Below are 1,153,433 nucleotides of genomic sequence, written 5' to 3'. Positions count from 1 at the left end.
TGCATCACTATAAATCCATACTATCTTTGTGGGGACCTGGGCAGCACCATAATCATACACTATCTCTGCTGGGACTTGAAAGTAATTATTGTCATACATTATCTTTGTGGGGACCTAGACCACTATAATCACACACTATCTCTGTGGCTACTTGAACATATCTATCATCAAACGCTATCTTTGTGGGGACTTGGGCATCACTATATTAACACTGTCTTTATAGGGACATAGATATCAGTATAGTCACACACTATGTCAGCAGAGACTTGAACAAATTGTCACACACTATCTTTGTGGGGACCTGGGCATCACTGTAATCAAACACTATCTTTGTGTGGACTTGGACATCACTATAATTCCACACTATCCCTTTGAAGACTTGAACATGACTGTCATCTCACATTATCAATATAGGGAAAATGGCTATAATCCCACACTATCTCTGTGGAGAATATGCAACAATATAATCACACACTATCTTTGCAGGGACCTAGGCATCAGTAAAAACACACACTATCTTTGCAGCAACTTGAACATAACTATTGTCACACATTATCTTTGTGGGGACCTTGGCATCACAATAATCATATCCAATATCTGTGGGGTTTGAACATGTCTATCATCACTCACTAGCTCTGCAGGAACTTCAGCGTGGCTATAATCACACACCACATCTACATGGACTTGAACATGATTATTATTATCATCACGCACTGTCTAAATGGGGACTTGATTATAATAGCTTTAATAAAAAACTATCTATGTGGGTTCCTGAGCATCACACATTATGTCTTTGGGTACTTGAACATGACTACCATCACACAATATAAAAAGCACTCTCTTTTTGCCATGGTTACCCCATTTTCTGCCTGATGTCAGTGTGCTTCACTGTGTTCACTAGGATCCTGCTAACCAGGACCCCAATGATTATGCTCTCTCTCCTCCACATTTGGTTGTTGCATACTGGTAACCCAGTAGTTCACCCACAGTTGGCATACTGGTGGCCCCTTCTAAGTCCCTAGTATATAGTATTTCGGTACCCAGGGCATTGGGGTTCCAGGGGATCCCTATGCAAGCAGCATATGTTTTGGTACCTATAGGGAGCCCATGCAAAGGCTTCTGCAGGACTGCCATTGCAGCCTGCGTGAAAAGGTGCATGCACCCTTTCACTGCCATTTACACTGCACCAGGTCACTTATAAGTCATCCCTATAGCAGACTCTCCAGCCCTGAGGGCAGGGTGCAAGGTACCCGTGTGTGAGGGCACCCCTGCACTAGCAGTGGTGCCCCCACGACCTCCAGGACCATTTTCCCAGACTTCGTTGTGTGGGGACGCCATTTTATGCGTGTACTGGACATAGGTCACTACCTATATTCAGCTACATAATGGTAACTCTGGACATAGGCAAGTATGGTATCAAACATGTTGGAATCATACCCCATGGCCTTTGCAAACATTGGTTGTATGATTCCATGCACTGTGGGGGCTCCTTAGATGAAACCCCCAGTAGTGCCATTACAGCCTTCTGAGGTTTTCCAGGTAGCCCCAGCTGCTGCCACCTCATGGACAGGTTTCTGCCCTCCTGTTGCTTGAAAAGGACAAGCCCAGGAAGGCAGAACAAAGGATTTCCTCTGCTCTGGTGGGAAACTGGACAAAGGAAAGGGGAGTGACCACTCCCCTGTCCATCATCACCCAAGGAGTGGTGCTCAGAGATCCTCCAGAGGGTCTCTGGGTTTTGCCATCTTGGATTCAAGGTTGGTAGGGAACTCTGGGAGCATCTGAGTGGGAAGTACCAGTGGGTGACGTCAGAGCCCTCCCCTGATAGGTGCTTACCTGGTTAGATAACCAATCCCCCTTTCAGGGCTATTTAGGGTCTCTCCTTTAGGTGGTTCTTTAGATTCGGATTGCAAGACTCCAGCAGGAATCCTCTGCATCTTCCACTTCAACTTCTCACTGAAGAAACAGCATCTGGACCCTCCAGGAACTCTACAAACTGCAACAAAGAAACAAGACACCTTCTGCAACATTCTATCTTTAGCTCCTGCCAGCAACTGCAACTGTTTCCCAGTTGTGCATCCTCTGAGGACAGCCCGTCTTCAGCCTGCACCAGAAGAGTGAAGGAATCTCCCTTGGGGTGAAGGTGTCACTCCCCTGCTTCAGCAGGCACCTATTGCAACAACAACTGGCTGCGTGGATCCCCTCTCCTGCTGAGCTGCCTAGATCCTGCGTCACGGGTGGTGGACTGAAGTGGTCCCGACGGTCTTCACGTCCTATTGTCCAACTTTGGTGGTGGTAAGAGCTCAAGACAGTAACCCTGTGCACTGCGTGTTTTGTAGTTGCCAAGGCTTGTTGGCATCCTTAGACAAAGTTATTTGTGCATCTTGCAACTCCAGTCCCCAGCACTCCATCCTGCGACGCACATCTTCCTGATTGGTTCTTCAGCGGCGTGGGGGCCTTTGTTGTAGTGCTGCGTGGGCCTCTTTTTGCACCTTCCTTGTCCCAGTGCTGTGGGACTCCTGTGTGTGCTGCCTGGTCTTCTGTGGGCTCTCTGAGTTGCTGAGAGCTCCCTCGGAATCCCCCTCCCTGATAGAGTCCACCTGCTCCTCCCTTGTCCCGGGAAGCATCATTTTCCGCTGACCGCGAGCTTTGCGTGTGCTAAGGCCTTTTGCCAGACTCCAGCAATGCAAACCAGACTGCAATCCACCATCTGGCGTGGGATTTCATCTGCACCAACCAGGAACCTGAATCCATCTTCTTGGGTGCAGTACTGACTGTTCTTCTTTACTAGTGGTTCTTCTTTTGCACCTTCATCTGGGTTAGCAGGGGCTCCTGTTCTCCCTGGACTCTTCTGTGCTGCTTTGACTTGGTCCCCTTCTTCCACAGGTACTCAGGATCAGGAATACACTGTTGTCTTGCAGTATCTTCTGGTTCTTGCATAATCCTTCTTTTCATTTCTGTGTGTGTTCTGGGAAAGTTAATGTGTTTTACTCCTGCTTTCCTGGACACTGGGGTGGGCTCTAGTACTTACCTTTGGGGTTTTCTAGTACTCCCTGCGCCCCTCTACACTCTACACTGCCTTACGGCTGTAAGGCCTGCCAGAGGGGTGATGTTCACATTCCACTTTCTTAGTATATGGTTTATGTTCCCTCTAGGCCCATTTTTAACTATTGTGATTTTCACTAAATGCACTGTTTTCTAACTGTTTTATGCTTATTTCTTATACTAGTGTATATCATTTGTGTAGTACTTACCTCCTAACGGAGTATAGTCTCCATGGTATTTTTGGCATTTGTGTCACCAAAATAAAGTACCTTTATTTTTGTAACACTCACTGTTTTCTTTCATGTGTGTGAGTACTGTGTGACTACAGTGGTATTGCATGAGCTTTGCATGTCTCTCAGCTAAGCCTTGGCTGTTCATCCACAGCTACCTCTAGAGAGTCTGGCTGCTTTACGCTGCCTACATTTCACTAATAAGGGATAACTGTTCCTGGTATAAGGTGTAAGTACCTTAGGTATCCACCTCAAACCAGGACAGCCTCCTTCACCTGGGCATCACTATAATCACACACTATCTCTGTGGGGACTTGAACATATCTATCATTACACACTATCTTTGGGGGGACCTGGACTTCAAGATAATCACACACTATCTTTGTGGGGTCCTAGGCATCAGTATAATCACAAACTATCTCTGCCAGTTCTTGAACATTAGTATAATCACATGCTATCTCTAAGGGAATTATCATTACATGGTCATTTGGAGCAGAGAAACAGCCTAGTGGGAAGTTGATAAAGAATTAACCCAGGAAATGTAAACTTGCTTCTCTAACCTAACCCCATTGTACGTTTAGTGGTCAGTCAATTATTTTATCCACATGTACATTCCTTATCTCATAACATTTGTGAGAACGTAGCAATAGGCTACATGTCTATCAGCTACATCAGGTGGAATTGCAAGGCTACATTTTTCTAGTTGGGAGTCCATTTTGCATGAGCTCCTTGGAAAAAAGCATACATGAATAAACTATCATGTAATCTAGCTAGAGCAGTGAAAAATAAACATTTAACCATTTTTTGTGAATGTATTCAATCACAAATTACAGTTTAGGAGTAAGTCCTCACAAGTGTAGTAACACATGTTCAGGTCCCCATAAGGATGGTTCTGTGCGTGCCATTAAAGAAAGCTATATTTGCAAATTTTAAGCAGGATCCTGTATTCTGATTTTTTTCTTAATGTTTGTTTGTTATTTGCATATTTTAAGAACATTGACCCTCTATGTAGTGTGCAAAGGGTACGCTGTGCAGGGGGTCCAGGCAACCACACGTTGGATTACAGGGGTAAAAACTAGATCACCTAATGCTCTAATTTTTAAGGTAGTTTGGTCGAGCAGTTAGGCCAATCTTGGAGAAGTGCAAAACATTTTTTGTACTTACAACATCAATCTTGCAACTCACACACTCAAAGGAATAACTCAAGACCAATTTATAAAAATACAAGTTTTTATATAAATTTTAAGACCAAGATCATCAGAATTAGGCAAGTGCTTTTTGAGATATTCATTTTTCGAAGTTTAATAAAAAATTGTATTTTTATGCATTAATACGGACCATAGGAATCAAGAGAGGATCACCTTTAGAAATAGATCTAAAATCGTACAGTTGATTTACCAAGTTCTTCTTTTGCAGGTTGGTCGTGGTCGTCGGTGGGCACACTGTGCCAGCTGGAGAAATTCGGGCAGCTCCCGGTTCCAGCGGGAGCAGCAGGAGAACGTCGCTGGTGCTCGGCCACTGTGGAAGACCACATGGAAAAGTACTGCACAGGTAAGTTTAAAGATGGATCTTTAGGGTCCCCTTGGAGTGTCAGGGTTGCAAGGGGTGGGGGACCCTTAGGGAATAGCAGGTTCTTCAGTGCAGAGCACAGGGTGGATGGGTACAGAATGAATCAGTGAGCCAGGATCTGTGTGCAAGGATTCCCTCAGGAGCAGGAGCAGGAGGTAACGGGGGCACTCTGGTGGGAGGTCGAGGTTGCTTCTGGAGTCCCTCAACTGGGGCTTCCTCCTAGTCCTTTTTCAAACCCAGTCAGGCTATTTTTCCTGATGTCTGATGTGGGCTGACCAATACCCCGGGTATTGGCACGGTTTAGCCACTGGAGGTTGTAGTGCTACCCAACTTGGCACACTGGCAGGGTTTGTCCTCACGGTTGTTGGGATGCAGTTTGGTTTATCTGTGGCATCCGGTTTGGGAATAAGTGGCTGGTCAGTGAAGTGACGCTCATTGGCTTGATGGTTTCTTTGGGTTTTAGAGTGGTAAATCCACTCTGGAGGAGGTTTTCTGGCAATCTGAGAAGCCTGGAGGTCCTCTGGGGTTTTTTGTAGGGTTGTCCAGTTGTTCAGCAGCTCCTTAGTGGCGATTGTTGGGTCCTGGGTGCAGTAGGCAGGGTTTGGCACCTTTTCCTGGGTGCAGCAGGTGCACGGTTATCGTGCTTCGGATCTTCTTGGTGCTGGTCTTCTTTTGTCTGTCTAATCTGATTTCCTGGTCTAGGGATGCCCACTAAATACTATATTTAGTGGAAGTTTGAGGGGGAACCTGGTAGTGACCAATGGGTCATCTACCTTAGGGTGGCTACACCCACTAAATGACCACTTCCTGTGGGGAGGGGTCATTTCCCTATACCTGATTGGCTATTTTCCTTCCATTCAAGATGGAGGAAAATGAAATGGAGTGTCCACCTCGCAGGCAACACCTTAGAGGTGGTGCAGGCCAGGTGGGGTCACTCCTCCTACCCTTGGTGTATTTTCCAACTGTTGCTCCCGCCATGGTGGTGGCCATCTGCTGCTATCAGCAGGCCTGGAGGTCAAGTTTGAAAGGCATTAAGCCCTTTGAAGCTCGCCACCAGGGCAGTGCACATTCCTGAAGGAGGGAGTGTTAGCACGTCCACCCAGGAAGGGCTTTGTCTTCAACTCAGAGAGAAGAATCCCGCACCCGAGGTTGTAGATTGGCTGTCTGGGAGTGGCAGGCTGGTTAGAACCAGTCAGCAACCATGCCAGGGTAGTTAGCTTTTGCAGGGGGCACATCTAAGGGGATCCCTGGATACAATTAGTAATAAATCCAATGCTGGCACCAGTTTAGATTTATCATTCGGAGTTGTTTGATACCAAACAACCCAGGGTTCAGTGTCCATCATGTAGCTGTGACCAGTGTCCAGCACATGTATTAAGATGGCTCCTCTGTTTACTCACTATTCCCAAGGTTTGGCAAGGACACAGTGGGGCATAGTGCTCAGACATCTATGCTCTTACATACAGTATGGTGCACCCTGCCTTAGGGCTGAAAGGCCTTCCACAGGGGTGACATACCCATACTGTATGCAGTTTGTAGACGACAGGGCACACAGGCAGTGTGACATGTTGAGTTTGCAATTTAGGTCTGCATTAGAGCACTCAGCCTGCAATGGCAGTACTGGATGCACTTGAATGCATGGCCCTAGAGGGTAGCACAATCAGTGCTGCTGCCCTCAGAGGCCTAACCTTAGTACCTCCTTCCCTGGGCACCTGAGTGCCATTTACTAGGGACTTATGGTGGCAGGTAAAGGTGAGTCCAATTGTGCCAATGCGTCACAGCAGTTTTAGGGAAAGAGATCTGGCCCAGGGAACCTGGTTAGCAGTGCCCAGGGCACTACTATTTCTAGGCTACATCATACATCAGGCAAAAAGTGGGAGCTAACCATGTTGAAAAGAGGCCTCTTCTCACAGTGTGTGTGTGTGTATAAATATATATATATATATATATATATATATATATATATTCACTGAAAACAAACATTACAGGGACGTTAAAGTTAGGTTGATATCTTACCTGTACAAAACCATTGAAATTCAGCAGTTATACTTATAGTTATACTTGTGTTAAGAAACTATAACTCGTTGCCTAAAGTTACTTTACCGCAGGAGTTATAGTTTCTTCAGATAAGTATAACAATAAGTATAATTACTGTAACTATAACTGCTGAATTTCTATGGTTTTCTATGGCTAAAACGTCAACCTAACTAAAACGTCCCTGTAACCTTTGTTCTTTTCAGTGAATTTCTATGTTTTTTTAACACGCATGTTAATATAACCACCACCGCACACCTAGCTGCACCCAAACCCATGCTGCATGGAGTTGGATGCAGTGGGTGTATTTTTTTGGGATCCGCAGATCCTTTGCAGGTTTACACTGGGGACAGCACTAGGCCTCAAGGTGGTAATTTTGTGAAGATTTGTCAAACGGCATCAAATTTATTGGCGAGACAAAAAATGGTCCCTCTATGGAAAAAGTTGGTCCTAACTATAACTACCTACTGGCGATATATATATAACCTTCACCACACGTACTTCTGAAAGAACGAGCCACACAGGATGGACACTGCTGTAGATTTCTTTAATGCGGAGAATACAAACAATAACACATTTCGACCACTTCCTGGTCAGTGCGCGTGGTAAAGGTTACATTTGCAATAAAGGACGGTGGCAAGCTGCATCCGATATTCCAATATATATATATATATATATTTATATATATATATATATATATAAAGGAGAGCATGTGTGGAAATGTCTTATGCTATAGAACCCTTTATTATGATGATGCTTGGTTCTAGAGATGGGAGACCAGTTGTGCTTGGCATCTGAGCTGGAGATCACTAATGAGTTATATACCTATTGCATGGATTACGACAATTACATTTCCAATATTAAATGCTAGTTTATGAAGACTCAGGGGTTAGCGAGTGTTGAGTGTATGTAGACAAAGAGACACTTGTGGTCGTCTGATGAGTCTTTTCACTGCGTTTATGTAACAGAACCTACATTATTTATCTGTGTGAGGCGGTTTACAGTAAAGACTTACTTTAAACCAATAGATGTGTGACCGTCTTCCTCCGGGCTTAAGCTTTCACGCACTGCCTCATTGTGCAGATCGAACCGAAAGATTGTAACCACGGGAAATAAACGAATGCTTTTAATAGCCAGTGATGGGCTAACCCTGCACTTCAGATAAAAATGGTTGCTAGGCTGATTTACTCATATTTTTATAAATATGTTGCAACCACACACTTTCTTAATCAGATGTGCGGAAGGATGAGGAAAAACAGGGTTAAATAGTGATAAAGGTAGAACACAGGATTGAAAGATAATTAAAAGTGAGATAAAGAGGTGGGGTGCAGGCAGACGCAATAATGAGGTCTGCACTTGACTCCGAACTAGATAGGTCTAAATATATGTACACCAGTCAGCAAGATCTTGATATAAACGATAGCTGTGGTTTGCCAGGCCCGACTTAAAGATGATATCACAAACACGCACATGTAGCACGCTGCATTTTCCTAAGCCCTTCCGAAAGGTGATATAAGAAGGGAATTTCCATCATAACAGAAGCTCATTGTTTCAAAACGCTAGGGTGTCTATCGACCTCAGAGGGATGAATGGCTGATCGGCTCATAGGGGCGTTGAAACTGTCACTCCTAGCTCTCGCACATTTCATCATATGCTTTAGGCCCCAGACAACCAATCTCTACCATACACATTATACACTTTATAACTTATTTCCTACATTAGTAGGGCTGTGTAGCATTTGCATATACTGTCAAGCTGCAAAACCCCAGCCCAATAGCATACATATTAATTTCCATGCTTAAGAAAGAGGCAGTCCTTCTTCACACACTCAGACACAATCACACAATCATTTCCCCTCCATCTTGGCTACCATTTCATATTGTTTAAATCTAGCTCTGAACAGCCTCAGATGTTTACTGAACTGACGTGCACATTCTGTTGCGCACTAGCTGTAATAGAAACCTTCGCATCTTAAGAATTCCCTGATCCAAGATAACAAAGGAAGCGCATTTAAATATTTTGGGGGCACCTAGTGACACTCTCATATTTTAAAACAGCAGCATCGCTTTGGAATAGAGAGTAACATCGAAATAGACCAAGCAGAACTCAACACCTTGCGTGGAGCACCTTAGATCAGGCTTTCTTACAACAACCACCCAACTGTGCCGGGGTAAATACATTCCTAGAATCTATTAGCACCACCCCGGCAATACTTCACTCACTGTAATAAAACATTGTTATAAAAACTAAACAAGCATTTGCAATGCAATAGGGTCTCACATATGGGGAAGCCGTACATGTCAAAATTACAGCTCCCTATATAGGACACCTCCTGGAATGCATAGCGTGTTGCAAAATGAATATGACATACACCAGAATGAATGTACTATGTGTCAAAATAAATATGATACCTGGCAGAGTAAATCTGACTTGAACTAAAACAAATATGAAACCAGGCAAAGTGAATATGCTACTTAGTGATTATTATGAATAACTCACACTCAGAATTGAATAAGAGATATACTGAAATATATATCAAGCATACTGAAATATATTTGGCCCTCACTGTAAACAATAAAGCAATCACTGAAACACATACAATATTTGTCAAAAAGAATAAGACATTTCTTGAAATGACTGACATATGCCAAGAGGAGTATGACACACATTGGAATGAATATGACAGCTTGAAATGAATATAAGGTACTGAAATTAAAATGCATTATTCTGAAAGGAATATAATGTGCAATGAACATTACATTTATAAAAAATTAATATGGTTTGCTCTGAAAGTAATGTGATACACATTGACATGATTATAATACGTGTTGCAATTGGTATGAGTCGTGTTAAAATCAATATCATGCGTTAATATGAATGAGACATCTATTGAAAGGAATATGACACATGCTAAGATGAATATGACATGAAATGAATATGAGCCCTTTTGAAAATAATTCAACATGCCTTAAACTGAATATGACCAATGCTGACATTAAAATGAAACTTGTGAAAATGAATGTTATGCTTTGAAATCAATATGATACACAGCGACATGAATATTGCATATATTGAAATGAATTTGACCTATGTTGAAATGGATACGACCCATATTAAAATTATAATGTCAGGTGTTAAGATGAATATGACATCCACTGACACAAATATGCCATTCATTTAAAGCAGCATGACACACGTTAAGATTTATATGAACCATTTTCAAATGAATATGATATCTGATGAAGTTGATATGACCCATATCAAAATTAATATGACATTCATTAAAATTAATATGACGCTTTTTGAAATGGATATGAAACTATGAGATAAATACAGCATGCTTTGAAATTAATAAAGCACATATCGAAATAAACACAAGCCATGTGTAAATTAAAAGCTCACTTTTTAATATGGCTTGCCTTGAATCAATGTTGATTTGCTTTAAAATTAACAATACATATTGAAATCAATATTACATATTATGAAAAGATATGGTATGAACAGAAATTAATTAACTAAAATAAATATATGTTTTCGACTATGTGCTACATTTAGTTTTTGCTAGCTTTTGGACCCTGAGCACTTTACCACTGCTGACCAGTGCTAAAGTGCAAGTGCTCTCTGTCTAAATTGACCTGATGATTGGTTTATCCATGATTGGCATAGTTGTTTTACCCGTAAGTCACTAGTATAGTGCAACATGTATGCCCAGGACCTGTAAATCAAATGCTACTATTGGGCCTGCAGCACTGATTGTGCCACCCACATGAGTAGCCCTGTCAACATGTTTCAGACCTGCTACTGCAGTGTCTGTGTGTGCAGTTTTAAACTCCCATTTCAACCTGACAAGTGCACCCACTTGCCAGGCCCAAACCTTCCCTTTTACTACATGTAAGGTACCCCTAAGGTAGGCCCAAGGCAGCCCCATGGGCAGGGTGCAGTGTATTTAAAAGGTAGGACATATACTGGGGTATTTTACATGTCCTGATAATGAAATACTGCTGTAGGAAAGTACCATCTTCCTTGGCATGTTACCCCCATTTTTACCTGTATGTCAGTATGTTTTTGCCTGTCTCACTGGGATCCTGCTGGTCAGGACCCCAGTGCTCATAGTTTATGGCCTAATGTGTGTGTCTGTGTAGTGCTTGACTGTGTCACTGAGGCTCTGCTAACCACAACCTCAGTGCTTATGCTCTCTCTGCTTTCAAATTTGTCACTGCAGGCTAGTGACTTCATTTACCACTTTCAATTGGCACACTGGACCCCCTAATAAGTCCCTAGTATATGGTACCTAGCTACCCAGGGCATTGGGGTTCCAGGAGATCCATATGGGCTGAAGCATTTATTTTGCCACCCATAGGGAGCTCAGACAAACTCTTGCACAGGCCTGCCATTGCAGCCTGTGTGAAATAGTGCACACACTATTTCACAGCCATTTTCACTGCACTTAAGTAACTTATACGTCACCAATATGTCTAACCCTCACTTGCTGAAGGTTAGGTGCAAAGTTACTAAATGTGAGGGAACCCTTCCACTAGCAAAGGTGCCCCCACATAGTTCAGGGCCATTTCCCAGGACTTTGTGAGTGTGGGGACACTATTACACAGGTGCACTACATATAGGTCAATACCTATATGTAGCTTCACAACAGTAACTCCGAATATGGCCATGTAACATGTCTAAGATCATGGAATTGTCCCCCCCCATTCCAAATCTGGTATTGGGGAGCCAATTCCATGCATCCTGGGGGTTCCAGCATGGACCCCCAGTACTGCCAAACCAGCTCTCTGAGGTTTGCACTGCAGATACAGCTGCTGCCACCTCACAGACAGGGTTCTGCCCTCCTGGGATCTGAGCAGCTCAGTCCCAGGAAGACAGAACAAAGCATTTCCTCTGAGAGCATGGTGTTACACCCTCTCCCTTTTGAAATAGGTGTTACAGGCTGGGTAGGGGTAGCCTCCCCCAGACTCTGGAAATGCTTTGAAGGGCACAGATGGTGCCCTCCTTGCATAAACCAGTCTACACCGATTCAGGGACCCTTGTCACCTGCTCAGACACGAAACTGGACAAAGGAAAGGGGAGTGACCACTACCCTGTCCATCACCACCCCAGGGGTGGTGCTCAGAGCTCCTCCAGTGTGTCCCAGACTTCAGCCATCTTGCTTTGCAAGGTGTGGGGGCACTCTGGACGGCTCTGAGTATCTAGTGCCAGCAGGTGAGGTCAGAGACCCCTCCTGATAGGTCCTTACCTAATGAGTTAGCCAATCCCCCTCTCAGGGCTAATCATGGTCTCTCCTGTGGGTTCTCTTCAGATTCTGCCCACAAGTTTTTTTCAGCAATCCTATGCAACTCCTGTTTCATCCTCTGACCTCGGATCAACCGCAGACCACTCCAGGAACCACTGTAACTGTACAAAGTATCCAGAAAGGCTACTGCGACTCTACAACTTCAGCTTCAGCCAGCAACTGCAACAGTTTCCATGGTGTGCACACTCTGGGGACTCCCTGTCTTCACCCTGCACCAGAAGGACCGAAGAAATCTCCTGTGGAGTGACAGAGTCACTTCCTTGCTCCAGGAGGCACCTTCTAAGACAACAACAGGTTCTCTGGGACTCCTCTCCCGATGACGAGTGTGCTCCTTGGAGCACAGGTGGCAGACCCCTTCGACAAAGACTGTCCTAAGGTCCAGCTGTCCAAATTTGGAGGAGGAAAGAGCGTCCCTTCCCCGTTTGCGACAGTACCCCTGAGCACCACGTCAGCTTCACCTCCTGAGACCACTGTGCACTATTTGCAAGAATCCTTCATGCACAGCCTGGCCCAGGTCCCCAGCACTCTATCCTGTGGCGCTCAACTCGCTGAGTTGTTCCCCGGTGGTGTGGGACCTTCTTTTGTAGTGCTGCAGAAACTGGAATTTGCACCTTCTTTGTCCCCGTGTCCTGGAACCTCTGTGGGTGCTGTCTGGTCATCTGTGGGTTCCCTCCAGTGTTAGGAGCCCCCTCTGCCTCCTCAGTCTGAGTTGAGGCCCCCAGGTGCCTCCTGGATCCAGGCAGCGCCATTTTGACACAATCTGCGACATTGCTTGAACCAAGGCTTGTTGGACTAATCAAGCGCTATAACTCGCCTGCATCCAACATCTCAACGTGGGACATCCTTTGCATCATGCAGGAACCCACAGCCATCTTCTTTGGTGCTCTTCTGCAGACTTCTTTCAACCGGAGAATCCTCTTTTGCACCATCTTCTAAGTTGGCAGGGGCTCCTGTGCTTCCTGGAATCTTCTGTGACTTCTGGACTTGGTCTCCTCTCTTTACAGGTCTTCAGGTCCAGGAATCCACCATTTGTTGCTTGCAGTCTTGCTTGGTTCTTGCAATAACTCTATTCACGACTTTTAGTGTGTCCTAAAGAAACTTGCAGTACTTTACTCCTACTTTCCTGGGCTCTGGGGTGGGGTATTTTACAAACCTTTGTGGTTTTCTTACACACCCAGTGCCCCTCTACACACTACACTTGCCTAGGGGGGAATTTGTGATTCGCATTCCGCTTTCTTAGTATATGATTTGTGTTGCCCCAAGGCCTATTTCTTCATATTGCATTCTGTGGTATTTTCTATTGTTTGCACTATCCTATGATATTTACTTACCTGATTTTGTTGTCTAGTGTACATATTGTGTATAATACTTACCTCCAGAAGGAGTATTGCCTCTAAGATAATTTTGGTCTTGTGTCATTAAAATAAAGAAACTTTATGTTTCGTAACACTGAGTATTGTCTTTTATTGTGTATCAGTACTCTGTAACTATAAGTGGTATTGCAGGAGCTTTGCATGTCTCCTAGTTCAGCCTAAGCTGCTCTGCTACAGCTACCTCTGTACAATTTCTTTTGTATCCCTTTGGTTATATTTGGATGACTTGTTTAATACTTTGCCTAACTTTGTTTCTCATGTAGCCCTCGGACCTGGGTGGTGCATGCTCAGTCTACTGCACTTTGCTGTCCTAGTTTATTCATAGCAACCACAAGTCAGGCAGGGCGCGTTTGAACACTGCACACTAAAATTGTTTCAATTGGTATAATTAGTGCATTGTTGATGTTTATATTGTGTATTTTGAGTGCACTACAACCTTTGTTAAAATATAAGTTAAACCTCTTGCCAGGCCTAAACCTTCCTTTTTAATGCATATACGTCATCCCTAAGGTAGGCCCTGGACAGGCCATGGAGAGGGTGCCGTGTATTTAAAAAGTAGGACATGTACTTTTAAGTTTTAGGATAACATTCGGATCACCTTAATTTATTTTGTAAGTGTAATTTCCTATCGGGAAGAGATGGGACCCCAAGTTTCATGTCTCTGGAATTACCATTTAAAATCACACTTTATGGTGAAGTCCGATTTGAAGTCTAATTCTGAAAATGCCACTTTTAGAAGGTTGGCATTTCCTTACTTTAGTCATTTGGTGCCTACTGCCTGTCTCCAATACACGTCTGGGGTGACATTGGGGCTTGTGCATTCCCTCTAGACAGCCACACATAAAGGGAGCTTAGTTGTGATTGATGGGCCAGTCACAGCCTGATGGGCCATCCTGGGCATGATGGAAGGGAGGGGCTGACTGTGCAGTATCCTGCCCAACACAAAGGGCTACATAGCCCCCTGTAGTGAGTCTAGAGCGAGGGCAGGAAGGGAGGGACTCTGTGTACTTCAAAGACCTTTATTTGCAGTCTCTCCCATTTGAAAGGCAGAACTGGGTATAAGTACTGGACCTCTGACACCACCAACTCAGTACACTTCTGGACCTGTGGATACTCTACCAGGAAGAAGGACTGTTGTGCTGCAACAAGGACTGCCACTCTGATGAACTCCTGCTTTGCTGAGCTGAACTGCTGCCTGCTGCCCTCTTGCTTAGGATTGTAAAGGACTGGACTAGCATCTCTACATCCCATAAACCAATATGACTCCAAGGGTTTGCAGACTTGCCTCTTGTTTTATGAAAGTCCCAAGGACACAAAAGACTTCCAGCTCACACGCCACAGCTCTTGGGACCGTCTTCAACCAGCTCCTGACCCTAAGAGGCACCTCTCCAGTCCTTTGCCCCTGAAAGAGGTTTTTGGATTCTTAAATCAAGCTTTTGGGCTCTTCATGACCGGGGACACGTTTGCCCTAAAACTGCACAGCTCACCAAAAGAATCAGTACAAGTCACCGCAAGTTCAACTCTTCACACAGTATCGTTGTTTGCAATCGGAAGGCTCCAGCATACCCGTCTATGACGTCCGGCTGAGTCTTCGCACCCGCGGACCACAGCTTTTCAAACTTTTTGTCCCATATTTTGTGGCTATTTGGTCATAAGCCTGTTGCATACATAATGAGGTCCTTCGCACTTGAAAGATAGAAACTCAGACTTCGGACTCTCCCACCAGCCCCAACCCTTCCAGAAATGAGTTCTGAGTCTTGTTTAGTATTATAAAAGCACAGCAGTCAGTACTGGCACCTTTGCTTACCTCACAGAGACACACAAGCCTCAGACAACAGCAAAGACACACACACATACATGTACACACACACACACACACTCTCACACTCTCAGTCTCACACTCTCTTTCACTCTCCCACTCTCTATCACTCTCTCACCCTCATAATTCGGTTCAACAAGTGTACATATGCATGCATACATTACATTTGTATTGTGCATCATTTTGTTCCTATTTGGCAAGGTTCACCCAGCTTGTCCCCATGTAATACATTGGTGTACTGCTAGCAAAACAAGCAGGGCAGGTTCAGACACAAAACTGCAAGATTCCTGCCATCATACTTGATGTGCCAAGGCACTGGAGGGCTGTTATAAAGACCCACGCAGTGGACCCTGTAAGGACCCAGATAGTATTGCATCATAATTTCTAAAACAAAGGCTGAATATTTTGTCGAAAAAATCAGGAATAGTATCAACCCAAGCAAATAAATTTTCAATCTACTGAATAGCCTTTTCAAACCATCGCTTTCAGCCGACCCCCTTGTCATCTCTAACATACATTGCGAGCAGTTAGCAGACTATTTTGTGTCAAGATAGAGGACATTTTTCACATTTTACCCCAGACATCACTTACCCAAGATTATGAGACTCAATATCGTTTGATGTTACTAGTTCTACAACAGCACTCAACTCATTTTCCTTTTGATTCTTGTTCTGCCTTCGCAGTGCAAAAAATAGTAGTAGCATTCTTGCTAACTTCATTTTGTGCAACTTAAGTAGTCAATATCAGTAGTCAATATTGGTGCAATACGAATAGCTGTCTTTTTGCGTGATTGCGTAGGATTAGTAACTATAACCACAATTAAACTAATCATGTAAACGCACACCCAGGAATGGACTAGGTCATAAAAAATGAAAAAAAAAGTGCCCGGTGCACAGTGTGCTTCACACATTTTGCGTAGCTGGAAAATGTCCCAGTGGCTTGAGGGGCACCTTGAATGGCTCCGTATTTCTTAGGGAACAGCATTTTATTTTGTGGGATTTCCAGGCCATACTTACAGTAGAAAGAACTAAGTTACTCCTTCTAGAGCACAAAGTGCTAATGGCGAAAATACCACGACTGGATGAAGGTGACACTCAAGACACGGGCCAAGGTGTCAGCAATGCCTCAGTATCCAGTTGGACTTGCCACCATTTAATGATTAGGGCAACACGGTGAACAAAGGAAAGGGCAAAGTATCTGCTTACATTATAAAAATGATAAATGCATCCACATAACCATGTGTTTGTGATAACCAGAACCCAGCATACGACACATCGAAGTTGGTTTATCTGACATCAACATACACTAAAAGTAAAATCAAATATTCCTGTCATTTCCCCCACCACAGCTATATAATATTGTACTTCATTCCACTGTAATCTGAATCTCCTAATAAAAGTGGGCCAAGATCCTTATGTTCCTTTGTTGCAGCTGAAATGATCAGCTGCCTCCAGTGCCCGGGACACAGTAATCCTTCATATTCCAAGCCTGTCAGTCTCCCTCACTCCACTCATTCCCCTTTTATTAGTCTGTATTCTCATCACAGATAAAAATGCTGGGGGGAAGATTAACTCCGGATCAAGTTTTTGATTTCCGATGGGCTCAGAAGGTTCTGGAGAGTAGCTCTTCCCACGTTCAGCAGTGGCTAGACAAACATCGTGGCCTTGTGTCAAGGATCAGAAAAATGCACGTTGCACCATTTCTGCATTTCGCGTACTAAAGAATATAGCAAAGAGAGTTTTCAGGTAACTTTACTCTGGATCATGTGGCATTACGTCTGCACCAAAACAACAAATGACGCAGACTGTTTGCTGTTTGTTATTGTGATTGCATTTTTATAAATAACACATTTAGCTTTGCACTCCACATTTCAAAAGTGAAACATGGGACTAAGCTTGAGGCAGAGAAAATTTGCAGGATTTTTTATTACATATGTAAGAAAATGTGTAAATATGGTGCCACATGCACCAAGCATAGAAACAGTAATTTGTAATTTGCGAATTTTTAAATAATCATAAATTGATAATCGCTGTTTCTTACGTACATACATGTCCCTTTTCGAAGCAGCGCTTTGGTAGGATTCTGAGTCGCAAAACACCGAATCACTTTTATGGTATGGGTAGGATTCACAGTTAGTAAATATTGTATACTGGTAGTGAATGATAACATCCTCAACAGGAAATTCAGGGCCTCATTTACAATAAAATGATGCAGTGTGCCGCTGCAAGCCAGCTTGCTGGACTGTGTCATTTTGAAAGTGCTGGGATGCGTCGTATTTACAGAAATACAATGCATTCCTACACTTTCCTCTGTTTTGACGCACAAACTGCTTCCTAGTGGCAATGCAGGCACCCTGTTACCGTGGATGGCATAGGAATATGACACGTTCCTAGCCTTGTAAATCTGGGAATGCGTGAGATTCCATCAGGCTCCATGGGTGTTGCGTGGGAACACTCACAGCAACACCCATGGAATTCCCCTTTCACGCTGAGTTATGCATGAAAGAGGGCCATATTTACAAGGCCATGAAAACCCGCATAGGGTAGCTCTGCGTGGACTTGTAAATATAGGCAGGCACATAGCGCCACCAGAGTGTAAAAAAATGACGCTCCAGTGGTGCAGTGTGCCACTGGGGTCTTATAAATGAGGCCCACAATCTCTCATCCACTTTAGAGGACTTGAGAGCAAAAAGGAAAGGAGTCTATGAGAAATCTTTCTCACTGTTACTGAATCCTATGCCATTAATTCCCAGGGGTGGCTCCTCCGCCATGGCGGAGGAGTGTCGCCCTCCCTGGCCAAGTGCCAGGACATGAAAAATAAAACAACAGTCGACTATCTTTTTATTTTTCATCTTTTATTTTTCATCCCTCTTCAGGGAGGGGTGGGAGGGGAGATGAGGCAAGAGTGCACCTAAGTGCGCATGTGTGTTTGACCGGCTGTCTCAGGCCGGCCAAACACACATGCGCACTTAGGTTTCTCTAACCTGGCTGTGTTGAACAGCCAGGCTGGAGAAACTGCAGAGACCCCAGGGCTGTGTCTGAGCAGCAGTCCGGACGCTCTGACCAATCCTGGCACTGCTTTCATGCTAGGTTTAGCATGAAAGCAGCACCAGGATTGCTGGGGAGCCTGAGCTGGTGCCCCATTGAATGCTGGAACACCACAAGAAGAGGACTGACAAGAAAGGTGGCAGGAATCAACAGGAAGTGTGAGAAAGGTAAGTTTTATTTTGTTAAATTTTTTTTTTCATTATTTCTCCCACCCCACCCCTTGACATTTGCGGCGGCCGCGGCTGTCTGTTCCTCTCTGAACCAAATGCAGAAAGAGAAAACTTAAGTTAATTGAAAAAAAAACTTGAAATACTTACTGAGAACTGTGTGGCACACAATGAAGAGCTGTTTGGGAAATTGTCACTGATTTTGCTTGAGTCACACAAGAAATATAACTGGCTCAGCACTGAAGAAAATCATTAAATTGGGGTGACACACCGTACCCGCGAAGAAATACATACAATGGTGGCATGAACTCAGGTCCAGGACGAAGCAGCGAGTAGCCAGTCATTTGACTGAGCATAAGGGACAGGAAGAGGACCAGCGATGCAACCATCATTTACCCACCATGTGGAGGTAATTTAACCCACATTTGAGCCTGAAGCATTGACTGGAGTCACAAATATAGACACCCCAAAACCACCCTCAACAAGAGGTGTGTAAGCACTACAAAAGATTAATAGTGTTAATCCACACTGGGCTGTGTTTGTATTTTGTTAAAGTTTAAGTCAGTAAATGCAAACAAAAGGGACAGCTACTTCAGTTTCACTTTTGTATTTAATCTAAAATTGAATTCTGGGAATTGGAGTCAAAGAAATATTAGGGTTCTACATTAAGTTAAACATACATAGCCTTACTGTTGTACAATTAGAGGTTCCTGCAGTGTTGGTGTTATTGATGGCTTTACACAACAAATCAATAATTAACAAAAAAGTTAAATGTACATCTTTATTATAACAAACTAATCAGCGGTGTTGGTTTTTAACAGATGTACCATACCGGTTCAGTAAGTGATAACACCAATGATCACCCACCCACTACCTCAAGTGCACAACCTAGAAAAAAGGTAGCGACTATACTATTTGGCCAGTGACCTATAAATAGCCACTTCCTAGAAAAACACCTGCACCAAGAGTTGTTCCTCGCTCATGCACAGCTGCACAACAACATGCAACACCGCCAAGACCAGCTCAACCAACAATTAGGCCTAGACAGTTGAGGAGAAAACTAATTTCTTGCCATAGGGCATAAGTACGGCCACATGCCACTAAAATATATTCCTGCTGATGTAGGGGTCCCAACAAAATAACATTCCTGTACATTGGAGTAATCAATCTTAAATATCCAGTCCTGCAATATAAAATAAAGAAATCCTAAATCAGACAGAGATAGTTACCATAGCAAAAGCTATTAAAGGTGACAAACCTTTGATGATGACAAAGGCAGAAGGCAGTCTTTGCTCTGTGATTCATGAAGACTCTATTTTTCAAGGGCGGAAACAACACGCATTCCTCTCCCTCCTGGATACTTTCGGCAGATCTGTCAGGTTCCATATGTCAGTGTGATGCTGCCAGGTGTACAGTCAACTTACAATTGGAGATAGGGCACTATGGTGATGATATTGCCTGCGGTCTGGTTCAAGCAGCCACAGCCTTTGCCGAAATGCGAATTAAATAGAGAGGGGAACAAAGGCCTGCAATAGACAGCAAAGAGGTTTCCAGGCACAGCAGCATTTCCAAACAAAAACAAATGAATGGATGCCACAGTAGGAGTCAAGTTACTAGTGAAGTGTATATCTATATATTCAGTGAAAAAACAAGGTCAAGGATAAGTTATAGTTATGAAAACTTTATTTCTTCTTTCTATACAATCCCAACTTAAACTACACATACATTAGAAATTCTAAAGTTAGAGTTATAACGTAAATTTATAATTTATGCACCACTTTCAAATTATTATGCCATAGTAATAACTTACATTTATAATTTACGCACCACCTCCAAATTACTATGTCACACTTCTCCAGGCACAGTCTGGTCGCCTCATAACACTACATTGACCTTAAAAGACTTAATTCAATATTGTGCTGCAGTATACTGTCGCAGGTTCGCAGTATAGCGTAGTACATGTGGATGAGAAGTCAATATTTAGTTGGCTAATGGCTATGTTTACTAAAGGCAAAAAGGCAGCCATGTAGTATTCAGACGAGCTGCTTACACAACCAGCAACACGGCCTCCTGTCCCAGCCCATCAGGTGCCACCATATAAGGCTATTTCTGCTCGATTCCGGCCCGTCGCCTTCTCTCAGAGCACACCCATTGGCTTGGACCGAGTACGTCGAAAACGACAAATGAGAGCTTCCAACAGGAAGTGTAGCTGATCTGAATACACGTTCTTTGCTTTCTGTTCAAATGCTTCCACTGTCAAAATCACTTGCAATATTCTTGTACAGCAGGTATTAAAGTGTATGAGTACTTCGGGGAAAATTCATGTTGATGTTCGGAGGCCATCATTCGCTTATTTACTTAATTATTTAGAAGTTTCACAAAGTTTTGCACATCATACTTTGGGCAGTTTTAGTGTGCGGATTCAGTGAGACTTACAGTTTCCTGTCAATGGATGAGATATATAAACATAGAGGGAGATGCTGGAATCAGAAAGGATGTAAATAAAGGGCAGAAAATGGAATCTTAGGTCAGGACCACAGTGTGCTTGCCTTCACCGTCAGACTCCAAAGTGCCTTCATACCTCCAAATATTCCTCACAAATGATGTGGTTTAACCCCTCACTTGCTTTAAGACTGGGATGTGGAGCCATTGTGTTGAAGAGAGACATGCAGGGGGAGGAGACTTGAAATAATTTGTGACGTTTGATGCTTCAAACATGGCATCAAAAACTGGTCCAAAAAGTCTGTATTTCTTCAATAATGCAGTAGGATGATTGCATCTCTCTAACCCATCAAAGGCAACTGACTCATTCTTGAGTGAAAATAACAACTTTAGTGCAAGGTTAGATCTTGAAAATCACATATAGCTTGTGTTGGACATTTACCCAATTCAGTGGTACTCATGCTATACAACAGGGTGGAAGTGCTGACTCAAGTTGTTTGGGGCATGATTCTGTGAACTGTTGGTCTCTAAGCGAACATTGCACTGACTTACCTGTCTTACCTTGCCAATGGAATTGTACCCTGTCTCTAAACCCTTTAGGCCATGGATACTCAAAGTACGGCCCGCGGGCTGCTTGTGGCCCCTGACCTTTACATGTAGTCCCCTGGGCAACAACAGGAGCACTGGGCAGCTGTTTACTCGACTCAGTACTAACAATAAAAAATATTAAATAGACAGTAATTTATGTCAAGCATAATTGGTGTTAAAGAAAGAAAGTAACAAAGGAGTCCCGTGCTTAACTTTGGAAACACTTTCATTTTCAAGGCATCTTGCAGCAAAAGTGTCAAAATATGACAGTCTCTCCAAAATTCAAAAAATGTATAACCTTTTTAACTTAGTACAGTTTATTAAATCAGTGCTTTGGGAAGTATTCATTTAAAAGTGAGTTTTCAAACATGAATTTAGAAACATTAAATCTTCTACCTACCCTGGCAACACCACCAATAGTAAAGAACAATAAAGAACACAGCACACAATGTAAACAGCAGTAATATATAAGTAGTAGCATCCAAGGTATGCAGAATTAATTGGAGAAAAAGGCACGTTAGTATCCCACGTTCTTAATAGAAAGTCTTTTTATTTGAAAACGCAGGGAACCTCCATCAAACACAGCCAACACGTGTTTCGTTACACAGGTGACTTTTTCAAGGCTGCAAAAAGACATATATACACATTAGTGTTTCATTTTGTTCCGAACTGATCACCGTAGAAGCAAAACCAACAAACAAATTATTAAATAGAATCTAAAACCACGATAAAGAACCTGAGAAACGCAAACTCTATATAGAAAACAGATAGAAAAAGACTGTGGACATGGCAAACAAGAAAAATTAGGATGGTGAACAAACACCATGCGGAAACACCTAAGTGAAAGAATGACATTACAAAAATCTCAAATTATCGCCAACATGAAATGTGCTCGTTCCTTAGTACAAAACACCCATAGTGATTGTTACTGTAACTAATGAACAATGTGCGTAAATTGGTCAGTATAATAATAAGTGAGTCGACTGAACAGAAACAATCCGTGCCTGAAAGGAGGGAGGGAGTAGTGGCTTGTAACCGTACCTAAAAAGTGGGTATAGTTGTAACAAAAAAAAATATATTCAAGTTACGATGTTGGTTTCACATCTGGAACTGGAAAAGAAAGTAAAATGATTGTCAGTAAAATGACAAAATGGGAACCGACCAAACGGGTAACGGGAAATAGTGTATGTAAAAAAGTTACTAATTGGTAAGCTACCTGTATTTGGGCTGGTAATTTAAACGTGCCCCGATAAGAGTTGTCAACACGGTTAGAAAGTAATTCGATTGAAGGGCCTTGATAAGTCCAAGACGCAGTCCTAGAAATAAATATATAAATGAAGGTCAAAAAAGGGGGGCTGACGCCCATTTAGATAAGGCGAGGTCAGAATGGCCAGAGCCTAAGCGAAGTTCCAAAAACAGGGACGAGAGGAGGTGAGCTTGTTCAAAGGTCCAATAAACCTGTCAGAAAAATAAGGAAGGGAGACTCAGCAAAGGCGGCGGAGTGCCGTGTGGCGTAAGGTTTTCGTGGAAATTGTATCAACAGCATCGCGGAAAGGCGCGCTGTTAACCAAAAGGTAACGTGAAAATAAAGCAAAGACTACTCAATGGGTAGTCAATAACATAGAAAGCAGACAAATAGACGAGGTGCCGGTGCCATGGCACCGATTACAAAGTCTCGAATTCAAACTAAAAAGCTGCGGCCATATTGTTGGAGAAAAAGGAACCATGAGAAAGAATCTAAATGGGCTACACAAGTACGTCGAGTACAATCTAATGAGAGACACCATGTGCATAGTTAAGAGGCAGAGAGAAAAAGAGATACATTGAAGATAATATAAAGACATGACCCTCAAAAATAGAGGGGGGAATTTGAAGTTTTAGAACACAAAAGACAGTGTTCAGTTTGGCACAAAATTTGCAAACATATTGCACGTAAATAGACAACTGTACATATGTATTACATATAGAAAAATGGCAACAGTGCGTACAACTAACGGTATCAATAGACTACCAGACAAACTAAGGAACATATGAGCATATACGGTTATGAGATGGAACACATATAGGGCCAGATGTAGGAAACTAGCAAATTGCGACTTTCAGTTTGCGAGTCCATGCGACTCGCAAATTGCAAGTCGCAATTTTCTATGCAGAAAGGTGTCTCAGACACCTTCTGCGAGTCGCTATGGGGTCGCAAAGACCCACCTCATTAATATTAATGAGGTGGGTCGCAATTTGCGCCCCCATAGCGACTCTTGGCACTCACGGGGATGGAGGCCTGCTGGGAACAGCAGACCTCCATGTCCGTGACTGCTTTTAAATAAAGCAGGTTTTTTTTGTTCCAAGTGTAGCCCGTTTTCCTTAAAGGAAAACGAGCTGCACTTAGAAAAAAAAAACGAAACCTTTAGTTTCGGATTTTTTCAGGGCAGGTAGTGGTCCCTTGGACCCCTGCCTGCTCTGAAAAAATAATTTTGGGTCCAGTCACAAAGGGGAAGGGGTCCCATGGGGACACCTTCCCGTTTGCGAGTGGGTTACCATCCACTTCAAGTCAATGGTAACTGCGACTCCATGTGCGACCGCGTACGCGGTCGCAAATGAAATTGCATACCACTGCGACTCGCAAATAGGAAGGGAACACCTCTTCCTATTTGCGACTCGGAAATGCATTTTGTGAGTCGGTTCCGACTCGCAAAATGCATTTCTGCATAGCAAACATGCATTTGCGAGTCGCAAACGGCGATTTTCGCCGTTTGCGAGTCGCAAACAGTTTGCTACATCTGGCCCATAACCTCAAAAATACAGAATATAAGGCTACAGATAGACACACATCTGCGGCCAGTGTCCCATGGAAATAAAACCCACAGGTATACACAGGGCAGGCACAAAGCAAGAAAGCATGTGTCAGTTAAAGATCTGAAATGATACAACACAAAGCCAAATTACAGACAACATCAGAAGATCAATAGGTGTAAACCAAAACAGTATATACGGTACTACAGTAATGCAGAGGACACCATAACACTGGTGTAAACATAGGGTGGATACCATGAAGATGATCATCAACAAACTCCATATTAACGAGATAGACATTAGGTAAGAAATACATGCCGTTCCCTGTCAGTGTTGAGACCCTTTTCTACAGCCCGTAGTTCAAGTATCCATTTCGCCTCACACTTACGTAGATCCTTAGTTCTATCCCCCAATCTGGGTGAGGTGGATACATGGGTAATGCCATGAAATCTGATGTTAAGAATGTCCTTCTCTCCATGCTGTGAGTTGAAATGTATTGCAAGAGGATATGTGGCGATGTGATTTCTAATCGCTCTAATATGTTCTTGTATACGTTCTATGAGAGGACGAATAGTGCTACCCACGTAAATAAGTCCACAGACACAGATAATACAATAGACCGTGTATCTAGTGTTGCAATTGATGAAATGTCTGATATAATGGGTAGCCTCCGTATTGAAAGAGAAAGTCAAGGTTTTGTTAAGGGCCGTTTGGCATGACACACAGCACCCACATTTGTAAAAAACAACAGGTTTACTGGAAAGCCAAGTTGGTGGATGTGTCTGTGCGAGGGGTGCAAGAAAACTGGGGCAAAGGGTATTTCTCAAAGTCCGACCCCTGCTATGTGTAATAGATGGTGTCTTGTCAATTGCACAGTCTAATCCAGGGTCTAGAAGTAGTAAGTGCCAGTGTTTTTTAAGTATGCAAAACACTGACTTACTTGCAGGACTGAATCTAGTGGTAAAAGGGATGGCCTTACTTCTATTGGTACAAGCTTTTTTGTAGCCTCTACTAAGTAAGAAGCGACGTTGTTTGGAAGATATGCATTTACTAGCCGTGGAAATTAGGTCTTCAGAGTAACCCATATCACGGAAGCGTTGTGCCAGATATTCCAACTCCTGTGTAAAAATCTCAGTGTCACTACAGTTACGACAAATTCTCACCATTTCCCCATATGGGATAGCTTTGATTTGAGCCATTGGGTGTGCACTGTGTGCATGAAGGATAGAATTACAGGCAGTCGGTTTTCTATACAGTCTAGACGAGATCTTGTTGTCGGTAATGTAGAGTAAAAGATCAAGAAACTCCATTTGGACACAGTCAACTTTGTGTATAAAGGCTAGATTGAACTCATTCGATTTAAGGTGGTCTATAAGTGTGCTTAGGCCCCCTCTGCTGCCCGTCCAAATGGTAAGTATATCATCGATATATCTCCCCCAGAACAGAATGTGTTGAGTGATGTGAGTGGGACAGTTTGACCAAAGATGTTGTCTTTCAAACTGTCCCATGTAGAGATTGGCATAAGAAGGAGAACATTTAGCTCCATAGCCACCCCCTGGCGTTGTTGGTACCATTGCCCATCATGTAAGAACACATTATTCTCGAGAACTAGTTGTGTAAGGTCAAGTAGCATTTGGGTGTGTTCATAGAGAGTGGCATCTCGATCCGCAAGTGTTAAAGAGAGCATATCAAGACCCCTTTCCAGGGGGATGGATGTGTAGAGTGAACTGACGTCAAAGCTAACAAAGGTTACATTCATCCATCTAATCAATATCTTCCAATTGGCACAATAGGTCCTCCATGTCTTGTATGAACGAAGGTAAGTTGCGTACCAACGGTTGAAGAAATGAGTCAATGTATTCAGATATTTGTTCCGTAAGTGAAACGATACCAGAAATGATCGGTCTACCAGGAGGGAAGGTCGCAGATTTGTGAACTTTAGGTAAAATATATATGCAAGGTCCCGTGGTGTGCTGTTGTACATATATCTATATTCATGGTCAGAGAGAAGGCACAATTTCTTCCAATAGGCCAGTCTGTTACTAAATGTGCTGATAATCCTAGGCATAGGGTCATCAGGCAGATGTATGTAGTCTTGGGTATCGCTAAGTTGTCTATTGATTTCGGACTTGTAGTCTGATCTGTTCATAGTCACCACGTTACCCCCCTTGTCCGCTTCCCTGAAAACAATGTCGGTACATGAAGAAAGTTTCTTCAGTGCCAAAAACTCCATTCGATTTAAGTTGTTTCTCAATCTAGGGGCATGGGTCCTAAATTTGTCCTCAAGTACAAAAAGATCAGCACTCACTGCCTTGTACAAGACATCTATGCTGTTGTCAGGTGGTAAAGTAGGTATAAAGGTAGATTTGGGTTTTAGGCCACTGTCAAGATCCAAATTGGGTTGGATATCAAGGTGGAACAGTAGTTCCTCCAAACTAAGATTTGGTTGGGTAGTAGAATTTAAGGACAGGACAGTGTGAATGTCTTGTATCTCCTTTATTGTTTTGTTGCAAGTGCGAGAAGGTAATTTCGGAATTGTGCTGTATGTAGGTTTATTGAGGAAAAACATTTTGAGTTTCAAGTGGCGTCTGATCTTAAAGAGGTCTATGTGTATATCCGTAAAATCAGGTTTAGAAACAGGACAAAAACCCAAACCTTTCTTTAACTCGTTTATTTCATCATTAGACAATATGAGGGTATTAACTTGTTTATTTCATCATTAGACAATATGAGGGTAGACAAGTTAATCACCTGCACAGAGTCTTTATTCAGAGCAGCCAATAGTAAACTAAAGAGGCAAATCAGTTGTTATGTGCACTTTTTTGGGTGGCCTGAGTTCCTATTATACACGAACAACATTAGAGTTTACACTGGAGCAGGTTTTGTACAGCGCACACCATGACATGTACTTCCAGGTCCTCTTAAATGTGATAAGGAAGAAAAAAGTTAGAAAGTGAAATAAGACAATTGCCTAGGATCACAGGTTGGGAAAGCGGGGAAGCCAGGTTTAATCCAAGGTTTTCTGGTTTCAAGTTGTTCAATTCAGCCACTAGATGTATATCCTACACTTTGCCTACACCTACCTTACCGCCAGTTCCCCCAGCCCCTTAGGCACATCACAGACTAAAATGTTTGGCCCCGTGTAAAATGTTTGCGAGTACCCATGCTTTAGATTATGACATAGTTCACCTCTGCCAGTTTCCAGAATAGGATTGGGATTCTGATGTCTATTGATGCAGCTCATATTTATGTTTACAAATTATTTAAAACAGGTTTGTGCAGCTACAAAAATCAAAAGCAACTGTAGAATTAAAAAACCAAAAGAACAAAAATTTAAAATATTTACATGTAGTTGTTTTAGAGCACAGATCTAAAGTAACAATTATTATGTGCACAACAAAAGCTAAAGCAAAGAGATTGCTCTGAGGTGGCCTACAACTAAAATCAGCACCGAAGGCTTGCTGAGCTAGGTGTTTCATCTCTTGATGCACTATAATGTAACTCCATGGTCTAAAAAGCATTATAATTAGCATATCTATAACAAGGATTTGCAATGCAATAGGTGTCGCATTTTCTTGAGTTAGAGCTATTGACATTGTACATTTATGACTGGACTTTTCTTCCCACATACATTGGTCAACCGTGTCTAATAATTTTGTATTTTCCTGCCATGTTTTGGTGGTGACTGGCAGCTACCGACATCAGAAATCACAAACCCTTGAGGAGAGATGATGGAAAATAAGGTTGGAAAAGTATTTTCTTTTTATTTTAACAGAATGTAGTCTTGCAAGCATTCTTGCCTCCCATTTCAACAAAGCTCTAATGAAGTTAACAATAGCATTGCAGACTGGGAAGATTTATGGCCCGATAAAGGAGATAAGCAATGCTCTGTGTGTAATATCGTGAGTGCTGGCAGGGAGGGGCCCTGGAGGAGAGACTCCAGATGTGAGGCTAAGCAGGTTTCACATCATTGCTTCTAGGTTTAGCTACATTATACCAGAAAGAGTATATTGTGTTTTTTGTGAGCAGTGAGCTAAATGACCAGGTGTTTCTTTTGTAAAGTAGGCTTATTTTAGGAGCCAGAGATGAGGACAGCACTGGAATAAAGGCAAAACTTATGTCAGAGACATGGGAGGAGGTGGGAGGAATGGAATGCTGCAATAAAACGCAGGCAGCTACCAACCCAAAACACCCACAGTGAAAAGGGAACACCAAAGAAATGCCAAAGCAGTCTGTCACAGCCACAGAAAAAGAAACCCAAGTGGAATAATACAGTAGTTGGTCACTGCTCTGAAGCAGAAAAAGGAGGGAGAAAAAGGGAGAATTGACTATTAGCGAGCAACAATTTTTACAGGACACTGCGACAAATGAAATCGCTTTAAGCCATAAAAGGTATACTAAAAGTATACTTGAGGTTGAACGCTTAAGTTCGACCTAAACATATATACAAATTGGTCCCTATGTGGGACAAAAATTGTGAAATGAAAGGTATATGTGAAGAAAATTATTACTGTTAACATGCTCATGTCTGCTGGATGGGAGCTAGAGCTGAAATAGCCACTGTGAAATCATATTACTGGCTTGGTTAGCCATCTGAATAATCTCCCCTCCCTGCACCGGTAGATGCAATTCATGAAGTCCATTGATCACCACTCATCTCTCTGCTTAATGCATGGTATAAATTCAATAGTAGTAGTGTTGTGCAAAGATAAATTATAACTCTGGGTGTTTAGCTATCTGCATAACCTCCCCTACCTGCACCAGTGGAGACAATTCATAAAGTCCATGTATCATTACTACTGGATGCATAGTATAAATTCAGTGGTAGTAGCAGCACCTCTCTCCTTATCCCCCCTTCCCTCCTCAGCACCTTGAGTCCCTCACGAGTCAGTAGTACGCTTTACAAATTCCTGTTTGATTGATTGATTGATCACAGTTTTGCTGCATTCCGCAGTCTGCATTTCTCTGCATTCTGGACTAGGGTATTAGATATTGGTAAGCATTATGATTTATTGTTGTTCACTACCTATTACCACTTTATTTAAGTATTAATCAGTAGAGAGTTTTATTTATAATGTTCTATAAATTTTTATAGAAGTCTGGGGAGAACTGCAAATTTTTTGTAAGTAGTGCAGTAATTTTTAGGTATTACCGTGCTACTTTTTAAACGTTATTGTGCATATTTACCTATGGTAAAAGTAGAAAATACACTTCAGTACCCTATATTTGTAAAATATAGTGTATTACAGTGTATTGCTGATTATTTAGCATAACATATTTTTGTAAATTTTTTTTTTTTTTTTTTTTTTTGGTACCCTTCCAAGGTAGGACCTTGGTACTTCATATTTTCTTAAATATATAGAAACCTATCAATATGTTTTCATACCTACTACCACTTTACTGAAGGGGTAATAGGTATGGGATACATTCCAAACCATTTACCTAGATCTAAAGGCATAATGTAGAATACTGCCACATTGTAGCAAAAAACAACATGGCTGCCTTTAAGATTTGAAAAGATAGTCATTAGCCAATCACCTAATGACTTGTCATTGCTATGGACTGCGGTACTTCTGCAAAATACCGCAACAACAGATATCAGTAAGTTCAAATGCCTTGTAGCTTAAAAAACACTCACACTACTTAACTGCAGTACCCAAAAGGCTCACTTCTACGACCAATACAAAGTCTTTTTAAAATGCATTGGAGTCAAAACCTGTTTTAGTAACCCCTTTTGTCTTTGCCACCCCCTTCACCAAGCATCAATAAACTTTGCATCATCTACCAATGTAGAAGGAAGAACAGGCCCGCAAAGTTTTTTGGAGATTTGTCAAATGGGCGCAAAGAAATTAAGGGCGAAATTCAGAGGAATTCCTATCTGTGGTAACCCTGATTTAAATACAGAGTGGCTATTCTATTGTAAAATATATAAATTATATATATATATATATATATATATATATATATATATATATATATATATATATATATATATATATATATATATATATATATTTATATATATACATATATATATGTATATATATATATGCATATATATATATATATTTGTTCTAAAGCACTGTTTTTTTTGCTGCAAAGTAACCCTAAAAGTAGTGAAATTGTGCTTTGCGCTACGTCAATAGGGTGTCTCAAGGGTGATGCGTGGGCATTCTCATTCTGCCACCTGTGGTTTTTGATGAAAAGCCTGATCTACTAACAATGGTAGACAAGGTCTTGCACCACAAATAGTGCCTCCTAAAGGCAGACGCTAACAAGGAGAATTTTGTTGTTCTCCGTCATTTTCACTCATTGCATATGTGCTGCACTATGCAGCATAGTTACAATGTGGGAAAAGGTTTAAAGCTAGTTTAACCATAGTATTTTGTACTGGAAGGGTATATTTCCAGTACAAAATTAATGGAAGACATTATGCACACACCTTTGCAATGTGGTGCATAGGTGGTGTGTGTGCCAGTAGGCAGTCTGAAAGAGAACCAGAGCTGGAGGAAGAGAGTAGCAGAGCATATCTTAGTAGATATGGTACTGCCGTCCTCCCTCATAGAGTAACCCTGCCACTCTGTGTTACAGTATTAACTAGTAAATCTGCCACACCTCAGTGTCTCTGCTTCTTTCTTTCTCTCCTGTCACGTTTCAGTTTCCCCTGATCAACTGCTAACCAACATTAATATTCTTTGCATAGTTGTCAATGGGTTTAGGGAATTGTGGACACTTCCTGTTGGATTTGGATAGCAAAGTTAGGGTGACCATCACAGTGAAGACCAAGGATCCCAAAGTAACCCCATAGTGGGAGTTAAAATGTGTACCCTTGTGGGTGGAGGTTACAGATGAACTTGAGACGTACAAGTTCCTTTGCAGAGCTAAAGAACCAAGAAACCCTCATTGCTAAAGAAAATCAGACTGTAGTTCACAGTTCCTGCAAAGAGGAACCACGTGTACCAAAGAACAACCACTTCTTCCCTGAGACTTGCATTCAGCACTAAATATTCACTAACCACAAGGATGATGGGTTTTGTGTCTGGTTCTGAGGAAGAATACAAGCTAGAAGATTGATCAACCCACAAGCAGTGCAATTCCACTACAGACTCCTCTACGGGTGCTGGCCCTGCCTCGCTTACCTTATGCTCGTGTCATAGGCATTTAACATATACACCAGAGAGCAGGGCAAAGGAGTGTCCCTGCTCCTCCCGCTCTGTGGGCTGTGCAGGGCATAACATGCCAACAATACAAGGTGAGGTCTGCATAAAAAAAGAACTAATTGAAACAAAGTATTTTGCCAACATAGGAAAGACACAAAAGGAAGAGGGACAAGACTGCTACCAACAGGGAGGGTATCTGAAGGCCCTCTGATCTATGCCCTAGGCAACCCCACCCCCTACGGTTCACCTCCAGGGACAGGTCAGGAACTATTGCACATAAATATCCCAGTAACAGCATGGACCTTGAGGCCTATTCAGGGTGTCTGAAACAGTTTTTACAAAATTAAATTATGTTAAAATTGATAAGCTATAATTAATAAAGTATATACAAATAAAGAGCCAACATTGAAAAGGTTAAAATGTTTTCTACATTTGATTGTGAATTAAACAAAATATTTAAATATTTGTGAATTTGTTTCATGTATACTTATTTCTATATTTTTGTGTATTGTTGTGAGGTCCAAATCATAGATATTGTTTAGGCCCAGGGTCCCCGTCTTCCAATAATGACTCAGTGGGGGCTCCGGATTCCAGTAATGATTTAGTGGAAGTCCTCAGAAGTCAAAAGGTTAGGAACCACAGGCATAGACTGTATACTTCATAATCACTACAATAATATTACAAAGATAGCATTACTAATCAGCATAATTTGTTACACTGGGATTTTATGTACTGTATTATGTTGTGTGTGTTTTTGAGCAAAATATTGCTAAAAGAACAAGCATTGGCTGAATATTTAATTATTGACTTATGTGGGTTAACTTTTTATGGACTGAGCCTTTAATGCCAAACCACCTCCGTGAGTAAGCCTTTACTGCTCAACTATGCTACCCTGTGGGTCAGATGCCAAAGTGGTTACTTGGTGCTTAATTTTCTGTACAATTGTATGTTCAGCCCCAGGACAGCAGTAATGGCTCTGATGGTTACTTATCCAAGTAACCTCTGCTAGGGGATTCCTAGAACATATCCCGCAGAGATACTGCATCAGAATGGGCAAAACTTCAGCATTCATGGAGTGATGGACTATCCTTGGCAAAAGCTGGCATCCAGAACAGTGAGTACAACAGCAGGGTAACAGGATCGAATTTCAGAAATTCTAAGAGTAGACAAACTTCCACGTTCTGCCAAGCGGAGGTAGCAACTCCTGGAGATTCACAAATTGGCATTGTCTAATGTGAATCAAGTCAGTGCAATGGCAGCTGAAAATCTTCTAGATGACATAAAAAACAATAGAATGTTAGGCTCCTTGATGAAAGAGCGGAAATCAGTGAATTGAGAGAAAGTTTTACACCCAAGTTTGAAATCCGGGTGTGTCACTGGTTATAAAGGTGCAGGGCATGATCCCTTTCCTAAGGCCAGATGGAATGACATCTCAAGTCCTTCCTGTCACAAACAATCATCACCTCAGTCTTATTTAAGTTGAGTCTCAACTACTTACTGCTATTCCTGTCCCAAACTGCTAACATCTATACCAGAAAGATCAAAACAAACAGTCCAGATGGGGAGCTGTGGCTTAAAAGTAGAAATGGCAACTGCAGGATTAGGTAGAGGGAGCTAAAGATGCAACATAGGTAGTAAAAAGACTTAGTGGTCCTGAGGAACATTCCATGACTCTGCCAGTAGTCGCCTTTAGGCAAAAAGGGGCAAAGAAAAATATCATACCTTTAAAACTGCTTTTGCTTTCTTATCACTAGTAGATTGCGTATCATGACTTGGATGACTCATTCTCTAGAGGAGTCACAGTACGGATATCTAAGGTTGTTCCCTTTTAATAATTGTTGCTAGAGTAAGACCCAGAGTGTTGCTGCTAGTTCTGGGCAGACTGAGTCAAGAGATACATTTGTATGCCCGCCAATGTACTTGATTTAGTATTCAGCACTAGACTAATGGAACTCATCACATCCTAGATTGGATATCCCAGTGGTATAGGCAGTGGATTTTCACTGTATACTGTCTAGAGAACAAGATAGACCCCCCCCCCATAAAATTGACATTGTGCCCAGATTTACAAAGAAAATAACAGACATTGGAACCTGGAATTGGGGTGAGAACACCGCCCGAGGCTGATCTAGACCAAATCTTTTCTGATGACTTACCACAGTTTACTGTACACATGGCAAATCATAAGAACGAAGCTGCTGAGATGGAGACACAGAAACCGAGATATGAGACCTTGCAGGATCTGTTGTTCTGTGAAGATATTCATGAAGTTTTGACAAATTACTTTGAAAATAATCAGGGGTCTGTATCAAGCAGAACATCAGAACAGGAGGCAGTGAAGGCAATAGTGAGAGGGGTTTGTGTTATTGATTGTGAAAAGTGGTAATTAACACTCAATTCAACCACTAAGCCTACATCCTCACAGTTGATCCATACTTGTGTGGCACAACTTACATTGTCACTTTTCTGACATAACAAAGAGATACACCAGATGGGCAACTTTCAGTGGACAAAGTTAAGTATCCATTAGAACCCATGAAAACAGGGTATACCCCTTGGGTTAAATGGATTCTCAAGGATGCTTTTTCATATGTATTGAAAAACACTGATGGAGAAAGTGTTGATAGCATGCAATGAATCTGTTGGAAGGGCTGGCTCCCTGAATCTAGCAGGGAAGCCCTGGTTCTGATGGTCTCCAAACCAGGGAAAGACCCAGATTACTTTAGTTCATATAGGCTTGTGACCATGAACTGTGGATATAAAAATCCTAGTGGGGCACTGGTGAGAAGGCAATTAAAAGTAATAACAGACCAGATTCAACCCAATCAGTTATGTGTTATCTTAAAATGCAACACAATACACAATCACCCACACATTAAAAATGACCTAGATAGGACAGAAAGGAGAATATGCAGTAGCCTCTCCAAAAATAAATAAGGCCTTCAAAACAGTTGGGCCGGATTATATGTTGCTGGTTCGCAAGAAGTTCAACATTGGCTACAATATTATAAGTTGGATACAATTACTCTGTGCGGAGCCACTGGCACATGTTAAGACAGGAAAAGTGATATAAAACAAGATGGCTGTTGGAGAGAGGCACTTATCAGGGCAGCCCCTGTGATCACTCATATGGGCTGGTACCAGTGCTAGATTTAAGTTATCAGATGGGTGGTCTTAGACAGACATCGAAGGCTACTAGCCAGCCTTCACAACTGTGGTCTCCTGGAAAGGAAGGAGTACTATTAAACTGCTGCCATGCGGATAAGGCACTTAAATATGGGTTCCATGCCCTGACAGATAATAACAGAAGGGTGTCACACCTGACTTCACACATGTGGGTCAGGATAACTGGGACTCCAATGAAAAAACACCCCTGTGGCTGCATGAGTTCTGCAAAATGTATAAAGACGCCAGGGCAGGTGGGTGGCTGGCCAGGGCTTATAACGCAACAGGAGAGACATTTGAAATGCACATATCAAGCACATTTCAAAAGGGGGGTACTTTTCGGCTATTCGTTAGGATATCAACAGCATCATGTGACATTCAGGAGGGATTTTCAGGGAGACCTAACCACCTGAATCTAATTCACTTGTAGAACCTGGTGGTGTTCTGTGCGTCCTGAGATATGAGGGCCTCCACGATCCCCCCCACATAGAGTAAAGACGGATGCACATGAGCACTAGTGTAGCCAACTGCCATGCCAGAACTTGGTGGGCTCCTTTATTCATTTTTCACCTCAATGTCATCACCCGTCCCACTGGTGCAGGATCGCAAGGTAGGGGTATTTTCTCCCCCTTTCGCTCAAAGGCGAGATGTATTAACCTCTTGCGGCATAACATTCCTCCTTTGCCCAACCAAAACAAAATATAACTAAACAAACACTACTAAACAATATACATTTCACACTTTTGTGTCTATGAAAAAAGAAAGAATCTTTTGGCACTTAGGCGGTCATTCTGACCCTGGCGGTTGAAAACCGCCAGGGCAGAGTGCCGCGGAAGCACCGCCAACAGACTGGCGGTGCTTCATGGGCAATTCTGACCACGGCGGTAAAGCCGCGGTCAGAAAAGGGCAACCAGCGGTTTCCCGCCGGTTTACCCCCGCCCCAAAGAATCCTCCATGGCGGCGCTGCTCGCAGCACCGCCATGGGGATTCCGACCCCCTTCCCGCCATCCTGGTCCTGGCGGTAAAAACCGCCAGGAACAGGATGGCGGGAACGGGTGTCATGGGACCCCCGGGGGCCCCTGCACTGCCCATGCCACAGACATGGGCAGTGCAGGGGCCCCCTAATAGGGCCCCATAATGATTTTCAGTGTCTGCCTAGCAGACACTGAAAATCGCGACGGGTGCCACTGCACCCGTCGCACCCCTTCAACTCCGCCGGCTCCATTCGGAGCCGGCTTCATTGTTGAAGGGGCTTTCCCGCTGGGCCGAAGGGCGGCCTTCTGGCGGTCGCCCGCCGGCCCAGCGGGAAAGTCAGAATGACCGCCACGGTCATTTGACCACGGTACGGTCTTCTGGCGGTTCCTGCCAGGCGGGCGGCTTCCGCTGCCCGCCGGGGTCGGAATGACCCCCTTAGTAATTTCACCCCTGCAGAATAAGACACATTCAGTTAGTTAGGACATAATCCCTGAGCCTAGTGGAAGCTTGAGCCCGTGGTCACAGGTGGTACCTCTTGGTGCCCTGCCTCTGCATCAGAGATTTGCCAACAGCTCCTTCATGACCATCAGCAGCCAGGTCTTCCAGTCTATCACTCTGGCTAGGCCTTGACCTTTCAGTGGACAGGCTGTGCTCCTGGGTCTGTTCAGACATGGGGTCTGCCCCTGCCCTGGTTCTCACCGACAGGTGATGTGTGTCCAGATCAGCACTCTCGGTGGGAGGGTTTAGTTGGCTCATTCTGTGATTGATCCAATCCAGACTCAGGTAGCCGGTATTGTTTAAAGAACAACACATTACTGGTGACTAACTCAACTCCTCGCTGAGCAGTGACCATGGTTCCCCTCATGCCACTCACTTCCCAGGGTTCCACTTCAAACGGGGCTTGAACTTTCCACCAGGGTGTCGGTTCTTGACTAGTACAAGGCCACCCACTTAGATGTCATGCCGGTGGGCGTGTCTTTTCCTCAACACACTGTTGTTTTGGACTCTACGTCACAGAAATGCCTCTGCAACTTGGTCGTGTGTTTCGGAGGGCACGTCAATATGAGGTAGGGTATCACCCGCCATATGGTTCATGCATGGCAGGGTGGGTGGCACTTTGGTAGTTGCATGGGAGTGAGCCGGTATTCATGCAGAAAAGCATATAGGGCACATTCCATGTTTCGGTTGTTGTCCATGGCAATCCTTAAGACTTTGTTTTAGGTCCGCATGAAGCGTACAGCCTCTCCATTCACTTGACGCCAGTGAGGGGTGATCTTACGGTGGTGTGCACCTCTGGACGTTAAATAGTCAGTGAACTTGGCTTGAAAATGGTGGGCCATTGTCCGTTCTCAGTTTGTGTAGTGGTCTATGAGTGGCCATGACTGTCTCCAGCCTGCATATTGTTTGGGTGGACATTATGGAGTCCACAATATCAACTTCTGGATACTTTAAGAAGTCATCAATTATCACGAGCATGTGATGACCATCTGGCAAGCTCCCAAAGTCAGCACATGCTTGGCTAACTCCCAAAGTCAGCACATGCTTGGTACCACGGGATAGATGGAATCGATTCAATGATGATGGGCACTGGGGGTTCTGCAGGACCAATGGCCTGACAGAGGGACAGTGCCTCACCGCCCACTCCACATGCTCGTCTAGCTCTGGGAACCACACTTTGCATTGGAGCCTTCACTATCCCTTGATGTGCCGATTGTGCTACCTCCACCACTTTTTGCTGTAGTGAAACAGGAATCACTAAGCATGGGCCACGCAACAGGCATCCTTCAGGAGGGACTGAGAGTTCTTGCCTGACATATTATATTGTGACAATAGTGGTAGTCACACCTCTTCAATCCGTGTATGGACACCACATCCTGATGGGTGGCATGTTGGGAGTATCAGGATACATTAACTGCCGGATTTTGCGCTCCCGGGCGGTACACCACTGTGAACCGATACTCTTGAAGCTGAAGGATCCGCTTTTCGATTCTTGGGGGTGGTTTGGAGGAGGATCCGTTGAAAAGCAAAATTAGGAGTTTAGGATGCATGTGCACCATGACGGATTGGCCATACAGATAGAAATGAAAATGGCGGCATCCCCAGTGGATGGCATTCGCTTCTTTCTCTATGTGCAAGTACCGCTTTTCGGTGTCAGTCAGAGCCCTACTCTAATAGGCTACTGGAGCCCATTCCCCTGTTGCTCCTTTCTGGGACAAGACAGCTCCAAGGCCAGTGGGGCTGACGTCCACCAAGAGTTTTGACTTCTTCACGGAGTAAACCAGCATGGTGCACGCCGACAGGGCATCTTTGGTTGCCTTGAATGCTTCTCTTGTGCCGGCCCACATTCCCAACTGGTGTTGGCTTTGGTTAACTCTCAGAGAGGCACTGTTAGTGAACTGAGATTCTGAATGAACCTGCATCAGTATGTGACCATGGCCAAAAAGCTTTGGACTCCCGATAGAGTGGTGGATCCGGATCCGGCATGACCCCATTCGCCGAGAAGCGATATCCAAAGGCAACCACCTCTTCCTGCAGGAAGGCAAACTTCTTGCTGTAGAGGGTGAGTCCCTTGTCATAGAGCCTCCGAAAGACAGCTCTCAATCTTTCAAGGTGTTCCTTTATCATGAGGGCGTGCACCAAAATGTCATCACTGACTGTAATGGGTTCTGGGTCTACAAGTGATGGGTATTGAAATAACTTTATAGGCACCGAGCTTGGTTGATATTTCCTTTATTTGTATTCTTATTCCAGACTCTTTCTTATCTCTTTCTTGGGAAATCTGTTTGTCTTCCTTTTTGGTTCATAAGTGTGATGTGATGTATTTGCTTTCCTTCAGGGCGTTTCCGGTGGATGACTGAACCCCGTCCGTCTGATGGTGGAGTAGGGTCTGGAACTTGTCCCAGTAGAGGTGGACCGGTTTCCTCAAAACAAAATAGAAAGAACGGGACAAAAGGTAAGTGTAGATGTTGGCTTTAGGGTTTGTATATGGTTAGTGCGGTTGTGGGAGGGTAGGGGTGCAGGGTTGTGCGTGGGAACTAGACTTATAGTGGTTTCACCTTCCTGTGTATAGTCTCTCTCTCTCTCTCTCTCTCTCTCTCTCTTTTAGTAACTTTCTATAGGTGGGTGGTTATTTTCACCTCCCTGTCCGTGGGTTAAATGTTATCACCTTCCTTAAAACACCTCTTCCCCAATCCTCCCTCCACTCCCTCTAAGCTTTTCCCACCCTTCAGCCATTCGGGTAGAAGTTTAAGTGTGAGGTACGATCGTACCTGAGTATGCCACGCCCCTCCTGGGACGTGGCGGCTTCCTTAGTTTTTCCTCGGCGTCTCTCTGGGGATCTTCGGCTCCGCCCGCAGCTGTTCCCCTGTCTCCAGTCTCTGTCGGTCCTTGTTGGCGGTTTTCCTCTCTCCCGTTTCCCCGCCTCGCTGTTCTCCTGGGATTCTGGGCGTCTCCTTGTCTCCGGTCTCTGTCCACAAGTCTCCTTCCGGCTTGTCGGACCTCCAACAACGTTGTCCTACGTCTCTCTCTATTTCAGTCTCTGCGACTCGGAACTCCTCCTCCGACGTCACTTCCGGTTTAATGATTCGCTCTCCTGTACCCCTGGGGTATGAGCTTATCGGCTCGGGGTTATGATTCGTAACCGTGGCAATAGACGCCCGGTTACATGTCCCCTCCCTTGAATGGGGCTGTTCGAGTCCCAGAGCGGCCCGATAACGGGATAAGTAGTCGGCTTGTCCCATAAGCTCCCCAGGAAGGTGGCAGAAAAAAGGTTGAAGTTCCATAAACCATCTCAGAATAAGGTCGTTGGTATCTTTGTGTCTTGATAGCCACGTAAGAGGAGCGTGGTCAGTGTATAGTAAGAAAGGTCGCCCCAGGAGGTAATACTGTAGGCTTTCGATTGCCCACTTGATGGCCAGACACTCCCTTTCTATTATAGGGTATCTCTGTTCCCTTGCGAGAAGTTTGCGGCTTATGAACACCACAGGGTGGCTTGTGTTCTCTTCATCTTTCTGAAATAGAACCGCACCCAATCCTACATCTGAGGCATCAGTTTGTAAGTGGAAGGGCCGGCTGAAATCTGGACAACACAATATTGGCTGAGTAGTGAGACACTTTTGTAGCGTTCTATAACTACGGGTCTGGGAAGGGTTTAGGTTTGCTATTTTTGTAGACTGTCCTTTCTTTAGGAGATCAGTTAAGGGTGCAGCCAGAGTCGAATAATGGGGTATGAATCTCCTATAGTAACTGTCAACACCAGAGCAATATGCGCTGTATTGGCGACAAAAATGCAAAAACCCAGCACTCTCAAAACAAAATAATTTATGCATTGTGCTGATATGTTGTGGTTTAACCTTTTGCATTGCTGAGTTCAATCCTGAAAACTTATTTTTAATATGCTTACAAATACTGTTCCTTTGCAATGTATTGCTGCAGGTTTTCAGTGTGTCTTAGGGTGTGGCCCCTTTCCAGGGCCTTCCAGAGACTTTCCCTGCAACATGCCTGGGCGTGGTTCTGGGCTGGGCCAAGACTCTATAAAAGAGAGCCAGCCCAACTCCCAGTGCTCACTATTCAGAGGTCCTGGTGCAGAGCAGCAGCTTCTTCCTGAGCTCCTGTCCCAGCGGCCTATTTGGATCTTCCAGTCTTCTGCCCTAATCCTTCATTGGTGATCATTGTTCCAGGCGGTAAGACGGTGGTTGGACTGTCCCGACACCGTTATTTAGAATTTTCATATTCTTGGTTTAAATTCTTAAATGAGTAACAGATTACTTGCGCGCTACCATTTCTTGACATTTATATGGTAGTTTACAAATAGGTAAGACGCGCGATTTATTTCATAAAGCTTTGACTTTGTTATTCATTGTGCGCTACCATTTCTTGACATTTACATGGTGGCTTAAGAATCGGCAAGACGCGCGATTCGTTTTATGGTGTTTAAACATTGTTGTCCATTGCGCGCTACTATTTCTTGACATTTACATGATGCTTTATAAATTGTCAAGACGCACAACTCGTTTCATGAGCATTTAACTTTGTTGTTCATTGCGCTCTACCATTTCTTGACATTTTACATGGTGGCTTAAGAACTCAGCAAAAGAAGCGCGATTCGTTTCATTGTACTTTGATCTTGTTATTTATTGTGAGCTGTTATTCCTTGACATTTACATCATGTTTTATGAATCGGCAAGACGCGCAATTCGATTAATGATGATTTGACTTTGATATTAATTGCGTGCTACCATTTCTTGGTATTTTACATGGTAACACTCGAATTGGCAAGACGCACGATTCTCTCCTCGAGTTTAATTCATGTTGTTTATTGTATGCTACTATTCTAAGATATTTATTATGTAATATTCGAGTTGACAAGTTATGTGATTTGTTTCCTGAATCCATATTGTGTTATTCATGGTGCACAATCCTTTTATGGTGTTCAATATATATATATATATATATATATATATATATATATATATATATATATATATATATATATATATATATGTATATATCTGCAATATGCGCAATTTGTGTTGAAACATTTTAAGAGTACACAGAAGGCCAGAGTTTCTAGATGCAATATTGTATGGTCCTAGTATACATTCTCAAAACAGGATTTATATGACTGGTTTAAAATTTAATCAGAATGTTTTTTCTGATTCTCATGTAAAGGAAAGTACTTGAATAAGAAAGTTTTCATTTAATTCATCCTGATTCCCCTACAGGTATCCGGCCATCTTGAAACTTAGTCATTTTAAACTTAACTCTTAGATTGTTCATGTTTTCAGAGTGACTATGCTTAGAATCATAGTCTAGTATTGATTTCAGGGGATATAATTTTCATATTGTGTGTTCCAAACTTTTTCTTACTACAGGTCTCCTTCCCAGCTGTTCCCTTCTTAATCCCCTCTTGGACTCTCTCAGTCTCTGTGATTTATCTATCAGAGTCTTGGAGCTGTTCAGTGGTGGACGTGTTGGGAACATGCACAGACCCCGAGGATCTGGTGACTCTGACAGAATAGTGAGCCCACTAATTATTATCCTCCTGGCTTGTGTATGTTCTCAGCATGGCCACGCTAGACAAGTTAGTCAAGGCTATCACCCAGCTCCAAGCAGAGGTGCTATCATCCAAAGAATTAACAACTAGCTTAGCAGAGAGAGTGAGTCAGTTGCAAGATAAGGTAGATCAGAAGGAACAAAGTCCCACAGGTGTGTCTTGGCCAGGTACTTCTTCTCAGGCTTCTGGAAGTAATCCGATTTCCCTAAATGTTCCTTCTGCAATTCCTTTAGCTCCCCCAGAACGTTTCTCAGGTGACCCTTTGAAAGCGCAATCTTTCCTGGTTCAAGTGGAACTACACTTCACCTGCAGACCAAATACTTTTCCCGATGCCCAGTCCAAAGTAGCTTTCTTGTCATCATATCTGTCTGGGGATGCAGCTACTTGGGCAATTCCTCTTGTGCGTAAAAATAGACCCTTGTTGTATAACTGGAGAAATTTTGTTCGTGAATTTGAAAGAGTTTTTGATCGTAGAACTGTAACACAGTCAGCAGATCGTGAATTATTAGATTTACGCCAAGGAAATCAAGACCTAATGTTGTATTTAGCCAACTTTAACCGGCTGGTTGCCGAGACATCCTGGCCTGAAGAAAAAAAAGCGGTCTTGTTTTACAAGGGACTCAAAGAGGAATTAAAAGATATCTTAGTGCAAATCGATCCACAACCTACAGACTGTCAAGAATTAATAAATCTTGTCTTGAGACTTGATCATCGTTTAGCAGAACGTAAAGGAACGCGCAAAAAGATTGAAAAATATTCATGGCGCGTTCATGATAACAGAGACTCAAGAACTCCGAAAGAAAGAACGCCGGAACCGATGGAAATTGGAACCATCAGAAGACCTTTGACCAAAGATGAAAAGGACCTCCGCAGAAAAAATGGACAATGTCTTTATTGTGGGTGAAAAGGTCATTTTGCCAAAGATTGTCCAATCAAACCAAAGAACAAGCAAGGTCCAGTTCAGAAGGTCGCAGCCAATGCACCAGTCGAGTTGGAAAACTAAAACACCCAAGATGCAGAGAAGGGTTGCTCTTGGGTGTCACCGTGGACCCTTCACAATCTAGACATCTTAAACTGGAAATAAGAGTTCAGGTCAAGAAAAAGATCTATTTAAAAAAAGCTCTAGTCGATTCTGAGGCTACTGGGAATTTTGTTGATGTCCAATTGGTTTGTGCATGGAGGATCCCATGTATTGAAAAGAAGACCCCAGAAATCATCCAGGCAGTCGATGGAAAACTCTTGACTGGAGGTCCGGTAACTCTTCAGACTATCCCCTGGTCGATGATTTGTGAAGATAAGATTCAAAGAAAGAAACATAAAGAGAAAATCATCTTTGACGTGATCCATGCTCCCCAATATGGGATTATCCTTGGCTTGCCATGGTTAACTCATCACAATCCGGAGATCAATTGGGCAGAACAAAAAATCTTGTTCTCATCTGCGCTATGTAACGAACAATGTCTCCAAAAGATTCAAGTCCCAAAAGTTTGCAACTCTTACATAGCTACTGCCGCAGAGAAAGAAATTCAGCTGCCCAAACAGTATTCATCTTACTAAGATGTATTTGATGAGAAAGGAGCAGAGACTCTATCTCCTCATAGATCTTATGACTGTCAAATTGATCTAGCCCCAGGTGCGATACTTCCCAACTGTCGTGTATATGCCCTGTCACAACATGAAAATCAACATTTACAAAAATACTTAGATCAATTTTTGGAGAATAGCTTCATTCGCCCCTCTAAGTCTCCTGCAGCTTCGCCTTTGTTTTTTGTTCCAAAAGCTAATGGAGAACTTCGAACTTGCATCGACTATAGAGGTTTGAACAAAGTCACCATCAAGAATAAATATCCTTTGCCCCTAATTCCGATCTTATTGGAACAAGTAAAGAAAGCAAAAATCTACGCAAAGCTTGACCTTCGAGGTGCTTATCATTTGGTCAGAATGAGAGAGGGTGACAAATGGAAACAAGACAAGATATGGCCTTTTTGAATACAACGTCATGCCTCTTGGTCTGTGTAATGCTCCAGCAGCATTTCAATTTTTCTTGAATGACGTTCTTAGAGAGTACCTCGACATATTTGCCATAGTCTACATCGATGACATTTTGATCTACTCAGACAATGAAAACGAACATGTCCAACATGTCAAGAAAATTCTTGCAGCCCTTCGAAAACACCATTTATATTGCAAACTAACCAAGTGTGAGTTTCATGTTACCACAGTTGAGTTTTTAGGGGTTATTCTTACCCCTCAAGGTATGGTGATGGCAGAAAAGAAAGTAAAAGCCGTATCTGATTGGCCCACCCCAAAGACTGTTCGTGATGTACAATTTTTCCTGGGGTTTGCAAATTTTTACCGGAGGTTCATAAATCATTTCTCCCAGACAGTGGCTCCAATCACTAAGCTACTAAGAAAGAAAGAAAAGTTTGTATGGTCCCCAGAAGCTGATCAAGCCTTCTCGACTTTGAAGGAAGCTTTCTCCACTGCCCCAGTCTTGACTCATCCTGATGCAAATCAACCTTTCATAGTGGAAGCTGATGCTTCAGATGTAGCAATACGAGCCGTCTCATCACAACGAAATAAAGACACTGGTCAACTTCATACTGTAGCTTATATGTCTCGAAGGTGAACGAAGCCGATCAGAACTATGTCATTGCTGAAAAAGAGCTTCTGGCGATTCGTGGCGCCTTTAAAGAATGGAGACATCATTTGTTGGGTGCCAAATACACTGTTACAGTATATACTGATCATCGTAATCTTCAATTCATGAGTTCTGCCAGACTTTTGACCCCTCAGCAATTACTCTGGATGCTTTTTTTTGCCAAATTTGATTTTGTGGTAACCTCCAGGCCTGGTAAAGATAATCGCAAGGCTGATGCCTTGTCCCGTCAAGAGTCTACCACGTTGCCTGCATTTCAAGCCTCCAGAGCTATCATTGCTCCTAACAAGGTTCTATGTATCATAAAAACTGAAGATATCTTTGAAGAAATTCGCAACTCTTTCACTGTTGAAAAATGGCATACATGGGCCCAAGCAGATCCCAAAAGATCAATCAAGCCAGGTTTACCCTTTCTGTCAGGTGTTAGCCGGCGCCTACATTGCCGATCGGGATCTTGTAGTCCTGATGGACTAATATCCCATGACGCCATCGCGGAAGAGGCCGCATAAATCCACGCCCATCCAGGAAGTATTGTGCGTTATTCATTTCATGCAACCAAGTCGAAGGCTCAACGAGGGCTATGTGGACGGCGTTTCCAAGGGGGAAATGTTAGCGTCTGAGAGGAAGAACTGATTTCTTCTGGGTTCCCACGGAGAATTGGACATTCTGATAGCAGAGGGTTCCATGTTCTACCTGACACCAGAAAGAGGTGGTAAGCGGCGAAACGAATTAGTACCGGAGTCTTTCGCCTTTCTTTTTTGTACATTTCGGCCAAATTGTTTGGAATCTTCCGTAGTACGGCGTTCCATTATTCTAACTACCATTTAAACACGGACGACGGTCTTTGGAGCCAGAACATAGATACAATTGGCGGCGTCTCAGGATTAATGTTATTTTTGCAGGAATTAAACAGTCGGGACAAGTTGTTCTTTTTTAGGATATAGTGGAGTGGGACCTGGTTACTTCTACAAGTTACGTGACAATAACATGAGGCTTAGTATTTTAACTGAGTTATAGACAGTAGTACGAGATAGGGTTTTTGCCATCCTTATTTTTTCTCTTTGTTTTTGTTTCATCGTTATTACATGACTATCTTGCATATGAGTGGGTGTTGTGAAACCCTTAAGTGATTATTGGTATCCGTTGTTGGCTTGTGGCCTCCATCTATGATTCAGATGGAGCATAGACAGGCATGGGACTAGTTCTGCCCTCATGAGTTATGGGCAGGCACGGTCATTGGTGTGTTAGTGAGACATTACGAGAATAGACAGGCAATGTGATATTTAACACTGTGTATTTTTCTTTACAGCTATCCCGTCCCTGCTGTTCCTTCCCCTACCTTCCCTCACCTGATTACTCCAATGCACTGTGGTTTTTGTCGGTGACTTGGTGGGATCAGGAGGTGGACCTTTATTTTGCATCACACCGAGTCTGAGGAGCATCTACAACGTGACAGAATAACGCACCCACGAATAAAACTCCTCTCGCTCGGTTTAATGCAAAAATGGCGTCTATGGATGATGTATTACAGGCGTTAGTAGTAGTGCAACAAGAGTTGGCTAATTCTAGGGCTGAAGCAGCGGCTTTAAGGGAAAAGGTAGACAAGCTTACTAGGAATCCTTTTGATGCCTCAGCATCTACACCGCAGGTAACCGTTAATGTCTCCCCTCCTATCCCTTTGGCCAGCCCGGAACGGTTTTCAGGGGACCCCAGGAGGGTTCAGGCCTTTCTGACCCAGTTGTCTCTTCAATTCTCTTGTAGACCCGCGTCTTTTCCCTCTAACCTTTCCAGGGTAACGTTCGCTATTTCTTATCTCTCGGGAGACGCCGCTAATTGGGCCGTGCCCTTAGTCAGAAACGATGACCCTTTGTTATCGGATTGGAATGCCTTTCGGTCGGCCTTCGAGAGGGTGTTTGATCATAGAACAACCACCTTTAGTGCTGATAGGGAATTACTGGAGCTGAGACAGGGGAGGTCTGATTTGGTCACTTATCTTACGACCTTCAATAGACTGGTGGCGGAATCAGGGTGGCCAGAGGAGAAGAGAATGTCTCTCTATTATCAAGGCTTACGAGACGACATGAAGGATATAATCGCTCAAATAGATCCGCAGCCTTCCACTTGTACAGACCTTGTGAATCTTACCCTGAGACTGAATCACAGATTAGCAGAAAGAAGAGTAGAGCATAGAGCGGGTGATAGGCGACCATGCATTCCGGAAAGGGAGGGGCGCCCAGTTTCTACTCCCAATGATACATGCGGAGAACCTATGGACGTGGGAGCCGTGAGGGCACCCTTGTCGAAGGCCGAGAAGGAGAGTAGGAGGGTCCAGGGGTTGTGCATGTATTGCGGCAGGAAAGGTCATTATGTGAGAGAGTGTCCCCAAAAACCAAAAAAAAGTCTCTCCTACTTCCCCACTCAAAAGGCAGCGGTTACGTCAGGGAAGACATCTGAGAAAAAGGATTTGCCCTTTACAGAACCCCAACCGGTGTTACGGGTAACTTCTTTAAACCTTTTTCCACAGGAAGAAAAGGCATCCCACCTTTTGTTATCAGTAGAGCTGATGTCCCAAGATCGAAAATATCCAGTATGGGCGATGATAGACTCCGGAGCCACGGGAAATTTCATAGATGCCGGGGTGGTTAGGAGACTGGGACTTCCTAGTATTCCAAGAAAGGACCCCGAAATAGTGTTGGCAGTTGATGGAACACCGCTGAAATCTGGACCCCTTACAGAACATACGGAGGACGTTGGGTTGATCTTCAATGGGGTATCTCCGGCACATAAGGAAAGGATCAGGCTAGATATAATAGAGGCTCCTCAGTATGAAATAATTTTGGGAATGCCCTGGTTAAGAAAACACAATCCTGCTATCGATTGGCAAACCAAGACGGTTAGTTTTCAGTCCTCGAGGTGTGAGAATGGCTGCTTCTTGTACGACAATCCCCCCACGTTAGCACTGGCTCAAGGGCTACAGTTGGCCACAGTGGTGGAGAAAACAGTGATATTGCCCTCTGTTTATGCCGAGTTCAAGGATGTATTTGACGAAGGTCAGGCTGAGACCTTACCACCCCATCGTATATATGATTGCAAGATAGATCTGATTCCTGGAGCTCTCCTTCCTTCTTGTAGGGTATATGCTCTATCAGACCCAGAAACCAACCATTTGAGAAAATACTTGGATCGCTTCCTGGAAATCGGGTTCATTAGACCATCTTGTTCTCCGGCAGCCTCTCCCCTCTTTTTCATAGCTAAAGCTAATAAAGAGTTGAGAACCTGCATCGATTATCGAATGCTGAACAAGAACACGGTAAGGAATAGATATCCTCTTCCCCTTATTCCTGTGTTATTGGAACAGGTGAAAGAGGCAATAATCTATACAAGGTTGGACCTGAAGGGAGCTTACCATTTGGTCAGAATTCACGAAGGGGATGAGTGGAAAACGGCGTTCAAAACCCGTTATGGCCTGTTTGAGTACCTGGTAATGCCGTTCGGGTTGTGTAACGCCCCGGCGGCTTTCCAGTATTTTCTGAACGATGTTCTTAAGGAATACATAGACCATTTCGTGATCGTTTATATAGATGACATTCTGGTGTATTCTACATCCCTGGAGCGCCACTTTGAACACGTTTCCTTAGTACTCCAAGCATTGCGACAGCATAGTCTTTTTTGCAAACTGAGCAAATGCGAGTTCCATGTCCAGAAGGTAGAGTTCCTGGGGGTGGATTTAAGCCCTGAAGGGTTTTGCATGTCGACCCGAAAGATACAGGCTGTTCAGGAGTGGCCAGTACCCACTAGTGTGAGAGACGTGCAATGCTTCCTTGGGTTTTCCAATTATTACAGAAGATTTATCTGTCATTTTTCCCACATTGTGTCACCTATAACAAGGTTGCTAAGAAAGGGTGTGTCTTTTGTTTGGTCAGAGGAGACAGAGGAGGCCTTTTGCTTTTTAAAACAGGCCTTCTGCTCCGCACCTATACTTCAACATCCACAGCCAGACGTACCTTTTATCGTCGAAGCAGATGCCTCTGATATAGCGATTGGGGCTGTGTTATCCCAAAGAAACAAAACCACCGGACAGCTTCATCCTGTCGCGTTTTTATCTAGGAAATTATCTGCCGCAGAACTTAACTATACGGTGGCAGAAAAGGAACTGCTAGCCATCAAAAAGGCATTTCAGGAATGGCGACACTACCTGTGGGGAGCCCAACACCCGGTCACGGTATACACTGATCACCGAAACTTGCAGTATATGAAGGAGGCAAGACAGCTTACCCAGCGGCAAATGAGGTGGATGCTCTTTTTTTCTGAATATGATTTTGTGGTAACCTTCCGTCCTGGGGTTGACAATCGCAAGGCAGATTCACTGTCTCGACAAGAGGATGTGAGAACCATCGCTTCAAGACCTGATGAATTAATCATCCCACCTGAAAGAGTGCTTTGTGCCCTTCATATCTCCCATTTCCTAGAAAAAGTTTCTAAGCATAAGTCTGTTGCTCAGTGGAAGAAATGGGCCGAAGTAAGTCAGGACCGTACCCTTAAGCATGGAATACCGTTGCAAGGTAATCGTTTGTATTTGCCAACACATGAACTCCGAGTGCAAGCCTTCAATTGGTGTCATGATGCGGTAACGGCTGGTCATCCTTGGTACACCAAAACTGCGCAAATAGTTCAACGACATTTCAGGTGGGAAGGTTGGGCTAAAGACGTTGCGGCATGGGTGGCCCGGTGTGAGATATGTGCTCGAGCCAAGGGAGAAAATGCGAAGAGTCAGGGCAAACTGATGCCTTTGCCCACTCCGGATAAACCATGGCAAACCATCAGCGTGGATTTTGTGGTGGGATTACCAATGGATCAGGGGTACAACGCTATCATGGTGGTAATCGACAGTCTCACCAAGATGGGTCACTTTCTCCCTTGTAGAAACCTACCTACAGCAAGTCAAACCGCCCACCTACTTTTGTCTCAAGTAGTGCGGTTACATGGTCTACCAAGAACCATTATTTCGGACAGAGGCCCCCAGTTCGTCGCTAGGTTTTGGCGCATGTGGTGCAAGGTTCTGCGCATTGAATCCGCCCTATCCACCAGTTTCCACCCACAAACCGATGGCCAGACGGAGCGCCTCAACCAAACCCTGAAGAAATATCTGAGGTGCTATGCAAAGGACGCCCAGGAATCTTGGGTATCGTTGTTATGGCTTGCCGAACTATCGTACAACAATGCTTGGCATAGCTCGATAAGGGAGTCTCCTTTTCGTGCTAACACGGGGTTCCACGCGGAAATGTTGCCCATAATCATACCTCGGGATGTCACGGATCAACCTACGGTTCATGCTATGATTAAGAATCTCCAATCCATGCAAAAGAAGATACGACTCAATCTGGAGAAAGCCAAGGAACAATATAAGAAATGGGGTGATGAACATCGGCGTGAGGGGCCGGCGTATCAGCCAGGTGATCGAGTGTGGCTTTCCACCAAGTATATATGCTTCAAGATGCGTAGCATCTTTCATCCTCGTTACATTGGTCCCTATGTGGTGTTACGCAAGATAAACCCTGTGGCTTATCGTCTCAACTTACCTGCTTCCTTAAGGATCCATCCGGTGTTTCATTGCAGCCTTTTGAAACCGGCTCTTTCAGCGACCCGGCAGGCGGTGCCTCCGGTGGTTAGAGATGGGCAGCTGGAGTATGAGGTGCGCAGAGTGTTGGATTCCAGACGACGGGGGGGTAAGTTATGGTACTTGGTTTCGTGGAAGGGGTATAATGCCGAGGAGGATTCATGGGAGCCGGAAGGCAATGTCCATGCCCCTAGGGCAGTGCACCTGTTTCATGCCCGTCATCCCACTAAACCTGGTCCTAGGAGGCGCCTTGGAGGAGGGCGTACTGTCAGGTGTTAGCCGGCGCCTACATTGCCGATCGGGATCTTGTAGTCCTGATGGACTACATATCCCATGACGCCATCGCGGAAGAGGCCGCATAAATCCACGCCCATCCAGGAAGTATTGTGCGTTATTCATTTCATGCAACCAAGTCGAAGGCTCAACGAGGGCTATGTGGACGGCGTTTCCAAGGGGGAAATGTTAGCGTCTGAGAGGAAGAACTGATTTCTTCTGGGTTCCCACGGAGAATTGGACATTCTGATAGCAGAGGGTTCCATGTTCTACCTGACACCAGAAAGAGGTGGTAAGCGGCGAAACGAATTAGTACCGGAGTCTTTCGCCTTTCTTTTTTGTACATTTCGGCCAAATTGTTTGGAATCTTCCGTAGTACGGCGTTCCATTATTCTAACTACCATTTAAACACGGACGACGGTCTTTGGAGCCAGAACATAGATACAATTGGCGGCGTCTCAGGATTAATGTTATTTTTGCAGGAATTAAACAGTCGGGACAAGTTGTTCTTTTTTAGGATATAGTGGAGTGGGACCTGGTTACTTCTACAAGTTACGTGACAATAACATGAGGCTTAGTATTTTAACTGAGTTATAGACAGTAGTACGAGATAGGGTTTTTGCCATCCTTATTTTTTCTCTTTGTTTTTGTTTCATCGTTATTACATGACTATCTTGCATATGAGTGGGTGTTGTGAAACCCTTAAGTGATTATTGGTATCCGTTGTTGGCTTGTGGCCTCCATCTATGATTCAGATGGAGCATAGACAGGCATGGGACTAGTTCTGCCCTCATGAGTTATGGGCAGGCACGGTCATTGGTGTGTTAGTGAGACATTACGAGAATAGACAGGTAATGTGATATTTAACACTGTGTATTTTTCTTTACAGCTATCCCGTCCCTGCTGTTCCTTCCCCTACCTTCCCTCACCTGATTACTCCAATGCACTGTGGTTTTTGTCGGTGACTTGGTGGGGTCAGGAGGTGGACCTTTATTTTGCATCACACCGAGTCTGAGGAGCATCTACAACGTGACACTTTCATGACGCTCGTTTGTTCGTACCCACTACCAAACTTCGTAAGATAGTGTTTCATTGGTTGCATGTTATACCTACGGCAGGTCACCAAGATACTCCTAAAACTCTTGAACTGATCCAACGCTATTTTTGGTGGCCTACCCTAACAAAAGATGTCAAAGCAATGGTAAACAACTGTGAAGTTTGTGCTCGCATTAAAACAAGTCATTCAAAACCAAAAGGGTTGTTACATCCACTTCCAACCCCAAGTCGTCCATGGGAGCACATTTCTTTAGACTTTATTACCGGTCTGCCAGTGGTTCAACAGCATTCAGTAATTCTGGTGGTAGTAGATAGTCTCACGAAATATGGACATTTCATTGCCTGTAAAAAATTGCCCACTTCTAGTGAATTGGCAACTATTTTACTGAACAGAGTGGTTCGTTATTATGGACTGCCAAAGGTTATCCTCTCAGATCGGAGGTCACAATTTTCTTCCAATTTTTGGAAGACATGGTGTAAAACACTCCAAGTGACATCTACGCTATCTACTAGTCACCATCCTCAAACAGATGGTCAAACGGAGAGACTAAATCAGACTTTGAAACAATACCTACGTGCCTATGCTGAAAAGGCACTTCATTCTTGGACATCTATGCTCTGGTTAGCTGAGTTAGCTTACAATAACTCATTCCACACTTCTATTGGCGTTACACCCTTTTTTGGCTATCATCCTGACACCTTGCCCATCACAATTCCTCAAGAAAGTTCTCTTACTCCAGCTGTGTCAGAAACCATTCAGCATTTACATCAAACCCAGAAACTGATTCAACAGCATTTAGAAAAAGCCAAACAAAAATATAAAAGGCATTATGACAAGAAACATTGTGAGGGACCGCAATATCAACCAGGTGACAAAGTGTGGCTTTCCACAAAACATATAGACTTCAAGAAGAAGCACATGCTTAACCCTAAATTCATAGGTCCTTATACTGTCCTTCAGCAAATCAATCCGGTGACCTATAAACTACAATTGCCCAGATCCTTACGGATTCATCCAGTGTTCCTCACTTCCCTCTTGAAAAAGGCAGTCCAAAAGGTCCACCCTCATCCAGCTCCTGTTCCAGTACGAGGGGAAGAAGAATACGAAGTCAAGAAAGTGTTGGATTCTACACTGAGAGGGCGTAATCTATGGTACTTAATCTCATGGAAAGGTTATGGTCCTGAAAGTAACTCATGGGTTTTCGCATCTGATGTTCATGCTTCAGTACTTGTGAGACACTTTCATCGTCTTAATCCAAGCAAACCAGGCCCTAGAGCGCGTCTGGGAGAGGGGAGTACTGTCAACACCAAAGCAATACGCGCTCTATTGGCAACAAAAATGCAAAAACCCAGCACTGTCAAGACAAAGTAATTTATGCATTGTGCTGATATGTTGTGGTTTAACCTTTTGCATTGCAGAGTTCAATCCTGAAAACTTATTTTTAATATGCTTACAAATACTGTTCCTTTGCAATGTATTGCAGCAGGTTTTCAGAGTGTGTTAGGGTGTGGCCCCTTTCCAGGGCCTTCCAGAGACTTTCCCTGCAACATGCCTGGGCGTGGTTCTGGGGTGGGCCAAGACGCTATAAAAGAGAGCCAGCCCAACTCCCAGTGCTCACTATTCAGAGGTCCCGGTGCAGAGCAGCAGCTTCTTCCTGAGCTCCTGTCCCGGCGGCCTATTTGGATCTTCCAGTCTTCTGCCCTAATCCTTCATTGGTGATCATTGTTCCAGGCGGTAAGACGGTGGTTGGACTGTCCCGACACCGTTATTTAGAATTTTCATATTCTTGGTTTAAATTCTTAAATGAGTAACAGATTACTTGCGCGCTACCATTTCTTGACATTTACATGGTAGTTTACAAATAGGCAAGACGCGCAATTTATTTCATAAAGGTTTGACTTTGTTATTTATTGTGCGCTACCATTTCTTGACATTTACATGGTGGCTTAAGAATCGGCAAGACGCGCGATTCGTTTTATGGTGTTTAAACATTGTTGTCCATTGCGCGCTACTATTTCTTGACATTTACATGATGTTTTACGAATTAGCAAGACGCACAACTCGTTACATGAGCATTTAACTTTGTTGTTCCTTGCGCGCTACCATTTCTTGACATTTTACATGGTGGCTTAAGAATCGGCAAAAGAAGCGCGATTCGTTTCATTGTACTTTGATCTTGTTATTTATTGTGAGCTGTTATTCCTTGACATTTACATCGTGTTTTACGAATCGGCAAGACACGCGATTCGATTAATGATGATTTGACTTTGATATTCATTGCGTGCTACCATTTCTTGGTAATTTACATGGTAACACTCGAATTGGCAAGACGCACGATTCTCTCCTCGAGTTTAATTCATGTTGTTTATTGTATGCGACTATTCTAAGATATTTATTATGTAATATTCGAGTTGACAAGTTATGTAATTTGTTTCCTGAATCCATATTGAGTTATTCATGGTGCACAATCCTTTTATGGTGTTCACTATATATATATATATATATATATCTGCAATATGCGCAATTTGTGTTGAAACATTTTAAGAGTACACAGAAGGCCAGAGTTTCTAGATGCAATATTGTATGGTCCTAGTATACATTCTCAAAACAGGATTGATATGACTGGTCTAAAATGTAGTCAGAATGTTTTTTCTGATTCTCATGTAAAGGAAAGTACTTGAATAATAAAGTTTTAATTGAATTCATCTTGATTCCCCTACAGGTATCCGGCCATCTTAAAACAAAGTCATTTTAAACTTAACTCTTAGATTGTTCATGTTTTCAGAGTGACTAGGCATCATAGTCTAGTATTGATTTCAGGAGATATAATTTTCATATTGTGTGTTCTAACCTTTTTCTTACTACAGGTCTCCTTCCCAGCTGTTCCCTTCCTAATCCCCTCTTGGACTCTCTCAGTCTCTGTGATTTATCTATCAGAGTCTTGGAGCTGTTCAGTGGTGGACGTGTTGGGAACGTGCACAGACCCCGAGGATCTGGTGAGTCTGACAGTAACCAACTAGACCTAGAAAAGAACGTACTTCCTTTTTGGTAGTAGGGGCTTTCATGCGAGTAATGGCTTCTACTTTATTCATCTGTGGTTTAATGATACCACCTCCGATGTGATATCCTAAATAAGAGATCTCATTGAAGGCTAAGCGACTCTTAGAGGGATTAGCTGTAAATCCTGCTTGGTGTAAGACAAAAAAAATGTTATGTAAGTGGCGCAAGTGGTCATCCCGGGTCTCACTATATATAACAATATCGTCCAGATAGGCAGCTGCATATCTGGTGTGGGGTCGTAATATAGAATCTATAAGACGCTGGAATGTGGCTAGAGCACCATGGTACCCAAAAGGGAGGACGTGAAAATGGTAAAGCCCTGAGGAGGTAGAGAAGGCTGTTTTTTCCTTATCTTTTGCTGCTAATGGGATTTGCCAGTATCCCTTTGTCAAATCAAGGGTGGACATATACTTGGCTTTCCCTAGTCTCTCTAGAAGTTCATCTACCCTGGGAAGGGGATATGTGTCAAATTGAGACACTGCATTGACTTGTCGGAAATCAATACAGAAACGTATTGATCCATCAGGTTTGGGAACTAATACCACCGGGGAGCACCATGGACTTTTTGAGGGTTCTATAATTCCCATGTCTAACATTTTCTCTATCTCCTCCTCTACCAGGTCTTTCCGGGCCTCGGGAATACGATAGGGCCGTAATCGTACTATTTTTCCCGGTTGGGTTGTAATATGGTGCTGTACTAAGGTGGTTTTACCCGGCTGCGTAGAAAATACATGACTATGACAGGCGAGCAGTTGGGTTAACTGGTTTTGCTGATTTGGTTTGAGGTATGTATTTCTCTGAGGTTCTTCTGGGTTGGAATCTCTATCAGTAGGACACCATCCAATATCGAACTCTTTGACAGTAGTAACCAAATATCCGGTTGCCTGAGGGCCTACTGGTTCTTCCCATTTTTTTAGCAGATTTATGTGAAATATCAGGGTTCTTTTTGGTTAACCACGATTTGGATCGTATAGGTAACCGGGGTCACTGCTCCTATAACCTCATACGGCCCTTGCCATTTGGCCAACAGTTTGTTATCAGAGCTGGGTAAGAGTACTAGAACCTTATCCCCCCTGTTTAAGGTCCTCATTTGTGTACTTCTATCATAATACTGTTTTTGTTTATTCTGAGCTTTTTCTAAATTTTCTCCAACGTCTTCCCATACTGATTGAAGTCGGGTTTTTAGGTCGCTAGTATACTCCAAAAGGGATTTCTCTCCTCCTTCCTCCTCTTCCCACAATTCTGCCGCCATGTCTAATAAGGTTTGGGGTTGCCGTCCGAACACTAGTTCAAAAGGACTGTGTCCCGTGGATGCTTGTTCATGGGTCCGGATGGCATACAGTACTAGTGGCAACCTCCTATCCCAGTCTTTTCCTGACTCAGAAACCGATTTAAAAAAAAGGGTTTTTAAGGTGCGGTTGTATCTCTCTACCAAACTGTCGGTTTGGGGATGATAAACCGCTGTCCTTATTTGTTTAATTCCAAGAAGTTTACATATTTGAGCCATTAGATTTGACATGAACTGTGTTCCTTGGTCTGTTAGGATCTCTCTAGGAAAGCCTATTCGGGTAAAGAAGCCTATCATAGCGTTAGCTACACTTTTGGTATTAATACTGGTGAGAGGAATGGCTTCGGGGTAACGAGTGGCATAGTCCACTAATACGAGTACATATTTATAACCCTTTGAGGAGGGTATGAGAGGTCCTATGATGTCCATCCCTATCCGGGAAAAGGGTACTTCGATAATAGGTAGGAGTTGTAGGGGGGCTCTCTTCTTCGGCCCAGGATCAATAAACTGACACTTAGGACATTGTTGACAAAATTTCCTGATCTGGGAGAATATGCCAGGCCAATAAAACCGTCTTAACAGATATTCTTTAGTTTTTTCTCTCCCATAGTGGCCCCCTCCCGGTTGACTATGGGCCAGATGCAATACCTGTAGTCTATAAGGCTCGGGAACAAGCAGTAGTTTCTTTTCCTGATTATCAGATTTAGTGAATCTATAAAGCAGATTTTTGATTATGGAAAAAGAAGAGCCCTGTGATCGGTTCCCGTGTTGAAGGAACACTCGAGCGCGTTGGTCAGGTGTGCCAGTGTTTTATTAAAACAAGAGGATGGTCGGTGAGGTATGGTGCAGGTAAGTTTAAAGGGTTTTTCCTCCTTTGGGTGGGTGGTGGTTTCTTGTTGTGGTCGCTCTCACTCTTCTCTCTCTTTTATTTCCTCGGTATACAGGTGTCCTGGGAGGTACATGTAAAAGAACAGAGGACATAAGGTAAGTGGAAGGATCACTTTGGAGTTTTCTCTTTCCTTTTTTCCCTTTCTAGTATCTGCCTGTTTAACTTTGTGGTTGACAATGGCTATGATCTCACTGTCTCTCTTTGTTTGTCTGAATAAACCGTTCTTCTGGCCTTTCCCGTGCGTTACTGTTCTTCCCTTTCTTCCATGGTGCCCTCTATATTTTCGTAGGTGCAGTGCCTTTCAAGGTGCCTTAATCTATATATATATAAAAAAAAAGTGCTTCGGTGTGTTCGATGCAGAAGGGTGTCTGTGCTCTGTTTTCCTCCCCCCCCTTCCCCTTTTATTCCCTCGTTCCTTCCCCTCTCCCGTTTTCTTCTTCTCTCCCCCCCTTTCATACGTCTCTCTCACTCTCGCTCTCTTTCTCTCTTTTCTTCCCCACTCAGGTATGTGATCCCACGCACCTGGGTTCGCCACACTTCTCCAGAAGCATGGCGGGCATTAGCGTTTCGTCCTCCCGGCTGCCTGCTCCCGCGGGACCTGTCAGACGTCTCCGGTTGATTTCTCCAAGTTGTATTCAGTGGTTGCTGGGTCTCGAAGCGCCGCCCTTCTTCTTCTTTGGTGACCTCTGGTAGCCCGATTCTTTCCTCCTCTTGTGCTCGTCCGTCCGCTTCCTCCACACTATTCATCCCCATCAGTGCTGTCGGAGGCAATTTTAACTTGGCGGCGGCCCGCCGATCCTGAGAGTCCCACCAATCACGGGACGGGAGGCGGGTCAGGCAACGGTCCTCAGGGGCAGAGACAGTACAGGACCTGGAAGTGTGCGGGTGATCTCCAATCAACCCGTCACAGGCCCTTATCTTCAGGGGTTCGAGGTCGGGTGCTTCTCCAGGCATTGAGGAGGCTGGCATCCTCCCTCTGACAGGGGCGGAATGGGGGAAGACTATTGAGGGTGTGAACTCGTGTAATTACCCTGCTAGAGTTCTTGTCCTTCTGTCCTTAGAGTCTCTTGGTTTCTCGTTTCTCATTCCTACTCGGTTTATAACGGATAGCCTGAGGCTGTATTTGTTTGCTGGAAAAAGGGGCGTCTTTCCACCAGGAATTATTATCTTCCAGGTTCCTCGTACTATCCAAAAGAGTAGCAAAGTCCTTATAAACAGTTCCGATTATGGCTTCCTCTACCAACCGTTCCACTACTCCCATTCTGATTTGTGTTTCTTTCCCCTCCCAAGAAAGTGTGACCCAAGCCATGGGGTATTCTCGGGTTTCTACGTGGATACAACAAATAGAAACGGTAGCTCCGGGAGTAATGGTATAGCTGGCTATCAAGTCAGCTCTGATTACGGATTGGCTACATCCTGAATCAATAAGTGCCATGGTTGGTTGCCCATTGAGTAGCAGATTCCTTTTTATATTGTTTATCTTTGACACCGGTGTAATAGACCCGTCCTCGGGTAATACCTATCTTCATAGGTTCTGGTTTGTCGGTTTTAAGGGGACATACCCGGGCTATGTGCCCCCACTCCCCACAACTATAACATTGGGGTTGTTGTGAAAACGGTCTCTCCATCACAATAGATTTTACAGCGTCCTCGAGTGGTCTTCTTCCCAAGGGGGGAACCGGCCCTACGTTCTGACGAGATGTCGTAGGGGTCGCACGATGGAGAGGTGTTTTAAACTCAAGGGAGAGGTGAAAAGCGCACGCCAACTCAATGGTGGTATTCGTAACTGGACTAGGATGTTGTTTGATCCAGTTACGAGTGGTGACCGGTAGAGCTTCTAGATATTGTTCCAGCAATATGACTTCTATAATGTCTTCCTGGTTGGTCCCTATGGGTCCGAGCCATTTGAGACCCAGGTCTTTTACCCTGAAGTACAAGGCTCTTGGATTCTCGGAAGGTCCCCACTTGGCTTTCCTAAACCGTAGTCTATAATGCTCTGTGTCAAACCCTACCCACTCCAAAATGCTCTTTTTAATATCTTGGTATGGCGTGGTACCTCCCGGGTTCACAGCTTGATAAGCTGCCTGGAGGGTCCCGGTTAATAAAGGGGCGATGTACTGTCCGCATCGATCTTAGGGCCAGGTGGCTGAGGTGGCGACTCATTCAAAGTTTGTAAAAAAGGTGTCCGGGTCTTTGCCTTCCTGGTACCGTGGTAACACTGAGCTTGGTACATTAGGATGTACCCGGGTGGCCGCTATGGTGTCTGTCAAAGACTTAAGAGCGTTCTCATGTACCAACTGATTGTTGGCCATGATAGTGGCCTGACTTTTTAGGGCATTTTGAAGGGCTTCCCTTTCAACCTTGGCTTCTTTCTGTTGTTCTTCCCACACGATCTGAAGGTGCCTCTGTCCTTCTGCCAATTGTTGCATCATATCAGTTATGGTGGGAGTGCCTTCCATTATGCGACTGTCCGTTGTCGGGTGCCTATTTTAAAATCCCACCACTGCCACCATTGTAATGGGTTCTGGGTCTACATGTTATGGGTACTGAAATAACTCTATAAGCACCGAGCTTGGTTGATATTTCCTTTATTTGTATTCTTATTCCAGACTCTTTCTTATCTCTTTCTTGGGAAATCTGTTCGTCTTCCTTTTTAGTTCATAAGTGTGATGTGATGTATTTGCTGTCCTTCAGGGTGTTTCCGGTGGATGACTGAACTCCGTCCGTCTGATGGTAGAGTAGGGTCTGGAACTCGTCCCAGTAGAGGTGGACCGGTTTCCCCAAAACAAAATAGAAAGAACGGGACAAAAGGTAAGTGTAGATGTTGGCTTTAGGGTTTGTATATGGTTAGTGCGGTTGTGGGAGGCTAGGGGTGCAGGGTTGTGCGTGGGAACTAGACTTATAGTGGTTTCACCTTCCTGTGTATAGTCTCTCTCTCTCTTTTAGTAATTTTCTATAGGTGGGTGGTTATTTTCACCACCCTATCCGTGGGTTAAATGTTATCGCCTTCGTTAAAACACCTCTTCCCCAATCCTCCCTCCACTCCCTCTAGGCTTTTCCCACCCTTCAGCCATTCGGGTAGAAGTTTAAGTGTGAGGTACGATCGTACCTGAGTATGCCACGCCCCTCCTGGGACGTGGCGGCTTCCTTTGTTTTTCCTCATCGTCTCTCTGGGGAACTTCGACTCCTCCCGCAGCTGTTCCCCTGTCTCCAGTCTCCGTCTGTCCTTGTTGGCGTTTTTCCTCTCTCCCGTTTCCCCGCCTCGCTGTTCTCCTGGGATTCTGGGCGTCTCCTTCTCTCCGGTCTCTGTCCACAAGTCTCCTTCCGGCTTGTCGGACCTCCAACAATGTTGTCCTACGTCTCTCTCTATTTCAGTCTCTGCGACTCAGAACTCCTCCTCCGACGTCACTTCCGGTTTAATGATTCTCTCTCCTGTACCCCTGGGGTATGAGCTTATCGGCTTGGGGTTATGATTCGTAACCGTGGCAATAGATGCCCGGTTACACTGACATTTATGACTCCCTCTAGCCTGAGAACCATCGAGACCCACTCACCTCTGCCACAATGTTATCTATCATGGGTGTCAGGTGACGTTCCTGCTGGATGACCGTATTGGGCAGTCGCATGTCCACACATATTCGGACCTTCCCTGGCTGTTTAAGCTTGCATGTGACAACAAGTGGGGAGACCACTGGTGTCAGGCCATCCACACGTTCAATGATGTCAGCCTGTTTTAGCTTGCGTAGCTCCTCTTCCACTTTCGTATGCAAATGGAATGCCACCCGGCGATGTTTCAGGGCTACTGGCTCAATGGACTCATCAACGTGGAGGTGTTCTTCAAGCATCCGATGTCTTCAAACAGCTGCAAGAATTCTGAATGTCTTCAAACAGCTGCAAGAATTCTGAAACCAGATCCTTCATGCTCTCCAGGTGTACACAAAATGCGAATGCCACCAGGTTCAACATTTCTACAGTTCTGCAGCTGAGTAGCATGCCTGACCCTGTCTTAGTGACATACACTTTGACTCGTGCCGACTGGATTCTATTGGACATTTCAGCTGTAAACACCCTAGCCAGGGGAAGTAGTGTTGATGATCCGAATGCATAGACTTGAGTTAGACTTGAGATGTGGTTGGACTTAACGTGGGGAGAAAAGGCAGGGCTTTCAGCACCGAGGATGTTTTTGGTTGCTTCGATATCAATGAGTGCAGAGACAGGATGGCCTTCAAAAGAGACGGTGTTCTTCAGAATACGCCATCTGGGATGTCCTCCAGGCTGCATGGTGTGGATCACATGCACGGCCCCTTCAACGTCCTCGTCATCATCCATGTCTCCTTCATCCTCAGAGATCCTGGCTGTCTGTGCAGTTTGATTGACTTTGTCTTTTGCTTCTTTTGGGATGTCTAGAGCGGCACACTTTCACAAAGTGGTTAATTTTGTGGCAGCTGGTGCACCGCTTCCCTTCAGCAGGGCATGATATTTGATGGGAATAGGACACTCCGCACATGTAGCTGGATCTGGCACTGGTGACTGGACAGGGTCTAGTTTTCTTCTTCCCTATCCCTGTTGTTGTGGTTAATGCATTCCGTCATTATTTATCGCTGCAGAGCTGATTCCTTGTGCACCACGCGCACTCTTGACAGTTCCTTAGACTGTCCCAAGGTCAGTATGTCTGCCATTGGCATACCTGGAACTTGCTCTCTCGCAGTTTTACTGAGTGACACCCCTGTATGGACTGAGCACGTATTTCTTTGACCTCATTAGGTAGGGTGTTGGTGCACGCCAGTTCATTGAGCCTTGCATAGAAGCTATCCACCAATACATTGGGGAGTTCCGTGACTTGCCAAAGGAGGAACCTCTCATAGTCAGGGTTCGAAAACAGCTCAAAGTGCACGGGGAAGGCATGTTTTAGAGTCTGATAGGTAAAAGGTGGACCTTCATCAGTCACAAATTGCCCAGCTTGTAAATCATGGCCCCTCTGAGGTGTAAACACGTAGGCCGTTTTTTGGTCATTATGCACCCCCACTGCAGCAAAGTAGGTCTCTAGCCTCTCCAGTTCGAAGGAGTGCTGTTGGAAGAGTAGCAAACGCAACTCATGCAGTTTGCATCAGTACAATATTTGTGTGGAAATAATGAAAACACACTTTGCCAGTCCCGTTTTCAATTGGAAAATGCAAGGGAAAGTCCCAGTGGAAAAGTGATGTTTTTCTCCGGTTGTTCCTTACCATTGTTGCTCTGTAATTCCCCCTGCATTATTTGAAAGAGGTCGATGCAGGAGTGAGCCTCTGTTGTGATGTTTAACAATTGTGGCTTTTTATAGAGTGCGTATCGGTCTCCAAAATACAAGGGCTTTCTTGAATGTGGGGCTTTCTTTAGGGCCCTGCGGTCAGACAATTTAAAGAGGCACTGCCCTTAAGGGGTGGAAGTTAAGCCAGAAAATTGAGGAAAGACAGTTGCTGGAGCTGGAAAGAGGTGGCTTGGCTCTTAGAACTCATGCACGAGCTGAGCCTTGAAAGTGTTGTGCATGTAAATCATGCAGCAAATATCATGTAATATGATGCTGTGTCTTTAAAAGCTTTAACATGCGAAAGCGTTTCACATTGAAATGTCCGTTTTTATGACTACATTGATAAGTACGGTACCGAGAAATATTACTGCCTCCTCTCTTTAACAGTCCTCTTAGGGTAAACATGACAACGGACTTGCCTCTTAGTTCTCTATCTGTGGCCTAAATTATTTTTCTGCATAGAGTAACGTTATACGTAATTAAACAAAACATTGATTTTTTTACAGCAACTATCCTGAAGTCAGGTATTTGAAGGTGCCCTTTCTCATGTATGATAATGAACAAAAAGAAGACTCAAAAAGCAGAAATACTTATTTGCCTGGGATTACACAGTTTGGTCAAGCCAGGAAGCCCAGATTGATCCCCGTTTCCTGATTTCACCCGGGCAATCCAGCCACAATATGGATGTCTCTTTTACCATAACAATGAATGCCTTGCTTTTAACTGTTGCCACATGTGATTAGCAACCATATGACGGCCAGAAATTACATTTTTCTCGCTGTATTATATAGCGCAAAGCAAACCGTTCCCAAGATCACTCGAAATCTATGCATTTACCTCACTGAGTTATTTTCCTGATGTCAGAAAAGTGCTTACTTCACTGAGTCATTTTCCTGATGTCAGAAAAGAAGGTGGACTGACAGAATGGAACACACTGTCAGGACAGCCTAATGAGTGTGACAGTATGACAGGACAGACAATGAGAGGGGATTTCAACAGACAAAGACAGGTATGTATAGTTTGAGTATATGGTTCTTGGAAGAGGGTGAGATCAGAGAGTATTGTATTGAAGGACTGGTGGGCCGACGTGGCCGTTTAATAGAAGTGGACAGGGAATGAGTGACACTGGGTAGATGTGGGAGAACTGTTAATAGAATGCAGCTGGGATGGGTCACAGAATAAGTAAATTGTAGATAAAAGAAGGAATAAATTGACATTGCTTTGGTGGGAGAAGATGTCATTCAAGAGGAGAAAATTGTTAATTAATGGCTTAAGCACAAGGGGCAGTCGGGATGGCCACAGGTTGGAGCAGGTAATAGGTGCAAACAGTGTGGTATAGCTAATGGTTGACTCGTGTGAAAGGAGACATGACAGACAGGAAATGCAGTGCATAGGTGACAGGAAAGGTCATGGTAGGCATGGTTGAGAATGGGGATAGGTGGCAGGAGTGGATGTTGGGCAGATGAATGTGGACTTGGATGACATAGGAACAGTTGCAAGAAGGGATGGTTTATAGGAGGGGACAAATGCATTTAAAATGGAAGTGGACTTAGTGCCAAGACAGGATCACAGAATGGTGAAGGGGGTGGAGGAGGGTATTGTCCTGAATGAAGGGAAACAATGTTGGGTTCCAGGAAAGGGACAGACTGAGGTAAAGCTGGACTGAGGGATGTGGAATGTGCAGTATTGGTGGCAGCAAAGAGAAGTAAATGATGATGGGATGGCTAAAAGGGAGTAGTAAACGGGCAGAAAGATGGTTGACGGAGGGATGAACTGGTTGTGTGATAGGAAGGCGTTTATAATCAGCAAAGTCATGACATCTTTTGGAGGGTTCTTATGTTCATTTGTAGAAGACGTGCAGTTTCTGTCTGTGATAAAAATGTTGTCCACCTCCCATACTTTTCAGTATAAAGTTGAAGTAAGTAGCATTGCAAAACAGGAGGAGCCTTCCATAGCAACACTGAAATATGTGCCACTGTATTCTGTGCCCTGCCCCACTCTAATCTATTGGGCACCACTGCACTGCACCACTTCACACGACACCTTTGTACTCTACTCTGCACCACTCTACTCTATGCCAATGCACTCTAATTCAATAAGCAACTTTGCATGCTTCACCACTGCACTGTACACCACTCCAGTCTCTAGGCTTCACCACTCAACTGTACATCAGTGCACTCTATGCCACCACTCTATGCCACTCCACTCTATCCCAACCACTCTACCCAATGTCCCCTTTCTCCACTTTACTCAAAACCAATGCACTCTGCGCCAGCTACTCTGAACCACTGCACTCTTCACCACTATACACTAGCATCTACTCTGCAACACTTTACTCCACTGCACTCTACATCATTTTGCTAAACATCACTCTATTCTACTCTGCAGCACTGTACTGTAGGCTACTGTTCTGTACACCACTCTACTCTGCAATACTCTACTGTACGTCAATGCACTCTTCACCACTGCACTCTAAGACACAACTCTGCATGACTGCACTCTCCACCACTGAACTCTACACCACTGCATGCTTCTATTCTACTCTTCATTACTGAACTGTACAACATTGCTCTCTATAGCTCTCTACTCTGCAACACTCCACACCAAATACACTCTACACCACTGCACTCTGAAACTCTACTCTTCAAGACTACACTTTCCTCTGCTGCACTCTGTGCTACTCTGCACCACTGCACTCTACACCACTCCTCTCTATGACACTATACTCCATGCCACGCTAGTCTACTCTTCACCACTGCACTCTATGCAACTCCATCACTGCACTCTACGCCACTCATTTCTACACTTCTGCACTCTATCCTGCACCACTACACTTTACCCTGCACCACTTCACTCTACTGAAAACAATCTACTCCATGCTACTGCACTCAACCCCACCCTGCACCACTGTACTCCATTGCAGTCTACAGGGTGCCACTCGACTCTGCACCACTCTACGCCAATAAAACTCTACACCACTTTACTTCAAACCAATGCACTCTATCGCACTGCACTCTAAGCCAGTTTACTCTGCTCAGCTGTATTTTATGCCACTTCACTCTAAGCCAATCTACTCCATTTTGTCACTCTACTCCATTAAGCTCTACTACACTCTGTCCCAATCTGACACTACAACACTCTAAGCAATTCCCTCTATGCCACTGTACTCCACTCTGTACTATGACACACCACTCCACTACTTCACTCTGCGTGACTCTAGCACTCCACTTTACAACATCCCATTCCATGACTCTCTGCCACTCCACAACAATCTTTTCCGATCTACACCACTCTACTCTACACCACTCCAGAACACTCTGGCACTCCACTTTAGGTGGCTATACTCCACTATGCAACACTCCACCCTGACACTCTACTCCATTCTTACACTCCAGTATATGCCACTCTGTGGCACTACTCCACTCTACTACACACTAAGCAACTCCCTCTATGCCACTCATGCCACTTTATTCTACACTATGACATACTACTTCACTCCACTATTTGACTCTACACCACTTCAGTCCTTGCCACTCTATGCCACTCCACTCTCTGACAATCTACTCCATTCTACACCACTCCACAACACACTTTGCCACTCCACGGCACTCTACTCCACTTTGCACTACTCAGCTCTACGACACTCTACTCCACTCTGCCCTTCCACTCTATGACACACTACTCACTCCACAACACTATGCCTTTTCAAACTACGACACTCCGCTCTACTCTGCACCACCCAAGCCACAACTCTCTAAGGCACTCCATAACACCCCACTGTACTTTACAACACTCCACATCACTCTTATTTACACCACTGACTTTTAGCCATGCTGAACAGCTGCCATGCTGGTGTACAAATTGGTTAAAACACATTGGCAAAGCCAATAGCTCTCGTAGAGGCGAGGCCTATTGGCTTTGCCAATGCTTGTGTTCTTTAGCACTCCATATAAAACATGTTTTTCCTTGCTCTCTTCCTCGCTTACTGCTCTCCACCTGATGTACCACCGTTCATCGGGTGCTGCATGTTGCCCCTCTTCCACTACCCACAACTTGTTCATTGCTTGCTTCCCACCTGTTTGTTTTCGCTTTTTATTTGTTCCCCTGCCTCAAGCTCCTCTGTTGCTACCCTTCCCACTACCCATTGACCCTATGCATTGACTACTCCCTCCACCCTCTTTCATTGCTCTCTTCCTGGAACACTCCTTAAAAATGTTTTCTTTTTTTTTTTTTTTAATGGCTTGGCAGCTCTCATTTTCTGGCTTGCCCTCTCTGTTTTCAACACCTTTTTTGTGCACGTTTTTAAATCTGTACTTTATTGTTTTTATTTATGTGCATTCCAAGTTGAGTCCCCATCTTGCAACTGTAAATGAAACAATAATTAAAACGGTGGCTGTTTCATGCAGTATGGGTGTGCATGCATTATGAGGCAAGCACATGTGCGTCATCCTTCTTGGTCACCACAGCATCATGTGTCCACATTGCATTGGCACCCTCTTTTTCAGATTTTTTTTTATTTTTGCCAGTACTGCGGACCATCAGCAAAAAAAATAATGGCAAGCTATTTGGTTGAAAATGTGAGGCCTATTGGCTTTTCCAATGCGTGTTTTTGTAGTAGTAATCTGCTCAGCCAACAAATTAATAAAACTGTGGATTTCTTAACTTCCTGAATATGTCAAACAAGGTTTACCCATTACTACTCAAGATCATCCTAAAATAATACATAACCATACTGAAATTGCCATGAAGTAATGCAGCCAGAACCAATTGTAGGGTAACACATCCTCATCGTGAAATCAACACCGACTAATACAGTCCCATTCTAAAGATATCATGGGATCATCCTTGAGTAATAGAGTCCTGATCTGCGGTCATCTCAAGATCATTCTGTAATATTACAGCCCATCATGAAGTACTCACAGGATCATCCTGGAGTAACACAATCTAAACCTGAAATCAAATCATCATGGGATCATCTCACAGCAGTAAATGATCATCACATGTTTTCCACTGAAGTAATCAGGAACCCATCCTGGAGTGATCTAACTTAATACAGAAATCATCATGGGATCATCCTCTAGAAGTAAAAGATCATCACATGTTTTCCAGTGAAGTAATCAGGAAGCCATCCTGAAGTAGTTTCTTTGATGACTCTATAGTCATCTCATTTAAATATTTCACCCTATACACATATTTCAGGATGGCTTGGGATAACTTCCCCAGATAATTGCAGGAATAGCACACCTGAAGTCATCAGATGACTCCAGAATCACTCCAGGATGATCTTCCTTTTTGACTTGGGTCTCCGTCCATTCCTTCCATTGCGCTGCTTCTGCAGAGAGTGGGCCATATGTGACAAACGGTTCTATGGCCGGGTTGGACTCCATCGACTATCTTCGTGGGTGAGACAGGTGAGAAAGATCAGCAGCTTGTCCTGCAAACCAGTGCACAAAGTCTCTGACTGAAGGCTAGTCTGTGCGATCGCTGAATGCTTGCTCTCGGCTGAGTGGTGCTGGAGCTGTGGGTGGGCTCTGCTGGTTGTTAACTGTCCTCCCAGTGTTATTTGATTTTTTTGTTTGTTATTTCTTTGCTTTCTTTATTTTTTGTGTGTTGACATGGGCGGGGTCTGGGCCACAGTGCTTCCCCAAGCAGTGATGTTTTAGGCAGCAGTTAGAGGTCTAGTGCAGCAGAGCCAGGCTTCCAGGAGGCAAGGTGGTCAAGGCGCCCCGTGTGTGTGTCCCGCCCCTTCCTTCTTGCAATACTTGGGGCCATGTGGTGAAGGGGAAGAGATGTGCTCGCCTGGTTGTGAGCAGAGCTACAACCCTGGAAGAGCCTTATGGGCCATGCTCGACCCAATGCTGATAGAGGAGTGAGAGGCACAGTTCATCGGCATGCTGGTCTGTGACCAGCCAACCAGCAAGGCTCTACTCACACTCCGGGCATTCGGCCTGAACACCATTTACCACCGGAGACGTACTTGTGACAGGCAGATTGAGATTTACTCTGTCTCCTCTCGTGCCCGCTGACACAGGTCACCTTGATGGGGGTGGGTGTTGCTGGTCCTCGTCACAAGTTTGTTGTGTGCGTCCCGAGATATGAGGGCCCCCATGATCCCCCCTCTCATAGAGTAAAGACGCATGCACAAGAGCACTGGTGTAGTCAACTGCTGCTCTGGATTTTGGCGGGCTCCTTTGTTCATTTTTCACCCCATGTCATCGCCAGTACCACTGGTGCAGGATTGTGAGGTAGGGGTACTTTCTCCCCTGTAGAGAGCCTATACTTTGTTGCCCTCTGGGGGCAAAAGGACGGGTGCGAGCCCGATGTGATAAATAAATAAGGGGATGCTGACCCGGCAGTTCCCCTGTGCACCTTGCAAGTGAGTGGTCATTATTGGGGACGGGCGAGGGAGCATTCGTACATTGGCGATGAGGCCAGGATTCGAGAGAAGTGACTCGTGCTCACACGCGTGAGCCTGTTGACAAACGCCCCGCTCCCCAAAAGTGTGTGCACCATGCGTCCCAGGGCACGGTGCGCGGGAAGCTGAAGCAGCTGATCCAAAGGCCGCAGGTCCTCGCTGCTGTTGAGCGGGGAAAGCACGCTCACTGGCCTGGACGAGGCATGACAGTGCAGCAGCGCTGGCACGGCACTGGTGTTGTCTCTCCTGCAGGGCGGCCCGGGATGCGGTTCCGCTTCGAAAGCCGGTCAGCAGCAAGGACCCAGGAGGGCATCTACGGCAGTGCCTGCCGGGATCAGAGCGAGGCAAATCAGGCCTGCTCTTTAAATAGCAGCAGACACGTGGCCACACAAGGTAAACGCACACACACACATGACCTGAATATGGAGACTGGGACAAAATAAAATAAGGAGAGACACGCCAAAAGAGAACAAAAAAGAGGATTACGAAGTGACTGCACACAGTTTCACTGGCAAAAAGGAAAGAAAAGTCAAGGGCACAGTCTGCAATGCGCAGGACAGAATGGGCATCTGAATAATGTGGCTCTGAAGAAAAAAAAACATGCATGTCCAGATAAAGCACGAAAGGAAGACACTCTAAATGCAACACATCACATCAAGGTGAGCTTGAGTGACTGAAAAAAAAGAAAGAATGATGAGTGCACCACAGCAGAGCCCTGGGCATCCCCCTGTACCTGCCCCTCCAAGTGTCCACTCCTCGGTGGCCGCACTACCTCCAATCAGCCAGCTAATTGACCCTGCCACAGCAGCACCACAATGGCGTCTCTGGCTAGGCCACTTAGAAAATTACTTCTGCACCACCAGGGAAACAGACGGGGCGGTACGCAGATCATTGATGTTACACATGGGAGGCGACGAACTTCATGAACTCTTCGAGTCACTCCTCAACACAGGAGACACAGCGGATTACGGCACTGCGGTGGCGGCGCTAAACAGGTACTTTGACCCCCAATTAAACCCTGATTATGAGCATTTTAAACTGCATCAGGCCCAGCAGACAGACGTAGAGTCCGTAGACATGTTCTATGCCAGACTAAGGAAACTCGCCAGCATGTTCGTGGGCCTGAACCAACATGAGGAAAGCCGGGTGCAAATTATCCAAGGGTGCCGGTCCAAAATGTAAAGGAAACTGATCCTGTGGCAACCTGGCATCTCCCGGGATGAAATACTGACCCTGGCACGCTCCCATGAACTCTCGGCCATCCGCGCTGATGCCATGGCCACTGTGAGGGGGCAATCCATATCAGCAACAACAGCTCCACGCCCGCCGCCAGTGAAAGAGGAACAAGTTGACAATATCCAAACCCACCAAGCTCCTGTGCGTTGTCAGAGCACCTCGAGCCAAGGAGAGGGGACATGTGGCAGCTGTGGCTATGAGCACAAGACACTGGGAGGATGCCCGACAAGAGGGAAGTCATGCAATAAGTGTGGAAAGAGTAACCATTTTGACAAGGTGTGCCGGATGGGGAGAGGAAAACAGTGGGAGCCCAAAGGGAAGGTGTCGTAGTTTGGACTCTTGCTCTGAGCAAGACTGCTGGCCTCAGGATGACAGTACTTTCGTTCGTAGGTGACTAAGGGGGTCATTCTGACCCCGGCGGGCGGCGGGAGCCGCCCGCCTGGAGGGAACCGCCAGAATACCGCTGCGCAGTCAAAAGACCGCTGCGGGTATTCTGGGTTTCCCACTGGGCTGGCGGGCAACTGCCAAAAGGCCGCCCGCCAGCCCAGTGGGAAACACCCCTCCATGAGGATGCCGGCTCCGAATGGAGCCGGCGGAGTGGAGGATGTGCGATGGGTGCAGTAGCACCCGTCGCGAATTTCAGTGTCTGCTGAGCAGACACTGAAATTCAAAGTGGGGCCCTCTTACGGGGGCCCCTGCAGTGCCCATGCCATTGGCATGGGCACTGCAGGGGCCCCCAGGGGCCCCACGACACCCCTCACCGCCATCCTGTTCCTGGTGGGCGGAACCGCCAGGAACAGGATGGCGGTGAGGGGGTCGGAATCCCCATGGCGGCGCAGCAAGCTGCGCCGCCATGGCGGATTCCCATGGGTTGCGGAAAGTCGGCGGTACACCGCCGACTTTCCGTTTCTGGCCGCGGCGGTACGCCTGGCGGAGCACCGCCAGCCTGTTGGCGGTGCTACCGCCGACCCCGGCCGCCGGGGTCGGAATGAACCCCTAAGTCTCTTCCTACAACTATTTGTAACTGTTGTCCAAACCTTACCGGCTTCCTAGCAGTACCTCACCGAAAAAACAATAGTAAAAGGTGATTTGTAGCAGTCGCTTACGCATGGACTCAAAATACAATATCTCAGGGTTGTCGTGGTTAAACGGAAATTACCCTTTTCTCACAGATTTATAATGTCTCATACAAACAAAGGCAATAACACAGATGCAGTAAAGTTATAATAGTTTTTATTCAACATAACTGCAATTTGTGATAAGTTGCATGAACTGCAATGATTAGGATAATGAATATACCAAGCAACAGTATAGTAAAGAGGAGAGTCATTGTTATAAAGACCCCCACCATTATGCAATATAAGATAAAATATATGTATATGTAAAAGATGGAATAAGCCCTAATGCCCTAAGGAGAGTAGGTCTAACCTTCTACCTAAAAAGGAAGAGCTGGGTTCGTTAAACCTAATCTGCCAAAACCGTGTCCATGAGAGGAGCCCCCAACCCTCGTTACCTTGGAATGAGGTCTCTATCTCAGACTCCGCAGGGACACGAAGACTGGATCAGTGTCAAGATGACTGCAGCATCGGTATCAGCGATGGTGGCGATGCCCTCTGGTCGGAATCCCTCTGATTATCTGTCTAAAAGTGTGTTGTATTTATACAGATCTACAAGGTCCCCTGTCATAAGTGTTATTCATAACAATAGATAACAGGCATGCTTGGGACGGCAATTAATATCAACAATCCCCCGAAAGTATAGAGAGGGAAAATCCCTAAGTGTGAATGCCTACTGTATGTTTGTCTTTCGTGCTTGATCTTGACGCCTTGGCGCAGTGACACTGATAATAGAACCCATAACAAGTGGCCTAACTATAAACAAGGCCGCCATTTTAAAGGAAATAAATAATTAAATGGACTAAGCCAGAGCAAGCTAAGTAGGTTAAAAGTCACTGGGTGACGGGGGCACGAGTTTACAAGCCTACGGCTAAGCTAACTCCTGTTAACCCGTTAAAACAAACTAGGATTCACTACACCCTCCCCATTGCCGTAACAGGTATGATGAAGGTAAAGAAAACCCAATCGCTAAAAGCTGCTACTGAACTAAAAAGCCAAAAAATTTAACGAAAAATAAATAAATGCTATGTTATAAAATTCGTTTCTTAAAAAACATTTCAGAGACTTTAATATCAACCATGACAAGTACAGCAAACTTTTAGTATAATTGCTTCTTTTATTAGAATCGGGAACTGGCAAGCTAATTCATCAAATTATGTGCTATATGCAGGATCTTGAAGAATGTCATCGAAGTCACCATTCAAGGATCTCAAAAATGAGTCAACATCGTCTGAAGTGAAATTGAGAGCTGGGCGGACAAACGGATCCACAGAGCAGAAGTGAGCCATATTCATCGGTGCATCGACACTCGCTGCAGCGTCCTCATCCAGTTAGTTTGTATAACAGAAGGCTCATAGGTGGCCTCGCGGAGCAACCTCAGTCTCAAGGGGCATGACCGTGTATGAACCCTCATCGGGGACATCAGCAGTTCGTGGTCCACAGGAGATGTCGGTGCAACAGCAAGACAGACCACAGGCAGATGTTCAAAGAGACACCATATGCAGCGGAACACCGGTTGTACACACCATAGTAGAGGCCGGAATGACAATGACCAGTCAAACTCTAGTTCCACCACCAAAGGTGTACCGAAGATCCGAACCATGCGTTCACGGCACAGCGGGGTTGACGGGAGCGGCTCCATTGCTCTGTGTCGCTGGAAAGAAACAACCACCGCGAATCAGAAAATATAGCAGTAGTAGTCCGCCAATTAAAGCCAAAATATTGGAAAGCCACCAAACACACTGGAAAAGAGTGAATGGATGGCTGATGGGATGACTCCGAAGACAGTCTGGAAGATGGACACGAAACCAGACCCGACAGCCTTAAAGAAATGAACAATCCCAGTGGTGCTTGAAGCATTGAATATTCTCGATACCAACTCTCCAAAGTGTAAGGGGAAATCGGTATTTAAAAGGGATTGTATCTCGGCTGATGATCTCACAACCTGGAGAGCATATGTCTCCTTTGCGGATGTCAAGGCGACCTGTTTTTGAAACAATAGCGCCTTCAGTCTTCTCAACTTGTCATAGTTCACATTAATAGTATCGTGTGGGGGGAAACAAAACATGGCCACAACACGTAACGACCTTCGTGACTGAGATTGCGTAGGCAATTCCAGGTCGCAAGCCGCAACAGCTGTCATCGCTCAGAAGAACATAACTCCAATTAGAAAGAACATGAAACACTGAACGAATCAAGGGGACGGGAGTACCCTTCAGAAAGCAGGCCAAGTTTGCGACCCCCGCATTGCAAAGACCGTGAAGAGACACCTGTTTGCATATCATGGAATGACGAACATTAGTCTCACATTCACTTCCGCTAAGAAAGACCTCTTGTTCGCCGTTCAGACATCGATACTCAAAGGGCAACTCCCACTCTTCCTTAATAAAGCTATCTCCTAGCCGTTCATATCGTCCCACTGCAAGATGTTTCAGGCAGCTCGAGAAACGAAACGTTGAAAACGGTAAATTAATAATGCTGTGTAAGAGCCAGATAGTTGAAGGACTCTCTGCTACCGTGAAGGGCAACTTATCTAATTTTTCTACTTGAAGCAAGGTGAAACGAGCCTCTCTTTTAGCCATTGTCACTTGTTCCCCGGAAAAATTAAAAGCAGCGAACAGTTCACTCCCATTAAGGTATTTCCATGGAATGTGGCCACTTTGCAGCGTCTGCAATGCCCAACTCAGCTGCATGATGGAACGCAGCTGTGTTTACCCATGATATAACCGAGACAAATCAGCCTGAGTGATATCAATAGCAGATGACACTATATTCGACAGGGAATAAATCCTGTTGGAAAGAGTGTTCATGCCATTGTCGACAACAGCTAATGTATTTTCCAAATTCTCTTTATCAAGTTGCCGTAAACGTGCAGCAGCCTCAATTTGAGAAAGTTTCCAAATTTCATTATACATGGCATATAAAAACCGTTTCGAGCGTTGCTTTCTAGGACCTAATAGGAAATCTTGTAGGTCTATACTGTCAGAAAGAGTATTCAGGTGTTGTTTCACCGCTGTTAAGGTGTTCGTTTGTACCCATTGTTGGCACAGCTTGCCCACACTGTAAGTTGTAATTATACCAGCATGCTGACCTGACAAAAAGCGAGGGTCTGGTCTATGAATGGAAAAAACCCCTGAAGAGTTCAAAAAACGCCTTTGACACTCATCAGTATCGGTGGACCATACCAACCATCCCCCGGGACTGGAAAGTGAAGAATTATAGTCACCACCCTTAACCAATGCATCTAGCCTATCCTCAGAAACATTTAGAAAGTGTTGCCAATCTTTAAATTTTGTCGGTGTAGGGATACTGGGCGTGTTTAGATCCTTTATTTTAGCTAATCCCAGACATGATGTCTGCTCAACAGTGTCATTTAAAAAAATCATTTGCACAGGAATTAAGCAAGCTCGAAACAAAGCTTCCCTACCCTGTATCTGCCAATCTTGCGTCCCCCATACACTCTTCAAATCGATAGTGTTTTTCCAATATTCATAACCCTCAATTGAAAGTTGGGAAACAAAGGGATCTGAATAAATCAGTTTGGTATCTGTTAGCAACAGTTTTCTAATGTGTGTCTCAGGTAATTTAAAATAATATGATTCAGCTTTCGTTGTATCATGCCCAGAAAAGTATGTGAATTTGTCACTGTAATACTGTGGACTCCCCACCCGTGGTGTTGAACAATGTTCCCATTGTGTGTAGTTAAAAAGAGGCCTATATCTAGTTGCACGGTGCAGGTAGTGATGTCCCCAATTAATATAGCAGAGCATTTCACCATAATTCATTGTAAAATCATATACATCATCACTTCCAAAAGCGGAGTAGTCCTTCATTTCAGTTAGCATGGAATCCACTGTTTGGACATCCCAATCATCAGAGACAACATTAGGTGTAATAACATCAGACATAGAAATTTTGAACACGTATGGTATTTGAATTATCTCTGTAGGCCCGTATATATCGAACGGAACTTTGTCCCAAACAATCCCATCAGAAATTGGAATAGCTGTAATATTGACAGGGGACAAATCACGTCGGACCTTATGTGATGAATGATGCAGTGTTAAAATTACATCAACAGGCTCCACTGAGGAGCGATCAGCAATATAGTGACCATTAATTAGTAAAAAGAAAACAGTCACAAAACCAATATATAAAAACAATGCAATAAATGTCAAACAGAACCAGAGATAGTTCCATGGATATATCAAATAGTTCTTTTTAAGCCATTGATAGAACTTGCTACCTCTGGAAAGTTTGTCAGTCTCAGTTGAGGATGAATCTGAAGAAAAATCATCAATGTCTACAAAATAGCCAGAGGAAGTCTCCGCAAACACAGGACTCATCGAATTCCCATCCACTGTTCTAAGAGTTTCATGATAGATGACGTTACCAGTCGTGGAAGTGTTCGTGTAAAATACAGCCAAATCCTGTAGCGGTGTGTTCTCCGAAGTTGTTACAGGAACCAACAAAAGTTCATTTTCTGCCCTCCCCATGGTCGAGGAAGTGTCTGGAACAGCAGCTGACATAGTTGTATAGTCAGTAGTAGCGATGGTCATCCTACTATGTAGAGGGATGTCCTGTTGGGTAGTGAGAGGGGATCGGGAACTACCCAAGGGACCTCCTGGTCTACTGTGAAGAATCGGCCACATGGTGTAATTTGATGTCATCAATGGAGATGAATCTGTTTGATTTGGAACCAGACAATGGCGGAAGGATGACAGTCCTGGTGCCTTGTATCCCCAAGACCGGTACAGGTGCTCTGTATGCAGGACCAAACTCTTTTCTCACAGCGATCTTCTCACGAACCAGATCCCCAACGTTAGGAATCCAGCCAGTCGAAGTTTTCACCAAATCCCTTATTCCCAAGGTGGCAGCGCTTGCAGATGATTTATCATCATGGAATTGTTGAAGCTCCTGTAAAACAGCGAGACGTTCTTTTATGTCAAATGGTGTTTCTGCTGCCACCATACCAGGGGCATCAAGATCGGGAACATACATAGTTGTCCCAAAGAGAACCTCATATAGAGACTTGCCTCTCAAGGACCGTCTTGGCAGATTATTCAGTGCTCTCTGGACCCCATATAGGTGATGTAACCAACTACGGCCTGAACCTAATACTCGAGCTGTTAAGGACTGCTTTAGATCACGATTCCGCCTCTCCACGACCGAATTTCCCTCGGGATGGTATGGTGAGGAGTAATGGAGTTCAACACCCATCGTCCTCATGGTGTCCCTGAAAGCCTTAGAGGCAAATGCAGGGCCCTGGTCCGAATGGAATGCTGCAACCGCATATGTACCGATAAAGATCAGCAAATCTTTTATAACAGTCCGGGCGTCAGCCGACCGCTGTGGCCATACCCACAGGAATCTAGAACAGGAATCTACAGCCACTAAAATGTATTTGTATGCAACATCAGGTTGCAAAGGACCACAATGGTCCAGGTACACACAATGGAGTGGTTTGTCTGACACTAAGAGAGATGTCTGCGGAGGGCGTCTGATATTCGAGCCCTTAATCTGCTGACAAATGTCACAGCAAAGGACATACTGTTTAGTCCGTCTGCATAGACCAGGCCACCAGTACCATTGTTGTAGAATGGTGATAGTGGCCTGTATACCAGCATGTGCAGAAGCGACACCCTCATGTGCAGCTGTAATCAATTCCAATCTCTGATCTTCATTTGGGATCACTCGATCACCAACATCTGGAATTGTTGCAAAAGCAACATTCTGTGCACTGATATGATATGTATAGTTCGTAGGGTATCCTTTCGGAAGGGGCTTGCCTGCAGCCGAGGCTTTAACGGCAAGCAGTATTTCATTATCCAACCTCGTGCGAGAACGAGTCACTGCAGCCACAGAAGCCGTAGCTACTGAAGCTTTGGCTGCTTCGTCAGCCAATGTATTACCGGCAACATGTATTCCTACACGTTGGTGCCCCAATGTATGAACTACATGGACACATGGCAGCTTATCCTTAAGATCAGCCACCCTTCCCCACAATATTTTGTGTTTAATGGTGTTCCCTTTAGAATCTCTAAACCCGTTCAGTATCCAATGATTGAGGTATTCATTGTATGACTGGACGCAGTAATACGAATCACAGATGATCAAAGTCTGCGTTCCTGGCTCTGAATGTTCGAGCGCTAGAAGAAGAGCCTTAAGCTCGGCCAACTGGGCTGTGCAGTCCCCTAAGGTCTGAGTGTACATGATATGAGGATGAAAAACTCCGTCTTCCATTACCCCGCACACGGCTGCGCAAGCTGCCGAGTATTGATGTTTAGTACCCACAGCCGGTTCTGCCGATCCGTCAGTGTAAATGATGGTATCATAACTGTCTATTGGCAATATGTGTAAGGGAGCGGGGTACTCCTGTTCATACTGGAGAAATTCTTGTGTCTGAAGTCTGGGGTCAAACACATAATCAACATCAGTGGCGGTCAGAGACGTTGCACATTGAATCCAGCGTGGATGCAATGCCTTAGCGTTAGGAACGCTCGCTTTAGTGACAGCCTCTAAGGCCGGAACCGGGGAGACAACAACAATGCGTTTTCCCTGGGCAAGCGGTCTCTCCTTTATGACGGCAATCTGTACCGCCGTCAGAATTTTTTCAGTAGGAGCAAAACGTTTTTCTGCATTGGAGTACAAATGTGATTTGTATGCTATTGGCACCGTGTCACCCTCATTAAAAGTGACATAGGTAAATCCTAGGGCACCAGCTATTATTCTGATGACCAAATTTGTTTTATTGTCCCGTGTGTACAATTGTCTAGCTTCTAGCATGTCTCGTTGTATGTCCCTTAGGATGTGTGTGTGTTCAATTGTCCATCGCCTGCCAGAATAATAGGGCTGAATTAAGTCATATAGTGGTTTTACGCGTTCGGCATAATCTGGAATATATGTTCTGCCACAATTAAAGAAACCCAGTTATGACTGCAATTTCTTAAGCGTGTTCGGAGGCTGTAGCTGAGCACACTTCTCTAGGAAGTGCGGGGCCAGGCTCTTCCCCTCGTTTGATAGTTCATATCCTAGGAACAATACACTAAGAAATGCTATCTTGCTTTTCTTAAAATTAAATTTATATCCGAAGGTGGCAAATCCCAAAATTATCCGATCGACCCTGGCAAGATGAATGTCAAGGGTGTCATCAGTGAGATAGATATCATCCACATATGATAATGCCTCGGAATCAAGCTCCTGTAAGATTGATGTGACACGGGCCGAAAACAGTCCTGGACTGTTTTTATAGCCTTGGGGTAAACGACAAAAGCGTTTCTGAGAACCATAGGAAAATGCACTTAGGTCTCTACTTTCATGTGCTAAATTCTGGCAGAAAAAACCATTAGATATATCCAATGTAGTTTTGTATTTTTTACGCACTATATTATTAATTAGCGCTGTGCTGTGTGAATTTTGTATAGCATAAGTGCGTGCATGACTATTCAAGTGCCTATAATCAACCACTATTCTATATGAATGATCATGTTTCGCAACGGGAAATAGCGGATTATTCATTGCCGATGTACAGGGCTCAATTACTCCCTGTTATTCAAGTTGTGACAGTATCTCTGTCACTGGAGCTTTTGCTTCATGTTTAACAGGGTATTGTGGCTGCGGGTGTGGTGTAGATCGAACGGGAATAACATGGCATGGAGAGTCCTTGTCCCATCCTACATGATTGCGGTATAATGCAGGTGCCTGCGCTAAAGCCCATTCAGCAGCTAATGCTCGTTTGTCTGTCTCCGGAACAAGATCGGAGTGAAAGAAGGCAAAATGACATCTTCCCCATGTGGGAGCATGCGGACATGTTCAGGTGGCCAGTCTCTCTCGGCCAACAGGATATCACTAGTAAGTTCATCCCAGAATATTACACTAATAATGCGTTCCACGTCTCCCTCTTTCTGAATTGTTAAATCAAAAACCCGATCGGTGGAAGTACGCGGCCATCCGCCGTTTCAACTGCGATGTAATCGCTAGTTGCTGTCGCATCCAGATGATCTTTCAGATTCTGGCGACATATCGTGACCTCTGCCGCGCTGTCCAACAGAGTCACTGCCCACTTCTTGTTCCTCAACAGTGTTCTCAATATTACTGGCATTTCTAATGGTCAGTGCAGCCACTTTTTTCTTTTTAAATTGTGGCTTTTGTTGAGGAGTCTTTTCTTCTTTTTTAACAATAGACTGTGGCGAGTCTTTCTTTTCTTTCACGTATTCCGGACGTCGATCTTGACGGCCCCCTCTCTCGCTACGTCTATCCGGTGCGTCCTGAAAGGAACGAGAAGGACGTGAATCAGTATATCTGTCTGGAGTTCTAATGTTATCCCTATTTCTGAGATTATATCTCCTTTCGGAGTACTCCGGATGAGGAGAATCAGCTCTTTTGTTTCTCCTATCCTTGAAATCTTTTTGTTTGTCCCAGCGCTTCTTAGAGCCCTCCTGTGCCTGCTTCGTACCTTCCTTATGGGTGGTACTTGGTATGTCCAATTTTTTAGGTTTGGCTCCCAGCCCATCCCATCCTATACTAGTATAGGTATCAGAGATTATTTTTGGTAGCTGTCTCTCTTGTTCCTGGTGTGGAGTTTCCCGGAGACGCTGGCGTATCGCCAGTGCTACTGCTTCCCCTTTAATATTACTCAATATTATCGAGGAGACGGCGTCAAATTTACGCATCAATTTCATCCCCAGATCTAGGGCTGGTGCAGCCCCATGCTCATTTTGTATTTGTTTCAATACTTCCGGCAAATTGGCCAGTGTAGGGGTACCATGCGTGGTAGTATAAACGGCAGCGAAGACTGTACCCCAAGTGGCACATTCATCAACCGATGGAACCATCCCGAATGGCAAGCACATAGTGAGCAATCTATGTTTCTCCTGTGGCCCCGTATGGGGGAACACAGCTTCCAGCTGATTTGTTTTCTGAGCAATCCAGAACAGTATTTTTTCTCGATCCGATGGCACTTTACCCATAATGGTATGCACCGTTTGTGGATTAATCCCAGTAGCCAATTGATATCCACCAGCTACTGGCGGTGCTGGACACGCTGGTGTAGTGTTCAATGTTTGCATTACGAACTGGACTAATCGTCTATATAATGCCACTAATTCATTATATAATATCCTTAAATCTACAAGCGGCATAGTCTGAATGCCTGGATGAGGTGTATATGTGGCAAACATGGGCCACGTAGGCCCTTCATTACTTAAAGGACCTAGCCTCACCCGCCGCAGTATATGTGGTAGGGCGCCTTCAAACCAGTTTTGATGCTCCTGATATGTGAGCGATATTTCATGATACTGGTATGCTTCATACCTTACGGGTACGTCCGCAATGTCATAAGTGTGAAACGTGTGCGTCCGTTGGTCAGCCTCAGGAAAGGCAACCCAACAATAAAATGTTTCCGTTTGGTATGCTTCTGTTGCTTCTATAATCAAAGTAACTTCCCCGCCCTCTTCTGTAAGGCCATGCGCTAATAAATGTTGTGTAAGTGCATGTCTAGCATTTGCAGGAATGTCTATGGTATTAGCCATAGTTGTTTAGAGAAACGGAACACCAAAATAGGGGAAGTTTTTCCTTTTGTGAGTTCGAGCTCGAACAACCTACAGCCTAAGCAGGTGTTACCTATTTGGCTGAGGAGGATTCTCCCAAAGACCACGGACGTCTCCGTATAATGGTACTGAGGGTACCTGTTGTCTGTGAGACAGTGATAGTCAGGGTATCCGTAAATTAGTGCCTAAACACCATCGTTGGTGGCGCCATGTCGTAGTTTGGACTCTTGCTCTGAGCAAGACTGCTGGCCTCAGGATGACAGTACTTTAGTTCGTAGGTGACTAAGGGGGTCATTCTAACCCTGGCGGTCTTGAATGACGGGGGCACCGCCAACAGGCTGGCGATGCCCCGCTGGGCATTCTGACCGAGGCGGTTTGACTGCGGTCAGAAGTGGAAAACCGGCAGTCTCCCGCCGGTTTTCCGCTGCCCCTTTGAATCCTCCATGGGGATTCTGACAGCCCATACCGCCATCCTGTTCCTGGCGGTTCGCCCACCAGAAACAGGATGGCGGTATGGGTTGTCGTGGGGCCCCTGGGGGCCCCTGCAGTGCCCATGCCAATGGCATGGGCACTGCAGGGGCCCCCGTAAGAGGGCCCCACAAAGAATTTCACTGTCTGCATTGCAGACAGTGAAATTCGCGATGGGTGCCACTGCACCCGTCGCACCTTCCCACTCCGCCGGCTCCATTCGGAGCCGGCGTCCTCGTGGGAAGGTAGTTTTGCACTGGGCTGGCGGGCGGCCTTTTGGCGGTCGCCCGCCAGCCCAGTGAAAAACCCAGAATACCCTCAGCGGTCTTCCGACCGCGGAGCGGTATTTTGGAGGGGGAAGTCTGGCGGGCGGCCTCCGCCGCCCGCCAGACTTAGAATCACCCCCTAAGTCTCTTCCTACAACTATTTGTAACTGTTGTCCAAACCTTACCGGCTTCCTAGCAGTACCTCACCGAAAACACAATAGTGAAAGGTGATTTGTAGCAGTTGCTTACGCATGGACTCAAAATAAAATATCTCAGGGTTGTCGTGGTTAAACGGAAATTACCCTTTTCTCACAGATTTATAATGTCTCATACAAACAAAGGCAATAACACAGATGCAGTAAAGTTATAATAGTTTTTATTCAACATAACTGCAATTTGTGATAAGTTGCATGAACTGCAATGATTAGGATAATGAATATACCAAGCAACAGTATAGTAAAGAGGAGAGTCATTGTTATAAAGACCCCCACCATTATGCAATATAAGATCAAATATATGTATATGTAAAAGATGGAATAAGCCCTAATACCCTAAGGAGAGTAGGTCTAACCTTCTACCTAAAAAGGAAGAGCTGGGTTCGTTAAACCTAATCTGCCAAAACCGTGTCCATGAGAGGAGCCCCCAACCCTCGTTACCTTGGAATGAGGTCTCTATCCCAGACTCCGCAGGGACACGAAGACTGGATCAGTGTCAAGATGACTGCAGCATCGGTATCAGCGATGGTGGCGATGCCCTCTGGTCGGAATCCCTCTGATTATCTGTCTAAAAGTGTGTTGTATTTATACAGATCTACAAGGTCCCCTGTCATAAGTGTTATTCATAACAATAGATAACAGGCATGCTTGGGACGGCAATTAATATCAACAATCCCTCGAAAGTATAGAGAGGGAAAATCCCTAAGTGTGAATGCCTACTGTATGTTTGTCTTTCGTGCTTGATCTTGACGCCTTGGCGCAGTGACACTGATAATAGAACCCATAACAAGTGGCCTAACTATAAACAAGGCCGCCATTTTAAAGGAAATAAATAATTAAATGGACTAAGCCAGAGCAAGCTAAGTAGGTTAAAAGTCACTGGGTGACGGGGGCACGAGTTTACAAGCCTACGGCTAAGCTAACTCCTGTTAACCCGTTAAAACAAACTAGGATTCACTACAAAGGCGGCAACGATAAAGAACATAAGCTCTAGAGACAATACACCTCGTGGGCACGCGGACACAAAAATGCCGCCACATGAGGAGGATGAGGAAGAGGACCTTGTTGTCATCTCATTCACAGGATGGAGACAGCACAAGAGGCGACCACCCCCCCATGAGCACAGTGACGATAAACAACACTCCAGCAACAGTGTTTATTGACACAGGGGCTTCAGTTAATGTAATGGACAATGCAATGTATCAACGACTCTCTCCCAAACCAAGCTTAACCCCCAGAAACACAAAGATCTACACGTATGGAGGACGTGACCCACTTACCCTTCACGGGATCATAGAAGTATCCATAACTAACGAACAACACACCACCAATGCTAGGTTCTACGTGGTCAAAGGAGACCGAGGCACTCTGCTAGGGTGCCACACTGCGGAAGACCTGGAACTAGTTTTCTTTGCATGCCCGGTGTATGAATCACACACCGAATCTCTCCTTAGCAAATTCCCGCAGCTGTTTGCAGGATTGGGGAAGCTCAGGGGCAAGAGTGTTAAGCTGCACATCGACCCAGACATGCCACCAGTGGTGCTGAGACACCGGAGGGTACCCTTTCAATGAGGCCAGTGGTCGAGAAAGAACTACAGTTGCTGGAAGACCAAAGGGTGATCGAAAAGGTCAATGGGCCCACCCCCTGGGTCTCACCCTTATTGATCTCGCCAAAGCCCAAACAGTCAGGAGCCATCCACCTCTGCGTGGACATGCATCTACCCAATTGCGTTATCAGGATAGAGCGTCACATTACACCCACAATGGACAACATGATTGCAGACCTGAACAGAGCCCAGTGGTTCTCGAAGTTATACCTGAACTCTGGGTATCATCAGCTGGAGCTAGACCCTGACAGTAGGAATATCACCACATTCTCGACCCATTTGGGGTTAAGGAGATACAAGAGGCTGAGCTTTGGGGTGTCGTCTGCGGCAGAGGCATTTCAAAATGCTACCAGAGAAACACTCTCAGGCTTGACAGGAGTAATTAACCTGAGTGATGACATCCTGATCTACTCCGAAACACATGAAGAGCACCACCATCGCCCGCCTGAGGGCTACGCTGCAAGGACTCACTGAAGTGGGTCTCATGCTTCACCAAAGAAACTGTGCATTTTACCAAATGTCCATTGACTTCTGCGGGTACATCTTCTCGAGGAAGGGGCTTTGAGTAGACCCGCGAAAAGTAGACGCCATTCGCCAGGCTCCAATCCCTCTGAGTGCAACAGAAGTCAGGAGTTTCCTGGGGATACTGACGTACTGTGGTCGGTTCATCTCCCAGCTAGCCACAATGGCCAAACCACTTCGGCAGCTCACAAAGACGAGTTACAAGTGGGAATGGAGTCCAGAGGCAGACAATGCATTCCACAAGTGAAGGAGTCACTGCTTGACAAGGTGACCATGGCATACTTCCACCCAAGGAAGCGGACGGAAGTGGTGGTGGATGCCAGCCCCATGGGACTGTGGGCCGTCCCACTGCAAGAACAGCATCTCCAAGAATGAGCCCCAGTGGCATATGCCAGTAGGGCGCTGTCGGCTGTGGAGACCCGCTACGCCCAGGTAGAAAGAGAGGCGTTGCCAATTTGGTGAGCGTGCAAACATTTCCACCTGTACCTCTATGGCCATGAATTCCAAGCAGTTACAGATCACAAGCCTCTGGTATCACTATTCTCTAGAACCATGCGTCTGGCTCCTCCAAGGATTGAACAATGGGCTGTCCTGCTCCAACCTTACCAATTTAAAGTAATCTACAGGCCAGGAGTAAAAAACCCGGCGGACTATCTGTCCAGGCACCCCTCAACAAATCCACTCGATGCTTCCAAGAAGGGGAGGAAGAGAACACAGAGAACTTCATAAACATGGTCATCCAGTTGGCCAGCCCTGTGGCCTTAACGGTGACGGAAATTGCTGAAGCTGCTCATAGGGGCCCATTCCTTAATTGCGTCAAAGAAGCGCTCAAGAGGAGACAATGGAAACACTTCCTAGATGGGGTGAGAACGTATGACCCAGATGAGAGGGCTACCATGCAAGGGATGTGGAAGGTTGAGTTGTCAGAAGGGTGTGACAGTCTCGTCCTACAAGGGCAGATAATAGTTATGCCGCGCTGCCTGTGGAATCGAGTGGAGGAACGCCCATCAGGGTCACCAGGGAGCCATCAAGAAAAAAGCGCAGCTCAGAGCCAAGGTGTGGTTCCCAGGCATGGACACAAAGGTGGACACTCTTGTGGGAAGCTGCCATTCATGCATCATCACCTCCATTGAACATCCAGTCTGCCCAGCAGTCACCGAACCTCCCAGTTGGAAGCCATGGTCAAAACTAACATTGGATTTTGGAAGCTTTCCCGATGGAAGGTTGATGGCAGTGATAATCGACTCGTACACAAAGTTTCCTGTGGTGGAAGTGGTGGCTTCCACTTCCTTCGAGAACGTGAGACCGGTACTGGACAAAAACCTTTGCGGTATTTGGGCTCCCAGATGAAGTCCAAACAGACAATGGTCCTCCTTTTCAGGGGCAGGACTTCACAAGCTACCTTGAAAGGTTTGCAATCCATCACCGCAAGATCATGCTGTACTGGCTGCAGGCCAATGGTGAAGAAGAAAGATTTATGAGGACCCTTAACCGAGCTTTAAGGATTGGTGTGGAATGACGCAAGGATGTAGAACGCTGTCTGCACCAGTTCCTAAGAGCATATCGACAAACGCCCCACAGCACGACTGGCTACGCCCCGGCTGCATTGATGTTGAAGGTGGCTCTCCAGGATTGCATCCTGGCTGGCTCTCAATGGGTGTCTCCTGAGTTTGATGTCGAAGCCACCCAACAGCACCGGATGCGGACAAATCAAAAGTCAAATGATAGAAAGAGAACCAGTCATTGTGATTTTCAGGTGGGTGACCGTGTGGTCGTAAAAAACAGGCATCCTGGAGGAAAGTTCCAAACACCATTCGAACCGGAGATGTGGGTGATGGTAATGGTCCGAGGGTCCATGGTAACTGCCAGTTGGGGAGAGAGGCGAGTGATGAGAAATGCATCACATTTCAAGCGAGCTGGTGTGTCGGATGTGACTGAAGAAGAGGAAGAGGATGGTGCCCTCGGAGAAGGAGAAAATGGAACAGAAGAGAGGATAGACACTTGAGAGGTGTCGCCCCCTGTAAGGGTAGGTTGATCAGGTGAAGCTGATGAGGAGGCGTTGGTCGGTCGGAGTGAGCGGTATCACCTCCCGCCCAATCCTGCACCCAGCCAGAGACTGCAAGATTTCGCCTGTTAAGACTGCAGCTCGGATCGGGAGAACTCTGTACCCTGAGAATGGGTGGGGAAACCCAGAGTTTGATGGCACTTTGTCAGAGCAGACATTTGTGTGAATCGGTCACTTCAGAGGAGGCCCCTTTTTATCTGTGCATATGTTTTACTGTTACTTTTTCCTTTTGCCTCCTACTTTTGTTTTCTTTTCTTCTTTCAATTAAAGCCTTAGAGGGATGCTTTGTTGCCCTCTGAGGGCAACAGGGCGGGCGCAAGCCCGATGTGATAGATAAATGAGGGGCTGCTGACCCAGCAGTTCCCCTGTGCACCTTGCAAGTAAGTGGTCATTATTAGTGACAGGCGAGTGATCATTCGTACACTCCCCCTTTTGCGCAAAGGAGCAATGATTAACGTCTCGCGACATAACAGACGGGCACCGCCGTCTGCAATATCCAGAACACTATGTGGGGATCACCAGAGGTGGTACGTAAGGTCAAACATTAATGAGCTGTGAAATACAATTCACTGAAGTCGAATGGAACCGAGCTTTGGAGTACACTAAAAAAAGCGCCATGCAGGTTTCCTCTCTTTAAATGCCTGCGTAGAGCATATTATACACTGCTTCAGTTGTTCTTAGGCAAAAAGTCCGAAATACCAATGTGAAGGTGCTGCCAAATGTACAGAGGATGTGTACGGTGGTGAGGACGTTCTGGGACAGAGAGGCTGGTGCATTGCACACCTCTTCATAGTAGGCAATGTGATTAAATCTATACATCAAATATTGTGTGCTGAGACCACATTGCTGTACGAAAATCAAGAGTATGCAGTATCGAATGGTGAAACTTGGATAGCTCCTGGGAAAGGACAAACTGGAATACACTAGAAGCAAAAAGGGGGTAGCCACCATTGGTGCAGCAGGTGCAGTGGCACCGGGCCCAGAGCCCTGAAGGCCCAGTTGAACCATGAACATGCTGTATTTTAAGACCGCAAGAGCAGTCAAAGAGGTAATTTTCCTTGCTCCTACCATGTCCCACAGACACTGGGAAGCATGATTGAGGCACGGCGTTCATCTTTTGGCTTATAGATATTCAAGGGTGGCTATTAGACGGAGAGATGAGCATGGTTAATGATAGAACCGACCCTAACCTAATGCCGGATGCAAATTGACACTATGGACTCAGATTGATGTCACTTGTACCCGTCAAATATTGGTGACCGGACATATAGGCCCTCATTACAACCCTGGCGGTCAGTGATAAAGCGGCAGTAATACCGCCAACAGGCTGGCGGTAAAAAAATTGGAATCATGACCACAGCGGAAACCGCCAACACAAACAGCCACATTAACACACCAACCGTCACGGCGGTAGCAACAAACACTGAGGCGGTACCCACCAACAGCCAGGCAGAAGACAATGTACCGCCCACTGCATTACAACACGCCTATCAGCCAGCTTTTCCGTGGCGGTACCAACGCCATCAAAAGCACAGTGGAAACAGTACTCTGAAGGGAAACGACTCACCTCTCGACACTCAAGGAAGAACCACGACGCCATGGAGCCTGAACTGCAGGTGTTCCTCATGCTGGTGTGCCTTCTCATACGCCAGGAACACGAACGCTGGCGAAGACGAACACGGTGAGTACTGCACCTAGCACACGAGGTGGGGGGGAGAAAAGGGATAGTGACACACACACGCAACATGCAACACCCCCACCCTCAAAACCATACACACAAACACATGCAATTACATTACATACACACCCTGTAACCCTCAGGAATAACGCAAGGACAAAAGGAATGGAGTAAAATGAGTGTAATCTTAGAGATTTTTAGAAATACGTTCTTAAAGCAATAAACATTATGTACAATATATACAATATATACAAAAGGAGGGACAATGCCCAATCCAAAATGTCCGTGGCCCACTGGTCCAAACCACATAGGCCAAGGCCACACTAGACTCCTGCCTCAATACGGAGAGAACACTGCAGGGGCATCAGGTCGAAAACACACAGGCACCTCAGGGGGAGGATGAAGGGGGCTGCACCTCAGCCGGAAGATGGTACAACGCCACTGGCCTGGAGAGGGGCTCCATGCCCACTGCTTGGTCCTGGGGAGTGCAAAGCCACAGTCTCTCAAATGGGTGGTTTGCCCACTGCTTGGTCCTGGCTGGGGCAAGGTCACAGTCTCTCACCTGTGTGTCACACCAACAGGTGTTGCAGGGGCCAGGACGCAGTGCAGCCCATGTAGTCACCACTACACACTGCACGCTGGCGGTGACGGTTGCTCAGTGGATGCCAATTGTGCTGCAGGTGGCGGTGCTGGCAGTGGTGGTGGTAGCCTCAGGCCTTCACCTGCAGTCTTGGATGGCTGCCCACTCGGGCTGCTCCTGCTGGCAGTGGTGCTGCTGGTGGCGGGGCATGTGGCGATGCTGGCCACGCTGCAGGTGTGGGGCTGACCACGGTGCAGGTGGCGGTGCTGGCAGTGGTGGTGGGAGCGTCCAGGCCTTCACCTGCAGCCTCATATGGCTGCCCACTGGGGCTGCTGCTGCTGGCAGTGGTGCTGCTGGCGACGGGGCATGTGGCGGTGCTGGCCACGGTGCAGGTGGCGGTGCTGGCAGTGGTGGTGGTAGCCTCCAGGCCTTCACCTGCAGCGGACGGCTGAAGTGTCATGGCTGGTGTTGTGTGCCCCTTCCTGCCCTTGGCAGATGGTGGTGCCTCCTTGCTTCTGCCAGCTGGTGTCTTTTTCTTGCCCTTGCTGGCTGGTTGTTCCTCCTTCCTGTTGCTGACTGGTGTCCGCTTCTTGCCCTTGCTAAGTGGCGGACACTTCTTGGTCTTGGCAGGTGGTGCTGGCACACTGGCTGGGGTGACGGTTGCCTCCTTGGACCCTCTCACACCTGCAGTAGCTGTAGAAAACTACAGTGGCGGTGGACTGGGTGGCTGAGGTGCTGGGCTGGGTTCTGGCCACCCTGGCCCGAGGTCAAGGACGGGGGGCAGGGGTAGGGAATAGGTCAATGTTGGAGAGGAAAAGCTTCTTAGGGACACTGGGGCGGGAAGAGGGTGAAGGTTTGGGAGTGGAGGAAGAGGGAGTGGTTGTAGGAGGTGTCAGTCTGCTGTGTTTGGGTGCAGGTGCATGGGCTGGATGCTGTTGTGATGTGGATGGCTGTTGGGTGTCTGTGTGCTTGCGTTTGTGTACTTTGGGAGGATGGGTCACAGACACAGTGGGAGAGGACACAGGGGACATGTGCATGGAGGTGAGTTTGGTGACTGCCAGTGAGGGGCGTGTAGTGATAGGCGTGATAGTGATGGAGGTAGTGAAGGAGGATGTAGTGCATGCAGGTGTGAGTGGAGACGCTACTGGGAGGGAAGTGGAGGACGAGAAGGGGGACACAGTGGAGGCAGTGGATGTTGGTGTGTCTGCATATGGATGGTGCTTGTGTGAGTGCCTATGAGATGAAGTATGGTGCTTGTGTTTGCCTGAGTCACTTCTGTGTGTTGATTTGGGTGATTGCTGGTCTGAAGGTGTGCTTCGGAAAGGCTGGGGTTGAAGGGATTGGGACTGGGTAGAGGAAGTTGGAGGGGGGAGGTTGGAGACAGGGACAATGACTGCCATCAGTGCGTTGGCCAGAGCCTTTTAATGCTCTCTGTTGGGCCGTCACGGCAGAGTGAATGCCCTCCAGGTATGCATTTGTTTGTTGCAAATGCCCTGCTAGACCCTGGATGGCATTCAGTATGGTTGACTGCCCAACAGAGAGGGATCTCAGGAGGTCAATAGCCTCCTCGCTGAGGGCAGCAGGGCTGAATGGGGCAGGGCCTGAGCTGCCTGGGGCGAAGGAAATGCCCACCCTCCTGGGTGAGCGGGCACGGGAAACATGCTGAGGGGCTGCTGGGAGGGCGGTGCTGGTACGGGGTGGCGGCTGTACATGTAGTTGGGGTGGCCACAGAGGTGTCCGCCACCACCAGGCAGCTTCAATCGGAGAAGGAGTCGCTGTACTATCCCCTCCTGTCTCTGTCGTGGTGCTCCCCTCACCCTCCGTCCCACTGGTGCCCTCACCGTCGGTGGATTCGGCCTCCAGGCCCATGTGGGATGCAGCTCCCTCCATCGCCGGTGCCTCTGCTCCTCCGCCAGATGATGCTAATGCACACAAGGGCAGAGTGACAAAACAAAAAGGGGAGGGGGAGAGACAGAGGATACCCTTGGTCAATGCCAGCAACAACACTACCGTTGGCGTAAACAACTCACAGGGAACAGCCCTATGCACTTGGCCATGCACTACCAGTTACACTGCTAGTCATCAGCCTATGGGTACAATGCCTAACGCCATTAGCTGCACACCTGAAGCCCACATGACCCTGCCCAGTAGTAGATGCCAACTAACAATATTGGGGTTGGAGTGCATCTGAGTTTGCCCATCATTGAGCATATCCTGCTAAGTTCGCCCTGGCCTAGGGGCACCTACAGCCCACATCCCCCACCCAGGTAATACCTTAATGCGTGCAAAGTCATGATTCTGGATCTGTACTCATCCCTTGTGGCTGCTGTGATACCGTCAAGCACCCATCCAACTCTGGATAGGCCACTGACAGGATGCGGAACATCAGGGGGGTTAGGGTACGACGGGCACCCCTTCCTCGTTGGGAGGCCAGCCCCAGCTAGGCCTCCGCCGTCTTCCTTGCCAGCGGCGCAGGTCCTCCCACGGTTTGCGGCAGTGGGTGCTCCACCTGTCAGATACCCCCAGGGTCCACACCTCCTTGGCGATGGCACGCCAAATACCCTTTTTCTGATGGGCGCTGACCTGCAGAAAAAAAAAACAGGAGAAAAGATATTAGTCATATCGTCTACACTGTTATAGTCATGGCCCACCATATCCCTCCCATCCACGTACGCACATACATTGCCCACCATATATGCAGCACTCTGCCCAGGGCCCCTCAGACCCCCCTACACGGGGCTTACACACACAGTAATCCATACATTCATGGCCCACGCATCATGCTCACACTGTACTCACCTGTTTGTCTGCAGGACCATAGAGTAAAGTGAACTGGGGTAGGACCCCATCCACCAGTCTCTCCAACTCCTCCAAAGTGAAGGCAGGGGCCCTTTCCCCAGACACTCAGCCATTGTCGCTTCCAGACACAGGTCACAGCAGCACTTGCAAGGTAGGTCCTCTCCTGTTGAAGGTCAGGTAGCAAGTGAGCGCACAGATAGAAAATGGCGGTAACGTCCCTGGCGGTGCGTACCGTCACTACCGGCATACATCACCATTGGCTCCTGGAACCCATAGGGCCCAATGATAACCAATGCGATGTTGTGCTGCGGTTGTGGACCGCAATGGCGCACAACGCCAGCGGAAATACATCATATCCACTTTTCTCTCCTCACAGGTCAGGCAGCTGCCATTTTAGGGGGGCACAGTCCATGGCACCTAACTGCGTCACAGCAGACATTGGCACATCAACTGACTTACGAGTTCACATACTGTTTCTGTAAAGGAAAAATTGCATATTAATTTTCACATATGTGTGAATATGACCTTCTGCTCACCGTTTTTCACCCTAGAGTTCAACCGCTGAGGATCAATAGGAGATGGAGACATCCCCCCCGTGTACAGACCCCTGCTGGACCTGGCGACAATGGAGGACAGGCACATTATCCTCACCTTCAGACTTCATAGGGCCACAATCCAAGAACTGTGTGCCGAATTGGAGCCAGACCTGATTTCAGCTATCCGCCACCCCACAGGTATCCCCCCTCTAGTGTAGGTCCTGTCAGTGCTCCATTTCCTGGCAAGTGGTTCTTTCCAAGCGACAGTGCCCATGGCATCAGGGATGTCACAGCCTATGTTCTCAAACGTGCTGACCACAGTGTTGTCTGCCCTGCTGAAACACATGCGCAGCTACATCGTATTCCCCCAGGTGGAGGATTTGGCCACAGTGAAGGCTGACTTCTATGCACTGGGACATATCCCCAACATCATTGGTGCCATTGATGGTACACATATTGCATTTGTCCCCCACTCGGAGAAATGAACAAGTGTTCAGAAGTAGGAAAAGCTTTCACTCTCTGAATGTGCAGATGGTGTGTTTGGCGGACCAGTACATCTCCCATGTCAATGCCAAGTATCCTGGCTCTGTGCATGATGCCTTTATCTTGAGGAATAGCAGCATCCCATATGTGACGTCTCAACTCCAGAGGCACCGGGTGTGGCTAATAGGTGAGCCCATGGTCCCCACCCAGTTGATGTAGGTATATGAGTGTGAGTTTGGCCCTAAGGGTGAGTGTGTGGCTAACATGTATCCCTCGAATATATGCAGGTGACTCTGGTTACCCCAACCTCTCACGGCTACTCTCCCAGTGAGGAATGCCAGGACAAGGGCAGAGGAATGTTACAATGAGGCACATGGGCGAACAAGGAGGATCATTGAGAGAACCTTTGCCCTCCTGAAGGCCAGATTCCGGTACCTCCATCAGACAGGTGGATCCCTGTACTACTCACCCAAGAAGGTGTGCCAGATCTTCGTTGCATGTTGCATGTTGCACAACCTGGCCTTGAGACGCCAGGTGCCTTACTGCAGGAGGGTGAGCCTGGGGATGGTCATGTGGCAGCGGTGGAGCCCGTGGACAGTGACAAACAGGAGGCAGAGGAAGAAGATGTGGACAACAGAACTACACTAATTCAACAGTACTTCCAGTGACACACAGGTAAGACACTGTAACTTCACCTTCCATTGCAGTTTTGTGGGGTGGTTCTCCTTCTGCAGGGGGCGGGTGCTGGTGGCCTGTTATTCCTCTGGCGGGGGAGGTGGAGGGCTGTTCTTCTTTTGGCTCGTGTCAGGGGCCCGTTGGTATGCCACTGCCTCCCTCATAGTGTTGGCCATGTCTGCCAGCAACCCTGCAATGGTGACCAGGGTGGTGTGGATGTGCCTCAGGTCCTCCCTGATCCCTAGGTACTGTCCCTCCTGCAGCTGCTGAGTCTGCTGCAGCTTGGCCAGTATCTGGCCCATGGTCTCCTGGGAATGGTGGTATGCTCCCAGGATGTTAGTGAGTGCCTCGTGGAGAGTTGGTTCCCTGGGCCTGTCCTCCCCCTCTCCCACAGCAGTCCTCCCAGCCTCCCTGTTGTCCTGTGCCTCTGTCCCCTAAACCGTGTGCCCACTGCCACTGAGCCCAGGTCCCTGATCGTCCTGTGTTTGTGGGGTGTCCTGGGGTCCCTGTAGTGATGGACACACTGCTGACTGACGTGTCCTAGGGACAGAAGGGTGGGCCCGCTGGGTGGGTGCTGTGCTGGTGTTTCCTGAAGGGGGAGCCTCTGTGGTGGGTTAGGACTGTGCCTGGGTCACCGACTGTCTAGAGGTCCCTGATGGGCCAGGTTGGTCATTGTAATCCATGCGTGCAGAGCTGCTGTCATCACTGTGGGCATCTTCAGGGAGGGGACTGGATGTGGCTGGCACCGCCTCTCCTGTGACGTTGAGTGGGGGTTCTGTGGGGAAGTAGATGCAGTGTTATTGTACCTGCGTGTGCCATCTTGAGCATGGATATTTTTCCGTCTATGGTTGTTATTAGCAAGGCAGCTTTGGCTTGTGTAAGTTGTGCTTGGTTTGGCTAAGTGATTGTCACTAGTGTGCATGCTGTGGTGATGGGTGTCCATGCAGGTCTGTGATGGGGGTCCATGCATTGGTGTTGCAGGGCTTGGTATTGGGATGGGTGGGTTGTGATGGTGGGGTATATGTGAGATGGCGGGGTGATCGGGGTGGGGGTAGGGGTTGTTGTTTGTGATGGCATGCAGGTAGGGTGGGGGTTAAAGTAGTAAAGATTTGACTTACCAGAGTCCAGTCCTCCTGCTACTCCTGCCAGGCCCTCAGGATGCATGATCGCCAAGACTTGCTCCTCCCATGTTGTTAGTTGGGGGGAGGAGGTGGGGATCCACCGCCAGTCCTCTGGATTGCTATCTGGTGCCTTGCTACCACGAAACGTACCTTCCCCCGTAGGTCATTCCACCTCTTCCTGATGTCATCCCTTGTTCTTGGGTGCTGTCCCATGGCGTTGACCCTGTCCACGACTCTCGTCCATAGCTCCATCTTCCTTGCAATAGATGTCTGTTGCACCTGTGATCCAAGTAGCTGTGGCTCTACCTTGATGATTTCCTCCACCATGACCCTTAGCTCGTCCTCTGGGAACCTGGGGTGTCTTTGTGGTGCCATGGGTGTAGTGTGAGTGGTATGTGTGAGGGTGTGTGGGGTGATGTGTTTGGGTGTGTGCTGTGAGGTGCGTGATTGGTGTATGGGTGATGGTGTTTTGTGGCTCAGATTCAGTGGGTGCTCCTGGCTTGTCTCTCTCTCTCATTTGGCAAAATCTTTGGGTCATAAAAGGTGGTGGGTAGTGTGTGTGTGTGTGTTTTATAGTGTGGGTGTGTGGGTGTGGTGTGTGTATGTGTGTCAGGTGTGTGTAGTTTGTATTTTGAGCGCAGCGGTCTGTACCGCCAATGGTTTACCGCGGGTGAATGATCGCCGCAGTGATTCGTGGGTCATGATGTTGTGGGTGTATTTCTGTTGGCTTAGCAGTGTGGGTTTTGGTACCGCCATTTTGTCTGTATAGTGGCAGATTTCTATGTGTGGGTCATAATACAGGTAGCGGTATACCGCCGCGGTCACGGTATGTTGGCGGCAGTCAGCATGACGGTAAGCTGCACTTACCACCAATGTTGTAATGAGGGCCATAGGGCCTTGTTCTTAATACACCCCAGCCCAAGAAATGTGTAAAGCTGCTGTGTGATGTAACGCTGGTTGTCAAGCCAAGTCTGCCTTTCTGTCTGTGATTTGTGTCACACAATAAACACATTTGAAAAAAATAAAAAAAATAACACTTTCACGTTGTAGTGATAAATATGTGACTGTTTATTAGTACAATTCTTCCAAATAATGTGTTATTGGGCCACGATTTTTTCACCACCATGGCATAAATAAATATTATTATGATTTTCATTTGTTTTTATCCTATCACAGGGTGCATCGTGCAAGGATGGAGAGTTAATAGCCTCCAGGACCCGATACTTATATTGGGACTTTAAACGATCGGAGTCTTAACTAGGTTCTGCAGCTGCGATCCAGCTTGTGTTCTGAAAATAACATAACCCGCAGCCTAAAATTTGGTTTTCATAAGCGCTGATTTATAGACGGAACAGATGCTTTGCTTTTCCTGTTTTCAAAAGTTGCTATTTCCCTTTGTTCTTTTCTGCATTTCTGTTTCTTGCATGCACACTCGGTGTCCAACTTGAGACAGCTGGCACCACTCCCAGCCCTAAAAATACTGCGGAGCTTTCGCTCATGAGCCTTTTCCTTCAATTAGGAGAAATTCTCATGTTTCAAAATGAATAATGGTATATGTACTCTCCCCCACCAGTAAAACAAGGAGCTATGTTCCAGATCCGTCCACCACTAAGGATTCTACTTGATCTGTTTTAACAGACTAAAATCCTAGGGTTGCCACCTTTCGTAGAAAAAACATACCAGTCGTTTATGTTTTGCTACTCCAAGAACTGGTAGATGGAAAAGTCTTTGGGGGAGATTTACAAACATTTTGGCTGAGTTAGTGTCACAAAAGTGATGCTAGCCAGCATAAAATGTTTTTTCCTAATTTACTGTGCAGAGCCACTGGGGCGTTACATGGGTGGTACATGGGCGGCCCCATGCAACCACCCATGATGATGCAAAACCTTATCTACAAACAATAATAGACAGGGTTTTATGCCAATAGTTACCGCCATTTGAAAGTAGGCATTAAAAGGAGAAATGTTTTTGTTTCTCCTTTCTCTTCCAACTTTGCATGTCTGCTTCACCTTGTAGTACAGATGCAATGTAGGAAAAGTTTCAAAGTGTGTCTGAGCGAAGTATTTTGTACTGGAAGTCTGCCCTTCCAGTACAACACCATTTCTAGACTCAGGCACGCACCCTTGGACTATGGCACAAAGGTATGTGTGTGTGTGGAGCTCCGCAGCTAAAATCAGCTCCAGCGTTTGGGAGAGGGGAGGAGAGTGCCATGAATTTGTAGATACGGTGTTTTCCTGCTCCCTCCCCGTCATGTAACACAGCATTTTTGGCTGCTACGCTGTGTTCCTGCCTCTTCTGTAAATCTGTGCCTTTGTGTAAAATTGTCAGGATTATTTTGTAAAATGTCCATTATCCAACCGTTTGAGCTAATTATCATTCTGAAATATTTTAGGCAGTGGTCAAATGCTCTTTACTGAGTTATTCATGTGTGTCAGAAGAGAAAAGTACCAGATTTCACTGCTCTTCCCAATATGTTTACGGCCTGGACTTAGAGACTAGCAAAAAAACAAAAAAAGGTCTGGTGGTAACCCCTCCTCATTTCTCTCCCGAGAAACGGGTCTTGGCTTCTGAGTGTCGGCGTTAGATCGCTTCATTTCCCCTTCTTACCGCTGAATGAATGAAGGGATTAGGCCTTGACAACGGGTTTTGATAGCATGAAAACCATGATCCTTTAATTGGCTCAGCAGTTAAGTTATGTAAGCCATCAAGCAGCGTCGGGCGTCAGACGCTGACAAGAGTCCACCCCACATCCGCAGCCGCCCGGAAAGAATAAAAGGATGTTAAGGCATGCTTGGACGCCTGGCACTGAACTGGTGTGTCTGAGTGTGCATTCATGCACCAATGACTGGGTCCTTTGTTAGCCGTCATGACTGGGGAGATCGCACAGCCTGCAGACAGGACATTGGCAACAAAGGTGGGCATATCTGCTGTGTGTTGTTGTTCCCGACATCAGAGGTGAAGGCCTCTGCTCCACATAGTGCACATGGGGAGCAGAAAGATGCCCAGCGAAGAGCTTCACACAATCCTTGTAGAGCTTCTCTCGCTACCCGCGTACCTTTCAGGGAGTTTGCAGCACCAGTTCTGCAGATAGTACTACTGAATATGAAAACTAGCAATATCATGGCATTCTAATACTGAAAACTGAATATCAAGGGGCAAACTATCGAAAGGTAAGTGCATATAGGGAAGTACAGATTTACTATTCCTAACTCCACATCTATGTACCTTGAAGGTATATGTACCACGCAGGTACATATAAATGATTTTGGTATAAAACATCTAGACTTACTTACCTGTTGATATTTTATTTTTGATACTCTGTCCTCGTTATTCTGTCTCAGGGGCACACCATTCTACAGCACCACATTGGAAAGTAAGGATAGGCCGTCTAAGTAACTTCTTCAAAACATCAAGGGAAAAGGATAGTGGAGACAAGAGGTTGCTACTCCTCCACTATGTAGGGGAAGAGATCTACAAACTGTTTGAAAACCTGACAGGGACCGGTGGCGGGTGATAGGAACAGCGATGAGAAGAAAATTGCACTGCTTGTAGTGCACTTCAAACACAAATGAACCCAAACTCAAAGACACTTAAATTGCAACAGGTGAAGTAGACTGAGGAAGCGTAACCTGATAATTTCCATAAACATCTGAAAGAGCTAGCAAGCACATGTGCAGACAAAGCGCAAGACAAAAAACTTTTGAGACACTGGATTCTGCAGGCCCCTAGAATAAGTATTATTGGCAATTTTATGTAGTGCAGACTACCCGAAGGCATCAAAATGCTTTACAACAGTAGCAGGAGGTTGTATGACGGACCCTTGACTGCCTTAACCACAAATGCCCACAGGTCCTGGCCTATAAGCACCCAATCTTGCACTGTGCACAGCAGGGGTTGCCCGCAAGCCCTGGCCTGCAGCCAATTCCTGCAGCAAACCATCCAACCCTACTCTGCACACTGCCTTTTGGCCTTGCGTGGCGGGAGTTGGCCACAGCCTATCTCTCTGAATAATTGTAAGAGGGTGTATCTGGGGTTGAGGTGGCTGTAAGAGTCTCTATCTGGGTGCGAGGGTGCATGCATCAGTGCCTTAGCGGGGGCGTCAGTGTCTACCCAGGTCTGTCAGTGGGTGTATAACAGTGCCAGTGTGTCTGATTGGGTAAGTGAGTGTGTGAGTGGGTCTGTGAGTGGGTGCATGAGTGTGTGAGTGGGTCTGTCAGTTTGTGTGCGAGGGTCTGAGTGGGGCTGTGAGTGGATGCACGAGGGTCTGTGTGAGTGTCTGAGTGGGTCTGTGAGTCGCTGCGTAAGGGTCTGAGTGGGTGTGTGAGTGGAGAAAGAGATTGAAAGAGACAGAGAGAAAGAGAATGAAAGGGATAGAGATAGAGAGTTTTTCAGGCTTTGATGGATGATATATTTAAAATGAGATATTTCTGCCCAAGTGGAAAATAAAAATGTACTTTTCAATTAAAGAGAGTTAGATCACCTTTCAGTATGAGCCTTAAACATTTGAATTAAAAAAATAAAGGAGGGAAACGACCAGGAACACACCTGGATTTGAAACCCCAATGCTCAGTGTGAAGGTCTGCGACCTTCACACTTGAGCTATTTATTTATTATTTTTTCATATTTGTTTTTTAGCCCTTTATGGGCTATATGGGACTATATGGGACTATGGCGGGGGGCTCAAGGCCTCCCCCCGTGGTCCCTGACTTTTTATTTAATTTATTTTATACTATGCCCTTAATGGGCTATCTGGAACTGCGGGGATGCCTCAAGGCCTCCCCCGTGGTCCATTTGCTCCAGCAAGCTAGAAGCTGCTTCAAGTAGAAGCTCTGTTCTTGCTGGAGCAAAACTTTCATCTCTGTTCCCTGCACGCATATCTGCATGCAGGGAACAGAGGTGAAAACTCTGCTTTTTGACAATGGGACCTGTTTAACTATCGGTTTTATATATATATATATATATATATATATATATATATATATATATATAAAAAAATATTTAGATATTTATATATACCCATACCCACCCTAAACCCTAAAAATACCCTTCTCACCCAAAAAAACACCCACAGTAAACTCTAAAAAAAAAACCTTTCCACCCAAAAAACCATACTCACCCTAAACCCTAAAAATGTCCTTACCACCCAAAAACCTATATCCATCCTAAACCCTAAGAATTCCCTCTCCACGCAAAACCCATGCCCACCATAAACCCTTAGAATAACCTTGAGACCCAAAAACCCATAGTCATATTAGACACTAAAAATGCCCTTACTACCCAAAAAGCTATACCCACTTTAAAAATAACTGTGCCACCCAAAAACCTATACCCACCCTAAACCATGAAATTTCCCTCTCCACTCAAAAACCTATACCCACCCTAAACCCTAAAAGTACCCTTGCCTTAACATATATAAATATATAATACTCTTACCTGTGAAATACTTACATTGTCACTGTAAATTTGTTCATGGTAAAGGCCTTGTAGAGACCTTTGTTGTTCAGGTGTCACTGTAAAGGGATGTCGTTGTTCCAGAATTTCTGTAAATGCTGTTTCCTGTAGGAGGATAGAAGGGTTACAGCGAGATACAGTAATTAAACTCAGACATTTACATTGTTCGATACGTGCAGGTGTTACCTCATGAGACAATTTTACAGCAGTTGGTCAAAGGTCGTACACGGCTAAAGCATTGATTTAGATGGTGGGGTCACAGAATGTATGATGGAACAACGCATGCTGGAACCACACATGTCTTTATAACGCAGTCGGAACAAATACTGCGTTGATTCCACTCATGCCCTTACAATTACTATTTGTTGCAAAAGTATGCCTAGCTAAAGCATGTGTGGGAACGGCATGTGTGGTTCTATCTTGGCACCCCCCCACCCTCCCTAAGGCCTAAAAGTATCCCACCCCTAATACTTAAACTACACCTGCCCTAAAAACAAAACTACCCCGATCACCCCACCTGCCCCTAAAAACAAAACTACCCTGACCCCCCCCACCCCCACCCCTAAAAGTGGAACTACCCTGACACCCCCACCCACCCGGAACCCTAAAACCTTCCCCGACACCCCCCTATAAACAACTGATCCCCCACCAGCACTAAAAAGAAAACTACCCCGACCCCCTACTCCACCCCTAAAAACAAAACTACCCTGACCCCCCCACCAGCCCCTCAAAAAAACGACCCAAACCCCACCCCTAAAAACTGACCTACCCTAACACCCCGACTCACCCTGAGCCCTAAAACCTTCCCCGACCCCTCCCAACTGCCCTAAAAACAACCAACTCCCCACCCGCCCTATAAACAAAACTACCACAGCCCCCACCCCTAAAAACAAAACTACCTGACCCTCCCACCCACCCTAAAAACAAAATCACCCCAACCTCTACCCCGCCCTATAAAAAAAAGACCAATCCCCACCCCTAGAAACTACCCTTAAACCCTGCACCAGCCCCACGTACCTGACCACGTCCTATCCGATCCACCCTGAAAAAAAAAAACACTCCCCCACCTCTGCCCCTAAAAAAACAAATAGCCAAACCCCCCACCCCCCACTCAAGCCCTTTATCCTCCCACCACTGCTAAAAACTACCCTGCACCCTTGTGCGACCCCCCTCCCTAAGCTCTACCCTTAACTTAAAAAAAATCCCAAACAACCCCACCCCACCCTTATAAAAAAATAGCCCAACACCCCATCCCAAACTCTTTATCCCCCCACTCCTAAAAACTACTCCAAACCCTGCCCCAACCCCACTTACCTGACAGCGTCCTCTCCTGAGTCACTCTGCCTTTTTCTCCGCCTTAACCACGCATATGGGTAGGTCAGCACATGCGTGGTTAAGGCAGTCGCCGTTCCGGCAAGCGTGGTTTCGCTTGCGTGGGAAACGTCTGCTTTGTTCCCAACACATTGTTCAGGACTTTTCCCGGGGTCACATAACGAAGGTAGTTCAGATCCTGGTGGAGAGAATACTTAAGTATGCTCAAGGGTGATTAACCAAGGTGTCTGTTAAATAGGAGGAGCTTGAGGTCCTTTTTAAAGGTAACTAAGCAGGTGGTTAGGTGGAGGGAGGGGGGCAGATTCTTATGGAACCCTCTGCCTCCCTCTATTTTAACATTAAACCACACACATAAATTGTCACATAAAAAGGCCTCGAAAATAGACTTAATCCAGTCTCACAAAGTAATCAAAGAAAAAACATTCACCATGGTGAGTGAAACCATAAACTGCATTGGGAAGAACACATGCCCACACTAGGCAGATGGTTAATGCAACCAAAAGGCAAATATGGAACTGGTTTTGAGTTGCACATCAGCAGTTAATGTTCACTAGAAGCACTGCTCAGCATGGCATATTTTGTTTGTGGTGCATGCCAAGCAAAAGATAACAACCCCGCCACAGTAGCATCTGAACAGTCATCATAGAAGCAGGTGCATGAGAAAGCATACTGCAGAAATGCTGCAAATGAGGAAGACAACAATGATGATAGGCAATTTTCTTAATGTCATTTGTAGATTGCACCATAACATTGAATCTCTCACAGCCCAAGTAACAGTGCCTGGGGTAGAAGAGTTAGCTCTCTTTGGCATGGTTCATCAGTAAATGCACTAAACAGTCAGTTATTATGGTTAAAGCTGCATCCTTGCCTCATGAAAACCACCACAAGAATATAAGACCACTGGGACTAGAAAAGTATCCACTGGCTGGAACATACGCGGTAACAGTAAGGCACAACCATGAACGGATGACTGCTAAAATCTTCATCACAAGATGTGTCACTGACACAATTGCCAGCAGTCAGACCTCAGAAACCTAAGACTAATCCAATTTGCACTGAGAGGTTGAAGAACTGTTATAGGAATTAGTCATTTATTCACAGAGCTTGGAAAGTTAAAAACGTTAAATTGCAGCTTGACTGCACAGTGTGAACAATAGTGCTTCCTCACACAATAGTTTCACATCAAAATACAAATCAAAGATGAATTGCAGAAACTGGAGGATAACAATGACATTAAAAGACCAATTCCCTGGGTCTCATTCGTGGTGATCACCACCAAAGCCAAACAGTCAGGGACAGTGAGCCTTAGTGTTGATATAAGGCTGCCAAAAAAGAAAGTCAAATAAAAGAGAAATGCACTTCACTGCTCCCAGTGATGAAATTCTGGCTGACCTCAAATGGCCAAGGTGTTTTTAAAAAACTGGGCTTGAATACAGGATACTATCAATATGAACCCGATGAACAAAGTCAATGCATCGCTACCTTCTGGACCCTTCAGGACAAGCAGAGGTGCAAGCAATATATATATTTTTTAATTTCCTCTACAGCTGACATTTTCATAATGCTATTTGAGAAGACTTAACTGGTCTTCAGGGAGTGATGACTGCCAGTATGATATGTCACAGTTACACCTAACAGTTCATCTCTCACCCTTGCATGTGCTGGGTGCACCTCTGTCTGGGGTCTGAGCCACAACCCAAATAGGGCTGCATCCAACTGGTGCTCATTTGTCTTTGGGAGTCTTTGAGAGGGTGAGAGGCTTGGGGTGTGAACTTCTGATCAAGATCCTGGGTAATATTTGATCACAATATTCTAGATAACAGGTTCACTGTATATGGCTTACAGACAGGGCTATTGTGGTTTTCAGGAATTGGTGATTTCTGTGGCAAGTGGTGTTCCGGTATTTAACCCATAAAACATTGTCACTTCTCATCAATTGCTCTGTTTATTGCCCATAGTTCATATGTAGTGATCTCTTAATGCAGTTACGGTGAGGTCTAGTCTAATTAATTGAAAGTATTATATGGGCTGGAACTTGCAAGCTTTGGGATACTTTTGCAGGACTATTCAAACCGTATCTGTCTGGGATTTATCTTCTTTGACTGTAAAGGTCAAATCGATGCTGAGATGACTCGTGAATCCAACCTAGTATTTTGCAAGGCATTTTCTGCCTCAGTAGTCTAAACGAAAGAGGTTCTTTCCTACCAGTTTAGGTATGGAGTTGGCAAAAAACACAACACTATGGAGGTCATTATGACCCCAGCGGTGAGTGTAATGTGGTGGCAGTACCGACAACAGGCTGGCAGTACATACCGCCACATCATGAGAATGGCGGGTTGGCTGCAGCCAACTCGTCACTTCTCCACTCAGACCACCATGGCGGTAGCAGCTGCCGAGCCGGAGATGTCAATCTCCAGCCAGGCTGCCGCTATAGTACTGCCGGCTGCATTTTGAGCCAGCCTACCACCATGGTTTTCGTGGCGTTAGCAATGCCACGAAAACCATGGCGGTAGGCCCTACCGTTGACAGGGAATTACTTCCCTGTCACTGGTAGGTGGCTCACCCACCCCCCTAGCACTCCCCAGACACCCCTCACCCTCCCTCCATCCACATTCCGCCCTTTCCGATCCTCTCACCCCCTATACACGCACACATCAGCAGACACGCACCACGCATACACCCACTCACTCTGGCATACACGCATTGATACACGCATACATCCAGTCATGCTCGCGCGCACATTTGTACACACATTCACACTGACATGCAGACACGCACTCACATTACCATTCTTACACCCATTCACACACATACATACACCCGCGCACACAGCCCCACACACACAGATGCATTCACGCACACACTCACACATTCATGCACACAACCCCACACACACAACACTCCTACCAACCCCCCTGTCGGAAGCCCAACTTACCTTCTTCCAGGTGGTCTTCCGGCAGGGAATGGGAAAGGGCGCTGCCAGCAGCACCAGCCAGAAGAACACCACAAGGCCGTATCACAGGTCATGAAACGGCTGGCGGCGGTCTACTGGCGTAGCAGTGCTGGTGGTAGCAGTGCTACCTTATCACCATCCACCAGTATGATCACTGCCAGATTTCCGCCCTTCTTGTGGCAGAAGTCCGGCAGTGCTCATAATGTGGCGGACGGATGGTAGCCGCGGTGATGGTCTTTTGGTGGCCTTCACCATGGCGGTAGGCAGTTTGTACCGCCAATGATATAATTAGGGCCTATATGTTTTGCAGTTTTCTGAAATGGTGATTGGGGAATTGCCTCAATATTTCTTTGACCGATTCATATACATAATGAGTAAGAAAACATTCAAATTGTAGTTTGATACACACATTTCTAGTTGTGGTGTTCCATTACTTGGATAGCAGATGCGACTGGTGTTCTTGTTCACATCCAGCAGAATAGGGTGTTTACCTAACACTATCGAGAATTGTATTGAGAGCCAATCCCTGTTCCCCCAGGTGCTTTAGATGCTTTTTTAGACCAGGCGTGTTCCCCCAGGTGCTTTAGATGCTTTCTTTGAAGGGTGACGCACCTGCGGCTGTGCACTACTAAAGAGAGGCTCTGGGGGGGGACCTGTGACTAAAAGTTAAATAAAGGAGGCCCTCAATAGTCTTTCATAGGGGATATCACCAGGTTCTGATTCTCTGCAGGCAGAATGCTATAAGACTTGTTTGTCCCTTCTGACACTAAAACTCATGGAAATGTATGCTGGACATTAAACTGTGGCTCCCTACCTGACACTACCAGAAAGTCTCTTATGGTTTCTGTACCTAAACCATCTAGTGATGCATTTAATGTGGCATTAATAGGCCTCTACCTATGATGAACATGGATTATACAATCCTAAGTAAGGCACTGGCCAACCGCCTGCAGCCCTATCTACATTATTTAATCCACCAAGATCAAAATGTTTTAATTCCCAAGTGTAATACCTCCAACAACATTACACCTTAAGGTCATCCTACCTGGACGAGGTGTTGTTATCTATTGATACACGTAAGGCATTTGACACTTTATACTGAGGGTATCTGAGAGAAATTATGTTCAAGATGAACTTTAGCAATAAATGGGATAATTGTGTTAAATTAATATACATGAATGCTCAGGCAGGGATTCGTACAGGGCAATGTATATCGGAGATGTTTGTAATTCATTGCAGCACCAGGTAGGGTGCCAATGCTATTCCCCCTGGTAGTGGAACCATTCACCAGTATTCCAGACCAAGGGGAGAGTGTGAAGGAGAACACATCTCAGTATATGCTGATGATATGCTTCTATAACAAAAAGAGGAAAGCAAATGAGTACATTGGAGTGAAGAATGCTTCAATGACCTGGAGAGAGTTTCTGGGTTATGCCTCTATTGGCAGAAAGCATGTGCCTTCCCCGTTACCCAGACATACAGAGACCACCAGTTGTGGTGCAGAGCTTGGGAATTAGATAGGAATGTAGGATCCTCATATACTTGGGTGCTAAAGTGTACCACACAGATGCTGAGATCGCAGAGGGTAATTTGGAAGGACCCTGCAAGCCCTAGCAGGTAATGTAGCATTCTGGCACTCCCTTAAATTGCTCATTACGGCTCGAGTGGCCCTGTCAAAGATGATAATTCTAGAGTCTTATACTATTTTGCTAACTTACCAATCTTGGTTCCTCAGAGCTGAGTTAGGTCCCGGAATGTTTTTACTCCGGGAACTGATATGGGATGGGAGATGCCACAATATTTCACAGCCAACTCTACAGAGGCCAAGCGACATGGGGACGAAAGGGGGGTCAAAACACCTGATTGCAAACTGTATTATTTGGTGGCACAGCTGCAGTGGCCTGCTAGATAGCTTGTGGGGTTGTATCTGTCTTGATTGGGGAATATGGCGAACCACACAGGAGGGAAGCCTTGTTGGGACTCTTGATGGGAGTGCAGTTGAGCCTATCTTGAAAGCCAAAGCTCCTAGCTATAGCCCTACACTGGAAATGGCCAAACAGAAAGACACATACGTCAGTGTATGGAGCAACAATGCCCTGGGTGGTGTAACCCATGTCAAGGATAGGATATTTTACAGACATACATATGAGAGACTGAACAGAAGCAGATATTGAAGCTCTTGGAGATCTTTACTTAGAGGGCATACTTAGGAGTCTAGGTGATTTGGCAGGTAAGAATGGATTACCTGACACACAATAATTAATCTACAGAGGGACAGTTCAGGCATTGCGACATTTATTAGGAGAACTGGGACTAGAACTTCAGATGAATGGCTTACTGAAGATTATACTTACCTTTGGTAGTGGGTGGCAGCTAAATTCCTGGCCCTACAAGACATTAGCGTTGGCTCCTCCGCTAAGGCATAGGAGCGTTGGCCCACTATGCAAAAAAGGATAAATAAAAGGATAACAACACATTATTATCATTTTATTTTTCAGTGCGAGCCAGGTCAGGGCGGGGCTGGTCTGGGCTGGAGGAGGAATGGAGTGAACTATAAGACCAGCCATCTTGGGCCAGCCAAACAGACATGAGCACTTACCATTTCTCCACTGGGCTGCATTGCAACAGCCAGGTGGAGAGCATGCCCAGGGTCTCTCCCTGTCTGAGCGCCAAAGCAGGTCGCTCAGAACAGTCACAATACTGCTATCATGCTGGTGACAGCAGTGTTGTGATTGGCTTAGGGGAGTCTGCGAGCCTGTATGCTTCTGTCCTGCCAGGAAGATAAGAAGACGGAGGAGAGGCGGCATCTGTTCACAGGTAAGTGAACTTTCATTTTATTAATTTATTTTTTAATCGAGCCTCCTTGTTCCCCTGCACTACCATTATTTTTACAAAGCGGCCACCACTGCAAGACATTAGTCTTGATGGTATCTGATGACCTGCAGCCTCTATGTGCCAAGTGGGACAACATATTAGGGAGGCAAATCCTTGGCAGAGAGTGGGAACAGACTCTTGTACACATATATGGATTCCAGGAATACACGTCCACACAGTTCAATTATTTGCACGCAATGTATCTTACACACCTCAGACGGAATGTTGTGATGCAACTTGACAATGTGAGATGTGCTCTCCATTACCATGCAATAAAGCTATGCAGCTACATGATCGCCACCCAGAAAATCTAGGATATGCTGTCAGCTCACTTCTTACACCCTGGCAGGATGTGAAAGAATGTACAGGTGGGAAATATAGTGCCCAATTAAACGCAGCAATTAAAAAGTGGTTAAATCAATAATGTTAAAGTAGCAAAATCCATCGAGTGTAAAGCAGATAAAATGCAGATAAAAAAACAGTTGTAGGCTTCAAAATGACACAAGCCCAATTATACATAGAAGGTTGTTGTATCAATGAACTCTGTAGATGCCTCATCTATGAATAAACTTTGGCAATGACAGTAGGTCTCGCCAATGCAAAAGCTATGTGCTGCTGTTTAGCATGACTAAAAGTTAGAGGCATAGAGCAGAGTGTCATAGAGTGGAATGGCTAAGAGTGGAGTAGAGTGTTGTAGAGTGGAGTGGCATAGAGTGCTGTTTACTGGAGTTGCGTGGAGAGTGTAGAGTGCCATACAGTGGAGATGTGTGTAGAGTAAAGTAGACTGGTGTAGAGTGCATTGGTATAAAATGTTGCAAAGTAATGTGGTACAGAGTAGAGAGCATTGGTATACAGTGCAGTGTTGCAGAGTGGCGTGGAGTGACAGAGTGGAGTTGTGCAGAGTAGAGGGGAGTGGAAAGGAGCGCAGTGGTGTAGAGTACATTTACATAGAGTAGAGTGATGTAGAGTATAGATGCATAGACTGAAATAGCACAGAGTGCAGTGGCATGGAGTGGTGTAAAGTGCAGTGGTGCAGAGTAAGTGCAGTAGCCTGGAGTGGTGCAGAATATAGCGGAGTGACCATGTGTGTTATGGTAGCACACTGCCATTATAGGCAAAACATTTTCAATTGAAATGACCATTACATTTGCACACACATACAGTTTTACGAATAAAACTATACAGCATACAAATGATAATGCGCGGAAATAGCATCACCTACTGTACTGATTTGTTTTGATCATATTAAAGTATTTATTTCCAACATACTTCAAAATTAACAAAATATGTGCTTCATTTGCGCTTACATAATTCTGGTAAATTCTGAAATATTTACACAGTTCATTTAAATGTTGTTGTGTGTTAGGAAATAAACCTTTCCTACTCCCAGTATACAGCAAGATTGTCACATAAATCCTTTTACTTTAAGTCAGAGAAAGAAAAGTTAACACGAAGCTCCCTCAGAAGACAGAGCCTGACATTTGACCTCTGTCTTTGAATACACAGCAAATGTGACCAGATGCGAACAAGATTTACAGGCCTGTTTACAGAAAGGAGCACTGGCAAAAGAATACAAGGAGGAGTAGTTTGAAAAGACTTTGGCCCAGATTTAAGAGGGCCTAGCACCACCTAGCATCATTTTTTTTACGCTAATGTGGCATTAGAAGGGCAAAAACGCTGCACCATAGTTACAAAGTGGCACAATGCATGCATTGCGCCACTTTGTAACGCCTTACGCTACATTATGCCTGTGCCAGGCATAATATATGCAAGGGGGTCGTTCCCCCATTGGGGTGGGGGCGTAAAGAAATCTAAGAGATTTCTTTGCGTTATTTTTTTCCAGTATTTTTAACATCTGCCCAAAGCATGCATTAAAAGGGGGCATGCCATTGTTTTCAACGGGCCCCTTTGTACTGATCAGGGTTAGCGCCAGCATTTTGGCACTAACCCTGAACAGTGCATCAATAGCATCAGAAATTCTGACTCTATTGCCCCCTACCCTACGCCATGGTGCTCCGTATTTGATATATGGCGCACCCATGGTGGCGGTAGGGGGGACGCAATGGGACGCAAGAAAAGTAGAGCTACATGTAAGGTAGTGCCACTTTTCTGAAATCTGGCCCTTTATTCCTTCGAAGAGACAAACTCTCACTAAACAGCCTAAAACAAATAAAGCCAGTAAATAGAAAGCCAGGAAATATGAGTTACAAACCACAAAGCCAGTGGTAAGCAACAGGCGGAATGCATTCCTAGGGAAGCTTTCTGAATGTTCCCAAGATGTCTTCCGCAAACCAGACAGCTGCCTTGTCTGGTAGGCTTCAGTCTTAAAATGAATACAGTTGAACCCTTGCAAAGTCTGTAGGGCATGACCTGCTTCTCCTCCAGTCCACATTTTGTTTGAAGGCAATTATTCACTCATCATTCTCACAAAGTGTGCCTAAATTATATGCTTCATGAACTCAGGTTCTGTGCAGTTAGAGGCATTACTGGTTTTATCAAAAGGACCAGAAAGAGGAGCAAGGGACCTGTTTTTAAGGTACTTGGTTTACAGCTCTGTAGCCCATAAAGGTTCACAATTTTCTTATTTTTTCTCTCTCATGAAGAAAAGAGAAGGCAAAGCTCAAGATTTTGAATGGGGTATTAAACTATTAGCCCAGTCCTTCAGTAAATATCTCTGCGATACATAGATGTGGCTGCAGAAAATAGGGGTCAGTGAGTGGTCAGCAGGGCAATAAGGCAGTCAAAATATCTCTGAGGCAGTAAAACACTTGCCTCTTGCTTATCAAACACATCTTGAAAATCCACGTACTGATTCAGCAATGTTACAAAACAACTGACACAATAATTGTGTACACCTTGAAAATATTCTGCGCTTGACTTGAGTGGTCCTGTTCGTGATCTTCTGGCAAGTGTGTCCTTCAATAGGTTGGCCATGGAGATCCTTTGCTGTCTGTGGTGTCCATGGAACAGGCTCTTCCATCATCGAGGTCTGAGGCCACCACTCCAGTGGAAACTGTTCAGCTGTGAGTCTAGGAGCACCATCATTACTCTCCTACCCTGTGCAAAGGTGAATTTTTGAACAAGCACCATTATTATACCGATCAGTAAGACAAGTAGTTCCCATCATGTACAATCTGGACCAACTCCAAAAATGTAACCAGTTAAACAGGGAAGTTACACAATTTAAATGGTTGTACTTAAGCCAAGTAGAAATAACATTCCCTCAAAATGTTGTACTAAAGTGCAGGTCTTGCTCAGAAATCATCACGTCACAACAGATGGATGTAATTTTCTGTTGGAGGTGGCACATTCTGGTTGGAAGAGGGGAGGCCCTAGCCAGGCAGAACCTACCACTCTCATCAGGGGTGGGTGATTACACTCATTGCATAACCTGCGGTCACCCTTGGGTAGCTTGGCGCAGAGCAGTCAGGCTTATCACAGAGGCAATGTGCAAAGCATTGGCACAGCATGTCCACACAATAAGTACACTGAACATCGCAGACAAGACTTTACATGAGGTGTATGTAAATAAAATTTGTATCCAGCACACACATGAATTCACACCACATGAACATCATGTAAATCTGGCCATAAATCACATTCAGAAAGATCACTAGTAGTACGAGGCGCAACAGTGTTTATACAACATCAGAAGTATGTACACGTGGGAAAAAAATACTTTCCCTACCTGCACCAGCATGCAGTACTTCTTCACTGGCAGCAGGAGGCCCTCCCCAGCGATCACCACAATTCAATATAAAATAGTTGTAGAATGCATCCGGGTTCCAAACGATAGCAGCAATGTATACATACAGAGAACTATAGCACTTTCGAAATAGCTCCATAGCCTAGGCTGCACCAGTAAATGTCAATGACAACCGCTGTTGTAAACAATGTACACAGCAACGCTGCCGTGCAGTGAAATCAAGTCCAGACACCTGCTCCCATACTACCACTCTGCACCGCTACACGGTGGCATGGGTATCAGTCACACTAGCATACACGCACTCACACACACAAGCTTCCATCACCCTAATCTGGTGCTCTGACAGCCAGCATGTAAGGTGTAGATGAGTTCACAGACCCCTCTTGGACCCAAACCTTCCTCCACCATCTGACAATTCCCACCCCTCAGAATTACAAATGAAGCAACCTTTCCCAGGATAATAGGCCGCTTGCAGCTGGTGTATACACTTAGTCAGGATGCCGAGGCAAAGGTACAGTGGAAGAAAGAGAGAGAATGGCTGATCAGGTAACAGTCATTAAATGGAGGTTTGGTCCCAACTCAGGAAGTTCACTCAGAGGTTTCCACACTGGCCTTCCAGCGTGGGCCCCAGTCTGCAAAGCATAGGGGAAGGGTTGCTTTGAGGCACGCTGTTCACAGTGGCGCCCAGCCAAGCCATACACTCCACTTCACAGATAGTTACCAATCCGGCACCTCCCAGGACAGGAGGCACCACATCTGAGGTTAAATGACTTGGATTGACCCAGGTGTCCTCATTGCACATGAAGAGTTTACCAAATTCTATGTCCTCCTGGTATAGGCACAAGATCTGAGTCGCACCAGACACTTCCGAATGTACAAGCAAAGTGTTCAAAGCAGTGCCACCTTAGGATAAAGCCCAATGCCTGGAATGCAATGACTTAAGTCGCACCAGACAATTCTGCTCATCAATGCCCTGCCTTCCTAGAATGAGACACAATGTCTGGTGCATGGTGGCTTGAGTCGCAACCGACACTCCTGCTTGCACACAAAAAGTTACCAATGTAATGCCTCCCTGGAATGAGGCACATCATCTGATGCAATGACTTGAGTCGCACCAGAAAATCCAGCTTGCACGTGAAAAGTTATGACTGCAGCCCCTCCCGGAAATGAAACGCTATGCACCAGGCACTTCTGAACACAAATCCGTTCCCATTCCGTACCTGCCTGGCAGGAGGCACAATGTCTGTTGCGCAATGACATGAGCCGCACCAGACCAATCAGGACACATATACACAGGAGCCAGTTCAGCTGCACTGCGTGAGGTAGAATGCAGTTACACTCCCACCTCTGAGGGTCGCAACCAGTGACACTGACAGCACACGCAATGACCGTGCAGACAGGTGTTGCGTGAAAGGAATGTGGCACACTCGACAACAGCAGACCAGGCGGGGTCCCTCAACCAGTAATCCACTCATTACCAACCAAACTTTTATGCGTGACATGGCCACACAATGAAGGGCCACATTCTGTGAACATGAGCAGTACTTTGCGGGCTCTTCACCATGCACAATTCTTAGTTATACACTCACACGGCTGCTACCCAGTGTAATCCAGCAGACAACGTAGATGTGTGGAAGGGCACTACTCTCCAGACGACATGGTAGATGTAGGTCTCTTGAAGGTGGTCTTTGATGTCCTTGAGACCTCCTCACAGAACAGGGGTAAGCCAACAAGCCCTTGAAGAACACACTTCAGAGTGTCCCACTGCAGCAAGCAGTGTGCCCAGGCCAGCCACGATGCAGGAAAGGTGCACAATCCCTTCCCAGGACAGTAAATACTCCTGTGCACAACAGATTCCTCTGGCAGTGTGCCCTACGCAGTTCAGGGGCTCCTTCCTGCGTTCCTGCATGTGTATCTCTAAATTGCTGGTGTGGTATTCATAGTTATACTCAAGTGTGCCTTTTTAGTTGGGGGTGGTTCAAAAGGCTCCCCTTTGAACCAACGATGATGCCCCTAAATTTCAGACCTGTCTGTCATAGGGCCATAGAATGCAGATCTTTATCTTTGTTGTCTGTTGTTCCAGTTGCTTAAGTATTATAGCTGTTGCTGGAGAATGCACAGATGTGGTTCCCCCAGCAACCAGTGGAATGAAGCTTGAAATAAAAAGGCACACAAAAGGAATTTTAGTACATGAAATGCCCATTTTCTAGATGTTGTTTTTGGTATTACTGACAAAACTACGTTTACCATTGGAAAGAGTTTGTCTTTAGGAATTTAATGATAGTAAACCTTATGAGACTGCTGCCTTGCAATCCACTAATGCAGCTAGTATTAATTATATACTTTCCCCCATATTAACCTATGGGCAGGGCAGCTCTCAATGGTAGTGAAAACACACATAGGCTTTCTTCACTCCTTGGGAACATGTGCCCTGGCGCACACACAAGCCTGCAGGACCCGGCTGGACACAAGCTATGAGAACACGGTGCAAGTGCGTCCATACAGGCCTGCTGTAACAGGCTCAATATATATATAAAAACACGAATGTGCAAGTGTGCACATTCTGGCAAGCCATGCTAGGCTCAGTGTATCCATGGTAACCCCACTGTATAGATAAGCCATGCCAGGCTCACTATATTAATGAAAACACCAATGTGCAAGTGTGCACATATCGGTAAACCATGGCAGGCTCAGAATATACATGGAAAACACCAGTGTGCACCACTTGCTAACTTATGTAGGGAGGGTGCGCATGCACTTTCACACTGTACAGACAGTGGGAAAGTGCCCAGGGCCCTAAGGCCACTTTGAGAGGATCAGCAAAACCTCAAGGAAGAGCCAATCTCTTCCATAGGGAAACCCATGTGGGGGTTCTCCCCTACCACGGTATGGGACACCCTTGTGTACTTGCCCTGCCTTCTGCCTACCACCTGCTTGGCCCTTCGGGGGGTGCTCTAGGTATAGAAGAACGCCTGCTCAGGGCTTGCCCCATGGGGAAGGTGCCACACTGAGCTTAGGCACACCTACGCCTTCACAGGCCTTCACTACCAGGTCTATTACATGTTGGCACAGCTACTCAGTGCAATGTCCCACTAGTGGTCAGGGGGACACCCCCTGGGTATGTGGTGTACCTATTTACAGGGCACTCCTGTTTGAAGCCCCTCAACCAATCACGTAAGCACCTCTTCCTGGGATGAGTAGAAAGGGAGCATGCACTTTCCCCCTGTAGTACAATGGGACAGTGCCAGAGTCCTAAGGCCACGCACACAGAGTCAGTAAAAACTGGGAGTAAAAAAGCAAAATGTTTCAGGGAAATCCCCTAAGAAGGGCCATGCTTCTTGCTCTTTGTATGACATGTAACAAATGTTAATTTGTATTGGTCAGGTCTTAAAGAAAAAGATTGGAAAAGGTAATGCATTAGGTATATAAATACAAGCCTGAATAGTTTAAAAACTACTCACTGCAAAGCTGGTGTCTGTGTGCCTCCCATTGGTAATGGAGGTGTAGGCAGTGCAGTTGCTGTAGTAGGGTGAAGTTAGGATGATTTGCACTTTCGCTATGTTACGTCCAGCTAAGCACAGTCAGCAAACTCCAACAATAGTAATGGCAAATATGCAGAAAAGCATAAAAAAAACTGTCAAAATAGAAGGAAAAGATGGAGCATATCACAAAAGCCTTCATTTAAAGAGGGGTCCCTAGTGGTGTAATACAATACTTACTCCACTCAGCTGATGCTTTAAACAAAATTAAAGCAGGGTGCTGTAAATGTATACAGAGTAGCTGTAGTTATAAGTACACATCAGATGGAATCACTTTTGCAACAACTGAAAAATTTAAAGTTAAATTGCAAAATGAAAGTGACACATTACTATTGCTCCTAAGTAAATGTGTGTTCATATATGTCATATGTTAATATGGTCAAGTCTGGATGTTGCATCACTGCGGGACCAATAATGATGGCTCGGGATGTTACCTGTGAACAGTAGCATGGTGCATCTTTCATCATTACCTCAACACTGTGCTACCAATGCGATGCACTATCCAAACTTGCTGCTCATGCAAAGTGTGAAAGCAGAATTTCTTGACATATAAACAAATGCTGATCACCGGGGTCACTGGCCCAGCCTTGGTACCTGGATAATGATAAAGTGCATAAAGAAGGTCCATGTGAAACTCCACAGTATGACTATTTGAAACATAATCAGAGGATGGATAACATGCACTCTGTAATGTCTTTCGTACCTCTGTTGAGGCACAGTGGCTGCAGCCTGAAGGGGTGTGGAGACAGGGAGAGAGGCCACCAATAGCCTAACCAACAGTTCAAACATGTGGAAATGTCTTATAGTGTGTACTAGTGTCCACCATAAAGGAGAAAAGGGGTAGATTCAGAGTATGCTTCAATTACCAATCATCATTCCACAGATGACACAAGTAAAACAAGGACCTTTCAATGAAGAAATGAAGTCCAGCCATCTGATTAGGCCCCTGTAAAGAGTATCTTACATCTAAGAACACTGAACCCTCACCCACAATGGGTGCCATGCTTCATCATTGGACCTACTCCTCACCTGTGTTAAATTTACAGGTGGTCTCAACCTCTAAAGTGAGGGAGTACTTCCAATGAAGTAAAGTAGACAGTGTGAACACTATCACTAGACTAATCCTGTAATAGTAAGGGTGTGAAGGAGCGTGACAAGAAAAATGTATTTACCTGGTGGTGGGTTTAAGGACTTTCTTGTGTGAACTGTGAGGACTTCTTGCTTCAAAAGTGATAGAGAAGCAATCTTCAGATTTTCTCAGAAATTAGGACAAAAACCTGTTAAATAACTGATACACTTATATAAAATAAAATGTATTTCAGCGGGCTCTTATAGGGCAGGTGTCTAGGGCTATGCAAATGGTTGAAAAGATAAAAATCTGATCTCAAGAGATTACTGCATGTTCCCCAGGGTGCTGCAAACATGATTTGCCATGAAGTACTTGAGCTTTATTACTTAGCGGATTCCCTTAGACTTTCTCCTCTATTGTACTGGGTCAAGGTTTGGTTAAATCCCGAGAATTCTCTGGTGGATACTTGCATTTCTGACTGCCTAAGTCTAACAAGAGCAGTGGACATTCCTTGGCTATCCTATCTGAAGAAGACCTTCGAAATGACAGGTTTAAAAGGCCTGTCTGACAATCCATCCACCATCACTTTAAATTCAAAAGCTGTAGTAAAAGATACATTTTTAACCTCTCATACTAATGTTAGACTAAGGAAAGCTCAAAGTATGCCTGCACTGGTAAAATATGTCCCCTTATCGACAACAGAGGGAATGGAATTTTATCTATCCTGGGTGACGAATCCACTTTATCGTCTGTATCAACGGTACTCAAAGTACGGCCCGCGGGCCGCCAGCGGCCCCACGGACCTAGCTTGGCGGCCCGCGAGACGCACACCAAACGCCATATCATAATGGCAGCAGTATGTAAACATAGAAGAGGGCCGCGGGAGCATGCGCAACAGTGGCTTCCTTGCGCATGCTCCCGCGGCCCTCCTCTATGTTTACGTACGGCGGCCATTGTTTATGGCATTACCCTGACGATCCTGGAAGCCAAAGCCCCATAAAAGTCAGCGCTTGCAGCTAACTTTTACGGGGCTTTGTCGTCTGCTTCCTGTCACCGGCTCCACGTCTGCTGCCCGCCTGCCTGCCTGCTGTTCCACATTTGTGGCATCTTTACAGTGCTTTGAGTCAGGTAAGGCTCTTTGGTTATTTATTTATTTGTTTTTAATGTAGTGTGTGTTACTGGGGTAGGCGTGAGAGCAGATTGCGCTGTGTGTGTGCGCTGTGTGTGTTACTGGGGTAGGGGTGGGAGCAGATGGCGCTGTGTGCAGATGGCACTGTGTGTGTTACTGGGGTAGGGGTGGGAGCAGATGGCGCTGTGTGCAGATGGCGCTGTGTGTGTTACTGGGGTAGGGGTGAGAGCAGATGGCGCTGTGTGCAGATGGCGCTGTGTGTGTTACTGGGGTAGGGGTGAGAGCAGATGTCGCTGAGTGCAGATGGCGCTGTGTGTGTTACTGGGGTAGGGGTGGGAGCAGATGGCGCAGTGTGCAGATGGCGCTGTGTGTGTTACTGGGGTAGGGGTGGGAGCAGATGGCGCAGTGTGCAGATGGCGCTGTGTGTGTTACTGGGGTAGGGGTGGGAGCAGATGGCGCAGTGTGCAGATGGCGCTGTGTGTGTTACTGGGGTAGGGGTGGGAGCAGATGGCGCTGTGTGCAGATGGCGCAGTGTGTGTTACTGGGGTAGGGGTGAGAGCAGATGGCGCTGTGTGCAGATGGCGCAGTGTGTGTTACTGGGGTAGGGGTGAGAGCAGATGGCGCTGTGTGTGTTACTGGGGTAGGGGTGGGAGCAGATGGCGCAGTGTGCAGATGGCGCAGTGTGTGTTACTGGGGTAGGGGTGGGAGCAGATGGCGCAGTGTGCAGATGGCGCTGTGTATGTTACTGGGGTAGGGGTGGGAGCAGATGGCGCAGTGTGCAGATGGTGCTGTATGTGTTACTGGGGTAGGGGTGGGAGCAGATGGCGCAGTGTGCAGATGGCGCTGTGTGTGTTACTGGGGTAGGGGTGGGAGCAGATGGCGCAGTGTGCAGATGGCGCAGTGTGTGTTACTGGGGTAGGGGTGAGAGCAGATGACGCTGTGTGCAGATGGCGCAGTATGTGTTACTGGGGTAGGGGTGAGAGCAGATGGCGCTGTGTGTGTTAGTGGGGTAGGGGTGGGAGCAGATGGCGCAGTGTGCAGATGGCGCTGTGTGTGTTACTGGGGTAGGGGTGGGAGCAGATGGCGCAGTGTGCAGATGGCGCTGTGTGTGTTACTGGGGTAACTTTGAAAAAGGGGGTGGGGTGGTTGTTCCCCCTCTAAGCCCCGCCCCCTCTAAGCCCCGCCCCCCACTGTCACTTCAGTGCGGCCCTCGGCCGCAAACCATACTGCAATTTTGGCCCCCGAGAAAAAGTTTGTGAGTACCCATGGTCTGTATCTTTCTCTTCTTAGATTTTCTATGATCCATGTGGCTGTGGTCATCCCCACCCAATTTTGTTGGTTCTGTGATTTACTTCTTAGTAGATTTTACCAAGACTCGGTCCAAAACATGTCACATGACTTCTTGCTCTTCTGCCCCACATATGAAGTACCAAGGCGTGTGTTTTTATTACCTATATTGCGGGGAGCAAATATCAGAGCTTATTTGGATGGTTTATGTTACCTTCAGAGGTTATGGTATGAAGATGTTTGTTGGCAATTTTGAATTATTTAAGATACTCGGAGCCCTGAGAAATCAATATGAATATGTGACCCGGGTTAGTTTTACAAAGGGGTGCAATCTACTACGTACGCTGATATTTTAATGATTTGCCTTTGTAGCAAATGCTCCTGCTTTGCATTTTTTTTCATTATTTATTATATGTATGCTGTTTTGCTGATGACATTGAAATTGATTTTATTGTATTTTTATGGCTTTTTGCAAATCGGAATAAAGGTTTTTATGCTGATGATGAACTACGAGGAGAAATTATTTTGTCTCCCTCTGTAACAGGTCAGCATGTTTCAGTCCACGTGAATTGCCCCTTAAAGGGTTCAAACGCTTTCATTAGGATCAAATAATCTCTCTATAGCCAGCCTGCTCGGACTATGGATCGTGTCTCTATATGGTCAATGTTAAATTGGGATTCTTCCTAGAGATATCATACATGTTGGACGCCTTAATACTGACTGTAATGGACCAGATTAATTTGAAAGGCTGCTGATTTGATACGGTGAACTACTGACGTTTGGCACCTAGAAGGGGGCATACTAAAGTTAAGTCAGTTTATTGTGTTTCCATGTTTTGGCTACATCAAACTATTGAGCAATTGTTTGATGATTATTTATTTCCCCTTATAATTGCCATGAGACACAGAAGCGATTAGGAGACAACTATTGTCTGATGATTGTCCCACAAAAATATTAGAAGTGGACGGAATCCTTGAATCTCTTTAGACTATCCTTTCTTATATTGTCGCTATTGTATTTTTATTTTGTTCTGATGTATAATGTGACTTAAACATTGTATATGTGGAGTCCTGCAATGCTGTATATGTTTTGGTACTATGCGTTGTGATTCATGATCTCATATGATTGTGGCTTATTTATTTCTAATGAAAAACATGAATACATGTATATAATAATGTAATAAATGCTAATATTTTAAGTATCCTTTTAATATCTATTGGGCATATTTAATTGTTTTCCACGTATGCAACTTAGAAAGATTGATAAAATGTGATTCCATTCGAACAATATTTGCGTTGTGTTGGTCTGACGAAGCACAGCTGCTAATGGTTGTGGTGCAGGTGATTCCCTCCCCCACCACAACCCCGCCCGTACCATTGCTGTGATGTGTTTGTATTGCGCAATACGCAATGTTTACAGAATTTCTCTCCTCGTATATAAACCCAATATGTATTCATTTTTTTGTATTGACGTAGTTCGCCAATGTGTTTGTCCTGGTGTAGCTATTTTGGTGAAGTGATGCATGCACTCTGGTTCTTTCTAGTTGCAGTTACATTTGGCACGTCTCCTGTGTCAGTGTTATGATATGCTATGTTACGTAATTTAATACCTAAATAGCGCTGTACACCATAGCTTGTTGTCTTTATAAAATCAAGCATAACCACATACCAGAGAAACAATAAAAAGAAATAGACGTGTAGGAGGTTGGCTCTGTATATACTATCTCAAAGTGAGAGATAGAGTGCACAAAGTCCAAGGGTTCCCCTTAGAGGTTGATAGTGGCAAAATTAGATAATACTAATGCTCTATTTTGTGGTAGTGTGATCGAGCAGGAGGCTTATCAGAGGGTAGTGGTAAGCATTTGTTGTACACGCACAGGTAATAAATGAGACAACTCCTGGTCAATAGGTTTTTATAGAGAAAAATATTATTTTCTTTATTTATTTTATAACCACAAGATTGAGAATTTAACTAAGTACATAAATTGTAAGTACTTCATACAGGTAAGTATGGAACTTTGAATTAAAATAGAAAAGTACACAGTTTTGGCAAAAATGGCAATAAGCTATTTTAAAAGCGGACACAGTGAAAAAATCAACAGTTCGTGGGGGAGGTAAGTATTGGTTAGTTTCTCAGGTAAGTAAAGCACTTATGAAATTCAGTCTCCTGGGAATAGGCAGCCCACTGTTGGGGGTTCAAGTCAACCCCAAACACCAAGCACCAGCAACACAGGGCCGGTCAGGTGCAGAGGTCAAAGTAGGGCCCAAATAGCATAGGCGCCTATGGAGAACAGGGGTGCTCCGGTTCCAGTCTGCTAGTAGGTAATTACCTGCGTCCTCAGGGAGCAGACCATGGGGGTTTTGAAGAGCACTGGGGGGGTCCCAAACAGGCACACAAAAGACCTCCTCAGCGGCCCTGGGGTGGCCGGTTGCAATGTGCAAAGTAGGTGTCAGGTTGTAGATAGGAATCAAAGGAGAAACCCGGGGGGTCACTCTGGCGTTGCAGGCAGGGCGCAGAGGGGCTTTTTGGGCCTGCCATCAACTCGGATAGGATGAGGGCCGCCTGCTGGTCACTCCTGCACTGGTAGTTGGTTCCTCTCGGTCCTGGGAGCTGCGGGTGCAGTGCTTCTTCCAGGAGTCGGGTTCTTTTGTTACCGGGCAGTTGCGGTCAGGGGAAGCCTATGGATCCTCTCTGCAGGCGTCGCTATGGGGGTGCAGGGAGGTCAACTTAGGGTGTCCACATCGTTGGAGTCGCCTGGGGGTCCTCTCTGTGGTGTTGGTTCTTCTGGACACGAGGTGGGGGTGTCGGGTGCAGAGTGTGAAGACTCACGCTTCCGGAGTGAGGCTGGAGTCTCTTTAAAGATGGTTTCTTTGTTGCAGTTTTGGACACAGCCGCTGTCCTCTGGAGTTTCTTGGTCCTTTAGGTGCAGGTCAGGCCTCTGAGTCCTCAGAGGTCGCTGGTCCTGCTGGATGCATGGCTGTGCAGGTTCTCTGAGTCAGGAGACAGGCCGGTAGGGCTGGGGCCAAGTCAGTTGTCGTTTCCGTCGTCTCTGCAGGGCTTTCAGGTCAGTAGTCCTTCTTTTTTCAGGTTGCAGGAATCTGGTTTCCTGGGTTTAGGGTCACCCCTAAATACTCAATTTAGGGGTGTGTTAGGGCTGGAGAGCAATAGCCAATGGCTACCGTCCCTAAGGGTGGCTACACCCTCCTTGTGCCTCCTCCCTGTGGGGAGGGGGCACACCCCTAATCCTATTGGGGGGAATCCTCCAAAACAAGATGGAGGATTTCCTAAGGCAGGGGTCACCTCAGCTCAGGACACCTTAGGGGCTGTCCTGAGTGGAGGATGACCTCTCCTTGTTTTTCTCATTATCTCTTCCGGACTTGCCGCCAAAAGTGGGGGCTGTGTCCAGGGGGCGGGCATCTCCACTAGTTGGAGTGCTCTGGGGGCACTGTAACACGAAGCCTGAGCCTTTGAGGCTCACTGCTAGGTGTTACAGTTCCTGCAGGTGGGAGGTGTGAAGCACCTCCACCCAGTGCAGGCTTTGTTTCTGGCCCCAGAGAGCACAAAGGCTCTCACCCCAGGGGGTCAGAAACTCGTCTCTCATCAGCAGGCTGGCACAGACCACTCAGTCCTGCACTGAAGGATTGGGTAAAATACAGGGGGCATCTCTAAGATGCCCTCCGTGTGCATTTTTTAATAAATGCAACACTGGAATCAGTGTGGGTTTATTATTCTGAGAAGTGTGATACCAAACTTCCCAGTGTTCAGTGTAGCCATTATGGAACTGTGGAGTTTGTTTTGACAAACTCCCTGACCGTATACTTAATATGGCCACACTGTACTTACAATGTTTAAGAATAGACTTAGACAATGTAGGGGCATATTGCTCATGCAGCTATGCCCTCACCTGTGGTATAGTGCACCATGCCTTAGGGCTTTAATGCTTGCTAATACAAGTTAATACAGGCAGTATTTTGTGTGCATGGCATCTGGAGGGGGATGCCATGTCGACTTTGCCTTTTTCTCCCCACCAACACACACAATCTGCAATGGCAGTGTGCATGGGTTAGGTGAGGGGTCCCTGAAGTGGCACAACACATGCTGTTGCCCTTTGGGACCTTCCCTGGTCACAGGGCCCTTGGTACCACTGATACCTTTTATAAGGGACTTATCTGAGTGCCAGAGGTGTGCCAAATGTGGAAACAATGGTACATTTTTAGTGAAAGAACACTGGTGCTGGGGCTTGGTTAGCATGATCCCAGCACACTCTCAAGTCAAGTCAGCATCAATACCAGGCAAAACGTGGGGGGTAACTGCAACAGGGAGCCATTTTCCTACAAACCTCACCCCCCCTCCCCTTCCAGCCCACAGGCCAGGAGACTCTGCCAAAGGTGGGAGAGTCTTCCTAATCTGTCAGGCGAGGAAGAGTAGGGAAAACAGGCTGGTGTGTAGCAGTGCCTACACTGCCTTACATCCTCCTGTTCAGGTCATTCCCTCTGGGGAACTGGCCTACTTCCAAAGTGATAGGACCTAGTCTGGATTGCTTCTTGTCTATGTTTTAGTGTCTTCATGTCAAAGCCCAGCTCACCTGAGTCCTTGTTCAGTTCTGATGGAGGTTGAAGACAATCCGACCCCACCCTGAAACTGCTTGTTCCAGCACACTAGTTTTTAAAACAGTGCACTAAGAACAGAAGCTCAAGGGAAGGGGGGAAGTGGATAAAATAAAATAAAGAGACAACACCGTTCTGGCGTTTCCACTGTTGAAGTGCTGCACAAATCTGCAGCCCTCTCTGACTTCGGTAGAAACTGGTGCCTAATGAAACATAAACAAAGAACAGATAAGTACATCCTATTCCTAACTGGGTTCCTGACTATCCCTTTATTTATTAGAAATTTTCTTCTAAAAGTACCTCTTAGATCCTGGTCTCTAGTTTCCAGGTTTGGAATGTGTTACTGCTCTGGGATGTGCTTTCTATTACTCTAAAGCTTCTAAAACATTAAACAAATACCGTTATCAGAATTATCAATATCAAACATTCATCTTAATATAACTAAAGCCTAAATTGCCAATAGCAGACTCACTTTTCCCATATTCCAGAATCTTTTATAAAACAAATACTGTACTTTTACGTCAAAATACAGCATGTAATTTGTGCAAGTCCTTGATTTACTGTTTGCCTTGCTGTTAATGGTTTCCACGGTTAGATTCTTAAAAGTTCCATAAAAAATGTTTGCTTCACAAAGTTCCGCAAAGTATTGTTGTAACAAAGAGTTTGAATCACAATGTTCGTGGAAGGTATCTTGTTTCAAATTGTCTATACATGAATCCAGAAATTGTTGTCAAAGTTCTTTCAGGTAATAAAAGTTTTGCACTTACTGGTTGCTGGCAAGAGATACTGATCAGTCTAACCTTGTCTTCTTTCTCTTTTGCAGGTTGCTTGTAGGAGAGAGGCTGAGGCAAGGAGGAACCGTAAACCGGAAGAAGGAAGAGCCAGCAGCTGCGCCCATTGAAGCCAATGAAAGTCTGTAGAGAGCAGGAGTGCCAGCGCCGAGGGATCTGTCCTCAGGTAAGCGGGAGGTAGACGAGCACTGGGCGAGGCTCGAGGGCTGCCTTTTATAGACAGGGCTGGGTGTGGTCCTCACATGCTGCACATGTTCTTGAAAGGTGTGCAGAGCTGGGTGTGGTTTGAAGAGCTGGGTGTGGTCCTCACATGCTGCACATGTTCTTGAAAGGTGTGCAGAGTTTCAGTTATTATGCAAATGAGTTAAATTAACACATGGCCTAGAGAGGAGTGTTTTAAAGAAGCCTTGGTAAAAGCAAGGCCCAATGTGTAAACAAAACAGCACATTAAACAACATACACAGAAGCCTGGGGGGGGGGGGGAAGGTGAGATAACAAGGAAGGCTTTCAATAGTAATTTTAAAAGGGAGCTATTACAGAACCCACTAGTGCAGTGAGAGGGGACATGCTCTTTGCTGTGCACAAACCCTAACAGTTGCCCCCCTCAAAGGCCCTCCTACAGGACGGGGTTTTCCTGGATTTTTTAAATAAAACCGTCTAATCAGCTGTGGGGCATGTACATATGATGCTGGTTCCCATGAATTCTCAGATTCATCATATCCTTTCCATTCTACTAAATAAAACAGACGTCCCCTAATTCTTTTTGAGTCTTTTATGCTTTTCACTTCATATTCTAGATTTCCCTTAATTGGTATGGGTGGAGGTGGTGGTTCAGGTCGGGTTTTTGGATTGTACGGCTTAAGCAAGGACACATGGAATGTAGTATGTACTGGATATTCTTTTGGTAAATCTAATTTTACTGTTACCGGGTTTACTATGGCAGTTATACTAAAGGGTCCAATGAAACGTGGTTGCAGCTTTCGGGATCCCTCTATGTTTAGGTTCTTTGTGGAGAGCCATACCTTGTCACCGATTTTATACATTGGGGCCTCAGATCTGTGTTTGTCTGCTTGTCTTTTCATGCTTTCCTTGTACTTTAATAAATGTTTCCTGGCTTTGTCTTGTATGTCACCTAACCTTGTTAGTCTATCCGTTACTGTAGGTAACAGAGAATCTTCTAACAAAATGGGTATAGCTCTTGGATGATACCCCTGCAAGAAATAGAATGGTGAGCAAAGTAGAGCTGAATGCTCAGTATTATTATAAACAAACTCCGCTACAGGGAGAGCTTCCAACCATTCACTAGAATAATCAGCCAATAAACAACGTAGCGTTTGAAGTAAGGTTTGGTTCAGTCGTTCAGTCTGTCCATCTGTCTCTGGGTGGAAAGCAGTGGATAATGCCACATCTATTTTCAGTTTTTTACATAATTTTTTCCAAAATTTAGAGTTGAACTGGCTCCCTCGGTCTGACACCACTTTGCTTGGCAAACCATGTAAACGCACAATTTCCCTTATAAAAATATCGGCAAATTCTGCAGCCGTGGGTAATTTCCGTAATGGTACAAAATGTGCCATTTTAGATAAAAAATCCACTATAACCAACACTGTTGTGAAAGATTTTACAGGTGGTAAACCTACAATAAAGTCCACGCTCACAGTGTGCCAAGGTTGCTTGGGTGTTGGCATTGGTATTAACAAACCGTCAGGGGCCTTATGAGAAGATTTATGTCTTGCACAAATTGGACAGGTAGTGACAAATTGCTTAATGTCCTTTCTTATAGTGTCCCACCAAAAGTGTTTTTGCACATTTTCCAGGGTTTTTACCCAACCAGGATGACCTGCCAACGGTGAGGCGTGATGCCAAATTATCCCCTGTGTTTGTAATTCAGAGGTGGGCACTAACAGCATGTTGTCGTGATACAATAAACCTCGTTGTATTGTGTTATGGGAATCTTTTAACCAATCCTGAGGTGCTATTTGCATGTGTGCATTATATAGATCTGTGATGAAATCCTTCTGTTGTACTGGTGCCAAAAACTTTTGGGGAGGAATAATGGGTTCTCCTATTTTATCTTGTTTCATGTCTGAAGGATGTCCGTATCTAGATAACACATCAGATTGAATTTGTTGTGCACCTGGTCTATAGGTTATTACAAAGTCAAATGTGCTAAAAAAACTTAACCAGCGCATCTGACGTGGTGTTAGTGCTTTAAGTGATCCAAAAAACTGTAGGTTCCTATGGTCAGAAAAGATTGTAACTGGGTACTTGGCTCCCATTAAATGGTGCCTCCATTCTGAAAAGGCTACTTTGATAGCTAGTAGTTCCCTTTCAGCCACAGTGTAATTTTGTTCAGCTGGTAATAACTTTTTGGAATAGAAGGCTATAGGATGTAACTGGCCATCTACTGCATCTCGTTGAGAGAGAACTCCTCCTAAAGCTACTTGTGAAGATCCGCTTCAACAAAAAAAGGCAAGTCAGGATCAGGATATTTCAGAATTGGGGCTGAAGTGAACTTTTGTTTTAGGAGTTGAAAGGCGTGTGCCGCCTCATCAGTCCAAAGAAATCGTTGCCCTTTCCGCAACAAGGTAGTTATTGGGGCCACAATGTCTGCGAAATGTGCAATAAACCTCCTATAAAAATTGGCGAAACCCAGAAATTTCTGAATATCTTTTACAGAGGATGGTTCTGGCCAATCAGCAATAGCACTGATTTTCTTTACATCCATAGTTATTCCTTGAGGTGACAGGCAGTATCCTAAAAAGTCCACCTTGCTGACATTAAAAGTACACTTTTCTAACTTAGCAAAAAGATGATTTTCTTTTAACTTTGATAATACTGCACAAACATGTTGGGTATGTTCTTCTGAGTTCTTAGAGTAAATGAGGATGTCGTCTATGTATACTATGACACAAACGTCCAGGAATTCGTGTAGGACCTCATTTATAAAGAACTGAAAGGCCGCAGGGGCATTACATAACCCAAAGGGCATTACTGTGTACTCAAATAAACCAAACTTTGTCTTGAAAGCTGTCTTCCACTCATCCCCTCTTTTACTCGGACCAGGTGGTAAGCTCCCCGCAGATCTAGTTTAGTGTATACAGTAGAATGTCTTAACTGATCCAACAACACAGGTATTAGAGGAAGAGGATATTTATTCTTTCTTGTAGCCTTATTTAGTCCTCTATAATCGATACACGCGCGCAGGGATTTATCCGGCTTCGGGATAAAAAAGAGTGGAGATGACACCGGAGATGTGGAATGACGGATGAACCCAGACTGTAGTAGGTCATCTAGGTAGGTTCTTAAGTATTTGGTTTCTTCGTCAGTCAAAGCATATACTCTGTTATTAGGTAAAGGGGCCCCTGGGATAAGATCTATACGACAGTCATAAGACCTATGTGGGGGTAGCACACTAGCCTTTACTGGATCAAAGACGTCTTTAAAGTCAGAATATTCAGGAGGGAGACTTGGTTCATCTTGTATAACACTAGCACAGTGTAATACTGTGCTCTGTTCTGTACCTGCTTCTTGATAGCAATTGGTTCTACAGAAAGAGGAATCCAAAGTAACATTTCTATTCACCCAATAAATTTTTGGGTTATGAGTTGTTAACCAGGGTACCCCGAGAATCAAACCAAAATTAGGAGTATCTATCAGATCAAAGCTAATCACCTCTGTATGCCCGTTCTGACAGACCATAACAAGTGGACTTGTTTGTTTTGTGATTAATCCAGAGGTCAATTCTGACCCATCCACTGCACATACTGCTTCTGGACAAGGCTTTAGGCACATAGGAAGTCCTAAGTTTTCAGCTAACTTATTATCCACAAAATTTCCTGTCGCGCCTGAGTCCAGTATGACAGGGAGAGAATGCCTCACTTGGGTAGTAACAATTAAAACGACCTGAATTATGAAATGTCTAGGTATGTGCGGTACCATGAAGGCTGCAGCATTAGAGGTTTGATTAAGATGTTTTCTCGAACAAGTAACCTCTCCCCTTGTCGAGCTTAATCGTTTCCCGATTCAGTTGAGGAGGTGGAGGAAACAGCACCCTTTCGTGGATTTTTAGGCTTTACTGGACATTCTCTGGCAAAGTGACCTGCCCTTCCACAATATAAACATAATTGAAGTTTTCTCCTTCTTTCTTTTTCCTCTGATGTGAGTGAACCTCTGAGTGTCCCTATTTGCATAGGCTCAGGTTCAGGGAGTTTATTATCTGGGTCTTTCTTCTCGTGTCTAATACAAGTTAACCGTGATTCCAGTTTGTATTTATCTCCCTTTCTTTCTCCTAGTCTATGTTCTAATTTCACAACTAAATCTACAAAGTCCGAATAGTCTTCTGGCAAATCAACGATATGAGCCAGCGCGTCTTTTAACTCGTCTCTCAAACCTTTATAGAAAAGGTAGACACGCTTTTCTTCTGGCCAGTTTGTCTCGGTGAGTAAACGATTAAAACTAGTGAGATAGGTCAATAAATCCTTGTTACCTTGTTTAAGATTTAAAAGCTCATTATTACTTGCCTGCATGAAAGTGTGTTTTGCACAAAGGCTGGTCATGGTACGTTTAAATTGATTCCAATTATGGAGGATGGGATCATCTCTCTCCACGAAAGGAATTGACCAATTGGCTGCTGTGCCACCCAAATAAGACAAGACGAATGCCACTTTCGTAGCATCAGTAGGGAACTGTTGTGGCTTACAAACGAAGTGTAATTGACATTGATTGATAAAAACATGGAATTTGGTACTATCTCCATGAAAACGTTCAGGTGCTGCTAAGTGCACAGCATTAGGAACATTAACAGTGACCTCAACTGGGGGAGGCAAAGTTGTATGTTTTGATGGCGCCCCTGTCTCTGAGGAGGTTTTAAACAAAGGCGTAAAAGCTGTGTTCCACTGAGATACCCTAAATTTATACCTGCTTAAATCCTGTTTTAAAGAGGTATTCTCCATCTTTAATCTCTCTATTTCCTCTTGCATATGTTGCAAGATGCCAGACACTGATTCATTATGAGCCAAGTCCTCATTTAGGGCCTGCGCCATTTCCGTGACGTCAATGCCCTCTATTTCTTCCCCGATATTCATCGTCCACCAGAACTGATTTTTTTTTTTTTATTTAAGGCTTGTGCTTCTGTCAAAGCCCAGCTCACCTGAGTCCTTGTTCAGTTCTGATGGAGGTTGAAGACAATCCGACCCCACCCTGAAACTGCTTGTTCCAGCACACTAGTTTTTAAAACAGTGCACTAAGAACAGAAGCTCAAGGGAAGGGGGGAAGTGGATAAAATAAAGAGACAATACCGTTCTGGCGTTTCCACTGTTGAAGTGCTGCACAAATCTGCGGCCCTCTCTGACTTCGGTAGAAACTGGTGCCTAATGAAACATAAACAAAGAACAGATAAGTACATCCTATTCCTAACTGGGTTCCTGACTATCCCTTTATTTATTAGAAATTTTCTTCTAAAAGTACCTCTTGGATCCTGGTCTCTAGTTTCCAGGTTTGGAATGTGTTACTGCTCTGGGATGTGCTTTCTATTACTCTAAAGCTTCTAAAACATTAAACAAATACCGTTATCAGAATTATCAATATCAAACATTCATCTTAATATAACTAAAGCCTAAATTGCCAATAGCAGACTCACTTTTCCCATATTCCAGAATCTTTTATAAAACAAATACTGTACTTTTACGTCAAAATACAGCATGTAATTTGTGCAAGTCCTTGATTTACTGTTTGCCTTGCTGTTAATGGTTTCCACGGTTAGATTCTTAAAAGTTCCATAAAAAAATGTTTGCTTCACAAAGTTCCGCAAAGTATTGTTGTAACAAAGAGTTTGAATCACAATGTTCCTGGAAGGTATCTTGTTTCAAATTGTCTATACATGAATCCAGAAATTGTTGTCAAAGTTCTTTCAGGTAATAAAAGTTTTGCACTTACTGGTTGCTGGCAAGAGATACTGATCAGTCTAACCTTGTCTTCTTTCTCTTTTGCAGGTTGCTTGTAGGAGAGAGGCTGAGGCAAGGAGGAACCGGAAACCGGAAGAAGGAAGAGCCAGCAGCTGCGCCCATTGAAGCCAATGAAAGTCTGTAGAGAGCAGGAGTGCCAGCGCCGAGGGATCTGTCCTCAGGTAAGCGGGAGGTAGACGAGCACAAGCACTGGGCGAGGCTCGAGGGCTGCCTTTTATAGACAGGGCTGGGTGTGGTCCTCACATGCTGCACATGTTCTTGAAAGGTGTGCAGAGCTGGGTGTGGTTTGAAGAGCTGGGTGTGGTCCTCACATGCTGCACATGTTCTTGAAAGGTGTGCAGAGTTTCAGTTATTATGCAAATGAGTTAAATTAACACATGGCCTAGAGAGGAGTGTTTTAAAGAAGCCTTGGTAAAAGCAAGGCCCAATGTGTAAACAAAACAGCACATTAAACAACATATACAGAAGCCTGGGGGGGGGGGGAGGTGAGATAACAAGGAAGGCTTTCAATAGTAATTTTAAAAGGGAGCTATTACAGAACCCACTAGTGCAGTGAGAGGGGACATGCTCTTTGCTGTGCACAAACCCTAACACTTCACCCATTCTCTCTATTTTGGGGTTAGAGGTACCCACCTCTGCTAATCTTATCTTAGCCAGGGTCACCCCTAGCTTACCCAAAGAGGTTACCCATAGCTGGAGTAACCCTACCATGACCAACTTGGTTAGGGGGCTTAACTTGCTATTAGGCATGGGGTCAGACCACCATGTCAAGGACAGTGCAGCCATAAAGGCTAACACCCAGCAGAGGCCACTGACATTTGTCAGTGCCCAGAACCACAACTTTAGCTCTTCACCAACAAGGGAAGGGGCTAACTTACAGGCTTCTTTGGATTCAGGGTGCCTGTCTGCTGTGGTAGAGTGGAGGGTTACCACATATTGTAGTCAACACCCTTCTTCCACTCTTTTTTTCTGTTAGCTGAGGAGCCACCCACTCATGCATAACAGTTGCCTGACTAGCCAGGACGTCTTGTGGGTCAGGTTGGACTTTACTAGTGCCACTTTTGGAGTTCTACCCTACTGGAGAAGTATCTTCTTGGCTTGCTGGAAACTTGGCTAAAGGATGTCCACCCTTCCTGCACTGTTTTCTTTTCCTTTTCTTCTAGGGCCTCCTTGCAGTTACTGCAGGGGCAGCGCCTCCAGAAACCTTGGGAGAGGACTGGCACTGGACCAGTTCCTCTCTTGGGCTCTGACTAACCTCTGGGTAGTCATTTCCAAGGAGACAATCAAGGAGATGTCTGTACTGACTACCAACCTTCTCCAGCTAAACGTCCCACCCACTTCTAGGGGCACTAAAGCCACAGACCTATTAGTTACCTTGTCTGGGCTAACCCTTACTCTGCCAGTCTCACATAGTATGTAATGGTTTGAGAGCACCAGCCTGTCATGCACAATAGTGTGGCTGGCACAAGTGTCTCTCAGGGCAGTTGCTGGGGTTCCATTCACCAGTAGGTGGTGGAAGTGTCTAATTCCCTCTGGAATCTCCAACTCACATGTTGGGCCCTTCCTTCAGTTGAAGGGTATGAGGACCTCCTCATCTGAGAAGTCATCCCCAATGGCTACACTGGCCACCACTGGGATTTTGCTAGGAGGTTTGTTTTTGGGACAAGAAGTGTCCTTGGTGTGGTGCCCTATCTGTCTACAGTTGTGGCACCATGCCTTAGTGGCATCCCACTTCTTATCCTGGAACGCACCTTTGTTTTGGATAGTGTCTTGGGGCCCACCCACCTGGACAGGTTTTTGGGGGCCTACTGAGGACTCTTTTTCTTTATTTCTAGTGTCACCCACTTTCTCCTGGGGAGGCTTTGTAACCCCTTTCTTTTGGTCACCCCCAGTGGAGGTTTGGGTTACCCTAGTCTTGACCCAGTGGTCTGCCTTCTTTCTCAATTCTTGGGGAGAAATTGGACCTAGGTCTACCAGATATTGATGCAAATTTTAATTGAAGCAGTTACTTAAAATGTGTTCTTTCATAAACAAATGATAAAGCCCATCATAGTCATGCACTTCATTTCCAGTTACCCAACCATCCAGCGTTTTGACGGAGAACTCAACAAAATCAACCCAGGTCTGGCTCGAGGATTTGTGAGCCCCCTGAACCTAATCCTGTACTCCTCAATTGAGAATCCAAAGCCCTCAATCGGGGTAGCCTTCATGAGGTCATAGGATTCTGCACCCTTACCAGAGAGTGTGAGGAGTCTATCCCTACACTTCCCAGTAAACATTTCCCAAAGGAGAGCTCCCCAGTGAGATCTGATTACTTTTCTGGTTGCACAAGCCCTCTCAAAAGCTGTGAACCATTTGGTGATGTCATTCCCTTTTTCATATTTAGTTACAATCCCTTTGGGGATTTTTAGGATGCCAATATTCTCTCTGACCCTATTTAAGTTGCTGTCACCATTTATGGGAGTTAAACCCATTTCTTTTCTTTCCCTTTCTATAGCTAGGAGCTGCTTCTCCAAAGCCAATCTGTTTGCCATCCTGGCTAACAGGATGTCCTCTTCATTGAGGCTGTCCTCAATGCTCACAGAGGCACTGGACTTCCTTGTGGAAGAACCAGGCTCTCTGACTATGATTTCTGGGGACAGGGTTCTAGGAGCCCTGTCCTCCCTATTTAGGACAGGAGGGGGTAGTTCATCCTCCTGTTCACTAATTTCCCCATCTGAAGGAGTATCCTCCATATCAGAGGTGTGGTCCCTTGTGAACTCTGCCAAGTAGGGTTGGACCCAGTTTTTATCTTTTTTGTCTTACAGAGAGACCTTAACTCTGACATCTCTAGATGCAGATAAGGGGTGAGGTTGAGTTCCATCACTGTCTCATCTGTTTGACTCATTATGACTCTAAAAGTTGGGATTATTTTTTAAGAATCTAAAAACTACTTCTAGAACTAAAATCCCAACTCTTACAGACTTTTACATTTAAAAAAAATGCTAACAGGGACGTACACAGGGCCCTAGCAGGACTTAAAAATGTTTTGAAAAATAGTCAAATTGCACAAATGGCAGTTTTGGGAATTTTAGTTGTGTGATCAGGTATTGGCTGAGTAGTCCAGCAAATGCAAAGTCTTTGATCCCACCGCTGCCATCAATGTGGGAGGTTGGCTCTGTATATTCTATCTCAAAGTGAGAGATAGTGTGCACAGAGTCCAAGGGTTCCCCTTAGAGGTTGATAGTGGCAAAATTAGATAATACTAATGCTCTATTTTGTGGTAGTGTGGTCGAGCAGAAGTTGTGTTAACAGAGGTTAGTGTTAACTTTGCCTTTTTCTCCCTACCAACACACACAATCTGCAATGGCTGTGTGCATGGGTTAGGTGAGGGGTGAGGGGTCCCTCAGGGTGGCACAAAACATGCTGCCACCCTTAGGGACCTTCCCTAGTCACATGGCCCTTAATACCACTGGTACCTTTTACAAGTGTCTTATCTGTGTGCAAGAGGTGTGTCAATTGTGGAAACAAAAGTACATTTTTAGTGAAAGAACACTGGTGCTGGGGACTGGTTAGCAGGATCCCAGTACACTCTCAAGTCAAGTCAGCATCAATACTAGGCAAAATGTGGGGGGTAACTGCAACAGGAAGCCATTTTCCTACAGAAGGGTTATGAGAAGCTACTTAACACTTAATAATTGAAAAGCAGAGTCTTCCTTTGTCTGGCCAAAGCCTGAATGGAGGAAAGTGGCTGGAGCGCAAGGGGGAGATTGATTCAGGCTTTTCCTTCAGCTACTGAGTAGGCCCCATCACCAAATGAAAAAGACCTTGTCTTAGGGATTTGAAGTATCCATTGTCTTCCTAATCTTAAGGTGTTGCTGGGTGCATAAGACAATCATTTAGTTGCCATGACTCTGTAACCAGGTCATTACATTGCCGGTTACAACACTGACCCCCGGCCCGCATAGGGAGTGCCCCGGGGGTACAACACAGAGCGGCGACCACCAGGAAGTAACTCTCAACCCGGATATCCGGGTTGGATCATTGTTGCAGGACACAAAAGGAAGGAAGACGGAGGAAGAGGGGAAGAGCGAGTCAAGAAAGCAGGAAGAGACGCAGAGTGAAATCGGAAGTGAGCGGAGCCACAGAGACTAGGAGGTGGGACGCGACGATAGGAACGACGAGAACAACAAACCAGAGCGAGGTGAGGAACGGAACAAGGGGCTGGGAGGAGAGAGCACCCTTCAACGGAGACCACTAGACGAACTGACCAGCCACGTCCTTGGAGGGGCGTGGCCTTCCCAGGTACGATCGGGTCTCCGATTCAGTTATTTGCCTTTTTGGAGCAGGAACGGGAGTGAGGGGAGTATAGCAGGGGAGGGACTCGAGGTAGGGGTCCATGGAAACAAGTAATAAAAATAGAGTGCATGTAACTCTAATCACACCCAGTTAGGGACTGTGCTATACAACAGTCCTACAAAACACCCCGACGGTTACTTAATTCTTGGTTGCACACAGAGCACTGGTGGGTTCTTGGTTGTTTTTGCCAAATCCCGACCCGGTCACCACCCGTCACTTACATTGCTACACATCAACCCCTTCCTGTCACACTCCTTACTACTAATCTAACCCCAACGTAATCCCCAGAACACTCACACTTACCTCTTTCTTTATTACCGGGGTCCAACACCGATGTCGGCAACGGAGCCATCCTGACCATCCGGACCACCACGTCCAGCGCGCAGATATCCCAGAAGTAGAACCTAGAAGAGAAAAGGAGAAATAGAGTTACTTCCCGGACTACCACCAAAGAAAAGACCCTACACACTACAATAAAGGAATTGGAAGAATCATTTAAACCACATCCTGAGGGATAAATAAAAAACACTTGAAAAGGACATAGGGGGTCATTCTGACCTTGGCGGTCCATGACAGCCATGGCGGAGTGCGGCGGAAGCACCGCCAACAGGCTGGCGGTGCTTCCTGGGCGATTCTGACCGCGGCGGTAAAGCCGCGGTCAGAAAAGGGGAGCCGGCAGTTTCCCGCCGGTTTCCCACTGGCCCAGGGAATCCGCCATGGCGGCGCTGCTTGCAGCACCGCCATGGGGATTCCGAGCGCCTTCCCGCCAGCCTGTTTCTGGCGGTGTCCATCCCCAGAACCAGGATGGCGGGAACGGGTGCCGTGGGGCCCCTGTCGGCCCCTGCACTGCCCATGCCACTGGCATGGGCAGTGCAGGGGCCCCCTAACAGGGCCCCACAAAGATTTTCACTGTCTGCTGTGCAGACAGTGAAAATCGCGACGGGTGCCACTGCACCCGTCACACCCCTTCAACTCCGCCGGCTCCATTCCGAGCCGGCTTCATTGTTGAAGGGGCTGTCCCGCTGGGCCGGCCGGCGGTCTTCTGGCAGTCGCCCGCCGGCCCAGCGGGAAAACCGGAATGGCCGCCGCGGTCTTTTGACCGCGGAGCGGTCTTTCGGCGGGAACCGCTTGGCGGGCGCCGACCGCCGCGGTCAGAATGACCGCCATAGTGTTTCATGTATCATTAATGTCTTAATACTATCAGGGTCATCGAGGAACCCACTACAGACTCTTAGAAGACAATAGGTAAGGAGCAGTGAAGTATAACTTGCGTTTTAAATGGAATGCATTGACTAATCAGGAGCCAGTAAAAACTTTAAAGATGTGATTAATGTGATCCCTTCTCCTGCTCCCAGTTAGGAGCCACGGTTCAAAGTGTGCACCAGTTGGAGTCAAGATATATCAAGTAGGCATAACCAAGGCGAGATTGAATCAGAGCATCCACAGCAGGTATACGCTGATCTTTAATAATACATAATAAACGTTTTTAGCACATGTATTTACCTGAAGCGTTTGCAAGTAACTTTTCATATCGGCGCTTCAAGGGACTGGTTGGAATCAAAATAAATCCCTAGGTTCAGTGGAGAATTAGATGGAACTTAAGGAGAAATCATAGTTTCTAACTGGACAGACATATTCTATTTGTCTAAGTTTATTCTGGTGAAAAGGAGCTCTGTGTTCACTGGATTACGTTTAAGAGGTGACATCCAGCAGTGCACCACTGCCAAGACGTTCGTGGAAGAGATTCAAGGAGCCATTACTGACCTGACTGAAAACTTGGTGGGATAAGTCGGCCGGGTCTGATCATTGTACATATAGTATTGGGCACTAGGGACTGCAGTCGTGTGCAGCATGTAGGTGTTGATTAACATCGAGGAAAACACTGAGCTCCCTGCGTACTGCAGCTGATCGTTACCTCAATCCTAACGTGGGCTAGTGTGACAATTTGATCCTAGTTATCCAAGAAAAACTCACTCAATTTAGGTGCGATGCCTCTAATTTCGAATTCCTGACGTCATGTAAAAAGTGTGGCATAATCAATTGTGCACTGCACCAGTGTATAACTTTTGTTTAATTTTTATATTTTTCCTTTTTTTGTGCCTCGTGTCTACGAGTATGCTGAATGTGTGATAACTGTTGGTGTGTGTGGCCTGTTTTTCTGTTTGTCTTTTTTCTATTTCTTTTTTACCCTTTGTGTTGTTAATGTTATTCCCTGGCTCACTTGGTTTCTATGTGATTCACTTGCAGTTCCTGGAGTGGCTAGATGTGGCATGTTATTTACTTCAGGGCTGGGCTGTAATACATTTGTGCCTGATGATAGTACCACCTGACTTCATATCGGTGCAGCGTTTGTGAATTGTGAATCCTTAACACCTCTGTTGGAGAGTTTGCATACCCCCCGCCCCTCCTTGATTTTCCATTTGCACTTCCCATTTTAGACGATAAACTCTTCTTTACCAACACCACATTTACTAAACAGTGGTAAATGTGCTTATTAATTATAAATACAATAGTTAGAAGTATTTCCTTTCTTACTCATAAATGACTTTCTGAATGGGCCATGGGTGTTTAGTATATCAAATTAATGGTTGGTGTGAACAGCAGGTGATACCATTGCTATGTTAACGTTTTTTAAATAGGTGGTGCCACGGCAAAGGAGTCCCCTTGCTGAGACAATAAGGGAACCTCCTTACTCTTTCTCTTCACTGGTTACTTCCCCCAGATTTTTAAGATTTCAGAATGGACGATCTTCTGCCACAGCTAGTATATGAAATCATATTGAGGATAAAAAAATGAAAATTCAAACACAATAAAGGGACCTGCAGAGCTAATCAGAGCTCCCAACACACCATTAACTACAACATGCACATATGTCTCATAATTCCTCATACATCACACCACCATGTGCTGCATTCCACCACACGATGCTCATCACGCATGATATGGAAACACTTGCTACAAAGGCAAAAAGACAACACACTTTCAACCACACACAACCAAACGATGCAGGGTGCTACTCGTGGATAAATGCTTCAGCATCCCACATAGGGGCAGTAAACTCTAAATAAATAGCATAATGCAGTACTATACAATCGATGGTGGTAGTGTGACGCCAGTAACAAAGGTAGTATTTACAGCATTAGTTTTTCTGTGAGGGCAGGGGAGCGTCACCCCCTCTCCCCACTGTGTGCCACAGGTGAAAACCCTAAAACGGCAACGCAATGATTTCATTGCCATTTTATCTTTTTCCCTCCATGTGTGCTGCAGTGCCCCCCGACCACAAGGCAAAAGACATGGGGTTGTACTCTGCTGCTGATTGGCAGCAGAGGACTGGAGCACTGCCTTGAGTGGACACTCCAAACTGCGCATGTCACTTTGGCCGGCTGTTTTGCTCCGGTGAAAGTGACATGCGCACTTTGAAGCTTTCCACTCAGCTGTCTTAAGACACCTGGGTGGAGACCAAACACAGGCCTCCACAACCTGAAGGAGCGTCCAACCAGGCCGCTCCATCCAACCCAGGAGCTTCTCTCATGCCAGTTAACAGCATGATAATAGTGTCTGTATTGATCAGGGGAGCTCCAGAGCAGACTGCAGTTTACAGAAAACATAGGAGGACATGCTGCTGTCGGTAAGTACCTTTTATTTTAATTTAACAAGGGCTTTTGGAGGGGGGGGGTTGTTTTATTATGGGCTTTTGGAGGGGAGGTATTTTATCTTGGGCTTTTGAGGAAGGGGGTATTTTATTAAGGGCTTTTGGATGATGTGGGTGAATTATTTTCTTTTTAGGGAAGAGGTGGGGCACTCCGCTCACCCCACCACTTTTTAATGTTACCAGCCGCCCCTGAGTATTTATGTATTTGTGACTTACAAGAAGAGCCCTGGAGAAGATACCGGCAACAGAACTCTTGGGAACACTAATGATCAATGGCTGATATCCACAGCAAGTGATGACATTGCAATGTTAAGGTTTTTAAATTCTCTGGTACTACAGCTATGGAGTGCTTGCTTGACCCAGTCGGATGACCCATCAACTACGGCTTGGGACTTTTGTAAGACTGTTATTTTATTTATAATAACGGTCGAGTTGAAAGCCCTCTGACATTAGACTATTTGCGTTAGGAGAGCCATATTTCCTCCCCCCTAGAGTAATTGGTGGCTAATAACATTGAAATATCTAGAGGAACTGCTACTTGCCTCATTAAAATAATGTTTTCTTGTCGATGTGTTGTTTCTATCTGCTGCTGCCGGAAGTGCCTCAGACACACAACACAGCTCCAACTTGCTGTCAGAAAAAATGCTGTAGGGGCAAACCTATCATAAAAACACCGCTTATTTTTCAATATGTTCCTGATTTTAGATTTCAATTAGGCGGCACTCCTGCCACCAACCCAGAGCGCAGGGCTTGTTGCAGAAAACATGGAACAGGCGCGCCTCCACCTTTTTATGTTCCAAAGATGATGAAAAAAGTGAATGTATATTACTGACCGTAATAAATAAATATGTGAAAACAACATATGTGATTGGTGATGAAGTGAGAAAAGATCATGGAACGGATAGACGCGACTCGTGTTTTTCCAAAAACAACAAATATTAGGAAGTGTGTGCCTGCTAGCTGACCCTATAGACAGGACGCGTAAAATGTGCGTCATTCCAGGTGATCCAAACACTTGGCGCCCCATTGCCCTGCCTTTTATCTCGAAGGGAATGTCCTGGCTGTAGCTGGCTTGGCGTGTCCAAGCCTGTCCCCATTTGGACTGTGAGATGAATGAGTGGCCTCGGACCAGTTCCCAGCAGGTGTTTGATATTGTGACGTCCACATAATGGGAAAAAGAATTTTGGAAGCACAACAAACGATCTTAGGCTCATGAGGATGTGACTGTCTGTCATCCTGTTCAAACTGATGATAGAAGATACCAGAGACTGAGTGGTTTGAATCAAAATCAGATTTTGATAAAAGCAGCCAAGTAAGGTGGGGTCCGAGTTAGGGTTGCAACCTTTCCAAGAGAAAAATGCCGGCCGTTATGTTATTGTTTTGGGAGTCTACAAAGGCCAGGGCTGCCTATTAAACAATACAAAATTGTAGGTAATGATTTCCAGCATGACTTTTCTGCCGTTGAGTATTTTAATTGTAAGCCAGGGATCGTTAAGGCAGCTCTAGAACACATTTAAATGTCCTTACTATTTATATTCGCAGTTTGAAGTATGCACAGATAAGGTCTAAAATTCCCGCCTTCAGGTGATTTTACCGGCCCGGTGGTAAACCAGCCAGGTGGCATCCCTAGTTATAGTAGTATGGTGGTTAGGGTTGCCACCTTTCCAAGAGAAAAATACCAGCCATTTGTTTTTGTTTTAGGACTCTGCAAGGGCTTGGATGTGATAGGACCGTACACAAAACCTTATGTATTTGTTTGTAACATGACTTTCCTGCATTTGTTTACTTTAATTGTTAGTCATGAATCATTTATACAGCACTCAAACATATCTAAAAGTGCTTTCTATTTATCTTTGAAGTACGTACAAAGGTTAAAAATACCGGCTTTAAGTGATTTTGCGTGTTTTGTACCGGCCAGGACAGCAGAGTACCGGTGGTGCTGGTAGAACACGAGTCAGGTGGCAAGCCTAATGGTGGGTAGATCTAATGCTGCTAGAATCATTTTAGGTGCAATGGTGGTTAACATCAATAAGTCATCAATACAGCAATCACAACCATCAAGTACTGTGAGTATGTTGTGTTGCACTAATTAGAGCTCCGCTGGGCACATCCATCTAGAGAGGAGTATTTGATACCTTAGAGATGAAGCTGCAGCTGGTCTGGAAGGTGTCTTACTGCTTATGCCCACTAAAGATGACAAATCAAAGAGAAGGGAGCCCCCGAGTGTTTTAGGGGCCGCGAGAGGCATAGATGATGCTTCTGGGATAGTCAACAGAGATGTCTACCGAATCTTGAGAGAAGTAGAGAGCAAAGTGGTTAACCAAATTATGCAAAACTGGTTACATACATTAGCATTTTATCATTTATTCGCAGGTGGGCAAATCCAAATATTCAGTACTTTATAATAGTAAAGTAGTGGTCTTGGAAGTTAAGTTAGAGCTGGAGTACATCTGGTTATGTTTGTTGGGAATTAAGAATACAGAAAATACGTAAACTAAGAACTAAGTAAAACATCAAAAACGAATGCTTTGGGAAGCTGCAACGCATGGTCTGAAGCTTTTCTGCAGTAGATAGCGGGGCCTGGGTTTTGAGCATCACTGTCTCTGAAAACATTGTAACCTCAGGGAGTCTTGTACCTATGTACAAGCCTTCCCTACAACATTTGTAATTGAGTGCTAACTAACCTTTATTCGCAGCAAGATGATATCATCATAAATACCCTTGAAATGCTCAACTTAGCTAAGTGCTCATAGTTGAACACTTTCTAAAACGAATTCTCAACTAAGCCACAAATTCTACATTTTGGCTTAGTCGATATGTAAATGGCATTACTATGTTTTTTCAAGTGTTTTGTCCATTGATTGAACAATTTGAAAAGATTTGACAGACCAGATAATCAGGCTTAGTTTTCTGACCAACATGAAAGTCAATTAGGTGTAAACAGGGGAACTTTGGCAACGCCAGATTTGACATCTGGTGCCACTGGCACCGCCCTTGCTACCAAGTCTCAATTGTCATGATGGCAAATCAATTGCAGAAACAGAGCAGAAGGTAAACAGGGCTTTTACAGCCAAGTATACTTTCTGCTGTTTGCCCACTTAGCAACAAAACGCCCAAGAGACAACTTTAAGACCTCTTCCTCATATTGGCAAAAGCTTGTAGAAGTAAGAAATGCAGCAAGGGGTTCTGGTGGACAGCAACCCAAGTGTCCTACCCTCTCCATCAAAACATATGCCAGAACCTTCAAAAGCAATTGGCCTTCAGAAACAGGTGTAAGAAGCAAAAGACACTAATCAAGCACCCGAAAGCAAGGTGTGTAGTCAAGAATGGCCTCCCACCATGTGGATAGATGCCATTCTAGCCGCAATACGTGAAACTTGAGATGCCTTAGAGTCAAAGATGGACACTGAGGCCACTGACCTTACCTTGCCTTACTAAGAGCCAGTAAACAGAAAATATCAGACAAGGTGGTGGACAATGAATCAGCGTTGGCATCACTTTCACCCTCTTTAAGAGAGACGTAAAACATTAAGTAAGCCTCTCCAATTGGGCAGGCAGACCACACTTCGCTCCATCAGCCAGGAGAAGCAGGAAAAGCGAAAAAAAAACAAAAAACGGGAACAACTCAATTGCACAAGCCACAAGGAAGAACAGACAAAGGCTGAGAGGGAGGTGACAACCGAGCAGGTTTCAAGTGGCGTAGCAGGACAAGTGGCAGGAGAAGAGATGCATAGGACACAGAGGTCACACCCCAGGAGTCAGTCATAAACAGATAGATAGTGAAAAGTCAGACGGGGACAGTAAACAACTACCACAAGTCACGCCAATAACAGTGAACAATTGAGTTAACCTTAAAAGATTACGCTATATGCTGTGCTAGTGTTTGCTGATTGATAGGGAAATGGGGCTGTACAGCTAGAAGGTACAAAGGGAGCCTTTGTAGGTTTAATCACACATGCTCCCTCTACACATTATGTCTAAGCAGCGCCAAGAGTGTACCACTTGATCTAATTGTGAGAAGAAGTTGGGGGATGGGCACATTAAGTTCCCTGACATGCAAGGAAAGGAAGTGTCTTAATTATGGTTATGACAGAGAGAGAAATTTCACCCACCAAGCCACCCAGTACGATCACTTGAGATACACAAGGTAGTCTTCAAAAGGGAGGCCCATCCTTCGGGGGGAGGGGTAGGCGGAGTAACGAGTTAAAGTAAAGATTTCAAACATACCAACAATAATAAAGTAAGCATATAAAGATCAACATCACGCTCTTTAAAAGGTAACATTTTATAACTGTGAATGTTTGGGAAAATTGGCAAAAGTGTACAAAATCCGTACTTACTGATGTAGAAGAATGTGTTGTTGTAGCATATACATACAAATAACAGACCTAATCAAGCCTGAAGGAGCTTGGCTACACAAAAAGTGTAGAGGCCAGATACAGTGCATGACCTACTCGGCAGACGCCAGGCCTGCACTAATTTGAATTAAGGTAAGGGTGCCCTTTGTTGATATCTCCTCAGAGCATGGACCCAGAAGGCAGGTGTGTCATAGTTAAGGGCATGTTAGACAGCAAGCCTGTGACAATGGCTAGCCTATACGCACCACAACATCACAATTTGAATACCTATATAAACTAGCAGCACACGTGTCCAAACAAACATATGTCCATCCATATGGGCAGAAAACAGCGAGACTCACTAAGACAAAATGTCTCACATCCATGCTTCGCCTTTAATACCTTAATAAAAACTTTTCAAATAACATGCTTTATTTCCAGTCTCAGAGTTGTCAAGGCTAAATATATCTGTCGTCTTGAAACCTTTCCAGGAAAATGTAGCAAAGTCCCTGCAATGTAATAACTTCAGGCACTTTTTAAAACTCCCCAAATATACCTCTCAAGTGCAAATTCGAATGGAATTTGGCTTGACAGACAAACAACTGGCCCTGAAAGCGAGCTTCCTCAAGTATTGTTTTAAATTAAAGACAGACAAGGATCTACATTAAAAGATGAACTTAGATGGTTGCTCACAACAAAACCCATGGCGATTTTATTTTATCTGCGACATCGTTTACCGTATTCTAAAGGTCAATAAATAATAATACGAATAATTTATACTCTCAAAACGACAAAGGAATATTCCACAGAAGAAGCCACACCTGGCTGGTCATCAATAGCTATAAGCAACACCGCCCACAAAAATATTTGGCAGACTCTTATCCGGTTCACTGCGACCTAAAATCCTACCATGGATATTCTTTAACGCTGGACTCGAACATCGAGATCTAAGGAATGCAGACTTTGTAAATATAAAACAGAGTCATTGGCTCCCATCGCCTGCACATGTCCAGCCTTAACTTCTGAACGCAGGAAATAACTAGGCTCATTTTTCTATCTGCACCACATTCGTGCTTGTCACTCTCTGACCTTCAGTTTTAAAGGAGCATATCCTTAGCTTATAACCAGATTTATCAAATATATTACTGGTGCTGAAATTCTTTTAACTATCCCAAAATTATATTTTAGACTCACTTGGATGTGGTTACATACTCCTAATGAGACTGCACATTACGCTTTAAATTAAGCACTTTACGGCCAACAGGGGCATCTCATTTTCGAACTGTTCAACCTTGACTTTCAAACACTGGCCACATTCCCCTTATTCAATGGAAGGGCTTCAATTTAGAAATACCGCTGTCATTTTAAATGTATGCTTTTATGGTTTTACTTAGCTGAAATCAGTGCTTTAATTGGAAATATAGCAGTGACGGTAGCCCCTATTTAAAGTACCTGTTTTCTGCTGAGAAGTGTCGGCACACTCCCATAAATATATCACAGCAGTGCTGACAAGGGCCAGTAGTCTCCCTTTCAAAATAAAGAAGTGCAGGTACTCTGTACTGGACGGTACCTGCCCATTTAAAGCACTGACTGAAATAAAACTTGGTTTGGGACAATAGTGGGGAGAAACAATGAACGCATAAAGCATGGAGAAGTCCCTAGAACCTGACGGATACCCGGCTTTCTCTGCATCCATTTGACATGGAATATATGTTTTACTCACACATGCACAATCTACACTTCAGGCTTGACATGGTCCTAGAATCTGAACAAATACACATGTGATATCCCAGACGTCGACCCTCAATGGTCACTTATTACTGTATTTCGTCTGGGGCGACCCAAGTACCTCATTATAGAATAAATCAAAAATATGTTTTTTTAAAAGTATTGTCACTCTACAAGATGTTCGGGAAACTCTAATCCTTGTTTGTTCTACCTTTGCCATCATGGAATCCATGCTGGTCACGGGGGGAACTTCGCACTCTCAGGATTTCCTTTGTTGAGGGCTCTCCACGTCGTTCTCCTGGAGATGGTGGCTAATGGGAGAAACACTGGTCTGCAGGCCCGGGCCTTCTCGCTCGGTCTTGAGTGTTTGTGAACGGTACCTCCGTAGATGAGATCTCCCGGCTGTCTGTCTGTGCTGGAAGTTTTGTTTTTGCAACCCCTTTGTCTTGGTCTCTGCCACATTCCTCCTGCTGAGAGACGGATTTAGAAGTGGAAAAATATTTTTGACTGTGACAAAGTTTGTCTTATGTTCTTAGGGGAGGCGCTTTACCGAAATGCACTGTGAGACGCCGCCTTCTTTGTGTACGTGAGTAGCCTAGACCACTTAATCATTCCGGTAGTGAATGTCACAATTCAGCGCTCGAACAATCTACAGTCACTCTTCTGCTGGCCACCGCACCGATACCCAGCCCACCATTCTGCAATGTTGATTCTGTCATGGGAACACTATGCAATTTTCTTTGCCGCACTCCGGCCAAAGACCTGCCTAGCCTCAAGGGTCCAGTAAGTCCATTGGCACTCTGAAATGCCACGTGCCCCATATGATTTCAGTCACTCCAGGGACGGCTTTAGGGCAGTGCGACCGGTGCGGCCGCACTGGGACTGACCTGGAGAGAGGGGGGAGGGGTGCCCACGTGCTGTGTTTAGCAATAACTTACAATTTAAAAGCACCTGCTGCAGAGTTTCTTGTGCTCCAGCTTTCAAGCAGCAGTAATAATGTCAAGATAACTCTTGTGATGAATGTTCCTGCTAGGGAGACAGAGTGGTGTTTTGTCTAGTGGCGCTTTTGACTCGCCATAAAGTAGTACCGAGGGTGTATATGTCTGCTGCAAACAGCCGATCTATATTTTATATGAATAGCTCATTGGATTGGTAAAACCAGATTTTACAAGTGATTTAAAACAACTAAAATGCATGTGAGTGAGGGGCTATGGAGAGATGAAGGACACTTTTGCTGGGTGCCAGTGAGGATTATTCGAGGAGGAGCTCATGGGAGGGGGCGCTATAAAAGATTATCGCACCGGGCACCACCAGCGCTAAAGCCAGCCCTGAGTTACTCTATACCTGAGGCAGCCATCTTGCCTAACCATGTGAAGTTGGTTCCTCACTTAAATGGGGCCGAGGCCTATGTCGCCATGTTCGATGGATGCAAACCTCAAATCTGAGAAGGGGCTCTCTCTTACCATCGATGACTTTCTGAAAACAGGAGCAACTCTATTCAAAATATACCAGAGAGGTGCAGGAGTGCCAAGAGCAGCTGCCTCACTTCGGAATCGGCACAAGGGCAGCCCACAGAACACAGCCTGAGAAATGAGGCAGCTTGGGAGCTCCATCCAGATCCACAACGTAAGCGGCTCTCCTATGCAGTTGCTTAATGCATTGCCATTTTATGGTCATAATGATATAAATAATCTATACCTGTTTGTACTGTCTTTGGTACAGTGGTGCCCTGACAATCAGCACCTTATGTCATCAAGAGTTAGAAACAAGAGTTAGAATCCTCTTGCTTTTCCACATCACACCTTGCACCTGCGTGGGCTCAGAGGTGTGGAATTTATTAAAATATCTACTTGTCCAGGGGACAGGTTGCTTCTCAAATCTACTTGTCCTGTAAAAAGATCTACTTGTCCCTTTGGTGCCATGTAGTGTGGCGACAAATTATGGCAGCAATTAATAGCCTCTCTGATTATGCCAGGGCTACTACCATAGTAGGGCTTGAATACTTGGAGTTTCAATCCCTACTGTAGCAATTTCCTTATTTTGCCACCTTTCTGCAGATCTGCATACTGGGGCTGGAGGAAGCAGTAAGCAATAGTTCCAGGGCTGGAATGCCTTTGAGTCTGCAAACCTACTAACCTGCATGTTTTAAAGATTTTTACCAGCTTCTCTCTAATATTTTCCCATAATAAGAAAGGTTGGACATTTACTCCTGACAATGGCAGAATTAGAACTTCTTCCAGGGTTGGGAAGAAAGTGGCTGGAGGGAAAATGAACTTGCAAATGCTCAATAGATTTTCACATGAGCAAATCTACACATCGTATTTACCCACGCTAAAATACAGTTCACAAATATTTTATAGGGGTACGACATATACCATGGGTGCACTTTTGTGACTTTCTTTAAGAATTTGGGGCCACAAGTAGGTAGGTTCAGATTTGTGACCGGCAAATTGCGAGTCGCAAATCCGAATGTAGGATGGTGTCCTTGACACCATCTGTGATTCGCAAGGGCTTCGCAAATGCCCACATCATGAATAATCATGAGGTGGGTCACAATTTGCGACCCCCTCAAGAATGGTGGCCTCACAGGGATGGTGGCCTGCTGGAGACAGCAGACCACCATGTCTGTGACTGCTTTTCAATAAAGCAGTTTTTTTTAATGCAGCCTGTTTTCCTTAAAGGAAAACGAGATGCATAACAAAAACGAAAAATGAAACGTTTTCGTTTCATTTTTTCAGAGCAGGCAGTGGTCCACAGGAAAAAATGTTCTGAAAAAATGTTTACAGTGACATTCACAATGGGAAAGGGGTCCCATGGGGATCCCTTCCCTTTTGCGAAAGTGTTAGCACCCATTTGAAATGGGTGCAAACTGCGATTGGTTTGCGCCCGCGTTCGCAAAACAATCCTACATTGCACTGCGAGTTTCAATTAGGAAGGGAACACCCCTTACTAATTGCGAGTCGCAAACCCGTTTTGTGATTCGGTAACCAGGTTACTGAATCGCAAAACTGGGTTTGTGCATCGCAATGTGCTTTTTGCACGTCGCAAACAGCGAAAGTCGCTGTTTGCAACATGCAAAAAGCTACCTACATGTGGGTCTTGATCCCTAATTAGGTCTGTTGTTAACAAAGACATTTTGTTTTTATTAAACTTCTATTTCTCTTTCTTTTGGCTGGCTTTACTGTGAGTGAACGCATTCTGCTCTTCCACAAGGAGCATATTGCCACACAAAGTAGTTTTGTTCAGTGTCAGGAACTACAGTGGCAATCAGTGACGTAACGAAACTGGAGGGTGCCCCTTTGCAAAGAACATGGAGGAGCCCCCTCTCCAGACTCACTCAGGGCAGGTGCTGTGCTGACGGGGCCCCATGGAGGGCGGCTGCGGGGCCTTTGTTATGCCGCTGGTGGCAACGTGGGCTTTAAGAGTTCAAAAACTTTTGGGGGGGGTTTTGCCAATGTTTGTTACAATGTTGAGGGCCTGGTAGCTCCCACAACAATAAAGTGTTACAAAAGCCATGTCGAAACAAGACACGCATTGATGAAACTAAAAGACTTATAAAAATATGTCAGATCAGTTGGCTTTGTCAGTGTTTGTTTATTTTCATGCTTCCCATAATCGTGTTGAAAATGGTTACACTGATTTTCCATTAGAAATATTTTTGGGAAATACTAGCATGCATCAACACATTTTACTAAATGACACTTCATTTGCATATAATCAGAGAGCATTCTGGGAGCATTATATTTAGCCTCTTAGCCTAAACTTTTCAAACATGTGTGTACATGTTTTTTTGTTTTGTACTGGAACAACGTCAGTAGTGAAGTGTGACCTTAAAACATTTATTTACAGCACGCACCCTAATAATGAAGGCTTTCAAATAATGAACCATAAATACAAGTTCGAACAGCATTATCTTTTGGAAACACATTACCTCAACTGCAGAGAGTTCAACTCTCTATAAACAAGCAGCCAAAGGGTTTGTGCTGCAGGGTGAGCTTCTTCAAGAACAATTTAATAACAATAAATTGGAAACCAAGATCAACGTTACCTTTCAACTCAGAAGCACTGAAAATAAATTAATTTGTGTATAAACATAATCAGCCTTGTTCTCTCATTTTACATTTCTTTAACTTATTTAGTACATAATCTAACAACCTGTTGTCCGGCTTCAAGGAAAGGTACTTATTGTCTATCCACCTACAAGCATGTAATACCAACTGTGTATCAGGCATTGCACATTTAGGGCCTTATTATGATTTTGGCGGTCCTAGGACTTCCATGTTGGTGGTGGCAGTCCGACGGTCAACCGTCTGGCGGATGTGACAGCTGTATTATAAGTTTGGCGGTCGTACCAAAAGAAGGCTGCCAGAGGTCCACCAGCACCGCTAGGCAGCATAGACCGCCACAGACATAAGGAAACACAAACAGGCTAGTGGAGCCTGTGTTTCCACTGTACTCCTTACAAGGTTTCACACCACAAATGTGACCATGGCAGTCCAACCACCACATATCAGAAGGCGGAAATGGACAGTATATAAAAGGAGACACTCAGCTGCAGGCAGACTTACACGTCCCAATGCTACCATGGAGCCATTCACAAATGTCATGCTGCTGCTGTTGATCATGGGAAGACAATGAAGTCAACCTTGCCGTGGACACCAACAACCGTAAGTACACACACCTACCTGTTTCACCAACCTTAAAAACAGCTTGTAGCACTGGTGAACACATCATAGGGGGGCACGCGACAGGCAGCAGGTAAACATTGCGAACAACACACGCTCACAAACATACATCAACACGGACAAAGTCACTATATGCACAGTTTGGGAAACACACTCACACAGCATTGCAACACTACACAAATAAACATGGTCACACAGCTCAGGCACAAGGAGGGTGAAAGTTGCACAACATTGTCACACATATCAACAACACACCTACAGCATGTATACAAATACAACTCACACATTCATAATTCACACTGGCCAGGGTCTGTCCTCACATACAACACAAATATGCAACAATGTGGCATGGAACACATCACCAGTAAACAACCCTGCAATGGACACACCCATCACAGCACGATGGAAGTACAATGGCATGCACAAAACAGAGAGACACAAATAGACCAAGAACAACATGACAACTATACCTACGCAATTGGGATGAGGCCATCTTGGACACACAGGGAAGGAGACTGCACTGGAACATATAACACTTTGAACAGGCCCCCGAACAACATGCTCACAGGAAATGGCCCTACATGGGTCTTAGGGACAAATAATAATAAATCCAATAGTCATGCACAACCGCACAATGGGGAGGGCAAGTCAAAAAAGCACATACAACTCCTACTGCATGGGGCATACCTCTACCGGAACTAGCTGCAAGGGACACACACAGAAATGGTCTCATGCACAGGTAAATGCAAACACAGCTAACACAATTTACCACAATCCATGTCTGCACAAGCGAAATTCAAGATGACACACATCACATAACAGGGGAACAAGTCTAACACCATACCTGTGCACATTGGACAACACAAAAAAATACTTACCATAAAAACAGTACACAATGCCATGACAACACCATTGCATTTACACACACACAACAAATATCCTTCTCTTGGGGGACAGCAGCACTGCACACAAACTCACATACTACTAAAAACAGCACATGGAGCAGGAAGCAGGCCCAAACACACACAACTGGAGGCACACAACCAAAGTCACTCAGGAATAACATCAAGCTAGAAAAGGAATTGCAGGATAAGTGTAAACCCAAAAAACCCAACTGTTTGGGTTTATTAAATATGAAAACTTGGAATGTTCAAAGGCCATTGGCAAGTCCATAAAACAGTCTAATAATTGCACAGTGTTGTGCCTAAACTTGACTCCCAGCTGCTATGTAACCTCCACAGGAAGGGGCATCAAGGGGCAGGCAGGATCCTCAGGGATTATCTAGGGGTGGGTGCGGGAGGGGTGTTCTTGGAAGGGGTGGGCTTCTTCTTGAGAGGGGTGGGCTTCTTCTTCGGGGGTGTATGGGTACCTGTTGGAGGGGCAGGAGAGGCCTTGGAGGTGGAAGGGATAGCCTGGAGCTGGGTAGGGTCCTTCTGGGTCTGGGATGGGGGGAACAGGGCAAAGGTTAAGGTCAAACAAAAAAAGGTTTTTGGACACACGGGGACAGTCATCAGAAGGGGGTTGGGATTTGGAGGTTGAGGGAGTGGTTGTCTGATGTGTAAGTGTGGATGTCATGGGTGCATGCTTGTGGGAGGTATTGGGTGGTGGGTGTCTGTTGAGTTGGTGAGTGAGGATGTTTATGTATCTTGGCCTTGGGTGGATGGAGGTGCTGGGGGATGCTGTGGTGGGTGGATGTCTGTGGGGGTGGTGACTGCAGATATGGTGTATGTGGTTGATGTATGTGTGTCTGTAGTTGTGGTGTCTGCAGGTGTGATGCTTGTCTCGGGGTCTGCTGGGGTGGTGTCTATAGATATGCTTGATGCTGTGTGTGCGATGCTGGGGGTGGTGGGGTGTAGGGGAAGTTTTGAGTGTTGCTGTGTCTGTGTGTGGATATTGTTTGTGTGCATGCTGGTGTGTCTTGAGGTGCTTGTATTTGTGTGCACTCTGTTTGTTTGTTGAGGTGGATGTCTGCGGATCTGTTTGTGTGCTTTGGGTAGGTATGGGAAGGGAGATTTGGACTGGGAAGAGGGAGTTGGGGGGAGGACTGAATGTGGGGTGTTCCTGGCTGCCATCAGTGTGGAGGCCAAAGCCTGAAACGATCTCTGTAGGCCAGCCATTGTACCATGAATGCCTTCCAGGAATGCATTAGTCTGTTGGAGCTGACTTGCCAATCCCTGGATGGCATTCACGATGGCTGTCTGGCCCACAGAGATACTTTTCAGGAGGTCAATAGCCTCCTCACTGAGGGTAACAGGGGATAGGGCAAAGGTGTCTGTGGCAAAGGGGATGCCCACCCTCTTGGGTGAGCGGGCATGGCCAACTGGGTGGGGAGCAACAGGGAGGGCAGTGATAGAATGTGGGTGGCAGACAAGGATGGTAACGGGGGATTCCCCGATGGGTCCACCACCATTAGAGAGTGCCACTGGAGGAGGAACCAGAAGATGACAAGGATGTCCCTCTGGCACTCCCCTTGCTATCCAGGCCAGTGGGTCCCTCTGTGTCGGTGGTCTCTTGACCCGAAGTCCAGTAGCCATATGCTTCCCCACTTGGCTCAGCCTTGCCTCATTCGCTTGCCTTTGCTGATGCTGCAAAAGGAAAGAGAAATAGGGTCATAACATACCCAATATAACACTTCAATCACAACTCTGATTGACATGCAATACCAACATGTCAAGTAGGCCTCAGCAAAAACTTACACCTAAGTGGCACATACATGTGTCAAAACATATGCATGCATGCCATCTGGATTTACTAAAGTTGCCCACAGGAAAATCATGATCTCAGACAATTGCAATTGCACGTAAGACTTGCAACGACAATTAGCATACAACAACTAGAATACCTCTGCATTCTCAAAGCTGTGCCACCTGCAGCAGACCTACGTTAACTTTTGGCAAATATTGGTATTCCATTGTAAAGTCCATTCCCACATTTCACACACAAGGTCTTGCACACATCTATTTGGCACATACATAATGTACCAATAATTAGAAATGATGCCATAAAATCCTGCTATGTTGATTACTAAAGTTTAAAAAACAATTTCTGGAATATGTGACATGGAAATACCCATGTCACACTGTAGAAATGTCACCAATGTACACTTAAGTGACACCCATCCCAATAGAGTCAAGGAGGTAGTATCCATGTTACTCAGATAGGCCTCATATGTGCCATTGAAAGGAACACTTTTGACGTCAGGTTCAATATGTGTGGGAGAGATGTTTCTAGGGTATGCAAAACAATGATTCAGTAAGCCCCAGGTTAGTCACCACTAATGTCTGACACCCATTACAATGACATTATCTGAGTGTTTCTGTAATAACCATCTGTCCTTTGCATGTTGGAGACACACAGATCTTCCAATGACTTGTAGTCATGGGACATAATTCATGTCCACAGACATTCCCCACTAAAAAAGGGAAATTAGATTGCTACATCTGCAAACAATTAGCCAGTGGGCAGTCTGCCAGCTGTGGACTCCCAGGGTCTGCACCTTCTTGCTGATGGCTCTCCATATCCCTTTCTTTTGATGGGCATTGACCTGCATAGATGCAAAAAGACAAAAGAAGAAATTATGTCCACAAGTCCCATCCAAAATGGCTGAGTCACATATATGTCAGTACACAAAGCTAAGAACATTCTTCTTTTGCCCAAACTGCCCAAGTGTGGCACATACTAGCCATTGAGTATAGGGACATGACTGCAAACACTTCCCAACCTGCTGACCAAACCACCACCCTGCTCAGGCCCTCAACTGACAAGGTAGGTCAACTGACATCTAGTTGGACATGCTCTAGCAATCTGACTGAGATCTGAGGAACTATGGGACACATCACACCTCTGTGGCTTCTGAAAGGTAGACTCCTTGGGCATGAATGCATTAAAACACTCCACACTCTGTGGGAGTGATTCTCTGCATACAGTTCCTACAGGCTATTGCCAGAGTACAAAGTTAAACATTACACTTGGGTAACAATGAGGGGACATGCATAGTGGGTACTGAAAGTGTCTACCCTGTCCATGTGTGAACATGTGGACTTACAAATGCATACTCAAGCCACATCAGGGGGTAGGGTTCTGTGTCACAAACTTGTGCCACAGAACATGCTTTTGAATATATGTGTCCACCCCACAGAGATGGCATCCAACAAACAAAGCCATGTGTTGTCCATTTACTGACATGTGACAAAACTACTGAATCAGATATCATGGCTTCACAGGAATAAACACACCGTCTGCACTGTGGGACTATCATTTATGAAATACGCTTGCACAGGACTAATTTGACCTGTGTGAAGGTGACAATAGGGCTTTGTGAATAAGGAACCTGTCAGGGGACAGCTACACACATTGACAATGATGTCAAGTGCAGATTGGTTACAGATCATTAACTCTCCCCTAAAAATATTTTCATACCCATCAGGGGAAGACCCTCAATAAGCTGCTAATTAGCATAAAGCCTAAACTTTGCCACATGACAGGATCAACTCGGATACCGGGAGTGTGCACAGTGCCACAGTTGCATAGCAAAAGTGGCTCAACACCAGCCTAGACTTGAACCTATTCTGGGAGATACATTTGAGAGTCCCAGGTCTCTGCAGGCTGAGCAGACAGAACCTACATGAAACTCCATTCCCATCACTTCCATGCATGAGAGTATATCAGGTAGCCAACAGCAAATTGGCATGTGTTGTGTATGTGGCAACCTGAAGGGCAGAGTGAGTCAGAATATGCTTTCCAAACAACAGTTTAGCAAGGCCAAATGTGCTTTGAAATCTCAGTCGCAACATACACATAGCTCACCTTACATACACCTCACACATATAACATGCATACACAGCTAATGCTCACATGCAGATAAATGCTGTCTCACATTGACAACATCCAGTGGGTAAGAGATGTCTGGGAATGGCTGTGATGTCACCTCACCTAGTTTTGTGATCCAACATTAGGTAGATTAGGGTACACGCAAAACACACACAACAATGTGTTAGGACTCAACATCTGGTACTGAACACAGATACATGCACATTGACTCTCCCATTGATGCCACACCCACTGTTCCTCCATGGCTTTGGCTTCACATTCTGGCACATATGGGCACAATCTAGTCTGCAAGGAGGAAATATATGGTCAATTACAGAAAAATAAATGTGGACATGAGGCATTACCTGCTCTTCTGGTGCACCATAAAGCTGTCCATACAAGCATTGGAACTCTGTGACCAGCCTCTTCAGCTCCTCTAGGGAGAAGACAGGGACCCTATCACCTGCTGAACATGGCATGATTGCTCCCAGAGGGGGTACACAGCAGCTCAGGTAATGGAGATCTTGCTGGCAGCAGTGTCAGGAGTCAAGCGAGGGGTTTAGCAGAACATGGCGGTCACGTCTGGCACATACATGGCCGTCACCACGGGCAGACACAGCCATTGGCTTGCAACCGCCACTGGAAACAATGTCAGCCTATGGCTGTGTCTGCCGCTGTTGCAACTGCCTACTGCCATGACGACTTCTGCAGGCGGTTGTGGGTGGTTCCTAATGTCCAGTGGAGTAGGTCAGGCGGCGGCCATTTTAGAGGCCTGAAATATGCCTCTGAAAAATGTCAGAACTCTAAAAATTTTGCTTTTTACAGTGATAAGTACCTGTCCTGTCATGTAGGTCCTACTACTCAGACACCATTTATGTACATTGTTAGGCACATATGGCAATTTACTCTGGAGCACAATCCCCTCCTGGCAAAGGTCATTTTAAATCTTGGGACATGAAGTCACAGTCCGAGTGGCATGTTTCATGCACAAATTGTTGATGAGCAGATAGATGATGTGTACACCTGTGTTGCAAAGCAAGGGAGTAACATGTTTCTTCTGTGTGATTAACAGTTGTGATGTGCACGGTGTATCATGTCCTCAACTTACGACATGCCTTGTCACAGTTTGTCATTTACATGCATCATGTATTTTGCAAGGGACACATTGAATGATGGCCACAATCATTTATCATCATACATAGGTACCCAGGGAGGGGGAGGATCAGACAACCTCCTCTCTATCGTCCACTGCCAGACCTTCAGACCATGGAAGAACACCACATCAATGAAAAGTCAAAATGAGGGGTCCCTGGATCGATAAGAGCCAGGGAATCAAATCTATCTTTATGAAGAATGCCACTCCCCTATATATTTTACAAACAAAAACTGATAGACAAATAACAAAGGCTAAAAAACTATAAGTTTTATTCCCAATCACATGTAAATTAATCATAAAAAACCTAAAGAAATATTACTAAGACAAAGACACAAGGACAATTAATTACTGATAAACATCACAAAAAGACTCCAGACCAACATACACGAGACAACAAATCAGACAATTCTAATTAACAACATGTATATATAAATATCAATACATAAAAACATATGCATACACATTTCAATAGTTTGTCAAATATCCACATAAACTATATTTAACCAAGGTATATTCACACCTATACAATTTAACGATCTTAAGTCTTTTACTTTTGTAGGTTTTTTTGCTTTCTGTTATATAATATAATTGTGGTTATTCTTTCCACAGTTCATCCAAAATGTACCATCACTCTGTTTGTGGGAGTCTTTATATAATCACTTTGTATATCCACAAAGATAAGAATTTAATCAATCCATAACCGGTACACTCTAGGCATTCCTTGCCCAAGTTCCAGCGTATTTCCGATGTAACTTACTCGGCCAGCCTTAATATTGGTTTTCGCATGTGTTCCAAGCTTCACTTCCCCAGATGCTAATGCAGCTGGGATGAAAAATCGCTAATCCATCCTTAGTATTAATTGCAAAAATCTCTAAGCCAGCCTTGGTAATAATTGCCAACGCGCGTTTCGGTGGATCCCGTAGTATATTAATACTTTAAACCACCTTCCTCAGGGCCTCATATGGAAATGCACCAAAGAGTTGGACATATCTCTTTTCCTTTAGCTACACACCATACCTCGAGGCGTAAACCTTATCCACATTTGAAATCCTCAATGACTTCCTCAATAGAGCTAATCGGCGTCGCAGTCAATGCTCGAACCTTCAGAGAAAAGAAACCACTTTAATAGCAACAGATGTCACCAATCAACATCCCCCAGATCTACCATCTGAATCGGCAAACAATCATGGATCTATGTAGTCAATTAGAGCCAGATCTGATGCCAGCCATTCATTATCCAACTAGCATACCACTCATTGCACAAGTCATGGCAGTGTTGCACTTCCTGGCCACAGAGTCCTTCCAAAACACATTGGCCCTAACTGCTGAGATGTCCCAGCCTATGTTCTGTGCCAGTTATCCGAGTTCAAACCAGGATGCCTTCATTATGCAGAACAGCGCGATCCCTCAGCTGATGTCACAACTGTACCCAGAGAGCACCTGGCTGGTTGGTAAGTCACATATTTCCTGTTTGTTTGTGTGCAATGTCCGCAGCAAAAATTGCGATGAGAGGGACTCATAGTTGCACATATGTCCCGTTTCATAACAGGGGCATCTGCATACCCAAACTGTCCATGGTTGTTGACGCTGGTGAGGAACCCATCTACACCAGGGGGAGTCCGCTTCAACGATGCCCATGGAAGAACACAGCATGTTGTGGAATGGGCTTTTGGGCTCCTGAAGGCCAGATTTAGGTGTCTAGACAAGACAGGTGGAGACCTCCGCTACTCACCCGAAAAGGTTTGTAAGATCATTGCGGCCTGCTGCATGCTTCACAACATTGCCCTTCAGAAGGATATCCCATACATTCCAGATAAGGGTGAGCTAACAGTGCCACCGGGTGAGAATCCTGAAATGCCAAGTGAGGATGACAGTGATGAAGAGGAAGGTGAAGACCTGCGGGCAGATCTCATCAATCCCTACTTTACTTGAGTGTAAGTATGTAATTACTGTGACTATATAAGGAACTTTAGTTGTCAGGATTTGTTGAGTAGGGCTTTTTTTTTCCAAACGAAAGGGGATCTCATGCTTTTCAGTATACAGCCAAGGTTTGCTTGTCAAGACAGACTTGAACATTTCACTACCTTGATTATCTGTTTTGTTTGTGTCAGTCTCATTGTAATGTAAGTGGGTCTACTGATGTTTGATATGAGGTTTTGGTCATAGGTATTAGATTTCCAGCCTAAACTCCTTGTATTGTTTTTGACCACGTATCTTCACTGTGCCATCCTCATTTGGGCATTTCAGAGTTGTGACATTGGCAAGTATCTGTTGCTGTTCTGACAAGTGATGCGGACATGGATCGATCCAGGTAATAATGTTGGTCACAAATTCATGATGTATGAGTACTGTGTCAATGCAGCTTGGACAGTGGGTGGGTGGAATTCTGAAGTGCACAATACACTGGTTTGATGTGGTATGTTGATCCAATTGTCTCATGTGTGCGATCATATGGATTTGAAATATGTTCTCATCAAGTGCAATCCATGCATTCTCCCTTCACATTGTGTTGTCAATGATCCTGTATGACATTTTTGTAGCTGTGAATATGTTTTATCATTGCAGGCCACAGTGCCTTGCCACAAAACTGACATAGGATTGTATCATATCACCAGATGTCTGGTCATTGTAATGGGATGGACCTATGATCAGGAACTGTTATACTGCACTCTGTCTGTGCCATGGCATATGTTATGTTGGCAGACCTGGTTTTGGTATGTGATAAGGCTCAAACTGGTGAACTTCCACCAGTCTTTTAGCCTATTCTACAGAATGAGGTCTGACAAATCCCTTTCTTCTGTGGGCTGTGGGATGGTTCCTTGGGATATCTAGCCTGACTCAATATGGTTCAGCCATTCTTAGACATTTTACCAGCCTATGTATTGTACAGTGCGATAACATGTTGGATGTGACCAGACACTTGTATCATTGTGTTACAAGTAATCCTCAGCATGACTCGACCTGAGACATTTCCCTCCTTTCATTACCATCCTGTGTCTTCCTCATGTGCATCACATGGGCTTACATTTCAACATTTCAAAATGTGGAAAAGAAGGTAGTAGGCAATGTTTTAATGATAGCTGATGAGCGAGTTTATTGACATAGATGCAGGAAATAATTGAGAGATGCAACAGAAAAGTAAAGTAGATGTAATCATATTAGTAGATACCACAACAGTTGAAGTCCAAAGTCCAGTGTCCTACTACCATAGGAAATGGAAGATGGTCAAAGAACATTCAACAGAATAAATATGTGGCACACAAAGGAGTTCCTACAGGAAGAGGTCACTTGCTGGCAGTGGTTGGTGTCTTGCCATATGCACTTCCTGGATGCTTGGGTGGATGTCCCCGCTTGCAGGGGGGTTCTGCTGCTATAAAGGCAGGGGTGTCTAAGGCAGGTCCTTCCCATGACAGGTCCTCCCTTATAGTGGCTGCCACAGATGTTAACGGGACTGGTGTTGCTTGGCCAAAGGAAGGGGTATGGTGTTGTTCAAGGTCCCCGAGGGTACTGCTGATCTCCCTGAACACTTGATAGGGAGGCCAGGATGGTATTGGCAGCCTCTCACTTTTCCAGAGACTCACAATGAAAGTCCCTCTGCAGCTGCTTGATCTCCCTGAGTTCAGCAAGTACCTGGCCCAATACGCCTTGGGATTCTTGATAGGCTCCCAAGACTTGGCTGATGGTGTCCCGGCCAAGACCATCCCCAGTAGCCTCATACCACCAGCCCACAACATACCTCCCATGCACCCTGCCTCCAAATGCGTCATAGACTCACTTCTTGCCAGCAGTGCAGGCAAAACAGTGGCTGGGCAGAATGTGGTTTATATCATTTTATGACCTAGTTGACTGGTATGCATGCAGACCCAGAACTTTGTTGTATATATGATTGTTGTCACTGCATAGTCAGTGCATTATGAATTTGTCTGCAACCAACACCATTCAGGTAATGCATTTTGGGGCCTTTGATTTTTTTCTTCTTTTTTTCCACACAGGTTGAGATGTCCTTCCTCTCGACAATATTTCCATCTTGGCTTAGCTGCTCAAGATGGAACCAGGTAGGTAACCACATCACAGAGTGTACCATGATCTGTATCTTGGGTCCTCCCAAGTGGGTAAACTTTATTTGTGAGTTCCCAGACAGATGCACAATGTCATATGGACAATGGCCTGGTTATTGTAGTTACAGGGGGTGGCCCTTCTGGGATCTACATTCATGTTACTCCAAGTACTACACACAGTATACAAAGGTCATCCTCTCAGGTAGGTACACATCCATTGCAAGTTGATGAACAAGGACATTTGGACATACACACTCTGGGCTTGTGTTTGAATTTAGAAAGACGGAGGCTCCTGGCCTTAGCAGTCATGTCAGTCCCTGTAATTCATGCACTCAGTCCCTGTAATTCATGCACTTGTTCTATGTCACCCCAGGTGTGTACACTGCATGTGTGATTTCCAAAATAAGGGTATATTTGCAAGTGTACACTGGACTGGTGTATGGAATGACAGTAAGGGAGCCTCCTGTGAGCTGCAGCCATGTAACTGCCTGTATTACTCACATTGTACTGATGGTTTCCTCCTAGGCGAGTATGCTTCAATGATGATTTGGTACACAGGTGTATTTTGGGGAGAACACAGTTTTGTTCCTTGTAGTTAGAGGGGCATTGCCTGCTGTGAGTTGCAGTCCTGTCACTCTCACTGCTTCACAATACCTGACAGATGCCAACTCCCCCAGTGAGTACACATCATTTGAGTTTTGAAATACTGTTGTCTTCAGGGAAGGGGACACTGTTCTGTTGTTTGTAGTGACAGTACCATCACCTCTTGGCCTTAGCAGTCCTGTCAGTGCCTGTACTACACACACACTATACAGATGTCATCCTTCCAGGTGAGTAGACTTCAATGGTGAGTTGAGGGACAAGGGTCATTGGAGCAGAGGACACTGTATTGGCTGAGTGGAGTGATAGTGCCAATGCCTCCTGGGCTTATAAGTTTTGTCAGTACCTGTACTACACACACTCACACACACACACACACACCATACAGATGTCATCCTTCCAGGTGAGCACACTTTTATGTGGAGTTCAGGGACAAGGGTCATTGGAGCGGAGGACACTGTGCTGGCTGAGTGGAGTGACAGTACCAGTGCCTCTTGGCCTTAGCAGTCCTTTTAGTGCCTGTACTACACACATACTATACAGATGTTATCCTTCCAGGTGGGAACACTCCGATGGGGAGTTGACAAACAAGGTAATTTGAGTGCTGTCAATCTCTGTACTACACACAATATACAGAGATGTTGTGCCCCTAGGTCTGTCTACGGGACATGTGGGATGCCAGATCAGGGTCTGTGGATAGGCAGACACTGGGCTGGTGAGTGGGGTGAGAGTAATGGTGGTAAAAGGTGATCAGTGAGCAAAATATAACATTTTGGTGATATTTTTGTGTTGTGACTTACCAAACTCCACTCCGCCAGGATGTGAGTTGTAAGGGAGAAGGCGGGACCATCATCAGTCTTCTGGACCTGTAGCTGGTGCCTGAATGCCATGGAACGGACCCTCCCCCTGAGGTTGTTCCACCTCTTCCTGATGTTGTCCCTTGTCCGCTGGGTGGGAACTACAAAATTCACTCTGGCGACTATCCTTTGCCACATTTCCATTTTCCTGGTGATAGTAGTGTGCTGGACTTGGGCTCCAAATAAATGTGGCTCTACTCATATTTATCCACCATGACTCTTAGCTCATCTTCAGTGAAACGGGGATTTTACTAGGGTGATATGGGGGGAATGAAAAATAAGTTGGTGGAAATGAACAGGTGACGGTGAGCTAATGGGATTAGGATGTGCAAATGGATGTGATTGGAAATATAAGTCTGTTGAGGGTGTGGGATATGTGTTTAGGGAAAGTTGAGAAGGTGCCTAATCTATGGTTTGGTAATTTTTGGATGTGCACTGGCTTGGGTGTTTAGCGTTGTAGATGAAAAGGATTGTGGTTAGTGAAAGGGTGTGTTTTATGGTGTTCTTTACAGGTGTGTCATGTGTGGTAATGTGTGTCAGCTGTGTTATTTTAAAATTCTTCAAATGTGTTGTGTATTACTTTGTTGAACGCGAACCACCGGGGTGCAGACCGCCATGGATGTCCGCCACTGCAACTTTTGACTTTTAATACGTTCAGTGGTTGGTGGATGGGCTGTCGGTACTTGTGGTTGGACTGCCTATTCCCCCCATCTACAGTATTGGCCATGTGGGTTTTTTGGCTTGCTTTATCAGTCCTGCCCGTGTAACTTATAATAGGGCAGTCTGCATGACCGCCAACATGACGGTCTACAGTGGCTTGTCTGCAAATATTGAAATGTTACATTTGTACTTTAAGTGACACCTTTAATGCATTCATTCATTCATAGTCAACAGACATAGCTCTGTTTGTTGCACCTATTTGTACAGATTCAGAGGACTGTATCTGTGGCAGTCAAAATCCCATGCATTGTATTTCTAGATATTTAATACTGAAACCGGAAGGCCAAACTGTAAGAATGGGACAATTGCTATGGTGAAAAGGCATTCACTTATATGAGGCTGATTCACCCCATTCCACCCCCATTCACAGCATATGAAAATCTCAAGTAATCTATGTTCCAACACAGTTGACTAGTTTTTAGTTTGGCGTTAGCAAAGGCCTTTTCATTAGGTTTAATAAAACTTACAGGGGCTTTCAGCCATTTCACTTCATACATTGGTCTGTTATTGTGCCAGTTATTTCCTTTCTTCTACCCACTGAAGCATACCGCATGGAGCAGTGAGTCAGCTTACTTCAGCCATTCATGCAGTCACAGCACTCTTTTCTTGCACAAGGTGCACACATCACGTACAAAGTAATTTCCTTCAGTACACGTGATTTCTATGGCAATAAGTGCTTTTTTAGCACAAGCATAACAAATATTCTGCCTTTAGCCTCTTTTACATTTTATTGGCGACGGCCCAGCTACTGTCCAACAATAGTTTTGTACAAAAAATGACAAAACACATTTTGGCAAATCCAAAAGGCTTGCAACCTAGACCAGATCTATTGGCTTTGCAAATGTTTGTTTGTACTGGTTACGAAGCTGCACGATCCCGGAGTGCGAGGTAAAAAAATTGTAAGAGTCTTAGAAGGGCGAATTGAACAATAAAATAAAATCAAAAAACACATCATTGAAAGTTCTAAATATGTATTTCATTCCCAATGTTGCTTTCCTATTGTGTAAATATGTTGGTAATTTACACTGAGTGATGCTCTTTACTTTGTTGTTATTTTGACCTCTGTGCTACGTGTATATTTAGATCGACCTCTCACTAAAATATTTTAATCTCAGGCCATGTATTATTTGCTTACGATTCCTGATTATGTTCTATTATGGCATTTTTTTTTACTTCCAATTGAAGCAACACCCTTGGAATGTTTTGAAAATTCTTTGCTGTTGCAGTACTTTGGCCCTCACCTCTCTGCCGGGAAAGTGTTACAGTGCATGAAAGTGGAAATTGCCTGATGTTCTGGCTGTTCCCAGTTACAGACTAATCTTTCATTTGCTCCCCACTCAAGTACACTCGCCTCTCCCCTCAAGACACAATGTGACTGTGGCGTTCTTTGTCCCTTTGGTGGAATTTATGGAGTCCTTTTACAGGTTTGCCCTGTTCTGATTGTGTGCACTTGACATGACCTAGTAGTATATTTCAGTCAGGGCCTCACTCAAACCGACGGAAATCGAACTTCATGTTACACGTCGCATGTAACCTAAGGTAGGTGATGGCAATGCTAGCACAAGTCCTGTGGCGGTGTGCAGGTGGCAGCAGAACTTGACAACGGCGGGGATAGTGCCACTTGGGTCTTGCGCAGGCCCATTATCAAACCCCCTACTCAAACAAGCAGGTGTTCACTCTGAGTCACCCATTCAGGCATTTTTGTGTTTCTGTTGCAGTTGCCTCAGAGCTTTGGTCCATTATGGAACTAAGCATTTTATTGGAATTCTCTTCGTGATTTTGGTAGTCATTACAACCCTGGCGGACGGTGTTAAAGCTGCGGAAATACTGCAAACAGGCCGGCGGACAAAAAAAGGGAATTATGACCCTGGCGGTAACCGCCAACAAAGACAGCCACTTTAACACTTCGCCCGCCATGGCGGTACAGACAAACAGCGCGGCGGTCACCGCCAACAGACAGGCGGAAGACAATGTACCACCCACAGTATCACAACACACCAATCCGCCACCTTTTCCGGGGCGGATTCTCCGTGGATAAAAACACGGCGGAAACAGCTTTTGCTATGGGAAAACGCTCACCTGAACACACTCCACAAGGGACGACGACTCCATGGAGCCGGAACTCCAAATCCTACCTGCCCTTGTCTTTCTGCTCCTCTACGAACAACAGCGACGTAGGCGCAGAACATACCGGTGAGTACTGCATCTACGACACAGGGAGGGGGGAGTCAAAAGTTAGGGGGGCACCCACCAAACACCCCCACCCCCACCCTCGCATATCACAACATACACACCAATGCAGTCAAAAATATCACATTAACAACCCACAATTCCCCCGGAAGAATGCAAAGACAAAGCAAATTTCGGTCAAACATTGTAATGTGCCAATATACATGTCATACAAAAATATACTGATTTATATCTCGAAATCTGTCATAATTATATATACAATAGAAGAAGTAGTGCAGATATGTACACAACAATGTCCGTGCACCAACAGTCCAAAAATGCATGGGCGAGGCCCACAATAGATACCTGACCAAAATCCGAGAGAACACTGCCGGGGCATCAGATTGAAACACTACAGGCACCTCAGGGGGAAGGGAAGGGGGGGCACCTCAGCCGGATGACTGCAAAGCCAGATCCACGACGGGGCTCCATGCCCATTGATGTATCCTGGGGAGTGCAAAGCCACAGTCTCTCAAGTCTTTACAGTGGGTGGTTTGCCCACTGTACCATCCTGGGGAGTGCAAAGCCACAGTCTCACAAGTCTTTACAGTGGGTGGTTTGCCCACTGTGCCATCCTGGGGAGTGCAAAGCCACAGTCTCACAAGTCTTTACAGTGGGTGGTTTGCCCACTGTGCCATCCTGGGGAGTGCAAAGCCACAGTCTCACAAGTCTTTACAGTGGGTGGTTTGCCCACTGTGCCAACCTGGGGAGTGCAAAGCCACAGTCTCACAAGTCTTTACAGTGGGTGGTTTGCCCACTGTGCCATCCTGGGGAGTGCAAAGCCACAGTCTCACAAGTCTTTACAGTGGGTGGTTTGCCCACTGTGCCATCCTGGGGAGTGCAAAGCCACATTATCGCAAGTAGATGCAGTTCTCAACTGGTACTGGGTGGGACTGGTGCCCAGACTGGATGAGTCTCCCCGTGAAAGTTCCTGTCCTGTCACTGTCCCAGCTGCACATGGGATAAGGATGCCTGATGTGGCGGCCTATTCATACCCACACGGTGTTTGCCCTGTTCAGCGGTCTTCACCATGGGAGTCTTTGCCCTGTTCAGCGGTCTTCACCATGGCGGTCTTTGCCCTGTTCAGTGGTCTTCACCATGGCAGTCTTGGCCTTGTTCAGCGGTGCTTTGCCATGGGGGTCTATGGACTGTTCAGCGGTGCTCTGACATGGCGGTCTTTGCCCTGTTCAGCGGTCTTCACCATGGCGGTCTTTGCCCTGTTCAGTGGTCTTCACCATGGCAGTCTTGGCCTTGTTCAGCGGTGCTTTGCCATGGCGGTCTATGGACTGTTCAGCGGTGCTCTGACATGGCGGTCTTTGCCCTGTTCAGCGGTCTTCACCATGGCGGTCTTTGCCCTGTTCAGTGGTCTTCACCATGGCAGTCTTTGCCCTGTTCAGTGGTCTTCACCATGGCAGTCTTGGCCTTGTTCAGCGGTGCTTTGCCATGGAGGTCTATGGACTGTTCAGCGGTGCTCTGACATGGCGGTCTTTGCCCTGTTCAGCGGTCTTCACCATGGCGGTCTTTTCCCTGTTCAGTGGTCTTCACCATGGCAGTCTTGGCCTTGTTCAGCGGTGCTTTGCATGGAGGGCTATGGACTGTTCAGCGGTGCTCTGACATGGCGGTCTTTGCCCTGTTCAGCGGTCTTCACCATGGCGGTCTGCCCTGTTCAGTGGTCTTCACCATGGCAGTTCTGGCCTTGTTCAGCGGTGCTTTGCCATGGAGGTCTATGGACTGTTCAGCGGTGCTCTGACATGGCGGTCTTTGCCCTGTTCAGCGGTCTTCACCATGGCGGTCTTTGCCCTGTTCAGTGGTCTTCACCATGGCAGTCTTTGCCCTGTTCAGTGGTCTTCACCATGGCAGTCTTGGCCTTGTTCAGCGGTGCTTTGCCATGGCGGTCTATGGACTGTTCAGCGGTGCTCTGACATGGCGGTCTTTGCCCTGTTCAGCGGTCTTCACCATGGCGGTCTTTGCCCTGTTCAGCGGTCTTCACCATGGCGGTCTTTGCCCTGTTCAGTGGTCTTCACCATGGCAGTCTTTGCCCTGTTCAGTGGTCTTCACCATGGCGGGCATGGCCTTGTTCAGCGGTGCTTTGCCATGGCGGTCTTGGCCTTGTTCAGCGGTGCTCTGACATGGCGTTTCAGATACTGACATTGGTGTGTGGCATGACGAACTCCACACTGGACATTGGTGTGTGGCATGACGAACTCCACACTGGACATTGGTGTGTGGCATGACGAACTCCACACTGGACATTGGTGTGTGGCTTGACGTTCCATCACTGCCCAGCGGGGCTGTGGGATCCTGGTCCCTCCTGGGCACTGACTCCGGCGGTGGTCTCTGGACCAGTAACGATACTTGGGCCCTCCTGGGCACTGACTCTGGCGGTGGTCTGCTGACCAGTAACGATACTTGGGCCCTCCTGGGCTGTGACTCTGGCGGTGGTCTCTGGACCAGTAACGATACTTGGGCCCTCCTGGGCACTGACTCCGGCGGTGGTCTCCTGACCAGTAACGATACTTGGGCCCTCCTGGGCTGTGACTCCGGCGGTGGTCTCCTGACCAGTAACAATACTTGGGCCCTCTTGGGCTGTGACTCTGGCGGTGGTCTCTGGACCAGTAACGATACTTGTGCCCTCCTGGGCTGTGACTCTGGCGGTGGTCTCTGGACCAGTAACGATAGTGCTGGTGGTTGTGTCTGGACTGCCGGAAATGATGGCGCACTTCTCCGCCGTGACACTCACAACAGGCTGGGGAGACTTCCTCAGGACCTTCCCCACCTTCTTTGGAGTTACAGCTGACTCACCAATCGCCTTCGATCCCATTTCACTTGTTGTCCCACCAGGAGTCTTGACACGGTCCCGTTGTCCACTATCCAATTACAGAGCCTTTACAGGGGGTGGGCTGACAGTGCCTTGGCTCCGGGTCCTACTGCCTGCCCTGGTGGACGGTACACTCCAAAAACCTGGAACACGCACCACTGGTACTGGAGGCTTTTTGGCTGAGGCGCTACGACGGGACTGTTGAATTGGAGGGGGGGGCAAAAAGGTAAATTTGACAGAGGGACAGTTTCTGACGGACACTGGGATGGGTAGCTGGAGGGGGTCTGGGAGTGGAGGAAGAGGAGGTGGTTGTAGGAGGTGTCACTTTAGGTGTTTTGGGTGCAGGTACTGGAGGCTGTCGTGAGGTGGATGGATGTTGGGTGAGTGATTGCCGGTGTTTGTGTACTTTGGGAGGGGGCGTCACAGACACACTGGGAGAGGACACAGGGGACGTGTAAATGGAAGTGGAGGTGGTGAGTGCAGGTGAGCGGCTTGTGGTGCTGGGTGTCCTGGTACGAGTCCTAGTGCCTGTAGATGTGGTGCATGCAGGTGTGTGTGTGTAGACGACACAGGGAGGGAGGAGGGAGAAGAGGAGGAGGGGGACACAGTGGAGGCAGTGGATGTTGCTGTGTCTGTATGGGTGTGATGCTTGTGTGAGTGCCTGTGGTGTGTGTGGTGCCTATGTTTGCTTGAGCTACTTTTGGGTGTTGACTTGTGTGCATGCTGGTCTGTAGGTGTGCTTGGGATGGGCTAGAGTACAGGGGATTGGGTCTGGGTGGAGGAGGTTGGAGGGGGGAGGCTGGACACAGGGACAATGGCTGCCATCAGTGCTGAGGCCAGAGATTGCATGGTTCGCTGAAGGGCAGCCTGACTAGAATGAATGCCCTCCAGGAATGCATTACCGTGTTGCAACTCTCGTTCTACACTCTGGATGGCATTCACAATGGTAGACTGCCCAACAGTGAGTGACCTGAGGAGGTCAATGGCCTCCTCACTGAGGGCAGCAGGGGTGACTGGGGCAGGGCCTGAGGTGCCTGGGGCAAAGGTGATGCCCACCTTCCTGGGTGAGCGGGCACGGGGCGAACGCTGAGGGGCTGCTGGGAGGGCGGTGCTGGTAGGGGGGGTGGCGGCTGTACCTGTAGAAGTGGGGCGCACAGATGGTGCCGCCACCACAAGGGAGCTCCCATCGGCGGACGAGTCAGTGTCGCTGGTTGGTGATCCTGTGGCCGACGTGAAGCTCCCCTCACCCTCCGTCCCACTGGTGTATTCAGAGTCAGTGGTATGGAGCTCCATGGCCATGTGGGATGCAGCTCCCTCGTGCTCAGGTGCCACTGTACCTCCGCCTGATGATGCTGATGTACAAAAGGACAGGGAGAGCAGGAAAAGGGGGGGGAGACAGAAGAAAGAGTTTTAGTGCATGGCATACCGCTACCGTTGGCGGACAAGACAGACGCAGCAGCCCCATGCATTACGCCGTTCTCCTGCCCTCTGCACAAGCAAATTCTGGGAAATCTGCGCACATGGATGGCAAAGGGGCAACTATACCTCAACTTGCCACTGTTCTGAGCTGGAGTAGAGTGCCACATGGCCTACATTACGGAGGGGCCTTGCCTACCTAACTCGCCCTGGCCTAGGGACACCCACAGCCCACCTCCCCCACCCAGACCCCTCTACTGCGCGCAAAGTCCACAGAATGAGGTTGTACTCACCCCCTTGTGTCTGCTGTGATGTCCTTAAGCACCCATCCAACTCCGGGTAGGCCACCGCCAGGATCCGGAACATCAGGGGGGTCATGGTGCGACGGGCACCCCTCCCACGTTGGGAGGCCATCCCCAGCTGAGCCTCCGCCGTCTTCTTGCTGCAGCGGCGAATGTCCTCCCATCTCTTCCGGCAGTGGGTGCCCCGTCTCTGGTGGGCCCCCAGGGTCCGGACTTCCTTGGTGATGGCACGCCAAATGTCCTTCTTCTGGTGGGCGCTGACCTACATGACATGCACAAGGAAAGAGGAACAGTCATTACCAACTGCACCGTCAATGTGAGTGTCCCCCTCCCAACTCTGCCCATGTGGCCCATTCATCCCCATGCATTTCTGTTCTTAGAACTCTGCCCCCTTCCCTCTCCCACCCAGCCCTGCCCACCCAGGCCTAGCCCATCCAACGTGCTCCCAGTGTACTGACCTGTTGGTCTGGAGGACCGTAGAGTAGCATGTACTGGGGGAGGACCCCATCCACAAGTTTCTCCAACTCCTGTGCAGTGAAGGCAGGGGCCCTTTCCCCAGATGCAGCAGCCATCGTCGCTTCCAGACTGAGGTCACAGCAGCACTAGCAGTGTAGGTCCTCTCCTGTCGAAGGTCAGGTATCCAGTGATTGAACAGATAGAAAATGGCGGTGACGTCCGTGGCGGTGACGTCCGCGACGGGGCGCAGCATCACCGCCGGCACACCTGTTCATTGGCTCCTGGGACCCATAGGGTCCAATGTTAACCAATGCAGCATTACGCCGCAGTCTACGACCGCCTACCGCGACGGTGTCCAACGCCAGCGCAGTTACCCCACAATCCCATTGTCCCAGTTTAGAGGTCAGGCAGCCGCCATTTCAGGGGCCCACATGGCTTCATTTACTACTGCGTCACACATACCGAGGCCTACACTCAAAACATATCCGGGAAGGGTTAATTGTCTGTTGTAGTCTTGTGTGTGACTGTGGGTACATACCTGGAGGAATGGTGACTGTTTCTTCGCTGTTGTCCTTCTTAGGCACCGTCAGTTGGGACATATGGGAAGATGGCGGAATCCTCCAGTGTACCGACCGCTGGTGGACCTGTTGACAATGGAAGAGAGACATTTGATCGTGACCTACCGGTTTGACCGTGCCACAATCCAGGAACTATGTACCCAGTTGGAGCCACACCTGATGTCACCAATCCGCCATCCGACTGGAATCCCCCCTGAGGTTCAGGTGCTGTCAGTGCTCCATTTCCTTGCAAGTGGGTCATTTCAGACAACAGTGGCCATGGCATCAGGGATGTCCCAGCCTATGTTTTCCAACGTTTTGTCCAGCGTGTTGTTTGCCCTGCTGAAAAACGTAAGGAGATACATCATTTTCCCTCAGGTGGAGGATTTGCCTACAGTTAAAGGTGACTTCTATGCCCTTGGACATATCCCCAACGTCATAGGTGCCAGTGATGGGACCCATGTAGCTCTGGTCCCCCCCGCAGGAGTGAACAGGTGTACAGGAACAGGAAGAGTTATCATTCCATGAATGTCCAGATGGTCTGTTTGGCAGACCAGTACATCTCGCAGGTAAATGCTATGTTCCCTGGCACAGTGCATGACGCCTACATCCTGCGGAATAGCAGCATTCCTGACATGATGGGTCAACTCCAGAGGCACCGTGTATGGCTATTGGGGGACTCTGGTTACCCCAACCTTTCCTGGCTATTGACCCCAGTGAGGAATCCCAGGACCAGGGCAGAGGAACGGTACAATGAGGCCCATGGGCGGACTAGGAGGGTGATCGAATGCACCTACAGCCTCCTGAAGGCCAGGTTCAGGTGCCTCCATATGACAGGTGGGCAACATCATCATCGCCTGCTCCATGCTCCATAACTTGGCATTGCGACGCCAGGTGCCTTTTCTGCAGGAGGATGATCCAGATGACGGTGTTGTAGCAGCTGTGGAGCCTGTGGACAATGATGAGGATGAAGCTGAGGAAGAAGAAAACGAAAACCGGGAGTCAGTCATACAGCAATATTTCCAGTGAGACACAGGTGAGTACATTTTCATGTTTAACATAACATTAACTTTCACACGTCTACCTCTATCCTGTACCTACATTTCACTCACTATTTGTTAACTGAGTTGTCCCCTTCCATTTCAGTTTCACAAATGTGGTAACCTACGTGTCAACAGCTTGCACCCTTGAAGGGCTTGTGATGTGTGACATTGGTATGTTGGCCTTCCAATGGGTAACCCTTTTGGACACTGTAATTGACAATACAAATTGCAAAATCATAGACTAACTCCAGTTTTATTGGTGTTTCAAGGGTGTTTATTTAAGTGCTAAAAAATGAAGGGGGGTTGTGAAATGGTGATGGGTTATGGTGGAAGAATGTCCATGGCAGAGTCCAGTCTATTAGTCTCACAGGTACATTGCACATCTGGGCATTGGAAGTAGAGCTGGGGCAGTTCCAGTCTGGACAGGGTAACAAAGTGGGGCAGTGGGAGGACAATCAGGGTGGTCTCATTTCCTGGCGGGGGTCTTGTCATCTTGCTCTGTCCTGTTCCTGGATCTCAGGGACCGCTTTCGTGGTGGTTGTCCGTCTGCGGGGGGTGGGGTGCTGGTGTGTTGGTCCTGTGGCGGGGCGTCCTGTCTACTAGCACCGGCAGAGGTGGTGGGCAGTTCATCGTCGTGGCTAGTGTCAGGGGCCCCTTGGAGTGCCACGGTGTCCCTCAAGGTCTTTTGAATGTCCGTCAGCACCCCTACAATGGTGCCCAGGGCGGAGCCTATGGTCCTGAGCTCCTCCCTGAACCCCAAATACTGCTCCTCCTGCAGACACAGGGTCTCCTGCAACTTGTCCAGGACCGTTGCCATCGTCTCCTGGGAGTGGTGGTATGCTCCCATGATGGAGGAGAGGGCCTCATTGAGAGTAGGTTCCCTTGGCCTGTCCTCCCTCTGTCGCACAGCAGCCCTCCCAGTTCCCCAATGTTCCTGTGCCTCCGTCCCCTGGACCGTGTGCCCACTACCACTGCCCCCAGGTCCCTGTTGTTGGGGTGGTGGGTTAGCCTGGGTGCCCTGTAGTGGTGGACACACCGCTGATTGACCTGTCCTGGGTAGGGAGGTATGGGCCCGCTGGGTGGGTGCTGTGCTGGTGTTCCCAGAGGGTGGAAGGTCGGTGTTGGGCTGTGGCTGGGCAAGGGGAACCGACTGTCCTGAGGCCCACGATGGTCCGGGCTGGTCATCAAGATCCAGTAGGGCAGGGCTGCTGTCGTCACTGTGGGCCTCTTCTGGGGGTGGAGTGGCGCTGTCTGGACCCTCTGGTGTGGTGACGTTCCTTCGGGTTCCTGCGGGGGTATGAGTACATGATTATTGCATGTGTGTGTTTCATGGTGTGCAATGTTTGGGTGTGCGTGTACACCAGTGCAGGCATTCCTGTGTGGGGGCTTGTGTGCTGGTGGTTGGGGGGTGTTCTGGGTCTGTGCAGAGGGCATGCTTTAGTGATGGGTATCCATGCTTAGTTATGTCATGCAGGTCTTGGGGTTGGGATGGGTGGTTGGTGTCATGGGTAGATTAGTGAGGATTTGGGGTGATAGGGGAGGGTGTGAGGGTGTGGGTGTGTGATAGCATGCAGGTAGGGTGGGGGATATGATAGTTAAGATTTGACTTACCAGTGTCTGTTCCTCCAACGACTCCTGCGAGGCCCTCAGGATGCAAGATGGACAAGACTTGCTCCTCCCATGTTGTTAGTTGTGGGGGAGGAGGTGGGGGTCCGCCGCCAGTCCGCTGTACCGCGATGTGGTGCCTGGATACCGTGGAACGCACCTTCCCCCGTAGGTCGTTCCACCTCTTCCTGATGTCCTCCCTATTTCTTGGATGCTGTCCCACAGCGTTGACCCTGTCAACAATTCTTTGCCATAGCTCCATCTTCCTGGCTATGGATGTGTGCTGTACCTGTGAGCCAAATAGCTGTGGCTCTACCCGTAGGATTTCCTCCACCATGACCCTGAGCTCCTCCTCAGAGAAGCGGGGGTGTCTTTTGCATGACATGGGGTGGTGTGTGTGATGTGTGGGGTGGTGTATGTGTTGATGAGTGTGGTGAGTGTAGTGGTATGTGGTGTTTTGTGCGTGGGTGTTGTGTGGGTGATGGTGTAGTGTGCCTCTGTGTGATGGGGTTCTCTATTCTGTGCTGTCTCTCTATGGCCTTCTCTCTAATTTTGGGTCATAGGGGTTTGTGGGTGATGTGGGTGTGTGTTTTATATTGTGTTAGATGTGTTGGAGTGTTGTTTGTATGTGTATCAGGTGTGTGTATTTGGATTTGTCTAATGTGGCGGTGTTTTGTATATGTGTGTGTATTTTGAGCGCGGCGGTGTGTACCGCCAATGGAATACCGAGGTTGAAAGACCGCTGCGTGGATTTGTGGGTTGTAATGGCATGGGCGTGTTTCTGTTGGCGTGGAGGTGGAGGATTTGTTTCCGCATGTTTATCGCTGACCTTTGGTGTGGCGGGATTGTGTGGGTGTCTGACTTTCGGCGGATTCCGTGATGTGTGTCATAATAGCTGTGGCGGGCTCCCGCCGCCGCCGCGGTGTATTGGTGGTCTTCTGCACAGCGGTAAGCGCCTTTTACCGCCAATGTTGTAATGAACCCCTATATCTGGGACACCCTAAGTGACAGGTGTCAATGCAGCATTCACAAAGGAGACATGTCTGGGCCTCCAGACCTTGATTGCAGCTTTTAAATGCAAGGCATGATCTATATCATTGTGTTTGTGTCACCTTGCCAAGTCTCTGCTGCTTGTAGCTTTTGCTTTTCTGAGCAGCATCCTTTTCGTTCAAGGACACCTCCAGTGCCCTTCTTGAGCAGTACATGAAATCTCTCACTCGAAGTAGAATGCACTGGTTCTCCTGGCAATTTCAGCAAGTCTTCCATAGGTTACTGATCCAAAACCTGGCTAGGAGAGTTGGCCCTGAGTACACCAAATCTCGAGCTCAAAGAAACCTTCCTGATCTCCACTGTTGTGGGACCGCAGGCTTTTGCTCAAGACATCTTGGCACACAGACTGGAACTCTCTTTTTCATTTTTAAAACCAAGTTGCAGACAGTCCTTGTGCATTCCAGTAGTTGAGTTCTGTGACCGGTTCTGTTCAGTTCTGCACCTTCTGGAATTCTTTGCAGACTGGTCCTTCCATGGTGTTTGTGTTAAGTGTCTCTAGGAAGGCAGAGGAGAGGTGGGAGTCTTCTCTCTGGAGCAACCCAAAACAAGGGAATAAAGGTAAGCAAGGCTTCCCCATGGCTTTGCCAGTTAACTACCTGTCAGCCTGGGAGGGTAGCCTCTCCTGGGGCGTAAGGGGCAGAGGCAACTCCTTGTCTTCAAAAGGTCCCTCTGATTGTTTCTTAAATTCAGCAAGTCTGACCTACTAAAAGACATCCTTGGAAAGTTATGTGAGGAAGCCAAGCAATATACATTTGCTGACTGGACTCTCCCTTCAAGCCTTCTTCTGAGCTACTGCTGTGGATTTTTCATAGTGCCTGAGTTGGACATCCTTATTTTAGCATTAGGCCCGTAGCCTGTGCCTTTTACACGTAGACACGTTTTTATTCATTTCATATTATTTAAGCAAAGCCAGCTTTTAGATAATCATTTAAAAAATTTAATCAGCTGCTTCTTTCTGAGTAGACGTGATTCGCGCTGCACATTTTATGAGCCCTATGCACCCCTTTCACTCTGTGCCCTGTTCAAGGCCATCATGTTCAGTAGATGATATTGTAACTCATATTACCGCTCCAGGATCTCAGGAGTCAATCCCCAGTTCCTACACATATTATCACGACAGGTCTGTTCTTAGAACACTGCAGGTTTTATTATATAAACACCACTCAGGCCTAAGGGGCCAGAAGGCATTCCAGTCATGAGCGTATTGCGACATACACCGTTCCATTGACAGCTTCTCCTTAGACAACTTAGAGGATTGGCATCCAGACAACAGGTAGATCTTTGCCAGGCTTTACAGGTATGGGGTGATGGTCCTTCTCTTACACAGGGATAGGCAGAAGGGTTACCATTGTTATGTGCTCAGATATTAGACATAGGGTGAAGGTAGGAATCTTTCATTTTTTTGGATCATATGAAAATGGTGGGGTTGTTTCTCTTCTTACACTGATTGTAACAATGATCACTGTATTATGTTTCATCTGCCTAATTATCGCAGCCTATGCTTTTTATGACAGGATGCAATTGTTCCAATAAATGCATTGAAAACCATTTTGCATCTCCTATTCCTCCTTGCCACGTGCGAGTCTCTGAGTCACTGAGCGAAAGGGGTATGATCTATTCACCACCACTTCCCTGAAGAGTCAGAGTGTCAGGTTTAGGTTGCCACAAATCACCTTTCCTTTCCAGGGTTGGGTGAGGCACTGAGGGCTAGCCTGGAATCAGGCCAACAGCATCCAGATGCTGTGGAACTGACTCAGCCACCCATATGTGGTGGTGCTGCCACCCTAAAAACACAGTCTTATTATCATAATAGGAACCACACAACATGATGCTACCAACGTTGGTCAGGCACAAATTGTAATGGATTTCCTGAGTAACTCTTTCTCGCATGCCAAAGGTACCCTAATTACCTTTATACAGAGACTCCCGTGGTATTAGAGAAACAACCTCCTCGGCTGAACAGGTAGTACCTGTCTTAAGTCTGTAGGTTGTTCAAGCTTGAACCTTAAAAGGATTTCCCATTTGGTGTTTCTATTTCTGAATTTACAGTTTTAAATATGGAACATCCACAACTGATGGTAATCCCAGTAAATATGAGTCAACCTATCACACAACATTTACCTGCCAATGGGCTTGGTAGTGGAGTGTAAATGATACATTTGTGGTAGAGGCACATGATATGTATAGAACAGAAATTATCTATTCATGGATCACTTTTCCTGCAGCAGATATAAATTCAAATACTTTTCATACATATACTGTAGCAAACCCACCTGCACAATACAGAGGTAATGCATATTTAGAAATACCACTCACATATGAACAACACCATAATTGGATTGAAGGCACCCTTCCACATGTTGTTAATAACGTTAGACTAGGACCCTTAAGCAATGATGGACCTACATGGCCAGAATTGGCTACATATACACCTTTTCCCAACATACAAAATGTACAGGCAGCGGACCTGCATCCACTATACAATAATTTAGTTAGGATATACAGATGCGTAGTACAATTTATGATGCAGACTCTAAATACCACCCCAGTGAGGACTCCTCCACAATTGGCTAAACCCGGCAAATGTTCATTCAATAATGGGTAAGATTCACACCAAACGGCTTTCTATAGCACAAAATACAAATCAGCTAGAAGCAGTGTTTCCTCATAGGGGACCCCAGGATAAATATAGAATTCTCACAATGTGCTTACCATTTGGAATTGTTGCCTCCATAGACAACTGTGCGACTTGGGGCACAGTATTTGCTGCAATTTATACTACCATGCATGGCACACCAACACTTGTGAATCTTCTGTACCTGTTAAAACAAATACAAAATGAACATGGGCAGCCCCGTCCTGGATTTGGGGATGTAGTTAACGGACAACTTTGCCACAGTCTCCTCAACTATTTATGTAATATTAAAGGGGGAAGCAGCATTGGCTTTACACCAGCAGCTCTTTTCCTAAAATAGACTAGGAATGCAAACTGCCAAAGATTATTGCTGAGACTCATACTAGTATAAGTCAGATAGCCTGGGGTCCAGACCACTTAACCCACAGTTTCAAGGTAATTCCAGTAAAGATAATACCAATCAAGTGTAAGAGGGTTCTAACAAATGCTGGGATAAACAGAAAAATAGTAAAACAATGAGGAAAATCTCTGTATTTGGAGACCTCTGAGAAACAATACAATTTCAGAAACCGTGAAAATGTAAAACCTCATGGCAGATATCAGTATGCTGACATATGCTTTTCTTGTACCTTACATGACTCATCCAACAAATGAAGCATGAGAGATGGGTGGTCAGAGCACTGAAATGAGTACATGAAACCAAAAAGTGACTCACAACGTACCTCGACATCATGATAAAAAAGGAAGAAAAACGTCCAAAACAGAAACCTCAATTTAAAAGGAAGAAGTTTGCAGCACTCCTGCTAAGTATGACACACATATTGAAAACATTACTGAAGAACAAGAAGTGGGCAGTGACTCTGCTAGACAGCGAGGCAGGGGTCTTAATAGTTTGCTAGAATCTTCAAGGTGACAGGTGACAGCAACTAACAATTAACATAAAGTTGAAACAGCAGACAGGCCCGTCTCGCCTCCCACCAGGGTTTACAAATTGAAAATTCCAATTCACTATTAAAGTTAAGCTAAGCTATGACATTCTTCTGGCAGAAAAAGATTGACCACCAGAGTTTGTCCGAACGCTCCTACAAGGGGAAGATGTCATTTTGCCTTCTTTCTCAGTCTTTGTTCCAGATTCAGTAAAATAAGCCTCAGCCACAGATTGGGCTCTTGTACAGGCTCCAGGGCTGTACCGCAGCCATGTGGGTTGGGATAGGGACTCTCCCTACCATGTCATCCCATTATGGTTCAATCCACAAATACAACCTCAATATCCAATAAAACATGAGGCCAAAACCCCAGTGAGGGAAATTTCATTGCAAGACCGGAGGCTAACATTATGCATTAATATTTTATTGCTGTCCCAGCATTCAGCCCTTTAAAGAATATAGTTACATCATAAAACATTCAAATGTTCAGTAAAGAATATCCAGTGCAGTCAGTGTTCTTCCTCTTTTATTCACTGTTCCTCAACATTTAAGTACCTTTTTAACCTTTATCTATAAACCTTGTTGTTATTTGCTTTGTTTATTATTGTTATAATTATTTATAGATGTATTTATATATTTCTTTATGCCCCTCCAATTTATGGTTGTGGTAGGTGAGACACAATGGTATTTAGCTCATGCTCACACTCCATACCATTTTGATCATATCTGATCAAATATGTTGTTTAAGAAAAAAAAGAAAGAGGAAAGGGAGACGCCTTGGCACCATCATGTCTTTCACAGCATTGCTAGGTGACCTCCTTTGTTTGTTCCAGGCAGCAGAGGTTCTTTGTTGCTTTTGCCTTTCTGAAGATGCGTTGCCATATGCGTTACCTAGAATCTGCTTCATTTGTTGCAGTTTGAAAGGACAGGTGGCAGTTTCCATTGTTGCCTTTTGACTTTTCGCTGAGAAAAAGCAAATTTTATCCTGGTGCTCCCTCTGCTGACAATAAGGGCCTCATTAAGACTTTGGCGGTCTTTTCACAAGACCACCGCTGTGGAGGCTGCCAAAAGACCACTATGGTGGCGGTAATCCGACCGCCGTATTAAGAGCCACACACCGAAGACCGCCAAAAACAGCTACAAATCTGACACCGCCGGGACACTGGAGGGTGGGAAACAGGAAGTGCCACCACCAGCACTGCCAGCCCGACAACCTTCCTCCCACCAGATAATGACCCAAAAATCACCACAGCGGTTCTACTATGGCAGAAAAGCTTTGGCGGTCCGAACCGCCACGCTCATAAAGTCACCTCAAACAGAACACAACACCACATTGGACAGGTCGAATACCCAACATCTGACATACATGCACACACACCAGACACACCTGCTCACTGCACTATATAACAAACACCCACACAACCCACAATGCTTTGTGACAAAAACCACATACAGAGGTTGCGAGTATCCACAAACTCATTACTTAGCAGATATACACCACAGGCATGTATACACTTTACACTCAGCACACACCACACTACTGTACGATCAAAACCATACACACATCACTACTGCACACAAACAACCAGGACACATACACAAACACCCCCACCCCAACAAGCACTCTATGCTGCACCCTTACACACACAACACCCACCCCCACCCACAACACAACCACAATGTCCCGTCAAAAACACCTACGCTTCACAGACAATGAGTTGAGGGTCATGGTCGATGAAATCATCAGGGTAGAGCCACAACTGTTTGGAGCACAGGTACAGCAAACATCCATTGCCAGGAAAATGGAGATATGGCAGAGAATAGTTGACAGGGTCAACTCAGTGGGCAACCATCCACGCAAAAGTGAAGATATCAGGAAGAGGTGGAGAGACCTACGGGGAAAGGTGCGTTCCATGACATCGAGACACCAATGGCAGTACTGAAGACTGGCGGTGGGTCCCGACCACCTTCCCTAGAGTTCACATCGTGGGAGGAGAAGGTCTTGGACATCCTGCTGCTAGAGGGCCTGACGGGAATACCTGGAGGACTGGACTCTGGTAAGTAACTAACACTCCCCTGGCGCAAAATCGTCTAGCCGAGCATGGCTACTCACCACCCAGTCACTCCCCAATTCACCCAATCTCCCACCCAATCCCCTAATGCCCCTCTCCTGCATGCCACGCCACCGCCCAGCCCCAATGCCCACATAGTCCGGACCAAGTGCACAGATAGCACTGCCAATCACAATCACTTCAACTCCCACAATGCACCTGCCCATCTCCATCAAAACCTGCAATGTGCACATCACATCTCTTGCACATATGACAATTGCACCAGTTACACCAACTGGATGCTTCGACTGAGGACCACTACATGGCAATGACAGCAATGCTATGGCACAACACAATGCCAGACACAGCACTGTCACCAAACCTAGGGGCCACCTTTGCAGATCAACAACCCTGAAATGGATTGAATATGGGCTTGTAAGTAAGCAGGTATACTCCATGCACAACATGCACAGACAGGAAAAGCAATCTGCATACACATATATAACCCCGCTCCCACTTGGACACCATGCTGCAATGTACAGCCATACCCACTCACAACTAGCAAGTCTGAATTGCTACATGCTAACAGGTCACGCCTGTCATGTGAACCATCACACAGGAACAGGACCCACCCACCGACCTAAAGTTACCAAGCCTGACTGACAACAACCCCTATGGAGCATGGTACTTATGTCACAATCCACTATCCACAAACGGTGTTACCAGTGCTACACCTGTCATTGCCATTGCAGGGGAATCAAGTCAAGCCACTGTATGCATCAGACAAAGAGACAACCATTCAAACCTCCACCATTTAACCCTCTCACACTCCATCCACAGGTAACCATGCCAGTGCCACCATAGAGGGGATACCAGAGACTGCCAGCCCTCCTCAGGATGAAGGCCCCAGTGAGGACAACGCCGCTGGATGTCTGGACACTGACAACCTAACTGGCCCATCTGGAAACCCCGGTCAGTCTACCACTCCCTGCCTCACCCTGCCCACATCAAACCCCCCACCCTGTGCCACTAACATCACATTCAACCCTTCGACCCCAAACCTGTATCTCAAGGACTGTTCAATCAACACAGTACATGGACCAGAGTCAAGCCCTCACAGCCTAAACAATGAAGGTCCTGGTAAAACTGGGAGTGGGCACACAGTGCCAGGGGCACCAGCACATGGGGGCAGGGGACATGGGAGGGAACCTGTGGGATAGAGGACGGGGCACCCAGGGCAGTAACCTGACCTGGAAGCCATCTTCCAAGTCCTGGGAGCATATCAACAATCCCAGGACAGGATGGGCTAGATCATTACCATGTTGGGGAAAAACCAAAGGCTGCAGAAGGAATACCACCAGGAGGTCATGCAGCAGTGGCAGGCACACAATGCCACCATGGCCTCCATTGCAGGGGTGCTCAGTGACATTAACACCACCCTGCATGCAACCTCCACCTGCCAGCAGGTCTCTTCCACTAGCCTCATCACATCTGAGCCCTCAACATCTGCGGTAGCTAGTGGAATGGAGGCCCTGCCAGGGGAACCACAGCTCTCAAGGAACTCCTCCCCTTGCAAATGTGGATGTCCATCCAGACATCTGGCTGGAGCAGAAGCCAAGACAAAACCCACAGCCAGGAAATGCCCCTCTCCTGAGTTTTCTCCCTGTAGTGCCACTGAGACACTCTATTGACTGTTTAATGACATTTTTCCATTTTCCTATGGCCATTGGACACTGGACCTGTGCTACCTTCAGCTGTGCCACCTACTCTGATGAATTCAACCACCGTGACCCCACTCATCCCCTGTTGAACAAATAGTGCACAATAAACACTAGAGATCACAGCAAACGCATATGTGTCTTAAGTTGTACTATTACAAAAGTTTGTTCAGCAATATGTCATGTGGGTATGGCCCCCTAAAGCAATAGGGAGTGTAATGGACAGCAGAGGGAGGCATCCTCTGCAGGAGACACAGAACAACAGACATGTTCAAGGGCAGATGTAAAGGAGTAACTAGTGCAGCCACACACAAGAGCATATCAACTGATCCAACCTCCAAAAAGACCATGGCACAGACTTCCATCAGGGGAGTAGGGATGGTAGCACACATAGCACATATGCAGTTCATAGTTGTCGTGCCCAGTGTGGATTGCCAACTAAGCAGGGCACACCAGATGTCACTCCTACATCACCTGTCATAGGAAACACATCACAATACACTGTAGCTGGCATCTGTCATGGGCTAATCTCTATTCTGTAATCAGTTACCAAAGCCAATGAACACAAATGCATCAAGCAATATGTAGGAGAGGCAAATATACACATTACACAGTTACTTGCTGGAATGACATGACAACAGGAGAATGCTGGACACATAGCACAATACAGGCCTGTCCATAGGAGATGTAATGCTTCCAACCTGCATAGAGTACACATGTTAGAGATAATCGCGTCTCACAGTGCTAAAAAGGGGCGGGGAGGGTGCAGCGCGAGGGGATGGAGTGGGGTACATTCCATTATTTAAAAAAAAATTAAAACGTACCTGGTCCGCCGACCCTACACTGTGCCGCTCTCCTTTCCAGCGTCACTGCAGGCACAGGCTCACAGCCCACCCTGCGGCCAATCCTGATGCTATTGGCTGGGAACATCCAGCCAGAGAGCTCCCAGGCAGACTGGGAGCCTGTGCAGGCTCTCTCCAGCCAGCAACTGTGTTGCTGGGCTAGAGAGAGCCTACTGCGCATGTGTGTTTAGCAGGCCCAAGACGGCAGGCCAAACACATGTGCTCTGAGGGAGAATGCGCTCCCCCTCACTGCTAGTTAACCCATGGCCCGCCCCTTTCAGAAAGAAAGGATAATAAACATAGTTTATTATCCTTTAGTTCTGAAAGGTTTGCAGCATCTGTTGCTGGCTGGGGCACGACGCTCCTCCGTGCTAACGGAGGAGCCACCCCTTGTTAGAGATAAGACATTTTCACTCTGCACCTTACATGCAATCAGTAACTTCACAGAACACACACATAGGGATAGGAACACATTACAACACCACTGATGATTCAAATCAGAAGGACCATTGACACTAATCAATGTTGAAATATAACACTTGCAAGTACACACACACAACATATCTGTATGTTACTGGAAGTACTGATTGATGAGCTCTGTTTTAGAGTCAGCTGCTCCTTTCTCATTTACCTCCACATCACTTCCCATGTCTGCATCACCAGCCACTGGTCCAGCTGCCTCCTCCTCATCAGCTAGTAATGGTATCTGACGTCTCAGGGCTAGATTGTGGAGCATGCAGCAGGGAACTATGATCTGGCATGCCTTTTGGGAAATGTGTAGAGGAGGGCACCTCCAGAGGCGTCCAGGCACCTGAATCTGGCCATCAGTAGGCCAAATGTCCTTTCAATTACACGCCTTGTACTACCGTGGGCCTCATTGAAATGGAGTTCCCCTTCCGTGGCAGGGTACCTCACTGGTGGCATCAGCCAGGGAAGATTAGGATAGCTAGAGTCACCTGTGTGCAATACAGATACATACACAGGGAAGAATGTGATGACAGGTGCCACAACACAAACACTCATCCAAATGCATACATACCAATGAGCCAAGCCTTCTCTTTCCATAGACGTGCCATCATGTGGGGGACATTGCTTTTCCTCAGAATGTAGGAGTCATGCACAGATCCTGGAAACTTGGCTGTCACTTGGAAGATGTACTGGTCTGCCACATACACCACCTGAACAGTGATGGAGTGGTAGTTATTCCTGATTCTATACACCTGTTCAGTGGCACTGGGAGCGACCAAAGACATATGGGTACCATCTATAGCCCCTATTACATGAAAGACGTGTCCCATCTCATAGAAGTCTGCATTTACATAGGCCAAATCTGCACCTTGGGGGAACCTGGTGTAGCTGTCCAGGTGTTTCACAAAAGCACACATTACATCCTTCAACGCAAGACTGAACATGGGCTGTAACATCCCTGCTGCCAAGCCCACTGTATTCTGAAAGAAGCCTGTGGCAGGAAAGTGTAGCACTGACAGGACGTGGACTGTGGGAGGGATGGCAGAGGGATTATGTATGGCAGGCAATAGATCTGGCTTCAACTGGGTTCAAAGACCCATGATGGTCTGACAATCCAGACAATAAATCAGGATGATATGCCTGCCCTCCAGGGTTGCAAGGTCGACTAGCGGACGGTACACTGGTGCATGTCTCAATCACCTTCAGACAGGGCATCTAGGATAGAGAGGAGAGAATTTACAAAGTGATAAGCACTCCACCCATGTCAGCTGAACATGTCCTCATCGCACACACCTTACACTGTAGACATGCCTCGCAGTGCTGATACACAATATATTGGGCATACTGAAGCGGCATGGGAACCATCCATGCTGCACATTGCTGCCTTTGATCTATAGTTTGTGACACATATCACATGTGTATTGTTCCCTATCTGGTACACTGAGCTGTACTGCACTGAGCATGTATGTAGTCATGCTATATGCCTATATGCTCACACCACCTAAATGAGGCTCCGAGTATCTGGACATGCACGTCATCTGACAACCGGCCATATCACATCACTGTGTCATGCATGTGATATTTATCAGCCTAAGCATCGTGGCACAACATAGGCCTGCTCTGCATTCTGGTCAAATAACCGTGTATGGCGCACTTATAGAGGTGCAGCAAGGCACGATATGTGCATGAAATGGAAGCCGCCTGTTCTGCTGCACAGGACAGTTGAAAGTGATCTAAGTCCACCAGCGTATGTCATCATGGTGGTAGGCAGTCGCAACTGCTGTGCAAGTTCTCATTGGATAACATTGCTGCCTATGGGGGACTGGGGCCAATGGCGATCACCGTGGCGGTGACGGTCCTTACGCGGCGGCCATGACTGCCATTTTCTGCAGCCTTGCTCACTTGACACCTGGCACTCTTGCAAGCAAGACCTCCACAACGTGTGCTGTTGTATCCTGTCTCAGGGAGCCATCATGCCACATCCTGCAGGTGATAGGGCCACAGCCTTTACCCAAGAAGAGCTGGAGAAACTAATGGAAAGGGTCCAACCCCTGTATGAACAGCTGTATGGGACACCAGAGGAGCAGGTGAGCCCAATGCCATAGCCATGTGTGACAGGGGTGTGTGGCATAAGTGTGGCGGTCTGGGAGTACATGCAGGCAGGATGCATGGAGTGAAGGCTTGCAAACCGTGACAATGGGGATGTGTCCGCATTTGGTGAGTCTGCATTTTATAGTCACTGCTGTTGTGATGGTGCCATTCTACATGACTTTCTCCTTCTGTCTGTCTCAACCATGCTGTGCCACCCATGCCGTTTTGCCGTGTCTAAAGGGAGGTATATGTTGACCCTTTTCCCCCCATCTGTCTCTCTCCCCCTCCCTCCTCTCTCTCTCTCTCTATTTGTATGCATCAGCATTGTCTAGCAAAGCAGAAGGGGTACAGACGAGTGAGAAGAAGCAGCCGACGGGACCCAGGAAGCTGGCACCAGCGAGAGCGAGAGACCCAGTGGGACGGAGGGCGAGGGGAGTGCCATGGGGGAGACGGGATCTACCACCTCTTCTTCGGAATCCTCCTCCGGTGGACACTCCCTGGTGGTGGCGGACCCATCTGGGACCACCTCAGCACCATCTTTGTCCACCACCCCCCTTACTACCACCGCCCTCCCGGTTGCTCCCCACCCAATAGCCTGTGCCCGCTCACCCAGGAGGGTGGGCGTTTCCTTCACCGCAGGCACCACTGCCTCTGCCCCAGTCAGCCCTGTAATGAGGCTATTGATCTCCTGAGGTCCATCTCTGTGGGTCAGTCTACCATTGTGAATGCCATCCAGACACTGGCAGCTCAAGACCAACAAAGCTATGCATTCCTGAAGGTTATTCACGGCTCCAAGGCTGGCCTACAGATATCCTTTCAGGCTCTGGCCACCACTCTGACAGCAGCCAGTGTCTCTTTGTCTTCCGTCCCCCCTCCAAGTACCTCTACTCAATCCCAAACCCCTCTCCCCATAGCCATCCAAAGCACACGTACACACAAGCATGCATCCACCTCAACAAACAAGGGTAGCTCAGACAAACACAAGCAGCACAAGACCAACCACTGGCATGCACACAAGCAACACCCACCTGCAGACACCAACATCCACTCCCTGCACTGACTCCCCTGCCACCTCCTCCTTCACAGACACTACACCAGACACACCTGCAGAACCACACCATCATTCATGGATCCAGCCACCAGTCCTATCTTACCCACAGTCAGCACAATATCAGACCTGCAGATATCCACCCCAGTCTCCACATCTTCACCCACCACAACCACTGACACCCCCACATGTAGATGTACCATACCTGCAGACACCACCCCAACAGACAGTCACCCATCCACCATGGCATCTCCCTGCACCTTCTCCCCCCCTCCTCCCAAGACACCTAAACACCCACACTCACCCACCCAACAGACTCCCAGCACCTACATGCACCCAAGACACTCACCATAACATATCTCACAACCACTCCCTTTCACTCCACTCCCAAACCCTTTTGCCATAACCGCCCGTATGTCTAAAAAACATTTCCTCATGGAGCTTTCCCTGTTTCCTACCCCTCTCCCACCTTGTGAAGCCCCCAAGAGCTCTGTGTCCCTCCCCAAGTCCAACGCTTCCACCTCCAAGTCCTCCCCTGCCCCCCTGGTAATGCCCAAGCCCCTCCCCCTTCCAAGAAGTCTGCCCCCTCCCATGCACAAATCCAAGGCCCCCCATCCCAAGCCCAGACCCAAGCCCAAGGACCCCCCTCTCAAACCCAAATCCCCCTCCCCCCTCATCCCTGAGGTGCCTGCCTGCAGTCAGGAGTCAAGCAGGGGCACAGTGAAGTGTAATTCGTGCGTTTGGCACTTGGAACTTTGGACTGGCCAATGGCTACATTATTATACATAGTTTAATAGTAATTTAACTATTTGTCATTGTGAATACATCTGGACCAGCCTGTGTGCGTAGTGTGACATATGCTTCGTTGTGTGGCGGTGTGATTGTGTTGATTGGTTGTGTGGTGTTATAACGTGTTGTTGTTAGCATGTGTTGTCATGTGGAAGTGTGCAGTGAGATTGTTTGGCCTAGCTTTTGTGTAGTTGTGGTTGTGGGCTCGTTCTGTCACTCTGTGGTGTTGTGAATGATTATGTTGGGCTGTGCGAGTTCTGTGTGTGTGCAGGTTGGTATGTGTATGGCACATGTGTGTTGGCCGTGATGTGTGTAGTACAGGTGTGCCTGTATGTAGTATGTGTGTGTGTGTGTGTGTGTATGTATGTAGGTGTGTGTGTTTGCTCATATGGGTGTGTGGTTACATGTGTGTGTGGCTGTCGCAAGCCATCCCGGCTGTGTATGTTGTGTGTGCGTGGGTACTGATGCCTTTACCTTCAGTGTCCGGTAGGTGTGTCTACTTACGGTTGTTGTCTTGGTTGGTGCGCTGGTTACGGAGTCGTTGTGCAAGCAGGAGCAGTGGGAAGACTTCCAGTTCTGGTTTCATGGTGGCTCCGGGCAGGTATGTGTTCCTCAAGGTGAGTGTTTCCTTCTACAGCATTGGTTTCCACCAGGGTTTTTGTGGTGGTGCGACCATGGTGGAAACCATGGCGGTGTGCAGACTTGTAATGTGTCGAGCGGAAACATGGTCCCCGCCGGTCTGAAGGTGCCAACCGCTGTCCGCACGGCCTGACCGCACTGGTGGCACTGACGGCATTGGTGGTAGTTTGGCTGTGTTCTGTTGGGAACACCACCATGGTCATAATTTGGTGGTCTTCACCCTAAACTCGAAAATACCCCCTAAGTGGCATTTTCCTTATATTTATGTTATTTTATCTGCTCTAACTGCAAAATAATGAGTTTTAAAGGCTAATTTTGAATGCTAATTTTCTAAAAATATGTCAGTATATAAGGATGGAAGGGCCTAACTCACAATCCCAAGTGGTGGCTGACTTTATGGGAGCGACCATAAAATGCTCATTTTGAATGTTAATTTTCTACCATTAACCCTGGGCCATACTTTGTTTTCAGCCCAGGCCCCAGTTTGTTTTTATTTAAAAAATATATTATTAGTATATAAGGATGGAAGGGCCTAACCCACAACCCCAAGTGGTGGCTGACTTTATGGGAGAGTCCATAAAAATATTTTTGGAAGAGGAATGAGGTTCTCTGCAAGAGAGGCGGTGGACGTCACACTAGCAAAGAGGAAGAGGGACCCTCTTTCACAGGAGAATAATTTTTCCCTCTCAGATGGGGACTCCCCTTCTACCTCTGAACTCCGTGGTGGGGAAATGTTTCCCCTAAGAGGAAACACACTTAGAAGGCGATAAGCCTAGCCTATGACACCAGGTAGCCTTTGTGCTACAGTAGAAAGTGGTATTCCTAGCAGCACAAAATGAAAGGGCCACCTTGTCGGGCGCAAAGAAAAATTACCCAATATAGCATGTTGGAAAAAAGTGACCTTCATGGAGTTACGGGGCAGATTAAACTCCACTGTAGACAACACTGACTTTGGTGACATGGATTGGGCCAAAAATGTTTTTGATCCACAAGAGCGTTGTGATATTTTAGGAAGCCTGTATGATGGCCTTGAACAGGCCTCCACCTCCAATTAAGTAAAAGACCGATTTGGGGAGGAAATGTTTAGCCCCACTATGATTAAGCATCCACATAGTGCAGAGTGGTAGCCAATGAACTACATTGCTAAATATTTAAAGCTTTGGTTCAGGAAATCTATGGATAACAAAACCCAGAATTTACTTTGGTCTGAATGTCCTAGATCCTCTATGGAGGATAAAAGTTGCAATATCCCTAAACTGGACCCAGAACTAATAACATTTTTTTGTTAAGTTTGTTAAAGACCCTAGAGAGGGTATTGAAAAAATGCCTAAAACAGTGCCCTGCCAAGACAAGGTCCTTGATATCCTATGTCTGCTTACCCACATCCTGATATGGCTGAGGAGGCCAGGGACAAAAATAGTAGAGTTAATGCAGATCTCTTATGAGGTTGGACACAACATGCTATTTGCATGCTAGGCAATAGCAATGCTAGCCTCATAACTGAGAGGAGGGAAGCAGCTCTCATTAGGATGAACCTTAAGTTGGCTGACCTGTCCACTAGAGAGGATATGTGAGATTCAAAAGGAATCCTCTTTGGGGAGAGTTTTGTGAAGTCCTTGGGTAAATATGTTTCAACCTTTACAGCCTTCAGAAAGGCACAAACTAAGGGTCTTCAGCTCCAAGGGAGTTTTTGGATGGGCTGAAAGGAGGGGACTGGCTGTCAGCTCTGGTGCCTTCAAGTCCCAACTTTTCTTGCAAAAAACAAGGAACTATGGTGTCGATGGTAGGGGCTACCACCCCAATCCAAACTTCTACCCCCTGGGAGGGAGAAGCTCAGGTGGCAGTGGGGAAGATCTAGATCTTCAGGTTCTGGATCACACAGTGAGTATTCTTTCTTCCCAGCTAAAAGTAGGAGGAAGGTTAAAATATTTTACCCACAATTGGGCAAAAATTACAAAAGACATTTGGGTTTTAGAAACCACCACTGGTTCAGTATAGAATTTTGGGAAATAACAGTTCAGGTGAAACAACCTAAAGAGTTGACTTTAAATGCAGAAAAATGTCACTGATAGATACAGGCGTAACGCAGATGTTGCAAAAAGGGGCATTGATTTGTGTTCCAGATCAAGAAAGATCAGAAGGATTTGTGAGTACAATTTTCCTGGTAAAGAAAAAAGACAAGTGTTGGCGACCTGTGATAAATTCAAGGGCGCTGAAAAATTTCCTGATCTACAGACACTTCAAGGTGGAAGGCTTCCATCTTTTAAGAGATATATTGCAGACAAAAGGTTGGTTAGTGAAGTTATATCTGAAAAACGCGTACTTCATGAACGCTTACTTCACGATACACATGGATGAAGCCAGTGAAAAATATTTACGTTTCAGCAGGAGGGGTGTCCTCTACCATTTCCTTCAACTGTCTTTCGGGCTTTCCTTCACCCCGTGGTGGGGTTCACCAAGGTGCTATGTCCAGTGGTAGCCTTCCTCAGATAGAAGGGAATTCAATTAATCATCTACTTGGTTGACATTTTACTAATGTCTCAGGATGGGTTAGAGCATTTAGATCATCTGGGTTAGACAATCAAGCTTCTAGAAAGTCTAGGTTTTACAGTGAATACAGAGAACTTTGTCCTGGTTCCTACTCAGAATCTAGAATTTTGGGATCTGAGGTGGATATGCTACTTTCTAAATTAATTCTCCCTCAGAAGAAGATAAGAAAGATAAAGAAGGAAGTGAAATCAGTTTTATCGAAGAAAGACATTTTCCTAAGGGATCTTGCCCGAGTTTTGGGTCTTCTATCATCCTCCATTTAGGCAATTTCTCATGGCCCTTTAAATTACAGGGGCCTCAGATATTGAAAGCTTGGGGAAAAAGAAAAGGCCTGTAATACGGGGATTCCCTTCCCCTATCTATGGATGCTCGAGAAGAACTAGACTTGTGGTTGAGGAATCTCGAGGCTTGGAATTGGAAGGAAATGTTTGGCAATGTGGCCGACCAAGTTTTAGAATCAAATGACAGCATTTTAGGCTAGGGAGCTCACCTGAACAATTTAAAAACAGGTGGAAAATGGTCCAAAGAAGAACAGTCCCTCCATATAAATTGTTTATAAATGTTAGCAGGTTTGAATGCTTTAATGAGCTTCAAGAAATATTTGACAAATTTGGTCACTTTGAATCAATTAGAGAACTTCACAGCTATATCGTATATAAACCGTTTGGGCGGTTCAATGTAAAGGGCATATGCAGATTTGGCGAGGAGAATTTGGTATTTTGTGGGGAACACAAGATTGTGCTAAGAGCGGAATTTATTCCAGGACTTCAAAATGTGAGAGCAGATTGGAATTCCCGGTATCTCAAGGAATTCCATCAATTGGAAGTTGAATCCAGAGGTTTTCAAATTGATTCACGCATTATGGGGTCCGATTCAAGTAGACTTCTTTGTAAGCAGGTTGACACATCAGGTTCCCAACTTTTTCAGCTGGAGGCTGGATCCACAGGCAATGGCAGTGGACACTTTTCTGCAAGATTGGGGAAGGAAGGGAGGTTATGCCATTCCCCCTTTCACCATGATTCAGAGAGTTTTGAGGAAGGTAAAGTTAGAAGGTCACAGCATTATTCTGGTAACCCCCTTTTGGAAGTCACAAATTTGGTTATGGAACTCGCAGTCACCATACCTCCTTTGGTCCTGGTATCATGGGGTCCTCTGCAGGATTCAAACATAGAGGAACATCCTTTAACTTTAGAGCGGAAAATGGACCTTCTTGTCTGGAAGATTTCAGGGGTACAAGCAGATATTCAGGCCTTTCAGGAGAAGCTAAAGGACTAGTGGATAAATCTTGGGCCCTGGGAACAAGAAAATGATACAGAGGTATTTGGAAAAAATGGTACAGTTGGTGTGTGGAAAGAGGTTTTAATCCTGTGAAGGTTCCTCTGCATGAAGTAGCCAACTATCTAGCGGAATTGTTTAACTCAGCCCTCACATATAGGGCAAATAATTGTTACAGATCCGCTATTTCTACAAGTCATGCATTGGTAAATAATTTTGCTCTTGGAACTGACCATTTAACAAGACGAGTTACGAATGGTGTGAGACTTAGGAGACCTCCCAAGCCTCGTTATGAGTTTTCTGGGATGTCAGCTTAATTTTCAAACTTTTTACTTCTTGTCTCGTGTTAGTCCTGACAGCCTTAGGGTGGTCACCCCTAATGTTTTGCCTGCCTCCTTCCACTTTTTGGACACTGTTTTTGTGGTTTTAGGACTCTTTGCACTCTACCATTGCTAACCAGTGCTAAAGTGCTGATACTCTCTCCCTTTAAGCATGATGACATTGGATCATACCCAATTAGATTATTAAATTTACTTGTAAGTCCCTAGTAAAGTGAACTGTATGTGCCCAGGGCCTGTAGAATAAATGCTACTAATGGGCCTGTAGCACTGATTGTGCCACCCACTTAATTAGCCACTTAATCATGTCTCAGGCCTGCCATTGCAAAGCTTTTGTGTGCAGTTTCACTGCCAATTCAACTTGGCATTTAAAAGTACTTGCCAAGCCTAAAACTCCCCATTTTCTACATGTAAGTCACCCCTAAGGTAGGCCCTAGGTAACCCATAGGGCAGGATACTGTGTAGACAAAAGGGAGGACATGTACCGGTGTAGATAACATGTCCTGGTAGTGTAAAACTCCTACATTTGTTTTGCACTGCTGTGAGGCCTGCTCCTTTCATAGGCTAACATTAGGGCTATCCTCATATACTGTTTGAGTGGTAGCTTCTGATCTGAAAGGAGTAACAAGGTCATATTTAGTGTGGCCAGAATGGTAATACAAAATCCTGCTGACTGGTGAAGTTGGATTTAATATTACTATTTTACAAATGCCGCTTTTAGAATGTGAGCATTTCTCTGCACTTAAATCCTTCTGTGCCTTACAATCCACTTCTGGCTCGGTTTAGTTGACAGCTCCCTTGTGCATTTACTCAGACAAACCCCAAACACAGGATGCTCAGTCACACTTGCATAGATCTGCATATTGAATGGGTCTTCCTGGGCTGGGAGGGTGGAGGGCCTTACACTTACATGTCAAAGGACAGCGGCCTGCCCTCACACAAATGACTGTTACACCCCCCCTACTGGGTCCCTGACAGACAGGATTGAACTGAAAGGGGACCTTGTGCACTTCTAAGCCACTCTTTGAAGTCTCCCCCACTTCAAAGGCACATTTGGGTATTCAAGCAGGGTCTCTGACAACTGAACAACTCAGACAATTCCTGGAGAAGAACCTGAACCAGAACCTGCAACCTGCCAAGAAGCACTGCCTGGCTGCCCAAAGGACTCACCTGACTACTTTCTGAGAAGGACTGCTGCCTTGCTGCTGCCCTGTGGCCTTGCTGCTCCCTGGCTGTGCTGAAGAAGTGCTCTCCAAGGGCTTGGATAGAGCTTGCCTCCTGTTCCCTGAAGTATCAGGACCAAAAAGAAGAACTCCCTGTGCAGCAAAAATCGATGCACAGCCTGGCAGAAACGACGCACAGCCTGCACTGCGGTGAGAAAATCACTGCATGCCAAACCGGACCGATGCAGCCTGACTTCGCAAGGAGAAGATCGACGCAGTGGCAGTATAACGACCGGAAATTGGACGCACGGCCCACTGGATCAACACAAAGCCGAGCCGGAATGACGCAGCCTGACTTCCTGAGAGGAATCGACGTAGAGTCTGCCGTGCGGTAGAAATTTCCACTCAACACCCATCGCATCAATGCAGTCCCTGTGATTTCGTCCTCCCAGTGCCGGATTTCAATGCATCGTCCCTGGGCCGTCCGAAAACCCTGCAACCCGAAGAAGATTCAGGACCAAGCACCGGAAATTGATGCAAAGCCTTCCCTGTGTGAAAAATAAATGACGCATCGCTGTGTGCGGCCCGAGAAATCGACGCACACTTCCCTGTTTTCCACGCATCTCATCCTCTGTGGTTCCTTGCGGAGATTTTGTATGCAAACCTGGTACTTCGTGCTGGCAAGGGACATTTGTTGCTTTTAAGACACTAGAGACATTTTAAATGATTTTTACAGTGATATTTCAAAATATACTTATTGCATCTTAGTCGTTTTCACCTGCATCTTATCAGATAAATATTATATATTTTTCTAAACAATGTGTGGTATTTTTGTTGTGTTCTACTGTGTTATTGCATGATTTATTGCACAAATACTTCACACATTGCCTTCTAAGTTAAACCTGACTGCTCAGTGCCAAGCTAGCAGGGTGTGGGCACAGGATAATTTGGATTGTGTGTGACTTACCCTGACTAGAGTGAGGGTCCTTGCTTGGGCAGGGGGTAACCTGACTGCCAACCAAAGACCCCATTTCTAACATTGGCGTTCAGCGGTGAGGATAGGACTTGCATTTGTGCAGTGACATACAATAGCTAAGTGTTCACTACCTACCCACAGTTGAAGGTCAACTTAATTTTTAATCTTTTTCTGCAATTTCATTTTCTACCTGACACTTTTTAACTAAAATCCTCACTCAACATGTCTCTGGCTGGGTCTCAAGCAGAAGATGAAGATTTTGACCTCGCCATGCTGGAGACATATACTGTCAAACAGCTGAAAGGGTTCTGCAGGGATATGGGAGTACCCACCCAAGGTGCCTCCAGAAAGGAGGAATTCCAAATGGCGCTGAGGGCCTGGGCAGAAGCCCATTCAGAGAAGGATGCTAAGGAGGAGGAGCAAGAGGAGGGCCCCTCTGAGGATTTTTTGCCATTAGTGGAGGATTTTACCACTGTGATTGTGCCCCCTGCCAAAACAGGGAGCAGTGTCTCTGACCATGGCCTGACCGCAGATGAAAGGAGGGAGGAGAGAGAATTCCAATTACAAGTGGCACGGTTAAAAATTGAAGCTCAACAGGAGGAGAGAAGGGCAGAGAGAGAAGCCAAAGCAGCTGAGAGAGCATTGGCCGAAAACAAACATTTGTTGGCTCATGAACTGAGCCTCAAGGAAATGGATATCAAGGCAAGACAGTCTGAGTCCAGCAGTGATGTGGAAGAGAAAGGTATGTATACCCAAAAGTGTAGTGCCAAGTTATGTGGTGGGAGATGACATTGATAAGTGGTTGGCTGCTTATGAAATTGAAACCAGTAGTGGGGAGGGACATACTTCTTACACTAGATCCACAAGATCAAAATGTCTATGCACCCATGAAAGCCGCTTTACTTACCAAGTTTGGGCTGACTCCTTAGAAATACCGTCAGAGGTTCAGGGACAGCACCAAACTCTCCACACATACTTGGGTACACTGTTTTGATTTCTCCAATAAGGCACTGAATGGATGGGTGCGGGGCAGCAAAGTAAATGATTACAAAGGATTATATGCCCTGATTCTGAGAGAGCATATGCTCAGTATTTGTTTTACAGAGTTGGCCAGCACTTAGTAGACAGTGAGCTGACTGATCCTAAGAAGCTTTCTGAGGAGGCGGACCTCTGGGTTAGCACCAGAGTGTCCAGAAAGGTACGTGGGGGGACACCCACAAAGAAAGAGGGGGGAACAACTTAAACATAAGGAGGTCTCCAAAGGACCCCAAAACAATTCCCAAGGGGATGGGGGTACCCAATCCCAACCTGCGTTTGAGAAAAAGCCAGGATACATAGATAAAAAGCAATGGACACTCTAAAGACGAATCCCAGTGTCCCACTGGAGGGCAGACACCCGGGTTGGCTAGTGGAGCGCTTGGGGGGCAGACATTCTCAGTTAGTTTTGGGGAGCAGCTAAAGGTGTCACTAGTCTCCCTGAGAGATAAGGACATGGTGCCAAAAGCCCACATTCCTGCCAATACTTCCAAGTATAGGCAGTGGGTCACCATTGATGGTCAAAGGGTGGAGGCTCTGCGTGACACAGGAGCCAGTATAACTACTGTCAAGAGTCAGCTGGTGTCAGCAGAGCAGATAATCACTAATAGATTCCACCATAGTCCCTGACAATCGCGAGAGTCACCTACCGGTGGCTATGGTTCCCTTGAGTGGAGGGGCGGTCTCTGGTACTCTAACGGTAGCTGTTAGTCCTGCCATGCCTGTAGATTGTCTGTTAGGCAATGATCTTGAGTATACTGCCTGGAAAGAGGTACAGCTCAGATCCCACCTAGAGATGTTAGGTTTGCCGGAGTGGGTCTGCATGACCAAAAGGTCCATGGCTACCCGGTAAGGGAGTCAAGGGCGTCTGGAGTTTGGACCAATGGCCCAGACAGCTGTATAGAGGAAGGGCAAGAGGCGCGGGAAACCCGCCTCAGATATTCCCACAGTGGTGGAAGGGGCCCTAGAGGAGGAGTCCCCTGATCCAACTGGATAGGATATTGCCGACCTGGGTAACCTGCCTTAACTTGCTGGCTGGCAAGTAGGGGGTAGGCCAACCAGTGAGGAATTCTGCAAAGCGCAGAAAGAGGGCCACACTCTTGAGGGTCTGAGGCAACAGGCCTCAGCTCAAGCAGCAGGTGAAGCCTCTGGCGATCACATATATATTGGGAGAATGATCTGCTCTACAGTGAGCCTAAGGCTCCGGCCATTGGGCAGCACATGTGTTGGTGGTCCCCCAGTGTTACCGGGCCTTCCTACTGGGCCTGGCTGAAGACATCCCCCTGGCAGGACATTTGGGCCAAGACAAGACCTTTGCCAGGCTTGTCACCCACTTCCATTGGCCTCGAATGTAGGTAGCCTCAGATAATTTCTGCAGGGCCTGCCCCACCTGCCAGGCTAGTGGGAAAACAGGGAAAGGCTTAAGGGCTCCCTGATCCCACTCCCTGTCATTGGCACCCCCTTTGAAAGGGTGGGCATCAACGTCCCTGGTCCCCTGAACCCCAAAACCACCTTAGGCAACAGGTTTATCCTGGTTTGGGTGGACCATGCCACCCGCTACACAAAGGCAGTTATGCAGACAGTGACAGTGACTGCTCCGATGGTGACAAGAGCTCTGATGGGAATATTTACCCGTGTGGGGTTCCCAAAGGAGGTTGTGTCTGACAGAGGCAAAAGCTTCATGTCACCGTACATGAAGTCCATGTGGGATGAGTATGGGGTAATCTACCAGTTTTTCACCCCTTACCATCCTCAATCCAATGGGCTTGTTGAGAGATTCAACAAGCCCCTAAAAGGCACGATAAATAGCCTACCTGAGGCCATGAGGCGTAAGAGGGACGTCCTCTTGCCATGCCTTCTCTTTGTTCATAGGGAGGTGCCCCAAAAAGGGGTGGGGTTCAGCCCCTTTCAACTTCTCTATGGTCACCCTGTCAGGGGACCACTAAGCATAGTGAAAGAGGGATGGGAGAAAGCTCCCAAGAAACCTCCCCAGGATGTAGTCAGTTACATGCTGGCCCTCTGCAACCAGACACAGCGCTTCTGGAAGCAGGCCAAGAGCAACTTCGAGGCCAGTCAAGAGCTGATGAAGGAGTGGTATGACCGGAAGGCCACTCTGGGTGATGGAGCCAGTAGAGACTAGAGCTCTCCAGGACCGCTGGACTGGTCCATTTGAGATCAAGGAGCAGAAGGGGGAGGCCACTTACCTAGTGGACCCCAAGACCCCTAGACACCCTCTAAGGGTTCTCCACCATAACTGACTAAAGCTTCACTTTGAGAGGTCTGAGGTCAGTATGCTCCTTGTGACAGATGAGGGCATGGAAGTGGGTTAATAGTCACTAGGTGACGGGGGCACAAAGGACTAAGCTAAACTCCTGTATACCAATAAAAACTAAATTGGATTCACCACAATCCCAACCTCCTCACCCTTTGAGGAGAACTAAAGTTTTTTTTTAAGTTGGACAAGAAATATGTGATTTAAGATTCGAAGTTTTAAGTACAATTTTAATTGATTTTTTACAGTTTGTTCTCATTTGATGTTGCTTTTTTTCTAATTTTGTTGTGCTTCATAGATTAATTTCAAATCATATTCTCAGAAAACTGATTATAATGATTGGCAGAGAAAAAGTTTTTTTTTTGGTTTTGTCGCAGTTTAAAGAGGAAGAGGACTGACTGCGCTGGATATTTATTCTTTACTGAACATTATAATGTTTAATGATGTAACTATATTCGTTAAAGGGCTGCATGTTGGGACAGCAATAAAAAGATTATTGCAGAATGTTAGCCTCCATTGTCTTTAATGAAATCAAGATTCTCTCTGTTTGTTAATTGGAGAACTGTCATTCTCTCACAACTTGAGTACTAGGGAGTAATTGAACCTTGTATATCTCCTACAAATAACCCTGCGTTTCCCGTTGCTATGCCGCACCATTCATATAGAATAGGTTTAGATTGCAGACTTTTAACCAGTCATACACACACATCTGCTATTAAAAATTCACATAGCACAGCACGTATGAACAATATAGTGCACACAAAAATACAAAACAACCTTGGCTATTTCCAACTTTTTCTCTGCCAAAATCTAACATCTGAAAGCTGGGATCTAAGCTGTGTTAGGCTCTCAGTGCCATTTTTGTCCACTTCCGCAAGGGTGTAGAAAAATCCATGATTGTTCTCAGCCCATGTGACATCAATATTCTATGATATTCATCCTGAGCCGTTATCCTGTGTAGATGACATTTATCTGACGGATGATGACTTCAACACACACTTAGCTAGGGTAGATTGCATTGTTTTAGGATTTGCCAAACACGGCTATAAATCTAATTTTAAGAAAACTAAAATTGCCTTTCTCAGTTACCTTCTCCTTGGATATGAACTTTCAAATGAGTGGAAAAGTCTGGCACTGCAGTTCCTAAAAAAGTGTGCTCAACTACAACCACTAACTAACTTCAATTAACTGCAATCTGCTAGTTTCCTTTAATTTTGGCAGAACTTACATTGCAGACTATGCACAACCCATCAAACTACAGTATGACTTAATTTTTCTGATTTCCCAAGCAAACACTGGACACCACAACACACACAAATTCTCAGATCACTACAAACTCACATGTTTGAAGCAAAACATCTACACACGTGTAAACAAAATACATTTGGTAATCCAGATCATTCCGGGTGCCATCGGATTAATTTATGTCACATTCAATGAGGGTGACCAGTACCCATAGCATGCAAATCACACTTATACAGTTGTAGGTACCAAACATCAGTACTCTGCGGCTTGTGCAGCCATTTGTGGAGTTATGAGGGATGGTAAATTAGATGCTCAACAGACCTACACACAGTCCCTAGGAGACTGCACAGCACAACTAGCAAAACTTAAGCCTTTTTTTTGGCACTAGAACATATGGGTCCTGAAAGTCCAACACTTATTGTGTGCAATTTGTATTATTGTGTCCAGTCCTTTAACAAACACTTACATTACTGGCACCTTAATGGGTTTAGAGATTCAAAAGGAAACACCATAAAACACACATTCTTGTGGGGGAAGGTGTCAGGTCTTAAAAACAAACTGTCACAGGCTCATCTTATACATATATTGGGCTACCAACGTGTTGGAATACACAGTGTAGGAAACTCATTGGCTGATGAAGAAGCCAAAAATGCAGTTGCTATAGCTTCTTTTGCTGCAATAACTCATTCTCATGTGAGGGTGGATGACGCAATCCTTACTGCATGAATGCCTCTGCTCATGGCAAGCCCTTACCAAAAGCATACCTTACCAAATATTCCTACCATTTAAGTGCCCACAACACTGCCTTTGTCACACGACTAGGGGTGGGTGATCGTTTGATACCCAACCAAGATTGTAGGCTAAATCTGATTACAGCAGCTCATGACGGTGTTGCTGCTTCCCATACTGGTGTGGCGGCTACAATCTCGTTACTACAAAAATGCTATTGGTGGCCTGGTCTATGTAAACAGACCAAGCAGTATGTCCTTAGTTATAACATTTGCCAACAAATTAAAGATTCCGCCATCAAACGCCCATCGCAGACGCCCCTCTTAATTTCTAACAAGCCTTTGCATTGTGTGTCATTGGATCCTTGCGGTCCCTTAAATTCAGATGGTGCATACAAATACATTCTACTTGCTGTAGATTCTTGCTCTAGATTCCTATTGGTGTGGCAAGAATGATCAGCTGACACTCAAGCTGTTATTAAATATCTTTATCTTTATCGGGGACACATGCAGTTACAGCATACCATTCGGACCAGGGCTCTGATTTTCATCCAGGGCATATGGAGATGCCATGGTCGCCATGGGAAAGATGGGTGTTGAGGTGCATTATTGTTCACCCTACCATCCTGAGGGAAATTTTGGTAGTGGAGAGAAAAAAATGGAACTTAAGGCAATCCTTAATAGCTAGAGTACCAGGTTCTTAGTTGGCTTCATCACTTCGATGGCGTCCAGAGAGCATTACACAATCTGCCTAGAAGGTCTCTGGAAGGTTATACACCCTATGAGGTCCTGTGCGGCATCTCCATCTATGTCCCAGATCCTGATGGTCCTGGACGGTGGTGGCAGAAACACCTTTTTACAGAAATTAACATGTCACTGTCCTGCAGGAATTACAGCAGTTCCGCGACGAGCATTCATCAGAACATGCTGCCACCTTTAGAATGAGGGATTCACCAACATCCATCAACAGACTGAATTCCAAAAGTTGGGGATCAAGTTTGAGAAAATATACCTGTGAAGAAGGAGTGTATCCCATCCTACCTGGCACCAGTGCCGGTTCTTGGCATACACAGTATTAGAATTGTCATCCTACTACCTCTACCTGGTTCCAAAGACAACCGCTTCATCCCAATTGACAATTTCAAATTGTATCATGTGGCCGATCCTATACTGTAGACCATGAGGATTCATGAGTAGTTTCCTTCCCATCTCACTACCATACAGGATATACCTCTTCAAGCATTAAAAAACAATGGAATTGTTTCCTCGAGGTTGGAGAGGGCAGAGAATGAACTTCTGTTAATTCCTGTCACCGCTGCATCAGCAAGAAATGTCCAAAATATTATTTTGCAACTTTCCAATGCAAATCAAACGGATGGAATTGTTTATGATGAACCACCTTTGGGTACATCTCCCAGTTCTCTTTCATCAGCACCAGTTCCAGTTTTTGCACTGACTGCTTCTGGTTACTTTGCCAACATTGATGAATTTTCTTCAGATTTTTCAGCACCTGCTATTGCACCAGTGCATGATATACGTAAGCTTTTTAACTAGCTTAAACAAAAGTATGTGATTCATCCATGGTACTATCTGTGGATCACATCAACACTGCTTGCCTTTCTCCTATGGATTGGAATTATTATTGTCTTCTTTCTGCTGATACATGGTTACTATCTTCCTGAACGCTCTTCTGTGGAACTGGTAGATGAGGTTTTAAAACCATACACAAAATGCGAAGAGACTCGTCCCTTGAGAACATTTCTGCTATTCCAGTGCTGATATAGGATTGTTTCGGTTAGAGCACCTTTTGATATATTTGATCCTACTGAAATGATTCACATTCCATATGTATTCAAAAATTAAATGAAGAAATTATTACACCTGGGTTTGTTTCTCATGACTGGGATGTAAAACAGTTGATTCTAAGCTTTCTGAGCTTGAATATTATACTGTGTTTGAAAGTGAATATGTATATATAAATACTGCAAATTATGGGAAATGTTCTGTTACCATCATCATGGACACCATTATTTACATTTAGCTAGTGCTCAAAGAATAGTTTGTAATTACATACAATGAAAACGTTGTCCAGCTGCACCAGTGGGTAGCTCCAAAACATATGTAGAGAAGTTCACTTATTTTTCTAGGCATGATACTAAAAATGCTGTGCCCTATAATTTCAAATTACCAAATTTGAAAGCAAAAAAATACTGCTAACCGACACTAAATAATTCACTCGGATTCTTTTGTCTCCCCATTGGCCATAGAACGCTGTAATAGTGGAAAAAGTAAATTGACTTAAAAAGGGTTTGGGGAACAAAAGATTGGCTAATGTAGTGCCCGGAGGCTTTATTTAGAACCTGTTTAATTCTGTTGCAACATTTTCTAAGTGACACTGTTTAGCAAACAACTTGCTTTGGGTTAGCAAAAATAAAAGAAACAAATGTGCCCAGTATTCCTTCCATAGCTAAATTCGAAAAATGGAAAAATATTGTGAAGGTTACAGAAGAACATCTCCATGTTTGGGTTCAGAATGATGCCTTTAATTCAGCACTTTCAAGTAGGTGATTATTGTGGCTAGTAAATACAAATGGTTGTCATGCATGTTTTATTAACTCTACATGAAAGTTTATAGTGAGCAGACTGGACCGGACCCTTGTTAAGTCATCACACAGCATTCAGGTATCGTCACCACATACAGCGTGGGTAAATTATGTCGACAGTGGTAACAGTCCTCTACACTAACAGCTATAAAAGAACACCTTTCTCTTCTTTCTGAACACATTGACTTACAAGATTTCTTGTTAGGTCACAGAAAACTATGCTCTAAAAGATTTCTATATGCAATATATAATGACATTTGGAAGCTTTCACAAATGGAAGCTGCTGCACTTTTAAGGCAAATCGTTTAGGAAAATTTAGAGAAAGTTTAGCCGTTGTCGATATTGGTATGAACATATTGTCAACTCACATTTACCCACTGAGCAACATTGTGTCCTCTGCTATTGACATTATTCAAAACAATATGCAATTTTTACACCATGGACAAAGTCAGCATAGGTCCATTATGCAGTTAGGTTGAACTTTGCAAGTTCTGAAAAGTGTTTGTGTGTCCTAGAAGCACGTTAACTCTAAGGAGTTATTTGCCACATTTAACCTTACACGTAAACAACATGTAATGAGAAATTAAGAAACGTTGTATTTTACTGAAGCCAAAACACCTTCAATCAGTGTGGTTAATACATGGAGTGATCTTGCTGCCAATATCGACATTTCAATTCACTTCTTGTTTGAAACACTTTCCTGTTGGCAGGTTTGAGCAGTTAGGAGATAACTACATCCATGAGGTGTGGGAGTTGACCTTTGAATTGAAATGCTTGAATGAGGACAAGGAGGTTTTTCTCAGCGGAAGCGATTGTGGAACTTCTGTAATACTTTCTATGATTTACAAATAGGTAGCATTGCACGCTGTATGTAATGCGTTTGTGGCAAACTTGACTTGCTACTTGAATGGTATTCCGGTCCCTTTGATGCACCTAGTGTTTCAGTTACTTTCGAAAAGGAATTACTTGATGCTGAGTGATTAGGGCAGGTGTTGCATATGTGATTTCTGTTTCTCTGACCTGTTCTGGAAATGTGCTTTTCCATCCCATGCATGAGAAAAAAGTAGCAAATTTGTAGCTTCAGATTGCTACTTATAATGTCAATTTTGACAAGTTGAGCAGAGTAAGAGCACTTTTGTTTAAAAAACAAGTAGCACTCACATCAGCCCGTGAAACATATGACCTGCAAGTGGCAAGGTCGTCCACAGAGATACAGGGCCAGATGTAGGAAACAAAAAATTTGCGACTCGCAATTTGCGAGTTGATGCGACTCGCAAAATGCGAGTCGCAAATCGAAATGCAGGTAAAATAACAGTGCCGAAATAGCGACTCGCACCCAGAGTCGCAACGCAGTGAGCGAGTCCGCCGATTGCGAGGTCGCTTTTTGCGACCATGCAAAAAACGAACTCGCAATTTGCGAGTGGGTGTTGCAAATTGCGATTTGCATGTAAATTGCTTATAGGTGCTGCAGAACACTCCAGAAACCACTCCAGAACACTCTGGAAACACTTCCTGGCACATGATGATGACATCACAGCCAGGAAGTTTACAAATACACCTGGGAGGAGGGAGGACCACACCCTTTTTAACTGCTGAACTGCACACAGGAGAAACAGCAGCTGCAATGGAAGGAACTCCAAGGAAGAGAAAACTGAAGTTCTCAGGGAGGGAGCTGGAGGTGCTGACAGATGAATGCTGTCAGCACTATGACGAATTATTTGGGAAGGCAGCCCTCAATGTGCCTGAAGCCACCAAAAGACAGCTGTGGCAGGACATCCAGGAAAAAATCAACTCCCTGGGGGTGATCCACAGGAGTATTGATGAAATAAAAAAAAGGTGGTATGACCTCTGCTCCCGGACCAAGGAGAGGGTGGCTGAAAGGCTCCGGGAGATGAGAGGCACAGGAGGGGGACCATCGTCAGTACCACCACCCACACCCCTGGAAGAAAGGGTGGAGGAAACCCTGGAGCAGGAAGCAGTATCAGGATTTGGGGACCTGGACACCTCAGAGCCCACCACATCAACTGGTGAGTACCATGTGACATGCCTGTACCCTTATCAATGCCATACCCCCACCCACCATGTAGACAGGAGCATGCTCAACCAAGATAGCTCCATTTCAGGGTAGCAAACACCAGAATGATGCATTATGGGAAATGTAGTCAAGTAGGCAGTACATAGGCAAATGTTTATTAGGAAGTGTGCAACAGATAGGAGACACTGACAGTATGTTCCCCATGTCCCACAGGTCTCCCACAAGACACCACCACAACTCACAGCAGCCAGCCCCATGAGGACAGCTCAGGAGCCGCCAGCACTCCCACCTGCACGGCCAACATCATCCCTGCAATATCCACACCTGCTGCACCTGTGTCCCAGGAGGCTGCGCCAGCAACAGGCAGGAGTGAGACAGTGGAACACACAGGGCAGCCACCGCTGCGCAGGCGACGCAGGTCCAGAAGATCAGGGCTGCAGGCTGCGTCCGGCCACCAACCTCCCAGCCACAGTGAGGCACAGCTGCTGCGTGGTCAGCGCCTACAAAATAACATTTTAGGGAGGATTAGTGGTGTGCTGCACCGCTTTGTCCGCAATATCGAGGCCAGCATGCAGCAACTTAACTCCAGAATCGACATGATAGCCACAAACACTGGGGACCTTGCCCTGGCCATGAGGGATCTTGCGGCAGGACTACTGGCCCAGGCCGAGGGTGGGCGGCGCAGGGACCGTCAGCTCCTGCACAGACTGGATAGGATGGCCACATCCATCGGCAGGCTGGCTATGAACACCACAGGCCTGTCGAGGAGGACAGTTGGCCTCCAGGTCGAAATGGGCCATTTTGCAGGGGATGTGGCTAGGGGCCTGGGACGTCTCACACACGTCATAGACTTGATGGAGGCACGGCATCTGTCCAGGGGCACAGGGTAAACACCCCAGGACAGCGAGGAGGGCTCTACAGTGAGCAGTGTCTCTGCCACTGACACTAGGGTGCTCCAGAGTACCAGGCAGAGCACAGCAGAAGCACCAGGGACCAGCCAGGCTGGCAGGAGCCGCAGAAGGACATAGACATTACCCTGGCCCTGTTGATGTGGCACATGACATCAATGTGCCCCATGCATGGTTTGCATTTACATGCCCATGAACAGTCATTACTTGTATATAGTTCTATTTCTGCACTAATTAAATAGTTTTTCTGTTCCACTTAACAAATGGTGTTTTTGGTCAATAGGTGAGTATGGTTGGAGTTGACACGTACCTTCCAAAGTATTGTGTTGCGATGTGTTCCTGTCTCAGTCTGCCTTGATTAGCCATACTCCGATCCCCATGATGGCGATGTGGTTGCTCTTGCTCTTCATCATCAGGATCTGGGTCTGCAGGGGTGAGAGGTAGCCCACGTCGGGTGGCTATGTTGTGGAGGATGGCGCATGCGACCACAATTTTGAATGCTGTAATGGGGGTATACTGGAGGGCACCTCCACTGCGGTGGAGGCATCGGAATCTTGCTTTCAGGAGTCCAAAGGTGCGCTCTATCAGGTTCCTGATCCTCTTATGTGCATTGTTGTATCGCCTCTCACATTCATTGCTGGGTGTTAAAAACAGAGTCATAATCCATGGCCTTAGAGCATATGCACTGTCACCTGTTGGGCCCAAAAAGTACACTGTTAGAAAGTCCTGGTTGGTGTGCACAGTGACCTGTGTGTATGTCTGCAAGGTGTATGTAGCTCTACCTGGGAGGTATCCGTCTCCAAACTCCCCACGTTCCAGGCGTTGGTGTATCCCACTATGCCTAAAAATGTAGGAGTCATGGGTACTGCCTGGAAACTTAGCTACAATGTCAGTGATGACATAATGGGCGTCACAAACAACCTGAATATTGAGTGAGTGGGTACACTTTCTGTTGCGGAAAAGATGTTCCAGGTTTCCAGGGGGGCATATTTGAATATGTGTCCCATCTACACATCCTATGACATGGGGAAAGTTGGCAATGCGGTAAAAGTCCAGCTTGGTGCTGTTTATTTCTGCCTCATTCCTTGGTAGGTATATGAAGTGAGACATGTGTGTGAGTAAGGCATCTAGGAAGGCCCTGAGGAACCTTGACACTGCACTTTGGGATACCCCACCTGCCACAGCAATGACCCCCTGATAGCTCCCTGAGGCCAAGAGGTGAAGTGAGCATAGCACTTGCACATGCGTAGGGATGGCGCAGCCACGCAGAGTCTGGTGTTCTAGCTGTGGTTTAAGTAAATCAATTAATTCTAGTATGGCAGCGCTGCTAAGGCGATATTTGTCGTAGATCTCATCCTCAGTTTGCTGAAAAAGGGTCTGCCTTGTTCTATAAATCTTCTCCTGTCTGTGGCCCCTCCTCCTCCTCTGCTGGGCTGCGTGGACTCTCCTCCTCACTGCTATCAGGTATATCTCTGCCATCTTGAGTAACCCAGATGGCTTCTGGGTCTCCTTTTATACTTTGGTACTGGTTACCACCTGCTCTGAGTTAGTAGTAAATTGCAAGTGCAAACTGGGCTTTTTGCGACTAGTCGCAATTTGCGAGTTGCTATTGCATATGGTTTGCGACTCGCAAATTGCGACTTGCTATTTGCGGGTCGCAAAATGGGGTCACAAATTTTGCTAATCGCAAACGGCTCACATCGCTTTTTGCAAGTCGGAAATGGGGTTTTTGCATCCCATTTCCGATTTTGCACAGTCGCAAATAGCGATTCGGGCCATTTGCGACTCGCAAAACTTTGCTACATCTGGCCCACAGTCCCTTTTAAATACAAATTTTCCAAAGCACTTTGGTGAATTGGTCAGTCTCATTTTAATGCATCTAACACCACAGGGATTGCATAGTTTTTTAAGGCTGTAGGTTCTGGATGTGTCTGCACCTTGGAGCTATACTTTCAGACATTCAATAACTTTTCTTCAAGTTTTTTCAGTGGTTTCCCAATTGTTTTGGCATTAATTAGTGGTATCCTGCTAATGCTATTTTTCAATTCATACTGGCTGCCCCATCGAAACCAAGAGGAGTGATGGAGCTCCCAGCAGTCCAACTGTGTTGTGAACACATGATGCAGTATTTTGGAGGAACTTGACAAGAAGTGGTCATAGTAATTTCAACCAGTTCTGTGCTGTGTGCAGTCCGTCTTTCGCTGTTTATGGTGCCCTTTTGAATATGCACTGGAAGTGAGTCTGGCTTTGTACTTTGTATGGACATTAATCTGATGATGTTCTCAATGAGGATTCATTGCCGGAGCTGTCATGTGAGATTGCAGTTGCTGTGATGCCTTGTATGAGCTGCTCTTTGTGGATCTAGTGGCTCCAGGTGCTTCAATATCTGGCACAGCACAGAATGCTGCCTCCGCAGTGATGACTATGACTGGGACAACAGATCACATGTGCTCCTTCCACCTTTTGAACGAGGTTCTGTTGGTTTTATCGTCTGCCAAAGTGGGGTCTCTCCAGGATTTTATCTCCATTGATGTGTTTGATGACCTCATGCGGGATTCGGATGGTCACTTTTTACAAATTTACTTGATTTACTTTGGCCTTATGCTTTGGCCTAGTCTGCATGTCAACATGGACATTTTGTCCCTCATTACAACCCTGGCGGTCGGTGTTAAAGCGGCGGTAACACCACCAACAGGCTGGCGGTAAAAAAAATGGAATCATGACCATGGCAGAAACCGCCAACACATACAGCCACTTTAACATTCCGATCACCACAGCGATAGCAACAAACACTGCGGCGGTAACCGCCAACAGCCTGGCAGAAGACAATGTACCGCCCACTCCATTACAACCCACCCATCCACCAGCTTTTCCGGTATGGTACCAACGCCATCAAAAGCACGGTAGAAACAGTACTCTGAAGGGAATCGACTCACCTCTCGACACTCAAGGAAGGACCAGGACGCCATGGAGCCCGAGCTACAGGTTTTCCCCATGCTAGTGTATCTTCTCATACACCAGGAGCATGAATGCCAGCGACGATGACCACGGTGAGTACTGCACCTAGCACACAAGGGAGAGGGGGAGGAAAAAGAGAGTGAGACACACACACGCAACATGCAACACCCCACCCACACCCTCACCCCCAACACCATACACACAAACACATGCAACAAAATTACACGTACACCCCGTAACCCTCAGGAAAAACACAAGGACAAATGGAATGGATTCAAATGTGTGCAACATTAGCAATACTTTGAAATACATTCATAAAGCAAAAACAGTATGTACAATATATACAATATATACAAAAGGCGGGACAATGCCCACTCAAAAATTGTCTGTGCCCACTGGGCCAAAACACATAGGCCAAGCCCACACTTGACTACTGCCTCAATACGGAGAGAACACTGCAGGGGCATCAGGTGAAAAACACACAGGCACCTCAGGGGGACAGGGAACAGAGGGGCACCTCAATCGAAAGATGTTACAATGCCACTGCTCCTGCAGGGGGCTCCATGCCCACTGCTTGGTCCTGGGGAGTGCAAGGCCACAGTCTCTCAAGTGGGTGGTTTGCCCACTGCTTGGTCCTGGGGAGTGCAAAGCCACAGTCTCTCAAGTCGGTGGTTTGCCCACTGCTTGGTCCTGGGGAGAGCAAAACCACAGTCTCTCTAGTGGATGACTTCTTCCACTGGTTCTGGAGGGGGCCTTGTGCCCAGTGTGCTTCATCCTGGCAAGGAGGGGCTGAGTGGATGCCTTCTTCCACTGGTTCTGGAGGGGGCCTTGTGCCCACTGTGCTTCATCCTGGCAAGGAGGGGCTGAGTGGATGCCTTCTTCCACTGGTTCTGGAGGGAACCTTGTGCCCAGTGTGCATCATCATGGCAAGGAGGGGCTGAGTGGATGTCTTCTTCCACTAGTTCTGGAGGGGTATTGTGCCCAGTGTGCTTCATCCTGGCAAAGAGGGGCTGAGTGGATGCCTTCTTCCACTAGTTCTGGAGGGGGCCTTGTGCCCAGTGTGCTTCATCCTGGCAAGGAGGGGCTGAGTGGATGCCTTCTTCCACTGGTTCTGGAGGGGGCATTGCACCCTGTGATGCAGATGTTTTGGAGTGCAAGGTCACAGTCTCTCACCTGGGTGTCACAACTACAGCTTTTGCAGGGGCCAGGGCGCACTGCAGCCCATGTGGTCATCACTACACACTGCTCTCTGGCGGTGACAACTGCTCAGTGAATCACAGTTGTGCTGCAGGTGGCAGTGCTGGCAGTGGTGGTGGTAGCCTCCAGGCCTTCACCTGCAGCCTCAGATGGCTGCACACTGGGGCTGCTGCTGCTGCTGGCAGTGGTGCTGCTTGCGGCGGTGCAGGTGGAGGTGCAGGCCATGGTGAAGGTGGCGGTGCTGGCAACGGTGCAGGTGGCTATTCTGACAGTTATGGTGGTAGCCTCCAGGCCTTCACCTGCAGCCTCGGATGGCTGCCCACTGGGGCTACTGCTGCTGGCAGTGGTGCTGCTTGCGGCGGTGCAGGTGGTGGTGCTGGCCACGGTGCAGGTGGCGATAGTGGCAGTTGTGGGGGTAGCCTCCAGGCCTTCACCTGCAGCCTTGGATGGCTGTCCACTGGGGCTGCTGCTGCTGGCAGTGTTACTGCTTGCAGCAGTGCAGGTGGTGGTGCTGGCCGCGGTGCAGGTGGCGGTGCTGGCCACGGTACAGGTAGCGGTACTGGCCGCAGTGCAGGTGGAAATACTGGTGGTTGTGGTGACAGCCTCCAGGCCTTCACCTGCAGCCTCGGACGGCTGAAGTGCCATGGCTGGTGTTCTGTGCCCCTTCCTGTCCTTAGCAGATGGTGGTGCCTCCTTGCTTCTGTCAGCTGGAGTCTTTGACTTGGCCTTGCTGGCTGGTTGTGCCTCCTTCCCCTTGCTGGATGCTGTCCCCTTCCTGCCCTTTCCAGATGGCTGAATCTTCTTGGCCTTGGCAGGTATTGGTGGCACATTGGCTGGTCTGACGGGTGCCTCCTTGGAGCCTCTCACAGCTGCAAAAACCAGAGGGGATGTGGACTGGGTGGCTGAGGTGCTGGGCTGGGTTCCGGCCACCCTGGCCCGAGGTGAAGGGCGGGGGGTGGGGTAGGGAAGAAGTCAGTGTTGGAGAGGAAAAGCTTCTTAGGGACACTGAGGTGGGAAGAGGGTGAAGGTTTGGGAGTGGAGGAAGAGGGAGTGGTTGTAGGAGGTGTCAGTCTGCTGTGTTTGGGTGCAGGTGCATGAGCTGGATGCTGTTGTGAGGTGGATGACTGTTGGGTGGGTGTGTGCTAGCGTTTGTGTACTTTGGGAGGAGGGGGTCACAGACACAGTGGGAGAGGACACATGGGACGTGTGCATGGATGTGGGGGTGGTGACTGCCAGTGAGGGGGGATGTAGTGATAGGCGTGCTGGTGATAGAGGTAGTGGATGAGGATGTAGTGCATGCAGGTGAATGGAGATGCTTCTGGGAAGGAGGTGGAGGATGAGGAGGAGGGGGACACAGTGGAGGCAGTGGATGTTGGTGTCTCTGCATGGGGATGTTGCTTGTGTGAGTGGCTGTGAGATGAAGTGTGGTGCTTGTGTTGGCCTGAGCCACTTCTGTGTGTTGATTTGGGTGCATGCTGGTCTGAAGGTTTGTTTGGAATAGGTTGGGGTTTTGGGGGTTGGGACTGGGTAGAGGAAGGTGGAGGGGGGGCTAGAGACAGGGACAATGGCTGCCATCAGTGGGAGGCCAGAGCCTGGAATGCTCTCTGTTGGGATGCCACGCCAGAGTGAATGCCCTCCAGGTATGCATTTGGTGGTTGCAAATGCTTTTTGACACCCTGGATGGCATTCATTATTTTTGACTGCCCAACAGTGAGGGATCGCAGGAGGTCAATAGCCTCCTCACGGAGGGCAGCAGGGCTGACTGGGACAGGGCCTGAGGTGCCTGTGGCGAAGGAGATGCCCACCCTTCTGGTTAAGCAGGCACGGGAAACACGCTGAGGGGCTGTTGGGAGGGGGGTGGTGCTGGTACGGGGGTGGTGGCGGGACCTGTTGTTGGGGTGGGCACAGAGGTGTCCTCCACCGTCAGGGAGCCTCCATTCGGAGGAGGAGTCGCTGTCGGTAGTGTCCCCTCCTATTGTGGTGCTCCCCTCGCCCTCCGTCCCACTGGTGCCCTCACAGTCGGTGGATTCGGCCTCCAGGCCCACATGGGATGCAGCTCCCTCCATCACCGGTGCCTCTGCTCCTCTGCCAGATGATGCTAATGCACACAAGGACAGGATGACAAAACAAAAAGGGAGGGGAGAGACAGAGAATACACTTGGTCAATGCCAGCAACAACACTACCGTTGGCGATCAGCCCTATGCATTAGGTCATGCACTACCAGTTACAATGCTAGTCCCAGCCCATGGGGTACATTGCCTAACGCCATTAGCTGCACACCTGAAACCAACAGGACCCTATCAGGTAGTAGATGCCCACTAACACTATTGGGATTGGAGTGCATCAGAGCCTGCCCAACAAGGGACCTACCCTGCCAGTTCGCCCTGGCCTAGGTGCACCCACAGCCCACTTCACCCACCCAGGAAAAACATTAACGCGCGCAAAGTCATGATTCTGAATCTGTACTCACCCCCTTGTGGCTTCTGTGGTGCATTCAAGCGCCCATCCAACTCCGGATAGGCCACTGCCAGGATGCGGAACATCAGGGGGGTCAGGGTACGAAGGGCACCCCTTCCTCGTTGGGAGGCCAGCCCCAGCTGGGCCTCCGCCATCTTCCTTGCCCAGCAGCGCAGGTCCTCCCACCGTTTGTGACAGTGGGTGCTCCGCCTGTCAAAGTCCCCCAGGGTCCGCACCTAATGGCGATGGCCTGACAAATACCCTTTTTCTGATGGGTGCTGACCTGCAGGAAAATATGCATAGAAACAAGCGATTAGTCATACCGTCCGGACAGTTACACTCATTACCCACAATATCCCTCCCATCCCCTTACACACAGACATTGACCACCAGACAAGCAGCACCTTGCCCAGGACCCCTCAGCCCCCCCTACATGAGGCTTACACACACAGCAATCCATACAATCATGGCCCCCTCATCATGCTTACAGTGTACTCACCTGTTTGTCTGGAGGACCATAGAGTAAATTGTACTGGAGCAGGACCCCATCCACCAGTCTCTCCAACTCCTTCGAAGTGAAGGCGGGGCCCTTTCCCCAGACACTCGAGCCATTGTCGCTTCCAGACACAGGTCACAGCAGCACTTGCAGTGTAGGTCCTCTCCTGTTGAAGGTCAGGTAGCAACTGAGTGAACAGATAGAAAATGACGGTAACGTCCGTGGCTGTGCGTACTGTCACAACCGGCGTACATTGCCATTGGCTCCTGGAACCCATAGGGCCCACTGATAACCAATGTGAAGTTGCGCGGCAGTCATCGACTGCCGACTGCAACGGCGCACAACGCCAGGGGAATTATCTCATTTCCACTTGTCTCTCCTCCTCACAGGTCAGGCAGCCACCATTTCAGGGGGGTACAGGCCATGGCACCTAACTGCGTCACCGCAGACATTGGCACATCAACTGACTCTCAAATTCACATACTGTTTCTGTAAAGGAAGAAATGCGTTTTTATTTTCACATATGTGTGAATATGACCCTCTGCTCACCGTTTTTCACCCTAGAGTTCAACCACTGAGGATGAATAGGAGATGGAGACATCCCCCTGTGTACAGAGTCCCTGGTGGACCTGGCGACAATGGAGGACAGGCACATTATCCTGACCTACAGACTTGATAGGGCCACACTCGAAGAACTGTTTGCCCAATTGGAGCTAGACCTGATTTCAGCAATCCGCCAACCCACAGGTATCACCCCTCTAGTGCAGGACCTGTCAGTGCTCCATTTCCTGGCAAGTGGTTCCTTCCAAGCAACAGTGACCATGCCATCAGGGATGTCTCAGCCAATGTTCTCCAACGTGCTGACCAGAGTGTTGTCTGCCCTGCTGAAACACATGCGCAGCTACATCGTATTCCCCCGGGTGGAGGATTTGGCCACAGTGAAGGCTGACTTTTATGCCCTGGGACATATCCCCAACATCATTGGTGCCATTGCTGGTACACAATATAGCATTTGTCCCCCCCCCTGGAGAAATGAACAAGTGTTCAGGAATAGAAAAAGCTTTAACTCTCTGAATGTGCAGATGGTGTGTTTGGCGGACCAGTACATCTCCCATGTGAATGCCAAATATCCTGCCTCTGTGCATGATGCCTATACCACACCGTTACGCCAACAGAAATACACCCACAGCATCATGACCCACGAATCACCGCAGCAGTCATTCAACCGCGGTAAACAATTGGAGGTACAGACCGCCGCGCTCAAAATACACATATACTAACAAAACTGCACCACATTGGACAATTCAAAATAAACACACCTGACACACATACACCCACCACACACCACACCCACACACCCAATCCAATATAAAACACACACCCACAATACCCACAACCACTTACAATTAAAAAAATAATTGGCAACTGAGAGAGAGACAAGCCAGGAGCACCCACTGAATCTGAGCCACAGAACACCATCACCCATACACCATCCACGCACCTCACAGCACACACCCCAACACATCACCCCACACACCCTCAGACACACCACTCACACTACACCCATGGCACCACAAAGACACCCCAGGTTCTCTGAGGGGGAGCTAAGGGCCATGGTGGAGGAAATAATCCGGGTAAAGCCACAGCTATTCGAATCACAGGTGCAGCAGACATCCATTGCTAGGAAGATGGAGCTATGGCGGAGGATCGTGGACAAGGTCAAAGCCGTGGGACAGCACCCCAGAACAAGGGATGACATCATGAAGAGGTGGAACGACCTACGGGGGAAGGTGCGTTCAGTGGTTGCAAGACATCAGATAGCTGTACAGAGGACTGGCGGTGGACCCCCACCTCCTCTCCCACAACTAACAACATGGGAGGAGCAAGTCTTGGCAATACTACATCCTGAGGGCAGGAGTAGCAGGAGGACTGGTAAGTCAAATCTTTACTATTTTCACCCCCCCCCCTTGCATGCCATCACATACCCCCACCCTCCCCCTCACTCCCATCACGCCACCACCTCCCACACACCCCACCATCACAACCCATCCATCCCAATACCAAGCCCTGCATGCAACACCAATGCATGGACCCCCATCACAGAACTGCATGGACACCCATCACCACAGCATGCACACTAGTAACAATCACTTAGCCAAACCATGCAGAACTCACACAAGCCAAAGCTGCCTTGCTAATAACAACCATAGAGGGATACATACCCATGCACAAATGGCACACACAGATACAATAACACTGCATTTACATCCCCACAGGTCCCACACCCAACGTCACCAGAGAGGAGGTGCCAGCAACATCCAGTCCAACCACAGAAGAGGCCCACAGTGGCGACAGCAGCTCTGCACTCCTGGATCATGATGACCAACCTGGCCCATCAGGGACCTCAGGACCGTTGGCTACCTTGCCACAGTCCCAACCCACCACAGAGCCTCCCCCCCCAGGAAACACCAGCACAGCACCCACCCAGTGGGCCCATACCTCTGTCCCCAGGACACGTCAATCAGCAGTGTGTCCACCACTAAAGGGACCCCAGGCAACCCCACAAACCGAAGACAATCAGAGACCTGGGGTCAGTGACAGTGGGCACACAGTTCAGGGGACAGAGGCACAGGACAACAGGGAAGCTGGGAGGACTGCTGTGCGACAGGGGGAGGACAGGCCCATGAAACCCACTCTCCACAAGGCACTTGCAGGGATCCTGGGAGCATACCACCATTCCCAGGAAACCATGGGCCAGATACTGTACAAGTTGCAGGAGACCCTGCGGCTGCAGGAGGGACAGTGCCTGGGGATCAGGGAGGACCTGAAAGACATCCACACCACCCTGATCACCATTGCAGGGGTGCTGGCAGACATGGCCAACATCATGAGGGAGGCAGTGGCACACCAACGGGCCCCTGACACTAGCCACATCGAAGAACAGCCCTCTACCTCTGATGGCGCTAGTGGACAGGAGGCCCCGACACAGGACCAACAGGCCACCAGCACCCCACTCCCTGCAGAAGGATAACCACCCCGCAAATGGTCCCTGCGATCCAGGGAGAAGCCAGAGAAAATTGCCAAGACCCGCCAGGAAATTTGACTCTCCTGATTGTCACCCTTCTGTCCCACTCTGTCACCCTGTCAACCTTGAACTGCCATTACTCCCCTTCCTATGGCCCCTTGGACAATGCACCTGTGATACAAATAGACTGTACTCTACCCTGGACCTTCCTCCATCAGCAACCCATCCCATTGCAATACCCCCTCCACTTATAAGCACATAAATAAACACCCTTGGAACAAATACAAGTATGGAGTCTGTCAATTGATTGAAATATGTATTTGGTTAACAAGCTGTAAACATTGCATTTCTAATCTACTGTAACATATCTACTGTAATATTAACACAGGTATAACCTGTAGTGGGCAGCAGTAAACACACCAGGACCCAGAGTAGGGCACAAATATCTGTGAATAGACATGTCAAAGGGTACAGTAAGTGGTCATAGTTGTGGGAACAACAGCTTGCCAGTGACAATTTATAACACAAAACTGCAATGGAAGATGAAGTTACAGTGTCTTACCTGTGTGTCACTGGAAGTTCTGTTGAATGATAGATGTCCTGTTGTCCACATCCTCATCCTTTGCCCCCTCTTTGTCACTGTCCACAGGCTTCACTGCTGCCACACGCCCATCTCCAGCCTTATCCTCCTGCAGAAAAGGCACCTGGCGTCTCAAGGTAAGGTTCTGCAACATGCAAGATGATATGGCACACCTTCTTGGGTGAGTAGCACAGAGAACCACTTGTTAGATGGAGACACCGAAACCTGGCCTTCAGGAGGCCAAAGGTCCGCTCTATAATTTGTCTTGTTCGCCCATGTGCCTCATTGTAACGTTCCTATGCCCTTATCCTGACATTCCTCACTGGGGTCAGTAGCCATGACAGGTTTGGGTAACCAGAGTCACCTGTAAATATCGAGGGATACCTGTTAGCCAGACACTCACCCTTAGGGCCAACCCCACACCATATACCAACAAACACTGGGTGGGACCATGGGCTCACCTATTAGCCACACCTGGTCCCTCTGGAGTTGAGCCATCACATATGGGATGATGCTATTCCTCAGGATATAGGCATCATGCACAGATCCAGGAAACTTTGCATTCACATGGGAGAATAACTGGTCTGCCAGGCACACTATCTGCACATTCATAGAGTGAAAGCTCTTTCGATTTCTGAACACCTGTCCATTTCTCCGTGGGCGGGGGACAAAGGCAATATGTGTACCATCAATTGCCTCAATAATGTTGGGGATTTGTCCCATTGCATAGAAATCAGCTTTCACTATGGCCAAATCCTCCACCTGGGGGAAAACAATGTAGCTACGCAGTGCGATTTAACGCAGGACACGCAGGAGATTTCTCGGCGACTTTCTGTTTGCTTACCGCAACTTTAGATTTCTATTCGCAATAGTGACAATTGATGCCAGAAGCTTTCTCATTATGCTTTGAACCGGCCTTGAAAAAGCCCCCGCCTACCCGCTTAAGGGGCGAAACACGTGTTGGCTGTTCCTCCATCGAATATTGCTACTTGATTTCTTTCCAACCTGGCTGTTCCTCCAATGAACATTGCTACCTGATTTTATTTTTTCTCAACCTTGGTATTGGTTGATTGGACTATTATGTTGCTGACTTTTGGATCTTATTTCAGCCTTAAGACTGTCATAAATCAACAGGATTACAACTCTATGGAACTGATTTCTTTTCCTTGATGTAAATAAATAACTACGGAGGCATTGTGCTTATTATTATCTTAATTTCAGCCTTAAGACTGTCATAAATTAACAGGATTACAATTCTATGGAACTGATTTCTTTTCCTTGATGTAAATAAATAACTACAGAGGCATTGTGCTTATTATTAATAATTTTTGAAGTGGGAACTCACTGTTATTTAACCTAGCATTTCAATTATTGGGAGGCTTAGGGTCCAGGCCTTCCGGTTTGAAGTTCTCACAACCTTCCCATTAATTTGGCATTCTAAGGAAGTCAACTGGCTGGACTCTCCTTCCTTCTCTGTAGTCACTTGGAAGGAGTCACTCGCCAAGAAATGGAGCACAGATAGGACTTGCACAAGAGGGGGGATCCCAGTGGGCTGACGGATAGCTGAAATCAGGTCTGGCTCCAATTGGGCACACAGCTCTTGAATTGTGGCCCTATCAAGTCTGTAGGTGAGAATAATGTGCCTGTCCTCCATTGTTGCCAAGTTCACCAGGGGCCTGTACAGAGGGGATGTCTCCATCTCCTATTCATCCTCAGCGGCTGTACTCTAGGGGGAAAAAACGAGGAGCACCTGGTCAGTTCTAAACATTTCCTCAATTTACAATGCATTGCATGTTGTGACAGAAACAGTATCTTTATATTTATTCCCAAAATGTGCTTATGTCGGCTGTGACGCAGTTAGGTGCCATGGCCTGCCCCCCCTGAAATGGCGGACGCCTGTCCTGTGTGGAGGGACAGGTGGAAATGAGGTAATGCCGCTGACGTTGTGCGCCGTTGCAGGAGGCGGTCGGGTGCCACCGTGCAACTGCTCATTGGTTAACATTGGGCCCTATGGGTTACAGTGGCCAATGGTGATGTACGCTGGCGGTGACGGTACGCACCGCCGCGGAGGTGACCGCCATTTTCTATCTGTTCACTCACTTGCTACCTGATCTTCAACAGGAGAGGACCTACACTGCAAGTGCTGCTATGACCTGTGTCTGGAACCGACCATGGCTCGTGTCACTGAGGAAAGGGCCCCTGCCTTCACCACTGCTGGGTTGGAGAAACTGGTGGATGGGGTCCTACCCCAGTACCAATTGCTTTATGGGCCTCCAGACCAACAGGTGAGTACACTGTAGGCACGATGCATGAGGCATTAATGCATGGTGTGATGTGTGTGAAGGCCTTGTGTAAGGGGGGTGGGAGAGGGATCCAGGGTAGCGTGCAGCATGTATGGTGGTCAATGTATGTGCGTAAGGGGATAGAGGGATATGGTGGGCCATGGGTGTATGACTGATCCCTTTTCCCATTTTCATTTTCCTGCAGGTCAGCGCCCATAAAAAAAAAGGGTATATGGCGTGCCATCACCAAGGACGTGTGGACCCTGGGGGTCTACGGCAGACAGATCACCCACTGTCGCAAACGGTAGGAGGACCTGAGATGCTGGGCAAAGCCCAGCGGGGGATGGCCTCCCAACGAGGAAGGGGTGCCCATAGAATTCTGACCCCCTGATGTTCCGCATACTGGCGGTGGCCTATCCGGAGGTGGATGGGCGCTTGAGGACATCACAGCAGCCACAAGGGGGTGAGTACAGTTTCAAAATCTGTAATTTGCACATGGTGGGGTGGTCTCTGGGTCAGGGGTGTGGGCCTGTGGGTGCCCCTATGCAAGGCCGGACATTGCAGGGTAGGTGCCATGTTGGGCAGAGGCTCATGCACTCCACCCCCAAACATGCTAGTGGGCATTTACTACTGGGCAGGGATCTGTGGGTCTCAGGTATGCTGCTATTGTCGTTAGGTATTACTGTCCATTGCCTGGTGACTAGCATTGTGAGTGGTAATGCATCACCTAGGTCGTAGGGCTGTCCCCTGTGTGTTGTGTACGCCAACGGTGGTGTTGTTGCTGGCATTGACCAAGTGTATCCTCTGTCGCTCCCCCCTCTTTTTGTTTTGTCACCCTGTCCTTCTGTGCATGAGGAGCAGAGGCACCGGCGATGGAGGGAGCTGCATCCCACATGGCCGAATCCACCGACCGTGAGGGCACCAGTGGGACGAAGGGCAAGGGGAGCACCACAGCAGAGACAGGAGGGGACAGTTCTGACCCGTGATACCTCCTCCAATGGAAGCTCCCTGCTGGTGGCAGACAGCTCTTTTTGCCAGCCCAAGTACAGGTCAGCCACCACACGCTGTATCAGCACCGCCCTCCCAGCAGCCCCTCAGCGAGTTTCCCGTGCCCGCTCACCTAGGAGGGTGGGCATCTCTTTCGCCCCAGGCACCTCAGGCCCTGCCCCAGTTAGCCCTGCTGCCCTGAATAAGGAGGCTATTGACCTCCTGCTATCCATCTCTGTTGGGCAGTCAACCATAGTGAATGCCATCCAGGGCCTGACAGGGCATTTGCAACATACAAATGCATTCCTGGAGGGCATTCATTCTGGGGTGGCGGCCCAACAGAGATAATTCCAGGCTCTGGCCTCCTCCCTGATGGCAGCCATTGTCCCTGTCTCTAGCCTCCCCCCTCCAACTTCCTCTGCCCAGTCCAATTCCCCTGAACCTCAACCTATCCCAAGCACACAATCAGACCAGCATGCATGCAAGACAACACACAGGAGTGGCTCAGGCAAACACAAGCACCACACATCATCCCACAGGCACTCACACAAACACCATCCAGATGCAGACACACCAACACCTACTGCCTCCACTGTGTCCCCCTCCTCCTCATCGTCCACCTCTCTCTAATGCACTACATCCTCATCCACTACCTCCATTACCATCACGCCTATCACTACACACCCCTCACTGGCAGTTACCACCCCCACATCCATGCACACGTCCCTTGTGTCCTCTCCCACTGTGTCTGTGCCCCCTCCTCCCAAAGTACACAAACGCAAGCACTCAGACACCCAACAGCCATCCACCTCACAACAGCATCCAGCCCATATACCTGCACCCAAACACAGCAGACAGACACCTCCTACAACCACTTCCTCTTCCTCCACTCCCAAACCTTCACCCTCTTCCTGCCCCGGTGTCCCTAAGAAGCATTTCCTCTCCACCATTGACCTCTACCCTACCCCCTCATCCTTCACTTCGGGACACAGTGGTCAGAACCCAGGCCAGCACCTTAGCCACCCAGTCCACGGCCACTGTAGTTTTGGCAGCTACTGAAGGGGTGAGCGGCTCCAAGGAGACACCTATCAGCACTGGCAGTGTGCCTGCACCAGCTGCCAAGGGCAAGGCCAAGTAACAACCACCAGCTGCCATGGGCAAGAATGCACCACCAGCTGCCAACGGCAAGAAAGGACCACCAGCTGCCAAGGGCAAGGATGCACCACCAGCTGCCAAGGGCAAGGGCAAAGGGCCTGCCCCTGCAGGCAGGAGGGACAGGAGGCCTGGTGCTGTTACAGGATCTGAGACCCCACCATTAACCATGCTGCTTCAGCCGTCCACGGCTGTGGGGGAAGTGCTGGAGCATCCCCCCACCACTGCCAGCACCGAAACCAGCAACAACACTGCCACCACTGTACAGCCCTCCTCGCCGGTGGATGGACTGTAGTCCTGCCTCCATGGAGTGTCATGCATCCTGCCCATGGCAAATCTTGTGGATCTGACACTGAGGTGAGTCTGTGACCTTGCATTCCCCATGTGCTACATCACAGGGAACAAAGCCCCCTCCACAACCGGTGAAAGAAGGCATCCACTCACCCCCTCCTTGCTGGGATGAGGCACACTGGGCACAAAGCCCCCTCCAGAACCAGTGGAAGAAGGCATACACTCACCACATTCTTGCCAGGATGAAGCACAATGGGCACAAAGCCCCCTCCAGAACCAGTGGAAAAAGGCATACACTCACCCCCTCCATGCCAGGATGAAGCACAGTGGGCACAAAGCCCCTTCCAGAACCAGTGGAAGAAGGCATACACTCACCACCTCCTTGCCAGGATGAATCACACTGGGCACAAAGCCCCCTCCAGAACCAGTGGAGAAGCCATCCACTAGAGAGACTGTGGCCTTGCACTCCACAGGACCAGCAGTGGGGAAACCACCCACTTGAGAGACTGTGACCTTGCACTCCCCAGGACCAAGCAGTGGGCAAACCACCCACTTGAGAATGTGTGGCTTTGCACTACCCAGGACCAAGCAGTGAGCAAACCACCCACTTGAGAGACAATGGCCTTGCATTCCCCAGGACCAAGCAGTGGGCCAACCACCCACTTGAGAGACTGTGGCCTTGCACTCGCCCAGGAACCAGCAGTGGGCAAACCACCTACTTGAGAGACTGTGACTTTGCACTACCCAGGACCAAGCAGTGGGCATGTAGTCTCCTCCAGGAGCAGTGGCATTGTACTATCTTCTGGCTGAAGTGCCCCCCTTCCCTTTCTCCCTGAGGTGCCTGTGTATGTTCGACCTGATGCCCCAGCAGTGTTCTCAATTTTCTCAGTATCAAAAAAGATAAAATTCAAATTAATGCAATACATGGCTCAAATGATAAACTGGCATTATCTCACGAAGAAATAGCTTATGAATTTTTGGAAGACTATTCAAATTTATAGCTACAGATCTGCTTAACATTGATGATTTTTTGCAATTCTCTGGTTTACCTAAAATTACCCAATCAGTCAAGGAAAATTGGAAGTACCAATTTCACAAGAAGAAATTAATCTAACTATTAAATCTCTTAAACTGGGTAATTCACCAGGACCAGATGGTGTACCTGCTGAATTTTATATACAATTTTCTCCTTACTTACTACCTCATTTAGTTAAGCTATTTACTCACTTGAGTATTTCGGGAGCAACTTCAGGATCTTTTACTGAAGCCTTGATTATAGTTCTTCCAAAACTAACAAAGATCCCACTATTGTTTCAAATTACTACCTTATATCATTCATTAAGAAAGACTGTAAACGGTATGCAAAAGGTCTTGCAACCAATTTGGATTATGTGCTCAAAACTATAGTCCACATTGATCAAACTAATATCATGAAACATATACATTCTGTAAACATCACTAGATTATTATTCCATGTAATTGAAGCTGCATCGTCTTTATCCCTACCTTCTGGTGTCCTAGCATTAGATGCTGAAAACATGTTTTACAAAGTACATTGGCAGTATATATGTCATACCTTATCTACATTTAGGGCCAGATGTAGGAAAATCCTGAATTGCGACTCGCAAAGTGCGAGTCAGAGCGACTCGCAATTTGCGAGTCGCAATTCAGGATGCAGGATGGTGTCCCTGTCACCATCTGTGACTTACAAGGGGGTCGCAAAGGCCCACCTCACTAATATTAATGAGGTGGGTCGCAATTTGCGACCCCCTGGCAACTTGCAGCACTCACAGAGATTGTGGCCTGCTGGAGACAGCAGACCACCATGTCTGTGACTGCTTTTAAATAGAGCAGGTTTTTTTTTGTAATGCACCCCGTTTTCCTTAAAGGAAAACGAGATGTATTACAAAATGAAAAAATTAAACATTTCTGTTTCATTTTTTCAGAGCAGGCAGTGGTCCATGGGACCACTGCCTGCTCTGAAAAAAATTTTTCCAGGTCATTGACAAAGGGGAAGGGGTCCCATGGGGACCCCTTCCTTTTGCGAATGGGTTACCACCAGTGTGACACTGGTGGCAACTGCGATTGCTTTGCGACTGCGTTTGCGGTCACAAAGCAATGCAGCATCGCGCTGCGACTCGCAATTAGGAAGGGGAACACCCCTTCCTAATTGCGACTCGCAGTCCCATTTTGCGAGTCGGTAACCAGGTTACCGACTCACAAAACGGGGATTGGGCATCGCAATGTGCTTTTTGCATGTCGCAAACAGCGAATTTCGCTGTTTGTGCCATGCAAAAAGTTTGCTACATCTGGCCCTTAATTTGGTCAATTCCCTTATTCGCATGATTTCATCAATCTATTCTGGACCGTCCACCAGACTTTTCATTTATGGTCAATTATTTTTCTTTTTAGAGCCACTCATCAAGGATGTCGCTTATCACCTTTACTTTTTCATCTTGCTATTAAACCTTTATTCATTGCCATCAGCAATTGTAAAGAAATAAAAGATATTACTTGTAATGATGTTAGTATAACAACCTCAGCATATGCTGATGATGTCTTGCTCTACAGTATATTAGTAATCTTGATTCTTCCATTATCCCTTCATTAAATCTAATTCAAACATATTCCCAAATTTCAGGTTACACCATAAAACTCTAAAAAGACAAACTTTTTTCCTTTAAATGTAGATTGTACCCCTGATATGCTCCCTAAGGGTGAAATAATATGGCAAAAGTAAAACTGAAATATCTTGGAATCTTATTTTTCCATACCATTAAACAGTCAATTATGTTGAACTGTGAATATATCCTTAATCATATTAAAGAGAAATTTCATAAATGGTCTACTTCACACTTATCCTGGTGAAGCAAAATTGACTCTATTAAAATGGCTACGGCTCCAAAAATATTTGATTTCCTTTCGATGATACCCGCTCAACTCCCTCTTAAGTTTTATAAAAATGTAGATAAATGTATATCTAAATGTATTTGGAATAACAAACCACCCCGTATAAGCTATAACAAAATTTTAAATTGCAAAATGTAATGGTGGTTTTGGTTTACCAGACTTCTTTTATTATCATAAAGAATTTATTTTACAACAAAGAACTTTTTGGTGTACTAATACAGACATTATTAATGTACCTACTTGGCTTTTCATTGAGCAAAGATTGAATTTACTGTTCCTGTTACCTGCATTTCTATGTCATACTCTCATCAAAACTAAAATCTACAATATTAGTATCACAAGATTTAGGGCCTCATTACGAGTTTGGTGGTCTCAGCACCGCCATGTTAGCAGTGGCGGTCGTACCGCCAACAGGCTGGCTGAGAAGACCGCCAAATTATGACTATGACAGCATTCCACACAGAATACAGCAAAAGCACTAACGGCACCGCCACCGCAGTCAGACAACAACGGACGACGGAAGGCACCTGCAGGACGCAGGAGCCCATGTTTCCGACAGACAGACGATGAGGCAGCACACTGCCAAGGTTTCCCCTGCGGTCGCACCACCACGGAAACCCAGGTGGAATGAACTGCATGAAAGGAGACACTCACCTTCAGGAAGCCATACACATCCAAAGCCGCCATGGAACCAGAAATAGACGTCATCCCACTGCTCCTGCTCACACAGACTTCGGAATCTTTGCCGCCGACAGCATCCATAAGTACACACACTTACCTGCAACTGTTGTATATTGTCAATGCTTGTACTCTCACACAATATACCATCGAGAAGGGGATGCGAGGGTGACAACCACACGCTACTGCACACGGACATGCACACACACATACAGCCACACACACACCCGCACATACACAGCACACACATTATGACCAACACACACATGTTAAAAATACACACTCACGCACGGAAACGAAGCACAGGCCCAGTCACACACAATACCATACAACACCACAACATGTTAGAACAACACAACAACCACATCATGGTCAATAAGTTGGCAAGCACTCACAATAGACACTAGTCAGGGACACATCACACATACAACACAACCTACAACCAACAGGGAACGAACAACACAATCATACAACTTACCAATCGACATACACATCACACACAGCAAGAAAGAGATATGTACCAGGGCACATCATGAGAGTCCAAAGAGTCCAATCCTTGATGTGCTAGATCAATCAACGCACAACAAGGGTATGTGGTAAGTCATGAGGATTTTATTTATCCACTGTCATATGATTCCAATCAAAGCAACAGCCAGTCCAATGAGAATACAGCCAACACGTGTTTCGTCAATATGACTTCCTCAAGGCTTAAAACAAATATGTAGAAAAATAAATATATAATCACCCAGTAATACAATATCGAAGGGATCAAAAACTTATGCTACTCCAATGAGACACCCCGATCCAGTGCTAAAGACTTTGTACCCAATAGGAAAAAAGTGAAGGAGCAGCACACAAAAGGGTCCCACACAAAATATATCATATGAGTAAAATTGACTAAGTGATGCAAAAAGAAAAAATATATATTGTCAGCATGCATCAAGGTACAGTTTCACCCATGTGACTATAACACCACGTCGCGAGTGACCCCAAACACATAGGCCCTCATTCTGACCCTGGCGGTCAAAGACCGCCAGGGCGGAGGACCGCGGGAGCACCGCCGACAGGCCGGCGGTGCTCCAATGGGGATTCCGACCGCGGCGGTAAAGCCGCGGTCGGACCGGCACCACTGGCGGGCTCCCGCCAGTGTACCGCCGCCCCATTGAATCCTCCACGGCGGCGCAGCTTGCTGCACCGCCGCGGGGATTCCGACCCCCCCTACCGCCATCCAGATCCCGGCGGTCCGACCGCCGGGATCCGGATGGCGGTAGGGGGGGTCGCGGGGCCCCTGGGGGCCCCTGCAGTGCCCATGCCACTGGCATGGGCATTGCAGGGGCCCCCGTAAGAGGGCCCCTACATGTATTTCACTGTCTGCTGCGCAGACAGTGAAATACGCGACGGGTGCAACTGCACCCGTCGCACAGCTTCCACTCCGCCGGCTCGATTCCGAGCCGGCTTCATCGTGGAAGCCTCTTTCCCGCTGGGCTGGCGGGCGGTCTGAAGGCGACCGCCCGCCAGCCCAGCGGGAAAGTCAGAATTACCGCCGCGGTCTTTCGACCGCGGAACGGTAACCTGACGGCGGGACTTTGGCGGGCGGCCTCCGCCGCCCGCCAAGGTCAGAATGAGGGCCATAGTGACTAATGTAAATTAAAAATAAATTATGAATAATGTTAGCCATGCCTAGATGTCTTGTGCCATTTAGTACAAATCCAAACCCAATCCAGGTGTCTATGTTAACTGTGAAAAGAAATGGACTTGTGCAGACAAGGATAAGTAGCAAAGTACCCAAAGTATAAAAACTGAGCTAATTAAACAAATTAAAAGGTAAGTGCCAACATCATGTCACAACTAGATACCAGCTACACCTCTAAATTACAACAATGTCACACACCAGCTAAGCCACCTATCACCCACCTCCTATACCATCATATCAGTAGAGCTATCACAATAACCATTCCATGACAACCTGACTTGCCAACATGATTCTGAGTATCTATCCACAGCAACATAGTCAAACAACAACCAAGCAATGGAAAATAGTATTGCAATTCATTTCAGCACATCACCTACACAAAATCCACACATACCTACATTATTAGCTCATGTAATGTACCAGGAAAAAAACCTTATCATATGCCAAATACAAGACAATATATTACATACTAATGTCACAGAGTCCACAAACTTCACAATTGACATATGCAAAAATGCAACAACTATATTTGCCTTTTCATAAATTGGAGTATGATAGAGTTAAAACACCTCACCAACACATGGCCCAATAGCCATATAGGAAAGGATGATACATACTTTGTTGAGCTACTCATCTTAGTCATTCTTCACCTGTAAACAAAGTCATGTACACTTATATGTGCCTACGTAGCCCACAGGATTTATCCACAGGCAACTAAAGGTACCATACCAACATCTTAAACACAATGGACACCTGTCATGTGCATGAAGGCAACTTACAGTTCAACTAATCATGATGAGTGGCAACATCAATAGCCCATTATCTAAGTGGCAACATCACTATTCACACTTCAGACATGAGCAATCTTACATCCGTATATGAATATTACAATGCTATAACACACTTTTGAGCTTAACATGATAGAGACATACACCTTGAGGCAAGCCAAATGACTGACTACACATACCATTCCACCAACATGTGAAGGTGAACTATCACACCTGCATCACAATTAAGTCAGCACAAACAATAGGATCCCATACACAAAGCCTTCAAAACATATCCACAATAGCAAAAGTAAGTATGTTTAAGTTGCATCACAATGTTGATATATGGCAGAACTTAACAATGTACACATGATAGTGGCAAAAACCAGTGTAGATTTAACCTATTAAGATGTTGTGGCCTATTTAGCATGCCCACAACACATTGGAATAGGAAATTACTGTGTAGCCACTTACCATCCAAAGAAAATGTACATGGTACTAATATTCTGAGTTCTCATATCAATGATATGGGTTGCACTAGGAGTCTAGTTACACCACTATGGTTTCCAACATGCAGGATGTCCATTCTGATGAAACATCACAAGTGCCAATGTATAGTCCTCACTTACCAATGAGGACACCTCGTAACAGGTCTGAGTAAGTGTAGCAAGTGTGGCATGTGAAATATCAGCTTGAGATCACAGCCTCACAACAAGTTGACAGTCATTTCAAACCTCAGGAATACTAGGACACATAGAGATGGATCAAGGGGCATTCGAATGGACAGAGGGCAAAGACCAGGACAACTTACCATCAGGCTATTGGAAATGTGGATATGTAGGTGGCAAGGATCACCCAGCAGGGTATTAAGAACAGTATAGTGATACACATATGACACAGTCACATGTGCATCATCATATGCTACTGTACAGAAGGGATGATATAGGTGAGTAATATGTCCCTATACACAATACTATGTGCACACCTATGTACCAATGTTGAGGACTGTACGTTTAGGTGTTCCTGGGAGACATTTTACCTTTTGCACTTACCACATTGTCACAGCTTAGTGTCTTTCACATCATACACTGATATGGCAGAGGGATGTAAATGAGTGTAGTAAGTACTTACCAGCTTGTAGCTGCTGTGCCGCCCTCAAACGCTCAACCAACCCAGGGATGGCCACTTCCAATATGCGGTCCATTAGGGAGTCCAGGGTCTGACAGGCACCACTGCCTCCTTGGGAGGACAGCCCCAGCTGGGCCTCTGTGGTCTTCCAGGCCCAGCGTCTCTGGTCCTCCCACAACTTCCTACAGTGGGTGTTTCGCCAGCTGTAGACCCCAGGGTCTGCACTTTCTTGGCAATGGCACTCCAGATCCACTTTTGATGAAGGGTGTGGACCCGCTTGGATGACACAGACAAGCGGAGATAGTCATGTTCACATGCTCCATCCCAAAACAAGTAGGGTGAAAAATCACACTTCAAAATATTTTTCAGTCTGTTGTTCTGTATATGCACAATCAAAGTCACATTTTAGTTGTGCACTGCCAATGTGATGTATGTGTTCGACTCTGGCCTATACCTAATCTTTGTCAATCACAGATTTACAGATTGGCTGTTTGGCTCATCCTCATTTGGCAATCTCAGACAGTGTCACAGGCATATGGGATTTGCAGACTGACATTAGAAGTGGACATGGATTACACCAGGTAATGTTTAGCAGGAGATTTGTGGTGTTTGTGTTCTATGCCCAGACTTTCAGGACAGTGCGATGGAAGTGTCCTTTTCTGTAAAAAAAAAAGACCTGTTTTGTATTGCAGGTGGTTCAAATGGTGACATGTGTGTGTCCATTTGTGTCTAACACATGTCAAAATGTGGTATCCAGACCCTCAACCATTATTATGGTTTGGGTTGTATGTGTACTAACGTGTGCATAGCTGTCAGTGTGTTTCTTCAATGCAGACCAATGTGCATGTGTCCGAAGACTGACATAGGTGAGTGGCAAGCCTAAAGATACCTGACCATGGTAATTAGAAGGTTCCATGACTAGGGAGACTAGTACTGACCTATGTCTGTTTCATGGGGTATGGTCATTTGGAAGGTAAGTGATAAGGCTTTAGCTGATGATACATGGAACCAATCTGTCTGTCTCCTGGGATGGTGAAAGAATAGCATGTCCCTAACTTCTATATTCTTTGGGTTGGTAGTGAACGATACCTAAACTGAAACACTGAAGTCCACAGCAGTACTTCACTATGTGCTGATTGCCATTCTCCAAATAAATATGTGGAGATGTACAATACAGGTGATGTGTGTCATGTCTATGTTACAATCCCAATGCAATATGTATCCTGGTTATACAGTACATGTGTGATGACCATGACAAAGGTTTAACATTGGAGAGGAACATTTTGCTACAATAGTTGTTATACATGACAGTTGTGTATGACTGATACATCACACTTGCACAGGATCTGTGGTTAAGTGGTATTTATTGGGGAGTGCAAAACAAAATAAATGAGTGTTTTGAAACAGAAATTACACAAAGTTAACAGTGAAGGGGTCAGTCATGGTGGATGAAATCATCAGAGTAGCTGCTACACCATTTGGTAACACAAGTCAACAGGGTGTATTAGTGACGCACAAGGGGAACCAATCAGGAGAGGTTCACTTCCTGGCTGTGGGTTTGGTCTTGGCATTGTCTCCTCCTGGATGTCTGGGTGGATGCCCACGTTTGTGCGCGTGGGGGAGGGTTCTTCTGGTACAGAGGGTGGGGTGACTGAGGCATTCCCTTCCCCTGGCAGGGTCTCAAATTCACTAGCAGCCAGATGTAGAAGGGCCTGATGTCTCATTGCTAGTGGAAGAAGCATGGTGTTGGGTGCCAAACCTACTCACTGTAGTGTTCATGTTCCTAAGCACCACAGCAATGGAAGCCAGGATGGCATTTTGGGCCTGCCACTGCTGCATGGATTCCTGGTGGTTGTCCCTCTGCAGCTGTTGGATCTCCCCCATCGTGGTCAGTACCTGGCCCATCGTGCCTTGGGAATTTTAGTAGGCTCCCAAGACTTGGGAGATGGTCTCCTGGTCAGTTGTGCCCCATGGAGCACCCATCCTCTGGCCCACAGCATCCCTCCTACTTAACCTACCCCCACATACCTGTGCCCCTGGTACAGTGTGCCCACTCCCACTGGTGGCAGAAGCATCATTGTCAGTGGTGACATTAGGAGACTCAGGTACCTGTACTGAGGGCACACATAGGAAAAGATTGTCCTTGGGACACAGGTTTGGGGGCAAATGGTTGCCTGTGATGTCGTTGCAACAGGGCTGGGGGGAGTTATTGTAGGTAGGGTGAGGCTGACAGTTGTTGACTGACCAGGTGTCCCAGATGGGCCAGCTTTGTCCTCAGTATCAAAACATCCTGGGATGTTTTTCTCACTGGGGCCTTCATCCAGAAGGATAGTATCAGTCTTTGGTGTACTCTCCATGTTGGGAATGGCAAGGTTACCCGTAGGAGAAGTGGAACACACAGTTGCTGTAAGTGATGCAACAAGTGATGTATAAATTAGACAACTAAACATGGTATGTGAGATGCACACACTGGCCTTACATGACCCCCTTAAATGACAATGACAACGATGCTACCAAACCTGGGTTAGTGCAATGTGGGACACAGAGATTTGCAATTGCATCCAGCATGCTCCAAGCTCTTAGGGTATTTTGGTGTTTAGATGGCTGCTGATACCCTCATATCTTGTCTGAGTAAAGGCATGACAATGTACGTTTCTCTCCTAGTAAGGTGAATGGCATCATTGAGTCAACTAAAAGCTGAACAATGCGCAATGGTGGCAGAGCTGGCACACAATTTGACCTGGGCCTCTGTCTGGATGTACTGCAAGTGCATCCATTGTGCCATTTAGTTGTCCCCCCAAGGTGAGTGTATGACATTATAAGGGAGCTTTTCTCAGAGACCAGTTTCCTATGGGACAGAGATGCAGCTGTGATGTGCTTGTAATGGTACTGGTAGTGGGCCATTGAATAGCTGTCATTGCCATGAACTGTTAAATGGTGGACCATTCAGGGTGGGTTACTTTGATTGTTAGTTTCACATGCAAGGCATTTAAAATTTAGTGCACTGTTCTGGTTTTGTTAATGGTGGAATAGTGCCTTCTGGGTTTTGTAGTGCTGTCAGTTCCATGTACTTCACATGCCCTTCCCAAACACTGTTGTGAGTTTACTTGACATGTAACATGGCAGAGAGGAGTATTTGGAGATTTGGACAGAGGGATAGTGGGTAGTTTGGTCTTTGGGGTGGGGAATGGTGAACAGTGCACTTGCAAGACAAAACTGTTTTATAAAATGACTTTTGTTGTTACTTACCCGACTCCATCCCCCCTCCCCCAGGTATTTCTGTCAGGTTCTCAGGATGCAGGATGTCCAAGACCTTTTCCTCCCATGATGTGAACTGTGGGGGAGGAGGTGGGGGCCCACCATCAGTCTTGAGGACCACCAGCTGGTGTCTGGATGTCATGGAACGCACCTTTCCCTTGAGGTTGTTCCACCTCTTCCTGATGTCCTCCCTTGTGCCTGGGTGAATTAAATAATATTACTTTTCTCTCGTCTTTTTGGACTAGTGAACTAGATTTATCTATTTCTCAGGACATACAGAGATAAATATGGTTAAATAGTATTTCTGGATTGTTATTAGTGTCTCTATACCAAACTAATTCCATTTTATTATTTAATTGTTTATGGACTCTGTTAAAACTATTTAAAGCTAAACTACTGAACTCTCCTAATTGTTGGCACTGTAATATGTGTTCATATGCTCTATGAATGTAATGTTGTTTCTTGGAAAGAAGTTTGGGATGTTATTTCAAAAATCTTTCATTTTTCAGATGAACTTTCATATAGTATGTTGATCTGTAAATCAATTTTACTTTCAACAAAACTGTAAGATACAAATAACAAACTTTTTTTTTATTTTTTTATTATCTGCTGCTTTAAAATTAGTTACTGCCAATTGGATTTCATGGATAATTTTTACTAGAAAAGGAGCTGATTTCACTATGTTGGATGTTATTCACAACATATCTACTTATCAGTCATTTTGGAAACCGATTGATAATTATAACGCAATATATTTATAAATAAGTATTCTTAATATACTATATATTACATAATAAGTAAAGTCTTTATCATTATAGTAGTAGCTCTAGTATGATAACTCGTAAAGAAGATATTTATTGATCCCCCTTTTTTATTTTCAATTTTAGTTAGTTGTTATTATAGTACAATTGTCATTGTTTAGGTACAATTACTATATTTATGTTATATTGTAAAATTCAATGTACCTCTTTCAGAGGTCTCTTTTGTTTGGTCTATAGTCATATCATAAAATTCAATAAAATCTTTTGAGCTTAGAAATACATATAACATGTGTTTTAACCTCATTCATTTTTATGGAATCATTGAGTGGAATATTTTAACCATCCTTCCTTTATGTGAATGTAATTGCATTTAAACAATACCAGTCTATGTAATTTATGCACTAATGTTGAAGTTTAATGTTAAAATGTATGTCTACATCATACCTAGCCGTGTGCATTAGTAAAGTCTGCATATATATTAAATATATCATGTAATTGTGATTGATAAAATGTTTCATTCATATTAATGTAACATTAAATGTGGGCATAGTGCAACATGAAACTAAATGCATAATTGCTTAACGTTAGCTTGACTAGGCCTGAAATGTCTTTAACTTTTCCATTTTCTGCTAACGTGTCATTTCATTGCAGGTATTTTTTCATTAAATGTTAGTTTGGAAATAGATGTGCTATTGTTTTACTAATAGAGAGTCTGAAAAAGCAGCCTTGGAGAAGGTACATGGAGAGGTCAAGAATGAGAACACTGTCCCATATTCATACATGTTGCAAAGATGTACAGAGGACCAAGGACAGAAGCATTCTCAGGACTGATGTGGGAACTGTAAGCAATGTTTCAAGTTGCACTGTGGTCCAAGAGAATAATGAAATTTGCAGTGGCATGATCCAGAAGGCGTTACCTGACCAAGTTGTGCAGTTGTAACTAGGACTCACACCAAATTATTGAAGCAAGGCAGATTCCCTTAGACTTTGAGAGGAACAGACCTCTGACTTTCCCCTTTGCCCTATGCTTTGCTGAACGTGGCTTAGGCTTACACTTAACTTCCTAAGAAGACTCATGACTAAGCTTCTGGAATGCTGACACCTTCCCCTTGCCTTTTATTCCAAGTTCTATTTTCAATTTTCCAAATTCTTTTTGTCCTGTTTTGCCTCTCACCGTTTGCCTGTATGTCCTTAAGTTAGATTCTCATTTTTCATAGTTTAGGCTCTGAAGAAATATTCTGAATTTCCCATAGTCCAATTTAGCTAAATTATTTAATTTGCACTAAGGTGTAAAGGATTTGTGACGAGTCTATTTTTTGAGCATCAAATTCCATGGCTGATATTTTGCATTGCTGTAACTGAGGCCCTGATTACAAGTTTGGCGGATGGGAACTAGAACCACCAGACTCGTAATTAGGCCCTGAGTGTCTAGTTTGTCTCTTGTTAACTCAACTAAATTTCATTAGAAGATTTGGCTATCCTGTGGTGATTTTGTATCTCTACAGTATATTCATGAGATTTGTGTGCCTTAGCCTAAGTGTTAATTTGAAAGAAAATAAATTACCTTTATATCTGAGTTGGTTTTTCCTTGTGTGGCCAGATTGGTTACACTGTAAATTAAGAGGCTTATTTATAAGCCCTGTGGCGTAGGGCAGCACAGGAAGTGGCCTTGCTGCGCTGCCCTGCGCCACAGGGAAAGGGCAAAAATGTGCTGTATTTACAAGATCTTGTAGATGCAGCACATTTCTGTCCTCTCCTCCTGCGCTGGCGCACAAAGGCCGTCTAGCGCCAACGCAGACACCCTTGCACCATGGCGCAAGGATGTCTGGGTCACAGACAGGATTGTTTCTGTGCAGGAAGGGAAACCTGGAATTGCTTTCCTCTTTCTATGTGTGCTGCAGAATACAGCACACATAGAAAGAGGAAACAACGAGGAGAAATAAAGATATTTGTCCTTGTTGTGTTTCCCAGGAGGAGGCGTACGATTTGGTGCATTCCCAGGTTTACAATGCTTTGTAAATCCAGGAATGTGCCAAAACCCCTGGGTGTCGCATGGCCATGGGAAAACCCATCACAACGCTCATGGAATGCCTCCTGACGCATTGTAAGGCAACGCAGCGATTTGCACTGTGTTGCCTTACACCATGTCTACAAGGCCATGTGAAGCCACACAAAATGGCTTTGTGTGGCCTTGTAGATATGGGCCTGCACAATGCTCTGCCGGTGCAAATCATTAAAAGTGACACACCGGCAGCGTAGTGGGATTGTAAATATGCTCTCTATGTTGATTGACTTTTACCTGACTCCCTAGTTATACCTGTAGCACAGACTGAAGAGAACATGCCTCGAATTAGAGAATGCAAAATGTTCCAGCACTGACATTGAATTATTCCAGATGATGAGGGTGGAAATGATAGGCATGCACTTCCCAAGCCAATCTCAGTATCCACGCTAGTCATTGGCAAGCATCACCAGTCGGGTGCTGCAGTACATCCACATGTCAGTCAATGTAGAACAAAAATGGTAACATGTTGGTTAATGCTACTGATTGCATAAGTGACAATTCAGCCGCCTTGGCACAGGGCACAGGATTATTGCAGCTAACACTAGCAAAGCTCTATCAACAAGCAAACTGTCTGTCGAATCAGGAATTGCTTCAATCATGTGTGTGTCACCTTTTCTGGTTCATGGCATTGACAGATACGCATTCTGTCAGTCAACAATTACACGTCAGTTGGTTCCCAGCGATTATAGTGCCATATGGATGCTTACTAAGTATGACAAACTCATACTGGTTCTTCTTGTGCACTCGTGGCATGAATTTGGTGAATATTACACATCACAACTCCCTTCCCAATAGACTGATTTTGTGCACATTGATTGGGTACCTGAATAGATTGTCAGGATCCTTGTATGGGTGTCAGATCTAATTCTGCATGTCTGTGTTGCAGATGATACTGTGTATGGCCTCTCATCCCAGCTCCTCAAACCCTTCAGATGTCCAACAACTGTCCCCCAATGGAAGCATAACAGAGCCAAACCGAGGAATAATATAATGCAGATTTTGCATCCCTCATGTTGCACTTCCCATGCCTTGAATTTAATGTGGAATGCCCCTGTACTCCCCTGAACTAGAGTGCATGATAATCTTAGCACATGTTGCACAAGATTTCTTTTTGAAGAGGCTTACAGACAGACCTACACCCAGCACTATGTCCCCACCATATTGCCCAAGCTGGACCATTAGCAAGAGGTTAGCATTTGCATGTACTTGACAAGCGTATGGCATCATGCTTCGCTCGAGCTGCAATTTTGGAGGCTGCATCACATTAGTAGAAGAGTATTGAGACAATTATGAAACGTGGTTCATGTCAGTGTTCACATCTAATATCCCGAGACCATTGTTAGGCACAATATGATTCAACACCCAAACATGGTCATTTAGCCACACAAAATACATGAACACATTTGACGTAGATAGGAAAGAGTATTTGTAATGTATCACCTACAAATTGCAATTACGTTTTATTTTGTCCTCAAGAGCTGCAAATTTCACTCCTCTTGTCTATATTTACACCTACATTGCTTACAAATGCACTTTAGGTGAAAGTGTGCTACAAACATTGATTGAATGAAGTAATGTGTTTTACTACTAACAACACTTCATTAATCAAATCGTGCTGCTCCTCTATTTTGCCTATTTTTCAGACTCAATGCTGCATATGTTGATGGAAGTAGATATCCGCCAATCACGCTTAGCCAGACATAACATAGTGAAAATGAAAAATCGTCCATTTCTGACCCATCAACCTCCTTTTGCTATGTCCACTTGTTGACTCCCTGTAAATGGCTTAGGACAGGAAAGAGAGAGCCTCAAACTTCGAGCAGGAGAAAGAGGACCTTATTAGGCAGGGGATCCTTTGTAACAATGCTCAGCTGTATAATGGACCCAAACACTCAGGTGCCCAAAAGCGCTAGCATGGTGATTAAATGAGAGACCACCAGTAAATCGCCGGTGGTAGGCATCACTACAAGGACAGCCAGAGAATGATGTGCTGCGAGGTCCCCCGGCACTGGACGTGGACCAAGCTATAGGATATCTTGGAGAGGTCTGCCAAGAACCACATCAAAAACATTCCCAGCTTGCCTCGCTGTAGTACAGAGTTGTGATGAAGTCCTGGACACAACCTCTATAACCAGCTGGTAAACCAACTGCAGCAGGATGGCACCGAGTATGTTTATGAAAATGGAAACTTGTATTTGTATACATGTTATGCATAGTCATGCCATTTCTTGTAACATATGTTAGATACTTGCAAACATGTTCATAAATGTGTGGAAGCCCTACTCAATCTGCACAATGTAGATTTTCCTAGTACATTATGACGGAAAGTCTTAATTTTATTAAAGATACGGAGGCGAGTATTATGCTTCTCTTACTTGCTTTAATTTCAATAGCAGCAGTCAAGAAACTACAACTCCCAACAGGCTTGGAACGACAAAGCCAATGGGAGCAAAAAACGAAATAACAGATGAACCAATCACAATCCTGACAGGTAACATACGTCACACTTGACTGCGACCAGCCCTCTTTCTTGATGCGAGAAGGCTAGTATTTACGAGAGAACAGAGGAAAAATGGCAAAAATTATAGCAATTGCTAAAGTCAGAGAACAAAAGTCTTGGATCAATGCGATGCAAAACCGTAAAGAAGCCGGAATCCGGAGAGAAGAGGAAGGAATGCTTCGGAAAGAAACTGGACCTCCAGTCGATGTGACGGCATGCAGCAAATTCTTCCGTTGATCAAGTAGAGGCTTGAGCTGGAGTGGAAGGAGCTGCAAGGGAGGGAAGAAAACAAGACAAATCAGAAATATCTCCTTGTTGAGGCGGGATAATACTCGCCTCCGTATCTTTAATAAAATTAAGACTTTCCGTCATAATGTACTAGGAAAATCTACATTTTATGGCAAGAACGGAGGCTCATATTATGCTATTTTAAAGCATATTAATCACTATTGAGGTAGCTGTGTGCACTGGTTTACAATAAAAGGTCCTAAATACATTATCATTGGACCAATCAGCCGATCTCAGAATGTCCTCCAACCTGGATCCAACCCAAAAGGCCTTGGAAGCCATAGCACCCCTGACTGAGTGAGCCCCAAAGATGGAGGTATCTATACCCGCCAGGGACATAACCCAACGAACCCATCTGGCCAGAGTTGCCACGGCCACTGGATTATGTGGTTTTTGGAAAGAGATTAGAAGTTGGGAAACTGAGGACTTTCTAAGATCGGCTGTCCGTTCCTCATAACATTTGAGACATTGCCCTACACAGAGCTTAGGTTGATCTGGGAAATATGGATAAAAGACTGTACGTAAATTGGTTTTGGTGCGTTTGTTAATGGAAAATAGTACCCCGTGGGGGCAAACTGCCGAGAAGTAACATCGAGTGCTCTAACGTCAGATAAACGCTTAATAGAGACTAAGCAAAGCAACATAGTTAATTTCGCTGAAAGCATTTTTAACAACAAATCAGCATTGTCCTGCCAAGAAAGGAACAAATTTAAAACCAAATTGACATCCCATAACTTGGAATATTTAGGTAATGGAGGAACAGAAAATCTTACTCCCTTCAACAGACGACAGAGTAGGGGGTGTTCTCCCACCGGTTTGTCGTTGACGTGTTCGTGATGCATGGAAATAGCAGACCTATATAGATTAATTGTTCTATAGGACTTACCTGCGCTAGCTTGAGCCGCCAGGAAATTAATTACATAATTTATATCTGCTGAAAAGGGATTTAGGTCCCTTCCCAAACACCAGCTAGAGTAAAGAGACCAGGCGGAAGAATATGCTTTCCTGGTACCGGGGGCCCATGCCTTGTTGATGAGGTCAGAAGCTTCTTCCGAAATTGGAATGGTAGATGAGGAATGCCTGATACCTTCCAAACTGATAGAGTGAGCGTATTGTTGAGCACCAAGGGATGGGGATTCCCCAAGGGATCTAGCAGAAGGGAAGGAAAAGAGGGAAGTAGAGAGGGACAATCTATTGCCAATTCCAGAAGAGGGGGGAACCAAATCTGGGATTGCCAAAAGGGGGCCACAAGAACCAGCGTCGCTTTTTGGCGCCTGACTTGGGCCAGGACTCTGGAAATCATAATGAAAGGAGGAAAGGCGAAATTGGTCGACTGGGACCAATCCTGAAGAAACGCATCTGAAGCCAACGCTGAAGGATCCGGGCGCCAACTGAAGAAAAGAGGAAGTTGGGCATTTAGGCGGGAGGCAAACAGGTCTATCTGGAAGGGACCCCACTTGTGGAGGATAGATTGAAAAGTTGAGGGGTGAAGCTTCCAATCGCTGTAATCCCTGAGGAAGCGGGAATGCCAGTCCGCTGTCTGATTGAGGGAGCCGGGAAGATATTCCGCCGTGAGCGAAATCTGGTTGCTCAAACAATATTCCCACAGGCTTTTTGCCAAGTCCGCCAACGGCTTCGATCTGGTTCCTCCCAGATGGTTTATGTATCGGACAGCCGAAACATTGTCCATACGGAGGAGGATGGTACACTGAACCCTGCCTTTTGCCAGACTCTTTATTGCAAAGGAACCTGCAAGCATCTCTAAATAATTGATGTGCAATCTGGACTCCCGTAACGACCATGTACCGCCAGTCGAGATTGGTCCACAGCGGGCGCCCCAGCCCGTCAGGCTTGCATCGGATTCTAACACAAGATCTGGGGCTAATGGAAAGATAGTTCTGCCATTCCAGGCATCTAAATGGTCTATCCACCATTGGAGTTCGAGGCGGGATTCCTGATCCATAAAGACCATGTCTGAATAAGCTAGGCCTTTTCTGAGATGACGGATTTTCAGTCTTTGAAGGGCCCGATAATGTAAAGGGCCGGGAAATATGGCTTGAATTGAAGAGGATAAGAGGCCTACTATCCTGGCTAGAGATCTTAGAGAAATCTGGGATTTCCGAAGAGTTCTCCGAATCTCTGACTTGATGGCGTTTACTTTTTGAAGAGGAAGATGGAGGGTAGAGGAAGAGGAATCTATTTCGAAACCCCAAAATTGAAGTCTTTGGGAAGGAGTCTTACTTGACTTCTCTACATTCACTAGAAAACCTAGTTGGGATAATAGAGAACAAGTTATCTCCAGATGGGAAAGAAGCGTCTCGCGATTCTGATGTAGAATAAGAATATCGTCGAGATAAATTAGCAGTCTGATGCCCAAAGATCTGAGATGAGTCGTCACTGGTTTCATCAGCTTTGTGAAGCACCAGGGTGCTGACGAGAGACCGAACGGCAGGGAAGAAAACTGGTACGTCAAACCGAGCCACTGAAACTGAAGGTATTTGCGGTGATCTATATGAATGGGAACCGAGAGGTATGCATCTTGCAGATCTAACCGAACCATGAAGTCGGACGGGAGGAGAATATCCCTTAAGTGAAGAATTGTCTCCATTTTGAAATGTCGGTAGACCACAAACTGGTTGAAATACTTGAGATTTATGACTGGTCTGAATTTTTTGTTTTTCTTTTGGACTAGGAATAACGAACTGAGGAACCCTGAGGGATCTGGAGTTGAGATTTGGACGGCGTTTTTGGAAAGGAGCAACTTTACTTCTTCTGAAATCAGAAGAGACATTTCCGCCGAAAAAACTGGCAGTGGAGGGAAATAAACTTGGAGAGGTTGCGCATAGAATTCTATTTGGTAGCCCTGAATAGTATTCAAAACCCAAGGATCGGAAGTTAAAGAGTGCCACTTTTGAAGGAAAAAACTGAGTTTGCCTCCAACTGGAGGAGGGCCAGAGGAAAGGCTTACCTTGGTTTTTGGTGGATCTGAATCCGCGTTGTCCACGGCCTCTGTAACCTCGGCCTCTCTGAGGGTAAAACTGGGGCTTGTATGATTGGTATCCGTAATTGGAGTACGCAACTGAGGAGCCTCTGAATCCTTGCGGATGAGAGAAACGGCCGGTAGAGCGGCTCCTGCCTGTACCGGCACTGGTGAAAACCCGTTGATTGAACACTTTTTTTATATTTTGCTGGGCTTTATCAATAGAGGAAAAAGTTGCCGCGAACTTTCCTAAATCTTTGATAAAAGATTTTCCGAAGAGACAACCATCAGCCTTGGCTCCAGGGTCCATGGACGCCAAATTAGAGAGTTTGGGATCTAACTTCTTTCATGCGTAATGGCTGCATTCGCGTTACCCAACAAACAGAAAGCTCTCTGCGTCCAGAGGGAGAGTTCTGAAGGGTCTATATCTGCATTGTCTGATTTAGCTGATTCTGCAATTCGACCAGGCCTTATCTACCCCTTTACGGGGATCCTTGCCAAATTTTGAAAAGAACGTCAAAAGTGATTCATCAATCACTGTAGTGGTAGTGATATTTGAGGAGAGAGAAGGTCTGGGGCATTCAGATCTTAACTTGGCTCTCGTCTGCTTATCCAGGGGAAGCCGTAACCTGGACGCAATGAATTGTCCCACGTGACGCGCAGGGGACCACTCAGTAGAGTTAGGGTGGTGGAGGTAAGAGGGATCGAACATGGGGTTACCGTCAGAGTCAAGAATGAGTTTTGCAGAAAAAGGAGTAGAAGACTCAAGTTTAGGCTTTTTAGGGGGGAAAGCCTGTGAGAGCGAGCCCCATGCGTCAGAATCCTCATCATCCTCATCAACATCCCCGATGTCCTCATCGGTATCAGAAATATGAGTGATAACCACTTGTTTTGGCGCTGTAACCGTATTCTTTGCTTTAAATTTACGCTTTCCAGAAGCGTTAACAATATTCCCCTCCTTTAAAGGAGGCCTGGGAGGCATATCATCCTCAGTCAGGGGTCACCAACCAAAGCGCCATCTTTTTGTTTTACCACATCCTTATTTTTTCTTTGTCTGCTATCCCCAGCAGACTGGGCCAAAAAGGATTGGAAAACCATATTCTGCATTGAACTTTCCAAGTTCTTCGACATTTTAATCATGGAGGCTGAAACAGCCTTAGACACAGCCTCGTTAATAAAAGCTCCAACATCATTACTAGTGGAAAAATCTGAAAAAGGAGAATGCCCTTCCATATCTATGGAGAAAACCGGGATAGTAAGGGTTAAAGCTGAGCCCAGCCGGAGGAGAGAGAAAAGACACGCCCAAGAGGCGTGGCCAAGCAGGAACCCAAAAGGAAAAACCAGCCGGAAATATCCCCGTTGAAACGCGAGGTCCGGCACAGAGAAGAACAAGCCAGGACCTGCAAACGAAGAGGAGTTTCACCCTGGAGCGGTAAGCACCAAGAACCGAAACGCGCTGTGGAGCGGACGCTCTTCGAATGAAGGGCGCGTCCGATGGAACGTTGGAGGCAGAAGCACTGCCTCCGACGCGCTCGAGCGCGTCGTGCCGAACCGGTTCTTAGACCGGAATAACGCCTCACGCGCCGCGCGCAATAAGCAAAACCTTAAAATACAGTTACTAAAGCGCGCATAACACCAAAGCCATCAATACATATAAAATATGAGGTATAAACGAGCATTAAGTATAAACATATAGAAGAGAAAAAATAACGTGACTTATCTTGACTGCGAGCAGCAAGAAAGAGGGCTGGTCGCAGTCAAGTGTGACGTATGTTACCTGTCAGGATTGTGATTGGTTCATCTGTTATTTCGTTTTTTGCTCCCATTGGCTTTGTGGTTCCAAGCCTGTTGGGAGTTGTAGTTTCTTGACTGCTGCTATTGAAATTAAAGCAAGTAAGAGAAGCATAATATGAGCCTCCGTTCTTGCCATAAAATTTGTGATTTGGGTGATAATACAGAAAGGGAGCACTACTATGTGCTACACCATCTTCTTTAATGACCGCTGTGACCTATGTAAAAATGGTGCATGTTAAACATACAACTTTGCAAGGGCAAGCTGATAATGATGGTGCATTTAAAGCAAATTTCAAGGAGAGCAACATCCATTGTCTAGTTTACTTTTGAGGCACATGATGAGGTAAACAAATAAGAAGATTGACCTTCCTCTCAATCTCTCTGTTTCTTTGCAGCAAGAAGCCAAGAAGGAAAACAGACAAACTTGGCTGCAGGGCATCGATGGCCACCACCACTAGGAATGAGGAGAGGAGGAAAGAGAAACTTCCCCCTCATTGAATTTCGGGCCAACCCAGAGACAAACATGCTACATTTCTAAATATCTCTTGGTGGGGACACAGATGAGGGGCGGTTGGGAATATGGACACCACCACATGTCACTGGGACCTCAAGAAATGATGCCTTCCTGACCTGACAGAAGCTGTGGTGTCAAAAGAAATGACTCCTCCAACATCGGAGACTGAGGCTACCTTTCCAGTTTTTATCCCTACCACAGACAATCGTCATCATCAGGCAAGGGTCCACTTTCTCCTGACAAATCTAAGTCTTCTTGTAAGACTCCAAGATCCTCCCGCCATGGGTACCTGGGGAGCCAGTCAAGGAGGGAATAAAAGGATGTCTGAGCTACAGACTACCATCCTGCAGATCCTTGAATAGGGATTTGCAATGATTGAGCAGAGGTTCAAAGATCTGCACGTTGTCCGTGCTGTCCACTAACAGGAGGTAACCTGTTTGCTTTTCTCTTGGACTGCGCCATGTCCTCTCCCAGGGCCACCTATTCCTCCCCACCTGCCGTCTGTGTAAGTCACTCACATTCAGCCACCTTGCTGATGTGTGAGCAATTATTCTTTCCTGCCCCACAAACAGATGATAGAGTGTAAATGTCAGCTCTGCCCCTCATACCCCAAAAGTCATCAGACTGTGACAAGTCTCAGTTTATAAACATACATCAGAAAAAACATAACATAGAAAGCTGCACTGATATGCATTTTACATGTGAAATTTGCTTGTGTTTCACAGTTCGACACAGGTGCCTTTTTGAATAAATCACATGCTAAAAGGTTAAAGTTGATGACAAGATGTAATTTAGACTCCAAACTGAAACAAAACAAATTAGAATTTCTTGTGTTTAATGAAAGATTAATGACTTTGAAATTATGTGCAAATGATAAAAATGCACTTCTCTGTTGTACCTAATGTCATGCAAAGACAAGCTTTTTCAAGTTATATGAAATGTTTTACTTATACTGATGAGATATTATTAATGATGAATTTATATGTTTGCATATTCTATGGGTTTTATTAACAAGTATTAAATTAATTGCATTTTGTATTTTCTTGTGTTAGCTTAACTGAGGCCTACAGAGCTTGCATTTTGCAGTAGTGTAAAAGTGTTGAATTATTTTTTCATAATGTGAATTCTTCTTTCAGATTTTGTTCCCATCAGAAGCAAAGTCCTATTTGTAAAAAGTCTATTGTTTAACTGTAGAAGAACTGTACTCATTTGGCCTTAAGAGTTTAGTAATGCTGGAACATAGACTGAAATTGTATACAAATGTTTCAACCTGTTTAGAGTCCCACGGAATGGAAAAGTTCCCATGACAGACTTGGGAAAATGCCGAACTGTTGCAAACTGAAGTTTGACAATCGATTCTAATTGGATGATGACCCTTCAACATAAAATTGACTGATACCTTAGACTTGAAAATCTGAATGATTCATGTGGATTAATATAGTGTTAGTTATTCAAACGTTGCTCAGAACAGAGCAGAAGCCGCCCTTTTCCTGTCTTGGTCAGAGACAGATACTTTCCTGATGCTTGCAGGTGCCTCGCTGTCCAGATGCTTTGCTGATGGAGATTCCCTGAATGCTGTATCCCTTGGAGAGGTAGCTTCCTCTCTGCCTTTTGCCAAATACCCCTTGAAATGCCCTTTTCAGCTAATAAACACCACTATGCTGATGCTCATTTGATTTTTAGTGTCCTGTAGCCCGAGTTATTCTTTTTTCCAAATCTATTTTTGTCCTTTTTGTATTTTTGTATTTTGCCCACAAGTGTCTCTCCCCAAACATGTATTTCCCTAAATTGGTTAGCCGGAGGATTGACCTATGCCCAGCCAAACATTATTGACTTAACTGAATTTGAATTGACTAAATGATTGTGTAATCTGAGAACGGTGTTATTACCATGTCACAGATATTTTACTGGCTTTCTGTATAATTCTACTTGAATGCTTGGTTTTATTTATGTTGGTACAGCTGAATTTATTTCCTCACCTTGGGCAACCATTGGTGATTATGTATCTTTACAGCTTGGTTTTGCGCATTGTCTAAATGACTTTGAGCTTGTGTTTGCAATAAAGTTTTGAACTATTTGCCTGATTAGAGTTTTCCTTCCGCTGCTACATTGTCATGGTGTCTAAATTATTGGGGTGGTGTTGAAGTAATAGTTAATGGTTCACCACACATCTTTCTGAGTACAAAAGTCAATCAACCTTGTTGTGCATTTGATTCCTGCAAAGGATGGAAAAATGCATCCACAGTTCTGGTAGCAGAGTCATGGTTTTGTCCCATGAGAGGGGAAACAATTATTTTCTTTAGGGTTAGGAATTTAGGATTGACATCATGTCACTGCCCAATCCAAAGACTGCCCACCCTGTAATTTGTCCCATGGTCCGTTCCAGAGATTGATGAAGTTCCAATGCTGAGTGACATGTTGCCTGAGTATAAATAGGGATTTGCGCTTTTGCTGCTTTCTGCTTGAAGGTTGCAGTGAAGTGTGATGTTGTGAAGTGTTTTGAGGAGTCATTGTACTCGAAGTGATTGTGGCACTTTGTGCTCCAAAATGTCTGCTGTTGTTGTTGTTGATGGGTCCATTGAAAAATTCACAAGCGTAGAAGACACAATGGTGTCAAATAACTGAGAAAGAGGGCTCATTAGCTTTTCCTTGTTATGAAACATTTAATTTGAGAATTTTAAACAATTTGAGGAGAGTAATGTGTGAATTAAAGCCTCCTCCAGGACTCACACAATTTGAAGTCCCTACTGTTTGGGAACTTGTTGCAAGACAGAAAAAAAACACCAAAATTTGAGAATAGAATGCAGAAAGCAGTTAAGACATTAGTGGAAGCTAGATAGGATGAAGAACAAAAAATGTGGAAAGCAGCCATACTAGATGGAGTGAGAATGTTTTCAGCTATCACAGAGGAAGGAGATGGGAGTCCAAAACCTAAGATTCATAAGAAACAGACAGAAAAGGCACAACAGACAGCAGAAAATGAGGGTTAAAAGACAGCTACGTATGAGAGTGATTCAGAAGCTTCTGGTGAATCGTCCCCCACAGTTTTATTCAGTTGAGGTAGAAGCGAGAAGAGAAGCAGTACCGCATGTAGCCCTGAATGCAGCAACTGCTCCAGTTGCACAGACCCCGATTAAGACAGTTCCAGGTACACCTGCAAAATCAGTGATACAAGTGCCCGTGGTTTATCCACCAGTTGCCAATGTTAATAGAGTATGTGAATCAGATTGTGCAGACATCTGTGACTGTGCCTGTGCAGAAATTTAATCAGAATCAGCCCAATACTTTGTATACTCCAGTGCAGAAAATGTCCAATGTTACACTCAATCAAACAGGACAGACTTTCAGCATTGTTTTAATAGGTCAAAGTACTGGAATGACAATTCCACAGTCAGACAAATTTGATGGGTCCCGATGCACTAACAGTTCCCGTGACTATAGGTTCAGTTGTGCCCTTGTATGCTTCAAGTAACCCGGAGGTAATGCCTAGTCAATGAATGTTTCAGCAATTGCTGAAACACCAGCAGCATCTGCTGCGATATCACCAATTGGTATGCCAAGATCAGTATATTCAAACAATTCGGAGATGAAGCAAATACCTTTTTTGTCCCAACTTTGACCCCTACACAAATTGCAGTACCTAACCAGATGTTAAATCAGGCAGGACCAGTTCTTGATGTGAAGAAGGGAACCCCGCTTCCTTACATGCTTACACCAGATCAGATTATGAGTGCACATTTCAATACCCCACAAAATGTGCCACAAACTGATTGGTTAAGCAATCTAAGTCCGCAATTGGTAACGTTAGATCAGAAGAGACACCAGAGAGGGACAGAACAGTGAGTGTTCCCAGATTAAAATTGTGGGAACGCTAAAGATGGAGCAACTTGAAACATACACAGAAGATGAATTGCGATTAATGTGCAAAGATCCTACCCAACTTGCAGGACTGATTTATGAGAAGTTAGCAGAATTGACAGAGAAATATGAAGTAGATTTAGAAAAATCTAAAGCCTTAAAGAGACGCTACAGGTTAGAGTTCAGTAACAAAGATATTCATAATATGATATCACCCGGAATGAGAATGCACAATAAGGAATTAATCACATATGTACAAACTTGGGTAGCATTTTATAAATGGGAAGGCAGATGGGCAAAGAAAAGAGAGCAGAAGAAAGCTAAGCAAAATTTGTCTCCATCAGGAGCAAATCAAGCTGAGGACAATGTGAAATTGATGCCAATGAGGGAAATACTAGGTGAAGGCTATGTACATGTGCCCTGGAGTAGAAGTAATATATTGTCATTCACAAATGATGACCCAAGATTGAAAGATAAGCCAGTGGAGGGGTACAAGCAGACGGAGAGATTGGTGAAACTTTCAAAATGCCTATGGAAAGATTTGAATACATTGCTTGAAATTGTGATTCCAGTTGACTTGTGGACTAAGTGCAAAAGAAAGATTGATTGGCGACAGCGTGAACCTCCAAGAGATTCAGTAATAGGTGTGCCGTCTGAAGAGGTGATGAAAATGTGTTATAAAGTAATTGAATTCCTGAAGAACAAAATTACCCAAAACTCATTGATTGGCAGAAAATTGACAGGACAGCATATGAAACAAAGGAGTCGATTTATGTATATTAAGAGAGATTCCTGCAAGCTTTTAAACAGCATGGTGGGACCAAAAATATTGAGCCAAAAGATATGGGTCATTTTGTATTTCAATTTGTGCAAGGATTGAAGCCAGATATTAGTGCAATGATTAAGCAACATTTAATTTGTTGGCAGAAAAAACTAATTGATGGGATCCTGCAGTATGCAAGGTATTGTAGTGATGAAATTGAACTGAAGCAAAAAAAGTTGAGAGAAGTTGATGGTGATACAGTTGAAGGCTGTGAGTAAAGGAAGTCAGAATCCATCGATGATAGTGAATACAAGTGGAATGCAAGGTGTGCAACAGCAGTTTAACAATGTGGTTCAGTCTAGAGGTAGAAGACGTGATATTCACGTAGATAATTGTGGAAATGTGGTCAATGTTCAGTCATTGAAGAAAATTACTCCCTTTCATGCTTGCGGAAATTATGGTCATTGGCGGAGGGAATGTCCCGATAATAATGTGAATAATTTGGTACAGAATGCTGGAATTGCTCAGACTAAAGGTAACAATCTGGTACCAAACTCAAACAATCCAAATACCCCAAATTCCGAATGTTCAAGTGTCCCCAGGACAACAAATTCAGGTATCACAAGCCCCGATGACACAGCAGCAGGTAATTGTTCCTCAGCAAAACACGAATTGGATGGCAATGCACATCAGCGTTAATTGGCAAATGCAAATGTGAATCAGATAGATTCACAATTTCTCTTATTTGATTTGAGTGATGAGGAATTCTTAGAAACATTTCACAGTGATAGTTTCGAGGAGGAGGATTGTATGTTAGCCACATCTGTAGAGGTACATCAACATGGTCCCTTTATAAATGCAAACGTTGTGGGACACGACGTGTCATTCTTGGTCAACACTGGAGCGACACATTCCACTTTCAGAACAGCAGAAGTGCCAGACTTGCTGTTATTAGGAAGAAGAATTCAGGTTATAGAAGTAGCAAATAAGCAATTGACAAATCCTGTGATGGAACATGGTCCAGTAAAAATACGTTCATTTAAAGACAAGAACCAATTTGTGGTTTGCAATTCAAGTCCTGTAAATCTGTTAGGACGTGACCTGTTGTGTAAGGTAAACTGTTCCATTAGCTGTACACGTAAACAAATAGAAATGCAAACAAATGAGGAAGAAGATGTCCCTTGTAAAACTGTATAACAGCACCCACTTGTCTCACCGTATCCAGTGTTGACATGTGATGATTTGCCAGAAGAATTGCGTGAGGTTTGGGATTTTTCAGGAAAGGATATAGGTCTCATAAAAGGAGTTGAGCCATTCAAAATAACAGTGAAGGGGATGGGCGTGGCCGAGGAGTCAAGATGGCGATCGCACTTTCATAGTGCTCCGGACCCCTCCGTCATCCGCCTCCATCAGACACCACATCCGATCCCATCACAGCCATGGAGTGACTCCAGACACCTTACTGCCTCCCGGGACAAGGGGAAAACAAACAACTATCATTCCCAACTTGCGACGATGAAGGCCCTTGCCGGGACATGGGAGCCACCCGCATCCAACATGGCGGACCACAGGTAAGGACGCACGGAGATCCCGTGCTTCGTGGCATGGAGGAGGCCTGCAAACAATCGCTGGCTGGCCGCGGTACCCTGGACAGCCTGGGGCAGCGTGCAACCCCGAGGAAGGGGAGCGGAGCACCGTGTGGTGGGGGCCCAGCTTCGACTGGCGTAGCGCGCGGCCCTGAACTATGTTGAGAGGAGCATCGCACTGAGGAAGGCCGACAGACATGGCGGGGCCGGCGGCCGACCGGGGCCCGCGGTGCCCTTTCTTTCTCCACCCCCCCTCCCGGTGAAGAAGATTCCACAGCTTCGTGGCGTGGCGGCCTGCAGCCATTCCCTGGCCAGCCGCGGCGCCCTGATCGGCCCAAGGCAGCGTGAGGACTCAATAGTGATGCCAGACCCGAAACGAGCCGGGGACATCTTCACGGCAACCCTGATGAACCAGGAGACCCCGGGTTCTAGCGGCGATCCCGCTGAGCTCTGGGGGGGCGCCGCAGGGAGGGGGCATAAAGAACCGGGACATCTGTTCAGCATTGAGCTGTGACCCATACTGACGTGAGCCAAGGGAGGCTCCTCCGGTGGCCCCCCTCCCCTTCCCCCACCACCGGGCCTTCTTTTTGGGGGAGAGGCTTGGGGGTGGACCCCGGGTCGAAGCCAAAAGTCAATTGGCGCAACATAAGGTGAGGAGGGATAGAGACTAACGCACAATGAGAACACCCCCAACATTTGAAGAGCACAACACCTCATTAATGGAACTCTATAGGGCCCCAATCAAGAACGACCTATAGATTGAGATAACCACCCAAACACTGAACCAGGATCCACAGCGTTGTGGGATAGAAGACAGCTCTCCGATGTGCCCCCCCCCCCCACCTGCACCTTTCCTGGAGAAGACATCCAAGCCGGGGCCCTACCCCTGGACGGAGAGGTGGCGACTGGGTCTCCTTCTACCTGGGACCATAGAGTGTCCTACTCGTGCAAACTGGGGTCTGGAAGCTGCTGCTGCCCCCTGGGCCTCCCGTAGGTCTGCTGGGCACGGATGGGCGCCGAGAAACTGGCCACCAAACTAAAGCACTCCTGACCTCGTAATTGCAAACACTGACCCCCCAAGCTGCAATACGCCATCAACACCTGACGGTCTTATGGGACCAGAATCCCTTTGACACCACCATGGGCAAAGATAAACCAACGCGGCAGACAACAGCACAGACGCGTATGGACCAATTTACCACGGGAGCCACCGGGTCCCGGGCTGACGACTGCGCTCCAGGCCAAAAGGGCAAACCACGAACAACATCTGAAGACCTAGCGACGATACTCCAGGCGATCCAGACATCCCAGGCGGCCGTTGAATCTAAAATAGGGGAGGTCAGGGTAGACGTGGCCCTGGTCCGACAAGATCTCCGGAATGCCACAGCCAGACTCACAGAGGCTGAATCCAAGATCTCCATGGTGGAAGACGAGGTGACCGCTCTCAAAACCCAAGTTGCTGCTCTGACGGCTCGCACCTCCGATCTGCACCGGAGAGCTAAAGATGCTGAGAACAGATCTAGATGCAATAACCTCCGTGTGGTGGGCCTTCCTGAGGGCGCGACGGAATCCTTGCTGGCCCAATACCTCGATACGTCGAACGCGCTCAAGACGGCGCAGAACACCAGGGCGTCCCTCCACCATGGGGCTGGGGCCCGGGGCCCACCGGATAGACTCGCAAAGCCCGGGTTCTGACCGAGAGGCTGGACATGCTGAAAGAGACCCGGACACACCGAGAGAGGGGGGGCCCATTCGGGACCTCCGGAAGACACAGACCTATCTCGCAGTCCAGTGCTGTGACTTCACCGGCGCGACATCTTCCAGGCAGACAGACATTGCAAGGCAGGGAAGACCAAAACTAACTTACGAATGCTCACTATGTGTTACTTAGGTCAGATCTGGAAATATAGAGGGGTCCACCACCTCCGCCACCACCACCACCCTATCAGTTGAAGTTTCATCCCACTAGTTGCAGAGTGGGGTGGTGTATAAGGGCGCAGATGCTTCTGGGGGGAAGTATGGGGAGGGAAGGGAGTTGGGGGGACTGGGCGTTCTGGCCTAGTTCCAAAGGCCGAAGTTACGATGTTTAAAGTAAGATATAATTTTTGTTTTATGTCAAGCACTCAGAGTAAGAAAAATAGAGATTCCACCGACATTAGAGAACCATATGCCCCCCGGGCCAGACACATAAGAGAAGACCCTCTGCAACCCAAGGGCTGACTAAGGAGGGCCCTAAGAGCCACGATACAACCTCTCCACACACACATCCCCATGAATCAGACACAAGTAATCTCCTGGAATGTTATCGGTCTCTTGGACAAAATTAAACGCACAGCTATGTTTACATATATACACCGATATAAACCCGAAATACTCTTGTTGCAAGAGACTCATCTCTTGGGAGACAACTGCCCCTTCCTGACACGTAGAGGCTTTGATAGGGTATATCACGCTGGATTCACACGTGGCTCGAGAGGGGTGGATATACTATTACATCGGTCGTTCCCCATGACACGCATCCAGGTGCGAAGAGACCAGCAGGGGCGCTACATAGCTATCACGGGTAAGATTGAAGGGAACATGATTAATGTGGTCAGTGTTTACGCCCCCCGCCACTAGCCCAAAAAACCCTCAAGGATCTCTCCCATCTGCTTCTCGATCTACCACCGGGTCACACAATGATAGGCGGTGATTTTAATGCTACCCCAAACCCGGCTATGGATGTAGCCGGTCCACTCTCCACACACAGACATACAGCGGCGGCAGGGCTCACGGGGTGGCTCTCTGCGACAGGGCTCTACGATGCGTGGCGGGTGTGGCACCCAAGACGGCGTCAGTTTACCCACACCTCAGCAGCCCATGGCTCTCAATCCAGGATAGACCTGGTACTGCTCCCAAGCTCAGACTGTACAGCCCTCTCCCACATCAAAATCTTGACACGGGGAATCTCTGACCATGCTCCACTTAGATTTATAATAGGTCCAACGCAGTCTCGGACCCGCCCAGTGTGGCTTGGTATCTCCAAGACATAAACTACACCAATCAGCTGCATAGGGCAATACAGGATTACTTTGACCTAAACGTAGGGTCGGTTACTTCCACGGGCACCCTATCGGCGGCGAGTACGGCAGTGCTAAGAGGCTCGGCAAAGAGCCTGATACGCAACCAAGAACACACACAGGCCCAACATATCGAACGGTTAGATCTTCGGGCCAGAGACCTCGAAAGGGAGGAAGAAATCCACCCAAGTGAAAGGGTAACACGGCAACTATTCCTAACCCGAGAAGAGATTAGGGACCAATCCCTGGAGGCGGCAAAGCACATGTGGAGGGCGAACTCAGCGAAAATCTATGGATGGGGAGACAAAACTGGGAAAATGTTATACTGGCGGGTGACACATCACCAGGCCTCCAGGATCGTCCCTGAAATCCAAGACAGGGAGGGCAATCTTGTAACGGAGCATGCAGAAATAGCAAACGCCTTCGCCACATATTATCGAACATTGTATCAGACATCGGACAAGGTGGACCTAGATCTGGCCCGCCATCTATTAGACGACACCCCCCTCCCTCGATTACCAGTGGCAGAGGTGCGAGTCCTAGAAGACCCCATCAGTGCAGAAGAAATACAAACAGCTATCTCAACACTAGGCACTGGGAAAACCCCAGCTCCAAACAGATTCCCCTCAGAATATTACAAAGCCTTCAAGGAAGAGTTAACACCACATTTATTAAATCTCTTTACAGAAATAGAAAACAATGGCACCTTCCCACAAGAATTGGATACCGCCACCATTGTGGTAATACCCAAGACCCAACCCCCTCATTGTACTGTACCGACTACAGGCCAATCTCACTGATAAATACCGAAGATCTTTGCCGCCATCCTCGCTGCCCGTCTTAAGAGGGTTCTGCCCCACCTAATACACCCAGACCAATGTGGATTCATGGCCTCTCGCAGCACCAGACATTGTCTCCATCGGTTGCATGTGGCCCTGGACGAGCATCATCGATTGCCCCGAGACCTCTCCCTTTTACTTATCGACTTTGAAAAAGCATTTGACTCAGTAGATTGGGGATTTCTCCTGCTGGTGCTCCGCCGTGCGGGCCTGGGCCCGAGGTTCTGCCATCTGGTACCAGCCCTGTATGTTTGCCCCACTGCCCGGGTGCAAGTTAACGGGACTCAGTCCTCAATGTTAGAGATTCACTGAGGCACGCAGCAGGGATGTCCCTTGTCTCCCCTTTTATTTACCCCAGCCATTGAACCCCTAGTCCAGATGATCAGGTCCGACTCGATATACCGAGGGTGGAACTGGGGCCATACATAGGAGGATAGAATAGCGCTCTATACTGACGACATCCTACTATACATGGAGGAACCCAGCACAACGGGTCCACGCAGCCTTGAAATATTGCAGTGTTATGAGCATGCCATGGGACTAAAAATTAACCCCGCCAAGTCAATACTGATCCCACTGGCAAGCTCTAGAGACTGCTTTGACTTGCAAGATAGGATTCCTCTGTGCAGACTCAGCTTCAAATACCTGGGTATATGGGTGTCCCTACTGCCCAAGATGTCATGGGCCAAAAACCTATCACCGTTGTTGACACATATCAAGACGGACCTGCAGAGAAGGCACACCCTACCGCTAAATGTAATGGGCCGTGTAGCCCTATACAAAATGATGATCCTGCCAAGGCTTCTATATATCTTCCAGAACTTTCCACAACCTATTCCCCGCTCCTGGTTCAGGGCATTGGACAGCGGTACAGGGCTATTCCTCTGGAAAGGAGCCAGACACCGAGTAGCGGCTCACCACTGTAAAATAGGGACATATGATGGAGGTTTGGGCGCCTCAGACCCCTACCTATATTAACTGGCTACTCAATTAATAGTAATTCACGATTTAATGGGGGATGGGGAGACCCAGCCTACCGGGTGGAACTGGAACTCCTGGGATTCCCACACTTACTAAATGTAATGTATGGGACACCCCTCCTGCAGGGGACTGGAGAAGTAATAAAAGCGGTCTTCCTAGCATTGCGTGCTGCCTTGAGAATGACCCGTTGGAATGCTGTTATCACTCGACAGACCTCCCTGTGGTGAGGGAAATGGCTAAGTGCTACAGCAGCACTAAAGGGTTTCACAGATTGGAACCTGGTGAATATCTCTCTGGTAGGAGATGTATGGTCCGGAGAATCCATGAAATCATTCCAAGTCTTGCAAAGGGAGTTCCAACTCACCCCAACACAAATATTTAAATACCTTCAACTTAGACACGCCCTAAAGATTCCCCTTGAAACAACGGGCCCCCTCCCGGAATTCAACCCAATAGAGGCCAAATTAATTATGGGAAACCTGGGGGGGGAAGGCATTTCCTAAATCTATAAAACACTGATAAATAACACGCCCGGTGACCTGGGTGCCACTCGAAATAACTGGGAATCCTGGGTTGGCGCCCTGGATGAGACGGAATGGAGGGAAGCCATGATGGCACCCAGGTCACTGGCAATATCGGCCAAACTCCACACAGTGCAATTCTATTATTTACATAGTGCTTACCTAACACCAAACAGGCTGCACCGAGCGGGCTTACGCCCCTCCTCCCAATGCCCACGATGCCCGGATGGACCAGCGGACTTCTTCCACATGGTCTGGTCCTGCTGAGTGATTCGACCCTTCTGGGATGGGGTGCTCTGGGAATTGGGTGGAGTCCTGGGGAAGACGATACAGAGCTCTGCAAAAATGGTCTTGCTGGGAGTAATGGATGAAATGGGTGGACCACGGGCGCACCGGGCTTTAGTAGCCACGGCCCTGTTGATTGCCAAAAGAAACATAGCCGCGGCCTGGCGCTCTCCCAAGGCCCATTACTTTAAAAATGGAGAAGGAGAGTTGACTGGTGCGCGAGTCAAGAAAAAGTGGTATATGAATCTAGAGGTTGCCCCCGAAAATTTGAAAAGATATGGGGGAAATGGATGGATATGATGTAGTAGGTGGTAATGGGGACGGGCCTCACACTGTAGCAATGTAGTACGGAAACGTATACTAGGGTCCACCCCTTGGCTCGAAATTTCGTCCCAACATCGTTGTTACCTGGGGAACACAACTACAACCATAAATGCAATTGTGATCAGTATTGTTACTATAGACCCTAACTCTCGTTGTAATGTCACAATGTTTCATGATCGCTCTACTCAGACTGCTCGATGTGCTTATATACTTTACTATTTTGTTCACTGTTTCCTTTTCTCAGAAAACAATACAAATTTGTTAATCAAAATACCGGTGGAGCCAAATGCTGTGTATCCGAGAACACCATCTTATAACATGACACCTGAGATAGTTGCAGGAATAACACCCTTGATTGAGAGTCTGATTGAGCAATACTTTAGGATTTTAGAAGCCCAATGGAAAATACTGCATAGTTCTGGATTTAAGAAAACTGAACGAGATTGTTGTTTCATGTTGTCCTGTGGTACCAAATCCAGCAGTTATTTCATTTCATATCCCTTGTGAAGCAGAGTGGTTTACAGTTATTGATATGTGCCAAGTGTTCTTTTCCATTACCTTGCATGAGGAAAGCTAATTCCTCTTTGCCTTTAAATTCGGCAGTCATATTTTAACATGGTATCATATGCCTCAGGGCTATACGGAATCGCCCTCAATCTTTAATCATATTCTGAAGAAGAACTTGGAGTCCCTCAAAATGTCCCACCATTCAGTCTTGGTACAGTATATTGATGACTTGTTGGTTGTGTCACATACCTGAGAAGCATGCAGAAGAGTTACCATAGCTCTTTTGAATCATTTAGGAGGGAACAGACATAACGTTTACCCAGCAAAACTGCAGTACTATAAAAAGGAAGTCCGATACTTAGGTCACCGCATAGGGAAAGGTGCAAGAAAGGTGTCCCAAGAGAGAATTTCAGCAGTCATGCATACGAGTCCCCTAGTTACTCACAAGGAAGTCAAAATGTTCCTAGAAACAGTTGGCTACTGCCCCCAATGGATTCTGAATATTTCACTGTTGTCCAAACCCTTACAGAGATTGACACACAAGGATGTGTCTGATCTGGTACTATTTGATGATGAGTGCATAAAAGCCTTCACTGAGTTGAGAGGATGCTTGTGCCAAGCCCCAGCTCTGGGAATCCTAGATCACAACAAATGTTTTTCTTTGTTTTGCTGTGAGAAGGATGGATGTGCTTTCTCAGTTTTGACACAGTTACAAGGAAATACAAACAAGCCTGTGGCATATTTTTCAGCCACACTTAAACTTGTTGTGGGCCACCCACTGAACATTTTTATTCCCCACCTAACAAGTGCCAGTTTAACCCACTATGAGCAAATAATACTTCGTTCTTCTAACACTAACATTAAGAGGTGTAATATTTTCAATGTGTCTACTCTTTTGCCATATCCTGTTGAAAATGCAGGTAACCACCAGGCTGAGGTTGAGTGTGACAGTCTTGATGTGACTGAACTGTGCACCAAACCAAGACCTGATATTCAAGATGTTTCCTTGGACAAAAATGATGGTGTCCTTTGCATTGATAGCTCCTTTTTAAGAGATTCTGATGGTGCCCTGAGAGCTGGTTATGCAGTTTGCAGAGTCTCAGGTGTGTTAAAGGCTTCTTGGCTTCAAGGAGTCTTTTCTGCCCAAGTAGCTGAATTGATTGCTCTCACTAGAGCATGCTGTGTTTGTGAACAGCTCAAAGTGACCATATTTACTGATAGTCAATATGAGCTTGGTGCCGTTCATGATTTTGGACAATTGTGGTCCCAAAGAGGCTTCATGATCTCCTCTGGATCAACTATCTGAAACAGTGAAAAACTTTAACAATTGCTGAAAGCATTACAGTTACCTGTGAAAACTGCAGTTGTAAAATGTGCAGCTCATCAGAAATCAAATGACTACATATACTTGGGAAATACCCACGCAGACGAAGTTGCAAGATATTGTGCCTTAATATGCACTTCCTTTAATGAAGAACTGAGCTATGGAAGTGAAGATGAGACAAGTCATAATTTCTTCATGACAGTGATTGATACTTTGGAAGAAGTCAAAAGATTGCAATGAAGTGACAGAAGAAGAGAATCACTGTTGGATTAGAGCAGAATGTGTCCAGAGAAATTACGATAATGTCTGGGTTTCGAGTGATGGTAAAGCAGTGCTGACAAAGAGCTTATTGTACCTGATGGCAAGAAACTACCATCAAAAAGCACACATTGGTAAAGGCGCAATGATTAGAACATTAAAACATAGCACAATTCTAGATTACAATTGGTTGCCGAAGTAGTGTTACAGATGTGTAACGTGTCAGCAGATGAATGTAAGAAAACGCACTGTTGTTACACTGAGTCATATAGGCAGAGATTGCATTGCAGTTACAGACCAGAAGCCTCAGGTCTGGTAGAATAGATAAATTGATATTGACAAGCGAAAGTATGTGCATCTACAACACTGAAATGGCCAGATGTATTGCCTCCTGTCCTGATGAGTATGCACATTACACCTGAGAGAAAGATAGGCTTGTGGACACATGAGATCATTATGGGGCGAGCTATGAGGTTGCCAGCAGTGCAAATGTTCTTATGAACATTACAGATAACTTGCTTCTGGATTATTGCAAAGGACTAGCTGATGGTTCATTCTTTGTCTCACCTGGTTGGAGAAGCAACTGCGCAACTGCAACAAGAACTTTGTCACGACCTGACTCCTGCCACATGGGTGGTAGTAAAGAAGCATGTAAGAAAGACATGCTTAGAGCTGCATTGGAAGAGCCCATACCAGATTGTTGTAGTAACAACGTCAGCTGCAAAGTGTGCTGGTCTTCCGAACTGGATTAATGTGAGCCACACATGCAAAATTCCAAGTCCTCTTGATGAATGAGCACCTGCTCCCGAAGGGTTGGTTACAGTGAGAGAAAGGGTACAGGTTAGCCACTCTGTGGGGACTGGACAAGTGGCTAACATAGAGCATGAACGGTCTGGTGAAAATCTGAGCGTGACAACAGCAGTTGAGGTTACAGAAGAATCAAGACAGAGTCAGGCAACTCCTGCTAACGCAGATAACATTGAAAACCCACTTGTGCAAGAGAAAAGAGTTGTTATCAGAGATCAGTGGTCTGAGAAAAGCCCAAAGCTCATGATTATGGTGCCTCCTACTATTGCTGAAGTAATTGAAGAATCAGACCCAAGTGACAGTGAAAGTGAAGGTCATGTGACAAGGAGGTCAAACGGAAAAAGACTGCAAAGTCTCAGATATTCTGCTCCCGAATGGACTCATTTTACAACTGATTATTGGGAGAAGGAGTTAATTGCCTTTTGTGTTAAAAATTCAAATGCAGCTGGAACTTGAAATTGCTTTGGAACTGAGCTTTGAAAACACATTGTCGCTTGATGAACAGAGACATTATTTACTGGAAGGGCTAATCAGTGATTACCAGATGTTTTATCATTGGAGACATTTGAACTTTTAGTTGAAAAGACTGCTTTGGTCATACAAAAAAACTGAAAGAGACAGTAAAATATTTGAAGTTGTCTTTGATTTTTTTAATTTTTGATTTTTATTTTGAAATATATTGTGGCCTGAATCTAGACAAACCATGAATTCTGATCGAAGTAAAAAGAGTAAATGTAAGTATGTGTGCATAGGTTTATTAGTAACGTGTGATTGTGATCATTTTGATGATTATCGGATTGAGTTTGTCTGTTAAGGATGAAAGTGAGAAAATTTGAGTCACATTTGCCCTGAATTTAGAAGGTTCACTCACAAATCAAGGTCCATTATATGAGGATGATATACTTTTACACACAGATAGTGGTAAGGGAGCTTTGACATCAAATGTATATTACAAATTATTATATGAGCACATTGAAACCATAGAGGTACAGAACTGCTATGTCTGCATGGAAATTTCTTCATCATCTCAGGAAGGAATCACTTATCACAGCTTGCCACTAACATATGGAATTTCTTGTAGTTTGTTACTAATACTCCTACATGATCAGGAGAATTGCCAATACTTCCATTCAAACTATGATCTAGTGTTTTCGTTCATGCCTCTCATGAAGCACCTGAGTAGTACTGCTCAAGGGAAAAACATTGACATTTGTGGGAGGATTCTTTGAACCTACCCTGACATTTGGAACAGCAAATGCACACAAGAATAATTTCTCTGGCACACTTAGTTCAGTAGAAACTGAGTTCTTTAGACACGTTGATGACAGAATGAGGGCAATGAAAGCCAAAATAGAAAAAAAGAGTAGGTTTGCAAAATTGGGAAAAGATTCAACACATCCAGTGTCTGCGAATCAAGGATTCTTAGCTTTACATTGGCAACATGTAGAAAACATTTGTGTACATAGACCAAAGTTAAAGGCAGATACACATTTTGTAGGACCCAGTGAATGTAGATTTTTTTTTTGTATGAACTAGTGAATGTAGACATGTTTTTGTTTTTAAAAGCACATGGTCCTTTAAGTTAAATGCACAGGATCCAGGTGTGTATTTTATCAGTGGGAAAAAAAGCTTATTACAAGTTGCTGAAAGGCGGTGGTATGAAACTTGTTTCCTGGGAGTAGTTTTTTCAAACGTTTGTCATGTAGATGGAATTCATGAACAAGTTTGGGATGAGAAATCAAACTCCAGAGTTAAAAGAGGAACAAGTGCCTCTGAGATAGCGGGAGATATATTTGGTGTCATAATTCCATCAGTGAGAGTTATCATGAATGATCTCAAGATTAGCAAATTGTCAGCAATAGTAGGCAAGCTATATACTGACACTGCAGGAGCTATGTTATCAATGGACACGGAGATGTTTGCTGTGAGATTAATGGTTTTGCAAAATTGTCTTGCATTTGACACCTTACTTGCAAAGGAGGGCAGAGTCTGTAAAACATTACATGTGCAACATTGTTGTACATACATTCCGGACAATAGTAAAGAGATACAAAAGTACATTGAAACATGACTGGTGTGAAAATAGACCTGAAAAGTTTGACAGCCATCAATGAATGGGAATCTTTTGGAAATGGTTTTTCAGCCATAACAAAATGGTTTGGAGACATGAGAAAGGGGATAGTAGGAACTATCTTGAGGCCCCTGTTGATTGTGGCTTTGTGTATCATAGGAACGATTGTAGTTTACAAACTGTACAAGATACTAAAAGAGGAAAGAGCAAAGTATAGGCAGATAAAAGTGGAGATAGAAATGGACAAATGTAGAAGCATTTACTATTGTAATCTCAATAAAATGGAAAATTACAGCAGAATGTATCCAAATAAGACATTGAAAATTTGAATTGCCTCATTGAAATGAGAATTTGGCCTTTTTGTGATGGCCTATTGGGCCATCAAAGGCGATTCTGATAGAGCATAAATTTTAGCTCTGTCCCTCGTGTCACAAAACTCATCAGATTGTGACAAGTCTCAGTTTATAAACATAAATGAGAGGAAACCTAATGTAGAAAGCTGCACTGACATTTTAAATGTGCAATTTGCTTGTATTTCACAGTTCAACATAGTGGTCTTTTTTATAAAAGTCACATGCTAGAACGTTAAGGTTGATGACACAATGTAATTTAAACTTTAAACTAACAGCTCATGTCAAAACAAATTAGAATTTCTTGTGTTTAAGAAAAGATTAATTACTTTAAAAGTATGCGCAAATCAGAAAAATGCACTTCTCTGTTATACCTACTGTAATGCAATAAGAAAGCTTTTTCAGTTTATTTGAAATGTTTTACTTATACTGATGAGATATTAATAATTATGAATTTATAAGTTTGCATACTATATGTGTTTATTAACAAGTATTACATCTATTGCATTTTATATTTTCTTGTGTTAGCATAAGTGAGGCCTACAGAGCTTGCATTTTGCAGTCATGTAAAAGCATTGAATTATTTTTTCATAACGTGAAGTCTTCTTTCAGATTTCGTTCCCATTGCAAGCAAAGTCCCATTTATATAAAAAGTCTATTGTTTAACAGTAGAAGAATTGTACCCTTTTGGCCTTGAGAATCTTGTAATGCAGGAACATGGACTGAGAGCATATACGAACATTTCAACCTGTTTAGAGCCACACAGAAAGGAGATGTTCCCATGACAGACTTGGGAAAATGTTGAACTGTTGCAACATGAAGTCTGGCGATCGATTCAAATTGGAATGATGCCTCTTCAACATAAAATGGACGGCCTCCTTGGACTAATATGAATGTTTCATGTGGATTAATATACCGATATCTATTCAAACTTTGCTCAGAACAGGGCAGAGCATAAGCAGCCCTTGTCCTGTCTTGGTCAGAGACAGACACTTTCCTGATGCTTGCAGATGCCTTGCTGACCAGATGCTTTTATGATGAAGATTCCATGAATGATGTATCCCTTCGAGAGGTATCTTCCGCTCTGCCGTTTGCCAATTAACTTTGAAATGCCCTTTTAGCTAAGAAACACCAGTATGCTGATGCTTATTTTATTTTTAGTTAGTGTCCTGTAGCCAGATGTATTCCTTTTTCCAAATATATTTTTGCCCTTTTTGTATTTTGTCTGCATGTGTCTCTCCCCATACATGTATTTCCCAAATTTGGTTAGCTGTAGGGTTGACTTATGTCCACTCAAAGATTATTGACTTAACTGAATTTGAATTGACTAAATGATTGTGCAATCTGAGCACCATGTTATTACCATGTCATATATATATATTATTGACCTTCTGTATCATTCTTCTTGAATGCTTAGTTTTATTGATGTTAGTATGCCTGAATTTATTTTATCGCCTTGGGCAAGCCCTGGTGATTATGTATCTCCATAACTTGGTTTTGCGCTTGTGTTTGTAATAAAGCATTCAACTATATTCCTCATTGAAATTTTCCTTCCGTGGCCACATTAGCCATGGTGTTTAAATTATTGGTGTAGCGTTGAGATCATTGTTGATGGTTCACCACACATCTTTCTGGGTCAAAAGGTCGTCAACATTGTTGTGCATTTGATTCCTGCGAAAGATGAAAAATGTGTCCACACAGACATGCCTGCACTGCAGGAGCTTGTACATGTCGCAATATCATCAATGAGCAGATGGCCCGAAGTTATTCTCTTAATGAGGAAACAACTAGGTCTGGGTTGGGGGAATGTTTTTTTTTCATTTGCTTAAGATTTCATCGACTTTTGATTTACTTGTACCTTCGGTGTTTCATTACATTTTTGGATGATTGCTTTTGTTTTGCAACATTTATTTGGAATTTTCCACTCCATTATTTTCAACACGTTTGACAGTATTTTTCTGTCCCTTCCAAATTACAACTCGCTCCGTGAACATAGGCAATATTTTGCTTAATTTGTAGACACATTTTGACATCTCTATCTGCAGGCCACCTTCACCCTACATCCTAGATTCCTTATCATGTATGTTTTTTAAATGCTTTCCTTCCTTAATGCAACAATCCTAACTGGTGCGTCTCCTATGCGAGTATGCTTGTTGATGTTGCTATGAATGTGAAGTCAGAAATGTAATAGCCATGTGCCAATATTTTTTCAGACACATTTTACGTCAAGGGGTATCCTTCAAATCTTTAGGAAAGTATGCACAAGAGATGACAGTCAGTGTAAAGTTAAATGCAGTGACATTTATTGTGCAAGGGAGTCCAAGATAGATCTCAGAACACATCTAAATGCTTTAGATAGTTTGGCATTCAAGGAGAGCTGTGATGTATGAGGATGGTGACATTGAGTGATCTGTGATGTGTTCATGGACACGGAGGTGATTATTTACGTTCTCCGGAGGGGAGGTCATTCCCTAATGCCCAAGGGGCTGGTAGTGTCTCTCAGTCGCCATTGTCGGTTCCTGCAGGTGGTTTACCAAAGTCCAGAGCTTGTATTATATTATGTTATGTTAATGGTTAATTATAAAGTGCATCTATACTGTAGTTTCAAGGTGCTACATAACAAAGAAACAAAATGATATACCTGCATCCTATTGATTAAACAGAAGAGTTTCCAAAAGCTTTCTGAAGTGGATAATGGAGGGTTCATGACGCAGCCATAGCAACGAGTGATTTTACCCTACTTTGAACAGGCCTCTAGTGTAATTGTTTTAAAATCCACAAGAAGTGGTGACGTACTGAGACATTGGGGGCAAATCAAGCAGGAGCATTTTCATTCGACTGAATACGGGTCAAAATTTCAGCCTGGCATATAGATAAATGCCATTGCCATAGTGCAAACGAGATTGGACTAGGGCCCTAATGATAAGAACATGAAAGTGTTATCAATAAATATTAGACTGTGATGCAGAGGTTTTACTTTGAGAATGCAGGTACTAGTTACTTCAGCCACCTTTGTTTCAAAAAGCAGATTAGAGTCAGTCATGATTCCCAAATTGAGTGCCTCCTGGGAAGGAGTTGCTCTCCTTGATATCTGATAAAGATAGCATCTCGGGTTCCAGCTAGGAGAATGATAGCTCAGTTGTGGATGAATTTTAGTTTAAAAAAACAAATTACCTACATCCACCAACGAACCCCTAAAAAGACAAAGCTAGAGTGGATGTGTATGAACTCTTCTTGGAACACCCGAAGTCCAGTTGGGTTTCATCTACTGATATATATATATATATACACATTTTCTGAACCCCATTTGCTTGAACAGGTGTGTGAAAGGGCACGTGTAAATATTAAACAATAATGCGGAGAAAGGGCCATGTAGTACACCACACTCGAGAGAACTTTGATCAGATTTAAAAGGTGGCAGCATAACCAATTGTTGACTGTCAGTCAAATTGGAGGTCAGCCACTTGAGGACTGTGTCTGAGATGCCCACACACCTAAATCTTGTTAAAAAGAAGGAATTGTTAATGGTGTTGAAGGCCCATAGAAACAGACCCAGTGCCCCTACCTCACCCTCGTCCACCTGTCGACAAAGATCATCAAGAACCAAAACGGTCACTAGTTCTGTGCTTCTGCCTGCCTGAAAAAAAGTCAAGGATGTAATTTACGACTACATCACTATGAAGTCTGCTGAGGGATATTCTTTCTAAAAGACCAATAAGGCATCAAAGAAATGTATCGAAATGTATTCAAGGCTGTAGCACTAGAGACTGTTTTTGTTTTTCTTTAAAAGACATTTGACCACTGTGCCTTCTATATGACTGGAAAAATGCTGAATTTAAATAACTATTAAAAATCAACACACAGTCTTTGATAAGTGGCATAGTGTGGAATCATAACAAAACGACCCGGGTGGGTGGAGAAAAGAGGACAAACTGAACAGTAAAATTATGTTGTTTCCAAAAGAGCTACTCCAGAAACTAGTTCAAAGGAATCAAACGTTAAGACAACTATAACACAAGATCTCTCGAAGATGGATAGCAAACTTTTTGAAAATAATCGTCTCCCTTATATGTAGGTTTTAATCATGGAAAAACGCTGCCAAGTTGCTGCAGTTCTTTGATTCCTTGATATTATCAGCTGCACGTCACTCAAGAGTCCTGCAGTTCAAAATAACTTCTCCCTGCCTAGAATGCAGGCCATGCCCAAAACAAGCCCTCCACATCCATGGGGAATTCACTCCGCTACCTTGCATACCACGCAGAGTGTTGGCTTCTAGGAGGCTCCAACATTGAGACTGCTGAATAGGAGAGACCCACTATTCACCTCGGGGATGTTGTTCATGGAATGATGGAAAGAACACTGGAGATGCACCTGGATGGGACGATGTAGCAAGAGACTGAAGTGACATACCTGCAAGTTAATGGTGGGGGATGTTAAGAACTGCGTAGTGGACAAGTATCAGTCATCCAGACCCACAGACCTTGAGGACATGTCACTCTCCAGCCACCTTGCATAAATAAGCATTGGCAACGCTAATAGATCTCACCTTTGGTTTTGCCAATAGTTTTTAGCAATGCTGTACAGCACTGCAGATGTTGTGCAGCATGGACAAAGAAAAAAAAAGAAAAAGGTGTGATGGTGCAACTACGTATTTTTGAACATACGTCTTCTCATCTCCTTTACTTCGCAACCCCTAAACGTACAACGCAATGCACCAACTCATCTGTAAGAACTGTGCTTTCTTTAACTTTCGCCTTGCCCATTCATTTTGCTTACTGTGTACGTCCTTCAATTTCATTTGCACAGAATCACAATTGTATCTGGAATGTATGACCATTGCTCTGTACATTCTGCAGAGAGTGTAAGGATTTGATGACCATGTTCTCTGAACACGCTTCTGACCCACTAGCATGTACTGTGAGAAATTTGCAGTGCTTTCAGCCTCAACTTCAGAGGTCTCAATCGAGGCCTGGAAAACCTGGAGTGTGTGCTTCAAAGTATGCACTAAGCAAAAGTAATAAGCTACACTAAGAAAAAATCAAAAACACATCAACCTGGAAATAGCAAACACTCTAAAACATGTGCAATATAAACAGGAATCCAACCACTGAAATGGATTACCTTAATATTTTTTACATTCATTGTTCAGAAATCCAGCAGTGTTTTTGCCAGTATAATTAAGGATATGAACATAGAGTCCGACAGGAGCCAGTTTCAATGTCTATATTTATTACTTCCAGGTCTGAGACCCGGAGGGACCCAACCCACTTAAAGTACTGAATAACCTTCCCTCTCTGGCACAACATAGCAGGGAGAGCAACTTCGGAACATTAAGCAGCTGCAGCCACACAGAAATGCCATTCATCTCCTCTCCCAAGGGAGCTAATTGCATTGCTTGGGGATGAAAAGGAGTTAAGGAAGCAGAGTACGTCTGAAGGCAGGGATTGACCACTATGCTATGCTCCTTTGGCAGGCCTCTAACATTAGCTATTGCCTACAAAGATAGCCTTCTGATTGCCTGGCCAACTCCCAACCTTATTGTAGAGTGCTAACATTGTGTTGGTTATGCTTATTTGTCAAACACACAAATAGGAGGATGCTTGCAACAAGTCTAACCACTGGCAATATCTAGGGGCAACATTCCAACCAATTGTTCTCTTGCCCACCACGCCACCTCAGATTAGATCGAGCCATATGCAAATCAGTCTTGCCCTTGATCCAAAAGGAAAAGTCTAACCAAACCTGCCAAGTTATGTCCTCTCTAAACCAAACACAAGCAACCCAAAACTGATTTCACCCTAATTGGGGCTTTTCAGTTGGGTGTAGCTTGGGTTCAGTGGCATAGTGAGCACAAAACCTAAACCTGGGCCCTGTCTGTTGCCCTTGCCACAGGGAGGGCCTTGTCTAGAATGGACAAGGGGCAAAAAAAGATGGCCTGGAATGCGTCTCAGAAGGACTGCCCATGGCTGAGATAAATTCTAGAATTCCTTCGTTCATCTTGTTGTTTTTGCACATTAGAAAAATCCACATAAATACATACATTCTGTCAGAAGTTTGAACTTGAAATAAGTGAAAATGACGGCAGAGTGGCCTTTGCCTCTTTTTTGAGCCCGTGCTTTCTGAAACGAATACAGATATTTGCTAGCTGTGATTTCAGCTACTGCAGTTTGAAACTCTGAGCTCCCTATTTTGCTCTGTTCTGAAAAAATCTAGCAGATTAGCAAGATAATGACAATAGTTCTCTTAGTCACACCACTATTCAACCGCTACCATCAAGCCTTAGGAGTTGATTGCATTTATTACTCTGGCTTTTATAACAAATACCAGCAGCATTGATTGTTCTAATGTCAGAGATTTGCAACATATTTGTACATTTGTGTTTATAGGTGCTAATCAGTCATCATTAGTTCTTAATCATTGTGTTTTTATAAGTGGCGGCCAGTAATTTTAGGAAGGAGGGGGCGGGCGGGAACCACACTCACACTCATTCATTCACAGACGCACGCACATCCATTAAGTAAGCAACAAGCCAGGGCACACCAACAAATTCCAAGTAGTTGATCCAAGTGGTCAGTCAATGAGGGTCAGAGTCCAAGAAGTAAGTAACATTCAGACATTTATTGAAGTATGGAACAGTGTGGTCGATATTCAGGTCAAAGACCACATGTAAAGCACACGATCCAACAAGAACAGCCGACACGTGTTTCGTCTTCTAGACTTTGTCAAGGCTTAAAAATGTAGGTATAGCGAATAATAGTTCCATGAGAAGCATAAAGTCATCCCAACTTCAAGTGGATATACGTAATCTGGTGGTGTTGTGGAAATGGCAGGCCATGATAAGCCAGCAAAATGAAATATCTCCGTGCCCCGTGGCGTCGGACAGTCGAGTGAACACGCATGCACATCCATTCACAACAATCATCAACATTAAAACATACATGCACGCACCAAACAGTCATTTAAAAAACACACACACACTTACCTTCAGCTTGGAGGTCCCAGGAGGGCTGGGACTGCTGCCTTAGGTCAACTACTGAGGGAAGGAAGCAATCCCAACTTCGTCACAGAGTGGGATGGGGTCAGTGAGACTTCTGACCCCATCCCACTCTGTGATGAGGTGTCAATGATTGGCACTCGACCTGGGCGCTTCAGGGCTTAAACCTGAAGCGCCCAGGTCGGAGTCAATGGGTGACGCTTCCCCTCATCACCGAGGGGTAGGGCCTTGAGGCACCTTTGCTGAGCCAAGGAGGTCACGCCCATAGGAGCTGTGACCTCTTCAGCCCAGCGAAGTTCAGCTGAGGCACCCAGTAGTCTGCGCAAATCGCGCATGTCTCGCTCCTGGCTGCCTGAGCCGAACATGAAAGTGTCTGTCAGGCTGACCTTTGATCAGCCTGACAGCCACTCTTCATGAGGGGAAAAAGGTGGGGGGAGGGGTGGCCCCTCCACACTAAAGGATGGGCTGCGGCTGGTTTTTATATTGGAGTGTAGTGCGAAGGACTCACAAGATGGTGGCACATCTAACAAGATGGGGGAAAACGTATGCTCTGGGATTCAGAGTGGCTGACTTTCATGTGGCAACTCTATGGTCACATTTGATCACCTATTAGTAAGTTGATGGGGTACTTTTGGCTGAGTGGCAGGGTTCGTGGAAAACAGGTACGTTACCCTGCTTGTCTCCACCTTTATCCAGTGGCCACATCGGTGGACACTCCTAATAGGAATTGTATGTAAAATGTAAATGCTCTGAACTAGAGAAAAGAGCCAGGTGACCTGGATATAAAGATTGCACCATTTCAAAAAACAATCATATGATTGAGGCTGCCGTCACCCCTAAAATGCCAGCTTTTGGAATCAATGGATACATTAAAAATATATGATTTTTCACTGGATTCGGCCCAATCCTAGGTGCACTTCCTCTATTTCTCAGACAATGTTATTACTACAGGGAGTTATGATGGTCGTTATCCCTGAGTGAATTCAAAAGGAAAGACTGTGCAGGGGTGTAGCTTCAAGGGGAGAGGGTGTTTGGGGAGTTACACCCTCCTAATATATTTTTCTGGAAAATAGTTGAGTACAGGTGCTTTCAGTCGGGTATGGCGAGATGTCTGTCGGATTTCACAAGTAATTTTACATAAACACAGACAAAAACACACACACTTGCTCTTTCTCTACTCTAAAGAGCCTATAAAACGTTGGTTATTTTACAAAATAATATGCTTTCTCTCATTTAGTACCCCTACCAATCCACATTCGTCTCCCTTTCCACTGCCCCTTTCATGTGCCCAGCTTGTCGTCTAATGTATTTTGGCATTATATGCAAATGTGATTGTTGGAAAATCTGAAGCTCACACCCCCTCAATCTTACTGACCAAACTACGGCCCTATTTGCAAAGGTCGCTGTGTGGTAGTGTCCTGGAGAATATGGTGACACAGCCAGAGACCAAAGAACTCTACCTGTAAATGACTAGTGCATAATTTAAGAGGCGTACTTTGATAAAATAATCAATTTAAGAGGCGTACTTTGATAAAATAATCAGAAGCCTACCATTCAGAATCCTATGGATATTCACTACATCCAGCCAGCAATGAAAGGGGAAGAGCAGGCTTTTGTTATATTAGATTGGCGGTATTGGTGACCTCTGGCTTGTGAGGTGGTTGTCATGGTACCAGGGAAAGTCAGGAGCAGCATCCTCACAGTTTCTGGAGTTTCCCCGGTGGTCCAGACACCGAGGTCCCAGGAAAGCACGCTGCTAAGTGAGAACACAGAGAGTAGCTGGAAGAGGAGAGTCCCCAAACTATTTCTGTCTCCTGGGAGTTGTAAAATAGAATTGATAAACCTGTGGCTAATGCAGTATAGAACAATTCTGATTTTAATGTTTCTTATGAAGACACTGAAAAAGAGGCAGAGATGGAAGAGCAAAAACGAATGCTAGAAGAAAAATGTGGGATTTATGCCTGTGCATATTGGAGTGCAAGATATTATAGAGAAACAAATTAAAAACTTTTGGTAGACATTCCTTTCCTCAAATATAAAAAAAATAATATTGTTTGGAAGGAGGAGGACATGACCTGTAAGAGACCTGTAGGAGACTGATTGAGACTTTAGGGGATAATGGTATCTACATATTTTGAAGTACCATGTGGTTGGTTCCATTTCCTGGTATCCTTCATTCTGGATCCCTGGTTCCCTGCTTCACTGAACTTCAACGTTCACCTAAAAGCAACAGTAGCTGTTTGAGAATCTCTAGTATGATGATTAAACACAATCTACTGAAAGGAGTTGCCCCACGCCCATAAACAGCACTAGTCTTCACAACAGATGTTAGTTCAGTGAGGTGGGAGGGACATAGAAGGATTAGCCTGCTCAAGATTAATGGGTCCTTCCAACGACCTATAGTATTCTAATTGAAAAAAGTTGTCAGATATGTTGAAAACAATGGTGGTGTTTTACACCAACAAACCCCTGCTTATATGCACAGGCAACCAGGTAGCCAGAGCATATATAAATCTTTAAGGAGGAACAAAGTCATACTCTCAGAAAAAGGCAGAACAGGACAATTTCAGGTGGACAGAAGCTCATCTACTGTCTATGTTGCCAGTTTATCTTCTGGGGAAGGGCCTGCTGATCTCAGTCACCATTTTCTATCTTTGAATCCATCTTTACCTTCATAAGAAAAATGTTCTTCCGTTTTGCAGATGGTGAAAACTCCGCTAATGAATCTTTTTAATTTGTTAGAAGACACGCTTCTCCTTCTGCTCTTTTTACCAGATCCATCACCTCAGGCTTGGCGGTCTCTGTCTTTTCTCTTATCTGGCCTCAAACTGTCCTGTTTTGTTTCCCTTCAATTCCGCTGGAGACTCATGTTTTTCAGTGTGTGGTGGGGGTGGGGGGGAAGAGAAGAAATAATTTTGATAGCACCAATTTGGCCCAGGAGAATATAGTTGATGATTCTTCTCATCCTAGCAGTGGGACCTTACTGGAAGCTGCCAATAAGTCCCTCTATTGTTTGCTGTTTGCTTCTGCCTCTCAGAACCATCCATTGCTTTTTTTTAAGGGATATAGAGTTTGAGTGGAGCAGTTTGCATTATCTCTTTGCTGTAACCATTATACCTAGTTACTGATAAATTTCTATTGATTAGTTGGAATTGTCAGCTGCTTTGTTTCACACTTCAGTGTGACGTTATTGAGTTGATTGCTTAGTCTTAAAAAATAATTCGATTTATAAAAAAAGTGTTCTGACAGGGTTCAATGCCAGGGTCCTTGAATGAAAAATGCAGGAGAGAGAGAGAATATGGTGATTAATTAACCTACATTTAAAGGCCTAACAGAGGAAAATAACATGAGTTCTAAAATGTGCACTTTTGAATCATGGTGAACCATGTGGCCACCATTCGTATTAAACACTATGGTGGTCATTATGACATTGGCGGTGAGTGATAAAGTGGTGGTAATACCGCCAACAGGCTGGTGGTAATTACCGCCAAATTATGACCATGGCGGTGATACCTCCCATAGACAGCCAATGTACCACACCAACCGCCAGGGCATTAACACCACTTACCAGGGAGGTAGCCATCAACAGCCAGGCAGAAGCCAAGGTACCGCCCACCATATTATGACATAGCAAACCACCAGGATTTCCGGGGCGGTAGCAACGCCATCAAAAGCCTGGCAGGAACATAACACAGAAAACGAAAGACTCACCAACAAGTACACAGAGGACTCCGCTGCAGCCATTGAACCAAAACTTCAAGTCTTCCCAATGTTCTTCTACACCATGGCCCTCCTGGAACACCAACGCCGACAAAGACGACAATAGTGAGTATAGCCACCTAGCACACAAAGGAGGGAGGGAGGAAAAGGAGAGTGACACACACACACTCGCAACACACACCATTCACACACACACCATACACACAACCAGCAGCAGATTAAACCAATGTCACAGGACACATGTTAAAATAAAACAAGGACCACAATGAGAATCAACTAACACTGAAATTTGATGCCAACAGCCACCATTTTGTCCATTTGAATACAAATGCAGGCAATAATGTCCAGAATAGGCCAATGGCCAGTCCAAAGTACAAAAGAGCCACATGGCCACAGGGCACAGTCCAAGTCCTAACTTGACTCCTGACACAATCCAGAATCCACTGTTCAGGGGCATCATGTTGGAAATGGACAAGGAGAAGGAGGGAGGGGTGAGGGGGCACCTCAGCTGAAGTGAGGAACTTGCCCACTGGTTCTGGAAGGGGCTTAATGCCCAATTGTCTTTGGTGGGGCGTGCAAGGCCACAGTCTCTGAAGTGGGGAACTTACCCACTGGTTCTGAAGGGTGGCGTACATGCCCTCTGCTGGAGGTGGGGGCTCCTTGCCCTCTGCTGGAGGTGAGGGTTGCTGTGCCTCTGCTGGAGGTGATGGCTGCTGTGTCTGTGATGGATGTGGGGGCTCCTTGCCCTCTGCTGGAGGTGAGGGCTGCTGTGCCTCTGCTGGAGGTGAGGGCTGCTGTGCCTCTGCTGGAGGTGAGGGCTGCTGTGCCTCTGCTGGAGGTAAGGGCTGATGTGCCTGTGCTGGAGGTGAGGGCTCCTTGACCTCTGCTGGTGGAGTGGGCCTATTGCCTTTCATTGGTGGTGGAGTGGGAACCTTCCCTTTCATTGGTGGTGAAGTGGGTACCTTCCCTTTCTTTGTTGGTGGAGTGGGAACCTTCCCTTTCATATGTGGTGGAGTGGGTACCTTCCCTTTCTTTGGTGGTGGAGGGGGATCTTTGGCAATCTTTGGTAGTGGAGGGGGATCCATGTGTCCCCTCTTGTGACAGGTCCCCTTGGCCTTTGACATGTCACTTGTGTCCTTGCCTCCAGGACTAGGAGTTTCCTCGACTGTCCCTGTCTCCTCTCCCTTCCTTTTTACCACCCCAGTCCTTCCTTTCTGAGCCGGAGGTGTGCTCTCAGTAGGAGTGGCAGCCGTCACACTCTGGGGCCCCTTTGTTCCAGCAGCTGATGATCTGTTGGGAGCAGTGTCAGACTATTTGCCTGAGTTGCTGTACTGGGGCGTTGGGACCCTGTTCTGACGGCCAGAACCGGGGGGAAAGAGGTCAAGATGGCAAGGAAAAGCTTCTTAGGGACGTTGGGGCGGGATGTGGGAGGAGGGATGGAAGTGGAGGTTGAGGGAGTGGGTGTCGGAGGTGTACATCTGCTGGACTTGGGTGCAGGTGCATGGACAGGGTGCATGTGTGAGGTGGATGACTGTTGGGTGTCTGTGTGTGTGTTTGTGTCTCTTAGGAGGGGGGCAGATAGGGTGGGAGAGGACAAAGGGGACATGTGGATGGATGTTGTGGAGGTGTCTGCAAGTGAGGTGTGTGTGGTGCTGCAAGTGAGGTGTGTGTGGTGCTTGATGTGGTGATGGTGGTGGTGGCTGTTGATGCAGTGCATGCAGGTTTGAGTCCAGATGTGACTGTGAGAGAGGAGAAGGAGGGGGAGACTGTGAAGGCAGGGGATGTGGTTGTGTGTGCAACTGTTTGTTGTTTGTGTGAGTGCTTGTGGCCTGGAGTGTGCGGCCCGTGTTCGACTGTGCTACTCTTGTTTGATGTTTTGTGCACATGCCCGTCTATATCTGTGCCTGGGATGGATTGGGGTTGAGGAGACTGGGACTGGGAAGTGGTAGTTGGAGGGGGGACAGTAGGAACAGGGACACTGGCTGCCATCAGAGAGGAGGCCAGAGCCTGAAACGATCTCTGTAGGGCCGCCAACCCACTGTGGATGCCCTTCAGGTATGCACTGCATTGCTGCATCTAGGATGCCAGCCCCCGGATGGCATTTACATTGGTTTACTGTCCTACAGAGATGGATCTCAGGAGGTCAATAGTCTCCTCACTGAGGGCAGTAGGGCTCACTGGGGCAGGGCCTGAGGTGCCTGGGGCGAAGGAGATGCCCACCCTCCTGGGTGAATGGGCACGGGCAACTTGGCAGGGGCTACTTGGAGGGCGGTGCTGGTATGGGGGGAGGAGGCTGTACCTGTAGCTGGGTGGTTCCAGAGGTGTCCACCACCACCAGGGAGCTTCCATCGGAGGAGGAATCAGAGTCACTGTTGTCACCCCCTGTCTCTGCTGTGGTGCTCCCCTAGCCTTCTGCCCCACTGGTCCCCTCGGCGTCAGTGGGTTCTGCCTCCTTGGTCCTGTGGGATGCAGCTCCCTCAGTCTGCTCCTCCGCTAGATGATGCTAATGCACACATGGACAGGATGACAGAAGAAAATAGGGAGGGGGAGACAGAAAGGGAGCACTGGGTCAATTACAGCAACAACACCACAGTTGGCATACACATTACCATCACACACAGGGTTCAGGAATGAGCACTATGCATTGCACTAGCATTCCATTGGCTAGATGCCACAGCAAGATGCGAGCCAACCACCACCAACTGCACCCCTCCTGGGACCCACTAAGCCCTATCTGACATGGAATGCAACCTACCTAGGTTACTAGATTTTGCTATACACCCATTTACCTTGAGCTGGATCATGCAGCAGTGGCTGACCTGGCATTAAGGGGAACTCACTAACTGAAACCCACCACCAGGATCCCATGCCACCCACAAAAATGGTTGTCATGCTCACTGTACTCATCCCCTGGTGGCTGTTGTGCTGCCATCAAGTGCCCATCCAGCTCTGGGTAGGCCACCGCCAGTATGCGGGCCATCAGGGGGGCAGGTTCCGACAGGCACCCTGCCCTCGTTGGGAGGCCATCCCAGCTGGGCCTCCGTGGTCTTCCAGGCCCAGCATCTCAGGTCCTCCCACCTTTTCCTACAGTGGGTGCTCTGCCTGCTATAGACCCCCAGGGTCCGCACACCTTTGGCAATGGCACGCTACAATTCCTTCTTCTGATGGGCACTGACCTGCAGAGGTAATACAGACAGGCGTACACCCATTAACCATACAATCCAGCTTGTCACACCATTTCCATTTCCATTGGCACACACATCACCCGGAGCACTGCATGTACACTACCACCAGACATACCCCCCACCCAAATGACACACTACTACCACACACATCTCCATGCAACGATGTCACATGCATTATGCCCATGGTGTAGTCACCAGTTGGTCTGAAGGCCCATACAGCTGTCCATACAGGGTAGGACCCCCATCCACCAGGCGCCCTAACTCCTCCGAAGTGAAGGCAGGGGCCCTTTCCCCTGTCACACAGACTACGACAGGATCCAGATACAGGTCACAGCAGCACACACAGTGGAGGTGTTGTCCTGTGGAAAGTCAGGAATCAAGTGAGGTTTTAGACAGAAAATGGCGGTCATGTCCACGGCGGTGTACACTGTCACCGCCGCTGGTGATCCCGTTGGACACTTTACTCAATAGTGCCCCATTTTAGGCAATGAGGAATAGCATGGCGGTGCAAGACCGCCTTCCACCGTGACACCCAACGCCGGCAGAGATGCATCACTTCCACCGGTCCATACTTACAGGACAGGTGGTCGCCATTTTATGGTGGTAGACAACATTCATAAATTGGAAACTGCGTCATTGCTGTAAATTGCACATACATTGCCATTCACATTGTCCGATTACATACATGCTCTTTGTACAATGAGGTGGCGGTTCCATTGTTCAGTTTGTGACAATCTACTCACTCTTGTGTCCCTTAGATACCTACCACTGTGGAGGAATTGGAGGAGGAGGCAAGACCCCATGTACTGACCCCTTGTGGACTTGGCTACACTGGAAGAAAGGCACATAATACTGACCCATAGACTTGACAGGGCCACAATCACAGAGCTGTGTGCTCAATTGGAGCCTGATCTGATATCAGCTATCTGTCATCCCACTGGGATCCCCCCTCTTGTGCAGGTTCTATCAGTGCTTCATTTTCTGGAAACTGGTTCTCTCCAAGTGACAGTGGGCTTGGCAGCAGGAATGTCACAGCCAGTGTTCTCAATCGTGCTGGCAAAGGTTTTGTCTGCCTTGGTCAAACACATGTGCAGCTACATCGCTTTCCCCCAAGTTGAAGATTTAGTCACTGTGAGCTCTGGATTCTATGCAATGGGACATATACCAAATATTATTGGGGTGAGTGACGAACACATATTGCATTTGTCCCTCCCCCCCGGCACAATGAACAGGTGTTCAGGAATCAGAAGAGTTTCAACTCACTCAATGTGCAAATGATGTGCCTGGCGGACCAGTACATCTCCCACGTCACTGCCAAGTATCCTGGGTCGGTGCATGACGCCTTCGGCCTGAGGAATAGCAGCATTCCAAATTTGATGACACAACTACAGAGGCACAGGGTGTGGCTAATAGGTGAGCCAGAGTCCCCACCCAATGTATGTCAGTGTATGCCTTCAGAAGTCATCCCCCATACCACTGTGTAAGGCTAATGTTTTTCCCTCAATTCTTGCAGATGACTCTGGATACCAAAACATATCATGGCTCCTGACCCCTGCGAGGAATGCCAAGACAGGGGCTGAGAATCGGGATAATGATGCACGTGGGCGATTTAGGCGGATCATAGAACGTACCTTCGGCCTCCCGAAGGCGAGAATCAGATACTTCCATCCGACAGGTGGATGCCTCTGCTACTCCCCTGAGAAACATTGCCAGATAGTTGTAGCACGCTGCATGTTGCACAACCTGGCCCTCAGATGACATGTGCCTTATCTGTAGGAGGAGGAGATTGGAAATGCCCCTGTGGCAGCAGTGGACCCTGAGGACAGCAAGGATGAGGAGGCAGAGGATGAGAATGTGGACAACAGAACATCAGTTATTCTGCAGTACTTCAAATGACACACAGGTGAGACAGTGGAACTGTCCATTCCTCTGATTATTTATCTTTTCACTGTGGCTGTAGCAGGATGGCAGTCACTTCCTTTGCATCTCAACTGACTGTCACCTATGCCTTCTCATTTTGCAGATGTTGATGTTTTAACAACTGTGTACTGATGTGATGACTACAGACAGCTACAGGTCATTATTTGCATGCTATCACAGAATTCAGGTCAATTGCACAAGGTGTAACTGTTACCACAATTGCACATTTTCTTCACATAAAGCACTATCAGTCAAGTTGTGTTCAAGGGTGTTATTGTAGAGATATTTATAGACCGAATAATGCAATGGAATGGGGTGATGGTAGAGGTAAGTCCAGGGTATTGGTCCAGTCTGTTTGTAGAACAGGTCCAGTGGGAGACAAGCAGGACATTAAGGAGGGTCTCATTTCCTGGCAGTGGTCTTGGCAAGTGTCTCTGGCATCTGTCTGGGTCGCAGGGAACATTTGCGGGGTGGTTTGTCTTCTGCACAGGGAGTAGTAATGGTGACCTGTGGGTCCTGTGGCAGGGCCTCCTGTCCACTAGCTGCAGCAAATGTGGTGGGCTGTTCAGTTGACTGGCTAGTGGAAGGGGCCAGCTGGTTTGCTGTATCTTCCCTCATTATGTTGGTCATACCAGCCAGCACCCCTGCTATGGAGACCATGGTGGTGTTGAGGGCCTGCACATCTTTCCTGATCTTCGGATGATGTACCTCCTGCAGCCGCTGGTTCTCCTGCACGATGTCAAGAATCTGGCCCATTTTGTCCTGGGATAGTTGGTAAGCCCCCAAGACATTAGTGAGTGCCTCCAGGACAGTCGGTTCCCTGAGCCTGTCCTCCCCTTGGCGCACAGCTGTCCTCCCAGTGTCCCTTTGCTTGTGTCCCCTGAACGGTGTGCCCACTGACCCCAGGACCCTGATTGTCTTGGCTGTGAGGTTTGGACTGGGGTCCCTGAATGACGTGTCCTGGGGACAGAGATGTGGGAACGTTGGGTGGGTGCTGTGGTGTTGGATACTGAGGAGGGAGGCTCTGTGGTGGACTGGGTGTGGGCTGGGGTGGCCAACTGACCAGTGGTCCCTGATTGGCCAGGAACTCCATCCATATCCAGATGTCCAGAGTTACTGTCATCACTGGGGGCATCTTCTGTTGGGGGACTGGATAGCCGTGGCTCATCCTCGCCGTTAGGATTGGATGGGGCACCTGCAGGGATGTAAGTGATGTATTATGCTTCATGGTTGCCCTGCCACCTTTGTTTGTGTATAGTGATGTATTGTGGGATTGTTAGTTCTCCATGCTGTGCATGTATAGGTGGTGGGTGTACATGCAGGGCTGGGAGGGTTGTACATGCAGTGGGTATGGCATGCAGGGCTTGGCATTGGGGTAGTCAGAGGTGTAGGTGCACTGTGTGAGATGGAGTAGAGTGATGGGAGTCAGAGTGAGGGGGTGAGATGGCATGCAGGTATGGGGGGTGATAGGTTGTAAATATTGACTCACCAGTGTCCAGTCCTCCGGCTACTCCAGTGAGTCCCTCAGGATGCAGTATTGCCAAGACTTGCTCCTCCCATGCTGTCAGCTATGGAGGAGGAGGCGGGGATCCACCGCCAGATCTCTGGATGGCGAGCTGGTGCCTTGCTGCCATGGAACGCACCTTCCCCCATAGGTCATTCCACCGCTTCCTGATATCGTCCCTTGTTCTTGGATGCTGTCCCACAGCGTTCAGCCGGTCCACAATTCTCAGCCATAGCTCCATCTTCTTTGCTATGGATATTTGCTGTACCTGTGCTCCAAACAGTTGTGGCTCTACCCTGACTATTTCCTCCACCATGACCCGCAACTCCTCATCTGTTAAACAGAGGGGGGGGGGGCTTTGTGAGAACATGGGTGTTGTCTGGTGTGTGTTTTGCAGTGAGTGTTGAATAATGTGGTGCGGTGTGGGGTGCGTGACGGATGGATGAGTGTTTGTGGTGTGTGTAATTGTGTCTGTGATTTACGTGTCTGTCTCTTGGCTATTTTTGGTGGTCATAAAGGGTTGTGGGTAATGTGGGTGTGTGTTTTATAGTGCTGTTGGTGGATGGGTGTGGTGTGTGTATTAGTGTCAGGTGTGTGTTTTTGGTATCAGCCAATGTTGTGTTGTTTTGTATTTGGGTGGCCATTCTGACCACGCTGGTGATTCTTGGGTCATATTGTGGAGGGCGTTGTTTTGCTGGTGTGAGTGTTTGTACCAACACTTTAACACTTACCTTAGGTCTGTCCGATTTGTGTTTGTGACAGTATTCTGTCTCAGTTGAGAGAGAGAGAGAGAGAGAGCGCGAGAGAGAGAGAGAGAGTGTGTGTGTGTGTGTGTGTGTGTGTGTGTGTGTGTCATAATATGGCGAACGGATGTTCGCCTCTGCAACGGTATTTTGGCAGCCATTACCGCAGAGGTAAGTGGGATTTACCACCAATGTCACATTGAGGGCCTCTGTTTTAACATGAGGGTTTTGCATTTATATTAAACAAAGTACTAATGTGAATTAATGTTGAGTGCTTTTATTAAAATGTAGAATATCAGAATTGAAAATATCAAACGAATGTGAATTAAACATACTTATATTGATTAAATGATTTTATTAACGTGAGTTACATGTGTGTAGAAAAATAAATGCATGTTTAAATTAGTATTAATATGTTACAAATAATATTTGCAATTAAAATAACTTGCTTTGCATATTTGACATAAATTGTAAGGTGCACAATGGGTTTATTAATGTATTGAATGTATTAAGGCTTTCTTAGTTGGAATAGGCCTGAAGGATTTATTGTGCAGCAGTAATGAAAAATATTATATTATATATTTATTCTGTCCCCTCTGACCTGAATTCTTCTCCAAGGCTCTTAAAGTGAATGTTAAATGTCCTATTTATTGAAGACAAGAAACCTGTTGTAGAATTAACAATGTTGCATTATTGGTTCTAGATGTCCAACAAGACAGGAAATTTGTAGTTCTCATGTGAAATGTATTAGCTTAGTTTATTATGTGTCATGAGAAAGGATCTCAAGTAAAAAATAATTAGGGAATGTAATATTTTGTCGGAAATGTGTGAAATCATACAGATGACAATTCACTTTTGCAGAGAAGATTTTAACTAGCTGCAAATTTGATGATGCCATCTGCAGCCACTGGATGCTGAATCTTAAGTCTGAACCTCACCAACCTGAAGGACCAATGACTGGATTGTGCATATTTATATTTACTGAGGAACTTTGAAACTGAGGTCAGTCTTGAGGGAGTCATGAGTTAGTTATTGTTGAAGTCGGTCTTAGTTAGTCCTCTCTCCTGCTTCGAAGCTGTCCAGAACCCTGTTTGAGTCTGTTGTTACACTCTGTTTCTTAAAGTCCCCAGATGAGTTTTCTCATCCTAGTATTATTTGTCCCATTTTGTTATGCGCAGTACTAATATGACCAACTAACCCTGAACTGCAGATCTGTCCTATGTGCAGCTGGTGTTCTGCACTGTCCTGATGCTGCTGTCAACTGACGCCAGAAGAAGGTGACCATCCTCCTTGATGAATCATCGCTGTATGCTGTCCCATGAGGAGAAGTATATCTAAATGCGGTTTCTTGTTTCCTTTACAGTTAGGTACTTACACCAGTGTAATATTTATAGTGAGTTGCTCTAGTTAGATGTTTTTCCAAATTATTTTTGCCTTTCTTTTAATTTTGCTTTTGCCCGCATGTGTTAGCCCATTCCCACACATGGCAGTCTAAATTCGCGTTAGTGATAGGAATGGCCCAGCCGTGAAACCTGAAAATTGATTGCGAATTGTTTTTTGATGATTTTATTGATGTCACCATCATCTGCTTTGAAATCTAACAATAATGTGCGTATTGTATTGTTACTAATCTATATTATTATTTTGGAGTGTTTAACAGTATTGATGTTTAGTAGGTTAAATCTTTTCAGATGTTTTGGATAGCCTATGGTTTTCATGTCTGCTTACAACTAATTTTGTGCACCATAAATGTGACATTGATTTTGGGATTGTAACAAAGCTTTGAAATTGTTTTTGGTTTGGAGTTTGTTTTAGTGTTACATTGTTCACGGTGTTTAGAATTGTTTATCACAATGTCATTCATTTGTGATTGAATGATTCTGACTATTAAACTCTTCACCAAGTCCAAAGATTCAGTCAACCTCAATACATGAGACTAGTGATGGTGTCTTACCTGCACATTGGTGGTTGTTGAACCCGGAGCGGGAAGAAATTCTTCCTGGCCCCAGCGCGCCAACACAGGCAAACATTCTGCTCCCCCAGGGCAGATGTGAGCCGTGATATCTAGCACACTAAGTCAACACACTACTGTCTTGAGCTGGCATTGAGACAGGCTTATTTAGGAGTAGTCTAAAAGAGAAAATGACACCTGTTGGTTAGTGTTGTATTAGATCAAAGGCTACTTGCTAGAGATGAGAGCAGAGTTAATGGGTGGATGAAGGGGAATGGTAAGGGGCCAGGTAGTGGAGATCAGAAAGAAAGTTAATTTGTGGAGAAATACATAAAGGTTGTGTTTTTGCAAGGTTTTACAAGTCAGATAAGAGCTGTGATAAGGCTGAACTAACTGAGTATTAGCAAATCTATGCCATACTGTTGTCCTAGCCAAAACATTAGAATCGGGGTAAGTCTTCTTTGAACACATTGGGCCTGATTACGACCTTGACGGATAGGATACTCAGTCACAAAGGTGACAGATATCCCATATGCCATTTTAGTAGTTCCATAGGATATAATTTACTTGAAATACGGCAGACGGGATATCAGTCACCTTTGTGACAGAGTATCCCATCCCCTAAGGTCGTAATCAGGCCAATTGTCTCTTTTTTTACCATGAAATATCATTTACTATGAATAATGAAAGTGGGCATTGTCTGGGAGGAAATTCTAGAAGGGCAGGTGGATGGCTACTCATGTAAACTTGAAAGATCAATTGTTTTGAGAATGTAAGGAAAGTAATAGGCTTGCATTGAAGGGGGAATATAAAAGGGTAGCAGGAAGAAGGCTGATTCACACTTGAGATATCAATGCAACAGCTAACCACGCACTTCTTTTCTCACTCTTGTATGTGCATGGTGCCAGTCTGGAAGGTACTTGTCTGACATTTGGAGCCTTATGGCGGATAAGAGTGGCTTCGGGTGCAAGTCCCCATACTGAATTTTGTCTTCCTTTGGCCTACCAGGAATACCTTATTCTGTGTATTTTCAAAATTGTATAGGATTGTATAGGTTCGGCTCAATTTGCTAAACGTTGCCTCTTTCCCCTGTCACCCGCATAATAAAAACCACAAAACATAACACGGACCTCAAAAGTAAAATATACCCGCTAGCTAATTACAATTATAGCCTAAATGACGATCATTTCAACATCCATTACACTTCTAGGCACTGCGCAGCAAGAAAAGCTAAGAGCAGGTCTATTGTCACTCACATAAGCAACACTCTGCCAAGCGCACCAATGAACACCTCCAAGGTGCAGCGTGTCCGTAATTTTAGCCTTTCACCTAAAGGGCAACGGAGGCAGGGCGAAATTACTGGCACAGGAGTTTCCCCAGCTGGGCTGGAAGGCAGGGGGTCTCCTGTGCTCTGAGGGAGGGAGGGGCAGACAAATAAGAAAAGGCCTTCTTGCCAGGGGGTCTCCTTCCCTAAAGACATGCAAATGTGAGCAACTGGGAAATCTGCAAATACAAAGGGGCTTGAAAACCTGCATCGACTTTACTAAAAGGAGTCACTTGAAGTTTTCTGGTGGCAAAGATATTTCTTTCAGAGAGGTATTGTAATGGTATTCCAAGGTGAGCTGTGGAGTGTGTGGTTTTAATGTAGTGTTATAATTTTTTTTAGCACTAGGTATAAACTGTATATTATTCAAATCTGTATTTGAGAAGCACTTTTTTTATTATTTAACCGAAATGTATTTGCGCTTTTTGTAGCAGCCTTTATTATGATGTAATTGTATTTTTTACAGTTCTTTCAGGTACTTCGGTACCTCATAGTACTAACAAACATTGGCAAAGCAATAGGTCTCATCTACGAAAGAGTTATTGGCTTTGCTAATGTGTTTTAGCCATAGCCATGTTATGCACCAGAGTAGCTGCTGTTCAGCATGGCTTAAATCTAGTGGCATAGTGGTGTGGAGTGGAGTACCATAGGAGCAGTGGCGTAGAGCCCAGTGGTGCAAAGTACAGTGCAGTGCAGTGGGGTACAGTGCAGTTGTTTAGAGTGCGTTAGCGTAGAGTGCAGTGGTTTAGAGTGCAGTGGCATGGGACAGAGTAGAGTGGCATAGAGTGCAGTGGAGTAGAGTGGCATGCAATAGAGTGGCAGAGAGAGCAGTAGTGTAGAGTGGTGCAGTGGCATAGATTGCAGAGTAGACTCACGTTGCAGGGAGTTCAGTGGTGTAGTGTAGAGTGGTGCAGAGTAGGGCAAAGTGCTGTGGAGTGATGCAGAGTAGAGTGGCATAGAGTGCAGTGGCATAGAATGCAGTAGTACATAGTACATTGGTGTATAGTACGGTGGTGGAGAGTGCAAAACTGCAGAGTAGAGTATCAGTGCAGTGATGTTGTGTGGAGTAGAGTGGCACAGAGCAGTGGCATAGAGTACAGTGGTACAGAGTATAGGGCAGTGGCGTACAGTGCAGTTGTTTAGAGTGCATTGGCGCAGAGTGGAGTGGCATAGAGTGCCATGGGGGAGAGTTACATAGAGTGCCGTGGAGTAGAGTGGCATACAATAGAGTAGCAGGGAGTGCAGTAACGCAGAGTGGCGCAGTGTCAGAGTGCAGAGTAGACTCATGTGGAATAGAGTGTAGTGGTGTAGAGTGGTGCAGAGTGGAGTATTGTAGAGTGGTGTAGAGTAGAGTATAATGCCTAGAGTGCAGTGGCATAGAGTAGAGTGGTGTAGAGTGCAGAGTTGCAGAGTAGAGTGTCAGTGCAGTGGTGTAGACTGGTACAGAGAACAGTGGCATAGAGTACAGTGGTGCAGAGTAAAGGGCAGTGCAGTTGTTTAGAGTGCACTGGTGTAGAGTGCAGTTGCATAGAGTGGCATTGGGCAGAGTAGAGTGGCATAGAATGCAGTGGAATAGAGTATATTGGTGCAAAATGCAGTAGTACAGAGCAGAGTGGTGTAGAGTATAGTGGCGGCCAGAGCAGTGTTGCAGAGTGTCAGCTTGCAGTGGTGTAGAGTGCATTGAACTAGAGTGCAGTGGTCAGAGTTGTATAGAGTACAGTGGCGTATAATAGATTGTTTCAGAGTAGAGTGCAGTTGCATAGAGTGGAGAGGTGCAGGGTAGAGTGCAGTGGCATAGAATGCAGTGGCACAGAGTGCACTGGCATAAAGTAGATTATTTACCAGTAGAGTGAGGTGGCTTAGAGTGGAGAAGTGCAGGTTAGAGTGGAGTTGCATAAAGTGGCATAGAGTGTGATGGCATAGAGTAAAGTAGTGTAGAGTGCCGTGGCATAGAGTGCAGAGGTGCAGAGTAGATTAGAATGATGTACAGTGTTTTGATGTAGAGTGCAGGGGCATAGAGTTGAGTGTTACAGAGTAAAGTGCATTAGCATAGAGAGTATTAGCTTAGAGTGCAGTGGCGTACAGTGCAGCGTTGCAGAGTGGCAGAGAGTGGAGTTGTGCGGATTAGATTGGTGTTGCCTAGACTGTAGTGGTATGGTGTGCAGACGAGCAGAGCGCAGTGGTGTAGAGAGGCGTAAAGTGCAGTGGCTTAGAGTAGAGTAGTACAGAGTAGAGTAGAGAGGCATAGTGTGAAGTAGCATAGAGAGCAGTGGCGTAATGTGGAGTGGTTCCGAATGGAGAAGAGTGCAGTGGCATGGAGTGGCGTAAAGTGGAGTGACATAGAGTAGGGTGCAGTGGTGTGGAGTGGTGCAGAGCAGAGTGGAGTGGAGCATGCATGGTGTGGTAACACACTGCCATTACAGACAACACATTTTTGATTGAAATGACCATTACATTTGCACAGATATACAGTTTTCAAATCAAACTATATTGTGCACAGACGATGATGTGTGGAAATTGCATCACCTAATGCAATGATTTGTTTTAATCATGTAAAGGTATTTGTTTCCAGCACAGTTCAGAATTAACAAAAATGTGCTTGATTTGTACTTCTAATTCTGATATATTCTGAAGTCTATTTAAATGTTGTCATGTGATAGAAAAAACTCTCTCCTAACCCCAGTATCCAGCAAGATTGGCGCATAAATCCTCTCACTTTGAAGTCAGAGAAAGGAAAGGAAACACTAAGTTCCCACCGAAGACAGAGCCTGACATTTGACTTTGTTCTTTGAATGCACAGCAAATATGATAAGATAAGAACAAGATTTACAGGCCTGATTACAGAAAGGGAGCACTCGGCAGGATACTGTAAATAAGGTTTTGGCAAGGGAAGGGACGAATTCAAGCTGCGTAGCCTAAAACAAATAAAGCCAGCAAATTGAAAGTAACAAATTGTGAGTTACAAACCACAAGGCCAATGGCAAGCAACGGGCAGAATGCATTCACAAGGAAGCACTATGAATTTACTTAAAGTGACAGCTGTGGGATACTTTGTGGGGAAAGTCCAGTATTTTAGTCCATATCTTGCAAAGGTTTGGCTACATCAATCACCCAGGTAGTATGACAAGAAGATCTGGAGTGGTTTCCATGTTGCAGGATAGGTCTGTACACCCATTCCATCAGTTTGCCACCATTTCCTATGGTACAGAGCTTCTGGCACACCTCTTGTAGGGTTAGTGCTAGGTAGCAGACATGAAATAGGGCATTTAATGATTATTTAAGGTGGTTGTAAGTAAGGAGTTGACCGAGGTGAAGATGGTAGTCTGCCACAAGGGTTTGGAAATTTAGTAGCTCACTTTTCAGAAACAAAGTCCCCAATTTTAAGACACCTGCAACATGCCACTGATGGAGTTGCTCTGAGCACAGCCATCCTGTGCGAGTGGGAAGGCTTAGCAAAGGTAGTGCAGGAGCATAGGGTTTCTTCTTGTCAGTGAGTTTACAGGTTCTGGCAAGGCAAGAGAAAGCCATGCATGATAACGCCGGATGGTGATCCATAGAATGGTCAGTAGGAAACGATGAGCAGTGCATTAAGCCTTCCTTAAAAGTCTTTACTGGTAAACTCCATCTCATGCAGGGAGGTGGACAGAAAGCCAGTGATCCACCCATTGGACATCTGCAGCTGAATAAAAGCATTCTAAGTCCAGAAGATCTAATCCACCCGCAGTCACAGTTAGCTTTAGAGTGGAAAGAGCTCCCGATGGCGCCGCAGCGACCAAATCAGATGTGTGGCCTGTCTGAAGAAGGAATGAAGGACAAGCAGGGGAAGGTTTGCAAAATAATACTATCATCGGGGTAGCACACCATCTTCGCTAGTGCCACATGGCCTCTACAGAAAGCAGAAGAGAAGACCAAAAAGCAAACTGGGCTTGGAGGGACCATTCGCTCTGCCAAGATTTTCATCCTGGAAATCAGTGTAAGAATGGTAGATATTAATCACTAGGTATCAAAAGGTAACTGGTTCCCAGTTCAATCTGAGATCTAATTGTGTATGAAGGCGAAAACAGTGCCATATGTTAAAGAAACACTAATTACATTTTAAAATTTGTAAAGTTTGTTTGTGCAATTTACATCCCAAATATTTTGAAGATTCTATGTGTACTTGACACTTAGGGATAACCCAGATCTCTAGTTTGGCTTTTGCTCAATTTCAAAACCATATAAAGACATGGACTAAGCGGGCAATTGCCTTGCACAACCTTGCAAGGGGCCTGGCCCCTGCTCACCCTTCACAAGCACTAACAGCGAACCATTGAACCAGAAGAGTTTGCCAAGGTGGATGGGTGTTGATTGTTCAACCACTTGACAGTGCCCATTCTGTTTCGCTCCTGTGCGCAGACAACTCCCCAGGTACCCAATACCTTCAAATAGTCTTGGTGGACCCATCTTGTCTGATTTTAGGAATTGTCCCACTTTGTTCTTCTCTTCTTTATTTATCCAGTTGTTAGCAACAACCCTTTGAATTACTTGCCGTGGATCTCCCATTTGATCTCGATTTCATCCTACTCTTTTATTATCTTTGATTGGTAGTCCGGGCTGCCATTTCTGAGATAAATGTAGAGTCCCAAACATACACTCTAGTGCAGTGAAACTACAGACAAGTTATGGGTACATCACACCCTGTCATTAGGTGTGAAACTGTCACCCACACCATCTGCCCTGCCTCTGTAAAAAAAAAAATAGGTTGAAAGTCCATGGGAGGTTGGGGTAAGCCAGATGTTTTTGTTCAATTTGTTTAAACTAGCATAAGGTTAATTACCTTAATGTTTCCCAAACTGTTTGCCAGGGGTTTTGAAATGTTCAGAAACATAATCAAACTTTTGCTGTTACTTTCTCTTCAGGAAAGATCGGGTAGATTTGGGTAGGGGTGATGGCCTTGCCGTGAAGGGCATTAATTTACTACTGAACAAGGACGTAATGTGACACCTGAATGTAGTACACCAGGAGGCAATCACAAAAGGTCCACAGTGAATAAATAGTGCTATGTTAAAAAAGAGTAAATAAATGTACTGACAACATAGTGAGGCATGGCCTCTCTTGCATGTGTCTGTAAAACTGATGTTTGTTCTTGAATTTTTGTCCTGAATTTTGACCCTTTGTCCTGAATTTTTGTCCTGAATTTTGACCCTTTGTCCTGAATTTTTTACAGTCCTGTCCAGAATTTGCCTCAGTGCCAGGTGGTCACCCTACTCTCGGCGGCACAAGCTACCCTAGGCCTCGACTGTCTGTTGACAGTCACACACGGCTGGTTGTGGGTTGCATTTCCTCACAGTGAGAGCTGGGTGCTTTGTTCCCATCACGAATAGGCTCGTTTTTTGTACATTGGTCCGACATATATAGCAAAAGAAACCTCCAACGAGCTGTTCTGAGGCGCTGCCAATCTCGCTGGCACGGATAGCCTTACCACAGGAAGGTCACAGATGGTCGCAATGGAAAAAACTTCGCTCATACCCTGTGGGTTCACACCGCGCGCTACAACCACATAAGGTCAGAAGCATTGTACTACTCAAAGCAGTGAGGGTTATTTTACATTGCTTCCAGGCCACGGACCACATTACGGAAACTTGTTTCTGAGTCCCCTTCCAAGTACCCCATTGCTGTCCCCTCCCACCGCCGAAAAACAGGTTAAATCCATTTGCAGTATTTTTGCTAAATGTATTTTCGGATGTTGAGCAATCGCTGTTTTTCAGCCATACAAATTATGGAGTAAGGGATTTCATACCATTATCTTGTGTTTACAAAATAAGAATAGCTAAACACATTTTCACCACTTCAACTGTGAAGGATGAGTCTCGGTTTTAGGAAAAATCAGTTGGTTTCCTTTTCATTACACAAGCAGCAAACAGAGGCAAAAATCAGAGTGTTCTTCTTAAAAACTGTTAATATCTCTTTTACACACTTCATTAATAAGTAATAGAAGCTTTCAATAACAATTTCACTGCCTGTTTTCTCCATTTGGATGGTCAAAAAGTTGTTCTGTAACATTATTTGAGGCAAATTCTGTCTGTCACATTCATAATTAAAAAAAACGACAACATGATACCAATTTGTTTTGCCTTAATTATTGTTTAAGTTATCGTTTTGCACCGATATCAAATTTCTATATTATAAACTCACGCCCCAATTTCCAGCTAAAATGAACTGCATATTGTCCCTATTAAAAAAGAAAGTAGTAAACATACAGTCGGATTTTTATCCCACATCGGAGTGAAGTTTTACCATTCCTGGAATCATTGATTTCCTTTCAGAGTCTGCACGGAAAGCTCCTCCTAGTGCAGGCTTCCATGTGGAATCCATGGATAATCATGTAATTTCCAGTCAGGATTCAATTGCCTCTGTAAGGAATTCTCCATGGCACAGAATTCCATAATGAGGAATGAAATCTCCTGGACTGATTTACATTTTTAATTTTTTTCTCCATCAGAATTTTTTTTTGCCCTGCGGATAACCCCCTGCTTTATACTCCCACCAAATCTAGAGGTGATCAATTTCCCTTCCTAGCCTGGATCGGGATTTACACCAGCACGTAGCTGGAATATAGCTCCAACCCATTCCAGTATGAAAGAACCCAGGCTGGGAAAGTGAAGCTGGACTAGATGGGGGACCATGGCAAACGCCTCCCGAGGACGGGGACCAGCTTAGCAGGAGGACGGAAAATTCAGGAAAATGCTCGGCAGTGATTGGCAGACATGGTTTGAAAGCCGCCAATCACAGTACAGCGGGTAGGCCGGATCCAGATCAAAAGGAGGGGAAGTTGCCTCCATCACACATTGTTGGACCCAGGACAGGAGCAGCAACATCTTCATCGGACCATGTGCATGGATCCTATCTTCAGCGAACCCTATGTTGCGGCATCACAAAGAAGTCACCAGGAAGAGGACAGCGACGTGGGTCGCACAGGAGTGCTACATTTCAAATGTGCCCAGGAGAGCGAGCAGAGCATCCACCACCTGTAGGAGTCTGGCCTGGTTTGTAGTGGGTACCTAAGGTACTTACACCTTATACCAGGTCTAGTTATCCCTTATTACTGAGATGTAGAGAATGTCTAGAAACCGTGCTCTCTAGGGGTAGCTGTAGCTGAACCGCAAAGACTTATCTAGAAGACATGCAAAGCTCATGCAATACCACTGTAGCCACACAGTACTCACACACATGTAAAATTACTCAGTGTTACAAAAAATAAAGGTACTTTATTTGGGTGACACAATTGCTAAAAATACGATAGAGACTATACTCCCTTAGGAGGTAAGTAATACACAAATTCTATACAATAGTATGCAGAAATAGTTGTAAAAACAGTTAGAAAACAGTGAAAATAATGAAAATCCCAATAGTTCGAAATCAAACCATATACTAAGAAAGTGAAATACGAAAGTCAGTTTCCCACCTAGGCAAGTGTAGTGTGTAGAGAGGCGCTGGGAATATTAGGAAACACCAAAGGTAAGTAATAGAACCCACCCCAGAGCCCAGGAAAGCAGGAGTAAATCACAGTAACTTTCCTAGAACACACAAGAACACGAGAAAGAAGATTTTGGAAGAGCCACAAGGGACTTCAAGGCACCAACAATGGATTCCTGGACCTGAAGACCTGTGGAAGAAGGGGACCAAGTCCAAGAAGCACTGAAGAATCCAGGGAGAACAGGAGCCCCTGCTAACCTTGATGAAGATGCAAAAGAATAACCACTAGTGAAGAACAACAGTCAGTACTGCACCCAAGGAGACAGATGCAGGTTCCTGGTTGGTGCAGATGATGTCCCAAGCCGGATGGATGATTGCAGTGTGGTTTGCATCGCTGGATTCCACACACAAGCCTTGTCGCACGCAAAGCTCGCGGTTAGCAGTAGATGGCGCTGCCCGGGACCAGGAGGGAGCTGGTGACTTTAACCAGGAGGGGGCATCAGAGGGGTCTCTCAGCAACTCAGAGAGCCCTCAGAAGACCAGGCAGTGCACACAGGACTCCCACAGCACGGGGACAAAGGAGGTGCAAAAGGAGGCCAATGCAGCACCACACAAAGGGATCCCACGGTGCCAGAGAACCACACAAGAGGCTGTGTGTCGCAGAAAGGAGTGCTGGGGGCCGGAGCTGCATGGTGCATGAAAAAGTTCATGGAAAGATGCCAACAAGCCTGGCAACTGCAAAACACGCGGTGCACGGGCGTATTGTCTTGCGCAGGGAGGCAAGCTCTTACCCCCACCAAAGCTGGACAGTTGGACGTCAGGACCGTCGGGAGCGCTTATAGTTCACCACCCGTGATGCAGGATACATGCAGCTCATCAGGAGAGGGGTCCCACACAAACATTCGCCATTGCAGAGAGGTGCATGCTGAAGCAGGGGAGTGACTCCTTCACTCCAAGGGAGATTCCTTCGTTCTTCTGGTGCAGGCTGAAGACAGGCAATCCTCTGAGGATGCACGACCAGGAAACAGTTGCAGGAGCTGAAGATACAATGTTGCAGAAGTTGTCTTTGTTTCTTTGTTGCAGTTTGTTGAGTTCCTGGAGGGTCCAGGTGCAGTTTCTTCAGTAAGAAGGTGAGGTAAAGGATGCAGAGGATTCCTGCTGGAGTCCTGCAATCCAAATCTGAAGAACCACCCAAAGGAGAAACCCTAAATAACCCTGAAAGGGGGACTGGTCACCTAAACAGGTAAGGACCTATCAGGGGAGGGCTCTGACGTCACCTGCTGGCACTTGCAGTTCAGATGCTCCCAGAGTTCCCTACCACCTTGGAATCCAAGATGGCAAAACACAGGGACCCTCTGATGGAGCTCTGAGCACCACCCCTAAGTGGTCACTCCCATTTCCTTTGTCCAGTTTGGCTCCAGAGCAGGGACTCAGGGTCACTGAATCAGTGTAGACTGGATTATGCAAGGAGGGCACCATCTGTGCCATTCAAAGCATTTCCAGAGGCTTTGGGAGGCTACCCCTCCCAAGCCTGTAAAACCCATTTCCAAAAGGAGAGGGTAAAACACCCCTCTCCCAAAGGAAATCCTTTGTTCTGCCTTCCAGGGCTTGAGCTGCTCAAGCAACAATAGGGCAGAAACCTGTCTGTGAGGTGGCAGCACCTGGGGCTGCCTGGAAAACCTCAGAAGGCTGTAATGGCAATACTAGGGATCCCCTAAGGAGCCCCCCAGAGTGCATGGAATCATACAACCAATGCATGCAAAAGCATTGGGGTATGATCCCAACATGTTTGATACCAAACATGGCCATATTTGGAGTTACCATTGTAAAGCTGGACATATGTGGTGACCTATGTCCAGTGCACGCGTAAAATGGCATCCCCGCACTTACGAAGTCTGGGAAAATGGTACTGCAAGTTGTGGAGGCACCTCTGCGGGTGGAGGGGTGGCTTCACACACAGGTACTCTGCACCATGCCCTCAGGGTTGGACGGCTGCTTTAGGGGTAATTTATAAGTGACCTAGTGCAGTGTAAATGGCAGTGAAAGGGTGCATGCACCTTTTCTCCCAGGCTGCAATGGCAGTCCTATAGAAGCCTTTGCATGGGCTCCTTATGCGTGGCAAAATATGTGCTGCAGCCCACAGGGATCCCCTGGAGCCCCAATGCCCTGGGTACCTAAGTACCATATACTACAAACTTATAATGGGGGCACCAGTATGCCAATTGTGGGTGAAATACTGGATTGCCAGTATGTATGTAATAACCATAAATTAAGGGAGAGAGCATAACTACTCGGGTCCTGATTAGCAGGATCCCAGTAGACACAGTCAAACACACTGACAAACAATGCTAGAAAGAGGCCACTTTCTTACACCACCCAAGCGGCACGAGTGAACCTGCCGGAGGGCAATCATGGGAAGCCCAGAAGCGGGCAGTCATTCACAACAGTTGGAGTGGTGAACCAGCACGGACTGGCCATGGAATATCATGGCATCTCAATAGCCTGCAATTCAGGCCGAGGTGTCAGCAATCACACAGCTTGTAATTGTGGGGACAGAATAATTTAAGGAAGGTTTTGCAGCAGGTAGGGAACGTCACAGCAAGCATGCAGCTTGTAATTGAGGGACTGAATAATTAAAGGAAGGTCGTGCAGTAGGCAGCAAACTGCGGCCTTTCTCTGTCTGGAAGCAAGCCTGAGATGAACAGGGCAGACAGGAAGAACTACAGGCAAAAGGGCTGAGCGCACATTCTCAAAACCGTTGGGGAATTACCCATTAGCCCCCCCCCTTCCGGGCAACAGGGACTTTAAGCAGTGGCTCCTAAGAACCCCCTGAACCTACACTCAGAGAGAACAAGACACTGCACTGCAGCCCCTGCTAAAACAAAGCAAAGAACAAGAGACATGGCGGATCTTGGCGAATACGCAGGGAGGGTGCAAGACAGGAAACAATCTGTAAGTTTCAGAGACAATGAAGGGGAACCAACACCCAAAGATAAAGCAAAGGCTCGATAAAGACCTTCAAGAGATGCTGATGCGGGCGAGACGATTGGTGGCCAGACAAGGCAAAGAATGGATGAATGAGCAGGTAATCGATCCCATGGAACAGGAACCACATCAGGGGCAAAGGATAACAGGGCTGAAACAGCCCACCAGGACTCCCTTGCAGGAGAGCAACATCACCCCTGATGGTCCTAGGCACAAGAAGTCTGTAGCCAGAACGCTGGTCTAAGCGAGGGACATGTTGCCACAAGGAACGGGGAGCGGGCACCACAGGATGGCACAGGGTGGACCAACCAGGAGAGGGCAAGCTGCAGTCAAGCCCTCCACATCACCGGCCACTTGGAGTAGCAGCAAAGAGGCTTACAACACCAGCGATGAAGAGGAGATTGCATCTGGGGGACCCACGTCACCTGTACAGCAGCGGAAGTAGATCGGGACATCACGCAACAGACAACCAGGAATGGTGAGCTATGTGCACAGCAAAATGGGTGCATGAAGCAAGGTGCGGGGTAGCCAACGGGTCAATAGAAAACTTGGGAAAAAAGTGGGGGCGGTTAACGCAACACAGCATGAGTCCCAGGCACACATTAATGAGCAAAACCCCACGGTATCTAGCCAGGGGGGTCCCTGGCTGGTCGGATGGGCCTCTAGGCTGGATCAGGCGCAGCCTACAACTCCTTTGGCAAACACTTCCTGGTGGATCTGGCCAGGGGCTAGGAGCAATCTTTCTATGGGGTGTTCCCCCCTTTTCGGGCCTGGCATGCCCTCATGGCTCAGCCAGGTAGGGGGATGTATGGGAGGCGGTACCAAAGTAACACCCCCTGCAAGGAGATTTGGGGAATACTTCTTAAACAGACAAAAGGAAGGCCAACAACACTGACTCCCTACAGAAGATGTAAAAGGGTTCAACAACCATGTGTTAGCCACCAGGGAAGCGGTGACCACTCAGGAGCTTAGCTTTTGCCCACCTGGGGGAAAGGGAAATATGACTTCTGAGGAGGGAAATCCGGGCCCCCATCAGGTAGTAAGCCACATAGGAGTAGACCAGCAACCTGCTGGAGATACAACGAAGATGAGTGTAAGTGGGAACATGCCTGTAGGTGCAGGCATTGCTGTAGTAATTTTGGGGGATCTCATCCAGCAATGGATTGTAAAAAAAACTGAAGGGGCAGGAGACCACAAAGATACCAAGAAGTACCACCCTCCTCAGGGTCAACGGAAGTGAGTAGGGTCAGCAAAGTGCATCCCCTCTCCCAACCCCCATCAGGACAAAGAGGCTGCTTAGGGCACTTTCTAATTATCCCCAAAAAAGAGACAGACAGCTGTTAGAGGAAGGTTTTACCGCAAGCTTTACCATACCATACCAGAGCCCAGTCAAACGCCGCCTATGCCAGAATTTAAAATCAGTGAGGGACAACCCAAAGGTAGCCAGACTTAAGGTGGACAAGGGGGTGTCCCTCAGTAGGTTGGCGGGCCCTTTTACAGACCCACCCATGGACAACTTCGTAGTCTCCCCCCGAGCATAGTCCCTTAGAAAGAACAAAGAAAATTCAGACTTATACACCATGTATCATACCCACCGGGAGAGTCCACGAACGACGGGACTGGAAGGAAATAGCTGCTCCGCCTACTACACAACAGTGGTTGACACAATCAACCTGATAAAGGCAGCAAGGATGGGGTCCTCCTGGAAAAGGCTGACATAGAATCCTCTTTCTGCCTCCTACCGGTACACCCTGACAGTTACCAACTCATTGGCTTCAGTCTGGAGAAAAGGTTATACTATGACACATGTCTAACAATGGGCTGTGCTATATCTTGAGCATTTTTTAGGCTTTCAGTGGGTTCCTAGAATGGGTGCTCAGGATGTAGAACACAAGAGAGGGGTACACACATTACCTAGCTGACTTCTTATTTGTAGGTAAAGGGGGGGGGCACTTCTGAGTGCAGGACATTGCTTCAGTCTTTCATTGAACTGGCACGAGAACTGGGAGTGCCACTTGCCAGCGGGGAAATGGAAGGACTGGCCTCAAAATATGTATTCTTGGGTATTGAGCTGGGCACAGTGGACAGAGGCTGCCAGCTCCCACAGGCAATGGTGGTGGAGCTCAAGTAAAGTGTGAGGGCACTCACCATAAAGAAAAAGGCCACCCTGGGCAAACTACAGCAGCTGCTATGTATACGCAAACTGGGTAGTCATGCAACTGATGGGGTGCATTAATTGGTGTTGGTATTGACATGTTCTTACTTAGTATAGTAGGGGAGCTAGAGCTGTTTTTTCCTAGGGAGGCATAGGAGGAGCTTCCGTCCATGGTTGTGAAACCACAAGCATGGCAGGATAGATGCTCAGTCAGCCCTTAGAAGCACAGAAGCCTAAGAGGAAGAGTCACTCTGACAGTGCCCTTGGGATGCCTCATGGCAGGGGCATGAGGGGTGCAAGCAATTGCTGGTCAAGGGGGCAAAGGTGGGCGAACATGGCATTTGCTGCCCAGGCAAGGGCAAGAGGTGACCTCAGTCACTCGGAAGCAAGGAAAGCCTAGGTGCCGGCATACGCTAAAACCACACTGGGTCAGCACACAGGAGGCTGTGCAAAGTGGCGGACTACAAACACATCAAGAAAAAGGACTCAAGAATTTAGACACAAAGGGAATGTTTCATGGTGCATATGTATGACCACTTGTGCAATGTTTTACGAACCATGTGACAATGATGTTGTAATAAAACTGCGGCCGTTCGTAACTTCCAGTAATGTCTCCAGTGTATATTTTTCAAGGTAGAAAGGAATTTAGTAGGCGGCCGAGAGTTGGTCGGCTTCTTGCTCGTCTGGGTGGGGTTAGAACGCAGGCCGGGAAGCGGAAGCCAGACCAGGGCCCGCAACACATGCCTCCTGCGGGCAGTCACCAGCTTAGCCGGAGGACAGAAAACCCAGGAAAATGCTCGGCAGTGATTGGCTGGCATTATTTGAAAGACTTAATCACAGTACAGTGGGCAGGCCAGGTCCAGGTCAAAAGGAGGGTAAGTTGCCTCCTTCACCCATCATTGGACCTGGGACACCAACCCCACCCACCCACATTTCAGAGCGGGTGTCGCAGACGAACCCGGGGTGGAGGAGGGTTGAAGTGGGATAGAAATGCTCAATTAGCCCATAGAAGCACCATAGCATAAGAAGAGTCGCTCTGACAGTGCTAATGAGATGCCTAATGGCAAGGGCAGGAGGGGTACAAGCAATGACTGGAGAAGGGGGCAGCGGAGGGTGGACTGGGCACTTGGCAAGGCCAGGAGATGCTCACAGGGACATGGTAGCAAGAGAAGCCTAGACACCAGCATATGTATGACCACTTGGGTCACCACACAAGAGGCTGTGCAAATTGGCTGACGACAAGCAGATCAAGAAAAAGGACTCAATAATTTAGATGCAAAGGGAATGTTTCAACATGGTGCATATCTATGACCACTTGTGTGATGTTTTATGAACCATGTGTCTATGATGTTGTCATAAAACTTCAGCTTTTTGTAACTTCCAGTAACGTCTCCAGTGTGTGTTTTCAAGGGAGAAGGGAAGGTAGTAGGCAGCCGGGAGTAAGTTGGTTTTTCACACATCTGTGAGGGGTTAGGGATTTGCCAGTATTTGTTTGTGGGCTCGCACAAACGTCCAAACCTCACCACTGCTTGTAATGTCCTGAATACCACACCTTGAGTAGGATTCACGGTTGAAAAGGTCTCAACACACGAAATTGGACTTGTGCCTGCCAGGAATCCATTTTTGAAATCCTGGCAGGCAAATGTGAGGTAAATTTGGTAATAAACCTATGTACATGGACATGCTATATTTATTTTTAAGGACTGTATCAAAAACTTGCTGTCCCTTAACTAAGTACATATTCCTCTGATGCTAAAACTTATCCTCACTTGAGGCCAGGGGTGTCTGGGTCGATCCAACTGTTTTCACAATTTTAGTACTAAGGTGTGGGTCACGAAGGAGATGACATTGAGCCTATAGAAGGAGACACCCAAGAACTACACTTGAGGTTACTACATGCAGAGGGGACACCTCAGGTTCAGGTACCGGGAGAGGGTGTCTTTTTCCTTTTCGATGGGGGCAACTAATAGCCTGGGGCAAGGATACCTTCCTAGGTGCGTTGCATGTTATGAAAATACACATAAGATAACATGGCAAAAAGGCATTGCATGAACATGCAAGCCCTAGCAATACAATTTCAGCTTCAAAGGTGATGAGGTGCAAGCCTTGAGAGAGGCAGTGAAGATGTTACAGAGCAGGAAATTAGAATGGCATAATTCTGTCTATCTGGATGGCACAGTACCAAAAAGGGATACAGACAGCAGTTGAAGTAGATTAAAAAAAAAGTATGGAATGTGTGATGCTGCATGCAACAGGGGTTGGGGGTCAGTCAGCATGGGGGAGGGATTAAAGGTTTGGCTAAAATGCAAAATATTCTGTATTTTTTTTTATCTTTCACTATCAGGTAGCTGTATATAAAATAACATACAGCTTTAATGATAAATAAAAAAATGTGTTATTCAGTGGGAAATGCACTACAGTATATTATAAAACCTCTATCAGCTAATACACTGTAGATGTTTGTGTGTGAATTACATCTTGGTTGCTGCAGTGGAGAATAGTAACGTGTATTTTTAGTGCTATGAGATCACAGCTAGTGACAGAAAGCACTGTGAATATGTAAGTCATTATTTTAAACTTGCATTATAGACAGTATAAGATAGACAGCTACATAATCTGCAAAAAGGTTTAAGATAAAATGGTGCTTCCAAAATAAAGATTTTAGTAATACCCAGACTGTATGTAGTAAAAAAAAATTCACATAACTGTCCCATCAACAGCTATCAGGGGTAGTATGCGCTATATAAATGCAATTACTATTACAAGCACTCACTACACAGCTCGGTTGTAAACTCTTTGCACTACCCCTCAAAAAGCATAAATCTTTGTTATCACAAAGCTTGAGTGATTTCATCAATTAAAGCTAGAATGGTCCCCAAAAATCCTTTACATTTGCAGATTGCAATTTGGAGATTAACTCGTTGCACACATTTGCTGTTCTTTCAGGCAAATAGGTACACTGGCAAGAAGGTTTGTCTTGCTGTCCGCCCAGCTTCTGTTTCACAGCAAGTGAGATCCACTGAATGACACTTCAGCTGAAGCATCTAAAATATCAGGATCAACTGTCCTTGGATGGATGTCTTTTAATAAAAAGTAGGGGAACGGTTTTTCATAAATAAAAAAGGATGGGCACGTTATGCCCTTCCGTTTCCACCCACTTAGATCTCTGGGTACAATGAGCCAAGAAACAGCTGGCGTATACCCTCTGCTAGGACCTGATCTAGAGTTAAGCAAACAGGAGACTCCATCAAATGTGGTGGACATCCCATCCACCATATGGCAAGCGCCATAGGCTATAATGCACCTGTAATTCGGCGGCTGCAACGCCTCACACATTTGTGACAAAGTATCCTCTCTGCCAAACTCCAAATAAGGCCCTTAGTCTTCAGATCCGTCATGTACCTTATCCGTACCTTTTGTCCCTTTTGGTTTATTTTTGGCTTAGTTTACTTTCGTTGCTTTAGTTGTTTATTTGTCCATTCCTGTTTACTTAGTTGCCCCGCCCCCTGCCCGCACTTTCTCGCTCCCGCGGGTTCCTGCTCTCTGCTGCCCGCTCTCCTGCCTCCCAACCTGACCTGCTTCCCGCCGGGACTACTTATGCACACTGCTGCACAGCCCTAGTGAGTAGCTCCTGACCCTTAAGTCTTGTGTGCAGCTCCCCTGCCACCTCAGCCGCCAAGTGCATCCTGGGACTGTGACTGTCCTTTGCCCTCAAGGCCGCTGGTTCAGTCTTGCTGTTGGGTAGCCGCTTCTGGGTAACTTGGGCTGATTTTAATTTAATTTGGGTGGGGCTCTTTTGTTTTATTTTGGGGTTTTGGCCTTAGTTTGATTTAGTTGCTTTTTTGTCCATTACCATTGACTTTGTTTCCCCGTACACTGCTTTCCCTCTCCATCAGGGTTCTGCTCCTTACCCTCCCACTTCCCTGCCTGCCCCACCCTCCTCCCAGGACTACTTATGCACACTTGTGCACGGATGGTCGAAGGTGTCCCAACGGCAAGCCCATCTGTGCCATAAATGTGCCCAGCACCTGGAACCCCTGGCCTTCCCAACTTCTGCTGCTACACCACCACAGAGCTCGTGGATCACGACCCCGGCCACCAGAACAACAGTTGCCACCCGTCCTCCCCGCAATCAACCAAGGGACCTTTCACCTGCTGCCACTTCCGCTTCTCATGCAACACAGAACCACCAGCCCATGCTGTACCCCTTACAGCTTCCGCCCAGAGGACCTCATACAACCCAGCACCACTCCAATGCATCCTGCTCAAGGCCCGATCCCTGTGCAAACACATCACAGATGCCTGGGACACCATCGCCACCCTCTCCCCTGACGTCGCCTTCATCACAGAAACATCACTCAACCTCTCCTCGAACCCAGACATTGTCGCCACAACTCCCGACAGCTACAAGATGATACACCGAGACAGCACCGACTAACTCGGCAGGGGCATCGCCATCATCTTCAAGGAAACCATCCGATGCACCATCAACGACAACGACCCCACAACCCTCATGGAACACCTAAACTTCTAACTACAGACAGATGCCAAGACCATGATACATAGACCACCGGGTCCCCGGGCAGCTCTCTGCAACGCCATCTCTAACCTCATTGCCCCCTTAGCCATCGACTCCTACCACCATGTCCTACTGGCTGACTTCCTCCATAGTGAGCTAACCATGAAATGACAAGTCAACTCAGTCACCGCCTCCTGCTTCCACATCCTTTGCATGCTCCGCAGAATCTTCAAATGGATTCCAGTCAACACCAGAAAGACCGTCATGCAGGCCCTCTCACCAGCCACCTTGAAAACAGCGATACTCTCAATGCTGGCATCTCCATCCAGCTCCTCAAAAGACTCCATACAGAATACCGAAACTTACCGTAAGCCTTCCAAAATGTACCCACATCACACTCCATCTTAGAAACCTCCACTGGCTCCCCATCCAGAAAAGATGTCAATTCATAATCCTCACGCAAGCCTACAAAGCGCTACACAATCAAGGACCAACCTTCATCAACCATAGACTGAACTTCCACCTACCCTCAAGACTCCTGCACACCTCCTCACACCCCATGCATCCATTGCAGCTGCAGTGGGGGCCACTCCTTCCCCTACATCGCCGCTAGGACCTGGAAAGACCTTCCCCCACCTCAAAATAGCACCCTCCCTGGCAGCCTTCAAAAAGAAAGTCAAGACCTGGCTTTTCGACCGAGACAGCACCCAGATACCACTAGGGATGACAGTGCTGCACTTTACAAACACTGATTGATTGAACTCCATGGTTGATTTTTCCCCTACTGCTTTTACAGTGGCGCAGCCAGTGCGTCATCAGCCCTAATGTAAAGAAGGAAATAGGTCCCCTGGATACTTTTTGAAATTACAGCTATGATCGTGGTCCAGTGGCCCCTCAGGCCAATGGGCCCCAGAGCCAATGCACCCTGCTTCACCAATGGAAGCTACTTCCCTGTGCTCTTGTAAGTTGTGTTCTGTCCCCCACACAAAGGGCTGGATAGCCCCATAGTGAGTCTGAAACCAAGGCAGGAAGGACAGAGACTCTGTGCACTTTAAAGGACTGCTGTGATGCTAAAAGGACTGCCACTCTGCTGGACTTCTACTCTACTGGACTCCTGCTCTGCTGTAATGCTGCCCTCCTTGCCTGGGAGAGAGAAGAACTGAACCTGCATCTCTCCAGCCCACAACCAAAGGCTTGCTGGCTTGCCTCCTGTTTTCTGAAGTCTCAGGACATAAAATACTTTCAACTCACCTGCCACAGCACCTGGACTCTGCCAACTGAGTCATGCCCTGCCAAGTGGTGCCAATCTAGTCCTGGGCCCTTGGAAGTTGGTATCAAATCCTGCGCTAGGCAAGATCAATGCATTGACCCCCTTGCGCTGCTCGTAACCGGCGCATCTCCATCGACACATCAATGCTGCAGTGAGAATTGAGGCCACTTCATTGGTGGTGGGCCAACACATCTCCTCCATTTTCGACGCATCTCAGACTTTGCGTGGCTCAGAACCGAAGTATTGCCTACATCCTAAGGATCAACCATGATGCATCACCTTCCTTGCTCCTCACATATCCCTCAACGCAAACAAGGTACTGTTGCAGCAGGCCATGGCTGGTTCCTGTATATCACCCACACTCCATTGTGGTCGGCCTGAACTTTCAGATATGACTGGGTCTAGCGCAACCAGACCGCCGCATTTAGGGCCATATGTACGAAAGCTTATTCCCATAGACACAGAATGGGTAAAATCTTTTCGTACATCTGGCCCTTAGCGCTTTACACTTTACACTTTTAAGAACTACATTTCAGTTTTTCTTTTAAAATTCCTATATTGAGTTCTACTTATTGGATTTTTGTTGTCTTGGTCGCGTTTTGTTCCTCAAATGATATTTTTTTGTGTGATGTTTTCACTGTTTGAAGTGATTCACAAATACTTTACACATTGCCTCTTGGGTTAAGCCTTACTGCTCTGTGCCAAGAAAATAGAGGGGGTGAGCAAAGGTTAATCTAGGGTGTGTTTGTGATTTACTCTGACTAGGATTGTGGTTACTGCATGGACAGGGCGCATACCTCTTCCAGCCACAAACCCAATTTCTAACAGCCTGTCCCCAGTAACAGCAAAAGGGCTTCCCTTCCATTTTTGTGTGTTGGCATCATCTAGCAACCTGAAACCTTGGCCAAGCAAGTCTGTTGTTGGTAAAGCTAATACACACATCTTGAAGATCTTGAGGTTTGAGAAACTGCAGAGAGTGTTCTGGGACTGTAAGTGTGATGAACATGTCTTGCCATGTGTTTGTCCTTTACCATTTCACACTCTCTGATGTCCTGTTCCTGACTGAGAAGAATAGATAAGATTTTCTTCATATTAGTCCTTTCGGTGGCCCCCCATTGACTGCAGCCTGTGCCCTTGATTCTGAAACCAATTGCATCATCCATCAAGACCTTATGAATTCAGAGTTATTAATAATAATAACCGAATATATAAAGCTCATATCTGCAAAACAACGGGCCCTCTGGCGCTAGAATCAGATTTTCCAGTAACCAGGGCTCAAATGCTGAAATGCCAGGTCTTTAGGTCACTGTAGTCCCTTCATGATGTGACACAAGGAGGGTGGAAGCTCATTACAGGCCTTAGTTGAAAGTTAGGTAAAAGATCAACTGCCCTTGGTTTTGCGGCAGAACCTCAGCACCTTCAGGAGGGATAGGTCTCCTGATCTAAGAAGTCTCAAGGGATGACAGGGGAAAAGTCTATGACAGATGTTCTTAGGAGCCATCCTGTGGAATGCTCGAAATAAGGTTTTAAAAATAATGTACTTCTTGATGGGGAGTCAGTGCAATTCTTTAAGATGTATTACCACAGTTTGGGGTCAGGGGATGCTTAAAATTATTGTGCGTTTTGGGCAATTTGCAAATGTTCCACCAAATAACTGGATACACCTAGAGTTAGTGCAATGGCATAATCCAATCTAGATGTGATGCAGGCATGGAAAACCCTTTTACGCATATCAGAAGGAACAAACGCTAAAACCTTCTTTAAGGTTCATTATTGTGAAAAGCATGTGCCCACTACTGCCAGTAAATATGGACGAAAGGAGAGAGTGTCATCAAATATCACCCTTAAATTTCTGGTGGATGTCAAGGGGGGCTAGGTGAAGGGCCAGGTTCACTTGAAATTGCAGCTTGAAATTATAGTTGCCCTTAGCACTACATCCCAGTTCCTCATAGTTTCCTCTGCTGATCTGTTGGGTCCAGTTAGTGGCCACTACCTAAAATCTTGACTGTAACTAGCCAGTTTGAAAATACAGGTCCCTCCATCTGTGGAACCCTAAAAGACACTCTGAGTGCTAGCCCAGCGCCAGCACCCTGAGCATGAAACATTTACCCTGCAACCAGCTAGGCCTATAACCTATCTGCCCTGAACTGTCACTGCTCCTTGGACGTGGATTACTGGAACATCAGCAGCTCCTTTGAATTGGATGTCTATGAATTTTAGGGCTAAGATCAAACTGATCGATTTTCAGCAAAGGTCCTGGTCAGTTGAAATGGCAAGTGACTCCGATCTTTGGGCAAATTGAAACACGTTTAAGGATGGGTCTTTGCTCATTTCGAGTGGTTGGATCTTTGGCTGTACCTCTATTCATTTAGAGCAGTTGGGGTTTGGGTTGCGAACGTTTTTGGAACATTTAAGTAGATTCTCAGCCACCAGAGATAACACCCAGAGATTAGCACTCTCCCCAGCAGGGCACTTAGAAACAAGGGTAGACAGCAGATATAGTATAGCAAGCTCGATACACTGTGGTATCCTTTCTAGAACCCCTGCCACATTAACTGAAAACAGCGTCAGCATAGCCGGAAGTGAACTTCAGAATGACTGCCAATGGCTCCCAAACCCTTCCCTGTTTCATACATTGGCCACAGGGACCTGGAATATTTGAAGTAAAGTTTCTTACCGCTTAAGCACTATCGTTGTGTTTGAGGTTCTAGCTTGATCAGAGAATATGTTAGAAACATCTGTTTTTTGCGCTCATCATTACTTTGATTGCCCTAGTTTGCTTCTATTACCAAGAAGGACATTTTTTTAAAACCGTGCTCTGATTGCTTACGGAGTTGATTGAGCAGACTCACTGTTGTCACATTTTATTTGAGTTACAAACCCTCTACCACCTCTTGGAGCAAGACTGGACTACTTGCCCAGGATATAGAGTCAAGTGCACAAACTGAATACTGGGTTTTCTAGTTGTAATGCAATAACATCAAATTCAGCTTATTTTATGCCAAGGTGTAAATTAACTTGCATGCTTCATGTTGATGTTATTTCAAAAACTGGAGATGATATTTACCCAAATGACTGCTCTTTGGTTTAAATTATTTATTTAAATTGATCTCTAAGGACATTACCTAGATGAACGATTTAATCTCCACTTCTTCAAGATGTTCTATAAATGCACAACCTACTTTTTTTTTTTTTTTATTATATATGTTTATTGAGAAGTACATGTCAATATACAGACTGTGTTAAATAGAGAAACAATACATCAAACTATGGCCATATGTGAAAAATATTATGAAATATTAACTTCTCAGATTTCTAAACACAAAAAACAAAAACAAAAACATTATACATATATCAGTAAATGCAATATATGAGATTATTTATAAGGCATCCAACTGTGCATTAACTCTTAGAAGTAGACCTATAACAGAAAAACTGGAAAGAAAGAATTATGCAATATGTATTAAACCATATATTATAGGTTGTTAGAAGACAGTCGAGATATTACTATCATGCAAATCCACATATATAACATTTGAAATGGAGATATTCCTGCCAATTCAACAGTGTTGAATTGGTGAACAGTAAGTCCTACTTAAAATAACAGTGTTAATGGGCGAGATGTCAATCGTCTTAATAACAGCATGACTCAAAACAATAATAAAAAAGTCTTAATAAAGATAAGAGACAGAGAATGAGAAAAAGTTTACATGTGAATATTAATAGAATATGTATTAGCTAGAAAGGGTTTCCAAATTTGGATGAAAATCCCAACATTATCTTGCAATCTGTAAATCAGCTTTTCATATGATGCCATGTTATACATTTCAATAAGCCATTCATCATGTGTAGGACGTTGTGGTGTTCTCCAATGTCGTAATATACAAATTTTTGCTACAGTGAGTGCAATAGCAATCAATCGTCTTGTATGGTTTGTTAGATTTGGGAGATCTGTAACATCATGTAATATAACTAATTTTTCTGTTAAAGGAATGGGCACATGTATCGCTCTGTGTATAGAGGAAATTATAGAAGACCAGTATTCCGTCAAAACTGGACATTGAAATAAAATGTGTAGGATATCACAGTCCTCATGAGGACACCTCCAACAGGTAGAATGGTGTAGTAAACCTGCTGCCTTTAGTTTTTGTGGTGCCCTGTACCAATTATGAAGAATTTTGAAAAGAGTAAATTTCATTCTTGCCTCTCTGATTCCTTTATCCATGTTCATAACAACATCCATCCAGTCCTCATTGGAATACGCTACATTAAGTAATCCTTGCCATTTGACGTGGAGTTGTGCTAGTAATGGTGATGAATGTAGTTTATGCACAATGAGATTATAAAATCCAGAGACCGCTCTTTTCAATTTCCCCCAAGTTTTTAAGTATTGTACGACTGGGGAATCCTCAGGTATCCACGGAAATGGTCCTAGTCTACTAAGTAGAGCTTGTTTCAATTGTAAGTATTTCCCCTTTTGAGAGCTGGGAAGTTGAAATTCTATCTGAAGCATCGTAAAGGTTTTAAGCTTGCCTTCTAAAGTGAATAAATCATCCAGCATTAGAATACCTGCTCTCTCCCATGTATCCCAGGAAATTGTCTGTTTCCCTATTCTAATATCAGCGTTATGCCATATGGGAGCCTTATTATGTAGCCTTGGATTACTCTTAAGGAGTTTGTGGGAGTGTATCCAAATCTTAAGCATAGACTGAATAATAGGGTTAGAACTTTGTAAAGCAGGTGATTTATGAGTATAAAACATTTGCAAACCTGAAGATACCTGTAAAGATTGCTTTTCAATGAGAACCCATAGTGGGGGGTCATCCTGTATTGGCCAAAGATAAACCAATTGAGATAAATGGAGGGCTGTATAGTAATGTTCAATGCATGGTAAACTAAGGCCACCAGATCGCCTGTGAGCAAACAGTTTTGAGATTTTGAGTCTAGGTCTCAGAGATCCCCAAATAAAGGTTTTAATACCTTTGTCAATGTCTCGCAGTATTGATATTTTAACTGTCAAAGGTAGCATACCTAAAACATATGTGAAACGAGGCACTATAATCATTTTCACTGCCTGGACTCTAGCCCAAAAGGACAGGTTAAGATGGGACCATTTTTCATATTCTGACTTCGTTTTAGCAATGAGTGGATCTAAGTTATCTTGAATCATACGTTCTAAACCAGTGTTGATATAAATACCTAGATACTTCAGGCGATCCGCTTTCCATTGAAAATTGTAGCCTAAGATAGCTGCTTTTGTTGTGCCCCGGGACAATGGGAGAGCTTCACTCTTATTCCAATTGACTTTGTATCCAGAAATGTTTGAGAAGTGAGAAATAGTAGACATGAGTGCCGAGAGTGAAGTAGGTAGATCTGCAAGTGTGAGTAATATGTCATCCGCGTATAGAAGTAGTTTTGAGATGCCTGCTGGTGTAGGAATGCCTGCTATTTGTGAACACTGTCTTATTGCTGCAGCCAGTGGTTCAAGTGCAAGAAGAAATAAGAAGGGCGATAAAGGGCAACCCTGGCGGGTACCTCTTTGCACTAAAAAGGTTTTTGAAAGGAAACCCCCACAATTCACTTGTGCAGATGGTGTCTTCTATAACCATTTAACCTTAGAGATAAAATCATCACATAATCCCAACCTATGCAATGTACGGAACATATAGCTCCATTCAATGCGGTCAAAGGCCTTCTCTGCATCTAAGGATAATGCTACTCTGTCTTCTCCAGCATCCCTGGAAAACCAAAGTATGTGAGCCAAAGTGCGGAGATGGCTACGAGAGTTTCTGCCTGGCATGAATCCAACTTGAGAATTATGTATGAGTTTAGAGATAACTTGTTTGAATCTTTTGGCAAGAATGGTGGCTAATAGCTTTGAATCTGTATTCAGAAGAGATATCGGACGATAGTTACTGCAGTATAATGGATCTTTCTCAGGTTTGGGAAGGACAGTTATGATAGCTTTATTTGAGAGTGAGGAGAGACTACCAGTTTCCTCTGCTTCTTTATAAACCTCATAAAGGACATCTATTGCTTCTGGTTTTACCCAACGGTAAAATTCCCCAGGAAAACCATCTTCTCCCGGTGCTTTATTGTATGGGAGACTGGAGATTGCTTGCGCAATTTCATCCTTTGTTATTTCGCCAGTCAGTATGAGCCGGTCCTGTTCATTGAGACAGGGGAGTGTTATTTTATCAAAGAATTCCTGTTCTTTGAGGAGGTCATCATCAACTTCTGAACTATATAACTTGGTATAATAATCTGCAAACGTATTAGCTATTGCTTGAGTCTCAGTTATTAGTTTACCCTCAGGGTTATATATAGCTGGAATAGCTGTCATAGCTTCTCGCTGTTTTAATTGTGCCGCTAGTAAACGGCCTGCTTTTTCTCCTTGTTCATAATTGCGAGCCTTAAGTCTATATAGCATATATTCTGCTTTGGAAGTATATAGTGTATTAAGTTCCATCTTAGCTTTTTCCAATCTGCATCTGGAAGCTTCAGTTGGATTATGTGTCAGTGTTTTGATATCATTTTCCAAAATGGCCTGTTGTTCTATTCTGCGTTTATTTGTTATGGCAGAATCCCTCATAATTTGTCCCCTAATAGTGGCTTTTGCGGCTGCCCATAAGATTTGTGGAGAAGAAACTGATCCTTTGTTATCTTTCATATAAGTAGTCAAATGTGATTGTAATTGTGACTTTTCTGCCGGTAGTTTGTAGCGCGATATGTTTAATCGCCATGGTTTCCTACAAGGGCGTTTCAGACCCCAATCAAGCTGGAGACTGATAGGAGCGTGATCTGACAGTGCAATTTCTAAAATATCACAATCTAGTACTTGTGGTGTAATAGAATGTGAAATAAGGAAGTAATCTATTCTAGAATGGGAATCATGTACTGTCGAGTGATATGTAAACCCCTTATCTGATGGATGTAGTAAACGCCAGATATCGATCAAACCATGATCTTCTCTGATGTCTCCGAGTATGGCTCTATCTCTACCATGAGTTGTGTCCAGGGGACCTGTTCTGTCTAAGATCACATCTGGCGCAAGATTCCAATCGCCTCCCAAAACTATTCTGGAAATTCCCATTTCTGTTAGAATTCTATTTAGATGAAGGAAAAAGGGGGCTTTAGTCCCAACAGGGGCATAAATGGAACCCACTCCTAATATATTGTTACCAACTTTAAGCTTCGCTAAAACAAATCTACCATCCTCATCTGACCATGACTGAAGTATTTGGCATTGCAGTGTTTTCCGTATTAGAATGGCTACACCACTTTTTCTAGTAGTAGTGTGGGATGTAGCATCTCCTGATATGTGAGAAGGGGATTTGCAGCTGTAAAGAATCTGGCCTACCCAATCTCGTTTTAATTTTTCTGATTCTATATCTGATAGATGAGTCTCCTGAATGAGAGCAATGTCAGTATGTTTGGAGGCTAAATAGGAAAGAATTTTCTTCCTTTTAATGTAATTAGTAAAGCCATTGACATTGAGAGAGACAATTTGCATAGGACTTGTCATGATGATGACTAAAAATGTTAGAGTATATTTGTACTGTGTGAAACAGAGTCAAAATGCTAAAAAAGGAAAAAGGAAGTAGATAAATTATATGGTAATGTGATAATGAGAACTTACTGGAGGAAAAAAAAAAAAAAACCTATCTGGAGTATAGTAAACCTGAAACCAATATGTGGAACTATAATCATAAAATATTGTTAACACTAAACTCTAAATGGTGTAAGTACACCGTTCTAAATGCTAGAATGTAAAAGAACACTGCAGATCAAATAATATGTATCTTTCGTCAGTGGGTCTAAGCCTCAATTCGAAACCCAGACTCTGGAGGGGAGGAAAGGAAAACCACTCATGGTAAATAAGTTATAAGAAAAACCACTCCATGGAGTTATAAAATCTATCCAAGAGAAAATCTGCAAATACAAACACAGTAGGAAATGTACATGATTATTGAACAGCAATATATGAGGATAGGAAATAAATCATATCCATCAGAATTAATAACTGTAGTAAAACACTAATAACATTATATCAATACATAGCATGTATAAATATACTCATCTAGCTGGAAGAAGTGATAGTGGAAGGTTGAGCATCAGTTACTTTATTAAAAGACGTGGGTGACTTTAGAGGTGATCTCGATTTGTCTCTGGGATTTTCCTGTGTGAGTGACTTTACGCAGTGGACTGCTTTATCTCTGTCAAACTGTTTCTTAAAGGTACGGACATGTAATCTACCGGTGCGATGACTTTGTGGATCTTTCTGTAATTGAAGCGGACTATTCATAGATGTTTTGACCAATGGCGTTGAGTCCATATGTTGGTCATCCAAACTGTCCAGGAAGCGTACCAGATCCTCAGGCTCTGTGTAATACCTTGAGTTCCCATCCATTGTGATCCACATTGTGGCAGGTTCTAAAAGACCATATTTGATATCCCATTTGCGAAGTCTTGGCCTAAGTTGCAGGAACGCTTTTCGTTTGGCATTGGTTTCAGTGGAGAAGTCTGCAGCAATAAATACTTTATGGCCTTCCAAGTCATACGGACCATGTTTACGAGCAGCTGTTAATATTTGGCGGACCTGTTCATGACGTAAGAGGCATGCTATAATCGGTCCAGGTCTAGATTCAAGAGTTGAAGTTGAAGTTCTTGATCGAATTCTGTGAGCTCTCTGCAACTCAAGGGGATGCTCAAAAGATATGTTCAGTAGCCGCGGTATTAACCTTACTAGCAAGTTCTTCACATCATTATTGACTTCCATTTTTTTGGGAATTCCATAAAAACGAATGTTATTTCTTCGGGCCCTGTCTTCCAAATCTATAACTTTTTGTTTTAGGTGCCAGACATCCGGACCCCAATACTCTGCATTATCTAATTTCTCTTCCAAAAAAGTGGTTCTTTGATCTAAAATTTCCACTTTGGTATGAAAAGAGTTTAGATCCATCCGTAATGTCTTCATTTCTGTTGCGAGATCTGAAATTTTTACATCCATAGATCCCAATCTTTGTCCCACGGCAGAGATCTCTTTTAAAATAAGGTCCATAGAAGCAATGTCTTGTGGGACAGTAGTAGACGTGCCTGGAGGTACAGTGTTCCCTACTATTTGTGTAAGCAAAGGCTTTCTATTAGATTTTCCACTGGCCATACTGTTATATTTTAATGTTAGAAAAGACAATAAATAAGTACAGCTTAGTAATCAAATATGATATCTAATTGACTCACAAAGTGGGTAGATATTAACACTGTAAATGGTGACAGACATCTGGGATTTTAAAATTATGGCTATATGTTTTCAAGCAGGTGTCGCTGAGAAACAGTGCATCAGAAATGTTGTGAAGTTTTCGCCTGCCTACCCAAATTCACTTTACCCCCTCTGCTGATAGGAATTCCGGCGTTTATGTAATTTCGTAGTAGAGTCTGAATTGTCAAATTTAGAAACATTTCTCAGAAGTGAACGCTTATATGCTTCTCATACAGCTGCCTTTCGACATCCAAGGAAAGGAATTTCACATATCTCTTCAGAAACTGTCTGTGTTTCCTGATAGAATGAGTAATTTTCACAAACTCTCTCAGCTGTAGGAATGGTGTACAACACTCACTTGCCAAACTGTATTTACCCCACACACCTGTAGACAAGAAATTCCTGCGCTTACATAATCACGTAATGGATCCTGAACAGTTAAGTGACAGAAATACCTCAGAGTTGAGAGTAGCGGCTTCTCTTACAGCAGCCTTCTGACTTATCTTATCAGCAGCTGGCTGTGTTTCCTGACAGAATTAGTTTTTGCCACAGACTTCTATCATTTTAAAAACAATGACTGAATGCTTTCAGACAGGTGTCCCTGAGAATCAGTGCATCAGAAATAGCTCACATGTTTTGCCTGCCTATCCAGATTCGCTTTACACCCTCTGCTGACAGGGATTCCAGCATGTACTTAATTGCGTAGCAGACTCTAAACTGTCAAATGAAGAGAAATACCTCAGAAGTGAAAGTCCATATGTTTCCCCTACAGCAGCCTTTCAACTTTTAAGAAAGGGAATTCCACTTATCTGTTAAGACACTGCCTGTATTTCCTGACAGAATGAGTAACTTTCACAGACTCTCTCAGCTGCAGAAATGGTGTACAACACTCACTTTCCAAACTGCATTTGCTCCACACACTTGTCTGACAAGAAAATCCTGTGCTCACACATTCAGGTAATGGAGTCTGAACAGTAAAGTGAAGAGAAAATACCTCAGAGTTGAGAGTTGTCAGAGGCTTCCCTGTGCTGTGTGGAGAGTTCAACCAAAGGTCAACAGTAATTTAATTCCCCTGGTGCAGCCTCCCAGTTTAAACAGGAAGAAAGCCCCTTATCTCTTCAGCAGCTGACTGTGTGTCCTGACAGAAAGTGTTGTTCTTTGCTCAGCTGAGGTCCTTTTAACTGGCATTTCTTACTTTGAAAATAACTTCAGAGTTATGTCGCTGTTATCACATGTATATTTCCTTTCATTCTGACTCCAAGGAGGCTTTTTGACAGCTGTTTGGGAAATCCCTCTCCCCTCTAGCCTCGGAGCCGGCAGCCAGACTCCACCCCCACAACCTACGTTTTAAGTCAAATGTTTCTGGCCCATGGACAAACAACTTTGGGGATGGGTCAAAGCTGTTCCATTGTGAGATAAAAACAGGAATCTCTGCATTATGCAATGTGCTGTTTTCTCTAAACACCAAATCGCCTGTTACTTGGGATTCCCATCCCTCTACTTCTTTCTGAGTTGGCCATCTCACTGCATCCTTTGTCTCTGGTCTGACAGCAGGCCAGCTGCACTGCTTTGTAAACAGTGCAACCAATTTGACATTTGGATTATTCTGATATTTCAATTGCTGTTAGTACTATTATGCGTGGACAAGGAAAATTTACACCCATCTCAAGCTCCCACTATATATTTCCGCATTCCTACATTTGTATTAATTTTTCATGTACTGTCAAATTAATTTTAATATGTGAGGCGCTCCGTAATCTTTGCAAATATATGTTTGAGCGATTCGTGTAGAAAATATTAAGTGGAAGAGCGACTGTTATATTTAACACTATAACAGTTTAAAAGTGTGTTATTCAGCATCTCCGTGCAGCTATTCTACTTTTTAAGACAGATGCTGTATTTCATGTCCTTTTCTTAGCTCTATACCAATCCTTTCGTTAAGAATGGTTCTAATAGCAGTGCGCTGCCGATCTTGGGTGTCGCATACACGTTTCTGAGCAAGAGGTTTACCGGCACAGCTATCTGTGCAAGTGGTCAACATGCAGACTTTTAGCAAAGAAAAATGTGTGATATGTAATAAAGACTAAAACAAATACCCTGTGTCAGGATAAGGATGAGTAGTCATTTGGTTTTCCAGGAATAGGAAAATTAGGGTTGCCACCTTTCTCAAAGAAAGATACCAGCCATTTACTCATGAATTAAATTTTGAAAGGGCCAGGCGCTGGCACCTGAACAAGATATTTTTGAAAAGTACCCTGTATTATATTTTTAGCGTGGCAAGTCTGCATCCGTTTGCTCTTATCCTTCATAAAATACGACTAAAGTGATTTTTTGTATTTGCTGTGTATAATGGATTTGGATGGTTTTTCCCATTTTTGTTACAGGTCTTGACAATTACTGGCTACGCAGGTAAAAATACTGGCCAGGAGCAAACCCTAAATGAAATGCTTTAAAATCACCTGCTCAGTTGTCACATACTATTGTAGTAAATTAATATACAAGTGGAGTTCCTATTTTATCAACGGAGTGATTATTTTGCAAGGGAAAGTATTGCAGTCACCCTCTATTGGTGTGTGTGTGTGGCATGTGAACCGTGGAATAACTGTCAACAGATTTAAAGTTGAAGTTTCATGGAAAACATGTTTTCCACACAGCAGTACAGTCACCATCTTCATAATTGTTCACCTTTTCATGTCTCACTAACAACAGCTTTAGATGTCTGTAGAAGATCTATTCTTTCACTGGATTACATATAAAATAGAGTAGGTTTGGAGTCAGCCTCTTATTAAGGATTAGATGGTTTTATTATCTATCTCACTTCCCTGCTCCTGATTCAATGCCTTTCCTTCACTGCCCTTGGTTTTGTCTCACACAGGAGCATTTAAGTCTCACAGCGTTTTGACTCCCACTGCTGACAGTAGTTCTTACAGTGCAGCCCATGGAACGGACTATTTTGGCTCCCGCCCTCTCTGCTGCCTTTCCCCAACTCTTTTCGCTCCATGCTTTTCATTGGTACCACCAGCATACCAACCACACAGCATCCAATTGCTCCCCAGCATCCCTCACTAATATTTGGCCAGCTGCTGCTCTGTTGGCCATTTTAAAATGTTTTTTCAACCATTCCAAAATAGTCACTTGAATGTGTTCACATGCCGTTGTGTTTTTTTTTTTTTTTTTTTTTTTTTAAACAAAACCCATTTGAAGATGCCTGCTGCAGATGTGCTCGGTTTAAAGGTTGACATCTTTGAACAGGATTTAAAAAAATAAAACAAAACACACTCAAAGATGGCCACTGCAGATGCGCACGCACCCATGGTCTCCCTCTTAAAATGGAATATTAAATGCTTTACTTACCACGTTATTTGAGTGCGTACAGCAAATCTTAGTGCATATACCCTACATTGATGTTCATACGAAAAACATTATGATGGATGACATGATCAACAAGCGTTGGCAAAGCCAGTAAGTGTGGGGTATTTTAAGTGAACTCGTTCTTTGTTATTACTTCTCTAAGTTCTGTCATCTTAGGATGCACAGTTAGGGAACACATATAGACAAAGATTGATTCCATAACTACAAGCCCAGAGCCAGGCCTTTAGGTACCATAATTCTCAGAAGGGCATATATTTGCAAAACAAGTCAACAAATTGTATGTGTCAGATAATGAAATTCTTTATATCTGACTCATTGAAGCCCTCCTTGAAAGAGAGATGTCTACAATGTGGAGTATCTTAAATGTGGGTGGGAGTGTGCCATTTGTTAGGTAGGTGGTGCAACTGGGCATACACAACTGAGGTGATATTATATAGAGGAGATACTAAAAATTGGAGAACAGTGTAAAGCCCCACAAAGGAGAAGGAAGATCTATAGCCCGATTAAGCCCAGAAGAGGTAGTGGAAGAAAATTTGGATGAATGCCACATACTATTACACATGACCCAATCCAAAACTGCCCATATGAACCAGATGCTCATATTTATCTAGCATTGCTAAATACACCATCCTGACATTGTGTTGTTTTTTGATATGTGCATCATATGCATATGCAGCATTCACTCAGACTAGAGAGTGACAGAGAGCTAGCCACAGAGAAATGAAGGTCCTTTTCATTAAAACGTTTTGCTATGGCTAAGCATGTCTTTCACCAGTGAACTTGCAGTTAAACATGCCTAAATAAACAGTAAAACAAAACTACTGACGGAAAACACTTTATCAACCTGGGAAAAGTAAAGTAAAGAGGTAAAAGATTGTGAGGCAAAGAGCAAGAGGGAGAAATGGATAAAGAGGTATATGTGGTCGAATGGGTGGATGTGTGGATGGATGGAGTGATGTTGAACTGACAAAAGAGTATACAGAATATCAGACATGAAGAGACAGACTGACGGGCAGAAGAGATAGTGTAAGGGAGAAGGATGGATAGACATGTTCACTGCGCTCAGTGAGAATAAGAAAGAACAAAGTCAAGTGAAAAGATCGAAGAAAGCAGATGCATAGACAAAAAAGATTAACAGAAAGGCAGGGAAAGTATGATTTTTATTGTTGTTACTCCTCCGTTCCCTGTTAATAGAGTCCCCTTTGTTCAGTACTCATTTCGTCATGCAGGTTCTGTCACTTCAATATCACGTAAGAGGGAGGGTTGGCACAGGGAGTGGACTTTATATAATTTTCAGATTGTTTTCCTTGAGCTTCCTGAAGAAGGGAAATTCAACAAGAAAGTAAAATGGCATATTTATCCAGTTAAAAGAGTTAAACATAAGGATTGAAAAATATTATTTTCTATGGAGGTAGCAATGCTTTTTTCTTATGAATATGATGCAAGATTGAGGCATATCAAACAAGTTACCTACCTTTGGTAGCGCCTTATCTGGTAAAGACTATATCAAGCTGCAGATTCCTTACCTTAGAATTATCCCAGGCACTAGCAGATGTCATTGTTCAGCTGAGTGGATTGTCAGCGCCATCCGAGCCGGAAGTGACATCCGCGGCACCTATATAGGTGCCATCCAGGAGGGCTGACATCAATTTCTCACAACTTTTCACACCAGAAGCAGGGAGCCATAAAGAACATGGACAACTTGTGTGGATAGCTAGGGCCCTGAAAGGAATACAACCCTGTCGCTAGAAATCTGTTCGCAGAGTGGGAAGGATGGGTGGGCCGGTAAGGAATTTGCAGCTGGATCGCTACCAGATAAGGCGTTACTGAAGGTAAGCAATTTGTTCATCTGATAGAGACGTTTTGCTACAGATTCCCTACCTTAAAATAGATATCCAAGCAATACCACCCCTGCAGGTGGGTCTGCAGACCAACTTCAAGCGAGGAATCATGCAGTAGCGAACTTGCGAAGTGCCTGTCAAGACAGACCTGACTGTCTAGGCAGTAATGTTCGGTAAATGTGTGCAAGCATGCCCACGTTGCTGCCTGGCTGATATCCAGAACTGGAATTCCGCGTGCTAAAACAGTGGTTACGGCTTAAGCTCTGGTGGAATGAGTGCATAAGCCCTCAGAAGGTCCTTTTCTGCACAGCACATCATTTTCAGCTCCGACATACCCCACAAAGAGTTGATTGTCCGCCCGGAATTCCCACGAGCAGTCAAGGTGGAACAATGCTCATATGGGGTCTAGATGCTTCTCATCCTTGGAAGGGTGAGGAGGAGAATAAAAAGTAGGCAAGGTGATGGACTGACCTACATGAAAAGGCATGACCACCTTTGTAAGAAAGGAGGCCTATGTGTGAAGCACCACTCTGTCAGGATAGATGGATAAAAAGGGCTCCATAGATGATAAGGCCTGTAACTCACTAATTTGTTGGGCAGATGTTATAGTCACAAAGAAAGTCTTTTGAATGGTGAGTAATGAATGGGATCTATTGCAAAGGGGCTCAAAGGGAGCGTACATTAGGAATGTAAGCACTAGATTCAAGTCCCACTGAGCCATGATAAAAGGTGAAGGGGAAAAAGATGAACTAAACCCTTCAAGAATCTACATACAATAGGTTTGAAAAGAGAGGGATGATCAAGTAATCTGAGGAGTGCAGAGATATCAGGAAGATAACTTTTAAGGGTGCCCAGAGTTGAACCCTGGAAGGCAAGAGAAAGAATAAACAGCAGAACCTAAGAAGGAGGGGCAGAAAGAGGATCAGCATTCCTGTCAGAACACCAAGCCACAAATTTCTACCAATTGCAGGCACATACCGTCTTGGTTAAGTAACATTACAGACTTCAGGGAAGAAGGTAAAAGGCTGTCAACTGCTGCCACAATCTCCACGCAAGAAGACAGAGATGGGACAGGTTCAGGTGGAGGACCTCCTGCTGCTGCAACAGAAGATCCTCCCAAAGGGGCAGCCTGATCAGACAATAGATTGCCATGCTCAGTAGCTTGGGATACCAGACTCTCAATGCCCAATCTGGTGTCACAAGGATGACTTAGGCCCGGTCGTTCTTAATCTTCTTGAGAACATTGGGAAGGAGTGGTATGGGCAGAAAGACGTATAGGAGTTCTGAGCTCCACTTTAGACAAAAAGCTTTGCAGAACGAGAGCTTACTTGGAAATTCCAGCATGCAAAACTGCTAAAATTGCATGTTTTGGGCAGAGGCAAACAGATCTAACCAAGGCTTTCCCCACTGCTGAAAGAGACCTTGTGCCACCACACCATTTGTGATCTGCTAAACATCTGTGGCTGAGCACATCCATCCTGGTGTTCAGAAAGCCACCACGTGTAGAAACCACCAAGAAAATGCCCTGATGTTCCAACCATGTCCAAAGACGCAGGGCTTCTTGGCATAGGTGTAGGAAAGTACCTTCTTTGTGGGATGGTTACCCCCACTTTTTGCCTGATGTCAGTATGTTTTGACTGTGTCCATTGGGATTCTGGTAACCAGGACCCCAGTGACTGCTCTCTCCCTCTAAATTTGGTTGCTGGGACTTCACACAGCCCACATTCGATATACTGGTGCCCCCATATACGTCCCCAGTATATTTTACTCAGGGACCCAGGGCATTGGGGAACCTGGGGTTCCCCATGGGCTGCAGCATGTATTATCCCACCCATGGGAGCCATCTAAAATATGTTTGCAGACCTGCCATTGCAGCCTCAGTGGAAAGGTGCATGCACCCTTTCACTTGAGGTCACTGCACCAGGTCACTATAAGTCACCCCTATGGTAGGCCCTCCTAGCCCAGAGGGAAGGGTGTAGGTACCTGTGTGTGACTGCACCACTGCATGGGCAGAGGTGCTCCCACACACTCCAGCTCCAATTTCCTGGACTTTGTGAGTGCAGGGAAGCCATTTTACCCATGTACTGGACATAGGTCACTACCTATTTCCAGCTTCATAATGGTAACTCGGAACCTGGGCATGTTTAGTACCAAACATGTCAGAATCATAGCCCAATATTGTTGCCAGTATTGGTTGTAGGATTCCATGCACTCTGGGGGCTCCTTAGAGGACGCCCAGCATTGCTCCTACCAGCTTTCTGGTGTTTTCTGAGCAGCCCACGCTGCTGCTACCCCTCAGACAGCAAGTCTTCAGTCTGCATGAAGAAGCAAGAAGGAATCTCCCTTGGAGTGAAGGAGTCAATCTTCTACATCTGCAGGCACCAACTGGAATGATGACTGGCTGCATGGATCTCCTCTCTTACTGAGCTGCGTTGATCCTGCATCACAGGTGGTGGTCTGGAGTGCTCCCCGTGGTCCTCTCTGCCAGCTGTCCAACTTTGGAGATGGTTATTCCTTGCCAATCCATGCAGGATAGTGCCCTCATGCACTGCGTCTCTTGCAGCTACTAAGACTTGTTGGCATCTCCTCCAAGGGATCTTCAGGCTCTGTGTAGCCCAGCCCCCAGCACTCTTCCCTGTGATGCACAGCCTTTTGCGTGCTTCTCCAGTGATGTGAGATTCCTTTCCAAGTGTGCTGCGAGGGCCTCCCCGCGACTCCTGTGCTTGCTGCCTGTGGGGCCTCTGTTGGGGCTGCCTCCTCTTTTTCTGGCTCTCCTGGTTGCTGAGGGTCACCCCAGACTCCCTTCCGTGGGTTAAGTCCCCCTGGACCTTGCGGGTCACCAGTAGCTCCACTTTTCTTCATTCACATTTGCCTTTGCCAAGGCTTGTTTGTGGTTTCCCCACAGCACCGACCAACTGCAATTCTTTATCCAGCTTGGGATGTTGACTGCATCACTCAGGAACTCTTCAGCTGCTCCAGGGCTGCATTGCTTACCGTCTTCGTCTCACCGTCATCCGGATCCTGCATCCACAGAAGGGTAGGTAGTGGCTCCTGCCACCACCGGACACTCCAATGTGAACTGGACTTGGTCCCCTTCTTTTGCAGGTCTTCCTCGTCCAGGATCCACAATTGGTTTCTTGTAGTATTGTCTGGATCTTGCAATATCCTTCTCTGAGGTCCTTTTGGTGTGTTTGGGAAGAACCAGGTACTTATCTCTCTTCTCCTGGTCGGTGGGGGGCACTCTGGTACTTACCATGTGGGTTTCCTAGTTCCTCCAGGTCCCCCTCTACTGATTCCACTTCCTTGGGTGGGGTCCCGACCTTCGCATTCCACTTTATTGGTATATAGTTTGGTCTCCCCCAGGCCTTCAGTACTTACTATTGCTTTCACTATTTTCTATTGCATTCTATGGCAATTCCTGACTGCTACTGTACATATAAAAGTGTGTTTTACTTACCTCCAGTTGGGGTATTGCCTATATGGTAATTTAGTATTTGTGTCACTAAAATAAAGTACCTTTATTTTTGTAACACTGTGTGGTTCTTTCATGTGTGTAAGTGCTGTTTGACTACAGTGGTATTGCATATGCTTTGCATGTCTCCAAGATAAGTGTAAGGAAATGCCTTCTTGGCATGGTTACCCCCTGACCTTTTGCCTTTTGCTGATGCCAGTTATGATTGAAAATGTGCTGGGACCCTGCTAACCAGGCCCCAGCACCAGTGTTCTTTCCCTAAACTGTACCTTTGCTTCCACATTTGGCATAGTCCTGGCACCCAGATAAGTCCCTTGTATATAGCACCCCTGGTACCAAGGGCCCTGATGCCAGGGAAGGTCTCCAAGGGCTGCAGCATGTATTATGTCATCCTGGGGACCCCTCACTCAGCACATGCCCACTGCCTCACAGCTTGTGTGTGTTGGTGGGGAGGAAATGACAAAGTCGACATGGCACTCCCCTCAGAGTGCCATGCCAACCTCACACTGCCTATGACATAGGTAAGTCAGCCCTCTAACAGGCCTTACAGCCCTAAGGCAGGGTGCACTATACCACAGGTGAGGGCATATGTGCATGAGCACTATGCCCCTACAGTGTCCAAGCAAAACCCTAGACATTGTAAGTGCAGGGTAGCCATAAAGAGTATATGGTCTGGGAGTTAGTCAAATACGAACTCCATAGTGGCTACACTGAAATCTGGGAAGTTTGGTATCAAACTTCTCAGTACAATAAATGCACACTGATGCCAATGCATGATTTATTGTAAAATGCACCCAGAGGGCATCTTAGAGATGCCTCCTGGACACCAGTCTGACTCCTAGTGCTAGGCTGACCAGTTTCTGCCAGCCTGCCACAACCAAATGAGTTGAGAGACATGGAGAGAGTGCCTTTGTCGCTCTGTGGCAAGGAACAAAGCCTGTACTGGGTAGAGGTGCTTCTCACCTCCCCCCGCAGGAACTGTAACATCTGGCGGTGAGCCTCAAAGGCTCCTGCCTTTTGTTACAGCACCCTAGGGCATCCCAGCTAGTGGAGATGCCTGCCCCTCCGGCCACTGCCCCCACTTTTGGTGGAAAGGCTGGAGGAGATAATGAGAAAAACAAGGAGGAGTCACCCACCAGTCAGGACTGCCCCTAAGGTGTCCTGAGCTGAGGTGACCCCTGCCTTTAGAAATCCTCCATCTTAAGTTTAGAGGATTCCCCCAATAGGATTAGGGATGTGCCCCCTCCCCTAGGGGAGGAGGCACAAAGAGGTTGTAGCCACCCTCCAGGACAGTAGCCATTGGCTACTGCCCTCCTAACCTAAACACACCCCTAAATTCAGTATTTAGGGGCACCCAGAACCCAGGAAATCAGAGTCCTGCAACCTGAAACAAGAAGGACTGCTGACCTGAAAGCCCTGCAGAGACGACGGAGATGACAACGGCTTTGGCCCCAGCCCTACCGGCCTGTCTCCTGAATCGAAGAAAACTGCACGGCGACGCATCCAACAGGGACCAGTGACCTCTGAAGTCTCAGAGGGCTGCCCTGAAACCCGAAGGACCAAGAAGCTCCCGAGAACAGCGGCACTGTTCACCCGCAGCAACATCTTTGCAACAAAGAAGCAACTTTTAAAGAACTCACTCTTCCCGCTGGAAGCGTGAGACTTCACCCTCTGCACTCGACACCCCTGGTTCGAGCTCCAGAGAACCAACACTACAGGGAGGACTTCCAGGTGACTGCAACCCCATGAGTAACCCGAGATGACCCACCTGAACCCCACACAGCGATGCATGCAGAGAGAATCCAGAGGCTCCCCTGACCGCAACTGCTTGTAACAAGGAATCCGACGCCTGGACCAAGCACTGCACCAGCAGCCCCCAGGACCAGAAGGAACCGAACTTCAGTGCAGGAGTGACTACTAGGCGACCCTCTGCCTAGCCCAGTTGGTGGCTGGCCCGAGAAGCCCCCCTGTGCCCTGCCTGCACCGCTAGAGTGACCCCCGGGTCCCTCCATTGATTCCTATCACAAACCCGATGCCTGCTTTGCATACTGCACCCAGCAATCCCTGTGCCGCTGAGGGTGTGTTCTGTGTGCCTACTTGTGTCCCCCCCAGTGCTCTACAAAACGCCCCTGGTCTGCCCTCCGAGGACACGGGTACTTACCTGCTGGCAGACCGGAACCGGAGCACCCCTGTTCTTCATAGGCGCCTATGTGTTTTAGGCCCCTCTTTGACCTCTGCACCTGACCGGCCCTTTGCTGCTGGTGTAGTAACTTAGGGGTTGCCTTGAACCCTCAACGGTGGGCTGCCTATGCCCAGGAACTTGAACGTGTAAGTGCCTTACTTACCTGAAAAACTAACCATTACTTACCTCCCCCAGGAACTGTTAATTTTTGCAGTGTCCACTTTTAAAATAGCTTATTGCCATTTTAACTAAAACTGTGTATGTTACTGCTCTAATTCAAAGTTCCTAACTTACCTGTGTGGAGTACCTTGCATTTTATGTATTTACTTCAAATCTTGAACTTGTGGTTCTAAAATAAATTAAGAAAATATATTTTTCAATTTAAAAAACTATTGGCCTGGAGTAAGTCTTTGAGTGTGTGTTCCTCATTTTTTGCCTGTGTGTGTACAACAAATGCTTAACACTACTCTCTGATAAGCCTACTGCTCAACCACTCTATCATAAAATAGAGCATTAGAATAATCTAGTTTTGCCACTATCTTACCTCTAAGGGGAACCCTTGGACTCTGTGCACACTATTGCTTACTTTGAGATAGTATATACAGAGCCAACTTCCTACAATAAGTCTTGGCTGCTCATCCACAGCTACCTCTAGAGAGCCTGGCTTCCTAGACACTGACTACACCTCACTAATAGGGGACACATGGACCTGGTATAAGGTGATACTACCTTCGGTACTCACCACACACCAGGCCAGCTTCCTACATTGGTGGTGCAGCAGTGGGATAAGAACTTGAAATTGTCTTACCACTCTGACACTAGGTACTTTCCACAGGAAATACCATTTTCTAACTAGTAGGTACACACTGCACTTAGTGTCAAGGATCAAGTCTCCTACATTTGGGAAAGCTAGGGGTCTAGCATAGCCCTTGCTCCAAACGTCTTTGGGAGCCTAATAGGGAGAGTAGTTAAGGTCACCTAGACCACTCTAGCTAGACATGTCTTCAGTAGAGCACACCTCTCAGGCCCTGGACTCCCAATATGGGGGTCTAATTTTCCAAGAGTTGCGGGAGATGTGTGCTGATAGAAAACTGAAGACAGGGAGAAATCCCAATAAGTGTCTGCTTCTAGACCTGCTCCTCCATTATGACTTGGACCATGCTGGTAGCCAGGAGGAGGAGGAGGAAGAATTAGAATCTGACCCCCCCAGTGCTAGAGAGAGTAGATATAGACAATGTGGTGGGTCAGGAAGTACCCAGGGAGGATCAGAGAGAACCCCGAAGCACTCAGTCCTTTTATGAGCACTACTAGTAGTGTAAAGGGGGTCATACAAGTAGGTCCACCTTCGTCCCTAAAGGGCTGGTTGAGAGGGTTTCCAAAAATAGGAATAGATCCTCCTCTGCTCACTCTCATTTCTCCTCAGTCTCTCCTCAACTTCAGGTAAAGATTCCCTAGATAGGGAGTTCAAGCAACTGAGACTGGAGGAGGCAAATCTGAGGCTGCAGCAGCAACAGCTGGTCCTAGACAGGGAGGCCTTGGCAGTGGAGCGAGAGAGTCAGGGTATGTGGTTAGCACCACGTGGTGGCAGCAGTTTTAGTTTAAGGGACACCAGGGTCAGGGACAACTCTTTTGCAGTCGCAGCTCACAGGGCTACAGTGGGTGGGGGGAGATTAATAAAATTAAATAAAATATATATTTTTTTAAATGGACGGCTGATCCTCATTGTCTCAGCAGTAGATAGGCACAGGCTCCCAGCCTGCCCTGTGGCCAATCCTGATGCTGCTCAAAGCAGCATTAGTATTGGCTGGGAGCACCCAGTCAGGGTGCTCACAGGCAGACTGGGAGCCTGTGCCTGCTCTCTCTAGAACGGCAACACAGTGCCGGGCTGGAGAGAGCACAGTGTGCATGTGTTTGGCTGGCCAAACATACATGTGCACTGAGGGGAGTGCACAGCACACTTCCCTCAGTGCTTATCATCCCCAATGCCACACCCCTTTACCAATGAAATGATAAGAAAGCGAGGTTTATTATTCTTTCATTGTTAAAGGATTTGCAGTGCTTGCTGCTTGCAGGGGGCGACGCTCCTCGGCCACCTTAGAGGAGCCGCCACTGCTCTTTTGATTATACTAACTTTAACAAGGTAGCCCCCCCTTACAAGGTGGGTGATGACATTTACAAGTAGTTCACTGCTTTAGAGAGGGCCTGTAAACTACAGAGGGTCCCCTAAAGGCGGTGGGCAGAAATGTAGTGGCTTTCCTTCTCTGACAAGGGTAGGGGCAGGCTCCTTACTGTCAGAGAAGAGGATGCAGACAACTACACAGTTCCCAAAACAGCACTTTTAGATGGGTTTGGTCTCATTACTGAACAATACAGAATCAAGTTCAGAGAGACCCGGAAAGAGTCCTCCCAAGATTGGGTAGATTTTGTGCACTGATTTGTAAAGGATCTGGAAGGCTGGTTGCATGGGAGCAAAGTCAGTGATTAGCAGGGCTTATACAACCTAATTCTAAGAGAGCACATTCTGAGTAACTGTATGTCTGATTTGTTGCATCAATACCTGGCGGACTCTGATCTGACCTCTCCCCAAGAATTGGGAAAGAAGGCAGAGAAGTGAGTCCGCATGAGGGTGAGTAGGAAGACTCACTCAGGGGGTGACCACAAAAAGAAGGAAGCAGGTAAGCATCAGGATAAGAGCGGTGACAAAGAAAAATCCAAAGAGTCTTCATCAGACCTACAACACTCTCTTGGGGGTGGGGGAAAATCCTCTTCCTCCAACTTAAAAAAGCCTTGGTGCTATATTTGTAAAAACAAAAGTCATAGGTCAGGAGACAGTTCCTGTCCTAAGACAGGCACCAAGACTTCCACCACTACCAATTCCACCCCTACTCCTGATGCCCCTAGCAATAGCAGTAGTAGTGGGACTACTAACAGTGGTAAATCCAAGAGCATAGGTGGGCTCACTTTAGGGAATGTAGTGGGGTCTGGGCTGGTCAGAGAGACCACTGAGGCAGTTTTAGTCTCTGATGAGGGCACTGACCTTGCCACACTTGCTACCTGTACCCTTAACATGGGTAAGTACAAGCAGCATCCCCTGATAAATGGTGTTGAGTCTGAGGCCTACAGGGACACAGGTGACAGTGTCACTATGGTGACTGAAAATCTGGTCTCCCCTGAGCAACACCTTCCTGGTCACTCAAACAAGTGACCCATGCTCATAGTAACACTTTGTGCCACCCCATGGCAGTTATTGATTTGAGCTGGATGGCTAGGGGGGGGGGAGGGGAGGAGGTTACTGGTCCTAATAAAGTTGTGGTTTCCTCAACCTACCTGTATAGTGTCTACTAGGGAATAACTTAGAGACTTCAGCTTGGGCTGAAGTGGAGCTGGAAGCCCTTGCAACAATGCTGGGCATCCCAGGGCATATTTTTTCCCCTCACAAGAGGGCAGGCAAAGAAACAGAAAGAACAAGGAACTTTGGAGCCTGAAACAATGGCCCAAGAGCTCCCTAAACTCAAGAGCAAGAAGGGTAAGAAAAAAAACCCTGCTCAAACCTCCAGTGAAGATTCACCTCCTGAGGGAGAGGAGTCCACTCCATGGGTGGAACCAACACCAGAGGACCTCTAAGATGACACAGCTGAGCTCTGGGGTGCAGGGGACCCGCCAGGGAGGAATTCAGGAGGGAACAACAAAATTGTCCTACACTGGGGAGCTTGAGGCAGCAAGCTGCAGCTCAAGAGGCAGAGGATATCAGTGGCACCCATATGATGTACTGAGAAGGGAGTGTCCTACATTCAGAATCAAGGGAACCCAAACCTAGTGCCACCAGGAGGTTGCTGGTTCCTCTGAAGTATGGAGAGTTTCTGCTGACCTTGGCACATAATATTCCCCTGGCAGGTCACTTGGGGCATAGCAAAACTTGGAATAGGCTTGTCCCTCACTTTCACTGGCCCCACATGCCTGAAGATACTAAGGAGTTTTGTCACTCTTGTGTCACCTGTCAAGCCAGTGGCAAGACAGGTGGTGCCCCAAAGGCCCACTTAATTCAATTTCCAGTGGTTGGGGTACCCTTCGAGAGGGTTGGGGTGGATATTGTTACCCCCTGGACCCTCCAACAGCCTCTGGGAACAGGTTTATACTAATAGTAGTGGACCATGCCACCAGATACCCAGAGGTCATTCCTTTTAGGACCACTACAGCTCCTGCAGCGGCCAAAGCCCTTCTTGATATCTTTTAAAGAGTGGGTTTTCTTAAAGAGGTGGTATCAGACAGAGGTGCAAACTTCATGTCTGCTTAGCTGAAAGCCATGTGGAAGGAATGTGGTGCAACTTATAAGTTCACCACTCCTTACCACCACCAAAGAAATGGCTTAGTAGAGAGGTTTAACAAAACTCTCAAGGGTATGATAACGGGAGTCTCTGAAAAACTCAGGAGGAGATGGGATTTCCTATTACCATGCCTCTTCTTTGCCTATAGGGAGGTCCCTCAGAAGGGTGTGGGCTACAGCCCATTTGAACTTCTATTTGGGAACTCTCTTGTTCTCCTGTTAGAGAAGACTGGGAGCAACCTCTCAAGCCTCCCAGGAAAGACATAGTGGACTATGTACTTATACTAAGCCATCCTTGATTTGAGGCCATGAAGAGGGGCACTAAAAACCTTCAGGCCAGCCGGGAGTTGCAGAAACAATGGCATGAGCAGCAGAAGGCTGTGCTGACTGTATACCAGCCAAGACTGAAAGTGTGGGTCCTGGAGCCTGTGGCTCCCACAGCACTCCAGGACTAGTGGAGTGGTCCCCACACCATTTTGGAGAAAAAGGGTGAGGTCACCTACCTGGTAGACATTGGCACTCCCAGAAGCCCCCTTAGGGTGCTTCATGTGAACCGCCTTAAGCCCTACTGTAAAAGGGCTGATCTGACCCTGCTCATGGCAACTGATGAGGGACAGGAAGGAGAGAGTGACCGTCTCCCTGACCTCTTCTCCCACGCTGCAACTGATGGCTCCGTTGATGAGGTAGTACTTGCGGACTGCCTCTCTGAGTCCCAGAAGGAGGACTGCAGAACTCTCCTAGGACAGTTTTCAGAACTGTTCTCCCTGACACCTGGTCAAACCACCTGGTATGAACACACCATTGAAACAGGGGAAAGCTTGCCTATTGAATATAAAACTTACAGGCAACCTGACCACATCAGAAACTACATCAAGTCTGAAGTTCAGAAGATGCTAGACGTAGTCTGTTGGAAAATGGGTTATTGGTAAGGGCAGGTAGGTACCTACACCTAGCAACAAGCCACCAACCTCCACTTAGGTACAGTTAGGTCTCAATAAATTAATCCCAGCTCAACCCTTGGTAGCTTGGCAACGAGCGTCAAGGCTTAACTTAGGAGACAGTGTGTAAAGCATTCAAATATCACAAAACAGTAATTAAATAAAACACAGGAAACAGTTTAAAAGTCCAAAACCAATTTATAAAAATAGTTTATATTTTTATCTTTAAAATGACACAAAAACGAATAAAATCGGATAAAGGGAACCGGAGATATGAATTTTTAAAGAATTATTATTTTTCTAGCGCTTAGAAATAAAAAGCGCCAATCGGGTCATCTGGTTGCACCGGGACCGGGGCAAAGTCAAAGTTTCAGGCCGACCGCGATGGAGCCCTGCTCGGCTACAAGTCACGGGAGGCCTCGGTTAAAAAGTTACCTTCTGACTTAGTCTTTATTTTGAAGATTTTCTTCAGCGGGACGAACCTGCCAGTCGAATCCGACCTCCTGGAGCCCTTGTCCGGATACGCGATACTGGATTCCTCGGTGGAGATTTTTACCTTCGGACTTAGTCGTTTTTTCGAGGTGAAAATCCTTCGACCGGGGTAAACCTGGATCTTGATCCGACGTCCGTGGAGCCCTCCTCGGATACGATGGCTGGGAGGTCCCGGTCAACTTTTTACCTTCGGACTTAGTCTCTTTTTCAGAGATTTTTCTTTACTGGGACGAACCACCAAGTCAGGCCGGGTCGCGGTTGAGGCAAGCCGGCTAGAATTTCCGCGGCGGGTCGGTCCCTCTCTGGAGCTTTTTTTCAAAAATTCTCAAATCTTCTCCAAACTTCTGGGGCTTCACCCAGATGTTCTTTTAAGGTTCTTTTGGGGTCCACAGCTCACCCCAAGGGTCCCGAAGTTCTGAGATGGTCCTTGGGGGGGTGCGGACTTTAACTCCCAGAATGCACCTGGCGCAAACTCCTTTTTGGCCACTGGACAGTGGTCAGCTGGTCACTTTTCAGGAGTTGGTGCAGGGGGACTCTGGATAGCAATTTTTCACCTGTAGCAAACAGGGAGTCCCTCCTTGAACCAGTTGAAGCCAGGCAAAGTCCTTCTTGTGGTGAAACCCAAGTGTGCAGCTGGTGCAGTCATGAGTGCAGGTTCCAGGTGCAGGCCAGGGGTCCAGCAGGGCAGTCCTTCTTCTCCTTTAGTTCTTTTCTTCTTGAAATCTGGCGGGGATCTGAGGTGTGGGGGCAGGTCAGCCAGTTTTATCCTTGCTCCTGGGTGAAAAGCAGGGGGTCCTGGTTCTCCAATCAGGTACAGGGTCGTCCCCCTGTGATGACTACTTCCTGTGAAGTGTGGCAAAAATCCATCCCAAAAGGCAACATTCTCTAAAAATCCAACATGGCTGAATCTGATTTTTGGAGGTTACATCTGGCTGAGCCCACCCACTGGTGTGGCTAAAAATCATAAACACACCCCTCTCCTGCCCTCTCCTAATCTAATCAAGGGGGCACCTAGCTGTCTGGGGTTGCAGGATGTGGGGATGTTGCTGGTTGCTCCAAATGTCCTTCTCTCCCTTTGAAGACCAGTTTGGCAGCCCTCCCCCTTCCTGCCTCAGCATCTGCTGAGGGGAGATTCTCTCCCCCAAGCACATTCCTTTGTGTGAAGCCAGGCCACTTCACACCTCATCAAGGGAGCTTGACTAAGCTGCTGCAGGCTGGCCAATCAGAGCACAGCAGCAAAAACAATGCAGGGCTGAAATTGGCAACTTTTTAGGTAAAGTCTAAAACTCTTTACCTGAACAAGTTATATTAAATCCAACAACTGGAAGTTGTGGGATTTATTACAACAATTAATTTGATACCAAATTCTTGGTATGCAACATTTAAGGAGACTTTTAAATTTAAAATAAAGTCTCCCCATTCTAGCCTATGAAGGCCATTTACTTCAATGAGGGAAAAACGAATTTGGCTGTTTTTACCTCACCAGGGTTTATAAATCTATTTTTATAAAGTCCCTGCTTATAGTTACATGGCACCCAGCCCTAGGGGCACATAGGGCACACCTTAGGGGTGACTTATATGTAAAAATAAGGTAGTTTAAGACTTTGGAAGTACTTTTAATTCCAAAGTCGAATTTGCATATAACTTTAATTTAAAAGCAGCCAGCAAGGCAGGCCTGCCTTTAAAATGACACTGGGCACCTCAGCAGTGCACCACCTATGCTGTGGTCCCTAAACCTACATGCCCTACCATATACTAGGGACTTATAGGTAGGTTAACTTAGCCAATTATAATTAGCCTAATTTGCATATCCATTTTACACAGAGCACTGGCCCTGGGACTGGTAAGCAGTACCCAGGGCACAGCCAAGAGTCAGTAACCACCAGTACCTGTCCAAAAAGTGTGGGGGTGATCAGGGCAAAAAAAGGAGGACTTTCCTACTTCATAGAGCCATCAGATAGCCCTTGGACTAACCCTGTGGTACTTGTCCCAATACCCCACTCCCAGAATGGAAAAAGGCAGATAAGGTGTTGTGTAGACTACAGAGGTCTCAACACTGTTACCAAAACAGATGCTCATCTTATCCCTAGGGCAGATGAGTTTATACATGCACTGGCATCTGCCAAGTATCTAAGCACATTTGACCTGACTGCTGGATATTGGCAGATCAAGTTATTAAAGGATGTTAAACCCAAAACAGCATTTTCTACCATTGGAGGGCACTATCACTTCACAGTGATGCTCTTTGGGCTGAAAATGCACCTGCCACATTCCAAAGGCTGGTGAATACAGTTCTCCAAGGATTGGATGACTTTAGTGCAGCTTATCTTGATGATATAGTTGTCTTTAGCTGCACCTGGAAGGATCACCTGGTCCACCTGTGGAATGTTTTGGACTCGCATTTTCTTTCTCCAACTTCTACATTCTACCAGGGATACTATCCGTGCATTTTTGATTGGACTATTAATCTGTGTGCTGTGGTCACATTGTGTATATTGGAATTGTGTACATTGGTACTCAACTTTATGTCTACTGGGTAGTAAGGCACCTGACCACTGGCACCAATATTGAACTGTGCTTACATCAGCAACTTACACTGTGTTTACTCCCTGGATGTGCGGCACCTGTCACCCTTACTACCCCTTTATAATGGATTTAAGTTGGGTTTTGGAACTTGACATGCCTATGTCATAGCAACATCACAAGATAAAATGATGGCCAGAGTGTTGAAACTTTTCAAACACACCCCCAGTCACAGATCTGGTTCTAATCCATTGTTATTTTGCTTGCCGCGTCACTCCAGTTTGACTTAGCTATATGCAATTCAGTCTACAGGAGTAGTCCAGCCCCAACTGCCAAGCCAGGTTCTCCCTGGACAGGATTCAAGCATCCTGGGGCAGGTTTCAGGGTATCACCCTTCATCAGCCAGGCTAGCTTGAATCCAGTGGTGCAGCAAGCAAGGGACCCATGTCTGGCCATACCCTAGCCACTTAGGGCGCACAAGGCAACAACACAAAATAAAATGATGATGAGTGTTGAAACTTTTCAAACCCTCACCCCCAGTCACAGATCTGGGTTTAATCCATCATTATTTTGCTTGCCACGTCACCTTATTGCCTACATCGTAACCAACTCCCACAGAGCGGGTGCCTCCTGCAGCCATTGTCCTAATCAACTTTGAAAAGACATTCGACACAACACACTGAGCCTTCATGATGACACTGCTACGTAGGATGAACTTTGGCCCACACTTCTTGCCTAGTCGCTGCCTTTTATGCTGCAGCTAGGAAGGAGATCAGGATTATTACTGTGCTCTCAGATCCCTTCAACATGAAGAGAGGAACATGGAAAGGATGATTCCTCTCCAATTTACTATTCTCCCTGGTAGGGTAGTTCAGGACTAGATCAGAACTGATGCATAGATTAGGGGATTCTGCTGGCCTGACTGTTCACACAATAGAATATCCCTATATGCAGATGACCTACTACTGTACACACAAAATCCAGAAGATTAACTGCCAGGACTAATCAACATGTCTTTCTTTTAACATTTTGGAACCCATAAAACGCAGCCATAAAAACAACCACAAGAGGACACTGTTCTACAGCTAACAATCAAAGAGCTCCAGCTGGGAGTGCTTTAAAAAAAATTGGTAAGCTCTGCTGTGGTCAAGGACTTAATGACCCAGGTTTTTTTTTAATGCTGCTTGAGGTCTGCTGCACTCCCTGCTGACCACCACAACATTAAAAGAAAATGCTTGGTTGTGCTCCTACCCCTTTTCCAGGCACCACCAGGCTACAACAAAAAAGTAATTTGCAGGCTATTATGGGGCACTCCTGCTTGGAGCAGTGAATAATAAATGAGCAGCTCAAGGCACTCTTTTATTATTCTTTTGTTTAATCAATCCGGTGTGCTCTGATGCCCACCCGGAGCACCTAGCAGCATTATGTTTGTTGGGGACCTAAGAAGGAGCCTCACGGCCCCCATAGCCCTGCTAGTTTCCTGCAAGCGGGGTGGCAGACGGAGGCCCAAGGCCTCGCAGCTCCTCCGTCTCCCCTGTCTGCATCCATCCCATGTGTCAAGGGAGCAGGCATTGCTCCCACCTGACAGGAGCAGGTTTCCTAATGCCCCTGCCGAGCGGGAGCAACGCAGTGTTTCCCTGCTCGAGAATGCGGGCAGGGAGAAAGTTTGTGGCCCCGCCAGATGGAAGAACATGAAAACAGCCTCGCCCGTGCACTCAGGCAGTGCAAAGATGGTGTTCTGGAGAATGGGGTTCCTAGGGCTATCCTCTGAATCAGGAAGGGGAGCCATGTACCACTTCCCAATTGTTAAAATACAGGCCCCGGGGGATAGCGTCTCCAGAATCTCTTTGAGGCTTGGGGAGGAGGCCTGTGTGCTCCCTTCCATTTTTAAAATATCATCCCAAAGGGATAGGGCCTCATTGAGGGTGGGTCATGCACACTGCCTCCCCTTTTATGAAACATAAACCCCAAGCAATGGAGTCCCTGTGACCTAAGGAAGGCTGGGCCATGGTCGACCCTGGGAGGGTTGAATAAAAAATAAAAGGTGGGACACCATTGCTTTTTTTTTTTTTTAAATTGTCACCAAGATCGATGGATGTCACTGATTTTAATAAAAAAATAAAAAGCTGTTCTTGGATTGGACCCCTCACCAAGCTTAGGGGGCAACGGTGTCCCTACCCCGCTCCCTATCCTTTTTTGCACTTTGTTGTATGACAGGAGACTGAGTACCAGAGTTCTTATATGGCTGTCAAAATATGTTTGCTGATGTAGTGGCAGCCAATCAGATCTCACCTTGAGATCTGTCTGCTCTGTGGTTCCTCCAAGGCATGAAATATCTATTTATTTGAAATATCAGTTTTTTGAAAACTACTGAACAGAATCATACCAAATCACAACAAGCAACGGGTCTCGCATTTGCTCGAGTTAAAGCTATTAACGTTGTAAACTACTAACCAGACCTTTCTTGCCACACAATTTGAAAGAAAAAAAAAAAGTGTGTGATTGTGCTATGTAAAACGCAGAGTGATCGTGCTGAAATTAAAAACTAAAAAAATGATTGCGGTCGCGCTATGTGGAAAATACAAAGATAAAGTAGTCTGGAAACCATGCTGAAAACATGGAGCCTGGTATGTTTTCAGTAGCTGGCCGGTGCGCTTGAGTAAGGCGAACCACCGGAAAAGGCATGACGTATGCATGCCCTTCACTAACGAAATCAAGCAGATTTTAAAAGGCAAGACCACGAACCAATGAAAGTGACAGGCGTGACATGGGCGTGGTTTAAAGCTTAAAGAGAGGTTACAACAAGGACGGAGCGCTTGTGCGCTCTACCCTAAAAAGGGAAGCCTTCTGGACCAAGATCTTGCTTTCTGCTAAATTTAGTGTCATTCAATTCAGCCATTCTGAGGCATCCTTCTGGGCCCTGGCCCACCTCTGGTTTATTTTTTATTTTTTATAATGATATATAACGTGAGGTCATAAGCAGTGCAAGGCAGGGAGGCAAGTTAGATCTAGCTCAGTGAACTATTTTAAGACAGTTTATTATTAGTACACCGCCTAACTATAATGTCACTTTAACCTTTGGTGTGCATATATCCCACACATAAATATTACACAGTGGAAGTCACCTCTGGGCAGTTCTCCAGTTACTTCATTAGGTAAAGTCTATAGGAAATGTTTGCCATAGGAAATGTTTTTTTAGTTTTGCTAATAACTTTGATACCGTTTGTTGAACAATGACAATACCGACCAGAATTGGGTATTTTTGCCTAGGTTGTTAATGGAATGTTTGGGTTTATCCATCAAGTGGGGTCGTAAAATGCAAAATTCCCATGCATTTTCCATAGACATTTTTAGGCAGAGCTACCACAAACTGCTGAATGGAATTACACCAAATTTGGCAGGAATCTAGATCACTGTCCAGGAAGCCTAGTTTTTGTGTTTTGGTGTAAACGTGTTCAGTAGTTTTTGAGATATTAAAGTTAAAAAATAATTGCATATCTGGGGGGTTGTCTCTGAGGGACTCTCACAAGAGTCCCTCAAACCCAATTTAAAGCAAATAGAGTCTTCTGATTGGCCAAGGGGGATTTTTCACCCTGGGCTATCTTGTTTCTGTGAACAAGGCTCTGATCAGCTTCCTGCAAGTTGAGGAAAAAATTTTGCTGGCACCCAGACAGGCTTAATTAATTAATAATTAAAAAAGGGGTGGGGAGGGTCACATGCTCTTTTCCCTCTGGCAGTATTCGCCCCGGGGATGCCGGGCGCAATACTTTACAGTTTCCAGGGAAGCCAACCTCTTGGACACTGTGGCTCTCTGCCCAGGAGAGTGCGGGCATACCTGCCCACATTCTTTTGAGCAAGAAATTCTAGTTTGCTCCTGCCCTGTGTGAGCAGGAGCAAAATGCTGCTTTCAACTGGACAGGAGCAAACAGAAGTGCCAGCTCCCGTCAGCAGCTGTTATGGTGCTGGTGTGGGAACCTTCTAGGGCCACAGAGACCCTGGAGCTCCCCTCGTAGCACCCAACATACTGGTGTGTGAGTGCACCAGGTGGACACCCACAAGAGGCAAAAGGGAATGGGTGCTCCAGGGCCGTTATGTCTCAGGAATAGGGCTGCACACCCATCTCCCTTTTATTTAAGGATAGGGCCCCCAAGGTTCTTGGTGGTTCAGGGAGTGCTGGCTGTGTGCCCCTTCCCCTTATTTAAAAGAAAAGGGTCCACAGTGCCACTAGTGACACAGGAGGGGGGCTGCGTGCCCCCTTCCTGTTAAAACAAATATATGGGGACCGCAAAGGCTTGAGAAGGCGGGGAGCACACCCAACTTCCATTATGAAAATAAAATATGGGCATCCTTGGTGATCTCCAGGACACCCACAAAAACTTGTACAAAAAAAAAGAATAATAAATGAGCGGCAGGAGCAGCTCATTCATTATTCACTGCTCCTTTGAAGGAGCATCCCATATATCCATTTAAGACTATTTTTTGTATTATTTTGAGCAGAACAGGGAAGGGCACCATCAAGCCTTTTTTAATGTTGGTGGGGGCAGCAGGGAGTCCAGCAGCTTTAAAAAAACAAAAACAACAGGACATTAAGGGCCTCATTGCGAGTTTGGCAGTCAGATCCCCAGGCTGCCATATTGGCGGCCACCAAAAGACTACCATGTTAGCGGTCATACAGCCCACAGTATTACGAGTTACACAGGCAGGCCTGCCAAAAGCTGGCCAAAAATCTGACCCTGCCAGGACTTTGGAGGGCAGGAAATAGGCAGGCTGACCACCGGCATCACCAGCCCATCAACCAACCACTGACAATATTGCAACTCAAAAATCGCGATGGCGGTCTTCCAGTGGCAGTGTGAACCGCGTCGGTCACCACAGTAATACACTACACCACAATGGCTGCATTTGAAAACAACATAGCTGACACACATCCACACACCTACAAACCACACTATAAAACACACACCTTCACACACCACAATAATTTGCTTCTACACACAGGACACAAGCCAGAGCACTGCCCAAAGACTTCATCAACCACAAATTAGGCACCCCTCTAACTTGCACTAAGCACATATCCCACACCCTCAACAAATACCCACCACACAACTTTGCGCTGCTACACTCCATTTACTCCCCGTCACTTCATCATTACACAACACTATTTTTCAAGTTAATTTCCACCACCATGTCACCATAGAAACATCCCCATTTCACAGATGACGAGTTAAGAGTCATGGTGGATGAAATCATCAGAGTAGAGCCACAACTATTTGGAGCCCAAGTCCAGCAAACTACTATCACTAGGAAAATGGAAATGTGGCAAAGGATAGTCAACAGAGTGAACTCTATAGGCAGCTACCCGCTAGGAAAATGGAAATGTGGCAAAGGATAGTCAACAGAGTGAACTCTATAGGCAGCTACCCGCACACAAGGGACAACATCAGGAAAAGGTGGAATGACCTCAGGGGGAAGGTCCGTTCTATGGCGTCCAGGCACCAGCTTTCAGTCCTGAAGACTGGCGGTGGTCCACCATCTCCTCCCCTACACAACTAACATCATGGGAGGAGAAGGTCTTGCCCATCGTACATCCAGAGGGCTTAACAGGAATACCTGGGGGAGTGGAGTCAGGGAAGTCACAACAATAAAATGGCACCAAAATGTATTAGCATGCATGTTAACTGATCACCTTTTGCCACCTACTATGCCACCCCACTCAACAGTCCAGTGTTCACCAGTCCAAAGATCCTTGACTGGCCTCCAACATATAAAGCAGACTCACCTGCTGGAACAACATCTTTGTATAGGGGGTGTAGTACAGGGATTGATAGCACTACAAGTCCCAGCAGGAACTGTACCACATCATTAAAACCAGAACAGTGTAGCATAATCAAAATGACCTTGGTTGTCAAATCTCCATTGGAGTGTATCCACCTGTGAGGATGACATCAGTATAGTGTGTGTGTAGTATGGGCAGCAACAGGACTGCTAAAGTCAGGAGGCACTGGGGCTCCCACTACAGTGTGCTCTGCTACTATGACCATTCTCCATCTAGTTAGCCATACAACTGTACTCACCTGAGGGGATCACAACTGTATAGTATGTGGGTAGGACAGGCAATGTCAGGACTGCTAAGGCCAGGAGGCACAGGGACTCTCACTAGACTCTGCCACAAATGTGTGCTCTGCTACTATGACCGTCCTCCATCTAGCCAGCCATACAAACGTACCCACCTGCCAGGAGAATAACTCCACAGTGTATAGAATACAGGGTTTGAAAAGGTTAGTATTCATAGGAGGATCCCTTGCTCACACTCCAAGCAACCATACAATGTACAACTGTAAAAATACCTTTGCATGAAAACACACTCATGACATGTACACACCTGGAAGAGTCTGAGTGAAAAACTGCATGTAGTACAGGGAGTCCCATGACTGCTGAGGCCAGGAGGCTCTGTCTACCAAATCCAATTACCCAAATCACTCTGCATATGGTCAGTTATCCGTATTGGCATACTTGTCATGTAAGTCCACACACCTCAGAGGACAGACAATGTGAACTGTGAGTTGGGTCAAGAGCAATGTCAGAAAAAATTCAAGGCGGCCCAGGACATGCAACCCCAAACACCAGACCACTGTCCAGATGATATTGTGCCACAGTCCCTGAACCCACATTAAACCTGGTACACCTGGGAGGGACGAGGATACAGGTCATGGTTCACCCTGTGATGTGGCAACACACCCAGATCCATCTAGAGCTGACATGCCAAGATGACAATAGTGTAGAGAGGAAGGACAGCTCAAAATGTATGGTAGGAACTTAACAACACAAATCAAAGTCCCCAAAATGTGTCTGCTCTATGGCATTGGCAGCACTCACTTCCACAATGCACTAACCAAAGGATAACAACCATCACACATTATCCAAGGTCCTGACAATCCTGCATGCCAAACAAATAGCTTTTAAGATGATTCAAACAACATCCTGCCCAGCCAATGTCCTGCCTGTACTGCTGGCAACACACAACTCTATTACTACCCCTCCAACAGCTACGGATTCCAGACAGTCTGAGGGTAGGTCACTGAACAGGAACTGGTATGTGGCTACAATGTCAGCTCATTACAAATGACAATATGTGTACCTGTCACATGAGGGAAATCAGCTATTATAATGTGAACATGGCCCTAGGGCAGTGTCACTGTGAACTATTGGAGGTAGATGTCACAATACAACCACTAACATAATCTCTCCACATCAACAGGTTGTGCTGCCACTGCAACTGAGAATGCTATCACAGACACCCCTGAGGAGACTGTCACTACCCCCAAGGATAGAGCCTCCTGTGAAACGAACATTCCTGGACCACTGGATGAGAAGGACTGTTGTGGCCTATCCAGCCAACCTGGTGAGATGACACTGGTCAGCCTCAGCCTGACCACATTGACTCCTCCCAGACCCGTGGCCTCAACATCACAGGCAGCCAGTTGCCCCCAGATCTGCAACCCTACAACAGTCTCCTACATCTTGTGCCCCCCAGTCCAGGTTCCTGAGTCTCAACCTGCCAACCCTGACAATGATGGACCTGGAACAAGTGGAAGGGGGCAGGCTGCACCAAGGGTGCAGGCACGTAGGTGAAGGGTGTATGGGAGGGATGGTGTGGCCCAGCGGCGTGAGGCTGCTGTTACCATCAGCCATGTCTTGGCTGCCTACCAACTTTCCCAAGGCGTGATGGGCCAGGTACTGATTGAACTCGGGAAAATCAAGGAGCTACAGAGGCATTTCCATTGTGAGATGCGGTAACAGTGGGAGGCCTACAATTACATGGCCTCCCTAACAGGGTTGCTGAGGAAAATTAACAGTACCATGAGCAGGGATAGGCAACTGCATCACACCCCTTCCTTTGGTGCATCCACACCAGGCCCTTCATCGGTGCCAGCCAATGGAAGGGAGGCCCTGCCAAGGGAAGCACCCGCCTCAGACACCCCTGCCTCTGTAGTTACTGATCCCCCCAACAAGCGGAGGCATCCAGCCAAGCATCCAGGAGGTGCGGGTGGCAAGACACCAACCACTGCCAGCAACTGACCACTTCTTGATGCCACTCCTTTGGGTGCCACGGACTCACTCTGTTGACTGTTTCTAAATCACTTTCCAAAATCCATGCTAGTAGGACACTGAACTCTGGACCCCAAATGTTTTGGCCTCTACTCTATTGACTGAACCACCATGACTGATCTTTTCACTTGAAGTATAGTTTTTATCCAGTATTGTTATTCATTTGTGTTTGAATGTAAATAAACACAACCATCACTAACAAAACTGCCTACTGCTACACTCTTTATCTGTCTGGAATGTTGAATGCTAATCACATGTAATGTACATTCTTTAGACATTACGAGACAATCGATGGAGGGTGATGCCTCAGGTAGTGTCATGCTGAGGATGACTAACAACACAATGTCACAGGTGTCTGGTCACATCAAATCTTTTATTGTACTGTATTGCACATAAGCTGTGAAGAATGTCTGCAAAGTCATAGCTAAGAGCGCCCCAGCCATATGGAGTCAGACCAGATATCCAATTACCAACGTGCACCAGACAACACCAGAAAGGGACTGTAAGACCTTGTCCAGTAGATTAGGCAAAGAGAATTTGGGATTTTGTCTCCAGTTTGACCCTTATTAAATACCAAAACCAGGCCTGCCAACTTAGCATACACACAGACCAAGGGCAGTACAACAGAGCCTAAGCACAGGCTCTTCCCATCACAATGAGCAAGCACCTGGTGGAATGTCACATACCCATGTCAGTGTTGTGGCGCAGGCACACTGGCATGCAATGAGGAAAAACATTGACAGCCACTAACAGGTCATACAGGATGAATGTCATTTCAATGTGAATGTAGAAGGAATGGACTCCACAGGATGACGTGTTACAAGGCCACATGATCACACACATGCAACCATTGAACCAACACACCACGGCAAACAGGTGTATTGTATAGCTCAGATTCCTGCCCATATGAATCATACACCCCAAATCTGTGCCCAACAGTACCTGCATCAATCCATTTCCACTTTACGTCAGACCAGCAACAGCCACCTTCCACTGACACAACTGTGAAATGCCCACATGAGGATGGCGAAGACACCTGGAAGGAATAAGTGACATACCGAGAGTTTAGGCAGGTAAAGGTATACATAAGACACAAGCCTCATTTCAAGCTACAGTTGTTTCACTGACAGTGCAATGTGACTGCCCCAAAGGATATCCTCAATAGAGTCACATCTTCAAGCCAAAAATAGCCAGCAAACCAGGACTGTATGATGCACAGCATGAGATGCCTTGTCTCATGGTGATAGGGATACCCTTCTCAACAAATAGTGACCTCTACAGTACTCCATGCAGTCACACTAATCACAGAACATCACATACTTACACTCAAGTGAAATACTGACAAATTAGATCTGACCACGTCTCCACCTTCGTCCTCATCACCGTCATCCCCACTTGGCATTTCAGGAGGCTCACCTGCTGGCACTGCTAGCTCCCCCTCATCAGGGATGTATGGGATGTTTCTCCTCAGGGCAAGGTTGTGGCGCATGCAGCAGGCCACAATGATCCTAAACACTTTTGCAGGTGAGTAGAGGAGGGCTCCATCAGTCTTCAGGAGCCCAAAAGCCTGCTTCATGACGTGCTGTGCTCTTCCATGTGCCTTGTTGAAGCAAACTTCCCTTGGCGTAGTTGGGTTCCTCAACAGTGTCAACAACCACGGACGGTTTGGGTATGTAAGGGAATGCAACATGTGTGCTATCATGAGTCCTAAGCATTGTCTCACTAGCAGCAGACATAGCATACAAACACACATGACGTACGTTACTTACAAATCAGCCAGGCCCTCTCTGTGTAAAGTTGTGTCATCAGCTGTGGAACTGCACTGTTATGCATGATGAAGGCATCATTGACTGACTGCGAGTACCGGGCACAGGCTTGGGAAATGTTGATGCTCGCCAGACAAACTACTTGGACATTGATGGAATTGTAGTTTGTCCTGTTATAGTAGACTTGTTCAATGTCATGCGGTGGAGCAAAGGCTACAGGGGTACCATCAATGGCTCCCACAACATGTGTGAAGTGTGCCAAACCATAGAACTCTGCCTTCACATTGAGGAAAGCAGATGTAGCTGTCCAGGTGTTTCAACATTGCTGAGAGAACATCCGTCAAGACCAGACTGAACATTTGATGGAACATCCCAGTAGTTAGGGCCACTGTAGTTTTTTTGCAACACGGACATCACTTGTGCAATGGGTGGTATTCTCTTCAGATGACGGATGTCTGGCATCAGATCTGGCTCCAACTGAGGACAAAAATCCACGATTGTCTGCCTATCCAGGCAGTAAATCTGGATGACGTGTCTGTCCTCCATGGCCTCCAAGTCTGCTAGTGAACGGTACACAGGAGGTAGTCTGATCCTTCTCCCCCCTGGGTAACTATGTGGGGAAAAAAGTTGTGGCCATCTTTCATATTGTACCTTGCATATTACATTACACATGTCATATACGAACATGAGTCACTAAAAACATGATACACAACACTCATCAAGACTAACATTGTCTCATTTTTTTAACACATTACCCCTTACTTTTGAAAACATGTGTACACATACTCTATTGGGACAGCAACAAAATGGGCACCAAACTTGCAAATCTGTGGTTCAATGCCCAAAATCCTGAAATGCCTGTGGGGGAGATGGTGGTGGCTCTTCCCCCAATTATGTTGTCATATGTGCTGGACCATGTACCAATATGTACACTGAAACAATTGACCAAAAAGACAGGACAATTCCAGCACTGAAGATTTGCCAGGACACCACTATTCAAACTTGTGATGCATCCAAAGTTGCTTTATATTAAATTGAATGCCTGAAAAATGGCAGGTGCCTGACCTACTCCACTGGACATTAGGATCCACCTGTGACCGCCGGCAGAAGTCATCATGGCAGTAGGCGGATGCTACTGCGGCGGACCTTGCCATTGGATAACATTGCTGCCTGTGACAGTCTTGGCCCAATGGCACTGTCCATCATTGGTGACGATTGCTTACGTGGCGGACGTGACCACCGTCTTCAGCTGAATCCATCACTTGACTCCTGACACTGCTGCTAACAAGACGTCCACTGCTTGAGCTGCTGTGTACCACCTCTGGGAGCAATGAAGCCTCGTCCAACAGGTGATAGTGCCCCTGCCTTCTCACCAGAAGAACTTGAGAAGTGGTGGATGAGGTCCTACCCCTGTATAAACAGGTCTATGGTGCACCAGAGGAGCGGGTTAAGTGCCCCATGTGCACAATGTTCTCTATAACTCTACTCATCTTACCTTTAGTCAGCCTAGGCTTAGGCCCACTTTGTCAGATTGTGTACTTAAAGCCCTGTAGGGGCTGACAGTGTGCAATAATTGAGTCCATGGGCATGTATATATGTCAAGTGACAGGTCTGGAGTCCTGAGACAATGTGGTGAGTGTGTATTGGATGTTCCCTGACCCATATTGTGTTGGATGAACATGACTATGTGAGGTGTCATGACATCCATTCCCAGGCAACTCTGGCCATAAAATGTGTATCATGTGTGGTCATGTGATTGAATGACAGCAGGAGGTGCAGATGCATGTTGTATGTGTAAGCTGATCACTATTTGAGCTCTTTCTGTGTTTGCACAGTGATCTCTGACCACATCTGGCCTTGTTGTACTGTTATTCTGCAGCCAGGTAATGTCTCACAATGCCCCTCAGCTCTGCACAGACAATCAATGGCAAGTGGCTCTAATCTACAAGATGTACTGTGATGCATGTGATTTGTTAGATATGGGATTTTGTGTAGGTCTGTCTGCTCAGCCTGCAGAGACTAAGGCCTATCGTTACTCACAGCAAAAGTCAAAATCTGGTCTGGTATTTGTTCCCTTTTGCAATACAAGTGTGACACTGTGCCTACACCCTGTACCCCTGCACAGCATGTGATGTTGCTAAATCATGCCTCACTGACAATACGCAGCTTACTGAGCCTCTGTCCACTGATTAATATGGGAATTGCATTGGGGGCAGGCTGGTGATGTGTGAACAATGAGCTCTTTTTTCACTCTGACAATGGGTGTCACATAGCCTTGACTGGTCCCTTGATCCCACAGTCCTGTTGTCTCTTTCATCCAGCTCTGATGTGTCCTGTGTATGTGCCTCGCACTTTGGACATTGCACAACTGCAAACAGTGTGCTGTGAACTGTTTTGCACTGATATTGGACTCTGTACTTTGAGCATAAAGCTGGACATGCACAATGCATGGCCAGGTTTTTGTGAACACACATGTTGAAGTGTGTTTTGCTATGTTGATGACACACAGACCCCCCACCCCCTGAAGTAGCAGGTGCCTGCATCCATATCTGCAAATGTCTACACATGGACAGGCATCACTTTGTGTGTATTCTACGTGTCACTCCCTTCATTGTGGTCCTAGCACAATGGGTCAGTATTTAGGCTGGCTGTGACCTGTTGGGACTGTATGCAGTGGCTGAAATTCATAGTTAGTGAATGTTTGCGCACGTTCTATGCTGGGTGGTATACATGTCACTTGCCACTTTGTGTGATGTGTTCCTGGTCAATGTAATGTGGCTAGATCATGTCCCACAAAAGTCACAGTTGGCCTACCTGGTCAGTGTAGGGCCTGAGCTGTGGTATGTGTGGGGCACCCTCTTGTGGAGTGTTTGTAGTCAGATCCCCATGTCCAATGACTGCTATGTGCCACAGGTGAACAGGATGGTCAAGACAAGATTTAATTGGCTTGGTGCACTTACATGCATGTGACTCAGCCATTTTGTAAGGGACTTGTAGATATTATATGATGTCTTGTCCTTTGCATCCATGCAGGTCAATGCCCATCAGAAGAAGAGGATTTGGAGAGCCATCGTCAAGAAGGTGCGGACCCTGGGGGTCCACAGCTGGTGGAGCGCCCACTGTCAGAAGAGGTGGGAGGACCTGAGATGCTGGGCCTGGAAGACCACAGATGCCGAGCTGGGACTGTCCCTTCAACGAGGAAGGGGTGCCCATCGGACCATGACCCCCGACCACCCAATGGCCTGCATTTTGGCAGTGGCCAACTCGGAGTTGGATGAGCGTTTGAGGGCAGCACAGCAGTAACATGCTACTTTCCCTTGGTAAGTGGAGAATGTGCATTGTCATGGATGATGTGTCATCAGTGTAGCCAGCATTCCAGTTGCCTACATGTCTGCATGTGCTCCATTCCCACCAGGAAACATGACTATGCAGTAGATGTAGGCATGTGCTAGCTATGCAGATGTGATAATGACTGGAGTCTCTGACATATAAGTCCATTGTGTCCTTTTGCCGTAAAGGTACATCTGCAATGGTTGTCCATTTACTGTGATGGCCCAGACAGGACTGTGTCATCATCATATGTTGTCAGACAGATACATTCATGCCTCATAGTACGTAATTTGTCATGAGTATCTGCAATGGCCATGATGGACATGATAGGTAATGCTAGGGTGTGGATCCTCTTCATCACCTTTTGTACCCTTGATGTTGAATGTTGGTTGTAGGTGCACAGGATTGAAGGGTTTTTATGTCCATGTAATTACCTCACTTCAGTTTCTTTTGGCAGCATCAGCACCGGCAGGCGGAGGAGACGGGGCCTCTCAGAGTGGGGAGGCATCTGGCCACAGGATCTCTAGTAATGACACCACCGACACAGAGAGACCCAGTGGCCAGAGGGCAAGGGGAGTGCCATGGGGGAGACCAAACATTCATCATCGGATTCCTCCTCCAGAGGTCACTCCCTAGTGGTAGAAGACCCATTGGGGGCCACCCCAGTGCCATCTTTGTCTGCCACCCCCGTTCTATCACCACCCTCCGTTACGACCCACCCAGTTGGCTCATCCAAGAGGGTGGGTGTCTCCTTTGACGCAGGCACATCTGCCCCAGCCCTGATTACCCCTACTGTCCTCAGTGAGGAGGCTACTGACCTCCTGAGGTCGGTCTCTGTGGGTCAGTAGATATCATAGATAGCATCACCCCAACATTTGAAATTACATCATTGATGGCAACATGCTGCATAGCAGAGGTGCACTGAGATGTAAAACAGAAATTAAGGGTGAGCGCCAGGGGATCCCTCACAAAACAATGGCAACAAAGTGCTGCAAGGGCAGAGTAGCCATTTGTCAAGCCACTGTGGTGGGTTAGTGTTCCTGTTCAGCCACACTCAGGAGAAAAGGACTCTGAGCTTGCAGCCAAGCTCCCTTATAAAGGTAGTGATAGCCAGGAAAGGGAATATTCTGATTGACTGGCTAGCTCCCACCATTTCCATGAGAGTGCCAGTGCTTAATACAGTGTTTTTCAACACCCGGTTCAATGCCTTGTCTCTGGCCCTAGAAGTGGTGTCAGTGTGTTTATGAACGTGGCCATGTGATTCCATAGTCTATAGATGCAGTGCTCATAAGCCATTCTACTCATATCAGTGAATCATTTTCTATATGTTTAAGCGGGATGTAGAGTCAGAGGAGAGAGTCTCATTCTGCATACCTTAGCTGTGGTGAAGGAAGTTGACGTCAATGATCTGTGATGTGGTGCGTAGCATTTCAAAAATGTCACGCAACAGGATTCCTCTGTGAGAAAGCTTCATTGGATAGTCGGTCGAACTGATCATTGTGTCTCAATGTTTCCAGTAGAGGACTAGACTATGGTAAGACTGTAATCTGAGTAGCAGGTAACATAAGGTTGTGTGCATCTCCAGCACAGAGAGGCTCTAGTTAATTTGGCATTGTGTAACTGTATTGGTGTTTAGTACCAGTTCAGAAGTATCTTATAATAATTGAATTTCAATCAGACTTGCTCAATTGTTGCTTGTTTTGGGTGATGCCGTGATTTGGGACCATTTCTCTATGTTTAAATTTATGAGCAAGGAACCCTTGCCATATGAAATGTAGGTTTTCTTTAACTGTTTTGGGGAAAGGGTTAATCTTTTAAAACCTTATACAGTTCAAGCATCACGCCCATGTGCTGGTACCATTTCCTTAGATATTCTAGCATCTAGGAGTCAAGTAATCTCTACAGCGTTTCCCCTAGCCTGGTTTTACGACAGTCGGCATTTGAAGTTTAGTAGGGTTATATTCACTTTCTAATAAATTAAACAGCTTCACTTCTCCATTTATTATCAGCTGACCCAGGGTGCTGAGATCTGCATCAGCCCCGGGTATCCAGTAAATAGTATGACTCTCCCTCACGGATGTGTAAAGCCAGGTAGGAGCATGTTTAAGACCAGCAAGATCCAGCACCAGGTAGAAGCAGGTTTATCTAGATTAGGACCCACTTTCAAGCACTTATGTGCCTATTTCCATACCAGTATTGTGCAAATTAGTAGTGGGTTACTGGTCATCAGAGATGATGCTTTTGATGCATATTGCAAAGAAACTCCAGTTGGGCTACCAATTTAAGACTTCTACAAAGGTGCCAATACTGTGATTTCTCTAGTCTGGGGGAACAAATAGACTCTCTGTGAGCGATGTAGTGCTGGTAATAGGATTCTTCATATGGTAGGTGTAACCCACTTGCATATTTATCTGCTAAAAGTTTAGAAGTCTTCCATAATGGTATCAAGCGTCATCAGATAAAGGATTTGCTATCAGTGTCAATGTCAAAGATTTTTAATTAGTATAGTCTTGCTTTGTGCTGCAATTGTAACAACACCTTGTAACATTGTAACAATGTCGGAATGCGCACTGTCTATTCCTAGAGTGCTGGTAGGCCCCCTCTCTGCTACGAGATAATGGAGGCGAGTGCTATTGCGTAGCACTGCTCCCACCGGTCTGACTGGCGGGAACGCTCTGTTTCAAGGTTTACATCGGTCAGCCCAGTGGAAACCTTGAAATAGGGCTGGGGGGGGGACCACCACCGCCATGGTGTCCTCCCCATAAGTTTGCCGGTTCCATGGTAGGGCCGCCAAACTCCTAATGAGACTCTTAGACTGTCCTCCTCATTGCATAGTCTTTTACTTGTATGGCACCGAAGCGTAGTGGCAGGAAAACCTTAGGTTTACTCTTTTTAGCAGATGCTTTAACAACCAGGCCGTCTGGGGTGGTATATGAAACATCGGATTCATGGATGCAGGATCTGCTTCCTGTACCTTGTTGTGACACGGAGATTTGCATCATACTGCAGTTTAAGTAACCATCTACGCCTTTTTAAATAGCAAAAGTGGTTCTGTGGACTGTGATTTGATTTACAGACCTAATGAGTGTAGGTAATGTCCCTTTTGGTGTGGAGAGAGGAAGGCCCAACGTTTATGATACCCTGTTTGCTACTGCACCAAATGAAGGTGACTCTTCTGGGAGGTGTCTAAAACACTGGCATTTTGCAGGTCTAAAACTAGTCCTGTCTCACTAGTCACATGACAGCAAGTTGTCCACCTCATTGTTGTTGTTTTCAATAAGATGGGCTGTCGCTCTGGGAATGCTAACAAATACAAGTTCAACCAACACATTTGTTTTTTAAACAGCCCACATATGTTTGTGTCTAGAGGGTTCGCTAACCATTCCTTTGTTAGAAAAGTAACTTGTTCTCCAACTGTGGTCGTTTTGAGAATCGGACCAGTCATATGAGTAGGCGGAATCAGAAACAGCTCAACTTGCATTAAACATGAAGCTACTGGTCTCAGAAGGAACACCGTAATACTGCAGATGCTGAGGCTGCCAGGGGCTGATTATTTTAAAGCCATTGATGCAGCGCTAAAACAAAAGCTCATGGCCCGAAGCATTAGCATTCTGCTCTGGTAGAAATGAGATTACTGAAAACTTCATGATCCAGTCTTGCTGTCTAGAGATATTTCAGGACAGAGAATCTGTGAAACAAAGTATCCATTAGAATAATCGTTTCAGCAAGGCTAACCTACATACTGGCGTGTACACCCTAAGAATAATGTCAGACAGTTGCAAAGATACAGAGGCAATGAAACTAAATGAGACACAAGGGTGTTTTGCACTTCATACTGCACCTTGCAAAGCAAATTTACTTGGTAAGATGGGCGGTCTTCTATCTCCTAGTGCAGGATAAAGAAGCAGAAGTATTCTTCTCAAGTTTTTATAAGACCCAGTTTGGTCCTTTAGCAATTAACATGGCAGTCTATAGCACTCAGCATTACTCTAAATTTGATGTTAATGAACAAGTTACTTACCTTAGGTAACTCCTGTTCTGGTAGAGACTCAGGGGGTTATTACAACTTTGGAGGAGGTGCTAATCCGTCCCAAAAGTGACGGTAAAGTGACGGATATATCACCAGCCGTATTACGAGTCCATTATATCCTATGGAACTCGTAATACGGCTGGTGGTATATCCGTCACTTTACCGTCACTTTTGGGACGGATCAACACCTCCTCCAAAGTTGTAATAACCCCCTAACTGCAGATTCCTCACCTTAGAATATTCCTGATGCATCAGACTAAATCTGGAAAATCTTGAGCAGTACCTCTGTGTGCCTGTAGGCGGTGACGATCAGCTCTACCTCTGCATCGGAAGTGACATCCTGGTGCCAAAAAGTGGCACCCTGTCACACTGACATCAGTTTCTTTTGTGACTATTTTTGTGCTAAAACTGTGAAGCCACGTAAAAAACAATGTTTTGACCTGTATACAGTATCCTATTGGATCTTTGGGGTGAAGAGCCCAGTTCGCAAATCAGTGGACGGGAGGATGGGAGAGTCAGTGACTTGTCAGCGGTTAGATAGAGTCTCTACCACAAAAGGAGTTACTGAAGGTAAGTTGTCCTGAGGCTTCTAACTGCATATTCCTCACCTTAGAATAGATACCCAAGCAATATCTCCTAAGAGGTGGGTCTGTGAACTAGTTCAAATCAGAAAATCCTGACAAACCAAACATGCAAAATGCCTGTCTCAACAGACCTGACTTTCCAGGTAATAGTGCTTTGTGAAAGTGTGCAGGGATACGGATGTAGCAGCTTGCAGATGTATAGGACAGGTACCACACGTGCCAAGGCAGCAGCAGCACCATTGGTCTTGGAGGCCTCCTCAGGAGGCTGCTTCTTAGCTGAAGCATAGCAGATCTTAACACAGAGTGCAATCATCGAGAAATTATCTGCTTCCGCACAGCCTTCTTCTTTTTCACTTCAGTAAACCTAATGAAGAGCTGTTTGTTCACCTGTGGTCTTTTGTGCCATCACTGCAGAGAGAGCTCTCTTCCATTCCAGGCGATGGAAGTCTCCCCTCCTTTTGGAAGGATGAGGTGGAGCAAAAACCGTATTCACTTGTGTATTAATGACATACAGAGAGTGCCACTCATTTGTAAGATATTTGTGAATGCTCTGCTTCCATATCATTCTACTAGGGGAATTATGGGTGAGAAGGGTTATTAGTGAAACACGATCACCTTCTGTACACTCTCTTGATTTCCAGGGTCTTGTTTACCTTACTTTGGCTTAGTGTGTTGTATTTTTTTGTGTAGATGCTGTGCTGCGGCACTTTGTGCGCATTGGAGCAACAGGTAGCCAGTGGCTACTCTGTGTGCATTTGCTTATCTATATGTACACGATGTGTAATTCACAGCAATGCACCAGATGTGCCCTTTATGAGTCTGTTGTAAGCTCTGGTTGCTCCAAGTGTCCCCTGGTCTGCAGCTCATGTACAAAGATGGGTGCTGCAGATACAAAAAAGATTTGTATTGCCTCAGCACTCATGTTGATTCCCTGAAGAACGAGGTCTGGAGACTGCCTCCTTCATAAAAAAAGAACACCGGGGTCATGAGGCAGAGGGTTCGGGGGCTGTGCATGTCGATACAAATCCAATGGTTGTCACTAAACCATTGTAGAGATCGTCTATAATGCTGAAGCAGCAATCTACGTTTTGGGGGATTTCCCATAGTTAATGGACCTGTCTCGCACACAGTACGGAAAGGACCTTAAATGAATTCTCTTCAGAGGTACTTCGGAGCTTTTTCATTTCAAAGCTCCACACAGCAGGGAAGTAACTGCCAGAGTGTGCAACCAGCAAGGACACGTATCAGCTGAAAAAAATGAAGAAATGCCAACAAATATAGACAAAAAACAACCCACTCCATATGCTGCCATGTCATTGGGACTATGCTGTCGAGCTGTTCTGTGCCTTCCATGCTGCTCCTGGCACGCACGCATGAAGTATTATTGTTTTACTTCCAGTGGTGACAGGAACTACTGCTATTAAAGAATGCGGTGCCACAGAAGAGGGTAGTTGGGAGAGATCGACAGTAGCAGGTGAAGCAAGTGATAACAATGCAACTCTACTGCAGTTTTTGGAAATAGCATGCTGTTGATAAACTACAATGGAACTACTTGTCAGGCGGACTACTAAAACAAGTCATGGGGCAGCTCCTACTTTAAGGGGAGGAGCGTTGCTCCCCTGCCAGCAGCAGCTGCAAAACCTTTTCAAGAAAACGATAATAAACTGTGTTCATCACCGTTTTCTTGAAAAGGTGTGGGGCCACAGGGGCGACGAGCACTTGAGGGGAGTGCACTGTGCACTCCCCTCAGAGCGCATGTTTGTTTAGCCAGCCGTCTCGGGCTAGCCAAACACGCATGCTACAGCAGGCTCTCTCCAACAACACAGTTGCCGGGCTGGAGGGAGCCTGCACAGGCTCCCAGTCTGCCTGGGAGTGCCCTTGCTGGGCGCTTCCAGCCAATCCTGACACTAACCTCCCCACCCACCGCCCCTCGTGCACCGCGAGCTGCTCCTGCAATAGTCCAATCAACTGCTGTACTCAAGGTAACCAACACGTGGGTTAGGCCAAAGCCCATCTTTTTGTAATCACAAATGGGCATGTGGCAGCTGTGTTGTCAAGCCAGATTTAACAAATATATCGTCATAAAAAGGACACATCTGGATTCTGTTTTATTATTTTGGAGCACGCTTTTGCCGCTACAGTTATTCTTTCCGATACTAAGTTTCATCAGGCTGGTTGATATTACTTGATCTCACTAAGTTCATGAATCATATTTTTATCTTTCTTATGCCTGCTATTGTTCTTGCTATTTTAATTCAGTACGCTGGAGCTCTATTGCAGTTTACGGCACAAAGCTCTTAGATAGAGTATCAGGGCCTGATTGCATTTGAACGAAGACTCTTGTAATGCATATGATTTCATTTAACCTGGCGGTATGCTGAAATTGTTTTAATAAGTCTTGAGTTGTCTTCTTGCCTTCTCTTTGCATTTGGTTGTATCGCACTACACATGTTGCACCAGTTTGCATAATCCATGCTTCTGACAATTTATCAAATTCATAAAAAAGGAAGAGACTTGTGTTGCAATTGAATTGTTGTTTTCTTTGCATTCGCCAATGCCTGGTGTTATTTTCAACTCTTGGGTGAGGAGAGTCCATAACATTCTAGCACTTCAGGATAAATGTATCCTTCTGTTAACTCATTCAAAACAGATGCAAAATTCACAACAGTACAATTTTCCTAATGTTTTCAAAATTAATAAAACAAGTGGAACAAATCATTCAATGCAGACATACCAAACAACTTACTGCCGACACTAAATAAATTCAGCCAGTTACAGCTGACACTAGAGTTGGAAGGCGTTTATTAATTCAAAGTACGATATATACATAATATATATATATTGTCCTCGAGTCATTTAAAATAATTATACAGAAATAAATTATCTACAAAATTAACAATAAAAATCAACAGAGAAACCATTGCAGGTATGTTTTAATGTACAAGTGACGTGATGAGTGCTGCAAATAGCCCAACCATATGCAGTGTTTTGTATAGACCGACTGGAAGCCATTTCCCCCTTCGTCCTTTATCGCTACACACAAAGTGTACACTCAGATGTCAGATTTTCTATTTTCCACTATGATTCTGAAGAGGAGTAGAAGGCATACAAATTGCATAAACACTGAAACATCACTCGAAAAATTGTATGTCAGAACAGCATTCTGGATATTTTGAGCCGGACGCCTCGATTACAGTGCTCAGCAACTTTGAGGGTTGACAGCTGGCTGGCTGTCTGGAGTGTTCGCATTTCGGTGCAACTACTTTTTTGCGGAGTGTTCACATCTAGGTGCAACGACTACTGAACGGCAAAAATAGTCTTAAGGAGCTCCTCAACCGCAAACCATCCTAATGAAAAGAGAAACTGAACAGTTAGGGAGACAGAATCTCAGCTACACAGCACGCCTTGCAACAGCTGACATCCTATAGATCACCATAATCCTTGCTTGCAGCATAACTTGTATAGTCTCTCGATTATGCTTCCAGTTTGCATGGAGTGAGGGAGACAAAAACAACGTGCATTTAAAAAAAAACAGGTGATCTAAGTTCTCAGAGGGTGCAATGGGTTCTTTCCTTCCACTGGGTAAACTCTGGTATTACCGTATACAATGCGCTAACTATGCCAAACTGAAATTCAGTAGTGTCTTATAGGTGAGAAGTAACAAACATTTTTCTTCAGGCACACAAGGGGTTGCATATATCTGTAAACAGTGTACACAAACATATAGGCTAACAAATATGTTGGACGATACAGTCCACATTAGCAATAAAATAAATAAAACAATCAGTTCTGAGAAAAATACATTTCACTTAGCATTTGTAGGCAGGCTGAAGATTCTTCATTTTTAAAGATCAGAAAAGATTTAGATAAAGTGATGAATATAAACAGTATTGATTCAGCTTATTTTTTTAAGCAAATATTTGCATCAAAGTGGATTTGTTTTTCTATTCTAAATATAACTGGTAAATTAATGAGAAATTATGAACTCTGGTCCAAACAATTAGATTTTTTTGAGTTGGTAAGGTAACAAAATGCAGGAGGACAAACGTCACTAAGGGTAGGGGGTGCAAGAACTACAAAATCATGGAGCCCAGCTGCAGGCCACAAGCAGCTGGTGGGTAAGGGTCACCTGAAGCAGGCCACATGAAGCAGGCAGCAGCACAGAGGTGAGGGTGGGCAGCTAGAGACGGCTGCAGACCACAAGCAGCTGCTGCGTAAGGGTCAGCTGCAGGCCACATGAAGCAGGCAGCAGCAGGTCACAGAGTTGAGGGAAGGCAGCTAGAGGCAGCTGCAAGCCCAAAGTAGCTGCTGGGTAAGGGTCAGCTGCAGACCACATGAAGCAGGCAGCAGCAGGTCAGAGTTGATGGAAGGCAGCTAGGGGCTGCTGCAGGCCACAAGCAGCTGGTGTTCAAGGGTCATCTGCAGGCTACATGAAACAGGCATCTGCAGGTCACAGAGTTGAGGGAAGGCGGCTGCAGGCCACAAGCAGCTGGTTAATGAGGGTCAGATAGCTGCAGGCCACAGGAAGCAGGTAGCAGCTCATCATACGGTTCACGGAAGGCAGTTAGAAGCTGCTGGGAGCATCTTTAAGCCTCAAGGAGTAGGTGGTAGAAAGTGGGCGGGTGCAGTTGGCTGCAAGGCAGACACTATTGGCCACTAATTGAAAAGAATCATACTCATTTATTAACATAAGACAGGTAATCTTTAAAGTAATATATTTATTTAATGAACAAATCAATGCAGTCGAAAGTCCCCTGAGAAGCATGCTATAAAAATGATCTTTTGATTAGGATGCATGCTTGGTAAACAATGTTGAAGGTTGTTTTTTTTTTTTTAATGGTTAAAATCTGTATGAAGATGTTTTTTCCTCAAAGGAGCAACAGGCTGAACTGCGGCAATAGAAAATATGTCACAACGGCAGGCAAAAATGCTTTAAGGGACTGTCTCTGAGGACATTGCCCCTTTACTAAAAAGTAAAATCCCTGGAATGAAAATCTGACTCCTAAGATCGGAGGCTGGAAGCGCAAGTGTATGAAAAAGCCAGAGACCTTATTCATTTTCTGGATATTCCCCAACATAAAAGACATGTTCATAAGCAAACAAATAAAGGAAGGATAAACAGCGGAGTAATACAATGTGCCCTTTTGAAATAGTCCCAAGTTCTCGGTTACATCTTTAAGGAAAGAATCATGCGCACATGGATGCCGTTTGCAGAATACGGAGCTCCACCACAAACATTTCAAGCACTTTTCTCTAGAGCTGGAGGGCTGACTAAATTGGGATGGATCCATAAATATAGTATTTTTGGCCATGAACTATCTTTAACCTCCCACAAACCTCCAATAAAAGGATTTGTGAAGCTCCACACTGGCTGGATGGGTGTCTATCACTGCCACAAGAGCGAGAAAAACAGAGGCCACGAATGACCTAATTGACACTGACTGAACAAATGTAGACAAATGAATAATAAAATAATGCGCACATTTATTCCAGTGAATCTTCTCACTTCTTAGATACAACGCCGACAGAGGGGCAGGCAATCCTTTTAACTGGTAGTTTCTTCAGTAAACAAATAATACTTCGCTCCGTGATCATCCCACTCTGGAGTATCTCTTGCAGCTGTGCTGTGTAAAATAAAATACAATGTTTTCTGAGCACACGTCGATTACAAAGCAGAACAGTGCGATATGTTCTTAGTTTGGCACTCAAGCCACGTGGGCGTTTGCATTGTCGAATATATATAAAAAATAAAGTTGTCGAGGTCACATTTCGTAAGAATCCACACATTCATTTCAATAAAACTGACAAAGGAATACGGCTCGGTTAAGATTCAAAAATTCATATTTCTTCATGGATTGGTGAATGTCCTTAGTATCTTCAGAAGTTAGTGAGGAAATTATTATTGCACCAAAGATTTGCAGCAGGACACGATTTGGGAAGAAGAGAGACTTCGAATTCCTAAAGCGTGACACTTATTTAACAAGAGTCAGCCTTAACTCCACATAGTAGCCAGCAGTGATTCGGAGATGATAACGATACCACGAATCGGAGAATGCCTAAAGTGTAATGAGGAAAGTGCTTCAAAATAAAGTGGTAACGTATTTAAATAAGAAGAAGGTATCTCACCACGAAGCAGTGAGAAAGTGAGCACTAGAATGGTGAGCGCTCAGGGTCCAATGTTTTTCTTTAATCACTTTCACCGGAAGCGTGGAATATAGGTGATAGATGATATGTTGCAGGTCCCCATGCTCTGCCCAGAAGTGCACTATATACAGTAAAGCAGACCTATACACACAACTGCCTGGCCAGCACATATGCAACTGGAGTTGGAACATTTAATATATCAGTCCAAATAATTTACAGCGTCCAAGAACTAAAACAGGAACAATCACTAGGACAGCAAGTAAGATGGCATCAAGAGCCCAAAGTCTTGCAATAAAAAATAAATTAACGAAGAATAAAGAAATATATAACCAAACATCCTTTTACAGAACATTTTAGTGTTAAAACTGTGAGGCAAGTAACTGTTTTTCAGATTCACTAAAGGAAGACAAATATATCTAGTGAGTGCACACAGAATCAAAGCATTACACAATTCCCACCCAACAGTCTGTTTACACCCAAGGGCACAAACATTCATTATTTACACTTCACACCAGTTGTACTGTTGGGATTTCTTTTCAAAGCAAGCACGTTCAAGGCCAGTTTGCCAAATCGACTCAGGGTCCAAATTTGTCATAGATGCGAAATGGGCCAAAGCTTCCGAAATACATTCAGAAATGATTTTTCCATTAGTAAACCACAGTGGGCAGAGATACATTACATTGAAGGCTCTGGGACCTTCACTATACAGCTGTAGCATACAAGAGTGCTTGAAACAGACGGGGTGGAAGCTCACACTAACTGTATACTTGGTTGCCTGCAACTAAGCCAACTGCTTTAGCGTGGCTCTTAAAGCCTGGAGTTTTAAAATCTTCTGCAATGTTTGTGAGGGGAGGCTACTAACAGGCAATCCACCTAAAAGTGCTTTAGTGCTGAAAATCCTCAAGCATGAAGAAATCCCTAATTTCCATCGTGTGCATTTTACGAAAACCCCCCTAATGTGCTCAGAAATTTATATTATTCCCTTTTTTCATAACATCAGAGGTACCCGACTGAATATCACATATGTACAAGACATTGGCACATCTTAACAGGTAATTATATTTATTTTTATGGTAGGCATAGGTGAGGTGATTCATTGTAGGTTAAGCTCCCATTACGAGTAGCTGGTAAGTTCAGATGGGTCATTGGAAACGTGTTTTGGTTTTTCACTCTGAAATTTCGAACCTTTGTGTTAAACTCTGGAGGATGACATGCAGGAATTTGTGTTGAAACACATATTTCCACATCATCAGAATTACCGGGACCTCCGGTAACAGTAATTCCAAAGAAGGGAAATAACAGAGACTTTAACAGGTCTCCCTTATGAGGCCTAAGTATCCAATTTAACTTGTGTCCATTTCAGCGAACCCAAGGCCTTACGTTTGCAGCTAGTCGTATATTTAAGGTAATGAAATAATACGGACTCAGACTGCAAGGACGCAGCATTAATTGATGTCTTTTTTCCTGATGATAATTTATATGCAGCAGCAAAAAAAGCATAAGGGGACACAACGAACTACTCAACAAACTGCACATTAGGTACGCTTGAAAAACTAAATGACGCAAATGACGTCACTCTTCAAAACTGTGGCATCCACTAAGCACCTAATACTGGTATTGCAAACCAGCGAGAGACTAGAGCTAATACATTCTATGCACTACAAAGGTATCGGTTTATCAATGCACACATGCCATGTAGTGACGTACTTGTCAAACCAAAGCAGAGGGGAGCATAAGCAGACCAGCACAGGCAAGGCATGACACCAGTTCACAGAACCGATGATCGGGATTCTAGTGGTGTTTACGAACAACTTTCTTGCAAATCTGGCAAAGTCTTGTTTTAAAAACAGGAAGGGTAAACCGAAACTGTGCGTGGCTGCACAGTAGCCATACATGTCATAGCATCCCAAGTGCAAATGAAGGGAGTGAACGCCTTTACGTGCAAAGATATGTTTAAATACCTATGATCTCCTTTAGCCACAAAATGTGAACGTGGGGCATAGCTGAAATGTCATAGCTGTGCGTCGATGGCTGACAGAGCGTGCAGTGTCTTCCTTAGTGCACTTGGCCATTGATCAGAGCACAGCGCTGGTCTCAAAGGATGGTTTCTCAGAAATGCCTGGCTATTGCTCAGAGGGAAAGGAAGAGCTGCTTAATGTCCCAGTACTGTCCTAGATGGCTCAGTATTGATCAAAGTGTGGAGAACCGCCATCTCCCTCTCAGATGTTGGCCAGAAAGCAGTACCTATTGACTAGAGCACAGAACCGAAGCATCCCCATTCAGTGTCACATAGTAGGGAGTAAATTCGTCCATTCAAAAGCACAGCACAGTTTTGCTAGGGAAGTATGCAGTAGAACAACCCTGTTTCCATCTGCAGGACGTGAAGATGTATGTCACTTATTCTATGCATTTATAAAGGTGCCAATCGCCTCGTAAAGGCACCGGAAGTACATCAGGCAGACCATCACAACCACAGAAGTAGTCAGCCAATCGACATTCTCACCAGATGTTGCTGAGGTACAAATGCTTTACAATAGAAATGCAATTGATATTGTTACTGGCACAGTTGTTTAAATATGCAAAAGAGCCCACGTGCCACATGGTGCTGCGCAAATGTTGTGGTCCATTTCAAACGGATGGAATATTCCAATACATTGCGATGAAGCTTGTGCAACCTGCAATACGACAATGAAGCCTGGGTGGCGGCAGCAGCACTGCCCCTGAACAGGGTACACGTTCAAAGTCAGGATACGGTCTTACTCTACCAAGAAATAAAAAAATAAATATATCTGGTCTTTTTGGCTGGCGCATCTGGACAGAGAAGCGGCTGCTCCAAGTGCAGGGTGCGCTTTCTTCTCGGGGTAAGAGGCACTTTTCTACAGCCTGCTACATCCTCCGCTCCCGCTCATGCAGCAGTTTGATGAGTCGTTCGATTTCCGCTCCTAATGTCTGCAGGTTTTCCTAAACAGAAAATTAATGGGAAAAACGAGAATTTAGTGAAATCACCAAAGGTTCCTTGAATGCACAGAGGTTTTGCACAAATAAACGTTTGAACTATTTTAGCATTCTATTTTTCACCTCTATCATTTTACACATCGCATGCTAATGATCATAAGAATGGATTCAGATTTAAGGAGGATCTGTTTCGTAACATTTAGGCACTGTGGCCTTCATTAGGAATTTGGCAGTCTTTTTACAAAACCACCAAAGCCGCAGGCGCCAGAAGACCGCCAGTACTGACCACCATATTACAAGTACTGCAGGATTTCTGCCACATTTTGGACAGAAATCTTCCAGTAGTTGTGCTGGTGGTCAGAGACACATGGACGGTTCCACCACTGGCTCCCCAAAAAGGACTCTGCCAGCCGTATTAAGACCTGTAATACAGCCTGGTGGTGTCCTGATGGCGGGGCACCCTCCGCGGTCGAAGCACCTGTTCTCTGCCGGATGACCTCCTCGCCGGACAAGGTAAGTCGGGCATCCGACAGGGGAGTGGGGTGTTGTGTTTGCGCGGGTGTTGTCTGCGTGTGGTCTGCATGTGTGTCTGTGTCGTTGAATGCATGTCTGAATGTTGAAGTGAGTGTGTGTATGAATGTTGAAGTGAATGGGTGTATGGATGGTTGTGAGTGAATGCGTGTATGTCAGTGTTGGTGAATGAGTATGTGGGGTGCGTGAATGAGTATGTGGGGTGTGTGAATGAGTGTTTGCGGGGTGTGTGAATGAGTGTATGTGGGGTGTGTGAATGAGTGTATGTGGGGTGCGTGAATAAGTATGCGGGGTGTGTGAATGAGTATGTGGGGTGCGTGTGGGTGTCTGTGTGTGTGCGTGTACGCAGGGCATATGAATTAGAAGGAGGTGGGGCGCTGTTCTGGTAGGGGGAGGGCACGATGTTCTGGTGGTGGGTGGAGGGGTATTGGGCTTGCAGGTGGGGGTGTGGGGAGTCGTCTGCCAGTGACAGGAAATAAATTACTTGTCACCGGTAGCCTTTCTGCCAGGGTTTTCGTGGCAGTGCTACCACCGCAGAAACTCTGGTGGAAAGACGAGTCCTAATACTGCCGGCAGTCTTCATTGGACCGCCGGGTCAGAGGTGCTAATCTCCGGCCCGGCGGGTCCAACCGCCCTGGCGGTACAGGCGGAGATGTGGCAGGTTGGCAAAGACCACCACCGTGGCCCTGGTCATATTGATGGCCTATGTGTGGATGTCATTACATGCAGAAGCACTGAATCCCTGTATGCAGTAGGCACCAAATGGGAGGCCCAACATTTGATGCCAAACTCAGTTTTCCCGATTAAAACAGAAAGACTGAGCCATGGGATGGGCCTTTGGAAACGTCCGATCGTGCCACTAAGCGGCTGTTACAGACTCTAATAACATGACTGTGAGAACAGCATTCTCATACTAGCCAGTTTATGAGCTAACTATTTGTCCAGATTCACACAATCTTCCATATTTCTCGCCCACAGATATCGGCTGAGCAAACATTTTCAAAAACAAGCCAGGCAATAACAATCTTTGCTTCACTTTTGTGCTCTATTGTTATGGGCGGTTCTTCGAGGACGTCCATGAATAAATGTAAATTGTCTCTTTCTTGGAAGGTGGCCTTTCTAGCTGCAATTACTTCAGTAAGAGGAGTTTGGTAAATGCACACTTTGATACCTGATGAGATAATGATGACAGCTAAGTAACCTGTTTTGCAGCTTGATTCCATTATAGACTTACATCATGTGCCTAATTCTGCCATTATAATTCAGTGGTTGGCCTCGCAATATTACCTAATTCTCATGGTCTGGCGTGGCAGCACAGCTGTCGCCAGGCAATCATGTGAGCATCGCTAGAGAGGGGTTTTGGCTATGCCCACGCGTTGGGGAGCCAGGAGTACACATTTTGAATGGGTAAAAGTTGCGTGCTTCCGCAAAAAAAATGTGCTTCCCCTCCTCGCAGCTGTGATTATTTTGTTTATTTATACAGCATCGTGCGACTGAACATGTTATTATAATGCTATTAGAGTGTCTTAAGATAACTAGAACATTTATGGTGCTTGTCTTTCTGGAAGCAGCGCAGATGGGAGGAGGGCAATCAGTATCATAAATGGATTTTCAGATCTGGCTTTATAGTGCGCCTCACCTTTAAACCTATAGTATTCTGTTTTACTTGTAATGCTTCACATTACTATGCAATATTCCTTTAAAGCCACACCTATTGGCATTGCCAATGCTTGCTTTACATTTAAATGCAAGTGCTCAGCGTTGATATCATTTGAATGTCTCATTAGGGTCCCTCACAGGTGAACCCCATTTTTAGGCAGTATTTTGCATGGATGCATATAAAAGGTTGATCTTACAAATGGTTTAAGAATAACGTGGAATATTATCCTTGTCTGATACTGCTCCATAAGGTTAGGAAGGTAGATGTCATACCTCTCATAGCAGCTTAGTAGATGAGGTTGTCACTATGGCGGGAATCACATTTTTTAAAACTAAGTATGGTAGTTTGCTTGTCATTTATAAAATCTATTTGTATATTCAGGACACACTTGATAAACTTTTTTTCGAGCACATTACATACTCAGTTGTTAGGTCGAAGCCTACCAGTCAGTGAAGCGGTCTGGTTTGTTAAAGAATTCTTGGAGACATTCACAAAACTTCCCTGGGAATGCATTCCGCTCGTTGCTTACCATTGACTTTGTTGTTTGTAACTCACATTTTCTGTCTTTCTATTTGCTGGCTTTATTTGTTTTATGCTGTCCAGGATGAGTTTGTCCCTACCAGGCAGCAATGTCTTTTTATATCAACTTCCCTTGTATTCTTCAATGAGTGCTCCTTTCTGTAAACAGGCCTGTAAATCTTGTTCTCATCTTGTTACATCTGCTGTGCATTCAAAGACAGAAGTCAGATATCAGGGCTCTGTCTTCCAGGGAGCTTAGTCTTTACTTTTCATTCCTGGACATCAAAGTGAGAGAGTTTATGTGCCAAGCCTGCTGAATACTGGAGGTAGGAAATGTTTTTTTCTAGCACACAATACTTAAAGACTTACCCAATGACCAGGTGTTGGAACAGGGCCTCTCTCTTGAGAGTGCTCTTGAAAGCAAGTACATGTCTGCATCTTTGAGCAAGACCAGCCCTTAAGTGCTTTACGATGGTGCTCAGCAATGTACAGCTAGGCCTGAGAGTCATGGATAGTATTTTGTTTCATTCTGGTGCAGTTGCTGCACAGCTTTGAGCTGTGGGAATAGCCTAGACATCAGACTGTCTGAGAAGCCTATATACCACAGAAAATACCAGGTGTGGGTCCGTCACCAACATCTGCTTATGGCAGTCTTTGCAGGATCGGACGCCTGTAGTTCCAGGTAGAAACTGTCTCTTGCACATTGTGAAAGTTAAAATATTGACAAAAATAAGTTCTGTCAAGTGTAAGAAAATGAGGGAGCAAGCTCTGGATCTGGACTGGAAGGCGAAGAGAGTAAACTAATGTCAGCACACAAGGTGGCAGCTATATGTGGCTCCGAAGTCATTTCAAGGCAGAACGCATCTACTGGTGTGCAAGGAAATCGCTGAGAAGAATCTCTGGATCCAGTCTGGTGCCTGGGGGCATTCATAAGATGAGACATCTGTAGTAAGAGGAGTCCATCAGAAAATAATGCACGAAAGGCTACTCATGGGAACCTTGAGTGACATTTCAGGCAAATACTAGACATCAGAAAGTCCAATAAAAGTAGCAAATTGAAATAAGTGAGTTATTCTCATGCAGCCTGTACTGCAAAGTTACAAACTTCAGAAGTCACTATGATCCCTTAAACTCACGTCCTTCAATACTTTCTTGAAAGCACCACTCATGCTTCCAGGAAATAAAAACAACTGAAATGTAGAATCCAAACAGTAGCCAACTTTGATTTCGGGTCTAAGTTATAGTGAGCTACTCGAGGTACACCTATGGCACCAAGATGCTATTCTGGTTCCAACCACGGTATGGGAGAACTAAAAACATTCTGCGTCCAACCATGGTATCGGAGAACTAAAAAACATTACGAGCCCAACCACGATAAGGCAGAAATAAAAACCACTTGTAAATATATACTAGTATCAAATAACTTTTTAAAATTTTTTTTTAACAGAGACAGATTAGTTCTTCACACTTCATTTTTTACACAAGGTCATTTTAAACAATTATTTTGTATGAGGGTGAAAGAGGTTATATTACATCTGGAGGTCATGGTAAACTAATGACTGACAGAAGTATGGAAAATGTACTTATTTGTAAAACTTGTATTGCAGTTTGTAACCATTCTAGATTCACATACAAGAAACCTTTGAGTACTGACAATTGTCAGAGTTTGCATGACTCAATATGGTGTCTATCAGAAGGACTCAACATATCTACCATTTTCAGATTCATTGCAGCATGTTGAATATGAAGCATAGCAAATGTTACAGATATATAATTTTATTGCATCTTTTCATCAGGGACTCGGGAAGGAGTGTGAATCTATTATAGTTGCAAGCTGCAGAACTACAGTTACAGGCAAATAAAGCCTTCCACTTGCAATGTGAACCTTTTCTAGACTCCCATGCTGTGCATTAATTGTAAAATATTATCCTACTACTGTGGTGGACCTGAAGAGCAAGTAGTGGTAAATAGATTTCTCAGTATCATGCATCTATCTGTTAAAGGTTGTGGGCACAAAACTGAAAAATCAAACCAAATGCCTGGTTCTGGCTCAGCTCAAGGACCTTCTGGAACCTAGAATCTAAAGCGAGCTGAGGTTCATGTGGTTTGCAGCCAGTCTTTCACGCTGTAACATCATGCTTCAAGTACTAAAGACAAGTGATTATCCTTTAATGCAAAACAGGAGAGAGAACGAGATACCCATCTAGTGGCAGAACTGCACAAATAACCCAAAAAACCTCGGATCTATCTCAGCTCCCTCGCTTGACCAAATTGCGTGATCATGGGCAAAAATATTTGTTTTCACAAGGCTCCTATTTCTTCATTAATCCATAAGAGAGTACTTTCAAATATGTGAGGCTCTTGTGTTTGATTTAAAAGACAATAATGCTGCTTCACGGAGAATAAAATGCTGCATATTGGGTATACATGACAACAAACTGGTCTCATAGTTCACTAGTGGCACTTTTTTAATACTGTTTTTGAATTCTGAAGACACTATCATATTTTACATGGAGTATGTTTCAGGATTTACAAGACAAACATTTTCATGGCTCAGCTCGTGCACCACCTGTCACAGCCGAGACAGATCCTTGGCTTTGCTCTCCCTGTTTATTTGTAGGCTTGACAGCTTCTACTTACTGCTGAAACTTGTCCTGGTTAAATATTCAAGAAACAATATTTTTAACAGTGAATCATATGGCAGCTCTGCATACATCGGACTATGAACCATTCTGAAAAAAAAATCAAGCAAGTCTGCTTCTCCTTGCTGACTGTGTCCTAGGTCTCCAGCAGAGGGTCTTGCCAGTTAGAAGATGACTCCACAATGAAAATAACTTCCCCAGTAATTAGGTAGCATGGGTGACAAAGATTTGCCCCGCCCCCCCCGCCCCCCCCTCCCCTCCCCTCCTATGGGTTTAATCTCATCTGTAATACACGAGAGCGCATCCAGCATCCAAAAATGCACTGGACTTTTGTGGTGGATAGTGCCAATTAGAAAATATTTGGTAATTTATTTAGCCTGATTAATGTGGAAAGAAAATACAAACTATCATACAGATCTTGGGTGGGAATGTAACTGTACCTTTTCACAATTAATTGAAACAACCATTCACAGGTTAAAATATAAATTACAGTAAACTCTGACCAACTGGATCTCACATTGGCCAATGGCTGACACCTGGCGAGCCAGAAGCCCAAACATAGGGGAATTCTCATTCTACTCACCACCCAACAACCTCCATGTGCAAATGAATTGCAAAATATGCACCAAAGCACTACTATCACTCGCAGTACATGCCTAAAATATGGACAGGATAGTTTCTGACTACAACCAATTAATAATAAGCCAGTAGTGGGCTAGTAACTCCTCACCAATACCATTGTAGAGGCTTAAATATGTGGTGTATGAGAAGGACACTTATGTGACACCTATAATATATATATATATATATATATATATATATATATATTTGTTGGGAATGGAAAAAACCTCTGCATGTTGAAGGTGTGTACTCCTGCCATGAGTGCCCAGCTGTACAGCTGTCTGGATTGCTAAAGCTGATTTTTTCTTTTTTTTGTGTTATAGGCGAACACAAATTATCCATGTGTCATGACATATGCCTGTCTCACTGACTGTGGTCTTGATAACAAAAAAAGGGAGAGGTTATGAACAAGGAATTTTAAGTAAGAATTTGGAAAGGATGTGTGTAACTCATAATGATGTCTTATTTTCAAAGAATGCTAAAAAAAGAGGAGACACAAGAAAAGAATCATTTGAGAATGATAATGAACTATAGTAAAAAAAAGTGGCAGAATAAAAAACATTGTACGTAAACATTGGAATGTGATCTCTAGGGGCCAGGATTTAGGTCCAAAAGTGGGTTCTACAACCCTAATAACATATCGTAAGGCACCATCTATTAAGGACTTTGTGGTGAGGAGTCATTTTTCACAGAAATCTGAACTAAATTGGTTAGTTGAACAACAAAAAGGATTTACAAGATGCAATAATTGCAAAGCTTGTAAAATTGGTACATGTATAAAAACGATCTTAATGTATACTGAAATTCAAATTAAGCATAGGATTACCTGCAATACAAAATATACAGTATATGTAATTGAATGTCATTGAGGTTTAAAGTATGTTGGGAGTACCATTTGTATGCTTAAGAAAATAATTTTGGAACATGTTAGGGCGATTGTACATAATGATTTTACCTATGCAGTTGCAAAAAAATTAAAAACATATGAAACGAATAGATGGAAAACTTTGAGATATTACGGAATAGATCACATTCCAGAACATGAATGAGGTGGAGACTGGACAAGGAAATTGAGACAACTAGAGTCCAAATATATTATTCAGTTAAAAACTAAAACACCTTGGGGATTGAATAAGGATGAGGAGCTTTTTGTGCATTAATAAATATTTTGAGATTCTAAAATTAAATGGAAATATAGCCTAGAGGAAAATTGTTACACAATTATAAATTCATGATCTTTTCATTTTGATTCATTGATATTAAGGGTACTATACCAATACTGAGGAAATATCATTGAATCACGGAAATTATCTATAAAATTATATGGTTAATCGAATATTGTGAAATAGCCAAGTTAGGCTATTAAAGAAAAGTTATCATAAATAAATAATTGAGGATGAGTATAATTGATCTTGAATTGATATTGGTAATAATGAATAGCAAGCTGTCCATTCTTGAGAATTATTGTATATTTAAAAAACATTTTATTCACAAATATTTTATTTATTCACAGTTAATTGTTTTGTTAATACTTGGTTTTGGAAGGGATAAAGGAATAATTAAATATATATAGATATATATATTTTATTAAATAAAAAACTGGGTTATAGCATAATAGAATGCACTACAAATCCCAGAATATCTTTTATTGGTGATTGTAATTTGTGACTATAAAAGGCAATAGAGGGAAAGGACTCACGAACTTTGACAAAGACCGTGTTTGGTCGAAACGCGTTGGTTTGTTGCACTTAATAAATAATATTGAAGTATAAGCCTTCACGGAGTGCGGTGCAGTCTCTTTTGGTTGTGTGTATATATATATATATATATATATATATATATATATATATATATATGGGTAGCTATAGTTAGGTCATAGTTTCCATAGGAAAATCGTTTTTTGTTTTGGCAATAACTTTGGAACCGTATGATTGATATGGAAAATGTCACTTACCCAGTGTACATCTGTTCGTGGCATTAGTCGCTGCAGATTCACATGCTGTGCACAGTCCGCCATCTGGTGTTGGGCTCGGAGTGTTACAAGTTGTTTTTCTTCGAAGAAGTCTTTTCAAGTCACGAGACCGAGGGACTCCTCCCATTTCGACTCCATTGCGCATGGGCGTCGACTCCATCTTAGATTGTTTTGCCCGCAGAGGGTGAGGTAGGAGTTGTGTATGCTAGTAATAGTGCCCATGCAATGGAGTGAATGCGTATGTACATAATAAAGTTTTAAGTAATATATTTACAAATGTTTAAGATCTACTTCTAAACGGCTACAGGCTCCCGGGGAGGCAGGTGGGCGCATGTGAATCTGCAGCGACTAATGCCACGAACAGATGTACACTGGGTAAGTGACATTTTCCGTTCGATGGCATGTGTAGCTGCAGATACACATGCTGTGCATAGACTAGTAAGCAGTTATCTCCCCAAAAGCGGTGGTTCAGCCTGTAGGAGTTGAAGTAGTTTGAAATAATGTTCTTAATACAGCTTGACCTACTGTTGCTTGTTGTGCAGTTAGCACATCTACACAGTAGTGCTTGGTAAATGTATGAGGCGTAGACCATGTTGCTGCCTTACATATTTCGTTCATTGGAATATTTCCTAGAAAGGCCATGGTAGCGCCTTTCTTTCTGGTTGAGTGTGCCTTTGGTGTAATAGGCAGTTCTCTTTTAGCTTTAAGATAGCAGGTTTGAATGCACTTAACTATCCATCTAGCAATGCCTTGTTTTGAAACTGGATTTCCTGTATGAGGTTTTTGAAAGGCGATAAATAGTTGTTTTGTCTTTCGAATTAGTTTTGTTCTGTCAATGTAGTACATTAGTGCTCTTTTGATGTCTAATGTATGTAGTGCTCTTTCGGCTACCGAATCTGGCTGTGGGAAGAACACTGGTAATTCTACCGTTTGATTAAGTGGAACGGTGAGATTACTTTTGGTAAAAATTTAGGATTGGTCCGTAGAACAACTTTATTTTTGTGTATTTGAATAAATGGTTCTTGAATGGTAAATGCTTGAATTTCACTCACTCTTCTTAGAGATGTGATGGCAATTAAAAATGCAACTTTCCACGTTAAGTATTGCATTTCACAAGAGTGCATGGGCTCAAAAGGTGGACCCATGAGTCGTGTTAGGACAATGTTGAGGTTCCATGAAGGAACTGGTGGTGTCCTTGGTGGTATAATTCTCTTTAGGCCTTCCATAAACGCCTTTATGACTGGTATCCTAAACAATGAAATTGAGTGTGTAATTTGTAGGTAAGCAGAAATTGCCGTAAGATGTATTTTAATGGAAGAGAAAGCTAGGTTAGATTTTTGCAAATGTAGTAAGTATCCTACTATTTCTTTTGCAGATGCGTGTAAAGGTTGAATTTGATTATTATGGCAGTAATAAACAAATCTTTTCCACTTATTTGCATAGCAGTGTCTAGTGGTAGGTTTTCTAGCTTGTTTTATGACCTCCATACATTCCTGTGTGAGGTCTAAGTGCCCAAATTCTAGGATTTCAGGAGCCAAATTGCTAGATTCAACGATGCTGGATTTGGATGTCTGATCTGTTGTTTGTGTTGTGTTAACAGATCTGGTCTGTTGGGTAGTTTGACATGAGGTACTACTGAAAGGTCTAGTAGTGTTGTGTACCAAGGTTGCCTTGCCCATGTTGGTGCTATTGGTATGAGTTTGAGTTTGTTTTGACTCAATCTGTTTACTAGATATGGAAGGAGAGGGAGAGGGGGAGGGGGAAAAGCGTACTGGTCCCTGACCAGTTCATCCATAGAGCATTGCCTTGGGATTGATCTTGTGGGTACCTGGATGCGAAGTTTTGGCATTTTGAGTTTTCCTTTGTTGCAAATAGATCTATTTGAGGTGTTCCATAAATTTGAAAGTAATTGTTTAGTATTTGGGGGTGAATTTCCCATTCGTGGGTTTGTTGGTGATCTCGAGAGAGATTGTCTGCCAATTGGTTCAGAATCCCTGGAATAAATTGTGCTATTAGGCGAATGTGGTTGTGAATCGCCCAATGCCATATTTTTTGTGTTAGGAGGCACAACTGTGTTGAGTGTGTCCCTCCTTGTTTGTTTAGATAATACATTGTTGTCATGTTGTCGGTTTTGACAAGAATGTATTTTTGGGTTATTATGGGTTGGAATGCTTTCAGCGCTAGAAATACTGCTAACAGTTCTAAGTGATTTATGTGAAACTGTCTCTGATGTATGTCCCATTGTCCTTGGATGCTGTGTTGATTGAGGTGTGCTCCCCACCCTGTCATGGAAGCATCCGTCGTTATGACGTATTGTGACACTGGGTCTTGGAAAGGCCGCCCTCGGTTTAAATTTGTACTGTTCCACCATAGAAGCGAGATGTATGTTTGGCGGTCTATCAACACCAGATCTAGAAGTTGACCCTGTGCTTGTGACCATTGTGATGCTAGGCACTGTTGTAAGGGCCGCATGTGCAATCTTGCGTTTGGGACAATGGCTATGCATGAAGACATCGCCTAGGAGTTTCATTACCATTTTGACTTGTATCTTTTGTGTTGGATACATGGCCTGTATTACCTTGTGAAATGTTTGAACCCTTTGTGGACTTGGAGTGGCAATCCCTTTTGCTGTGTTGATTGTCGCTCCTAAGTATTGCTGTGTTTGACACGGCAAAAGGTGTGACTTCGCATAGTTGATGGAGAAACCTAGCCTGTGAAGAGTCTGTATGACATATTTTGTGTGCTGTGAACACTGTCTTAGCATGTTGGTTTTGATTAACCAGTCGTCTAAGTACGGGAACACATGTATTTGCTGCCTTCTGATATCTGCAGCTACTACTGCCAGGCATTTTGTAAAAACTCTTGGCGCAGTTGTTATTCCGAATGGCAACACTTTGAATTGGTAATGTATTCCTTGGAATACGAACCTTAGGTATTTCCTGTGTGAAGGATGTATTGGTATATGGAAATACGCATCTTTTAGGTCTAATGTTGTCATGTAATCTTGCTGTTTGAGCAGTGGGATTACGTCTTGTAACGTGACCATGTGAAAGTGGTCTGATTTGATGTAGATATTTAGTGTTCTGAGATCTAGTATTGGTCTCAGAGTTTTGTCCTTTTTGGGTATTAGAAAGTACAGTGAGTAAACTCCTGTGTTTTTTTGTAGATTTGGTACTAATTCTATTGCGTCCTTTTGTAGCAATGCTTGAACTTCTAGTCCTAGAAGATCTATATGTTGTTTTGACATATTGTGTGTTTTCGGTGGGGCGTTTGGAGGGAATTGGAGAAATTCTATGCAATAACCATGCTGGATAATTGTTAAGACCCAAGTGTCTGTTGTTATTTCCTCCCAAAGTTTGTAAAATTGGCTAAGTCTTCCCCCCACAGGTGTTATGTGATGGGGTTGTGTGACTTGTGAGTCACTGTTTATTTTGAGGAGTTTTGGGGCCTTGGAATTTTCCTCGATTTCTTGGGAATTGGCCCCCTCTATATTGCCCCCGAAAACCTCCCCTCTGATATTGACCCTGGTAAGTAGGCCTTGTTTGTGAAGTTGTGGTTTCTGTGGGTTGACCTCGAAACCCTCCCCTAAAAGGTGTTTTTCGAAATGTGCCTCTGCTCTGCGGGGAGTAGAGTGCGCCCATGGCTTTGGCTGTATCGGTGTCTTTTTTGAGTTTCTCAATGGCAGTGTCTACCTCCGGCCCAAACAATTGCTGTTTATTAAATGGCATATTGAGCACAGCTTGTTGGATTTCCGGCTTGAACCCTGAAGTGCGCAGCCATGTGTGCCTTCGTATCGTGATTGCAGTGTTTATTGTCCTTGCAGCTGTATCTGCTGCATCCATGGAAGACCGTATCTGATTATTTGAGATACTTTGTCCCTCTTCTACCACCTGTTGCGCTCTTTTTTGGAACTCCTTGGGTAAGTGTTCGATGAAATGTTGCATTTCATCCCAATGAGCTCTGTCGTATCTTGCCAAAAGTGCTTGTGAATTGGCAATACGCCATTGATTTGCTGCTTGTGCTGCAACCCTTTTTCCCGCAGCATCAAATTTGCGGCTCTCTTTGTCTGGAGGTGGTGCGTCTCCTGAGGTATGAGAGTTGGCTCTCTTACGAGCTGCCCCGACAACTACTGAGTCTGGTGTTAGCTGTGTTGTAATATAGATTGGATCTGTTGGCGGTGACTTGTACTTTTTCTCCACCCTTGGAGTTATGGCTCTGCCTTTAACTGGATCCTGAAATATTTGTTTTGAATGTCTTAGCATTCCTGGGAGCATGGGAAGGCTTTGGTACTGGCTATGGGTGGAGAATAGGGTGTTAAACAGAAAGTCATCCTCAATTGGTTCAGAATGTAAGGTGACGTTGTGAAATTCGGTTGCCCTTGCGACCACCTGTGTGTAGGATGTACTGTCCTCAGGTGGTGACGGTTTTGTGGGATAGGAGTCTGGGCTGTTGTCAGACACTGGAGCATCATAAAGGTCCCATGCATCGGGATCATCCTGACTCATTGTAGTATGAGCTGGTGAGTGCATCAGTGGAGGAGTTGTTGCTGGTGATGCATGTATTGATGGTGGTGGAGACGGTGGTGGGGTTGTTTTCCTTGCCACCTTTGCCTGTGGTTGCTTGTCCTTTTGTTGAAAGGCAAGTTTCCTTTTTATTTTGATTGGGGGAAGAGTGGTTATCTTCCCTGTGTCCTCATGAATATGAAGCCTTCTTTGCGTGTAGTCAGGCTCTACAGCTTGAAGCTCCTCTCCAAATCTATGTAATTGGGAGGTTAATCCTTGTTCCTCTGTATAGGAACTAGTTTTCGGCTCCGAGGCTTGGTGTTTCGGAACCGAAACCTTTTCGGAAGTCTTTTTAGGCTCCGAAGAAACCTTCTTTGTTTTCGGTGTTGTGTCTCGGTGCCGAAATTCTTCGGTGCCGCTGTCTCTGTGCCGAAGTTTCTCGGAGCCGCTGTCTCGGCTCCGAGGTTGCTGTGTGGCGGTATCTCGACCGGAGTCGGATGAATTCGACACCAGCATGCCCTTTTTCAGTGCCTTGGATCGGTCACCTAGTTTTCGGGTTAAGCCATGGCCTGTTGGCGGTGGCGTCCCCTGGGCTTTTGTGGACTTCTCGTGAGTCTTGATTTTCGACATCTTACTCACGGTTTGGGGTGTTTCTTCGGCGTCGAGTTCTTCAGAATCCGACTCGTGGATGGAGAAAGCTTCTTCTTCCTCCTCGAAACGTTCTTGACCTGTCGGCGTGGACGCCATTTGTAGTCTCCTGGCTCTTCGGTCTCTCAGCGTCTTCCTCGACCGAAACGCTCGACAGGCTTCACAAGTATCCTCCTTGTGCTCGGGGGACAAGCACAAGTTACAGACCAGATACTGATCCGTATACGGATACTTGTTATGGCATTTTGGGCAGAAGCGGAATGGGGTCCGTTCCATCAGCCTTGAAGTCGCACGTGGCCGGGCCGACCAGGCCCCGACGGGGGATCGAAAAAACCCCGAAGGGCCACCGGAGCTCTTCAAAATTCAGTGTTGATTTGTTCTAACTAACCCGATACCGAACGCAAACAATACCGACGATTTTTTCTGAGATTCTAACTAACTTTCCGACCCGAAACACGGAGCGAAAAGGAACACGTCCGAACCCGATGGCGGAAAAAAAACAATCTAAGATGGAGTCGACGCCCATGCGCAATGGAGTCGAAATGGGAGGAGTCCCTCGGTCTCGTGACTCGAAAAGACTTCTTTGAAGAAAAACAACTTGTAACACTCCGAGCCCAACACCAGATGGCGGACTGTGCACAGCATGTGTATCTGCAGCTACACATGCCATCGAACATATATATATATACTTTATTTTTTATTTTTTAAAACTTTTTTAAACAGCAAAAAGAGGGACTACTACTTCCTCATCTGTAGACCAGGATGCAGTTAAAAGAGGGCTCAGCATGAAGCAGTCAGTGGGGGCCCAACAAACCACAGCACAATATGGGGACATGGTGGACAGACCTTTAGCTTGTCTTGGGAATGAAACTTGGGCTCTACAATTGCAGCTATACAAGTTGCACCCATCTTCACAGTATACACACAAAACAACATTCATATAACCATTGTCAAAAGTTACAGGAGTGAGTATGTTATTATTTCAGAACACCCCTAAGACACTAATGAACATTTCTTGGAGAATACAAGCTACATCTTGTTACACAGGAAAGCACTGGATGGCCCAATTACAGAACAGTAGGTGAGACGGAACTGCAGGAGCTTGCATTAGTAAAAATACTGGGCTCTGATGAGCTCCCCATAAAATAGTATAATGCATACAGTAACATCTTGGTGCCCTGGCTGACTTGTTTGTATGCAGCCGCTTTGATTGTTGGAGACTTTCTGCTCTACAATAGAGGGAGGATCTTATAGTGTCATACCAAACCAGGAAAAAGACTCCTTAGAGTGCCCATGATATAGGCTATTTGCTATACTAAACAAAGACTATAAAATTCTCAGTAAGATTCAAGCCAATAAACTCCTACTAGGTTTACTGGGTCTGATCCATGCGGATCAGAAAGGCTTCATCCCAGGAAGTATCACTTTCCTGAATATCAAATGGTTGTATACGGTTTTAGAGGCTTTTCCCTCCCCCATGTGGCACTTCTCAGCAAGTCTTTTACTAGATCTAGGGAAGGCCTTCAACTCCTTAATTTCATACAATTTCCAACAGGAATCAAGTTTGAAAGTTTCATAAAGGAAATGCTGAATAATATGAAAAGACATTAGCAGATCTGCCACCCTCCCCCCCAAAAAAACTCACGGTCGGCCGTGCCCGCCACAAATCTCGAGAGGTGGGCAGGTCAATAAATAAAAACATGAATAAAAGTAATAATAACAACAAAAAACAACACCTATCCCGACTCCGCCAGCCGCCTTGCGCTCCTCTTCTGATGGTGTCCCAGCATTCCCTGGGACACCAGCACAGGCTCCCCCCCCCCCCCCCACGCAATCCTGGTGCTGCTCTCATGCTATCGTTAACATGAGAGCAGCACCAGGATTGGTCTGAGTGGCTTGATCTGCCGCTCAGACACTGTGTTGGAGTCTGTGCAGTTTCCCCAACCTAGCTCTGTGACACTGCTGGGTTAGAGAAACCTAAGTGCGCATGTCAGTTTGGCCAGCCTAAGACGGCCGGCCAAACTAACGTGCACTTAGTGCAATGACTCCACTCCTCTTCCTCCCCCCTCCCCTGGAACAGCCCCGCCCCTCTCTGCATCCGCTGGCTGAGCCAGCAGCTGAAAAATAAAAAGATATTAAAATATCTTTATATTTGGCCAGCCTAAGACAGCCGGCCAAACTAACGAGCACTTAGTGCAATGACTCCACTCCTCTTCCTCCCCCCTCCTCTGGACCAGCCCGCCCCTCCACGCATCCGCTGGCTGAGCCAGCAGCTGAAAAATAAAAAGATATTAAAATATCTTTATATTCTTCAGCTGCTGGCTCAGCCAGTGGGGTGACGCTTCTTCGACATTGCGAAGGAGCCACCTCTGTCCACTGTGTGAGAGAAGAAAACAGAGAGTTTGGGCCTGGGAGGGTGCAGGGCTTAGATCCCATTACATCTCTAGCTATGAAAGTGCTTCTAAGGTGTGGCCAGTAAGGTAGGGGGCGGGACTTTGTGCAGATAACTTCCAATGAGCCCCTTTAAATCCACTAAAAAAGAAAAACTGAAGCTTCAAAGGCTATCACAGATGTTCCGGGGAGGTCACAAAACCCTGAGGGACATTAGCTATAATCAACCTCCACGTAATATTAGTTGGAAACACTCTTTGCTGGGCTTTTCAATTCACGTCACGTGTGATATTGGCTCCTTACCGGGTGACTGTGTGAAAGGAGCCAATATTGTGAGACACATGGTGGCGCCATGTAAGCCGACAGGTTTGCATGAGACTAGATACTGTGAAAATCAACCTCTTCTTTGTCTGCACGGTGAAATTAAATACGTTGTGAAATAAAGTCTCAACCCAAGTGTGTTAAAGTGTGATGATTGGTTGGATGCAATTCTAGAACTCTGTAGCTCTAAGGTAATTGCTAAGTAGACAAGCTTTTGAATGAACACGTCTTTATACCAACTACAGTTGGCAAAATAATATAAGCCCAGAAAAGACTAAAATGTAATTGCAGGTATAAAGAACATAAAGAACAAAATTTTACCCCTCACTGGTAACTACAATTACTTTGTGAAGCTAATTGTTTTACTATTTTAAGACTGTATTCAGAATGACTAAAATTCGTCCTCATCTCATTCCAGGCCTCCCGCACCACAATATCCTCCATAAAATCCCTTCCCTCATTTGGCCACTCCAACCCTCTTTTATTACCAGTGCATAGTCTGTGTTGCTGGAAATGGACATATTGAGGTTACTGCTCCAGACAAATCTGGATCTTGGCACGGAGAAGAGAGGTAAACTGGGCTAAATCTGTTTGTTGCCAATCAATTCTTCTGCAACAAAACAGAAGATCAAAATGGGAGAAGGCATAAATAAATGGTAACCGTTTAACCTATCGTTATCTAAGGATAGGGATTTACCACTCTGACGTAGCTTATTAGGCGGCAATCTGAAAAAAATATCTGCTTTCATATCAGTTTTTGGAAGAAAAAGAAATGCCCTCTCTAAAACGATCATCTGTCCTCATCTACGTTATCAATTTACACATTTACTTTACAATATGTTGTTTCATTTGATTTGGGCCATCAAAAGATGCTGACTTTCTCTGGACAAGTTTAAACTCAGGGTAGAAAAGAAGTGGTTTGGGTGTCCCACACTTCAAACACTGCTTCTTAACCACGAACATTCCAGTGATTTCCTGCTGGCTAACAAGACATTTATTGATACAAACAGGCTTCCTACTGACCTCTCTTCAGAAGACCAAACTACTGGTTCTTCTCCTTCTGTGAGCCCTGCATCCTGGTAAGACTTGATGCCTACCAAGAGTGCCTATCAGCTACTACAAAAGGAGCCAGAGGCTGACAAAAGGACATCCAATATGCTTCAGTGATACTCTTACACCACATGCTTAGGCATAGGAGTGGTCTGTCTGCAGAGGACATAGAATTGGTAGGAAGTTGGGATCTATGCCATAGGCAGCGTACTTCAGGATTGTTCCTTGGCAACATTTGACTTCTTAGAAGAAAATTACAGTCTGCACAGGGATCAGTTCCAAGCGCACAAAAAGAGAATATTCCTACTTAATTTTGAGTGTAACCAGGTACTCCAAACAGTAAAAACATGCCCTAATCAAAGCAGTATATGTCATGGGTTAAGGAAGACCACTGATATCAAGGCTTAGTAAAGGCAATCCAATCTCACTCCTGTATTCGGCTCAACAACCTGTAAAGTGAATGGTAGACTGATGTAGGTACATAATTTCAAGAAGGAGTCGCATAGTTCCGCAATGCAAGACTCAAATAAATACAATTCAAAATCTTCCATACTACCTATCTCACACACAACTCAACAGCATGTTCCCCTAGTACTGTTTGGCCTAGATCCCACACAGCACCTGCCGAAATTAAACATGTGCTATGTGGGGGCTGAATAGCCATGTCTGCAAGAAGCTTCTGTGGCCCATTCCTAATCCTGTTGTAATTCTGCCACCCGCCCACAACTGCCACCCCCCGAATTGCTGCCCCAACCCTCTATACATTGGGGGAGAGTAAATATTGCAATTAACGGATAGGGACTAGAATATAGCAGCAGCTGTAGCCCGTGGCCTACAGAGACAGGGAGAAAATGGCGATGGCTGCGTGCCTTTTGATTTCCAGTGCTCCCCACTGTGCCCCCCGCCCCTTGGCTTCCTTGCTCCTGGGCAAACCTATAGGCTTGACACACACTGCCTCAGAGGACTTGGGTCCGAGACATGCAGCAGCAGGGGACCGGCATGAGAAGACAACCAACAAGTTACTGATGTGGCATTAGAAGTGGGATCAACTTCAAGGGCGGCCAGAAAGAGAAGGACCACAGAAAGTAGCCATCAAAGCTTTGGTTGCAATCGGAGGAGGGGGCGGAACACCCTGCAAGCCGTAGGCCCGTTCCGCCACTTACAACAGCCTCAGTTCGCGAGCCAAGGACTTTTTGTGTCTGGGACCTCTAATGCCCAGAAGCTACTACTGCTCAGGTGAGAGGGACCTACAGCAGAGGCCCCTGGGAGTAAGCAGAAGTGCTGAAGTCTCCCAGCAGCGGCTGGCCTGGTTGGAAAAGGGGAATGCGCATCCAGCAGACATGCATCACATGTTCTGCAGTCCAAGAGCTCATCCCACCGCCTAAACACCATCCGAACACCTGACCTTGCCTGGCGGAGGGGGAGACCAAGTTAGGCCCATCACATAGCCGACAATATACTTCAGAGAACTGTGACGGCAAGCCAGGGACTGCTGTGGATCGGACCCGGCACACAACCTCCACCACCCAGACGCTATTACCACACAGGTGAGAGGGATCGATAGCGGATGCCCAGTGGGGGGGGGGGGGGGGGGGGGGAGGCAGGGGTGGCTGGGTGTGGGAGAAACATAAGCACCGTAGAATCTCGGGTGTTGCTGGCCTGTTGGAAAGGAGAGGCCCCCCATTAACCTGCCATAAATCACATATCCAATGGCCTGAAAACCTGCCTCACTGCCTTAATGCCACCTGCATGCCTGACCTCGCTTGGCATAAAGTTAAGGGGGAGACCATGCTGGCCCCACACCTGCTCCACCCCGGGGGATTCATCCTCCCCATTGCATCTACATCCTGTCACTGATGTCCGCCCAATACTGGGGGCCCCCAGAACCCAGGGGAACCTAGCTGAGAAATGGCCCAACACTGGACTGCCCAGAGAGGTGACATCCTTCTTGATCTAAGGCCGGGTCCACAGATTTCCTGATATCATCTTGATGGACTCCCTCTTCTAGTGTTGCCTCGAAAGAACCCAACACAATATCGCAGAAATGGACACACAAATTATGGCCAAAGACAGACTCCAAGCACCCCAGATAGGGCAAGATGGACCTTTTGCTACGGTGGTGAGCCACCAGGGAGAAACACAAGCCGCCACGGTGCCATTACTGGACAATGCAACATTATTGTCAGCAATTCACTCCTCCTGCAAAGTGCTATAGGGGAAGATAGGAGAGGTGCGATCTGAGGTATCCCTCCAAAGACATGATCTTCAGAATGTGACAGAGAGAGTGACAATGGTAGAGACTAGGATTTCAGAAGTGGAAGACACCATGCAGGAACTGCACAAGGAAGTCACAGAACTCCATGCTTTAGATAAAGACTTGTTGGGGAGGGTGGACGATGCAGAAAATTGGGCACGGAAAAATAACTTACATTTTTGTAGGATTTCCAGAAGGAGTGGACGGGACTAACTTGACCGGCTTTCTGGATAAATGGCTGAGGGCTTCGCTCCCACAGAAACAGTTTTCCCCCTCTTTATCACAAAGCAAGCCCATCGAGCTTTAAAAGCCAAACCTCCACCCCACCAATACCCACCCCCAGACCAGTGATAGACCGCTTTCTCAACTTTCTGGATCAAGACATGATCTTGCGAGAAGTGTGACATCTGGGCAAGATCAGCTTTGAAAACACCAAGGTCATGGTGTTCCCGCACTACTCACGAGAAGTCCTGAGGCTACATTCTACATTAAAATCAGTTCAGGCAAAACTGAGGGACCTCCAACTACAATATATGTTACTGCACCCAGCAAAACTCTTTTTGAAGTAAAAGCCCATTTCTTCCATTTGACAGATGAGGCATGGACCTGGATAGAAGAACGGCTGCCCCTACGACCTCCTTCGTGGGGAACACCTGGACAAAGTACTCTGCTTGTGGGAGGGGCCCGGCCCAAGGTTCATCAGACTGGCACAAAACAAAGGAAATCGTCACAACAGTTAAGGCATAAGGGAACTCCACTGACTGATCGCCAGCAGTCACGCAGAGAGGGCATTTCCTCAGATACCAAAGAGGAACCACCCCTATCCATAAGAAAGTCTAAAGAGGATATGTTACTAGGGGAGACATCCCTGAGCCACCTGACAGATGATTCTCCCCCCGCCTCAGACCATGATCATTCACTGATACAAGTGATTGCCGGCTTGGAAAGAGATAATTTGGACACTGCTTCCCATGGGGAGGAGTGGAAACAATCTCAAGGCGGGACTGGCACCTGATATAGGGTGCTGAATCACCATGGGAGCAGAACGCAACTGGTCACACCTAACTCCCCCCCTCCCCCTTTAGTTAGTTAACTTTTTTTCTTTTTTATTGGTTTTACACATTGTTAATAGTTTTATCTTTTTAGGGGGATTTGTGAGTTTAAAATAATGGACGTTCTACAGACCTCCACACAGTCTCTTCAGGCACAAACTGGATTGCTCGCATTGGCTCGGTATTGGGGTAGATTTTGGGGGGTGGGTGGGCCAAATGTTATAGCGGGGAGTTACGTTATGTTTGCTTGCATTGCCTGGCAATTGATGTGTTTCTTATTTTACAGTCACACACTATACAGAAGTGGAAGGGAGCAAACAGACCCAGGGGTACACTACGATACCTCCTGAAGGTATGACACTGGACAGTCAGAGGGAGGGCTCCCCCCTACCGATACTGACATGGAACATCCCAGCTGTCTGGGAAACAAGATAAAAAAGGGGTCTAGTGACAATACATTAGGGATTTCAACCAGACGTGCTCCTCCTCCAGGAGACACCTACTGGGAACTCATTACCGTTTTTTGGGGCAAGGGGCATATCATGTATTGGAGCATGCAGTGTTCACCGGTAAGGAAAAACCCCCCTTCCATGTGATAAGAACATGGCTCGACCCTGGCAGAAGACACGTTGGCGTGCAAGGTGGTGGCTGTGGGCACACCAGGATGACTGTGGTGAGCGTATATGCCCCACCCCAACTCCAGACACCCACCCTGGCCAAAATCACTCATATCCTCCTTGAACCCACCTCCTCCCTCTATATCATAGGTGGAGATCTTAATGACGCCATGACTGTGGACTCAGATCGCTCTATCGCACAGTCCACCCTGCCCACTCTCTCTCCACTTCAACATCGCTTGCATAATTTATGGATAGTATGGGCTTGATTGATATATGGCAAAATGTACACCCGATAGTAGGTAAATACTCCTACTTCTCAGGGGCACACTAAGTTTACTCACACCTTGACTACATTTTGGTGCCCCTGGGGGAGGTGGGAGATATCACACAGTTTGAATATCTGGCTAGGGCCTATCCTATGGTTCACTGTTAGTTAAACTGGAAAGGATCAGAGAGAGACGAGACACAGATTGGAGAATGAATGCTGGGACTTAAAGGATAAGGATGTAGCATGTGGGCTCCATGCAGATAGAGGTCGACTTTACTGAAAATCAAGGGTCAGTGATATTCAGGGTGACACTGTAGGAAGCCTATAAGACTGTCTTACGAGACAGGGCGCAAAATCTGATAGCACAGGAAAAGACAAGGGAAACAGACAAACTCGAAGAAACAGAAACAGATACTACAACTTGAAGCGTCCCAAGGTGTGACAACTGACCCTCTTCTCCGATGACAGATCGCTTCCTTACAACTGGAATATAAATACTTAAAAAAAAGGGCCACAAAACACGTGTTGACAACGCTACACTGGCAACATGAGTCTGGTGACATGGCCGGTATGTTGTTGGCCTGGCTTAGCAGAAGAGAACAGGAAGCCAGATGAGTACAGATGGACAAATAGTGACAGAATTTTCTCAATATTACAAGCAATTTGATGTCCCCTACATGGCCCAGCAAAATTTGCATATTATTTTGGTGCCAATACCCTGCTCCGGACTGGACACAACGGCACAAGAATCCCTTAAACAGGATCCAGCACTGACAGAGGTACAGGCTGCAATAACCAACTTGAGAACGGGGGAGACACCAGAGTCAAACAGCCTCCCCACTGAGTTTTTCGAAAAATATGCTAACCACTGGGGCCCCACCTGTTGGGACTTTTTTTTAGGACGTGTGAGAGCTTGCGGAACTCCACCCTCATCTCCGGAAAGCAGTAAGAATAACAAAAGCAGAAGAGGAGGAACCGCAAGACAGAAGTGATTCCTATCACCTGATCTTCTTGTTAAACGTAGAAACAAAAATACTTGACATGGTTTATCCATCGTGATCAATCAGGATTTATATAATTGGCTTGCCATGGTTAAGACTCAAGACTTGCCACATATATCTTCCTGTCCCTGGATCCTGAAAAAGTGCTTGACGCGGTCCATTGGCCCTTCCGGGACCAGACGCTGTGTAGGTTTGGGTTTGGTCCCCAGTTTAGAAAATGGATTGCGCTCCCATACTGCAACCCTTTGCGGTTTTCAGGGTTAATGGGCAGACCTCTGCTGAGTTCCCAATAGGTAGGGGTACCAGACAAGGATGTCCTCTGTCATCCCTCCTCTTCGCCCTCAGGCTGGAGCCATTGCTTGTGCAGTGAGACAAAACCCGTCATACATGGATTCTGGATCTCCGAAACAAATTGGGAGGAGGAAAAGATATCGCTTTATGGGGACTATATACTCCCATACATCGCAGACCCTGAGAATACCACCCTGCAGGAATATGGGGCCCACTCAGGATACAGAATTAACTGGGACAAGTCAATATTATACTCCTCACAAGAATTGCGCTACCCTCCGAAAACCCCACAAGGGCTCAAGGTAGTCAAGGAGGGGTTCAAAGACCTAGGGAAATTCATAACATTGCAGAATGATCTATGCGCTAGGCACAATGTGGGCAGAGTTCTAACAAGCTTCCAATCTGACATGGTGAGGTGGAGGGGGTCCCGATCACCTTGATGGGGCGAGCAGTCCTCTCTAATATGATTATCCTTCCAAAATTGTTATATGCACTTCAGAACAAATACAACACGGTCCCTCAAATGGTATTTAATAAAATCAACACAGAACTGAGGACGCTGTCATGGGAAGGAGGCCACCCATGGATAGTGATTCAAACGCTACAACGCAATCCCTACAATGGAGGCGTGGCCCTCTCAGATGTTGAAGGCTACTACTGGGCAAAACACCTGGTAAATATTAATGATTGCATCTTTGACCCACAAGATCACCCAACCTTTCATCGTGAGCGGGTGCTACTGGGGCAAACTCCTACTTACACTAACTACATGGCAGCCCGGGTTCCTTTTGACTGCACCATGCCATGCAAGTGGCACTTCTGGTCTGGACCAAGGCAACAAAGACTCTTGGAAATGCAAGGAAAAATTACTAGATTGACCCCTCTATGTGAAGGTGCAAAGTTGGAAGAAATAGCAAAATTGCGGGGCTTTGAAAGGAGGGACACAACAGTCATCTCTACTGCAGGCAACATCCTTGACAGTGGAGATATTATGCCCCTTTCAGTGGCGCAGCGAGAATATGGCTTGCACCAGTCCCAATTCCTAAAATATGCACAGCTACATCATGCGTGGGCTGACAGATACTGAAATCCCAGAATGTGCCTCACTAAAGGGGAGGATATTGATGGAAGAAGTGGGAAAGGGTGCCATTTCATGCATATACCAACCACTGAATAATAATATGCCAGGCACTCTGGGTAGGCTCATAAAGAGGTGGAGGCAGGACGTGTGGCAGCTTGATGACGTGGATTGAGAGGCGGCACTGATGCATCCTCAAGAAGTAGCCACTGATGCATCCTCAAGAAGTAGCCAACAAGTCACATCTACACTTGACTCAATTCAAAATTCTCCACCGGGCATATTATGACCGTCACAGACTACACCATATGGGGAAGGCACTCACACAACTATGTCTGGGTTGTTCAAAAGTGGCCTATCCCTTTATATACATACTCTGGCAATGCCCCAACATACAGGCCTATTGAAAGGTCATAGTCCAGGAACTTACAGCCATACTAGGGGTAGCACTCCCACTCAAGTCCAGATTTGCATCAATGGGAATCCAAAACTATGTGGACATCCCTCAATCAAAACTTATATTTGGTGCACTATGCTTGGTGGTGGCAAAGAAAGACATTGGCAAATACTGGCTCTGGTGGCCTGGAGAGTGAGACTTTACACTGGTCTGAGCCAGAGAGTTTGGCTTTGCACATGGAGCAATAGAGAGTCCCTAAAATATTTCCTACAGCAAGTCTATGGGATAAATTGGTTCAAGGATTAAAAGGTCAGGTTTCGGATTACACTAGGCCCCTCTGAACACATACATATATGCTACAATGGATGCTGACGTCTGCAGACTGAAACACCTCCCTCCGGTTATACTGATTATTAATCTGGGTCCCCAGCTTATTAGCCTAGGCAAAGCCCTTCAAGACCAATTCAAAAACTAAGTCCCTGAAACAAGCTTATTACGTTCGCTTTAACAAAGAATAGGCCTATTCCGCAATGGTGCATACTTTAATAGGCTTTGGCAAAGCCATTAGGTCTTTCCTGAACAAGACATACTGGCTTTGCCAATGTTTTTAGCCATGTTGCAAATGGCTAAAAGTAAAGATAAAAAGCTTTATAACACAGCCAGTGTTGGCTATGTTATAGCTTTTTGTTTTTAAACATGCAGCTGTGCTGCACTGAAGCCAGCGCTGCTGTATAATCTATACTAAAACATCCCTGTAGATCTATAGTCTGGGGGCCACAAGCACACTCCTGACCTTTGCATTCAGCCCCTTGTTCAAAACAAGCAAGCATTAAGGGTTGAGGGGTGTAGACTTTAATAAAAATGTCTACTTGTCCATGGGACAGATTACTTCATAAACCTAAATGTCCTGTAAATACAATCTACGTGTCCCTTTGGTGCCCTGTACTGCAGGGACAAATTATAGCAGCAATCTCTTTACGTAAGAGCTTTGTTATTAGCCTCTCTGAATATGCCAGGGTCAATACTATAGAAGGGTTTGAAAACTAGCAATTTCAAGCCCTACAACACCAATTACCTTATTTTGCCACCTTTCCGCAAATCTACATACTGGGGCTGGAGGAGGCAGGGAGTAAATGTTCCAGTGATGGAATGCCTTTGAGTCTGTACAAACCTACTAAAATGTCTGCTTTAAGGATTTTCACCAGCTCTTCTATAATATTTTCCCATACTGACAAAGGTTAAAAATGTGCTCTTGACAAGTGCAGAAGTAGAAATTCTTCAAAGGTTGGGGGAAAAAGTGGTTGGAGGCAGTGCTTTAAATGGGCCGGTACTGTCCGGTACTGAGTACCGGCACTTTTTTATTTTGAGAGGGAGAGTACCGGCACATCTCAAAAAAAACGTAATACTTTTAATTGGAGAGTACCGGCACTTCCCAGAAACAAGCAGGTACTCTGGTACAGAGTACCTGCACTTTAATTTTTCCATTTCAAGCACTGGTTGGAGGAAAAGTGAACTTGCAAATGCTAAATAGATTTTTGCATGAGCAAATCTACCCATGCATATTTCCTTGTGCTAAAATACAGTTCAAAGATATGTTCTAGGAGTATGATTTCCAGGTCTATATCTATAAACTCTTGTGAATTCATGAAAGCCACTAATGCAAAGACATATACCATGGGTGCCCTTTGTGACTTTATTTAAGAATTTGGCCCCCAATTAGGTCTGGTGTTAACTAAGACATTTTGTTCTTATTAAAATGCTATTTCTCTCTTTATTCAACTATCTGCTGGATTTACTGTGAGTGATAGCATTCTGCTCTTCCACATGGAGCATGTTGGCACACAAAGTAGCTTTATTTAGTGCCACCAAGAACTACAGTGGCAATGTGTGCTTTATAAGACCATTTTTTTGTGTTTTTTGTCAAAGTTTGTTACAACCGTGAGGGCGTGGCAGTTCCCACAACAATAAAGTGTTACAAAAGCCATGTCAAAACAAGACATGCACTGACAAAACCAGAAGACTGACCATCAATTTCAGGTCTGTTGGCTTTGTCAGTGCTTGTTTATTTTCATATTTCCCATAATCTTGACGAAGATGGTTATACTGATCTTCCATTATGGATAAATTTGGAATTACTAAAATGCATTAACACAGATAACAAAATGATGCTTCAGAGAATAGGTACCTAAAATTTCAGTGATTTAGCACAACTGTATTTTTCCTCCTTGTATTTTTTTGTGAGCATTTTGTTTTGAAAGCAAAGAATCATCAATCTTGCTTACAAGCCTCTGCAAACCATATAACCAGAGAGCATTCTGGAAGCATTTCACATAGCCTCAAATGGTTCATCTTTTCAGACATGTGTACACACATTTTCTTTTACTGGAACCACTGTCAGTAGTGCCGTGTGACCTTACAAGGTTTATTTAGATTGCTCACTCTAAAAATAAATGCTTTGCATTAGTGAAGCATGAATACAAGTTTAAACAGTGTTAACATATGGACCAAATATTACCTCAAATGCAGACAGTTCTATTCCCTGTAAACTGGCTGCTGTAGGGGCTGGGGCCTAGTTGTCCCAAGGGAAAAAAAAAAACCAAGACCCCGTGTTGTCCCTGACCCCAAACAATATGTCCTGGGTGTCAGGAGGTGGGAATTCCACATCCCCTGGACCTGCTGCACCATTCAAATCATGGGCCTAGGGCCTGCATGGTAACTGCACTTCTGACTGATTGTTTAGTAGCAAAAGATAGCTATCATTGGTGTACAGTGGGTTACATAGAGTTTTTGGCCCCACGCCACTGCACCTGTAGCATCACCCAAATCATGACTCTAGTGCCTGCAAGTTAACTGCACTTGTGACTGAACGTTTACTAGCAAAATATACCAATAATCAGTGTTCAGTGGGTTAACTAGAACTTTTGGCCACTGTACCACTGAACCTTCTGCACCATTCAAAACATGGCCCTAGTAACTGCAAGATAACTGCACTTGTGATTGCTTGTTTGGTTTTTAAAAATATAGCAATAATCTGTGTTCAGTGGGATCCGTAGAGCTTTTGACCCCTGTGCCACTGTACCTGCTCCACCATCCAAATCACGGCCCTAGTGCCTCAAAAGTAACTGCACTCATGACTGCTTGTTCAGTAGTTAAATTTAGCAATAATTAGTGTTCAGTGGGTTCCCTAGACCTTTTGGCCCCTGTGCCGGTGCACTATTCAAATCATGGCCCTAGTACCTGCAAGTTAACTGCACTTGTGACCGCTTTTTAAACTGTAAAATATAGGCACAATTGCAGACAGAATACATAATGATTGTGTAGCTAAACATAAAAATTAAGGCTTTCATAAAAACTGCATTTAACTTATCCAGCTCTCCAAAACGAGTAGCCAGAGATATCATAAATAAAGCATATGCTTTAAACATGAAAGGGAAAGTCAAGCATTGTGAAATTGTGTTACAATGTGGCTGGCTCTTTCCTGTGAAAAGATCTTATTCTGTGCTTGACAGTGAATGGGCAAAAGACTGTGTAAATTGCCTAATAATATTCAAACACGATTTTAGAAACAATCATGCTTCCCACTCACTCTGACAATGCCAATCGATGCACGACTAAAAGGCAAATATTTGGTGCAGCTGAAGAATGAGATACCTTTTGAGGTGGCTATATCTAAAATAAAATAAAAAACAAGTTACAAGCAGGCTCCATGGAGAAAGTACCCTGCATTCATTTTTCCTCTAAGTACCCTCACGTTGAAGACAGCTGAAACCAAATTTAACACCCGCCTCCCTCCCTCCCTCCCTCAAAGACACAGCTTGACATTTGGCTTCTGTCTTTGAATGTCCAGCAGTTGTGATGAGATAGCAAAATTTACAGGCCTGTTTATTATAGAAAAGGAGTTTGTGGATGTATACTGTAAACATGGATTAGCATGGGAAGGTAGAAACTAGAGCTGGGGAGACTCATGCAAACAAAGCCAGCAAACAGAAACACAGAAAATGTGAGTTACAAACCACAAAGCTGATTGTATGCAATGAGAAGAATGCATTCCAGGAGAACTTTCTGAAGTTTCCCAAGATTTCTATCACAAACCAGACAGCTGAGCTATATGGTAGGCTGCGACCTAAAAAGGGACGGACATGACTTAAAATAGCTGCAAAATGTTAGGAATTGTTGTGTACGCACAGCAACTGCAAATGGCCCCAGCCTGCCTCAGTTTAACAGTTATTGTTTCTCTACTTGTACCCTAGTTTACCCCTCTTCCTTTTGTTTCAACAATAATTTTAATGCGGTGTCATCACTTCTCTGCAATTACAGAAAGTATAAGCTATTTCTTATATATTGTTGACATACAATTGCACATTTCATTTGAATACAAAAGAAACAGGAACAAAAAAGAGAACTATAAAAAAAAATGCACAAGAAAACCCATGAATTAGAGCAGCACTTGGGTAAATACTGTTGTCACTGCACTATGCAACTGTTGCACTAATCCAAAGATACAAGAAAACCCATGAATTACAGCAGCACTTGGGCAAATAGTGTTGTCATTGCACTGTGTAGCTGATGCACTAATACTCTTGCAAGAAATCAAATCAATTGCGTTTAAACACAAACAAAGCATATTAAAAAAAAACTGTGCTGGTCTATTGAGAACACAATACTGAAAAGTGAAACGTGCATTCAAAAAGATCTTAATATACTGTTCAGTTAGGGTACAATTTACTTCTGCAATGGTCTAAAACCCTGGGCCCGCATTACATTAACAGAGGAAGATCAATGTGCCCACATATTTACAGAAGTTGTCTTGCTTTTGCTCTAATGTCGACACTTGTGCAAAGTACAGGCCAACGAAATATGATGCGAGCGATTCCTAACATGCAGACAAATGTGTCATACTGAGGACTTAACTAAATTCTTAGACTCGTGGTAAATCGTTCATTTACTTGGAAATACCCTCAAAACGAGTCGATAATTCATTTCAGAAGTCGGGCCATCATACTTAAAGCGCTTGAATTTTCTTCACCCTCCAGCGTGAAGGTGAGCTAAACAGCTTCAATGTAAAGTGTTTAAAAGGTAAACTATGCATAAGTTCAAAAAGTCAATGCATTAACACAGTTTACAACATACTGAAGATGTACGCCAACGGGGGGCGAGGGTGTGATATGGTGGGTAAAACGCGTCTACACTCTGAAAAAGCTGTATATCTCGAAAACCTGATAATACGGAGTCTAGTCAGTTCATAAAAGCTTATGGTGATAACAGGTTCACGTGAATTAATGCTTAAACTAAGTGAACAGCTAATACATGTAGCGGGTCGAAGAATTTTTGAGACACTTGGCAGCGTTCTGTTACAAAGTTTCTCTCATACAGTCGGCTTCTCACTCACGGCATGATACTACTTCAGTTTGCCACAATCAGATGTTTCCCTTCACACTCTGTGCCTGCACCCCAACCCTAACCCTGCCCTTTCTATCAAGGCCCTTCGCCTCCTCTCCGCCGACTGCACAAGGTCACGTTACCCGGCCCTTCCAATGGAACCCTTCATCTCTTCCTTCAGCCAGCCGCACCCCGTGTTCAGGTTACCTTGCTCGTGCTTCTCCCTCTCTGGGATTGCTACTTCTCTATTCGGGTAAACATAAACAAGGCTGCACTAAGCCTAAACACACTATACCCTTTGTTACCAAACAATATCCTAATGCTCACTGCAGCTTTTTCCCTGCTCAACACCCTCTGACCATTCCATTCCTTGACCAATGATTCCCGTTGTCTAGACAGAGGGGCCAACACACATGTTGCGCGTTCCTCATTTCTGCCTTTTCGACACGAACGCGTCTTCCCTCCTATTCTCTGGCAGACGGGGAAACTCCTCTGTGTCTATCTCCCAACCACCCCTCTCTACCCCCACACAATCGACATGGTTGGGAGAAAGCAAAGCAGCAGTGAAACAGGCCAGTCCAGGACAGCGCTCTACAACAAAACAAAAAGTGAGGGCACATGCTCCCTGCCTCAGCTAAAGGCAAGTCTCATACGCTAACCCTGAATGGCACTTCAAGTATGGTGTAGCTGATGTGAGTGCAATTGTTTCTCGCTGGTCAACAACATCACACAGAGTGTGTTTGATAAGTAACTTTTATTTATTTTTTAAATGTCTTTATATTGTGCACACCTAGCCTATGGCACAAACAAGGGCCATATATTTCCAACAAGACACGAATAACCACATTCCCCCGCTACAAGCTCAGGGGGGAGAAAGAAGCATAACCCCTAAAAGCCGGAAAAGTCCTATAAGAGGTAGACACTGTAGAAGCTACGAGAGGGAAGGACCAGCCTCCCCCATCCTCTGAGACATCTTGAGGAAACAGGCTAGTAAAGAAGAGTGTGGTGGCAGAGCGTGGAAAGTAGAGCTCGCAAATTTCCAAGGTCCATGCATGAGTAACTCATCCAGGCCAGATTTTTGCTTTGCATTCTATAACTTGTGGTCTTGTGTGTCTCATTTTAAAATCAGAACTACAATGTTGGATCAGCTGGTGTCTGACCCAAGGATTACAAGGGAGCCAGTACTTTGGTAAGACATTTTTATGGCAAAGCTCCAACAATCTTCAAACGTTGATCTATGTGTGAAGGAGCTGACCTCTGGACCCTCTTTTTCCTACCTCTGGCTAGTGTTACTAACCCCAACCCTTTGTTCTCCCTCTTTCCTGTTCCTGCCCCTTTCAGAAAGTAGTGGTCAACATCCGAAGGGTCATTCCGACATCCCAAGGTCCTACTGCCTTGTGTGTATTTTGGATCAACATGACATCTGCACCCCGCCCCCCCCCCCCCAAACAACTTGGAGAAATCTGTCTCAGTTTTGCCATTGTGGGCCTGCGTTACTCTAAATGTGTTCTATGAGTCTTATCAGCCTCTTTCTCGACCTTGTTGAGCACCTAACTGGTTCCTGCAGACCTTCAGGATTCAGGGCACTGATATGCTTTGCATTTCCCTGAGGCTCGTCTTCATCTGATGATGTGAAGTTACTCTGATCTGCCAGAGTATGACAAATGTGTTTGGTTGAGGGTGAATACTTCAGCAGTGTAGTTATTCACGGTTGTCAGCATATCCACTCTTCTCCTGCAGTAAACATAATTCCTTTCTGGGTGATCACTCTAAGTGGCCAGGTCACATATTTGGTGTCTGACTTTCTTCTCTGTTCTTGTTTGACTGGCACCTAGTCTCTTTCTTTAATGGTCGACTCATTGGGTCTTAGTTGTTGATTCGTATGCTCCTTTTATCTAGCTGCTTCCCACTACCTTGACAACATAGTTCATTCTCATTTCTATCTTCTTAGTGTTTATCTTTTTTTTTGCCGTACCTTGACAACATAGTTCATTCTCATTTCTATCTTCTTAGTGTTTATCTTTTTTTTTTGCCGTTCGGCCTTCCCAACTTAGAATTCTGGTGCATACCTTATGTCCTAACAGGAGCACTGATTGGCATTTTCCTGGAATGCTGCGAGGTGGGTTTCAGTATGCCTTCAGGACTGTACTGAGTGCTTGCTGTAGAGATGTTTTGTTTTTGTTAGCAAGTGTTGATCTGAACATTCCTAGCCACGGCATCCAGTGGTTTCTGAGCCATCCAGATGGAACCTCTCATATCTGCATGTCTAAGAAATGACTAGGGTGTTGTCTTATGATCAGAGGCCCAAGTATAATTTAAGGATGCTTCACTGTCAGTGGCAAATTTGACGTGACGACTTCCCATTTTAAGGATGGTGATGGGCCATCTTTCTTTCTGGTCTTGTTACACAGATACCACAAACACATACTTTTCACTTCCTTTTGAGCATAAACATGCTTCTTTCTGTAAGAGTTGTGCTGCAATACTGATCAAGATTCTCTTGACACAGAGACTGCGCATACATTAAAAGAGCTGCTGCTTCATTCCAGAATGGCTCTGGCATGGTGATGATGTGTCTGGTCTCCAATTCCTCTGGAGGCTTCTTCCCTGTCAGCCTTGCAAACCTATTCATAATGATTGTCTATTGAGCATCCGAGGCACATTTTTCCCATGGGTGGGCATTTGTCTCATGTCGCTATGTTTGTCTGAATCTGTAATATTTCCTCTTTTCTATGTGATGTCTTCTTTTGTTCATTTGTATTTCATGTATTAGTGACTGATGTTTTCAAGATCGTGAACTCCCCTATTTTTCTCCGTGAGTCTTTTTCATTGCTTGTTCTTAAAGGCAGAATTCCTGTACTTTTTTCTCTGCTTCGCCTGCCTCAGTGTTCGCCTGCGTCTCAGCCTGAACGCTGATGCAGGTCTTCTCTAGAATCTCTTCTAGTATATAGATTTTTCTCAATAGCTTGAGCTACAGATTCAGATTAGCATTCTTCTATAATGTGTAAACCAATGGCATAACCATCTAAGTATTTGCTGAACTTCACTAGCCTTCACAGGCGAGCGTTGTAATCATCTATTGGTTCTCCTCGCTCCTGTGATGAGCGGTAAAAGACGTATCTTTTGTAGTCCACATTTTCCTTCAGAGGAATTTGGCATTTAGCGTTTCGTGCACACTGTTACAGTTTGCTGCTTTTGTGGCAAGAAGATCCTTGATTACGTTGCAAACAATCTTGCCTGTTTAATTTTTCAATTTGAGTAGAATCAGTTTTTCATCCTTTTCTCCTGTCTCTTACAGAAAGTAGTCCATGTCATCAAGAGATTCCTTTCATTTGGTCCACACGCTTCTAACGGGTATTAGTACGAACAGTTCTGGGGTTCAAACATAGGCTGCTGAACCTTTCATTTTTTTGTCATCAGTAGGCATGGTCTTTGCCTTGTGTTTGCAGCTCTGTTTTGTTTCACATTATTTTCGTGGACCTTTTTGATGTGGGTCTTTCTGTTGCACTTTACACTTATTCTTTTCAGGTCTTGAGCTATCAACTACCTTATTCAATCTGCAGATTTCGTTATTAATTTTATTGTTTTTATTTCCTCATGTGCTTATTTATTTGTAGGTAAGACGCGGTCCTTTCCTTTCTCCTAGATGGCTGCTTTGTCTCTTGTCTGGCTGCCTGACTTCAAGATGGCATATTCTTGAGAGATCTCAGTCTGTTACTGAGATATCACGCTTCTTGGCAGTAACGGCGTTACAGCTTGTCCGAGCACACATGGCACTTACACCTGGTAAGCGCTTCATTGTAACTTGTGGAGCATGAGGATTGCTGTGTAGTGCTTCGAGGCAAGAGAGAAGAGACAAGCGTGGTCCCTACATGCTCTGCATTGTTGCACCCACTCTTCCCTGGGTGAGCGTGGTGCCTTTTGTGCTGCACTTTGGAAACCCACTTTAGGAGGCTCTGCCAGCGGACTGCTGGGCAGGCGTGCGGGCAGCACTGTGAGGATCCCCCACAGCGCGGCCCCCACTTTCCCAAGCTGCACAATCCTGATGCCGGGGGTGCCGTAACCCATACTCCAGCACGAGAGGTCTGGGCATGAGCTGTGCAGCCAGGAGGGAGGCTCTCTCTGGTGACTGCAGGGCTACAAAGCCAACGACGATCTTTTGGGAGCATGGCCACGCTGCACCGCACATTCGTGGGTGGCAGATAGATATAACGCCAACTCCTTGCTCCGCGGGGAGGATCACCTCCTTGATTTCACTGGCTGGCTGGGACAGGATCCTCGACAGAGGACCCGGTTTCACCAGTGCTGACGTTTGGGCTACCGTAATTACAGACACAGGAGCGTGTGAGCTCCTGCGCCTGACTTCATGGGCTTTCACTCACAGGATTGCTCTTGAGGGTAGCGCAGATGCACCATGATTCTAGGTAGGAAGCGCTCGACGCTCGTTGTTGCTCTGTGGAGATAACAAATGTATATCAGGATCTGCCTTAAATACATGGGGAGGGTGTGTGTTTATGACATACGGAGGGTGTGAGGATGTGTCATGGTATTTGCATTCATAATAAAAATGATGTGACAATTGCTCGCATAGCAGAGTATTACAGATTTATGACATTTTTGTTCTAATGTTTTATGCAATACAGTTTATTTTTATGTAACTGATTGTGGAGCATCCTTTGTGGTGTATTTATTGTGTTACATGTGTTGTGCAAACGCTTTCACATTGCCTCGGGGATAAGCCTGACTGCTCGTGCCAAGCTACCAAGAGGGTGAGCTGGGGGTCATCTTGGGCATGTAGCTCCCTTACCCTGACTAGAGTGGTGGCCCTTGCAAACCAGAAATCCTATTTCTAATAGCCTGACCCAAGGATCACAGGGGGGACAGCTTTTGTAGTGCACTCTTCCTTTTTAGAAAACCTCCAAGACATTTCATGCATTGATCTCTGACCCCCAACCCTCTTGCTCCTCTCCTCTGCCTAATTGAGAATGCTGGGAGAAGTGGAAGTGGTCCTTTGCCTTCCACTGATTTTGCTCACTGTGGGGTACATGGCATGAACTTCAATCCCTATTCAGTAGACCCAGGTACAGAACAAAGAACTGAGCCTCAGCCAGGTTTCAATAGGAGTAGTCTGGCACTAGGACCACTTGTCATTATAGTAAGGGCTATGGAGGCTCTCCTTGTAATGTACAGGATTCAGGCTGGATATGTGCAGGTCAAAGCCAGAGCTAAATGTTATTTTCGCTGATAGCATCATACTAAGTAGCATTTTGAAAATTGAAAATTCCTAACTCTTTTTGGTCGCAGAATGTTGGGTAGTACAAATTACAGCACAGGTACAATTAGATTATCCGGTCTGGTATTGTCCAACATATACTTTTTGGACGCTCTATTAATTTCCCTACATCTGCCAAATGTTTTTCATGTCAGAAACCTTTGCTCTGTGTTAATAAACATGGCGGCATGCCTTAAATAAATAATATATCCATGGTTAAATTCTATGAAACCAAATTTATTGGAGAATGCCAGAATTTTTCGTATCGCTTTTGGCGGGCAGTGCGTCCTTTTCCAATTATTATGAAAATTTTCCCAGATGATAATGATGTGTTGCTTACAGAGAAATAAAACACCGAAAAAGAATGCCATGAAAAATAAACTTTACAAAGCTACAGAGGCACTCATTCCAAAGTATCTACGGAAAAGAAACACTTGACCATTCCATACTTTGAGAATAATAAATAAAACTAGCAGCAAGGGTGGTCTGGTAAAATTAACATTTTAAAAACAACACAATGTAAACTGCAGTTTTCTTCGCAGAACTGTAAACAATAATAGCCCGTTTTTCAGAAAAAGACTATGATGAAAATGCTTCAAGCCATTGGCAAGTATTAGCAGATGAACCGTGCGATAAAATTAATCTACACAGATACACTTTTAAGGACACTAATAACAAGCAGAAAAAAATGTTTTGATACCCTGCTACAATTTTAACGATGTCACAAGCTTTCTCGAAAATGGTTCCTCAAAATAGCCATGTCCACTCACAACACATTGAAACATTTGAAAGGCAGAGAGGAAATGCATTTGGGAATCTGCTAACTCAGGATTTTCCTTAAAAGATCAGACCCGAAATTTCCGAAACCTTCTGGTCCCACTGTAAATTGACAAAATGAAGGTTCAGTGATATAGGTTCATTGACCTCATCTATCAAGAGGTCCTGGGGAACATAACTGTATCTGTTCAACATTTGTTTTTGCTTCAGACAGCGGACGGAGGGCCTCTATGTGGCCAGAATCTTCAATACCTAAACGATGTAAGTGCTTTCTTAACTTCTCATATGAGGCTTTCTGATCTCACAACACTTGTATACACCAGAAGTTGGATACACTACATAACCCAAGATGTGCAGTCCTCCAAAGGCCTGAGCGGAACTCGCAGAGTTTCACTACACAGAATTCCACAAGCTTCCGCAAAGTTGCATGAGTGGGGGAATCAGGCACATCACACTGTAGGTGCCAATTCTCAGCGCCTGAAGCTTCTTCTACTCTATAAAATGAGTGCAAACGTCACCACATGGCATGCCAGAGGGTGCTGCTTTTCTCTGCTGCTCGAGTCGATTTTTTACGCGTGCTACTGCTTTCTCAACACAAACAGGTGCAACCTGCTGAGACCATACGGGTTGACAAATCTTGGCATGAAGTGCTCTAGTGCCTGAAAATCACACTAGGGGATGCATATTCTTGCTTGCGCTTGCCAACTAAATGTTGACGAGCCACGTGAGAATAAATTCCGCCACATGGCAGTTGATGGAGTTCTGCTGCAACTCCACGCTCCAAGCGAAGTGCGGAGTGGGCAAAACTCGCAAACCACCGGCAGAGCAGAATTTTTTGCCCACACCTAGTCCTGTATCACGTATTCAACATCCAAGAGGCACTCTCAGAATTAAATACAATAATTTCCTTGGAGAGCAACAGAACTCAAGCATGAAAAGCAAGCATCTAGGGACATTTTTTTCATAAAAATACAAGCTCTTGCCTAGTTGGGATCAAATCACACTTCGTCAAAGTTACTACCACATGCGGGTCAAATTTTAATCACTGTAAGTGGATTGGCTTCAGACAGTTATCACTATGCCTCTTGAATAGATCCCACTGTAAATCTTAAAATGTTGACTGGTCTTGTGTTATGTCCTGAAAATACATTACGTTTGCTATTGAAGATATTGATTTTCAGAAACACCTATAGTAGTTCTATAATTTGAAAGATAATGAAAATGTCACTTACCCAGTGTACATCTGTTCGTGGCATCAGTCGCTGTAGATTCGCATGTTTTGCATAGCTCGCCATCTGGTGTTGGGTCGGAGTGTTACAAGTTGTTTTTCTTCGAAGAAGTCTTTCGAGTCACGGGACCGAGTGACTCCTCCTTTTGTCTCCATTGCGCATGGGCGTCGACTCCATCTTCGATTGTTTTTCCCCGCAGAGGGTGAGGTAGGAGTTGTATTGTAGTAATAGTGCCCATGCAATGGAGTGACTAAGTATGTACCTATTTAAGGTTAAAATAATATATATACAAATAGTTGAAGGTACCTTCCGAACTGCTACAGGCTCCCGGGGAGGCGGGTGGGCACATGCGAATCTACAGCGACTGATGCCACGAACAGATGTACACTGGGTAAGTGACATTTTCAGTTCGATGGCATCTGTCGCTGTAGATACGCATGTTTTGCATAGACTAGTAAGCAGTTATCTCCCCAAAGCGGTGGCTCAGCCTGTAAGAGTGGGAGTAGTCTGAAACAATGTTCTTAATACGGCTTGACCTACTGTGGCTTGTTGTGCGGATAACACGTCTACACAGTAGTGCTTGGTGAATGTGTGAGGCGTAGACCATGTGGCTGCCTTACATATTTCTTGCATTGGGATGTTTCCTAGAAAGGCCATGGTAGCACCTTTCTTTCTGGTTGAGTGTGCCCTTGGTGTAATGGGCAGTTGTCGTTTAGCTTTAAGGTAGCAGATTTGGATGCATTTAACTATCCATCTGGCTATACCTTGTTTTGATATTGGGTTTCCTGCATGAGGTTTTTGGAATGCAATAAATAGCTGTTTAGTTTTCCTGATGCTCTTTGTTCTGTCAATGTAATACATTAATGCTCTTTTGACATCTAAAGTAAATAGTGCCCTCTCAGCTATGGAATCTGGCTGTGGGAAGAACACTGGAAGTTCCACTGTTTGATTGAGATGGAACGGTGAAATAACTTTTGGTAGAAATTTAGGATTAGTCCTTAGGACGACCTTATTTTTGTGTAGTTGTATAAAAGGTTCTTGTATTGTAAACGCCTGAATCTCGCTTACTCTTCTTAGAGAGGTAATGGCGATGAGAAATGCAACCTTCCATGTTAGGAACTGTATTTCGCAGGAGTGCATGGGTTCAAAAGGTGGACCCATAAGTCTAGTTAAGACAACATTTAGGTTCCATGAAGGAACAGGTGGTGTTCTTGGTGGAATAATTCTTTTAAGGCCCTCCATGAATGCTTTAATGACTGGTATCCTATATAGGGAAGTTGAATAGGTAGGCTGCAGGTATGCAGATATTGCTGCAAGGTGTATTTTAATGGAAGAGAAAGCTAGGTTAGATTTTTGTAAGTGAAGCAAGTAACCCACTACATGTTTTGGGGTTGCGTGTAATGGTTGGATTTGATTAATATGGCAGTAGCAAACAAACCTCTTCCATTTACTGGCATAGCAGTGCCTGGTGGATGGCCTTCTGGCTTGCTTTATGACTTCCATACATTCTTGGGTAAGTTGTAAGTGTCCGAATTCTAGGATTTCAGGAGCCAGATTGCTAGATTCAGCGATGCTGGATCTGGGTGTCTGATCGTTTGGTTGTGTTGTGTTAACAGATCCAGCCTGTTGGGCAGTTTGATGTGGGGTACTACTGATAGGTCTAGCAGCGTTGTGTACCAGGGTTGCCTTGCCCAAGTTGGTGCTATTAATATGAGTTTGAGTTTGTTTTGACTGAGTTTGTTTACCAGATAAGGAAGGAGAGGGTGAGGAGGAAAAGCGTAGGCAAATATCCCTGACCAGTTGATCCATAGGGCATTGCCGTGGGACTGCCTGTGTGGGTATCTGGATGCGAAGTTTTGGCATTTTGCGTTCTCTTTTGTCGCAAACAAGTCTATTTGAGGTGTTCCCCAGAGCGTGAAGTAAGTGTTCAGAATTTGGGGGTGAATTTCCCATTCGTGGACCTGTTGGTGATCTCGAGAGAGATTGTCTGCGAGTTGATTCTGAATTCCTGGGATAAATTGTGCTATTAGGCGAATTTGGTTGTGAATTGCCCAACGCCATATCTTTTGTGCCAGCAGGCTCAATTGCGTTGAGTGCGTCCCCCCTTGTTTGTTTAGATAATACATTGTTGTCATGTTGTCTGTTTTGACGAGAATGTATTTGTGAACTATTATTGGTTGAAAAGCCTTTAGAGCTTGAAAAACTGCTAGCAGTTCTAGGTGATTTATATGCAGTTTTGTTTGATGTACGTTCCATTGTCCTTGTATGCTGTGCTGATCGAGGTGTGCTCCCCACCCTGTCATGGAAGCATCTGTTGTTATTACGTATTGTGGCACTGGGTCTTGGAAAGGCCACCCTTTGTTTAAATTTATATTGTTCCACCATAGAAGCGAGAGGTAAGTTTGGCGGTCTATTAACACCAGATCTGTAAGGTGACCCTGTGCTTGTGACCACTGTGATGCTAGGCACTGTTGTAAGGGCCTCATGTGCAGTCTTGCGTTTGGGACAATGGCTATGCATGAAGACATCATGCCTAGGAGTTGTAATATCATCTTTGCTTGTATTTTCTGTGTTGGATACATGCGTTGTATGATGTTGTTGAAATTTTGAATTCTTTGTGGGCTTGGAGTGGCTACTCCTATTGTTGTGTTTATTATGGCTCCTAGGTATTGTTGTACCTTGCGCGGCAAAATGTTGGATTTTGCGAAGTTGACTGTGAACCCTAGTTTGTAGAGGGTTTGTATGATTTGATTTGTGTGGTGTGAGCACGTTATTAACGAATGGGTCTTGATTAGCCAGTCGTCTAGATACGGGAATACATGTATTTGCTGCCTTCTGATGTGTGCAGCGACTACTGCTAGACATTTGGTAAAGACTCTTGGTGCGGTTGTTAAACCGAAAGGCAGTACCTTGAATTGGTAGTGTATTCCTTTGAATACAAACCTTAGGTATTTCCTGTGCGATGGATGTATTGGTATATGGAAATACGCGTCTTTGAGGTCTAATGTTGTCATGTAGTCGTGTAGTTTCAGCAATGGTAACACTTCTTGTAGTGTGACCATGTGAAAGTGGTCTGATTTGATGTATGTGTTTAGTATTCTTAGGTCTAGGATTGGTCTTAGCGTTTTGTCCTTCTTTGGTATTAAGAAGTACAGTGAATAAACTCCTGTGTTTATTTGTGTGTTTGGTACTAACTCAATTGCGTTCTTTTGCAATAGTGCTTGAACTTCTATCTCCAGGAGCTCGGAATGATGTTTTGATAAATTTTGTGCTCTTGGTGGTATGTTTGGAGGGAATTGTAGAAATTCTATGCAATAACCATTTTGGATAATTGCTAGAACCCAAGTGTCTGTAGTGATTTCCTCCCATGCTTTGTAATAATGACCTATTCTTCCCCCCACTGGTGTTGTGTGGAGGGGGTGAGTGACATGTGAGTCACTGCTTAGTTGTAGGGGTTTTGGGGCTTTGAAATTTTCCCCTATTCCTAGGGAATTGCCCTCCTCTATATTGGCCCCGAAAGCCTCCCCTGTACTGTCCCTGGTAACTGGATGGTGTTGCCTGTGAGGTGCTGGCTTGTGTGGCCTGACCCCGAAACCCCCCTCTAAAGGGTGTTTTGCGGAAGGTGCTGTAATTTCCTCTGCTCTGCGGGGAGTAGAGTGCGCCCATGGCTTTAGCAGTGTCCGTGTCCTTTTTAAGTTTCTCAATCGCCGTGTCCACTTCTGGACCGAACAGTTCTTTTTCGTTGAATGGCATATTGAGAACTGCCTGCTGAATCTCTGGTTTAAACCCAGACGTTCGTAGCCATGCATGCCTTCTGATGGTCACATATGTATTTATTGTTCTTGCAGCTGTGTCTGCTGCGTCCATGGAGGAGCGTATCTGGTTGTTTGAAATGTTCGGTCCTTCTTCAACCACTTGCTTTGCCCTCTTTTGTAGGTCTTTGGGTAGATGTTCAATGAGATGTTGCATCTCATCCCAATGGGCTCTGTCATAGCGCGCAAGAAGTGCCTGTGAGTTAGCGATGCGCCACTGGTTTGCAGCTTGTGCTGCCACTCTCTTTCCAGCTGAATCGAACTTGCGGCTTTCCTTATCTGGGGGTGGTGCGTCCCCAGATGTGTGGGAGTTGGCCCTTTTCCTAGCTGCTCCTACAACGACAGAATCTGGTGGCAGCTGCGAAGTTATGAAAATAGGGTCTGTAGGAGGCGCTTTATACTTTTTTTCCACCCTTGGTGTGATTGCCCTACTTTTGACCGGCTCCTTAAAGATGTCTTTTGCGTGCCGAAGCATACCAGGGAGCATAGGCAGGCTTTGGTAGGAGCTGTGGGTGGCAGAGAGGGTGTTGAATAGAAAGTCATCCTCGACTTGTTCTGAGTGGAGGCTTACATTGTGGAATTGTGCTGCTCTAGCCACCACCTGAGAATATGCAGTACTGTCCTCTGGTGGTGATGGCTTTGTAGGGTATGCCTCCGGACTGTTATCTGACACAGGGGCGTCGTATAAGTCCCATGCGTCCTGATCCTGGTCACCTTGGCTCATGGTGGTGTGAGCCGGGGAATGTGATGGAGTTTGTGCTGGCGAGACGTGAATTATAGGTGGAGGAGAGGGTGGCGGAGTAACCCTTTTCACCATTTTTGTTTGTGGTGTTTGGTCAGTTTGAAATTCCAGTCTTCTCTTTCTCCTAATAGGGGGAAGGGTGCTTATCTTTCCTGTCCCCTGCTGTATAAAAATACGTTTCTGCGTATGGTCTACATCGGTGGATTGCAGGTCTTCCTCAAACCTATGCTTTCGCATTTGGGAGGTCATTGATTGCTCTTCGGTATAAGAGCCTGAAACTGGGTCGGTTGCAGGTTGTTTCGGCACCGAAACCCTGTCTGCATCTTTTTTCGGCTCCGAGGTGGCTTTTTTCTTTTTCGGAGTCGAAACATCTCGGCGTCGATCTTCATCGGTGCCGCTGTCTCGGCGTCGAGCCGTGTCTACACCGCTATCTCGGTGTCGATGTATGTCTCCAGCACTTTCTCGGTCCCCAGAAGGCTGCGTGCCGGTGTCTCGACCGGAGTCGGACGGTCTCGGCACTGATTGGGCCTTCTTCGGTGCCGACGGTCGGTCACCGAATTTATGGGTGGAGCCATGGCCTGGTGGCAGTGGCGTCCCCTGGGCCTTGACAATCTTCTTATGCGTGGTTTTCGACGTCTTACTCACGGTTCGTGGATCGTCGAATTCCTCGGAGTCCGATTCGTGTATCGAAAAGGTTTCTTCCTCTTCCTGTACCTCGAACTCTCGGTGCGCTGTCGGCGTGGACGCCATTTGAAGTCTTCTTGCTCGATGGTCTCGGAGTGTTTTTCGGGACCAGAACGCACGACAGGCCTCGCAGGTGTCTTCACTGTGCTCAGGTGATAGGCACAGGTTACAGACCAAGTGTTGGTCTGAATAGGGGTATTTTTTGTGGCATTTGGGACAGAAACGGAACGGGGTCCGTTCCATCGGCGTTCTTCTACACGCGGTCGGGCCGAGCAGGCCCCGACGGGGATCGAAAACTACCCCGAAGGGCTCCGGAGCTCTTCGATCTTCGATGCGGTGTTGATTCTGACTACACCGATCCCGAACGCAACAATACTGACGAAAATCTTCCGAAATTTAGCTGTTTTTCCGTTCCGAAACTCGGAGCGTCAGGAACACGTCCGAACCCGATGGCGGAAAAAAAACAATCGAAGATGGAGTCGACGCCCATGCGCAATGGAGACAAAAGGAGGAGTCACTCGGTCCCGTGACTCGAAAGACTTCTTCGAAGAAAAACAACTTGTAACACTCCGACCCAACACCAGATGGCGAGCTATGCAAAACATGCGTATCTACAGTGACAGATGCCATCGAACATGTATTTATAAAAAAACTCACTCAAAAAAGTACACGTCTGTCTACAGTGTCAAGCTTATTTTACTATAATCTTTCCTTGAGTGTTCCAAGGGCCACACCTATCTCTTATGGAAAACCAATTCTCGATTTTTTAGGTCTTGGCTAGACAGTACATGCTGTCTTTGAGACATTTTGTTTACACACTGTGGGTCTTACAGCTGCCCATAGCTTAACATTGGTTTGCTTCAGCATCGCTCATTTCATTCATTCCCGTTTGTCAAGGCGTACTTGCATCATGTCCTCATGCTGTGTTTGGCCTTCCCCTGGAGCATGGACCAAGTCCTTACACTGCTATCATTTTAGGGCTACTTTTATGTGCTCAAGCTCTCCATGTGGGTGCTTGTATTTTCAGGGTGTATCACCTATCCCAGTCATGTTGCTTTTTTCACTCCCACCCTACTGTACCGGTTTGTTTCTTCTCTACCCTCATCTGTGCCCATCCCTGTTTCATTTCCCTGCACCCACCTGCCCTCTTTTGTTTGTGTTTAGCATTTTTCCTTATCTGTCTGCTACCTCATTTTATGCAACTGAGTTACATAGAAGTAATATTCATATCCCATGCCACTCACCATACATCGCAACACCCTTTCTGCATACATTTGACATAGCTCCTTCTCATCCACAACAGTCCTGACCTCTAAAAGAGCCATTTCCTGTTTACATCAAATTAGCACCATTATACTTGCAGAAGATTTGCTCATGCTACCTTTATTACTACTACCTTCCTGTTAGTAATCAAATGTTCAATACGAATAGCTTCTGTGCACTGCCACTTTTTGCCAATTCCCCTTCCCATTTGGTAACTTCCTCACATTCACCACCACTGTTCCACTTACTCCCAAGTTCTCTAAATTTCCTTTCCTTCCACTGTCTGGGCTCCAGCTCCATCTGTTGCCATCTTGTTTGCCTCCTCGCGTGTTGAGTTTCTTGCCCTACCCCATGTTGTGCTGCTTGTTACCTCCCTCCTGCTGGACTAAAAAAAAAAAAAAAAGACTAAAACGTGGCCTGCACTGGCCACGCCATAGCGCTTTTTTCCATGACTTTCAACTGTGCTGAACAGCAGCAATGTTGATATACAACACAGCTAAAAGACATTGGCGTACAAGTTACTTACCTTCGGCAACAACATATCTGCTAAAGACATATTCTAGTTGCAGATTCCTTACCTTAGAATTTTCTCCCAGGCGTCAGAGTGGACCTGGAGATTTTTTCTTCGAGCAATACCCTTGTGTGTCGGTAGGTGGCGACGGTTGACTCCACGGGTGTCATAGTCGCTGTGATGACATCAGAAGTAGTACACAGATGCTGCCTCAGCGCAGTGACGTCAGTTTCTTTTCACAACTTTCCACGCCAAACCGCAGAGCCGCTAAGAACACAGATTGGTGCACCAGAGCAGAGCCCCTGAAAGGGGAATCGCTGTCTCTAGAAATCAGTTTGTAAGCGGGGAGGATGGGTGGGCCGGTAAGGAATCTGCTACTAGAATATGTCTCTACTAGATATGCTGCTACCAAAGGTAAGTAGCTTGTACATCTGAAAGAGACTTCTAGTTGCAGATTCCGGTCTCTTAGAATAGATACCCAAGCAATGCCGTCCTCAGAGGTGGGCTGAGAACAAAGATCATACTAGAAAGTCCTGCAAAACCGAAGGACCAAAGTAGCCGTCCTGACGGACCTGACTGTCCAGGCAGTAATGTTTAGCAAACGTGCGCAAGGATGCCCACATAGCTGTCTGGCAGATATCCAGGACAGGAACTCCGCATGCTAACGCAGTGGAAGCAGCAGTTGCTCTGGTGGAATAAGTACCCAAGCCATCAGGGGGTTGCTTCTTGGCCAAAGCGTAGCACATCTTGATGCAAAAAAGTACCCATTGAGAGGAGGTAAGTTTTTGCACCACCTTACCTTTCTTCGCACTCACATATCCAAAGAGTTTATCTTCCACCCGGAAATCTTTAGTACGATTTAGACAGAATGCCAACGCTCTTTTTGGGTCCAGACGGTGGAGTTTCTCCTCCTCATGAGAAGGATGTGGGGGTGCGTAAAAAGTAGGCAAGGTGATGGGCTGGCCTACACAAAAGCCATAATGACCTTGGGAAGGAAGGAAGCCTTAGCGCGCAACACCACTTTGTCAGGGTGCACAAACAAGTATGGGGGCTTTGAAGAAAGAGCCTGAAGGCCACTCACTCTGCGTGCAGAAGTAATGGCAACAAGAAAAACAGTCTTGAAAGTAAGGAGCCGTAATGGACAACTGTGCATCGGCTTAAATGGAGAACACATTAAGAAAGCAAGGACAAGACTGAAGACCCACTGAGGCATGATAAATGGAGTGGAAATAAATAAATGGGTGAGACCTTTGAGGAATCAATTGACAATAGGAAACTTAAAGAGTGAAGGCTGATCAGGTAACCTAAGAAAGGCCGCAATAGCCAATAAATGCCCTTTAAGTGTGCCCAAAGCAGAACCTTGCTGGGCTAAAGAAAGAATGAACAAAAGAACTTCAGAAGAAGCAGAGGGGGGGGTCAACAGATTTGCTGGTACACCATGCCACAAATTTATGCCAATGACAGGCATATATCGTTTTGGTGGAGGAAGGCCTGGCTGCCAAGATAACGTCACAGACTTCGGGTGGAAGGTCAAAACCTGTCAACTGCCTACGCTCAATCTCCATGCATGAAGGCCGAGATTAGACAGGTTTGGGTGGAGAACCGTTCCCTGCTGCTATGACAGAAAATCCTCCCGAAGAGGCAGTCTGAGTGGAGGATCCGTGGTCATACTCAACAGCTTGGGATAACAAACTTTCCTTGCCCAGTCCGGAGCCACCAAAATAACTTAGGCCCGGTCATTCCTGATCTTCTTGAGAACTCTGGACAGAAGTGGTATAGGCAGAGAAGCGTAAAGGAGGCTGGAGTTCAACTCAAGAAGAAAAGCATCTCAGAGAAGGTGCCGCCTTGTAAACTCCAATGCGCAAAACAGCTGACATTGCACGTTCTCTATGGAGGCGAACAGATCTACCCAAGGCTCTCCCCACTGCTGAAAGAGACCTTGCGCCACCTCCGGATGGAGACGCCATTCGTGATCGGCTATGCATCGACGTCTGAGTTCATCTGCTTTGTCATTCAGAGAGCCCACCAGGTGTTGAACCACCAGGGTAATGTCCTGATGTTCCTGCCATATCCAGAGGCACAGTGCCTCCTGACAAAGGGTCCATGACCCTACTCCAATCTGTTTGTTGCAGTACCACATGGCGGTAGTGTGGTCCGTGAACACTTGCACTACTTTCCCTTTGAGAGAGGGAAGAAACGCTTTCAACAAAAGCCTGATCGCTTGGAGCTCCAGAAGACTGATATGGAGCCCAGACTCCACCAGAGACCAGAGGCCTCTGATCTCCCCCTCTCCCATGTGGCCGCACCATCCCAGAAGTGACGCATCTGTCACTATGGATAGATCTGGCTGCGGAAGGGAGAGGGATCTGCAGTGGACCCAATGTAGATCTGAAAGCCACCACTGCTGGTCTTTCGCAGTCCCCTCTAAGATCTGGACCATGTCGGAGAGATTTCCCTGATGCTGCACCCATTGGAACTTCAAGTCCCACTGCAGAGCCCACATATGTTATCTGGAATGTGTCACTAGCAGGATGCAGGAGGCCATGAGGCCCAGCAGCCTCAGAGTCAGTCTCACCGAAACCCAACACAGAGGCTGAAAGATTGGAATCATAGCCTGAATATCAAGGACTCGCTTTTCCCGAGGATAGGCCCGAAACTGCACTGTGTTCAGAACAGCTCAGATGAAAGGGAGCGTCTGAGAGGGAGTCGGGTATGACTTCGGCACGTTTATAGTGAACCCCGGCGTATGCAGGAGGTTCACTGTAGTCTGAAGGTGGGAGATGACTTTCTGGGGCGAGTCTGCCTTCAACAGGCAGTCATCGCGGGGGGGGGGGAGGGCAAAACTCCAAACCTGCGCAGATGAGTGGCAACCACCACCATCACTTTCATGAACACCTGAGGGGCGCTGGTAAGGCCGAAGCGATTGAAAGTGCTTGTGACCTACCACAAATTGTAGGTAAAGTCTGTGGGCAGGCAGGATGGGAATGTGGAAATAAGCGTTCTGCAAGTCCAATGTTACTATCCAGTCTCCTGGGTCCAAGGCAGACAGGACCTGAGCCAGTGTGAGCATTCTGAATTTCTCCTTCTTGTGGAAGAGATTGAGGTCCCGAAGGTCTAGGATAGGACGTAAGCTCTTGCTTTTTTGGGCACCAGAAAGTAGCGGGAATAACAACCGCAACCGACCTCTCGCGCAGGGACCTTCTCTATGGCTCCTTTGGCCAAGAGAGCCACAACTTCTTGGCGGAGAAGTGCCAAATGATCCTCCTGAATATGGCTGACTGATGGAGGCAGGCTGGTGGGGCACATTGAAGAGGAGGGAGTAGCCCATTCGAACGATCTGCAAAACCCACCGGTCCGTAGTGATGGATTCCCAGTGGGGCAGGTGATGGCGAATCCAGCCGCCAACTGGAACGGGGCGAGGGGATAGACTAGGAGGGTTTGGAGGCTGCAGCAGGGGCAGGGGTACAGTGGGCAGACTTCTGGTTCCCTGTCCCATCACCATGAATTCTGCATCCCCAGTCACGAAGCGGCCTAACAGCATGGGTGGCATGGTGGCTGGGATAGGGATGTGACAGGGAGCCCCTTCCGTGGGCACGAAAGGCAGACTCTTGAGGCAAGGGGCAGTGGAAAGGCAGAGGGACCAAGCCATAGCCCGGGAGTCCTTGATGCTCTCCAAAGCAGAGTCCGCCTTGTCTCCAAAGAGATGGGAGACATCAAAGGGCATGCCCATACGAGACTGTTGGACATCCCCTGAAAACCAGATGTATGCAGCCAGGCGTGGCACCTCAAGGTCACCGTCGTCGCAACCGATCTACCTAGAGAGTCGGTCGTGTCCAGCCCACATCTGATCGTGAACTTCGTCACATCTCTCCCATCGGTGACAGCTTGGGAGGCAATAGTACGGGCCTCCTCCGGTATCCGCTGCAGAACCTGCGCAACCGTATCCCACAGAGAGTGGGTATAGCGGCCCAAAAGGCATGGGGTGTCCACGGACCGCAGTGCGAGACTGAAGGAAGAAAACATATTTTTCACAAATTGTTCCAGCCTTTTGATACCTTATCCTGGGGTGTGGAAGGGAATGCGCCTGAGGATGAGAATACCTGGATGACAAGACTCTCAGGTGTGGGGTATTGGGACAGGAATTTAGGGTTGTTCGGGGCGGGCAGATGGTGTGTGCGATAGTCCTGTTCATGGGTGCCCCTGTGTTGGCTCTGGACCAAGTACCCAACAGGACATGGGTGAGGGCTTCATTGAATGGCAGAAGAGGCTCAGATGTGGGAGCCCCAGGCTGAAGCACCTCCGTCAGGAGATTTGACCTGACCTGAACAGTGGGCAGCTCAAGGCCAAGGACCTCAACCGCCCTACTGACCACCATAGAATAAGTCGCTCCCCCTGCTATAGCCATGGTAGGAGAAGACTGCATGCCAGAGTCTGGAGAAGTGTCCAGGCCACTGGCCTCGCCCAACTCCTGTGCCTAGTCCAAATTAGGGTCATCCTAGTATTCATAAGGGTCTAGGGAGCCCTCCAATCCTTCCCCAAATTTGTACCCATAAGAAAAAGGGTCAGAATCTGACCTGGGGTGATTAGGCCCCATCGAAGACAGGGGCAGCGTCAGCCGACGTCGCTCTGAGTAACTGGGGATGAGGATCGGATCGATGTTGATGGTGGGCACCATCGACGTCGGGAGCGACGAGAATCAAACCCGTGCCTGGGAAGGTCCTAATGGTAACACCGGCACCTTCGCGGATCTGGAGGGGACCTCAGTGGTCGAATCAGCCAGCGCAGAACCCGGGGCCCCCCCGACCAAACCCCTTGGGCCCGAAGGCACTGTATCTGGGTCGGTCTGCCCAAAAGTGAGGATCATGGACCCACAATATTCTCTGAACTGGGCAGGGGTTGCTATGGCTCCTGGAAACTCGGGGAGGGGCTGAGCAGACCCAGAAGCAGGCTTTGAAGATGGAGGACTCAAGCGTCGATGCTCCTCCCACATAGCATCAGCCGAGTGATAGGGTGAAGTGGAAGGGTGACGGGATCTCTTCGACTTCTTTATCTTCTTACCTTGTCCCGAAGACTTTGTGGAAGAAGAATGGTGGTGGTTCCGTGAGCAGTCTTGAAACCTTCCCCTCGAGCGAGACCGGGACCTACACAAAGTCGAGCGCTGGGCTGCCATAAGCTTGAGGGACCGCTCCCTCAAGGCCTTTGGGTGCATGGCCTGGCACTCGCAGCATGACTTTGGGTCGTGGTCATGCTCCAAGCACCACAAACAGACCCGTTACGAATCAGTCACCGACATCATGTGGTAACAGTCCTAGCATGGTTTGGAACTAGTCTTCTGGGACATGCTCAACGCACCGAAAAACTCACCAAAAACCTCAACAAAAGAGTCAAAGTCGGTCAAAAACAGACCAGGATAGCCCTCTCCGGTTCAGCGGGTGCCACGGAAAGAAAAGAACTGACGTCACTGCGCTGAGGCGGCACACCTATGTTCTACTCTCGACGTCATCACAGCGACTACGACACCAACGTCACCCACAGAGTCAACCGACGCGCAAGGGGACTGCTCGAAGAAAAAATCTCCGGATCCATTCTGACGCCTGGTGGAAAATTCTAAGGTAAGCAATCTTATCAGATAAAGCCAATAGCTCTTGCACGGCTGAGCCCTATGGCTTTGCCAATGCTTATTTTATAGGAGTAAATGCAGGACGTACACGTCCCTTTGTTTAACACAGACTGGAACAGAGGGTTATTGTGTCTTGTATTAGCCTACTCCATGGGGTCAGGGCCTCGAAAAGTCACTAGAGTACATATAACTCAGTTGATATGCAGGTGTGCACTAGGTCACTGTTCTGGTGGTGAAGTTTAAAAGTGTTTCTACACACAAACTAATCTTATTACACAAGCTACTTTACACAATTGCGGTGTATAGACAACAAGAGAGACAGACTTTTTTAAAACAGGAATGTCAATGAAAGATGTATAATAATGATGGAAGTAGGGGCGGAGCCAAGATGGCGACAGAGACTGTCGCTTTGCAAGTGTGCTCTGGAATGGCCCACCATAAAATCCTGAAAAGATCAGTTGCAACCAGTGTTTGATGACAAAATTCATGCTCCGCAATTCACCACGTGTGCTGGCCTGCCAGTGGACAGGTATCTGGCCAGTTCTGCGACATGGAGCTGCCATCATCTGACATGAGAAGCTAGGCATGCGCTGAATTACAGTGAGATGGGATGGGTGGTAGTGACGAGTGCTAGACACGTGACTGACTAGCTGGAGACAGAGCTCCAACATCAGACATTGCTGTGCGACCCCAACCCTGCCCTGGCAACCACAGACTGATGGAACGGCGGCCTGTGTTGGGCCTAGTAAGAGAAGGCCGGCAGGCACTAGTGGACCTTTCTAGAATGGGCAAAAAAACACTGCCAGAAGGGGGCACACCGAGAAGCCCCAATAAGTGTGGCAGGAGGAGCGTCCAACAACAGGCCACCCCCCCGGAGTCCGGCAGAGAGCTGACCTCCACACACGCTCCTGAGGGGGCACTGCGCCTCCAAACCCTGCTACCTACAGCCTTCCAGGGGATGGCAGGACTCTCGAACAGAAGGATCAGCTGGTGACTAAAGCAGCTTGGGCCAAAAAAAAGGAAAACCACTGGGAGGATCTGGGGAGGAAGCTAGCAAAAAGCCCCAAGCGAGGTGAAGGAAGACCCAACGTCATGGGCGAGGAAGGTCTAGCACCCCTTCCTGGGAGGAAGGCATGATAGGACTGGAAGAGGGGCGCTCCAAACCACAGCAGGGGGAGGGGACCCATCACAAAGAGAGACCACAGCGTCCACTGGACAAATTCAGGCCCTGAAAGTACCAGATCTGACCCATAGGAACACAACACACCAGGCGTGCCCATGCAGCCCTGAGACAGAGGAGTGGGAGCTGAGGAGCACTTCTCCCCTACCAATGTTGATACCACTGCTGTATCCCATGCCCTGCCTGGGGAGAGTGAAGTGAATTAGGGTGAGATGAGTGGGGACTGTTTTTATCCCTCCCCCCACCTTTCCATGCCCTCGGTAGACAACAGAGGTTCAAAAAGTGACAAGAATCCACTACCCAAGGTGCCTAGTGGAATGGTGATGAGGCGGTAGTGATCGGGGAGAGATGGCTATAGACAAAAATCCCAAACCCCCTCACCAGGGAAAGATAGACCGCTACACAAAAGTGGTGACAACCTTCCCCCACAGCCCCCCCAGGCAGAGCAGGACACCAACTGAATTTCCCAACAACTGCGCCCTTCTTCTGGCAGTACAGTCTTCCAGAGAGGCCCTGGACTGCAGTTTGGGGGGGGGGGGGGGGGGGGGGAGTGCGATCAGACGTCTTTTCTTTGCAGCAGGACCTTCGCAATGTAGCAAAGAGAGTCACAATGGCCAAAAACTGAATCTCAGAGCTGAAAGATACGGCCTGAGACCTCTGTATAGAAATGACGGAGACCAGAACATCCACTAAAGATGCACTCTGGAGAGTAGAAGATAAGGAGAACCATGCTAGATGAAACAACTTAAGATTTGTGGGGTTCTGAGGGGGTGGGGTTTGAGGGTCCCATCATGCTTCAGTTTCTAGACTCCTGGCTGCATCACGTCATTTCCCCTGAAAAGCTATCCTCATGTTTCATAATTGAATGCGCTCACAAACATGGGGAGCAGGACACCACCGGGTGCCCCCTTCCTACCCCGAGACCAGTAATCGCACGATTTCTGATTTTTCAAGACCGAGACACGATCCTTACAGAAGCGCGCAAGAAAGGAGATGTCTGCCACGAGAACTCAAAAATCCTAATCTTTCCTGACTACACCCAAGATGTAAAGAAACAGAGGCGCACGTACTACCCTGTTAAGGCGAAACTGTGGAATCCCCAACTTCAGTACATGCTCCTCTTCCCTGCAAAACTGAAGGTCCTATTTTAGAGGGAAGACGTTTTTCTTTCACACCCTGGAGGACGCATGGACATGGCTAGAGCGCACCCGCACTTAGTGGAAAGAGGGAAGCAGGGTATGAATGTGCGCAACACAGGATGAGAGGGGGCCCGGCCGAAGAACAGTCTGAAGCCCAGGAGGAAGAGTCAATGCTTGCAGAGGCAGCGCTGCGACACCACGTCGCAAGGTCTGTGGGGAGCCGGATCTTGCCAGACTCAGAGGGAGAACGCATTATAGTCACCAAAAACAAATGAAGCAGAAACAACACATGGATATACAGAAGAAGACCCAGACTGTCTCCAACACCCCCCATCAGTTGATCAAAATGATAGCTCACCTACAAAGTGATCTAGGGATATCCCCATCGTATGCCTTGGCCACAGAAACCATCACAGAAGACACCACCGTGGGACTAGGGCAGTGATCCGGGGCCAGAGATCATTGACAAGGGAGTGCCCCCTAGTGAGCACCCCCTACTCAGCGGTGAAAGACCAACTGAGTCAGTGCGGGGCTCATCTGGACAGTCATATTGACAGGGGCACCTGCTGACTGGAGAGACATACAGGTTTGAGATATAAGGGTAAGGGTTGGGGTTGGGGTGGTGGGCTACAGGCCTCTCGGACTGCTGGCGAGAAGATTTAGATATATGGGGGTACACACTCACAGGGCCACTTTGGAGGTCGGGAGTCAGATGCCGGTTTTGGGGAATTTTGTTCAGACAGTTACTACAGTTTTGAGGGTTAAGTTAACAGAACACAGGCCATCTAGAGGTTCCTCAGTGATCCTCGGGAATCACGCACCCCCTGATTCCCTGGGGGAGAAGGCACTGCAGTGTCTGAAGTGAAATAATCTCACACAAGACACTGGGGGTAGAGAGGAGTGACGAAGACATGAATTCTCATCTCACCAAGGAGGAAAGCCAAATTCAAACAAGAGAGGAGAAAAAGGATTAAACACGGGGACAAAAACAGGGACAGCAGCACAAGACACCAGGCTCACATGTATAGGACAGATGGGAAAAAACACACCAGGTAACAAGCGAAAGTAGTTCCATAATGACGTAGAAGGCTAATAGATTAGGAAACAAAGTAAAACGTGGCCTAGTGGACACATATATTAAGAGACACAAACCAGATGTAGTCATGCTTACAGGAGACCCATATCAGGGGCACACACTGCAAGGTCCTGGGTAGAGGGGCATACATGACATTAGCGCACGCAGGATACACCACGGGTTCAAGGGGTGTGGCCATTCTGATTAGGGAAACCGCTCCATTCATGACGGAGAAGACCTCGGTGGACCCTAACGGAACATGCGTGGCAGTGAGGGGACAGTGGGGACGGAGGGATGTAACCTTTATCAGTGTAATGCCCTTCTGCGGCTACAACGTCTGGCATTGGATAAACTGGCCAAAATATTGCACGAACAGACTCCTCTATTCATGTAGTGGGAGGGATGGGGGGCAGCAGGGGGGACTTCAATGACTTAGTCAACTCAGACACGGATCGATCAGGCCCACAAATAACATCTGAGAGCGCAACTATACTGGCAGGATTAATTAAATAATTGGGGCTGGTCGACCTCTGGAGACGTAATCACCAAGAAGACAGTACTCCTATTACGTAGGTACACATATAGTATTCTCTATACTGGACTATATATTCACCCCAGCAGGAGTAGTCCAAACAACAGATAAAGAAACATACTTAACCAGTGATCTAATAGATCACTCAACCGTTTGGATCAGGTTCGGGACCCAGCCGGTTGGCGGTTAAATGCATGGGAGCTGAAAGATGAGGTAGTTGCCCATGAGTTCAGGGTTGACACAGAGTTGTACTTTAATGAAAACAAGGACTAAGACTTGGTGGTCACACTGTGGGAGGCCTACAAAACAGTACTACAAGATCGAGCACAAAACATTATAGCCCATAAATGGAAAAAAGAAGAGTGAGTAATGGAAACCCTAGAAAGATGACTGGTCGCACTAGAAAGGAAGCTAGAGACGGTAGCAGACTCAGACACCCTTCGGAGGATAGATATCCTCCGAAGGGAATATCGGTCCTTAGTCAAAAAGGAAACAAAGACACAGCTCTAAGTAATGCAACACTGTCTCTATGAGACTGGAGGACAAGGTGGGGCGGCTACTGGCATGCCTAGGGAAGAGGGAGATGGAGGCACGATGGGTGCATAAAATACAGGATGAAAGGGGATACATTGTGAAATAGACCAGACAATAACATCCAAGTTCGCGAGATACTAGCATGAGTTCTACAAGGCACATCCATTAGCAGGTGCAGTACAAATAAATGACTACCTGGAGACCACAATGGTTCCACTCCTGGATAGAGAAGACAGAGAAACCTTGAAGAAGAAATAACCCTTCCCGAAATAGTAACTGCAATAGGTAAAATACCTGGCCCAAACGGGATTCCACCAGAATTCTTCAGGAAAAACCCGGGTATCCTAAGCCCACATCTACTCAAACTGTTCCTAGCAGTAAGAGATGAGGGCACCCTCCTGACAGACCTCCGCAGAGCCACAATAGTAGTAAAGCCGGGAAATCCCTTACTGACTGTGGCTCCTACCGCCTGATCTCCCTCCTCAATATGGAGACGAAGATCCTGGCAACAATACTCGCCACACGTGTGATACCAATTATAGACTCCCTCATCCACAAAGATCAAGCAGGCTTTATGCCAAAGAGATCAACCAGGTTCAACTTATGCAGGCTCCATAACTGACAAGTGTGAAGACCCACATTAGGTGCTATCATAGGATGCTGAAAAAGCATTTGATGCTGTGCCATGGCCGTTCATGACACAGACTTGTTTGACCCTAAATTCCTGACCTAGGTACAGCTACTTTTTAACAACCTGGTGGCCACGACTAGGGTAAATGGGGCAACATCGGCAGAATTCACCATGGAGAGAGGGACGAGACAGGATTGCCCCTTTTCCCAACTGTTGCTCGCCCTCACACTGGAACCCTAGCATTCATTGTCTGGGAACACCCGGATATAGCGGGATTCCGCATAAGGGGCAAAGACAGAGAAGATGAAAGGATTTCATTATAAGCAGACTACATTTTTTTTTATGTCACGTGCTCCCCCAGTGAGACCCTACCAAGCCTATTTTGCGTGTTTGAACAAGATGGGGCACATACAGGCTACAAAATAAACTGGGACAAGTCCGGTTTGTACCCAGTGGTGGGGATCCAGGAGCAGCTGCCTATCCCAGGGAACTTACACGTAGCTAGGGAGGGGTTAAAATACTTAGGAATATTCGTAACGGCAGACAAAGACTAGAGCCTTGACCAAAATATCCTATGTTCCCACACTGTGCCTTGAACTCCAGTGCCCCTCATTTGTCGCATAGCCTCATAATAACTCTTCTCGACACCATCAGTCTGATTTCATACTGATTTGTTTAGCCTATTTCGGTAGTGGTGTAATACCAGTCGCATCAGCACGTTTATGTTGATTTTTTTTAAACGGTAAAGAGATATCACACTTCTCTGCCTTTCTCCATAATGAAAATCCATGTAAAAGGTATTGTGTGAATAATCTGGGGAGTAGGACGACATTCGTCAAAGATAAGGAAAAGTGACCAGCAAAAAACAATCATGCACATATAAATGCTGACTGTTTGTGGATCATGTGCCACTATCACTGAGGGGGACAATCCTTACGCACAGCTCTTTAAAGCTGAATTGTTTTGTATATTTTCCCTCAACAGTGTGGCATGCTATCAGTGACCAAATCTAGGAGCAGGCACTTGTTCTAAGTGCCCAGGGTCACTTTTCCTTCAGACTTTGTTATCTCAATTACAATTGCTACAACGAGTGTGCTAGTCTACTTACCTGGTCTCCTTTAAAAACCTTTGAACTTTACTAGAATACATTGTTCCAAAAAAAAAGTTGTTTACCTTCAGTAACACTCTGGCTGAAGGATATTCCATCAAACCACAGATTCCTCACATTTACAATATCCCAAAGTGCCAAAGCAGATCTGAAGCAGTGTTGGCTCCATGGTGACTGTGTCCTGGCCCAAAAGCGACAAAGCAAAGTCCCATATAAGTGCCACCCCTATGCTCTGATGTCAGTTTCTTGCATCTTTCTCTTTCTGCACTTGCAGATGTGGGGCACAGAACAAACTGTCTGAGACAATGTGCTCATTCCTAAAGTGAGACCTTTTAACATGGTAAAAGGCGACTACACTGAACTCTGAGGAGAATGTGCAGTGAGGAATCTGTAGTGAAGTAGACTATCCCTCAGAAAGAATATTACCCAAGCTAAGAAACCTGTTCCTCTGCCAGAGACATCTAAGTGCAGATTCCTCAACTTTAGAATACATGCCACAGCAGCATGTCGAAAAGGAGCTAGGGTTGGCGAGTAGATTCAGACCAAAAGGTCCTGCAGAACCAAGCAGACAAAGTGACCGTTCTGAAAAACCGGACTGTTTAACAGTGTTTTGTGAACATATGCACCGATGCCCATGTTGCAGGGAGGGAGATTTCCAAAACAGTTGCCTCCTCTGCAGAGTCATTGCAGCAACCTTGGCCCTGGTGGAATAAGCCGGCAGGATTTCAACAGGCTGCCTCATGAACAGTGAGGACAGAGGGCTATTCACCACAACAAACTCCTCTTCTGCACTGCCTTCCACTTTTTTGCCCTCAAAGCACACGCAAAGAGCTGATCACCCCTGCTATGATGATTTGTGAGGTTGATGTAAATGCTCACAGCCTTCTTGGACAAAGACACAACCCATGATCCCCTCGACAATGCCTTCTCAGTAGGTTCGCTCAGGTGTTCAGAGCCCACCAGGTGGTTGTCAATAAAAAATACTACCTGCTGGACCCACTACCTTCATAGGGGTAACATCTCCTGCCACAGAGTCCAGGACCCAATAACACCTTGCTTAATGAAGTACCACATAGCGTTTGTGTTGTCCGTGTGGACCTGCTGTTATGACTATTATGGGCCTGATTCTAACTTTGGAGGACGGTGTTAAACCGTCCCAAAAGTGGCGGATATACCACCTACCGTATTACGAGTTCCATAGGATATAATGGACTCGTAATACGGTAGGTGGTATATCCGCCACTTTTGGGACGGTTTAACACCGTCCTCCAAAGTTAGAATCAGGCCCTATATGTTTTCTACTCTGGGTATTACCCTGCTTGAGCTGCAGGTGCCAGTCAGTTAATCAAAAATGAATGAGTCTAATCAATATGATGTGTTCCAAGTTTATACCATTATGTTCTGCAATATGCAAACCAAGCTTTTGTGAATATATTTTGCAGTATTTAATCTACATGCTGACTTCTTTATTTTACATTAGTTATTGATTTCTAAGAGTTTCAAGAAGGTTGACAACTATGTGTCTTGTTCATTTTTTTATTCAAAAGAATACAGTCTATCAGAAAGCAAATATATCAAAGGGCATCAGATCACTTCCTATTAATTGTTTATGCTAAGCGTTTTTAACAATGAAATAAGGTTATATAGAGAATCATAGCTCAGGTTCCAATTGAAGGCTACCAGGATGGGATGCATTTAGCTTTCACTCGCAGCTGACCTCGTGAGACGAGAACAGATCTTGAGACTGCATTGATCATAAGTTCTATTATGTACATGCCTAACAGGTATGTGGGTATCTGCCATCTCTGAAACTCAAAATAGTTTTTTTCTGCTGTGCTAGTGCTTACAATAGCATAATGAGGGTAGAGTGCTATAGGTTTATCATTGCAGTCATGTTAGTGAGATTCCATCTTCTGATGAACATTGCTATGTTGTATGCAATGTTCTCATTATGGTTGCAATTCACATTGTTGGATTCTGATTTTAAATAAATATTTTAAATTCATCCCTTGTGTTCTAGTATTCTTGCACATGTAGTTATTTAAAAGGGGTTAGGATTCCACTATTCTTGTAATGTCTCATGCAAACAATCATTACCTGAAACAAATCTCACTCAAATATTGCTCAGTGGGTTATGAAATGGTTGTACTACAACTCGTTTTCTGATTCAGGTTGGCACATTGATTTGGTGCCAGAGGGTCTAGAAAACGGACTTCTGTGTTTATAGAAGAATCTAGAGAATGTATCACTGCAAACGCCTCCTTTTGATGAACGCAGGATGGTTATTAGGGACAAAAAATTGCTCCAAGATCTAGAAGACTGATATGGAGCTAGCTATCCCCATCATGAGGCCTCTGATATCCACCTCTTCCAAATGGCCTCCCAACCCAACAGTGATGCATTTGTCATCACCGTGAACTCTGGGAGTGTAAAGGAAATGGCCTGCCGCAGGTCAGGTTGGTTGTTGTCGCCACAACAGAAGATCCTGAGCTTTCTCCTATGAGATATGGATGGAGTCAGAGAGATATCCATGATACTGTGCCCACTAATATCTTAGGGTCCACTGCAGGGCCTTCATATGCATCTGGCATTTGGGAAGAGAAGGATGCACAATCCCAGGAGGCCAAGAAGCCTCTGAGCCATCCTCATAGAGACACATACTGATCCAAAAACATTATAATCATATCCTGAGTGTGCCAATCTTACTGAAGCAGAGAAAGGCCCTGGAATACCGCTGTGTCAGGATTATCACAATGAATGGAAATCTTCGGCACAGGTGGGGGTCTGGCTCATTAATGGGGAGCCAAGTGATATAAGGAGTGCATCAGACATCGGAAGGGTGCTCTATATCTGACTGCTGCAAGTCCATCTTTAGCAACCAGCCATTAAGGTACAGGAATATGTAAAGTCCCAATCCACAAAAATGGGCAGCAACCACCACCATTGCTTCTGTGAACACTCGGAGGGTTGAGATAAGGCTGAAGGAGAGCATCGTAAATTGAAAATGTTTCTGGCCCACCTTGAACTAATAGCAATACAGATCGTGCTGTGTGGCGTGACTGTTCTTAAATCATTATAATGCTGAATAAGCCTTTTCTCCAAAGAGCCTGGGGCCTGTCCATTAAGGTTGCTTGTTGGTCTTCTGAAAATCTGGTTAATCGCATCTGGGGTGCCTCCTGAGCATGCCACTGGTGCCATTAGCTCTGCTGATGCAGTCTGTATTGCCTAGGCCAGCTTGAGTACATAACTGATTGCGTCTGGACCACTACATATTATTTGGGCTGGGAACACTCAGAGCTCCTCTTGGATAGCCAGAAAGATGGTGCTGGCCAGGTGCTATAGAATATGGGTGTACCTCCCCAAAAGGCAGACAGCTTTAATAAATCTAAATATTATACTGGCCAAAGAATGCATTCACTTTCAGAAAAGAAATTGTTTTTAATTCACTATCCAGAGGATTGGTCGGACAGGAATTAAGATTAACCATTTTTATACTGAACAATAAAGTTCTCCACTGTAAGGTGCTTAGGTAGTAAGTCTCTGTCACTAGTATAGGCTGCCAAGCCATAGGCTGACTTGCCGTTAAAGAATACCTGATAAACAGGAGGGAATCTAAGTGGTGCATTAAATGACAACAAAGGCTCACATGAAGCTGGCCCTTGTTGGAGAATCCATACATTTATTTTCATCTACACAGTGGGCAACTACAATTCTACTTCTTTAGCTGCCCTCTGAGACACCACTGCAAACAAAGCACTTTCTTCTGCTGGTGGGCCAGGTGGCAAATCTAACTATGTTTTACAAGATGTATGTAGCCCAGTGGTATTTAGTAAGTCTACATACAAAGAATCTTCAGTCTAATGAGAAGGGAGCAACCTTTCCCCTTCCTCATCATCATTGTGTGTCTTGAGATAAAACAAGTGCTTCTTTCATTGGGACTGAATAAGAATTAAAATCGTCATGAAATTTCTTTTGGTACTAGCATCTGGGCAGAGATATGGCTGTATAACCACTGGTTATACTTTCGGAGTCCGACACTGTCCTGGATCAGGTTATCACTTCAGCGTTCAAGATCGGCATCAAATCATTGATTGGCACCAGTGGAATCTGTGTCAGCACGGATACATAATGAATCTGCATGGACCTGGGCGTCAGTCTAGACGTTTAGTGCCAAAGTCTGCATGGCCTGAAGGAGTCCGGTATGCCTGGACCAACTGCAGGATCAGTTTGGACTCAAGAGACATCAGAGGAGTGCAATCTCCATGATGTAGCCCTTCGCTAGATTTCAAGTAGTGTGATGGTGTCCATTGCCTTATGTTTGTGTATAAAATTCAACTTGTACTTACAAGAAGTCTTCGACCTAGAAGTGAATATTTCACAGGAGCAGCCTCGAGGCCTGGATCGAAACGTGGAGCGGGACCCATGCTTCGACTGTGACCTGTTCTTGTGCTTGGTAAAAGATTTAACCTCCTGGTCCCAAATCGCCCTGAGATGCATGATGGCATGTGTGTTGCATCATTTAGAGTTGTGTCTAGAACCAAAGCACATCTGATGCAGCTCTTTGCCTGGCATCAGCTTCCTATACTTTTAGGACAGTTTGAATCCTATTTTTGGTGCGGACAGAATTCCGTATAACACTGCAAAAAGTTTTGGAGCTGTCAGAAAAAAGTGAAAAGGGTGGGAGCTCAGGATTTGCATGGGCGGAATGGACATCAGTAGGTACTTATATACGGCTACCCTCAGTCACCTCCGGTGTGGTACGGAGTCACCACAGATCCACATAGCATCACCTACCAGCATGGAAGAGCACTGCTGAAGAATTCTCTGGATCCGTCTGGCACCTTGGGTTTTTCTCAAGATGAGGAATATGGGACTAGACGTATCCATCAGAAATACTGTTGTATCAGAGTAGCAGGCTTTGCTCTTTATATGTGAAAAAAGAACCAACAAGTGTATACATCATTCTATTTACTTCAAGAATACTGACTGATTTAGACCTTTTGAGGGCATCTTTTCACCCTTTCATCCTCCACAAAAGAACACATTTGTTGCAGCCCATCAGAGAGACATAAAGATCACAAGAAGGAATCTTAGGGCTTCCCAACATTTGTACCATCTGATTTTTTGCTGGTCAAGTGGTTCTGCATCTGTGCAGCTGCTCCAGCAACTGCCATTCACTCATTTCTCATGCAATAGGAAGGATTGCTACCTCTGTGTTTTCAGGCTAGTGTACTAAACACCAGTTTCTATTCTGAGTTCTAGGGTGTTTGATTAGCCAAAACTATTGACATGCTTTGCTCCATGTGTAATTTTATTGAAAGGTTTAATTGTAACAGGATTCTTGTCCTCACTTTGCTTCTGGATGAAGCTCTGGTAAATACAAAATCAGCAGTATTATGGTTCATGGATACTGGTTTGGAATACCACTAAAGAGATACCATTTAACCTAACCAATTAATCAAAAAGTTCAAGAACCGGCGCATATACTATTTGGTGGAAACCAACACAGTGTCTTATCAAAATTGCCACTTGTATTGTCATGTATTTATCAGGGTATAAAGGTAATTGCTCTTCAACATTGGTTCTTTGTTTGCTTTTCTGAAAACCAGTGAGCACCTGCACTGAAGAGTAGCTAAGGAAGGTGGCAAATGATGCAGGGCAAACAATTTTAAAACAAAGAGCAAAACTGGATAAAAGGCAGTTCAATTAAAAACAAAATCGGTAAAACGTGCCTAAAAGCACGTCCAATTAGAGTCAGTTACTCCCTTCTTTCTAACTCGGGCCACGCACCGGGCCTCATTAAGAAGTGCATCCTGAGATTTCTTAGCTAGCTTCACCTGTGAGCTTCCTGGGGTTTCATAGTTATCCTATCTCTGTCTTCTTTAAGCATTGCTAATTAGTAACCTAAACTATACCACAAGAAATAAAAGTACTAGTCGCTAAATTAGCCTTTAATCTTAAAATCTAAATACAATGGGAGCATTTCTTTCATTCTTAGATGCATACAGTTTAATACAACTGGCATCCATTCATCTGAGCAGTACATATGTAATCCGGCATAGTCGTGCATCAAATACACTGATTACACAACTTTAAGTATACCATCCCTCTTTGAGTATCTCATTAAACAAGTAATTGTGTTAATCTGCCCTTAATATATATCTTTATTCTTTAGGTGACCTTTCGGATTACTGAAAACCAGAATGCTGTGTATGTGGGCCCTGCCTCAGAATTTGTAGGAATCCAGTTTTTAATGTTGTTCTTTTAAATAATTATGCCTATTTATTTTCTATTACAGTACCGCTAAAATCAATTGCCCTGATGATGCTCCAAAGAATGCAAAGCATCAGAATTCCAACAGTGATGCTTAGGACGGGAATTATCATATAAATGATCAATTATACCACATGATATTGTATTTCCACCAGAAACTTACGATCGTCTCTGGTAACATGTAAGTACATGTGATCTTGTATTTCTGAGTAAAGTATTGCACAATCAAATGTCTTTCATTTTAAACACTAATTTGTAATATTGAAAAAGTACTGTTTTACTGATTTGATAAATAGATCTTTTGTCCCTCAAGGAAATTTGAATTGGTGATTAAAAAAATGAGGATTTCATTATGGTGTATTTAATGATCACTCTTTTGAATCTTTAATTTAATCATAATGAAACCGTTTTTGATAAACAAATTCCTACAGGACGATTTCTGTTTACAGTGAAATTAAATACAAGTCTTTTGACATGCTACTCCAATACTGTGAAAAGTTTGAGTGGCAAGCAATGGATTCTCACACATACTGAAAACCTTGGTGATCTATTAACATTAAGAAAGAAGCAGCCCTATCGTTGCTACATCAGCAGTCTCTTTAGCATACCAAAAAATGACAATTTCTTAACTATAAAAAAATGACCTTTCCAATAACGGTGTACTGGACAACACTAACAAAAGAGGACCTTGCCAATAACGCCATTCTACTCAACACTCACCTTTAGTGTTATGTTCTTTAACAGTGTGTCCTCTAACACAGCCTGGAGCTTTCTATTGATTTCGAGTGAGAGTTCAATTGTCAATCCGCTATCAGCTGGATGTGATGTGTACAACGACGCCATGATTCCACCACGTCTGCTCAGATGGGCTTTGTTAAAATCCGAGGCCTCAGAAGAAAGTGTGCCAGATTCTTCACGCAAAACGTAACTCTGAATTATCCTGATGAAAGAAATTAAAAAATACGCAAAGAAATTTAGACTTCAGTGTTTTTTTCTTAACATAAAAGATACCACTTTGTACACTACATTGTTCTGCGGGATGGGAACACTAAGTCAAGACTATAGCTAAGTATCATCAAAAGAATATAAGAGCATGTCACCCATAGGCCGTTACACAGCACAAATAGCTAGGGATGCGAGGCAATGACGAGGATAGAAGGTACCCTCCATCTTTAACCTGTGGCATTCCATGGCAGATACGATATGGCAGACATGATGGGATGATTCAGCCTTATTCCTCAGGCTCATACACAGCATTACATTACTTTTAAATATTCTCATGTAACACTGTCATGAAAATGCATTTTTGCACTCAAACATGTTAAGATTCGAAATAAAAAAATGACCACTCATAAGCACTCACTCGTGCATCTCACACACAGTATTCTATATACGAATCAGGAAAACAAATGCTATATTATATTGGGTCTGATTCTCAAACGTTACATTGGGATGTGTAAATTTGTTTGCCCATCCTTCACAAAGCCTTCCAGACTCAATATCTTTTAAGGACTTCACCTGTCCAAAAAACTATTCATACCTGTTCACATGCGTGACAGAAGCACAGCTTCAAAATAGACAACATTCTCTGGTAAAACGTGCAAGCTCTGGAATACCCTTTCTAATCACATACAACTTGCTCCGTTCATACAACTGCTCTGACCTCAAAAAGCATCTCTTAACTAATTATTACCATTTACATCATTGTTGTTGCCGCATTTTCACATTCTGCTTCACTTTTATTTTACTCTGTTGCAGTCAACATCCCCCATAAGCTCCTCACCAAAGAATGTTATGCTTATTGCACTGGCACATGTTTTCTCCATATTTAATAGAATGGGGCAATGTCTGCTGCTCATGAGCTGAGCTAACAACTGCCATCTATTTTATTTAATACCTTACCTGTGTACAGACTGTCTTTGCTTCAATCTGTTCCGTGTACAACGGAGGTCTTATTTACAGTTTGGCGGCCGGGATACTTTGTTAAAATGTGGCAGATGTTCCGTCAAGTGCCATAGGCTATAATGCACTTGTGAAAGGTCGGACTGGATATTCAACTCATTTGTGATGGAGTATCTCATCCGCAAAACTGTAAATAAGGTATTTTGTTGTTTACTATCTGAATTCTATTATTTATGGCATGCTTTTCAAATTGAGAAAAGCAACAAACTGACAGGCCGAATGCTTGAATTAATTTCAGCCACTGATAACTACTCGGGCTGCATTCCAGTGCATTGTAATTGGTGCACCATGCCATCTCGACAGAACCTGCCATACGCAAAGTGGCCTTGTTCTTGCTTCAATAGGATCTGTGCAGCCCAAAGTGTCAGGCCAGTACAGGTTCCCTGTAAACAGGAACAAAAACCACAGAAAAGTTTGGTCCTATTTAGGCCTTATAAGTAGGGTGAAGCTTGAGTTCTGTGTGACAGTGAGCACAGGACCCACTTTTGAGGATAACCGTTGCACTGAAGAATACAAAACGGTTATAAGTGAAATGCTTGAATTAATCTTAACAGCTGGTAATTACTCGGGCCACATCCCAGTCCATCATTGTTTTGCACACAGTACCACCTCAGTCAGGGACCAGTTTTATACAAATCAGTCTTGGTCTTCCTCCAATAGGAATAATCCAGCCCAAAAAGCCAGGCCTTGTTCCCTCTGAACAGAACACAGGCAAGCTCACAACAGTGTTAGCCTACTTGTGCCTGATCAGAGGATGCAGCTTGTGTCCTACAGCAGTGAGCATAAGACCCACGTCTGGGCATACCCATCACACTTCTCGCATCTCACTGCAGAACACACAATAGTAATTGGTGGAATGCGTCAATTAATCTCAGCCATTGGTAATTACTCAAACTATAACAAAGTCCATCATTTTTCCCCTCATGCCTTCTCAGGCAGAAACCAGTCATATGCAAATCAGCCTTAGTCCTGCTCCAACAAGAACAGTCCAAGCTTTTACAATCCACAAGAAAAGTGGTCTACCCCTCCCCCCCGTGGTTTTGCATTGCTGTATCTAAAACTATTCTGGTAAAAACAATCGAGCAGGGCCACGTACAAATTGTATGTACTAAAAGATAGTCTCTCCTTGTGATTTAAAAAGCGTTGCCTGCAGGCCAGTGAAGCAGAACATTTGGTGATAGCATATAAAGCAACTTCATATGGGACCCTAGAGCACATGCATCGCTGCTGGCCTTCTTTCTCACCCTTCACCGACCCTTGGCCTCACAGCGCTTGCGTTATTTTTGCAGCTGCACCCAATGCCTAGCAGAATAGGGAACACTGGATATACATGCCTCCAAGAAGGACGACTAAGAACTAGCAGTTTAAGAGATATACAGTAATTAAAAATAAGATACTATCAGTGTAGATTTACAGCATCAATATCTTTTGAAGTTTTGCCTGTTTGTTTCTGTATTCCTCTACGATGGACTGGGAAACCTCTGAATATAAATCCTATATAAGGTACATATATGAAGGCTTACTTTTTGCTGGGCACTAAATTAGGGCAATTTTCATGATCCATAGAAGCTTATTTTCATTGGCATTCCCCTACAGCCATAACAACTCCATATATATCCCACAATTGATCAGAAGTTGAGCACAAGATCATTAGAAATGGTTAACTCTTCAATCAGCTAGGGTAGGTTACATGCAACGTACAAAATGCTCGAGAAAGATACAAATACCTTCAAGGTAATTCTGTTACTCATTGTCTGTACACTCTTTTTCATTATCAACACGTGAGTACACTGCGCCCTGGTGGCAGGGCCAGAGCTGCTTTCATAACTGTTAAAATTGAACTTTTAAATTCCCGGTACCATAAGTACATCATATGAGCACATGTCCAGCATTACCTGCACAAAAGCCCTTACCTATTTCCATAAAAAACAGAAGACGTTCATTTTGTTTGTGTGGTCCAGGAATAATGGAAACAATGAGGATAAGACAGCATCAGCATCACAGGCCTAGGTAAACATGTTAAGAAGAACTTTAAGACTAAAATGTATGCGATCTCAGAGAAAGCCTCAAGGGCATCATGCCCACAGAAACAGTGTGGGAGCAGCCCATGTAGTCTGTAATGTTTAAAAATGAAAGGAAAGAACCACAAGAGCAAGTTACTTACCATCAGTAACGCCTTTTCTGGTGAAGACTAACCACGGATCCCTTAACATATGCTCCGGGCGTCCGACTGGAACCAGAAAATCTTGAATAGTACACTGACATCACCTGTAGCAGATGTGAGGTGCACGGTGCCTATCCAGTCACCACCCCAGCACGCTGACATCAGTTTCTTTGGTGACACATTCCGCGCCCACACGTGTAGCCCCAAACCTGTTACCAGTGTGCAGTGTCTAAGAGGACCTTCCATCTGAGGAAGTGCAGTCTGCAAAGCCAGGAGGAATGGAGGGTTAGTAAGCTATCTGCGATTAGACAGAGTCGCTACCAGAAAAGGTGTTACCGAAGTTAAGTAAGTTGCTCTTGTGGAAGAGACTTCTAACTGTAGATTCCTTAACTTAGAACAGATAACACAGCAATAACCTCCCCGGCGGAGGGGCTTCAAACTGACACAAACTAAGATGACCTGCAGGACCAAGAGGGCAAATTGCTCCTTCTTGAAGGACCTGACCACCAAGGCAGTAGTGCTTCCTGAGGGTATGAAGCGATGCCCATGTAGCTACCTGGTAAATATCAAGGACACCTAACACAGTACCTGCAGCCTTGGCTCTGGAGGCTGCTTCTTAGGTAATACATAGCAGATTTTTCTACAGAGTATAATCCATCAAGAGGTGTTCTCTTCAGCACAGCTTTACCATTCTTTGCTCCAGCGAATCCAACAAAAATCTGATTGAGTTGGTGATTCTTAGTACGCTCGAATTAAAAACAAAGGGGCCACTTTGGATACAAATAATGGAGCCTCTTGTCCTTTTTAGAAGGGTGGGGCAGAGCAAAGAATGCAGGGAGGGTAATCACTTGAAACGACGAGGAGAGGGCTGGACACTTCAGGTAGAAAAGATGCACGTGGTCTGAGAACCAGTCTGTCCTGGAAGAATGTAGTATACAGTGCTTGAGCCGAGAGAGCCTGAAGTCTGCTTACCCATCAGGGGTTGATGTTATGGTCACTAAAAAGACTGTTTTGACAGTCAGAAGCCTGGAAGGATAGCTATGTGTGGGCTCAAAAAGGTAGCCGTCAGAAGGTGAGGACCAGATTTATGTCCCACTAGGCCACACTGAAAGGAAAATGTGGAAACGTGTTGCAAATCTTTCAGAATCAGTCACAACAGGAGACTTAAACAGGAATGGCTAATCCAACAACCTAAAAATAGTAGAAACAGCTGCCAAATAGCCTTTAACAGTATCCAGAACTAAACCCTGCTGGGCCAAGGACAAAATGAACAGCAACACTTCAGACAGATGGGCATAAAGTGGATCAATACCCTTGTCTAAACACCAAGCCGCAAATTTGTCCCAATGGCAAGCGTATACTGACTTTGTTGAGGGACGCCTGGCTGCCAGAATAACATCCACAACCTTGAGAGGAAGCTGAAAAGTGCTCAGCTGATGCTGCTTAATCTCTAAGCATTAAGATGGAGCGTGCACAAGTCAGGGTGTAGTACCTGGCCCTGCTGCTTCGACAGGAGGTCTTCTTGAAGAGGCAGTTTGATCACAGGATGGATGCTCGGGCCCAGGAGTTCTGGATAGCAATGTCTCGGTGCCCAATCCGGAGCCACTAAGATTACTTGGGCCCAGTCGGTCCTGACCTTCTTGAGGACCCAGGGCAGGAGTGGTATCAGCTGAAAGGCATACAGGAGTCCCGTGTTGCACTCCAAGTGGAATGCATCTCCTAGCAAGATGCGGTTTGGAAACCGCAACACACAGAAATGCTGACACTGTGTGTTCTCAGTGGTGGCAAATAGATCAAGACAAGTTTATCCCCATTTGTGGAAGAGACTCTGCACCATCTCCGGATCCAAAAGTAATTCATGATCCACAAGGCTTGATGACTGAGTTCAACTGCCCTGGCGTTCAGAGATCTCGACAACAAGGAAGACATCCTGACATTCTAACCATTTCCAGGGGCACAAGACCTCCTGGCACAGGGTCCACAACCCCACCCTACCCTGTTTGTTACAGTAACACATGGCAGTGGCATTGTCCCTGAACAATTGAACCAGCCTCACTTTGATAGGTGGCAAAAGGGCTTTCAACTCCAAGCAGATGGCCCTGCAACTCCAACAAGTTGATGTGGAGGAGGGTTCTGCCAGAGACCAGAGCCCTCTGATCTCCACATCTCCCAGATGGCAGTCCTACCCTAGAAGTGATGCATTTGTCAATACTGTCAACCGTGGGAGAGGAAGGTAGAGGGGGTCTGTCGCTGACCAGATCACAGTTCAATAACCACCAGTTAAATCTCTTGCATTCTCTTTTGAAATCTGGACCCAGTTGGAGAAATTCCCCGATGCTGCGCACACTGTGACTTCAGAGACAACTGCAGAGTCTGCATATGCCATATGGCATGCTTCACCAGCGGGAGGCAATCAGACCCATCAAAATCTAGCCTTAAGGCTGAAACATCGGGATCAAAGCCTGAATGTCCTGGACTCTCTGGGCTTGAGGGAGGCACAAAACTGTACCATGTCCACAATAGCGCTTATAAAAGCGAGCGTTTGAGAACGAGTCAGTTGCAACTATGGCATGTTGATAGTCAACCTCAACGAATGAACGAGGTTCACCGTAGTCTGGAAGTGGGTGACAAATGCCTGGGGCAAGCCTGCCTTCGACAACCAATTGTTGAGGTAGGGGAAGCCTGGAATAACCAACCACAGAGAGTGAGCATCAACTACTTCTATCACTTACGTGCACACCTGAGGAACAATAGTGAGATCGAAAGGGAGGATAGCCAACAGAAATTACTTGAAGCCTACCATGAACTGCAGGTATTGTCTGTGGGCCTGCAAGACAGGGATATAAAAATAAGCATCCTGCAGGTCCAACTCTAGTATACAGTCTTCAGGGCAGAAAAGACCTGGGCAAGAGTGAGCATCCTGAACATGTCCTTTTTTCAGAAAGGTGTTGAGAAGGCGAAGATCTTTCAGCACCACAAAGCAGCAGGAATAACACCGACCACCTAAAGTCAGAACCCTCTTAATGACACCTTTGGCCAAAAGAGCCAGCACTTCCTGGTGCAACAAAGACATATGATCCTCCGAACCCCATTGTACAGACAGTGCGGCATTGCTGGTGTCTTTAGAAATCGAAGTGTGCAACCCCACTGCAAATCTGTAATACCCCCCTCTCCCTGGAGATGACTTGTCATGTTGGTAGAAAGTGTTGTATCCTGCCTACTACCAGATGGCTTTATGCTGGGGTGAGGGTGCACTAAAGATATTAGGCAGGGGCAGTAGTGTGAGGGTGAGGTACTGAGCAGAACTGTGCCTTTACTGCCAACACGGCTTGTGGGAGCTTTTACCTTGGCTTCAAAAAGGCTGGGGATCTGGGGACAATAGGAGGAATGCTGCTGGCATGGGGCAGCGGCCAGCCCTACAGAGCGAGCTGTGATTCTGCTGTCCTTAAAGTGCAGCATTCGCCTTGTCACAACCAGTGCAAACCATCGAAGAGCATGTCCATAAGGCTTGATTGGACATCCCCTGAAAAGACAGTGGACCGCAGGCATGCCTGTTGTCCGAGAGCCACTGTAGAACCTATTGGACTGCCAATGAAGTCTGTGGTGTCCAATCCACACTGTATCACATATTTTGCTGCATCTCAACCATCGGTGATGGCTTGATTAGGAGTTGTTCAGGCTTCGTCCGGGACAATGAGGAGCACCTGAGCCATAAACCCCACAAAGTGTGGTAATAGCAACCCAGAAGACAAGCAGTATTGACCAATCACAGAGCCAAGCTGGTTTCGGAAAATATCTTTTTTTCAAACATGTCCAGCCTCTTAGACTCTGTCCGGGGGGGCAGTGGGGAAAGCCCCTGGAATGATCCTCGGTGAAGAGGCCTGCACCACAAAATCCTCAGTTGTGGGATGGTCAGTCAAGATCGTGGGGTCTCCTGGAGCTAGGCAATGGTGGCGGACCATTTGGTGGTTTCCTGGAACCCCTGAATAGGACTTGAACAAGACCCCCAGGAGGACATCCATGAGGGCCAAAAGCATGGTTTCTGAGCTCATCTGTCATGGCTGAAGGATGGCTAAAAGACCTCCATCAATAAGTTAGTTTTCACTGCCACCACTGGAAGTTGAAGATCAAGGATGCCGGCTGCAAGTCTGATCACACTCATAAAAGATGCACTCTCCTCTGTGGCTGAACCAGAAAGAATAACATAACCAGTGTCAGGAGAGGTGTCTAGACCATTGGCAATGTCCAACTCCTCATATTCAGTTCCCTTTGGGGAAACCCGGGGCAATATCATTAGCAGGGTCAAAGACCCCGTAGGCCTCCTCTTTTTCAAATTCAATTCCTAGAGACAGAGGTGCCTCATCGGAGCAGAAATGTTGCCTCTGTGGCACCGCTCCTGACGTTGGATGGCCTCTATGCAGCACCGTCTTGGTGTCGGAAACAACGGCTGGATCATCATGCAGTGCCAGTGACATTGGTAGAGGCATTGGGAAAACAAACGTCAGCCAAGATTGTGGAGCTAGGGTGGGTTTCAGGAGTAGGGCCAGTCCAAATCCAGAGTCAGATCCTGAGGGTCCGACTAATGCCACAAGACGATCCACTGGCGCTGGAATACCTTCTGACTAAGGCACCCAAGAGGGGCTCTGATGCCTGAAGAGGAAGGTCATCACCATGTAAACCTCCTTAAGTTGATTGGGAGTTGCTCCAGCACCTGGGAAGCATGGAGACTGATTCGGTGCAGGCTCTGCAGGAGGTGTGTGGGAGAAGACATTGAGGTGCAGGGGGCAGTCTGGCACTCCGTTTGTGGATCTGGAAGGGTGCGAGGAACTAAAGTGGAACTTCGACTTCTTCAATTTCTTCTTGGAGGTACCCAATGAAGATTTGGACTTTGATGAAGACAGAACAGGGTTCCGGCTCCAGGAGTGGGCATGTGAATGACCTCGGGACAGAGACCATCTTCAGGAGCGGGATCGATGTGTAGTCTTTAGGTGTTGTGGCACAAGAAGCTTCACTGCTCTCCTCGGTCACCTTCCGGTGCATAAAAAGGCAATCCAAGTAGGTCTTGGAGTTGTGGCCTGACCCAAGGCACCAAAGACAGGCTGGGTGGAGATCCGTCAGACATCTGTCAGTGGCATTGTCTGCAGGGTTTTAAACCCCTAGGTTTTTAAGGGGACATAATTTCCTACACACTAGAAACAGTAGAAAAAGAGTAGCTCTCCGAACCCACAACTGTTAGCATGGAAAGAAAGGAACTGATGTCGGTGGGTTAGGGTGGCGCCTGTATAGGCATCACACGTCACATTTGGCGCGGACAACGTTGACATGGAGTCATCTGCACCATCCACCAGTGCGCAGAGGTACTGCTCAAGATTTTCCAGATCCTGTCTGACGCCTGGGGAATATGCCAAGGTAAGGAATCTATGGTTAAAAGTCTCTTCCAGAAACCCATTTCTGAGAACCCAGATATTTGACAAACTGAAATTAACAGGAATTCAGTTCAGTAAAAAGAAAAAAAAAAAAACTAAATAAAAGGAAATGTGGACCCATAGGGAATCCTTATATTATTATAGCAGATGGAGGGACAGAAGGAAGTGTGGTAGGCAAAGGGTCGGGAGAAGATGAAGGCAACAAGGGGTTTGCAACACAAAGGGGTATCCCATACCCCAGAATGAAGACACAAACCCCGCATTGGGAAATCCTAAAGCTTTTTTGTTAGACCATAACCAACTCGTTTAGTGGCATGCTTCATCTTTGGATCTCATCCTTGTCCCTGAAAACCAGGATGGGCTCGACCATATTCCAAGGAGCACACTTTGGATGTTTTCTCTGCAGGGGCCTTTGTAGGAGTTAAAAATACCTTGAACAATTCAGGTATCCATTTATTAATCGGTGTTCTGGCATAAATAAAATTGGATGTGAGGGATTAGTAAAGGGATATAATGGCCCTACACCCTCTTTCTTTAGACAACTTGTTTTATCCCCATTATCAAAGGGTCATCGGGTCCAGGCCTTTCATCAGGACTACAAAGAATCCCCCAGGATACTTGTTATATATTGTGAAGGATAGTTTGTCAGCCTATCTAACATACCGCTTGCATATGTGAGGTCTACTTGCCCATATACTCTGACTCTTTATCTTTATTCCAATGCCACTTAGCAGCTTAGCAACTCACTGGCAGTGGAGGAGGACTAGCAGGTCTATTTCAATAGGCCTACTGGCTGCTAGGTTAAGCCTTGTAGGAGTCCACCTGTTCCACTGTGTCAGGAAAAGGTCATGACATCCTCCACTTAGCAAGTTATCAGATCTATCTTTACCAAAGCATTACAACAGAACCATAGTACTTTTTCCTTTATAATGTTCAGCCCTCAGTAAAGAGGCAAGGTGGACATAGGTTAAGTCCTCAGGAACCAGGTACACAAGTTGAGAGCTGATTTTGAAGGTTGCAGGAATACACACTTTTGTGTCAGGCAGATGTAATCCTTCTAGAGGAGTTGGAAAAATCTAAAAACAAAACAGTTGTTGGTAAAGGTGAGGCCACTGAAATGGCAGAACACCCTGGCCATCTCCAATCCTCTGTGGGCCAACTGGAATCAAATATAAGACAGAGGGATTCCACAGTCCAAACCAACTCCAGCCCTACGCACAGGGGATCTAACCATCTTGTCCATTTCTAGGACACGTTGGTTTGCATTCTAGATGGATAAGATGGCCATAGTCTTCTTTTGCCTCAAAGAAAAAAGCACATGCATTTGCAACTCTTATAAACAGCAGCGGGGCTATGGGAGGGTTTGGCAAACTATGAATAGCTAGTAAATAGTGCAGTATGTAAAATATCAAAGCTCATTTGTCATCCATATGCACAAATGGTCTTTTCTGGTGATTTAGAATACTTGACCGCTAGTTGAGTTTGTTTAATATGAAACTGAGAGACTACCTTAGGAGGGGGAGTTCTCCAAGTTAACTGTGGAATTCACCAAACATAGTTAATGACAATTTATACATATCTTTTACAATGGGGAGGGAGAACAGACAATAGAAAATTCCAATATGCATTTGCCTTGAAATTAATACAGCAGGTCAACGGATTACAGAAGCAACAACTATTTAAAGAGAGGATCAGTATAGAGAGCAGACTGTATCAGAGTGATTAAAGCATGAGGAGGTAGATGAGAAATAATGCAAGTACTTCAGAAAGAGCTAAAAGAGACCACTGAAGTTCAGAGGCAGAAAGGATCATGTGATTACATTTTTCAGAACTTTGTGTGACAGAAGGGAGCGCTACAAATTTTAATTCTACTTCTTTAAAGTATATTGTTAATTTGTACACTTTTAATGAGGAACAGAAATTAAGGGATGATCACCTTAAGCACCAGCTAACTAGATAGGAAGACAGTGGAGAGACATGCCATAAAAGGCATAAGGCTTTGAAGTCCATTACTTTGAATGGGGTATCTAGTGGCACTCACACAGTCAAAGCATTTTAAAGCACAAATTAGCTATGTACAGGAAATGTTTAAACATGTTGGAGGGGTCCTAAATAGGTACTATATGCAGGGCATTAACACAACATGGACCAAATTCTACTTTTGTTGAGGGCAAATACTGAATAACCTATAGAGGAAGCAGAAGACATCTCATAAAAGCACTGCTTCAGACACTCCTCACATTTGTGCAATCCCACCCTCACCACTCCTTACCTGGATTGACAAGTGTCAGGCTGTGCGCATAGAGTGGACATTTCCCTAATGTTACTTCCCTGTCAACAGGGGCAATGGATAACAGAGTCATTCACATTGAGTCAAGTGTACAGTCATTCCTGTGTGTTCATCCCTCACAGTCTTTGAGGAAGTCGAAGGATGGAGAAGCCTTGGTGTGGATTTCCTGACTGGGTATAGGCTATCTTCCTCTATCTACCCGAATAGAACATAGAATGAAAATACCGACTTCCAATGCACATATCCCCTTCTGTTAACAACCGCTGATGAAGTTGTTCAGGCCGCATAAATGTAGAGGTACACAGATCTATACCTGGTGGTATCCACTAAAACCACCAGAATATCTTTCCAAAATCTGCTTAAGGAAAATTCCTAACCAAATACCCTGTTTGTGTTTTTTGTCTGTTATGCTCTTCATGCCTCTGTGTCACTTACCAACATATAAGTAAAATGTGGGGGCCTTGTCACAGAGATTAGGACAGATCAAGAATCCTTTGGCTCAAGAAGTTGGACCTCACTCTTTGAGGGTCTGCAGAATGCATCCATGTTTGGATTTCCATGAGGCAACTGGAGTTGGAGGTGATCTCACTCACTGAGCAGCCCAAGTTTAATTTGCACTGGGTGATTAGCTTACAACCTGTAGAAGAGCTAGTGTGCAAGTGTGGACATGGTATCTAGATACAAGCAATGTTTTCCCCAATACTTGTGATGCCTATTTCAGTGCTGCAGCACAAGTAGACTCCTTGCTCATACATTAAGGACAGCATTACCTTCCAGATAGGAAAATCACACATTAGAGACATTTATCTGAGAAATTAGGCCTGAGTACATCTGTCTTTGACCAGGTCTTCAAGTTCTGTGGCTTGGTCACTCCTCCCCACCCCTCAACACCTCCCAGAATCTTGGAAGATTCTGGAGTACTGTCACATCACAACTAAAGTTGTCTATGTGATGTGTTGCCGACATTATTCACATATCAGTTTTGCAACCTAAGGCTAGTCTAGTTCTCTAGCTATGCCTCATCACTCCGAGTGGCAGGTTTTGGAAAAGGATCTTGTCAGCATACATATTTTGAGGACTCTACCACAGATGCAGTTAATACAATTGATAAAAGAGGACATCAACCTTAAACTTACAACACCCCACAAAGTGATGCCTCTCAATATCACAGTATGTCTATTATTAATCAATATATACTGATATGGTTGTAAAAATTTAGGTTGCCATCATTCTATTTCACCTGGCAGTTTCAGTAGCTTGAACATTTACTAATTTGAATGCTGTTCATCGATTGCATATCAATGTTTCCTATTCCTATTCAATGGCAATGACCTTGCAGAGTGATACAAAATATAGTGGTCATAATACCTTGTGTGAATGTACACATGTTCAGTGAATGTATCAAATGGAGCCATGTATATGCCCACAAGATGCTGTACATCTATATAAACTGAACTATCTTGTGTGCAATTGTGGACTTGGTAATTGGACTGCCCGAGAGGGAAGTATTATCTATGCCCAAAATGAGAGCTTGTTCCATATCACGGTAAAGCTAAGTTAGGGTCTAGCAGGAAAAAGGGAATGTTCTAACTTGACATCAACAACAGAGGCCCTTTTTGTCAGGAATTTCGGGTCTACGGTGCAGGCCGATGGCAGCGGGCAATCGTCCTATTCACAGGAGCCCCTGAGCTGGGTCTGGACCAAGCTCCCAAAAGGACGTCCGTCAGTGCTTCATTAAAGGGTAGAAGGGGCTCGGAAGAGGAAGACACCGGCTGAAACACGCCGGTTAGGATGTTAGGCCTAACCTCCACAGAAGGTAGCTCGAGGTCCAGGACCTCAGCCGCCCTTCTCACCACCATGGAATAAGAAGCACCGTTCTCTGTAGCCATGCTAGGAGGAGAGAGCATACCAGTGTCAGGAGAGGTGTCTATACCACTGGCATCACCCAAATCCTGCACCCAGTCCATTTGGGGGTCAAGCTGGTATTCTAAAGGGTCCAGCGTCCCCTCCATACCCACAAGAATAAGGGTCAGGATCAACCCCGGGCCCGGGAGAGGCCATAGAGAACAGAATTGGCGTCGATCGACGTCGTTCCAGCTCCGGGTCGTCTGGTATGAGGATGGGATCGACGTCGATTGTGGGCCCAACTAACATCGGGAGCGTCGACGTCTGACCCGACGCCGGGTAAGGTCGCCGAGGTATAGCCAGCGTTGGGACGGATCCGCGATTGGATCCGGAGGGGCCCTCCGGAGCCGTGGCCGAAGCCGACGAAGGTGGGTCGGACCGTCCAAAAATGAGGGGCATGGCCTCGTAAAATTCCTTAAGCTGGGCGGGAGTGGCTGCAGCTCCCGGGAAGTCGGGGAAGCGCGGGGCTGATCCGGAGGAAGGCTCCGTTGACGGCAGCCTAGAGCGTCGACGCTCTTTCCACGTCATATCATCCGATCGACGGGGTGAAGTCGAAGAATACTTGCCCTTCTTTGACTTCAGCTTTTTGTGACCCAAATTTCCCGATGACTTGGAGGACAAAGAGTGGTGGTGACTCGGTGGCCGGCCTCAAGACCTTCCTCTCGAACGGGACTGTGAGGGCCACGGAGTCGAGTGTCGGGCCATCATGAGCTTTAGGGACCGCTCCCTCAAAGCTTTCGGGTTCATGGCTCGACACTCGGACCACGACTATGGGTCATGATCGTGCTCCAGGCACCAGAGACACACGAGGTGCGGATCCATCACCGACATGGCTCGGTGACCAGAGTCATAGGGCTTGAATCCGGTCTGGCGGGACATTCCTCGACGCATCCATGAACTGGTAAAAAATGTCAACAAAAGTGTTGACGTAGTAAAAAAATGACTGAGGTAGCTCTTCTCCGGATCTGTGTGTAGGCTGGTGCGGAAAGAAAAGAACAGACGTCACTGCGCCGGGGAGGTGTCTATATACGACCGTGACGTCAACGACGCCCGCGGAGTCGAACGACGCCACATCACAGCATGCAGAGGTACTGCTTGAAGAAAAATCTCCGGATCCAGTTTGACACCTGGGGAAATTCAAAGGTTAGGTATCTGCAACTAGAAGTCACTATCAGATACAGAGGACGCAATGTGAGAAATGGAGTGTTGCATGATAGGCTTAAGGGTTTGAGGCACTCACGAAAACAGTTATTTTTAATGAATTGCAATGAAAAAAAATTGTAAAACAAAAAAAAGTGACAATAAAGTAACTGGTTAAAATACATGCTTGGTGCTCAAGTGATTCACACAATACAATGAAAGGATAGAGACTGAAGAAAAAAAAATGACCAAAAAGCAAAATATATTTTGGTTGTACTGTGTACATTTAACAGTTTCAACACGGACAGGAACTAAACACAAGGAGGTTCATATGGGTATAGTCAACAAAGTTGCAAAGCAAAGGAATAGGGAAGTCATCATCAGGACCAAGGGAGTAGACAGAAAATTAAAATTGCCCCCACTTTGAAGTAAAGTGGTGATGCCACAAAGCAAGCAAAGCAAGTGAGCTAACCCTCTATCCAACAGCCTCCTTCTAACTTTCATCCCAGCATCTATTTGTTCATCCTTTCACTCTTCCATCGACCTGCTCATATCCAGTATTTCACCTTTACATTCTTTCATCCATTCATTTGTTTATCCATCATTCAATCTTTCCCCATTTTTTTATCCATCCAGTCTGCCATCCATCTGTCCAACCATCCATTCTGCCATCCATCCAGACATCTATCCATACATCCATGCACTTACATTGCCATTCATCAAGCCACTCTACCATCCATCCAACAACTCGGTCATCCACCCACTCTGCTACCCAGCTATCCATCCACTCTGCTACCCAAACACTTGGTAGTCCATCCATTCTGCAAATCATATAAAGACTCTGCCATCTATCCATTCATCCACTCATCCCCACACTCTGCCTGCCTTCCATCCATCCATCCATCCATCCATCCAGTCTGCATCCATCCATCCAATCTGCCAAGCATCACCCATTCACTCGGCCATCCATCCACCTATCCTCTCTGCCACCCATCCATTGATTTTATCATTCATCCATCTGCCATCCTTCCATAAATCCACTCTTGACATCCATAAATCCACTCTGCCATCCATCAATCCATCTATCCATCAAATCGGCTACCTATCTACTCTGCCATACATCCGTCCATCCATCCATCCACTCACCCATCCATTGATTCATTTTGCCAACCACCCAGCCAACTAGCCACTCTGATGTACCTCTTCTCTACCTTCCAATTACTCTGCCATCTATCCATCCATCCACTTTTCCACTCTGCCAACATCCAGTCTACCATGCATCTACTCTGCCATCCATCAATTCATCTACTGTCATGCATCAATCCACATCTGCCTTCCATCCACCCACTCTCTGCAATCCATCCATTTATTCTGCCATCCATCCATCCATTCTGCCACACATCCATCCACTCGTCAACTTTGCCATCCATCCTTCCACTCTGCTATCCACCTATCCATCCACTTTGCCATCCAGCCACCACCACCCATCCACTCTGTCTTCCATCTATGCACTCCTCTTTTCACCCATTTATCCAACCCTCCTCTTCTCTGCCATCTTTTCACCTGTCCATCCACTAGCCATCCATCCCTTTACTCTACCATCCGTTCACCAGCCCGTCCACCTATCTATCCATCCATCCATCCATCCAATTACTCTGCCATCCTTTCACCTGTCCATCCACCTATCATTCACTCATCATTTCATCCACTTACTCATCCATACTTTCTTCTTTTCACCCTTCCAATATTCCCTCTTTTTACCCTTCCTTCCAATATTCCAACTTTTTTCCAGTTCTACATCCCCAGTTTTTTCCTCTCTATTGGCTGCCTTTGTATTGATTGACGCTGTATTCCAGCCTTAAAGATTAACTTTTGTCTGACGAGTTGAAGACAGAAGAGGCCCATAAAGAACTCCACCCCTGCTGAAGCTGCTAGCACGGGGGTTCATGACACCCCTGATCAGGTCTAATAATTGAAGGAGGCCAGAGATGAGAATCAGAGGCAGAACTGGAGGTCCTGGGTCCAAACCAAACAGAGCGTGTATGTAGATGGAGTACTTTATTTGTTATTGACCAATACTGGAAAGAGCTATGGCCCACAAAGAACACAAGGGATCCCAATCAGATGGTAGAGGAAGGGTTAAACCAGCAATGTACTATGAGTGCTCTGAGAACAGAATAGGGCAGTTTCTCAACCTCAAGAACAGTGAAACCATTTATCCAAGAAGATGGGGAAGTAGATGCCAAGAACTAGTGACAGCCATTTAAGAGATCAGCGAGAGAGCTGAATATACAACAGATTAAAAAAATAAAATAAACATCCACCATGTATGCACGGACCAGCTCAACAGGACCCAGCTTCTGACCAAGTGGCCGAGCCAAGCTGAGTGGGATATATTAATTATTGTGTTAGGCTGGCAAATGAAACAGTCTCAATATGAACATAGGTCCAATGAAGAGTTTGGCAATGAGTGCAGTACAAAAATTGTAAGTGGTGGGGTTGGAGGTGAAAAGCAAAGGGCTGCATGTCAAAACAACCATATCTGTACGAGCAATGGGGAAACCATCACATGAAGGCAACCATGGGGTGCTGTCCAGTAAAAAATAAAAACAAGCATTTGTAATGCAATAGGTCTCACATTTACTTGAGTTTGAGATATTTGCATTGTAAATGTATAACTGGACTTTTTTGCCACATTAATCCTGCTGTATATTTTGGTCCTTTCTGCAGCAGCTGTGCCAACACCATAGGCGGAATCAAGGGATACAGAAGCCAGGCCGAGTCAGTCTATGAAGTTGGCAAAGCTAACAAAGTGAAAAATATACTGAATGTGAACAAAAAGGGAATTTCACCCTTTGGGCCAAGGACAGTGGTTTGTATGTTAACAGAATTAAGGATTTGCATGCATTTTTGCCTCACATTTCAACAGAGCTCTAATGAAGTTAGCAGAGCAGCCCGAGAAGATTTATGGCCCCAATAAAGGAGATAAGAAATGCCATGTGTGTGATGTTGTGCGTGCTGGCAGGGAGGGGCCCTGGAAAGAGAGACTCTCTGCAATACAATGCAAGGGCATATTGTGGCGATCTTGAGCAATGAGCTAAATGACCGGGTGTTTGTTTAGTAAAATAAGCTTAATTTAGGAGACGGAGGTAAACGAGAACATCACTGGAATAAAGCCAAAACAAATGTCAGCGACATGGGAGGAGGTGGGATGAACGGATTGCTGCAATAAAACGCAGGCAGCTACCAGCCTAAAACACCCACAGTGAAAGGGGAGCACCAAAGAAATGTCAAAAATAGTCTGTCAAAGCAACAGATAAAGAAACCAAAGTGGAACAATACAGTAATCGGTCACTGCTCTTAAACAGAAAAAGGAGGGAGAAAAAGGTAGAACTGAACTCTAGCGAGCAAGAATGTTTAAAGGACACTGCAACCAACAAATGAAATTGCTTTAAGCCCACAGTATACGTATATTTAACTTTACACCAGGTTGAATGCTTCCACTCGACCTAAAAAATCTCTCTAGAACAGCAAGAGTCTCGCTGCTGTCAGAGTTACCCGTGCTTTTACAGTACTGAAAACTTCCAAGTAATTTCTTTTGTAGACTGGGGCGCATGTCTAATAATAAGTCCACCAGCTACAGCTACAGAAGTGAAATGGTTCTGTATGGACTGCTTTGACTTTCAACTGAATTCCCCTTGATCAACATGCAGGTATACATGTAATGTTTTATACAGTAGACACCACGTCTGTAAAGAGCATTCTTAATAATGTACCTGGCATCTCTACCGTCAGACAAAATTTTGTCACGGTCTGAGATTATATTTTCTCACCATTCTAAACAAAACCCAAGACGGGCCATCTGCAGTAGACGTGTCTTTTATTGTTCCACTTGATGAAATCCACTCTGCCTTTTCTTGACTGATAGGATTTCTTTGAGGGTACTAGTAGTGAAGAAAGTGCCAGACTGTTTGGAGGACCCAGAATAATTTGGTCTCCATACCAGCCTAATTTCAGAACAGAGCTTCCGAACGACTGAGCTGGTGCCAGCATGTAGAGGGTTGCTTCCTATTTTGGGGTAGTGGCTGCTATTGGAAGTGCTGGGTACCGAATTTCTACTGTACATGATGACAGAGCCTCTGTTGTACAGTCTGTTTTCATTTTTACGACATTCGTAAGAGTCAAGCACACCTTGACTTAAGAGATGCAGGTTCTCAAAAAGCATGCTGATGATTTAACCATTGACCTGAGGTTGAACATGTAAACAGTGCGGCCTGGACAGATGGCAGAGTCAATTGTGAAATATTACTGACCTTACCGGCCTAGTAAAAGGAAGTACTGATCCAATAATCAGAAATAAATTCCTCTGGAATTTTCTAGCAAGGATCTTTCTTGCTTCACTCACTTGGTCACTGCAACTGTTTTGCTGAAAAGTAGAATTGCAATCCACCACAGTGTATTTGCTGTTACTTTCGTATGTTTGCATGCTGCATCTGGTTTCTTGCCTTTATCAGAATGCAGGACAGCAGTAACAGTGTTTTCACTGTTGTCATACTGTGACCACAGTAACAGTCTGCTAACACATCACAAACTACTCTGACTATAACAGTAACTGATGTTTGCACTGAGAGGACTTAGGGTCTCCACAACAAAACACGACGTCTTCTAACTCTAACTGTACTGCTAAATTAGCTGTCACCTGCAGAACAGCATTGTTAACAACCCAAAACCTAGGAGCGAATGGGAGGAAGAGGCACAACAGTCACCACTCCTAGCCCTTTGAATGAAAACCTGTGTGGTAGTCTAACCAGATTTGTTGTTTCCTTCCACCCTGATCACTGTGGGGGAAAGCAGGTTAGTATTACTTATATTTACAACCATTGTTTTCCTCCATTGGAGAGGACACTGATCCTCTGTGGAGGTAGGCACCTCATGTTGCCTTTTCTGTTTTTTTCCCCTGGGATCTCTGTCTGAGACCACAGAAACTTCACAGAACAGCTCTTTGTTGGTGGCTTTTTTCCCCAATAAGAGAAAGACTAAAAAGTGACTTTAAACTTGGCAGCTTTACTGCTGGCTTTGAGAGGTTTCACTCTCCTTCACTCAAAGAAAAAAAAACTCCTTATCTATGTCCTGGAGCTCCAAGCTGTTCAAAAGGGCTTCCTCCCCTTGATGACTGTAGAACTTGCCAATACATGCAAGAACAAATAACACCACCTTTATGTTGTAGTAACACAAACGAGGAGGAAATAAGTCCGTCATCATCTCACAAGCGGCATAATTCGTTTGGGATTGGGCAGTCTAATACTTTGTCTCAACGAGCGCAGATCACAGCCAACAGATCATCAAGTCACAGGATTATGCCCACAGCAAGACACAAAGTATCTAATAAATGGGAGCTGCATTGGATCTGATGAACATGGTCTTCTGGCAGCGGGACTGCATGGCGATAAACCTGTTTGCGATACCGTCAAACAAAAATTATAGTACTTCACATGAAGGCAGTGGTGCCAAGGGTCTGGAGGAAATACGTGTTCGCTTTCTTGGTTGAAAACCTTTGCTTATATGTTTCCACTGCTTCCCCTCATCCGGAGAGTTCTCTGCAACTGCAGGAGAGACTTGCTTGCTGATTCTCAGACCCTTGACATGATCCCACCAGCAGGACCGGCTTCAGCGCTGGTGGCGCTAGCTGCAGCAGTCTTTTCTGGCACTCCACACATCCACCCCCACCCCTTTCTCCATGAATTCCCTCACTCCCACTCTCCAACAGTGCCCCTCATCCCCCCTAGCCTCTCTCTAACATAAACATCATTTTTTGTAACGCTACTCATAGCTCACTCCATTCTGTGAACTGCATAGTACACATACTTTGCAGCAGGCACATTAACCCTCCACACTTCTTTATGATGACTCAGAAATGCCACTACAAGAAATTCTGATCTCTCACCAGTAGAAACATTAATCACCAGTGTTATCTTGACATTTTAATTGTTGCCTAAAAACTGCAGGACGCACAAGGATGTTCCCTGATTTTAAACAGCACCTCCCAACAAAATCAGTGCCAGGTGCGGCTGCACCATTCGCACTACCCTAAAACTGACCCTGCTCACCAGTACTCGATTGCTTATCCATGCTAGCTCACATATTTATCCTCCGTCTTTCAGAAGCTCCTCCTATTCCTATGGGCAAGTCTCATGACCATCCGGTGAGAATAGCCAGATTCTCCACCACGACTCAGAACCATGAGCTTATCTACATCACTCCTGAATACTTAAAATCTGTAAGTAGCTAGGCATCTCTAGTCATTTTGTTGGGATATATTAGCTCCAGGAAGAGCTCTCTCAACTAACGTGTTTCAAATTATTAATTATTATGAGGCACTTTGTTTTAGGAATTCATATTTTTGAGGAAACTTTTTAAACCTTTATTTTCCTGTCACTTAACATAATTTATTTTACAATAAACTATATTTGTAGTTGCTAATTGTTTTATATTTCTGTTTTTGAGTAATAATTTGGCGCAGTGTTGAAATAAGGACAATGTAGGAGGTACTAAAATACCAGCTGCTGAAAATTGTATGGAGAATCACTTGAAGAAGTCCTTACTATGGTAGAAGTGTCGAAGAAATCTAGTAAAATTATTATCTCTCAAACAATTGCCAGTCATACCAGACACATCCTAAGGAGGATAGGGCATGTCTTTCAACAGTCAATCAAGTGTCTTCAGAATGTAAGGCTTGAGACACTTCATATCATTGTAGTTATGTAATAGCTGGTGTTCTACGCATTCTTTACGCAACTGGAAAATAAATTGATAAAGAGCATGTATGATATGAACTTCCGGCCTATCTCTCTGCTCCCCTTCCCGGCAAAAATAATCGAGAAGGCTGTCAACAGACAACTAACCCGCTTTCTCGAGGAAAACCGCACCCTGGACCCTTCCCAATCCGGATTCCGCAACAACCACAGCACCGAAACCACCCTCATCGCCGACACCAACGACATCAGAACCATACTGGTCAGTGGCGAAACCGCAGCCCTCATCCTCCTGACCTCTTGGTCGCATTCAACACCATCTGCCACCAAACCCTACGCTCATGCCTCAGCAATGCAGGAATCCGCGACAGAGCCCTGGACTGGGCCACCTCCTTTCTCACTGGCAGAACCCAGAGAGTCCGCTTCCCCCCAATACGCTCGGAGGCCACCAAAATCATCTGCGGTGTACCCCAGAGTTCATCCCTCAGTCCGACCCTCTTCAACATCTACATGGCCCAGTTCGCTAACATCGCCCGATCCCACAACCTCAACATCATCTCATTTGCCGATGACACCCAGCTGATCCTCTCTCTCACCAAGGACTCCGCCTAGACCAACATCCACGAAGGAATGAAGGCCATCGCCGAATGGATGAAGAGCAGCTGCCTCAAACTCAATTCGGACAAGAAGGAAGTCCTCATTGTCGGCTCCAGACCCTCAGCATGGGAGGACTCCTGGTGGCCTGCCACTCTCGGAACAGCTCAGACTCCCACCGACCACGCACGCAACTTAGGATTCGCCAAGCCCCTCGTAAACAGCCAACTGGACTACGGCAATGCCCTCTACACAGGAATCACGGCCAAACTCCGAAAGAGGCTGCAACGCATCCAGAGCACCTCTGCATGCCTCATCCTGGACATCCACCGCCACTGCCACATCACAGACCACCTGAAAACCCCGCACTGGCTCCCAGTCAACAAGAGAATCACCTTCAAACTCCTCACCCACGCTCTCAAAGCAGTGCACAGCACAGGACCAGAATACCTCAACAGAAGACTCTCCTTCTACACCACGACCCGGCATCTCCGCTGACCACGCCCTCGCAACTGTCCCACGCGTCTTCAGAACTACAACCGGCGGTAGATAATTCTCGCACCTCACCACCAAAACATGGAACACTCTTTCCACCCACCTGCGCCAGACTAAAGACCTCCTTACCTTCAGGAAACCTCTCAAGACCTGACTGTTCGAGCAGTATCAGCACCTCCCCCTCTTCAACCCCGCCTCACCTCAGCGCCTTGAGACCCTCACGGGTGAGTAGTGCGCTTTACAAATTCCTGATTGATTGACAACACTATGATTATGTATTACCCATTAAAGCAAAGAGAGTCAAATTTGATCGAACAGTTCAGAGTAACCCACAAAATATGGATGTTAGCTGTTACTAGATCTCTTGGCATAGCTCGTGCTAAGAATGGTTGAGAAATAGGACACTCTCACAAGTTAAAGCCCCACTAACAAATCTGTTTCAGATATCTTTTGGCCATGACACACCCCAAACATTGACATGTCTAGAACCCAAGAGAAAGCAAAATGCTAGCCAAATAGAGGTATTGATGGGTGAACCATTTTCAGTCAACTTTAAAAAAAAGTTAATCTGTTTTTTGCGTATTCAGCATCTCCTGCTGTAGCAGAGCTGTATACGCTTGATTCACTGATGATTTTGGTAGCTCCATATTAAATGAGACACATTATATATGTTATATTATGTTAAGTTATCAGCCCAACATGATGTGCTCCTGAAATCACATGCCAAGTTACTATCCAGTGACAAAGTTCTTCACCGAATCCCCATTTCTGTCAAAATTGAAGTGTGGCCCCTCAGGTCTTACCTTTTTGACTTCTACATCTTCCTTAGGAGTGCATGGACATATTTACCCCATCTAATTAAGATGTTACCAACACTAAATATTTTAAAAAATGAAAATATTTTGTGTTTGCTGTGGAGCCAACACACCCAGCCTGATTTTTATTTCCAATCAAACAACATTACCAGTTTCACCTAAGGACTGACCTCCTTGCCCTGTTCAGATCTGGCATTTTCAGAATGAAGACTGATTACCACCAGGCATAGATACAAATAGTGACTGTTCGTCAAGAGAGCTTTTCAAAACCTTTAGAGAACTGAGAGTTTTTTTCTGCTCTGACTTTTCCCTCCACCTAGCATGTAGGCAATGATTTGGTGTTGTATTCAAAATTGCGTTAGCAATACTCCTTGCAGAATGAACCTGTTCTCGTTTTCATTGGTTGCGCATCTTCTCATTCACTAGCTTCTTTTCAGAAAGCATCTATCACTCATCATGTCAACCTAGATTCAATTAATTCTCACTTTGTAGATAGCATGATTTTTTGCTGTTATTCGGTTTGGGAATATACACATCTTTCAATCTGAAGAAAACACACCTCGACTCTGACCAGGGTTTTACTAGCAATGAGGTTTGCACTTCGAAACTGAATGATTCCTCAATCAATTTATGACTTCACTATAGAACTTATTTATGGGTTTCTCCTTTCTTTTCTCAGTTGGACATGGAAACAACATCACTTAAATTTTGCCAAAATTGGCAATCAACATTTTTGAGTAGAGTAATAAAGTATGGTATTTGTGCTTCCCAAGGCATCACGATTAGTCTTAGTGTTAAGCTGTTTGCAATTCCTGCCCACGTTCTTACAAAGAGAGAAATGCTGAACGTTTTACATGATGATGTCTTCATACTTACAGCATTGTAGTGGGCTCTGCTGTGCACCAGGTTTTGATCCAATGCCCCTAAGTGCAACCCACATACTTTAAAGAAGTGGACTCTGCTCAAACTCGTCTAATTGTTGATTCAGATAATCAGGAGTCGGTCCTTTCTTTGGGTCTATGCATATATCTTTGCAAAGCATACAATAAGCCACAAGACTAGTCTATCGGAACGCAAGGCCGCGCATCATTTGACTGAAAATCACACTGCTAGAATTTCAACACACTGCTTTGTGACAGAAACATGATCTGGTTGTTCCAAGGGCCAAAGAGTTGCGTCTTCCAGTCATTGCGGTTCAAAGAAATGCTGTAGCCTGCAGCAGGGGATGAGAGGAATGCAGCACAACATTACGTCCAGCAAGAATATGGAAAGATGGACAAAGCAGATTGCAACTTCTGGAAGGGAGGCGATGTAAACAAAGAACTCTCTCCTCCAGTGGGAACATTTTGCCAGCCTTGGTATCCAAGACTGCTCCCTGGAACTGAATGCACGTATTCCTACACAGGGTAATTAAGAATTTACAAACTGTTTTCCATCTCTTGCACGAGGTGCAGTAGAGATTGTTTTCTATCTTCTGTTCGATTTGATTCCTTTTCACACAGGAAATAATTTGAAGTGATTGAAGATAGGGACCCCCCTTTAAAATGTTTGGACTGCTAGCTTTTCTTAACATTAGAAGGATCTTTCATCAGTTAATTATCCAAATGAAGCTAATCATGTACTTTCAGTCTTCGTAAAATAGCCACCAATTGGGCCATATGCTTCACAAAGTCACTTGAACAATACTGTTGCTCAGTTTATATTGTCAAGGTTAGTCAGATACTTGGCTACAAGAGGAAGAAGCTAGTAACCTTAGATAACGATATTTCTGATGGTAGATGGCATATTGTTAATGCAGATTCCTCACCTAAAGAATACCTTCCCACACATTAGAATGGCCTGGAAACCTGTTCCCCAAAACTGCCTTGTGGCACCCTTTCTACTGGACATGACGGCGCCAGAGAACAACAGGCACCAACCAGCATGCAGGCATTACTTCTGGGTGCATTTAGAGCATGCCTGAGAGATGTGTGGGGAGGAACCAAGAAAGCATCAACTACAGCGACAAATTGTTTATTACGTATATCCACCAGAAATATCGATAACAAAGGTAAATAATCTTTCCTCTGAGTGAAATACCTACACATACATTTCTAACCACAAGAATGCGTCTTAAAGGACTACTTCCGAGGAGTTTAGATTGACTAAACCATGGATGTTCTGCAACACAGCCCAGGCAAATTATCCATCACTGCGTGCATAAGCAGTGAGGCAGGAATGATCTAGTCAGGCACTCCGTCCTTTTATGTGCAGTTGAAGTAGTAGGAAACTGCACGCCTGGGGTGGAGTGAGGAGGGTCAAGAAACTGGAAAAGTAAGGAACTGGCCGACATGAAAGGCAGAAACCGCCTTTGCAGAGGAACAAGTATATACATATGACCTGATGTCATTTGTCCTGATGTAATTCCTACTAGTAATATAGCCTTTAGCGTAAGCATTAGAACAAGTGCAAAAGTGCATTAGCTCGAATAAAGATGCTATTAATAAAGTCAACACAAGATTCAAATCCCTCGGAGGAAAAATTAACAGAGTGGGAGAAAAGTGGTGAAGTAAACCTTTCAAAAACTGAGCCAGTAATTGCAATTGAAACAAGGATGGATGATCTGGGAGACATGAAAGCAGGCAGGGCAGCCAACTAAAACTTAACCATAGCCACTTCCTGGCCCTGGTATGCAGAGACCATGAAAAACACAGCGCTCCTAAAAGAAGTTTAACATTCCATCTCACACCAAAGTACAACTGTATTGATAGATTTTGTAGTGGGTTTCCTGGCTGCCAAGATGATGTCTACAACCTTGTCAGGTAAGTAAAAGGACTCTAGCAGCCACCGTTCAATGTCAATGCATGCAGCCACGGCATTTAATGAATGGGCTGAAGGTGATGACAGGCTATAGGAGATGACCTTTCTACTGTGAGAAAGGGGGAGGTGGTCAAAGACTGAATTCCAACAGATTGTCATACCTCATCTTCCTTCCCCAATCTAAGGCAATCATGGTCAGCTGTAACCAGTACTTCTGCACCTTCTGCAGGACTTTTGGCTGAAGCAGAATCGGTGTAAACTCATTCAACAGGCCCTGGTGCCAGATGAATCGGAAGTCATCCCCTAGAAGCTTCTAGTTCTAAGCAGAAACAAAGAGAACGGTATATGGACTTCCAACTGGAGAAGTTCCCACCTTATGGTTGACTTCCCGCTTGTGGTCTTCCATTAAGAGGTGACTCAAGCCACCCACTCTCAAATTGAGGGAACCTTTCAAATTTACTGTTGCAATCACTGCCATGGGAAAATCACTTCCCAGTCCAAGACTCCACAGTGCAGTCAGTTGATATAACAGCCTTAGTGGTGTTGTCCAACATCACTTAAATGGTGCCCTCTGAGATGGAAAAGAGACATTCTTTCATGGCAAGACTACCTGCAGCTCTGGCACGTTTATGTGCAGACATAGCCCTGTTGCAGAGCAAAGACCCTGAACTATCCTGTCCGGAAATCTCCGAATCATCTCAATCCTATGAGGAATAGCTTTCATTAGGGCCGTGTCCAGCACTGTTCCTGTGAACGCCAACATCTTTGTTAGAGGAAGGTGGGACTTTTAAGATTTCTTAGTTAAGCCCATGTCATACGGTAAAGTCATTGTGCACCAAAGAAGTTTCTCACCAGTGCCACAGACTCCACCTTCACCAGCCAGTTGTACAAGTATGGAAATACATGGTACCCTGACTGTCTCAGAGAGGCAAGTTAATTAAGCTGAATGGAAAGGAAGTGAACTGATATTGCTGGGACCCCACTGTGAACCTCAGGTATTGTGTGTGCAAGAGAACTATTGGAAGATGGAAGTAGGCACCACAGAGATAGAGGGATGGCAACCAATTACCCACATCACAGCCAGGAAAACATGGCTCAGAGAAAGCATTTTGAACTCGTACTGAGAAAAGAATACGTTCAGAAGGTGGGGATCCAGGTTGGGTTGCAAACCTCTGTTCTTCTTGGAGACCAACAAGTAAAGGCAGCAGGATCCCGTATTTTTTGTTCTAGAGGCACCACCTCTAAGGCTCCGTTCAACAGCAAGGCAGGGACCTCTGTTTTCAAAGTAGAAATGTGTTCCAGAACATGTTCTGGGGGAAGGAGGGTGATTCAGAGGATGGGACAGCAAAGGTATGTTAGCTGGATAGCACAGAGATCCGTTGTGATAATATTCCAGTTGATAGACAAGTGGTACACCATTTTCCGCACCAGAAGAAAGTGTTGTAAGGAAGGGGTAGAGAGGTTTAGAGAGAATGGAGCAGTCAGAAGATAATGGGCACATAATCTGCTGCTGATGGCAGCCCCTGAATCCATCCATACCCTGTAAGCACCAGTCAAGTTATTGGGGCATCTGAAGCTGTAACAAGAGGATTACCTCTACTAGGACTGTGGGCCCTGAAATAGCCTTGTAATTTCTGAATTGTTGATGTAACTGACCTTGCTGGGAAGGTTAGACACTGCAGCATGCCTTAGCTCTGCTGTTCTAGGAAAATTCCAAGGATTGGTTAGCCTTCTCTGTGACTAGTCACTTACCATTAAATATCATGTTCATGACAATAACCTGAGCAACTCGTGAAAAGTCAGCAGAACATATCCAAACACGGATGTGCACATGAACCAGGTTATGATGTTGGCAGAGTTAATACCACTCTTCAGGATCAACTTCAAAGCATTAAAGGCAACACTGAGATGTCGGAAAAATAGAGAATGGACATACTAGTCCAGAAGGTGCATGACGTTTGCTGTGTGGCGTGTGAGACCACCTGACGCAAAGACTTTCCTTCCCATGGTGTCCACTCACATTGATTCAATGTCAGAAGAAGCAGGGAAGGACTTGGGGCTCAGTTCTGAGGAGGAAGCCTGAAACACCAGGCACTCTGGAAACAGGTGTGACGACAAGGAGTTTCAGATCAATATACCAAGATCTTCAGATGGTGCCTTGTGACTGGTGCTAGATCAATTGGAGTGGGGTTGGTGCAGCTGGTGAAGCCTTCTTTCTAGGCACCAGGGCCAGCATGAGGAGGTATGGAACTGGGAGGAGTTGTGGTTGGAGTCGATGGAGTCACCAAGCCTGCACAATTGGGCACACCCCTAAGGAGTTGCCCAGAGGGTTCCAAACCCATCCTAAATAAGTGCAACAAGGCCAGATGGAAGGCCTTGACCTGAATGGGGTCAGCAGATGTAGTAGGGAATTCCAACTGGGTCTTTTGCAGTGTTGGCATCTGCTCCAAAGATTAGGAAGTTCCTGATGTCAGGGTAATAGGACTCATGACTCTGAACAGTCCCTGAAGTGGTGGACCATTTCATTGTGGAAGAAGAGGATTTCTCTTTCCTACGCTTTTTGTGTTTCTTGTGAGAATATCTCTTGGGAGAGGATTCCCTTTTCCGGAGATTGACCTGGAGGGGAAGGGAAATTCTTTGGCCTGTCTCTATGGGCCTTGGCTAAAAATAACTTGGCCTCCTGGTCTCAAATTGCTTTCCAGTGCATTAAAGAACAAGGAGCTCAACCAACACATTCACATGCCATTTTGATCTGACAAGTAGACCATTTTGCGGTTCCTAATTCATAGGTTAAATCATGAGATCTTTGGAGGAGACATTTAACCTAGTTGCTTTTAAAGGCAGATGATATTTTGTCAGTGACATATTAAAAGAAGCACAGAAAACAGGAACTGATGCGATGTCCATCAGATGGAGTTATGGCTAAAGTAGCATGACCGCCCTGGAGAGCTATTACTACAGGACAGTTTGCCGAACCATTCTGACACCTGGAAGGCTATCCATTAGGGGAAGGATTCACAGGAATCTGTACCCATCAGAATCACATTATAGCAGATTTTTACCAAACTTGGGCAGAAAAGTGACAGGAAAGTGGCTGAGTGAAAGAAATGTCACTATGCTCATGCCAGTCTATTTTTTGAGAGAGGCTATTAAATTAACTAAATGTCTCATACATACAATGTTAAATCAGAAGACATCTCCAATAATAATGGAACTCTATTTTACAACCCTCCCATATTTTATTATTACACTTTCCAGCCATTTATATACCTTGTGCAATCGGGGAATTAGAATATTCCTTGAATGGCATGCCATCCTTTTGTAGAGCCTACCATGTTAGCTTTGGTTTGACTCCTGGTTTATTTTAAACAGTTTTTTCATCTCACTGTATAGCTGTACTTTCCAGGTTCAGTTTAATGTTCAATTCTTTTGCCAACTCTTCTAAAAGAAAACAGTATGTTTGAACACTAGATTTTCAAATGTGTAGCCTGTTAATGTTTTCTTATATTTAAAAAACTGCATTGCCTCTGGCCGTGAAAGCAGAATTTCTCTCGAACAAGCCTTACTCTTGACAACATCCCATAAAAACAACTTCTGTGTGATCCTATGTCTGAAATTGTTAAGCCTTTTCTAAATCTTTGGTTTACAGATACACCAATAAAGTTGGTAGGCACCATTCAAGCTCAAGATTTTGCAGAATCCCAGAATCATTGTGAGGGTCATAGGTTGTGCCATGGCTTCCCTACATTTCTAAATAATCAAACATACAGTTGGTACTTGATGCAGATTATTGGTGTCTTGGTTTTGTTCAATTTTTGCTGTGTTTGAAAGTTTTCAGAGTGTTTATTTCAGGATTAACTTTAGCTGAATTTAGTAGGTGTATGAGTAAGATTGAATGGTATAAATAATCAAACAGGTTTATAAGTCGGTCAAAAAATACTTGGTGACCCATCAAAATCATCTGTGGCAATCTAACTGCTAAGTGTTCTAGGGTAAAATCTTGATGAGGCAGTTGCTGTAGGAAATTCCACAACTGTGTGGGCAAGGGTGGGGGTAACGAGGGCCTGTTTTACTGGCCTTAATTGTGTGTTACTGGGAGCTAGGCTCATCAAACCATATTTAGCAGCTGTGCATGAATACTGGTTACCAATTGGTCGATAAAGATGATCCTTCAAGCCCACTGAAAACTAAATGAAATCTCAGATTTATCGTCAAGGTAATCCAGAGTGATGAGCAGTGTATGTGAAGGCATCTCCTCTGAATGTTATTCATACATGGTAGGACGGATGGACCGTAGGTTTCAGGACCTTAGGTATTTGGAAGCCAGTAGAGCTGTAAAACAATGGACACAGATTATGATGTGCAACTGTGTCTCGTCAGTAGAGCACAGAGTAAATCATTCTTCAATGGGAAGCAAGTGAAGGTGTCTTCAAGGCTGGTGTGCTGAGTATCATCATGTCACAGAAAACGTGCAGGTTGAACAGCGTAGAATGGAAGCCATAACTTGGACAGCTCCTTTTCAGAGGCCTCTGTAGAAGGTACTGCACTATAGAGTAAGCAAAATTCATAGCTTTTTCTGCTTCTCCACTTCTGCAAATGGCAGCACCTGACACACTTCATCTGCAACTACAAGAAAGGTAAGGTCTTCCAGCAAAGGCTATGTCAAAACATAATTGTAATTCAATTTTCTTAAATTATGAGTGTGTGTGACCACAGAAGAGGGATGTGTATAGAGCTTTTCTTAAGTCTTTCAAATGAGATTTAACTCTATCAGACACTAGCAAGATAAATGTCAAAACAAATACATAGTCTGGTTTAAAGGATCATTTGGAACGTTTCTGAAATATTTTGAAGGCAAACTGCTGATCCAAGGTGTTGTGCAATGGGATTGTGTAGATTGCACCAGTGTTCATACCCACCCCTGTGATTCAGAAATAAAAGTCACTTTATCCTTTTACAGCAGACCTAATAGAATCCCCAGGGAGAGGGGGTCAGAACCTTTCATAAAACAATGTCTACCACTAGACAGAAACTCTTAGTCCACTGTGAATAAACTCCTAGGTAACCTGTTGTATCCCCGGACACTGAAGTGAAAAGCCCTAGGGGCATCAGTAGGTTTTCATGGACTTCTTGGTAGAAAGCCATAATGTTGTGCCAGGGGGTGGGTACCTGACATCTCAAAGGCCAAGAAGTCTACTCACTGTGGAATTTGCCTTATTGTCCACATTGTGAAAGACAGTGTGGCCTATTTAATGGAGATTTGTTGCTCTCTCAAGAAGCGAAAAGTCCCACCTAGCATTGTAACAGACTTCTCTTTATAACCAGATGCTGGTCAGCGCATTACTGCATACTTGGTGGGGTACCAGCCCGCTAACCAGCTAAAGACCTCAGATGCCAAGAGATTTTTTTCAACATTAAAAGAAGCTTTCTGTCTGATCACTATAACCACAAAGATCATTCTGTTTTGTTTACAGGATTTGTGGCACACATTTGTCTACTCAAAGGTCTTTGAGGCAGAGTGTAACTGTAGGATCCACATGTCTAGTTGGTGTGAAAGCATTTACCAATTGTACCTGCGCTGCCTCACAGGGGGAAAAGGAGGGGAGCACCATGAAATCTTAAACTGTTGTCTAAAAGTGTTGTGTCAATAATTTAAAGGAGAAACAGTTGGGACAAATTCTACTGGGCGAGAATTGTGCTGGACCTTGCCTAATGGCAGCATACTACAAATCGAAACCAATGAGATGCAGCAATTTAAAGTGCCACCAAATAATGAGAAGCTCTATGTCTAGAAAGAAACCCATCTCTGACAAATATGTATTTTAAAAAGTCCTTATTGAGAACTCCTGTACCGCTACTCCTCCAGCATCAAGGGATCTGCAATCCGCTTGAAATTCCCCTTTCAAGACAGCCATCTGCGAAACCACTGGGAGAGGCCATTGTGGAGATCCTAGGAACTCACATTCTGCTTTGACCCACCACAGTATCTTCTCTAGCCTGTAAGGTTTTAATCTCAAAGTGCTCCTCACCATCATCCTCTGTGAAGACGAGAGCAAGCAAGATAAGGTATACGTCAAAGAAGAAAACTTTCCAAAGAGAAGTATCTTCAGTGGCCTAAACTGCCACAACATGCTGGTTTGATTGGTTTAGGAAGAGAAGAGGCTTTGTTCCATGTCTCATTAAAAAAAATAGATTCTGGAAAATGTTCAAGTGCTATTTCTGGACCCCTGTAATAAACTCTGATGGCTAACAATTTAGTTTACTTGAAAGCTACTTACTATGCCAACTGCTACGATTTTTAATGTTGAGAATTTAGTGATATCTTCATATTTACTATGCAATTATTGTCAATGGATGTTATACCCTTTATTGCATAACATAACTGCACAGTTTATTGGTTTCAGCAGTTTCTATACCTCTTGCATGGTTTACCCTTCAGGCGTTAAGAGGGGGGCAGAGAGTTATTAGAAGCCTTTAGCTCACAACTGTCTGTAATTAGTGGTATTCAAGCACTGGTTAAGACTGGGTGAAGTGTATAAGTAATTTATCTTCTCTTTCAATCCTTTCATATCCAAGTTATATTACGTCCAACTTACCCACAACCCTATCTCAGAGAATTTGCTGGAACAAATGGCTTTAAGAGCGTGAAAGGGGCTTTAACATATCAAATTTCATGCTGCTAGGGACTGTTGAACAGTAGACTTTATGCTTAACAATTGAGAAATTCTTGCAAAATATTTGTAGGGGGATACTGTTCTGGACACCTTTATGGTCCCTTCTCCTAGCAATTTTCTATTGGTAAAATTGACATCAGAGAAAACTGGATCATGCAACCACTGATCCACATTGCACATTCGATCTCAAGAACTTAGATTATAAGGTTAATTAATGCCAACTAAGTAGCAACCCAGAAGAGAAAATGCACAGGAAGGAACAGTCAGATTGAAATGGAGATTACAAAAATACAGTACTAAATCTTAAGACTGGCTGGAGAAAATAGAAAACCAACTAACCAGCAAATGAAGACCTTATTCTTAAATATTTGTCTAGGGCTTTAGAAAATAAGCATTCCAGGTCAAAAACAGTGGGCAGGGATGAATGTCTTACACCTCATGTTGATCTTGCCACTGCGGAACCAGGACCTTGTTCTCTGGTAGATTCTATCACAGAAAAAACACCAAGTCACCACTAAGGTGCAATCAAAAATAAGAATCTGCCATTACTGGTTGAATAATGCAAAATAAATGTATTAAGACAAATGGGATGATTAAAAAACCTTCCTTGACAGCCTAATAACCTCTGCCCTGGAGGGTGGGGAGCGGTTAACTGGCGATATTTGGTAGCACAGAAATCAAAGAGCAGACACCACACATTTGCATATCCATTGAGTGACAAGAGAATTAATCTTCTATTCTTACGGTGAGTCTACTTTGCCTGCAGAAACATTATAAACTACAGTAAGATAAATTACAAGGTGAAATGTAGTCTGAAAGGCTCCCTACCAAGCACTCATAGCCATTCAATAATTGAGAGTAAATGTTACCTTGTAATTAAGGAAACAGAGAAATTGTGCTATCCAAGTCAATTGTGACTATATTGGTCTATGCAACAACTGTCTCCTCCAAAACATCAACACAACACTGCCCTCAGTAACACAGGAAATGAGCATTAAACAGTCTCTAATGTAGTGGATAATTAAAAGAGCATTAACACAAGAAATTTGAATCCAATGAGACAGAGAACAGTTTTCTAGCAACTGTATGCTATCATGTTAATGGGATTCTCTTCAATTCCCCATGTCAGACGTAAGGTAATTGTCTATAAAATGCTATGAAGCCTTTCTCTGTGCATAAATAAGGCAATTCTTTCTTTGAGAACTAAAATGTATGCCAATAAACAACAGCTTTTCCACTTGGCTTAGTTAATGGAGAATAAGAGATGTAAGAAAATGTCTATCATGAGCGTAAATCACAATAAAACAAGCAACCCAAATATCAATGCAATCTTGGGTATTACTAAACAAATCTTCACAAAAGCTCACATGAAAAACATTCTGTAGAAATATTGAATGAAAGAACAAAATAATTGTAATATAATGGCACATCAAGACATACTGGTAGATTTTCAGTTTAAAAAGTGGATTTATTTCACCTTATAAGTCACAACTTAACTGAATGGTGGGACAAGTGCAAGGTGACCCCAAGGTGAGCAACAAACATAACCCAACAAGAAAGGGAGGCAATGAGATATAATCAATGGTATATTGGTATGCAAACAACCAATAATACAAACTTCTTTGACAAATAACGCTACTGTCTATTCACACAATGCTTGTGAATTATCAAAGGTTTGTTTGCAAGTACTGTCAACGTTGTTTCGACCCTATGAGGAATAGAAGGGTCTCATCAGGACTGAGAATGGACTGGGGGAATGTAAAAAAGGGAAAGGGAAAATTAGGACTGGGCTTGATCTGGATTCAGAATAAAGGAGAAAATAAATCTTTCTGTATGAACGCTAATTACCACCAAGTGAAAGCCCCAAAGAGCATCCAGAATAAGGTAGTATACTCACAAGGTAATACCTAATTGAATAAGTAACATATACCTCTGTAAATTACAAACAAAGTGAAAGTTCAATGCAGATACAACAGAAAGCGAGAAGGCTCACCTATGAGAAAATTGATGGGAAAAAGCAAGGATACAGTTGATGAACAAGTTACTTTGGTAACTCATTATCTGTGAGAGACAATATCTAGCTGCAGATTCCTTACCTTTGAATTTCCCAGGCGTCAAGACGATCTGGAAACATTTGATTGAGCAACCCCCCCTGCTTGTGCCGTTGGGTGGCTCCATTCGGTTCAGCGTCATTGGCGCTGTATGTGACATCACGGTCAGCTATATAGGTGCTGACCAGGCTCGCGGGCGACAGTTTCCATGCAAGGAGTACAGAGCCATGAAATGAATGCAGATTGTGTGTCCAATCTAGGGCCCTGAAAAGGAATCACCGTGACCCTAGCAGATGGGTCCGCAGAGTAGGGAGGCCTGAGTGGGGATAAGGAATCTGGAGCTAGAAATAGCCTCTACCAGATAATGCGTTAGTGGGTAAGGTAAGTAACTTGATAATATGATAGAGACTTCTAGCTGCAGATTACGTACCTTTAACTAGAAACACAAGCCATATCCTATTGGCGGTGGGCTGCAGACAAATTTTCTAAACTGGAAAGTCCCTCAGGACCAAATGGGCAAAATGCCCATTCCTGCCAAACTAACTGTCCAGGCAGTAGTGTTTGGCAAGCATGTCCAAGGAAGCCAACATTGCTGCTTCAAAGATGTCCAGGACTGGGACTCCATGAGCAAATGCCTTGGTTGCAGCTTTTCATCTACTGGAATAGGCTGGTAAGCCCTCAGGAGGCTGCTCCTTAGCCAAAGCGTAGCAGATTTTTATACAGAGAATGACCCAACGCAAAATGGTTTCTTTCTGTACTGTTCAACCTTTCTTTGCTCCCACATATTACCACAAAGAGCTGGTCATCCACCTGGAACTCTTTTGTGTGGTCAAGGGACGACAATCTTTTTGGATCCAACTGGTGGAGCCCCTCCTCTTCCTTAAAGAGCAAAATAGGTGGGCAGGGTGACAGTCTGTCTTAGATGAAGGATCACCACTTTTGGGAGAAAAGAGGCACGGTGCAAAGCACCACTTTATCAGGAAAAACTGAGATACGGAGGCTTGTATGACAAGGCCTACAGCTCATTCACCTTCCGGGCAGTTGTGATAGCCACAAAAAAGGCTGTTTTGATGGTGAGCAGCCTGAGGGGATAGTTATGAAGTGGCTCAAATTGAGCATACATAAGAAATGTGAGAATCAAGTTTAGGTCCCACAAAAGCATAATGAAGGGCAAAGGTGGAAACATGTAAACGACCTTTTAGAAACCTACTTACAATAGGGGGCTTAAACAAAGAGGGTTGGTCAGACAGCCACAGAAAAGCAGATAAAGCGTACAGATGGCCCTTAAGAGTGTCCAGAGCTGAGCCCTACTGGGCAAGAGACAGAATCAAAAGAAGAACTTCAGAGAAAGAAGCAGAAAGAGAATCTAAAGAATTCTCTGTACTATATTTTACAAATCTTTGCCAACAGCAGACCTATACAGTTTTTATGAAGGAAGGGCTAGCTGCTAAAATAACATTACGGACTTCAAGAGGAAGATCGAAGGCTGTCAACTGTCGCCGCTCAATCTCCACGCATTAGGGCGCAGAGCTGACAGGTTAGGGTGGAGAACCCTCCCCTGCTGCTGCAACAAAAGCTCCTCCCAAAGGGGAAGCCTGATCGGAGGATTGATGCTCATTTTCAGAAGCTCAAGATACCAGACTCTACATGCCCAATCCGCAGCCACAAGAATGATTTGGGCCCGGTCGTTTCTGATCTTCTTCTTGGCAGAAGTGGTATGGGCAGAAAGGCGTACAGGAGGCCAGAACTCCATTCGAGATGAAAAGCATCTCTGAGAGATAGCCGTCTTGGAAACTCCAATGCGCAATACTGCTGACATTGAGAGTTTTCTTAGGAGACGCCCAGAACTAAATAAGGATCTCCCCACTGCTGAAAGAGTCCTTGTGCCACCTCTGAAAGGAGACACCACTTGTGATCAGCTAGGCATCAATGGCTGAGTTTGTATGCACTGGCGTTCAGAAAACCTGCCAGGTGTTGAACCACCATGATTATAATCTGCTGTTCCAGCCATGTCCAGAGAGGCAGGGTCTCTTGACAAAAAGTCCACAACCCCACCCTGCCTTGCTTGTTGCAGTACCACATGGAGGTGTTGTTGTCAATGAACACTAGCACTAACTTCCCCTTGATGGAAATAGGAAATGCTTTCAATGCTAGCCAAATCAATCGGAGCTCCAGCAAGTTAATGTGGAGTCCAGATTCCGTCGGAGACAGAGTCCTCTGATCTCCACCTCTCCCAGGTGGCCGCCCCACCCCAGGAGTGACGCATCTGCACTAGTGTCAGATCTGGTTGGGGAAGGGAGAGGAGTCTGCCACCACTGCAGGTCTTTTGCACTTCCCTCTAAGATCTGGACCATGTCGAATTGATTCCCCTGATGCTGCACCCACTGGAACATAAGGTCCCACTGAAGTCCCCGCATATGCCATCTGGAATGATTTACCAGCAAGATGCAGGAGGCTATGAGGCCCAGCAGCCTCAGTCATTCTCACCGAAATCCAGGATAGAGGCTGAAACAGCGGTATCATAACCTAAATATCATGGACACGCGGCTCAGGAGATAAGCCCAAAACTGCACTGTGTCCAGAACAGCTCCAATGAAAAGCAGCACCTGAGGAGTCAGGTATGACTTTGGCATGTTTATAGTGAACCCCAGTGAACGCAGGAGGTCTGCCGTAGTCTGAAAGTGGGACACAACAGGCTGGGGCGAACCTTCCTTCAATAGCCAGTCATTGAGGTAGGGGAAGACTGAAACCCCTAACCTGTGCAGATGAGCTGCGACCAACATCACCTTGGTGAACACCCAAGGGGCGCTGGTAAGGCCAAAGGAGAGCAGGGTGAATTGAAAGTGCTTGTGGCCTACCTTGAACTGCAGGTAACGTCTGTGGGCAGGGAGGATGGTGATGTGAAAAAATATGCATTGAGCAAGTCAGTCTCCTTGGTCTAGGGCAGACAAGACCTGAGCCAAAGTGAGCAGCTTGAATTTCTCCTTTATGAAAAAGAGATTGAAGGCTCGCAGGTCTAGAATAGGATGAAGACCCTTGTTGTTTTGGGTATCAGAAAGTAGCAGGAATAACAACCACTGCCTACTTCTGGTATCGGAACCCTTTCAATCGCTCTCTTGGCCAAGAGAGTTGTCACATCCTCTTGGAGCAGAGTCAGATGATCCTCCTCCAGCCGGTTGGTATTGGGGGAGGAGACTGGAAAGGGAGGGAGTAGCCCCTCTGAATGATCTGCAAGACCCATGTGTTTAATGTAATGGACTGTCAGTGGAGGAGATGATGTTGGATTCTCACTACAACTGGATGCCCATGGTCTTGTAGAACCAGACTAGGAGGGCTTAGAGGCTGCAGCTGCCAGGGGGTTGGTGACGGGTCACTTTTGGCTACCGGACCCACGAGGAGGGAATGCACAGCATCAACGCTCTGTCACAGCTTGGGAAGCCTGTGCAGGACGGTGGCTCGCATATGGCTGGCATGGTCGCACACTCCTTCCATAGGCATGAAAGGGGCTAAAGGCAGACCGAGGGTGAGGTGTCACTGAGAGGCCCAAGGACTAGGCCATAGCCTTCGAGCCCCTTAAGTGCTCCAGCGCCGAGACTGCTTCTCTCCCAAGGGATAAGTCCCATCAAAGGGCATGTCCATGAGGTTGGCCTGGACATCCCCTGGAAAGCCAGATGTTCTCAACCAGACGTGGCGCCTCAAGGCCACTATTGAGGAAACCGATCTGCCTTGTCAGTCAATCGTGTCCAAACCATACCAAATGGTGAACATTGCTGCGTCCCTACCATCTTTCACTGCTTGGGAGAGGATGGCGCTGGCCTCCTCAGGGACCTGTGACAGCACTTTCACAGCAGTATTCCACAAGGTATGGGAATAACGGCCCTATAGGCATGCAGTGTTTACCAACCGCAATGCAAGGCTGATGGAAGAAAACATTTTCTTCCCTAAGCTATCCAGCCTCTTGGATTCGGATTCTAGGGAAGCAGCAGGGAACGTGCCATGGGAGATTGAGGAATGGATTACCAAGCTCACAGTAGTGGGGTGTTGGGTGAGGAAACTAGGATCACCCAGGGTAGGGGGATGGCGGTGGGCAATTGCCCCGTTTAAAGGAGACCCTGTGCTTGGACAAAGTTCCCAGCAGGACATCAGTCAGTGCTTCATTTAAGAGCAATAGCGGTTTGGATGAGGCAGCACTTCCTTCAAGAGGTTAGGACCTCCACTGCCCTCTTCACCACCCATATGTAAAATGCCCCCTCCTCCATAGCCATGGTGGTGGTGGTGGTGGTGGTGGTGGTGGTGGTGGTGGGGGGGGGGGTGTAAGCCAGTATCTGGGGAGGTGTCCAGTCCACTGGCATCCCCTAGCTCCTTATACAAGTCCAATGAAGCAGGGGTCTCTAGCTGGAATTTTAAAGGGTCCAGTGACCCCTCCCACTCCTCTCCCCTCCCATGTCTGGCTGCTCCAGAAAACACTCAGGCAGCGATCTAGGACCAATGGCCACTGCCGACACTCAAATACGAGGAACATTGCCTCCTACTGCTCTTTCCACTGACGGGTGAGGGGGTCGCTTCAGCTCCCAGAAATGGGGGAGGCGCAGAGCTGGACCTGGCAACAGCTCCACAGAACTGTACCTGGAACACCGATGTTCACATCGCATCGGCCGACGGTCGAGGTGAAGCTGAAGTCCGCTTAGACGACTTCTTCTTGTGCCTCTTGCCGGAGTGTCCAGAGGACCTAGAGTGTGACGAAGAGCACTTAGGGCTCCTGGAGTGGTCCAGCGACCGCCTTCTCGATCGGGCCGAGATCTCCCATGAGTTGTGCAAGCTGGTGTCGACCTCCAGGATGCAAGCCGCTTTAGGGATCGCTCCCTCAAAGCTTTTGGCGCCATGACCCGGCAGTCTGAGCATGACAGAGTCATAGTCGTGCTAGAGACACCATAAACAGACCAGATGGGGGTCCGTAACCGACATGGCTCAGTGACAGGCGCACACAGCTTGAAACCTGCTTTCCTAGAAGACATTCTCAACACACTTCCAGAAATAGTCAACAAAAAGTTTTTAAAAACCTGTCAAAACGAGACAGAGAGGTAAGCTTTTCTCAGAATCAGCACTAACTGGCGCGTAAAGAAAAGAACCAACGTCCACGCACCAGGATAGTGCCTACATAGCTGACTGTGACGTCACTTCCGGCATCAGCGACGCAGCACAGAACACAAAAAAGCCACCCAACAGTGCACAGGGGTACTGATCGCACAAAAGTTTCCGGATCCAGTCCGATGGCTGGGAAATTCTAAGTTAAGGAATCTGCAGCTAGAAGTCTCTATCAGAAAAGCTCCAACACACTACGCAATGGGAGCAAAGCAACTTAAGCCATGATAGACCGTGAGTGTCCAAACAGAGGCCTCGCACCACAAGTACACCAACTACAATTATGGCATCTCATGGAAGTGAGGCAAGGAACGCAGAGCATCCTCGTGAATGGGCGTAGTGTGTCGAAGCGCAACACCAGGTCTATCGGGAGAGTCTGTTGTGTCAAGGGTAAAGAAATAAGGGGCCAAGTCAAAATTACTGCATGCATATCCTGGGGAGGATTACAAACAAAGAGTGTTCGTACCCCTGGCATATCAGGGTGCATGAACTGGCGAAGTGAAATCTCACTCATGGATACTGCTTTGCCAGATTCATGATCAGGTTCTAAGTAGGGAATTCCAGTGCAAATCGAGCAAAGATAACTCCAGATTTACTATGTACTTCACAAGTGTGGGAAAGTCTTGGTGCTACTGTAAAGGATAAAGTTGGTGCTCTGTTGTGGTATCTTCTATTTGAAGTATACAATGTTGTTCCATTTGCTTTAATGGGCCTGGACTCGGCAAGCATGCAAATAGGTGTCCTTGCCGAAAGTATATTTTTCCTTGCAGTTTAAGGAATGGCTCTAGCTGATATCTCAGACCCGAATCATGCAGATGTATTAAGAGGAATATACTATAGCTTTATTGGGTACTGTGTTGTTAAGGTATAGTTTAGTGAAAAAACGTATGTTGAAGGATTTGTGATAGTTCTTTTAAGCAAACAAATTGGGATGCAGTGCTTTAAGTGAAACCTATTTGACAGTACTGAAAAGAGTTCATCAGAGGTATGCTGACCATACTGCATCTCTATAGCGTTTCTAAAGCTTAAGCCTTAGTTGAATGAATCTTTGCATGTTGAATCGAGTCGTATTTTACTGCACTAAAGAAGGAATATCTATTTAGGCAGTCAGAATATATATATATATATATAAAAATAAATAAGACCTACCAAAGGTTATGTTTTACCCTGGACAGGTGGTGGTCCCCAGATGCGAGGGGGCCCTCCCTGCATATTTCTCTGTCATCGCCCCAGGGAGGTAGTGGTCCCCGGGGGCTAATAAAAGCCCTTGGAGGAGGGTGCTAGAGGGGGTCCCTTGCGACCCCTCCTCTTTCAATTCCCCAATGCCCCTGGGACCTGGCCCACCCAGGGGCAAAATAAAAAAAAAACAATGTAAAAACAGCAGGAGACTGCCTCTTTTAAAAAAAATAAAAAAATGTCGGGAAAATCCACGAATCCAAATACGCTGAAACTTTCTTTGTTGAAGTGTTGGCAGTCAATCAGATATCAGCATGGGGACAGTTGGATCCGCAGACGATCGGCATCCTTAAATATCGATATTTTTTTACCTTTAGTACCACCAAAACTACTGAATGGATTTACATCAAATTACAAAAGTACAATCTACGCAACAAGATCTACCTTCCTGCCTGTGCTTGCTTTAATGAAGCCTCCGGGTGGGCCAGGTCCCATGGCCATGTCAAAAATAAGGAGAGGGGGGCTTACTGAAGCCCCAGGGACTGCCACCTCCCCGGGGCTAAACATACAATGAAATGCAGAGGACCACCCAGTGCCCCCGCAGCCCCAGGGACCGCCACCTCGCTGGGGCTGAACATAGTAATAAATGTGGTGACCCGTCCGGCCGTGCTAACTCTAACGTCCCTGCAACCTTTGGGTTTTTTTAAGTGAATAATGGGGGCAAGAGTTATAGTTACCTTAGGGCATGAGTTATTGTTACTTGAGATAACTATGGTTTTGGACTTTTAAAACGTGAGCCTAACCATAACATAACTGCAACCTTTGTTTTTGTTAAGAGAATATATATATATATATATGGAAAATGTCACTTACCCAGTGTACATCTGTTCGTGGCATGAGACGCTGCAGATTCACATGCTGTGCATTATCCTGCCATCTAGTGTTGGGCTCGGAGTGTTACAAGTTGTTTTTCTTCGAAGAAGTCTTTTCGAGTCACGAGACCGAGTGACTCCTCCCTTTTGGCTCCATTGCGCATGGGCGTCGACTCCTTCTTAGATTGTTTTCCCCGCAGAGGGTGAGGTAGGAGTTGTGAGTATACTAGAGGTGCCCATGCAATGGAGTAGTTATGTATGTACTTAATGTGTATCAAAAATAATATTTATTTACATATTTACAATTTTCATTCAAGAATGGCTACAGGCTACCGGGGAGGTGGAAGGGCGCATGTGAATCTGCAGCGTCTGATGCCACAAACAGATGTACAGTGGGTAAGTGACATTTTCCGTTCGGCGGCATGTGTAGTTGCAGATACACATGCTGTGCATAGACTAACAAGCAGTAATCTCCCCAAAAAGCGGTGGTTTAGCCTGTAGGAGTTGAAGTTGTCTGAAATAATGTTCTTAATACAGCCTGTCCTACTGTGGCTTGTTGCGTTGCTAACACATCTACACAGTAATGCTTAGTAAATGTATGAGGCATAGACCATGTGGCTGCCTTACAAATTTCAGTCATAGGTATATTCCCAAGAAAAGCCATTGTGGCGCCTTTTTTCCTAGTGGAATGTGCTCTTGGTATAATTGGTAAATCTCTTTTTTGCTTTAATATAGCAAGTTTGAATACATTTAACTAGCCATCTGGCGATGCCTTGTTTGGATATAGGATTACCTGCATGAGGTTTTTGGAAGGCTACAAACAATTGTTTTGTTTTACGAAATTGTTTTGTTCTGTCAATGTAATACATTAGTGCTCTTTTTATGTCTAATGTATGTAATGCTCTTTCGGCTACTGAGTCTGGTTGCGGAAAGAAGACTGGGAGTTCCACAGTTTGGTTTAGGTGGAATGGTGATATGACTTTTGGTAAGAATTTCAGATTTGTACAGAGAACCACTTTATGTTAAAGTATTTGTATAAAGGGTTCTTGAATAGTAAATGCTTGTATCTCACTTACTCTTCTAAGTGATGTGATAGCTATTAGAAAGGCAACTTTCCAAGTCAGATATTGCATTTCACAAGAATGCATGGGTTCGAATGGTGGGCCCATGAGTCGTGTTAATACAATATTGAGGTTCCACGAAGGTACTGGTGGTGTCCTTGGGGGTATGATTCTTTTTAGTCCCTCCATAAATGCTTTAATGACTGGGATTCTAAAAAGAAATGTTGTATGTGTAATCTGCAGATAGGCAGATATTGCAGTGAGATGTATTTTAATGGAAGAGAATGCTAGATTAGACTTTTGTAAGTGTAACAAGTAGCTTACAATGTCCTTTGTGGAGGCATGTAGTGGTTGGATCTGGTTAGTTTGGCAGTAGCAAACAAATCTTTTCCATTTGTTTGCGTAACAATGCCTTGTTGTTGGTTTTCTTGCTTGTTTAATGACCTCCTTTCACTCTTATGTAAGATTTAAATGTCCGAATTCTAAGACTTCAGGAGCCAGATTGCTAGATTGAGCGATGCAGGATTCAGGTGTCTGATCTGTTGTTTGTGTTGTGTTAACAGATCTGGTATGTTTGGTAGTTTGATGTGGGATACTACCAATAAGTCCAACAGTGTTGTGTACCACGGCTGGCGAGCCCAGGTTGGTGCTATGAGTATTAGTTTGAGTTTGTTTTGACTTAGTTTGTTGACCAGATAAGGAATGAGTGGGAGAGGGGGAAAAGCGTAAGCAAATATCCCTGACCAACTCATCCATAGTGCATTGCCCTTGGATTGAGGGTGTGAGTACCTGGACGCAAAGTTTTGGCATTTTGCGTTTTCTTTTGTTGCCAATAGGTCTATGTTTGGTGTTCCCCAACGGCGGAAGTGATCCTGTAGGATCTGGGGATTAATTTCCCATTCGTGAGTTTGCTGGTGGTCTCGACTGAGATTGTCGGCTAACTGATTCTGAATGCCTGGTATGTATTGTGCTATCAGGCGAATGTGATTGTGAATTGCCCAATGCCAAATCCTTTCTGCTAAGAGACACAGTTGTGACGAGTGTGTCCCCCCTTATTTGTTGAGATAATACATTGCTGTCGGTTTTGACAAGGATGTGTTTGTGGGCTACCAGTGGTTAAAATGCTTTTAATGCTAGAAACACCGCTAGCAGTTCCAAATGATTTATGTGAAGTTGTTTTTGCTGATTGTCCCATTGGCCCTGTATGCTGTGCTTGTTGAGGTGTGCTCCCCACCCTATCATTGAAGCATCTGTTGTGATAACAGCTTGAGGCACTGGGTCTTGGAATGGCCGCCCTTTATTTAAATTTATAGGGTTCCACCACTGAAGCGAGAAGTGTGTTTGGCGGTCTATCAACACTAGAACTTGAAGTTGACCCTCTGCTTGTGTCCATTGTTTTGCTAGGCACTGTTGCAAGGGCCTCATGTGTAACCTTGCATTTGGGACAATGGCTATGCATGAAGACATCATGCCTAGAAGTTTCATTACAAACTTTACTGGGTAGTGTTGGTTTGACTGTATGCTTGATGTTAAATTTTGGAACGCTTGGACCCTTTGTGGACTTGGAGTGGAAATTGCTCTTTGTGTGTTGAGTGTTGCTCCCAAGTATTGTTGTATTTGGGATGGATGCAGATTTGATTCCTGGTCATTTATAGAGAAACCTAGTTTGTGTAGAGTTTCTATGACGTATTGCGTGTGAAGAAGACACTGTTGTTGAGTGTTGGTTTTTATTAGCTAGTCGTCCAAATATAGGAATACGTGCATGTACTGTCTCCTTATGTGAGCGGCTACTACTGCTAGGCGTTTTGTGAATACTCTTGGGGCCGTTGTTATCCCAAGCGGCAGCACTTTGAATTGATAGTGTACGCCTTACATTACAAATCTTAAGTATTTTCTGTGAGAAGGATGGATGGGTATGTGGAAATACGCATCCTTGAGATCTAATGTTGACATGTAGTCCTCCTTTTATTAGTAAGGGAACCACGTCTTGAAGTGTTACCATGTGGAAGTGGCCTGATTTGATGAAGAGATTCAGTGTTCTGAGATCTAAGATAGGTCTTAACGTTTTGTCCTTTTTTGGAATTAGGAAATATAGTAAGTAGACGCCTGTTCCTTTCTGATGCTTGGGTACTAGCTCTATTGCTTGTTTTTGTAATAGTGCTTGGACTTATATTTGTAATAGGTGTAAGTGTTGTTTGGACAGATTATGTGTTCTTGGTGGCACATCTGGCGGGAATTTTGTGAATTCTATGCAATAACCATGTTGGATAATTGATAGGACCCATGCGTCTGTGGTAATATGTGTCCAGTTTTGATAATATGCAGTTAGCCTCCCCCCCACTGGTGATAAGTGTTGGGGTTTTGTGACATTGAAGTCACTGTTTGGTCTGGCTTGGTTTGGTTGTCTGGAACTTTCCCCTTCCTCTTGGGAATTGTCCTCTATAGGAACCACGAAACCCTCCCCTTTGATATTGTGCCTGATAGGTGGGTCTGGTTTGAGAGGTGGAAGGCTCTGATGTTTGCTGTCGAAAACCTCCTCTGAATTGTGGTTTCCTAAAGGTGTCTCTGACTTGTGGGGAGTAGAGCGCGCCCAAGGCTTTGGCCGTGTCTTTCTTTAACTTTTCAATTGCTGTGTCAACTTCCGGCCCAAACAATTGTTCCTGGTTAAATGGCATGTTCAACACCGCTTGTTGGATCTCTGGCTTGAATCCAGAGCTTCTTAACCATGCATGCCTGCGAATGGTTACCGCCGTGTTGACTGTTTGTGCTGCCGTGTCTGCCGAGTCTAGTGCGGACCTTATCTGGTTGTTGGATATGGCCTGTCCTTCTTCCACAACCTGTTGGGCACGTTTCTGGTGTTCTTTGGGCAAGTGCTGTATGATGTGTTGCATCTCGTCCCAGTGTGCCCTGTCGTAGCGAGCAAGTAGGGCTTGCAAATTAGCAATCCGCCATTGATTGGCTGCTTGTGCTGCTACTGGTTTGCCCGCTGCGTCAAACTTCCTGCTCTCTTTGTCAGGCGGTGGAGCGTCTCCTGATGATTGAGAGTTTGCTCTCTTTCTTGCTGCTCCTACAACCACGGAGTCCGGTGTAAGTTGTTGTGTTATGAACACAGGATCTGTTGGGGGAGGCTTGTACTTCTTCTCAACCCTAGGCGTGATAGCCCTTCCTTTAACTGGCTCCTGGAATAGTTGTTTTGCGTGTTTGAGCATATCCGGGAGCATTGGCAGACTCTGATAGGAAGCGTGGGTGGATGCTAAGGTGTTAAACAGGAATTCATCCTCTATTGGCTCTGAATGTATTTCTACGTTGTGGAACGTAGCTGCCCTGGATAGTACCTGCGTATATGCAGTACTGTCTTCTGGAGGTGACGGCTTAGTTGGATAACAGTCCGGACTGTTATCCGACACTGGTGCATCATATAAGTCCCATGCATCAGCATCATCCTGTGTCATCCCTGTATGTGTGGGTGACTGCATTGGAGGTGTTCCCACTGGTGACAGTTGTGGTGAGTGTGGTGGGGACGGTTGTGGTGAAAACCTTGGTGGTGGGGATTTGTCTCTAACCACCTTTGCCTTAGGCTGCATTTCTGTCTCCTGAAATGCAAGTTTCCTTTTAGATTTGATTGGAGGTAGAGTTTGTATTTTTCCAGTCTCTTTCTGGATATGTAACCTCCTTTGAGTATGGTCCGGTTCCTCCATACTTAATTCCTGCTCAAATCTATGTCTTTCCTTCATTTTGCTGGAAAGTCCTTGCTCTTCTGTGTAGAAGCTTCTTTTCGGCTCCGAAGCTGCTTTTTTCGGTACTGAGGTTTCAGATATAGTCTTTTTCGGTTCCGAAGATATTTTTCTCACTTTGGGTGAGTCGAACTCTCGGTGTCGAGAGCGTTCGGTGCCGGAATCTGGACCGGAGTCGGAAGTCTTCGGCAGATCCCTGGCCTTTTTCGGTGCCGATGTTTGGTCACCTTCTTTTCGATGGGTTAAGCCATGGCCTGTTGGCGGTGGCGTCCCCTTGGCCTTAAATATCTTTGTGTGAGTTTTGGACGGGCAGGTTTACTCACTGTTCGCTGCAACGTTGAGGTTCGCTCACTTTCGGATTAGTCTGAGTCCGATCCCTGGATGGAAATGCTTTCATCTTCTCTGACGTCGAGTTGCTCTCTCGGTGTCGACGCCATTTGCAGCCTTCTTGCTCGTCAATCTCTTAGGGTCTTTTTCGATCGAAACGCTCGACAAGCCTCGCAAGTATCCTCCCTGTGTTCAGGTGATAAACACAGATTACAGACCAGGTGCTGGTCTGTATAGGGATACTTCGAATGACACTTAGGACAGAAGCGGAAAGAGGTCCGGTCCATTAGTCTTCGACGACGTGTGTGGTCGGGCCGCCCAGGCCTTGGTGAAGAACGGAAGCCCCGAAGGGCCACCAGAGCGCTCTTGATGTCGGTGCCAATACAATAACAATAACCTGGTACTGAACGATTACAATACTGTCTAATTTTTGATAATTTAGCTAACTTTCCCGATTCGAAATACGGAGCGAAGAGGAACACGTCTGAACCCGATGGCGGAAAAAAAACAATCTAAGATGGAGTCGACACCCATGCGCAATGGAGCCGAAAGGGAGGAGTCACTCGGTCTCGTGACTCGAAAAGACTTCTTCGAAGAAAAACAAATTGTAACACTCCGAGCCCAACACTAGATAACAGGATAATGCACAGAATGTGTATCTGCAGCTACACATGCCACCGAACATATATATATATATATATACACACACACACTTGAAAAACCAAAGGTTGAATATATATATTCACTTAAAAAAAAACTAAGGTTGCAGGGACGTTATAGTTAGGCTCACATTTTAAACGTTCAAAACCGTAGAAATTCACCTGTTATAGTTAGTTACCTCAAGTAACCATAACTCGAGCCCCACGGTAACTATAACTCACGGCCCCGCCATGATAATTTCTTTGTGAAAATATTTACTTCAAATAAAATAATGATATTATGAATGACGTTACTGAAGATGTCATGAGTGCTCTAATTTGTGGGGTAATTAGCACCTCATGGCGAGGGAACGAGTTATATTCACTTGGGATAACTCTAACTACAATAGGTGAATTGCTGTGGTTTTGTACTTTTAAAATGTGAGCCTAAGTATAAAACCCCCTGTAACATTTAGTTGTTTTTGTGTATTTAAATGTTTTTTTAAATTCTGTTTCATAACTATAATGTCCCAGTAACCTGTTGTTGTTTTCTTAGTGAATTTCCATGTTCTTTTTTTTTTACATAAAGTAACTTTAGTTACTATACGTTAATCCAACCATTGATGCGTATGGCCTGCAGAGGTTGGCCGCAAGACATGGCCTGTGGCCAGGCCCTGCAACTAACCCCTCTAACCACCCTTTGGCATTGCGCAGCCGGGGTTGGCCCCAGCACCTGCGGCCTATCTCCTATTACCCCCCAACCCTGAAAATGCACGGCCTTTGGCTGTACGCCGCAGAGGTTGGCCCCAGGCCTGGCCTTGCAACCAACATGTGTGAGTTTCTAAGTGGGTCCGTGAGTGGGTACGAGTTTTGTTAGTGGTTCAGTGAGTGGGGGTGGGTGTCTGAGTGGGTCTGTGAATGTGTGCGTGAGTGTCTGAATGGGTCTATCAGTGGGTGCATGAGTGTCTGATTGGGACTGTGAGTGGGTGCATGAGTTTCTGAGTGGGCTTGTGAGTGTCTGAGCAGATCTGAGTGGGTCTGTTACCGTCTAAGTGGGTCTGCGACTGGGTGTATGTGAGTGTCTGTAAGTGACTCTATAACTGTCTCTGTAGGTCTATGAGTCCGTGTCCCTGTGTGTTTTTGTTTTTTAAAGTAGCTGGATTCGCGAACCCATTGCGATGCTCAGCGCAGCCCCAGACTGTAGCATCGCAAATCATGAAGAAGCAAAAAAAATAATAATAATGTTTAAGCTAATTTCTTTGTCTTTTACATTTCCTCATATCACCTAATTAAAACAATAATGGGGTCAGGGAACATCTAGCCTGACCCCTTCAACTATATTGCAGCCTCAGGGACCATTTCCCGATGTAGAAAATGACAGCCACAACTTTTCACTCCGGTTGCGACAAGCCAATCAGTGCCCTTCTGTAGCGCGAGGGTTCAAAAAGCAGCCCCAATTGGAATCACAAAGGGTTTGCATCTCTAGATATACAAATTCGGTTTTCCTTTAATAGTGGCCAAAGTACTGAGTGCATTTAGGCCAAATAATAAAAAGTGTAACCTGTGTATCGAAAGCTATCTTTTTGCCAACTTTGGTGCAAATCCATCCAGCAGTTTGGGCTGTAGTTGCGTTCAAATCTCCTAAGAGAATTAACATGGGAAATGCACTTTTTCTGACCACCCGCTTTTTCTCAACCCCCACTTGACGCATTGTCCATGAAAACTAGGTCCTAACTACCTACTGGTGCATATATATATATATATATATATATATATATTCACTGAAAAAAAAAACAAAGGTTACAGGGACGATATAGTTGTGTTCTGAATTTACTCACCCAAGACCATAGAAATTCAGCAGTTATAGCTATGGTTATCTCAAGTAACTATAACTCTTGCCCTAAGGTAACTATAACACGCGCTCCCGCCATGCACAGTTTTCTCATCAATAATTTTATTGGAAATGTTGTTATATTATCAATGATGACAAAAACAATTTCATCAATGATCTAATATGTGGAGTAATTAGATGTGCATGGCAAAGGTGCGAGTTATACTTACCTTGGGGCACGAGGTTGAGTGAAGTGGGTAGGGCTTTTTAAGAAAAGAAAAATTAGCTGGATTGGTGGATCCGCGGATCAGATGAAAATAAAATTGGGTAATGTTTTGTCACAAGGGGTCACGATACATGTATTCTGACCTCATATGTGTTTCTGCACTCTTGTTTTCCCAACTCCCAGCGGAGTTGACAAACAAAATGGCGGCCACAACTTTTCTGTAAGGGTGCGACCAGCCAATCAGTGCCTTGCTTTTCCCCTTGGATCCAAATCCGGGTCCAGGGAGGATCTGTGTCCCTATATTTCTATATATTTTTTTTTACTCTAATATCTCAGAAACTACTGAACGGATTTACACCACATACAAAAAGCACACTTTCTGGACCATTATCTAGGTTTCTGCCAAATTTAGTGTAATTCTGTCCAGCAGTTCAGGCTGTAGTCGTGTTCAAAGTCTCTATGGGAAAATGCTTTTTGGGACCCCCCTATTTCTCGGCCCCAGCTTGACGGATCACCCCAAAACTTGAAAAACAAAAAATGCTTTTTTCTATAGAAACTAGGTCCTAAGTATAACTTGACCACCACTAGGTAAAATATATATATATATATATATATATATATAAAATTTGCCTTAGACGCATTAACCACCAAAAAATGTTCCTGACTTGTATTTTTTAAGGTGAGATAGTGCTGTAATTTTAATTAAACCCTTTTTAACTACAAACAAATTGAGGTACAACAAGTAATGAAGCATTTGAGGCAAGCGTGCCTTTGAGAGATGTGAAAAAGTGGAGTTTCAATCAATTTAAATTCCATGTGTTTTGTGATTTGAAGTATGGGTAATTACCTACCTGTGTAACAAATTAGTATTAACATTTGCATTATAATTTTGTAAACCATATGTGCAATAAAGACACACTGTATCGATGTAAGCATAGGGGCCAACCATTTGATTCTCACTTCTGCAGTGTGGAATATACTCAATGGTAGAAATCACCAGGAAAACAAAAGGATATCAGAGGACTACATCTACATCTATTCTTTGCTATTCTTGTTGGCAACTTGTACCAAAAAGGAAACAGTACATCATTAATAGAAGTACAAACTTTACATATTTTATTCATGCATCAACTTTATTAATCCATTCAAGAGCTTTAACAGCGTTTTGAGGTAGGAGGTGCTAAACCAGGTTTGTAGATACTAGAACAATGCCACAAATATAGTCACTCATTGCTGCAGACTTACACAATACCCAGGAGTATATGTTCAGATTTATAGAAAAGTAGAACTAATAAAGTTAATGTTTACTCTTGTTTACGTATTCGCTATTTTGTTTTTCCGACTTCTTTTAGCTACACAGCTTGAAAGACCACAGAAAACAATGTCAAGCTTAATTAAGTCTTGGCTTCACTCCACAGAAGCAATCTTTAAAATTGTCTCAATTCAGAAGTAGTTGAGTCCTCATCAAACCTTCTTAAGATATTTGATGACTGTGTTGCAAAGGAAGCACTATGACCAGTTGTCTTCTCCTATGATGTTAGTAACTGCTGGGACTGTAGTAAACTGGCAATTGTATGAAAATTATGCCAACATGTTTCAGCCAGTGTGATGCCATTACTGAACTTAAGTATTTCCAATAATTTTCCATCAGCTCCAATTTCCTTCGTCCCCAAAGTGTTGGTGTTTTGAAAGAATACAGCCACGGAGTAATCAATTTACCTTTAAAGGTCCAGTCTCTAGATGTCTGATGCTTTGAATCAGGATTTAGCTGTACAGGATGCAGAATAGGTAATTCCACATAATGTTTTTTGTGGTGGAGATTATTAGGTTATAAATGTCATTACTTTAAAAACTTTCTGGTAGTTTGTAAAACTTGGTTTCTAGGCACACTTGTGGGATTCAATATTTATACTAATAAATTAAAACCAAATGCAGTCCACTGCATTACAGCTATTTTAAGCTTTATACCTGAAAATAAACACATTCAAAAGGACAGAGAAACCGACATTGAAAATAAACATAAAACAATGATACAGAAAGAAAACAAATCTGATAAACTGACAAAAGCAATAATGATTACTTATACTCTGAATAAGATCAAATCCACTGTTGGCCTACGTATGGGACACCCAAGAAAAAAGGAAGGAAAGGCAACATTAGTGGGTAAAATGTTGGCAAGACTGGGCCACGATATTGGATCAAGCAAAGATTAAGAGCAGCTCACAAAGGGATATACACAGTCTCAAATGCTTGAGTTTGCACCGTACGTTTCAGAATATTCGCTCAAAGTGAAATGCAATCCCAAGGGGCGGGTCGCTACAGTAAAATGCTTACAGTATTTCTAAGCATTATTAATGTGATTTTAAAGTCCAAGGAAACATATACATGGCCCAAGGGCACATGTACTTACTTTGTGGGTAATATAACAGCAAAAAGTAATACATTTAAAATGAAAACCAAATGCCAAGCTCCACAGCAAAGGGTTGTGGACCAAAGAATTATACATACTTAGTTTTTTTCCTAATTTCTTCCACTAGCTGCTTTATGTGATCCTCCATGAACTCTATCTTTTCATTTTTGCGGGCATGAGCCTTCTGAAGTCGAACTATTCGCTCCACCAAGACTGCCTTGTCCACCTCTGGGAAATGATCCACTGGGACTGAGGAACCATTGTTTTCAATAGAGCGATCTTCGTTACTATTTCGGGCATTCAGCGAACCTAAAGCAAGAAAATAAGATGGCAGATTAAAATGAAATAATCATGAGTAAGTCTAAATCAGGCTTTGCTTGCCCAATGTGGGTCTCTCCCCCTTTCTATACTAGGTCGAATTGCATTGATCAAAATGTCAGTTCTACCATTATTTCATTTTCTGTTCTCAGCCATCCCGTGTATTTTAACACAAAACTTTTTCAAAAAACTGAAGTCTATGTTTCATCCTTTTATATGGCAAAATCAGATGGCTCCAGCCGCATTACGCACATTATATGGGGATAAAGAAAAGGGGGCGGGGGGGGGTTAGCTTTGCCCAATTTTAAAGATTATTACTTTACCTTTTTTGAGCATTATCTCACTAGTTTTAAAGCAGAACAATCTGTAGGTTCGACATTCTCTAATGACTTTCGTGAGTTTATATGTAGGGAGCACGATATTCGGAATCCAGCACTTTTGGCGAAATCTCCCAAAAAAGTTTGCTATAAGATTCTTAAATGGCTCTTTAGGAGAAAGTCAGATTTTTTTGTTGTTGAAAATATTCAATCCCATATCTGCATTTCAACACCCTCCTTACACAGTTCATGTTACGCTCTGGTGCTCAGCTCAATGCAGACTTAGTAAGGATGTGGGGGCATGCAGGATTTAGTAAAATCTGGGATTTCCGTATCAATGACAATGGGGAAACTCCCTTAAACATCCAGATGGTTGTCAAAAATGACTTTCTTTTGGTGGGATCCTATAACATTATGCTAAACAGTCCAAGGGATCTGGATAGCAATTTAATCATTAATGCCCAGGCGTTAGTCTCAGAATTGGTGGATCCCCCTGGAATAAGGAGCGCCGGGTCGTGGAGAAGGCTATTGGTGGACAGGGACAAGGATAATCTTGAGGCAAAGGCAAAAAAAAATGGGCTCGTCAGGAGGACTTTGATCTTTCAAGTGAGTGCTGGGAGAGAATTAATCATCTAAATTTCTCAGTTCTCAGAGGCGCGAATTGGCATCAAATGATATTTTTCAGTAAATGGCTATGATATCGAACCCCGCAAGCCTTATCCTGTGTGGTGCCCAGCTGTCCTGATCTCTGTTTTCGCTGTAAGGCAGTAGGGGTGGCGGGTTGGATACATGTGATTGGGACATGTCGATGTATACAGGAGTACTGGGAGGGAATATTCAAGATGCGAACAACTATGGCTCAGGTTATTATAACTCCCAGTATCCGGTTGTTGTGCCTAGGCTTCGACCCTCAGGCAAGGCTCGCTTCCAGGTGGGAGAAACTCGTTTTTATTGCCACTGTGGTTGCAAGATCTCTCGTTAAAAAACTGGCGCTCTGAGTTATCTCCCACCCCTCAAGAATGGCGGAGCAAAATGGTGCTAGTCAGAAATCAGGAAATGAGATATGCTAGTAGAATAGGAAGTGGTAAAAAAATTTTTTTACAATTGTGGATAAATCTGTTCTTGAGTCACCTATTGAATGAATTTGCATAGCTACATAATCTTAGTGTTTCTGTTTAGAGCTTTTTCTCTGGGAACTGCTGGGGAAATTATTCTTTTTTACTTTCATGGTGGATCCTCATAAAAACTCAATAAAAAGAAAAAAAAAGAGTAAGTCTAAATCATATAGCTAAAAATGTAATTAAAACTGGTGCACAGCTGAGTTTGTGGGACTGCTAGTATAGAGAGAAGACAAGATGTGGTGAAAATAACTGTAAAAACTGTAAAGAAGAACTGCGATTGTCAGATTAAGGCAACTCGCGCCAGTAGCTCTACCCTGCTGAAATACCAGAACATCTTAGAATGTCTAAGCTACTATATTACAAAGTAGTGGATGCAAACACAGCAGCAGAAGCTCTATTTAACCAGGCATACAGTAATGCACATGTGAGAGCCCATGTGGCTGGTTTCCGGATCTCAAACAAGAGTACATGACTGGAAATTCAATTAAGACGCCTTAGCTTTGGTGAAGAAGACCTTAATAATTTTAGACAAAAAGCCCCATGTGGGGTGTAGCATTACAAGACACACCCTAATGGGAAACAAAGGCCTCAGAAGCTTCCGAGCCCAGGTGGGATTCCTGCATGTTTCACAAAAAGCCTGGAAGTGCTTCACAACTCTTTGGTTTCATCAAAACAAGCTCTCAAAACTTGTCCCATTTAGGATACACGGAGTTTTCTGTTCCCAAGAAATACTGGAGATTGCACAAATGTCACATAAGAAATGCAGTATAGAAATCAGAAATAATCTTGAAAAAGAATGCTGGATGTTTACGTAAAACAACTTTGAAAGACCATGTAATTTCTTTTGGTTTTCAAATAGTTAAATTGAATTTTCTGAACAGAAAGGAAAGCAAAAAATAATCCTACAGCCAACCCTACGCTGAGCACAACAAAAGCCAGCGTGCAATGGGAGTTAGCAACTTGTGGGAGGTTGGGTGCTAGACCACAGGCCAAGACCTGCGGCCAACCCCAGACTGCGCAATGCTATAAGGCATGCATGGCAGGGGGGTTGGCTGTCTGCTGTGGCCAGACATGGCCTGGCCACAGGGTAGGCCTTGTTAGGCATGATAACAAAATATTACTTTACGTTAAAAAAAAAAAATAAAAAAAAATCACTGAAAAAAGAAAGGTTAAAGTAATGTTATAGTTAGGTGAAAATTACGTGATAAAAGTTACATTTTAAGGTAAAAAAAATAAATACTGAAGTCACCAGTTATAGTTAACTGAGATAACTATAACTTGCGCCCTCACCATGCACTGCTTATTACATCACTCAAGACATAGTCTTCACTGATAGCATCAATTAGGCATCTGAAATGACACCAATGATGACAACACTGTGCAAACTGAACAACATCTCATATTTGAGTGTGGGAGTCCCACAATTAAGCAGTATGCAAGAGCTTTAACGGAAGTAGGCCATCAGTTCAATAGCCTATCTATGGACTTTAAATTTTTTTTTTTAAAAGGACCAAACCGGAACTATGCCCAATCAGGTGCCAGCACCCTCTAGAATACTCCCAATAGAGGCTGTGTTTCTCAGATTTTCTAGCACAAGTAGAAACCAACTCCTGAATTATAAGGGGAGCCTCTCACGGGAGGAGGCATGTGAATCTATGAAAAATACCAATACTAGGTAACTGCAGTTACAGGTAAGTAATTCATTTTCCTATCCAGCATTGCATCTTTAAAGTCTTAAGGGGCCTTGAGAGACTGGATCCATTGCTTCTGTAGATCCTCTTGTAATGTTCTCACCTTCAGTCGTGCTAGCAGCACTAGGTTTATCATACCCAGTAGCGACTTGAATAGTTCTACAGAAACTGAGTTTCTTTTGGAGATTTATAAAGCCAGACTGGAAAGTCTTTGTGTCAAGGTTGGCACCCAGGAAGGTTGTCCTCTGAGTTGGCATGGCAGAAGATTTTTGGTAGTTTACAGTGAAGGCTGAGTCTGCAAAACAGTGAAAGGCAAGCCTTGGTGGCTTGGGATGCTCGTTGCGGTGATGAGGCTTTCAGCAGCCAATCATCTAGTTAGTGAAATACCTAATGACCTTGTTTTCGAAGTGTAGCCACCACTGCAGCAAGACATTGTGAAAATTCGAGCATCTGACTTTAGTACAAAAGGAATAACTTTGAACTGATAATGGGTACCGGCCTGTATTTGGGATTGGGTTTGAAACTGTTGAGGATGCTGGTAGCCACCTCTGTGAGAGGAGAAACCTCTCTCTCTGCCACCTCCAAAGGGCAACTTTTTGAATTTCAAAGTGCAGAGAGACCTGACAGTGTCTGTGTCCGTTTTTATTGCCAATAAGGCATCGTCAATGTGCTTCCCAAGGTTTCACCATCAGAGGCCATGTCCTAGATTTCTGATTAGACCGCTGGTTGAAAGGATGTGGCCTTATCCTTGGCGTCGTAACACTGCTGATGCGGCTAATTGGTGGAAACCTGTGGAAGCGATGTCAAGAGCACAATCGATAATCTCTGCAGAAGTATGCTTGCCCTCCTGCAGTATTTTCTTTTCCTCAGATCATTTGTCCTCAGGACTTACATTGAGCAAGCTGCTGACATCTGATGATCATAGCACCCTAGGATTGCTCGAGTGTTGGCTACACAGATGGTAACTGCAGACAAAAGGGAGAATCTCTTCGCCATGTTGTCAAGACATTTGCCTTCCTTATCTGGTGGAGCAGAAATAGGAACGGAAGGGTTTTTGGAACGTCTTTGACCTGCCTGAGAAATGACAGAATCAGGCTTGGGATGGCCCATAAGACAAGCAGGGGGAACCTCCATGGCCTTATATTTCTTATCCAGGTGAAGTGGGACTGGAGGGACCGTAGCAGGATTTTTCATAATTTTAAATCCCTCATTCCAGATGTAATGTATGATGGGAACGGCTCTCATTGACTTTCTGGCCTTCTCTTTAAAGTCATGGAGAAAACAATCAAATTGCGTAACAGAGATTGGTAGATGGAAACATGCCGCAGCTCGGTCCATTGGGTTGTGAAAACCCCCGATGTCTTCAAGGGGAGAGTCTGAGGGGTGAGGAGGAGATGGAGTAGCGACCAGAAAATCATCCCATTCGTACAGCGGTTGTTGTGGAGCAATGATTTCTCCCTCTTCCCTGTATTCCTCCTCCCTAGGAGGTGCTGCAATGCTTGAGGTGGATATAAATCTAGGTGCCAGTGGAGAAGGGATGCTTTTTGGAGTAGAAGGAGAAAGAGCCTGGGGATGCGTTGACTGTTGTTCCTGATTAGAGTCTGGAAACCTCCTTCTATAATCTTGAAGCATGGCCTGCAAATCTTGAATCAGTAATGTGGGCATCTGTACCACATCTCATCTAGGTTGGGGATATTCATAATGTCCATAGTATTATTCATAATGTCTACAGTGTTTGCTATGTGGGGTGAAATAGGACTCAAAGCCTTGTTGGTCATCTTCTTCCTTATTTTGATATTTCACATGGAGTTCTAAGGGACTGTGAGCATCCCCAAAAGGTACCTCATCATCACACTCCTCCCAATTTAACAGATGGCTTGGAAGCAAAGCTGAAACTTCGCTTGGAGAAGTCACCTTGGGATGCAAGTCAGTCTTTGATATACTGGTGATCTTAATAGTAGTAGTGGTATCCGTCGACAAGTGAAGTGAAGTATGGCAAAATTCCTTCTGTTGACGGTGGTGTCTCCCCTTCCCGGCAAACGTCATCGAGAAGGCTGTCAACAGACAACTAACCCACTTCCTTGGATAGAACAGCACCCTGGACCCTTCCGAATCCGGATTCCGCAGAAACCACAGTACCAGAACTGCCCTCATCGCTGCTACGGACGACATCAGAACCATACTGGACAATGGCGAAACCGCAGCCCTCATCCTATTGGACCTCACAGCCGCGTTCAACACCGTCTGCCACCACACCCTACGCTCACACCTCAGCAATGCAAGAATCCGCGACAGAGCCCTGAACTGGGTCACCTCTTTTCTCACTGGCAGAACCTAGAGAGTCGGCCTCCCCCCATTCCGCTCGGAGGCCACCAATATCATCTGCGGCATACCCCAGGGTTCGTCCCTCAGCCCGACCCTCTTCAACGTCTACATGGCCCCGCTCACTAACATTGCCCGATCCCACAACCGCAACATCATCTCATAAAAGACGACACCCAGCTATTCCTCTCCCTCACCAAGGACTCTGCCAAGACCAACCTCCACGAAGGAATGAAGGCCATCGCCAAATGGATGAAGAACAGCTGCCTCAAACTCAATTCCGACAAGACGGAAGTCCTCATCTTCAGCTCCACCCCCTCCACATGGGATGACTCTTGGTGGCATGCCACTCTCTGAGCCACTCCGAGTCCCACCGACCACACATGCAACATAGGATTCATTTTGGACTCCTCATTATCCATGACCCAGCAAGTCAACACCATCTCCTCCTCCTGCTTCAACACCCTCCGCATGCTCTGAAAGATCTACAAATGGATCCCCACCGAAACCAGAAGAACAGTCACCCAAGCCCTCGTAAGCAGGAAAATCGACTACAGCAATGCCCCCTATGCAGGAACCACGGGCAAACTCCAGAAGAGGCTGCAGTAGATCCAGAACGCCTCTGCACGCCTCATCCAGGACAACCTCTGCCACCGCCACACCACAGGCCATCTGAGAGACCTGCACTGGCTCCCAGTCAACAAGAGAATCACACTCAAACTCCTCACCCACGCTCACAAAGCACTGCACAACACCGGACCAGAATACCTCAACAGACAGCTCTCCTTCTACACCCTGACCCAGCATCTCCGCTCCTCTGACCTTGCCCTTGCAACAGTCCCACGCATCTGCAGAACTACAACCAGCGGCAGCTCATTCTCGCACCTCGCCACCAAGACGTGGAACACTCTTCCCACCGACCTGCATCAGACCAAAGACCTCCTTACCTTTGGGATACTTCTCAAGACCTGGCTGTTCAAGCAGAACAACACTCCTTCCCCCCCCCACCTCAGCGCCTTGAGACCCTCACGGGTGAGTAGTGCACTTTACAAATTCCTGATTGATTGGTGCAGATGTTGTCGATGGTGTTTGTGTCGAGAACGTTATTTTCTTCTTTGACTGTGGTGATATCAAATCCTCAGTCGACAGAGACCTAGAGGCCAATATCTCTGTGGACGAGATGGACCCAATAATTGCTGCCGTCGATGAAGTTGCTGACGACGATGACCCCGCTGACAAGACAGAAGTCACGGTGGCTGTGGTCGCTGTCGTCGACATTAACATTGACGGTGTCACTGTCGATGGAGTTCTAAGGGGTTTTGACTTTGACATCGACAGTTCAGGTGAGGGAAAGAGCGGTGATGCTCACTTTTCTTCACGGGTGGACTGGATGGTTGTGAGAGGCTGACCCTGGGGAGACGAGAGGCTGCTTCCCTCAGATACCCTACTGCACATCTTGTAAAGGAGTTTCCTTGAGCTCTGCACAGTTTTTTTTCCTTGAAAACCTAGTTCTCCAGCATCTACAATGTCTGAGTCTTCCAAAAAAGGTTTCTTTCGTTCCTGCAAGTCTTTTGGGAAGAAAAGGCTGCATGTGAATGACCCACATAAAGACTGCCTATATAGCCTTTATCCACAGCATCATGTGAAGGAGTGTAAAATCTGCTGTACCTTCTCCTCGCAAACACAGAGACAGAGAAGGAAGATTACTTCTGTGGCTACAGAAGTCCAGATCCCAAAGATCCAGCTGTTCAGGGGAGGGCAGTGAACCTACTGTAAGGCTCCATAAAAGGTCAAGATTCCTGTCTGGCGGCTTGGTTAAAGGCCCTGGAAACTCGGCTTATGCCAGAATCAGCTGTGGAATCTGCTCCGAAGTCAGCCAACTTTGTGAACCAGATAGAGAAGGATGTCTACGCCCCCTCGCCTGATAGGGCAAATGTGTGAGGGAGCTGAGCCCCACTTGGACTTCTAATGTTTTCAATGCTTGCCTGAAGGCTGGGAGCGCAACAAAGTCCGACCCCAGAGGAGCTCCATTGACTTCAAAACAGAGAATAGACGCAGAGATGGTTTGGAACGGTCCCAACAAGGAATTTTCCAATGATTGGCACGGCAGAGTTTCACCTTGCAATACCTGATGCATCAACGCACAGTCTCTGCAGGCCTTGGAATCATGATTCAAGCCCAAGCATCACTGGCACATCATTTCCAGCGGGGAAAGGTGTTGGTGTCAAGCAGCACAGTGTCAAAAATCTTCCAGGATCCAGTGCGTGGCTAGAAGTCTCTATCAGAAAGAATCTGCATCCCAATGGTAGTAATGAAAGATAAGAAATCAGGTTTTCAACATTTTTCTGAAATGCAACAGCAAAGGCAAGGAACGAAATTCAATAGGAATAGTGTTCCATGAAATGGCATCCAAAACACAGAAGGAATGATCACCCCACTTCTTAGATATGTAACAGGGAACCAAGAAGTTTGAGTTAGAAGCTTATTTGATATTGCAAGAGAAAGTATGTTTATTGAATTTTCTGGTATGCAGAGGAGGAGTTCTGTTAGTGGAGATTTTATACATAATGGATGACATTTTATGTATCCTTATGGGCAGTCAATGAAGCTGCTCAAGGTGGTTAACAATGGATTCAACTGTCTTTAGGCCATAGATGGACCTGGCTCGAGCATTTTGGACCTTTTCGCAGTTCATTAATTGCTTTAAAAGGTAATCCCAAATAGGCAGAGTTGGCGTGGTCAAGGTATTCCAAATAGGGAGAGTTGGCATGGTCAAGACCTAATTGGACAAATGCATTGGCTACTTGGATTTTATGAGAAAAATTAAGGAAAGAAAATTACATTGGGTTAAACAGATTTGATATAAACAGGTCTGTGTGAACATAGATATTTGGAGATCTAGATTAATGTCTGTATCTAACCAGAAGCCAAGATTATGTAGCACGGTGACAGGCCCTCGGCTGTCCCCTACTTGGGGGAGCCATTAAGTATTGTCCCACTAGTTTGTGTGATTGTCATTCAGAAGAATTTCAGATTTAGAGGCTTTAAGTGTTAAAATATCTGTTTTCACCCAGTCAAAGATGGCAGTATTATTCCATATTCAGAGACTGAGAAGGACCTGTATTTCATCTGCGTATAGATAGGTGGAACACTTTAGAGTGTTCAGTAGAATTGCTAGTAATTGGACATAACTATTACAAAGGGGCAGGAAAGAGCCTAGTAGGACTTCCAAATCAGTAAGATAGCAGCCAAGAAGAAGGGCCCAAATGAATTTGTTTCATTCCACATAGAATAGAGTCCAGCCAAGAGTGGCCTTCATTGATTATTTCACATTCCAAGAGGCGCCGAAAAAGAATGGAGTTATCCCCAGTGTTGTAGGCGCAAAGAGATTGAGAAGTATTATTACTCCTGATCTTCGGCTGTCTCAGATCATAGACTGCAAAAGTAATCACTAGCTCAGTACCATAACCAGCACAAAAACTGACTGAGAAAATTAAAGGAAACTGCATTCCCCTATATAGTTCTGACATTGTTTTGTCACTATTTTCTCTATCAATTTGGCGAGAAAAGACAGTAAAGACATAGGCCTAAAATTAACTGGTTAGAGTTAAGATTGGCTTTCTTTAGAATAAGGCAGGCAATAGCTTTTTTTTACGGGCATACAGGAATTTTACCCCCCCCCCCCCCCCCCAACCCCTTGAAGGAGGTGTTAATAATATCAATAAAATCCTCAACAATGTGGATACAGATTTGGAATGAGGAGCTGGGCAAAACGTGAAGGAATAGCCAGTGGGTTGTTGGTGGCAATGAGCTTTAGACAATCTGTTTAGGAATAAAAATAGACAAGGTTGGCCCCATACAATAGGTGAGCCAGATTTTGAGGAGGGGAAATTTATAGGAGTGCTGATTGTTTAAGTCGATGATTAGAAACAGGGGATGTGCACTTGAAATCATCCCTGATCGAGCAACTTATTTTAAAATAAAAGATAGAAAGTTGATCAACTCGTGATGAAGTCACATAAGAGTTAGTGAACTGAAGATTATGTAGAGATAAAACAATGGTAAAGAGTACACAAGAGTTATTGAAGGCCGTCAGAATTTGTTGGGAATAAAAATTTGTTTTGGCTTTTCTAGAAGATGATTGTATGTATGGATTTGTCTTTGAAAGTTAATTTTGTATCTGCCTCTGTAGGACTTACACTACTATTTCTCTAACATTTTTTTCCTGTTTAAGGCACTCACTAAACCACAGTTTCTAGTTGTATTACTGTTACACAAGTTTGGCTTCCATGAAGACAACTTTATCTAGGGTCTAAATTAGTTAATGAATGAATAATGTTACTAGGTTATCAGCTGGCCAAATGTCACTAGTTTGTGTAGATTGCTAGAACTAGTTGTCAAGTGTGGTTGGTGTGATTTTTAACAATTCTGAGGGAAACTGTATCCCTACCTAAATGAGGTTTTTGGGATTTAGTGATGACTAATCAGATTTAACGTGGTGGTGGCCAGTTCCGGGCAAGGCCAAGACAGTCCAGGGCAATTTCTTAAGAGATTCAAGCATAATCTGGACTGTGGTAGTAAAGATAAGCTCTAGTATGTGACTGGGTTTGTGAGTGGAGGGGTTTATAATATGTTTGAAACCAAAGGTGTTTAGGGGACAGCTGAGATATTTAAAGAATCTTTATAGATTACTTCAACAACCTCCTCTTTCTCATTCATCAAAATGAGCCCATCTACAAAAAGGGGGGAGGTGGAGATACAAAGGCTCCTGACCTTGACAGCTTGTCGCATAAGAAGCACAGTGTACTAACCAAAGGGCTTGGAAGCAGATACAATGTTTCACAGGTAGCTAATGCAGCAAACATTGTATCCGATATGTGATCAACCTGGTGCAAATAGCGGACAGGTCTGATGCGCAGATTCAAAACCACTACAACTTCTTTACTGCAGACTCTGGGAACCATAAATAAATGGCACTGCCATATTTGAGACACAATAAAGCACAAAGGCCAATGGCCATCACATGAGACTGAGGAGGAATAAAAGAAGAATTTTGTGAAGCTAGCAGAATTGCAGCTAAAAAGAGGAGCACTACTTGATTCTGAGATTTAAATAATAGCTTGTTGTTGGATATGAAGCCCACATTCTTGACTTTTAGGACCAAAGAAGGCACAGAGGCCTCGGCTTCACAACAGAGCTATCGAGACCAGCAACAAGAGCTTGCTCCTACTGACGAAAAGCACCTCCAGTGTTTGTTAACTGTGAAAGGCTCTACCATAGGAAACATGAGGAAGTCTAAGGCAGGGCTTTTATATGTGTATTTATTGTTACAAGTAGCCTGTCCTCATTTAATTTTGCTTCTATATTGATTTGCTTTGTGTATGATTTGCCTGGGAAACAGAAACAGACCAACTTGCAGCTACTAAACGTGTGTTGTGAATTGCCATATTTTTTTAACTCATGCTAATAGCAGCCACAGATAACTTCAAAGATGAGCCTGCATGTTCTTTACTACACGAAGGAAGGAAGGAAAGTAGCAGTACGTTTTGGCATGCACATTTTTGCACAGGAAGCATTGTTCAAATACTGCAGTCCTAATAGCTTATATAAAGATACAGGAATTGACTATGAGTAAGCCCCTTCTTGCTCCACTGAATGCAATAGCTGGGAAAGATATATTGGGCACTTGTATAAGGGCACGGTTAGACACAGATTGGCGGCTGAAGGGAGTAATGAACAATAGAGTTTCAACTATGTGCTTGAAGGCACTATAGGGTATGCAGGGAAGCATTGCTAGACTTGCCATATTGGTACATTAGCATATTAGCTTACAATTCAAGACTTACCCAGCCATGGCTACAGAGAGATGGTTACAGCCAACTTGGGTAAACACTAGTAAGAAAGGATTGTAATATGTTTGGGGCATACCTAACATTTGTCCTGATTGTTGCTGAGCTCAGCCAATCAATCAATTAATCAATCAGTATTTGTAGAGCGCGGCTACTCACCTGTGAGCGTCTCAAGGTGCTGGATATGTTCTTGCTCCTTTGTGATGGTGACTATGTTATACATGAAGGCTATTTTCCATATTTACGTTTATATAGTTAAATAAGACCCTTTTCTCTTTAGTTTGTGTAGCCATACATTGCACATTTTATCTTGCCTTTAGGCCTTCAGGCACAGTTTGCTTCTCTGGCACTTTTTCCTTTCTCTTTATCCATGTTTTTTTTTTCTGCGTTGCCTTAGTTGTCCTTATTTGATTTTACTGTGGATTATAAACAAAAGAATGCATCTCTCTTTACATTAAACTACTTTGTTCACATTGTATAGTGTCTTATCCTCTTCGCTTCTTCTTGTTGCCCTGGGTTTTGTTGGCGCAGACTCCTAGAGCTGCATGTTTTATTTCTCTGGGAAGCACCATTTTGCGTTGGCTATGCACCCCATCAGCTTGTGTCCTTTAATTGTATATTGTAGCACTTTAGTTCTTTTCCCAGTGTAGGATGTGCTAGCGGCAGTCAGCAGTCTCTCCTTCTCCCCACTGCCTGGCTCCTCCTACTCGCAAAAGCCCTTTTTTCTATATAAATGTCTCAGTTTCGGCAGAACAGTGCTCGCAAACCTTCCCGTGGGCGGAGCTGCTTATTATACTTATTCATTCAAATGTATCTGACTGCAGATAAAAAAATGCACAATGTTGTATAATAAACAACCGTTAGGAAAATACCAAACATTGTATTCAAACTGATTTTTTTGGGTTGCAGGGAGGAAAGCAAATCCGTGGAGATAGGATGAGACACCTGCAGTTCTCCTTTTCACTGAAAAACCTGGATCCACCTTTTGGGGCTTCGGGAACCTACAAGGTGACACCCTAACAAATGTGGGCTAAAATTAAAATGGAATTTGCAGAATGTTTATCAAATCTAGAAGTTGTGCATCTTCAAAATAGGAGAGCACTTTAAATCCAAAAGGGTAAGCTCACCAAGAAGCTGTGACCATAGATTGGAAAGGAGATGATCCCTAAAGAACATTGTAGATGACTAGGGCGGGAAACAACTTGAAGAACTGAGCCAGAAAAAAAAAAAACACTGCAGAAAGGCCAGAGATCCCTTTTGCAGTGAGACAACTGACTAGAACGCCATAAATAACCAGATCAAAAGAAGTAAAGAGCTCAGCAGGAGTACTCTGTGACCCATCGTCTCTAATCAGACCAAGCTAATCTACAACAGCAACCAAGACTAACTCAGTCACATGTCTGAGCAAAATATGGAGAAAGGCCAACTTAAAAGCCAGTTTGCAATTTCCAAGATTTTGGAAATGGTAGGGAGAAGAGTTGCGGTCCTGTAGATAGTCAGACACAGGATTCATTCCAAGTTTTTTCAAAAGAAGTGTTACTATCTCTCTTTTTTTTTTTTTAGAAAAACCACAACAGAGTCAGATGTCCATGACAAATTAGTGATATCAATGTGCAATGGGATGATACCCACCAGTGCCAGGGCCTGTAAAACAGGCCTAGGCATGGGTTGGTTGCCCTGGAACCACAAAATGGCCAGAAGAGGCACTATTTATAACAGATGTGGCCATATTACTGGTTGCTTCGAAACATTTTGCATACACTGTCTCTCTACACAACTGCAAAAAAAAAAAAATAACCTAGTTCACGGAGAAGAAACAGTGAGAGACAAGAGACAGTCCCGGTTGCAATTTTCACTTGGAATAGTAGAATCAAACTCTATCCGGAAGGTGACTGGAAATAAGGCTAATTTAAGACAAGTCTTGCTCTTCACATTTTATGTAAACTAAAAATATTCTCTCACTCCTTAAAACAATAAAATACCTTTATAATTAATAAAATGCAATGATCTGCACATGTCTGCAATGAAAACAAGATCTATTTGCTGCTCTCTGTGGCATAACTGTCTCTAATGAATTATGGTCAACAGAAAACACTCTGGTTTCAGATTCAAAATGCAACAACTGGATCATCTAGAAACCTGCACCTAGAATAGGTTGAACCAGTTCGCATTTCCTACAAGAGATGGAAAATGCTTGTAACCAACCTTGCATGCTCTGATGCCACACAAAAATGGTAGCAATTAGAGTACCAAGCATGATCAATGATAAGAAAACGTAGCTGATTCCGATTGAAAGTACACATTTAAACAGGACAGGAGCAAAGTATAAGAGCCGAGAACGAGACCTGCACACACAGCTGTATATTACATTCTTATAAAATATAAACTATATAGTAGAGTTTCCAATTGCCCCATCACATCTGAGCAAATGCTGAGGCCCGGCCACCACTGCACTTGAATGTTCAATATATGACAGCACTCCATGGACTACTAGGCCCAGAACTCCTCTTAGCTGAGCTCTAAAACCCTCAGTTAAAAGCTGAAAAGAGAGATCACTGGCTTGTTGCTTCTGTTGCAGAGATCTAAAAGTATCCCCAAGAATTACTGTTAAACAATGATTCAGAGTAGTTTACAGCCACTTCTTCATTTGTGGCACATGTATTTGTGTTTCTCTCTAGCTGCCCTTTGAAGCTTTCTCAAAGCAACTCCTCATTACAAAGCTGAAAACTGTATGCTGTTCTCGTCCTTTTTAGTTACGTTAAAGGTCACAGTTTCAGATACATGCCTTATCCCCCCCCCCCCCAACGTCCTAACCTACACATCCTTGCTCACTGAAAACCCACAAATCAGACTTGCTTCATTCATAAAATGTTCATTCTTTTCATCATTTGCTGAGTGTCCCTCCTATTTAACTGTCTCTTGAACTGCAGACATTCTCCCTCTTCACAATCTTAATCCCAAAGCACTAATTAACCTCTGTCACCTCAGGATGGAGTTGCCCATTGGCATGTAACAAATAGTGGCTTGCTGAATACACTGTTCAAAAAGCCATTCTGAAGCTGGATATTCTAGTCTACGGGCCAATAAGTTAATAAAAGGAGAATCAGCCTTTTTCAACTTAAACACAATCTCCATTTTGGCTACTAATAAGATGCATCATCAAAACTCAGACCTGCTTGTTTTATCCATGCATGACTGGAGAGGATTTCACAAACAAGACTGTCAGTATTTGGGTAGCTTAGCACTCTCTTACTCTGGTTAGCATTCAGAACAGTATCATTTTAGGACAGGACCACCATATGTGCAATTTATCTGTCCCATATCCATACTTTCTCAAATATCAGCATATGGGAATATCACTTCGTTTTTTTATGATTCCATGCATCAATTAGACATGACATGTGCATCTCATTTTTTTTTTTGCCTCCTCTCGGATGCTCCTATTTGGTTTTCTCTACGGGTTTTAGTCTGTGTTTTGTCCCTTTTTGTAATATATGGCTATGTTCAAATTTGAGATGCTTTAGACAGAACGCTGTGGATCGCCAAGATCACCATATAATTTTAACAGCCTCTCAAACTCTGAGGTCCCAGTTTTTACTGAACGTATTGAAACATTTTAACTTGCCCAAAGGCAACATTTTTATGCTTCACAAATGACATAGTAGTGGAATCCACAATCATGGCAGACAGGTAAGGCAAAAGACCCATATTCCATTTTCTCAAATTTCAAATATGTCATGAATGGTTCAAATGCAGAGGAATATATGACTAGCTAAAGTAGTCTGGGATGGCATGGTAGTCAAAATGTTACAAAGATCTAGTACTAAATCTCAGGATCTGTCTCAAATATGTTTTTTAGGCTTATCTATCGTAGGCAACTGTAGAAAAATCCCAAATTCCCTTTCTCATCACGGCTTGATCCATAAAGGCCCAAATTTGCCCGTTTCAATGACCACTGGAATACTACGCACAATTCAGCCAATTTGTTCAGCACTACCAGCCTTCCTTCCTCTAATTCTGGATTCAGCAAATATTTTGAGATCCTGGTCTTCTTCCTATTCCTCACTAGTGCATATTTTTTACATGCTTTTCAGGTTGTTCAACAGAACCCTAAAGGATTTAATCAGACAGAGATACAGCAATCTGATTAATATATTACATTTTAGCAGATATATTGTTCTCAACTAAGAAATATATGAATCGTACCATTTTGGTTGGTCATATTTAATGGAATTTTTTAGAAACTGATAAATATTGCCACAATCCGCAAACACTGATCTTCCTGTTTGCCTATTTAGACAGTGAGGCCACTTTCTGCTATGATATTCTTCATATAAATCAGTAAAAGATTTGCTGTCGCTTTCTGCAAGCAATCTAGCTCTTGGATTAGCTCAGGCAATGTGTTATATGAGCCAGAGATCCCAACCATAACAGCATTTGCAAATGTGTAATTTATATTCCTCTGCACCAAAGCAGCCCTGTAGACTGCAATACTTCCCAAATCTAGTAGCTAGTTATTTCAATTGAGGGCACAAAAATAGGTATCAAGTGTACATTCATGTCTTGTCTCTTCATCTGGACTGTACCAGATTACTCCCCATTCACCAGAACAGGAATCATGAAATATATTAAAAGCTTACCAAAACCTATTTTCTTCAGCACTCTGCTGAATGCTTTTTGTGCATTTGGTGCTACGAATGCCACCAGTATACCCTCTTCCAACAGCTATTGTGAAAGGAAGTGTCAGTTTAGGATGCAGCCAAAATGACAAAACAGTCTTCAGGCTAGTCATCTGAAGAAAATGAGAACATCAACAGTCAAAAGAGCAACAGATAGGCAAAGTGAGCAGTACCCTATACGCTGGTCAAATTTCCAAAGAAATATTGGGCAAACACACCTGCAACCAGGACTGCTACCAAAAATCACACACCAGGCTTTCCTACCATTTTATCGAAGGGTATTTTGAAGCCATCCAGTTCAGGATCTTTGTTCTGTTTCTGTGTTATGACAGCTTCCCTAACCTCCACTTCTGCATTCCTATATGTTTTTTAAATCAACCTAATTCAGATACCCATTCTGATCCTGCTCTTCTTAATTTGAGCATTTCCTTTTTATATTTCCAACATTTAGACCAATTCTTACTATATCGGTTTGTTTTCAAACATGTTCATTTAATCATACATGCCTTACTTTTTGCTGATATTTCAGTCGATGTACTTCCATTTCACAAAACGATTGTTTTAAGAGCATTATCATCTCCATATGTTCCATTAGCAACAGGTTTAACTGTAAACCAAGACTTATGACCTTTCATGTCTATTTACCACTTACACTGATTTCCTTAAAATTAGTTGCCTGTCATCTTATTTTTATTTTTTAGAGTGAACTATATTTATCTCTGTCACTGCCCTAAATCTATTTCAGATGTTCATCTTTAAATTATGCACTGTATAACTCAAGGTAAAACCTTTTCATGTATGCTTTGCATTAATTACTGAATTTTCAGAGATCCTGTTGCTTGATAACTGGATTCCAATGCCAGTATCACTGGGGCAGCACTGAAACCTAGAAATGCCCTACATCTATATCACACAACGTGTCATGATTTGGATGTTGTTGTATTGTGAAAATGTTCTATTCATATGCAAAAAAAATGAATAGCCTTGGAATTCAGATGTATTTTACACCAAACACTCTGGAGACCACCTTTGGAATATTTTAAGTGCCAGTAATTTGTAAATTGTTCTCCCTCCCAACGAATCATGAATTAGAATTCCTTTGAATGAACCATACTCAGCTGAAGCTAAATGGCAGTTAAAAACAAAATAATGATTTTCAAGGGAACACCTAACATATGAACCTGAACCTGAAATTGGTGGCCAGCTGAGTAGAGAGCAACCCTCCATTCCTACTCATGATGCAAAAAGCCTCTCAAATCAATAGGATCTCCCCCAGCTTCTGCTAGTACTTGAGAATGATTTGGAAGATTCTTCCCAACTATTGCAGTAAAATACATGTTCAAGCAGTAAACTCTAGAGTAGATTAAACTAACTGAGTCTATCTAGGCTTACCGAAAACTTTTGTCAAACATGTGCAGCTGGTCCAAAATAGGGGTTTACATCGGACACCAGAGTCAACTGATCTTTAACAGACCCCCCCCCCTTCACCCCTTAAATGGCCTCCCCAACCCGGACATGACACATCCCTCACCACAATCAGCTCTGGATGGGGAAGGCAGAGGGGCCTGATGTCTGTCCAATTGCAGCTGAGTAGCCACCACTACAGATCATGTGCAGTTTCATCCAAAAGGCATCCAAAAGATTTCCTTTGTCCTGGGCCAACTGGAACTTTCAATTCCATTAGAGCCCGCATATGTCACTTCGCGCAGTCAACAAGGAGGATGCAGGGAGCTAAAAGGCTAAGAAACATCAGAGCTACTCTCCCTGAGACCCAGAACTGACACTGAAATGTCAGGATTATAGATTGAATGTCCTGGAGTCATTGCAACAGAGGTAAGGCCCTGAACCATACCTTTTCAGGACAGCCCCATTTAAGGGAAGCCTCTGCGAAGGACAGGGGTGCGACTTCAGCTCATTGATTGCAGACCTCAATGTCAGGACATTTACCGTCATCTGGAGGTGGTCTACGACTTACTGGCATCCCAACTTCAATACTCAGTGATTGTGGTAGGGGAAAACTAGTATCCCTAATCTACAAAGATGGGCAACTACCACTGCCTTCACTTTAGTGAACACTCAAGGGGCACTGACATGACAGGTACATGAAAATACAAGTCCTGCATATCTAACACACCATCCAGTTGCCCAGGTCCTGGGCAGGCAGGGATCGAGATGTTAAAGGTCTAAGATGGGCCAAAAACAAACAATCCTTCTTCAGCACAAGGAATAAGTGAGAGTAGCAACCCTTGCCTATTTCACAGTGTGAAACCCTCAATGTCTCTTTCAGGAAATAAACTTGCATCTTTTGCAAAAGTATGGAGAAGTGTTCCACTGAAAGTCACTCTGAGGTGGAAGGAAGGGTTGGTGGAGCAGAAAGAAAGGGTAGACATAGCCATGCTGAATGATTTGATAGGCCTATCTATCAGAGGTGATGGATTGCCACCTGGTAGAAAATGCTGGACTGTGCTTTACCAGAGTGGTTGTGTGCCACCAATGTCAAGCTAAAGCAGCTTGGTGGCTTTCTTCATTGTGTGTTTATTCTTTTAATAATTGACTTACATTTTTGTAATTTCATTTTCATCAAGACTCACCAGCAGTATTAAGTGAAATGATGCTTTACCAGAGTTGAAGATTCACTAGGTAAAGGCATTCTCAATTGGTAGTCCAGGATTTAGATACACGCACATATGTAAATATGCAGTGGGTGTTGATTTAGTACACACTATGCATTTAGTGACTGCTTGACAGCATGTAGTGAGAAGGGGGAGTGTAGGGTGCAGGGACACTGGTAACAGGACAAGGGAACTGAAAGGAGTGATACCCAGCATATATGGCGAAGAGGGAGCATAGAGCAGAGGAACACCGGCCAGAGGAGAAAAGGACTGGAAGAACTGATACCCTTGTAGGTCTGCACGTTGCCTGCCAGATCCAAATCCCCACCCTTGAAAGGACTGGGATGATGGGAGCAGTGGATGGGGAAACTGAGGTTGCCTATATGGCAGTCCCCCAAAGTAGAACTGGAATGTCCTAAACTGGTGAGGATTCTGTTTGGCAGAGGGCAGAAGACCCAGGGAGCATATTGTGGCTCTAGTTTCTTTGAAATGTTCCAAAGCAGAATTGGCTATCTCATCAAACAGGTGTGAGCCATTGAAAGGAAGCACCACAAAAGAGGCCTGTATGTCTCCTGAAAATACTGTAGAGCACATCCTACATGGCGGTGAAGCACCACACTAGTGTTAAACACCCTTCACAGACAGCCAGTAGTATCAAGGCCAGCATGAATCAAGTGTTAAGAAAGGGCAGAGAATTTCTATAAAGACCACAACTGCTAGTCAACACAGTTGAAGAGAGAAAGCAGCATCGAGACTTCGAGATTAGCAATAAGGTATTTGTCCAATTCTTGATAATCCTGAATGGGTTGAGCCACTGAGGCCCTGAGGTCTTCCCAGACTGTCATCAAGATCTCCCCAACGAAGTACCGGGGGCATGCCTCTATTTGCTCCATAAGTAGAATGCTTTGACTGATCACAGTGCCAGGTAGGTGAAGAGAACATTTCCAAATGCCCCATCTCCTTAAACTCCCTACTCAGAGGCGTTGTGGAGAATGATTTAGAGTTCACTTTGCTAGTTGAAGCCCGAACAACCATATTCGCTGCAGCAGGATTTTTAGGGAGGAAATCAGGGTCACTAGGTGCCATTCTGTGATGTCTGGCCACCTGCCTATTCACAGTTGGGAAAGAACAGTGCTTTGACCAGGTGCCCATTAAGGTGTCAGTGCGGGCCTCATTGAAAGGGAGCAAGCTCCAACCTCTAAAATTAATGTATTTATTCTAAGTTCTGTTATAGGAGTCAGTGGAAGGCTGACAAACTGGGAGCAGAGCTCCGGATCCATGTCAAAGGCGTGGAAGGAAAGGAACTGACATGATAGTGCAGGGGTGGCACTTAGTGCAGCTCCACTTGGTTGCTTCTGGGACAGAAAGGAGTCAATGTGGAGCAGTATGGTGCACACAGAAGCAAACTGATGAAAGATTTCCAGATCCAATTTGATGTCTGGGGAATATTCCAAGGTGAGTAATTGGTGATTAGAGCATATCCATCATAACTCTAAATTTGATTCTATTATTTACTGCTGTAAACACAGGAAACTATATATGAAAACATTGCCTTTTGTACCAGGCCATGAATGAATCTTTATCATGCCTCTTCGGAAGGTAAAGATGGATTCTTTCTGGTCTGCCATCCAACCTCAGGGATTCTTTATTAGGGACATAACCCTTCAAACTACACTATAGTAATAACATCTACACCAGTCTCAAATTCCTAGCATGAAAATATTGGCATTATATCCAAATGTCTCCAAAAATGCTGTGTCTGGCTTGCGAAATTTGATAAAAAGGCTGAAAGTTTCTCACATCTCCCCTCTCAAGATACTTTTTAACAAGAAAACCTAGGTTAAGCAGTTTGTGATACTGGGCATAGTTGGAAGATTATACTCCTTTGTAGTGAAGACCAACCCCTTATTCAAACAACTGTTCATAAACTCACTCAAGCCAATTATTATGCAACTCCCAAGCACTGAGCCTTCAAACCATGACCAGATCGGTGTCTTCCACCCTACGCTCCCTCTTCTCACTACATGCTGTGAAGGAGTCACTAAATGCATAGCGTGTACTAAATCAACTCCCACTGAATATTTATAAATGTGCATGTATCTAAAGCCTACACTATCAATTGAGAATGCCTTTACCCAGTGAATCTTCGACTCTGTAAAGCATTATTTCATGTAACATAACAGTTGAGTCTTGATGTAAATGAAATTACATAAACCAACACAGATATGAATAGAATAAACACACAATGAAGGAAGCAGGTATCTAACATTTCAAACGTATTAGCTTCCAGAAGCTGCAGAGGGATGCAAGGGAACAGCGCATGGTAAGCGGTTGCATGAAACACGTTTATTTACAGTGACTGCCTTTCGACAGTGGTAGAAATAGTCCCACATTTATTCAGCGAGCTTAGCGTACCGGGCCATCTCATATAAGGATTCTAGCTACTAAGAGAAGGAAGTGCAATACGTTCACATGGCTGAGAGCTAATTTACTGAAACTGTTTTCAGATCACAGTGATAAAGGATTAATAAATTAAAACTACACACTAAGTGTCTTCATTTGGATAATTCATTTACTCAACACTTACAGCTCTAATGTAATTAAGAAAATTGCTCTGTAGATTAGTCCTTGCTTTCACATTTACTCTGGGCTAAAATTAGCAGCATCTTCTAGTCACTGCTCTTGAAACCAGCATATATGGATGCAGTGAGTGATGAAGTGTCAGTGTGAAAGTCATATGATAAAAGCTTTCAATTTTGAGGCGTACAATTGCCATCATTTAATTGAAGGACAACCACCATGCGTAGAACACAGACACCAGAGTCTTATTTGAAAGTACCAGCCTTCCACATAAATGTTCTAAAAGTTGGAAAATAAAATCCTTATTGTGCATTAATTGTTGATTCAATAAACAGAAATTATATTTCTGGTTTACTAATACTCACTCTTAAATAGCAGCTTTCTAATAGAAGCACTAATTGTCAATTAGCTACTTACCCTGTTAATGCAAGGTGAAATTCTAAAAAGGTTACAAAATCTGTATAATTCATCGTTGTATACACAATACACATGAAGCAGGTTGTCTGTAACTAGAATCACCTCACTAGCACCTGTGCACTTGATAACCGAAATTACGCAGATGACTAGGAGATTCAGTAGTGAAAAGATACTGTTTATGAAATAAGAGGTACCTTTAACGTCGATCATTTATTGTTCAAATTTGTTTACTCTGGGTTTTTAATGTGGGACAAAGGGAAAAGGAAGAAAATGAGACAAACCTCAGAAGGGTGTTGCAGCACCCAACAGTCCCCCAAGGATAAACCGGCAACAGGCCATCCCCCCCTCGCTAGCACACCCCCCATCCCCTGCCCCCCCATGGGAGCGCTAGCTTGTAGCCATGGCTGCAGGACAAAGAATGGGATCTCTAGCACATCCACCAACCCATCCACACATCAGGGAGTCTCCTTTTCTTGTAGACAGATAAGTCGCAGATATCTAGGACATGTCGATTCTCTGAATTCCCAAGAGAGCAAGGTTAAGAAGGGGTGCCATAGCTCCCTATAGGAGTCCCCCTGTGACATAAGAGATAAAGTGAGCTTTTCCATCCCCGGGATCAACCAAACTCTACGTAGCCATCCCTGCTGCGTTGGGATCTGAGGTGTTCCCCAGTGAGACAGTATATTTTGAAGGGCTGCCCCAATACGAGACCGATCTGCCGGACCGCATCAATTTGAGCGGGAATGTCAGGGGATTTGGGAGGCCTAATATGATGTATGCCGGGAAGTGTGGGAAGTGGGTGTTCACGTGGATGTCAATGTCCAATGCCACTGCTTGTCCGATTCTGGTCTGGACCACTCCACCAGGTACTTTAGCTGTGTAGCCTTGTAGTATTGCCGAACGTCTGGAATTCCCAGGCCTCCCCTGTGCAGGGATTGACATACCAGGAGGCTGGCCATTCTGGGTTTCTTAACTCCCCCCCCCCATATAAAGCAATTGATTTCGCCCTGTAGCGCTTGATAGCGCCGATAGTGCCTGAAAGAGAAAGAGTGCCCTGGGGAGGACCGACATTTTAATAGCGGCTATTCCACCAATCCACACAATGGGATGTTTTCTCCATTTTGCCAGGTCAGCCTTGGGGACTTCGCAGGAGGATCTGGTAGTTCCTCAATGTGGTCTCCTATACTGTTCTAGCTATCTGGAAGCCCAGGTATAGGACAGAGTCCTCCTGCCACTGAAAGGGATAGCGCTGTGCAAGTTCGTTCACCGTCTCCCTCTGGAGCGTAAGAGCGAGTGCCTGGGATTTTGATAGGTTTACCCAGAAACCCAACACCACCCAAAGGCCCCACCTCCTCCAACATGGATTATTTATGACTGCAGTTGGGCCACTCCAACCAAAAACAATCTCTCTCTTCTCTTACAACCCCTGCAGTAACAAGGAGCAAACAAGCATCCATTTTAAGAGGAAAGATGATCACGCAGGGGAATGCATTATGCTAATTCGAACTGAATGAACACACAACGAATTCCAGGAAGGGGCCGGTGGAAATGGCAGATTAAAATGCCAGTCGATGGCGGGATAGGACCATTAACACAATCCCTCCCACAGCCCCCATCTCTGCCGTACTCATCCCCTCCCATTGTATGGTCATGATCTGAAGGGACTTTCCGTTTGCTGCGAGAAGGTGGGGCACCGCTGTTTCCCCTGTGAATACTCCACCAAGAATTGTTTGATCAAGGTCTGCCCAATGAGGTTTCGTAATGATATGTGTTGGCTTGGGGACTGTGGGAGGGCAAGGGAAGTTCAGATGGTACCTCTGTTTAATTCATTGTCAGCCTCTTGCTGAGCATCTGGTAAGGATATTTTCTATGGCGTGATGGCAGTAACCATCTTGGATGCAATATCTTGCGAGATCCTGGTCCTTAAGAAAGGGCAGAGAATCTTTATAAATAGAGACCATGCCCAGTTAACAACTGCTAGTCCACAAGGTTGCAGAGAGAAAGCAGCATCAAGACTTCAAGATTAGCAACCAGGTTTATTATTGAAGTTTGGAGGTTAAGACTGGCAGAAAAGCTCAGAGGGTCTGAAGTGATACTAAAAGGTGAGTCTAAATATTTGGCAAGAACACCAAAACTTAAAGAGTCTTGAGATACATATGTTGTATGGAACTAATTAGACAACAAATGTTTAGAGAAACAGGAGAGCATGTGAGAGTTTTGTCCGTGAAACTATTAGCAACAAGAAACATGTTACTGTTTGGACCAAACAACTAGAATCTGGAATCCTTTATGGAAACAACTCTTTCACAAACATATCTTTTTCTGTAAAAACGTGACTAAGTATTCCAGAAGGCAGAAAGGAGTCTGAGGCAAGATTCCTTCACATTATGAGAAGAAGCAGATACTGAAAAACACTGGACTGAGAATTTTATTTTAAAAAAGACAATAAAGGTGAATGATTGGAACAAATATCTGTAGGGAGTAGTTTTCTTGCACGTTTTGTAACGAAAGCTGAGAGTTAATAATAATTCTCTCTTTTTTTTTTTTTTAGACAGATCTAACCTAACACATCCATCCCCCTTCTTTATCTATACCCACCACCCTCAAAGGAGAAAAAGTCCTACGATAAAGTTCTCTTGTGTAAGTCTATGCTGAATTCAACTGAAGGTAGGCTTTAGTTCCCATATTAGTTGGAAGTGAAGTATCAAGCAGAAGACCTACTGAGGAATCACCTTCTGTCAACAGGATCTACTCCCTGGTATCTCTACCATAAGTCCCTCCTGCACATCCTTGGCACAGTAAGCCAACGACATTCAAATATTGTCTGCTGTTACAAGGTGAAGGAGGTGAGTGGCTGCATCTCCTCCCGCACTACTATAAATGTTATGGCAAGGGCTGTTACAATATGTGGGATGTGGGCATGTATCTCAATTCCTGCTAAAATACAGGATGCAGAATTTTGCTCTATTTATGATCAACAAGACAGGAAGTCAATCATAGAGAGTGAATCTCCCTAATCATGGCAGGAGAGAATGATGGTAGATGTAACCTGAAGAGATTAAGAAAATACAGAACCTTTTTCAGAAAGGTACACTGACTGAAACATGCACCGGCTACTCATTCAGAGGGATCAAAATTAATAGAAGACATTTTGTCAGCCTAAAAATGGCCTAATGAGGCACAAGTAACAGCCTTGAAGGTAAATATTCTAGAAGGTGGTCATGTGTAGTTTCTTTTGATCTGGTGGAAAACAACTTATATCTTCTGGGACCAGCTTGCATTTTAATACTGGCAACAGTTTACATTATAATGAGGCAGTTAATAAATTCATTTACTCACCATAATGACATAATGCAATGTAGCAAGTGCACTATTTTAAGGTGGAGCTGGTCTCACTGGGAGGCCAAAATACATTTTGATAAAAAGTCACAAAACCATACCCCAGCATTCCCAATGGTTCTCCACTTTTTTTTTTGATAAACGTTTTTATTGAGTTTATATATAGTAACAGTATAAAAACCCAACACCAACTGGTCGCGGAAGGGGACTTGTAAGACAAGCATCTTGTCGGACAATTTGCACATAACACAACGAAGTCTCATAGTCGAGATACACATATATGGAGCCAAGACAGTGTATTAGACAAGTGACTATTATCTCGCACCGATTTTGTCCCCTCCCCAAGCCCCCATCCATTTCCCCCACACCCTATCATGTTTGCGGGGGCAGCCCCTTGCTTCATACACAAGCTTCTCCTGCTGAGCGCACCAGTCCACTCCTCTGTGCCACTTCTCCACTGTTGGGGCCATCTCTGATTTCCAGCTTGCAGCAATGTCTCTCTTAGCCACCAAGCAGGCCGTTCCGATGAATGTCCGGTCTGCTCTATTTGAGCCCACCCCGTCAAGGACTCCCAAAAGAGTGTGCTTTGGGGTGATATCTAGCTTTTCCTGTAAGACCGCCGCAACCTCGGCCACCACTGTTTGCCAATAGGATACAATGTGCGGGCAGGTCCACACCATATGGAAGAAGTCTGCGTCTGGGGCTGCGAAGCGCAGATAGTCAGCCTGGGGTCGGAGGCCCATTTTATGGAGTCTCACTGGGGAGAGGTATGCTGCATGAAGATAATAAGTTTGTATGACCCGAAGGCCGGTGGCGATGGTCAATGTCCGGGGGGGCCATCAACGCGTCTCTCCAATTGTCGTCATCCACCGGACCCACCCAGCGCGTACGGAGTTTATCTAAGGGCTTTGATGTGTGTTATTAATGTACAATATATACGTGAAACTCCCCCCTTGCCCAGATGCCCCATCAGTGTCTTGGCCTCTACAGGGCTAAACTCGGGAAGGATTGTCCCAGTCCGAATGTGTACGTGCAGTGCGGAGTTGCAAATATTTATGAAACTGGGAGGGGGCCAGGGAGAAATGCTGTTGAAGCTCCCGGAATGATCGAATGTGAGTACCAGCCCAAACATCTCCAAGCAGTGATATGCCAATGAGGTCCCATTTATGAAAGCCCTCCAATGCAGAGACATCTTTGAGCCACTTGCTCTGCCACAGCAGGGTTTGTTGTGTGAGACGACATCGCCATCCCGTCTCCCCCAGCGGCGCCCTCCACCCGCAGCGCCACCGTCGTCACTTCTGGGAGCGTGCGCAGCAGGGGGTTGCCGTATAGCAGTCCCACCAAGCCTGAAAAGCATAGTGTCGCCAGCTCCCGCCGATAGGCCGGATCTGACCAGCCACCTCCCAGCCAGTCGTTGATCACCAATAATTGCATCGAAAGGTAGGAGGGATAAAGATTGGACATCCCCAGCCCACCTTCATATATGTCACCCTGGCAAACGCAAAAAGCTACACGGGGGCGGGAGTTGCACCATAGGAACTGTCGAGCTATGGTCTCCGCTTCCTTGAACCACCTCGTGGGGATAGGATTGGGGTAGTTCTGGAGCAAGTAGAGGTATCAGGGGAGCACCATCATTTTGTAGAGTGCAATCCGGCCTAAGATATTGACGGGTAGCGGCTGCCATCTCTGGAGGTCCTCTTTAACTTTCTGTGTCAGGGGTTCTACATTGAGGGACCAGACCAGTTCAGGTAGCAGTGCAATCTGCACGCCTAGATAGCGGAAACTATTACGACAAATGGGGATTGTATTTTGCCAATCATAACAGTCCCTGGCCGTGTGGAGTGGGATCAGGAGCGATTTACTGGGATTAAGCACCAGGCCGGAGGCCTCTGGGAATATCTCTAGTAAGTGCATCACCCTAGGACCGCTATGGGCTGGGTTAGCCAAGAACAAAAGCACGTCGTCTGCATAGAGGGCAATACGGTCCTCCTCTCCAGTAGGCCAGGACCAGCCCACAACCAGGGGGTCTTCCCGGATAAGCTTCGCCAGTAGCTCAATCGCCAAGGCAAACAGGAGCGGGGATAGAGGGCATCCTTGACGAGTGCCAAATCGTCGGGCAAAGGAGAATACCGCTGACCGTTTAATTTTATCAAGGAGCCCGTTGACATTCCAGGAGAGGACTCGATTAGCCTGCGCTAGGTTCTGCATGGTGAGGATGGTGTTAAGTGAAGTGTGCCTGCCTGGATGTTCCTCTGCGACCAACTCATTAAAGGTAAGGGAACATAACGTAAACCCCGTAAAGAGTAACTATAATCAACTGTTTCTCTGTGACCCCCCAACAATCCCCCACCCCATACTTCCAACATAGAAGCATCTGTCGCCCTAAACTGTGCCCACAACACGTCAACTGCAAATTGGGAGTGGTGGACCCCTCCTTTAAGTCGGAGTTCTGCAATCTGGCTGTTTGCCATTCCGTTTCCCCGGCCAAGAAGCCCGTCTCTAGTTCCGTTTCCACATCGCCGCGGGTCAAGATCAAGGAAGCAGGGGGGACTGGCTGAGGCACTCTCTTCCGGAAGGCCCGTCTGAGTTATCCTGGTCAGGGGCACTTGGTGTGTTGTTGTCTCCGAGGGGGCCTGGACTCAGCTGTCCAGGCTGTGTTGAAGGGGGGGTCACTTCGCCTCCGGCGGGAGCGGGTCCGTCTGTGCCCCCCCAGCAGCCTCGAGGCCCCGCCATGGTCGCGCACCGGGCGACCATCCCCGGGGCAGAGAAGGCCCCCTCGTATTTCCCGATTCTCTTCCGTCAGCCAGTCCCATACGGTTTCGGGGGAATCCAAAAAGAAGGCCTTTCCATTCATAAGAACCTTAAGACGCGCTGGAAAGAGGAGCATATATGTCAGTTGCATCGCCCTCAGTTTCTGTTTCACTCCCTCGTATGAGCGGAGTCTGGCTTGCACCTCGTGGGTGTAGTCCGGGAAAATGAGGATCTTATTATTGTCCCAGCGGAGGTCCGGTTGCGATCTGGCTTCTCTCAGGATTGTGTCTCGATCTTTGAAGTTAAGGAAGTGAGCAATCATCGGTCGCCTAGGACCACCCGGGGGTGGCCGGGGCATCAGGGTCCTATGTGCTCACTCGATCGCAAACCAAGGGGAGAGCTTCTGCGCAGGGACCCATGTCTTGACCCTGCTCTCCAGGAACTCTATTATGTTATTCTCTTCTATGCCCTCCGGGAATCCTACAAAGCGCAGGTTATTGCGTCTGGAACGATTCTCTGCGTCCTCAGCTCTGTGGCGAAGCTCCTCGGTGCGAGTCTGCAACTGGGCGACTTTGACCTTTAGCTCTGCAAGATCGTCCTCTACCTGAGAGACTCGGCCCTCCACTTCCGTGATGCGACCCACTACTGTTCGCAGGTCTTGTCGCAGCAGGCCCACGTCTTCCCGCACCTCACCAACCCTGGTCTCTATCACCATCTGCAAGGATTGAATAGCTTGGAGGATCGTAGAGACCGCTTCCGTTGTAGTGGTCTCTGGCGCAGGTACGTCCACTGCTTGTGACGCAGGATGCTTGGCGAACTGGTCAAGACGCTGCTGCGACGCGGGGGGCTGCCTGCCGGCCTTGATCTTCCCCATACTTGCTACTAGGTTGTGTCTGGACGTGCAGTCCGGGAGCCTCCGACTCGTCTGCTCTTCGCCCCGGGTCTTGATGCCCACCGCCGCAGTCTTAGTGGGCCTCTTCAGCACCGCTGCTTATTTTGGGGAACCTGCTCTTGTTCCAGCCGGGGTGTCTTTTCCACCGTCTGATATATGTGGTTCATCCCGGGGGAGTATGTTCTCAGGTTGGTTGTTTGCTGCTCTTTAGTCCTCCATAAAGGGCAGGGTAGACTGTTGGGGGGTCTGTCGCCTGCCAGGGTGTGGGTGCACCAGGATTCGGCCCCCAGGGACCCCCAAGGGCACCCCGTCATTGTGGGGGGACCCCGTGCCCCCGGGGGGTCCGCCGCTGACCTCCCAGCCTTTAGCAGCGTGGCTATATCTGCCTGCTTGGGCCTTCAGGGCCTTGCTCCGCCCAGTCGGGCCGACGAGCTCTGGGGCCCGCCACAGGTCGCTCGCCCTCGTATCCTCACTGCCGTGGCCCTGGGCGGTGAGATGGGACACTGGATCTCGTCCGTGGATCCTCCAGGGAGTCCGGCCCTCCTCAGGCCAGTGTACTCAACGCGTCTCCACGCTCCTCAGTCGCTGCCCGCCCACGGCACGGCCCTAAGCCGCGGGCATCGGGGGCCGGGGCTCTTCTTTCGGCTGCTGCGGAACACAAGCCGATTCATCTACGGGGCCAGGGCCCCTATCACTGTGGGGCGCTGCCACTTACTGCTGCGCAGCACCCCAGTGGGTATTGCTGCTCCGCGGTGGTCTCCTGCCTGCCCTCGACACGCCGCCGGTGCCGGAATCACTAGGCCGGCCTCCGCTGCCGATCTCGTTGCAGCGCAGAGCGAGGGCGCCCTCCTCCGATCGCTGCGGCAGGCCCTCACGGTGGTGGGGACCCGACGAGAAGGGTAGGCAGGGTACGGGAACGGCGGTCAGAATCGGGCGGATGACGGAGGGGTCCGGAGCACTCTTAGAGTGCAACCGCCATCTTCAGGTTCTCCACTTTTAAGATTATAATGTTAGGCCTTTGTGCGATGGAGGTTTGCAATATTTTCTGTCCAACTGTGAGATCATGGGAAACAAATTGAAAGGAAGACAGTTGTACTGAATAACTTTAAAAAATCAAGACATTAGGCAAAAGTTTGGACTGATCCGGGTCAAGACTATCTTGCCATGGTGAAAAACTGTCTGACGGAGAGCAGGTATTTCAAAAAAGATATTTCACTAAAAGAAGAAAGAACCACTGTCAACATGTTATAGAGCAGTAGTGAAAGCATTTGAAAAGATGGTTCTTAGAACTCCCACAACAAGACTTGATCGCCTGGAAGAGACAAAAGTACAAGGACTTTCTTTAAGCTTTGGCGAATATACTATTATTATTATTATTACTATTATCATTATTACAATTCTTATTATTGTGGCTTGCTAAACTGTATTCTGGAAATGGAAAATTCACATGCATAAACATTTATAGCAACAGACTTTAGGCTAGTTGGACTAATTATAACCAGCCATCAATCTGAAGTCCAAACCATAAATGAGTTTAAACATTTAGAGACCAAACAAAACAACCTGAATGCTTTCGTAGCAAATTACTTCTTGACATTGGTTAAAAAAAGCACAACCTTCAAAATCTAATTTTGTTGGTTCCAAGAACACACATTCAATGGTGCTAGCAGTGGTCCCAGCAGAAGGTCCTCTGTACCGCTGATACAATCTTGTCATGAATAAGTTTCAAAGGAGGTACTAATGTACTAATGGTAGCCTAGTTCCAGTTGTCAATGACCCTCTAGAACACCCCAGACAGTTCACTATGGGAGAATACAAGGAGAAGACTGTGCAATTAAGGGGAAAAGAGGTCTCTCAGGAACTCCACTTATTGCCTAAACTGCAATAGAAGGACAAGTTACTTACCCTCTGTAACGCCTTATCTGGCAGAGACTATATCTAGCTGCATATTACTTACCTTTGAATTCTCCCCAGGCTTCAGACTAGATCTGGAAGATTTTAGTGAGCATTACCCCTGCACGCCGGTAGGTGGAGGTGATTGGCTCTGTGTCCGTTGTTAGCCTCGTCCACGTCGGAAAGGACGTTGCAGTCCATACATAGGCGCCACCTAAGCACGCTGACATCAGTTTCTTTTCACAACATTCCGTGCTAAAAGTGCAGAGCCATGAAGAACAATGAGTACTAGGATGTTAAAACTAAGGCCCTGAAAGGGGAGTCTCTGCCCCTAGTAATCAGTTTACAGTGTGGGAAGGATGGGTCGGTGGATAAGGACATAGGGCCTAATTACAACTTTGGCAGAGGTGGTTAATCCGTCCCAAATATGACGGATATCCCGCCCACCGTATAATGAGTTCCATAGGATATAATACAGCAGGCGTCACATTTGGGACGGATTAACCCCCTCCGCCAAAGTTGTAATCAGGCCCATAGTCTTTACAAGATAAGGTGACACTAAAGGTAAGTAACTTGTCCATCTGATAGAGACTTCTAACTGCACATTCCTTACCTTTGAATAGATACCAAAACAATACCATGCCCAAAGGTGGGCCTGCAAACCAAGTTCAAACAAGAAAGCCCTTCCGGACCAAACAGTCAAAGTGCCCACCCCTACCGAACAGGCAGTAGCATTTGACTTGTAGAGAGAGGACCATGTCACACCCTGACAGATGTCAAGGACAAGATCTTCACATGCTAACGCAGTGGTCGCAGCTTTAGCTCGGCAGAATAAGCATGCAAACTTTTGGGGGTGGGGGGCTTTTTGGCTATTGCATTAGTAGATCTTGACGCAAAGCACGACCCATCTGAAGATGGTCTGCTTCTGTGCTAACCGACTTTTTTACGCACCAACATACCCTACAAAGAGCTGGTCACGCACCTGGAACACTTTTGTACAATCAAGTAGAACGCTAACATTCGTTTTAGGGTCAGGCAGGGGAGTCTCTCTTCTTCCTTAGAAGGATTTTTGGCGGGGGCTTGCAGAAAAAGTACGCAAGGTGATGGACTGGCCTACATGAAAGGGCATAACCACTTTCAGAAGAAAAGAGGCCCTAGTGAAAAAAGCACCACTTTGTCAGGCTATATAGAGAGGTAGGGCGGCTTAGATGGTAAGGCCTAGATCTCACTCACTCTGCGGGCAGATGTAATTGCCACAAGGAAGGCTGTGAGAAGCCAACTGTGGACAACTGTGGAGGGGCTCGAAAGGAGGGCACATCAAGAAAGTCGAAACCAAATTAGGATCCCACTGGCACATAATTAATGGAGAGGGAGAGAACATATGAGTAAGACCCTTGAGGAACCTATTTACAAAAGGAGGCATGAACACAGAAGGTTGATCAGACAACCACAAAAAAGAAAACATTAAAGACACATATCCCTTAACAGTGCCCTAAGCAGAGCCTTTCTGGGCAAGAGAAAGAATTAACAATAGGACCTCAGAAAAAGAGGAAGAAAAGTGGACAACAGATTTGTCTATGAAACATGCCACAAATCTGTTCCAACGACAGGCGTATACTGTTTTGGTGGAGGGACATCTGGCTGCCAAGATCACATTATAGACTTCAGGTCGAAGGTAAAAAGCTGTAAACTGCTTCCACTCAACCTCTACAAAACAAGGCGGAGAGTGGACAGTTTCAGGTGAAAAACCCTCCCATGCTGCTGTGAAAGAAGATCCTCCCAAAGAGGCAGTCTGATTGGAGGATTGATGGACATACTCAGCAGCTCCGGATACCAGACTCTCTTTGCCCAGTCCACAGCCACAAGGATGACTTGGGCCCGGTCTTTCCTAATCTTGTTCAGAACTCTTGGAAGGAGTGGTATGGGCAGAAAGGCATACAGAAGGCCTGAGCTCCACTCGAGATGAAAAGCGTCTCCAAGTGATTGCTGCCTTCGAAACTCCAACGCACAAAACTGCTGACACTGCGCATTCTCAGCAGAGAAAAACATATCTAACGAAGGCTCTCCTCACTGCTGAAAAAGACCTTGCGCCACCTCCAGACGGAGACACCATTCGTGATCTGCTAGGCATTTTCAGCTAAGGTTGCCCACTCTGGTGTTCAGAGAACCTGCCAAACGTTGAACTATAAGGAATATGCCCTGGTGTCCTAGCCATGTCCAAAGACGTAGAGACTCTTGACAAAGGGTCAGATCGCACAGAGCTCCAGCACGCTGATGTGGAATCCCACTTCTACAAGATACCAGGTGCCTCTGATTTCCACCTCTCCCAATGGCCACCTCAGCCCAGGAGTGATGTATCTGTCATTACCTTCAGCTCTGGTTGGGGAAGGAAGAAGGGTCTGCCTCTGGCCCAATCATGGTTTGTTAACCACCACTGCAGATCTTTCGCAGTTGCCTCCAAGATCTGGACTATATCAGAGATATTCCCTTGATGCTGCACCCACTGGAACTTCAGGTCCCACTGCAGAGCCTGCATTTGCCATCTGGCATGTGTCACCAGCAGGATGCAGGAGACCATGAGGCTCAGAAGCCACAGAGTCAGCTCAAGAAATACAGGATAGAGGCTAAAACATCAGTATCATAGCCTGAATATCCTGGGCTCACCGATTGGGAGGCTAAGCCTGAAACTGCACTGTGTCCCGAACAGCTCCAATGAAGGGAGCATCTGAGAGGGAGTCATTTGTGACTTTGACATGTTTATAGTGAACCCCAGCGAATGCAGGAGCGCCACCATACTCTGTGGGTGGAAGGCAATAGCCTGGGGCGAGCCCATCCTTCAACAACCAGTCGGTGAGATAGGGAAAGACTGAAACCCCTAGTCTCAGCAGAGGAGCTTCAACCACCACCACCTTGATGAACATCCGAGGAACTCTGGTAAGGCCAAAGGGGAGCACGGTGAACTGAAAGTGCTTGTGGCCTACAGTGAATCACAGGTATTGTATCTGGGCAGGCAGGACGGGAATATGGAAATACGCGTACTGCAAGTCTCACACTACCATCCAGTCTCCAGGATCCAAGGCAGACAAGGCCTGAGCCAGCCTGAGCATCTTGAACTTCTCCTTCTTGAGGAAGAAATTGAGGGCTCTTAGGTCTAGGAGAGGGCGAACGCCCTTGTCTGTTCTGGGAACCAGAAAGTAGCAGGAATAGCAACTACAGCATACGTCTGGCACTGGAACCCTCTTCTATGGCTGCCAACTGCAACTTTCTCATTGAGAAGGGACAAATAATCCTCCGTCATCCGATCAAAAGATGGTGGCATGGACTCAGGTGAAGTCTTGAAGGGGGGGGGTGGCGGGGGTAGCCCCTTAGGACTATCTACAAAACCCACTTGTCTAAAGTAAAGGATTGTCAGTGGCTCATGTTATGGCAAATCCTGCTGCCAATTGGCTCAAGGTGGGGAGGAGGCAGAGCAGAAGGGTTCAGAGGCTGCTGCAGAGGGGGGCTGTAGACTGACCAGACCGCTGGCCATATGAACAACGAGGTTGTGGGTCCCGCGTCCTTGGCCACGCAGAGGCTGGATGCACAGCATGGTGGCTGGACAGGAATTGGAACTTTGCTGCATCTCTCCCATCAGCAACAGCCTAAGAGTAAAGCCTGGGTCTCCTACGGGACTTGTGGCAGCACATTTCACAGCGTGTGGGAATAACGGGCAAATAGGCATGTGGTGTTCACTGACCACAATGCAAGGCTGGGGAAAAAAACATCTTCTCAAATGAATCCAACCTCTTGTATTCCCTAGCCAGGGGAGCGGTAGGAACATCTTGGGAGGTAGAGGATTGCACCACCAAGCTGTCAGGGGTAGGGTGTTGCATTAAAAAAAAACTTGGGTCCCCAGGTGTGGGGTAATGGTTCCTGGCAATGGTCCTGTCCACAGGAGTCCGTGCGCTGGGTTTTGACCAGGTACACAGTAGGAAGTCAGTGAGGGCATTACTGAAAGGGAGCGGGGGTTCGGAGGTAGAAGCTAATGGTGGCAGCACCTCTGTCGAGAGATTAGTCTTGACAGCCACAGAGGGCAGTTGAAGCTCCAGGAAATCAGCCGCCCTCCTCACCTCCATTGCACAATAAGCTCCCTCCTCCATAGCCATGGTAAGGGGAGAAAGCATGCCAGTATCTGGATGTGTCCAGTCTGCTGGCTCCATCCAAGTCTGTATGCCAGGCCATTTCAGTCTCATTTCAGTCTCATACTGTCCATAGTCTATTGGCAGAGATCCATAATCTGGGTATGTTATAGAGAGCTGAAAACATTTTTCACTAGAAAAGAAAACCCTGTAACCCCCTTTGAGAAGGTGTTCCCATCCCAGGGTTGACAGTTCAGACACTTGATTGTAAAGATTTCCAGAGCACAATGAAAAATAATATTTTCAAGTTTAGACACGGGCCTTACTTAGAAAGAAAGCTGTCTTTCAGGCCACCTGTTGGAAGGCATCAGAAAAGAGTAGCCATAATGTAGTGCCTGCCCTGCAACTACTACGTGAGTAAAACTAGTTGCTGCCTTACTCAATGTCATGACAACCAGGAGACAAATGTAATTTTGTGGTGCAAAAGCTTCAAGGTCTCCTCTTTATCAAAGAGTCTATTTGATTGGAGGAGAATGCTTAATGAGGCCAAAGAGTATTACTCCAAATGTAGAATAGCTTTGATAAGATGGGACTAAAACGAGGGGTAGGATGGTTGCACTGGGCAACAGTGGTTTCAAGGAAACTGAACAGGGCAAGAAAAAATTATCTGAAGATCCTTCACAGCTTGAGGACCAGCCAGAGCCTTGAAATGCAAGCCACCTCTATACATGTGTATAAGTATTTATATTTTCATTCTGAGGATGCCAGTTGTCACACATGCCACTCATTTTCTTGAATCTGTTTTTGTGCACCCTGTAAACAAAAGGAAGGACTACGCCCTGGTCCACAAAGGACTGTGTGAAACTATATAAAGCAGAGATGTATGGCTTCAGGAATAAATACTCTAAAACACACCACAACAATTAACCAGTGTTATTGGAGAAACAGACACTTTGAAACCATCTGTTCCCCTTCCGTAAATAAATTACATCCAATCAAGAGCCAATACCCTAGACAGGTTTGTTATACCAACCAGTCCACTGTTTTAAAGGCAGTAGTTTAGTCAAGTAGTGCAATAAGTAAGCTGCCTCTCAATTTAGATGAACAAGGTGGTGGAGTTCTAAAAGCAGTTTGGCCTAAGATGCATAACTAAGATCAAACTACACAATGCTTATGTAACTAAGGGAAAGGCATAATGCAAGTGAAAACGATTTCTGTGACAGACTAATTCAGAGTAAAATAATCTAAATTAGAAGGCAACAAAATGTTTAACAGCTAGTGTTACACCATTATGATTGAGCCATAAGCAATGAAATACTTGGCAAGGAAAATTTAAAAGGGTCATCTTCACTGCTTGCTGTTGCTACCCTTGGGCAGTCAAGTGTTCATCCAATCAAAATGAATTAATAGTGTTGACCCAGGGACACCAATTACAAATGGCACTATGCACACCGAGGATATAGTTACCACCACAGGGCCCAGAGAAACAAACTCACAATCTCAGTCTGCCTTTAGTCAACATGAGTTCCTACGAAAAATACCAAATTCAGATAATGATTGCTTTTAGGTGTGAAGGCATGCAGCATCATCCTATTGACTAGATGTCAAGTGCCCTGAACAACATATTGTTTCAATATCAATCTCTTTTCCTTGACAATTCTCATCTAGGATAGGCCCTGGCCTACTGACAGCATTAATGCTTTTAAAAGAAGATTTTTCTGAATTGAAAAAATGGTGACTGCAGTGATTGAGCAAGACTTCTTTCCATTTTCTCTGTTTAATTCTATAATGAAATTTTGAATTTACAATGGCATGGTCTATTTAAATTCTGCTATATAGACATCTGAGAAAGATTTCAGGTGAAATTTGAATTATATATTACAACATAACTATAAATATTCCAATCACTGGAAAAGTACCTGCTAGTGCAAGTCCGCGTAGAGTCCCCTGTGGCTCTGCTAATTCAAAACTAAACGAGAAGGAACAAACAACATCTGAAAGATAGGGAGCATGGTCTCTTTGAAGGCCACAAACTGAACTGCTAAAGATATTCGCAGCATGTCAGGATACCTGTTTCTCGGACCATCCAGAAATCTAGAACAACTGCAGACTTGAAACAGGGATGGTTGATCTGGTAAAAAGTGGAAGGCTAACAGGGCTGAAAGTTATCCTCGACTGTAGCCACAGCACAGCCTTGTTAAGCCAAGAACAGTACAAACTGTAGTAGCTTCGCAAGGGACACTTTTAAAGGATCAATTCTCTTGGTACACCAGGAAATAAACTTGCTCCATCTCCCAGAATGAATGTACTTTGTGAAAGATTGGCACACTGAAAGGAAGAGGTTTGCCACTTTTGGTGGTAGCTGAAAGGCACTCAGAAATGCCCAATCAGTGTCTATGCATGAAGAACAAGTTATTTACCTTCAGTAACAATTTTTTTTCTGGTGGATACTCTAACTGCAGATTCCTCACTTTGTAAATAATCCACGTGTCAGATGGGTTCTGGAAACCTTCACAGCAGTTATCCTGCAAGTCTCAAGGTGGCATTGTGCTGGCATGCGCCAAAATGTTTTCACTATAGAAGCAGTGAATGGAGCTGCCATGATGTCAGTTGCTTTCTGGGTTGTCTGCACCCTCAGACGCAGAGCCTATCTGCAAAATGGCATGACCAGCGTGCAGATCGCTAGATTGGGACCTTTTTAATTAAAAAAAAAAAAAGAGTTTGGTGTACATTGCAAAGAAGGTGGGAGGGTGAGTGAAGAATCAGCAATGGAGTATTCCTGAGATAGTTCCAAAGGTAAATAACTTTTTCTTATGATGGGAAAATCTAACCACAGATTATTCACTTTGTGAACAGATACAATAGCAGTACCTTCTAAAGTGGTAGATCTATGAGCTGGCTTGGACCAAAACGTTCTGCAGGACCGAGTGGACAAAATGCTCTTCTCAATGGATCTGACAGTAAAGGCAGTAGTACTTCATGAACGTGTGCACAGGTGCTCACGTAGCTGCTTTAAAGGTGTCCTGGACAGGGGCTTTACGTGGCAATGCAGCTGCAGCAACTTTGGCCCTGGTAAAATGAGTCCACGAGCATTCTAGGGCTGCTTATTCACCAGTGTAAATCAGATCTTTATGCAGAGAACAATCCATTGACAACTGTTCTGTTTTAGCACTTCCATGTCATTCTTTGCTATGGTAAACCAGACAATGAGCTGATCGTTCACTCAATTTTCCCTGGTAAACTCTTTCAGAGTCCAAAATATTGAGTCTCTCTTCCTCCCTAAAGGGATGAGGCAGAGCCAAGAATGTCAGAAAGATGACAGCCTGACCGACATGAAAGACTGATCAGCCAGATGGAAAAAGGCCAGAAGGGCCAATAAATAGCCCTTAAAGCCAAGTCCATGCCGGCTAGCCTTGCCTAGGATCAATTTGCCGGTTGACGCACCAATCGACAAAGTTCTCCCATCAGCTGGCGTACATTAATTTAGTTGAGAGATGCCTTACCACCAAGATGACATCAACGACCTCAGGGTGCAGGTCAAAGGAGGTCAACTGTCGCTGTTCAATCTCCAAGAATGGAAATGCAAATTGTGTAAGCTCAGGAAGAAAACTGTACCCTGCTGATTGTTCTCCTGGACCAATCCAGTGCAACTAGGATGACTTGGCCCCAGTAATTCCTGAGCCATCCTTTTCTGAACTCTGGTAGGAGAGATAGTGGCAGGAAGGCATACAGAAGTCCTGAGCTCCACTCCTGAAGGAAGGTGTTTCCAAGTGAGGGCTGCTTTGGGAACTCCAGGGTGCAGAAGTGGTGGCATTGCACTTTCTCAGCTGTGGTGGAAAGGTTGAGCCAATGTTCTCACCATTGGTGGAAGGCAGCCTGCGCCACCTCTGGGTGTAGCTGCCATTCGTGATTAGCTAGATGCCTGCAGCTGAGTTTGTCCACTCTGGTATTTAAATATCCCACCAAGTGGTTCACCACCAGAGAAACCTCATGGCGGGCTACACACTTCTGGAGCTGCAAGGCCTACTGCAGAGGGCCCAGAGCTTCATCCTCCCCTGCTTATTGCCGTACCACATGGCAGAGGTGTTGTCTGTGAGTATTTGCACCAGCCTTCCTCTGATGGCAGGAAGGCACTCAACGGTAAACATATTGTTCTCAATTCCAACAAACTGTTATGGAGTTGAGTATCTGCCGTAGACCAGAGTCCTCTGATCCCCAACTCTCCGAGATGACCTCCCCAACCCAACAGTGAGGTATTCAAGCCCACTGTCAGTTCTGGATGTGGTAAGGAGAAGGGCTTACCACTGCCCAAAACGTGGCCCAGTAGTCACCACTGTAGACCTTTTGCGGTCCTCTCCAAAATTTGGATACATTCCGACATTCCCCTGATGCTGTGCCCATTGCAATTTCAAGTCCCACTGCAGAGCCTGCATGTGCCAACTAGATTGTGACACGGACAGGATGGAGGAGGCCAACAATCCCAGCAGCCTCAGAGTCATCTGCATTAAGGCCAAGGACAGAAGCTGAAACACTGAGCTTATAGACCTAACACTCTTGACTCTCCGTTGCAGGGGAAAGGCACAAAACCATACCATATCCATATCCTTAAAGGCTTCAATGAAAGGAAGTGTATTTGAAGGAGTCAGGCGTGATGTTGATAGCGACCCCAAAGATGTCAAAAGGTGGTTGGCTTCTGCCTGGGGCAATCCCACCATCAACAGCTAATCAGCAAGGTAGGGGAAGACTGGTACCCTGCCTCCGTAGATGTGCTGTAACCGCCACCATCACTTACATGAACACCAGAGGGGCACTGGTGATGCCAAAACGGATCATTACGAACTGTGAACCGCAAGTAGCACCTGTGAGCCTCCAGGATGGAGAAGTGAAAATAGGCATCCTGCCGGTCCAACACCATTCTCTAGTCTCCGAGGTCCAGGGCAGAAAGGTCCAGGGCTTCGATGACCATCTTTAATTTGTTCTGCTGCAAAAAGGTGTTGAGAGGGCAAAGATCTAAAATAGGACAAAGCCCTCTGTTCTTCTTTGGCACACAGAAGTAGTGGGAATTGACAACCAGTTCCTACATCTGAGGCTGGAACCATCTCTTTGACCCATTTAGCTAATAGGATCTGTACTTTCTGCCAGAAGACAGACAGATGGTCCTCTGTCATCTGCCCTGAAGCCGGTGGGAAGGTGCAACAGGGTGGAAAGGATTGACGGGACTAGCACAGATGGACAATTTGGGCGAAATATCGGGTCTACTGTGTGCCAGAAAGGACACACTAAAGTGGCTTTGCAGTTGCTGCTGCTGAAGGGGCAGGGGAACTGAGCAATATGGTGTCCCTGCTGTCCTCACTATCTCTGAGAACGAAAGCTTTGGTCGCATAAAAGTTGAAAAGTCTATTGTGCTGGAAATGGGGACCAGGTTTAAAGGAAGGTTAGGTCTCAACTGAAGCCACAGAGAGGCTGAATCTGCTGGTGAGTGTGCCTTGTGGCAGAAGAAAGCCCCAAGGAACAGGCTGTGGCTCTGCTCTCATTAAAATTCTACAAGGTAGAGTCTGCTTTATCCCCAAAAAACTGTGATCTATCAAAAGGCATGTCCATTAAAGATCCCTGGACATCCTTCAAGAAGCCTGTGTAACTCATCTCAGTGTGATTTTGCAGAGTCACACTGGTACCCGTGGTACGTTCTAGGCAATCAATTGTGTCCATTTCTGAGTGTACCACGTATTTCGCAGCATCCTAGCCACCCTGACTAGCCTGCATTAGAGACGCCCAAAGGATGTGCTGAACAGATAGTAAAATTTGAGACATTGTATCCTAAAGGACATGGGAATAATGGCCAAGGAGACAGATGGTGTTGAGCGATCTCGGAGCAAGGCTCATGGAGAAGGAAATAATCCTGCTAAAAGTCTTTCTTTGGACTGGAGGCCAGGAGGAGTGGTAGAGAATGCATTTGGGTTGACCCATCTGGTGGATGCTTGTAATACCAGGCTCCCTGGAGTGGGGTGATGTGTTAGGAAGGCAGGGTAGCATGGTGCAGGACAGTGGCAAAGGGCAACCCATCCATTATTACGCAAGTCTGAACAGGGCTTAGCCCAGGTGCTAAGGAGGGTGTCAGTAGGCGCCTTCTTAAATGGGCAGTACTGGCTCAGTTAGAGTCTGCTCAGGCGGTTGAACTTTCGTTAACACTTTAGTTATCACTTCAATGGTCAGTAATTGCAAATCTAGCAACTTAGCTGCCCAACGCATCAACACAGTGAAAAGGGCGTGTTTTACTCTAACACGACCGGGGAGACACTAGGCCACTATTTGAGGAAGTATCAAGTCTCCTAACATCCTGGAGCTCTTCATATCAACTGTCTTCCTCATATTAGGGAACATAATCGCCCTCATTAGGATAGTTATTTTCATGGTCTGTGCAGAAAAGATTGTGCCCTACTATGTAAGGGTAAGCTATGAGAATCAGAGGGTTTGTCAAGCAGTCACGCACATGTCGGTACTGGGCGTGACTTCTGATTCAATTTCGAGTCAGATAGCACTATAGGCTGTATATCGTCATCTGGCATCAGTAGCATTTGCATCAATGTGAGTGGGGCCATTGCAGGGGGACAGGCACGAGAGTGCTGAACTTGACGTGAGTCTAAGCAGCACAAACAGCTTAAAAGGAGGACCGCTGGATGAAGTCTGATTGGAGGCTAATGCAGTTCCCTGAGGCCTAAAGGTGCACCCGAGAGAACTGGTAAAGTGACGAAGGTAAGCAGCATAGCCTCCCTGAAGGCTTCTACTTGCTGCAATCTTGCAAAAAGGCCTGGAAACTAAGGGTGAGCTGGGACCAGACTTAGAATCTGCTTTGATGGATACAGGTTGACACCTATTTACCATAAGAGAAACCAGGAGATTATGTGGTCCAGCGTACAGTCTCCCTAATATTAGTACTAATCCAGATAAGTACACTGTTCCAAAAGGAAAGAGATCCACTAGGCACTCCTAAAAGTAGAAGCAAGAGCCCTCACACATCCATTGGATGTCATGCTTCATCATAGGGCTTGCTCCTCGCCAGACTGGCAACAACAGGAAGGCACTACTGACAACTGAACCCAAGAATTCAGAGTATTGATTGACGTGTGTTTCCACATACACGCCCCTGTCCAACACTGTGAAAAAGCTTATAAACAAGCAATGGTCGATACAAGAGGACACAAAATATAAAAGACTTGGTTATACATATTCGACCTAGGATAGCCCATTCACAGTCCAGCCAATCAACATTGTGGCAACTTCCACCAGCACTAGGTCATTTTCCACGTGGGAACTGTAATATACGTCCACTGACTAAACAGGTAGATTCACTTGACTTGGAACCCATTGCAAATGGCGCCTTTTGAAACACACTAATTGTAGCACCCGTAATTGCATCTATATGATTACTTGCCCTTGTAATTTGCGTTATATTGGCATGACCACAAGACCAGTAAAGGTGAGGATTAACGAACACTGTAGTAACATCAGATGTGGACGAGCAACTACTAAGCTTAGTGTCCATTATTTTGACAATCATCACACTCTCAATGATATGTGGTGGGTAGTTCTGGATGCACTTAAAAATACATTGAATGGATACGGAACTCTATTGGAAAGAGAACAGCGGTGGCTGTATACACTTGGGACCCACATACATGGACTTAACGATTATATTCCATGGATAAGTTTCCGTTCCAACACTTGATGGGCTAATGACTTACCAGTACCAAGGCTTTGGTTTTAAGATTTTCTGTTTTGAGTGACCTATCCACCACACCTTAGCCACTTTCGATCTACTCTAACAAGAGCACGTGACAACTCAATGTATATAATATCATTTATCTATTCCAGTTTTGAGTCCTATGGAGCAACTCATGATGTCAATCTTCCATCACTATTTTGACCTCTGGCAGAATTTTGTCTTTTTGATTAGACACATATGTGCTCAAACGAGTATTCTTATTTCAATATGTTATAAATCCTTTTATTTATTTATATAGATATAGCTATATATATATATATATATATATATATATATATGGAAAATGTCACTTATCCAGTGTACATCTGTTCGTGGCATTAGTCGCTGCAGATTCACATGCTGTGCACATCCCGCCATCTGGTGTTGGGCCCGGAGTGTTACAAGTTGTTTTTCTTCGAAGAAGTCTTTTCGAGTCACGAGACCGAGGGACTCCTCCCATTTCGACTCCATTGCGCATGGGCGTCGACTCCATCTTAGATTGTTTTCCCCGCAGAGGGTGAGGTAGGAGTTGTATATGCTAGTAATAGTGCCCATGCAATGGAGTGAATGCGTATGTACATAATGAAGTTTCAAGTAATATATTTACAAATGTACAAGTGTTTAAGATCTACTTCTAAACGGCTACAGGCTCCCGGGGAGGCGGGTGGGCGCATGTGAATCTGCAGCGACTAATGCCACGAACAGATGTACACTGGGTAAGTGACATTTTCCGTTCGATGGCATGTGTAGCTGCAGATACACATGCTGTGCATAGACTAATAAGCAGTTATCTCCCCAAAAAGCGGTTGTTCAGCCTGTAGGAGTTGAAGTAGTTTGAAATAATGTTCTTAGTACAGCTTGACCTACTGTTGCCTGTTGTGCAGTTAACACATCTACACAGTAGTGCTTGGTAAATGTATGAGGCGTAGACCATGTTGCTGCCTTACATATTTCGTTCATTGGAATATTTCCCAGAAAGGCCATGGTAGCACCTTTCTTTCTGGTGGAGTGTGCCTTTGGTGTAATAGGCAGTTCTCTTTTAGCTTTAAGATAGCAGGTTTGAATGCACTTGACTATCCATCTAGCAATGCCTTGTTTTGAAATCGGATTTCCTGTATGAGGTTTTTGAAAGGCGATAAATAGTTGTTTTGTCTTTCGAATTAGTTTTGTTCTGTCAATGTAGTACATTAGTGCTCTTTTGATGTCTAATGTATGTAGTGCTCTTTCAGCTACAGAATCTGGCTGTGGGAAGAACACTGGTAATTCTACTGTTTGATTCAAGTGGAACGGTGAGATTACTTTTGGTAAAAATGTAGGATTGGTCCGTAGAACAACTTTATTTTTGTGTATTTGAATAAATGGTTCTTGAATGGTAAATGCTTGAATCTCACTCACTCTTCTTAGAGATGTGATGGCAATTAAAAATGCAACTTTCCACGTTAAGTATTGCATTTCACAAGAGTGCATGGGCTCAAAAGGTGGACCCATGAGTCGTGTTAAGACAATGTTGAGGTTCCATGAAGGAACTGGTGGTGTTCTTGGTGGTATAATTCTCTTTAGGCCTTCCATAAACGCTTTTATGACTGGTATCCTAAATAGTGAAGTTGAGTGCGTAATTTGCAGGTAAGCTGAAATTGCCGTAAGATGTATTTTAATGGAAGAGAAAGCTAGTTTAGATTTCTGCAAATGTAGTAAGTATCCTACTATCTCTTTTGCAGATGCGTGTAAAGGTTGAATTTGATTATTATGGCAGTAATAAACAAATCTTTTCCACTTATTTGCATAACAGTGTCTAGTGGTAGGTTTTCTAGCCTGTTTTATGACCTCCATACATTCCTGTGTGAGGTCTAAGTGCCCGAATTCTAGGATTTCAGGAGCCAAATTGCTAGATTCAGCGATGCTGGATTTGGATGTCTGATCTGTTGTTTGTGTTGTGTTAACAGATCTGGTCTGTTTGGCAGTTTGATATGAGGTACTACTGAAAGGTCTAGTAGTGTTGTGTACCAAGGTTGCCTTGCCCATGCTGGTGCTATTAGTATGAGTTTGAGTTTGTTTTGACTCAACTTGTTTACTAGATATGGAAGAAGTGGGAGAGGGGGAAAAGCGTACGCAAATATCCCCAGTTCATCCATAGTGCATTGCCCTGAGACTGATGTTGTGGGTACCTGGATGCGAAGTTTTGGCATTTTGAGTTTTCTTTTGTTGCAAATAGATCTATTTGTGGCGTTCCCCACATTCTGAAGTAAGGGTTCAGTATTTGGGGGTGAATTTCCCATTCGTGGATCTGTTGGTGATCCCGAGAGAGATTGTCTGCTAACTGATTCTGAATCCCTGGAATAAATTGTGCTATTAGGCGAATGTGGTTGTGAATCGCCCAATGCCATATTTTTTGTGTTAGGAGACACAACTGTGTTGAGTGTGTTCCTCCCTGTTTGTTTAGGTAATACATTGTTGTCATGTTGTCTGTTTTGACAAGAGTGTATTTGTGGGTTATTATGGGTTGAAATGCTTTCAGAGCTAGAAACACTGCTAACAGTTCTAAGTGGTTTATATGAAACTGTTTTTGCTGAATGTCCCATTGTCCTTGGATGCTGTGCTGATTGAGGTGTGCTCCCCACCCTGTCATGGATGCATCTGTCGTTATTACGGATTGTGGTACTGGGTCTTGAAAAGGCCGCCCTTGGTTTAAATTTATACTGTTCCACCATTGAAGCGAGAAGTATGTTTGGCGGTCTATCAACACCAGATCTAGAAGTTGACCCTGTGCTTGTGACCACTGTGATGCTAGGCACTGTTGTAAGGGCCGCATGTGCAACCTTGCGTTTGGGACAATGGCTATGCATGAGGACATCATGCCTAGGAGTTTCATTACTAATTTGACCTGTATCTTTTGGTTTGGATACATGGCTTGTATTACATTTTTGAATGTTTGGACTCTTTGTGGACTTGGAGTGGCAATTCCTTTTAGTGTGTTGATTGTTGCTCCTAGGTATTGCTGTGTTTGACACGGCAGAAGGTGTGACTTTGAGTAATTGATTGAGAAACCTATTTTGTGTAGGGTTTCTATGACGTAATGTGTGTGTTGTGAACACTGTTTTTGGGTGTTGGTTTTGATTAACCAATCGTCTAGGTACAGGAACACATGTATTTGCTGCCTTCTGATATGTGCAGCTACTACTGCTAGACATTTTGTAAAAACTCTTGGCGCAGTTGTTATTCCGAATGGCAACACTTTGAATTGGTAATGTATCCCTTGGAATACAAACCTTAGGTACTTTCTGTGTGAAGGATGTATTGGTATATGGAAATATGCATCCTTTAGATCCAGTGTTGTCATGTAGTCTTGCTGTTTGAGCAGTGGGATTACTTCTTGTAATGTAACCATGTGAAAGTGGTCTGATTTGATGTATGTATTTAATATTCTTAGATCTAGTATAGGTCTTAGAGTTTTGTCTTTTTTGGGTATTAGAAAGTACAGTGAGTAAACTCCTGTGTTTAGTTCTTGTTTTGGTACTAATTCTATTGCCTCTTTTTGGAGCAATGCTTGAACTTCTAATCCTAGAAGATTTATATGTTGTTTCGACATACTGTGTGTTTTCGGTGGGACTGTTGGAGGGAATTCTCGAAATTCTATGCAATAACCATACTGGATAATTGCTAGTATCCAAGTATCTGTTGTTATCTCCTCCCAATGTTTGTAAAATTGGCTTAATCTTCCCCCCACAGGTGTTATGTGATGGGGATGGGTGACTTGTGAGTCACTGCTTATTTTGAGGACGTTTGGGGCTTTGGAATTTTCCTCTACCTCTTTGGAATTGTCCCCCTCTATACTGCCCCCGAAAACTTCCCCGCTGATATTGGCTTTGGTAAGTGGGCCTTGTTTGTGATGTTGTGGTTTCTGTAGGTTGTCCTCGAAACCCTCCCCTAAAAGGTGTTTTGCGAAAGGTGCCTCTGCTCTGCGGGGAGTAGAGTACGCCCATGGCTTTTGCCGTATCAGTGTCCTTCTTGAGTTTCTCAATAGCAGTGTCGACTTCCGGCCCAAATAACTGCTGTTCATTAAATGGCATATTTAGCACGGCTTGTTGAATTTCCGGCTTGAAACCGGACGTGCGGAGCCATGCATGCCTTCTTATTGTTATTGCAGTATTTACTGTCCTTGCAGCCGTATCTGCTGCATCCATTGAAGACCGTATCTGATTATTAGAGATACTTTGTCCTTCTTCCACCACTTGTTGTGCTCTTTTTTGGAACTCCTTGGGTAAGTGTTCTATCAAATGTTGCATCTCATCCCAGTGAGCTCTGTCATATCTTGCCAAAAGCGCTTGTGAATTGGCAATGCGCCATTGGTTTGCTGCTTGTGCTGCAACCCTTTTGCCCGCAGCATCAAATTTGCGACTCTCTTTGTCTGGAGGTGGTGCGTCTCCCGAGGTATGAGAGTTTGCTCTCTTACGAGCTGCCCCGACAACTACTGAGTCTGGAGTTAACTGCGTTGTAATATAAACAGGATCTGTTGGCGGTGGCTTGTACTTTTTCTCCACTCTTGGAGTTATGGCTCGGCCTTTAACAGGATCCTGAAAGATTTGTTTTGAATGTTTTAGCATTCCTGGGAGCATAGGTAGTCTTTGGTACTGGCTATGAGTGGAGGTTAGCGTGTTAAACAAGAAGTCATCCTCAATTGGTTCTGAATGCAAGGTGACGTTATGGAAAGCAGCTGCCCTTGCGATCACTTGTGTGTAAGATGTACTGTCCTCAGGAGGGGACGGCCTGGTAGGGTACGAGTCTGGGCTGTTGTCCGATACTGGAGCATCGTAAAGGTCCCATGCATCGGGATCATCTTGACTCATGGCAGTATGAGTCGGGGAGTGCATCAGTGGAGGAGTTGCTACTGGTGATGTGTGCACTGATGGTGGTGGAGTTGTTTTCTTTGCCACCTTTGCCTGTGGCTCCTTGTCCTTTTCGTGAAAGGCAAGTTTTCTTTTTATTTTAATTGGAGGAAGAGTGGTTATCTTCCCTGTGTCTTGATGAATGTTGAGCCTCCTTTGAGTATAGTCTGGCTCTACAGCTTGAAGTTCCTCTCCAAATCTATGTTTTTTCATTTGGGAGGCCAATCCTTGTTCCTCTGTATAGGAACCTGTTTTCGGCTCCGTGGCTGGATGTTTCGGAACCAAAACTTTTTCGGAGGTCTTTTTAGGCTCCGAAGAAACCTTTGTAATTTTCGGCGTGGTGGTGTCTCAATGCCGAATTTGTTGGGTGCCGCTGTGACGGTGCCGAAATTTCTCAGAGCAGATGTCTCGGGTCCGAGATTGCTGTGTGGCGGTATCTCGACCGGAGTCGAATGACTTCGACACCAGCGTGCCCTTTTTCGGTGCCTTGGCTCGGTCACCGCTTGTTTGGGTTAAGCCATGGCCTGTTGGCGGTGGCGTCCCCTGGGCTTTTGTTGACTTCTCGTGAGTCTTACGTTTCGACGTCTTACTCACGGTTTTCGGCGTTTCTTCGGCCTCGAGCTCTTCCGAGTACGACTCTTGGATAGAGAAAGCTTCCTCTTCTTCCTCGAAACGCTCTTGTTCTGTCGGCGTCGACGCCATCTGCAGTCTTCTGGCTCTTCGGTCTCTTAACGTCTTTCTGGACCGAAACGCTTGACAGGCCTCACAAGTATCTTCCTTGTGCTCTGGGGACAAGCACAAGTTACAGACCAGATGCTGATCCGTATACGGATACTTGTTATGGCATTTTGGACAGAAGCGGAATGGGGTCCATTCCATCAGCCTTGAATTCACACGTGGCCGGGCCGACCAGGCCCCGACGGGGGATCAAAAAAAAACCCGAAGGGCCACCGGAACTCTTCTAAATTCGGTGTCTATCTGTTGTAACTAACCCGATACCGAACGCAAACAATACCGAAATGTTTTCCGAGATTCTAACTAACTTTCCGACCCGAAACACGGAGCGAAAAGGAACACGTCCGAACTCGATGGCGGAAAAAAACCAATCTAAGATGGAGTCGACGCCCATGCGCAATGGAGTCGAAATGGGAGGAGTCCCTCGGTCTCGTGACTCGAAAAGACTTCTTCGAAGAAAAACAACTTGTAACACTCCGGGCCCAACACCAGATGGCGGGATGTGCACAGCATGTGTATCTGCAGCTACACATGCCATCGAACATATATATATATATATATATATATATCTATATATATTTTTCTAAGCAGAACCTTCAAAACCTGCCTTATCTACTATGGCCAGAAGTGTGTTGACGTTTTGAACAGAGTGCCCATTTCCACACCTTGGTAAACACAAAGGAGCCTTTTTTCCCCCATATGGAACCATGGTCCTTTCTTTGGTTTCATGAATGGATAGCTTTGTGGGCACGAGTCTTTGTTTTGGCAATCCGCCATATTCTTCGACGTTTTAGCAGTCCTATATCTGTTTTCATTGGGCGGCTTCCTGCCGCAACGACGCATGCCGTAACCATAGTGAGGCACGCATGCCATTGGACCCTGTGACGTGACCTTTTACTTCTTAACCCACTGGCCGCGATCACCTTTGCAGTTAAGGGGAACGCGTCCTCGGGGAAGGTCACCGGCATTGGACCACTGCGCCAAATAGTGAGTATAGTGATTTCATTGCTACACCGCAATCAGCATATTATTTAAGGTGTTCTTCTCACGATACTTGGAGGAAGTTTTAGCAGTTTACGCTACTCCGACTCTGGTCTTTTGATTAATTCTGATTTTACAATAACACACGCTCCCAAAGTCTGAGCTATTGAAGGGACTCATCCCGTGTGTCTATTTTTACCACGTCTAACGCGCCTATAATTGGCATTTTCAGAGGTAGCGTTAACGTCTCACGCCACTAGCAATTGATGTGCTATAAACTACACACATTTTCTAATTGGGTTTGAGCAAATCATGGGACTTTTTTTTTGTATGTGGACTTACCTTGACCATTACATACATTACTGAGATACAGTTTGGTATCTCCTGAATTTGGCCACTATATGAGCTTACATCTTATTCCAATAAGGGGTGAAACACACGAGTAGTGTTTTTGTAAATATCTGTCCTAATAGTGAGACTGTGGCAGCATTATACTTACCTTTAGAGGCATTCCTCTGTCCTGTGCATTACCATAAATGATATTTATATACCTTTGTATTGATGTAGAAGTGAGGATAGTCCATTGGCACGCACGTTCCCATGAAGCTCCGCCCCTAATAGAGAAGGGTAAGCAGTTGTTTCATTAAAATTGCTTTTACACTCAGCATGGCAGCATGTCACCACTGTGTGCCACAACACTTAATGTGTGCCTTTTTGATTATGTATCATACTATCAAAAAACATTTTGTTGGTTAGTTTTTTTGTTCCCTCTTGCCACAGGTCCTCATTTATCTAGTAGGCTAGATGCATAGCACCTACAGTAAATTATCTTTCTAATTCCTTCCATAAATTCCCCAATAAGATTTGGCACTCAGTGTAGGTTAAGAGATTTTTTTTGTCTTGGTCCTGATAAAACGGCAGTTGATCCGTAGGGACTGCTTAGGCATGAAACATGCTGACCTATAGCTGTGGTTGAAGGAACACTTTTTTCAGTCACCCCCCACTTTTTTTTGTTGGTAGAGTGACAGAACATTGACTCCTTTTCTCTCCCTGATGTTTTTAACCTTGACCGAGGATCCTAACGATCAATAAAATATATAGGTTTTGTAGGTTCAAGCTAATTTTAAGTTCTCTCTCTCCAGCTCCTCTTATGTAGGTAAAATTGATCCCCACATCTTTTCAGCCTGGCACATACTTTGATTTAAGATCTCCGACAAAGAGCCCCCCTGTGAGGCCCCCAGACATTGCAGCGCTAGTCTGGTGAGGAGAAAGCCTTATGATGAAGCATGACATCCAAAAGATGTGCGAGGGCTCTTCCTTCTATTTTTAGGAGTGCCTAGTGGATCTCTTTCTTTGGGAACAATGTACTTATCTGGATTGGCACCTTCATGCCCTCTCCAAAGCTCCAGAATGGGAAGGAAAAGACTGTTTCCCGCTTGGATTTCTTATGTTATTTTCTTTGATATACTTGAAGACTTTGACCACAATGTCAACTTTCCACTGAAACCTCAAAGCCGCTCTTATGGAGATCCAGGTCAAAATTTGAAACTGGTATAAAAGCCTGAATGCCTTGGACTCGCAGAGGAGGAAAGGCTTGAAAGAGCATTGTATCCAGGATGGCTCCAAAGAAGGGGAGCCCCTGTGAAGTAGTCAGGTACTACTTCAACACACTAATGGAAAAACCCAAAGATATCAATAGGTGGGCCTTTGTCTGAAGGTGATTAACAACTGCTTGAACCAAGCCCGCCTTCAGCAACTAGTCGTCGAGGTATGAGAGAACTGGTGTTCCTAACCTACGAAGATGGACAGCTATTATCATCGTCAAATTTGTAAACACTAGAGGGGCATTGCTGAAGCCAAACGGGAGCACTGAGAACTGAAAATGCTCGTGCCCTATCTGAAAACGCAGTCTAATCCTACAATCAATTTGCCTGGATGTAGGGCAGACAGAAATTGGGCAAGAGCGAGCATCTTGACCATGTCCTTCTTGAGGAAGGCATTTGGAGGGTGAAGGTCTAAAATAGGATGATGTCCTACATCCTTCTTAGACACCAGGAAGTACCAGGAGTATCAGCCATTCCTAACTTCAGATATTGTGCTGGCACCCTCTCTATTTATCCCTTTTCCAAGAGAGCCTGACCTTCCTTCTGAGAATTGACAATTGGTCCTCTGGAAGCTTTTGTAATGTAGATGGTATGTTTGGACAGATGCAGAGGAAGGGTAGAGCATAGCCTCCCTTGACACCCTGAAGCATTCATCTCTCCAATGTGATGTTTTGTCACCTGTGGAGGTAACAGCTTATTGGGCTAGGAGTGTAATGCTGAAAAACAACTAAAGGTGTTTTGAAGCAGCAGGGAAGGTGGCTATGTAGTTTATTGCCCCTGAGTCCCTGGATAATATCAGCTGGATACACAACCTCTACTTTGAAAGGCCTGGAAGGTCTTTTGCTGCAAAGACAGGGTCTGACCTTGCTGCTGCTGGATATCACTTCCAAGGCCTCAAAAGGGCGATATTGTTACGGAAACTGTCAGAAAGTGGTAGAACACCTAGAGAGCACTCTGCTGCTGTGCTTTGAACACCTAGAGAGCACTCTGCTGCTGTGCTTTGTCGGAAGAGTTTTAGTGCAGAGTTTGCATTGCCTCCGAAGAGATGGGTGCTGTCAAATGGCATGTACATTAGTGATGCATGAACATCACTTTAGAATCCATAGATTGTATCCAAGGTGGAACTGAAGCGCTACATTGGTACCAACTGTTCTACCCAGACTGTAGTATACAGGCCCAACCATATCACATACTTTGCTGCATCCTGGCCGTCCCGAGTTATCTGTTGGAGGTTGGGTCGAAGGTCACCTGGAACTGGGCAAAGATATCACTTATCATGTCTCACAAAGTGTGAGAATATTGCGCCAGGAGCGAATTCCAATTTACAGACCTGTGGGCAGGGCCAGCAAAGAACAGATGCTTCCCAAACACCTCAATGTGTTTTGCCTCTCTGTCCAGCAGAATGGTCGGAAGTGCATTTGGAGGCTTGAATCAGTAGGCTTGCTGGCCTTGGGGGCTGTACTGAGTCCTTTAGAGTAGGCCTGGCTATCTGTCGGTAGACAAAATAGCAAGATCTGAACTTCACCTAGGCACCCCCAAAAATGCCTCATTAAAGGTAGGAGTGGTTCTAAAGAAATCTGTCCTAGTTGCAGAACCTCTGTAATTATGTTTGTTTAAATCTCCACAGTGGATAAGTGAAGATAAAGAATCTCTGCCACCCGTCTTATGACCATCGTGAATGAGGCAGATTAATTCAAAGAGGGGCAAGGAGGTGAGTTGTGACCAGTGGCAGGTGAAGTGCCAAGGACAAAGGTTTTTGTCATCATACATTTGCAATTCATCATCATTGATGTTGTGTGGCTCCAGGTCTGAAAATCTGTGTGATAGTGGAAGCGTGTCAGAGCCAAAACAAGGCTGTAGAAGAGGTCGAGGTGGAAGCAAATTCAATAGCGATTGCTAAGGATTTGCTTCCAAGTCCAAAACGACTATGGGCTCTCCCCCTGAGGTCGTTAGTGCAAGCGTTGATACACTACAAATTGGCACTAGGTTTGACTATGTATGAGGCGTCAAAGCGAGCGTCAGCCCCAGAAGGGTTTGAGAAGCACTGTCAGCATTGAGGACGGATCCGCACTGGACTGGAGGGAGCTTTAAGATGTAGGGGCTTGATTGCGTGACCAAAAAGGGTACTAAAAATACACAACAAAGCATCCTTGAAGGCTTTTATCTGCTACGGCATGGCTTGTGGCCCCAGGAACTCAAGCTGGATCGCAAATAGTGGGGGATCGGTCTCATAGTGGGCCAGAAAGACCAAGATCGGTGGGTACTCTGCCATTGGCACGACTTCTACTAACCAAAATGGCAGGAAGGAGGAGAGCCATGTTTGGACTTACTTGAGGATTGGGAGTGGGATGACTACCTCGGGACTGGGAACATGCCCACGTCAGGCCTTCCGAGTCTGCCTGCAGTGCTCAGTGACATGGAGTTTGGCCTCCTGCTGCTGGATGGCCTTTGGAATCATCTGTGTACATTTGCCGCACGACTGAGTCATGAGTAGCCCAGACACCCGAGACAGACCTTGTGAGGCTCCACCACTGACATCTGTTTGTGGCACTCCTTGCAGGGTTTAAAACCTGTTGTTTTAAAGGGACACGTGTTTTGAACACTGGAATAAAACTCAGAAACAAATTCTGTAAGGGGACTGAAATGGAGGGAGAGAGTTCCAGATGTGTGTTGGAAGGAGCAGAAAGAAAAGAACTGATGTTGACATGCAGAGGTGGTGGTTATATTGTGCCCAGGACACAATTTCCAGGGTGGAACAGACCAGATAGGAAGCCAGAGAATACCACCTATTCGCAGGTCTGAGAATTGCTGAGAAAAATCTCAGAATCCAATCAGTCGACTGGGAGTATTTATAAGGTGAGGAGTCTACGGTTAGAAGTTTCTATCAGAAAGGTGCTAAAATTGTACCACTCAATCTCTATGCTGAAGGTGTAGGCTCTGACGATTAGGTGCAGAATCCTCCCTCCTGATTGAGGCAACGGGTCCTCTCCAAGCAGGAGATCAAGAGCCCTCCCCCATTCCCTTTTGTTCACATACAACATTACTATTGTGTGGTCACATAAAATCTGGACCAACTGAACTTGAATTGAATGGAGAAAAGTCTTGAGCGCCAATCTGACAGTTCCTAGATCAAGAAAATGGATGTGCAACCTCACGTTTCCTAGACATTAAAGGCATCTAATCTCCAGGTCCTCCAAATGCACACCCCGTCTGAAGGTGGAGATATCGGTTACCACTGTGGTCACTGCTGAACGAGGACAGAAGCATTTCCCTCAAGTGAGTTTGACATCAGTTCTCCTCCAGAACATCTCCAATACAACTTCTTTGGAAATCACAATGGATTTAGTCTCGTCCAGTTGATGCTGAAACCACCGACTGCAGAGGCACCACCACCACTGAAGAGGAATCAAGCGCCAATGCGCATGTGTGACTAGGAGGATGCAATCCGCCAACAGACAGAGCAAATGTTGAACCTTCAGGATCAGCAAGTAAGCTCTTGTCTGGAACATGGGAACCATGTTCGGTATGTCCTACATTCTGTGTGAAAAAAGGAAAGCTCCAAGCAAGATGGTATGTAGTACTGCCACAATGACCAAGAGGCACCTGGAGGACTCTAGGTGAGATTTGGGACAACTGAAAAAGCCAGACTGTAGAGCAGTAAAGCTTCCTAGAGGAGGTGGTGAGACACCAACTTGGGTGAACTGGCTTTGATCAGCAAGTAGTCCAGATACATGTACACAGCAATCCCTGCTAATCTAAGGAGTCCGTGGAAACTCCACAGGCCAAGGTTAACTCAAAAGGAAGCACTTCGAAATGTTAATGGGTAGAACCCACCATAAACCGCAAGTACTTCCTGTGTGTCTGCAAGATGGGACTCTGGAAGAACGTTTCATGCAGATCTTGTGACAGCACTCAGTCTTCTTAGTCTGATGCCATTAGAACATGAGCTAGGAAGAGCATCCTGAATTGGTCCTTTTGTAGAAAACTGAGATCAAGGATCATATGAAGAATGCTGTAATTCCTGAAAATAGGGAAGTACTGAGAGTAGCAACCTGCCCAATTTTCTGCTCTGGTACTAATTCCAATGTACCTTTTTGCAGCAGGACAACCACTTTTGGTTGCAGGATCTGCCAATGTTCTCTGGTATTGTAGAAAGGGATCGGAGAGGGAGGGTAATAGCAGAAGGGTAAAGTGAACCTCTTTTCTAAGATATGAGGGCCCAGCAGTCCAAAGTATCTAAAAAGTGATTCTATAGGAGGTCAGGTGCGTTGGGTGCAACAAAGTCTGCCATATCCCAGAGGAAATGCATAGAAAGGCTAAGCAGACATGCAGCATTAAGGGATCTGAGGTTCCTGCTGAAAAGGAGTTCATCCCAACAAGTAAGCGATGGTTCTGTGGACCGCAAGGGAAATGAAGGTTTAGAACATGCCTCCTATATTGTATCAACTAATGCTTTAATAAATGGAAGTAAGGGTTCACCGCCTGAAAGTGCCATTTGTAAAACAGCTGCTAAGATATGTGGATGGTAATCTACTGTAGGCAGACATAATTCAGGAACGGATGCAGCCTTTTTAACACAAAGAGAAGGAAGCCATCTCAGGTGGAGCAGGACATGGAGACAGATACACATCAATATCTGAGGAGATATCCAGATCACTTGCCTTCAAAACAAAATAGTGTGTCAGAGGAAAGAATTTCAGCATCATCTCCTTGCTGATCACTGGAATTTATTGCCGTCTGGAAGGGTAGCCATGATTGTTCTTCAGGTTGCCTTTCTTCTTCTAATAAATGAAAGACTTCTCTCCAGGACCTGTGTCTCCTAACACCTACCAAGGCCTCTGATGTAGGTTGCAGCATCAGTATTGCATCAATAATAGTGTTGTATGCAATGCAGATTCTAAATGCACATGAGGTAGAGAGTCAGCAGGCACTGATTATGGTGCCCAAGTACATGTCAGGGCGAGACTTAGCACCAATCTATGAAAAGTAGGAGCTGGTGATGTCAGTCCAAGAGGTACGACAAACTGGGGTAGCTCTGGGAAAATGGCAGGAATGGCATAAAACCAAACAACCCAGTAACCTGTCCCTTCAGGTCAGGTGGCACACCAGAAGGCTGTCTTTATGAAAAGATCCATCATGGCTTAAATGAAGCCACATGGATTTGCCTCCTGTGGTGGGCACTCTAAACAGATGGATGCCAGTGTTGGTTGTGGCGGAGGAGGAGGCTGCGGTGGGGTGAAGGAGACTGTTAAGGTAAATGAATTACAGACAACGGTGCTGGAGAAATTTCCACCAACTACAGCTCTGAGGTAGGTTAGCCGAAATAAACTTTCCACACTTTTGGAAACTTACCTGCACTTTTGGATCTGCAGAGAAGAAGCAGAATATTTATTTTTCTGATGGTGTTGTATTTTCTCTATTGAAGACTTGATGAGATTCAGGGTGACCTGGATCTCACTTTCAACCATGACTAGATTAGATGATGGCTCCTATGCGCCTCTTCAGAATAGGTCATAAAGGCTTGGATAGACGTTCCTTAATGCTGTGAGGATGCATCTGTCTACAGGGATGACATAACAACATGACATGTCTCAAACCGAGACACCACAGAGAGTCGTCATGACAGTCCATGATGGACATTTGTCCTTTGTAGCTTTGACAGGGTTGAAAATATGAGCATTACAGTGATTGCATGGCCATTATTACACCAAAAGAGAGAACTATTCATTGTGTAGAACTCTCACCACAAAGTAAAAGCAAAGGTCTGGACTGCGTCTAAATGTGCAGAAAAAAATGGAATATATGTTGGGGCATCCATCCTGGAGCTTATAACTGATGGCATAATCACAACTCCAATTCAGACATCCGAACCGAGTCGATGATACTTGTCAGGGGAGAGAGAAACTAAAAAGGTTTTGTGGATAAAATCTTGCACTTGCAAAAGTATGAGAACTGCAGGAAGAAGTACTCATTAGAAGTCGAAGTGCTCTTTTGGATGGATCCCACCTGAGCACAGCTTCATTTATGGCTTTACTAAAAGAACATACCTAACATAGTTACTGTCAGATTTGACAGAATGCAAGCTATTTCATCATATCTGCAAATGAATCCGTTATCTAAATTCTTCAACCAATACCAGATGTTGATCAAATAATGTAACTTTTTTATTGCATCACAAAATAAACTGTGGCATACATTCTTCAAAACGTTCAATAAATCCTGATTTCTTTGTGAGGCATATGCTCTGTTTTTTGGTTTCAACTGTCCATCTCGAAGAACTACTTCACAACTGCAGCAGTTTATCAATGTCAAGTGATTAAAACCAAAACAATGTCGAAGACCCTTTGGTTGCCTCAGAACAAGACTAATCAAAATGGACAAACACTTTATATAAGGAATAATGGTTTGCAGAGAAGATCTAATAGCTTAAAATCTGTTCTAATAAATTTAGATTTTTTTTTAAAGTGAACATTATGAATATAATATCTCCACAAATTTTAGAAAAAGATAACATATTGGAAATCTCCATTCTCCAAAGTCAATTGTCTGCGGGGGCAAATGCTGCTTCCTATCCCTTAAAATGATTAAGTCATGTGTAGGCTACTACTCCGTTGAGTAAGACATCAGTTCATTTCAATCCAGCTTTGGTTAGCTTGCATGGTGTTCTCGAAGCTTTTCCACTGCTGCCACCAAAATACATCCAATTATCAGCCATATTCAGCCTCACAACATATTTGCCATTCCTACACAGATGCCACTCACACTTATCACAAGAGGAAGCACTAGCTTGTGCATTTCCTTGGTGAGACACATGTATTATTGATTACTTCATACTCTCTTTCATACACTGAAAGGGAACATGAGGAACGGCTTCCTAAGGTGCTCTGTTGAGTCATGAGGTAAGCACTTGCTGCTAGACATGGTGAAGGTCACAAGTTGAAATCCCAGAAAACACAGCACAGCTTTCTTTCTCTCTCTCAAATTGATAATTTGAGGCTGAAACGAATTATCAATAGCTCCTGAATCTAATGATAGTTTAAATACAATGATTTGATGTACATTTCAAACAGTTTGTCTCTAGTGGTAACTGCATAGAATTCAACTCTCCCTGATTTCATCAATCAGTACTGTCTACACCCTTACTGATTTGTCCCTCCAGGTTTGTACCAAATTATTATTAAGGTTGAATGAACAAGTTACTTACCTTCGGTAATGCCTTATCTGGTGAACACAGGATCTAGCTACAGATTTCTTACATTTGAATTCACCCCAGGTGCCTGATTGGATCCGGAAATTTTTTCAGCAGTACCTCTGCACGTCAGGAGTGGGTGTCGTGGGACTCCACAGTGACGTCGCCCACCGGATGTGAAATCAACAGAGTCCATATAATTCCCCATCCGAAATGCATATGCCAATTCTATTACTATTTTCCGCCCCAAAAACACAGAGCCACTTATAGAAACTACCTTTGGAAAACATGTGTCAAAAGAAAAAAGAAAAAAAAAGAAAAAAGGCATATTTGTGCCAAATAATTATCAACTCCAATGAATGCCAAGAAAGGGATCTTTGAGATAAAAAGAGAAAACAGTTCGCAGAACAGGGAGGATGCGAAGGTCAGTAAGGAATCTGCAGCTAGATCCTGTCACTACCAGATAAGGTATTACCAAAGAGAAGTAACTTGTTCATCTGATAGAGACATCTAGCTGCAGATTCCTTACCTTTGAAACAGATATCAAAGCAATATCATCCCCAAAGGAGGGTGTGCGAACTGAGCCTACTAAAAGTCCCTGACTAGAACAAGCCGGTCTAGGGCAAGGGATGCTCTTAGGAATTTAGGTGAGTAAGAACATATGTTACACCATAAAAACTGTGGAAATGACCAAAGGCAAGGTAAGTCATAAGGACATTGAAAAGCATGGGAATAGCGTTACCCAAGGAAGTGGGACAAAAATGTGTCGGAACACAACAGACAATATGAACATTAAATCTACTTGCTCCCATGGTGGGATCTGAACCCATGTACGGCCAGTACTTGGGGGGACCAGAGTCAACATGCAATGCCAATGAGCTATAGTTGTTTGCCGTAGAAAGTAATTATTTAACCAAACCTGCTCTGTAAAAGCACAGAGGAAAGAGGGGAACCAAGACCCCAACTTTGATGGAGAAAGCACTGAACAGTGCTTCAATAAAAATACATTGAAGACAACAACAGCAACTATTAGTACAGAAACAACTGTTGTCCTAAGACAAAACTGTCAGAGATAATGTTAACACCTCTGTGATCATCCATAAGGTATAACACACATAGGTGAAAAAGAAAAATAATTGCCTTTGTAACGGCAAAAAGAAATATATATATATGTATATATATATATATATATATATGGAAAATGTCACTTACCCAGTGTACATCTGTTCGTGGCATGGGACGCTGCAGATTCACATGCTGTGCATTATCCTGCCATCTAGTGTTGGGCTCGGAGTGTTACAAGTTGTTTTTCTTCGAAGAAGTCTTTGAGTCACAAGATCGAGGGACTCCTCCACTTTCGGCTACATTGCGTAGGGGCGTCGACTCCATCTTAGATTGTTTTCCCCGCAGAGGGTGAGGTAGGAGTTGTGTATATAGTAATAGTGCCCATGCAATGGAGTAAGTATGTATGTACATAATGTGTCTAAAAGTGATATATATTTACAAGTTTTATCAACATATACTGTATAATATATATAATTTTATCAACTTATAACGGCTACAGGCTCCCGGGGAGGTGGGAGGGCGCATGTGAATCTGCAGCGTCCCATGCCACGAACAGATGTACACTGGGTAAGTGACATTTTCCGTTCGATGGCATGTGTAGCTGCAGATACACATGCTGTGCATAGACTAGTAAGCAGTTATCGCCCCAAAAGCGGTGGTCTGGTGAGTTGAAGTTGTTTGAAATAATGTCCGTAATACTGCCTGTCCTACTGTGGCTTGTTGTGTTGTTAACACATCTACACAGTAATGTTTAGTGAATGTATGAGGCGTAGACCATGTGGCTGCCTTACAGATTTCTGCCATAGATATATTTCCTAGAAAGGCCATTGTAGCGCCTTTCTTTCTAGTGGAGTGTGCCTTCGGTGTAATAGGCAGGTCTCTTTTAGCTTTAACATAGCAGGTTTGAATACATTTTACAATCCATCTGGCAATGCCTTGTTTGGATATTGGATTTCCTGCATGAGGTTTTTGAAAGGCTACAAACAGTTATTTTGTTTTGTTCTATCAATGTAATACATTAGTGCCCTTTTGATGTCTAATGTATGTAATGCTCTTTCGGCTACTGAGTCTGGTTGTGGAAAGACTGGGAGTTCCACAGTTTGATTTAGGTGGAACGGTGATATAACTTTTGGTAGAAATTTGGGATTTGTGCGTAGAACCACTTTATGTTTGTGTATTTGTATAAAGGGTTCTTGTATAGTAAATGCTTGTATTTCACTTACTCTTCTAAGAGACGTGATAGCTATTAGGAAGGCTACTTTCCAGGTTAAGTATTGCATTTCACAAGAATGCATGGGTTCGAAAGGTGGACCCATGAGTCGAGTTAATACAATATTGAGGTTCCATGAGGGAACTGGTGGTGTTCTTGGAGGTATGATTCTCTTTAGACCCTCCATAAATGCTTTTATGACCGGGATTCTAAAGAGTGATGTTGAATGTGTAATTTGCAGATATGCAGATATTGCTGTAAAATGTATTTTAATGGACGAAAAAGCTAGCTTTGATTTTTGTAAGTGTAATAAATAGCTTACAATGTTTTTTGTGGACGCATGTAATGGCTGAATTTGATTATTATGGCAGTAATAAACTAAGACTTCAGGAGCCAGATTGCTAGATTGAGCGATGCTGGATTCGGGTGTCTGATCTGTTGTTTGTGTTGAGCTAACAGATCTGGCCTGTTTGGTAGTTTGATATGAGGTACTATTGACAGATCTAGTAGTGTCGTGTACCATGGTTGGCGAGCCCAAGTTGGTGCTACTAGTATTAGTTTGAGTTTGTTTTGACTCAATTTGTTTACTAGATATGGAAGAAGTGGGAGAGGGGGAAAAGCGTAAGCAAATATCCCTGACCAACTCATCCATAACGCATTGCCCTTGGAGTGAGAGTGTGGGTGTGGGTACCTGGATGCGAAGTTTTGGCATTTTGCGTTTTCTTTTGTTGCGAATAGGTCTATTTGCGGTTTTCCCCAGTTTTGAAAGTAGGTTTGCAGTATCTGGGGATGAAGTTCCCATTCGTGTATCTGTTGGTGATCTCGACTGAGAGTGTCAGCTAACTGGTTTTGAATTCCTGGGCTGTATTGTGCTATTAGGAGAATGTGATTGTGAGTCGCCCAATGCCAAATCTTCTGTGCTAAGAGACACAGCTGTGATGAGTGTGTCCCTCCCTGTTTGTTTAGGTAATACATTGTTGTCATGTTGTCTGTTTTGACAAGAATGTGTTTGTGGGCTATTAACGGTTGAAATGCTTTTAATGCTAGAAACACTGCTAGTAGTTCTAGTTGATTTATATGAAGTTGTCTTTGTTGAGTGTACCATTGTCCCTGGATGCTGTGTTAGTTGAGGTGTGCTCCCCATCCTACCATGGAAGCATCTGTTGTGATCACGACCTCCACGACAGCTTCGGACACCAGACCCAACCAAGCATCACCAAACCCACACCTCCGACCATCACCCTCAACGACTGGACCCACATCAACACCTAAGAAACCAAAACCACCATGAACTCGATCCACTCCGGCGCTCATTCGGACCCCTGCCCTCACTTCATCTTCAATAAAGCAGACGACATCATCGCCCCGCACCTCCAGGCTGTCATCAACTCCTCTTTTTCTTCTGCTACCTTCCCCGAATGCTGGAAACACGCCGAAGTCAACGCACTACTAAAGAAACCTACGGCTGACCCGAGCGACCTGAAAAACTTCCGCCCCATCTCGCTCCTCCCCTTCCCCGCCAAGGTAATAGAGAAGACCGTCAACAAACAGCTGACCACCTTCCTAGAAGACAACAACCTGCACGCCCCTTCACAAACCGGATTCCGAACCAACCACAGCACTGAAACCGCCCTCATCTCAGTCACAGACGACATCAGAACCCTGATGGACAACGGTGAAACAGTCGCCCTCATCCTCCTCGACCTCTCGGCTGCCTTCGACACCGTCTGTCACCGCACCCTAATCACCCGCCTCCGCTCCACCGGGATCCAAGGCCAGGCCCTGGACTGGATCGCCTCCTTCCTCTCAAACCGATCCCAAAGAGTCTACCTCCCTCCGTTTCGCTCAGACCCCACCGAGATCATCTGCGGCGTACCCCAAGGGTCATCGCTCAGCCCGAAACTCTTCAATGTCTACATGAGCCCCCTCGCCGACATCGTATGCAAGCACGACATCATCATCACCGCCGACGACACCCAACTTATACTCTCCCTCACCAAGGACCCCGCCAGCGCCAAGACCAACCTACAAGAGGGCATGAAGGACGTCGCAGATTGGATGAGGCTCAGCCGCCTAAAGCTGAACTCTGACAAAACGGAAGTCCTCATCCTCGGCAACACCCCGTCCGCTTGGGACGACTCCTGCTGGCCCACGCCCCTCGGCACCACACCGACCCCCGCAGACCACGCCCGCAACCTCAGCTTCATCTTGGACCCTCTTCTCACCATGACCAAGCAAGTCAACGCCGTGTCCTCCGCCTGCTTCCTCACCCTCCGCATGCTCCGCAAGATCTTCCGCTGGATCCCCGCCGACACTAGAAAAACCGTGACCCACGCCCTCGTCATGAGCCGCCTGGACTACGGCAACACCCTCTATGCTGGGACCACCACCAAGCTCCAAAAACGCCTGCAACGTATTCAAAACGCCTCGGCCCGCCTCATCCTCGACGTACACCGCAACAGCCACATCTCCGCACACCTGAGACACCTGCATTGGCTCCCAGTCAGCAAAAGGATCACCTTCCGACTTCTCACCCACGCACACAAAGCCCTCCACAACAAGGGACTGGATTACCTCAACCGTCGCCTCAGCTTCTACGCCCCCACCCGTCTCCTCCGTTCCTCGGGCCTCGCGCTCGCTGCCGTCCCTCGCATCCGCCGCTCCACTGCGGGTGGGAGGTCCTTCTCCTTCCTGGCAGCGAAGACCTGGAACTCCCTCCCCACCAGCCTCAGGACCACCCAGGACCACTCCGCATTCCGGAGACTCCTAAAAACCTAGCTTTTCGAGAAGCAGTAACCCCCCCCCCGCCCTTTTCCCCTAGCGCCTTGAGACCCGCACGGGTGAGTAGCGCGCTTTATAAATGTTAATGATTTGATTTGATTTGATCACGTATTGAGGCACTGGGTCCTGGAAAGGCCGCCCTTGGTTTAAATGTATAGGATTCCACCATTAAAGCGAGGAGTGTGTTTGGCGGTCTATCAACACTAGATCTTGAAGTTGACTCTGTGCTTGTGTCTATTGTGTCGCTAGACACTGTTGTAAGGGCCGCATGTGTAAACTTGCGTTTGGGACAATGGCTATGCATGAAGACATCATGCCTAGATGTTTCATCACAAACCTTACTTGATACTGTTAATTTGCTTGCATGCTTTGTACTACGTTTTGGAATGCTTGAACCCTTTGTGGACTTGCAGTGGCAATCCCTTTTTCTGTGTTGATTGTTGCTCCTAAGTATTGTTGTATTTGACATGGCTGTAAGTGTGATTTTAGGCAGTTTATTGAGAACCCTATCTTGTGAAGGGTATCTATGACGTATTTTGTGTGTTGAAGACACTGTTTCTGAGTGCTGGTTTTTATTAACCAATCGTCTAGGTACAGGAATACGTGTATGTGCTGTCTTCTGATATGTGCAGCTACTACTGCAAGGCATTTTGTAAATACCCTTGGTGCTGTTGTTATCCCGAATGGTAACACTTTGAATTGGTAGTGTACTCCTTGGATTACAAACCTGAAGTATTTTCTGTGGGAAGGATGTATGGGTATATGGAAGTAAGCATCCTTGAGGTCTAATGTTGACATGTAGTCTTGTTGTTTGAGCAAGGGAATCACGTCTCGAAGTGTCATCATGTGAAAGTGATCTGATTTGATGTAAAGGTTTAGTGTTCTGAGATCTAAGATGGGTCTCAGTGTTTTGTCCTTTTTTGGTATTACAAAATACAGGGAATAAACACCTGTTCCTTTCTGATGGTTGGGCACTAGTTCTATTGCCTCTTTTTGTAATAACGCTTGGACTTCTAGTTGTAATAGATCCAAGTGTTGTTTGGACATGTGTGCTTTTGGAGGCACATTTGGTGGTAATTGTAGGAATTCTATGCAATAACCATGTTGGATAATGGCTAGGACCCATGAGTCCGTAGTTATGTCTTTCCAATTTTTGTAATAATTTGTGAGTCTCCCCCCCACTGGTGTTATGTGTTGGGGATTTGTGATATTGGAGTCACTGTTTAGTTTGTGGGTTTTTTGGGCTTTGGAATTTCCCTCTTGTTTTAGGAAACTGTCCACCCCTATATTGACCCCGAAAACCTCCTCTTTGGTATTGGCCCTGGTATGTGGGTCTGGCCTGTGAGGTTGAAGGTTCTGTGCTTTGGGCTCAAAACCCTCCTCTAAAGTGTGGCTTCCTAAAGGTGCCTCTGCTCTGTGGGGAGTAAAGCGCGCCCATGGCTTTGGCCGTGTCCGTGTCTTTCTTTAGCTTTTCTATAGCTGTATCCACCTCCGGCCCAAACAACTGTTGTCCATTAAAAGGCATATTAAGCACAGCCTGCTGGATCTCTGGCTTAAATCCGGAGGTGCGTAGCCATGCGTGTCTCCGAATAGTGACTGCCGTGTTCACTGTTCTGGCGGCTGTGTCCGCTGCGTCCATAGCCGATCGTATCTGGTTGTTGGAGATACTTTGGCCTTCTTCCACCACTTGTGCACGCTTTTGAAACTCTTTGGGAAGATGTTCAATGAAATGCTGCATTTCATCCCAATGAGCCCTGTCATATCTTGCCAATAAAGCTTGGGAATTGGCAATACGCCATTGATTGGCTGCTTGTGTTGCAACCCTTTTTCCTGCTGCATCAAACTTTCGACTTTCTTTGTCGGGTGGTAGTGTATCCCCAGAAGTCTGTGAGTTTTCCCTTTTCCGGGCTGCCCCTACTACCACCGAGTCAGGTGTTAGCTGTTGCGTGATGTAGACAGGGTCCGTAGGGGAGGTTTGTATTTCTTCTCCACCCTAGGTGTGATGGCTCTGCCTTTGACGGGGTCTTGAAACACCTGTTTCTCGTGTTTTAACATACCTGGTAACATAGGCAGACTATGGTATTGGCTATGTGTTGATGACAGGGTATTGAATAAAAAGTCATCCTCTATAGGTTCTGTATGCAGTGCTACATTGTGAAAAGTAGCTGCTCTGGACACCACCTGCATGTAAGCAGTACTGTCTTCTGGTGGTGATGGTCTTGCCGGGTAGCATTCCGGACTATTGTCAGATACTGGTGCATCATATAGATCCCATGCATCTAGGTCATACTGGCTCATCCCTGTATGCGTTGGTGATTGCATCATTGGGGGTGTTGCAATTGGTGACAGTTGTGGTGAGTGCTGTGGCGATGGCTGTGGCGAAAAACGTGATGGAGTTTTTTCTTTAGCCACTTTTGCTTTTGGCTGTTTTTCTGTCTCTTGGAAAGCGAGTTTACGTTTCATTTTGATTGGGGGAAGAGTTCTTATTTTCCCTGTGTCCTTCTGAATATGGAGCCTTCTTTGTGTATATTCTGGCTCTCCCATCTCTAATTCTTGACCAATTTTATGGCCTTGTAGTTGTGATGAAAGGCCTTGTTGTTCTGAATATGAGCTCTGTTTCGGCTCCGAGGCTGGGTGTTTTGGCACCGGAACCTTTTCCGCAGTCTTTTTCGGCTCCGAAGCCACCTTTTTCGGTTTCGCGGTGCCGATATCTCGGTGCCAAGTTTGGTCGGAGCCAGTATCTCGGTGTCGAGCATACTCTGTGCCGGTATCTCGACCGGAGTCGGATGTCTTCGACACGTGTGTGCCCTTTTTCGGTGCCGATGGTTGGTCACTGTGCTTACGGGTTAAGCCATGACCTACCGGCGGTGGCGTCCCCTGGGCTTTCATTATCTTTGTGTGAGTTTTGGCCGGGGCAGTTTTACTCACGGTTTGTTGCCTCGCCGGCTGCTCACTTTCGGCCTCGTCAGAGTCCGAATCAGGAATGGAGAAAGTCTCCTCTTCTTCGACGTCGTGGTGTCCTGCTGGCGTCGACGCCATTTGAAGCCTTCGAGCTCTCCGGTCCCGTAGCATCTTCTTCGACCGAAATGCCCGACAGGCCTCGCAAGTATCCTCCTTGTGTTCGGGGGACAAACACAAATTACAGACCAAATGCTGGTCTGTATAAGGATACTTATTGTGGCATTCGGGGCAGAAGCGGAATGGGTGTCTGTTCCATGAGCTTTGAAGACGCACGCGGTCAGGCCGACCAGGCCCCGCCGGGGAGTGGAAGCCCCGAAGGGCTACCGGAGCTCTTCTTTTCTTCGGTGTCGATCCACTATTACTAACCAGATACCGAACGCAAACAATACCGTTTAATTTTCCGAGATTTAACTAACTTTCCGAACCGAAACACGGAGCGAAGAGGAACACGTCCGAACCCAATGGCGGAAAGAAAACAATCTAAGATGGAGTTGACGCCCATGCGCAATGGAGCCGATCTCGTGACTCGAAAAGACTTCTTCGAAGAAAAACAACTTGTAACACTCCGAGCCCAACACTAGATGGCAGGATAATGCACAGCATGTGTATCTGCAGCTACACATGCCATCGAACATATATATATATAGATAGATATATATATATATATATATATATATATAACAAACATAGACAAAACATATACAGAATCTGTCACTACAATGATGCCATAAATATATACCAAGCAAAGTAATCAGCAAGATATACTAATAAAAGAGGATTGAAGGTCTGGAGGACATCACATGCCAGTAAAGGCTGCCGATGCATTTAAACCAATGCCAACTGACTGAGTAGCCCTCAATCAGGTTGCTGACATGATATGCTTGAAAGAAGACAGGAAGTGTGAAAAAACCTTGCTGGTACAGAAAAAAAACAAGGCCACAATTTGAATATACAAGAAGGTCAAGGTGAAATAGAAGCCAACACATGGAAGGCCTAGAACAGATATTCAGCATCAACACCCAACGGTAAGTGATATCAGACAGAAGAGGACCTGCCTTAAATATGGAACGAAAGGTAAAAAACATAGTCCTTTAGGGACAAAGCCTTCCCAAAGTGGAAGTCCGAAAACCAAAAACAATGTAGTAAACGCTGAATCAATGGAAGGAGTTGCAACCTATAGAACAGCAGCAATTGTTGATTATAGAAAATAAGGTCACTAAAGGAATTCGGAGACATTAAAATCATCAGAAGTTATAAGGCAAAGCACGCCTAACGCCTTCATTATAATAATGTATATGGGCATCTTCTGAAGGAAATGACGTTCACAGCAAGAGGGGAATATTCCCTTATGAAGTAAGGAACGCTAACAACGCAGCAGTGTTATAAATATGCCCAGAGGGCTAGAAATATTAAGACACCCTGTAGAGTAGAGTAAAAGGGACCGACCAGGGAGACGGTGTCTGAAGGAAGTAACCAATTCCCATTACGAACGGATCCAAGAAAGATGGGACCATAATGTTCAAGGAACATCCGTAAACAACCAGATAGCCACCATAAGATGAAAGATAGCCATCTTATTCTTAAAGCAGCGCCTTAAGAATACGTTTGGGGACATCTTGAGGCCCTGGGTGGTGTGTGGAATCTTGCACAAGAGGTGTTTGTAGCTGCAAAGATACAGGACCTTGCGTTTAAATGATAAGTATCACACATCTCCTTGCAGTGAAGAGTTAGTGTAATGACAACAAGACTGGTGGCACAAGAGAAGAGTGCCGTGAGCATGATATGCACATCTAGGACTGTAGGCAAATGCCACAAAAATCCCATTCTATGGAGAACATAGGGAGGAATTTGAACCCCTGTACCACTGGTACCAGAGAGATCAGGGGCAAGAGCCCATCCTGCTGAGGCATAGCGAGAACAGCTTTCTAAAGAAGTGCAAGGACACGCAGATGTGGAATGGTGTTACCACTTGCCCCACTGCTCTGCATGGGAAATTAAGAGTCTCTCAGGAGCAGAACAACAACCCTGGAAAGAGAAGCATAAGTAATGCTCCAAAAATTAAAGCAAGAAGAAACTAGAGATTCGCCATAAATAGGCTCTTGTGCAAAGCAGTGAGCCATGTACAAGGGCTCTCAGGGAGTTATAATTATAAGCTCCCAGTAAGTGATACTAAAGGTACCCTAAATGTACTAAGTAATGCCTATTAGACATACAGAACATGCTCTACACAGAACAGGAAAGATACCATACAGGGCATGAAGCATGTCTTCAGAGAAAAAGAAAAAACCCTGTTCCATCAGGTGTTAAACCCACTTAGGGCCACAAAGAAAATACCTCCCAGATAATGGGAGCTAAAAACGTTCATCGGCAGGCCTTAAGAAATTATACTACCTGCACAAGGAAGGAACACTGCACTGGGTGCCACCAGAAGGTGGAATGGATCAGATGAGGTGAGAAAAAGGGGAGAGGGGGCTGAAACTTGCTCTCAACAGGAAATATATGACTCCACTTTGGTATGGGTCCATCTGTAAGAAGAATCAAAGAGAAGCACTCCCCTCTCTTCCCAGGAAAGTGGGGAGCTATGGAGCCAGACGATACAGGAATAGACATATTTAAGAATCTCTTTCTCCCGGACTGTCCGTAAAGTGTTCAATCCAGAGTCAGCATGTGTGCCGAACATGCTCCATCGAAGGGCATGTCCTCCAGGGTGGTTTGGACAGCCTCCGAAAAGTCAGAGTGGCATAGCCAGGCATGATGGCGCAGCGCTATCGAATGAGCCATGGCTCGACCGACTGCGACCCTGGTAGCCAGATCAAATTTTATTATAAACGTAGCTGCCTCTTGCCTTCCTGGAGTGTCTAGACAAGTTCGCTCCAGGTCTCTTCTGGAAGCGAAGGTAGCAGGTGTGCCACCGTATCCCATAGTGCATGGAGAAAGCGTCCCAAAACGCATGCAGTGTTTATTGACTGCAAGGCTGAGCTGGCTGAGGAGAAAATGTTTCTTCCACAAGTTTCTAGTCATCTAGATTCCCTGTCCAGAGGAAATCTAGGGAGGACTCTGGGGTCAGAGGCAGCCGTAATAGCCTGTACCACAAAGCTTCGTGGAGTTGGGTGCTGGAAAAGATACACCGTGTCCCTGGGGATGGGCCGGTGTGTATGGGCTATGGACCGGTCCACAGGCCCCCTGTAGCTGGCTTAGACCACACTCCTATTAAAAGGTCACACAGTGCTTCACTATAGGGAAGCACAGGCACCATTCCTGTTTGGCCTTGGTGAAGCACTTTTATCAAGTCTGATACCACAGCTGCCCTCTTCAAAACCGCAGGGAAGGAGGACCTCACCTTTGTATCAAGGCGGGGGGGTCCCAAAGCCAGTGAGGACTCATGGCCACTAGCCTCACCCCGCTCTGTCAGCCAACTACCCTTTAGAGGAGGCTTGACAGTCTCATCCATGGGGTTCCTAAACCCCAGCTCCTCTCCTTCACCTCCAAAAGCCTGTTCTCCCGTAGGAAAAACAGCAAGGGACTGTTTAGAAGAAGGAGGGAAGGGGACCGAGCCGCACGGCACCACTGTGGCCTCACCGATGCAGCGTTGATCAGCGCCGCCGATATCACTGTCAGCGTCAGCTGATCGAACTCCATCGTCATAGGTGGGAACCCTGAAGGGCTGAGCCCCGGGGCCTGCCTGGAACTGAGTACGGATTCAAAGGGCCAAACTGATGCAAAAAGCAAACCCACCCCCATGGATTCAGCTAGGACACCTTTCACCTCCTTGGGGATTGAAAGTGCACCAGAGGGAGGTAGGGGCCCAAAGATGGCATGAAGGGAATTATATTAGTCCTGCATCAGGGCCAGAGTCGCCCCAGCTCCAGTGAAAGCAGGGAGGTGCAGGGTGGATTCTTGCGCGGACTCCTCAGCCAGAGGCTGGGAGAGGGCGTCAGAAATGCAGGACTTATGGGACGATGTCAGGGGGTACTGCGATTTCGACCGCCTGCGTGTCGATGTCTTATCCTTCAAGGCCGACAGATGCTCGTGTAAACAGCTCCTGGAGCAGTCTTGCGATTGCTACAGGGCCCTTGAACGAGACCGATGAGAACACAGGGCCTCCAACAGTCGCACCACTGGAATCTTCATGAGTCGTTCCAGCAACGACTTTGGGCGAAGGCGATGGCAGGCGCTGCAATCCTCAGTCGTGATGTTCCCCGAGGCACCACATACAAATAGTATGAGGGTCTATGGACAACATTTGCCTGCCACAGGACGTACAAGGTTTGAATTATGAGAACATGAGAAAAAAGGGCACACTGTTCCTTCAACAGAAAAATGTTGAGATAGGCCAAAAAACAGCCTAAGGAACCAATCCAGATCCCCATTGGAAGCAAGGAAAAGGAATTGACGTCGGAAGGAGGGTTATATGAACTCTGTCAACATCACATTCGGTGGACGATGTCCCTACGGAGCCACACAATGCCCTCTTCTGATGCATAGAGGTACTGCTGAAAACATTTCAGGATCCAGCCTGGCACCTGGGGAGAATTCAAAGGTAAGGAATCTGCGACTAGATGGCTCTATCAGATAATGAGATCACCGACATCTAACAAGATGGAAACCTAAGGTGAGTGGGTAAATATGTTTTCTAAAACCATATGCAGAGACAAGCTCCTGTGAATTTATACATACTGTTCTAATGATTTCAAGTAACAGAGCTGATCAAAATTATACAATAACAGGAAGGTATTCATTTTTTGCATCAGATCACTGAACGTCAATATATTTATTTTTTCTATTTTTTTTTTTTAGTGAAACATTGATAACTTTTACAACTCATCATTCATAACTATGGATACTGGTGTTCTGAAATAAGCTACACCAAGGTTTTCAAATGTTCTCATTTTTATTTAGTAATTCCTAAATTAGCAGATAGGGTTTTAATGTACATACCTGTGGACTGTGCAGCACCCCATGTTTCTGAATGCCTGTAACCTTTATGCGTTGTCTCTCTGCCAATCACCTCGTACCCCATAACGAATCCTGTTGCAATTCAGAGTCCACTTTAGGCCCAATGAATAAAGTTATTTCTTTTAAATTTTACATTTGCAATTTGCATTTTATTCTCAGACCGGCAACTGATGTGAAGGGAACTCTCTGCTCTTACAGGAAACATGGCTGTGCAACTTATCATTAAATCTAAGAAGGCAGGTGTGATTTGAAGCTTCTCACAAACAAACTGTCTAGAATGGCGTGCATTCATTGTTCACCCTAAAATAGACCATTACAACAGTATTCACAGCAAATTAACTCTAGCTTGTGTTCCCTTTATTCTCATTTTATTCTCATTTTATTCCTACTCTAGAGCTAGATCACAAAGTTTTAAAATCAAAACCATTAATTTATAGTTGAACACGTGCCCACGTGCCGTTCTCTCTCACAGTTGCCTTTTAGGATGTTTGTCTCTTTTACACTCACTTTATACTTATTAACTATGCATAATCCTCAGCAGTTCCCACTCTATGACATACATCATTCTATCATAATGTACGTCAGCTAATGTTCACAACTGTCATAACTGTTCTTAACCCTTTTTAGATTTGTCTATGTTCTGATCCTCTGTCACTTTTCAGACCTTCCACTGTCAGTTTCCCTCCCCTATTTCATTTCCGACTTCCAGTCTCTTCCGCACCTGTTTTGTTAAACCCACCATTCCTGATCCCACAAAACACTTTATGCTACAAGAGCCCACACACTCTGCATAATGGGTTGAATTGAACTATCCAAACTGGATTATGCCAATGGCCTCTACCATGGATCATCTCAATCTATTATGAAAAAACTACAACGTATCCAGAATTCCGCAGCCAGGCTACTATTACATGTAACGCTGCAAGCCCACATCTCCCCTGCATTGAGAGCACTACACTGGTTACCCGTTGCCAGAAGATGCACTTTCAAGCTGCTTTGTATCACCCACAAAGCTCTACCTGGAACAGGACCGCTTTTTATCAGAAACAAAATAACCAAATACATCCAACAAAGAAACATCCGCTCAAGATTGGCACCCCGCCTTAGAACACCACCATACAAGAAAAAGACTATAGGTGGTACATCCTTCTCCGTTCAAGCAGCCAAACTATGGAATTCATTACCCCAACTATAAGAGCCACAGATAACTTTCTTGTCTTCAGAAAACTACTCAAGCGTTGGCTCTTTCCTTCATAACCACCATATTCAAACAACTATGGACTGCATATGCCTGTGTTGATAAATATTTTTTTCTGATTATGTGTATATTTCTAGTTATGTATAGTTCTTTAGAAAATATTTATTGCTACTATGTCATACCAATAAAATACACACACACTCTTTAAACCTGTTTGACTAAGTATATTTCACCCCTGGTTCTAATTATGTATTATTGTATGTGCATATGTGTGTGTATTCATGCATGTTTGTATGTGTATGTGTGTATGTATGGAAAATGTCACTTACCCAGTGTACATCTGTTCGTGGCATGAGACGCTGCAGATTCACATGCTTTGCACATCCCGCCATCTAGTGTTGGGCTCGGTGTGTTACAAGTTGTTTTTCTTCGAAGAAGTCTTTCGAGTCACGAGATCGAGGGACTCCTCCCCCTTCGGCTACATTGCGCATGGGCGTCGACTCCATCTTAGATTGTTTTCCCCACAGAGGGTGAGGTAGGAGTTGTGTATTATAGTAATAGTGCCCATGCAATGGAGTAAACATGTATGTACCTAATGTAGTTTAAAGTGATATATTTACAAATGTTCAAGATCAACTTCGAAACGGCTACAGTCTCCCGGGGAGGCGGGAGGGCGCATGTGAATCTGCAGCGTCTCATGCCACGAACAGATGTACACTGGGTAAGTGACATTTTCCGTTCGATGGCATGTGTAGCTGCAGATATACATGCTTTGCATAGACTAGTAAGCAGTTATCTCCCCAAAAGCGGTGGTTCAGCCTGTAGGAGTTGAAGTTGTTTGAAACAAAGTTCGTAGTACTGCTTGTCCTACTGTGGCTTGCTGTGCTGTTAACACATCCACGCAGTAGTGCTTGGTAAACGTATGAGGCGTAGACCATGTGGCTGCCTTACATATTTCAGTCATTGGAATGTTTCCTAGAAAGGCCATGGTAGCACCTTTCTTTCTAGTTGAGTGTGCCCTCGGTATAATAGGCAGTTCTCTTTTTGCTTTGAGATAACAGGTTTGAATGCATTTAACTATCCATCTAGCAATGCCTTGTTTGGAAATTGGATTTCCTGTATGAGGTTTTTGGAAAGCAACAAATAATTGTTTTGTTTTCCGAATTTGTTTTGTTCTGTCAATGTAGTACATTAACGCTCTTTTGATGTCTAATGTATGTAGTGCTCTCTCAGCTACAGAATCTGGCTGTGGGAAGAACACTGGTAGTTCTACTGTTTGATTCAAGTGAAACGGTGATATGACTTTTGGTAAAAAGTTTGGATTTGTCCGAAGAACTACTTTATGCCTGTGTATTTGAATAAATGGTTCTTGTATGGTAAATGCTTGGATTTCACTAACTCTTCTTAGAGATGTGATGGCAATTAGAAACGCATCTTTCCATGTTAAATATTGCATTTCACATGAGTGCATGGGCTCAAAAGGTGGTCCCATGAGTCGTGTTAAGACAATGTTGAGGTTCCACGAAGGAACTGGTGGTGTTCTTGGTGGGATAATTCTTTTCAGTCCCTCCATAAAAGCCTTTATGACTGGTATCCTAAATAGTGAAGTTGAATGCGTAATTTGCAGATAAGCTGAAATTGCTGTGAGATGTATTTTAATGGTTGAGAAAGCTAGCTTTGACTTTTGTAAGTGCAGTAGGTAGCTGACAATTTCTTTAGCAGATGCGTGTAAGGGTTGAATTTGTGTATTATGGCAGTAATAAACAAATCTTTTCCACTTATTTGCATAGCAATGTCTTGTGGTTGGTTTTCTAGCTTGTTTTATGACCTCCATATATTCCTGTGTAAGGTCTAGATGTCCGAATTCTAAGACTACAGGAGCCAAATTGCTAGATTCAGCGATGCTGGATTTGGGTGTCTGATCTGTTGTTTGTGTTGAGTTAACAGATCTGGTCTGTTCGGTAGTTTGACATGAGGCACCAAGGTTGTCTTGCCCAAGTTGGTGCTATTAGTATGAGTTTGAGTTTGTTTTGACTCAATTTGTTTACTAGATATGGAAGGAGTGGGAGAGGGGGAAAAGCGTATGCAAATATCCCTGACCAACTCATCCATAACGCATTGCCCTGAGACTGATCTTGTGGGTACCTGGATGCAAAGTTTTGGCATTTTGCGTTTTCTTTTGTTGCAAATAGATCTATTTGTGGTGTTCCCCATCTTTGGAAGTAAGTGTTTAGTATTTGGGGTTGAATCTCTCATTCGTGGATCTGTTGGTGATCCCGAGAGAGATTGTCTGCTAACTGGTTCTGAATTCCTGGAATGAACTGCGCTATTAGGCGAATGTGGTTGTGAATCGCCCAATGCCAAATTTTCTGTGCCAGGAGACACAACTGTGTTGAGTGTGTTCCTCCCTGTTTGTTCAGATAATACATCGTTGTCATGTTGTCTGTTTTGACAAGAATGTGTTTGTGGATTATTATAGGTTGAAAAGCTTACAACGCTATAAATACTGCCAGTAATTCTAAGTGATTTATGTGAAACTGTCTCTGTTGAGTGTCCCATTGTCCTTGGATGCTGTGTTGGTTGAGGTGTGCTCCCCACCCTATCATGGAGGCATCCGTTGTTATTACGTAATGAGGCACTGGGTCTTGGAAAGGCCGCCCTTTGTTTAAATTTATAGTGTTCCACCATTGAAGCGAGGTGTATGTTTGGCGGTCTATCAACACTAGATCTTGAAGTTGACCCTGTGCCTGTGACCATTGTGATGCTAGGCACTGTTGTAAGGGCCGCATGTGCAATCTTGCGTTTGGGACAATGGCTATGCATGAGGACATCATGCCTAGTAGTTTCATCCTTATTTTGACTTGTATCTTTTGTTTTGGGTGCATGGCCTGTATTACATTGTGAAATGCCTGTACCCTTTGTGGACTTGGAGTGGCAATCCCTGTTGTGTTGATTGTCGCTCCTAAGTATTGTTGTATTTGACACGGCTGAAGGTGTGACTTGTAGTTGAGTGAGAAACCTAGTTTGTGAAGGGTTTCTATGACATACTTTGTGTGTTGTGAGCACCGTTCCTACGTGTTAGTTTTTATTAACCTATCGTCTAGGTACGGGAACACATGTATTTGCTGTTTTCTGATATGAGCAGCCACTACTGCCAGGCATTTTGTAAAAACTTTTGGTGCAGTTGTTATCCCAAATGGCAACACTTTGAATTGGTAATGTACCCCTTGGAATACAAACCTTAAGTACTTTCTGTGTGAAGGATGTATCGGTATATGGAAGTACGCATCCTTTAAGCCTATTGTTGTCATGTAGTCTTGTTGTTTGAGCAATGGGATTACGTCCTGCAGTGTCACCATGTGAAAGTGATCTGATTTGATGTAGATATTTAATGTTCTGAGATCTAATATAGGACTTAGAGTTTTGTCTTTTTTGGGTATGAGAAAGTACAGTGAGTAAACTCCTCTTCCTCTTTGATGAATCGGTACCAACTCTATTGCATCTTTTTGCAACAATGCTTGAACTTCTAGTTGTAGAAGATCTATGTGTTGTTTTGACATGTTGTGTGTTTTCGGTGGGACATTTGGAGGGAATCCTAGAAATTCTATGCAATAACCATGCTGGATAATGGCTAGGACCCACGTGTCTGTTGTTATTTCCTCCCAGTTTTTGTAGAACTTGGTTAGTCTCCCCCCCCACTGGTATTATGTGTTGGGGATTTGTGACATGGAAGTCACTGTTTATTTTGTGGAGTTTTGGGACTTTGGAACTTCCCTCTAGTCTTTGGGAACTGTCCCCCTCTATATTGTCCCCGAAAAGTTCCCCGCTGGTATTGGCTCAGATAAGTGGGCCTTGTTTGTGAGGTTGTGGGTTCAATGCTTTGTCCTCGAAACACCCCTCGAAACTGTGATTTTCGAAATGTGCCTCTGCTCTGTGGGGAGTAGAGTGCGCCCATGGCTTTGGCCGTATCAGTGTCTTTTTAAAGTTTTTCGATAGCAGTGTCCACCTCCGGCCCAAACAACTGCTGTCCGTTAAATGGCATATTCAGCACGGCTTGTTGTATTTCCGGCTTGAATCCAGATGTACGCAGCCATGCATGTCTCCGTATTGTTACTGCTGTATTGACAGTCCTAGCAGCTGTGTCTGCTGCATCCATTGCTGACCGTATCTGATTGTTCGAGATAATCTGTCCTTCCTCCACCACTTGTTGCGCTCATTTTTGGAACTCCTTGGGCAAATGTTCTATAAAATGTTGCATTTCGTCCCAATGAGCCCTGTGATATCTTGCCAACAATGCCTGTGAGTTGGCAATGCGCCATTGGTTGGCTGCTTGTGCCGCCACTCTTTTCCCAGCCGCGAACTTACGACTCTCTTTGTCTGGATGTGGTGCATCTCCAGAGGTGTGCGAGTTCGCCCTCTTGCGTGCTGCACCTACTACCACTGAGTCTGGTGTTAACTGTTGTGTGATGTACACAGGGTCTGTTGGTGGCGGTTTATATTTTTTCTCCACCCTTGGAGTTATGGCCCTTCCTTTGACAGGCTCTAGCATTCCAGGTAGCATGGGGTGGCTCTGGTACTGGTTATGTGTGGACGACAGTGTGTTAAATAGAAAGTCGTCTTCAATTGGCTCTACATGCAGGCTGACATTATGAAACGCCGCTGCTCTTGACACCACCTGTGTGTAGGCGGTAGAGTCCTCAGGTGGTGACGGTCTAGCTGGATAACAGTCGGGACTGTTATCTGACACTGGTGCATCATAAAGATCCCACGCGTCTGGATCATCCTGACTCATCCCTGTATGAGTTGGGGACTGCATCATTGGTGGAGTGGCTACCGGTGATGGTTGTGGTGAGCGTTGTGGAGATGGTGGTGGGGTTACTTGTCTTGCCACTTTTGCCTGTGGCTGCTTGTCTTTTTCTTGGAAGGCAAGTTTCCGTTTCATTCTTATTGGAGGGAGAGTACTGATCTTCCCTGTCTCCTTTTAAATGTGGAGCCTTCTTTGTGTGTAATCTGGCTCCATTGTCTCTAGCTCCTGTCCAAATCTATGTGTTTGCATTTGTGAGGACAGGCCTTGTCCCTCTGTGTAGGAACTTGTTTTCGGTTCCGAGGCCGGATGTTTCGGTACCGAAACCTTTTCGGCTGCCTTTTTCGGTTCCGACGACACTTTTTTGCTCTTCGGCGTAGTGATCTCTCGGTGCCGACTTGCTTCGGTGCCGCTCTCTCGGTGCCGAGATTGCTCTGAACCGGTGTCTCGGGGTCGAGTCTGCTCTGTGCCGGTATCTCGACCGGAGTCAGATGACTTTGACACATGCATGCCCTTTTTCGGTGCTGATGCTCGGTCACCTATTTTTCGGGTTAAGCCATGGCCTGCCGGCGGTGGCGTCCCCTGGGCCTTTGTGGTCTTTGCTTGAGTTTTGTGTATCGACGTCTTACTCACGGTTTTCGGCGTCTGTTCAGGATCGACCTCTTCCGAGTCCGAATCCTCGATGGAGAAGGCTTCCTCTTCTTCCTCCATGTGTTTTTGTCCTGTTGGCACCAACGCCATCTGTAGTCTTCTTGCTCTTCAGTCCCTTAAGGTCTTTCCGGACCGAAACGCTCGACAGGCCTCACAAGTATCCTCCTTGTGTTCTGGAGACAAACACAAATTACAGACCAGATGCTGATCTGTACAAGGATACTTGTTGTGACATTCGGGGCAGAAGCGGAATGGGGTCCGTTCCATTAGCCTTGAAGACACGTGCTCGGGCCGACCAGGCCCTGCCGGGGAAATCGAAAACCCCGAAAGGCCGCCGGAGCTCTTCAAAATTCGGTCTCAATCTGTTGTAACTAAGCCAATACCGAACGTAAACAATACCGTCGAAATTTCCGAGATTTTCACTAACTTTCCGAACCGAAGCGCGGAGCGAAAAGGAACACGTCCGAACACGATGGCGGAAAGAAAACAATCTAAGATGGAGTCAACGCCCATGCGCAATGGAGCCGAAAGGGAAGGAGTCCCTCGATCTCGTGACTCAAAAAGACTTCTTCGAAGAAAAACAACTTGTAACACTCCGAGCCCAACACTAGATGGCGGGATGTGCAAAGCATGTGTATCTGCAGCTACACATGCCATCGAACATATATATATATATATGTATGTATGTGTATATGTTGTTTCTGTGCTTGTCATGTTCGTGGGTCATTGCATGGCTCCTGGGTGGGTTGTTATACTAAATATCTATGAATTCCTGCTCTCATCTTTTCACACTTATCTACCCATCATCATATGTCATGTCTCTATCAAACTATCCTCCATTCTCACTCTGACTCGTCCCAAATCCTTTCTACTACTTTCATCTCCTAAATAACTCTGCCTAAGCTCTTCCCTCCGCTTCCACATCTAACTCACCAAACCTCACTCTACTACCGTGACCTCCCACACAACCCTACTAAATTCTCCCGCATTTATCTCACCCTGCTACTATGCTCTCCTTAACCCTTCCACATACTCTTCCCTCCTCCATCCCCCTTTACTCATCCCAAGCCTTTGGGTTGAGTAAATGAAGGATATACTCCCAATTAACACTTCTGGATTTCTTTCCTCCTCCACCCCTCCATTACTCCAGTCAATCTAACTAACAAACTCTCATATCCGCGGCTCAAATTATCTGGTAATAATACTAAAACTGTACTCATTATTTCCCGATACTATCCATCACTAATTCTTGTTGAGTTCCAGAGTAGCGTGCTACTCACCGAAAAGCGCTTCGACGCCTCGTCAGGGGTAGTAAGCGCTATATAAATACAATTACAATAAATCTTTACAAATAATGGCAACTGAAGTTTTCAAAGGTGGGTGAGAATGACGGATGGAAAGGTTTGTCCTTCATTCCACCTAGAAAACAGGAGTACAAACCTTATGGGAGATTGAGAGATGTTAATTGTTTTCTATAAAGCATGGACGTTTTCAGGCAGAAGAGCCACCTTTAAACTACAATGAACATTCTCTTTTGCATTCAGTGTCGGCTCTACCTGTCCCTTTTAGAGACAAAGCAGGCTTTCCATTAGCACCCTGGGACTGAGTGTTATCCCGGAGTAAAGGTAGTCCACCACACAATTCGTATGGCAGAGAAAGCTATGAATGGGGTGGCCCTTATTATACAAGCACCCACGTAACAGCAAAGATATCTGGTAAAGACATATTGTTGCTGCTGCAATAAGGGACACTAAAACATCTAGATTTATTCTCTTGTACATGCAGGTAATACAAAAAGAATTTGGTTTGGCACAGGCAGGTCAATCCACGTGGGTTTGATGAATTCAAAACATTTTCATGCACATTTTGGAACACTTTGGAACAAATAACCCTCAGCGATGGCTCTAAAGAGCATATGCTGCAAATGAAAATGTAATTCTCTTCAAATATTCAGGTTGGGCTAAGGCAAAATGAAGCTCAAGCAACACAAAGGTTAGTAAAGCAGCTCTTCTATCACTTAATTCTCCTGTCATCAGTCATTACACATTAGACCAGGCAAATGAGCTCTTACACTAATCAGTCATTAGATTTCTTTCAATCCTGAATGACTGTGAAGGTAAATTGTGATCAATATGAAGAAAGTAGCTGGCTTTCTAAGGCTTTAGGATGCTATTTGCTTTTGTAGCTAACAAAAGCCAAACAAGATTCAAATTAATCCAGTATCTCTCAAGAACGAAACAATGGGAAGTCCTCTCTTGATTGCTCAAGGTAAGGGCAACCCTCCTCTTCGTAACCATGGAGACATCCAACACTTTAAAGATCACATGAAAGGTACCAGGTATCACTTTAACAGGGATACAGTTAGAAGGAAAAAAAAGTAAGAGAACCAAATATTTTTTTTTCACAATCTTATGGCTCCTGATTAAAGATAAATATAATTACAGACGTTACTAGCAAAGCCCCACACTCCTCCTGACACCAGGGGAAAGGAAAAGCTAAGAATATCCAGATGTAAATTTGAAAGTCGAAAATGCAAGATGCAATAAACAGGGCTAAACTGGTAACAGGGCATCGAAGGCTGCTACGAAAAGCCAAGAAAATTAATGTGTTTCAATGCATTTATCATTTGTGAATGCCTACATATAATGATTCAAACAGAAACTGATGTAAAAGAAATGGTTTTACTTCATCTCGGATACGGAACCTCAGAATTCTTTAGACATCCCATTATCTTGAAAGGAGAGTTTACACAGTTTTCCCATGCTCCTCTCATGAAAATCACATAATGAAGGAAACGCAAGCCGGACATCCTTTGTCCACCACTGAACTGTGCAGTCCTGCCACTGCCCTTCCTGTCTGACGCTCCCACAGCTTGTAGAACAATCCACGTGGTGAACATGAGCATGGAGACACCTAAGTAGTCCAGGCAATGAACATGGTTAATCTTGCACTGAGTGCGGCATCTAACTGGCTTTTTGCACAAGGAGGCCTCACCTCACCCTAAGCTCTCAATACAAATGTAACAGTATCTCAATTTAAAAATAACAAAATAAAGCTCCAATACTGGCTCACATATAAGCCCTGAAGGAAACATCTGTGAACACAGCATCTATTGAAGCACAACCTAACAGGCCAGACCAGAAAAGTAATCAACCAGTTACAGTAATCGTCATTACTTAAGGATTAAGACCCACTGTAGACAGAAAAGGATGTGAAAGTAAATAGGCTTAAGTCCAGTTATGCAGACATTTCCTATTTATGTCATATATGGTGATGAAGAATAGCTGGCAGCATCTCAGACAGCTGATTGTGAATTTTATTTTCCACACACACATAGTTTGTGGAATGGGACAAGTTTTGGCTATGAAGTTTGAGGTTCGTACCATTTCCAATTGCTACGCATGGGTGGAAATACACATTCCCATCACCTGATCAAGGATGTCCCTGGGTAGAACATCTAGAGCAGGAAATGTAAAGAGGAAGGCTGCAATTTGCTGTGTGCCCTACCATGACCACCAGTTGATGTTGAGGATGGTAGCTCTGGGGTAGGGGGACAGAGTGCAGGTGAGACCACATCCTGCAGCTCTGCAATAACTAGGTTGTTTTTTTTAGGGAACAGGGAGGATGCTGACTGAGAAGGAGTGTGTAACAGGTTGCAGCGAGTCCATTATGTGAATCTTAGGTGGGGAAAATCACTGATTGCTTCTGGTGATCCTGGGGCTTCAATGAGGGGAATGGGTGCACAGCTGTCAAATGATGCTACTTCGACTCGCACACTCCTGATAACTCCTATTGTCAGGAGCAGCCCCAAAGATTGTTATTCCCAAATTATAATAAGCTACGCATATACAGGGAGTGCAGAATTATTAGGCAAGTTGTATTTTTGAGGATTAATTTTATTATTGAACAACAACCATGTTCTCAATGAACCCAAAAAACTCATTAATATCAAAACTGAATATTTTTGGAAGTAGTTTTAGTTTGTTTTTAGTTTTAGCTATGTTAGGGGGATATCTGTGTGTGCAGGTGACTATCACTGTGCATAATTATTAGGCAACTTAACAAAAAAAAATATATACCCATTTCAATTATTTATCATTACCAGTGAAACCAATATAACATCTCAACATTCACAAATATACATTTCTGACATTCAAAAACAAAACAAAAACAAATCAGTGACCAATATAGCCACCTTTCTTTGCAAGGACACTCAAAAGCCTGCCATCCATGGATTCTGTCAGTGTTTTGATCTGTTCACCATCAACATTGCGTGCAGCAGCAACCACAGCCTCCCAGACACTGTTCAGAGAGGTGTACTGTTTTCCCTCCTTGTAAATCTCACATTTGATGATGGACCACAGGTTCTCAATGGGGTTCAGATCAGGTGAACAAGGAGGCCATGTCATTAGATTTCCTTCTTTTATACCCTTTCTTGCCAGCCACGCTGTGGAGTACTTGGACGCGTGTGATGGAGCATTGTCCTGCATGAAAATCATGTTTTTCTTGAAGGATGCAGACTTCTTCCTGTACCACTGCTTGAAGAAGGTGTCTTCCAGGAACTGGCAGTAGGACTGGGAGTTGAGCTTGACTCCATCCTCAACCCGAAAAGGCCCCACAAGCTCATCTTTGATGATACCAGCCCAAACCAGTACTCCACCTCCACCTTGCTGGCGTCTGAGTCGGACTGGAGCTCTCTGCCCTTTACCAATCCAGCCACGGGCCCATCCATCTGGCCCATCAAGACTCACTCTCATTTCATCAGTCCATAAAACCTTAGAAAAATCAGTCTTGAGATATTTCTTGGCCCAGTCTTGACGTTTCAGCTTGTGTGTCTTGTTCAGTGGTGGTCGTCTTTCAGCCTTTCTTACCTTGGCCATGTCTCTGAGTATTGCACACCTTGTGCTTTTGGGCACTCCAGTGATGTTGCAGCTCTGAAATATGGCCAAACTGGTGGCAAGTGCCATCGTGGCAGCTGCACGCTTGACTTTTCTCAGTTCATGGGCAGTTATTTTGCGCCTTGGTTTTTCCACACGCTTCTTGCGACCCTGTTGACTATTTTGAATGAAACGCTTGATTGTTCGATGATCACGCTTCAGAAGCTTTGCAATTTTAAGAGTGCTGCATCCCTCTGCAAGATATCTCACTATTTCTGACTTTTCTGAGCCTGTCAAGTCCTTCTTTTGACCCATTTTGCCAAAGGAAAGGAAGTTGCCTAATAATTATGCACACCTGATATAGGGTGTTGATGTCATTAGACCACACCCCTTCTCATTACAGAGATGCACATCACCTAATATGCTTAATTGGTAGTAGGCTTTCGAGCCTATACAGCTTGGAGTAAGACAACATGCATAAAGAGGATGATGTGGTCAAAATACTCATTTGCCTAATAATTCTGCACTCCCTGTATAGGTTCTCAGCTTTTTTAAAAAGAGCTCAGATCAAGAAATTAATTTACTAAAGAATGTTTTTTTTTTTTATGGAATGTGTGTGAGGGGGTTAGTAATGTAATACATGAAACAAGCTTCCACCAAGCGTCTCCCCTTGTTTGATCACAACCTACTTAGAAACTCAGTACCCTATGAAGATCATCTCCACAGATTCTTGCAAGCCAGTGTTCCCATGCTTCTGATAAAAAACAGTACCCCACTTGTGTCTGGGGGCCTATTATCTGCAACAAGAATCAGACCATTTAAAGTTGCTGGTGTCAGTGATTACAGTTCTGATCCATTCTTATGATGTGTACTAGATCCATCCACTCATAGGAGGCAGTATTTCAGACTGGATTGGTATGGGAATGAAGGGTAGTAAGACCTCGACCAATGGCTATAATTACTGAGTTTTCTGTCACATAAATGTGGAAACAATAATCTTTTTTGACCTGTGCTTTGATGGTGGCAGAGCTTTCTGGGTAGAAAAACAAGTGGAATCCATACAAGTCACACACCATGGATTCCCCTGGGTTTCAAGGTTTATAGAAATGTTCGGGCTTGGGAGGATCCCTGGTTACTGGCTGACTCAGACACTGAATAGTACAGACATTTGCTTTGACAAATTTTAGAAAATTGGAAAAACATCTTGATATTTCCTTGGTGTGTCTTCTGGGGCCTTTCCAGTCACAGGCAAAAGGATCACCTACGTACGAGGGCTAATGTTTTTAATCGAGAGAAATGTAGGAACAGAATGGTAGAACATTTGTTTATTAGAGAATTTCTCTTTATTTTTGGCTTCCAAATTTTAGCCAGTTTGCAAGGAAAAAAAAAAAAGCACATTTTAAAACGCCCTCTGCATCACATTATATTATGGGTAATCCCAAATTCAGAGGTGTACAAATAACCACTACTCCTAAAATCATTCTCTTTGGTACAATTAAAAAATGCATAGGTTTAGTTTATCTTTCATTAGATTTCACCATATGAATTGATGCATGGTCGGTACACAATGAAAAATCATATCTGCAGCTCAGTCTGTGGCTCTGGGTATTGTATGTTTTTAAACAATCAACAAACATGATATATCCTTGCAACCAGCAGAGTTTCACAGATGCAACGTTATATTACTTTTGTAAATCAGCCATCAGGTCAAAACAACTGCAGATGAAAACACGGTCGGCTATTTCTATTTCCGTGGCAAGATCTGGCAGTGAGTTATGGAACTGCCCAGGTAATCATCCTCTATGGTCTACTTCTACTCTACACTAAGAAGGCCCTTGTACTACATGGCCTGCAGACCCAACAGCCTCTGAAGGTAGGCAAGAGATCTTGCCGGGGAATACATCAGAATGCACCAACTTGCTGCCTGGGAAAGGTAAGTCCTTTTAACTGGAAGGCAGGTGACTTCAGAACTGTTTTTCAAGCTGCAGTCTTCTTGCACTTTGTTGGACACAACACACTTATATATATATATATATATATATATATATAGGAAAATGCCACTGTTGGCATGGTTAACCCCTAACTTTTTGCCTTTTGTTGATTTGTTGATGCTAGTTACGATTGAAAGTGTGCTGGGACCCTGCTAACCAGGCCCCAGCACCAGTGTTCTTTCCCTAAACTGTACCTTTGTCTCCACAATTGGCACAGCCCTGGCACACAGATAAGTCCTGTGTAAATGGTACCCCTGGTACCAAGGGCCCTGTAGCCAGAGAAGGTCTCTAAGGGCTGCAGCATGTATTATGCCACCCTGGGGACCCCTCACTCAGCACATGCACACTGCCTCACAGCTTGTGTGTGCTGGTGGGGAGAAAAAGACTAAGTCGACATGGCAATCCCCTCAGAGTGCCATGCCCACAACCCACTGCCTGTGGCATAGGTAAGTCACCCCTCTAGCAGGCCTTACAGCCCTAAGGCAGGGTGCACTATACCACAGGTGAGGGCATAGCTGCATGAGCACTATGCCCCTACAGCGTCTAAGCAAATTCTTAGACACTGTAAGTGCAGGGTAGCCACAAAGAGTATACGGTCTGGGAGTTTGTCAAACACGAACTCCACAGTTCCAGAATGGCTACACTGAATACTGGGAAGCTTGGTATCAAACTTCTCAGGACAATAAATCCACACTGATGCCAGTGTTGGATTTATTGGGAAATGCACACAGAGGGCATCTTAGAGATGTCCCCTGTATACCAGCCCAACTACTAGTGCTAGGCTGACCAGTTTCTGCCAGCCTGCCACATCCAGATGGGTTTCTGGCCACCTGGGATGAGTGCCTTTGTGCACTCTGTGACCAGGAACAAAGCCTGCTTCACACCTCCCCCTGCAGGAACTGTAGCACCTAGTGGTGTGCCTCAAAGGCTCAAGCCCCCCAAAGGGCACCCCAGCTAGTGGAGATGCCGCCCCCTGGACACAGCCCCCACTTTTGGAGGCAAGTCCGGAGGAGATAATGAGAAAAACAAGAAGGAGTCACCCTCCAGCCAGGACAGCCCCTAAGCTTGAGGATTCCCCCCAATAATACTAGGGATGTGCCCCCTCCCCACAGGGAGAAGGCACAAGGAGGGTGTAGTCTCAGGGACAGTAGCCATTGGCTACAGCTCTAAACACACCCCTAAATTGAGTATTTAGGGGTGCCTAAATTGAGTATTTAGGGGTGACCCTGAACCCAGGAAACCAGATTCATGACGACCTGAAACAAGAAGGAGGACTGCTGACCTGAAAAGCCCTGCAAAGACGACGGAGACAACAACTGACTTGGTCCCAGCCCTACCAGCCTGTCTCCAGACTCAAAGAACCTGCAACAGTGACGCATCCAGCGGGACCAGCGAACTCTGCCCACTCAGAGGACTGCCCTGCAACCCAAAGGACCAAGAAACTCCTGAGGACAGCGGCTCTGTCCAAACAACCAAGAAGAAACCAACTTTAATGGGACTACAGCCTCACTCCGGAAGCGTGAGTCCCCAACACTCTGCACCAGATGCCCCCATCTCGTGTCCAGGAGAACCAACAATGCAAAGAGGACCCCCAGGCGACTCCAAGAAGTGGACACCCTGAGACGACCTCCCTGCACCCCCACAGCCACACCTGCAGAGAGAATACAGAGGCTCCCCCTGACCGCAACTGCCCGGTAACAAAGAACCTGATGTCTGGAAGAAGCACTGCACTCGCAGCCCCCAGACCTGAGAGAAACCAACTACCGGAGCAGGAGTAACCAGCAGGCGGCCCTCATCATTGCCCAGTGAGTGGCTAGCCCGAGAAGCCCCCCTGGTGCCCTGCCTGCATCGCCAGAGTGACCCCCGGGTCACTTCATTGATTCCTAGCTAAAACCCGACACCTACTTTGCACAATGCACCCGGCCACTCCCTGTGCCGCTGAGGGTGTATTTTGTGTGCCCGTTTGTGACCCTCCCAGTGCTCTACAAAACCCCCCTGGTCTGCTCCCCGAGGACGCAGGTACTTACCTGCTAGCAGACTGGAACCGGAGCACCCCTGGTCTCCATAGGCACCTATGTTATTTGGGCTCTACTTTGACCTCTGCACCTGACCGGCCCTGTATTGCTGGTGCTTGGTGTTTGGGGTTGACTTGAACCCCCAACGGTGGGCTGCCTATGCCCCGGAGACTGAACCTGTAAGTGCTTTACTTACACGATAAACTAACCTGTACCCAAGGAACTGTTGAGTTTGGCACTGTGTCCACTTTTAAACTAGCTTATTGCCATTTTTGCCAAAACTGTCTACATTACTGTTTTAATTCAAAGTTCCATATTTACCTATGCCAAGTAACTTACAATTTATGTACTTACATGAATTCAGAATCTTGTGGTTCTAAAATAAATTAAGAAAAGAATATTATTCTATATAAAAATCTATTGGCCGGGAGTTAAGTCTTTGAATGTCTGCTCGACCACACTACCACAAATAGAGCATTAGTATTATCTATTATTGCCACTATCAACCTCTAAGGGGAACCCTTGGACTCTGTGCACACTATCTCTCACTTTGAGATAGTATATACAGAGCTAACTTCCTACAAAATATATATATATATATATATATATATATATATATATATATATATATATATATATATATATTTATATTTATAATAAACAGAGTAAAAGGTTGAATGGACCTGCTGGGATTGAAACCTATGACCATGATCATCAGACTAGATTTATACATTTGCTCTACATAAACTTTTTAAATCCTTGATGTAGTCAGAAGAAAACAACCTACTACCACAGACATTGGGCAAAACATCCAGCACAAAAGTCTCAAGTTTTATCACTGATGGTCCCAACTTGAACATCCAAAAGGCAAGACAGGTTGTAGTGATACAATTACTGCACAATTAATAAATATCATGAAATATAATTGTGCATCAGTGTAACAGAAGTCAAAAAATGATTAAGCCTAGCCTCTTAGCCAGGAATCATGTCCCCCACTAATCATTTTCATATCATAGTTGCCTCTCCATTGTGAGCACCTCGGGACATATGTGCGAGATGATGGCTCCTCAAGGCTTTTACACAGGATCTGAAAGGTAGGGGTCTGGACACAGTTGATCTGATTAATGAAGAAAGTCAGGTTGAACCTGACATCAGAATCACATCAGGAATGTGTGCAACCCTCTTACGAGGAAAGGTTTCATGCAGGCCATGTCCAACACTTCATCTATGAAGGTCGCCCTCAGCATGGGTATAAAATGGGACTTCTGGGAGTTAAAAGTAAAGTCCAAGTCACGTATGAGGGTCATAGTGAATTGATGATGTTCTGAGACTAGCATAGAAAACCTACTATTAAAAGTCAGTCATTTAAGAATGGAAATACATGGACTCCTACCACCTGAGTGAAGCTGCCACCACCACAACCAACATAGTGGTGAACACTCCCAGAGCAGTTGTTAGACTAAAAATGGTATAGCTGCAAACAAAGTGTTGGCTCCCCACAGTGAAACTAGGGTAACACCTGTGTGCAGCAAGTATTAGTAAGGTAACATTGGTGTCTTGGAGATTCATGAACACCAACTAATGTCTTGTTATTGAGGGCCAGCAGAAGCTGGTTCACCTATAGCATTTGCAACTTGTCCTGTTAAATGAAAACTTTTAAGATGCGAAGATCCAGGATGGGTTGAAGATGGCTTTTTGAAGACCAAGAAGTAAAATCAAATGCCCCTCCCCTCCACAGGCACCACTTCTATAGACCCTCTGCTCAGCAAGGCAAGAACCAGAGATGGAGGGCACTCTGTGGGAAGGGAAAGGAGGGGAGTTGCATAGCTCTTGTGGATAGGGTGGAGCACTCAGCGCCCAGTCATAATCATCTTCCAAACAGAGACACAGAGTGTGACATGCTCCACTATGAGAAGCTGGTGGTGGAGAAATCAAAGCAGTTTAGAGATGACAAATCCAGTGTAAGATGGCAGGACTTAGAGTTGCTGCTGTCAGTGGCATCCCTTAGGTCGAAATCTACCCTTAAAGGAGACATAGCCAGCTGTGGAGTCTGAACCAGCTCCCAAGGTTTCATTTGTTCAGGGTTACCATCAGGAAAAGTCCAAAAAGCTGCAGTGCTGGTGGTGGAACTGTTTTATGAAAGGCCAAGCTAAGGGAGAGGACAATGGCGCTGCAGATGTTAAAGCACTCTAGGAAGGAGCCACCTTTCCTTCCAAAGAGCAACTCATGAAGTGCAAATCCAAGAGAATTGTATGGACATATTTCCAAAAGTACATGGAACACATTCATGCATGTCTGCACTTAGAAGCTGTTGTGGACACAAATCGAGAAACTCTAACCACAAATCCAGCCTTAAAAAGTTTATTCAACTCTCTTTCTGAGGGTGCTATAGCAAAGACAATGAGGTCCAATTTGGCAGATAATGCTTGCATCACAAGACACCCTGGTGAGGAGTGGAAGGACTAGAAATCTGGATCAGAGGGCACTGGTGTATGGCACTTTAATTTCTGTGTTTGGACTGATGGGCCCAAATAGAGCTTCTCCCAGGCATCCAAAATGGGATCCAAAGGGGCTTGAATTAAAGTGAACAAGGGTTCTAAAAATGACAACAGCTGCAGAATGCCCTCATGGATGTTGGATTTTGGTTCCTCAGTGGGTACTGGTAATTCTTTTTCTGCCTACCACAGAGGCAAAAGAACAAACATTTCTGAAAGAGGATCAGAAGTATAAGGGATGTTATCTATGGAGAAATACATAGGCCACAAGCATTAAAAGTCCAAATAGAGGAAGGCATCTATATTATATGGAGAACGATGCTTGTTAGCATCTGGCTCATCTGCTCAGTAATCCTTATTGGGCACCACCAAAACATTAGTGTCTGATTCAAAACAAATCCCTACATGGTCAAATCTGCCCCCCCCCCCCCCCGAAAATTGCTCAGCCAAAGGTTTATTGTCAAAAAATAGCCAAACCTTTTGCTTTGGCACTTGGATGATGTCAGCAGATTTAAAAAGTTTCAGAAGCAGCTCAGTTGGTGGCACTGGCATAAACAGCATTAAAGGCATATGGGCCAACTCAAAGTGTCACATGCTTCTTTGAAAGTGATACCAAGCCAAGTGGAGTCAGGACCAAAGCCGCAGCAAGCACTGAACACCTGGGATGGTACTCCCTCCTCCTCTTGGAGAAGAGCTCAGAGGGCTGCGGGGCCAAGATATCAAGCATACCTAGTCAGAAGGCCTCAATCTGATCTCTAAGTACACAGAAACTCTGCCTTCACCTTTTGGATAACAGGAATGGGCTCTGAAGATGAAGAAGAACCCATCATCTGGGAGCAGTGCTTCAGAAATTTTGAGCATTTCCAAATAGCAGGACCTCCTTCTCTAGGAAGAAAACCTTCACTATGATTTTTTTTTTGCCCTTTCCAGGAAGATTTCTAAGAGGACCTGTCCATGTTGGGAGACTTACCGGATACCGGAGAATGTTGAATCCAAGACACCTGATGCAGTTATCACACAGATCTGATAAGGGTATCTGTTTGCAGCACAGTGGATCGTAGGATTCAATTTTTGACCAATTAAGGATTTGTTTGTTGAGACACAAAGATCTGGATCAACATTGGCGAGGCACCTCTCTCTCTCACACACACTCTCTCTCTCACGCTCTCTTTCTCACACTCTCTCTTTGGCAGTGTTTGATGAATCTTTATTACATTTTCCAAAACAGTACTTTCTGGAACCTTGTTTTGTATGAAACGTTTTGGGGTGATTCGTCAAGTGAGAGCCGACAAAAAGGGGGGTAAAAAAAAAAAAGTGAATTTCCCTTTATTAATCCTATAGAGATTTTAGACAGCCTGAACTGCTGGATGGAATTACACCAAATTTGGCAGGAAGGTAGCTCTAAGTCCAGAAAGGATTCTTTTTGTTATTCTGTATAAATCCGTTCAGGAGTTTTGTAGATATTAAATGAAATCCTCATTTGTATATCTTGAGTTGTGACAAATTTGTGAATACTGCCAATCTTGTGCAGAGATCTGACTGGCTGACAACACGTCAACAAGGAAGTGGTGACAGCCATTTTGAAGCTTGGCTTCAGACAAGTCTAAAAAGAAAGAGAAAAAAACAAGAAAAGGGAACAGCGTACCATTACCCTAACCACCTAGCCTTGGTCAAAAAGATTCCCCCAGGGACCCACCCCCACCACACCTTGAGCTAGAAAGCATTTTATTTGAAAATCACAGCAAAAAACACGAATATTTGCGTATTTCGCCGTGATTTTTTTAAAAAAACGTAAAAAACAAGCACACTCGTCTGTGCTTGCTTTTAATTGTGCCAATGGGTGGGCCAAGTCCTAGGGGCACTGTGGGCAAAATAGGAGGGGGCACAGGATGCCCACCTCCTAGGGCTTATGGAAGCCCCAGGGACTACCACCTCCCTGGGGCTATATGCTAAATATATATTAGGGGGGACGGCAGCAGATGGCATGCGTGCTGGAAAAGAGATGAAAACATTGCTCCTGCAAGCAGGGAGATGCTTTTTAAAGCAGCTCCCTGCTTGCCGGACTAATGCCAGCTCAGACAGCTGGGATCGCGGGGCCTACAGGCTCCCCTGCAGTCCCCAATGCAAGTGTGTTTTCTCTGCAGCTACTCCTTGTAAAGTTACCTGAAGACAACCCACGAGGAAGAATCACATTAGCAAAGTGACAGAAACACAAGGTCACTGAAGACATTTCCTCAGAGTCCTTTACGCAGCTGTTATGTACTGTAGGAGATGCACTACACATTTACTCAACGAGGTAACACTTACTATTAGTCAATAGAAAGTATTCCAGTTGGGGAGACATTTTGCACAAAATGGTGGCCTCTTCTTGGATAAATATGTATGACAGGATTCATTCTGGCACAATGCTCATTTCACAGTAATTAAACCTCAAAGGGAAGCACTTACAGCTATACAAAAAGTAGGTGCTCAAGTTGAAGCTCCATTTATGTAAACTACTAATCAACCAAATTTCTAGTGCATGGACAAGGCAAAACAAGACTTTTTTCCCCCTGCATATTCACCTTAAAACCTATCTGTAAACCTCGTTCGAGGTGTTTGAATCCTTGCTTTTTTTGTGTGCAATATCTCATGTAGTGACTATGACGAGTGGGGTCTTTCTTGTGAAAAGCTGCTGAAAGCTATTCACCACCAGTTTAGGGGGAGCTATAGGGGGCTGGCCAGATGGCCTGGCTGTTGGCCATGCGTGATGCAGGGTTGGGTGATTATAGGGGGTTGGCCTTCAGCTGTGCGTGGCGCAAGTTTGGGTGGTTATAGGTGTGTGTCTGCAAGGCCTGGCCACAGGCCATGCCCTGCGGCCAACCCCCGCAGCACACGGCCAAAGGCTGTGCATGGCACAGGGTTGAGTGGTAAAAAGGAGTTTGGCTGCAGGCCCTGCAGCCAACCTCCACTGCACCCGGTTATAGGTCACGCAGAGGTGGCTGGATTAACATATAGTAATTAAAATTACTTTACGTTTAAAAAAAATGGAAATTCACTAACAAAGGTTACAGGGATGTTATATTCAGGAAATAGAATTTTCAAAAAAAGGTTACAGGGGAGTTACAGTTAGAAACACATTTTAAACTCGCAAAACTATAGAAATTCACCAGTTATAGTTAGATTTATTTCAAATAACTGCAACTCGTGCACTAAGGTAACTATAGCCTGTGGCCTTGCCATGCCCTTAATTGCCTCAAATATTACAGCACTCATGACATCTTTTATAGCATCATTGATAACATCACTGTAACATTTGTTGTACAAGTATTCATTAAAAAAAAAAACATGCAGACTAAGACAATGCATAAAATGACTGGATTGATGAGCCTGAGGATCCTGACCTGTGCTATACTAATAGGGGCTGGTTAACAGCACTATCAATTTAGAGGACTTCATAAATGCTCAATGGAAATTTTCCAACCACTTGTGACTCATTGTGCCCAATTGAATACCTAGTGCACTGAAAGATGTAATGATAAAATGATTGCAAAGCTCATGAGTATCAAAACATTATTGTCTGTCAAGGTGAGAGAAATAAAAAAATTAGACTTCGGCATTCTAAGTTACCTGACGAACTGGAACGACTTCCCATGCTGCTCACTTCCTTATCACAGTTGCCATTTTCTATTTGATCTAGCTTCCTCCGTGCTGTAAAATAAGATAGGTGTTACAAAACTAGGTCAACTAAGTAAGGGAGAAACTAAATATTTATTCAAGTTACAAACTGAAATTATATTTCTGAAGTTGTGTGATAAATCCCAAGAACTATGAATAGTGGTTAGGATCTCAAGATGCCATCAAGACCTAGAACACTGGTGATTGGATGTACAAGCATGAAGCATAAGTACCTGAAGTTTGATGAGGCAGAATTGTAGAACATGTATAGTTCAAGTGTTCATGTAAAAAGGTTTAGCCAAGAACAACACTACAGCACCAATGTCCTCAACATAAAAAAGGTTCTACAAAGTGACTCTAAATGTGCAGTATGTATATAGGTACAGGTCTGGAGTAGATGCACGAGTTCTAACTTTGCATTAAAAGACTCATTACGTCTCCCACATCCAAAGGACTACCTCCATAGACCAGGGGTCCCTAAGATTCTGGCTTGATTTAAATCTCAGAACAATGTCCAAGAACCCCCATTATGTAGGAACTTTGGTATCCTCTTTGCTCTAAACTGCTTATATGCTCCTTGTTAATATATAATTTCTGTCCACTTAGAGGGGACTGGAGATGGATATTCGGGAACAGTGTAGGGAGAAAGGCACTGGATTTACCTTTACCCCTGCATATCACAGCTCCAGGAGAAAACAGTTCAGCAGAGTTACTGGTTCTAGAAGCTTGATGCCAGACCATCCTATCCAAAAACATGACATTAATGTGAAGTGAAGGCCAAGCTGTGGCTGAATTTGCAGCAGCAAACACACTATGCAGAGTATAAACCACACCTTATCTTATCTTTTAGGTGTCTTTGCAAATGCACCAGCTAATACGGGTACATGCAAGACTTGCCAAATGTTGTCAGTGTCTCATAGTTTATTCTATTTTCTTGCCTGAAACCCCATCTTGTTACATTTTCATGGTGATCACCGCCAGGGGGGCCTTGCTTCCTTTTATACACCTTGCAGAAAACTGCAACAAGCAGACACAGCAGGTTCAAGCTATTAAAATGTAGAAAGTAAGGTGGGGCGGGGCTATTTTGGGCTTCCAAACAAGATTAAAATAAAGAAATAGTGGATAACTGTGCCATTCCAAGTGCATTAGTTATACCAACCCAGAAGAAACTGGAGAAGGGTTGATAACCAAGATGTCCACTTATTCTTTACATTATATTACCAAGCTGTGAAAACTTTACAATGGCAGGAGCATATTGACCTGATAATCCCGTCCTGCTAAGCAATACAGACATAACCAGTACAAGCAACTATTGGTCATCTTAAACCTCTGTATTTAAAGACTACCCCAATATTTACCCTGTGTTTTTAAGAGACTGCAATTACTATAGCTTTATGTACAGATGGCAATGCAAACAAAGTTGTCTGTAGTGCCTTAACAGGATGATGGCGGTGGGACAAGTGAAACATAGAAGGAATCTCACTGCACTCTTTGGCGCCTAAAGAGTAATTGAGAACAACCACCACAGAAGGAAAGAGGACAAATGAAATAATCGTGCTCGGTGAAGTAAAATAGGATGGGTTTTAAGATATCAATTACCACAGTGGATCAGTAGTAGGATGGATCGTAGTCCTTGCCAATTTGAGAGGGGTGATGTGCCAAATGAGCTAAGAACAGCAATACTTAAAGGACAAGCCAATTAGGGTTCAGAATGGTGCTGGGGCTGATAACACATAATTCTCCAGAAATAGTCAATTTCGGCTTACTGATAAATGAAGCATGTAAAGGTATCCAAGATCAGACAATCTTTCTGTAAATTAGCAGCATCTGAAGCAGCAGCAGCTGTGTGCCAAAGGAAGTAACAAGAAACTGGGCTGATAGTGGTCCAAGTGATTTTAGTTTCATGGGTATCTTCTAAAATGTATAAGGCGGAGATTCATACAATTACTTGTTTAGTAGGATGCTACCTGGGCTCTGCTGGTCAACATTACAGGGCCTCTTGAGAACTCTCCAATCCCTTTTCGCAGAAAGGTGTTTTGGATCTGGGGTTATTTTCATCTCTGCAGGACAAGGATGGCAGGGCTCTTTCAAACAAGCACCCATTGGAAACATTTGAGCAGAGAAACCTCTTCCAGGAGCAATGTGTGTAGCATGGCATGTTTACATTAGAGTTCAGAACTGAGTGATACATTATATAGTGTACTATCCAACTAGGTTTTAATTTTGGGGCAGAGTTCTGAGTTGTGCTTAATGTGGGTAGCTGATGGAGGATCCAGTCATCAGTTGATTACATTTTTGGAAACCTATTGCCAAGCCTGAGGTGGACTCAGCTGAGTCATCAAGTAGTACCAACAATATTTGGAGCTAAGAGATGCCAGAGATTTTGGGATTGATGATGTCTCAAATTGAGGCTCTGCTGGAAAATGTCAGGCATGTCAATGGGCAAGGGTCTCCTCTGATGTCTTCAGGACCATTAAGGGAGACACCAAAGGTTTCAGTGCTCCTCTCCCCAGAGTTCTCCAGAACTGCTTATGCTGGATGCTTGTTGTCAAGGACCCAGAACAAAGCCATTATTTCTTTTAAACTAATATATTTAAAGAGTAATCAATAAAATAAAGCATTCATTTTGTAGCAAAGCTGATTGAAGCTTGCCACTTCACCTTAAAAGTAAAAACAAGCAAACTTGTTGTGGTCTCTTTAAACTAGGTTTCACAGTGTAGTGTTTTAATTTAAATCACATACTGGACTTTTTAAAACATGCTTGCATAACACAATAAAAATAAATGCAGGTGATGCTACCTTTTGAGAATTTCATCCATACTCAAGCTAAGCAAAAGGCATTGGATTAATTTAATAAAAACAATTTTGTGTCTTGTAAGGTTATACATTTATACCTCAGAGCTCTTGTATCTTTTTGACTGGACATCACTATCTATCTTGTCTAAGTCCGTGGGCTTAACTTACAGAATTTTGTGCTGCAAACCTCATGTTGATGCAGATTCACACATAAAATAACAGTAGCCTCTTCTGCACCTACCCATCCTTTTCTGTCCTGCCGATAGGGCCTGGATGAGTGAAACTGAAGGAACCACTGTCCCATTTATATATTACTTTTAAAGTTCCAACAGTTACCAGGTTAGCCACTTCACTTCACTGTTATGGATTGAATGAACAATGAACACAGATTAACATAATGCCTGGTTTTCCGCTTCACTTCTACAGTTCAGGAAACATCTATAATAGCATCCAATAAACCAATAAGTCCAGCTACTACCTTGGCCAATCAGTCAACTACAATCCTCTTCCACCTCTATCCTGTACACAACAGTGAATCACCACACATTTTTCATGCACTACCCCATTTAAACCTCCAATGAACAGAGCTGTGTTACTCTACAGCAGGTATGGTACCCATAACACACCATGGGAAAGGACCTATGATACAACTTAGTTATGTACACCAGTGAAAGAGTCAGAGAAATAAATGCATTCCTCACAAAGCCTTAAGCTTGTACATTTATGTAATTGCACTTCCATAACTGGTAACAGATGGTAAAAGTCGTACAAGAACCACATGCACATGTGCACACAGTACGTTATTTGAAAAGGTGTCAACCTTGCTGTAGCTGCTTGGTGAGATCCTTAAGATTGACAGCATTTTTACGCTTCTGGGTGGTTAGCTCGTCTTTCAGTTCTTCTACCTGGGTGTTCAGTGTGCTTATTTCTTTCTGCCGTGACACCAACTCAAACTGTAGAGATTGAGCCTCCTGCTGTCGCAGCTGCTCCTCTTTTAGCAATCGATCGGTCTACATTAAAAGCAAAAAGTGACAGTGAGAGAAAGATAGGCATTTAATCCGCAGCAACAGCATCCTAGATCTGGACAAAGGCAATGCATTCTATATTAAAAGTCAGGTTTATCAGGACAGGTTTTTCCTATTTACGATTTTTTTTTTTTAAATAAATGGAACGCATTGTTTGGTACATAGAAAAGACACCTAAAAGTAGAATTAAATTAAATCACTGGTGTGAGAGAAACGATAACAGAGAACATTTAAATACTTGCAAAAGAAGATGCAAGTGACAATATTTGTAAAGGTCAGTTTTGAGCTACAAATGTATGAGGAAGAAAATTCAATGGTGCTCAAACAATTACTCAATAAATGACCTGGTAGATTGAGACATGGCAGGTTAGGCTGCGTGGGAGCCGGAGGCGAAGCGCAAGGAATGCAGTAGGTGGGGACAGAATAATAATTGTGGTGCACCACAAGGGAAGCAGGACTGGGAGAGCGATCACAGGAATTAGAGCCAAATGTAAAAGGAGTCCTTGGAATTGCTGAACTCCAAGTGCACAAACTGTGGGCGCAGGAAAAATACAATTTCCAGCATCAAGGAGCTGCTACCCATACTCTTTGGCACACATTTGCTGCTCTGTTAACAGATACCTAGGAACGTGAATAATATAATGTAAATGTAACTTTCAAACATTAGTAATTACTGAAAAGGCAATTCTACACCCCTGGCTGTACAAGCCTCAAGCTGGCACTTGGCATAACGATCTAAAACTGTGCATGAGTACCACCAAGATGGTTAACAAACAGAACCTGTTTATCAACAGCACAATAATTGATGAAGTTGGACTTTACAAATAAAATACAACATTATGTGTAATACGGGCTAATGTGTAAAAAGCTTTTTACTGACAAGGGGACTGCACAGGTTTGAAACTGTCGGGGAAACTGCTGTTATGGCTAAAGTTTGCTAATTATTCCAATCGTTTTTTAGGGTTGAGCGCACAAGTGCCCCGTCACTGTTGTAATCTCTCTTTAACCACGCCCATGTTACACCTGTCACTTTCAATGGTTTGTGGGCTTGCCTTTTAAAATCCGTTTGCTTTCATTAGCGGAAGGTTTGCATACGTCATGCATTTTCTGGTGTTTAGCCTTCCTCTAGTGCACCAGCCAACTACTTAAAACTTACGAGGCTCGAAGTTTTCAGCCTGGTTTCTGCACTATTTGATCTTTTTTGGATGGGTTTTACATAGCGCGATCGTGCTTGTTTTTTTGTTTTCAATTTCAGCGCAATCAGTTAGGAGCTTACAACGTTAATAGCTCTAACTTGAGCAAATGCGAGACCCGTTGCATTGCAAATGATTGTCTTAATTTTCTCTTTCCCTCCTTCTTCTTTATATAGTACAAAAAACTGATCACACTGAAGGCGGGCCTACACAAGGAGATTGTACGTGGAGTCAGCTTAATAAGAGATCGTGTGTGTGCGTTTGTATTCAATGAAAAAATAAACATTACAGGGACGTTATAGTTGGGAATTAGAATTTTAAAAACCTTAGACATTCACTATGAAACCAGGTTCCAGGAATGTTATAGTTAGGATCAGATTTAACACACCCAAAACCATAGAAATTCAGCAGTTAAAGTCATAGTTATCTGAAGAAACTATAACTCTTGACCTAAGGTAACTATAACTCTTGACACATGCACAATTTTCTCATCAATAATTTTACAGGCAATGTTGCAGTGACATTATCAATGATGTCATAGAAGATGTCATGACTGATTAACTATGTGAGGTTATTAACAGTGCATGGTGAGGGAGCAAGTTATAGTTACCTTAGGGCACAAGGTAGAGCTTCTTGAAAAAACAATATCTGCTGAATTACTATGTTTTTTTGTCTGTAAAATCTGAACCTAACTTTAATGTCCCTGTAACCTTTGGTTTTTTTGTGAATTTCTAAGGTTTTTTAAATTCAATTTCTTAACTAACATTCCTGTAGCCTTTGTTTTTTTTCCAGGAAATTACTAGGGATTTTTTTTTTTTAACAAGTAATACTTAAGTACCATATGTTAAGCCAACCGCCGCCTGTGGAGCAATACTGGGGGCCCGCATTGAGCACCACGGAGGATTCACAGATCCTAATACGCACCATAGAAAAGGTTTTGGGCAATTTCCTGCCCATGAGGGGTCTTATATATATATATATGTATATATATATATATTTTATATTCACATAACAAAACAAAGGTTACAGGGACTGTATAGCAAGCCTCACATTTTAAACATACCACACCACACAAATTCACCAGTTATAGTTAGAGTTATCTCAAATAACTATAGCTCGTGCCTTAAAGTAACTATAACTCCTGCCTCCGCCATGCACAGTATTTTCATCAAAAATTGTACTGCAAATATTACATTGAAATTATAAATGATGTTATCAAAGATGTCCATAATTTGTAGGGTAATTAGCAGTGCAAGGCGAGGGCAAGAGTTATATTTAATTGAGATAACTAACTATAACAAGTGAATTTCTATGGTTTGGTACGCTTAAAATGTGAGCCTAACTATAACGGCCATGTAACCTTTAGTTTTTTAAGTGAATTTCTAAGTTTTTAAAAAAATTCTAGTTCCTAACTTTAACGTCCCTGTAACCTTTGTATTTTTTGTGTGAATTTCTATGGGTTTTTTACGTATAGTAATCTTCATTACTATACGTTAATCCAACCATCGCCGCAGTTTGCCACAGTGAATGGTTACATGAGGGTGTCAGTGGGTCTGTGATTGGGTGGTTTCTGAGCAGATCTGTGAATGCATGAGTGAGGGTCTGACGGGGGTGGGAAGGGTCTTTGAGTGGGTGCGTGAATGTCTGAGGGGGGTCTGTGAGAGTGTGTGTGTGTGTGTGTGTGTGTGTGTGTGTGTGTGTGCATGAGGGACTTTGAGGGTGTGTGTGAGTGAGGGGGTGTCTGAGTGGATGCATAAGGGTCTCAATTCGTGTGTGAGTGGGAGAAAGAGAGAGAAAGTCAGAGGGAGACAGATAAGAGTTTTTTAGGCTTTGACGTATGATATACTTAGAATGAGATATTTCTGTACAAATGTAAAAGAAAACTTTATTTGTCAAGTAAAAACAATAAAATCACCTTTCAGTATGGGCCTTAAACATTTGCACTTGAGAAAGAAAAAAAAAAGAGGGAAATAATCAGGTATCACCTGCACTCAAACTCAATGTTCCTTCAGACTTGAGCTATCCATTTATTTTTTTATATATATATTTTTTAAGCCCTTTATCGGCTATCTGAGACTACGGGCGGAGTCTCAAGGCCTCTCCCTTGGTCCCTGACGACCCAGGGGCTTAACAAACACAAAGTGCGGGACCACACCACCAGAGCTAAGGGGTCAAAGTGTCTGTACCCAGGACACTTTTTTTTTTTTTCTCTGGGACTCGACTCAAGCAGAGTTCCAACATGGCTGGCAACACTTCCTTGTTGAAGTGTTGACAGCCCATCAGATCTCAGCACGAGATCGGGAAATGTTGCGAATCCTGCGGGTCCCTATATATACAAACTTGGATTTTCTTTAATTTCTCAAAAACTACAGAGCGGATTTACACCAAACAACAAAATGGGCTCTTTCTGGACCAAGAGCTACCTTTCTGCCCAATTTGGTGTAATTCTGTCCAATAGTTTTGGCGCTATCGCTGTTCAATTTTTCCTATGGGAATTAACCCTGAAAACGCTCTAAATTTCACCTCACCTTTATTTCAGCCCAGCTTGACATATAACCCAAAACTTTCCAGACAGCAGCTCATGTGACTGTCAATTCTTTTTGGAAATTTCCGTAAAGATTAGTCAAGCAGAGCCAAGGATATAGGCAAGTAAAAAAACAGCATTCTGTTGAAACTAGGTCCAATATATAACTACCTATTGGCAATCGCCAGTAGGTAATAGAATATATATATATATATATATATATATATATATATATATATATATATATATATATATACACACATATATATATATATATACATATATATATATGCAAAAAAACAAAGGAGAACTCTGGGAAGTTCCCAATTTTAGGTGGAGAGCTGCTCTAGTAAGGAGCACCCTGCAACACCAGCGACACTCTAGATTTGCTCACCTCAAATGTCTGCTTATCTAGCAAAGGCGTTTAAGCATAGGATTAGCACAGTGCTATCCTCGCCGAGCTATATAGTGACAAAGTCTTTTGCCATTTGTACAGCAAAATCTTTAAGCATAGGATTGACATAGTGTCATCCTTGCCGAGCTGTAAAATGACAAAAGCCATTTACCACTCCAGGCACAGTATTACAGCTTTGGACTGGTCAAATACCGTCCAAGCCAACCTGGAATGAGTAAAGCAACCCCTGACACGTGTTTCGCTCTCATTAGAGCTCTTCAGAGGGGTATAGCTTTGTCCAGACACAAGGGAGCACCCAGTATAAGTCAAACCAAAACCCTTTCAGGGATAGAGTGACGGATAAGTTATGCAAAAAAAAAGGAGAACTCTGGGAAGTTCCCAATTTTAGGTGGAGAGCTGCTCTAGTAAGGAGCACCCTGCAACACCAGCGACACTCTAGATTTGCTCACCTCAAATGTCTGCTTATCTCGCAAAGTCTTTAAGCATAAGATTAGCACAGTGCTATCCTCGCCGAGCTAGATAATGACAAAGTCTTTTGCCATTTGTACAGCAAAATCTTTAAGCATAGTATTGACATAGTGTCATCCTTGCCGAGCTGTAAAATGACAAAAGCAGGTACAGTTTTTAATGCTCGTTAGGTGATTTATTCAGAATAGAAGTGCAGGTAATGACGGATAAAAATGGCAACGCTTTTCGGGCAAAGCTTTCAACTGCCCATATACACACACACACATTAGCCAGTGGCAGTTGCCTCTGGGTAGTTATAGTTAGGAATACACTTCCACAAGAAATTGATTTTTTGAATTGCTAATAACTTTGATACCCCTTGACGAATCTTCACAAAACTTTCCAAAAAAAAAGGTCTCATCCACCTCGGCTTCTTCCTGGAAAGTTTTGGTCTGAGCTGCTTAGTGGTGGCTAGAAAAACAGGGTGATCCTAAACAAGTTTTCCTGATGCAATTTTCCATAGGAAAACTGAACAGCTATACCGCAAAAACAGTTCAAACTAATTTTGGCAAATTCGTCAGAAAGCTAGATTTTGACGATGAAAGCGTCCTTTTTATGATTTGGTGGAAATCTGTTCAGCATTTTTTGAGAAATTAAGGTTTAAAATGTATCTACATTTCATGCCACTGTTCCACCTCGAATCCAACACAGTGGATTGGTGAGCTCAAGGGCACATTGTGATTGGCAGGCCACAACTTGAAGGAAAAGTTGTGGCCACCATCTTAGGACTCAGGAACTTATGGGGATACTTCCCTCGACCTGCCGTCCCACAGCAGCGCCGCTGGAACTGCCACAAATCCAGATTCATAACACAACAATATAAAAAACAAGCATTGGTAAAGTCAATAGGTCTCGCCTACGGAAACTATTGCTGGGGCAATAGAGACTTTTGAATCTTGCTCTTGTGTCTTCCCTCTGGTAAAGACCTGCCTGAGGGTGGTGCAGGAAGGAAACCCTTTTTTTTCTCAAACTGCAGCAGCTCACTCCTTCCTAGCGAGAGTACAGCACAGGAGTGGCGTGTGGGTGACGGGACAATGTAAAACGCTATGGTGATGTGTACTCCTCTAACTCAAACCAGATGGCTGCGCTTGTCATGATGGAAGACTGGTGGTACATTCTAAATGGTGGAAACCTTGGATCAATATGCATTTTTTCTCCTCCCTTACCACTTGAATTACCTGATCTCTATTTTGCCTTTTTCTTCCAATTCCCCTTCCTGTTCCTTCTGACAAATTTACAGCTGGGGAATTTATTGGTCATCTGGATCTTTCTATGAAAGAAAAGTATGCAAAGCACTGGACTTATAAGTTACCAAGGCGGCAATGGATAACTGCCTCTTGGGTTGGGTGGTGGTGGACATTGCCGTGAATCACACCTATTATATAACGGTTTAGCAATATTGTCATTTACTGTGGTATCCCTTTCAATAACAAAATCATAGTAAATGACAATGCCGATTAATGTATTCCTAAATGTTAGGAATGAGAGCTACAAGAGTCACAGATATCAGAACAGATATTTCAATTCACAGTTGTAGGAATGGAATTTATGAGGCAAAAAACGAAAAAAATAGTATAATATAGTGTTCGCCACACAAAAAAGTACAAAGGGAAAGTGTACAGAAAAGCCATTAGCCGCGTGCATAAACACCAAGTAAAGAGACAGAATGCTTCAAAGCATCTCACACTGGGCGAGATAAAGGGATCACATCAAAAAAGACCTGGGAATTCTGAAACTGAATCAAAAGATTATCATAGTGAGAGTATCTATCTATCTATATATTTATATATATACTTACGTTCACGTTTTACCCACACACAACTACAGAAATTCAGCAGTTATATTTATACTTATTGTTAAGGAACTATAACTTACGGCCTAAAGTTACTTAACAACATAATTTATAGTTTCTTCAGACAAGTATAACTGCTGAGTTCTTATGGTTTTGCATGGGTAAAACGTAAACCTAACTATAACGCCCATGTAACCTTTGGATTTTTCTGTGAATTTCTATTTTTTTTTAACATAATTTTTTTAAATTACCATAGTAATACAACCACTGCCGTGCATGGCCTTCGGCCACGAGCAGCAAAGGTTTGCTATGTGAGAAAATGTTTTCTATTCAACTATTTGTTCTGGGTGTCAACAATAGCACTTGCCTACTGGGGCTGGAAGGTAATGTAAGAATATTTACATATTCATGTAAATAATGTGGATATTGTATAATGAAAAAATGGAAAATCTTGCAGAAAGGGTAAGTATGTAAAATAGAGCACTGGTGGCAAAAACCACTGATCTGACCTCAGGACATTGGTTCGAACTATGACAACATATATGCCCTCAGGGATAAAAAGGATTCCAAGAGGAAGCATGACTCTTTCGTAGATCTACATTAAATATACATAAATAATTTTATGTGAGGTTGACACCCAACACAAACACAGATTGCTTTTGATTCTTACCAGCGAACTGGTGGGTGAAGACATAACCACTTTAAGATGGCATATGTATTATAGACTGATGAGTCAGCCTATGTTAAAATTGTCTGGTTTTGATGTTCATGATCTGTTTATTGACCTATTAGATTGTAGTTGATTTCCCCGAGCACGAGGAGAACGAAGTCTGGAGCAAGCGTGCTCCTTGTGGTGCCCCCGGGGCAAGGAGCGCTGAGGAAAGTGCCTTTGGGGCACAGGCAGCCCGAGTCTGGAGCAAGAGGGTCTCTCCCTGTGTGGGAGACCCGCCGACAAAGACTTCGCAAGGCCAGAGGAGCGGCCTTGTTCGTAAAGCGTTCCAAGAGGAGCGCCCTGACACATATAACTGATGCTTTCGCCCGGAGGCGAAGCAGCATCGGAGACTGCTGCCGGCTGGGCAGGTGAGGAGGCCTCCCAGCCCCAAGAGGGCTAGAATGCCTGGCCGCATTGTTGGTGAGGGAGGCGCGTGGTCTTCCAGGATCCGGGAGGCCAAATGCCACTTTGGACTCCGCCAGACAGGGGTAGATGCCTTGACAGAGGCCCCACCCTGGCAAAGGTTATTTGCATGAGGCGGCCCCCGTGTGAGGAGTGGGGTCGCCTCCCACCCAGGTGCGGGCTTTTTATTTCTCTACTTCACCCACCCCCCTGGAGAATTACTGGGGATCGCTGAGCCTTATTTTTCTTGGGGCTGTATCCGCGGGACGGACAGACTCCTCAACGGAGGCCCGTCCGCTTGGGGTCACTCTGCGCCCCTAAGGAATCAGAGCGCAGGAGCTCTGGGGTTTGGGATACAGACATCCCCATTGGCCCTCCTGATTTTGTGTGGTGGCACCTGATGTAGGGGGAAGGTGTACCCAACATTTATGCTGTATGGAAATGCTCTCACGTTCTGCACGTTCATGATGTCTTGGCATTTCCAATAAGGTTTACCGCTTTCCTGATGATGTCCTGGTAGCCCTGATAATCTGATTGCGTTGATCTATGCCACATAGGAATGTTTGATTTTATGTGCATTCACGATGATGCCATGAGTTTTTCTGATGTTTCAGTTTTATGGGCATTCATGATGTTGTTTTGGCATCTATGACTATGTGTTTGCTAGAACATGTGTATCATGGATATAATGACAACCTGGCTACTGCTTATGTTGCAGAGTAACCAGTAACCTGTGTGTTTCATGTGACTACTGCTGGCTTTTGACGAGTACTACTAACTGTGTAATGTAATGACAACTTCTTGGACAGAAGGGTATTGCAAACATGTTGTGTTTGGTCTAATGATGTTTTATGCAATACAATTTATTTTTATATAACTTGGTGTTGTGTTTCTTTTGTGGTGTATTTATCATGCCACATGTGTTGTGTGTGTTGTACAATCGCTTTACACATTGCCTCTAGGATAGGCCTGACTGCTAGTGCCAAGCTACCAAGGGGATGAGAGCAGGGGTTATCTTGGGTGTGTAACTCCCTTGCCCTGACTAGAGTGGATGAGCTCTGCCTGGATTAGGTGCATACCGTAGCCAAACAGAAACCCAATTTCTAATAGATATATTCAAGTTATAGTTAGGTTCACGTTTGACCCACACAAAACCATAGAAATTCAGCAGTTATACTTATATTAAGAAACTATAACTCACAACCTAAAGTTACTGAACAACAATTTATAGATTTTTCATGCAATTATAACTATAACTGCTGAACTTCTGTGGTTTTGTGTGGGTAAAATGCGAACCCAACTATAACGCCCCTGTTACCTTTGGATTTTTCCGTGAATTTCTATGTTTTTGTTTTTTTTAACAAAGTAAAAAAAAATACTTACCATACCTTAATACAACCACTGCCTCGCATGGCCATGTGCGACAGGGGTTTGCTATGTCACAAGGAGCATTTTTTTCTGCTGTCCTACAGATCCTTCGCGATTTTACACTGGGGGTCAGGCTGAGCACTGCTGTAAATCGGCAGATCAGCCCAAAAAAAACATTTGGGAAATTTTGTGCCCATAAGGGGTCCTTCAGGTACTCCTTTATGTTTCCTATGGGGTCAGGATAACTCTATCCTGACCAGTTAAGTGTTTTTTTTTATTTACAATTTGTCCCTGGGGCCCGGCTGAGAAACGAAATAGCGGCTGCAACTTTCTTTTCAGGTGCGGCCAGCCAATCAGGGCCATGCTTTTGGGGTCTGGTCCGCGGGTACCTGCGGGTTCCCGCGTATCCGAGAAGGATCTGCGTCCCTAGATATCGATATTTGTTTTCCTTTAATAACTCTGAAACTACTGAACAGATTTATAGCAAATTACTCTTTCTGGACCAAGATCTAGCCTTCTGCCAAACTTCGTGTAAGTCCGGTTAGCAGTTTGGACTATAGCCCATAGAAATTGTATTGTGGGAAAAGTGTTTTGGGCCCGCACCCCTCCTTCTTTCTCTGTACCCGCTTGGTGAATCACTCCCGAAACTTTCCACACATTACCTTAAGTGAGTGGCAATTTAGTTTTGAAAATTTTGTGAAGATTTGTCAAACAGGGTCAAAGTCATTATCAAAACAAAAAATGCTACGGGAACCGTTGGTCCTAACTATAACTACTTACTGGCTATTGCCGGGAGAAGAATTGATAGATTAGCTACATTACATTAGATAGATTAGATTAAATAGATTAGATAGATTAGACAGATTAGATGACTAGACAGATTGGATGAACAGATAGATTAGTTGGACAGATAGATTAGTTGGATAGATAGATTAGTTGGATAGACGGTAGACAGATAGTGTTTTAGTATAGGAGGTAAGAACAGAGACTGAAAAACGTCCAAAGGATTATCATATCATGATTGCTAGCAGTGTTGCTTATTACCAGGCAATTAGGGCCTGATTTAGAACTTGGCGGAAGGGAACACTCCATCACAAATGTGACCAATATCCCGTACGCTGTATTATGATCCCTTTATGTCCTATAGAGATCGTACTACTTCGGATGGGATACCCGTCACAGTTGTGACGGAGTACTCCATCCACCAAGTTCTAAATCAGGCCCTTACTTTTAAAGTAAAAAAAAAAAACACCATCCATCTTGTGATCTGTTATTGATGGTCATTAACATTTTTATTGAGAATTTTTTACATACCAAATCAGTGTTTGACTGCTTCGCATGTTCTAGCTGACCTTGCAAGTCTCTTTCACTATAGCCAAGCTTATCGAGTTGCGTCTGCAGGGAATTGGTTTCAGACTGGATTTGTGCATTCTTACTGGTCAGCTTCTCCGTGAATACCAGCAACTCAGACTCCCTTCTGCGGCTACCTTCAATGTCTTTTTGCAAATCATTTATCACAGTGTTCAGGCTGCACACTTCTTCCTTGAAGTTTTTAACCTCCTGTTCAGCCCTAAGAAAAGAAATGTGGATTTAATGTATCTTTCAAAAAATATAAAATTAATTGATGCTACCGTCTTTCGTGTTATATCTCTGGTTTTCAACAGCAATTTACGGTGGTTCAAGAGCACTAGAAACGAATCCCATTCTTTGATAATGAATGAACAAATCACAAGTAAAACCTCAAAAGAAAGTGAGATGCTTCAAAGTGATGTGAATCAGATGGGGCTCTAACAGCAGAGAGCTGATTCACTTTTCATTAACATGTGAGTTCTGCGATCATTACCTGTACCCGTAGAGGTGAATACACAAACATGAGCTGATAACTGAAAAAGGTATCACCAACTTTTAAGCCTGGGTGCCAAAGTCACACAAACAACTAAACATCACTAACACTGTGAGGTAGACTAGCATACATTTATGTCAGCACCACCACCCCTCCACCCCAATTTGTTTTCTTTTTTTAAAATCACAAAACACTAGTGAACCAAAAGCGAGGGTGAATTATCAATTAACCAAGTAAGAAAAAAACGGACATGAAATTCTGGTAGCACCATCGGAAAGAAAAAAACATGATGAATAATGTGCCGTGGCAGGGAAAGAGCATGATCCCTATCGAATGGAGCTGTCCAGAGCTTTGGACAGTGCATTGTACCCTGCTTTTCAACTGTCAGACTTATGTTGCACTAATATAGCAGTCATCTTTGCTTGCCTTCAACAATTTGTTGGGGTGAGAACAGAGGAGCCGGAGCCACTTCTATTTCAGTATGAATGGAATGGAATTCCAGCCAAGCGTCCCTTGCTATGCCTATACTGTTTAAACTCTTTTCTGAGGTTTGTGGACTTGTTTTAAGACATTCCGCTCCTCTTCCTTTACTAAAGACATGCGATTTTGTGCCAGTGTCTCAGCTGTCTACAGCATGAAAGAGAGTAAAGGAGATTCCATGTTTCCAGTTTGCTTCTCAAGTTCTTGCTGCGAAAGCCACAACTGCTTATATTCTTCAGCCAAAAAACAAAAAAAATACAGGGACCATATCGGTGGAGGATACGGAAATCTGCGCTAATGATAATAAAAGGGGGTCTTCTTCAAAATGCATCCACTGTAACATACTCTTTCATGCACTCATTACTAACCTATTCAGCATGAGGCTCTTAATGGACCCTTTGTGAATTGCTACTTCCATCAATGCGTAATACGTGGCCAGCTCCGCTCCAGTTCTGAAAGAGCATCCAAAACACTACAGCAGGCCTTGTCATTGGCTTAAGAAATCTAAGACAATAATTACATTCCAGAGGGAACTGCACTGTCTGTCATTCAGAAAAATACCTCTGCTGGGCATTTACATTACTTAGTATTTTCTGGCCAGCGTTGTGCCATTGGTGAACTGAGCAGGTTCCTTGAAGACGTTCCATATTTAACATTCCCTGCTGAACACCAGTCATTGCTGGCCCGAGAGCTCAACCAAAGCGTACCTGCATCCGTAGCAGTAGTCCATTTCTCTCTCAGGTCAAGGTATGTGCAACTGATGTCTAGTGACAGCTGTATCAAGGGATCAGGGCACATGCCATTTTAACTATACCTCTGGTTGGCGGACGATCTACCACTCTCTCTTGACACCCATTATGACATTTTTAAGTCCTGCTTGGCTCGAGGTCTTCAATGCAATTGTATATAAAGTATGGTTGTATACAGAGTAAAGTGTTTGTGTACTAGACCAGGATTGGTATCCTGCATAATGATATATAGGATGCAGCACAAATTGGTGTATCTCCATCACAGAGCAAGGCCATTTTGTCTGATGCTATGGATATGCTTCAGAGACCTTTAAGCAGTTTCACCCTAGTCCTGTTTCTGGCTAAAATAGGCATTTAGCCCAAGCCCCACTTAGGCACAAATGACTGATGTACACTGGTTTAACTGCCTAAGTTCTTCTGCTCCTGACCAGCCTTATGACAGCATAACTCTAAGTAGACTCATGGATTCCAATAGCACAGCTCAACAAACCCATTTCCCCATGCTGAAAGGTACCTGCTTCTCTTATACCTCACTCCTCCTCACTCTTTGGAAGGCTTGTTCCATAAACAGACTCCTTTTGGTTTAGAAATTGCCAAAACACTGCTCTCGATGTGTGTGACACTCCTGACGTGATGGGGGGCACAAACGTTCAGGGCAGTGTGGAAAAACAAATCTGTCAACATAAAGTTCAAAGATAATCACTGTACCAAGTTCCAACTGCCTAAACTGGAACTGACAGCAATTTTCACTGCAGTCCATTCTCAATAGGAAATGAAAATGCATTATTGAGATACTATATAGTGAGAGACCAACATTTGAAGATGAGACAGAACTTAAATCTAAGCTTACTCACTTGATGCTGTGAGCACAGTGAGTGCTGCCTTTGCCATCTGAAAATTTCAACCTTGATCCGACACTGATGAGCTAGAGCCAACCCTTGATGTAACTCTCCCTTTCTCCTTCTATACACCACACAACCCTCTCCCCAATAGTAGCTCTCTAGATGCTAACAGATATCTGATAAGAGGGGAGAGTGGTCCCCTTGACTGTTGACCAATTACAGCAGCATATAGACTTCTATTCAACTGATCCCAGTGTTCAATTTACCCCAACCACTGGAGTCTGGTAGACCTGTTAAATGGATACTGCAGCTTTTATTTTGGACGAGTTCTTTGGCAAACTGAACCACAATATTTCTGTCTGTGGACATCCCAGTTACATTTGTCTGATGGGGCATTTGAGTATTTCGACATCTGCATGATTTTTTACCAGATTGTTGACAGCCAAGGCACAAACCCAGGACTGCATAATACCGAAGTCTCTGAGACTCTAGGACAAATGACTCTGGAGCTGATAGGAATTCTTAGTTTCAATGTGAAGGAACAAATAATGGTAAAAATTACACCGATAAGGGCATGGTCCTTACCCGTATGAAGAGATAGGCATCCATTTATTAGCACCCCCTCAAACTAATATGCCATCCAAAGAAAAGTAAGCAAGGACGACTGTGTCAATTCTTTTTTCAAAGTGCCAAACACCCTGATTTTCTTTGACAAACATTGCACCTAATGTCACCCCCAAACAATCTTTCGATTTGAAAGTATATTTATATTAGGGCTATTCATGTTTCCAACACTAGATACAGACTCGCTGAGCATTAGAGACATCTGGAAGAATTGCATACGAAGTATCAGAATGATAAGAGCAAGATGGGCAAACAGACTATCTTTGGATAATGTGATTAAAGCACAGCACCCTAAACTCTTGCTGCAGGATTACCTAACTTAAAACACTTGAGAAACAGCGTTCAGGAACTGAAATATTTATAAAAAAAAAAAATAAAAAAATAAAAAAAAAAGCACTAGTAACGTTAAATCGGGATGGCTTTATTATACGAACACAGGCTTGCACAAAAGCTATTTGCGTGCATTAGCACATCAAAGCCAGATTAGTTGCTTTTGCCAAAGCTAGGTGTACCAAGTGTGTTAAGGACTTTCAGTGTCCCGAGCAATGCGATATTTTGCAAATGGGTAAAATCCCTTTGCGCTAGCAAACAAGACTGGGACAAGCTGCACTGTCACACTAGACTTAAACAGGTATCTTCTCTGCAAATATAAATCCTTTCTGTAGAGCAGGAGGTGCTCGTCTAACAACTTCATTGAGTTTACAACGTGGTGCTGATAATCTTTCTGGTGGTTGGGCAGCAAAGGTTTAACATTTTACACAGTGTCTAAAATGATCCTTTTTTTCAAGTGTCCCTATCAACGGTGAAATATTTAGAAGCGAACACCAAAAAGTCGTTTATTTGCATTCTTTTCTAATGATTTTACACTGCAAGAACACTATATCGATATGACGATGTACTTTTTTTTATTGCAATATCATCCTGCTGTATGAATCTCTTCAGGTTATTTGTTGATTTTGTTTAAACTTTACTCTCTTGCAATGTATATTGGGGTGAAGGTTTGAGCACCTTGTTACGCCATAAAGTGCATTTTCCCTCTGCTGGTTATTAAAATAGTTAACAATTTATGACAATTTATGACAGAATGAGCTGTTCACTATATTTCAATGAAAGGCTAGCTGGAGCAAAATCGTTTGTAGTGCTTCGCTTGTAATCTACTATTTGTGTTTTGCTAGATGCTACTTGTCTTCATGCAGCCACTTAAGGACTATCACCACAATAATTGCAAAATGTATTGTATAACCCATTTATAAAATGCAAGTGCACCCAGAGGCGCTTTGGTGTAAAGGAGTCCAGAAAGAATGAACAAATGTCCTAGGCAGCAATAATAAGTATTTAGCTGCTGACTGCGAAGTGACCATAATGTACTTCAGGTACCATAACTGAGAAATAACGGTGACTAATTCAAAGTAGTTTAAAGCAAATGGAGCTCCAAGAGAAACTGGGATACAGACTGGAGATTCTCACCAAGTGTGGGAATTGTACAGTCTCTACCGCTACTTTTCACAATGATTACTCCTATTGTCACTTCAAATCAAGTCTGAGTCTGTAAAAGGGTCCTTTAAAGTGTGCATGTCAGTCAAAGTCTACTAAAAACTTAGATCTGAAGAGTCTGTCTCATGAATAATACAAGAAATGGACGGGCTCACCCATTTAACCTATGGGGGGGGGGGAGGGGTTGCAGTATCCATTTTGTAAATAGTTTTTTTTGTCAACTCTAGATTCATCAGCGGAGGTTAGAGTCACCATACTAATAAGTAAGTAACTTTAGTTGTGTTCATTGATTAAAATTGTACAAAATAGTAAACAATGATTTAAAAAAAAAAAAAGTTCAACTATTTTGATAGACGAGTAAAAGAGACATGAAGCACAAATCAGACATCCCAATTAATAACTTTGAAGTGCACTGTGCGCTGTTTAAAGCTTGTCAAGAACCACGAGGAACCAAGATCGCTCTTTGTTTTTAAGGTTGCTGTTTCCACTCCGGCTAGCAACCTAGTTCAAGGTTCTGACTGGTCCTACAAGAGCGATGTGTTAAAAGATTAAAGTGCAAGTTAGCAGCCTTAAATGTTAGTAAGAACTTGGATGAGGAAGAGGAGCCTATAAGGGTCAGAACACTCTATGTTTTTGCAATGCCATCCATGCTAAATGGGGACCTACAACTAGAACAACTCAACTTTCCACAGTGATGCATACATATGAGAAATTTAAGCAACACGTTCACTTGCATCAGCACAGTTTGTCGGGGAGAAAATTTTCTTTATCATGAAAACCTCCTGTTCAAGCAGTCATGAAAATGTCTGCATTACGTGCCACTGCCTTCTAATAACAGCCAAAACGAAATTAACCTGTGTTTAGGCCTACAGTTACGTTAAAATGCCCCATTTTTATAATATTCTGACATCACAGCACCAAGAATCGTTCTTTCAAGCACCTTTTTTCTAGAGAAAATTACGCAGTCAGAGGTTAGAACTGTGACTCGAAGGAAAACCCTTCTGTACATCTGCTATAAAAAGGGTGTCAAACTGTAACAACACAATACTCAAAATAGGTGGCCACAGAGTAGAAGTGCGCCATGACCAGGATTCAAGCTAGCCTGGCTGATGAAAAGTGATACCATGAAACCGGTCCCAGGATGTTTGTTTCCGGTCCAGGAAGGACCTAGCCTGGCAGTTCGGGCTGAACTGTTCCCTTTGGGAACAGGGTCATGACTGATTTGAGTACGGCTGGGTCCAAACTGGGGTGGCATGGTGAGCAAAAGAATGGATGGATTAAATCAAGATCTGTGACTGGGGGTGAATGTTTGATTGGTTTCGCATTTCATCCGTCATTTGTATTTGTTTGATTTTGATGTACTCTGTTGTAGGTATTATGAACAGCAGATGGATCTGAAGCACCTTTATTTCAAGATGAGCAAGTATTTTGCAAACCAATATTAGCACAAATGGCCTACGAAAAGCGCTGAGAAAAATATGATCTATACGAATGATGCTGACAACTTGTTTTAGTCCACTCTTTAGTATAATTGAAATGTGGATGAGGTACCTGGAAAAAATAGTACTGCAACTGCTTTTTAAGATGGTAACAGTAGCATTTAAATGCCTTATGAAAGAAATATGAATGTATCCTCCAATTATCTACTGAAAAGGACGATACTACCACTGCAGGCCATTTAATACTCAATGATTCTAGCTTATTTAATACCTACAATGGATGTTCATTTTGGGGGACTTGGTGGCCAACAAAAAAGTATTCTGCAAAAGAAACTGGGCAGGCTACCATTAAGTTAGATCGCATCAGCATATTCGATAACAAGATACTTCACTCTTCAAGACCAGTTCAGAGGAAGTCTATCGAAATTTTTAATAAGTTCTGAAACAATACTACAAATATTTTTCATGAAACATGATCAATAATAACAATACCATCATCCTAAATGTAATCTAATCTACCATAATTAATATTTGAACATTAAAGCAAGTGACCGGTTATGAAAATAACACATTCCAAGAAATTCAAGAACATCAATGTCTACATCTAAAACCATTTCATCTGTTTTTTTTTTTTAATAAAAAAATACAGAGGCCACTCTTTTTGCTAATATGTTACTGGGTTCAGCGTTCAATGGCTTCCTTAACCAAGACCTAAATATTATACAAACGGAAAAAATAAAAAAACGCATATAGAAACTTCTAAAATGGCACTGAAGAATTATTGAAATCCCAAACATTAAGGTTACATCAGTCAAAAGGTTTGCATCTTAAACTTTATATTTTGGCAACTCTAATCAAAAGATATTTCGTAAGCATACAAATATTTCCGTCCTAGTCCATAAACATAGGCGAAGAATCATTTTAAGTTGCATTGAATCCATTTTCATCAAATGTGAAAGGTTCCAGAACTAACAAGTTGAATGTTCAACATACTTAACATGTGGAATAACAGAGAAACAGACTGCATGAGATGTGCTACAATTCGTGCAGTCTGTTTCTTTGCTGCAATTGTCTGACTGTCAAGAAGCAAAGGGAAAATTTGCTAAAGAGCGCAAGACAAAAAAGCACCATCCCAAAGGCTGCATTCATATGTTGTCCCAGAGGTCAGATCTTTATTAATAAGGACGCAAACATTTTTAACTAGCAGAAATGAAAGCAAGATGATACAATAAAGCAAAAAAACAGTCAAAGTAATAGTGAATTTCTCCACCGACCTCTACCTTTTCTAGCATGCATCATGTATGGTGCTGAGTGAGGCAGTGCTTAAAACACTGTTGGTTTCTGCACCTGTTACCATCCAACCACAGAAGAATTTTAGTGTCACAGACATATGTAAGGACTGCGGACCAAAGGGACTTTTTGTACAACTCTTTTCCTAAGGGCTGTACATAGATTGAAGAGCATAGCATATGGTGCCCAAAATAGATCCACGGCTTGGAAAGTTAAATAGAGCCTACGGAATACAGCACTACTGTGCCATCCACCAGTATGGCCAGGCAAACAGGCCTCCAGGCCTGCCACTGCAGCCTCACATCTGCAGCTTAACCCTCAAAGTCAACCTGCCAAAATAACCCTTCATGAAAAGAGAAACCCTTCTCAATAATCATGTCACCTTCATGTAGCCTTGTAGCCTACAAAGGAGAGTGCATGGTATTTAAAGATAGGACATGTGGAAATTTAATGTTATTACATCCTTACAGTGCTACAGCCCAAAAGCTATTTTCACTGAAGAAGGCTTGCTGGCCCATGGAAAATAAACAGAGAAGCAATATTAAATATTCATTCTGGTCTCTCGGGGTAGAAACCATGTAGAAACAACATTCAAGGATTGTTTTAATACTGATTAAAAGCCCAACTCAATGCGGACGTCGGGTCGTTAATAATTATTAAGGAAAATGGACTTTTACAAAGTTATATTTCATGCTTGAAATTCTTGGAGGCTAATCTGCATTAGCCTCCAACTTTCACCCAGCTGGTGAATGGCCCTGATGAAATGTGAGTGCATATTCGAAGGGGGCACCCCTGTCACAAGCAGATGCCAGATGACATCTGAACATGTCTCTTCTTTTGCCCGACCCGTTAGGCAGGCACCAAACCCACGAGTAAACAAGCTGTTAATGAGCATCAGCCTTGTTGAAAAGATAGTTGTTGCCCATTGTTTTAATGAACTTCTTGGGCAGGCACTGTAAAAGAGTAGTAACTCCTAATTTTAAGAGTGACTTAAGAATTTCTTTCATAGACAATGGAACAAAATGTTACACAATGTTATTTTGTCAGGAGAATGGAGCAATGGTCAATGGAAGAGAAATTGCCTGGAGCTGGCTTTCAGTTTCACTCAGTCAGCATTTCTGACTGCATGGAAAATGCTGTTAAGAAGGTATTGAAGTAGGAGGAGAAACATGGATGCTAACTAAGACAAAAACATAAGCCGTAGATTAAAAAACAGATTGCAACATTGGGAGCACAAACAATCCAAGAAATAAAACGTAATTGTGAATTTTTAATTTTGGCTTTGTAAATTCTCAAATGACCAATATATATCAGAGGCCCTCCTATCTGTAGGTATGCTCCATTGGGGCATTTGGGGGATGACATAGTAACATGTGAGGGGAGCACAATTCACTGTTGAATTTTCGTTCATTCTTCTTTCCTCAGGTGACACCAAAAGGGCATTTTTATGCACTTGCCCAACAGTACTCCTGCACACAGATGTATGCATGTGGACGAGGGGGGTTGAGGAGGCAGCATGTCATCTGCACTACAAACTCCCACCCATACCCCAGGGGTCAAAAGGCCATTTCTCTTGCTGGATTACAGCCTGGTTAAACACTCCATAGCACATGGGGCTTGACAGCAGGAGGAGTTTAAAAAAAAAAAAAGGCATTGAGAAACTGTTCACAGTCACTAAAGTACTGCCCTATGTTTCATCTTCTTTATCAGACCATTTACATCCAAGGTGAGAATGCAGAGCTGTGAGGGTGAGGTTCCATTACCATTACTGGACATATACACCAATGTATACAGGGATGAGATCCAGCCATGTGTGCACACACAACTAAAGTAAAATCGGTAGATTAGAACTGCAGAGTGAAATATAGATCAACATTTAACTTCAACTCCCCACTACATTTCCCTGCTCTAAGCTTCTGAACAATGAGTATCTTTCAGTAACATGTCTATACCAATCCTGAAAGAGTAGTTAAGAAAATATACGACATCAATAAAAAAAGAACTACACACATAAAAACCCCAACTCATGTCCGTTCTCAAATTATAACATAGACATCAAATAAGCAAAGACACAAGAGGGAAAGATGATGCTAGGGACACACAGAACTGAGAGGGAGAGTCAGAGGCAAAATGAAGAGCCCTGACAGACTCACTCACCAGGAAGCTTAGCCTGCATATACTATTTATGCACAGTGATGGGAGTTAGTGATGGTCAGCACAGAACAAGCAACTTCCGGGATCCAACATGGCATCTATTAATGTATGCAACCCACTTCAAGCTAAGACACTTTAAGCTGATCCCAGCTTAAGCTGGGGGCATCCCTTCTTGATCTGAACATTTTTAAAGCAAAGTCCGAGGTAAGGGCTTCACATGGTTGTTTTTCAATTCTTCCTTCCCCTCAACTTCTCCATCTTTGCATTTTACCAGCCCACTGCCTTTTTTTTGTTTGTAATTTTTTGTAATTTTTTTTATTTTTTATAAAGTTACAGCCTACTTGAGTCCATTTAGTTTTCAGGACTGAGCCCAAGCAGATGACTATATCTGAAAACGTTTTGTTCTGCTACCATTTCCCAAGCTGCGTTGGGTGTGTCAAAGGAATATGCCTTGGAATTCATGAGTAGCCTTAGTTTTTTCGGGGCATAACCATTTATAATCAAACTTCGTTGCCTTCAGTTTTTGAATCAACCTGTCAATGTTTTTTAGTGCTGCTGTATGTCTCTTTTATACTAAAAAAAGATGAGGATTTGGCTGAACATGTAGTAGAATACTTTTTTCTTGCATGCCACCTATAGGACAGAGTCAAAGTCATTGTAGTCCAATATTCTTGCAAAGGGGCGTGGGGTGTTGATGCATGACCTTGGGGACGATGAAACTGGATGAGGACCCAATGAGCTCTTCAGACTACAAAGCAAAGGGAAAGTTCACAGTACCCAGAAGAAAACAATGTACCCAGAGTTCTGGCTTTGACCTGTTGGTGCTCCCAGTAAGTTCACCAGGTGAAGGTTATTATAGCAAGCTTCCCTTCAGCATCTGCCACTTGTTTCCAAAGGGTCTTAGAGGAGAAAGATAAATTGTCCACTGATGACTTGAGACCCAAAACCAAGTCATACTACTTCAGAGGTCTACCTCCTCTGAAGCCCATTCTTTCATAAATTCTGCTGCACCAGGACCACATCTTACTCGATTTCTCAGATTTTGGGCTCCAAGACCTGTTGGGTGTTACTGATAGCCTAAAGTTTAACAGTAGTATCTGAAGCCCACCACATAACACAAAATAGGCACATTGTACCACCTCTACTCAGAGGGGAGCTAATGATGGAAGTCAGTTGGGTAAATTTGTTAGTTTTGGCCTGATAAGGCTGCTAACTGTGCTCATTTTTGGCCACTGCACCAATGAGAACCAAATGGCAGGGAACCAGCAGGAGAGAAGGTCCTAGGTTTATTCTGCCCCACTCCAGGCCAGGAGACTCCTCTGTGTACAGATCAGCCTGAGAGGGGAACCCCTATGAGAGTGCCCATTATAAGGGGGGACTATGGTGTCTGACCTACAAGCACTTCAGTAGAAATATGGAATCAGCAGGCTGTGAATCAACGTGTGAATAGGCAGTGTTGGGTCCACAATCTTGCCAGGGAGGCAGCGTCTGACAATGGATAATTAGTGATGCACTAAGCTTCAGTCCAGAATCCCGCAGCAGGAGTCAACTCACAGCAACTCCCACTCCAACCATGGTCTCAGAAGACATAAAGTGAAGCCCTCTGAACACTGTCATATGGCACAAAAGACTGAGTGGTCTACTGCTCCCCAGAAAGTGTGAGGTGCTCCTCAGAGGGAAGGATGGAGGGGGGCACGCTGAGGTGGCACTGGTCGCTGTCCTCTACCACACTATCTAAGCCATTCAACAAGACAAACATCAGTACATCCATCTCTCTCCGCCATCAAGGGTTCTAGCAGTATGCACTCCATGTAGCTTCAGAACTGGTTTGCAAAGGGTGCGATTGCCACTGATTAACAGAGGCTGTCTCTCCAGTTCATCAGTTCTTCCAAAGGCACTGCATAGCAAGGCCTCACCTGCGCCCTTGGCCTGCCTTGCCACCTGTCCTCCCAGAAGTCATCTGTGTGGTACGCTGCGAGCCCTACAAAGTGTCAGAGGCAGTGTAAGCATTGCAAATGCTGCAGGAGGGCTCCTCTTCAGCAAGAGTATCTTAGGCCTAAACGTACAGCAATGTTCCAAGGAATTGTCATCCCACATGGCTGGTCATGATAGTTTCTCTGCCCTGCAGTGCATAGATTTAGGATCTCCTGGCTCCCACGATGATCCAGTGCTGCCCATCCACCATGCAGGGTCAGGGACTAAGCTCTCTGCCACCACTCTGTTCCAGCTCCTTACCTCAGGCCTCAGAATACCACACTCAAAGAGAAGGCCTCAGACGGACAGCAGTGCCCCTCCAGGCACTCTGAATGCCACTATGTGAAGGCAGTAGGATTAGCTTGGTACCAGAGGGAATTTTAGGTTACAGTGTTTGCAGGATAATGAAGGACCAAGTGTGGGCTTAGATGGGGTCTGAGCAATGAGTAAACACCATGTCAAACCTTGAAGCCACCACAGCCTTGCTTGGATGTTTGAGCTATTACTATCAAAATTGGAAGGGAAACAACAGGAACCAAAATACAACGTGTAGTAGGTTTTAAAGGAATGACTAGGTGATTGTGCTGCACATGACATTTTACAGTTATGCAATGTTTGCCATCAACAATATACAACTCTGTTGAGAATTAATAAAATAAAGACCCTCTTGACGTTGTTTTTTAAACTGTTTAACTAGTGGCTGACAACCTGCTAAAATCTGCAATATCTGCCACAGACTATTCAATGTTCTTTGGGGAAATACCCAACCTATCCTGTAACACGTATTACATAATGCTATTTAACATACTTCTGTCATTTTTAAGAGCTGTAGGTAATACATGCTACTGTTAATGAACTATGTTTTTACCTACCTTGCAGTAATGGGAGACAGAGTTAGCATTTTCAGAGACTGAAGCTCAAGAACCTCGAAAACACTTCATTTTCCAAAATTCAGTTTGCGCGGGAAAATGGAAAAAATAAAACGTTCAGAATACTTTTTAGGTTTTACATCTCAGACAGCTTATAGCCGTCAGTAGTAGGGGAAAGCCTCTTGTGCACCATAACAAAAACTTACAATGAGCTTAAAGCTCGTCTATTGCCAATGGATAAGTAAATAAACCTTATGTTTGTCCTTCCTTAGGGAGGTTTTGTTACCGCTTTGGCCATCGCCCCTGTTACACCACTAATTGCACTTTTGCTGATACGTTTGACTGCGAGCGAACTTTTTCCTTTTGTGTGTCTCTTCAAGCTGATGCTCAGGCGGCCGTGCCACTGTGAATCAGCTCATTTATGTGAAACTGTTTTACTTTTAATTTTCAGTTTATGTGGCAAGAAAAGTCCGGTTAGGTGTTTGCAACGCTAATAACTCTAACTTGAGCAAATGCGAGACCCATTGGATTGCAAATGCTTGTTTGATGAGCTTCTAGGTGTGCTGTGTCACAAGCATTTGTCTTTTTAGTATTTAACCAAGACCTGTTCACTTTTCAGTGAACCAACGTAATCAAACTACTCTATTTGCCGGTGGCTTGGGGACAGACAGTTGAAGTGAAGTGTGAGTATCAAAGTTATTAATTAAACTGCAGGATCAAATTAAACTATAGGTGCAAGATTCTAGGGATAACATTCTTAAGTGCAGTAATTCCTCTCTGAATTATGGGCGGAGGGAAGAATTGGACATTTTGGCCAGACTCCTGGTCTGTGAAAAAACAGGCTTGCCTTTGGCATTCCTGCAAATAAAGTAAGGCAGATGTCAAGCTTGGCACAAATCAGTTGTCAGACTGAGAGGGCATTTGTGACTTATGACTGCCATTGTTCACAAAAAAGAACACTAGCAACACACAGCATACAAGGAGAGTTTTCCTCATAAAATAGCAAGTACATTAACACCCCTCACTCTCTGTTAAATGGTTATCTGAGACATCTGATTAGAGCAGGAATTAATAAATGATCAGATTAAGAATTAGAGGACTTTAGGCACGACATACAAAGCAGTTCTGCATGTGCAAACCCTTTGAGACACAAAATCACTGGATTTGTGACTAACAGGGTTTCCAATGCGTAAATATGTGTTTGCTCCCATTTCCAAATTGCAAATAAAAAGGGGCGCGGCCCCCCCCCCCATTTATAATTTAGTAATTTATATATTAATGGTTTGTGAACCACAATTGTGGTTCTAAACCCCTGAGAAGTTGCAGGCCACTACGTTGTGATAACAGATTCGCAAAGGGAAAGCCGTTCCCGTGGAACACATTCCAGGGTTTCCTCACTGCCTACTCCACCTCATCCCCTGTGTCTTATCAGACAGAAAACACTGTTTTTTTTGTTTTTGTTTTTGTTTGTTTTTTCAAGGAAAAAAGCAGTGCCAATTCCTTCATGGAACACAGGCTGCTTTTAAGCAAAAATGTTTCTCATTTGCGAATGCGAATAAACCACTGTTCCTCTGTTTATAACTAATCACAGGCGGTCGCATAAAATGAGCTGCCTTATTAATATTCATAAGATAGATTGTTCTGCGACACCCTGTAAATGACAAAAAAGGCAGGTCGCAAAAAAAAAATTCCTTGTGTAATTTACACCCTCGATTTGTGACCTGCCTCTTTAAACATCACTACTTTTATCAACGCACTGCTCTACTGATATAACCTTGTTAAATCTAATATTTTTAAGTCTAAGAGAATCAGAAACAGTTCTACATCTACCGGCCTAATGGACACCTGAGCTGCAACTTAAATAGAAGTTTGCTTTTTATGACTACAAAGCTGTAAAGTTTTGAAGTAGATGAGAAGTGAGCTGGCAGCCTGTGTCAATGATTGGTTGTACTGCAAACCTAGGCCCATATTTATACTTTTTTTGCGCCGCATTTGCGTAATTTTTTTACGCAAAAGCGGAAGAAACTTACAAAATACAATTATATCTTGTAAGTATGCGCTGCTTTTGCATCCAAAAATTACGCAAATGCGCCGCAAAAAAGTATAAATAAAGCCCTACAGTTTTAGCTTCAAACAGTGAAGTTCTCATCACCTTACGTTTACTGGCCGATGGAAGTAAGTGGATTATGAGTGCCTTAATCTATTTCTCTTGGATTGGCATGGTTAGGTCCATATGACTGATAATTTGTTAGTTGAGATAAGATGTGAACTCCTTAGTCACATGTTCCTAGTTGCAGGTGATTTTAATGCAAATACTTACAGTGCTTCTGAAAGTTCAATAATAGACAATGTTATCTTACTTGCCTTAGGAGCCAAACAATAAACATATCAGTTAGACAGATGTAGCCATACATGGGATATTCTTAATGGTACAGTAATGATTAAAGGCTGCACCACCACCATTAAGCACAATTTATTCCCCTCTCATATATTGTTATTGGTATGGAAGTTCTCATACAACCCGAGAATTATCAAGTCTCAGACTATGAAACTGCAAACGTATCAAAAGAACATCAGCGCTTTATGTGGTAGAATTTTATAGCAGCAAGAAGATTCCCTGAACAGAACATCTGAACTTCACAATTAAGAAATAATATAATTTTGTATCATATATTGTCTCGGGAGGGTGTGAGAAGTTCACTGTATGACACTGATGGCTAGATGTCTAATTGTAAAAGTATGGTGAAGGCATAATAGATACAAAATACGCAAATTGTTTCTAAAATGATACTGAAATGGCCAAAACATAACTAAGAAGGCTAATATGCATGACTGTGAAGATGAGCCTTTAAAACCTTTTGAGGAAAAAAGTACAGAGTCATTAAAGCAAGACAATGTTAGATATTTCTAATTTCCGAATTCTGAAGTAAGAGGTTGCTAAGCAGCAAAATCAAAGTATTTTTTGTTATTCATTCTGCAATGGTTTTATGGCTAATCTCATTTTAGGATTGGCAAATTTATAGCAGAAAGCATGTATGCAAAGTGTAGCTTTACATCCATCCTTTGACTCATTCCAAACCTCTAACTAGTATTGATTTTGACGTAAGTATTTATAAAGCACAACAAATGCTGCAAGCATCTTGGCGCAAGATGAAATATGAACTCACAAAGATCACTATCTAGAAGCTTCCTTCCTCTATCCCTACTTTAACCTATTCAATCAAACTAAAAGACTCACATGCCCACCACTCAAATTAGCCACTTTATTACCCTATACCAAGCCACCACTAATCCCTCTAGGTTCCGGAGTAGCATGCTACTCTCCGAAAAAGCACTTCTATGCCTCATCACGGGTAGTAAGCACTATATAAATACAAATAAAACAACTTTTACTCAACAAACACTAGCTTCAACCAAGGTCTCCGTATGGAAAACGTCAAAAGTCAACATTTTAAGAATGATACAGGAACAAAGTATGTTGTCAAGACGTGGGCTTTAAATGCTCATTCCAACAGATTTAGGCAGTGCGCAGAATAACTTAGTTCTTTGTTTAATGTCAGTTTAAATGACAAATGCACAGAATCATCATGAGATATTTAGAGTTATGGTTCCCTTCTTTAAAAAAGAACAAACGATAAAGCCAAGACTTGAACATTCTAGAAAAGGGTAGCAGAAAAGTTACTAATTCAAGATTGTCCAACAAGTTTGATAAGGGCTGCCTTTCATTACACAGTTAGGCTGACGCACACAGTCACTGATGGCATGGGACTCAATAGTGTGTAAGCACACATTCTATTAGGTTAGGCTTGGGAACCACTTAAAGCAAAACAGTCCTGATTGGATTAAGAAGGGGACAGGAACTGACTTTTCTGGCAGTTTGAGAAAGTCTGGGTCTTAATAGGCTACTGTGATATGAGCCAGTCAAGAGCTAACTATTGCCTATGTTTATTAGTAAAATGCTCAGAGATCCTCATTGTCACATAAATTATGGAAATATCTACAATAAATAACTTATTAAAGATTGTCAAATATCATAATAACAAATGTCTTTTTTCTCAGTTAATCTTAAAAAGTAGAATTACCAAAATGTTTTCCCCATTTGGAGATCCTGGAGTCAACCACTCCAGTGCCTTCATCCTTGGCAGAAATTTGAGAATGGCTATTTAATCTACCAATATGCATGTTCCCTCTATTATACAAAGTATTCTGGCTTACACACAACCAAACAGAGTGATGCTATACAATCTCCCTACAACGTAAGGTTTCAATTTTACAATGCTGACTAAACAATGGTTAAAGTGCCATTATAGTTCTGTGATGCAGTCATGCAAGAACTAACATCTTAAAAACAAAAAAAAGTTGTATGCCAGTCACACTTTAGTAAGCCAACAGTAACTTGTAACCCGTCATACACCACTAATGGCCTCACATCTAACATCACTCATGACATGTTAAATGACATCAATGATGACATTATCCATTGAATTTTACAATATGCTATAGGCTTTGTGAAATGAAATAATTCGACAAGTTACATGTGAGGCCAATTTTCTATCACCACTCAAGCAATAATGGGAATAACATTTTGTGATATATATATATATATACTTGACATATAGCATATCTGTAAGCTCACAGTTTTCCCATCAATAATTTCATTACAAATGTTGCTGTGATATTATCAATGATGTGATAGAAGATGTCATGAGTGATGTAATATGAGAAGTCATTAGCAGTGGATGGCGAGGGTACAAGTAACCTTAGAGGTATGGAAGGCCAGAGGGCCTGGCCTGTGGCCCGGAATGTTATCCAAACAGTGTTGCGAGGAAAAGCAGTACATAACAGAGGCCGAAACAAAAAAATTACTTACCTTTAGTGATGCTATTCTGTTGGCTATTGCAGATTTCTCACTTGTAAATCTCCTCCAGCGCCAGATTAGATTCAACAATGTTCAAGAGCAGGTGGCACCATCAGCCTCCATCACTATTCCAAACTGCCACCCGTCATGAGAGCAGTACAAAGGTGCAACAAGTGTGTTCTTACCACAATGTAATTATTAATTTCCTTGTCCAAAGGTTGGCAAATGTTTTGTTATAAATCTGCTCACATTATCAGCAGTAATGCGCTTTTGAGGTATATTTCCCATCGATACGTCTAACCACTAGTTCGTCACCATGTGAATTAATACCAAACCAATGCAGATGTTGCCATAAATAATGAGCTAGGGTATAGGATCTCAAACACTAACAAATCTTTATCTTTGATCAGTTGGAATATTGCAGGGCTTCGGTCCAAGGTCAGAAATCTAGAATGGTTGGAGTTTATATCTACTTATGACGTTATTTGTCTCCAGGAGACTTGGACCGTGGACCCTTTTCATTTGGATGGGTACTATTCTTTGTTCCAGCCAGCACTCCCCTCCTCAGCCGGAAGGGCAAGTGGGGGGCTCCTGGTTCTTGTATCCTTCCAACTCCCGAAAATCGAGGTGTCTTTGATTTGGTCCTCTGCATTTTTCATGGTGGTCCAACTATCGATGGAAGGGAATAACGATATCCTGCTTTTGAACTTTTACAATAATATCCCGTGTGATGCCCTGCAAGGAAGTCTTGAGGAGTTAACAGAGTTCCTTGATTCCACTGGGAAGCTCCAGGATAGGGAGCTAGAAATTATCTGGGTTGGAGACTTTAACGTTCCGTTATGTAATCAGGAACTCCCTCATATGTGTGGTGCCTTTATTGAAGGCAGAGAGTCATCCACACATTTCATCCATTCTAAACAAGGTAAAGCCTTAAATACCCTTATTTATAAATTCGATCTTGTTTATGCAAGAGATAGGGCAACTAGACATGTGCAAAAGACACCCACCTACACAGGGAATTCTAAAGGTAGTATAATTGATTTTATTCTCATTGGTTCCCCAGTTTCCCACCTTATTTTGGATTTTAAGATAACACCACATTGCGCTAGTGACCATAACCCCTTGAGTATAAAATTAGCCTTTAAAAATAGGTTAGTCTTATCCAGAATAGATCGCAGGGGGAAAGCAGTTTTTAAAAGAAACTTTGGCCTACGTATGAAGTGGGACAGAGTGGATCCTAAAACTTTTCATGAGGATATTACAGAGCAAATTATAGATTACATTAATAAATGTTTATCGCCGCAACCTATTTATGCCCATCTCGTAGCTGCTTATGAACTTTTAAGCTGTGCTATTTCTGAGGCTCTAGTGTGCAGCAAGCCTACTCAGGGATTAAAACACCGACGTTGGTTTAACTCAGTCTGTACAGCTGCTCATAAAGACTTAAAAGTAGCCATTAAAACTGTCCCATTTAGTCGTGAATTAGTGAAACAGGCTAGGGGTCGATGTAAGTTAGCCCTTGAGGACAGAAAGAATGAAGTTAGATCCAGAGCATGGAAAGATCTTTTGGCAGCTACGGAACTGAAGGACCCTGCACAATTTTGGAAGGTGGTCAATCATCCCTATTTCTCAGAACATGATAATAAGGAGGATGACTGTTTGATACCCGAGGGGGCCTGGGTGAAACATTTCACAACAGTATTTCAATCTGTAAATGAACCCTAATCATGGAAAAGGGGAATGTATCCGGTTTTGGCCACCCCAAATCTGAATATGAGTGAGGTAATTACAGCCATTAAACGAATGAAATCAGGGAAAGCCCCTGGCCCGGATGGGGTCCCGGTGGATTTATTTAAATTTTTACCTGATTTGTGGGGCCCGCTAATCACAAATGTTTTGATTAGTGCAGTTAAAAGTTCCATTCCTTCCTCATGGCAAACGGCAACAATTTTTACAATCTTTAAAAAGGGTAATAGGCTCGACCCCACTTGCTATATAGTTTTTTAGTAAAAAATGGCAAGGATTTTCCTAGGATGGGCTCTAGAAAATTTCTGATTTTGCTGTACGCTGATGATGCTATTTTAATTGCTCGCACAGCAAACGGTTTACAGAATCTATTGGATCTTGTTTTGAAAGTTAATTTTACAAAGTCACATGTTATGATTTGTGGACCTAAAAATACGAGAACTAAACGTTTTTATATGGGGGGAAATATTTTAACCAAGGTGAAATACTTTTGCTATCTAGGACTCCATTTAAGTTCTTCTTTGTCGTGGAACCCCCATCTTATTTTAAAGTCCCAACAGATGGAGAGAAATATGGAAGCGATTTTTCGCTTTGCCCGTAAATTAGGACATAGACCAGTCCACCAGATTATTATGCTTTATAAATCTAAATGTGTTTCTGCAGCTACTTATGGGGGGGGGGGTCTTTGGGGATACACTAACTCAACCCTCTTACAACGTATAGAGAATACATTTCTGCACCGGCTGCTTCTGGTACCCAAGAATGTAGCTAATATTATTTGTCATGAGGAGTTGGGAATACGGTACATTAAGGATTCGATTGATATCGCCCCACTCCTGTTATGGATAAAAGTATGGTTAAACCCTGCGGCTAGCCTAGTGCAAGACTGTTTAATTGACTTCATTCAACTAGCCAATCATAATAAGATTCCATGGCTTACTTGTGTACATAATTATTTTCGGAATTTAGACCTGGAGATTATGTATCTCTAACCAGAGCTTATGGCTGCTAATGCTAAGGAAATGGTCAAAACTCGATATATAGAGTATATTGCGAATTATAGTTATCAAGTGGCAAAGAAACTGAAAACACTTGACTTATATGTGCAGATTTCAACTTCAATTTTGATAGAACCATACTTTATCTGGTTCCCAATTCCTTCTCTGTATTCTCTACTTGTTCTTTTTAGACTAAATATGATCCATTTTAGAGTGGTTTTTCCAAAGAAATGTACGTGGCAAAAAATGCTATCGCTTTGTCCTTGTGACAATTTTTCTAAACAAAGACCTTGCCACTTTGTTTTATTTTGTTCACTTTATTCAGCTCCTAGGAAAGCTTTTATATTACCAATCTTGCACAAATTACATACTATCTTACTATCTTCCATAAGGAGGCTTTGATTGGTATTCAAAGACTTTCACCTAAACAAATGTGCAGCTCAGTTTTAAGTTTTATTAAATCAGCTATTGCCATTAGGAATCGAGATGAATTGGTCAATGTACCCATTTAAAACATAATTTTGACTATTTATGATTTTACTTTGTTGATTGGGATTCTAATGTTTGTAAACTATTATATTACATTTAGAAGGGTTACGGGACATTCCTGATATGTTTTGATAATTAGCCTTGCAATTTTAGTTGGATGAAGATGTTTGTATTTTGTCTTAACTTGTAAGGACTGTATTTTAATAGATATTTATATTCTATGTAATGTATATGTGGTTTCATGGCAAAACGCCGAATAAAGATCCTTTGACTGACTGACTGATTGACAGACCAATGCCCCTTCCAAAGAAAAGGCCTGGGGAGTTGACTTTACACCAGGAAGTCCTGCAGAACTGAGCAGACAAAATGTCCCTTCCTGTTGACTTGTGAATCAATGCAATAGTGCCAGGTAAAAGTATGAATGGATGTCCACGTAGCTGCATGGCTGATGGCTAAAACCAAAAAGAGACCACTCAGTCCCAAGCTAGGGCAGTATAAGTCCCTTCTGCTCTGCTAGAATGTGCTCCATGAGCCTCAGGAGGATCCTTAACAGGGAGCAGATCAGGTTCAACTGTTCGAGATAGCAGACCCCTGCTTGTTGCAATGCCATATGGCAGGCGTGTAGTCCATCGGTAACAGGATTGATCTGCCTCAGATAGAAGCCAGAAAAGCCTTTAGGGCAACAGGATGGCTCGCAGCTCCAGAAGATTTATGAGTATGTGTTCCACTCAAGACCACAGACCCCTGATCTCCCTGTCATCCAGGTGGCCTCAGAGATGCCATATTTGTCACTACTGTTTGTGAGAAAGTAGCCTCTTTCTAGCCTTGTTACCCCCACTTTTGGCCTGTTTGTGAGTGTATGTCAGGGTGTTTTCACTGTCTCACTGGGATCCTGCTAGCCAGGGCCCAGTGCTCATAGTGAAAACCCTATGTTTTCAGAATGTTTGTTATGTGTCACTGGGACCCTGCTAGTCAGGACCCCAGTGCTCATAAGTTTGTGGCCTATATGTATGTGTTCCCTGTGTGGTGCCTAACTGTCTCACTGAGGCTCTGCTAATCAGAACCTCAGTGGTTATGCTCTCTCATTTCTTTCCAAATTGTCACTAACAGGCTAGTGACCAATTTTACCAATTTACATTGGCTTACTGGAACACCCTTATAATTCCCTAGTATATGGTACTGAGGTACCCAGGGTATTGGGGTTCCAGGAGATCCCTATGGGCTGCAGCATTTCTTTTGCCACCCATAGGGAGCTCTGACAATTCTTACACAGGCCTGCCACTGCAGCCTGAGTGAAATAACGTCCACGTTATTTCACAGCCATTTTACACTGCACTTAAGTAACTTATAAGTCACCTATATGTCTAACCTTTACCTTGTAAAGGTTAGGTGCAAAGTTACTTAGTGTGAGGGCACCCTGGCACTAGCCAAGGTGCCCCCACATTGTTCAGAGCCAATTCCCTGAACTTTGTGAGTGCGGGGACACCATTACACGCGTGCACTACATATAGGTCACTACCTTTATGTAGCTTCACAATGGTAACTCCGAATATGGCCATGTAACATGTCTATGATCATGGAATTGCCCCCTCTATGCCATCCTGGCATAGTTGGCACAATCCCATGATCCCAGTGGTCTGTAGCACAGACCCTGGTACTGCCAAACTGCCCTTCCTGGGGTTTCACTGCAGCTGCTGCTGCTGCCAACCCCTCAGACAGGCATCTGCCCTCCTGGGGTCCAGCCAGGCCTGGCCCAACATGGCAGAATAAATAACTTCCTCTGAGAGAGGGTGTGACACCCTCTCCCTTTGGAAAATGGTGTGAAGGCAGGGGAGGAGTAGCCTCCCCCAGCCTCTGGAAATGCTTTGTTGGGCACAGATGTGCCCAATTCTGCATAAGCCAGTCTACACCGGTTCAGGGGACCCCTTAGCCCTGCTCTGGCGCGAAACTGGACAAAGGAAAGGGGAGTGACCACTCCCCTGACCTGCACCTCCCCTGGGAGGTGCCCAGAGCTCCTCCAGTGTGCTCCAGACCTCTGCCATCTTGGAAACAGAGGTGCTGCTGGCACACTGGACTGCTCTGAGTGGCCAGTGCCACCAGGTGACGTCAGAGACTCCTTGTGATAGGCTCCTTCAGGTGTTGCTAGCCTATCCTCTCTCCTAAGTAGCCAAACCCTCTTTTCTGGCTATTTAGGGTCTCTGTCTCTGTCTCTGGGGAAACTTTAGATAACGAATGCAAGAGCTCATCCGAGTTCCTCTGCATCTCTCTCTTCACCTTCTGCCAAGGAATCGACTGCTGACCGCGCTGGAAGCCTGCAACACTGCAACAAAGTAGCAAAGACGACTACTGCAACTCTGTAACGCTGATCCTGCCGCCTTCTCAACTGTTTTCCTGGTGGTGCATGCTGTGGGGGTAGTCTGCCTCCTCTCTGCACTAGAAGCTCCGAAGAAATCTCCCGTGGGTCGACGGAATCTTCCCCCTGCAACCGCAGGCACCAAAAAGCTGCATTACCGGTCCCTTGGGTCTCCTCTCAACACGACGAGCGAGGTCCCTCGAATCCAGCAACTCTGTCCAAGTGGCCCCCACAGTCCAGTGACTCTTCAGTCCAAGTTTGGTGGAGGTAAGTCCTTGCCTCACCTCGCTAGACTGCATTGCTGGGAACCGCGACTTTTGCAGCTACTCCGGCCTCCGTGCACTTCCGGCGGAAATCCTTTGTGCACAGTCCAGCCTGGGTCCACGGCACTCTAACCTGCATTGCACGACCTCCTAAGTTGTTCTCCGGCGACGTGGGACTTCTTTGTGCGACTTCGGGTGAGCACCGTTTCACGCATCCTCGTAGTGCCTGTTTCTGGCACTTCTCCGGGTGCTACCTGCTGCTGAGAGGGCTCCTTGTCTTGCTCGACGTCCCCTCTCTCTCCTGGTCCAATTTGCGACCTTCTGGTCCCTCCAGGGCCACAGCAGCGTCCAAAAACGCTAACCGCACGATTTGCAGCTAGCAAGGCTTGTTGGTGTTCTTTCGGTGGGAAAACACTTCTGCACGACTCTCCACGGCGAGAGGGATCCGTCCACCAAAGGGGAAGTCTCTAGCCCTTTTCGTTCCTGCAGAAACCTCTGCTTCTTCTGTCCAGTAGAAGCTTCTTTGCACCCACAGCTGGCATTTCCTGGGCATCTGCCCATCTCCGACTTGCTTGTGACTTTTGGACTTGGTCCCCTTGTTCCACAGGTACCCTAGATTGGAAATCCACAGTTGTTGCATTGTTGGTTTGTGTCTTTCCTGCATTATTCCTCTAACACGACTTCTTTGTCCTTAGGGGAACTTTAGTGCACTTTGCACTCACTTTTCAGGGTCTTGGGGAGGGTTATTTTTCTAACTCTCACTATTTTCTAATAGTCCCAGCGACCCTCTACAAGGTCACATAGGTTTGGGGTCCATTCGTGGTTCGCATTCCACTTTTGGAGTATATGGTTTGTGTTGCCCCTATCCCTATGTTTCCCCATTGCATCCTATTGTAATTATACATTGTTTGCACTGTTTTCTAAGACTATACAGCATATTTTTGCTATTGTGTATATATATCTTGGGTATATTTCCTATCCTCTCACTGAGGGTACACTCTAAGATACTTTGGCATATTGTCATAAAAATAAAGTACCTTTATTTTTAGTATAACTGTGTATTGTGTTTTCTTATGATATTGTGCAAGTGACACTTGTGGTACTGTAGTAGCTTCACACGTCTCCTAGTTCAGCCTAAGCTGCTCTGCTAAGCTACCATTATCTATCAGCCTAATCTGCTAGACACCCTATACACTAATAAGGGATAACTGGGCCTGGTGCAAGGTGCAAGTACCCCTTGGTACTCACTACAAGCCAGTCCAGCCTCCTACACTTACCTCTGGAGAATGCAAGAACACCGTGCCGCAAATCGGACTGACATCCATCTCCAATATCGATGATCCAGAGCTTTCTCATTGCAGCTAAATGAATCTTGCCCAAATGGCATCCACAGTGCTGAACCCAATGCAGTCACAGGTTGAAATGTATGGCCTTCATTTGCCAAATTATATAAAGCACAAGCAGGATACATAATGCCAAGACCTTCAATGTGCCCATGTCTACAATGGCCCTATAAAGGTAATCATCTTCACAGGTAAGAAATGTGGTTGGGCTCATTGAGGGAGAACTACAGAGTGGAAATCAATGACACCATTGCCTGTGGGTTTTCTGAGACAATCATAGATGGTCCAGTGTTCAGTCAGTTGGATAATTGGGACTATGCATATTTCCAACCTGAAAAGATGAGCCGTGACAACCAACACTATCTTTATAAAGACCCAAGTGACAGGATAGTAAAATGGAGGTGGTCTAAACACATCACAAAACAGAGGTCCTTCTTGTGGGACTGCAAGAAAAGCACCAAGAAAGTATGTCAAGCACCCATCAAGCCAGCAGGGCCTCATTAAGTCGCATCATTCTGGACATTTTTTATTTATTTTAGGAAATGGGTCTCAATGCTACCTTGTTTCTTGAGTTTCAGAAAGTACAGAGAGCACCAACCCAGCCCTAGCTCCACCTGGGGTAAGAGTTTGATTACATGTTTGGCAGGCACCATCTGTAGTTCCTTTTACAGAATACTAGCATGATCCACAGACTCCACAGTGTAACCTGGAGGACGAAAATCACCTAAGGGAAGGGAATAACCAAATCGGACATTTTGAAGGATCCACACTTCAAACATGGCATAGCACTTGTGAGAAAGGGCCTCTTTTTGACATGGTTATCCCCCCACTTTTTGCCTAATGTTGAAGTGTCCTAGAAATTGCAGGGCCCAGGGTCCCTGCTAACCAGGGTCCCTGGGCCAAAGTTCTTTCCCTAAATCTGTTGTGATGCATTGGCACAATTGGATACACCGTAAGCTACCACTATAGGTCCCTAGTGAGTGTGCACCTATGTGCCCAGGGCATGGGGTACAGTGGGTAGGCCCCTGAGGGTAGCGACACAGATTTTGCCACTGCAGGCTGAGTGTTCTGGTGCACACCAAAAATAGCAACCTGGCATGGCACACTGCCTGTGTGCCTGTCCACCACACACTGCATTTACTATAGGTAAGAAACCCCTCTGGCAGGCCGTAAAGCCCTAAGGCAAGGTGTTCCATATTATATGTGAGGGCATAGCTGCATGAGCAATATGCCCCCACTGTGTCCTTGCCAAACCTGGGACATAGTGAGTGAACAGAGCAGCCATTTTAATACATGTGCTGGACACTTGTCAACGTGAGTTTCCCAGCTACATGATGGCCACTATGAACCCTGGGGTGTTTGGTATAAAACAATTCAAGATGATAAATTCAAACTGGTGCCAGTACTGGATTTATCCCTAAATGTACACAGGGGCCACCTTATAGGTGCCCCCTGCAAAAGCTAACTATCCTGGCATGATTGCTGACTGGTCTTACCCAGCTGCCACCTCCAATCAGCCAATATACAAACCTTGGGGGAGAGCCCTGCCTCTCCGGTTTGTAAGAAAATGCCTTTCCTGGGTGGAGGAGCTATCATCCCCTCCCTCAGGAATGTGCACTCTCCTGGCAGTGAGCTTCAAAGGGCTTACCGCCTTTGAAACCCGACCCCAAGCCTGTTGCTAGCGGCAGCTGGCATCCCCCTTTGCAAACCCCCACTTTTGGTGGGAGCAAAGGCGGGAAGCCTAACAAAGGGTAGGAGAAGTGGCCTCACCTGGCATGCAACACCCCTAAGGTGTTGCCTGCGAGGTGGACCCTCTTTTTCATTTTCGTCCATCTTGCATGGAGAGAAAATAGCCAATTAAGTTTAGGGAAGTGATCCCACAGGAAGTGGTCACTATAGTAGGAATAGCCACCCAAAGGTAAGTATCCCATTGGACACTACCAGTTTCCCCTAAAACGCCCACTAAATTCAGTATTTAGTGGACACCTCTAGACCAAGATGTTGGATTCGAAAGGACAAAGAAGACCAGCACCAAAGAAGATACAAAGCAGGAGAACTGTGGACCTGCTGCATCAAGAAAAGCCACCAAGCCCTGCCTGCTGCACCCAGGACCCGACAATCGCCACTGCAGAGGAGCAACCTCAACACCCCAATGCACCACCTTTAAATTTGCAAGAAACACCCTTTTCCAAGTGGTTCCCCTAAGTGGCTCTGTACCTGGTCCAAGAGACTTTCCAACGCTGCTCCAGCCGGAACCAGGAGCCGCCCAAGCCTCTCCAGCTGGCACAGTGTGCCCACTGATGGCCTTGACCAACCTCCAAAAGCGGAACCTGGTAATATAACTGTGCAATTTTATATGCATTTTTAAAAGTGACTGCCTATTTATTACTATGGTGCGTAAGTACGCACAGAAAGACTGCATTTAATAAAACTTAAAAAATTCATATATTAAAAAGTACTATTGATAATCTTGGTTGTACAAATTATATATAAATCTGATGTATTTTTCCAAATTGGTCTTGAGTTATTCCTTTGAGTGTGTGAGTTGTATGATCGATACTGTGAGTACAGCCAATGCTTTGCACTTCTCCAAGACTAGCCTAACTGCTCGACCAAGCTACATCAAAAATTACAGCATTAAGTGGTCTAGTTTTTACTTCTGGAAACCAACGTGTGGTTGCCTAGACCCCCTGCAGTGTGCCTATTGTTGCACACTACATAGAGGGCCAGCCTCCTACAGCACCGGTAAGACAAGCAGCAGTATATTCAGTAGATGGCTGGAGAAGGACAAAACAAAGAGATTTGGCAGTGTTGCATGTAGAAGAGGAGGGCAAAGAGTGCCTTATTGTTTGGAAACATGCTCCCACCACCCTCCTCCTACCCCATCACAAAAAGTCTGCGTGAGTTCTTACACAGGCTGAGAGGTTCTTTGCTGCTGCTACTAATGACCCTTTGAGTACCACTGAATTTTCTGCATTATTGATTAAATGGGTGTGCCTGGGTAAGTAACCCCCATGATAGGGGTAGAAGCTAATTCTTTTTTGTCCATGATGCAACTATTTTGTATTCCCTGTCCAGTGAAGTGGTCAGAATACAATTTGGACTCACTTTACTCGTATTGGCCTACACCACAAGGATATCAGGAGTTTGATACTTTGTCGAAACATAGGGACATTTGGCGCTGGTCTGTGATGTGAGGCGAAGAAGGAACTTACTGCCAAAGTCAAGAACAGTTTGGACCAAGCTACCAGGATTGTGTCAATTGAGGCCTCACTTGAAGTCACCAATGGCTCAAAGGTAGCTTGGCCCAGGTTGGGCAGTCTTCGCAAGCCTGCAAACTACCACTACAATTTTTTTTTAATTCAGGGCAGACTGTGTAGAGGCATCCAAGCCACTGGCGGTATGTAGGTCAAGATAAAGGCTAACACCTGTTAAGTTAGGGAGGGAAAAAAGTATTTGCCGCCTCATCATCATCCTCATTGTGTGGAAGACAATGGAGCCCCCACATGGCACCCGAATGTGGGACAAACATTTCCCCCATCCTCCTGAATTACTGTTGCATAGGTAGAGGGGCCAGAGGAGAGCCCTTGTCACCTTTAGCATTAGCTTTGATGATAGTGTATTCCAACAGTGTATAAACCCTTGTAGAGTATTATCCCATACCAGAGGTCAGAGCTGATGCCTATTCAAGCAGAGGCACCAACAGGACTGGAGAGCTTGCCCACAGAGGATCAACCAATGAGGCCACAGGTGGAGGAGGAAAGGTGTAGTCTGGCTCCAGCAGCAGAGCAGGGTTACTTCAGCTGGGCTGGGCTCCGTCACCGCCAGGGCAGGGCCCACCAGCAGACATCTAACTGGAGTTCCAGACTGGTCAGTGGGGCTACACAATGCACCAGAGGAAACCAGAAGCATTTAGAAAATCACTAATGGCTCCTTGAAAGTTTCAAATTGCTATGAAGTCATGAATAGCTCGGAGATCTCAGGCACAGAAGTTCAAGATTCAGCATAGGGTCGTAGCAAGACACCTAGATCGGCATCATATGCTTTGATGGCAGATTATGTCATCTTTCTTTGGATTGGAATCTTCTGGACATCAAAGGGCTCTGGATTCATTTCTTGTGCTTCTTTTTCAATTTGTCCCTGGATTTGTGTTTCAACTTTGTCCACAACCTGCTAAAGAGGGCACCCTTGAATGAGATGAGCCCAATTTCTCATGGTCTGGAGCATAGAGCTTGGGTAACAGGTCTATGATGGCCTACAAGAGTATCAGTGAACATATGTGACAAGCACTGAAGTTATGCTTGATCCCGAGGCACCATAATTAGAACCTATGAAAAACCAAAAATGACATCTGCTCCTGACACTTGTTTCATGACTTGAGCCCCTCTTGTCTGTGGGACTGACATCCCTGAACATCACCAAAACATGATTTTAAAAGTTTCGATGGGAGAAACAAAATTTGGTAGGAGCCAAGCTCAGAAAACAGGGACTACTGTGCACAGGTGGGGTGTCTTTGGGAGGCAGAATTGAGTAGTGAATGAGGTTGATGTCACCAACCTTTGGTGCACAGGTGCTAATGCAAGAGTTTTCAGATCTAGTCTGGCTTCTGGGGAGATTCAGAAGGTAAGGAATCTGAAATTAGAAGTATCCATCGTAACAATCCTTAACAAGCAAGTAACTGTACTAACAGAGCAGGTATACTGCTCAAACTACCACTGGGGAAAGCACATTTTTCCCTACAAGAAGCAGCAAGGAACATATACGGTATTGATAAACCTGGTAGTATGAAGGAGAATAGGTCAAAAACTTTAAAGCATTCCAAGGGGGAGATCAAACACAGAGGTGATATCAGAATCACAACACCGCCGGCCCTATCCACATCTCAACTACTCTTCAGATAATTTACTTTCTCTTTCTTTTAAACTTAGACCTCAAATGGTACAGAGATAAAAGCACTCACGTTAACATACACTAAAAATTCCTAATCTTCAAGGTATTTCATATATTGTTGGTAAGAAAAGTAAAGCATTTCCAAATATGCTATGAAAAGCTCAGGGCAAGGACCATTCTAAATTGCAGTTACATATCCTCTGCCACAATATGTGCCATTCACTGTGCAATAAGCTCCTAAAAGCTCAGGCCTAAGAAATAAATTGCAGTCTTTCAGAAACTCTACTTCGCTTCTAACATTGAGCAATAGGGAAGGACTGCTACAAAATGATGAAGATTGGGAAAGAAAAAAAAATAAACAAATCTATAGATCCTACTTGCTCACGCTCATCAGTGGAGTATGACATTTCTTTCAAAGGCCTACATTTTCTTATGACTGAACCTACAAATAAGTAGCCTATCTTGGAAGAAAAGGAAGACAATCAGGGACACCTTCTCCATCTTTCTCCTGAGAGGAAGAGGTTCACAGCCAGACTATATATTTTTAAGTTCAATTAGCTTGATAAGGGCCTTTTAGCATTGAATCATTTTTTGTTTTAAAAAACAAGGTACATGAACAAAGTAGCACATTATTATGGGCATTCGTAATGATACAGGCCAAACCAAGATAATCTTTCAAGATGTATCTGCATGAGTAGGAAGCACAGTAAAATCAAAACTATTAAAAAGGATGAAACCAGAGCATTCTAATGAATTAACATAAAGAACAAGTTATTTATCTTCAGTAACCCCTTTTCAGGTGTAGACTACCTTAACTGCAGTTTCCTCACCTTCCAAATTTCTCCAGGCGCCAGACTGAATCCAGAAACTTTACCAGCAATTCTCTCATGCATGAAATGGTGGTGTTGTGCAGCTCCTCGTCAGGTTCATACCGTCCTGGACATGATGTCGGGGGCCACTATACCTGTGCCACTTCCACACAATGATATATGCTTCTTTCTGGTCTCCATCAGCACTAACGGACGAACAGCCATTGATAGCAGACTATGGAAGTGTGCAGTTATTCAGATTGGGATCTTATTAATGGGCTATATTCTACAAAAAGGGCAAGGGTAGGGGCCCAGTGAGGAATTAGTGGTTAGAGAAAAAGTGTTACCAAAGGTGCGTAACTTTTACTTTGTCTAAACAGAGATCCTGCACCTTGAGTATAGATACCACAGCAGTACACCTCCCCGGCTGTCAATCTCGGGAATTGCTCAGACCAGGAAATCCAGCAGGACAGATCGACTGAAGTGCCCGCCAAGCCAAACCTGGCTATAGAGGAAGTAGTGCTTTTTTTTAAATTTGTTTTTATTGTTATCAACTACTTGCTGTTTTTACAAGTGTAATTCTTCTTACAGTAACGTATTGTCGTGATTATACATTTCTGCTAATTATACCATTTCCGGGCTTTGCGGTCCATGCAGTACGTTACGCATTTGGTTAGCCTTTACCATGCATTTACTTAACTTATCAACAGTTATTTCTTCGCCCAATTGAAACTTTATAATGGCATTCACATTTTCATTATCCTACGTTACTGTTGTATTCTGTGACCTGTTAACAGACTTAACTCAACTTCAAACTGTATATGAACTTTTAGGCCTATGTGGGAGGAACTGTTTAATTGCCGAATTACTAAAAAGGGAGATAGCTTGCCCGGGTATTGCTTGTCGTGTTTTATTGCCCTGCGTTCCGTCATTACCCTCCCTTATCCTTTTTATTATACCATCCCGCTCTCCCCCTCACACTCATACCGCATCCGGATCAAACTGATTCTTAGTAGTCATTCAGTCTTAGTTACAGTGAACTTCCCCTATGTTGGGATCTTCTGACCGTGTCCATTAGCTCATCCCACTCCCTCAGGCTCCATCGGACTCTTTGTTAAGTCTTCCCAGTTAGACACTAGGTTTTCCCACTCCGCCGCGATTGGGGTCTGAAGGACCCCCCTCGCCTCCTCAGCCCTAAGGACCTGAAGCTCTGCCCTGGACCACCTTGTGACATCGTTCCTCCATTCTGTTAGTGATGGGTGGGTTGGGGACTTCCATCCCTTCGTGATCAGTCTTTTAAATAGAGCCAGAGACAGGTCAAGGAAACGATTCCCAACCTTGCCCCACCTAATCCCGGTTCGAAGACCCAGTAGGCACAAATCAGGGGTTGGCCGGAGCTCCAAGCCGAATAACTTCGTGAGGGTAGCCATCATCTCGAACCAACCCACCTGGATTCTCGGGCATACCCACATCATGTGGTCAAAGTCAGCTTCCCCGCCCTCACATCTGGGGCATACCTTGGGAGCCCCCCCATATATGCGGTGCAACCGATGTGGGGTGAGGTAAGTTCTGTGTAAGTAATTGTATTGAATATATCTGAGCCTTGTGTTGCGTGAGATCGTTCTAGGATAAGCTAGAGCCCTGGCCCATTCCGACTCGGACAGGTCTCGCCCGGCTGTCTTCTCCCATTTTTCTCTTAGGGAGTGCAGGGGGTCCACAGCTTACTCTATTTGGGCACGGTATATTTTTGTGATCATGTGAGGTTCCTCTTCTGCCGTCAACAAGAGGTGCAGCACCCCATGGATTGTGGGTTCTGCATTAATTGTACTCCAGTGCTCTTTTAGGGTGTGCATCAGCTTCCTGAAGAATAGGAATTGACCTTGCGGTACCCCTCCTACTACTAAGTCATCGAAGCTCTTCAGCAACCCCTCCTTGAATAGTTCCCCCACTGCCCCCAGCCCCGCTCCCACCCATGGCCCCAATCCTAGCCCCCCTCGCTCACGCCCCCGTAGTTCTAGGGCGACTACGTCCAGTGGTAAAGCGGGAGAGTATGGCGGCCCGACCCCGGTCCTTTTCACGCAACGCTTCCAGCATTTCAACGCCACGTTACACATTATGCTGTCACCTATGAGGGCGACCTTCCTACCCGCCATATTTGCCGCTATACGAGCTGTGTCTGTTATTCCTTGCGCTGTTGCCAGGTCTAGCTGTCCCCTGCCCGCCATCCAGCCGGCCACCCACTGGAGCTGAGATGCCAAATAATACGCCTCGAAGTCAGGGGCACCCAGTCCCCCCAGACGCGCCGGTCTACAGACGGTTGTTAGCGCCGTTCTCCTGCGACCCACATCCCATATCAACTCTCTAAGCAGTGCATTTAACTCTCGGAACCATGTAGGAGGGACCTGCACTGGCAGGTTCGCAAAGTAATAGAGTAGGCGTGGCAGCATGACCATTTTGGAGAGCGCCACTCTGGCCATTATTGATAGTTTCAATGACCTCCAGAACTCCACCGAGGTGCGCAGGGATCTAAGTGTCCTGCCGAGATTGCCGTCCCTAAGATCGCTCAGTTCGTGAAATATTTGTATGCCCAAATATTTAAAAGTCCGCGGGGCCCAGTTTACGTCCGCAGGGCACGAGTCCGGACGAGCGCAGCCTGCCAGAACAGGGAATACAAATGTTTTTCTCCTGTTAAGTCTGAGTCCAGATAGACTCCCGAATTCCTCCAGAATCCCCAGCGCCCACCCGACACCTCCCGCCCCGTCCCTCAGGTAAAGGAGTATATCGTCGGCATATAGAGAAACGATATGCTCAGCCGGACCCCAGATAATTCCCTTGCCCACTCCTTCTCGCCGCAACTGTGCCGCCAGGGGCTCAATTGCCAGGGCAAACAACATCGGTGATAGGGGGCAGCCCTGCCTAGTTCCGCGGTATATTGGGTATGCACTGGAGATCGACTTTCCGGTCTTAACTCTAGCCAGGGGGGAAGCGTACAGTAGGTCCACCCACTTCACCCATTCCTCCCCTAGTCCCATTTTGAGCATCACCTTCCTTAAGTAATCCCACCTGATTGAGTCGAAGGCCTTCTCGAAGTCCACCGCCAACAAAACCCCAGCTGGCGGTCTCAAAGCCCTGGGCATATGCAGCACCGAGAAAACCCGTCTTAAATTCAACGAGGTGCTTCGGGCAGGAATAAAGCCATTCTGATCAGTATGCACTAGCTTGGTCATATCGGGCAGCAATCGAGCAGCCATGATCTTGCTAAGAATTTTGAAATCACTGTTTAGCATTGATAAAGGCCTAAACTCCGTCACCCGTGCTTCCCTGTCTTTAGTTTTGGGGAGAGGGACCACCACAGCCTCCCGCAACGTTTGTGGCAGTTCACCCTGTCGCCGTGCCTCCGCGTACATCTCAGTCAGTTGGGGAGCCAGCAGTGACCTATATTTTTTGTAAAAGTCCATGGGGAGCCCGTCTGTTCCCGGAGTCTTCCCTGGCGCTAGCTGTGCTATGGCTTCGTTTACTTCCTCCACTGACACTGGGCCCCCCAGGGCCTCTTTATCCACTGCGTTCAGAGTTGGTAGCGGGATTTGCTGTAGGTACTCGTCAAAGGACTCTGTCCGCAGATCACTGGGTTTCCCGTACAACTGCATATAATATTCCCTGAATGCATTGTTTATTTGGGCCGGGCTGAGCTTGCGTGAACCCTCCCCATCTAGTACACATGTGATAGGCTCACCCTGCCCCCCGGAGCGGACCAACCACGCCAACATTCTCCCCGATCTACCCTCCTCCGCCTGCAGGGATGCTGTGTACTTTTGTCTATCATGGCATCTAAGCTGCTCTTCAATGCGGGAGTGTTCCCTGCGGGCTCGACTGTAATCCTCCTTCTCCTGCGCAGTTCTCCCCTGTCCCAACTCCCCTTCGTGTATGTCTTTCTCCAGAGCATTTAGCTCCCTTTCAAGTGTACGTCTAACCCCCGACGACTGCCCCAAGCAAAAGCCCCTCGTCACCACCTTAAGTGCCTCCCATTCCAGGGCCCCAGTGGGGGTGGACCCGTTGTTTGTCTCGATGTATTCTGTCAAATGACAGCGTAAGGCTTCTCTGTACGACTGGTCCTCAAGTGTTGAGGGGGACATCCTCCAAGACGGTATGGGGGGTCTGTCCTCCGGCACCCTCATCGTTATTAACAAGGGATTGTGGTCAGACAAGGTGCGGGCCAAGTATTCCGAGCGTGTCATGTTAATTAACAGGCCTGCAGTGCATACTACTCTATCGATTCTTGTATGTACCTGGTGAAGACCCGAGTAATAAGAATAATCTCTGTCAGTTGGGTGATGCACTCGCCAGACATCCGATAGCCCCCACCCGTCCAACCACTCCCCTACCCTTTTGGCTGTTTTTATTGCCGCAGCCCCCTGTATAGGAGGGGTAGACCTGTCCAGTTCAGTGTCTAGCACCGCATTAAAATCCCCACCTACTAATAGCTCTCCGGTGCATTGGCGTGTAAGGTGACTCGATAACCCTGACATGAAGGCTACCTGGTCTTGGTTAGGGGCATAGATGCAACTCAAGACTATCGGTACACCATGCAGCCTCCCCTCCAGTATCACAAATCTACCCTCCTTGTCAATATTGGAAGAGATCGTCGTGAAGGGGACCCCCGCCCTGATCCATACCAATACACCTCTAGCGTAGGCAGAGTATTCCGTTGCGAATACCTGCCCCCTCCACCTACGTCTCAACTTCTCTCCCTCTCCAGGCGCCAGGTGAGTTTCCTGCAATAGAGCCACCTGTACACCCCTTCTCTTAAGATAGGAGAGTATCTTGTGCCTTTTAGCCGGAGTGCCCATCCCTCTAACATTCCAGGTCATGAGATTGTAATCTGCCATTGCCCATTTTCGGTTTGGTGGCTCTGTCCCGGCCCTCCCAAGCCTCGGAGCCTCCTCTCCCTTTATCTATAACTTTGTCACATTCCAATTCCAATTCCCACATTGCCTTATTAACTTTTAACTGTATGACCCAACTCCCAGTCCCCAGGGCGCCTCCGAACTTGTAGGTCGCCCAGCAAATTGTGCAACAGTGCAACTTGTTCAGTCTCTGATTAGCAGTACCCGCCATTATTGTCAAACGGCAGAGTACTGGTCTGGGGGGGTGGCCTTGCCCGGAGGGGCCGGTCGATCCCAATACGCGCCTTGTCTCCAGGGCCTTCCGTGCAAACAGGCTAGCCAAGTTCGTCAGCTGTTTGCGGGGTTACTTTCGGGGCTCGGGTTGAATGATCCGCTTCACCTGCAGATGAAACCATTGTGTCGTCAGACTCGTTCCCGGATTCTTCCTGGGGTGACGCCTCTCCGCTCATGCGTGCCGCTGCCTCCAATGCCTCCTTCCTTCCTTTCTCTTTCTGTGTTTGGGTAGGTACCATACGTCTGCGGTTTCTGGGCTTCCTTCCCTTCAGCGCTCGGCGCGCCCCGTTCCCAAGCGCAACCCTTCCTGTGGACCCTCCTGCCCGGGAGCTGTGTGACTCTAGCCATTCCCAGGCTTCCTCAGGTGACTGAAGGAACAATGTCTTCCCTTCCAGAATCACTCTCAATCTAGCTGGGTAGAGTAGCGAATATTGGATTCCCTCCTCCCTTAGGGCTCTCTTGACTGCCAGAAACGAAGCTCGCTTGTTCTGTACCTCCAGAGTGTAATCCGGGAATAATGTCACCTCCCCGTTTCCGACTTTAAAAGGGCCCGATTCCCTGGCCCTCTGCAGGAGGGTGTCCCTGTCACTATAATGTAACAGTTTAGCTATCACGGGCCGGGGGGGCCTGCCCGGGGCCAGCGGCCTCACCGGTACCCGATGCGCCCGCTCCAACGTGTAGAAGGGGGTCAGGCGCCCCGGAGCCACCGTCTCACCGAACCACTTCTCCAAAAATTCAACCATGTTCGTACCCTCGGTCCCCTCCGGGAGACCCACCACACGTACGTTATTCCTTCTGTTCCTCCCCTCTGCGTCCCCTCTGCGTCTTCAACTCTCCTTTCGAGGCGCGTCACTCTGTCAACCAGGGAGGACACTTCAGCTGTCAGGTTTTCCTGCTTCGGTGCTATGTCCGCCAGGGCAGTTTCTGTTTCTTTGACTCTATCTACCAATTTGTGGTGTTCCGCTCTCAGCAAGCTCACCTCAACCGCAACCTGGCTGATCTCTCGCTGCAGCGTTGTTTTGGTGTCCTCTATCGCTCCAAGAATTTTATCTAGCGTGTCCTGGACCTTGACCTGTGTGTGGTCCTGCGCGCCCGACTCTTCGCCTGAGCCTTGGACTCCATATTTCTGGCCTTGGGGCGAGCCTTGGAGGGCATCAGCGCGGCCGCAGGCCCCGCCCCAGGGACCCCTGACAGCAGCCTCGGCGGTGTTTGTCTATCTTCTCCAAGACGTCACTCCCTCCCCTCCATGAGCCGCTGCCTTGCCCCAGGCTTTTCCTCAGCCGGGTCCCCGTACCCTTCAGGGTCCACTGTTTCTGAGTCTCTCCGTTGGGTGCTCCGTGCCTTTGCTCCCCTATTGCAGTCCAGACAAATGGGTCCCCCCGTCCCAGGGATCAGATCAGCCCCCCAGGGGCCCCACGTTGGTGCGGGTCCAGATCGTTCTTTTTCAATTTTTGCCCCAAACAGCCTACCAGTCCCACGCAGGCTCGTCAATGTCCACAGCAGTCCTCAAGGGACCGATTTTACTGCACGTTACGCCGCCATAGGGAATGTCAGGGCCCCGGGTTCCGTCTCCGTTCCAGTGACCTCTCCATGTGTTCCCTTATCACTCCGGCCTTTCGCTGCACTGGTCCCCTCTTACAGCCTCCCGATAACTCTTCGCCGCTGGGCACTCTTCGGCTGCACCGTCGCGATGGAGGAGGACTCCTCCGTTGTCCCCTGGGGTCCAATGACCAGACGCTTGATCACAGCCCCGGCCTGCAGCCCTACCCGGGTCTCAATCACCGCCTCGAGCAGGTCTCCGAGTCCACCCGGGGCCGCTCGCCTCCCGGGGCGCTGCCCCGCCGCACCCGTTCCGGTGCGGGAGCTCATGGGCTCTCAGGCCCCTCCAGCACCTGTGCCGCTATGAGGAGGGGACTCCATACTATCCCCCCTCGCGCCTCGCATTGCCCGCTCCTACCGCAGGATGGTGCCGCCGTCTTCCGCTGGAGCCGCCCGCTTCTGGGCACGCCGGCCGGTCAGCTCCGCCACCCGACACCCTCAAGGGCCGCTGTAGGGACCGCAGTCTCTCGCCCGGGTCGGCGCCCGTCTGCTCCCGGGGCCGCCCGCGTTCAGCCACTCCGTCCTGCAACGCCCTGACTGGGCGCGACTTCTCCCGCGGGCACGGCCGCCCCCTGCTCTCTCACCGTCTGATAAGGCCACGCCCAGGGCCCCGCACCTTCACGTCCCGTCGCCTCCTTCCCTCTCCGGCGGGCCCGGCCACAGCCCAGCGCGAGGCCGCGGATGCAGTCGTGCGCCCAGGCCTCTCGTCCCCCGAGCCGTCCAGGAGGCCGATTTCGGCACCGGGCTCACTTCGCCGTCACCAGAGGGGCACTCTCTCGCCTAGCCCCCTCCTGTGAGTCTACCCCTCAGTCCGGACTTCGGTCGGCCCGGCAGAGGCGCTTTTTCGCTCAATTATTCACCGGCCCCTCCGGAGCTCGGAATTTAGGCGTGCGCCATCTCCGAGACCTTGGCCACGCCCCCTAGAGGAAGTAGTGCTTCATGAACATTTTGGCTGTCACCCATGTCGACCCTGGCACATGTCCAGAACTTTTGCACCAGTGCAGTGGTACCAGCTGTCGCATAGGTTATCATTATCCTAATGAGGCTACTGCTCATACGTGAGCAAGGAAGCCTGTAGGCTAGAGAGACACCGTCCCCAAATGGGTTGGGGATTCAGTAGTCTAAGCAGGCAGCTGTGGCAAAGGCAATCAGCATGCAGTCGTGGTCATCTGGGTGCAATCTCCCTCTAACGTGTAAGGGACAAAGGAGTGTTTTTATAATAAAGCAGCTGACATTCTAAGAAAGGGTTCCCACATAGGAATATGTATGTTTCTGTGAATGTTGGAGACACAGCGTACCACTTTTGGTGGCAACCCTATCTGACTGCAGCCTTGAGGAAAGCACAAAGTGAAATGTTAAGAATGTGATGCTTTCCTAGAAAAAGGAACAAATAGATAGAGAATGTAAAACAACACCGCAAATGTGGCTAATGCTAGAAAAATAAAGCGATGCTGAATAAAATGTGCCTGGACTAAAGTGCACAATGGCAGGCCTAGTTTGCTAAAATAAGGTGTCTAAAATATGGCTAAAATAGCTATACAACAAGCCTTCGCATTGGTGGAGTGAACAGGCAAGCCTTACAGAGGCTGTATCTGATAGAGACTTCTAGTTCATATTCCTTAACTTAGAATTATCCCCAGGAATCAGCCTGGATTCTGAAACTTTTCGGGAGCTGTACCCCTAAGTGCTGGTAGGCAGTGTTGTTTGGGTCTGCATGGCGTAGTCGGCGTCATCCTTGCAGGAAGTGACATGCACAGTGCCTATATCGGCGCCACCCCAGCACGCTAATGTCAGTTCTTTTCTTTACATGCCAGTCAGCGCAGATCTGGCAAGAACCACCCACAGTCACTTTTTGACTGATCTTTTTATGAACTTCTGTTGTCGATTTTTGTACTGGACATTGTCTCCTGGTGTGACAGGGAAATCCGCAAGGTAGGCTGGAATTAAGCCCTGTGGCGGCTTTCACCGGCAGCCATAGCTCATCTGCCTCTGGTGCACTTAAGTGACCATGTTGCAAAGACCTCTGTCAATTGTTGTTTCATGCATCTCAAAGCCTAGAGGGAGCACTCCATTAGGCGTCTTCCTGCTTGACGTGCAACACCACAATGGTCTCGATGTCAGTCAACTAGAAGTTTCTGGGATCTGTCACAGAGACATTCTAAATGCTCAACGTTGGACTCAAAGTCGTCTATGCATTCGGGTAAGAACCACGAAGACAAAGAGAACAAGAAGGCATGCGATGAGATGAGACAGAATACGAGTGCTAGCTCTGCAATTGAGCCTGGGCCGTCCCCGCACCTCCCCGAGTTACCAGGAGTCTGAGCGACTCCCACCCAACACAGAGAATTTTATGAGGCCATGCACCTCATATGTAGGCAGCAAATTCCTGCTGGAGTGCCTAAGGCCCCGTGGGCTCAGGAGTGTCCCCCAACTGGACCTCCACCAACAAGTTTGCCCCTGGCACCAGTCGGGTCTGTCGGATCCATGGACGGATCTGGACCAGCACTGGTCGAGCCTCTGGGTATTGACTGACGTTGATTCTGGTACTGACTGGAGGCACTCAATCCAGGCCAGAGCCTATGCCCTATTCCTATAGGCTAGGGCTTCGGGATGATGGGAGGGGCAATTGGGGCGTGACAAATACCAGCTGTTAGAAATTGGGTCTCTAGTTGGCAGAGGTATACACTCTTTTCCAAGTAGGGACCACAATCCTACTCAGGATAAGTCACAATGCAATCCAAAATTATCCTGTGCTCACCCTCTGGTAGCTTGGCACAGAGCAGGAAGGCTTAACTTAAAAGGGAATTGGTAAAGTATTTGTGCAATAACTCGTACAATAACACAGTAAAAACACTACAAAAAGTACTCCACACCAGCTTCGGAAAATAGATAATATTTATCTGAATAAAGTAAGAACAAAACAACAAAAATGTAATATGCACAAGTCAAGATATTAATTTTTAAAGGTTTAAATCAGTCTCAATCCTTAAGAATCAGTGTTTGTATCCTTTTAACAAACAGTACCTGGGATGCGTCAAAACTAAATACAGGGGGCAGCAGAAAAGATGTGTCAAAAAATAAAGCGCTGCGTTTGATTTTCCGGTGCAGCACTGACGATGAGTCATTTCTTTCCACGCTGCTAAGTGATGTGTCGATATCCAGGAGTGTAGCCTTGGTTCCTCACTGCAATGCGTGGCTCTTTTGACACCCAGGGATAATGAGGTGAAAATCCTAAACGTGCTGCTAAGAAGGAGCAGGCGCTGCATTGATCCGGTAGACGATGCAGAGTTTTTTCAGCCGTGAGGCAGGCGCTGCGGTGATTTCTGCAGGCGTTGCGTCTATTTCTGACGCAAGAGGATTTTACTCGCTTTGCTGAAGTGTTTGTGACCCTGAGACTTCAGAACAGGAGGTAAGCTCAATCCAAGCCCTTGGAGAGCTCTTGTGGGGAAGGCAAAGTCCTTCCAGCAGAGTCAGGGGCCAGCAGGGCAACTTGAAGGGCAGCAGCCCTTCTCAGCAAAGCATTCTAGATGAGTCCCTTGGGCAGCCAGGCAGTCCCTCTGACAGAGTCCAGTTTCAGGTTCCGAAGTGTCAGAGACAGTATATATACCCAAAATGCCTTTGACATGGGGGAAACTTCAAAGAGTGGTTTTGAAGTGCCCAGGTTCCCCTTTCAACCCAGCCCGTACTGCCAGAAGCCCTGTGGGGGGTTATCAGTCCTTTGTGTCAGGGCAGACCACATGCCTTTGAAGTGTAAAAGATAACCCCTCCACCCTTCCTGTCCAGGGAGACCCATTCATTATGCAGATGACTGCAGATGTGACTGAGTGTCCTGTGTTTATGGCTGTCTGGGTGGAATGCACCAAGGGAGCTGTCAACCAGCACACAGCAGACGCAGATTGGAGGCAGGCTGTACAGCACAGATGGCACTAAGTGCAGAGAAATGTACACTTTCTAACAGTGGCATTTCTAAAATAGTAATATTAAATCCAAATTCACAGTAAAATGGATTTTCCATTAACATTTGGCCATACTAAATATGACAGGGCTACTCCTTTCAGATCAAAATCTACCACTTAAGAGTATATAAGGGCAGTTCTAATTAGCTGGCCTATGAGAGCAGCAGGCCTCACAGTAGTGAGAAACAAATTTGTAAGCTTTTCACTACCAGGAGATGTTAAACACATAAGTACATGTCCTGCCTCTTACTTACATAGCACCCTGCCCTATGGGTTACTTAGGACTTATCATAGGGGTGACATATGTAGAAAAAGGGGAGTGTAAGCCTTGGCAAGTACTTTTAAATGCCAAGCCGAAGCGGCAGGGAAACTGCCACACAGGCCGTGCAATAGCAGACATGAGACATGGTTAAGGGACTACTTATTTGGGTGGCACAATAAGGGCTTCTGGCCCACTAGTGGCATTTAATTTACAGTCCCTGGTCACATTGAGTGCACTTTACTAGGAACATACAGGTAAACAAGCAAATTAAATACGCCAATAGGGTATGAGAGAGAGAGAGAGAGAACACTTGCACTGTAGCACTGGTTAGCAGTGGTAAAGTGCCCAGAGCCTTAAAGCCAACAAAAAAGAGGTCAGCAAAAAGAGGAGGAGGAAGGCAAGTAGTTTGGGGTGACCGTTCAGAGGGGACCATTTTCCAGCACAAGCCCCTAGATGTCATAGAGGACATCTGGGGTGAGGATTGGACAGATGCCAGTGGAATGGGCACTTCCCCCAGATACTGCTTGGTTTCTTCTACTGTGGCTTCGGAGGAGGGAGCCTTATTTGCTGCAATAGTGAGGAGGGCATCCGAGGTCCAGGACCTTCAGCTGCCCTCCGTGGCTGTCAAGACTAACGTCTTGATGGAAATGCTCAGTGGGTAGCCCCCCTTTCAAATATCTTCTCCTGTTTAATGAAGCCCTCACGATATCCTATGTGAAGCCTGGTACAGGCCCTGCACAGAAGCTCCTATGAACAGGACAATTGCTCTGTCCCATGGAATCCAAACATCCTCACCCCACACCGCACCCAGGAGAGCTTGGTGATCCAAGCATCCACTTCCAGAGTAAATCCTGGCACATTCCCAACTACTTTACCAGACATGAAATCCAAGAAGCTGGATACCCTGGGAAAGTAGATGTTTTCTTATGCCAGCCTGGCACTGTTCTCTGTGAACACTGCATGCCTTTTGAGCGGATACTCAGTTGTGCAGGTGCTGCCTATGGTGTTGGAGGAGGCTCAAGCCATACACTCCCAAGCTAATGCTCATCGGAGGGATGCAGCTAAGTTCATCATACACTAGGCAGAGCGGCTACATCGTCAGTGGTCCCTAGGCACCATGCCTAGCTGAGAACCACTGACTTTTCAGAGGATGTCCACACGCCTCACTCATGGACATGCCTCTTGATGGCTCCCATCTCTTCAAAGACAAAACACTAATGCCCGTTGAGGACAGAAGAGCTACAGCCAGATCCTTAGGCCTTTCCATGGCCCCTTGCCAATCCCAATTTGCCTTTTGCTCCTTTCACGGCCAGAGAGGGGCTTCCAGTCTAATCTCTACCCTCCCAACCACCTCATTATGCAAGCTTCCCAGCCTCTGCATGGCAGAGGACGCAGTACCTACAGACATCCTGGGTCAGGTAGACAGAGGTCAGGCCAGTCCACCCCCTCCCACCGCCCCAAGCCCAGCAGCCTCAGTCTCTTTAGTTTGCCCTCAGACCATCATGGGCACCCAGCGGGCGGCAGGATACACCAACACCTGCACCAGTGGAGGTCATTAACATCCAACCACTGGGTAGTCCAGATTGCGGTAAGGTACTTCCTCCCCTTGGTAACTACCCCTCCACCCATGCCACGCACTTGCGACTTGTTGACTGAGGATCTTACCGCCTTACTTAGCCAGAAATAGCAGATCTCTTGGGCAATAAATCGAGAGGGTGCCAGAATCATAAGTAGCTTTTGGCTGTTATTCCCTCTACTTTCAGGTGCCCAAGAAGGACAGAGGCCTTAATTCTATCCTATACCCCGCCCTCTCCATTTCTTACTCAAGAAGGAGAAATTCAAAATGTGCATGCTGGCTCAAGTCACGTCTGCCATGGACCCAGGAGACTGGAAGGTGGCACAGGACTTGCAAGACGCATATTTCCACATCCCTTTCCTGACAATTCACAGATATTTCCTGCAGTTCACAGTGGGCCACAAGCACCTTCAGTTCACAGTTCTCCTATTTGGCCTTACCAGTGTCCCTCAGTTGTTCATGGTGATGGTTATGGTTGCAACTCATCTGCAGAGAACAGGGGTGCCAGTCTACCCCTATCTCAACGAGTGGCTGTTAAAGGTGGGCTTGCCTCAGGCAGTCATGTCCCACCTTCAGTCTGCAGCGGACCTTCTGCATTCGCTCAGGATCACCATCAACATGCTGAAGTCACATCTGACCCATATCAGACGCTCCTTTTCATCAGAACTGTTCTGGACACAGTGCATGTTTGGGCTCATCCTGAGCTCAGGATATTCAGGCAATGATACCCATGTTTCAGCCTCTATTCTGGATTTTGGGGAGCAGCACTCTGAGGTTGTTAGGCCGCATGCCCACCTGCATCCTGCTTGTGACACATGCCCTCTGGCAAATGAAGGCTCTGCAGTGGGACCTGAAGTTCCAGTAGATGCAGCATCAGGGGAATCTCTACGACATGGTCCATATCTAGGTGGGCACTGAAAAAGAACATCCGGTGTGGTTAACAAACCATGATTGGAACAGCATCAGACTCCTCTCTATGTCCCAACCAGATCTGACAGTAGTGACAGTAGCATCGCCACTGGGCTGGGATGAATATCAAGGAGGAGTGTTGATCAGAGGCCTCTGTTCTCCAGTGAAATCAGGGCTCCCCATCAACCTGGTAGAGCTCTGAGCAATCCGACTGGCATTGAAAACCTTTCTACCCTCCATGAAGGGAAGGCTACTATAGGTGCTCACGGAGAACACCGCCGCCATAGGGTACTGCAACATACACGGCGGGGTAGGGTTGTGGACCCTTTATCAATAGACCATAGGTCTCTGGACATAGCTAGAAAGTCAAGGCATTTCCCATGTGGTTCAACACCTAGCAGGATTTTTTTTTTTAACTCCAGAGCAGACAAACTCAGCCTAAGATGCCTAGAAGATCACAAATGGCATCTCCATTCGGAAGTGGTACAAGATCTACTTCAGCAATTGGGAGACCCTTGGTTAGATCTTTTTGCCACCCGCAACATCGTGGAATGTCAGTTCTGCATGCTAGAGTTTCCAAGGCTGCTCTTACTCGGAGACGCTTTTCGTCACAAGTGGAACTCCAGCCTCCTGTACATCTTCCTGCCCATATCACTCCTGCGCAGAGTTTTCAGAAAGATCAGGAAAGACCAGGCCCAAGTCATCCTTGTGGCTGTGGACTGGGCTCTGAGAGTCTGGTATCCCTAGCTATTGAGCATGGTCATCAGTCCACTGATCAGGCTGCCCCTTCAGGAGGATCTTCTGTCACAGCAGCAGGGGAGGGTTCTCCAGTAGAACCTATCAACGCTCAACCTTTATGCCTAGAGATTGAGCGGCAACAGTTGAAAGCTTTTGACCTTCCACCCAAAGACTGTAATGTTATTTTGGGAGCTCAGCCTCCCTCTACCAAGACGGATAGGCCAGCCATTAGAGCAAGTTTGTGGCATGGTGGACAGCCAAACAGGTTGACCCTTTACCTGCACCCCTTTCCCAAGTTCTACTGTTTATCCTCACCCTGCGTTTTCTCTGCAGGTGGCAAACAGATCGATCCAGGGTTCTCCCCACTGATGGAAGGTGCCCTGTTCCAACTCTGAGTTTAACGGCCACTCGTGCTCCACGAGGAACCATTAGATGAGTTTGTCAGCCCCAGCATTTAAACATTCTGCATAGTTCTTGGCAATCAGGCAGATGCCATGAGAGTTCAGCCAATTCCAGAGGCGCAGAGGCACCTGGCACAGGACCCACAACCCAACAACTAACTGTTTGCTGCACTACCACATGGCAGTTGTGCTGTCTGTGAAAATCCGTACCTGTTCACCTTGATAGTTGGAACTAACACTGTCAAAATCGTTCGCAATTCCAATAAATGTAGGTGGAGGTGAGCTTCTCCCAGAGACCAGAGTCCTCCGATATCATCCTCTCTCAAATGATGTCCTCAGTCCAGTAATGATGCATCTGTCACAACCATTAACTGGGGTTGGTGTATTGTCTATTGATTGCTGGGCAAGATCCTGGCTTGTCGCAGGTGCCCACCAGAATATTAGTTAAGGTGTCATTAAATCATTAAAGAGAGTAAAGGTTCCTTGCTGAATTGAGGACCTCTGCAGCACGCTGGTTTTGAGTTCTTGAGTGAGCAAAGTTAGGTCAAGCACCTCAGCTGCATGTTGGTTGATTGTAAAAGAGGAAGACTCTTGAGTGGCCATAGTATTGGTGGAGGAGAGGCAAATGTCTGGCTAACTGTTTAGAGGCATCCCAGAGTTAATCAATTGGGTTGCCAATATCATGATACTGGTTGCCAATTTTACAATCAGTGTCCCCAGCATCATAGTGTGGGGCATGAGTGTCAGGCCCAGGACGGGGCATAATGTTGAGTTCTGGAGGGTACAGCATTGGTTTCTAAGTCATCTAGGACTATCAGCTCCACGTCCGGTATTAGTGTCAATATCTGAGCCAGTGGCATTGGTTGGGACGTGAAGGGTGGCGTTGAGCATGCCATGGGTGGCACTATGGACAGAGCCCGGGGCATCAATCCCAAGGAAGGGGGCCTTCATGCAAGGTCAGTGGGCACAGCCTGCATCGAGGGAGGACCTGCCGATGCTAAACTGACTGAAAGCCCCCTCGGATCCGTAGAGCCCGAAAGCACTCCAGAGAAATCAGGTACTATTTGCATCACTTGACTGACAGTAGTGGGAGAGAGAAGATTAAGGAGACACATGCTTCAACATTTTTTAAATGTTTCTTGTGGGACTTTTTAGACTTACCTGAGCCCAGTGAACTCAATGATGGCAAGGGTCAGGGGCACGGCTATGCCCTCGACTTCAAGCAGGCTCACTGGGCTTTCAACTGTGAGTGCTTAATGCAACTGAGTTCAGCTACAGTGAGCTTTGTTCTTCTTAGCGCAACACGGACACGGCACCCAGTCATGTTTCGATCTGAGGCACCATAAACAGATGTCGTGGGTATCTGTCTCCAACATTTCTCGGCTCCTGTCACAACAGATTAAAAACTGCAGTTTTGGGTGGTGACTCTGTATACACACTTGAGAAATTCTATGGGGAAAAATTGATGTTCAATATGACTGGACTTGAGCTTTGGATCCACATCGGCAAGTGTAGAAAGAAGGGAACTCACACCAGCACATGAAGGTGGTTTAGGCATACTGTCCTGACATCAGGCCCGGGGCGGAACAGAGCCGCTTGACGAAACTTGTTGACGTGCATGGGAATTGCTACGAAAGTTTCAGGATCCAGTATGGCACCTGTGAAAATTCACAAGATGAAGAATCTACTGTTAGACATCTCTATCAGAAGGTCATATTTACAGCCCATCTCGGAGAAAACTTATTTCATAAGTAGATATGAGAAACCTCCACAGGAAGTCCGATAACTACCAACCCATTATATATGTACGTGTATTAGTACACAGCTCCAATCAGCCATCTCAACACTATGCCATTTCCCAGGCCCAGAGGGCTTACAGCACGCAGTATAGGAAACTTATTTAATAAGGAGACAAGCCATAAATTCCGAGGGGGCTGCTCATGATCAACAGAAAATTGCACACAGACATAACTGGGGATTCCACTAACGATTGGGCCGATGCATCTTGAGGTCTAACCGACAGCTCGCAAAAACTGGTCAAAACGGACTGCATTAAAACCAAGAATTAGATAAGCACACAGCAGCAGACCTTTAAATGAGTGAGCCTGTAGGTCCTCACTTAAGTAACACCAATAAAAAGGACCTGTTCACTCCTACTGATCACTACATGGTATGTAGTCACCACCGTACTTGTGGTGCTTGACTCCTAGCAAAACCAGTAGCCTTTCACCACTTTAAGAGTAGCACTTTGGGAGCCCCTCCCAGTCCAAAAAGACTGCAATCCTTCACAAAGGCCTATGTCATGGTGCACACGCAAGGCAACACAAATTAGCATTAGGCATCCAGACATCATAACAGTTGGAGCACTTAGGGCAGGGATGCTTCATGTGATTGACAGTCTCCACAATTATTTACTGCCCTTTTGTACAAAACACAAGGTTTACATAAGTGGAGGGAGTCTACTAGTTGCTCATTAAGCCCTTGACTCTGACTCAGGAGTTTCTTTCAGACCCACAGATGTCCAGTCATGTCTATGGCTGCCTCATATCGTGAGTATTGTGCCACAGCTCCTCCTTTCAGTCACACAGCATCATTTTCTGTGCAATAACATTTCTGAGAAACCTTTTGCATATACCTCCAAAAATCTCAGTTGTCCATCACTACCCACAACTGATGGATGGGTAGCTAATTTGCGTAGGAATAGCCCCATCCCTGTTTCTGCCAGCATAAAACACCAAATCAGCTTGATGTGGCCAGTGATAAGAAACATAACCTAACAGATGTCACCTGATTTGTTTTCTGGTATGGTTTTGGTCAGTGCATGTGGGAGGTATCAATGGTTTGCCTCACAAGCAGACACAGTGCGGAGCTGTCCAGGAGAACCCCATGCATCCTCAGCGAAAGGACTATAGAGACCCATTTGGCCACAGAACAATTTCTGGTTAACACATCTGTTTGGTGCAGGGTGAAAATGACTATGTGCATGTAAATGCACTCCTTGTGTCTCCATTCTACCAGACAAAGAAGTTTGGCTGCCATAATGAGATCCCTGTTATTTTGTGCACAAATAACCTAAGGGTGGGTTATGAAATTGATGAGATATTTATGCACCATTAAAAAATAATCAGAACCCTCCTCAACCAACTTCTCCACCCTCAAAACCAACATTCGCACCCATCACCAACTCATACGCACCGCCAAAAGAGATCACTACAAGACACGCCTTGACAACAACTCCCAAAACAGCAAAGAACTCTTCACCATCATCAACGAACTTGCCAAACCCAAAGCCAGCAACATAGACCCCACACACACACAGCCCCTATGTGACGCCCTTTCCAACCACTTCCTCCACAAAATCCTGGACATCCACAACAGCTTCATATCACACACACCCACCACACATACCACTCTCTCTCCCAACTCAACCCCCACTCAAGACCCCCCCACCACACTATCCACATGGACCCCTACCACACACGAAGAAACCAAAAAAAACATGAACTCCATCCACTCCGGTTCCCCCTCCGACCCCTGTCCACACCGCATCTACAACAAAGCTAGCCCTACCATCGCCCCCATACTCTACAACATAATCAACTCCTCTTTCGACTCTGCCACCTACCCAGACCCCTGGAAGCACGCGGAAATTACCAAACTCCTAAAAAAAATAAAAAAAAAGCCGACCCGGAGATCCTCTCCAACTACCGCCCCATCTCCCTCCTCCTGTTCCCCGCCAAGGTTGCAGAGAAATTAGTCAACACTCGCCTATCCCACTTCCTCGAAGCAACCAACACCCTTGACCCCTCTCAATCTGGGTTCCGCAAGAACCACAGCACAGAAACCACCCTCATCGCATGCACTGACAACATCAGGACCAAAGTCGACAAAGGCGAGACCGTCGCACTCATCCTCCTAGACCTCTCCGCAGCTTTTGACACCGTCTGCCACCACACACTCCGCACACGCCTCCACAACATAGGAATCCGCCACAAAGCCTTAGACTGGCTCTCCTCCTTCCTCACCGACCGAACCCAGAGAGTCCGCCTCCCGCCCTTCCACTCCAACACTACCAAGATCACCTGCGGAGTCCCCCGTAGGGTCCTCCCTCAGCCCCACACTCTTCAACATCTACATGACCCCCCTAGCCAACATTCTCCAAGCACACAGAATCACCATCCTCTCATATGCAGATGACACCAACTCATCCTCTCCCTCACCCGCAACCCCACCACCGCCAAAACCAACCTACACGCCGCTCTCCTAGACACCGCCAACTGGATGACCACTAACCATCTCAAGCTCAACTCAAACAAGACCGAAGTCATCATCTTCGGCCCCAACAAAACCACATGGGACGACTCCTGGTGGCCCACCGCCCTATGCCCCGCACCCACTCCCGCAACCCACGCACAAAACCTCGGCATCATCCTCGACCCCTCCCTCTCCATGATACAGCAAATCAATGCTCTAACCTCCTCCTGCTTCCACACACTCCGCATCCTAAAAAAATCCTTCAAATGGATCCCCCCAGAAACCAGAAAGACAGTCACTCACGCACTCATCAGCAGCAGACTGGACTACGGCAACGCCCTCTACGCCGGCACCACACTCAAACTCAAACGCAAACTCCAAAGAATCCAGAACACAGCCGCGCGCCTCGTCCTTGGCCTCCCCCGACACAAACGAATCTCACCACACCTCAAATCCCTACACTGGCTCCCCATAAACAAGAGAATCACATTCAAGATCCTCATCCACTCATACAAATCCCTCCACAACACCGGCCCAACCTGCCTCAATGAAAGAGTAGACTTCCACACTCCCACACGCACCTCCAATCAGCTGACCTAGCTACAGTCCCCCGCATCCAGCACACCATCACAGGAGGCAGGTCTTTCTCCTACCTCGCCCCCAAAACCTGGAACTCCCTCCCCACCGACCTTCGCAAAACCAAAGACCTACTGGTCTTCAGAAAGAAACCTCAAGACTTGGCTGTTCGACCAGTGACCCTCCCTGCCCCCCCCCCAGCTTCCCCCTCCCCCACCAAGCGCCTTGAGACCCTCACCTTGAGACCCTAGCGCGCTTTACAAGTTTCTTTGATTGATTGATTGACTAAAGCAAAAAATCCCATACTGAAGTTTGCACACCCGATTACTGCATGTTTTGCCACTTTGACACTTTCTCATAGGACAAACTGCACCCTGACTATCTGTAACAAAAATGTGTCAGAAGGCAATTACCATCACTATCCAAAGGGAACTTTTTTGTGGTTTGCAGGACACTTGTAATGAGGCCCTCTTTGTTTAGGCAGATGGTGCGGTTGTACACAGGTTTATTCTTATAGTCACACACTGATAGGCAGAGGCCTCACAAAGATTATTTATAATAATAGCGATTTCCATCTCACCACTATGACGGTGTGTTAAGGGGAAAATCCGAAATACGTACGTATGGTGTATGTATTACATACATTATTTTATTGGTTAATGCGAGTTAGTAAGATGGCCTTAACAACTGCTTTCTTACTTATATTTGTATCTATTTTTTTCTTAAAAACAGGACATACTGTTGAGCTCAGAAATGATTCACTTCTGCTTAAAAAGAGGTTAATTTTCTGCTAATTGGAATACCAATTAGGGCTGACACATCATTTTGAGGTGGCAAGTAGTTGCTGTTTTTAGTTTGCTGAGAATAATTTTGCGCTGGGAAGAATGTCCCAATTCATCACAGCGCAAAAATAATTTGCTTAGTTCTATCCTACTAATATTAACTAGGCAGTATTCTATTGTTGGACCATAGCGAAAGAGCTGTGAATGCAAGGATGGAGGCCTACAAGGAACAAAAAGGAAAACCTTTATCACGGTATTCACATTCACAAAATACTGTGTTTTTTATTGTAGTCCCAGCAATCGTAAAGAAGCATTTGCAATACAAAGGGTCATGCTTTTGATCGCGTTAGAGCTATTAGCATTGTAAATTCCTAACCGGACCTTTCTTGACACAAACTAATAATGAAAAGTAAAACAGTTTCAGATATGCAAGCCGATGGTCGCCAAGAGAAAGAAAAGGAAACAGAAGTTCACGCGCAGTTAAACTTATCGGCAATAGAGCGATTATCCATGTTACCAGCAAAAGTACAATTATCTATGTAACCAGCAAAAGTGCAATTATTCATGAAACAGGATTGATATCATGCAAAGTGCTTGACTTCTGCCCAGCGAAATCACACTGTGCAGGAAATGAAAAGATAAAGTAGTCCAGAAACCAGTTGAAAACACGGAGCCTCGTATGTTTTCAGTAGTTTACCGGTGCGCTCTAGGAAGGCTGAACACCAGATAAGGCCTGACATATGCAAGCCTTTCACAAATGGAATCAATCAATTTTTAAAAGACAAGCCCACGAACTAATGAAAGTGACAGGGGTGACATGGGTGTGGTTAAAAGCCCACAGAGAGATTCCAACATGGTCCAGAGCGCTTGCGCGCTCGACCCTAAAAACACTGAAATGATGTACAGAATGCATACTTCTTTACTTCAATAACCTCATTGTCACACAACGTAAAAGTTAAATTGGCATCTGGCAAAAAGAAGCACTATCATATTTTAAATATCAGGCCAAATGCCAAGCTTCTGGAGCCTGGCAATCTGCAATTCTTTAAGGGGCTCTCAAACATTCCGAAAAATTTAGCTATTGCCTTCACTAAATAACGTCCGAATATGCCACTGGACCAGGAAATAGACAAGTGGTTGTGTTTTCAATGACACTCTTGCCATCCGTCGGCTTTTAAAAATTAAGCTTTTTACACAACTTGTTCTTAGAAATTATAAATAAGCTTGCTTAATGAGACTACATACAGCATTTTAATAATAAGTATACAGAACAAAATCCAGTAATTTGACAAATGACGCTACGGAGTTTCAAAATGTATAGTTATTCAGCAGATAAAGTTACACTCCATAGAAATTATTTATTGCCTCTTGGGCGAGCAGGAATTTTTAACTGCCTCAGTGTGAGCAAGAAATCCCCTTCTACCTATGCATAATGTTTTTAAAGATCTTGCATCAGAAATTCAAATGCCTGTCAAGGGCGGCCACGTAAAAATGTCATCCCTTGGTGCTGATCCAGATCTGTTTTAGATTCAACGCCATCTACATTTGCGGTAGAGGTAATTGAGTAAGACATTCCCCAATCGGTACTGGTGGGGGAAAGTCACCTGCTAAGGGATTCTCTTCTATGCAATCCTAAATTCATCTCTTCCAGGAGAGGAGAGGACTGAAACCCCATCTATTAGTCTAAATCTTTGTAAACCGATCTCATTTCTATTTTGTTGTCTTGGTGGCTTTAAAAGTGCTTGACAAGATAATCACGGGCATACATGCAACAAATGCTTACAATCAACAGGACACAGTTGGGAGTGAAGTCAACAGAGCTACTGCAAATGGATGCAATACCGCTATGAAACCTTCTCCGACGAGTCTGTTGAGCTTTTCACAAGTTACTTACATTACAAAATATACTAGGTTTTTTTCTTTAACATTTTAACACAAACTGGGTTTAAATCAAACATTAAAACCTACAACATACAGAAGTAACAGACACATGTACATATATGGAATACGATGTTCACAAAAGCAACTAGTGCTGTAAAGATAAAGGAGATCTAACATAGTTAAAAACCACAGTTTAAGAACACACTAAAGTGGGAGTATCACGGAATTTCTATCTTTCTAAATCATCATAAAAAAGATGTAAAGCAAAATAGGCAATCACAAAACATGCTTAATAGGCAGTACAATTAATCAGAATCCATTAGCAAACTGAACTGTAGGTGCTTTGGTTTTATGAATAAACACCCTTTGAAGGAGAAAGTTTGAGTTTGAGTCCCAAAATCTAGAAAATATAATTTGTTCACTGCACCACCCTTCAAAAGATTTACATACTGCTCTGAGAAGAACGACAAATAGTAATGAATCTCCTTGGACATGTTTTTCATTAAAGGCAATCTCTTATGGCTTTAAGAACGTGTTAGACATTAGGGCAGTCATTACAAGTCTGGTGGTCTCTTGACCACCAGACTCGTGGTAGCGTACGGATTCTGCCAAATGCGACAATTCAAAAGGCACATTATGACTGCGGTGGTTGTGTCATAGTCAGTCCGCCAGGATTAGCCATCCTAGTGGTCTGGCAGACGTGGCGGTCTTAATCTGCCTGGGTATTACAACTTCGTTCTTCACCAGCTATTTCATGGAATAACACCGCCATGAACAGGCTAGCAGAGAACGGGTGCAGACACCCCCCGCCCCAGCCAGCACCGTTGCAATCTTCACTGTCTGCTTTGCATCCTGCATCCTACAGCATTGCCTCTGCCTCGATCACAAGCCAGAGACAATGCAGGAGGGTGTTTTCCACTCAGGTTTCTGCCTGCCGATCTAGCGGGAAACTCTTAATGGGCCTGGCAGGAAGGTAGCCACTGTGGCGTCAACCTCCCCGTCTCCTAGGTTTGGCAATTTGATTTCTTACTAAGAATTACAAGTTTTGTCAAATCCAATCTGTTTAGCTTTGCCAATTGAAGTTGATCACAACTGCAGCCTCTGACAAAGATGGATGATGCTTTAAAGTCTGCTGGCATCAGCAAAGCTAATAGGGGCAACCGGTCATCTTGAAAGAGCATTTGCTATACTTTCAAAATGACCAGCATGATGCTTCATACCACACCATGTCATGCCACATCATGACGATCTTGAAAATACACTTTCAGGAAGACTAGTAGCTGCTACTGGCTTTGCCAATGCTGGCACATTTCAAAAGCTATGTTCACTGACAAAGCCAGTAGTGACCACCAATGTGGAGTGGGAGAGAGGTGGAAGAGAAAGTCAGGAGGAAATAGAGAGCAGGGAGGAGGGGCAGACAGCGCATGCAACACAAAGCCACAGCAGTGCTCAGTGCTGAACATTCGAGGGAGGGGTGGGGAAAAAAAGAGGTAAGATAGTTATGGGTGGTCGGGAAAAGCACATGCATAGTCAATGTGCATAAGCAGTGGTAGGAAGGAGCAGGATATGGACTGTCGTGGAGTGCTAAATGAGCAACAACAAAAAAATAAACCAGTTCCCCTGATAATAGCAGTGCTGGAATTCAATGCATCCAATCTAAAGTGAGGATAAAGGAAAAAAAATTCTGGTGTGGGACAAACACAAGAATAGGTACAGAAGCAATCCAATAAACAGCAAAGCATCTAGATCAACAAGAAAGGCAAGCAAAATCATGAGCAAGGGGCATACCAAAAGCCCACGCTGCACTACTGTATGACCTGCAGACTGTGATGAGAACGCTGAAGCTGCCTTTTGCCGATACTGCAAACAAGTTTAAAGATGTTTAAAGAGTCTTGTACAGTATGCTTTGAGAAAAACCGAAGCCATAACCTACTTAAAACAATTAGGTTAAGAATGACTTCATCAGATCACATGAATCTTTTTAGACCTCCAATTTAATTTTTATAGATCAAATATTGTAAATGAAATTTGAGCAAATACTATTAACGGTGCAATGAGCATTGATTAACACTTGTGATTACCCTTACAGCTGACAGTTTTAATCACAATTGCTTTCTTCAGTGCTTGCTGGAGTTAATTTCTATGTCATCCATAATAAACAAGTTTTGGGGAAATAACATTCTCTCAGAGCAAGACTTAATTTTCCACGGATATATATTTTAATACGCCACAAAACAAAACCACAGGTAACATATGCTAGGTGTTTCTACCTTTGATGCTGTTCTTGTAGCTGTTCTCCAATCTTGACCTGGTCTAGTAAATTCTGAATTTCAGCCTTTTGTCTGTTAATAATCTCCTTGTACTTTGAGAGTTCATCTTCCGTTCTCAGCCTTTCAGCCTCAAGACACTTCACCTAAATGAAGAAAAAAAACATAACACAGTTAGTTGGGCTAACTGCTGTACAGGAGCTTGTCTGACGATGTCTCCATCTCTGCTGATTTTATAGCCTGATGTGTTTTCTGTAATTATTCACTAAACGAGACTCAAACTGCAGCACTATTAGTTAACAGCTTTCAATCTAGAGTCATTATTCTCACGAAGAACTGCGACGTGCAGCAATCTTATCCCATCTCCTATATGCTTTGATTGTGTTACTATGTATTACAGGCCTTAACCTACTTTAACATGGTCTGTATTTGTTTGCATTAAGCCTTAAGATGAGGCCTTAAATATAATGGTTCTATTTAGCAAAAAACCTGCTTTGACAGTGCAGAATTGAGGGGAGGGGTGCTGTGCCTCTGTGTCTATAAAAATATCGCCACAGGCCATTCATTGTGTGCACGGGGTTACACACTCGATGAGTGAAGCTTTCATTTTAGTCCTGCCAAAGCTTGAGAAGGATCCATACTACTGTATTTCATATAGGCCCATTGTTCTACTAAACTTAAATGCCAAATTATATACAATGCAACGCGGTTAGAAGACATTTTGCCAGATCTGACTCATCCAGATCAGTCCGGGTTTATTAAGGGGGAAGAAAACTCAGATAACTTGAGGAGGGCGATCCATTTGGTTGAAAAGGCTACTAAAAAAATAAAATAAAAAAAAACACACCAGTGGGTTAACTGGAGCTAGATGCCGAAAAAGCTTTAGACCGGGTGGATTGGTCCTTCCTTGCTCATACTCTCCTCTGGTTAAGAATGTGCAAACAATTTATCAACATGGTCCAGGCTAACTCCACAAACCCGCTTGCACAAGTACAGGTAAACGGAGTGGGCTCTGACCTATTTAAATTAGAGCAGGGAACTCATCAGGGGTGTCCGCTCTCACCACTCTTATTCACCCTTAGTATACAGCTCCTTGCAGGGAAGGTGAGAGGAGAAAGTGATTCAAAATATGATGTTATGAGCTGTTGTCTTAATCCCTTTTGTTTGTTTGTTCACTTGGATATGTGATTTTAATTTGTACTTTTATGGCAAATGCCGAATAAAGATCTTTGACTGACTGATTCAAGGTCTCCCCTTTGGGTCTATTTATCACAAAATGCCACATTTGTGGATGATTTGAAGCTTTGCCTAACATCGCCCGTGACCTCCCTCAAGGCTTTACAACAAAATCAAGCAATTTTTCAGAGAGTAGCAGGTTACCGCATCAACCTCCATAAATCCTTCATCCTGAACTTCACTATCCCTCCATCTGAGGTGGAGACGCTAGTGAATACTACACCCTTCCAATGGGTCAAGAGAAATCTCACATATTTGGGGATTAAAATTCCTCCCAAGACCTCCGATTTATATAGGGCCAATTACCCCTCGCTTCTTCAACAACTCAAAGATTATTTCAAAAGGTGGGCCCCCCCAAATAACTATCATGGCTTGGCCATGTCCTTCCAATCAGAATGACTATCTTACTGTGGTTTCTATACCTATTTCAGGGACTTCAAATTGAAAAAGAGCAAGACCTTTTTTTACAAAGCTTCACTCACTGGTGACCAGCTTTATCTGGCATGATCGCAGAGCCCAACTTCATTAGAAACTGCTGCGCTTACCTATAAAGACTGGCAGGCTAGCTCTTCCGGACTTTCCCTAAATTGGCACAGATGAGAGTGACATCCGAATGGTCTCCTAGGGAATATGAATCAGATAAACACTTGGTCCATAAGGATCAGGCAGTGGTGGGCCCCTATCTCTGGGAAGTGCTATGGGAACCGAAAGCAAAGGACTGCCTAATGCATAAATTAGCACACTTACATAAACAACCCTTAAAGCATGGGACAACATAAACTGCTCTGCTGCTTGGGCCACATTTCCCTCTCCATTTACCCATATTCATTTTAACCCAGTCTTTCCTCCAGCACTTATGCCAGGGCCCTCTGAAAACTGGAGGGATGGTTGGTGGGTGTCTTACCACTTCTGATTTGTTCCATGCATGGAGTATTCTTACTTTTGAACACTGTCAACAAGACTTTATTCAGACACGTACCACTACACACAACTGAAGCACTGGGTACTCCACACAGACGAGTGCGAAGCCACCACAAGACTCTCCACAATTGAGAAATTCGTAACACAAGCGAAGGGGGCCAAGCAATCAATCAATCAATCAAGAAATTTGTATAGCGCGCTACTCACCCGGAGGGTCTCAAGGCGCTGGGGGAGGGGGGACCGCTACTGCTCAAACAGCCAGGTCTTGAGTTGCTTCCTGAAGGAGAGGTGGTCTTGGGTCAGACGGAGGTGGATGGGGAGGGAGTTCCAAGTCTTGGCTGCCAGGTAGGAGAAGGATCTTCCTCCCATGGTGGCTTTTCTAATGCATGGCACGGCGGCGAGGGCGTGGCTGGTCGATCGTAGCTGGCGGGTGGGAGTGTAGAAGGTCAGGCGGTTGTTGAGGTACCTGGGGCCCAGGTCGTGGAGGGCCTTGTGTGCGTGGGTGAGGAGACGGAACATGATTCTCTTGCTGACGGGGAGCCAGTGCAAGTCTCTCAGGTGTCCGGAGATGTGGCTGTGTCGGGGGATGTCAAGGATGAGGCGTGCGGAGGCGTTCTGGATGCGTTGGAGTCTTTTCTGTAGTTTGGCCGTGGTTCCGGTGTAGAGGGTGTTACCGTAGTCCAGACGGCTGGTGACGAGTGCCTGGGTGACCGTCTTCCTGGTTTCGGTGGGGATCCATCGGAAGATCTTTCGGAGCATGAGTAGGATGTTGAAGCATGATGATGAGACGGCGTTGACTTGTCTTGTCATCGAGAGGGAGGAGTCCAGGATGAAGCCCAGGTTGCGTGCGTGGTCCGTAGGTTTGGGTGCGCTGCCCAGGGCAGGGGGCCACCAGGAGTCGTCCCAGGCAGAGGGTGATGATCCAAGGATGAGGACTTCCGTCTTGTCCGAGTTCAGTTTCAGGCGGCTGTTCATCATCCACTCGGCTACGTCTTTCATCCCTTCGTGCAGGTTGGTTCTGGCGGTGGCTAGGTCGTTGGTGAGGGAGAGGATCAGCTGGGTGTCGTCGGCGTAGGAGATGATGTTGAGGTTGTGATGGCGTGCGATGGCTGCGAGGGGGCTCATGTAGACGTTGAAGAGGGTGGGGCTGAGTGATGATCCTTGTGGTAAGCCGCAGATGACTTCGGTGGCCTCGGATCTGAACGGGGGGAGGCGGACTCTCTGGGTTCTTTCGGTGAGATGATCCACTCTAGTGCCTTCTCTTGAATTCCGATGTTGCTGAGGCGCTGCATTAGGGTGCGGTGGCAGACAGTGTTGAACGCTGCGGAGAGGTCCAGGAGGATGAGGGCCGCTGTTTCCCCGTTGTCGAGCAGGGCTCGGATGTCATCAGTGGCTGCGATGAGGGCGGTCTCGGTGCTGTGGTTGGCTCGGAAGCCGGACTGCGAGTGGTCGAGGGATCCATTAGTCTCGAGGAAGGCGGCCAGCTGTCTGTTGACGGTCTTCTCGATGACTTTGGCAGGAAACGGGAGGAGCGAGATGGGGCGGTAGTTCTTGAGGTCGGTGGGGTCTGCTGATGGTTTCTTCAGGAGGGCGCTGAGTTCGACATGCTTCCAGCTCTCCGGGTAGGTGGCAGTGTTGAAGGAGCAATTGATGATGTCCCGGAGATGGGGTGCGATGACGGAGTCGGCCTTGTTGAAGACGTGGTGGGGGCATGGGTCGGTTGGTGATCCGGAATGGATGGTGTTCATCGTATGGATGGTGTCTTCGGTGCTGACCGGGGTCCAGGCGCGGAGGGTGGTGTTGGGGGGCGTCGGTTTGGTGGTTGGGTGCGTGGTCTGTGCGCCGAAGCTGTTGTGTATGTCGGTGATCTTGCGGTGAAAGAACGAGGCGAGTGAGTTGCAGAGGTCTTGTGAGGGGGTGATGTCGTTGTTTCCGGCGCTGGGGTTGGAGAGCTCTTTGACGATGCTGAAGAGTTCCTTGCTGTTGTGTGCGTTGTTGTCTAGTCGTTCTTTGAATGCTGTCTTCTTGGTGGTGTGGATCAGCTGGGGGTGTTTACGGGACGCGTACTTGAGGGCGGTCATGTTGTCTGTAGTCGGGTTTTTTCGCCAGGCTTTTTCGAGGGTGCGGCAGTTCTTCTTGGAGTTCTTGAGGTCGTTGTTGAACCAGGAGGCTTTCTTGCTGTTGGGCCTGATGGGATGGGTTTTCAGAGGTGCGAGGTTGTCAGCGCAGTTGGTGATCCACTGTGTGAGGTTGTTGGCTGCTTGGTTGGGGTCCGCTGAGCTGGCGGGAGGGTTCTGGCTCAGTGATGTGGAGAGCTGGTCGGTGGTGATCTTGTTCCAGCTCCTGCGGGGAGCCTGTTGTGGGTGGTGGTGAGTCGTGGTTTTTCTGAAGCTGAAGTGGACGCAGCTGTGGTCTGTCCAGTGGAGTCCGGTGGAGTGGGTACCATCTCCTTCCTTTACTAACTTTTAATTGATACCTCATCCAAAATTTGACCACGACATATAGACTTTTGGTCTACTATATTAGGGGACATAATCCCAGAGGAGCAATGGTGGAAGCTAGGGTGCAATATACCTAGGTTGAACCACTATAAGGATACAAGACGCCCATTACAAAATATTATATGATTGCTATTTATACTCTATTAAACTGAAGAAAGAAAATCAATCTCAACACAACTGACCTCTGCTGAAGACGATCTCAGCTGGTCAGAGACTTCCTTCATTTATGGTGGTACTATCCCATAATCCGCACGTTCTGGTCTGAAAGTTTAGCACAAATTAAAGACATACTGGGATATCCAATCACATCCATGAGAGGGTTTGCCCTATCAGGATTGTAGGACTAGTCCCTCAAATGCCAAACCTCAGGCGACCGATTATTCATATAGTTATTTTTAGGGGCAGCCAAAACCGAAGTTGGCAGCCTCTTGGAAAAAACTGCTGCTCCCTCAATTACTCAGAGTCATGCCTGGTTGTGGCAAGAATGAAAAGAATGGTTTATGTACTCCTGTGGATAACTTTAAAAATTCTAAATATACCTGGGGTCCTCCAGTGACCTTCCTGTACATCGACCTCTTACTCACGTCTTGCCCCACTCGAACTCTGGCACTTCCTCTCTTTCCCATACAATATCATAAGAGAACTGGTGAAGGACCTGGGACTGCCCAAGGTCCCTGGGAGAGGGCCCCTCTGACCTGTTTTATTCGTGCGCACCTCACAACAAATCGCTTTCATTACCTCACCCATGGTTTATAGTTTCAAAGGAATTTTTGGGGGTGAGGAGAATTTTGTAGGGCAATAATTATTACTCTCTGAGACGGACTAATAGATGACAGTGCTATCACTGGAAAACCTGTCTAAAATAGCAGATGTCTATACATATCAAATACTGTTTGTACTAATAGCATTCAAATGTATACTGCTGATGTCCTCATTGTGGATTGGTGACACTGGTGTTTTGCATGAAGGCATTGGGGTAATAGACGCCTGAACCTCTTCAGCTCTACTGGGAAGGTCCAGATCTGCTTGGTCTGAAACTGACAGCAACCTCATAGTGAGGTCATTCATGTTCAGGTGCTGCATTGCAGGAGGTGGGGGGGGGCATTCGGTGTGGTAGAGACCCTTGTAGTAAGTGGCAAAGAGACCTCAATTGCCAAACTTCTGACAGACTGCCTTCTTCGCCTGTCTGTACTTAGGAAATTCATAAAAGCTCTGCTTCTCTACTAAACAGACAATAGAGGAGTTTGCCTGCCTTGTACCCAAGATCGTAGGCCTTTTATTCGGGCACTATCGACCACAAAATTCTATAAGAAATCCTTATAATCCTTGTGTTCTTTCCCAGTATGTTACTTAAATGGATCAAATGATTTTTCTTCCCCCAACAGAACTACCGAATTATCCCCCTTCTCATCTAAAGACAGAGCTTTGAGCTTTTGTATGCCACGGAATGCTAGTCTTTTCCATTTCTTGTATGTAAGCTGTGAGTTGTGGCTTGGGTCCAGTCAGACCAGAATTTTCCAGCCTGCTGGGTTGATGGGGAGGAGTATAAAGGTGTGCTAAAGTCAACTATTTCAGCAAAGAATGATGGCCTTGAATCCTGCTCAGGCAACAATAAATCTGAATACTCTGCACACAGGAGCCCAAATGACCTTGGCAAGCCAGAGACATTTGTATGAAACACTGCTTGTTGAACTTCGCTGTAAAGCTGGCTTTTCTGACCTTCTTATAATCAAGGGAGCACATAGATAACTGGGCCACAGACCACTGAATGGGGAATACCCCTTCAATAATTTCCCGACTACTGCATTACCAAGACTGGAACACTGTGCTAATGTAAGCTAGACATAAGGGTCCACTGTAATATCAGGGATATGTTATTTCTTCATTTATGGACATTCCCAGTGGCAGTACAAGAAGCCAGAAAGGCTTAGGCAAAGGTGGAGGTGACGTTCAGTCTCAGTACATTAAGTATGGCATGCTCTTCCTGGCACTACTTTCAATACAGTATAAAGATCACACACATTTTTACTAATCCCAACGAAGCGATGACGATAGTCAGATCTGCCTCCAGGAAGTCATTAGGAAAAGCTACCCAATATCTTCTGACCAGCTAGTAATGGACAACAAATTGCCATGAGAGCTAAAGGTTCTTCTGATGTTTCCTTGAAATCAGTTTTGTCTTATGTCATATAAGACCACATGATTGTTAAACAATGCTATGCAATATCCTGGTGCTTAACTATGTGGAACTTAGCAGTAAAAGCTTGGATTCCCAGTATGGGGAGTGGTTGTGGTGGGTGGGGGACGAAGATGACGAAGGGGTATGCCAGCAAATACACTGTGCTCTATTTAGGCTGGCATGAGGGAACTATACTGAATGAAATGCTAGAAAATGAGTAGTTCTCAACAGTGCCACAGGGGTGCTTTGAAGACGGACATTGTGACTGGAGGGCCTCAGGAAGTGACGACGCCGGCTGCGAGGATCGCGGGCTCCGAGCAGGGGAAGCGAGACAGCGACGAGGTGTGGAGGCAAAGACGGAGCAGAGCAAGGGGCTCTGTTGGTGTTTGTATACTGCCGAGACCAGGCTCTTTCGGTGTCTGTGCGGCGGGCTCAGTCGGTGTTTGTGTGCCGTCGAGAGCGGGCTCTGTCGGTGTCTGTGTACCGTCGAGACAGCCGCATAGAGTGAGGAAGCAGCCGAGGTGGACGGCAAAGGACAGAGCGCTTTGGAGGCATCTCGATACCTGTGTCGCCGTAGTCCCTAGAGGGGGTGCGATTGTTGGAGACTGCTGGGAAGGAGCTGGTGAAGCGCTACACGGGACTACAGCTCCCAGGAGCGCATGGGGAGTCTCAGCCGTGTACGTCCATCTGCCCATTGGTTGTTGACTCCCTATATTGCAGGTAGCCTACAGCTGCGCCCAGGACTAAGCCCGGATAAAGGGCGGACAGTTTGTGACGAGGTTCTGGTTTATACAGGCTGCTGACTTTTGTGACCTGTATACCTGTACACTGTGAGAGTTCATTAAGTGTTTTTTTTTGGGACTGTATGTAGGTTGTGTATATCACATTTTGTTTTCAAGCAGCCCTTATTATCTTATTATTCGTGTGTAATTTGGAAAAGCCTTATTCGATTTTAAAGTGATAATTTGTGACTGTTAAGCATGTCAAAGCAAAAAGTCCCCTCTATACCCCAGACATTGGATAATTATTTAGTGAAGATTGTTAGTAAAATTAACTGCGAGAGGAGACAATCCCTAGGGCTTAGCAGCCCCCCCCATTATCTAGTGTGCAACTTTCACCTGCTCCATTGGCTCTGGATGACAGTAGTAGTGTCTGCACTAATTCCGGTGTTCCTGATAGGGAAATGATTATGCAGAATACTTCTACCTTAGCCGATCTAGAGGTTTCTACTGATCCCATAGTGCAACATCCACCCACCCCACTACCTAGAGTGGTTAGAGCATGTAGAAAGACCCAGACTAAACGTGGGGGTGCTCGGCCCGCAAAAAAAAGATTAGTTAGCCCCCTCAAGAATCCAGATAAGGATGAGGATAATACGGCAAATATCGACGACGTTAAACTAGATGTAGAAAAAACAAAAAACTTAGTAAGTATTATTGACTTAAAGATTAAGGGTATTGTCAAACCTCTTATGGTAAAAATTGATCAGCTAACCGCGGAGGTTAATAGATTAGGCGATCTCCTCAAAAAAACACTGGTGGAAGCAGATAGTGTGTCAGCCCCAATAACAATAAGCAATCATGATACTCAGGTTGCTCCTCCCGGTGATGTTACAGGTTTAGATATTAGTAGGAGTGTTGTACAGAACTACCCGACAGCACAGTCCTTAGCCTGTAATGATAGCCAGGTTGTTTTAATACCTGATAGAAAAGAGGATTGGACTGAGGTAAGGCGAAGGCGCGCCATTAATCTCCCTCCTGACTGCGCACCATATGTGGTAGTTTTAGCTAATGTTCCCCCTGTTGCAAAGGGGAATCATCAGGAAACCCACGAGTCTTTAAAAAATAAAACCGTTTCCTGGATGCACAGGTATTGTGGATTCCCAACTGAACTTTCAGATCAAGTTCTGACTACCAGAAGGGTAAATTGGATAGGGAGCTCTAAGAAAAGTTTTAGTGGTGACTGTGTCATTATAAACTTTAAACACCCTCAACATGCTGCCACTGTATTATTAAGAGCTGCCTTATTACCAATTACTGATAATAATGTGTGTGCCCGCTCGCTTGCTTTCTTTTACAGCCATCATAATAATGCCCCTTATGGGGGTAGAGGAAGTAGATTATGCCCTGCTACACACAGGCTATACCCTGATATTTCAATGCAAAACCGGTTTCAACCCCTAAGTTCTCTGGATGCAAATGATTGACTTAATGAGGGAGGGCAGTTCTTACCCCAGGTGATTATTATTCCCTGTGTGGATATCGGTATAGACAATACCATGGCCCAAGAGATGCCCAACAACACAGAAATTGAATTGGCGGTGGATATAAGGGCACCGCCCGACTGTGGGGACATAAGCAATTCTAACCAGAATGCGAATTGGGGACGAAACAATGGTATGGTGCCTGATAGTAATTGTGTTAGGGGTAAGGATACTATTACTATTGTTTGTTGGAATGTGGCAGGGCTGAAATCGAAGGAGAGGGATCCGGGATGGTTAACGTTTGTTAATGCCCATGACATTTTATGTCTTCAAGAAACATGGTGTAAAGATGAAGTTAACTATGAGGGATTCGTTTCTTACAATTTACCGGCGTTGGGAGGTGGTATAGGTAGAGCGAAAGGCGGTCTCCTTATACTTGTAACGATCTGTCGTCCTATTGTGGTTAAAAAGTATATACCTGTAGGGGACCTTGTGCAGATCCTCTGGCTTGTGGATGACAAAGACCATAATGTTTTATTGATTAACTATTATAATAACATTTTTGATGTTACCCGGGTCAAAGTAGTAACAGACTTAGCCGGCGCTGTCGAAAATCTATGTCTGGAACAGAATGTTGTATTTGACTTCATCTGGGTAGGGGACTTCAATACTACTTTGTGCAATTTGTCTACACAAAGGGTTTGTGGGGTTACTAACAGTGCCGGCTGGGATGTCCCGCATTTTGGACATAATAGTTATGGGGAAGCACTGCATAAGTTCATGGGCTGCTATGACCTGGAAATAGTGGAGTGCTGTAAAGATGTTAATGGTTTACCCATTCCCACTTTTAAAAATTGGCACACCACCTCGGTCATTGACCATGTGATCACATCTTCTAATATTAGTTCTTACTGTGATCCACCAAGAATTGAAGTAACTACCCTAAGTGACCACAACCGTATTATTCTGGACACTACCCTTTGGGCCGGTAGTTCGGTGGATGTGGGAATTATTATTTCTAATGTAGAACCACATAGGACTAACGGTGTAAGGCTAAGATGGATTGGTGAAAGAGCCGATGATTTAACTAGCTCCATAATTAATGAGAGCCTGCTGGACATTGCTTCTATTTTAAAAAATAGTTCTGACTCTGAGAGGGTTTTATATTGTTTTAACCAAATTAATAAAGCTAGTGATGCCAAGTTTACCAGTCGCAATAGTAGGCAAAGTAGGAACGGACCGAGATGGTTTAATCACCTTTGCACTTCCGCACTAACTGGCCTCAAGCAGGCTTTAGCAGCGAGGCCCAGGGACAAAAAACTGGTAAATAAATTAAGAATGGAATATAAATGTGCGCTCAAACAGAGGAAGGGTGAACTGCAGCAACAGGCTTGGGATTCCCTCAACCAAGCTGCTGAATTATCAAATTGTACATTATTTTGGGCCACGGTCAACTCGCCTTTTCTAAGGGATGAAAAAACACCACAGTTGACTTCTAATGTTTCTAGCGAGGGTTGGATTGCACATTTCTCCAGCATTTTTGACTCTGATAAAGACAATGATCCTAGTCCCAATAAGTGGCCTACTCTGCCTTTGGATATATCCGTTAGTGAGGTCAAATATGGTATACGGGCTAGCAAAGGATGGAAAGCTCAGGGCCCGGACGGGGTACCTATAGACGTTTATAAAGCTGCGCCAGATGTCTGGGGCCCCCTTTTAACCATTGTTTTTAATGTTGCCGTGTGTGCCGAGGCCCCTGTAACTTGGGGTGAATCAATCATTGTGCCAATTCATAAAAAGGGAAGTAGATCTGATGCTAAGAATTACCGCCCGATCTCTCTCCTTGACTCTTCAGTCAAGGTTATGAGTAGAGTGATGTTAGTAAGATTAGAGGAATGGGCTGAGCAGGATAGCATACTGGCTGATAGCCAGTATGGTTTTAGGAAGGGACGAGGTACGCTCGACCAGTGCATCAATCTTGATCTACTGATCGGGAAGTATACTGAAGCGAAACCCGGTTCCCTGTATCTTTGTTTTGCTGACCTGAGCAGCGCATTCGATATGGTAGATCATTCCATTTTATGGCCAACTCTGTTAAATTTAGGAGCCCCAGAAGGCATAATCTTTTTCCTCGCTAGGTTATACGATAAATTGAAAACCAACGTACGTTTTGGAACCAGAGGAGAATGTACTCCAAAAATCTGTGTTACACGAGGAATTAGACAGGGTTGTGTTTTGGCACCTCTCTTATTTATTTTATTTATTAATGGAATTGATGATATTTTAAAAAAGGTTAATGCTGATGCTCCTCAGATCAACGGTGTTCCGGTGCCGGTGTTACTATATGCCGACGACGCTGTTTTACTCTCTCGAACACCTGTCGGATTACAACGACTAATGGATAGTTTTTCCTCCTTTATTAAAGATAGAAAACTAGTAATTAATAAGGGAAAAACGCATACCATGACCTGCGGAGCTAAAGCCAAAACGTTAAATGCCTTCTTTATAGACGGCGAAAAGGTGCAACAGGTGGATACATTTTGTTACCTAGGTATTACCTTCTCTAACGACAGGAAATGGAACAATGAATTTAATAACATCCGGAATAAAATGGCAAAAAATGCTTATGGTATTTATAGATTTGCTGCAAAAGTTGGGGATCGTCGAACCAGGGATATGCTCAAGATTTACCAAGCTAGATGTGTGACTATTGCTCTGTATGGGGCAGGAGTATGGGGTTATAGCTGTACCTACAACTTACAGTTGGAGGAAAATATGTTTTTAAAAAAGCTCCTGTTTTTGCCCATCTCTGCCTCAACTGAATTAAGCCATCGCGAATTAGCCATTAATTATTTAACTGATCTGATATCACTTAAACCATTGATGGTCTGGCGGTCTTTTTGGCTTGGCGATGAGAAGCTACTTAACAGAACTATTGTTGAGGATTGCCTACGTTTGGATAAATATCGAGATATTCCCTGGGTTAAATATGTTGTTGTCTGTTTTTCAGACATTTTTAATCTGAATATTTTAAATAATCCTAGTGCAGCAACCACGATCTCCAAATCAGAAATGAAAAGTATATTTCTAACTTATGCAGAAAGGAAACGAGCAACTATAGCCGGATCATTGTCCTCCGTCATTTTTTATAATAGATACAATCTAATGGAGGGTTTTCCATCTTACCTAACTATGGTGACTAGGAATTCACATAAATTCGTGCTAACCAGACTAAGATTTGGGATGGCACATTGTTTAGTAGCCCATCCAAACATTAAGAAACACCCGATTGGGCCATGTAGGTGCGATAATGTATCTACACAGAGCGCTGTGCACCTTCTGCTGTTCTGTAAACTATATAAATTTTTTCGTATAGTATTTTTGAAACCTCTGTTTGTTAAATACGGAACACGTACAGTTAAACATGCCATGGCTTTAATTTTTAATCTGCAATCGGCAGATATTTGTTTTTATACTGCCACCTTTTTAAATCAGTGCATCAATTCCAGGAAAAGTATGAGTTTTTAATGTATTTTATTATTCTTTTTATATATTTATGAATGACCATATGTATTACTCAATGAGCCATTAACTATAATTAATAACTGTAAGTTTTAATTGCAATGTCTTTGTAAATATGTACTGTTGTCTTTTTTTTTTCTCTTCTTTGTTCATGCTTTTATGGTCATTTATATGTGCCGAATAAAGCTTTATGAATTGAATTGAATTGAATTGAATTGAATTGAGTAGCACAATCTTTGTGGATGAGCAACAGAGACAGGAACATGAGGGTAAGTAACATGGTGACGTGCAATATTTGGGGCCCGGGCAGCCCAAAAAAGAGAAAGTTGATCTTATCATAATTGGAGAGGCTGGGCATGTAAGTTGCCATGCTACAGGAGACAAATCTGGGTCTGCTTCCTCCTATGCCTCTAGTTGGGGGGCAAAATACATACTTTGCTTCTTACAGTACGTATTCAAGAAGTGTGGTTATATTGATCAGGAAGTCTCTGTTTAAATTGCTGCACCTGCACACAACCCCAGGGCAGACTTCTCTTTGTGGTCAGCAATACCCCAGACACTTCCGTAACTTTAATCAAAGTGCATGCTCCCAAAGTGGACTCCTAGAGTTTTTCATAGGTATCAAATCACTTTGCAGGTTGAAGATATCACAGAATATCAGTTTCTGGGAACAGGGATTTTAAACTGACTCTTCAGCCTTCACTAGTGACCAATAAGCCCCGTAAAGTTGACCACGCAGGATCTAGGAGAACACTAAAACATATGATGGTTATGAATATATTAAGAGATGCACGGGGAGATAAGAGACAGAGCTTACTCCACTGTGATGCTATACACTCACGAAAAGATTTTTGGCTCACCTTAGCCAAGAATGGATCATTGATATCAAACACCTGCCATACCACGCCCAGTTCATGCTTAATTCAGAACTCCTGAACCTAGCAGCTAAAGCATGTTTGGCACCTTCTGTTGAAAGCTCTTCTGGATGTTATAAACAAAGGAAAAAGCTGTCATGGAATACTTTTAAATTAATACAAGTTATATGGAGTGGCTTGCCACAGTCTAGGAAAAGTTCAAGTTACATATTAGCGGGATACAATGGCTAAAGACACAAGGGTACTTTGCTCACCCCAGACACAACTAACGGAAATCGCAAAAACCCTGTCTGAACTTGAGACCAAAAATAGAATAAGAATATAACCCTAAAACACTCAGAATAAACAAGACACTGCTTGCCTATAAGGAGATGGTGGATAGAAAAAGAGATGCACAAGCAAGCAGATAAGGGGAAAGCAAGAAGCCAAGCAGGGCACTGGCCTGGTTACTAAAGAAATCGTGCTTGCATAAAGTCATACTCTCCTTGAAGACGGCTCCTGGTTAATCAGTCAAGGTTAACAAAGTTATGCTTCAGGTGTTTAAGACTTACTACTAAACTATGTATACAATTAAAGCAAACTATCCCATATAAAGTAATACTAAGATGTGATAACACTGTAATGCTTGGTTGGCAGCCATAGATCTTATTTGCAGGCGCCAACTGATGTGCAGAAAGTCATAAATGCCATTGATGGAATGGCTGGGACAAATGCCACCAGATTGGACGGGCTCACTGGGTAGTCCAAAAATGTATTCAAAGCTCTGGTAACTCCGCGCCTAGCCAAATTATACCAACAGGAGGCCAAGGAAGGTGAATTTTCTCGCCACAGCCAGAGAGGCTATTATCACTGCAATTCTAAAACATGAAAACGATGCTAAAGATTGCAAACCCTATAAGACCACTAATTTTAATTAACCTCAACAATAAGATCCTTATCTGATCCGTGTGCTACTACAGTACAAATATATAGTGAATTATACAATTCTGACTAATTTTGTCCTGACAATCCAGTATCATTCATTATTTGATCACTCAGACTCACACATTATCATCGAGCCTTGTCTCAGAGATTTAAATTCCCTTTCTTTAGATGCTACTACTTTGGCACATTCCACTAACTAAGCATTCCCCCAAATCTGTTTCCTGGTCATGTTCCTACTAAAGTTCTCAGGATTATCAGCACTGTAATTATGTCTTTGTGTAATGCCCTGCGCTCTTCAGTCACAGTCCAGGTCTGCAGTTCCTAATGTTTTTATGTCTTCTGTCCCATACCCTCATTTTTTTTTCCCCTCAAATCTAGATGGAAAACTAAGTCATCAGAAAACAACCACATTATTGCATCATGAAGCAACAACTGGATGATATTCAAAACAAAATTGGTGTATGTGTGGCAGGTATTGTTACCTGGATAAAAAGAAATTCCCTTCAACGAAAAAGTGTTTAAAAAGGGGGTTTTCATTTTCAGTTGTGCTCCATTAGTATGGCCAATGGAAGTGGTTAACCCATTCCCCCCCAGTTACACCCACCAAAAACTATAAAGAGCACTTCAATGGTGGCCTTCATAAATTATTTAAATTCATTCATTCATTCACTCACTGAGGGTCTATCACATTTTCACATCATCCTCCTGCAGTGATGGTTCAAACTTTCACCATCCCAAAGCAAGCACCTACGATGTGGAAGTTAAGTTCTTTTCTAACCTATAATGCTGGCCTCAGAAGAGAATTCCTTTTGGTGAACTACACAAGAGATAAAGCACAATCGGACAGATGGGAGACATAAAAGGTGAACATTAGTAGTTAATGAATAGTTCACGTCATAAACCTCAAACATATCTAGAAAATGGAGCAGGAAAAAAAGAAACACCAAAAGTCCTGAAAGTAAAATATAAAAGCAATGGTAAGAAACATGTAAGTTTAAGAGTATTATGACAGTGAGGGGGCAATTCAATGTGCTGCTTGGAAACCAAGTGGAATTCTCCCTGCTTAAGATCTATCAAATGAACGCACCTGAACAGTTACTAGATTTTAAACTGAATGCCAGGCATTGTTCATGAGATCATTACAGGGGATGATATGTGCCTTTTCAGAGAGAGAGTTCCAAGCCGGAAGCATTTCAAACTGTCTAGCAGACGTTATGCTGAACTGAGAGTATTGCTATAAAAACAGGCAAGGAATTCCTAATGTCTCATGTAGAAAAAGAGCTCATGAGGCTAGGCATTCATTAATAAGAGAGTAAAACAAATTAATTTCTTGTAAGGATAAGCAAAAGAGCAAGACATTGGATGGGAAATACCATGAGTCATTCATACCAAAGGATGGTAAAGATCTTTTACATGCATTATTATTATTATTAAATAGACATATTACCAAAATTCAGCCATTGAGACTGAAAAGGTCTTATCGGGATTGACAGATTATGCCCAAACAAGGTTTTTCAAACATAAGCAAGTCAATGACAAAGTCCACAGAGTAAATTATCATAAACCTAAAAAAGACAACAAATGAATCCAGCAGTGCTAGTCTAGCTCTGTGTCATTTTAGCACTTTCTGCAAATCTAAGGGGAAAGGTAAATTTGAATAGCATAATGACCAAGCTGACTTATAGGGGTCTACAGGGTCTCTGCTTTTTTTGTTTTATTTTGGCATAAACCTCTTCATAGGCTGTATAAAAACTTGAAACAAGAAAGGCAGCCTGCTCTGTCAAAGAACACAACACTAAACTTGCTGCAGATGACATTTTGAATAATATCTCACTGATTAATATATCATTCTGATTAAACTCTCACTGTGTGAGACATTAGCCCTATCTGAATCAGAGGTTGAAAGGTCTCAAGAGAGAGTGAAGGAGAGTGACAGTGGGGGTCGTGAAAGAGCAAACTACTGGTGGAACAGCATCCCGCTGGTAGCTGGACTGCCCTCAGTATTGCTGTGCCTGGAGGCGCTTACCTTTATTAAGCAATGCAGTGCTCCAGCTGGGTGGCAGAGTGAAGGAGAGTGACAGCGGAGGTCGTGGAGGAGCAAACTACCAACACCAGCAGCACTCTGGTAGTTGGACTGCCTACAGTGTTTCAGCTTGGAAGCTGTTACCTTTATTAAGCAGTACTGTGCCCCCACTGCATGGGACATGTGTGGGACGCACCCCAGCACGTGCACAGAACAAGAGCCGGCCTGTCTGTAGCCCGGCGAGGCTGGGTCCAACCCCTTGGTCCAGCCCCTTGGCCCGTGAGCTGGCCCTGTGGAATTTAAAGATCATGGGAAAAAGGAAAGCCCTAGGGGAGCAGACTGGTGCTTCTAAGTCTAACAGTACAAGACTGGACTGTTTTCTAGCCCAAGCAGTAAATGTTGTCTCTTAGGAGATTGAGCTAGCAGAGAGACAATTGTCTCGGGATTCTGGTGATGCCCATGGTCTTCCAGTAGTCTCTCCAGTTTGTCCCCCAGAGGCCCCCGGACCTCATGGCTGCAGGAGCCCAATGTATTACTGACTCACCTTGTGTGATGTCTGAGAAACTGACTGTGTCTGTGCCGGATAGCACTTCCCTCTGTGACTCTGATGCCACCCTTCTTAGTGACTCTGGCCCTTGTGCTAAAGGGAAGTGGAAAGGAAAGAAACTGGGCTGTGCCATTCCCAAGCTAGGGGTATGAAGTGTTGTAGATTAAAAGAACTGGCAGATCACCCTGTGTCACATTCTGGTGATGTTTGCCTTACTGACTAGGATAGTGTTATGGCTCTGTTCGAATTGTTAGTTCAGGCATGTCTGTCCCTCTTGATGGAAAAAGTATGTTCACTTGAACTTGCAGTTAAGCAACTATCCTTATCAGCTAATCCCCCCATTGGACAACAAGCTCCCTCTCCTGTACAGGATGAAACATCTACTTCTGAGGGTAGTTCTGCTCACATGGTGGCTTCACCCAGGCCCCTGACTAACAACAGGTCACACTTGACCTCTCAAATGCCAGGTTGTGTGCCTAGTTTGCAGATGGCCATGGGCAGGGCTGGGCAGAGGGTGGGGCATGGTACATAGTGCTGCAACTAGGGCGTGCAATCCCCAGGAGGCTAAAGCTACGGATAGATGGTCCAACTCTTAATTGAAACTTCCCCTGGACTGCTGCCCTTATGTAGTGGTCCATACTGGAATGCACCCTCCGCAAAACTCCAATAGCAAAGCCTATGCGGACCTTAAAAGTAAGATCCGTCATTGGCTAGTACGAAACAGAGCTTTTCACCTAACTGAGTATGATGACATCTTGCTTGTAAGGAGGGTGAGGGTTGGCCCCAAGTTGAAGAGCATAAAGGGGATTGTTTAGCCATCAGTTGTAGTGCCCAGAGCTAACCCAGCCGTAGATCATGAGTAAAATGAGGATATCAATGAAGACAGATGCTATAAATTTGGTCCCCTTGTATTTAGATTGTATATGATAGAGCTATTAGACCCTTAGTGTTGACCACCAACAGATTTCTGCCCCTAGACGAAGTGGATGGCCTTGAATGGCACCAAACATAAGTTAACAGCAGTAGTAAGCTCTGTCCCTTAGAGATAGTTGGGAATTTGAGGGCGGTTCCTTCACTGTTGTTCCTGGTGGAAAAGGATGCCTGCCTGACTAACTCCCTTAGATTTGGGGGCGAGCTCTTAGGCTTGTGTGCATCGCCTCTAAGGTTGGTGGTTTATCACCAACTCTACTGGCATCTTCAGAGCCATGCAGGGTCGGTATTCCTGTTTCTTGCTCCCCTGATGTCACAAACCTAGTTCCCTGGATTATTGCTGGGTTAGCCCCTAAATTGGCATGTCAGTTCTAGGGCTCGTTTACAGACTCCTTTGACATCTGCTTGTTCAAGGAAACATGGGCATTAGTCCTGCACCTTTGTGCAGGATTTGTAGCTTATTTTTTTACAGCTATGTCCCTGGGGCAAGGGGGATAGCTGGGGGGGAAGGGGCAGGGGGTGGAATAGTAATTACGGTAAAGAGCTTTTAATGTTACGCACTTAAGGTATTTAATCTGGGCAGCCCTGTCAGCCTGTGTATTTCCCTGACCTTTCAAAGTGGCCAGGTTTATTATTTGTATAATGTATATTGCAGGTCAGAGGGCACCAGTGATGAGATGCAAGTGACTGTCTTGATTACTGGATATCTGCAAAACTAAATAGGGACTATTTCAAGGTAGTGGCAGGAGATTTTAACTGTAAATGTGAACCGCTCTCAGACGATCATGAGGATCGGTGTAGTTATAAGGATAATGTTTGGGGAGTTCCTGGCGTAAGGGTGGTCTGCTGCTATACTGCATCTTAATGCGTTTATGCTCAGTAACTGCCTTCAGGCGTGCCACGGGAGAACTAAATCTGTTAGGGAATGGGGCATTCCTTTTATAATCATGGGGATGGGTGAAAAACTGTACGCATATATCCCGGACCATCTCATCAAAAAGGCATTCCTCCATGATCTTGGGAGTGGGTGCCAACTGGCGTATAAGCAGCATTTGTTGTTCTTGTTCGTGGCAAAGAGGTCTAGCTCCGGTTTGCCCCAAAGTTGAAAAATTTTGTTTGGTTCTTCTTGGTTCCGCTCCCATTCATGGCAGCTCTCTAGGGATCTGCTGAGCATATCCGCCAAAGTATTGGCTGCATGTTCGGCCTTCAGAATGATTGCACTGGGTCAAACGCTAGCAGCTCTGGGTGATTCTCTTGAAAACAACCCCAATGAGGTTTTGAACTAAAGGTTACGTTCTACAAATAATCAACGTAGACTTAAATAAGCGTGATGGCTGAGTCGGAAGAAACTCTGGTAAAGGTGGTAGAGGCTGTCATAGTTGGTCTTGATGCTGTGGTACCTGATAAGACATCTGAGGATTGCATGGATTCTCTGAAGAATTTAGGTGTAATCCATAATTCCATGTTTAATTCCCTTAGGGATCTACTCACAAAAGAGTCTGAGGGTGCGTAGCTCTTTGAGTAAGTTGACAATTGTTTCATACCTCCACTACACATTTTGGTATGTAGCGCAGAGACATCCTTTTGGTTTTGGTCCTGACGAAACGCCATTTGATCCGTATGGACTTCTTAGGCGTGAAACATGTTGACCTTTACTAGTGATTGAGGGAAGTCTTCTCTTTCACCCTAGTGTATATTGGTTGAGTGGGGGAACATTACCTCCATCCCACTCCCAAGTGTTTTTCAACCTTGACCGAGACCCTCCATGATCAATAAAATTTAGGTTTTTGAAGTGCTTGAGCCAATTTTAATCATTCTTTCTCCAGCTCCTGTCTGACTGTAGGTTTAAATTTACTCCTGCATCCCCTTAACCAAGGCATGCACTACTAGTCAAGATCTCTGGCAAAGAGCCCCCTTGAGGGGCCAGTCACATATTACAGCCTGACAAGGAGCATGCCCTATGATGAAGCATGACATCCGAAGGATGTGTGAGGTTTCTTGCCTCTATTTTACTAAGTGCCTAGTGGATTCTTGTATATTTCTGTGGAACAGTGTACCTTTTTGATTTGCAGCGAGAAAGGTGGCATTGAGTTCCAGGCGGTTTATATGAATGGACCTTTGAGAGGTAGACCATTTCCCTTGGATTTGTAGGTCTTGGAGATGACCATCCCAAACTTCCAGGGAGGCAATTCATTTTTATTGTGAAGTCTGGTATTAACCGCAAAAAAGTGAGGTCCTTGGAGATGTGAGGAGTGTGAGATCACCACCCCAAAGCTTGAAATCATTCTAGGAGTTATTTTGATGAGTTCGAATGACCCTTCTGACTGGGTCCATTGGTGTTGTAGCTCCTCTTGCAGAGGTCTCATCTTCAGGCCTGCTAGGGGGACAAGATTTATTGCAGAGGACCTCATCCTAGCAATGACTTGAACAGATGTGAAACAGTGCAAAACAATTGTTTGTCACCTTGGACGCCTGCAAAGGTTTTTGCACTTTTAGCAGCCAGTCATCCAGATAGGGGAATACCTGGTGACTGTTTCCTGAGGACAGCTGCAACCTGGGCCAGGCATTTGGTAAAAAATGCAGAATGCTGATTTGAGGTTGAATGTTCTTGAACTGGTAAAGGGTGCCAGCTATGGTGAAGTAAAGGTATTAGCAATGTTTGGGGTGCATGAGAATGTGGAAATATGCATCCTGCAAGTCGAGAGCCGTTATACAATCCCCATGGTTAAGAAGACACAGGATGTCCGTTAGGGTGACCATGAGGACGGATTCCTTTCTGAGAAATGTGTTGAGTTTTCTGAGGTTCATAATGGGTCTCCACTTGCCTGACTTCTTTTCTTATGAGGAAAAAACAACAGTTAAAACCTGTCCCCCTCTGGTTGAACAGCATGCTCTCTAACACCCCCTTAACGAGTGCGAGAATGGCTTATTTCCACAACAAGTGAAAGGGGGGTGGGGGGTGCACCTTTTGGTGGCATGTCTGGCAGTCTCTGTATCAACTCTAGGGTATGACCATAGGTGACCAGATCTAGCACCCAATTGTCTGTAGTTATTTCCTGCCATTGGTGAAAATGGTTCGAGATGTTTGCACCAGCTGGATGCGGTAAGGTGATGGTAGATGGCACCCAGTTCAGATCATTGTTTACGGGCGACGCCCCTGGACTGGGTGGATTGTTTATGTTGCGCTGCTTGCCTTGTGTAAGCCTCTGATGGTGGCGGACAGTATGGTTGCCGTTGATAAGTAGATCTATACTGGGATTGAAAGGGCTGGTATTGATGGTTACCTCCTCTGTAGGTAGAAAAACCTATACCGCGTGCTCCTCACAAAAGAAAATGTACAGAACTGCAGAGTGCCCAATGATTTTGTAGTGTATCAGTTTTGATGGCAAGTACGGCATCATCAATGTGCTTCTCAAACTGCGTCTCACCATCATATTCCATGTACAGGATTTTTGATTGTACTTCTGGCCTAAAGGATGTAGATTTTAGCCAGCCTTGCCTCGTACGACAGCTGCTCCTGCCAATTGCTGGAAGCCCGTGGAGGCGATATTCACTGCACAGTCCATAATTTCAGAGGATGTGTGCTCCCCTTCTTGTAGTATATTCCGTGCTTCAGACTTCTTGACTTGAGGGACTAGATCCATCAGGACGCCAATATCTAACCACGTCTGCCTATTGTAACGGCCTAAGATGGCTAAAGAATTGGCTGCACAAATTGTAATGGCAGACATATTGGAGAAGCGCTTCCAGATGTTATCTAGACACCTGCCGTCTGTCAGGCAGAGCAGAAATCGGGGTAGAAGGATTCTTCGAGAGTTGCTGTGCCGTTTGCAAGACCACTGAATCTGCCTTGGGATGTCCTGTAAGGCAGGCAGGAGAATCCTCAGGGGCCTTATAACGTTTGTTGATGTGTGGAATCACTGCTGCCATAGTTGCTGGAATTCACATCACCTTGAGACCTTCTTCACAGGTGTGATCAATTACTGGGATAGCCTAAATAGACATCAGTTCCTGTTTCTTGAAGTCGTAAAAGAAGCGATCTGTATGCTTCACTAAAACATGCAAGTCAAGCCTTGCTGCAGCTCTTTACATTAAACGGTGAAAACCCCCATTGTCCTCAGGAGGGGAGTCTGAGGAATGCAATGCTGGAGGCGACGGAGTGGGAATGAGGTAGTCATCCCATTCATCATGAGGAGGATGGGTGTCCTCTATTTCACCCTCTCCCGTCATCGTCAGCTGAAGATGGGTCGTCTCTTGGTGGCGCTGCGATAGATGAGGCAGCGTCATTCTTGGCGTCATTGGAGGGGGAACATGCCTTTATATCACCGGGACCATTGGCAGAGGAGGTGGAGGGTCTTGGAAACCATCTACAATAGTCCTGCAGCATAGCCTGTAAATCTTGTAACAATGAAAGAGGTACTTGCTCTTCACCCTGTTTATGCTGATGTTCTGGATAGTCCTGGTAGGGTGGATATTGGTGTGTGGCTTGTGGAGTATAATCTAATAGGAGTCCTCTCCTCCCCAATCGTCATCTTCCTGATATTTAACATGTAGCTTAGATGGCTGTGAGCAGGGCCAAACAGGCCTTCATCTTCAGAATTCTCCAGATCAAGTAAAGTGCTATGAGCGTATGGCGAAACTTTGCTGGGGGAGGTGTCTTGAGGTTTCGAGAAAGTCTTTGCAACTTTTACCAACATCGACAGTGTAGTCAACGAAGGAATATGGAGATGTGTCAATGGCATGGTTATAGACTGTGGTGGTATCGACGGTGGTGGTGACAACGATGGTCTCGTCGAAGGCAGTGTCGATGACGATGGTCTTGTTGAAGGCAGTGTTGATGACGGCAGTGCCAGAGTCTTCATCAACGAGGAGATCTTTGTTGACGGGATATGTGTTACAGCGGTAGTCGTTGTCATCAAAGGTCTCGGTGAGACAGTTGTTACCAATGGCATCGATGGGGAAGATCTCACCGATTGTGTCTTTACATGGATTTTTTAGCTCATCGACGGTTCAGAGGAAGTATGCAGACAGTTTGAAGACTTCGTAGATGGAGGAGGTTACAAAAACTTTTTTGACGACAATTTTGATGCTTTCTCCTTTTTAATACTGTCTATCAGCAACCCATGATTGGAAGTATTTTGGGCCTTCCTAGCTACTTCAGAGGTCCTCTGGTTGTGGGCCCTTTCCCACTTGCGAGACGTAGTGGAGGTGTCACTCTCCGGAGGACCTAAAGATGCATCTTTCTGTCACTTGACCTTTTGGAGCCACAAATGAAGTATTGCTTCTCTGTCTTTTAGTGTCTTTGAAGAAAAGATACAATATACCACGCAATCCTTTGCCTTGTGCTGAGGATAAAGGCAATATAGGCAGTACCACATGTAGTCCCTTTTTCCCCATAAGATTTGCAGGATCTAAAGAGTCCTTTTTTTGAATTATCAGACATCATGATGCTTTCAGAAGCGGAAATGAAGAAAAAGCTGAGCAGAACTCAGGGAGACTTCCTTTGCACGACATGTAGTAGAAAATCTGAGAGACTGGAGCTTCTGTGGTGAGGTTTCTAAAGGGTGCTATCACCGGACTGGCTGGACTTCGGCCTTTTCTAAAGATGTAAATAAGCTGTGAAAGTGAATAAACTTTAGCATTATTTTCTGTGTAAGGTTTCTCTGTACTGGTATTTGATGATACCGTGGGACTCCAACTTTGACGGCGGGGAATGATTCAAGCATCTATGAAAGATTCAATACTGGAGAATCACTATATACCAATTTCCCATAGGAGGTAACCTTGTTGACATCAGCTAAACCACTCTAAAACCAAGAGTGGTTTGTCGATTCGTAACAAACTTTTATTCTACTATGTACAGAGCTAGTACTCACCAGGAACTACTTTGGTTTGCAGAAAATATCTATAAGTATCATGGACATCTATATGAGGCACTTATGCTCCCAGTCTGGCTTGCATACAGATGGGCATGTTTCAAAATAACTACATTCACCACAAATCCAACCCATAATAAAAAAAAAAAACTAGGTGGCACTATGGAAGAGCTATATAGATAATGTTCTACAGAAATTGAAAGGGACTGAATAAGAATTGGAACATTTCAGAATCTGGATAAAACAATTAAATCTACATTTGAACTTCACCTGGACAGCAAGCCAGTTAAGATCACTTACTTGGATCTCAATATTACAATGATGGCTCCCTAAAAACATACATTACATCTCTCACCATTCTAGAGCTATAAAGACAACCTACCTGCAAGACTGGTATCCTAGAGATTGGCACAACTGCTCCCATACAGATAAGTGTATTGATCAGGCAGGGGATCTTAAAAAACAACTACTTTAAAGTACATACTCAAAACAACAAATTCAGCACACCTATAAAAGTACACTGAATACCTAAAAAGGTGCACTAATGGAAAGCTCAGAATAAAAGACACAGGACCATACAATAATCATGATCTATTACCCCCCGTCACGCTAGATACTTCATGTTCGCAGGGAACCATGGGGTATACTAAATGAAGGACCCCCCCCCGTCCTGCGATTTGAGTTTAAACATGCTCAAAATTTAATGGATCAAGAAGCGCACACTAGACTGAAAATTAGTATGATTCATCAACTAGAACATCTACTAATCGAAGCAGACCACATCCCATGTGGCAACTGCAATCTAACAAAGGCAACTAAGCAGCTAAAAGATGGGCAGCTATGGATACAGAAAAACTACTGGCAGCTAGTTGCCACACTATGTTTGTTATTTGACATATTAGCACCATCAAAGGTTGTAAATGTACAAGGCTGGATGACCTGATGGAAAGGAACAAATTCAATGTATAACAACTTCCTTTGCGATGCTACAAAGATCAGCACCTGTGCTCTAGTGAAGGTCCATGGATAATGTCACATAATTTTTAAAAAAAACATGTGCAGGGGGTCATAATGATTCTAATGTTTTATTGTCGCTCATAATTATGTAGTTCAAGTTCAGCTTCATTTCGTTAAAAAAATACCATAAAAGCACATTTTACAAAACACTTTGATAAATATAAAGAAAAAAAAGAGAAAAAAACAAGAATAGAATCCTCTGGCTAATAAATTCAAAGATCCAAATTAACACTATATACTATAAGCAACATCTAAAACAGGAATAAAAATACAGAGATTAAAAATACAGTGCAATATAAATAAATTTGAGTTTATTACCAAGTAGTAAGAACGTACCCTCACGGGAGAAACAAATACCTTGTTCTCAATTTAAAACTTCACATTCATAAATTGTCTATAAAAAGCTAAACTATTGGGCTGCGACTTCACGCTCAACTCAACTTTGATACAATACATTCTAAATGACCCCTCAAAGATTTTGCTCTAATATGCCAGATTGCCTCTAGAACTTTTGCCAATGCACATGTCACAGTCCGATGAGGGTTTGTTTTGCAAATCATAAGGGCTAAAGGCCGGTTCCTAAGACCCATGGATCTGCAAAGTGGTATGATCCAGCGAGCCTTCTGCTTGGAGTAAGCGGGACAATGAAATAAAACATGGGCAGTGCACTCAGAAATTTCACATTCCATTGGACATAAATCTGAGTGTCTTTCATGTTGGGCCCATCTGCAAGTGAAAGTGCGTGGTGGTAGGGATCCTAATCTACATCTGATATAAAGTGCACGTGCTAGAGGAGATATAATCAAGTCCATATAATGCTCAAATTCATAGTGGCACTTGACTGATATAAAACTATCTATCATACTAAAAGATGGCACCTCTGCTAACTTTTCTACTTGTAGGCTTAGCCAACACACATCCTTTACAACCTGCAAGGCATTTTTGGGAGATGAGAGGGGTCTGACCAATAGACACCCAGCCCAAGTTTAGTGAACGTATTTTCAACATAATTACACCACATGATTTTGTTTTAGTTGAAGAAGTACTCAACAAGGCACTTAGCCATGTTCTATATGGGCTGAAAATGTCCATAGACCAGATCCAGATCAAATACAACAGTGGTCTTAAAGCAGCGATATGTGAGATGGAGTGCAGAGTTAAATCCATCCGGATAGGCAGTGTGGGGGAGGTTACAGGTATTTTTAATAAGGCTTTTATGAAAAACAATTTAGCTCTCTCTAGATCCTTCAAATTGCTGTGTCCCCATAACTCTGCACCATATAAACCCATCCCCCTGACTTGGGTTTTGTATATTTCCATCGCAGGAGTGATGGAAAATCTAGAAGATCTAGCGGCAAATCTCAAAATACCCCCCAACGTTTGTGTGAGTCCTCCAGTCTGACTCCCAGATAGTCAAAGTCAGACACTCTTTCTAGTGTTTCACCATCCAAAAATATCCGTTTCCTCACTTTGTGTTTTATGTCACCAAAAACTATGTATTTGGTTTTGGAAGTATTTCTTTTTAAACCACGGTCCCTACAGAAGCCCATAAACTTCTCAAGTAAGTTAGCAAGTCCAAAAGCAGTTTGTGATAGTAACAAATTATAATTGGCAAACAACAAACATGGGGTGTTTACCCCGCCTAATTTGGGCGTGTCATTAACACAATCCAATAAGTAAGGAATGCAAGCATTATTAAACAATAGGAAGAGTGTGGGGGCCAACACACAACCCTGTCTCACCCGTCTACGAATTGGGATCTCTCACGTTAACTCCCCGTTTGTTCCCCATCGAATTCTGGCGTAACTCTCAGAATACAAATCAGATTTAGTAGAGGTCCTGGGACTCCAGCTCTGTCCAGGACCTCCCACGATTTACAGCGCAGGACCAAATCAAAAGCGGACTTGAGATCTACAAAACCAACAAAGAGTTTCCCTGCGTCTAAGTCCACCGTCTTCCATTTAATCGTAAGGAAGCGAAAGACCTGGTCAACTGTGCTTATTCTCTGCCTAAAGCCCGCCTGAGAGTGACTAAAGGCTTGATTTTCTTCTATCCATTCATTGAGCCTACTCAGGACCTGGTAACAAAATATTTTTTGGAGGTTGTCCAAAAGAATATTTGGTCTGTAATTTCCCAGGACAGCCCTATCCCCTTTTTTATGAATGGGAACAATAATTGCTCCCTTTCAAGACCGAGGGTAATTGCAACTTGCCAGGGCGGCATTTGACACCCTATTAACATGGGGACCCCAATAATCAAGATCAGATTTAAACAGATCAGTAGGTATACCATCCAACCCAAGTGCCTTTCCTGATTTTCGAGCCTTAATGGCTATCTCAGTTTCCCTGAGAGTAAAGGGTGTAAAACTGTCTACAGAGGAAAAAACATATATTGATTCACTATCATTGGCACTGGGAAAAAACAGGCTCATAGCTATACAATTCAGTCAAGTGGCCAATCCAGTTTTCGGGGGGAACATGACAGTCAGGTCTAAGATTCTCATTTCATCAATTTTTGGCCACCAAGGACCAAAAACGTTTTGGATTTCTATCCTTGGCTGCTAATAGTAATTCCTGCCATGATGTCTCTTCCCAATGGTTTTTGCTGGTCTTCAATAGAGATGCATACTCACGCCTTGCAGAGATTATCATAGATCCATCTTTGAATTTTATTGCTTTTAAAAGACTACTCTTAGCTTCTCTAAATGCCTTGCCAAACCACCTATGGTGCGATCCTACTTTGGAGTGTTTATTCTCCCTAGCAGTTCTAAAAAATAACTCTTTCAAGGAGGAAAAAAGGCCTACATGCAAGGTCATAACCTCATTCGGGGTATATGAACAAAGACCGTCAGATAATTGATGGGTTGATGCTAGGACACGCATTTTTGCCCACAGTTTATTAGAGATTCTAAAGGAATCCCATTTCAAGGCACGTTTGTTGGAAGACACCACTAAAGACGGGGTGCCTCCATAATTTTGTTGTACATCTCTTTCGGCGAAAAACTGCCCATTATATGTTACCAAGATTGGAGCATGATCACTATTATATTGGTTACCGACCCTAATGTCTTTAATAGCATGCCATATCCTCACATCAATAAGCACAAGGTCAAGTATACTGCTCTAAGACCCTCTAAAAAATGAAAGTTTTGCTGTAGTGTCCGAAGGAAAACGCCCATTTCCTGGGCGAAGACCGTGAGTTATCATAAAATCTATGACCTGCAGAGCCCTGATGCTGGATTTAGGCTGTTTTCTCTGAGACAAAAAAGGAGGAATTCTCCATATTGAGTCCTCTATCTGCGCGATCTCAGAGAAAGCAGAATTCGGCTCAAGGGACACATTAAAATCACCAGCTACAATAATAAAGTGTGAAGAAAGAAAATCCAACACAAGGGCATTCAACATCACAATAGTTTTGGACATTTGGTTCGGAGGGCCTGGTCTGTTGTAGACATTGACACACAGGAAGAGAAAACCCTGCTTTGACTGTATTGATAGGGCAAATATGTCAACTGAATCCACATAAATTTCCTTAATTTTGCCCACCTCATAAATTCGTATCCATGTAATGAGACCCCCCGCTGCCCTCCCAGCAGGAGACGGGCTAGCCTCCTTGCAAAAGGAGCTATACCCCTGTCTATAAACATTTGAGGTGGCCCAGGTTTCCTGAAACAAACAGATATTACATTTATCAATTTACTCACCTCAATCAACATCATCTAATTTATTTCGAATTCCGGACACATTCCATGTCATAAATTCCAGGGTTGAGGTCTCAAGAGCTGTAGAGTCCTTCTGGGGGAGCTCCAGAGTAAAAGTTCTTACAGGGCTCTCCATGGATTTTGATATTGCCATATTTACCTTGTACACTAAAGCCAGATTCCTAGGGAAAAATGATTCTAGACCTGCATCACTGACTGGCTGCAGGTTAGCCGCAAGGGGGAGTACAGTATTAGGCCGGAAGGCTGGAGAAAAAAGCAGTCAATCAATATCTGAAGCAATGTCTGTTTGTACTACCTCCCGTGAGTTGATCCTCTCAATTGAGCACACGTGCTCCTTCTTATGGGCCATAAGGGGCGTCATTTCAGATGGAACTGAGGCTCCTGTTCCCTCATTTTGGGATCTGAAGTTCGAGGTGGTGGAAATTCTCTTTGAAAAGGGACTATTCACAGGTCAACAGCTTTTTTTGAGACAAATATTTGAACCAGTTCGCAAGGGATTGCGAGCGAGCCTCCAGGGATAAAAAGCCCTTTACCAACCTAGGACTAGATAAAATAAGCTTCATAATATCCCAATGACCCGCTTTCTCAGTGAAACTTTCAACAGATAATATATCTGAATGGATAATAGAACCACATTGTCTAGTGTGCCGTATCCAATAAATGGCCTTATTTATTAATGATGATCTATCTTCAAGTATATTGGGAGATAATAAAGGTACTTTGCACATATAGAGTGGATAGCCACTACTGGGAAGTTTAAAAGAAGTTTGCCCAGTAGTTGAATCCCAAGCCAATTTTGCACGACGTCGAGGAGCAGGTAAGACACAAGAATGACCCTTGGTACCAGATGGAATAGTGGGACCAGCCTGAGATCCTCTGTCACCATAAACCGACCTAACAAGAGAACTAGAGCAACCCTCATTCCTCACAATTCCTTGTTTTGAAGAGGTGAGGGTGGTAGTAATGGTCTCATCCTTGTGAATAGGTACAGTATCCCTCGTCAAGCTGATGGAACAAAAAGTGTTTACTACTTCTTTTCCTTCAACAAGGATTCTCCCTGTTCAATCTAAGTGTCTAATTCATTGGTTACACAACTAGGAAAAGTATGTGGCATTTGGTGGAGATTAGGAATTTTAGTTTGCACTGAGCCCACTGTTGGTCTTCCTTTCGCCTTACGCTTCCCCATTCTTGCGCTACAACAGCATGTCTCAAAAACAGTTCCTACCTAAGGGCCAGGAGGGGTTGCCCAGCTCGGCCTCAGTCGGTCTCAGATGGGCGTGGATGGGCCCACCCTAGGCCCAGGCGCGGCCCGCACGCGTCCCACGCTGCGGGAATCAAAGACGCTCTTTAGCGTTGGCTGTGGCAGTAAGCGCCACCCCCTGTGTCCCTGGGGGTAGCGTCAGAGGTGCTGGCGTCCCGCACTGTGGGAATCAAAGATGCTCTTTAGCGTTGGCTGCTGCAGTAAGCGCCGCCCCCTGTGTCCCTGGGGGCAGCGTCTCAGGTGCTGGCGTCCCGTGCTGGCTCATAAGTATGTACATTCTGGTGGGATTCCCATTTTGTGGGAAGTACACGTTAATTAAGAATGTTCATGGTCATCCATCAGCTTAAAATACTGCTTTATGACATGCGCTTGTTCTCAACAGACAGGGTATCTATTTTTTTTAGCATAGCAAATAATTTTAAAAATAAGGATGAATCTAATTATGCCACTTAGGGTCACTAAACCTCTGACCTACCCTACACAAACCAACACCTAATATTGCAGATTAGGGTTTCTGCCCCAGCCCCTAGCCTGGTTCCAAGAGAGCAATGATGTAATGGCACCTACAATGTGGCCGACAGCACTACACCTAATATGGCAGATTAGGTTACTGATCTAGTTTATTAGCTCCGACTCGAGTGAGAAGGGCACCACAAAGAGACGTTTACCAGCCAACAATTCCACAACTGCTAGTCCAGCAAAGACGCTCTCCTTGGTGACCAATTTAGACAGGTATGCTCTGTCATGGCCCACAGAATACCAATGGTTTCCACTGGGAACTTCTTTGCTCTTGAACTTCACCATACACTTTGGGTTGGTGTGGCAGTGTGGAACTGCAGTGGTAGCTGGAGTCCATTAGACATGCCCCACTCCATTGCAATACCCAACCAGCAGATCATAATCTGTGATGCCAGACACAAACTTCTTTGAAAATCACCACTGCAAAACACAAAATTGTGCAGTACCCCTGTGCAGCCGATCTAAAAGAGAGGAAAAGTAAAGTAGGGAAGAAAGTGGTGAAGGTGGACAGAGAATCTACAGGAAACACACTCATTTACACCTCATGTTCATACATATTGTTTAGCGACGCCATCAAACTACTAGGCCCTGGTCTCTAGATAGTTAAGGAGCTTAAACATAATGCCAGATAGACAAGGAACATAAGAATATTGCGACACATCTCTATTCTAACTTCTGGATATCTGTGGTATCATATTTCTGCCTAATGTTGAAAAGGCATCGGCATTCATTTACTTGCGTGGAAATATGTTTTCTCCCATTAGGGTTCACTTTAAGTTTTGCATGGTGCCTCAATCTTTACTTTAATGTGATCCTTCTAAAAATGCTGTACCTGACGACATCTCTGTTGTGTGGTAAATCAGCACCCTATCATTGTCAAGTGTCGCCCTTGCTCCTTATTGCATCACAAAGGACTATAAATCTTTCCACTGAAATGTTCAGTTTATCTATCACTTTCAAGAGTGGTGAAAAATGTCCATAATAAATGAAAACACAGATTTCCAACAAACATTTATTGTAATTAAAGAGCTGACATATCTCCAGGATGTCCGTTAACTTGATTTCACTGGATACAAATCTCTCTCACTTTCAGGCAGAGTATTTCAATTAATGTTTGGCTAACAATTCTCTTTCTTTCCTTTCTGCTTTAGATCAGGGTTTTGTGCCAGTCAACTTTTGCCTCAGGTCTCAGCTGTCTTTCTCTCATCTCACCTTTACAACAGGGTTTTCTTGCAGTAGGTGTTGGTCTCACAGATATTTTCTGAGGGTCTTCTTTTCAGCCAACTTAAGTCTCAGCTCTCTTTCTCTACCATCACCCTTACATCAGGATTATTCTGGTTATTGTTTTTTAAATCGTAGTTATAGATGTTTTTAAATTGACAAATAGGTTGTCTAAACAGGTAAACAACTGCACTGATAATTGTACGGCCCCACCAGTCCTCCCTCTCCCCATCTGCCAATAGCCCCCATCGCCCTGGCAGGGTATGAATAGTTATACTTGGTTCAATATGGTTAATCCTTGTCTTCTGGGGGGTCTGTATGGCTTAGCATCATCATCTCTATCTGCGATTGGCGTGGTTCCATTGCGTTTCCTTCTCTGGGCCCAGATGTCCATCTCTGGAGCTCCATTTTCAAAGTTCTCAACGTCCCATGCTCCCCATATTTTTTCAAACTTTCCTGGAGTCCCTCTTCCCAGATGTAGCATATTCTCATCGTCCTTTCCCAGTCCCGCAGTCACGGGTTAGTGGTGGTCCCCCATTTCAGTGCAATTTCCTTTCTGGCCAACAGGAAGCCTAGGTTGGCCAATGATTATTCTGCTTATTGGTTCTCTTCCTCCAAATAAGAATCTTCCTCCTGAAAACAGGAGCAGAAATCAGCCCAAGAAATGAACATGATAATTCCCGGGTTTTGGAAGAAAGCTGTGCTTTTTATAGGGGAGTCTGACGGAGGACTAATGTTAAGCTGACTGAAGACACTTCAGTTAACGACCTTCGCTATTTTCAAACAAGCACTAGCAAAGCCTGTAGGTCTGGCATTGGCATACTAGTACGAGGGTTTATTGAAAATGCATGCCACAACAATAAGAAATATGATACAGAATTAACAGAGCAAGGCCACCATGAGCCTGCAATAACAAATGTAAATATAAAAAAAACATTCACCAATCTTGCTGTTGTACCAGCAATTTTTTCAACAAGTCTTTTAGTTGCGCTATGTATTTTATAATTAATATTTACGACAAGAATAAATCACCGCATAAGTAAGCGCTCAACCAGAGGTAGCTATAATGTTACAATCACTTAAATACATTGTGTCACACACCTTAAAAAGAAGTGCTAGCAGAATAAACAGGTAGTATTTAAAGTTAATATAAAAATATAAGATAAAAAAAAATTGTCCCAGCTTTATTACTGAAGATCTTTCTGGAGATCAATCATGACCTTTGAGATGGTTTAAGTGATCTCCCAAGTCTCGTTGTATATGATGATATTATTGGGATATTTGTAGGCAAATGAATGGCGGGCCCGATGATAATTTCTATAAGTCTCTGGAAAGTTACTGGTGCTCCATGTAATCTAAAACAAAATACCCCAAATTGAACAAAGCCCTTTTGGTTGTTTTTTTATTTTAATTTTTTTTAAATGTAAAGGCAGTGTTTGGCTTTTCCACCTTGGTAAGGTCAAGAGTGCGGATATATTTGGTTTTTATGAGTTGTTAAATCAGGGAGTCTACTTTGGGCACACATCAACATCAGAGTAGCTATTTACTTGACAAGAGTCAATAAAGAATCTTCGGGATCCAAACTTCTTAGGGACCACCACAATTTGAAGAAGACTAACTGCAAAATATTGGTTTAATAATCTCCAAGGGCAGTTTCTATAGTACTTCCTTCTGTAGCACATGCTGTCTTGCTTCTGGTATGCAGTATGATCTCACATGACATTGTGTTCCCTCTTCGATATGTTTGCTTGTTTTAATAGATGGGTTCTTCGCCGTAGGGAAGAGAACATATGTCTAAAGGTTTTCATTAGTTTATGTACAAAAACCATATACCATGTATGAAGTCTCATACACTTTGGATGTTAAGAATATTAGAAATCAAGCAGTCATAGCACATACTGCACTCTGTCCACATTTATCTATTGAACTATCATCTATTTCACCACAGCAACCAGGCAGCAGAGAGAATACAAAATCCATCCTCATTTCTTTTTTTCTGTGAGGCGGAGCCGATTTCTCGTAGGTCACTGAGTGATCTGCATTGCTCGCAGATCACTCACCCAGATGGGTCCCAAGACTGGGAATGCATGGATCACACCATATATCCCTACAAGACGCTTGCATTCTTCCAACACCTGCCTAGATATCGTTCAGCCAATCCAGAGAGTGAGAAGACGCAGACGATCTTTCCGGTACAATGTTTCCAATCTATGGAATTCTATGCCTATTAACTTGTGGACTGCTGAATTGGAATTGTCATTCCGCAAACAACTGAAGACTATGCTGTTCGCACAGTCTTGTAGATCGCCTGGCTCTTATGGCAGATGCTTAACATAGTCACCACTGTGTAATGTGTAGTATAGTATAGCGATGGGATGCCATTGGGTAGCTATGCTCTCTTTAATTGCCTAATACAATACATTACTCTAGATCTTTTACCTCCATGAATCATTCAGTTCCCAACAGTGAGTGAAATTCTGTGGTTCCTGGAACAGCTACCAATGAGACTTTTCCAAGCCGCCTTGTTTGGAAAGAAGTATCAACCATATCAATGGCTGCTGCCACTCATCAGCACAATTCTACCCAACAGCGGCCCCAGGAGAAGGAGTTGCACTGTATAATTGAATATTTGCAGCCTCTCCAGAACTCAGCAAGACTGTGAATCTAATTGCTAAAATCACTTGACAGGTATGCATTCAGAAGACCTGACCCATTTCCATTCCAGTCTATATTAAAGCTTGACAGAAAGAGTACATATGAGAACTAACTGAACAGAGGGATTTATTCTTGTAAGTATGGGCAGTAGAGAAAGCATCAGTGTGAACTGCTTTACTACTGGCACTTGTTACCTGATAGGGTGATGAACATTGTCAGAGGAGTGTGTGATCTTGGCAAAGTAAGGCAATCTTTATTTGTGAAAGTTACTTCTGTTACAGTCAGCAAGTGTGAGTATCAGATAACCATTTTCCTCTATGTGTAGATACAAAATGGATTTTGCACGCCTATGCAGATAAGTCACTTGAGAGGGTTGATGTTACTTTTTGAACCTGATTTAATAGCGATTGGTGTAATAGTTGTCCTGATTATCAGCACTGCAACTTTACTTTTTTCCCCTGGGCTTTCTTTATCATTTCTCATAAGTCGCCTGTGTGGAATGGTGTGTCATTAGAAGCAGTTAGGGAAGATAGCGTCATGAAGAATTTAGTTGTTATTTTATTCAATTTACTAAGTGCAATTGTTACCATGGATCAGGGTGTCATGGTGCTAAACTCAATGTAGTCCAGCCCTATCTGCCAGGTAGAAAATGAATAAAGCATTACCTTCCCCTTATGTCTGGTTCATGTATTATCATTCATCAGTAATACATTTTGCTCGATGGAGGCAAATCAAACTTGGTTTTGCCAATATTTTTCTATGTCACTCAGGTTATACAAAGTTTTGCTTTCCTATTTAAATCAGAGTATCACAACAACTTACTACATAATGAAAACAGGTTTATTATCAAACTCAAGCTGTGTTTTGGTTTCATGACAGCAATAAAATGAATACAGGTTAAAGAGAAATAATAATAACGAGAAGCAAATGAATTAGAAATTCATGAGTTAATTTTCCATGAAAACTTTGACGGCACAATTACCTAGATTATTTAATAGGGACAGATTGGCAGGACGACTGACTTGATCGTCAGAAGTTGTAAAAGGAAGCTCTGCATGGGTCCAACGGGGGAAACACATCAAATAGGTTAAAACTAAGTTACAATCCCATTGGGGCATAACAGAAGGCTTGGGAGGAAACGTACTGAAGTCCTTTCAGGAAATGTGGCAGAAAGGGTGACTTACACAGGTAGTGATAGTCCAGAAACAAGAAAAAAGCAGAGTTGGCTGAAAGATACTCCTTAACTGTGCCCAGAGCAAGGCTTTACCAGGCTAAGGACAATGCAAACAGAACTTCAGTCAATGGTGCAGAAAGTGGGTTAACATTTTTCTCAGCACACCAAGCCACAAGTTTGCCTCAATGGCAGACATTTACAGTTTTTGCTGATGGATGCCTGGCTGCCAAGATGACCTCACCGACTTCAGGATGGAGATCGAAGATGGTCAACTGTTGCTGCTCAATCTCCAATCATGAAGTGGTGCAGAACTTGGGGAAAAAGAGGTATCAGCAGAAAGGCACATTGGAGTCTATTATTCCAGTCTAGTCATAATGTGTCTCTGAGTGAGAGCTGCTTTGTAAACTCCAGTGTGTAGAAGTGCCGGCATTGTGTGTTCTTGGTGGTGGTGGTGAATAGATCTAGCGAAGGTACTCACCAGTCCTAAAAGAGACCATGCGCCACCTCTGGTTGCAGCCACTATTTGGCCAAAATCCCCACAGGGCCTGTAAGGAAAGGAGGCACTGCCTTAGACACTGGCAATCGTTGAGGTCCGGCAGGTGCCGACAAATGACGCCGGTCTGGCTCTGTATCGGAGATGGGAATGCTAGGAACAGCACCAAGGGACTGAACCCTGGCAGAGGTCGTGGGTTCATTACCGGAACTGTTCCAGATCCAGGAATAGAGCCAGAGGGCCCAACTAACAGTGTGAATCCACCTGTGGGAGTCCAGTTGTGGCACCTCCCAGAGCCACAGGGCTCAAAAGAACTCCTGAGGTGTCAGCACGCCCAAACATAAGGTGCATATTATCAAAGCTCCCAGAGGTGGTCAGGGGTCACTCTGGAAATGCAGGGAGGCGTGGAGCAGACCCAGGCTCAGACTACAGGGTGTGGTGAGGAGGCGGGTCTCAACTTGAAGGAGTCATCCTGCACCTCGTCCAATGACCTGGACTAGTGCGGTGAGGTCAAAGAGTGATTCAATTTCTTAAATTTTTTGTGCTTGTGGGATGTACCCAATGATGACTTCGAACGGGACGGCTGCCAGGAACAACTCAGAGAGCAGGCCCGGGACTTTCTATATGACCAGAACCTAGAGCTCCGAGGAGTCTTCTGATGTCAGGCTGCCAAGAACTTTGTCTCCTGCTCCCAAATCACCCTAAGATTCATGGTGCGGCAGTCAGGATGGCACATGGTCCGGCTCCAGGCACCACATACAAACCAGACATTTGCCTGTGACGAGCCCCGTAGGGTTTAAAACCCATCAACTTCTTAGAGGACATCCACAGTACACTGGGTGCCAAATGCTAAAAATAAAATACAGAAATGTCGAAAAAGTGATAAAAAAATTGATTGAGATAGCGTTTGCGGATCCGGAAATTATGTCAGCATGCTCGGTGGTGCCTATGTAGGTACCACACACATCACATTCCGCGCCAACCATGCCAATGTCTTTGAAGAGGAGCAGTTTGAGGCCACCTACTAGCGCACAGAGGTACTTCTTAAGATTTTCCGGATCTGATGCATGGGGAATATTCTAAGATAGGGAATCTGAGGCTATAAGAGATTATACTCTCAATTATGGACCGAAGAGAGAAAGTACACAAAAAACAAGTGTTCGTTGGTAGCAGTAAACTTTCATAGTTGTTTGAACAGAACCTAAAATACAAGGTCATATTAGAAAATGCCACTGAGGAGTAATAATAACCTAGTCAAAGGCTGCTTCTGAAAACTCAATGTCATCCATCCCCAGTCTTCTTTCAAATTCTCAATATGGCCCCAGACTACCATGACAATTGCCATACAGTCACAGATTGACTGGTTCCCAACTGCTCCATCGGCTGGGGCACTGCCCTGGGGACCTAGACCACTCCTTAATTAACTGTTATCTGCCCAGAGGGTCAAAGGTGGATTAAAAATAAGAAGAGAAACAGAAAATGTACTTCAAATGTAATGAGGATTGGGGAAGGAAGTGCACTTGAATTTTAAAGAAATATGTAAGGCTGAGTTTTGGAGTCAAAAAAGAAACGAGTAAGGCTAACCAGCAGTATAATCACCCTACTCTGCCATGGCAGACACTCTAATTGAATAGTGTGCTGGTCAGCACATCTCCGCTGGTCTCAAAATCTATAGTAAGTGACAGACTTCTGTAAACACTGGAGAGAGAAGAGCAACTGGAGGAGGTGCTAATAGTACCTTCCGGACTCTGAGGCTATGGCAATGCGTGTGGTGTTAATGAACAAAGGAATTGGCACCTGGTGATGAAGAGGTGTACTATGTAAGCTTCAAAAGGTCGCCAGATAAGGGGGAGGCCAAGACCAAGGGAACATGCAGTTGCAGAAAACTGGGAAACTCTCTCCTAACCACCACCCTCCCATCAGTGTAAGGAAGGCATTGTGGAAAGATATCAGAAAGCAACTCTTCTGTACAATATCAAAGGCAGCAACATTAAACCACTTAAGAGTCTACACAAAGAAAAGACACTTCTGGTACCTTGGAATGCTTCAAGAAAACGGTGATTTATGATATTTGAAGCATGCTCTCTAGGACCCTTTGAATGCCTGACTGGACAGTTGATAACACAGTAGCTTCAGCAGAGCTGACCTGGAGGTTTATATAAAAATAAGTAAACATAAGGTCCAACACGTTGAGGTAATGGTTTAGTTGCTAACCTCTCTTGGACTTGTGGGTCTTTGGTGGAACCATACCTTCACTCCCTTCCCATCTATACTCTGACTTTCTCCCCTCTCCCAAAGTGCCTTTTTTCTCCATCCAAGCCCATACAACAGTACAATAAAACATTTTTTTACCGTAAGTCCAAATCTAGAGTACAATCAATTGTTTATTCCATTATGTTATACTGTGTTTGCCCCTCCAAATCCCACAACCTTAACCCAGATCAGCTTAAGTTTCCACGCCTCTTCCAGGAAGTGGGCCGCCTCATACTTTCTTCAACCCCTTCGTTTCACCTACCCTGCTAGACTACCCCCTCTATTCCTTAGCTTGCTTTTACTCCGTTCCTCACCAACAGTTTAATTACTACATACCCCTCCTTCTAGTGCAGGGTTATTTTTGAGTCACAATTAGAAGTACACTTATACTTCTCTGAAATGAGGGTGGATGCCTATATGGCTTACTAGCTCATGGACCACTTAGACATTGGAAAAAAGATCCTTAATACAGTACTACTGAATGGGAATGGTACAAAGGTTGTGTTACTGAAGAGAGTTGAGCATATGGACACACCGCCTTGGACTATGAGAAATTCTTACATAAAAAGTTCACTGATTTATATCTAACCTTAGCAGTTAAAAGAAAAAAGAAATGCGGTTACCTTTGTTCTTAGTGTGCGCAGTTCATCCATTCCTTCTGTGAAAGTTCGCTTCAGATCATCAAGTTCTTTAATTTTTGCATGATGTACCTTTTTAATTGATGAAAGGACAGGTTAATTTTCATGGCTGTTCTGACACTAGCTTCTTGAAATTGAACACTTTTTACATTTTTGGAGCTTGTGCCTATGTCTTTCCACTCTAATCTGTATCTGCCCCAATTTATAGTATTTCCACACCCTCAAGAAAGAAAATTACAAGTGTATAAGCCTAAAAAAAGCCTTGCATGACAAAATGAACAATCTAGAAGAATCTCTGCCTTCTCCGCTACTTCCAGCCTCTCTTCTTCCCTCCCCACCCCTCCAGTTCATCTCCAAAGTACCCCATAACTAGCCACCACACTAAACACCCCTCCCTGCCCTCAGTTGATTTATGATACAATAAATGTTTTGCTCCCTGAAGTTATTCCAATAAAGCAATTAATTATAAAGAACAGGGGAGATATTAGAAGTTGAGCAAGCAATAAGCACGTAGACAAAGGCTAAGACAATAATTCTGCAGGGCCATTTTGTAATGCAATTTTAATGCCTTATCTGCATGAAGAAACCCCAATACTATTACAAAGACACAGCAAGGCTAAACAATATTTCCCCAAGATGCGAATACATGCACTACATTTCACCCCATACCAAACACAAAGTGTTCATCTGCAGTTTTTCAAGGAGCTTAAAAAAGTCATACAAATGTTTAATATGGCTGTTTAAAATGTAAGTGCCAGAGTTATCACATTGGTAAGGACCACAAAGCTAATATGACTGTCTCAATACACTACTTATTCAAAAGAACATACTCTATATGGTCCACAGCTCTGTCCAATTTTCTTAATGAATTGTAGATAGGTTACAACAAATAAAAAGGACGTTTTCAATTGAGGTGTTTTGAGTGACAACAAATAGACAATACGAGCAAACTCTGAGTTACCAAACATGCCACCAAAATAAATAATATCCCAGTTATTTACGTGTACCCATCTACAATTTTATTTTATGTATGGCTCAAATCATCTGTACCTCCTTTCAATAGCTACCCAGTATAGGCAAGTAATAGTGGAGCCAAACAGAACACTTCCTCAGCTGCTTCAAATCTCTGCCCAGTGATACATACGTGGTTCATCACCTACTACCACCTCCGTCAGTTCACCCTCCATTCTCAAATTAAAATTAATAATAATAATCCTATTAAGACAACTTTAGTTCTATTTTAAATAGAAGTACAAACTGGCCAATCAGACTAAACATACTTCAAAGCATTGACAACTTTTATCTTCTTAATTACAAACACGCCCCCATCTCCCACTGTGTTATGCTGGTTTCTCTCCCTCTCTCCCAGTGCAATGCATCATCAGAAAGGTTTCCACATATCTTTGGGATGAGAGTTGGCTGGCATTAAGTGAAGCATATACTTAGGTTTTGACTATCTGCCCCATATCAATGCAATCCATCTATTTGCTAAAAGCTATCCTAATGCACCAAATCATCTGATGTTCACTGGTATCTCCATGACGTAGCCAGGGAAAACTACCAAGGGGAATTGAGCCAGATGAAGTTTCATAATCCTAGATAGATGGTCAAACATGTGTTGCCAATGTCCAGGAAAACCTGAGCAAGGTCAATAAAATTGACTGTCAAGTGCCTGCAAATCCAACAGCTTTGGACCTCCTCTAGCCCATATATATGTAGTCACGATGGAGTATAACAGAAGCGAAGAACAAGTTACTTACCTTCAGTAACACCTTATCTAGTAAAGACTCTTCGAAAATCTCCAAGCGTCAGGTAGGAATTTTATTTTTAGCAGTACCCCTGTGTGCCAGTAAAGCAGGGAGGATGGGAGGGTAGGTAAGTCATCTGTGACTAGACAGATTCTCTACCAGGCATTATTGAAGGTAAATAACTTTGCATCTCATAGAAACTTCTAGACGCATATTTTCACCTTAGAATAGATACCCAAGCAATGCCTTCCCTGGAGATGGGTCTGTGAAGCCAATTTCAAATCAAAAACTTCTGTAGGACTGAATGGCTGAAGGGTTTGTCGTGACTGATCTGACTGTCCAGGCACTAGTGTTTGCTAGACGTTTGCTGAGATGCCCATGTTGCTGCCTGACCGATACTCAGGACAAAACTATGATCTAACATAGTGGTTGCAGCCTTAACTATGGTGGAATCAGCATGCAAACCCTCAGGAGGTTACTTCTTGGTCAATGCGTTGCAGATTTTGATGCAGAGCATTATCCATCTTCAGATGGTCTGTTTCTGCAAAGCATTCCCCTTCTTATCTCCTACATAGACCACAAAGAGCTGATAGTCACCCAGAAGTCTTTTGTATGGTCTAGGCAGAACAACAACACTCTTTAGGTCAAGACTGTGGAGCCTCTCGTCTTCTTTAGAAAGATGAAGCAGAGCAAAGGAGATAGGCAGGGTGATTTTTTGCTCCACATGGAAGGGAGTCACAACCTTTGATGACCCTCCTGGCTTATGTTATGGCTACTAGAACAACGGTTTGATGGTCAAGAGCCTAACAGGAAAATTGTGTGGAGGTTCAAAGGATGCACACATCAATAAGGTGAGAAAAAGATTCATATCCCACTGGGGCATGGTGAAAAGACTGGGAGGGAACATGTACTGCATGCTTTTAAGAAACCCTAGCCACAACAGGTGACCTAAATAAACAGGGTGAGTGCGGAAACCTCAAAAAAGCCGAAATGGCTGAAAAATAACCTTTAGCTGTGCCCAGAGTACAGCTCTGCTGGGTGAAATAGGCAGCAAATAGAAGAACCTGGGACAGAGTTGCAGAAAGGGGGATCGATGTTGTGGGAATCACACCATGTCACAAACATAGCTCAACAGCAGGCGTATACCGATTTGGTGGAGGGATGCCTGGCTGCGAGAACATCACAAACTTCAGGAGCAAGGTCGAAAGCTGTCAACTGTTGCCGCTCAATCTCAATGCATGAAGGTGAAGGATGTACAGGTTCGGGTGCAGAACCCTCCCCTGTTGCTGCAACAGAGTATCCTATTGAAGGGGCATCCTGTTAGGAAGACTGATTGTCATGCTCAACAGCAAGGGATACCAGACTCGCCATGCCCAATCCGGAGCCATGAGAATAGTTTTGGCCCAGCTGTTCCTCATATTCTTAAGAACTCTGGGCAGGAGTGGTACTGGTAAAAATGCATACAGGAGATCGAAGCTCCAATCTAGATGAAAAGCATCTCCAAGCTAGAATTCGCCTTGGAAAATCCAGTGTGCAAAACTGCTGACATTGTTCATTCTTGGTGGTGGCAAACAGATCTAACCAAGGCTCTCCCCACTGCTGAAAGAGTCCAAGCACCACCTTTAGATGGAGACGCTGTTAGTGATCGCCCAGGCATTGATGGATGAGTTCGTCCGCGCTGATGTTTAAAGAGCCTGCCACATGTTGAACCACCAGGGATATGTCCTGATGTTCCGGCCATGTCCAGACAAAGTCCACAACCCAACCCTGCCCTGCTTGTTGCAGTACTACATAGCAGTGGAGTTGTCCATGAACACTTGCACCACTTTCCCTTTGAGAGAGGGAAGGAATGCTTTCAATGTTAGTCAGATAGCCCTGAGCACCAAAAGGTTGATATGGAGATCGGACTCCGCCAGAGACCAGGCGCCTCTGATCACCACCTCTCTCATGTGGTCACCCCTTTCCAGGAGTGGCGCATCTGTTTGGGGAAGGAAGAGGGATATGCCTTTGACTCAATCGCGGTTCAAAAGCCACCATTGCAGATCTTGCGCAGTCCCCTCCGAGATCTGGACAATGTTTGAGAGAATCCCCCATTTTGACTTTGTGAATACACAAGGAGTGGTGGTCACCCCAAATGGAAGGACTTTGAATTGATAAGGTTTGTCTGCTATGACGAACCTTACATATTGTCGGTGTGCAGGGTGTATTGGTATGTTAAACTAAACATCCTTTAGATCTAGAGTAGTCATAAAGTCACCTTTTTGTAGAAGTGGAATGAAATCCTGTAGAGTGGCCATATGGAAGTGTTCTGATAGGATGTATTTGTTTAGCGGTCTGAGACCCAGTACTGGTCTGAGAGACCCGTCCTTTTTTGGGATCAGGAAGTATAAGGAATATACTCCTGAACCTTGGTGTCGCAGAGGATCAGGTTCTATGGCCCTTTTGAGGGGAAGGGCTTGGACCTCTTACTTGAGAAGTGATGTGCTCCTGAGATAATCTGTGGGTGCGAGGGGAATGCTGGGAGGGGGAGCTAATGAGCCCCAGACAATAGCCATGTTAGATAATGCTTCCATTACTTACCGTTAACGGCATTACTCCTAGACCTACTCCCTCGCCTTCCTTAACCAATGAGGCTCCTTTGCCTCATCTAGACCCCTCCCCTCTCTTTTTAAAAGAGCCCCCACCCACTCCTGTAAAGAAACAAGCCAACGGAAAACTCAGTTGTCCTGTACCAGGAGGGAGGGACGGAACTGTAAGGAAGGCAAGGGAGTAGGACTAGGAGTAATGCCATTAACAGTAAGTAAGTAAGTAACCTCCTGTCCCTCCCTCGCCTTCCTTAACCAATGAGATATAGCAAGAAAAAACAGGAGACAGACAACTGAGTTGCAATGCGGAAAAAAACATATTTAATTACTACTAGGTCATACACAGAGAAAAAACCCATTTCTTCATAGAGGACAAAACCCAGTGCCCCAAAACCGCCTCCAAACACCCCAATTCAGCTATAAGGTAGTGTTTCACAAAAGTGGATAGAGATGCCCAAGTAGCGGCTCTACAAATCTCAACCACCAAAGTGCCCTGCAACTCAGCCACAGTAGGAGCCATAGCCCGTGTAGAACGTCCCTGAATCCCAGCATAGGCCAACAGAACCATCCACCGAATCCAGCGACTCAGGGAAGCAGTAGAAGGCTTCTTTCCTTTCCTAGCAGGACCAAAATTCATAAACACAAGAATCCCCCTTATGGAATGCACTAAACGTCTGTAAATAACACAAGGCCAGTTGCACATCCAAAGCATGTAATCTGACCTCCTCCTCCGAGGAAGGGTCAGGACAAAAAGCAGGAAGAATCACCTCTTGTCGACCATGACAAGCCAAATTAACCCTAGGGAAAAAAGAAGGAGCAGGGACCAGCTCAACCCGATCAGGAAAAACTTTGCAAAAAGTAAAAGAGCAGGATAAAGCACCCAACTCCCCCAAACACCTGGCCGAAGTAATAGCAACCAAAAAACAAGTTTTCAGCAACAAATGTTTTAAATCAATGTCACCCAAAGGTTCGAAAGGAGGGTCCATCAACACATCCAACACCAACTGCAGATTCCAGCCAGGGAAAGAACGCACCGGTCTTGGAAATAAATTCACCAGACCCTGAAAAAATGTGGGCATCAAATGACCTTTATCTTCCAGATTACGCTAAGAACTCCAAAAAGCTTGGATCGCTGCCCACTGAACACGTAGCGTAGCCACCGACAACCCCATACGTGCCCCATCCTGCAAAAACTGCATGATCACAAACAGAGAAGCAACCATAGAGTCAATATGCTGTCGCAAACACCTTCCACTGCCGTCCATAGGAATGCAATGTGGATTTACGCCTAGCAGCCAGCAAGGTCACAGCCAAAGGACCAGGAACCCCCAGCCCCGTCAAACCCTGCTGTTCAACCTCCAAGCCGTCAAGTGCAGTCCTGCAAGGATCCCCAGGAGAGACAAGGAAACACCAGCGGAGAGGGATGGAGAGGTAGAACCCACTCCGTCCCAAGGTCAACTGCTGAAGCAGAGGAAACCAATTTGCACGCGGCCACCGGGGAGCGATCAAAATAAACCCGAGCCCCCACCTGCCGAACCCTGACAAGAAAGGATCGGATCAACTGAAATGGAAGAAACGCATAAAGAAGACCCTGCGGCCATGGACACGTCAGACCGTCCGCAGCCCAGGCCTGAGGACACCAATAGTGGGAGCAGAACATCCCCACCTTCGCATTTTCCAGAGATGCAAACAAGTCCACAACCGGACGACCCCATTTCCGAATCAGACAACGGAAGAGAGACACTCGAAGGGAGAACTCCCGGGAGGAAGGAATGACCCTGCTCAATTGATCTGCCAGAACATTGTCTGACCCCTTAATGTACGTGGCCCGAAGAGACAGAACTGAATGCTGGGCTCCTTGCCTGTTAATATAGGGCTTGGCCACCAAGTTGTTCGTCTGCACCAACACTGCCTCAACCTTGCAAGAGTGCCTGAAAATGCACCACAGCTAGCCGGATGCAGTCAACTCCCTCCAATTCGAGGACGTCATGATTCTCTCAGGGACCAAAACCCCTGAACCTGCCCTGACCCCAGCCATGCCCCCCACCCGAGAGACTGGCATCGATAGTTAACACCACAGGCAACGGCGGAGACAAAGGAACTCCAATCTGTAGAGGAGCCGGCACCATCCACCAATCCAACTCCCTGTGAATGAAACTCAACACAGGAATGAGAGTCCGCAGAGTGCAAGGATCCGGAGACCATCAGGATAGCAACCAATTTACCAGACAAAAAAGATGAAACCTCACCCAAGGAACCAAGAAGATCACTGAAGCCAAGTGACCCTGAAAGCTTAACCAATGAAGCGCCCTGGGAGCCACTCGAGACAGCACAGCTGTCACCTGAGCCTAAAGACCCTTCCATCGCCTGTCTGACACAGTCACCAACCCCCGCAGTGTAAGAAATCGAGCCCGATAAATACCAGGTCCTGGAAAGGCACCAAATCTGATTTCCCCCAATTGATTAAGAAACCGTGCCCCTGTAGGACCCCCAAGACCCTCTCCACATGAAACCTCATGAGATCTTCGTCTGGAGCCTGAATCAAAAGATCGCCCCGGTAAGGAGGTACAAACACCCCTTCCCCATGCAGAAGCACCACAAGAGGACCCACACTTTCGTGAAGACCCTGGGAGCCGACTTCAGGCCAAAGGGAAGAACACAAAACTGAAAATAGTCTGGACCTATTGCAAAGCGCAGAAACCTTTGAGAAGACACTGCGACAGGCTCGTGGAGGTAAGCATCATGAAGATCCAGAGATCCCAAAAAATCCCCTGGCAAAACAAGAGGAAGAATATCCTGAATGGACAGCATCCGGAAGTGCACAGTCTTGATCCAAGAATTCACCCATTTGAGATTTAAAACAGGACAGAAACCCTCTGTCAGTTTTGGAACAAGAAACAGGACAAGTCCCCTTTCCCCATTCCTCCACTGGAACCCTGCAAATGGCCCCTTTTGAAAGAAAGGACTGGACTCCCTCCACCAAAGTCTGCCTTCTTCCACTGGTAAAGGAGTCAGAAGAACCCCAGTGTTTGGAGGAACAAGATCGAAGTCTATGCAGTATCCATTTTCTACAATGTTCAAGACCCACTGATCAGTGACATGCTTTCTTCATTCAGACAGAAAATGTTGCAGCCTTTCTCCTACCGGCCATTCTCCAAAACCTTGATTGTCGGAAACCCTTCTTAGCAGCCCCTTTGGCCAAAGGAACAGAACTCTTAGGAGAAAACCTAGGCTGAAACCTACGCTTCCTGGAAGACGAGGACCAAGGAACAAACTTTAGAGAGGACCTGGAGTGCGACTTCCACCCTTTGCCAGATGTGGAACTTCTTTTTATGAAACTGTTTTTATTGACATTAATCCTTTAAGAAACACTGAAATTGATACATCAAATCTCAATAATTCTCCGACAAGATGCCAAATGTGCTTGGCCCCCCGCAAAAGGGGAAAAGCTTCTCCATATTCACGGGGATCTAAATTACAGTGCAATTAAAGCTTTCAAGACCTCCCGGCATATATCCCACATCACTGACTGCTGAAGGCACCTTTCAGAAAAAGAGAATACATATCAGCCTGGACTATAAGGAAAAAAAATAAGAACGGCAATAACATAAAAACTAACAACAAAACTTTATGTCCCATATTCCTACCATGTAATTTATACAAGCGGGAGTTGGGGTTCAGAACGCAAGGCGTGCAGAGGGCCCCAGGACACATCTCCCCCACTCCTCCCCTGAATTGGCCAACCTAGACTGAGCCCTATACATGGAAAAGATGCAGCACCTTAAGTCGTGGACTACAGGCAGTAAGCGGGAGGCCCCTGGACAGACACCTCACCAGGGGGTCCCAAATATAATCCGATCTCCTAGAATTATCCAGTTTGTCAGCTAAACGCTCCATAGCAAGCCTACGCCAGAGTCTGGCACACTACAACGTCATTGGGGGCGGATCCTTTTTCTTCCAGTATGATGCTAGGACAGTCTTAGCTGCCCCCAATGCCAGCCAAAGGATAGAGCGATCCCCCTGTGTTTGATGTTGCAGCTCAGGAGCGCGCAGACCCAATAGAACATGAAAGAAAATTGAGAGCACATAGGAAGCAAGTCATAGGATATGGGCGCTCACAGTGAGTCAATATAATAGCATTAACATTCCAATTTTAACATGGTGCTCCTGGCAAGAGGATCTTCCTAACTCCTCTAATGTTTCCAGGGAAACTCACAATGACAAAACCACAGCTGTCAGGGCACCCATGAATATATAATTCCAAGTAAGTAATGTATCAATATGTAATGTATAATGGCATTAATACCATGCAGAGTTTCAAGCTCAATTTATTCTTCAACAGAAAAGTTCATCATAGTAACCACAGAATTGTCCTTTGACATCCATGTTCATGTAGTAAACACAGTATTGAAGTCAGTATCCATGTAGCACATACAGCCACAGCCAGTTTCAAGCTCAATTTATTCTTCAACAGAAAAGTTCATCATAGTAACCACAGAATTGTCCTTTGACATCCATGTTCATGTAGTAAACACAGTATTGAAGTCAGTATCCATGTAGCACATACAGCCACAGCCAACACGTGTTTCGTCCTATGAGAACAGTACTCTCACGGACTTCATCAGGGCTAAAAATAAATGAGAACAGTCACTACTTCATAACATGTGTACAGAACCATCAAGAGCAGACCATAAAGTATATCGTATCGTGACAATTTGTGAGATCCTAAAACGAAAACATGTAATTTGTGACTTCTTGTGATCATACATCTGGTGGGAACTAACATATAGTCCCATCACCACAATAAAATTATTAAAATGATCACAAAATATGATAACATTGCCTATAAAGTTAAAGCACAAAATGGGAATATATATGTGAATAACCAATGTGTACAAAGTTTGATCACAATATGAGTGTGCATGTTTCCAAAGTCCAAAGAAAAGTCACCCCAGACACCCAGTCAACACCAAAGTGCGCAATGTAATAATAGCTTACCCAGTGTAAGATAACAGAAACACCAGAGCCCTTCATAATAAACAGTGAAAACCCATAAATCGAAACATACCTTAACTCAAATTATATCTACATGTATAACCAGTATCATTAAGAACCGTCCAGAGTCTGTGGAAAATAATCATAGATCCACTATATAATCAACTAAGTCTCCTGCATGTCTAAATAGAAAAACGTCCCCAAATAAGGGTACAAGCAAATGTGACCAAAAGGTCCCAGACTGACCTGAGTAAAATATATATAATATCCAACATTAGGATGCAAATGAAGTATTCAAGAACCGTTTCCTAAGTATGCAGAGTGAAGAAAGAAATCGGAAAGAAAAAATTATTATATGCTGCAATTGAGGCATGCTAAATATAAATCAACACGATTAAGAAATATCCCCAAAAGTAATAATGAGACATCAAGTCACCAGGTCCCCAATAACCAAATTCAGTATCTCACCTATCGTATACGTAAGTAGCCATCATCAAGAAAGGCAACGACCGCGGTCGAAATCCCCCCGCGGCGTCCTCTGTATCGGTAATTAATCTCGAACGTCGAACTAACGGAGGAGGATTGAAATTTAAAACCTCCGCGCGTTGGTAGTGAAGTAATAGAAAATGGACTAACCCATGAGTATGGGCGCCATCTTAGAAAAGGAGAGAAGGACCAGCCTTCAACAGGACACGAGAGGAAAAGAAGGACTATCTCCCGTAATGGGCGCCATTTTGGAACTGCATATACCCCGAGCTTGATGTATGTTAATAATCGGTATATACAACAAAAACATAACGAGTAAATAAGTATCCTCCCAAATTCTTATTAGCCTAAGTCATGCAATACAGCAATAACTGTAAGGAATTCCTTAAGTTGCATACCGCCACCATCCGTGTCAAGATAATGGCCTATGGGGAGAACTCCTTCCCCTAAGATATCTGGTTGTAACCATAATTGTTTATTACCGCATCTAACAAGATATATGTAGGTGAAGTAGTAGTATCCCTCGCACAACCCAACTGAATAGATTAATACGAAAAACCCAGTGGTCTATACGTGAGTGTTTGGTGTGAAAGGAGAAAGGGGAAGAGTACACGTGACCGTGTCATGCCCCACTCATATTATGTATAGACAACACACTGTCAAGTATACCTAAAACATATAAATTACACCATGGTTTGGATTACAAACAAGCAAACCTGAGACAGTTAATGATGATCTACCATTGCATTACTATGTATTCCTGTTCTAACACAATATATGTATCTGATCTCTCCAAATGAGTATTTATGCATGCCGCAAATACAGAGTATATGTCCCTCTGAGTTGGGCACCAGTCAGTATAATCAATTCACATAGCATTTGACCCAGTGACTTGTATATAGATGAGACACAATATAATCAAAAGACTACACTTGCAGTAGATTCATGAATAACATATGCTTAATGAACTTAGTAAGTCAGAATGAGAGGAGAGTAGATTGTAAAGATGATGCATAAATATCAGTGATTATTCTTATGTTCCCAAATAGTATTCCATTTCAAAGTTGGTATTGAGACCCTCCTCCACCGCTCTGAGTTTCAAAATCCAATAACATTCTTTTCTCCTGAGGGCTAGTTCCCTATTGCCACCTCTGGGGTCTCTATTTACCTGATCAAATCCAAAGAATTCAAAACCAACAATGTTTTTTTGTTTTGGACAGTGTCGCATATGGTTTACTATAGGGTATCTCTCGTCACCTTGTCTCAAAGCTCTGAAATGTTCACTCGCCCTAACTCTGAGTGGTCTGATAGTACTGCCTACATAGTATAGGCCACAATTGCACATGATCATGTAGATGACAAAATTACTATCACATGTAATATTGTGGTTAATGTTGTATGGCGTCCCAGTACAGCTGGTGAATGTGGAGATGCCTGACTTGGCCCATCTACACATTCCACAATGTCCACACTTAAAGAAACCCTTTCCACGGCTGGTAAGCCAGTTAGTCTGAGTTGGTTTACAGCGAAAATTAGAACATAGCAAATTTTTAAGGGTTCTGCCTCTTCTATACGTAAACAGTGGGGTAGCCGGGATCACTTTTTTCAGAGTAGGATCTGCTGTTAGAATAGACCAATGTCTGTTCATACATTTACGTAATAAAGTAGCCGTTTTTGTGAAATTCACAATACAGCGGATACCATTATCCTTAGTTCTCAATTTTTGACCCAGTGTGTCTGATCTGGACAGACGTAAAGCCCTATTCCGAGCTTTGTCTATCACCTTAGTGGAGTATCCCCGTGCTTTGAATCTCATGCTCATATCTTGTATACATAGGCCAAAATCTTCCTCAAGACTACAATTGCGCCTCGCCCTAACCATCTCACCATAAGGTATCGCATTAATTTGATGAACTGGATGTGCGCTCTTTGCGTGTAGGATAGAGTTACAGGAAGTACTCTTTCTGTAAAGACGACTTTCTATTTTGTTGTTGCAAATCAGAAGTTCCACGTCAAGAAAGGCAATGTTAGTCACACTTCGTTCAGAAGTAAAGTGAATGTTATACTCATTATTATTTAAATAGTTAATGAAGTTGTCAAGTTCTTGTGAGTCGCCAGTCCAGATCATCAAACAATCATCAATATATCTGCCCCAATAGAGTATATCAGAGATCCATTTACTACCCTCTTTACTCCAGATCATATTTTGCTCAAACATTCCCATAAAGAGATTCGCATAGGCCGGTGAGAATTTGGATCCCATAGCTACACCTTGCTTTTGGCGATACCAATCACTTTTAAATAAAAATACATTATTGTTTAAGATCAGATCTACCATTTTTATTAGCATTTGGGTATGGCCATATAGGTTCGCCGGTCTTTTGTAGAGGAAGAGACGTAGTGCCTCCTTTCCTTGTTCATGGTTAATGCTGGTATAAAGGGAGGTGACATCTAGTGTAACTAAAATCATCCCTGGTTCCCATGTTATATCCATGAGTATGCTGAGAATATGTTTCGTATCCTTAATATAGGAAGGTAAGTTTCCTACATAAGGCTGTAAAAAAATGTCAACATATTCCGACAGTCTCTCAGATGGACCATCGATGCCTGAAACAATAGGCCTGCCAGGATGTCAACATATTCCGACAGTCTCTCAGATGGACCATCGATGCCTGAAACAATAGGCCTGCAATTGTAGTCTTGAGGAAGATTTTGGCCTATGTATACAAGATATGAGCATGAGATTCAAAGCACGGGGATACTCCACTAAGGTGATAGACAAAGCTCGGAATAGGGCTTTACGTCTGTCCAGATCAGACACACTGGGTCAAAAATTGAGAACTAAGGATAATGGTATCCGCTGTATTGTGAATTTCACAAAAACGGCTACTTTATTACGTAAATGTATGAACAGACATTGGTCTATTCTAACAGCAGATCCTACTCTGAAAAAAGTGATCCCGGCTACCCCACTGTTTACGTATAGAAGAGGCAGAACCCTTAAAAATTTGCTATGTTCTAATTTTCGCTGTAAACCAACTCAGACTAACTGGCTTACCAGCTGTGGAAAGGGTTTCTTTAAGTGTGGACATTGTGGAATGTGTAGATGGGCCAAGTCAGGCATCTCCACATTCACCAGCTGTACTGGGACGCCATACAACATTAACCACAATATTACATGTGATAGTAATTTTGTCATCTACATGATCATGTGCAATTGTGGCCTATACTATGTAGGCAGTACTATCAGACCACTCAGAGTTAGGGCGAGTGAACATTTCAGAGCTTTGAGACAAGGTGACGAGAGATACCCTATAGTAAACCATATGCGACACTGTCCAAAACAAAAAAACATTGTTGGTTTTGAATTCTTTGGATTTGATCAGGTAAATAGAGACCCCAGAGGTGGCAATAGGGAACTAGCCCTCAGGAGAAAAGAATGTTATTGGATTTTGAAACTCAGAGCGGTGGAGGAGGGTCTCAATACCAACTTTGAAATGGAATACTATTTGGGAACATAAGAATAATCACTGATATTTATGCATCATCTTTACAATCTACTCTCCTCTCATTCTGACTTACTAAGTTCATTAAGCATATGTTATTCATGAATCTACTGCAAGTGTAGTCTTTTGATTATATTGTGTCTCATCTATATACAAGTCACTGGGTCAAATGCTATGTGAATTGATTATACTGACTGGTGCCCAACTCAGAGGGACATATACTCTGTATTTGCGGCATGCATAAATACTCATTTGGAGAGATCAGATACATATATTGTGTTAGAACAGGAATACATAGTAATGCAATGGTAGATCATCATTAACTGTCTCAGGTTTGCTTGTTTGTAATCCAAACCATGGTGTAATTTATATGTTTTAGGTATACTTGACAGTGTGTTGTCTATACATAATATGAGTGGGGCATGACACGGTCACGTGTACTCTTCCCCTTTCTCCTTTCACACCAAACACTCACGTATAGACCACTGGGTTTTTCGTATTAATCTATTCAGTTGGGTTGTGCGAGGGATACTACTACTTCACCTACATATATCTTGTTAGATGCGGTAATAAACAATTATGGTTACAACCAGATATCTTAGGGGAAGGAGTTCTCCCCATAGGCCATTATCTTGACACGGATGGTGGCGGTATGCAACTTAAGGAATTCCTTACAGTTATTGCTGTATTGCATGACTTAGGCTAATAAGAATTTGGGAGGATACTTATTTACTCGTTATGTTTTTGTTGTATATACCGATTATTAACATACATCAAGCTCGGGGTATATGCAGTTCCAAAATGGCGCCCATTACGGGAGATAGTCCTTCTTTTCCTCTCGTGTCCTGTTGAAGGCTGGTCCTTCTCTCCTTTTCTAAGATGGCGCCCATACTCATGGGTTAGTCCATTTTCTATTACTTCACTACCAACGCGCGGAGGTTTTAAATTTCAATCCTCCTCCGTTAGTTCGACGTTCGAGATTAATTACCGATACAGAGGACGCCGCGGGGGGATTTCGACCGCGGTCGTTGCCTTTCTTGATGATGGCTACTTACGTATACGATAGGTGAGATACTGAATTTGGTTATTGGGGACCTGGTGACTTGATGTCTCATTATTACTTTTGGGGATATTTCTTAATCGTGTTGATTTATATTTAGCATGCCTCAATTGCAGCATATAATAATTTTTTCTTTCCGATTTCTTTCTTCACTCTGCATACTTAGGAAACGGTTCTTGAATACTTCATTTGCATCCTAATGTTGGATATTATATATATTTTACTCAGGTCAGTCTGGGACCTTTTGGTCACATTTGCTTGTACCCTTATTTGGGGACGTTTTTCTATTTAGACATGCAGGAGACTTAGTTGATTATATAGTGGATCTATGATTATTTTCCACAGACTCTGGACGGTTCTTAATGATACTGGTTATACATGTAGATATAATTTGAGTTAAGGTATGTTTCGATTTATGGGTTTTCACTGTTTATTATGAAGGGCTCTGGTGGTGTTTCTGTTATCTTACACTGGGTAAGCTATTATTACATTGCGCACTTTGGTGTTGACTGGGTGTCTGGGGTGACTTTTCTTTGGACTTTGGAAACATGCACACTCATATTGTGATCAAACTTTGTACACATGGGTTATTCACATATATATTCCCATTTTGTGCTTTAACTTTATAGGCAATGTTATCATATTTTGTGATCATTTTAATAATTTTATTGTGGTGATGGGACTATATGTTAGTTCCCACCAGATGTATGATCACAAGAAGTCACAAATTACATGTTTTCGTTTTAGGATCTCACAAATTGTCACGATACGATATACTTTATGGTCTGCTCTTGACGGTTCTGTACACATGTTATGAAGTAGTGACTGTTCTCATTTATTTTCAGCCCTGATGAAGTCCGTGAGAGTACTGTTCTCATAGGACGAAACACGTGTTGGCTGTGGCTGTATGTGCTACATGGATACTGACTTCAATACTGTGTTTACTACATGAACATGGATGTCAAAGGACAATTCTGTGGTTACTATGATGAACTTTTCTGTTGAAGAATAAATTGAGCTTGAAACTGGCTGTGGCTGTATGTGCTACATGGATACTGACTTCAATACTGTGTTTACTACATGAACATGGATGTCAAAGGACAATTCTGTGGTTACTATGATGAACTTTTCTGTTGAAGAATAAATTGAGCTTGAAACTCTCCATGGTATTAATGCCATTATACATTACATATTGATACATTACTTACTTGGAATTATATATTCATGGGTGCCCTGACAGCTGTGGTTTTACCCAATAGAACATGGGCCGGTGATGTAGGAATAGGATATCCCAGAATCTCTTTTAGATGTGACAGAATTTCACTCCAATAGGGCTTAATACCGGGACAGTCCCACCATATATGCCTAAAATCTCCCAACATCCATCCGATGTCTGAGGAAAGAGTTTAAGCTTCTCCGGGTAAAGATACCAGTTATAAAGAAGTTCATAATGAGCTGCCCTAGTACCCATGGAATGGTTATATTTGACTATATCCTGAAATAGTTGTGCCCAAAGTCCCTCAACTGGGCCATCTAACGTCTGTTCCCAAAACACCAAATGACAAGGAGTACACTGACGTTGTGCTGATAACAATTTGCTGTTCCCAAAACACCAAATGACAAGGAGTACACTGACGTTGTGCTGATAACAATAATTTGTATAGTGTGGAAATGCTGCCCTGCTTCAGTCCCCCCTGTTGAACAAATCGCTCAATAGAAAGAAGCTCCCTGGTGGCCGACGCTCTCATATGTGGCTGAGTAACCCAATGGAGTAACTGATTATAATGGAAGCGCTCGGAGCTGGGGAGATGAAAATCCCTACAACAAATTTCGAAGGTGCGCACCTGATCTCCATGGAAGAGATCAGCAATCGTGAGACATCCCCCTTCCCTCCACCTATCAAAGGGTCCAGGTGTGGCTCCAGGAGGGAAGTCCGCGTTATAATGAGTTGGGGTATGTGGTGAGGGGAAGGTCGTGAGTCGGAGGGTACTTGTCACCGTGTCCCACACCTTAAGGGTAGTAGCCGTGGGGGTGCTAAGATATGCATTTTTTGGGCGTCACCCCTAGGTTTCCACAACACATCCCACAATGTCCGCCCCGTCACCGCCCTATCCATATGCAACCACAGTTTATCTGATTCTCGAAGAGACCACTCTGCGATAACCCGGAGCTGTACCGCTCTATAATATAGAAGAAAATCCGGGAGAGCGAGCCCTCCCCGATCCCTGGGGCGTGTTAGCAATTTGTAAGAGAGCCAACCTCCCGTATTCTGCCAGATAAACTGAGTACACAACTGGCGCAATTCAGTAAAATAATCTTGGAGAATATCAATAGGTAGACTTTGGAACAAATACAACAACCGCAGGAGAACCGCCATCTTAATAGTGTTAATGCGGCCTAGCCAAAAATGCCACATGATGGACCATCTCTTAAAATCAGTACGTAATGTCTTAAGGAGGGGTGGAAAATTGGCCTTAAAGAGGTCTGTCACCCTAGGAGTGAGCCGCACTCCCAGGTACAAGATGTCTTTTTTGCCAGAGCAAATGGAGAAGCAGAGGCTACCACACTCCTTTCTGCAGCAGGAACCGTTAGATTAAGAATAAAGGATTTCCCTTTATTCACTTTAAAGCCTGCTGCCTGCTTAAAGAGACTCAGCTCCTCCAACACAGCCCGAAGAGTTTGGCGTGGGTTAGTGATAAAAAGGAGAACATCATCGGCAAACAGAGAAATCTTGTGTTGATCGGAGCCAAATTGAATGCCTTGAACACTCGGATCTGCCCTTTTCCTGGCCACTAGAGGTTCCACGCTTAGCGCAAAAAGTAACAGAGAAAGCGGACAACCCTGCCTGGTCCCCCTGGACAAGTCAAAAAATTCGGATATCACAAATCCGTGATCTGGGGCCCGATTAGTTGGTCATCACCATAGATATGAACTGGTCCCCAAACCCAAGGCACCGAAGGGTTGCCACTAAAAAGGACCATTCCACCCTGTCGAAAGCCTTCTCCGCATCTAACACCAATAATATAGCTGGGACCTGCTTCTTCTCCACCTTTTCCACCAGATGGATAACCCTTCTGACATTATCATGGGCTTGCCTACCTTTGATAAAACCAGACTGATCCGGATGTACCAAATCCAGCAACACTCCTTCCAATCGCCGTGCCAATATTTTGGTGTACAGCTTAGTGTCAAGATTGAGTAGGGAAATGGGCAAATATGATGCACATAACTGGGGATCGTTCCCTTATTTGGGAATAAGTGAGATCAGGGCTTCCCCCATAGTAGGGGCGAGTGTGTGCTCAGATCGTATGAAATTAAATAACACAGTTAAGTGTGGGACACGCTCAGCCCCAAAAGTCCTGCAGAAGTGCACCGTGAAGCCGTCAGAACCCGGCGCCTTATGAAGAGGGAGAGTCAATCGCCTCCCGTACTTCGTCCAGAGTGAATGGGACCTCTAAGAGTTCATTAGTTTCCCAGGCGACCTGCAGGAGCTGAGCATGTCTTAAATAACTCTCCTGGGCAGCCACACTCTGGTTGTCCGAGGTCTACAAACGGGTATAGAAGTTCCTGAACGCTCGCGCTTTCTCCTCTTCTGAATGGAATACCCCTGTGTCATCCCGTACTTGCGTAATATAACCCCTGGATTGCTTAACCCGCAATTGCCTAGCCCCCCCAATCATATTGAGACCTCTGGAGCCGTAGTAGGGCAATCTCCACCCTATTCATATAAATAGACTGTAGTTTACCTTTAATGGAGGTTACCTTCCTTTGACTCTGCCACGTGGGAGAAAGCTTGTGTACCCCCTCAGCCTCCCGCAGTGCCTCCTCCAATCCCAATCACTTTTCAGCCTTTAACTGATACAATGATGTCGCTAAAGAGATACAAGTGCCACGAATGACAGCTTTGAATGCATCCCAAATGATAGGAAGAGGGGCATCCCCGGGTAGTTATTCTGAAAAAACTCCTTAATAGCTCTCCGCAGCGCATCTCTAGTCGTAGTGTCTCTATTTAGGACATGTGGGAAATACCAGCGCTCCCTGGTAGCATGCGCAAGAGTCCACTCTAGACTCACCTCCACCGGTGCATGGTCGGAGATGACGATCGGGTGCGTAGTGACCGCCCGAAGGAACTGCCGCAGAGGTAAACTTATGAAAATATAAATGATCCAGGAATAGGACCTATGAGAATGGGAGAAAAAGGTATAATCCTTTGCGGTAGGGTGGTAGGCACGCCAAGCATCAAAAAGCCCCAACCTATGAAATGCCGTTTTAACAGATTTGGTAAAGCTGCTAGCAGGCGGTCTCTGAGGATGTGTTGTGTCCGGAGTGGAATCCCAAATCAGATTGAAGTCTCCCATGAGCCATATCTCACCCTCTGCAAAGCCCCCCAACACTTCCAAAAAGTGCAAAAGAAAGGGTGATTGGCCACTATAAGGTGCATAAAGGGTAGCTATCGTACAGACCCGTCCACCCAAGGTTCCCTTAACCAACAAATACCTGCCCCCTTTATCTAAATGTGACCTCGAGAGCTGAAAATACAATGATCTATGGAACATCAAGGCTACCCTACAGTATTTTGTTGTCGCAGATGCCGTAAAAATCTCTGGGTAGTATTTATGCAGCAACCTATAGCCGTCACCTTTCTTGAGATGTGTTTCCTGCAATGCCACAATATCTAACTGGTGATCATCAAAGAATTTCCGTAATTGTGATCGCTTATTGGGCAAGTTCAACCCCTTAACATTCCAGGTTTAAAAGTGTACCATTATACCAAAGTAGCTAGGAGGTGCTCGCTTATGTGTACTTCTCACAGATCACATCTTCTTGAGACCAAAGTACCCCCTCTCCCTACCCAGTCTCCCCCTCACTTCCCCCTTCCCCCAACCATTCTGCCAAAAGGAATAGGGACAAAAAACAATAAGCAAGTAACAAACTGAAGAACTCAAAACATAAAATAAGAACGCCTACAAGTCTCTCACAAGGCAGCAGAAAACTCTGCAAAGTCTTCATGATCTGGATGGGGTATCCATCCGTCCCCACCCCCATACAGACCTCTGACAGAAGCTTACATGATGTCTGGAACAAAGATTCCCTTCATTGTCCTAGAAGGAACGACAAGAGAACTGTCCCAAAAATGTTCAGTCCACCAACATATTGCCAGCCTATCTGGTATCACCACTGTCCCTCTGGAGAATAGACCCACACTGCCTATCACGGAAAGCAGATAATGTCTCTCCCGTGAGCCCCCTGCAAACGGTTAAGAGGATCACAAACTACTCCTTAGAAGCCCTCCTCCTCCTTCGCGGCAGTCTTCAACCGTCTCCTCCCGGAGACATGACGGAAGTGTCCCGATGGCGTGCCTCCTCCTGCCTCACAATGCCATTATCTCCATCTTTCTCCTGGAGACCCAACACTGCTGCTGTCTCTCCGCATTCCACAAAGTGATATGGCTTGTTGTTGAGTGCAAAAGCAATGCCAAATGGAAATGTCCACCTGTACTGAATGTTCCACCATTCAACTCATCCGTAATCACCCGAAAGTGCTGTCGTCGTAGCAGTGTGACTGAAGCAATCTCCTAAAACAACCTACATTGAGCACCTTGAAAAGACACCATGTCTTAGTGCCTCGCCTTCTGGAGTATGCGCTCTTTAACCTTAAAGGAACTCAATTTCACCAGAACATCCCGGGGTCTCTTATTTCCAATGGTGGGACGAATCCCTACCCTGTGTACCCTTTCGATCTGCACTTCAGGATGATCAGCGCCCAAAAGCTGTGAGAAGAGACCCACCACAAACGCCTCCAGGTTTGGCCCCTCGCTGCCCTCCTCCAGCACCGCACTCTAATGTTGTCACATTAAGAGTGATTTTCCAAGTCCTTGCATTTAAAAATCGATAGCTGGAGTTGTGATTTAAGTTGCAAAACCTCCTGCTCCAATGGGCTTATTTGTTGTTTTATCTCTTAGACCTGGGTTTCAAGGTCTAATGTGCGGGTCCCCACCGAGTCCACGTCTGCCTGGAGAGAGGTCATGCAGCTAGTAACGTCGGATTGAAGCGCCTCCAGCGCTGACTTCAAATCCGCCATGAGCTCCTCTCGCAATGCCACCTTAAAAGTGTGGAGGGAGGCCAAATGATCGTCCTTAGTGAGCGCCATGTTGCCGGGTCTCTGCAGCACAGAAGTCTCCCCTTTTGCTGGCATGAAACAAATCAGAGACCTTAGTAGATTGTAGCTCTTCCGAGGCATAACCGCCTCGCAGGTCTCACTCCCCGCAGTGCTCTTAGTGCCTATGATAAACGCCGCTCCTTTGGTTTGTTCCCAACTGAAGCTCACTAGGACATAGCTCTCCTCTCACCATAAAAAAAAAAACGGTGGACATACAGAATCAAAAATCAAATCCCTGAGTAGAGACTGGTGCATCTGTCCTCCTACACCTGCTCATGGCTGGCCTGCTTCAGAAAGTTCCATGGAAATGGACACCAGGCATCTAGGACAGGCAGTCCCCAGAAAGAAAAATTTAGCCTCAACAATCAAATTGCACAGGGCCTACCACCTCTCCCCTCCGCCCTCCCAGGGGTCCATATTGGGGGGGGTGTTCAGCCCGCCCAGCCGAGGTCTTACTCGCGGCTCCCGGCCGATGCGCCGCACCGGGGCCTCCCAAACTGCTCCACCATAGAAAATGAAAATGAAAAGCGCCCGTGCTTCTCCACCTGCGTGGCCACTCGTCTTAAACAAAAGGGGCTCCCCAACCCGTTGAGTCTCCGCCGTCTTTCGGTGCTCAACCCCCTCACCTCATCCAGGGACACCCCCCGGTTCGCAGCTGTCCCGTTTTCCGTCCGCGGACGAGGTACGATCCAGGCCGCCCGCATTCACCAGCTTCTGGGGCGCGGCGGCGAGCCTGATCGACTCCCTGGGCCTCACTGCATCTCCAGGGAGCCGGTTTGGCCCACGGCTCCCCCCAGACTGCTGCGAAAGGAGGTCCGTAGGCACGGGCGGTCGGTCATGGAGCCTCCAGGCTTCACAACCGGACGACCATTTTGGCTGGCCCGCCTCTGTTGAGCTTCCTGTATAAGGTAATGCATGCTTGCGGTCCTTAAAGGCATTAGAGATAATTGCGGGCAATTGATTCCCAAACAGAGCCTGACCCTAAAAAGGAAGTCTGAGAAGAGCCGCTTTCTCCCCAGGATCAGCCTTCCACTGTCGCAACCAAAGAGACCTGCATGCCCCAATCACTGCCCCAGAAGCCATAGCTGAAGAGCGGATAATATCTGAAGAAAAATTACCCAATAAACGGGCCTGTTGTGCCATAACGGACAGTAATTCAGAACATTCCGACCCATCCTGCATAGCCACCGCAAGTTTGTCAAAGTCCTGAACTAAGGACTGCGCAGAATAAGCCGAAAAAATACCAGCTCAAAGAGTCAAATTTCCAGCAGAAAAGGCCCTCTTCAAACCAGAGTCCACCTTCCGATCGGTGGCATTAGAAAGAGTACAGTCTTCCGGATTGACAGCCGTTTTTACCAATCAAGGTAGCCAGCATGGAATCTAAACACACAGAATGAGGCAGAGCATCCTCTCCTTCCAGCAAATACAATTTTGCAGAAAACGTGGAACCTGGGCTTTTTCCACCTCCTTCCATTCCCTGAAAACCATGTCCTTAACAGGCCCCAGGAAAGGCATAGCAAACCGAGGAGTCGTCACATATTGAGGAAATAGGGTAGAATCCTCCCCTGCAGGCTGAAAAGCAGGAAAACCTAAATTGTCCCGGACGTGAGCCAGAATACCCCACATTTCCTCACGAGAAACATATCTGCCCCCAGAAGACGTAGAAGGACCATCACCCTCAGAAGAAGAGGAACCAACAGCCTCCATTGAAGGGACGACCTGCACGAATAGCCCCAGCCTGGAGAACCCTGGAAACTGCCACCTCAATCATGTCCTGAACTTCCTCACAAGACATAAGAGGAGAAGAACGAGCCATATCAGTCCTGGCCACTCTAGTAGACTGCAATGGCACCGGACCCCCCACATCCTCTGAGGAGGAAGAAGAAATCAGTCTCCTGTGTTTTGCACCCTCTTCGACATGATGACACAAAACAAATGACCAAAAACCACCTTCCCGGGCTTAAAAAGGCCAAACACTGACTTTACAATCACCAATCACAATTTGACTCCTAATAGGCCCCCCAATCAGGATAATCGAAGAAAAACATTTAAAAAACGCGGCCCAAATGCCCGCCTTACCCCAGAAACTACAGAAACAGGCTGCCAGCCACTGCAGAGCTGTCCGACCGCATCAGACGACGTTGCTGGAAACCACAGAGAAGCATCCCTGCACGCCTCCAACAAGACGGTTGCCGAGCAAGAGAAAGACGGCACAGGAGGCACCGCGGCCAGCGCCAAGGAAGAGGATGACACCCCCCCTCAGCCATGCCAAGGAGGAGAGAAGACGTAAGTCTCATCAGGTAACGAGACAAAAGAAAACAGGAGGGGGTGGGGTTTCTTTTAAAAAGAGAGGGGAGGGTTCTAGGTGAGGCAAAGGAGCCTCATTGGTTAAGGAAGGCAAGGGAGGGAAGGGAGGTAATGGCTAGTACCCATTTGTCTGAGGTGATGGTGTCCCGGACTGGGTGGAAGTGCTGGAGTCATCCCCAGACAGGTGCTGAGTGGTTGGGAATCCGTGAGGAATCCACAGGTAGCTAGTGTATCCACCAGGAAAGGCGTTAACGAAGGTAAGTAACTTGTTCTTCTGATGGATACAACTACCTGTGGATTCCTCACTCATTGAATAGAGTCCCAAAGCAGTACCGCACTCGGTGGAGGGTGCCTGAATGGTCAGACCAAGAAATCCTGCAGCACAGACCGTGCAAAATGGCCATCCCTCCTCACCTCCGAATCCAAACAATAATGCTTTGCAAAAGTGTGGAGGGATGCCCAAGTAACGGCCTTGCAGATGTCAACCACAGGAACACCTCTAGCCCGGGCCGAAGAGGCCGACTTAGCTCTGGTGGAATGAGCTCTTATTCCAACAGGGGGTTCCTTCTTTGCCAGAGAGTAACACAGCTTAATGCAAAGAATGACCCACCTGGAGAGTGTTCTCTTGTGGACTGCCTTTCCTTTCCTCTTTCCCACGTACCCGATGAAGAGCTGATCTTTCAATCTGAACTCCCTCGTCCTGTCGACGAAGAAGCTCAGTGCTCTTCTCGGGTCCAGACGATGCAATCTTTCTTCCTCTTTCGAAGGATGAAGTGGAGGATAAAAAGAGGAGAGTGTAATAGACTGACCCATATGGAAGGGTGAAACAACCTTCGGCAAGAAAGCAGCCTTGGTCCTCAACACCACCTTATCCCCATAAAAGGACGTGTACGGGGGCTTAACAGAAAGAGCCCGTATCTCACTCACCCTTCGAGCCGAAGTAATGGCAACAAGGAAAACAGTTTTTAGAACCAATAGCCTTAAGGGGCAAGAATGCATCGGCTCAAACGGTGAGCCCATAAGAAATGTTAAAACTAGGTTCAAATCCCACTGAGGCAAAATGAAAGGAGTGGGAGGATATCTATTAGTCAGGCCCTTTATGAACCTCAAAACTAATGGGGATTTAAATAAAGAGGGTTGGTTGGGCAGACACAGAAAGGCTGACAGAGCCGACAAGTAGCCCTTAACTGTCGCAACTGCACAACCCCTCTGTGCCAAGGATAACGCAAAAGAAAAAATGTCCGATAAGTGGGCATGTAAAGGATCAATTTGCTTCTCTCCACACCAATTCACAAATTTAGCCCACCTGCTAGCGTAGATAGATTTGGTGGAGTGTCGCCTGGCCGATAAAATAACATCCACCACCTCGGGTGGGAGAGAAAAGGAACTCAAGTTGCCCCGTTCAATCTGCAGGCATGAAAGTGCAGGCTCTGGAGGTGGGGGTGTAAAACCTGCCCCTGCGATTGTGAGAGGAGGTCTGCCCTGTGAGGGAGATGGAGCGGGGGGCAAAGTGAGAGTTGGAGAAGATCTGAATACCACACCCTTCTTGGCCAATCCGGGGCTATTAAGATGACTTTGGCCTTGGTGAATCTTCCTCAGAACCCGAGGAATCAAGGGTATGGGGGAAAATGCGTAAAGCAACTTGCCGTACCAGGACATCTGAAACGCGTTCCCCAACGTTCCTTGCACCGGATACTGGAGGCTGCAGAACAACGGACAGTGCGCGTTCTCCGAGTGGCAAACAGATCTACCCGAGGGAATCCCCACATCTGGAAGATGTACAGGGTTAGATCTGGATGAAGACGCCACTCGTGATCGGTCGAGATGTGCCGTCTGCACGCACGTTCAAGACTCCGGCCAGATGGTTTGCTACCAAGCAAATCCGATGGTCTCATGCCCAGGACCATAACCGAAGAGCTTCTCTGCAGAGAAGGTAAGACCCTACTCCTCCCTGCTTGTTGATGTACCACATCGCGGTAGTGTTGTCCGTCAGGACCTGGACTGACTGACCGCGAAGGGAAGGGAGGAAGACCTTGAGAGCCAGAAGTATCGCCCGCAATTCCAACAGATTTATGTGAAACATCTGTTCCACTGGAGACCAATGACCTTTGACCTTTGACCTCCAGGTCCCCCAGATGAGCTCCCCACCCTAGAGTGGAAGCATCCGTTATCACTGTTGCCACTGGAGGAGGCAGCAAGAACGGCCTTCCTTGGGAAAGGTTGCCGTCCGCAGCCCACCATCGAAGATCCGCTGCAGCGTCTCTGGAAATCTTTACCGATTCCTCGAGATCCCCTTTGAGTTAAAACCACTGCCTTCGGAGGCACCACTGAAGAGCCCTCATGTGCCAGCGTGCATGAGTGACCAACAGAATGCAAGAAGCGAACAGAACGAGCAGACGAAGGACCTTGAGGACTGGAATGACCGCTCCACTTTGAAACATTGGAACCAACGCCTGAATGTCCTGAATCCGCTGGGGCGGAGGAAAGGCACGATTCAATGTTGTGTCCAGTACCGCCCCTATGAACAGGAGACGTTGAGGGCTCCAGGTGAGATTTGGGCACATTCACCGATAAGCTCAGATCGAACAACAACTGGGTTGTCGACTGCAGGTGACGCAGCACGAGCTCCGGAGACTTGGCCTTGATCAACCAAATATCTAGGTAAGGGAATACCGCTATCCCCTTCCTCCTGAGCTCTGCCGCAACCACAGCCATCACCTTCGTGAAGACTCGAGGTGCTGAAGTAAGACCAAACGGAAGGACCGCAAACTGGTAGTGTTGCGATCCCACCACAAACCGGAGATACTTCCTGTGCGACTTGAGTATCGGGATATGAAAGTAAGCATCCTGCAAGTCGACAGACACCATCCAATCTCCTTCGTTCAACGACAAAAGTACCTGTGCTAGGGCCAGCATCTTGAACTTTTCCTGTTTGAGGAACCAATTCAAAATCCTCAGGCCCAGGATTGGTCTCAACCGACCATCCTTCTTGGGGATCAGGAAATATCTTGAATAACAACCCTGACCCCTCTCCTGCTCTGGAACCAACTCTACTGCACCTTTCGAAAGGAGGACTAGAACCTCCTGTTCTAACAACAGGAGATGTTCTTCCGAACAGAAGGATGGACGCGGCGGGGTGGGGGGGTGTAAACTCCTGAAAGGGAAGGGCATAGCCTTTCCCCACAATACTGGTGACCCAGAAGTCCGATGTTATTGCCTCCCACATGTGGAGAAAGTACATTAACCTCCCCCCTACAGGAGTAGTATGCAAGGGAATTGGTGGATGACTAAGGCTGCTTTCCGTGCTGCACCCCTCCAGAGGAAGAGGAAGAGGCAGAGGCAGAGTGCTGCTGGGTGGCCCCTCTGGTTCGAACCCTACCCCTCCCCCTATACAATCTGTAGGGGAGGGCAGTGGTGGCTTGCTGTTGAAACCTGCCCCGAAAAGAGGAGCCACGACCAAACCCCCTAAACCTTCTGAATGATCGTGAAGAAACAGAGGAGGAGGCCTGCAAGCCCAAAGATTTTGCTGTGGCTCTACTTTCTTTAAACCTTTCAAGGGCAGAGTCCGCCTTTGACCCAAAAAGTTTATCCCCATCAAAGGGTAGATCAAGCAGGGCCGACTGAACATCTGGAGAGAAACCTGAAGAACAAAGCCAGGCCTGTCTTCTGTTAGCGACAGTGGTGCCCATAGCCCTGGCCACAGAATCAGTTGTGTCCAGCCCTGACTGGATTACTTGGGTCGCCGCAGCCTGAGCATCCGACAAAAGGCCCAACACCTCCTGAGGTAATCCAGAATGAGCGGTCTTGACCTCCTCCATAAGGGCGTAGATGTATCTGCCCAGATACATGTGGCATTCGTGGACTTAAGGGCCATACTACAAGAAGAGAAAGTCTTTTTTGAAGACTGGTCCATCTTTTTAGAATCTCTGTCCGAAGGAACACCCGGAAAGGAACCTGGAGCAGTACGTGAGGAACATGAAGCTTGCACCACCAAGCTTTCTGGAGTCGGGTGCTTTGACAAAAAGCCTGGATCCGCAGGAGCCACACGATATCTACGCCCTACTGTCCTGTTAACAGCCGTAGATGTGACTGGCTTTTTCCAAATCTCCATAATTGGATCAAGGAGAGCCTCATTAAAAGGCAAAAGAGGTTCTGCAATAGCCGAGGCCGGATGTAGCACTTCTGTCAAAATGTTGGGTTTCGCCTCAGCCACTGGGAGGGGAAGGCCTAAAAAGTCAGTTGCTTTTCTTAAAACAGAGTGGAAAGAAGCAGCCTCCTCTGTATATTCCCCAGGAGATGTAAAGTCCCACTCTGGGGAAGTGTCCAAGCCACTAGCAGTGTCCAAACCATGAAGATCTGCCAGAGGCTCCTCAATCTCACCCTCCTCCAAGGCCTGCCTGTTATACTCCTGTTCCTCAAGGAGGCGAAGAGCTAGCCTCCTAGAATGAAGCCTGGCCTCGATCTTTGGCATCGACAAGGCGTCCGCCGACGTCGATGACCACACCTGACGCCGATCCTCTGATCCATCCGACGCCGGATCCATCGGCGCTGTGGGCTTTTTCGGCGCCGACTGAGGCAGAGGACGAGATGGTGAAGAACCTTCTGGCGCCGGGACAGCAGTCCTCATCGGAGTCGCAGGTCCTGTAGGCGACGCCAAAGGAACCGGTGCCGAGCCAGCACCTCCCATTGGAAGGAAGGGCATGAAAGGTGTCGGCCGTAAAGGAGCCGGAGCACCCATATCAAAAGCCAATGGCCCCGAAGGACCAGTTGGACCACCACCCGGAGCCATCTGTGCAAATATGGCAAACATCGCATTAAGAAATGCGGAACTATCAGCACCTGGCGCCGGGAACAATGGATATTGCGGAGCCTGCGCCCGAGGTGATAACGGTGCCGGCCCAGGCATCTCAGATTGCGCAGGTGAAAACTCAGGATCCTGTTGAGGTACGACCTCGAAGACAGATGGCGGAGACGTTGGAGAAATCGGAGAAGTGGGAGGCGTCTGCGGCTGAGGAGTGATGGTGGGACTAACCTCCCATGTCTTACGGCGCCGAACCGAAGGCGACCTCGAGCGTGAACGCTCTCTACTCGAACGGCGTCGAGAATCACAACGGCGGCAGGAGTCACGGTGACGTCGATGAGATTTCGGTGATGAAGATCTGCGCCGGTGCCGCATTTCCTTCTTTTTGGACTTCGCCAAAAACAGCTTTGCCTCTCGTTCCTTCAACGCTTTAGGATATATGCGTTGACAGGATCCACATTTTTTCACTTCATGGTCTAAGCTCAGACATCACAAGCAATCCACATGTGGGTCTGTCACCGACATCTTGCCGCCGCACTCTCTACAAGGCTTAAAGCCCGACTTTCGTTGTGACATTTCGATAGATACAGTAACTGTAACTACGCAGCAGAAACAGTTGCTCCCTCGAAGAATAACCGTCGCTCGAAGGCACGGAAAAAAGGGAACTGACATCAGCACGCCGGCGAGGACCTCTTATTGCCTGTATGACGTCAGACGGCGTCGCGTGGGAGTCGGGCAATTGTGACGTCCTCGTCGACGTGCTGAAGCTAGGAGAAAATTTCCGTCGGATGCTGGCGCATGGGGAAAAGTCAATGAGTGAGGAATCCACAGGTAGTTGTATCCATCAGAAAGGTGCTCGTTATCAAAGGGCATGTTTAAAACTGCCTGTTGGACCTCTGGTTTGAAATCAGAACAACAACGCCATGTGTGCCTTCTTAAGAGGATGTTGGTGTTCATACCCGCGGCCGCTGTATCTGCTGCATTAAGGGCTCACTGCATGGAGTTGTTGGTGATAATCTGTCCCTCAGAGACAATTTGTTGCCCCATTTTGCGGTGTTCCTCTGGGAGGTATTGCAGCAATTCCTCTATTTCTGCCAAATGTGCCCTACAAAAGCAGGTCAAAGGGGCCTGAGAACAGGCAACGCAGCAATGTTTGCCACCACTCTCTTTCCTGTGGCATCAATACGTTTACTCTCCTTCTCAGGAGAAGAGTCCTGAGGGCCTCGACTATTTGCCCGATTATGGGCAGTGGTGGTAACAATAGTGTCAGGTGGAACTCGACTCCTAATAAAGAGAGGATCTGAAGGATCCACTTTGTATTTTTCATCCACCCATGGGGTGATTACTCTATAACCAACTGGCTCCTTGACTATATCCTCTGCGTGCCTTATCATGCTGTGAAGCATTGGGAGGAAATGGGTGTCCCTGTAGGGTGAAGAAAAGGTGTAAAACCAAAAGTCTTGCTCCATGTGTTCCTTATGGAGCTGCACATTATGGAACATTGCTGCTCTGGAGATAGCCTGTTGGGAAGAGATGGTATCCTCTGTAGGGCGAGTAGGATAAAGGCCCAGATCATTGGAAATGGTGGGTTCCAGCCCATAAGCACCCCACGAGTCAGTGCCATCTAACAGTCCTCCTAATTCCCCAGTGTAAGAATTTGGAGACCCTTGAAGAGTGTCATCAAGTTTGTCATGAATAGGGGATTGTGGTGGTGGAGTATGAGGAGGGGAAGGAGGTGGTGAAGGAGGAGGTGGAGAAAAAGGATGATGGGCCGGGTTGGTGGCCTTGTCCCTTGTCTTTTCCCTTGGAGGGATAGGTATGTCCAAGGTCTTCACAAATGTTAACTCCCTCTTTGGAGGTGTAGGAGAGGAAGGAGCTGCCATAATGGGACCAGTCCCTTCTTGAATGTATAGTTTTCTCTGTCTAACATCCATTTTCTGGAGGATTGGCTTGAAAGGTGAAAAAGTGTGGAAGACTGGCTGGAGTCTTCCCGGTACCAAAGTCTTGGGCTTCTGGATTTTCATTGGTGCCAAGGTCCGTGGAAGCGGCTGCCGTGTTGGTGCCAAGGTTTGGATTGACACAAAACTATTTCTCAGTCCAAAGAGCCTGAGGTCAAGACCAAGGCTTTAGCCTTAGCGGCAATCTTCGGCACAAGCCTCAAAGGTGTGGTGGCCGAGGCAGTCCTTCGGTAATGACCATGGCCAGAAGGCAGTGGTAGTCCAGTGACCTCTAAAAGCAGCAGTGGGGACTTTTTGGAGGGCTTGGGTGGGAGAGCAAGGGCCAGAGTACTCACATGCTGTGCAGAAGGTAAGTCCTGGCTCTCAATACTGAGCTCCACAAATGAGTTGGAGTTATCTTTAAAGGAGAAGGTTCCTTCTTCCTTGGCAGTTGGCTCCTCCTGAGTGTGTTCTTCCTTGAAGAAACCTGGGGCGTCGTCAGATGCTTTCTGCGTCATTTCAAGTTGTTGAGCCCTCCAGTCCCAAAGAGTCTTTTTTGACCTGAATGACTTGCATGTGTCAACGCTAGCCTTGCAATGGTTGGGAGAGAGGCAGGGGTTGCACATGGTGCTGGGTGGTGTGCGGGTATTTAGTGTGGCAACGTGGACAAAAACAAAAAAGGTGTGCTTTCCATCAGGAGAAATTGTTCGTCAATGCCAGAGACAACCAAAAGGTAGGTCCGAGATGGGTAGTAACGGTCCAAAGGGCGGTCAGTCAAAAAACAAACCAAAGAAATTCATAGGTAGCCCAAGAATGGAAATGCCCGATTGAAACAATGCTGCTGTATCAGTAAGACAAAAGATAAAACTAACCGAAACGGAGTTGAAGATACAGAGCGGAGGCACACACATCCGAACCAGACAGTAGGGAGGAAACAATCTAACAAAGAATTCGATGCCCATGCGCAGTATCACCAAGAGGAGTCACTTGATCTTGTGAATTGAAATACTTCTTCGAAGAAGAACAGCTTGCCGCACTCCAGACACACACTAGATGGCAGGAGTACGCCCAGTATGTGTATCTACAACCACACATGCCATCGAACATATCATTCATCTCCTCATCGCAGATCTCAGATCCGCTCAAGCCCTCATCACTTCTCATTTTGATTATGAAAATTCCCTATATCAGGGCCTCCACTCTATCTGATCAACTGCCTTCAAACTGCAATATGCTGCAGCTTGCAAGTCTGTCCCTCTCTAAGAGGTCTCTGCCTGTATCAAAAACCAGTGCTGGCTTCCCATCCTTAAACATTCTAATTTTAAACTACTTTGCCTGGAACATAGGGCCTTACATAATTTGGTTCTCTCCTGCTTATAAGAGATTTTGTCCCTCACACATCCTATAGTCTTCCAGTTCTCATCTCTGTCAAATTATCTGAACTGAGTGCAGCCTTACTGGCAGACGTTGGTTCTCGTTAGCTGCAAATGGTTGAATAGGCTTCCTTTCAACCTGCTAAATACTTACTCTGTTCATTGTATTTCAGGAAACCACTTAAACCTTGTCTCTTTAATAAAACAAAAGTTTCTTTATTAGTGGTTGCAGACCCTGTCAGCACCAGGACGCCCTTTTCTTGGGTAATGGTTCACTCTTTAAATTTCATTTTTGAAGGTAGGGAATGCACCAGAAAATGGGAAAAGATCTGGGGTACACGTAGAGACCAGAGGCATGGACCTTTAGCTTTGTATAGCAAAGCGTTTCTTGCTTGTTGTATTCAGAGAGGAAACAAATCTGAGGAACATTGGACAAATTAAGGGTACCATTTGCTTAACGCAGAGAAGTTGTGCTTTGTTATTGTGTTGACTCTTTAAAAAAAATAGTTTAAAAAAATATAATCACAGCACAATGACTAACATTTGGAGGTTGGTCCAACTGCTGTATCTGGATTTTCCAGATTGCCCTGAGGCTTTCGTACTTGCTTTGACATCGAGAAAGCCTTTGAAATCCTTCACTGGGAGTACCTGTCTGAGGTAGTGGGTTTAATGGGCTTGGGCCACATGTGCATTATATGGACAAGACTGTTTTACACCACCCCATTAGTCAGGATTAGAATCGGGAGTCTCCATCCAACACTGGAGTCACTGAGAGGGATACCTAATAAGGGTACCCTGTCTGCCCTGTTCCATTTGCCTTCCCAATGTAGCCACTGGCTTGTAGTATTAGTCAAGATTTGGGTTAATGGGTATCCGAGTTGTATGTATCGCTATATATGCATGATATGCTCATGTATATGTGGCATAGGGAAAGAGCCATACAGGGCATTGTGTCCCGCTAGACATCTTTGGGAGGTTGTTAGTTTTTAAAAGTAAACTGACCCAAATCATGCAGATATTTGGTGCTGGCATCCACAGTCGCTCACAGACCCTCTTTGCACTGGGAGACAGATTACAGTGGGAACCTTACATCTTCAAATACCTGGGGCTCCAGATATATTGTACATGAAAGAGCAACTCATGGAAGGTAGTATATGATGGGAGGTGACTTCAGGAAACTATTGGGTTCTGGCTGACCTGTTGTGGGACATGTAGCGCACTCTGAACTGATCATGTTCCCTAGGCTACAATATTTTTTCTCTGCCCTTCCTATCCAAATACCCAAACAGATATTCAGGGAGCTGGATGGCATGCTTTCATGCTGGATTTGGGGTGGCAAACAATGCAGAATGTTACTGAAATTCAAACTCTCAATGGATGAAGGGGGCCTTGCAGGCCCAACTTCTAACTATACTACCAGGAGGCACAGTTGCAGTGGGTGGCTATCTGGCATGTGAGGTTCTAAGGGGCAGTCAACACTGGGAGACGGAGGCCACCCAACGGGGCATTCCTCACCTGAATGTTGCTAAAGCGTGTGCTGAACAAGACCTCAGATGACATTCTGATGGGGTCAGCATGTTTTTCATGGATGAGGGTGCTACAAAGAACTCGGACAAACCTCCGTAACTCCTGACTGAAAATGGACTCAAAATGACTGGGAATGTGCATGTAGGGGGTAATATTGCAGTTTTTGGAGTTGATGGATACCTATGACATCTCAAGTGGTCACTTCTTGCTCCATGGGGCTGTTGTGGCTGCTATCTGCACATGGTGGTTTATTGGAACACAGCTTGAACCAGTATTCCTAACCTGTCATGGGCAAAATGAATTTAACCAAACTATGGGCAACTATGCATCCGAAAGGCAGACTGGAAGCTCCTTTACCAGTGCAGCAAGTGTCATCAGAACTGCACAGACATTCCTCAAGGACCAGTCTTCTTACATTGTGTGAACACAAAGTATGTCTCTGGCAAATCTAGAAAAATGAGCTGAATCATAGCTCCCAGAATGAGAACCCCAGCCACAGAGACTGCTTTCATTTCAGCATACAGGACAGACCCACACTCCAGGTTTAGGCTCAACTGAAAGTACTACCCTACCCTCAGAATAAGCCTTAAATGGGACAAATATGAAGCACCTCTTCCTCTGCTGGCAGGAATCCAGACAACATGTACCTTTTTTTGCCTGGAATGTGTACAAGTCTTCGGAAATGGGACAGCATATGTCAAGTGCTTGTGATCAAGTCTGGGTAAGCAATTCTCATGGAAAGCGTCTGGAAAGTGGAATATGGCACATTTTGAGGAGCGAAAACCACAAATAAACTCAAACAACTCATGGCATATAAAAAAGCTATATTTATTGCAGACGATGTGGATGTGGTGGGCACATAGTGGGTTACATTCCAGTATTTACCTATACCAAATGAGGGGCTACAGGGCACGCCAGTGTCCCACATCCATAAGGCAATACCCACTGACATTTCAGGTATTACGTAACCCGCAAAGGTGGTACACTCACATGGAGTACCACAATTTCTGTAAAAAAATATGAATACAGTTGAGAGTTGCTGCACTAAAGGGTCTTGGTACTGAGAACGGTCGCAGACCCTCTAAGGGGCCAAAACAGCTGAAACTTATCGAATATCGGGACTAGAGAGTGGTTACAATCCCTAGAGTCCCTGACATGATGATTTTTTTTTTTGATTTTTTTATTATCCAACAGTAATAAATCACAGAAAAAATGATAGAGGATGGGTTTTACTGAACAACATTTGTAATACTGCACATAGATGCAATAGGTGAGCTCTTTAGGACTACCAAAGTGCTCTTGATGACATTGATGAGCCCATCCACCCCCTAACCAACTGCTAGGAGGAAGAGACGGCTCAATGATGAAGCGTGACACCTAGATGGGTGTGTGAGGGTCAGTCTATTTTATAATAATCTAGACACCTACAACCATTATTAGAAGGTTCCATACAACAGGTAATTCTTGAGCACCTATTTATAAAGAAATACCCAGATACCTTTCTTTGTTGTAAATGTCAGTGGTGCACTACCTATTTAGAGAGGCTAGATTTTTTGTTTGTTCTTCTGACAGTTAAAAAAAAAAAAAAAAAAAAAAAGACACTGACCCTTAGGAGCTGCTATTTACAGAGAAGTAAATGGCAGTTAAAGGACTGACCTATCTCTAACAGAAGCTTAATTTAATAAAAACATAAAACTGGGCCTTGGATACATCTACCTGCAAATTAATCAAATTTTGAATCTCCTCCAAATGCCAGGCTGGATCTGGAAAGCTGAAACAGCTACTTTGCACCGAAAGGTAGCAATACAGCCCAGGGAACAGCAACAGATTTGATATCAGGGAGCCACTCCAGCACACAGACATCAGTTTCAGAATTTCTGCAGCATTTGATGCGAATCAAGATCTGCTCTACTTGAATCATTTTCTATTGAAATTGTTGTTTTGCACTGTTTTTTTACATGATAACTGACTTGAAAATTTCAGAGATTAAGCCAAGTCATTCCTACCACTAGCAGCTGTCACACTTGCACCCTCAAGTCTTCTGTCTGTGGTTCTTAAGTCCCAAACATGACTCCATGTCATGTGAGAAGTGTGTCCTCATACACACTCGACATTTTAGGAGTGGGATGTAAAGCTCTATGCAGGTTCAAGACGTATGGCGAGCCCCTAGCTGGACCAAATCCAAGTCCCTCAAGGAGTCCCACTCTGACTCATCTTCGTTCAGCAACACTCAAGAAGGCAGTTTTCAAAGACACATCCTCCTGGAATCAAAACAAGAAGCACCACAGGAAAAACTCTTCAGCTTCGCAATGTCTCTCCCACTCGAGTGACACTGTGAAGCTGTGATTCCAGTTTGTAGAACTTTATCCCAACTATGACCTCTATGTCCTAGGGTTCAGTTTTGGGGGAGAATCACTGGCCCCATCTCGATTGCAGCCCCTATAGCTCATCCCACACAAATTACTGCTTTTGACCACACTAGGCTGGCCCTCTTTTACTCCAACCTGTCTACCTCTGGTGCCCCTCTGTGAGCCCTAAAAAGGTGTTTTTGAAGAAGTGCGTTTCAGCTAGCAGCTCTGTCCCTTGTCGTCCCATTCAACCGCCTGTTGATGCCATTCTGGCACCAGCCAAACCTCTTTCTCTGCTAAAAGCCTTGCAGTTGCCCTGACACCATCACCAGTGCAGTCTCTGACTGCTACATCACAATACATTATCCACCCACAACCCAGCTTCCTTCCCTCTTACTCGTTGATTCTATGTTGGTCCCTAATTAAGTAAATCACTCTGATGCCTTCTGGCTAGGTTAGAGCTACAGAAATGTCATGTACATACACAATTGACTGGTACCAAATTTAGATCTATTGGAGATTTGTGACAAACCTTATGAAGACTAAGGGCCGCATTACAAGTTGGCAGTCAACAGACTACCACACTCGCAGAGGAGGTCATGTCCGCCACCAGTTTGGCGGTTCGACCTCCAAATTAAGAGTTTGACGGTCAGAGCACCAAACGACTGCCAACTCTGCTGGGAACAATGTCCCCAACGGACTGACAGTGGTGCAGGTCATAATCAGCCAGAGCTGATTACAACCTAGTTCTCTGCAAGCCTTTTCATGGCAGTTTCACTGGCATGAAAAAGCTGGTGGAGAACACATGCAGGGGTTCCCCCTACCCTGCACCATCGTAGTGCAGTGCACATTACGAGGGTGCTGGTGCCCCCTGCGGGCACAGCATTGCTGCCTGCTTGATTATGAGTCAGCGACAATGCTGTTGCCACTTTCCAAGCTGGGCTGACGGGCCGAAACCCTAGCTACCGGCCGTCAGCCCAGCGGAAAAGTTGTAATTGGGCCAGCTTGGAGGTTGCCAGGAAGGCGCAAACTTCCCAGTCAGAAGTTCAGCAGACAGGTCTTCTCATCTGTCGAACTCGTAATGAGGCCCTAAGTCCCTCTTAGTCAGATCTCAATGTAGAGCACAACATTTGGTGGAAGAGTATGCAAACAGTCTCTTGCCAGGTACGCATTATGGCAGGTTGTATGGGGCGTTCAGATATCCAGCATCATTCGTCCGGACGATGACTGTAGTGAGTCTAGCAAGATGGCCACTCTTTATCCCCATATGGGCACAAATAGTGTCCATTTTATATTGTACAGTTATTTAAAACCTTTACCAACAGACACAGTAGCTCAGTTTATTCAACGTACAGGATTAACAACACCACATCATAAAAAATAGCAGTGCTGAATTAGCCATTATTTTAAAAAAAATTACAGCTACTAGGTGCACAGGGCCTGGACCCATTGTGGAGCTGGCACTTCCATAAACGGGACAGGAGAAAGGACAGGTTACACAGGTGACTTGCTCCTGATAACTCTGAGTTGGCTAAGTACTGCAATTTAAAAGGTACAAATATTAAAACCAAAGGAAAATGGCATTCAGCACCAAATATAAGATAAGCATTAAAAAAATGTGTGTGTAATACAAAGTGCAATGTGCAATTTAGGCCATAGGGAACCAGACAGAAAACAAATGCTATAGTCACTAAGGAACAAAGTGCAAGATGTGCCAAGGCCTAAGTGAGCCTAGCACGTTGACACTGACTGGTCAATACATGCAAGCATGCACAATGCACAGTTATTACCATAGAAGAACCGTCAGTAAGCTCCATATATGAAAACAGAGGTACAATGTGCAGGGTAAAATGGAGGCATAAGTGGGCCTAGCACATTGATAACATGTAGTACTGACTGGTCGATACACACAAGTATGTGCAATGCGCAGTTATAACCGTAGAAGAACCGTCAATAAGCACATCTATGAAAAAAGAGGTACAATGTGCAAGGTAAGTTGGAGGCGTAAATAGATCCAGCCCATTTGCAGCCTACTTTTACAAACTGTTTGTTTAAAAGCAGTATACAGAAGGCAGATTTGCCCATTAAAGACGGAGGTACGGTGTGCAGGGTAAATTAGAAATATAAATAGACCCAACCCATCTGCAACATAGTACTACAACCTAATTGTTTAGAAGCAGTATACAGCACACAAAATGACAGTTCAGGACCAAACAGTAAGTATCTTCTGTTTAAGTGTATGGTGCAGAGTATGCCAAAGGGATGGGTGAACCCGGCCCATTTACTACATACAGGGCAAATAGCAATGGATTTCCTCATTGGAGAGCTGCATAAAGAACATGGCAAATAAGGAATGCACAGTATAAAACATATATAATGCCACATTAGCAGTGTGCTATCACAGGGCTGGACGAGGTGGCTTTTATCTAGTTTAATCGCAACCATCAGAGAAACTAACATTTAGAAGAGTGTTAATGGGATCTAGGCTTGCAATTACTGCCTGGTGGCACGTGCGGAATCCAAAACAAATAAATTCGAGGCATAGAAAGTCTTCTTTGCTGCAACTCTGCAGGGCAGATACATAGGATGTGGATTAGTGTTTATTTTTCTTTGCCGCAAAGACGGCATCTTAAGTCATGAGATTTTAAACACTGTTGTGCTGGAGGATAAGCATGCAGATTCCACTCGCCCTGCCTTAATGCTACGAGCCTAGCTTTAATCCACACAGGATAAATGCTGGTGATGTAGTTCTGCTGCTTACTGGAGATGTAGGAGTTGATAAAGGGCCATGCATGAGAGCGCTTGTTTAAAACTGCCTGATCCTCCAGTTTTGACTATTTTTTTTTTTACTGTAAATGATGTTGACTTCTTGAAAGCCTGATGCAGCAGATGTTTACTCCAAGCCTTGTCTAGATAATGGTTATATGACGCTGTTAGGCCGGCGCACTCTAGTTCACACCAAATTTGGTGCAGATCTAAGCCTTCTGGCAGAAGTTCAGAAAACAACTCCCTCTTGCCCAGGACTGTTTTAGGATGTTATTCTCAAGTCTCACTTACACTGGTGATGTTCTCTTTGGTAGTCGAAGGGCGACTTTGTATATTTCGGAGATCAGTTTGTTAGCTGTCCTAGCCTCCTTGCGTAAGGTAATTCCACTTCCTTAGGTTAGAGCTGGGATGACACTTACCTTCATCACCTGAAGAAGAGGGGCGAGGCTTAGACCTTGTAGTTTCAGGGTGACAGCTGAAAGAGCAAACATTAAGCTAGAGCCTTTGTTGTTCATAGACAACCCACTCCCCTCGTACCCCTGCCCTCCCCCTCCTCAGCGCCTTGAGACCCTCACGGGTGAGTAGTGTGCTTTACAAATTTCTGATTGATTGATAGAGTGTAAGTGGGATGTATATGAGGCTTTGCTGTCAAAGAGAATGTACAGATATTTGTACGTACTGCTACGGCAGAGACATACGCCGTTAAGTTGCCACCTGTTATGCCTGGTTGTTTTTGGTCCAAATGTAACTAGTTTTTGCTTGGTTGATTTCCAACCCATTCTTGACAGTAAAGACATGAAGAGTGGAGAGTAGCCGCTGCAGGATGGTCTGGCTAAGGAGCACGAGATAATCAGCCTATAACAAGTGGGCCATGGGGTAACCTCCCAGTTTAGGCGGGTGAAAAGTTACTTCATCAAGGAGCTTTGACATGTCAGATATGTGTACATTGAAAAGCAAGGGAACAAGCATGCAGCCTTGCTTCAATCCTGATTTTGTAGGAATCTTCCTTGAAATGCTAGAGCTGTCTCCTAATCTGATACATATCCAGGTGTCTATACAGCTATTGAATTGCTCTCAGCAGTGCTCCAGGCACGTCCCAGTCCCGCAGTTTACACCACAGGGGACCTATCCCTATGCTGTCAAAAGCGGTTTTGAAGTCCACGAAGCAGGAGTGAGGCACCTGTTTATTGCCGATTGTTTCATCGCACATGAAGGCCAATGCCATCAGATTTGAGGTGGTACCATATTTACATTTAAAGCAGCATTGATTCCTTGGGATGATCTGAAGATCCTCTGCCCAGGCTCGGAGATCGTCAAGTAACAAGCTTGCATAGGGCTTAGCGTCATTGTCAATTAGGGCAATGAGAAGATAATGGTGGGAGTCAGATGTCATGCCCTCTTTAAAAATAGGCTGAATAATGGACCCTCTCCAAGAATCTGAGAAATTATTGGTAGCAAAGCAACAATGAAACAGGGGAGTTAGTACCTTAGCCCAAATTTCTGGGTCCGTTGTAAAGAAAGCAGTTGGGAGCACATTGGGGTCAGGGGTCCCATCTTTCCGCAGCCTTGTCAACAGCGTTTCTCTGTTTGACTAAGTATATAAGGGATGGTTGAGGAGCTGGCTTTGAGCAGGTCCATTGCTGACATTTTTGTAGCCTCCAGAGTAGCAGGGATTGTCGGACAGTAGGCAGGTTCGATGAGCAGGCAGTCGGCAGTCGGCAAAATGAGCCAACAGAAATGAAAGCCAAGCAGATTCTATGATATTTGAATTGGAGCCCCTCCTGTCGCCGATGGCACTTGATTAATCAATGACCAGAATCTTTTTGGGTTCTTTTCCTCGCTTGCGAACAACGTCAGGACCATAAGACATAATTTTTCTCCTTTTTTACAAGCCAGATTGCTCTGCTAAAAAGGCACCTTGCTTTGGTTAGATTGAGTTTTGCAATTAGTGAAAATGGCTGCTTTACAAGTGTTCACATTTTGCAGTTAACTTCACGTTTCAAGGCTTTCAAAGATTCCATCATTTTAAATTTGTAAGACGGAGGATCGCACAACTTAGCGCATGGCGGACAAATAGCTTGAAAATCCTGGATAATATGGCCAGTAAAAGATGTTCACTAATTATCAGGAGAGTTACTTTAGGCTATGGAGAACTTATATTGGACTTTTATCCATGACATAGCATCGCCGCTAATTTTTTTGCTGTTTGAGATTTTCGGTCCACACCCCGGTGCTGGTGAAGGAAGCAACTGCCCGTTTGGATGAAAAGATGGAAAAAACAATCTGCTGCAGTCTGTGATCGCTGTCAAAACTGGACCCAAAGAAAAAATATTGATATGTTTGAAAAGTCAGACTGTGCATATGATGTAGTCAATAAAAGAGATAAACTTTCCAGCAGCCCTAGTCCGGCCAGTGGGTGTATCAACGCCAAGGCACCCATTTGGGAGCCTTAGACCTAAAATATCGGACTTTGTAAAAAAACAAAAAACTCCGCTAACTTGCTCTGACGATCTGCCACTGGTAAGTTTTGCGCTGGGAGGACAAACTATATCCGGACAGTCACCCTTGCGTCCTATTAATCCCCAAACAGATTTGTATTAAAGTCGCTGGACAGCAGGATATTTGCTAATGGTAATTTTAACTTGGGCTCTGTAAGAATTGATACTAGGATCCTAAATTTCTCCTTCTATCCAAACTTAGAGAGATTAATATATACATTGACAATCGGAAGCAAACATTTCCAATAGGCATGCAGTATACTGAGATGGATTGCTCAGGCCCATGTTACTTTCAGGGCAATCTCCTCCGCCAAGTGATGCAATTTAGTAGAAATGTAAACTGATAGACCCCCCCCCCAATTGGGTGGCCATGTCTATGGGTTTAAGTGCCTGGTTTCTGAAATTCGACATAACCAGTTAAAGGAACAGGTGTTTAAGCCCATGTTTCTTGTAACATAAGAAAATCAAAGTCCCGCCAGTGTGTTGCGACACCTGCATCCTCTAATTTTTGCGCGAAGCCATGTATGTTCCATGAGCATAGACTGAGACTTGCCCTGCCTGAACAGTCTGTGGCATAACTTAGTGGTGACTACTTATCCCTTCAGAATTGCAGTGGCTTGGATAACTCTCCTAAAACAGATGTGGAGATGTTCATTGGGATCTAACAAAGCTCCCTCATTCACGGCTATCCTATCAAGGTAGTTGAATTGGAATGGTTGGTAGAGGGGTGCAAAGCTAACCTAAAAGAAATCCTGCAGATAACATCCTCTGCCATGTAGTCACTGCTTCCATTTAATGAATAGTTGAGGTATTCAATATTGATTATTTGCAGCACAAAAAAGGCTTCTGTGCTTGCTGTAAGCCCTCAGGTTGCCGGCCACCATTGACCAGCTCCTGGAGACCTGAGGTTTGACAGTTCACCACTCTATGAATCGTCTTTCTGGAGTGTTCTCAAAAAAGAACCCTGCACCTTTTCCCTTCACACCTACAGAGTCAAAGAAAATTAAGGTAATGGGGTACTTTGCCCTTTGTTCCATGAACATGACTTGCCTTCCCGTCTGTTACTCCCATGCTCTGTGGAAAATTGTGCAAAATGTAGCCATCTGCTGCCATCCTAGATATGTTCCACAAGCTTTTCAGATCATGTGCAGATAAATCGTATGGCTATGCCTTTGATGGAGCTTCCCTCCTTGGCAAGAAGGCGTAATCAGAGTTGAGCACTTTATACAAGATTGGGCCAAGAAGCGGTCCTTGAGGATGGCATACCAGGATCACCATTTTCACAAAGAGTACCGGGAGCTCAGGTATGGGATGTGCATTTTTTGGTACCAGCCATCACAGAATAAGGAGCTTTCTCTCAGCTACAGGGGGGCACAGGGGCTTCAATGGTTGTCAAATGAAGAGTTAACAATACTCTAGCCCCCACGACCTGTCAGCAAAACTGCTTCAACTCGTCTTTAGGGAGCACATCTGGCCTGTAGTGGGGAGGATGCCCTTTCATTTACCATGCTGGCTGTCCATCACCATGAACTGTTAGGTCCTCCAGATTGTCAAACAAGGATTATGCCAGGACTTGCCTCCTCCCATTGTCCCTCTGACCCATGCCACCTGTGACGATAATGCCTATATTCTGCAGCACAAGACTCTCGCTCTATTGAGGAAAGAGTCTGTAAGATGATTGGTTCCACGGACAGAGATTGGGCAGAGATGGTACTTTCTAGGCCAGACAGTGGCCTCCACAACATTCTGGACATTTACATTCTAAACACCTTCCTTCACAAGGAGAAGTGCAGGATTTCTTCACTTCAACAGGATCTTTTGCCAATGGAAGCAAAAGACTAGAAGCTGTTACTAGACATGCAGAACATGTATTTTTATACACTGATCCTGCAGTTGTCCAGAAGGTGCCTTTTTTTGTATGGGCTACAACAATTATCAATTTGTGGTCCTTCCATTGTGGCTAATACCAGCCCATCAAGTCCTCACTAAGGAAATGCTGATAAAAAATGTGTCACAGACAGTCATGAATATTTAAATAAAGCCACCCTGGCATGGCAGGGGTTTGACAAGCAGAAGCTGCTGTGCTCCCCTTCAACCTTGAGGGAACAAAAGCAGTAGAAACACTACAAATAATGTCTGCATCCTTTCTGTGGTTACCCATCAAACTGACACTCTTATATTATCGGTTGCCATCTTCTTAGACACAGCTACGTTTTTCGAGACTGATGAACAACCATACTTGCATATGTAGTGATCAAAATAATTGGTATGGGTAGAGCCATGTCACTGTGGATAAAACTGCTCTATACAGACCCCAAACACAGAATGAAAATCATCAGCTTTCTCCGTCAAACTGATCAATAGAAGTAAACATCAACTCTGTCATCAATTCTGTATGCCCTGGTGATGGCGCCCCGGCACGCATACTTTAAAGGTTTGCACCTTTTGCTTGGGATTAAATGTGAGGCTTGTAGAGTATTATCGATGGATGTTGATGACGTTCTGCTACTGGTTAAAGACATAAAATGCAACCCGAGTCACATATTTAGAGATTAAATACTTTAGTTGGGTGGATAAGGCTGCAGATACATTGTTTCTAGTCAGGCATTTCCCCCCCTTGCCCCCTAAACCCTCCCACCCCACCCACAAAAAACACATCCTGCCACCCATCCTACAATTTCCAATAAAGTGGAAACAGAACCAGTACACTACTTGGTAATCCAATGCCACAGGGACATGGACATTTTCTTTAGGGAAAAATATGCCAGGTGCATCATAACTATAAATTCTCTTATAGAGAAATAGATCAGACTGCCATTGCCAGTGACGGCCAGGATGGCACTAATGAAAATACTGGTGCTGACAAACTGGTGTATTTTACCAGAATGTCCCAATCCGGCTCTTTAGGGCCTTTTTTGTTTTTTAGATCAGTTTAGATCTACGATTGCCAGACTAACATGGGAAGGTCGACAGAGTAGAATAGCATGATTTAACATGCAGCTTCCCTATCGGCAGGGGTGGGAAAGAGAGGGACAAAGGAAAATACCCTGTTTCATATGGATTATTCCATTGGTTTGCCAACTTTCTACCTGCCTACTCATAACACCGAAGAAATGGAGAATGCACTACCTGGACACTCACAGGTCCTCAGATTCTTCACTGGTTGGAAACACAAGTAACAGACTGGGGAACAGTTTTCTCTTGTCTAAGTTGATGCCAAGAAAGTTAAGGCAACTCAGAAGCGAACCACTTCATGCTAGAAAGTGTTCAACATGTGCTATGCTAAGAATGAATTAAGTGAGGTTATCAGGACCCATTTCAATATACCAAAGGCCACTTCTTCTATATTTAGCAAGGGTGTCCCTGTTGTAGGTATATGTCAGGCAGCAATGTGGGCTTTAGGGAACAGGAATTTTGTTTCAAATCTGAAGTCGACAGAGATCCCAATTTTGGCAGATCTGTGCTGCAGGGTTTCTGGTTTTTCTCCTCAGACGCACCATGTTGGGGGTAGCCCTTTTCTATTGATTCAAGAGGTGAATGATCTAACTTTTTAAGTGTTCGTAAGAGGAACAAGTTACTTACCTTCAGTAACTATTTTTCTGGTACATGCTCTATCAACCTGCAGATACCTCAATGACCTCCCCCCCTACTTCCCTATTCTGAGGAATGGTCATGCAACGTTTAATAAGGTCTCCAATTAGTTCTGTTAATCTCTTCTGTCTCCCAACAACCAGCTTTGAGGGCCTGGAAATAAGGACGGGGGATGAAATCAGGACTCCAAGCTAGCCCTTTATATTGTGTCATGATGTAATATGTGGAGTGGTTCCCTTAGCAAAGTCAGGGACAAGACACAACCTACTGGCATAGGAGAGCTATTTTAACTTTCCAGTTCTGGCACCTGGAGGGGACTCAAGAAGGGAGAAATCTGCAGGTAGATAGAGTATCTACCAGTTTGTTACCAAAGGTAAAAAATAAATTTAAAAAACATGTTCTTTTATGCTCGGTTATAGAGATTGATAGGTATTGAGAAATAACAGTTATAAATCTAACAATCTAACACTTTAAAAATATAACAGTACAACTTATATTTTGCAACACTGTCTGCTGTACACTGCTTAGTGTAATGATAATTCTGGATTAAAGAAAAATCATAGTCACCTCTAAATTACTGGATTTCTCCTGCATTTGTTTTTCCAATTCTCCTGTTGTAACTCGAAGCTTTGCATCTAATTCATTAGATTTTATTTCCTCAGATTCCTAGCAAGAAATAAATAAGTTTTTACCTTGATAAATATTTTGTAACACAAATGCAATTGTTAATTTACATATTTAAGCAAAGGATCAATACAAATTGTAATTATTTAAAAACAAACTATAAAATGTTTGCATGAACATTTTTCACACAATTAAAAACAAAACGTAACTGAATATTATTACTGTACTAATATCTTTTGAACACCTAAATTATTAGAGCAAGCCAATGATGAAAATAGACGGAGTTGCCTCTGATGTTTAATAATCTAAGTACTTTTGAAAGCCTTGTGAACAGACTTCAACTCGTATGCTATGGTTGTATCCATAACAGAATAAGATAAACGTGCTAGATAATTAAATCATTCCAATAATCCAATACACAGCAATGAATAATTTTGCTAATTAAAAACATTCTTCAAGTACAATTCAATTATTTATTTAGCAACACAACATAAGCCTTACAATGTCTACCATTAAAATTGAAGTGTCTCTTCAGAACTGTAAATTGTTACAGATCTCTGCATCATCTTCCTCATGCTTAACACAAGCTAATTTATTCTTGCAAACTGAACAGCTTTCCATGACATTTGTTGTTTATCACTGCTCACAATGAATCACATAGCTTTGATGGAAGATCTAATCCCAGTTTCAATGAGCCTTTGTGTAAGCCATCACTTTCCTCCTCCGAAAGACAATGGGCAGATACTCTAGATATTTTTTCCTACACAACTGGCATGATTGTAAGCAAAACCACAACATTCCCCAAACAAATCCTAAATTCTTGTAATGGAAAGACCAGAAATCTCAGATAAATAATTTAACTTTCGGTTTCTTTAGCATAGGGGACAATCAACAGGCATTGGGAGTATTAACCAATGATGCAATCATTGACTTTTCTAGTTGAGATTGTCCTGACGTCCACCTCAAAAGATTTGGGCATTGTAATTGTTTTAAGCAAAGATTAGAACAGATGTAAGAAATCCCATGTATCCACACTATCTCCATTTCCAAATATGATTCAGTCTGTTTGCTAAATGATTTGTTACTATGACAAAAACTCATGGATGCACACATCATCATCTAAATTTCAACACCACTTCATTCATGTCATACAGTGTAATATTAAAAATAATATTTTGAATCGTGTCATTCACATCACCATTTATTTTTTACTTCAAGACTGAAAAAATATAGAATTAACTTTAGGAATCTTTAAATCTGTGAGGCAACGAAAAGCACATAGGTGTGGTTTGGTAAACAGCTTAATTGACAAATATGAAGTCTCCAGGACACAAACATGCAGGAAGTAAGGTATAAGACACTTCGATTTGCCAACACTTTGCTCCCCAGGCGTATTTTTGAATAGGCTTCTGGTAATATGTATAACCTGTTCCAGGTATGATTCAAGGAATTCTGGAGAATAAATGTCTGAGTCTAAAAACCTTTTTTAATCGCTCAGAATCCTAAAAATTATAGTAAGCTGACGGGTTGGATATGCTATAAACACTGAAATAGGTAAAACATTTTTTAAATGCCCTAGGACTGTTAACTGAAGGATTTAGTACTGTTCCTACTACTACATATTTCAAACTTCACAGACGACTTAGAAATGAAGAGAGGGCCAAAATGATAAAAATCAACTAACTCTTGATAGTGGACGGTATCCATATTAGTATTTTCAATGTCCAATGACGAATAGGAATTAAGATAATCTTGCAATTGCTTTACTGCGTAAATGTACAATTAATTTGCTTAAGGACCAGGTGTGACAATGTCATCATATTACATGCTAAAACATATGACTTTTGAATTATTTCTGTAGGACCCAAAATTTATATGGAATTCGTTCCCAAAGAACGCCATCAGTCAATGGTTAAGCAGTGATATGAATAGCATGATAATCTATTCATTTTATGTGAGGAAAGTAAAATGTTACTTACACTGTAAGCATCTGTTTGTGGCACGTAGTGCTGTTGATAACATGCTGCGCATACTCTTGCCACCTTGTGTTGAGCTCAGAGCTGTGCAACTTGTTTTTCTTTAAAGAAGACTTCAAGCCATGAGGTATAGTGACTCTACCTATTACTGGTAATGCTATGAGTATCAGCTCCATTGTTGGATTGTTTTTATTGCGCATCGGGTGAGGGTGAAAATTGAGCTTAGAAGCACAAAAGAAAATGAACATGTAAAATAATGAAACATGAAAGGAATCTGCAACAACCTGGGGCGTCCAGGAAGGAGGGTGGCCTTGTGAATCTACAGCACTATATGCCATGAACAGATGCTTACATAATAAGTAAAATTTTCTGCTCAGGGCATGTGTTGCTGTGCATGCACATGTTAAGCATAGACTGTACAGCAGTTCTTGCCGATGTGGTGGCTAGCTGGAGGGTGCTGCAGGAGACTGGAAAAGTGTACAAAGTACAGCCTGGCCAGCGTTAGCTTGTTGGTGTGCAAGGACATCACAATTTGGTGCTTGGTGAAAGGTCTGGAGTGGACCAGGTATCTGCCTTGCAGACATCAGCTATAGGATATTACATAACAAATCCATAGTTGTAGGTGGAGTGAGGTTTGGGAGGGACACGCAGAGTTCTCTTGGCTTGTATGTAACAGGTCTGTACACATCTGACCAACCAGTGGGCTTTTTTGGTTTGGAGAGAACACAGCCCTTGTGTGGTTTTAAAAAAAGGAACAAAGAGCTGCTGTGTTTTACGGAAGGGTTTTGTCCTGTTCATGTAATACATGAAGGCCTTTTGACATCTAGTGTGTGAAGAGCCTTCTCTGCCACTGAAACGGATGTCGAAAGAACACTGGGAGTTTGATAGTTTAATTGAGGTGGAAGAATTTGGGGTCTGTCGTAAGCATTACCCTATGTTTGTCAACATGGAAGAAAGGTCCCTTCAGGTTCAGAATCAAAACTTGCTCACACGCCTCAAAGGAGGAGATGGCCACTAAGAAGACCAACTTCCAGGAAAAGAACTGCAGAGGGCATGAGTGAAGTGGTTTGAAAGGTAGGTCCATAAGTCTGGGATTCCACACAGGGCAATTGGCACCCTCGATAGATTGACCCTTTTATGGTCCTCCATGAAGGCCTTACTGATTTGAACTCTGAAGAGTCAAGTGTGTTTCATATTCTGAAGTCAAGTTGCAACTGCAGCTAAATGAAGTCTGATGGAAGTATAAGTGAATCCGGACTTCTGCAAGTGAAGCAGATAACAGACAATGTCTTGGACTGTTGGCTGCCTTGAGAGGGTTGATGTGCTTGGGAAGAGAGTAGTGCACAAACCTCTTCCATTTGGCTGCACAGCAGTCTCGTGTTGTAGGCCTACATGCCTCTTTAAGGATGGTCATGCACTCAGGAAGTGGGTTGAGGTAGACAAATTCTAGGACCTCAGGAGCCAAATCGCAGGAAGGAGCTGCCTGGGGTTTGGGTGCCTGACTGTGCTCTGCATTAGAAGTTCTGGCCAGTTGGGCAGCTTCTCATGAAGCTCTAGATACAGGTCGAGGAAAGTGGTGAACCAGGGCTGTCTGGCCCATGAGGCAGCCACCAGGATGAGTGAGGGATGTTTGCAAAATCTTCTGAACCATGAATGAAAGAAGCAGGAGGGGGGGAAAGCGTAGGAAAACATCCCTGGCCAGTTCATCCACAGTGCATTGCCCATGGGCAGCGGGTGTGGGTTCTGGGAGGCGAAATTTGGGCATTTTGCATTTTCTCAGTGGCAAAAAGGTCTATGTCTGGAAATCCACAACAATGAAAGTGCAGGAGTAGGACTTCCAGGAGGAGATCCCACTCATGGGCGTGCTGTATCCTGCTGAATAGGTCTTCAAAGTTGTTGTCCACCCCTGGTATGTATTGCACTAGTAGATGGACTCTGCGATTGAGTGCCCACCTCCAAATGCCTTGTGCTAACGAGAACAACTGTGGTGAATGTGTCCCACCCTGCTTCTGTAGCTTGAATATTGGAGTCATGTTATCCATGCAAATGAGAACTACTTAGTTTTGAATGTGACTAATTAATTCTTTGAGTGCCAGCTGAAAGGCCAGCAGCTCCGGTATTTACTGAGGAGATCCTGTTGATGGGGTGCCCACATACCCTGAACAGTGAACTACTTTATATGTGCACCCACCCCTTTGTGATGCTCACCTGCAGAAATGGGCCGAGAAAGGGTTGGCCCTGTAACAAACTGTTGCTGTTCCACCACTGCAGAGAGCGATGGGAGCATCCCCAGGTCAACACTAAATCTGCTAAGTGCACGCTGAGACTATTGTGTAGCTAGGGACTCTTCCAACTGGTGCATGTGTAATCTGGCATAGGGGACTATGGCAATACAGGAGGCCATCGAGGAGGGGAGGACACATAACCATCCTGACTGTTATTTGGTAATCCGGCTGAAAAAAAAAAAGAGGCGCAACGTTTGGAAGGTTGGATGTGTGCAGGGCTAGGATAGGCTTTCCCGGTGACAGCGTTAAGTACTGCCTTTAAGAAGGGCTGGGTTTGAAGGGGCTGGAACAAAGATTGACCCACCCTGAAGGTGAACCTTAGACTGTGTCATAGGTCTATGGTGGTATGGGCGTGAGCCAAGCACTGCGGTTCACTTATGTTTATCAGCCAATTGTCCAAGTATGGGAACACATGGATGTCGGTCTTTTGGAGATGAGCAGCTACTACAGCAGGAAACTCTGAACACAATGTGGGCCTTGGTGACCCTGAAGGGCAGGCCTCTGAACTGAAACTACTAGCGACTTACCTCAAACCGGAGGTACCGGCGATATGCAGGGTGGATTGGGATGTGGAAAGAGGTGTCATTCAGGTCGAGAGCGGTCATGAACTCGCTCTGCACTAGTAAAATGTTGAAATCTTGAAGATTCTCCATGTGGAGGTGCTCTGAAAGTATTTAGTTGTTAAGGGGCCTGAGGTCAAGTATGAGCCAGAGAGACTCAACTTTCTTTGGGATGAGAAAGTAGAGGGAGTGCACTGCCTTACTGCGCTGGTATGGTGGCACAGGCTCTCTGGCACCCTTTCGCATGTATGCCTCTACTTCTTCTTTGAGGAGATACTAGCGTTCTAGAGAGAGTGTGTGTTTGTGTGGTGGAATCTTTGGTGGAGTAGTAGTGAGCTCCAAGTGATGTGATGTATGTTCTCAGATACTCCTTGTATTGTGGGTACTAAGTGCAAATGTCTAAGGTATCTGGGGCACATCACCTTGCAGAATTTGGATAAAAGGAGAATATGGATAAAAGGAGAGTAATATACAGGTCCATATCTCTCAGAAGGCTTCTGCTTTATACTCCACTAAAAGCATTCATTTTTCCATTACTATTCATTGCCAGAGTTTATAAGTGAGTTAGGATGGCCTGGCATACGATCAGATCTGCAAAATGAAAGAACAGCCTGATGTGCCATGCCCAGCGCCAAGGCAATCGGCCAACCCCTTATGGATTTTAATGGCAATGTTAGTTGATTAGGCAATCCCAGAAGTATGCAGGTTGGGAATCGTGGAAATTGAGTATCAAAGGTTTTGCCAATATCGTTTAAAAACCTCTCCCAGTAATGGGTCAGTTTTGGTCACTTGCACAGCAAGTGAAGCAATATTCTGGTTCCACCTCAATCCAATCTACACTCCTTGCTTCATTCTGGGCACCATTTCTGCATACAGGCCATGGTTAGGGACCAGGGCTGCTGTAGATGTATTGTGTACTATATGTCATGACAACAACAAAATGTCTTAGCTATCCATATCTCTGAGTTTTTGCTCTAATTCAGTGTCCCATTGTTTCTGACCTGTGGATTTCTGTTTTGGGAGGAAGGGGGAAAGCTATGTTAAAAGAATATACCTCAGTAATTAAGAGTTTGTCTTTATCCTTCAAGAGAATACAATCCTCGAATGTCATGAGGGGTCCACATGAATGCATCTTGATGGAGGGCTGCAAACCCCAATGCTTGATCTGAAAATATTGCATTTAGCCCATCTCCAGCAACACATATTCAGATTTCAGCCTGTGGAAGTTGATAATTCCTTCTGTATCAGACTGCCAAATTTCTTGCATCCTGTGCTTTGCCAGTTGGAGGCCTGGGGTTGAAATCTGGGTTAACAATGACTGGTGTCATGGGTGAGGGGATGATGTTAAAACCCCTCCCCCTGCTCTCAGCTACTCTATCCCAGACCACCATAAAAAAGGAGTTGAGTCCCAAGGACCTGTGTTTGCGTGGCAGCCAAAGGACGTTTGCGTGGAAGCCAAAGGACCTTCCAGCTATGTATGTTTGCAACAACCTTATCTATAAAACAACAGTGCTTTTCTGATTCTGCCTGGCCTATTTAACCATATATCGGCAACTGAGCTGGTTGATAGTATTGTGTAACATTAGGAACCCTAAGGCCTCCCTTGGCTAATGTTCTGTGAATCAGTTTATAATACCTTTGCAGACTCTTCCCACCCCACACAAATGTATTAAGCTCTATTTGTAGTGTCTTTAAAGTGTTTGGGGGTAGGATCTGTAGCGGAAGAGTGTGGGAGAGAAATAGTATTTTGGGAAGGATGTATATTTTTAGGGCAGTGATTTGTCCTAGCTAGGAAAGGTGATAATGTTGCTAGTGAGACAGATCTTGTTTCACTTTTCAAAGAAGAAGGGAATAGTTAATGGCTGCATTTCTGGAGCAGTCGTCGCAATTTGTCGGCCTACATAAGGGAAGCAGGTCTCCGCCCAGGTGATCGAAAATGGGTGTGGAGATTTTGTTGGAGCTGCAGCTCGGGATATCGCCAGTGGCAAAGATGATCGGCATGCAACTGCTTTTGGGGGCTTCCACCAGACCCTCTATTCATAAGATGATAGATGGAATGCTTGACTTAATCTCAGCCACTTGCCATCACTTGAGGAGCAGGGTCAAGGCTAAGTTGCATATGACTGAGTCCACACTGAGGTGCATGGTGGGTGAAAAGCAATGGATTGGGAAGCAGTCCTGAGCAATGGCAAGTGGCTGAGATTAATTCAAGCATTCCGTCCGCCAATTTGTTTGTTTATGCCCTTAGTATGACTAGTATGCTTAGACATGGCTCCCGTGCTCAATGTGACACTGGCATCAAGCTACAACTGGCTGATGAGCCAATAATAAGGACAAAACCGGTTTTAGCTTGCGTGTGTTTCAGTTCGGTAGCCCTGGCTCTGCAGTTTTGGCAGGACTGTTCCTATGAGGATCACGGTCAAGGATGATTTGCATATGGCTGGGTCCAAACGAAAGTGGCATGGTGAGTGACAAACTACGGGCTGGAATGCAACCCCAAACGGTCGCCAGTGGCTGAGATTAATTAGAACATTGGAATGCTGGGGGCTCCATTGAAAACAATGGAGTGCTGCGGGCTTTTACTGGCCGGTAAAAGCCCACAGCGCCAACATTCCAATGTTCGCTTTGTTCACAGCAACAGCTGTGAACAAAGCCTCACGGAGCCCGAGGGGATCTTAATCTTTTTTTTAATAGAACATTCTGCCCTGAGTGGCAGAATGTTCTAATAGCCTTAGAACCCGCCGTAGCGGGCTCTACCGGCTATTAAAGTCCCTCTCCCTCAGCCCGCTACGGCGGGTTCTAAGGCTATATTATACAGGTCCACAGGGAAACTCCACATCGGACGCCCTGTTCCCTATCGCCTCTATGACAGCATCCATCGGGCACTCTCATGCCTGTGTAGTTGTGCACACAGAGTCCTGACTGAATTGGAGCAGAGCTTCCCCAAATGCTTCTCAGTCTCTGCCCGCGCTTAGGTGTAATCGCTCTTAGCAGGTTTCTATGGTCAGGCGCTATAGCTGATATAACTACAGTGTTGGCAGAATCGCTAGCATTCAAGCTCCGGGGACACATCGCTTTCCTGATCGCATCACCTGGTCTCTTTGTTCCCCAGGAGCCGTGGCTGCCATTTTGATCCGGTGTGGCCCTGGAAGAGACTTGCTCGTTGGCTCCTGAGGCAGCAGCCCCGGGATACTGCGTTTGTGCCTTGACAAGGTGTTTGGTTGATCCCCCAAGCGGTCCCAATTATGCTATCAGAAGAGCAGAGCAATGCGAGGCAAGTTTAACACGGTCACCTTCTTGGTCACACACCTATAGTAATGTTTCTAAATAGTTAATTAAAAGGATATTGCACAGAGATCCTATTTGTCCAGGAGGCAAAACGTCGGCATTTTGATTTTAGAGCTGTGGAAAATAGATCCCTACCTGGAAAACCGCATGCCAAGAAAATATCTTTCAAGGCTGTTTATAAACCATTCATTATTTTCTTTGAAAATCTGCTGAGAAAAACTGTGGTTGTTGCAAGGTGGACTGCTTTTATTTCTGGCCAGCAACCACGCCAGATTTCTGAGAGTCTAATTCTCAGGGGCCACAGAGTAGCGTCACGTTGTTCAAGTATTTGCGGTGGTACTGCTCATGTGCAATAAAAATCCAAGCTACTGTCAAATAACCAGAATGCCTCTGGAGCTATGTGGGCTGCTGAGGTGGAATGAAGTTTTTTTCCCAGTCCACTGACCCTAAAAAACAGCTGTCCCATGTGAGCACCTCATCCAAGTAAAGTGGCCCCTGTTACAGCTGTCTGGTTAGGAAGATCTTGCTAAAGTAGAACTTCTTGTATCAGCTGCTTTTTTTGCACCCCACAGACTGTCTTGCTGACTGTGACAAATGGAGCATTGCTTCTCAGTTGCTTTCCAAAGTCCATTGCTCCTCCAAACATTGCTGTATAGGTCTCATGTGAAGTATTGCGTTTTACAGTGACAAAACATTTTTCCCACTTGGCAAGTGCATGGACACCAGTCAGCTGCTCCAACCGTCCTCCAATGATTGTTTATGAATGTGGAGGCTTGGATGCAGTATCCTAGAACAGCAGTCAGGTGTACCATCATCCTACGGCAACACAAACATTGGGTCAAGGAGAATGGAGTACCTAACATGTGCCCAGTACTCTGGATGGAGCGGGGTTCGGCAGCAGTTTACACACTTCCCCAAATCATTTGTAAGGTCTATGAGCCTTCAAGTGGCATGGGGAAGGTTTCCTGGATTGTCAGGCTGTTAAGTAGGTCAATAAGCCCTTTGGTCTGGGACAAATCAGGGATGAGGCGAGTCATATTTTTAACCCGCAGTTGTTATTTTTATGACCAGAGAAGGACAGGGGCTGGAATGTCTGACCATTTGTGGGCCCCTAGAGCACTGCCGGGACTTCAACTTTATTTAAAAGCTGTTCTTTGAAAATGAGCTCCAGGTGACACACTAGGTTAGATGCAACAATTTTCTTGATTTCAATGAAAATCACACAACGGACAAACACTACACCACTTTATGGACCACACTAAGTCAAAGAAAATATTTACAACCTCTGGAGATCTACATATTAAAGATTAGCTGCTATTTCTTCTACGTGAACAGCATACATGTATTTATTCAGCGAAGAGATATTTTGGTCAGCATTTATCAGAAACAACTGTACGACAATCAAGACTTTTCTTAGTATATCCATCCAAGTAACACAACGATTCTTGGCCGATAAATCGAAGTCATGATTGCCTGTAAAATTTAAATAAAACGATGCCTTTGTTTTATTGTATAACATGCAAAAAATTATTTTTCATAAAGTAGTTTTAGCATTATAAAATGTTATTAAAATTTTAGTTACAAAAGCACATGGAATCAGCTGTACGTTTTTCAATAACAAAACGTGATTATATGCTGCCATCATGTGGTGAAACTGAGCTCCCCGAACTAGAGTTTTCTTTGTGAGAAATAAATTAAAGGCAGTGTCAGGTGACGTTGCAACTCTGAAAAGTGTACATGTTCAATTACTTTGACCAGCACTGCAATTTATCAGTTACGATTATATTTGTTAACATTTCTTGTCACAAAAGGAACGATATATTTTCATTGCAAATGCAATATTAACTTATTCTCTTATCACTCAAGTGATAAATCTTGATCAACAAGTGTATCAACAACCAATAAAAGCACGACCCTTTACAGCAAATTTTCAACAATCAAATAGGGCCCATGTTTTAAAGTCATTTTTCTTAAAGTCGACAGTGTTTCCATCGCAAAAAATAGTGGGGTCATCATAAGGACTCAGTCCCTGTCCTGATGGTGATTCCACCATTTTTTGGGATCGAAACGCTGTCGACTTTAAGAACAAGGACTTTAAAACCACGGATCCGATATGATTGTTGAGAATTTGCTGTGAAGTCGCCGTTGAATTTCAGTCTACCACGGCACACCTGGATACTTGCAGACTAGAGTGCAATTAAACGCTCTACCAAACCAAGTCCACCCACACCCTTGTTGTAGCGTGTTTCGCACCTGCCAATGTACACTGATGTCTCATCAGGAGTATTAACCGCGATGAACGTAGAATTACAATACTAATGTCACTCGCACTTAGGTCCATGGTCTGCCATTCTGCACCTATTGCGAAGGGTTGGGGGGGGTCAGCGTCTGATGCTGCCGTCCATAAGGCGATGACTCGGCCAACTAATAGCTGCGAGCATAGCAGCCGGGTTTATCAGATGCGCATCCGTCAACGTCCCATGGAAACATCTCTCTCCAGCTACTTCTTATCGATTCCCACAGAAGCATAGGTACACGACTGCAGCAACATAAGGCGTGCATTCCAATACTGAGCTTGCATGACACCGAAACACTTCAAAGAGGCCACATGTAATTAAACACTCTTCCAAAGCAAGCACACCCCCATGGTGTAGCGTGTTACCCATCCATCAATGCAAACTGATGCCTTATGTTCATGTTCCTCAATATGAGGATCCTGAATAACAAGTTACTTACCACCAGTAACCATTTATCTGGTAGAGACAGTCTAGTTGCAGATTCCTTACCTTAAAATTTACCCCAGGCGTCAGACTGGATCTGGAGATTTTTCTTTGCGCCCTTGTGCGCTGTCAGGGGGCGTTGGTCGACTCGTGTGCATCGTTGGCATAGTAGTCTCTGTGATGGCGTTGTGGTCACATATAGTGCGCTGAGATCAATTTCTTTTCACAACTTTCTACACCAGTAGCGCTGAGCCATGAAGAACACTGAGAATGGTGCACCAGAACTAGGGCCCTGAAAGGGAATATCTGTCCCTAGAAATCAGTTCGCAGTGATTGGAGGATGGGCGAGTCGGTAAGGAATCTGCAACTATAATATGTATCTACCAGATAAATCATTACCAAAGGTAAGTAACTTGTTCATCTGTTAGAGACTTCTAGTTGCAGATTCCTTACCTTGGAATAGATACCCAAGCAATACCATCTTCAGCGGTAGGCTGCAAACTAAGATCATACTAGAAAGTCTTGCAGGAACGAACAACCAAAGTAGTGGTCTCTGAGGACCTGATTGTCCAGGCAGTAATGTCTTGAAAACGTGAGGGAGGGATGCCCACGGTGCTGCCTGGCAGATGTCCAGGACAAGAACTCCATGGGCTAACGCTGTGGTGGCAGCAGTTGCTCTGGTGGAGTGAGCACGCAAGCTCTCAGGTGGTTGCTTCTTTGCCAGAGCGTAGCATATTTTTATACAGAGCACTACCCAGAGCGAGATGGTTTGCTTCTGCACTGCCCATCCTTTCTTCGCACCCACATATCCCACAAAGAGTTGATCTTCCACTCAGAAATCTGCAATACGATGGAGGTAGAACGTTAACAGTCTTTTTGGATCGAGACAGTGGAGTCTATCTTCTTCATAAGAGAGATTGGGGTGGGGGGGGGGGGGGGGGAGTAGGCAAAGTGATGAATTGGCTTACATGAAAAAGCGTAACAACCTTAGGAAGGAAGGAGGCTCTGGTACAAAGCACCACTTTGTCAGGATGGACAGTTAGAAATGATGGCTTCGACGAAAGAGCTTGAACCTCATACACTTTGCAAGTAGAGGTGATGGCATTCAGGAAATACGTTTTTAGAGTGAGGAGTTGCAAAGCACAATTATGAAGTGGCTTAAAGGGGGCACACATAAGGTAGGTAAGAACCAGGTTCAAATTCCACTGGCGCATTATGAATGGGTTAGGTGGGTACAAATGGGTGAACCCCTTAAGGAACCTCCCCAGAATGGGGGACTTTAATACAGAAGGCTGATCTGGCAATCTGAGAAAGGCCGAGATACAGATAAGTAGACTTTAAGGGTGCCCAAAGCAGAGCCCTGCTGGGCAAGAGAGGGGATGAACAGTAGAACCTCAGAGAGAGGGGCAGAAAGGGGATCAATAGATTTGTTGGTACACCATGCCACAAATTTGTGCCAATGACAGGCGTATACCGTTTTGGTGAAGGGATGCCTGGCTGCCAAGATAACACCACAGACTTTGGGCAGAGGTCAAAAGCTGTCAACTGTGGCCGCTCAATCTCCACGCAAGAAGGCGGAGACTGGACAGTTTTGGTGGAGACCGTTCCCCCACCCCCCTGCTGTGACAGAAGAACCTCCCAAAGGGGCACTCTGACTGGAGGATCCGTACACATGCTCAAGAGCTCGGGATACCAAACTCTTCGTGCCCAGTCCAGAGCTACAAGGATTACTTAGGCCCGGTCGTTCTTGATCTTCTTCAGAACTCTGGGCAGAAGTGGTATAGGCTGGAAGGCATAAAGGAGGCCCGAGTTCCACTTGAGACAAAAAGCATTGCCAAGCGAGTGCCACCATGGAAACTCCAACGTGCAAAACGGCACACATCATGCGTACTCAGCGGAGGTGAACAGATCTAACCAAGGCTCTCCAAATTACTGAAAGAGACCTTGCGCCATCTCTGGATGGAGATACCATTTGTGATCGACCATGCATCGATGGCTGAGTTCATCTGCGCTGGCGTTCAGAGAGCCCACCATATGTTGAACCATCAGGGTTATGCCCTGGTGTTCCAACCATGTCCAGAGGCGCAGAGCGTCTTGACAAAGAGTCCACAAACCTACTCCGCCCTGCTTGTTGCAGTACCACATGGTGGTGGTGTGTTCTGAACACCTGCACTGCTTTTCCTCTGAAAGAGGGAAGGAATGATTTCAATGCAAGTCTGATCGCTCGGAGCTCCAGTAGATTGATGTGGAGTCCGGACTCAGCCGGAGACCAGATGCCTCTGATCTCCACCTCTCCCAGGTGGCCGTCCCATCCTAGGTGCGACGCATCTGTCACTACAGTGACATCTGGATGGGAGAGGGATCTGCTGCTGACTCAATCCTGATTCGAAAGCCACCACTACAGATCTTGCACGGTTCCCTCCGAGATCTGGACCATGTTGGGAAGATTACCCTGATGCTGTGCCCACTGGAACTTCAGGTCCCACTGCAGCACCCGCATATGCCATTTGGCATGTGTCACTAGCAGGATGCAGGAGGCCATAAGGACCAGCACCCTCAGAATCATTCTCATTGAAATCCAGGATAGATGCTGAAACATCGGTATCACAGCCTGAATATCCTGGACTCGCTTTTCGGTAGGATAAGCCCGAAACTGCAATGTGTCCAGAACAGCTCAGATGAAAGGGAGCGTTTGAGAGGGAGTCAGGTGTGAGTTCGGAACATTTATAGTGAACCCCAGCGAATGCAAAAGGGTTCGCCGTAGTCTGAAGGTGGGAGATGACAGTCTGGGGCGTGTTCGCCTTCAACAGCCAGTTGTCGAGGTAGGGAAAGACTGAAACCCCTAACCTGTGCAGATGAGCTGCAACCACTGCCATCACTTTCGTGAACACCCGAGGAGTACTGGTAAGGGCGAAGGCGAGCACGGTAAATTGAAAGTGCTTGTGACCCACCAGGAATCACAGTAATGTCTGTGGGCAGGGAGGATGGGTATGTGGAAGTAGGTGTCCTGCACGTCCAATGCTACCATCCAGTCTCCAGGGTCCAAGGCAGACAGGACCGGAGCCAAGGTGAGAATTTTCAACTTCTTCTTGAAGAAGAGGTTGAGGGCCCGGAGGTCTAGGCTTGGGCGAAGGCCCTTGTCCTTCTTGGGCACCAAAAAGTAGCAGGAATAACAACCACAACCTAGTTTTGGCGCAGGGACCCTCTCTATGGCTCCTTTGGCCAAGAGAGCCACAACTTCCTCATGGAGAAGTGCCAAATGATCCTCCGCTAAGCAGACGTAAGGTGGTGGCATGGGCAGAGGTGTAGTCTTGAAGGGGAGGAAGTAGCCCCTTCAGACTATTTGCAAAACCCACCTGTCTGTTGTGATTGATTCACAGTGGGACATGTCTTGGCAGATCCTGCCACGAACTGCTCCGGTATGTTGCGACTGACTAAGAGGGTTTGGAGGCTGCAGTGGGGGTGGACTGGGCAGACCACTGGCTCCCCAACCCACGAGCCCTTGGGATTCCGCATCCACGGCCACGCAGTGGCTAAGCAGCATGCGTGGCTCTGTGGTTGGTAGGAAAAGGACGCATGAGGGAGCCCCTTCCGTGGCCACGAAAGGGGCAAAAAGCAGACTGTGCTGGGCGAGGGACTGCTGTGAGGCCAAGGGACACCGCTGTAGTCGGGGACTCCTTAAAACGCTTGAGCACAGAGTCTGCTTTGATTCCAAAGAGACGGGTGCCATCGCAGGGCATGTCCATGAGAGACTGATGGACATCCCCCGAAAAGCCAGACGTCCTCAAACAGGTGTGGTGCCTTAAGACCACAGTCGACGCTACCGATTTACCCAATGAGTCTGTCAGGTCTAGCCCACAACGGATCGTGAACTTGGCTGCAACCCCCCCATCAGCAGTGGCTTGGGAGATGATGGCCCAGGCCTGCTCCATGACCTGCGGCAACACCTGCGTGACAGTACACCATAAGGAACGGGTGTAGCAGCCCAAGAGGCATGCAGTGCTCACGGATCGCAATGCCAGACTGGAGAAAAAAAACATCTTCTTTCCAAGTTGATCTAGTCTTTTTGACCCCCTATTGGTTGCAGGTGGGAATGCGTCAGATGAGGAAGAAGCCTGATTGACAAAGCTCTCAGGTGTAAAGTGTTGAGACAGGAATTTAGGGTCATTTGGCGCAGGCCAATGGCAGCAGGTGACTGTCCTATTCACAGGAGCCCCTGTGCTTATCTCTGGACCAGGTACCCAGAAGATAGAGCTTCAATGAAGGATAGAAGGGGTTCCGAAGTGGAAGCACCTCAGTCAGGAGGTTACTCCTGACCGCCAGAGAAGGAAGCTCGAGGACCTCAGCCGCCCTGCTGACCACCAATGAATATAATTCTCCCTCCGCCGTAGCCAGGGGAAGAAAGCAGGCCAGCGTCTGCAGAAGTACACAGACCACTAGCATCGCCCAGTTCCTGTGCCCAATTCAAGGTTGTCCAGCTGGTATTCCAGAGGGTCCAGTGACCTCCTCCAACGCTTTCCCTTATCCATACCCATAATAAAAAGGGTCAGAATCCAACCTGGGGTGGGAAGACCCTATCGAAGACAGATCCGGGTCGAGCAACGCTGTTCCGGCTTCGGGTCATAGGGGATCAGAATTGGGTCGATATCAATTGTGGGCCAAACCGGCGTAAAGAACATCAACGTCTTTGCCGTCGCCAGGGAAGATCATGTTGGCCCGACCGGGATCGGCACAGATCCGACAACGGATCCGGATGAGCCCTCAGTGGCCAGAGCTGAAGCCGCTGGCACAGAACCCGAGGGGCCCCAATCCGATCCCCCGGGCCCTAGAGGTACCTTGGGGGGGGGGGTCTGCCAAAGGTGAGGCGCATGGCCTCGCATAACTCCTTCAGCTGGGCTGGGGTGGCTCCGGCTCCCAGGAAGTCAGGAAGGCGCGGAGTGCACCCAGAAGTAGGCTCCGTGGACGGAGGCCTAAAGCAATGACGCTCTTCCTACATTGCATCGGCTATGCAATAGAGTAAAGTCGAACAATGTTTAGCCTTCTTCAACTTCTTTTTATGACCAGAGTTTCTCAAAGATTTAGAATGGGATGACAAAGAGTGGTGATGACTCCAACAGCAGTCTTGTGACCTTTCTTTCTAATGAGAGCGGGAGCGATGCAGAGTTGAGCACCGGGCCACCATGAGCTTGAGGGACCGTTCCCTCAAAGCCTTCAGGTTCATGGTCCAGCACTCAGAGCACAACTTCGGGTCGTGGTTGCGCTCCAGACACCACAAACACACGAGGTACGGACCCATCACCAACATCATTTGGTGACAGGAGTCACACGCATTTAACCTGGTCTTCTGTGACATCCCTCGACGCACCAAAAAGTCAAGAATGTCAACAAAAAGGTCGAAGCTAGTAAAAAAAATGACTAAGGGTAGCTCTTCTCCGGAACTGCACGTGGCGCGGAAAGAAAAGAACTGATATCAGCGCACCGGAGTGGTGCTTATATACGACCGTGACGTAATAATGGCGACCATAACACCAACGACACACACGGAGTCGACCAACGCCACCTGACAGCGTGCAATGGTACTGCTCAAAGAAAAATCTACAGATCCAGTCTGACGCCCGGGGTAATCTGCAACTAGAATTCTCTATCAGATACACAATTACATTACAAAATGACAACACACATCCTTCCATCTAATAGGCAGCCATTCTGGACCTGCTGCAGGAAGACGTAAGATAGTAGCACTTTAGAGTACTGTTAGAGGGTCAGGCCCATTACAACCTTGACCCAGTGAAAAAAATGACTGCAGCACGCCATACACATGAAGTAGTGATGTAAACTCTATCCCAAACTCAACCTATAAACCAGTGTCAGGGGAAATCTAACAGTCAGACTATAATTTAACTGAAGTAACAGGATTATGAGTGCCAACTATGACCCATAAAAGAACTGGTATGGCTCCGCAAACTTCAGATCACTGTCACAGTGGAAAGCAACAGCACACATGCATAAAAAGTGCATTTTCTCTCCCACAACTAGAGCCTAGGTGCATCTCACATCCTTCCACAGCAGTTGGAGTGAAGCTCCAGCCCAAGGCAGCTGGTGAATCACAGGTGAGAAAGAGCTACTCCCAACACACTGAGGACTGCTTGGCAGACATATTATGTGAAAAAATGATCTGACACCATCAGATTACTTCTCAATGCACACTGGCAGCACTCAAGAAGGTGATAGGAATCGGAGAGATGCAATTGGCATTCATCTGCAGGCTCCAAGTATGGTACACAATGTCACAGGGCGTCCCCTTTGTACACTTACATTTTGCTATCTGTATCGTTGGGAGAGTTAAGTCACTGCTTACTTTTTAAGTCACCTTGTTGGGTGTTTCACTGCTTATGGCCAATAATAGTGTTTCTACCTAAATTGTTAAATATTGTGTTGCCAGCTGACTTTGGTTGCTCTTTGTCCAGTAAGACTGGATTCTTTTTTATATAAAAAGTGAGTATTTTTGTTCTTAACTCTGTGTACTTCTTTTATTGCTTTACCCAAATACTCCTCTTTATGATCCGTAAATCTAAGTTGAATTAAGTGTGAAAGGGGCAGCATTTAAGGCAAACATTACCATTATGTTTGACAGAATGAGCATCTCAGGTCAGGTACACTTATTACCAATGTGATTTCCTTGGCGCTACAGGGAGCTTGCTAACGTGACTGTTACTTCACGATACGTGGCATTCCACTGTTGTTGTGAACCTGAGTAGAGCAACTGTTGTTACTGATGTTTATGCAAATAAAATAAATAAAATACAGACGGGTCTGTTTAGTCCCTTCTTTCTCTTGTTCACGGAGCAGTGAACAAGGCAGTGACCATGACGCCCTCATAGCAGTTCTATATTCATTAGGTATTTCTCCTGTTTGGCACCTCCGAGTCCTGGACTCAGTATCAATAGGCCTTCACAACCCTTACATCAAATAGGGTGTGAAGGCCTATTAATACTCTTGAGTCCAGGACTCAGTAAATTGCCTAGATTTCTAGCGCTCACTGCTACTGAAATGCAAGCATACAAGAGTACATTTATAGAGGAGGAATCTTCCTCTTTTCAGCCCCTGGATGACAAGTTTTGTGAGGCAGTGGACGCCTCCATCCAGTATGCTCTGTCCACGGCCTTGGTGCCCGTAGAGTACAAAATTGCTGAATTGGCACAGCTGCGTCAACCGACCCCCAAGCACCTAGGGGGATCCAATTCCGCAGCACTCAGTGCATAAATGGCCATATGAGGGTAGGGTTGATAAAGATGCTTTTTTCAAAGTCCTAAGAAGGCTTTCTTACAGTCAGAGCCCCAACCAACGTTTGACAATGACCCCTTTGCTTTAGCTACAAATGACCCAGATCCCTTTGCAGATGATGGTTTGCAGGGGGATTCAGATGCTGAACCGGGGCCGTCTAGACCATGGCATCCATCCTCGGAGGAGAGCCTCCAAACTCAAACGAGTCCTGGATACCAGGTGGATAGTGCCACGTCTGATATGCTAAATCCTGATGATCTACTCCACCCTAGGTCCTCTGTCATCCCCTAGTGACAAGGTTGCCGCCTATGCAGCGGGGTGTCTCAGGAAGACTCTGAAAAAGGAAGTCCGCTTGCAAGTGGAAAGTCACAGGCCACCACTGGACAGGAAGGTGGTCTTGACCCTGAAGTGGATCCTCGCATGGCTACATTCTTAGCAAAATACATTTGCGACCCGAAGAAAGGCATCAATTGCTCCTGGTGATCGTGCCAGGACAAACTGCTAGATATTTTGAGTCCACTAACAAAGATATTGGCTATGGCAGAGGATGCAAAGTAGTCATGCATTCTCATCTCTCCGGAAATCCTCTCCGGTAGGCACAGAGAGCGGTAATCTCCTTAGGCAGTGTAAACTGTGCATTATTGGCAGAGAGGACCCACTCCTTACTCAAAGTTTGACCCAAAGTTAGGCGACCTGGCCTCTTAAGAGGCGTGCCCCTCTGCACAGGGAGGTATGTTCGGGGAGCCTTTCATCGATCAGCTAGGCAAATTCGCTGCCACTACTGGGTCCCTTAATAAGGCGTAAACCTCCATCAAGAGGATTTTTAACTCTTATGCTTTTGTTGTGGACGGACATGGAAGTGGGTGCTCGTCCGGCCGCTTCATGTCCAATTCCACCCAGCGAGGCCAAGGATCCCACTCGGTGCAGTGGAAAGACCAGTCGAAAAACGGTGGATTCTACATGTCCAGACGTTTCCATTGTAATCGTGGAACCCCAAGCAGAGACGGCAGAAGTCAAGAAGTAACCAAAGGTGAGAACTCTCCTTTCTTCCCAAGTAAGAGTGGGAGAGTGGCTGGCTCTGGTCCTGGAGAACTGGTGGGCCGTGACCTCGGATGTATGGGTACTTCAGACGGTTCAAGGTTTACAGATATATTTCTGAGGGGATCCCAGTCCCAACCTCCAGACCCCTTCCTCATCGCTTCTCCATGGCGGAGGAGGTCTTCATCAATCAGGAGGTGTTGGATCTCTTGGACAAAGGAGCAACAGTCCCTGCAAAGTTGCATTAAGCGCTTCATATGAAATTTCTTCTACAAAACCTCTGGCAGATAACGGATAGAGAACCACAAGCACACCCCTTGAAAAACACTCCACATTATAGGTGGAGGTCATCGACTAATTACTTGGCTCACTCAATCATTAGCATACAATTCACAGGACCCTCTACTGTTAAAAAGACAGAAATGGGAGCAGGACATAGACAGAGACCGGTCCCAGAAAAAGTGGGATAGGATTATGGAATACCCCCACAACCTTTATCACAATACCAAATTTCAATATATCCAACATAATATTCTTCACAGGGCATACCTCACTCCTGTACGCCTGCACGGAATTTATGGCTCGACCTCGCATTGCCCCAGATGACATGCGCCAGACGCAGACATGGCTCACATGTTTCAGAGTTGTCAGATTGCGGCAATTCTACCTGAACCATCAGATCTCAGTGACAGTGGAATATCTCCTAGAGGCGGCAAACAAGTAGGCAAATTAGCATTCATGACACTTTTGGGATTTTAGTTCACAGACACTCCATCTGGAGGTCTTCCAGGCGATCCAGAGACACTAGGGACCTTTCACAGTTGGACCTGATCACCTCCTGCTTGGACCATCAAGTGGAGAAGTATTTCAGCTGGAAGCCAGATCTGCAAGCGGCGGCTACAGATGCATTCCTTGAGGTCTGGAGTGAGGAGAGGGGTTATGCTTTTCCCCAGTTCAAAATGATCATGAAGGTGCTAGCGCAAGTCAGAGGTCATAATGCAGACCTGGTGGTCATCACTCCTTTTTGGAGGTCTCAACTATGGTTTCAAGTGACAATGGAACATTCCTGGGATTTTGCAATCAGAAAATCTACCCCACAGTCTGGATCTCCTGAAGGACAACTCGGGGAATCACTACCCGATTAAAGAGGGGTCGCTCCATCAAATGATGTGGAAGATTTCAGGAGCTTGATGGGTGACCAGAGGACTTCCACAGGAAGCTGAGTGTCTGCTGTCAAAAGCCTGGGAGGCTGAAACAAACAAGAGATATAGATCCGTTTGGGGGTGATTGGTACATTGGTGTGTTCAGAGGGATACAAATGCCGTGGGGTCCAGTGTGGTCCCAATTTTAATCTTTCTGTTGTCAAAAGTCTGGGCGGCTGAAACACACAAGAGATATAGATCCATTTGGGGGTGATTGGTACGTTGGTGTGTTCAGAGGGATACAAATGCCGTGGTGTCCAGTGTAGTCCCCATTTGAATCTTTCTGTCCTCATTGGTCTCGGATGATTTGGCCTATCTATCTGTAAATACCTTTAGGCCTTCGATATTGGCGGGTCATTGTTCCTTTGATGGTTCTCTGGTTGGGGAAAACCCTTCAGTCAGGAAATTCATGAGGGGGATATGGTTGTCTATTCCTCCTGAACCCAGGTACTTCATCATGTGGGACATCAACAAAGTTCTTAATTTGTTTAATTCGTGGCCCCGCAATAAGTACCTGACGAGGAAACCGTTATCTGGTAAGATGGCCATGCTGCTATGTTTACTCTCAAGTAAACAAGTTTCAGATGAACGAGCCCTGGATATTACAGGTAAGCTTTTTACTCTGGAAGGTGTTACTTTTCACATCTCCAGACGGACGAGTGGTACTGTATTCTGTTTCTCCTGCTAGTCCTAAACTCTGTGAGGTCAGATGCCGTAAAGCTTATGAAGCTATGACAGAAAATGTTACCCTGCCTTGGAACGCCAACTCCTAATTTACATCTGTAAGCCATTCAAACCAGTGTCTTCTCCCACAACTGCTAAGTGGGTAAAGTATGTCATGTAGGAGGCTGCCACTAACACTCTGGTCCCTGGTGCTCACTAAGCCAGAGGGACAATGGTTTCCAAAGCATTCCTCTTGGGGACTCAGATGAAAGATATCTTGAACATAGCTGAATGGTCATCAGACTCTACGTTCAAAATGTTTTCCTTTAAACCAGTGGCTATTATCCTTGATGGTAACAGAGTAGCTTTGAAATGGCATACCCCTCGCCTCCAGTCCTGACAGAGAATGTAAAATTTCCTAGCTTTAGTAACAGAAAGTTTCAATTCTATTGAGGATACGCAGGGGAGTATTATCCCCACCCACATTGGCTGTTTTCTCTCCCTTTAAACCGAGTGGAGATCTCTGGGTGAAGCTGTGAATGCTATATGGTATTGTCGTATAGGCTCTCATTATCCTAATGAGTCTACTGGATTTGGGCGGCAGAATCACTTGCACTGTGAAAGACTGAGTCTGAACCCACTACAGGCGACACCTGTCGGTCTAATCCAGGTTTTGTTCCGGCAAACTAGCAGTGCCTCATCTCCACCCAACAGCAGGGATGATTGGGCAACCGGGTGCATGACACAATTGACTCCTCAGGGAAAGCGGTGCCAAACAGGAGAAATACCTAATGAATATAGAACTGCTGAGAGCAAGAGGCCTGTAGTCTGCCTAAGCAGCTGCAGTGAAGCAATCAGTATACAGGTGTGGTCATGTGCCTGGAATCTCCCTCTAAAGTACATGGGCAAAGTAGCGTTTTATAATAAAACAGCTAATGTTCCAAGAAAGGATCCCCAAGTAAGAGTGTGTATGTTTCTATGAACACTAGAGGCAAAGCGTTACCATGTTTGCCGGCAAACTATCTTACTGCAGCCTTCAGAAAAGCACAGAGTGAAAAAAAGAAAATCTTGTTTAAGAATGCAGTGCTGGCCTAGATAGAGAAAATAAAACAAGACTGCAAATGTGGCTATTGTTAAAATAATAAAACAAAACTGAATAAAATATGTCTAGGGTAAAGTGCACAGTGGCAGGCCTATTTTGCTAAAATAATGTGTATGAAGCTATAACTAAAATGGCTACACAACAGTATAAGTGTTACATATTTTAAGTGTGGAATTGATTAGTCTCTGCTATATGTTCATCTTAAACCATGAAGTTGAATATTGGGACTGCATACTGTGAGTGCCTATGCTGCTTCCTTGGTATAAATTACAAAAGATTTATTTTTGTCGTTCTTGCAGGGAATGATTCTTCTAAACTAGAGTGATCATGGTTTAATGGCCGAACTTTATAGCACAAAGAAAGAGTGATCATAGATTTAGTGAATGGACTATATCTGGATGAGGACATTCTGATTGGTAGTTGTTATGGTCCTTTCCAAGAATTAATGGGAAAGGAAGATTTTTTTCTTAGAGATGTTAAGGTTGCTGTTAATAAAAAGTGAAGAAAGGCTGAGCATAATCCTCGCCTCTGTGTCCTTACTAAAAGTTAAACTTTCCATTTCTAAAGCTAAGGAATTTTACATTCTGGCAACTAGCAGGGAGACATTTGGAAATGGATTGTTTAATAAAAAAAATTGGTAAATGTAAAGAGTGAAAAAAGTAGATCAGGCAGTAGGATCTTCATTTGTAGCTTTTGATGTGATGGCTGATAATCAAATGCGTCCGCCAAACTCTTCCAGTTACTGCTATATATAGAGCGTGTAGTATATTTAAAACCTGTGATACCAAGAGCCTACAACTGAGCCCTGGACGAACAGGATTTTTCACTGTGCAGTGACAATGCAACACTTGATAAGGAAAACTCTAACAATGAAAGCATTTGGCTAAGATAAAACAAGCATTTGTAAAATCTACATAAGAAATTGAAATTAGGGATGGAAGTCATTCATACCAGATCAAACTCTGAATTATTGATAATGCCATGTGAGCCTGTGGGCGTTTTTTCCAAAAGGTATTTTCTGAGGACCCAGACTTAAAATAGGAAGCCAAACATGAAGAGAAATTCAATATATAATAGAAAATGGCCTGCTACTGTGCATTTCCATACTTCTTCAGATAAAAGTGACACCTGCAATTTGACCTAACTCTCTGGCAAGGAACAGCCGACAACATTGGTAAGGACTTGAAAGGTCCTTTGGAAAAGTCTACTTCGTGAGATGTTGGCAGTGCATATATTTGGAACCAGGGTGGGCTGGCAATCAGGGAATCGTACCAATTCCAGATATTTCTGAAAACTAGAGAGGTAAGGTAGGGGCCTGTTTGGGTGGTAAGCCGTACCACCCTCAGAAGGACTAAGTTGAGTAGTCATTCTCCTGACCTCATCTTTACAAGAGAGTACCTTAAGCAAAAAAACTTTTCTCTCTTGCCTTTGGTGATCTATCAAAGCCAGGGCAAAAACATCTGCCTTCTTAGCTTGGGTTACTGATTTGATGTATCTATTTCTTTGTGGTCTTCTTAAAGTGCACACTTTGCCCTGGACGACAGAGTTTTGTGCAGCAGCCATTATGTCCACAAAGGAGCTAACATGGGGGCAGAGTTTGCCAAGCTCCAAAATGGCCTCCTAGGTTGACAGCTCTGCAGGCTGTAAACAGATTAAGCATGATCCGGGTGTCTAAGTCACATTAAAAACCAGTGAAGGCACACCAGCAAGTAGCTACTAACGTCGGCTACAAATATTGATCCGAAAACTACAGATTGCGCTGCATCTGGGACCCATAGCAAATGTGTGGCCTGTACAGCGGCCGGGACGCATTGGAGGAGTTGCGTCTGCCGAGGCCCGGGAGTGTGACCTGTTTGGACGGGGGCAGATGAAGCAGAGGGCTGACTGAGCTGAGGGAGCTTGTCGGACGTCCTCAGCTGGAAGCTGGAGCAGGGAATCAGCAGCGGGTCAGTTTCCCACAGCGCACTGCAGGATACAAGTCGTGCCCAAGGAGGCTGTGGGCCCCAGAGTGGCATCAGCTGATTCAACTGAGATCAGAGTGCAGACACTGGTGCCTACTGGGCTGAGAGACGATAAAGGAGAGGCAGCCCCGAATCTATACATGGCCCCACGGTGGGTGCGAGGATGCTTGCCATGCTGCTGCTGGACTGAGTGCTCCCACAATATTGGGCATTTGGCGGCCTAGAAGCAGTGGTGTAGCAAACTGAGGGGGTGGAAGAGCGAGCTGATCGACTGGGGCCCCAAGTGGTGGGACCGAGGATCACACAGAGGCTGCTCCTGTCAACCTTTAGGGGCCAGAGCGACTTGGGCCAACTGGCGACTCTTGAATACTGCTGCTAACCATGAGATATAATTGGACAGCGCTTGGTTTTGAGGAAGATCTAAGGGTACCTGTACCTGGTGGCCCCCTTGAATGGTGAGCATCTAAGTGCCTACTGTTGGGCATATCAGATCCATGCGCCGCGTCCCTGGCTGATGGCTGGAGCTCTAGAGGCGTGCAGGTGTGGGTGGAATGGCAGCATCCACTGACTGGTGGCTGTCTCTTGTCTCCTGTCAAGATTCTCGAATCATGAAATACTTTCCACCTACCTGTGAGAAGTGTTGAGGAGACCCACTGAAGGAAATTGGTGTGGTCCCTGCGAAGTGCATGTGAGCGGTTGGTGTCAGAAACAGGAGGACGCTGAGCAGTGCAAACATGGGAAAGGCAGATAGAATGCGAAACAACCTGTAGTTTGAAAAGCGTAAGATGCCTAAGAATCGTGGAATGAGTTCAGCAGCACCTGACCCTACAGCTGGAGAGGCGAGAGCAGAGACAGATGCAGATTTGAAACATATACTAGTATCCATGCAGCACAGTCTTGAGAAGATCGATGGAAAAAAACGGCACCCTAACCTTTAGAATAGAGCGCATGTCAGAAAGCCTTGACAAACATACTGAACGCCTTGACATGGTGAATCGACGAGTTTTGGAAGCAGAGGATGAACAAGCCACATGTCCTCAACCCAGAAAAAGGTGGAAGTGCTTCTTCTCAGGCTGCAATCCAAAACTGAAGATATCGAAGCCCGCTCACACAGAAACAACATCCGAATTGTGGAAATAGCAGAGTCCACCCGCACTGACAATATGGAGCGCTATGTTGAACAATTGCTGTCTAAAATACTAGGCTGAGAGACATTCTCCACTGTTTTCGTGGTGGAGCAAGCACATTGTATGCTGGTGGCGCACCCAGTCCCTGGGGCCCAACTGCACCCCATCACAGCGAGACACCTGAGTTACAGGGATCGGGATGAGTCTCTAAAGAAGGCCCGCAAGAAGGGGGGGGCCTTGCAACACGGGAGGGTGGGGTTGAGGGGGGGTGCACAGAGAAATCGCTCTACCCTGACTTTATGCAGCAAGAAGCGAGGAAACAGTTTCTAACTGGTAAATGGCAGCTTTGAGAACTTCAGATAGAATACAATATGCTCTACCCCACAAGGCTTCCAGTGATGGCAGAATGAAAGTCATTACTCTTTATAGATCCTAAGAAACTGCAGCAGTTCATCGTACAAAGAGAAAAGACTGTGGAGCAGCGAGTCTAGTCAGGACCTGGCGATGGAGAACCGAGTAACACGATGGATGATGTGGTGTGACATGGGCTGTGAGGAAGGATGGGGGGGGGGGTGGGGGGGTGAGGGGAACAGTCACTCTCTCCCTCCTTGTGAACAACAGGAATTGCTAGCTGTGCTATGTCTGGAGCCCGATGGTCCACTCGCCACTCTACCGACATGAAACCCACTATACTATAGCTATGCTGGTTGGTAGGGGATTGCTTGGGGCGAACTATATCAATGCCCTTTGGCAATGTATTAGGACCGCAAGCGGTAAGGCGGTGTGAGAACTGGGAGTGGAAGCGGAACTGCAATGGGGTTCGATGCTGACCATGCATGAAATTATTAGAGGTTTTGGGTACTTACAAAAATGGGTGCCTCACAAAGGAGGTGAATTGTTGAACTATTATCTTAGATGCACATTACATTAGATAGTAACCCTCGGCCATAGATGCAAAGAAGGGACACAAGGACAAGCTTGGCAACATTTGTCCCCATGCGTGTACCACCCAGTTATAGTTCCATGTTTGGGGTGGGGGGGAATTGGGAGGGATCCAGGAGGTAACTGTGGTACTGCACCAGTTAAGGGAATGTGCAACGTGGGTTGAAGGTGAGTATCATGTTTCACATAGGTTACTATGTTGGATGGCAGATGTTTTGTATTTCGAACATGACATACACCTTCCTAAATATTAAACATGTTGAATGATGACTGACGGCAGACAGGCACCCGTGGTAGGACCTATTGGGACTAGGTTACTGCGAATGGTCACATGGAATGTCTGTGGACTCAATGACAACAGGAAAATGTACAAGGTGGTGGCTTATCTACAGAGATATAATGTTGATACAGCCATGTTACAGGAGACTCACCAGGAAGCAGAGTTTTAATGCAGCGCAGGATGCAAGGCCAGGTTTGAGCAACAGGTTTCAAGACATGCCAGGGGTGTACTTATCTCAGTGCAGAAAGGAAAAGAGATTTGATTACAGGAAGTATGCGCGGACGCAGGTGGTAGGTATGTAGTTGCTAAATGCTATACGGATGACTCAGTGGTACTCTTAGTTGGTCTATATGGCCCTAACCACGATGATCGCAATTTTATTAAACTCTTACTGTAGGAAGCTGGCCTGGTCTTTGGTGAGTACCTATGGTGTTATCACCTTATACCAGGTCCAGGTATACCCTATTAGTGAAGTATAGTCATTGTCTATGAAGCCAGGCTCTCCAAAGTTAGCTGTGGATGAGCAGCCGTGGCTTATCTAGGTGACATGCAAAGCTCATGCAATACCACTTATAGTCACACAGCATGTACACACATGAAAGAACCACACAGTGTTACTAAAATAAAGGTACTTTATTCGGGTAACATAAATACTATATAGGCAACACTCTATTAGCAGGTGAGTAAACACACTATTATATACACCTTAGTTGTAAGGAAAGAGCCTAGAAAGTAATAGAAAAGTGCAATAACAACAGACAATAGTGATCCTAGGGGCGCCCACACAATATACTAATAAATGGAATGCGAATTATGGATCCCCACCCAGGAAAGTGGAATCTGTACAGGGGAGCTGGAGGAATTAGGAACCCCAAAAGGTAAGTACCAGAATGCCCCCTAGCGACCAGGAGAGAAGAGTTAAGTACCTGGTTTTTCCCAAACCCACAGAGAAAATTTGTAAAAGGACTGTGGAAGACCCAAGCAAGACTCGAAGAAACAGAAGATGGATCCAGACAGAAGAGGACCTGGAAATGAAGGGGACCAAGTCCAGTTCCTGTTGCAGTTTTCGGTTGGGACAGGAGCCACTACCTACCCTTCTGGAGACGCAGGACCAGGTCGCCAGTGAAGACCAGGAGTCGGTTATGCAGCACAGAAGCAGAGGAAGAGTTCCAGAAGTGATGCAGTTGATGTCTTACATCGGAAGAAGAATTGCAGTCCGTCAATGGTGTGGAAAAACAACCAACAAGCCTTGGCAAAAACAAGAGTTGCAGAAGTAAAGTTGCAGAGCTGCTGGGGACCAGGAAGGTCTGAGGGGACTCAACTCAAGGAGGGGAGTCAGAATCAGTCAGGAGAGCAAGAAGTCGTGGATGCAGCCCCCACAGGCAACTCACAGGCAGGAGGAACAGGAGTCGCACTCAGCACACCTGGAAAGGAGTCCCACGTCGCTGGAGCAGCAGGCAGGAGACCATGCATTACAGGGAAGAGTGCTGGAGGCCGGGGTTCCACGGAGCCTGAAAATCCCTTAGAAGGAGAGTCAACAAGCCTTGGCAGCTGCAAGAGTCACGGTGCACAGGGCGTCCTGCAAAGAGAGGCTAAGACTCATCACCTCCAAAGTTGGACAGCTTGTACAGGGGACCATTCAAGACCACCACCTTTGTTGCAGGATCCACGCAGAGTTGCAGGAGAGAGCACCCACGCAGCCGGTGGTCGTTGCAGGTGGTGCCTGCGGATGCAGGGGAGTGACTCCTTCACTCCAAGGGAGATTCCTTCTTGCTTCTTGGTGCAGACTAAAGACTTTCCACCCTCAGAGGATGCACACGAGGGAAATGTTACAGTTGCTGGAAGGAGCCGGAGAAACAATGTTGTAGGGCAAATTTGTCGCTGGAGCTGCAGATTGTCAGTTCCTGTAAAGTCCAGTTGCGGTTCCAGTGGCTAGAAGTTAAAGTAAACGTTGAAGAGGAGTCCTGCTGGAATCTTTCACATCGAATCTGAAGATCCACCCAAGGGGGAGACCCTAAATAGCCCTGGAAGGGGGATTGGACACCTAGCAAGGTGATCACCTATCAGGAGGGGCCTGTGAAGTCACCTGCATGACCTGGCCACTCAGATGCTCCCAGATGCCTCTGCCCATCTTGGTTTCAAGATGGAAGAACCAAGTGGCCACTTGGCAGAGCTCTGGGCACCATCCATGTGGTGGTGATGGACAGGGGACTGGTAGTTCCCTTTCCATTGCCCAGTTTTATGCCAGAGCAAGGACTGGCAGTCCCTGAACTGGTCCAAACTCATTTATGCAAGAAGGGCACCAAATGTCCCCTTCAAAGCATAAAGTGGCTTGGGGAGGCTGCCCCTCCAAAGCCATGTAACACCTATTTCCAAAGGGAGAGGGTGCTGCCTCCCTCTCCCAAAGGAAATCCTTGGTTCTTCCTTCCTGGGCTTGAGCTGCTCAAGCAGCAGGAAGGCAGAAACCTGTCTCTAGGATGGCAGCAGCGCAGGCTTCACAGGAAAACCCTGCAGAATGGTACAAGCAAAACTGGGGTCCTCTAAGGAGCCCCCAGAGTGCATGGAATCATACAACCAATACTGGCAACAGTATTGGGGTATGATTCTGACATGTTTGATATCAAACATGCCTAGGTTCGGAGTTACCTTTATGTAGCCGGACACAGCTAGTGACCTATGTCCAGTACAGGGCTAAAATGGCTTCCCTGCACTCACTAAGTCCAGGAAAATGGGGCTGAAGTTCATCGGGGCACCTCTGGTCATGCAGGAGTGCCCTCACACACAGGTGCTTGCAACCCTGCCCTCTGGGCTAGGAGGGCCTGGCATAGGGGTGACTTACAGTGACCTGGTGCACGCAAAGTGTGCACACACGCTTTCCCGCAGGCTGCCATGGAAGGCCTGCAGACACACTTTGCATGGGTTTCCCATGTGTGGCATAGTACATGCTGCAGCCCAAGGGGAACCCCTGGTGCCCCAATGCCCGGGGTACCTAGGTACCATATACTAAGGACTTATATGGGGGCACCAGTATGACAATTGTGGGGTGTAAAAAGTTAGGGACAACCAAATCCAGAGGTAGAGAGCATAGTTACTGGGTCCTGGTTAGCAGGATCCCAGTAAACACAGTCAAACACACTGACATCAGGTACAAAGTGGGAGTAACCATGCCAAAAAGAGGGTACTTTCCTACACTTACCACTAGACTGCAACAATGGGTTGACTTGCCACAGATATGGGACGGAGATATCAACCTTGTGCTCAACTATGATCGGGATAGTTCATGGGGCACTCAAAGGAGACCCTCGGCAGCTGCGCAGGATGTCAACAAGATAATTCTGTGAGAGGGCTGCTAGACTTCTGGTACCACGAATACCCAACAATTCCTGGATCTATACATTATTTATCAGTGCATGACATACACACTCGTATAGATTATTGGCTGCTCTCAAGGTGGCTGGCCCCTCGGATACACCACTGAGGGTTTGCCACATACTTATTCAGACCACTCCCTGATCATTCTGGAGCTGAAGCTACACGCACTGTCCCCGCCCGCATTCATATGGCAGTTTCCGTCAAACTTGCTACTGGACGCAGTGTTCAAGGACGAATTGAGTCATGCTATAGCGGAGTACTTTACGACAAATACTGGATCAGTGGCAAAATTTGCCACGGTATGAGAGGCTTCTAAAATATATATAAGGGCCATCACTATAACAAAGCATGCCGGGGTACTGCGATCCCTATGCAACCGTCTCCAACAACTGGAGGTAGAGATTGCGGATTTGGAAGGGGGATTTGAGATGGGGAATGACAGGGCAGCTTTGAATGTTATTAGGATTAAGATTGAAGAGTTTCAGGAGGTAGCCCAAAGTGAAGTGACCTACCTGGGAAAATATGCAGTGGCACATGTATATGATGAAGGGGAAAGAGCGGGAGCCTCACTGGTGGCGCTCATGCCCCCCAAACAGGAAAATATGATATGATACTGCAGGTGCAAGATGAAGGTGGTCATATTCTAAGTGAGACAGGGTAGGTGGCACAACGTTTTTTTGGATGTTATACAGAGTTGTACAGGTCACACCTCAGGTTTGGTGAAGAAGCCATTACTGACTATCTTGCACAAATAACTAGGAAGTGACTCACAACGGAGCACAGGGAGTGACTAATGGCCTCACTACGTTCAGAAGAAATTCTGGCTGCTCCTAAAGACATGCCATCCGGTAAGGCGCTAGGCACTGATGGGCTTATGGTGGCCTTTTATAAAGCTTATCAAGACCCACTCATATTATACCTAGCCACCCTCTTTGAGGAGATGATCCTAGATGCACAAAGCATTGCTGGCGGTCCTACTAAAGCCAGGCAAGGCAGCGGACTGCTGCTCCTCATACAGGCTGTTATCGCTCATGAACGTAGACACAAAATTGTACACAAAAACTCTGGCCAACCAGCTTGCTCATCTGCTGCCAGGAGTGGTGGGTATGGAACAGGCAGGATTTGTACCAGAGTGCAATTTATCGTTTAAACTCAGGACATTGTTTGGGGTGATACAAAACTTAAGACTCGGAAACTAAAGCAGCAGCAGTCTTTCGTGACGCAGAAAAAGCTTTTGATTCGGTGCAGTGGGGATTTATGCAGGCAATTCTGCGCCGCATAGGTGTGGAGGGACATTTTCTTCCAATTGGTCAAGGTGCTATATACGCAGCTGGTGGAGCGAGCCAGGGTGAATGGTATTCTAACACCACCTACTCACTACAAAAAGGGGAACTAGGCAGGGATGCCTCTTTCCCCCCTACTCTAAGCACTAGTCACAGAGTAACTGACCTGTGCACATCGGGAATACCACACCCATAGAGGTACGGGATTCCACTATTATACCCTTATAGTATAGATATACGCAGATGGCACTTTGCTATACATTAGGGACCCTGATCACAACCTAACACCAGTGCTAAGGGAAGTGGAGGTATTTCCGAGTGAACTGGGGATAAGCCTGTAATATTTCCACTTACTCCCGCCATGATGCCAAAAGCCTTGCAGCACCCACTACAGTGGACAGAGGACTCGGTGAGGTCTGAGGGGGGTTCAGGTACATACGAATTCAACAGTAGGCATGCAGGATAATTATGGTAGAGCAATGCAGTGCCTGTCAGACCTTGTGCAGCACTGGATTAGGTTGCTGCTTTGGCTTGCGAGGCACAGGGCTATCATGAAGATGGTGGTCCTACCTCTTTTTTATTTCTCTTATTGAATATTCCGATAATACTCACCCGTTCAGTGATTAACAGGTTAAGGACTTTGATGGTACGCTTGGCATGGGCAGGTTAACAACTACAGGTGGGATGGAAGTCTCTGACCTTGCCACATGATATTGGGGAGGAACTCAACACACCCGACCTAGAGGCATGCTATTGGGCTGCACTATCACAGTTTGCCCATTACTGGGGGCATGACGTCTGGGATTTACCACACATGCGACTGGAACTTGAGCGGGCGCGACAGAGTACGCTGCCATGGCCTCTCTTTAGGCGCCCGGCTAGATGATATGGAGTATTAGATTAACTGAACACAACTCTGCATGGGGGGGAAATAGTTAACTTATACACTACAGGTCCATTCGAGATACAGCAAACACTGCTGTGGCTGTTAGTCTTAACAAAATACTTTGCAGGGCCGGGAGGTGCCTGGAAAGGGCTGGTAAACAAGAGTACGTCATATGCAGTCACACCTCATAATGCTACATGGCTCTAAAGGCGAATCACACCACACATCAATATGAAATAGTCACATGGAATGTGAGGGGCCTGGGGACACGGAGCAAAAGATCCCGAGTATATGCACGCCTTAGGCGCCAGGGCACACACATCGCCATCTTACAAGAGACACACCTATTGAAGCCTGATATAGAGGAGATGCGCGTGAAGTGGGAAGGACAAGTCATAGGCACATCATACTCTGCTTTTGCTAGAGGAGTACTGATATGGATAGCAGGAGGCGTCCCATATGTCCAAACTTCGCACAGAATAGATCCAGGGGGCAGATTCGTGGTGGCGGAAGGCCAGCTGGATGGTAGACAATTATCGTTAATTGGCATATACGCCCCCAATAGCGCGACAGCAGCATTCTTGGGTACACTGACTCCGGCATTACTGATAAACCCCGATGCTCCGGCCATATGGGGAGGAGACTTCAATTGCACACCGAATGCAATACTAGATAGATCGAATACTCATTTGAAAGCGGCAGCAAACAGAAATATCAGATGTCCATTGCAGGTATGGGCGGGCGACATGAGACTTCATGACGTATGGCGCGTGAAGAACCCACAACAGAGGGAATATTCATTCTACTCAATACCACACAAAGTACACACCAGAATTGACAAAATATGGGGAACCCAGGATAACTGCGCATTGGTCAACAGGACAGAATACTTAGCTATGATACTATCGGATCACTCACCGCTTAGAATAACACTAAATTGGGGCAGGAGGCGTCGAACGATCCCCACGTGGAGACTGCAAGTGGATGCTTTCCAAGATCAGGCATTCACAGAAGCTCAGGGCACAACACTGAGGCAGTACTGGGAAATAAATGACGGATCCACAAACACAAGGGCTGTAGAATGGGAGGCACACAAGGTAGTCACCAGAGGCCATTGCATATCTACCACGTGGGGGGTGAGACGCACCCTACATGCAGAGGTTAGTAAACTGGAAAATGAACTCAGAGCAGAAGAAATTGCAGTGGCACGCAATGAAACACCCCACACAGCACTAAAAGAAGCGTGCACAAAATACAATGAGGCGTATACCAGACTCCGCCGACATGACCATAAATATCACCTAATGCGACTACAAACAGAGGAAGACAGATCGGGCAGGCTGCTGGCTTGGCTCCTACGAGAGGACCGGCAGCAGACCCCCATTGGGACTATACGGACAGGCGCAAACACAATGGACACCACGCAGGATGAGATAAATGTGACATTCAGGGAATATTACACAAACCTATACACCAAACGCACATCATGCACGATCCAACAACTTGAGTCCTTTCTGGCAGGTTCAACCCTGCCGCAGCTCTCACAGGCAGATAGGGAGATATTGGAGGCTCCCCTGACTCTGGGGGAACTAGATTTAGTTCTAGCGCAGATGCCCAGGAACAAGGCACCAGGTACGGATGACCTCCCGATAGAATATTACTCCACTTACTCGGCACGCTTAAAACCTCATCTGCTGAAAGTATTTGAGGAGGCATGGGCCAACAAGATATTGCCCCCAACACAGAGAGAGGCAATGATAGTGGTTCTTCCTAAGCAAGGGCGAGATCCTACAGATGTTAAATCTTATTGACCACTTTGGCTTCTAAATTTAGACTGCAAAATACTAGGCAAAATATTGGCTAACAGGATAGCCCCCTACATGCACACCCTGATACATGAGGATCAAAACAGATTCATTCCAAAACGCTACACCTTTCTAAATATCCGCAGACTGCTGAGCGTCATGGGAGACACTCCCTCGAATGCACATGACGAAATGGTACTCTCATTAGATATTGAGAAGGCATTTGACACCCTAGAGTGGGACTTCCTGATCGCCACTCTGCAGCAAATGGGAATCGGCCCTAATTATATACGCTGGATAAAGACACTATACACCAAGCCACAAGCTAGAGTGAAAACGGGTGGAGTTATATCTGATAGTTTCCCGATCACTAGGGGCACAAGGCAGGGATGCCCCCTCTCCCCGCTATTGTTTGCCATAGCAAGGGAGCCATTAGCGACACGAATACGTGCCATGGAAGATAGTTGGGGAATAATTAGAAATGGGCTATATCACGCCATATCACTGTATGCAGACGACGCCTTAATATATATACGGAAAGGAAGTGAGGTGATACCCTCTGTAATATCTCTACTGTCCGAATATGGAGAGATATCGGGCCTGGTAGTAAACTGGGAAAAATCATGTGTGTACCCACTAACTAGATGGCCCCTGTCAAGACAAGAAAATGCCCCAGTAGGACGCCTGAAATGGTGTTTCAAAACATTCAAATATTTAGGGGTATACATATACCATAAAGTTGAGGACCTCAGAGATGGGAATCTGGGGAGAGCGCTGACATCAATGAAGGGGTCGCTGCGCTTCTGGAATAAACTACCATTATCACCACTGGGTAGGGTGGCGAATATGCTGACACTGCCCAGGCTGTTATATCACTTTGCGGCCCTGCCACTCATAGTCCCCAAAAGTTTTTTCCGCAACCTGAACGCAGTCTTGCTGCAGCTTATATGGGGAGGGGGTAGGCCGCGCGTTGCACTCTCCACACTGCAGCGCCCAGTCGGCGCTGGCGGAATGGGCGCTCCTAATTTCGAACTCTACTATGCTGCCGCACAGTTACAGTGGATACTACATTGGCTCCACAGACCTGCGACAGCTGAGTTCGCATGGCTCTCCGCCCGCCCACAGGGGGCTCCCCTACTCACATGGCTGACGAATAAAAAACCCCAAAGCGCATCTGATAATCCACTAATGACAGTGGCGCACTTATGCTGGGGGAGGTATGTACAAAAAGGACACAAGGTGCTCCCCTACTCGCCGCTTATCCCTCTGGAACGGCTCCCCGGCTGGGCTGAAGCCGGGTCGCACGCACTCGGGGTGTGGGCGGAAGCGGGCATACAAGTAGTGGGTGACTGCTTTGAAGATGGTAAACTAATGACATTCAAATCTATACAAGCCCTCACAGCAGTGAACTCCGGCCAATTCTTAGCTTATTATGCTATAAGTCATTCAATCAAAAAAACATGGGCGGCCGGAGAACAAGAACCAGAGATTTCCCCCATACTACATCATATGCTGCAATATGATGCCCAAGTAAAAGTAGTGTCGAACCTATATAAACTCCTGAGTAAGCCCCCGGAGCCTGACCTGGAGCGGGCTTATACTACACCGTGGGGTGTCGAGGAAGCCTAGATTCTGTTTTACGCAGTTTAACTACACACACCAAACATACTTATCTCCAGCCAGAATCAAGCGAATGTTCCCCGGCTTGGACCCGGCTTGCCCTAGATGTAACGCTCCATTGGCGCACTTCTACCACATGGTCTGGGAGTACCCTCAGGTACAAAAGGAATGGAATGGAGTGGTAAAGGAAACTGCAGAACTGACGGGATTAGCACTGGCAGTGGATCCCAAGTCCTGCTTACTAGGACTGAGGACAAGAGCAAAAAATCACAGGCACCTACATAAGTTCGCAGACCTAGCCTATGTGATGTACAAATGATTGATAGCAGTGCATTGGAAAGCACCCAATGCGCCCGATCTGAAAACCTGGCACACCCTCACACTGCGTTGGTCCCGCACAGAACACCAGGTACTAAGGAAACTAGCGCGGGACGGCCAACAACACACAGGATGTGAAGCCTGGGAAACGCTAGTAGCCAGACTGGAGGCTAAAAACGACAAGAAACCGCCTTGAATAAGGGAACGTAATAATTACAACAGGACCAGATAGCACATGTCCACTTATAACATAATTACGCAATCATCCGTGACTCGACATACCAACGCGATAACTATTATCCCTACTTCCGGCACCTGCTGACACCCACGTTAGCTAGTGGGTGCAGGGCAAACACACAATACATATACACAATATACTCCCCACAATCGCCACCAATAATCCTACAGGATGGCACTCTTAGACAGCTCAAGTAGGAGAGACCAGCAGGGAACAGAGTAGGCAAGTAAATATAGGAGGGGCTACTCAACACCAAAATACAAGACTTAGCAGTCAGATACAGCAGACAAATATACTGGACGTCATAACCGGACCCATTAGTGTACACTTTTTTTAGTTGTTTGAATGTAAATGTTTTATTTGATCTACAAAATCCTGCTGATGTAATATTAAATCATGATACATGGATCCGTTTTGAAAACTCAATAAAAATATTAAAAATAAAAAAAATAAACTCTTTCTGCATGGCATTGACTCCTCGAGAGACAAGCAGGTTCCCTGTTGTGTTCTCCCCTGATACCTTTGGAATGGTGTACATGGTTTCCACTGTCTCAGGAGCGGGGTGCTTTAAAAGCGCTGAAGGACCTGGGTATCAAAACAATGAGGGATCCCTTTGCTGAGGGCAAGATGTGCGACTGGGAGACATTATGTGATCGCGGAACTCGTATTACCCAGTTAGTGCACTTTTACTACTACAGGACTCGTCACGCTTTGTGAGACATACTGGGGGAGGAAACGTTAGAACCACCAGCTGTGCAAACCTTGACTTCACTCTTACAGATATCCATACCCCCACATATAGTGTTCAGGCTATATGCTAATGTACAAGAAGCCGGTAGGCCGGGAGTGATGAAGGCTCGACTGACTTGGCAGTGCAACCTGGGTATACCCACAGATGACGAACGGCAGATGTACTGTTGCTATGTGACGAAGACGATATTTCTGAATAGCAGAAACAATCTAGTACACTTCAAGTATGTAAATCGAGTGTATTATACACCAGCTAGATTGTATGAATATGGGCTTTGGGATAACACATCATGTCCGATACGCCCAGACAGATGCAGGGTTTCAACATGTGGCTTGGACCTGTCTAGGAGCATAGGGTTTTTGGCAGGCCATGTTCAGGGAGTAGGGTAATATTGTAGGAGAACAGCTGGATTTAGAACCGCTATTGGTATTACTAGGATACGACATGGAACTACCGAGTGCTGTTAAACAGTCAACGGCAATAGAGCTATTGGTGGCAAAGCATAGTGTGGCAATGCATTGGGATAGGGGGCCACTGCCAACTATACAGGATTGGCTCCAGAATATTACATACTGCAATATGCAGTCACACACGTACAGCGAGCTCCTTCATAGTTGTAGTCGCCTGAGCAACATATGGAAACCATACCAGACCTACTTAGCGGGACTGGGTGCAGAAACGCAAACGGGGGAGGGTGACTCCGATGCATAGAAGGAGTAGGTGGCAATGGATGTTCCTTGGATCGTCCCTAGAGGGTGCTTGCACAGAGGTGCACAGTACTGATTATATGGCACAACAACATTGTCCCCTGTGTTGAATGACATACTGTGACATGTAACGCGAGTCTATTGCACTGCTAATGTTATTAGGTATGCCGGTGGCGGGTGGCAGGATGAGGTTTTACTTTTTTGATGATACCTGCAAAGAGCTTCTTGCCATTTTGCATATTCTTAAATGTGCATTCCCGATGTCACTGTGTGTATTGTAAATGGTGTGATGTGGAATTGACTTCTTGCCATTGTTTACCAACTTGGGGAGAAATGTATGTTTGTACATAACTGCCATAACAGTAAATAAAGTGTTAAAGAAACGGAGCTAACATAACAAGAACTGCAACAGCACTGCAGGCACTGCAATGACAGTGACCGATGAATCACACATGAACACTCACTAAAGGTATTACTATAAAGAGTAAGTGAGGGTACTGGGAGAAAAAAAGACACATGAAGGCAGGCGTCTCAAGCTTAGAGATACCATGCACTATGGTATGTGCTAGGAAAGGAGGGTCAAAGTACCAACAGGACTTAGGGTTATTGAAAAATTGTACTGCACACTTTAGGTGAGACAGCTATGTTAGGCATTTGCAGGTATTTACAGAGTAAGTGTCCCTTTGTGTATTTTTTAAGTAATAAAGGTCAGTGTATGTCATCATGAGTGTACAGAGTTCTTCCAGGAGCAGCCAATTTAGCAATTTTAATATACATATTCTACTCTCACATTACTATGCATCTGTCATGAATCTTCCTGTTGCATGACAGACAGCAACTAGTGGGGACAGAGGACATTTCTTGGAGAATTCCAAAGAATGGACCATTTGACAATGTCCCAACCCACAAGTCTGGAGATGTGCCTTGACAGGCAGTCAGAAATGTTGGTATATTACACCATATACGAGAATAGAGGGGCCCAGAGAGGTTAGGTGCTGCTTTATCTGTTCCTGTGATGTGGTGTTAGGTATACCACAACGGCTGATGCAGGACCTAAATGCTAGTAGTAGTGTTAAATGGATTCCCTGGCAACCCTGTAGGTAGCTGTGCTGGAAGGAAGAACCCTCATCTCCCTCATCCAGAAGAAAAAAATGCCCCTTCTACCAGCCTGTGAGCTGTAGGTACAGACCAGATCGCTGCGGAGTAGCTCAAAACCCTCTACCGATGCGCAGAGGTACTGCTGAGGAAAAATTTCCAGATCCAGTTTGACACCTGGGGGAGAATTATATCGAATAGACTAGTCTTGGCATGTAACAAGTTTCAACCTGGCCCGAACCCTCCCATCAAGATATGGATCAAGATATGAATCTGGAACGATTCGCTGAATCACAGAAACTGTGGCACACTCAAAACACAAAACATCCCCTGGTTTGTTGAATGTAGGTACAGGGTAGGACACGTTAGACCTGTGTGTTACTGTGCTCTGTACTACAACAGCAGAGTCAGTGATAACCCCTAGAATTCAAAAGCAAAACTGTTTTCAGTAAGAGGCTTTTTACCGAGTGGCTAACCTGTCTGTAAATCACGTCAAGATTGCAGGATAGTTTACGCGCCCATAGCTGTTTTGAGACGGGAGTTAACAGAATTGTGGCATACTATAACAATGCAATTGGAGCCAGAGAAGGCATTTTTGGAGTTTCATTTCGGGTGTAGGCATTGGTGGAAATGGAACAACAAGCCTGGAGTGAAACAGGGATGAGGGAGCGCGGTAGCGGCTGGATGCCGAACTACATTCCATTTTGACAGTAGCATCTCTTTCACCATTCAGAACCTGAAAACAAGCCAAATCAAAGAAAAAAAAATTGTGCACCAACAAACACACACGCTAAGAAAGAGTAAGCGTAATTGTAACAGGGGCAGTCTCCATGGGAGGAAACCAAGCAATGAAAGTAGGGACAAATACAAGCAAGTGACTAGTCAAAAAACAAACATTTACGAGAGGCACTACAAAGAACCAATTAAAAGTGACAGGCAGCAATGAGTGTGCACTTACTCCACAGAGTAGATAAAAGTATGTCTCGAAGAGAAAGCGCATGCGCTGTCTAGGCGAGACCTAAAAAAACAAAAGCAGTTGAGATGTAGTCTATCCACCAGCATCACTCAATCACACTGCCCAGATAATCTGCTCATCATTTACTGTCTTGTAGTGTGCATCAAGAACATGTACTGATAGGGCTTGACATCCTGCACTTCTCCTATTAGTTACATCACTTTCTTAATACAGAGGAGCAGTGATGAAACCACCACAAGCGTTTACACAGAAAGTGCAGCATTTTCTGTGCTTTATGCAGAAAGGCTTACTCAAATGGAGAGAAACACAATACCTGATATGTTTTTATAATTTCCTGGCAATTTCTTCGTATCTGCTCTGTTTCTTCTTTTGCTTGAGTTAATTTGATTGTTGTGTCTTTTAGTTTATCTATATTTTCCTGCACAGGAAAGGAATGTAAAATATGCATTGAATGATTAACATTTAATTATCATCAACATTCAGTTAAGCATCAGAAATTCACTGGTTGTTTCCTAATGTGATCAAGGATAATACAATCATCAACATGCAGCACTGGGATATTCAAAGAACCCATGCATGCACTAGTCTAAAGATTTTATGCATTAGGGTAACCTTATAACACTAAACTCTGAGTGCATGATACACTTGTTTATCACCTGTCAATAAAATATTTGCAGAGAATCTATATTGTACCAATGTTTCAGAAGTTTGACATCTGTGATCACCATGTGTTTAGTTTATCACTCGCCATATAAATAGCAGTGTTGTTTCTAGAATTCAGATGTGCAGTGGTATCCTCTCTGTTCAAGAAGCCATCATTAGAACAAACCAATGGTAAACATTTTCATGTAATCTCTATTGTGTTGATCCTAAATAAGTATGTAAGAAAATTATTTCTAGCCAGTTTGGTGCTTCGTGGGTCCACACTGACTTGGTCAGGTCCACAAGGGAGGCCAGGGTCAACATGCTGCTCTTGCTAGATCTTTTAGAAAGGTTGGATACTAACAAAACAAATCCTCTGCGATTACCCAAGTCAAACACATTTAGTAACAAGAGGTAAAATGATTTACTTCCTGGATGTACCCAAGCTAACTTGATCAGGGAGGCAGTCAAGAGAAAAAGAAAAAAAAAAACAATCACACGGGCAGAAAAGGTCACATGTGCAAGGAGAAAGAACGCCCGGGATACGAGGACCAAGATAACATCAAATTAAGAATTACATACCCAGGGAAGTACTGAGTAACTTATCAAAGTAAAACAAAATCATTTCAATATTCCAATTCATTGAAAAAGTTTCGACAGTGACACCAAGCGAGAAGCTAGAGCAATCATATCAACCAGATTAATTGGGGTGAAGCTATACCTCTTGTAATACCTATACTGTAGTATCAATAAATAGTCGGGGAAAAAAAGTCTCAAGAACATACTCCCAAAAACCTCAAAATAAACAATTATACCTGTTCAATGGACTACTCTCGACCACTCTCTATGCTAAATTTAGATTAGAAAAAAACTCAGCTCTACCCCTTCATCAGGACATTAATTCACACAGATCAGAATGGTTTCATTCCCTCTCGAAACATGCGTCTTAATATATGCTGACTCTTCAAATTGCTGCCGGAGACTCCACTGGAAAACCACGCCTCCATGGTAGTTCTTTCCATCAATCTACACAATGCCTTTGACATCACTGCCCCTAGCTTATGGCTACCATGAGACATTGGATTTTGGGTGAACTGTGGACACAGTGAGTGGCACATTTGTATGCGGGCGCATAGGCTATGGTACCTACAGGACACCTGATTTCAGACCAGATTGATATAGCATGATGCAATAGGCAGGGCTGTCTCCTGTCGGCCATAATATTTGCTATTCCCATCAAGACCATCGTGACCGTAATCCGTGCTGAAAGCCAGGGATAAGGTACCCTATTTAGAGAGAAAGAGCACTGCATCTCGCTCTATGCGGATGACCTACTACTGCACCTACGCGATGCAGACACAGAACTATCCCAGGGAATGCGAATGCTAACCAACCTTGAGGCAGGTTCTGGACTGTCTATGAATAAAAGCAAGACGTGTGCATTCCCTGGGCATCCTACTATCCAGACATCCCCGAAAGCAGTAGCAGAACAGGGTATTTTCTAGGAGTCTATGATGCTCAAATATTTGGGTATGAATGTCTATCATTCGGACAAGGACATCCATAATTGTAACCTGGGGGTAGCACTGCAATTGCCGAGAGCCACTGTAAAATTCTGGCGTACACTGCACCTCCCCCTATTGGCAAGAGTTGCACAGACGAAAATGGTAATGCTGGCCAGAGTACTGTATTTCTTCGTGATCCTGCCTATATGGGTGCCCATGTTCTGGTTCAGAGACATGGCCACATTGCAGAAGGAACTGACCTGGGATGGAAGCAGTCAGAGAGCCTCGCTTTGTCTTTTACAGTACACCATGGAGAGGAATAGGGTGGGGCGTGCCCAATCTCGAACTGTACTATGCCGCTGCACAGTTACAGTAGGTGACCCAGTGGCTGGACGACGACCTGAGAGAGGAACTGGGCACCATAGGAGAGGCGCATAATAAAGTAGCTCTCATGTCGCTTTTGATAGACAATCAGCTATGACAGAATGTCCCCAAACTACTGAAGGTGGCGCTACATACAAGGAAGAGGATCATTAGGAAAAAGACAAACAGGCAGAACTCTTTATGCTCCGATGTTGTCATTAGTGGGACTACCAACGTTCAGAGGGGGGTACTTCACAAATCAGACTGGAGGGCTGGACAGGGGCTGACCTGCACACACTAGGAGACTGTTACACCAATGGGGAATTTGGGGGCTTTGACTTCCTAGTGGATGAAGATAACTTGCTGAGCTCCCAATTCTTGAACTACGGTGAATGGGGTGATATCGGATAGCGGGATCGGCACACACCTGACACCCTACAGACACTCCTCACATTCAGGGGAGGGTAGAAATTAATTTATGGCTCTATAAGACTGTGCTCTCGATGTCCATTGCATCCAAGGACTGAGCTAGAGACATCTGAGAGGGTGCCCTAGGGACAAACCTGAAAGACAGAATGGGATGTCATGCTACAGTACATCCGTCAGGTGTCTAGGAACACCCAACTAAAATACACACACCTTAATTATCTCCACACTACATACCTGTCCCTTCACAGACTGAACACCACTGCAGGCACAATGGATAAAATGTGTCTGAAGTGCGGGAGAGGGGACGCAAACTTTCCACACAAGGTGTGGAACTGCCCAATGATAGCTTAATTTGGGACAAGATCACTCTAGACCTAGGGGCCATAACAGGACATGCACATATTGGAGAAATGTGAGGGTACCTGCTGGGTCTGGGCTCTACTCCTACATCCTGAGGATAGAAGTTCTAGTTTCCCTGATGAGAGTGATGTACCTGGACGGGAAACAAACTTGTGGTCTAAGGGACATATCAGATATGCAGAACACATACATACATAGAGGGAAGGGGGAGTACAAAAGAGCACACAACATAAATGACGAACAAAGGGGGGGGGGGATAAATAATGCTGGAGCACATTGTTCATTGATAATTATTTGATTTCAGTTAGTCACCAACAATTCCAGACACCATGCTATATATATACCTGCTCAGCAGGAAACTGCATTTGCCTACAACTGACTACACCTGCCTAGCTAAAATATATTAGCAAAGGATGAACTAGAAACACTTTACGATGATATACCAATGTAAGATGCTGTTAACTGTCTTACCGGTAAATGTAATAAAAAAGATTGGTAAAAAATCAATGGACTGCTCTCAATATCAGAATGTACACAGTAGAGTGAGATGTCTCTTTTGTACTATCGTACAGTCATCAAAATAGCCCTGTTAGCTATTGTAAATTCCCCAAATGTCAAAGTTGATATACCTGCTTTAAACACAAAACAAATGATGGAAAAGGAAGCACGGGCCCTACGACAAAGTGAATCAATAAATCAGCACAGAGAGACCAGGATGAAAGAAGTAAATAAATATCATCACATAACATGAGGATAATGTTGCAAAAGAGCAAGTTACTTACCTTCGGTAACGCTTTTTCTGGTGGATACACTAGCTACCTGTGGATTCCTCACCTAATGAATTCTCCCAATGCGCAGCATTCAACAGAAACTTCTTCCCAGCTCTGCATGTCGGCGAGGACGTCACAATTGCCTGACTCCACGCGGCTCCGCTGACGTCATCGTGGCCATAAGAGGTCCCCGCCGGCGTGCTGATGTCAGTTTACACCATTTTTGACGTGCCTTTGAGGCAAACAGGTGAATACCGACATTCCATACTCATTATGATTGTATCCAAGAAAACCTTTATACAAAATTTATTCAAATAGAAATAGCAAACAATATCAATATATATCCGCAAGAATACATTTCCCTTCCTCTTCCCCACGTATCCGACAAAGAGTTGGTCGTCCAAGCGGAACTCTCTCGTCCTGTCTATGTAAAAACTCAAGGCCCTCATAGGGTCCAGTCGATGTAGTCTCTCCTCCTCCTTAGATGGATGTGGAGGAGGATAGAATGACGAGAGTGTGATAGACTTCCCAAATGAAAAGGAGTCACTACCTTGGGGAGGAAAGCCGCCCTGGTCCTCAGCACCACCTTGTCCGCATGAAAGGTTGCAAAACGAGGGTGAACACAAAGAAATTGAAGCTCACTTCAACACGCCTAGCAAACGTGATGGCCGTAAGAAAAACAGTCTTTAAGACTAAAAATCTCAAAGGGCAAGAATGTAGCGGCTCAAAAGGTAAACCCATTAAAAAGGTTAGAAACAGATTTAAATCCCACTGGGGCAAAAGAAACGGAGTGGGAAAACCTATTGGTAAGCCCCTTCAAAAACCTCAACACTAAAGGGGATTTGAACAAAGAGGGTTGATCAGGTAGGCATAAGAAGGCTGAGAGAGCAGAAAGATAGCCTTTGACAGTAGCAACAGCGCAGCCTTGCTGTGCCAAGGACAATGCAAACAACAATATGTCCAACAAATGGGCACTTAAGGCATTAATTTGCCTCTCTCCACACCAAGTAATAAATTTAGCCCATCTGCTCGCATAGACAGATTTGGTGGAGTGTCGCCTGGCCGATAAAATAACATCCCCCACATCCGCTGGGAGAGAAAAAGAACTCAGATTGCCCTGTTCAATCTCCAGGCATGAAGGTGCAGGCTCTGGAGGTGGGGGTGTAGAACCTGCCACTGTGACTACCGGAGGAGATCTGCCCTGTAAGGGAGACGGAGCGGAGGGCACAGTGAGAGTTGGAGAAGGTCCTTGTACCACACCCTTCTTGGCCAATCCGGATCTATTAAGATGACTTGGGCCCGTTCTTGGCGAATCTTCCTCAGAACCCGAGGAATCAAGGGTATGGGGGGAAACGCGTAAAGCAACTGGCCGTTCCAGGACATCTGAAACACGTCCCCCAAAGCTTCCTGCACTGGATACTGGAGGCTGCAGAACGATGGGCAGTGCGTGTTCTCCCGAGTGGCAAATAGGTCCACCTGGGGAAATCACCACATCCGAAAGATGTAAAGGACCAGATCTGGATGAAGACGCCACTTGTGATCAGCCGAGAGGGGCCAACTGAGACTGTCCGCACGCACGTTTGGAACCCTGGCCAGATGGTTTGCCATTAAGCAAATCCCATGGTCCCGTGCCCAGGACCAGAGCCGCAGAGCCTCTCTGCAGAGAAGGTACGACCCTACTCCTGCCTGCTTGTTGATGTACCACATCGCGGTCGTGTTGTCCGTCAGGACTTGAACTGACTGACCGCGAAGGGAAGGGAGGAAGGCCTTGAGAGCCAAACGTATCACCCGCAATTCCAGCAGATTGATATGAAACATCTGCTCCACTGGAGACCAAAGACCTTTGATCTCCAGGTCCCCCAGATGAGCTCCCCACCCCAGAGTGGAAGCATCCGTTATTACCGTGGCCACTGAAGGTGGTAGTGAAAAAGGCCTTCCTGTAGAAAGGTTGCCGTCCACAGACCACCATCGTAGAACCGCTGCAGTGTCTCTGGAGATCTTTATCGACTTGGCGAGATCCACTTTGTGCTGAAACCACTGCCTGCGGAGCACCACTGAAGAGCCCTCATGTGCCAGCGTGCATGAGTGACCAACAGAATGCATGAAGCGAACAGACCGAGCAGACAAAGGACCTTGAGGACTGGAACAACCGCTCCCTGTCGAAACATTGGAATCAACGCCTGAATGTCCTGAATCCGCTGTGGCGGAGGACAGGCTTGATTCAATGTTGTGTCCAGTACTGCCCCTATAAACAGGAGACATTGAGAGGGCTCCAGGTGAGACTTGGGCACGTTTATCAAAAAGCCCAGACTGAACAACAACTGGGTTGTCATCTGCAGGTGATGCAGCACAAGCTCCGGAGACTCGGCTTTGATCAACCAATCGTTCAGGTAAGGGAATACTGCTATTCCCTTCCTCCGGAGATTTGCTGCAACCACCGCCATCACCTTCGTGAAGACTCGAGACACGAAGTAAGACCAAAAGGAAGGACCGCAAACCGGTAGTGTTGCGACCCCACCACAAACCGGAGATACTTCCTGTGTGACTTGAGAATGGGAATATGGAACTAAGCATCCTGCAAGTCGACAGACACCACCCAACCCTCCTTGCTCAACGCCATAAGCACCTGTGCTAGAGTCAACATTTTGAATTTCTCCTGTTTGAGGAACCAATTCAAAATCCTCAGGTCCAGGATAGGTATCAAACGTCCATCCATTTTGGGGATCAGAAAATACCTTGAATAACATCCCTGACCCCTCTCCTGCTCCGGAACCAACTCCACTACACCTTTTGACAATAGAGATAGAACCTCCTGTTCTAACAACAGGAGATGGTCTTCTGAACAAAAGGAAAGACGGGGAGGGAAGGGAGGAGGAATCTCCCGAAAGGGAAGGGCATATCCTTTCCTCACAACACTGATGACCAAGGAGTCTGATGTGATCGACTCCCACATGGGAAGAAAAAGAGACAACCTTCCCCCTACAGGAGATACATGGGATGCAATGGTTAGAGGACTAGGGTTGCTTCCCCTGTTGCACCCCCCCCCTGAGGAAGAGGAAGAGGCAGGGTGCTGCTGTTGGGTGGCCCCTCTAGTGCGGACTCTACCCCGACCCCTAAAAGATCTGTAAGGGAGACTTGAGGGCTACTGGCCTGTCTGCTGCCATCTTCCACGAAAGGACGCCCCTCGTCCAAACACCCTAAAACGTCTAAACTACCTAAAAGGGGTCGAAGCAGCTTGCAGGCCCAAGGACTTCGCCGTTGCCCTACACTCTTTGAAGCGCTCCAACGCAGAGTCAGCCTTAGTGCCAAATAACTTATCGCCATCAAAGGGCAAGTCTAACAGAGTGGCTTGGATATCGGAAGAGAACCCAGAAGCACGTAACCAAGCATGACGTCTGGTAGCAATGGATGTTCCCATGGCTCTAGCAACTGAGTCCGTGGTGTCCAGTCCTGATTGTATGACTAGTGTCGCTGCAGCCTAAGCATCCGTAATGAGTCCTTGCAAGTCCTGGGGCATATCAGGCAACGCAGCTTTAGCCGCATCCATAACAGCACTAATGTATCTACCCAGGATACACGTGGCATTTGCTGACTTAAGCACCATGCTGCAGGACGAGAAAACCTTCTTTGCAGACTGCTCCATCCTTTTGGACTCCCTGTCGGATGGCACACCAGGGAAGGAGCCAGGAGCAGACCGTGATGAACAAGACGCCTGTACCACCAGACTCTCCGGAGACGGGTGTTTCGAAAGGAACCCAGGGTCCCCTGGAGCGGATATATATCTTCTGGCCACCGACCTGTTCACCGTTGATGAAGAAACTGGCTTTCTCCATACCTCGACAATGGGATCCATGAGAGCTTCATTAAAAGGCAGCAATGGATCCGCAACAGCAGTGGCAGGATGTAGCATCTCCATCAGGATATTTGTCTTGACCTGGGCAACAGGAAGCGGGAGATCTAAGAAATCAGCAGGCTTCCTTATCACAGAATGAAACGAGGCTGCCTCCTCGGTAAACTCCCCTGGTGAGGCTAAATCCCATTCCGGGGAAGTATCCAGCCCACTGGCAGTGTCTAACCCCTGAAAGACACCCAGGGGCTCCACAATCTCCCCTTCCTGGAGGAGCTGTCTCCGGTACTCTCCTTCCTCCAACAACCTCAGGGCCTTCCTTTGGGAGCGCAACTTTGCCTCTAACCCCCACTGTCGACAGAGTTGACCGATGTCGCAGAACGGTGTCGAGTAGGTGTCACCACTTGATCTCCGGAACCATCCGACGCCAGAGATGGATCCATCGGCGCAGTGGACAGCCGATCTCTAGCAATCAATGCCATCTGGCTTCGGGACGACTCCATCTGGATAGACACCGGCGTCGAATGCCTTTCTACCGAGGTCGACTAGCGTCCCCTGCCGGACAGAATGGCATGAACGGCGTTGGTCTATAAGGAGCCGGAGCGCCTAAATTAAATGCCGAGGGACCAGTGGGGCCAGCCGGCGCACCACCTCCCGGCGCCATACTCTGAAACATGCCAAACATGGCATTAAGGAATGCCGCTGGATCCGATCCCAGAGTAGGGAAAACAGGATACTGTCTTCCACCACCTCAAAGACTGACGGCGCCGGAGAGGTCTGCGGAGTCACCGTCGGGCTGACCTCCCATGACTTATGGCGCCGAACAGATGGAGACCTCGACCTCGAACGGCATCCTCTGGAACGACGCCGGGAATCGGGATGGCGTTGCCTCCTATGACTCTTCGACGACTTCCCCGACAAAGATTTATGGTGACTTCTCTTCTCCTTTTTAGCCTTCGCTAAAAACAACTTGGCTTCACGCTCCTTAAGAGCCTTCGGATTCATTTTCTGGCACGAACCACACTCCTGAACGTCGTGGTCCGAGCTTAGACACCAGAGGCAGTCATTATGCGGGTCAGTAACTGACATCCGACCTCCGCATTCTCTGCAAGGCTTGAACCCTGACTTCTTCGGAGCAGACATTTCCGAAAACACAAAGTATCCCTTTCAACAGCAATCAACACAAGACACGGAAAAAAGGGAACTGACGTCCGCACGCCGGCGGGGACCTCTTATTGCCACGATGACGTCAGACGGAGCCGCGTGGAGTCGGGCAATTGTGACGTCCTCGCCGACGTGCAGAGCTGGAAAGAAGTTTCCGTCGAATGCTGCGCATTGGGAGAATTCATTAGGTGAGGAATCCACAGGTAGTTTTATCAGTCAGTAAAGTCCATATTAGAAATGATAACCAATCAACAAAGAATACACTAAGCTAGGTGAAATGGGATGCGAGGGGAACTGATAATAAATAAATAAATAATAAAAAATTTATAAAAACCTTATAACTGAACCAGTTAAAAGCACTCATAAAATTTATGTAGAAGACTAATCTGACTGAAAAAGAAATCAAACTGAAAGAAAGATGATTGGGAGATTTATTTTCTCAAAAGTTGAAAGGAAGAAAAATCGAGCTGCCACTGTAATAGCCCCCCACAAAATCACATATTTTCATCCTCTTCAGAAGAGCATGGCATATAGTTAAAAACTTCAATTCAAATTAAGAAAGTGGCTTTCACCCTCATCAATGTGTACATGCCAGCGACTCAGGTGATTATGGATTTTAGAAACAAATACAGGACCACATCAACAACATTTCTCAGCATGCTAACATTATACTTGGGGGCAACATGTTTGCAGACTCAATGCTAAACAGCTGATCAGAAACAAAAACAAGGTATGTATTCAGTACCTTCTAGAAAGCCTTCAGAGGCTAATTGCAGAAAAGGATCTGACTAATATGTTGATAACTATGAATCTTGATGAAATAAATCACCTTTATCTTCAAAACTCATTACTTCTAAGAAAACAAATTACATATTTATCAACAAGAAACAACTACATTTCATGATTAACTCCAAAATCAGCCTGGTAGGGCTTTCAGATCACACACCTGCTATGATCACTTTTGAAACAGACATCAACGAAAATAACATGCACCAGTGGACTTTTACTGCATTGATATGGAACAACCAAAAAATTGTAAACATTCAGCCTCTGTACCAGAAATTGTTCCTAATAAAATAGTTCAAAAAAGTTATGAAAAAGTGTAGTGCAGCAATAATTTCCCCCACAGATGAAATCCAAAACCTCTTTTTTAGCAAAAATATCAATATAACCATTGATAGTAGAGACAGTATCACTAAAAGCAGATAACTGGGGAGGAAGTCTTAATTCAACTTTCAAAACAAAGAAAATGCCGGGGTCAGATGGCTTCACTACAGAATTGTATTACCATTTCATTAAATGACAAGGTCTGGACTCTTTAATTACTTTTTAAATGCCAAACCATCCTAGGGATCCTCTAACAAAGTAAAAATCATGGCCATCGCAAAACAAGGAGAGGATTTACAATAAACAAATTCAGAGTTGTATAATTAGTAAACACGGACTGTAATCTCTCTTGTAAGATAATACTATTTAGAAACCTTATCAATGCAGATCAAACAGAATTCGGGAAGAAAGAGTATTGTTTATGTATATATCCTTTATTGGTGAATGAAGTACACTAATGCAAAACAGTATGGCATCCCATGTAATTAGTCAGCCTGTGAAGTGCAATCTACCTTTGCAATATGTCAATAGCATATACGTCTTTAGGATCCCAAGACCACTGCATCATAAAACTTCTCAACTCCATCAAGGTTATTACAGATAAAATGCTGTTTGATATTTCTGCCCATGTTGGGTATGCGATCCACTGCTGTGTTACCCTAATGCTCTTCTGCCTTTGTTCCATATGTAAGCCTATCTGCTATTACTGTAATCCAACTTAGCTCAGTTTTGCATCACATTCTCTGCTGTCCTGCTTGCCACAACCTGCACTAATATTTTTGCAAACCTACATAAGCTTACTATCTTCCTTTGCTTAACCAAAACTGGTCTTTATCTGAGGCAAACTTCCTTTCACTTGCCTACTAGCGATGTGTCAAAATAATACCCAATTACATTGCTTACAACATATTGTGATCAATGCATCATCACAAACATACTTGCTCTCCCTGATTAGAAAACACTGTGAGAAAAGCCAGCCTCTTCAACCTCTCACCTACCTTGCTATCTGAAATCTTTATTCACAGATTTCAGCTGTCAGATTTCAAAGTTTACATACAGAGCACACAGTGTCTGTCCTACCTAAAATTCTAGAACATCTCTACTGGATCACTAATGAAGAAAAGGACACACAAGGCATTTCTGTGGTATGCTTTTGTCTTGCTATGCACACATTTACGTGGCCCATTATTATTTTTAAAGACCTTTTATCTTAGTAATGTCACTATACTAAAGCAAAATATCCTTTCATCTCATCTGCTGTAACCTAAGAAAAATTAATCCATTGCTTTCATTTATCAGTAGCCCTCAACAGAGAGTAATATAAATCCTATCTCATACAAAAGACATTCAACTAAGCCTCTTTGCATTAACAGGTAAGGAGTAGTTACAAATGCTGATAAACTTATTTAGCAATTACACCAAGTTCGTATATGAGTAGGTAGTTTATTAGTATCAAAAACTGACCTTGTGTGTATCTATTTCAGTTTTCAGTTTGTTTTGTGCCCATTTCACTTTGATGATGTAGGAACTGATTTCTTCTTTAAGTTTTTCAATCTCTCGGCTCAAACGAATAGTTTCACTTTCCTGTGTAACAAAATACATGCAATGAAAAACAGCACATTTTTCAGTCTTGATTATGCATATTCAGGTTTATAAAATTAAAAATGCTACCTTGATAACGTAGACAATATACTAATTAGTATTAACAAACACTGTCAACTATTAAAAGAAGTTCTGAAATACCTTTACTCCAAAATTATTAGAGAAATGATGTGCTCTGAAAACACGAAAACCGGTTCTGGATCGGAACCCTAATTTGGTAGTGAAGGAGGAATGCGCATTCCCCCATAACCATGCAGCTTACTTACTGAGCCCAAAAGCAATAAGCAGAGGAAATGAGGCTAGCAGTGCATGGCCTAACTACCAAAATAGAAGCTATATTCATAATATATCTTATCTAAATGTATGCGATTGCACAACTTGCTCTATTCATGAGCCTCTGTTAACATGCAGCAGACAGTTTCAAGCCCACATTCCTGCATACTGGTACTATCTGTCCTTGTATCGCAAAAGGAGAGGGGCCTAGTAGATTACACAGTATTGATTGATCAAAGGTTATTATCACAAGTGATTCTAGGTTTGTTTGTCTTGTCTTTTCTTCCACTGAGATAACTACAGTGTATTCCACAATCCAGGGAATGGAACCGAACTCACTATGCACAGCATATCTACCAAAAAGTAGTTCTAGTAAAATCTGCCAGAATAAAACCACTGCAAGCATATTGTTCATGTATCCAAAAATGTTTTATAAAAACTGCATGCAAGAATACTCATTCCTTATATAAAAGCTCACATTGCATTCACCCATAAACTTTCTTACAGTATCCCAATACATTTTGGGATAGGCTCTGCCAAAGAGGCATTCATGTGAATGCACAAGGCTTATTCCTTTGTTTTCAAGAAGCAGCTTTTGTAGTAGGAACAAACAGGGGCAACTTTTTGGCTACATGTGTTTGGTGTTAGGAGCACCTTCTGAAGACACACATACAACCAACACGGACAATGATGCTACACAAGCCACCTTATGAAGAGGACCAACCTGAAATGCTTTGGGACAAGTTCACAGATCAATGAAAAGGAGTTTCACATAAGGGATATAAATCCATGTAATACTTTCTTGAATATGTCAACAATACACCTGTAAAGCTTATTTTGGTTCTTCTCAAATGTTATATGTATTACTTGTTGGACATACACTGTGCACTTGGAGTCGCACTTCATTCCCAATATATCACAAAGGACAAAATGGTAAGTAAAGTAAGATTTGCTGGATCAAAAAACAATATTCAGACTTTATGAAACAAAGGAATATAACCAGGCACTGTAGTGAGTGGAGGGGTACAGGATGAAATGGCCGAGCACCAGAGGAATCTCCTTTTGCTTCATTCAGCCTTAAGAGTTGGAGAAGAGCTTCCCCAGCACCTCAGGCTGTGTGTTCTTTTTCTCTGCAATGACGAGCAACGCGAAAGAAGTGAAAGTAAAATGAGCGGATCGGCTTGTTTACTTTCTTTTACATCAGTGTTTGGGGGCATATCTCAGCTCATCAAACACGGATTTGGATGAGGGATGTATCACTGGAAAAGGAATCTCCCCTTTCCAATTGTGCCATCCCCTAGTGGATTCCTGCTTGGAAATCGCCAAAGGAGGGTGATCCCTAAGTAGGGATCCACCCACTAGACGAGAGAGAGAGAGAGAGAGAGAGAGAGAGAGAGAAAGAGAGAGAGAGAGAAAGAGAGAAAGAGAGAGAGAGAGAGAGAGAGAGAGAGAGAGAGAGTGTGTGTGTGTGTGTGTGTGTGTGTGTGTGGGGGGGGGGGGGTGGGAGGGGTTAATGTTAACACAGTCATACTGTGGGGACTTGATTGCACTGCGGGGACTTGAACCCAGGTCCCCACAAGACAATGACTTCTAAATGATAAAAAATGACTTTTGGAACATCTGTGTCAATTTTCACAACTTTTTTAAAAATTGTCTTGTGGGAACCTGTGTTTCACGAAGTGTTTATATTGCTGCTCAGCTCTGCCCCTGTAGACAGGAGATGGTACTGCAGTCTTAAACACACTGCATTTAAACACACATTCCTCACCAGAAACACATGCTGGCAGGAGAAAGGATAGACATTTCAAAGGAAAAACTGCATAATCCTGTATTTATCCAAATACTTTTCAGCCACATTAACCTTTTTTCTTCTTATTAAGATACAATTTTATTTACATGAACCTATTGAATTTAAACTTTGTTACTAAAAATTGTTAGAGGTTTTATAAACATTGCTAAAAGCAATCAGGGGCAGTTTTTAATCCCAGAATACTTCACTATTGCTGTTTGATCCTTATATGCAATTAAAGAACGTTGGTGCTCGGCAATGAGATATGATATAAACTGATCTGGTTGTTTTTTGCAAACCACCTAGAGGCATCAATGCCTACTGTAACATTTAAATGCTTTTACCAGGAATTCAGAGACTTTGGACCATATTTACAAGAAAGTGGAGCATTAGCTTTGATGCACCACTTTTCTTGCACCCCGGCGACTCCCTAACAACACCATGTGTGTGCTGTCTTTACTATACGGCGCACCATGGAGCACACTAGGATAATAGTATCAAAGATTTTTGATGCTGTTGTGGTACACGACTTGTGGCGCTAATCCTGCAAAGTAAAGGGCGGGCCATTGAAAGTAATGGGGGTGTCATTATAACACCTGCCATAGGCATGCATTAAAAATGACGCTAAAATTGCTGCGGTGAAATGTTGCAAATTTTACTGCACCATTTGTACGGGCCTCCCTGCACAAGAACACCCCCTTTGTATACATTTTGTCTGGCACAGGCATAAAGTGACGCAAGGGATCACAAAGTCAAGCAATGCATGCATTGCGCCACTTTGTAAATATGGCAAAGGAGAATGGCCTCCTTAACACCACATTAACGCAAAAAAAATGATGCTAGTGTGGTTCTAAGAGGCACTAGGGCCTTGTAAGTCTGGCTCCTTATGTTGCTTTGGCTTTGTTCACATACTAATATGCACTATGGAATTTGTGCGAAAAAGAAGGTGGTTTGAAGATAGTGTGAGATAGAGGACAGGTGCAAATTTGAAGTTGGTTCTTGTTGAAATGCCAAAAAAAAAGCTATTTAAAAAAATAAACAATCACTTGTGTCCTAACAGCTCATTCTGCATCTGCATTTGAGGACTTGGTTTTGGCATTTATTGTAATACATTGACACCTTTGAAGTATTGTTCTGAGAATTCTCCAATAACTACGGCATTTAAGTAAGCTCTCTAAATTCTGTTGACAATGAGTACTAAAAATGTGACTACTCTGAACTTAAGACTTTAGGTTTATGTTTTATTGGCAGAACATGTTTCTCAATTGCTAGCAGGTCCTACACGCGAAACAACCACTCTATCTGTATTTTGATTGTCACCTTGTCCCTACGTGCTTTTAAGGTTGTCTGGCTGCACTCAAATCTAGTGCTATTTGCATCCCCTTCCTGGAGCATAAGAGTAAGATCTCCAAGATGAAAATATCCAAAAGTGCCACTTTGAGGTCCTAGGCCGAGAGACATCGAACATCAATCAAAAGTCACAACTTCAGCTAGCATAACATTAGATGTACTAATGTACCTGTAGCCCGAATCCATCCCAGCATGTATCTGATCTTCTCAGGTGTGTGATACCAATAGAAAGCTACTTTATATAAAACATTCTCTTCATATTGAGAGACCATGTCCCAGTCAACTTCTATGAGCTCCTTTATAAGATCTCTCTCCTTTCTCTTTTGTCCTGCTGATTTTCCTGATCTTACATTAAACAGAAGTAACTTGTGTAAGTTAGCTACATAGTTTATTTTTGTCACTCACTAACTCCCAATGCCATACTTAATAATAGCAGAATGACTTGGATTCTGGAAAAATGTCGACCCTAAACTCCTCAGATGTTAATTTGACAATCCTGTGACAATCCTGTGAGTCCACACCAGTAATAAATCACAAAGACCACATGTTGGTCTACAAGCACATGCAGTGCCATCTGAGCATCTGATTGTGAAGGCACGTTGTATGAGTTATAGAAAACTGGTTAATAATTTCCCAGGAAATCTAGAAAGGTTAAGGGCAACATGGGTGATAGGCACAAGAGAAATATGGAGTTAGACTGGGAGGTTGCTATTCAAGTGGGCTCTAAATTATTGCACATTAGAGTATGACACCCTCTTTATTATACATGGACCATGCTGAAAAAAATAAAGAAAATGGAGTATGGTCTTTACCTGACAAAGTGTCATCTGATGGGAGATATGCTGCATATATTATGGTTCTCTTCTCAATTGAAGAAACTCTATGATGGCATTCATAAATGCTTAAACACAGTACTAAAAGTCACGCTATTCCTAAATGCAAAGATTGTGGTACTGGGAATATAGAGATGACACATTATTAAAATATAATTGAATGCTATAAATTCTGGAACTTATAATTTTCTGCCGAGACTTAACCAGACTCTGGGGAAGTCCAAAGATCCCTAACTGGACACATTGGTAGTTAAAAATGGATCACTGTAGCTTAGGGAAAACTTGTATGAGGTCATGAGCTGCCCTAAGAAACATGAGAAAATCTCAACCCTAGATTAAATACAGAGAAAATTCTGGGACAGAATAAGAGACATGATTCCAAAGCAAGTCAATATTCAGGAAATGGCTAGAGATGAGTCTCTCCCTACACCTCTCACAAGTTGATTGTTAAATGGGAATGATATTTGATCATCTGTATGCCAGTAAAATAGGAGGTGGGCTGGAAAAAACATGCAGTCAACTAAAATGTTTTGCTTTCTGTCAGTACTATCTGTTTGTTGTTGGTAACGATTAAAAAGATTCATCGGAATGTGAAGAAAGAGGAGTTTCTGCCTGAAATGATATTTTGAGACACAAAGTAATACTGCACACAGGACTTTTCAGTGAAACTTTTAATTACATGTGGCAATCTATGCTAAAAGGGACTTTCCAGAGTCTAGTTTCAAAGGCATGCACTAGTATGTGAGATATATCTCCTGTAGTACACCCTTAGGTATCCATTCAGGCTTTTGTGAATTGGCCCCAGTGATTTCTGAAATAATTTTCTGTCTCATAGGGGACATCACCCAACGGTGCGCCTACCATACCCCTTAAAAATACTGCACCCCACAAAATTGAAATTTTTAGCTAAAGTATTATCACATCAAGTGTCTTTTTAAGATTATACTGTGGACACAAAAATGTATACTCCATTTCATTTGGTGAGCTCTTTTTACTTTTGCTGACAGTATCCTGGGTACGTATCATTCAGTGAAGTATCTAATCTAAAAAGTATTCAAAGTTCTATAAAAAAAAAGAAGGGTATACAATATTAGTAGGGATATTATAGAAAGAGAATCAAATGAAAGAAAACTTTGCAGTCTGTTTGGCGTGGTTCCAAAACAGTGTACAATCTATGTTCAAAAAAATCTTTAGATTTGTTAATTTGAAAGCCGAGGTAAAGGTGTATTAATACATTTGGTAGTTAAACCTCACTGGAGAGATTTATTGTTTTATCAATAAATAAATTATTAAACAACAAAAATGGGCTGCTGGAATTATGTGATTGTGCAGCTGCTGCAATTTTCGCATACTTATAGATTTGCCACTTTTGCCACATGATCCATCATCTGCAGCATAATCTGCAGATTATAAGAAAATACATTTTTGTTTCTAGCTCAAACGGTTCAAAAGTTATAAAAAATGCAGTGGCAGTGACAGGGATTGCCACACAGTGAAATCCCCTTTGCAAAACTGGACACCTTTCTGTTGGTTATAGCTATATTTGGGTGTTAAACTGGTGTTGAGGTGCAACCAGTGCCCAGAAAGTGTTAGCAAGTTTAAAAATGATTAAATAATGAACTAATACTATTGCAAAATGTGCCACATTATGCTGTATAATTTGCTCTATCATGCTGCATAACGTGTCCCTCTCTTGCTGCATAATTCTAATGGCCCTGCCTATGGGTCACAATCCTATTGTATTGTAACATTTATATAGGACCTACTACCGCTCTGTGGGGCACTGAAGTGCTTGCCTACATGGGGTAGCATGCTACACAGTATAGGAAGCCTGGTTGGAAATGTGCTGCCTTTGTTTTGATCCTCTGTGGGTAGTGTTTCCATGTTGGTCATAAAGACCACCAATGTATGGTTATCATTTTAAGGGACACAGAACTTAGCTGTGTGAATGATGAAGGAGTGTGAGAGACAGGAGCACAATTTATGGTTTTAACTATGCTGGCAGGTTTCAGCAGCTCTGTGGGTCGCTTTACTATATTTCTTATGTTCGTAGTCCACTTAGCTTGTTACCACTCTGCGTTGTATATTCTGAGGCTTTTTGTTTCAAGTGTATGGTCCTCAGCAGGCACAGGTTAAACAGAGAAATGGAGAGATCTGCAGGAACAGACTTTATTAATCATCCATATCGAAGTCTCATTCTGAGAAGGGACATTACAATGCAAATATGCTTCACTGCAGACTTCATTGGTGGTTTACCTGGCTATCTACAGACTCTAATTTCTCCATGCTTGATTTGATGAAATGTAGCCTCAGAATGCCCTGGTTGTGATCAAACTGCGTGTGGAATTAACACAATAAGGAGGTATATCCAGATTCTGTCCAAATTGGTAATAGAGGGCAACTCAAAATCAGGGTATAAAAGGGAGATTTGTAAGTCATCAAGAGTAAAACAGGTCAATTATTTACAGAGCAAAATGTTATTTTACTTTTGTCTATGGTGCATAACGAACTCCTTTTAGCAACTAGGTAAGAAATATTGAAAATAAATCTATAATAAATATTGAAGGATAGACAATAATCCTTCATTATAATCAGGGCCACTGGAATTTATCGGCAGGAGAGGGCCAAATTATTTGGCAGGCTTGAATAAATTATGCAGTTTTAAAATGTAAATTATGCAGCACGTTTTGTAATAGTATTACTTCATTATTTCATTTTTAAAGTTGGTAATACTCTCTGTGCATTGCTTGCAGCTCACACACAAAAGAAAAGGAATAAGCAACAGAAATGTGACCAGTTCAGCTTTTTAAAGGGCCTTCCCTGTGCGGCGACTAGTGTTGTTACAATTTTAGTAACTTTTGAACCATTTAAGCTATAAACAATTTCTTTTAATGAAATCTGCAGATTATGCAGCAGATGATGGATTATGTGTCAAATGCGGCAAACGTATAATTATGCAAAAATTGCCACAGCTGCACATTCTCATATTTCCAGTGGCCCAGTTGCACAATTGTCATCTTGTTTAGGCTGCTAAATTGAACAAGGATTTATTATCTAACCTATTTACTTCCATAATATTCTGGTAAATGGAAGCACACCTATACATCTGAACGCTCCATCCATACAAGACATTTGCACTGCTGTAGCATCATTTTTGTGACGCTGCAGCAGTGGAAGCAGTCCCCTACACTGCGCAACATTTACAAACTGACGCAATGGAAACATTGAGCCAGTTTGTTAAGCCCTGTGCCACATTATACCTGTGCCAGGTGTAATGTATGCAGGGTAGGCGTTCCCACATTAAAAGCCACGCAGAACTGGGGCAGTGAAATTTACTACATTTCACTGCACCATTCTGTGCCTTCACAGTGTCACTTTTTCCACGCCTGCTCAGAGCAGGCGTTCAAGTGAAGATGGGCTTCTTAACATGGGACCCTGCACACAATCCTGGAGTAGCATCAAATTACCGACGCTGCTCCAGCACTGTGCAACTTTTGTGCCAATAGATGCGTGAGTTTTCTGCCACATTTGTGGAATCGTATGCCATGGAGCGCTATATCATAAATACAGTGCTACCATGGCGTCGTTAAGGGGCCTTGGGCTGACATAAGAAAACTGGCGCATCAATGCTGATGCACACGTTTCTTGTAAATAAGGCCCTAATTCAAGAAGATGTTAATTCATGCCCTAGACGAGCTGAGAAACTCACATCTTCTGTACAAAGATAAGAGAATTGATTTAGAATAAGTAAAAAAAGGCATATGTAGGGAAGACTTACCCCTTTCTTGAAAAATGTAAGAATACTCCTGTCCTTGGATACTTCGAGCCAGGGGCGGCTTTAGCACTAGTGGCACCCCGCAAAACAATGTTTGTTGGCACCTACCCAAAGACCAACTCTGCCATGGATTCTCTCTCCACCACCCTCTAACAGTGACCCTCAAGTCTCCATAACCACTCTCTCTCAGATGCATTTAATTAGTTTTATAGCACCACTCAAACCAGTGTAGGGTGTAAGAGCACTTTACATGAAACACACAAGCCACAGAGACAGTAAATCATATGTATGTAAATCAGCGTATAGGAAATGTTACATAAGACAAGGACTGCAAGGTGTAGGAGTCACATGTCATCCATACTGGTGGGCAGTATAATTTAAAAGTGCTCGGTCTGGAGAAGCAAAACTCAGAATTTAAAATGTACCCAAATTAAAACTCTTTTTGCAACATTAGTATAATGAAAGAAGAGGAAAAATCATATCGCTCTAATCTATAACTTGCATTTTGCATGCAGCTCTTTGACAGTTATTAGCTCATTGTTGTAGATATATGGATTTTAACATCTAAACAGCAAGTAACTAAAGAGCATCTCTGACAAATGCGGTAACCCACTGACCTATTTACAATATATACACTTTGTGATCTGCATGGTATACGTTCTTTGAAGCAAGCATACCAGACAAAACTCCGATCTCTCTCCAGGAAGAACATTACTCACTAGAGTTATCTTAACATTTTTATTGTTGCCTGAAAATTGTTGGAGTCAGCAGCTGCTTTTTTAAAAACTATAATATACTTACAAATAGGGTGGGCCCACCAAAGTCAGCCCCCGGTTCAGAAGCACCGGTCGCACCACCCTAGAACCGGCCCTCCTTTGAAATCCATGGCACGCCCCTTTTAAGAGAAGCAACACAGGTCTCTGACAAACTTAGGGATTTGTTTTTATAAAGTGTGATTAATGTAACTACTGCTCATTTTATTCAGTGGCTCGCGGTCCTATTAAAATCTGCAGCAGCTTTGATTGGGAAAAACATTTTGACATAGGAATCCGAAAAGGCATTACACTTTTGTTTCCTAGAAGAATTGTTTTTAACTTAATTCACAGCCTCAGGCTAAAGGGAAGATTGTCACCTCTGACAGTAAGAAGCCAGGATCAACTCCTGAGCAACTTCCCCCCTCTTCAATTCTGCCCTAAATCGAATGTGTATAACGCACATTCATTTTGGAGACACTTCAGATCACGACAGAAAATCCTTCACTGCCAAATTATAGGGCAGTTCTCTCACAGTATGCCCTGGCAGAACAGCACCTTTAGGTATTCTCTCTTTGGATCAGCTGTGATCTTTCGGGACAACTGCGCTCTCCCTAGGTCGTCTTGATGTATGATTTTTTCGCTCAAGTGTCTCATCACCAGGCTGCTACTGCTTAAAGTAATAGATTTCTTGGTTAATAGTGGTCAATTCTAAGCGGTGTAAATAAGAGGCTTATCTAAGCTAATGTGGTACTTATTTTATCCAGCCTTACAAGGATGGAAGGCTGAGTTGACCTTGGGAGGATTATGACTCATGATATGTATGTCACCACCGATTACGGCAGCTTTTAACTCGCCTAGCCATTTTGTCCTCTACAATCTCTATTTGCAACCACACAGAATTCTTAAAATTAGGGGTGCATGAAATTCCCATAATTTCCTTTAGTGTAATTATGTGAAATGTTAACACAATTTCGTGAAATTACATGTAATAACTCAAAATGCAAATAAATCATTTAATGCTATATTTTTGTGCAAAATGTGTCAGTGGATCAATTTTCACATTTGGCACTAAATCGTGCAAATAAAGCAAAAACACTATGAACAACAGCCTTGTTCATTCCACTGTTCCTATGAATATATAGTAAACTGCAACAATGAATAGCGCATTCACTGCAAATGTATACAGTATATGAGGCATAATTACGCAACGTGTCGTATTGACGTAATTTCAAATATTTTCCATTGCTAGCTGAATGCTAAATTCTCAACATTACACAAATTACACTAGCATAATTTACATTTTGCTGAGACCTACTTAAAAGTAGCAAGTTGAGCAGTTTTTGTTCGCAAACATCATTGAAATCATAAAAAAAGTGCCTCTCCTAAATCTGTCTCCATGATAAAATACACAATGGGAATATTTGATTGACAGTTGTCTATTGTCTTTAAGAAATGAGCAGCTCAGCCACACAGGAAGTTTCAAAATCGCATCATTTCCACCATTGAAAGATCTTTTGTTGGCCATCAAAAGTTCTGATCGCACTGTCTCAAAGACTTGTACATTGAACACCTGTAAAACACAATACAAACGTTGTTCAAATGCTGGCACCTCAAATAATCAGCATACAGAAAACACCATGCCTGTATAATGCCAGCTTCAAGCATCTTTGTTGACTCCTCAGTGTGCAGGAGATACCTCTGTACGGTCCTATAGTTGAAGACTTAGGTCAGAGCTCCTAACTCTCCCAGTTTCATAGTAGTGTAACTCAGCCAGTTCAGAACTTTTCCTTTGCAATCTTTGTAGGAAAGTTACCCACATTTTCTGCCTGATGTCAGTGAGTTTGACTGTGTTCACTGGGATCCTGTTAACCAGGACCCCAGTGATTATGCTCTCTCTCCTCTAAATGTTGTCACTGCATACTAGTAACCCAGTATTTCACCCAAAATTGGCATACTGGTGCCCCCTTATAAGTCCCTTGTATATGTTACTAAGGTACCCAGGGCACTGGGGTTCCAAGGGATCCCTATGGGCTACAGCATATTTTTTGCCACCACTAGGGAGCCCATGCAAAGGGTTCTGTAGGACTGACATTGCAGCCCCCGTGAAAAGGTGCATGTACCTTTTCACTGCCGTTTTGCACTGCACCAGGTCACTTATAAGTCACCCCTGCAGCAGCCCTTCTACCCTGAGGGCAGGGTGCAGAGTACCTGTGTATGAGGGCACCCCTGCACTAGCAGAGGTGCCCCCACAACCTCCAGGACCATTTTCCCAGACCTCGAGTGTGGGGATGCCATTTTACGCGTGTACTGGACATAGGTCACTACCTATGTCCAGCTACATAACGGTAACTCCGAACATAGGCATGTTTGGTATAAGAAATGTTGGAATCATACTCTAAGGCTTTTGCAAGCATTGGTTATATGATTCCATGCACTCTAGGGGCTCCTTAGAGGACCCCCTGTACTGCCATTACAGCCTTCTGAGGTTTTCCAGGCAACCGCAGTGCTGCCACCTCTCAGACAGGTTTCTGCCCTCCTGTTACTCAAGCAGCTCGAGCCCAAGAAGGCAGAACAAAGCATTTCCTTTTGGAAAGGGGAGTTACACCCTCTCCCTTTGGAAATAGGTATTACAAGCTTGGGAAGTGTAGCCTTCCTGGCCCACTGAAATGCTTTGAAGGGCACATTTGGTGCCCTCCTTGCATAATCCGGTCCACACCAGTTCAGGGACCTCTAGTCCCTGCTCTGGCACGAAACTGGACAAAGGAAAGGGGAGTGACCACTCCCCTGTCAATCACCACCCCAGGGGTGGTGCTCAGAACTCCTCCAGAGGGTCTCTGTGTTTTGCCATCCTGGATTCCAAGTTGGCAGGGAACTCTGGGAGCATCTGAGCGGCCAATGCCAGTAAGTGAAGTTAAAGCCCTCCCCTGATAGTTGCTTACCTGTTTAGCTGGCCAATCCCCCTTTCAGGGCTATTAAGGTCTCTCTCTCTGGTGGTTCTTCAGATTCGGATTGCAGGACTCCAGCAGGAATCCTCTGCATCCTTTACTTCACCTTCTTACCGAACAAAACTGCATCTGGAACCTCCAGGAACTCTACAAACTGCAACAACGAAGCAATTATGACTTCTACAACATTGTATCTTCAGCTCCTGCCAACAACTGCAACTGTTTCCAGGTCGTGCATCCTCAGAGGACAGCCTGTCTTTAACCTGCAACAGAAGGAAGGAATCTCCCTTGGAGTGAAGAAGTCACTTCCCTGCTTCAGCAGGCACCCCTCTGCAGCGACGACCGGTGGCGTGGGTCCGCTCTCCTGACAAAGTGCATGGATCCAGCATCAAAGGTGGTGGACTGAAGTAGTCCTGACGATCCTGACGTCCTACTATCCAACTTTGGTGGAGTTAAGAGCTTGCCTCCCCACAGAACACAGGACCCACGTGCACCACGTGTTTTTCAGTTGCCAAGGCTTGTTAGCATCCTTCCACAAAGTTCTTCGTGCACAGTGCAGCTCCGGCCCCCAGCACTCTATCCTGTGACGCACAGCTTCCTGAGTGGTTCTCCAGCGGCGTGGGATCCCTTGTAGTGCTGCATGAGCCTCCTTTTGCACCTCCTTTGACTCCATGCTGGGGGACGCCTGTGCTTGCTGCCTGGCCTTCTGAGGGCTCACTGAGTTACTGGGAGTCCCCTCTGGCTCCCCCTTCTGGGTAGAGTCCACCAGATCCTTCCTGGTCCCAGGCAGCGCCATTTTCTGCTAACTGCGAGCTTTGCGTGTGCTAAGGCTTGTTGACGGAATCCAACGACGCAAACCAGACTGCAATCATCCATCCGGCGTGGGACATCATCTGCACCAACAAGGAACCCGCATCCGTCTTCTTGGGTGCAGTACTGACTGTTCTTCACCACTAGTTCTTCTTTTGCACCTCCATCTGGGTGAGCAGGGGCTCCTGTTCTCCTTGGACTCTTCAGTGCTTCTTGGACTTCTTCCCCTTCTTCCACAGGTCTTCAGGTCCAGAAATCCATTGTTAGTGTCTTGCAGTCTCTTCTGGTTCTTGCATAATCTTCTTTCTCGTGTTCTTGTGTGTTCTAGGAAAGTTACTGAGATTTACTCCTGCTTTCCTGGGCTCTGGGGTGGGTTCTATTACTTACCTTTGGTGTTTTCTAATACTCCCAGCGCCCCTCTACACACTACACTTGCCTAGGTGGGAAACCGACGTTTGCATTTCACTTTCTTAGTATATGGTTTGCATTCCCCCTTGGCCCATTTCTAACTATTGTGATTTTCACTATTTGCACTGTTTTCTAACTGTTTTTACAGCTATTTCTGCATACTAGTGTATATTATTTGTGTATTACTTACCTCCTAAGGGAGTATAGTACTTTTGGAATTTGTGTCACTAAAATAAAGTACCTTTATGTTTGTAACACTGAGTATTTTCTTTCATGTTTGTGAGTACTGTGTGACTACAGTGGTATTGCATGAGCTTTGCATGTCTCCTAGTTAGACCCTGGCTACTCATCCACACTACCCCTAGAGAGCCCAACTTCTAGACACTGGCTACATTTCACTAATAAGGGATAACTGTCCTGGTATGAGGTGTAAGTACCTTAGGTACCCAACACAAACCAGGCCAGCCTCCTACAATCTTGGACTTGTAAACATGTTTATACTATTAGGCAAAAGCAGTGACAGACACGGATATAAATGGAGGCCCAGCAGCCCAGCCCTCCGCTGGGAAATCTAGCATTGCTTGCATGGAGATGTACCTGGGCTGTGATATCCGGAGTGGAGCTATAGGACATTTAAGACAGTAGTCCATGTGAAACAGGCAGATGAGACAGATCTGGTCCTCATAGTAATCCACATAAGTAAGAAGGTGGGGAAAATGAACCCCTAATGTAAGCATGCCCTCCAGAATCAAGTTATTGTCACAGGGCTCTGGGTTTCCTGTTTTCCAGTTCAGGGAGGGTCTGGCCTGGAGGTTCGGTTCTGCACTGTTCCTATTGGAACAGTGCAAAGACTGATTAGCATGACGCTGGGTCCCAACTGAAGTGGCATGATGTGCAAAATGAAGATGAACTGTGATGCAGCCTGAGTAATTACAAGTAGCTGAGATTAATTTGAGCATTCCATCCATCATTTCTTTGGTATATTTTAGTGCAATGCTCTATGTGGGATGGATACACACAGATGTAGACCGCATGCACACTAACACTAGAACCAAGCTATAACCGGCTGATGAGCCCTAATAAGGGTGAAACATGTCTTGTTTTGCTTGTTTTCTGGCTCAGGGAGGACCAGGCCTGGCAGTTCGGACTGGCTGAATCCTATTAGCGCATGGTCAAGGCTGATTTGCATATAGCTGGGTCCAAACGGAGGTAGCATGTTCTACAAAATGAAGATGGACTGGGATCCAGCCCGAGTAATTACCAGTGTTAATTACCAGTGGCTGAGATTAATTCAAGCTTTCCATCCATCACTTTCTTTGTATACTTCAATCTTCATACCCGACAGCCCACTAAGGGCACCTCAAGAACCTTTCTTGTGATCTGAGGTGCAACATGCATGAAGCTCTCTACTGATAGATTTTGGGAACCATGGAATCCAGTCAGCAGAGCCAACAATAACAAGAGCCCACCTGCAGACCGAACAGCAGGCTACAATTTGAGGCAAAAACCCAGGTGTAGACTGTTCATTACAGGCACATGCAGTGATCCACTTAGGGGTATATTTAAGAAAGGTGGCGCTGCACATAGTGCCAGGACACTTTTCTTGCACCCCTTAGTGTCCCCCTAACACCATCATGTGTGCACCGTACTTATTATACAGCGCACACATGATGGTAGTTAAGGAACTATCCTCTAAAGTTTTGACGCTAGTTCGGCACTTTGCAGGATTGGCATAAAAAATGTTGACACTAATCCTGTAAAGCACCTGCAGGCCCATTGCAACTAATGGGAGCCGCAGTCCCATTGTAACTAATGGGAGCCTCCTTTCAATGCCTGCTCAGAGCAGGCATTAAAAGTGGCGAAAAAAAGGACGCAAAGAAATCTCTTAGATTTCTTTGCACTATTCTTTCTGCCCCCTAGCGGGGGAACGCCCCCTTCACATACATTATGCCTGGCGCAGGTATAATGTAGCGCAAAGGGTTACAAAGTTGTGCTGTTCCACTTTGTAAATAAGGCGCAACGTTTTTAGCCATCTAACACCACATTAGCGTAAAACAAATGATGCTAATGTGTCATTAGAATGGCGCTAGGCACTCTTAAATCTGTGCCTTAGACCCTTATGCTGAAGATATTAAATCGGGCCACAGACGTAAATTGACTGGGTCTGCACTAGCAAGTCTGCAATAGAAGGGTGAGCCTATTGGATACAGGCTTGACTAATATCTTATAGTTGCAGTTAATGAGGGAGCGATATGAGGTGCATTTGGTAGGATCCTTGACAGGGTTAGGGAGTATAGAAATTATTGCTGCGCTCATGGATGGGGGGGCTCCCCATCTTGGACAGCCGCTGAATAAACTGCCATGACATGTGGGGCTAATACATGTTTATATGCCTCACAGAGGTCTGTGGTGAGTGGAAGAGATTCTGGTGCTTTCCTTCCTACCAAGGAATTGATGTCCTCAATTACTTTGTCCTTTTCTGTAGCGTGGCAGAGGAACTATCAGTGTCAGTCCTCCAGCCATACTAGGGCAGCATCATTGAATACTATTATGTGATTGTATCCGCCGGTGGAGTATAATCATGTGCAATAACAAACAAATTCCGCCAGTATGTTCTAATTATTGTATCCATAAGAATAGTGCCAGTGCCATCCTCAATGTTGTCAATGCCTCCTCCATGCCTCTCTCTCTCTCTCTCTCTCTCTCTCTCTCTCTCTCTCTCTCTCTCTCTCGAGGAGCTACATCAGTGTCCTGCCTGGTCTCTCATCCTCCCCATACCATCTGACCAGCAAATATTTCTCCACATGCGTTTCTTCCCTATCCCAAAGATCCCTATATTGATGCAGGAGGTGATTCTGCACATGTAGATGAATGTGGAGCAGTTGGGAGGCAATTCTTCCAATTCTGTCAGGTCAGTCTCTGTGCATGCTAGATGGCTATGCATACTTTTTGAACCCCTGATTGTTTGACTATGACCTCCCTTCTTATAAAGGCTTCCCAAAAAAAACGTGAATTTATGGACCATACCTGAGTTGAACTGAAAGAATGTGACTATTGAAGCCTGAATCTACTCCTTGAAGAGCGGGTCTAAAAATGAATTTGCAGGGAATCCCCTGTACAGGCGGGTAAATCTGCAGAGTGTGACAGTCAGTGTAAATATAACTGGTGAATGATGAGTGTTTGAGGCAGGTGGACTATACCAGTCACAGAATGTTTAATTTCAGTGGTAGCCAACCAGCAATCAATTCAAGACGGAGTCTTATGAGGTGCAGAATAGAATGTGTATTTCCTACCAGTAGGGTGCTAAAACCTCCATACATGCCGCAGTCCCTAAATGTCAAAATTGTCACGTAGTACCTTTTCAGCTTGCATGTGGTGGGAATGACTGGCCCCAAAGTGGCATAGCTAGTCATCATGAACTGATTCAAATCTCCTCAACATATCAAAGTGTCTATGCTATTCCCAATTTGGAGGAAATAGTCGGAAAGAAGACTATGTCGTCATTATTGGGAGTGTAAAAATTAACCAACACCAATCAAAGTGAATCGATGGTACCTAGATATAGGTAGCACCACTCTCTATCTTCATATTTCTCTTTTGGGGTGAACAGAATTTGTGGTCATATTAATATGCAGGACACCTCAGGAACTGAATGACAAGAAGTACCTATGTGGGGCCCATCTGAGAGCAAGTATGCTTTGGGAGCTGGGGGAACAGGTGAGTTTCTTGCTAAAATGCAAGGTCAACAGTGTGTTTATCCAAATAAGATAATGCTCTTTTGGCATTAGGACAATTATTGAGACTCTCAATATGCCAAGTAATCCAAGTTATAAATTTTCTAAGCTGAAAAACAGTGCCAAGGAAACAGAAATGTATAGTATGTGTTCAACCCAGGCAGTGTATGTGTGCACATAAAAACAAGCATTAACATCAAAGCTGCATGTGTCCACTTGCAGTAAATCCCTCCATAATCTCCCCCCACCCACACTGAAAACCCCAACTTTCAGTGCCTTCTATGCCAAGAAAACCACTGTAGAATCACATTGGGAAATGCAATAGGGTAAAACAAAGAAAGTAGAGCCAATGTCAGGAAAATATACAGTGTGAGAGGTGCCATCGTTACAGGACATGTTCTGTAAAATAAGTGATATGATGCGAGTGGTGTGTGGAATATTAGGTTGGCATTGTGAACAAGAAACAGATCTCAGAGCAATGGCAGTGTGGGGCACTTCCTTTGGGACAAAAGAGTGGCCAAAACAGCCTGAAGAAAGGAATATCAGTGGGCCTCACCAGGCATCTAAGTAATGTCAATGGTAGAGTTCTGATTGAGGTCTTGTGGGTCCCTGTGTCATTGAGATTTACCCGCAGAGCATGCTGATAATCTTGTAGCAGACACCATCTTGCAGAATGTGGCCACTTTATGGGTAGTGTGGAATATGTGGATTTTCCATCCAGGTCCATTTTCAGTCGGGCCGGATAGAGTATAGAATAATATTAGTTAAGCCCACTGAGTGTTTTACTTCAGCAAATTTATGGTGCGCCTCCTGTACCAACACACTAAAGTCAGAGAAGATGGAGATGGAATGGCCCTCATGATGTAGTGGCACCTTCTCTTGGGCCAGGCGCAGAGCAGTTTCACTGTCACAGACGTAGTAGCCAAGCAATGACATATCACACAACATAATAGACCTTTTACTTCCTCCAAATGAGTCCATCATCAGAAATTGTGTTGGAAGAGTGATGCAAGGCATCGCTGCCATCTTCCCAGACTCCTTACTATGCAGGGAGCCACCAACTGCTCTTTCTCCATATTTCAATGCTTATCGCTAGTTTTATACATACATTACCCAGTTTCAGATTAAATGCCATCCACCAGGTAACAATATGGCATTTATTGCGGAACTTATGGATCTTGCAAATATTCAATCATTGCAGAGTGGCAAAATGATCTTTCAAGTTCATAAAAAAAAACACAGATGAAATGGAACTAGGTCAACAAGGAAGTATGGACCTCAGGATTCCTATCTCGATGCCTGCAACACTACAACAAACTTACCTGCTCCATCTCAAATTTAACACCTAAATCACTTCCTGCTCATAAACCCTCCTGCCACTCAAATTCTTCCCTATAAAATGGGCCAAGCCACAGACAAGCTGGTATACGGATGACCTTAGACTCTCTAAACATCACTGCAAACAGTTGGAATATGACCGGGTACAGACCCATGATGACACCCACAGGGACACATAAACAGCAGCCCCCTGGATCTATTACTAACAACTTAGGATCACTAAGCAACCCACAATCACAGAACAAATTGAAAACAGCTCCAACGATGCAAGGGAAATCTTCACCATTGTGGAGAAATTCATATCCCTCACCACCAGCTCCATGGCCATCACTCCATCACAGGATCTCGGCATGTAGCTCCTGCACTATATCAGCACCAAACCCATCACCATACAGGGAGTGCAGAATTATTAGGCAAGTTGTATTTTTGAGGATTAATTTTATTATTGAACAACAACCATGTTCTCAATGAACCCAAAAAACTCATTAATATCAAAGCTGAATATTTTTGGAAGTAGTTTTTAGTTTGTTTTTAGTTTTAGCTATGTTAGGGGGATATCTGTGTGTGCAGGTGACTATTACTGTGCATAATTATTAGGCAACTTAACAAAAAAAAATATATACCCATTTCAATTATTTATTATTACCAGTGAAACCAATATAACATCTCAACATTCACAAATATACATTTCTGACATTCAAAAACAAAACAAAAACAAATCAGTGACCAATATAGCCACCTTTCTTTGCAAGGACACTCAAAAGCCTGCCATCCATGGATTCTGTCAGTGTTTTGATCTGTTCACCATCAACATTGCGTGCAGCAGCAACCACAGCCTCCCAGACACTGTTCAGAGAGGTGTACTGTTTTCCCTCCTTGTAAATCTCACATTTGATGATGGACCACAGGTTCTCAATGGGGTTCAGATCAGGTGAACAAGGAGGCCATGTCATTAGATTTCCTTCTTTTATACCCTTTCTTGCCAGCCACGCTGTGGAGTACTTGGACGCGTGTGATGGAGCATTGTCCTGCATGAAAATCATGTTTTTCTTGAAGGATGCAGACTTCTTCCTGTACCACTGCTTGAAGAAGGTGTCTTCCAGGTACCAGCAGTAGGACTGGGAGTTGAGCTTGACTCCATCCTCAACCCGAAAAGGCCCCCCAAGCTCATCTTTGATGATACCAGCCCAAACCAGTACTCCACCTCCACCTAGCTGGCGTCTGAGTCGGACTGGAGCTCTCTGCCCTTTACCAATCCAGCCACGGGCCCATCCATCTGGCCCATCAAGACTCACTCTCATTTCATCAGTCCATAAAACCTTAGAAAAATCAGTCTTGAGATATTTCTTGGCCCAGTCTTGACGTTTCAGCTTGTGTGTCTTGTTCAGTGGTGGTCGGCTTTCAGCCGTTCTTACCTTGGCCATGTCTCTGAGTATTGCACACCTTGTGCTTTTGGGCACTCCAGTGATGTTGCAGCTCTGAAATATGGCCAAACTGGTGGCAAGTGGCATCGTGGCAGCTGCACGCTTGACTTTTCTCAGTTCATGGGCAGTTATTTTGCGCCTTGGTTTTTTCACACGCTTCTTGCGACCCTGTTGACTATTTTGAATGAAACGCTTGATTGTTCGATGATCACGCTTCAGAAGCTTTACAATTTTAAGAGTGCTGCATCCCTCTGCAAGATATCTCACTATTTTTGACTTTTCTGAGCCTGTCAAGTCCTTCTTTTGACCCATTTTGCCAAAGGAAAGGAAGTTGCCTAATAATTATGCACACCTGATATAGGGTGTTGATGTCATTAGACCACACCCCTTCTCATTACAGAGATGCACATCACCTAATATGCTTAATTGGTAGTAGGCTTTCGAGCCTATACAGCTTGGAGTAAGACAACATGCATAAAGAGGATGATGTGGTCAAAATACTCATTTGCCTAATAATTCTGCACTCCCTGTATACAACACCTTTGCATCCCAAATGGACCTCTAAATGATCACCATCTGTGATTCTGATGAGAAGGTTACTAAAAGAAACCACCCTGATGTGCTGGTCAACCATCACTCTTCAGAAAACTGATATCATGATGCATCCATCCACTTGTGAGTTCCCTCGGGCTGCACTACATCTTTAAAAAAATTATTCATTCCCATCTGCAGTGTCCTGACACTGCTCCTAAATGACTCTTTCACTATAGCTACCTTCCTGGACTCATGAAAACACTTCAGTATTCCAACTTTCCCGAAAAACACACCAGCTGACTCAAAAGTACTGGCAAACTTCAAACCCTTCTACCTCCTCTCTGATCCAGCCTACGTTTTGGTTAAAATAATCAACAACAGACTGACCATTTGAATACAGCCATCGCCTGCGACTCTTTTAATCAGGATTCAGGCTAAACCACAGCATTGAGACTGCCCTCATCGTCTCCACTGAGGATATTCATCTAATCATGGACAAAGGATACTCAGAAACACACTTGCCAACCCATACACCTGGCTCTGTACTTGTCCTCTGCCTCCAACCTGATCTGTAGTGCCTTTCAAGGATCCTCCCTCAGCCTGATGTCCTTTAGCTTCTACATGACCTTGCTTGCCGTCCTCATCCGATCCCATGGGCTCAACATAGGATCCTATGCAGGCGATACCCAGTTCACCCTCACCCTCTCTGACAACACCTCTAACACCCAACTGAAGTTCACCAACTGCATGCCAGAAGTTGTAAACCATATGAGGACTTACTACATGAAACTCAACTCAGACAAGACACCTTCCTCTGGTCTTCAACCTTGTCACCGTCAGAATTTGGACTAAACCCTTCTAGTCAAAATCACAGAGAATTCTGGTGATTGCGATCGACAAGCAAATCTCAATATCTAACCAGGTCAGCCAGATTGCCTCTACCTGCTTCTACATTCTCAAATTCCAGAAGAAAGTTTTCAGATAGCTACCACTAAACACCCTAAGACCCATCTCTCAAGCACAGATCACCAGTCAACTGGACTACAGAAATGCTCCCTACAGCAGAATCCCTGTGCATCTCACCAAAAGACTCCAGGTCATTCAAAACACAACAGCAAGACTCCCACTTAACCTCACACTCCGCACACTCATACCCAACAACTCAGAGACTTCCAGTGGCTACCCACACACAAACAAACCCTCTTCAAACTCCTCACTCTCACTAGTATAAAATGAAATGTGTGTATAGGTTTCTATCTGTGTGGGGACTTGAACAAACTATAACCACACAATAATCATCAACTTTTCTGTTGAGATTTGAACACCACAACAATCACTCACTATCTGTACAGAGTCTCGAACATGCCTATATTCACACACTGTCTCTGTTTTGACCTGAACTTCATTGTCATCACATACTGGATGGGACCAGAACATTATATTTAGACACTATCACTGTGGGGACCTGAAAATGATTGATTTCACACATGATCGTTGTGGGACTTAAACATCTCTATAGTCACTTACTATCTCTGTTGTGCCTGGAACATCACTATAATCACCCACTATCTATGTGGAGACTAGAACATGCCAATATAAATAGATTGAGTCTGATTCACAAAGGTAAACTTAGATGTTTGATCTACACTTAGAACAGACCTCTAAGTGTATGACTTTGGGAATTCACAAAAGGCATTTACGAGTAGTATCTTTAGGTCCGCACTTGGGGTGGATCTAAGTTTAGACCAAATACCCAAGTTTTACCTTGGTGAATTGGGCCCATTATCTCTGGATATGAACATCATTGTCTTCACGCACCATCTGTGTGTGGATTTGAATACAATATCACTGTGAGGACTTGATAATCACAATAACCACATATCTATGTGGGCGCTTGAAAATCACTATAATCACACAATGTCTTTGAGGGGACTTGAACATCAGTATAATAACACACTATCCCTGTGGGGACTTGGACATCATTATATTTACACACTATCTTTGTAGGGACTTGAACATCACTACTACCACTCTGTCTTCGTGGGAACTTGAACATGATTGCCTTTGAACACTATCTCTATGGGGAATCAGTCATATAATGGCACACAATGTATGTTTGGACATGAACATCACAATTGTCACACAAGGTGTATGCAGTGAATCATTGTCTTTACACACTATTTCAGAGGGGACATGCACACAATTGTTTTTACAAACATTCTCCATGGGACTTAAAAATCACAATAACCACAAACTATCTTTGTGGGTACTTGAACATCGCTATAATTACACACTATCTCTTTGGGGATCACTGTAATCGTGCACTATCTTTGTGAAGACTTGAAAATCACTATATTTACAAAATCAATCAAACATTTATAAAGCGCTGCAAAACATCTGTGAGTTATAATGGTGGTACGGTCCTGAGGTGCAGGAGGAGGTTGCTCCAAACCTTGGCTTCCAGGTGCGAGAAGGAGCATCCTCTGCTGTTTGCTTGACGGATCCATGGGGTGTCTGCGAGAGAAAGGGATGCTGATTAGAGATGTCTGGTCAGTTGGTGGAAGGTCAGGTGTTTCTGATGTATGCTGGCCCTTCTTTGTGCAGGGCCTTGTAGGCGTAGGTCAGCATCTTGAACTGGCATCTCTTCTGAATTGGGAGCCAGTGTAGTTTTTTTTAAATGGGCTGTGATGTGGATTCTTCTGGGGAGGTCGAGTACAAGTCTTGCCACTGAGTTCTGTACTGTCTGGAGTCTCTTCAGGATGCATGGTGCGATTCCTATATAGAGCGTGTTTCTTTAGTCCAGTCTGCTGGTGATGATGGCCTGCATAACGGTCCTTCTGGTGTCTGCTGGGAGCCACCTGAAGATCTTATGAAGCATGCAAAGGGCTTGGGAGCAGGTGAATAAGATTGCATCTGCTTGCTTCTTCATGCATCATTTTGCTATTCAGGATGATGCTGAAGTTGCAGGCATGGTCTTTTGGGGCAGGGGGTGTGCCGAGCTCTGCAGGCCACCATGTGTCAGTCCATGCTGAGGTGTAGTTCCCAAAGATGTGGACTTCCATTTTTTGAGTGTTGAGATTGAGACAGTTGTCCTTCATCCAATCTTGTTCATCATGCATCTGTGGAAGTTAGGTTTTGTGGTAGAGGGATCTTCGGACAGTGAGAGGATGAGCTGTGTGTCGTTGGTGTAGGAGATGATGTTGAGTCTGTGTGATCTAATGGTGATGGCCAGGGGCCTCATGTAGGTGAGAAGAGGGTCAGGCTGAGGAATGATCCTTGTGGGGCTCCAAAGATGATCTTCTTGGGCTCGGAGGTGAACAGTGGGTGCAGCCAATGAGGTCTGAGGCAATCCACTAGAGGGTGTTTCCTTGAATCCCAATGTGGTGGACTGTGTTGATCAGAATGTGGTGGGAGAGGGTGCCAAATAAGGCAGACAGGTCCAGGAGGATGATGTCTGCTGTTTCCCCACAGTCCAAGAGGGCTCCAATGTCATCTGTGGCTGCAATCAGGGCTGTCTCTGTGCTGTGGTTAGCTTGAAATCCAGATTGGGAGGATTCATGGAGGTCGTGGTCTTCTAGGTGTTGGATGAGTTGCTTATTGATCGCTTTCTCAAGGACTTTTGCTGGATAGTGGGCAGAGATGGGCCAGTATCTCTTCAATTCAGCTGGGTCGGTGGATGATGTTTTCACGAGGGGCCTTACTTAAGCTTGTTTCCAGATCTCTGGGAAGGAGACTGCAGTGATGGAGGTATTCAGGACCTTCCTGAGCTTGTTGTTGATTGTCTTGCCTCCGAGGTTGAAGACGTGGTGGGGTCAAGCGTCCGTGGGTGCTCCAGAGTGTACAGAGTTCACCAAAAACGTTCGGAAACCACAGGAATCCACAACATTCCTACCACCCAGCGTTCCCTCATTTGTCCTAATAAAACTCTACCTCACTTGTGTGGCTGGGCCTAGCCCTGGGATGCAAAAGGCCCCAAAATGCAACATGGAGAACTTGGCAATAGCAGTAGCTCTGGTGTTTGGGCCTCTCGTTGGCCACCCAAGGAAACCTATCAAACCCAGACATTTCTTAAAACTAGACGTTAAGGGAATCCAGGGCGGTGTGCTTAGCGTTGATCCCACAACACTGTACTACCCACAATTCCATGCACATCTCAAACTTTGCTAAAACTGCACATTTGTCTTGCATTTCTATGACGTAAACTTCTGGAAATCACAAGGATCCTCAAAATTCCTACTACCTAGCATTCACCCACTTGCCCTGATAAAAATGCTACCTCACTGTATGGGTGGGCCTAGTGCCTCAAACAGGCACATATCAAACCAGGGTCAACAAAAGTGGCCCACTGACTTGGTTTGATGCATACCTGTCACAGGCTCTAGGCCCAAGCACACAAAGGGGGTAGCATTTTTTATCGGAACAGGTGAGGGAACGCTGGGTGGTAAGAATTTTGTGGATTCCTGCTGATTCTGAATGTTTGAGCCACAGAAATGTAAGAAAAATGCTAAATTTTAGGCACAATTTGAGGTCTGCGTGGCACTGTGCATGATTTGTAGGATCCATGCAAGGCGCATCTCTCTGGACTTCCCTGCTTGTCTAATTTTCAGAACTATTTGGCTTTGGTAGGTTTTTCTGTGTGGCTATTGAGCCCCAGCCTAACAACCACAACTACCCCTATTGGCAAACCAGGTCATTTTTGTGACGGGGATTGTTGATGTATCCTCATTGTATTTTGGGCCTTCTCCTGTCACAGGCACCAGGCCTACCCCCACAAGTGTGGTAGCGTTTTTATCAGGAAGCTTAGAGGAAAGTTATGTGGTAGGCAATTTGTGGCTTTCCATAGATTCCAAAGCTTTACACCACAAAAATATTTGAAAATTTTGGTTTTTAGTCAAAATAGGAGGTTTGCAAGGGTGTCTGGCTAAGAACACCTGCTGTGAGCCCTACAAATAAGCCCAATCTGGATTTCCCCAGGTGTCTAGTTTTCAAACATGTACAGATATGCTAAGTTTCACTATGTGCCTGCTGAGCTAGGTCCCCAAAATCCACAGCTACGCACAGTGCAAAAAAGGGCCAGTTTTCAGTAGAAAAACATGATCTGTCTAAGCTGCGTTTTAGGCCCCTTCTTCTCATGGGCACTGGGCATACCCACATAAGTGAGGTAGTATTTTTATTGGGAGACTTGGGGGAACACAGAATAGAAGAACATAGGATATGATCAATAGAATTTCCCTTCACTTGGGCCTTCTAAACATAAGCCAGTGTGTAAGAAAGAAGACATTTTAAGAGATGACCGCTGAATCACATACTAGTAGGGGTACCCACAAATTAAGAGATTCACAAATAACCATTGCTCCTCACCTCCATATCTGGTGTACATTTCAGAAATACATAGGTTTCCTTGATAAACATTTTTCACTCTTTTTATTTTACCATATGATTTCCTCTGTAGTTTGTAGACAAATGAAAAGCATTTGTAAGGTGAAGCTCAGTTGTTGGCACTGGATGCCTCGAGTTCTTGGAAAACCTACAAGTAAATCCCCAATCCAGAACGGTCTAGTGGGCATAATGGTATATTTGTTTTGTAAATCGGCCATCATGGCAATAAGTTACCAATGAAAATGTGGTCACAAATGGACTTTTTGCCCCCCACTCATTTTCAATATATTTTTTATTTCAACAGTTACTTTCTTTGGGAAAACCTTAAAGGATCTACAGAAATGACCCCATAATGAATTCAGAATTACGTCTACATTTCAGAAATCTATAGATTTTCAGAATCACCTGTGGGCTTTACAGCAGTTTCCACCACAAACTAGAAGTAGATTAAAATCACAATTAGAAAAAATAGTCTGCCCCTTTGAAAAATGCTAAACCTGTGGTACAAATTTTTTTATTGTTCTTTTATTCAGCTCTGCATGTTCCTGAAAGCTTTCATTAACTAGTTTGACACTCATTGGCTCTCTTCGGGAAGGTCCCCAAAATCAACACTTGTGACGGACTTATATTATTATGTCTTCACTTAGATTTCTGGTTGTCTTTAAGAAAAATATTTTTAAACATTATTAACACACTTTTAAAGTACAGGCAGTTCTGCCAGTTTTTTCTTTTTCTCTCATTGACAATGGCCATCTCAATTTAAGAAAAAAATGAATTCATATGCATCGCTTGAGAAACTTAATTAAGAACCACCTTGGTTTCAAATCTGTTACATCTGTTACTGGAGAAAATGATAGTCCCTTATGTAATTTTTTGAGTTCAATCAATCAATCAGGAATTTGTAAAGCGCACTATTCACCCATGAGGGTCTCAAGGCGCTGAGGGGGGAGGGGAGGGAATGGGAGAAATAGGGGAGGTGCTGTTACTGCTCGAACAGCCAGGTCTTGAAAAGCTTCCTAAAGGTAAGGAGGTCTTTTGTCTGACACAGGTGGGTGGGAAGAGAGTTCCATGTCTTGGTGGCGAGGTGAGAGAATGATCTGCCGCCGGTTGTAGTTCTGCAGATGCGTGGGACGGTTACAAGGTCGGCTGACCGGAAATGCCGAGTCTGGGTGTAGAAGGAGAGACGTCTGTTGAGGTATTCTGGCCCAGTGTTGTGCAGTGCTTTGTGAGCGTGGGTGAGGAGTTTGACAAGGAGCCAGTGCAGGTCTCTTAGATGGCCTGTGATGTGGCAGTGGATGTCCAGGATGAGGCGTGCGGAGGTGTTCTGGATGAGTTGCAGCCTTTTCTGGAGTTTGGCCGTGGTTCCTGCATAGAGGGCATTGTCGTAGTCCAGTCTGCTGCTTACGAGGGCTTGGGTGACTGTTCTTCTGGTTTCGGTGGGGATCCATTTGTAGATCTTTTGGAGCACACGGAGGGTGGAGGAGGAGATGGCGTTGACTTGCTGGGTCATGGATAGTGAGGAATCCAAGATGAATCCTAGGATGAGTGCGTGGTCGGTGGGGGTCAGGGCGGCTCCTAGAGTGGCAGGCCACCAGGAGTCATCCCATGCGGAGGGGGTGGAGCCGAAGATGAGGACTTCCGTCTTGTCGGAATTGAGTTGAGGCAGCTGTTCTTCATCCATTCGGCGATGGCCTTCATTCCTTCGTGGAGGTTGGTCTTGGCATAGTCCTTGGTGAGGGAGAGGATCAGCTGGGTGTTGTTGGCGTATGAGATGATGTTGAGGTTGTGGGATTGGGCGGCGTTGGGGAGCGGGGCAATGTAGACGTTGAAGAGGGTCGGGCTGAGGGATGAACCCTGGGGTACGCCACAGATGATTTTGGTGGCCTCTGAGCGGAATATGCATGTGTGAGGGGGGCGGACTCTCTGGGTTCTGCGGGTGAGTAAGGAGGTGACCCAGTCCGCGGCTCTATCACGAATTCCTGCATTGCTGAGGCGTGAGCGTAGTGTGTGGTGGCAGATGGTTTCAAACGCAGCCGAGAGGTCCAAGAGGATGAGGGCCACGTTTTCGTCGTTGTCCAGTATGGTTCTGATGTCAGTGGCGGTGATGAAGGCAGTTTCGGTACTGTGGTTGCTGCGGAATCCGGATAGGGAAGGGTCCAGGGTGCAGTTCTCCTCAAGGAAGCGGGTTAATTGTCTGTTGACAGCCTTCTCAATTACTTTTGCCTGGAAGGAGAGCAGGAAGATGGGCCGGAAGTTCTTGAGGTCCTTTAGGTCCGCCTTGGGTTTTTGAGGAGGGCGTTGATCTCGGTGTGTTTGCAGCTCTCCGGGAAGGTGGTGAACTCGAAGGAGCAGTTGATGATCTTCTGTAGTTGGGGTGCGATGACGGAGCTTGCTTTGTTGAGGATGTGGTGACCGCGGGGATCAGATGGAGAGCCGGAGTGGATTGTGTTCATGATTCCGATGGTGTCGTTGACGGGGTCCAGGAGAGCAGGAGGTTGGTCAGCGATGAATCTGTGGTGTTGGGGGATGGGGGGGGGGGGGGGTCTGGGTCGTGTCGTGGATGTCTGCAATCCTGCGGTGGAAGTAGGAGGCTGGGGAGTCACAGAGGTCTTGAGATGGCGGGATGTCGTTGGCATTGGAGCTGGGGTTGGAGAGTTCCTTTACGGCGTTGAAGAGCTCCTTGTGGCTGTGTGCTTTGTTGTTGATTTGGTCTTTGAAGGCGGTTCTCTTGGCAGTTCGGATGAGATGGTGGTGTCTGCAGATGGCGTTTTTGATGGCTCTGTGGTTGTCCAGAGTCTGATCTTGGCACCACTTTCTTTCGAGTCTACGGCAGGTTTGCTGACATTCGTGGAGGTTGCGGTAAACCAGAAGGCCCTTCTGTCGGTGAGTCTGTTGGAGGGATTCTTGACCGGGGCGAGAGTATTGGCACAGGTGTCCATCCATTGCCTGAAGTTGCGGGCAGCTGCGTCAGTGTAGGTGGTGTTGATGGGTGGGTTACGGGAGAGGGTCGCGATAAGTTGGTCTTCGATGACCTTGTTCCAACTGCGGTGGGGGATCCGTTGTGGGTGGTGGTGTGTTGTGGGTTTCTTGAAGGAGAAGTGGATGCAGCGGTGATCTGTCCAGTGGAGTTCGGTGGTGTGGCTGAAAGAGAAGTGATTGCTGGCGGAGAAAATAGGGATGAGTGTGTGTCCTCGGAGTGGGTCGGTGTTGTGATGAGCTGTTTGAGGCCAAGGTTGGAGAGGTTGTCGAGCAGGGTGGCGGTGTTGTTGTCGTTGGAGTTCTCGAGGTTGAAGTTTAAGTCCCTGAGGAGTATGTAGTCAGTGGATGCAAGAGCGTGTGGGCTGATGACATCGGTGATGGAGTAGCTAAACTTCTGTCAGGAGCCAGTGGGGCCTGTAGACGAGGGTCCCTCGGGGGGTGGTGTTTGGGTCATTGTAGATCTGACAGTGCAGGTGTTTGGCGGTGCTGAGGGTGTCTTCAGTGCTGATCGTGATCCTGAGGGTGTTCTTGTGGATGATGGCGATGCCTCCTCCTGGTTTGTTGGAGTGGTTTGATGATGAGTTAATATTAAAATCTGCTTTTTTTAAATGGTAAACAGACTTTGGTTCTTTTTTGTCTAAGCGATCCAATATAATTTGTGATTATTTTTTCAACTCTATGATCCCCTCACAGCCTAAGTGGGGGGGGAGGGCAAATAACTCTCTTTGCTAAGACATGAAAGTCAATATTAAGTTGTCAATAGAAATAAAGAAAGCACCATTCAGGTGGCAAAATCCCTGACTCTACCACTGTCTGTGTCAGGTGTGGGTAGTCATCGCCCAATTAGATGTGACATAGTTAGATGATTGTGGTAGTTCATAGCAGACAGTAGCCCCTGTTTCATCCTCCTTGAGGTTCGGGAATCTCTAAGTATTCTCCTACCAGGCTGCAGCACAACTACAGTAAGGTGGGGAATTCCATCAGCTACTAGGAGTGGAAGACAACTCCAATTGCACTGATGCCAAGATAGTCAAAAAATGTCAAAATAATCATTCTAGCATGTATGAAAGCCTACCTCTGACATAAGCAAGCGATCTTGAGTGTGCCCTGTAGCCCAAAAGGCTTATTGGCACAATAAAACGCTCAGAGGTGACACATGCCAAACATGAGGCTGGAATGTCTCTGAATTTTCAGGATTCTATGCTTCTATTTACAGTATAGGATGGAGTGGCCTTTGAATTTTTCGTCAACTTGTGCTTCCTGTAAAAAGGCTCATATTCCCATAACTCTGCTTTACGAAGAACGAGAAAATCCATCTTCTCAGAAATCTTCTGTTTATTAAAAATTTAATTTGTTTGGGAACTTAGATTTTTGGTACTTATGTCCCAAGGAAGATAAACGTTGCACATCTCTGCCAAAACCCAGACTGCCACCAAACGATCGGTAAGTCTCCCATCAAATACAGCAGCTGTAATTAGACACCACTAGCCTAAAGAGAAGGCATTACCAGCACCCATTAGGGACCTCCATGAAACCAGTTGACCTTTTGGGGCAGATGCCTGCTGTGGGATGCCCGGAAGAAGATGGGAGACATTACAAGGACCTTCAATTACCGCAAGAATATGAGGTAAGAGAGAGAACTGCTACAACTATTACAGTAAGCAGAACTTATTTATACCACTACAAAAATCCAGTATGAACTCATCCTTGAAGCTGGTTCCATACACCTTAGGAGCTGGCCCATAACCCATCTGGGTAAAATTAAATGCGTAGGGATAGAGAGGTCACTAATGTAATTGGTCAGCCCATGAGTAGGCAAGCAGGAGCTCAGACAGCTGAGCTTGCCATCTGAAATCTTTGAAACACTCCAGAACAACAGAGGCATCTAGGATTGGCTAGCTGTAAAATTCAAAAGATGCTGTCAGAATTTGGACTTTTTCTTAGTGATTATTATAATAAAGGTTTTCTGTCTGCCATGGGAAAGGCTGAGCTACATAAAAAAGCTACAGAATTAAAGTTCGCCCAGGTTTGAACTTTTTGCACCCAAACTAGAGCAGGCCCTCAAACTTAGTGTATCTGGTCTTCTGGAAACCTTGTTGTCTACAGTGCCCTGACTTACTCTACCTGACGATTTTGACCACCATTTAAAAGACTAAGTCACATCTTTGCCGAAGAACCAGCTAATCAGTTGGGAATTATCTTTGCTTCACTCTTGGCTACAAAATATTGTCTCTTGCTGCCACTTGGGACAGGTTATTCTAGAGGCTATCCCTGGAAGTCTGGAAGCTTCAGGAATGACCTGGAACAAAAAGATGTTACCCAGCAACCTGAAGTTTGAACTTTAAACATTATAGGTTTTGATGCAGAAAAAGCAGCTTGCAAAGACCCAATCAGCAAGAGGCTATCACTGGCTACGAAGTTTGGTCCATTCTGCTCTTTTGGCACTATAAACTAGGATTCAGAGTGAGTTCACATTGTATGCATTCAGTCTTTTGGAATCGTAGCTGTGCCACGATGTTCTAGCTTAGCTTAACAGAAGATGTTGTGCTTTGGAACAAATTACAATGTGCAAGCATACAATGTCAGCAAAAACATACAGCAAAGAAATCCCAGCAGCGAATCAACAGCTACAGAATTCAAGTTCGGCCAGGTTTGAACTTTTTGCACCCAAACTAGAGCAGGCTCTCGAACGTAATGTATCTGGTCTTCTGGAACCCTTGTTGTCTATAGTGCCCTGACAATCTACTGGAAGATTTTGACCACCATCTAAAAGACTAAGCCAGAAGATAAAGTTGTTGACCAGGGTAAACTGCACTATCTGACCCACGCTCCTTTGCTCAGTCTGAATAGGCACCAAGAACCCAATATTTATCTTCCCACTATTTCCAAAAGGCACGTTTTGAAATGTATTTCAATATGTAACTCCTAATCACCTTGACTGAAATGTATATTTTTGGTGTTGTTTTAATTAATAATTATTTTAGACTTTAATGCTGTTTTGATGCCACTTGCTTCCACTGTCATTCTGATGTCAGCCACCATCCGACCACCCTCCAGCAATGATGTGGCAACTTTTGTAATCAGGCTGTAGTCTGTCAGTGGCCACAATGGTGTGGGAGACAATAGCAATATCTTGCTGTGATCGAGGTCCTCATTTGTTAAATGTGATATAGACGATAGATGAATCCTCAAATATACCATATCATCACAGCGGGGGGGGGGAGAACATAAAGTTCACCTGCTTATATAACCTGAAGCTCTCACCTTTCTGGGTGATGTGATAGCCAATAAATCTAGCAGGAGAAAGGCTGCAGGGCTGCCTAGTTTTCAATTTCAAAAGAGCACCCCATATTTTTTTCCTCACATTTTTATTAAGTTTCACATGTTTTACTCGTGCAACAACATTAACTCTTGTCCTCCCCTCCCTTTCTGCCACTCCCTGCAGGCAAGAGGTCAACTGCTACCTATTTCTATAGTTTTCTTAAAGTGCTAATCTATCAAATAGATGTATGGCTCTCAATTTCGGGGACAAGTTGCCATAACACAAAGAAGCTGCCTATCTTTAATTATGTTTCTTGAAAGTTACCCATCGCTGATGTGTCCTGACCTTAAGGGGCCACCATTTAAAGATCTGCATGCCTTTGTTTCCATAGTTGTGTAATCACTACCTTAGCTATGAGCAGTAGTTGGGATATCAAGACCCATTCATACTTACACATGATTTAGTTTAGTTCCTAAAATTGTGAGTTTGTGGTTTGTTGGGATAGGAAATCTCAGCAAGACTTTTTTGGCTGCTGCTGGGAGAGCGTAGCCTGTCTGACAATTGAGTGAGCTGCATATAAAAAGGGCTCCTCAAAGGGAAACCGCGCCAAGGTCCACAGTGCTGCTGGACACCATTGGAACTGGTCCTCTGCTGCAGGGCGTGCCATAGTGCCTGAAGCAGAAATGATAGACACTTAGGGTAGTGGGAGGCTTTGTATGTGGTAAAGTGCTCTCCTGGCTTGGAGAAGAAACATGACCCAAGATGGCACCTACTAACTGTTAAACTGGATGATGGATAACTGTCAGATTGGCTGGTGCAAACTGGAATAAGCTTGCCATCCCACCAGATTCAAGCTAGCCTGGCTGATGAAGGGTGATACCCTGAAAACGGTCCCAGGATGCTTGTTTCTGGTCCAGGAAGGACCTGGCCTGGCAGTTTCGGGCTGGCCTGTTCCCATGGGGAACAGGGTCAAGACTGATTTGCATATGGCTGGGTCTGAGCTGGAATGGCATGGCAAGCAAAAAAACTGATGGATTAAACCCAGATCTGTGACTGGGGGGTGAATGTTTGATTTGTTCTGCATTCTGTCCATCTTCTGTTGTTTTTGCAAACTGGAATAAGGACAGGGGCAAACTGCCAAGTAGTGAGGGGGTTCCCAGCCTGCCGGCGGGCACTGGGCTAATAAGCCAATATCCACTGCGGTAGAGAAGCAGCTGGAGGCCAGGGGGACCAGCCACAACCAAGTTGGCTTCTGGGGAGAGTGCAGCCCAGACCCCAGGAGTAAATCCAATTCAGATATGCAGGGTCCGGAGACATCAGCAAGCATTTTCAGAAACTGACAAGGATACCTGTGAGCTGCTACAACAAGTAATGAGGCTTAAACCGAGAACCCCACCTTGCTGTTTGGAGAGATCCAGTTTGAACAAAGATATGCCTATATTACACACACTGGAAGAGAGTTGGAGAGAAAGGAACTACTATACACAGACCATTTTATCTTTTTAGGTTAAGTGAGGCTTCCTACGGCAGGAAAGACCTCAGTTTCATCAATACAACAAACAGCCAGCCAGGCCGCTGACTGTATTGTCTCTAATTGCCTTGGGGAGGGGTCTGCTGAATATTTGCTGCTGCCCTGCTTAACTCTAAGTTCACATACCCTATTGACTCCAGGGACACATAGCGGAACAAGAAGGTAACCTGCTACACACCATCCCCCTCTTCTCCTCAACAAGTCGCTCCTTTGGGACACCCACACGGGCTTCTTATTTTTGAGCTGCAATGGACACAAAGGAGCACCCTGCAGCACGTGGGTGCACAACCACCCTACACTAATCTCATGTGCGATCAAGTAACCAGTGCTTCCCAAGTGAGAGTACCTTTCTCTGTTAGAGGGTGCCTTTGGGATCCTCTGCTTTTACAATGGAGGAAAACGGTAAAAAGACAAGGTTGCTGATATGTTGCAAAGCAAGGGCATGAGTGATTAAAACAGTTGGCATTGTGCTAAATGAGCACCCTGAGAAATTGTGTACCAAACCATAAGCCACCTGCGGCAGATCCTTCTCCTTCCTCGCCGCCAAGTCCTGGAACTCTCTCCCCACATCTCTACGCCAGACCCAGGACCTCCTCACCTTCAGGAGACTCCTCAAAACCTGGCTCTTCGACCGCTAACTGCAGCACACCTCCACAAACCCCCCCCTCCCCCTTCCCCCCAGCGCCTCGAAACCCTGACGGGTACATAGCGCGCTTTATAAATATCGTGATTGATTGATTGAAACACAAAGAGCACACTTGAAACTAAAACTGACTCTGTAGCAGTGGAGTTAAATCTACTTTGGCCAACCACATGATGCTCTCGGATAAAGTCAATGAAACTGAGCACATTTTGACTGCATTAAATCCTATGGTGAAGGAGCTCAAGGAAATTGTCAAAATACTGGAAGACTTTGTGACCGCCTATAAAGGAGGGCAAAGGATGCCAAACGGCGCTCTCGTCTAAAAAATGTGCAGTTGTTAGGCACACCCAAGGGAGCATAAGGAAAGAATCCAGCAAAATTTCTCCCTCTTTGCTGTGGAGCGAGCATACACGGTACCAGGGCACCATCCAACCCATAAGGCCCCGTCCAGACCAATGGTGGTTCACCATCTAAACTTCTGTGACAGGGATAAAATATTACAATGGCAAGGGGACATGGTCCATGGATGATGGCAACAGGCAGGTGAACATGTCCTTTGATAACACAGACTCAGTGCAGCAACCAGGACAGTCCTTCCTGGCTCTGAAGCACTGTGTAAGTCAATGAGAAATGTAGTGCTCCCTCTTATACCTGACTAGGCTCCTAATAGTGGTTGATGACATCTCACACTTTTTGATGACCTCTGAGGAGGCCCAGATGATGTCAGGACATAGGAGGAGAGCGACCTCCAAAAGGGGGCCTGGCCAATCAATGACACCCGCAAAACAACGAGCGAAAAGAAGATGACTGACTTTGTCGAGACCGCCAAAAGTCTAGATTGCAAAGCCCACCTGGTAAAAAACATAACACAATACAGAGAATCATTAGCTGTCACTGCAGACATTGAACAAGGCTCAACCAGCAAAAACAGCAGATAAGGAATTGCCCCAACAATTAAATTGGGTGAAGGCCTGGTGGTAACCCCAATGACCTCCTGAGCTAATTTTCTAAGGTTCCATCATGGCTAGGCTGATAGGCCAGGGTGGGGGCGGCAAAGTTGGCTGATGGGATAGACTGCAATGCGTGCACGGCACACTAGTAGATTTCTGTGCAGAAGGACTGCCGGAACCCGATCCATGTTCTAGAAGTCTGTTTTAGCCAGGCACACACCACACAAAATCTGCACAAAAGTAAATATTATTTTTCTTTGTTTTTTGCATGTTATAATGGTAAGACAGTTCCACAAGCCTCGACTGGGGACGGGGTTTATCAGTCGGGTACCACGTTATCTCCCACATGATCTAGCTCCTACAGATTTGACATGTAGTTAGAAAGAAATCGATGCCACATACTGTTCTAGAGAGCCTACGGCAAGATGGCATCTTAGTATAGCTCCGCCGGCCCGGGGCTTGAATCCTGCAATTATACTGCCATTTGACATTCAATGACACTGTTTTATAGCTACCTATAATAGCAAGATTATGGGGGGCTCAGTGTATCCCGAAATTGTGATCCAAAGTCCTGCAATGTACCATAATGAGCATAGAGTAGGCCGCGTCACATGGTCGGAGGCGAGGAGATGGAGAGAAGGAGGCGTGACAGGACTGCACTAACCCCGGGCACTGTAATGATGGCATACTTGGGAAGCATCTGAGATTGGCTGCAATGTTCGCGCTGCTGGAGAATCAAGATATTGGTGGTGCTGCATCAAGGAGGCAGTGGGGTTTGGTGTCGCAGGAGGCGGCGCACAACTCTGCTGAGCGAAGCACTTTGAGGAGAGGTGACTGGCCAGCATCCCACCCAGGGGGCCCGTCCGGCCCAGAGGGTCAGGGGAGCTTCACCAAACACCTGAATGCTGACGAGGAGCTGAAATGCAGGAAGCATGGAAGTGAGTTAACAAGCAGGTGGCCAGGAGGGCAGCTCAAACCTAGGCGTTGCAGCGACAGTGGCTCAAGAGCACTCTTGAGCCCCAAAAAGAGACAAATTTGATGCCAGAGGAGCCACTGGGCACTACAGTTGCTACATACTGAAAGTACAGAAGCCCTGCGATGCCGATAGACACTAGGACCACACTTTAAAGATGGACACTATAGAGACACAGGCATAAACATTGGCAGCCCATCTTTCACAGCCAATTCACCAACCGCCCTTACACTGTGCAATGTGACAGAGTGCATTGCAGCCACCCTTGTGCCTCGCTTGGTGACTACAACTAGAATAGCTGAGTAGGCACACTGAGAGCAGACAGCAAACTACGAGGCGGGCGGGGACCAAGAAGTACACATGGCAGGCGGCTGAGCAGATAGCCGTGACTGGTGGCCGCCGCACTTAGGTGCGACTGGCGCTGCCGTAGGCCTTTCGATAGCAGCAGTGGCCAGGACAGTTGCTGAGGTCTAGATACTGGTGCAGCGAGGGAGCACGGGGGCTGACAGGCCCCAAAAGCGAGACAAGATTAATGCAAAAATAACTGCCAGGAACTATAAATGCTGCATGCTCAAGGTAAAGAAGCCCCTCAATGCAGCTGGATACCATGTCCCTCTGGTTGGGGTCCAGACGGCCTGTAGATGAGGGTGCCACGGAGCGAGGTGCTGGGGTTGGTCTGAATCTGGAAGTGTAGGTGTTCATGGGTTGACTGAGACTGTGACTTGTTGGTGGTTGTCAGGCGGAGGTTGTTCTTGTAGACTATGGCAATGCCTCCTCCAGGACGGTTGGCTCTGTCCTCGTGGTTGATTTTGTAATTGTCCGGGTTGGCCATGGGGATGTCTGCGGCAGAGGTGGGCGTGATCCATGTCTCCATGAAGAAGGTGACGTCCAGGGCTGTCGAGTCAAGGAGGTCCCAGACTTCTACTGTGTGCTTAACAAGGAAGCACGTGTTGAGGAGAATGCACTTGAGGTGGTCGTCCGTGCTTGGTGCAGGATTGTGAGGTGGTCCTTGAAGGGTGTGGGAGCATGCACAGCATGAAAAAGGTCCATGAGTGTTCCTGGGGTCGGCTAGGTGGCAGGCTGAGGATCTTTCCGGGATGAGGGCACGTAGAGTGCTGGCGTCGAACCGGCAGATGGGGCGAGAACTGGGGTATGTGGCGCTGGGCACGGTCCGGGCACTGACGGGCTTGTCTTCGGCGTGCACAGCGGCCGCCATTAACAAGGAGAGGGAGGTGGTGGTCCGGTCAGCTGGGAGGCAGGAGGGTGGGAAAAGTGCTTCGAAGGGGGCGGGGCCTCAGGGGCAGCAGCGTGAGGGAAAACGTGGAGGGAGATAAAAAGGAATAAAAGACAGACAATGAATAAAAAAGTAAAAAACTGAACTAAAGGCAGAACTAAAAGGGAGGAGTAAAGAGACTGAAGATAAATATCTTCTGTCTCTTTACTCCTCCCTTTTAAAAGTAAATACTTTTAGATGCCCACTAGGCCACCAGGAATGAGGCACAGGTGGGAGCCTGAGGGTGGAGGTGGGCCTCGAACTGAGAGTCAGGCAGGCTCTCAGTTCGCTCAAGGCAGAGGCAGCAGCAGAAACAGGTGGAGCTGCACAGGGGAGGGCAACAGAAGCTGACGAGGAGGTCTGAGGATCGCCCTCTCACTGCCCAGCGGCTGCCATTAAGAAGAGGAGGGAGACTGGGGGTCCGGTCAGCTGGGAGGGCAGAAAAGTGCTTCATGGGGGGTGAGGGGGCAGGGCCGCAGGGGCAGCAGCGGCGTAGGGAAAAAAGCAGGACAGTGAAGGGTGAGAGGGAGAAAAAAAAGGAATAAAGGACAATGAGTACAGAAGTAAAAAACAGAAGTAAAGGCAGAGGTTAAAGGCAGGAGTAAGGAGAGACAGAAGATACTTCCTTGCAGATGGCCACTAGGCTACCAGGGAGGAGGCACAGGCAGGAGCCTGTGGGTGAAGGTGGTCCTCGAACTGAGAGTTAGTTCGCTCGAGGCAGAGGCAGCAGCAGCCAGCAGGTGGAGCTGCACAGGGGAGGGCAACAGACGCTGACCAGGAGGTCAGAGGAGTCGCCTGGAGAAGAACTGGAACCCAGTACTAGCAAAATCTGCAGACACACACAAATGGTACACCATATAACTAGAAAGTGGCCATCAAGTTTTCCGCACATGGTTATTATCTACTTTGATGCAGTTGTAATAATCTTCTCTTACAGAATTTCCTTACAAGCAACTTATCCTCTCAGGTGTGTGGTGCACACACCTGTGAAGCAAATTTCAAAAGGAGTGGTGTAGCAAGCCCAGAAACATGGACAAGGCAAGCTGTTCACAGTGGAGAGGCAAATTCTGATACATCTTCTTGCCCAAAAAAAGAAAAGTACTTAATTTGCTTATTTTCCATGTCAGCTGAAGCAGTAAATGAAGAGTCAGTAGCACTGTACCTCTACTTAGCCTCATTGACTACCAGAGTTTGTGAATGATTTACCATTTGACATCAAGGATCTGAGTAAGGAACTTTATATTTTTAGGTTTGTCTCCTTTCTGTTCGATGCACTACCTACTGCTTATTGATGATATTGACAAATGTTATATCACACTTTTAAATAAGGCACACATATGAACTTGCAAGAGCCATGGTACTATGTCCTAACTAAAGGTGGACTATTGTAATGTATGCTACTGCATAGAGGACTGAACTCCAAACATATGAGTGGACCTAAAAATTAAGCAGCCACAGTTTGCCTAAATTTGAAGAAGACCACATTTACTCAAGCCTAAAATAAATCCATTGGCTTTCTGTCCACTAGATAAGACACTGTTTTCTCTGTAAAACATCAGTGGACCAGGGTCAGAAAAACTGAAAAAAACTAGGGCCCACTATACAGCTCCAGAAGCACCCTTAGATTAGGAATCTGTAATATTAATGAAAAGGCAATTTCAACCGAAAAAATATGAAGGAAAAGCCTACAAATTCTGGGACCTAAAGTGTACCAAAAAACTGAAACATTACCAGAAAACAACACCCAGAGAGGCTTCAAAAATGAGTTGCTAATACACCAATTCATGGAGGTTGCAGAGCCTTCTAAGGATCACCCCACCTTCAGGATCAGGCCCCAATAAAATAACTGAGAATAATGACAAAAATACACATCACCCAACTATACGTCATGTTCTCTAATGCCTACATTTTAAGCACTAATGAAAGTGGCTGAAATGCAACATGCTTAAGTTACTATAGAGCACCTTAAAAATATGAAAGTGAATGAAACCGACTACGTCCCACAACAGGGATGACCCTCATGCCAGGGAAATTTGGAATGTAAACTCATGCACCAATGCAAGTTTCTAATGTACAGACTCAGTCTAAAAACGTATAGTAGCTCTCAAATTTAACATAACGTATATAAATAAATATTATATTAAATGCTAGCTAGAGCAGTTACAAACATTGCTATGGAAGAGACTTGCTTTCAGGTTAGGTTGCATAAGGATATGAACAGGCACTATAAAAAGAATACCTTCATTTCATACAGCTGCTGCAACCTTCCTTTCTCCTGAGTAAGCTGTTTTAGTTTATTTGTATTCTTTTCAATTTCTTTGTTAGCATCTCTCAGCCTTCGCTCCAATAACTCCTTTTCTTTCCGGAGGTCGAGTGATTCCTTTTCTCCTCTAACATACTTCATGACCATGGATTCTTTCTCCTGACGAGCCTCTTCACACTTCTTATTTGCCTAAAGAATTCAAATGAATACATATTGGAAATGGGAAGGAACGTGCATCTCAATAGTTAGCAGCATGTGCACTATTGCAAGGAAAATATTATGAAAATTACAGCAGCATTTTTAAAATTTAAATCCCGTCCAAATATACCTAATAACAGTGATGTGAAAAACGAATCGCACCCACCTAGGATTTTAAAACTGTATACATTGAGACGTTTATGTCACCAACTATTTCTCACAGACTCAACAGTAAATGAATCTTAACAAGCGGCAAATAACATTCAGATTCACAGTCAGTTATTAAGAAAATCGGCCATCATTCAGAAGCCTTGTATGAAAGCATGAGTCAAGTTTTCCTTCTTCTATACCAATTCAAAAGATTAACAGAATCACGTGCTGATAAAAAAGCTTGCACATTAGAAAGTACTGTGTCCTGTAAATGCAATTAGAAAGTTTGTCAGCTTGGTCTGATATAGAGATACATATTGATATAGATGCAGATTTGGCCCTCTCCAGAAATGTTTTTATCAGAAACATTTCCAAGTGTAATGCCATTTAAGGGTCAGATCTGCAATAACCTTAGACATTACTGTTGTGCCACATGCTAAAATAAGCCTACAATCCTTAAGAAATTTTGATTGGGCTTTTAAAGGGAAAACGGTCTTCAGGATTAAGTACAGTAATTTCCAACATTTGCAACATTTGATAATCAATTCATAGCTGTGAGTGCACAACTTGTGGGATATAATTCACTGTGGTGGTGAAAATAATCTCTAGCAGGGAAACAAAACAGGTAAACTGCTGACATAAGTTTAGGACAAGAGTGGCATAAACTGAAGTAGATGCATTCGCTGGACTGCATGCAGGGGTAAATCATGATGGAGATAAGATGGTTAGATTCAGGGCATTTATCAGAGAAGTTAACACCGGGGAGAATCTAGAGAAAGAAATACCCAGATGTTGCTTTACAGGTTAGCTGATGAAACATGCGGTTCTGGAGTAACAGGCATGGGTAGAAGAGGTAAGGTTGAATAAGGTTTAATGTGGTGAAGCTGTCTGGCACAGAAGGCTTTTCGGTTGCCTTCAACAAGACATTTTGCAAATCTGGGCCTCAAAATTAATAGAATTATCCCAGAAAGAGGATAGTGACGAGTCCATGAGTGATGAACTAATCTTTCGGCAGTAGGTAAACACCTTACCACATTCAATTCGTATTACCCCACATCCCCCTTGTACCAAAATGTAAGGTTACTCACCAACGAACTGGCAATACCCAGGGTAATCACTACAGATCAGTCAGAAGTCCTTAGGTCTTGACAAGACAGTGATATCAACAAAAACATATACATTATCCAAAGACTGTACCTTAAAATGCAGGAAGTGAAGTGATTAGTTTAAATGGTGATAAGGTGTTTCACCAGGTTGAGTGCACCTTCATGGACAACACAGTGAATGTTCTGGGATTTGGCTCTACTCTCTCAAAATGGATCTTAGCACGTTAGAAAAGCCTGTGGGTTCAGTCTGAGCCAACAGGGGAACTGTGAAAGCTTTTTGGAGTAGAAGGGATAAAAAGCCAAGCTGTCCACTTTTAGGACTACTACTCGCCATAAGCGTGGAATTCCTGGTGAACCACAGACAATCAGGAAATCAAAGGGGTGTCTATATTAACCACAACACGTTTAAGTTCTCTATGCATGTGGAAAAGACCTGGTGTTAGTAAACCCACATATGTCACTTTCCCCTTTAATGAAGGAACTAGGCGCACAGGGCCATAGCGGGTTTAAGCTTAATGTGCAGAAATTCAAAGTCTCAAATGCGTCCACATCCAAAAAAATTACAGAAACCTTAGAACAAAGGTTACCCTTAAAATGGTCTTCCAGTGCAGCTTCAGGTACTCTTTATAGTCAATTAGCACTACTCTATATTTGAAGGCGAACAGCTGGGGGATGAGCTAAAGAGGTCTGACTCCTCTGGCTAGAGTAATACGAAGTAAGTAGGCAAATTACCACTACTCAGACTGCCGGACATGCTAAAGACCAGCATTTGTTTACTAGGCAGAGCCATGAACTGGCAACAAAGATAATGGCTGATTCACTGCCCAAATGTATGTATGCTGTTCCGAAAGTTGATCTAATATGTGAATGAAAAAAAACGAAGTGAGCTTACCCAAAGCCCATTTTCTCTAAGCAAGATTATGTATTATTTTTGAGACAGCATGAGGTTGGTAAGACTGTTAAAACAGTCTTTTTTGTCAGAGCAACAACACACAGAAGTAGACAGAGAGCAGGAGAGCTAGGGGTCCTTGGCATACATGCACAAGACATACACTGGTCAAGAGCATCACAATTGTTCCTTGGACGACATGGAACTAGTGCTCTACTGTAGGACCAGTGCAAGTGTCCTTTAAAGACATGGAACAGTTGTGGTACAGCAGTGCCAACTAATGCAAGCTTCTTTCAAAGACAAGAAACAAGTATGACACTGCAGGGCCAGTTGGTGCAAGCTTCCTTCAAAGACATGGAACAAATGTACTGCAGTATAGAGGTGGATGAACCACTGAAGGCTTGAGCCAGATTTTAGATTCTGGTTCAGCTTGAGGTCCTCTTGAGCTCAAAATGAACTATAGCCCACATAAAGGTGCACATGACAACTAACTTGCCTCTTAGTTCACTAATGTTATTGTCGTCAAAGTGAGGGTTAGAGGCATGAGTATTTCTAAGTTCATGTTTAAAAACGATCACTTTTAGTAAACACTTCTCAATGCACTGATACAATCGGATGTACTGTGGAGAAATGCTTGTTAAAGAAATATGTTTTTCAGTTTTGAAGACACTTTGTTCATATTTTTACATAATATCTGCTCTATGATTTCCATGCCAAATGTTCCTATGGCTCAGGTTCGTAGAGCCAAGACAGACCCTTGGCTCAACTCGCCCTGTTAATTTGTTGGCTCGCCCATCTCCACTACAGTACTGGCTATAAGAGTTCCCTCTCTCTCAGTATCTGTCTCTGGGGAGAAACACCTTACTTTCTGATATTCTGGCCGGTTTCCACATACATCAGAAGCATAACTATTCGTACTTCTAGTTTTAAAAAGAAGAATTGTGCATTAGTGACACCAATAAGTTGTTTTAAAGTTACTGGTGCATTTGGTTTTCAGCTTGAAATGAAACAAAGTTCAAATCATTCATGTTCCCAGTTCCAGCACTCTGTCCTAAGTAAGTCTATGTTATTTAACTAAGTTCCACTGTTTGCCCTCCACCTGTCAGGCTGAATGTACTTATTACTGTGATTGAATTGTCTTACAAAGCTGCCCAGCATCATGGGAATAACCTCTTCTTTGACTTATGCTAGCGTCAGGCAGTCAGGGCAGAATGGCGCACTCTGCCTTTACAAAAGTGAACATGCACACTGCTCAGCCATTCAGTGCACATGCAATGAGGCCTTTGCAATGCCCCTGCAGTAGCTTCAGTAGATTCTGCTGCTCAGAGTCTGACCCCTGCAGCCACACCAGCCAGACTGTCAATTAGTTAACTTTACAAAATCCTCACACTTTGGTGTAAGCAAAAGAAATGTAAACCCCATTCTCTGTTATAAAAGAATAAGCTGCAATTTGTAAAAAAAAAATCAAAAAAAAAAAACAGAGTTGCATTTGACCTGTCTTTGAACGTACAGCAGATTTGACAGGTTAAAATAAGATTTAAAGTCAGCTTTAATGCTCGTTCACCTCCGGAACTCCAGCGTGGTTATTAGGTGCCCTCTCAAGGCTTATGAGGCTGCTATAATTAGGCCCCATCCCACCTCTGGGCCCCGGCGCATTGCAGACACCGCATCACTGGTAACTTTGCTGTTGCATACATGCCAACATTTTAGAGGAGGAAAGTAAAAGATTTTTAAAAAAATAATCAGGAAAATATATGTCCCCTTGACTTCTATTGAAACAGAGGTAGTTTCAGGTGGGAGACAGACAAACTAAAGCCATTTCTTGCTTACAAAAAAACTAAGTCTCAACCTGAATCAGGTCTACAGGCATGTATCCTGTTGTCCCCAGATGCTGTATGTATTCTAGGCACTGCCACAGCTGATCCTGGATGCTATTATTCTTTTCTTGCACTAGGCAGTCAACTACTATTTAAGGAAGGAGGTGTCACATAGTTCCAATGAAGCTAATGTTATTGCATTCCAAGAAGGTGGACTTAGATTCCTTGCTATTTTATTATACCACCAGGCAGCACAACTGAGGTTTTGCAGAGACTAGAGCAGGCAGGAGACGTTACGTGCAATCCACTGTGAATTTCCCACAGCTTCACAGACATAAGGGAGTCTTCAATATCCCGCTAACCTGTGTAGTGCATAGGTGTGTTTGTATATATACTGTGATGAAGCATGCATGAGTAGGCTGCCTGTGGAATGGAACGTACACTGTAGAGTATTACGAGTGAGTGATTATTTCATTACGAGGAAGGGAGCTCATTAGAAGAAGGGGTGAGCTGTGCTAACATTTAACATCCGAAGAGGTTTTCGTATATACAGATTCTATTGAAACGTTTGCCTGGCTTGACAAGCCATCCACCACAATAATACCCCCTGCTCAGGAGAACTGCTCTCCATCTATGGTGGCTTAGGAAGACAAATAATTATTTATGTTTCAAATTCCATACCGTTCACTCAGAAGCATGGAACTCCCTTTTTGCATCAGGGAGAAATCTTCCCTTACCACTTGAAAACGTCTTGAAATCGGTCTCTCCCTACTGATTCTACACAGTGAACCTCTAACTTCAAATATTAGTGTATTACTCTCGCTCCCGTTCTCTTGCTTAATGTTTTTTTGGCAGTTAATTGTAATTTTGTCATAACAAAGAGTGACATACAAAGCATCCCAAAACCACGTAGTCTAGGACTGTAAAACATTGTTTAAAAAAATAGCTAGAAAGTCAAGGCTGCAGGTAGCAGAGATCTTTCTCCTGGCCCACTTACTGAAAAAGACAGCCCCCAATAGAGCCAAATCAAGCTGGAACACCAAAAGTCTCTCTTCTGTACTACATGTAGCTGTTAAGAAGACTAACTGCTGCAGCATCTTATGTTTGTGAAATACACTGAAAATTACAAGAAGAGCTGAGCCCTGAGAGAGTATTCCAATCATAAAACATGTGGTAGAAAATCTGAGATATAGTTACTTGTGGGGAGAGTTACATTTTAGACCTTTCCACCACATTAAATACACCGCAGCCCCAAGCTTTGAGGTGGAGAGACTAAAACAATGTGCTTCTAGATTTCGGGCTAAATTTGTAATTTTCACAGGTGATCAGCAACAAATTATAGTTATGAACTCTGATTTGTCGGAGAACGACCTTAAATGCAATTATGTATATATAATTTCTGCTAGATTATTTTGCTAAAAGTGTAAATAACTAACAATGTGTGTTTAATACTGGTGTGAGAAACGACTCAGCTGGGTAAGTTCTAATGATTCAAAATGTGTCAATCTATCAGAGAGCAATTTCTAAAGAAGCAGGGGATCAGTGCTTTAAAGGGTAAAGAAAGAGCAATCAATGTTGGCCGTCATGTAGAGGGGCAGATGTAGTGATACATTTGTGCCAAAAGGGATGAATGTGTTTTAATACTGCTGTAACACCTGTCGGAGAACTACCACCTCCATGACTGTTAATAATTCAAAGCATCTGCATTAATTAAAGATCCAAAGCTGAAAGAGTATGGGGTGCAGTTTTTTTTTTAAAATGGGGAAGAAACACTGTTTATATGTGCCAGTCCTACAGAAGAAACCAATCAACACAGGTAGTAAAGGCTTTGATGCCAAACGTTATTGGGTGGTACTGACATAGCTTTGGGGTGGGGATGTGGGTGCGTGGGGGTGGGGAGGGAGCAGGGGGATGGAGGCAATTACATTAAAAAAGTAAAATTAGAAAGGACACTAAAAAGGCGGAGTAACACAAGTCAGACTTGGAGTACAGGCAATGGGAACCGTGATGAGTGACACAGGAAGCGGCGTAGAAAACAGACTGATGAAGAGTGGAATAGGTAAGGGTTGTAGGCTCATAGGACTACACGCGGCATCACACACTATTCACTAAGACAATAAAACAAAGTGATTAAGAAAGGTCAAATGAGAAGAATTTGATAGGGTATACTTGTTTGCTCAACCAGGTTGATTCATTTTCTTTTTAGAAAGCTCTTCTGTGTGGCTTGAGACAGCAGCTGTCTGCAATACACACTATGGCCGATGTTTTAAAATACACAGAATAGGCTTTTAGGGCTGCCCCACAGGAGTATTATCCCTCACACCTCTTGCAAGTGGCTGTTTGGTGTGCTATTTCGTCTCAAAAGTACACATCACATTAAATTCTGTATCTCATAGATGCACTATACAGAAAGCACTTTTTTGTAATTTGTTTCACTGCAGTTCTAAAAAAAATGGATTAATCAGTGCTCAAATTGCAAGCCAGAGCTAGTGGATATACCAATGCTTGTTCTTTCTGGTTTGGTGTCTGTAGTTCAACATCACCACTGTCGTTTTGTCTTTGATGATTTAGTTCCATGTGTCACTGTTCCCTCCTTCTCCTTTTGGGGCAGTATCCACTTTTCGTACACTTTGTCATTTTTGTCTTGCCTGTTGGGTTTTTGGCAGTGTGGCTGTTTTGTCAGAGTGTGGCTGTACTCTTACCCAAGTTGCTGTATTTAAGAATATAAACCATTCCTATATTAATTACTGTTATATGCTTTGCCGTACATGCCTATTATCCCCTTATACTGTGCATATGCCAACCATGGCTTCAGGCAAAATATTTAATGATTAATTTGCAATCAATGATTAGTTCATATACAGTCACGCTTATTATCATGTAACAATATGTACTAGATGCAACGTATATTCTAAGCATATGCTTCTAGGGGACACATTTCAAAGTTTGATATCATAGTGGTTTTAGTATGAATATATAGGCGAATTCACAAGCTTCTTTTCCTATCTTACACTATGAATTACAAGGGTAACCTTTTCCAAAACAATACTTTTAGTAGTATAAAATAGTCCCTCAATGCACTGTCAACGAGAAAGTGAGGGGTTTCAGATTCGAAACTTGGCCGCATTGACACAATTTAGCCTCGTGATGCAAACAGGCTTAGTCCGGCTAAGTATCAATGAAGTACAGGTACAGGTACAATACAGGTATGCAACTACAACACTTAATACTGACCCCCACCTAGAATGACCGGCGTTTGATGCAAATATGTTTATAAGCTGGGGTGAGACATGTTGGGATCCTCGTAATTTACTATGCTGTACTTTCTATCAATGTACGTTATTACTGTCCTTAATTCTGCAATTTTATTTTCTACATTTTACACTAAAATTGTAACAGTGTGCGCACTTGGAGTGAAAGGATGCCAGTTACTCAAAATAATTAATCAAATGCCCAAGAGTCCCTACGTTTGTTTTGTTAGAACCTTAATTACATTCTCTCCAAGTAAGCTGAGAGAGTTATATGGGCAATACATAATCCTGATTCCGAGTATAGGTGGTATTCATAGGACCCGATAAATAAGGATACCACACAGTAAATTATGTATCAGGTGAGATAAAGAGCGCCGACCACGACTTTTGAGGAAAAACATACCAATTTTGGTGTTTAACACACCAAAACCCACATGATACAGTAAATACTGTATGCTTTTCCCTGTTACATTTCCACAGGTTTGTCCTGCGGAAATGTAACGAAGGTTAAGGCATTTACTGCATCCGATATCTATCAGATGCATTAAATACAACCAAACTGGTAATTGCGACGCCTGCGCAAACAGGAATTCATCCAGGGATCAGAAAACAATGACCCACTGGTAATTAGGACCAAAGTGAATTTGTATTTTTGCATAAATAACTGAGCAAAACCGTAAGACGAGAAGGTGGTGGGAGCCGTGGGGGGAGCAAATAAAGCACATGCAAGGGCACTGTACAAATCAGGACGGACACAAACGTCATTCCCTCCTGATCAGGATTGTGACACCTGTAACAGAAGGACTTAGAAAGCAGCGTATTACACTACGTGTACCAGACAAGTATACTAGAGTATCCCTGCCCTGAACCTCTCTTGCTTTCTCGTTAGTTTTCTATAGAATGAACTCTGCTTCACATAGCAACAACAGTAAAACTCCCCTTGACAAGAAAGCAGATTACTCTGCAAAGACTACTTGCTTTAGTCACCCAGAAGTGCCGAGCGATCACTAGAAACAGACACGTGCAGTTGAGCACAGTGTCAAAATTTGTATCACTGCATATAATTCACCAGTTATTAAAAGTATGCCATGCCAGTGTTGTTTGCAATGTTAGAAACTCAAGGCCATTTACCTGGTCCATACGAACTGACATCTCCTTCTGCAACTTCTGAATGGCATTTTTTGCAGCTGCATCTTGAGCAATCAATTTATCTTTAGAAGCGGAAAGTTCTTTAGTGAGCTCTTCAATTCTTTTTTCTAACTATGAAAATGTGAGGAAACATTCATTGTGTCAGAGTACAGTAACAAATGTAATAATTATTTCACATAAAATATTAAACCACAGAGTAAAAACAGCACTCTTAAGGAGAAGTACTTTGTTAGATTATTGGTAACAGACTGAATTTCTGTTATTAGCCCCAACGACAATAACTACTTTGCAATGATTTTCACAAGCAAGTTTACAATTTGACAATCTGCGTATCTCTACATGTTTTGAGAAGGCAGGAAGGGGAGACTTTCGGACTGAAATCCCCAGAAGTGAACACTGTGCATTCGCGTTGATGACAAGCAGCTCTGGCCGAAATTTACTGATGGGGGTGGGTGAACTACGCAAATGTTTTTGAAGAGTAACTATGGAAATGGTTTAAAAGTTGATTCTACTGTGGTATTTCACCTACCAAACTTCTGCGATTTACATTGCAGCACAAGCATATGTTAAATGATTAAAGCACAGACGCCCTACGTGGCAAAGCAAACGTTTAGTCTTAAAAAGATGTAGAATAATGAATAGACGAATGTTGAAAATGTATCAATAAAAATGATTTTATAAAAATCTGCATATTTTACTCAGGCTAAGACACTTTATAATGAAAATGTCACTTACCCAGTGTACATCTGTTCGTGGCATCAGTCGCTGTAGATTCGCATGTTTTGCATAGCTCGCCATCTGGTGTTGGGTCGGAGTGTTACAAGTTGTTTTTCTTCAAAGAAGTCTTTCGAGTCACGGGACCGAGTGACTCCTCCTTTTGTCTCCATTGCGCATGGGCGTCGACTCCATCTTCGATTGTTTTTCCCCGCAGAGGGTGAGGTAGGAGTTGTATTGTAGTAATAGTGGCCATGCAATGGAGTGACTAAGTATGTACCTATTTAAGGTTAAAATAATATATATACAAATAGTTGAAGGTACCTTCCGAACTGCTACAGGCTCCCGGGGAGGCGGGTGGGCACATGCGAATCTACAGCAACTGATGCCACGAACAGATGTACACTGGGTAAGTGACATTTTCAGTTCGATGGCATCTGTCGCTGTAGATACGCATGTTTTGCATAGAGTAGTAAGCAGTTATCTCCCCAAAGCGGTGGCTCAGCCTGTAGGAGTGGGAGTAGTCTGAAACAATGTTCTTAATACGGCTTGACCTACTGTGGCTTGTTGTGCGGATAACACGTCTACACAGTAGTGCTTGGTGAATGTGTGAGGCGTAGACCATGTGGCTGCCTTACATATTTCTTGCATTGGGATGTTTCCTAGAAAGGCCATGGTAGCACCTTTCTTTCTGGTTGAGTGTGCCCTTGGTGTAATGGGCAGTTGTCGTTTAGCTTTAAGGTAGCAGATTTGGATGCATTTAACTATCCATCTGGCTATACCTTGTTTTGATATTGGGTTTCCTGCATGAGGTTTTTGGAATGCAATAAATAGCTGTTTAGTTTTCCTGGTGCTCTTTGTTCTGTCAATGTAATACATTAATGCTCTTTTGACATCTAAAGTATGTAGTGCCCTCTCAGCTACGGAATCTGGCTGTGGGAAGAACACTGGAAGTTCCACTGTTTGATTTAGATGGAACGGTGAAATAACTTTTGGTAGAAATTTAGGATTAGTCCTTAGTACGACCTTATTTTTGTGTAGTTGTATAAAAGGTTCTTGTATTGTAAACGCCTGAATCTCGCTTACTCTTCTTAGAGAAGTAATGGCGATGAGAAATGCAACCTTCCATGTTAGGAACTGTATTTCGCAGGAGTGCATGGGTTCAAAAGGTGGACCCATAAGTCTAGTTAAGACAACATTTAGGTTCCATGAAGGAACAGGTGGTGTTCTTGGTAGAATAATTATTTTAAGGCCCTCCATGAATGCTTTAATGACTGGTATCCTATATAGGGAAGTTGAATAGGTAGGCTGCAGGTATGCAGATATTGCTGCAAGGTGTATTTTAATGGAAGAGAAAGCTAGGTTAGATTTTTGTAAGTGAAGCAAGTAACCCACTACATGTTTTGGGGTTGCGTGTAATGGTTGGATTTGATTAATATGGCAGTAGCAAACAAACCTCTTCCATTTACTGGCATAGCAGTGCCTGGTGGATGGCCTTCTGGCTTGCTTTATGACTTCCATACATTCTTGGGTAAGTTGTAAGTGTCCGAATTCTAGGATTTCAGGAGCCAGATTGCTAGATTCAGCGATGCTGGATCTGGGTGTCTGATCGTTTGGTTGTGTTGTGTTAACAGATCCGGCCTGTTGGGCAGTTTGATGTGGGGTACTACTGATAGGTCTAGCAGCGTTGTGTACCAGGGTTGCCTTGCCCAAGTTGGTGCTATTAATATGAGTTTGAGTTTGTTTTGACTGAGTTTGTTTACCAGATAAGGAAGGAGAGGGAGAGGAGGAAAAGCGTAGGCAAATATCCCTGACCAGTTGATCCATAGGGCATTGCTGTGGGACTGCCTGTGTGGGTATCTGGATGCGAAGTTTTGGCATTTTGCGTTCTCTTTTGTCGCAAACAAGTCTATTTGAGGTGTTCCCCAGAGCGTGAAGTAAGTGTTCAGAATTTGGGGGTGAATTTCCCATTCGTGGACCTGTTGGTGATCTCGAGAGAGATTGTCTGCGAGTTGATTCTGAATTCCTGGGATAAATTGTGCTACTAGGCGAATTTGGTTGTGAATTGCCTAACGCCATATCTTTTGTGCCAGCAGGCTCAATTGCGTTGAGTGCGTCCCCCCTTGTTTGTTTAGATAATACATTGTTGTCATGTTGTCTGTTTTGACGAGAATGTATTTGTGAACTATTATTGGTTGAAAAGCCTTTAGTGCCTGAAAAACTGCTAGCAGTTCTAGGTGATTTATATGCAGTTTTGTTTGATGTACGTTCCATTGTCCTTGTATGCTGTGTTGATCGAGGTGGGCTCCCCACCCTGTCATGGAAGCATCTGTTGTTATTACGTATTGTGGCATTGGGTCTTGGAAAGGCCGCCCTTTGTTTAAATTTATATTGTTCCACCATAGAAGCGAGAGGTAAGTTTGGCGGTCTATTAACACCAGATCTGTAAGGTGACCCTGTGCTTGTGACCACTGTGATGCTAGGCACTGTTGTAAGGGCCTCATGTGCAGTCTTGCGTTTGGGACAATGGCTATGCATGAAGACATCATGCCTAGGAGTTGTAATATCATCTTTGCTTGTATTTTTTGTGTTGGATACATGCGTTGTATGATGTTGTTGAAATTTTGAATTCTTTGTGGACTTGGAGTGGCTACTCCTATTGTTGTGTTTATTATGGCTCCTAGGTATTGTTGTACCTTGCGCGGCAGAATGTTGGATTTTGCGAAGTTGACTGTGAACCCTAGTTTGTAGCGGGTTTGTATGATTTGATTTGTGTGGTGTGAGCACGTTATTAACGAAAGGGTCTTGATTAGCCAGTCGTCTAGATACGGGAATACATGTATTTGCTGCCTTCTGATGTGTGCAGCGACTACTGCTAGACATTTGGTAAAGACTCTTGGTGCGGTTGTTAAACCGAAAGGCAGTACCTTGAATTGGTAGTGTATTCCTTTGAATACAAACCTTAGGTATTTCCTGTGCGATGGATGTATTGGTATATGGAAATACGCGTCTGAGGTCTAATGTTGTCATGTAGTCGTGTAGTTTCAGCAATGGTAACACTTCTTGTAGTGTGACCATGTGAAAGTGGTCTGATTTGATGTATGTGTTTAGTATTCTTAGGTCTAGGATTGGTCTTAGCGTTTTGTCCTTCTTTGGTATTAAGAACTACAGTGAATAAACTCCTGTGTTTATTTGTGTGTTTGGTACTAACTCGATTGCGTTCTTTTGCAATAGTGCTTGAACTTCTATCTCCAGGAGCTCGGAATGATGTTTTGATAAATTTTGTGCTCTTGGTGGTATGTTTGGGTGGAATTGTAGAAATTCTATGCAATAACCATTTTGGATAATTGCTAGAACCCAAGTGTCTGTAGTGATTTCCTCCCATGCTTTGTAATAATGACCTATTCTTCCCCCCACTGGTGTTGTGTGGAGGGGGTGAGTGACATGTGAGTCACTGCTTAGTTGTAGGGGTTTTGGGGCTTTGAAATTTTCCCCTATTCCTAGGGAATTGCCCTCCTCTATATTGGCTCCGAAAGCCTCCCCTGTACTGTCCCTGGTAACTGGATGGTGTTGCCTGTGAGGTGCTGGCTTGTGTGGCCTGACCCCGAAACCCCCCTCTAAAGGGTGTTTTGCGGAAGGTGCTGTAATTTCCTCTGCTCTGCGGGGAGTAGAGTGCGCCCATGGCTTTAGCAGTGTCCGTGTCCTTTTTAAGTTTCTCAATCGCCGTGTCCACTTCTGGACCGAACAGTTCTTTTTCGTTGAATGGCATATTGAGAACTGCCTGCTGAATCTCTGGTTTAAACCCAGACGTTCGTAGCCATGCATGCCTTCTGATGGTCACAGATGTATTTATTGTTCTTGCAGCTGTGTCTGCTGCGTCCATGGAGGAGCGTATCTGGTTGTTTGAAATGTTCTGTCCTTCCTCAACCACTTGCTTTGCCCTCTTTTGTAGGTCTTTGGGTAGATGTTCAATGAGATGTTGCATCTCATCCCAATGGGCTCTGTCATAGCGCGCAAGTAGTGCCTGTGAGTTAGCGATGCGCCACTGGTTTGCAGCTTGTGCTGCGACTCTCTTTCCAGCTGCATCGAACTTGCGGCATTCCTTATCTGGGGGTGGTGCATCCCCAGATGTGTGGGAGTTGGCCCTTTTCCTAGCTGCTCCTACAACGACAGAATCTGGTGGCAGCTGTGAAGTTATGAAAATAGGGTCTGTAGGAGGCGCTTTATACTTTTTTTCCACCCTTGGTGTGATTGCCCTACTTTTGACCGGCTCCTTAAAGATGTCTTTTGCGTGCCGAAGCATACCAGGGAGCATAGGCAGGCTTTGGTAGGAGCTGTGGGTGGCGGAGAGGGTGTTGAATAGAAAGTCATCCTCGACTTGTTCTGAGTGGAGGCTTACATTGTGGAATTGTGCTGCTCTAGCCACCACCTGAGAATATGCAGTACTGTCTTCTGGTGGTGATGGCTTTGTAGGGTATGCCTCCGGACTGTTATCTGACACAGGGGCGTCGTACAAGTCCCATGCGTCCTGATCCTGGTCACCTTGGCTCATGGTGGTGTGAGCCGGGGAATGTGATGGAGTTTGTGCTGGTGAGACGTGAATTATAGGTGGAGGAGAGGGTGGCGGAGTAACCTTTTTCACCATTTTTGTTTGTGGTGTTTGGTCAGTTTGAAATTCCAGTCTTCTTTTTCTCCTAATAGGGGGAAGGGTGCTTATCTTTCCTGTCCCCTGCTGTATAAAAATACGTTTCTGCGTATGGTCTACATCGGTGGATTGCAGGTCTTCCTCAAACCTATGCTTTCGCATTTGGGAGGTGATTGATTGCTCTTCTGTATAAGAGCCTGAAAATGGGTCGGTTGCAGGTTGTTTTGGCACCAAAATCCTGTCTGCATCTTTTTTCGGCTCTGAGGTGACTTTTTTCTTTTTCGGAGTCGAAACATCTCGGCGTCGATCTTCATCGGTGCCGCTGTCTCGGCGTCAAGCCGTGTCTACACCGCTATCTCAGTGTCGATGTATGTCTCCAGCACTTTCTCGGTCCCGAGAAGGCTGCGTGCCGGTGTCTCGACCGGAGTCGGACGGTCTCGGCACTGTTTGGGCCTTTTTCGGTGCCGACGGTCGGTCACCGAATTTATGGGTGGAGCCATGGCCTGGTGGCAGTGGCGTCCCCTGGGCCTTGACAATCTTCTTATGAGTGGTTTTCGACGTCTTACTCACGGTTCGTGGATCGTCGAATTCCTCGGAGTCCGATTCGTGTATCGAAAAGGTTTCTTCCTCTTCCTGTACCTCGAACTCTCGGTGGGCTGTCGGCGTGGACGCCATTTGAAGTCTTCTGGCTCGACGGTCTCGGAGTGTTTTTCGGGACCGGAACGCACGACAGGCCTCGCAAGTGTCTTCACTGTGCTCAGGTGACAGGCACAGGTTACAGACCAAGTGTTGGTCTGTATAGGGGTATTTTTTGTGGCATTTGGGACAGAAACGGAACGGGGTCCGTTCCATCGGCGTTCTTCTACACGCGGTCGGGCCGAGCAGGCCCCGACGGGGGATCGAAAACTACCCCGAAGGGCTCCGGAACTCTTCGATCTTCGATGCGGTGTTGACTCCAACTACGCCGATCCCGAACGCAACAATACCGACGAAAATCTTCCGAAATTTAGCTGTCTTTCCGTTCCGAAACTCGGAGCGACAGGAACACGTCCGAACCCGATGGCGGAAAAAAAACAATCTAAGATGGAGTCGACGCCCATGCGCAATGGAGACAAAAGGAGGAGTCACTCGGTCCCGTGACTCGAAAGACTTCTTCGAAGAAAAACAACTTGTAACACTCCGACCCAACACCAGATGGCGAGCTATGCAAAACATGCGTATCTACAGCGACAGATGCCATCGAACATATTGTTTATCGAGTATCATTGTCAATTTTCAATTAATTTTCTGTCCAGCCTAAATGACGTTTTATGTGGAGCTATTCCTACATTTTCTGATGTTCAGATACTTGGTAACTGAAATGTAAAACAGCTAAAACTTAAAGGAGAATTTGCCGCATCTGCATTTCACATTTCTAGCACAGTAAACACATCAACACTTTACATTGCCACCTATAATACGGCATGTACATATGAAGAAAAGAACAACAACATACTCAGAAAAACACCCATGTCTCCCCAGGATGCTTTATGTTCCACTACCACAGTTCCTATATAGTCTAATCAAAAAATACAGCTCACAAGACAACAGTGAGTGGGGCTAGGTAAAGCTGATGCAACTTGTCGATTAAGCTTGTGTCTGCAAAATACATAGCTAGAATTTACTGTGAAATACCTTTCCTTCAGATTTCCAAATAATCCAAAACAAATTATCATACTAATTCTAATCCCAAATTCTGCTTGCTCTACCTGCTCATATTGTATAGGGGTAAAGAGCATGAAACAAAGGAGAGCATTTTTTCAAATTAAAAATGTCTCATGTTAAGGCCAGAACTGAGAAGTGGCCCCTACAGAGTTACTCGTTTCCACCCCCAGTCCCTTTACTCTCTACTATTTTACATAAGAAAAGGGGGGACGGTAGGTCCTGGAGGACAGGGAACTTGAGCTACCAGTTACTGTTGTGAATATCTTGAATTTATTCCAATCTAAAAACAAAAGTCAAGAGCTTCTTCTGGCAGTGTCTCATTTTATCCCCTTCTTCATCTATGAATTTCCCTACTTGTCAACATTTCGTACACGTTGACCTCCAAATCTCCCAATTAAGTCAGTGTCAGATTCTGCCTGGTTGAGAAGCACACTTTTTTGAAAATATCAATTATGGTCTGAATATCTACCAGTTACATTGCAACACATTTTGTACTGGGGATGGTACATATACGACATCTTAGTAATCTGGACTGGCACACACGCAGAGTTGAATATTTTGATCAATCACCTCAATGACAATAGTTATAATCTACATTTCACACATCATGTGGGTATGAAACAGATTGAATTCTTGGATGTCATTTTATACACTGTGGGCAAAATAATTTTGTCTAGAATACACAGAAACCCCCCCACCTGTATATCAATATTGCATGCCCAGAGTGCACATCCAAGTATACAAATGAACGCCATACCCTATGGGGAGATGGTGTAATGATAATTGTGTTTTGACCACTGACTCCACGTTGCACCTACCCTAGCAGCACTCAGTAACATTAGTGACCACCAACTTCATTTTGCCTACTGACTTTATTTTAGCATTCGCCATGTTAAAAGCTGCAAGTATTTTTCCATGCTCACATTATACAATGTGCTCATGTTTTTATTCTGCATGTTTGCGTTTTCTTTCACACCAAGGGCTTAGGCTGATAAGAATGTACTAGAATGATGTTTATGTACAGCAGGGAACGGTTTTGTTTTGAGTGAGGGCACGTTGGGATCTTGGCCAATTCTACTCTTCAAGATGAGCCCTACAGACCCCAAACCACACAAACTCTTGTTTGATAAGCCTAAGCCACCACTCCGCCCAGATGCCTGTAGTGTCGTAGGTCGGTGACGTAACCGACCGTCGGACACATCCAAGTGCAGGGTGGTTCCTGTCCCCGTATCTTGAAGCACTCCGTATTCGACTCACCCGTGTGATCTGTTGTCATAGCATGCCCCACGGTTATGGGGCTGGAGGTATAAATAAAGGAGGCGTGGACACGCGCGAACGACGGCATGGAGAGAGGAAGGTGCGCCGTGTTCAAGCCCACCGGATACGCACGTGGACTTGCGTAAGTCAGCAACACTTACCGTGTCTCTGTGTATTTATTTCAGGGTCGCCTGGCATAGTGTCAGCGACACTACATTGGCGACGAAGGTGGTACAGCACCACACCACGCTCTGATCCTGCCTCGCAGTAACCATTCCGGACACGGTGCGCGAGCTGTGCCGGCCGCGCCCCACGGCTCCACACTTTCTCTCACCCCGCGGCGACCGCTACTCACGCAGTGCTCGTGCCGGGGGTGAAGAAAAAACAGAAACAGCGTCAAGAGAAAGCCGCACACTAACCGCCTGCACACAACGCTGGTACACAACGGCCAGCATGGACTGCCCGAGTGTACAGCCCCGGTGAGTGACTCCGCCCTGCACGTGGCTGATCCACCCGGGCAAGGTGCTTCCTAAACAGCTGCCAGCCTCTCACATACACGCCAGCTCCCAGGAAAAATATTGGACTCACAGCTCACGCAGTGAATACAACACAACTGTGAAGGTTAATCAGCCCTGCCACGCGTTTCCTCTGCCAAACCACGCCTTGGCAACAGCTCAACCAACACCTCCCACACCCACAGATATGTCGGCCATTCCACCGGTCGAACCGTTCATTGTTGAAGGCGCCTTATCAGCGTAAGAGCCAAAATGGAAAGAGTGGGTGGAGAGAGTCCTCCTATACTTAGAAGCCACCAAGGTCGAGGACGAGCTGAAGCGCGCTTTGCTCCTCCATTTAGCGGGGGAAGGAGGTATACAAGATATCAAAAAAATCTCGAAGACACTCCCAAAACACATACGACCCTCGTCGTTGCTCTGAATAAACATTTCGAACCAATGGCCAACACCGATTATGAACGATTCAAATTCAGACAAGCGAGACAACACACAGAAGAGTCGCTAGACGCGTTTCATATGAGACTAAAGGACTTAGCCACCATGTGTCGCTTCACCGCCGAAACAGAGGAAATAAGGGGACAAATCATACAAGGATGCGCTTCCTTGAAGCTGAGAGAACGCATGTTAGAGGAATCCGGAAGGTCCCTATAGGACATCCTCCAGATGGGCCGAGCGAAAGAACTATCGAAGGCCCGTGCCACGCACATGGAGACAGCTTTGAAGAGGCCGATAAAAGAGGAAGCAGCCAATGTGGTCGCCCCGCCCACCAACGGAACTAAACAACAGAACACCAGATTCAACGCAAAGCAGTGTGGATACTGCAGTGGAACCCCACACAAACTAACGGAGTGCCCGGCAAAAGGAAAGACGTGCTCCAGCTGTGGAAAGACAAACCATTTTGCCAGTGTGCAGATCAGGGAGAGCCCACACCGGAAATGCGGCAGTCAACACTGCCGCAAGCAAATCAGAGCACGGAAGTGATATGGACGATGATGAAACAGTCGTACACGTCATCCACTCTCTGTTCGCAGTCGGACACACTAACACCCGGCAAACAAGACTACCAAGATGTCAGGTCCTCTTAGGGACACACAAAACAGTAGCCGTGGTAGACACCGCTGCATCGATCAACCTCATAGCCAAGGAAGAACACAGCCGCATGGTGCCAACCCCAGCACTAACGAAGGCCAACGTGAATGTCTACGCCTACGGACAAAACGCACCACTCGCCCTGAAAGGCGTCTTCCACACGACGATCACCCATGGGTCCCAAACCATCCCGGCAAAAGTCTACGTAACCGAAGGACAAGGAATGCTGCTGGATTGCAAGGCTGCCGAAGAGCTAAGCGTGGTCACGTTCGCATTCAGCATCCATCAAGAGTCCGTGGCAGACCTACAAAGTACAAAGGGGTATTTGAAGGAATAGGATTGTCTACGAGGCAGAGAGATCAAACTACACATTGATAAAACAGTACAGCCAGTTGCTCTCCGCCACCGACGTGTTGCCTTTCACTTACTACCACAAGTGGAAAAAGAACTGGATCACCTAGAAAAGGCAGGAATTATTGAAAAGGTATCAGGACCCACACCATGGGTTTCACCCATTGTAGTGGCGTGCAAACCCAAGCAACCAGGGGAAGTTTGCATCTGTGTGGACATGCGCATCCCCAACACCGCCATCAAACGCAAGAGACTCCTGACTCCCACTATCGACGACATCCTGGGAGAGCTCAGTGAGTCCCGCTGGTTTTCCAAATTGGACCCCCAGTCCGGATATCACCAGCTAGTGCTAGCCAAGGAATCACGCTACATAACAACCTTCTCAACACACGTTGGGCTGAGGAGGTACAAGCGGTTGAACTTCGGGATTTCAAAACTTCACCAAGTCTTCCGAAAAGTGGGTTTGGGGCCCGGCAGAGCAGAACAGACCGCATTTGAGGCAATAAAAGAAGCGCTCTCCAGTGAGACCATGCTAAAAAAATGTGACCCCAAGAAGGACACAAAAATCGCAGTGGACGCAGGGCCGAAGGGACTAGGGGCTGTGCTACTACAAGAACAAGCCAAAGGGATGTGGGCCCCTGTTGCGTACGCCAGCAGATCACTTACCGAAACCGAACAAAGACACTCGCAGATCGAGAAGGCGGCGATAGCGGTGCACTGGGGTTGCAAGCACTACCACATCTACGTGTACGGACGCCTCTTCACAGTAACTGTCGACCACAAGCCATTAGTCCCCCTATTCAACGGCACGGCATCCAAACCTCCGCCCGCATTGAAAATGGATGCTTCAGTTAGAAGACTACAGGTGCCAACTGGAATACCGCCCATGGTCGGAGAACCCCGCAGACTACTTGTCTCGACATCCCCGACCAGCCTAGGAGCTGGAGGTGCATGACACCAGAGAAACCGAAAAGTACGTCAAGTATGTGGCCGACCGATCCCGACCGCTACCCAGGTCCATGGAGGAAATCGCTCAAGCCACAAAAAGTGATGAATGCGTGCAAAAAGTCCTGACAGTCATCCAAAACAATCAGTGGTATATCATAAAAAAACAGTTAGCTATACTTAGCACAGATGCCAGACGCGCCCTATGGAGCCTCTACAATGTACGAGATGAGCTAACCACTGACCCCGCAGGGTGCGTGCTACAAGGAAACAGACTAGTCATACCGATCTCCCTCACTGACAGAGTGATCCAGCTAGCACACAACGGCCACCAAGGCATGGTAAAAATGAAGAATCGCCTACGAGCTACGTGTTTGTGGTGCCAAGCCACAGGAGAACCTGACAGACCGGTCCCTGTGGAAACAGAACCTGCACCGAAGGGACCTAGACATCTGCCAGCCTAGATTTCGGGAGCCTACCTGATGGCCACCACACTCTAGTGCTGATAGACGACTTCTCAAAGTACCCAGAGGTCGAAATCATCCTGACCCTCACAGCGGACACTGTCATATCATGCCTAGAAAAAATGATGGCCACACATGGTCTAATTTCAGAAATAAGAACGGACAATGGCCCCCCATTCCAAAGCCGGGAGTTCGCTGAGTACCTAAGCAACACTGGAACCCGACATCGACGAGTTACGCCTAGGTGGCCTCAGGCGAACGGGGAAGTCGAAGATTTATGAGGACACTAAATAAGGTGATCCGCATTGCCCAATCTAACTATCAGACGAGTGACTATGCCATTTACTCATTCCTGCGGAATTACTGCCAGACCCCTCACTCAACGACTAATCAAGCACCAGGACACATCGCATTGGGGAGGACAGCAACAGACTCTATCCCTCACCACCCTTCGTGGAAGGCTACGACTTGGAATCAAGATCGAACTCAGGAGAAACAGGGGATCACCAACCAGCGCGCCAGCCAGAGCCGGCGAGCCATGCTGTCAGACCTGGAAGTGGGGGATCAGGTCCTGCTGAAAGAGACGTCCTCAGGGAGCAAATTCCGCATGCCGTTCAGTGTCATCCCATGGACAGTGGTCTGCCGGAATGGGTCCGCGGTAGTAGCTCAGCGAGGTGAAGACACCATCACTCGCAATGTGTCACTATTCAAGAGATTTCACCCCTCAAGGGGTAGTGTCGAGGAACGGTCCCCAGCTCGCGAAGACGAGGACTTTGTGGGGTCACTTCCCCAGGACAACACTGGCACCCCTAATCCAGCTGAGTCACAGGAAGAGCCACCACGACCACCCTCGGCTGAGCCCTCAAGTGGTGTGCCTGACCCCGGCCCCGTCCCTGGACGATCGGAAGTCACCAGGTAACAATTTGCGTGATACTCCCTGTCCCTCTATGAGAATGCGGGACCACTTGTGGGACGGGTGAAGTCACTGCATTCAAGTTGCACGTTGTTTTGTTATGGTTAATGAGGAATGTAGAGTCGTAGGTCGGTGACGTAACCGACCGTCGGACATATCCAAGTGCTGAGGAGTGTGGCGCAGGGTGGTTCCTGTCCACGTGTCTTGAAGCACTCCGTATTCGACTCACCCGTGTTATCTGTTGTCATAGTACCCCCACGGTTACGGGGCTGGAGGTATAAATAAAGGAGGCGTGGCCACGCGCGGATCTAGAGGGCGCGAATGGCGAGAGGAAGGTGCGCCGCGTTCAAGTCCACCGGATACGCACGTGGACGCGCGTAAGTCAGCAACACTTACCGTGTCATTGTGTATTTATTTCAGTGTCGAATGGCATAGCGCCAGCGACACTACAATGCCCACTCAGACATGGATGATCCCCTGATAGAGGAGAGGACCCTGAAGCCCACAGTGGCATGACGACCATACTGGAAGAACTAAGAGCTAGGTTTGGCTCTATTGACGCCCGATTCGACACCGTCACTGGCCGTATTGACGGTATGAGAGAGAGCCTTGACCGCCAAAAGACAAGGCTAGACGAGGCGGAGGGCTGATATCGAACCTTGAAGATGGGGCTGGCTCCATGGTGAAGCGATTAGACAAGATGCAGAGCATATTAAAGACTATGGTGATTAAAAACAAAGACCTGTAGGCATGACCATGCAGGAATAATATGTGGATTGTGGGAATCGCAGAGACCACCAATGTGGACAGATTAGGTACGGTTGTCAAAAGTCTGCTGGAGGAGCTGTTCGTGAGAGGGCCCACCACTCTCTCAGCCCCCAGTCACCAATAGGAGCCCCAACGCAACCGCTTGCAGCTCACCTCTAAAATTACAGAGCTAGGGATACAGCGCTCCATCTGGCCTGTGAAAAAGGTCCGTTGCAATACCAAGGATCCACTGTGTCTTTCTACCCAGACTTTACCATCATGATTCAGGAGGCCTGCCGGAAAAACAGTGACGTAAAAAACTCACAACAAACTCCGTGCCAAATATGCCATGCTATACCCTGTCAAACTATGCGTTGAGGTCAATGGAAAACTCTGCTTTTTGACACCCTGGCAGAGGTTCAAGATCTCTGCTCAACGCACCAGCCAACCAACCGTCCCAGCCTCACTGGTGAAATCCTACCCTGTTTGAGGGTTGTCATGCTTCAGTTTACTCTAAGCTTCTACGGGCTCCTTGCTCCTGCTGGCTTTAGCTGACATTACACAGAGGCCTCCCTGACAACACTGTGACGTTGATTAAGTTATACTAATTGGCAACACACAGTTTGTGATGCCGATCATTCCACCTTCAGGTCTCCTTATACTTGTGAGCTGCATCGTTCGAGGCATTACTTCCCCCTCCCATGGTGTATACTGCCCAGTTCTTCTGTGGTATGTGTTTTTATATGTTTAATAGTAATCAGATTTACTGGATAGTTTATACTCCGTTATGGGTCTGAAAAGTGGGTGATTGGTTATGTTGCTTTGTTGCTAGTATGTCTTTGTCAGCACTGCTACTCTGCTCTTTGTCATACATGACCATTACATTGCATTGCACATTCGTGCACATGTCGCTCCAATGCATTGTCATCTACCCTGCAGCTGCCTATGCCCCCTAATGTCATAGAAATTGAATGTCTTACATGGAACATTCGCAGTTTAAATAATCCCCGGAAAGGGAAGCAAGTCCTAGCATACCTCACCAGACATTATATAAGGTTAGCCTTTCTCCAGGAAAACCATCTATCACCCCAGGAACACTGTCAGTTTGCTCACACCTGGGGTCAGAGCCGCTATGTTTCATTTTACAGTTCTTGTACTCATGTAGAGTATGTATTCTTTTCCATATGTCCTTGCCCTTCATCTACCAATCACACGTTTACGACGAGGAGGGCAGGTACCTGCTCACAAACATATGCACACCTAACGTTGACACCACAGAATTTTTTCCATGACCTAACCACTCTAATCACTCGCATGTCCACAGATTTTACCCTTCTTGGTTGCGAATTCAACATAGTACATAATTCCTGCTAGACTTCACTGGGTCGTCTACCAGCCTTAAACCATGCTCACTTCAGGAGCTTATAGATGCAACATATAGCTTTGACACGTGGCGCACCCGCTATCCCTACATGGTTATACTTTTTATTCTGCCTCCCATGATTCATGGTCCCTACTAGTTTCTCTCTCAAAATATCCTGCTCTGGTTACAAGATGTGAAACACCTACCTCGTACACTTCTTGACCACACCCCTGCCCATTTAACCCTCTTGTTGCCACTCTCTCATACTAACCTAGACATTGGGGAACTTCCGGAGCTAGTGCTTCTGGATGCCGCATTCCGATTGAACCTTTCTGCGGCTATCAATGAGTACGTTTAGTTGGACTCGAGCTCTGTTGCTAAACAGGCTGTGTTATGGGATGCTTTCAAAGCCTATATTGGGGGGGACGGGGGGGTTTATCTCCAAACATTCATGCGTTTTAAAATGCATCTGCTGTGACCTGGCTAGGGTAGAGAGGGAACTCCAAACTATAGATTTCGCCACCTCTGTGAGAACCCAAACACCATTGCTGCATAAGCGTTGACTCCTTTTGCAAGAATTTCGGGACTTGGCAGATCGTGACGTGAAATATCTCTGCAAATATGCCCACACTCTGCCACCTGGCAAGGGAGATCAGCCTGGCCGTACCCTGGCCCAAATCCTACGACCAAGCTATCACTCTACTTACATAACAAAACTCCAAACTGATGATGGCACCATGGTCAATGGTGATTATGATATTGCCCATATTCTCCTTGACTAATATCGCACATTATACACCACAAGGCATACAGACAGCGCCAGGGAGATCACGTCTTATCTACCTGAGATCGCCATAGACCGGCTTACAACTAGCCAACAGCAATTCCTCATGGCCCCTATCACATGAGAACAAATTTCTCAAGTCAGTGATGTCCTAGGTGGCTCGAAGGCCCCTGGTCTTGATGGCCTTAACAGCACTTCTACAAGGCCTTCAAAACGGCCCTACCTCTCCAAAGTATATGCCAAGGTCCTCGAAGACTGTATCCTTCCCCCTTCCACATGGGAGGCCATGGTAACCCTCCTTCCTAAACCTGGCAAACCCCCACACTTCTGTACCTCGTACAGGCCTTTATCACTCCTCAATTATGATACTAAAATTCTGGCGAAGATCAACATGTTTGGTTCTCCTAATGGAGCATATAATCTCCCCCTTCCAGGCTGGGCTATGCCTCATTATTCCACCACCATACATTTGTGCACAATATTTGCAATAATAAACCAACTTAATCCCACCCTCCACACAGTTGTCACACTCCTGGACATTGAGAAGGTATTTCATTCTCTCAAATGGTCATTCTCGCAGGCGATGCTTGACAAGCTGGACCTCCCTCGAGGCTTCTGGGACCTGATCCAACTACTTCATGTGGCCTGTTTGAAGGTCAATGGCCATCTCACAGATGTGTTTCCCATATCCTAGGCACTAAACAGGGATGCCCCCTCCTTTTTAGGTTGAAAGCAAACACGCTTTGACCTGATAGTATTTTGGGCTTCTAACCATTCCCATCTCATGCCCATCACTTTCATTGGTTCCTGGGCTTGCCTTTTAAAAATTACTTGATGTCATTGGTAAATGATTTACGTTTGTCCCGCCTTGAGGCTGTTTGCGTCAGGCCTTGCAGACTGCCCCTGTTCAATGGATTACTGCATGATTGCTGATATACTGCAGCGTGGGCAAACTATTTATTTTTTTCTTTTGTGCTGCATGGGGGCCAGGGGGCTCACAGAACGAACAGGCACAGCAGTGTGAACTTGATGGGCGGTATTGGAGCACTGGTCACCTTGTTCACAGTTACCTAATCAGAGTTATTTCTTGTACTCTCCCCTTAAAATACTTGAAAATGGTAAATGCTTTATGTAAAACAGAATTCTTGAAAGCAAAAGCGGCTCTCACAACACAGCGGGTGAGCAGATACTACAATATTCATTGCACTTGGGAAACATTCCCCATTATGCTTTGCAGGGCATTACTTTTACAAATCTTTTTTGCTAATCACTCTGCCTGTGGTGGACCACCTACAAAACGTTCAGCATGTCATGCTCTTTCTGTCTACACCATCTCTGGGTCCCCACAATAGGTTAGTGGGGACCCCAAAATAATAACCCCTCCCACCATTCAGTGTCTTTTTAGGCACTCTCATGCCTGCAACTTTTGTTTTACAACTGAGAATAGCTTATGTTTTAAGGGCCTGATTTGTAATATCATTGCTATAGGCCTGCTACCCCTGAAATGTGTAACACACTATGCCCTCTAAAGATGAAATATATGGTTACACTGCATTATTTAATGCCAATTTCTTTGTGTGGTTATGCCCTCTGCGGGTTAACTATATGGTTACATGACCATGTTTCTTACAAATGCTATTTTCATTGTGGTGTCCTCTACAGCATGTTCTAAGCATTGCTGTCATAGCATCATACTAACATATTGGTGGCATGGAAACTTGCCCCATAACGCTTTGCATGGCATCACTTATACAAAACATTTTTGCTCATAACTCAGGCTGCGGAGGTCTCAGAAAAATAGGACCACCTTCAAAACCCTCTTCTGTCTACATCACCTCTGGGTCCCCACACTAAGTAGACGGGGACCCCAAAATAATAACCCCTCCCTCAATTTAGTGTCTTAAGCTTTCTCATGGCTAGAACTTTTGTTTTACAGCTGGGAGAGGTTTTGTTTTAAAGGCCTTGTTTATAATATCATTGCTGTAGGCAGGCTAGTCCTACAGACATCCTCTAGGGGCTAACTATATGGTTACACTGCATTACTTTTTCCTTTTTTTTCCATGGGTTTATGCCCTCTAGGGCCTAACAATATGATTACTTGACCATGTTTCTTACAAATGATATGTTTACTATGGGGCTGTTTTTGCATTACAGTCTAATGCCAAAAGTTTATTTTTGATTAAGGATTTGTATGATAATTGTATATGTTTTAATAATCTCTCCTTATTACAATTACCACCATGATTCAGGCCAACTTAACATCCTTATTACACTATGACTGTTTGAACATTACTTATATGTTTGGATTACCCTTCTAGTTTGAACCATGAGAGGCACCAGATGCATCTGCTTCCATTACCCTCTATACTACCGAAGGGCATGCCTTGAGAACCCCGGGACATCCATACCCTCCCCATGACTTGCTGGGCATGGTCTCAGCTCTGGAAAATACCTAGGCTATGATATCCTTTCCTTGCCAGAAATTCCACTTAAAGATAACCTATGGCTACCAATGACACAGGAAATACTGGTACAATGCGTATTTTCTACACATAAACTTTGCACTTTAGGGTGATCTCTTCACACATGGTAAACTAGACCTGCGCTCCATCTTTAAGGCTGAGGGAACGACCTCCTCGATGGATCAATTTGTACACCTCCACTTACACAGTACACTGAGGGAAAAATTGCCCACCTTTCCTGAACAGCCACCTAACTGCTCCCCTCTCGCCATAGTGATTTAATCAGAAGACAGCACTAGACTTCTATCCCGCCTATACCGCGCCAGCCTTGAGTTGCGCCCAATACATCAAATTGCAGCATGTGCGGCTTTAGAGCAGGATCTGAACTCCTCCATTTCTGATAAGATGTGGCAGATTTGTTGCCTACAAACCAAATTGGTGTCAATAAACTGTTGATATAAACTCCCACGTTACAGTTTCTTGCACCACTTGTATAGCACTCCCCAGTACCTTGCTAAAATTGACCCATCCCGCTCTCATAAGAGCCCCAAGTGCACAGCTGACCACGTGGATCTTTCACACCTCACATGGAATTGCACCATTATACAGGAGTATTTGTGTGATATCCTCACACACATATATCCGATATGCTAGAACATGCTGTTGAGCCTGATCCAGTCATGGCGCTCCTGGATGTCAAGTCTCTTGCACCACATCATATGAGATTTGCAGCTATAGCGCTCCTGCTTGCTAAACGGTGCATTACAGTACTGTGGGGCAGCTGTAGAAAACCCACCATCGATGACTGGTTAAGTTACCTTATCGTTTTGATACCACGAGTGAACTATACGCCTCATTGCTACCTCCTGCGTCCCAGCCAAAGGATATTTGGGCCCCTCTTCATTCCTATTTACTGATTCGTGCTGAAGCTAGTCGGACTTTAATATGCTTGCTCCTGGTCTTGGCTCCTTTCTCGTCTAAGACTTGGCACTAAGGTATGTAATGCGATTACTTATGTCACACTGTATTGAATATTGCAGATTGCGGCTATGTGAGTTGTTTATTTGTGAAAAGCAAATAAAAACATTTAAAAAATCCTAACTGATATATTTGATATACATTCGTACTTGTATTTTTGTGAATTATTTTCAGATTCAGATCACAGGAATTGCTTAGGTGGATGTCTTTTCCCAGGACGTACTCACTGGGGGTGGGGTCCTCAGAAGACAAATGGTTAAGAACCGCTGGTCTAGGGCCATGCAGGTAACACAACAATGACAATGATTTTGACTTGAGACGTTTTCTGCTCAGCTAGGTCAGCAAGGCAGCCTAACAGGCTCTCATTTCACATTCTGAGAGAGAAATAGATTTATGATTGGTCGTATGTTTGAATATGAAGTACAGAAACAGCATCTGATAAATGTGGCATCCTAAATATCATTTACAAAGAAATATCACCATTAGGTGTAGGATTTCTACTATTAACTACAATGGGAAGCTATTTTTGTACGGAATTATCGGAAAACAGCCTTCTGACACCAACCGTTATAATCCAAGAGTTAATTTATATCAACAACGGTAAACGTCATAACACAGCATTAAATATACACAATGTCACTTTAACCACTTAACGTCAATTAATTTCTGAAAAACATTCACCTGTTTATTAATGTTGAGATGCTGCTTTTCTGTCTCTGCTCGTTTTTTAAGTTCCTCCTTAAATTTGTCCTTCTCCGAACAGATTTCTAAAATCAGTTCTTGATGCTTTTTGTTTTCTTTAATCAGTCTGTGAACAAAAAAAAAAAAAAACATTATAGCAAACCTGCGTATAAAACACAATTAGCTCATGAATTTCCATCCATATACTTGTCAGGGAGATGTCCTGTTTGGGCAATTAAGCTATACAAGTTCACATCTTTCTTTGGAAAGAAAACATCCTGCCTTAAAAGCCTGCTTTCAAAAGTGAAAAACAAAAGCTAGGCAAAGACAAAACAATACGTTTTGCTACAATAAACGAATTCTATAATAGGCAAAATGTAATTACGCTGGTGAGATTAGTGAAATTCCCGAATATGATGTTCTGCAACATATCTCAAAATTTCACATTACGGAATTGTGCATATATTTTTTTCTACCCAAGAGGGTTTGCACAGAAAATGTCTTGCGGAGAGATTTTTTTACCCGAACCTCTCCAGCTCGCATCTCACCAAATTTTGTTTTACACACTCAGGTTTATTTAAAAAAAAAGGTGACATTACAGTTTGAAAGCGTAGTTCTTCCAAATGTTCATGAAATTCCACAAAACTCTAAGTAAACATGACTGGAGATTCCATATCTCTATAATCACTGCTTGTGTACCTATGCTCTCTCTCGTTCCCGCCTCACTTCCTCCCTACCAGCAGTGCAGATTTATATGCTATATATATCGGTTTTGTTATAGCTAGCCAGTTTTTCATACGTTTTATACCTTATAACACTTTCACAGATTTACAAAGCTAACTGGCTTATATCCAACTGACATACTTAATTTACTTGTAGATCTATAGTAAAGTGGTACTACCAATTCTGAGGGCCTATAAATTAAGTGCTACTATTGGGCCTGCAGCACGGATTGTGCCACACAATAACCCTTTAAACAGATCTCAGGTTTACAACTGCAGCCTGTGTGTGCAGTTTTAAACTGCCATGTCAACCTGTCAAAGTAAGCCTTTTGCCACAACAAAACCTTCCTTTATAATACATATGTCACCTCTAGGGTGAGCCCTGGGCAGTCCAGAGGGCATGGTGCTATGTATTTCAAGTTTTAAACGTTGGGTTAGTGAAAAACCCTTACATTTGTTTTTCACAATGCAAGGCCTACCTGTCCGATAGGATAACATTGGAGTTACCTTATTACATCTAATAAGCTGTAACTTCCAAAAGGGAGCAGATAACCAGTTCATATTTAGTGCCTGAAACTGAAATGAAAAATCCTCTGTTATATGTAAAGTCGGATTTTAAATTATAATTTTGAAAATGCCACTTTTCGAAAATTGGTATTTTCCTGCCTTAGCCATTTAGTTCCTTCAGCCTGCCACTGACACAAATGACTGGGTATAGTTAGGCTTTGTGTACTTCTCCTACACAGCCACACAATAGAGAGCTTAGGTAAGCCTAGGTGGGCCTCACTGGCAGGGTGGAGCTGGACACAGACATACTTACAACTGAACATGCAGTGCCGGCCTCCACACAAAGGGCTGCATACCCCCTATAGTTAATCTGAAGACAGGAAATGGGAAGCAGGAAACCTGTGCATTTCAAAGGGAAAGTTCTAGAAGCTTTTCCGACTCAAAAGGAGGCACTTGGTATAACTACTGGACGTCAGACACCAACTCTTTAGTAAACTTCTGGACCTGTGCAGACTCAGCCAGTAAGAAGGACTGCTGTGCTGCTGAAAGGACTGCTTCTCTGCTGGACTCCTACCTTGCTAGTTGGGTACCCTGCTGCCCTCCTGCCCGAGACAGCAGGATTGAACCTGCACCTGAACTCAGGACGCCCAGTGACCCCAAAGACTAGTCTGCAGGCCTCCTGTTCAGCGTCACAGGCACTAGCAGGCTACCAACCAATTGATTCTGCACCCATATCCAGCCAGAGGAAGCCACTGACCCTCCCCCCCCCCAAAGTGGTGTGCCTCAGGTCTTGGACTCTTGGTGTGGCCTCAGGGGAGCTGAATTTAAGTTTTTGGGCTTTTCGCAAACGCGAACAGCCCAGATTGTGCAAAATCATTGTCACTCGCAGTGCCTGCCAATGCAAAGTTCCATCAACCTGACACTTTCCTGTATAACACTGACCACTGGCGGCCCAACTGTTCATGACAACAGGATCTTCGCGATACAGCGACAACTGTCCGTGATGCTAGGCCTGCTCTTTGTGCTACGTAGACTGTCCAAGACGATTCCCTGCTCCTCACAGCCCCCGCCACAGCGAATAGGACTCTTTGCGCTGGACTGAGAAGGTAACATTTCAGCCGGACTAAAATGACCCCTGTATCCAACCTGTCCTGCACTGCATCAACCTGAACTTGCGGCTTTCTCCCAATCTTGCATGTGCAAGTGGCACTTTGGGCTTTCTGGCACTATTTTCACTTAAATCTTTAAAATGGCACATCTCCGATTCTACTGATTGGATTTTTGTCATTTTGGTCTTTAATTATTTATTACATTTCACTCTATTCTCCTACATTTGTGTGGGAATTTCCAACTGCTGTTTAAAGACTTTAGACATTGCCTTTAAGTTAAGTCTGACTGTTCTGCGCCAAGCTACTAGAGGGTTGAGTACTGGTTAATTTGTAGTATGCTTGTGCTTCATCCTGACAAGGACTGAGGTTGCTGCTTGAGTTGGGTTTCACCCACTCAACCGGTAACCCAATTTATTACATAGACATATGCCTCAAACACAAGGGAAAACAGACCACCACTTACATGTTGTCACCATATAGCTGTAATACAAATAGTACATTTAAAAATGTTCAATTAAGTGGCTGCTTCACTAGTGAATGTTTTCGGTTTCACCATTACCTTCTACAAAAGTGGCATGAAGAAATCATCATTCAAAGAAGCACTCAAATTGCAAAAGGAGATAGGAAATAAATCACCCATTTAACTTGGCTGCTGAAATGGAAGCAAAATAAATACCCAACAATAAAGTTAATAACTCACTTTGGAAGAGCTTTTTGACTGAAGGGAAAGGAATTATCTTTAAGCAGATGTAAACAATGTGCACAAGCTCTTTTTGTTCAGTCACCCAAACTGTGGGAGCTAATGAGTAAATTGGGATGATCCACTGCCCGATGCTGTATTCTGTGGTGGGAACAAGACATTTGAGAATAGCAATTTTAACTGACCAATGGATGACGCCTTCTCCAGGGTCACTTTTATTTTGGTGACCAAGCCTATTTTCTGTCCCAGTCCTATCTTTATACCGGCCCCACTATTTATGTATGTTGTGAATGTGTTTTTTTGTGGGTTTTTATTTATTTATTTGTTTTAGAAGGGGGGAGCAGTCTGCAAAAACAAACCAGCCTGAAAGGCCAGACCTTAAAAAAAAAAAAAAAAAATAGAAAATCAGCCAACTGTAAAGAAAGTGGACAAAATAGGTTAGTGTGTTTGGGGTTCCTCAAATATATAAGTGCATCCTGCACCAAGAAATATTAATCACAGCAGACTCTCTCAGCCTATAACATCGATATAGGGGTACCATTTCAAAATACACTAACAAATGTTATTGGTCTAGTGTGTTACGATGTCTTTTCAATGGCAGAATGTAATAATCAACAGTTAATTCTGTTTGATTTTGAAGAGTTGCTCAGATGCCAAGAGAGCTTTGCACTCACAGTAAGTGGATTGAAAAAGAAATCTCTGGTGGATATAACCAGTCACGGCTTGGGGGGGGAGGGAACACGTATAGATTATAGGATGTGAACATGGGCGGGTGCAGGGGCAAAGAAAAAATATAATAAAAAAATAACAATAAAAATAAAATAAAATAAAAAGTACCTTCATAACCACCGCCTCGGTCCTCACAGCAGGCACAGGCTCCCCAGCCTGCCCTGTGGCCAATACTAACGCTGAGTTCATGCTGCTGGCAGCATGAAAGCAGCGTTAGGATTGGCAGGAGCACCCTGGCTTGGCGCTCCGAGGCAGAGTGGCCCGAGACTGGCAGCCAAACATACTTACGCACTGAGCACTCCCCCTCCGTCCCTGTCACGTCCCATGGCCCCACCCCTAATAGTTTATTATTGTTTTATTGTAAAAGGTTTGCAGCTGCTGCTGCTGGCGGGGGCAACGCTCCTCCTCCATATCTGAGCCGCCGCCACTGGGTATAACTCTTGCTTGTCTATGCTATGAAGACCCAGCTGGCCTAGTCTTGTTATGTTGTAAGAAAAGACTGCAGACCCTTTATTTTCTGTGAAAGTACAGAAAATCAACTTGCACTGCACGAAATTCCAACATGGAATAAATTACATTACTGAACTCCTAAGAAGCAAAACACAAATTGCTCTCAAAAAACGGTACTTGGGCATAGTGGATACCTTTACTTTCAATAACATAATCAAGCAGACCCAGGGAAGACCTGACAGGGACAATGGTGTTGACCAGCAACGACTTCCATTCTTTAAGCATAACAATACAGCACAAGCATGGTGACTATGGCAGGGCATGCTCATTCAAGTTCTGGCCACATAGTTTAGTGAGAGACATGTACCATGAAGTTTACAGGTTGGAAACTTGGAACTCTCAGATCAGTCTTTCATTATTAGGTTTGAGATAAAAGGAGTTCCACCAATTGATGGTGCATTAGCTATCAAGGACTGTAGAAGATACAAGTTGATAATATGAACCCACTGGAATGCAAATTGTCATTATGAACTTAGGTTTGAGGGAAGTGCATTTAAAAAACATCACTAGTAGACAAATGGCTAACATACAGCTGATAAATTCAAGGGTCAAAGGGAACGGAACGTGAGGAATAAATATCAGAATGGGTATACTTGCCCTACAGCACGCACAGCTGAAGTACGATGGTGCTATATATCAATCTACATATGATCATCTATTTCATCTCTACCTTCCTTACCTTTACATCCTTTTCGTCTTCTAACAACTTATCTCGGATCATTTATTCCTAGAACTTACCACGGTCTTTCACCTCAAGAAAAGCGGCTGCTCGTTCCCAAATGCATCATGGAGTGAATGGAAATATCTCATCATGCTCCATCATACAGACAGGTTCAGGGCTTCCCATGATCTAATGATCTCAGACATCTCATAACAGGGTCTGTACTAGACAAAAAAAAGATCTTCCAGGTTTGCTCAATCATCCACGACTTTCTTAACTGTGTAACTTTTTTAATGTTCTGCATCACAACTCCACAATAGTATATATTTTTTGATGTTTCAATTATTTCCATCTGGCTGCAATCTAGATTTTTACAGTCATCTGCTTCCTCTCATGTAGTCAGTCCACCTAGTAAAGGGTTTATAATTCTTAAAACGTACTCTAGTTTGTCCGACATCAGACAGCCCAGTAAATAACCCTTTGATAATCGTTGGGACTTCCTTAAAACAACTAGTATATTAATAATCATCTTCGGCTTTGAATCCGTTCCATCACATTTTCTCACTAGAAAACACCACTTTAAGTTTATTTGGGGTCCAGCATCAGCTAGGTAGGATATAATACTGTATTCCCCTATGTTGCACATGTGCAGTGCGTTTTGTGATGGTTATGCAGAGCCGAACCCACTGTTCTTTCGCTCAAGGTATTAGAACAGGAGATTTGGGCACATATGAGTGCTCAGTGTGGTAGTGCTTTTCAGCTATCTCATAGGTATCCTACACATACCTCTGGTTAAGGCCTGACTGGACTTGGACAAATAAGGTCTCCGTCTTTTCTTGTTATGTTACGTTTCCCCCTTACTCCATGTCTTAAGTAAAACTTGTGTTTTTTGTCTCTGCAGGTAACCTTTGTGCAATGCTCATTTCACATGCATACTGAATGTTGCTCATTATTTCAAAAGACAAACACGAACGAGAGCACTCAGTAAACAATAATAAACTGTGGACAAAGTCAATCTCGCAGAATAGCTCCTGCCTACGCGGTTATAATTCAAATGATTATAGTTCTAGATCATTTACTTAACTCAAAATAATTTCAATGAAAATGTTTGACTATGCTATACCATGCACTGAAACAGACTATGAGGAAAAAAAGCTGATAAAATAAAGTTCACTTTGTGGGTTGAGAGTAGAGACGCCCACAGCCAAAATGTGGTTAAACATATCACTAAAATAAGGAATCATTGTCATGAAACCAGTGTACATGATGGTATCCAGCTGATCGGAGTGGATAGCTCGGTAAAAGGTTCTTTGCTGAAGCAATTATTCTCTGTGAGTGGTGCACTACCCATCTCCCCCTCTTACAACGGCTATGCATTCTCACTGCTTTCATCAACGGACCTCTTGTCAGTGTTGTCAGTCTACGTTGGTATAGCTGATCACACATGGCTGAAGCTTCCCTGGAAAGCTGCAAAGGTCAGTGGCACTCTCACACTGTAAGCTCCAGGGGCATGGCATCTATCTGGATGTCCACCCTCGGAGTGCCTAGGGGCTAGTCCATGGCCCTCGATGGGAGAGTTGGTAGAAAAGGGAGGGGTTTTGGTGGCAGTTAGAGGCCCAGGAGGCGGTTGAGGACACAGACAGAGCGCAGTGGTCCTGCTAAATATGACAGTTAGCTGGTTCATTGCTAGTATGGGCAGGATAAAGTGAAAACTTAGCAGTCTGGTCTTGGTTAAGACTGCAGAACATGTCTCAGAACGATGCAGCAGTGAGGGAGGCTTTGAAGGTTCTCATAGAAGCAGGTCAGGAGGACCTTATAAAACCCAAAGTGTTTCTGGAGGCCTGGGTTGGCATTCAGCGACCTACAGAGGAGGCAGCAGCAAGTGGCGTTGCAGCCGCTGTTCTGGCCTGCTCAACCCCAAATCTAAATTAAGAGAGAACACTGAGGGTGCACTGAGGAGCGGGGTGCCAGTGGAATCATCCTCTTTGCGTGGTTACGTAGATGAAAAAATACATTCTTACTAGTTCCGGCCGGGGGGGACGGACGTGTAGCAGAAGCAGGCTGACAGTCCCACAATCCCACAAGTAAAGGGAAGCGACCATCTAGTATGGGAAAAGCAGCATGGGGAGGCGTCCACGGGCAATCACACATTAGAGTGGAGTCAGCCCAACTCACAGTATCTGTGGGCTGAATATGGGTTAACACATGGCAGAAGAGGGTACATGCTCAGCAGAAAGCGTGTTCCGTATCCCAATCCTGCAGGTGGCATCAAAGAGCTGGCTCAGAGCGAACACAGGTTAATTTCAGGAGCAGCTTGGCAGATTTTGTAGCACAGGTCTGTACAGTTCAGGCACCATACAACTGTAGGGGGAAATGGGCCTGCCCAGCCATACAAAACACAGAATTTGGGAGAGGTGAGATCAAATAATATTCACTACTGAAAGAAAGAAAGGCAAGAAAAAAAGGCATGTATGTAGGGATCAAGACGTCATACCAGAGAATGTTACTGAATTTAGTGGTTCAACACCTTGCAGAAAGGAAGACGTTCACAGGGAGGGGGCTCAAGAAGAGGCAGGACTAAGGGATAGTGCAGACCAACCTGGAAGGTGGACTTCCATGCCTGGGTCAATTAGGAGGATACATTACTTCAGTGGGGAGAAGAGGAAATAAGTAAAATGTAGAACCACAGATCCCTCAGGTTGGAGCAACCTGTAGAGCGGCGTTGGACCAATTCTGGGAAATTATTCCCAGTCAGGTGAACAGCTCCCAGTTAGGTTTTCAAAGGTCTGTGAGCGCAGGAAGAAGTGAGGGAGATGTTGCAGATCTTTCTAAGAAAAGAGCAACGTAGGGGGCAGAGCTTGCCGCAAACTAAGATGGCCGCGGTCTGATCGAGCTCCAGCACTGTCGGGTATATAACCCCCCTCAAATCCGACAATATCCTGCCGACCCTGGAAGAACTGGCCCAGCCCTTGATGAGGCTGGTCGCGGGCTGCAAGCTGGTGAAGTAACTCCGACCGCCTCCAAACAAAATGGGGGGCGGAGTGGAGCGGCCAAACAGCGCAAGGGGAGAGAGGCAACAGCTCTGATCTCAGTGAGGTGCCCGAAGTGCTGCAGCCTGCCTTGCTGTCCACCCCCGTGCAGCGGATTGACAGCCCCAGCACTGACTAGGCAGCCATGAGCTGAGGTCTGGACACCCGGGCGAGGAAGAAAAGGGCCACACGGAGATACAGTGAGAGGTGCCCTTTGAGCGGACTGCACTCTGCGGCCCCCCAGAGAGAGGTAGTGAGAGGGGGTACGCGACCTGGAATCAGTGCCCCACCCAGAGAGTGTGAGGGGTTGGGGTCCAACCAGAAGTAGGCTGGGACCACTGGAGGAGAGAGGAGGGCCCCGGGACCCACAAGAAGAGGCCTGGGCGGCAGAGAAGATGGACACAATCAAAGAGGGCATGAGCTGGTGCTGGCCAGGCGGTGGCGTGAGGAATGACCTCCCCCGCCTGTGTGACTTGAAGTCTCGCAAGGAGGGACCTTACAAACTCTCACCCCCGAGCAAGATGGTAAGGTGCTTGCCAGATTATCACCGGATCCTCCAAAGGTGGGGGGGGCAGGAAAACGAGAGCCACTGATTAGGACAGAGGCAGTTACACAGTAAGGCCCTGGGGTCTTAAATAACAACATCAACATAGCTGAGAGAGGGGGCTCAACAGTGGAGGCAGAGTGGTGAACGACGCCTCGCAATGCCTGAATCCTGCGGACACCCCCGAAAATTGGAAGGGGGATGAACCACCAGACTGCAGTGGGGCCAAACGACAAGGGGGAACAGGACACACGGAGCCCCGGCTAAGCGAAGCACAATAGTGAAAGCCCCGGGGACATGTGGTGAGCCGTAGAGAGACTCAGACACACACATAGTAGAGAGTGGAAGAGCACCCAGTAGAAAGTGAAAGCCAGTGTAAGTGACATCGCAAGCGTTTGATCAACAAGGCAGTTCAAAGGGGACAGCTGGGGGACGCGCAGCATTGGCGTGTGCCCATAAAAGCGACACACAGAAGACGTAGACCACGGTCAAATGCCGCACTCTGAAGCAGTTACAAACAAACAGCCGGAATAGGTACGCAATATGAATGGAGGCGGCTGGGGGCTTCTCTCAAAGGGGGGGATGGAGGAGCCCCTGGGGAAGACTTGAGCCAGAGGACGGAGCCCTCGCTGAGAACCATCATGGCAGCCATACAGGACCTCGGGGTTCCACTACACCCCCTAGAACTGAAACTAGACACTGTCCAGATCGATGTTAACCTCCTCAGGGCAGTCAGGGGCAAGATTTCTGCGAACGGGGCAGCTGCATAGATGGCCTACAGACAACAGCAAAGCGACTGGAGAAGCAGGTCCAGTCACTCACCAAAAATAGCAAAATAATGGAAGAAAGACTGGAAGATCAGGCGGGATGATCCCGAAGGAACAAAGTCAAGGTGGTGGGAGTGCCAGAGGGCATGGAAGGCCCAAGCACAGACCTACTCATGAAGGACTTAGTCCTAAACAAGCTCAAGCCAAAAAGCCTGTCTAAATGCTTTTCGGTGGAAAGGGCACACAGGGTACCAGGTCCCCCACCCAAACCGGGAGCGCCACCGCAGACAATAGTCACCAGGATCCTTAATTATAGAGATGCCATATTACAGGCAGCTAGAACCTTTGAGGACCTGCGACAAGACAAAGCTGTAATCCGTTTCTTGTCAGATTTTACACTCCAAGTACAGCGCCAAAGGAAGAACTCTGAGGATGTTAAAAGAGCGCTAAGGGCCAAGGAACTGAGATATATGATGTTATTCAAGGTGAAACTGAGAATGGAAGCAGAGGGAAAGACATGGTACTTTGGCACCCCCAAAGAGGCGTGGGACTGGCTGGAGGGCTGGAGACCAGGATATAAGCAGGGGAATGGAAGGAGAGCTCGCTCTGATGGCGCAATGGGTGCAGGGAAACCCGGACCAGACGGGATGAATGGAAAGCGCCCAACTCAAGAAGGGGACTGAGGACAATTAGATCAGGCAGACACTGAAGTGTCTAAATGCCTTCGCACAAAAGGAGTTGACAAGGAAGGCTGGAGGGAGTCTTGATTCGTAGTAACCAGGGGCCATGGTAAACAGCCAGCGTAACAAGGGAAGATATGGTGCGTGTAACCACATGTGATCTGCTGAGCGACACCTCAAGGCAGCGGCACCCCCTGGCAAAGCATAGTTTGTTTAGGGCCACTGGCACTCTGCAAGTTGGGGGGGTGAGAGGGTGGTCAGTTCAGAGCTCATGGCTCAGAGTAGCAAGGAGGGGGTAGTTGGGGGAAGCAAGTGGTTCCAAGTAAGGGCTTAGGGATAGTTAAGTTCTTAGTGCCACAAATTTGGGGTTCACACAACGCGGTTCAAAGGTGAGGGATCTCCCCGGCAGGTGGTAGGAGGAAGCATCAAGAGACTGGAGGGTCAGACACTATATAGACTCAACAGGGTGAGATGGAGGGTCAGGGACACAATTTGACCATATGGTCGTGGAACATAAACGGGCTGGGGAGCAGGATAAAACGCACTTTGGTACTACAGCATATATATAGCATCACTGCCAAGACATGGTTTTACTTCCGGAAACACACCTAAGAGGCAATTACTATAAGGCACTGGACAGATTTGGTTACATCCTCAAAGCACATGCAGGGTACACTTTTGATGCTAGGGGATTGGGCATTCTGGTGAAAAAAACTATACCCTTTATCATCCAACAGCTGCGGCATGACCACATGGGCTGCTACGTGGCTCTCTCGGGTGCCTGAGAGGGCATTACACTCAACCTGTGCTCCGTGTACCTTCCCCCTCTAGTACAGGCAGCGACGACCCTCGCAGAGGTGGGGAACCTTTTACTACACCTACCTCTGGAATCCTTATTTTGGGTGGCAACCTGAATCAGACCATAAACTCTGAGTGGGACAGGTCAGGACTTCAAGAGGGGGGGTGGGTGGCGGGCTTGATGGGTGGGGGTTGGAGGCTCGAGACACTTTGCCGGGGCACAGGGTCTGACTGACCTCTGAAGGGAAGGCAAACCACATGCGAGACAATACACATAGTTTTCAGTGGCTCATTGGGGTTTCTCCAGAATGGATTACATCTTCACCCAGTGTGTGCACGATCACCAGTTGCGCAACACGACTATCCATGCGAGGGGTGTCTCTGACCATTCCCCAGTCGGGGTTAAACTGCTGGGCCCACAACAGGATTATAAGCTGCCATGCAGACTGGACGTTTGGGGTCTGAGGGAGCCAGGGGTTAGAGATTACCTGCAGGAGGGAGCAACCCTTTGTTTCACAGCGAATCAGGGCTCAGTATCCTCAGCGAGGACATTATGGGAAGCCTTCAAGACAGTTTTGAGGGGACAAGCGCAGGTGGCCCTTGGGGTGGCAAGGAAAGAGAAGCGGCTAGCATGCGCTACCATAGAGAAAGACAGACAGCCAGCCTGGAAGTGACAGCTCTGGCTTCCAACAATCCAGAAGATCATGAGCAATTGCGACTGCAACAATCTGAGCTGAGAGCTCTGGCAGAGAATCAGGCTAAGCAATATGCCATAGCGGTCCAGCGTAGCCTGTATGGTGTGGGCTACAAGGCAGGCAGGTTGTTAGAATGGCTCGAGCCAAGGGACAGAGCGTACATGGGTACTGAGGGTACAGAACTCAGAGTGGGTCACACATACGACTGGGGCAAGCATAGCAGGGACCTTCGCAGACTATTACGAAAACTTGTATGCCTCCAGGACAGAAATGTCCGCTGAGGATTGTGAGGATTTCCTCCGGGATAGCCAACTACCGGTACTGAAGAAAGACAACAGACGCACTGGAAGCCATTATGACGGAGGAAGAGGTGACCCTGGCATTGAAAGACTTGCAGATGGGGAAGGCCGCGTGCCCAAATGGGATCCCAGTCGAACTGTACAAGGAAATGGCAACCGTAATTGCCAGTCCACTACTGGAAATGTTTAAGGAAGCCAGGGCACGGGGTGTCTACCAGCAGACCAAAAGGGCAGTGACAATTGTGGTGATTCATAAGGAAGGGAGGCCCCCAGAGGTGTGAAGCTCATATAGACCGATATCCCTCCTTAATATGGAAGCCAAGGTGCTAGCCAATAGGTTAGGGGGAGAAATAGGATACCGAGTGCATCCGTATCAGTCAGGCTTGATGCAGGACAGAAGCACAAGCCTAAATCTTAGGCACTTGTTTGGTTTGCTGCATCTGATCGCGGAGCCAGAGGCAGATCAGGCGGCCCTAATGGCACTGGACGCCAAAATGGCGTTTGACTCCCTGGAGTTGAACTATATGTTTGTGGTACTGGAGAGGCTAGGGTTCGGGCCGTAGTCCTGTAAGTGGACCAGGCTGCTTTATGCCACCCCCATGGTGCAAGTGAAGGTCAACGCAGTAGTGTCACGAGAACTGGAGTTGGGGAGGGGGTACCAGGCAGGGCTGCCCGCTGTCCTCCCTGCTCTTTGCTCTAGCATTGGAGCCACTGGCAGCATGGATCAGTCAGCATCCTTTGGTGAAGGGAATCCAAACGTCAGCAGGCTGGGAGAACGTATATCCTTATATGCGGATGATATCCTGCTTTAAGTCTCACTGCCCTCACTGACAATAGGCAGGCTCATGCATATATTTAGAATTTTTGGTGACCATTCTGGATACATGATATACTGGTCCAAGTTGGTGGTATATCCCCTGGCGGGAAGGGAACCCAGCCTCCCAGGAGTTTGTGGGGCCGTGGTGGTGACGGATGGCTTCCGCTACTTAAGAATGTATGTAACCAGGGACCCCGGAGACTTCCTGAGGGAAAACTGGACTCTTCAACTGGAGAGACTTAAGGGAGATATTACACACCCGCACGACCTCCCTCTGACTTTGATGGGAAAAGTGGCAATCTATAAGATGATGAGCCTGCAGTGCCTCCTCTATGTCCTGCAAAACACCCCATATAGCATTCCGCGTGAGATGTTTGGCACAATCGCCTCGGAGGTGGGGAGAGTGCTGTGGGGGCGGGGGACACCGAGGATTTCCCTAACAAAACTACAGAGGGGACCACACAAGGAGGGATGGCAATACTGGACATTCAGAAATACTACTGGGCAGCGCACCTTTTGGTGGTCAATGACTGGATGTTTGGGGAACTACAGGACCTGGCATATAGGCAAGAAAGACATCTGATGGGGTGGAGGCCCCGAGGCCCTGCTACACGACACTCGACAGGAGTGGGCATTACTGCCTCACACGGGGACAGTGACCCAGGACTGGAAAGAAGGCAGCTAAATACCTGGGTTGGGTGGGGAAGCTCACTGACCTTATCCCGCTGTGGCACAGCGATGAGTTATCCGAAGTACAAGGCCTAGCTGGATTCAGGAGATGGGAGACGGCTGGCATAGAACACACGGGTGACTAGTGGAGGGGACAGGCATTCGTTAGTTTCGAGGCACTTAGAGAGGAGTACGCTCTGGCACCCAGTGAACACGTTCAATACATGCAGCTCGGACATGCGCTGAGGAGACACATTAGGGAGGGGGACAGCCTGCCGGATGCCTCCCCATTGGAAGATCACATCCTGCTGGAGCCACTTCATAGGCGGGGGACTTCTGTAATTGACAAAAAACTAATTAACAACTCCCCTGCGCAACTTGAAGGAGAAATATGTAACAGACTTGGGACCATTAGAGGAACAGGAGTGGGTGGAGGCCATTGGTAGTACCAAGGATATAGCCAGTAAGGCTAGATTCAGACTGGTACAATTAAAAAAACCTCCACAGAGTACACTGCCCCTGTACTCTGCTATTTAAGATTGGCAGGGCAGAAAATACGGGCTGTCTGAGGCACTGTGGGAAAGATGGGACATTACGCATATATTATTGGAATGTCCTCACATAAAAGAATATTTGGCAGGAGTGGTTGGAGAGATGTCATGCATCACTGCACTGGAAGTTCCGTTAGATACTAAAAGGTTAATCCTAGGAATATCAGGGGAATACACCTGGCCCAGATACACAGATATATGGCTGAGACTGGTAGCTTGAGTGGCGAAACGTAATATATTGCAAGAGCCTGGGGGAGTGCGGTTGCATCACAAATATCAGAGTGGCAACGCAACCTGGACTGGTGCCAGCGGTTTGAGAAGGTCATATATGATGGTAGAGGTTGCCCAAAGAAATGGAAAAAAGTATAGGGGGCCTGGGCAACTGCTCGGGGCTCAGGTCGAGACTGAGGCATGTAGGAGGGAAGGGAGGGTGGACGACAAGGTGGGGAATCATTCCTTCGTCTAGATAGCAAGAGGTTGTGTGAAGGGCCACAAAAGACTGTATGACTAAAGACTGTATGACGTGCTTTTGATAATGAGCCATGATGCTAAGTAACTCATGTTTGTGCCCTCTACGCATTCCTTGATGCGAAATTGGGTTGAAAAAAAAAAAAAAAATAGAAAAGACCATAGTGCAGTGAAGCTGAAACAAAGAAGGAGATCTGAAGAGGAGTGGGGCATGCAAGAGATGAGATGTCAGGCAAGGCAACACAGGTTATATGCCCAGATGAGGCAGAGTGGTGGTGCTGCTGGACGGCTGGGACACAAATAATGGTGTTGCATTTATTGTAAAAGCTTTGGCAAAGCCAACAGGTTTCACCTATGTGAGCCCTATTGGGTTTGTCAATGTTTTTAGACATGTTGCACAGCACCGAGGGTTGCTGTGCAACACGGCTTAGATTAAAGTGAAAAAAAAGTGCTACAAGGTGCCAATGTTGACTGCGTTATAGTGCTATTATGTTCTTTACTTTCAGCCATGTTGCACAGCAACACTATTGCAGTTTTGCAGCATGGCTGAAAACTAGAAACAAAAACTGAAAAAAAAGCACACATCCATGTGTCAAAAAGTGGCGCTAGGCAAAGCGGTAGGGTGATCAATAAAGGTTGTCGGTGCACACTGACCTGAATAGGTTGTCTGTCTCTGCCATGCTGAGCGGCAATTGGACAGTCTTCTGATGAAATCTGATATGTGGTGACACTTAGGAATCTTATTATGGCCAATTATTCCTGGCACCAACTAAACTCCTGTATCATTTAAAACCATTGCAGCTACATAATTCTGTTTCTTCTTAGTTTAAAAATGAAGTACATGCTTTAACTATTACTGTAGTGAAATAACACCAACAATAAAGTAGGAGTTAATCGGAGGGGCTTAAGATGTTACCTTGGATGGGAGTGGCCATGTCACTGAGGGCACACCGTTTCACAGCCCAAAAAAAAAAAACTGAAAATACAAATGGAAGGATGAATTTATAGATGTCTACAAGGTACTTCACAGAGAGGTGCAAGCAAAGGTAGGGTCCAAAGAAGAAGCATGGGAGTCAGTAGACAAAACTCTGATTTCAGCAAGGGGTCATTTGTGTAGATCCTTCAAGGTTTTCCTGCAGAAACTAACAGCTAAAATAAAACAATACTGAAATTGAGGTGATAAGAGGCATTTTTTGTCCCCGTTTTCTTCTATAACTTTCCCAGCTACGGCAGATTTTTGAAGGCAATATTCTGTTACGTCTGCTGGATTCTTCTGGTTGTGGGAATATATAGGGCTTGTAGGTTCATCAACAGCACTATGTACCCAAAGCCAATAAATAAGCTGCACCTTGCAATGGGTTTAACATTGTATACCGGGTATACAGCAATTCATTTGGTGAAATATAAAGAGTGAAAAATAGGTATCAACAAAACCTCTGCATTTCCAAAATGGCCACAAGATAAGATGTTGAGAAGCAGTGGTTATTTGCACATCTCTGAATTCCGGGGTTCCCACACTAGCAAAGTGAATTACAGGGCATTTCTCAAATAGACACCTTTTTTTACACACTGTCTTACATATGGAAGGACAAAATGTAGAGAAAGATAAGGGGCAATAACACTGGTTCTTCTGTTCTGTGTTCCCCCAAGTCTCCCGATAAAAATGGTACCTCACTTGTGTGGGTAAGCCTAGTGCCCGCGTCAGGAAACGCAACATGGACACATCACATTTTTACATTGAAATTTGAGGTGTTTTTTGGAAAGTGCCTAGCTGCGGATTTTGGTCTCTTGCTCAGCCAGCAGCTAGGGAAACCTAGCAAGCCTGTGCATTTTTGAAAACTAGACACCTAGGGGATTTCAGGATGGGGGTGACTTTTGGGGCTCTCACCAGGTTCTGTTACCCAGAATCTTTTGTAAACCTCAAAATTTGGCACAAAAAAAAAAAAAATTGTCATCACATTTCGGTGACAGAAGGTTCTGGAAATTGAGGGGAGACACAAACTTCCTTCCACCCAGCATTCCCTCAAGTCTCTCGATGAAAATGGTAGCTCACTTGTGTGGGTAGTCCTAGAGCCCGCAACAGGAAATGCCCCAAAACACCAAGTGGACACATCAAAGTTTTCTTTCGAAAACTGACCTGGTTTTTCACAAAGTGCCTAGCTGTGGTGTTTGGCCTCTAGCTCATCCGGCACCTAGGAAAATCTAGCAAACCTGGATATTTCTGAAAACTAGACACCTAGGGGAATCCAGGATGGGATAACCTGTAGTGCTCTCACCAGGTTCTGTTACCCAAAGTCCTTTGCAAACCTTAACATTTGCCAAAAAAACCCACTTTTTTCTTACATTTCGGTGCTGCAAAGTTCTGAAATCTGAGGGGAGCCACAAACTTCCTTCTACCCAGCATTCCCACACATCTCCTGATAAAATCGGTACCTCACTTATGTGGGTAGGCCTTGTGCCCGTGACAGGAAATGCCCCAAAACACTACGTGGACACACCAAGATTATCAATTATAAAACGACTTGTTTTTGCAGGAGGGTTTATGGGGCGCCTGCATTTGTGGTCCTGGGATCAGCAGCCATCAAGGGAAACCTACCAAACCCAGACATTTCTGAAAACTAGACACCCAAGCGAGTCCAGAGAGGTGTGACTTGTGTGGATCCCCCAGTGTATTCTTACCCAGAATCCTCAGCAAACCTCAAATATAGCTTTAACAAAAAAATAAAAACACATTTTTCCCACATTTCTGTGTGGGATCACCACACCAGCACAAATTTCCTACTACCCAACATTCCCCTCAGTCTCCTGATAAAAATGATACCTCACTTTTGTAGGTGGGCCAAGTGCCTGGGACTCGGGAGAGCCAAAACCATGCCGAAATTGAGGGGGAGCCAAAGCGGGTCCAAAAGGGCAGTTTAAAAAAAAAAAAAATTTAGGCTGACAAGTGGGGTGGAATTTTTATCAGTATTTATGTGATAATGCTGGGTGGTAGTAATTGTGTGGATTCCCGCAGATTCAGGAAGGCTCCATCACAACAATTTGGGGAAAATATGTGATTTCAAGCAAAGTTGGATTGCAGGGCATTGTGGGTAAGAAAACGGTGCATGTAAAACACACCACCGTGGACTCACACAGATGTTTAGTTTTCAGAAGTGTCTAGGTCTCGTACATTTGTCTACATGGCAGCGTCCCAAAGTCAAAAAAGTGCAGCACTCACCATTCCAAGTGGGACGATTCTGAGAGTTAGCCAAGCTCTCATGGCCCAAATATAAAATCAAAACTCAAAATAATCAAATGTCCTCTTGCTTGCCACTGGGATAAGATCATTAAGTGTGTGGGGGGGGGGGGGCTGAAAGACTGTTACCCCCTTCAGTTGGAGTGGGGGCATAACCATGCCCATACTTGTTGTTAGCCACCACCCCACAATTTTTCTTAAAATTCTCTGGCATCTAGTAGGCTTTCTGCCCCTCCCCCCAGGACAGGATCGGGGGTAATTGCCCCATCTGCCCACCGGTGAGCAGAACAACTTTGTCCCCATTTATTTGGTGTGGGGGTATGGTCATACCCCCACCTTCTTTGTTAGAAACAAATTCTCCCCTGTTGTCTAGTGGGCTTTCTGCCTTACAAATATAGGCCAATCGGCCCCCAAGGCGTTAGAAATGGGCAACAGTAATGTGTCCCGATGGGGAGCGACCTTTGCCCAAGGGGCTGTCCCCCGGCCAAACAAAACACACACACCAATCCCTGGTGCATAAGTGGTTTCTGCCCCAATTGGGGGCAGATGAGCCTAACAGAAATAGGCCGATCTGCCCCCAAAGGGAGGCAGAAATGGCCTAAAATAAACCCCCCCCCTCCCCCAAACGGAGGGACTTTTGCCTCCCCATCTGTAAGAAATAAAATAAAAATCTCTGGCGCCTAGTGGTTTATGCCTCCTCGTGGGCAGATAGGCCTAATTAAAATAGGGGGAGAAATGGCCTAAAACAAAATTGCCCCCCTGGGGAGCGATCCTTGCCCAAGGAGTCACTTCCCTTATTGATAAAAAAAATACAAAAATAAAAACTCCCTGGTGTCTAGTGGGCATTTCTGCAGCACGATCGCTAAAGCCTTTCCTTTCCTTTCATGCCTCTCCGATCTCTCCCACCAACGATCGGAAGAGAAATGAAATCATTTCTCTTCTGATCGCGCTGATAGCTGGGCTTCCAGTGAGAGGAAGGCGACCTCTGATAAGATCAGCTCGCGCTGATGTCATCAGACATCACTGTGGGGGTAGGTGTGGATGGGGAAACGAGTCCCCTTCCAACCCTGCCCAAGGGAGGGGGGTGGGAGGCCCAAGGTGGAAGCGCTAACGCTCCCACCGTGGGCCGGGTGCAGGACGAGCTGCTTACGTCCTCGGCACACGAGCGCTGTGGCCGAGGACGTAGCCAGCTCGTCCACAGTACCCAAAGGGTTAAGGTGGTTATCCCACTTCTAATTCCTACAACCCCAGATATTTGTAAGATTTCACCACCAGTGTAATTATATTGGGCCAATAATTTTCTCTGCAGACCAATTGGTACATAGTCTAAGAGAATCAATTCATCCACATGAAGTAGACACGGGATGCGTGTGCACCCACCTTTCGTGAGAATGACTTAGATTTTAAAATGGCGTGCAAATCTGCCACATTTAAACTGAAAAAAGTCTTCACCAGGCCACAACACCCTGGAGCAAATCATTCAATATTTTGACTTTCCTTGATAGGCGCCCTGACTTATCCAGCTCCACTTGAGCCCAGTTTTCCATATGCAGGGCCAGGATAATATATAAAAGGCAAAAGGAATATTCCAGGCTGACAATTTCTACAAGAGCTGGCCGCTTTACACAGTATCAAAGGTTGTGCAGAAGTCAAACTGCAGCACAACCTCTGATTCACTTCCAGAGAGTGTGGTGTAGAATCGGCACAGGAGGTTGGGGACTCTGGCAGTGGCTCGTAGACTGTTGAATTGAAGTCAGCGAAGAGGAGTTGTGATGCCAGCATAGAGTGCACTGCAGTAGTCCAACCTGCTTGCATGATGGTACAACTGGGGTCCAGTGGGATGCACTTGAACATTTTACGTAACATGCAGAGGATGTGGAAGCATACAGAGGTGACGGCATGGACCAGGGGAATTCATGGTGAGGTTGGTGTCCAGGATGATGCCTAGTTTCCTTGCATGGTCGGTTGGGGTGGGTGTGGGTTCGAATTGGACAGGCCACCAAGTGGAGTCCCAAGCTGAGCTCTTATTCCTTAAGATCAGCACTTCAGTTTTGTCAGTGTTGGGCTTGAGGCTGAGAGTCTTAAGCGAAGGAGATGATGTTGATTCCGTGGAATTTTATGATGTTAGCCAGAGGAGTCCTAAACATGTTGAAAAGTATGGGGTTGAGTGATGATCCCTGTGGGACTCCGCAAATTAGTTCCTTGGGTTCTGATGTTAACACAGTGAGCTTGACTCACTGTGTTCATCTGGCGTGGAAGGAAGCTATCCATCTGAGTGCTGGTCCTTGTTTACCCGCTGTGTGTAGTCTGGCGATGAGTGTGTGGTGGGAGACGGTGTCTAAAGCAACAGAGGATTAGGGCAGCTGTCTGTCGATGGTCGAGGACGGTGCGCACGTCATTTGTGGCAGTGAAAAGGGCTCTTTTCTGTGCTGTGTTTGTTTTAGAAACCTCACTGAGAATCATCCAGGAGTTTACGCTTTCTAGGAGGCCAGAGGGTTGTCTAAGGTCTTCTCAATGACTTTGGCTGGACTTACACGTGTTTCCAGCCATATGGGACAGAGGTTGTCTAGAGGGGGTTATTGATGACAGAGGTAAGTGCAACACATATCATGGTTCTTCCCAGGTTGTAGATACGGTGGGGGCAGGGATCTGATGGTGCCCCTGAGTGGACTGTGTTCATTACTCCTGCAGCGACCTCGAAGGATAAAGGCTGCCATGCTGTCAGTTGGTAGTCTTTGGTGATGTTAGCAAGGTGGGAAGGTCAATGACAGGTGACTGGGGTTCTTAGTTGCTGTAGATCTTGGTGATTTTTCCATGGGAGAAGTAGGAAAGGTTCTTGCTAAGTTTTTGTGTAGGGGTGATGTTTGTGGCCGTTGAGTTGGTGAATTTGTGATGGTGGTGAACAGTTCCTTGCAGTTGCTGGTGTTAGATTTGCTTCTCAGGTCAAGTACCTTTTTATGGTCTCTTTCACTTGATGGTGATGGTGTGTAAATGCAGCCTTTTAGTTATTTTTTTGCGGTGGTTCCTCAGGTGGTTCTCCTTTTCCTTTTAAGTTGTCGGCAAACTCTCTTGGACACTCTGAGCTCAACGTTGTACCAGCTGGCTTGTTTATTCGATCTTTTGGGTTTGGCGTTATTCAGGGGCACCATGGTATTGGTGTAGGTGGTAATCCAGTTGCTGAAGTTGTTTCTGTCATTGATGAGATCATTAGTGAGGTCTAGGCAGTGTAGTTGAAGGAAGCTGAGCCACTGAATTTCTGTAACTTTCTTCCAGCAGAGGACTGGGGAGTTGCCAGACTCCATAGGGGTAATTGGTGGCACCATTATGTGGAAATAGACAATGGAGCGGTCTATCAAAGCGAGTGGAAAGATGTGGCTGATTTTAAACTTGCTGCTGGAGAAGATGAGGTCCTGGGTGTGTCCGGTGATGTGAGAATGGCCTTATACAAGAGGAGTGAGGCCAATTTTCTACAGACTTTCGAACAAGTCCGTAGGCTTGGAGTCTGTAAGATCACAGAGATGAAAGTTGAGATTGCTTAGGAGTAAGAAGACTTTGGTGTCCATGGCAACAGATCCAGTGAGGTGGGTGAGAAGATTAGGTGGGTATGAGGGCGTGGGGTCGGTATATGAGGGTTCTTTTCATAGTGGTTTTACATTCTGTCTGAAACTTGAAGTGCATTTGTTCCATAGAAGCGACTTTCTGGGTCAGTGTAAGAAAAGCACATGATGGTTTCTGTGGATGATGGCAAGTCCTCCTCCTGGTTTAGGTTGTTAAAAACAGTGGGGCTCAAGGACAAGCCCTGTGGAACTCCACAAGGCAAGGTAAAAGATTTAGATTCTCCCACAGCTACAAATTGCTCTGTCTGTGAAAGAAAAGAGCAAAACAGCTGTAAAGCAGATCTGCAGAATCTGAATTCTTCCAGTCGTGTGCTAAAAATGTTATGGTCGACGGTATCAAAAGCCACCGACAAATCTAGTAGAAGCAGAGCATCCTTCCCTCCATTGTCCAAAATACTTCTCATTGGGTCGGCAGCCACCACCAAGGCCGATTCTGTACTGTGATAAGGCCTAAAACCGAATTGCGCTGGATCTAATACTCTATGCTCTTTCACATAATTGGACAGGGTGACATTATTCCAACACCTAAGCTACCAGGGGAAGATGAGAAATGGGACAATAGTTCTTTGCATCTTTAGTGACCAAGTCAGGCTTTTTCAGCAAAAGGAGAATGGATGCTTTCTTCCATGCCAGAGGAAAAGATCCTCTCTCGAAAATGGAGTTAAGTAACAGAGTAAAAGGAAGTACAATTGTTTCCTTAATCGCATGACAATTTTTTAGAGGGCATGGATCCAAAGGAACACCGGATTTAGTCTGGCCAATAAGTTCGGCAACTCTGTCTTCTGTGAGCAGAGGAATACTTACAAGGGAACAACGCGCTGGCCGCCCCTACACACAATGGGACAGGCCAACCTTCATGTTATTATCCTTTAGCTTGTTGTAAATATCCTCAACTTTGTCTTTAGAAAAACAACTAAGTCGATTACAAAACCCTTGATGAAAGACATAGATGGTATTTGGTGGAAGACTAGATAAGAGCTCCACCGTTTCAAAAAGCTCTTTAGTTGAGCTCTTAGCCACCAGTATGTTCTTAGAGAAATATTTAGTTTTTTCAGACATTTATAGTCTTGGATACACTTTTCTATATTTCCCTTCCTCTAACTCATTATACTCCTTCCTCCATAGCTTTTCTGTTTTCCTACGATTGTGTTTCAGCTCCTTAAGCTCCTGAGATAACCAGGGGGTGGAAGTTCTTACCCTACGGTTCCTGGCTGATATTACTGAGACATGTTTAGTAACTGAGTTTCTAATCCATTCTGCAAAGATCTCTGCTGTGAGTGAGGTATCCTTTGAAACAAGAGGATAAGATTAAGTGTATCTACCAATTCTGGAATACAAATTTTGTTCCAGACTTTAATATTTCCTAGAGATAAGGGCTTATATTTGGTGGATTAGTCTGATGAGACAACTCTAAACTGAAGTTCACCGCCTTATGGTCAGACCAAGAAATTGGCACAGACTAAAAATGACTGTCTCATTGCTAATCAGATCGTCACATTGGAAATATAAATCACCTAAGACTGTAAAATTTGGATACTGCATAAATGGTTCTGCCAGATTGACCAAAAGGTGTCTGGGTTTGGTAGGTTTCCTGGGTAGTCATGAAGCCCCGGTCCAAATACTCAGTTATGGGGATTGCCAAATTAGGTCATGTTTTTGATAGGAAATGTTGATGTCTCCATATTATCTTTAGGGCCCTTTCCTATCACAAAGGCTGGGCTTGTCCACGCAAAAAAGGTACAATTTGTAATCAACAGAGGTGGGAAAGCTGAGTTCTAGAAAATTTCTGGATCCCAACACATTACAGAACTTTTCCTCAGATAACTGTGAGGAAAATGTGTGATTTTAGGCAAAGGTTGAAGTTTGCAGGCCATTGTGGGTAAGAAAACTTTGTGGGATCCACATAAGCCACACAACTCTGGACTTTCCCCAAGGTGTCAAGTGTTCAGATATGTGCAGGTTGAGTTTCCCTCACTGACGGCTGGTTTTGAATGAACATAATTGATCTGTCTATGTTCTGTTTTAAACCCTTTCCTGTAATGAGCTGAAGGCCCACTCACACAAGTTAGGCACAGATTTTTATTGGGAAACATGGTGGAACGGGTGCTAGGAAATCTGTACATTCTCAGAGACTCCAAAACTTTCCCTCACAGAAATATTTTCCTCCTATGTGGCTAGTTGGTACAGTTTGAGGTTTGCAAGGGCTTCTGGTTAGGAAAACCTGGTAAGAACAATGCAGGTCACATCACCCTGGACACCCTCGGGTGACCAGTTTTCAGAAATGTTTGGGCATGGGTTGTTTCCCAGGGTGGCCACTGAGGTATGACCCAAAATCTGCAGCTAACCACATTGTAAAAAAAAAAAAAAACATTGAATTCTGCTTGGAGAGATATGTGTCTCCAGGTCAGAATCTGGGGTATTTTGTGTCATAGGCCCTAGGGCCCAGACACACACAAGTGAGGTACCATTTTTATCAAGAGATACGTAGGAGCACAAAATAATACAACATTTGTTACTACCAACTCCATTTCACTGCATTTGTGGCTTCCAAATGCAAGCCTCAAAAAGAGGGCATTTTACTAAATCCCCTCTGATTCACATGACGGTAAGGGTCAACTTCAGAGGTCTAAAAATTACAACTGTTCCTAAACTCAGTAACTTGTGTACATTTTGGAAATGCAAGGTTATCTTCATACCCATATTTCATGCTTTATATTTTATCATATGAATTGCTGTGCAGTCGGCAGACAATGAAGAGTCACTCTAAAGTGCAGCTCAGTAACTACTGGCTCTGTGTATCCAGTGTTTTTGGGGAATATGCAAACCCTACACATTGCCACAACCAGAAGGGTCTGCTGGACATAATGGTGTACTGCTTTTGCAAACTAGCCACCATGACGAGAAGACATGAAAATGTTGTCACAATGGCAGTTTTTTAAACTTGCTTTAAATGTTTTTATTTCAACAGTTAGTTTCTTTAGGAAAACCTTGAGGTATCTACAAAACGGACCTCTTGCTGAATTCAGAATACATTTCCTGGGATCACCCATGGGTTTTAAACTTGCTTCCAACACAAACTGCAGGAAGGTTGACACCAAAAACAATTAGTAAAATGGACTACCTCTTAGAAAAATGTGAAACCTGTTGTAAAATATATATATATATATATATATATATATATATATATATATATATATATATACACATATATATACATATATACATATATATACATACATACACACACACAAAGACAAACATACACGCAACTGTACTTTTTTCTGCCAGCTAGGAAGATAGTGTTCCAAGCACAGCAAACCTTCTGTTGAGGAAAAAGAAAAAAATACATTAGTTTTCTTGTGTAGCACTTTTTTCCTCATTTTAGCAGAAAAACTATATTTAGCTATGTATTTGTCTATTCTTTCGTTCCCCTCCAAGGTAATCCACAAACCCTGCATATCTTTAAAAAGAAATATGGATGTTGAGGAAAAGGAGGCAAATTTTGCATGAGTACCTAATGTGGGGATAAAAAAAAGAAGATATGAAGGCGTAAATGTGTAGTATCCCAAATGCCAAAAAGGGCTTAGCATTCTAAGGGTGGAAAAAAGTTGAGCAGACACAGTGTTAAAGAATCCTAAAAATAAAATAGAGGCCGACCAATAGTCACGCTTTCTGAAATAGAATGAGGAGACCACAGGGTGGAACTGGATCAGAAAATAGGTCCACGCACAAAAATAAAAGTGGCCCTCACTGGTGAATTATAAAACTGAAAAAATTAGGCCCATGTTTGCAAATTGGTGTAGTTTTGTACTTGTAAAATAACACTGTATAAGTGTTTTGTAATGTACTGAAGACTGAATGGATTTGAGCTTCCTGCTGGCAATCATTGTTTTAATATCAGGAAAATCAACAGTAAACAAAAGGACCCAGCAGACCAAAATACAGCACAAAATAAGAGCCCATACGCTGATCTTTCCGACCAGCCATTCGAGTACTACCTCATTGCCCTCTAGGCCAGTACGACCCTGGATGAGGCCAATTGGGCAAACATGAATACTAAAGTCCATGGTATGAAACAGATGCAGGAGAAGCTAGAACAACAAATAAGCCCCTATAGGCGACAGATTTAGCGACTGCTCCAACTGCTCCACCTAGGGAAGAGGATTTGTTGGATGGTTTCCTCATGCCAGTCGATGGGGCTGGAGGTGTATCTGCACATACACCTATAAATTTAGCAGTGCCAGGAGAAGCCCTAGCATATGGAGGTAACCCACAAAGGAAGTAACAGGCAAGCGAGTGCTGTGATGCTAGCGACTAACTGTAAAGCCCCCCGACAAAAGCACTTGGATCACCAGACAAGGACGCAAACTTTACTATGTGGAACAGACTGGACAAAGTGCATTCAGCCCCAGCTGCGCATAGAGATCACCTCAAGACCAGCCCCACTATTACCAGAGAAAGTCCAAGACGGACCAAACACCAACTGGCTATAAGTCACATGCAATGAGAAAGGGCAGTAGCTCCTCCTCCCTCCAGCAATGCAGATGATGAAGACCCCATTTCGCCAGTTCCTGACACTCTTTTTCCATTGAGAGACTACTGCTCTCAGAGGGAGAGTCACTGTCCATGTCCAGTGGCCCATTTCAAATTTAATGGGCATTAGGAAACAGTTCCCCAATATTACAGAAAGCCATATCCAGTTCTGTGAGGAACTGCAAAATGTGTTTGAAATGTATAGATCAAACAAGCAGAAATATAGATAGAACAGGTTGGATGTGACTCAATTACTGTGTTTAGTGGTACCCAGTGAAGTAAGGGATCAAATGGCTGAACAGTTAGCATAACCTAGACAGGCCTTTGGGAAAGATGCGACCCTGAATGTGGCAAATCAAGAGTTGTTAAATGCGGCTCCAGACGTATGCTCAGTGAAAATGGATTGGACCAAGAGTTCTAATAAATTAGGGGCAAATCTCCAGCAGATTATCTAGACAGATTTAAGGATTTGTTTGAAAGGGGCAAATCTCCAGCAGATTATCTAGACAGACTTAAGGATTTGTTTGAAAGGTACACAGGCAATACCATCTTATCGAGAAGACTCAAGAAGAAGATAATGCCTTTGTGGAGGCATTGTTACTGAATGTGATTAGTTAACTGATGACAATAAGTGTTGGATGGCAAACCAAGAAACTAGCAGAGTTAGTCATGGTCACCAATCACTGTGTGTCCTAGCAACAAAGAAAAAGTAAATTATGTTTCTAAATTAATGTCTTTAAAATTGCAGAATATGGAGCAGAATGTGAAGCAGACAAGATGGAGAGGGGCAACAAATGGGGAACCAGGAGTGGCAGTGGGGGGGGGGAGCTGGGGCGTGTAACTGGAGGGGCAGCAGAGAAGCACTGGGTGCAGCAGGGTCATGCTTTACCTGTGGGCAAATGGGGCAATGGAAAAGAGATTGTCCTTACACGGTTTCAAATGCACCCCATTTTGGCTAAGCCACCTAAGTTTAACCAAATCATACAGAGCTCTTATCCTTTACTTCAGGACATTCCAAGAGGGTCTGACTATGCCCTAAATACTCTGATTCCCGTTGATCAGAAAGGTCTATGTCGATATTATGATAAATGATAAACGCCCTGCCTGCCTTGTTGACACTTGCACAAGCAATTCTGTCTTGAAAACCTCCGATTTCCTTTATTTACCTCTCTCAGTTGTGTCTATAAACAGCATGCTGCTCACCACATTTTCAATTCTGTCTCCATCACCCCTGATGCTGTTACAGACAAACATGGTTTCCTACTAATTTCTACCTCACCAGCCAATCCATTAGGGTAAGGACACTTTACAAACTCAATTGCACTGTGTTCTGTATACCCAATGGAGTCCACCTTAAAATACCTCAACACTGTGAAAATATGGGGCTGCCACTGGTTTCCAAGGAGAACCTGTGTTCTGCCTTCCCGGGTATGACAGCTTGGTCATGAAATCTCCATCAGAAAGCACAACTAGTCACCAGACGAAACTAAAGCGATCAGTATGTTCTCTCGTGTTGCGAGCGTCTCACTGGTACAAACTTTCTTGGGCATGGCTGGGTACTGTAGACAATAGATTTTTGGTTATACCACAATGGCAAGGCCTCAAGAAAGATTATGTCAGAAAAGATACCCTCGAAGTGCTCTAAAATAGTCTAAAATGCATTTGCACACACAAAACAAGACCTGACCTCTGCTCTCACTCTGAGGCGCCCAATCTCTGCAAAGCCCTTTTACTGGGCAATGTCATGAAGGTAGTGGTTTCACACTTTGGGTACTAGCACAAGTCTGTGGTGGTCAGAAAAGGCCTGTAGCCTACTATTCAGCTGCTTTACACACAATTGCAGCTGGGTTCGCTAAATGTCTATGCTCCACGGCTGCAGATTCCCATCTAGTTGAAGCCTCAGAAAATACAGAACTAGGCTCCATACTGATTGTCGCCTTGCCTCATGCTGTTGTATCTTTTCTCGCCACCACTAAAATTCAACACCTTTCCACCGCCAGATTGCCTTGATATAAAATTCTGTTGCTGCCTGTCTCTCGGATCACTCTTGTCCGCTGACCCGCTCTGAACCAAGCCTCCCTCATGCCTACCATCGAGGAGGGACATCATCATGACGGTCTTATTGTAACTGCCCATGTAACGAAACATAATGATATGATCGAAAGACTTAAATAAAACTCAATACATTTATTTTGTGGATGGTTCATTCCTCAGAAATATTAAATATGTACTAGGTTATGGTTAATCTGTTTGTACTGTAAATCAAATTGCCACGTATTGCCCATGTGAAACCTCCCCAGGCTGCTGAGCTTGCTCCACTTACATCAGCTTGCATCCTCACCGAGAAAAAGATTGTGAATGTGTATGACAAAAAAGTAGGACCTTGGAGTGACCCAATAATTTGGGCTCCTTTGGACGCAATAGACATTCTTGACATCTGTGGGTACCCCCTTTGAGAACTGTATGTACAGAACTTGTGAATAAGTTCATGTTGCACAAAACACTCTAGTAAAGAAGCGTGCTGCCCATCATTATCCACGTGATGAGGTGTCCAAAGGTGAAATCCCCTCATTGATTACGCTGGTCAGAAAGCAGCTTTATCGCAAACCAAGGATGAGCTACACATGTTGTACAGACTGATTTGTTTCCTGTGCCTCCCTAAAAGACTTCATTATGTGCCAAAGAGAGTGACAAACAGAATTGTACAAGGAACCCCAAAAGAGTGTGGGGACAGTTCAGGGAGAGTGGTCTCGGCAGAAGTGCCTGTAAAGTGAAAGGCCTTTGTCATTTTACAGCTCGGCGAGGATGGCACTGTGGCAATCCTATGCTTAAAGATTTTGCTGGACAAATGGCAAAAACCTTTGTCCCTTTCTAACTCAGCGTGGATGGCACTGTGCTCATCCTATGCATAGATACTTTGCTAAAAACAGGCATTTGAGGGAGCAAATTCAGAGTGTCACTGGTACTGTTATATATATATATATATATATATATATATATATATATAAGAAAGAAGTTGCCCTAAGTGGCGTGCTGCGGCGCGCTTTAATTCTTCGGTGGTGCTGGTTTTCCGGTAGGACGACCGTATCTTGTAAAATTTAATCTCTTTATGTTTAAAAAGAGAGAACTGCACTCCGTCGTTGTGCCTTATTTGTTTACTTCATTCCAATAGTGAAATCACGGCAAACAATATCAGGAATCCCCTGACGCATTTCGGTCACACCGGACCATGTTCACAGGTACTTCCTGTGCATTTCCTTGGCGCTTATATATGCAAACAAATATTCACAAAAAACACACCATACTCAATCAAAAAAATCTAAAGATGCTCGTTACCATAATATATGAAAGCTAAATTGAAATACATAAACCTCTGCTAAATATTATATACACTTTCAAGATTTTTACATTTTACTAGGATGGCTCTCTTCTTGTTCCTACTATTGCAATGACTTCTGGTAGACGTAGTTATTATTTCTTTTCAATCAAACGATTTTATAAAACAGAGTTAGAGGTGTGTTCTCACATTTAAAACACCTTACATCTCAGATAGTTTTCAATTTAGTTTTCATCCTAAGTAGGCGCATTTTATTGTGTTTAATCCAAAGGTGTATGTGTTTTACACTAAAACCTCCAATGAATCCTACAAACTCTACCACTCATGTTTTGGTATTTGTGTGTCTAAGCCTGTGAGACTAGTTCAATTTTAGCGCGCCAATGTTAATGCAACACCCAATGGGTGAAAGAATTTTTGTGCCAATAGAAGAATTTTTTATTAAAAAAAAGGGAAGGAGGACAGATAGATTAGCCATACATAATATATTTATATCCCAGCCCCCCACTTGTTCATCCCCCAAGGTTTGTGGTTGGTAGCAGGTTTTCAAAATCCTTACAGATGTACAAATAACTCCTAATCCCGATTAAGACCTAGCGGAGTTAAAGAAAGGATATCCAATATGTACATGGATTCTAACTGGCGTATCTTCTTTTCTCTATCTCCACCTTGTTCTTGTTTTGGTACTTGGTCAATTACATAATAAATCATCAGTTCCCAATTACTGTTATGTTTTTGCTCCATATGTCTCGCAGTTGCATAGCTCCTGTCTACATTAGTGGTTGCTCGAATATGTTCTAAAATTTGCTTCTTAGTCTCACATTTGGTGCTACCAATGTATTTCAGCCCACAAGGGCACTCAATCACATATACTGTGAATCGGCTTTTACAGGTCAAATGCTTTCAAATCAATCTCACATTTCCAGTGTTCGTTAGATAGTCTTTCTTATTTTTCCCAATTTTACATGCCTTACAATCACTGCATTTCCAAAATCCCGGCTTGTGTAGCCAAGTTGTTTTTTTGGTCTGAAAGTGACTGTTTATTAGTTTATCACTTAAATTGGGTGTTCTTCTAAAAGTCATTTGTGGATATTGTCCCATAATTTCTCCTACTGTTGAATCCATTAGTAAGATTGGCCAATGATTCTCCACATTTTTTCAAACTTGTGTAGCACTCTGTGAGTACGTTGTTATGAACCGCAACTGTTGTTGTTTATCATATTTTGTAGAGTAATTAACATTCTCAATTAGTTGTTCTCTTGATGATTGTTTCAAACGTTTGTTGGAATATTGTCTGGCTACAAATCTCTCCTCAGACGATTTTAGATGTTCATCACATTCCTCAGGTTCAGAGCAAAATTTCTTTATTCGCAGGAATTCACCATAGGGAATATTCCACTTTGTTTTAGGGGGTGAGAACTTTTGGCATGTAATATAGAGTTGGTAGATGTTAATTTCCTATGTAGCGTTGTCTGAATTGTTCCATCTTTTATATAAATTTCTGTGTCTAGGAAAGTCCCACGTGTCGCACTAATTTCATAAGTGAAATTCAGATTTGCTACGTTCGTATTCAGAATCTTGAAATATACCTCACATTCTTGTTCTGTGCCATCCCAAATAAGAAATAAGTCATCAATAAACCAAAGCCAGGTCACTACCTTTTGTTGATGTATCTCATTTTCTTCTGCCCATGCAATTCGCTGTTCAAACCAATCCATTGTTAAGTTGGCAAAGTTTGGAGAAAAGGAGAAGGCCATTGCTGTACCCTTCATTTGTAGATACAGTTGTTGATTGAAAAGGAAGTAATTGTTAGTAAGGCAAATGCTAATCATTTCCAAGAGCATCACATTGTGTTGAAAGAAACGTATATTTCTTTGATTCAAAAAGAATTGACATGCCTGAATTCCTATGTGATGTTCGATATTTGTATAAAGTGAGACTACATCCATCGTTACTAATCTGTAGGTGTTTTGCCAGGGTATACCTTCCAATTGTAATAGTAAGTCTCCTGTGTCACGCAGATAGGAGTTCAAATTCCTGGCTATATATTTTTTTTTTTTCACTGAAAAAAAACAAAGGTTACAGGGACCTTATAGTTAGGTTGATGTTTTACCCATACAAAACCATAGAAATGCATCAGTTACAGTTAACTATAACTTGTTATCTTTCTGGTATGAGTTTTAGTTTCTTCAGATAAGTATAAGTATGAGTATAACTACAACTTCTGAATTTCAATGGTTTCGTATGGGTAAAACATCAACCTAACAGTAATATCCCTGTAACCTTTGTTTTTGTCAGTGAATTTCTATGTTTTTTTAACAAGCTTATTAATATAACCACCACAGTCGCATGGCCCCCTGTGGCCGACCCTCCTGCATGCACCCAAACCTAAGCTGCACATGGCCGAAGAGGTGTTTTTTTCAATTTTTCAGGCGATCCATCATGTTTCCACAGGGCGGCCGTCCGGAGCGTAACCGTGGCTCCGTACATCGGACAAAAAAAAAATTGGGCACATTTTAATGGACCCCTTCCATCTGTCCTTGGGGTCCAGATACCAGTCACCTGACATCTTATATGCTTTCACACTATAGTTTTACCTCCTCCGGGCCAATGGGAGGAACAAAATGGTGACTGTAACTTTCCTTTCAGGATGCCGACAGCCAACCATGGCCTTACTTTTCCCGCAGATCTGCAAATTCTCAGCAAATAGATCCACGTACCTAGGCATATTTTTTAACCTTAAATAACTCAAAAAGGACTGAAAGGATTTACACCAAATTATAAAAAGCACGCTTTCTGTACCAAGATTTACCTTCCTGACACGTATGGTGCAAATCCATTCAGCGGTTCGGGCTGTAGTTGTGTTAAAGAAATGCAACAAATTCCACAGGCATAGAATGGGGAAAAATTGTTTTGGGATACCACCATTCCCTTTTTTCTCGACCCCCAGTTGACAAATCATCCCGAAATTTTCAACACAGCAGCTGAACTGTCATATTAGTTCTGAAAATGTCATGAAGACTTGTCAAACTGCGCCAAAGTTATCGGCAAAATAAAAAATAAAAAAACACTTAGGCCTTCATTACAAGTTTGGTTTGGGCAAGACCGCCATGGAAAATGCCACCACCATCCCGCCAGTGTTGGCAGTATAGTGTCTGCCGTATTACGAGTCAAAATCACCGAGCTGAACGAAACACAGCCATAAATCCAACACCGCAAGTGGCACTGACGGCGAAAGAGCGGCTGTCCTCCCACCGGTCCCGCCACGCCGACACCATTCCGGCCATCATATTATGAGTCTCATTTCAGCACAGCAGAACATGCACGGCAGAACATGCACGGCGGGAAACCATTGGCGGTGCGCACCGCGGCGGTATAGAAAATCACCATCAATATAAGGCAACACCAGATTGGACAGGTCGAATACCCCACACCTGAAACACACTACACATCCCTGTTCACTGCACCATAAGACACACCTTCCAAGCCCCCTCACACTCCCACAAACCCTTGTGAATACTACTACGACCCAGAAATACATGAGCCACGAACCACTGCACATTGAGCATTTATTTTACATGGTGCACGCAACCGCACAACATGTCACGCCACAAGCACCCACGCTTCACCGACAAAGTTGCAGGTCCTGGTGGACGAGATCGTCAGAGTAGAGCCACAACTGATGGAAGCACAAGTCCAGCAAACATCTATGGCCAGGAAAACCGAGCTATGGCAGAGGATCGTCGCCAAGGTGGACGCAGTGGACAGCTACTCACGCACAAGGGAGGACATTAGAAAGAGATGGACGACCTCAGGGGGAAGGTTCGTTCCATGGCGTCCAGGCACAACATCGACTTTACAAGACTGGCGGTGGACCCCCACCTCCTCCCCTTGACTTGACATCCTGGGAGGAGGTGGTCTTGGACATCATGCATCCTGAGGGCCTGACTGGAATTATCGGAAGGATTGACTCTGGTACGGAAGCAACACCCCACCTGAGCACTAACCACTCCAGTCCTGCATGCCTCCCAAGCACCCACCACTCCCCATACTATCACAAACCACAAGACTGCACCCCACACTATCACCCCAACTTCCTACTCTGCATGTCACACCACCCCTCTCCCACCATCCACAAACCCACCCCGCACAATGCACGTTAAACCTTCCTATCTTCTCAACTACCAGTCCCACAACACAACTTCGCACGCCGGATGCGAATCACACTCACACCCAATAGTGCAGCACCTGCATGGACAATCATCCCACAGCCCACCCCGAGTGCTAGCCAACACCGCCTCACTACCTATGGTAGTTAAAGCAATTTCAAACATCAAACCCACAACTACATATGATATGAAAAGGATGGCCCAAAGCTCATTCACCATGCAGTGCTTGCACTGCTGCAAATGTCATAGCCATCCCTGGGTAACGAATCCACCCACTGCAAGCAGCACACCATGACACTACAACGACATATCCACGAACTAACTCTCAACCTTTCCATCCACAGTCTGATGGCAGGGTCAGACAGCCCTTCCCAGGATGAAGGCCCCAGTGGATGTCTAGAGGTCGACAAATTGCCTGGGCCATCTGGGGCGACTGGCCAGTCCACCCCCAGCATCCCCAACCTGGACACCCTGGACTCACCCTCCTGTGTGGCTACAACACCTCAGCTAGCACCTCCACCCCAAACCTGTGCCTCAGGGACCATGCAATTAGAGGTGTGCACCACAGTAAAGGGGCCTGAGTCAAGGGCACCCGCCCCATACAATGAAGGCCCTGGTGCTACTGGGAGTGGGCACGCTGTGTCTTGGGCACCGGTACAGGGAACCAGGGGTAGTGTTCGAAGGGAGGGGGCAGCAACAACATCAGACTGGCCAGAAGCCCCTCACCCACGTTCTGGGTGCATACCACCAAACCCAGGACACCATGGCCCAGATCCTCCCTACCCTGCAGGAGGCCCAGAGGCTTCAGAGGGAGAGTCGTAAGGAGGCCATGCACCAGTGGCAGACCCACAATGCCACCATGGCCTCCATAGCAAGGGTGCTGACGGAATTTACCACCATCCAGCATCAGTCCACCTCCCACCAGCAGGCCACTACCATTAGCCAGATTACATCTGAGCCCTCCACGTCAGCCTCAGTGGAATGGAGGCCCTGCCGCAGGACATGCAGGACACCAGCACCCCTTCCCCTGTAGCTGAGTAGCCCCCAGGCAAGCGAGGGCGTCCAACCAGACATCCAGCATCCACTGATGCCAAGACCAAGACCACCGCCAGGAAGTGAGCCATTTCAGAACATACACCCTTCTGTGTCACAGCGACACCCAGTTGACTGTCCACTGTCATAACTCAGTTTTCACATGACCATCATACTGGACTTCGACTCCCCACAGGTGGGCCACGTACTCGGATGATCCCACTCGCCATCACCCCACTCATCAGCCCTTGCACTTGTCTTATAAAAATAAACACCTTTGAGCACAGTTACAGCCTACGTCTCTATCTACAATGATTACAAAATAGACAGCCATGGCAAGTGTAACAGGCAGACCATTGTCCTACCAATGTATGTAACAGGCACAGAAGGGGGAGCAATAATTTTTAAGTTCTGAAATACAGATAACAGCACAACATCTAAAGTTATGGGTTCACCCAAAACCCACATTGAACACACAACCCTGGTGGCAGCCGTGCACATGGCAGACATTGCTACTGGTTGCATAGCATGGCTTTTACACATACCTGTATGTCAGTGGAAGTATTGTTGTATCCGCTCTGCTCTGGAATCAGCTACATCCTCGTCATCCATCTCCTCATCACTCCCCGTGTCCCCTTCATCAGCCACTGGCACAGCTGCACCCTCCTATTCATCCAGTGATGGGATGTGACGTCTGAGAGCCAAATTGTGTAACATGCAGCACGCCACAATGATCTGGCACACTTTCACTGGTCTGTACAGCAGGACCCCTCCAGTAAGGTGCAGGCACCGGAATCTGTCTTTCAGTACTCCAAAGGTGCGTTCCATGACCCGTCGAGTCCTTCCATGGGCCTCATTACAACAGTTTTCGGCTGCTGTAGTCGGATGCCTGAGAGGTGTCAGTAGCCATGGAAGGTTAGGATAACCAGAGTCACCTGTGTGCACAGAGGTAATAGGCATATTGAAAACCGTAGGTAAATCGGGCAGGTGGTGTGGTGTGGAGTGGAGTGTTTAGTATACAGAGGAACACATATGACAATACATACCGATGAGCCGGTCACGATCCCTTTGCAGTGGTGCCATCAGGTGTGGGATGCTGCTGTTCCGCAGAATGTAGGCATCATCCACTGAACCTGGGTACCGGCCAGTCACTTGTGTGATGTAGAGTTCTGCAAGACATACCACCTGCACATTGGCTGAGTAGACATTTTTATGGTTCCTGAACACCTGTTGACTCCTCCTGGGTGGCACCATTGCAATGCGGGTCCCATGAATAGCCCCATTCACATGTGGCACATGTGCTGCAGGGTAGATGGCTGCTATCACAGTGGTCAGATCGTCACCTTGGGGGAACCGGATATAGCTGCCTATATGTTGGAGTAGGTCACATAGGACGTTCAAGACGTGGCTGAACATGGGCTGGGACATTCCGGCAGCCCAGCCTATTGTAATTTGGAAATGACCCAGAGGCAAGGAAGTGGAGGACTGCCAACACCTGTACTGTGGGTGTGATGACACTGGGATGACGAATACCGGGTCACAGATCCGGCTCCAACAGCCTCACCAGCTTCATGATGGTCTGACGGTTCAGCCAATAGCACTGGATGACGTGCCGCTGTTCAAGAGTAGTAAGATCTACCAGGGGCCTGCAGACTAGATCATTCCACACCATCATTCTTCCACCGTATCTGAGAAGAGGAGGGAGTAGCAATCATTATGTGCATTAAGGACTGTGTGGACGTAGTGGAGCTGTGCACATGCCACTGTAAAATATCCATAAAGCACATCATAAACCTCCTCTATACACATTGTAGAAGTAAAATGGCAGCCACCTACACTGTATGCACAGGACAGATGGAAGTAAGTGAACCCAGCCAGCGTAAGAAGTCATCGTGGTAGGCGGTCGCAACCACTGTGCAACTCCTCATTGGTTTACATGGTTGCCTATGGGAGACATGAGCCAATGGTGATCACCGGCAGCAGTGATGGTGATGTCCGCGGCGGCCATGACCGCCACTTCATGTGCTCATGTTCACTTGACTCCTGGCACTTGTGCTGAGAAGACCTTCACTGCAAGTGCTGCTGTGTGCTGACTCTGGTAGCCAAGATGCCACGTTCTGCAGGGGATAGGGCCCCAGCCTTCGCACACGAAGAACTAGAGAAGCTTGTGGAGGGTGTCCTACCCCTGTATGCCCAGTTGTATGGGGCAACAAGGCAGCAGCTGAGTCCACTGTGATTGTACTGTCTGTGAATGGTATGAATGTGGACGGGGGCCTTGGGACGAGGATGAGTGACTTGTGGATGGACCTGGCTGAGGGCTGCGAGGACAACTGGAATGTTGAAATGTGCATATGTTCTTGAGATGTGTTGTGTCCAATGCAGTCCCTAAGATGCCACCCTACATGAATGTCTCCTTTTCTCTGTGTCATCCATGCAGGTGAGCGCCAATCAGAAGGCCGCAATTTGGCGTGCTATTGCCAAGCAAGTGCGTACCCTGGGTGTTCATGCCTGGCAGAGCAACCACTGCAGGAAGCGGTGGGAGGACCTGAGACACTGGGCCAGGAAGACCGGTGAGGCCCAGCTGGGGACGTCGTCCCAATGAGGGAGAGGTGCCCGTCAGACCCTGACCCTCGTTATGTCCCACATTTTGGCGGTGGCGTACCCGGAGGTGGATGGGCGCTTGAGGGAAGCACAGCAGCCACAAGAGGATGAGTTCACATTTGTACATAGGTTATGTGGTGAGTGATAGGTGCAGCCTGTGCAGTGTGTGAAGGCTGTGGAATGTGTGCTAGGTAGCTACTGTTGGACTATGCTTGGGACACTGAGACTGGATGTGCTACATAGATGTATTAAAATGCTGTACAGGATGTGAGTTAAGGTTAACTTAACTGCTAAGCAGTATTGATGACATAGAACTGTGTAGTAGATGAGCAGGATATTTTATGTGGACAGGATCCCTGCTTCTGGAGTTCATACACATTGTAGTCCCAACTATCCAAAAAGTGTGGCTGGGGCCATATCCCTATCTGCTGACTGCTGGCATGTGGTGTATGTGTAGTCTGCAAAATCTGAGGTTTCACATCACACAGCTATTGGTGCATGAGTTATGTGGCTGTGCAAGTATGCCTCCAAACGCCCCTAGAGTATTTAGTTTGCGTCTTGAGATCGTAAAGAGCCATGACCCAATGGGCTGGTTCAGCCATGTGTTGAGTGTATGGCTTTCATCCTGTACAGGATTGAATTTGTGTTAGCATGAGTGGAACACATGCATGACTGTGGTGGCACGCATGATCTGTTATTGGAGTGGCATGTGTGAGTGAAGGCATGGCATATAATGACATGAAATTAGAGTATGTTGTAGTGACTTGTGTGTGGCTGTTGTGCTGGCATTGACCAATTGATCCCCATCTCTCTCTGTCTCCCACCTTGTCTCTCACTGTGTCCCACCTTCCCTCCCTCTCCTCCTCTGTCTTTGTGTGCATCAGCATCATCTGGCGAAGGAGAAGGGGCACCAGCGAGAGGGGAAGCTGCATCCCACGGGACCCAGGAGGCTGATACCAGCAGAGCTGAGGACACCAGTGGGACGGAGGGAGAGGGGAGCACCATGGGTGAGACAGAAACTACCCCATCATCAGATTTTTCCTCCGATGGTGACTTCCTGGTGGTGGCGGAGCCTTCAGGCCCTATGTCTGCACCATCCCTGTCTGCAACCCACCTTACCAGCACCGCCCTCCCTGTAGCTCCCCACCCAGTTGCCCGTGCCCACTCACCCAGGAGGGTGGGCATCTCCTTCGCCCCAGGCACCTCTACCCCTGCTCCAGGCAGCCCTGCTGCCTTCAATGAGGAGGCTACTGACCTCCTGAGGTCCATCTCTGTTGGGCAGACAACCATTGTGAATGCCATCCTGTGACTGGCATCCCAGTCAAATGCATTCCTGGAAGGCATTCACAGTGCCATGTCCGCCCTTCAGAGATCGCTTCAGGCTCTGGCCTCCTCATTGATGGCAGCCAGTGTTCCTACTTCTTCTATCCCACCTCCAACTACATGTTCCCACTCACACGAACCTCTCCCATTTCCCATCCAAAGCACACATTCATAGCAGCATGCATCCCCTCCAATAGACTCAGAGCACAATGACAATCACATGCACCACAAATGCCACCACCACCACCATGCACACACCAACCATTCAGACGCACACACAACATCCACTCCCTACACTGCCCCCCCACCTTCTCTCCCCTCAGTCACATAGCCACTCACACCTGCAGGCACCACATCATTAGTCCCAGGTTCAGCTGCATCTGCCGTCACTGCCACCATCACCATAACAGCAGAACCTCATACATGCACCTCAAACCACATCCGCACGCACAACAGTGAACACAACCACATGCAGCACATCCACCCTACCTGCACACCTCCCTACATTCACTCACACATCCCCCCTGCCATCTCCCTGTGTCTCCTCCACTCCTCCTCCCAGTACACCTATATGCCCACACTCATCCACCCAACACACACCCAGAACACACATCATACACCCGCGCACCAGCACTCAAACCACATCTACGTACACACCTGTCAACCATCCCCTCTCCCTCCACTCCCAAACACCCAACCCATGACCTATCGGCTGCCCTGAAAAAAAGATTGCTACATGAGTTTTTCCTGTTCCCGTCCCCTAGTCCAGTCCTGATTCCCTCCAAACTCCCTGCTGCCCTTCCCAAAGCCCTGCCTTCCATCTCCCTGTCCTCCTCTGGGCTGAGCCATGCCCCGCAGACAGCAGTCTGCAGTGCTGCTACCACAAGCAGACCTGCCCTTCACACCTCCAGGTCTCGTACCACTCCATCTGGGTCCCCTGCTATCGTGGCCTCCACCGCCGTCCCACCAAAGATGGCAAGATAGGGGGGCAAGGCTAAGGCGTCACCCAGAAAGCAGGACAGAAAGGAGGGAAAGCCTGGAAACAAGAGTAGGGACCCCCTTAAGAACCCTGATCACACCACCCCCCCCATCCCTGAGGTGCCTGCATGCCCCATTAATGCCCCTGCCCTGTGGAGGTCTGCACATTGCAGGCAGGAGTCAAGTTGGGCACTCCTCAAATGCCCAGTGTGCCCGGGACATTTAAACACTAATGCACTGGCCCTTGTGGCATTATGTGAATAGTTGTTTTCATTACTTTTTTTTTTATATCTAATTACATTTATCTACAATGGCACCATTGGTTTCGATGCTACAGGGAGTGCAGAATTATTAGGAAAATGAGTATTTTGACCACATCATCCTCTTTATGCATGTTGTCTTACTCCAAGCTGTATAGGCTCGAAAGCCTACTACCAATTAAGCATATTAGGTGATGTGCATCTCTGTAATGAGAAGGGGTGTGGTCTAATGACATCAACACCCTATATCAGGTGTGCATAATTATTAGGCAACTTCCTTTCCTTTGGCAAAATGGGTCAAAAGAAGGACTTGACAGGCTCAGAAAAGTCAAAAATAGTGAGATATCTTGCAGAGGGATGCAGCACTCTCAAAATTGCAAAGCTTCTGAAGCGTGATCATCGAACAATCAAGCGTTTCATTCAAAATAGTCAACAGGGTAGCAAGAAGCTTGTGGAAAAACCAAGGCGCAAAATAACTGCCCATGAACTGAGAAAAGTCAAGCGTGCAGCTGCCACGATGCCACTTGCCACCAGTTTGGCCATATTTCAGAGCTGCAACATCACTGGAGTGCCCAAAAGCACAAGGTGTGCAATACTCAGAGACATGGCCAAGGTAAGAAAGGCTGAAAGACGACCACCACTGAACAAGACACACAAGCTGAAACGTCAAGACTGGGCCAAGAAATATCTCAAGACTGATTTTTCTAAGGTTTTATGGACTGATGAAATGAGAGTGAGTCTTGATGGGCCAGATGGATGGGCCCGTGGCTGGATTGGTAAAGGGCAGAGAGCTCCAGTCCGACTCAGACGCCAGCAAGGTGGAGGTGGAGTACTGGTTTGGGCTGGTATCATCAAAGATGAGCTTGTGGGGCCTTTTCGGGTTGAGGATGGAGTCAAGCTCAACTCCCAGTCCTACTGCCAGTTCCTGGAAGACACCTTCTTCAAGCAGTGGTACAGGAAGAAGTCTGCATCCTTCAAGAAAAACATGATTTTCATGCAGGACAATGCTCCATCACACGCGTCCAAGTACTCCACAGCGTGGCTGGCAAGAAAGGGTATAAAAGAAGGAAATCTAATGACATGGCCTCCTTGTTCACCTGATCTGAACCCCATTGAGAACCTGTGGTCCATCATCAAATGTGAGATTTACAAGGAGGGAAAACAGTACACCTCTCTGAACAGTGTCTGGGAGGCTGTGGTTGCTGCTGCACGCAATGTTGATGGTGAACAGATCAAAACACTGACAGAATCCATGGATGGCAGGCTTTTGAGTGTCCTTGCAAAGAAAGGTGGCTATATTGGTCACTGATTTGTTTTTGTTTTGTTTTTGAATGTCAGAAATGTATATTTGTGAATGTTGAGATGTTATATTGGTTTCACTGGTAATAATAAATAATTGAAATGGGTATATATTTTTTTTTTGTTAAGTTGCCTAATAATTATGCACAGTAATAGTCACCTGCACACACAGATATCCCCCTAACATAGCTAAAACTAAAAACAAACTAAAACCTACTTCCAAAAATATTCAGCTTTGATATTAATGAGTTTTTTGGGTTCATTGAGAACATGGTTGTTGTTCAATAATAAAATTAATCCTCAAAAATACAACTTGCCTAATAATTCTGCACTCCCTGTACATAGCTTGTCCTGGCTTTCATTGCGCATGTATGTGTGGTGAATGCGCGTTTGTGCGTGTGTGTGAGTACTAATGTCCTTCCCTCCAGTGTGTGCTAGGCTGGGGTACTTACGGCTGGTGTCTATGTCGGCGTCGCTGGTCCTGGATGTCAATGGCCAGCAGGAACATTGGAAAGACTTCCAATTCGCGTGCCATGGCGCCTACGGACGTGCCTGTCTTCCAGAAGGTAGTACTTCCTTTTATGTTGTTCGTTTCCACCATGGTTTTCGCGGCAGTTAGACCGCCCCGGAAGTCGTGCCGGTGTGCAACCTCGTAATACGGTGGGTGGAAACTGTGTGACCGCCGGCCTGAAGAGACTTTCCGCCGGCAAGAGCAGTCCGGACAGACATGTGACTATGTTCTGCAGGCACCTTTCCAGCACTCATAATATGGCGGTCTGCACCGCCAGGCCAGCGGCAGTGCGACCACCATCTCCACCGCGGCAGTCCGCTGACCGCCAAACTCGTAATGAGAGACAATATAGTTGGGTTCTGAATTTACTTGTACAAAACCATAAAAATTCAGCAGTTACAGTTAGAGTTCTTTCAAGTAACTGTAACTCACGCCCTAAGGTAACTATAATTCGAGCCCTTGCCATGCAGTTTTCTTATCAATAATGTTATTGCGAATGTTGCAGTGATATCAAAGACGTCATACAAGATCTCATCAATGACATAATATGTGGAGTAATTAGCTGTCCGTCTTTATCAAATGGGTTTTAATCTGTATTCTCATGTTGCTACCACACATGTGGCTTTTATTTGTACTTTATTGTTCAAAGGGCATTTTGGGACTTTTAGTTCTCTATACAACCCAACTCAGGCTTTCTATTGAAATTGAAATTTACACTCAGCACAACTTTTTCTATCTTTTAAACAATGAGGTTTCCATGAATCCAATCCATTCCATTCTATTGTATCTTTCTACAGCATGCAGATTCACTTTTAGATCTTATCACAATGTTTTCAAAGCTATCACAATTCCAATCATTGTCAAGCTGTGCCTTAGTATTGTGAGCACTGAAATTATTACTAATAAATATTTCATGTGTTCTGTATTTTGAATCTGCATAGAAAATGAACATAGAAAATAATGTGCAACTCGACAATGTGCCCACTTGAATGTCCGCTAGATACTATGTAATGTTTTATTAAAAGCGTATTCATATTTTTTCAGAACTTATATGAATGTGAAAATTGCAGTAGAATGTTATACTTACAATTAAATGCTATATATTTGCTTATATTAACTGTAGGCCTCAGTTAGTGAGGTCTAGGCCTTAGTACTACACTGCCTCATATCAAAAATGCAATGTCAGAATAAAATATGATCTCATGCTTGCTGAATATTAAAGGTGTATTGTTCTAACTAAAGATTGACCAAATCATAGTGGTAGCAAATTGTTTTCTTGTGAGGAAACGTGTAGAAACCTGAGTGTTCTAAACAGCTACAAATGTTAATTCGGAGAGTGTGAAAGCATTGTTCCCACGAACTAACAATGGATGTACTGACGGAAGAACGGAAGGATGTTAAAATTGTTTCTTGGCGAGTTGAACGATGTGCGCAGAAGATGAGGAGCCAATCATCAACGTGTGAAAGACTGTCTTGTTATATCTTATATTTGAAATAATAATTTTATTGGACTAATGGATATCGCGTGATTCTCTGAACAATGACAATGTGGTACAATTTTAATTTAAAAGCTCTGCAGTGAGAGTTCTAGTGACAGTCTGTTCCCCCCACTGTCACTTCTTTTTGTGCTCCATGAGTAATGCTGGCGCTCACCTTTTCGTTAGATGCTCAGAGCTCGTTGCACCTTTAATAATTCTCTTACTAAGACAAGTCTGATCTTTTAATTTGACTAGACTTCCAATGCTCAATGCAGCCTACCCTACACACTTCTTTCTATTGGTTCGGAGAGCTTAAAGTCCAGGATTCTGAACCATTGCCCCTTTCATGTCCCATTGCTGATGCTGCTTGAACTGATGTCTGCCTGACGAAGATTATCACAGCTTGCTCATTCATAAAGAAAGGTATATCAAATTGCTAATGTCTCTATTGTTAATTTTTCTTTTGTTTCTAGGTTCCAACTGCTGCTTTTTGGTAGAGCCATGGTTAGATGTTTTCCAAATCTATGTTGACTAAATCTTTTGCATGAAGCCCAATCATGCTGATGCTAATCTGATGTTAGAGAGATCTCCTCCACTCATCTAAATTGTTATTTGATGTTGCTCAATTGCTGAATCCAAATGTATGTTATTTCCATTGCACAATTACTCTTATTGTTGATTTGTACTTTGGCTTTAGAGGGATTAGTTATTAATGCTTTAGTTAAGTTGAGATTCTTTAGAAGATTTGGTCAACCACTGTTGTTTATATACTTATATCATGTGACTTTGAGACTAATTTACATGATACTAGCATTGTTAACCTAGGGAAATGAATGCTATAACTGATGCTAAAGGTGTGGCTATTTGTGACCCAATGAGTCATTGTGCATGAAAGTTACCGACTCCAAAAGATTTTTATATTGTTTGATGATATTTATGATATGTACAGACTTAGGCTGTGAACATCTTAAACGACTCAACAGGTCCATCGACCCTTGAAAGCGTCCCCTTTTCAACTAACATAGAGAAACCAGTAAGGCCAGACGCGCTTGCAAGAAATGGTAGCAGAGTAGGATGGTTAGTCTCTTTACGAGCACATCCTTAAGTACAGTTCATGGTTTGTCTCTTTAAGAGCACAGCCTTAAGTATAGTACATGGTTTGTCTCCTTAAGAGATTACCAAGTCCCTTGGAAAAATGAAGAGGTCAAATTGATTTGGTTAAGACTTTTCAGATTCAATGATACAAACTACAGAGAAAATGTGTCCCTAAAAGCCTAGTGGTAAAATGCACAGAGGTGTCTGGTTCATGTGTGTGGGCCAATGTTTAGTCTGTATAATTATAGGGGTCTATGTTGTCACAGTTAGGTGCAGGTCTAGTCATGAGTCTTTCGAGCCATTTCCAGTATCTACAAAGTATCCTTCGCAGATCAATAGAAGGAAAGCCAATGAGGATTTGAGAGCACACATGGGATGGTCCAACCCTGTCACTACAGACATGTTATGAGACTGCCAAGAGGGCATCCATGGTGTGCTGACAAAGTTAGTCTCAGGATTCTTATACCAGCAGGTTTCCTCACAACATTTGTACACAGGTTGGCCTCTAAAACTCCCACAGCATCTGGGAACATCGGTGCCTCTGTGCTGATTACTCTCACAGCTATTCACCACACAAGCCCCATCAATATGTTGGGAGCAATGTGAATCAGCGTGTGTACTGTCAGGGTCCTAACATGTGTGGACATTTCATGCACATTATCTGGCGTTGTTTGTTGTGCTGGAGGCACAATACCCAATCCATGCATACAGCCATGGTACACTGTCACAATTTGTCACTCATGCATGTATGAAACCCAGACAAGGGATAGGCCATGATTCGGCTATTTGCAGACAAGTTCCCCCATGGTACAATAAATAAACTGGTCATGCTATACAATGTATTTGAGTATGCATTATAGACCCACCTGACACAATACCCCAGGAGGAATATGAGGGTTGGGAAAGCAACTATGATACAAATGTAGGCCCAAGGAACCTTTAGGGTAACGCAAAGACAGGAGCCAGTCAGGCTAACAGGATGCAGGGTCAATCAGGATCCAAACATTTCACAAGGTAAATACACAGTGGTCAGACTGGGAGTGGTCAAAGGAGGAACAAGACAGTGGAAACGGAAAAGTGTGTTTGTCCTGTGTGTTGGAACCTAACAAATTAACCCAAAGGCTGTGTTACACAGCTGATTTATACGGCAAGACATAACAGTGTTATAAATGAAATGGCTACTTCTATCCTGTTCCAAGCAGCTGCAAATCAGGAAAACTGAGAAAGAAAGAGTAGCTGCTAGAGCGAAAGGCAGTCAGTGAAAAATCCGTAAGGTTTCTGAAGCGACTGTGTTACCCTACATATAGTAAACTAACAAATTGTTTTTGGGGATTTTGTTGAAGTGCTAGCAATAATCTCACATTAGTTTGGTGTGAATCTGAGTTGAGGAGGACGAGCCACAAGACTTTGTCAGCTGCTGTACGTGTGAGTGTGACGTCATTTGAGCTGTGCTGGAATAGGTTGGTTAGTGAGAAGGGTCACGCATGGATTGGCGGACAACCGTGAAGCGCAATTGGTTGAGAAGATCAGCGAAAAGGATTTTGGGATTAAAAATTACTTCCTGATTTGATTGAAAATAGCATAAATTTTGCAAAAATTAAATTTTTCAAAGCTTTAAGGAGTGCCCTAAGAGGAGATGAGTATATTCCAGCGACAATACGGGAAGCTACTCCACCAGAAAGTACACCCGCATAGGTTGTATTCAAAGAGCAGGGTGCTGCAGCATGCCTTTGGTTATAACACTGGTGCAAAGCAACAGATAGATAAAGATGGGAGTTTAGCATTTCCTACCCATGAAATCTGAGGATTTTAGAGAATTTGAAGAGGGTATTATTCGATTTGAAACCTCCTCCAAAACCAGCACAGTTCGAAGCGTTAGCAATTTGGGAACTAGTAGCTAGACAGCAACAGAAGTTACAATTTGAGAGAAGGATGAGAAAGGCTGAAAAGACACTAGCAGAGGCTAGATGGGATAGTGATCAGAAATTCTGGAGATCTCAGACCTTACAAGGAATTAAATAGTTTCCTGCAATTACAAAAGACAATGACAATGAAGCGAGAAAAACTACCAGAAAGAAGGACACCGGTCCTTTTGAGGGCAAAGAGCAGAGATCGACAGAAACTAGAAAGTCTTTGACTCTCAATGAAGTCGGATGATGATGAGTTCATTTTACAGTTAGTGAGAAATCGTCCCCCACCGTATGCAGCACATGAGAAAGGCCTAAACACTAATTAAGACCCTACATCTCCAACACAAGTCGAACCGACACAGAGTCAGATACAGAGTAGTCCTAGTGGGCCTACTATTTCAGTAGTTCAAAATCAAGTGTCGAACATTCACAGAATTTACCAAGATGTGCCCATTATAGATACTGCAACTAACCTGATAGTGCAGACAGGACAAGTTTACCTTAAACCAGCATTGGTTCAGATAGAGTCGACCCCACATTTAATGCCTTCAATGCAGTCACAGACGATTCCAAGGTATAACCCTATAACAGGATTGGAGACAGAAATGTCTGCACTGATGAGTAAGAATACAGGAATAATGCACCCACGAGACTCAAATATCAGACCAAGTCCAGATGCAGTGTCAGTACCAGTTACGATTGGTCCAGTCATACCATTGTTTGTACAGGGAAATAGCGAGACTAGCAGACAGAGTCACGAGCCAGAACTTATCTGGAAAGAGACTTGAAGAGAATGCCAGATTAATATCCCCCTTGAGACCGCTGCTTGATGGAGCAGGACCGTTAATAGACTTGAGTCCATACAGAGCTCCTTCAAATAATGAGGAGAGGTCATACATAAGCCTTAATCTGAGCTTAGTGACACCAGAGACTCCAAACCTAACCTTACAGCAGTTGCCAAATGCTAAACCTAACAACATTTCATTACAAGGTTTGACAGCCCAACAATTAACTGAATGGCTGGTTAAGCTGAGTAGCTCTCAATGCGATCCTAGTGGAGGAAATGACCTAAACTATACTAGGCTTGGAATGGAAGCAGAGGAACTGATCGAAGGAAAAATGGGGATATGCAGACTTGAGTCATGCAGGAAAGAGAAGCTGCATTACTTGTGCCCAATAATTACCAAAAGAGCAGGAATATTACATAAAAAAATAGCAGACATAGCAGATAAATATGATATAGACATTGAGAAAACAAAAAATTTGAAGAGAAGTTACAGGTTAGAATTTGACACAATAGATTTTGAACACATGAGAACTCTAGGAATGAAAACGCACCTTAGAGAACTGCTTCAAATCATTCAAAGATGGGGAGCATTAGACAATAGGAAGGCAGATGGATGAAGAAAAGAGATAAAAGAAAAAGGGATTCTGAAACTCTACCTGCAAACATGCAGCAGGTGGAGGACCAAGTAAAAATGTAACCAATGAGAGAAATTCCAGGAGGGTACTTTGTTCATGTCCCTTGAAGCAGAAGTGGCATTCTGTCATTTACAAATGACTATCCCAGATTGACAGAGAAACCAGTAGAGTGGTACCAACAGATGGAAAGGTTTGTGAAACTCACAAAATGCCTATGGGAAGACTTAAACACTCTGTTAGAGATAGTAGTCCTAGAAGACTTACGGGTGGAATGCAAGAGGGATGTAAATTGGCCAACAAAAGAACCCAAGAGAGATCAGCAACAAGTGCACCATCTCCTGAAGTAATGAAATATTACTATAAGGTGATCGAATTTTTGAAAACAAGGATTTCGCCGAAAAACATTGACTGGCAGAGCACAGATAGGACAGCCCAGGAAGCAAAAGAGTTAATATATGCATACCACAAGAGATTGTTGCAGGCGTTTAAGCATTACAGTGGTACAGAAACAATTGAGTCAAAAGACAGGATTCATTTTGTGTTCAGATTTGTTGAAGGACTGAGACCTGAAATTAGCCAGATGATTAAGAGCCATTTGATTGGCTGGCAAGCGAAGCCAACTGATGAGGTGTTGCAATATGCAAAGTATTGTAGTGACGAGATTGAGTTGAAGCAGAAAAAGTTGAAAGAAAAGGCAATGGGCGATGCAGATTAAAAGCGGCACAAACAGGAATGCAGGGAAGTTTTCCACAACAGCAACAAAAGGGAAACGCGCCGTCCCAAAATCAAAGCAGAGGTAGAGGTTGTGGAGGAATTGGAAGTGTAAAACGTGGTGATTTCAGTACGGTAATAGTGCAAGGTGAAGTGCAAGGAATGAAGAGAATGTTGCTGTGTCACGCTTGCGGAGGCCTCGGGCATTGGAAACGGGAGTGCCCGATGGTAAGTCAGAGAGGTGCTATTCAGCAAATGAGTGATGTCAATTCTTTCCAAAACAAGAGAGGACCAAGAATGAAAGGTCCAAATCCAAATTTCAAAATAACATGAGTCAGATGCAAGGTTTCCAGCCCATGCAGCAGGTGCAGTTGCCACATTTACAGATAACCCAGGAACAAAGGATGCAAATTCAAGTCAGAGTGGCACCTAGACAACAAATTAAAATACCTCAAGCCCCAATGGAACAGCAGCTAGTGATGCTTTCTCAGCCGGTCACAGGTCAAAAGGTTTCAGCAGAGTAATAATATTGTACACCAATTTCCCCTACACAGCGAGAATGGAATAAACGATGACTAGGACAGCGAGAATGGAATAAACGATGACTGGGTGAGTGAGAGTTCGTATGAAGAAGAATGCGTGTTGGCCGAATCACTAGAGGTAGATCAGAAAGGTCGCCATGTTAAAGGAAAGGTGATGGGTCAAAAATTCTCATTCTTCATTGACACTGGAGCTACACGCTCTACAGTGAGAACTGCAGAAGTTCCTAACCTGCCTCTTCCAGGAAAAACAGTTCAGATTGTAGGAGTTGCAAACTAATATTTGACGGACCCAATTACAAAACCAGTCCTGGTCAAAATTGGCAATTTTAGGGGATTGCACAAATTCGTAGTTTGTGACTCGAGCCCTGTGTCCCTACTGGGAAGGGATTTATTGTACAAAACGAAATGTTCAATTACTTGCTCAAATGATGGAACTGAAATTCAGACAAACAGTGATGATGAAGATGACTTACTCACAGAGACAAATTGTGACAAAGTGAATGAGGAATACCCTCTGATTAGTTTCTTTCCAGTCTTCACTGTGAGAGATCTTCCTTCCAATTTACAGGGAACTGTCAAGATGAAAGGGTGGGATTTTTCAGAGAAAGACATTGGGATGATAAAAGAAGTTGAGCCAGTTAAAGTTACAGTCAAGCCAAATGCAGTTTTTCCCCATTCCCCAGATTTCTCAGTACCACATGACAAAAGAGACGATTGAAGGTTTGGTACCAATAATTGCAGAATTTGTAGAACCAAGGTGTTTTGAGAGAGGTGCTGAGCAGTCCATGTAACTCACCAATAATGGGATTGCGCAAACCACGTGGAAAGTTTCGAATTGTTCAAGATTTGAGAATGGTAAATGACATTGTGGTTAAATGTTGCCTGGTGGTACCCAATCCTACAGTGATTATGTTTCAAATCCGATGCGATTCTGAATGGTTCACCATAGTGGACCTGCTACAAGCATTCTTCTCCGTTCCTCTTCATGAGGATAGCCAATTTCTCTTCTGTTTCAAATTCTTAAATTGAGTCTAGTATTGGTGTAGAATCCCACAGGGGTTCTCAGAGTCACCCTCTATTTTCAATCAGATCTTGAAAATAAATTTAGAGTCACTATAAATGCCTTACCAATCGACATTGGTACAGTACATGGATGATTTGTTGATTGCATCCAAAACCAAGGAAGAATGCAAGTACGATTCTATTGCCTTGCTGAATTATCTGGGAAAGAATGGTCATAAAGTGTCTCCAGCGAAACTGCAGTACTGTCAGGAAGAAGTGAAATATTTGGGTCACCTAATTGAGAAAGGAATTTGGAAAATATCCAGAGAAAGGGTTGCAGCTATATTGCAAATTAATCTTCCAACCACTCAGAGAAACTGTAGTGGGTTCTTCTTAGCTGTTATATCAAGATGAATAAAAGACTGAACCTGATCACTGTTTATGGTATAAGGATGTTATTATTTATTTGGTGTCTATATGTGGGGATCAGTTTTGATTACTAAGTTTCTTGTTTAGTTGTTCTTCTTTGTTTCTTCCTGTGGTCCTCTGTTCCTTCTGTTCTTTTCTATGGCTTCTTTATTTTGTTCTCGCTCTTATCTCCTTTTAGGTGTCATCTCAGAGATCTCAGCAGTAGTTTCCACCACTGGGCGGATTCCAGGGAACAGAGAACAGAAGTGAAAGAAAAGGTAAGTGGACCGTGTTTTTCCTATTTATATTTTGTAGTTTTCAGAGGGCTGGGGAGAAAAAGAGAAAGGAAGACCGGAAAAAGAAGAGTTTAAAAAGGGAGAGAAAAGCCAGTGCAGAAAAAAAATATCCTCTTATTATAGTGAAGGATAGTGCTCAAATTTGGTGGTACTGTCTCTTCATTTAAGTTGGTATGAGATCATAAACTTGTGAAGGTGAAATGTGGAGCCCAGCATTGGTGGTACCCAAGGCTTTAAAAGAACATTTTCTCACTGTTAAGCTTCTCCCTCTTCCTCCCTCAGTCTGTCCTCCCTTCCTCCCCAGCTCCACAAATAAATAATTTGTGGGATTATGTATGCAGGCACATACCTGCATGAGCCTCGTCCCTCCAGGGACGTGGCAGGTTTTTTCGTCTTCTTGCAGCTGGTCCCTCTCCCGTTGGGATGGTCAACTCGCTTGTTCTTTCTTCGTCTCGCGCATCTCCTTCTCCGGCACTCAGTTTCTTCGGCATCCTCCTTCTCGTGTCTTCTCCCCCAGGCATTTCCTCACACTCTTCGTTTACCCTTGTGTGTTACTCCTCCTCTCCTTCCGTTCTGCCTCGCGTCGTTCTCCTCCAGGATATCTGGGTTTTTGTGGATGATCCTGGTCCTTTGACTCTTGAGAGTGCACCCGGGGTACCTAGTTGTCAGCCCCGTACTCGGAATATCCAGTGGGTGCTGAGCAACTCTGTTACATACACTCCCCCTTGGGAAGGGCTAATCGAGGCCTTGTTCTACGGGCTATCTGGATAAATAATCTGCAGTTTGTAACTGACTGCCTGGAAGGTGTTGGATCTGAAACAAAGGGTTGAAGCTCCATAAACCATCTTAATATTCTAGGATTAGTATTTTTATTCCAGGCCAGCCAAGTGAGAGGAGCATGATCAGTATATAAGACAAACTGATGACCCAGGCTTTCAACTGCCCATTTGTTAAACATTCTCTATCACGGGGTAACGTTGTTCTCGTGGTAGTAATTTTCTGCTTATGAAAACAATTGGGGTGACTTATTTCATGCTTGTTTTTCTGCAATAAGACAGCACCTACACCCACGTCAGATTCGCCTGTTTGTAAATAAAACTTTTTTGTAAAGTCCGGACAACGTAACACCGGTTCTCTTGTCAACATTTTTTTAAGTGTCTCATAACTACTGAGTTGTTGTGGGTCCAAATCCTTTATTTTGGTGGATTGGTCCTTCTTTAAAAGATCAGTTAAGGGGGCTGCAATAGTGGAATAGTTTGGGATAAAACGACGGTAATATCCCACAATACCTAAAAAGGACCTCACTTCTTTCTTAGTGGAAGGTGAAGGAATGTTTAGGATAACCTCAACTTTGTTCAACTGCGGTCATGTTTATCCTTTCCCTATGTGGTATCCTAGGTATGCAATAGCGTCTTGTGCCAGAGTACACTTCTCATGATTAGCGGTTAACCCGGCTTCAGCTAGTGTATGGAACACCTTAGATGTAGTAAATGATCTCCCCAAGTTTCACTATATATGACAATGTCGTCGAGATATGCAGCAGCATATCCTATACGAGTAAGTAATAATCTATCCATTAATCTCTGGAAAGTAGCAGGGGCCCCATGTAGAGCGAAAAGTAGTACGGTGAATTGGTACAACCCTGACGGGGTAGAAAAGGCTGTTTTCTCTTTATCTTAGGGATTCAAGGGGATCTGCCAGTATCCTTTTGAGAGATCCAGGATGGACATGTATTGTGATTTCCCAAGTTGTTCAAGTAGTTCATCCATTCTGGGTATTGGATAGGTGTCAAACTGGGAAATATTATTTAATTGTCAAAAACATACAGACCGATTTGGTTTTGAGACCAACACAACTGGGGAACACCATGGACTTATGGAGGGCTCTATAATACCCACTTTTAGCATGTTTTGGACTTCTTGTTCTACCACCCTCTTACGTGCTTCGGGTATTCTATATGGTCAAAGACGGATTATCTTACCCTCTTGAGACTTTATAGCATGCTGTACTAAAGGAATTTTCCCAGGAATCAAAGAAAATAGTTTCTGATGTTTCTATAATACCCCCCTTAATTGGGCTTTTTGCTCTCCCAAAAGGTTTGGATTAATCAAAGGAAAACAATCAATCGACTCTTCCGATTGTGGACATAGATTGATTTCCAGGGGTTTTGCTTTGTTTACCAAGAACCCAATATTTATTGTAGAGGGGGGACTGTCTGCCTCTTCCCATTCTTTTAATAAGTTAATGTGATAAATGTGTGTTTTCTTCGGTGTTTCGGATACGAGTACTCTGTAAATGACGGGACTCACCTTCTCTATTATTTTATAGGGTCCCTGCCATTTGACCAATAACTTGTTTTCTGAACTCGGTAACAATACTAGTACGTTATCCTCTGTTTGCAATTATCGTAGGGTAGTGTCTTTATTATAATACTTTCTTTGGCCCCCTTTAAGTGTACTCTTACATCCTCCCATACTGAATGGACCTTGTCATTTAACTGTTGTGTATATTAAAGAATATCCTTGTCTTCAATTTCTTTTTCTTCCCATCTTTCTACAGACATATCTAGCAGGGCCCTAGGCTGACAACCAAATACCAATTCAAATGGGCTATGATCAGTTGAGGCTTGTACATGGGTCCGTATGGCATACAAGACTAGGGATAACTTTTTGTCCCAGTCCCTTCTGGAGTCCGATATGGTCTTTTTTAATAAGGTCTTAAGGGTGCGATTATATCTTTCCACCAAACCGTCTGTTTGTGGATGATAGACTGGGGTGCAATTTTTTTCACTCCTAGTATCTGCCATATTTGAGCCATTAAGGAGGACATAAATGGGGTTCCCTGATCAATAATTCTCTGGGAAATACTACACAGGAAAAGAACCCTATCATGGCATATGCCACGCTTTTAATGGTCATACTAGTGAGAGGGATAGCTTCAGGGTAGTGGGTCGCGTAATCCACCAAAACAAGAATATACATATAAACTCTAGAGGAGAGATTTGAGGGTCCTACTGAATCCATGCCGACCCTAGAAAAGGGAACGTCAATAACAGGCAAAGGAAAAAGGGGAGCTTTTTTCCTACTGCTCCTGGGTTGATAATTTGACATTTCGGACATTGAATACAAAACCTACGAATATCCCAAAATACCCCGGGCCAATAAAACCCCCATAACAGGTATTCTTCTGTTTTTTCTCTTCGGAAATGTCCACCCCCCACTTGGCTGTGTGCTAAATGTAGTGCCTAGGTACGGTATGGATGTGGTGGTACTAGTTGAGTTTTTTCTTGGCTGTTATGTTGTGTCACCCTATATAATAAACCCTTCTGAACAAGGAAATATGGACCCATCTGTCCTGTTTTTTCTGTAACTGTGGATTTCCAAGCATGTTGTAATGTAGAGTCTTCTCTTGGGCTAATCCAGAAAGGTGGTAAGGTCGCCAGAATAGGTTTGTCTGTCAGGGTTATAGGGTTTAAATCAGACGGGTTAGTCACAGGGAAGGATCTCTTTAATTATCTTTTTTCGCCTCTAGTTAGTTTTATTTTATTCTTACCCGGCATGATAGGGTTTTGGGCAAAAGGAGCTTTATTTAACCAGGAGTTGGTTTTCTGACTGTCGTGTAAACTGAATAAAAGGTCAGGAAAATTTATATAGTCAGTGCCTATAATAACTTCTTCAACCAAATGTTGTATCAATCCCATCATAAGCCGTTATTTTTGTCCTCTCTAGTCAACGATAATCTCTGATTATGTATGCAGCACGTACCTGCATAAGCCATGTCCCTCCAAGGACGTGGCATGTTTTCTCATCTCTTCTCGTGGCTAGTCCCTCTCCCGTTGGGATGGTCGGCTTACTTGTTCTTTCTTCATATTGCGCGGCTCCTTCTCCAGCACTCGGTCTCTTCAGCGTCCTCCTTCTCGTGTCTTCTCCCTCGGTTATTTTCTCATGCTCTTCGTTTTCCCTTGCATGTTGCTCCTCCTCTCCTTCCGTTCCGCCTTGCGTCTTTCTCCTCTCCTCCCGGATATCTGGGTTTTCGTGGTTGATCCTGGTCCTGGTCCTTTGACTCTTGAGAGTGCCCCCCAGGGTACCTAGTTGTCGGCCCTGTACTCGCAATACCCTGTGGGTGCCGAGCAACTCTGTTACAGAGACGTTAGGATGTTCTTGGGAATGGTGAGCTACTGCCGCCAATTGATTCCAAATTTTTCAGTCATTTCAAAGCCCTTGCAGAAGCTCACAAGGAGGTTACTGATCCTCTAGTGTTGGACCAAGCCTGTATGAAAGCCTTTGCAGAACTGAGAGAGAGTCTGTGTCAAGCCCCAGCTTTGGGTATGCCTGATTACACAAAACCCTTCATGTTGCTTTGTCATGAGTGTGATGCATGTTCTTTGTCGGTCTTGACAGAAGCACATGGCGGTGTAAATCACCCAGTAGCATATTTTGCAGCTACTTTGTACCTAGTTGCAGCAGCCGTACCAGACTGTCTGAGGTCGGTCGCAGCAGTTGAAGACCGCCTCAATCAGAGTGACAGCATTGTGATGGGACACCCTCTAACAGTAATGGTCCCTCACTCCATTGAAGTTTTCCTCACTAGGTCCAAAACCCAGCATTTAACCATTGCGAGATTGACTAAATGCAAAAACGTAATTCCGGGGTCCCCAAATGTATCAATCAAAAGAAGTACAGTGCTTAACCTGACAACTTTACTTCCAAACGAGAATGTCGAAATTGATAAAATGGATGACATTGAACATGACTGTCTAGAGGTAACTGAATTGTGCACAAAACCAAAACCTGATACTAGACCTACCCGTATGGAAGAGAATGACCAAATTGTCTTTGTTGATGGCTCCTGTCTGAGAGATAACACAGGCGTGTTGGGAGCAGGATATGCCGAATGTACCATCTCTGGTATACTAAAAGCATCCTGGCTTCAAGGAGTATATTCTGCACAAGTGGCAGAGCAGATAGCAATTACTAGAGCGTACCATGTTTCTGCACAGCTTAAGGTCACCATTTTAACAGACAGTCAGTATGGATTTGGAATAGTCCTTGGCCAATTGTGGTCACCAAGAGGTTTCCTGACCTCTTCTCGTTCACCAGTGAGAAATGGTGAGATAATTCATGAACTCTTACAAGCTAATCAGTTGCCTGAAAAGATTGCTGTGGTGAAACGCAGTGCACACCTGAAATCGCAAGATTTTGTTTCAGAGGGAAACTGGTATGCGGATCAAGTCACAAGGTTTTGCACATTGAACTGTATATGGTTCAAAGAGAAATGGGAACTATTACCTGATGACAATGAAATGCATGCTCGTTATGTTTTACATGTTGTAGGTACCATGGAAGAATTGAAAGCATTGTACCTAAAGATGAAAAGCAGGAATGGGTCAAAATGAAATGTGTTCAAAGGGAAGATAATGTATGGATCTCAGAAGAAGAACGGGTGGTTTTGCCAAAACGTTTGTGATTCAAATGGCTAGATTTTATCATGGTCAAGCACAAGTTGGGAGGGATGCTATGATCCGTACTTTTAAACAGTTTTGGTTCAATCCAAAATTTAGACAGGCTGCCAAAACAATTTGCCATAGGTGTACTGTTTGTCAACAAACCAACGTGGGAAAAGGAACAGTGGTTAACATGGGCCACACTGGAAAAACTGGAGGTCCTTTTAGCAGAATGCAGATGGATTTTATTGAGATGCCTGTGTGTGGAGGATTGAGATGTGTTGGTGATTGTTTGTATATTTAGTCATTGGATTGTAGCTTACCCTACTAGAAGAAATGGCAGTAGGTCTTAGGAAACTGATACCATGTTTTAGGTTTCCAGTCTCTCTAGAATCAGATAGAGACGTCACTTCAACAATGAAGTAATCAAACTGCTATGCTCAGCTTTAAACACTGAGCAGAAACTGCACTCTAGTTACCACTCTGAAGCATCAGGACTCGTGGAACAAATTAATGATACCTTGACATCAAGAATGGCCAAAATGTGTGCATCCACAAATTTGAAATGGCCTGACACACTACTGTTAGTTCAGATGTCAATTAGAAGTACACCAACAAGAAAACAGGACTGTCACCGCACGAGATCCTCATGGGCAGAGCAATGAGGTTGCCGGTGGTCCCTGAAAATGCTCTTGTGAACATTACAGAAGATATGGTGTTGGACTAATGCAAAGGCCTGGCTGATGTGGTTCGCTCTTTCTCTCATCAGGTGGAAGCAACCACACTGCAACCGTTTTAAGACCAAGGACACAAACTGAGGGCAGGTGACTGGATTGTGATCAGAAAGCACGTGAGAAAGCCGTGCTTGGAGCTTTGGTGGAAAGGCCCCTACCAGATAGTGTTGATGACAACAACAGCTGTAAAGTGCACTGGACTTCGAAACTGGATCCATGCCAGCCACACTCAGAGTACCACATCCTTTGAATGAGGAAGAAGTGTTGTTGAATATACCAACAACGTCCAGACACACTCCAGAATTGGAGAGAGGAGAAAGCCAACTAGAGACTTACCTGAGCAGGCCACATCCAACGAATACCCTCCTGTGAGATAAGAAGTGGAAGAGATACAGGAGGGTGACAATGAACCAACCTCAACTGAGGTAGAAGGACAGTTTGATCAGAGGAGGGCTCTCCCAGAAGCAGACAATCTTGAAAGACAAGCAGAATAAACAACAGACCCCAGTGGGGAAGGAGTTGAGGCGGATCAAAGTCAAAACGATTTGACTCCTCCGGAACCGGCTGCGGGTACGCCAAAAGAAGATATTGCAGATCAAAGGGAAACTTTAAGTCCGATATAAAAAAGAGCACTGACGAAAGGGCCACTGAAAAGAGATAAGTGACCATAATTACAACCAAAATTGAAGAAAGCAATTATAGTGACAACAATTGAGGAAGAAGTTGATACCACAAGAAAGGAAGATTTGAGTAATGGAGAATTAATTAGAGATTGAAAGCTGAAAAGAAAGAGTGCAAATCGAAGGCACGTGGGTCCTGAATGGGCATATGTATCTACCAGTCAGTGGCAGAAAGAGTTCTTGTCTTTTTTGATCGAGATATCCCAGGGCAATATTTTGCACATGAAGGGAATTGATGAACTAAACTGTGTAAACCAGTAATTCTGAGAAAAGTGCAAGAAAGAGACTGTTGAAATTTATCGAAAGATACCTTTTCATAACCTGATCTGACAAGCTGCTAAAGCGATTTTGACAAAACGTACTGATTTTTGACAAAAAGGGTCCTGGAAGGAAGACTGAAAGCTGTAAATAACTGCCTAAAAACTGAAGATTTTGTTTTTGATTTTTTGCTGCATAGCTATAAATGTTTCCTTGCTTCTCCTTTCTGATTCTTTGCAGATCGTGAGTAACCATAGCCAGCAGGATAGAAAGCATAGATGCTGTAAATATATGGGTATTGGTTTGGCGATTGTATGCATGATAGTGTGCCTGGTATTGATTGTAGGGGTTACTGTTTTTGACAAGAACGAGGCCAACCATACCTCAGCTGTAGAGACAACTCTATACTCTCAGACATAGATAAATTTAGGTTAGATGAGAAATACCTGCACATAGATGACACACAAGGAGAACTTACTTCTAACATTTTCTGTTGCTTATTGCGGGAGTATGTTGACACACTGGATGTGAAAGAGTGTTATGCTTGCACACATATTCCTGCATCAGTCGAGGAAGGAGTTACTTATCATAGTTCGGCCCTTACTTATGGCTTATGTTGTAGTCTTTTACTAACAAGATTTTATAACCAGGAGTATATCCAATATTTCTATTCCAATTATGATGTTGTGTTTTCATTTGTTGCCATAATTAGCGATCTGAATAAAATAGCTAAGGACAGTAACACAGTAATAGTGACAAATTTCTTTGAACTGACGTTAACATTTGGAACGGCTTAGGCATATAGAAACAATTTAACATGCTTGCTTACTCCTGTCGAAAAGAGTTTTTTTTAGATCATACAAAGGATAGAAGAAAGGCACTAAAAGAGAAAATAGAAAAAGTGTAGTAGTAAGGACACCAGGAAATGATAATGCATCTAGTGACATAAACACACAAGTGAAATTAGCTTTAGATGCGCAACATGTAGGAAAGCTTTGTGTATATAGGCCTAAATCTAGATTTGACAAGGTGTGTGTGGGAACGAGCGAATGGAGACGTGTTTCTGTTGAAGTTTAAATGGACATTTATGTTGAATGGATAGGATCCGGCAGTTCCAGAACTTTATTACATCTGTAAGCCAAATGCATATTACCGTCTTCCTAGAGGATGGTACGGCAGGTGTTACTTGGGGATAGTTATCCAAAAAATTTACCGACTTGAACAAATTACCTAAAATGACTGAATTACATCATGAAAGACAAAAGCGAGAATCTGTCTCTAGCATAGCTGGAGTCATATTTGGAGTAATGATTCCTTCAGTGGGAGTTGTTCTGAATTCTATTAAAATTCAAAAGTTGCCTACTATTGTGGATAATATGCTGACAGATTTTTCAGCAGCCATTATCCTAGTGGATACAGAGATGGCTACCTTAAGAGATATGACTCTATAGAATCGCCCTGCGTTAGACATCCTTGTAGCAAAAGAGGGCGCAGTTTGTAAATTGGTGAGTCTGCAACATTGTTTCCCGTATATACCTCATAATAGTAGAGAAATTTGAGTCCTTATTAACAATCTAACCAAAGATAAAGCGGACTCAAAAGAACTAACTGAACCACGTTTATGTGAAAATGGTGGCAAAGGAATTGCTTCTGTGGGGAATTGGCTTGGCAAACTGGGAAAAGGGATATTAATGAAGATAATACAAGTGATTCTGATTATTGTAATTTGCCTAACTGGAGTATGTGGAATACGTAAATTGTATAATGTAATTAAAATGAAAAGGATCAGAGTAGGGAAGGAAAAATGTGTTTAGGGAAAATTCAAAAAGGAAAAGAAATACAAATATAAAGGAGACCAAATTTTGAAGAAAAAAAAAATGGGTGTGGGGAGATATAAGTGTGATGTCATAGTAAGTCATCAGAGGAGGGATTGTGAGGGCTGAAATTATTACTAATAAATATTTCATGTATTCTGTATTTTGAATCTGCATAGAAAATTAATTAACACAGAAAATAATGTGCAACTCGCAAATGTGCCGCTTGAATGGCCGCCACCTACTATGTTTTATTAAAAGCGTATTCATGTTTATTCAGAACTTATATGAATGTGAAATTTGCAGATTTGCAGTATTAGGTTATACTTACAATTAAATGCTATGTATTTGCTTAAATTAACTGTAGGCCTCATGTTAGCGAAGTCTAGGCCTTATTAATGCACTGCCTCATATCACAAATGCAAAGTCAGAATAAAATATCTTATGCTTGCTGAATAATAAAAATGTACAGTGCTAACTGAAGGGTGACCAAATCATAGTAGTAGCAAATTGTTTTCTTGCAAGGAAATGTGTGTATAAACTTGAATGTTCTAAACTGATACAAATGTTAACTCAAAGCGTGTGAGAAAGCGATGTTCCGAAGAATTAACAATGGATGTACTGACGGAAGAACAGAAGGATGTTAAAGCTGGTTCTTGACGAGTCGAACAATGAGCGCAGAAGAAGAGGAGCCAATCATCAATGCGTGAAAGATTGTTTAGCTAAATCTTAGATTTGAAATAATTTTTTTGAACTAATGTCTATTGCATGATTCTCTGAACAATGACAATGTGGCACAATTTTAATTTAAATGCACTGCACTGCGAGTTCTAGAGACAGTCTGTTCCCCCACTCTCACTTCTTTAAGAGTGTAATGCTGGTGTTCACCTTTGTGTTCTGTGCTCAGAGCTCGTTGCACCTTTGATAATTCTCTTACTAAGAGAATTGTGATCTTTAACTATAATTTGCTTAGACTTCTGATGCTAAATTCTGCCTACCCTAGACACTTCTTTCTATTGGTTCAGAAAGCTTAGAGTACCCGATTCTGAACCATTACCTCTTTCATGTGCCGTTGCTGATGCTGCTTCAACTGATGTCCACCTGACGAAGATTATCACAGCTTGCTCATCCATAAGGAAAGGTATATCAAATTGCTACTGTCTTTATTGTTGATTTTTCTTTTGTTTCTAGATACCAACTGCTGCTTTTTGGTAGTCATAGTTAGATGTTTTCCAAATCTATGTTGACTAAATCTTTTGCATGAAGCCCAATCGTGTTGATGCTAATCTGATGTTAGAGAGCTCTCCTCCACTCAACTAAATCGCTATTTGATGTTGCTCAATTACTGAATTCAAATGTATGTAATTTCCATTGCACAGTTACTCTTATTGTTGATTTGTACTTTCGCTTTAGATTGATTAGTTATTAACGCTTTAGTTAGGTTGAGATTCTTTAGAAGATACGGTCAACCAGTGTTGCTTATATACTTATATAAAGTAGTTTTGAGACTAATTTACGCGATACTAGCATTGTTAACCTAGGAAAATAAATGTTCTAACTGATACAAAAGGTGTGGTAATTCGTGACCCAATGAGACATGGTGTGTGAAAGTTAATGACTCCAAAAGATTTTTATATTGTTTGTTTGATGATATTTAGGAAATGTACGGACTTAGGGTGTGAACATCTTAAACAAGTCAAAAGGTCCATTGACCCTTGAACGAGTCACGTCCCCTTATCAACTAACATAAAGAAACCAATAAGGCCAGATGCGCTCACAGTATTACGAGCAATAGCTTAATCATAGCACTCAACATATCGACTTTCCAGTCCCAATCCACCTGAAACTATACAATATTACCTTGCAACTTGCCACTAGGCCCTTTCTCCATTACAGGGCCATATCGGTACTGTGATGAATCCCACCAGTTGCAGAGTTTTGCAATTATATTTAGAATTAGGTTTAGTGTTCATAAATGTATAGCTCTCCCGGTGTGAAGAGCGAGAGAGATAAATCAAGAGAAATAGAGCAAGAGAAATAGAGCAAGAGAGATAGAGCAAGAGAGACAGAGATACAGCAAGAGAGACAGAGACAGAGACAGATAGAGATAGAGCGAGAGAGATAGAGATAAAGAGAAATTTAGCTCCCCTGAAAGTCTCCCCATCCACATCCAACTGTTCTTCAGTGTCCATTTGCAACAGTTTACCATGCTTGTGGTTCTGACATTTGTGTTGCCAGATGGGATTACATGATGCAGAGGGTACCTCTGCTCCATTACTCTGACTCAGGCTTCTCCTTGCGAGTCAAAAATAATATGCTATAAGAATTATAGATGATCTTAAGTTTAGCCTTGAAAATGAGCGTTTGCAGCTCACAACTTTTACTTACCTGCATCAAATTATTTTCTCTCCCTAAGACCATCCAGGTGTAGTCAGGGATAATCAAGATGTAAAACTGAAATATTAATACTTGTGAGGCTCTAGAACCTTAAAGATTGCATCTCCATCTTTATATTGTAGGAGTTTGGCAATGAGAGAGCAAAAAAGGGGCACCCCACTGTGGGAGTTGCATTTTAGTCAGTAATATCTTTTTAATTATCTTAACCAATAAAATAATTGAATTTAAGATGCACTGTGAAGCACAGAAGGATGATTATCCTTGTTGATACTTAAGCAAAGAAAAATAAATTGTGCAGTAACACCTGAACGTTACCTTTCTTCTTGTACCTTGCCCTTTATTGCTGCCTGCCCACTTGAGTACACTTAAGGATAACGCTTTATCTAGCAGTAAAGCTGTGCAAGTTGTAAAGATGTGAACAGAGGACCTTATTGCTGCAGAAAGCCTCACCAAGTAAAGAAAAGTCAAGGTATAGCAAATGCCAATGCTGTTCCTGATATACTTTACAAAATCCTTGCCGCAATCACAGACACAAGATCAGCATATGGAAGGCAAAATAGATGCACTGACTGTAAACCTTGAGCTTCTGAGGGACAGTCAGAAGAAACCTAAGGAGAAAGTGCAAAATGACGAAAAGACACATAAGATCTTCTGTCTTGAAGTGTGGAACTAAATAGGTAAATCATGCATCTAACAATGTGCAGCTCTTAGAAGGGTGATCTGGACGAAGAAGGGCAAGTGAGGTAAAATAATTTGTGAACAGTTAGAAGGCCTGAAAACACAAAGGGACCTACCATCATTCAATAATTTGAGATCTGGCTTAGGAAGGAAGTTCTCCCTCAAAACCTGTACTCCTTGTTTTGATTTGAGCGTCCTATAGTGTATGTTCCCAAAGCCCTCCTACTAGAATACTGCCAAGGCCCATTGTGGCACAACTTCTCACCTTTCATGGTGGACACCGTTTTGCAAGCAGCCTAGTTGAGGAGTTCCTCTGAAATTCACGGAATTAAAGTAATGATTTTTCTAGATTATATGCTTGCCGCACAGCACAAAAAGGTTTAATTTAGGACTGTAAAAAAGAAGCTGCGGCAACAGCGTTTGAAAAATGCTCTCATCCTTTTCTCTAAACCGAAGGTTATTGCACACCAATGCACATTCTTTTTCATCGAGGCAGATGAATGGAGTTGGATAGAACAATATAACACCAATGAGGAGTGCTGTACCCAAGCAACAGTCTTCACGAAACCTTCAAAACCATCCTAGAAAGCATAGAGTAAGTTGTTAACAATGTCAATTTCCAGCAATATGCCCTCACCCTCCTGTGCAAAAGAGTCGATTTTGCTTTTGCTGCAAAGCTTCGACATACAGGTAAACGCGGCAAGCAACTATGGCTTGCTATACATGTTATACATGTTTTCTGTCAACTTCCAAGGAATTAAGACCTTGGGTAATTAATGACTGGTTACTCGGGAAGCCCACTTTGAATAAGGGTAAGCTTTAATATTGAATTTAAGAGCCCGGATTCTGCACGGAGCCATACCATGACCATGTATTTGTCGCTTCAGTGGCAGCTGGCATGGTGGCACTCAATTCTTTAAGAGGCGATATGAAACTTGCTGCCTGGGGGGGGGGGGAATGGAAGATGCAGGTATGGGAAATGAGAGCCTGATATCCTCTCACTCATTAAGCCTGAATAATTGTCTAGTCATTATTTCTGAAAGAAGAATAGCTGCCAAAGATGCCATTAAGGAAACTTGAACGCCTCTACTTTGCTTACAGTTTTGTGTGATACAAGTAAGGAATACTGTATGCCTTAATATCTCCCCCAAACTCCGTTCTGTAACATGATCTCAAACACATCTGTACTCAGACGCATGAAAAAAGCAAGAAACAAATATAACAAAGGTAACTATCGAACTGTTAAAGATGGATATTCTTATTCCTGGTAGGACCTTCTGTAGTCTGGAGTGCATCTGAGCAGACAACTGACACTGCTTGCTGACGCTGTAACTGGCAGACAAGAAGTGCCTCCAGCAGATCTGTCCAATTAAGTAACTGTTTATGTTCGACACGGCCAATGATCTCCACGAGGGCAAGACTGAAGATCTGACAAACCCTTGCTCAATATTGGAAATCTAGGGTATGTTCAAAATATACATTGCATTCAAAAGCGTAGTTCCTAGTCCATAACTGGAACTTAAAGCATAAATAATTTTATTCAGTAATATTTTGCTTTTTAATAAATGCTTTTTTTTCTTTAGACCCCTGCAAAAAACAAAGCGTAGGTTATCAAAATGGAGCATGCAGTGCAAATGATAGATTGTCTGAAGAAGGCACTTATGAGTCACAAAACACTTTAGCTGTCAATAATTCTAAACTAGGAACGTACCAAAGTCATTCACAAATGCTGCGATGTCAGTCAGTGCAGATCAAATACTACTAGACATACTTCAAACACGTTTGAGAGGTGCAGCTTTGGTCCATACATGCTTACTCATTTGTCATAGGAGAAAGATTTAAACATCTCTGCACGTAAACTAGTGGAGCAGAAAATGTGAGTCAAACCAATAGCGGAGCGATTTTTCATTACGATTAAAAACACACCTGGTCAACTTGTATATTAACAGATCACAATTTGGACAGGTGGTAAGCGAATGAAACATAACTCAGATGCAAAAAATGTAATTTAACTAATACAATCTAAAATACAGGTAAAATTGATGACTGGCCTGTATATATTCTAAAAGCACAAGCAGACTAGTGAACAAAACTGTGAATGATAGGCTAATATGATTCAAGAGCCAAGAGGATTTTGCCACATGCTGCAAATCCATATATTATCAAACTAAACAGGCGTGGTGAAGTGCATGAAGCTAGTGAATTTAAAATTACAACTGATAATTTTGTAATAACACAGAACACACAAAAAAGTGCTCATCCGCATTCACAAGAATAAACAAAATACAGACAAATTAAACAAATAGTATTAAACAATTTGAGTGTTCAACATGTGAATAAGGACTAAAAAGGCTTAATCTATGTACTCTTCTAGAGTTGAGCTACTTGCTGCTGACGTTTGGTATTTATTACTTGGTAAACCTACACAAATTACATTAATCCAACACAATATTCTGGTCTCCTATCAATTTGGAAAAAAGTGTCAAATTTCCAGTTATGCTATCTAACGAACGAGTATTTGGTAGACGGTGGCATGAGAACAAAATACAAACCGATCATAGTCACTCCTGCTGCGTTACTTCAAAAATATCTGCTAATAAACTAGATAGTCTGTCTCGACCGTAGAACCTGAGTTGGCAGTTTATTAGAATCACGAAGTTATGTAAAAATATACAATGCACAATGAATATAATAATAAAACGACACAGTAACAACTGGGAAGACAACACATTACCATAAGAGAAATCACAACTGAATTAGGAAACTAGTTCCTTCCAATTTCTTCGAACTTTCCATGCAATCATCATAAGAAAATACAGACTATTGTAAAGTAAAAGAAGTGGGTGAGCTGAAGAGCACAGGATTACTTCATCCATAACAGTTGTTAGCATACATTTTTCAAAGATGATTTTAGCCAATTTCACTTCACAATACAAACGGTAAAAAGTATAATATGCATTCGGTACTCAGTACAATCAAATGCACAATTGCATTGTCTTAAACCAATAGCATTCCTATTTGCCCCCTGAACTGGCAGTTATGTTCTACAATGACAGTTTTCAGAATATATATATATATATATATATATATATATATACACATATTTTGTGTCCAAAAAGTAATTTACCGCACTCCAAAGTTCCTTTAGGCAGATTTCTTGATAAGAATAGCAACCACCAACGTGTTTTAACTCCACTTGAGTCTTGCTCACGTAAATTACTTTTTGGACACAAAATATCTTTCGAGGGTGGTCTCCTTTGTTATCGGCACTGGCAGCTGAGTGAGCCTTTAAGAAAATGACTCTGACCATTTGAATAATATATATAGATCTATATATCACTCTCACACACACACACTGTACTGCATTTACATTTTTTAAATGTATATTTCCATTCCATAATAATCTTTAACCTCCAGGTATTTTTGCATTCTCTATTCACCTTCAGCATTAGATCAAACATATTCCAACCTTGAGTCCCAAAATGGTCTTATTTTCTTGGTGAAAAGTCAAAATCTGCCAATACATACACGTGACCTAGCGTAATTATGATATGCTGCTTGTGCTTCAACCAAAGGAATTGAGCAGCATCACCTAGAGTCTCCATTTCTATCAGAGCTGATATATACACTGAATGATCGCCATTCAATCAAAGCGTTAACAGACCAAAAGAGATCTTAACTGAATTACCTTTTCTGCAACTGTAGTACTGATATAAATCCTAAACTGATTTACTATATAACCATTAGCCAAGGATAAAAGTCAGTTGCATAACGTATTATCTGCCAAATGGATTTTGCTGCCCATTTAAATAGCCAAGAGTCAGCTACAACGCTTGGCAGTGGCGATGCCTTTTACCCCCATGAACCGCAATACATTTTTAAAGTGCTACACCCATCTTGCGGTTTAAAACATTTTCACACACTAAACTTGTGAAAGAATTAGGGCTGATTTCTCTACTTGAGTCAAAGACAATGCAGTTAAAAGTTGACGCCTGCTCACATGGCAGTCCCTTTACCTTAAGCGTTTGCCTTGGTGCTGAGCCCTAAAACTAACAATTTGGTTTTGTCTCACTGATTAGCCATCCTTTGAGGGTTTACGCATTGGAAATCCCTCAATAAACGTGCATTGACTACTCAGCTTTTGTTAGCAGTTTTGCATCTTGAACAAACAAAAATAATGGCAGAGAAGTGTGGTTTCGTTTAGGTTAGTTCTTTTTAGATTGACAAATATTGCCTTCAGATCATTAACGAAGAGGCTAAGCAAATGAGACCAATATGCATTGTTATCCAACACTGGCTGTTAACGTAACTGAATCAGTCACCAGTACGCCACAGCGCCCCCCTCCCGCTGCAATGTACAGACTCCCTGAGCACCTCATATCCCAACATCACCATCAACTTGAAGCTAGCTGGTACATCCCGAAACTCGGCAAATCAAAACCCAGGTGCAAACAAGTGGAGAGTAGATGACGCAAAATCAAGAACCACACTAACAAAACCACTTTCAAAACAGCCCTCAAAAACTACCACCGCCAGATCAAAAGCCACAAAAAAAAAGAGGCCCTGACCCGCCGGATCGAGAACAGCACCAACCAAACCAAGGAACTCTTCACCTTCGTCAGAGAGTTTTTGCCTGCCCATCAGCCATCAAAAACTTCATCCCCTCCTCACAAGAACTCTGTGGTGCCCTCGCCGACCACTTCCACAACAAGATGGAAACCATCTACAGTAACTTTGATCCCCAACCCCCTTGACCTCCCCAGCATCCCATCAACCTCCACTGCCGACCACCCCCTCACCGCATAGGGATGGGGACAACTCAGTATACTGAACACGATCAAACTGGTGAGCTCCATCTACACGGGAGCACACACCGACCTCTGCCCCCACAGGATCTTCAACCTCAGAAGAAACGAGATCAGCCACCAGCTCACCACCATACTCAATGCCTTGTTAACCATGGCCACTTTTCCAAAAGCCTGGAAACACGCAGAGATCAGACCCCCTCCTCAAAAAGCCTTCTGCAGACTCCAGAGAGCTCCAAAACTATTGCCTGATCTCTCTGCACCCCTTCCCCACCAAAGTCCTGGAGAATGTCATCAACCTCCAATTCACCGAATACCTGGAGTGAAACAACCTGTTAGACTCCTCTTAATCAGGCTTCAGAGGCAACCACAGCACCAAGACAGTTCTGATCACTGCAACAGATGACATCCACGCCCTGCTCAACAGAGGAGAAACAACCTCTGTGCCACCTTTGACACGGTCTCCTACCACACAGTGATCAACTGACTATGCCAGATTGGGATCACAATGATGTGCTCAGACAGATGGCACTCTTCCACACGGGCTGCATCCAGAGAGTCTGCCTCCCCCCCCCCTTTCACCTCATAGGTCAAGCGAGCCATCTGAGGTGTCCCCCAAGTGTTCTCCATGACACCACCTGCAGACATTGTGAGATCACACAACAGCATTATCTCCTAAGCTGAAGGCATGCAGCTCATCCTCTTGCTCTCAACAGACCCCACCAAGACGAAGACTAACCTTCCGCAACTGAACGAAGAATGTATCTATCTGCCTGGATGAAGGACAACTGCCTGAAGCTCAACATGGACAAAATGAGGTTCAGATCTTTAGCAGACACTCAACCCTCTAGAACTACCCCTTGTGGCCAGCAGACGTCAGACATACCCGCACACTGGAACATCACACCCGCAACCTTGGCATCATTCTCGACATCGAACTCTCCATGAAATACCAGGTCAATGCAGTTTCCTGAGCCTGCTTCCACACACTCTGCAAGATCTTTAAGTGGCTCCCCAAGGACATGAGGAAGACAGTGACACAGGCCCATATCACCAGCCAACTGGACTACAGCAATGCACTCTATGCAGGCACCACCACTGAAGTCATGCAGAGAATCCAGACGATCCAGAATGCAGCTGCCCCTTCAAGCTCCTGAACCATGCCTACAAAGCCCCCCATAACCAAGGACTTGCCTACCTCAACCACCGCCTTCACTTACCGACCAGGAACCTCGGCTCGGCACACATCACCCTTGCAAAAGATACTTTGCATACGCTACTGCCGCACCGGAGGGCACTCCTTCTCCCACCTCAATGCCAAAGCCTAGAACGTCCTCCACCTCCCCACCGCACCCTCGCTGACCCACTTCAGAAAGAGACTGAAAACCTGGCTTTTCAAAAAAAAAAAAACATTACCTTTGTGAAGTACAGGAGAACTGAAGGCATGCTACAGTCGTTTTCTATTTATGGAATTGGTGCCATTTTCATATTGGCAAATATTAACTATATTTGTGGTAATTTCATTACATATACTTTTAAGCAGTTACGAATACCCTGAAGCCATCACGTACTGTCCACATTTTGCCAAAAATGGCTTGGTGTTCTGAGATTACATGCCATACATTCATCTAATGCAGCTTTCAACTGAAGAGTAGTACGGCACATAACTCTGAAGGTCAATCTATCAATGACAGGTTGATATTTACCTGACGCAGCTCTTGCATTCTTTTAGTAAATGAGTAGAATAATAGCACTTAGAAGGGACAATTGCCTTCTAATAAATGAATTCACAAACTTTCATAAAATGAAAATGTATACTAAGGGTTCATCTACACATGAATAATAAGTTTAATAGTCAGGACCAAGAGCTTTTGTAACCTTAGTGGTAACCTCTGCTATCTCCGAGATGAGCTAAAGGCCAGACTGCACAATGCTGGCCTCTTTTAGTTGTTGCCATTAACTTAATATACAGATATCAATATGTGTATCTGAGTCACAAATTTCCAGTTAGATGCCACCACACAATTTTGCTGTCTTAAGACCTTGCTGCTTCTATGAGTTCTTTCCACACAGTCACATCACATGCACCCCTTTCACATGTTTCCAACTTCTTGTTGTACTATTCAAGTTTTTCTCTTTGCTATAAACTATCCTTACATTCCAACTCATTCAGCTTCAGGTTGGTTGTTAAACATTCCGTATTACACCAATGGTTTTTATGACTTCCATAAAACATCAATTTTTCGAGACAAAGTCAACAAAATTCCTGGTCATTTAGTGAGTCAGGTACTAACTAGGTATTTGCGATCAATGAATATAGAGCTAATCAATTATCCCAAAACAACAACTTATACCAACAGTGAGATTTAATTTATTTCTCGACTCTGGCTAATGGCATTATGCTGATCAGCACAGCTTTTGGGAATACCACTGGCAGGCTAAGGGTCACAACTATTTGTTCATGTTTATTATCAGGTCTTTCATCAATCACTAAATCATTAATCATTGGTCAAGCCTCTATATTGATTATACACTCATCACACTACTCCTATCATTACTATGCAATGCACTCTGTGCTTCGGAGTTTGAGATACTGTTCTACCTTTCACTATCCTAGCCAGGCTGGAGTTACCCATGCCAATTATTATTTTTTTCAACTCTATAAAATAAAAATAATAAAAAAATAAACAGTCCACTAGGCTCGGGTACATGAAGCTCCAACCCAATGTAATTTATACAAAAATTATTCGATTTGCTATTACAGCACTAAAAATAAATATGTCGTGTCAAGTCTGTTTTCTATCTCTATTAGGTACTGATTATTCAGGAGAATAAAAAGCCAAGAGATATTACCCGAAAGTCATTTGTGGAATAATAGAAACCTGAACCACAAAAACTACTATGGTTGCAAACCACAGAATAGGTTGTTTTTGTTGGATTTGTTTAACATGTGGCACTTTGATAATGCCATGGTTACTGAATGGATAAGTATTTCCTGTCTGATGGCAAATGAGTTAAAATTATGAAAAATAAAGATTACAGCTATGCTTATGTTATTCCAAATCTGTGACAAAAAGATCTATGCTTTATGGTCATCTCAACGCTCTTCTTATATTGAGTTTGCCTTGGTACCAACGGACCTTCCCAGGCAACCGTCATCCTTTACAAGAGTTAATTTGCAGAACATATTCTGATTTCTGTCACTGACAGAGAGGGTTAAGAAGATCTGCAGTGGAGGGGTTTTGCTTGTTGCCCTGGTTACAACACAGAGAAAAAAGTAGTTATCAAATATTTAAGATGAGACGAAAGTACCACTAGAATGGATTGACCTGTTCAATTACTTAGGATTGAATATCTCAAAGAGGTGCAGCTGGTTCCCTCAGCTATCCAGGAGCAGGCTGGTACTTAGAGAGCAGTGCAGAGTATCTGTTACCTTCGAATTATAGGTTGGTGTTGATAAAGTCATTGGGATGTTAGAAATCAAGAGCACAGCCTCTTAAGTGGCCTCCACATGATTGCCATTCAGTCTTTGTGATATTTATCTCACTGCTTAAAGATACCTTTTCACCAGGACAGTGTTAAATCTACCTAACAGCGCTAGGTTTGTCTTTGTTTTCCAAGATCAGATCAAACAAGCTATTACTTCACTACTCCACCTCAAAGCATTGGTTTCCTGGGTACATTTTCTGGAAGTTTATATAGCTGGAGTCCTACCATGAAGGTGTTCAAGCATCAGAGGTAGTTAAGGCTATGTTAATCTCCCAGTTTATGGGAAATCCAAACTACATTAAATTGGCCTCCCCTCAAGTGGCCAAAATCTAGGATCATTCTTATGATACAAAAGACAAATTAGAAAGAGACTACTCTACACTCCACAACACCTTGCATCCACACTTACCAGTCTACAAGACAAGCTACTACTACTGACGGCATTTTACTCAAACAACAGGAGAGACAATATGGCGGGATACACCCAAAACATACCGTAGCGTATCCCTCAGGGAAACGGAGTAAAGCTTATGCTTCAATGGTATTATAGACCAGCCCATTTCTCCACCATTTACCCTTCCACTTCCTCCCATTGCTAGCAGTGTGGGCTGGCAGTGGGGGATTTTTGCCACGTATGGTGGTCCTGCAGCCTCATCTCAACCTTCTGGAAGGAGATCTTGGATCACATTAAAGACTATGGGGTTCCTGCTCCCTGCCTCCTACCCCAAAGTTATCCCTGATGTTCGACCTATTGACCTGGAAGTGGTGACCCACACTGACTGGAAACTTGTTAGCTACATGCAGCATAGCAGCTTGCGGCACTGGGAAGGAAAAATACATCTCTCCCCTCTGTTGCCCAGTGATTCTCTTGCCTATTGCATGTGATGGCAAATGATCAACTCTCCATAACTTACCTCTGACTTAGGCTAGATTCCAATCTGTCTGGCATCTGCTGATTAAATACCTCACATGCTTGGATGTTACCTGCTTTAACCTGCCAAAACTAAGGGCATTACAGCTCTTTGATTGACCCTTCCACTGGGGGCTTTGCCCCTTTGCCTAGTCTATCACTATCTTGATATGAAGGACACACACTTTATTCTTCATCACAAAACTGATTCTGGATTTGACTTGCACATTGGTCGTCTTGACCTGCAGTTGATTTATTCAGTTGAATCTCTGTTTTTCACTTTTTTTCTTTTGTACTGCTAGACACCGTATTGTAGATGATCTTGTATTATGCAAAGTTGTCACTGATCTTGTGTATCTCAAATTGGTTAAAACCTATGGCCTATGCCTACCTGTCAAGTAACACTTGATCTCCAACTATTTTATGATGTATTTGGCAATTCTGTCGCACTTTGTTCTACTGACTTGCAAATTTCAATAAAAAACGAGGCCACTCCGACTAAATCAAGCAGGACAAATAGTGCATCTAATCAGGATAGATGAATGCAAAACTATAAACTAGTGCTGAAGAATATAAGGACATCACTGATTAGTTGTGGTATAAGACCAGTCAATCCAAATTACGGCTAGGCATTCTGCCTACTGCAACTGTTACATTCCAATGGCATCAACCAGGAGAAAAGAAATCAGAAACCGGTTTTGTTTGCAAGTAAAATGTGGCACACTTTTCTTCTCGTTTACCCTATGCTGAAGGCCCAAAGACTTTACTGGCCATAATCAGTAATCCATACTTAAAATGTCAACAAAATTAAAAGTGATTTGAATCTCTGCAAAATAACTACCAATCTCAGGGTAAAAACTGTTTTGCAACATTTCTAACTGCTCTTTGAAGAAGGTCAGCAATGTTGATAAAACCAGCAGCGTGGAGTTCCAGGACATACCTGACAAGCTCAAATTCTAGAGTGTATTCTGTTTTCAACATTTCTTTTTTTCTTTTTTTAAATGTTTGGTATATGTAATAAAGCTAGACACTGTTTTTTTATCTTAATCCTTTACTGTAATTCTTAAATGGATTCTTGTTTTATGATTGGTACTGATCATCTCTGAAGTAAACAGATACTTTTATCGATCACTGTTAAGAATTGTATATCTGAAATAAAATATGATTTGGCCAGCATTTCGTGGTAAATAATGGCATCAATCTTTCATTTATTATGGGAAATAAGCTTGTTCATTCATTTGAGAATCTTTTTTTTATAGGTTTACCCCCTCCAAAATTTCTACACCACACTACTCATCACAAAGTATGGTGCCTGATGTACATTATGGTGAGATAGGCAAACAAAGCAGTAATGGTAGAAGAAATAGCAGTAAGTTGTCATCCAAAACAATAACATTTTATACTTACTTTTTTATAGTGAGCTCCTGCTGCAAGTATTTATCATGCATACATTTTTCCAGCATTGCTACAGCATGCTCTTCCTTTCTCATCCCATTGGGACATTTAAAATCCGCTAAAATATCTGTGGACTGGAGTTCGGATTCTATTTCCTCTAACAACGTCTCCTGTGTGGAAGAAAGCTGTATCCGAGACAAAAGATTCTTTGTGCACTCTGTATCATAAGGACTCGTTGGAATGAGGCTTTTCAAACATTTGTTTGAGGACTCTGGTGTCCCAATAGCTGTGATAGACTGGTCTGGGCCACATGATGTTGACAATTTCTGCACACAATCTCCTCCAGCTAAGCAGTCTGAGGTCCGAGACAATTGTCTAGGCAAGCCCAACTCAGCACATGGTTCTCCACTACCTTGGGGATCAGGTAAATGATCTTGGCACAGTTTTTCCGTCATGTCTTCAAAGTTACTAATATGCTCCGAAATATTTTCAAAACCATCTTCTGAGAGTTTACATTCTTGAGCAAAACTGTCTTTGTCTTGACAATCCACTGCATTTTCTCCTTCCTTCAATAAAGGAGCTATGTCTGCTTCCCCATCACGGTTATTGGTCAATGATGCAGGAGAAGGTTTAGTCTCAGTCAGAGGAAGTTCATCACAGGCCTCTACACACTGCATTTTTCCTGCATGACGTTTGTGCTTTTATTTAAACGCATCTACATAAAAATACAAATGAAAAAAAATAAGTCCGTTTTTCATAGAAATATTGTACAGTTTTCATTATTATGTGTGAAGATGTTAAATATGTGCTACATTCTGAGAAATGCTGGCTTCTGAAATACTCAGTAGCAGAATTTTCCTTCTAAACAAGCCTGATAAGAGTCTTTGGTTGTCCATATTAAGGGGAAGAGAACTATTCTGAATTTTAGAAAGTCTTTTTATACAATGCACAAGGGAGCACACAGTCAAAAAGTATAAATTCCATTAGTATTTTCAGGACAAAACGTTTTCAACGCAGAGCACTTTAGCTGATACCGGTAAAATATCGCAAAGCAATTTCAAATCAATATATACTAGCTGTAGACCTTGGGCTTACACCTTGCCATACAGGAAGCCTATCTTAAACAAAATTGGTGCTAAAGGGAGGTGTAAAGGATTTTCTCAGATTCACTGACTTTGTCCACAAGAATTCATGGACAAAGAAAACAACTCTGAAACTCACCTTTTAATTTTTTATCATGCATTTTATGATTATCATGTACCATAAATACAGGTAAATCTTCTTCAACTTTGTACCAAAAATGTAAAATTCCCAAGAATTACTGTCCATTAAAGCCACACACTCCCACAGACAAGTTCGACAGCTAAACAGCATCACAATTCATAGGAAAGACTACATGTTGAATGATAACCATTCTCAGGATCAACCATTTGTCACCATATGGGATAGGTGCAGATGACAAAATCTTACTCGCTGGCTGCTCTTCCAATAAATACATCTGTAAAGCAGTAACAAGTAAGGATTTATCTCATGGTAAGGGAGTGCCTCGTAGCCATTGAAAATGTGGAAATAAGAACATAAGATCTCTAACAGGACTGCTTGGGGATGCCACGACCTGGAGTACCCCTGACACTGAATGAACCATTAACATGGCACGCAGCATATACTCATACATGGGGGAAACCTGCATAGAGATGGCGCTCTTGCGCAGTATCAAACTGGAGGAGCATGGCCCACCTCCTGGGCAAATATTGCTTCACACTTCATTACTTGCCACACTGGGATGTCACTGGGAGGACGGACATTACCAAGGAACCATCTATACTTCTTACAATTCAATAAATGCATGTGCTAGGTGGGGGTAGACACTTGAATCGCTGGTTTGCTGACTCACTCTGCACCCGTACCACCCACAGCTCCTTACTCTACGACAAGGCTGGGAGGCAGATTTATCACACCCGTGACACCGAAAAGGAATGGGCTGCCCTACTGGAGGGCCCGAGAAATGTGCTGCATAATGCCCACTTCAGCCTTATTCAGTTACATATAACGCACCGGGCTTACCTCACGCTGGCAAACAAATAGATTTTATCATAGAGTAGATGCGGCTTGCCTTTGCTCCTCTTATGTGGATGCTGACTTATTACACATCCTCTGGTCCTGTCCCCAAATGCACACTGATCATTATAACTTCCAGATTAACCAACTGCACTGACCTTTCAGACCTACATAAATGGGAAGTATGTACTCTGGGATTATTCCATAAAAAGAAGAACAGAGTGACCTCCCGCTTCTTAGATTTAGGCTTCATAGTAGCTAAACGTCTCCTTAACCATAGACGGAAATCCCCTGAACCACAGCCATAATTAGCCTGGGATTGCTCAATGCTCAACTGGGTGCAGGTGGAAAGTGTAGCGCTACACAGAAAAGACACACTTGTTCTGAGAAAATATCCCATAGCTACTTGCTGGGACAATATTTATCTCCCCTCCTATGCAACCTCCCCAATCCCCTGATGCACGATAGCCTCAGCGCCATAGCAAAGTCCCCAGATACTCAAGCTTAAGCAGCGGAGTTGAGATTAAATATTATATTTAATTGGTTGCCCCGCCTAGCACCATTCCCAGACCACCTTAGCGGTATCCATGTAACATGGTAACTGCCACACATGTCAACAGGTACAAATAGTGGGAGATAGAAAGGTTTGTTGAGATGTTTTATTTGGGGTTTTATTAATTGTAATTTACAAAAATGCATGATTCTGTTTCTAATGTCAATTATTTCCTCGATTACTTGCTACTTAGGGAGGTTTCACACAGACATCTTATTTGTTATGCGACTATGTGCACAGTGAATGCATGTTCTGATTACTAAACTGATTTCGAAACTAAGCCCCAGTATTATACTCTATATAATATACTGCTGATCAATACTTATCCTGGTAGGTTCGTATTAGTATTGCCGTTAAATGGAATTTGTATCCAAGTGTTAAAAAATATATGCTAATAATATGTCCAATGCGTAATGCGCTATTATATTCTCGGTATGTCACTGTATTGTAAAAACCTTAAAAACCTTCAATAAACAGATTTAAAAAAAGGAACATAAGATCGCTACAAACCTAAACTTTAGGCTAAAATCTTATTTTATTTTTTATTAGAAAAACTGTGAAATGGCTAATTTCCAGAAGAAAACATGATTTATTGTAACATCAGATTTCATGACACCAATGTTACTCACACCCCCAACATGAGGTGGTCAGTAACCATTAAAAGGTTAGTGGTTTGTCTCCCATGTAGCCAGGGATCAGGCCCTGGCATGAGCCTGAGATCAGTATACTTTTGGCATGACACCTTGCACTACTGATGAAGGTTCTGGCATATATTGATTGGATTTCTAAAGTGCACAGCTACTCATGAATGTCCTGGTGCTAGAGGCCTCAGACATAAGTACAGTTACAAAACAAAAAGCCAGGTCTTGAGCTTTTTCTTCAAGATATTCTCCACCGTTGTTTGACGCAAGTCATGGGGGAGGGTATTCCAGCTTTGAGGACCTAGAAAGGAAAAAGAGCGACTGCCTACCGTATTCAGGTGTATTCTAGGTACACTCGCCAGATAATTAGTAGAAGATCGCAGGGCTCTCCCTGGTTCATAAAAGAAGATTCTGGCAGATAAATACACAGGAGCAGAGCAATGCAGGACTCTATGCATTAAAAGAGCCACTTTGAACAATATCATTTTTTCAATAGGAAGCCAGTGCAAGTTGTAGAGATGAGAACAGATGTGCTCCCGTCTAGGAAGAAATAAGGCCATCCGTGTCCCCACGTTCTGAACCACCAGAAGCTTATTAAGAAAGTATTTGGGCAACCCTGCATAATAATGCATTTGCATAGTCTAATCTAGAAATCATCAAGGCCAAAATAACAGTGATCCAAATGAAGAAGATAGAAGGAACAAAAACTTCTTAGCCATAGAAGGATGCAAAAGCATGCGCCAACCAATGAAATAATGTAGAGAGAGGAGAGCTTAGAAGCAAATTTAACCGCTAGCCTGTGTGTCATGAGCAGATATTCATGAGGGCCAAAGAACATCAAGATCTAAAATGAAATTGTGTCCAAAACAGAGCACCTTGGTTTTCTCAATGTTACACTTCAGCTGAATGATCGTCAGCCACTGGAACGCAGCACAAAGACATGGTAAACTAACTCAGGATTAATGCCCTTCCCTTTGCTAAATGCAAAGAAAATCTGAGTATCATCAGCATATGAAACAATCTCAGCTCCAAAAGATTCCACCAGCTTAGCCAAGGGAGCCATATAGATTTTAAACATGGTAGGACTAAGCGCTGAATGCCGCAGGACCCCAACTGACACCAACTGGCTGGAAGAGGAATAGGGAGGTAATCCAATCTTCTGCCTTCTATTCTCAAGAAAGGACTTCAACCATTTCCAGGCTTTATCTTTAATGCCCACCTCGAGGAAACAAGACAGCAGTCTATCATGGGGTACAGTGTCAAATGCCACTGACAAGTCCAGCAATATTAATACGACCTTACCCCTACCATCAACAGTTCTTCTTACCATCTCAGAGACCTCAACCAAATCAGTCTCTGGTACTATGTCAGGGTCTAAAACACAATTGACTTAAATGGAGAAGTCCACTAGCCTTGAGACAGGCAGAAATTTGAGGGTTAGCAAACTTTTTGGGCCAGCTCAGATGGTACCGGGAGAAGAGAAATAGGCCTATAGTTCCTAGACAAATTGGGGTCAGCACTCAACTTTTTTTGTGTTATTAAGTGGGACAATTTTGGCTCTCTTATAGTAGGAGGGTACCATAGCCAAATTAAAAGATTTTTTCACTCACTCAGAGAATGGGTTTGATCGTATCCACACCCAAAACCAAGACAGATGGAGGACAGGGGTCCAAAGGAGTGCCAGATTTATTATTTTAAAATCACTCTCTGGGAATCTTCCATCGAAATGGCACTGAACTCCACAAGGCAGCTAAGACAACAGAGAATCCATATGACTTTGTGATCGATTATGCACAATAATGGCAGAAGTGACACTTGCAGGCAGGTTGTTTTGTACTGCCACGGCTTCAGTGTGAAAAAATTGAGAGAGTTGTTCACATCAATCTGCTGAAGCAGCCTTTCCTCTCTAAATATAGCCACATGTTCCGCAAAGTCCTTTACTATTTAAAAACATTTCTTTGGATTTATTGGCTACTTGATCTATGCGATCCTCATAATACTGTTTCTTAGTCAGCCTGACCAGAGTCATGTATTTCTTCTAAGCTGCTTTATATAATACTTTGATTGCAGGCAGTAATTTTTCCTCCATACTCGTTCTGCCTTTTTGCATGTCTTTTTCTCCTGTCTCAAACATCACAGAACCAAGGATTATAACTTTTTTCCCTACCAGATATCCGAGCCAAGAGAGGGGCAGGTCTATCAATTGAGGAATGTACCCACTGATCAGATTCTAACATATCAAAATCTATAGAACCTCACAACAGAGGAATAGAGGATTCCACAGTCATCTGTAGCTTATCGCTCAAAATGTTTGTAAAGGTGCAAAAAATTCAGCAGTTTTGCAGTTCAGACTTGGAACCTACATGAAGAACAGGCCACTTAATTCAAATCAGGCAGTGGTCTGTCCATAACAGTGGGAGAGGATAAGCCATACTGAGATTATAATTAGAAAATTCCCCTGTCATGTGTAGGTTTGGTGACCCAATGGGAAAACCCCAGCGGGTGCATTATGTCCAGAAGTGTGGACTTAGCACTATCCAAATCACTGTTTCAATGTATATTAAAATTACCCAGAATAATAGAATGAGAATAGCGTACTGTGACCTGGGAAACTACATAATTAAAAGATTGTAAAGAAGTACCGGTGGGTCCAGGAGGTCTATAAATCAACCAACCCCTCCCCCCCCACCACTATTGTTTGTTTTCTACATTCAATCAAATACAAGACTCTCAGCATCAGAGACTGGCAAAGCCGCAAAGTAGGAACAGGAATCTTAGTCGTGCTGGACCTCTCTGCAGCATTTAACACAGTGACCACCCCATTCTGTTTAGCTGATTGAACAGGGTCCTTAACTCCAATTAAAAGACCCTGGACTGATTCTATTCATTTTTGAGCCAGGAAATGGAAAGGGTCCCACTTTCAGAGAAAGTTATCAAACTCAGCGATGTTCCTCACATGTCGTTGGTCTTAAAGTCTTATTTAATAGCTAGTTTATTCCCAAATTTAGGATTTTGAGTAGCTATTAGCTGGGAGCTAAATCTTACACAGATGAGGATCTACATAATATTCTCTAGAGACTCCACCCTCGTAAATGACCTTTAAAAGACTATTGGTCCAAGTTTGATGCAAGCTAATTACATATAGTGTTACAGCTCCAGACTGCTCTAAGTATATTGGCAACAAAGGCCACTCGTCTCTTGCCTTGCCTCCTTTAATAAGCTACTCCAAGTCTCTAACAAGGTAGAAAAATAACTTCAAATTTAACACCAGGTTGGTTCTATCAAAGCTAGATGCTTCCACCAAATGCAGGCGTTAAACCCTAGCTTTCTACTTCTTTCATTGTCTTCGCATGAAGATTTGGTGGTGGGACTACTGCAGCTCGCTACACACTAGTATACTGTCTTTCCAAATTCAAGAGCTTCATAAAGCCCAAAACGCAACCAATATCATTAGGAGTCCCCATGCAAGGGCTCCCATTGTCCTTGGTTTGACAAGTTCCTGTCACTGGCACTAGGCCCAGTCACACAAGTAATGCAGTATTTTTAATTGGTACAAGTGGAGCAATGTTGGATGGTAGGAATTGTGTGGATTCCTAGGGATTCCAGAAGGTGTCTACAGGTTTGCTAGGTTTCCCTAGGTGCCAATTGAGCTAGGGCCTAAAAACCACAGCTACCCACTAAGTAAAAAACAGTCAGTTTTGCATGGCAAATTTTGATGTATCCATGTTGCATTTTGGGCCGTTTCCTCTCGCGGGCACTATGCCTACCCACACAAGTGAGGTACCATTTTATTGGGAAACTTAGGGGAACACAGAATAATAGAACAAGCGTTATCAATTGTATTTCTGTGCATTTGCACCTTCCAAATGGTAGACAATGTGTAAGAAGGAATTTTTAGAAATACCCTTAAGCTCATATTATAGTATGGGTACCCACAAATTCAGAGATGTGCAAATATACCCTGCTTCTGAACTACATATATTGTGCCCATTTCAGAAATACATAGGTTTCCTTGATACCTATTTTTCACTATTTTTATTTTACCATATGAATTGTTCTATACCCCGTACACAAATAAAAAAAACATTGCAAGTTGCAGCTCAGTTATTGGCTCTGAGTACCTCGAATTCTTGGAAAGCCCACAAACCCTATATATCCCCATAGACAGAAGGGTCTAGCAGATGTAATGGTATATGGCTTTTGTCAATCGGCTATCGTGATTAGATGTTACAAATAAAAATATTGTCACAAATGCCCATCTTTTCCTAATAATTTTCAATACTTCTGTATTTCAACACTGTAGTTCTTTGAGAAAACCTTGAAGGATCCACACAAATGACCCCTTCCTGAATTTAGAATGTTGTCTAGTTTTGAGAAATGTATGGCTTTCCGGGATCCACCTTGGGTTTCACATCCGTTTCCACCACAAATTGGAAGGAAGTTGAAAGCACAAAAAAATAGGGAAAATGGGCTATCTCGCAGTACAATGTAAAAACTGTATTAAAAAATGTGTTTTTCTGAATGAAGTCTGTCTGTTCTTGAAAGCTGGGAAGATGGCGATTTTAGCACTGTGAACCTTTTTGTTGATGTCATTTGCAGGGGTAAAACATTTTCTTCTGTAGCACTTTTTTGCACATTTTGCCCCCAAAGAACAAAATGTATATATTGGCTACTTTCTCGGTTCCCTCCAGGGGAGTCCACAAACCCTATATACCTTTTTTAGAATCACTGCGATGTTTGGAAAAAAAGGACTCACTTTTGGCATGGGTAGCTTATGTGGACAAACATTATGAAGGCCTAAGAGTGAACTACCCCAAATAGCCAAAAGAAGGCTTAGCACGGGATGGGGGGGTGAAAGGGTTAAATTGTAATAGTTAAGAGAAAATAAAAGAATCTTCCAGTGGTGTAGGAAGCTGGCCTGGTGTGTGGTGGACACCTATGGTGTTGGCACCTTATACCAGGTCCAGAGAACCCATAATAGTAAATGTAGGCACAGACTAGGAAGCCAGGGGTCTCTAGAGGTAGCTGTAAATAAGCAGCCAAGACTTATCAAGGAGACATGCAAAGCTTATGCAATACCACAATAGTCACACAGCAACATATCACACATGAAAGGACCACACAGTGTTACTATAATAAAGTGCCTTTTATTTTTGTAACACAATACTAGATTACTTATAGGCAGTCCCCCAACTGGAGGTAACTATACACTATATATATATACACATACATACACAGTAATAACTAGGAACTGGCACAAGGAACAACAATCACTGGGAAGAATTAGTGAAAAATAGTTAGAACCCTAAGGGAGGACAAAACCATCTACTAAAATAGTGGAATGTGAAGTGAAGTCCCCAAGAATATGGAGTCGTTCTGGGGAAGCTGGAAGAACTAGGAAGCCCAAGAAGTGAGTACCTAAGTGACCCCCAAAGACCAGGAGAGCAGAGGAAGTACCTGGTCTTCTGAAGGACTAACAACTTAGAAAATGGATTGTGCAAGACCAGGACCAGTCTAGAAGAAACCAAAGATGGACTCTGAAAGAAGAGGACCTGCAAAAGAAGGGGGCAGAGTCCAGTCCACTATGGAGTGTCCATTGGGGGAAGGAGCTACACCGGGTCGCAGATGGTCAGTGGTGTAGCTGAATCACCAACAGGCCTTGGCAAATGCAAGAGGAGCAAAAGAAGAGTTGCAAGGCTGAAGAGGAGCAGCAAGGTCCAGGGGACTCAACCCTTGGAGGGGAGTCCGGGCTTACCCTCAGCAGTCAGGAGAGCCAACAGAAGAAGTTGCAGCCCCCACAGGCAACCCACTGGCAGCTGGCACAGTAAGTCGCAGTGAGGCCCAGTCAGCACACTTGGAGAGGAGTCCCACGTCGATGGAGCAGCAGAAAGGAAACTGCGCTTGGCAGCATGAAGTGCTGGGGGCCAGGGATACTCGGAGACTTAAGATCCCTTGGGGAAGGTGACAACAAACCTTGGTAGCTGCAAGAGTCGTAGAGCACAGGGGTACTGTCCAACAAGGAGAGGCAAGGTTTCAGTCTCCCAAGTTGGACAGCTGGCAGAGAGGAACAAGGGGACCACTCTAGACCACCACCTGAGATCCAGGTTCCACGCGGTTCCAGAGGAGAGAAGATCCATGCAGCCATACATCATTGCTGTAGGTGCCTGCAGAGGCAGGGGAGTGACTCCTTCACTCCAAGGGACATTCCTTCTTGCTTCTTGGAGCAGGCTGAAGGCTCGCCGACCCCAGAGGATGTACAGATGGGGAAATGTTGCAGTTGCTGGAAGGAGCCAGAGAAACAATGTTGCAAGGCGAGGTCGTCTCGGAGATGCAATCTTATTGGTTCCTGTGGAGTCCAGTTGTGGTTCCAGTGGCCAGAAGTAGAGGAAAACGATGTAGAAGAAAACAATGCAGAAGAGTCCTGGTGGAGTCGTGCACGTGGAATCTGGGGACGCACCTACAAGGGAGTAACCTAAATAGCCCCAAAAGGGAGTTTGGTCACCCTGCAACCTATCAGGAGGGGCTCTGACATCACCTGCTTATCTTGCCACTCATATGCTCCCAGAGGTCTCTGCACATCTTAGTTTCAAGATGGCAGAATTGAGTGGCCACCTGGAGGAGCTCTAGGCACAACCCCTGGGGTGGTGATGGACAGGGGAGTGGTCACTCCCCTTTCCTTTGTCCAGTTTCACACCAGACCAGGGGTAATTGGTTACCTAGATTCATAGATCTACTATGTCATCATTTTGGTTAATGCTATTTTGATTGTGTGTTCACTGTTGTGTAAAACAAAGAAATTGGATTCAAACAAAATAAGTGTCTTTCATCACACATAGTAAGTGCCAATAGCACTGCTGTTGACATACAAACGAACTAAATCAAAAGCCTAGAAACCCCTCCCAAATGCAAGGTCACACACTATAAAGCACCAATATAAGGTAAAATAATTTTCTGGCAAGGACTAAGATACAGAAGATAGACCCCAGGTTAAACAGATGGGGAACTACAATATTGGAAATAACATTCATCTTCAAAAGTTGAACATCCAGTGGTAAAAAGAAACCCCCATTCCCTGCAGACATGATTTTTTATTAATCCTGCATAGCACAGCAATGATTAGGTAATCACGGTGAGAAGTTAATACAGGTACTGGCAACTTTAATAGATTAGAGACAAATTTACAGATAAGGATCCAATAATGTCTAATGGTTTATGGAAAAGCAGCACACACATCCTTAGCTCAAAAACTTGAGAGGCAGGTCAAAAACACAGTTTTGTTGAGTGAAAAGTAGTCAGTCACTGCTCAATCTTGCGTATTTTATGTAGGGTATATAGAGGTTAGGCAAACTGAAGAAATTGAGTACAAGACAAACTAGTGTATTTAGGAGGATGCATTGATAAAGATAAAATACAAGGTAAGTAGGGCTGATACTAAATATAATACTGAAGCAGGTGCAATTGAAAACAACACTGAAACTAACTGGACAAGACAGTGTTTTTACTAATTTAGTACAAAAGGGAAAACTTACTTGTGCTGCACCAAAGCAGGAAGGGTAATATCCAAGATAAGGCAGAAACACTATTTTCAAAGAAATAAATCCTATTATTTCCTACATTTTAAATACCTTTACTGAGAACAAGCCAGTCTTACTCTCCTTGTGTTTGTGTATTAAAGCAGTGGGTAGGATTTGTAAATGCCTTGTTACACAGTACTCTCTGTTCAGTGAAGTGCTAGGTAAAATGTTGAATAAACTAAATTTGCTAAATAGGGCTTTAGCATTATAGACCACTAGCTATGTTTTTTATTTCCACTCAAGCAACAAAAAGCACTGCAAAACAGGTGACTGTGACCCTTCAAAGAACCACAAGCCTTTACAGTCTTGCTCATAAGGTACACATAGAGAAGATCAAGCAAGCTAAAATATGAAGGGGGAGTCTTTACAGTCTGTAGCAACCCAAACTTCATCCCAAGATAGAAAACAGATTCTCATGCATTAACCTTCTGGTTAGGCGATATTGGTGAGCCTTAGGTAGGGCCAACATCCATCTTTTGTAAGATGTCCAGTTAAATACTGTGCCTAAAATCTACCACCCTATTTATTTGGCAAAGATGCTGGGGGCCCCAGAAAAGAAGCAAGCATAAATGCCACAAGTTGTGATGCTCTTGCTGTTGGAGACCACAATCCTTCATCACCCAAACAGAAATGTGCAAAAATTCAACCGCAGCAGAGAGGAGTGTGACATAGACTGGAAAGCCTTATTGTTCTCCATGTGCAGCTGGGGGGGAAAAAAAGCCCCCTTCAAACATGACTGCAGCCATGATGCCGTTGTACTGCCTAGAAGATAAGAAGGCAGCTTAGTGGTGAATGCAGAGTGACCATATAACCTGCTGATGCTGCACCACCACGTGCCAACAAATTATCAGAGCCCAGGACTACAGTCTACCCCTCCGGATAGGGGCAGGCAGGATAACAGAGACTGCCCTGAATATCCCCAAAAGACAGCAGAGGCTGACTGCATTGTAGTTCGCTGGTACCAGCGATGGAGTAAGTCTTGCTCGCTGTGCTGTGTGAGCCCATGCTGGCAGCTTAATTGCGGATGCAAGTGGCTCTAGAGATGAAAAGAGAACACTGTGGGGGCCGGGAGTGGAAGTTTAGAGGAAATTTGAAATGCTAACTGGATATACTGGATAAGATAGAGGTTACATTCAAAGCATACTAGTCTCCAATGTGAGACCCAGCACCATATTTTTAAACACAGACATGACGGAGATCCAAACCAGGCTCATAAAAGGCCTGAAACTATCTTGGATGTTAGAATTTCAACTCTCCCACCACCACCGGGAGATAACAGAAACAGTGCAGGTGAAGATCTGGTCTGCTTGTGCCCGTCAATTAAATACCTGATTGCTATAATTCTGATTTGTGAGGGCGGGACCTTTGGCCGCCTCAAAAACCTACAAATGTCCAGAGGCACATATTGGCTGCCCAGTGACTGGCTGAGAAAGGGTGCTCCTCCTCTTGGTTTATGCTGATCCATGCTCTTCAACAGAGAGCTCTGTCCTTCCGCAACACGACCACCTAATAAAATCCCCCTAGAGCACAGCACTGTTGGACCCTTAAACTGGGAGCTTTGCTGAGCCACTTTCTCCAAAGCACTGTAACTTAGCCTCACGACAGCAGTCCGGACACTACAAAATAGGTAAAACCGATGTACATCAGTCTAAAATAAAATCCGAAACCAGGGGAGTACAAAGAACCACGAGATCAGAACATAACGTCACATTGAACCTCATCCGGACCCAGTAGGAAAGATTATATGAAGTCACTGGTGCATGCTATCCAAATCTACCTTCAGTCTATGACAACAAGATGGATACCCTAAATGTTCACCGTGACTCCATGTCTCACAGGCTGGAAAAACATGATAGTCACCTGACTGAGGCAGAACAGAGGATCTAAAAAATAGAAGACAACACCCACAGCAAGGAAGACACAACATAACATGGAGATGATGCTTCATGTTATAGTATTGAAAAATGAGGTCTTGAAAGCACCGTCATGCTGCAACAACATGGGTATCTTAGGGGCTCAGAAGTCCACTAACACAGGAAAACTGAACATCACGTGGAGCGTCTGCTGACAACACTTTTGGACCAGGAGTCACTCTCCCGGTTTCTAGTGAAAGAAAGAACCCACAGATCACTAGCTGCACGACCTCCACCCGGAGCCCTAGACTGGCCCATTATAGTGCATCTTCTTAAGTTCAGGGATAGAGAGAGACATCTCTTAGACTGGCTTGGGAAAAAACGCACTATGTCCTTTGACAGCAACTCGATCTCCCTCTATGCGGATTTCACTGTGGCGACCCAAGAAGTGCAACAGAAGTTCCAGCCTATCAAAAAACAACTACAAGTGCAATAAAGGCAAGATCAGAAGCATCCTGTACACCTCAGGCAAGTGGGTTAGAACATAGTTTCTTGTAATTCACATGGCACCAAAACCTGCCAAAAAACGCTATTCAACAGTATACAACATCCAGATTTGACTACTGGCTAGTTGCACAAGATACTATGACATGTACACATGTTTCACAGTGCCCAGTGCGCACACTATCTGACCACTCCTCTGCATTACTTAAGACTCTTGCCACCAGAACCTCTCCCTTTTGGAAGACTATGACGCTTCAATGTGGAACTCCTAAAGAATATACTGTTTCAGGAAGAACTACAGCAAGAAATTTTAAAGCATTCCAAAATCAATAGTGGTAATGTAAATCAACTGGGCACAGCCTGGGAGGCCTTTATGGCTAAAATTAGGGGAATTTGTATTTTATAAGAATGGAGTTCACAAGATATTATGTAGACACCTGAATAGCATAGAGCATAACATAAAACAGTCAGACCGCAACCTCTCCCTTGGCATGAGCAACCTAAATCCTCGAACAAATTAGATCATAGACCATGCAGAAATAGCACAAAAGGAAAATATCCTGGTAAATATGCCTGCATATACAGTGAGGGCGAACAGCTTGGGAAATCTTTAGCGGCAATGGTTAAATGTCCATGGGCTTCTGAAGACATAATGAAGTTGGAGGACACATCCACAAGCGTATTTTGAACCAAGTTTCAAGCTATTTCTCTGAGTTCTACACCTCAAAGTCTATCTGCTCATTGGCTCAGATGGGTTATCTCACGGATAACAATATAGTGTGGTTAGAAGATGCCTATCATCTATTTTGTTGTAGTCATCTGAAATTAGATTAGATCAAAACTGTCAAAGCTGGGTTCCCAACAGGTAACTCTCCAGAGATGAGCGGACTCACAGATTCATTTTACAAACGATACACTGATATCCTCGTGTCACATCAATTGGTGGTGTACGAGGTAGCCAGATAACAAGTCACTCCCTCCTTCCATGCATGAAGCACAACTGATGAAACTACTGACGTAGAACCAACCAGCACACAAATGTGAATCCAACAGGCAGCTGTCACTGATTTATTGCTATGTTAATATGTTAACTAATTGTATTGCTAATCAGCTATCCTTCCTGCTCCCAGACCTGGCAAGACCTGATCAACATGGCTTTCAACCGGGCGGTTCTACATTACACATGTTTAGCACCTTATCTGCATTGTTATATGACTTACACCTTGAACTGAATGTAGTAGAGGTGTTCCTAGATGTGAACAACGCATCCAGTTCCCTTGAGAGGGGTTATCTGTTTGATAAACTCATTAGGATGGGAGAACTCCAATTAATTCCTAGACTGAATTAGGCTAATGTATACAGCTCCCACTTAAACTCCAGATTAGTAACATTACAGTACAGTCCATATGTATCTCCCATTGTACCGCCAGGGCTGTCCCCTCTCCCTTATTCTTTTTGCGCTGGTGCTAAAGCCATTGGTGGCCAAGTTCAGGCAATGGCATTCCGGACACGATTTACACTATAAAGGCAGACTCATCCTGATTCCTATGTATGCAGATGAGAAGACACTACATTTTCGAAACCCAAGAAGAACCCTAAACCCTGTGATCTAGAAATATGTCTGGTTCGGTGCTCTATTCAGTGTGCAAAGTAAGTGACAGAAGTCTCAGATATTGTCACTCACAAACAACACTAAAATGTTTATCCATTAGAATTGTGCAGAGATTCTCTCAAATGTCTAGGTATCATGATACACCAGGATGCGCAATCCACTGTACATGATAATTATGGGGTATTACAAACCAAGATTACAGAGTAGATTATGCACTGGATTGCCCTCCCACTATCCCTGGAGGGAAGTATATGCCTAATGAATATGGTCATTCTGCCCAAACTCCTGTATTTATTTGTAAACATATGCATAACACTCAATCAATCAACCTTCTGCACATTAAAAACACAAATGATACAGCTGGCAAGGTACACTCCCATTCAGTAGGGGAGGCTTTGAAACAACAAACCTAGAAATACTCTATGCGTGGCCTTTATGCCCATTTTTCCCACCACTACCGGCTGACCCCATACATACTATATACTACGGTTCAACAGTGCAGACCCTGCTTTACTTAGCTCATTGACTGGTACACCAAGCTCTCGTTGGAAGTACAATGTCTCCACTACTGCATAAAATGTCGAGTTTAGACAGGAAGGCTATGTGAGATGGCATTTAATCTCCATGTTTACCACTACACTGTCAGCTCCTACTGCCAGCAACACACAAACCTAAGGCAAAGGCACAACTTCAAACGCTTGATATTCAAACCCCACTAATGCAAACCTGTTCTTACTGATAACAGATATAGGATACATACTTTATTAAACAACCAGATAGTTCTCAAAGCGTGCAGTTGTCTGCCGAGCAATTGACACAGGAGTCAATGTAAGCACATGAGGTAAAAAATTAAAAGGGCAAAAACACATTTCATTTCATGCCACAATATCCAAAACAACATCATCAAAACCATAGGAACACAACAAAGATTTGACCGATTTGAAGTTCCCCAGTTGCTCCTAGGCCTGAAAGAGGTACTTTCACATAGGGAGTCCTGCTGGAGAAATGCTACAAGATGGTAATTGGAAAACAGGAATCCCCACCACAGAGCCCAAGCATGTTTTCCTCAGCGATCATCTCCTTTTCTTACTGCAACCAAGCAAATGACATCTGTGTTTCAGTTGCCATAGAGGGCAGAATGATGAAGGGGAGAGGGGGATTCAAGTACCTCAGTGTGCCACCACAGGTAAGCAGAAATTGCTACTACAGTACTGGTGGTCTCTTACCTGCCAGTATCAGGCTGCACAATTTCTGCTACATACAGAACCACTCAAGCTCCCTGAGGGGGTACTGGGTGGGTTTACACTCACTTTGCCTTTCTTGGAGAAGTTGAAACTGCTACTAGATACTAGGAAATGTTAAGAAAAAAATGGGAGGTGTTAGACCTGTCGGCTCTTGCTGTGGTGTTCCCTGTCTTTTTGGGTTCTGACCTCCTGTTAAGATCCTGTGCTGAACTTTGTTTTCGCTAGCTTTAGGACTCTGGGCACTTTACCACTACTGACTAGTGCTAAATAGCAAGTTCAAGTGCTCTGTCCAAATTGTATTGGTAATTGGTTTACCCATGTTTGGCATTTTTGATTTACCATCAACCCCTAGTAAAGTGCACTGTGTGCGCCCAGGGCCTGTCAATCAAATGCTACCAGTGGGCCTGCAGCACTGAAGGTGACACCCACATGAACTGCCCTGTAAACATCTCAGACCTGCCACAGCAGTGTCTGTGTGGGCAATTCTAATGTGTCATTTCGACCTGGCAAGTGCGCTCACTTGCCAGGCACAACCTACCTTCCTCTTTTACTACATTAAAGACAACCCAAAGGTAGGCCCAAGGCAGCCCCAGGGGCAGAGTGCAAAATATTTAAAAGGTAGGACATGTGTTGGTGTAGGTTACATGTCCAGATAGTGAAATACTGCTAAATTCAGTTCTCACTACGACAAGGCCTATCTCTCATGACATGGGGATTTCCTTCAAATATCTTTTAAGTGTAATTGTCCATTGGGAGCAGACAGAGATACTGAGTTTGGAGGTCTCTGAATTCACAATTAAAAAAATACATCTTTTGGTGAAGTTGGTTTTTAAATTATACGTTTGTATTGCTTAACCATTCTGTGCCTCTGCCTGGCTGTGGCATAAGTCTGGGTCAGGCTGTTTGTGAATTCACTCTAGAAAGTCACACAAAGGGAGCTGAGGTGTACCCTCCATATCTTCATGAGTCCTCCTGGGTTAGAGTGGGGAGAGGGGCTAACACTTACACCTGAATATGGCTGTGCCTGTCCTCACACAAGGCAGTCTCCAATCCCCTGGAGTGTGTCTGAGGCCAGGGCAGGAGAGGCAGGGTATTTGCACTACAGAGACTTTCCTTTGAAGTTTGCCTAATTCAAAGGTAGAATAAGTATACGTACTGGGCCTCCGAGACCACAACTTAAGAACACTTGTGGATTGAGGACATTCTGCCAGGGAGAAGAGCTGGATGCTTGAGGAGAATTTGCCGCTGTCTGTTGCTTTGCTGTGCTGGCCTGCTTCTGCTACTTCTGCCCTGGAAGTGAAAGGACCAGAATTTGCTTTATACATCACGCTTTCTAAGAATCTCCAGGGTCTTGAATTGAGCTTGCCTCCTAGATGTCTCAGGAATATCAAAGACTTCAGCTGCCAGTACTTGGACTTTCTTGCTGAGAGTACGGACTTGCCAAGTGGTGCCAAATCCAGTTCCTTGGCAGTGAGTTCTGGTGAAAACAAGAAGAAACCAAGTGCATCGACTCCAAAGCGACTTTGGTACCGGCACTGCTGTCCGCCTCCACGCAGCTGCCTGCACCGGGAGCCGTGGTCCCCACTGAGTGCAACAACCGCGACCGTCGCTACAGGCCCGATGCCACTGCAGTGCCTCCGAAGTCCCACCACAGCGCGAGTCCCGAGTGTCGTGTCCCCAACTTCTGAGACACCCGACTCCGCCGCAGCACCTGTAACCCTGTGGTATGATTGAAACACCGCAAAGTCGACGCTGCACGTCTTCACTTGCTGGATCCTAAGGGTCGGACGCCTCATGACCGACACCGATTCACCTGGCCTGCAACCATAAGGAACCCACGCCTCACCATCTTTGCCTCGCAGTAAGGAACTCACGCCTCACCTCCCCGGTAAAAGTAAGGAACCAACGCTGCACGGCTCCAGCGACGCCTCACCTACCGACTGTCAACGATTTTGTGATAGCTCCAGTTGGAGCTATTGTGTTTCTATGAGCTATATGAAGTTTAATCTCTGAAAATGTTTATCTTTGCTTGTGTATGTTTGATTTTTGCCATTTTGGTCTTGTTTTACTCAGATAAATATTGGCTATTTTGTCTAAAGTGGTGGGGTGTGTGTGTGTGTGTATATATATATATATATATATATATATATATATATATATATATATATATATATATATATATATATATATATATATTTATTTATATATATATACTGGAAGATGCAGGATCACAAGAAAACAACAGCCAGCGCAAAAATCTGGATCCCAAAGGATACAAAGAGCCACAAGAAAATGTAATATCCAAGAAAGAAGTGACTCAAACAGATGATCTCATTAAAGAACAAAAATATATTTCTACTACAACGTTTCAGCTTCCGCCTTCCTCACATACTTACACACACACACATACTTACACACACACACACACACACACACACACACATACTTACACACACACACACACACACACACACACACACACACACACACTTTACACATTGCCACAGAGATAAGTCTGACTGCTCACGCCAAGCGACCAAGGGGGTGAGCAGGGGTTATCTTAGGAGTGTGACTCCCTTCCCTCACCAGAGTGATGGTCCGTACTTGGACAGGGTGTAAGCTGACTGCCAACCAGAAACCCCATTCCTAACAGGAGGTACCTAGGTGAGATGAGGCTTTATGTTGCCATAAGGCCACACTCCCCTATCATCCCTCATAACCCTCCTCGCCCCCAACGTTCCGTCAGTAAACAGACTGGGACTGCTGCCCCCAGTGGAGCTGAAACATTCTGTATAGAAAAAGTAGGAGCAAAGAAAATAAGAGTGTGGCTGACCCTGGCATCAAGTCATGCTCCGATATCCCAACAGCAGAACCCTGTTTAAAGACTTTCACCAACTGACATCAACTAGCACCCTTCGCCCACACCATTTACTAAGTGCTAAATACATTTCTCTATAAACCACTGATGACTCTGGGTGGCACGCGTTCCTGGACGAATCAGCAAAGGTGTATATCTATTTGATCATAAGAGAAAGGCGCTGATATTACTTTCGTAGTTTGCCTGAGTATACAAAAAGCCACAGATGTGAACCTATTTCACTTTATTTTCCATTCACATTCACTACTAATCTTTAAATTCAATTATTATTTTCTTTGAGAAAACATTAACCAACCAACACAATTAATCTCCTATGGAAGTAAGAATTTGACTAGCCACTAGTTGCCATAAAGCCTTGAAGATTCACCCACGGATTTCATATCTATTTCCTCAAAACACTACCAGCATGCACGAAGGACTAACCACCACTTAGGCAAAACTGAAACTAGCAAGGACAATAGGTCTCACGACTCTCATCCTGCACTCTCACAGGTGCAGCTCACTGTATTCATACAGGTAGACCACTCCACCTACATTCACTCAGGCATTACTCATATTACACTCCGGTGGCACTCTACTCACTCTGCATTTAAAATACACTCAGATACTCTTTTACAACACAAGCTTTATTCAGTCGACAAGCCATCAAAGCAAGACAAACAGTAAAAGTATCATCATAAAAATATAAACTAAAACAGTCCAATTTTAAAACCAATAACTGATAATAATTTAAAACCCAATTTCCCAATCAAAATCAAAAGGTCCCATCCAATCTCCTTTAGGATTCATTGCTTACATAAAAATTGCGTATACGCCATGCTGCCACTAAAAACTTACTAACAGCATAAATTAATACATTAGAGTTATGGCATTTTAAAATTCTCAAAGCTAGAGCACATTTCCTGATTTTCATTTCCCAACAAATTTTGCAGATCCATTTCGTCCTAGTGGATGAATAGGCAGGGCAAAAAAACATGAAATGTTCGACTGTTTCAGAGGCAGCATCACACACAGGACATATATCAGTAGTGGCGGTTAATCCCCATCTACTCGTCAAAGACTTCAAAGGCAGGGACCCAAAGCGAAATCTAGCATATAGTCCCTTGCCTAATAGATCGGGTATTATGTCTAAGTAAGGTTCAAACTGTGGATACCACTTAAAATCAATAAAAAGGTTGGTTAGTAGTCCATGGGATTTGCGACTAATGTAATTGTTTTTTACATGAGACCAATATACAGACTTCAAAACTTTTGTGTGGGATTTCTCACGTTTGTAAGGGTTCTCCCAGAAATCTCCTAGGCCCAAAATACAAAACCAAATAGATACATGCTTAACCCATGGATTAGCAGCCGAATTTGAACACTCTAGCAGATCAATAAGTGCGGTCTTACATACATCCAATTCGGGAACAGTCCAAAGCCTTACCCAATATAATAGGGGTTTTAGGATGATTAAATCAGCTATTCCTTTTAGTCCCAGGTCAAGAAACAATGGAATCAAGGGGGTACTGGGAGGGCACACACACAAAGCCCTCGCAAATCTATTCTCACCTATGGTTAGTCTATTGTTATCATAAAATCCCCATACCGCCGCACCATAGACAGCGGCTCCCTGCGCCTTGGCCACGTAGATCTTGATCACTGGAGATACAGCTTTAGCGGTCGTACTCCTATAAAAGCGCAGTATGGTTGCTGCTCTATGCTGCAGAAGTCTCACACTTTTGCTAACCTGTTCATCCCAATGTAATTTATTTAAGAGCCTCACGCCCGAATAATCAATAGGGCTAACCTCATTCAAGAGGTCTCCATCTAGGCTAATTATGCATTTCTTCCGTGGGCCAGGACGAAATACCATCAGTTTAGTTTTCTTGTAATTCAACTTCAAACCATAATTCCGACAGAATAAATTTAATCTGTCAACAAGAGTTTGTAGGCCTATTGGAGTCTTTGAAATGAGAAGAGAATCCTCAGCAAAAAGGAGGACAGGAACTTTTTGAGCATTCAAAGTGGGGGCGTCATTCTGGCATGCCATCATGTCCTGCACCACCTCATTAATAAAAAGAGAGAACAGGAGAGGGGCCAACACACAGCCCTGGCGAACACCCCTATATATGGGGATTTTATCAGTCAGTTCGCCTTGATTGCCCCATCTCACTTGGGCATATGTGTCTTCATGCAATCGCTTTAATATTCGGATTATACTAACTGGAGTCCCTATTCTATGTAACACTTTCCATAACTTCTCTCTTGGGACCAAGTCAAAAGCCGATCGCAAATCAACAAAGACAACATATAGGGGTTGCTTTGCAAGAACTATGTATTTCCAATATAAGACAGACAACCTAAAGACCTGGTCCACTGTACTGGTTCTGGATCGAAACCCCGCCTGAAGGGGAGAAAGAATCTGATGGTCAATGACCCAACTTGTCAGTCTTCCTAAGAGTTGTTTAGCGAAGAATTTTTGTAAATTATCTAGAAGTCTAATCGGTCTATAATTTATTGGGAGATTTACATTAGCCTTTTTGTAAATAGGAATAATTTCAGCCCCCTTCCACGTAGTAGGAATTTGACCCCCTTCAGCAATTTTATTTGAAAGTGCATTAATATACCAGGACCATATTATTCAGATCTATAAAGATCGCCTGGGATCTTATCCGGTCCTGGAGCTTTGTCAGGTTTTGAGGAATTAATTGCATCAAGGGTTTCTTCTACAGAAAAATGAATAAGGTCCTCAGAGTCATATAAACCCCCTCCTATAGGGTCAGTGGCAAGGTTCACGTCGAACAGAGATGAAGGATACTCTATTTACCCAGCACTGACACGTGAACGCAGCCCACTATATCTTTAGCTGAGCACAAATCACTCACTCAAACAATTCTCTGCCTGCACTCTGACAGGCACGCTGCTCACCATGCAATCACACAGGCATACCCCTTACCATACAGTCTTAGGAGCACCGATGGACCTGCCGTCACACAGACATGCTCCTGAACCAGCACTCTCACACAATAAAAAAAAAAAAGTTACACAACTCACTCTATATACGTCCTCCATTTAAACAAGCACACCCCTCTCACACACACACACACACAAGTAAACCCAGCACAGGCAAGCCACTCATCATCCACTTGCACAACCATGTCACTCATCCCTTTAATCACCACCTGCGTCACCCCACAGTCACACAGACGTGGTGCTCACCCAACATTCAGACACCGCTCGCTGTGTGCACACAGGCACTCACCCAGTAGTTTCACAGGCACACCACAAATAGTCATAGGACACTCACACAGGCTCAGCTTACTCTTAATTCATTCACTTTCCCCTTATAGTGCACACAGCCATTCCAGAGGGACCAGCAGGCCCTCCCAGAGAAGGCGGCACTGGACCGAGGGTGGAAAACAGTAGCACTCCTACTATATATATATATATATATATATATATATATATAAATAAATAAATAAATTTGCTGGGTATCTCTGAGAAAGTCTACTAAAACCTTCTGCTGAATCATTTAGAAGAGTGTGTTGCAGAAAATAATTACTTTCTAATTTGGCTGGGCGGATTTGGGGAGGGCAACTCAATCGTGCTTATTAAGAGCTAGTGTTAAAAAGTCGAGTTGAGCTGACCCAGAGGCTGTGCTGTTTCACTGACTTTCACACAGTCTTTGATACTGTAGGAAGGGGTCGGCAATGGGGGGAAATTAAAGGATGGAATGTACCCCGAGGACTTTTAACTTTAATACAAACCCTGCATACATTGAACTGGGCACAGATGGAATTAGATCATTCAGGCTGTCAATCACGGAAAATTCAAATACTGAATGTCCTGCGCCAAAGATGTGCCCTAGTAGCTATGATTTTGATCATATATATGGCACATTTGCCTAAAGCCCTAACATTAAGTATGTCTTTTTCTCCCAAAGTGGGTTCCACTTACATCTAATGCCTCTTATATGCATGCAACGTCATACCTTTAGACACACAGCAATCGGCCTCCAGAGGAAACTGGATGCCCTATCTGTATATAGGCAAAGTGCCTAAAATATAAAAAATTTAAAAAAACAAAGACGATGATTTTTAGAGGGAAAAAAAGTGTTAAATTTTCATTAGCCTCTCAATTCCAGTAGGACTGAAAAGGTAAATTGCTATAAACATTTAGGATTAAACTTTACTAATAAATTAAAATAGGGGTGACCATATGGATTCATGCTCCAAGCAAGATCTCATGCAAAATTTAATTTTGACCATGGGGGGGGGGTTCTCAAAAGTCCCACTTCTGGAAGCATATATAAGTAAAGTTCCCTCTGTGGCACTTGTTGGTTCTAAAGTTTTAATTTTAGTTCAGTCTAGTATCTGGGAACCAGTAGAGAATGCTTCCTTAAAACCCATATTTAGGGCGGAGGAGGGGCGACCATAATCTCCTGGACCCAGGGGACTGATCTATTCATCCGCAAAGTGTGGGACCGCGGGGCGGGGCGGGCCGTGGAGAAGGGCATTAACGGCCCCGGACTCGTGTGTGGCGATCTAACCAAACTACGCTGATAGCCTCTGCCGCGGGAACACACGCAGTGCCAGAGCTGAGGACAATATCATAGGCAAGGACAAGTCAGCGCGGCAAACAGCGGCGCAAACGCGCATGGATCAATTCACCACAGGCGCCAGTAAGACTCGGGCAGAGGATCGTGCCCCAAACGGAGATGGTGAGCCGCTGGCGATATCTGGCGACGGTCCTTCAGGCGATCCAGGCATCCCAAACAGCTGTGGAGTCCAAGATAGGGGAAGTTAGGGTAGATGTAGCCCTGGTCCGGCAAGACCTCCGCAATGCCACAGCTTGAATCACGGAGGCGGAGTTGAGGATATCCACAGTGGAAGATGATGTGAATGCTCTCAAGCAGCAAGTCTCTGCACTGACATCTCGTACATCGGAGCTCCACCAAAGAGCTGAAGACGCCGAGAATAGGACCAGGCGTAACAACCTTCGTATGGTGGGCCTTCCAGAGACTACTGCGGCACCATCTCTGGTCACGTTCTTGCTAGAGTGGTTCCGCACCAGGATGCCGGCGGACCTTCTTACACCATGGTTTGCGATCGAGCGAGCTCACAGGGCCTTGCAGTCGAAGCCTCCGCCAGGCTATCCGTCCAGACCAGTGATACTCCATCTCTTCAACTTCAAGAACAGGGACACGGTGTTGCAGGAGGCATGCTCCAAAGGGGAATTCTTTTGCAACGGGGTGAAGGTCCTCCTTTTCTCTGACTACACTCTGGAAGTGCAGCAACAGCGTCGCTCATTCACTGAGGTGAAGCATAAACTAAGGGCAATGGACATTCCATATTGACTCCTGTTCCCAGCGAAACTCTGTGTAGTCCATGGTAACAAAACTCACTTCTTTGAACAACCGGCCACGGCATGAACCTGGCTGACGGAGGAGGTCCCTCTCTGTCCATACAGGGAAAGACCAAAATCAGTATGAGAAGAAGTGCAGCCGCACCCTCAGCAGAAGCGGCCGCCTGGCCTGCGTCGTCGCACACGCTTGGGGCGGCGCAAGGTGCAGCGCAGCTCACGCTCGAATTCCCCCTCAGGGGCCCCTTGCGTGGAACCACCGAAACAGCGATCATCCAGGAGTTCGGGGGGCGTCAAGGGGAGTCCCGAATCGCGGGACAAGCCGCGGGCCCCATCCGGGTCCCTGGATGACTCAGATTTAACAACACCATCTATGACTAATTACCACTTATTGTGTGTTCTTGCTTGATCCGTCGTTATGGAGGGGTCCACCACTGCTCAATCAGCTAATGGTACAACTCACTAGGTTCGGGAGTGAGGTGATATATATATATATATGGGCAGCAGATGCTTCTGGGGGGGAAGTATGGGGTGGGGTGGGGTGGGAGTTGGGGGCGAGGGAGTTTGGGCCTTGTTCTAAGGTATTTGTTACTGTTTTTTTATTATGCTGAGATGTTTGTGTTCATCAATCAGTGCAGAGAGCAGGAAGCGTAGTGACTCAGTTGAGACAGTGAGGGCATTTACTCCACTGCGAAAGGGGCACAGTGGGGTCTTTCTGGGGATCCCTGGCCACGAAGTAAAGTAACTGCTATGGGAAATTTTAAAGACAACCACTCCTATGAGCCAGACACAGGTTCTCTCATGGAACGTTAATGGTCTCCTCGACGAAATTAAATGTACTGCCGTGTTTGCCTTTGTACACCTTTGATATTGGCCTGATCTGCTCCTGTTGCAGGAGACACATCTTTTGGGCGATAATTGCCCCTTCTTGGCCCGCAGAGGTTTCGATCGGTGTACCATGAAGGGTTTGGGCGTGGGTCGCGGGGGTGGCAATATTACTGCACCGTTCATTTCCCATGAGGAAAATCCAGGTGTGGAAGGACCGACAGGTTCGCTATGTGGCCATTGCCGGGAAGGTAGAGGGTGCCACAGTCAATATGGTCGGTGTCCATGCCCCTCCTTCACTGATACGCGGGACCCTTAAGGACCTAACCAAACTACTCCTAGACCTGCCCCTAGGACTTACTGTGCTGGGAGGAGATTTTAACGCAACCCCAGATCCGGCCTTGGAGGTGGCCGGTCCGCTCTCAACATACAGGCAGGCAATGGCGGCAGGAATCAAAGGATGGTTCTCCGGAACGGGGCTCTGCAATGCGTAGCGGGCGTGGCACCCAAGACGGCGGCAGTTCTCCCATACCTCGGTGACTCATGGCTCGCAATCCAGAATAGATCTGGTGCTATTGCCAAGTACGGATTGCTCCTACCTCTCCCATATTGAAATACTAGCCAGGGGAATTTCCGACCATGCCCCACTTCGGTTCATCGTGGGCCCTGCTCGGTCGCAGACCCGTCCTGTGTGGCGGCTGAATGCGTGGTATCTGCAGGACGGGGCCTGTGTTGAGCAGCTGCGCCAGGCACAGCGCGAATACTTTGCATTGAATGGAGGGTCCGTGGCCTCCTCGGGTATCCTATGGGCGGCAGGCAAGGCAGAGCTGCCCGGGGCGGCTAGAAGCCTGATAGGAGATCAGGAGCAATCACGAGCTCAAAGTATTGAGCAGCTGGAGTTACGGGCGCTGTGTTTAGAGAATGAAAGTGAAGCACGAACCAGCAAGAGGGTAGCGCGACAGCTCCTCTGAATCCGTGAGGAAATCCGAGATCTATCTCTAGAAGCTGCAAAGCACCTGTGGAGGACCACCACTGCAAAGATCTATGGCTTGAGGACAAAACAGGAAAGATGCTGTACTGGCTGGTGTCTCACCACTGCTCCTCTATGATTATTCCCGAAATGTACGAGGGGGAGTGGGGCCTCGTCGCAGGTCACCTAGAAATAGCTGACGCCTTTGCCCGATACTACCAGACTCTATATCGAGCGTCCACACTGATCGATCAGGGCCAGGCCCACCGATTGCTAGATGAGGTTTCCCTTCCGCGGTTGCCCGCGGCAGAAGTGCAGATCCTGGATGAACCTATTAACGCAGAGGAGGTTGAGCGGCTATTTCTGCACTAGGAATGGGGAAAACGCCGGGCCCTGATGGTTTCCCTCGGAATACTATAAAGCGCTCAGGGAGGATTTGACGCCCCACCTGTTAACACTTTTTAAGGAGGTGGAGGGAAAAGGGTCTTTCCTCAGGGAGTTGGACGCAGCCACCATTGTAGTGCTTCCTAAAACTCAGCCCCCATTGCTACATTGTGCAGACTATAGGCCGATATCACTGATTAACACTGAGGTAAAAATCTTTGACACTATTCTCGGTGCTCGCCTCAAGAGGATTCTACTGCAGCTAATACACCCCGACCAGTGTCGGTTCATGGCAACTCATAGTACTCAACATTGCATCCGCCGGTTGCATGTGGCCTTGGCCGAGCGCCGCCGCCTACCCCGAGACCTTGTTCTTTTACTCATAGATTTCGAAAAGGCATTTGATTCGGTGGACTGGGGATTTCTCTTTTTGGTGCTCCGGTATGCGGGGTTTGGCCCGAGGTTTTGCCACCTGGTCCAAGCGTTGTACGCTAACCCCACAACCCGCGTGCAGGTCAATGGGGCTCTGTCTGCAGTTTTTTAAATTCGGCGGAGCACACAACAGGGATGCCCCTTATCACCACTTCTATTTAAACTGGCCATTGAGCCTTTGGCCCAGATGGTCAGGACAGACCCAATATATTGCAGCTAGAGATGGGGGCACTCCCGGGAAGACAGGATAGCTCTGTACGCTGACGACGTCCTGTTGTATATGTAAGAGACCAATATATCGGGCCCCCGAGATCTCTGCCTTTTACAGCGCTATGAACAAGCGTTGGGACTTAAAATGAACCCTACCAAGTCGATATTGGTCCCCCAGGCTAGTTACGTGACTACTTTGATTGGCAGGACATGATACCCCTGCGCAGGCTCCGCTTCAAATATCTAGGTATTTGGGTGTCCCTCCTGCCTGAGTTGACATGGGCCAAGAGCCTGACCCCGCTGTAGGCACGAGTCAAGACAGACTTGCAGAGTTGGCAGGCTCTGCCCCTAAATGTAATGGGCCGTGTAGCCCTATACAAGATGATGGTCCTGCCAAGACTTTTATATGTATTTCAGAATTTTCCCATCCCACGCTCCTGGTTTAGAGCTTTAGAGAGTGCCATTGCGCTGTTTCTTTGGAAGGGGGCCAGGCATCGAGTGGCAGCACAACACTGCCGGAAGGGAGTATTTGATGGGGGTCTGGGTGCCTCGGATCCTTATCTGTATTACCTGGCAACCCAGATGCTAGTGATCCATGACTAGTTCACCGGGGAATGGGGAGACCCGGCTTATGAGGTAGAGTTGGAGATCCTGGACTTCCCGAGTATCCTCAATGTGCTATATGGAGCACCCCTCCCCTGGGACATGGAAGCGATAACCAGAGTAGTTTTCTTGGCGCGGCGGGCCGCGCTGAGACACACTCGTTGGAATGCCATTGTCACCCATCAGACCCAGTTATGGAGGGGGAAATGGTTGAGCGCGACGGCCGTGTTGGAGGGGTTTGTGGAGTGGGACCTATTGGGTATTTCATTGGTTGGAGACGTGTGGAAGGGTGATGTACTGAAGTCATTTCAGGAACTACAGGCTGACTTTCAACTAGCTCAGACAGTTCTTCAGGTACCTTCAGCTTCGGCTTACTCTAGGGGAGCACTTGCCGGCCAGGGGCCCTCTGCCGGAATTAAGCCCACTTGAGGCCATGCTGCTTATGGGGAACCTGGGTGGAAAGGGTGTGTCCCAGATCTATAAAATGTTGGTTAACAATGCTCCGGGAGACCTGGGTCCAGTTGGAATCAAGTGGGAGTCACGGGTGGGGGCACTTGAAGAGGCAGAATGGACGGAGGCTTTGATGGCGCCCAGGGTGCTGGCAGTGTTGGTGAGACTTCGCGCTGTGCAGTTTTACTATTTACATGGAGCCGATCTGACACCGAGCAGGTTGCACCAGGCGGGTCTGCGCTCTACTGCTCAGTGCCCACGATGTGCAGGAGAGCCAGCGGATTTCTTCCATATGGTTTGGGCCTGCCCGGTGCTGCAGAGGTATTGTGGCAAATTAATCCATGAACTGAGTGTGATGTTGGGACAAGAGCTGCTGATGTCCGCAAAGCTAGTCTTGTTGGGGGTGATGGATGAGATAGGAGGAGCGCGGGCGAAGCGCGCCCTTGCGGGTACAGCCCTGCTGGTTGCGAAGAGAGACATTGCGGCTGCCTGGAATTCTTCTACAGGTCCGTCTTTCCGAAAGTGGAGAAGGGGTGTGGACTGGTGCGCAAGCCAAGAAAAACTGGTATACGAATCTAGGGGCTGCCCTCATAAATATGAGAAGATACGGGGACTGTGGACGGGATTGCTGCCATAGGCCGGGAGGAGGTCATGACTCTTGGTGTTGTGCCAGGAACTGCACTGATGTTTGTCTCCTGGAATGCCTTACTGTCAATTGTCAACGATGTTTTGAAATTGGAGCTCACTGTGCTGTCTGTGCCTTCTGTCTTGCACTGCTTCTTTAAAAACAATAAAAATGTGTTAATTTAAAAAAATATATATATATATTTAATCTATCAATAGGTACCATGAATCAAAGCAAACACAGGTAATTAAAGCTTACATACTGGTACTTCAAGGCTGGAGGTCGGCACCTCAGATTATTAAATATATTAACTTTAAATGAACCTTGCACAAAAATACATAAGCAATGTTGTGAGGAAATATTTCTGATAGGAAGTGGGCAACAGGACTGAAAGAGCCTAATAAACCCTCAATTGAGATTTCTTTCAATACATTGGGCCATATTGTTCTTTCCCCGTACACAACTAGTTTACCTGGCACCAAGTTATGGATGGAAGAGTTGAATTTTTTCAAGGAACGCTTTTGATAACAAGGAGCTGGAAATAATAGTATTTACTTGAGCATTTTAAATATGGAAAGTGCTATGTAATATACTTATTAATTGTCCCTTGTTTTTAATTGCACGTAAACATTTTTAAAAGCTTTTTTCAAATATTATACACAATGAAGAAACGAAGCAATCGTACAATTGGCGAATATGCACTCTTTTGTTGTTGCAGACGGAAACGGACTTTATGTGTAATCAAATATAAATAAATGTACTGCTCTACAATGGTTTGATAGGCATACGTGTGTTGTATGCAACCGGGGCTTCTTAATGATACTACTTCTAAAAGATTATATTGTATTTTTCTAATTTGTATTTTAGTATGTTTACCTAGCTAAGGCCTTAATATGTTTACATATTACTACTAAGAATGTGATATTTTGCTCTCTGCCCAATCAAAAAAGCCAGACAGATGGAAAGGTTTTTTCACAGAAAGTCTTTTGTTGGGTTGTTTAAAAAATAACCCCAGTTTCTTGCACTGAACCTTTTTTTCAGTTTGGGGGATGGGTTGGCAGACTTTAAAAGCTCCCAGATTTTGGATATTTTCGATGACACTCTAAATTAAATCACAAACACTTGGTTATCTTTACAATCCCCAACAACTCAGAGAAAAAAATGAAAGACTTTTGACCAGGATATCATTTGTAGGAAATGTAAATTATAAGGCGTTAGTGTGAACCGTACCAATGTCAAAAACGTTTTTTGTATTGCAAGGGGAAATTAGCAGCCAAGTAGCTAAACAAGAATAAACAATGCAAATCTGCACCAAGGGCCCACAACTCTCTGCCACACAAATTATCACATGCTAATCTCATTCTAAAATTCACTTTGAAATCATTTGTTGCTATAAAATAATGAAGTACACTGGTGACCATTTATTACTGTTTTATCAGCAGCCTTTGAGGGCTACCTGCCATTTTAAATTGCCAACAATATGTGTTTCTTAGACACTGATCTAATCTCTTCTAGGGTTTCACTATTTGATGTGTCTTGAGAACACAAGACTAAGCTTTAGAGACTTTGCCGCTATTTTTCTTCAATTGAGTCTTGGGTCCCAAAACTTGGGCACTGTTGTGTGGCTATTGCTTCATACAAGGCATCTAACACAGGAGGTTAATAAAAACACTGGAAGTGTACTAATGTTATGGTGGTGCTATTTGCTCTTCTTTTTTTGACATCTTATCTGCCTATAAAAATAAATAACAAATTAAACAGACAAAACCTGTATTAAGCAACTAAAAGATGGTCACCTCTTCAAACTGTATTCCTCTGTGACATTTGCATAGCACTTCACATCCCTGAGAAGGCCACAAAGAGCTCAGATGTGCATACGTTCCTGTTGCCCTTTTGCTGGGCTTGGTTAATAGGGCACTTTTGCAAAAATGGTGGAGGATGGGCGTGGTGTTTGAGGTTCAGACACATGCACCAAACATGGTGCAGTAGACATCAGCATAAGCATGAAGTGTTACGGAGAGTGAGAGAATAGTATACCTCTTCTCCATAAGGGGCTAGATATTAGGAGTCACTACATCGCAGATACTATATCATAGATATGATTCATTGCACCTGTATGGTTACATCATTACTAAATTGCAAGGGGCACTACATCTCAGGGATTAATAGTAACTGGAAAAAAAAAGTCTCAAAATGATGTACTTATGGAAAAATGTCAGTGAAAATGTAACATTGTAAACTTAAAAATCCACTGAAATTCACCAGTTGCAGTTAACTGAAGAAACTATAACTTGGGCCGCTGCAATGCACAGTGTTGTCTTCAATACTGTCTTAGAACCTTTCATAAGTGAGGTAATATGTGAGATCATAAGTTATAGTTTCTTCAGTTAACTATAACTGGTGAATTTCAGTGGATTTTCTAGTTGAAATGTTACAATTTAATGAGTCATTTTCACCCCACTAGAACGGTGGCTGCAACATTTCTGTTTGTGTTGCAGCCAGTCAAACAGAGTGAACATCTTGTGGGACTCAGAGGAGCCTCCCCTCCCATCAGAGCAAGATGGCTCATAGGGAACAAAAGCAGTCACAGACTATCAGATTGCTTCATTATTGAACATGCGTGCCCACAGGAATCGTGCAAGTCTTGTTTAGCCAATTATCCATACATTTTGAACCCTAATTTCTGCAAATCTACGTAACAGACTTACACCAAATTACAAAAAGCATGCTTACTGAGTCAAGATTTACATTTCTGGCAACTTTGGTGTGATTCCGTTCAGCAGTTTTGGCTGTAGCGCTAAATAAAGTTCTTTATGGAATTTGCATTGGGAAAATGCATTTTGCTCCCACCCACCAACTACTTTTTGTTGCCCCTTCCCTGCTTGATGGATCACCTCAAAAGATTCTCTGAAGGAGCTGAGGTGGATGAACTTTCTTTTGGAAACTTTCATGAAGATCATCAAACAGCACCAAAGTTATCAGCAAAACAAGTTGATGCCTGTCAATCAGATACCTTGGCCACAGCCAGATATCTATGCATTTTAAAATGTAATATCTCAAGAACTACTGAAGAGATGTACAACATATCACAAAAAGACACACTTTCCGGATATTAATCTAGCTTTCTGCAAATTTGGTGTAATTGAGTTCACCATTTTGTTTCTGAATCATTGTCCAATTTTCCTATGGAAAATTGCATGGGAAAACCTGTTTTGGGACCCCTACACTCGTTTTCTTGCCCCCCTCTTCCCACTTGAAGGATTATCCCGAATCTTCCCAGGAAGGAGCGGAGGTGGATGAGACTTTTTGGAACATTTGATGAAGATTCCTCAAATGCAGGCAAAGTTATTAGCAAACCCAAAAAAAACATTTTGTGTAGAAAGGTGGCCCTAACTATAACTACCCAGTGGCAATCACAACTGGGATGTGGGTCAAATTAGAATTTATCATAGTACAGCAAACGTTACATGAGTAAACACTTTTGACTGCCTCACAGATTGTATGTAATACTGTATTATTCATTACAATTGTTGATGTAGGAGAGAGTTATTATGATTAATCATGCCTTCACCTCCCATGAGTCATGCCCCCCTCCTCACACTCAACAATGGAAATAAGTATCATATTACACTCTTCACAGCTGGGTGGGTGTGCGCGTATACACACACACACAGTTCTGTGGGTAGGAGGAAATTTCAAAAGATACAAATTCTGCTGATTATTGAGCAGTTACTCTTTTCAGATCTCCATGTTAAGAACTGCATTTTTTCTCATCATTTTCAAGAGAGGTAGAAGAGTGCTGCTTCTACAGTCACTTGTAGCTAAACTCCTGTCACTGTGGATTATAGCACAGACATGGTGTCAAATAGCTGCGTGTCAGCAGGGACCCATGTTTCCATTCCTGATCATTTATTATATTCATCACCAATGCCTAGTGAGCTAGTCCACATGGTTCAATGACAGCAAATTAAGAGTACAATTCATAGCGTGCACCAATTCTTTAAAATTAAATGCAGATCAGGAAACACAGCATCTTGCCAATGTGGCAGGATCTGCTAATTTACAGACAAATGTAAGCAAATCAGTCCCGATAGACCACAGCAGAAACATTCATCATTTACAGTGTGGCCCTTTAAATACATCACATTTTGCCAATGGCATCTATACAACCACTTCAGCCGCATCACATTTAAATTGTAAATGTACCCTCTTTGTCAACAGGAACTCAATTGTCAGGGGACTTGCAGTGGTGAATTTGACTTGCAGGTTTGAATTTCACATGCAAATATGGCTTGCAAAGCTGCTACACAGTGAATGGTGAAGCACAAAAGAACGTTTACTTATTTTTCAGGGGTCTGCAAGATGAACAAGGAATCACGAGGTGCAGAGAGTCCAGTTGATCCCAAATTGGTATTGCAGAGGCAAAAGTAGGTAGGACTAATGTTATATTTTGTGGTGTGTGGGAGAGCAGTTAGGCTTATCAGAGGGTAGTGCTAAGCATTTGTTGTATTCACAGAGGCAATAAATGAGACACACAAAGAATAAATGAAAGACTAATTTAGGAAAATAACATTTCTTTTTATATATGTTTCAAACCCAAGAATGTCGTAATCAGGTAAGTAGATTTATAAGCATAAATACTTTGCAGTTTCAAAAATCAACAGTGCAATTTTTCAGCTCAGCAATATTAACCTATGGGAGGACAAGAATGCAGTTTTGCAGGGAAATAAACACCTTACAAATCCAGCTTTCAGGGTTTTAGGTCAAAACCAGGCAAGGCTCAAATCAGTACCAAGAGTGTACGTACTTCGGCACAGGGGCGACCAGGTGTAGAGGTCAAATTTGGAGACAGGTGCCCAATGTTCACAAATGGAGACTAGGGGTTACCGGAGATACACTGCTCACATATGAGTAAAGGAGTGTCGTGGGTTGATCTCCTTCAGTTTTGGTAAGTACAGGTGGGGCCACAAGGCAGCACCAAACTCACACCCTCAGCAGCACAGGGGCAGTCGGGTGCAGATTACCAACACAGCGTCAGGCACACAATGCAAATCAATGGGAGAGATCAGTTTTGAAAAAAGGCTGCAGGCTCTGGCCAGGAGGCTGAACGAAGAAAATGCACTGCTGCCCAGGTAAATTCTGATGCTAGGAGATGTAGAGATGTCCAGGAGCTCCAGGTGCAGGGGTGTCCTTTGACGTCAGAAACAGCTTACTGGGCATATCGCGGTCAGGGGGAGTCTTCAGTTTGAGGCTACATGCTTTGAGGCAAAGTCCAGCAGGGGTCAGCCCACAGTGGACTAGGACTCAGAATTGCTGGGGAATCCTCACAGGATTGGTGGGCCACTTGGACTCTGACTGTGAAGAGGTGGATCCGGAGGCGGGTTTGCGGTTCCTCAGAGCAGAGTACTTTTTATTCTAAAGGTGGTTTCTTCTTGAACAGGTCCACTGTTCCCAGGAGATCTTGATCTTTGTTGAAGGCAGGCAGTCCTCCCAAATCTTTGGAGGTCACTGGGATGCAGGATAGGTCGTCTTTTGACACAGGATCGCCAAGGGCTGCAGACAGGCTGGTAGAGCTGGGGCCATGTCAGATGGTATCTGTAGTCTTCTCTACTTGTTCGACTCTGTACTGTCCAGCTCCTCTTAGTTTGTCAAGAATCTGAGTTCTAGAGTTCAGGGGTGCCACCAAAATACTGAATTTAGGGGTGTTACAGGGAGTGACATGAGGCAGCCAATTGGCTATCCACCTTTAGGGTGACTACACCCTTTTTATGGCCTCTTTAGCAGGAAAGTGGGCATAACTCTTATTCTAATGGCCTACATTCCTTCCAAACAAGACGTAGGAATTTAAAAGGTAGTGTCCACTTCAGCTCGTCTACCTTAGAGGTAGGTCTGGCATGAAGTGGGCACACCTCCTAATCTGCTTAATTTTCCCACCACTCCTGCTGCCAAAAGTGGGGTCAGGAACTGTGGGTCAGCCGTTTCTACAGGCAGAGAGGCCTGGGTCACATTACAAAGGTAGCAAGGCCTTAAAAGCTCCCCACCCTGGAATGTCCAGCCTGCCTGGGCGATTTGTTAGCACCTCTGCCCGGAGAAGGCCTTTGTTCTGAATCCTCGAAAGAATTGGCTCTCACCACTGGGGGCCAGAACTCTGTCTAAGGTGCTGCATGGTTTTGACCAGTCAATGCCCATGCTAGGAGTCGGTAGGTTTTCAGAGGGCACTTTTAAGGTGCCCTCAGAGTGCATGTGTTAGTAAATTTATCAATGGATTCAGTGAGGGTTAATAAATACGAGATGTTTGATACCAAACAACCTGATCTTCAGTGAAGCCAGCATGTAGCAGGGGAACGTGTAATGACCAGTGTCCAGCACATGTACTCAAAATGGCTTCCCTGTTCACTCACTATGTCTGAGAATCGACAAAGACAAAACAGGGGCACATCTGATCATGCAGGGATGCCCTCACATGTAATACAATGCACCCTTCCTTTGGGGCTGGAAGGTTGTTAGAGGGGTGACTTACATGTACTGCATGCCGTGTGAAGGGGACAGGGCACACAGGCTGTATGCCATGTCGTATTTTCATTTTAGTTCTGCACCAAGACATGCAGCCTGTGAAAGCAGCACTTTGTGCACTTAGTGAGAGGGTCCCTGAGGGTGGCACAATTCGTGCTGAGGCCCTCAGGGGCCTTCCTTTAGTACCCCTGCCCTAGGTACCAGGGGTACCATTTACTAGGGACTTACAGTGGTAGCTAAAGGTTTACCAGATGGTAAAAACAACTGAGCAGTTTTTGGGGAAAGATATCTGGCACTGGGGACCTGTTTAGTAGGGATCCAGTGCACTTTCAGTTGAAATTGCACCGGAAGAGGCACTTTCCCACAGGTGCACAGCAGTTTTGTGTTTAGCAGTGATAAGTAGTGTGATCAGGGTTTTTTCCTGTGTCACTAGAGTGGTGCCTACTGACCCACTTGTGTAAAGTTCCTCTGCTGTGTTTTTAACTCACCCTTGGTCTACATGGTAAAGATGTGTAGCATAAGGCAGTTTGTGATACTTGTGTGCATATCCTGGGATGTATTTGTTCCTGTGTATAATACATCACATGAAGGCATGATTGTTCCAGGGCCTGGAAAGGCTTGAAGAGATGAGGACCACAAGCTCCAGAGAGATGTAGATTGTTTAAATTTCTGAGGGCAGGGGTGGGAAAGCATACACACCGAAGAAAGGGAAGCATGCTCAGTCAAGGCCTCGGATTCCAGAAAGACTTACTCGTCAGGGGAGGGCCAGGGATCATTGTGAAGCAAGATGGGGGGTCTATTAAGGCTTGCACTGTAGGACCAGAGAATCATTTGAGAGCGGAATGCTTAGGCCTTTGAACATTTGTGAGGCATATTTCGGTGGAGGCTGACAGCCATTGTGTGATCCCCTGCTTACTCCCTTGGCCTGTGTTGTGAGTCAATCAAAGGTAGAGCCATTCCTGCTGTGAAAATTGTCAGACTGATCCTTTAACAAAGTATGGGACGGGGAAGAGGGCACTTCAAGTTAACACCCAAAACAGGAATATCAAAGAAACAGACACAAAATCACTTCAGCATCTATTTTTTAACTGTAAAGGCGAAAGTCCCACAAACAAATCAACAGCACTGTTCATCGTGGAGAACATCAAAGTCTTCTATCAGCTGGTACCAGAACTAGCAACTAAGGTCCTAGTCTCCCTGCTGAGTGAGGGACCATCAACTGGAAGTCAAGCCCACTTCCCATAAGCAATTATTTGACTAGACATTCAACTTATAGTGGTCACTCTTTGTACTTTAGAGTCTTGCACCTATGAATGCCTCACATCTACCTTCCACCCCAAAAGTCCTGGACTGCTCGGCCCATGCTAACACCGACAGTGAAGTGCAGAAAGGGATAGTACTGGGCCCACATACTTAGGCCAGGCCCTGAGACAGCAGGAATACAAATAATATGGAAGGAAAATATGCGTGTAGATTTGTATAATATAAAAAAGGATATTTATTGGGCAAGGTGGGGCCAAAGAATAAATGAAAGTGACATAGCACCACATTGAGTACGCAATGGGTGGAAACAAATCAATAATAATTTATGATAGACGGTAGGACTACAAAAAACGAGGGGCGGAAACAGAACAAGAATACTGCAAAGCAGTATAAACCACACCTGGGACAACGGCCAATAGTGCTGTATAAGTTGATTTAATTGACAGTGAACTAATTAAGATCATATGTTGATAACCAGTGCACTTACACAAATAAATCAATATGTACCAACCTATGTGGACTAAAGGTATTTTGGGATTTGGGTGGTAAAGCCCTGTATGTGTGGGGATATTACAGCCTTTTGTGTATGTCACTGTATTTCGAAATCACGTGGGGAGATAAAAATGCATTCATGCTGGCACGCCTGTCATGTGATCCAGGCCAGTGTTGTGGCCGAAACGTGTCATGGCAGATTGAAGCTTGAATAAACAGCACGGTGTTCGATTGGATTTGTGGTCTGCGTCTGGATTCTTTACTGGAAAAGTAACAAGAGCTGAGAACACGAATATATATACAGACATACACACAGACCTGTTAATCGAATCTATCTTTTCAGAAGATATAAATTACCGATCTAACATGGCAGACAGTCAAGTTCTACTGCTAAATCAAATTTAGAAAATATTTAAAACCAAAACGATAAAAGAAAAAAAAAAGAAAAAAAGAGAAAATCGTAGAAAAGAGAGGAAACAGCCCGGTAGCACTTTCCACCTGCCTGCCCACGGTAAAAAAAATGAATAAGGCTGGTGCTTTAGCAGCAGGTGAGCATCATTGGGCCATGAAAGTGTTATTGAAACATGCAGCATGTCCACTGACTCCTAGATTGTAGGGTCTGTAGGAAAAGCAGGGAGAAAATCTTAGGGCACTGTAAGCCAAACAGGGGCAGACAGGACAGCTTTATTTGCATTAGGAGGTTTTTTTTTTTTTTTAATCTGCAACTTTAACCTTCCAAATGCAACAACACAGGAATCAAACCATGACTGGAATTTTGTTCAAACTCCTTGAAAATGCCAACATCAAAAAGTTTGTTGTTTCGACAACCAACACAAAAAGAATCATCCTAGACTTTATATGCAGGGTTACCTCAGCTAGAAGTTCCACCTGGACCAAACACACTCTTATATCTTCTCTACTCCAAATCTTTCAGAGAAGACGACCAAAGCTGCCTAAGTCCCAGATCGAATCATTAAGAAACCTTGCCATGAACACACTCCAAACTGCCCTGGTAAAAATTTTTACTGTGATGTCAATTTCAACTCCCTAATCTTGAAACTCAAGTACACATTCAGGATAACAGCTGACACTCACGCCACAGTCAAAGCCAGTCTATTTAAAGTTAGACAACACAAGAACTCACAGACCACAAACACGTTATCAGAAGTCTGGAGAAGCAGAAGTCTTCATCGCAGCTGCAAAAATGCCACACAACCCTGAACCACCTTTATGCATACCGCAGGACGCTAATCACAAAACCACAGCTACCCAATACTACACAATAATCATAAAAGCATCAGTCTCAACAATTTCTTCAAAATTAATCATTAAATGGATGCCACCACTAAATCCTATCAAAATTTCACAAGAGAAAGGTGTCACTACTATCAACTTTGTCAAGGAGAAAGATGACAGAATTAAACAGGACAGAATTATCAGCCATCTCTACAAAAGTACAGCCAATGGACAACCATGGAGTAGACCCACTTCTTCACCGAGGATCTCTCTACCCCTTTTCAACTCACTGTAGATTTGCATCATATTGACTCATACATCTGTCTGTCCCAAGGATGTGGACTGCCTGCCATGGAGTGAGAGTGATTTCTATCTTAGTTCCTGACAATGCCAATATGCAACTCCCTAATCCTTCCACAGGCAGATCACAAGCCCAACCTCTGGGCAGCAATAATGAAGAGCGGACGAAGGAGCAGCAGCCGGCTATTGAAGCTGCGGACTGCAATCTTAATTGTGTGCAGTGTTGAAGTCAAGCCTTCGACTTCATGTGAGACAGCTTATGGACAGACTAAATCAAGCCCCTGGCTTGATGTCTATTCTGCCAGTTGATCTGACAAAGAGCATGCTTAAGCAGCGCACGCCTTGGAACAGCACATGGGTTGGGGGGGTAGGAGGGGGACAATGTCAGTTCCACAGGTGAAGAGGACAAGCAGATGGGTCACTAACAGTTACGGAGAAGCGCACAGCTGCCTGCAAGGAGGGTGTCCTGGCCCAGCTCACCCTATGGTGGCATTTCTCTACCTACTAACAGACTCATTTAGGGGGAAGAACTGACTAAGGGTCATCCACCATGTCATACGTGATTCTCATTTGGCACCCCTTCAATTTTAAGGAGCAGAGGATGGACACTGCAGGAAGAAGGAACCTGAAAAGACTGAGCTGGAGCAAAACAGCGAAACATTAATAATGGTATCATGGACTCACTTAAACTAGACGTACAGAACTGTATTCTATACCACTGTTTATGGGGAACTAGGGCTGAGCTATGGGAGGTCCAAAACTGTGGGATGAGTCTGCCCAGGTCGTGCAACACTCTTGAATACTGCAAAGTTAATGAATGGCATACGAATATGGGGAAACCGAAGTCCTTTGAAAACAAGGATTTTGAGGTGTATTAACACTGGCCAGCCCTGGAGGGTGGGGAGTTCCTTTCAAGAAAGAGAAATAGGGGTGGGTATGTCAGCAGCAGACATCTGAACCTGAAAAGAAGGATTACAACGATGGCACGTTTAACCACATCTTACTAGCCACACAAGAGGCAGGGAAAATGATGGAACGGAAGATAGATACACTTGCAATCAAAGTCAATCTTCTGAGGGATGATCATTGAAAATTACCTGAAGTGACCCAGACAAAATTTACAAGAAAGTGAGATTCTTTGAACACATGGTAGAAGTTGCAAAGGGATGGTCAACAGACAAATTGCATGACTACCAGAGAAACTGGTAGGCCTTTCAAAGGAACAGTCCTTGGATGAGTGGTTTGTGAAACTGTTAAGCCCCCAAAAATCTATCAAAACTTCAAAGTCAGGGGAACACACAGGTCCCTGCTTACCCCAGCCAAGCTGGGTATTTGTCAAATAATAGAGAGCTATCTTGCATGAAGCAAAGCAAATGGACTCATCATACATGACAATGCCACGGTACACATATTCCCAAACTACACTCTTGCAATGCAAAACAACTGAAACAACTTCATTTAAGTGAAAGGAAGATTGCAAGACCTGGGGCTAAAGCAAACCAGTCACTAACGCTTAGGTTGCTATTCCCAGCGGAACTGAAAGTAATAAACTTGAGGTCTGCAATTGCTGGCAACTGCAGCAAATGAACACATAGATAACCACACCCACCAGAGAGTGGGACAAGAGAACACTAGCAGTGGGAGCCAATGGACAATGTTCAAGAGGAAGACCCACTGCAAGAAAACCTGAAGAGGGTGCATCAAGAAAACCTGAAAAAGTCTAGCGATGCCAAAAGTGAATAAAAGAAAAATACAGATGAAGCAGACTCTGGGGCAGAGCTATTGTGCGACAGCATATGAAGGACAGCATATGAAGGGGGCCAGTAGTAACTCAGAGAACAGGGGAAGGTCTAGATCGGTTAAGACAGTCCAGTAGACTAACCGAGCACTGTGCATGCAGTACCTTCTTCTGAGGCCGCACTGTTAATCAACAATATGATGGCAGAGACATTTGGGTTGAAAGCACTTCTGGGGCCAATGGTTCATCCATGGCTAAAAATCGGTTAGCTAAGACCACTGGCTGAAGGCCTAGAAACCTTCCATCTTTTTGTCACGTCTACGCTGATAAAATTGCATAACAATTGTCTTGAGATTGAGAAACTAACAATTGGTCGGGATAAACACAGATATGTTGTTCTTGATTGATACTTCTTAGATTTAATTGACACCCCAGGGTTTCAAATAAAACCTTGTAACCTGGAATGTTACAGTTACGGTCATGCCAGGTAAACAACACCATTTTAACAAATATTTGAATAGCAGAGGTGTTCACAAAGCCATCTTGTAAGAGACACACATTACCAGGAGAAGGAGATCAAGACTGACATTTAAGCATCAAACATTTATCCAGTACGCTTCCTAATAAGCTCTGGCAAACATTCCCACAGAAATCCCAGCACCCACAAATATGTAGAGACAATTCTTACTGTGCTCCTGGCACTGTGCCTTGATAGGTCCTTTTCTTCCCTTCCCTTCCCTTCCCTCCAGGGAGCGCCAAGTGCCAGAGCAGCAGGCAACTTTGAGGCAAGGATGTAAAATTTAAACCAGTGGGGCGGTAGTAGTGAATATAAAAGATGCATGTACACATGTATAATAGAACACAAGCAGAGTGGGACAGGAAGGTCAAATTTTTAGCACAAATTTAAGACAGAAACAGACAAGAGTCCAAGTACCCGCTCTGACATGGCAAGAGCAGGAAGCTAAATATGCCCAATCAGAAATAAGTGACACTTTTAAAGATTATTACGACCAGTTATATATAGACCAAACCATATAATCAGTGCCGATAAAAGAGGTCTACCTTAAGGATTCCTGGCTCCTCCAGCGCACATCTGAAGACAACAAACACACTTGAAGACAACTAGAAGTTAGAAGGACCCCCTCCGATGAATGTAGACAATAATATTATCCTCCCGCTGAACACCATCAAAGTATCAGGCATGGATCTGTAGGAGGCTGTGTTAGGAACCATTGGGAACGGTATGGAATAGCAGGGGGCAATTCATTACCTACAACAGGCTAGCACATGTAATACACCAAATTTGGAATACCTAACCGGACAAACAGCCTAACAATCCCCACTCACCCACTCACCCAATGATAAGACACAACAATTATCCCTCAAACTAGGAACAACACTGATCGCACCAAACCCAGACAGAAACACAGATGAATAAGATGTTTCCAGAAAAAGAATGGACTAGAATAAAAACCATCCCAATTATGGTGTGTTTAAATGGCAGATTTAGATGTAACAATTTCATACCGCCAAACACACTTGACTTCTCGAAGATTTAAATGCATCTATCCCAATATACCCAACACATGCCCCAGGTGTGGGGAGGGGGTAGTCTCCTTCCTACACAGTGTGGTCATCCCACAAACTGACTGACTATTATATTATTATAAAAGTCACAAAACGTTTGATGGACGGACTGAACTGGTAGAAACAATTTATGTGACTCGGCGACCTGCCTTTTCTATGCCAGACCCAAGAAAGCTAAAGTTGAATGTAAATTCATTTACCTATCTATCTTAATGCAAATTGGAGATCACTATGCCCCAGAGGGTGTCAGAGCTGGAGATCCAAGACAATGAATAAAGTGTGGGGGGGGCATAGATGTTTGGTATGTGTGGAATTCAGTAATAAAACCTTGTAATGGAGAACCATTAACAAAGGAAATAGCCATGGATTGTATGACTAGGGTAAGCCTACATTACGTGGTTGTGCATAGTGAACATGAGTGGTTACTCATTAAATTACCGAACTAATTTATCCTCACCAGAGATGGCTAGGGAAGAGTGCTAGCTGGTTGAGATACCAAATGATTGTTATAATGTTACATTTGACCAGGTGTGAAAGAGTGTCAAGAGAACTACTGTTCTTGGTTGTGTATGATTTAATATTCTTATTAAAAGAAATCATCTGCGTAAATCAATGATGTGTTTTGTTGGTTGACAAAAATAAGGACAAATATCTTTAAAAAAGGAAGACTGTGCCCCAAATTGTGACTAGGTCCCCCAAGACACATTATCAATGTTCCTCAAAACTTACCAAACCCTGCTCCTTCGGTGAAAATCAAAACTACACACCAATGAAAGGCCCGACTACAAATCCATCAAGCACCTAAATACAATCATCACAAAGGCTGTCACCACCTACCTCCATCAAGAAGAGAGAGAGAAAATAAAATCAACTTCCTCCAAGACGTCCAAACCGAATTCAGAACCTAATGCATGACAAAGCACTGCAAACTGAAAACAGATCCTTCAGGGTGAAGGATATTGAGCTCACCAAGCAGCCTTCAAAACAATCAATCAACATACCATACTTTACATCATTCACTTAAGAATTTAGGGCCAGATGTATCAAAAAACCAAATTGCATTTCTTAAATAGTGAATTTTAAGAAATCGCTATTTAAGAAATGCAAAATGGTATGTATGATTTTTGCGATTCGGTAATAGCGATTTCTTAAAATTCGCAAATGCTATTACCGAATCGCAAATAGAGAATCCAACTCCATTTGCACCTATGGGCCTGCTGCAAATGGTTTTGCATTTCCTAAATTGCGAATTCCAGTTAGGAATTAGCAATTTAGGAAATGCAAATCCCAGGGTGCTGGGGGCCTAAGGCCCCCTCTGCTGCACCCCAAAAAGATTTTTACGGACATGTGAAACACACACATGCCATAGGAGCATGTGTGCACTACATGTCAATTTTAAAAATGCATTTTTAAAATTTGCACATGGTTACCACCAAACTTTTGTTGGTGGTAATTGCATTTCCTAAATGCCTAATTCGCATTTAAGAAATGCTTGATACATGTGCTTAAGAAATCGCAAATAAGGATTCCTTATTTGCGATTTCCTATTTAGAGAATCGCAATTTGAGATTCTCTAAATGGGGTCGCAATTTTAAGGAATCGCTATTTTATCGATTCCTGAAAATTGCACTGCGAATGCCTTTCATGCATTCTGAAAGGCATTTTTGCATTCGCAAACGGACAAATTTTGCAATTCGCACCGTTTGCGAATGCAAAATCGCTTGATACATCTGGACCTTAATTCCCATTCTACCAAAACAATAAATCACAGCTCATCAAGGTTAACACCTCCAGATCTGACCACATCCCAGTGATATGTAGAGTTCCACAATGATCTAAACCATGGGTACTCTCAAACATTTTCCCAGGGGCCAAAACATATGGCCTGTGATGTAACCAAGGTCCACATGATGTTAATGGGGTATTGGTAAACAGGGTGGGCATTGACAGTGAGATGGAGGGAGGAAAAGCAAAGCATAAACATATAGTGACTGAGCTGCACCATTTGTCCCTATAAAACTTGATATTACCGGCTTCCCCACTTCACCAAATAGAATGATCCTAGGCAATTGTGTTATTTAACTTTCACTCCTTTATCTTTATTATCACATATATAAAACCTCGGAAAACATAACTTCAGGATGTGTGCTGAACAAAACCTCCTGTGTCTGCTTTAATAAATATAATGCAGTGCTTTCATGCCAGGCACACTGCATGGGTGGGCAAGTCCACACCATGTGATAGAATTTGGCATCCTGATCTCCACATATAGGGCATTCGTGGGGCGAGTGGGGGAGCATGCGATGGATCAGGTAAGGGGATAAGTAGGCTTGGTGTAAATAATTAAATTGAGTAAAGCGAAATCTAGTGTTTCGGGACACACTCTTCACATGTTGGAGCGCCCCAGCCCAAGCTGATTGAGATATTGGGCTGGATAGGTCTGCCTCCCGTCTGGCCCGTTCCTCTACTTCCCAGGAGTGCGCCGTACAGCATGGATACTACACTAGTGTGCCCGAAGTTTGACAGTAGCAGGTGAAGCATGGGCGATGTTGGGGGCTCAGCATCACCATTCCGCCATGTGTTGTGTATGAGCTGTTTCATGGCACAGTATGTTAGGAAGTGTCCTGGGCCTATGTTGTTGGTGTTCTCAATGTCTGCATATGTCAGGAGTGAGCCCTTCTTATAGAAATCCCCTATTGTGTTCATTCCAGCCGCCAGCCAAGGTCGCATTGCATGTGCATGTACATTTCCCCTATGATTTGCATGCCTAGCAGCAGTATCCAAGGGGAGTAAGGCGGTACTGGGCCCCGTCTGTATGAATCTACGCCAGCATGTTCTGGCTGTGTCCATCAAGGTGTTACTGTGTGAGGGAGAGCATATGTTGTCTGACAGCCACGTCAGCAAATGCGTGTGACCCAATCTGTCCTGCACCAGTGTCCTCCCCGCAGCCAGATTAGTGGCCATTGGAGTTGCGCCACCACGTAATCGAATTCAAAATTAGGCATGCCTAGACCCCCTTCCTCAATGGTTGATGCATGGTAGCTAGGGCGGCCCTACCTCAATTATTCCCCGGATCAATTCTAACATCATTCTGTTGAGTTGCCAGAAAAATGAGCAGGGGAACACCAGTGGGAGCACTGTGAAACAATATAACAGCCTGTGGAGTACTATCATCTTTGCTACTGCCATGTGTCCCAGGGGTGATAGCGGTAGTAATCCCCAGAATGCCAGCGATCCACAGATCGAGCGCATCCCCCGTCCTAGATTACCTTTCCTGAGATCTTCTGTGGTGTGGTATATTTGGATGCCTAGATATTTGAAGGTAACATAACTCAGGACATTCTGTACACCTGGGGTGCAGGCCTTAAGTGTTCCAGGATGAGTGTTAATAGGAACAGGCATGATTTCGCCCAGTTCACCCATAGGCCGCACATGCCCCCAAAAGTTTCAAGAAGGCTCATGACCTCCAGCAGGGTAGATTCACTCTTACGTAGATATATCAATGCATCATCCACGTAAAGTGAGATGATGTGGGGGGTGCCCAGCTCCAGGAGCCTCCATTTTCGAGCACGCAGGCGAAGGTGTGCTGCCACAGGCTCGATTGCTACCGCGAATATCAGAGGTGATAATGGGCATCCCTGTCTGGTGGCTCGGCGGATTAGGAAGCTTGCAGAAATAACACAGCCCATTTTCACACAGGCTGTGGGGTTGCAGTACAGTGTGTTGATCCCCTCTATGAAGCCTGAGCCAAAGTCCATGTGTCTCAGCATCTCCTACAGGAAGGGCCATCAGAAGGTATCGAAGGCCTTTTCAATGTCCAGTGACACTGCAACTTTGTCGTGCTTTCCTTTGGGGCCGCTGTGTAATAGGCACAAGAGCCTTCTGATGTTCTGGAAGGTGTTCCTTCCCGGAATGGAACCCGACTGGTCTTGATGGATCAAGTGGCCAGTCAGTGAAAGTAGCTTATTGGCGAGCACTTTGCCAGTATTTTACAGTCTAGGTTAAGTAGCGAAAGGGGTCTATATGAACGCACATCCTGCGGGTCGCAGCCTGGTTTAGGTAGGATCACTATTAGCAATTCACGTTCGGGATTCTGTGAGACTGCCGCATTGTTTTGCTTCATTCAGCACCTCAGGTAATGGATCCGCCAGGCGAGCCGAGAAAGTGGAATAGTACTCAGCTAACAGCCTGTCCGTTCCGGGTGCCCTAATATGGGCCAAGTGTTGCAATGCGGTACGGATCTCCTCTATGTCGATGGGCTCGTCGAGCTCCATTTTTTGTAGGGGGATGAGTTGGGTCAATGGGAGGTTAGTAAAGAAGTCTTCCAATTGTGAGGTGGTGGATATTGACCCTTCCGCATATAACATGCGGTAGCAGTCCCTGAAAGCTTCATTTATAGCTACTTGGGAGTTTACCATGTCACCTGACTATAGCCTAACAATTCCAACGGGAATGTGATTCTGTCGGCATTAATCAGCCATGCTAGCAGCCTGCTAGATCGATCTCCCTCTGCATGCAACCTAGTGATATAATGTCTATAGTCATGTCTATGCAGTCTTGAGTCTGCATCCTTGTTTTCTGCTCGTAGTTCACAAAGCACGTCTGGGTCTGATGTGCCCTGCGCCAGATCTCTTTCTAAGGCATGCAAGTTAGTCTCCAGTGCAAGCAGTTTGCGCGTCAAAACACGCTTGACTCCCCCTGTGGCCGAGAGGCAGTGACCCTGCACAACCACTTTGTGAGCATCCCAATCCACGGCTCACAAGGAAGCCATGTTCTTGTTGTGCTCGAAATAACTGCCAATGCATTTGGCCAGCTCCTGACGGAACGGGGGGTCAGTGGGCACTGTTGGTTGTAAGCACCACGTTGGTATGCTTGTGAGCGACCTATCCCACTGAAGGCTAATCTTGAGTGGTCAGTGGTCCGACAGTGTCCTAGCCATGTATTCCACCTACAGGACATCTTGCGCAAGGAATGTTGGTCTGAGTATCATGTCTATTCTACTGTGCAGTCTGTGTACAGGGGAATAGAAGGAGTACTCTCATTTTGGGGGATTTTGTAAGCACCATATGTCATGTAGCCCTCTGTCAGTCATCCATGAGCAAAGTCCTTGTGTGGTTATTCTGCTGGCTGCCCCAGCTAGGGAGGGTGAGATCTATCTATGTCTACATCTGGAACACAACTGAAGTCGCCCCGCCCACCCCCCACCCCCATATACATGGAACGGAGGGGTCGTGAAAGAGTGTAATGGATGACACAAATTCTGTGTTTTGAGTTGGGGCCGTAAATACCACCAAATGCTAGAGGCTCTCCATCCAATGTACCCTCTGTTAACACGTATCTGCCCTCCGCATCTACTGTGACACGCTCTACGGTGTAAGTGACCTCAGGTGTCACCCAGATCAATGCCCCCCTGGCGAATGCTGACAGTGTTGTGCCGTAACCTGTCCCCTCCATTTAGTTTTGAGTTTTTGTAATTCCCCTGCAGTGAGGTGCGTTTCCTGGATTATCACTATTTGCACATTATGGCGTTTCAGGTATAAGTGTACCCGTTGGTTCTTAGTGGAGGTTGCCATGCCCCTAACATTCCACGTTAAGATATTATACTGTATGGCCCCCATGTAGCTGTGATCGTGTGTTGTTCATTGTGCGATCAGTGCCCTGTCCTGTCTCTATTGAATTATCTTGACGCCATGTCTTGAATATGACCATGGCTTCATCCCCATGTCTTCCCCCACCCGCATCATCCCATGTCTGCATCCAGAACCCCTTGTAAACATGAAAAACCATTTCAACATCAACTGTCTTAGGCCTGTGGCCAACGGGCCTATAGTTAGCTCCTACCCCCCTCCCCCGTGAACATAACAGAGGCCAGACCCTTCAGCGGGTCGAGCATCTTCAATTCGGAAAGTCATGCTGGGGACGTGCGTATTCCGGAGCAGTGGCCACAGTCTCTCTGGCCTGTTTTCACAAGCTAACCAGACTCCCTCGTCCAGTGTCCCCAACCTTCTTGGGGCATGCATGTGTTTTGCAATCATCATTATCCCTTATTGCAGTTATATCATTGATCAGCTTTCATGACTTTGAGGTGCCACTAGTGACCTGAGTGTATATGTGTAGCAGAGTGTTTTTTTTACCTGATTCAGATGGTCCTCTCTCTCTCTAGACTGACTGTCCTCTAGGTCTTGATTCTGTTCACAATTGCCTCCCCACTGCATGAAGAATTGTCTTCTTGTGGCCTCCCTGTGTCACCATCAGTGGAGACAGTGTCACAGGTCATCTGATGTGCGTGGGGTAACGTCTGGTCCTTGTTGGGAACCAGTTATCATGCTGTTGGAGTGTCACTCCGAGGAGTCAGTATCCGACATGTGAGCCTCGCGTAGAGTGTCGTACATATTGGTCGTGTGCTGTGTGGTGTTAAGTAGTGCCTGGGCTTGGCCTTCCACTGCTTGAGCCTTCGTTGGGCATGCCCTGATCCTCGGTTTCCTTTTACAACAGGACTGGAGGGGTCAGCTATCCCTCAGACAGCGGTTCCTCTCTAGTTGGCCTCAATAGGCCCTTGACATGCAGCCAAGTCCAGGCATCCTCTGGGGTCGAGAATATGTGAGTTTTCTCTCTATCCACTACTCTTAGTCTCGCTAGGGACATCAGCGCATACTTAATGCTGTGTTCACATAGGAGTTGCTTAATCCTGATGAGTTATTTTCTCTTGCGTTGTACCTCCATTGTGTAATTGGGGTAGGCTGTAACTGGTGTTTTCAAACCTCCATGGGCCCTTCGCCTGGAAGCTTTGAAGGATAAGATCCCTTTCCTGAAAGTTGAGGAGGCGGGCTATTAGTGGCCTGGGTGGGGCACTAGGTGGCGGTGGTCTGCCTGAGATTCAGTGTGCTTTCTCAATGGAGAAGAGTCAGTATTTTATTTCCCAGCACTGTGGTTGGCAGCCATTTCTCTAGGAAAAGTTTGGTTTGGCGTTAGGTTCCAAGAACCCTAGGAAGCGAAACATTGTTCCTGCGCTACCTCCCCTCTGCATCCTGCACTGCAGGGTTGAAACTTCATCCTGCAGTTGCTTTACCCGAGTGCAGAGTTCCTGTTAAGTTGGATGCACAGATGCCAAGGATGACTGCTGTCCACTCTTTCAGCCACTTTTCATTGGTCCACACGTAGTAGATTGTCTTCTTGTGATACAGTATCAATTTTGACCTCTAGAGCGGTCTTAATGTCCAGCATGGCCTGTAGTAGCTTCTCAAATCGTGTAGAGTGGGCTTGGAGTGTGGCAGTGTCTTCCCCCATGGCCGTAAGCGATGTTGGCGTTGTCCCTTCTGAGGTCAGAGAGAGCTTTGCTGCTTTGAGTTTCACCATTCTGCAGTCGACCAGTTACAGTATTCAGTAGCTTTGGATCGAGAGTCCCGGCCCCACTGACCTGAGGTGCACCGTTCTGTGACTGTGGCTAGCTCCTGCGAGCACACAGCGTCACCCACCACGGATCCTCCTGGCCCCGTAGTCTGCTGCTGGCTCAGTCTCGGCAACTGGTATGAATGTGTGATGTCTCCTGCTTCGACGAGTTAAGGCTCCATCCGGCGTTTCTCCCAGTTGCCCTCTTGGTGGCCTACAGGGCGGTGGATTGGTGTATTCAGTACTTTTATTTTCCAGGAGGGACTGTGAGTTTGTGATGTGGTCCTAGGGATATCCGCACCTTCGGTAGAGCTTTTGAGGCGCAGTATGCCGTGTTGGTGCCAGTTTTAAGTGGGTTGCCTGTTGTCCTTTGTGAGCCATTGATGGCACCCGTTGATGCACTGTATTGGGGCTAGGCAGTGTTGGTGTGAGCACTCTTGTCTGCTGTCATAGCACCAGGACCCGCCGGGGGGCAGGGGGAATAATTCCACCCTCGTGGACTGTGGGGATTAGTGGACCATGGCATTCAGGCCATCACTGCTGCCCTCTGGCTCCAGGCAGAAGGCACACGTTATATCCCACTCACAGGACTCACCGCTGTCTTTTATCCAGGTCAGGGTCCCCAGTTAGGATCCTCGGCGGTGCTTCTGATGTGCCCTCCTGGCTTTAGTCTCCCCACTCTGCTTCTCCTTGTGCAGCTCCCAGTTGTGCCTGCTCCTCCCCTGCAGTCGCATCTCCTGCCGCATGAACCATTCCAGGTCTCCGTCTGTCTGCTTCCTCTGTGCTCCTCACGCGGGGGTCATGTCTAGGCCTCGCCGTTCCTCTGCTCGCTGCAAATGGCAGCCTTGCGCTGTGATTGGGCCATGATCGCACTCTCCTGCACGTCTCACCATTCTGCCACTCGTCAACGCCTTCAGCAGTCGGTCTGTTGGTTGCGGACCCCAACTGATTGCTTTTCTGATCTGCAGGGGGCCCAGGTGGGGCTATTTTATCAGAATGTTATACAGGCCTGGAGCGGAGCCAATAGTTAAGTGCCCGCTCTGGTCGCCATCTTGGCCACCAAACCCTGCTTCACAGACATTCTGGCCCACAGCTTTATTACTGTACCTGAAGCTCAACCCACTACAGAAAAAGTCATACTCATTGCCAGAAACAGACAGGAATGCACCAATGAATGGCTCTCAGTGATAAACCCTCACAGCTTCAATCAGCAACCAGTGAACAGCATGAAAAACTATGGATTCCACAGCAATGTCACTCAAATTCCATTTTCACCATGTTTAGCATTTGTAAGCGCGCTTTTAGAGTCAGATGAAATGGTAAGTGTACGCTGACATTGCGAATTTTCATCTTGGGATCGATGCATGTACGCAAGATCCTTAACTTAACATCTATTTACTTATGAAACATGTCTTCACTAAAAGAGCATTGAAGAGGCCCACCTGGCTGTGAATACCGCAAAACAATAACCAAACAAAATAAAATTAACAGTTAACTGTGTTTGTAGGTCTCTCTTAAATGCACTACGATACTGGATGCTGTGCAAATTAGCCAGAAGTTTCATCCAGAACAAAGGGTGTAAATATCGGATGGAAGCATTCCAGACAAGGACAGTCTAATCCAGTAACTTGCATAAAACAGCATGATACGAACCAAAGAGTTCTTACATTTAAGTGTAGGCAAATCTATATTTTTAAGGACACACAGTTAAGAAATATGGTTATCCCAGAGCAAAATGTACACAATTTACAAGAATCCCATTTGCTTCATGTGAAGAAGTGTTATGGTTTCAGAACACTATAAATACGGTCAGAATTTTTCTAGCCACAGTTTCCATAGAGATTTTGAGTATGTGGTAGCTTTTGAAAAGCAGATTATGTGATGCCCATGAGTGGACTGTTAGCCTCTGATGAACAGCAGCGAAGCTAAAACAACCCTAACATGAAACTCTTAAGGCAGAAACAGAAATGTTCCAACCATGTGCAACATATGAAAGCAGGAGGCTATGTCACCCTTGATATATGCAGTAAAGAGCAGATCCTTATACGTAGCATGCCCAAGGAGTTTACCTTCTCAGCTGGAATAGCAGGAGCACCATATTTGGTGGCCAGAAGGATTGATGCCACTGGCCCTTATTCTTGCCTACCTTTTGCTTGCTTCACGTTCCAAGTCTAAGAACTCTAAAATGTTGTGACCTGATATTTATTTATTTTCTAGTAAATCTTGCTGTCAATACGGTCCCCTCTGTGGATGCCATCTTTGAGTCCACTTGTCTGCTGGTGCTCATCTTTAAACAACTCCAGGGTCTCACTCAATGGTCTCAGACACTCTCCAACAAAGACCTCACCATGGGAGCATCGCAAAGGCTCACAGTCATCATGACGGATCCTCCGAGGCAGTGGCCAGATCAGTTGGCCATCTTGAAATTGCTGGACCCATGATGCTGAGGCACATAAGAGGACATCTGCTCAGAGGGCACATCTTTCTGTAAGCACAGCATCTTCCAGTATACTAGTGAGCCCTTTCATTAGCTTGCTGGTACGTCAAACCTTCCAACGGAAGCTGCAGCAGACTTCAGAGATCGGATTATCTCAAGGTGCCTATATTTGTACAGCAATTCTAGACAGTGCTTCCATCTACACCTAGACTGCCTTCAGAAAAGTTAAAAGGAGTTGCATCTTCGAGCTGCTTAGGCTGAAAGAATGCCTCTCCAGATTCTGGAAACCGAATTCTGAATTGTGTATTCATTACTCACCTCCTTACGCACACAGAGTTTGCAAAGAGAGTGGCATATCTGGTTCAGTGATTGTGCCTGACTCATGGTTGTAGATACAAATACATAAATAAATTATACCAATGGATCTAGAAAATAACCTCTGCCATTTAAACAAAATATTTGAATAAACTAAACTGCAGAAAAAATTATCCAAAGTTCAGTAAAGGTGAACTTTGAAGGGGAATTAGGTATTTACATTTAAGGAAGATAAAAGTACTGTTGAGTATCAGAAATATTTATAATGTACTTGGTGTGCCATTGACCAAAGCAATGACAAGATTCTGGCAAAACCGTTTCCACATTGATAAGATCAGAGCAATTGTAATATGTATTAAAACAATTTGTTATGCACCAAAATCTCCATGTCTAGCTCACATATGTTTCTTTTTACTGACTGATAACTATAATTCCTTTAAGTACTCTGTTTATGTTATGCATCCCAACAGCTTCCCACCTCCGTCTCAACATATTTAAAGGATAGGGGGAATTTGCAACCAGTAGGCCAGTAGCTTTCAATTTTAAATGCACATAACCTGATTAAAACAAAAGAATGCTTGCCTGAACAGTATCTCGTTAATCGTATTGGACAGGGTGATTCTGCTTAACATTTTCTCCACTACTTTCAGCTCTTGATCATGGGCCATTCTTAACTAATCACATCCCATAATTTGGTAGTAGTCTCGCATTAAAACAGTACTGAGTAATGTTGATTTTTGATGCATGCAGGTAAATATGCACTTAAGAGAACTACTTTCAAAGTGTTACTTTTCAGTTAGTTGGTTACTAGATTTTTTTAAATAGCAGTCTGATGTTGTCGTAACAGCTAATCAACAAATGGTTAAAGTAGCGATAGACAAATACCATACATTTCCAATAGAGAGTGTGGAGAGGGGGAAATCAATCTAACTGTAACTTACAGTAACAGTGCTTCTTGCAGATCATGTCTCTCAATATTGATATGTCAACTAACCCTGTACATGTTACAGAAACTAAAAGAAGTTTGCTTAACAAAAGCAAAAAAGTCAATTTTATGGTAACATATAACACCTGAACCTTGTTGAACAAACAGCGAGTCACACAGAATTCAACAACGAAAGGTTTCTTAAGGACACACACTAATAAATTAAATTGGAGGCTAATGTAATTGCTGCTCACGTTATTAGTCAATCACAAACTAAACCTTTTAGAAGGCGTTGGGACTACTGTTAATACAGACCTTGAAAGTCAAGAAGGCCTGGAACTGCTAACCTGAAACAATGTAGGCTTTATAAGCAGTTCTGTTCTCAAATGTCCACTAGTTCTGCGATATGAACAACCCTTCTGTAATCCATTGTAAAGCGGTGTATATTTCCCACACAAAAAACTGGGTCAACACTTCTGCACAAGCTCCGTTTTCCTCTCCCCTTATAAACTGTCAGTAAACATTACAGAGAGAGCAAACTTTGAGACAGAGGACGTTCTTAAATAAGGAAATACTGAATCACAAACCTCGCTAAAAAATATATACTAAAACAAATATGTTTAAGTTACTATGTATATGCTTTCGCCTTCACACAAAGAACTTCGTTTCATCCAAATGCAAGTGGGAACAGAGCACAGCTACTGTTACATTACACATCTGAAGGTTGTTCTATATTTTCTCTCAAGTCTTCAAAGAAAGCTTGTCCCCTGTTAATCAAGCATCTTTTACTGCAGTCACAGTTAACTGACAAGAGCCGTTTTCCTTAACAGCTAATTCAAAGAGGAGATAAATAAATGTAGAACAAAAAAGTGTACCGAAGTGTAAACAATTTCTAATGTACAAACAATAGTAAAGTTTTACCAATTTGAGTTAATTTAATTCCATATTAGGGAAAACAGAGAGCATAATATTTGGCAGAAAAACATGTATACGCATGATATTATTAGTATTTCCCACAACTTTAGTGACTTAAGATGCCACAATCTGCTATTCAAAACATTACACGCATATATCGAGGGGACATGGTGCATGCCACCATTTTAACAAAAATTTAGTTCTAACAACTTTAGAAAGACAGCAACAATTTATATCGAAAGTGACAGAAACATTGAAGGTGTTTAGTTAAAACAGTGCTTGTGAATAAGATGGACGCCTTCAGGAGAATGGCACTACAAGTAACCTGCTCATGGTGACGTTTATTATAGAACTATCCCGAAAAGCATCAGCAATAAATCTTGCTACTACTACATGAATGGGTGTTTCTTGTAAGATCGGACCACATTAAAGACATCCGTAGGAGCAGTGACAACATTTGAATACTTTAACGACATCATTTTAATTAGCATGGGATCAACAACAGCAGTTTCTTTGTTCAAAACCTTACAAGGACATGACATCCTAGTAGTACTAACTGAGAAGACCAATGAGTGCTTAGCAGCAGATGGTTGTGAAAGAATCAGTATGGTGTTCCCAAGAATTCAATGTGTTCTTCTAATAAGTCAGGCCAACGGAGAAGTAGTCGTTTAATAAGCCGCCCTTATATTCCAGTAATGCGACAACTTCACCACCACCATTTAACTTAAAATTTACAAAAATGCAATTTAACTACCAGGAAGGACACTCCAAGAATCTATATTAGGGATGTAATTAAATTTATTTTGTATGGATGGAAAACCTGCATCGACCCCTAGCACCCTTTAACAACTGGGAGAGAAAACTCAAATTTCTACTTCTACTTGACACCTGCAGGCCTCTACGACCAACCTAAAGGTGACAGACTTCTGCAAAATTGGAATGAGACTTTTCACACACATGCATGTTCTTGCCTAAAGGTGTCATGGCTAGCATCACTATCTCGACATTCCACATAAAAGCTGGGCCTTTTGTACCCACCTTCTAAGCAGCACGTTAATCCTACCATTTCTAGAAAGGAATTGCCCCGTCCACTGAATGATGGGCACGTTTATTCTGGCAGCATGTACCCCGTTTCCTTGCTGGGTAAACGGCAGATGATTGTCGCAGCCAGTCACCCCTATACACTTACCCCCCACCCTATGTGGCACAGGGCACCATTTCTGAATTTTTTGTTTCGTCAAGAGTCTCAGAGGAGGGAAATATTGACCTCAGCTATGGACGTCCGCTTCTCGGGGGGTTTGAGGGTGGTGGCGGTGAATCGGAAGCACTACAGAACGCGCTCTCCCCTCCTTCAACTGAAACTCCCTTCCAAAGGCAGCTAAGGTAATGGGCAAAGCACCAGCTGGGCGGGGTGAACCTAAAAGGATACTCCCTCCGTGTACTAGGAAATCGATCCCCGAAACTTCACGGGGATACCGCCTCACCAGAAACTGGTCTTCGGTTGGCGATACTCGGGGCAACTACACCTTTAGCTCCCGCGACGCTCCCCCGTTCCTCTGGTGAGACATCAACAAAGATGACAGCCGGACAGCACAACCAGAGGACAGGGTGGACGCCAGCCAATCCCCGGCCGCAGTGCGGTGTCGTCAGAGCACACCTTGTGGCTCTTGTTCCTACGATGGACGTCAGGGTTTAAATTCCAAGAGTGCAACAGCTGAGCCCTGGAGCGAGGCGAGAGCAGGACAGCGGCTATTTGGCTGCCCGGTGCGCTGTGGCCCTAATCACGTCCACGCACTCTGCAGTACCGAAACCGCGTTCTCGCCGTTTAAAATCAAATCCACAACAGATGGTGTGTATAGAAAACCTCAATGAAGACATACTAGTATTTTACACTATAGCTCCTGTCGGCCCTGGAAATCTACAGTGGGCACATTAGTTGCAAGTAAGATACACGTACCAACTGTAGAGAGCGCGATACAAGTGACCAGTGCATAGTGCATAGAACTAGTACTATACAACCACTAAGTCATTTTTGAAAGACTCACATCTGAGTAGATTATCAGACGAGTACCTTTTTAAATAAAAAGCTTACGTTTTGACATGAGTGCAACAAAATTTCCCTGAGTTACAAAGGCCCCATTGCGAACACGACAGAAAGCTTCAACAGTAGTCGCCCACAGAGTTGTGATTAAACGGGTCCCATTCCTTACTATGAGTGGTGTGAGTAGGTGGGCTGTCTTGCCCCGCCCCCCGCTTTGGGTAGCAGGCCAGAGGTGGAAACTTGCCCTACTTCCAAGAAGCGCTGTGGAGCCTCTAGCGGGTACTGTACTTACAACACTAATAGAGGAGCAGCAAGGCCAATGTCATCAATTTCGGGAACAGGAAACGTACAGACCAGCAACCTGACAGCCTGAGCGGAACATACAGTGGAGAAATCTGCGGCGGTGGCACAAGGCGGAGTCTAAACCAATGAGGGCGGAGTAACTGCCCGAGGCAGTACACGCAGAGGTGATGCAGCCATGACGAATAATAAGAACGGGTGGCTCTCGGCGATTGACAGCGCCACCGAAGCTGCTGCAGGGCGGAGTTACATGCATAATATAATAGTGTTGTCGTGGGAAGAGTCTACTGATCAGCACCAACTCTGGTGGCCTTGATCTCTTTGCTGCCTCCGGCCTGGCTCACATACACAGAGGTACACACAAACTAACAGCTATAAAGTCAGCCTCGGTGTGGTTCGGTTACTGTAATCGACCCACTGAAGTAAGGCGAGGTATGCGGCAGCCGTTGAATAACTGAGAAGAGGTTCCCATTCCCAGCCAATCCAGTGACAATAGTTTTCACAACTGGTCGAATGGCGTCGCACTTTATGGCCTGCAATAGAAGATGTACGAATCTAACTGATTGGTCACATCTGAGTGCCACTTAGGTCCAGTTGTTGTTGGGATACAGACCCTCCAGGATATTGTGGCATGTACCAGGGCGTTTTGTAGCACAATGCTGAGTTTTTAGCAGCATTTTTGCTCCACTTTATTTGAGTCCAATCAATAGTTTTGTTTTGGATTATAAGTATGAGTCACCTTAGAACAGCGGTCAAAGTCCATTAAGAAAAATATGGGAGTAAAATTTTTTCTAGCTGTCGCGTCAAGATTTTTTCAATTCTGTTATGGGCACTGAGGCGATGATTATGCTTCTCTTTCCATGCTTTAATTTTTAGAAGCCAATCAGAAAACAAAACAAAGACATCACTTCCTGTGACACAGTACCACTTGACTACCATAGAGCCTAGCCCTATATAAACCCCTTAGGAATATAACGCCTCCTCTTTCTTTGCGAGAGTCCGATAACAGTAAAAGGTCTCAAGAACAATCCCCAACGGAAGGTAAACAAAATTGCAAACCACACAGGAACTACAACGGGTCCACCAAGGATCCAGCCAGCTAAGGGACCAACGAACCGGTTCCAAGACAGAGATCTCAGATGATAGGAATGATGTCAACTCAGAAGAATCAGGAGTCACTTGTCTTTATTGCCTAGGAGTAAACAAATAAATCGAGCCATAAACACTGGACTATACCCTTTGACAGTCCATATCATTTCGAAAAGGGAGGGTAAGAAAAGGAACACAACATGAAATTAAGACATATCAACAACATGTGTGATACAATTATATAAAACACTTTTCAGAGGGAGGAATAATTCTCGCCTCCGTGTCCTTAATAGAAATGAAAAATTCTTGACGTGTCAGGACCGGAGGCTCCAATTATGCTAATTTGAAGCTGGTCTAGAACAATTGTTGCAATGTCTGAAATGGGTTTGTAGTAAAAAGCCTTAAAGGTAGACTCAGACAACCAGTCATCCGCTCTCAAAATGTCCTCTAGATGAGATCCTAAGGAAAGAAGCCATGGCGCCTCTCACGGAGTGAGCCCCAAACCGAGTGGTACCAATGCCCACCTCACTCATAAGCCACCGCATCCATCTAGCCAGGGTGGCTGAAGATACTGGGCGGAAAGGCTTTAGTAAAGAAATGAATAACTGACCACCCATGTCAGAGTGAAATTCGGCTGTACTTACCTCATAATCTTTTAAACATTGTACAACACATAACTGAGAATTATCTGGGAAACTAGGATAAAACACAGACTTATTATTACATTTGGTATGGCGAGAAATAGTAAAGGATACCCCCTCAGGAGAAAAAACTCTACCTGACAGGTCTAATGCCCTTACATCAGAAACTCTTTTACATGATACCAAACACAACTGCATAGTAAGTTTAGCAGAGAGCTGATTCATGGGACGGTACTTATTGGCCAGCCAAGATTCTAAAAAACGTAAAACAATATTAACATCCCAAAGGGTAGAATAACGCGTTGAGGAGGATTAGAAAAACAAGTTCCTCAAAGAAGTTTACTCACAATCGGAAGTTCGCCAATAGGCTTCTCCTTGATAGGAACATGATCTGCTGAGATCTGTAATTATTAACAGATCTGTAGGCCATACCCGAAGCAGCCAAATGAGATAAGAAATTTAGGATCAAAGAACAATCAGCTGAGAATGGGTCAACACATCGTTCACTGCACCAAGTGCGCCAGTGTTTCCAAGTGGATGCATAACGCTTGTGAGTGCTAGGGGTCCAGGATCTTGCGATTCACACGAAAGTCCTGGGAGAGACCATCGTTCCCTGAAATTTTCCATGCCACCAGAGTAAGGAAGATTGCTGAAGCAGATGTCTTAATTAGAAATTATTCATTAATGTTTACGTATTTTGAATAATGACTTATGTAGAAAAATTAATAACGTATAAAATTAATGTGCACGTTTGAAAATGTGACCTTGAAGAATGGCCACCAGTGTTCACAAAATGTACTAAATAATTATTAATCCATATTAAATATTAAAAATGTATTAGATTAATGTAGTAATATGTCATATTATGAGTTATGAATTATGTTCTTGCTTATTAATTGTAGGCCTTAACATAGCGAGTGTCTTGGCCTAGTTTTCCATGCCTCATGCAGAAACTGTATTTCTTAGCATTTAATATAAAATGCTGACAGAGTGAACTAACTATGAAATGCTCATTGTTTTAATAAAATGCTTAGCAGAAGCTTTCTATGGGAAATTACTTTCCCAGATCCTGGATCCTGCTAGTAGTGTTGGGTATGTTTCCGGCGTTCTAGTGATAGAGTGAGAGAGATAGACTGCGCTTGCACAGCTTAAGCAAATCGCAGGTGAATTGTGACATATGGGAGGACTTAGGAAGTTTGCGTACTCCAAATGAAGTTTTAGTAGGAGTGTGCGTATTCTGCAGTCTGAGAGTAGGGAAGTCGTCGAACTTCACGTGTGTGGCGCTTTGTGTTAAACAAATTGTCCACATGGTTGTTGATGTACGGACCCTGCGTGGTCTAAGACTCCGGAGTATATTGAAAAGTGTATGAGACACTATGGGGGTCATTCTGGCCAGGGTTGGCGGGAGCACCGCCAACAGGCTGGCGGTGCCCCGCAGGGCATTCTGACCGCGGCGGTTTGGCCGCGGTCAGAAGTGGAAAACCGGCGGTCTCCCGCCGGTTTTCCACTGCCCAAAAGAATCCTCCATGGCGGCGCAGCTCGCTGCGCCGCCATGGGGATTCTGACACCCCATACCGCCATCTGGGGTGTCGTGGGGCCCCTGGGGGCCCCTGCAGTGCCCATGCCAATGGCATGGGCACTGCAGGGGCCCCCGTAAGAGGGCCCCACTTTGAATTTCACTGTCTGCATTGCAGACAGTGAAATTCGCGACGGGTGCAACTGCACCCGTCGCACCTTCCCACTCCGCCGGCTCCATTCAGAGCCGGCGTCCTCGTGGGAAGGTTGTTTTCCACTGGGCTGGCGGGCGGCCGCCAGCCCAGTGGAAAACCCAGAATCACCGCAGCGGTCTGACGACCGCGGTGCGGTGTTCTGGCGGGGGTACTTTGGCGGGCGGCCTCCGCCGCCCGCCAAGGTAAGAATCACCCCCTATATGTTGTAATCTGTCTGGTTTAGTAGGTTGATTGGGTGTGGTCAACAAGTCAGTGTGTGAGTTAAAGTGGGCGAGAGGAAATTTCGACTGAGATTTTGCGAGTCCTTTGTGCATCAGGACAGACCCATTGATCAGTAGAGAGTAAAATTTGTGGGTCAAATTTTACTTGCGAATCTGGGAGACCAAGAAAGAGGAATAGCTGCATCAGCGAAAGGGCAATCAGTGAAAATCTGTAAGGTTTCTGAAGCAATTGTGTTACCTTTCCTGTAGTAAACCAGCAGATCTGTTTTTGTTTTTTTTGTTTTTTGATTAGTGCTCGCAATATTTTGCATTAGTTTTGTATGAATTGAAGTTTAGGAGTACGAGCCGCAAGACCTTTGTCAGCTGCAGTGCGTGTGAGTGTGACGTCATTGGTGACGCGCTGGGATAGGTTGGTTAGTGAGAAGGGTCACACATGGATTGGCAGCTGTCTGTGAGATGCAATTGGTTGAGAATGTGGGTGAAAGGAATCTTGGGAGTAAAAGTAATTTCCTGATTTGATTTTGAATACACAAAAGTAGAAAAGTTGAAGTTTTTCAAGGCATTGAAGAGTGCCCTAAAGGGAGATATTTACATTAGAGCGAATGTAGAAGAGCCTACCCTGGCAGAGAATACACCGGCTTACATTGTAATGGAGGAGAGAGGTGTTACGCCATGTCTTGGGCTAAAGCAGTGGTGCAAGTTGACAGAGAAAAATGGGAGCTTAGCATTTCCTGAGAATAGGATGTTCAATTTGAGAATCTTGGAGCAATTGTGGATGGCGCTATATGAATCAAAGTCCCTGCCGAGACCAGCACAGTTTGAGGCATTAGCAGTTTGGGAGCTGGTAGCTAGACAGCAATAGCAATTGAAATTTGAGAGGAGAGTAAGAAAGGTAGAGAAGTCCTTAGCGGAGGCTAAATCAGACTGGGAGCAGAAAAGGTGGAGAGCAGAGACATTGCAGGGTGTTAAGTTGTTTCCAACAATTATGCAGGAAGATCAGACGGAAGGAAATAAAGCAACTAGAAAGTCTAATAAAGGTCCGTCTGAGAGTAAGAAAGTGAGAAAGTCTTCCATAGTGGAGGAGGACTCTGATGCTGAAGATCTTGTTACGCAGATAATGAGAGATCGACCACCACCGCATGCGGTGCCTGACGATGGTCCGAGTACCAGTGTCAACGCAACAGCCCCGGCACAGGCAATGGGAACAATGAGCCCAGTGCAGGTTAATACTAGCCAGATACAGGGTGTGGTTCATGGTAGTCCTAATGTGTTGACTACTTCAGTAGTTCATGCACAGATGCATCCGCCACCCATGCAGAGAACCTACCCTGATGTGCCTGTCTTAGAGACAACTTCGAACTTAGTGGTGCCTATGGAGCAAGTGGTTCCAAGACCACTGTTGGTTCAGACTGAGCCGACTCCGATTTTGTTGCACCAGGTACAACCGCAGGGGATGCCGAGATTTACGCCAATGACAGGGACACAGTCAGACTTGACTCCAGTAATGAATCAGAGTATGGGACTTACTTTCCCACAGTGTTCAGGTACCAGAGCAGTCCCAGAGGCAATATCGCTGCCGATTACTGTTGGTCCACCGGTACCATTATTTGTGCAGAAGAAATCAATTATGAATGAACAAGGAACAATTTCTCAGAGTCTAATGAGGAGGGGACCAGATAAACAAGTGCAGCTAGACTCATCTATGGGTCAGACTTTTGATGGGTCAAGATCATTGTTGGATCTTAGTCCACTTGTTGCACTTCCAGATACTGTGAATGGACCTAGTGCAGGTCAGAGCCTGAAGTTATTGACACCGCAGACATCAAATGCAGTGGTACAACAGGTGCCACCGTTGAACGCGAGTAACATTTTGTTACAAGGATTGACAGCTCAGCAGTTGACTGAATGGTTAGATAAGCTAAATACCCCACAGAATACTTCCAAGGGAGAATAGCAGATAAATTGTGCCAGATTGAGCATGGAAGCAGATGAACTGGTTGAGGGAACAATGGGGGTGAATAGATTAGAGTCCTACACGGAGGCAGAATTGAGGTACTTATGCCCAAGAAACAAGAGAGAGGCGGGCAAAGTACACCAGGATTGGCAGATTTGGCAGAAAAGCCTGGCATACAAATTGAGAAAAACAAAGCATTTGAAGCGAAGTTACAGATTAGATTTTGAGTCAAAAGATTTTGAACAAATTAAAGAATTACTGCAGAGTGCTCAGGTTTGGGGAGCATTAGAAAAATGGGAGAGTAGATGGTTAAAGAAAAGAGACAAGAAGAAAAGAGAGTCTTTAGAAGAAACCAAAATTGTACAATAGGACAAGGATCCGGTAAAGATTTTACCAATGAGAGAAATCCCAGGGGAACATTTTGTTCATGTTCCTTGGAGTAGGAGTAATATTCTATAATTTACGAATGATTATCCAAAATTGAGAGAGAAGCCAGTAGAGTGGTATCAGCAGACAGACAGGTTTGTGAAACTTGCGAAATGTTTGTGGGAAGACTTGAACACATTACTGGAGATAGTGGTTCCAGCTGATTTGTGGGTTGAGTGCAAGAGAGCTTTAGACTGGCCAACAAGTGAACCAGAGAGAGATAAAAGTACAGGTGCAGCATCTCCTTAGGTAATGAAATATTACTATAAGGTGATTGAGTTCCTGAAGATGAGGATTTCGCCCAAAACATTGATTGGCAGAGAATTGGCAGGACAGTGCAGGAGGTGAAGGAATCAATACATGTGTACTTTGAGAGATTGTTAAAAGCATTCAAGGAGTACAGTGGCAAAGAAGCAATTGAGCCGAAACACATGCTGCATTTTGTGTTCAGATTTGTGGAAGGACTGAGACCTGAGATAGGTCAGATGATTAAGATTAATTTGATTTGCTGTCAGGCAAAGCCGATTGATGAGGTGTTGCAGTACGCAAAATATTGTAGTGATGAGATTGAGTTGAAGCAGAAAAAGTTGAAAGAGAATGGGATGATGACGCACATTAAGGCAGCTCAAACAGGAGTGCAAGGACATTATGTGCAACAGATGCCATAGCAGTAGGGAAATGTCATGTTCCAGCCTCAGATGAGAGGTAGAGGTCGTGGAGGCAATATGAATCGTGGTCCAGATTTGAATACTGTAGTAGTTCAAAATGTTGTGCAGGGAATGAAGAAGCTATTGCCATGTCACATTTGCGGAGTCGTGGAACACTGGAAGCGGGAGTGTCCGATGATGGTGCAGAGGGTGTTGTTCAACAAAATAACAGCGCCAATACATTTCAAAATGTGAGCAGACCAAGAATGAGGGGGCAAAATCAGAATTTTCAGAATGTGAATCAAATGCACATTTTCAGCCTATACAACAGGTGCAATTGCCCCGTGCACAAGTATCACAGCTGCAGCCGGTGCAGCAGCAGGTTCCCATGGTACCTAGACAGCAAATGCAGATACCTCAAGCCCGATGGAGCAGCAACAGATGATGCTTTCTCAACAGGCCACAGGTCAGAGACAAGACAGAAGTAGTAACGCAGTGCACCAATTCCCGTTACACAGTGAGAATGAAATAAATGGTGAATGGATGAGCGATAGTTCTGATGAGGAGCCATGTGTGCTTGCGACTTCTCTAGAAGTAGATCAGAGAGGACCCTGTGTGAGAGGAAAGGTGATGGGTCACCGAGTATAATTTCTGGTGGATACTGGAGCTACACGCTATACTGTGAGAAGTGCAGAAGTTCTGAATTTGCCCCTTTCAGGTCGAACAGTTCAAGTTGTGGGAGTAGCGAATCAGTATTTGACAAACCCAATTACAGATCCAGTGCAAGTTGAGATTGGCAATTTCCAGGGACTGCATACGTTTGTAGTCTACGATTCGAGTCCAGTATCCCTTCTGGGAAGGGACTTGCTGTGTAAGACAAGGTGTCTGATTACTTGTTCAACCAATGGAATTGAGATTCAGACAAATAGTGACGATGAGGAAGACCCGGCCTCAGAAACTGAGTGCAAAACTACAAATGAGGAGTACCTATTGATTGAGTTTTTCCCCATCTTCACAGTGAGAGAGCTTCATTCTGATTTGCAGGGAACAGTGCAAGAAAATGTGTGGGATCTGACAGGGAAAGAAGTGGGATTGATCAAAGGAGTGGAGCTGATTAAGGTTACTTTGAAGCCAAATGTAGTTTTTCCACAGCCTCCACAGTATAACATGACACAAGATGTCCTGATGAAAGTGGCTCAGATAATTGCAGATATTGTGAAGCAGGGAATTTTGAAAGAGGTGTTGAGCAGCCCATGCAATTCACCGATAATGGGTTTGAAGAAGCCATGTGGAAAGGTCGGAATTGTTCAGGATTTGAGAATAATAAATGACATAGTGGTCATGTGTTGTCCCGTAGTGCCCAACCCAGCTGTAATAATGTTTCAGATTCCATTTGATGCAGAATGGTTCACAGTGGTTGATTTATCACAAGCATTCTTTTCTGTGCCTCTTCATGAGAATAGTCAATTTCTCTTTAGTTTCAAATTCTTAGATAGAGTCTACTGCTGGTGTAGACTTCCTCAAGGGTACACAGAGTCACCTTCTTTGTTTAATCAGATCTTGAAAAAGAATTTGGAGTCATTAGAATTCCTGGTGCAATACATTGATGATTTATTGATTGCATCCAAGACAAGGGACGAGTGTAAGTATGACGCGATTTCCCTGTTGAATCATTTGGGAAAGTATGGTCATAAAGTGTCACCACTGAAATTGCAGTACTGTCGGAAGGTAGTCAAGTATTTGGGACACCAAATTGAGAAAGGGTCGTGGAAAATATCCAGAGAGAGGATTACAATGATACTGCAAATAAACCCCCGACTACACAGAGAGATGTTAGGATGCTCTAGGGAATGGTGGGCTATTGTCGCCAATGGATTCCAAATTATTCTGAAATTTCAAAGCCATTGCAGAAGTTGACCCATAAAGATGTCACAGACATCATAGTGCTAGATGAGGATGAGATGAAAGCGTTCACTGAGTTGAGAAAGAGTTTGTGCAGAGCTCCAGCGTTGGGAATGCCTGACTACACAAAGCCTTTCACATTGTTTTGCCATGAGCGTGATGCATGCTCATTGTCTGACTTGACTCATGGGCATGGAGGTGCTCATCGCCCAGTAGCATATTTTTCAGCTACTTTGGACCCAGTTGTAACAGCCTTACCAGGTTGTTTGTGTGCAGTTGCCACAGTTGGTCAGACTTTTTCACAGTGTGAAGGAGTAGTGTTGGGAAATCCCATGACTGTTTTGGCCCCCTCACTCGATTGAGATTTTACTGACAAGGACGAAAACCCAAACTTGACTGGTGCTAGGCTGACTAGGTATGAGACAAGCATTTTGGGTGCTCCAAACGTGACACTGAAAAGATGTACACTGCTGAACCCGGCAACTTTACTTCCAAGTGAAAGTACTGAAATTGAGAAAGAGGAAGATGTTGAACTTGATTGTCTCGAAGTGACTGAGTTGTGCACAAAGCCAAAATCTGACACTAGAGATACCCGATTGGAAGAAAACAACCAAATTGGTTTTGTTGATGGTTCTTGTCTGAGAGACAGCACAGGGACCCTGAGAGCACGATATGCAGTGTGCACAATTACAGGTACTTTAGAAGCTTCCTGGCTTCGAGGAGAGTATTCTGCCCAAGTAGCGGAATCGGTCGCAATTACCAGGGCGTGCCATGTTTCTGCTCGATTGAGAGTCACCATTTACACAGATAGCCAATATGGATTCAGAATAGTTCATTATTTTGGCCAATTGTGGTCGCAGAGAGGTTTTCTGACCTCTACTGGATCACCAGTGAGAAATGGTGAGAGAATAAAGGAGTTCTTATATGCAGTTCAACTGCCTGAAGAAATTGCTGTGGTGAAATGCAGTGCACATCTAAAGTCACAGGACTATGGCCCTCATTATGAATATGGCAGTAAACACCGCACTGCTGGGGGTGGCGGTAACAACTGCCAACAGATGTGTGGTCCGTACCGACAAATAATGAACCAACTGAAACACAGGCATCCTGAAAACCACTCACCGCCAGCAGAGGAGTGCCGACCACGATGACAGAGCCCACCCACAGGCCAACAGAAAGGCCCTACCTGCCCATCAAATAATGAAGCACTAGACCACCGTCAGTTCCAGGGCTGGAACCACCGCCACGCAAAAGCCAGGCGGAAACAAACCACATATAAGGAAACACTCACCGGAAGCTCACACAACACGCCAAAGCAGACATGGATAGAGAGTTGCAGATCATGCCAGCCGTGCTCCTTGCCATATACCTCCACAACCGAGACCGCTGACGAAGACAACGACGGTAAGTACAGCAACCTACTAAAAAAGGGGAAGAAAGGACACAATTACATACCCACCCACCCTGCAATGCTCCCACAACCCTTCACAGCAGCACAAGCCATACACCCCACAGGAAGAGGTACCTACCTGACACAAGGCAAATCCAACCTGCCCAAAGTACATACATTTGCCCAACACCCACAAACAATGAAAGGAGGGATCACGGATCCAGAGTGTGCCTCTAACAACACAGGCCAAACATTAACCTTTAATACGCTCACTGAACAACCGAAGTGCATAGAAGGCCAATGGCCAGTCTACAGGAAAATAAGTCAGATGGGCCACAATGGCCCCAGCTTGACTCCCACAAGTGCTACGGTACTCCACCTCATAGGGGCAACAATGGGGCATCCAGGCACCTCGGAGAACAGGGGCAGGGAGTGGTGGGGGTGGGGATTTACGAGGGGGGGGCTTAGATTTTCGTTTGGCAGATGGAGGGGGTTTGGTTTTGCGCTTGGAAGGTGGGGGAGTGGGCTTGGACCGGGGGGTGGCAGATGGATCTGGTTCAGCACGTGGCTTCTTGCGCTCTGGGGAAGGGGAACGGGAATGTGAAGGGCAGACAGGGGCGGGCTAGGACATGGGAGGAATGGACAGGGCAAGGAGGTAAGCACGTTTAGGGATGAGAGGGGGTGGGCCAGTGGGTTGCAATAGGTCAACACGGGAGAGAAAAAGTTTCTTAGGTGCAATTGGGGTGGACCTGGAGGAAGGCGTGGGAGTGGAGGTAATGGGAAAGGTCGTAAGAAGTGTAGGTGTGCGTGATGTGGTTGCAGGTGACAGGACAGTATGCTGAGGTGTGGTGGATGTGTGATAGGTGTGTGTTTCGGTGCGTTTGAGGGTCTTGGGAGGAGGGGGTGGACACAGTGGGACAAGACAGGTTGCAAGTGTAAATGGATGTTGCCTGGGTGTCTGCAAGTCTGGGGAGTGTGCTGCATGTGTCAAATAAAGTCATTGTGGTGAGTGCAGGTGTGGTGTCTGTGGTGCATGAATGGATGTGTGCTATTGTGGTGACTGCAGGAATAGGGTCAGCAACATTGAATGAGGGTGCAGTGCCTGGGGGTGTGCATGTACAGGGGACAGACAGGGAGGCTGAAGAGGTGGACACACTGGGGGAAGTGGATGTTGGTGTGTGTGCATGTGTATGTTGGCCATGTATGCTTGTGGTGGAAGGTGTGGTGGTTGTGTTTTGAAGTGTGCTTCTTGTGTGTTGAGGTGTGTGCCTGCATGTCAGAATGTGTGCTTTGGACGGGTGAAGGGAGAGGGGTGCTGGAAGGGGTAGAGGTAGTTGGAGGGGGGAAGGAATGACCAGGGACACTGGCTGCCGTCCAAGAGGAGGCCAGAGCCTGAAAAGATCTCAGTAGGCCAGACACAGCACCGTTAATGCCATCCAGATAGGCATTGGTCTGCTGCATCTCTGATGCTAGCCCCTGGATGGCATTGACGATGGTTGTCTGCCCTACAGAGAAGGTTCTCAGGAGGTCAATAGCCTCCTCCGTGAGGGCAGCAGGGCTGACTGGGACAGGGGAGGAGGTGCCTAGGGTGAAGGAGACGCCCACCCTTCTGGGTGAGCGGGCACGGGCAAGTCGGTGGGGAGCAACTGGGAGGGCGGTGATGGTATGTGGAGTGGCAGAAGATGACACAGTAGGGGTGGGCCCACTGGGGTCCGCCACTGCCAGGGAGATCCCATCGGAGGAGGTATCAGAGTCACTACCTCCAGTGGTAGTTGCCTCCCCGTGGTACTCCCCTTGCCCTCCAACCCACTGGTCCCCTTGGCGTCGGACGACTCTGCCTCCGAGGATCCGTGGCTGCTGCATCCCCACTGCCGGTGCCTCAGCTCCCTCACCAGTTGATGCTGATGTACACAGACAACACAAGAGAACAGGGATGGGGAGACAAATCAGGAGAGAAATTGTAAATAGCTGAATGGAGGTACAATAGTGGGTCACGCATACACCCACCCAGAAATTATTCCACCAGGCAGCACCTACCGCTATACACATGGCTATGCCCCTGACTAGTGGCCAGAACCCTGCTCTACAGCCTTTCCCCAACTAACTTAAGGACCTGACGTATTGTAGACTTGACCAAAACACCCCTACTCCCCACAGGGGCCATTATGTAGATGGACATCAGTCATAGTCCCTGCAACTAGTCAGCATAAATACGAATACACACACACACACAGACATCCATCAAGGGTCCAAAATATGGTATGTGTACTCACCTCCTTGTGACTGCTGTGCAGCCTTCAAGCGCCCATCCAGGTCCAGGTACGCCATCGCCAGGATGCGTTGCCTAAGGGGGGGAGGTGCCCAACAGGCACCCCTTCCCCGTTGGGAGAACTTCCCCATCTGGGTCTCGCAGATCTTTCGCGCCCCCAGGGTCCACACCTCCTTGGCAATGGCATGCCAAAGTCCCCTCTTCTGGTGGGCGCTTACCTATAAGGGACACACAGAAAGGTAACACTGAGGTCAGACACTGGCCAATCAAATACAGCTGGCTATACGTCCACTATGGGACGGACAGTTCAAACCGCCTAACAGAACCCCCACATGCAGCATGTCAGGAACCCTGGACCATCCAGTGTTACAAGTGCACACATGTATGCAGCCAACACCCACCACTACACACATCCACGGCCCCTAGTCTTCCTACTCACCTGTACCTCTGGGCGTCCGTAGAGCTTGGCGTACAGGTGCAGGCCCCTCGTCCACGAGCCTCTCCAATTCCTCTTTGGTGAAGGCCGTGGCCCTTTCCCCTGCAACACATGCCATTTCCATGACAAGAGGCAGGACACAGCAGTACACTCAGTGGAGTAGCTTCCGCAGAGAGGGGATGAGAGTGATGGTGATAATGAGGAGGGGGAAGATGTAAATACCAGGACACAACTGATACAACTCTGCTTCCAGTAACTTTGTGGGACAATTGGATGAGATTGCTGTCTGTGCATCATACTGTCAGTGTGCCTTGTCATCTAGGGGGGTGTTGGGTCAATACTCATTGCCACTGTGACCAGGTCTCCATAGGACAGATTACAATATAGTCTAAAAGTTCAACATATATGGAGGCACAACATGTAAGACGTGGTGCTTTTCCTGCTACTCAGATACCAATAAAAGAGTTTTCAAACAGTTGCATCCATACTTCACTTTGTTCAAACTTAATGACAGGGGACATTGTTACAGGTGAAAAGGTGTTTTATTTGGTGCAGGTATTAAATCATGCAGATTACAGTGATGGGAGTGGGCTACTGGTGGTTGTCCAATATGGCAACATGGTTGCGCCATTGTTGGCAGTAGGGGTAGGTCCATCCATGCTTACAAGAGTTTGAGGTATATTTAGCACTGTTTGGTGGTTGATTCAGTGGGACACTTGGAGGATAGTGTTTGTCAGAGTCACTTCTTAGAGGGGTCCTTGTTCTTGGCAGGTGTTCCTGTGCCATATCTGGGCCTAAGGGTCCGTTTAAGCACCTGGTGTTGGCTGGTACAGGTTGAGGTGGATGTCCCCTGTGTGTCCTGAGAGAGTGGTACATGTGAAGTTGCTGCTGATGCTGTTGTTGTCCGGTCTGTATCCTGGGCTGTAGTAGGGGCTTCCTGGTCTGTGTGGGCCTCAGGATGTGTTGGGACAAGGTGCAGCAGTGCACCTGCTATGCTGGCCATTGTGGCATTGTGCAGTTTCCACTGCTCCTTGGCCTCTTGGTGGTGTGCTAGCTGCATCATCTGACTCTGCTCCATGGTGGATACTATCTGGGCCAATATGTCCTGGGTATGGTGATATGCTCCCAGGACCTCCGAGATCACATCATGGGCTGCAGCATCCATCCTGTGGCCTCCCACCTGGACCACTGATGCCCTCCCACTGGGCCTAGCCCCCTGTGCCTGTGTCCCCTGCACAGGTCTGGCGGTACCACTTGTACTGGGGCCATCGTTTTCCTGCCGGTTGGTAGGGGGTGACTGTGGCCTCTGTACTTGTGTTCCACTAGTCTGTGGCCTGGATACACAGGTGTGGGGACTGTTGCCCTGGGTTGATGTTGTTGGCTGGGTGGACTGGTGTCAGTGGTATCCTGGGTGGGGCTGCTGGATGGTGACAGTCCAGGACTATGTGAGGGGCCAGGGTGATCATCAGTGTCCAGGGTTCCAACCCCAGTGTCCTGGGAGGTGCCTCCATCTCCCTGTGGGGCACTGACACTCCTTGTCCTGTCCGTCAGGGTGGCATTGGTGGTGGTGCCTGGTGGGAGGAATGGACATGTTTGTAACATTAGCATGATCGGATGGGGTGCACAGGCCTGGGTGGTTTTGTGCAGTTTACACCCTTTGGGGCCATGCAGGATGCTTTGGTGAGGTTAGTATTGCTTTTTGCTTAGGATGTGGAGGTGCATTGTGGGTGCTGTAGGCAATTGTGTTTCCTTGCAGGGGTGGGTGACAATGCACAGGTGGTGGGATGTGGGCCTGTCAGTGGTTTTGTAGGCATGCAGGGGGACTGGATTAAGTGCTTGTGGCCTTGGTGGGGTTGTGGTCCTGGTGGATGTTGGAGAGGTGGGGTGGTGCATGCATTCCAGGTGTGATGAATATGGGGTAATTGTCGATGACTTACCCGCATCCATTCCTCCAGTGAGTCCAGTGAGTCCCTCAGGGTGCAGGATGGTCAGTAGATTTTCCTCCCAGTCAGTGTAGTCGGTGGTGTTGGTGGAGGTCCTCCCCCTGTCTTCTGGACTGCAATGTGGTGCCTCGATGCCATGGACCAGACCTTCCCACGCAGGCCATTCCATCTCTTGCAGATGTCGTCCCTGGTGCGTGGATGGTGTCACACTGCATTGACCCTGTTGACTATTGTCTGCCATAGCTCCATCTTCCTGGCGATGAGTGTGTGCTGGACCTGTGCCCCAAATAGTTGTGGCTTGACCTTCAGGATCTCGTCCACCATGGTCCTTAGCTGTGAAGCGTGGGTGTTTGGGGGGTGCCATGGTGAGTGTTGTGAATGGTGTCTTGTGTGGATCTAGGTGAGGGTGCTCTTGTGTGGTTGGGTGTAAGTATCGTGGATTGTGACGTTCGTTGTCTGCTTCTGGTGTTCTCTGTATTAGGTGGCCTAATTTTGTTGCAAAGGATTGTGGGATGTGTCTGTGAGTGTTTTATAGAGTTATGGATGTGTGTCAGGTGTGTGGGTTTCAAACTTATCCAATGTATGCATTTCTTGCTGTTGGATCCACTTGCTGCCCGTGGTGGTCTGCACCCCCAATGGTCTTTCGGCTTCCACTGACCACTGCAGTGATTTGTGCTTCATTATTTGAAGGGTGGGGTGTTTGTGTGCTCGGCGGTGGCAGGATGGGAGGTCCAGCATTTCCGCCCGACATGGTCCTGGCGGTGACTGGTGGCAGAGTGTTTTTTGTCGGATTCAGATTTTTGCATCATTATATGGTGGGTTTCTGTTCACCGCCAATAGCGGTTTTCTGTTCGCCAACGCCACGGTGGTTGATGGTGTCTCCCGCAGTGTTCATAATGAGGGCCTATGTGTCCTTGGGAAATGGATATGCGGATCAAGTCGCAAGATTTTGCATATTGAACCGCATATCGTTCAAAGACAAATGGGAATTGTTACCTGAAGAAGACACAACATGTCAGAGTTTTGCATTAAAGATAGTTGATACTTTAGAAGAGTTAAAATCGTTGCAGAGTAACTTTGAAAAAGAAGAGAAACGTTCATGGAGCAAAATGAAATGTGTTCAAAGGCAGGATGAATTATGGGTTTCAGAAGAGGGTCAGTTGGTTTTACCAAATAGCCTGTTGTCTCAGATGGCAAGGTACTATCATGGTCAGGCACACATTGGAAGGGATGCCATGGTACGTTTGTTAAAAATTGATTGGTTTAACCCCAAGTTTAAACAAGCAGCTGAAGCAGTTTGCCATCGATGTGTCATTTGTCAGCAATTAAATGCGGGGAAAGGGACATTGGTTAATTTGAGCCACATTGGAAGAGCAGGAGGTCCATTCAGCAGAATGCAATTGGATTTCATTGAGATGCCTGTGTGTGGAGGTTTGAGATATGTGTTGGTGATTGTGTGCATCTTTAGTCATTGGATTGATGTGTACCCTACACTGAGAAATGATAGGCTCACAGTAGCAAAATTGTTGCTTAGGGAACTGATACCGCGTTTCGGATGTCCGATCTCTTTAGAATCAGATGGGGGACGCACTTTAATAGTGAGGTGATTAAATTACTGTGTGCACCATCAAACATTGTGCAGAAGTTGCATTGTAGTTACCGCCCTGAAGCATCAGGACTAGTGGAGCAGACGAATGGTACCTTGAAGTCACGAATTGCAAAAATGTGTGCAGCTCTGAAATGGCCTGATACTTGGTGTTGATGTCAATGAGAAACACACCTAACAGGAAGACAGGATTGTTGCCCCATAAGATTCTCATGGGCAGAGCAATGAGGTTACCAGCAGTTCCAGCCAATGCACTTGTCAACATTACAGATAATATGGTGTTGGATTACTCCAAGGGTCTGGCTGATGTAGTCCGTTCTTTCTAACCGCAGGTGGAGGCCACCACACTGTCACCGATCCATTATCCAGGGCACAACCTGAGAGCTGGTGACTGGGTTGTTGTCCGGAAGTATGTGTGCAAGACGTGTTTGGAGCATCGCTGGAAGGGACCATACCAAGTGATCTTAACAACTACGAAAGCTGTGAAGTGTGCAGGGATCCCAAATTGGATTAATGCGAGCCAAACGAAGAAAGTGGCATGTCCACTGGATCACGAAGAAGCACTGTTGAGAGTACCAACAACTGTGCGACAAATCACAGCACCGGAACATGAGCAAAGAAGAACTGAAGCTGAGCCTGAGTTCACTGAAGACAGTTCTATCACTCCTGTGAGAGATGAAGGTGGAGGTCTCCAGGAGGGTGCTGAGGAACCTATCGCAACTGAACCAGCAGGGGAGCCTAGTACTGAAGGGGCCCTCCCAGAAGCAGACGATTTCAACAGACAGACAGAGCAAGTGGCAGACCAAGAAGGGGAAGAAGTTGAGCTGGACCAAAATCAAAGTGATTCAACTCCTCCTGAACCGGTTGCAGGTCCGTCAAGAGAAAACACCACAGAGAAAAAAGAGGATTCAAGTTCAGTCCTGAAGAGAATATTGACGGAAGGTACACGAAAAGGAGATAAGTGGCCGAATTCGCAAATGGAGAAAAGGAAAGAGGTGATAGTTGAACCAACAATAGAGGAGGAAGTAGATACTACGAGAAAAGAGGAACTAAGGCCCTCATTACAACCTTGGCGGTAAATGCCACCTACCTCCGTGCTGACGGCCGCCATCATACCATGACCGCAGCGGTATACCACTACAGGTATTATGACCCACTCTGACAAATCCGCCACTATACAGACAGCCACACAAGTCCACGAGACCAAAGGTCAGTGATAAACTGGCGGTACCAAAACCCACACCGTTACGCCAACAGAAATACGCCCACAGCATCAGGACCCACGAATCATTGCGGCGGTCTTTCAACCGTGGTAAACCATTGGCGATACACACCGCCGCACTCAAAATACACACACACTTACAAAACTACACCACATTGGACAATTCAAACTACACACACATGACACACATACACACACCACACCACTATTAAACACATACCCACATTACCCACAACCCTTTCTACGACAAAAAAGGATTGCAAACAGAGAGAGAGACAAGCCAGGAGCACCCACTCAATCTGAGCCACAAAACACTATCACCCATACACCATCCATGCACCTCACAGCACACACCACAACACATCACCCCACTCATCCTCACACATACCACTCAAACCACATCTATGGCACCCCAAAGACACCCCAGGTTTTCAGAGGAGGAGCTAAGGGTCATGGTGGAGGAAATCATCTGGGTAGAGCCACAGCTATTTGGATCACAGGTGCAGCAGACATCCATTGCAAGGAAGATGGAGCTATGGCGGAGAGTCGTGGACAGCCCCCCAGAACAAGGGATGACATCAGGAAGAGGTGGAGCGACCTACGGGGGAAGGTGCGTTCCGTGGTAGCAAGACACCAGCTAGCTGTACAGAGGACTGACGGTGGACCCCCACCTCCTCCCCCACAACTAACAACATGGGGGGAGCAAGTCTTGGCAATCATGCATCCTGAGGGCCTGGCAGGAGTAGCAGGAGGACTGGACTATTGTAAGTCAAATCTTTACTATGATATTCTCCACCCTACCTGCTTGCCATCTCAAACTCCTACCCCTACCCTCACCCCCATCACTCCACCACCTCACATATACCTCACTATCACAACCCACCCATCTCAATAACAAGCCCTGCATGCCACACCAATGCATGGACACCCATCACAGACCTGCATTGACACCCATCACCACAGCATGGCCATTAGAGATAATCACCTAGCCCACAAAATCACCACTTACAGAAGGCAAAGCTGACAGGGCAATCACAACCATACATGGAAACACACCCATGCACCAGATGGCACACGCAGATACAATAACACTGCATTTTCATCTCCACAGGACCCCCACTCAACGTCACTGGAGAGGAGGTGCCACCAACATCCAGTCCCCCCACAGAAGAGGTCCACAGTGATGACAGCAGCTCTGCACGCCTAGATCGCGATGACCTACCTGGCCCATCAGGGACTTCTGGGCAGTCGGTTACCCTGACACAGTCCCATACTACCACAGACCCTCCCCCTTCAGGAAACACTAGCACAGCACCCACACAGTGAGCCCATACCGCTATCCCCGGGACACGTCGATCAACAGTGTGTCCACCACTACAGGGACCCCAGGCAACCCCACAAACTCAGGAAAATCAGGGACCTGGGGACAGTGGCATTAAGCACACAGTTCAGGGGACGGAGGCACAGGACAACAGGGAAGCTGGGAGGACTGCTGTGCGACAAGGGGTTCCTGGGAGCATACCATAATTCCCAGGAGACGATGGGCCAGATACTGGCCAAGTTGCTGGAGATCCAACGGCTGCAGGAGGGACAGTACCTGGGAATCAGGGAGGACCTTAAACACATCCACACCATCCTGGTCACCATTGCAGGGGTGCTAGCTGACATGGCCAACACCATGAGGGAGGCAGTGGCACAACAACGTGTCACGGTTGACTCGTCGCTTACCAGATTTATCTGCAGGATCGTCTTGCCGCTTGTAGGTCCTGCCTTGGCCGAGATATGCGCGACCCTTTCTGGTAGCCATGGTGCTGCTGACACGGGAACGTCAAGGCAGTCCGTGCCCTCCAAAAGGAGTCCCTGAGGAAAAACCTGAAGGAAAAAAACCTCAAAGGCTGGAACTCCCGGGAACAACAAAAAAGGCACAGGCAAAGGTAAGTTGTCAATAACAAAAATATAACTGGAAGGGCCAGAAAAAAGGCAAAAAAAAGCCTGGAAATCCGAAGCGTGATCACCACCAAAGGAAGTGTTTCAGCTCAATGAGATCAAGTGTCTCAGTCCTTACATACCCAAGAACAGGAAGTGACATTCAGGAATGGAAAAGACACCATGTTAGTTTGGGAAAAACCACCATAGAAAATATAGATGAAGTCACCATGTTAGATAGGGATCCTGATGCATGCAGGGAAGAGAAAGACATGCTGGGAAAAAGAAGCAAAAACATGGCTCCACCCAAAAAAGAGGCAGACAATAAAAAGAAGAACAGAAACAGAAGAGAAAAGAACAGAGGAAAACAAAAAAACATGCATGTGCCATAGTGGGGGGAATGGGGGCCCAGCACTAATTCCCAGGCCGTGCTGCAACCCGAGCTCGCCAAGGCCCGATGTAAAACCTATGGCCTCATGCGAGGAAATACTGGGAAAAAGGGAAGCGGCATGCCCAGTGGCCTAGGAATTGTACTGCGGCTGTCGCCGCGTCCCGACTCCGGGCTTCCGAGCGCGCCGCAGTAGGACGCGGCACTACACAACGGGCCCCTAACACTAGTCACAGCAATGAACAGCCCTCCACCTCCGCCGGCGCTAGTGGACAGGAGGCCCTGCCACTGGAACAACAGGCCACCAGCACCCCACCCCCTGCAGAAGAACCGCCCCACAAATGGTCCAGGCAGAATCCAGAGAACATTAGCAAGACCCCCACCAGGAAATAAGAATCTCCTGATTGTCACCCTTGTGTCCCACTATGTCACCCTGTCCACCTTGAACTGCCATTGCCCCCCTTCCTATGCCCCATTGGACAATGCACCTGTGATACCAAGAGACTGGACTCCAAATGGACATTCCTCCACCATCACCCCAGCCCATTGCACATCCCCCTCTACTTATTAGCACTTAAATAAACACCCTTGAAACAAATACAAATCTGCAGTCTATCAATTGATTATAATATGTATTAGTACAACAATCTGAAAACATTGCAATTCATTTGTACAACTGTATATACATTGGTATGACCTGTAGTGGGCAGTAGTAAACAAACTATGAGCCAGAGTGGGGCAGAGAGATCTGAAAATAGAGATGCCAAAGGGTACAGTAAGTGGCCGTAGACATAGGGAAATCATGCTGCCATGTCCAATGTCCAACATAAAAATGAAATGTAAAGTGAAGTTACAGTGTCTTACCTGTGTGTCACTGGAAGTACTGCTGTATGAGAGAGCTTTTGTTGTCCACATCTTCATCCTCTGCCTCCTCTTCCTCACTGTCCACAGGCTCCACCGCTGCCACAAGACCATCTCCAGGCTCATCCTCCTGCAGAAAAGGCACCTGATATCTCAAGGCCAGGATGTGCAACATGCAACATGCAACCATGATCTGGTACACCTTCTTGGGTGAGTAGTACAGGGATCCACCTGTCAGATGGAGGCACCGGAACCTGGCCTTCAGGAGGCCGAAGGGTATCTTAATTATCCTCCTTGTTCGCCCATGTGCCTCATTGTAATGTTCCTCTGCCCTAGTCCTGGCATTCCTCACTGGGGTCAGTAGCCATGAGAGGTTGGGGTAACCAAAGTCACCTGCAAATATCGAGGGATATCTGTTAGACACACACACCAACCCTTAGGGACAACCTCATATCCAGACACCGACATATACTGGGTGGGGACCTTTGGCTCACCTATTAGCTACACCCGGTGCCCCTGGAGTTGGGCCATCACATATGGGATGCTGCTATTCCTCAAGATAAAGGCGTCATGCACAGAGCCAGGATATTTGGCATTCACATGGGATATGTACTGGTCCACCAAACACACCATCTGCACATTCAGAGAGTGATAGCTTTTTCTATTCCTGAACACTTGTTCATTTCTCGGGGGGGGGGACAAATGCTACATGTGTACCATCAATGGCACCAGTTATGTTGGGGATATTTCCCAGGGCATAAAAGTCAGCTTTCACTGTGGCCAAATCCTCCACTTGGGGCAATACTATGTAGCTGCGCATGTGTTTCAGCAAGGCAGACAACACTCTGGTCAACACGTAGGAGATCATTGGCTGAGACATCCCTGATGCCATGGCCACTGTTGTTTGGAAGGAACCACTTGCCAGGAAATGGAGCACTGACAGGACCTGCACTAGGGGGGGATACCTGTGGGCTGGCGGATAGCTGACATCAGGTCTGGCTCCAATTGGGCACACAGTTCTTGCATTGTGGCCCGATCAAGTCTGTAGGTTAGGATAATGTGTTTGTCCTCCATTGTCGCAATGTCCACCAGGGGTCTGTACACTGGAGGATGTCTCCATGTCATATTCATCCTCAGCGGTTGAAGCCTATGGAGGAAAACGGTGAGCAGAGGGTCAGATCCACAGTCTATTGAAATAAGGATGCATCTCTTCATTTACAGAACCAGTATGTGAATCCGAGGTCAGTTGCTGTGCCAATGTCTACTGTGACACAGTTAGGTGCCATGGCCTGTGTCCCCCTGAAATGGCGGCTGCCTGACCTGTGAGGAGGGACAAGTGGAAATGAGGTCATTCCGCTGGCGTTGTGCCATGCAACTTCGCATTGGTTATCATTGGGCCCTATGGGTTCCAGGAGCCAATGGCAATGTACGCCGGCAGTGACGGAACGCACCACTGTGGATGTGACTGCCATTTTCTATCTATTCACTCACTTGCTACCTGACCTTAAACAGGAGAGGACCTACACTGCAAGTACTGCTGTGACCTGTGTCTGGAAGCGACAATGGCTCATGTGTCTGGGGAAAGGGCCCCTGCCTTCACTGCGGAGGAGTTGGAGAGACTGGTGGATGGGGTCCTACCAACGAGGAAGGGGTGCCCATCGTACCCTGACCCCCCTGATATTCCGCATCCTGGCGGTGGCATATCCGGAGTTGAATAGGCGCTTGAGGGCATCGCAGCAGCCACAAGGGGGTGAGTATAAAATCAGATTCATGACTTTGCGCGTGTTAAGGTTTTCCCTGGGTGGGGATGTGGACTGTGGGTGCCCCTAGGCCAGGGCGAACATGGCAGGGTAGGCCCCTTGTTGGGCAGGCTCTGGAGCACTCCAACCCCAATGGTGTTAGTGGACATTTACTACTGGTCATGGCCCTGTTTGTTTCAGGTGTGCAGCTGATGACGTTATGCTATGTACCCCATGGGCTGGTGACTAGCTCTGTAACTGGTATTGCATGGCCTAGTGCATAGGGCTGCTCCCTGTGTGTTGTGTACGCCAACTGTAGTGTTGTTGCTGGCATTGACCAAGTGTATCCTAGGTCTCTCCCACCCCTTTTTGTTTTGTCACTCTGTCCTTGTGTGCATTAGCATCATCTGGCGGAGGAGTAGAGGCACCAGCGACGGAGGGAGCTGCATCCTACATGGGTCTGGAGGCCCAATCCACCGAGGGTGAGGGCACCAGTGGGACAGAGGGCGAGGGGAGCACCACGACAGAGACAGGAGGGGACACTACAGACAGCAACTCCTCCTCCGATGGAAGCTCCCTGGCGGTAGCGGACATCTCTGTGCCCACCCCAACAACAGGTACAGCCACCACCACCCCTACCAGCACGGCCCTCCTAGAAGCCTCTCAGCATGGTTCCCGTGCCCGCTCACCCAGGAGGGTGGGCATCTCCTTCGCCCCAGGCATCTCAGGCCCTGCCCCAGTCAGCCCTGCTGCCCTCAGTGAGGAGGCTATTGACCTCCTGAGATCCCTCACTGTTGGGCAGTCAACCATTCTGAATGCCATCCAGGGTGTCGAGAGGCATTTGCAAAAAACAATTGCATACCTGGATGGCATTCACTCTGGCATGGGGGCCCAACAGAGAGCCTTTCAGGCTCTGACCTCCGCACTAATGGCAGCCATTGACCCTGTCTCTAGCCTCCCCCCTCCAACTTCCTCTACCCAGTCCCAATCCCCTCAACTGCAGCCTATCCCAAGTACACTTTCAGACCATCATTCACCCAAATCAACACACAGAAGGGGCTCAGGCAAACTCAAGCACCACACTTCATCTCACAGGCACTCACACAAGCACCATTCCCATGCTGACATAAAAAACATCCACTGCCTCCACTGTGTCCCCCGCCTCCTCCTTGTCCACCTCCCTCCCAGTAGCATCTCCACTCACACCTGTATGCACCACATCTACACCCACTGCCTCCATCACCATAACACCTATCAGTACACGCCCCTCACTGGCAGTCACCACCCCCACATCCATGCACACATCCCCTGTGTCCTCTCCCACTGTGTCTGTGCCCCCTCCTCCCAAAGAACACAAATGCAAGCACTCAGACACACAACAGCCATCCACCTCACAACAGCATCCAGCCCATGCACCTGCACCCAAACAAAGCAGACAGACGCCTATTACAACCACTTCCTCTTCCTCCACTCCCAAACCTTCGCCCTCTTCCTGCCCCAGTGTCCCTAAGAAACTTTTCCTCTCCGCCGTTGACCTCTTCCATACCCCCCACGTCCTTCACATCAGGCCAGGGTGGGGAGAACCCAGGCCAGCACCTCAGCCACCCAATCCACGGCCACTGTAGTTTCGGCAGCTACTACAGGTGTGAGAGGCTCCAAGGAGACACCCATCAGCACTGGCAGTGTGCCTTCACCATCTGCCAAGGGGAAAGGTAAGGTGGCACAACCACACGGCAAAGGCAAGGGCAAGGAGGCACCACCGCACGGCAAGGAGGCCCCACCACACTGCAAGGGCAAGGAGGTACCACCACACGGCAAAAGCAAAGGTAAGGAGGCACCACCACACGGCAAGGGCAAGGGCAAAGAGCCTGCCCCGGCAGGCAGGAGGGACAGGAGGCCTGGTGCTTTGACAGAATCTGAGCCCACAAAACCAACCATGACGCTTCTTCCGTCAGAGGCTTCAGGGGAAGGGCTGGAGCCTCCCCCACCACTGGCAGCACCAACACCAGCACCGCCATCAGCACCGCCACCTGCTCCACCATCAGTACCGCCACCTGCACCGCCACCAGCACCACTCCCAGCAGCTCCTGTGGGCAGCCGTCCGAGGCTGCAGGGAAGGGCAGGAACCTCCTCCCACCACTTCTAGCACCACCAGCAGCCCCAGTGGGCAGCCGTCCGAGTCTGCAGGGGACGGGCAGGAGCCTCCCCCCACCACTGCCAGCCCCGACACCAGCCCCGCCACTGCTACCACTGAGCAGCCTTCACCTCCGGCGGGCAGTGTGTAGTCCTGCTGCCGTGGACTGTAGTGCGCCCTGGTCCTGCAAATCCTGTGAGTGTGACCTTGCACTCCCAAAAAGATCTGCATCACAGGGCACAATACCCCCTCCAGAACCAGAGGAAGAAGGCATCCACTCATCGCATCCTTGCCAGGATGAAGCACACTGGGCACAAGGCTCCCTCCAGAACCAGTGGAAGAAGGCATCCACTCACCAAATCCTAGCCAGGATGAAGCACACTGGGCACAAGGCCCCCTCCAGAACCAGTGAAAGAAGGCATCCACTCACCGCATCCTTGCAGGATGAAGCACCCAGGGCACAAGACCCCCTCCAGAACCAGTGGGCAAACCACCCACTTGAGAGACTGTGGCCTTGCACTCCCCAGGACCAAGCAGTGGGCAAAACACCTACTTGAGAGACTGTGGCCTTGTACTACCCAGGCCAAGCAGTGGGCCAACCACCCACTAGAGAGACTGTGGCTTTGCACTCCCCAGGACATCGCACAGGGCATGTTTCTCTTTCCAGAACAATCGGCGTTGTGTCATCTTCCGGCTGAGGTGCCCCACCATTCCCCATCCCCCTGAGGTGCCTGTGTATTTTCAACCTGATGCCACAGCACTGTTCTTTCTGTGTTAATGCAGGAGTCAAGTGGGGCCTTGGCCTATGTGATGTGGCCCTGTGGCCCACGGACATTATGGACTGGGGAGTGGCCCTTCATTTGTATATCTGTAAATACTGTTTTGAATTTAGAGGACGTTTTTCTGGATTTTTATCTTATTACGCTCACTTTAATCGATTCCTTTTGTCCTTGCATTATTCCTGAGGGGTAGGGGGTGAATATGTAATGTTACTGCATCTGTTTGTGTGTATGGTGTTAGGGGTGTTGCATGTGTGTGTCACTCTCTTTTTCCTCCCCCCATCCCTGTGTGCTAGGAGGCAGTACTCACTGTGGTCGTCGTCGCCTGCGTTGGTATTCCTGGTGTAGGAGGAGGTAGACCAGCATGGGGAAGACCTGCAGTTCGGGCTCCATGGCATTGTGGTTGTTCCCTGAGTGTCCAGAGGTGAGTCCTTTGACTTCTGTGTTCTGTTTCTACCATGCTATTGATGTCATTGGTACCGTCCCAGAAAAGGTGGTGGATAGGCCTGTCATAATAGAGTGGGCAGTACATTGTCTTCTGCCTGGCTGTTGACGGTTACTGCCCTAGTGCTTGTTGCTACCACCGTGGCGGTCGGTGTGTTGAAGTGGCTGTCTGTGTTGGCGGTTTCCGCTGTGGTCATAATTCCATTTTCTTTACCAGCAGCTTGTTGGCGGTATTACCGCTGCTTTATCACCGACCGCCAGGGTTGTAATGAGGGCCTATGTCTTTTTGTTTTGATAGAAAAGTTCCAAGTCAATACTTTGAGGTGGAGTGAAGAAGACTGATGAACTGAACTATTGAAACAATTTGAGAAATATTTTAAAAAAGAGACTGATAAAAATAACCGATTTTGATAAGAAGAAGGGTTCCTGGAAGTGAAACTGAGTTGATGAAAGAGTTGTCTATTTTTGATTTTTGATGCAAGTTACTTCTGCTTTCTGATCCTTTACAGATCATGGCTGATGTAGATAAGCAAATTAGGCATATTATGTGCTGTAAATATATGAGTATTGGTTTGGCAATTGTGTTTGGGATATTGCTTATAGTGTTGAATGTGGGTATGTCTGTTCTTGATGCAAATGGAGCCAACCATACTTCTGCTTCTGAGACTACTACGCTAACGGCGTTATACAGAGGTTTAAGTTAGATGAGAAATATTTGCATGACTTTACTAATGCTGAAGGAGAACTTTCTACTAATGTTTTCTATCGCTTATTAAGTGAATATGTTGAGACGATGGATGCAAAAGGTTGTCTTGTGTGTACGCAGATTCCTTCATCATTTGAGGAAGGAGTCACTTATCATAGTCTTCCATTAATGTATGGGATAAGTTGTAGTCTATTGCTAACAAGATTCTTTAACCAGGAGTACATTCAGTATTTCTACTCTAATCATGACCTTGTGTTTTTGTTTGTTCCTGTTATTAGATACTTGAGTAGAGTAGCTAAGGATAATGCCATAGAATTCGTTAGAGTGTTCTTTGAACCTACACTAATGTTTGAGACAGCTTATGCTCACAAGGGCAATCTTACATGCTTGCTTACACCGTTAGAAAAGAGCTTCTTAGATCATACTGATGACAGGAGAAAGGCGTTGAAAGAGAAATTAGAAAAAGATTTGGGGAAAATATATAATTATGCTTACAGTGCAATTAAAACGCAAGGGAAATTAGCTCTAGATGCATTACACGTAGGGAAGCTTTGTATATATAGGACAAAGTCGTGCACTGACACTTTATTGATGGGCATGAGTGAATGTAGGCATGTGTTTTTGTTTCAGAGTAAATGGACATTTATATTGAATGGGCAGGACCCTGCGATTCCGGGGATCTACTATTGTGGACTTACTGCTTATTACCGTCTTCTAAGAGGATGGTATGCAACATGTTATTTGGAGATAGTTTTCCCAAAGATTTATCAGATGGAGGATTTGAAAAAGTTTCCGAAAATGACAGACTTATATCATAAGAGACAAAGGAGGGAGTCCTCTTCCGCGATAGTGGGAGATATATTTGGTGCGGTAATTCCTTCAGTGGGAGTCATCCTGAATTCAATCAAGATTTGAAAGTTGTCTACTATTGTGGATAACATGCTGACAAATTTTTCGGGGGCAATACTCCTGATAGATAGTGAATTGGCTGCAGATAGAGCTATGACTCTTCAAAATCGTCTTGCTTTAGACATTCTTTTAGCGAAGGATGGCAGAGTCTGTAAAATTATTAACTCTAGGCATTGTTGTTCTTACATCCCTAACAATAGTAAAGAGATAAGAGACTTAGGGCCAGATGTAGGTATCAAAAAAATTGCGAGTCGGTAATTGCGATTCAATGCGAATCGCAATTTCCGACTCGCAAAATGGAATCCAAGAAAAAAGTGTGACACCAATTTGCGACTCGCAAATGATGTTGCACCACATTTTGAGAGTTTGCTTCTAGCGAGGTCGAATTTTGCGACCTCGCTAAAAGCGAGGTCGCAATTTGCGAGTAGGGTGTCGCAAATTGCGACTGGCCCGCAAAGTGCCTGCAGGTACAGCACAACAGTTTGGAAATTCACTTCCTGGCTCTTGGTGATGACATCAGAACCAGGAAGTCATCAAATACACCTGGGAGGAGGGAGGACCACACCCTTTCCAAACTGCTGTGCAACACCCAGGAGAGAGGACCTGCTGGTACAATGGAGGAAACAGGCAGTGCTGGGAGAAGAAGAAAACTGAAGGTTTCTGACAAAGAACTGGAGGTGCTCACAGAGGAATGATGCCAGCACCACGACAAACTGTTTAGGAAGGCAGCCCTGAGTGTCCCAGACACAGAAAAAAAGATGATTTGACAGCAAATCCAGGATCGGATTAATGCCATAGGGGTGAGCCACCGCACCCTGGAGGAAATCAAGAAAAGGTGGTATGACCTGCGCTCCAGGACAAAGGAGAGAGTAGCAGAGCGGCTGAGAGAAATGAGGGGCACCGGAGAAGGCCCATCCACTGTCCCACCACCCACAGCCATGGAAGCAATGGTGGAGCAGACCCTGGAGCCTGAGGCCGTACTCGGAATGGGAGAAGTGGACAGTTCTGCGCCAGGGACATCCAAAAGTGAGTACTATGAGATATGCATTCACACCTACAAATGCATTATCCACACTCTCCCAGTACACAGCAGCAGGCACCACCAGACTAGCTCCATTCCAGTCTAGCAACCACTAGAATAGTGTATTATGGGCAATGTAGTACAGTAGTCAGCATATAGGCAAATGTTTATTATGAGACATAAAACAGATGTGAGAGACTGACAGTGTATTCCGTATGTCCCACAGGTCTCCCACAAGACACCCCCAGCAGCGGCAACAGGCAGGGAGGAGACCATGGGCCAGAGACAGTGCAGGAGGCTGCTGCAGAAATTCCTGGGCCCTGCAGGACACCACCTGAGTCCTATCAGGAACAAGAGCAGGAAATGGGGCAGCTGATATGACCCCTGGCCCAGCCCCACAGCAAGTCGTTCTGAGCCAGCAGCAGGACAAAGGCGCAGACACAGACGGAGAGTTCTGGCGGTGCCCCAGGAGGAGATAGGGGAGGCAGGCTTTGCAGGAATGGAGGCATCCCTCATTAACGGTCAGCGCCTGCAAAACAGAAAATTGAGGTCAATCTCAAGTACATTACACAGGATGGAGAGCAATATGACCACTGGGCTGGCTGACATGAACACGCAGTTCACTAGACTGAATGAACATATGGGGGATCTCACCCAGGCCATCCACCAAGTTGTGACGGAACTGGTAGCAGACAGACAGTACGCAAGGCGCAGGAAGCGCCACACAGTGCCACAATTCGACCGCATGGCAGCTTCAGTTGGGCGTCTTGCAACAAACACAACAGGGCTGTCTAGACGGACAGTGAGTTTACAGGTGGAACTTGGCCACTTTGCGGGGGATGTGGCACGTGGACTTGGCCGCATCAGCCACGCAGTGGACTTGATGGAAGCTAGGCAGGTGGCAGGGACACAGGTGAGACCCCTCAGGACAGTGAGGAGGGGTCCACAATAAGTAGTGTGTCTGCCAGTGAGTCCAATGTGCTAAGGAGTGCAAGTGCAAGTGCACGGCAGGGGTCAGCTGACCCACCTGGGATGAGCCATGCTGGGCGCACAAGGAGGAGGGTGTGAGCCATCAGAGAGCATGACTCATGAGGCACATGATGTTAATGTGTCATCATTACATTAGGACATGTACAGACTTTAACGGACAGCACTTTTCTTTCACGATTTAGTTTACAAATAAAAAGGTTTTTGTTCCACTACACAACTGGGCTCTGTTTGTCTGACATCAGTGAGTGTGGTGACAGTTGCCACCTACCTGCCAAAGTATTGGGTTGCAATGTGGTTCCGTCTCTGTCTGCCTTGATTTGCAATGCTTCTATCCCCAGGCTGTCGGTGTGGTAGCTCTTGCTCCTCATCCTCCGAATCTGTGTCTTCAGGGGTGAGATGTAGCCCACGTCTGGTGGCAATGTTGTGTAGGATTGCACATGCGGCAACAATCTTGAATACTGTTTCTGGGGCATACTGGAGCGCACCTCCACTTTTGTGGAGGCATCTGAATCTTGACTTTAACAATCCAAAGGTCCTCTCGATGACAGTTCTGGTCCGCCGATGGGCACTGTTATATCGCCTATAGGTACGGGGTAAGTATCCATGGTCTTAGAGCATATGCACTGTCACCTGTTTGACAGAAATAAGCAATGTTAGCAGGGCATGGATGGTTTCTACAGTGACCTGTATGTATGGCTTCAGGGTGTATTCAGCAATACCTAATAGATATCCGTCTCCAAACTCCCCACGTTCTAAGCGTTGGTGTATCCCACTGTGCCTGAATATGTATGAGTCATGTGTACTCCCTGGAAATTTGGCTACAATGTCAGTGATGACATTATGGGCGTCACATACCACCTGGATGTTTAGTGAGTGGGTACATTTCCTATTGCGGAACACATATTCCAGATTTGCAGGAGGGCAGATTTGTATATGTGTCCCATCCACACACCCTATTACATGGGGGAAGCTGGCAATTCTGTAGAAGTCCGCCTCAGAAGTAAATTTCCGCCTCATTCCTGGGTAGGTATATGTATCTGGACATGTGTGTGTGAGTATGGCATCTAGGAAACATCTGAAGAATCGTGAGAGTGCACTTTGGGGTACCCCACCTGCCACGGCAATCACCCCCTGATAGCTACCCGAGGCCAAGAGGTGCAGTGAGCATAGCACTTGCACATGTGTAGGGATGGCGCTGCCGCGCATTGTCTGTCGTTGAAGCTGCGGATTGAGTAGTTCAATTATTTCTAATATTGCTGCACTGCTCAGTATATATTTGTCATAAATCTCCTCCTCACTTTGTTGGAATAGTGTCTGCCTGGTTTGGTATATCCTCTCCTGTCTCTGGCTCCTCCTCCTCCTCTGCTGGGCGGCGTGGACTCTCCTCCTCCATGCTATCACATACAGTTCAGCCATTTTGAGTAACGCAGATGCCTTCTGGGTCTCCTTTTATACTTTGGTTCTGGTTACCACCTGCTCTGAATCGGTGGTAATCTGGGTGTGCAAAATGGCCTTTTTGCGACTAGTCGCAATTTGCGACTGGCTTTTGCATATGGTTTGCGACTCGCAAATTGCGACTTCCTATTTGTGGGTCACAAAATCAGGTCGCAAATTTTGTGAGTCGGTAATGGCTTGCATCACTATTTGCACTTCAGAAATTGGATTTTTGCATCCCATTTCGGATTTTGTGAGGTTGCAAATTGCGAATGGGGCCATTTGCGACTCGCAAAACTTTGCTACATCTGGTCCTTACTTACTAATCTGACTAACGCAAGTAGTGATTTGAAGGAGTTGAAAGAACCAGGGGCCAGATGTAGGTAGGCTTTTGCACCTCGCAAACGGCGAAAAACGCTGTTTGCAAGGTGCAAAAGCCCTCAAGCGATGCAGAAACACATTTTGCGAGTCGGAACCGACTCGCAAAATGTGTTTCCGACTCGCAAATAGGAAGGGGTGTTCCCTTCCTATTTGCGACTCGCACCACGATTTAAGTTGATTTGTGACCGCGAAAGCGGTCGCAAATCAACTCGCAGTTACCATCCACTTGAAGTGGATGGTAACTCATTCGCAAAGGGGAAGGGGTCCCCACGGGACCCCTTCCCCTTTGTGAATGCTCACAAAATTATTTTTTCAGAGCAGGCAGTGGTCCTATGGACCACTGCCTACTCTGAAAAAACCCGAAACAAAGGGTTTCGGTATTTTTTTCTATTTGCAGCTCGTTTTCCTTTAAGGAAAACGGGCTGCAAAGAGAAAAAAAAACAACTGCTTTATTTAAAAGCAGTCACGGAGATGGTGGTCTGCTGTCTCCAGCAGGCCACCATCCCCGTGAGTGCCTAGACTCGCTATGGGGTCGCAAACTGCGACCCACCTCATAAATATTTATGAGGTGGGTCTTTGCGACCCCATAGCGAGTTGCAGAAGGTGTCTGAGACACCTTTCTGCATTCCAAATTGCGACTTGCAATTTGCGAGTCGCAGGGACTCGCAAATTGCAAATCGCAATTTGGAATCTTTCTACATCTGGCCCCAGGTGTTTGGGAAAAGGTTGGTAAGGGGTTTGCTTCAGTAGGAAATTGGCTTAGTAGTATTTGGAATTGGGTGCTGTTGAAAATTATACAGGGAATATTAATTGTTATAGGGTGTCTATTAGGAATATGGGGATTATGCAAATTGTGCAAAATAATTAAATTGAAAAAGTCTAAAAAGAATCAGGAGGGAAGAAAAGGGAAAGAATTTATAGGGAAAATTCAAGAAGATAAGATGTCAAAGAAAATGAATTGTAAAATTGTGGGTGGTAAATTTGGAGTGATAACATATTTAGTCATCTGAGGAGGGATTGCTAAAGCAGATGTCTTAATTAGAAATTAATAATGAATGTTTAGGTATTTTGAATAATGACTTATGTAGAAAAATGAATAATGTATAAAATTAATGTGCACGTTTTAAAATGTGACCTCGAAGAATGGCCACTAGTGTTCATGAAATGCACCAAATAATTATTAATCCATATGAAATTTTGAAAATGTATTAGATTAATGTAGTAATATGTCATATTAAGAGTTATGAATTATGTTCTTGCATATTAATAGTAGGCGTTAACTTAGCGAGTGTCTAGTTTGCCAGGCCTCATGCAGAAGCTGTATTTCTTAACGTTTAACATAAAATGCTGACAGAGTGAACTAACTGTGATATGCTCATTGTTTTAATAAAATGCTTAGCAGAAGCTTTCTATGGGAATCGACGGACAGGAGATGAGGTCTCTAGTAATGTATCAAAACGTGGGTAATGTGTGCTAGATGTACTTTCCCAGGACGCGAACAATGAAGACACTCACTGGAGATGAATATGCAACAAATTCGATACCTGATAAGCCGGATGATGAGAACATTGTAAAGCGGACCAATCAACAACATGTGAAGTGTGAAATATTAGAATTCATAGATTAAGTATATGAAAATCATTGGACAGAGTAATAACATACGATTAATTGACCAATTGGAAATTAGGGGATAGTTTGGGTGACTTCAATATAACAACGTGACAGAGAGAAAAGAGGGAAGACTTTATTCTGATTTGTGAGGTGACATTTGGGAGAAGAAGAAATTTGAGATTCTGGCATTGGGCTCAGTCTCTCTGACTGAGAGCCTTATGCTTTGCTGATCAACTGATGACCTGGGGACGAAGACTGATTCTGCTTGCTAAGCCATACTGTGGATAGGTAGATATGACAATGTGACTGAAATGCATTTTTATGCCTTTTCTTTTTAGGTACCATCTGCGCTGTCTTAAATAGCTTCTTTAGCTAGATGTTTCCAAATTTGTGTTCTAAATTGTTTTTGCATGAATCCCCACATGCTGATGCCAATTTAAGTTAGTTGAGGCTATTCACATGACGCTAACAAGTGTGATTGTACTAGAGAATGTGGAAGGCCAATCGGGTCTAGTAATAGATTCCAACGATGCAGAAATATAGCTGGAGAAATATAGCTGGAGGAGAGCAATTAATCTCTAGAACTACGGGAAACCAGGCATGAGCCCTCCAAAGTATGGTCATAAGCACCAGCTCTGCTCTATGACGACGCACTTGAGTCAGAACTTTAGCTATCATCATGAATGGAGGAAAAGCGTATCCCAGGACCTGAGACCAGTGCTACAGAAATGCATCGGTTGCCTGAGCTTCCAGATCCGGGCGCCAACTGAAAAACCGATCCAACTGCCGGTTGATGTGAGACGCAAACAGGTATATTGCAAACGGGCCCCATAGGCATTGAAGAGAGTGAAATATTATCGGATTAAGGCTTCAATCACTGAAGTCTCGAAGGTAACAAGACTGCCAATTGGTTACTGTAATGCTCTGACCCGGGAGATACTCTGCAACTACCAAAATACGATGTTGAAGGCAAAAGTGCCAAAAATCCTTGGCAATCTCCACTACGAGGCAAGATCTCTTCCTACCCAGCCTGTTGATATAACGGACTGCCGAAATTTTGTACATCCGGAGCAGGATGCAACAATTCAACTTCTCTGGGAAGAGGCTGCAAATCGCAAAAGAATCTGCCAAGAGTTCCAAGCAATTGATATGAAGGTCCAGTTCTGCCCTTGACCAACAACCCCCTGTAACTATCGAGCCGCAGCGGGCTCCCCAGCGGCTGGCATCAGAGTCGATCACGATCTCCGGAGACAAGCCAAATATTGCTCTGCTATTCCAAGCATCCATATGATTGAGCCACCAATGGATCTCGGTCCTGGCCTCGAATGAGAGGGGAACGAGGGCAGAATAGCTGAGGCCCTTTTTGGAAATGGGAGATCTTCAGACTTTTAAGGGCCCAATAATGGAGGGGACCAGAAATATAGCCTGGATGGATGAGGGAAGGAGGCCAACCCTCCGAGTGAGGCATTTCAAAGATACCATCTGTTTGGACAACAATGTCCTCAACCCCTTCTTTATGATGTATACTTTGGAAGGAGGAAGGATCAACTGAGCTTGGACAGAGTCCATGTGAAAGCCCAGAAACTTCAGTCTCTGGGAAGGAACCAGGATGGACTTCTGACTGTTGATGATGAAACCCAACTCCTGGACGAGAGATATCACCCACTCCAGATGGGTCATTAGAAGAAGAGGGCACTGAGACATGATGATAAGATTGTTGAGATATGATCAGACGAACCCCTTTGGCCTGAAGGTGTTCCACAATGAGGCGCATCATCTTCGTGAAGCCCCAGGGCGCTGAAGACATGCCGAAAGGAAGAACCTTGTATTCGTAACAACAGCCCTGCCATAGGAACTGCAGAAATCTCCATTGAGGAGGAAAAATAGGAATGGTAAGGTAAGCATCTTTTAAGTCTACGTGGACCATCCAATGTTTCTCTTAAGTTGTCCCTTAGTAAGTGTATGCCCTCTATCTTGAAATGGCAGTAAATGATCCAGCCATTGAAATCTTTTAGATTTAGGACCAGCCTGGAACCGCCGCCCTTCTTTTCTACCAGACAAATTGGACTGAGAAAACTGTGAGGGTGAGGATAGGAGGCCACTATAGCCCCTTTGGCTAGAAGAGCTGTGACTTCCAAGGAGATGAACTCCCGATCTTGTAGGGAAACAAACATTCCGAGAGGAGATACCCTCTGTTCCAGGGAATGGTAAAATTCTATTTTGAAACCCTGGATAGACTCCAGGACCCAGGGGTACTGAGTGATCTTTTGCCAGTTGAGACAAATAAAGCTGTCCTGCCCCCCACAATCACTTCTGAAAGCTGTCCTGACGCTCAGTAGAGATGGCGCAGTTTTTGTTTCCCAGAAAGCAGAAGGCTCTCTGGGCCCAACCAACCAGAACTTCCAGATTAACAGGGGTATCTGATGCCTTAGCCTGAAAACCCAGCTCCAAGATCTTAATAAGAGGGCCTGAGACATCCAGGACTTTGTCCTGACAACTTCGCCAGGCACAATCAATGCCCTTTTTGGGGTCTTTGGAGAATTTCATGAGATAGGTTACCATGGTGGGATCTATCTCCTAAGTCTCAGTAACCTTTGAGGGGAAATCAGGTCTGGGACATTCAGATCTCAGACGAGACCTTACATCTTTGTCGAAACAATGGCAAATGTGTGCCTGAACGTATTCGGCCACCTCCTAATGCGGAGCACAGGAGGAAGATTTAGGGTGGACGATATCTTCCAGTTCGAAAGTGTGTACTTTCAGAGAGTGAGAAGCCGCTTTAGTGTGCTGTGATATGGCCTTTCGTTTATGAGGAGGAGAATTAGTGTCCTTACTCGGATTGTTGGATGAAGACGAGGAATCTGAATCCTCCTTACTCTCAGCTCTGCCAATAGTAACTTCAAATGAAGTGGGGAGGAAAAGCTGACAAACTTCAAAGCAGGCTAATATGCTCAGGGAAGGCCCCAAGTCAATAGTAAAGTGTGTAGGGAGACCTGCTTAAAATAGATTAAAATCCCCTAATATAGTGGCATTCCAGCAAGGTAAAGCCAAATAACAATTTTTACAGCCCAATACCAACAGCCAATCGGGCATAGGATGGAGAGATGATTAAAACCTGCAAGAGATAAACACATGCGTCTCTCTCGTGTTCACAGCCCCAGGGAAATATGCTGATTGAGACACAATGAATCGCGCATGCGTGCGAAGCTGGATCACCAATAATAGAAAGAGGACAGTGTGTCAAGCAAGACGTGCTGTCCGCACTCCGACCCCACTAATAAATAAAGGCGAGGTTTAAATAAACCCCTCGCCGCGAGGAAAAACACTCCCACAATGCAGAGGACACGCGAGAATAACGCGTAATAAAGATCGGAAGTGTCCGATTTTAAAAACACAATTATGCTAAACTGAAAGCATAACAGTAGCTCGGAGCGGACGAGTGCTATAAAATTACAAAAGGGCTCGATCGTGACGCACGTCCCGCGGCAAAACACATTCATATATAGATAAGACACTTAACTGGCTGCAAAGCAGTCAAGAAAGAGGAGGCTTTATATCCGTAAGGGATTTATATAGGTCTAGGCTCTATGGTAGTAATGTGGTACTGTGTCATAGGAAGTGATGTCTTTCTTTTGTTTTCTGATTGGCAGCTAAATATTAAAGCATGGAAAGAGAAGCATAATCGGAGCCTCCAGCCCTGACATAGAACTGTGAGTCTGCAAGCAGTGGGGCGGGGTTAGGGAGCATGGGGGGGGGGGGGGGGCGGAGTCAAAGCTGTGGCCTAAAAAACTAAATATTCTGTACTTTTTTTGGTCCTTCACATTCAGCTAGCTACATATAAAATAACATGGAGTGTAGATGAAAAATACATAAACATTTTTTACTCAGTGGGAAATGCACTATAGTACCTTATGAAACCTCTAATAGTTGATGCACTGCTTAGGTTTGTATGTAACCGGAGAGCCGCAGAATTAAATTTTAGTTGGTGCAGTGGAGAATAGTGACTTGTGTACAGTGCAACAGGTCAGATCCTGTGTGAATATGTAAGTCATTATTTTAACCTTGCATTACACACAGCATAAAATAGACCGCTGCAAAATTCACAAAAAGGTTTAAGATAAAATGGTGCTTCCAACTTATAGATTTTAGTAATACCCAGACTGTACGTAGTTGTAGGAAGCTGGCTCTGTATATACTATATTAAAGTGAGATATTGTGTGCACAGAGTCCAGGGGGGTCCCCAGAGGCTTTACAGAGGCGAAAGTAGATAATACTGATAGTCTGTTTGTGGTAGTGTGATCAAGCAGTTAGGCTTATCAGAGGGCAGTGCAAACCATTTGTTGTACACACACAGAAAATAGAAGAAGCACACACTCAATGACTTAACTCCAGACCAATGGTTTTTATATTGCAAAAATATATTTTCTTAGTTTATTTTTAGAACCACAAGATTCAAGTTGCAGGTAAGTACCTCAAAAGTTTTGTATTTCACACAGGTATCAACAGTAATAGAAATAGATAAGTAATACAGTTTTGGAAATATTGGCAAAAAGCTATTTTAAAAATGGACACTGCAATTTTTAAAGAGTTACGGGGGGGGAGAAAAGTTAGATCTGTTTACAGGTAAGTACAACAGACTCTCAGTCTCTGGGTTTTAGGAACTCCACCGGTTGGGGTTCAAGGTAACCCCAAACACCCACCACCAGCAACACGGAGCCAGTCGGTGCAGAGGTCAAAGTTGAGCAAAATTAACTTGGGCTCCTATGGAGACAGGGGGTACTCGGAATCCGGTCAGCCAGCAGGTAAGTACCCGCGACTCGGAGTGCATACCAGGGGGAATTAGAGGAGCACTGGAGGGGCCACAAGTAGGCACCAAACACACACCCTCAGCGGCACAGGGGCGGTTGGGTGCAGGGTGGAAACAGGACATTGGGTATCCAATGCTGTTCTATGAGGAGACCCCAGGGGTCATGCAAATGCTGCAGGTGAAGTCTTGGTGGGGGGTGTCTCTGGCACACCACCGGTCGGACAGGGAAGGGAGCCGCTTGCTGAAAGATGCGGCACTGGGGGCCGGGTTCTCCAAGGCCTGAGGGCTGCGGTTGCAGTGTTTCCTTTAGGTGTTGGATATCTTTATCTGGAGCTCACGGTCAAGGAGGGAGGTCCCTCGCGATTCCCACTGCAGGTGTCATCGTGGATGGGGTGGAGAGGTCAACCCAGGGTGGGCACTTGCTCGCAATCACCTGAGGGCCCTCTTTTGCTGGCTGAACCACTTGAACACGGACCGTTGGCGTCGGGTACCCAGGGGTCAAGGCTCATGCATCCGGAGTGAGGTGGGAGTCCTTAGTTGTAAGTTTCTTCAGACAGAGCCACTGTCCTCAGGAGTATTTGGTCCTTTTGTCTGCAGGACAGTCCTCTGGAGTAGGCAGTGGTAGCTGGACCCGCTGGATGCGTCGCAGGTCTTTTTGCAGGTTCTTTGAAGCAGGAGACAGGGCGGTAGGGCTGGGGCCAAAGCAGTTGTCATCTTCCTTCTTCTCTGCTGGGGGTTTCAGCTTAGCAGTCCTTCTTCTTGTAGGTCGCCAGGAATCTGGTGAGCTGGGTTCAGGGAGGCCCTTAAATCCTAGATTTAGGGGAGTGTTAGGGGTCTGAGGGAGGCTACATCCTCCTTGTGCCCACTCCCTTCTGGGGGGGGGGGCACATTCCTATCCCTATTGGTCCATGTCCTCCAAACCAAGATGGAGGATTCTGCAGGGAGGTGGGTCACATCAGTTCTGGACACCTTAGGGGTGGTCCTGGCTGGGGTGGTCACTCCTCCCTGTTTTCGCTAATTTTCCCGCCAGGCTTGCCGCCAAAAGTGGGGCTTTGTCCAGGGGACGGGCATCTCCACAAGCTGGAGTGCCCTGGGGCACTGTAACCCAAAGCTTGAGTCTTTGAGGCTCACCACCAGGTGTTACAGTTCCTGCAGGGGGAGATGTGAAGCACCTCAACCCAGTACGGGCTTTGTTTCTGACCACAGAGTGCACAAAGGCACTCACCCCATGTGGTCAGAAACTCGTCTGAAAGTGGCAGACTGGCACAAACTGGTCAGTCCTACACTAGCACTTGGGCTAACATACAGGGATGCCCTCTGTATGCATTTTTCAATAAATCCCACACTGGCATCAATATGGGTTTATTGTACTGAGAAGTTTGATACCAAACATCCCAGTATTCACTGAAGCCATTCTGGTGCTGCGGAGTTCGTAACGACAAACTCCCAGACCACATACTCAATATGGCTACAGTGCACTTACAATGTCTAAGAATGGATTTAGACACTGTAGGGGCATATTGCTCCTGCAGCTATGCCCTCACCTGTGGTATAGTGCACCCTGCCTTAGGGTTGTAAGGCCTGATAAATGGGTGACCTACCTATGCCACAGGCAGTGGTTTGTGGGCATGGCACCCTGAGAGGGGTGCCATAAGGACTTGGTCTTTTTCTCCCCACCAGCACACAGAAGCTGCAAGGCAGTGTGCATGTGCTGAGTGAGGGGTCCCCTAGGGTGACATACAACATTGTTCAGCCCTTAAAGACCTTCCCTGGCCACAGGGCCCTTGGTACCATGGGTACCTTTTACAAGGAACTTAACTGTGTGCCAGGGCTGTGCCAATTGTGGAAACAAAGGTACAGTTTTAGGCAAAGAACACGGATGCTGGGGCCTGGTTAGCAGGGTCCCAGCACACTTTCAAAGTTGGCATCAACACTATACAAAAAGTGGGGGGGGTAACCATGCCAACAGTTGTACTTTCCTACACAACCTTCCATCCCAAAATGAAAGAGGATGAGACTAACCTTTCCCAAGAGAGTCTTCATTGTCTAAGTGGAAGAACCTGGAAAGGCCATCTACATAGGCATGGTAATCCCAGGTCTGTGTTTCACTATAAAGTCCATTCCCTTTAGGGATATGGACCACCTCAAAAGTTTAGAGTTCTTACCTTTCTTTCTTTTGCATTAGCCATCTGAGAGGTCTGTGGTCAGTTTGAACAACAAAGTGAGTGCCAAACAAGTATGGCCTCAGCTTTTTCGGGGACCAAACCACAGCAAAGGCCTGCCTCTCAATGGTACTCCAACCCTGCTCCCTGGGGAGTAACCTCATTCTAATGAAAGCAACAGGCTGGTCAAGGCCATCATCATTGGTTTGGGGCAGGACTGCTCTTATCCCATTTTCAGAGGTGTCTGTCTGCCTAGAATAATCTGGAGCTTTAAGAACTGGTGCTGAGCACATTGCTACTTTTAGGGTGCCAAAGGCCTTTTGACAGTCGAGAGTCCAGTTTACCTTCTTTGAGGTCAGTTCAGTGAGGGGAGTCACAATGGACCTATATCTCTTCACAAACGTCCTGTAGTAACCAGTCAAGCCAAGGAATGCCCTGACTTGAGTTTGGGTTTTTGGATCTTCCCAGTCCAGAATTGTCTGGATCCTGGGTTGTAAAGGTTGCACTTGGCCTCCACCTACAAGGTGGCCCAAGTATACAACTGTGCCCTTCCCTCTCTGGCACTTAGATGCTTTGATAGAGAGGCCGCTGTTTGCAAGGCCTGCAAAACCTTTCCAGGTGGACCAGGTGATTCTGCCAGCTGGAGCTAAAGACAGCAATATCATCTAGATATGCTGCACTAAAATAATCCAAACCAGCAAGGACTTGATTCACCAACCTTTGGAAGATGGCAAGGGCATTTTCTAAGCCAAAGGGCATAACAATGAACTGATAATGCCCATCAGGTGTAGAAAATGCTGTCTCCAGGTGCCATCCTAATTTGCCAGTACCCTGCAATTAAGTCAAAGGTATTAGACATTTGGCTGCACCTAACCTATCAATTCATCGATCTGCTCTGGGTATGGTGTGTGCATCTGTCTTAGTGACAGAATTGAGTCCTCTATAGTCCACACAGAACCTAATTCTCTCTTGCCATCTTTGGTATGAGGTTTGGGGACCAAGACCACTGGGCTAGCCCAGGGACTGTCAGAGTGCTCTATTGCCCCTAATTCCGGCTTCTTGTGGACTTCCACTCTGATGCTCTCTTTGACTTGGTCAGACTGTCTATATATTTTGTTTTTGACAGGTAAACTGTCTCCTGTGTCTACATCATGGGTACACAGGTGTGTCTGACCAGGGGTCAAAGAGAAGAGCTCAGCATACTGCTGTAGGTCTTGCCTGCAGTCAGCTTGCTGTTGGGCAGAGAGGGTGTCTGAATACACAACTCCATCTACTGATCCATCTTTATGGTCAGTTGAGAGGAGGTCAGGGGGTGGTTAAATCTCTGCTTCCTGGTCCTCATCAGTAACCATCCGCATGGGTATGTCTGCCCTGTCATTATAGAGCTTCAGGCAGTTTACATGGATCAATCACACTCTTGGGTGTCCTGCTAGTTCCCAGGTCCACTAAGTAAGTGACCTGACTCTTTTTCTCTAGGGCTGGGTAAGGGCCACTCCATCTGTCCTGAAGTGCCCTGGTAGCCACAGGCTCCAGAACCCCGACTTTCTGCCCTGGAAGGAATTCAATCATTGCAGCCTTTTGATTATGCCACAGCTTATGGAGTATGCCACAGCTTATGGAGTTGTTGGTTGCCCTCAAGGTTTTTGGATGCCTTCTCAATGTACTCAGCCATCACATCTTCCATCACATCTTGTTTAGGCTCATGGATAGGTCTCTCCCAGCCTTCTTTAACAAGTGCCAGGGGTCCCCTTACAGGGTGGCCAAATAGAAGCTCAAAGGGGGAAACCCTACTCCCTTCTGAGGCACCTCTCTGTATTAAGAAATCAAGCAGGGAAGGAAGACATCCCATCTTCTTTTGAGTTTTTCAGGGAGCCCCATGATCATGCCCTTCAATGTCTTGTTGAATCTTGCAAGAAGTCCATTGGTTTGTGGATGGTATGGTATGGGGAATTTATAAGTCACCCCACACTCATTCCACATGTGTTTGAGGTAAGCTGACATGAAGTTTGTACCTCTGTCAGAAACCACCTCCTTAAGGAAACCCACTCTGGTAAAAATACCAATTAGCGCGTTGGCTAGGGACAGTAGTTGACCGAAGGGGAATTGCTTCAGGGTATTTGGTAGCATGATCCACTACTACCAGTATGTATTGATTCCCTGAGGCTGCGGGTGGTTCAAGTGGACCCACAATGTCCACACAAACCCTTTTAAAGAGTACCCCCACCACTGGAAGTGGAATGAGGGGGGGCCTTTGGGTGGTCACCTGTTTTGCCACTGTCTTGACAGGTGACACAGGAGCTACAAAACTCCTTTATTTTCTGCGACATGTTGGGCCAATAAAAATGGTTTACAAGTCTGCTCCATGTTTTGGTTTGTCCCACGTGCCCAGCTAGGGGATGTCATGGGCCAAAGTGAGGAAAAACTCTCTAAACTCTTGAGGCACTACCACCTTCCTAGTGGTACCAGGTTTGGGATCTCTGCCCTCAGTGTAAAGGAGTCCATCCTCCCAATAGACCCTGTGGGAGCCACTGACATCCCCCTTATCCTGTTCAGCAGCTTGCTGTCTCAGGCCTTCAAGAGTAGGACAAGTCTTTTGTCCCTGGCACAGCTTTTCCCTTGTGGTTCCTCCTGGGCCCAAGAGCTCTACCTGATAAGGTTCCTGCTCCATGAATTCAGTTTCTTCAGGGGATAAGACATCTTCCTGAAAAGAGAGGTCTTGATACTTTCACTGTTCAGAGGCTGGTCCCCTAGTCCTCTTACCTTTTCTCTTGGATGGTTGGGCTATTACTCCAGGGTCTCTGACACTTCTTTTTCATCCTGTGCTCTGCTCTGTGCTCTGGTTTTCACACACACCAGTTCAGGGATACCCAGCATGGCTGCATGGGTTTTGAGCACTACCTCACCCCATGCTGAGGACTCCAAATCATTCCCTAGCAAATATCCCACTAGGATTGCAGAAGAGAACACTACCTGTTTCAAGCCAGTAACCCTTCCCCATTCTAAAGTCACATAGCCATGGAATGGACTTTAGTCACATTGGCCCTCATTACAAAATTGGCGGTAAATGCCGCCTACCGCTGTGCAGAAGACCGCCAACACACCGCCGCGGCTGAGGAATTACGCCACAGCTATTACGACCCACAGCTCGGAATCTGCCAAAATCTAGACACCCACACAAGTCCGCCACACCAAAGGTCAGTGATAAACTGGCGATAACAAAACCTCCACCGTCACGCCAAAAGGAATACGCCCACACTATCACGACCCTGAATCCACGCGGCGGTCTTTCAACCGCGGTATTCCATTGGCGGTACACACCGCTGCGCTCAAAATACACACACACTTACAAAACACTACCACATTGGACAATTCCAAATACCCACACCTGATACACATACACATACCACTCCCACACACCCAATACAATATAAAACACACATCCACATCACCCACAAACCCTTACAACCAAAAATTTAGATGAAGGCCAGAGAGACAGCACAGCAAAGACAACGCCAGCATACAGAGGTACACAACACCATCACACATCCACATCCACGCACAAAACACCACACACCCCTAAACATCACCCCACACATCACAACACACACCACCTCACACATCACCCATACCACCCCATGGCACCGCAAAGACACCCCAGGTTTTCTGAGGAGGAGCTCAGGGTCACGGTGGAGGAAATCATCCGGGTAGAGCCACAGCTATTCGGATCACAGGTTCAGCACACCACCATAGCTAGGAAGATGGAGCTATGGCGCAGATTCATGGACATGGTCAATGCAGTGGGACAGCACCGAAGAACACAGGATGACATCAGGAAGAGGTGAAACGACCTACGGGGGAAGGTGCGTTCCGTGGTCTCAAGACACCACATCGAGGTTCAAAGGACTGGCGGCGGACCGGACCCTCACCTCCTCCCCCACAACTAACAACATGGGAGGAGCAGGTCTTGGCTATACTGCATCCTGAGGGCCTCGCAGGAGTAGCAGGAGGAATGGACTCTGGTAAGTCAAATCTTAACTATTACATCCCCCACCCTACCTGCATGCTATCTCATACCCTCACCCTCACCCCCATCACTCCAGCTCCTCACATATGTCCCACTATCACAAACCACACATCCCAACATCAAGCCCTGCATGCAACAACAAAGCATGGACACCCATCACCAATGCATGGCCACTACACATACCCACACAGACCCCTAAACAATTAGCACACAAGGTCCTACACAGGAATGCAAGCACTGGGGTACAGGGTCACCCACCCATTGCACACCATGGCACACACAGATGCAGTAATATTGCCTTTACACCCCTGCAGGACCCCTACCCAACGTCACCGGACAGGAGGTTCCAGACATGTCCACTCCACCCACAGAAGAGGCCCACAGTGATGACAGCAGCTCTGTCCAACTGGATCTAGATGACCAGCCCGGCCCATCTGGGACCTCGGGACAGTCAGTTCCCCTCACACTGGCACAAGCCACAACAGAGCCTCCCCCCTCGGGAAACACCAGCACAGCACCCACCCAGCGGGCCCATACCTCTGTCCCCAGGACACGTCAAGCAGCAGTGTGTCCACCACTACAGGGAACCCAGGCTAACCCACCACCCCAAGAACAGCAGGGACCTGGGGGCAGTGGTAGTGGGCACACAGTTCAGGGGACAGAGGCCCAGGAACACAGGGGAACTGGGAGGGCTGCTGTGCGACAGGGGGAGGACAGGCCCAAGGAACCCACTCTCTACGAGGCCGTCTCCAACATCATGGGAGCCTACCATCATTCCCAGGAGACGATGGCAACAGTACTGGCCAAGTTTCAGGAGACCCAGCGGCTGCAGGAGGAACAGTATTTGGGGTTCAGGGAGGAACTCAAATCCATCAATACCACCCTGGGCACCATGGTAGGGGTGCTGAAGGAACTCGTGAACTCCAGGAGGGACACTGTGGCACAACAAGGGGCCCCTGACACTAGCCTGGACGATGAACTGCCCACCACCTCCACCGGCGCTAGTGGACAGGAGGCACCGCCACAGGAACACAACACCAGCACCCCACCCACCGCAGATAGAGAACCACCCGCAAGCGGTCCCTGAGATCCAGGACAAAGACAGAGAACAATGCCAAGACCCCGGCCAAGAAATGAGACCACCCTGATTGTCATCCTTCTGTCCCACTTTGTCACCCTGTCCATGCTTAAACTGCCCCAACTCCACTTCCTATGGCCCTTTGGACAATGCACCTGGGAGACTAATAGACTGGACTCTGCCATGGACATTCCTCCACCATCACTCCTGACATTTTACAACCCCCGCCACTAATTTGCATGGAAATAAACACCCTTAAATCACAAAACAATCTGGAGTCAGTTCGTGCTTTCACAAATGTGTATTTGCAATAACTGAGGGAAATAGCAATGTCCATTTTAATGTCAACATACCTATCTCGCACAGCTCTAGTCAATGAGGTTACATAGCAGAGGTCACCCAGTGGGACCCACATCTGTGAAATCGAAAGGGAAAGTGACAAATCAGGGTCCATACACTGGGTGAAAGTGACAGACAGATAAGAGGTAGAACAATTGTATCAGATGTAGGAGGCAGTGATGTCTTCTTACCTGTGCCTCACTGGAAGTATTGATGGATCACAGTGTTTCTGTTGTCTATGTCCTCTTCTTCTGCCTCCTTTTCTTCACTGTCCACGGGATCCACAGCTGCCACGACACCTCCAACTGGACCATCCTCCTGCAGAAAAGGCTGATAATAACAAGGGATGATCAAAAAGGGGGAGTATATGGCGCTGCTTGTCAGGAATGCTTGTGTATCAGTTAGTTATGGTGGTGCACTCAAAAGGAGGTCATCCTAAACTCCTTTCACTGTAGGCAAATCCTCCACCTGAGGGAAAACGATGTAGCTGTGCATGTGTTTCTGCAGGGCAGACAACACTCTGGACAACACGTTGGAGAACATAGGCTGGGACGTCCCTAATGGTATGGCCACTGTAGTTTGAAAAGACCCACTTGCCAGGAAATGCAGTACTGACAGGACCTGCACTAGAGGGGGGATCCCTGTGGGATGGTGGATTGCTGACATCAGGTCTGGCTCCAAATGGGCACACAGTTCCTGGATTGTGGCACGATCAAGTCTGTAGGTGACAATTACATGTCGCTCTTCCATTGTCAACAGGTCCACCAGCGGTCTGTACACCGGAGGATGCCGTCATCTCCTCACCTGCCCCAGCTGACGTGCCCTATGGACGAGAACAGCGAGCACAGAGTCAGCCAACACTGAGGTAGTAAATAGAATATTTATTGCACACATTTGTCAATCCTCTATGTGCCTGTCTTAGTGTGTATGCAAGGCCTAGATATGTGTGACGCATTTACAATTAATGCCATGTGGCCCCCTGAAATGGCGGCTGCCTGTAAGGTGGGACACGGGGATATGAGGTAAAAGCGCTGGTGTTGTACACCGTCGCGTAGGCTGTCGAAGACGGCAGTGCAATCCTGCATTGGTTAACATTGGACCCTATGGGTCCCAGGAGCCAATGACGATGTACGCCGGCGGTGACGGTACGCACCGCCACGGATGTGACTGCCATTTTCTCACTGTTCACTCACTTGATACCTGATCTTCGACAGGAGAGGACCTACACTGCAAGTGCTGCTGTCACCTCAGTCTGGAAGCGACAATGGCTCAAGTCTCTGGGGAAAGGGCCCCTGCCTTCACATCGGAGGAGTTGGACAAACTAGTGGATGGGGTCCTCCCCCAATACACGCTACTCTACGGTCCTCCAGACAAACAGGTGAGTACACTGTGAGCATGCTGTATGGGCAATGCCTGTTTGGAGTGGTGTGGATGGGAGATTATGGGGGGGTGAGGCGTGCATGAAACAACAGTGAGTGTATGTGCCTCATGGCAAGGGTAGGAACGTGGGCCAATGACTGTGACGGTCCGGACGGTTATATTTTCTCCTTTTCCCCTGTACTATTCCTGTAGGTCAGTGCCCACCAGAAGAAGGATATTTGGTGTGCCATCGCCAAGGAGGTCTGGACCCTAGGGGTCCACCACAGACAGAGCTCCCACTGCCGTAAAAGATGGGAGGACATTCGCCGCAGGAGCAAGAAGATGGCGGAGGCCCAGCTGGGGATGGGCTCCCAATGTGGGAGGGGTGCCTGTCGCACCATGACCCCCCGATGTTCCGGATCCTGGCGGTGGCGTATCCGGAGGTGGATGGGCACCTGAGGGCATCACAGCAGCCACAAGGTGGTGAGTACAGTCACATTCATCTGATTCATCGCACATTGGAGGTGTCTGGGTGGGGGAGGTGGGCTGTGGGTACCCCTAGGCTAGGGTGAGTTTTGTAGGCAAGGTCCCTTCGTAAGGGAGGCCATGTGGCACCCCACCCCACCAGTGTTAAGAGCCATTTACCCCTAGTCAGGCTCATGTGACTTCCATGTGTGCAGCAATCGGGCATAGGCCTTGTACCCCATGGCCCTGTGATTAATTAGGGAACTCTAAGTGCATGGCGTAGTGCAGATGGCTGCTGTGTCTGTAGTGTCCACCAACGGTAGCGGTATTGCATGCACTGAACATGTCTTTCTACTTTCTTTCCCCTCCTTTTTGTGGTCTCCCTGTTCTTGTGTGCTTTAGCATCATCACGCTGAGGAGCAGTGCCATCGGAGCAGGAGGGAGCTGCATCCCACATGGCCCTGGTGGGCGAGACTAAGAACTCCGAATTCACCATTGGGACGGAGGGCGAGGGGAGCTCCACGGCGGGGACAGGAGCTGAGACCAGTGACAGCGACTCCTCCTCTGATGGGAGCTCCCTTGCGGTGGTGGGCCCCTCTGTGCCCATCGCATCTACAGGTACATCCGCCAACCCCCCTGCCAGAACCGCCCTCCCAGCAGCCCCTCAGCGCGTGGCCCGTGGCTGCTCACCCAGGAGGGTGGGCATCTCCTTCGCCCCAGGCACCTCAGCCCCTGCCCCTGTCAGCCCTGCTGCCCTCAGTGAGGAGGCCTTTGACCTCCTCAGATCCCTCAATGTTGGGCAGTCTACCATTCTGAATGCCATACAGGGTGTAGAGAGGCAGTTGCAACAGACGAATGCATACCTGGAGGGCATTCATTCTGGTCAGGCAGCCCAACAGCGAGCTTTTCAGACTCTGGCCTCAGCACTGATGGCAGCCATTGTCCCTGTGTCCAGCCTACCCCGTCCAACTTCCTCCACCCAGCCCCAATCCCCAGTACCTTAGTCTATCCCAAGCACACCAACAGACCATAATGCACACACCTCAACACACAAGGGCAGCTCTGGCAAACATAAGCACCACACATCCCACAGGCACTCATACAAGCATCATACCCATGCTCACATACCAACATCCACTGCTTCCACTGTGTCCCTCTCCTCCTCGTCTCCCTCCTCCTTCCCTGTCACGTTTCCACTCACACCTGCATGCACTATATCTTCAGCCACTACGTCCATCACCATCACGCCCATCACCACACACCGCTCATGTGCACTCACCACTCCCGCTACCATTCACACTTCCACTATGTCCTCTCCCAGTGTGTCTTTGAGCCCACCTCCCAAAGTACACAAACGCAGTCACACACCCACACAACAGCCATCCACCTCATGACAGCCTCCAGCCCATGCACCTTCACCCAAAGACAGCAAACGAACACCTCCTACAACCACTACTGTCGTAGTGTGGACTCTTGCTCTGAGCAAGACTGCTGGTCTCAGGATGACAGTACTTTTGTTTGTAGGTGACTAAATCTCTTCCTACAGCTAGTTGTAACTGTTGTCCAAACCTTACCGGCTCACTAGCAGTACCTCACCAGAAACCCAATAGTAAAAGGTGATTTGTAGCAGTCGCTTACGCATGGACTCAAAGTAAGATATCTCAGGGTTGTCGTGGTTAAACGGAAATTACCCTTTTCTCACAGATTTATTATGTCTCATACAAACAAAGGCAATAACGCAGATGCAGTGAAGTTATAATAGTTTTTTATTTAACATAACTGCCATTTGCGATAAGTTGCATGAACTGCAATGATTAGGATAATGAATATACCAAGCAACAGTATTGTGAAGAAGAGAGTCATGGTTATAAAGACCCCCACCATTTTTGCAATATATGAAAGAAATATATATATATGTACGAGATGGAATATGCCCTAATACCCTAATGAGAATAGGCCTAACCTCCTACCTAAAGGAGAGCTGGGTTTGCTAAACCTAATCTGCCAAAACCATGTCCATGAGAGGAGCCCCCAACCCTTGTTAACTTGGAATGAGGTCTCTATCTCAGACTCCGTTGGGACACGAAGTTTGGGTCAGCGTCAAGACGACTGCAGCATTGGTATCAGCGATGGTGGCGATGCCCTCTGGTCGGAATCCCTCTGATTATCTGTCTAAAGTGTGATGTATTTATACAGATCTACAAGGTCCCCTGACGTAAGTGTAATTCAAAACAATAGATAACAGGCATGCTTGGGACGGCAATTAATATCAACAATCCCTCGAAAGTATAGAGAACACCTACTGTATGTTTGTCTTTCGTGCTTGATCTTGACGCCTTGGCGCTGTGACACTCATAATGAAACCCCTAACTATAAACAAGGCCGCCATCTTAAAGTAAATAAATAATTAAATGGACTAAGGCAGAGCAAGCTAAGTAGGTTAAAAGTCACTAGGTGACGGGTTTACGAGTTTACAAGCCTACGGCTAAGCTAACTCCTGTTATCCCGTTAAAACAAACTAGGATTCACTACACCCTTCCCATTGCCGTAACAGGTATGATGAAGGTACAGGAACCCAAACGCTAAAAAAGCTGCCTCTGAACTAAAAGCCAAAAATAAAACAAAAACACAAGCCAATAAACGTAGCTAATGATAAAACAATTGCTGTGTGTAAAAATTTGTTTAAAAATACAAACAGAGATGTTAATATCAACTATGACAAGTACAGTAAACGTGTAGTATAATCGTATATTTTAGAACCGGGAAAGGTAAGTAAATTAGTCGAATTATGTGCTATATGCAGGATCTTGAAGAATGTCATCGAAGTCACCATTCAAGGACCTCAAAAATGAGTCAACATGATCGGAAGTGAAATCTATTGCTGGACGGACAAACGGATCCACAGAGCAGAAGTGAGCCGTAGTCACTGGTGTATCGATACTTGCTGCAGTGTCCTCATCCATGTTCGATCTTATAACAGAAGGCTCATAGGTGGCCTCGCGGAGCAACCTCAGTCTCAAGGGGCATGACCGTGTATGAACCCTCATCGGGGACATCAGCAGTTCGTGGTCCACAGGAGATGTCGGTGCAACAGCAAGACAGACCATAGGCAGATGTTCAAAGAGACACCATATGCAGCGGAAGACCGGTTGTACACACCAGAGTAGAGGCCGGAATGACAACGACCAGTCAAACTCCAGTTCCACCAACAACGGTGTACCGAAGATCCGAACCATGCGTTCACGGCACAGCGGGGTTGACGGGAGCAGCTCCATTGCTCTGCGTCGCTGGAAAGAAACAACCACTGCGAATCAGAAGAAATAGCAGTAGTAGTCCGCCAATTAAAGCCAAAATAATTGGAAAGCCACCAAACACACTGGAAAAGAGAGAATGGATGGCTGATGGGATGACTCCGAAGACAGTCTGGAAGATGGACACGAAACCAGACCCGACAGCCTTAAAGAAATGAACAATCCCAGTTGTGCTTGAAGCATTGAATATTCTGGATACCAGCTCTCCAAAGTGTTTGGGGAAATCGTATTTAAAAGTGATTGTATCTCGGCTGATGATCTCGCAATCTGGAGAGCATACGTCTCTTTTGCGGATGTCAAAGCGACCTGTTTTTGAAACAATAGCGCCTTTAGTCTACTCAACTTGTCATAGTTCACATTAATACTATCTATGTGGGGCCACATTTCAGATACTTTTATCTCTCGTGTGGGGGGAAACAAAACATGTCCTCAACACGTAACGACCTTCGTGACTGAGATTGCGTAGGCAGTTCCAGGTCGCAAGCTGCAACAGCTGACATCGTTCAGTAGAACATAACTTCCATTGGAAAGTACATGAAACACTGGACGAATCAAAGGGACGGGAGTACCCTTCAGAAAACAGGCCAAATTAGCGACCCCCGCATTGCAAAGACCGTGAAGAGACACCTGTTTGCATATCATAGAATGACGAACAGCAGTCTCACATTCACTTCCGCTAAGAAAGACCTCCTGTTCACCGTTCAGACATCTATAGTCAAAGGGCAACTCCCACTCTTCTTTAAGAAAGCTATCTCCTAGCCCTTCATATCGTCCCACCGCAAGATGTTTCAGGCAGCTCGAGAAACGGAAAGTCGAAATCGGTAAATTAATAAACTAATAATGCCGTGTAAGAGCCAGATAGTTGAAGGACTCTCTGCTACTGTGAAGGGCAACTTATCTAACTTCTCTGCTTGAAGCAGGGTGAAACGAGCCTCCCTTTTAGCCATTGTCTCTTGTTCCTTGGAAAAATTAAAAGCAGTGAATAGTTCACTCCCATTAATGTACTTCCATGAAATGTGGCCACCTTTCAGTGTCTGTAATGTCCAACCCAGCTGCATGATGGAACGTAGCTGTGTTTGCCCATGATATAACCGGGACAAGTCAGTCTGAGTGATATCAATAGCAGACAGCACTATATTTGATAGTGAATAAATCCTGTTGGACAGCGTGTTCATGCCATTGTCGACAACAGCTAATGTTTTTTCCAAATTTTCCTTATCTAGTTGCCTCAAACGTGCAGCAGCTTCAATTTGGGAAAGTTTCCAAATTTCATTGTACATAGCATATAAAAACCTTTTCGAGCGGTGCTTCCTAGGACCTAATAGGAAATCCTGTAAGTCTACACTGTCAGAAAGAGTGTTCAGGTGTTGTTTAACCGCAGTTAAAGTGTTTGTCTGCACCCATTGCTGGCACAGCTTACCCACACTGTATGTTGTAATTATACCTGTATGTTGACCTGATAGAAAGCGAGGGTCAGGCCTGTGAATGGAGAAACCCCCTGAAGAGTTAAAAAAATGCTTTTGACACTCATCAGTGTCAGAGGGCCAAACCAACCACCCGCCGGGACGGGAAAGTGAAGAATTATAGGCACTAGCCTTAACCATTGCATCTAGCCCCTCTTCTGAGACATTAAGAAAGCGTTGCCAATCTCTGAACTTTGTCGGAGTAGGGATACTGGGCGTGTTCAAGTCTTTAATTCTTGCTAATCCTAGACATGATGTCTTCTCAATAGTGTCGTTTAAGAAAATCATTTGCACAGGAATCAGGCATGCTCGAAACAAAGCCTCCCTACCCTGTACCTGCCAATCCTGTCTCCCCCATACACTTTTCAAATCAATATTTTTTCCCCAATATTCGTAACCCTCAATCAAGAGCCGGGAGACGAAGGGTTCTGAATAAATCAGTTTCGTATCTGTTAGCAAAAGTTTTCTAATTTGTGCCGGAGGTAATTTAAAATAATATGATTCTGCTTTCTTTGTATCATGCCCAGAAAAGTATGTAAATTTGTCACTGTAATACTTTGGACTCCCCACCTGTGGTGTTGAACAGTGTTCCCATTGTGTGTAGTTCAAGAGAGGCCTATATCTAGTTGCACGGTATAGGTAGTGATGTCCCCAATTGTTATAGCAGAACATTTCCCCATAATTCATTGTATAATCATATACATCATCACTTCCAAAAGCAGAATAGTCCTTCATTTCAGTTAGCATTGAATCAACTGTTTGGACATCCCAATCATCAGAGACAATATTAGGTGTAATAACATCAGACATTGAAATTTTGAACACGTATGGTATTTGAATTATCTCTGTAGGCCCGTATATATCGAATGGAACTTTGTCCCACACAATCCCATCAGTAATTGGTATAGCTGTAATATTGACAGGGGACAAATCACGTCGGACCTTATGTGAAGAATGATGTGGTGTTAAAATTTCATCAACAGGCTCCACAGAGGAGCGATCAGCAATATAGTGACCATTAATTAGCAAAAAGAAAACAGCCACAAAACCAATCCAAAAAAACAATGCAATAAATGTCAAACAGAACCACAGATAGTTCCATGGGTAGATCAAATAGTTCTTTTTAAGCCATCAATACAAATTGCTACTTTTCAAAAGCTTGTCAGTCTCAGTTGAGGATGAATCCGAAGAAAAATCATCAATGTCCACAAAATAGCCAGAGGAAGTCTCTACAAACACAGGACCCGCTGAATTCTGATCCATTGTTCGTTGAGGTTCTTGATAGACAATGTCATTAGTCGTGGAAGTGTTCTTGTAAAATACAGCCAAATCCTGGAGCGGGGTGGTCACTGAAGTTGTTACTGGAACCAACAAAAGTTCATTTTCTGCCCTCCCCATGGTCGAGGAAGTATCTGGAACAGCAGTCGACATAGTCGCATAGTCAGTAGTAGTGATGTTCATCCTACTACGTAGATGGATGTCCTGTTGGGTAGTGAGAGGGGATCGGGAACCACCCAAGGGACCTCCTGGTCTACTGTGAAGAATCGGCCACATGGTGTAATTTGATGTCATCAATGGAGATGAATCTGTTCGACTTGGATCCAGACAATGGTGGAAGGATGACAGTCCTAGTGCCTTTTATTCCCAAGACCGGAACAGGTGTTCTGTATGATGGACCGAACTCTTTTTTCACAGCGATCTTCTCACGAACCACATCCCCAACATTAGGAATCCAGCCAGTCGAAGTTCTCGCCAAGTCCCTTATTCCTAAGGTTGCAGCACTCGCAGATGATTTATCATCACGAAATTGTTGAAGCTCCTGTAAAACAGTGAGACGTTCTTTTATGTCAAAAGGTGTTTCTGCTGCCACCATACCAGGGGCATCAAGATCGGGGACATACATAGGTATCCCAAAGAGAACCTCATATGGAGACTTTCCCCCCAAGGACCGTCTTGGCAGATTATTCAGTGCTCTCTGGACCCCATACAGGTGATGTAACCAACTGCAGCTTGAACCTAATACTCGAGCTGTTAAGGACTGCTTTATATCACGATTCCGCCTCTCCACGACCGAATTTCCCTCGGGATGGTATGGTGAGGAGTAATGTAGTTCAACACCCATCGTTCTCATGGTGTCCCTGAAAGCTTTAGAGGCAAATGCAGGGCCCTGGTCTGAATGGAATGCTGCAACCGCATATGTACCGATAAAGATCAGCAAATCTTTTATAACAGTCCGGGCGTCAGCCGACCGCTGTGGCCATACCCACAGGAATCTAGAACAGGAATCCACAGCCACTAAAATGTATTTGTATGCACCATCAGGTTGTAAGGGACCACAATGGTCCAGATACACACAATGGAGTGGCTTGTCTGACACTAAGAGGGATGTCTGCGGAGGGCGTTTGATATTTGAGCCCTTAATCTGCTGACAAATGTCACAGCAAAGGACATACTGTTTAGTCCGCCTGCATAGACCAGGCCACCAGTATCGTTGCTGTAGAATTGTTATAGTGGCCTGTATACCAGCATGTGCAGAAGCGACACCCTCATGTGCGGCTGTAATCAGCTCTAATCTCTGGTCTTCATTGGGGATTACTCGATCACCTACCCCAGGAATCGTTGCATAAGCAACATTCTGTGCACTGATATGGTAAGTATAGTTTGTAGGGTATCCTTTCGGAAGGGTGTTGCCTGTAGCGGAAGCTTTAACGGCAATCAGTATCTCATTATCCAATCTCGTCCTAGAACGAGTCACTGCAGCCACAGAAGCCGTAGCTACTGATGCTTTGGCTGCTTCATCAGCCAATGTCTTGCCGGCAACGTGTATTCCTACACGTTGGTGTCCTAATGTATGAACTACATGGACACACGGTAGCTTATCCTTAAGATCAGCCACCCTTCCCCACAATATTTTGTGTTTAATGGTGTTCCCTTTAGAATCTCTAAACCCGTTCAGTTTCCAATGATTGAGATAATCATAGTATGACTGGACGCAGTAATATGAATCACAGACAATCAAAGTCTGTGTTCCTGGCTCAGCATGTTCGAGCGCTAGAAGAAGAGCCTTAAGCTCGGCCAACTGGGCTGTGCAGTCCCCTAAGGTCTGCGTGTAGGTATTGTGAGGATGGAAAACTCCATCTTCCATTATCCCACACACGGCTGCGCAAGCTGCTGAGTATTGATGTTTAGTACCTACAGCCGGTTGTGCCGACCCGTCAGTATAAATGATGGTATTATAACTGTTTATTGGCAAGATATGTAGAGGAGTAGGGTACTCCTGTTCATACTGGAGAAATTCTTGTGTCTGAAGTCTTGGGTCAAACACATAATCAACATCAGTGGCGGTCAGGGACGTTGCCCATTGAATCCAGCGTGGATGTAATGCCTTAGCGTTTGGAACGCTTGCTTTAGTGACAGCCTCTAAGGCCGGCACCGGGGAGACAAAAATAATGCGTTTCCCCTGGGCAAGTGGCCTCTCCTTTATGACGGCCATCTGTACTGCTGTCAGAATTTTTTCCGTAGGTGCAAAACGTTTCTCAGCATTGGAGTACAAGTGTGATTTGTATGCTACCGGCACTGTTTCACCCTCATTAAAGGTGACATAGGTAAATCCAAGGGCACCAGCAATTATTCTGATGACCAAATTTGTTTTATTGTCACGTGTGTATAAGTGTCTAGCTTCTAGCATGTCCCGTTGTATGTCCCTAAGGATGTGTGTGTGTTCAATTGTCCATCGTCTGCCAGAAAAGTTGGGCTGAATTAAGTCATAAAGTGGTTTGATGCGTTCTGCATAATCTGGACTGTATGTTCTGCCAAAATTAAAGAAACCTAGTAATGACTGTAATTTCTTAAGTGTGTTCGGTGGCTGTAGCTGAGCACACTTTTCTAGGAAGTGCAGGGCCAGGCTCTTCCCCTCGTTTGATAGCTCATATTCCAGGAACAATACACTAAGAAAGGCTATCTTGCTTTTCTTAAAATTAAATTTATAACCGAGGTCTGCAAATCCCAAAATGATCCGATCGACCCTCGCAAGATGAATGTCGAGGGCGTCGTCAATGAGATAGATATCATCCACATAGGACAATGCATTGGAATCAAGCTCGTGCAAAATTGATGTCACACGGGCTGAAAACAGTCCTGAGCTATTTTCATAGCCTTGGGGTAAACGACAAAAGCGTTTCTGAGAGCCAAATGAAAATGCACTTAAGTCCCTACTTTCATGTGCTAACTTCTGGCAGAAAAACCCATTAGATATATCCAATGTAGTTTTATATTTTTTACGCACTATATTGTTTATCAGTGCTGTGCTGTGTGAATTTTGTATAGCATATGTGCGTGTATGACTATTCAAGTGTCTATAATCAACCACTATTCTATATGAATGATCTGGTTTTGCAATGGGAAATAATGGATTATTCATCGCCGATGTACAGGGCTCAATCACTCCCTGGTACTCAAGTTGTGACAGTATCTCCGTCACCGGAGCTTTTGCTTCATGTTTAACAGGGTATTGTGGCTGCGGGTGGGGTGTAGACCTAACGGGAATAACATGACAAGGAGAGTCCTTGTCCCACCCCACATGATTACGGTATAGTGCAGGTGCCTGCGCTAAAGCCCATTCAGCAGCATAAGCTTTTTTGTCTGCCTCTGGAACAAGATCGGAGAAAGAAGGCAAAATTACATCTTCCCCTTGCGGGAGCTTGCGGACGTGTTCAGGTGGCCAGTCTCTCTCGGCCAACAGGATATCACTAGTATGTTCATCCCAAAATATCACACTAATAATGCGTTCCACGTCTTCCTCTATCTGAATTCTTAAATCATAAACCCGATCGGGTGGGAGAACGCGGCCATCCGCTGTCTCAACCGCGATGTAATCGCTAGTTGCTGTCGCATCCAGATGATCTTTCAGACTCTGGCGACATATCGTGACCTCTGCCGAGCTGCCCAACAGAGTCACGGCCCACTTCTTGTTCCTCAACAGTGTTCTCAATACTACTGGCATTTTTAACTGTCCGTGCTGCCACTTTCTTCTTTTTAAATTGTGGCTTTTGCTGAGGAGTCTTTTCTTCTTTTTTAATGGTAGACTGTGGCGAGTCTTTTTTTTCTTTCATGTATTCCGGACGTCGATCTTGACGGCCCCCTCTCTCGCTACGTTTATCCGGTGCATCCTGAAAGGAATGAGAAGGACGTGAATCAGTATATCTGTCTGGAGTTCTAATGTTATCCCTATTTCTGAGATTATACCTCCTTTCGGAGTACTCCGGATGTGGAGAATCAGCTCTTTTATTTCTCCTGTCTTTGAAATCTTTTTGTTTGTCCCAGCGCTTTTTAGAGCCCTCTTGTGCCTGCTTTGTACCTTCCTTATGTGTGGTACTTGGTAATTCCAATTTTTTAGGTTTGGCTCCCAAACTATCCCGTCCTATACTAGTATAGGTATCGGAAATTATTTTCGGCAGCTGTCTCTCTTGTTCCATATTCGGAGTTTACCGGAGACGCTGGCGTATTGCCAGTGCCACCGCTTCCCCTTTAATATTACTTAGTATTATTGAGGAGACGGCGTCAAAGTTACGCTTCAATTTCATCCCTAGATCCAGGGCCGGTGCAGCCCCATGGTCATTTTTTATTTGTTTTAACACTTCCGGTAAATTGGCAAGTGTAGGGGTACCATGTGTGGTAGTATAAATGGCAGCGAAGACTGTGCCCCATGTGGCACATTCATCCACGGAGGGAACCATCCCAAACGGCAAGCACATAGTGAGCAATCTATGTTTTTCTTGTGGCCCCGTATGGGGGAACACAGCTTCCAGCTGATTTGTTTTCTGGGCAATCCAGAACGGTATTTTTTCCCGTTCCGTGGGCACTTTACCCATAATAGTATGCACTGTTTGTGGATTAATCCCAGTAGCCAATTGATAACCACCAGCTACTGGCGGTGCTGGATGCGCTGGTGTTGTGTTTAATGTTTGCATTACGAACTGAACCAATCGTCTATATAATGCCACTAATTCATTATATAGTACTCGTAAATCTGCGATCGGCATATTTTGTATGCCTGGGTGAGGTGTATATGTGGCAAACATAGGCCATGTAGGTCCCTCATTACTCAAAGGACCTAGCCTCACTCTACGTAGTACATGTGGTAGGGCGCCTTCAAACCAGTTCTGATGCTCTTGATATGTGAGCGATATTTCATGATACTGGTATGCTTTGTACCGTACAGGTACGTTCGCAATGTCATATGTGTGAAATGTGTGCGTTCTTTGGTCAGCCTCAGGAAAGGTGACCCAACAGTAAAAAGTCTCTGTTTGGTACGATTCAGTTGCTTCTATAATCATAGTTACATCCCCGCCCTCTTCTGTAAGGCCATGCGCTAATAAATGTTGTGTCAGTGCATGTCTAGCATTTGCAGGAATATCTATGGTATTAGCCATAGTTGTTTAGAGAAACGGAACACCAAAATAAGGAAAGTTTTCCTTTTAATGAGTTCGAGCTCGAACAACCTACAGCTTAATTAGGTGTTACCTGTTCAGCCGAGGAGGATTCTCCCAAAGACCACGGACGTCTCCGTATAATGGTACTTAGGGTACCTGTTGTCTGTGAGACAGTGATAGTCAGGGTATCCGTAAATTAGTGCCCAAACACCATCGTTGGTGGCGCCATGTCGTAGTTTGGACTCTTGCTCTGAGCAAGACTGCTGGTCTCAGTATGACAGTACTTTTGTTTGTAGGTGACTAAGGGGGTCATTCCAACCCTGGCGGTCGGTGTTAAAGCGGCGGCAAAACCGCTAACAGGCTGGCGGTAAAAAAAATGCAATTCCGACCCTGGCGGAAACCGCCAACAGAGACCGCCACTTCAACACACCTCCCGCCACGACGGGACAAACAAACAGTGCGGCGGTCACCGCCAACAGACAGGCGGGAGACAATGTACCGCCCACCCTATCACAACCCACCAATCCGCCACCTTTTCCGGGGCGGTAGCCCCGCCGATAAAAACACGGCGGAAACAGCCATTTCAATGGGAAAACGCTCACCTCCATACACCCCACGAGGAATCTGGACAGCATGGAACCCGAACTCCACATCCTCCCAGCGATTGTCTTCCTGCTCCTCTACCAGGAGCACGAACGCCGGCGCAGAAGACAACGGTGAGTACTGCACCTACGACACAGGGGAGGCAAAAAATTACGGGGACACACATATGCGACACACCCAGCCTCACCCTCATCCACTACAACACACACATCAATGCATAGCAAGACATCACAGTTACCCCCCCAAACCCCCCGGAAGAATGCAAAGACAAAAGGAAATGAATATAAACATTGGAATATATTGTATGACTGGCTTTAAAATATATCACACATCTAAAACTTTTATATACATAAATTGTCCAGTCCGATATTTGTATCAGGCATTGTTCGTGGACCACTGGGCCCAAATCACATGGGCAAAGCCCACACAGGATACCTGACTCCAACGGAGAGAACACTGCAGAGGCATCAGATACCAAAACTACAGGCACCTCAGGGGGAAGGGAAAGGGGGGCACCTCAGCCAGATGATTCCACGACGCCAGATCCACGAGGGGCCTCCATGGCCACTGTTCCATCCTGGGGAGTGCAAAGCCACAGTCTCTCAAGTCTCTACAGTGGGTGGGTTGCCCACTGTTCCATCCTGGGGAGTGCAAAGCCACAGTCTCTCAAGTCTCTACAGTGGCTGGCTTGCCCACTGTTACATCCTGGGGAGTGCAAAGCCACAGTCTCTCAACTCTCTACAGTGGGTGGCTTGCCCACTGTTACATCCTGGGGAGTGCAAAGCCACAATCTCTCAAGTCTCTACAGTGGCTGGCTTGCCCACTGTTCCTTCCTGGGGAGTGCAAAGCCACAGTATCTCAAGTCTCTACAGTGGGTGGCTTGCCCACTGTTACATCCTGGAGAGTGCAAAGTCACAGTCTCTCAAGTCAATATCAGTCTCCACTGGTACTGGAGGGGGACTAGTGCCCAGAGTGCTTCGTGCAGCCCTGCCTGACACAGATGCGGGCCTGCCCCTTCCGCCAATCGGCCAGCGGTGCTTGAGATGGCGGTGCCCAGCGCAGCGGTGCTTGAGATGAAGGGCCCAGTTCAGCGGTGCTTGAGACGGCGGTGCCCAGTTCAGCGGTGCTTGAGATGAAGGGCCCAGCGCAGCGGTGCTTGAGACGGCGGGCCCAGTTCAGCAGTGCTTGAGACGGCGGTGCCCAGTTCAGCGGTGCTTGAGACGGCGGTGCCCAGTTCAGCGGTGCTTGAGACGGCGGTGCCCAGTTCAGCGGTGCTTGAGATGAAGGGCCCAGCGCAACGGTGCTTGAGATGAAGGGCCCAGTTCAGCGGTGCTTGAGATGAAGGGCCCAGCGCAGCGGTGCTTGAGACGGTGGTGCCCAGCGCAGCGCTGCTTGAGATGAAGGGCCCAGTTCAGCGGTGCTTGAGATGAAGGGCCCAGCGCAGCGATGCTTGAGACGGCGGTGCCCAGCGCAGCGGTGCTTGAGATGAAGGGCCCAGTTCAGCGGTGCTTGAGATGAAGGGCCCAGTTCAGCAGTGCTTGAGATGAAGGGCCCAGTTCAGCGGTGCTTGAGACGGCGGGGCCCAGTTCAGCGGTGCTTGAGACGGAGGTGCTCAGCGCAGCGGTGCTTGAGATGAAGGGCCCAGTTCAGCGGTGCTTGAGATGAAGGGCCCAGCGCAGCGGTGCTCGAGACGGCGGTGCCCAGCGCAGCGGTGCTTGAGATGAAGGGCCCAGTTCAGCGGTGCTTGAGATGAAGGGCCCAGTTCAGCGGTGCTTGAGACGGCGGTGCCCAGTTCAGCGGTGCTTGAGATGAAGGGCCCAGCGCAGCGGTGCTTGAGACGGCGGGGCCCAGTTCAGCGGTGCTTGAGACGGCGGTGCCCAGCGCAGCGGTGCTTGAGATGAAGGGCCCAGCGCAGCGGTGCTTGAGACGGCGGGGCCCAGTTCAGCGGTGCTTAAGACGGCGGTGCCCAGCGCAGCGGTGCTTGAGATGAAGGGCCCAGTTCAGCGGTGCTTGAGACGGCGGTGCCCAGTTCAGCGGTGCTTGAGACGGCGGTGCCCAGTTCAGCGGTGCTTGAGACGGCGGTGCCCAGTTCAGCGGTGCTTGAGATGAAGGGCCCAGTTCAGCGGTGCTTGAGACGGCGGTGCCCAGTTCAGTGGTGCTTGAGATGAAGGGCCCAGCGCAGCGGTGCTTGAGACGGCGGGGCCCAGTTAAGCGGTGCTTGAGACGGCGGTGCCCAGCGCAGCGTGCTTGAGATGAAGGGCCCAGTTCAGCGGTGCTTGAGATGAAGTGCCCAGTTCAGCGGATCCAACCATGGCATGGGGGTCATTCGCCACCTGACCAGTGGCTGGGTGCGCCTTCCTGCCCACCTGGGATGGGCCTGGTGGGGCCCTCCTGGGCTGCAGTACCGGGCCTGTTGGTGTCCTCCTGCCCACCTGGGATGGGGCATGCAGGGCCCTCCTGCACAGCTGGGCTGCTGGCGGTCTTGTCGGGCGTGCTGCCCTTCCCAGCCTTCCCTGTTCACCTGTGGCCCTTCCCCACCTTTGGCGGTGGGCCAGCTGGCACCACACTCCCTGCCGGAGCCATGGTAGGGATTTTGGTCCCAGGTGTTTTAGGCCTCTCGCGCCGGCCACTGACAATCTTCGCATGTTTTTGCGGGGGTGGGCTGCCCGTGCCTTGGCTCCCTACTGAACTGGCTGCCCTTGAGGGTGGGGGACTCCACAGTCCATGGCAGACTGTCTTCACAGGGCCCGCTTTTGTGGAGGCTGAGGTGCTGATTGGAGTCCTATTAGATGGACGGGGTGGGGGAGTTGTTGGAAAGAGGTCAAGTTTTGATAGGAAAATAAGTTTAGGAAGAGAGGGACAGGTAGGTGTAGTAGGTATGGGAGTGGAGGAATAGGTTGTGGTTGTAGGAGTTTGGAGTCTGCTGTCTTTGGGTGCAGGTGCTTGGGCTGGAGGCTGTCGTGAGGTGGATGGCTGTTGGGTGGGTGGCTGCCTGCGTTTGTGTAGCTTGGAAGAGGGGGTGACAGACACACTGGGAGAGGACACAGGGGACGTGTGAATGGTAGTGGGGGTGGTGACTGCACGTGTGCGGGGGGTTCTGGTGTGTGTGCTGGTGATGGACGTAGTGGCTGAAGATGTTGTGCATGCAGGTGTGAGTGGAGACGTCACAGGGAGGGAGGAGGGAGACGAGGAGGAGGGGGACACAGTGGAGGCAGTGGGTGTTGGTATGTCTGCATGTGGATGTTGCTTGTGTGAATGCCTGTGTGATGTGTGGTGCTTATGTCTGCCTGAGCTTCCCTTGGGTGTTGAGGTGTGTGCAGGCTGGCCTGATGGTGTGTCTGGGATAGGCAGAGGTACAGGGGATTGGGTATGGGTGGAGGAAGTTGGAGGGGGGAGGCTAGAGACAGGGACAATTGCTGCCATCAGTGCTGAGGCCAGAGTGTTGAACGATCGCTGATGGGCAGCCTGATTCGAATGAATGCCCTCCAGGTATGCATTACTCTGGTGCACCTCCCTTTCTACACCCTGGATGGCATTCAAAAGGGTAGACTTCCCAACAATGAGCGCCCTCAGGAGGTCAATGACCTCTTCACTGAGGGCAGCAGGGGTGACAGGGGCAGGGTCTGAGGTGCCTGGGGCGAAGGAGATGCCCACCTTCCTGGGTGAGCGGGCACGGGGCAAACGCTGAGGGGCTGCTGGGAGGGCGGTGCTGGTGCGCTGGGTGGCGGCTGTACCTGTTGTTGCGGGGGGCACGGATGTTGCCGCCACCACAAGGGAGCTCCCTTCAGAGGACGAGTCGCTGTCACTGACATCCGCACGAGTCCCCGCTGTGGAGCTCCCCTCGCCCTCCGTCTCACTGGTGAATTCCGAGTCAGTTGCATGGCCCGCCATGGCCATGTGAGATGCAGCTCCCTCGTGCTCCGATGCCACTTCTCCTCCGCCTGATGATGCTAATGTACAAATGAGCAGGAAGATAACAAAAAAGGGGGGTGGGGAAAAATAAAGAAATGTTGAGTGCATGCATTGGCGACACCGTTGGCGGACAGGACAGACACAGAAGCCCCCTGCACTACGCTGCGCACTTGGGGTCGACTACACAATCCGTGGGACATGGCCTACAAGCCTATGGGCGACCTCTGCTCACATACATGACACAGGGCAATGAATAGCTGTACTTGGCACCCTACAGAGGTGGGGGGCGGGGGCACAGGGCCATGCCTTACGGAGGGGCCTAGCCTACAGATATCGCCCTGGCCTAGAGATACCCACAGCCCTCCTCCCCCACCCAGACACCTCCACTGCGCGCAAAGTCACCAGGATTTGAGTGTACTCACCCCCTTGTGTCTGCTGTGATGTCCTCACGCGCCCATCCAAATCGGGGTAGGCCACCGCCAGGATCCGGGACATCAGGGGGTCAAAGTACGACTGGCACCCCTCCCACGTTGGGAGGCCATCCCCAGCTGAGCCTCCCCCGTCTTCCTGCTCCAGCGTTGGATGTCCTCCCATCTATTCCGGCAGTGGGTGCCCCGTCTCTGGTGGACCCCCAGGGTCCGGACGTCCTTGGCGATGGCACGCCAAATATCGATTTTCTGGTGGGCGCTGACCTATGTGACATGTACAGGGAGAGAAGAATAATCATCACCTTCTGCATGCTCGATGTGAGTGGCCCCCCCATCCCCACCCTTGCCATGTGGCACATGCTCTCATCTGTCGTTTGATGCATGCCTCAATCGCTCCCCTCACCACCATCTTTCGTCCACCCGACTCAACACAGGCATTGGCCACAAAGCATGGTCCCAGTGTACTTACCTGTTGGTCTGGAGGCCCGTAGAGTAGCGCATACTGGGGGAGGACCCCATCCACGAGTTTCTCCAACTCCTGAGCAGTGAAGGCAGGGGCCCTTTCCCCAGTCGCATGAGCCATTGTCTCTTCCAGACCGTGGTCACAGCAGCACTTGTAGTGTAGGTCCTCTCCTGTCGAAGATCAGGTATCGAGTGATTAAGCAGATAGAAAATGGCGGTCACGCCCGCTGCGGTGCGTACCGCGGCGGTGCGTACCGCGACCGCCGGCGCACACGTCATTGGCTCCCGAGACCCAATGGGTTCAATGTTAACCAATGCAGCTCTGCGCCGTGGTCTTCGACCGCCTACCGCCACGGTGTGCCACGCCAGCGCATTGACCTCGCATCCCATTGTGGCACTTCACAGGTCAGGCAGCCGCCATTTCAAGGGCCCACATGCCTTATTTTCTACGTCACACATACCTAGGCCTTGCATCGACACTCATACAAGCCATTCAATGCATTGGGAATCGTGTTATGTGCAAGCTGTGGTTACGTACCTGTGGGTTGATTGACTCTATGCTCGCTATTGTCCTTCATAGGCACCGTCCGCTGGGACATGCGAGGAGATGGAGAAATCTTCCCGTGTACAGACCGCTGGTGGACCTGTCGACAATGGAGGAAAGACATGTCATACTGACATACAGGCTTGACTGAGCCACTATACAGGAACTGTGTGCCCAGCTGGAGCCAGACCTGATGTCATCAATCTGCCAACCCACAGGTATCCCCCCTCTAGTGCAGGTACTGTCAGTACTCCATTTCCTAGCAAGTGGGTCATTTCAAACAACAGTGGCCATATCATCAGGGATGTCCCAGCCCATGTTTTCCAGGGTGTTGTCTAGAGTGTTGTCTGCCCTGCTCAAACACATGCGGAGCTACATCGTCTTCCCTGAGGTGGGGGATTTGGCTACAGTGAAGGCTGATTTCTATGCCCTTGGACATATACCCAACATCATTGGTGCCATTGATGGGACACATGTTGCTTTGGTCACCCCCAGCAGGAGTGAACAGGTGTACAGGAACAGGAAGAGTTATCATTCCATGAATGTCCAGATGGTGTGTTTGGCAGACCAGTACATCTCCCATGTTAATGCCAAGTTCCCTGGGACAGTGCATGACGCGTACATCATGCGGAATAGCAGCATCCCTTACGTGATGGGTCAACTCCAGAGGCACCGTGTGTGGCTATTAGGAGACTCTGGTTACCCCAACCTCTCATGGCTACTGACCCCAGTGAGGAATCCCAGGACAAGGGCAGAGGAACGGTACAATGAGGCCCGTGGGAGAACTAGGAGGGTGATCGAGCGGACCTTCGGCCTCCTGAAGGCCAGGTTTAGGTGCCTCCATATGACTGGTGGATCCCTAATGTACTCACCAAAGAAGGTGTGCCAGATCATCGTGGCCTGCTGTATGCTTCACAACCTGGCTTTGCGACGCCAGGTGCCTTTTCTGCAGGAGGATGGTCCAGATGGTGGTGTTGTAGCAGCTGTGGAGCCTGTGGAGTGTGAAGAGCAGGAAGGCGAAGAGGACGACATAGAGAACAGGAACACAGTAATACAGCAGTATTTTCAATGACACACAGGTAAGAATCCACACCGGCATATTACATATACTTAACCCCTACTACCTCTCTACTGTCTGACCTTTTCCCCCAGTGTATGGTAACTGAGTTGTGACTTTCCCTTCCGATTTCAGAGATGTGGGCCCCACTGCGTGACATCTGCTTTATTTCCCTATGGACTACAGCTGTGTGACATTGGTATGTTGGCATCACAATGTGAATATGCCATTTGGCACGGTAATGTCTAATACATGTGTACAAAATCACAGCCAGACTCCAGATTGTTTTCTGCAATAAGTGTGTTTATTACAGTGCTCTAAATTGGTGGGTGGTTACAAATCGTTGAGGTGTGATGGTGGAGGATTGTCCATGGCAGAGTCCAGACTATCAGTATCACAGGTGCATTGTCCAGATGCCTGTGGAAAGTGGAGCAGGGGCAGTGTAAGGTTGGACAGGGTGTCATTGTGGGACAGTGGGATGACAATCAGGGTGGTATCCTTTCCTGGCTGGGGTCTTGGCATCTTACTCTGTCTTCTTCCTGGATCTCAGGGCCCGCTTGCGGGGTGGTTCTCCTTCTGCAGGGGGTGGGGTTCTGGTGGCCTGTTGGTCTTGTGTCGGGGCCTCCTGTCCACTAGCGCCGGCGGAGGTGGTAGGCAGTTCTTGGTCCATGCTAGTGTCAGGGGCCCTTTGTGGTGCAACAGTGTCCCGCAATGTGGTGACTACCTGATTCAGAGCCACTACGATGGTGCCCATGGCGGAACTGATGTTTCTTAGTTCTTCCCTGAACCCCATATACTGTTGCTCCTGCAGAAGCTGGATCTCCTGAAACCTGGCCAGGACCGTCGCCATCGTCTCCTGGGAGTGGTGGTATGCTCCCATGATGGAGGAGAGGGCCTTGTGGAGAGTGGGTTCCCTGGGCCTGTCCCCCCCCTGTCGCACAGCAGCCCTCCCAGTTCCCCTGTTTCCCTGGGCCCCTGGACCGTGTGCCCACTACCACTGCCCCCAGGTCCCTGTTGTTGTTGGGGTGGTGGGTTAACCTGGGTGCCCTGTAGTGGTGGACACACCGCTGATTGACGTGTCCTGGGGACAGAGATATGGGCCCGCTGTGTGGGTGCTGTGCTGGTGTTCCCAGAGGGGGGAAGGTCTGCTGTGGCCTGTGGCTGTCTGAGGGGAACCGACTGTCCAGAGGTCCCCGGGCTGGTCATCTAGATCCAGGCCGACAGAGGTGCTGTCATCACTGTGGGCCTCTTCTGGGGGTGGAGTGGACATTTGTGGACCCTCCTGCGTGGTGACGTGGCGTTCGGGTCCTGCAGGGGTATAAAAGTATGATTATTGCTTCTGTGTGTGCCATAGCGTGCAATGGGTGGGTGCCCGTGTACCCCTGTGCTTGCATTCCTGTGTGGGGGCTTTTGTGACGGTGGTTTGGGGGTGGGATGGGTATGTGCAGTGGGCATGCTTAGGTGATGGGTGTCCATGCTTTGTGGTCGCATGCAGGGCTTGGTGTTGGGATGGGTGGGTTGTGAGGGTGAGACATTTGCAAGGAGTAGGTGTGATGGGGGTGGGGGTGAGGGTGGGGGTATGAGTTGGCATGCTGGTGGGGTGGGGGGGATGAAGTAGTTAAGTTTTGACTTACCAGAGTCCATTCCTCTGCCTACTCCTGCGAGGCCCTCAGGATGCAGGATCGCCAAGACCTGCTCCTCCCATGTTGTAAATTCTGGGGGAGGAGGTGGGGGTCCGCCGGCAGTCCGCTGCACCGCGATGTTGTGCCTGGATACCATGGAACGCACCTTCCCCCGTAGGTCGTTCCACCGCTTCCTGATGTCGTCCCGATTTCTTGGGTGCTGTCCCACAGCGTTGACCCTGTCCACTATTCTGCTCCATAGCTCCATCTTCCTGGCAATGGTAGTGTGCTGCACCTGTGTCCCGAAGAGCTGTGGCTCTACCCGTACAATTTCCTCCACCATGACCCTGAGTTCAGCCTCAGAAAACCTGGGGTGTCTTTGCGATGCCATGGGGTGGTTTGGGTGATGTGTGGGGTGGATTGTGTGGTGCTAAGTGTGGTGATGTGTATTGGTGTGTAGTTAGAAATGCGTGGTAATATTGCTGGGTGACAGTGAATTGCGCGTCTGGGTGCTCAGGTCTCTTATCTCTGTGCGTGTTCACGAATCTCTAGGAGTGGGGGTTTGTGGGTGATGTGGGTGTGTGTTTTATATTGTGTTGGGTGTGTGGGAGTGTTGTTTGTATGTGTATCAGGTGTGTGTATTTCGAATTATCCAATGTGGCTGTGTTTTGTATGTGTGTGTGTATTTTGAGCGCAGCGGTGTGTACCGCCAATGGAATACCGCGGTTGAAAGACCGGTGCGTGGATTCGTGGGTCGTGATAGTGTGGACGTATTTCTGTTGGCATGACGGTGGAGGTTTGGTCTTCACCAGTTTCTCGCTGGCCTTTGGTGTGGCGGACTTTTGTGGATGTCTGTATTTTGGCGGTTTGCCTGTTGTGGGTCAGAATGACCGTGGCGGTTTACCGCGGCCTCGGCGGTGTTATGGCGGTCTTCTGCACGGCGGTAAGCGCCTTTTACCGCCGAGATTGGAATGACCACCTAAGTCTCTTCCTACAACTAGTTGTAACTGTTGTCCAAACCTTACCGGCTCACTAACAGTACCTCACCAGAAACACAATAGTAAAAGGTGATTTGTAGCAGTCGCTTACGCATGGACTCAAAGTAAGATATCTCAGGGTTGTCGTGGTTAAACGGAAATTACCCTTTTCTCACAGATTTATTATGTCTCATACAAACAAAGGCAATAACACAGATGCAGTGAAGTTATAATAGTTTTTATTTAACATAACTGCCATTTGCGATAAGTTGCATGAACTGCAATTATTAGGATAATGAATATACCAAGCAACAGTATTGTGAAGAAGAGAGTCATGGTTATAAAGACCCCCACAATTTTTGCAATATATGAAAGAAATATATATATATGTACGAGATGGAATATGCCCTAATACCCTAATGAGAATAGGCCTAACCTCCTACCTAAAGGAGAGCTGGGTTTGCTAAACCTAATCTGCCAAAACCATGTCCATAAGAGGAGCCCCCAACCCTTGTTACCTTGGAATGAGGTCTCTATCTCAGACTCCGTTGGGACACGAAGACTGGGTCAGCGTCAAGACGACTGCAGCATTGGTATCAGCGATGGTGGCGATGCCCTCTGGTCGGAATCCCTCTGATTATCTGTCTAAAGTGTGATGTATTTATACAGATCTACAAGGTCCCCTGACGTAAATGTAATTCAAAACAATAGATAACAGGCAAGCTTGGGACGGCAATTAATATCAACAATCCCTCGAAAGTATAGAGAGGGAAAATCCCTAAGTGTGAACACCTACTGTATGTTTGTCTTTCGTGCTTGATCTTGACGCCTTGGCACTGTGACACTGATAATAAAACCCATCACAAGTGGCCTAACTATAAACAAGGCCGCCATCTTAAAGGAAATAAATAATTAAATGGACTAAGACAGAGCAAGCTAAGTAGGTTAAAAGTCACTAGGTGACGGGGCACAAGTTTACAAGCCTACGGCTAAGCTAACTCCTGTTATCCGGTTAAAACAAACTAGGATTCACTACACTACCTCTTCCTCCACTCCCAAACCCCCTCCATCTACCCGTCCCAGTGTGTCTAAAAAACTTTTCATGTCAAACCTTGACCTCTTCCCTTCACCTCCCCCACCTCTTCCGGCCCGCCTTTCCACGTCCCAACCCAGCACCTCAGCCACCACATCACCGGGAACAGTGGTGCCAGCAGTAACCGGCTTCTGAAGTGCGCCAAGCAGCAGGGCAGCCATTGTGCCAAGGAGCCAGGCCAAGGACAGGCCCCCACCTCAGAAACATAAGAAGTTGGCCACAGCCCGGAGGGAGAATGGCAAAACACCTGCCACCAAGGGCTCTCCCAGGACTACAGTTGGGAGTGGCAAGACAGCTGCGCCACCATCCAAGGTGTGGAAGGGGCAGAGAAAGAAAGGGAAGTCGCCGCCAACCTGCACAGCGGACAAGACCGCCACCGGCACCGCCACATGCACCGCTACCACCAGCACCGCTTCCCAGGACACCGCCGCCACCAGCACCGCTGCCCAGGACACCGCCACCACCAGCACCGCTGCCCAGGACACCGCCGCCACCAGCACGCTCACTGAGTCACCCACCAGCACCGCTGGCCAATGAGCGCCGCAAGCACCGCCGCTACTGAGGCCGCCCCAAGCACCGCCGCTACTGAGGCTGCCGCAAGCACCACCGCTACTGAGGCCGCCGCAAGCACCGCCAGCGGCCACGCAACATCACATCATGTGCCAGTGGCACCACCGCAGACATGGCTGCCATCCCCAGTGGTCAGTCTTACGTAGCTGGTGGTCAGTTCCAGGGGCCTGGACAGCTTCCATGTAGGCCCACCGTCAGTGGAGTGTCACATCCACTACCTCAGTCCTTGGCAGGATGAAGCACTCTGGGCACAAAGCCCCCTCCAGAACCAGTGGAGAAAGGCATCCACTACCTCTGTCCTTGGCAGGATGAAGCACTCTGGGCATAAAGCCCCCTCCAGAACCAGTGGAGAAAGGCATCCACTACCTCTGTCCTTGGCAGGATGAAGCACTCTGGGCACAAAGCCCCCTCCAGAACCAGTGGAGAACTGTTATCCAGTTGAGAGACTGTGGCTTTGCACTCCCCAGGATAAAACAGTGGGCAAACCACCCACTGGAGAGACTTGAGAGACTGTGGCTTTGCACTCCCTAGGGTAAAGCAGTGGGCAAACCACCCACTGGAGAGACTTGTGAGACTGTGGCTTTGCACTCCCCAGGATAAAGCAGTGGGCAAACCACTCACTGGAGAGACTTGAGAGACTTTGGCTTTGCACTCCCCAGGATACATCAATGGGCATGGTGCCCCTTGTAGAGCTGGCGTTGTGCACTCATCCAGCTGAGGTGCCCCCCCTTCCCTTCCCTCTGAGGTCCCTGTTTTATTTCAATCTGATGCCCCTTCAGTGTTCTCTCCGTTTGGATCGGGTATCTTGTGTGGGCCTCGCCCATGCATTTTGGGCGCAGTGGTCCACGGACTATGTAGGTGCAGTACATGGACTTGAATTCTTGGTGTATATATTTGTTAATAGTGTATATATATTTTTGACTAATGGATTTCTATTGATTACATTCGTTCAACTCATTTCCTTTTGTCCTTGCGTTCTTCCAGGGAGGTTTGGGGGTGTAAATGTAATGTATCAACATGTATTTGTGTGTGTGTTGTAGTGGGTGAGGGTGGGGTGGGGGATTTGCGTGTTGCGTGTGTGTGTCCCTCTCTTTTCCCTCCCCCCTCCCCTGTGTCGTAGGTGCAGTACTCACCGTGGTCATCGCCGCTGGCATTCGTGCTCCTGGTGGAGGAGCAGGAAGACAATGGCAGGTAGAATTTGGAGTTCTGGCTCCATGGCGTCCTGGTTCCTCGTGGGGTGTGTGGAGGTGAAAGTTTTTCCCTTCCAAGTCCTGTTTCCGCCGTGTTTTTGTTCGCGGTGAATCCGCCCCGGAAAAGGTGGCGGATTGGCCTCTCATGATACTGTTGGCGGTACATTGTCTTCTGCCTGTCTGTTGGCGGTGACCGCCGCGCTGTTTGTTTGTACCGCCGTGGCGGTCGGAGTGTTAAAGTGGCTGTCTATGTTGGCGGTTTCCGCCACGGTCGTGATTCCATTTATTTTACCGCCAGCCTGTTGGTGGTTTTACCGCCGCTTTAACACCGACCGCCAGGGTTGTAATGAGGGCCGTTGTCAGAATTGGTAACTGGATACATTTGTCCAGCCAAATACTGTCCTGGGAAAACCAGTTTCTCTGTCACCCTGGTGACACTGGCACCTGTATCCCTCAGGGCTTCCACCTTTGTCCCATTTATCAAGAGCTGCTGCTTGTATTTTTGGATGTTAGATGACCAGGCAGCTAGTGTGGCTATATCTACCCCACCCTCAGAGACTAAAGTAGCTTCAGTGTTAACCCTGATTTGCTCCCGGCACACTGTGGATCTCACCTGGAGACTGGATATTCCAGTACTAATTGGAGTAGTGCTAGAGGGACTTTCCTTGGGACAGGCCTTGTCTCCAGTTTGGTGTCCATGCTGCTTACAGTTGTGACACCAGGCCTTCTTGGGATCAAAGTTTTTACCCTTATACCCATTTGTGGACTGTGAAGAGGCTCAGGGCCCATCCTCCTGAGCAGGTTTTTGGGGCCATTGAGAAGACTCTTTGTTTTTGTCCTTAGGTGTCTCACCACCCTTCCCCTGGGGAGGCTTTGTGATCCCTTTCTTTTGGTCACCCCCTGTGGAAGTTTTGGTCACCCTAGTCTTGATCCAATGGTCTGCTTTCTTTCCCAATTCTTGGGGAGAAATTGGACCTAGGTCTACCAGATGTTGATGCAACATGTCATTGAAGCAGTTACTTAACAGGTGTTCCCTCATAAACAAATTATACAGCCCATCATAGTCATGCACTCCACTGCCAGTGATCCAACCATCCAGTGTTTTCACTGAGTAGTCAACAAAATCAACCCAGGTCTGGCTCGAGGTTTTGTGATCCCCCTGAACCTAATCCTATACTCTTCAGTGGAGAATCCAAAGCCCTCAATCACGGTAGCCTTCATAAGGTCATAGGAGTCTGAATCTTTACCAGAGAGTATGATGAGTCTATCCCTACACTTACCAGTGAACAGTTCCCAAAGAAGAGCTCCTCAGTGAGATCTGTTTAACTTTCTGGTGGCCCAAGACCTCTCAAAAGCTGTGAACCCCTTGGTAATGTCATCACCTTCTTCATATTTTGAGACAATCCCTTTGGGGATTTTTAGGATATCAGTATTCTCTCTGACCCTATTTATGTTGCTGCCACCATTAATGGGTGCTAAGCCCATTTCTGCTCTCTCCCTTTCTATAGCTAGGAGTTGTTGCTCCAGAGCTAACCTTTTGGCCATCCTTGCTAAAAGGATATCCTCTTCATTGAGGCTGCCCTCAATGTTCCCAGAGGAGCTGAACTCCCCTGTAGGAGATCCAGATCCAGTGAGTTCTATCCTTGGAGACAGGGTCCTGGGGACCCTGCTCTCCCTAGTTAGGTGAGGAGGAGGACAGTCATCCTCCTCATCTCTAATACTGTCTGGAAAACTATTGCCAGTGTTGTTAAGTTCTTCCCTCAGCAAAATCGATTCCCCTTTTCCTTGTACCCAAGTTGGTTGCAGCGGCGTCCTCAATCCCGGTGGCTCTTTCGGAGGCAGTTCTTAGAACTACTTCTTCAGGTTTAACTGCCACTCAACACAATTTTCACAAGATAACACAAAGGTGGGTTATCTCATCAGTGCATTATCAGGCCCTGCCTTGGCCTAGGTGACTCCGATAGTAGCCTCCAACGACCCGGTGTTGTCTGATTATTCAGCCTTTGTAAACAGATTCAAGCAAATGTTTGAACACCCGGGATTAGAAGCATCAGCTGAGGAAGCGCTCTGTGATATTCAACAAGGCACTCAAGATGTTCTACAATACATCACATGCTTCAGACAATTAGCAGCTGAGACAACCTGGGTCGAGCGTACTCTGGTAACTCTGTTTCGTAGAGGTTTGCGAGAAGAAATCAAAGACGAATTAGTACACTCTGCCAGAGTGGAAGATCTTCGAGGTCTGATGGATTTAGCCCTCTCTGTAGAATATCGTCACCAAGAATGTCGGTTGGAGAAAAGAAAGAATCGAGGACCTTCCCAGCCAAGTACCTCACGTGTTTTTGTACATCGTCCTGAAGAACCTCGACCCATATCCAATGACACTGAAGGAGAACCTATGCAGGTGGACACTGCTCGAGGTCCACTTTCTAACAGCGAACATGAAGAAAGATGACGAAGAGGATTGTGCCTTTATTGTGGAGCTGCTGGTCATTTGCTCCGTACCTGTCCAATTTGTCCTATGAAATCTTCAGGAAACGCTGCTTCCCGTCCTCTGTGAGAAGGGAGGGGACGGGATCATCTGCTATACCTTCCAACAGTTCTTCCAAAGAAAATGCCACTATCTTATTTATGTTACCTGTGGTCCTGCAATTACCTGATGGTCGTGAGGAAAGAACCCTGGTATTATTAGATTGTGGAGCTAGTGGCATTTATATGGACATGACTTGGGCTAAAACACTACAAATTCCAACACTGCCTAAAGAAGTTCACAAACAAGTGCACACTGTAGATGGCTTTTTACTATCCTCCAGTCCTGTTATATCAACCACCACGAGTTTAGGTTTACAGTTTGGGAAACATCAGGAACATGTCTCCTGTGATTTAATCTCCTCTCCCAATCATTCCATAATCTTAGGGATTCCATGGTTCATAAAACACAATCCGTATGTTAACTGGGAAACCAGAACCATCTCTTTGTCTTCTCAGTTCTGTCACAGTCATTGTTATGCTTCAGACACCTATTGGTCTCCCAAAAAGATCATAACCTCGGAATCAAGTTTAGGGCTTTCTATAAATGCAGTCCAGGAGATACCAAGCCAATATTTGGAATCCCTAGACGTATTTAAAAAGCCATCTAAGCCCATATTACCTCCACATAGAGACTATGATTGTGCCATCCCGCTGGAACCCGGATCAATTGTTCCTTTTGGGAGAATGTATTCTCTCACCGAACCAGAAAGAAAGGTTCTCAAGGATTATCTACAAGAAAATCTTCACAGTGGTCTTATCACTCCATCTTCTTCTCCTGCAGGAGCTCCCCTTTTCTTCGTACCTAAAAAGACAAAAGATCTTCGCCCCTGCATAGACTTCCATGGATTGAATAAAATCACCATAAAGGATCGGTATCCACTACCTCTAATAAAAGACATCCTGGAGGCTGTCAGAAGGGCACAAAGTTTTACAAAGTTAGACCTTCGCGGAGCATATCATCTCTTGCGTATTAAGGAAGGTGATGGGTGTAAGACTGCCTTTCGGACATTACGAATATAAGGTCATGCCTTTCGGCTTAACAAACGCCCCCTCAGTGTTTCAAAGAGTCATGGATTTCATCTTTTCCGATTTGTTAAACCACACGGTAGTGATCTATTTGTATGATATTCTTATATATTCCAGACGCTCTGAACTTCATTCTACACACGTAAAGCAAGTCTTAAAGAGACTCAGGCAACATTAACTTTACTGTAAACCGGAGAAGTGTGAATTTGATAAAACTGAAGTAAGGTATTTCGGTTACCATATCAGTCCAATAGGTATCTCTATGGATCCGGAAAAGGTACAAGCCATTCTAGATTGGCCATCCCCTTCATCAGTCAAGGAAACTCAATGTTTCTTAGGGCTGGCCAATTTCTACTGTCAGTTTATTCTGGACTTTGCGAAACAAACCAGTCAAATTTCACAAACTCTTAAAAAAGAGAATCTGCGAAATGGGTTCATTTGGACAGACACGGCGGAGGCGGATTTTCAAAACCTAAAACTTGCCTTCACCCAAGCACCCATACTGAGACATCCAGACACCAATAAACAATTTATTGTTGTAACGGACACTTCTGAAAGAGCCATCGGGGCAGTGTTATTACAACAACAAGACGATGATGGTTTAGAACATCCCATCTTTTACCTATCCCATGTACTCTCTGATTCCGAACACCATTATTCAGTACTGGAAAGGGAACTATTGGCTCTAAAAACTACATGCCAAGAGTGGAGACAATTTCTCATGGGTTCTAAGGAACCTTTTGAAGTAAGAACGTATCATCTTAATCTGCAATGCCTACGCAATTTTCAGTGCCAAAACAGTTGTCAGACTCGTTGCGCCTTTTTCTTTAGTCAGTACGATTTTTATGTTACCTATATTCCTGGATCTCAAAACATTCTGGCTGATGCCCTATCTCGCCGTTATCCAGATAGCGTTCATACTCAGTCACCATGTCTACTTGAACCAGACAAGATCATAGGTGTAGTTCAGTCATTCCTAGAGGAAGTACAATCTGAATATTCAACCCTTCCAGAACAAGAGCTGAAGGATCTGCGTTCCAAGATATGAAAACACAGAGGATACTACTATCACAATGACACCTTATTTCTCCCTTCTAAGAAAGTGCAAGAAAAGGCACTTCACATGTGCCACGATTCCCCAGTAGCGGGCCATCAAGGTATTAAGGCCACGCAAGAATTACTTCTTCACTCCTTCTGTTGGCCTACGTTGAAACAAGACTCAGAAAGATATGTGAAATCCTGCCCTATTTGTGCTCAAAATAAGGTACCCTGTACAAGGCTGGCTGTCACGGTTTCGGGCGGGTCTGATCAGGACTCTGGTTGGGACACCCCTTGAGGTCACCGAATATCCTAAAAAGGTAGTGTGCTGGGGCAGAAGAGCAGCTAAAGGCATACACGGAAAGACAGCTATGAACAGGCACAGGAAAGTAAAAGCAGAGCAACCCTTGTGTGAACAAACAGGAAACAGATTACTAATGGACAAACACGCTAGGGTTGTACACAGAGTAAGGCGCAGAACCTCCCACAGTGACAGGGAATGTCAAAGCCTCTGTGCAGTTTGCTCTTACAGATAGTCACCCTGCCCGCCCCATAGAAAGGAGGCAGCAGAAGTGATTCTGTCTCTGGAGCCTAGAGCACAGACAAGGAAAGTACTTACATACACAAGACACGCTCTTGTGGGTCCAGCTGGAAACACAGTGGCGATTCCTGAGGAGAAAACAGCAATAGCACACTGTCACTGTTAGGCACGAAAGACAACGTATAACACTGGACAAGGATGGGGGCTAGAATTCCCTCCTGGAAACTAGGAGCCAACCCCAGAACAAAGGAGGACTCTTATACACTGGTGAAGACTGATAGAACACTTACCAGACACAAATAACCAAGAAGAAACAGAAACAGAAGGGAACAAACTAAGAGGCAGAGGCAAGAACTAGGAACAGGCTCAGGCTGAAGCAAAGGCGGGACTAGGACTTGGAAACAGGGCGCAGACTTCTGGCTGGGACAAACAGAGACAGGACTGGGAAACTGAGAGCAGGCTCTCGCTGGAACAGGCAAGGACAGGGCTGGAATACAGGGAGTAGGAAATGAGCAGTAAACAGGACTGGGAAGCATAGAGAAGGTTCAGGCTGAAACAAAGCAGGAGCAGGGCAGAGAAACAGGGAGCAGGCTCTGGAAGAAACAAACAGGTACAAGGCTAAGAGATAGGGAGAAGACTCTGGCTGGAACAATCAGGAGCAGGGCAGAGAAACAGGAAACAGGATCAAGCTGGAACAGAACAGGAACAAAACTGGAACACCATCCGACAAAGGGTCTGTAACACAAAGGAATCGAACTCCAGTGCACGACTGGGATCATGAGGAAATGGCTGCTTATAAGCAGTTCCAAGTTGGGCTGCACAGGAGAGCTCTCAGGTGTATGTAGTTTCAGACACTTGCAAGTCCTGGAGGAGAGGATCCAGTGAAAAGGAACAACTGGACTTCTCCCATAGAAAACAATGGGAAACAGAATCTGGGCTTCCCTGACTACCAGGCTTTGCATTATGGGATTTTCAGTCCCAAGAAGCAAATGTAGTACTACACAAGTGTACCATGATGAAAAGAGTAACAAACAGGAGTCAGCAAGGGACTCTAGATAAGTGTTAGAGGTGATTCCCAGGCTTCCGACAGTCCCCTTACAGCGCCCCCTAGAAATGGGACGACAGAGTCGTAACAGTATACCCCCTACCACCAGTCTGCACAAGAAGAGAAGGCGATCCTTTGGCTGAAAAAAGTTGAAGAGGAAAAGCCACAGCAAGAAAATCCAACACCAACCTTGGTGGATAAGTTTACAGTCCTGCTATAGGTGAATCTTCCAATGAGCAAAGCATGTATTAATACCCATATGGGCTCCGATGTCTTTCCTCTTTATTGTTCGAGTGATATGGGAGGAGTGCATGGAGTTGGTTTCTGGTGAAGTGGATTCAGGAGCAAGGAGATCTGGAATGGCATTATGGGCGGTATTCTTTATTACATTAGTTTCCTGTTCAATACTTTCTTCTTTGGAGGAGATAATTGGCGTATTAGTAACTGCCAGGTCTGTAACACCTTCCGACAAGCAGGATATGTCAGTTTTTGCAGCAGTATTTGCAATGGTTGTGGTCTGAGGCTTGCAAAGTATAGAGACTTGGGAGACATGGGTAACTGGTGTTCTCAAGGTAAACATGAAAAAGTTAGAATTGTCTTTCATCTTGGATGACTTCGGAGTATCAAATTCAGGAGCAACAAGAGTTTTCATGTCTTTAGAAATTGGATTAACATCTGAAAATGTAGAAGTTCCACAAACTAATTCTTTAGGGTGATCTTCAGACAAGACTGGGATTTCTTCATTGCAAGTGCTCTGTGGTGTGTTCGTGGTATCAGAAATGGTTTCTTTGCAAGGCGTTTCTACTACAGGTAGTTGATCTTCAACTCTGTTAACATTGAAAGGTTGTTCTTTGGAAAGAAATAGAACTGGAGTCTCTTCAGAAATCACCTTTACACTGTTACCTACATTTTCAGTTCTAGCCTTTGAATTGATAATGGTTTCTTGCAATAAAACACTAAGAACAGTACTTATCATCAGATCTTCGAATACAAGATTCAAATTCAAGTCTTTAGTTTTAGTGGGAAATATTACATCTTTCAGTACTTGAGCTCCGGTTTCAGATTGCTGGTTTTCAGGAGTCTTTAATTTCAGGGACACAGCAGGTGACATTGGTGGGGCTGGTTTTACATCAAGATCAGATACCGGTAGATCAAAGATCTGTTCTTCAGTAACCGTTGAGCTGGAAACAGAATACACAGTGGCAGGGAACAGCAAGTCAGAATCAGTGGTTGAGGCTGCAACTGGGTCCTGTTCTAGGAGAAGGCTCTCATTTCTTATGACAGGCTGTTCAGTTTCAGATTGCTGGCTTTCTTCCTTGTCTGAAATCTCCACAGTTTGTTTTGACACAGAAGAGATTTTTAAACTTTCTGAGAAGTCCATTACATTCTTAGTAACTGCGGGTATTTCTTCACGGTCAGAAAAATCCATTAATTCACTTGAAACAGGAACTGTCTCTTCATTATCTGAAAATTCTATGATATTGTTTGAAAGGGCAGGAGTATCCCCACAATCTGAAAATTCTGGTGTGTGCGCCATTTGAACAGCACTATCTGCAGGTTTGTTCACGGCAAGGCAGGAACCACTGTCATCACTAGATTCAGATTCTTCAACACTGTTGCACAACTTGCCATTAATCTCCAGTAAAGTCATATCTTGTTTTCCTAAGGTGCAGCAATTGGAGTCTGCATCAGAACTCTCTTCTTCCTTTGGCTTTATTTGTTCTGATAGAGGGGCTGAGACACTTCCTTCTGAAGACTCTGATCCATCCTTTGAATCAAGAGGTATCAAATCTCTCAGAGATGTCAGAGATTTAGTCAACTGTACAGGAATTTTCACTGGAGAACTACAGGCTGAGAGAGAGTCTGAAGAAGAGGCTGATATATTTATAACTGGAGCTGTCTTTTGACTGTCATTAATAGAAGGGACAATCTGCTCTATAGAAGTCTTTGGAAAGGCACACAAAGTAGCATACTGTTCTTTAAGCCAAAGCTGGTGATCATTTTCTTTTTCAGGTTTTCAAATTGCCTTGCAGTAGTTTCCATCAGCTGCTCTGTTACTTCTTCTACCTTACAGATAAACAGAATGTCTGGTTCTGGCAACAGTGAAATATGCATTGATGAAAAGAGCCTACGTGCACGATTTCTTGTGTATGTTACAACATATTCATCATAGAATTCCAATATCTGCCTTTTAATCTGCCAAAACTGCTCTTTTAGTGTGTGTATGTCCATATTGTTATCAAACTCACTCAGAATAGAAAAGGGTTTAGCAAAACTTTTAGGGATTGAGACTGGTGTATTATCATCCAGTTTGGGAAGAGCACACGCCTTTTGAGTTGCTAAGGAATCCCACAGGCTTTACTGATCCCTTAGATACAGGTTCTATCCTGCTGACTTGAAAGCTCTGAGGGACTGGTAAGTCTTTATAAGAGTCAGCACTGCACTTTTAATTCTGAGAAACTGGCCTAGATGGGCTGAAGCACTCAACAGAAAACAAGGGAATCCCTAGTGTGGCTTTTTGAACAGTGTCAGGGTTCTTTGTTTTGGCAGAGTCCTGGAGGTGAGCCTGGGATGCACTAGCATGAGGCAAGGAATTAACCAGTCTTTCTTGAGAGTAAGTGTCTTGTGCAGAGGTAGCAAGAGCTCTTTCACTGTTAGGAACATTCTCCCCTGTTTGAGGCAATAGAATCTCCAAAAACAAATTATTTCTTTGTAATTCTTCTACAGACAGGGATTGGGAGTCATAATCACAGATATGATAATAGTTGAACACTGATGGATCAGCAAACCACGCAATGTAGTACTGAATTTGCAATCTTTGATTTTCTTCAACAAGTCTATCCTTTAAACTATGGTATTTTTTAGAGGTCTTCAGAGAATGTATACATTTAGAAAGGGGTGTCTTAACATGACAGGAAAACATTTTAGGTCTGTGCATGCCTTTACTGACTGGGGAGCTTGACATTTTTGGTTCGTGCATTCTGTCACAGTTTCGGGTGGGTCTGATCAGGACTCTGGTTGGGACACCCCTTGAGGTCACCGAATATCCTAAAAAGGTAGTGTGCTGGGTCAGAAGAGCAGCTAAAGGCATACACGGAAAGGACAGCTATGAACAGGCACAGGAAAGTAAAAGCAGAGCAACCCTGTATGAACAAACAGTAAACAGATTACTAATGGACAAACACGCTGGGGTTGTACACAGAGTAAGGCGCAGAACCTCCCACAGTGACAGGGAATGTCAACGCCTCTGTGCAGTTTGCTCTTACAGATAGTCACCCTGCCAGCCCCATAAAAAGGAGGCAGCAGAAGTGATTCTGTCTCTGGCCCCTAGATCACAGACAATGAAAGTACTTACATACACAAGACACGCTCTTGTGGGTCCAGCTGGAAACACAGTGGCGATTGCTGAGAAAACAGCAATAGCACACTGTCACTGTTAGGCACGAAAGACAACATATAACACTAGACAAGGATGGGGGCTAGAATTGCCTCCTGGAAACCAGGAGCCAAACCCAGAACAAAGGAGAACACTTATACACTGGTGAAGACTGATAGAACACTTACCAGACACAAATAACCAAGAAGAAACAGAAACAGGAGGGAACAAACTAAGAGGCAGAGGCAAGAACTAGGAACAGGCTCAGGCTGAAGCAAAGGCGGGACTAGGACTTGAAAACAGGGTGCAAACTTCTGGCTAGGACAAACAGAGACAGGACTGGGAAACTGAGAGCAGGCTCTGGCTGGAACAGGCAAGGACAGGGCTGGAATGCAGGGAGTAGAAAATGAGCAGTAAACAGGACTGGGAAACAGAGAGAAGGTTCAGGCTGAAACAAGGCAGGAGCAGGGCAGAGAAACAGGGAGCAGGCTCTGGAAGAAACAAACAGGTACAAGGCTAAGAGATAGGGAGCAGACTCTGGCTGGAACAATCAGGAGAAGGGCAGAGAAACAGGAAACAGGATCAAGCTGGAACAGAACAGGAACAAAACTGGAACACCATCCGACAAAGGGTCTGTAACACAAAGGAATCGAACTCCAGTGCACGACGGGGATCTTGAGCAAATGGCTGCTTATAAGCAGTTCCAAGCTGGGCTGCACAGGAGAGGTCTCAGGTGTGTGTGTGTGGTTTCAGACACTTGCAGGTCCTGGAGGAGAGGATCCAGTGAAAAGGAGCAACTGAACTTCCTCCCATAGAAAACAATAGGAAACAGAATCTGGGCTTTCCTGACTACCAGGCTGTGCATTATGGGATTTGCAGTCCCAGGAAGCAAATGTAGTACTACACAAGTGGACCATGGAGAAAAGAGAAACAAACAGGAGTGAGCAAGGGACTCTAGATAAGTGTTTAAGGTGATTCCCAGGCTTCCGACAGTCCCCATACAGCGCCCCCTAGAAATGGGACGGCAGAGTCGTAACACCGGCAGGATTACTTCAACCATTACCAGTTCCACCAACTCCTTGACACACAATATCGACTGACTTATGTGTTTCTTACCTCCATCCGCTGGAAACCGGGTTATAATGGTAACAGTAGATTCCTTTACTAAGATGGCCCATTTTACCGCCTTAAAGAAATTACCCACCTCACAAGAACTAAGTCAGATCTTTATTCAACACATTTTTCGCCTCCATGGTCTTCCCCAAAGTATTGTGTCAGACAGGGGACCTCAATACATTTCACGGTTCAGGAGACACTTCTGTAAGATCTTGAACATCAATGTAGCGTTATCATCTGGATTTAATCCTCAAACCAATGGGCAAACCAAACGTCTCAACCAGGGACTTGAGCAATATCTGTGTTGTTTCTGTAACTCGACTCAAAGTAACTGGAGTACTTATCTTCCACTTGCAGAATTTTCATACAATAATACCGTCCATAGTGCCTCCAAGGTCACTCCTTTTTTCTGTTCATATGGATTCCATCCTACCTCTTTTCCTACTACTCCTAAGACTTCCTCTACTCTTCCTGCTATCACCTCTCTTTCCAAACGACTACAAGGGATTCAAAGACTGATTCGATCTAATTTATTAGGCACTATAAGATATATGAAAAGACTGGCTGATAAGAAACGCAGTGAGGCCCCAACGTATCACATCCAAGATAAAGTCTGGTTATCTTAAAAATTTTTGCCCCTATGTCTCTCCCAAAATAAGTTCAAACCTCGGTCCTATGGACCCTTTTGTATTCTACAGAAAAAGAATCCTGTCACTTCCCGTCTCCGTTTACCTCGAACTTGGAAAATCCATCCAGTCTTTCACATCTCCCAGTTGAAACCTTATGTACCTGACCCTTTTTCTCAACATTATTCTTGTCCTCCCCCTTTGTTGGTGGATGGTGAACCTGAATACGAAGTACAGGACATATGTGACTCTCGTATATTCCGGAACCGTCTTCAGTATCTTATTCATTGGAAGGGCCATCCTTTTACTGAATGTTCTTGGGAAGATGCCTCTTCTGTTCACGCCCCTCATCGGATTCGTCATTTTTTCCAGTTGTTTCCTCACAAACCAGGGGCTCCTGGGGGGTCCTACTGTTGTGCAGCGTGCCGCTCCGCGAGCCGAATGTTCGGCTCGGGACGCGGCGCGCAGCAGCAGGACCCGCGTGCCCCGAGCCTTGCTTATATTTGTCGAGGCCCCAAATTGGGCATGGGGCCTAGTTTTTCCTTTGGTGCAGCGCTTCCCCATTAGATCAGCTCCCCCACACTCACCTCTCTTCTTCTTTTTCTTCTTTTTCTGTCGTTCTTGCTTTCTTCTACTTTTATACTTACTTCTTTACCCATGTTTCTTTCTCTTTTCCCAGCATGCTTTCCTTTTCCCTGCATGCACTGGTTCCCTATTCACTATGGTGTTTTTTCTATAGAATTTTAAGACTTGATCCCAATTAAAGATCACACCTTTTACTTCCTGTCGGTCACTTCCTGTTCCTGGGGTATATAAGGTGTGTGTTTCTTTTTCTCTTTGCGCTGCAACACTTCCTGTTTGGGTGTGGTCTTCGCTCCTGTTCCTCTGCGTCAGATAGTGATACTCTGATTTTGTTCCAGCTTTTTCCTGATCATTTTTCCTTTCCTTTTTGATTTGATTTTCTTTTACTTTTGTTTTTGTTGCAGGAGTTCCCTTTTGTTGAGGTTTTTTTCCCCTTCTGGAGGGCACGGACTGCCTTTGGTGTTCCCTCCGTCAGCAGCAACGTGGCTACCAGAAAGGGTCACCCCTATATGGGCCAAGGCAGAACTTTCAAGAACATGAATCTCACCACACTTCCTGTGGGCCACAGACACAGACTGCGAATAGGTTGTGACAAGGCTAGTCTCTCAAAAGATCCTGGTTAGGAGAACGATAGAATTGGGTGAATGTGAATGGCTGAACAGTTGAATGCACAGTAGGAATGTACTCTATGCTCTTATCCCGACTGAAGGTCCTTCCTTTAAAGAAAACCCAATAAGAAGAAAGGTGAAGGTTACAGAAGCACACACTGAATATCCTATCTTCAAGTGGGAAACACAGGCTCGAACTGGATCTTGCAGCGGTCTCTCTTTTTCTATTCCCGTTCCCCTTTCCCCCTAGTGGATGCAGGATTCAGATAATCAGTAAAGTCTGAGCATGCATCTGTTCGTTGGGTAAAAGGCATCTGCTCCTGTGGAAGTTTAATTTAATGGGTAATCTCCTGACAGACATCTTCTCTGTCTGAGTGGAGTTCTTCCTCCTGAGCAGGGTGGTCTCTTGTGTATTGTATTCTGCCAAGAGCTTGACCTTGGTAGGGTTGGAGCCAGTTCTAATCTTTTTCAGCTTACAGACGGACCTTAACTCTGCCATCCCTAGATGGAGGTAAGGAGTGAGGTTGAGTTCCATCACTATTTCCTCTGAGCTGCTCATTATGTTACTACAAGTTGGGATTACTTTTAAGAAACTAAATTCTACTTCTAGTAACTAAATACTAACTTTACAATAACTTTTAGCCTTAAAAAGAGATAATAAGGGGACTTAACCAAGGCCCTAGCAGGACTTTTAAAAATGTATAACAAATAGTAAAATTCAAAAATCTGTTTTCTAAAGGCAATTTTGAAATTTAGTTGTGTGATCAGGTATTGACTGAGTAGTCCAGCAAATGCAAAGTCGTAGACCCCACAGCTGATCCACCAATGTAGGGAGCTAGCTCTGTGTATAGTATATCAAAGTGAGATATAGTTTGTATAGAGTCCATGGGTTCCCAAGAGGCTTGTCAGAGGCAAAAATAGATAATACTAATGCTCTATTTGTTGTTAGTGTGGTCGAGCATTTAGGCTTATCAGAGGGTAGTGTTAAGCATTTGTTGTGCACACACAAGCAATAGAAGAAACACACACTCAATGACTTAACTCCAGACCAGTAGGATTTTATATAGAAAAAATATATTTTGTTAATTTATTTCTAGAACCACAAAATTCAGTTTGCAGGTAAGTACATAAAATGAAAGGTAGTTTGCAAATATATGATTAGGACTTTGAATGGAATCGACAATGTATACGTTTTTTTAATAAAAATGACAAAAAGCTATTTTAAAAGTGGACACTGCATTTTTCAACAGTTCCTGGGGGGAAGAAAAGTTAGATCTGTTTACAGGTAAGTACAACACTTACAGTCTCAGTCTCTGGGTTTTAGGAAGTCCATCGGTTGGGGTTCAAGTTATCCCCAAACACCCACCACCAGGAACACGGGGCTGGTCGGGTGCAGAGGTCAAAGTTGAGCAAAATTAACATGGGCTCCTATGGAGACAGGGGGTACTCGGAATCCGGTCAGCCAGTAGGGAAGTACCCGCGACTTGGAGGGCAGACCAGGGGGAATTAGAGGAGCACTGGAGGGGCCACAAGTAGGCACCAAATACACACCCTGAGCAGCACAGCGGTGGCCGGGTGCAGGGTGCAAATAGGACATTGGGTATCCAATGCCGGTCTATGAGGAGACCCTAGGGGTCACTCAAAGGCTGCAGGCGAGGTCTGGGGGGGGCGGGTGTCTTGGGTACACCACCAGTCGGACAGGGAGGAGGGCCATCTGCTGAATGATGAGGCACCGGGGATCGGGTTCTCCAAGGCCTGGGGGCTGCGTGTGCAGTGTATTCTTTAGGCGTCGGATATCTTCGCAGTCAGATGGGGTCCTCAGGATTCCCTCTGCAGGCGGCATCGTGGAGGGGTGGAGAGGTCAACCCAGGTTGGGCACTTGCTAGCAATCACCTGGGGACCCTCTTTTGCTGAGTGGATCACCTGGACACGGGCCATGGGCGTCGGGTGCACAGGGGTCAGGACTCATGCATCGGGAGTGAGGGGAGTCTTTAGTTGTAACTTTCTTCAGACAAAGCCGCTGTCCTCAGGAGTTCTTGGTCCTTTTGGGTGCAGGCCAGTCCTCTGGAGTTGGCAGAGGTCACTGGGTCTGCTGGACACATCGCTAGTCTATTTGCAGATTCTTTGAAGCAGTAGACAGGCCGGTAGGGCTTGGGCCTGAGCAGTTGTCGTCTCCCTTCTTCTCTGCTGGGGATTTCAGCTTAGCAGTCCTTCTTCTTCTTGTAGGCCACCAGGAATCTGGTGAGCTGGGTTCAGGGATGCCCTTAAATCCTAGATTTAGGGGTGTGTTAGGGGTCAGAGGACAGTAGCCAATGGCCACTGTCCCTGAGGGTTGCTACACCCTCTTTGTGCCCACTCCCTTTGGGGAGGGGTGCACATTCCTAGCCCTATTGGTCCCTGTCCTCCAAACCAAGGAGGAGGATTCTGCAGGGAGGGGGTCACCTCAACTCTGGACACCTTAGGGGTGGTCCTGGCTGGGGTGGTCACTCCTCCCTGTTTTCCCTAATTTTCCTGCCTCACTTGTTGCCAAAAGTGGGGCTTTGTCCGGGGTGCATCTCCACTAGCTGTAACCCGAGGCTTGAGTTTTTGAGGCTCACCGCTAGGTGTTACAGTTCCTGCAAGACGAGGTGAGAAGCACCTCCACCCAGGACAGACTTTGTTTCTGACCACAGAGTGCACAAAGGCGCTCACCCCATGTGGTCAGAAACTTCTCTGAAAGTGTCAGGCTGGCACAGACCGGTCAGTCCTACACTAGCAGTTGGGCTAAAATACAGGGGGCATCTCTAAGATGCCCTGTGTGTGCATTTTTCAGTAAATCCCACACTGCCATCAATGTGGATTTATTGTGAGATGTTTGAAACCAAAGTTCCCAGTATTGAGTGAAGCCATTATGGTGCTGTGGAGTTCGTAATGACAAACTCCCAGGCCATATTCTCAATATGGCTACACTGCACTTACATTGTCTAAGAATGGACTTAGACACTGTAGGGGTATATTGCTCCTGCAGCTTTGCCCTCACCTGTGGTATAGTGCACCCTGCCGTAGGGCTGTAAGGCCAGCGAGAGGGGTGACTTACCTATGCCACAGGCAGTGGTTTGTGGGCATGGCACCGTAAGTGGTCTTTGTTTCCCCACCAGCACACACAAGCTGCAAGGCAGTGTGCATGTGCTGAGTGAGGAGTCCCCTAGGGTGGCACATTACATGCTGCAACCCTTAGAGACCTTCTCTGGCCACAGGGCCTTTAATACCATGGGTACCTTTTCCAAGGGACTTAACCGTGTGCCAGGGCTGTGCCAATTGTGGAAACAAAGGTACAGTTTTAGGGAAAGAATACTGATGCTGGGGCCTGGTTAGCAGGGTCCCAGCACACTTTCAATCAAAGTTGGCAACAACCCTAGGCAATAAGTTGGGGGGGAGGTTAACCATGCCAATAGTGGCACTTTCCTACAGTAATGCATTTTATTTACATAACTGTCCTTTCAACACCTCTTCCAGAATAGTAAACGCTGTATAAAGTTTCAATTAAAAGCACACATTTAGCAGCTCAGTTGTTAAGTCTTTTAGCTACCACTCAAAAAGACATCCTTGTCATCCAAAGCTTTGAGTGATTCCATCTATTCAAGTTAGTAAAACTGGTATAACTACTACTTACCACACTTGACATGAACTCCACCATCCATTTGTCTTTTTTTTTTTTTTACCATGCCGTAAACCCACTGATAGTTCAACCACACTGACAGTTCCCACATTTTAAGGACTGGGAACTTTTACACTACACACAAACAAGTATTAGTGGGTAGCATTATCACATAACCCATCACCACATGTCAACTTCCCCATTCTGGCATTTCCCTCCTAAAATTACTGTACAGACCTTCAACTACAACTTACCCATGCGCTACCTGGGTTGCCTGGTCCGGCAGTGGTCACACTGCTGTTTCTGCACATGCGCATACTGAGGGTATTTAAGGCGAGAAAGAGCTCAATAGCAGTACTCTCACATCGATCTGTCAAGAGCGCCCGCACTACCACCTCCTCTACTCTTAACTCGCTTTACCTTCACTGCTGTGTTTCCCCTCATCTTTTATTGTTTCCTCTTACTTCCTTCTTCTTCCCTGTTGCTTGTCAGCTTCTTCTCTCCCGGAAGGCTGTGCAGCGATAAAACTGCAACTCATCTACCACTCAAAAATAAATCTTTGTCATCCAAATCTTTGAGTGGTTTGAACAATTAAAGCAAGCGTCCTTTACATGTGCAGATTACCATATGTATGTGTAGATTAACTCATTGCGCACATGTGCATTTCTTTCAGGAAACAGGCACCCTGGCAGAAAGACTTCTTTAGCTGTCTGACCAGCATCGGTAACACAGTACAGAAGATTCACTGCATGGACCTTCAGATGAAGGACTTTTAAAATATTGTAATTAACCATTCCAGGACGGTAGTCGTTTTACAAAAAGTGGTGGAAGGTTTTTTAATAACTTAGAAAAGAACGCAGGGGCACATCGAGCCTCTCCGATCCCGCCCACTTCAACCATTGCAGTAAAAGAAGATTTATGAGTGCTCACAATCTATCTTTAGTCTTTGGAAATGCGCTTTCCACAGGTTTATTCATTTACAAATACATGTAAATATATCCCATTAGCATCCGTTGCAGTTAAGAATAGTGTGCACCGTCACTTGCCAACTGGCTTTATTATGTGTTAACATACATCAAGAATGTAGTCATACACAATACAAGCACTTTGCAATAGGTGGTCTTACACACAAAAAACACTTTTTAATCAGGATGAAAGTGTGCACTGTTCTTTATTGCAAAAGATGCTATGCAAGTATTGAAATGGGCAGCTATCCAGCATCAGCCCTTATGTAGAAATCCTACCACCCAGTAGCTATGCAGCGGCAACACACACACACACACACACACAGATATATTACTTAGTCAGTTACCACTAGGTAGTTAAAGTTAGGACCTAGTTTCTATAGAAAAATATTTTTTTGTTTTGCTAATAACTTTAGAGCCGTTTGATGAATCGTCACAAAATCTTTGAAAAAATACAATGCTCACTTCAGCATCTGCCTGGAGGGTTTTGGGGTGATCCCTCTTTGTCCAGAGAGCATTATTTTTGTTATTTGGTGTAAATCGGTTCAGTAGTTTTTGAGAAATGAAAGAAAAGTTACATTTGTATATATAGGGACATGAAGGCTCCGCTATACCTCCCGATCTTGTGCTGAGATCTGATTGGCTGCAAACACTTCAACATGAAAGTGTTGGCAGCCTTCTTGGGACCATGGGCCAGATGTAGGTACCAAGCAAATTGCGACTTGCAATTTGCGAGTCGGAGCGACTCGCAAATTGCAACTCGCAATTTGCTATGCAGAACGATGTCTCAGACACCGTCTGCGAGTCACTATGGGGTCGCAAAGACCCACCTCATTAATATTAATGAGGTGGGTCGCAAATTGCGGCCCCATAGCGACTATGGGAACTCACTGACATGGAGGCCTGCTGTAGTCAGCAGACCTCTATGTTCGTGACTGCTTTATCAATAAAGCAGTTTTTTTTTTTAAGTGTAGCCCGTTTTCCTTAAAGGAAAACGAGCTGCACTTAAAAAAAAATCAGAAACCTTTTGTTTCGGAATTTTTTCAGGGCAGGTAGTGGTCCTTTGAACCACTACCTGCCCTGAAAAATTATTTTGGGGTCCATTCACAAAGGGGAAGGGGTCCCATGGGGACCCCTTCCGATTTGCGAGTGGGTTACCATCCACTTCAAGTGGATGGTAACTGCGATACACGGTCGCAAATGGAATTGCATACCACTGCGAGTCGCAAATAGGAAGGGAACACCCCTTCCTATTTGCGAGTCGGAAATGCATTTTGCGAGTCGGTCCCGACTCGCAAAATGCATTTCTGCATAGAAAACTCCGGTTTGCGACTCGCAAACGGCAATTTTTGCCGTTTGCGAGTCACAAACTGTTTCCTACATCTGGCCCTTAGCTTCAGCAGAGCCCCAGAAAAAAAGATTAAAAAAATGAAAAGGGGCCAGGGTAGGGACATCCTGACCCCTTAGCTCTGGGATCCTAGAGGTACCCCTCGCAGAGCAAAAAAGCATTTTTCAAAACCTTTGCTGGGAGTTGTGGAAGATGCGTGGATCTGGCGAAATAAAAATAAAAAAAACAAGCACGGGCTCTGCCCTCGTTTAAATGATGCCCGCAGCTGGGCAGATCCCAGGGGCATGTAAAAAATAAGAAGGGGGCGCATGGGGCTCCCTCCTGATCTTCCTGCAGCCCCCGCATACCTCTGGATGACACCTCCTCAGGGCAAAGATTTAATTCAATGTGGTTGGTGGCATGGTGCCCCTGCAGCCCTGGGTAGTGCCACCTCCCTGGGGCAAAGATTGAATCGAATATGGGGGCCCCACCGCCTCCCGGAGGGGGGCTGCCTGCTCCCCTCGAGGAGCCATAACCGGCCTGGGGGCCGCTACCCCCCAGGGCCAGCCTGCTATGTCCTGGGGTGCCCGCCCCTGAGACATACCTGTTTTTTTTGCTTGATGGGAACTGATACCTCTGACCAAGCAAAAGCAAACATAACTCTGCTTTCTGCAAGAGGGAGCTCTGAAACACAAATATGCGTGCAGGGAAATAGACAAAAACATTGCTCCTGCAAGCATGGAGTTGCTATTTAAAGCAGCTCCCTGCTTGCTGGAGCAGTGCTGGCTCCCACAGAACGTGGGTATCCGGCTAGGAACGCAGGAGCCTTCAGGCTTCCCCTCCGGTCCTGTCCGTCTCTCTCTCTCTCTCTCTTCCATCCCATAATGGGATGGAAGAGCGAGAGAGACTGTTATTGCAATGGTCTCTCCATGCAATGACTTCAAAGAGTCAGACTAGCAAGATATTTGGTGAGACTGTTATAGTTAAGTTTTGATGGACAGCAACACATGGTCACTTCTGGCCTAATTGTAAAGCTCTGGGACTGTCGCTCAGTAGGCTGAAGGTTTAAATTATTGTATCTCATGGCAGTGTGTCTGTTTATTTTCCAGTGTTTTGACTGTTAAACATTCCTAGTGATGTGACATTGAAGTCTCTTTCCAATCAAAATCTTTGAGTTCAATGTCATAGCTAAGTCTGGATACCATGTGCTAAGGAGTCACTTTTGGCCTAGTGGTTAAGGTCTCAGACCCGTACAGAGAAGGTTTAGCGTTCAAGTATATGTGTGTCTGTGGGCATTTCCCTGCTCCAGGTTCTTTTCAACTTCAAATATTTAAGGCACATACTTAAAGGTTATCTCACTCTTTTTAATTAACAAAAACATTTTTCTTTTTAATTTGTCCGGAAATATCTAATTGTAAGTGTATCATTCATAAAAACCTAAAAAAAACTCTCTCACACTCTCTCTCTCTCAATTTTTCTCTGTCCATCTTTCTCTAAATTGGTCCTTCTCTCTCAATCTCTCACTTTCTCTCTCTCTCTTCCATCCCATAAATGGAATGGAAGAGAGAGCGAGATTGTTATTGCAGTGGTCGTTCCATTCAATGACTTCAGAATGTGAAGCTAGCAAATGTTTGACACAAATGTTATAGTTACGTTTTGATGGACAGCAGATCAGTGTCACTTCTGGCCTAATGGTAAAGCTCTTGGACTATCAGTAGGTTGAAGGTTCAAATCCTTGTATCTCATGGCAGTGTGTCTCTTTATTTTCTAGTGTTTTGACTGTTAAACATTCCTAGTGATGGCACATTGAAGTCTTTTTCCCATGTGAATCTTTTTCACTAACAAAATCTTTGGCTTGAATATCAAAGTTATGTCTGGACGCTATACACTAAGGAGTAATCTGTGGAGGAGCGGTTAAGGTCTCTGACCCTCACACTGAAGGATGAGGGTTCCAGTCTTAGTGTGTCTCTGGTTGTTTGCCTAAATTATTAGTTTTTTCAACTTCAGACGTTTAAGGTATATACTGAAAGGTGATCTCACTCCTTTGACAATTGTATTTTTCTTATCAATTTGTTCTAAAATATATCATTATAACTATATCATTTATTAAAGTTTAGAAAAACTCTCTGGGTGGTTACAAGTATTTGGCAGCAAGGCCAGGCCTTGCGGGCAACTCCTACTGGGCATTGCCAAAGGTTGTGGGCAGCGCGGGGTTGGGTGATTATAGAAGTTGGCTGCAGAGCCTGGCCACAGACCAGGCCATGCGGCCAACCCCCACTGGGGTTGCACGGCCTTGCGCAGTGCAGGATTGTGTGGTGATAGGGGTTGGCCACAGAACCTGCAGTCAACCTCCGCTGCGCACGGCCAAAGGTCTGTACACCTTAGGGTTTGGATTATCTTATTTACCAGGAAAGGATTTTCAATTCTTGCTCCTCATATGATTTTGAAGACAGCTCTTCTTAGTCTGGAACATCCAAAACACACGATACTGCCATGGTGCTTTTCCAAGACTATACCAATGAAGTAGCTGATGGAAAACTGTCAGCTGTAGGCATAACCAAACAAAGCTACAAACGTATAACCCAACTGCCTTGTCAACATGTGCAAAATCACTACAAGTCATCAACACATCCCAGTCTATCAGAAAGTTTCAAAGTGACTGAGGACATGCATCTTCTTTTATCTGATGCTGCGGTCCACAAAGCTGATTTAACTGAATTTGTGATATTGCTTATTTAGCGTGGACTGAAGGATGAAGAAAAGCCAGTTCCTCTGTGGGCTGGAATCCATACTCTGATCTCCCAGAATTCCATCCCACTGAAGTAGGTTGTGTTTTTACCAGTAATACCATCTCCAGTCACAAAGCACACAACAATATACACAGCTCTAAAACATTTCCAAAATGTGCATGCTCAGCTTGAAGGCCAATTTTCTACGATGAAGGTTTTTTCTGCATTCCAGAATAATTTGATGATCTTTATCCAATGAAGGGCATTTTCCACATGACAAAAGTTGCATTGTGGTGCACAGGACGTTATCTCAGTAGATGTGGCATGTACTTTGAGGCTGAAATCTTGGGCAAGCAAAACTGTCCAGTCAGTATTGAACAGAACTCTTTATGCTAGTTTGTTACAGGGTATGCTCATAATATCTGAGGATATAGAAACATTGCATTGGGATCCCTTGTGGAACAAGAATAACAAATAAGGTTTTGCATATCTTACCTCAGAAGTGAACAAGGCACAGAATGCACTTCTTTCAAAAGACATGATGCAAAGCCAGGCTATGTTCAATATACTCAGTTCAAAATCAGAAAACCTGAAAACCACGTTTGTAGAGTTTGTCAAAGAATGTGAAGAAAAATCAGAACTTTGCAAGTCCTGGGGAAATGTTTTACACATGATAGCTCTAGTGAAAAACTTGGTACATGCTGATCGGGAAGGTGATTGGGAGCTGCACGTGAAGTCACTGATTACTGTGTTTAGCGAATTTGATTGCATAAACTACCTGAGATATGGATCCTGGTATTTGGAAAGAGTGAAGAAGCTAGAGATGGAAAAACCATACCTCTCCAGAAAAATCATCCAAAGACATTTTGTGGTGAAAGACAGAGAGGGAAGGCTCAGTGCTGTGGCCCAGATACAAAACTGAAACTGACGATCCAGAGATCACAGAAAAGCTCCAAGGTAATTGGTGCTCAGACACATAAAAGTGAATATGTTGCTCAATTGCATCTAGTTTACCATGAAGTCCTTTCTATTTGCAATGTTTTCAGAGACAAATTAAAAATTAATTGACCATTGTGAAACTGTTCCTCACCACAAACTTGTGGGATAGAGAGGCAAATGTTTTTTTATAAACATGTTGCCAGCCTTCTTCATTTCTTGCAGCAGCAAGGAAGCCCCTTTGAAATGACAGAGCCTGTGTGACGACTACACAACTTTGTAGACCAAACAATATGTGGATAATGATACAAAGACACATCTACTAGATGTCCTGGAACATGGATTGAAACTATACACAGAACTGAAGCAGGAGAGATTTGTATGGAAGGAGAAAAAGCTGTTTGACATAATAACTAAAGCTACACTTCTACGCTTTAATTGCCATAGTAAGAGTTTCATCCAACCAGCAACTACAAAACAGGTTACAAAACAAGCACATAGAGAGATGGATGTAGCAAAAGAAAGGGGTGAACTTATCGAGGACATTCTGTCACATGATCTTCTTCCAACAAAAGCATTATTTGATGGAAATGCTGCAACCAAACCAGTGAAGCGCAAACTCATACAAAAGCTCGAAAAAAACCTTTCACCTCAAGGTTTTAAATTTGAATAGGTGTCCTCATTGAAAAGTGCTGTTGTTGTGTTTATAGGTCACAATTGCGAATGGTCAAGATTTCATTTGTGCAAAATTTAGAGAGGTTATCCAGACTGTTCTACGTACATCAAAGTCAGTGTGCACCTTGTAAAAACTGCACATTGTCTTTGCCAGTTATCTTGAACTATCTATCAAAGAATGTGAAAGAATCAGATGAATCTCTACAAGTGGAACAATTGACTTTGCCTGCATCAAACGTTTGACAGCTATACCTATGCAACTTGATAAATTCTGGTCATCAACATCGAAGAAGATAAACTTGGAGATGTTAACTCACCAAAACATTACTGATGCTTCAATAAACACTGAATTGCCAATTATTGCAAGTGGAATGTTTGTCAATGAGGAGTTGGTGCCTGCAGTGATATATTAAAATGGTACAGGCCATATTGTTCAAGAACTTATCAGCAAATTGGAGGAAGCTGACCTTCACGTTGTGCCACATGTTGAGTGGGCTGTTTGGAATGGTTCCAATTGAGTCATTGTACTGTCAAATGAAACAGATGTTATTATTGTGCTACTTAGATTTGTTGCAATATTCATAAGTCAGAGATTCTCAGAGTTATGGTTACGGTATGGAACATGCAAGAAAAGACACTTAGGCCGTCATTATGACATTGGCGGTAAGTGCTGCTTACTGGAACAAGCAAGAAAAGACACTTAGGGGGTCATTCTGACCCTGGCGGCCGGTGACCGCCAGGGTCACCGACCACGGGAGCACCGCCAACAGGCTGGCGGTGCTCCCGAGGGCATTCTGACCGCGGCGGTTCAGCCGCGGTCAGAAAGGGTAAACCGGCGGTCTCCCGCCGGTTTACCGCTGCCCGATTGAATCCTCCATGGCGGCGGAGCACGCTCCGCCGCCATGGGGATTCAGACACCCCCTACCGCCATCCTGTTCATGGCGGGAAACCCGCCATGAACAGGATGGCGGTAGGGGGTGCCGCGGGGCCCCTGGGGGCCCCTGCAGTGCCCATGCCAATGGCATGGGCACTGCAGGGGCCCCCGTAAGAGGGCCCCGCAAAGTATTTCAGTGTCTGCTTTGCAGACACTGAAATACGCGACGAGTGCAACTGCACCTGTCGCACCCCTGCAACTACGCCGGCTCAATTCTGAGCCGGCGTCCACGTTGCAGGGGCATTTCCGCTGGGCCGGCGGGCGCTCTTTTGGAGAGCGCCCGCCGGCCCAGCGGAAATGTTTGAATGGCCGCCGCGGTCTTTTGACCGCGGTGCGGTCATTTGTCGGCGGGACCTTGGCGGACGGCCTCCGCCGTCCGCCAAGGTCTGAATCAGGCCCTTAGGCCCTCATTATGACATTGGCGGTAAGTGCCGCTTGCCGCCATGCTGACTGCTGCCAATATTCCGCGACCGCAGCGGTATACAGCTACGCGTATTATGACCCACACATAGAAATCCGCCACTATACAGACACACACACAAGTCCTCCACACCAAAGGTCAGTCATAAACTGGCGGTACCAAAACCCACACCGCTGCGCCAACAGAAATACACCCACAGCATTATGACCCACGAATCACCGCGGCAGACATTCAACCGCAGTAAACCATTGGCGGTACATACTGCTGCGCTCAAAATGCACACACACTAACAAAACAACACCACATTGGACAATTCAAACTACACACACCTGACAAACATGCACACACCACACCCACACCACTATAGAACACACACACACATTACCCACAACCCTTTACCACTATAAACAATTTTCTGAGAGAGAGACATGCCAGGAGCACCAACAGAACCAGGGCCACAGAACACCATCATCCATACACCATCCACACACCTCACAGCACACACCCCAACACATCCCCCCACACACACTCACACACATCACTCACACTACACCCATGGCACCACAAAGACACCCCAGGTTCTTAGAGGAGGAGCTAAGGGTCATGGTGGAGGAATCCATCCGGTTAGAGTCACAGCTATTTGGATCAGAGGTGCAGCAGACATCCATTGCTAGGAAGATGGAGCTATGGTGAAGGGGTCGTGGACAGGGTCAACGCCGTGGAACAGTACCTCAGAACAAGGGATGATATCAGGAAGAGGTGGAACGACCTACGGGGAAGGTGTATTCCGTGGTTGTACAGCTGTAAGCTGTACAGAGGGCTGGCGGTGGACCCACACCTCTTCACCCACAACCAACAAGATGCTGAGGGCCTGGCAGGAGTAGCAAGCGGACTGGACTCTGGTAAGTCAACTCTATACTATTATCACCCCCCTACCTGCATGCCATCACATACCCTTACCCTCAGCCCCATCACCCCACCACCTCACATACACCCACCATCACAACCCACCCATCCCAGTAATCAGCACTGCATGCATCACCAATGCATGGACACCACTCACAGCCCTGTATAGACACCCATCACCACAGCATGCACACTAGTATCAATCACTTTGCCAACCAAGTCACAACTCACACAAGCCAAAGCTGCCTTGGTAATAACAACCATAGGGGGAAACATACCCATGCACAAGTTGTCACACGCAGTCACAATAACACTGCATTTACATCCCCACAGGACCTCCACACAATGTCACCGGAGAGGAGGTACCAGCAACATCCAGTCCCCCCGAAGAGGCCCACAGTGAGGACAGCAACTCTGGTTGCCTGGATCTGGATGACCAACCTGGCCCATCAGGGACCTCTGGACAATCTGTTCCCCAAGCCCAGTCCCAGATAACCACAGAGCCTCCCCCATCTGGAAACACCACCACAGCACCCATCCAGCGTACTCACACCTCTGTCCACAGGACACGTCAATCAGCAGTGTGTCCACCGCTACAGGGACCCCAGGGCACACCTCAAACCCATGACAATCAGGGACCTTGGGTCAGTGGTAGTGGGCACATGGTTCAGGGGACAGAGGCACAGGACAACAGGGAAACTGGGAGGAGTTCTGTACGCCAGGGGGAGGACAGGCCCAGGGAACCGACTCTCCAGGAGGCACTTGCAGAGATCCTGGGAGCATACCAACATTCCCAGGACACGGTGGGCCAGATCCTGGACAATGTGCAGGAGAACAGGCGGCTGCAGGAGGGGCAGTACCAAGGGATCAGGGAGGACTTGCAGGCCATCAACACCACCCTGGTCTCCACAGCAGGGGTGCTCGCAGACATGGCCAATATTATGAGGGAAGCAGTCTCACAACAGCAGGCCCCTGCCACTAGCCAGACATCTGAACTGCCTTCCACCTCTGCTGCCGCTAGTGGACAGGAGGCCTCACCACAGGACCAACAGTTCACCAGCACCCCTCCCCCTGCAGAAGGAGAACCACCCCGCAAACGTTCCCTGCGATCTAGGCAGAAGCCAGAGACTATTGCCAAGACACTTGCCAGGAAATGAGACTCTCCTGATTATCACCCTTGTGTCCCACTAAGTCACCCTGTCCAACTTGAACTGCCATTGCTCCCCTTCCTATGTACCCATGGACAATGCACCTGTGCTACAGACTGGAACTATAACCTGGAATTTCCTCCATCAGCACCCCATCCCATTGCACTTGCCCCTCAATATCTTAGCACTTAAATAAACACCCTTGAAAAAAATAGAAGTATGGAGTATGTCACATTTTTTAAGTATGTATACTTATAAACATGTACAAACATTGCAATTCAACTGTACAGTAAATGGGCACATATGAAAGACCTGTAGTTGGCTGCAGTGAGACACCAACATCTGTAAAATGTATTGTCAAAGGGTACAGTAAGTGGGCATAGAAGTGGGAAATAACAGCATGCCAGTGCCAAACAATTTCAAAATAATGACAATGAAATGTGAAGTAACACTGTCTTACCTGTGTGTCATTGGATATATTGGCCCTCATTTCAACCCTGGCGGTCGGTGTTAAAGCGGCGGTAATACCACCGAGAGGCCGGTGGTAAAAAAAATGGGATCACGACCACAGCAAAAACCGCCAACACATACAGCATCTTTAACACTCTGACCGCCATGGCGGTAGCAACAAACACCACAGCAGTAACCACCAACAGACAGGCGGAAGCCAATTTACCACCCATCCCATTACAACCCGCCCATCTGCCAGCTTTTCTGGGGCAGTACCAACGCCATCAAAAGCATGGCAGAAACAGTACACAGAAGGAAAACCACTCACCTCTCGACACTCAATGAAGAACTAGGGCGCCGTGGAGCCCGAGCTGCATGTCCTTCCCATGCTGGTGTATCTTCTCATCTACCAGGAGTACTAACGGCAGCGGCAACGACCATGGTGAGTACTGCACCTAGCACACAGGGGAGGGGGGAGGAAAAAGAGAGTGACACACACACACAACACGCAACACCCCCACCCCCACCCCCACCCTCACCCTCAACACCATACACACAAACACATGCATCAACATTACATTTACACCCCGTAACCCTCTGGAAGAACACAAGGACAAAAGGCTGAGTGGATGGCTTCTTCTACTGGTTCTGGTGGGGGCTTTGTGCCCAGTGTCCTTCATTCTGCCAAGGATAGGGTGAGTGGATGCATTTCTCGACTGGTTCTGGAGGGGGCTTTGTGCCCAGTGTGCTTCATCCTGCCAAAGATAGGGTGAGTGGATGCATATCTCCACTGGTTCTGGAGGGGGCCTTGTGCCCAGTGTGCTTCATCCTGCTAAGGATATTGTGAGTGGATACCCTAATCCACTGGTTCTGGAGGGGGCATTGTGCCCAGTGTGCTTCATCTTGCCAAGGATAGGGTGAGTGGATGCATATCGCCACTGGTTCTGGAGGGGGCTTTGTGCCCAGTGTGCTTCATCCTGCCAATGATAGGGTGAGTGGATGCCTTAATCCACTGGTTCTGGAGGGGGCTTTGTGCCCAGTGTGCTTCATCCTGCCAAGGATAGGGTAGGTGGATGCATATCTCCACTGGTTCTGGAGGGGGCTTTGTGCCCAGTGTGCTTCATCCTGCTAAGGATATTGTGAGTGGATACCCTAATCCACTGGTTCTGGAGGGGGCATTGTGCCCAGTGTGCTTCATCCTGCCAAGGATAGGGTGAGTGGATGCATATCGCCACTGGTTCTGGAGGGGGCTTTGTGACCAGTGTGCTTCATCCTGCCCACAGTATCAGGACTCACGAATCACTGCGGTGGTCTTTCGACAGCGGTAAACCATTGGTGGTACACACCGCTGCGATCAAAATACACACACACTTACAAAACACCATCACATTGGACAATTCAAACTACACACACCTGACACACATACACACACCACACCCACACACCCAATCCAATATAAAACACCCACCCACATTACCCACAATCCTTTCAATGAAAAAAAAGGATTGCCAACAGAGAGAGACACAAGCCAGGAGCACCCACTCAATCTGAGCCACAGAACACCATCACCCATCCGCGCACCTCACACCACACACCCCAGCACATCACCCCACACATCCTCACAGATACCACTCACACCACATCCATGGCACCCCAAAGAAACCCCAGGTTTTCAGAGGAGGAGCTAAGGGTCATGGTTGAGGAAATCATCCGGGTAGAGCCACAGCTATTCGGATCACAGGTGCAGCAGACGTCCATTGCTAGGAAGATGGAGCTATGGTGGAGAATCGTGGACAGGGTCAACGCTGTGGGAAAGCACCCCAGAACAAGGGATGACATCAGGAAGAGGTGGAACGACCTACGGGGGAAGGTGCATTCTGTGGTTGCAAGACACCAGGTAGCTGTACAGAGGACTGGCGGTGGACTCCCACCTCCTCCCCTACGTCTAACAACATGGGAGGAGCAAGTCTTGGCGATTATGCATCCTGAGGGCCTCGCAGGAGTAGCAGGAGAACTGGACTCTGGTAAGTCAAATCTTTACTACTTTATCCCCCACCCTACCTGCATGCCATCACATACCCCTACCCTTACCCTCACTCCCATCACTCCATCACCTCACATATACCTAAACCATCACAACCCACCCATCCCAATACCAAGCTCTGCATGCAACACCAATGCATGGACACCCATCACAGACCTGCATGGACACCCATCACCACAGCATGCCCATTAGAGAGAATCACCTAACCCACAAAATCACCACGCACACAAGGCAAAGCTGACAGGGCAATCACAATCATACAGGGAAACAAACCCATGCACAAGATGGCACACACAGATACAATAACAATGCATTTGCATCCCCACAGGACCCCTACTCAATTTCACAGGAGAGGAGTTGCCAGCAACATCCAGTCCCCCCAGAAGAGGCCCACAGTGATGACAGGGAACCCACTCTCCAGGAGGCACTCACCAACATCCTGAGAGCATACCACCATTCCCAGGAGATGAGGGGCCAGATACTCGCACAGTTGCAGAAGGCCCAGCGGCCGCAGGAGGAATAGTACCTGGAGATCAGGGAGGACCTCAAACACATCTACACCATCCTGGTCACCATTGCACGGGTGCTGGCTGTCATGGCTAACACCATGAGGGAGGGAGTGGCACACCAACGAGCCCCTGACACTAGCCACACCGAAGAACAGCCGTCCATCTCCGGCGGCGCTAGTGGACAGGAGGCCCCGCCACAGGACTAACAGGCCACCAGCACCCCCCCCCCTGCAGAAGGAGAACAACCCCGCAAACGGGCCCTGCGATCCAGGCAAAAGCCAGAGAACATTTCCAAGACCCCCGCCAGGAAATAAGACTCTCCTGATTGTCACCCTTCTGTCCCACTCTGTCACCCTGTCCACTTTGAACTGCCATTACTCCCATTCCTATGCCCCATTGGACAATGCACCTGTTATACCAAGAGACTGGACTCTAACTGGACATTCCACCACCATCGCCCAAGCCCATTGCACATCCCCCTCTACTTATGAGCACTTAAATAAACACCCTTGGAACAAATACAAATCTGGAGTCTCTCAAATGATTCAAATATGTATTAGTACAACATTCTGAAAACATTGCAGATCATATGTACAGTTATATATAAATTGGAATGACCTTTAGTGGGCAACACTAAACATACCAGGAGCCAGAGTGGGCCACAGAGATCTGCAAATAGAGATGCCAAAGGGTACAGTAAGTAGCCATAGACATAGGGAAATCAGGCTTCCATGTACAATGTCCAACAGAAAACTGAAAAGTTAAGTGAAGTTACAGTGTCTTACCTGTGTGGCACTGGAAGTACTGATGTATAATATTATTTCTGCTGTCCACATCTTCTTCCTCTGCCTCCTCTTCCTCACTGTCCACAGGCTCCACCACTGCCACAAGACCATCTCCAGGCTCATCCTCCTGCAGAGAAGGCACCTGGCTTCTCAAGGCCAGGTTGTGCAACATGCAACATGTAATGATGATCTGGCACACCTTCTTGGGTGAGTAGTACAGGGACCCACCTGTCAGATGGAGGCACCGGAACCTGGCCTTCAGGAGGCCGAAGGTCCGCTCAATAATCCTCCTTGTTCGCCCATGTGCCTCATTGTAACGTTCCTCTGCCCTTGTCCTGGCATTCCTCACTGGGGTCAGTAGCCATGAGAGGTTGGGGTAACCAGAGTCACCTGAAAACATCGAGGGACAACTGTTAGACACACACTAACCCTTAGGGAAACCCCCATACCCAGACCCCAACTTATACTGGGTGGGGACCTTGGGCTCACCTATTAGCCACACCCGGTGCCTCTGGAGTTGGCCCATCACATATGGGATGCTGCTATTCCTCAAGATAAATGCGTCATGCACAGAGCCAGGATACTTGGCATTCACATGGGAGATGTACTGGTCCGCCAAACACACCATCTGCACATTCATAGAGTGATAGCTTTTTCTATTCCTGAACACTTGTTCATTTCTGCGCTGGGGGACAAATGTTACATGTGTACCATCAATGGCGCCAATGATGTTGGGGATATGTGCCAGGGCATAAAAGTCATCTTTCACTGTGGCCAAATACTCCACCAGTGGGAATACAATGTAGCTGCGCATGTGTTTCAGCAGGGCTGACAACACTCTAGTCAACACATTGGAGAACATTGGCTGAGACATCCCTGATGCCATGGCCACTGTTGTTTGGAAGGAACCACTTGCCTAGGAAATGGAGCACTGACAGGACCTGCACTAAAGGGGGGATACTTGTGGGCTGGCGGATAGCTGACATCAGGTCTGGCTCCAATTGGGCACACAGTTCTTGGATTGTGGCCCGATCAAGTCTGTATGTTAGTATAATATGTCTGTCCTCCATTGTCGCAAGGTCCACCATGGGTCTGTACACCGGAGGATGTCTCCATCTCATATTCATCCTCAGCGGTTGAAGCATATGGAGGAAAACAGTGAGCAGAGGGTCATATTCACACATCTATTGAAATAATGATGCATCTTTTCCTTTACAGAACCAGTATGTGAATCCAAGAGTCAGTTGCTGGGCCAATGTCTGCTGTAACGCAGTTAGGTGTCAAGGCCTGTGCCTCCCTGAAATAGTGGCTGCCTGACCTGTGAGGAGGGACAAGTGGAAATGAGGTAATTCCGCTGGCATCTGCGCCGTTGCTGTAGGTGATCGACGACTGCCGCGCAACTTTGCATTGGTTATCATTGGGCCCTATGGGTTCCAGGAGCCAATGGCGATGTATGCCGGTGGTGACACTGCAAGTGCTGCTGTGACCTGTGTCTGGAAGTGACAATGGCTCGTGTGTCTGGGGAAAGGGCCCCTGCCTTCACTGCGGAGGAGTTGGAGAGACTGGTGGATGGAGTCCTACCCCAGTACACGTTACTCTACGGTCCCCCAGACAAACAGGTGAGTACACTGTGAGCATGATGCGTGGGCCATGAATGGATGGAGTGCTGTGTGTGTAAGCCACATGTGGGGGGGGCTGAGGCGTCCTGGCCAGAGTGTTGCATGTATGGTGTTCAATGTATATGCATCAGGGGATGGGAGGGATCTGGTGGGCCATGAGTGTGACGGTTCGGACGGTTAACTAATTCCCTTTTCTGCTGTCTTTTTCTTGCAGGTCAGTGCCTATCAGAAAAAAGTGGCCTATCCGGAGTTGGATGGGCGCTTGAGGGCTTCACAGCAGCCACAAGGAGGTCAGTACAGTGCCCATCATTATAACTTAGGCATGGTAGGGTGGTATCCGGGTGGGGGATGTGTGTCAGTGGGTGCCCCTAAGCCAATGCCTGACATTGCAGCATAGGTCACCTGGTGGCTAAGGTCCAGAAGGGATAATCCTGCTACCTAGCTCGTAGGCATCCACTACTGGTCAAGGCTGCATGGGTCCCAGGTGTGCTGGATTTGGCAGTGTGTGCCCCTCCCCATGCCTTGTTGGCTAACAATATCACTGGTAGTGCAATGCATAGTGTGTAGGCTTGTACCCTGTGTGTGAGTGTGCTGTGTACGCCAATGGTGGTGTTGGTGCAGCCATTGACCCAGTGTATCCTTTGAGTCTTCCCCCCCTTTTTGTTTTGTCACCCTGTCCTTATGTGCATTAACATCATCTAACGGAGGAGCAGGGGCACCAGCGACGGAGGGAGCTGCATCCCACAGGACACAGGAGGCAGAGTCCACAGACGCTGAGGACACCAGTGGGACAGAGGGCGAGGGGAGCACCACGGCAGAGACTGGAGGGGGCAGTTCAGACACAGATATCTCCTCCGATGGAAGCTCCCTGGTGGTGGCGGACACCTCTGTGACCACTCCAGATACAGGTACAGCCGCCACCCCCTGTACAAGACTGCCCTCCCAGCAGCCCCTCATCGAGTTGCCCGTGCCCGCTCACCCAGGAGGGTGGGCATCTGCTTCACCTCAGGAACCTCAGGCCCTGCCCCAGTTAGCCCTGCTGCCCTCAGTGAGGAGGCTATTGACCTCCTGAGATCCATCTCTGTAGGGCAGTCAACCATTGTGAATGCCATCGAGGGGCTGGCAGCCGAGATGCAACAGACTAATGCATTCCTGGAGGGCATTCACACTGGCTTGGCGGCCCAACAGAGATCAATCCAGGCTCTGGCCCTCTCCCCCTCCAACTTCCTTTTCCCAATCCCATTCCCCTCAATCCCAACCTCAACCCCAACCTATCCCAAGCACACAGGCAGCCGAGCATGCACACAAGACAACACACAAGGGTGGCACAGGCAAACACAAACACCACACATCATCCCCGAGGCACTCACACAAGCAACATCCAGATGCAAACATACCAACATCCGCAATTTCCACTGTCTCCCCCTTCTCCTCCTCCTCCACCTCCCTCCCAGTTCCATCTACACTCACACCTGCATGCACTACATCCTCATCCTCTACCAGCATCACCACCACACCTAGCAGAACACACACCTCACTGGCAGACACCTCCACAACAGCCATACACATGTCCCCTTGTCCTCTCCCACTGTCTGTCCCCTCCTCCTAAAGTACACAAATGCAAGTACTCAGACACCCAACAGCCATCCACCTCACAACAGCATCCAGCCCATGCACCTGCACCCAAATCAGCAGACAGAAACCTCCTACAACCACTCCCTCTTCCTCCACTCCCAAACCTTCTCTCTCTTCCCGCCCCAATGTCCCTAAAAATCTTTTCCTATCCTCCATTGACCTCTTTCCTACCCCTCCCCCGTCCTGCAGGTCTGGCCAGGATGGCAAAAACCCAGCCAAGCACCTCAGCCACCCAGTCCACGGGCCCAGTAGTCACCACACCCACTCTTGGTAGGAAAGGATCCAGGGCACATGTCCTGAGGGTGAAGGAGCCTGCACTAGGCAGCCTCAAGGATAAGGAGCCTGCACCAGCTGCTGCCAGGAAGAGCAGGGAGCCTGCTCCAGCTGCTGCCAGGAAGAGCAAGGAGCCTACCCCAGCTGCTTCCAGGAAGAGCAAGGAGCCTGCCCCAGCTGCTGCCAGGAAGACCAAGGAACCAGCACCAGCAGGCAGGAAGGGTAAGGGGCCTGGGGCAGGAACTCTGACGGAGCCCCTACCACTAACCATGGTTGTGCAGCCACCAAGGCTGCAGGGGATGGGCTGGAGCCTCCCCCCACAAGCAGCAGCAGCACCACCACCACCAGTGGGCAGCAATCCGAGGCTGCAGGGGATGGGCTGGAGCCTCCCCCCACCAGCGGCTGCAGCACCACCACCATCAGTGGGCAGTCATCCGAGACTGCAGGGGATGGGCTGTAGCTTCCCCACACCAGCAGCAGCAGCACCACCACCACCAGTGGGGAGCCATCCGAGGCTGCAGGGGATAGGCTGGAGCCTCCCCCCACAAGCGGCTCCAGCACCATCACTTCCACCACTGAGCAGCAGTCACTGCCGGTGGACGGTATGTAGTCCTGCCTCCATGGGCTGCTGTGCGGCCTGCCCCCTGCAAATCCTGTGGGTATGACACCCACCTGAGAGACTGTGACCTTGCACTCCCCAGGATCAAGAGCACAGGGCACAATTCCACCTCCAGAACCAGTGGATAAGACACCTACGAACCCCAGCCTCCCCAAGATCAAGAGCACAGGGCACAATGTTCCCTTCAGAACCAGTGGGTAAGACACCCACTTACCCCAGCCTCCCCAGGATCAAGAGCACAGGGCACAATTCCACCTCCAGAACCAGTGGATAAGACACCTACGAACCCCAGCCTCCCCAAGATCAAGAGCACAGGGCACAATGTTCCCTTCAGAACCAGTGGGTAAGACACCCACCAACCCCAGCCTCCCCAGGATCAAGAGCACAGGGCACGATGCCTCCTCCAGAACCAGTGGATAAGACACCCACCAACCCCAGCCTCTCCAGGTCAAGAGCACAGGGTACGATGCCCCCTCCAGAACCAGAGGGTAAGACACCCACCAACCCCAGCCTCCCACGGATCAAGAGCACAGGGCATGATGCCCCCTCCAGAGCATGTGGGCTAGTCACCCACTTCAGAGACTGTGGCCTTGCACTCTCCATGGCTTAGCACGAGGCATGTTGCCCCCTCCAGAGCATGTGGGCAAGTCACCCACTTGTGAGAGTGTGGCGTTGCACTCCCCAGGACCAAGCACAGGGCTTGTTGCCCCCTCCAGAACCAGTGGTGGTGTTCCATCTCCTGGCTGAGGTGGCCCCCCAGTCACCGTCCCCCTGAGGTGCCTGCCTATTTACCAACTGATGCCCCTGCATTGTTCTCTCCATGATGCGATGATGCAGGTGACAAGTGGGGCCTTGGACTTTGCCCTGTGGCCATGTGGTCCATACAAACTGAGGACTGGGCATTGTCCCTTGAACTGTACAATTGTAAATATCTGTAAAATTGGCTAAGTTATTTTTATACTGTGTTGATCTTATTACACTCACTTTAGTACATTCATTTTGTCCTTGCATTATTCAGCCGATTTAGGGGGAATAACTTGTTTTCTTGTGCATCTGGTTGTGTGTTTGGTGTTGGGGTGTGTGTGTGTGTTGTGCGTGTGTCACTCTCTTTTTCCTCCATGCAGCTCGGGTTCCATGGCGGCGTGGTTGTTCCCTGTGTCTCCAATGGTGAGTCCTTTCACTTCTGAGGTCCGTTTCTGCCAGGCTTTTGATGCCGTTGGTTCCGTTCCGGAAAAGGTGGCGGTTTCCAGGGTCTTAATATGGTGGGCGGAACATTGACTTCCGCCTGGCTGTAGGCGGCTACCGCCGTGGTGGCTGTTGTTTCTGCCCAGGCGGCCGGTGTGGTAAAGTGACTGTCTATCTGAGATCTATCCTCCATGGTCATAATTTGGCAGTAATTACCGCCAGCCTGTTGGCGGTATTACCGCCACTTTTGCACCAACCGCCTGGGTTGTATTGAGGATCTTAGTTTTCCTTGAAGTAATTGTCCTGACAATTTAAAAGTCTCTAAAGACCTACTCCTTTTTGGTTAAGAAGCACTACATCGTCTGCATATTGTAAGGATGTCACTCCCTGGCACCCTGTAATTGGAGGGTGAGACTCGGTTTGGTCTAAAAGGGTGCTCAAATCTGAAATAATGTTAAAAAGCATTAGAAGCAAGCACGTCCTTGTGTGAATATAACAATTGAAGAATACGGAGCTAGTTGGCCAGTATCTTCCATGAGTCCAGTTTCTACAATGGGAAGTTCCTGTTAATGTGATCGTATGTTTTGGAAAAGACAAGAAGCAGGTGTAGATTAATTGTTTCTTTTTAATAGACTTATCTATTATCATAGCTAGGCTGACTAAATTATTTAATGTGCTTGATTTTACTCTGAAACTGTTTGGTTGAATAGAATTAGTTTTCCTCGGATTCCCAATCCTCCAGGTCTGACAGCAATAGACTTGTGAGATACTTTGATTCAACATCCAACCTTATTAAACAATAGCTGGCCGGGCTTGACTATGCTTCTGTTTTTCATACCTAGAATACAACACTGATCCTTTTCACGAGTTCGCTATAGTTTCAGCAGCCAGGCAGTGACATTGTAATGTTCAATTATTTCACTCTAAATAGTTACATTTCAGTTGGATTTGGACTCACCAAGGAGCATGTCACATATAACAGGCCAGATATTTTTTCTATGGCAATTAAACATGGTTTCATAATCTCTAACACCTCTTTTAGGTATCAAACTCTTAAGCAGTTATTGCCTGTGGAATAGTCCATGCACATCTTTGGAATGTCCATGCTACAGTGGAGAGTGCAGCATTAATGGCAGTATCTTGCTCAAAACAATGTCTGTCCCATCTCATAAAAGCTTTTCCACCTACTAACTAATTCCATTTTAAAATTTGCTTCAGGTAGGTTATTCCTGATCTGCATGTCTTTCAATAAATCTGCAGCTACGGGACTATTTCTGAATAATTTGCTAACAGCACTGCACTTATCAAAACTCTTGGCAACAGATCTAACATTTCCTATTTATTTGGTCACAATAAGATGCAAACGGTGCCCCATACATCTGATATTGTTGTCTGTCAGGCCAGGATGGTTGATTGTCTTCTCAACATTATAGACCATCTTTTGGGTCTAACAATATAAAGTAGCTAAAGTAAACATTTTGTATTCTTATCTAAAGGGAGATACACAATGGCATTAAATAACTTGATAACAGATTTTTAAACTGTACTGTGAACAAACTTTATGTAAATTTATTCAAAACAAAACATTTATTGCACTAAATTTAATATTATACATCTGACAGATCTACCTTCAACAAGTACAGAAGAAACTGAACATGTGGAAAATCAGGAAACTCAGACAGATATGCAGGATGGTAACATCCCAACTCCCACAACACCTACCCAGAGGTAGAGCAACAGTCTCTCAGCTCCCTGGTTTTACGAAGAAAATGAAAGTGTAACAAGAGACATGCCTACAACTCCATGTGCCACAAGATCTAGAGAAAGGCGTCAGTCCCTACTGCGAAGCTGTTGCCATGCCATCAAAAGGCATAGAAGTGGTGTTAGAAGGGCTTATGATGAAATAGACAATACTGCTCTATTTGGTGGGTTGGAGGCGTTTGTTATCGGTGCAACACCTGCAACGTTAATAAAAAATATCAGTAAAGACACAGTTCCTATTAATAAAAAAAAGCTTTCACATTTCAAAGATGGTATAAGGCTGCTGAACAATAATGATGAGGAGAGGTAAAAAGTAGATGCTGAAAATAATAAAGAACTGACAAATGCCATTAACGATTTATGCACCGTAATGCAGCAAGATAAAGTAAAGTACCAACATTGCCATCATTAACCTATAGGCATATTGGGTGGTTTCACAAGATCTACTATCATCTGCCAAATGCTACAACAGCCTTATCTCGCCGCACAGTTAGCATCCAGGTTGAGGTGGCACATTGCAGTGGAGATGCCGCATGAGGTGTAGTACGACAGCAGTGCTACTGAAAACACACAAAAGCACACATCTTAGCAGCTGGTGAGTTAGGTGGAGGAGAAGGTGAGAAGTTACCTAACCTAAGTAGCATTACTTCCCCCTAAATTATGAATCTGCCTCGTAATTCCAGAAAAGGTGCAGCTAGAGAGGGTCCCACAGTCAAACTGCTGAGCATACCGAAAGGCTAACCATTGCGAGGGGGAAAAAATTGTTTTGAACATGGTTGTACGTTTACATTTCTTATTCATCAATATATATATATGTGTGTATTTTCATATTATATTTTCACAATTTAAAAACATTTATCTGAAGGTAAAATAATAAACGAGTTTGTGAACTTTGACAAGCTTAAGTGTAATTGTTTTCTTACTTTAAAAATCATTTTGTGTAATCTCTGCACCTCGTTCTCCTGCCCTTGATCCATCTGTAGATGTGGGGGGACTGAAAGTTCCTCTTCATTCGACTCTGTATGCCCATAGATGTGGCAGTGTTGTGGAGTATAGTACCTTCAGCTACAATTTTGCATCAGGTTTCCAGTATCTATTGGAGTGCTCCAGCGCTTTTGTGAAGACGTCTAAAGAGATTTTTCAGCAGTCCAAAGTCCTCCCTATCACATTTCTCCTTGATTTATGTGTAGCATTATAGAGGTGCATAATTACAGAAGCTGGATTCAAATAAGATGTTAAGATTAAAGGAGTGCAAAGCATTCATACGCACTGCCTCCTATAATGACAAATTTTAAAATTATTGAGTGACATATTATACATATATCTCCACTATAAACTAAACCAAACATATTTACCTAGTAAATGGCCATCACCAAATTCTCTTCTAAGAGGCCTTGTGTAAATTCCACTATAACAGAATAATGAAGAATCATGTGGGCTTCTCTGAAATCTGGCCTTTGTATCAGTAATGATATTAAAGACACTGCACACTACTTGAATATTTAATGAATGAGGAGTCTTATGGTTTGTAAAGACATACTTATTCTCTCATGAGGACATCTTTGAACATGTGTCCCATCAATGCAGCTTATGACGTGGAAATTGAGCTATCTGATAGCATTTTCATTTTGTTGCAATTCCTGTTATACATTGGTGTTAGACCTGGCAGATTTTTGGTGTGTCTCCTGTCTTTTTTCCTTCGGACCTCCTGTTTTATGGTATACTAGATTCTGTTTGTGCTGGTTTATTGTCTCTACACACTTTACCACTGCTGATCAGTGCTAAACTGCAAGTGCTCCCTATGTACATCGTATTGGTGATTGATTGGCATATTTGATTTACTGGTAAGTCCCTAATAAAGTGCACTAGAGGTGCCCAGGGCCTGTAAATCAAATTCTACTAGTGGGCCTGCAGCACTGGTTGTGCCACCCACATTAGTAGCCCTGTAAACATGGCTCTGACCTGCCACTGCAGTGTTTGTGTGTGCAGTTTTAAACTGCCAATTGGACTTGGCAAGTGTACCCACTTGCCAGCCTAAACTTTCCCTTTTACTACATGTAAGGCACCCCTAAGGAAGGCCCTCGGTAGCCCCATGGGCAGGGTGCAGTGTATTTAAAAGGTAGGACATGTACTGGGGTGTTTTACATGTCCTAACAATGAAATACTGTCAAATTAGTTTTTCACTGTTGCACGGTCTATCTCCCTCATAGGTTAACATGGGGGCTGCCTTTAAATAACTTTAAAGCGCAGATTCCCTTTGAAGGCAGATAGAAAAAAGGAGTTTAGGGTTTCTAAACTCACAATCTAAAAATACATCTTTTAGTGCAGTTGGTTTTTGCATTGTGAGTTTGAAAGTGCCACTTTTAGAAAGTAGGCATTTTCTTGCTTAAACCGTGCTGTGACTCTGCCTGTTTTTGGATTCCTGGTCTGGGTCAGTTTGACAGTTAGGCTGTCTACACCTCTCCTCTAGACAGTGACACAAAGGGAGCTGGGGTGTAGCCTGCATATCCTAAAGAGCCATCCGTGCTGAGAGGGAGGGGAGGAGTGGTCACTCACACCTGAAAGGGCTGAGCCTGCCTTCACACAATACAGTCTCCAACCCCCTGGTGTGTGTCTGGGTCCTGGCCTGGACAAGGAAGGATCTTGCAAACATGTGAGACTTTGCTTTGAAGCTTGCCAACTTCAGAGGCAGAAAGATGTATAAGTAGTAGACCCAAAACTTGAGACCTTTAGAATCTTTCTGGAACCAAGAGGAACCACTCCCCAGGAGAAGAGCTGAAGAGCTGGAGAAGGAGTACTGTCCCTTTGCTGTGTTGCTTTGGTGGACTGCCCTGCAGTTGCTTCTTCTGTCTGAAAATAGTGCAAAGGGTGAACTTTGCTGTGTGTTCTGCTTGAGGAAGTTCTTCAAGGGCTTGGAGTAGAGCTTGCTTTCTGTTGGAAGTCTCAGGGATATCAAAGACTTCAGTTTCCTCTTCCTACAGCACTGGGAACGGTGTGTTTTGTGCTGTTCAGGGAGAAAAACCACTGCGACACCGTCAGTGACGCCGCTGGCCTGCACCGTGACCTGCTGACGCCGCATGGAGCTGCATTGCCCTGCTTCACACTGCGACCTTGGTCTCACCGACTCTGTCATTGGATGATTTCACCGAGCCGCTGCTCGCAATGTGATCTGTGGGCCCCACACTCCGGTATCGCCTGCTCACACTACAGCCTGGGCATCCCCGTCGACACCACTCCTGCTGACACCGGCACCTCTGCCTGCACCGTGGCCAATGGACACCGCACGTGGGGTGCACAAAGCACCTTCCCGTCCCGCATGCAGCCCCAGTCCACCGACACCAGCACCATCAACTCCAGTGTCTTCACCCGCCTGCACTGTGGCCTGTGGACACCGCTTGTGAGGGTAACAAAGCACTGTCCCGTCCCGCACTGCGGGCTTGGGCCTACCGATGACAGCCCTTCAGCCATGACGATGCCACTGCCTCCACTGTTACCTGGTGACACCACCGCCCCGCTTCACACTGCAGCCCTCGTCTCACCGACGCCGATGAACACCGTCACCAAGCCGCTTCCTGAACCGTGACTGTGGGCACCGCATGTCACATCATCCCGCTTCGCACAGCAGCCCTTTAGCCATCCACGCCAGCGCTCCTGACTTCATCAGTCTGGAGTTCGCTCTGCAACACATGTGACTTCAAGGGCCTAACGACCCCCGCACGGACTCCAAAACCGACACCGCAACTCCACTTTTTGGAGCTCACCATGAGGATCACGATGTCCTGCAATTCCGAAGGTATGCTGTGATAGCCCCAGGTGGAGCTATTGACTTCAAGGAACTGTATTTTTGAGTAAATCTTGCATAATTCATATCTTTAGCACTGTATGTTGGATTTTTATTGTTTTGATCTTGTTTTACACAGATACATGTTGACTATTTTTCTAAAACTGGTGTGGTGTCCCTTTGTAGTGTTTTCACTTATTACTGTGTGTTACGTGCAAATGCTTTACGAATTGCTTCTGAGATAAGCCTGACTGCTCGTGCCAAGCTACCAGGGGGGTGGGCAGAGGTTATCTGAGTGGGTATCTCCCTTATCCTGACTAGAGCGAGGGTCCCTACTTGGACAGGGTGCAAACCGACTGCCAACTAGAGGCCCCATTTCTAACATTGGTTGTCAGCGATGAGGATAGGACTTGCATTTGCACTTGACCTACCGTGAACGGTGTACACTACTACTATATCACAGACCACTATGGGCCACATACAAATTTTTGGTTTTTGATTTTTCTTTTTTTCTCTTTGATCTATTTTTTCTCTTGAGTTCAAGTGAACTCCAATGACATCATGTCTCAGTCAAGAGCATCTTTAGCAACACAAAAGGATGATGGACGGAGTGTTGAACAATGCAAACACTCACCCCCAGTCACAGATCTGAGTTTAATTCATTGTTCTTTTGCTCACCATGCCACTTCAGTTTGGACCCAGCCATGCAAATCAGTCTTGACCCTGTTCCTCATGGGAACAGTCCAGCCCGAACTACCAAGCCAGGTCCTCCCTGGACCGTAAACAAGCATCCTGGGATCGGTTTCAGTGTATAACCCATCATTAGCCAGGCTAGCTTGAATCCAGGAGCACAGTGAGCAAGGGACCCAAGTCTGGGCATACCCTTCCCACTTAGGGCAACTTTAGCAACACAAAAGGATGATGGACGGAGGGTTGAACAATGCAAACACTCACCCCCGTCACAGATCTGGGTTTAATACATTGTTCTTTTGCTCACCATGCCACCCCAGTTTGGACCCAGCCATATGCAAATCAGTCTTGACCCTGTTCCTCATGGGAACAGTCCAGCCCAAACTGCCAACCCAGGTCCTCCCTGGACAGGAAACAAGCATCTTGGGACTGGTTTCAGGGTATCACCCATCATCAGCCAGGCTAGCTTGAATCCAGTGGCACAGTGAGCAAGGGACCCACGTCTGGGCATACCCTTCCCACTTAGGGCAACTTTAGCAACACAAAAGGATGATAGACAGAGTGTTGAACAATGCAAACACTCACCCCCAGTCACAGATCTGGCAGTTTGGATGTACTTGGGACACCAGGTAGGGATAGGCCGGGTAGCGCTCCTACAACCCAAAATTTATGCCATCCGGGCTTGGGCAACCCCCGCCAAGACCCAGACAGAGGCGAAAGCCTTCTTAGCTCTCGCCGGGTACTACAGGAGATTTGTCAAGGGGTATGGCACCGTTGTTGCCCCCTTGACAGAGCTGACTTCTAGTAAGCAGCCTAGACAGGTGATCTGGACTTAGGCGTGCCAGACTGCTTTTGACACCCTGAAGGAGGCCATGTGCATGGCGCCCGTGCTGCTGGCCCTGGACTTCTCCAAGGAGTTTGTGGTACAGACAGATGCTTCAGAGCATGGTGTGGGTGCAGTACTTTCACAGCTGAATGAAAAGGGCCTAAACCAGCCTGTAGTCTTCCTTAGCAGGAGACTACTCCCAGGGAACAGAGATGGAGTTCAATTCAAAGGGAAGCTTTTGCTGTGGTCTGGGCACTGAAGAAGCTAAGACCCTACTTGTTTGGGTTTCACTTCTGGGTTCAGACCAGCCACAAGGAGAAAAACCACTGTGACACCTTCAACGACACCGCTGGCCTGCACCATGACCTGCTGACACCGCAAGGAGCCACACTGTCCTGCCTCACACTGCGACCCTGGTCTTACCGACGCCGTCATCAGACAACTTCACCGAGCCGTTGCTCGCACCGCGACCTGTGGCCCCGCACTCCGGCATCGCCTGCTCACACCGCAGCCTGGGCATCCCCGACAACACCGTCCCTGCTGACCCTGGCACTGCTGCCTGCACCGTGGCCTGTGGACACCGCTCGTGAGGTAGCACCGACCTATCCTGCACTACAGCCCCAAGCCACCGACGCCGGCACCATCAACTCCACTGTCGTCACCAGGCATCCCTGCCTGCACCGTGGCCTATGGACACCGCTCGTGATGGTCACGGAGCACCATCCCGTCCTGCACCTCAGGCTCTGGCCTACCGACGTCAGTGCCTCAGCAACGACGACGATGCTGCCTGCACCATGACCTGGTGACACCTCATGTCGCACCGCCCCGCTTCACACATCTCCCTTATCCGGACTAGAGTGAGGGTCCCTACTTGGACAGGGTGCAAACCGACTGCCAACTAGAGACCCCATTTCTAACAATTGGGAAATGTGATGTAATAATTAATTGTACTCAGTATTGCATCCAGAAATGCATGAAAAAAACATGAAAGTACACTTTGGGAAACCCTACCTGCTACAACTATCACACCCTGATAGCTTTGTGAGGCTAACCAGTGCAGGGAAATAATACCGACACATGGGTGGTATCAGAATTTGTTCTGCAAGAGTTGCACTGTAGCCAATGGTTAATTTCAGATATTAAATTTAAGATAAAGGTGCTAGTAAATATGTACTACTCAAAAGATGTCCTCCTTTGTCTAATTAAACATTCTAATGTACATTCTAAATATTCACTCCTGTCTCCCCCTCCTTCTCTGCAAACCTGCCAGTATCCTCCTCCTCCTCCTCCCAATGATGTACAAAGCATCCATTGTGGAAAATGCAGATGCTTTCTAGGGCATTTTATATAGGTTGCACCTGATTGACACCTGATAAGAGGTAATGGTAATTGTACATGCAAAATGTGCACTTTGTAACAATTCATAATTTATAAATGTTTGATACATTTATATAGCGATCCCCTAAATGCAATTTCCAAGTTGGAGTCCCAGTCACAGCCAAAATTTCAAATCCTTACAATAATGAAGTGAAGGCCTTCTAAACATCACAGAAGCCTGTTTTGCATTCACAAACAGCCAGATTTAGCAATTTGCACCATTTGCAAATGCAAATAGGCTTGATACAGCTGGTCCTATGTTCATTATCTGCAGGGATGGAACATATTTTTCCTACAGGAATACAATATTCCAGAAGAATTGGAAAAAAATCTGTTCTACTAACTTCTCAGCTGTGTGTTTCTCTGTAAAAAACCTCACACCCAAACAGGAATTTTTCCTTCTGCCAGTAGTTTGAAGAACATGACCAGTTAATTCTAAGTATGAATTATTTGCTCATGATATCCACATATCAGAAGTTAAAGCAATGTGACTTTCCTTTGCTAACTCTAAAGACAGTTCACCTTGACTTGTTTTTCCTTTTTTTGATAATATGTTATACGTGAGAGTCTTTCTTGAAGTAATATCATAGTTACTATTGAGCTTCCTCACAAATCTCAAACACCCTGCATTTTCAACTAATGATAAAGGCTGCAAATCCTGTGCTATCATTAAAGCAAGCGCATCATCCAGTTCCCTTGTTCTCATTTGGTTACATTTTTGGAGTGTTAGTGAAACCTATCACTAATTTCTGCTTCTGTTGAATTCCACTAGAGGTAGGTTTTGCTGCATGCTAGTTTTTGAGTGACTTCTGGATAAGTACAGGCTTTTGATTGTCGGACTGTTTGACATGGCTGAGATGTTTAGTAAGGTTAGTAGTGGTGGAGGCTTTCAGCTTAATAAAAGTACTCTTACATTTGCTGCTTAACTTGCAGATGAATTTGAGGACACCCTTTTTGGAAGTATTGCTTGTATAATGTTCATTATAATCATAAAGTGGATGCTAGCACTTCTCTTATTATTTGAGTCAGAAGTCGATTCAAAGGTCGGCTGACCAATTTCTAGGGCAGTGTCTGAAACCAGTATTTTAGATCTTAGTGAGATTAGGGTGGTATGGTTGTGGTAACTCCACTTCTGCTCCAGTGGTTTGGCCATTGCCAGGTCCAGTGATAAATGCAATATCCCCTCACAAGCATCTTGTTCCAAAACCTTTAATGCTACTGAGAAAAAAGGAAACTTTAAATGAGATGCGTGCAAACTGATTCTTTCATACCCAAAGCACACAGTTTAACACAGTAGAGAGCCAGAGCAATGAGCTTCAGTTTGCAATGGAAATTTCACTGCAAAAACAAAAAGCCTATCTGTGTCCCTCAGCTGCTAAGACAGTTGCAGACTGAATGCATGTCCGCCATTAGACCATGCCTCCTTCTGGAGGCAGAGAATAAAAAACACATTTGATGGGAAGCAGGAGCAGTAGGTTTAAAAAGATTTAATATTGCCATAGAGGAGTATTGTGTTCCTCATTAGTTAAAGTCACTTGCAGTGTTTAAGCACAAAGATGCCCTTTTCATACCAAGTAGAAGCTTCAGTCCCATGAGCTACCATCCCAATGTGTTGTAAAAAGACTCCACTGGATTCCTCCTATCTTCCCTCTTAGGACACTACAGCCCTCATTACGACCCTGGTGCTGCGTGATAAAGTGGCGGTAATACCGCCAAAAGCCTAGGGGTAACTACCGCCAAATTATGACCATAGCGGTAATGACTCCCATAGACAGTCAATGTACCACACCAACTGCCATGGCGGAAAAAACAGTCACCACAGTGGTAGCTGCCAACAGCCAGATGGGAGACAAAGTACTGCTCCGCATATCATGATACACAAAACCTCCACCTTTTCTGGCGAGGTATAACGCCAACAAAAGCCTTGCGGAAACAGAGCTCAGAAGTGAAAGGACTCACCATTGGAAACACAGGGAAGAACCACTCCGCCACGGAACCCGTACTGCAAGTCTTCCCAATGATCTTCTACGACATGCTCCACCTGGAACACCAACGGAGACAACGACGGTGAGTACAGCTGCCTAGCACACAAGGGGGGGTGGGAGGAAAATGAGAGTGACACACACATGCACAACACACACCCGATACACACACACCATACACACAACCGGCTGCACACGTAAACCAATGGCACACAACACACAGCACAATAAAACACGGACCATAATGCTGGAGTAACGACAATATATTAGCATAGCAAAATCCACCACAAAAACCAAATATACACAAATGTCCATAAAGGGCCAACACCCAGTCCAAAGTCATGAAGGCACACAAGACAACAGGGCACAATCCAAGGCCCAACTTGTTTCCTGACACAGCCGGAGAGAACACTGCAGGGACATGATTTTTGCAAGTGGGAAGGCACCCCGGGGGTGGGGCATCACCTCAGCCGAATACGGGAACAACCTCACTAGTTTTGGAGGGGGAAACCTGCCTTTGCTTTGTCCTTGGGAGTGTAAGGCCACAGTCTCTCAAGTGGGTGACTTGCCCACTGGTTCTGGAGGGGGCAACATGCCTATTGCTTGTCCTGGGTAGTGCAAGGCCACAGTCTCTCAAGTGGATGACTTGCCCACTGGTTCTGGAGGGGGCAACACGCCCATTGCTCTGTCCTGGGGAGTGCAAGGCCACAGTCTCTCAAGTGGGTGACTTGCCCACTGGTTCTGCAAGGGGCAACACGCCCTTTGCTCTGTCCTGGGGAGTGCAAGGCCACAGTCTCTCAAGTGGGTGACTTGTCCACTGGTTCAGGAGGGGGCAACACGCCCAATGCTCTGTTCTGGGTAGTGCAAGGCCACAGTCTCTCAAGTGGGTGACTTGCCCACTGGTTCTGGAGGGGGCAACACGCCCATTGCTCTGTCCTGGGGAGTGCAAGGCCACAATCTCTCAAATGGGTGACTTGCCCATTGGTTCTGGAGGGAGCAGCCCGCACAGTGGCCCCTGGAGGGTGGCCTACATGGTGTCTGCTGGCAGTGACGGCTGCACTGTGGTGGGGGTTGGAGGAGCCTCCTGGGCAGCCCCTGCACTGTCCAATGGCTGCACTGTGGTGGTGGTTGGAGGAGCCTCCTGGGCAGCCCCTGCACTATCCGATGGGTGCACTGTGGTGGTGGTTGGAGGAGTCTCCTGGGCAGCCCCTGCACTGTCCGATGGCTGCATTGTGGTGGTGGTTGGAGGAGCCTCCTGGGCAGCCCCTGCACTCCCTGATGGCTGCACTTCCACAGCTGGCGGTGGGGGCCCTGTGACAGCTGATGGTGGTGGCGGTGTTAGCCTGATAGCTTCCGCTGGCGTAGAGTGCCTCGTCTCCTCGTGTCCGTGGGTCATGGATCCCTTGAACTTCCTGGCAGGGGTGGATGGCTCTTCCCCTCTCTGCCTGGTCGTGCAGGCTCCTTTCCCTTCCTCACAGCTGGTGCAGGCCCCTTCCCCTTCTTCACAGGTGGTGCAGGCCCCTTCACCCACAGGAGGGAGAGACAGTGGAGGCTGTGGATGTTGTTGTGTCTGCAACTGTATGGTGTTTGTGTGAGTGCCTGTGGGATGAAGTGTGGTGCTTGTGTTTGCCTGTGCCACTTTTTGGTGTTGCCTTGTGTGCATGCTCGTCTGTATGAGTGCCTGGGATGGGTTGGGGTTGCAAGAGTGGGACTGGGAAGTGGTAGTTGGAGGGGTGACGGTGGACACAGGGACAATAGCTGCCATCAGAGAGGAGGCCAGAGCCTGAATCGATCTTTGTTGGGCCATCAATCCACCATTGAGGCCCTCCAGGAATGCACTGCATTGCTACATCTGGGATGACAACCCCTGGATGGCGTTCACAATGGTTGACTGCCCTACAGAGATGGATCTCAGGAAGTCAATAGCATCCTCACTCAGGGCAGCGGGGCTCACTGGGGCAGGGTCTGAGGTGCCTGGGGCGAATGAGATGCCCACCTTCCTGTGTTAGTGGGCACGGGCAACTCGCTGAGGGGCTACTGGGTGGGCGGTGCTGGTACGGAGGTTGGCAGCTGTACCTGCAGCTGGGGTGGTCACAGAGGTGTCCGCCACCACCAAGGAGCTCCTATCAGAGGAGGTATCAGAGTCTGTGTTGTCTCCTCCAGTCTCCGCCGTTGTGCTCCCCTCGCCCTCCATCCCACTGGTTCCCTCGGCATCAGTGGATTCTGCCTCCAGGGTAATGTAGAATGGAGCTCCCTCTGTCGCCAGTGCCCCTGCTCATCTGCCAGATGATGCTAATGCACATAAGGACAAGATGACAAGAAAGGGGGGGAGAGAGACAAAGGATGCACTGGGTCAATTACTGCACCACCACAGTTGGAGTACACAGCACCCCCATACACAGGGAACAGGCCTATGCACTATGCTTAAAAGTATACAATTCCATTTCCTGTGTTTAAACAAAGCCAGGAGCACTGGTGGATTAAGGTTTTGAAATCTGAGAAACCGCTCCTGAATATCTTTATTGCTTTGGGACTGAGTTTTTTGTGCCTGCATTCTGGGGAAACATTCTGCAAAGAGAAGATATGTTTTTCTTTCACACTCCAGGGGCCAGATGCAGCAAGGTTTTGCGAGTCGCAAATGGCCCAATTCGCAATTTGCGACCTCGCAAAATCCGAAATGGGATGCACAAATCGCATTTCTGAAATGCAAATAGCGATGCGAGCCATTACCGACTCGCAAAAATAGCGACCTGATTTTGCGACCCGCAAGGAGGAAGTCGCAATTTGCGAGTCGCAGACCATATGAAAAAGCCAGTCGCAAATTGTCACTAGTCGCAAAAAGACCATTTTGCACACCCAGATTACCACTGATTCAGAGCTGGTGGTAACCAGAACCAAAGTATAAAAGGAGACCCAGAAGGCATCTGTGTTACTCAGAATGGCTGAACTGTATGTGATAGCATGGAGGAGGAAAGTCCACGCCACCCAGCAGAGGAGGAGGAGGAGCCAGAGACAGGAGAGGATCTACCGAACCAGGCAGACACTTTCCTAACAAACTGAGGAGGAGATTTATGACAAATATAGACTGAGCAGTGCAGCAATATTAGAATTAATTGAACTACTCAATCCGCAGCTTCAACAACAGACAATGCGCGGCAGCGCCATCCCTACACATGTGCAAGTGCTATGCTCACTGCACCTCTTGGCCTCGGGTAGCTATCAGGGGTTGATTGCTGTGGCAGGTGGGGTATCCCAAAGTGCACTCTCACGATTCTTCAGATGTTTCCTAGATGCCATACTCACACACATGTCCAGATACATATACTTGCCCAAGAATGAGGCAGAGATTAACGGCACCAAATTGGACTTCTACAGAATTGCCAGCTTCCCCCATGTAATAGGGTGTGTGGACGGGACACATATACAAATCTGCCCTCCTGCAAATCTGGAATATGTGTTCCGCAATAGGAAATGTACCCACTCACTAAACATCCAGGTGGTATGCGACGCCCATAATGTCATTACTGACATTGTAGCCAAATTTCCAGGGAGTACACATGACTCATACATATTCAGGCACAGTGGGATACACCAACGCCTAGAACGTGGGGAGTTTGGAGACGGATATCTCTTAGGCATTGCTGAATACACCCTGAAGCCATACATACAGGTCACTGTAGAAACCATCTATGCCCTGCTAACATTGCCTATTTTTGTCAAACAGGTGACAGTGCATATGCTCTAAGACCATGGATACTTACCCCGTACCTAACACCTGACAATGAGAACGAGAGGCGATATAACAGTGCCCATCGGCGGACCATCGGGTGACCAGAACTGTCATGGGCAGTGCAGGGGCCCCCAGGCATAGCCCCGTCGCGCATTTCACTGCCCGAATTTCGGGCAGTGAAATGCACGACGGGTGCTACTGCACCCGCTGCACATCAGCATTGCCGCCGGCTCTATTACGAGCCAGCAGCAATGTTGATGTGACATTTCCGCTGGGCCAGCGGACGGTAATGTCATAATAGGGAGCCAGGAATACCGCCGGCAATGGCGGTATTCTGTCTCCTGCGGCCTCCCGTCGTAATGACCCCCTATGTGCCTCATGACTCATGCTGTCTGATGGCTCACACCCTCCTCCTTGTGCGCCCAGCATGGCTCATCTCAGGTGGGTCAGCTGACCCCTGCCGTGCACTTGCACTTAGCACATGGGAGTCACTGGCAGACACACTACTTATTGTGGACCCCTCCTCACTGTCCTGAGGGGTCTCACCTGTGCCCCTTGCCACCTGCCTAGGTTGCGTGGCTGATGCGGCCAAGTCCACGTGCCACATCCCCCGCAAAGTGGCCACCTGTAAACTCACTGTCCGTCTAGACAGGCCAGTTGTGTTTGTTGCAAGACGCCCAATTGAAGCTGCCATGGGGTCGAAGCGTGCCACTGTGTGGCGCTCCCTGCGCCTTGCGCTCTGTCTGTCTGCCACCAGTTCCGTCACAAGTTGGCGGATGGCCTGGGTGAGATCCCCCATATTTTCATTCAGTCTAGTGAACTGCGTGTTCACTTTAGCCAGGCCAGTGGTCATGTTGCTCTCCATCCTGTGCAATGTACTTGAGATTGACCTCAATTGTCTGTTTTGCAGGCGCTGACCGTTAAGGAGGGATGCCTCCATTGCTGCAAATCCTGCCTCCCCTATCTCCTCCTGGGGCACCGCCAGAACTCTGCGTCTGTGTCTGTGCCTTTGTCCTGCTGCTGGCTCAGAACAACTTGCTGTGGGGTTGGGGCCAGGGGTCATATCAGCTTCCCCCATTTTCTGCTCTTCGTCCTGATAGGACTCTGGTGGTGTCCTGCTGGGCCCAGGAATTTCTGCAGCAGCCTCCTGCACTGTCTCTGGCCCGTGGTCTCCTCCCTGCCTGTTGTCGCTGCTGGGGGTGTCTTGTGGGAGACCTGTGGGACATAGGGAATACACTGTCAGTCTCTCACATCTGTTTTATGCCTCATAATAAACATTTGCCTATATGCTGACTACTGTACTACATTGCCCATAATGCACTATTCTAGTGGTTGCTAGACTGGAATGGAGCTAGTCTGGTGGTGCCTGCTGCTGTGTATTGGGAGAGTGTGGATACTGCATTTGTAGGTGTGAATACATATCTCATGGTACTCACTTTTGGATGTCCCTGGCGCAGAACTGTCCACTTCTCCCATTCCGAGTACGGCCTCAGGCTCCAGGGTCTGCTCCACCATTGCTTCCATGGCTGTGGGTGGTGGGACGGTGGATGGGCCTCCTCCGGTGCCCCTCATTTCTCTCAGCCACTCTTCTACCCTCTCTTTTGTCCTGGAGCGCAGGTCATACCACCTTTTCTTGATTTCCTCCAGGGTGCGGTGGCTCACCCCTATGGCATTAATCTGGTCCTGGATTTGCTGCCAAATCTTCTTTTTTCTGTGTCTGGGACACTCAGGGCTGCCTTCCCAAACAGTTTGTCCTGGTGCTGGCAGCATTCCTCAGTTAGCACCTCGAGTTCTTTGTCAGAAAACTTCAGTTTTCTTCTTCTCCCAGCACTGCCTGTTTCCTCCATTGTACCAGCAGGCCCTCTCTCCTGGGTGTTGCACAGCAGTTTGGAAAGGGTGTGGTCCTCCCTCTTCCCAGGTGTATTTGATGACTTCCTGGTTCTGATGTCATCACCAAGAGCCAGGAAGTGAATTTCCAAACTGTTGTGCTGCACCTGCAGGCAATTTGCGGGCCAGTCGCAATTTGCGACACCCTACTCGCAAATTGCGACCTTGCTAGAAGTGAACTCGCAAAATGTGGTGCGACATCATTTGCGAGTCGCAAATTGGTGTCGAACTTTTTTCTTGGATTCCATTTTGCGAGTCGGAAATTGCGATTCGCATTGAATCTCAATTTCCGACTCGCTATTTTTTTTATACCTACATCTGGCCCCAGGTCTCCAGTGTCCTTCCACTCTTCTGCTGTCTCCTTTCCCTCACCCCAAAAGACAGAGAAGAGACAGAGCAGAGACAAGGAAGAGAAAATTAGAAGGATTGTTTTGGAGTCTTTAAAGACTTTTCAGAATGATAATACCAAGTCTGATTTAAATAAGAAGTCAGCAATTGAGAGCTGGCTGCCTCAGACATTTCTTCTGGTCAGATGATTCTTTCCCAGCTCCCTGGAGCACAAGGGAAAGTATATAGCCAAAGAGATGCTGCATGATATTCTAAGCCATTTTTGATCTTTTGAGAAATGTTTGACTTCTCAGTATTCAGTCCTTCAACAGTTTCAGAAACCAGTGGATGCAATCTCCTAATCTATAAATTAGCATTTTAATTTTTCAAGGAGGAGTGGAGGGATCATAAAAGAATTGGTTTACCAAAATTCATGCTTAATTTTATCCTTTGGAGGAGATGAAATCCATACTTCCTGATAAAATTCATGTTGACTCAGTAGTATCCAGCCTGGTTGGCAGATCTTTAATGGAGAAGAGAATTTGCTGAAGAAACTTGCTGACAAAACATTTGATTCCTCTATCAAAAACGTATTTTCTGGTTCTCATGTGACAATGGGAGCTGGAGTATATAGAGCAGTGCTGGACTTTAAATCTCTCTTCAATGTGATTGAAGGGACCTTAAATCTCTCTTCAAAGGGATGCACGATGGGTCAGCATGTTCTGATCTTCTGGAAGCAATGGAATGTAGAGTTGCTATCTTATATTTAATTTGATGAGATCTACAGCCTTACCAAACGGGCATTGATTGCTGTAGACAGAACCTGTATTTAAAGAACTGGAATATAGACGGGGTAAAGGGATCCCCAGCCTTAAAGTTGCCTTTCAACATGTCAAGATTGTCCCTGATTAAGAGAGTTCGCTACATTGCATATTGAAGGAACCTAAACATTCCTCTTCCTTCGATAAGGAACCCTCAAAATCCTGTAAGTTGTCAAAGTGGACATTTTTCAGACAACCTTCAAGGAAACAAGTAAAAAAAGCAAAACCAGGACACTGGATTTAAGATCCAGAAATCCTGACTATGCTAGTTTGGGGGAAAATGGCCAGCGATCCAAGATTAAAAGTCAGATGCAGTGACCATTCTTAGGCCTGTGTCCAGAAATCCTCTCAAGAAAAATGTTCTCCTTGAAGGGATTGCTTCTCTGGTTCAAAAAGCAGTGATTTGTCCAGTTTCAATAGAAGAGAGTGGTATGGGTGTTTACACCATTGTCTTTCTGGTGCGAGAAGGCAACAGGGGGCTTTCATTTCTTAGTAGCCCTGAATAACCTGAATTGCTTCCTTTGGGACATTGGGGGTTATTATGACCACCAGGGTCAGAGCGGTAGTTCGACTGCTTTGGCTCCGCCAGTTTACCTCCACAAGAGGGACTAGCGGTGCTGGCGGTCCTAATCCTTCAGGGTAGCACTGCAAGCAGTGCCGCCCTGGAGATTATAACTCCCCTCTCTGCCAGCTTTTACATGGCGGTAGGACCACCATGTAAAGACTGGTAGAGACAGGGTGCAGGGGGCCCCAGAGGGACCCTGCAATGCCCATGCACTTTTCATGGGCAGTGCCTGGGCCCCCATGGCAGGCCCCTTTGCCCTGTTCAATGTCAGCATTGCAGACAGTGAAGAGCGCAGAGGGTGCTGGTGCATCCTACGCACTGCAACATTGCCACCGGCTCAATTAGGAGCCAGCGTCAGTGTTGTAGGCTGTTCCCCGCTGGGCCAGTGGGTAGAAATAGCATTTCCCACTGCCCCAGCAGAGAACTCGTAATGGGGCCCACTGGAGGGTAGCCGCACTGGCTGCAACCTGACCGCAGGAGTGTGGCGTACGGCCTGTTCCATGCATCAAACTCATAGTGAAACTCTTAAGTTCAAAATAGACATTGCAGAGGAGAATTCCTTTAATCCTGTCAGATCATCTCATGGTTGCGCTAGATATAGATGCCTATTTGCATATTCCGATCACCAAGGATCACTGGACCTACCTCAGCTTTGCCATAGGGAGAGGACACTGGCAATTTATGATCCTGTAATTCAATCTAAAGTCAGCACCAAGAGTTTTTACAAAGATGTTGGCACCCGTTATTGCATATCTTCATCTCCAGGGAATCTAATTTTTTCCTTAACTGGACAACTCGTTGCTTCATGCTTTTCCCAAACCAGACACTCTATGGATACTGGGCAGAACAAAGATGGAAACTGACAAATTAGGTCTCATTTTGAACTCTCCCAAATGCCTACTCATTCCTTTGCAAGATCTCAATTTCATTGAAACAAGATTTTGGAATGATTTGGTTAAGGTCTTTCTCCCAGAAAAAAGAAATATTCGTTTCCAGAATGTGATCAGACTTCTATTATGCAAAGCAGAAATTCCAGCCAGATTCTCTATGGAGCGCCAGGAACATATGGCGGCATGTGTGTTCATGGTTCTGTGGGCTCATCTTCATCTATGTCCCTGCTGTTGCATCCACTTAAGTTCTATGCCTCAAGTATTCAGTCAATGCAGACTCTGGTTCCTCTTTCACCAGAGATAAAGGGGGAGTTGTTGTGATGGATGTGGATGAACATAGAAAATCTATCCAAGGCAATAAGATGCTTTGTCAGCAACTACTGATTTTTATGATAGATGCCAATCAAATAGCTTGCGGAGCTTCCTTCCACTTCCAATCTTGTCAATTTAAATGGTCATTATTGGAGAGGAGAAGATCATCGAGCTGAAGATAACTTAATGCAATTGACAGAGCCCTCATGAATTTTATAGCCTAGATTTATCAGAATGTCTTGATCAGAACAGGCAACACAGTCTCAGTAGCCTACATCAACCACTAGGGCAGTAGTTGATCCAAATCCCTCAATAAGGTGGCACCTTTGCTGAGCTCATGTGTAGAGAACAATCTTTCGAGTCACTCAGTATTTCATATCAGAGGCAAGGTCAACAAGCAAGCGGATCTATTGAGCAGAGACTTTCCATCATCCCGGAATCTATCATTGTCACAGACAAATCTCATGAAGATATGTGCAATTTTCAGAACCCCATACCCTGACCTCTGCCTCAGTGGACAATGATCTAGTTCACAGATACTGCTCAAGAGAAGGAAGTCTGGGGAATAAATGCATTACTGATAAAGTGGCCCAAGATGTTACTTTATGGCTTCCCTCCTTTTCCTCTGATATCTAGAATCATGGCCAGGATTCAGCAGAAGGCAGAAGTAATTCTAGTGGTATCATTTTGGCCACGTCAATCATGGTTTCCAGTGCTGAAAGTTATACCTGGCCCCACATAATCAGACTGGAATGCAGTGCATCCCTTGTGTAGTAAAAATGTCCTTCCACCTGGGAAGCATCTGTTTTCTGTAATGGGGAAGTCAGATTTGTAGTCACAATTCTGCAAATGCCACTTTTAGAAGGTTGGCATTTTCTTGTCCTAATCATTTGGTGCCTGTTCCTGAGTCACATGACTGCGTGATTCATGGAAGTTGGCCTTTGTGTATTCCTCCCCGACAGCCAACAATAGAGGGGCTAGGTGTACCTGGATGCACCATCACAGGCAGGATGTGGGGGAGGAGCTGTGCACTTCAAAAGACTGTGCCCTTCTCTCACACAAAAACTTCACACTAGCATTATGTACCTAGACTGACTGGGGGAAAGGACAGGGAAGCAGGAAATTCCAGACCTCGTTTGTGAGGAGAAACCTCTAGAAGCTTCTCCCACTTCAAAGGAGGCACCAGGTATACAAATAGAATCCTCAGATCCACTCTTGAGTACAATCCTGGGCCTGTGGATACTACAGAAGAAGGACACCCTGCTGTTCGAGGCTTGACCTGCTTGCTGAGAAGGACCTGCTGCCTTCAACCCAGGCTGAAGTGACTCCAAGTGGCAGCTGACTGACCACCTGTTGTGAGATACAGGGATACAGCACGCTCCAGAGGCCTCTTTGCAACTTTCTGGGTGACCTGCTGCAACTGGACTTGCCTGGACCTGCACCCGGACCTGCCTCAGCCCTGCTGCAGTGTGTTCCTGATCCCAAGAGTTAACTCCTAGATTCTGGACCCTGGGTGTGGCATCAGTTGAGCTCCTTAAAGAAAAGGAGAAGTCCTGAAGGTTTTGGCTCTTCGTGAACAGGCCTGTTCATGCCAAGATCCTGCCTCCTGCGCCAATTGCCAGCCTGAAGCTCCGGTGAACCTGACTGTTTGTGCAACAGTGAGCGCCTTTGACAACCAGCAACTCAAGATCTGCACATTGAGCTACAGCATCGACAGCCCGGGGGGACTGCCAATGTGAATTTCCAGCCACAATTTACCTCTTAGCCTGGTCTGCTCTTCGTGCTACAGTGATGACCATCCACGATGCTCTCCCTGCCCCTCGCCGTCTCCTCCACCCTGAACTGGACTCTTCGCACTGAACTTAAGAAGGTAACATTTTGAACAAGACTAACATGGCCCCCGACTCCAACCTGTGCTGCATCACGGTCGGCCTGACTTTCACCCGGGCTCGGACAATCAGATAACCGCGAGTGGTGCTTTGTTTTTTTGTTTGGTATACTGAACTTAAATGTTTAAAATTGCATATTTCTAGTTCTACTGATGGGATTTTTGTTGTTTTGGTGGCAAATGATTTATTACATTTTACTCCATTTTTCTGAAGTAGTGTGGAATTTGTATTATGCCGTGTTTTCACCTTGTTAATATTTGTGTGTTGCATGAATAATTTATACATTACCTCTAAGTTAAAATGACTGCTTTGGTGCCCAACTACCACAGGGCTAAGCACAGCCTAATTTAATAACCCTTGTGGTTCACCCTGACAAGGATGGTGGCTGTTGCTTGAGAAGGGCTCACACACCCCTTAACCAACCACATTTTTCACAGGGTGGTAACCAAAGAGGAAGTCATGTTAAATTCCTACAACCATGTAAAGAGGTTTCTAAAAACTTGATAAATATATTAATTCACTAGAAGTTGTTTACTTGTGGCAACCAGAAGGGAAGGCATGTTTAATGACTGTAGACTTGCAAAGAGCATTCCAAAAACAGTATAGGGTTCCTCATCAGAAATTATGATGTACAGTAAGTCATGATACTAAAACATATCTGTTAAAAAATAAAGAATTGGACCATTTATTCGGTTGCAGACATTGTGGATGAAAAGGAAAAATGAGGTGTCTTTGAAAAAGTGTCAAGTGCTATCATAATGAATCTGTATCCGTCTAAAGGTGGAAACTCAGTTATATTTTTTGAGAACCAAAGAGTTTGTTACATCTTCTGACAACACATGGATCAGTTAAAAAACGTATTTGTGTTCCTCATCTTCCTGCAATTGTAACAGAACAGCACCTTCTGCCTTTTTGAAAGTGTCATCCTCCACCAGAAACCTTTTAGCAATGGCAGGATGGGATGATGATCTTTGAGCTTGTTGAATGCTGTTTCAGATTGGGTGTCCCAATAAAAACCTCCTTTGATGTTTTTCTTCTTTAAGACGTAGGAAACATCTAGAGTGGTAAGTGAAAAATCATTGAAAAACTGGAAAAAACTATTTGCAAATCCATGAAAATGTAGGGTTTCCTTCACATTGGTGGGAGTGGGTCACTCACGGATGGCTGAGACTTTTTTGGATTCAAAGATAAGCCAGGTTCATTCAATCTAAACTCACAATATTCAGTCTCTTCATTCTTAAATTCGCATTTCTCAGGTTTATAGGTAAATTGATGTTGTGACAGCCTGGAATGTTGAATTTGGTGATTATTTGTGCTATTCACAGTGACTCCAAAAATGTATTGCAATTTAATATAAACATCTATAGGTGTTACGAGTTCTTAAATCTCAATCTATTTCTGGAAAAACTTAAGGGTTCCCCAGCAGGGGAAGAGGAAAATGCAATCACAGATTCTGCAAGTTTTCCTGCAAATAGGCTATAAGAATCTTTTAATCTGACAGAGAAAAGATGTGTCCAAAAGATATGATGGCAACTAGTTTGTTTGTTATGTTGGACTTATACTCGTAATGTGGGGTAACAGAACAAACCTTAGGTCTGACAAAAACTATAGAATATGCATAGTGGTGAAACTGCACGGAAAGGAGATTCCTCACCAATAGGTTTGAAGACGTTGTGGAATTTCATTTCTTCTGTGGATGATCAGCAACTTTCTAAAGCATAGTGACAGTCACAATAAAACTGACATGATAATGATAATGTTCTGGTAGCCCAAATGACGCAAGGATTGTGCCACGTGAGGCAAGATATTTCAGTGATCACAGCATAATAGGGGAGGCAAATGCATCAAAATAAAATATTTCTCTTTGATCACCAAGAAAGACCTGTAATGAAAGTGAACTCTTCTTAACCAGAGGCCGAACATGTGCCATCAACACTCTGGACTTATTCAGTTATCTTTTTGCCACCATAAAAATATTATTTATGGCAGCTCAATCATGATCAATAACTATTCCCCATGCTCCACTGTCTCACCAGAGCATTAATAGTCTTTCCTTTTTCAGTTCTCAGAACATTTTGTAAGAGGATCAAATAACTATCAGAGTTAACCATGGAAGGTGTAATGTAAGGGAGCCAATGAACAACCTACAATTTTCGCTTTCACAGAGGTCGGGGGTTTTGCCTAAATCCTTTGGGGGTGTATCAGGCAAGCAAGGATCAATGTCCAGGTATGTCACAGAAAAGGCACAGTCCTGCTTTTTGTTATGGTTCTCTTTCTTTCGCTGTCACTAGGCCCTGGTTGCCCTATTTGCATAGCTAACTCTTTAAGTAAAAAATCATTTTTGTTATTTTTTATTTATGACGTGGGTAGATTCTAGGTAGCATTGTAAACCCAACTCAAGACTTCTATATTCAAGTAACAGGTCTCTATCAATGAGTTTAAAGAAAGAAATGGGTTGATGATTACATATTCATTGTTGATCTTTTCTTTTAATCCCCATCAAAATAATGTCATTTTGGTCCCCTCAACCCAAGTAACCTTGTAGTGAAAACAAGTCACATACGTCACTACATTCATACTACCTTGCTCACAATGAGTCTGCTGAACGGAATCAACAATATCAGAATGTTAAAGCGTCGTCTTAAATTTGAGAAGAAAAGTAGCATAACTCTCCAGCCATGGATCAGAATTGGTAATTAGGAGTGTCCCAAGCCAAAACAGGTCCAGTAGGACAGCCAAATTAATATCTTACTTGGTCATGAGTAAATTATTCAAGTTGAAATGCATAATGCATAGTTGGGTAATCCAAAATCTCAATTTCTTATGACTCTGAAAAAAGTGTGGGACCCCAGAAAGGACTAATAGGATAATGCTAAGGACTATTTTAAGGACGAATGCTTGAAGGCAGAGTTGTTGTAATGAAGATGTTGGCAATCCAATGTTTTGAGGACTGGACACAGTGACTGCCTCTGTTGCTGCCTTCTTCACCACCCTTTTAAATTGTTGACTTCTCCCACTAGCCACAGTGCCACCTTGCACTTAATGTGAATGAATGAATAAGTGAATGAATGATTGATCGAATGAATGAATGAATGAGGGGATTGCTATAGCATGACAGTTACTGCAAGAGTGTCCTGCCGCTGGGGCAAACGTCCAATGAAGGGTATCCAACACCCTACAGCTTGAACAAATGAGTTTTCAGTTAGTTGCAGAATACTTTAATAATTTCTTCTCTGGAATGCATCTGAGAGGAAGAGGGAGTGCATTCCAGTACTTGGCCGCCGGAACCGAACAGGTTGATCTACCCCATTTCTTCCGTTTACCGAAGGGGATAACTAGCAGCCATTCAGACTGTTAATAAAGAGGCCCTCATTACAACCCTGGCGGTCGGTGATAAAGTAGCGGTAATACCGCCAATAGGCTGGCGGTAATTACCGCCGAACTATGACCATGACAGTGAGAACTCAGATAGACAGCCACTTTACCACACCAACCGCCAGGGTTGAAACATCAGCCACCACTGCGGTAGCCGCCTCCAGCCAGACGGAAGCAATGTCCCGCCCACCGTATTAAGACCCTGCAATCTGCCACCATTTTCCAGGGCGGTACCAACGACATCAAAAGCCTGTCTGAAACAGACCTTAGAAGTGAAAGGACTCATCATTGGCGACACAGGGAACAACTACGCTGCCATGGAGCCCGAGCTGCATGTATTTTCAATGATTTTCTATGTGCTGCTCCACCACGAAAACACCAACACCGGCAAAGACCACAACAGTGAGTACACCCACCTAGCACACAAGGGAGGGGGGGAGGAAAAAGAGAGTGACACACATACGCACAACACCCCCCCAACATCATACACACAATCAGATGCAGTAATGAAACATATATATACCCCGTACCTCAGATGAATAATGCAAGGACAACAGGAATATACTAAAGTGAGTGCAATAAGATCCACACAGTATGAATAGGAAATATGCAATGTAACTGGTATATACAAATGTACAGTTCAAGGGACACTGCCAAGTCCTCAGTGTGCGTGGGCCACAGGGCCACAGGACAAAGCCCAAGGCCCCACTTGTCACCTGCATCAACAAGGAGAGAACACTGTAGGGGCATCATTTGGAAAATAGGCAGGCACCTCAGGGGCACGGGGGACGGGGGCATTCTAAGCCAGCAGATGGAAAAACACCACTGGTTCTGGAGGGGGCAACATGCCCTGTGCTTGGTCCTGGGGAGTGCAAGGCCACAGTCTCTCAAGTGGGTGACTTGCCCACTTGCTCTGGAGGGGGAAACATGCCCTGTGCTTGGTCCTGGGGAGTGCAAGTCCACAGTCTCTCAAGTGGGTGCCTCCCCCACTGGTTCTGGAAGGGACATTGTGCCCTGTGCTCTTGATCCTGGGGAGGCTGGGGTAGGTGGGTGTCTTATCCACTGGTTCTGGAGGGGGCATCGTGCCATGTGCACTTGATCCTGGGGAGGCTGGGGTAGGTGGGTATCTCAACCACTGGTTCTGGAGGGGCCATCGTGGCCTGTGCACTTGATCCTGGGGAGGCTGGGGTAGGTGAGTGTCTTATCCACTGATTCTGGAGGGGGCATAGTGCCCTGTGGTCTTCATCCTGGGGAGGATGGGGTGAGTGGATGGCTTTTCCACTGGTTCTGGAAAGGGCATCGTGCCCTGTGCTCTTGATCCTGGGGAGTGCAAGGTCACAGTCTCTCAGGTGGGTGTCATACCCACTGGATTTGCAGGGGGCAGGCCGCACAGCAGCCCATGGACGCAGGATTACATACCGTCTGTCGGTGGTGACGACTGCACAGTGGTGGTAGTGGTGCTGCTGCTGCTTGTGGGGGTGGCTCCAGCCGATCCCCTTCAGCCTTGAACGGCTGCCCACTGGTAGTGGTGTTGCTGCTGATGTTTGTGGGGGGAGGCTCCAGCCTATGCCCTGCAGCCTCGGCTGCTTCCCACTGGTGGTGGTGGTGCTGCTGATGCTTGTGGGGGGAGGCTCCAGCCCATACCCTGCAGCCTCGGATGGCTGCCCACTGGTGGTTGGTGGTGGGGGCTCCATCTGAGTCCATGCACCAAGCATGTTGTCCTTTTTGCCTGCTGGTGCTGGCTACTTACCATTCCTGGCAGCAGCTGGGGCTGGCTCTTTGCCCTTCCTGGCAGCAGCTGGGGCTGCCTCCTTGCCCTTCCTGGCAGCAGCTGGGGCTGGCTCCTTGGTCTTTCGGGCCGCAACTGGGGCAGGCACCCTTTCCTTGAGGCTGCCTGGTGCAAGCTCCTTCACCCTCTGGACATGTGCCCTGGATAATTTCCCCCCACGAGTGGGTGTGGAGACTACTGGGCCCGTGGACTGGTTGGGTGAGGTGCTTGCCTGGCTTTTTGCCACCCTTGCCGAGACGTGAAGGATGGGTGGAGGGGTAGGGAAGAGGTCAATGGTGGAGAGGAAAAGCTGCTTAGGGATATTGGGGCGGGAGGAGGGAGAAGGTTTGGGAGTGGAGGAAGAGGGTGTAGTTGTAGGAAATGTCTGTCTGCTGAGTTTGGGTGCAGGTGCATGGACTGGATGCTTTTGTGAGGTGGATGGCTGTTGGCTGTCTGAGTGCTTGCGTTTGTGTACTTTGGGAGGGGAGGGGAGGACAGAGACAGTGGGAGAGGACACAGGGGCCGTGTGCATGGCTGTTGTGGAGGTGTCTGCCAGTGAGGGTGGTGATGATGCTGGTAGTGGATGAGAATGTAGTCCATGCAGGTGTGAGTGTAGACAGAACTGGAAGGAAGGTGGAGGAGGAGGAGGAGGGGGAGACCGTGGAAATTGTGGATGCCGGTATGTCTGCATCTGAATGGTGTTTGTGTGAGTGCCTGTGGGATGATGTGTGGTGCTTGTGTTTGCCTGTGCCACTCTTGTGTGTTGTCTTGTGTGCATGCTCGTCTGTCTGTGTGCTTGGGATAGGTTGGGGTTGAGGGGAATGGGATTGGGAAGAGGAAGTTGGAGGGTGGAAACAGGGACAATGGCTGCCATCAGAGAGGACGCCAGAGCCTGGATTGAGCTCTGTTGGGCCGCCAAGCCAGTGTGTATGCCCTCCAGTAATACATTAGTCTGTTGCCTTTGGGCTGCCAGCCCCTGGATGGCATTCACAATGGTTGTCTGCCCTACAGAGATGGATCTCAGGAGGTCAATAGCCTCCTCACTCAGGGCAGCAGGGCTCACTGGAGCAGGGCCTGAGGTGTCTGGGGCGAAGGAGATGCCCTCCCTCTTGGGTGAGCGGGCACGGGCAACTCAATGAGGGGCTGCTGGGAGGGTGGTGCTGGTATGGGGGTGGCAGCTGTACATGAACCTGGGGTGGTCACAGAGGTGTCCGCCACCACCAGGGAGCTTCCATTGGAGGTGGTATCTGTGTCCAAACTGTCCCCTTCAGTCTCCGCCATGGTGCTCTCCTCGCCCTCCGTCCCACTGCTGCCCTCAGCGTTGGTGGACTCTGCCTCTTGTGTCCTGTGGGATGCAGCTCCCTCCGTCGCCGGTGCCTCTGCTTCTCCACCAGATGATGCTAATGCACATAAGGACAGGGTGACAAATCAAAAAGAGGGGGGAAAAGACAAAGGATACGCTTGGTCAATGGCTGCAACAACACCACCCTTGGTGTACACACCACTCTCACACACAGGGGACAGCCCTACGCACTATGCATTGCACTGCCGGTTATATTGCTAGTCCACAAGGCATGGGGAGGGGCACAGACCACCAAATGCAGCACACCTGGGACTCACGCAGCCCTGACCAGTAGTGGTGCCTACGAGTTAGGTAGCAGGATTATCACTTCAGAACCCTGGCCACCATGGGACCTACTCTGCAATGTCAGGCCTGGGCTAGGGACACCCACTGACACACATCCCCCACCCAGAGAGCACCCTACCATGCGTAAGTTGTAATGATGGGAACTGTACTCACCCCCTTGTGGCTGCTGTGATGCCCTCATGCACCCATCCAGCTCAGGATAGGCTACCGCCAGTATGCGGGCCATCAGGTGGGTCAGGGTTCAACAGGCACCCCTTCCTCGTTGGGAGGCCATCCCCAGCTGGGCCTCCGCCGTCTTCTGTGCCCAGCCTCTCAGGTCCTTCCACCGTTTGCGACAGTGGGTGCTCTGCCTACCGTAGACCCCCAGGGTCTGCCATATACCCTTCTGTCCTGCAGAGGAAATACACACAGGAAAATGGTATCAGTCAGACAGTCCTGCGTGTTACACTTATGGCCCGCCATACCCCTTCACATCACAATTTGCACACACATGGCCCATTACACCACCAATACACTGCCCAGAGGACATCCAACCACCCCCCTTACACGAGGCCTTCACACACACGACTCCATGCACTCATGCCACATGCATCGTACCCACAATGTACTCACCTTTTGGTCTGGAGGTCCATACAGCAGTCCGTACTGGGGTAGGACCCCTTTCACCAGTCGCTCCAACTATGCCGAGGTGACAGCAGGGGCCCAGACACAGGTCACAGCAGCACATGCAGTATAGGTCCTCTCCTGTTGAAGGTCAGGTAGCAAGTGATAGATGAGATAGAGAATGGCAGTCATGTCCTCGGCGGTGCATACCGCCACTGCCGGCGTACATCACCATTGGCCATTGTAACCCATAGGGCCCAATGTTAACCAATGAGGAGTTGCATGGCGGTTCACGACTGCCTGCCGCAACGGCGCACAACGTCTGCGGAATTGCCTCACTTTCTCCTGTCCCCATACACAGGACAGGCGGACGTCATTTTGGGGAGGAGGGGGCAAGCCCTGGAAAATACCTGCGTCACAGTTTGAATTTGGACATGAAGGACAAATCCCACTTACCCATTACAAATTGACATCATGCATTGTACAGTTGTGGCTCCAATGTTCAGTTTGTGACCGGCTTATCACTCTTTTGTCCCTTAAACTGCTACCGCTGTGGATGGATAGGAGATGGAGACATAGCCCGTGTACAGACCCCTGGAGGACTTGGCAACAAAGGAGGACAGGCACATCAAACTCACCTATAGACTTGACAGGGCCACAATCACAGAGCTGTGTGCCCAATGGGAGCCTGACCTGATATCTGCTATCGGTCACCCCACTGGGATCCCCCCTCTTGTGCAAGTTCTATCTGTGCTCCATTTCCTAGCAACTGGTTCTTTCCAAGTGACAGTGGGCTTGGCAGCAGGAATGTCACAGCCAATGTTCTCAGTGCTGACCAGAGTGTTGTCTGCCCTGATTAAACAAACATGCAGCTACATTGTTTACCCCCAAGTGGAGAATTTGGCCACAGTGAAGGCTGAGTTCTATGCAATGGGACATATCCCCAACATAATTTGGGTGATTGATGGAATTCATTGCATTTGCCCCCGCCAGAATGAACAGGTGTTCAGAAATCGTAAGTTTCCACTCCATGAATGTACAGATGGTGTGCTTGGCGGACCAGTACATCTCCCACGTCAATGCAAAGTATCCTGATGCTTTTATCCTGAGGAATAGCAGAATCCCAAATGTGTATGGGTGTGGTGGGGGCCATATGGGATAGTGTGTGGCCTAATGTTGTCCCTCAATATTTGCAGGTGACTCTGGTTACCCCAACCTACCATGGCTACTGTCCTCTGTGAGGAATGTCAGTACAAGGGCAGAAGAATGTTACAATGAGGCACCTGGGCGAACAAGAAGGATAATCGAAAGAACCTTTGGCCTCTTGAAGGCCAGGTTTAGGTGACTCCATCTATCTGGCGGATCCCTGTGCTACTCACCCAAGAAGGTCTTCCAGATAATCGTGGCATGCTGCAGGTTGCACAACCTTGCCTTGAGACGCCATGTGCCTTTTCTGCAGGAGGAGGAGGCTGGACATGGCCGTGTGGCAGCAGTGGACCCTGTGGACAGTGAGAATGATGAGGCAGAGGATGAGGATAACAGAACAGCAGTGATACAACAATACTTCCAATGACACACAGGTAAGACGGTGTTACTTCACATTTCATTGTTATTATTTAGGATAACTTTGGCACTGGCATGCTGTTATTCCCCCCTTCTATGCCCACTTACTGTACCTTTTGGCAATTCATTTTGCAGATGTTGGTGCCCCACTATCGCTCCTGGTGTGATCACTGCAGGAAACTAAAGGTCTGGTTGAACCTGGTTAAACAAATACATACTTTAAAAATGTAACATACTCCATACTTGCATTTTTACAAAGTGTGTTTATTGAAGTGCTAAGAAGAAGAGGGGCAAGTGCATTGGGATGGGGTGATGATGGAGGAAAGTCCAGGGTATTGTTCCAGTCTATTTGTAACACAGGTGCATTGTCCAAGGGGACATAGGGAAGGGGCAATGGCAGTTCAAGGTGGACAGGGTGACAGAGTGGGACACAAGGGTGACATTCAGGAGAGTCTAATTTCCTGGCGGGGTCTTGGCAATATTCTCTGGCATCTGCTTGGATCACAGGGAACGTTTGTGGGGTGGTTCTCCTTCTGCAGGGGGAAGGGTGTTGGTCCTTTGGTGGGGCCTCCTATTCACTAGCAGCAGCGGAGGTGGAAGGCAGTTCTGATGTCTGGCTAGTGGCAGGTGTCCGCTGTTGTGAGACTGCCTCCCTCATAATGTTGGCCATGTCAGCCAGCACCCCTGCTATGGAGACCAGGGTGGTGTTGATGGCCTGCAAGTCCTCTCTGATCCCCTGGTACTGTCCCTCCTGCAGCCGCCTGTCCTCGTGCACATTGTCCAGGATCTGGCCCATCGTGTCCTGGGAATGTTGATAGGCTCACAGGATCTCGGTGAGTGCCTCCTGGAGAGTCGGTTCCCTGGGCCTGTCCTCCCCCTGGTGCACAGCAGTACTCCCAGTTTCCCTGTTGTCCTGTGCCTCTGTCCCCTGAACCATGTGCCCACTGCCACTGACCCCAGGTCCCTGATTGTCTTGGGTATGAGGTGTGGCCTGGGGTCCCTGTAGAGGTGGACACACTGCTGATTGACGTGTCCTGAGGACAGAGGTATGGGTATGCTGGGAGGGTGCTGTGGTGGTGTTTCCAGAAGGGGGAGGCTCTGTGGTGGTGTGTGACTGTGCCTGGGTAACCGACTGTCCAGAGGTCCCTGATGGGCCAGGTTGGTCATCCAGATCCAGGCGACTAGAGTTGTTGTCATCACTGTGGGCCTTTTCAGTTGGGGGACTGGATAGTGCTGGCACCTCTTCTCCGGTGACATAGGCTGGGATACCTGTGGGGATGTAAATGATGTGTTATTGTTTCTGTGTGTGACATATTGTGCATCAGTGGGTTGCCCTCTTTGGTTGTATTTGCCCTGGCAGCTTGCGCTTGTGTAAGTTGGTATGTGATGGGCTAGCTGATTCTCTCTAGCGTGCATGCCTTGGTGATAGGTGTCCATGCCGGGCTGTGAGTGGTGTCCATGCATTGGTAGAACATGCAGGGCTTGGCATTGGGATAAGTGAGATGTGCTGGTGGGGTGTGTGGGAAGTGGTAAAGTGATGGGAGTGAGGGTGAGGGTGGGGGTATGTGATGGCATGCAGGTGGGGGGGTGATAAGAGTATAGAGTTGACTTACCAGACTCCAGTCCTCCTCCTACTCCGGCCAGGCCCTCAGGATGCATGATTGCCAAGACTTGCTCCTCCCATGTTGTTAGTTGAGGGGGAGGAGGTGGGGATCCACCGCCAGTCCTCTATTCAGCGAGTTGGTGTCTTGCTGCAATGGAACTTACCTTACCCCTATAGGTCGTTCCACCTCTTCCTGATGTCAACCCTGGTTCTTGGGTGCTGTCCCACAACGTGGACCCTGTCCATGATCCTCTGCCGTCGCTCCATCTTCCTAGCAATGGATATCTGCTGCACCTGTGCTCTAAATAGCTGTGGCTCTACCCGGATGATTTCCTCAACCATGATCCTTAGCTCATCCTCTGAGAATCTGGGGTGTCTCTGTGGTGCCATGGGTGTTGTGTGAGTAGTGTGGGTGAGGGTGTGTAGGATGATGTGTTGGAGTGTGTGATGTAAGGTGCGTGGGTGGTGTGTAGGTGATGGTGGTGTGTGGCTCTGGTCTTGTCTGTGGTTGTGGTGTCTGTCTTGTGCCAATGGTTTGTATTCATGAAGGGTTGTGGGTAATGTGTGTGTGTGTTTTATAGTGGTGTGGGTGTGGTGTGTCTATGGGTGTCAGGTGTGTGTAGTTTGAATTGTCCAATGTGGTGTTGTTTTGTTTATGTGTGTGTATTTTGAGCGCAGCAGTATGTATCGCCAATGGTTTACCATGGTTGAATGTCCGCCGTGGTGATTCGTGGGTCATAATGTGATGGGCGTAACGGTGTGGGTTTTGATACCACCAGTTTATCTCTGACCTTTGGTGTGGCAGACTTGTGTCTGTAGCTGAATAGTGACGGATTGGTGTATGTGTGTCATAATATGGTGAACGGATATTCGCCGCCGAATCGGTATGTTGGCGGCAGTCAGCATGACGGTAATTGACATTTACCACTAATGTCATAATAAGGGCCAGTGTTCTTTTGGGACAGTATTCGACAATCCTATTGGACAGGTATTTGGGCCCGGTCTTATAGAAAGCGGCATGTGCCACCGTCAGTGCTTTAAACATAATCCTTTTTTTAACCGGAAGCCAGTGCAATTGGTTATGGGACAGGAAGATAGAGTCATGCTTGGGAAGTTTAAGCAAAAGGCGAATTGCCATATTCTGCACCATTTGCAAACATTGGGTTAGGTAGTCTGGTGCCCCTATGTGCAGAATGTTCGTGTAGTCCAGTCTGGAAAGGATTAATGCCTGTATGACCGTTTTTTGGGCTTACCAGGGCACGATGTTAGGAAATTCCTCAACATCCTCAGTATCCAATAGGAGGTTTTATCTACTGATGAGATCTGGAATTTGAAGGATAAGTGAGTGTCAACATGGACCCCAAGATTCTTGGCTACCTTAGTAGGTGAAGTGGTGAGGTGCAACTCTCAGGCCACGGCCCTGACCAACCGGGTAGGTAGTTGGCACCAAACAACTGGACCTCCATTTTTTCTGGGTTGCATTGGAGTAGGTTGACCTTAAGCCATCCCATTACTGCTACTATGCAAGCTGCAAATTTTGACCTACATTCCAATATTTTGTTGTCATAGGTCAGCAGTAGCTGGGTGTCATCTGCATATGAAACAACATGGATGCCGAATGATTTAATAAGGTATGCCAGTGGCGTCATTTAAAAATTAAAACGTGTGGGCTCAGGGCTCAGTCCTGAGGCACTCCACATTTGAGAATCTTTGCCTCAAGTAGAATGGTGTCAGACACACAGCCTCTTCTCTGTTCTCCAGATAGGAACTCAAACAGGTTAGGGCAGTGCCCTCCACACCAATGTCTGCCAAGTGATGTAACAGTGTCTCTTGTGAGATCAGGTCAAACGCTGCTGAGAGGTCTAATAATATTAGGGTGGCGTTTAGGCTAGCATCCAAGGCAAATTTAATGGAGTCTGTTAATTCCATAAGCACTGTCTTCAGTATTGTGGAGAGCTCTGAAGCAAAATTGTGATGGGTGGAGGAGATCGAAAGTGTTCAGGTATTCTGATAGTTGGGTATTTGCAATTTTCCCAATAATATTAGAGACCCTTTGGAGCAAAGACATGGGTCGAAAGTGAGCGAGGACTTATGGGTCTGCATTCAGGTTTTGAGGGGGGGTGACCTTTGCCCTTTTCCAGGAAGTGGGGACTATTCCGGAACTCAGTGAGGTAGAGAAAAGATCCTAATACATTAGGCATAGACTTTCACCTATTGCCTCACAACCTGAGGAGAAAAGGGATGCAGGGGGTAGCCTGATTTACACTTGTTGAAAATCCTTTTACTACAGTTGAAGGTTTGAATTGACACAATTTGCCCTGAAACAGGGGCACAATTAGATTTCGAGCATCACCAATGAGCCCATTGTCCTTCGTTTTTAAAAGATTGTCCTGGAACTTTAACATTTTATCTTCAAAAGATTTTCTGAGCTTTGTGCACAGGGAGAAATTGGTCTCAAATGGGGTGCAGTGGATTTTAGATCTGTAAAATCTGTCACAATTAAAAACAATATGTTTGCGTTATTGTTAGCTGCAACAATTTTGTTACAGTTTAAAGTGTGTCATGCAAGCTTCCGATTGTTATGGTAGGTGCTCAAGGCAGCTTTGTATCCGGTTACACACGAAAAATGTCAAGTGTCTCTTTAAGAGAGACCCAGTTAGGATGACAAAAAGCCAGAAAAGGCAGACAAATCCTCCTCTGCAATATTAGTAGTTCTTGTTTGAAGTTGATTCGTTTTGCAGGAGTTGGAAAGCAAGACACCAAAATATCTGTAGGTCACAGCAGAAAAATACACTAGCATAACTTTCCAGGTAGAAGAATCCAACAAGTAAAAACAAGAGTATAAAAGAGGGACATAAATCAGGAACAAAAACTATCTAGGGTGGGGGATGAACACAATGAAAAACAGAGGAATTGAAAGCATTGCAACACATTCTTCTTTGATCCAAACTTCCTATATGTATGAGTAGAACAGGAAAAGACTTTACAGGGAAAGGTTTGAAGACCACCTTGAGCAGGGAAGCTCTGGTATCACAAACTCAGAAAGCAAAAGCAAACGTATTAGATTGAAATTAATATAACCATATCCACCATTGTAATAAAATTGTGCTGTCATTTTAAAGGCCCGAAATCCTGCACTTCTTTAACTGTCACTTGGCCATGTGGAAGGAGCAGAATCAGAGGCTACTCCACCAATCTCAACCAAGTAATACTCATAAACGAAGAAACAGGAAATCCCCAACCCACAGGTTCATGATAGACGTTAACGAGGAACGGGGGGGCAGATAAATGCACTGGGGTAAATGGATAGTTTCACAGCAGGTAGATGTTGGACTGTTGCTTATGCTCTCTCCCACAGATTGGTTAAAGATACAGTGTACACCTCTAGTATAGATAACTCTAAATAAACAACAAAGATAAAAGTTAAATGATGGAATTGGTGCTAATAGATCATTTGGATTTCATTCCCCATCCCCTTGTATCTTACCAGATGCACCATAGTACTGGCAGGTAATGACCCCAAGAAGTACCCAAAGAGCTTCCTCAACCTCAGGAGCACTAGGAGACACTGCTAAGTGGTGTCCACATCAAAATACAACAAATAGATGTAGATCAAATTGGAAGTTGGTCTTCAGAGGCATACAAATCACAGAAGAAGGAAACCCGGAGGAGAGGAGGAACAGAACAAGGTGCATGGAACTGAGCGCACAGAAACCATAAAACTAAGCACTTGCGAGGCAATTTGTTCCTGCCACTTGACTACTTGAATTACCTAAGCTGCAGTTGTTCTGTTAATCTGATTTGTTGTCTTTGTCTATTTGACCTGGAAGACCCAACTCCTGCCTCTCAGCCACAGCCGCCCAGGAGCTGGCCTCTACAGTCTTCGTAACCACTGTGTTTTGTTTCTTTCTGATCTTCCCCTGATTTTCCCATGAATCATGACATCACCTGGTGTCTGTCATTCTCTTTACCATTGTGCTCCTTGCTCTGAACTCTTAGTTCAACTTTGTGGACCTCGCAAAGAGCAGGGCTAACTTTTATCTTATTTTTCCCCTCTGGTCAGATTACGATCCTGGCAGTCTTACCGCCAGGAGATGGCCACCACTTTAGGGATCAAGACAGTGTGGCGGCAGTCAAAGTCATGGTTAGCCACAGCGGTACCCATGGCAGCACCACTGGGCTGATCACTACTTTGCTTTTCACCAGCCTTTCCATGGCGGTTTCACTGCCATGGAAAGGTTGGTGGTAGGCCAGTGCTGGGGGCCACAGAGGGGGCCCCTGCACTGCCCACGACCATGTTGTAGGCAGTGCAGGGCCCCCCTGCCAGCACCCTCAGAATGCGCAGTGTCTGCAATGCCAGGGTGCTGGTGTGCTAATGCATTGGTATCGGCTCCCTTATATTTTTCCATGATATTTTGGTAATTCACTTCCAGTATAGATCCCTCCCAGACATGCTTCTTACACTGTGGCCTCAAGGCCATTGCATTAGCTATAAATTCTGTGTGTAGATCTAGTGCTTAATATGAACTGGTGGTTGCATGTGGGGCCTACAGCACTCATGTTTGGGGGACAGGCACTTATTTTTCCTTATCAGATTTTCACCAAGAGCAGGAGACAGAAAAACACAAACATATGGAAGAAAGGACAAAAAACTGATAAAGGGAGAAAATTAAAATTAAAATGAACCTGAGTCAGATAAAGGGGCAGGTAGTGTCTGATGGTGGATGTAAGAGACATGAGGTGGAAGGAGGACTACTCGGCCTTGGTACTCTGCACTCCCTGCTCTCACTTATTTTTTTTATAAGTTAAATACTGAATAGATCCATCGTAGAATGTCAAGTCCCATTGGACTCACTACTCCCAATGCCAAAATAGATTCTTAAGAAAGCAAATATACTTACTTATATATTTGATGCTATCCTGGAGTGAAATAACATTCCAGATATGGTTCAGCCAAGATTGTTTCCTGTTCACAGTGTCAGGGACTCCAGCAAGGATTGGCGACTGGGTAGACAAAGTAAACAGAATATTGAGTACAGATCACACAAGGAGTCAGAGGAGAAAAGGGATCCAATGGGAAAGCTGTGCACAAGGGAACAAAAAAGTTAAAGCTCAGAAAGAACAGGCAGAGAAGAGGCAATTTTGCATTCTGAATAACTAACGCCCAGGATGAGCAAGACATGCATATCACACTTGAGAGTTCCACATGGAAAGACTGAAGCTCAGTAAGTTGCTCACCCACAATTGCTATTACAGATACTGACTACAAATACCCACATATAGACTATATATGCAATGGCAGGGTCTGTGGAGCAGACACTTTTGGTGATGTTATAAAAGAAACATACAGACAAAACCTTTTCCATTATCCATCTGCATAGGACGTGGTACCACTGGATTTCCTATCATTCATCTGTACAGCAAGTGACATCAGTGGATTTCCCATCATCCATCTCCACAGGAAGTGACATCACTGGTTTCCGGCCAAGAAGGAGCCATCCAAGAGGAATCATTTCCATCATCCATCTGCACAGGTAGTGACATCACTGGATTTCCCAGCATCCATCTTCAAAGGTAGTTACATCAGTGGATTTCCCCTCATCCATCTACACAGGAAGTAACATCACTACTCTCCCTTCCCAGGACATACTTAATGGCTGAGACAGCTTGGACACGCAGCAGGCACAATGCTGGGGCACTAGTGATGTGCAAAAGCAAGCCCGTCTGCACCTGTCTGTGCCTGGACCACACCTAGTTCCAGGAACCATGGTGTTCCATCCTTCCTATGCTATTATGCTGTGACACTCTGCGCCCTCAACCCTGTCTGCTGCTCCAAACACTGCTATCTTGCCACACTGCACAACACAAAGGGAGCATTCTCCTGCTCTGCCTGCAAGCTTTAATGCTCTTACCCATTCCCAGCACTCACGGCACCAACTGCACCCAACACCCTACTCTCGCCCACTCACACAGTCCTACAACCACCAACACAGTACTCCACACCTCCCTTGCACTCATCAAACAGGTCACAGAGATCTGGAACCTGCTGCATGACTATGCCCCTGACCTGATTTTCATCACAGAAACCTGGCTGGACACCAACTTTACCTACACCATCACAGACTTCATCACACCAGTCACCTGCAATGTTAGCAATTAAATTTTACTCGGAAACCTGAACTTCCGCCTGGAAGACCTCACCAACCCCCAACTCCAGAGCACTCATTGAAGATCTTGGAAGTCTGGGCCTCACCCAAGTAAAGGGACGTACTCAAGTCTCCTGCACCTCCTGGTCCCTATTTTCACCAACATCAGCAATATCTGAGTTGACAAGCCCACTCCATTCACTTGGACATACCGTACCATTGTCAAGTTCAGCATCCCCTTCCCAATCCAGCACACATGCACCCGCCAGACCAGACCACTAAAACCGGAACAGCTTCACTGACCAAAAAACAGCAAATTACCTCCCAAAAGCCATCAAGAACTTCAATAATTGAATCATGGCCTGCACAGATTCCCTTGCCCCCCCAAACACAATTCAACAATATCCGGACCCTAGGCCAGTTGGTACACAGAGGAACTCAGTATGATGAAATGCCACTGCAATCAACTGGAGCACAAATGGAGAATGAGGCAGGACAATGCAGGAAGGAGCCATTTTAAATCCGCCCTAAGATGCTACCAGCAAATGATCCAGACCACCAAACGTGCGGCTCTGGCAGACCGCATGAACGCCAGCACCAACAGGAGAAAAGACACCTTCATCATTCGGAAACTTTTCAGCTCACCTTCGGCCACCTCCAACTTGCAGGACCTCTGCAGCAATCTCAATTATTCAGCAACAAAATAACCACCATTTACAGCAACTTTAGCCAACAATCAAACCCAACAGATCTTGCCAAATGCCTCCCGATCTTATCCAGAGAACCAATGCTCACCACATGGCCCATCATCACCTTGGGAGAAACTGCCACTACCAGGAAGTCCATCCACTCATGGGCTCCAGTGGACCCCTGCCTTCACCCCGCCTACTTCAGAAGAGTACATCCCATCAGTGCAATGCTCACACCCATTCTGAATGCCTCCACCACCTTCACCATGTCCTCCCATTGCTGAAGAAACCCTTTGTGGACCATTCAGCGCTTGCCAACTACAGATCGTTCTTCCTGCTACCATTCCCTGCCAAGGTATTAGAGAAAATCTAGACACCTCACTGTATAGCTCAATAACACAAATTGCTTGATTCCACTCTGTCTGAATTCAGACCCAACCACAGCACAAAAACCGCTCTCATCACTGCCATGTATGGCATCCACGTGGCTCTGGACAGAAGAGACATGGCAGCCTTCATCCTCCTGGACCTCTCAACAGCATTTAACTCAGTCTCCCACCAAATCCTCATCCCACACCAGCATGATGTTAGAATACAAAGACACAGACTCCTATGGATCTGATCTGCTTGCTCCTCCCTGGCTTGAAGACACAGTCAGTCAGCCTGGCACAATACAGCTCGGACATCTGTGGAGCCTATACATCTACAGAGTTCTGCAGGGATCCTCGCTGAACCCGATCCTCTTCAATGCATACATGATCCTTCTATCCAGCATCCACTCTCATGATATCAATGTCATCTCCTGTGCTGATGACACACAACTCATTCTCTCCCTCACAAACAAGACGCCCAGAACCCGGATCAAGTTCAATGCCTACATGGCTGAAATCGCCCATTCGATGAAGAGCAACTGGCTAAAGCTGTACACCAGTAAGGCCGAAATTGTGACCTTTGGGAAGATTACATCATCTTGGGACTCCACCTGGTGGCCAAAGAGCTAGGAACGACCCCCACCCCACCACACACACCAAGAATCATGGGATCATCTTCAAGAGCAAATTCAACATGACCATCCAAATGAATGCTGTCACTACCTTATGCTTCCATACCCTGAAGATGCTGAGAAAGATTTCAAATAGCTTCTAATCTGCACCTGGAAAACCGTCATGCACTCCCTGGTCACAAGCAGACTGGACTATGTGAACACCCTCTATTCAGGGATCAACATAAAACTCACCATAAGGATGCAGACCATTCAGAACTCGGCAGCCCAAATCATTCTCAACCTCCCATGCCTCACTTATATTATGTCCACACCTGAAGGAGCTCCACTGCTGTCCATTCAAAAAATGAGCACAATTCAAATTGTTCACGCACTCTTCAAGGCACTACATAATAGAGGCCCAACATATCTCAAGAATCCCTTCTGCTTTCACAAACCTTCCGCTCATCCCGGCTCCTACTTGCACAAATCCCACGTATATGGAAAATCAGATCTGGTAGTCGAGCCTTGTCTAACATTGCTCCTAAAGCATGGAACAACCTGCAGCTACACATAAGAGCCTCCTCCTCACTTCTTAAATTGACCAGTTTTTTTAGTAATCCCACTAGGGTCTAAGTGTGGATAGACTCAAACCTGCTGAGTGTCAGGATACCCTTCTGGGTGATAGTGTGCCTTACAAATCTGCATAAAATAACATAACATAATACCTTTGTTGTATGCTGTGCCCATGGATCCTTGCACTCAACCAGGAACATGCAAGGTGGTAAGAGCAAGGATGGACAACTAAAACACACAGCCATGATATACAAGGAGCTACTAGGAGGACTGCTTAACAGGTAAGAAGAGAAAACACAGAGCACACCTGACAGAAAGCAAGTAACAAACCAAACAAGGGAAAGGGAAGCTAAGACAGCAGAAATAGGATGGCAGCATGCTAGAAACTGGAATTAAAATAAATGGAAAGAAATGCAGAGAATGGGAAAGGGGAACTGTGGAAAGAGAGAATGTTTGAAGATGCACTAAAATAGTGTTGACTCAGGAATCGAGAATCAAAGCACTACAGGACAGTGCTATTCAAGGAACAAGGATAAGCTACGGCTCAGGAATAATCTAGAAAAAAAGGAATAGCAAATGTTTAGGACCTCAGGAAGCAAAGGGTCGATCAAACAGGAACACTGCTACTATGACCATTGCTGAACTGAATGAAACCGGGGGGTAAAAGATCTCACTGTGATCTCATGCCTTAGGTCTGAGCAGACTAGCACCTGCCATCCTCGTGTGGTGAATTTCTCCACCCATCCTTGGCCTGCGAAGATGGAGAGGAAGCTGTGAGAAGGGAATTCTAGGCATTGGAGTTTTTAGCAAAAACAGACTGACTTCCACAAAACTCAACATAGATCTCCTCATGAATAGGAATTTCAGAATAGCTTATAAGAGGTTGGAAGTCAACATATGGGTATGGCAGAAGATCCAAAAATTAATTTGAGCACTAGAAGTCCCACAGGAGTGAATCATGACACACAGTACTGAAACAGCCTTGGTTTCCATACTTGATCAGAGAATACTAGTAGATCAGGGCGACCAAGCCGCCATGATCCTTCTAGATTTACCACCTGCCTTTCATACCATTTATCATGAGTTATTACTCCAGCAGCTGTTTCAAGCAGGAGTTAGCGGTAATGCTCTCAAACGTATTACATCTTATTTTTCTGATCGCACTGTGCCACCTTACAAGTTCCACTCTTTGTAACATGTATGTTCTCCACCTGGCAGATTTTAAAAATTCCTATGACTTCATGTGTTTCACCAATGATATCAATGATACCCAAATTCTATTACACTTAGATAAGAAATCTTCTACTCGTCAACTGCACATGACAATTTGCAACTTGATCATCAAACAGCTGTTTTTTGGATGAAAAGTCACTCACCAAAGTTAAATACAGATAATACCAAAATTCTGATGTTACTGCAGACCAACACCATTGTTTAGTGGAAGGATTGATAGCGCTGATTTTGGTCTTGCCCTTATCACACTTTCTTTAGTCTGCAATGTGGGCTGCCACTTTGAACGCAATTTATCCCTCTTAATGCAAATCAGAATTAGCTAACTCTGCTTTCTTACAATTTCAGCTAATGTGTAAATATCTTCCTTTTATTCTGGCCTCCTGTCCTGCCATGCTCCACACAGTCAATTTAGTTGCATTTACAACTGTAACTCCCTTCACTTGGTAGTCCCTCTTATTCCATGTGCACTACACATTCGACATGCAACTATCGGTTTTATTTTTAGTCTTCCTTCTTGACCACACATCTCTCCTTTTATGCACTCCCTTCATTGACTCCCTGTTCCTCAGTGGGTAATGCGTAGATCTCTATGTATAGATCACAAAACATGTCACAGTGTCAGCCGTCTTTAATCTTAATTTTTGCAGCATACTCCTTGCCATCAGCTTCATTCCTCAAAAGCAAGACTTCTTTCTGTCCCTTCCATTCTTTGTATCCAAATGGGTGCTCATACTTTTCCCACCTTATGTCAAGGTGTGTGAAAATCTCCCCCCTCTTTTACCCACAACCTGGATGACCCTCTTTCTTTCCAGAAGGAACTGAAAACTGCTTCTAACCACACTCCTGAATCTCACTGCCCCTGACTTTGCTTCCATAGAGACCTTCCCGTATCCAGGATCAGTGCTGGGTACACGAATCTAATTCCACGTTACTTAGCCTTCGTCCTGGGAAGCAAGCCTAGAAGCAGGATTCTGGTGTATATACACGTTCTAGGTTCAGTATCGCCACTAGCTGCGCTATTATCTCACTCCAGAATTGTTATGATTGCTGCTCCAAATTATATCATAAAATATTACATCACAGGTAGGGCATTTAATTGTGTCTATACCTAATAATAAATTTATCTTTTTGGGGTTCATGTATGTCAATTGAGAGAGTTAAGTTGAGTGTACTTCAACCTTGCATTTCTCTATGTTCTGTGTGTGTGTTCGAGGACCTTCTCCCAGTCCCTGGCAGTCAATTCTCCTCCCTTATGGTTGCCCTACTTCGTCCTCGTCTTTTGTAGCAATGTTTACATGTAGATTGCTTGTACCCTTTCTGTTTTTCAGGTACAGTTTGGGTATTGCCTTGGTTAGTGGAAAAAGCCACACTCTCCATCAAAATATATCCATGGACTAGTTTAATGAATTTGCCCGACGGTCACGAAGTGAGTGGCACTGGCTTGGTGAAGCATTATCGAGTTAGGTAACAATACATATCTATTATCTGTTAATAGCACCACGACACTCCTCGTGGTTGAATCTGAGCTCTACTGATAGACCTGTTATGTAAGAATGGACTCCTGCTGCGTGTGGTATATCTATTCTGTGCAGTGACGCATGCATTGCTGCTGCCTGTGCTTTTCCTATACTTAATGTATCCAGAGAAGGATACATGAATGTCATTTAGGGGTCGCAGCTGCCCTTTGTGATCCCTGGCAAGGTCTTTGCAACCCCCCATCCTTAGAGGTGGCAGAATCAGTGCAGTAACATAAGGGCAGCTGGTCCTGATGGAGATTGGTTCGGGCTTTACGTTCCTTCTTTTCTGTCAACATTGTATTACACTAATAGTGAGTAATATCATATTATTCACTATTAGTGTGAATAATTGATTCCAGTTTGCTGGAAATGGTCGTCTTCCCTTATAGCTAAGATAAGTAAAAAATGCTTTTAAATGTATGTTGTGTGTTTATGCTTGCGGTGAGAGTGTGCTTACGTGAGAGTATGTATGAATGTGTGTGTATGTGTAAGCATACGTGTGTGAGTTAAAATAAAGATGAAATGGCTTGCAATGTCACTTCCACCAGCCCTGGCATTTTGGTGAATTGACGTTCAAGGAAGCATAGGCTGTTTTGAAGTGTTTTGCAGGTTCTGTGTGTGAATGAATCTTGCATTGCTCTCGCCCCTCCTGTTTGTGTAAGTGAAGCTTCAGAAAACATTTCCGACATACAGAAGCCGAGAGGATACCAGTACCAATGCTTGTTAAAATTCCGAACTACATCACTTAGCACTAAACACCACCACAAGATACTTATTACTGGCCTGGTTTTCAGCTCGAATGACGGCTGAGGCAGTGCCTTGCGGTACCAGCATATTCTGAAAGGCCTTAATCTCAAACCACAAACGTTTGTGCCCGGCTGCGCGTCTTCACGGTATCTGTTTATGAAAGGAGCCTCCCTCAGTCCACATCTACAGCAATCAATCATTAAATCCCTCCTCACGAGAGGCCTGCTATTAAGGCACGGTAATCCTGAATACCAGTCCAAGTATTCCGAGGGCCTAAAATGTACAGCACCCATGCCGAGAAGTGTGCGCACTCTCTAGAATTTAGGAGTAGCAAGTACTGCTTTCCTGTCAATTTAAACCATCATTGAAAGGTGATAACTTTTGTACACAACCTATAAATATAGGAGTTATTCCTTAGAGACGTTTTGAAATGCAGGATTTTGAGTTGTCAAAATGAAACAAGTAATTTACTTTAATTAATAAGTAAACGCGTGCGGAAGGGAATTCCATTTTATGCAAATAACATAGGTCCACGCATGCACCAAAAGTGTCTTACTGATTAAAGAAATTTAAATATTTTAAGCATTTTTGATAAGACTAACAGTATATTTATCTGTCCGTACATCATCTCTACTGATCTACCAACCAAAACATGGCTGTTTATCTTCCAAGTGTCAGCAGCCTCGGAATTTGAGCAGGCATGTGCGGGGGAAAGGATTCAACAGGGCTTTGGCCACAGGCGTGCAGTATTGCGCAACAAGTATTGGCAAAGCCATTAGTGCGCCTATGGGAGAGCTATTGGCTTTGTCCATTACTTTTAGTCATGTCACCCAGCAGCTTTCCAGCATGGCTCAAAGTTTAAAAAAAAAGTGCTATGAAGCGGACAGCACTAACTGCAAGGGGCAATAATCTGTTTTCTTATTATGGAATTATTCTCTACGTTCACAAAAACAAAGAAATGTTTAATTATCTTTTATCCGAGCTCAAGTTCGCTATGTCGGCCCAGGATGAGGACAGTGCCAAAAAAGACATGTAGAGCAGCAGCATCTCCCTCTTTGTAGCATCTTGAAACATGATGGTGCAGCTTTTGGGCAGTTTCATTTCTGGCAGAACGGGAGATGGCAAGCAACAAAGGGAGTGGGGGTGGATGGGGCAAGCAACAATGGGGGAGTGGCAGAGTGGATTGTGTAGGAAGCTGGCCTGGTGTGTGGCGAGCACCTGTGGTGTTATCACCTTATACCAGGTCCAGGTACCCCTTTTTTAGTGAGGTGTAGTCAGTGTCTAGGAAGCCAGGGCTTTCTAGAGGTAGCTGTGTATGAGCACCCAAGATTTATCTAGGAGATATGCAAAGCTTATGCAATACCACTACAGTCACATAGCACTTACACACATGAAAGAACCACACAGTGTTACAAAATAAAGGTACTTTAATATAGTAACACAAATACTAAAATACTGTATGGGCAATACCCCAACTGAAGATAATTAAACACCCCATTATTTGCGCATTAGCAATCAGTAAATAGCATAGAAAGCAATAGGCATTGGTAAAAGCAATAGTAAACAGTGAGGGCCATGGGGGAGGACCACACCACATACTAAAAAAGTGAAATATGAAAGGCAGTCCCCCACCCAAGGAAGTGGAATCAGTAGAGGGAAGCTGGAAGATCTAGGAACCCCAAGAGGTGAGTACCAGAGTGACCTCCAGTGACCAGGAAAGCAGAGGTAAGTACCTGGTTTTCCCTAAAACCAACAGGAGGACTTTTGAAGAGGCTTGTGCAAGACTTAGACAATACTGGAAGAACCCAAATGTGGATCCTGACAGAGGAGGATCTGTAAACGAAGGGGACAAAGTCCAGTTTGTGATGGAGTGTCCTGTTGTGGTAGGAGCCACTACCCACCCTTCTATGGATGCAGGACCAGGGCGACGGTGGACAAAGTAGGCCAGCAGTGCAGCATAGCATAAGAGCAGAAGAGGAATTTCAGAAGTATTGCAAGTGACGCCCCACAATGGCAGTCGTGATGCAGTTGGTCAGTGGTGCTGAAAAATCATCAACAAGCCTTGGCAAATGCAAGGATCAGAGAAGAAGGTTTTGCAAGGCTGACGAGGACCTGCAAGGTCTAGGGCACTTGACCCAAGAAGGGGAGTCTGGGGTGGCCCTCAGCAGCTGGGAGAGTCACAAGAAGTGGAGGCAGCCCTCCCCCCGGTGACCCACCAGCAGCAGGCACAGGAGATGCAGTGAAGCACACTCAGCACACCTGAAGAAGTGCCCCACATCACTGGAGCAGCTGGCAGGAGACTGTGCATTACAGGGAAAGGTGCTGGGTACCGGGGCTACACAGAGCCTGAAGATCCCTTGGAGGAGGAACAAACAAGCCTTGGAAGCTGCAAGAGTCTCTGTGCACAGGGGACTGTCCTGCAAGGAGAGGCAAGGGCTTACCATCTCCCAAGTTGGAGAGGTGGTAGAGAGGACCAAGGGGACCACACTAGACCTCCACCTGTGATGCAGGATCCACACAGCTACGGAGGAGAGAAGATCGACACAGCCAGTTGTTGTTGCAGTTGGTGCCTGCGGATGCAGGGGAGTGACTCCTTCACGCCAAGGGAGATTCCTTCTTACTTCTTGTGCAGACTCAAGACTCGTCACCCTCAGAAGATGCACAGCCGGGGAAATGTTGCAATTGCTGGAAGGAGACGGAGAAACAATGTTGCAGAGCGGAGTCATCGCTGAAGTTGAAGATTGGCGGTTCCTGGAGGGTCCAGTTGCAGTCCCAGTGACCAGAAGATGAAGTAAACAATGCAGAGGAGTCCTGCTGGAATCTTGTACGTTGAATCTGAGGACCCACCAAAGAGGGAGACCCTAAATAGCCCAGGAAGGGGAATTGGTCACCTAGCATGGTGACCACCTATCAGGAGGGGGCTGTGATGTCACATGCCTGGCCTGGCCCCTCATTTGCTCCCAGGGGCCTCTGCCCACCTTGGATGGCAGAATCAAGTGGACACCTGGAGGAGCTCTGGGCACCATCCCTGGGGAGGTGATGGACAGGGGAGTGGTCACTCCCCTTTCCATTGTCCAGTTTCTTGCCAGAGCAGGGACTGGGAGTGCCTGGACTGGTGCAAACCGGTTTATGTAAGGAGGGCACCTTCAAAGCATACCGGTGGCTTAGGGAGGTTACCCCTACTCCATGTAACACCTATTTGCAAGGGAGAGGGTGTTACCTCTCTCTCCCACATGAAATCCTTTGTTCTGCCTTCCTCTGCCTGAGCTTGTCAAGCAGCAGGAGGGCAGAACCTGTCTGAGGGATGGCAGCTGCCTGGGCTGCCTAGAAACCCCCAGAAGACTAGTAGGTGCAATGCTGGGGGTCCTCTAAGGAGCCCCCAGAGTGCATGGAGTCATACAACCAATACTAGGAACAGTATTGGGGTATGATTCCGACATGTTTGATACTAAACATGCCCAGGTTCGGAGTTATCAATATGTAGCTGGACACAGGTCCACACGTGACCAGTATACATGTAAAATGGCTTCCCCGCAATTGCGAAGTCCAGTGCACTGGAGCTGGAGTTCATAGGGGCACCTCTGCTTATGCAGGGGTGCCCTCACACACAGGTACCTGCATCTGTCCTCCGAGCTAGGAGGGCCTTTCATTGAGGTGACTTACAGTGACCTGGTGCAGTGACCTGTAGTGAAAGGGTGCATGCACCTTTCCACACAGACTGCCATGGTAGCCCTGCAGACACCTTTTTCATAGGCTCCCATGGGTGGCAAAATACATGCTGCAGCCCATGAGGAACCCCTGGTGCACCAATGCTCTGGGTACCTAAGTCCCATGTAGTAGGGACTTATATGGGGGCACCGGTATGCCAATTGTGGGGTGTTTAAAGTCCTAAACAACCAAATTTAGAGAGAGTGAGCACAGTGGCTGGGGTCCTGGTTAGCAGTATCCCAGTGAAAACAGTCAAAACACACAGATATCAGGAAAAAAGTGGGGGTAACCATACCAAAAGGAGGGTACATTCCTACAGATTGGACAAGCAACAACGAGGCATTGGCACGGGACATGGCAATCAACAATTCATCACAGGAAGGAGGAAGTGGGTCTAAGTAAGTTGCTTGCAGCTGTAAAGGCTGCAAGCAGTGAAAGGGCACTGGTTAAGGGTAGCAGTTCTAGGTATATGCCCCAGGGTATTGACAAACACATGAAGAGAAGTGAAAGCTAGCACTACCTGACTAAAGAGAAGCAAGGAAAAGAGAGTGGCAATAAAGCCAACCAATGGTAAGCAATGTGGAGGACCTAAGTGTTCTGTAAGTAAACAAAATGTCTCACAAGCAACAGGGCATGCGCTGTCTCAGGCGAGACCTAAAGTTCAGGGCGTGAAGGGAGGGGAGGCTGTGGAAGGAGGGGGCAAAGTTTCAAAGAGGCGAAGTTGCTCACCAATCACACTGAAGAGTATAAAATAACCAACAGTGCCCCAGAACATTTTTGGGTGCTAAGGTGACGGTAGGATGGTGTTTAAGGTAGAGATGGGAATGTGTCCTGCATGAGGGAAAACAACCTTTAGCACTCAGTCTCTACCACGCAAAACCTTTACCACGCAGGTTGAGTACTACACAGGTAAGTATTGGTACCTCAAATAAGCAATTCAGTATCATGCAGGTAAGTATTTTTTTTAAATAACTTACATACAACAGACATACTTTTATGTCATTTAAAAAACATTTTTTTAGGGTTTAGGAATGAGTAGAGGTAAAGGAAGGCAAAGCTGACTTGAGGTTCAGGGGAAGTAGAGGTAAAGCGAGGTGAGGGTGACTTGAGTGTTTGCGATTGGGTAAAGGTAAAGGGAGGTAAGTGGGGTTTTAGAGGTTAGGGGTAGGTGGAGGGAAAGGGAGGTAACAGTGGTTTTAGGGTTTGGAGTGGGTAGAGGTAGTAGGAGGTGAGGGAGACTTGAGAGCTCAGGGGTGAGTAAAGGTAAAGAGACGGTAGTGTAATTTTAGGGTTCGAGTGTGTTAGAGGTAAAGGTAGGTAAGGATGATTATAATGTTTGTGGTGGATAGAGGTAAAGGGAGATACAGGTAGATTGTGGGATCAGGGAGTGAGTAAAGGTAAAGAGAGGTGAAGGTGACTGGAGGGCTCGAGATGGGTAGAGGCAAAGGGAGGTGAGGGTAACCTCAGGGTTGAGGTTGGTAGAGGTGAAAGGAGGTGAGGGTGACTTGAGGGCTCGGGGTGGGTAGAATTAAAGGGAGGTAATGGTGATTTTAGAGTTCAGGGGGTTTAGAGGTAGAAGGAGGTAAGGGTAATTTTGTGGTTCAGAGGTGGGTAGAGGTAAAGGGAGGTAAAGGTGGTTTTAAGGTGTGGGGTAGATAGAGGTAAAGTGAAGCTTGGGTAAATTGAGGGGTCTGAGATGAGTAGAGGTCAAGAGAGGTGAGCATAACTTGAAGGCTTAGGTGGGTAGCGGTACTGGGTGGTGAGAGTGATTTGAGGGCTCCGGGTTGGTGGAGGTAAAAAGAAGTGAGGGTGACTTGAGGGCTTGGGGTGGGTAGAGGTAAAGGGAGGTGAGGGTGACTTGAGGGCTCAGGGGTAACTAGAGGTAAAGAGGGGTAATGGTGATTTTAGGGTTCAGGGTGGTGGCTAGAGGTAAAGGTAGGTACGGGTGACTTTAGGGTTCAGGGGTGTTTAGAGGTAAAGGGAAATAATAGCGACTTTTACAGGCGGGGTAGAGGTAAAACATCCTCTAAATTATAAAAGGGGTAACCAAAATATAAGTAAATGGGACACACCAGCAAACATTCATTCAGAAAACACATAAGACTGTATGGCAACAGCCTTAAACAAATTATGTTTACAGCTTCATCATCAAAAAAGTGACAGGCAGTTGAAATGCATGGAAATTGATCACATGCCACAAAGTTTCATTATTGCTAGTGGTTAGGCCTGGCATGCTTGGCGTGGTTTCACCCTAACTTTTTGCCTTCATACCTCATGTTTTTGCTGACTTCGTTTTTGCTGGCCTTAGGTTGCCCATGAGGATTTTGACTATATGTGTGTATCTTGGGTAGCATGTACATTGTAAGTATTGTGGGTGAATAATTCTTCTAAAATTGTAACTCTTCCAATTCAATCAAAGATTGAGAAACATCCTATGTAAAAGGTGGGATATACTGACACAAGATTAAACTTTTAAAGAGGTAGTCGGTGAGAATACAGCCTTGATCTTTAAAAGAAACACATCATTGAAAGACATGTTGGTACAAAGATTTTACCTCCCAAGAAAAGAGGGTGGTTGAGTTCATCAAAACGTTTTCAGAGATGTGGGCAGTGCAAATCATGTAAATTCAATCCAAGTATAAAAGAGGGGGAATTGAAGCAAATAAAAAAGGATATGGAGCATTAATAAGGGTCTCATTACGAGTTTGGCAGTCGGACGAGCTGACCGCCAAACTCGCGAGGATGAGCCTAAACCGGCAGACTCACCCCCAGTTGTATTATGATGTTCCCACCAGGCTGACAAGTGGGAACATCGTATTATGATGTTCCCACCGGTCAGCCAGGCAGGAACAGTGCTACAGTATTGGCTTTGGCTCCCTTAGGGGAGCTGAGGCCAATACTGTAGCACAACAGCACCTTCAGATTGCGCACTGTCTGCAAAGCAGACAGTGCGCATTCCGAGAGTGCTGGGCAAGGGGGCCGCTGCACAGCCCATGACATGGTCGTAGGCAGTGCTGGGGCCCCCCTGTGGCCCCTAGAACTTCCTTTCCTCCAGCCTCTTCATGGCGGTTAAACCATGAAAAGGCTGGCGGAAAGGGGACTTGTGATCAGCACAGCAGCGCTGAACTTAGCACTGACGTGGCTGACCACGAGTGCGACCACCGTCAGCCTGTCGGGAACCATGTTCCTGGTGGGAACGGTGGTCCCCTGGCACTCCTACCACCAGGATCGTAATGTGGCAGTCCGACTCCCACTGCGAAGATGGCGGTCTCAAGACCGCCAGCCCCATAATGAGACCCTAAGGCCCTCATTATGAGTTTGGCAGTCAGACGAGCTGACTGCCAAACTTGCGTGGATGAGACCCCCCTCAACCTGGTGCCTTCACCCCACATCGTATTACTGTGTTCCGAACGGGCTGACCGGCGGAAACATTGTATTGCGACATTCCCGCTGGTCAGCCCGGCGGGAACACTGCTACAGTATTGGTCTCTGCTCCCTTAAGTGAAGCCATCATGTAGCTGTGGAACTCATATTGACCATTGTCCAGCACGTACTTAAACTGGCTTCCCTGTTCACGCGCTATGTATGAGAATCGACAAAGACATAGCAGGGGCATATCTGCTTCTGCAGATATGCCCTCACATGTAATATAAGGCACCCTGCCTTAGGGCTATAAGGCCTGCTGTAGGGGTGACTTGCATGTATTGCATGAAGTGTTAGGGGACGTGGCACACAGGCTCTCTGCCTTGTTGTAGTTTCACTTTTACCTGCACCAAAACATGCAACCTACATTGGCAGTCTGCATTTGCTATGTGAGGGGTCCCTGAGAGTGGCACAATACATGCTGCAGCCCTTGGGGACCCTCTATGGGACCCATGCCCCACGTATCAGGTGTACCATTTACTAGGGACTTATCGGGGTCCCGAAGGTATTGCCAATTGGGGAACAAATACACAGTTGTAAGGAATGAGATCTGGCACTGGGGACCTGGTTAGCAGTAACCCAGGGCACTTTCAGTCAAAATTGTATCAAATACCAGGCAAAAAGTGGGGTTGGACATGTCAAAAAGGGGCACTTTCCTGCAATTACAAGGCCTAACAATAATGTCACTTTATCCTTTGTTTTTTTCAGTGACTATATATATATATATTCATATATATTCATATATATATATATATATATATATATATATATATATATATATATATATATATATATATATATACTCACATAAAGGGTCAGGATAGAGGTATTCCGACCCCATAGGGCACATGGAGGGGGTCTCTGAGTAATCCCTCACTGGCACAAAATTGCCCACATATTTATTTTGGGCTATTTGCAAATCCACTGCGATGCTCAGTGCAACCCCTGGTGCAAAATCCCGATCAATTCACTGAGCTGTAGCCCAAGGAAAAAAATTAAATACACCCACTCACGTACCAAACCCCTACCGTCCATGGTGTTGGATTGGGTGCATTAGGGCGGGGTAGTAGGGCCTGGTGGTGGTTGTATTAATGTATGGTAATTATATATTACTTTATGTTAAAGAACTTCAATGAAAAAATAACAAAGTTTACAGGGACTTAATAGTTAGGTTGACATTTTACCCATACAAAACCATAGAAATTCTGCAGTTATAGTTATAGTTATACTTATCTGAAGATACTATAATTCCTGCCAGAAAGTAACTGTGGGCAACAAGTTATAGTTTCCTAACATAAGTATAACTATAAGTATAACTATACCTGCTGAATTTCTATGGTTTTGTATGGGTAAAACATCAACCTAACTATAACATCCTTGTAACCTTTGTTTTTTTTCAGTAAACATGTATATACATATATATATATATATGTGTGTGTGTTAACTAGTAGTCACCAAAGGGTAGTTATGGTTTCCACATTTCCATAGAAAAATAATTTTTGGTTTGCTTATAACTTTGATGCCATTTCACAAATGTTCGTGAAACTTAAAAAAAACATTTGTTCTTTCATCCCAGTGCCTTCCATGATGATCCGCCAAGCAGGGGCCAAAAAAACGCAGGGGGCTGTGTTTTTTCCATTCATTTTTCCGTGGGAAAGTTAGACACAGCTACAGCCAAAATAGCTGAACAGAATTGCACCAAATTTGGCAGAAAGCAAGATCTTGGTCCAGAAAGTGTGCTTTTTGTAAAAGTTTCAAAAACTTCGGTTCTGTAGTTTTTGAGAAAATTATTGTTAAAAAAACATATAGATATTTCACACTTCAGAGGGTCTCCAGACCTGACAGATCTCAAGATATGAGGCACCAGACAGCTGGGTAACTATGACAGTTTTTTTCAGTCTCTTGGGTGACATTATTGTGTGGCTCACTTGCACCAACACTTTCTCATTATGGTCACACATTCTCTTTTTTCCACTAAGCATAAATATAGCCTGCATGAATAGCACCAGTGATTGCAAAAATGTTTAATTCTTCATATAACGTACTGCTCCACATTTATATGATCAATCCTTTACTTAGCCTTGAGAGAGTTCTAGGGATGAACCACGTACAGCTCTATTATACACAGTTATTTTCCACCTGTCAAAAAACAGCACCTGAAGTCTTCTCACATAATCTACACTAAATGCTCAACAAATTCATTATTTACTTGAGAGCTGTTTTTCATTACAGGCTAACTATTTTGGGATACTCTGATTAACAAGCTTGAAAGTAGCCCAAGCAGTCAACATAGTCTGGACAAACCTAGCAGGGGGTCAGTATGATGCTATGTGCATATACAGCAAAACGGGGGTAATGAGAGCAGGCCCAGTAATCCATATCGCAACATGCCCAAGGCAGAGATGCTGTCCAATGAGTCAAATGAGGCAAGAATGGACGTAGGTGGAATGAACAATAGTCTTGCAGCTTTTTAAAGGCAGCTATGCAGCCTGGTGATGGACAAATACACGCCATGAGCGCAGAAAGATGCAGATGAGGAACCAAGGTTGGAACCATGAGCTAGAACTACACATATTTCACCTACTCCTGTTACATCATTCTTGCGTCTTCTTATGGCAATCAAGGCTGTTGCGATCTACGCAAGTCACTTTCTTCCATGCTTCTTCAACGCTTGACATTGCAATCTTGCCCTGTGAGGGCGCTCGGCGATGTGGATGATGCCTGGCACAGTGCTTACCTTTTCCTGGCATCATCCACTTTGCAGAGGGGAGGGTGGGCTTTATTCAGCCATAGCTGCTGCTTCCTCTTATAAGCCATTGGCTTTCACTGATATGCTTTGTAATGGTGTCCAAAAACATGTAAAATTGCTTATCAGAAATAAGCAGGTTTATGACTGAGTGACTCTGAACCAAAGAATGAATTTGAACATGTTGAACAAAGAAGAGGTAGGTGAAAGTGCCCCTCTCTTGTCCATTAACTCAAAAGTGAACCCCTTGGGGCAAGGAAATAACGTAGGAAACAGGCCATAAAAAGACAATCTCAGAGTACTTCAAGCTGCTAAATGGGAAATCTGGACTACCCGCACACAAATAAATAGCTAGGAGAGGCGGTGAAACAGAAGAGCATGCTATCAGTGATGCAACTGCATCCAGCTGAAACTGCAGAAAACCACTGAGGGAGGTTTCGGGTTACAGCACCCTGCTCCTTTTGCAGTTGAAACTTGCACGAGTTGCTATAAATATGAACAACCAGCACAATTTAATAATAATGTCAAACCTTTGAGAGCACCACAATGCCAAGTCACCCCTGAGAAAATGTCATGGGAAACACATCATGTGCTAAGTAAACTTATGCTGTTAATCAGACTCGAAAGGTGAATTACAATTGCATGTAACTGTTGCATGTAACAATGTGGAATTAGTGATGTTGCCCTATTAAGTATGTCAGAATAAGAGATGATCGCAAGGGTTATTTTGGTTGCACAACGAGGGGATTATAAACTATGTTTCTTATTCCCTCATTGTGAAAGGGGCAGGGCACCTGGGATGAGGAGCAGTGAGGGAGAGTGCACAGCACTCCCCTTCACTGCACATGTATGTTGGGCCGGACGTCTCGGGCCGGCCAAACACACATGCACGGTAGGCTCTCTCCAGCCCAGCAACACAGTTTGTTTTATAAATGAGGGGGCAGCATAAACATTTCTTAACACACTAAATAGAGGTAAACACCATCTTAATGTTTTCCAGATGACCCCACTGTAGGAGAGGTTAAGTGAGAGCAGAAGGCATGTGTCCAGATTACGTTTAATGAAAACCAGCAGGAAAGTGAGATTGGCATTCGATGTGAATTCAAATCTCGGGTGAAGTGTACTCCCAAGTATTTAATCTAAGTGGACTTGAATTAAAATGTGGTTTCAGGAGTATGCTGTGGCATGCAGTAGTTGGAGAATGGCAAGATATCTACATTTTGAAGATGAAATTTGTGCATTTAATATAGCCTTAAGCTCATTGTAGTAGGCTATACCAGCCATTAAAGGCCCAATGGCGTAACAAAACTGGAGGGGTGCCCTGCAAAGAACATGGAGGGTGCTCCCATCCATATTCACTCAGGCCAGGTGCTGTGCTGAGGGGGGCTCCCTTCCTGGACCTCGGGGCCCTCTCCGCACTGCAGAGGCTGCTGGGGTCTTTGTTATGCCACTGAAAGCCCACTCCAGCATTAAAGGCCCGAGCCGAAGGTGGGGGCCTTTTAAATGGGAGCAGGACTTTAATGCCGGAATAGCCCAGTGTAATATGCTTGGTATTTATTATATCATTTGTTATTTTTGTTGTTCACATTTTATGCTGTACTGTCGCATGTCTTGTTGTCTTTTAATATTGTGTTCTCGAACTCACGCAGCATAGCTAAACACTCTGTTTTCGAGTGTTTGAGTCAGCTGTCAGTTGGTGACTGGCTCTCGACTCGGATGGTTGTGCCTTCGCTGTCGTGGGTCCCTACTATATGGATTAAACTTTCCTCTTTGGAGAAAACCACTTGAAGTTTCCAGGATCATTTCTTCATTAAGTTGGAGTGACCTCCTCTCTACACCCAGCTGGGGAGGGCTATTAGGATATTACAACATTCTGCTACTAGAGGGCAGAATGTTCTAATAAATAAAACAAAGGCCTCACAGACCTAAGGGGATTAAAATCTCCCCAGGCTCCATGAGGCTTTTGTTCACAGCAACAGCTGTGACCAAAATTAGAATGTTGGAGCTCCGGGCTTCTACCAGCCATTAGAAGCCCTGAGCACGCCATTGTTTTCAGTGAAACTCCCAAAATTCCAATGTTCCAATTCCAGTGAAAATAATAAGGGCTGGAAGACCTATATTTGTTGTTTAGGTCCATAAAGTAGAAAGTATTTCAGAGGGTGTCATTAGCAACACGTTTTGGCAGCCCAATCAGTATCACCTATACCAGAGCTATTGTCTTTGAAAATCTATTTTAGCCAGGTTGTGTAGCAGTGTGACTGTGCAGCATGGCTACAAGTTAGAAAAAAAAGTGCTATGACGCACTCGCCATGTCATAGCGCTTTTTTGGTTAAATGTTAGAAAAAAGCGCTATGATGCGCAGGTCACGCCATAGCACTTTTTCTTAACTTTTAGCCATGCTAAATAGCCACGCTGTTGTACAGCACAGCTAAACGACAGTGTCAAAGCCAATACGTCTTGCATTCATGAGACTTATTGGCATTGCCAATGCTTCTAGCTCTAATCATGTTATTAACGGGGCCTGTAATGGAAAACAAGAAAGTACCCATATGTTAGGAAACGGTCGTGGCTGGTCTGGCTGGGAGCTGAAAGGTTTCTACAGGATCCATTAAAGAATATTTTATGCTTAAGCAATACTTGTTTCTGTTATCGACCTCGCAAGACAGGTAGGTCGAATTGGCCCCAATGAGTTTCGTACTCGCCAACTTCAGATTAATCAGACGTAGGCAGTAGGCGAATTTACCCACTTTGTAGGGTTATAATAGCCAGTCTTTGGAGGTCTCGTTGATGGAGAGTTTTTGTATATCCTGCCCTATGAACTAAACGAATTTGCCTCTGACATATTTTTGTGAACCTGGCGGAGACGCGAGCAAGAACAAGGGCATGCCTTTTCCTTTACTGCTGTGTAACATAGCCTAGTTGGATAAACGTTTGCTGCAGCGATCTTTGCGCCACCTGGACTCATTTTTAGGCTTAAATACTAGTTGAGCAAATTCTCATCCTTAGCCCACTTATTTACAAGACTGTTAGCTAATTTGGAACAAACCATTTTTAGGTCCAGCACAGCAGCGCTGCGCTACTTTTCCGGCCTGTTGGTATGTATCTGGGTTTTAATCGCGTCCACCTCATGCCAACCACTATCACTCCTTCATGGGCTTGCCTTTCAAAAATCCTTTTTTGGTAATTACTTTACGTTTGTCCCTCCTTAGGGCAGTTTTGTTACCATCTTGGCCATCGTCCCTGTTACATGGACGATAACTTTAACTGCGAGAGAACTTCTTTTTCATTTTGTGTCTCTTTCACGCTCACAGCAGCGCTTTGGGCTCGCTTATGTCAACTGTTTTTCTTTTTATTTTCAGTTTGTGTGGCAAGAAAAGTCCAGTTAGTCATTTTTTTGTTTACTCTCGAGTCGTGCTGCACAACATGGGGGACCCTGTACAGCATTACTAAACCACTGGCAAAGCCAGCATGTACCAAAGGCAAGAACTATTGTCTTTGTCAAAGATTGTTATTAGACGTGTCTCCTGCACAGTAGACCAGGTGCCAGGGGCGCATCGGATATTCCTGAAACCAAAAACAATCCGGGCAGAGGGGACGGGTGATTGTCACTCTTGCCATCCCTGTTAAATCAGCCACTGCACTTCTGGGCTTACGTGGCACACCCACCTCTGCCCACCGACAGCGACGGATTTCAGAGCTGGTCTGACATCACAGACCATCTGTTTCCGCCGAGGGATGGTGAGGAGGCCCCCATGGGAGATAGGTTGTAGAGGGGAGGGCCTGTAAGGCTCCCTGCTCCCTCAGCCCCTTCCTGCTCCCGCCTCCTCCACATCAATCCTCATTTTCAACACTTTTCACTTTCCCTTTCTCCTTCAGCCTTTTCTGAAAAAGGGAAGCGGTGTTGGGCTGCAGTGCTGCCTGCTGGCACTGCGGGAGCAGGGCTGGGAGGATGCAACAGGAGTGAGACATCTCTGTGCCCGCTGCACACAACTCACCACTCAGCGGGTCCCCACCCAACCCCCCTCCCCCCACTACAGAGACAGGGCTCGGTGAATCCACAGGAGTGTGACGTCTCTGTGCCTATTGTTAACTACTTACCACGTTACCCTGTGACAGCACCCCCCCCCGCCCCCCCCCCCCCCCACACACACACACACTGCAGGAACAGGGCCCGGAGAATGCAGCAGGAGTGAGACATCTCTGTACCCCTGTTGGAAAATGGGTTATTGGTAAGGGCAGGTAGGTACCTACACCTAGCAACAAGCCACTAACCTCCACCTAGGTACAGTTAGGTCTCAGTAAATTAATCCCAGCTCAACCCTTGGTAGCTTGGCAAGGAGCGTCAAGGCTTAATTTAGGAGACAGTGTGTAAAGCATTCAAATATCACAAAACAGTAATTAAATAAAACACAGGAAACAGTTTAAAAATCCAAAACCAATTTATAAAAATAGTTTATATTTTTATCTTTAAAATGACACAAAAACGAATAAAATCGGATAAAGGGAACCGGAGATATGAATTTTTAAAGAATTATTACTTTTCTAGCGCTTAGAAACAAAAAGCGCCAATCGGGTCATCTGGTTGCATCTCGACCGGGGCAAAGTCAAAGTTTCAGGCCGACCGCGATGGAGCCCTGCTCGGCTACAGGTCGCGGGAGGCCTCGGTTAAAAAGTTACCTTCTGACTTAGTCTTTATTTTGAAGATTTTCTTCAGCGGGACGAACCTGCCAGTCGAATCCGACCTCCTGGAGCCCTTGTCCGGATACGCGATGCTGGATTCCTCGGTGGAGATTTTTACCTTCGGACTTAGTCGTTTTTTCGAGATGAAAATCCTTCGACCGGGGTAAACCTGGATCTTGATCCGACGTCCATGGAGCCCTTCTCGGATACGATGGCTGGGAGGTCCCGGTCAACTTTTTACCTTCGGACTTAGTCTCTTTTTCGGAGATTTTTCTTTACTGGGACGAACCACCAAATCAGGCCGGGTCGCGGTTGAGGCAAGCCGGCTAGAATTTCCGCGGCGGGTCGGTCCCTCTCTGGAGCTTTTTTTAAAAAATTCTCAAATCTTCTCCAAACTTCTGGGGCTTCACCCAGATGTTCTTTTAAGGTTCTTTTGGGGTCCACAGCCGACCCCAAGGGTCCAGAAGTTCTGTGATGGTCCTTGGGGGGTGCAGACTTCAACTCCCAGAATGCACCTGGCGCAAACTCCTTTTTGGCCACTGGGCAGTGGTCAACTGGTCTCTTTTTTCAGGAGTTGGTGCAGGGGACTCTGGATAGCAATTTTTCACCTGTAGCAAACAGGGAGTCCCTCCTTGAACCAGTTGAAGCCAGGCAAAGTCCTTCTTGTGGTGAAGCCCAAGTGTGCAGCTGGTGCAGTCCTTCTGAGTGCAGGTTCCAGGTGCAGGCCAGGGGTCCAGCAGGGCAGTCCTTCTTCTCCTTTAGTTCTTTTCTTCTTGAAATCTGGCAGGGATCTGAGGTGTGGGGGCAGGTCTGCCAGTTTTATCCTTGCTCCTGGGTGAAAAGCAGGGGGGTCCTGGTCCTCCAATCAGGTACAGGGTCGTCCCCCTGTGATGACCACTTCCTGGGAAGTGTGGCAAAAATCCATCCCAAAAGGCAACAGTCTCTAAAAATCCAACATGGCTGAATCTGATTTTTGGAGGTTACATCTGGCTGAGCCCACCCACTGGTGTGGCTAAAAATCATAAACACACCCCTCTCCTGCCCTCTCCTAATCTAATCAAGGGGGCACCTAGTTGTCTGGGGTTGCAGGATGTGGGGGTGTTGCTGGGTGCTCCAGATGTCCTTCTCTGCCTTTGAAAACCAGTTTGGCAGCCCTCCCCCTTCCTGCCTCACCATCTGCTGAGGGGAGATTCTCTCCCCCAAGCACATTCCTTTGTGTGAAGCCAGGCCACTTCACACCTCATCAAGGCAGCCTGGCAGAAGCTGCTGCAGGCTGGCCAATCAGAGCACAGCAGCAAAAACAATGCAGAGCTGAAATTGGCAACTTTTTAGGTAAAGTCTAAACTTTTTACCTGAACAAGTTATATTAAATCCAACAACTGGAAGTTGTGGGATTTATTACAACAATTAATTTGATACCAAATTCTTGGTATGTAACATTTAAGGAGACTTTAAAATTTAAAATAAAGTCTGCCCATTCTAGCCTATGAAGGCCATTTACTTCAATGAGGGAAAAACGAATTTGGCTGTTTTTACCTCACCAGGGCTTATAAATCTATTTTTATAAAGTCCCTGCTTATAGTTACATGGCACCCAGCCCTAGGGGCACATAGGGCACACCTTAGGGGTGACTTATATGTAAAAATAAGGTAGTTTAAGACTTTGGAAGTACCTTTAATTCCAAAGTCGAATTTGCATATAACTTTAATTTAAAAGCAGCCAGCAAGGCAGGCCTGCCTTTAAAATGACACTGGGCACCTCAGCAGTGCACCTAGGTGTGCACCACCTATGCTGTGGTCCCTAAACCTACATGCCCTACCATATACTAGGGACTTATAGGTAGGTTAACTTAGCCAATTATAATTATCCTAATTTGCATATCCATTTTACACAGAGCACAGGCCCTGGGACTGGTTAGCAGTACCCAGGGCACCATCAGAGTCAGGAAAACACCAGCATAATGTGGAAAATGGGGGCAAAAAGTTAGGGGGCCTCTGCAATCAGCCCTGTTTTCTCACACAGCCCCCCCCCAGCCCACACGCCCAGGAGACTCAGCCCAACCCTGGGAGAGTCTTCCTGGCTTGTTAGGCGAGGAAGACAGTGAAGAAAACTGGCTGTCCCTTTGCAGGGCCTACTCTGCCTTACATCCTCCTGTCAGGGTCACTCCCTCTGGGTAGTGAACCAACCCCAACAATGAAAGGACCCATTTCAAACTGAAACTTCCCTCTAGGGGGGTCTTCCTTCTCTTTCTCTGCCAACTTGGGTAGTGAGGTGCCCACCTCCCCTACTCCAAACTTTGCTAGGGCAACACCTAGCTTACCCAAAGAGGTCACCCAACACTTGAGCAACCCCACCATGACCAATAGGGTCAGGGGGCCTACTTTGCTATTGGCCCTGGGGTCTGCCTACCAGGCCAAGTACAGTGCTGCCAGGAAGGCTAGCACCCAGCAGAGGCTACTGACAGCTGTCAGTACCCAGAACCACACCCTAAGCTCTCCACTGACAGGTGGCTGAGCTGCTTTAGGGGGCATTTTGGGGTCCTGGCACCCCTCTTGCTGTCTAGAGTGGGGGGCTACCACTTCCTGTGGCAGACACCCTCCTTCCACTCTCCCTTCTGTCAGTGCAGGGGCAACACCCTGCATCTGGACAGCTGCCTGACTACTCAGGACTTCCTTGGGGTCAGGGGAGGCCTCACCAGTGCCAACTCTGGGCTCCCCCCCTACTGGGGCAGAAGGCCTTTGGCTCCCTGGAACTCTCTTTAAGAGTGGCCTACCCTTCCTTTTCTTCTTTCCTTTTCTTGGGGACCCCTGTCTCCTAACTGTAGGGACTGACTCCCCAGGACTTTGGGTTGGGGGGGCGCCCTGGGCGACCGCCCCATCTGGGACCAGACCCACCTCTGGGAGGTCATTGCCCAGGATACAATCTAGGGGGAGGTCAGCACTGACTACCACCCTAAACCAGTCAAGGATACCCTCCCTCTCTAGGGGCACTATGGCTACAGGTTTGGTGGTGACCTCCCCTGTGGCTATCCTGACTTTCTTTGTCTCTCCTGGGACATACATGTCTGGGGTCACTAACCGGTCACTCACTATAGTGTGACTGGCACAAGTGTCTCTCAGGCCAGTGGTAGGGATCCCATTCACCTGAATGGGGTGAAAGTGCCTACTTCCACCCTCAGGGATCACCAGCTTACCATCTGGTCCTGTCTCCCAGCTCAATGCTAGGAGGACTTCATCATCTGAGGAGTCCTCCTCTATGGCTACACTGGACAGCCCAGTGCTAACCACTTTCTTTGGACAGGCTGCATCTCCTCTGAAGTGACCTGTCTGCTGACAGTCAAAGCAAGCCCTACTGTCCAAGAACTTTTTTAACCCTGGGTCTCCCTGTCTCTGCTTGTCAGAGTGGGAGTGGGATTTTCTCTCCTCCTCCTTAGGGTTCTGGGGTACAGAGGGAGTCTCTGTGGTGGGCTTACCACCTCCCTCCTTAGGTTTTTGGGGACCTGCCCCCCCCTTCTTGGAGTCTCCCCCCTGGGACTTGACAACCACCCTGGTTCTCAACCACTCATCAGCTGCCTCCCCTAGCTCTCTAGGGTTGGTCTGCTTAGAGCCCACTAGATGCTGGCGTAACCTTTCTTGGGTACAATTGGTCAAGATGTGCTCTCTCATGATCAGATTGTATAACCCCTCATAAGTATTTACTTTGTTACCAATAATCCAGCCCTCTAGTGCCTTAAGTGAGGTGTCTACAAAGTCCACCCAGGACTGGGTGCTTGTCTTTTGGGTGTCCCTAAACTTGAGCCTATACTGCTCTGGGGTCAGACCAAACTTTTTAGTCAAGCAACTCTTCATACTGGGGTATGAGTCTGCATCCTCCCCACTCATGGTTAGGAGCCTATCCCTCCCAGAGTTGGGAACTAACTCCCAAAGAAGTGAACCCCAGGCCTGAGGCTTGACTCTCCTCATCTGGAGGGCCCTCTCAAAGGCCCCCAGCCACTTATCTATGTCATCCCCCTCTACATAGGCAGGAACCACCCCCTTGGGTAATCTGGGGCAAACTCCCCCACCCATGGACACCTCAACTTCTCTGTCGCTGCCACCATCTCTTTTTTCTTTCTTTGCCCACTTTTTCTTTTCTAGGGCCAGCTTCTCTGCTTCCAAAGCTATGTATGCTAGCTGGGCCTCCAGCTCTCTTTCTCTGATGGATGGGTTCTCTCCTCCTGAAAGGACCCCCTTCCCACCACTAGCTTTGGATCTGCGCCTAGTGACTGTATTTACTGAGGACCGTTCTTCCTCATCCTCACTTGGGCTCAGATGCCTTCCCTCCCCTGAGTGGTTAGAGTTAACCTCCTCCCCTTTTTCTTCCTCCTCTGGAGCTTCCTCTGTGCCTAGCTCTTGGGCCTTAGCCCATGCTGTCAGGGATTTGATCAGGATTTGCTTCCTGAGATCAGTGGTTGCAGGCAACCCTCTTTCAATACACAACCCCCTAAGCTGGACTACTGTCAGTGTGGGTAAGCTAGCCAGATCAAGCTCCATGGTTCCCTAGTTTTGTGTCAACAAAAACTTTTTGCAAAAATTGTAAACAAGAATTTAGAAAAATTAAAAAAATTCAATAATTGAAATTAATCCAAATTAATAAAAAAAAAAAAATTAAAAAATAATTTTTGCACTAAGACAATTTAAAGGATTTTTAATTTGTTTTACTTAAAACTGTAACGTGATACTGAACACAAGTACAGGATCCCACCGCTGCCACCAAAAATGTTGGAAAATGGGTTATTGGTAAGGGCAGGTAGGTACCTACACCTAGCAACAAGCCACTAACCTCCACCTAGGTACAGTTAGGTCTCAGTAAATTAATCCCAGCTCAACCCTTGGTAGCTTGGCAACGAGCGTCAAGGCTTAACTTAGGAGACAGTGTGTAAAGCATTCAAATATCACAAAACAGTAATTAAATAAAACACAGGAAACAGTTTAAAAATCCAAAACCAATTTATAAAAATAGTTTATATTTTTATCTTTAAAATGACACAAAAACGAATAAAATCGGATAAAGGGAACCGGAGATATGAATTTTTAAAGAATTATTACTTTTCTAGCGCTTAGAAACAAAAAGCGCCAATCGGGTCATCTGGTTGCACCTCGACCGGGGCAAAGTCAAAGTTTCAGGCCGACCGCGATGGAGCCCTGCTCGGCTACAGGTCGCGGGAGGCCTCGGTTAAAAAGTTACCTTCTGACTTAGTCTTTATTTTGAAGATTTTCTTCAGCGGGACGAACCTGCCAGTCGAATCTGACCTCCTGGAGCCCTTGTCCGGATACGCGATGCTGGATTCCTCGGTGGAGATTTTTACCTTCGGACTTAGTCGTTTTTTCGAGATGAAAATCCTTCGACCGGTGTAAACCTGGATCTTGATCCGACGTCCATGGAGCCCTTCTCGGATACGATGGCTGGGAGGTCCCGGTCAACTTTTTACCTTCGGACTTAGTCTCTTTTTCGGAGATTTTTCTTTACCGGGACGAACCACCAAATCAGGCCGGGTCGCGGTTGAGGCAAGCCGGCTAGAATTTCCGCGGCGGGTCGGTCCCTCTCTGGAGCTTCTTTCAAAAATTCTCAAATCTTCTCCAAACTTCTGGGGCTTCACCCAGATGTTCTTTTAAGGTTCTTTTGGGGTCCACAGCCCACCCCAAGGGTCCAGAAGTTCTGTGATGGTCCTTGGGGGGTGCGGACTTCAACTCCCAGAATGCACCTGGCGCAAACTCCTTTTTGGCCACTGGACAGTGGTCAACTGGTCTCTTTTTTCAGGAGTTGGTGCAGGGGACTCTGGATAGCAATGTTTCACCTGTAGCAAACAGGGAGTCCCTCCTTGAACCAGTTGAAGCCAGGCAAAGTCCTTCTTGTGGAGAAGCCCAAGTGTGCAGCTGGTGCAGTCCTTCTGAGTGCAGGTTCCAGGTGCAGGCCAGGGGTCCAGCAGGGCAGTCCTTCTTCTCCTTTAGTTCTTTTCTTCTTGAAATCTGGCAGGGATCTGAGGTGTGGGGGCAGGTCTGCCAGTTTTATCCTTGCTCCTGGGTGAAAAGCAGGGGGGTCCTGGTCCTCCAATCAGGTACAGGGTCGTCCCCCTGTGATGACCACTTCCTGGGAAGTGTGGCAAAAATCCATCCCAAAAGGCAACAGTCTCTAAAAATCCAACATGGCTGAATCTGATTTTTGGAGGTTACATCTGGCTGAGCCCACCCACTGGTGTGGCTAAAAATCATAAACACACCCCTCTCCTGCCCTCTCCTAATCTAATCAAGGGGGCACCTAGTTGTCTGGGGTTGCAGGATGTAGGGGTGTTGCTGGGTGCTCCAGATGTCCTTCTCTGCCTTTGAAAACCAGTTTGGCAGCCCTCCCCCTTCCTGCCTCACCATCTGCTGAGGGGAGATTCTCTCCCCCAAGCACATTTCTTTGTGTGAAGCCAGGCCACTTCACACCTCATCAAGGCAGCCTGGCAGAAGCTGCTGCAGGCTGGCCAATCAGAGCACAGCAGCAAAAACAATGCAGAGCTGAAATTGGCAACTTTTTAGGTAAAGTCTAAACTTTTTACCTGAACAAGTTATATTAAATCCAACAACTGGAAGTTGTGGGATTTATTACAACAATTAATTTGATACCAAATTCTTGGTATGTAACATTTAAGGAGACTTTAAAATTTAAAATAAAGTCTGCCCATTCTAGCCTATGAAGGCCATTTACTTCAATGAGGGAAAAACGAATTTGGCTGTTTTTACCTCACCAGGGCTTATAAATCTATTTTTATAAAGTCCCTGCTTATAGTTACATGGCACCCAGCCCTAGGGGCACATAGGGCACACCTTAGGGGTGACTTATATGTAAAAATAAGGTAGTTTAAGACTTTGGAAGTACCTTTAATTCCAAAGTCGAATTTGCATATAACTTTAATTTAAAAGCAGCCAGCAAGGCAGGCCTGCCTTTAAAATGACACTGGGCACCTCAGCAGTGCACCTAGGTGTGCACCACCCATGCTGTGGTCCCTAAACCTACATGCCCTACCATATACTAGGGACTTATAGGTAGGTTAACTTAGCCAATTATAATTAGCCTAATTTGCATATCCATTTTACACAGAGCACAGGCCCTGGGACTGGTTAGCAGTACCCAGGGCACCATCAGAGTCAGGAAAACACCAGCATAATGTGGAAAATGGGGGCAAAAAGTTAGGGGGCCTCTGCAATCAGCCCTGTTTTCTCACAACCCCCTTCTCACCACTCACTGCTTTACCACTATAATAGCCCCCCTCTCACTGCCCCCTCAATGCAGAGACAGGGGCCGTGAATCCACATCTCTGCGCAGTGCCTTCACTGTAACGTGCCACCTCTGTATTCACGCCTCAACGCACCGTTGAGGCACAGACGGAATGCAGTGCCAACTCAAATGTGCTCACTGTCCCCCTCAGTGCAGGGAGAAAGTTCATTAAATAGGACAGCAATGTTCCACTTCTGTACACACTGCACTTTACCCAGATATATTCACTGCTCGCTCACTGCATGTCAGTATGCAGAGAATGCAAGAGGAAAGGGGCATCTGAAGCCACTGCATGCAGCTCACTGCTAATCCTGGATTACAGATGCAATGCTAGTTTACATGAACTCACTGTCCCCTCTCTACGAGGAGAAGACTCAGAGACTATGATAGCTATGTGCCACCTTTCTGCTCATTGCAAACTGCCCAGAGCTCTACCCAGCTCTATCAACTGCCCATTAATTGTAGGACAGGGCTTTGACAGTGCCACAGCAATGTGCACAACTGTACTTACTGGGCAGAGCACACTGTTCTACCCAGCTCTGTCCATTGCCCCATCACTGCAATGTGCCCTCTCATGTACCCACTGCACACATTCACAGCAGTGTGGAGATCAAAGATTGTAATGTGTCCACTACACTTCAGAGAGCAGATCACAGATTGCGATGTAACTACTGCATACCCCTCGCTGCAGAGAGAGAATCACAAAATACGGCGTACCCACTGCACTCCCCTCAAGGCAGAAAGGTGGATCATATAATGTAATGTAGCCAGTACACTCCCCTCACTGCTTACAGAAAATAACGTTGCCACTACAGAGACACTATTTTGGAATGCAAGGTGCCACTGCACAACCCTCACTGCAGAGAGTGGATCACAGAATTTAAAGTGCCAACTACAGTCCCCTCAAGGCAGACAGGGGGATCACAGAATGTAATGTACCTGCTACATGCCCCTCGCTGCTCACAGAAAGTAAAGTATCTACTGCACACCACCCACTGCAGAGATAAGATTGTAGAATGCATTGTGTCCGCTGCGCAGCCCTCACTTCAGAGAGCAGATCACAGATTGCAATGTACCACTGCACACCTTTCACTGCAGAGAGTGGATTATGGAAAGCAGTATGCCCACTACACGCCGATCACCGCCGAGGGAGGTTCACATAATACAATTCAAGTGGTGCACAAGGTTAGGGAGAGTGCAGTGTTCTCTGTGTTAGTTATCTACTCTCTTCACTGCTTGTTCCAGGCCTTAGAGAAAGCACTGACAGAGATCATGTACCCACTGCTGACACAGGGCCACAGATAATACAGTACAACCTACAATGTAACCACTGCCGGCTGGTTTTTAGGTTGGGCATAGCAGTATGCAAGTGCTGCTTTTCCGACGTGTTGGTATGTATCTGGGCTTTTAACCACGCCCACTGCACGCCTATCACTATCACTCATTCATGGGCTTGCCTTTCAAAAATCCTTTGTTTTCGTTGGTAAACGGTTTACGTTTGTCCCTCCTTGGGGTGGTTTGGTTACTGCCTTGGACATCAACCTTGTTACATGGCTAATTGCACTTTTGCCGATAACTTTGACTGCGAGCAAACTTCTTTTTCCTTTTGTGTATCTCCTTTGCGCTCAGGGCAGCGTTTTGAATCAGCTCGCTTATGTTAAAGTGTATTACTTTTGATTTTCAATTCATGTGGCAAGAAACGTGGGGTTAGGAGTTTACAACACTAATAGTTCTAACTCGAGCAAATGCGAGACCTATTGCATTGCAAATGCTTGATAATTAGGGTAGACTTGACGACTCACCATTCTTAAATTGGAAATTGATAGGCCCTGAGCGGGGAAACGGTGATCGGTCATTCCTATATATCGTGCGTCTATTTAGATTTAGAAGTTTTAAGAAATGTGAGAGCTCCGGTCAGCCAATTGCAAGTAGCCTGTGCGGCACGACTGGCGCTTCCATGGTGAAAAACCACCTAGTGTAGTGGATGTTAGATGCTATCCTCCCCTCATGTCCCTCTCAGGGCCTGCCTCTTTGTCAGTATGATATAATCTGATAAGCAGCCCTGGCTTTGAGTGGGAGGGGAAGGAGGGCATCTCAAACCTGACAAGGCCTTTTCTCAGGGCGACACAGAGAAACAAAGATGCAAGAGAAAAGAAAACAGCTGGGGTAGCCGTTTGTGCAGCTTCTACATAAATAAAGGAGGCCATGTACACAGAATGGAAGCGAAGCCGAAAGGAAATCTGCGAAGTTGTCTAGTTGCTGTGGAGGGGTAGGCAGATTCCAGTGGAAACCTGTTCGCAAATAAAGCAGTCTCTCACTGGACGATGGATTCACCTCAGGGCTTACAAGAGCCACGCATTGAAGATGTGCAGTATGAAAGAGCAGCGGTCTCTGCCACTCTTCATACGTGAGTGTGTGGCTCCACTTTTCAGAGACAGGGCAAGTGGGCGGGGAGGAAACAACATGGTAAATTATTCATGTTGCGAGCAGTGGACAGACACTAACTACAATCTGTTCTTGGTCCGAGCTTCACAGAAATGAACGGAATTGACCCTAGACCTGCCCTGGCTAACTAGGATACTGTAAGGAAGAGTGACACTGACGCCAACAATTGGTAAGCCGTGGGCGGGCTGCATAACCTTTATTGTAAAGACAATAGTGTCTCACAAGCAAGCGCGCATGCAGCACATGCACTGTCACAGGCCCAACCTACAAATGCAGTTGTTAGTTGAGTGGTAACAGACTTTGATTAATTTGATGATGGCATTTGTGATGTTATCTCAAAGCATGGACCATTCCAAAATGTGAAAGGGCTTTTCAGCATAAAATGTCAACATGGCTGAATGGCTACAATAAACTAGTAGCAAGAGTGATTAGGTTTCTAAAAGTCCTTTTTCTGATACCTTATTGACTTGGTTTAATTGGGATAGGGAGAAACTCTGAAGATATGAGGTAAAGATTTCCATGTAGCTCTTACAGTTTGGAGATGCGATTGTAGTTCTGGAGAAGAGGGGGATCTTTATCTTTTTTTAGATTAAGGTAATCAGAGCTTCAACAAATGAGCTCTTATATCGCAAGGAAGTATACAGCTCAGAAGACAGGTTATTGAGTACCGGTATTATACAGTTGTGAAGGGTCAGATGTAAGTCAGCCAGAGGGCAATCAGGGGCCGATGGTTTACTTTTGTCCATGTGTAGAACGGTTGAAGAGGTAGAGCCGCTGGGATCCACAATGGGTATCTTAATGAAGAATTCATCCTGCGGGGGGCAAAAGATGTGTCTTCTTTTTTCACTGTTACTACATTTTCCCCTGAGACAACCAGTGTGCAGGAGAATACAGCAAAAAGTTCAGGTTCATCTTTTCACATTATGGGGTTCATCCATTGGCTAGCTTTCACTGATCGGACCCTTTCCTTAGACATTGCTAGATTATCAAACATGGACTGTCTATGACACAGATAGTATTGTATAAAGTTAATATTCTCTTCAATTTGGATAGTGTTCTCAACAACATCAAATTGGAAAGTGAAGATCAGGCATTATCTTCATTACTTCCTCATGGAATGCATATGTTGCAAATTGCTATTTGAAAACACTTTCTCTGTCTTCCCTTCAGACAACTGTAGTTGTTTAACAAAGGCTACTGTAATGACACAATAACGAACATACTCATACATACATATATGGAAAGGGGCTTTTGAACACTTTCGTAGGCTACTGTGAATCAGTGGACTTTAGGCATTGGTTAACATGGTTGTCCATTAGTGGTGGTATCAGTCCCCTATAATTCGTGGATGTAAAAATCCTAAAAAAAATAGTTCCACACACATCTACTGTTTCTCCAGCCCCTACACACTTTCTCTGTTTCTCCAATCTCTTGCCCACAGGCACCCATCCACCGTCGTCTCTACGTTTGCTCACATCACTCCTACACCTTTCTTCAGTTGCTTTGTGTGTGTTTCCTAGCATACCAGCCATCCAGCCTCATTGCACCCCCCATTTTCTTCTGGATGCCTGGCAGCTGCACAGGGCAAATGGCTACTCCCTTTTATTTTCTCACTCCTGTGTACTTGATTTTTTAATTTATATTTTACTAATCTAAAATGGCACATCTGCTATGTTGGAACAGCTCCAATCCTCCCAACCACAATCAGGAAGAGCACAGCTGGAGACAGATCCTTCTCCTATCTTGCAGCCCGGAAATGGAACACGCTTCCAGTCAACCTCAGACAGGCCACCTCACTGAAGCAGTTCAAGAAGGATCTCAAGACCTGTCTTTTCGAGTGAGCAGCACACCAGCAACAGCGCCTTGAGACCCCATGGGTGATAAATCATGCTTTACAAGTGGTTGATTGATTAATTGATTTAAAGTGAAACAGCCATATTTGCAGTCAGTGCATCACCATGCATTTTCAAGTATGCGCAAAGATGGCAGCCATATTGGAATGGATAAAAAAAATCCCAAGATGGCTACTGTTTGCATACATGCGTAGCTGACCATGAGTACGCATTCACTGTGACACAATTTGGCTCTCCTAATTTACTGTTTTAACATGGTCAGTGCACATTCTTAGAACGGTAAAGTAAAAAATAGGCAAAATTGACAAACCCAATAGGTAGTACCTGCTGTTTAAAGGCAGGACCTATTGGCTTTGCTAGTGCTTGTTTGTGAGTGCTTTCCCCTACCTTTCCTTAATACTTAGTAAATGATGATTTATTCAGTGCTGCATTTTTTCCAATTAGCTAACTACAATTAGACTCAACAAAATATAAAAATACCTATTACGCCATGCTAGTAACACGTGGGCTGTCTTCACTAACTTCAGAGGCATAGTCCCTCAGTTGACAGCAGAATCTGTTTTAATAGAACAGTGAATTTAGCTGAGTATTATATTCTTTTAAAAGAAAGCCAGTTGCTAGCAAATACGCATGAGCCTTATTTAGAGTATCACAGATTGGATGCTCAGTTGAAGTGTGACGGATATACATTTCGCTATATTGCAAGTGCCATGGGCTACAGTGCACTTCTAATATGATGGATGGGACATTGGACACGTTTGTGATGGAGTATCCTATCCGTCAAACTCCAAATAATACCTGAGTCCTTTAATCCATTCTAACTCATTAACTAATGCTGTGTCACATACTTATGTTCAATGGACTGAAGTTGCAGAGTCTCTTCTGTCATACCATCTTTTGTAGAATTATCTTAAGTCAAGAGCAAAAAGGAAGAGAGCTATATATGCCCATAAGTGCCTTTTGCAGCTGTATAGTATTTGCATTTAACTACGTGTTGTATTTCTGTGATTCCAGCATTCACCCATTTGTGTCTCTTTTTGAAAAACGTCTTCCAATAGCGGGTTTGCCCTTATTGGAGTATACAGCAAGAGATGTAACCCAGCAACTCCGGTAATATAATGCGTCCATGCAAAGCAGGTGTTCACATTTCTAAATATTACTTGAAGATCACCTCCTTTAATTCATATCAGCGTGTTTCCTTATCTTAGCTACACATACAGTGGCTCAATTAATGTAACTTTTGTCACATAACTTTTGTAAAGGTCTAGCAGCTCCCACTGCTTCCAGATTTGATCAGGGCATTGTTTTTTTCACACGGCCTCTCAGACTATTTATCCGACAATGGCAAAACGCCAGATTACATTTATAAAGAGAATTTTAGCCAAGATTGATGCTTAATATAATTTATGTAGTTTATCAATGAGAGACATAAATGGCGTGCCCTTTTTAAATTATTTATCTACCAGTTAATTCTTGTAATTTAGTTGAGGAACTCATCCATGTTTGTTCAATCCTAAACTCCCAGGTATTTCTCCTTTGAATTTGTCAGCCTTTTATCTTTGAACTTTGAAATCCAGTACAGATAACTTATGTCTTGATTGTGTTTACAATATGTTCTAAAGTTTTTTAGACAACTGAGACATCATTCTTCCCAAAGGTGTGTTTTGGTTGAGTCAGCAGTGTACATGTAAAACGATCAGAATAGAGGATAAGTGTTGGCTTACAGTTATTCAGTTTAGGTTTAACATAATCTTTAAAAACTGTCATCTGATCTTTTCGAACACTTTTTCTGCTTCTATAATAGTTGCAAACAGTAGGAGCCTTTGACCTGCAGAGACATCAAAAGTCACTGTAAGGTCGACTGCATGACGTGCTGCTCTCTTCCAGCTAAACCATATGTTTTTATTTATACCCCACACCAATATAGCATCATATATTTGGAATTTAGAATTTAGCAATGATATCTGACTGTTACATTTAGCTGCATCTTTACTGGGCTTCCGAGAAACAGAGAATATTAGAGAATGAAAAAGCAACCAAAAGTATTTAGGCGAAGGTCTGCAGCAGAGGCGGATTGGTACAGAAAATAGCCCCAGTCCTGAAAATAAAAGTGGCCCCCATTAGTGAATTATAAAGACCTAAAGGTAGTCCTTGTTTGCAAATTGGGACACTTTTCAACTTGTAAAGACATGGAGTGTAAATGTTTTACAAGGTATGGAAACCTACATGCATTTGTGCTTGGTGCACCCAATGTTTGTGGACATATGGAGAAATCAAGAGTAACAGTATTGGCTTAGCCAGTAGGTCTCACCTTTGGTACCTTATAAGTGTTTAGTCATGCACTACATTATCCTGGATGCTGTGCAGCCAGGGATTGAAGAGCTATACAATGCTACACAATGGGTCATGGAGTCTGGTTCTATGTCAGGACCGGAGGCTTCGGATTATGCTTTCTCTTTCTTTACTGAGAAAATCAAAGCAGCCAATCAACATTCAATTATACAACAAAAACTACATTTCCCAACATTCCTTGAAGTCCATAACATGCTCAATCCCAAATCTGCTCTCCATATAAATGTCTCTGCCTCCTTAGTCCTTCCTCTTTCTTTACTGCCTGCAGCCACAGATAAGTAGTCCTTTACATTATATTATTCACTTATTATTGTTGCAGATAGCATTTGTGCTTTTATTTTAGCATATGGCCGTAGATCGGGAGTGGGGATTGAGCAGCGCGTTGCAGGGGTGTTTCCCCCCTTTTTTCACACACTGCGTCGTGCTTGCACGTCAGCCGATCCTTTTTTTCTAACTCCTCCGGATCGGCCGCGTGAAGTACGGATGTGACACAACCTCCTTTGTTCTCCGGAGCACCCGCGACCGGGCACTATGTTTTTCAATTATGGTGTGTGTTGCTGGCCTCCCGGGGAAGCCAGACGAGCGCCGGGAAACAGGATGACTAAGTTCTCTCTTTATTTTGATGATCGCGCATGTGCGCGAGATGACATCTGACGTTATTTTACTTTGGAGATCGTCTCGAGTGCAGCGTTTCACCTCCACATGTGTGTGACATCCCCAGAATGCCCAACGGGGTGTAAAATGATAAAGGGCTTTGCCCTAGGGACATTTTGGCAGGGGCTCCCTCCACACTGACTTTTGGTCTTTCTGAGAGGCTTGTCCCTCATTTAATGAGGAGTTCCTTCTTTGTTGACCTGCTGAGGCTAATTACCCCCCCCTTATTGAACTCCTCCATGATCCTCTTGCTATTCTAGCATGGCGTATTACACAGAAGAGGACGAATATCATCAAGAAGAGGCCGAAGTACCCTATGAGCATCAGATGGAGGAGAGACTAGTACAGGCCCTGGGTCACCATGTACAGGACTCTCTGTATGAGGCTCTGATAAAAGCTTAAAAGCCTTTCAGTCAACCTCTGGTGATGTTTGGACAAAGAGAGTTGATGGGACGACCCCCCTCCGAGACACTGGTTAGAGAGAGCTAGTGTTCTGATCTGGGCCTTGCCCCAAGAGCCTCAGTGTGGCCTATTTCCTCTGTGGACATTTTTACACAGATGACTACCTCAGTCCTCAAAGATCACGAGTACGGGACTGGGGCCTCTTTAGACTCTTCTGGGCTATTTCCAGCCCCTTCGGTACCACGCACTGAGGCGTCTCAATCCTCTGTCTCACACACTTCTGACTCAGAGCAGGCGTTAGATGAATCCAAACAGCCTGCCAAGCGAAATGCAAGTCCCATCATACCACGGCAGAGACTGTGGTCCAGAAGAATTTATTCTTTGATCCTGAAAATATAACACACCAAGGGTCTACAGAGTGGGTGCCACATTACGTGTGTGAGAGGCTTTGTTAAAGCTTTGATAAGGATGTGCGTAATACTTTACGCTCAGAATGTCATTGTCCCGCTCTACTAGACAAGGTGGCTGATACCCCAGAACTGAACCATAGCATGGCCACGTTCCTTAAAAAATTTGCTAAGGACCCTAAGAAGGGCCTGGATCGAGCCCGGAGAGGTTGCCAAGACAAACGTCTTGATATCTCAGGGCCCATCACTAAAATCCTTAAGCTGGCAGTGCAGGCGGAAGACTCCAGTAAGTCATTGGACTCTGAAGCTGTTTTGGAATGGGCACAGAGGACAATATGGCTCCTAGGGAATGCCAACTGTGCCATGTCAACAGAACAGCGAAAGTCCTTCTTAATTTAAATTGACCCTAAGCTTACCGAAATGGCTACTTCAAAGCCTGGAACTCTTGCCAATGGTCTGCTTTTTGGAGAAAATTTGTGAAAGACCTTGGGAAATATGTCTCCACTTTCTCAGCTCCCAACAAGGCTCAGACCTCTATGAAGAGGATGTTCAGTGGAGGCCTTTTTACCAGGGCCGGACGCTAGCAGAGCTGAGTGCCAGGCCGAGGTTTCTATCAGGCCTCATCAGGTTATCCCCAGAGGGGTCGGGATTCCTACAAGGCTACTTCAGGATTCTACCCCTCCCAGACCAGGAGAGGTTGTGGCCACCTAGAGAGGCGGTAGTCGAGGTGGCTTCAACACCACAGACGTCACAGCATCTGGTGAGAATAATCCCCTTTTCAGAGGTTATTCTGGGGGGAGGCTGAAATGGTATCTAACTGCTTCGCAAACAGGCAATAGTTGAGACGGTTCCCCACCCGACAGGGTTTGTCAGCACAATATTTTTGGTGCAGAAAAAAGGTGAGGGTTACCGTTTAGTCCTAAATCCAAAGATATTCAGCTCATGGATAGTCTACCGCCATTTCAAAATGACAAGGTATCCATCTGTTAAGAGATCTGTTACAAGAAAGAGATTGGCTTGCCTGGTTGAATTTCAAAGATGCTTAGCTAACAGGGCCAATTTTCGCTCCGCATTGTCACTTTCTTCAGTTTTGTTGGCGAAACCAATGGTACAAGTTCACCGTCCTTCCCTTCGGAGTGTCCTTGGCCCCCTGGTGTTTCACCGAACTGCTATGACCAGTGGTGCAATTCCTTGGGGAACGAGGCGTTCACCTTATTATTTTTCTTGACAACATCCTGATCATGGCCGTAAAAGAGTTGGTTCTCTTGCATCTGTCTTGGACCATTCAGATTCTGCAAGATCTGGGTTTCTTATAAATCAGACAAGTCAGTCACGAATCCCTCTCAATGTATAGAATTCTTACGTTACCAGGTAGATTCCATCAGAGCGCAGTTGAAGTTACCACTAGTGAAACAAGCTATGATCAAGAAAGAGTTATGGAGAGCCCTTGTCTCGCTGACTATATCACTGAGGACCCTTGCTCACCTGGTGGGGCTTCTAGCCTCTTCCAATCAGGTGATATTTCCGGCCCCCCTGCACTACCAGGTCCTTCAACACCTGAAAATCCTTCATCTCTGCAAGGGGGTGTCATACTCAGAGCAGATTCTATTGACGGAAGAGGCCAAGACACAGTTCACTCATGGTTAGACCATTTTTGCAACCTCTCCGGAAGTAATAATAGAGTCGGATGCCAGTAAATGGGGTTGGGGACTCGGTGCAGAACAGTGGAGTCGGGGGCCGGTTGTAGGAGGCTGGCCTGGTTTGTAGTGGTACCAAGGGGTACTTACACTCTGCACCAGGTCCAGTTATCCCTTATTAGTGTAGAAGAGGTGTCTAGCAGCTTAGGCTGATAGAAAAGGCAGCTTAGCAGAGCAGCTTAGGCTGAACTAGGAGACGTGTGAAGCTCCTACTATACCACTGGTGTCATATGCACAATATCATAAGAAAACACAATACACAGATATACTAAAAATAAAGGTACTTTATTTTTATGACAATATGCCAAAAGTATCTCAGTGAGTACCCTCAGTATGAGGATAGCAAATATACACAAGATATATGTACACAATACCAAAAATATGCAGTAATAGTAATAGAAAGCAATGCAAGCAATGTACAGTCACAATAGATTGCAATGAGAGCACATAGGTATAGGGGCAACACAAACCATATACTCCAAAAGTGGAATGCGAATCACGAATGGACCCCAAACCTATGTGACCTTGTAGAGGGTCGCTGGGACTGTAAGAAAACAGTGAGGGTTAGAAAAATAGCCCACCCCAAGACCCTGAAAAGTGGGTGCAAAGTGCACCTAAGTTCCCCAGAGAGCACAGAAGTCGTGATAGGGGAATTCTGCAAGGAAGACCAACACCAGCAATGCAACAACGATGGATTTCCAGACGAGAGTACCTGTGGAACAAGGGGACCAAGTCCAAGAGTCACACTCAACTCGTGAGTGTGCAGATGCCCAAGAAATGCCAGCTGAGGGTGCAAAGAAGCTGCCACCGGATGGTAGAAGCTGTGGATTCTGCAAGAACGAAGAGGACTAGGAACTTCACCTTTGGAGGATGGATGTCCCATATCGTGAAGAAGCTTGCAGAGGTGTTTCTGTGCAGAAAGACCGCAAACAAGCCTTGCTAGCTGCAAGGGTCGCGGTTAGGGTTTTTGGATGCTGCTGTGGCCCAGGAGGGACCAGGATATCGCCAATTGCGTGAGGAGACAGAGGGGGCGCCCAGCAAGACAAGGAGCCCACTCAGAAGCAGGCAGCACCCGCAGAAGTGCCGGAACAGGCACTACAAAGAAGAGTGAACCAGAGCTCACCCGAAGTCACAAAGGAAGGTCCCACGACACCGGAGGACAACTCAGGAGGTCGTGCACTGCAGATGAGAGTGTCGGGGACCCAGGCTTGGCTGTGCACAAAGGAAATCCTGGAAGAGTGCACAGGAGCCGGAGCAGCTGCAAATCATGCGGTACCCAGCAATGCAGTCTAGCGTGGGGAGGCAAGGACTTACCTCCACCAAACTTGGACTGAAGAGTCACTGGACTGTGGGAGTCACTTGGACAGAGTTGCTGAGTTCCAGGGACCTCGCTCGTCGTGCTGAGAGGGGACCCAGAGGACCGGTGATGCAGTCTTTTGGTGCCTGCGGTTGCAGGGGGAAGATTCCGTTGACCCACAGGAGATTTCTTCGGAGCTTTTAGTGCAGAGAGGAGGCAGACTACTACCACAGCATGCACCACCAGGAAAACAGTGGAGAAGGCCGCAGGATCAGCAATACAAGGTTGCAGTAGTCGTCTTTGCTACTTTGTTGCGGTTTTGCAGGCGTCCAGAGCAGTCAGCGGTCGATTCCTTGGCAGAAGGTGAAGAGAGAGATGCAGAGGAACTCTGATGAGCTCTTGCATTCGTTATCTAAAGAATTCCCCAAAGCAGAGACCCTAAATAGCCAGAAAAGAAGGTTTGGCTACTTAGGAAGGAGGATAGGCTAGCAACACAGGTAAGAGCCTATCAGAAGGAGTCTCTGACGTCACCTGCTGGCCCTGGCCACTCAGAGCAGTCCAGTGTGCCAGCAGCACCTCTGTTTCCAAGATGGCAGAGGTCTGGAGCACACTGGAGGAGCTCTGGGCACCTCCCAGGGGAGGTGCAGGTCAGGGGAGTGGTCACTCCCCTTTCCTTTGTCCAGTTTCGCGCCAGAGCAGGGATGGGGGATCCCTGAACCGGTGTAGACTGGCTTATGCAGAGATGGGCACCATCTGTGCCCATCAAAGCATTTCCAGAGGCTGGGGGAGGCTACTCCTCCCCAGCCCTGACACCTTATTCCAAAGGGAGAGGGTGTAACACCCTCTATCTAAGGAAGTCCTTTGTTCTGCCTTCCTGGGCCAAGCCTGGCTGGACCCCAGGAGGGCAGAAACCTGTCTGAGGGGTTGGCAGCAGCAGCAGCTGCAGTGAAACCCCGGGAAAGGTAGTTTGGCAGTACCCGGGTCTGTGCTAGAGACTCGGGCGATCATGGAATTGTCTCCCCAATGCCAGAATGGCATTGGGGTGACAATTCCATGATCTTAGACATGTTACATGGCCATGTTCGGAGTTACCATTGTGACGCTATACATATGTCGTGACATATGTATAGTGCACGCGTGTAATGGTTTCCCCGCACTCACAAAGTCCGGGGAATTTGCCCTGAACAATGTGGGGGCACCTTGGCTAGTGCCAGGGTGCCCACACACTAAGTAACTTAGCCCCCAACCTTTACCAGGTAAAGGTTAGACATATAGGTGACTTATAAGTTACTTAAGTGCAGTGGTAAATGGCTGTGAAATAACGTGGACGTTATTTCACTCAGGCTGCAGTGGCAGACCTGTGTAAGAATTGCCAGAGCTCCCAATGGGTGGCAAAAGAAATGCTGCAGCCCATAGGGATCTCCTGGAACCCCAATACCCTGGGTACCTCAGTACCATATACTAGGGAATTATGAAGGTGTTCCAGTATGCCAATGTAAATTGGTGAAATTGGTCACTAGCCTGTTAGTGACAATTTGGAAAGAAATGAGAGAGCATAACCACTGAGGTTCTGGTTAGCAGAGCCTCAGTGAGACAGTTAGTCATCACACAGGGAACACACACAGGGCACACTTATGAGAACTGGGGCCCTGGTTGGCAGGGTCCCAGTGACACATACAACTAAAACAACATATATACAGTGAAATATGGGGGTAACATGCCAGGCAAGATGGTACTTTACTACACCGGTGGTCTCCAGAAAAATTTAATTTCCATATCAATTGTTTGAGATTCTACCAGGAGCTTTTGCGATTTGCTCTCTCTCCCACAAGGTCAGTTGTTGCATACTCTTACTTATGGACAACATATCATTGGTGAGATACATAAATCACCTAGGCGGGACCAGATTGACCAGATCTCACGTTTTGGAGGAAATTGGCAAAGAGTTTTGGCACTTTTACCTCAGGCACCAGATATCGGTGACAGCGAAGTACATTCCAGGATGTTCCAATGTGGTAGCAGACTGGAATTCACGCTTTTTGAGGGATGGCAAAGACTGGAAACTCCACCAATCAGTTTTTCACAATCTAGTGAGGCAGTGGGGCACATGCTTGATGGACCTTTTTGTATCACAGCTCAATGCTCAGCTTCCAAGGTTTTACAGCTGGAGACCTGATCCCCTAGCCTTGGGGTCAGATGCTTTTCTCTAGGATTGGACCATGGGTCTCCTTTATGCCTTCCCCTCTGTTCTCCATGATTCAGAGAGTACTCTCTCATGTGAAGAGACAATTGGCAGAGATTATTTTAATGACCCCTCTCTTGAAAGCTCAGTTGTGGTTTCCAGCAGTGATGTCACTATCATGTGCTCCTCTGGTTCTACTTCCATCCTTCCCATCCTTTCTCCTGGATCCGTGGGATCTTCCTCATCCTCTAATATTACAGGGGCACTCATCACTCATGGCATGGAGACTTTCCGGAAACGTTGGCAGGTGGCAGGAGTTTCGAGAGACTCTGGGGGTCATTATGACCCCAGCGGTGAGTGTAAATGTGGCAGTAGTACCACCAGCGGGCTGGCGGTACATACCACCACATTATGAGAATGGTGGGTTGTCTCCACACATACCGTCATGGCGGCGGTATGAGCTGCTGGGCCGGAGATATCAATCTCCAGCCCGACGGCCAGCATAGAACTGTGGCAGGATTATGAGCCTGCCTACCACTGTGGTTTTCAAGGCATTAGCAATGCCACGAAAACCATGGCGGTAGGCCCTACCGGTGACAGGGAATTGCTTTCCTGTCACCGGTAGGCCACTCCCCCACCCCCCACAACACACACCTGACACCCCTCACCCCCATGCAAAGCTCTACCCCCACCCCAATACGCACACTAACCCCCATCCTGACATTCACATACACACCCTCACCCCTGATCCAAACACACACCCCCACCCCCTCTGAACCAAACACCCACCATCCACCCCTGATCCAAACACACACACCCCATCCCCTCTGAACCAAACACATCCCCACCCCCTCTGATCCAAACACACACCCCCACCCCCTCCGATCAAAACACACACCCCCCCACCCCCATACACGCACACACCCGCAGACATGCACCACGCATACCCCCAATCACTCACACTGGCATACACACATACTTCCAGACATGCTCTCACACATTCTTACACACAATCATACTGACATGCAGACACGCACTCACTTTACCATTCTTACACGCATTCACCCACACACATGCAACCACGCAAACAACACAACACACACTGATGCATTCACACACTCACTCACACACTCAGACACACATACACAACACCCCCCCACCCTCCCACCCTCACTCCCCTGTTGGAAGCCCGAATTACCTTTGTCGAGGAGGTCTTACGGCAGGGAACGGGAAGGGGCACTGCTACTGCCAGCAGCACCCCACTAGAAGAACACTGCCAGGCCGTATCACAGGTCATGATTCGGCTGGTGGCGTTCTACTGGCGTGGCAGTGCTGGTGGTAGGAGCGCCACCTTACCACCGTCCGCCATCGTGAACACTGACGGATTTCTGCCCTTCTTGTGGCGGAAGTCCAGCAGTGCTCATAATATGGCGGACAGATGGTAGCCGTGGTGGCGGTATTTTGGCGGCCATCGCTGCACCTTCCACCCATAAGAGAAATTAAGCCTCCTAGAGACGATGGGTGAGTTGGTGCAATGAACAGAGTGTTGATCCCATGGGGGCCCATTTTAGTATGATTGTCAATTTTGTTTCGGATTTGGCAAGCCAGGGTTTAGCGTATAGGGCCATTAATAATTTCAGATCTGCTATTTCTGCAGGGCACCCTCATCTAGAGGGGAAGCCAGTGGGTGAACACCCTCTGATTTGTAAGATTTTGCGGGGCATTCAAATGGTCAAACCCCCTCAACCTAAGTATACGATGTTATAGGATGTAGATATTGTTCTGCTTTTTCTGAGAGTCTGGCCATATGATGAAGATATCTCTCGTAAGCAATTGTCAGGGAAACTCACTGTACTTTTGTGTCTCATCTCATGCCAGCGTTTGTCTGATGTATGCACTCTTGATTTAGCAGGTAGAGTATTTACTCCTTCTGGAGTTACTTTCACTATTTCTAGACGTACAAAGACTGCAACTAAATGTATTTCTTATCCTGCTTTTCCCCATAACCGAAGTTCTATGTTGTAAAAAGTTAAAAAGGCTTACGAAGATTGCACTCAGAAGATTCACAGAAATGCTCGAGGGCAATTACTAATTTCAGTAGAGATTCCATTTACTCCAGTATCATTAGCCACTTTGGCCAGATGGGTCAAATGGTTATTCGGGGAGGCTGGTATAGATATCACCACATTTGGAGCGCATTCAGTGCCTGGCGCTATGGCATCCAAGTCCTTTGGGGCTGGTTTCTGTTAGAAGATATTATGGCGGCAGCAGATTGGACTTCTGACTCTACGTTCAAGGTTTTTTATCATGAACCTATTGTTGATGTGGAATCTGCGGTGGTGGAACAGCTTTGAACTAGCATAATCTGAAGCCTTCAGTCCTGACATAGAATAAAAAAAAAATCTAGCTATTGCAACAAGAATTTTCAATTCTATTGAGGACACATGATCCAAACACACACACGAGGATTATCCCACCCTCATTACTGTCTCTATTTCAGATGATGTTTCCTGAAACAATTGTGTAACAAAGATCTATATAGTGCAGTTCGATTTATATGCATGGTATATTTCTCATGTACTTTATTTTGTACCCAGCCATGTTTTTTTTCACAATCATTATCAGTTTATTAGCACATTTTCTTTTGTTCATAGGATCAGACAATAAAGGTGCATGAATAATCCGGAGGTACGTATAGACAAGATGGCCGCAACAGTTTCAGCCGGTGGCTGCAGTTAGTTGTTCTTTGTTGGGACTATGGAGTATCCAGTTTGTGAAGATCATTTGCCATGTTCTTTTATTGCAAAGAAAGGAGAAGGTCTAAGGAGGCAGAAACATTTAAATGGAGACCAGACCTGGGATTGGGTATGTTATTGACTACAAGGAATGTTGGGAAATTTGTTTTTTTTGTATAATTTAATGTTGGTTGGCTGCTGTCATTTTCTCAGTAAAGAAAGAGAAAGCATAATCCTCACCTCTGTGTCCTTAATAGAATTGAAATTCTTGACGCAATAGCTGGAATTCTTTTTATTCAAGAATACATGCTTGCCAATGGAAACATTTATGGACACATTCCAAGGCCGACCTTTCTGTCTGATAGCTGAAAAACAGAAAGAAGATTGGCAGTAAAGACTGGTGAAGACCCATCTTTTGCACTGTGAAGTGAATTGCTGATAATAGCTAATTGTTAACAAAGTCAGCTGTGAAAAGTCTGAGCTTTTACCAGAAGCGGCACAATGAACGAAAGTCGCTTTGTCAGTCTGCAAATAGTAATTTTAAAGGAAGGCTACTCTGTCACACTGGGGTTAACAGATTGAAGGCTGTGTGATAAAGAGAATGACATATCACACACTTGGAGAACGTAAAGTATGTCACACTGATGAATTCAAGTTCAAGCTGTGACTAGGAGAATGGACATACTGAGTCATACTGCCAAATGAGATATAAATTACTATACAAATGCATAATAAACACTGAGAGTGATCTGTTCTGAAACAGAGAAGTCTAGTTCATTTAAGTAAGTTTGGCCTTTAAAACTTGCTCAGCTTCCCAGAATGATGTTTTGAAAGCTGCCTCTGCCCACCCATGATGCTATCTTACCTTGTCCAGTTCCTCTTGGTACACGATGCATGGGAGCAAATTACCAAATCACCTGTGAAAACATGAATGTAAGGTAACTGGAGATCATGTTATGTGCTCCAATACCTTTGAGTTGAGGCCATGCTAGAGGGGAAAAAAGCACCAGGCACAAGGGGGAGTGGGATAGGGAGTGGGAGGGGCTGCAATGTCTTATGCGCTCAACTGACACCTGGCAGAAGATCATTACAAAGTAAATTAAAATAAATAAACAGCCATGAAGGATTAGGTGGGAATGGGCATGCTTTGACATGGGAGATGCAATAAAATTCAAGCAGCTAAGTGCACCGAACCTGAACACAGGCAAGCAGTACCAGAAGGAGGAGTCGAAAAAATAATCCCACCAAAGAACAGTTAAGCAACCAAAGCATAAAGATACAGTACTTGGCCAGTGCTCCATGGGAGGAAATAAAATACAAAAGGAGGGACAAAGAGGAAGGATTCACCAATAGCAAGCAAGCATTTTGGAAGGACAATCCAAGTAATGAATAAAGTGCATACAACAGGTCTTGAAGGCTCAACCTAAAAACCGGCCCACCACACAAAAAAACAGGGCCACAAACAGCCAAAAAACGGTTCACATATTGATCTCTCAGACCATGTCACAATTTGCCTTTGGTTTACTGTCCAGGACAGATGAAGATGGCGTGCAGCCTTGGTTCTTGCAAGTCCTGCTCTGGCCGAGGTAGGGGCGACCCCTTCCAGCAGCCCCGTTGCTGCTGACAGTAGTACGCCACCACAGTTCGTGTCCTCCAGAAAGAGTCCCAGAGGAAAAACCCAATAGGGAAAAAACCTCCAGACAGGAACTCCCTGGAACAGAAGGAGGACACAAGAAAATCAGATCTTTGATGCCAGGAATATCACAGGAAGGACAGAGGAAAAACAGGAGCAAAACTGGAGTCCAATAGAAGACCAGCCAGAGCGTGACCACCAGAGGAGAAGTGTAGCAACGCAAAGAGAAGAAAAATCAATCGCTTTATATACCCCTTGACAGGAAGTGACAGACAGGAAGAAGTAAAACAGCCACCTTGGATTGGGAAAGGGGCTATAGAACTAGATAGGAAAGGCACCATAGTAATAAGGGAATCAGATGCATGCAGGGAACAAGAAAGGAGAAAGGTATGCTGGGAGAGAGAAATATGGCTTCAACAGAAGGAGGGAGGAAAAAGAGAAGGCCCTAGAATGGGGCACCAGGTAAGTAGAAGGGCCGAGGTGGGGGGCGTGGGCACCCCACGACAACATCCGCGTGAGAATTATGCGCCCCCGGCCTCGCCGCATCAAAGAGGACAGAGTGCGAGTGGAAAAAAGGGCCACAGCGCGCCCCGCGACCCGAAAAATGGACCGCAGCCCCCACCGCGGCCTGAGGGGGAGGTGCCACGGAAGCCCGCGGCATGACAGACCAGCCTTCTGGGCACTGCCTGATTTCCCTGTAGGCCAGTCCGACCCTGATATGCAGTGAGACACCAGTAAGTTGTGGTACTTGTAGGATTACAGATTAGTGTTGTTCATATTTCTTATCAATTTTAAAGAGAGTAGCTGTTGGATGGTGGGTCATTGGTTGTGTGGCCTGCACAAGTAATGGGTCTGCACTCGACTACCACTGGGAACCATACACCCCACTGTAGCGCTTGACTCTCATAGGGTAGCATTGCAGAGTAGGCCAAGGCTTACTCAAGGGAGGTGGTGTTGGCTAGTAATCACCATTCACAAGCACACCAGAATATCACTCAATAAGTGATGGTACAGTCTGTGCTTTTTCTTTTGATAAAGTAAAACCACACTTATTAGACAACCTACTCAATACTATGCAACAATTTACAAATAAACACAGGCTGATGGAATTCCTTTTGGATGACATTGAGTAATCATTATTGTCTCTCGAAAGGGAGATATAAACCAACAACCCACATAGCAGAACATTCACTTGAATTCAAATGCAATATTTGGCTGTAACTTGGAAATGAGAGCACCTAATACTGACAATAAAGTACATCTACTTTGATCACTGGTGACTGTTAGTGTCATTTCTAAAATAAACATCTACAAGGAGCATGTCTAGGCAAGTTGGAGTGGTTTGTGTTGTTAGGATTACCCTCAGCATGATGTACACAGTCCACCAACACCCCTAAAGGGTGTGGACCAGGGTTAATTATATTCCTCATTGAAACATTCAACATAAAAATTATGCACAGTTGACACAGTCCCTAAAGGACATCACTTGGTTGTTAATCATTATGTAATACCATCTTTCACCCCTAGAAGGTGCCTTTTCATATGACCCTACACAAGTCATATCATTGGCCACTAAGCTGCAGCCATACATTTTGACTCTATCACACATCATTTGTCCGCCCCTTCCCCAACCTTCCTGCACAGTCTTCTGGGATAGCTCAAAACGGTGTCCTCCAGGAGTCAGTTGCCACATGTGCTCCAAGAGACTCAGCGGCTCCTCCCTGACATTTATGCCAGGGTCTCTCCTAGCAATTCCTCCAAGGAGCCCCTCCTCACCGAGGGGCCAAGGGCAGGTCTGGTTCCTGACAAGGAATGCCAGCTGGTTGATTGATGCAAGGCCCTGCTCCTGCAGCTGGACAGAGCAGTAGTTAGCCCTGTTGGAAAATGGCCCATTTTGAGGAGTTGCCCCAAACCTTTTGCCTTCCTCCTCTGTTTTGACCTAGTTTTTGTTGGCTTTAGGACTCTGGAGACTTTACCACTGCTAACCAGTGCTAACTAGTGCTAAAGTGCATGTGCTCTCTCCCTAAACCATGGTAACATTGGCTCATTCCCAATAGGCATATTCACTTTACTTATAACTCCCTAGTAAAATGCACTCAATGTGCCCAGGGCCTGTATATTAAATGCTACCTGTGCCACCCACATAAGGAGCCCCTTAACCATGTTGCAGGTCTGCCATTGCCAGGCATGTGCGTGCACTTTCACTGCCACTTTGACTTGGCATTTGAAAGTACTTGCCAAACCTTAAATTCCCCTTTTCTTACACATAAGTCACCCCTAAGGTAGACCCTAGGTAACCCATAGGGCAGGGTTTTATGTAAGTAAAAGGCAAGACATGTACTTATATGTTTTGCATGTCCTGCTATGAGAAAACTCCCAAAGTCATTTTTCACTACTGTGAAGCCTGTTCCTGTTATAGGCCAGCATTAGAAATTCCTTTATATGCTTTTAAGTGGTAATTTCTGATCTAAGAGGAGTAGCCTTGTCATATTTGGTATGGTTGGAATGGTAGTGAGAGATCCTACTTACTGGTGAAATTGGATTTTACATTACTATTTTAGGAATGCCACTGTTAGAAAGTAGGCATGTCTCTACCCTTACTGCCATCTGTGCCTTACAGTCTGTATCCAATCCATGTCTGCTCTGTGCTGGTTGACAGCTCCCCTTGCGCATTCCACCCAGATAGCCATAAACACAGGGCACTCAGCTGCATCTGCATTCATTTGCTTACAGATGGGTTTCCCTGGGAAAGAAGGGTAGAAGTCCTCTCTCTTACACTTCTAAGGCCAGTGGCCTTCCCTCACACAGGGGACTGATGACCCCCAGAGGGCTTCTGGCAGACAGGGCTGGGTTGAAAGGGGAACTTATGCACTTCAAAACAACTCTTTGAAGTTTCCTCCACTTCAAAGGCACTTTTGGGTATGTATGCTGAGTGTATGACCCCATCAAATCAGACACTTCTGGACCTACACCTGGACTCTGTCAGAGGGACTGCCTGGCTGCCCAAAGGACTCATCAGGACTGCTTTGCTGGAAGGACTGCTGGCCTCTGTGTTGACCTGCTGCCTGAAGCCTGCTGACCCATGACTCTGCTGAAAGGACTCTGTCTTCCTCCTTGAGTGCTCTCCTAGGGCTCGGATTGAGTTTGCCTCCTGTTCTGAGGTCATAGCCCAATCAAAGACTTCACCAAAGAGAAGAAAATCCAGCGCGTCATAAAATAGACGCAATGCCTGCACCTACACCTGCCAGATTGACACAGCGTCTGCTCTGGGGCTGAAAAATCACTGCATTGTCAGCAGCTTCTCAACGCATTCTGGATTTTCCAAGCATCGTCCCTGGGCATCATAATAACACAGCATCATAGTGAGGAACCAAGGCTGCACTCCCGGAACCAACACATCTCCTGGCAGCGTAGATAGAATCAACGCATCCTCTTTACCGCACTGAAAAAATCAACATATCACTTTACTTTTTGATGCATCTCCTCCTCTGGAGCCCCTCTGCATCATAATTTTTTACACATTCCAGGTACTGTGTGTTAAAAGGTGCCAAGCTCTTGGAGGGTGAGCACAGGATAGTTTAGGTTGTGTTGTGACTTACTCTGTCTAGGATTGTGCCCCTTACTTAGACAAGATGCATACCTCTGCCAACTAGATATTCAGTTTCTAACAATCCCTATTCCTGAGCTGAGTCAGAGAAAGATGACATTCCTGAATGACCCTTAAGCTGTTCAGATATGCTTTTGTAACCTACTACATTATTCTTTCCAGACAGGTTACAGTGTACATTGGTGCACCTCTGGAGTCTGTGCACCATAGGGAACTGGTGTTGCGCCCTATGCCAGACTTTCCCATTGACATTTAATGGAGCGTCACTACAATTAAGACAGTAAGCACACTAACCCTCACATGTGTATACCCATCTCATAAGGCCTACTCCAGGTCACCACCCACACTGCATGGTCCCTTCTGCGCCAGGCTACCTAAGAACTGTTCTTGGGCTGCGCACACCAGGAATCCTCCACATGTGCACACATGATCACGTGTAACCAGCCAAAGGCCTCCTACCCTTGCTGCGTAACAGCAGCCTTTGCTTAACAAGGCAGCATCAGCTGTAAACATGCGCTGTCCATTTTACTATGAGTTTACTGTGGGTGAGTCCCAAACTATGAGGCTCCCTCACAGTAAAAGGTAAAAAACCAGGTGATCCAAAACCAGAAAATCAGGGAGGAACAGATACGTTGGCATCGTTCTCTCACAATAGCAAATTGCTTGTAAGCAATATTCTTATCTAATTGATGCAGTCTTTATGACTCTTCGGGACAGAGTAGATTTTCAGCCATTTCTCTCAAAGTACTAATCAAATAGCTTTATTCTATGGCAAGGATGCTATGCCCCAGCAGCAGACCATTAGGGTCCTGAAAGCCAACTACAAATGGCATGAAAAGGTGTGATTTCGCTAAGACAAAATAGCTTTATCATGATGTCTTTGCCAGTGCAGTGCAGTCTGTTTTGTGCATCCTGCTGCCCTATTATACAATGCAGCGCATTCTCCTTGTTTATGCCGGGTGCACCTTTCAAAAGATGCAACTGTGCAAACAGGGAGAATGCCTCACATTAGCCATGAACTTGTTCTGCTCCCAGATCAGTGCATTCAAGTGAAATACTGAGTAGCTTTGAACCAGGTGCTCCACATTTCACTGTGCAGGCAGCACCTTGCCTGCACTTTAAAGAAGGGAGAGAGATCCCCTTGCCAGCGGGTGCAGTGAGTGACTGCACCCACCTGCAAGGAGATGTCTGGGGGTTCAACAGAAGCCTCTTTTTTCCCCTCCAGAGGGCTGCCATCAGGGGGCGCACTGACAGTGCAAATTATCAAACACTCTCTGATGATAGTGCTGGCACTACATCTGCCCAGCACTATCTGTATTACAAAAGGGACCACAGAAGCATCTGTGGCCCCTTCTGTAATACAGAAAGTGCCATGGGGGCACACAAAGTGGGAGCTCTGAGTGCTTTATTTTCAGGCAGCACACTTCAGAAACAGAACGAGGCAAATCTTGCTCACAGTGTTCAAGCTGTATTATCTGAAAACAAAGCACTAATATTGGGTTAAATGAATTCAGTTTACACATTGCAGGCACATAAAACAGGCACCAGACTCTTCAATCCCCCAGGAAAGCCCATCATGATGCTGGCATTGCTCAATAATTTGGTAACTTCCATGTTTTAGTTTTCACTTTTTTTTTAGTGACACTGTTCGGGTAACGAGTCTTAGCATTTGAAGAAATACACATACATCAAACGTTGCTGGTACAAACATTTAATTACTCAAATGACAGCATATTCCAGCATGCATGCACAAAAATAAAAAACAAATTCAAGGTATTTGCCATCACAGTATTATAGTACCGTATGGTGTATTAAAGTGTGATGTATTTGGTGTCTGAGTGCCACATGCAGGAATTTACTGACTGGGAGATGGAATGTGTGCTCCAGAATATTCTGAGTGTGTGAATATTCCACCAGAAATCTGTTAGGGATTTCATTAAGAAAAGGGATCAGCTGGGGACGTGGCCAGGCATGCAAAATAGCAGTCGGAATCTAGGGCCACTCCGACCACGGACCCAGGATCCTGCAGGGCCTGTGCCCATCCATTGCTCAATTCCGGCCATGTGTGTGGGCTTGAGTGGAGAGCTCAGCGGGGGGCTTGGGGGTGAGCGGTCATTGCCTCCAAGTCAGTAGAGCGCTTTCTGCGCGTGCTGGGTGCCAAGGCCTGGGAGGCTGGGGACTGGGCGTGTGGAGCCATAGAAGAGTGAAGAGGATAATTGGTGGCTGTGGGGGCCCTGGTCACCCATAACAAATGGTACGGGGCTGTGTGGGGCCCAGGCCATGAGGGAGCGGCTGCAGCAACAGATGCTCTTCCCCCCTTCCCCTGGACAACCTCCCCTTGGCTCTAGTATCTGGATTCACTTGTGGATCCGAGGCAGGGGGGATGTCTCCCCCACCTGTGATGGTGATTGAAGTGCCATTGAATGGAGGGCCTCGTGGGGGGTGATTGCTCTTTCCTCCGGCTCCTCCAGCATGACTTCCCAGATTAAACGCTGTCAGTGCAGCGTTGTAGAGCCTCTTTTCTCAGAGTGAAACGCAAGCTACAACAAGCAGGCCTCCGTAATTCACTTCTCTTCCCAACAAAGTTGAAGGTAATGACTGGCACCAAAACGTTCTTCTTCACAGAGCCAACAGATGCCTGGGACTAGGTGGAACAGCATCTATAAGAGGCACCTTCACCTCCCTCGCCCTGCTCACCAATGCCACAGTGCTAAAGACTCGAACAGGGGAAGGCGGGTGTCACTCTTACGTCTTGGGGCCGATCCTTGGTACACCTACACTGGAACAAGCCATGATAGGACAATCCCAGGTGTTGAACAATGATGGCACTTTATGGGCAGATAGGTGTTTGCCCCCAAAGACCTCTCTAGACAATGAGGCTGCCAAATCTGTCTCCATTACCTCAGAAGAAAACATGACCTTGCAGTTTCTGCCAGATGTGACACCTCAATGGGCAGATGAGATCCTGTGATTCCTAGCATAGAGAGGTTATTGTGCTTATACTGTATTACACTTTAAGGCAAGGGATGGGCGGGGCACCACACGCACACTGAATAGATAGTTATTTTGTTAACATTGGTCCCTAGGTCTGTGGCTCACAAGCTGGCTGGGGTCGGTAGTAGTTACGGTCCTGCACGTCCTCATTGGGAATGTTCGCCCCCCCACATCAGACTCCTAAGCACAGCCTTCAGGAAGGAGGCTTGCATGGGAGCACCCCATTTATGGGTTATGATCTTACTAGTTTTGGCAACTCTCCGTTTCGGAGTTGCCCTGGGTTGGGAGTTCAGATTATTCACACAGTTAAAAGATGTGGTGTAATAAGGACCCTTCTTTTCTTTGATCTTTGGCGGGCTCCACGCTGGAGGTGAGGACCGCAGCCTTACAGCCATAGCCCTAAATGGACTCCTTTTACACCAGTGCTCGATAGATGACTCCACTTAAGCTAATAACATGGAACGTCTGGGGGATGGGCACTACCAGGAACTCTGTGCAACAATACTTAAGGAGAAGGGGGGGTACAAATAGTTTTCCTGCAGGAGACACATTTGGCAGGAGGAGAGAAGGTACACTTACAGAAGCGGTGGCAAGGTCAGTGCCATAGTACCACATGTTCCAGCTTTGCGCGGGGATCTTTAGTATGGATCCATCTGGGGGTCCCCTTCAAGCTACTCTCAGTTGACATTGACCCAGAGGGTAGATATGTGTTGGTGGAGGGTTTCTTGGACGGTAAGGAAGTGCTATTAGGTAGCATATATGCCCCTAACGTGGCGCAACTGGCTTTTTTCTCTAATCTTTCAGCAGGGTATCCAAGGGATGGCCCACATCCCTTGGATACTTTAACTGCATACTTGATACACAATTGAACCACTCACACCCCCCACTTCCAAGCTCCCCAGTTGTGTCAATAGCCATGCTATTTTCCCATGGGCATTAACATTGGCCGCTCTTAGACTGCTGGAGGTCCCTGTATCTGGACAAGATTGATTATTCTTACTATTCAGCTGTACATGACCTACATGTTAGATTAGACAAAATCCTAAGTGACCCCGCTACCTAGGTATTAGTGACAGGCCAGAATATCTAGGTAAGGCCTTCTCTGACCACAATTCGTTACAGTTGCAATTGGAATGAGGAGCTGCACAGACGATAGTTGCTGCTTGTTGGTTACAACTGGCCATGTTAGCAGATCAGGGACTTTGAGATTAAACAAATTACATACTAACACACTACTTTAAGGGCAATTGGGGTACATCCGGCTCTAAACTAACTAATTGGTAAGTCATGAAGGTAGTGCTACACGGCCATTGTATTTGCACAGTGCTCTGAGTGAGGCAACAATACACAGGGAGCTGACACAGACTGAGGTTACCTTGAAAGCATTGGAGGACAGAGCCAGAACTCACCCGATAGCACAAACTGATTTAGATGCAGCATTGGTCAAGGACACACACTTAGTGGAACAGTCACCAGGCTAAAATGCACACTGAAGGTCTCCTGGCCTGGCTTCTCCATGACTCATACTCTCACATGCCTGTTGTGAAAATCCTCACCTCTCCAACAACATTTGCCCTTCAACAGAGATAGAGTCATGAGGCATTCACAACTTATTACAGCGCACTATATGACCCCCCTCAAATTGCTAGCCAAGACAACATTTGCGGCTTTCTGGAAGAGGTCGACCTCCCTAGAGTAACCCTACCGGAGAGTGAGGATCTCAATGCCCAAATTACATTGCAGGAGATTAGAGGGTCGATTCGAGGAGCAGCCACCAACAAAACACCAGGGTTAAATGGACTCCCTATCGAATTTTACAAATCGTACGAACATCATTGCCCCTACATTACTTGAATTATACACAATAGCCCTCGAGGTGAGTCTCTTCCTGCGGAGTATGCATGAATCGTTATTGGTCTCCCTCCCCAAACCAGGTAAAGACCCGGAAGAGCTGGCCTCCAATCACCCACTGTCCACGTTAGGGTCTGAATACAAGATACTGAGCAAAATATTGGCAGGACGTATACAGGGACTAATAGAGAGGCTGGTACAGAGGGATTAAAATGGGTTTATCCCTGGGAGACCCACTATACTAAACATTCGTAGACTGTACAAGGTAATGGAACAGGCCCCCCTCACTGGCCCTTCGCC

General features: G+C 45.4%; 1 protein-coding gene and 1 long non-coding RNA gene across 7 annotated transcripts; both read right to left on the bottom strand.

The window, feature by feature from the left end:
- Positions 1-107,127: 107,127 nt before the first annotated feature.
- On the bottom strand, positions 107,128-142,364 carry LOC138302036 (uncharacterized). The gene is made up of 3 exons (XR_011205234.1): positions 142,191-142,364; positions 132,566-132,666; positions 107,128-108,887 (listed from the first exon to the last, which is right to left on the bottom strand). It is a non-coding gene; the product is annotated as an uncharacterized lncRNA (long non-coding RNA).
- A 204,874-nt stretch (positions 142,365-347,238) lies between these two features.
- CCDC186 (coiled-coil domain containing 186) lies at positions 347,239-956,014 on the bottom strand. Of its 6 annotated transcripts, none has more exons than XM_069239313.1 (17): positions 955,890-956,014; positions 899,700-900,402; positions 827,074-827,200; positions 807,444-807,572; positions 798,878-799,090; positions 759,543-759,662; positions 748,205-748,309; positions 708,356-708,454; positions 664,087-664,173; positions 625,416-625,558; positions 570,842-571,097; positions 560,410-560,599; positions 556,746-556,826; positions 535,088-535,177; positions 464,178-464,388; positions 412,316-412,535; positions 347,239-350,022 (listed from the first exon to the last, which is right to left on the bottom strand). In XM_069239313.1, exons 2-17 carry the CDS (start codon positions 900,362-900,364, stop codon positions 349,948-349,950), a joined length of 2,811 nt encoding a protein of 936 aa, XP_069095414.1. In that variant the 5' UTR covers positions 900,365-900,402; positions 955,890-956,014; the 3' UTR covers positions 347,239-349,947. The 6 variants fall into 6 exon arrangements, with proteins under 6 accessions (XP_069095414.1, XP_069095415.1, XP_069095416.1 ...); XM_069239314.1 differs by lacking the exon at positions 955,890-956,014 and adding an exon at positions 955,649-955,750; XM_069239315.1 differs by lacking the exon at positions 955,890-956,014 and adding an exon at positions 955,041-955,144.
- Between the last annotated feature and the right edge of the window lie 197,419 nt (positions 956,015-1,153,433).

Source organism: Pleurodeles waltl, chromosome 6 (assembly GCF_031143425.1).
Source record: "Pleurodeles waltl isolate 20211129_DDA chromosome 6, aPleWal1.hap1.20221129, whole genome shotgun sequence".
NCBI lineage: Eukaryota > Metazoa > Chordata > Amphibia > Caudata > Salamandridae > Pleurodeles > Pleurodeles waltl.
This window is presented reverse-complemented; position numbering and strand designations above follow the sequence as displayed.

Excerpts from the sequence above, each read along its gene's own strand:
- CCDC186 (XM_069239313.1), bottom strand. The coding sequence starts at position 900,364 with ATGCAGTGTGTAGAGGCCTGTGATGAACTTCCTCTGACTGAGACTAAA. Across the intron at positions 827,201-899,699 it reads CAGGAGCTCACTATAAAAAA|ACTGATTAAAGAAAACAAAA; the intron begins GTAAGTATAAAA and ends TTTTGTTCACAG. Across the intron at positions 625,559-664,086 it reads TGCGCACACTAAGAACAAAG|GTGAAGTGTCTTGAGGCTGA; the intron begins GTAACCGCATTT and ends TTCTTCATTTAG.